We start from the raw sequence: 978,877 nt of genomic DNA on the forward strand, positions 1-978,877 counted from the left end.
AAGCTGAAAATTTTGGTTGAGTTTGTAGTTTCCCAACTCTGCCTTCTCCCTATCTAGCCAATCATCACCACCAGAGATTAAAGGTGAACATCTAAGCACATCTGTCCTATTCTGATTCCCTAGATAACTTGAAGTTGACTTTTGAAAACCACTGGCCTAGCTCATAGTATCTCTTTATGGTTCTATGCTTGCCTTCATTTGAGTCATAAACCCATCCTTGCTATCTTCTGTGCATTTGTTTTCACTTCTGGGCAAATTCCCTCAAGAGCTTTCAGAGTCACCCCGAACAAGGAAATATGGAAATAATACACTGCTTTTCATGCTACTTCCTGCTTAGATCTATTTTACCTCTTTTGGGACCTCACCATGTAGGCTAGTAATTATTTCTTGCCTCCCATTTTCCCCTTTCTTTCTATTCAACTTTGTGGCTTCTGGTATATGAGTGGCTAGTAAACCAAGTTTGATCTTTTTTACTCAAAAAGAACCGTCATTATTCTCAAACATCTTTGTAAATATGAATATTTGAAAAGCCTGCTTTTGAAGATAAGAAGTGCACATCTTTTGAGACATTCAAAAAGCCATATTTTCTGTCTTTGTGCCATTCTTAATTAGAACAGCCCATATGCACTGTTTAATGTGTCCCAGCATTTGGTCCAAGCAGGAACTTTACATGCCAGCCTATGTATATTCATTTGTGCTTGTATGTCCCCTATACACCTGTGGGTATGTGTAGATGTAAAATTTCTCTTAATTCTTATAACAGATAAAATGGTTGTCTGCCTTTTGAAAGTTAGGAAGCACAATTCAGAATGGGTAACTAATTTCCTCAATGTCACATGCCTGATAGGCAGATAACCTGGGGATCAGAGTCATATTAGTTTCAGTGGTTCTCAACCTGGGTTTGCAACCCCTTTAGAGGTTGCATACCAGATATCCTGCCTATCAGACATTTGCATTATAATGAATAACAGTGGCAAAATTACAGTTATGAAGTAGAAGTGAACTAATATTATGGTTGGTGGTCACCACAGTCTGAGGAACTCTATTGAGTCACAGCATTAGGAAGGCTGGGAATCATTTATTCTATAGGTAAGTTTTGCTTTAGTTTGTCTGCCATTGTCTCCTTGCCTACTTTTTTTTATTTTTCCCTCTGATACAATTATTTGGGGCAGACTTGGATGACTGTAGTGAATAAAGATACTGCCTTTCTCTGAGACCCAGCTTGCCCTTTCCCCCACTCCACACTTGCCTGAAACTTTGGCAAATAGAATGAAGCTGAAGTGTGTCAGGGCACTCCTGGGGCTTGTTGCTAAAAAGACCAGCGGCTTCCTCTTTGATGTCAAGGGAGTTCTCAGGCAGTGTAAGAAGTCCAAGTGCCCAGAGGCTGACTTGCTGTGAGCAAGCTCATAGGAAACACATCCAAAGCCTTATGTTGGAAGTGCAAGCTGTTCACTAGGTCTCCTGCTGTTGTAAGTCCTTCATTGTTGAGGTCCACGCTGCTCAAGCCATTGTAGCTCAGGCTCTGGATTCCATACAGATGCTTTCTCTTCACTGCAGTCTGCCCTTATTCTTGACTAGTGCAATGATGCAATAGACTATGGAAATTTCTCTTGACAGGAGAGAGATGAGAGTGCTTTCAACAGCAAATGCCGTATATACTTCCAAGGCCTTCAAAGTGTGAAGGATCAGCTGTGAAGATAATAAAAGGTGGCCACCTTTCTGACGACAGTCTCTTTGAGGACAGGGATGGTGTCTCAATCATTTTCAGATTCTCAGTATTTCTAGCATTAACTGACTAGATCTCAGTTAATTCTACTATGAAATAAAGCTACTATGATGACAAATATACTGATCTTCCAGGTTTTCTATGCTAGAGGATATGGTGCTACTGGATTTCTTATTTCCCTTTCTAGATTTCTGTCTTGCTCTCTTCTAGTCCTTACTTGTCATACCCTGATTCTTCCCCTTTGAAAAGGTCACCCTTATCCTGTGCCATTGTCTGCTAGAACTATGTAACTTGTTTCTAATTGTGTGGGGCCTACAGTTCAGAGACTACCTAATTTTCAGAAAAGACTCTGCATTGACAGTTTTAAACAGTGTTGAAACTGTTAAAGATAATAGAAACCTTTGAAGTTAAATTAAATGCATTTTACATTGAGGGTTGGCCATAAGCTTATGAGAATGTAGAGCAGTTGTTCTAGGCTTAAAAGTATGTTTAGGTTGATAATGATAAGATGCTTTATATTGATTGCCAACTGGAAAGGATCTAGAACTACCTTGGAGGCAAATATTTGGGTATTTCTGCCAGAAAGTCTTTGAATTAGGTAAATTCAAGTTGGTAGACTCACCGTAAATGTAGTAATAAATTTATATGGGCTGGGTCTTGTACTCTTGATTACAATAAGAAAGCTACTTGAACTGGAATACATGAATATTCCTTTCTCTCTCTCTCTCTCTCTCTCTCTCTCTCTCTCTCTCTCTCTCTCTCTCTCTGCACCTCATGAAGCTTATGCATTTTGCCTAGCAGTTTCATGTTTCCTCTGCCATGTCTTAAGCTATTTTGTTGTGGCAATAAGGTACATACCAATGCAATCATTAATCCTCAAAGCAAAATATCTTTCTTCCAGTAGTGAATAGTTTCTACTAATCATATCTGTATCATATGTTTAATATGTGCAAAGGGTTAGATAAGCCAGAAATTGTCTTCATGTTCTCTCCCTATATATGTAAATAGTAAATGAACTATTTAAGCTCATTACTGGATAAATATTACTGAATAAAAATGTCTGCTTTTCATCTCATTCTAAGAAAGAATGTAATAACTGGCATAATGTGATAACACACACACACACACACACACACACACACTTTAACTAGATACAATAGCTATAAACCAAATGAAGAATTTTCAAAGATACATTCTCAAACTCCTGTCTCTGGAATCATTATTACTGGCAACAACAACTGTGCTTAACACTTTACTTCCTCATGAATGTTTCTGGAAAGATATTGATTCATTAGGAGGATGTAATGGCAGTAACTGTGCCATTCTTGTTTGAACAGCAATTTGTATCATATAGTGAGAGATGTAGAGCATTAAAAATAAAGGCATCAGATATGTTGTCTTGGCATTAAAATGGAAATGGTTTCAGGTTATATTGTTCTTTTATGCCTGACAGTGCTGAATAGTTTATATATATTAATAGACACCCAGAATGCTACCCCTCTCTTAAAATATTGTGACTGGAAAAAGTACAAGATGTTAGTGGGGATACAAGCCTAATACATTCTAATTCAATGGCAGAAAATGCCCTTGATGGGTTGACACAGTTAAGAAAATTAATGATTCTATTTCAACACATTTGCGGAATTAAGTCAGAGACTTTAAACGGGGATGTTAGAATGAATGACCATATCATTTGCTATAAAAATACCAGGAAATGAATGCCTGTGTATTGTCTACTGTTTGTTTAATTGGTTAGTTTCTGCCTGTAAAGAGAACACTGGGCTCATCCTAATTGATTAAGTACCCTGTTTCCCCATATCCCTTAATTTCAAATTCAAGGCTTGTACGTAATCCATTTGATGGTTGTATTTGCTTTTTTTTCTGCAATGCAACATTGCTGACTAGGAATCGGTTTACTCTTTCATGTCTGAAAGCTCTGATAAATTGAGGAGCTTAGGCAGACAGCTCTTTTATCCAAGGGCCCTTACTGGGCTGGTGATATTGCTGAAACCTGCCTAGACTCAAAAAAAGACTCAGAGAGAGAGAAGAGTCCTGCAGGGAGGAAAAAACTAGGATTTTTTTTTTTCATCGAGCTCAAGAATACACACACACACACACACACACACACACACACACACACAAGTTGGTGCCAAAATAAGAGAATCAGAGTTAGCTGGCTTTGCTTTGGCTGATGAAAGGATGGTGAATTGAAAAAATGATCAAAAGTGATATTGTGGGCCAAGCAAAAAATATCAGATGAGGTTGTCCTGCGATCTGTCACAGACTCCAGCATTTGTTGAGGTTGTGACTCTACAAACGTTTGCTGAGTGACTATGTAGACACTGTAGCAAGGTGTGCAGCAGATGCACATATACCTGTCCGGTTTTCTCCTGTGCTTGGTGTTCTCTTGGCCTCTGCACTTGCCTTTCTCTTACATATTTACTCTCCCTTCACCTGTATTCACAGAGATAGAATATTATTAGGGACATTATGGGATGGGCAGGCTAAAAAAATGTCTGAGATATAAATTTCTGCCTTCAAGAAGTCTCCATCCAAACAAAGACATGAGCAGAACTTGGGAAGTTCATCTGTACTTTTTGTTTTGTTTTGTTTTAAACGAGATTTTTGAAAGAACTTCAGGAAAGCGATGAGGTGGCAATAGCCTTGTTACATTAATTAATGAGCTGTGATATTTTTATTGTTGTCAAAGGATATCTATTACATCTGATTCATCCTATTTTTAGAGTACCAGATAATTAGAGCGTACTAATTTACAGCTCCAATGGCTGATAAGCCTTCCCTTTCTGAGCAGTGCCTAGTGTGTTCTGTGTCTACTATCATTAGTTACATGTCACACTGTTGACTTTGCCTTTCAAATGTGATATGAATTTGACAAAATATGGTGTGGTCTTTGAGATTAGTCTGTAATGCACTCAATATCCACATCAGTGGAGATATCAGACTTTGTGTAAAGGTTATATGCTAGTTTTCCCGAGGAAAACTAGGAACAAGGCCTGGGATGCTCCTTGTGGTTTCAATGAAAGAATTCCTTGTGGCCATAAAGCAAAGGCAGTTCTAGTTTAGACAATCTTGGCAATGGGTTTGTTTTTATTTTCCTTTCTAGATGTCCTGAGTAATTAATCATCAGAGGATCCAACAGCACCTTTTCTCTGTCCTGTACTAAGATAGATCAATCCATGAGAGAATAAGTTAGTGGCAGATACTTATAGTCAGTAGTCACTTTTGACGATCTTACAGTTACGGACTGTTTCCAATACTGCTGATGTACAGGTATAGTCAGTATAAATGGTCCTTCCACTGATGGCTGGGTACCACATAAATGAATCATTTTTGCTGCATGGATAGTGGATGATTTTGCCAGGTTAGATTCCATTGTGTCTTTTGGTAGCAGCACAGTTGTCATGTGTGGAGTCCGTGGTGATACAGTTAGCACAGTATTAACTGCTGTGGCACTGCAACCCCCATTTCCTGGTTAGAATCTTAATTCCACCAAGGCTTCTCCAGTAGCATCCTGTGGAGACACATTTGCCATCAGTGTCCACCACTCTCTACCCTTGCTGATCGTCTTGCCCTTGTCTTCAGTTGTCTGAGTTCCTCAGGAGCTCCTATTCATTTGAATATCAGTTGCTATAATAGTCTGGAACATGAGAGGAGATCAGAGGTTAAATGGAAATTTTTACATCCTGGTTAGGGATCCTGGATAGGGCTTACTGCGGGAAGCATGTGAGAATGGTATGGGCTTCATCTGGGATGTTCAACGTTGATTTAAAGAGATTTTTGTTGTTTTGTTGTTGCCATTGTTTGAAATCAGAGGATTATTACTTCCTCCACCATATAAAATGCCCTATCACTTCCCAAGCTGCCTTTTCACTTGAAGGTTTTATATGCTATAGGATGGTAACCTGCATCACTGAATGAGTATTGAATGGTCAAAGTAGTCTAATCATTTTGAAATTAACAGAATTTAAATTATAGTGACATTATAACATACTTATTACTACCTTGCTTTTGCTGTATGTACACTGGGTCCTTCTGAAAAATTAAAAATGTTGAGTGCTCAGAAGGTTCACATATTTTGTTAATGTTTGTTTGTAATAAGTTCTCGAAGGTGACATTGAAACTGTATCATTACTTCCCTAGTGCACATGAGCTTATTTTAAAGAAGAATTTTTTTTCCCAATCAAGTTTTATGAATTCAAAAAATGAAGAATGGAACAAATTTGAACACCACTTTTTTTCTTGCAATAGGGAAGTGAAAGCATGATTCATTGGAACCATTGGAGTGAGTTCTATCCAGTGATCTTGTTACTCTATATTTATCCAAAAGAACAATATCCAGCAATCAAAGGGATTTTTATTTCCATGTATGTTGTAGTTCTACTTAATGCATGGAAACAGACAAGTGTCCCAAAGCAGCTGCATGTATGTATGGAGAACATGTAGATACTATCTACATGTATCGATACTATCTACATGTATCATGTATCTACATGATAGTATTACATAGTAGATACTATCCAGCCTTGAGAAAGGCTGTCATTTGTGACAATGTGGATGGATCTGGAGCACTGAATGACATGAGCCAAGCAAAAAACAACTACCACATGATCTCATTTGTATGCAAAATCTAGTAGAAATGTGGAATGGAAAGGTTCTTACTAAAGGCTGGGGCATGGAAGATTTTGCACAAAATGTTGGTTAGCAGGGGGTATCTTGAGGTCTATTGTACCATAAATTGATCACAGTGGGGAAAAAAGTAGTGAATTCTGTTATTCAAAAATTATTGAGAGAAAATTTCAAATGTTTCTTCCTCAGAAATGACAGGTGAATTAATATGTTCACTAGAAGAAGGAATCAATTATATCTCATCATAAATATATGTTAGAGCATCACGTTTTAATTAAATATACATACAATTATTTGCCTTCAAAATAACATTAATTAAAGATTTTAAGAAGAAAAAAAAAAAACACGTATTAGCAGCTATGGTTACCTGCACGGGGCCTGCCTAAGACTGGGTTTCTCCACAGTCAGTCAAGGATGAAAAAAAGGACTCATGGAGACCTACGTCTCTCTACTGATAGGTTCCCCTATAGGGGTAGTCATTGTCTTCAGTGTGTACTGTGGGGCATGAAGTACCCCATATACTCCAGGTTACAGGGGCTGGAAAGTCAGAGTGGTAAATGCAGGGCTGTTTATCTTATGATCTTCCAAAGTTGGGCACTAGCCCCCGATATAGAGGCAGCCATGCCAAAAGGGTACAAAAGAGTCTTGATAACCCCACATATATATTGGTCACCTCCTTTCTTCATGGCCTGAGTATTTGGGGATGGGGTGCAGTCTTTCTATTATCTACCACTTGTATTTTTCTATTTCTCAGTGGAGATCCTACGTGAGTTCATCTCCATGTTTTATGTCCCATTTGTTTGACAGCTTTTTAGGTGCCTGACCTTGTTACACTAGTGAGTCCTTAGGCATGTTTAGCTATTAATTATGTTCTGCTCTGGTTTTGTTTGGATAAGAGAAGCTATAATAGCAGGTATTCTTAAGGACACAGAGTTTCCTATTCATCTGGAGCTGGACCTAGAATGCCTCAAGGAACCTTTGAAACTCTACCCTGATTTTCTCTTTCTTATAATATCCACTAGTAAACCCACTAGGCTCCAGTGGATAAATTCAAACCCATGTTTGCCCAGAAAGCCTCTGTCAAATTCGATGGATCACAGAACAAATTGATAAGAATGTTAGAAAGGCGAGAGCGGGGGGGGGGGGGTGTGTGTGACAGAGGTGGCAGGGGATAAAAAGGAATGAGGGTGATTGTATTATATTATACCCATGCACGAAATCATCAGAGAACAAATTTAATATCAAAAATATGAAATGTGAAGGAGAAGATATTTAGGAAGCATATAATTCATCTCAGTTGCGAGGTATCTTGGTGAGTTTTAAAGACTTTCCTCATGGTTGTTATTAAGCCTAGGTGTATTATATAAACACTAGGTCAAATCTCATTGAAAGTTTTCAATGCATGAGGCAGAGTTGTCCAAGTGACAGGAAAATGTGTCAGCTCACAGTGCCTGCATCCTGATTCTTCCAGTACAGTTTACTTCTTCTACCCGTGTCTACTTATAGTGTGAATTGGAGATGTTCCCAACTCTTTTTTGTATATGCTGAATATCCAGGGATTCAGGTCAGAAGGATACCTGTCAAGTGTTTGGGACAGAAACATCACAGAGATGAAAACTATACTGTTGCTGTTATTTATGAGTAGATTATTAACAAGGATTAAAAGATATTTAATGAATTGGACTCTCAGAGTGCGGAGACCCTGGGGTCCTATTTCGCATCCCTTGTATAGGTGGAGAAACTGTTTTGAGCTCTTTTGTCTTGCTACAGCTGTGCTGCAACAAAGCAATTTTTGTGGAAAAAATGGATTTGAAGCATGGTTTCATTTTGAGTTTTGTAGAACTTGTCAGTCAGGAGAAAAGAATTGCCTCGAAGAAAATGTGTTAGCTTCTCTGTTTACAGACTGTAATCTCAGGGCTGATGTTCTGGGAACAATTGCCAGCATGCCTCTTTACCTTCTGATAGGAGTAAAAACACTCATTCTCAATTTTTGTTTTACTCTTGTGCCTTTAAAACTTGATTAAAAGCCAGCAGGTTGCTGGGGGTTCTAAGTTGAATGTACATTGTTGTTGAGTCTTTTGATAACATTCCCTGTGCTCAATAAAGCGCGTAATCAAGTTTAGCTTGTACTTGCTGTGTCAAAGTTCCAGAGGGCTTACTAATTAAAGGAGAGAGAAAGAAGGGGAAGGTAGGGAGAGAGAGGGAGAGAGAGAGAGAGAGAGAGAGAGAGAGAGAGAGAGAGAGAGAGAGAGAGAGACAGAGACAGAGACAGAGACAGACAGAGACAGACAGAGACAGACAGAGAGAGACAGAGAGAGACAGAGAGAGAAAATAGTAACAGCTGTAATTATAAAATTATTTTTAAGAACTAATATTTTAACCCCTTGTGCTATACTTTGGACCTATGTTTGTCTGAATTCCCAGTCTCAGAGATTATAAGTCAGAGTATTAACCAAGGTTGTGTCTACAGCAATGTTTACATTACCTGGCTTTGGTGAAGGCTCCCTGAGATTGCTTTTTCATGGCAATTTAAAACATGACTACTTTAAGGAAAACTTTCTCCTAATCACAGATATCTTGGTGGGCACATCTCATAGCAAGACTTATACTTTTAACATTTTATTTTTTAAGTTAAAATATTTTTTAATTTAATTAAGTAAAATGTATGTATGGGTGTTGTGCCTGCATCTATTTAAGTATAGCATATATATCCAGTGCCCATGGAGGCCAGAGGAAGACACTGGAGACCCTAAAACTGGAGTTACAAGTGATTTTATGACACCATGTGGATTTTAGTAATCAAACCCAAGTTTTCTAATAACTAGCTAGTGTTCTTAACTGATGATCCATGTCTACAACCCTTTAAAAACAATCTCCTTTTCTTTACTGGAAAAAAGATCTTATATAATAGCAGAATTTTATTGCTGGGAGATTGGAGGTTTTTGGTTTTTAAGCTTAAGTTCAGCATCTGCTCTGAAGGGTTATTCTGTGTAATATAAGTTGTGTATACATCTTAATCCCATATCTTCACTCATCCATGGCCAGTAGCTACTGTCTTCATTGTAATCAGCATTGTCTGCTGAGATTGCCAATGCCCCATGAGGTGGAACATGAGAAGCCAAGAAACAGAGTTCTAGATTGTAAATTTATCTTTATCTTTATTTTATTGTTTGTCCCACTTATTGTATGTGTGTTTCTATGATACAGACAGTCAAATCAGTCAAATTTTGCACAGTTTTTAGAAAGAAAATATTATTCTTGAGTAAAAATTAAGTCTAATAAAGAAGTACAGAAGATGTGTCTAAGGATTTCCACTGAGAGTGGGACAGCTGTGTCTCTCTCCCTTCCCACAAGGATCAAGGAACATCCTGGAGAAAGGGTATAAAGATCCCAAGAGCAGGAGATCAGAGAAGACACAGGCAACATAGTATCTTCTGGTCAAGACCAGATATGGCAGCTGCCGTTGTTGCTTGCACAAGACCTGCACAAGATCAAGTTAACTAATGTTCCAGCATAGAGGTTGTGTGTGTGGAGAGAATGATTGTAAACCCCCATCTCTGGCTGGGGAACTATGGACAGTTGATGACTGTTTAAGGAAGCAGAAACAGTTTTTTTTCCAAGAGTGTTGTCTCGTAAAGGTCTAATATGCTTCAGTGAGTGACAACATCCATGCATATGTATGCAGGATAAAGTGGAGTTAGTAGGTTATAAGAATAAAGGACATAAAGTTTGAGACAGGGTGAACCTGGGAGGCAGCGAAATGTGCGCATTAAAATACATTGTATGCATGCATGAAATTATCAAAGAATCAATACAAATATCACATTAGAATGTTCTTTATTTTATTCCTAGTTAGATGAATATGTCTTTCTTGCCTGCATCAGTTCATGGGTATGATTTTATTAGTTCATCTTTATTGAGTCTTTACAAAGTATTCACCTTAGTCATCAGCAAATCAACTCCTTTTCTACAGTCAAAATGCATATGCAATGTATTTAGTACGTTATCCTGTCAAAATATTGAGTAAAACTGACATAAGCTATGTTTAGAACAAACACAACCAGTGTGAGAGATGCAGAGTTATAGTGAGGTAGTGGGGAGCTCAATGGTAGAGTATTGGCCTAGCATGCCCCAAACTCTGGGTTCAAGGTTCAGTACATAAAGCAAAGCAAAAGCCCCATAGCTTCTGATGGGAGGAGAGTCTCTGGGTCTCTTAGGTGACACTTGTGGACAATAAACACCTGTATCTCTGAGGACCATGTGAGAGCTGCAGCATCTTCATCCTGTACTAATTGAATCAGATTTCCCAGGTGATTGCCGTGCACATGAACATTTGATCAAGCTGAAATCGTGAACAACTTACTAGCTTTGGGAATCCAACAAATTATAGCCACAAGGACACACATTTTTTCCCTCATGGAAATAATTGCTTACATTAAATACACAGGGAACCACTTATGTACTTGCTACCGTTTTCATGTTATGGATTTTTAAATCAGGCAGTCCTGAGGTATAATTTACATTCGTTTGAATTCACTGATTTTTTTTTTTTATGGCTGTAATTCAATGGGTTTTGATGAATGTACAGATTCATCTAACCACAATTTTCACAGCAGGTATACAGAACACTCCCCTTTCCAAGAGGCTTCCCTTCACCTGCTTGCTGTCAATGCCCTTCTAATTGGGTCATTCTCAGAACTTCACCAAATAGGAAGCAGTCAGTACCTAGTTCATGCGTTCACATGTATACATATGTGTGTACATTTCAATTGGAGCCTGCTTTTGATGGTCATTTATGTTGGTATGTAGTGGTCCATAACTCATACTGCTGATCAGTCCACTGAGTAGATATTTTTCTGAACTGTGGTAGAAGGCAGACTTGAGGTCTATATATTTATTATATAAATTATTTATTATTTCCAGGAATCTAGAATCTATTATATAATAAACTATAAGCATGGCTGTAATATTAAAGCAGAGTCTAATAGTGAGCCTTTACCCCACCTTTAAAATCAAGGTAGCATCACTATCCCCAAAATGAAACTGACCAGATCATCTGCTGGCCCTTGATGCTCAGAACAAGCTGAAGGTTCTGTAAAGTTGAAGCGTGGCTCTTTATTCTCATATATACCATGACCTTTGGAGAGGGACCCAGGAGAAAGAGAACATTTTCTTGAAACCCTGTATATTTACTTACAGGGCTTTGATATTATTGCTAGGAAAATAAAACAATTGTTTTCCTTCGTCTTCGAGCCATGCTTAGAGATTCTCGAAGAGCAGGCAGATCACTCAGGCCTGCCACTGTGTGAACTTTGAAGTTATTTATTTTAGAAAGTGACCCTCAAATACCAAGAATTATTTCCTGCTTTTAGCTATGTGTCCTGGCCTTTTAACTCTTTGTAAACCTGTTGACATGCTTCATCCATCTAGAAAAGTTGTGTCTCGCTGTCCTCATGAGTTTTCATTGGAAAGATTGATTTTTTTTCCTCACCTCTGATTTAGCTGAAACTGTTTTTATCATTCATTTTCCCCAACATTTTTCTGAGGTAATTATAACTAGTTTCAGGACAGTAATATCCTACCTAGGAGCTCAGTGTGAATATGAAAGGTGGAAATATTCAATGGAATGTATGAATGATTGACATATTAAATTTCAGGTGTGTCTTTGAATGATTCCTTTCATTTCTCCTGCTGAATCTCATTCCAGGAGATGTAACAATGACATTCAATAACATTCGTTCTTGTCTCCTTTCTCTCTCAGTATGGGTGCTGATGTGTGTGAGAATGGTACATTTGTGTGTATGTGCACATGGAGGTCAGAGATTAAGCTTCAATTAATCCTTCAGTAACTGTACACCTTACTTTCTCCTCTTCCTCCCCTTCTCCTTCTCCTCCTCTTTCTTCTCTTCTCCTCTGCCTTCTTTTCCTCTTCTTTTTGTTTTGTGAAACAGGATTTCTCAATTGGGCATGGATCATTGAGTAGATTAGGCCAGTAAGCCCCAGGGATCTCTCTGCTTCTTCTGCCTCCCCTGTGTTGGAGTTATAACAGAGTTGAACTTAGTTTGGCTTTTTACTTAAATTCTGACCTCAAGTCTTCATGCTTTCATGACAAGCACCTCACCCACTGAGTTATCTTTTCTGTCTCTAGACACAATAACATTCTCAATGAAGTGTGATTTCCATGGAAATCACATTTTTAGTATGTTGTTTCGACTTTCTGGGAGGCTTCTGGAAGAGTCTCGTAAGATTTTCATAACTGCTACATTATATGCTCTTAAAGAATAAAATAAGATCCAAGGAATGTAGCTTTAGAAGGGGAAAGTCAGAAACAACAATTTGATAAATGTTGCAGACAAGGCAGCCAGTTCCTAGAAACTTTGACAAAGAGTAAACCCAGAGCTCAATGGTTATTCAATCTGAAAAATGTAGGCCCAGAGAAACTAAAGGTATACATGTACACACACACATACACACACACACACACACACACACACACACACACAGACACTCACACACACACTCAAACACATACACTCACACATACACACACTCAACACACACTCATAGAGAGAGACAGACAGACACAAACATATGTACTTGCATGCATGCATGAACATTTTATACACACAAACACATGCATTTACAGATAATTTTTCACTTTTGCAAATATATGCTCAAGTACCAGCTGTATGCCAAACCTGGTCCCTGCATTTATTGTTCTAACAACATAGTAAAGGTGACCCTAATAAATTGAGTTGGGATGAGAAGCTTTAGGATTTGATGTTGCCTACAAGATGAAAGCATGTACCAGGAGGAAAGAGTTTTGCGTGGAAGTCAGAGGCCTCACTTAAGTCCTGATGTTTATATTTTCTGAATGCTGCTCCTACCCTACTTACCTTCTAGCAATCTGAGAAAGGTACAGAGTGGTTCAGAGATATTTCACTTATTCTCTGAGGATCTGCAAGCTATTAAAATCATCTTTTTGTATATCTGTGTCTGGCCTTTCCTATCTCAAATTCCATATGAAGATTTGAGAGCCAGGACATTTTATGTAGGTGGGAGGTCCTTACGGTCCGTGACTGAAGACATGGGTTGCCTCCTACCCTAAATAGCTCCTACTCATTTCCCAAATAGCAAAAGAACCTCTTCTGAGCTTCCATAAATTCCATAAGCCTTCATAAAAATTCTTCCTCAAGCTTACTAGGTATATAACCAGAAGTGATAAGAAATCACAATGGGTAACATATGGCGTGCTCACTATATGCTCACAGGGTATACACTGTACTGTATGCTTTACAGGGAATCCCACCACTTACTGCTCTCTCTGATTCCCACCCACATGAAGAGCAAGAGGAGAGATAAGGGAGAGAGGGATGAGAACAAAAATTTAAATGTCACTGTTTGATACAATAAACAGCTTTTGCCCAAAGAAATATGTCGTAAAGAACTTAAAACCTTCTCCAGTGTTCATACTTTTGATCATCTTACTGAATAGAACGCCGTGGGCAAATGGCACTCTGACACTAGGGAAACTTTCAATTTCACTAACTTTTCAACATAGTTGTAGAGGGTCACAGTACTTATGCCTACCTTCTTGTTAGGCAATTCTCTAGGAAAGAGACATGAATGACCTCTAAGAAGTAGGAGAAACAGGGCAGATATTATACAACTTGTCCACATACCAATACATGACATAAAAGAGAATTATAGCCCATAAACACTTGGGGTGAGCTACATATATGTGACACCTCCTTGTTATAAGTAATTTATTAAGGAGTCATGATATTTGAACTCTGACTGCCCCTGTGCTAAAGAATACAGTGGGTAACATTGTGTTGTATAGAGACGATCCACAAAGGAGGAGTCCTATGAGGCCTTTTGGGTAATGCCACCAGAGAGTCAATTGGCTTCAGATTTGGTTGAGAGAGACTTTTAAAGAACATTGATATGAATATATCTTGAATGAATATATAATCGAGAAATGAATGTATCTTGAAGTGAATATTTAGGACACATGGCTTAGCTGAAGTGAAGAGAAATGCCAGCCTAAGCCAGAAGCTAAATGCATTATAGCACAGAGCCTGTGTCCTGAAAGAAGGACACAGGCTCCAGAGATATTGTTGCATAGTAAACCCATGTATCCTGGTTCCCTACCTGGATAAAATTTGAGTCCATGGGTTGCCGTTATTATTTCTGTCTCCTTAAACCCTCACCATGTGCTCTAAATTGAATTACAATTTCTTTCTTTGTGGTGTGTATTGACTTTTAAATGATTCCCTGTAGGGTTTCCTGCAAGATACTCAGCCCAGATGTGAGGCTTCTCAGAGTAAAACAAAGGGTCCAACATGATGAGAAAATGCTATATTATTTCTGTATCTTTAAGTTTAAGTAGAAGATTCTGGGTTATGACCAGTCATGGTCTTTATTTCCTCCAATGATTTTGTTCCTTGGGCTGAGCTGACCCAAGTCAGTTATTCTGGTCTCCTTCAGATGTCCTTAGTCTTCATTCACAGACCAAAAAAAAATTCATATTTTCTTCCAGAAAAATTGTCAATCTTGGCAAAACTATTGCATTTTCCATGGATACCGAGATACAAGCTCCATGGGAGATACGAAAATAAGGGTCAAGAGCTCTGGAAATATATCTTAGGGGAAATATATCTTAGGGAAAACACGCCTACTCTTGAGGAAAGATTCAAATTGATTATGGGGATCATTGCTCATTTGTTTATGTATCAACTTTCTAGTGAGGAAATATATTTAAACATTTCCTATACTCCTGTCATATTATAGAATGAATAGCCCAAATCCTCCTTGTGGAAACAGCATTTCAGCTGGCAAGACAGATTACCAACACATAAGTATATATGTTATACAATACAGAGGAAAAGAAGAAAGAACAAGACACAAGTGGCAGAGCTGTGTGTTAGAAAGTAGACTACTGAAGAATTAATGGACATTCATATATGCTTCTATGGAAGACACTTTTTATAAAAAAAATTATTGTTTATTTTATTTATTTACATTTCAAATGGTATCCCCCTTCCCAGTTTCCTTTCCAAAAATCCCCCATTCAGCCTATCGTCCTAGAATTTCCCTACACTGGAGCATCAAGCCTTCACAGGACCAAGGGCCTCCCCTCCCTTTGATGCCAGAGAAGGCCATCCTCTGCTACATATGCAGCTGGAGCCATGGGTCCCTCCATGTATATTCTTTTGTTGGTGGTTTAGTCCCTGGGAGCATGGGGGTATCTGGTTGGTTAATATTGTTGTTCTTCCTATGGGGTTGCAAACCCCTTCAGCTCCTTCAATCCTTCTCATAACTCCCCCACTGGGATCCCTCTGCACAGTGCGATGGTTTGCTACAAGCATCCACATATTTATCTGTAAGGCTCTAACCAAGCCTCTCAGGAGACAGCTATATCAGGCTCCTGTCAGCAAGCACTTCTTGGCATCAGCAATAGTGTCTGGGTTTGGTGGCTGCATATAGGGTGGATTCCCCAGGTGGGGCAGTCTCTGGATGGCCTTTACTTCAGTCTCTGCTCCACTTGTTGTCCCTGCATTTTCTTTATATAGGAGCAATTCTGGGTTAAGATTTTGAAAAGGGTGAGGGGCCCCATCCCTTAACCAGGGACCATGTCTAACCTCTGGATATGGTCTCTACAGGTTCTTTTTCTCCTTTGTTGGATATTCCAGATAATGTCATCCCCATTGGGTGCTGGGAGCCTCTTTCTTTCTAGCATCTGGGACTTTCCTTTGGCTATCCCCAGTTCCCCATCCCCCATGGCTACACACCTCTAATATCAGAAAGAAGCAACAATTCACTGGAGGAAACATTTTCAGCTATGGCAGAAATGGCTGTCAAAAGGTGGGATGTTTCAAGGGACCATGGATCCTAGGGTACTTAGAACAGAGGAAGTAAGTAGGAAGAAGAGCCATGGGAGGTCACTTCAGAGACAATGTGAGTAAACTGTGTTTGAGAACATTTGCTTTGTTGTGAGCTGAATGCAAAGCCATGGAAGAGTCTCAAGAAGAGGAGTCACATGGTGTTACCAGGGTGATGAGTCATGATATTGAGATCAGGGTGAAGGAATTGAAGATGGATGTGATGAGGATGTTTATTAAATGGTCGGAATAATCCACATAGGCAATGCTGCTGGCTTTGATTGGGAAAGTGAAAATGTGGTTTCTAGAGTTGGGTAATGATGTGAAGTGTGATGTGAAGAATCATCTCTAGATGAATCATCCTAGACAGTTGCTTAATTCCCAGTAAGTGCTTAAAAATACTTCAGTGCTGATGGATGTACCTTAATGTTAGAGAACATCACCAGTATTCATGAGATGCTAGGTAAAGTCCCCGGAAGTGGCAACATTTAAAACAAACACATCCTATAGCATACTATCCGTAACTAGCCTGTTATCCTGGGATGATGTGCTGAAGAATTAGACTCAGGAGAGTCACGAATTCAGGGCCAGCCTGAACTAAACCAGGATTCTGGATGTAGCTACGGAAAAGAGTGATGTCTTATTATGCAGCAGGCCCTGGGTCCAATCCCCAGGCTGAAAATAAGTAAATGAAATGTGACTTAGCCATCAGGCACCGTTTCTACTACCACCACCACCATCTCCTCTTCTTCCTCCTCCTCCTTTTCCTCCTTCTCTTCTTCTTTCTCTTCTTCCTCTTTCTTTCACTCCTTTTTCCTTCCTCTGCTTCCTCAATTTCTTCTTTCTCCTTCTATTATTATTATTATTATCATCATCATCATCATCATCATCATCATTATCATCATCATTTTGGAAGATATTACAATTTACAATGAAGATTTTCTTTTTATTTACAGTAACACTCAGAGTCACTTGCTTACCAGGATTATAGCTAAGTACTTTTTAAATGCATGGTTACTGTAGTCAACAATTCTCAGCCTGAACAGGAGCTGTCATGGTCAAACTCTTTCTCTAGCTAGTCTCTGCACATTGCCTTACTCTTCTTGTTAGATCCAAGAAAGAAACATGAACGTAACTTAACAGTAATTGAAAGCATTGTATGGTATAATAACTATCAGATTTCTAACACAAACCTAGGCCCAAGAAATGAATTCAAGAATAGTTGGATACAATAAGTAGAGCAGGACTCCAGAGGTCAACACCATGGACTTGTGCCCCAGAACTTACTGACTTCTTGGTTACAGTGGACCAGTCACTTAATCTTTTTGAGTCTTGTTTCATGTGTAAACTGTGGGTAATAATAACAGTAAGTTTATGTAACTTGCTTGAATTCATAGACAGTGTAACTGATGCTTTGAAATTAAGCACATGGGATCAGTGTTGATGCTTCACTACCATTTATGTAATGGCAGGGACAGCTTCTTTAGTGAATAAGCCTCTATGCTTTCAGTTCTAGAAAGAATACTAGGGGAAGCCAATAGTATAGGAGGAAGTTGAAAATATCACTGTATTCTAGTGTAAATTGTTCTCTTGGGTATGCTCTCCAAGCACATTTTAATATTTTACTTATTAAGTTCATGTTTGATATAAGTTCAACTATTTCAAGTTGTAGATTTTAGTAATATTTCAGTAATTCTTGTTGACTGAATTGTAAATTAGTCTATTATGTTATTTTCCTAGACTGGCTTTTCATATTTTCTAGTATGTAGAATTATAAAATCCATTCTCTTTTCCTTTCAAATTGCCTTCATTTTATTGTAAGAAAAGTTAAGAAATCTTTATTCCTCACTTGTCTTTCACAACACCTCTCTTAAGGTGTTGTGTTTAGCTTCTGTAAGGCATAGTACATAATCAATTAGACAAATCGGTGGCAACTTACAGATTGGGAAAAAATCTTCACTAACCCCACATCTGATAGAGGGCTAATATACAAAATATATAAAGAACTCAAGAAGGTGACTACACACACACACACACACACACACACACACACACACACACACACACAAAACAATTAAAAAATGGGGTATAGAACTAAACCGAGAATTCCCAACAGAGGAATCTCTAATGGCTGAGAAACACCTAAAGAAATGTTCAAAGTCCTTAGTGATCAGAGAAATGCAATTCAAAATGACCCTGAGATTCCATACTATACCAATCAGAATGGCTAAGATCAAAACTTCGGGTGACTACACATGTTGGCAAGGATGTAGAGAAAGAGGAACACTCCTCCATTGTGGGTAGGATTGCAAACTGGTATAACCACTCTGGAAATCAACCTGGAGGTTCCTCAGAAAATTTGAAATAGATCTCCCTGAAGACCCAGCAATATCACTCTTGGGAATATACCCCAAAGATGTCCCACCTGCCATAGGGACATGTGTTCCACTATGTTTATAGTGCCTTTATTTGTGATAGCCAGAAACTAGAAACAACCCAGACATCCCACAACAGAATAATGGATACAGAAAATGTGGGTCATTTACACAATGGAATACTATTCAGCTATTAAGAATGAGGACATCCTGAGTTTTACAGGCAAATGGATGGAACTAGAAAATATCATCCTGAGTGAGGTAACTCAGACCCAAAAGGATATGAATGGTATGTACTCACTAATAAGTGGATATTAGCAAACAAAAAAGTACAGAATGCCAAAGATACAGTCCACAGAACTCAAAAAAGGTCAACAGGCTGAAGGGCCCAAGTGAGGATGCCTCAGTCCCACTTGGGAGGGAGAAGAAAGCAATCTCAAGTGGGGAGGGATGGAGGGACTTGGGAAGGAAAGTGGACTAGTCAGGGGAAGAGGGGAACCTGATATAGTATTGGGTGAGGGAAAAGGACTGAAGCCTTGAAAGCCAGTAAAAAAAATGAAAACAAGCAAGTAGAAGGTTGGGGGGAACCTCCAGAGTATACCAGAGACCTGGGAGGTGAGAGAATCTCAGGACTCAAACAAAAGGACCTTAGATAAAATGCCTGACAGTAGGAAGATGGAACCTATAGAACCTACCTCCAGTAGAAAGACAGGGCATCAAGTGAGCGAGAGGGGGTTGCCATCCCACAGTCAAAACACTGACCCATAATTGTTCCTGTCTGAAAGAACTGCAGGGATGAAAATGGAAAAGAAGGTCCAGTGACAGACCCAAAGTGGGATCCAGCTCAAGGGGAGGTCCCAAGGCCTGACACTGTTACTGAGGCTATGGAGCGTTCACAAAAAGAGACCTATCATTACTGTCCCCTCAAAAGATGCAACAAACAGCTGAAAGAGTCAGATGCAGATATTTGCACCCAACCAATGGACAAAAGCTTCTGACCTCTGTGGTTGAATTAGAGAAAAGCTAGAAGAAGCCGAGGAGGAGGGTGACCCTGTAGGAGGACCAACAGCCTCAATTAACCTGGATCCCAGGAGATCTTTCAAACAGTGGACCACTAACCAGGCAGCATACACCAGCTGATATGACCCCTCCGACACATATGCAGCAGAGAACTGCCGGGTCTGTGTTCAGTCAGAGAAGATACACCTAACCCTCAAGAGGCTGGAGGCCCCAGGGAGTTTAGAGGTCTGTTTGGGTGAGGGTGGGTGGTAGGAACATCCTTGTGGAGACAGGGGATTCGAGAGGAGATATGAGATGTGGAACAGTCACAGGGTAGATGGGGGCTGGGGAGGATAAATTCTGGCGTGTAAAAAAATAAAGATTAAATAAAAACATATTTAATCGAAACAAGAACAACAAAATAACATGTAGCTCCCAGAGATAGTTGAAGATTAAATGAGTTAATAGTCATTTAAAGTGCTCCAGACAGTGCCTCATACACAATAAGCTTCTGTGTGCTCGTTCATAAAAGTTATCCATTGTGATCACTAGTGGCCATCTCTGTGAATGAATTATTTTTAATGTCGTATTGTCAATCAGTGGTAACTTACCCATTTTTAAATAATCTGCTAGTTTAAACCATAACTCTTGTGAACTGATTCTAGTTATTTGTTTCCTTAAAAGGAATTCCAATCTACTATGGGACAAAATCAAGATTTAAATATTCTGACCATTCTATCTGTTTCATTATTGCTAAATGTCCATTTCTCTTAAATCACACTTCTTTAGATGATGCCTCTATATACCCCCAAATGACTCTTTCCATGATACAGTGTTTTATGGTTGACTTGTGGAGTCTCCTACTGCAATGCTGTCATGTGGAGCTTTTGTGGGTTACCTTTGTTCCCTCTCTGCTGGCTTTACTCATAGGTCATGGCCTCCAATTATTCTTTTAGAATATCACTATCAACACTGAAGAGAGTCCATTCTCACAATTGCTGCCTTCAAAGAGAATTACTCAGGATGGAAATAAATCTGCTCAGCGGGAAATGACTGTGGAGAGAGGAGCAAAACACTTGACTTAGCTGGTGTGGCAGCCAGGCTGGCTGCAGGGGCTGGGGATGGAAAGGGAAGGTCTAGAATCTGGGAGGGAACCACAAAGAAGAATGTACTTACTCCTAGAATAGTCTTACTATACATGAAAGGCCATTCGGGACAATAGGATGTTTCCATTCCCAGTGCTAACTATGACCCTGCTACTCAGAATGGTAACATTTTGCAGAGAAATTGTTTATAATATAGTTGCTTTTCCTATTTTGAAGAAAAGGTTCAGTTTAAAGACTACAGTGGGAATTACAGGTTTCTACAAGTCTCTCTGGAAGGTGACCCTCACAATCCAGAGCTTGCTTTTGATGTATTTGAGTCTTGCTAACTGGCTGCCAAAATTCTTATTCATTCAGAAAACCTTTCTTAGTGATGACTGATACATTAGACTTTGAGTTAGGCAATGGGGAAAGTTGAAAGATGACAAGAAATGCCCTGATAAAGATTTATATATCCTTGTGGACCCATATGGACATACTCTTGTGTTTAGAAGATAAGTTGTTGGCAAGAACAGTATGTTGAGAGACCACAAGGTCCATTTATTCTGCCCTTGTAAGGGAACCATCTAAGGCTTAAGCATAAAAGCCCGTCTTTATGTTGCTGACGCAGTGTGGAAGTGTAGCATGGAGGAGGAATAGCATAGGGAACAAAGATCTAAAGTCTGATGGTGCCTGGAGTGGCCACTGACTATAACAATGAATTTAACCATAGAATCACAAGGCAGAGAGCAACCAGGACGCATTCCCAGATGTATTGTCTTCTTTGCAAATTATCACACATACTCCACAAACTCTTTGACTTATCAGTACCTTTCAAATCCTACCATAACATTAAATTACATTCTTAATGTCAAGAACACAAATTTGAAAAGTCCAATAATGCCGGTGTTGCAATAGAATAGCCAGCAGATGAGAGACTTGGAATAGAAATCTTTCTCAGAATTATGCATGCAAGTTAAAAGATGCTCTGATTTCATAAGGAAGCAATAGTGTAATGTACAGCATGTACATTTCTTTTGCCAACTATTGAGTAGCTTGGCTGTCTTCCTGCTTGCCCCAATTTTTTTTTATTAAGTGCTTCTCCTAGTCCTGTAAAAATGCCAGATGGCTCACTAGTGGAGTTACCTGACATAGCTGTGAAACGCTATTCCTGATCTTTTAGTGGACTGCCATTGGTTGAAAACATGGCTGGCCTGGAAAGCATAAGATTTATAAAGGTTTATATTATAGTTCAAGAATAGGTTGAGATCCATAATTAGTTGTTTAAAATATAATAAATCAGGCTACATGTTCACATTGAACCTGTATGTAGAAAAAAATGGAATGGCATGTCTGGGAAGAGACTGGAGAGATGGCTGAGTTAATAATGCATATTGCTCTTACATAGGATTGAGTTCAGTTGCTAGTAGCTTCCAATCTCCTAGAACCCCAGAACCAGGAGATCTAACACCCTCTTCTATATTTAGTGGGTACCTGAGCTCATATATGCACACCTCTCCATGCACACACCTCACATACATACATGCATAATTACAAAGTGATTAAAAAAAGAAACCTTTAAAAAAAATTGGTATGAAAATCCTTCGGTCCCTTTTATAAAATAAACTTGATTCCGCTGCACAGAAGCCCACCTCTGGGCTGATCTCCAAAAGCTTGCAGCCTTTTCAGAGTCTTGCCAATACCATGGGCAGGAGTACAATGAAACCAGTACCTATGGAAGTTCTTAAGTAAGCTGCAGTGCCCAGAGGTATCTTATGTGGTCCCAGTGTTGCTATACTGATCCTCTTCACAGCCTCTCTTGAGAGCAGTCCAGGCCAGTTCACACCAACACTCCAGCTCTTCTTAGTTAACCAGGATTTTTATTAGCAACTTTGCTTCCCATAGGGATAGTAATGCTAGCACTTATGTCTCCTGTGATTTCTCTTTTAGAAGCCCAGATTGCCGGTGTTCAGCATTGGATAGAAAGGAAAATTGGAGTGGTGTAACAGTAAGGAATTCCTTTAGAGTCATAAAACCCTACTTTTGTTGAGTCTCATGAGCTATGTAACCTCAGACGAGATGAGCCTCTATGTGTTAAAATTTTGTTACCTCTGAAACATAAATAATGTTGCCCGGTGCTCAAGACTCCAGGGAAATTCAAGTGAGATCACATAAATATCTTCCAAATCATGTATAAAGCTCTTCAGAAATTCTCTAGCACATACTAGTTGCTCAACATCCTTTGGTTCACACACAAAAAATTTTAATCCCTTCTAGAGTCTGAGGATGTTCAATTCCCAACACCACACAAAAACAGATGTTGGTGATTCATGTCCGTAGGCTAAATTTTTCAAAACCTGCTTTGATAAGTGTTCTTAAATGCTTTAACCTTCCTTATAGCCCACTGCTCATAAGAGGTAGTGGAAAGGAAAGGTTAATAGGGCAAAGGGGGATGTGGACCTGTTTAGAATAGTTCTTTGGGGGAATTCCAGTCTTCATTGTCAGGATATCAGCAGTTCAGTTCACACAAATCAGTGTGGGAACTGAACCACAGAACAAACTACTGGAACAAACCAGTGGTAGCTTGATCTAGTCACAAACACCATTCAGGAACCAGCAAAGGCTGTTCAATCCAGAAGAAACCACAAGGCTCTGTCAATTGATCGAAGTCTGCAGAAGAGGCCAGAAGCTGCTAGAATATCATGAGAACGTCTTTGGTTTATTTCTCTCTATGAAGTCATTACAAACAATGATCAGTGAAGAAGGTAAACCAATGCCACAGCATCATCAGCAAAGACCAGTGCCAGAAAGGCCCAATGAAGAGCAGCAAAGAGTGGCAAGGCAAACGAATGCTGCAGTGTTGACCACTGTCTGATGATTTACACTTATACCCTATCCAAACATCATGTGTCCTCTCAAGCATCTACTCCAGCAAAACACCATATGCTCTTTTTTTATGCATGGAGAGATATGTAGAGGATAAATTTATGTTACAAATACTTTCCTAGGTCACTGAATGCAGTCAAATGGAAGATGGGGTGGAAGTGATCCACCAATGACTTGTAAAGTCCTGAATATGCTTTGACCATGTACCTGGCAGAGGGCTGGAGAGTGTGGAGTCCTGTATTACTCTGCCAACCAGCCTGGGCACTTGTGTATTGTGGCTACTATGGGGAACGGTACCATCTTCTCATTTGTGTCAATAGCACAAACTGATCTGAGCTGGCATCAGTGTGGGAATAGTTCATTTTTCAAACATACCAGCCAGAACTCCATTGGCACAAAGACTCTGAAGCCACCAAGAAAATAGTGCTGAAGAAACACGGAACTGTTCCTTTGCAAGTGCCGTTCATAATAGGTTCCAGTAAAACACAATATCGAGAGATAAAGAACCCATGGCAGTTAGGTAGCTTCAAGGACCCAAAACTCACTATTTGAAAGACATTAAAAAAGGCTGGGGACAGGCTGCTTACAGTGGAAGCATGCTTAGATATCTAGGAAGTCACTACCAGCAGAAGAGGAATTGTAAATATTAATGAAGTGGATGGGCATATATTTTAAAAGGAGCTTTTTACTCTGAGTATTTTTTGTAGAGGAGAAAGATTGTTAAACTTTAAAGGGATGTACTTTTTTTTCCTACTGTATACGGAGTTTTATAAAGCATTGCTTCCTGCCAGATACTCGGCAATGACTTTCTGTTTCTTTTTAGTAAAGAGGCATTTGACAATCTATAAAGTGGGTCAGACCTAAGGTGGTATGAATTTATAATAACAAAGGTAAGAAAGAAAGAAAGAAAGAAAGAAAGAAAGAAAGAAAGAAAGAAAGAAAGAAAGAAAGAAAAGAAAGAAAAGAAAGGGAAACGGTTGAAGATGAGCTAACACTGCTTTATTTTGTGACACGATAGAATTATGAAGAACAGGAAGCTGTTGAGCTGTGGGTTAGCTGAACTGTGATGTAAGGAATCTCAGTGAATGTGAAGTACGGACCTGGAAATGAGATGCTTAGAGAGACGTTAGTTCATATCTGCCTCCTAATGCCAACTAAAAATAACTAGCATGTGAGTCATTTGAAATCAGTTTATTCAAAAATTCTTGATCATTTGCTTAGCAAATCTTTTATTTATATCCAGGATGTATATTCACAAATAATTCTTGGTTTATGATAGCATTCCAGCCTGTTAACTCCACTGAAAGTTAAAAATAATGTAAGTTGAAGTGGCTTGAACACACCTGAGTGTTACAGCCTAGAGATGCAGCAAGATGCAGTGTTGACACCCCCTGTAATCATGTGACTGGCTGGGAGCCATGCACTGCTGTGAGCAGCACAGAGAGAGAATGCTGCATTCATTGCTAACCGGGTGAAGGGCAGAGTTCACAATCTAGAGTATGATGCAGATTCACTACACTTTCACAACTAATGTCAAGTTCAAAAACCCCAGGTTAAGCCATCCAAATTACAGAACCTCTTTTTATACACATACACATGTACATACATATGCATGTGATTTCTGTATAAAATACGTATGAAGAATTGTATACCTACACACATAAGCACAAATGTATGTATGTATGTATCTTGACCTTTGACCCTTAAATACTTTAGATATTCCATTGTTCAGAAATCAATTTCTAGTATAAATGCAGAAGTTTCTTTATCATCTTTGATTACATATAGTTTCCAAATACATGTGCTAGTACATCAGCTGTTGAATGGCAGGAACCATGTAACAATAAAAGCTGATTGAAATAACTGGCATCACACACTCTCAAGATTTTAGATCAGAAAGAATCGTAGACAGTTAGGTCCAAGTCCTTCCAAATTAAAGTGATATAAACCCGAAACCAGGTTTATTTCATTCTCATTATCTCTACTCCTTTGACATAAATGTATTTCCATATCTGCACACCTCATTAGTAAGTGGTAAGTGGGTTTCAGCTAGGTAGAAATTTAGCTGTTATACAGCAATTGGCACTTAGTTCTAACCTGAGTTTTGTATTATTATATTGTAATACCATTGCTATTATTATTATTATTATTATTATTATTATTATTATTACCACTACTTCCTGGAGTGCCAAGCCCCTTTTGCAAGCTTGAACTAAAAAGCAGAGAAATCTATCTATTAACATGGGTCATAATGGGGGCATATAAATAAACAATTTCTGCTAAGAATGTGGACTTACCTTAAGAAAATAACAGTTGGGAACTGTATTAGGAAGGTGGGTGAGTGGGCAAAGTGCTTGCTATATGAGTGTGAGGAACTGAGTTTGAATCCTTAACTTTATGTTCCCGGTCGCCTTAGTTACTGAAGAACATAATCATATTCTATTCATTTGGATTTTTCTACTTCTCTTTGCCATAAAAGCTCTGTCCATCCCCTGATTCAGGCAGAAATGCTTTTCTTGTTTGTTGCCTTGACAAACATTGCAGAAGGTTAAACCAAGGAACAGCTGTTAGCAGACATCAGTCACAGACAGCCCATCAGTTACTTATATTTTATTCTGCCTGCAGACACCACTGATGCTTTGTACCTCACTTGATTTTAGATGCAATAAGAAACCAGGAGACATGTTTGTTGAATAGCATTGAAATACTATTATCGCTAATTTTTAAATCATCTGCTGATTTTATCTCTGATTTTATCATTGCCCCCAAAAGCCTATCACTTACGTTTCAGCAGGAGTAAGCCTCTTTAAAAGATAAAGAAGCATAGCATTTTGCAGTTAAAATTTTATGACTCAGCAGGAAGAACTAGTACATCAGGAAGGAAGGCAGGAAACACAACCACATCTATAGCTTTAAATGATTTAATCTTCAGTTTTAAATATCATCTCAGAAGATATACTATGACATCATTTTAAATATTCAAAACCTTTCTTATTTTCAGCCAGGATTATTTTTTATACAGTTACAACATGCTAGAAGGCAACAGTTCACAACAGCATAAAATTCCTTGACTGTGTGCAATCCATTCATCAGGGATAAGGGAGATTTCTTGGAATTCAACCTCAGTTTTCATGATCAACATTGTTTTAGCCTTTGTTGCAAAATTTTTCTTTTTATCCTGAAATACATGTATCAAGAGGAAGACATGAGAGTTACAAAATGTGAACTTTCTTCTCTGTGTAATTGTGGAGAACAACCTTTCATGGTGATTGAAATATAGGAAATGGGCATGTTTCAGAAATTGTCAGGGCTTAAATATAAAAATATGTTAAAAGTCACAACAATGAAATAGAAACTTCTTGAAGAAAAAGGGGAAGAGGCAAATGTTACTAACTTTGAGTTGATTGAAGATTTCTTAGTAAGACAAAGAATCAAAGCATAAAAAGAAAAGAAATGCCTTTCTAACACAGTAGCTCAAAACAAAAACAAAAGCAAAAGCAAAAACAAATATAATGATAGAGCATAGGTTGGAAAAGCAAGGCAAATATAAACATTTGTGTTTAAACTACACAGGCATTTATAATTCAATAACAAAGATTTGGACACCTGTCTCACCCCAAAGCATACACAACTGGAAAAAGAATATGTAAAAGGATGTTCATTGGGGGACCAAGATGGAAACGTCTGAGATGCCTCTACACATTCTTCCAAAGTCAAAATAAAAGAACCTCAGAATTCTACACTCCTCAGTCAGCGAGGTCATTAGAAAGTCCATACCCAGAGGGTAGCATGCAAAGTTGCACCAGAGTTTGGAGACACAATGAACTATGAAGAGTTAAACTTAAAATTTCTGCATATGACTTGCCTGTTACTCTCTTAGGTATTTATGATGTGCCTAGTCCCACAGAGACTTGATTTTCCAGGGTGAAGGGGTACCCAGAGGAGGGGCTCCACCCTTTCCGAGGAGAAGGGGAGCAGTGTGGATGAAGGGATTTTTGGAGGAGGTGACTGGGTGTGGTGGGAGTGATTGGAATGGAAAGTAAGTTTTAAAGAAAGAAGAAAGATGAAAATGTATTTTATAGAAAAGAATGATTCATGATTGTCTGCTGCAGTTTTCTTTATAATGCCCAATAACAGGAAACAACAGAAATGACTAGCAACAAATTAGTGAGTAAACTAACTATGATATATCCATCCAATGGGAAATTGCTTAGCAAGAAACTATCCATCAAAAGGAGAACAAGGGTGAAACTTAAGGTGATTATGGAAAACAAACCAAAAAAAAAAAAAAAAAAAAAAGTGAATACTGGCCCTGAGGCTCTAGCTGAGTGTAGTTTGTCTAGCATAGACAAGGCCCTATGTTTGAGCTCTAGCACTTAGTAAACCAGGTGTTGTCATAACTCCTCTAATCATAGCCCTGCAAAGGTGGAAGCCAGAGCACATTCAAGTAGCAAGTTCAAAATTAGCTTAACTTATGTGACTGTGTCTCAAAACCAAAAATGATGACTGCATGTATATAAAATACAAACTATGCTGTAGTAACGTACCATTCATATCAGTGGTTTGCTGGCTTAGACATGGCTGGTTTGAAGAGGACCGGGAAGAGATGAAAGAGAGACACCAAGAATCTAATGGTTATGATGTGCTCATTGTTCTTATTGGACAAAGAGTTTTGGAGATGCAAACAACACAGGAAAAATGATTAGATTGTACTGTGCAATTTATTGTATGAAAATTATAGTGTAATTTTTCAATGTTTATTTTTTATTAATTTAAATTTGTGTGTGTGTGTGTGTGTGTGTGTGTGTGCACGCGCGCGCGCATGCACACCTGAACACATTTACCTGCAGTGTTCAGAAGATGCTGTCAGAACTCCTGTAACTGGAATTACAGGTAGTTGCACGCTGCCAAATGTAGATGCTGCAAAATGAACTTGGAGCTCTTCAAAAAGCAGTCTGAATTCTTAACTGCTAAGCCATCACTCCAGTCACCGTAGCCCAACAACTTTTCAGAACAAACTAAGAACATGGATGATAAACAGGAAGGAGTCTTTTAGATCAAACTCCAGTAGCCTCATGCTCATGAAGTCTCTAACAAATCTGGTGATGCTCTTCAAGGTCTTAGTCTCAGACTAAGAAAATCACAAGTGGTTAAAATTCAGAGAATCACTGATCATTGGAACTGGGTACCCAGTAGCAACTGATATATATCTACAATATACACATTGCATCTGGTCCCCTTGATTCCACTGCAGCTTTCAACTGCATGCCCAAAGTTTCTCTGCAGCTTACATGGCTGAGAGAGCCCTGCATCTCCATCTGTAGTTGGTATGACATCAGTACACAAACATCTGGGCATTGTTCCATTTCAGGAACACTGTCACACATTCTCAAAATAACTAGTAGATATAAAGCACCCTGGGAAGCACCACAGCAATGGGGTGGGGGTGGGGCATGTGTTACGATTATTTATATCTCACCTCCGTGTTCACAGGCCTATGCACCGCTCTTTGTGTGAAAAAGAAGGTATGATTGCCATCTGAAAAGCCATATGCTTCTTTTTAAATTTTTAATTGTTTTTGAAATTAAAATATAATTACTTTATTTCCCCCTTCCTTTCCCCCATCTGACCTTTCTCATGCTCTTCTTGTTACCTCTCAAATCTATGGCCACTTTTTCTTTAATTACTAATTTGTTATTGTTACATGCACACACATATGCATACATATATTAATACAACCTGTTGAGTTCCTTTAGTGTTATGCATATACACACACACATATATATGTGTGTGAGTGTGAGTTATATGTATTTGACATTGGATCAAAGGCTACCTAAACATTGTATCTGATCACCTTCATTCCACTGCAGCATTTAACTTCATTGCCAGAGTTTTTCTGTAGCTAGTTTGGATGAGAGAGCATTTAGCCAAATGCACATCTGCATTTGTAGTTGGTATGATGTCTATCAAATTGTAACCTAATTATCAGCCATGAAATCACACACACATACACACACATATACATATATATGTATATATACACACACATACATATACATATTTGTACATATTATATTTATGTATGACTTTATGGCTGACTACTTGACACTGAATAACCAATTAGGAGCATTCTTATTCCTGAGGAAGGCTAACTTTTCAGCTCTCAACATTTCTTATTTCCCATAACTTTTTGTCTCGGGGTGAGGCCTTCTGTGATTTCTCCTGTCTATTTTAGCATATCTGTTATTGTCCTTGTTCAGGTCTCATTTGGATAGACATATATTGAGGTATTATGGGTGAAGCTTCCCTGTCATTTCTAAATGACACGATCTCATGGAGGGTTTCCTTGTCCTCTGGATCTTCCAATCTTTATACTTCCTCTTCTGTAATGTTCTATGAGCCTTGGGTGTAGGAGTGATATTGTAGATATATATCAGTTGATACTGGGTACCCAGTTCCAATGATCAGTGATTCTCTGAATTTTAACCACTTGTGATTTTCTGTGATGGTATACATCAATCACAGGTAGATGATTTTTGATGAAGAGTGAGACCTACACATATCTGTGGACATAACAGTAAGTATTTAGAATGCTGCTAGAAGTTATGCTGGTTGAGAAGAGTGGTGTGGTGGTAGCTGGCTCTCTTCAGACTCTGCACTCACCTTGGGTAGTTGGTTGCGTTTATACATAGTAGCAGGCATGATTTACCTCCTGTTGAGCAGACCTTAAGTTCATTCAGATAGCTGATTGTTACTTCTAATGTATGAATGCCACTAGTGCACTCTTAGGGATATCTTGTTATCCTGTGGCTGTTGTGGTTCATAGACATCACAGCTGGATAGGACTATTGGTTGGTCCTTTCCCTTGGCAGCTTGCATAACGCCTGGTACTATGCAGGCTAGTCCTCAGGGAGGATGCTTTTAAGTCCTGTGACCAAAATGCATAGAGTCTTTCCTTCAGTCTCTGGAAAGCAACCAAGGGCAACTGCAATAGACTGTTCTGGAAGACTCTTGAACTCCCCCAATCAAGAGCTCAAAAAAGGGTTTATCATGCTTGGCATGAAGCTTTTGTTGCAAATCATGTGGCTCATCTAGGGAGGATCACCAGTAGCCTAAAATCCCTTAAACTCTATATGTATGCATATGCACTTAGATGTATCATATGCGATTTTGGGTAAGTAAAAATATTACTTTTACAATTATTTCAAACATCCTTAGTGTTATTTTCCTCCCAGACTTCTATATGACCCCTTCTCCCTTTCCCAATTATCTCCCTCCCCCAGTCATTTCCATTGCTCCTTTATATAATTTGTATTTTGCTATTCCCTATGGCACTCCTCCCTTCTGACCATGGTACCAGAATACATGCAAATATTCCTGTGGGCATATAATGTTTGTCTATGATGTCCTCTTTTCGCTAAATGCTATTTCATCCTTTGATTAAGCCAAATGACAAATGAGATATTACCAAAATTATTTTAAATCATTGTGAACATAGATATTTTACCTTGACTTGATGACCTTTAGTTACTTAAATGAGGAGCATATTACTTTATAGTAACCATGTGAAAATATCACATAAAGGATATACTAGTTAGAAAGATCAATCCTATGAAGCACAATAGAGTAATAGAAATATATGTAATCATAATTTGGGAACACATCCTTTTTAAAAAATACATGCCTTTAAGAAACTTATGAGTACTGTTGAACTGCTAAGAACCCGCTTAAGCTTTGAATATCTTTTATTTGTAAAATCTCTGCCAAGGTCTTATGAGCCTTAAAATAATAAAGCCTAGACAATTCCAAAGGATTTGTATAAATTCAAATGCTGTTAAGAGGAAGGCTGCAAAATTTATGCTAGGATTAAAACAAACTGCTGTGTGTTTAATGAGAAGTGTTCTTATATCATAGCATTAGCTGTGCCTGATACAGACAGCCTGGGTTGAAGATCATGGTTGATACTGAATACCCATGCACCACGTGCTAATAGAGTTGGCCAAGTTACTGACTGATAGTCTAGATCACTCGAAGATCAGATACAGCAGTAGGCTTTGACTCATAGTTCGAGGTATCAGATCATATCACCCCTTCTTCACACATAAAAGTTGTGAATGATACAGTTTCAGGAAAGAAGAATCCTACTTTCCAAGTTGGCAAAGCCCCTCTCACCTGCATCTCCTCAGCTTCTTACCTTTGCTGCGGGCTTTCAAGTAGAAAGAGCTGAAACCATCATTGAAGACTGTGGTGACCAATGAGAAAACTGAAACATCCCATAATAATCATTATCATAAATAATATGTTATTATAATGATAATACTTGAAGCACCCCCTGTGTTTCTTGTATTCAGAATGGGGAGATAATTGAAGAAGACCACAAACAGACCAACGTATATCTAGCTTACTAAAGTTGGGTGACAAGTCTACTTGGAATAACCCTAATGACCTTAGATCAGTCTACACCCTCTGGAATATCTCAGCCTCTTCGAAGTATGTGGCCACTCAGAGCTGAGGCAGCTGAACAAACTATTATGTCTCCAGAAAGGAAGAAGGGAAGACATGATTGTTAGTTTGACACCCCAGGTGCTATATCTCAGGACTCAGAGCTCCTTAACCCCACACAGGTGTAGTTGATATGTGTCTCTCCAGGAGAGTTAAAATAATCACAAGAATTTATGTAAAACTGTATTTTGTCACATGGGGAAACAGGAAACAAATTCAATATGGAACCTCACTGTAGGGCAGTGGGCTGTGAGAAGCAGCTGGGTGTTTGGTTGAGCATGAGTTTTGAATCCCTGAACCTTTATCGGACGGCAGGAGTTCAGCTCTGCTCCCAGGCCCTGGTTCTTTTCACTTAGCTTCAGTTCTCCAACAACCCCTCCCACAGAGGTTTATGACCATCAGTCACCAGGAACGGTCCCTCAGGCTCTCCCACATGCAGATGAGGTATCTCCAAGCTCTCAGGTCAAGTCAATAGACATTATCTGCTGTCAGACCCTAACCCACCCTAAAACTGTATATAAGGGCTCTATTTAGGGGAAGTAAAGTGCGCTCAAGAATCATCCTGGTGTCTGAGAGTTTTTGTCACAAGAGCTGTAACACTTGGGGAGAGCTCTGCTCTCCCGGAACCTGCCTGGGACACCAAGTTGCCTCCTTGCCAGCTAGCTGGCCCCTTATCGGCCCAGCCTGGGCCTGGACCTGGACCAGCTCAGCGCGGAAAGACAGGTGCAGCACCTGGGAGAGACTGGTCAGCAACAGCTATGTCGGGAGATCATCATGGGACACCCTCCAGAATAAGGGACCAACACCTCACGGTGACTTTTTAAGACAATCAAATTGTTTTAACCTTTCCTACTTTTATCTAGTTTGAATTGGGGTCCCTGTGAAAACTACACATTACTAAACATAAGATTTTAAATATTGACATATTTCACCAGAGAACCAAATCCAGTCAGTACTAGAAAGGGGATAGCCAGGACTGGGCATCACATTTGCACATATTCAAAATGGTATTTGTGACCAGCGATGAGAGATGCCATCGAGTAGTGTTTCCTTATCCAAGCTATTAAAATTAACTAGTTCTTGTGCCAAATCTAATACTTTAATTTCTAATCACCAGTTGTCCTAATATAGGTTACCTTGAAAGCTAAAACACATGGATGAGGCACATGGTTACTTACATAAATAAAACAATAAAAAATACAGCAAATTCTCCAAAGCATACGCCTTAATCTACAACTCATGTCTTCATGACTCCCATTCTCTAAGTGTAGGCTGGATTTACTCTGTGAGCCAGGCAGTGCTGGGTGAGCCCTCTCAACATGGAGCTCATCTCAGTGAAACGTCCTTCACAGTTTTTCCTCCATAGCATTGGGCCCTCTTTGTCTACTCACAAAGTCTGTGGACTGAAACCCTGACTCCCACAGCATCCCCTCAGGTGTAGAGTTCCTTCTGGCAGAACATCATCTTTCAGGCTCTCTATGTCCCTTCCTGTTAGCAGTCTAGTTGGAAGACGGTATTATTAAAGATTTATTTATTTTTGTAATTTATATGTATATGTCTGAGCCTCTGTAAACCACACGTGTTCAGGTGCTTGTGGAAACCAGAGGGTGTTTTGATCTCCTGGAGTAGGAGTAAAAGCAGTTGTGAGCTTTATGACGTGGGTACTAGGAACTGTACTCAGGCCCTGTGGAAACAGAGTAAGTGGTCTTACCTGCTGAATCATCTCTTTAGTCCCTGGGGGAAGAGATTTTTGAAAGTAATGTATGGGGAGTAATATATTGCTTTTTAGCCTTCTGACTATTACATTACATGCATCTTCTTATTTTCAAACAACAATGAAGATATTGAGTAGAAATTTGTATGTATTTTAAAATGTTCTTTGAAACACAACTTTCTGAAGTGAGGTTTTTATTTTCAGGAAGAGATGAATTAGAAATACTAGGCACAAAGACAAAGATTGGCCAGGCTAACTGATACATACTAGTTATCCCAGAAAGTTTGAGGCTAGAGCAATGGATTTGTATGAGTGTGTGTGTGTGTGTGTGTGTGTGTGTTGGGATTGGGGGTGTCTGGGAAGCTCTGGGCCAAGTGTATCGCCAAAATATTTCTGGACTGTCTCAGACCTGCCAGCCGCTCACTAATAATACAGAGACTTGTTTATAAAAGCTTAAGGATACTAGCTAGGCAACTTCCAGCTAGCTCTAACCAGACTAATCCAGTCATGTGGTCTAGTAGTTCTCATTTAGTCCAGGCACCTCCATGTCACAATGGTGAATCCCCTGCATCAGGTTTTTCTCCCAGCGTCCCTCTTCAAACCGAAGTCCCTCCTTCTCTCTCCTTCTCAGCTGTTGGCCATTACATCTTTATTAAAACAATCAGTGAATGCCTTAGGCAGGTGAGGAAGGAACAAACATACAGGACACACCTTCACACAGTGTATCCCAACACCAGCAGGAGTTACAGTGTTGACACATTGTTTCAAAACAAAGGAGTTTGGAGAAGAGAAATTTAAAGTGGCTTGCCTCCTTTTTCTTAGAATTGTATAGTTTGATTTAGCATAAATATTTATGTTTTAATAGTGTCCTTTACAGTAAGACCAAGATTTTATTCTTGTTTGGTTTAACTAAAAGGGCTCAAGTAGAGCATCTTTTAGGACCTCTTCTCTCTCCACATAGTGATTAATTAACAAGCAGAACTGTGGTCACATAGGAGCAAAGAGCTCCAAGTTTGGGTATAGACAGGTCCAATGTCAGCCATGCTGCTGCTGTTTCTATGCATTCCCCCTTCAGCTCTTTTCTTATTTTTGTAATGGCAGTAAGTCTCTAGCCCCCCTCTAGACAATGGTGTGAATTTAATGTGAATATGCCTAGAACATACTTAGTGCACTGCAAAGCCCATGGGGACTATTCATAAATATTAGGGAGACTTTAGTCATTTTTTTGATGCCACTGGTTAAAAGTGTATTTGAAAATAATTCTGTTGAAACTCAGAATTGCTGTTGCAGTCCCTGGTAATCTGACTTAACTATTGAGGGAATATTGTCTCTATCCATGTGGAGATGGCAGGATGAATCGTGACTTTTCCCATTTAGTAAGCTGTTTAAAACAATCACTTTAATATTGCAACACACGTGTCCTTTGGTGTCTGTCACAGAGTCCTGTTCAAGGTTGTCACTCACCAACACCCAGGTCTGCTCCGAACAAAAGCAGACTCATAGTTTTGAGGTATAGCCTTATGGAAAAGGAGATAGCGAATTAAAGACCTTGTTCTCATTTTCTTTGTTATCTCACCTGAGAGTTGAGCAGGTAGTATGACTAGCTGCACTGACCTTGGTGATTTCTTCTGAGCTGAACTCTGGCCTGCAAGCCTTATTTGCATTTGTATTCTCAGCAGCGAGTTCTGGAAATGTTTGTTTTCTGTTGCTGCCTGTAAAACTCCAGGCCAGACATCTCCCCTGTGGATAAGGACATGGATTTGTTAGGATTGTAAGCACCAGACTGATCCTTCTGTTTTCATTTCAAATTTTTACTTGTGTTGGACTCCTGGGTGATCAGAGAATATCCTCCTTAAAGGAAAATCATCACCCAGGCCCTTTCCTACAGATGCATGTTGTGAAATGCAAGAAATGTGGATTCAGAGACTTCTGTCTCTACCTGAGGCTCTGGAGGCTGTCTGATCAAACGTTTTCTTTTGAGAAATGGAAAAAGTGAGACTCAGAGAGGGAGGTGAGATTTTTCTGTGATAAACTATGCATAGCTGGAATAGGAAGACACCAGTGTTGACTTTCACTCTACCTTAGTTTCTGCGTGAAACTGTAATTAATACTGATACAACTTTTGCCTTTGGTTTTCTTTCTTTTTATTAAGAATAGATTTTTTTTTCTCATACAACATATTCTGATTACTGGTTCCCCTCCCCCAACTCCTTCTCACCCACTCAACCCTCACCATTTCTTTCTCTCCTTAGAATACAAACCGGCGTTCACCAAATAATAATAAAATGAAATCAGAGAAAATAAAAACAAACGTACCAGAATGGGAAGAAACAAACAAACAGAAAAAAAAAAAGGTCAAAGAAAAGCACAAGAAACAGATACAGATACCGAGACACACATTTTGCACACACAGAAATCCCCTAAGAACATCATCAGAAACTATAAATGTGTAAGCAAAAGATCTGTAAATTAAAAAAAAATAAATAAAATGCCTAGACAAAGCATTATAAGACAAAATGAAAAAAAAGAAAAAAATACTATTGAGTTTATTTTGTGTTCCCCATGAACTGCTGGGCAAGGGGCCTGGCCTTAAATGTAGTTTGCCTATCTAGTGAGACTTCATTTAAGTGAAGTAAGTTTTCCTTTGTAAGTGATTATCAGTTAGAAATGGCTTTTGGGTTAGGGATGGAGACTTGTGACTACTTCCCTTCTCAGCACTGGGAGTCCATCTGGCTTAGACCTGTAAAGACCCTGTGCATGCAGCCATAATCTCTGTGAGTCTATATGTGTTACAGTCCTCTTATGTCTAGAAGACCTTCTTTCTTGGTGTCTTCCATCTCCACTGGCTCTTACAATTTTTATGGCTCCTCTGAGTTCCCTGCCTCCTGTGAGAAGGATGAAGACATCCCATTGAGGACTAAATGTTCCAAAGTTTCTCATTCTCTGCCCATTGTTTAGTTGTGAAGAATGTATTTGCTCCCGTCTCCTGTCAGAGGAAGCTTCTCCAATGGTGGCTGAGCAGGACACTCATCTATGACTAGCAGAATGTCATTAGTGGTCATTTTATTGTTAAGTTCCTTTACCCAGAACTGTAGTATTTGGTTTCCCCCAGTTCCTTGGCTTATCTAGTCTCATATTCTTGGCCACCTGGGAAGTGTTGCCACAGGTTCCATCTCAAGAAGTGGACTTTAACCCAATCAGAGAGTGGTTGGTTACTCCCATAACTTTTGTGCCACTATTGCACCAGCATATTCTGCAGGAAGATCACCATTGTAGATCAAAGGGTTGTCATTGGGTTGGTGTTTGCCATTCTCCTCTGGTAGTGTTCAGAATACCTTCCAGTATAACAGACACTGGTCAGTATGAGTGAAGAGTCTACATGAAGGTGCCACTCAAATTTCCTGTGTTCATTGACTTATGTAGCTGCTATCTTCCAGAATGGGGACTTACCACTAATCTGTGGAGAATAATCAGTTGCCCTCTCAATAGCTTGAGTTGTTTGGGGGGGGGGGTGGGGTTCCATGGAGCCCCTTTGGCTAACAACTCCATTAGATATAACCCATTCACAGCACTGGAAGTTTCAAAAGAGTCTTAGTCCTACTAAACATACAGTTGCTCAACCATGTTTGTTGCTGCTGTATTCAATAACGATTTTTAAGTTTGAGATGATGAATGGCAAGATGGCTGAACATCTGGGGCCACTTGCTGTAGAAGTTGGATGACTTGATTTTTAAAATTTGTTTCTAGTTGTTTTTTTTTAATTGAAAATACTTTTTCAGACAATAATTCTGATTATGGTTCTCCCTCCTGCAACTCCTCCCTGGTCCTACTCACTTCTCCACACACATCTTTTCCTGCTTTTGCTCATTAGAAAGCAACCAGGCATGTAAAAATTAATATGAAAATAAGTAAAATTTTAAAAATCTGAATACAAAACAAACAAACAATAAACAAAGAGCCAAAGGAAAAAGCACAAGAAACACATATAGTTGGAGAGACACACACAGTGGCAAACACAGAACTCCACAAAAACACAAACTTGAAAACCATAAAAAGACCTGTAAGGTAAGAAAAACTTGTCAAGACAAAGCATTATAGTACAAAACAAAAACCCTCCAAAAGTAACATTGGCTTTGTTCCAGGTTTGTTATCTACTATGGGGCCTGGGGCCTGGTCTGTAGAGTGGTTTGCATACATAGTGAGATTCCAATGAAAAAAAAGAACTATTATATTGTTTGCAAGTACTTATCTACTAGAGATAGGTACTGGATTAGAGATGAGGCCTTAAGTTTACTTCCAATCTCAGCATTGGGATACCATCATGCACAGATTTGTGCAGGCCCTGTACATGTTGCCATAGTCTCTGTGGATGACTTGAATTTGATTCCTGGATCTCACGGTGAAAGGAGAGAATGGGCTCCAAAAAGTTGGGTTTTGACCCATTCACATGTTCTGTGGCATACATGTACCCCCACACAAGTACACGCACATGCTCATGCATGTACACGCATACACACAAATGCACATGCATGCATGCATGTGTACAAGCACATACACAAATGCACATGAACAAGCACATGCAAAAACACAAATGCACACACACACACAAACACATAAGAAAAAAAAGCTAGGTGAAAAGGGTTTACCAGCAAAACCACTTAATTGACAAAAAGGGAAATAAAGGCTCAAGGCATTTCTTCGGTATTTACCTGCTTCATTGATGGCAGACATGGACATTAATTTATATTTCTTGACTTCTACCACAGTGCTCTCTCTACTCCACATTGCAGTCTAAATGTGCCCATAAAGGGAATTCATTCTCAGTGATGGGTTTTAGATGGTGTTGTTGCCCACATTCTTCCTTGTCTATCTGTGATATAAGCTACCATGTGCACTAAACACCTGGCTGCAGCCCAGGTGACATTCAAAGATGATGACTCCTTTGCCAAGGTGATTCATGGTTCTGCCTTGTGAGAAGATGGGGCTTCTGAGACTCCTTCCATTTACTTTCCAGCCACTTGTTAGTCTTTGTATCTGTGGAAGAGTCAACAGTCACCATTCTGCTGATAGATGGTCTGATTAGTCAAGCTGGAGCCCCTGTTCTCCTCAGGAACGATAAATCCCAGCAAGGCCTGCCCTATTCTCTGCTATGATGCCTGGGAGCTTCCCAATTCACCCTTCAGCAGTAAATCTGGCTCATCGTCAAGCTTCCAGCTAGTACTGGAATGGGGTTACAGTATTGCTAAAGGACTTTCCTTATGAAAAGTACCTTATCACTGCTGTGATTTCACTGTGTACAGCTCACTTGAGCTGAGGAAGGATGTTCAGGTGCAAACACTTGAGAGAGCAGTTTTCTTCAAAGTTCTGTGTGTTGCCCTGTCCTTCCTCTGAGCCCGCAGTGTTCTCAGAGTTAGCTTATTAGTTTATGGCATCTGAGTAGGCATAAACGCTAGACGTGGGCTGACTTGAGTTGTAAACTATGATCTGTTGTTAAACTGCAAACAGATTACTTTAACACTTTGTGCACTGTAGCCCTTCATTTGTGAACCTGGGGCAACAGTAGTGCCTAAGCTTAGGGTGACTAAGTGAAGTGATGTGTGTGAAGGGCTGAGTCCCTCGTGTATAACACAGGGACAGTAAAGAGGACATGGACTAACATGATGATGATGAGAGCCTTTGTACATTTTCTGTAACTGTATCTTCTGTAGCTCATATTAAAGTCACAAAAGTGTCTGATGCTTTCTTTCCTCCTTTGATGTCCCTTAGCTTTCCTTTTTTTAAAAATTTTTTAAAATTTATTTTATGTATATGAGGACACTGTCACTGTCTTCAGATACACCAGAAGAGGGCATACAGATCCCACTGTAGATGGTTGTGAGCCACCTTGTGGTTGCTGGGAGTTGAACTCAGGACCTCTGGAAGAACAGTTAGTGCTCTTAACAGCTGAGCCATCATTCCAGCCCATCCTTTAGCTTTCTAAAATATTTCATTAATGGAAGAAAATGTGATTACTCAGTAGATAAGAATTGATGCCAATAGACTCTAAAGATACTTGGTTTATCCCTTAGGTCATCAGAGTCTCTTAGGGCACATGAACTATGTTCAATTTTATTTAATCATCTAGGAGTCAATCCTTACTTGCATTCTAAGTATTGTATTAAGTGGCGAGCTCTCAGGCTAAAAAGGCAAGTTAAAAATCAAGTTCAAGTTCAACATGCTCATGGATGTCCCAACAGTGTAGAGGTCAGGGAGGATGTGGGCTAACAGTATCTTTTGGACATAGCAAACCTCTACAGCCATGAATATCCAGCAGCTATGATCGACCATATAATATTAAGCCAGCCAACAATTATCATGGATGGGGGAAGGGAGTGTGAATTTTTACTTCTGGTTGAGCTAATCCTGAGAGTCTATGGCTTTTAGAGGGGGGAAAGTCAGTTTGCTATAGAGGTATGGTCCCTGGCAGGATGACCATGCTCTTGATATTTCCACACACATGTATATATGGGTAGCACTGACTGGACTTGAAGAGTTATGTATTTATGTAAAAATGAGACATAAAATTGGGAGGAGGATGTGAGTGAAAATAGGAGGAATTGGAAGAGAGAATCTGGGGTGCATATGATTGAAATTTATTATATACATGTCTCAAATAATAAATTAAAAATATTGCTTTCAAATATCTGGAAATATAGCTCATTGGCAGTGTTTGCCTAGTACAAGTAAGGCCCTGGGTTCAACTCCCAGCACCAACCAAGAAACAAAAACATCTGATATGATGTTGTAAGAACCCAGAGAAGAAAGGAGGGGTAGATGGATAGACACACCACTTGTAAAAATTGGTTTTGGGATACAGACTTATATCTGAGAGTAAGCACAGTGAAATATAAAAGTGACCATAGGGTGCAGACAACCTGAAGGGCTTGAAGATACATGGAACACAAAATTCATGTTTATTTACATTGAACTTATTTTGAACGTGTGTTTGTATACTTTATTTGTGTGTTTTTAGTAGGTGTGTGTGCATGCACATGCACACCTAAGCCATCCTCAGAACTGTAATACATTCCCTTTAAGCAAGGTCTTTCATTAGTCATAAACTCACCAGTTAGGCTAGAATGGCTTGCCAGCAGAACCCAGGGGTCCACCTGTCTCCCTATCTCCAGCTCTGTGATAACAAATAATCCACCGTGACTGCCATTTTTATGTGGGATCTGGAAAGCAAACTCAAGTCCTCATATTTACAAGGCAATCACTATTGACTGATCTCTGCAGCCTCATGTTTTGAATTCCTTATGGCCAACAATCATCCATATTAAAGCCCAGCTCTGCTCTTTGACTTCAACAATCACAAGAAAGCTTGAATAGATACTGTTTTTCCTTAGTTCAAATGAGTTGAGATGTCTACCTTACTTTCAAAATTGTAAACATCAAATGATGTTTAGTCTTTCAAAGTCAGTAAAAATTCTGTGGAAATATCTCTGAAAACATCTTCAGAATTCATTGAAACACTTGTTTCAAATATTTCTCCATAAATATTCCAGGATGCAAGGAAGAGAAGGTTCTCCTAGTGTGTCGGCTTCACTGTTGACACTTGGTCCCTAATGCCAAATCACTTCTCTGTCTAAACACTATAAACCAGCAGACAAATTTTGGAAGAAGTATGACTTCTCTGTTTATCATCATTGTTATTAGTTTTGCCTGAATATTTATTACAGTCAGGAGTGCACACCTCTGCCTTATCGTGGATTTCTGGAGGGTGAAATTTCCAGCAGTATTTGCATTTTTATAAATTCCTTTGCCGTATAGTAAAGGCTATTTAGATTACAAGTAACAGGTGTGGATGCTAACCAATTTCATCCAAACAGAAGTCATTTATTTGGAAAATACAGAGGCATTTTTTTTCATAGAATTTAAAAGCAGGAGGTACAAGTAGTTTTCAGAAGTGACTGAAATCTAACTTTCTATTCCAAAAAGTGACTCTCCAGAATGATTTCCCCTAGCCTCAGGGTTGTAACAGAAAGCCCTTTAGAGATTTCAAGAACCTAGATGAAAAAGTCTAACTGGAAGATCTGTCACTGTTCAACCTAGTCCAGGTAGAATGTTAGAAGTCATTCATTTGTTTAAACTTTTCTGCAGAAGTTATGAGAAGGAAGGGTATACACGTGGGTTTGAGTGTGTGTACATTCTTATAAAGGAGGCGATGAAGCGTGCAGATAATCCAGATGTCTTCTATGTTTGTAGATGTATACAGGAGGTAATTTCAAAAGGAAGTTCTTAATGATTGATGGAAATGTTTCAACATTAAAGGGCTAGACAGGCAAGTTTAGGGTGGAGAAAAATTCTTAAAGTCAGTTCTTTGACTTACAGTTGAGACTGCAGCTTCTACAAAGTCTCGGTGAGGGCTGTCTGGTAAGACTCAGGGGGTGCTGAGTTCAACCAGGAGCAGAGGTCTTTGACACCAAGTGTTTGCAACAGAAGTGGCTGCCTAGTGAACTTGTTCAGAACCAGATTGGAAATGCCAGCTGCAGATGTTCCAGAAGTCCCAAGTGAAGCCCTTAGCAGAGAATATTCTGTACCCCTCCTTTCTCTGTCAACTGAAATACCCCCAGAGACATTCCCAACAGGAAAAGTCCTTTTTATTTCACGAAGACAATGCTACACAAAGAAGTTACAGCAGGGTTGCAGCCATGCATGTCACGGCTGACACAAGGGATATAAATGTGGGAGAGGGCAATTCATCCATGGACCGCATTCTGAGAAGCAGCCCGGGGAGTCAAACTCATATCATTCTGGTCACTTTTTTCTCTCTGCCTTGCTCAGTCCTTTTGAGATGCCTCTGCATTTCTGATTAATCTTTTTTTTTTCAAAAGTTCTTCACACTTTGCTGTCTTGAATTCTGTTCCTCAGTCCTTCTTTTGAATAGAAAAACACATTATGAACAAGCCCATGCTTCCAACTTTACTGCCACAGGATTGTGTGTGTTTTCCTCACGTTAGACTCAAACCATCTAATGATTCCTCTCTCCCCTAGTGCAGGCCCTGTTATACCACTCCATAACTTTTTTCTTTACTTGACCATGTGATATAGGCTCCTGGATTAAATCCCTTGTGTTGCTGTTCTTCTTATCTGTGTAATACCAGCTATGTGATTCTGCATAGCTTCTGCTTTACCTAATGTAAACTAATATCAATATCTGGAATTCTTATAAGGAGGCTGTGTGTGAACCCTGCAGAACATTTCTTGGCATACAGGAAGCTCTCAAAAAGGACTTGCTATTGTAGTCATTGCTTGTCTTTGTGAGTGGCAGCATCAGTTACCAGACTTTCAAGCTTCATAGGAATTTCTGACTCTTCTTTCTCCAGCAATTATCCATTGTCACTCCACGGAGGAGGAGGTCGGTGATAACAACAGTGGCACTGATCATTGACTCTTTGCTAAGCTTTAATTCACACTGAACACTTCACACTTACTTGGTTCTCTCCACTTGAATCTCCATTTTCAAGATGAGGAATGTGAAGTTCATCAAGATAAAGTCGCTCTGACACGTGATCAGGAATGGCAGAGCTGCAATTTAAGTTCAGGTTTGCCTGATGCTGAAAGATCAGCATCTGCTATAAGATTCTCTATCCATGATCTGTCTATTTGCCTCTAAAGACTCTGTTTACTCTGTTCGTCTACCCTAGCCTCTAAGTCATTTCCTATGTACACTCTCTGTATGTAGCATGTCCTCTGTAACCCATTCTCTGAACTCCTCGCAAGGTTATTTTTATAAAACAACCAGAAAGCCAGAAACTCACTTTTTTTTGGCCCTTTTTCAAAGACAATAGCTCTTCACAAGCAATATTCCCAAATGATGTTGTTTATTCTTCTCATGTCTACATTACTGATTACATCCATTACTTTGCCAACTATGGAACTTGCTTAAGTTGCTGGTCCTCTCAGACATGATCAAATATCCTTTATACTTCCCAATTTCATGATTTCAGTGACCCTTTTTTTCTCCATTTTCACAGAACTGTATCATTGACACCAATCATTTTAAATTATATATATATATATATATATATATATCACTCTCCTCTGTATTCATCTACCACAGAATGTAAATTATTGAAGGGCAAAGAGAATTTCAGATGTGATCTGGATATTCAGGCTCTGTGGTGATCAGAATGACCTCTCTCCCAAAAGCTCATTGAATCTGAATACTTTCTCCATGGATGGTGCCTGCTATTTATGAAGATTATGGGGATTTTAGGACATGAAACCTTATTAAAGACTATGTCATGGGGGATGGCCTTTGAGATTTATAGCCCTGCCTCATTTCCACTTCACTCTCTGTTTCCTGGTGTGCTAAAGAAGTGACGTCATCCATCTTTCAGCTCTAGCTGCCTGCTGCCAAGCTATCCCCACTATAATCAGCTCTAACCCTCTAGAAGCACAAAGCAGAACAAAGTCTTTCTTCCATACATTGCTTTGGTCATGGCACCTCACCACAGCAACAAAAAGTAACACAGTCAACATATATATTAAATTTGTTCAGATATAAGAAATTAACACACATTCTTATGTGACCTCCTATGGTAGTTTCTAAAAGGAAAACATTTCCTTTCTCACTTATGTTCTTGTAGATTTAGATACTTTGGGTTATATGGATTTCTTGAGGGCTTGCACTCCTGCCCCAAGAGCCAGTGATTCTGTAAAGAAGTTTATAGCTCCATCTGAAAGCTTTGACACTCTCTAGAGAGGTAAAAGTTCTTTTTAAGTTTTTTGCTGCATAGAAGATTCAGGAGGTGGTAATTAAAGTGATTAACAAGAGAATACTGATGTTTAAGTAAGCTGCCTACCAGTTATTCATTAGCGGTCTGTACCTCCTAGATAGCAGGCTCATTAATTTAAACACATTTCATTGTATCTTGGATCTCATTTTCAAAGTCAGAGAGGCTTTCTGAGTGGAGGGAGGTGTAGGACTACTGGGAGAGTGGTCAGGCTCCTGCTCTCTTCTAGATCCTGGAGCCCCAAGTGCACTGCATCCCATTCAGTCTGCTGCATAAAACTGTGCCACGGGCACTCTTCAGGGGCAGTCTGGTGTGAACTGTGTGACCCTGTGCTGTTTCTCAGCCAACTGGACCTCAGCTTTTCTTTTAACAATAAAAGGATTTGGCTAGGCCTGTAAAGAAAGTTCAAAGCAAACTGCTTTTGTCTCTCAGAAACATGAACCAAGAAAGATGGAGGCAAGAGCCAGCGAGGTGACTCAGTAGCCTAAGGAATTTTTCACCACAGTAGAAGGCTGGCAGGACCTATGGTCTTAGTAGAACTACTTCATAATTGATAGCCATAAGCCTTAATCTGTCTCCTATCTCAGCATTAATCAGTTCAGCTGAGTGTTGGAACAGGAGAAGTTGTATGGCTTACAGCGTACAGCAGGATGCCACAGGAAGGTTTCACAACAGGCACGTGTGTCTGCCTGCCATTCAAGAAGGGAATTCCTGAAAATGATTGAATGTCTCGAAAGCATGACAAAAGGATGCTAAATATCCTCTGAAGCAACATACCATAGCCAAGGCTAGAGAAATGGCTCTGTTTAAGAACACTTGCTGCTTTCCCAAAACATATATGGTTTGGTTCCCAATACCTACATGGCAACTAACAACTGTCCATAACTCTAGTTTCAGGGGCATCAGGCACTGTCTTCAGGACTTTGTGGTCATTAGGCATACACACACAATAGGTATAACACACACAGGCAAAAATACTTAACCACGTTAAAATATTAGAAATTTAAAAATATGATCTAGAATTTGACATTTTTGTGTAGATTCTTGTGAATTCTAATTGCTGTCAATGAACTTAATTAAAGATGAGACTCTGTTGGTCAAACAATACACATCTACAGTTTGAACATCACCTATTATAAACCCTCTTTAAAAGGAGCACTAGTGTATTTAGAAAGAAAAATGATGAAATTACAGCCTTCCACATGTTGAACTATATGGTGTTAACATCATATTAAAGCCTAGGTTCACCAAAGCTGGCTGGACAGATGGAAGAAACTGATATTAAGTCCAGAGACTCCATCATAATCACTACACCTGGAAGGCAAGGCAACATATATAATGTATATGCAGACTTCATTGGACAATCACTGCTCAGACAATATGCCCACATGAGTGTTAGTATTGATATTATTATTTATTTTTGACATTAAGATTGATACTTCAGAAGGCCCAGTTCCTTTCCAGTCTGTTGGAAATTTCAAGGTTGTAATAGATAATGTCTGCTTGGATTATTTTCCTTCTAATATATTTCTTAACTGGCTTATAGTAAAGGTTTCTCTTTTATTCTTAAATGTGACGGCTTAGTGGATTGAATGCAGTTCTCTGAGTAACTGGATGGAGAGGCAGTAGCTGAAAGTTCTTTTTAATGGGTTTATTGTTTGAAATTGAAATATTTGAACATGAGACTCCACAGTTACAGATTCATGAAGTAACAATAGTGCAGGCCTGGCAACCATTTTCTGGCCTCTCCCTGTCTTCACTATCCTCCCAGGTTAGTAAATGAAACCTTGCATTTCAAATAAATACATTTGGGCCTAATTTCTGCCTTTTCATGCTGTGAGAGAGCTGTCAATTTTGAAGTGTAATGACTGTATGAATTCTTATAATGGCCCCCAAAATAACTGAGAAACAGATTTGAATGTAATCTAAGTAAGCTCTCTGTGGGGTACAGACGCATTTAGAGTACCCGCTAGGCTTTTATACAACAGAGTGAGCACACATGGCTAAGAAAGTAAGAGTGAAGTGTTATCATAGGGAGGGCTAGGCAAAGTGAAGCCTCTAGGAGACTGGGGGTTGGAAGAGATGGGGAAGGATAGGCAAAGTGGAGCATCTAGGATCCCAGGGTGAGACACTGACATTATTTTAGTCACATTTTTTCCCTGAGAGAACTGATGATCAGCCTCTGTTCCTGGCTTGAACAGCTGAGAGCCTAAATGCTTCTATCTCACAGGTAGATGGACTTGTCTGAGAAGATGACCACATATTGTAAATATTCCCAAGGGAATTTATTTTCTAACATTCTACTACATTTACCCCTGTGAAAGAAAAATTCCCACATATAATATGTACATATATATTAATACTTAGTATTTCTCTCTCTTTCTCTCTCTCATTCTTTGTGTGTGTGTGTGTGTGTGTGTGTGTGTGTGTGTGTAGGGGTGGTGTCTGTTTGGGCAAGAACATGTGACTCTGGTTGCCCATGGAGGCCAGAAAGGACCCCTAGAGCCAGAGTTCCAGGAGGTTGTGAGTCATTCACACTGAGATCATTAAAACAAAAACAAACAAAAACAAAAGCAAGCAAGCAAGCAAACAAACAAACAAAAAAACCCCAGCAAGCCTTGTTAGAGTTGGAACCATCTCTCTAGCCCCAGACTCCTTATGTTTTCACATCCATAGTAGATTCTCAGACTTTTCCACAACTGGGTATCCTCTTGAAGTCAAACCGTTTCTGAAGAAGATGCTGGGATGTATAAAGGATCTCAGTTTTACTTCCATCTCTGTAAACCAGAGAGGAGTATGAACTTCATCTTCTTGGAGAGCTGAACCTTACAACGCAGTCTGTGTTTGAAAGAACAAAGGTTGAGCTATTCCTAGCAGCCTATGCTCTCTTAAATCTCAGAACTGTGCAGAGATGCCTTGAAGATCACTGCAGGGTTTGCCAGGCCAAGATCAGTCCTCTTACTTAGCACATAAGTTGTGTTCAAGAAATGACAGCAACAGTAAGAGTTGAAAGTCGGTGGCTTTGACAATCTCTAAGGATCGTCTCTGGGCTCAGGATTCTGTCAAATATGTAAGATTTTGCTTCATCATAGAAAAGTTAGCAAAACTACATACTGTTATTTAGGTATGGATTGTGGCAAGTATACATAGTAATGTTTGGTGCATTTCCCAGGAAAAGACCAGAGGTGAGTATAAATTTTATGGCAATGATGATCACATCTGTCTGAATCTCACAGAGTTGCTGGCATTGAGTACATAATTCAAGACATATCAGCTCAGTAGATTCTAAACGTGTGAATGAGAAAGCAAATGAACGGATGTGTGAACTTCCCAGTGGTTTTGGTTTGGACTTTGAAATTCAATTTTGAAAACTTTCTCAGTAAAACTTTATACCTTTGCTTCCTTGCTAGTTGGTTACGTCTGAAAAATTAGTTCTAGGGATTGTTCTAGGGATAGTTACTTTGTGCTTAAATTGTCCCCACTGTCCCACTGTCCCAGGTAAGTATGAGAAAACATTAGAACAAGGTAAAGTACAGGTTGTGCAATGCTTTTCTTTAATGGGGAATATGGAAACATCAGAGTATTTTGGGCTGATTTCTTATATAGTACTTAATTTGTTTATTAATTTATATTTTTCATCCAACAGATTTGTTCTCAATACTGTGTCCCATGCTGGGAGACAGGAAGTGCATATTCATTTAGATGAACTCTACATACAGAAAGATAGTTACATCAGTATAGAATGAATAAGTTCTCTGAGGGAAATAGAAGGTACTGAGCCATAGTAGTGGGTTGCTTCTATTTAATGGTTCTAAGGCAGTTAGTTAGTGATGATTAAATAAATCAGGCCTTTCTGATAGGCAGTTTAAAGTTAGTATGGTCTGGTATGATATAAACATCATTATTCTTTACTTGTTGCTAGAGTCCAGTAATGATGATTGTGAAGTTGCTTCAAAGAAAGAGGGATGGCCTGGGTGGTAAGAGAAGGAAGTATTCTTTTTCTTCTTTGGGAAGGTCCATGACTCCTGCATTCCTCTCCCCCTTCAGTGAGTGGTTAGCAGGCTTCTCCAAATAGGGGAGAAAATGGGACACCAGTGTCTGCATTTGTAGCCTCTTGAATGAGATCCAAACCAGGAAGGATGAGAAAGAATAGAAATGGCTACTGAATGGAGAGCTTCCTGGATATGTCTACTTAATCCAGTCAGGATGGTCTGGAAAGGACTTGCTAGAGCTTTACTGAAGGAACATGGGAGAACATTATAGAGCAGCTCACAAGGCCGTAAGGTAGGAAAGCACCACATACTTGAATAACCTAAGAAAAATCTGGGTGACTCTGGGGAGTGGAACATTAAACAGAATTGTAGATTGGCTGCTATGCTGTTGGCATTTTATCACTTTCTGATCATAGCATCAAATTAAAACCTGCTTCTGCAGGTGACTCCAAAACATGCCAGGAAGGCAAAACACACCACAGTGCCACCATGTGAGAAGTTACTTTTGATGAGGTATGAATGATAGAATTCATTAAATTAACGAATTTATCTAACTATGTAGAATCTGTAAATAATCACTGTGCCACAGGTGACTCTATTTTAACTAGTCAGTGTATCTTAGCATTAATCCCAGGGCTTTGAGAATGTTAACTAACATAAAAAAGCATTGTTTCAGAAAGCCTCTATTTTTAGAAATGTTATTAGCAGAAGCCTCGCTCTAACCTTTTCCTTGTTCTCTCTGTGGCATGCACATTAATTAACACTTCCACCCTACAAGAATGTGTTCCTTCCCATGTGCTGGCAGTGGTATTTCAGAAGCTTGCTGTAGATTAGAAACCACCAGACAAATAAATCTGAGTGATTTAAAAAAATGTACTTCACCACATGTGATTTCCTGTCTAGGCATGCCTCCTCAGATCACAATTAGTTAGAACTCATGATATACTCTAAAATGAAAAGCAGTGAAGTGGAAATTTATCTTTGATAAGTGATTTGTCAAGTTTTTAAAATCCTGTTTTTACAAAGTTCATAAGGGATGTAGAAAGAACAATTACCTAATAAATTATAATTAATTTGTAAAGATCCTAGGTTGATTTGAATAAGAATGGCTTCTATAGACTCACATATTTGAATGCCTAGTCACTAGGAAGTGGAACTGTTTGAGAGGATTAGAAGGATTAGGAGGTGTGGCCTTGATGGAGGAAGTATGTCACTGTGAGGTGGAATTTGAGGTTTCAAAAGCCCACAGCATGTTCCTAGTTCCTCTCTCTGCCTACAAATAAGAACGTAGATCGATGTTACTGTTCCAGGTCTTGCCTGCATGCTGCTATGCTCTCCACCATGATGATAGTAGACTAGCCCTTTTCTGAAACTGTATGCAAGCCCCAAAATAAATGCTTTCTCTTATAAGAGTTGCTTTGGTCATGGTGTCACATCACAATAGACATAGACTAACACAGACACTAAAAAGAAAAAAATAGCATAGTTCACCTTCTTACTGTGGTTCTTTATAAAACATAAAGTTAATCTGTTATTATTTTAATTTGACTTTATCTTTCTCCTTAAAAACTAATATCTACAACTATGGAAAGAGGAACTCAGAGAGACCATTCTCCTCAGTGCTGAACTATTACTGATAAGATTCAGTGAAACAGGGTGGGATTTCTGTCATTACTTTCCATTGTCTTCCCAGTGGTGACTACAGCAGGCTCCAGTGGGTAGTCCTAATGTAATGGCTACACAGATAGTCCTAGTTAAACTAAATGAGTTACAGCAAACCCTGTTGGGAGCCGACTTTAGTAGAAAGCGGCTAGATCAACTTTGCAGCCATCTGGAACCATATACCCTGATGAAAGACTTGGTTGTCAAAAGCCTTTAACAGCTGAAGCACACTCTGATAAATATATTGTTTATCCCACATAGCTTGTTTTGCTGTTTAGTGACCTCAGCTGTATGGTGCACGTGGTAAAATGTTTTCACCTGTGTTCTCCTGCTTGTGTATATAAATACCTCAATTCCCTTCAATAGAAGAGAGACTTGAGGGAGACATGAGAAAATAGAAGAGACTGAATCACACCCTGTCTTGTCTCCATTCTTCGAGTCTCTTGCCCCAAGAGCCACACTCTCTCTTGACCAGAGCACTTAGCCCCAAAAGCGTTGAGGCAAAAGTGTTGAGGCAGAGTGTGGGCCTCAACAAAACCCGAGAGTCCTGAATCTTAGAAAGGGACAAGAAAATTGAGAAGGGATTATTGATAGAGGTAGAACAAATATAAGAGATGGTAGGTGGGAGAATGACCAGAATTCACCCTGCACATGTATCCTGCATGTGTACAAAATTGTCAAAAAAAAAGTAACTTAAAAAAATGACCTTCTTTGATAAACATAAATTTCTTTTCCCAAGTATTTACTACACAAAGAAACGAAACGTTCCTGAAGGGATAATCATTAATTTGAGCTACATTTTTCAGTTCACATAGAAATTCTTATAAAATTACATAAGACATAAATGAAAACAGTTTTTTGGTTTTTTTATTTTTTTCAGTTTGGACACTAGTTGACATCTCCTTTTAAAATGCTGGCTTAATAAGAGCACCCTAAAATAGAAGGCTATGTTACCAATTGAATCTCAAATGCCCCACATATGGAACATATGCAGAAGGTTTGGCCTTCAAATGAGGGCAGTGCTATAAAGTGGTGGATGCTTCAGGAGGTGGAGCTTATTTGCAGGAATAGATCATTAGAGAGATGCCCTTCCCCAGAGTCTTGGTCTCTTCCTTTATCTCTCTCCTCCTGGCTGCCATGATGTCAGCAGCTTGTTCTCTTGTGGTGTCCAGTCTTGCTACAGGTCCTAGGCAGTAGAGCCATGACAATGACTGTAGAGTGAGAACCCTCAAACTGTGAGCCAAAATAACCCTTCCCTCCTTCCAGCTGTCTTATCTCAGGTGTTTTCTCAGAGTGGTGGAAAGCTGATGAACACATGCCAAGAACAATAAAGACACAACATTATCATGCTTCCTCTCCTCCTCACACACCATTTTTGTCAAGTTGCCTTTTAATAACTATTAGAGACTATCCTCAAAAGAATTTTACTTCAAAGCATAGAAATAGATTTAATAAAGTATAATTGGCATTTAAAGAAACTGAATATAACAAGTTTAAAATTTTTATATGAGTTTGAAGAATATGTATATTTATATAAATGAGTCATGCAGAGAGACCACACCCAGAGTATTCTCTGTGACTTTCTCATTCCCAAGTATATGATAGTATATGGCCCTCAGATTGTGAGGAAGTCTGGAGATGTGGGTCTTTATGAGGAGAATGACTTTCTTTCCTTTTTTTTTTTTTTATGATTTGACTTATATCTCAAGAAGATCAAGTTTTCAGGAACATGAATGACATGTTCCTACAGCTACTGGTTTTCCCAGAAGGTGCAGGTTTCCTTGGTAACCTTGCTGTGAGTCATTCTCCCTTGGCCCTTGGAACTTTTTGATTGACTAGAGCTCTCCACAACAATGTACTGTAGCCTCCTTTGCAGAATCTTTTATACTTAGTGTCTCAGTACTAGAGAATCAGAAGCAAGAGAACTGTATGGAGTTCAAGGCTAGCATGACTTGCATACTAAACTCAAAGCCAGTAACATGAGACCTTGTCTTTAAGACAAGGTTAAGTGAAGTTTGGTACATTTCCAGTGTTGTATAGTTACTTCCTAAACCTCCATACTTACAAATGTTATACAAAATCCTTTAATTTGTCCATATCTTCCTTTAAAGATATACAATGAAAAAAATTTAAAGGGGATAACTGCTTTCTAAATGTTTATGTAAGTGATGTGGATGTATGGCTATTTCTAAACAACTCATTTTGGTTCTGTCTGCTGCCTTGCTTCATTGTTTTGGGTTCTGTGGTGCCTGCTTGGATGTGGGTTTGGAGCCAGAGTCCAAGGTTAGGTTTGTAGATATAAACCACTCACCTAACTAGGTCATTGCTTTCACATTAAATGTTATAGTCATGATGAACTGAGAAAGAAAGAGAGGGGAGCAGGGATTTAAAAAGTAGATAAAGATATTTCCTAGCTCTGGCCCCACTTTTTGCTGTGTGGCTTTGATAACTATACTTTTGAATAAAAACTATACTAACAAAGACACCAAAAAATATGGCATTATTTGTCTTGTGTACTAACATGAATCCTGTGTTAGTTGAATACCTTTATTTATTTATTTATTTAATATTATTAACATTATTTTATATGGATGAGTATCTTGATCTATGTCTTTCTGTCTGTCTGTAGCTGTACCATGTGCATGCGTGATGCCCATCCTTCCTTTTAATGATCTACTATGCTAAGTTTAGTAGAGTTTTGCAGGCATCCATTCACAAGTTGGGAGGCTTCTTTTTTCTCATTGCTGAACAAACTTGAACATGGCAATTTGTTCCTCTGAGTTCCGGAACCTATTTATTGGTAAACTGACTTGAGCTAGGGACCATGGAGACAGTAGGTATCTTCTTTCTGAAAGGACGTGGATTCTACACTGTGATAGAAGAATTTCTTCAATATTCAGCATTGTGTAGAAGAAGCACACAGGTCATTACTTTTCTACACATGGCAATATACAGGGAGAGAAGTAACACATTCTCACATTTTACATACCTGGAAAGTAGTTATAGTAGAAAGGTGGAGAGAACATGAGAATGATAATGAGAATAGAAATAAAGAAAATGTCATACATTTTATAAACAATGTCATACATTTATATTCTCATTGAGACTCTAATAGGAGACAGACACTCTGGAGAAGAGTTAGGCAGTTTCTCAGTACATCAAACATAGAATAAGCATAAGACCCAGGGATTTCATTATTTGGAGTAAATTCAAACTGGTTGAAAACAGCATCAAACAGAGCATCATACGTGAGTGTTCATAGGACTATGATCCAGTGTTGTTCTGAATCCAAAGCAATCTCAGTATATGCTGACATAAAGATAAAAATCAATGTAGTGTGTCCAGGTGGCGTAATTTATCCAATTAGAAAGAGACATGAAATATTGTAACATTGTATAACATGGATGAATTTTGAAAGCATCATGTTGAATTTTTTTAAACGCAGGTAGAAAGGAAGACATGTATTCATTTTATTTACATGAAATATCCAGAGTAAACAAACTGATTGGGACAGAAAGCAGATGGGTAATAACCAGCATTTAAGGAGAGCAACAGATAAAGCAAGCTGCTAATGTCAGTGAGAGCTTAAAGTTTCCTACCTTTGGAGAAAAGCCTCATATAAAACACCCTGATCATTTTCTACTCCCCCAATTCCTCCCAGACTCTGCCTACATCTCTACTCAACAAACTCTTATGTCCCTCTTTTCTCTTGCTCTTGAAAAACAGACAAAAACAACACAACAAGAAACCAAGTAATTTGGAGATAATAATGATGAGATGGATAGGGAAGGAATTGGAGGGAAGAGAATGGGAGAGTCTATTTGTTCAAAGCACACCACATGTGTATATGAAATTCCTAAACAATAAAAGTAATTTTAAATAACAACAGTCATACAATGCATTGTTGATGAGTATGCTAATTAGCTAATTAAACTGTCTCACTCTTACCCCAAGGGCACACAGAACTTTACCTATCTTTTGATAGAGGTGATAGTTGCACTCTTTGGTGAATAAGCTGAAAACCCCTGAAGTATCTACTTAAAAGTTTTATGTTATATGAATTGTAGATCTGTATATACATCTAAAAAGAATAAAAAAGAAAAAAAGTAACAATTCCTTCTCTGAGATTCTTCCCATAATCTTTGAATGAGGACAGATCCCCTTGGAGAAATAAGTTTTGAAATGAACACATGTCTACCAGAGCTCAGTAATGGATGTGGAACCCAAAGATAGAGTTGTATGAGAACCGGGTCTTAGCACATGAGAGGCTATTGCTTTGGAGTGATCATCTGGGTTGTGAGCTCAGCTGAATAGGTATCAGGAATTGAGTAAATGTGAAGTAGCAGAAGCAAGGACTAATTGGAACTGGGAGGGATCCTAGGGGAAAGATGGGCCCATGTGGCTCTTACCTGTACTGTGGTTTAGGAGTAATCAGCTTGGGAAGTTGGTTCAACATCTAAACATGTGTGAGCTCCCATGATGTTTTCTTTCTGCCTTGTACTTGCTATCCAAGCATACAAAAATGGCAAGCTAAAAAATATCCATAGACATTTGCATACATGTATATAATGTATATTGTTCATGTTCTTTTCTGGTTGTTTCTTGAACCTCCTTCTTACTAAACCTCCTCTCTCTCTCTCTCTCTCTCTCTCTCTCTCTCTCTCTCTCTCTCTCATATAGAGAGAGATCTACATATATGGAGAGAGAAACAAACCTAGACATATCTGAGAAGAAGGAAGACATATTTTAATTGAAAAAAATGCCAGCACATTGAGGGTTGTGCCACACCCAGCCAGGCAGCCCTGAGTTATATAAGAAAGCAGGATGAATAAGCTATGAGGGGCAAGCTAGTAAGCAGCAGTGTCTCTGACCTCTGCATCAGTTCCTGCCTCTAGGTGCTTGACTTGAGGTATTTCCCTGGATGGTGGACTGTAAGCTTTAAGATGGAATAAACCCTTTCCATTGCAAGTTGCTTTTGGAGATGGTGGTAATAGAAACCCTAAGACACCCACCTCCACCAATAACCATTAACTGCCACTCTTCCAGATCTCATGCATGATGCCTCATGCAGCTAATAATGTGGGTACGGTCATCCCAAGAGGCACAGCTGCAGTAATATGGCTAACATGGCACATTATGAACCAGTTGCAAATACTGAAGTGTTCTAGAGAAAACTGGCATTGAAACTTCAGAAAAAGCAAGACCAGACTCCAAGCCACAGTATTTAGCTCATATCTAATACATGGGGTGATATTATTAAGTATTAGCTACTGTTAGCTTTTTGGAGATACCTGTTGAGTAGAACTGTCAATCATAAGTGGCATTAGACAACTAAGCTTGCTTAGAAAGACAATAGAGATCAGCTTAGACCTTAAAGCCTTTCTAGGCTCCAGGCTGCTCACCCACCTCACAGATAGTGACTGATACAATTCCTGTCCTGATATAAAGCTTGCAGCTGACTCCTCACAAACCAATGAGCTAACAGTACCATGTAACTGAGTATTCACTCTGGTTGTTTCTCAAGGTCCTTGTAGCTAAGTATCGGTTGCCTGGAGTGTTCATGAAAATATATGGAGTTGGTCACCTATTAACATCTTATAAATGTTATTTCAGTTTGTAGCAATAACTCTGTGGAATAATTTCTGATCTCCTCCTTCAGATGGAGATGTGAAGGTTCTAAACGTTTGTTTGACAAATAACAATGAGGTCATAGGTTCTTTCCATAGAATCCTGCATGGTGTGCCAGTTGACAGACACTTTACAAATCCTAGGTCCATGTTACTTCTGAGTTCATTTTGTTAAGCAAAAGGGCCCCATGGTGTAACATATTCATTAGGGTGGATGCTTTTTTATTAAGTGACAACTCTCTATCTGCAACTTTAAAAAGCACAGTGTACATGGTACCACAGTGAATGCAGGATAAACATGTGTGAGAGAGGGAAGGATGGACTAATAGCTTCCCTTGTGTGTGTATTGTCTTTATTTCATTTTATTTCTGAATCCATATTTTTCTTATGTAACCCATGCTAGCCTCAAACTAGCAATCTCCTCTGCCTATCCCTGCAAGTGCTGGAAATATAGGAATAAAACCATCACCCCTAATTTTTAAATGTATTATGATCTTACTGATAAAGTACTCATAGCTTCTTGATTTGTAAAGAACACTGGTAGATGATCTTATGGTTTATAGTACAGATCAGCCTAAGGCTGATCATGTGATGATATCAGGCTCGAGGAAGGTCAGTGTTATGGGCAAGTGGGATGTTCTTGCAAGGGATCCCAGGAGGTCCCTTGCTGATCTGATAAAAGAAACAAAGTATATCTTCCTTGTTTTTTAGCTAAAAGGATGTCTAGCTTTGGTCTGTGAATTATCAAGCCCCAGAAATGCTCATAGCTATTTTATTTTAATAACCCTTTTTAAAAAGCTAGCTTGCTTGGTAAACACTAAGTATACAGTGTGCATTTCTAAGGGAATCTGCTTTAATGTTTTGAGATAAGCGAGTTCCCAATGGAATGTACCATAAGCATCACTATCACTTACTCCCATTTTCTCTTTAATTCATTTCTAACTCCATACCTTTTTGCAAAGAGCATGATCTTGGTGTTGAGGGCGACTTTTTATGTAGTGACTGTCAACACAGCTCCAGAATGCCACTTCTCGAATCGCACCATTCAAAAAATATAATTATGAGAACTAAAGTGGAGATCATAAGATATTTAAACTAGGATGAATAAATGATGGATTTTTTTTTTTTTTTTGCAAAGATGACTCTTAGAGCCTGAATAAACATATTGGCTTCTGAAATTCATTGTTCAACACTTGTGCTTTCTCTAGATTGTTAAAGTGGGAAGGAGGCACTGGAATTGGTCCCTCATTTTCCACAGTTAACAATCAATGGAAATGGTAGAACTTTTACCCTCATTTGGTGAATACCTAGGATTCTCAAAAGGTTATAAAAAATGTAAGCAGAACTTTTACAAATTTGAACCATTCTAGGAATCTTTAAAATGAAATCAAGATAAAACTTTGTAGGCTACAGATTATTCCTGAAGAATACTTATTGTTGAGATTAAAGTATGACAAAGAGGAACAAAGGAGAGATGATAGCCTTGTTTTAGCATTTCTTTCTTTCTTTCTTTCTTTCTTTCTTTCTTTCTTTCTTTCTTTCTTTCTTTCTTTCTTTCTGTCTTTTTTCCCTAACTGAAAAATCTTCAGCTGTTCTTGAAAATAGGCAGAGATTATTGTATCACAAACCAATATTTGAAGAATTGTTCTCTAAAAGATGTACATGTGTAGTTGTATTGTAACCAGCCCAGCAGAAATGAATATACTCAGAGGAGACACTTGTGTTTCTCAATAAGACTGTCAGATTATTGGAATGGGCCCACAGAAATGGGGATTTCCCACCAAAATCTCCTGTTGGGAAAAGGAAAGTGTACCAGCAGTGGTACTGGGGAGCTGACTACTGGAAAAGAAATGTCACATACTTCTGAACCTTGTTAGACCACCTTACAAGAAGAAACTGAAGTCTAGGTCAGCTGTGGTCATCTTGATCAGAACAGCGTAGATATGCATCTCTGACTCTCTATTCAAACTTGAATCTTACTTCAATACCCTGAAGAAGGACTGTGGTGAGTGGGGTATGAATCTCTTTGTCTTTCTCCCAAGTGTGGCAACATCAAATAAATAGCCTTTTCTTACTCTTTACTATTAATTTTACTGTTGTTTGGTTGACCTTGGTTTTGAGGGTATTTTCTGTGACTCCAATTTTGGTAAACGTTTTTGATGAGGAAATAACTATACATGGTTGAATTGCAGCCTAATTACCTGTGCATCCTAACATACTTTCTCTATTCTTCCTTTTAAATATTTTGGTCATTACTAATATGTCACTACGACAACCATTCTCAGGTTGGGGTATATGGTTTCATAGTGTAGAGTGCTTACCTAGAATGCATAAACCCCTGAGTTCAATCCTTAGCACTCCAGAATCAGAACACAATTGTTCTACTCTATTGGAAAAGTGTGTTTTGTTTTGTTTTGTTTTAATGAGCTATTAAGAAGAAAATACAAAATAATAAACTCTTCTCTTGTTTAAAATAATACAATTGGAAGGTTCTAGAGACAGATTTAGAAAGAAGCAGTGTAAGAAATTCAGCCATGGTAAATTAGAAGACAGAATTGGGGCATAAAAAAAAAAAAAAAAAACAGTTGTGGCCTATAATCCCAAGAAGATCATTAAATTCTTCTCGCACAGGGACTTATAGCCAAGGTAGTAGCTTGTTGGCTGCACAGCATGCCAATTTTGATAGGAAAAAAGCTACCAAGGACCAAGAGAAATCACAACAGTGGAAAAATTGATTCAAATGAGTCAGTGTAGGAGATCCGAGGTTATACCTTTCCATATGGGATCGTTTTCCCTTCCTGTGAGGGAAAAATGCAAGGAATCAATGGTTAGCAATTTGTCACTTCTTAATAATAGAAGAACATTTCACACATGGGATGATTCCTAGAGTTAGGCAAGTCCGTGGTCGCAGTGGAGGAAACCCCTCAACCCTGTGATTCATTTGCATTCCATGACTTAAACCTAATTGGTAAATTTGTAGAATAAATATTGGGCGTTTGTGGCTCTGGAAGTGGGGCTGTATATTGTGAATGGTGAGATAGCAGGGGGTGGGTCTAGGACCTGTAGTTGTATTCACTGGTTTATTTCCTTCAGCTTCAGAGTGCAGTGGTGCTCATTTCAACCAGGAGCAAGGTGACAGTCAAAAGGATGCCACTGCATTGCACACCATTCCCTGCACAATCATAAACACAATGTGGCCATTTTTTTAAAAAAGAACCAAGGCCCAGATTACTCTATAAAATGTAACATAAATAGACTCTCACTATGTCCAAAGTCTTGAATTTTGGTCATCATCTCCAAATATTCTATATCATAAATGAACTGCAGGTTGTCTCCTATGGCTCCATTATTATATTTTATTTTTCATGTTTATAGATGTGGGAGGGTGGCAGATATAATGTAAATATATTATAAAATTATCAGAGAAAATAAAAAGAGAGATAATTAAAGAAGTGATGAAGGAAGAGAAGGGAGTTCTAAGGTATTCTCCATATTTCCTGTCTAAGTCATTCAGATTTTATCTCTTGTTTTTAATTTCATGATCCTCTGTCTTCAGCTGACCTTTAATTTCTGATTACTGAGTTTGATTTTGTTTGTTCTATAGTGCAGCTGCTTCATACTTAATTTTGTGAGGTATGCCTTTTATAATGTTGTAAAGTCCCCTAGAGCTTTCATTTGAATAATCTATATGATTCTCAAAGGGTCTGAATATAGTCATGGCTCTTATTATCTCACTAAATATAGACTGGGTATCTAAGAAATACTTTTATGAAAGATTTGAGATTTACATTCAAAAAATTGAATGGGATTATCCTCATATCACATATATGATATGGGTTTATCATATGTATACCTTCTCAGGATTTTTTTTAAAAATCAGGAACTGTGTTAATAGTTTCAGGATAACATTAGCAGTTCTTGAGCAGAGATCAATGGAATGACTTTAGTTCCCTCTCTGTAGTTTCAAAAGTGGTCTCTGTGTTTAGTCAGTTCACAATTAGTCATGCATTCCCCTGCAGCATCTTTTCCAGAGTGGCTTGGGAGTACCTGAGTGGCCTCTACATCAGCTCCAGTCACCATGCAGTAGCAACGTGTTCTACTATTGTGTCTCTTGTCCTAGTCTTAAGAGCCTGTTTAGGAATCCACTCATGCTTCACCTCTGCTGATATGCATATGGGAAAGCACTCATTGTTACTGCAGTGTTGACCTCAGATATCTGAGAGCTTCTTGCCCTTGTTGCATCATGGTTGAATCAGCGGTGTTTGAAAAAAAAAAAAAAAAAAAAAAAAAGGATATCCTTTGCACTTCAGTCAGTGTGAGTTTTTGTCATTTGTGTACTATGCATTTTCCCAAGGTCACTTATGACAGTGGCTCTTTCTGCTTTCATGTATAGTCTTCTCTCCAGGGACAGAACAATATAGAGAGTTTGAACTCCATTGTCATTATCCACCCCCTCTCTGGTTTATAGATTGCATGTAAAGCCTTAATCTTTCCACATACCCTTCCTCTCCATATGTTAGATTTAGATGGCTAGTCTAGCTAGTGCCATTATTTAGTTTCAGCTTTGAGTGAACCACTGAATCTCTATTTTCTAGGACTTCTATGTTAATATGCCAATTGAAGGCTCTGAAGAGTAGCATATCAGACAGATGAGAAAGCGCCATATCTGGGTGAAGCCCCAGGCATGTTCAAGACTCTTGTCTCTACTGAGTGAGGGTCAAGAAGGGAGATTCTAGACGCATAAGCAAGGGCCATACACAAGCAGGTACTGCTAGTATGGACTAGTGTTCTACTGCATATGCTTCGCTTAGAGAACCTTTCCTGTACTGGCAGGAGAGATTAAAGAGCAACACGAAAACTGATCTTTCAATTTTTCTTTGAGCAGTTTGTGCTTTCTATCAGGGCATGAAAACCTTGGGTTCTCTCCAGATGGCAGTTGGGACTATCTTCTAGCAGTGCCAGACTGCAGCAGCAGAGCCTGCTCAGTGCACAGTAAGTAATTTTCTTCCAAGTCACATGGTTGTGTGGCAGTATTTTAAGCACAACTTGGAGGCAAGATTGCTGTGTTGAATATGTCTTCTCCTCATTACATTGCCTTCATTTTGTTCACAATCATTTCATTTGGAAGCCACTATGGTGGCCAATTCATCTTAGTCTTGGCTGGCTCTGCCTTCTTCCTCCCTACTTCTTCCCATCTTCTCTGTGCATCTTCTCTTTTTTTCTAAGCAGCATTTTTTTTTTTTTTTGTAGCTCCAGATCCTTTCCCATCAGTCTTATTTCCATTGCTCTTGCTTCATTGATTGTGTTCCCACTATATCCTTCCTATGCTAGTTTCATTTCTCTTGCTCTCTTTTAACTCTTGGCTGTGAGTATTTAGAAAAATGTATTACCAACAGTCTTCCTTATAAGAACCCTTCCATATCTAGAGCTTTAATATGAATCTTGACATTTCCCCCACTGGTCCAGGGTTATACTTTCTACTGCAGTGACATGGGGTGTGCATTTCAGAATTTCTGTATTTTTAACATGATTCCTGACAGCCTTTCCTACTGGATGCTCAACTTCAAGTTATTCAAATCAGAGAAGTTTAAGAAATAAGGCTATATTTTGAGCAGGGGTTAGGATGGTTAGTGGGATGAAATAGTATAGCTAGCCAGAAATTCTTTTGACATCACTGATGGAAGGTATTAGGAGCATTTATCCAGGTAAAGAGACAAATTGCAGATGATCTTGCTTGTCTTAACAGAGATCTTGTGAAAAAGGATTTCCACTAGCTTTCTTTAGATCCCTGGGTAGACTGTGGTAGAAAACACAATAAGACCATGCAGAAAGTCAACATCAGATCAGCCTCAGACAAACATTAAATACAGAATGGACTGTCTGATGTGTAGGCTTTTCCATCAGCAGGTGGTCGACAGATAAAGGGTTCAAGGAGAATAACCAAAGTGGCTCTTCCAGTTCAGGATTCAGGCATTCCAAAGTAGTGCTTCCTTTTCTCCATACCCCTATACCTCCTGTTTTGTTTGTGTGTTTAGTTTGGTTTGTTGTTGTTGTTTTGGTTTTGAACTATTCCAACTGTGAATATTTATGGTTGTATATCTTTCTTGTATACTCTTGTGCTGAGCATATTCAGTTGGAAATTTCTCTATATGTTATCCCCCCCTTATTGTTTATTTTATTTGTACATTCTGATTGTTAATTACTAGCTCCTTGAGCATTAAGGAATTATCATTCTTTTCTTCAAACCATGCCAGGCAAACCTCTTACACATTGTGTTGAATTGCATTTGAAGTCGAATTCATTTTTAAAAATAGACCCAAGATCATAATATTATAGGAGTGCAGTTGATTTTGGCAGGCGTCCCCTGTTTTAAGTACAGGATTTTCGTACAATCTGTGCTCACTATATAAACTTCAGAAGCAGAGATATCAAGACCATGGAAACAGCATCCCTGATGCTAAGCTCGGAGATACAAACCCATCAGTAATCACAAGAGAGGGCTGGGAACCTTTTATTGAGCTTAAAACTAATTAATGCTCATAGCTTGGAAGTTGGCTTTAGAGGAACACTTCCCTAATGAAGAGATTTCAGTCTGGAGATACAAGGTGCTTGCTCTAAATCTCATTGTTAATGAATGGAAGAAACTTAAATTGGATCTTCTCATCCCTGTTGTGGTATTGCACCATGTGCTGCCACTTGAGTTTCTGTGGGATGCTTCCCAGACTCCCCATCAAACACTAAAGTAGTGTATGTCTGTGACAAGTGGAACATAGACTGTTACAACTTAGGTACTTGTTAATGTTTGAGCATTTAGTGTAACTGTAATGCTCTTATCAGAGCCCTGTACTCATTGATCACCTAATTTATTTTCATATCTACTGTGTGCAGTCATTTATGCAGGGGACTGAGAACTTAGTATTTTATTTGAATTTTGTTTTGCATGGTTGAAGATGATCTTGAACTTCTGATCTTCTTACCTCTGCTTCTGGGTAGCTAAGATTGCAGGTGTGCAATAGCACAATGGGTTTATGCAATGTTGGGAATTATGCTGGGACTTTGTGCATGCTAGGCCAATGTTCTACAAGTTAAGCCACATCCCTAGCCTCCTGGATACCATTTTACAAGGTAGTAAGGTGTTCTTCTTTGTCCTTACCTCAGCTAATTATGTATTATAAATTCTGTTTATATAAACATTTACAACAGAGGGAAAAATAGCCCATGCAGTTTCTCCAAAATAATCAATAAAGAAGAATGGATATGTTAACTTAATCATCAATATGTATTCTGTTTTATGCCTTTATATGTAATCAGTATGTTTTTAACTATTTCTAAACTTTCTACTTAAAAAGGGATGGGGATTTGCAGAGGGCAAACTGGGAAGGGGGATACCATTTGAAATGTAAATGAATAAAATGATTAATAAAACAAAATATATATGGAATATATATATATATATATATATATATATATATATATATTCCTAAAATAAATGATCATAGATATACTTTGAAAGATTCTAGTATATGGGTTATGAATTTTGCTGGAAATAGGCATTTTTAGAGACCTTGTGCAAGTTGTTGTGCAAGTTGGTCCATTGAACCGTGGCATGACAGGAATTTCCATACCTATAATGTGATCACCTGGCAAAAAACATTATTAAGAATTCAGTTGGCTTACTAGTTTTCAAACCATGCAAATCTTGGCAATTTAAACTTTTAATTAATTATTTTTATTTTTATGTGCATCTGTGTGTACACACACACCTCAAGACACACATGGAGGTCAGAGGACATCTTATGAGAACTAAGTTCTTTCCTTCTACCATTCTACAAGGTGAATAGAATTCAGTACCTCACACTCCCTTCACCCTTTAAACCTTGAGCTATCTTGCCAGACTCTCTTCATAAATTCTTAATTTGAAGGAATTAACTTCATTTCATAGTATGAAACTTGAACATGCATTATGGTATTTTTATGTTTGCATCATTGAACTTTGCATACAATTAAACACTGTGTCTTTCCAGGAAGATGAGCTACAAAACTGTTAGAACCTTTGCACAGGTGGTCTAACCATTCAGCAGACATAGAAGATACAGTTTCTGCTCTTCAATTGCTGTTAGTGAGATGGGAAAAAAACCACACAGATACACATGAAGTACATGACAGCAATTCAAAGAAAAGTTTCTCTGCCTCTCACTCATTTTCAACACAGTAAGGGACAGCCAAGATTCTCCCAATTACTTCACCTATCTTCGAAAATCTTCACTCCACTGTATAGGGCTGTGCTTTACTCTTCTCACATGTTCTCCAGAAGCATTATGCATCTTCTGGTCATTATATGTTCTCTACTGAGAACCCATGGCACAAAGGGATCTGAGACTATACAGTAATAAAACTAAAGACAGATTAACTATATAAATGTATATTAATTTTTAAAAAAGACAGAATGACCATATAAAGTCTCTGGAACAAGAGAACAGTAAGCACAGGGCATGTAAGAAAAAAATATAACAAGACCAAGGAGATAAAAATCTCCCCCATCACCCACACATACATACACTCATACACACACACACACACACACACACACACACACAAATCAGTGGCTATATAAGACAAAGTGAAATCTACAAAACTATAATAATCTATATTTAATTAAATGTCTGCAGATCATAATGTTTTATCAGTTTACTATCCTACTCTTTATTCTTATAAAAAGGATAAAGTTTGATAATAATATAGATTAGATTTTCTCACTTGTTAACAATCACTTTAAACATGTTGGTTATATAACAAACCAATTATATGTTAAATGAATAACTCATTGCCAAAACAGTTCAATTCCTAAATTGTGTCAAATGTTTCCAAAGTTTAGAGTGTATGTGTGGCACGTCTGCATGTAGGCATAGGGACGATGCCTCTAGATAGAAGTCAATTCTGAATCATTACTTGACAGATTCTCCAACTGAAGCAAGCCGCTACATCTGGCATATGAAAGAGATAGTGGAAAAATAAGAAACTGAGACAGAGACAGACAGAGAAGAAAGATAAAAGGTAGTCAGTTCCTTTCACAGCTCATTGATAGGCATTGTTATATATGTGAGGGAGAAAACTACTCAACAAACAAAACAAATGATCTTCAGTTACAGACATCTTTAAAAATAAAATAAGCCCCATAAGACCATTTTTTCATTGTTCAAATTGAGTTCTTATTAAGTATAAAGCACCATGGCCCATTTGTGAGCAAAGTAAGCACAGTCTTGTTATATCAAAGCATGGTCTTTTTGCTCCTCATGAGCCTTATTGTGGATATTTTTATTTAGAAGGGTTGGAAGAGGATAAAAATTTTTAATGATCACTAACAAAAATTGTTAAGAAGATGGAGAATTTTAATGTAATATAATTTCTATCAAAATGGCTGTGGCCTATTCTGTTTATATTTTCATAGATAAACAAAATACTTCTTTTAAAGCTCCTAAAAATTGAAATTATGTTGAGATAGTAGGTGTTGGGCTTTCACACTAGGCATCCTCACTGCCTGGTCACCTGGTGAGCTGGATTAGAGACTAATCCTTTTGGGGGATGTTCCAATTTGCACTTTACAGTGCTCCTACTTCAGCTGCTTCTTAGACATGTCCATTAAAGTGAGAAGGGAAAGGGATGCTATGTGTGTTCTAGACTCAAGAAAAGGTCAGGTGGAGATGAAGCTGCTAGACTGGTTACCCAAATGGATGGCTTCCTAGCCATTCTCATTGACTTGGCTTCAAAGGACACCACCCCATTCTGTAACAAGAAGTGTAAGTACATTATAAATCTTCAGTTTTGATAAAATAAGGGGAGGCATACGCAACTTTTTTTTTTTTTTTTTTTTTTTTGCATTTAAATTTGGCCTATTGGCTCTAACCTTGTCATCTGGCCTCTGAACATACACTATTTCTTATTTCCAGTTGGTCTTTGGTTTTCTAACTCTGAAAACTTTCATTCTCACTCTATAGAAATAATGTTACCAGTTCCCTACATGTAAATAGTTCAGGGCATGTGAGGGCCTGCCATAGCTGCCTCTGTGTTAAAGTAGGTTGAGAGGAGTATATGCCAACATCAGAATTACAAGGCATGCTGTTGCATGAACAGGATCTGATGTGAACATACCTCATCTATAGTAACTAAGTGACCTAATGCTATCTGGTCTTATCAGACATTATTGTTACTTAATCAAAGATAATGGAACAATTGGGAGAACTGAGGTGTAAAGAATGAGTTTATGAAGGAAAATATAAATAAGCCAGCCAACTGTAAAGTAGACTTCTACATAGGGAACAGAATATTCCCAGAAAGTTTGTCTATAGGAATACAGAGAGGCCAAGAAGGAAGCAACTTGGCAGGAGGCAGCCATCTTGCCTTTACCACACTGTAGGACATATAACCAAGAAATAAAACATGTAAAATCTGACATCCTCCATTTTCAAAGGAGAAAGACTTTAAAACAAAACTTCCAGACCATTCTAACATTATCACAGTAAGAATTTGTAGAAAGCTATTTGGCTTCTATTTTATCTGGAAGAATTCCCTTGAAACAATGAATAACAAGGTTTCATTTACCTTGTCAGGAACAGCATAGGTTGCTGCTATAATTTTTTGCTATATTTCTCTGATTTCTAACTTAGATTTTTTTTATCTGTCATGCCTCAGGAAGTCTACTGGGTAGCCCATATTACATATGGTCCAGTCTTTCTGTTTTACATGCAATTCTCTTTTATATTCCATTTTCCTCAAAAATGGGGGGGGATACATTTGCTCATGAGATTAAAGTTACTGTGAGTGTTTCCATTAAATAAGGGAGAATGGGGATAGAAATTGTGATCTCCTGTACTATATATATATATATATATATATATATATATATATATATATATATATATATTCATCTTTCTTTTGAGCTGTTGGCCAGAAGATTCTAAGAGTCCTGCAAAAATAATATAGGCTATTGTCATTGCCCTTGGAGACTCACTACACAAAAGGTGAATTCCTATAAGAACCAATTGGAAATGACTTGGAAGCTTCTTTACTGAGAACTAGCTTCATAGTTTCAGAAGGAGCCATGAAAGTTCTTGTGGGAGGAAAGCAATCAAAGTCCTACCCTGCTATGATATTAAAGGACTACCACAATGATCAGCATGGCAAGATATCCTGATATATGCAATATCGGAACTTATATCCCAAGGGTAACCAGCAATTACCTAATTGGGCTTAAGATCTGTTCAATAGGAGAGAATTCATGTTTTGTCAGCACTGTAAACTTATCTAACTACCTATGCAGGTGAAGCCAAAGAACCTGTATGAGAACCCACTACTACTACCAGTTACCTAAGCCAATATAATCCCTTACTAAATTCTTAATATTTATTCTTTTTTTGTTGTTGTTGTTGTTTTGAGACAGGGTTTCTCTGTATAGTCCTGGCTGTCCTGGAACTCACTCTGTAGACCAGGCTGGCCTCGAACTCAGAAATCCGCCTGCCTCTGCCTCATATTTATTCTTTATAACTTTAGTTTTTTTAAAACCTTACTTTTAATGATGGTTCTTAAAAAATTTACACTCTCTTGTAGCCCGCTACCCACCAGAGGTAGTAGAAAAGAAAGGAAACAAGGATACAGGGAAGTGGACCTGTTTAGAAAGGTTCTTTGGAGCAACTCCCATCTGTGTTGTGTGGAAATCGGCAGTTCAGTTCATAGGTTGGCAATGGCAGCTCAATCCACTCACAAACACTTCACAGATACACCAGCAGTCCATTTCGGTAGAGTTGAGTTAGCAACAGTGGTGGCATAACCTAGCAAAGACAGCCAGGCCTCAGCCTCTGCTCCAGTCAGCAGGAGGGACCAACAGGAACTCCAGGAGAAGTTCTCAGCTGTGCCTCTCTCACGGAAGTGAAGATTATCGAAGACTTGAGACCCACAAACATTGCACAGCTAGCTGTGCCAGCAAGCCAAGCTCTGTCTCCATCTCTCTGTGGAGTCCTACTTATACTCTCCAAACATTGTGGGTCCTCCATGTGCCTTGTCTCAGCATGGGTCTTGCCTCAGCATGTGCATCCAATCAGACTGATGTTCAGAAGTGGCAAGAAATTGTAGTGCACCACCAGATGTTTTTTGGTGCATTCTTCTCTATGTAGTTCTAACAAATGCAGCTCAACTATACAACGTAATGCTGACCAATGCATACATGTAGGTAGCATCACATGCACTTTCACGTGCTTGCTTTAGCAGAACATCCTCTTTCCTGTGTCTGCTTCAGCAAAACGTTTCTTCACGACTCTGCCTTAGGCTTTCACACCTGTGTTCACTTTAATGAAACATTTCTTCACATGTTTGCCTCAGCAAAACACCATCCAACTGACTTTATAAAGAACCCTCAAGTTTCTACTTTAGTCCTTAAACCCAGAGATATGTTGTGTAGCTTTTACCCCTCATCAAAGCTTCCTCTTTCAGCGGGCAAGGGACATTTGTAGAAACCTCCAACTGGTCAAAAATCAGAAATAAACTGACTTCTGGATGTCTACCTCCACTTAAAACAGGACTCCCATACTTAAGGCTCGGGAAACATCTCAGAATTTTGGGGAAAGGGGTGGAGAGATGGTAAGAGCCAGAAGACCAGGATATATATGCTTGGTTATAGTCTCTTCTTAATAAATAATATATATAATACAAAGGAAGATGGGGAATTGGAAGGAGTTGGGAGGAAGAAATAGGGTAAATATGTTGAGTTAAAAATGAAAACATTCATATTTTAATGGACAAAATGACATGCTATAATTAGAAAATAGTGAGAACTCACACTCCTGGGACATTTACTGTGCCCTACCTGCTTAATCATAGGAAAGTAAATTACAGTTTACTTGGAATTGAGGCAGAATTTAAAGACAGACAGACCATTTTATTAGTATAATTAGTGCCTGCTGAAACCTACTGGATTTCAGTTTATGATCCAATTATGTTTCAGGCTTCTACTAAGTATAACCACAAGTAGCAAACACTTGCCACAAATCCACACATTGTGTCTTCTTTCTTCTTCTCTACATGTCAGTGTGGTGAATAGGTATGTGGCTCTCCTCCTTATCTCTGGTTGTGGGAGCACACATTTTCAGAGGTAACAAAGAGTCAGCCAGGAAATGGTTCCTACAAAAAGGAGCTTCTGGCTCATGGGCACATATTGTTTCCATAGAGAAGTTTCCTAGTCTCTGCTACAAAGTTTATTTTTAGATGACTCTAATAAAATACTAGCCAGTTTGAATTCATTTTCCAGTTTGCAGAAAGCTCTGGATTGACAGGCATGGGGAGATCTAAAAATAGTATGGGACCAAATGGAATAGGAGTTTAGAGCTAGAAATGGATGTGACCATCATCTAGTTGTAGGCGGAGGCTGTTTCTTACAGACACATATGTGCAAGTTCAGAGAGGTCAAGCAGCCCCTCCACAGTCACACCAATAGTATGTGATTGACATAGGACATGGATATCACTTTTTAAAATGTATTAGCTATATTTTTCTAAAAGAAAAAATTATGATTCAATAGGCAGGACTAATGACAGAGAACTCCCATTTTAGAAAAGGACTTAGCTGAAATCTACTTAACTATTCCAGTTGTGTCTTCTACCTACTTCTCCCTCCTTAATTATTATCATTAATTAGTATTTATTGATTCCTCTCTGTTGCATAAACTACTTCCCTGCACAAACTGGTATTGTGATCCCTCTTGGAAATTCCAAACTAGAGGAGACAAAATGAGAAAATGTGGCTATAATTTAAAGTCTTGTTTTCCAGAACTTTGCCAGCAATCCTCTTATCTCCTAAAATAGATCATTCAGCATGGCATCAATTCAGTGCAAGGGACAGACCCTCATACGGGCTAGGTACTGCTTTCCCTCCCACTCTATTTCCCTTTTTAGCATACCTCCCTTCCTTTCATTTTTTTGATTCATTTCTGCCTTTAAAAGATACATTGACTGGCTATTGATTCATTCAGCAAATATTTGTCAAGTGACCATACATTGGAAGGGTTAGGCTGAAAGAGAGACACAGAAAAGGAAGAGTAACATAATCCAAGGATTTCCACCTGGCTTAAGGGAGCAAAGACACATGGTAGTGGTAAAAATGGGGTTTTCAGTCTTCATCCCAGCATGGCAGAGATAGAAACTGATAATTCTGTTGAAACTGGTGACAATTTGGAACCCTGAATGAGGTTATTCTTGGATATAGCCAATGATAGGATGTTCCATCTGCCTCAGACTGACTACTCTCAGAGCTGTCAGGGAGGTGATCCACATTTAGCTCTGGCTCATTAATTGGACCACAATACAATAATCTTTGAGACAGGAGATGCTTAAGTGGCAAACACCAATAACAATAGAAAAAAGAAGATTCGTCTGAAGTTAATTAAGAAGGATCCATGAGACCCTACAGAATGATATACAGAGACTGTATGGAGAATGACTCTCAGTTATCTCATTTGAGTAACTGGGAAAATGATGGTATTATTCACTGAGGTGGTATTATTGCTTGCTCATATTTGGATGCCTAGGACTGAACACAGAACCTTGTGTATTCCAGACTAGCACTTGGTCACTAAGTTACCCCCCAGTCTGAGACTTTGATGTAGCAAATATTTGTAGAAAAGACAAAAATGTGGGAGAGTTTATAAGAATGGGGATGAATTTCATCCTGGTGCTGTCTTTGAGTTCCTATGGTAAAGCTTTAAATGAAGAATTTAGTGTGAGTTTATGACAGAGTTGTCAAGAAGGCACCCCTATGAAGAAATGAGGAAGGAGGGATCCCCACTCTCTCTCTCTCTCTCTCTTACACACACACACACCTGAACTCAAGTTTTAGTAAAGATACTGGACAGTTTCTACATGGGAATCTAGATGTGCCTCAGAATATTTAAAAATTGAAGGAGGAATATATGCTCCTTACATTCTTTGATCACACATACCCTTGGACTTTGCAGTTGTCAGAAGAAGCAGTTTTCAGAAACAGGCTCAGGTATCAGCAATCCATGTTTCAAGCCTGTGAGGGAAAAATTGGATGGTCAAGCTAGCTTCCCAAGTAGGATATTGGTAGTCATCAGAGGACCTGCACTGTGTGGTTAGTGAAGATAGATAGGAAGAATTTTGCATGGAGTCTCGGTAAAGAGGCACAGTTGTTACTCCTTATTGTATAGGAGGTAATTGAAGTAACAGGTACAGTAACAATGAAAAGGGAATCGAGCTTTCAACCTGACAGTGAACAACAGGACTTCATGAGCAAAGTCAAGAAGAGAGGGGCAAAATAAAGAAGGTTCTAAAATGTCAGAAACAAAAAGTATATGGCCATAGAAAGCTAAAAAGGAGAGTGTGTCAAAGACATCTCTTGTTGCAAGAAGCCTCCCCCCCCCCCCCGAGAATGTCTGCTGTATGAGATGCCAATCCTAGGGACAGTACTTGCGTGTTCTGTGGAACTCTGAACGTGTAAGCAACCTAAAACTAGGAAGAAGTTTTCACTTGGGTAGGAAAAAAGTGTTTTTATGAGCTACATAATAACATGAAGTGTGTCAACAGATAGAGTTTGCTTCCAGTTCTCCATAACCCCAGGCAGTTCTGAAAGTTGCCCCTACACATATAAGACCTCTCTCTCTGAAGTCATTAGATGATACCAAAGTGTCAAACTTAAGGAGGTTACCAATAATGCCACTCTTGGTGACTTGTCAGATATTCCATGTCTTGAATCATTTATCTCAAATTATCTAACAAGCTTTAAGGACCTAGCCTATTCCAACAATAGAGACATGCATTCTGGAAAGGATTGTGACATACATTAGAGGTGCAGGGATCAGTTCTTGATATATCACAAACTTTTATAGGAAAATTAATTTCTTTTTGATGCAATTCTTCTTTCTCAAATCAAAGGCAACCTTTCTAAAGTTGTGACTGTAGGAGTTTAGCAGAATGTCAACCTTTATGGCCTTGCAGTTCTTCATGTTAAATGTTTGATGATCACTAGGCCTCGGTGGAGTTCTAACACTCTGGTTATAGGAGGTGAACTCTTTTCTATGATCTGGAAAGGAAGAATGCTGGCATATAGGTGTTGTCTGTTGGGACCATAAGATGAGATCTGGAGAACTTACATGTGCCACAGTTTGACATGTGGGCAATGATCCACATCCTACCTCCTTGTCTGGTCTATAACCTGTCTCTGAAGCAATTATTATTGGTTGAGCAGAATCTTGAATGTATTCAGGATACTCAAGGAATCTGAGGATAAGCTTGTAAGTAGCCCTGATTTCAAAACATTACTTTTGTGTGAAAACTAAAAGTGGCTTACCGAAGGATAGAACACAAAGTTCAAGTAAAAACAAAACTTCAAAGAAATTTTGACTGTACAGGAAAGTATACTTTATGAGGCTTTCTTAATGGTTTCAGAGCTGGCTTTTTGTGTGGATGTTTCCCAGTATTACCACTCAGGTTATATTCCCTGGCTCTAGGGATATTTATTTCCTCCCTCTTCCTAGTACAAACATTTGGTTCACACGGTTAGAAATACATTTAACCAAAATGCAGCAACTCTAACCACCAAATGAAAAAAATATGCTCTAGAGGAAGAGGGTATGTGAGGTTGAGTGTTTTATGGGTAAGACTAATAATTCACCCAGAAGCTCCAACCAAACAATACCGACTGAGAAATGTGGATAGCCGTGTGTCAGTGATCCAATGTGTGATGAGCAAATGTGTATAGTGCAGAATAGATTGATTGCTTGATGTATCTTATTAGCATAGTCAGATGTGAGATGGGGCAGGACACATGTAGAGGATATTGTTATTAGCAGTATATTTCCTTGTAGGGGGAACTATGGAATTTTTCACTACACAAAGGTGAGCAAGCTAGTTCCAATGGTAACATAAATATTATGAACCTTATCTGTATTTTATTTCATTAAATTATATGGTTTGTGTATACGTGTGTTTTTATATGTGTTGGTGATGTACACATAGAAACTATTCCTCCAGCAATATTCACCTTGTATTTTTGAGGCAGAATCTCTTCCTAGAATCTGGAGCCAACTGGTTTGACTGGCCTGGTCGTACAGTGAACATTAGGTATTTGCCTCTCTACTTCTCAGTGCAGAAATTTCACCATGTTTAGCTTGTTTAGCTTTTTTTTTTTTTTTCATGGATTCTGGTCATTGAACCCAGGTCCTCATGCTTGCCTAGCAAGCACATTGCTGACTCAGCTGTCACTCAAACCCCTTTAATTGTATATTTTCTAAGATGCATAACATATGAACAAAACATGTCAAATTACATATATTGGGGTAGATGCTTGTTTGCTTCATTGATAGAGTTATAATGTGAAAGCTTTAGAGAAACAGATTGGGAATTGCTTGTCTGTGCATTGGCAATAACTCAGCACATCCTCATTTTAATCTTTTATCCGGTACTAATGATTTTGATAAAAAATGATCAGACTCCACCACTGAGATGGATTCCTTAGGCCAGCAAATGGAGTAAAGCTGCAAAGCTGCAGTTGTAGAATTATTTATTTCATGTCCTTTATGTAATGGCCTTCTCGTGAATGGACATCGCCTGCACAAAACTCTTGCAAAAACATCACAGGATCGATATGTTAATGTGACAGCAGCTTCAAACTGAGCAATGCCGGAACATTTTCAATTAGAGCTACAGAGAGACGAGGGAAGGAATCAAGGGAATTGGACAAATAGAATTGGCAAGTGCAAGCAATATTTCTTTAACCAAAACCAGTTAGTTCTTTTTGTATTGCCGTTTATCTGAGCATTTTATTCTTTATTCCTCTCTGCTAGGGAATTATTTCCCCGTTTTGAGCAGTAAGCTAACAATTACAAGCTTTCCCTATGACCTTAGATTTTGCAGCGCGATTATATGACATTTGATAATCATGAACGCATTTAGGTTAAAAGGATCCTTCTAGAACCTGCACAGTACGAGCATAGAACTTAAATCTCAAGAGAATGAAGGAGTTTATTTGAAATTTGACATAGTCTCCAGAGCCTCTGAATGGAGTTTTATTTAAAGTTCATCCCACAAGGGATGTATAGTGGGGTGTGAAATGAGCCAGAAGCACAAAAATATTAACCCATCCACACTTCCGCCTGTCCTTCCTTCTCACTTATTGATATTGTGTCACTTTTGATAGAGAAGGAAAGTGTTATAGTTTAAAAGATCTGGAACAACCTTGAATTTTTTTCTGGGCCATATGTAGTCATAAGGAAAGAAATTCTGTGCAAAAGCAGATAAAACTGGAAGGATGCTGATAAAGGAAAGGGGCCTTATGGGAAAGAAAGGGTATAGACTTGATGAAATGAAATCTCATTAAGACACTGTATCAGTCAGTACTGTAAGGAATCTTAGAGGTCATCAGATTACAAAGAGAAAAGATTTATTTTTTTTTTCATTCATAATGTCAGAAGTTTACATTCAGGGTCAGTTAACCCTGTTGCCTTAGTCCTTGGGTGACATAGGGTATTATAGAAAAGACAGATTGGTGGAGTAACAAGCTGCTCCACAGATGGAAGCTAATATGTTTATTAGAGATCCATGACCAATAATTCTCTTCAAGATTATGTCACAATGTCCCAGGACCCAGGATCCACAAAGCTGAGGATCAAACCTTTTACACATAAACAGGGCTCTTAGGGCCACTTAGGATATAAACTGCAGCAATAAAGGAAGAGACATATTATTTATAGCTTATTGCAACTGTTTCTTCTCTTCATATTTACTTTACACCTCAGACACTGGATGTTCTGCCAGGGAGAGGCTAATGGATGATGGGCAGCAAAGGTATGACTTTTGACCTAAAAGATCTTAGTAGTGAGCTGGACAGGTGAAAAAATGTAAAGCCAGCTGCAAGTCACTAAGGGGAAGGAAACAATAGAAAGGACAGTGAGTAGACTGCGGTTAAAGAGATGATTTCTAAGAGTGACATCATTCTCTGTATAGGTTCCGTAACCCAGTTTTGGTTTTGTGGTGCTAGTTCTGAGCTTCTCTTTGAGTAAAAAGTAGGATTGAATTTGGTTCCATTTTAGTTCTTAACTTTCACAATTCTAACAAGTTAAATGTATATGTAGAAATATTGAGGGGTGTATTTTATGAGGGAAAAGAGTGTCTGGAGCAATGTCTCAGTGGCTAAGAACTCATGCTCTTCCAGAGGACCTGAGTCCAGCTCACAGTTTCCATGTCAGGGAGCTTACAACCACATGTTGTAACTCTACCTCAAGTCACCAGCACTAAGGTGCATGAGCCATGTATATTTAAAAAATAAAATAATAGATCTTAAGAAATAAAGGGAGGAAGGAAGGAAGGAAGGAAGGAAGGAAGGAAGGAAGAAAGAAAGAAAGAAAGAAAGAAAGAAAGAAAGAAAGAAAGAAAGAAAGAAAGAAAGAAGGAAAGAATACTTTTAACATCAATATAGGTGAGTCCTTATCAGGGCAAGCTTAATTTGTTGGAGAAGCTTTGTAAAATTCACATTTGTTTCACGAGTCTTCCCCGGATCATTTGATTATTCTCTGTAATGAGAGCTTTGAAGACAGTGCAGCTTACCAATAGATTAGAATTGGTGCTGATTTAATAAACCATAGCCAAGGTTGTGTTAATTCATAATTGAAGCTTTAGAAATCCTTAATAAATAAGGAAGTCATGAAACTATGAATTATCAAACTTAAATTTATGCAATATTCTGAAATTTTCTATTTGCATTGGTGTTTGACTCTTTGCTTAATATATTAGTGATGAGCCTAGTAATCATAAAAAGATGTGCACATTACTGGTATTTCTTGGAAAAATAACAAAAATCCTCTTCTTTGTTTGTTTGTTTGTTTGTTTGTTTTTCAAGACAGGGTTTCTCTGTGTAGCCCTGGCTGTCCTGGAACTCACTCTGCAGACCAGGCTGGCCTTGAACTCAGAAATCTGCCTGCCTCTGCCTCCCAAGTGCTGGGATTAAAGGCGTGCGCCACCACCGCCCAGCAACAAAAATCTTATATGTAGGAGCTGTAGTTGTAGTAGTCAGTAGACTGCTTAGCTAGCAAGCCCAAAGCTCTCGTTTCTATCTCTAGGATTTCAAAAACAGGTATGGTGGTGAATACTTGTAATAATTCTGAAATTAGAAGGTAGAAGCAGGAGGATCCAATATTAAAGTTCAGAGCTAGAAAAATGGTTCAGCTTTAAGAATGCACACTGTTATTGCAGAGAACTTATGTTGAAGTCTGTGCACCCAGACTGGGCTACTCATGATCACCAATGACTCCATTTCCAGGGGATCTGCTGACCTCTTATGGCTTCTGGGGTTACTTACACACACACACACACACACACACACACACACACACACACACAGAGAGGGGGGGGCACTCACACAAGCACAAACTTGTGTGCACATATACACAACACAAACACATATACAAATATGCACCCACACACAAACACACACATAACAAACACATACAAATATGCAAACAAGTAAACACATACAACATAAACATATAAACAAACATTAACACACATACAAATACATGCAATTGAAGATGATTTTGCTGTGAGCCTATCCTTTAGTGGCTGATCCAGAACTTTAAAAAAAAAAAAGAAAAAGAAACTTTCCTGAAAGACATAATATGTACTCACTTGTAAGTGGATATAAGCTGTTAAGTAAAGGATAATCTCACTACAATCCCCCAGAGAGGCTAAGTAACAAGGAAGGCTCAAGCAAAGATACATGGATGACCCAGGGAAGGATATCTGGAGTAAATTCTGCAGATAGATTGGGGGTGGGGCTGGAATGGGAGCAAAAGAGATCAGTTCAGGGAAGGAGAGTTGGCAGAAGAAAGTAAGGAGGGAGAGAACTGGAATTGAGGAGCATCAGCAGGGTGATGTGGAAACCTAGTGCAATGGAAACTCCCTGTATCTTATCATGGTGACCCTAGCAAGCATTCCTAGTAATGAAGGCTATGGAGCCTGTAGTGGCCATCTACTGTAACAAGGTAAAGCAGCTATGGTCATAGTTACTGGTACACCAGCTCAGACACAAACCCTTCTACCCACATCCTGTCCTGCATGTAAGATATTCTGGGGCAAAGGTAGCTCCAAGCTTGTGTGAGTGTCCAACCAATGGCAGGTCTAACATGAAGCTCAAGGCAGAGAAGAAGCCCATGCTTGATCTTGAATGGCCTGGAACCAGAAGCTGGATAGCCCAGAGACCTAGGGAAGAACTACTGCTGCCTGTCAGCTTCTCCCTCTTGGGGTGGCCAGCCCATTGTACACCAGGCTTGGCTGGAGGGAGGGAAACTTAGCCCAAGTGTGTGGATGCAATGAGGGGCCTTGTTCAGTAGTGAGTGCTCAGGCAAAGAATACACACACACACACACACACACACACACACACACACACACACACACACCTGGAACAGCTGTGAAGAACCGGTTCAGTTTATTAGGAAAGGAGAAGAGGGTATATATGCCTTTGAGGTGGCAAGCAGGGTCTCTGGGGCAAGGTGTATGTGTCCATGTACAACTGGACAGGGCAGAGGGGTTGGAAGATACTTGATCTGCATACTCAGAGGCTAAGGGGTGCAAAAGGGGGAAGTCTTATAATGTCAAATGAGAAGGAGTGAAGCCTGATAGCTGTCAGGGTAGTAAATTCTCACTAGAGTTGGTAGTGGGGCAGCTGACTTCCTGGCATCAGGTTGGGAGAGGGGAGCGAGCCAAAGCCTGCCTTCCTCATGTTAGGTGTCCAGGGTTGGAGTTCTTCTCCTCAACACTCCCCTGTTTATCCTGAGCCATTAAGGTTCCACAAGTACCAAACACAGCTGGCAAAAAAAAGTAAATGAGATAATTCCTAATGTTATGCTGCGATACTCAGATCATTACCCAGTCCAATCATTTTCAGAGGCTTCTTTTAGCACCTGATGGAACCAGACGCAGAGAGCCACAACAAAATCTTATGGGAAACCCTGAAGAAGAGGGAGAGGAAGGGTTGTAGGAGCCAGAAGGATTGAAGACATCATAAGAACATGGCCTGCAGAATCAACTAAGCAAGGCTCATCAGGGATCACAGAGACTGAAGCAGGGTCTGCACTAGGTTCTCTGCATTTATGTTATGGCTTATAGTTTTTGTTGGACACCTAACAGTGGGAGTGGGGGGGGGAGAGTTCTCTGACTTTTTGCTTGCCCTTGGGATCTTTTTTCTCCTACTGGGTTGCCTTGTCCAGCATTGATATGATGGTCTGTGCCTAGTCTTATTGCAACTTGTTATGCCATGTTCAGTTGATATTACTGAGAAACAGTGGATCTGGGGAGCAGAAGTGGGCAGCTGGGAGGAATAGAGGGAGGGAGGTTGTAGGTGGAACATATCATATAAGAAACCAATAAATGAAAAGGAAAAAAATTAAATTTTATGTCATTGGTGAAAGAAATCCAAGGGAATCCTCAGCTACATAGTGAAGTTGAGGCTAACAACATCAAAGATGAAAACTCCACTTTCAGATGCCGATGTATATTTTCCAAGGCCTTTACAATTTCTTAACAAATTTTAGTCCATGGCTTTCTATCACTATAACAAATGTTCTATCCTTGCCCTGAGATGGTCATTTCATCCATCTGCAAGAGCAAAGTATCCTATCCAGATGGCTTCTAGCAGAAAGGTGTGCTTTGTGATGATTCTAGAATCTAGAACATGGAAATCGATGTGGTGGCAGGGCTATACTCTTCCTGAAGGCTCCAGGAAGGAAGCCCAGCCTAGCTTGATCTTTCATTCCCTGGATGATGGTAGTTTGTGGTTACAAAGCTCTGATTGTACCTCTTTTCCCTCTCTATCTCTGAAGTTTCATGGCATTTAGTCCATGTGCATCAACCAGCTTCCCTATCCTCATAAGCACACTGGTTATTACAAAAAGGCCACCCTAATGCAGTCTGATGTTTTCTTAAGTGCAGGTAGTCTCTGACATAAGATGACTGAACTTAATCTTTTTTTTTCTTTTAACTTTATAAAGAGCTGTATGCATTCTGGAGATCTGCACTTAGAATTTTAAATTTCAATCTTGTTCCAGGCCAATAATATATAGAGTGATATTTGTCTTGAGAAACTGAGCAGCAGCTTTCAATCAGAAGCAATGTCCCTGTCCCTATGTCATCTCCATCCAACAGCAACTAATTTTAGTTTAAGCTTACATTCTTCTGCCCAGGATACCCTGGGCTGTGTGTATGAAGTATGACTACAATACAAGTAGCAGTTACCACTTTCATACAGTGTTCAGCAAATTACAAGAGATACTCAGTACTTTGTTACGAAAGGAGGCACTTCTTGTTTCTTCCTGATTATGTGATAAGGAAGGCTATGCTATGATATGATATTCAGAAATTATAAGAACTAAATGCATTTAGCAACATTTTGCATATAAGATGAATTCAGCAGGATGTCACTTCAGTGTCTGCTGGGAAGCCTCTATGAGCATATCAGCAAAGGCATTATTTCCTTGAAGTTTGTATTCCGAGCCTCTACTTTGTAGAAGTTCGGGAGGGACTGTCCTTCAACCTCTTTCATCCTCTACAAAAATTCTTTAGGCTGTGTGTGTGTGTGTGTGTGTGTGTGTAATGTGTAACATGCCACAGATTTATGTTGGGCATCTTCTCTTGCTTCTGAGACAAGGTATCTCACAGAACATGGAGCTCACTGATTTGACTAGATTGTCTGGCTAGAAAGCTCCAGTGTTGTCTTCTCTGTGCCTCCCTGTGCTGGGACTATGGTATACATTTGAAATTCTACGTGCACTGGGAATGTAAACATGGATCCTCATGCTTGATAAGAAGCACTCATCATCTTCTATTTCCTTAGCCTTGTGTTTATTTCAGTGTCATAGTCCAGGCACTTTTTCCCACCTGCCGTTATTTTGGTGATGCATGGTTGTTTAGGCATGCATGCAGGAAATTGGTTACAAATGCTCAAGTATACAAGTCAAATGTAGCAAAGATTGTGCTACCACAATACATTAGTAACCGACTAGTAAAGAACTTAAGTTGTTCAGTGTTGAGTCACATGTCTTCTTTAACTGCATTAGTGGGACGAGTTGATGTGTAAAGTCAAAATAAAGGATACATGCACTGTTTTCTAAAATGTAAAAGTATCCCATGGCTCAGTGATTGTTTTACTAACAATTCCATCTAAACAACAAGGTTGGATAGACAGAATATAAGCTATATGGAAATATATTTCTTGTGGAATTATTTTCACTAGCAAAAACTTGAAAGCAAAGGAAAGATTTCCCAGTAGAAAATGCTTAATAAATAGCAGTGTGTACATTTTGTGCCTACTAAAATTTGTGCTTAGGAAAGTTTTAGGATTTGCCCAATATGTTGTGTTGTGCATACCACCATTCTACATTCAAGGTGGGGAGGCAGAGATATAGGGAATTCAAGACCAGGGTGATCTTTACAATGAATTCCAGGCCAGCCTGAGCTATATAGGGAGACATTTGAAAAGTGTCTAAAATAAATGAATAATTATATACACATTTCAAAATTAAAAAAGAAATAATACTAATTCTTTAAACTAGTGGCTTTTGAGAGTTGATAATTTTTCCCATGAGTACACATAAAATGTTTGGAGATATTTTCAAGTGTCACAGAAGAGACAGAGCTGGGCACACTCTGAATGATAGTAGGCATACAATGCCCACTCATCTCTTCCAGTGCACCAATCAGTTCCCTGCAACAAACCATCATTCTGTTTAGAATGCCAATATTGCCATGGCTGGGAACATTCAATTAAAAACAGGCTTTGCTTATATATTTCTGTCCCCTGACTTTGGAATTGAAGCAATAGTATCCACTTCATAGGATCAAGATAGGGCTGGCATTAGTGAATGCAGAATAGTTAATCATCCAGTTAGGGCTAGTTCTCTTCACTCTTATTCACATCATTGTGAAAGGGAAGAAGGAGTCCTGGTATATGATGACTATGCTACCACCAAATTGGCCTCCCCACCACTGGACCAATAAGACTGTGTCTGTAGTAGAACAGTTAAATACTGAAGAATCATACTGCCACAAGAAGGATTAGAATGGATCTTTTTCTCTGGGTCAAGTCTCTATCTGGAGGACTCTGAAGGAAGCAGGAAAGCAGAATCTTACTCTTGACTTGATGCTAGAAGAAAATGGGGACCATTCTTTAAATGAGTGTCTAAATAAAACTTACACTTACTATTGTGAGCATATACCAGGATGAGGATGTAGTTGAGAGTGATAAAGAAGGACTGGCGTGTATTTTGACTGGGAGGGTTGCTAATCTGTGGGCAGCACTGTGACTCTGCTATCATCTGTGCAAACCCAAACCTGTCTACTGATCTTATCTCAAGGTATCAGGGTTTTCTGTTCTTTCCTGCTGTGAGTGTTCAGACTGGTAATTATGTCCCTCAGGAAGCTGACACGCCACCTGTAAGCAATGGGCCCACTTCCAGGTAGCAATGGCTCCTCTTCTTCTTCTTGTGTCAGTATTTTCAATTTTCTCAACACTTGATATTTTATAATTTTCCTACTTTAAACTTTTGTTTCTTTAATAACCATGAAAAATGAATACTAATAAAAATAATGGATGGACTGTGCATATAAAAAGCCTCAGGTCTGTGCCACAGAGAATGAAATCCTGTCTCCATAAAACAGGCATAAGCAGGCAATTGTGAGTAACCTCAACTCTTCTCAAATAATATTTCATGACCTTTATCATTGATGAGCTTAGGGATACATAGTTGGAAGGCAACCTTTTTTTTTTTTTTTTGATGCTATATATTCTAGGTTGCTCTGTATATTAGATATACAAGTTGTAATGAAAGGTCTTTATGGAACTGGCTTTTAATGAATTGCTAATGCAGAAATTGAATTGCTTTTTCAAAGTTAGGCTTGGATGGCATTATATATTAAGCAATTGAATCTTAATATGTGGGCGAATAAAAGTGGTTTCTCTTTATTCTTTTAAAGGAAAGAACAAACACAGTATATGTAAAAGGAAATGTGAATGCCTTTAAAGTTTCACTCAATAACAAGAAAAGAAAAAAAACTTTAAAATTGAATTTTTTCTCTCTTTCAAATTTTGAAGTAACATTAAAGAGGAAATAAATTAAATTAGGCGTATTTTATGCAATGACCAAAAGTAAGCATCTTGAAGGACATTTTTTTTTTTTATATTGTAAATCTTTCTGAGATTGAGTCAGGGGTTCTTTTGAACTGTGAATATATTTTTAATTACATTCTAATCTTTTATTTTTAAGATTAAAAATAATGTTGGCTCATTATAATAATTTTAAATGACACAAAAGCCACAAAGGGAACAGCAAATGATTTTTTTCTATTTTTATTCTGTAAAATAATGACCTCCTAGACTCATTTGTTAGCAGGGTTAGAGCCCCATCCCCAGCTTCAGTTGGCAGGAATACTTTTACTCCTGTCCTTGAAATGCTGGCCTTTTGTTTAGGATGACAAGATGGTTCTGCAAAGCCAGTGCTGTGGTTTCTCTCTCCCTGGCTTGTCTCCAGCCCATCCAAGTGTGAGCACGGGCTCTATTGTTTGGCTAAGATGAGCCCTCCCATGCAACAGTAGCGACTCCATCTTCAAACTCTCAGTAAATACATCCCATGAATTCAGTGATTGTAGAACAAGGATGTTCTTAATTTCCCTTTCTCTATCCACCCCTCCTGAAAGACTCTTGGAAATTAAACCTTACAATTCTGAGTTTCCACTTCCTCATATTACGCCATTTCTTTTTTTTTTCATCCATGTGGCACCTAAATCTGAATCATTTGTGTAATATCTCTCACTGATCTCTTCTGTTCAGGCTTTTTCCATTCCCCCACACACACCCTCCCCTCCCCCTTCCTGCTTCTGCTATCCTTCTAAATGCAGATCTGGGTCTGTCTTCATAAAGCTTTTGAATCCCATGGCCTTAGAGGTGTGGTCCTATTATTCTGCAGAACAAAGTTCCCAGCTCTTCCCTCTTCATTCCAAACTATCCCTACCTGTATAGCCCTCCCAACTGCTTTACATATTCCCCTCAAAATCGCCCATTCAAAACTGTTGTTCATGCTTACTACACCTGATGGCAGGGCCATTCCCACCTCATCTGCCACACTCACTGTGTGCTCATAGTTCCTTGCTTCGCTCATTTTTCAGAATGTTTTATTCTACTTTCTTAGGAAAAAAAATCTTTGTTTGTGAAAGCCCATATTTTTTCCCATAAGTCATGTTTCCAACATCCCGGATGTTGGATGCTTAGCTTTCATTTGTTTTGTTTCTTGATAATTGGCTTTTGCTTATATCGTTTATATACATTTTTACTTTTGGAGTGAGAGTGTGTAATGTTTACATATGTCTTCTCTGTGCGTTTATGACTCTTTTCCAGTATTTCTTATTAGAAAGGGTTTTACGTGTGCATGGGTGCGTGTGTGTGTGTGTGTGTGTGCACGTGTGTGTATATGAATGGAGGTCAGTTTATGTCAAGTAGCTTTTTAGATAACTTTCCACCTTATATATGGACACAGGGCCTCTAACTTGATTTCAGAATTTACCAATTCATTTAGTCTAGCTAACCAGGATTCCCAGTTTCCCACTTCACAGCTCTGGGTGAATAGGCAGGACACTGTGCTCACCAGGAACTGCGGTTTCTCGAATCTAAACTGCTGTCTTTACACTTGCTCACTTTATCCCCTCAGTCATGATTCCACACTTTCTCAGGATAAGAAACTATTCTTTCCCAACATCTCTGCATTGTACATACCATATGGGAAGCCAATAATGATTTACTGCTTTGTGTCACTAGGACGACCATTAAGAACATACAAGAGATGAGAAGGCTCTGATAGGATAGGAACTAAAAATGTCAATAACCAAAGCAGTTTGCCTAATCCATCTAGAACTCTGTGGAAGTGTAGAAGCCAAATGCATTTATTCAACAGCTACTGGACAGCAAGCAGAGGAGGAGCCAATGGAGAGGAAACACACAGTGGGATCCTGGATGCCAGACTTGTGGGTCGTGTAAATGGTCATTAGGGGGCACCTTGCCCTGCGGTATCCTTTGAGTTTCATCCTTGGAGAATGGGGTATGTCTAGATTAAGACCACTTAGCTGCCAAGGATGGGGTCTTATTTTATCTTACTAATTTTTCATAATGAACATACATGTACTTGCGTATTTCTGAAGTCAATATTCAAATATCATTATTTAGGAAACTGAAATAGGTGGTTCTTTTCCATTCATATACTTTTGCAGATGCCAGATTTTCATACTATCTAGTTCTACTGAGAAACATTGAAAACCTCTGGGTTAATGTATTCTTGTTCTCATTAATTGGAATGACTTTAATGTAAAAGTTCACTGAGCAACAATAATGTGAGTCACCATTGTCTCTGGTATTTGTATGTTATATACTAAGCCTCATATAATCTTGTTTTGAAGTTAACAATTGAAAATACTTCATGCACACTTCTCTGTCTCCTTCCCTCACCTTCCGGTCTTCTATGATATTTAGCATAGCTTAACATTTTCATATGTTTATGTATGGATTCTTCCTGGATTGTGTGACTATGTTACTATATTCAGGAATCCCAGGCTACCTGAAACAAATCACAGGAAAGCTAAAATTACTAAACAGCTAAGAAACAAAAAGCAGTTCTTAGTATTATTTTTTTATACAGGAAAAGTACTTGTGTTATTTTCAGCTAATAGACCTTGCTATTCTATGCTTCAACATGTCAAGTTCCATGAGGACACATGAGAAAATAGAAAGAAATAGAAAATATCTAAATGTTTCTTTAAAATCATTTCAGCATCTTAATAGGATATTTATTCCATTTTTATTATAACAGGATAAACACTTGACTGAGTAAATCTCAACCTAAATAGACTCAGTTGTACATACACCAGAAGTATAAGAATCCATTTATAGTTACTGGCTTTGATGTCACTTACTGCTACCAAATCAGGTGTTTCTATTTAGTACAGGGTTGTGTTTAATTTTCATTTGTGTGGGTTCATGCATTTGTGTGTGTGAGAGTGTGTATATGCATACACACATGTGTGAGCATGAGAAAGAGAGAGAAAGGGGGAAAAGGGACAGAGACAGACAGAAAGAGAGAGAAGGGAAGAAAGAGAGAATTGTCTCTTTTCTTTTTCAAATTGTTTGGGAATAAAAGAAATTAAACAGGATGATCCATTTGTGTAGAACATGAAGTTCTAGTCTCCTACTAATAATACATTTTCTTAATTAAGAAGAGCAAGTGTTGGTAGCATTTTGACACTGAATACATTCCAGATTAAATAACCCTGGAAGTGTGTTTTTTATTCTTAGTGTTTATTTTATCATGAGTATCCAGATTCAAGATGAGAAAGCCCGAGTTCAGATGTGCATTCAGATTCCTGCTATCTGTTTTTCCTTAGGTCAATTCCCTTTGTCTTCTTAAGCTAGTTTATCAAAATATTGTAAATTGGTGCATTGTTTTAAAAAGTCAGTGTTGTCATTATTTGACAGATGTATGAATGTGTGTTGTATATTTTAGTCTTCTCCCTCTTGTTACCCTCTCTCATTCCCCTCCCATCTCACTAAACTTCTGCTCTTCTCAAAGGGTCTCCTATCACTTTCTTATACTTTGGGCTTTTGGGAGGAGATATATCTGACTTGGTGATTTTAGTTAGGGTCATTTGTATGAGTATAGGTAAGTGGTTATTTATAAGAACAAAAGCAACTTACTAGTAACTATAATCCTGAAAAAGAATGGCTCACCCTCCTCTAGCCACCATTACCTACCAATAGTTGCTAAGGCAAATGTATGGCTTCATGACCACTCCCGTTATCAATGATGGAGTGGCTATGGACCATGCTGTGACACTTGTGCAGGTCACCACAGGTACGGTGAGCTCAGTAGTATAGTGGGCATAACATGTCCAGAAGATAGCATTATATACCACTCTTCAGAATTGCCCTGGCTTGTATATTCTCCCTATTCCCTCTTCCTGTCGTTCTCCAAATGTTGGGGAGGATAATATAGATGTCCACTTCAATGCTGACCACATGATTCTGTATGGTGGTAAGTTCATGATTGCATTAGATTATTCAGTGTCTTTAGAGGACCTGCTTTTTGGTTTGTACATAGCACCTTCTCATTGTGTCCTCATATGGTGGAAGATACAATGGGAGGAGACTCCCTCTTAATCCTATTATTATAAGGACATCAATCCAATTCATGTAGATTCTGTTCCTATATGACTTTATCACCCACCAAAGGCATTACCACCTCATGCTATCACCTTCAGTGTCAAGATTTAAGCTTATGAATTTGGGGTTGAAACATTCCCAGCATAGAGGAAATAAGTTCCTCTACAGACTAATCCAATAGTTTGGTAAGCCTTCCATGTATTCCTGTAGCACATGTAATTATTTCCTTACTGTAGGTTTACCCCCAAGAGAATAAATAGATTTTCCCAAGTTGGAAAGACTGTGTAGCAAGTCTTACTCTATGGATATTATCTGGATATCTATTAGCAAATAGATATCCAGATAAAAACTCCTCTCAGAAGCTATCCTAGGCAAATTTCACATCAGTAAGAATAATCTTGTTATATATTTGGTTTCCTATAGGCATATATTCTACTCAGGGCAGAGTTTTGTGTGCTACTTTGATTTGTTTTAAGTGAAGTTAAGTTGATGCACTCATTTTCAAAATAACTGATTCTGGTCTCTATAGTTTGGGCGAGGGGATCATCAAAATAGAGCTATCAAATTAATACCAAACATTGTGTGTTTATTGGATCTAAAGCACAGTGGGGCAAAACATTTCACTTACTCTAAATTTTATTTCTACTGCTTAATTTAAATGGCAGAGATATTATTTTATTTATTTAGAGGCAATTAGTCAGGAAATAAAATTAGTTATTCAGATGGATCCACAGGTTTGGCAACTGGTGATTTTATTTGTGAACTCTCACACTGATTTGAACCAAGAGGATCTGGACCTTTCAGGTGAGTATCTAGGCAGTAGGAAGCAGGTATGGATGTTAGTGTCACATTTATCCTGTTGTCTACCTTTATCTCACTACACAGTATCCGGACTTAGAACTACCCTTCAGTTTCTCTCTCCTGCTTCACCTCCATTCTCCTTTGCAAATAAGTAACTTTCACAGGAAGGGAGGGGACACTACTGTAGTGACAGGGTCATGAACAGAAACTCACCTCCACATCAACATATCACCTGGTCTCACTAAACATGGTGCAACTTCTCAGTTACTTTCTCTGTTACTCTACAGCCAAAGATTTCTAATGAAACACATCTGGATTGCTACTGTCCTAACCATGGTAACACTTGACATTTTTCTGCCTCAAATAACTCTGTCTCAGGTGTTTTGATGGCTTTTTGCTGCATTATCCCATATCAAAACAATCCACATCCCACTCTATCTCCATCCTCCTTCAGTTTCCTGCTTTTTACTTACCAGAAACTACTGTATACATTTATTCTTTCTTTGCTCTACCTAACATACAACCTCAGCTATTTGTCAAAAGGGTTTGCTTTTACTGCATTCAGAAAAACAAACAAGTAAACAAGCACAATAGCCTCCTCCCAAAATAAGCTATTTTGAGTAGCTTGCTGTATCTTGCTATGTACTTCAAACTGCCCTTAAAATGGAGATCCTCCTGCCTCAGTTTCCCAAGTCATGAGACAAGAGATCTGTATGTACTATCACATTCTGTGTGCTTTTCCTCCCTGTCCCTTTACTTCTCCACTGGAATTTAACTTCACGCACATGGAACATATTTTAAAGTCATTCCTCCAGCTTCTAATGTGAAATATGGCACTGAAGAGCTGTTGTGTCAGTAGTTACTAGATGCCTGGGTGATCAAATGAGTGAATTCCTGCCCCCTCTCTCTAGTGCATGGTGGTAAATTGCAAGGGTCTGGCTCAATAGACCTTAACTCTTCTTTGAGTGCTTCTTTGCAAGGTCAGTTTAGTGATTCTTAGAAAATTTCTAAGAACTTGTATATAATGGTAGTACATAACCTTGAACATTTTGTGAGGATTAAAATGTCAGGACACCCATGAAGCAGTTTTTATAGTGTCTGTGGTTTACTTAAGCTTTTGTGATTAAGATTATTTCATCAATCATCCTCCTGGTAGGAAGATAATATCAATTAAAGCTCATTGCTTGCAAACCACAGGAATTGGTCCCAGCTGTGTGCAAAGTTCCCAGAACTGAGCAAGAACTAAGAGCTGAGTTCATCACAAATGAAAAAAACTGAATAAAATTGTGATCTAAGCACAAGAAACATTATGAAGCTGTCATTGGGGACTCTTTCTCCTGTGTTCTGCCATTTTATGGACCATATAAAGGCTTCAATTTCCAGGGAGAAGGATTCTGACAGATCAAGCTTCATTAGGAATAGCTGGGCATGTTGATTGACAGTTCCATCAATACAACATCAGAAAGAAATATGTGAGTCTGCATATTTCTCAAATATCAGGCTTATGCTAGATAATGTTGCTGAGTGCAGAACCTTAGTAAGTCCAGGACAACCTTACTACAGAGTGTTGATATCTGTGGTTTTGGAAAACAGTCCAGGATTCCTTTGTCTTTGTGATCTGTAGGAAATGAAAATGGACTGGCTTATTTGATATAGGGCTCACATCCCCAGAGCTGTGTCAGTGAGAAGCCCCTTTAACAATGGTTTTTCTACAACACTGAACTATATAGGACAAGAGTTCTCTAGTTAATACTGAAGCATAATTAGTATCCAGATAGCAGACAAACTGAAGAACTTACTGAAAACTTATAATGTTGTATTTCTAACTTATAGCAACTTTGGAAACAACATGACTGCTTCTTTATATGTTTTCTGTTTTCTGCCATTTGTTTAAATGAGATGGTTTTGACAACTGGATGCTTTATGGTTAGTGGGTATTGATCAGTGTAATGGAAAATGATCAGCAGATTTTCAGTATGTGAGCTCTATTATAATGTTTAGAAAACCCGTGACTCTGATTCAAGGTGACTCAGTCTTTCTTCCACTTTTGGAGCTGTTGTTGACTTGCATCACCCACACTGTTACAACAGGGTGGGTATCTGCTATACAGTCTTCTCATCAACTCAACCCATCTCAGCCTGAGACTGTGGGCTAATGCTTGGTGGAGTTGATTCTAAGAGATTATCCATGAGAAGAATCTGCAGGAGGGAAAACTTTCTGGACCATAGCTATCTTCACCCAGTGTTCACAGAGCAATCACTTGATGTTTAGGGACACGAACAGGCCAAGTAAGAGAGAACAACACATCTGAAAAGACTGGACAAAAGTTAAGAAGTGCTGGAATTATGGATTGAATTCAGGTCTACTACTACTTCCTTGGAAAACAGAAATAGTAGAGGCCAGAACATTCAATTCATTTATCCTAAAGTGGATAAACACCAGATGCCTAATGATCTCTAAAAGCACGAGTGAGTCGAACAAGACAAAAAGCCAAGAAGGATCGACATTTTAGAGATAGATCTATGGAGGAATCCAGAGCTTCCCAGAGGAGCTGTCCAGTTGATGTCCATGCTGGGAGGAGCAGATGGGAGGATGCAATGTGGAGTTCAGCATTGCCTGTGATGAAAAGAATATCAATTTTGCTCTCATGGAGCTTGCAATTTAGTGGGAAAGTAGACTGGGAAAGTAGACATTACATTGAAAGTTTATAAATGCATGTTTTATGATATTATAGTTTGAAACCCACATTGGATTTATTGTTGTTTTTGTTGTTTTTGGTTTTGGACCATATTCCATGGTTTGAAACTTATCATGGAGGTAGATTTCCCAGGCCAGGAATTTCCTAAGCACAGTGAATTCACTGCTTAACAAATAGAAAGAGGCAAGTGAAAATAGAAGTTAATGGGTTTTATGAGTTTCCTGAACCCTATACCTTCTCAGAAGTCAGTTCAGGATTTGAGCACATCTTTGAATCTTTCAGGTCAAGTTCTCTTTGTTCCACAGTGATGAAGATTACATTGAATTGAGTCACACACACACACACACACACACACACACACACACACACACACACACCTGTGCGTATGCTGATACAGTCTTGTTGGCCCCTGCAACATTTTCACAGTGCAAGCTATGATTGCTAATGACATTCTCAGTGTCTGCGATACTTAGATCACTTTATCAATCAAATGTGGCATTTATGCCAGCCTTGCCACCTGTCTCTTTCTATCAGTGTCAGCAAGTGTTTCACTGCAGGCAACAGGTGCCAGCTGTCAGCCTGAAATAAACTGGAGTCTGCCCCAGGATAAGTGTGCTTAGAGAATCACTTCTGATTGGATTTCTCATCTGACAGCCCCTTCTGAATTTGAGACTCAAACCCAAAAGATAAACAAATTATAGATAAGTAAACAAACATGTGGCTGCTTAAGAAGCATCAAGCTGGTTGTTGCTAGAGCTACATTAATCACTCTGGCCTTCTTTTCCATTCACCTGGGTGCCATTTTGGTCTGTTGAAATACAGACGGATTTACAAGACATATGGTTAATTTAGCCACTTATTGATGTTCTGATATCATGGCAGTGGCTTTTCCTATAAGAAATTTTTTTGTCCTGAGAGTTTGAGAAAGGAAAGAATAAGGCAATACAACTGACAGTACCTGGTTCTCAACAACCCATGAACAGAACTGGTTATTTACAAGTTCAGGCACTATAGAATTTAATCTTATTATTATACTTATAAAATAGATATGATTACCTACCTCAAACCTACGTATTCCAGGTGAAGCGTGTCCTGCCTTCCTCTGACTCTGTACTTCAAAGGCAGAGATAAAGGGTCCTGGAGTAAGATGGTTAACTAAATCTACAAAGGTAAGCTTTGTGTTGAATTGGGAGATCATGCCACAGTGAATGATGTGAAGCGAGCCATTGAGGAAGGTCCCAATGTCAAACTTGGGGCTCCACATGCTCTCTCTCTCTCTCTCTCTCTCTCATGCACCCTCACAACAAGGGAACATGAATACACTTGCACTTACCATATATACATAGAAGAATAATTCTGAGATACACACACACACACACACACACACACATATATATGATAAATATATATTCTAAAGAATGAAAACTGGATAAAATTTAGTCAGAAATTGTAGGGGAATTGATTCTTAAACGAAGACCATGCCAACAACTGCTTTTGGTAGTGGCTTTATTTATTTAATTACTTATGTTTTAGAGACATATGGGTGAAACCCCAAATCTATTTAGCATGAGGAACTAGAAAGTAGAATTCAGGTTGACTAGAATGCTGGAAGGTAAAAAGCAAATTTTAGAAAATTTATCATTAGAAAGAGCCCCCAATTTTTTTGATACAAATCCTTACATTTCTGACAGGTCCCTGAAATGCACACATTTGACCACAAAAAGGCGTATAGAGGATTTCGATGGCTGTCCACTGCAACGGGGGTATAATTTAGAGTTCAAAGAAAGGCAATTTAAATGAGTGTTAAAATAAACACAAGCATTTGTTTAGAGGATGTTAACAAAATCCATATATAAATGATCTCTTACAATACACAAGACGCATAAGAATGTTACTCGACACAGAAATATGAATGCAAACACAGAACCAAAGGAAGATACCAAAGATAGTTACTAGAGGTAGCCAGTTGAGAATTAGCAGACAAGGGCTTTAAGGTAGATAAACTCCTGTGCCACATGGCATTTTGATCAATGGTGGCTTACATATACTGGAGTTATTCTATATAACCTGGATAAATCTGTGTACATGGGCCCTAAGATGCTTATACAATGAGGAACTCTCACCTAGGGACTACATTTCACTCTGTCTCATTGTTAAGTAATGATTGCCTGGGTTAGACTTACATTCATGAGTAGATTAAAATGTGAACACAGTGGATAAGCATAGTCCATTTTTTTCCATGCTCACTTTATATTACATCCAGATTGTTCTTAACAATTCACATAACATTTCATATAACAGTGAAATGCAGATGGCAGAAAAGTACCTTGTTTAAATTCTTTACATGGCTACAGTAGACCTGAGAAGAAAGTTCCAGTGATTTTATTTCTTAAGAAGAATTTTCCATAGAAGTTAAGAAGTAAGACTGCAAGTTGCTCAACTTTGGTTTAAGCATTTACTAGCCCTCTGACCTTTGTAGGATAACTCACCTATGCCTCTTTAAATCATTGCTGTGAGAATCATGTGACCAATGCCTGACATGTGGCAAGCACTCTGTAACATTGCTATCACCATTCTTGCAGTCATCATTGTCGTCGTTGTCACTGTCATCATTATTGTCCTACTGCCTATCTTTATGTAGACATCTTCTTTGCTGATATACTTCTATTATTGCATCAACGTGTAAATGGAGACCCCTACAACCCTACCCTAAAAGTCTGTTTTGTCATGCATTTATGCAACAAGAAGTTAAAGTATGTCATAAAGTCACTCTCTGTCAAAGTTCTGAAGCAATGTGGTATTTACTCAAGCGTAAGAGTTTAAGTATTCCTGAATTATATCCAAAGATATGTGTATGGCCAGGATTTCTTCTAACAATGCTTCCAAACAGCCCATTTTACTACTGAGTTTTTTTTTTTTTTTTTTTTGAAAGTGTAACAAAATCTTCTTTATGCTAAAACACTTATCTTAACTTTCTATACAGCCAATCTCACTGTGCCCTGCAGGGGACAGCCTGGTCCATTCTGCTTCATCAGAGACCCGGCAAGCACTTGGATATGTTAGTATTCTCCTTTAGCATACTGTAGCCAATTTCTCTACTGTCCTCAGTGGCTATTTATGGAATATATTGGTAAAGTCATGGCCATTTCATTTGCTCATTAAATATATTGGAAGAGCTTCCATGTATAGTACCAGGATAAAGCTATAAACATTTAACCTTCAGCTTCAGTAAACATATCATCTAGTGCCAGAGACAGATAATATTGCACAATATAGAAGTAATCATGGTAGACTTTTTAATTTTACTAGTTTAGTCTTGACTTTCATTTAGAGTTTCTTCCTCCTCCTTTTCCTCCTCCTCTTCTTCCTCCTCTTCTTCCTCCTCTTCCTCCTCCTCCTCCTACCCCTCCTCCTCTTCTTTCTCATCTAGGACATGAACCATGTGGCATGGGTACAAATCATCCCATATTTGATAACAGTCCAAGTTCATAAACATTTGCCGAAGTTTTTATTATTATTATTATACCTGTAGACTCAATTTTTCCAGCCTGAGTTATAAAAAATTGTATAGCAATAAATTGCAGCTTGTTTTTGGAGAATTAATGTCACTTAGAATACTGCAAATGAGATTTTTCAGAACTAATGAGGTCCCTCTTACTGGTAACATTCAAATAGAATTTAGAAACCTGTTAATGCCACCAAATGGAATAACTGGCATATAGCAGTTACTCAGTAAATATTTGTAGAATGGAGGGAGGGGAGGATAGAGAAAAGGAAACATAGGAGGAGAATGTTATCAATTCACTCAAACTAGTGTACACCTATTCTGTCCCTAGCTCTGTGTTGATGAAACTGAGCCTCTAATATGTATTATTTACACTATAATGAGAAAGACATGCACATAAACATTAAATGACTGTGATTAAATGTACAAAGCATACAGTCCAAAACTCATAGTAATGCTTGGAACTATGACTAGGTTAGTGTCAAACGTGTGTGTGTGCATGATACATTTCCCTGTTCAAGGATACCTATGATATAAGTATGGCTTATAAATTAGACACATTAAGAGGTTAAGTACTGGGCCTGGAGAGATGGTTCAGCTGTATCTCTACTACTCCATGCACAGCTTGTAGGTAGCTTCACTAATGGCAGCCTGCATTTCACTTCTGATATTATTGGGTGCTTATATACCCTTGTGAAGAAAGCTAGTTACTCTTGTAAATTTCAGGAATTTCCTGAGCCTTGTAAGTTATGTTTACTGCCTAGGCCTATGAGCCTTTATCACCACTTCCAGGAAATGCTTAGATTCTTCAACTTAGAGGAAATAACTTCACAGAGGTAGTTGGTGGTGTTTTCAGCAGCAGAAAACAGGTTTATAGAAGACTCTATATTCCTACTTGGGGCATGTCGATTTTCAGATGCATTGAATCAGATAGCATACATTGTGTTAGATGTAATGTATATTTTATTTCATTTAATTTTCATAAATATTTTGCATGTTATAATAGTTTTGTAATCTGACAATAAAGGAAATAGAAATACTTAAAAGAAAAAGAGAGAGAGTGTAAGCTGACATTATACAGTAGAATTCTAGGTCTTTGTTATTCCAAATGTTCATTTCTTACATAGTATTTAAAACTTGAGAATATGAAGACTTTTTGCTAATGGTAGGAAACATTATTTCAAATAGAGTTGTATTGTCCTTGATTCCTTCTTTCTCAATCTTTTTAGAAATGCACGAAGAGACTAACACTTAAAGCTTCATCAGTGTGAGCTTCTTTCCAAAACAGGACAGTCCTGGTTGTTTGGCATTACTGTTTATACAACCAGAGAAAAATCATTTTGTGAATTAATCAGCCAGTAAACAGACTTGTGATAGCAGAGCTCCCAAATGTTTGGCTGATCATACCAATTGGAAGATTTGATGAAAACTGCCCATTATTTGTTCTCTCTCTTGGATGTTACTCTGGTTAACTAAATGTAGCTGTCACCTAGGGTAGTATCATTTCGTGATGATGAGGTTGTGGGGACTCTGAGAATGCAGTATATTTGAAATGCCACACGTCTTTTGAGATGAGGACAGAGATCCTGGCAATAATGGCAGAATTGAAAATAGAAGTCAGGAACATGTCTTGCTAGTTGTGATTCTTCCCATCTGTCAGCAGACTTCTGTAGTAGAGGTGTGGTGCACTAGTCAGTTTTATGTAAACTGGGCACAACCTGAAGTCATCTGGGAAAATGGAACCTCAGATGGGCATGTGAGAAAGTCTGTGGGGCATTTTCTTTCTTTCGTAATTGATACGATTGTGGGAGGTGCTATACCTGAGCAGGTGACCTTCCTATATATAAAAGCAGGTAAAGCAAATTGTGAGAGCAAATCAGTAAATAGCATTCTTCTGTGGCCTCTGTTTTGGTTCCTGTCTTGAGGTTCCTGCTTTGAGTTTCTGCTCTGACTATAACCTGTGAAGTGAAAGGAGCCCTTTCCTCCCCAAGTGGTTTATGGCCAGTGTTTTATCACAGCAGTAGTAATGAAAACCAGTACAGATGGGGGATGGGAATATACAGAAAGTAGATAGTAACAAGTATCTTTAATATGGTCGCTACTATGGTGTTAATGCTTTGGTTGTATTTTCTCACTTAATTATTAAAATAATTCAGCAGTGTCGGCATCATCCCATTTATTAGATAAGGGAAATGACCTTATCTAATGTTTTTATTTCAGTATCTGCATAAATATGTATATTCTATAGAGTGATGATGTATGAAGAATTCTAAGACACTTAAAGTTTGTATTACTTTTCTATAATTGCCTATGAGAATATAAACTTTTTGATTAGATAGAGGGTGACTGGTTGGAGAGATGTCTCAATAGGTAAAAACACTTCCTGAAAAGGCATGGAGACAGGTGTTCAAATCCCCAGAACCCATGTAAAAAGTCAGATATCCCTTCCATCCAGCACTGGGAGGGGAAGGCAGAGAAGATATGGCCATTTCTAGCTACCAGCATAGCCCCAAATTCAGTGAGTGATCCTTTCTCAATAAAATAGAGAGTAATAGAACAGAGTGACTAATAACTTATTACTCTTGTCTCTGTATATTTGTATGGATGTGAACACACACACATAAACACACATACACACACACACACACAGAGAGAGAGAGAGAGAGAGAGAGAGAGAGAGAGAGAGAGAGAGATGCTCAGAAATTAGAATAGTCACACAGCCACACACGCATAGACACACAGATGCACATGCATGCATATACATGTACACATAGTCTCACACACACACACACACACACACACACACAGGAACTGGGATTCAAATTCAAAAAACCTTAACGATTTTTTTTCAAAATTTTATAATTTTAAAATACTCTGATCTTTAGGCCCAAATCAAGTTGATGATAGGTTTCAATTCTCTCTTTGAGAGATTAACAAGGCACATGACATTTTTCAGGTTCAACTCCCTTTCTTCTGTAAAAGAAACATCCAACTATCCACCTTAGAGAAAAAATATCTTGAAGGAGTACTTTAAAAAACATTAAAATTAAGAGAACAGCAAATACACAAAGTTATATCTGGGAAAGAGCTCAGAGAATCAGGAACAATACTGTTATTTGACTCTCCACCCATTTCACTTGGATAAAAACTACCAATTCCTTTTGTCCATGTTTATTCCCACTAATATGGATCCAAGTTCTTATTCAAGAAACTGCTCTGCTTTTTCATTTGCATAATTCTAGCAAAAAAAAAAAATCCAAACCAAAACCCAAACAACATACACAAAAATGAACTCTGATTGATTTCTCTGTATCATGGCCCAGAGAAAGCCAACTGTCTTGGTGCCCTCTCTGCAGAGAGTTGCAAACCTTCCATAAGTCATCTCATTAGCACCCTGTGATAATGGTAAAGGCTGGGATTTCCTGATGATCTTAAATGGGGTTAGAAACCTTAATGTGTGCTGGAGGGAGGAATGGTGTACAGAATTAGAGGACCTTAAAACACCTTAAATGCAAATCTTTACTGTGCTATTTTTTGGTTATCAGTTACCCAGTGGGGTGGCTGACAAAGGCTGTATGGGGTCTTAATCCCATCATTCATATGATGGGCTACCATCTGGCCTCATATAAAAAAGACACAGTCTGTAAGATTTAGCTGAAGAAATTAGTCAATGAATAAATTATTATAACTAACAATTACAATTCAGACCAGAAGTGAAGTGACCACAGGTTTTAAAAGTTTTATCAGCTCAGTGAGAATGTTTAAGAGAATTAGTTTTTAAATAAATTAATTACAGAGTAAATATGCCAAGTAAGTCTCCTTCTCTTTCTCCTTTTTCCCTCCTCCTTCTCCTCCTCCTCTTCTTCTTCCTTCTCCTCCTCCTTCTCCTCCTCCTCCTCTTCCTCCTCCTCCTCCTCTTCCTCCTCCCTCTTCTTCCTCCTCCTCCTCCTCCTCCTCCTCCTCCTCCTCCTCCTCCTCCTCCTCCTCCTCCTCCTCCTCCTCCTCCTCCTCTTCTTCTTCTTCTTCTTCTTCTTCTTCTTCTTCTTCTTCCTCCTTGTCACTTGTTTTATTGGTTTTAGTCATTCTAACAGGTGCAAGATAAAATCACAAAGTAGTTTTGAATTTTTGTCATACAAGTTTTCACTTCCTTGGTTGCAGTAAATCCAAAATATTTTGTATTAATTGTGGTTGTTCTAAAGAGTATTGTTTTTCTAATTTCTCTCTCTACCTTTTACTATTTGTATATAGGAGGGTTACTTATTTCTTTTTTTGAGTTAATCTTGTATCTCACCACTTTCATAAGAGTATTTGTCAGTAATAAGATTTTCCTTGTAGAATTTTAGGGGCATATTTTGATAGTATCATATCATTTGCAAATAGTGATAGTTTGATTTTTTCCTTTCCAATTTATATTCCATCGATTTCCTTCCTTTGTCTTATTGCTGTTGCAAGAATTTAAGTACTATATTGAATAGACATAAAGAGAATTGGCAACCTTGTCTTGTTCCTGGTTTTAGTAGACTAGCTTTGACTTTCTCACCATTTATCTTCCTATTGGCTACAGGCTTGCTGTGAATTGCCTTTTATATGTTTAAGTATATCTCTTGTATCCATGATCTCCTCAAGAGTTTTATCACGAAGGAGTGTTGTATTTTGTCAAAGGCTTTTAAGGAATGAGATGATCATGTAATCTTTTGTTTTGTTCAGTTTATTTATATGGTGGGTTACATTGACTGATTTTCACAGGTTGAACCATTCATGCATCTCTGGGATGAAGCTGACTTGACTATGCAGGATAACCTTTTTGATGTATTTTTAAATTTGGTTTGCAAATATTTTATAAAGTATTTTTGCATCTATGTGTATAAGAGACATTGGTATGTGATTATCTATATTTTTGAATCTTGTGTGACTTGGATTTCAAGTTGATTGTTGCCTCATAAAATGAATCAGACAATGTTTCTTCTATTTCTATTTTGTGAAATAATTTGAGGAGTATTGGCATTAGATCTTTGAAAGTCTGACATAATTCTGTGCTAAAAATATCTGGGCCTAGGCTTTTGTTGTTGTGCTTGTTGGGACATTTTTTAATTGGGTATTTTATTTATTTACATTTCAGATGTCAACCCCTTTCCCCATTTTCCCTCCCTAGAAACCCCTATCCCATCCTCTTCCTCCTTTTTGCTTTTATACCATTTTAATTACATGCAAGTTTTAATGTCTGTTCTAGGTTGAGGAACTAGCAATACAGTAGATGCAAATAGTCAAGGAACAAGCAAGTCAATAAACACAAATGGTCAAAGAACAAGCAAGGCAATAAACAAAGTTTCATGAACACTCCCATGATCACTGTTTCTAAGAGCTTATCAGGATGACTAAAATATCTGAGCCTAATTCCCTGTCTTAACCCAAAGTCATTTTCACGTCTGAAGCCTATTTCCTTCCTCTAGTCTAAGATTTAGATTCCTGCCTGAAATTACTTCTTTGTTCTAGCCAAATGTCAGATTCCTGCCTGAAGCACACTTCCTTGTCCTTGGCCAATGTCATATTTCTGCCAAGCAGTCTATTTGCTTGTCCTTGGCCCATGTCAGATTCTCGCCAAGCAGCCCCAAAAGCTCTCTGCCTCTCCCCCCCTTTTAATTTCATAAATAATATTGAGCCTGTCTTAGGTCATTCTGACAAGAATGCCTTCTTTACCCATCATGGAATATGCATTATCAAAAGCAATGCATTTGTGACTTAGTTTGGTAAGGCTCTGTGTATAATCTTACCTGTCCTCGGCTTGCTAGCCTGTTAATTTAATAACTCTGTCTGAGGGGTTCCTTTTCAGTTTCAAGCTATGAACTTTGGCTGTCAACATGTTCATGTTGTTAAAGACAAGCTTTAACATAATGGGCAGTAGTAAAGTATCCCCAGGACAAAAAGCACTATATATCAAGCTATATATGCCATTCTTGAAGCTTGACTAAAATAGAAATACTGATCTCAGGCCATAGGTAAGTTTATCAGCAGTGTCTGCCACATCAACACTCAGCAGAGTAGCATTCTTTAAATTCATAAGCTCACTATGCAAAGTTAAAACATACAGAGAGGTGTTAGAATTATGCCAAATACACTGCAAGTGTTTTTAAACTTTTTCTAATTATAATGATTACCACTGTAAATTTTAGAACTAACAGGAATCCAATGGTATTTGGCATGACACTCGAGATGACTCCTTACTCTTAAACTCTGGACCCTCTTCTAATAATTTGAATAGGATAAAGAGTATCAATCCATTGTTCCAATTGTCTATCTAAATCCTCTTGTATATTTAACACATTAGTAACATTTTTTGCTAAATGATTGACAAAAGTAGCTGTCTTAACTTCTTGTGTGTCAAAGCAATTATAGAAGCAGTGGTACTAGCAATTAATGTAATTAAAGCTGTTATACCAGCAATAATCAAACCTGCTACCCTCTTGCTTCTGCTTAAAACCTGACTCACTTCTTCCAGTAATTGCAAACTTTTTCAGAATACCAAGGTTCTGTGATACTCACAGCAATAAAATAAATGCTAGTTGATAGACCTCTGTAACAGACATGCCGGGCTTCAACACACTAACACAATAAGAAAGTGTACAATCAATACAACTTACATTAAATACTGTAGAAGGGACAAAAGCAATTTTAACTTGGTAATTAAAAGAGCCTTAACACATGTACTAATACTTGTTTGAAATCCAGATTCTTTATCTTTTGCTAACATAACATCATAGAGAATTGTAGCTAACTTCCAAATATGTCTCTGAAAATGTCTAGATCCAGCTTTCCAAATTAAGACTGTTATTTTCAATATTGCATTGATTTCCAGACCAACCCATAATTGAGTCTGAATAACTGGTCACATTTCTTATTCTTTTCCTCCTCTGCATCCTCTTCCTCATCTTCTATTTCCTTCTCCTCCTTTTCTGCACTATTCCTTATTCTTTAAACTGCCACTGATATATTGCAACAAAGTGGAAATTGCTAAACTACTTTTGCATTTTAAGCTAAATTCATGATACACCCAAGGTCAGTTTAAATAGGTGTTCCCTTTCTCATCTATTCTTGTAACAAATATTTTTGCAAACATTTCAAGATACAGCTTTGTAGATTTTTTCTTTTCTCTTTAAGCTAAATAGCCTGGAGCTATTGAGAAGGGTCAGTGGCTAACAGTATTGTCTTCTTCTGAAGGCCCTGAGTTCATCCCCAGCAGCCACATCGAGATCTGAAACTCAAAATTTCAGGGGTCTGCCATCCTCTTCTATTCTCTGTGAGTATGCATGTATGTGGTACAGTCATACATACAGGCAAAACTCCTATACACATAAGATAAAAATAAAACAAATAAAGCTTAAAACCCACAGCTTTGCATTGATCACCCTTCACCTTCATTATCAGTTTTCAGAAAGACAGCTAGTGTTAATTGGGCACCTTAAATCAGACTTGTTGTTCAATGTGATTAAGTAATTTATTTGTCGGAACAAAATTGTAAGTGGAGCATTGCAATGATGTTTATGACATACCATCTGAGAATAAGTGGTTTGTTCAGTGTCCTGTGCTGCAAATGCGGTAGAAGACTATATGCAGAAATGTTCTATTCAGCGTGTTTCAGAGTTCAGACAATTAATGACATGACCCATGAACAAATACCTTTTTAGCTCTGAATTAATAAAATTAGGTTAAAATGGGAATATTACTTTATGGTATGTGGAAACCTTACAGAATTGCAATCTCAATGTCCAACAGTGCTTCTGAAGCACGGCCATACTCATTTATGTGCATCTGGATTATAGCTGAATCCAAGCGCTGATTCCAAATAAGAATAGTTGAGACAAAAATTATCAGGCTTACAAAAATTAAAATATTTATTATCTGTCCAAGGAGAGAAATATTTGATGAATCCCAGATTCTCTTAACTCATGTTTCTCATTGTGCTCCAGTGTTTGTCTAGCCTGGACTCTTAGCCATAGATCTTCACATTCTTTTATCTTAACATTGAGGAGCCTGGGACAAGCTCAGCAAGTTTCTACTATTGAATGAATGTCTTGTTTCCTAACAATTCCTATGTCTAACAATACTTGAATTTTGAAAGTTTGGCTCTAAGCAACAGGATACCTAACTCATATTGAAAATTTCAAGTTGAAAATCTATTAACTAGGATAAGAAAAACCAGAGGGATTTCTTAAAGCTGAGGACTTGTTTAGGACAAAAGGAGATGATCAGAAACTACCTCTTGCTCTGTCCTTTAACATGTGCCAAGTTCTCCTGACCTATTCCCACTTCCCACAATACCTGCTGGTTCATCTCATTTGGCCTAAAAATTGGAGAAGAGAAACAGTCTGACTCTTCAAAAGAAAGACTGTCCTGCACAATGATTTCAGTGTCTTGGATCATATCGCTCAGGTCCTCAGCCTAATATCATGGTGAAGAGACAGAATTACACCAGTTGGCCCAGACATGAGGCAACCTTAACACCTGCTTGATCTCTGCAGATTTCATAGTACCATAAAGCCATTTAACCCTAAACCCTAATCAAAAGTTTGGTGAATGCTCCTTTAGCTAAACAAGTTGTGGGTAGACAGGTCTCAAAAATTTTCATGCATCTGCATCATGGAAAGAATTTTGAAATCTTGTATATTTGAGGCTTCCGCTAACATAATTTATCTCCTTTTTTCCCTACCTGATGGCTGGATCATGGTAAGCAGTATATATTTGTTCTCAACAACCACAACTACTTGACTTGTTTCAGATTGTCAGAGTCTGTTAAAAGTATTGATTCTTATGCTGGATGCAGGAAACCCTCTCACTTAAAAAAAATTGCTACTTTAAAGAATCCTTATGTGCTTTTAAATACCTATTTTGTTGACCCTTTCACAGGTGTTTGTTAGGATTGCATGGCTGCTTCCTGGGTCCTTTAATGTGCTGTCCATCCTCTCCAAACACAGTTAATCTCTCAAACTCAGCAAGATATAAAGGGCTGACCCAGGGTTGAGGATGGGGAGAGGGTCAGACATAGAGAAGAAATGACACCATCCCTTTTGTACTTCACTCCAAACAAAAGAGGGGGTCTCATATTTTAGAGTGAGAGATTTTAAACAGACCTAAGGGATGTATTACAATTTTACTTACATCTAAGTGGCAATAGTTATGAGCTCTTCATAGCTATTCTTCCTGATATCTCTGTACTGAAAATACCATAGCCAATAGTAGAATAGTATATTTACAATGTGGAGTATCAATGAAAATGAACAATATAGGTAACTAAACTCAATACTATAGATAAAATTCATCACTGGAGTACCGGCTTTAAAAAATTTAGAAGATATGATGTAGTCTATGCTTCCATTAATAACAAGTACCAATCTACCATGAGATTCTCAGCCAAGTCATTGGATGTCCCAAAAGGGAATAAGAGGGTTTTAGGGGTGTTGGCAGGATTTGAGGACTTTTGCGTAACTGCTGACTAAGTACATAGGTTCATGTGAGAACTCCTCAATGTATGCGTTTATGATACATGCCCTTTCTTTTAGATATTTATATTAAAATACAATATTAAAATTAGGTAGAAAAAGATACACGGGGAGTGGCCATGTTCAAATGCTTCAGCACACCCCAACACTTTCCCACATCTCTGGGGTAGGGCAGGGCTCAAAGCTGAATACCAAATTTGGAATGGGGTCTGCCTTGCTCTATTTGTCAGAATCAGCATTTGTAATGGTTTGTGTGTCAATCATCCCCCACAGACTCCTGTGTTGAATACTTGGTCCCTAGTGTACAGTACAATTTGTGGGGTTTATGGAAACTTTGAGTGGTAGGATCTAGCTAGAGGAAGTAGAACAGTGGTGGGTGGGCCTTGATAATTATTACTAGACCCTACTTCCTGTGGCCCCTCCTTGCTGATCTGCCCAGATGTGAACAAACAACCTCATGTTCAGGCTGTCAACTGCCCGTAACAGCATAACTTCCCCACCACGAATGAGCAACTGCACTTTCAAACTACACACTAAAGCAAATTTTTCCATTTGTAAGTTGATTCTAGTTAGGCATCTGCTCATGGCACAGAGAAGAGGAGCTAACCTGCTTGCTGTTGTAGGAGAAAAACCACAGCCTTCACTGAGCTAATCAGCCATGGCTGAAGTATTGGTGGATATCCCTAGTGAGAAGCTCTTGTTTTTGATGATCTCAAATCAGAACAGCTATGGCTCTGAACTGTACCTGAGACCCTTGAGCTCACCACCACTGTCGCCATTTCCGTTCCTCAGGATCTTCCGTGGCACCAAAGGGCTTACGTGGCTTCCTGACGCGAATCATTTCTTTGCTGAATGGTGCAGGATGGATTGACAGATATTCACTTTGTACCTAACTGTCCTCTTTGAGATAGGTGCCTACCACTTTTTGGAGCTTTAGGTTTATAAAATGTGTGATGCACTTTTATGTTCTAGGGTGTACAGCACGCTTAATTGGATAGCAGGGTTTCTAGGATATTCTGCTCATATGGTATGGCGATGATGCCTTCCTTAAGATAACTGTGTTGCTTTCTTGTGAATAGCACTGGAATGTGTTAGTTATACAGTCTCAGAGTAGATGTTTTCTTACTCTTAATTACTGATTTGCATGTGTTTGAATTTCCTCATTAATTCCTCATGTTAATTGGCCTTTGGGTATGGTGTCCCTGCGCCTGTTACTGTACAGGTCAGTTTCTTTCAGCTTTTTATCATTTTCTTGGCCACACTTTATAAATGCCTTCATTTATCAATGTCCATCCTTGTCTGGCCCAGCCAAAGGATCTACTCGCTTTCAGAACTGTCATCAAATGATATTGGATAGGGAGACAGAGAAGGCTATTTGCTTTTTGGTATTTGGTATTTCACTTCTGTTTGCATCGTCGTGCTGTAATGAAATATTAGGTTGCATTTCCACAGGGCTGATAAGCCCCCCTCTCCCCCTATAGATAGCTCTGCCTGTGTGCTTGTGTGTTACAGCTTTTGAAGAACCCAGTCATTACACAGAGCTTTATGTGCTTCCTTTCAAAGCTGGTCATTTGCATTTTTTGCCTTTAAAAAGGCAAATTTGCTTTGAAAAGTGTAATGAAATGTGCCCAAATGAAAAATGGGCCCTGAGGATGGCTGGTGCCAGCATGGGGCTTTAATTAAATGATTAGATGGCAATTTGATATGACCAGCTTTTGAACTGAGTGGTGTTATCATTTTGCTTTGGGAGGGGAACTAGTGACTCGACCTTTACAAATCCTGGAAGATGATATGAACTCTCCTGCCAACCATCACAGAACTATGTGCAGAAAGGCAAAGGCTTTTTTTTCTTATGCCTTCTCTGTTTCTCTCTGGCCCCGGTCTCCCCATTACTGTGGCTCCTCACACTTCTCCCAGAACAAGCCCTGTCTGTTAAAGCCCAGTCCCTTCTGCCTGGAATTCCCATTTCACAGTATGGCTGAGAGTTATTTTTTCCCAAAGCAGAGTTTACCGATTATCAACTTCCCATTATTTAAGCCCTTTGGAATTATCCTGGACTAGGAACGACTTAGTCTCTCTTCTACAAAAATCAGCCTGCCTGTGTCCTACTTTTATAAGTGAAGTTAAATCAGAGAACAGGCAAGCTTGGACATCTGCATACCATCTATGTCTGCTTTACTCCATTATACAAAGTTCAACACTTGAAATAGAAAGATTGCCCAGCAAAGCATTGAGTGTGTTCTATCTGGCCCTTACAGAAAAGGTTTACCCTGGAACAGCACTTCATTACAATCACTTAGGAAAGACTAGCTAGTGACTGCAGACTCCACCAGGCCATAGATCCTGATTTTTGCTCATTACTTACTTGGTAGCACAGGGCTGAGACACAAGAGCTTCTTAGAAAACATCAGCTATACGTTGTAGCCATTAGAATTCAGAAATGTGGCTGAGCAGGAAGCCTGGAAGCTCCTTGTACAAATCAGATACAAAGGGAAAGTTCATTTCTTCCTCAGACCCAGGTAGCCACATCATCTTATATTTTCTGTAACAGAATCATTTTCTTCTTATTAGCTGAATTTCTTATTAGTTTTCCATATGTACATTAACTTCTCGATTGTTCTAAAAGTTTACCCTAAAGATCTTTGCCTGTTATTTTTACCTAGTATCGAGTGGGAATTAAAATGTATTCCAGTAATTGTATTTAAACTTTCCCAGTCACTCTTTCATTCAAAGCCTGGCAATCCTTCTGCCTCAGCTTTCTTAATATATGTATCATAGGTGTGTGTCACCATGCCATGCTCAGCGATTCTTTTTATTATGGCCGTTTTACAGGTCATATATAGAGAGGCAATTAAGCTAATACATAGACTACTTTCTAAACCCTGTCAAACAGAGAACTGTTCAGTTTCTGACTTCTACTTGTTAGTTCTTTTCCATCCTGTGGATTTAAGATCCACTGAGATACTTTCCCATCTGTAAAACAAAGTGTTGCTTTATATGCTTTGAATTTTTTTTTTTTGTTACATCCATGGTCACAGTTTTTGTTTGTTTGTATTGTTTTGTCTCACAAATCTATCTATAGCATCGTGAAACTTGACTCCTGAAGGAAAAGCAGTTTTGCTTCTTAATCCATTAATGCATGTCCAACCGACCTAACTTCAGAAGGATAGCTATCTTACAAAGCTGAGTACATAGATGCACACACAGCCACAAAGAGATACATGGGGAATATGTGGTACCTAAACCAATGAGACAAGAATCAATAAAAATTAAGATAAAACAGTGCTGCGAAGATATAGCAGATATATGCCACAGCAACATGGATTCCCTTGATTTCTTACCTAGGCATAAGATTCAAGCAGTTCTTGGTGCCTTGTGTGTAAAACAAGAATCAGAAATCATTACCATGGGTAAATTGGGCATAGAGTTATTTGTTTATTCCAAAGCCTAAATAACTACGATGTAAGCCTTCCACAACATGGATTTTTGGTCTCTTCTGTTTACAGTGGTGACTTTGCCCTCTGTATGAGGCAGAGCTCACCAGAGGAAGAAAATTACTAGGTTGTCAATATACATGGAAAGATCTCTGTTACAAGGAAATGTTAATAAGGAACAATTACTTGTTATACGCTCATACACTTACAGAAATTTGCAAGACCTGCAGTTTGTGAGCTGGAGATCCATGAGTGCTGATATAGAGGCCCAGGCTAAGGATAATGGACCACAGCCTTAGAGATGCCATGGAATAGATTTCAGGCCGACATTTAGCAAGCTTGAGATACAAGTAGAGCCAGTGTTTCAATCTTAGTGTTGATGCTGGACATGACCCTGTTCCAACTCAAACAGAAGATCCCCCAGAAAGAGGGTCTCCAACTCCAGTGTGTCATCTGTTCATGTCTGCTGTTGATTAGAGGGAAGTCTATCTGCTGTACTGAGCCTACAAGTGGTCATCTCATATGGACACTCCCAGATGAAGACACTCAACATAATGTTTGTTGACCCATTTCCAACCTTTCCCGTTTCAGCTTGACACTTCTATGTCTCTTTCAATTCTACTTAATTTCTCTATATAGAAATTTAAAAGGCTATAATTCTGCAAAGCATAATAAAACTTCCTATATGCAAAAAAACATGCTAATATTATTTTATAGAAAGGGAAATAAAGTGCTTGAGACATAGATTGCTGTCTTCTAACTTAAATACCATGAAGTAAAGTTAACAGTAATTCCAAACTATAATATAAAACCAATACATTATACTCTGGATGACAAGGCAGGAATACAAGGATATAGATACAAACATACTTATAACAAGATGAGGAGTCCATGTTTGTGACAAGTGCAGACTGGCTTAGGTAACTGGTTGCATGGTTATAGCTGATATTTTCAGCTATCACCTTCTACTAACCATTATGGAATTCCTCTACCTTCAGCAAGTAAATCTGCCAGTTCTATGTCTTGCAGAGTGACACAGCCTCCAATTCTGCAGTGTCTGAGCTATTAGTATTCATTCCACAATTAGGCCATTTTAGTTTTGCATTGACTATAATTACAGGGCATAGTAAGAGGTCTCCTGTAGTCTAGGCAGAACTTTCTTGTTTTCTTTGGTTATTGTAATTCATCTTCTATTTTGTATTCTAGACTTGTTATCACAAGTAGCACAGTAACTTCTTGGGTGTCAGGCAGCAACTTTATGTACTAATTAAGTGAGTGCAAGTCTTGCAGTGGAAGAATCCCTCTTGCTCTGCAGAGCATCAATACCAAAGCAAAGGTGGTCAACACTTTGCTAGTTTTGTTGGGTGTTGTTGGAGAGATGGGATTGTTGCAAATAGTGCTTGATGCACAATCATGTGTTTTTGTTTAGATCTTGGCACTGGGCCCTATGCACACAGACATGTAAGCTAGCACACCCATGTAAACATACATGAAAACAAATAGCAAATATTTAAAAATGAAACACATATTTAGTGAATTGTCTGTGACAATTTTGAGTGATGCTTCTTCTCATTTCCACCCTTGATTTTTGAATCTATTATCCTGGCTATGCAAGAAATGGCATTATTTATTGGATGCTCATGCAAACAATCTTCTAGAAAATCTTTCTCTACTCTTTCAAGACACCCCTAGGTAGATAACGGTGTAACTGATTAGTAACATTTGAATAAAATATCCAGGCTCAGGAAGCTAAATATAATGTGTCCTCTCATATATGTAGATCTTAGTGTCTAATTTTTATATATGTGTATTTATGAATAAATGAGTCTATATAGATGGCAAGAAACTCAAAAAGCTATTTCACTTTTACATTAGTTTAGATACTTGTATATAATGAGGAACACAGTAACAGCAGAAATTCTATAAACATAAGCCCATTGTCATATTTCTTCTCCTATGACCTGGATTTCTTGCTTAGAAGCAATGCTGTATAAAGTGTCAAGATAATGAGTAAAGGAGTCTGTTAGTCCTTGGATGGTAGTAGTTTGGGCAAAAGCTTTATTCACAGGGATGATAAATCTCTATTCAGAATATACAGCTATTCTAGAAAGAAAAAAAATGCCCTTTGATGAGGTAAGCAGTCCTTTGTAATCAACCAATTCAAAAGCAGCTGGTCTATCATACTGAGGAATGGTGCCATCTTGGGGCTCAGTGTTGGTACTTGCTCATCAATGATTGGACACACACACAGTGGCCACATTAAGGTCAGCCACAATAAGGGAAGGCTTATGTTGCTCAGTTTTTGCATCATCTCCATTGCTGTAATCACATAAATAGACAAGAGTAGCTGTGGAAAGAGACTGACCAATATGTGGCTACTATGTAGGTCAGCTTCTCTACTTGATTATTATATCCCCTTGTCTGAGGACATGCTTTGGTGAACATTCATAGGAGATGTAAGTATCTTCATTCCTTCTCCATTTTGAGGGAATTCTGTACATACTACTTCTCAAGAACTTTTCGGTATTATTTTATGACCATGTTATTTACAAATTCCTGATTATGAAGTAAAACTATTGACCAAACCGTATGAATTGATTTATGATTGCATGTCTGGCCATTATAAATTAATTCATCCTTTCAAACAAAATAAACCATTATGTGTGTTTTCCAAAATTTTGCTGACTGGGAAGATTTCCATTCACCATTAGCCCCCAATGATGCCACAAAAAAGGGCTGGAATGTGGCAGCTATATTTTGCTAGAATGTGCATATTGTACAAATGTATTTATAAACCAGGCTTAAGTCACCTCTTTCTCTATTAAATGTCTGTGGGAATCTCATCATTTACTCTTCATATTAATCTCTTGTACTTTCAGGGTCTGCTGAAGTCCAAACTCATATACACCACCAAGATGGTTTCAATAAAAAATGGACCCCATATTCCCACAGGGAGTGGCACTGTCACAAGGTGTGGCCTTGTTGGAGAAAATGTGTCATTGAAGGGCATGCTTTGAAGTTTCAAAAGCTCAAGCCATGCTCAGTGACTCACTTTCTCTCTCTTCCTGCTGCCTGCCTATCCAGATGTAGAACTCTCAGCTACCTCTCCAGCATCATGTCTGCCTGCTTGCTACCATTCATCCTGCCATGACAATAATGGACTAAACCTCTGAACTATAAGCCAGCCCCAGTTAACTGTTTCTTTATAAAGAGTTGCCATGGTCATGGCATCTCTTCACTTCGATAGAAACCCTAACCAAGACAACCACTTGCATTAAATAGCAGCATGTGATAACTGTTGTTCCGCATGTCCCATTTAATGTGTTAGAGAGTAGGTAAGAAACACATGATGGCCACTTTAGTGTAGATGATAACTTGATAGGCTACAGTTAAGCATCCAATCTCTACAAAGGTCCCAACTAGCACCTAGTGGTTTTCTCTCAAAACAGGAATCAATATCTTCAAAGGGCTCTTATATCCAATTCTAATGCCTTGCTATGATTCATTGAGAAGACAAGCTAGAAGTTCAAAACAGTGTCTGTTTATTCCACTTATCCTTCAAGTACCATTGGGTCTACTGAAGTACGTGTCTCAAGGAGATGCAAGCTTTGCGCAGCAGCTGAGAACTTTTGTATAACCTTCTCTTATATTACTCAAACTGGAAGCTTTGGGGGGGGTCCTTTGGTAGACAAGTTAGTATAATATGCTCAAATGAGGGGCATATTCCATCCTATGTCAAAGAAGCTCACTAGAAGCATACTGTGCTCTTTTTATTGTAGAAGAGCCAGCTACATTTAATGATTTGTCATGGTAGAAGAAGTATCTTGGCATGTTCACGTTGTTAAACACTTTTTTTTTGTGGGGAGAGGAGTACTGGTATTGAATCCAGGCCTTGAACATAGTAGGTAAGAATTCTATCACTGAGCCTATTACTCATTCGAATTAAATTTTGGCATAGGACTGCTGGGTTAATATGCCCATGAGATGGGAAAGTGAAAATTTCTTATAGTCCTTGCCAGCTGGAAAGAAGCAATCAAACAAATAAACAAACCCATCCTGATTGTCTATCTTGACAGTCATGGCGATGAAGACTTTTGCCAGATAAATAGCTATGTACTAGTTACCAGGGGCTGTATTAATTTGTTCAAGCAATGAAACATATCTACTGTAACAGCTTTACTTGGAATTACCACCCGGTAAACTTATGATGACCTACTGTCATTTTTCAAGACCAACCTGTGTTCTCTACACTTAGCTGCACAAGTAGGTGAGTTGAATGGAAAGTGCCAGAAATTCCCACCACTGAGCAGCTCAAATCCCATTATTGGTACTGACCTTTGTAGTCCCTCCAGAAATGAGGTGCTCTTTTCCTTGTTTTGATTTACCTTTTTTTAGACAGAGCCCACAATCATGGCCAAGATTTGACATTTCTCACCATAACTCTTACTCCACAGGTCAGAGAAAAAATGTGGGGATTCTGTCAGGGTCAGAGTATATCTGTCTGAATTATGCATTTCAGAACTTGGAAACTGCAAACAGTATGAACTTGAAGATCTGCTGTAAGATGACTTCAGTTAGACAGTCGTTTACCACTGTTTCTTTCTATTACAAACCTAACCCCTTCTCTAACTTGTTGGACTATAGGGACTTTTTGAGTTTCCTGAAATTAGTGTTACTTCAGATCCAGCATTCTGTGGATTATGAAAGATCTTTATTTTTCTTCAAACCATGGGTTATAAGCACTTTTTGAGGATGGGACAGTGATTAAGGTTTTTGTTTTTGTCAGTCTGCTTGTGTCTTTCCTCAATGGGACCCATCCTCTGCTTTGCTCAATAGATTCTAGTTCTATATCTGCTCAACACTGTCATTGGAGATCAAAGAATGATGAATCTGGTTTTGTGATTCAAGTAAATCAATTATTCATTTTCTTTAGAACTTTTCTGCTTAAACAGGGCAAATAAGAAGGGACTAGATTTCTGTCTCTCTTCTAGAAACATCATGATAAATTTATCCATGCCACATCAACCACCTTCTCTTTGTTAGTTGTGTGTCATCATTTGGCTCCAGCTCCCCCAAGCATCCAATAACAGGCTTCCATTTAGTGCTCTCAATTTTAGTAGCTATAGTTTCAACTCGTAAGGTTTGGGTTTTAAAGATGAAATATCATGGCACTCTCCTGGGTTGTTCATCTGTCTTCATAGTGTTCACAGTGTTGATGGAAACTGCCTTCAAAATCTTCTGAGTGGGCTAAAGAAGTCTTAAAATACACATTCACTCTGAGATTCCAATTTTCCTGAGCATTTCAATCTTTCCCTAATATTTAGCCAACTAAGATTTGGTTAGTCCGCCTTGCTCATTATTTTAGACTCAGAGTTCAGGGAGCCACAGAAACAAATATGTAGAGCTCTTTCTACTCAGCAAGCTTCAACACTTAAAGAAGGAATCCTGTTACTCATTCAACATCAGTACATTCAGCTTGGTCCACCTAGGTATTCACTGCCACTCTATTCCACATCCTCAGAAGCCCTTTTCACTCCTTTCTCTCAATTATGTTTGTGTCAATTAAATAGCCTAAGTCATCCATTTTGGGTTTACTGTATTTCTTAACAAAAAGCAGTTTGTATATCACATTGGAGGGCTTCTTATAACTTGAATGTAAAAGCAAAGATTAATAGTAGTGTTGATTCCTGAAGAAAATTACTTTGACCTAGGAGAAATTATAATTATTTCCCTAGACAATGTAGGATTTACCTACTCAGATAGGAGTAAAGGATTTGCTTCCACATAGTGTGGTAGGGGATTCTTCAATGGGCAAAGAAAGTGCACTGGAATTTCAGGGGTAAATCCTCTTAGCTTCATGAAGGAATTCACATACCTTACTGTAGAGATAATATCAATTAAAATGCCTATGGCTTAGGCAGGAAACGGTAGGTGGAACATCCAGGAGAAGGAAGAACTCTATGATAGAGCCAGGTGGAGATCCACCCAGGAAGATGTTAGGAGACAGATGCATGGGACCTGATCACAGGTAACCAGCCATGTGACAGAATGTAGGTTAAAATAATTGAGTTATTTTGGTTATGATATAGTTAGAATAGAGCCTAGCTATATGGCCAGGGTATTTGTAAATATATTTTGAGTCTGAGTCTTATTTCAGGGAGCATGGGGCTGGGAGGAAGAACTAAGCTTAACTACTACAAATGGCACACTACATTGGGTGCCAAATGTAATTTAAAAATTATTAATATTTTATATATATTAATTAATGTTGGAAATTAATATAGCAGCAATCATTCCTTAACCAGCTTTCTCCCCCTAAATAACCACACAGAGACCTTTAAATATTTCAAAGCCTTAGGCCTTAGCTGGGCAACTAGCTCATCTAAGTTAACCCAACCACCTAGTCCTATTCAGCACATGGCTACCTTATACTTTTCAGACTAGTGATCACATCTATCTCTTCCCATTTCTCCTGGCAGAAAGGATTTCCTCCTCCTCTATCTCCTCTTGCTCCTCTATCCCCTCCTCCTCTATTTCCTCCTCTTTCTCTTCCTTCTACACCTCTTCATCCTCCTCCTCCTTCCCAGGGTTCCTTTTTCCCTACTAGGAAGTTCTAACTTCCACTTTCTGCCCAGCTAATTTGCCATCATATTTTTTTTTTTTATCAAAGCCAGTCAAAGAATGACTTAGGAATGTGAGGCAGCACAGAGACACAATTTCACACAGCATAATCCAACACCTTACCATCCCAACATAGAGAATCTCCTCCCTAGTTCATGTTCACACTTTTAACAGTTAGACACTCACCAGGCTCAAGTCAGCTGGCTCTGAAAACAGGATGAGTCTGTAACTGACTTTCAACTTTCTCAGCCTTGGAGCTTCCTAAAGTTTTTAGGTCATTCATTTGTCTGAAGATTTGTATCCCTGGGCCTGTCATTTTCTTTGTTTGGAGAGATAAAAAGATCAAACCAGCTACTCTTATTTTATTAATTTGTTTGCAAAAGTGTTTGAAAGTATCACATACAGTCACATAACCTCTTGTTTCTTCCAAGCAGAAGCATGGGATTGTGACACACTGCATATCTCTATCATTAGGTAAAGCTGTCAACTAATAAGAGTGTGAGGGACAGAATTATTAATGTTTTAAAATCTAATTATCTTAGAAAATCACTCTGAATCAGTTACCTTTCTATTGCTGTGATAAAATATTACAACTGGTTCAACTACAGAAGAAAGGGCTTGATTTGAGCACACAGATTAAGGGAAGTAAAGTTGATCATCATCATGGCAGGAAAGCATGGCAGCAAATACTGAGCATAGCAATAGAAACAACTGAGAGCTTTCATCACAATCTACAAGCAGAAAACAGAAAGAATGAATTTGTAATAGTGGGAGTCTCTGAATACTCACAGCCAGCCCCTATTAACAGACTTCCCCCAGCAAAGCCACACCTCCTAATCCTGCCCAACTGGGGTCCAAGAATATTGGCATATATCATCACTCAAACCACCACAAAGTCCTAGAAATACCAAAATTAGTTCATAGAAGTTAGTTAATTACTCCATAAATACTTTTCTCTGTAGCTCTCTACTCACAAGAATCTGTTTTAATAAGGGTTTTCCACAGACACAGAATCAGTAAGTCATACTATAATGGATTTAGTTCATATGACTATGAGGCTATGATGCCCCAAGATCTGCATTCTCTAAGACCTAAGGGAATCAATGTGTAACAGAGTTGTTGATTCTAAAGGCCAAGGTACAAGAATCCCATGATAAAAGTCATTCTGATAGCTGTTAAATATCTGATCCAAGAGCTAGCGTTTTTGCCCAAGTCCAAAGGCCAGAACATATGGATGTCTGAGCCCAGGCAGTCAGAAAGAGTTTCCTCTTACTCAGTCAACATTTTTGCATTTTCTACATTGATTGGATGAGGCCCACTCTTATTAGGGAGAACAATAGCTGATATCCAGTCTACTGGCTCTTATTAACCCCATACAGACGCATCTTCACAGCATCCACTCAAATGTGTGGACGCTGTAGTCCAGTCAATTTGACATAACACTCTGCTTTTGATGAATTAATAAAGAATAGTTTGTTGAATGTGACATTTATAACAATGGTTGGACTAGAATAAGTGGTCAATAAATGCCACAATGATTTTCCCAAAGATGTTCAAGGTACTCTTTAACAGAGTTCCCTTACAGCTAACCATAGTCCCCATATTGGATGTTCAGATGTAGGCATTTGACAAGGGCCTGTCAGTCCTAATAATGACTATGTAACCATGATATGATGTGCTATACTAAAGATAGTTTTGCCTATCTGTTGGACTTGAGAAAAAGAATCTGGCCGGGCAGTGGTGGCGCATGCCTTTAATCCCAGCACTTGGGAGGCAGAGGCAGGCAGATGCCAGCCTGGTCTACAGAGTGAGTTCCAGGACAGCCAAGGGCTACACAGAGAAACCCTGTCTCAAAAAAACAAACAAACAAAAAAACCCAACCCCCCACCAAAAAAAAAAAAGAAAAAGAATCCTTGCACATTATTAGAACTCTCAGATGGAAATGGTTATCATTATTAATTTATAACCAAATGTTTCTGTTGTATGTTAATGGGAGTAGAGTATATGGGTCAGCACAAACATTTGATCATGATGCTGTCTGTTTTAAATTTGCCCTTACACTGACCTACAGGTTCTGTTATAGTCATTAATTAAAACAGCTATAATATTAGAATAGAAACATTAATAAAAGTAAACATAAATCAACTCATTATAAAATAATATTTGTACATATCATAATTTAATAATTTTTTTACTATTATTGTTGTTGTTTGGAGAAGGCAGTGCTCCTGGTGATTGAATGCTGGGACTCATGTTAGGCAAGTGCTCTGCCAACTAATAACTAAGTTACATGTTCAGTCTTAATAGATACCACACACACACACACACACACACACACACATTTTTGAAGTGCTCATAAAGGTCACGAGAGGGCATCAGATCATCTGGAACTGGAGTAACAAATAGTTGTGAACCACCTTATGTGGATGTTGAACAAAGGTCTTTTGTGAGACTATCAAGTGCTTTTACCTGCTGAGCCATCTCTTTATCCCCAATAAGTAATTTCTTTAATAATCTACCTTTTATTTCTACCTGATAAAAATAGCTGGAGTATAATTGTAGGAAATTATGAGATAGTGCTTGCCCCTATATAGAAAAGGTAGCTGTAATGGCAATCATATAATATCTGTCATCTTTAAAAGTATATGGGATTAAATACATATTGTATAAGGTTCAGAGTAAGCACAAATGAAAGACAAAGGGGTAAGCATGGACCCAATGGAATAGTAAAAGGAAGTAGACACGGAAACAATATGTTTCTACTCTAAAAATCTTAGCGTTCTCCATTCGATATCCTGCTGAAATTACCTCCTTGCTAATCCATTCTCTTCTCCCACCTGTCAGGACTCCCAGGTCCTCTGGTTCACTGGAATACACATGCCTAAAGGCTGAAATATTTGTGTTCGTAATTTATCCTCTTCTTACTATTTCTTCTAAAACTATCTAATATTTTCTAGGCTTTCGAGAAGTGATTTTATTGACTTGGCAGCTGACTTGTTTAAAACTAGCTTATTTCTGAAGTTAAGAACATTTGTGACCAAAGAAACACTTAGTTTTAGAATAAAAAAAAAAAAAAACCAGGATTTAATCAACTCTGAGGAGAAGGAATCAAACTGCTAATACATGGAAGCTTCTTTCTGGAGGAAGACAACTGCTGGGTCACAGAACTTACTCAGATACTGCTAAAGGCATGGCCATTGGTTGCCAGCAGCTTAAGAATGCTCTACTAGTTCCCCATGGCAACCAAAAATTTTTGGTGCCTTTAAGCATCAGAAACTTGTTTTTCATGATATTAGAAGGCAGAAGAAAACAGAAAGCAAAAGTAAAGTAAGTAACAGGACCAGGCTCCCTCCTGAGGCTCCTGACAACAGTCTCTGCATGGTTAGTGTAATTTATGGTGCCTCTAGTCATTAGTCTGTGACACCATAGGGCCTTATGTTCTTCTTCTCTGTGTGTTTCTTCTTATAAATATTTGTATTATTGAATTTAGGGACCACTTTATAAATCCAGGATGTCCCCCAATCTTGAGATGCTTCATTTACATTTATCTGTAAATACATTTTATTCAAACAGGGTCAAATGAACAGTAATTGTTATTGGAATTTGCTCTTTTATTGTTGTTGTTGTTTTGAGTTGTAATTTTTCCCACTCAAAAAAATTTGTCTATGTGTGTGCATTCATGTGCAATCTCTATAACATGCAAGTGGAAGTTTGGAGACAGCCTTGAATGTTGGTTCTCACCTTTCACTTTGTTTGAGATAGAATGTCTTTTGGCTCACATCTCCAATAAAACTATTTAACTCTTGAGTTTCTGGAAATCGCTCTTGTCTCTGCCTTTCCCAAATCTCATTAGGGGTAGGAAGAACACTGGGGTCCTAGAAGCCTGCTACCATGTCCGGCATTGTGTGGGTTACGGGATCTAAACTCAGATCCGGATACTTGTTCAAAACATGCTCTACACACTAGGCATTCTCAGCAGCCCTGCTTTCCTTTCCCTTCCGAATCCTTCATCTATTCAGACAGCAGATGAAGCTGCCTTGCTACTAGACTTGCATAGTGTGAACCAAGCAGCCCAGGACATTCTTAGAATATAATGTGAATGGTGTTATGAAGCAATTTTCAGAATGGGTTTCAAAATTTTTTTATATCAGTTTTTTTCACTGCTGCTGAGTGTGCTCCATATGGAACAAGAGTAGCACATACATCTCTCTGTCCATGTAATTGAAATAGCTTCTGTTAAATTAACATTTTATCAAGATAATCAGTGATTTTTCTATTTTGACTGAACTTTCTATTTCTCACTGGTTTCAGATATTATCTAAAACATGATTTGTGAAGCATGTACTGATGGTTTTGCCTCTATCAGATATCAAGCCTGAGGAGAAAGTTTGATTTTGGATGAATAGCATTTTCCCCTTCTTTGATTTACAGATTATTTTTTTTATTGCTTCAATATATGTTGTAGGGTAAAATTACCAGATGTCCACAATGTGAAAAAAAATGGCTTACTTGCTCAGGTACCTTATACTATCTGACATGTGCTAGCGACTTTAGTTAAATATTTTTCTTGATTGATGAATATGCTGTGAACATCTTCACTTTAAGGTACCTAATAAAGGAATGTGTATGTTCACATTCTGTGTTCAGATGCACATGTAGAATTCAGTGCATGTGCATATGGGGAACAGATGACAACTTCTGTGTCATTCCTTAGGCACCATATGCTTGACATAGAAGAATATAGTCAATGTTGACAGGCCCATGAGTTCACAGGATTCTCCTAGCTCCTCTTCCCCAAAGATTGAATCCAAACATGTACCATAAGACCCATTTGTTTTCTTTTGATATTGTTTGTGTTTTTGTTGTTGTTTAACGAGAATGTTGTGGCTTGAGCTCTGGTCCTCAATACTTTTAATGCAAATACTTCCTTAGCTGTGCAATCTCATATCCAGGTCACAAACAACGTATTTTTAATCTAAGTATAGCCTCTGAGGTACATATTCTTTTATACCTTCTTCTCTCTTAACTCGAGGATTCACAGTAGTGCTTAAAAACCAAAACCATTTAGATTTATTTATTCTGTTTTATGTATGAGTGTTTTGTCTGTATGTATGTTTACACACCATGTGTATGCCTGTTGCCTGCACATGACAGAAGACATAGGAGCCTCTGAAACAGAGTTACAGATGGTTCTGAGCCACCAAGCAGTTGCTGGAGCATCTGCTCTTATGGAAACAAAGCAACAGAGTGTTCTTAACCACTGAACCATCTCTTAAGCCCCAGAATTTAATTTTGCTCATTATTTCAATGTTTGGTTTTGTTCTCGAGTTATAAAAAAAAAAAAAAAAGGAAGAAAGATGAGTATGAAGTGAGAACTTAAGAGTTATTTGAATAGTTGTGTTGGATGATGTTTTGTTAAAGTAGACACAGTAGACATGTAAAAAAAAACATTTTCCTGAAGCAACACATGCAGAAGGCTAAGGCAGACTCATGAAGGAATGTTTTGCTACAGCAGACACAGATAAAAGAGTGTTCTGCCAGCATGTAAAAGGGCACGGGGTGAAGGATTCTTCACCAATAACAAACATGTATTGCTCAGCCTTATTCATTGTGAAATAGAGCTCCATTTGTCGGGACTCCTTAGAGAGAAACACACCAGAAAATCTTCTAGTAATATACCGTGGCTTCTTGCTGCTTGCATGGACTCAAGCCAATTGTCAGAAAGAGATCAGCTGAGACAGACACATGTGGTGAGGCATGTTTGCATTCTGATTCTACCATACTGGACTGCTGGTGTATGCATGAGGTATTTGCAAGTGGATGGACCTGCCACTGCTAACCTGTGAACTGAACTGCTTATTTTATGACAATACAGATGCGATTTATTCGAAAGAACCTTTTCTAAACAGGTTGACTTTCCCTGTCTTTTCTTTTTCACTACTTCTGGTGGGAGATAGGCTAGAAAGAAAGTTAAAACATTTAAGAACCCTCATTAAAATTAAACTTAAAAAAAAAATCAAAACCACATGAGTGTGTATTGCTCTGTTCAAGGAAACCCGAGGCCACTAGGTTTCTTAAAATAGCATGACTTGGATATACATCCAGAATCTTAATGATTATCATCTTATTACAGACCCCTGATGAATTACTCAACTTCACTAACTCTCTGAATTCTCACGCATTTGTTTAATAAGGATCTGCTAGATAGCAGGTGCTGCCCAAACAGAAAACAGTGAGAATTAAATGTAGGAGTTTGATGAAATAATATGAGTTTTAGCCTTATACGATGAAGATAGACACACTGTTAATGAAAATGCTGAAGTCTGTCAGATAAGTGCTGTATGGGAAAAATAAAACAAGGAAGTAGGTAGACTTTCTGGGAAGTGGTTCTGTTTTCATTGTCGTGGCCAAGAAGGACTACTGGGAAGTGACATTTCAGTGATTGGAAGAGAGCCTACATGGTCTACGGAAGGAGCCTTTGCAGTTGAACACAGAGAAGGTGGGAGAGCCCTGGAGTGGATCCTGTGGTGTGCTGCTCTGATTCCCTTCTGTACCTGTCAACGGCTCATGGTGTATGCAGCACTGATGGTGCTCCAGTCTGGCCATGTCTCTCAAGAAAAAAGAGCCTCTACCTCCAAAGTCATGGTCTCCTCCCAATGTCATCAAGTGGAGCAAGAGGATAACTACTCCACATGGTGGCAACCACGGGGTTCTGTTGCCTTACAGGTATGCTTAGAAAGGGCCTATGTCTGAAAAGTTTTCCAGGCTTGTATCTAGGTGTCACCCAAACACTTTCTCTTTCTAAACATTCAGAGAGGAAATCTGTTTCTATGTCTATTCCAGATGTCAGAAGCCATCTTCAGTGATTGGTTATACCATTCTTTTATATTCAAAAACAGCCACAGTAAGCCAAGTGTTCGTTTCATGTTCTTTCCCAGTCCTGATTCTTCTGCCTGATTCCATTGGATCCACCCTCGTAATCAGGCTGGGTTCCTTACATTTTAAAGCTAATTGCATAGTATCCTTCATTCCACCCGTAATCTTAGTTCCCCTTTGGGCCATGATAGAGCACATTGACACATTTAGACTGATATACTCCTGGAACAGGGACAAACTGTGTCCCTGTTCACTTATATTAATGTGAATGGCAGAGTAAGTACACTTGCAGTAGGGTAGATAGACATAATACTGGGAAGGTGTCAGAGAGTTCTCTTAGAAATTCATTTTTTTCTCCATATAATGGGAAGTTAGTTCCACAGCCAGGATACACCAAGGGTACAAAAGAGAGAAACTCTTATGAACAGCATGAAGTGAATGGGAGACGAGTCTACCATGACAAATGATGGTGTTAGTAGATTGTATTCTAGAAACTCATCAGTCCTATCTGCATCAGGGTTCTTGCCATGTTTTCAAAGGATGATGTCCAAAGGTATTTAATTCCACAGCACTATCCTACCACAACTTACCTTCCCATGTTTGCTTAACTAGTGATCATTCTTGTTCTGTGCACGTTATGTACATGAAATAACCTTACTACAGGATGGTTTGCTCTTGTCGACTTCATTTGACTGGTAGAGAATTTGAGGCCTAAAGAGGTGAAACACCTAAGATTTTGTCTAACAGTAGGAATACTTGGAGGCAAGGTTCTTTCCATGTGGACTATTTATTCTTTTGATCCACTTGATGACACGAGGTGGAAGGGGAGAGGGCACCATGACTTTAGAGGTGAAAACTCTTTTTCTTGAGAGACATGGACAGATTAGAGCACCATCAGCTGGTCCTTGTCAGAGCTGGGGTATAAATACAGGCTGTCAGTGCTTAGGACTTTGGGTTTCACTACTGCTACAGTTTGCATAATGAATGTCCCTCAAAGCATCATGTAATATAGGCTTCACCTTGGGCCAACACTCCTGGGAAGTGGTGGAGCCATTAGAAACTATCTCTCCTGTGTTTTCTCCAGGTCCTTGGATTTAAGACTTTGGAGGGGATAAATGACCCCCAAGCTACTTCTGCTGGTATTGCTGCTTCTCATCTTTCTTCTCTCCTTACCCTCTTCCTCCTTCTCTTCTACTTCCTCCTCCTCCTCCTCTACTTCCTCCTCCTCCTCCTCCTCCTCCTTTCTCCTCAGTGTGTTCTATGCCCATGACATAAGCTTGATCATGTCTTCATGTGCTCTTGACCATCACTGGACTGAAAAATAAAATATGTCAGTCGTCAAATAAAACCCTTAAAGCTGTGAGTCTGAGAAACCTTTTCCCTTTATCTTAGGATCTTGTTACTCTGATAGAGAGCTAAATGGCATAGCTACCCACCCCCCCATTCCACCATCCAATATTCTTAGTAAACTCACAACCATATTTCATATATCCTGAAGCTCAAGACTACTGCCTTTTACTCAAAGGAATAAAACAGCACACACTGTATCTATGTATATGGGAAATAGATATTATTATAGTAGCAATATAAAAAGTATTTGAAAACATAAAGCTTCAAGTTAGAACACTATGTCCTGGTGTAGCCATTTACTAGAAGTGCTGGGACAATCAGAAGTTAAGCCTCAATTTCTTTGTCTAGGAACTGGGAGTACATGGCAGCTGTGGGAGAACTAAAATAATAGACATGGGAATTTTCTTGCTTTTCACATAGAAGTTACATATTTAGGTGGTGCATGAGATGGCTCAGTTAATAAAGGCCTTTGCTGCCAAGAATGCTAATATGAGTTCTATCCCTGGAATACATGTGGTGAAAGGAAAGAACTGACTCCTGTATGTTGTCCTGTGACTTTCCTAATCAGGCTATGGCACATACAGGCACATATACCTACACACATGCACATACACTCACACACACACACACATACAAACTCATGCACACACACAGACACACACAAATGAATAGATAGATAGATAGATAGATAGATAGATAGATAGATAGATAGATAGTGGATAGATATATGTTTTTCAAAGACCCCGCCCCTTACATTTACTATATACCAGCCTTTCCTTACCAGGATGACTTTTCTTGTAAGTCAAGGTCAGGCATAATTAAATTCATTGTAATCTATGGAAATCTTATGGTAGCACTCAGCTGCAGCAAGGTTATTTGTAGGAACCCAGTCTCATTTCTCAATGTAAGGTGACATAGTTTAGGACACTAATCAGTTTTCTGCAGTCACCTGCAGTCTCTATTTCCTTTCCTCTTTCCCTCCCTCCCTCCCTCCTTTATTTCCATCCTTGATTTGATTTGTATTTATGGGTCAACCCTGAATCAGAGCTCAAACCAGTATTATCTCTTTTATCCCATCTTAGACTCCACCCTCACTGTTTCCTCATGCTACGAGAGACTTCTTATCACATCCCCAACTCCATACAGCTTGAATCAAAAGAGTCTGGGGACTTAATGGTCTGGGTAAAGTTACTTTGTATTACTTTACTCTTGGTCTTTGGGAAGTTTCATTGGATTGTCTTTAAAATAGGTTTGAGTTTCTAGAATTCCATTAAAAAATGAAAACACCTTTTATATATTCAATAAATGTTTTAGGAGACATTTTTTAAAATAATATTTGAAAGTCTTAATGGTAGTCTTATAAATATTTCCAGCATTGTGAATGCTAACTATACACTGTGGAGCAGGCAGCCCAGGGCTCATGCATATTCACTTTTTTACCTCTCAGAGCAACTCCAAGAAAGGTGAGTCTCTTTTCCTACTGGCTTTTTATTTTTTTTCCATTTAAGAAAACTGAATAAAAGCAAAGTAAACTGGTGATGTCTATGTTATCAGCTGGTCAGTTTTAGAGAATTGTCTTCTGAACTTTCTGCCTTGGAAAGTAAGCACTTATTCTCAGCCCAGCACTGAGAGGGGGGGGGAGAGAGAGAGAGAGAGAGAGAGAGAGAGAGAGAGAGAGAGAGAGAGAGAGAGAACAGAGACACAGAGAGAAACAGAGAAACAGAGACAGAGGAAGAGGAAGATTTATTATTTTAGTATGAAACAAACAAAAGCTACTAATTACAGGTTTAAAATCAAGGTTATTGAGGATTAGTGCATTTCCCCTCTCATACTATAGATTCGGGTTTCTCTTCCTGCCTACTCCACATCATTCCTACATGCTTCCATTCCTCCTTTTGTTCTTCAAAACATTCTTCCCTCCCTATCTCAACCTCTCCCTTCTCCCTCCTCCCACCCCACCCCCTCCCCAGGTGTTCATATGTCTCTGTGTACACACACGCATTCATACACACACACACACACACACACACACACACACACACACACACACACACACACATACACCTCTTCCTAAGGTTCCTTCCTTACTCCAAGTAACTGCAGAGGAAACCTAGCCCCTGCACCTGATGGCCTGGTTTGAGAAGGCAATGGCAGGGCCTGGTGCTATACATACTATATCTGTTTAATTCCCTTGCATCCTGGGGATGGGTTAGAAGACATCAGAAGTCCTGTACAGTCGCAGCAGTGCTCCCAGGAAATCTCTGCTTCCTGACTTTTATCTAGCATGAGGCAAGAGAGTTCAGGGTTTTGCCTCCCTCCTGGGGTTCAGAGCTATGATCTACTCTGAGCCAAATCTTTTGACAGAAGTATTCTAAGTCTATGCATGTCCTTTACCTCACCCGAAGCAACATCTTTCAAGATAGTTCAGTTAAAATTCCTACTCAAGTACCACCTCCACCAAAAAAGGTCCTGGTCTAGACAGACTGGTTTCACTTTTATGAAGATGAAAACCTTGTATCTTAAACACAAGTGCATCATGTTGTTCCACAGATTTATGACTTCTGTAAAAGTGGAATGTGGGCATTTGTCTAACATGTCTAAACCTAAGGGAGCCCACATGAGTGATCCTATACAAGGAAGAGCCAGCTTTTTCCTAAGGAAAACCTCTAGGTTCTTTCCACAGGCAAGCAAATCTGAAAAGCACGTAATTCATTAGCAGTATTCTGCATTCATTTCTATGACAAAATCCTGAACATAACAAACTTAAAGGGAGAAAGGTTCACAGTTGCTGAGACTCAGCCTGTGGATGGCTGACCACATTGCTTTTTGGCCAGAGGCAGAGCAGAGCATTGGGATTGGAAGTACATGGTACTCACTTGCTAGCTACTCATATTGTCTGGGAAATAAAGAAAGAGGTTAATGTCTCATATCCTTCAAGGGCATACTCCCAATGACATGACCTCCTTCTGTTAGCTCCTAGCTCAGAAAGTTTATGGATCTCTCTCTAGCATCCTAGGCTGTTGAGACAACTTTCAACTTAAAAACCTCAAGATTTACAAGAAGCTAACCATAGCACATGATGATTCAATAGCCACCCCACAGCTGAATTCTATTTTATTGTGTGATAATCTGAAGTTCTGTGTGTGTGTGTGTGTGTGTATGTGTGTGTAAGACTTAGACAATTCTGTTCACATATATAATACATTCTGTTTTCACTAGTCCCTCTGCTATCTCTTATCCTATCAATGGCTTCTGCTCCGCCCCCCTGCCCCAGAAGAGCCATTCCACTTTCTTGTTTATATGACTTAATTTGGGTTTTATATTATGACTCACTAGGTTTAGCCAGGGTTGTGTGGACAGGGATGTGAAGCTCTATACTAGAGGGCATGTGTCTCATCGGCAACTGCATCACCGAATACAAGCAATTCCTCTTCTCCCAGCCACACCTCAGTGCCTTTCCTTCTCCTCTTTAACAATGTTCCCTGAGCCTTGAGTATGTGCTAACATACTCAAGTATGCTAACATCTTTTATAAGTGGTTTGGAAGAAAGGATAATTATAATTATCAATAATTATGGCTTTTAGAAACACATTTCCATTGTGTTATATCAGTTTCATTGATGGAAACATTTCATATCCTATCAGTGTATTAGGAATATCAGACACCACCTGAATCTTCCTTTAGCTAGCTTTAGACTCCTTCCTTTGGTGTATCTCAATTGTTAAATTTAATATTTTGAGAATATTTGTAGTGCTTAAGGGAAACTGTGAATGCTTTGTTCATAATGTATCATAGTTTTAAATCTTACTATCCTCTGTATTGTATTTTAATATTTGGCCAATTAAATTTCAATTTGTCTTTAGAAATTATCTTCATTAGTTGATGATTATTTACATTTCTTATTTTAATTCAACTTCAGGTATAATTTTCATGTTTTAGATGAGAAAATATTTAGCATCTTTCATTATAGATGGATTATGCATCAGTATGAAATATCCAGTTAACCAATTGTATTGACAGGCAATTTTAACAATGAAGCCAACAAAAAGACATATGGTGTGGCTATTACTAAGGACTACTAAAGACAAAAAAATCAAATAAACCATGCTATAGATTCTTGATATACCACTCCCTAGAAAGGCTCAATCTTCATACAACAGAGGATAAGAATATACAATGTAGGAAAATAAAGCATTTATGAAACAATGTATAAACTTAATCACTTCAGCATCAAATGAACTAAGAACTGTTAGAATTCTATGTTACAAATGAGGGAAGTAATGTTTGGGATGGCTATATGATCTCTGGGTGGTCACACAGCAATGAATGGTAGGGTCAAAATTTGAACCTACTCTCCTCTTATGAATAACTTATCTCCACAATCATTTAATTTCCCACATTATAAATATGTAGTACTGACAGATCCTAAATAAAGAATTCTATCAGGGGTCTGGGAGGTAAAGCGTTTCCTATTGACATGGTTCTGAGCCATTCTCTGTGGTGCTTGAATCTTCATTACCAGCCCAGAGAATCTGTGGGATATGGCATGTAAACAGCCCTGCCTGACCTCCCTGCAGTGCTGCTAACACAGATCACTCCAAAGTCAAAGTTCACAGTGTTCTCAAGAAGACCCTGTGCAGTGGTTTTAATGTGCCACTCTGACTTTCAAGAGCCCCACAACCTTTCACATCATAGAAAGCATTCACAAGTCATCAAGAGAACTGCAGGAAATAGAATTTGAACAGAATGATAGGCTGTGCCTCTGTCAAGTTTGACAAGACTTAAGTTCTGGGACATTCCAGAGAAATGAGGTGGGGGTGGCATGGGTCACCACTCAAGGGCATCTTTCTCCTTGGTGAAGTAGGTACAGAAAATTCTGATATGTGGTGCAAGGAGTTATACAGAGAGCAGAAAACGAAGCTTGTATTTCAGATGAATGTTTCAAGAGACAATCTGATAAAATCCAAGAGTCTTGGATATTAAAATTATGGTATGGGGTTAAAATGGTGCTAGACTATTTAGTTTTTTTTTTTTTTTCTTCAGGTTTAGACATAAGGTTAGAATTTCATTATTCTACATGCAAATGTACAGTTTTCCTCCAATCATTTATTGAAGAGGCCCCTTTTTTCTAGTGTGTATTTCTGGTATCTTTATCAAAAAATCAGAAGGCTATAGTTGAATAGGTTTATATTTGATTCCTCTATTCTAGTCCATGTGCTCCTTTCTGGCAGTGTCTTGTTGATTTTGTAATTATGTCTCTCTGTGCTGTAGCATGCACTCCGGCATGGTGAGAACTCCAGCATCATTCTTTCCTCTCGGGGCTTCCTTGACTAGCTAGAATAATTTGAATTTCCATGAGTTTTATGATTGTTCTAGAATGGCATTGGAATTTTGGTGATGATTGCATTACATCTGAAGATTGCTTTGGGCATGATGGCCTACTTTTTCATAATATTAATTCTTCTGATCCATGAGCATGGAATTGTTTTCTATCTTGTCTGACTTAGTTTTAAAGTTTTTATTGTAGTTGTCTTTGACTTTTTAGGATTTATTTCAAGGTTTCTTTCCTTGAAGCTATTCTGATTAGGATTATTTCTCAGCATATCTGTCATTTGTATGTAGGAAAACTACTGATTTTGGCATGCTAAATTGTTATTCTCCTATTTGAACATGACTGAACAGCAGGTAGAAGAAATTTAAGAGCTTGTGGGTATAGAGGAATTCAGTAACATGTTGTCTTCTGGGTATTTAGTGACCATTGCACTCATAAAATCACAGCAGCTGTGCTAATCTAAACAAAACCTGTAACAAGGTTGGTCAGGTCAACATTCCATCATGAATGGGAAAGGACTATGAAGGCCCCATCCCCAAATGAGAAGCTTTGGCAGCTAAGAATTGTCAGAGGGGCTCTTGATGTCTTGAGTTACTGGTATAGCCACCAAGGTCATCCAATAAGATCAGTAGATCACATCATCATCATCATCATCATCATCATCATCATCATCATCATCATATATGGAAGGTCAAGGGACTTTTGGGGAAGAAAGTGCTGAGTTCATCATGATTAAGAGGCAGATAAGAGAGGATAAGAGGAGTAAGTATGTTCAAAAGAACATATACACGGGCATGAAATTGTCAAAGAATGAATTTAAAGTGTGAATAAAAGGGAAAAATATAGGGAATTATTCTAGACATACCTTGTTAATGTTTGGAATATTTTGTTATTATTGATTATTCTCAGGTCAAGTAAAATGACCCTTCACTGATCACGTAAGATAAAGAGATGGCAGTAAAAATAAACTTGGAAATTGCTTTGCCCATTTAACAGGTACCCATGTCAACAGCCAAGATGACAGAAAATCCATGTCCTTGGGGATTAGCACTGATTACTGGAAATAGTTCAGTTTATGCTGAGCCACATTTCTACGATAAAGCTGGATAATAAAAGTAAGGGAAAGTAGTTGTGCTTTCTTGTGTTCCTCAGAAGACATGTGAAGGAGCACCGCCTTTATATAGATTTTTCAGGGAACAGCAATAGCACAGCTGGAATTAGGGCTACTTTTCAAGGAGGTGCCTGGTTCCCTTGAGCTGGAGTCATAGGAGGTGTGTCACCTGAAGTGGGTGATGTGTATAATGTCTAGTCTTTAAGAACAGCAGGCTCTCTTCAGCTGCTGAGCCATTTCTCCAACCGCAACTTCAATGAAATTTCAAAGCTCCTATAGAGAAAAAAATAAATAAATAAAAGCTTTCCCCAAGTGAAGAAGCAACCCACAGAACAATGGAAGTCTGTCAGCTACAAATCTGGCAGAAGGTCAACATCTGGAATATGCAGAGAACTAAGAAAACTAAATAGCAAGAAAACCAACTTACTTTCTTTCAGTGGATAATTTTTGAAAATTTATAACTGTAATTATATTATCAATTATTGATCATATTCACAAAGCCCCTACCTAGATGAAATGGAGGACTAGAATAAATCAGAAAGCCATTAGATCCCTGTTATATGCATATATATCTGAGTCTTATGTTAAGTTTGGAGGTTCCCTCACTGCTCCATAGTTTGACTGAAACCACTGGTAATGTGTAAGACCTCCTTGAGCAATCTCCAAGTGATGCTCTAGTCATACTCTGTGTTTGCTTATTAATCCTCACAGAAAACTCAGGGGGAGGGGCAGAATTCAGTGTTACTATTATCTGGTCATCGTAAAGACAAAATGCAATCTGGGATATCATGGTTTTCACAGACCTCTTCCACAAATAAATGTGATCCCTTACTCAGAAAAGGCCTGCCCCTTGTCCTTTATCTCATCTTTCCATCGCCGCAATGTATTCAGTTGTCACTTTATTAGAAAACATAAAAGTTCCTCACTTTTGTTGGTCACAAATAATTCATATATTAAATGAAAGTGAAAGCACTTCTCAAATCAGGAAATTAAACAGCATCTGAAGCTAAACCTCCTGAGTCAATATTAGGGTACCATGGCACATGCTCCATCTGGCCCTCATTTCCTTAGAAGCAGTTTGGGACAACGTGGAAGGATGTGAATGCTGCAGTCAGAGGAAGCTGCTGGCTCGTGCTTTGGTTTTCTATGAACACACAAACAAAGTAAGGCTTCCCCTTTAAGGCAGTTTGGCACAAAGGTGGGCAAAGAAGGCAGGATGAAAAAAAATCATTTATGTTGTGCTTAGCACAACATAATTTTATGCTCAGCAGTAAGTATAGAGTTGCTAATGTATTCTATTCTGTCCTAACCATAGTTTACTTTTGCTCTCCTGTACTCTGGGTTGCTAATTTAGTTATATACATTAAAACTTTGTTTAAGGTCCCTTGTAGCATGGCTGAGGAAACTGAGTCCCCAAGCAGGGAACCAAGGATTCTACACAGGTTATGAGTGGCAGACATAAGGCTGAGATCTTAGTGTAAACTCTAGGCAAATTCCCAACATCGTCTTTCTAGGATAAGTGCTTCACAGCTCATGGTCAGATGTTGATATATTTGTCCTTCTCTGCTAGGAAATGGCCATTCAGCCCTGCCTATATTCCTCCCATACTCCAGCTGCTGGATAAGGGAATGCCAGATTTACCAGTTACTCTTGGGCTCCTGGGACCCCAATCATGGGACAATGTAACAGCAAGTTATTTGCCAGACCAAAAGTTTCTGGAATTGTTTGTGAGGGTATATCTTTCAGAGGGTGAAAGGTCTAAAGGTGGTGTTCAGAGACTAGGAAGACTCCGTTACCTACCTTATAATAGTGAGGCAGCTTATTTTGCCCATTTCTGTCTTGGACAAGAGAAAAAGGTGGGGTCATGGTGGTTGTAAACTTCTCCCCACCTTTCAACACACCTGTGCTTTGAACGTGCTTCTGAGTCCTACACTTTGGCCTAAGAAGACATCTGTGATACATCAACCATACATCTCAAAGCTCCCACCATAGATATAGCGATGTGTTACATTGGGTTCAGATTTGGTTTTGTTTGTAATTGTATTGGCCTTTTATGCTCTTTGTAGTTCACACTCTCATCCATTTCTCTGGAAGCTAATGCTGTATATATAGCCACAGTCATTAAAATAGTCAAGTTCTTGCTTGTGCCTTACTTTCATTCTCTTCTCTTGTCTAATTTATTGAAACACACAGAAAATTTGAGGGACCCTTATACATGTTAGCAAGCAGTTCACACTGAACTGTAGCCTCAGCCTATTGCCATGAAGCCTTTACAAATCTACCAAACATCTTACAGCACCATGGACTCACTTTAAAAATGTTCCTCTGTAAATGCCCTAATGTAAAAGAGAAGTTTCTGGAAATGTCTACATACATTTTTCAAATCCAGCAGAACTACTACACTTTGAATGGATACACAACAAGTGGATGTGAAATTACAACTTCACTTCAGTACCCTGAATGCCAACATCTATCCAGTCCCAGAGCTTAATGGGAAACAAGGCTCAGGCTATTTCTATAGGTTAAGGCACTCTGTCTTCCTTCAGCAGTTGTGAGATTGCATAAACACCTGTTTGTATCACTATGTTCTCTGTTATGAGGACTGAATTTTTCATGAACAAGTTGACAAGAGAAATTAGTAAGATCATGTGTAAGATAGTAGTCCATAAATGCTAGACAAAATTCACCTGGTTTTTCTGACAACATTTTGGCTAGATTTCTCCCTAGATGCTTGATTATGTTTTGGGAAACAGAGGTACACTCAACCATAGGGTCACTCAACCAGTGTTTGGATCCCTAGCTCCAGACTCCCATCAGCAATGTGATGTTGGATGTTTGATGACACTAATGATTCTTAAGTCTGACCCTTGTCAAAAATCCACTGAATTTTGTGAGTTCTCGGAGCTAACTGATGTTATTATAAACACTATTGATATCAATATTGATTGCTATTCATGCTGGTTTGCATCATATAAAAGTCACTTTTATTAACATTGCAGAGTTGAAGTTCACAGATCCAATTTTAAATGGTTGTTGCTACTCAACACTGTTTTGTTTGTGGTTTGCATACAAGGGATTGATTTAGATTTAAATATACACATATATGGTGTGGATGGTGTACCTTCTGAGTGCCTTGCACATTGTAGACTATAACAACTGGTTGACAATTTTGTTCTGCCTTTTTTCACAGTCTCTCATTACTGCACCTTCCAAGTTACTAGCCTTGATCTTCCCACTCTCCTAAGCAGTGGAAACCAGGCTGATCTAATACCAGTCTGTGGTGAGTGCTTCTGTCCATTGGAGTCCACTTATCCTGAGTCCCCCAGCTTAGGAAGAGTGGAACTGTCACACTCACAGAGACATTTCCTGTGTTATATGCATGTTGTGAAACTGACTGCCATGAAATTGAATTACAGGTGTCGTATCCTTCCAGCTTTAAATTGCTCCATTATCACATGGGCCTTTCTGTTTGTTTGGAACAAATAACCGTAATTTACTAGGATGCTAAGAGATGAGGGTGTAAGCAGTCAGGGGTTGTTTAGGGTTTCCATAATGATGGGAAATTACTCCTATCCATTTCAAGTGCAGTTTCTCTCCCAAGCCACCACATTTAAATGTGAAGCGAGGAAATGGCTCACTTTTTTAATACTCCTCGCTCAGCACAATGGTCTTTAAAGGCACTCCAGGTTTCTTCAATGTTCTTCTCCACACACCCAATCAGTTTTATTTATTATACTGTGGGATATGCTCCGTAATGATTTCCGAGGCAGTCAGGAGTGACGGGACCATTTGCTTTCACTACCTTGAGCTTTGCAACCCATTTCCTCTTAATTTGGTGGACATGGCGCAGAGCTTCTAGAAGTAGGAGCCTGGAGACACTTAGGGAGCTGCTCCCAGACAACTGTCACCTCGCTCACACTGGAACATTGCTGGCACTTGATCCCTTTGCCTAGGCTTACCCCATGGATGTGCTTTAGCTTTCCATAGAGCACTCTTGTCTGCCTGTCACGAGAAAATGGCTATCAACAGAAAGGCTCCTTTCCTACTACCCTGAGGGCAGTTCACACACTGATAGATTGTTCCCATGTTACAGTGCGGAGGCGAGGGGGCAGTCACTCAGCAGGTTGCAAACTGCTTTCTGCTTCTTCTGAGTCAAGCTAAGGCAGTGAAGGAAATTTACGGGAATTTGTGTTTTCTGTTCTAATTTTAAAAATCAGCTGCTGAGTTGCTAATGTGGCAACTGCCTATCAATCGTAATGGAGACAGTGTTCCTGGAAGAAAGTTGCAATTAGTTGGGGACTGTTAACCCATGGATGCTTTTGGATAACACTCTTGGCATAGTTATGATTTTCACTATGCAAAGCTATTCGAAGATATCCTATATATAGAATCCATATGATTACAGAAAGTAAGGACTGCATGGGGTAGGAAAGGACTGCATGCTATCATGCTGGCTAATTGTTCATAGGAGACTGAAGCAGGAGGAGCCAGCATTCCAGGGCAGCCTTTGCTACAGAGTGAGACCTTGTCTCAGGGAAAATAAAAAAGAAAGCAAAGGAAATTTGACCTCACCTCACTACAGTCCAATTCATTTCCTGTCAATTAGTTGTGGGCACTTGTCTTCTAGTTGTTTTTTGAATGGACAAGAAGACATTAAGGTGGTTCATGGAGCAAAATACAGCTCTCATTTGCAATTGATTTAATGGAAATACTTTCCTTTAGTTGTATGTATGAGCGTATTGTGGTATATGTGTGCTTTGTTAAGCAGAGTATATACATACATGGAGGCCAGAGGTGAGTAGTAAGTTGTTGAGTATACTGATTTATTAGCCTTATTTATTTCAGATTGCATCTCCTAGAGCTAGGTAGACAACCAGCAATCTTGAGTGATCTTCTTGTGTTTAATCCCAACAATGCTAGGATTACTGGCATACACAACCATGCCTGACTTTTACATGGCTACTAGGGCTTCAAAGTCAGTTCCTCATGGTTGTGTAGCAAGTGTTCTTCCCCACTGAGACATCTTCCTGCTCTATTTTGTTTTCTCATAGCTTTCCCCCCAATGTATATGCACATATTATGTTTTTTAAATTTATCTAATGTATGTAGATCTAGACTATTCTTTTTAAGGACTGATAATGCCTCTGTGATATATGATAGGTATACTGTGATTTTCTTCCTATATTGATGAATGTTTAAGTTTTATTTTTAAAATGCACATCTGTAAATTTTCATGTTTACATTTCTTCATTCTGGGTTTCCAGGTCTGTAGGGTACAAATCTAATTTTCATTGTAATGGTACACTATTTGAACCTGTGAAATTTTCATCCTATTGATGAACCAGAGGGGAGCCTACAGTGCTAACTGATACAAATTTGCAAGAGCTTATAAGGTCTGACCTCAAAGTGGTCTGTTGGGCAAAGTATTCCATTAAAATATAATTGTAATGTACAAGTTTCTTCCCACAGGAGCTCCTGCAAAAGTGAGCATTCATATAAGAGAGAGGCTCTTGGGATGGTTGAACAGGTAAAGGCACCTGTTACCAACATGATAAATCTAAGTCCCATCTTCAGAACACATATAATAGAAGGGCAGAATTGGCTCCAACAAGTTTTCCTCTGTCCTTTACATGCACAGACTCATAGCATGTACCCCAACGTTCATCACCCCGCAACACTAAGAAATTAAATATTAAGTTAGACAAAGCTATGCATGGAGGTCCTATCTCAAAAAAAAAAAAAAGTGTGAGGAGAATGTTGGTTTTAAGTGATTTTTACCATATTGGGTGGGGGTCATGCCATATGGGGACAGCAACACAGAGTATCAGGAATAAGACCTGGCCTGGATTGGCTTCTAAGAATTTTAAGTAAATGCAATCATAGCCTGTTGTTTGTGGATGCCATGAGAACAGAGATGAGAATGGAATGATCCAATGGACGGACTGATGGACGGACTGTGCCATGCACAACCACAGTCCCCAGTAGGCCATCTGCATTATACTCTTGAATACCCAATTACTATAAATAAACATCCAATGTCTTTAAGATACTGGCCAGGCCCATGAAATCCTATAATGTCTGACCTTTGAGCCACAAAGAAGAAACCACTTGGGTAGCCTCTAAGATTCTTTGTATATTTTATTTATTTTGATAAGTAAGTTTTTTTTCAAAGAACTCATTTATTCATTGTTACTCATTTGTAATCCTGTTACCAAGCCAGGCTTGACGACAAATGTTTTTAATCCCAGTATTCAGGGGGCAGAACTCTCTTTGAGTTCATGGCCAGCCTCATGGCCATAATGAATTATGGTACAACCGGGAAAAGATGGAAAGACACTGACTTAAAATAGAGAAACAGACATGCCTCCCAGTCTTTGTTAGCCTGATGACGCCTGCCTTCCCAGTCACAATAATCAAACAGCCAAAGAATGACAATTTTTTCTTTCCTTTACAGTGTGTATGTGTGTGTGTGTATGTATATATGTATGTATGTATTTGAAATTAAGATATAATCATGTTTTCCCTTAACCTTATTCCAACCCTTCTTGTATACCACCACTCTTGCTCCCTCTCAAATTCATAGCCTCTATTTCTTTAGTCTATATATCTGTTTTTTAAGATATAAGTACAGTTCTGATCAGTTCTTGTAGTATATCTTATACTTTATAAAAGAGAGTCTTGTGTACCCCATTGTAGCCTCCGATCCACTCCATAGCAGTGAAAGATGACCTTAAACTCCTCATATGTTGCCTCTACCTCCCATATGTTGAGACTGCAGGCCTGGAATTGGAGGCATGTAACAGCATGCCAGGCAAGGAATGAAAATTGTCATGGATACAGGCAAAGTGGGACATATCTGTGGTTTCAGCTAGTGGGGAAGCAGAGGCAGAAGGCTCTGTTGATTCCAGGAGTTTGAGAACAGCTGGAGTAATGGAGAGAGACCTTATGTGAAAAATATAGAAATTCCTAACTTGAAGAAGGTGGACATTAGAGATATTCTAGAAGCACAGAATTGTTCATCCTGCCTGCACATCCCCTATCTGTTTATCCACCCTGTCAGGATGATCATGGTGCTTCCCTTTTTGAAGTTCTGTCTGTCTCATTGGTTTTGCTTGCCCTGTAACCATTGTTGTCTGTGACAACAGCCACAACCATTCTCATTTATCAGCATGTTTATATGCTACACAGTTTACATACATTAGTTTGTTCTTCCGTTAGCTGATAAATATTTATCAAATGTGAATTATGCGCTAAGTACAATTTCAAGTACTGAAATTACAGCAATAAGCACAATGAAGTTTTTCATGAAGAGCCCAGACAAGAAGTTGAAAAATAATTGATACCATATTTTATTCTTGATACAAATGAGAGTGGAGGAAAATTAAGCAGCAAGCGTGTAATGAGCAGCAGTTGCATAGGCTGTCAGGTGGGCCTTCCTGACGACTGTCATTTGCCTGGTGATTGTAAGATTGTAAGAATTAAAATTGTAGGTTTTAATCCATGTCTGTGTGTACCATATGCATACCTGTGCACACACTGCCGTCAGATGGTCATTACTGTCTCTGCTTTACATGTCAGTAACATAGATACTTAGGTTTATTGTGGCATTTTTACAGTAGCAATGAACAGAAAAATCCACAGAATACTGGCCAATCCAAACATGAGTTTGTTAGAAGAATGAACATGAGGAGAGATGAGATCTAACAAAGGTTCCAATTAGACAATTAGACAATTTTCTCAACCTTTTCTTCATGGCTTCATGGAGGCCCTGACAGATCCAGGCAGTGCATGTACATTCCCTTCAGGGGCAAGCTAAAAGTTTTACCTGCTCTTCTGACTCGTGTGTCAGGAAAGAGATACTCAATAGTCTTAGGTATAGACATTAGTGGCTCCTAACTCCTCTTGGAGGAAATGATGTTTAGCTGTTTATAATTCTCAGCAGAAGAAACTATGGGGAGAAGAATGTAGACATTAGTACTGGGTTCATGTTGCTGGGCAGTGAAGCCATAGTGAACATCACATTTCTGACTGATCACAAATCTGTCTGATAGTAGTGCTATACTTACTTTATCTCTCTTTAACCAATTCATTAAAAATTAAGATGTCCTCCATATCTTATATCTTTGACACTTCCAGGATGTGGAGGCCATGAGTAGTGTCTATGGCCACGCTTACTAAAATTCTAGCACAGACTATGCAAGGGAGTCCAGCAAAGTTTAGGTGCTACATAGCTGATATTGGTTACAACGCAGTGCTTTCTGAAGTCTAATTTCCAGCCTCTGGGATTTGGTGCAAATTTTCCTAATCAGTCTGTATCACAAGGCCATGTGATGATTGGTACATGGTTTGTAGAAAATGCAGTGCTCTTGAATACGTCTGTAGGTGCAATTAACATATGAGGAGGTTCTGGGTAAAGTGCTGGAGTCAGCCACTCATCCTTGGTTTATACACTGACATATTGTTTAGAAATCTTCCAAAGTCACAGAAAACATTACACCTTCAGTTCACAATGGCTTCCTCTTTACTGACTCATTCACTTTACACAGCTGTCCTGGAAAGTAGGGCAGAAGTCAGTGTGGCCATTTACCTTATGGACAAGTTTATCTGTAAGTGAAGTGATGCTTAGGAAACTTTAAATGACTTAAAATGTGAAAAGAAGCACCTTTCCCTAACCATAAACTTCTCGGCCTAATTATTTAAACACATACAAACACATATGCAGGCATTGACTTATGCACACATGTCACACACACTTGCACATACACATTATGTGCACACACATGTGAATATGCATATGGAGAGATACACACACACACACACACACACACACACACTAAAATGCACCAATAATGTGATTCATTAACCCCATTGAAAGAGTCAGCTCAAGTTTTCTCTGTAGAAACTGAACCCCCATTGTTCAGATATTTGTATGATTCTTCCTAGCACATGGATGTGTTCACTTGGTCAAGTACAGGCCACAAGTCTTTAAAAGTAAAATAAGGACACAATCAATGCTTTGGAAAATAGCTTCAGCCTATTTCACTTTAAGAATTGTTTTATTTTATTTTGTGTGTGTGTGTGTGTGTGTGTGTGTGTGTGTGTGTGTGTGTACATGAGTACAGATGCCTAAGGAGACAAAGAACATCTTGGATCCAGAATTGTAGGCAGTTGTGAACCACCTGATATGTCTGCTGAGAACTAATTTCAGGTCCTCTGCATGAGTGATATGTGTGTTCTTAACTATTAAGCCATCTGTCCAGCCCCTGGCTTTGTATAATTGAAAGAAGAATAATGCATTTCATTATCAAAGACTGAAGTGATGCAGAAGTGTTTACATGACACAATGACATTTTTTTCTTCAGTCACAATTCCAAAAGATGACCACCATTAGCAGGTTAATTTTTATATTCTCAGGCACTTTTCAATTCTGAATTGTGCAATAATTTTGTGACAATAGCTATAATTGTCATTAGTAATTGATATAATAGTTTTATAATTATCATTGCCTAATATGAAAATGTCCATATATCACATCTACATTGACCCAATTATATAAAAATGTACAAAGACACACACACACACACACACACACACACACAGAGAGAGAGAGAGAGAGAGAGAGAGATTTCTAACCACATAGTATTTATTTGAGAATTAATTAAGACTTCTAGGCAATTTTTTGATAGTGGCCACTTTTTTTCTATCAGATGTTTGATGTGGCAAGCGTTCAGGAACAAGCATACGTGTCTTTAAACAGATGTTCGATATTTCCACAGTAAATACACACTGAAGTTGTGCTGACTAGTCAAAGGTAGGCACATTTACATTTTCATAAACATTACATTTACAGTGTTTGAGCGAGTCTGTGCTGCCCCTGCACGCTCCCTTGCACTCCATGTTAAATGTTTTTAATTCTTGCTAAGCTGAAAGGCAAAACAGCTATACACCATTTTAATTTATTTATCTTGACTGACCAGGGACTGGAATATTCTTCTCACTTAGTAATTGGCTATGACATCTTTGGTCAGTTGTAACATTTAAGTTCTTTTCTGGAAAGCGTGTTTGTTTCAGACCTGGAGAGATGGCTCAGCAGTTAAGAGCACCTGTTAGTATTCCCAAGTATTTGCTTTTGGTACTCAGCATCCACATGGCAGAGGCCAGATGAGGGTGTCAGATCTTTTGGATGTGGAGTTGCAGGGTAGTTGTGAACCACCATGTGGACTGAATCTGTGTGCTCTTTAAGGCTAGCATATATTCTTAACTGAACCATCTCTCCAGCCATGCATTTAAGATCTCTGCCTATTTTTCAGGTCGTTTTTTTGTTTGTTTGTTGTTGTTGTTGTTTTGCATATGATGAAATTTTCCCTATTATAGATAACATCTTTACGTATGTCACAAATGTGGTAAATCATTTGACTCCGACTTTGTCCTTTATCTTAATTGTGCTTGTAAAATATAGATTTTAAAAATTATATAGCAAAATGTGGTAGTCATTTTCCTTTTTAATTTTCGTCATTACTGTACTACATAGTCAACTCCAAAACAGTCTGGCTCTATGATATTTCTGAGCAGAGCCTGGGCAATATGGGAGCTGGTTGAATTTGAATAATTATCATTCTGTGATGATATTTACCTACAGCCATTTGCGGTGTATTCCAAATCAGGATTTAATAACCGGTGGCATGTTTGCACAGAATTTCTCATTTTCTAACCACTTAAAATTAGTTCTCAAAGATGAATGACTCATTTTAATATAGTCCCTTGAGTTTGGCTCGACACTGGGGATGTGTTTCAGGGAGAATCAGTGACTTGGCTCCTACAGCAGAGGTGTGAGCTACTGAGTGAATTTTATATATATTGCCCAAATATTCTCTCTACTGAAAGAATCATTCCAAAGATGATGAGGTATTTTTTCATGAAGGGGTGGGACTAGAAATGATCAGAAGGGTTTGTAAACACAAGGCTTTTTTATTGTCCCTTCAGGGGAGTCAGCAAGTGGGACAGTATGCTTATAAATGAAGCATGCAATATGTCACACATCCAAGTGACCTGTTTGTGTCTTCTCTCACTATGACCAAGGCCTTGAGTTCAGACTCTTCCATTTCATAATGCTATAAGAATGATTACCCTTTCAATCTTCTAGGGTATTTTTTTGTTGTTGTTTTTCTGTTTCTTAACTAGAGTCATGATTCCCACCACCATTCCCTAAGAATCACTTACTTTGCCATTTCTGATAGGCATTACACTGTTGATAAAAACAAACAAACAAACAACAAACAAAATTGAAAGATCTATTACGCCTTCAGTACTCTGTGGCCCTAGGAACTGGCACTACTTGAAAATCATAGCAGAAGAAGGCAAAGGAAGTGAATAAAAAAACTGGTAAAACTGTCATTAATTTGGCATTTTATAAGAAGGTTCTCTCTGGCAGTCAGTTCACGCTGCCTGATAAAGTAGCCCAACTTTTCATTTTTATTTTACTTTTTACATCTCAATCTTTCGTGACTTAAAACTGATGACACCCGAATATTTTTCAAGCAGTTACTACATATTTATGAAGAGCAGTTAATCTGTGGGAAAGGAGAGAGAGGAAGAACATCATAAAATTTTAAAGTTGAATGAATCTCAGGCTCACACAGTGGAAGAAACCAGATCTAGTCAGGTTACATTACTTGCTCAGCATCAAATATTAGTCATTATGGTAAAAAGTAAATACTAAAAAAAAAAAATAATAACACAGCAGGAAGACTTGGGAGCATTCATCTAAGTATGAGGAAGAAAGTAAGTTATGGTTTCTTCACACTGCCCCATGTAGCATCTCCATATCTTCTTATCTTCTTAGACATCTGCTTGAGACCAGAGTGGGAATTTTGAAACTTAATCCATTCTCGCTGAAATCTATTTATTCTGCCCATGATATCTTCTCCACTTGTATTCTCTAGGGCAGGAATCTGCCTCTTCCTCAGGTCCTGTCATTTTTATCTTGGCCTGTTTCCTGGGAAGAAATGACTAGAAAGACAGAAAATGTCTGTGATGAATGGAAAAGTGCCAAGGGAAATCTCAAGAACACAAACACTTTTTAATGCATATTGGAGCAATATGATGTTGCCCTCATCAACAGGAGTGTCAATATCAAGAGCATCATTGCTGCCGAAAATGTTATCACTACTCTCAAGCCAGGACACTTATTGAAAGTATGTTGGAAAAGTGCCAGAATGTAGCATAAGCTCCTGGTTCCTAGTAAGTGGAACTTGCACTAATGCATAGCGTAAGCCCCATCATGAAAAATTACTCTGCTCATAACATCAATATTCCTAGATCTGAGAAACCCTGGATGAACATAGGACATTAGCACATTTAAGAGGGTTTGTGTTTTAAATGCATATCAAATTTTTCAAATGCGTTTAGAATATCCAAATAATTATCTGATATGTTTTTATTAATACATTTATGAAATGGATCCTAACAATAGATTCTCAAATGTTAAAACTTATTCTTCCATCCCTAGGATAAATTCTATTTATTCACAGCATGATACCATTTATATGAAAAATTTAAACATGCAACCTTAAATTGCACATTATTTTGAATACTTAGAAGCATAATGGAAGTATTAAGAATCAAGCTGTAGGAAAGACACATGCACACTAATTTCAGAAGCATGATCATATCTGAGAATGGAAGAGATGATCTCAATGAAGAGGTCTCTTTAGTAGAATCTTACCCCATATTTTTTCATTTAAAAATAATTTAGACTCACTAGTATAAATGTTGGTTTAATGCTGGAGACTACACAGGATTATAGATTATTAGATTATTTACCATAATTTTGGAAAACTGACATGGCTCATATTCAGAAAGAAAAATAGAAAACAGAAATAAAGATGAAATTACACAAAATTATATAAATGGCTGAATATTAAATATAAAATGAAAATTAATTCCCACATTTAAGATTAAAAGTTAAGTATGAATTCCCTCAGACCCTATGATATTGACACCCAGGTACTGGGTTTGAAAATTTTTTCTATTGAATACTACTTTAAAGCATCCCAGTATTTCTGGAAACAGGAAGCAAATTTCTGTTTGGTGCCCAGGAACAGGAAAGGAGGGATACTACAAATGTAGTATCCTGAGTGGATCTGAGGCAACATGATGCAGAAAGGAGGTGTGCTTGCTGTCATCAGAACTTTTCAGGAGAAGAGATTGTTATACCCTTTCTTCTCTAATTTGGGCAGGATAGACCTGTGTTAGCATTGTTGGGGTAGTTAGTGAACCAAACCAGAGAATTACAAAGACCATGGGACCCTTGCAGATTGAGGTCAAAGCAATACAAGCTCATGGAATGTGTGGCTCCTGTCTCAGCATCTAGCAGGAAATCTATTCATCTTCTGAGTAAACACCTAGGCAGGATGGCTTTGGAGTCTTCATGCTATAAACGAAGATACTGAGTCACAGTGGGAAAGCACATGTCTTTGGGACATGTCTGCTTCCTGTCATTTGTTCTCTGACTATTCATGAGCTGATATCCCATTCCCCCTCCCTTACCTCATCTCTCTCCCTCTCTGGCCCTCTCTCTCACCCTAATCCTTGTAAATCCTTGGTCTTCTCATTTTGCCCATTTCTCTTGGAGTCTGAGATGGAGACTGGCACATAGGACTTTGACTTAAGGCTCACTGTTAAAACCAGTGTTTGTGAGATGAACAGGAGAAAAGGTTTGACCTGAATAAAGTGATTTATAGGAGAATTTGTAGAGCATTTTCTTGATTAATGATTAACATAAGAGGCCTCAAATTACTGTGGACAGTGCCATCTCTGGCTGCGTGGTTCTAAGGTGTAGAAGAAAGCAAACTGAGCAAAGCAGGGGGAACAAGAGTATAAACAATGTTTCCCTCATTGTTTTTGCATTGGTTCCTGCCTCCAGTGTCCTACCCTGACTGGAAAATGTAGGGAAAATAAACCCTTTCCTCCCCAGGTTGCTTGCAATAGAAAAAAAAATAGTATAGAATCCAAAAACTTCTTCTGGATTCCATGAGTTCTGCACACACATACATACATTTTTTTTATTCTATTGATTTTATTGTTTTTATTTACAAGTCAAATGTTGTCACCCTTTCCAGTCTCACCTCCACAAAACTCCATCTCATCCTCCCTTCCCTTTGTCTCTAGGTGGGCACTTCTCACCCATCCACCCCTGCCTCACCCCTATAGCATCCCCCTTCTCTGGAGCAACAAGCCTCCATAGGACCTAACACCTTCCCTCCCACTGATGCCAGTTCAGGCAGTCCTTTGCTACATACGCAGTTGGAGCCATGGACTCACCCATGTATACTCTTTGGTTGGTGATTTAGTCCCCAGGAGCTTTGAAGGGTTTGGTTAGTTGATATTGTTGTTCTTCCTATGGGATTTCAGTCCCCCTTCAGCTCCTTCAGTTCTTCCCTAATTATTCTACTGGGGTCTCTCCAGGCTCATACTTTAAAAATAAAATAATTCTTTTGTAAAAGAGGAGAATGTATTCATTTCCATGTATGTTTTATGACTGTAGTTAAATCTGTTGCTTCCAAAACATTATTGTAAATACAAGTCATATCGTGCTTGCTAAAATACAGTTCATAGAGCATCTTCACAAGTTCTGAGGTCTATAGGCTTGAGTCAGACCCCAAGAATCATAATACGTAGTCACTGGAACTGGGAGCAGTATAGAATACAGAGGGACTGGATGTGTGCAAATCCCTGGGTTGCTACAACATTTTTATATCAATGAAAGCACAAGTTATGTTGAAATCTCAGTGACTGTAGTAACTGTGGCAAACTATACCCAATGGGATATCTTTAGACAGGAAAGGCTATACAGTGAGATTATACAGGAAAATGTGTTAACTAATCTGAAGAGCCTGGTGTCTGTGGCTTTTAGCTCATGCCTGACACAGAGTAATGTAGATTTAGTTTCCTGTGTTCAGACGAGTCCCTAGCAGACAAGAGTACCAACACTGGCCTTCTGTGTGCCAGCTCCTTCTTAATTAAACTCTAAAATAAAGGAAACAATTAGTCCTCAATCCTATAAATGTAGGCATTTTATGCTGTTGTTCCAAAATTAATTTTTAGAAACACAACTGTTTCTTTGGGGAGAATGCAGTTAAGTTAAAAAAAAAAAAAAAAAAAAAAAAAAAAAAAGTAAAGAGATGTAAGCAGGGCTACAAAGCCGTCCTTGTATTTACAGTGAAAACATCTCTGCTTAAAAACCTGGTTAGAGTTCTGGCCCCTCTGATGCCCAATTAGATCATAAAGCTGGCCCAGTCTGTATTTCATCAGTGTCTAGCGGTGTCTCCTCTGGGACTTGTGTTTTCGTCGTCATGCAGCGCTTCACAGCTGGACTGAAAATGCTGCCACATTATGTCTGAATGTGACAAACTTGTGCTTTTAAGCCCTCCCAGGAATTTCACTCTGCTGCCTGAGCAGGCTGACACAAGAACAGATGGTCCATGTTGGATCACTGCAACTACCTTGGATATTAAGGAGTAAACTCCTTGGAAGAGCAGCTAGTACATTAGGCTTTGTTGATGAATGTTTGGAAGACTCTGTGACTCTGGACTCCACAGCAGATCTCTAAGCTTCTTCAGGGAACACGATGCTTGGCACACAGCAGTGCTCACTTGGTGCCAAGGGATCTGATGAAATCATTGGAAGCATCCACACGAGTGCTTCCCCAGTTCTTGGCTTGGCAGCCATCCATTTCTCCTGGACACAGGCTATGAAATGGGAATTAGCATGCAAGACTTAGAGTAAGAGTGGCTGGTGAAATTAGTGCTTGGAGAGAGGACAGGAAAAACGTTTTGAACTGAAGAAGTGGTGCAGACTGTGGTGCAGTCCTGCAGGCTAGTAGGTTTGAGTTAATTCCCAGAGCACCAATAAGTTTAACTTTCTCCTAGTATATAGCAGGGGTGAGAGTATAATACTTGGGCTATAGCTAGATAGTTCTATGTTTGAACCACATATTAGAAATTTCAGTATACCCTGCCAACCTATACTCTTTTTATGTGAGGTGAGAGATACTTCTTGCTCTACTTCTTGCTTTTATTAATCATTGGATGTAGCAAGGACTGCATGCCTATGTACCTGTATGCCTACATGAGCATTTCTATAGTAAGGTCAACAGATGTAAACTTTAGTGCTGTGCTCTGGGAGGAGGTATTGGTAGTATCCATGTCCAGATCTGATTGTAGGCAGCTCCCTGGTTCTGGTGCAGATGTCAGTGGGTAATGGAATACTTCTATAATCCTACCATGCTTATGTTGAGATGCTGATCCTTAGGAGGTAGGGGTCTTTTGGATGTCATTAGGTGATGCTGTTGGCACACTTATGAATTAGTTCAGTGTCTTTTAAAGGTTCTAGTTCTCTCTGCTATAGGAAAATATATGAAACTAGCCAACTGCAAGCCAGAGTGCCTTCATTTTGAGGCATTCATGCTCTGTGCTTGGCCATACCCTTTACCTTTTATTTACAAGTCATATGAAATGTTTGGTCGATAGATGAGAACATGTTTCTTGCTAAAAAAATTTTTTAAAGTTTTTTTCCTCCAGAAGATATTGGTCCCATATGCTAGGTGTATTGGGAATAGATGGCTTCTAAGCTGAAAATGAATTGACAGTTGTGTAGGCCCAGGGGTAAAGATGAGACCATATGAGAAACGGGTAATCATCCAAGTCACAAAATTCAGAAGAGCGTGCAAGCAAGCTCCAGTTGTGCCAGCATCTTTTGTCTATTTTCTTAGGATTCTTTGTGCCTCACAGAAGATGGAGAAAGCAAAAGGAGGTGATAGGCCTGATCAAGGAGATGGAGTGAAGGAATCCCTGGTGGCAAACTCTAGACTGGGGAAAGGTCTGGAAAAGAGGACTTGTATAATAGTAACAGGTTTTAAAAAGAACAATGGAAGGACCACGGGACCATAGGAATGGAGCTCAGGAGGGGCTCATTGTCATCTGGGCTTTTGGAACAGACACAGGATTCTGTCTAGATGAATCTGTTGGTGTATCTGAGTTCAGACACCCTTTCTTATGGATATCATTAGAGTGAAAGCTGACTTTTTTTTTTTCAGAATCTATCACATGGCATATCTAAGGAAGAAGGGCACTCAGGGGTTGAACTTATGTTCCTAGGTGTCCGATTTTACCCTGGGAAATTTTCCCATTGACTTACATGGATGGCTTTTGAAATGACTGTTTATTACATGTTTTTCTTAAGGTAAAGAAGAATCTATTGGCGGCCCCCACACCCATGTGTTTACCCTCTGCTCATTCTCTAGTGGCTGGCCCATTACCATCCAACATCCTCTGTGGTCTGCCTCATCTTCTGCCCATGGCTTCTTTTACAAGGATGACAAAATCATCCCAGCCTATTCTTTCCCCAGGCTTTTTTCACACATTGGAAATAATGGCACACTGCATTTGACTCTTTCCTGCCCATCCAGGTCCCTCTCTATCCTTATATCTGCTTTATGAATTCTGTCTTATTTTTACTTTTGAATTTTTTTGTACCTTGTATTTGTGATATATTGTGTAGTCTCTGCCACTATCCACCATTTCTCTCCCACATACATAGATCATATATTCTTTGACACTGTTTTTCATGTCTTATATTTTGTTCCATAAATGACAAGGACAAAGTTTTAGTTGATTTGCAACCTACTTGGTAAGGAGTAAGGTATAAGCCTCTCTAAATCTATACTGGCTAGCTGGAAAGAAGGAAGGAAGAAGTAATTGTGTTTGTTAATGATGGTTGTTAGTTTGAAAGGTTGTTAGTTTGAATCACTAGGAAACGACCCTCCTGGTGACTTGTAAAAGATTGTTTACATTATCTGCTAGGAATACCTGTGGGGCATTCTATTTTTTAAAAAATATATTGAGATTCGTGTTTAGTTGTATTGATATATAAGTATATATGTATGTGTACACATATGTGTGTGTGTGCATATGCATATGTGTGTATGTGTGTGTACATGTGTGTGTGCATAAGCAAGTGTGTGTATATGTGTGTATGTGTGTGTATATGTGTGTGTATGCATATGTGTCTGTGTATATGTATGTTGGGCTGTGCACTTATGTGGGAACCCACAGAGATGAAAGGAGATTATCAGATTCCCTGGATCTGAAGTTATAGGCAGTTGTGAGTCATCCAATCTAGGTACTGGGAACTGAATTCTGATCCTCTATAAGAGCAGCAATTGCTCTTAACCACTGAGCCATCTCTTCAGCACCTATTAGTAGATATCTGTATCAGGTTCATTGAAGTGGCAAGAACTACTCCAAAGGAAGAGAGAAGCACTCCCTTGATTGGAGTCATAGACAGTATAAAAAGGAGAAAACTGGTTGAACAGTGTCATTTGTTGTTTTTCTAAATATGGATGCAGTGTGACTAGCTGCCTCAGGCTCCTGCATCCACCACACCCCCTGGCCACATGGCAGACTATATCCTATAAATATGAGCCAAAATAAATCCTTTGTCTTTAAGTTGCTTTTGTTGGGTATTCGTTAAAGCACCATAGTAGTAGCTAGTAGAGGAGCTAAAGGGTGTGGACCCAAGAGCATCCCTCCTCTTGAGTCATTTTCCTTTTGTTCTTCATTTTCAAAATCCTGACTTTGAGTTCTTTCTATTGTCCTCGTTTGCTTGTTTCTTCTCATGGCACCTTCTTCAAGGTACGTATCACAGTGTGTGATATCTTTGGTGTTGTGTTCTCAATATTTTTTTATATCCCTGCAGTCTCAATATTGTATTTTTATGTCCTGCAGTCTGAAAGCTGAGCTTGCTTAGTTTCTCCAAGTTCCTCATAGGTACAAAGTTCATTCTTCCATTCATATTTGCATGAATGAATGAATGAATGGAATTAAGATAGAACACAAATTCTTTATTGCATTGGTGAGGACATCAAATATTAGAAAGTAGACAGGAGATATGACTAAGTTGGTAAACTGTTTTATCACACACATGTAAAATCTTGAGTTTGGATTTCCAGAACCAACATAAAAGGTGTGTGCAGTAGTTGGTATTTGTAATACCAGTCCCTCTACACCGAAATAGGAAGCATCCATAGACAAGACAGAATAGACATGTTCACAGCCTAAAAAATAATAGGGAGAAACAAATCTGTATAGAAGTTTAGTGAAGCTACGGTTTCTGAAACTCTATGTACATATGTTTGTGAGATTGTTGGCAGGATCTACTGATGTGCCATTCATGGGCACTATATTAAGTTACTTTTCAGTTGCTATGATAATGAAAAGAAAAGCTATTAAACATAACTTAGAGGAGAAAGAGATTTTTGTTTGTTTGATTGATTGTTCAGGTTTATGGCTCTGAAAAGATAAGACTCCATCTTGGTGGAAGGCATGGAAACAAATGTAGAGGTAGAAAGCTTCGTGGATTCAAAGGCAAGAAAAAGGCCAACTAAACAGGAAGTGGCACAAGCTATAAAGAACCAAAGCCTGCTTCTCAGGACATACTTCCTTCCCCAAAGCTACACCTTCTAAACCTCCTCAACTAGTGCTACCAACTGGGGACCAAGTGGGTCATTTTTCCATTTAGACCACCATATGACATAGGGTCAAGATCATTTTTTCCACCAGTTTCTATGTACTAAAATAAAGGTGGTATGAAGCATAACCATGTGTGTGTGCGCGTGCATGCATGCATACGTACATGGTGCGTGCATGTGTGTGAAATTATCTTGCCTTTCCCATTATACTTAAGAAAATCTAAGTATCAGCAAATAACTAAGTTCCCCACTAGTTGTAAGAGTCGGAGCTAGAAACATAGGTCTCTTAGACTCCAAAGCTTGTGCAGAAACAATTTAGCCTCTATTCGGTGCTGTGAACCCCTCTAGTGAGTCTTCTTCTTGGTTTGAATTGAAATATCAGAGAGTGTCCTCAGGAAAAGAAACAGAATGTTCTTGGCTTTTCAAGAAAATGTCCTGGCAAGCATATGAAACCTATGGACTGTTTAAATGTTATATTTGTACTGGGTACTAGTTTTCCAAGTATATATAGAATTAGTGTCTCCTAGAACCGTCTTATTCAGGTTGAAGCAAATTCATATGGAAACCTAAGATTCAGATTGTGTCATCTAGCATGGTTCTTAGCCATTGCGCTGGATCCTTTAATCTGTCCATAGCAGGTAGCTGCTGTTCTGATTGCAAGTGCACCCATGGATAAAAGTTACATGAATTTTATCACTAGCCTGTTCTAGTCCATTACTAGGACTAATTTCTATCCTCAGAAAGACAAACAGTCCCCTTATATGAAGACATCATTGGCTTTATCATAGAAGATATTTGCATTTGGGAAAGTTTCTTCCTTTGACAAGTATATTTATAGTTATCATTTGATCTTTGCAGTTAAGAAGGCCATTATTTCCCCATGTATTTAGCAGATATTTATTGTGCTCTCTATCTGCATTAGTTTATAGTTTCCATGAGCTGAGGTTATAGCTCACTGGATACAGTGCTTACCTAATGTGCATGAAAACCTGGGTTTGATTCCTAGTACCTTATAAAGTGGTCATGGTGCTATAAACCTATAATCCTCAGGAAAGGTTCACTTAGGAGATGAAGGCAGGAGTAGCCAAAGTTCAAAGTCTTCCTCAACTATATAGTCAGTTGGAGGTCATTCTGGGATACTTATGACACTATCTATTGTCTAACACACACACACACACACACACACACACACACACACACACACACACACGCGTACATGCACACAGAGCACACCACACATGAACGCACACATATACCACACACAAAAAAACCCCCAAAATGCCATTTTTCCTTTGTTCATGACTAAGTCTTAAGCATAGAATACCAAATTTAGCCTTTTAAAATGTCTGTGGGTGATTACAGTTCACCTCCATGGAGAGGCAGGCAGACTACTTGGCACTTCATTCTTCAAAATAGATGCAATCCTAATATTGCCTCAAAACATTTTTTAAAAAAAATATTCACTTCGATATTTTTTGCACCATGTTGTTGATTAGGAGATATTGTACAAAAGATCAGTTATATGTGTTTATGCAAATAAATGTAAATATAAATGCTACCCACTTTTATTACTTAAAACAGCAATCTGTGGGTGATCTGGCATTCGAAGGGCTAGCTTCACTCTCAGTTCTCTTACACCATGGATGGGAAGGAAAATGGTTCATGAAACAGCTTGGGCAGGATTGCATGTCCATGACAGTTTGTGTGGTTATTCATCAACAGATAATTTCTCATTTTTTTGGAGCATGATATATGTTTTATTTTCTTTCCAGAAAGTCATTAGAAAAACACAGAGAACCTCATAACAGGACCCCTGCAATGCTCTTCAGCACTGCAGCTTTGCATGCGCCTATGGTTCCATATCTCTGCTTTGCTCTGTCACAAAGCTCTACACTCGCATTTCCTTCTCACTAGTACTATGTCGCTCAGCTGGAATGCCAGCATGCCTTCATCTTCAGTGACAAACCCCTTCACCAGACTCTCTGCTGAAGGCTTGCCTTATGCCGAGTATTTCCTCTCCATTTTAATAGCCACAGCCATCCACTGTATATGTATGTATGTGATTGTTTAATATTTACATCTCCAACTGGGCTGGACACACAGATGCTCTTAGAAAGAGCAGATGCTATTTTGCTCTTTCATGCGAGCTTAGCTCTTGTAAATGGTACGACCGTATGTCTAGCTCAAGTCCATGAGGTGCTTCAATTATTGATATTGGGTGATGAGTTAGAGCAAGCTTCAACAGTGCTGGAACTTGAAAATTCCTGAATGAATAAACAAATCTTGCATAAAATTTCTACCAGTCTAGCAACAGATTATTACATATGTTGTGGTTTACAACAGCATCCGTTTTGAATCTTGAAATTTTTTTATAAGGCCAAGTTGGTATTTTATGCTTAAGACTTAGTCATGAACAAAGGAGAAATGGTATTTTGTTTTGTATGTTTGCATGTGCATGTTCCTGTGTGTGTTGGGTGCATGTGTGTATGTGTGTGTGTGAATGTGTATGTGTGTGTGTGTGAGTGTGTGTTTTAGACAGGGGACAGGGTCTTAGGTATCCCAGAGTGACTTCTAACTGACTATATAGCTGAGGAAGCCTTTGAACTTTGTCTCCTTCTACCTTCACTTCCTGAGTGAATCCAACCTGAGGATTATAGGTTTGTGTCACCACAACTGGGCATCAAACCTAAGTTTTCATGCAGTTGCTTGGGTCACTGACATATACATTTTTTTTACTTGTCCAATCATTAATTCACTCATTCATGTATTTACTTTCATGGAGCTGGGAATCCATCCTAGGGTTACATGTGTGCTTGGCAAGAGATCTATGACTAAACTATAACCCAAGCACTACTGCAGCATGGTAGATTTGGCCAGATCTACTTTTAGCTTCTTGCATTTAAATCCTTAGCTCATGGCTTTGTATTTGTCTTATACAAATGCTTTGTGTTTGTCTTTTGCCTCAGCTTCTTTTTTCATTTTCTGCCTTTCCTGTCCTAGCTTGTATATCCTAAAACTGAGGATGTCACCATAGCATGTTTAAAGGTCCCAAAGTCCTGTCAGTTTGTACATCCTTAGGTTGCTGAAGAAGGGTAAAATGGCCTCTGTGTGGAGCCCCTCTCCCATTTCTGCAGGTGCCATGGAATTTGGTAGATGGGCATATTTGAAAGAGAGCTAATGAAATTGGGGACTGTGTGGCTTCAATCCATTTAAAATAATGGCCCTCTCACTCCATTACTTTGGAGTGGTAGCAGTTTGCATTAGCGTGCCAGTCCCCTGAGGAGCAGGCCTACTGATTGAATGGGGCCCTTAGAATGGACAGAGGAGGGAAATGTGTATCCCAGTGGGTAGCTGCCAGCCTCAATGGATGTCTGCCTAAGATTTCGGGCTGCCTCATGCCTGCCTGTCAGTGGTTGCACTCTGTTGTAGGAATGCCTAATCTAGTGTGTTTGCACAAAGCCACTAGATCTCTCAGACAGAGAATCTTTACTCTGGACTACAAAGTCTCCTGCACTGTCAGACATTTGGTATTCTTTTCATTCTCTTAGTGCAGGGATAGACTGAAGACTAAACATCCAGGCAAATATTTAAGGGGAAAATACAGAGTTGATTTTTTCATCTGTCCTATTGGTTTTGCTAATACCACTTACATACTGTTTTATTAAATCACTCCCTTGTCCACTGCTTTTATCTTACAACCAGGAATGAAAATTAATGATTGTATCTAGGTCAGTTTTCTACCATGTTAATCTATCCTGGACATAGTGTATTTACTTAAAATGTACACTTTTGGGTCAGCATGGTAAATATTTTTGTAGATTCTTGTCTCCAACAGTTTCAGTGGGAGCTATATCAAAAGCATCATATTGTATTTTGTTTGTTAGTTGTTATTGAGTAAACTCTTACTGTGGAGCATCAGCTGGCCTTGAACTCAGCAGCCTCCTGCCTCAAGTTTGTAAGTACAAGTTTTCTAACCTGTTTTTACTGAGACCACACTTCCGTAGCCTTTGTTTTAACAGATCCCATGTGTGAAACTGAGGCTCTTAGGAACCTGGAAAGCAAGGACATGGAACATAAATGTGAGGTGAGGAATGTGCAAGGGTTAAAAAAAAGGATCCCTAAATGCTTGAAATCAACATCATTATTGAGCCCTGCAGGGTTAATAGAAATTGTCAGTGACTGAGAAGAAATGGCTATGCAAAGACAGAAGGGTTGTCAGTTATGAAGAGCATTGGAAGATATGGTCAGAGATGAAGCACCGATCACCAGCACTGAGACAGATGGAGGAATCAGCTTTCTACTACCAAATATCCTACAGTATCTCCATAGAACAGATAAAGCACTCACAGCCTGGATTCATGGAAATGTCTGCATGCCCTTTCCCTTTGAGACATCATTCCTCAGACATCTCCTCAGGGCTTGGACAATAATCATCGCTAACTTCAAAACTGACCTTTAAGAGGGGCATGCTGAGGCTGTGGGTGTAGTTCAGTGGTAGAGTATTTGCCTAGCCAGTTCAAAACCCTGTGTTTGATACTCAGTATCATGCATATCATGCATATGTGTATGCTTACATGGTTACACATACACACACTCACCCCCATACCTACACACACACACACACATACACACACACACACACACACACACACACACACACACACATATATATATATATATATATATATATATATATATATATATATATACACACACACACACATATACATACACACATATACATGTGCAATGCATGCAATGTACTGTTGTACTGTTACATTGAATCCAAGTACTAGACTGGGTATTTGTTACCCTGTAGCAGGCACAGTGGTGTGTCTGTTTTTGTATATGTTTCTGTGCTATGCCAGCTAGTTTTTATGTTAATACATATACGAGTCACCTGGGAAAGAGGACTTCAGTTGAGAAAACGCCCCACCAGAATGGTCTGTAGGCAGGCCTGTGATGCATTTTCTTAATTAGTGGTTGATTTAGGAGAATCTAGCTTACAATGGATGGGGCCACTCTGGAATGGTAGTCCTGGATGTTATGAGGAAACAGGCTGAATGAGCGATGAGAGCAAAGCCAGTAAGTAGTACTCCTTCATGGCTTCTGCATCTGTTCCTGTCTCTAGGGTCCTACCCTGTTGTCAGTTGGTACTTCCTTTGCTGATGGACTGTGATATGAAACTTGAAACCCTTTCCTCCTAGTTGCCTTTGGCCACAGTGTTTTATTACAGCAATAGAAACCTTAAATAAGTCATGTGTACAAATATGAGCTAGATTCCTGAGTAAAAACTGTTGATGATGGAGACTAGAAGCCCGTTTCTTATGGGAGTGTATAAATAACCATGTTAAGGCATGTGGCAATTTATTAAGAACACCATGCAGCTAATCCCTACTTCCTCCCATTGCTTCAGGAGAAAAATCAGCCTGAGTGATACCTGGGACTATTAGATGAGTCCTTGAGAGGACCTGACACAAATAGCTAACCTCAAATCATTTGAACTTTCATTTGTTAATATACTTCCTGACTGTTCCTATCTCAGGTAATGGTATTTAGCAGACCGTTAACCCAGCAGTCAGAACAATTGAGAGTCATTTTGAAGTCTTCAATTTTCTCAACCATCCAAATTCTGTAAGTATTTTCTTTTCATCTTTCTGTCTCCAAACACTTCTAATATCTATCCTCCTCCACTTTTCCTAATCTCACTGTCCTGCTTGGTTCTCATTCTGCCTTGACTGGTTTATAGGAATAACCTCATAATGGCTCTTATTTCAGTTCCTACCAACCACAGTCCATCTCTCATTCCACTGCCAATTAAGTGTGTAAATTAGAGACCTGATTATGTCACTTCCTGGTTTACCATCTTCCAGATACTTCTTTGTATTTGTGGGATAAAGCCCCAAACTCAGTTGATCATGATCGGACCCCTGCTAATGTTTACATTTTATTGTCTTCCCATCCTCACAGTTAGAGATCCTCTGAGCTCCACCTGCTGCCTCTGCCATCTCTCCTGTCAACCTCTGCTCCACTCGCTCTGTTCTTCCTTTTATTTTTAGCAAACAGACACCCACTCATCCTTCCAGATGCTTTTCTCTGGTTCACATCTATCCGCTCCTACCCAATGCTCTGTCCCTTCCTCTTCAACATTCAAGTGTGAATTTAAGTCCTATGCAGGTAATAATACTGGTGACAATGTCTATTAACTGTCTAGGTGCCTGGGTCTGTGGGCACAATAATTGCAGTGATTGTATGGATTCTCATATCTGTTCAACTATTTCATCACATAGATGTAAATCATGAACTCATTACAAGCCCAAGAATCAGGGAGGCAACAATCCCATTAAATTCTATAGCTACCAAAGAGTATAACACAAATTCAAACTGAGATTTATTTTTGACTCAAGACTTGATTTTGGTGAATGGCATTTGGGTAAAAATATTTTCCTATTCTCAATGAATTCTGACTTATTCCTTTCTACTAGCATATAGAACAGGATCTTGTCCATTGACAAAAGTTATTCCATTTTGTATTTATTTTCTCATACAATTAATGTGTAATTATATATAATGTGGTATCATGACTATATGCATACTATGCATTGTAGACTACCCAAATTTATCAAATAGATACATTCATTTTCTCAGTAACTTACATGCTTGAAAAGGAAAATATGTGGAAGGCTATCTTAGTCTGTATTTAAAAAATAAAACAGAAGCAGACAGGTCTCTAATCGTGGATTCTAAGAAGAAATTGAGCATCCTTGGAGTTACTCCAGTTGTGGCGAGACAGCCACTAGGCAAGAATTACCTCTTTCCATCTACAGACAAATTACTGTCCAGAAAAGAACACACTTGCAGAATAGTCGACTGATTATATCTGCCTAGATAGAGTAATCAGCCCTTAATAATTCTGCATCACTAAGGTCTGTCAGATGATTCTGTTCCAGAAGGCTGAAGATTTGATGCTCCAACGGTCAGTAGTATAGGGGCTTTCCAGGTGTTCAGCGGTCTCTATAAATTGGCTAAGTTTTAGAAGCTATGCTTAGTGCTTCCCATAATTTCAGTTAACTCAGTCATTCTGGACTTCTGACGGGGTTGAAGACCGATAGTCTCATAGCCAACCTGGCTATTTACTTTGAGAGAAAAGATCTGAGTGAATGGTTTTCAGCTGACATTCATTCTAAAACCAAGAAAAAAGCCAGGTTCAAAACTAAGTGTTTTAGTTAGGAGAGATAACAGAAGTTCTGGTTAGTCAACAAAATTATGGACTGGGTATTAGGACTATCTTGTACCTCACTGGTACAATTAGGAATAATTATGCTCTAACTGTATTTTGAGAGAAAAGTTTTATTTTAACAGGAAGGGTGATATGTAGGAGGAGCTAAGGGGGAAAGAGTACTGAGAGGAAAAGACGGAGTAAGGAGAGGAGAAGATGCAGGAGAGGAGAAGTTAGGTGATGAGAGAGAGAAAGAGAGAGAAGGGGGGGCATGGAGGCAGGTGTTCACATGTCTCCACCAGTCAAAGATAGTTGATATGTCTAGGTTGGGTATTGGGTTACACTTCTGATTGAGTATTACCAAACTTATAAAGCCTTTGATTGACATTTTAAAAAATTGTATAAAAGCAAAAAGGAAAAGGGGGCATGGGATAGAGGTTTTCTAGGGAGGGGAAATGGGGAAAGGGGATGGCATCTGAAATGTGAATAAAATATAAAATAAAAAAACAGAAAAAAATAAAACAGAAAGAAATCTTGTTACCTGGTACATTAACACTATATTATATAAAATAAGCCACACAAAGACATATTCCATGTGGTCTTATTTTACTTTAACAAATATAAAATCAAGGTTATAGATGTAAAAGAGGACTCCAACCATTATATGCATTTTTACCGTTTGGAAGAGAATTTTCTTGTTCAGGAATGGTGCCAACCATTTATTTTCCCTTCAGTGAGAAAAACAAAGAAAGATGTAAGTTTTCATCCTGATAGCTCCAGCTGACCTCCCTCCACCTGCATCTCCTTCAGCAGTGCTATGAACTGAGTTTCTTGCTGGGGAGACCTGACAAGAGGATCTCTTTCTTGGATCTCAGTTGATAAACTGTGTTAGCAAAGATCAGGAAAGGCTAGAAGCATGTGAGTTATCTAAGAGTACTAGCCTCAGCAAATGTCCTAAGTTTACTTGACTCTGCTTGTTAGTTTTTGTCTACTTGAGACAAACCTATACATTTCTGCTAAAAGAAGCTTTCAACTGAGGAAGTGCCTCTATCAGATGACAGGTATATATGTGGGACATTTTCTTGATTGGATGATGAATGAGTGAAGGTCCAACTGATTGTGGAAAGTGCCAGCCCTGGGAAGTTGGACCTGGGCTATATATGAAAGCAAGCCATTAGACTTGCTTTTGTATGGGCTACATTGAAATATCATATGCAAGTAAGAAGCATTCCTCCATAAACTCTACTTAGTTTCTGCCCAGGCTTCCTTCAATGATGATCAGTAAGTGTAAGCCAAATACACCCTTTCCTACCCAACTTGCTTTTTGTTATGGTGTTCATAACACCACTAGACAGAAAACTAGACCACAAACCAGCATGATTCAGTTGCCATTGTATTTTATGTCCAACTGTTATTATTGTCAGACAGCAACAACTGTTAATCAGTATAATCAGGAATCAAATAAAATCTGAGAAATCAACAAGTTTGGAGGCCTGACTGCTAACCACACAAGTTATTTAAACTCTTTGGGATTCAGTTTTCTCCTTTGCAAAATGTCAACTTTAATAATGAAATCCAGATTAATGAGAGTGTCATAAAAGAGGACAAATCTGCCCTGAACACTGGAAGTGCTCCTGAAATGTACTTGCAGCCATTTTGGATTTTTTCAAGGCATGCCTGTCTCTTTCCACTTGTTAGTGGGAATAGAACATCAAAACGTGGAGGCAGTATATTGTGCTCCTCTTTCAGGCTATTAATAATATCAAAATATCAAATGTGTACACACCAACCATCTGCCAAGAGCTCCCTTCCCTTCCTCCTGTGTGACTTGCAACTTCTATTACATTGATTAATTTATCCTAATTAAAACTAAAACTACAGCCTTGCCAGATTAGAAATAATTCATCTATATTAGTGGTTACTCCTTTAACTCAGGATTGGCAAAGTTTCTCTATAATTAGTAATAAATAGAACATATGTATAGACATTATTTGTTCTGTCAACATAAGGATTGAATTTCACCCCCCAGAATTCATGTACATGAAAGCTGTATATGACCCTGAATGCATGTAATGCCTGTAAAGTAACTTTTATTCTCCTATAGTAATTGTCATCTTTGAGGCTTACTGCCTCAGCCTACTAATCTAGGCTTAATTCTGGAAACTTCCAGCCTCCATTTAATCTCATTTAAGCCTAGAATGTTTTCAGCCACTGAGACATTATCCAGAATAAGCTCACCTTTTCTAACTCTTTCTGAACTAGAAAGAATTGATTAGTTGATTAGTTCAACTCAGCTGTTCTTGCTCAAATTCTCCAAGTTGACTGATTCAGTCTGGCTTCTCTCAGCTTTTCCAGAATTTCCATGGTTGGCATCAAATTAACTCTGGCAATATGTTCCCATCTTCTGGCTCCTTCTTATTCTCTGGCTTTTTCTGTCTTTACCTGTGTCTAGCTTGTTCTCTGTCTGCAACCTCTCTATATAACTTTCCCAATAAAACTGCCCTCTCCTTCTTCCTTTCTTTACATTGTTCTTTCTTAAGTTACATATTTTTTCTTGTCATTTCTTGTGAGAATTGGCCATATCCTATTCTGTCAAATCTTTCTCTGACTCACCACTTTGTCTGCCACTCAATTAGACATCATGTTCAAAGATGGTGCTTACTTCTGCAAACTAACTTTACCTTCATTGCTTGGGATTAAAGATGTGTACTAAGGGCCTGACTATATTCCTACTAGAAGGATTAAGTTTTTGTGCTAAGGCTGAGCTACACCACAACCAGAAACAGGTATTTTCAGTAAATAATACAATTTTTGGGTTCACAATGTGATCACATATTTTGCAACAAGCTCCAGTGCCAGGGAGGCAGGAAAACTGTTTGCAAGGGATCCGTGGCCAGCCTACCCTACCTGACAAGCCTGAGAGCAGTGAGAGACATGTCTCAATAAATGAATAAGAAAGAAGGAAAGAAGGGTGGATAGTGCCACATTGGAGGTAATTTTCTGGTCTCTGCCTTTTGGAACACACACATGCACATAGAATTATAAAAACATTTTAGGCTTAACAGGCTGTATGTTTTCTTTCATTATAGCATCAAAACAACCATAAAAATAAGTATCGCTGAAATTTCAATTTCATGTACTTCAAAAATGAAAACTTGGCACAGTGAAGCTGAGTACTTGAGAGTCCAGGTCAGGAGAGTTGTTTTAGTCTAGGTGTTGAAGGCCATCCTGGGCAACATAGCCAGCCCATGTTTTGCAATAACACAAATGACAAAAGAAAAACAAGAAGAAAACTATCACTTATAATGTATAAAATAAACAATTATTGACCTGTGCCCTCTGAGACGTTTTTTGCCAACCTCTTTCAATGACACTGTGGTCTTTCCCATCATACCCAGTCAAGCGTGTCATTAATCTCAGGACTCCTAGAATCTGACCTCTAATCAAAGACTATGCAGTTGAGTGTTGCCAAGTGGAATTTTAATGTGCAAATTACTAACTCTTATTATGGGGATAATAGCAAAGGATTTGGAGGCAGTGGAATGTATTTTTCATTCTGAAGTAGATAATGAGGTTCTGAATAAATACACATTGGTTATAACCAGAATGTTCTGTGTTTGCATGGAAGTAAGCAAAAGCAACACACCTTCAACAGGTTGTGAGCAAGACTCACATGACCAGTCAACTCTCTTTATTTTATCACCATTAGGCTGTACATATAATATATAACTAAAATGCCCTTTCCATATTTTCAACATGGAGACAGTTATTTGACTGACAGAAATCTGTCGGGAGTGCATATATGCTAAGCCTGTGGCTTGAAAATTAAAAACAAAACAAGAAAAGCAAATGAGGCCATATTTGTTTTCTTCCTTTTGTTTAATTTCTACATTCTTCCAGACTAATTATTCAGGTTCCTCCACCACTTCTGGGCAGCAGCCTTGAAACCTTGAAGCTCATTATGTCAGGTTGAAAATGAGAGACAGTAGCTGTCAGAGGCAGTATTTGATAGCTTTGGGCTGTTTCCACACAGTGAAAAAGGCATACTAAAAGTTGTACAATTGAAAGAATTTGCTGTTTTATTTTCTTTAGGAAGGGTCTCTGAGTAGTTCTGAGACTATGTTATTTTCCCCTAAGCTGTCTTATAATAAAACACACACACACACACACACACACACACACACACACACACACACACACCTGGGTTTTTGTTTGTTTTTGTTTTGCTTGAAGACATAGCAGGGTGTTTAGTGTCAATAACAAATTCTTCTGAAACAAGACAGAAATAGAATTTTCAAAGATGGTGCATTAAAGTATAAAAAATTGTAGAGCTTTTAGACAGGTATGCAGATAACAATCTTTGCTTATTTCTTCATCAGTGGTAGATAAGAGAAGCACATGTGTTACCTCAAGTGCAGTATTTGAGTACATATAGTGATGAAACAGTAGGATTGCCATGAGTCTCTGAGTTACATAGCAAGTTTCAGGTGTTGTTTGAGACTTTTTTTTCCTGGAGAAATGAGAAAATATCAACTAACCACCCCACACAGGACACCAATGAAAGACCAAAGAAATTATTCTACCAAAGTCAATGAGTGATATCAGTGATTTATCTGGGTTACTTTTGCAGACGTTTGAGTGAAGTATTACATACAGAAGTATAGATGACCCAAAGGCAGACACTTCACAAGAAAGTCCATTCTAGCCTGGTTGATGACTAACAAAATTTGTCACCCTAAATATCCCCGTGCGGCTACACAATTTAGAGAATAAGCTTTCCAGAAATCATCACTCCTTGTATGACCTTAGGGTGGAAGGACCTTGTGAATTTGAGAGTTTCACAGGACATTTGATTATTTATACAGAAATTCCTAAATCCAGAAGCCTTGATCTAGGGTGGAAACATTATAATCCTGATCCAAACATGCCTATATAGAAAGACCCTTTCTCCAAATATACAGTATATTAATGAATATATTCATCATCATTTAATGTACTCATCAATTATGGCATATATGGTACTGGTCTTACTTACTTATATCCTAAGATAATAGCTCTCCCAACAGTACCATCTCACAAAGTCCCTCCCTCCATCTCCTCTTCCCTTCTCTGAGAGGATATCCCCACCCTAGCATATCAAGACTCTATAGGATTAGGTGCAGAGAAGATAGCCTTGTTGGGGAACAGATATGACAGTCAGGCTACAGCCTTAAGAAAGAACCCTCACTCCAGTTCTTGGGGGACCCACATAAAGACTGAACTGCAAATCTACTACCTATGTGTCAGGGGGCATTAGTGTAGCCCATGCATGCCCTTTGGTTAATGGATCAGTTTCTGAAAGTTCCTAAGGGTCCAGGTTAATTGACTCTGCTGGTCTTTCTGTAGTGTTTCTATCCTTTTCAGTCATTCCCTCAAATCCTCTTAAGGGTCCTTGACCTCTGACCAATGTTTTGGTGTGGATATTTGTATCTGAAAGAGTTCAATCAGCTTCTTGGTAGAGCCTCTCAGAGCTCGGTAGTGCTTGGCTCCTGTCTGCAAGTATAAGAGAGTATCATTAATAGTCAGGGATTGGTGCTTGCCCATGGGATGAGTCTCAAGTTGGGCTGGTTATTAGTTAGCCTTTCCTTCAGTTTCTGTTCCATCTGTCTCCCTGCATTTCTTTTAGGTAGGACAAATTTTGGGTCAAAAGTTTTGTGGGTGTGTTGGTGCCTTTATCTCTCCACAGGGGTCCTGCCTGAAGAGGAGTTGGCCAGACTGTTAGGTGTCTTGGCTAAGTTCAGACCCATTGACTCCTAGGAGAATCGCTCATCCCATGTCACTGAGACTTCCTAGAGATTTGCTTTATCCCCTACCCCTAGGCAGCTGCAGACTTCCATTCATTGTCCTGGCCCTCTGGTACTCTCTCCTGTCTCTCTTACACCTGGTCCTGCCACCTTATTCCTGTCTTCCTCTCTTCTCCCACCCAGGTACCTTCTTCCCTTTACCTCCTATGAATATTTTGTTCCAGCTTCTAAGTGAGATTCAAGCATCCTCACTTAGTCCTTCCTATTTGTTTAAGTTCTTTGGGTCTCTGGGTGTATAATTGGTATTCTGTACTTCATGGCTAATATCCACTTACCAGTGAGTACATATCATGTATGCCTTTTTGGGTGTGGGCTACCTCACTCAGAATGATATGTTCTAGTTCTATTCATTTGCCTGCAAATTTCATGATATCCTTGTCTTTAATAGCTGAATAGTATTTCATTGTGCAAATGAACCACATTATTCGGTTCTATCTATTCTTCTGTTGAGGAATATCTTGTTTGTTTCACGTTTCTGGAAAACTGTTGATATGAACACAGTAAAGCACATGTCCTTGTGGTATGGTGGAGCATCTTTTGGATATAAGCCTAGGAGTATAGCTGGGTCTTAAGATAGTATTTCTAATTTTCTGAGAAACCACCAGATTGATTTCCAGAGTAGCTATATAAGTTTGCAGTCCCACCAGCAATGGAGGAGTGTTCCCCTTTCTCCAAATCCTTGCTAGCATTTGCTGTCCCTTGAGATTTGGAACTTAGCCATTCTGATGAGCATAAGGTGGAATCTCAGGGTCACTTAGATTTGCATTGCCTGATGACTACGAATGTTGAACATTTCTATAAGTGCTTCTAGGCTATTCAAGATTCCTCTGTTGAGAATTCACTGTTTACCTCTGTATCCCACTTTTTATTGGGTACTTGGTTGGTTAGAGTCTAACTTCTTGAGTTCTTAAATATTGTAAATATTAGCCCTCTGTCAGATGTAGGGTTAATGAAGATCTTTTCTAAATCTGTAAGCAACTGTTTTGTCCTTTGATAGTGTTCTTTGACTTACAGAAACTTTTCACTTTTATCAGGTCCCATTTATCAATTGTTAATCTTAGAAGCTGAGCCATTTGCATTCTGTTCAGCAAATTGTCTTCCATACCAATGTTTTCAAGGCTATTTCCTACTTTCTCTTTTATTAGATTTAGCATATCTGGTTTTGAGGCCCTTGATCTACTTGGACTTGAGTTTTGTTCAAGGTGATGAATATGGATATGTTTATATTCATCTACATGCAGAAATCCATTTAGACCAGCACCATTTGCTGAAGATAGTTTCTGTTTTTCTATTGTATGGTTTTAGATTCTTTGTAAAAAAAAAAAAAATAAAGTATCTATAGTTGTATGGGTTTATTTATGGATCTTTAATTTGATTCCATTGATCAAGCTGTCTGTTTCTGTACTGACATACAATGCAGTTTTTATTACTATTGCTTTGTGGTTCAGCTTGAGGTCAGGGTGGTGATTCCTCTAGAAGTTTATTATTCAAGTTTGTTTTGGCCATCCTATTTTTTTTTTTTTTTTGTTTTCTTGTTTTTTGTTTTTTTCATATGAAGTTGAGAATTGCTCTTTCAAAGTCTGTAACAAATGTGTTGGAATTTTGATGCGAATTGTATTGAATCTGTAGATAGCTTTTGGTAAGATGGCAGTTTTCACTAAGTTAAACCTACCAAGCATGGGTGATCTTTCCATCTTTTGATATCTTCTTCAAATTCTTTTTTCATGGACTTGAAGTTCTTGTTACACAGATATGTCACTTTTTTTTTGTTAGAGTTACACAAATATATTTTATATTATTTGTGATTAATGTGAAGAATGTTTTTCTGTAATTTCTTTTTCATCTTGTTTATCATTTGTATTAAGGAAGGCTCATGATTTCTTTGAGTTAATTTTATATCCAGCCACTTTGTTGAAATGTAGGAGCTGTAGTTCTCTGGTAGAATTTTGGACATCACTTATATATACAATCATATAATCCCCAAATAGTGATACTTTGACTTATTTTTCTCCAATTTGTATCCCCTTTATCTTCTTTTGTTGTCTTATTTCCCTGGCTAGAAATCCAAGCAATATACTGAATAGACAAGGAGAGAGTGGGCAGCCTTCTCTCTGATTTTATTGGATTGCTTCAAGTTTCTCTCCATTTAATTTGATGTTTGCTATTGGCTTGGTATATATTGTTTTTATTAAGTTTAGATATGTGCCTTGAATCCCTGATCTCGCCAAGACTTTTAACATTAAGGGATGTTGTATTTTGTAAAAGGATTTTTCCTGCATGGTTTTGGATTTGGGTTTTGAGAATTACATTGAGTATTTCGGCATAGATATTTGTAAGGGAAATTGGTCTGAAGTTCTCTTTCTTTGCTGAGTCTTTATGTGGTTTAGATATCAGGGTAACTGTGGCCTCATACAATGAAATAGGTTGTTTTCTTTCTGTTTCTCTTTTGTGGGATAGTTTGAGGAGTATTGGTATTAGATCTTCTTTGAATGTCTTGTAGAATTTCGCACTAAAACCATCTGGCTCTGGTATTTTTAGAGGGTGGAGGTTGGAAGGCTTTTAATGACTGTTTCTTTATGAGTAAGAGTTATAGAACAGTTTGAATAGTTTGCCTGATCTTGATTTAAGTTTGGTAAGTGGTATCTGTCTGGAACTTCATCCATTTCATTTAGATTTTCCAGTTTTGTGGAGTACATACAGACTTTTGAAATAATATCTAATTTTTAAAATTTCTTCAGTTTCTTTTGTTAGGTCTCCCTTTTCATTTCTAATTTTGTTATTTGGATATGTTCTCTGTACCTTTTAGTTTGTCTAAGGATCTCTCTGTTTGATTTTATCAAAGAACCAGCTCTTGGTTTCGTTGATTCTTTCTATTCTCTTTATTTCTAATTGATTGATTTCAGTCCTGAGTTTGATGAGTATAAAGTGTCTACATCATCTCCTTTGATAACTTTTGGTTGAAAGATGCCCCCACCCACCAACCCACTCCCACCTCCACTCCCTCAAATTCCCACACACTGGGGCATCCAGCCTTCACTGGACCAATGACCTCTTCTCCCACCTATGCCAAAACCATGCTTCTCTACATATACAGCTGGAGCCATGGGTCCCTCCCTATGTGCTCCCAGGCTTGTGGCTTAGATCCTGAGAGCTCTGATTGGTTGGTATTGTTGCTCTCCCCATGGGGCCACAAACCTCTTCAGCTCCTTCAGTCTTCTCTCTGCCCCCTCCATTGGGAACAGTATGATCAGTTCAATGGTTAGCTGTGAGTATCCACCTCTGTATATGTCAGGCTCTAGCAAAGCCTCTAAAAAGACACTTATATCAGGCTCTTGTCAGCATGCACTTCCTGGTATCTGCATCAGCATCTGCCTTTGGTGACTGCAAATGGGATGGATACTCAGGTGAAACAGTCTCTGGACAGCCCCTTGTTCAGTTTTTGTCCAACATCTTGTCTCCATATTTGCTCCCATAAGTATTTTGTTACTCCTTTTTTTTTAAATTTTTTTCCATTTTTATTGGATATTTTATTTACACTTCAGATGACATCCCCTTTCCCCATTCCCCCCACTCCTTAGAAAACCCCTATCCCATGCCTCCTTTTCCTTTTTGCACTTATACATTTTTTTAAATGTTAATCAAAGGCTTTATAAGTTTGGTAATGCTCAATCAGAGGTGTAACCCACTACCCAACCTAGATATATCAACTCTCTTTGACTGGTGGAGATACATAAACATCTGCCTCCCTGCCCCACCTTTTCTCTCTCATCACCTAGCTTCTCCTCTCCTTCTTCTCCTCCTCTTCTTACTCCTTCTCTTCCTCTCAGTACTCCTCCCACCTTAGCTCCTCCTACATATCACCCTTCCTATTAAAATGAAACTTTTCTCTCAAAATACAACTAGAGCATAATTATGCCAATTTGTACCAGTGAGGTACAAGATAGTCCTAATACCCAGTCCATAATTTTGTTGACTAACCAGAACCTCTGTCATCTATCCTAACTAAAACACTTAGTTCTGAACCTGGCTTTTTCCTTGGCTTTAGGATGAATGTCAGCTGACGATCATCCACTCAAATCTTTTCTCTCAAGGTAAATAGCCAGGATTAGCTATGAGTCTATAAGTTTTCAACCCTGTCAGAAATCCAGAATGACTGAGTTAACTATAATTGTGGGAAGCACAAAGCATAGCTTCTAAACCTTAGCCAATTTATAGAGACCTCTGAACACCTGGACACTCCCTCTACTTCAAAATGTTGGAGCATCTGTTCTCCTGCCTTCTGGCCCAGGATCATCTGACAGACCTTAGTGCTGCAGAATTATTAAGGGCTGATTACTCTGTCTAGGCAGATATAATCAGTCGACTATTCTGCAAGTGTGTCCTTTTCTGGACAGTAATTTGTTTGTAGAAGGAAAGAGGCAATTCTTGTTACTCCTTCTAAGAAGGACCAAAGCACAAACACTTTGGTCTTCCTTCTTCATGAGCTTCATGTGGTCTGTGTGTTGTACCTTGGCTATTTCAAGCTTTTGGGCTAATATCCACTTATCAGTGAGTAAATATCCTGTGTTTTCTTTTGTGATTGAGCCACCTCACTCAGGATGATATTTTCTAGTTCCATCCATTTACCTAAGTATTTCTCGAATTCATTATTTTTAATAGATGAGTAATACTCCATTGTGTAAATGTACCACATTTTTTTTGTATCCATTCCTCTGTTGAAGGACATTTTGGGTTCTTTTCAGCTTCTGGCTATTATAAATAAGGCTGCTATGAACATAGTGGAGTATATGTCCTTGTTATATGTTGGAGCATCTTCTGGGTATATGCCCAAGAGTGGTACAGCTGGGTCCTCAGATAATGCTATGTCCAGTTTTCTGAGGAACTGTCAGACTGATTTCCAGAGTGGTTGCACCATCTTACAATTCCACCAACAATGGAGGAGTGTTCCTCTTTCTCCACATCCTTGCCAGCATCTACTATCACCTTGTCTCCATATTTGCTCCCATGAGTATTTTGTTACTCCTTCTAAGAAGGACCGAAGCATGAACACTGGTCTTTCTTCTTCTTGAGCTTCATGTGGTCTGTCAGTTGTATCTTAGGTATTCTGAGCTTTTGGGCTAATATCCACTTATCAGTGAGTGCATAACATGTGTATTTTATTGTGATTGGGTTACCACACTCAGGATGATATCTTCTAGTTCCATCCATTTGCCTCAGAATTTCATAAATTCATTGCTTTTAATAGCAGAGTAATACTCCATTGTGTAAATGTACCACATTTTTCTGTATCCATTCCTCTGTTGAAGGACATTTGGGTTCTTTTCAGCTTCTAGCTATTATAAATAAGGCTGCTATGAACATAGTGGAGCATGTGTCCTTGTTATATGTTGGAGCATCTTCTGGGTATATGCCCAAGAGTGGTATAGCTGGGTCCTCAGATAATGTTATGTCAAACTTTCTGAGGAACTGCCAGACTGATTTCAAGAGTGGTTGTATCAGCTTGTAACCCCACCAACAATGGAGGAGTGTTCCACATCATTTCTCCACATCCTTTCCAGCATCTGCTATCACCTGAGTTTTCGATCTTAGCCATTTTGACTGGTGTGAGGTGGAATCTCAGGATTGTTTTGATTTGCATTTCCCTAATGACTAAGGATGTTGAACATTTCTTTAGGTGTTTTTCGACCAGTTGAGTTTCCTCAGTTAAGAATTTTTTGTTTAGCTTTGTATCCTATTTTTAATAGGGTTATCTGGTTGCCTGGAGTCTAGTTTCTTGAGTTCTTTGTATATATTGTATATTAATCCTCTATCAGACGTAGGGTTGGTAAAGATCTTTTCCTAATGTGTTGGTTGCCATTTAGTCCTATTGACAGTATCCCTTGCTTACAGAAGCTTTGGAATTTTATGAGGTCCCATTTTTCAATTGTTGATTTTACAACATAAGCCACTGGTGTTCTGTTCAGGAACTTTTCTCCTGTGCCCAAGTACTTGAAGCTCTTCTCCACTATCTTTTCTATTAGTTTCAGTGTGTCTGGTTTTATATGAAGGTCCTTTATTTATTTGGACTTGAGCTTTGTACAAGGAGATAAGAATGGATCGATTTGCGTTCTTCTACATGCTGACCTCCAGTTGAACCAGCACCATTTGTTGAAAAGGCTGTTCTTTTGTTCACGGAACAGTTTTAGCTCCTTTGTCAAAGATCAAGTGACCATAGGTGTTTGAGTTCATTTCTGGCATTTAATTCTATTCTTTTGATCTTCCTGCCTGCCTCTGTACCAATACCATGCAGTTTTTATCACTATTGCTCTGTAGTACAGTTTGAGGTCAGGAATGGTGATTTCCCCCAGAAGTTCTTTTATTATTGAGAATAGTTTTTGCTATCCTGGGATTTTTTTTTTTTTTGTTCAAAATGAATTTGCAAATTGCTCTTTCTATCTCTATGAAGAATTGAGTTGGAAGTTTGATGGAGATTGCATTGAATCTGGAGATTGATTTTGGCAAGATGGCCATTTTTAATGTATTAATCCTGCCAGTCCATGAGCATGGGAGATCTTTCCATCTTCTGAGATCTTCTTTATTCAGAGACTTAAAATTCTTATCATACAGATCTTTCGTTTGCTTAGTTAGATTCACAGCAAAGTATTTTATATTATTTGTGACTATTGTGAAGGGTGTCATTTTCCTAATTTCATTCTCAGTGTGTTTATCCTTTGAGTAGAGAAAGGCTACTGATTTGTTTGAATAAATTTATTTCCAGCCACTTTGCTAAAGTTTTTTTTAGGGTTAGGAGTTCTCTGGTGGAAGTTTTGGGTCACTTAAGTATACTATCATATCATCTGCAAATAGTGATATTTTCACTTCTTTCTTTCCTATTTGTATCCCTTTGACCTCCTTTTGCTGTCTAATTGCTCTGGCTAGAACTTCCAGTACTATACTGAATAGGTAGGAAGAGAGTGATCAGCCTTGTCTGGTACCTGATTTTCTTGGGATTGCTTCAAGTTTCTCTCCATTTAGTTTGATGTTGGTTACTGGTTTGCTGTATATTGCTTTTACTATGTTTAGGTATGGCCCTTGAATTCCCGATCTTTCCAGGACCATGAAGGGATGTTGAATTTTCTCAAATGCTTTCTTAGCATCTAGTGAGGTGATCATGTATTTTTTTCCTTTGAGTTCTTTTATATAGTGGATTACATTGATGGATTTTCATATATTGAACCATCCCTGCATTCCTGGGATAAAGCCTACTTAATCATGATAGATGTTTGTTTTAATGTGTTCTTAGATTCAGTTTGTGAGAATTTTATTTAGTATTGTTGCATTGATATTCATAAGGGAGATTGGTCGGGAGTTCTCTTTCATTGTTGAGTCTTTGTGTGGTTTAGGTATGAGAGTAATTGTGGCTTCATAGAATTAATTGGGTAATGTTTCTTCTGTTTATATTTTGTGGAATAGTTTGAAGTGAATTGGTATTAGGTCTTCCTTGAAGGTCTGATAGAATTCTGCACTAAAACCATCTGGTCCTGGGCTTTTTTGTTTTTGTTGGGGAGACTTTTAATGACTGCTGTTATTTCTTTAGGGACTACTAGACTATTTAGATGGTTTATTTGCTCTTGATTTAACTTTGGTATCTGGTATTTGTGTGGAAAATTGTCCATTTCATCCAGATTTTCCAATTTTGTTGAGTATAGGCTTTTGTAATAGGATCTGATGCTTTATTGAATTTCCTCATTTTCTGTTGTTATGTCTCCCTTTTCAGTTCTGATTTTTTAAATTTGTATACTGTCTCTGTGCCCTCTGGTTAGTTTGGCTAAGGGTTTATCTATCTTGTTGCTTTTCTCAAAGAACCAGCTCCTGGTTTTGTTGATACTTTGTCTAGTTCTTTTTTTTTTCTTTTTTTTTTTTTTTTGTTTCTACTTGGTTGATTTCAGTCTTGAGTTTGATTATTTCTTGCCCTCTACTCCTCTTGGGTGTATTTGCTTCTTTTTGTTTTAGAGCTTTTAGGTGTGTGCTAGTGTATGTTCTCTCCAGTTTCTTTTTGTAGGCACTTAGAGCTGTGAGATTTCCTCTTAGCACTGCTTTCATTGTGTCCCATAAGTTTACATATGACAAGCCTTCATTTTCCTTAAATTCTAAAAAGTCTTTACTTTCTTTCTTTATTTCTTCCTTGACCAAGTTATCACTGAGTAGAGCATAGTTCAGTTTCTACATGTACATGGGCTTTCCATTGATATATATTGATATATATTGATATATATTGATATATATCAAATATATCAAATATATCAAATACATCAAATACATCAAATACATCAAATATATATATATATATATATATATATATATATATATATATATATATATATATATAATTGAAGACAAGCCTTAGTTCGTGGTGATCTGATGCAAGGGATTATTTCAATCTTTTTGTATCTGTTGAGGCCTGTTTTGTGACCAATTATATGGTCTATTTTGGAGACGGTAGCATGAGGTGCTGAGAAAAGGGTTTATTTTTTTTGTTTTAAGCTGAAATGTTCTATAGGTATTTGTTAAATCCATTTGGTTCATAACTTCTGTTACTTTCATTGTGTCTCTGTTTAGTTTCTGTTTCTATGATCTGTTTATTTCTGGGAGTGGGGTCTTGAAGTCCCCCACTATTGTTGTGTGAGGTCAACATTTGCTTTGAGCTTTAATATGATTTCTTTTATGAATATAGGTGCATTTGCATTTGGAGCATAGATATTCAGAATTGAGAGTTTGTCTCAGTAGATTTTTCCTTTGATGGGTATGAAGTGTCCTTCCTTGTCTTTATTGATAACGTTTGGTTGAAAGTCAATTTATTTTGATATTAGAATGGCTACTCCAGCTTGTTTCTTGGGACCATTGCTTGGAAAAATTTTTTCCAGCCTTTTACTCTGAGGTAGTGTCTGTCTTTGTCACTGAAGTGTGTTTCCAGTATGCTGCAAAATACTGGGTCCTGTTTACCTATCCAGTCTGTTAGTATACAACATTTTATCGGGGAATTGACTCCATTGATGTTAAGAGATATTAAAGAAAAGTGATTGTTGCTTTCTGTTATTTTTGTTATTAGAGGTGGAATTATGTTTGTGTAGCTTTCTTCTTTTGAGTTTGTTGGAAGATTACTTTCTTGCTTTTTCTAGTGTATAATTTCCCTCCTTGTGTTGAAGTTTTCTGTGGGGAGCCAACAGAAGGTGGCTAACATCCTTGCAGCCATCTTGAGCCATATACCCTGAAAAGAGACTTGATTACATCTGCCTGTAACAGCTGAGCACACTCTGATAACATGTTGCTTTAGATACCCAGGATTTTCCCTTGGGTGTGTGAGACTTAAAGGTGTGTGACTTAAGGGCCTGACTTAGAGATCAGACTTAGAGACAAGGCCTAAGGGCATGATTAAAGGCGTGACTTAGAGGTGTGGTTTAGAAGTGAGACATATAAAAGGAGAGAGGCAGACAGAAGAGTTCAGTACAACTTGGAACTAGGAATTAGGTTAGAGAGTACAACTTAGAGTACAACTTGGAAAGGGCACTTGGAAGGGAGCTTGGAAAGAAGCTTGGCACTTGGAGGAAGAACTTGGAATTAGACATTAGCCACTTAGCACTTGGAAGAAGAAACTTGGAACTTGGACGCATTAGGGACTAGGAACTAGGGACTAGGAACTCAAGACTTGGGATTTGGACTAGAAAGAGAGACTGAAGAATAAACGGGATTGAATCACACTCTGTCTGGTCTCCATACTTTGAGTTCATCCTCACTCTCTCTCTTGCTGAACCCTGACCCATGGACTGGAGCAGATTGGGGCAGTGCAAGCTCTAACAACTTAGCCACCAAGGCTTTTGGCAGTGCAGGTTCCAACATTGACAGAACAGTCTGAGACACTTGGACCCCCAAACATGGGGCAGCTCCGGCCACAACAGTTTTCTATCTGTTATACTTTTTAGGGCTGGATTTGGGGAAAGATATTGTGTAAACTTGGTTGTGTCATGGAATATCTTGGTTTCTCCATCTATAAGTGATTAAGTTTTTGATAACTTAATCACTTATAAGTGATTAAGTTTTGCAGGGTATAGTGGGCTGGGCTGGCATTTGTGTTCTCTTAGGGTCTGTATGATATCAGTTCAGGATCTTCTGGCTTTTATATTCTCTAGTGAGATGTCTTTTGTAATTCTTATAGGTCCGCCTTTATATGCTACTTGTCCTTTTCCCCTACTGCTTTTAATATTCTTCCTTTGTTTTGTGCACTTGATGTTTTGATTATTATATGGAGGGAAGAATTTCTTTTCTGGTCTAATCTATTTGGAGTTCTGTAGTCTTCTTGCATGTTCATGGGTATCTCTTTCTTTAGGTTAAGGACGTTTTCTTCTATAATTTTGTTGAAGATATTTACTGGCCCTTTAAGTTGGGAATCTTTACTCTGTCTATACCTATTATCCTTAGATTTGGTCATCTTATTGTGTCCTGGACTTCCTGGATGTTTTGGGTTAGGAGCTTTTTTTATTTTGCATTTTCTTTGACATTTGTGTCAATGTTTTCCATGGTATCTTCTGCACATGCAATTCTCTCTTCTATCTTGCATAATCTCTTGGTGATGCTTATGTCTATGACTCCTGATCTCTTTTCTAGGTTTTCTATCTCCAGGGTAGTCTCCCTTTTAGATTTCTTTATTTTTTCTACTTCCGTTTTTAGATCCTGGATGTTTTTGCTTAATTCCTTCACCTGATTGGTTGCGTTTTCTTGCAGTTCTTTAAGGGATTTTTGTGTTTCCTCGCTAAGTACTTCTACCCATTTACCTGTGTTCTCCTATATTTCTTTAAAGGAGTCATTTATGTCCTTCTTAAAGTCCTCTATCATCATCATGTGAAGTGATTATAAATCTGAATCTTGCTTTTCTGGTATGATTGGGTGTCCAGGACTTGCTATGGTGAGAAAACTGGGTTCTGTTGATGCCAGGTAAGCTTGGTTTCTGTTGCTTAAATTCTGTACTTGCCTTTCACCATCTGGTTATTTTTAGTGCTAACTGTACTCACTGTCCATGACTGGAGCCTGTCTCTCCTCTTATCTTGCTTGTGCCAGAACTCTTCAGAGTCTAGCTGTCTCTGTGATCCTGTGTTCCTGAGATCCTGGATAGAAGAGCTCCTGGGACTCAGGCTGCCTCTGGGATCCTGAAATCCTTGATCCTGGGCATGTTAGAGCTACTGGGAGCCCAGCTTCCTCTGGGTGTTGTGGGATTGGATGCAAAGCTATAATCCTGGGCATGTTAGAGCTCCTGGGAGTCCAGCTTCTTCAACAGCTCTGAGTGCAGCGGTTTCTCTAGTATGGGTGGGTCTGGATTTGGTGTCTTCACAGGAGCAGACCAGATAGGAGTCTGCCTCAGCAAAAAGGACCAAGTGAGGGGCAGAAAGGGAGTGGTATTTGGGAAGGTGGGGTTTTGGTGGGTGATGGGTCCTGGGTACCCAAGGCTCCCAGCTGCAGATTTGGGGTATAGGGTTGTGGGGGAGGGTTCTGACCCACTGCTCTGAGTCCAGTGCTTTCTCAAGGATGGGTCAAGATGTGGTGTCTTCATGGGAGCAGACTAGCTAGGAGTCTGCCCCAGCAAAAAGGGTAGTGGTAATTTTTTATACTCTAAATGACCATTATACTAAACCTATCTGATTTCTCTTTTTTTGAGCCATTGAATTTTAAACCAAAGTTTTTCTCAGAGATACCTGGTAGTAATAAATCCCATTCTTTGAACATATTTTCAGTAGTTCTAAGAAGTGCCCACAGATCTGAATTTCTAACAAGATCCCAGATAGATGGTGCTGCTGATGGTTCCAGGCTCACATTTTGATGTCTTTTATGTAAGTGATATTATTGTAGCATCTGTTCAAGGACTTTGAAAATATCAACTACTATCTAGACATACATAGTAATATCTGAGCTATAGCTATGTCATTTTTTGGGTACATATAAACACACATGCACACTAATAAATAGCATATCACTTCAGAGTTTCCCTTGAGAGGTTTTACCTGCTTTGTACAGTGTGTCTGTTACACAGGAATACAGAGCACATTTCTATGATTGTTTTTATTAAATGGCATCAGGACGCACATGATTCTGGGTGTGAATTCAGGCCCACAGAGACCATACTGAATGGTGTTCACAGCCAGCAAACAGCAGGTGCTTGCCAAAGCAAATCACTGTTTCACAGGTGTTACACCAAGTTCATGAAAAAGTAGTAAGAATGATAAAAACCTTTGAAAAAGATTACAAGATATATGGAAGGGGAAAGGAAGCAATGGATACGGAAGACCTTTTCTGAATAAAGATTATTTTTAACAGGTGATGTTTGAAGATAAGGCATCTTTTGAACTCTCTGTTCATTTGTAACTATCATATGCCTTTCTTCAATAATTTTTTTCACATCTAGTTATAGCATGCTGAAAATACCTCAGATAAAATGATAATTATATGCTTCATTGTTAGCATTTGTCTTTATTCTTGCTACATGCATTGAAAGTGTTATCAGCTATGGCAAACAAATAGTTTGATTTTAGGCATTCTCTATGATTATGTTTAAAGAAAAAGCCCAAAAGTGTTTCTTTACTGGCTTTGAGTAGGCAGTGCTAACAACTCAGCTCTGCTCTACTACAAAGGAAGAGAGGTCTTACTGAAGGGCCTGCGTGTGTAGTTCTTTCTTCACTTAGGTGTCCCAGGCTAGAGGACTTGGAACCTCATGCGAACATTGTTAAGGAAAGATTTCTGGTATAGGGAGATGTCTCAGTTGATGAAATGTTTGTTTTGCAGGTACAAGGACCCAGGTTGAATCTCCAGAATCTATTTTAAAATACTGGCAATGATGATTTGCACTGGTAATCCCAGAGCAGGGGAAACAGTGATGTGAGGCTCTCTGGGGCTTATGAACTCCCTAATTTTGAGCTCCAAACTAGTGAGAGACTCTGTCTTAAAGTAGGTACATCACCTTTGTGAGATGAGTCCTCTGGTCTCCAAAGACATAATCTGCATGCACAGACGCACATGTGAATACATGAACATGTATACATATGTGCACATACATTTAACAGAAAGAAAGAAAAGTTTTCCAAGAAGGCAGAAGTTGAACAGATTTTTATGTAAATCAAGCAGAAAATAATGTATAACCAGAGACAAAACATTTGTGTTAGTTATCCATCTGACATGTTTCCTGCAGCTTGTGGAATATTAGCCATTTTTTCAGGTTCTGGGTGAGTAGTGGACATTTTGTTGTCAGACATTTAAAGATCAGAGTTTATTGAGGGAGACAAACAACACACAAAGAATTCCACAAACAATTACTTTGTTCCTATCATGACTGGAGGTGGATGAGAAGAAAGTGTGAAAGTCCCTATGGCAACATGGCACAAGGAAAGAATGACCATGTCTTTGGAATACAAAAAAGGCTCACCTCAAGCCAAGTTTCAAAAAAGGAGGGTAACAATTGGACCATGGAGAAAAGAAGTGTTTTCAGGATACATAATCCTTTGACTTGAATAAACTCAGTGACTCAGGGAAAGTAAAACAGGCACTTATTGCTAGGACATTGTGTGTTATCAGCTAAGACAAATATTTTTGACAAGATTCCTGGTTGTATTAAAATGGTTCCCTCCATCTTCTGGCAGACAATACCAGCTAAGTAAGTGCCATGCCCATGAGCTACAACTGCAACTACTGTCCCTTACATTGAAGGTATCTTTAATATATATATATATATATATATATATATATATATATATTGGAATAAGACAAACATTGTGCCTTATTGTATAGCTTCCATGACACTCTAACTAAAATCTTGGTCACCTGTGTCTTTTATTGCATAAATTCCACAAGTACATTTTTTTTGCAGACATGTAAAATTGTTTCCTCAAAAAGGAGATTGTATTCTAAATTCTCCAGAGGTGGCATTTTTTGATAATGTTCAAGGATAAAAATTCAGCTTTCTTTCCTAATTATTTTTCTGCCTTTCCTCATTTCTCTCTATATATCATTCTACAAATTGGAGTGTCACTTTTCTACCTCCCTTGTGGATGAATCTTCAAAGTTCTTTGAGCTTCTCTTTAAACTAGTATATGCCTTTGAATTTTAATGTTCTCCATCCGCCCACAAAATACATAGTTTTTTTCTGTCTAGTTAGGATATGACTTTCCAATTAAGACCAGAATTTTCTCATCATGAAAAGAAAATGGGATCAGATAGAAATAGATCCTTAAAACTGACATGCCTTCTTTCTTGGTCAAATACACCCAGTCTGGAGAATCCATCTCTCTAGTTTGGTATGAGAGATACAAATAACTGTCGTTATTATATTTGCTGTTGGAGCTCAAGATACATGTTTTGTGCTAGGGTGCCTTGAGTAGTACAGCTTTTGGAACTGTGGTTAATACCCTCTCATGTTAGTAAGGAGAAACTTAGTGAGAATATTGAAAAACAAAGATCACTAATCTCTGAGAATCCTTCCTGTGGATTAATGACAAATAACTTAAATGTCTTTTCATAGCATAAGCACTAATTGGTAAACATGCAATGCCAGATGAAACATATAGAATAAGGATTGCCAACCCCCACCCCCACCCCCAGATCAAATGGATCAGAGCTGATTGTAATTACCATTGCTCACAAGCCAAAACTTTTCATCAGTTACTTACTGGTGCAAAACAAACTTAGTGTAATTAAACACCTGCCAACTGTGCTCTTGGCCTTGAGGATCAAGAAGATCAGACCAGGGTGGATTATCTGTTCTGTACAATGTATGAGGCCTTAGCTGGACAAACTAGAATCTTGGCCATACTCCATGCTTAGGATAGTGATATCTGTACTTACTAATTAAGCCTTCATGCTTTATGCTTCTGGGAATTGTTCTGTGTCTGTGCTAATGCTCTAGGAACTGCATTCCGCAGGGATAGCTAACTCTTAGAGTCTACAAAATCAACATCTATTCATATGAAAAGGAAATAGCACTTCTACTTTACCCATCTCCCTTTTTCAAACTCTTATTTCCGACTACTGACATCTTAACCAAGTCATTCCTGGGCCAGAAACCAAGCACCTAGATATAGCCTCTAAGGCCCAGACAACATTGAGTTATTCAAACTACTCCATTATTTTTTCTTCTGACTCTTGTCCCAGACTGTTGCTTTCCTATGTAAAAGGATTTGTCTCCTAACTCCAGGAATTTCTGTGTACAAGCTGTTTCTCTGGTTTCATGCTGGATCAAAATGAATCCTGATATGTTTTGAATCGATGATGAAAGTGTGTCCCCATTCACACATCTATATGTCAATCCTGCTTATTGATCTAAATATTTTCCTACAGATTCTCTACATGGTTTGTAAGTATGGGAAAATTTTGGCTTCCCCATGGCATAGTGGTTGGTTTCCCCAGAGAAAGCTCCTTTGGAGAACAAGACAGATGTACATAAAATTTTAACAATGTGGTTATGGTATAAAAAAATGTGATATATGTCATACTCTATTGATGGAAACATGCACAAAGGCTCACCCATGTTCAAAAAAAGAAATTATACCATCAGATTGGAAAAGTAACAAAGTCAAGTTGAAGATATAGCATAGGAGGACAGGTATTATAGACATTGGGTTTGGAAAGTGCCATTTATCCTAAGGTATCCACTGAGTGTCTCTCTAGAATTAATAGAAATCATTTCAGGGGAAGGGAAACAGAAAGGACCACCACATCCTGGAATTCAATCAGATCTAATGCTTTTTTGTTGTTATTAAGAATTGAACTCGAGGAGATTTGCTTCTGGTTATGTGACAATGGGAATATATAAATTTCCTCTAGGTGTTTCTCCTTTAGAAACAGATCTTCAGTGTTCTGCCTACTTGGGATCTTCTGAAGATCACACAGGGCTCTCCATGTGAAGAACTTAGCTTGATATCTGTGCAAAGCAGGCTACTCTGTCATACTGTGCAAGTCAGTGTGGCCTCTGTTTTCACTATTTCAAGGACTTGACCTTTGAAAGATGAGTGATTTGACTCTTGCTACTAATTTAAGAGGCAATGCCATAACTTCTAAGGCTGTGCTAACTTAAAGTTATGTAAAAGTTATTCTAAGTTGAAAAGTTCCAATCACAATACTTGTAATTGAGTTCTAGCATTTCTATTATTAATTAAAACTTGCATTATGTATGTGCTAACACTCAAACTCAGTCCTCATGATTGTATGGCAAAGACTTTATTAACATAACCACCTCCTTAGTCACTGAATTTTCTCTACCTGAATTTCTACCCTATCCTACTCCTTAAGTGAACTGTGGATACAGAAACAATTTATGAATAGTTCTATTATTGTTTTAAAATTAAGCTAACTCCAGAATGTCAGTGGTATATTGGTGCATCAGGATTAACAAAGCTTAAGCCACTTGTGGAGCTTGAGATCTCATTAAATCCACCTCAGTTCTAGTTGGGGAGCAAAGGTCTAGATTTAGATGGTATTCTTGTCTTAGTCAGGGTTTCTATTCCTACACAAAACATTATGACTAAGAAGCAAGTTGTGGAGGAAAGGATTTACTCAACTTACACTTCACATTGCTTTTGACCACCAAAGAAAGTCAGGACTGAAACTCAAGCAGGTCGGAAAGCAGGAGTTGATGCAGAGGTCATGGAGGGATGTTACTTACTGACTTGCTTCCCCTGGCTTACTCCTTGCTTTCTTATAGAACGCAAGACTATCAGCCCAGAGATAGTATCACCTACAATGTGCCCTCTCACCCTTGATCACTAACTGAGAAAATGCCTTATAGCTGGATCTCATGGTGGCATTTCCTCAAGGCAGGCTTATTTCTCTGCGATAACTCCTGCTTATGTCAAGTTGACACACAAAACCAGCCAGTACAATTCTCATTGCCACATTCTTAACCTGAAAGAGGGAGTCAACTCTCTGAGCCCCAGAGGCCAGCATTTATCCTCTGTACCACAACTTTTGGCTTCTCAAATCCACATTGGTCCTTGGTTCATTGCAGCACTTGTAGATATACACTTGACCAGAGTTTTACTGGGTCCCCTTTGTCCATCCCTACTAATCAAATGCAAACAGAGGAGAACAACTATTCCCTCTTAAAGAAAACACCTTTAATTATTCCCTCCTATCTTCTGGAGGAAACAAACAGCTCAGGCCTTTTTAGGATGTCTATAATGCTGTATAGCTGATGATTTCTTACTGGGCTTTGTTTCTGTGTGTTTTGTTTCACCAACCAATGATCAAACAGATCCAAAGTAGCTCAGAGCCAGAAATGTTTTCTGTCTCCTGTGTGTGTTTGTGTCCTAGGTTGGTTGGTTTTAAATTTTCTTGGTTTTAGTTTGAAAATCAAATCTCAATTCTAGAAAATTTTAATCCCAATCTGGGGTTTCTATTCTCCTTTTGAATATTTAGTTCCCAGATAAAACACATACACAATTTTTATATTTACAATAAGCCTTAATTAAACAACTCAAGAACTGGGTAGATATCTAGTCTCCATGCTTTTAGAACCTACCTTCCTATGGATGACACTAAGTTGTTGCTTAATATGTTTCATCTGGACTGCTCTTAACTTCAGTTGACCAGCCCTCAGAGCCACATTTTCATGAACTTACCTAACCCATGGCGATTTCTCCTTCATCCTCACTTTCTTCTTCCTCCTGTGCTTTTCCTTTATACTCCTACATTCAGAAACCCTAAACCCCACCTATGTTTCTTCAGCCCAGCTATTGATTGTTGGCATCTTTATTTACCAATTAGAAATAATTTGGAGGCAAGGTCACATAGAGTCACTTGGGTCTATTTGTGGACTCTCTTCCTCTATGGTAACCAGGTCTTGCATGCCCAATATTAGCATTAGAATACAAGCAGCATCAAGCCAACCACTATACTCAGTGGTAAATCTAATACACACATAAACACACACACACACACAAATGTGTGCACATAGGGTTCATCTTATCTGCAGTGTGTATGTAGCCAATAATATATCAAATTTCTTTTTTTAGTTTTTTGACTTTGAAATATATTCATAATGATAATGAGATCTGTTAAGCATAGAGCCAAAGTCTAAGCATAAAATTTATGTGTATTTAATGAACATTTTATACATGTGTCCTGGTGTTAATTTAATACAATATTCCTAATATACATATGTTTTGACTGTGATTTATCACATGAGGTATTTTCTACTCATGACTTCAAAAAGTTTTGTATGTTTTAGTATTTTAGACTTCACATTTTAAGAGTTGTAATGTTTTATGAAAATTAAATTCATTTATTATCTGTGTTGTTGTGCCACGGTGTGCTTGTAGAGGTCAGAGGGCAGCTATTTTGACTTACGTCTCTCCTTCCACCATGCTGGTTTCAGATGTTATTCTCAGGGTTTCATGCTTAGCAAGTGCGCTACCCACTGAGCAATCTTGCCAGCTACTGGAAAGCAGATAAGTGCATCTTGTCAAAGTTACATTAATGTTGTGAGAGGTTGAGTTAAACATTTGTGGAATAGCAAGCAAATTACCTAAATTGTATGTTGATGGAATTATATTTGTAGCTTGCTTCACTTTCTCACTGACTGTGTGAGGGCATTGGGAAAGTGGTCCTACTAAAGATAACAATGATTGATCATTATTTTATACTGACTCCATGTTTGATAAAATGTTAAGCAGACCATGGGCAATGGTTGATTTTTCTAAAGTCACAATATAAACACAACTAATATGCCATGTCACATATAAACATGAAATATACCCAGGGTCCTTTACTCCTTTCAATTATGCTATTGTCAATTTCATGAAAAGTCTAAGAAACAAATGTCAGAATCTTGAGAGTTGTGAAAATTTTGTATCTGTTTCTTAAACTTGGAAGACTTGTGTAAGTCACTATGGTACCTGAAGGTTTCTTTTATAAGGAGTTTTGGGGTCAGAACTTAGAATGCTGACTCTAGAAGTTTGTCTTTCATGGTGTAGCACAGCCTAAAGCACTTCATCAACAATCATGATGAGGGGCAGCATGCAACGGCTTCACAAATCGTGTTCTAAATGAGCCTACGGCTCTTGCATGAGGGCGTATTCTTCTTGTCATTCAGGCAATCATCTGTGTTGTGAAGGAAAACAGAATTTTAATTGAGCTTACCTCCAATCCATATGTACATTGTATTCAAACAAAGTAAGTTATTTGTTTGTATCTCAGAATACAATTTTACGTATTTATATTTATCATTATATATTTTATATATTTAAAATTAGGGATATCAAGAATGAATTGTCAACCCCACATCCTTACATGGGAACTGACCAAATGTAAGAGTTTTTAAAAGCCATCAGCCTAGCTAGGCACAATGGCACTAACCTATAATTATACTACATGGGAGGTTGAATCAGAAGGCTTTCCAAAGCCAACCTGAGCTATGTAGTAAAACCTAACTGCAAAACAAAGAAAGTAAAAACAGAAACCTGTTATATCATTCTTGAATGTTTAAGGTTTTATGAGGCAGAGGGCTTTTTCAGGTCAATCATTCTTCAGCATCTTACCTCAGACGTGAACTTCCTCATTGCTCCTTCACAATGTAGATTATGTAAGACTACAGATATTTAGAAAGTGCTATTGGAAAGACATATGTAAGTATTTGTGTCTGGATAGGACACACTTGCTTATCTATTACAATGACAGGCACTGCCTTGGGCATCGGAGATGTTACAAGTTTTTAATAAATATTAATATCCACATGGCAGAGTAATTCTAAAAAGCAATGAAGACTGCAGTTTCACTCAGAAACTGAGATTTATGAAACAAAAAAATATAGCAGGAGTTAGCCAAACACAGCATTCTCAAGTTGGCCAATCAGCTGTGCGCTCTGCTGTAACACACAAGGCAGTGTTACCTACAGAGTATGTGTCCAAAAGTGATGACAAAATGACCTTTTATTTTTATAAGGGATGACTTAGAATTCCTTGATTTTTAATTCAGATAAGAGCTTATTTAAAGTTTTGCATGGGTGTTTCCTGAGGAAATTGGTGACTAGTGTTAGCTAATATTTCTCTGTTGTTGAGTCTTATTATTAGCTCAAATTGTAATCATAACAGTAGATGAGGTGCCATTATTGATGCCATTGCCATTCCCCGCAGTCTAGTTATGTGGTTATCCAGTAATGACACATCTCCATTTGCATGTGGATCTGTCTGCTGAGTCTCAAATTGCTTAAATAACTTCAGAGTTCCATACAAGAAAATACCTGTACGATATAAACCAGAGAATATGACATACCTTTCTACTTCAGATAGCTCATTAAGCCCTGAAATGGTATAGAATGCTTATTTAACTAACATACTGTTCACACTGATTATGACTATTTGTGAGCCAACAGGATTTCTAGAAGACAAGGCACAGAGAAGAAGGCAATACAATGGGAAAAGTGCTGGAAATTGTTGTTAGTGCACATGGGCTCCTCTTGTTTTAAGACTGTGTCCAACCTGTGATCTTGTCTTATTTACAGCTGCAAGATACTACTTCAAAAAGTACTTATTAGCTCTGCAGAAGGTAGAATAATTTATACACACAAATTCTCACACATATTTCCCCACTCTTTTGATACTTGCATGTTCATGTGTTAAAATTCCAGTCAACATTTCCTGGTTCCAACATCCCCACAACTATCTCCTAGTAATCTGACACTGGGTTGCCCTTTGAGCCAAGGAGTGCACAGAGGTACCACATGACACTAGGCATGAAGCCTGGGGCACGTGTGGGGATCCAGAGCTTGAGCTTAGGTTAGCAAGATATCTTGTGAATACAAACAGACAGAATATTGTAGAAGGGCCCAGGCTTTTGGATATTTTATTCTTATGGATCAGCAGGAAAGGTTGGGGTCAGAAGAAGATGGGGCAGAAGACCTGTTAAGCCTGAAGCATCCCCTTTTCTCTTCTAAAGAAAACTGTCAGCCCAGGGCTATACTTAAAAAAAAAAAAACTCTCAAAAAGATAATTTTCCCAATTAAGCTGAAATAGTTCATGTGAATTGTCAGCTTGATTGGATTAAAGAAGATTTAGGGTGTGAGTGAGGCTCACCAATGGGTTTGTCTATGAAGGCTTTTTGAGAGCGTACTAACTGATATGAAATGATGTTCTGTGTATGGGCATCACCATTCTGAAAGCTAGAGACCTGGATCCAGTAAAAGGAATGAGGGAGAAAACCAACTAAGCATAACTATTAGCTTTCCCTCACTTCGGACTCACTCTGATAAAAGCAAGCAGACTCAAGCTTCTTCCATGGACAAGGTCATGCACCATTCCCACACTCACAGCATCCCCACCATGATGGAACCTTTCCCTTCAAACTCTGAACAAAACAGTCCCTCACATCCTTATGTTGCTTCTCATTATACATTTGATCATAACAACAAGAAAACTAACCAATACAGGAGTCACATAAATTAAAGTGCTACTGGTGATGCCAGCACACAGAGAAAGCCGACAGCATGCCCTCCTTGGTTTCTTACTTGGCCCCACATCCTGACTGTCACTCTCTTTTCTCTCCTTTCTTTCTATGTCTTACTGAAAGGGTTAAAAATTTTTAAACCTTCCACAGATGGGGTCAAGAGTGCAGATCAGCTTGTTCTGTGTTCTGGGTCCTAGGAAACTAGCTATCCACAAGACAAAATAGATTGAATAGGGTTTGAGCTGAGAGTTCAAGTTAGCGTTCTTGTGCACCCTGGATACCAGGAGAGTTTGAGTTGGGAGTTCTCAGTGTGCCCATGCATCCTGGATACCAGGAACAAAATGAACCACAAGACAAATTGAATAGTATTTGATATTTCCCCCTTGTTTCCCTGGGTTGCGGTTCTTACTATAAAAACTCTATCTTTTCCCTAAGTGGGGGTCGTACTTCACTGCTTGCCTCTGCGTAGGACAGGCTGGAAGTGCGACCTCAACGCGTTGATTGAAATATACCTTTTGTTGTTACATCAAGTTCGGTGTCTTTGCAGTTATTGGGGTGGCCGTGAATTCCCAAGAGCAGGGAGGGAGTTCCTCCCTACCTGTCGGGCCTTATATTACTACCTAACCTTTCTCTTTGAAGGCCACATGTATGTTGAAGAGCCCTAGGATTTTGGCTGATTTTCAATGAGGCAAGATTGTCCTAAAACTTGAAATTGAAATCTTCTTGAAAACTTAATAAAATAGATTGCTATCTCTTACATATTTAGCACTTCTTTCCCAAAACATCTAAGATACAGCTGACACTTTGCCTTTATGATGATTGTGAAGTACTTCTGTTGCCTCTGCTTCAGGGACTGTATTTTGAGGCCTACTGGTTGACTCTCAAGAACTGAGTGACTCATGATCCCTGGGTAACCTTTTGGAATGTTGTTTTGAATGGACCCATCATACCTCATCTCCCAGCTATCATTTAGATGGCATGCATTGAAGACTTAAATAGCTGAGGGCTTTGTCCAGCAAATCATAGCATCCCAAAGCTAGACTGGTGTTTCGTGTCATTCCCTCTCATTTTCAGATGTCTGGGCTTTGGGGAAATTTTACATATGGCAGCTAAAAAAGGCTATTATATCTCCTCACATTTTGTATTTAGTTCTAAATCTGATGCTTACACAAATCATTTTTTAAAGTTAAAACATAACCATCAAAACAAAATGCGTTGAGTGGGTGGGAAAGTTTCTGTCACTGTGTTTTAGCTTGAAAATGGAGACTAATTTGTTTCATGTGAAACTGGTTGAATTTCAAAATTGTGTCAGTGACTCATTAGAATTTTATTTGTAGTTTTAAAAAAGTGGTTTATGTTCCAACGATCCATTCAACATGATATCACTTGTTTTGTTCTTATGTTGCAGAGAACAGCTTTGGGACGAACTGGTTTTTCTACTCTATTCTCTCAATTTTGAACTGTTAAATTTTTTCTATTTAAATAATTTTCTTGGTAATTAGCAATCCAATTTCCAAATAATTATCTTCTGGAAGAGATAACTGGGAATATAAATTGCTTGATTTGGGTGTTATTTTTTCCCTTACATAAATATATTGTTTGACCAGTCACTACATTTTAGAGTCAAATATACTGAGACTAGCAATGCATGATCAAGATAGCAAGAGAGACTCAGTTGTTTGAATTAAGGCAATACTTAAATCTAAGAAGACAGGACTCAAAAGAGCCCACAACTTCATGCCTGACCCAGAAACTCCACGAGGGATTAATATCTTGCAGAAGGGCACCCACACAACTTTCTGGGGCCTCCAAACTATGCACATCTGAGGAGCCCAGAGTTACAAAAAAAACAAAACAAAAACAAAAACGCTGGCTTACCACAGGTTGAGACCTATGATCAAAGCAGGTAGATCCTACTCTGGGATCTAAACCTCCTCAGATGATGTAAAATGTGAAATGAAATGAAACAAATGTAGGATAGTTGATGGGTTTCATTTGCTTCCCCTTTCCCCTCCCAAGTCATATAATGAATTTCCAATTTTCATTGGCTGGGAACATGGCTGCATTTGATGACAGGGTCACCACAGCAGTATTAAAGTGAGATGATTAAAGCAAGCACTGATTTGATTAAGCCACTCTGTCTCTGAAAGAAAAAGTGATGAAGACACAGACACCCAGCAGTCAAGAGGCAGATTTTCAGGAGAAACCAACCCTTTGAGCACTTTGCTATTGTCCTTAAGTCCCCTGAATCATGAGATAAACTTTATTTGTTTGAGACACACAGCCTCATGGCATTTTACTGTGAGAACACTAGAAAAATAAATCTCATGATTCTTTTGGAGGTTGGGCTGTGAGGCTAGAATGTCCTCAGGGCTTCTATTTCCCTTGTCCCCTCCCCTTAAAGCTCTGCCTCATCCCTTGTATGCTATGTCTACCTACTTTCTCTCTGCCTGTGATAAGATACCCTGAATTTATCATTTCCTTATGTCTTTCACTGTTCACACTTCTTTGTACTTGATGGACACACACTGTATGCTATTGTGGAATTAATAACTGCAATCTACCTTGTTCTTCAAAACAGCAAGATTCTAAGTCAACAGGTCAGCAATGAGGTCTACTGTTTTTTGGGTTTTTTTTTTTTTTTTGAAACATATTTTCCTTATATATCCAGGGCTGGCCTCAAACTTACATTTCTGCTGCTTTTGACTTCAGGGTGAGATTACAGGTTTGCAATATCATCTGTACCCGGAAGTCTGCATTTTAAAATACCTTCTTTGGCCATTCTGTTAGAGGAGATCAGGGGAAATAAACTTTGATAAGATTAATAGGGGCCAAGGGGATTGTTCACTGGTTAGGTGCTCTGGGTGCTAACCATTGAACTCTAAGGTATGGTTCCCAGAACCTAAATCGGTGCTTGTAACCTTCTATGACTGTAGTTCCAAGGGATCTGATGTCCTCTTCTGGCCCCAATAGCATTGCATATGTATGATGTGATACCAGAAAACCTGTAAGTAAGATACTCATGAAAGAAAATAAGTTCTTAAAATACTAATAAAATACCATATTAAAACATAATAAAATATCCCTTAGAGCAGTGAGCAACAGGATTGTGTATTTTCTACAGATTTCCCAGTAGGATGGAGATCTGTAGGTCTGCATTTGGCAATACTTTATTGGATTCTTATATCTATCACCCTTCTTCATCCTTATTCCACCATAATCCCTTTGAACCCCCCAACATTTTGTAGGAGACAAAGAAGGTTAGAGGGGAAAGAGGGCCTAGATCTCTTAGGCCTACTTTATGCTGATTTGGGAGTTTCAAGTTCCTTGGGGCAAGCCTAACCTTTGTCATCAGTATATTTCCTATTCCTTCTTCTCACTTCTTTGCTCATGACCACTTGGAAAATCGCAGCAAAAGGAACCAGCTGCAGGAGGAGGAGCAGCAGCCTCCTCTGAGCTCAAGAGAAGGACTCTGTAATTTATCCCTTCTCAAAAGTTCCTAGAATTCCAAATGTAAACACTGCAGCTGGGAAAATTCACACCTCTCCTAGTGCATGAGACAAATTATAGTCACCTTCTATGAAGCAGCCTTGTGTCCTACACCTGGAACTAAAACAAAAACACATTCACAAAACTGGGTTTTTAATGAAAAAATTTCTATAGGGGTCAGATACTTTCAAACCTTTCTACTCAGTTTCTATTTTCTGCTTATCTGTGTTTTAAAAACATTCTTATTACACTTTATTATTTGTTTATTTATTTATTTATTTATTTATTTATTTATTTATTTATTTATTGTGTGGATGAGGGGTATGCAGGTCACAGTACAAATTTGGAAACCATAAGGCAACTTATAGGAGTTGATTTCCTTCTCTTGTCATGTCCCAGGGATCAAACTCATGTCTTCAAGCCTAGTAGGAGGTGCCTTTAGCTACTATGTCATCTCACTGGTCTACTTATTGCACTTGAAATTCTATACTCTCTACCATGATTGGAAGTATCTGTCAAAGTGTGTCTACTAAATATTTTATTCATAATGGGAACAGTACTCTCCCTGAAAAATTGCTTTTCTGAATCCCCCACTTTTTTGCCATGCAGGTTTCCTCTACTCAAAATGCCTTTTTACTTAGCCAAATTCTACTTATCTTACCATTCAGCTTGCAAATATTATTTCCCCTATGAAATTTATTTTCATCTATACAGTTTCACTTTTATCCTCTCTCATGGTTCTGTATTATTTTTCTCCACAAAAAGGCCCATTACTTTTTGTTTCTTAGAATGTTGTTTGATTTTTTCTGGAAAATAATCTATTTTTGTAGCTCTAGCTGTCCTTGAACTAGAAATCCTCCTACCTCAGCCTCCTGAGTGTTGGTATTTTAATTGTGTGCCACCAGGGCCAGTAAGTGACATAACATCATTAATTGATCTCTGTCTACCCTAGCATTCTAACAGTCTTATTCAAAATAGTTCCCCATTGTATCTAGAAGTAAGTAGTCTTAGCATGTGATCTAAGTTAGGGTGGTAACTGCTCAGTGAACAAAGGAAGGAATTTATGTTCATGCAACCTAGGAGTCTGAACAAGTCAGTTCAGAGTTCTTCAGATCACTTGGAGAAAGTATAATTCTTTACTTCACCCGTGCTTCTCAACTTTCAACATTATTAATACTAGTTCTCTTGATATTTGTTTTGAAATGACTTTTCTTGGGACTAAGTGAAATGAGATGGGGATGGCAAATGGTTTGAAGAGTAGTCCCTTAGTTCATGAAAATAAAAAATAAATGTTATCTACTCTGGTGGTTGATCCATCTGGGCATATTGACGAGATGTTTGACTTCAGTCAACCCAAATTACAAGCTAGGAGGTTGAGAGGGTTTTGAACTAAAATCCATCCTGATTAATATCTCAATTTTAGTTTGAAATGTAAGGATAATTTGGCAAAATTTCTGTTTGTTCATAGGGAAATTATTTTTAAAATAGTGATCCTTGGAGCCCCCAGAAATTTTCCAATAAAATATTGTTATAAAACAAACTTCCAGAAGACCTTACACAATCCTTCCTTGATCTGTATATTATAGATGTTTTGATGTTCTTTAAATGGAAGGTCACAGCATTAGGAATTCATTAGATACTGGATTAGGAGCAAAAGGTGGACAAATAGATTCTGTTTTAACTTGAAAACAAGTTTCTTTATCTTACAGTTTATGTGACTAGAATCTCTAAAAAAAAAAGTCCATCTATGTTTTTCATGTGTAAATGGATTAAAAGGGGGGAAAATATAAGCAGATCTCTAGAATTAGTGTCTTCAAGGAATAAATACATAAAAATCATCTTAATTATTGTGTGAGCCCTTCAGGGTAATATGCTATTTGATATTCATAGCTAAAAGCAAAGCGTATTAAAAATATACAAACATGTGTACTTCTTAAACATAATATTTGTACTTAGGAATTAACTAGTCCTTAAAATGTGCCCAACATTTGTAATTTATTTTTGTCTATATCAGGACCATTGCTGCTACTACCAACAGCACCACTAATATTATATGTACCCCACTGCTGTGACTTGTTGTACGGGTAGTGTTGACCCCTCTACTTGAGAAAATGTAGTGTTCCTTCAATCTTCCAGAGCTCTTCTCACATACGACCTCAGTGAATACTTGGAACAACCCATGAGCTAAGTCAAGTGATTGTCTCTATCACAGACTAGCAAACGTGCAGGAAGAGGCCGGTGACTTTCTACAGGACTTTTTACAGCCTGTTACAGGAAGCCCACTGTCATGTCAGGGGAGCCTCACTCTAAAGACCATGCAAATTTTCACTATTCTGCCTCTAAAATAAGAAGTAAGCAACAATATTGACACAGAAGATGTGATGATCTTCTTTTGTTCTGTCCTGTTACACTGCCTTCTAAAAGAACTTAAAACTATTCATATATTATGGGAGTGTTCTGTCTGTGAGGTGAATGAGTGTAACTTATAACATATTCATATGCATTCATGGCTCTGGCCAGGTGGAAATAATTTCTATTCTGAGATTGTATCTATCTCTGTGGTTCTGGGAGAACATAAGGTTGAGAGGGTAGATGTGACTCACACCTAAATATAGATGAAAGAATGAAAAGAATTATCAGGCTGAGGAGATAGCTCAGTAGGTTAAGTGCTTGCCTTGCTAGCATGGGGACCTGAGTTTAACCTTTAAACCCAATACAAAAAAACAAGCTGGACATGGTGTCATGCTTTTATAATCCTAGCCCTGTGATGTCGAGGAGGCAGGAAGCCATTTGGAGCTTGCTGGCCACCCAGCCTAGCCAATTTGGTTAGTTCCAGGCCAGTGATAGGTAAATCCTGTCTCAGAAACAAAACCAGGCAGATAGTGATGGGAGTCTTCCTCTTCCCTCTACATGTACATACATGTGCATGTGCACCTGCTCAAACCAATGTGTGCATATCTGCACATGCATGCACATATAAAATTACCTTTCCTGTTTGTTTTGAGGAGGGACTCTTAGCAGCTAGGGGAACTACAGCTTGGATACTTGGTATTTAACCACATGGCAAGCATCAGCCAGCAGAAAAGAATGCCAAGGCTAGAGCAGGCAAGCGAGCCAGTAGGGTCATATGTCTTTTAAAAAATGCTCCAAGATGAATTCGATGAGTGAAGAATTCTCCAGTGAATGGGGAAAATGACTAGGACTAACTTCTCAGGAAGCAACTGACTTGGAAGATACTCGATGCAGCAGAAAAAGATCCTTTCCACTCCACTTGACTGTGTTACTGAGCTCAGCCACTTCCTCTCCATACTGATTCTAATGGGCTTCCGATTGATCCAGCTCCCCAGCCTACATTAGGACAGCCTTGGCCAAGTCTGTCTCACTGTGGGCCTTCTAACAAAATTAAGATCTCAGCGAAGGAAATCAATTGCATGTAGACAAAAATCAGGGAGCTTCAAGACTCCCATTAAGGGGACATCAGTTGTTAAGCTCAGAGGGTGTTTTAAGCATGGATAGACTCTCTAGTTCACTGAGTCTTTCCACTGCACAGTTACATGTGCTTCATTAGATAGTGTAGAGGGACACAAGATGAAACAATCGTTCCTAAAACTCATGGATTTTGTGGCCAGATGGGCAATTATTTTAATTCCTATTTCTCCATTGCTTGGCAAATTGCATAACTGCTATCACAGCGCTCTACTCATGTTCATAACCCAAGTAAGAAGGGTCTGAACTTCAAATGACTGTTGGGAAAAGATCAAGCTAGGGAATGAGGCCTTCCTTAGCACTGTCTGGTAGGGAGTAGATCATCAATATGGGTAGAGGTGGCTGTTAGCCTTACTTGGTGGGATGGTTCTAAGGGCAAAAAGAGCCCTGTTCATCATAAAGAAGACTCACATCTGTCCAATGAGTGACAACATGTCACCTCATTTTCTAAAAACGATCAGTGACAATGTATATATTATGGTATTTTTCTTTCTTGGCATTGGTATTTTTAATTCAGTACCATGGTAAAAAAGAAAAAGAAAAAAAAAGATGTTATATTCTTTCCATTCTTGTCTTCTTTATTAGTGACCAGAGGCTTGCTTTTTCTTTACTTTATTCTTCAAGCAGGGTGCACAATTGCAGCATTTCCTGGAGTACAAATGCCTTGTCTAGTGGATTTAAACCTCTTTTCCTCCCAGGAAATGAAATTTGCCACTCTTCTAAGCTATACCATGTATCTAGTCATTTGCCGTAGCTGAGAGCCAGGGAAATTTGGGTCTGTTCACTTTATACCAGACAGGAGAAATCCTTCTCTCTGGCAGGCACCACGTATGTTATAATATATGAACAGACTCTCGGATGGCTACCCTGCAATTTGTTCTGCATTGCCTAGCTAGGAAGTAGGAGAAGTAAACTGATTAAGCTTTACTCTGAGCTTTAAAATAGAAATCTACTTACTGTCCTGAGGGCTTATGGAGTGTTGCACCAGCTGTAGGCTATAGAGTTGTTAAGTCCAGTTATCAGAAACTCCTGAGTTTGTGGGGAATTTTACTTAATCTCTACAGAGTTTGAGGTTTCATACCTTTTGATTTTTAATCTTTTCCTGGTTGGGATTGAACTTACAGTATCATGCATGCTGGTTACAAGCCCTACCAGTAAACTACACCCCACTCTTGGCTCCCTGTAGTTCACTATCACAAGGCTGACACTTCGCAGGTGCGTTTTGATCCATCAGCATACCTGGATATCATTGAAGTAATGATATGTTGTCAGCCAGTAGCTTCTATTCCAGGAGTCCTTCAAGTAACCCTTGCAAGTCTTGCTTTATTCCCTACAACACTGTAGCCCCTCCAGACCTTGCACTAAAATGTTCATCACAGAAGGCAGGACACCACTTTGGGTATATAGTATCAACTAATTCTGGCAGGTGTTCTTGACTCTTAGGTGATGTCTATGTTGACTGTCTACTCAAATTCATTCTTAAATCTGAGATCAACCTTTTTTAGCAAAGAATGATCTGCCTCTTTTGTAGGAAGGCAGGATAAATTTAATCTTTACACCCTCCTGGCAGATGAGGGAACATATTTTACTCCATCTTTCTAGGGTTTCCAAGAAAAACAAAGTGGCTAAGTTTTCATATTAGTCTACATTTCTTTCCAGATTTTGTCACAGGGCTCTGTTGTTTGTTTGTTTTTCTGTGAAATGTGCTCCATCTCACTCAGCCTCCAGTCTGGCTGAGTAGCAGAATAGAATTGTGAAAATGTTGTTCTTTCTAAAGTGCAGGGAGCTTAGTAAGTATGAGCTAGCCTATAAGCTTTATATGTGAATAATGGGCAGGTAGGCAGGACTGGAGTTAACTTACAAGGTGAGCAGCAAGATTAGCCATCTAGTAAATCCTGAGTTCAAGAGGGGTAGCTCCTGGTTCAGCCAGAATTCCCATGTCAAGAGCATAAGGCAAAGTGATAGAACATGACATAATCATCCTTCTCTGGCATCTTTATGAGCATACAGGTGCATGTTCCACAGAGACATAGAGATACACACATGGACATGCACGCACGCACAAGCACACAAACACACACGAGCATACACAGGCATATACCACACATATATACATATGCACACGTTCATGCGCATATACTATACATACACACAGACACAGGAACACATACATACTCGTTCATGTATGCACACACACAGTGATAAAAAAAATGACCTGAGAACAATAATGGAATAAATTATGTCATTATGGTCCACTGTATTTACACATTTTGGTCCACAGGTTATTTACACATTTTAAGAGAATGCACTTTGGTGTGATATTTTTTTCTGCCCCTTTAATTGAAACCTTAGGCTTTGTGAGGTCATGTATTAACTTTATCTAGGACCAAGAGTGTTTCTCACTCAAGATAATGGATTTCCTCCCAGTAGGACACAAACTAGTATTGTGTGTCTAATATATGTTAATCCCAAATTCTTTTATTTTTTCTAATTTTATGTCAAATATTCGGTCTCTACTGCTCTGTGAGCTAACCTTATTCATTTTATGGTGTGACAAGACTGCTCTGACTACTAAATTATGTGGCTTAAAAAAATGCCAATGTATCTTCTCAACCTAAGTTCCCAATAGTCCTCAACATATTTGATGGTTCTCACTCTTTCTGTAGCAATCTAGTGTCTTAGTTTCTGGTTGTTTCCAGAAATTTCCTAGAATTCCTTGAGGGAAATTAGCAGTTTTATACTCTCTGCTGTCATTTTGTTTTTACTTGTTTCTTTTCCTCCCTCCTTCTCCCCCATGCCCTGCCACGTTTCTCTTTGGTGTTTGGAGATGAGACATGATCAATTAGGTGACTTCAACTTCAAACTCATGATCCTTTTTCCTTGGCATCTTAAATGATAGCATTACAGTCCTGTGCCACCATGCCTGAGTCTTTCCTAAGGACATCATGACAAAGGCCATGTCTCAACCACTGTTTGACTCTCTACTTACCAGTCTTTAAATTTGTAGGTGCTGCTCTGTTTTTTTTTTTTTTTTTTTCTTGGCTTCCTTTGTACTTCTGCCTATTGAGGACACTGGCCAGATGGCTCCTTCACACAAATATGAGTATAGTCCTTGTGTTCCTCTCTTGGGTTTAGTGTGTATTAACAATTGTCTTTGAATCATGCTCCCATGGTTCAGACCACTGAGCTCTTTCTATGGGACACATTGGATATTAACTGCTAATATGATATTCAATACACATCAGGACCCAATAAATATCAGAATAAAGAGGCACACAGTTTATAATTGTCCCAGAAACCACAAGCAATGCACTCGCTTCTGCCTTTTATAGTGACTCTTAAAAACTGCTACCTTTTGCTTGGCAGACTTGGACTGTTGTCCTCAACTGGTTCAGTCTCCCTTAGTTATGGCTCACTCTGACATCACTGAACATCTATATCATATCCTACCTATAGACTGATAGTCTATCTTGCTATTCTACTTTCATTGAAATGACAGCATCTCTAAGTAAGACAGTTTGTTTCTGGAAATAGAAGAATTAGCTTAAACTGAAGTAGTCCAGTTTTCTTTCTAAAATGAATGTTGCCAAATGTTCCTCCTTAATGACCTTGCTTTGCTTAAGTTCAAATATTTTACACTGTGGTCCACTTACAAGCTTGATGAGTCAGTTAATTAGATCCATGTATATTATTATAGACTCTGAGAGATTTAATTAAAATGTGCTAAAGTGTAAAATCACATGTGAGTCATTGTTTCCTTTACTTTTCCAAAGTTTAGATAAAGTGAATGAAAAAGTACATGCCATAGGTTTGGTCTTGGGAAATTCTACACAAAGCTGCAATTGGATTCTCTGTTTATGAAACATTATCATAATCTTCACATTAAGGTTTTACAGGCAGAAGTTCAATGAACTCGTTATTGTGTGGCTTTTGACAAATTAAATACTGACAAAATTATAATTTAGTATGAGAATATAGTCACTAGCTGTTAAGATGTCAAAACATGTTAGGCAGTACTTACATCCTGTTTGTGAGTGTTAAAATTCAATTAATGCATCAATTAACTTCATAAATATATCGTTATTGGGTGCATAATCAAATGTGGGATGGAAATAATATTTCAAGCATTTTAAGTCAGTGAATTGTAGAACATGGTCATTATAGAGCTTTCACAATTGTAACCTGAGAATGTGATAACAGGTTCATTTATTAAATTATCACTATTATCCCATGCTATTTTGACAAGCATTGTGCTAAGTACTCTGTACATATCAGCTCATTGATCTTTGGCACAAATTTAGAATGGAGGTATACTTTTAGTGTCTGTTTTATAGACTAGAAAGTTTGGTCACAGAGAGCAGGCTCAGTGGTTAAGAACACTTGTTACTCTTGCTCAGCAATCAGCCATCTATAACTCCTGCCATCTTCTGTCTTCTGCAGGTATGTATGTGCTGCCCATATACACATATACAAGCAAAACTCTCACACACATAAAATAAATCTTAAAAAGAAAGAATGTTCAAGTTCAATGAAGTTCATGTGCATATCCAAGTAATAAGTGAATTGCTACATCTGATCATAAGCAAAGAAAAAACTTGATTCACCTTTTTCTGATGTCAAAGCTTACGTTCTTCTGGGCTCATCATTACTGTTTTTTCCAGAAAATGTTGTTGCTTATATACACTATTCTGTCTGCTGACATGTCTATAGTTCATACACATAACATCATGAGACTATTTCATGTTTTTTCCAAAGTCATAGTTACACTGAATATGAGTAAAAAGCATTAAAAAAATTCAGATAATTAAAATATTTATCTGTATACACTTTTACCATAGTAACACTTACAAATGTGTAAAGGAGCTGGAGAGATGGCTTTGCGTTAATACACATTGATTTTGCAGAGGTCCTAAGTTGGGTTCTCACTTCCCACATCAGATGACTCCCAACTGCCTGGCACTCTCATTCCATGGAATCCAATGTCGTCTTTTGGCATCCATGAGTAACTTCACCCACATGAACATATCTCAACATAGGCACACACACATACACATGATTAAACCTAAATCCTCAAAAAAATGTAAAGAGATTTCATGAGGAAAGATGCCTTTGGACATCTATTCTAGACCTTGAATTAGATTCTCTACATATTAAATCCCTATTAGGTAGTATTTCTACAACATTGAATGGTATAAACTTTACAATCTCAAAGTTTTAGCTATAATTCTTTAATCCAGATGATTCTGAATACAGTTATTCTTTTTCTAATTTTTGGAAAAGAAATTCAATATACATAATCTATCCGGTCTTGGACAGCAAAGCCACTAAATTACCATGCCAACACAGCATGTGAATCAGGTAAGTCATCAAACCAAAACCTTCTTACAGTATCGGGTAGGCTCAAACTACACCGTGCCACCATGTAAGTTTATGCTGGGTCAGGTTTGCTACCAAGTAAGCTCTTGAAAACTTTTTGTTTCAGAGGTTTCTGTTTCAGTGCTATGGGCTGTGGGTTTGTATTAGTCACTCCCAGAGATCCGGATTCCATGTTTGGATAGTTTAAATGACTTATCCTTGGGTCATATGGCTCATAAATAGTGGAGTGAGAATCTCACCGTTGGTGTTGTTGGATGGAAAGAAAACTCATTTGGTTTCTGTTAGTCTCCATTTGCAAGTATCCTTCAGGATGCAGAAAATGGAATTTGTATTTCTTCCAGTGCCTACTCCCTTGGTCACGGGACAAAATGCAGAGCATTATGCCAGCTCTAGTAGGAGCACGGTGTTAACACCAGAGGGGACCTTGCTTCCCTCCTTCCTGTCCTGCTAGGAACCTACACTTCCGGTGATGTGCCTGGTTGTGCTTTGGTTGACGAGGTTCAAGTCCTCAGGGAGCACAATGGATCATAGGCATCCAAAGATATTAAGTACTAACTTGGCCTCACATCTCTGCCAAGAGCCATTGTCTTTCCTGGTTGAAACTCTCAGCTATTTCAACTGCTCACCTTCCCCACTAGTCTTCCTGAGATGATATCTGAATGCAGACACTGAGGCTTTGGGCCTCTGATGTTGTTTCTGAAACCTCAGGACCTAGCAATCTTATTAAAATGAATAAATAAGTCAGAAGATGTGAATCAGGATTGATAGGATAACATTTTCACAAAGCTCTCAGGTATGATTGCATTTATGTGCTGATCCATCACTCCAGCCCCACATTTGCCACTTTAAAATCTAGTGAGTTATTGGAGGTGGAAATGATGTTGGGTTCTCTATCCTTTCTTCATCGAGAGCAGAATTATTTCCCATGGCTATGGATTATAGTCACCTGCCTGGTTTCAGTGTATGAGTGTGTAAGAAGTGCTGATGTCAATGTTTTCATAAATCTTAGAGTGTTTATTATTTCCTACATTGGAAGTGTAAAGGAGAAAGACGATATCACTGTGCTAAGTTATGCACTTGTTCAATACTTTCACCTACATGCTTCTTTCCACTTTGTATTTGTTCCTATTACAATCCATCCTTAGACTGCCTTAGACAGTCCGTTTTTAGTCAGGTAAGAAAATAGCAAAATAGAAAGATGAAAATAAACGTTCAGCCCCGCAAAAACAATACTTCTTGCATATTTGTCTTGTGTCCTATCCTGGATGCTCATGTATTACTGCAGAGTAGTATTACTGTTGTGTTTTATTTATATTTATACATGTGTGCTGTATGAGTACCAGATAAATATAGTGCCCACAGCAGCCAGTAGAGGGCATCAGATGCTCTGGAACCAGAGTTACGGGTGTTTGTAAGCTACCTGATATGGGTGCTGGGAAACAAAGGAGGTGCTTCTTCAAGAGCACCAAGTGCTCTTCACCAGAGTCGTCTCTCCAGCTCTACACGTGCCTTTTAAAAAGCTGTACTTAAAAATCAGTCATATTTTTCCTACCGTTTTATTCTAATTGATATTTTAGCATGCCTAATTTGAAAGAACTAAAATTGTACAGAGAAATAATTGAGCCATAATCCTGCCATCCATCCAGTGAATTGAAAATGGCATTTCAGTTATTGTTCTAATGGGCCCTTCAGGACAAATGTGTATCTATCTCTTTCTGTAGAGTTATGGTTTATTAAGATGACGTGTGTGTGTGTGTGTGTGTGTGTGTGTGTGTGTGTACGTGTGTATGCACATGCATGTGTGTGAGTATGTGTGCATGTGTCTGTGAGAGAAAAAAAAGACAGAGAGAAGAAAATCAGATACATAACTTAGTTGACATATATTGTGAACATTTTTCATATTGCTCCACACACAATAAAACTTTATGTTACTGGGTTTATAACATTCCTTCTTCCTTACCCTGTGTTCCCATTATCGTATAGCTGAAGATTTTTGGTGTTTTTCAAATGATAAGTTTTGTTTCTTTTGCTTTTCATGTTTGATGAAAATTTAACTCAAAGAATGAAAATATGAGAAAACTCTGAAGTACCTAATGTTATTACTCTTTTCACTTCCATTAGGCACTGCATGCTCATAGCACATAGACAGAAATATGGGCCAAATTAGTACATATTAAATAAACAAATACTTTAAAGTCATATTAAAATTATCTCCAGTTATACACAAAAATTTGAAGACAGCTGGATTATGTAAGAAACTATCTTAAAAAAATTAATCAAATTCCCCATAATTATTGGGAAGCATCTATATTACATTAATTATGTTGTTAATTTTTTATTCATGACTTCCATGTATTTTTGTGATTTACTACATTAGCAACCTTATAATGGCATTTGTTATATTGTTGAAAGCAGAATAATTATGCACAATTCTTGACATTCACAGCAACATTTAGATACATCCTAAATGTGATGGTAGAAAATGTTCCTGTCATTTATAAAGTGGGTGTCCTGAAAGTCTTTCACCATTATAGACACCAACATCCACAGCTAATGTCTGCTGTAAGATTTATCCCATCATCTCATAGTCTGACTTGAATTAGCATTTATGTAATTTTTGTTTAGAGATCCTGGCTGTCCTGGAACTCACTTTGTAGACCAGGATGGACTTGAACTCACAGAGATCCACCTGCTTCTGACCCTTGCGTTCTGGGGATAAAGTCATGTACCACTATTCCTGCCTAAGAAAACCTTTGTAATATACCTTTTCTTTCTGCTTAAGCTGTAGCCTTTAGTTCTTTTATATTTCATTAATTATTTTATGTATTCACTTTATATCCAAGTTGCAGCCCCCCTCTTCTTCCAGTTCCCCCTTTACAAAGCCTTTCCTCATTCCCCCTCCCTTCCTCCTCTGAGAAGGGAGAAGACACTTGGATATTACTCGACCCTGGCATATCAAGTCACTGCAGGACTAGGCACATTGTTTCCCACTGAAGCCATCCAATATGGCCCAGTTATATAAACAGGATCCACAGGCAGGCAACAGATTCTGGGTCATCCTCAACTCCAGTTGTGGGGGCACTGGCATGAAGACCAAGATGCTCATCTTTTACATATATGGAGGGGTCTAGGTCCAGCCCATGCTTGCTCTTTTGTTGGTGGTTCAGTCTCTTGGAGCCCCCATAGATCCAGGTTAATTGATTCTGTTGGTCTTCTTATAGAGTCCCTTTCCCATTTAGGTTCCTCAAGCCTTTCCCTAACTCTTCCACAAGACTTCCTGAGCTCTGTCTATTGTTTGGCTGTTGGTCTCTATGTCTGTATCCATCAGCTGCTGGGTGGAGCTTTCAGAGGACAGTTATGCTAGGCTCCTTTCTGCAATCATAACATAGTATCGTTAACAGTGTCAGGGGGTCATTTTTGCCCATGGAATGGGTTTCAAGTTAGACCAGTCATTGGTTGGCCATACCCTCAGTCTCTGTTCTATATTTGTTTCTGCACATCTTGTAGGCAGGACACATTTTGGGTCAAAGGTTTTGTGGGTGGGTTGGTGTTATTATTCCTCCACTGGGGGGTCCTGCCTGGCTACAGGAGGTGGGCACTAAATGATAGGCTTTTATCTAGAGCACCTGGGATATATGACAAACTTCCTCTCCTGTTATTAACCTCTGACTCCAGCATTACAACACTCTGTTTTCCATCACAGCACCAATGGCAGTCTCTCAGGTAGTAACAAATAAACAAGAGGCTTAAATCAGCAGAGAAGGCTACGTATAGTTTCAAGTCAAGTCCCATTGACTTTTAGCCATGTCATTTTATTTACCTGTAATTCAAAAGCTTCATTGTCTTTCTTTTTTTTTTTTTTTTTTTTTAAATGGGGAAACAATCTGTCAGGCAGGGAAATGCATATTGTCTTCAGAGAGACATTAAATTTATCACTGTAAAGGCAAATTACTACATGTTAAACCATCATCTGTCTCCATATTTCTCATTTGATAACATTTAATAAAAATTGCTGCTGGCTTCTAGTATGATAAACTGATCTTTAAGACAAAACAGTGTCTCTCTAATTAATGCATTTGCTATTCACATTGAACAAGGGGTGGAAACATAACTTGAGACAGTTTTTCCACCTATGTTTTTGAAAAGACTGTTTTCATACAGTATATTCTGATCATGAATTCCCTTTCCCCAATCTCTCCCTGATACTCCCCAGCTTCCTCACCCACCCAACGTCACATCCTTTCTTTTTCTCTTTAGGAAAGGGGCAGATACAGTCCAAAAGAAAAACAAAGAGAAAAACCAACATAAAACAAATAAACCAGCAAACAACAGCAACATAACAATAAAAACACAAAATCAAAAAATATAATATATGAGGAAAATACCAGTAAGACATAAAAAAGAAAAAAAGAAAGAGGAATGCAAGAAAAAAAAGAAGAAAACAAAGAAAAAAGAAGCCTAAATAAAGCAATATGCAACAAAAAGTCAAAAAATTAGATCGTAGGACCTATATTAAGTTTGTGTTTATTTTGTGATTTCAAAAACTATGTTATTAAAAATTACAGTTCAGAACTTTTGAATCTTCACAGGTTATTTTACGAACTGAGACCCAGACCCATAATGGTGATAAAATCCACATATTGATTTGAGCTTTCTGTTCATGTTTCAGTATAAACTTTTGAATTTACCCCTAGGAGTTGAAGAAATCCTTTCCTTTTAAATGAGTTACTTGGAAATTGTGTCACTTGTCTAGCTTTCTTTCACTTAATAGGCCAAATAACATATCTTTGAAAACAGTAGCTTTCTGGTATTTGATTATTGAGTGGTGACCAGCTATTTGGGAGTGGGTGGAATGTCCATCTTCCATTCCATTTGTGTGACTGACTTCTTACACAAAAAGAACTTCCTTCTTTCAGGAAGAATGTAAGTCTGCATTCGTTAGGCAGTTGTGGAATGCAGAGAGAGCTGCTGGGCATGCTGGCACCCTCATACCTGCCACACTGCTGCCTGCTACCCCCACCCTGTGACACATATCTCCTCAACCATCCATAGCGTGTGCTGGCAATAATTCCATCCTTCCTTCTGATCTCTCTCCACTCTATGGGCTCTATTAAATGTGAAATTTGGGTTTTAAAGTCTTGCACGCTGTCCTCAGTTCTTGTCTCACATTTCAAACTTAACACCTTCTCATGCTCTCTGCTGCTGGCAGCTGCAGACCCTTGGACCTTCTTCTATGGACTCCCTGCCTCTCACTTCCAAGATTCTGCTTTCTCTGCCAAGGATTTAAGTGTTTCCATCTCTAGTTGTCCAAATAAGCCATGAAGGTTACTCTGATATGTGTATGTTTTTCTGTATGTTCAAAAATATAAGAGAACACATGTTATACACCACCCTTTTTAATTCTTTCCATTTGTAAGATATCTAAAGGATTGAATATACCTGAGAATATATTCCTCATTTTTACTTTTGTGTATAAATATCTGTATTGAGTAACCACAATTACTCAATACATATTGTAAGGCAAACACAAAACCCATTGTTTCATTCTCTTTAATTAAATATCAAAGTCCAAAGGTGTTCAAGAAAGTTAAGTGGGAGAATACAGTCATTCTGACTGTCTGTTATCATTCTGCTCTGTGTTTTCTACAAGACACTTCTGCCACATTTTATAGATATATCCCACCCTCTGATGGATTGAGCTTGTCCCAGTGGACATTTAGCTGATGATAATTGCTTGTCTTAAGGTATTCTGCAAACAGTATTGTTTATGACTCTTAAATGGACATGCTGGAGGACTTTCCCAAGGTCATCGTCAGCTGGCCACATCCTGGCAATGAGATTTTTGTGCCCTGAGTTACAGTGACTGGGGTGATGGCTTTGTACTACCTTGTCTTACCACAGTCTAACTCTTCAAGAAAGACTGCTTTATGATGACTGTCCCCATCACTCACTTGTATTTATGGGACTTTAGGCTCAAGGCCTGGCAGGTGTTTTATCATTGAACCTCTGGTGCCATTGTATGGAGCACAGCTTCTGGCTCTATTTGCCCAGATAAAGAAGTAAAAGATTAAAGGAATCAAGTAGCTGCAAAGGAAGGATACAATGTTTGAACTCACTTCGATAGGTTGCCGTTAAATTCTCTCCCAACTGCCAATCTCTTCTTTTCCTACCTGCACATAGTTGGCCCGCTGGAAATATTTGCTGAACACTCCTGCTTGGAACAAGACCCAGGGGAAACCTGCAGAGAAAGCAAAGTAAACATTGTGCCTGTAAAGAAAAGTTGTTCTCCTTTTTTTCTTTTTTTCAGCCATCTTTGCAGTTCTGTTGGTGATTTTTCTTGAAGGCATTTGACTTCTGGAGAAAACCACTCGGCAGGAAGGGAGTGTCTATCACTAATTCTCATGCTTCTATAAGTGTCCTGAATAGTGTACAGGCAAGTCTTTTAAAAAGAAATTTTGACTAAATTTGTTTTATAGAAGCAGAGAGTAAGAAGATATGGAGTCTTTTCTTGATTAAAACAAAATATTTTACTAAACAATTTTTAGGTTGGTAAAAGTTTGACATATCTACTGAGCATGAATTCAATGCTTTGTGCTATGGTAACAGCTGGGGAAACTAATAAGCAAGAGTAGACACATGTTAAAAAACCAATGGTTAAATAAACACATCGATGTTCAAGAGGCATCAAAGTGCTTTGCAGATTCTTAGGGAGAGTCTGGCAAAGCTGCCTTGGCCATGTGAGAGATGTAGTCTGGTGTGCAGTGACATAAATCTAGTTAAGACCTGGGTAGTATGTGGTGGCAGAAACAATGGCAGGGAAGGAGGAAACGAGAGTATGCCAAGAATAGTGGTGACCAGGTACAGGTTCTCCTGAGGATGAGATTCTCATTCTTGGAAGCTAGAGGAAGGAAATCTTTAGTAAAGAGAAGAATTTATGCTCAAGGAGAAGCTGCTGATGCACTATGTAGGTAATTACTCTTTAATAAATAGTTTACTGAGATCTAAGTCATGGTCTATACATTTAAGTATACACTTCACTAGCTTGTATTCTATCCAGACGTGTAAAGTCATCATCTCAGTCACTTGCAGAATATTTCCATCATCTACAAAGGAAACCTAGTACCCATATTTTGCCAATCACAATTATCTATATTCATTCCAACCAGGCCTTTTATATTATGAATACTCCTATTTCTATGACGTGTCCATTTGTTTATAAGACATATGTTCATCAAAAATGGAATCAGACAGAATACCACAATTGTCTAATGGCTTTTTTCACTTAGCAAGATGTTGTCCAGGTCTAGAAATGAAATAGTATGCAACAGTACTATATTCTATTTTATTACTAATTCCTAATTTTTATGACTGAAAAATATAGATTTTATTGTATGCTTGTATCTTGTATGCTTGCTGTACAGGATTTTAGCAGCTTCTAAGAGTAACTTGTGGACTTTTAAAAGTCTCAAAATAAGCTCAAATACAAAAGTAGAAACATAAACCTCCAACTACGTTTCTCACTGTTATCCTTTTCACATTCATGTAACATGCGGTAGAATTATTTTAAATGTCCAAATCTGATAGCACATATTCTTATTCTTTAAAACTAATAGCTCAACATTCATTTTAGTGTTTAATATATGGAACATTATCATAGAATGCAAACATAACACATTTTATAATTTAATTATAAAATAAAACAGATTGACAGATATATTATAATTCCCGAATAATGGAAAGAAATGTATTCATAGCACATAGGGAATTTATTTCTGGCTAGTACTTGTACTTATTTCTATTGAAAAGAACTCATAAGACAAACTTATTTTCCACTAAATATTTTTAATTATTTAAAGAATAACATTCAGGAGCTAGAGAGATGACCTCAATCAGTGGTTAATGGCATATACTGCTCTTACAGAAGGCTGAAGTTCAGTTCCCGGCCTCTTTGTCAGACCATTTACTGCTGTCTGTAACTCCAGCTTCTGAAGCATCTAAAGCCATCTTCTGGATTCCATGGGTACATACACTTACATACACATATCCACACTTAAAAACAAATAGACACACATAAAATCAAAAATAAAACACATCTTCAAAAATACTAGTGATATTTAATGAATCTTGCTTTTTCTTTTGTATTGTCTCTTACGTTTTGTCTCCCTTTCTCCCATGGGAGAAGGGAGCAGGGGGATGCCTACAAAAGGAGTAGACTCTGAGAGTATCTGCTTTTCTTTTCTTGGTATATAAACACCTCATTCTGGAACTCTGGAAAATGATCTCTGGCTGCCAGATGACTATGAATTTCACAGACTGAAACTACATAACAATTGTACTTTTCCACCCTAGTTGTCACTTCTTTGTTTCATTGCTAAAGAGCTCAATTTTTTCAAACCTAAGTGTATGTATCTCAGTAGGAAGAAACACAGACAGAATTACAAAGAGCAAGCACAAATAGAATTTGAATTATGACCTGGAGATTCACACCGTCAGTCTTCAGGGAATTGCTTAAGTTCTCTAAACTCCCATTTCTTCACCTCTAAAATAGAAGTGATGACATCCCTGTCTTGAGAGGATTAAACTAGTGGATGTGTGTAAACATTCCATAATATGCTTTGTACCCAGTAGGAACTCAGTAAAGAGAAGTTATTAAAGATAGAGACCTTTGAATACAGATCTTATAAATGGTTATTTAGACACTGTGTGTTTTATCTCCTGAGTTAAAATTAGATCTTCATATAGCTAAGAACTATGCTTAATGTTCTTGTGCCACTACCTAATAATTGCAGCTAGCTAGAATGAGAGTATTAAGAATCAAGGACCTTGTCTGCTTTGTTAAAGACCATGAAGCTAAGATTTACCACATATTTAAGAACATTTTTCCAAATCAATGAGTTGTGTATCTGCTATGTACAAGGCTCTACAGTTAGCACTGTCAGGAGGTGGAAAATAGCATAGCACTACTGAGACTAGCAATATTAATCAACATGGACCATAACATTTTTGGGGAGGTTAGGACATCTTTAATGGTCTAACAATAAGGAATTTTCAGGAGATTTTATTAAACTTGTAACTATAGTCATGATCTCAGCTTCCACTCAATAACCTACCAGCATGGACTATCATGGAGAAAGATGGAGAATGTATATCATAATATATAGTACCCTTAGGATGCCTTTAGAAAGTACCACTGTAGTCATTATTAGAAGAAAATAAATATCTAGTCTTCAGGATTAAGAACATCAGTAGCAGAAGCAGAAAAGGCTGCTTTTTAGATTTCCCATCCAATTTTTTTCTGGAATCTTGATTCTTCTATCATATTGTTTTTTTTAATTATCCCCATTTCCTATAGGTTGGACAGCATTTCCTTGTTAAAGGAATTTCTGTAACTGAGACTTTAAATTCCTGCCACTTAGGTTCCTGTAAGATCTATTTTAGATGGCATAGTGATTCCCAAAGTGTTTCCACGTATTTTCTGTGTGATTTGTAAATTGATATGGAGTCAAGTGAATTCAGGAAAGCCTTCCCAGGGAAAGGCTGTATATGTTTTTTCCCCCTCATCTCCTTACCACATGAAAGGTTTGTTCTTTGCTGATGCAGACTCTTGGCAGCACGAGGGAGACTTCCACCTGGGACTTATGAAGCCTGACTGCTTCCACGGGGTGGCTGTGGAAACACCATGGTACTCAGCTGCTTATTACCCTTCTACAGGAGATGTGAGGTTTGCATGTTTCCACGTGGTCAGCTCTTTGTTTGGAAGGAATATGTTCCATGTCCACTCATAGTACTCCACTGTTGGAGACAGCCATAGGGCCTTGCCTAATCACAAGAATGGAGAAATAGTCTTTATTCCCAGGGAAAGTAGTAAAGCCCAAATCTCAATGAGCAGTGACAACCTCTTCCACTCTGAGGGATTATGTGCTATATCTTTATAATGGCATCACTTTCTGATACCTTAGGTGTCATGACATACTTTGTCTGCAAGAGGGACCATGCTCTTACACATTTACTTTCTCAAAGAACTCTTCCTTCACTGGCCATCTGATATCCCTCCCTCCTGTGGCCAGTTCTACAAGAATGATCATTCTATATTGCTTTCATGACTGTTTCCCTAAACCTCAGTTCTCATATTGTCCCTTGAGGTAGTCAGATTTGGCAAGTCTTTGTTGTAAAAAGTTAAAGTAAATATGCTGTTTACCACTAGAGGCTTCAGACCAATCCCTGTATCTGCAAAGTGCCCATTCCTGAAGACAAAGCCAACAGGTTGTGGCAATAGAGCAGAAGTGACTGCTCAGGGCCATGGAAAGATGCGCAGGCTAGTGGTAGAATGGGCTGTGCTAGACTAACAGCCTTCAAGCCCTTTCTTTTGACTGAAATGTTTATTGAAGGACAGTCAGTAGCTGGTAAGTACAGAGCCCAGGGCTAGGCTCTTAGGAAGTACAGGAAGCTCATCACTGAGCCTGGTAAACAGAAAGAAAGACTTAGTGGTAGATAGATTGACAATATAACCAACAAATATTTGTTGAAGAAGTGCTTTGTGGCCCAAATGTAAAGTATTGAGAAGAAGAAACTGGGTGTGGTGATAATCATTATAGATTTTAGAACGCATTTAGAATGCATATTTTAGAACAAATATGCATTAAGTAGCTGTGGATATGAGAATATGAAAGTGGTCTGAGATATTGCTCTAAGGGAAAAGGAGTGTATGAGACCTTATAGTGAGAAGTCTCATGGATATTTGAGATATAAGTCTACAGAGCGTGAGATGCTGCAGGTTAGCTTCCTCAACAGGGAGCAAAGCCAGACTCTAAACTGATTCATGAACATCTTGGGACTGGAACCCCCTTTGTATTCCACATTGCCCTCAAAACCTTGGGTTGTCTGCCTTTGAGACTTAAATGATGAATTTATGGATGCCTAGGTACTTAGTGCACTTTCAGTTTTATAAATAGTGGTCTCCATTTGTAAGTTAAAGAATTCTCTTGCTTTAAGCTATTTGAGGGGTTTTATCCTTAGTACAACCTATGTGAAATGTATCAGGTTGACTCTCCAACTTCCTGATGGCAGCAAGGGAGAACTATCTCAGAAGAGGCTCATATATGTTGGAGCAAGGCCCACTGGGGAGAACCAGCCCATTCTGATGGTTCAAAATAGGGGATTGCAAACTTTGAGTTGTTTAAAAACCAGATATTTTAGAGACTGTTTAGTATTTGCCACTACTCAGCTCTGCCTCTATAGCCTCAAGCAGCAAAATACAACAAATAAAGTCACTGCTGTGGCTCTGTTTCAATAATTTTATTTACAAAATCAAATACCAGGCAGGGCTCAGCCAATGAGGAGTGTCTAGTTAATCCACAATCCGTAAGTGATTTAGTTTACCTGCTGTGAAGAAGTGAGATTTAATTCTTCATCTTTTCTCAATGGGTGCTATCTCTTTGGATTTTGAGCCATCTCATGAAAAGCAGTACATTTTTAGGAACACCAAAAAAGCCTTTTGGAAATTCTCCCTAAAAATAATCCCTTTTCATCTCAAGTTGATGTTTTAAGCTCTATTTTTGGCACCTCATCTATTTTAGTTGTTTAAATCCAAGTTGGACATTGAACTTCTAGAAACAGAGACTCTTGAAGTTATTTCAGTTTTACAAGCTTGAAACAAATCTCTGTACTGTGCAGCTGGAAAGGTCCCCTGAGGACATGCCCACCTGGGTCAATGAAATGGACTCTAGCCAACAGAAACATCTCCTGTTTTACAACTCTTAAGGGGCATGACACTGATTCTACTTTTCATAGAATATGATATTTGAGCATCAAAACAGTGATAATCATTAGTCCAGTTTCTCTTTCTTTGGTGGAGTTTCTTATTTTAAAATTCTATATAGTCTTTCTATAATCTCACACACAATATGCTGAATATAGGTTTAAATGTGAAAGAAGAATCAGAGAAAGAAAAGATTGAAAAAATAAAAAGATGGGTGAGAATCTTGCTACATCTTGTATTTACCAGAGTAGTCAATATTCAAAATTCAGATAAAGAGAAATATTACATCATTGATTTATATTAAACTATTTATTTAGCAGTGAATAAATATAGCTGACTGTCTTAGTCTATCCCTGCTGCTATGCCAATCTGTTATAGAGTAAGTAGATTTCAAATGTCAGAAATTAATTTCTTAAAGCTTTGGAGGCTGGGAAGTCCAAGGGCAAGGTGCCAGCAATTTGTGTCTCGAGTGGACTTGATCTCTGCTTCCAAGATGGTAGCTTGTACATTGTGTCTTCCATGATAGAAAGCCTAGAGAAAGAGCATGTGCCATGTGAAGCTGCTTGTAGAAGGTGGAGACCTCATGATGCAATCATCTCCCAAATGCCCCACCTGCTGGTACTCACTCAGACCAGGTGTTCAACAACTTACATTTTAAAGAGACTATCTTGTGTATTGTAATTATAAAAGGAAACTATGGCCAATAGGAAAGGGTAGAATAGAAGGCGGTACATCCAGGAGGCAGAAAGGATTCTGGGACAGAGAAGAATACAGGAGATTCATCCAGGTAGATATGACAAATTAGACATATGATGCCCAGACACTGGTAACCAGCCATATGGCAGAATGTAGATCAGAATATATGGGTTATATTAAGTTATGATCTAGTCACAAAAGAGCCTAGCTATATGGCCAAGTTATTTGTAAATCTATTTTGAGTCCGAGTCTTATTACTGGAAGCATGGGGCTGGGAGGAAGAACCAGACCAAACTTCTACATTACATGTTTTGAAGGACATATTTGACAGGTAATTCTGTGAATAGAGTCAATCAATGTATTTTCATTTCAAGGTTGCCAATGAAAGAGTTAAAAATTTTTTAAACCTTCCACAGATGGAGTCAAGAGTGCAGATCAGCTTGTTCTGCGCTCTGGGTCCTAGGAAACTAGCTATCTACAAGACAAAATAATTAAGATAAGAGTTCAGAGCTGGGAGTTCAGGACAGCATGACCAAGTGCTATAGGTACCAGGAAGTAAAACCTGACCATAAGGGTTTGAGCTGAGAGTTCAAATTAGCATGCCTGTGTACCCTGGATACCAGGAGAGCTTGAGTTGTGTACCCCGGATACCAGGAGAGTTTGAGTTGGGAGTTCTCAGTGTGCCCGTACATCCTGGATACCAGGAACTTGGCTGATTACCTATAGGCTCTTAGAGAATAGCCTGTTCCTTGTACCCTGTCACAAACTGAATAATGGGCTGGGACTTTCCACAGGTGCTCTCCAATAGCCCTCCCTTACTCCCCCTGGGTTGTGGTTCCCCCCTGAGTTGTGGTTTTGGGCTTTAAATTCTCTCTGTCTCCAAAGCCCCGGGGTCAGACCCCATTGCCCCTGCGTGGGCTACAGGTCTTGACCTCAGTATACTGATTAAAATATGCCTCTTGCTAATTACATCAAGTTTGGTGTCTTACAGTTAATGGGTGGCCGCTGATTCCCGAGGCTTGGGTGAGGTCCTACATTCATGGGGGCCTTACACCTGTCCCTTTTGGGGTTTCTAGTCTTGGTAGTTATTGCTAGCCATGATAGAAGTATTAAACCAGGGTGGTGTGCACCAGGCCAGAAGTATTTCTTGAACATTGCTCTATTATATTTATTGAAATTGGCTGACTTTCTTGCATCGTATCTTTGTACAGTTAAATAAAATGAATAAAGACTTATTTAGCAGATGGTACATATATTTTAGACTGAATACATCAGAATTAAAACCCAATCCCTATGTAGTGTTGTGTTTGTGATTTGGCCTCTACTAGAACAACTATTTTCTTGAGTAAAATGATAATAAATGTAATCTTTAGCTCAATGTTTGTTATGGTGATTAAATTTGAGAAGTAAATATTTTTCCTTAATGGAAACTGAAAAGTCAGTCCCATGTGGAGAAATCACCCAATAAATATTTGCTATAATAATAATGATAGTAATCAGATTACTACACTTCAAGCTTCTGTATAAAATGAAGGAACTGGCATTAGCCATTAACATGCATATACTATGTTATATTAAATGCAAAACAGGTATGGAGACTTTTTTCTTTGAAAGCAACTTAATATTTCACCTAAATCATGATAAAAAATTAATAATCTCCCTTCACTAGGAAGGGAAAAAATTTGGATACCACCTTAAACCTACTGTTGGTTTTCAAAGAGATATTGTGAATGTTGTTACTCCCAAAAAGTATACACCAGTTGGCACAAACTCATGACTTATATATAGCATTTAATATACTGTGAGTGCATAAAAAGAAAAACATGAGGATGACTGTGGAAAATTATCATGGCATTCTGATTCAGCTTTTAGATACATTTTACCATTTAAAATACCAATTAAGAAGTAGCTATCAAAGTGAATCTTCTTGTCCTTAACATATGCATTGAGTATGGTTATAAGCAGGTTTTGATTTTATATCATGTTGTATATTTAATGTCAATTACGAATGAGACGTGTTCAGTTGAGTGTACAACTGGTCTAATGAACGAATAGCGTAAGTCAAGATGGGGACTAGAGAGCCATCAACTCAAACAAGCACTTACTCTTGTTTTGGAATCTGTGACGAGAGAGATTTGTGGCATTATGCCACTGGTCAGGGATGTATAGTAAATGGACTCAAAAGACAATTCATACACACACATGGGCCCACAGATACACACATACATGACTACACATGGGCCCACAGATACACACATACATAACCGGCTTCTTATCAGCCATCTATCCATTCTTTCTTTCAGGATATGTCTTTTGAGACTGTGCCACATGGCAATTAGGGCTACCACATAACCAAAACCGACCTGCTTTTATCCTTTCTCTTTACCTTAGCCTAAAGCACAGGAAGATGATTTGTGTTTGGACAGCAGAGTCTGTGGTTCTACAGGCACATTTGGCTGCCAACTCAATTATCTTCTTTCAGAAACAGAATTTAGAAGCCAGCCAGGGAGTAATAAACTAACAGGAGAAACAGAGAGGAGATCAAACAGTAATCACTGAATTAACAAGAACAAGCAATGGGTCTTTTCCTAGTCCTGCCCAATATTCACTTTCTGCTTCAGATTTGTTCTCCAGGGCTTTGGCTCTGTAAATACAAATTTTAAAAGAATTATTCATTTTCCATGAATAGTTTTTGCAGAGTGCTTCTTTATTCTATAGTTATACTCTATTTTCTATGTAGCCACATATCCTGCTTATTCACTTAGAAATGCTTCCTTTCTTATGCAGTCCTTTCTAAGCACCCTTGACCACATCAGACTCTATGTGCCTGACCTCTGAATGCCACTCAGCTGAAGTTCCATGATGGAGTACTGACACAATATACTATTTCATGTGCTTAGTCCCATTCATTCTTCCTTAGTTCTTTGTTACTCTACTAATGCAATAATGATACATTCACAGAGTCGTTTTTAGAGCTAGGACCTATGAAAGTATGGGTTGGCTAGGATGTTAATAGAAAATAAAAATCATGACTGACTCGTAATGTGTGTGAGTGTATTGTGTATTTGTGTATCATACTATAACATTTATTTTGTTGTATAACTATTTTTAAAATTTATATTACTTTATATTGTTTAATTTTAATGTATGAGTCTTTTGCCTATGTGTATGTCTGTGCATGCTGTGCATGCCTGGTACCCATGGAGGCAGACTAGGCATGTGAACCCCTAGCACTGGAGTTACTGATGGTTGTGAACCTCCATGTCAGTACTACCAACTGAACCGAAGAGCAGTCAGTGCTTCTAACTGCCAACCCATATCTTCAGTCTAAAGATTTACTTTTAGTTTTAATTGTGTGTGTGTGTGTGTGTGTGTGTGTGTGTGTGTGTGTGTGTGTGTGTGCATGTGGGCATGTGCACACATTTATATGTATGTGCAGTTACCCTCATAGTCCAGAAGAGGGTGTTGGAATTCTCTGGAGCTGTAATCACAGGCACTTATGTCCCACATGACCTAGGTCCCTGAAACTGAACTGGGGTCCTCTGTACAAACAGTAACCAATCTTAACCTTTGAGCCAACTCTCCAGAAAGTTTTAAATTCCATAATATCATTAACAATATTCTCATCAGTAAGTATATTTCCTCACCTTGCCTCAGACCCAGAGGATTAGAGCCAACCAGCCATGGCCAAACCTCTACAGCCCTCAGCCGAGTGTTTCCTCTTTTAAAGTTGCCTTTGGCAGATAGTTTAAAAGTGACTAACACAAGAAAGCCAAAGCCTGGGGAAGTAGGGTAAGCTTGCCCACATTTATAGGTTAAAAACCAAAACTGTTCCCTGCTTATCATCCATTCAGCAGATACAAGAAAGTGCTTCCCATACAGAATTTCAGGTTATTGCTTTGTGTACAAGAAACAAGACCAAACAGAACATACTACAGACATCAGAGCTGACATATGATGGTGTAGGTGGGGTGGTTAACATCTTTCTCTGCCCCCAATATCGATTTTCATGAGACCCTGGTTTCATGTTTCATATCACAGACGCCAATCATATTAAACCACTCAACGATCCTTTCCTCACTTAGTTCCAACCTGGGAAAATTATGTCTTGTTAATCAAAAGGCGCTGGTGCCTTCTGCAGAGATACCCTACAGGGGCATTCCTTATTCACAGTTTAGAGATGCTTAGACATGCCCTGCCAATTTTTACAATCCCTTCCTCCCAGCCCACTCCTCACACTTGAAGAAACACTATTTGTTTTTCACAAAAGGCTCTAGTCATCCTGACAAAAGTGCTTGCTGCTGGTTTTCTATGAGCCGGCCATGGCTGGTAAATGGGAATGGCAGGATTTACAGGTGCTTGAGCAGGAATAAACGGCACATGGAACGCAAGCCCTAGGGATTGGCTCTGGAGCTTTCTTTTCCTTATTCTCATGAATATCCTTCCACTGTGTGTCTGAAAGCCTTTGCACCGTCTGTACAGTTGGTACTTGGCCCACATTTAGGTTGGGAAGGAAAACATGCCAGAAGATAATTTCAAGTTGTAAGCGGTGCTGGGTCATATAGCTGGAAGTCAGGAAAACAGACTCCACAGCCTCATTAATTTAAGGATTTAAGGACATTAAGTCTCCTAAAGCTCAATTTCTTCATCAATGAAAGAGGACTCATCCCACACAGTTTATGTAATTCTTGGTTCTTTGTTGATGGCAGTTATTCCTGCGTGTTTTTTTTTTTCAGTAACCAACTGTCTGTCCCCCACTGTTGGGATGGTAGGTTTATTTCTATGATGTTATATTTGCAGTGCTAAACACGGGGCAAGGCCCATGTATATCAGACTGGTCTTCTACTCTTACTTATGCATTAAATAGAAGTATCTTCTTCCCAGAGTACAAGTGTCAGGCAGGCAGACATAGTGTGTGTCTTGCTCTGTGCACAGTAGTGATGTATGGTAACCACTTGGTTAAGTATTTAATGAAAACATCAATCACCAGGTCAAATAGAAATTAAATTAGGTTACATGTCTAGTCCATAGGATGCCATGTTTTAAATGCTTAGGAAATGTGAGAAAATTTTTGTTATGTCCTTTCTTTGAATGTCTGCTAATCTCCTAGACTTCACTCTCAGGCTTTAAACTATAAGCCTGCCTTTAACCCTTTAATGTATTTCCACTGTAAGTTGTACAGAGTAATTAATGAGACACAATGGGTGTAGTTAGATGGTTAGATGACCATGCTGTCCTGGGGGGACTGGGGATTGAGTCACTTTGAAGAAGTTTATTCTAAATTGTTACTGCAAGTTTTCTTTGGGGGTCCTGACTGTTTGCCTTCCTGCTTTGAAATGCTAATGACATTTTCCCTTTTGTCTCATTCATCCTTTAATTTGGAACTAGAGGTTTGCCAGCCACAGAGCTTTGACTTTAACACTTTTGCTGAGCCAAGTGTGAGAGCCTGACAACTGCAACAGGGCAGCCACTGCACAGCTCTATAGCAACTGAGCAGAATTTCATCTGCCTCTTAGACAGCCAAGAAAACAGGTCCTGGAATGACACATTTCTTGTCTTTCACTGGACGTGGGTTACTATGAAGACAAATAAGCCCATCCTCATTTTTGAGATGCTGTCGTTGCAGGAGCCCAAGGTGGGTCTTGCAACACAGCGTTTAGGTAGGTAAATGTAAAGATGGTGTTTTGAGTGCTGACATCAAGTTTTGGGAAGTGCACAGCTCTTTGAGCCCTAATAAACACTCTAAAAAGAATAAGGAAGGAGCTGGATGGATGGCTCAGCAGTTAATAGCCCTTGCTACTCAGGGAGAGGACACAACTTGAATTTCTAGACCCACACCAAGCAGCTCAGAATTATCTGTAACTCTACATCCAGAAGATATGATGCCCTCTTTTGTCTCTTTTGGACTCCATAGGCACCAAAATCCCAAAATCCACTTGCATGTATGTTCTCTCTCTCTCTCTCTCTCTCTCTCTCTCTCTCTCTCTCTCTCCCTTCCTTTCTCCCTTCCTTTCTCCCTCCTCCCTCCCTCCCTCTCTCACACACTCACTCATAATTTAATTTAAAAATAAATATTTAAGAAGAATAAGGAAGCTACAATTTGAACTTGTGGCTTAATGATTTGTAGTTATTTATTTAGCCTTTTTTTTTTTTTTTTTTTTTTTGAGGTAGGATCTTATAAATGGCCTTTGACTTTGGTTCTTCTTTCTCCACTATCAAGTATGATAGTTACTGTGACATAGGGCATTTGTTTATATCTTTGTGTTTCTGTTTTAGTCCCTGTGTATTTATGATCTTAGAGGTCTGCCCAGTTTTCAGACCCTGATTCTTTAAATTTTTCCAAGGAAACTCACCCAGTCCAGTTTTCATCAAGTGAAAATTTCCTCTACAAATACGCTTACCCTAGATTACAAAGGAAGCTTCCAGATTGTTCTATCTTTATTGATTTCAACCATAGATTAGGTCCTTTGATTGTGGGTAGAATTCAGATTGAGAAAGATAGCTCTGCCTTCCCAGAAACAGATAATTGGGAATGAGTCATTATCTTTTAAAGGAATAAAAACCCAGGTTAGAAAATACAGGTGCAGGTCTCCCCAAGTTCTGGCACATGTGAGTTTTCTGCCACTATAGGTAGAAGAGGCTTTGGAGGAAGAGGTTCCCTGGGCCATTGAATACTCAGAATAATTCAGGTAAATAAAATGTCTTCTAAGAAAAGTAATACTTCCCTTCTCATTATAGACATGGTCATATATAGTGGCTGTGGGTGCAGAGAGAAACAGAAAAATGAAATGAACAGGAAAAATGAAATTTGAGATAAGACAAAGGTTAATGAACATCTCTACCAAAAACTAGAAGGACAGGATGTCTTGGAACTGTCATTACAGAAACTTCTTTGAGTTTAGTGCGTAGGTTATGTTAGCCCTAATAGAATGGAGAGTCAGAGAGAGACTAGGGAAGTAGATATCCCCATGGATATGGGCTATTTCATGTGGTGAAGGAACTGATGTCACACAGTCTGAGAGAAGATGAGCTCAGAAATGGCCGCTACTCAATGTAATCTCGAGAAAGCACCGGGCAAAAAGGAGGCAGACACTCTGCATGGTGCTCACCATTACAGGATGATGTCATGGAGGAAGAAAGCATAAAGAGACTGCTAGAGATGAACCAAGACTAAAGACTAAAGCAACAGGGCAACTAACATGGAGGGCTCTCCTTAACTGGATCCAGGAAGAAATGGAAAATAGATGTTAGTGTTGAGACAAAACAAGCAAACAAAAATGACCAACCAAACAACCAATCAAAAAAAAAAAAAAATCTCTAAACAAAATCTGCAAGTAAGTAATCTTGTACCCATGTCACCTTTTTTGTAACTGTATTTTGTTTACATCGAATGTTGGCATTAGAGTGACATCTCAGAATGAGGTGCATGAGTGATGTAAAACTCATATTGACATTTATATTTTCTCTCTATATATAACATTATCTCAACATTTATAAAAAGTAAGACAAACGATGAGCCACACACCTAAAAGCTGTGTGAGCCGCTCTCTTCACAGCTGGTGTGTACCTGTATCTACAGCCTTCCTTTGTTGCTTATTTTATGAGGCTTGGGGAATTTAGAAACAAAGAACATTTCTGTTGCTCTGAGATCCTGGACGAGGTTCAGGAGATCTTCACAAAATCTGCTCACCATTAAACCCTGGGAGACTACTCCGCTCATTCTCTGTCTAATATGGTTTTCACATATACAGTGGTGCTTATTAGATAAAAAGCCAAACCTTTAGCATGATCTAAAGAACAGCATGGTTCAGCTTCTACCTTTCCTTCCTTTTCCTGCTTCCCTTCCTGTCTGTCTCTTCCCTTCTCTTCCCTTTCTCTCATTTCCCTTCTCTTCCTCCCTGTCTTTCTTCCTTCAGTCTTGCACTTATCCTCTTTGGACTCATTTTCTCATCAGAAGGCTAGAACTCCATCTACACTCACATTTCACATCTTTCTTCAAGTCCCAAATTGCCTTTAGGGTTGGTTTTTTCTCTTCATTAAGAAATTAAACTAGATAGCTCTCTACTGAAACAGCAGTGGGCTTACTCCAGTAAGTCAGTCGAATGTCTTATGCAGTACCCCAATAAATGCAGTTATAATGGACACATAGATTGCCAACTTAAGAGGACATCTTAGATACTCTTTCCTATTTTCAATGTTGATGTCCTACCTCCCATGACCCCCCAGCATCCCAAACCAGAAGCATCTGCAGCCCAGCTACATGAAGGAGGTAGCTGATTGTCTTTTTTTTTGGGGGGGGGACAAGTATTCTTTTTGTGAGATGTTATGAGCACTGGGTTGTTATTCACAAATCCATGGCTACACTCCTCAGGACTAAAGTTCAAGCATGGGGAGACATTTGACCTATCTGTTAAATAAATAAACTGTGGATTGACAGCTGGACCATAGAAACATTTGCCTGAAAACCAATAGGGTAGTTAAGGAGAGATGACCATTGGGAACATCGTTGAACTAGCCTGGGATATTTCATGCATTCACATTTCAGCATTTACATCTTGCAAGACTTCTATTGCTCCTTTCACTAGAGAGAGTGTGGCCTCCTTTGTTTTGGGATCCCCAAAGGGAAAATGATACACCTTGTATCAGGAAATACATTTGCAAAAAAAGGCTTTCTAAAAAAAAAAAGAGAGAGAGAAATCTTCCAAACTGCTCTAAAAGTGAAAGGTCAATGTGTCAGCCCTTCAAATTCTACTAAATGGTTCACTGTGAAGATGAGTGTCAGTGCTTGTCAGGCCTTTTGAGAAAGCAAGGTGTTCCAGAAGGGGTTATATGTGGGAGATAGTGATGCATTGTGGAGCTCCCAGTCAGGGGAATCTGGACAGGGTTGTCATCTCCATCTCACTTCCAAGATCGGCTTATATCTGCCAGTGACAGGAACACACTCTGCGATGGAGCATCAAGCTCATGTGTGCCAGCACTTGCAGTTCCATGTGTAAGCACCCATCACACCATTTCCTAGAGAATGGCTGTACTAAGGTTTCTAGAGCCCTGCTGAGCTGTCTCCAGAGGAGGAGGGTGCAGCTCAAGCGCATTGCTGCGTAACAGCCCCTTCCTTCTGAAGATGTCTGCGTGTTTTCTGCTAATAGTTTTATATTCCCATTCCTCAGAAGCAGCTCCACTCATTGTGTGAACTACAAGCTCCACGAATTCTGGATCTCCCCCAGACTGTACTCTTCCAGCAGAGGAAGAATTCAAACAAAAGTACTGGCTGTGAGCTCACAATGTGGTTGATGACTGGAGCTCTATGTCTTGGGATGGGAGCTCTGTGCCAGGCAGAGACTGCATAGCAAATAGAAATTTATTTGATACTTGTTGAATTAAAATCACTGGCTGTGAAAGCTGCCACCTTTCACATGGCTGAATTTGCCATTGGGTGGAGTTCTGGGTTCTTCTGCCCCTCCCACAAGGCAAGGCAGATGCATGCCTTCATTTCCATTTAGATGACATTTTTTAATCTCTTATAGTGGGGCACCTACTATTAAGTCTTACATCAAATTATTTTAAGGCTTTTAACATCCTCTACTGAATCTAATGCCATGCTGATGGAGCTGGTTCCAGAGATGTGTAAGCCTCTAATTTAAGAATGTACTTGCTGGAGGCCCATTCTGGTTTTTATAGTAGCCTATTAATAGAACAGCATCAGATTTAGAATCTTAATGTAAAGAATGTAAAGCTTTGGGGGCATTTTTTCTTGTTGCCATGACACAAAGACTACAGTGTTCTATGGGTGTCTTTGTGAATTACTGTATTCAAACACTTGTGTTCTGTTCTCCTTCCTAGCATTGCCTCACTGTGAGGGCTTGTGAGATTGTCATCAGATGTGTATAGAGGAAGAGGCTGGTCCATCTGCATACTGTTAGAAATTATATGCCATTTGCCAGAAAGAAGCTAAAGGAGATTGTCCTGCAGAAAGACTTTTATTAGGAGAGATGATTTTATGGCCAAGGGATATGTATGTGTGTGACATAATTGTTCTTGACCTGGGAGAGCCTGAGACAAGACAAAGAAGTGTATCAACTCAGGCAACATGATAGAAGCCTAGGCGGGGAGAGGAGGAGAGAGGAGACAGGAGAAAGGAGAGAGAGAGAGCACGCATCTTTCCTTCAGTTTCCCTAGAGAAAACCCCCTTAGGAGAAATGAATGCCATGGGTAGCATAACCGAAGTCCTGAAGGAACAAACCTTCGAAGCCCCAGAACAAAGACAGTCTTTTACTCCTATAGGCTGTCAAAAGATGGCATTGAGTTCCACACCATGTGACCTCTTACATGGATAGGAGGCAGGTACTATGTGTGGCCTAAGTTCAAAGTTGCTTTTTTTTTCCCTTGGGGTGATTGGAATGGAAGGTAGTCTTGCTTTTCACACCTAGGCATGAGTCAAAGCCACTGCCTGTTTGTCCTTTGTCCTAAGAGGTAGGCTGGGGAAGAGGACTTGATGTGATTTCTCTAAGAATGGGAGGATGGAGGTGGTATCTAAAGAGTGATTGTGAACAAGATATGCTGTGAATCAGTTGAAAAGTCAGCCTTAAAAATATGACTTAGACAAATGGAACCCCCAAAATTCTGGCTTGTTTTATTCTCAGAGTGTCACTGGTAGCCATGAAAGGAACTTTATCTCTATGCAAAGAATCCAGAAGAGATATACAATACATAGTATACAAGACCACTTATTACAGAGTAAGGTGGGGTAACCTTAACTATTATGCATAGATTGTGGACAAAGGGTCATTATGCTATCCTACATTTTTAGGTTGGCTGTATGTTATTTCTTAAAGTTTCTATAACAGGCAGCTTGCTTCGGGTCTTGCTCCTGCCCATGTGATTGACAGACCTATTTGGATTAACTCTGAAGCTAAGCAGGAAAGTATATCTTTGTTCTTTACTAGAAAAGCTCTAACTAGATAGCAATCTTATGATTTGGGGCACAGTTGAGAATGCCATCTGTCTACCAGGTCCAGAAAACTCATTTTTTTTACATGTAATCAGAGTTCTTCCTTTTGAGCCCCTGGTTGTACAAGTTGTTCACCATGAGGAAAATATCAACCCCAATGACCTTCCAGCTTGCTAATATTTGAGTATCTAACAGTAGAAGAGACCAACAATTGGATATCTGTGTTTAACTTAATTTTTAACAGTTAACATACAAAGGAACCAGTTTCATTGTAATGTTCTCAGACATACTTTGAAGTAGTGATGTGAGAGTACTGAAGCTTTACAGTAAGCATAATACATTTTTAAAGATTTATCTATTTATGTATTTGTTTGCCCCAGTGTATACATTTGTACCATGTGTGGTGTATGCAATGCTCCTGGAGACCAGAAGAGGGTGTTGGATCCCTTGGAGCTGGAGTTATAGGCAGTTATGAGTCACTATGTAGGTGAACCTAACTTAGCTCCTCTAGAAGAGCCAGCATTTGTAACTACTTAATTTCAACTTTGCAGCTCTTCAGTATGGTATTTGCATGGGAAGAACTGTTGTGGAGCTTTGCATAGCTGACAAAAAATGAAAAGAAGAGAATCTACTCAGTTGCCCAAGGAGACCCAGTAATAAAGAGCAGAAGCAGGCAGTTGACATAAATGTGTCTGACTCCAGCACATTCCTCACTGTGATGAGTTTTTGCTGCTCAGTAGAGTAGGTCAAAAGTTAAAGTATTCTAAACGTCTTTTGGGAAGAACAGGAGTCAAGACATGAACCTTCCTGCGTTTCTAATTGCATCCTCCGACCATGGCACCAAGCCATCTTGTTGCTAAGATCCATTGCCTTAAGAAAATGGAATTGGATGGCACCTGCCTGCTGCTCAGTGGCACATATCAAAGCCCAACTGTTTCACCTTGGGTTTTTTTTTCTGCCTCTACCAGATGGAAAATTGGGCAATTCCTCAATTAAATGTCACCAACCCTCATGCACCCCTAGCAGCAAATGCCTTATTTCTCAGGAGTTTGGCAAAATTTCACCTCTCTGCTCTCTCATTTTCCCTGGCTCAGCACTGGAAAAGTAGGGGCAGAGATGCAACTCTTAGCCTGGCTGCTTCTTGCTCTTAAGACACTTGCTCAGCAGAAAAAGCAGTTTGGTTGCTTGGAACAGGCCCATTTCTTTTCACCTGGTGCGCAGCTGTGGAATATCCCAATTCTCATTCATAATTTTTACCCAACTGGAGCAGACTAGAAGGAAGAGATTTCTCCTTTGTATTGTAAATTGACTAATCATCCCAGCCCTTTTTAGAGGCAGTTAAAAAATAGCTCAAAACCCCAGGTGTTTTAGAACAGTGTCCTTACAATATTTGGAGACCAAATCGACCTTTTTTTCAATAAATGTTAACATTTCTCTTGCACTTTTGTATTATAGTTAGTCAACAAATATTTACCAGTGTCTACCAAGATCACGAGACTATAGGGGAGACCAAGGATATGCAAAGGAACTTTGTTACATGGGAATTGTCAATGACCAACCAAGATGGAGGGGACTTGGACTTGTTTAAAGAGCTGAGGGTTGAGGCTTACAAGAGTTTAAGAAACACAAGAAATATTGGGTTTCTCAAGGAATAGTTGTTTGTTGTGAAGCCAAATAAAATTTTTGGTGAAATTAATTAATTAATTCATTTAATTAATTTTTGGTGAAATTAGAATTAAACCAAGGTCTTTAAGGAAAAGCAAACTATGATTTATTTTTCCCTACTGAGGTAGCTAATGGGTGCTAGGAAAGGAATCATTTTCCACTGGTTGAGCCACACTCCAGGGAATAATCCTATATTCCTGCAGACAGCTACCATTGTACATTTTGGGTCACAAGACGTATACACTTGACACACAAACACAGACACACATACACATAGGTATATAGGCCTAAATGCACAGACATACAAAAACATGAAAATAGGCGAGCACTTGTTGGGGGCAAGGAGAGAGAGAAAGAGTGGGAATGGAAGGAAGAAAGGAGGAACTGGACAATAAGTATGATCAAAATACATGTATGAAATTGCTAGGGAATAAGTGGAAAACATGCTTTAAAATGGAGACTATTAAGAAAGAATAGAAACTTTTGTGTAGGAATTTCAGGAACAAAAATAACTCAGCGTCACACAGAGGAACACAGCAAGCTTAGCTCAGCAAACCAATTAAGAAGCATTGGTCAAGACTGAAGGTAGGTTAGCAAGCACACTTGACCAAGATGGCTTTCTGCATAGGTGGTGAATGTCTTCTGTTGGTAGGAGCTTGATTTTACAATGTGACATCATTGGCTAATTGGAATATCAGGTCTTTTGGTTAGACCACACTAAATGCCAGGTCCTTGTAGGGCATCTAGAGCAGTCACCAAGCATCATTTAGAAATGTATATCTAGAGGCTATAGAAGTTCTGAAGACTTTGAAACATTCAGGATTATAATTTTATAAGACTTAGTATTCTATAAAAAGTTAAGTGTAACAAAGCTACCAAAATGTTCTATAAAAATACATTCTATATTAATACATTAATATGAACTCCATGTTTGGTTACATTAAACCTTTTTCTCTTTTTAGTTTCCAAACTGTGATATCTATGTTACTACTACACTATTCTATTTTCAAAGACCCTTTCTATCATTTTAAAAACAGATTTATTTTATTTTGAAGTATATATCTGTGTTTGTGTGGGTATGCACACACATATACACATGTATGTGGCAGCCAGAGGAGGACATCAGATCCTCTGGAACTGGAGGTACCATTGTTTATTAACTACCTGATATGGGATCATATAGTATGATATGTATGTATGTTAAAGCTATGTAAAAGGGAATGCTGAACCCTTTCCTTAGAATAGACTCAAATAGACTCAAAATGTTGAAATGGGGTTTATTTTTAACTTTAAAATAGGAACTGTCCAAAGCCCCACTTAGGCATATACTTGTTTTGTAGGTATGGGTCAAAATGAACCTGTCTTAAAACTCTTTTAATAGTCCCCCTGTTGTATACAAGGAAAAATAGTAATTTAAAGCAAGAGTTCTATGAATAAAGTAGTTACAAGAGATATATGAGGAAAACATCTCTCTAATTCTTTGCTTATAGCTGTATAAGCTTGCCAACTTCATCTCTTTTGTTTCTATAGAAAATTCTCTCTCTCTCTCTCTCTCTCTCTCTCTCTCTCTCTCTTTCTCCTCATTCCTCCATTTTCTCTCCCTCCCTTCTCCTTTAATTCCCCCCCCAATATTGATAGTTGAATTTAGTTTCTTAGACTGTGTTAAACAAGTATGCCACCACTGAGCTGGAGCCTCGGCTCTCTCTTTATATTTTTGTGGATAAATTGACTTTATATTTTAAGACAGAATTTTGCAATGTTTCTCAGATATACCCTGAATTTTTAGTCTTCTTGCCTTGTCCTCCCTGGGATTGCAGGTCTGATCCAAAAAATATAATTCCCTTCCTTTTTTCTTTATCTTATTTTTTCAATTGGCAATCAATATGTTCCTATCATTATGACATGTTCTAACCATGTGTTTTAGTGCTCTCTTCTCACTTCACATCCCCTATACACTTGCTCCCATACCCCTGATCCATAGCTTCCACTCCACAGTCTCCTTTCTAATTTCATGTTGAATCTAGTGCTATTTTCCCCGTCAGTCCTCTCTTATCATCTCCCCACTTGCTCTTTTACATTGGTTGTTTTAGGCTTTCCAAGGATGTACATTCATTTACACACATATATGCTTAAAATAAGGAAGCTTCTGATGGACTGTATGAAAATAGAACAATGGCCTGACATTCAATTGTGAATGTGATGTAATTGACATCAGTCCATGTCACTTCTTAAGTGTAAACCACTAAACTAGTGAGTTTCTTCTAAGTGCCATTTGCCATTGGAGAAAAACAGAAATGTATTTATTTTTGTCTCTCCTTGATTATTGGGTTCCTCTTCCAGTTAATGCCATGGGGGAAGGGGGGGTGGAATGAACCAACTTATTATAAGAACCTGCTGGAAATTATGTTGACAGAATCTTCTCGAGGATTGTATGGGGATTGTCACTCTTTTTCAGCAAGTTGCAGTGATATAAATTGTTTATCTCTTGTACTTATACTACCCTTGCATAGCCAAGAAAAGATATTTTAGGAGTTATTTTTCAACAATCTGTTTTACTGGAAACATATTCTTCTAGAGAAAAAAAAAAACTCTAATCTATCTGAAAACTTTGACCTGAGGTAGAACAATGCCTTGTAAACCTAAGAAGTTGGTTGGTATTGATAAGACTTAAATTGGACATGAATCTCTTTCATAGTCAGAGTCATACAGCTTAGTTCAACAGCCAGGGGGTAGTCTGAGAATTTAATTCAGTAGGTAGGTAGTAAAACCAGCCATGAGGAAACTATGCTATCTCATGCTTAGTAGAATAAAAACAGAATAAATGGGTAAAATAACATTGACTTCTGGGAACTTAGTGTGCCCTAAGGCATACAAACTTCACTTGAATTTTATTCTCTCTTAAAGCTGGGGGAGAAATGTCAAAAGCACCTGCTATACCCCTTTTATTTTACAAGGACAACATTATGGCCTAGACTCAAGATTCAAAGTTAGTGAGTATCTCCCTACAGGTTCTCCTTCACCTATGACCGTTGGGCTCCTTTTGAAGGTAGCTTTAACTCCTTTCAGTAAAGTGTCCATCAAATATGACAACTGTTATTCAATGTAAGATACTGTGAAAACAATTTTATAAAGCTGGAGTGGAAATTAGGCCATTACTAAATAAGTTTGGACCAGTCTGTGCAAATGGTACATCCACAAAGCATCATCAAAGCATTTGAAACTGTGATCCATGAAAAATAGCTTGGGTTCCCAGCAATAAGGGAGTGTTTAAATCAGCTCTCCTCTAGCCATCAAAATAAAACTATAGGATATTTAATGATATAGATATAGAAAAATATGTATAGTGTAATATACAAAACTATGTAGTACATTATAATACAATCTCATGAATATATGCATTGCCTATTACTAGATAGAACAGCCACCTTTTTAAACTCTTTCCCAAGATAACTTTCTAAGTGGTTAAAGTACTTGATGCATAGGGATTAATACTAGAGATCTTCAGAAGCCATATAAATGTCAGGTATGTGTTTTAATTCCAGTGCACTGAGGGTGGATATATGGGATCCGTAGAACAAGCTAGCTAGCCAGACCGGTTTATATCGGCCTGCTCTTTGTTCAATAGAGAGACTCTGCCTCAAAAATAAGGTAAAGTGTGATCAGTAAGACTTCTTAGACAGATGTGTAGACTCATGTAAATGAAAATTTTAATCATACACATGCAAGTGTGCTCACTCACATGCAAGTGCAAGAGAGAACTATTATTCTGTGCAAACACCATAATTCAGCAATATTTGTAAATATTAAATAACTGAAAATAACCTAAAAGTCTAAGCCATGGAGCCACTGGAGCTCCCTAGAAATCTGCCAGAAAGGACAAATGAGAAACTGTCTGTTTAATTAAGATGCACATGTTTTGTAGAAGAGAAATGAAAGATGCACATTAGATAAGCAAGCTTGAATAAAATAATACAGAATTTGATTTTTAAAATTAGTTTGAAATTATAATGATTTTATTTATAAATAAAGTTAGAGGTCTGATCCATGGAAATCACTAAAGAACAGAGACCACCACTGAGTCTTAGAAATACTACTAACTTAGGTCTGAAGTGGAAAATCTGGGAACTGGGTGTAGGCTATCATGGAAAGCCAGAAAATAGGGTAGATACCCCTGGCTGCTGAGAATATATCACAAAGAATAAAGAACTAGCTTACTGAGGCTTCTGGTAGACAGTGATGGAAAAAGCCTTAGCATCACTGTAATAGCTACAATATTGCAAAATATTGTAATAATTTTAAATTCTTGTATTTATAAGAACTATAATCAGATAATTTTAAATTCTTGTATTTATAAGAACTATAAGGGGCTCAAGAGATAGCCCAGGGGTTGATAGAACTTCTTGCTCTTCCAGAGGGTGTAAATTTATAACACAGCATTTAAGTAAGGTGACTTATAAATACCTATAACTCCAACTCCAAGAGATAGGACATCCTCTTCTGTGTTCTTTTGGTATCTGAATTTATGTACTATGTACTCATCAAGACACACATATGCACTCACAGAAAAAGAGAATAGCTTGAAAAAAATCAGCGATTACCTAAGGCATGGCTAAGTGATTTTGAAATTTACTAAATAAAAACAAATTTGAAGAGAAAACTAATAAAGAGAAGGATAGCGTCAAACTTCCAGCTTGTCTTCCTAGTAGAGACATAACTCAGAGGAATCGTGCAGATGGTAAGACAAAGGCATGCTTGTTGGAAATATTAAAGCAACCAAAGAGAAAGGTAATGGGACGATCTGCAATGTCAAATGAAATCATCCATCCACAAGGATTCTTCCAGTTGCAAACATCAAACATGTGTTCCTCAGCTCTCGGATGTGCTCCGTCACAGTACAACGCCCCACGACTTCCAACTTACTGCCCTGAAAATTGAAACAGGCTTTTCTCAAACTGCAGCTATATTAAACACAGATGACAGAGGAGCATGAAAAGTAATCCTTTATTAATAATATCCACACTGTGAGATGCTCCCAGAACACACACAACCTAGTTTCATCTAAAAATATTTACGAAAGAAGCTGAGGCAAGAGGCATTTGGAAACTAGTTTCTCAGTGGATATAAGCCAGTCAGCCTTTAATCATAGTTAATAGGCATGGGAATCACCTGGGATCATGTGCAACAGATAGCCTGCTTTGGTTGCTCTTGGGAGAGGGAGAATGAGATTCTACTGTTCTAATCAGCTACCAGGTGGTACTGATTCAGCTATTCATCAACCACACTTTGAGACATTAGGTTTTAAGGCGCTCTCTGACTTAGCACTGCATTGAACTCAGTGATTTAAACTCTTTTCCTGAAATACTTATAAAATGATGGGGATGGAGATGTATATGAAATACAGATACTTTTCGATACCAGTTCTTAACTATTGAGTTTGTAGATGGGACAGTGGTGCTAGATTCTCAATGCTTAGCTCACTCCAATAAAGATAATGGGATTGATATCCACCATTGAAATGAGATGCTATCTGGAATGGCTTCAGATACTCTACAGGAAGGAGAAAACTACACAACTGTGAATGAAAAATGATCGGCCATGAATTAATTGTGCTGAGTGATGGACTCATTAGAGCTTTATACTCTAGGCTGACTAGGACATATTTGAAAATATTTATGAGTAAAGCTGTGTTTAAATTATCAGATTTGCATATAACAAAAGATTAAATGAGTATGCTCTTTGCTTGTTCTATACTCCAAAAACCTAAAATGTTTCAAAATGTAAAACATTTTGAGTGTCCACATTTTATCACAAGTGGAAAAATTCCACCTGATGGCTTAATAGCAAAATGCAGATGCACAAAATTTTTAAATAAGGTCTTCTGATTGACTTCACTTTTGCATACAAACTTTATTTCATGTACAAAATAAGGAAACATATTTGCATAAAATTACCTCAAGGCAGTATATACGTACATACATATATAAATATATATGGTTCTAACTTTAAGATATTACATTATGTATGTATAACTATTTCAAAATTTGAAACAATTTACAAACCAAAACAGTTCAGATAAGAGATAATCAAAGTGTATTACTAAATATAACAGGGATATAAGGCTTTATTGTGGTTCATTTCTATAGTTTTACAAATCTGTCCTGTGTGTGTGTGTGTGTGTGTGTACTTGTTTTTAAATGTAGAGTAACTGGTTGTTCTTTGTTTCTGAATGCAGCTCCATTGACTTAACTGTTCTAGCTGGTAAATGTCAAGGCTTGCAGCAAAACTAAGCACTGGCTAGGAAGACAGTTAAAGTATTTTTTTTCTCATCACCGTGGGTGCAGAAAGGAAGGTGAGTTGATTGAGTGCCTTATTTGAAGAAAGTTTGGATTAAGAGGAAGCACTGCAGTCCTTTCTGAGAACACAACCTCCCAATGAGTAAGGGATTGAGAAGTAGAAGACAAAGGTTGGGGGAATCTGAAATAAGGATTTGAGGCTTCTCTTTTGCAGAAGAACATTAAACACCAACAAATTCCAGCAAGCATTAAGATTGCTTTTTGAAGTAGCATGTGGATTTAACTTTTTCTTTTTTCATAGCATGCATTGGTAGGGGTCCTGGTGACATATACTATGTAAGGACATATACTATGCCATCTTTTATCCACACTTTCTCTGGGGATGACAATGAATTCTTGATTTTTCTGATCTGAGGCCTTGTCCGAATGACTTGCTTTATCTAAACATGAATTTCGGCACTCCTAAATTTCGGCATTCCTGAAACAGCAAAGCATCGAAGCCTTTCCTCAAGCCTAGTAGTGAGGTGCCTGGAAAGCACAATGCTCATGCTTAAGATGATGCTATGTACTCAATAAAGGCACACACCGTTTCTATGTGATTACTGCCAATAGAAAGTAGAATCTCTGTTTGCTGTGTAAACCAATCTACAAACCATTTCCCATTTCACTGATATTTTATCTCCCTATTTCTCTTCCTTTGTCCTCTTTAGTTGTTAACAGCCCTCAGATTTTGATTCTCTAACTCTGCTCCTCAACCCTCTATTTAAATCCTAGAACTGCGCCCAGAAAGTCAATCGATTGTAACTTTAGCTTCTGCCCTAAAGGATGGGAGAATCAAAAACTGAAGTTCCTGCACAATGTTAATAAATTAACTTTTCCTAGAAATCGCTCTTTTAAAGTACATAAACAGAAATGCAAATTTCAGCTCTGCCAGGTAACAACAGAAGCAATGTGCATAACTGCTCATTAAGAAAGAAGAGGAGAAGAGGAGTTGAAGAAATGTCTTTTTAATGGCAAGGGAAAAAAATAAGAAGCATACATATGAAATGTGTAATATGTTATTTAGATCCTTCCAGAGACCATTGGACAGGTGTAGGGACATATGCTGAGGTGGTCTGTCAACGTCTGTTAAAACAGGTATTTAACTAATTGTGACACAGAAACCTGCATGTGGAATGTCTTTGATGATGAAGTTTTAATTAATTTCTAGTCTCATGTCCTGTGGATGAAGAGAGGGCTCAGTGGATAAGAGCAATTGGTACACAAGCATGAGGACATGAGTTTAATTCCCTAGCACCCAAATGAAAAGCTGAGTGTACCTATGTGCGTGCCTGAAACAGCACTGTAAAGGATGTACACATTGAAAGGAAGATGAAAGGAAAACCCGGCTGCCGTACAGAATAGACTACTCCAGACCACGTGGTTCCAAGGGGGGGGGGTAGGTTTATTCAGGGAAAGGGCAAAGGTGGGGAGAGATAGGTGGGAGAGATAAGAGGTTAAAGAGAGCTCGAGTCCGGTGTACTGCCAGTTTTATATGGGCAGTGACGTAGTATCTCCCAGGTAAAGGTGAGGGAGCCAGGTGGATTCTGGGAGCATGGGGCTGTTCCCTCGGCAACGATGTGGGGGTCGCCTAGAAGTGATGTCACTGGGTTCGGAGGCTGATACCAACATACCTCCCTTTTTCTTATCATAAAGAAGAGAAGAAAAGTGGAGGGGAAGTCGATGGTGAAACGGGGAGTTGGGGTGTAGTGTCTCTTAAACTACTTCCTGCTGTGTAGGGGCGTAGTCTATTGTGGGGAGTAGCTGGCTTTCACCATCGGGGTCCACTCGGTAGATACTTGTATCAGGTTCCTCTGTGGACAGCGGCTGGTAATCCTGTAACAGGAACTGATTAATAATTTGGTTAGAAATAATAACACCAGGAGGATGGCAAGAAAGGGTGTTATAAAAGAGAGTATCTTGTTTTTTATATGGGTTTTTTCAAAAAATCTTAGAACTGGAGATCTCACGTTCCTTAAAAACAGCATTCTTCCTGGACAAACTGGCGGAGACCATTTCAGGACATCTGGTCCTCGTCGGTTCTGAAGCAACACAGCTGGAATCTCTCAGGTCTTATGGTGTTGGTGGAAGTGGTTGGTCTGTGACCTAGCATATGTATCTGACAAGACCAATATGGGCAGCCCCCATAATCATCTGGTCAGTTTCTACAATAATCTTTTACCTGGTCAAGGAGAAAACAAGTGTAGAAAGCATGATATTTAAATGAGTAACGGATATAGAGATGATAGCAGCCTGGACTGGTTCTTGGCCCCCGGCTATGGAGCAGTTTCCTGACCCTGTTTGGAAAGAGATGTTTTTTAACTGTGGGGGTCTCTAGACCCTCGAACCTTCAGATGTAAGGCCTGACCTGGATAGAGACAAGCAGCAGGGGAGGATGAGAAACCCAAGTCTAGTCCAGTGAGGTCGAACTCGGCTGCTGGAGTAGAGTCTCATGTTCTGGGATTGAGGGCAAGGTGGGTGATTTCAAAGTCCTCTGGAGTTTAATAGAGCACGGTCCTGTTAGAGTCGACGTGTATGAAGAGTCAGTTTTAGGTGGGGGGATGAAAGGCTTGAGGTGAGACAAGTGGACCCAATGAGGGAGTCCCTCAAGTTTAGCAGCTGTAGGGGTCACAAGAATTACCTTAAAAGGACCATTTGGGACCACAAGAATTACCTTAAAAAGACCATTTGCCATTTGGGAGAGAGGGGTGAGGGCCGGTGATCTGGAGGGGAGAGAAGGACTTGGTCTCCAATGCTGACAGGCGGTGGACAGAGGGCAGTGTGTGGTCGAGGTAGATGGCTGTCAGCAAAGTTCCACAAGAGAGAACAGAGGTGGCAAAGTAATGGGGTGAGTAGATGGTCTGGGAGGGGAGAGCACTTAGGTGAAAGACCAAGAGTTAGGACTGGACGTCCATACATGAGTTCAAAGGGTGAGATGAGGAGAGGCCGCTTGGGGAGAGCTCGTAGCCTGAAAAGGGCCAGAGGTAAAAGTTTTACCCAGTCAAGATGAAGTTCCTGTGACAGCTTAACAAGAGTGGTTTTTAATACTAACACACATGAAGACTGGGGCTTGCTTGCTGGCCACCATACTATCTCCAGGTTTAGGGAGAAAACTTCTATAAAAGAATAATATGAGGGGAGATTGGTGAACTCCTCCTTTGGCTTCCCAATCCATGTGTATATGTGTATGTGCCAGCAGGTGTACATGTGCCTAGACCACAGTTGCACATACATGTACACATGTACTTAGACACAAAAAAAAAAAAAAAAGAAAAGGGAAAAGAAGGTTACCGAAGGGGTTATATGCAGTTATAACAGGCTGGGCCTTCCTCTCTATCATCTGCCTGATCTATTCTTGTGCTATCCCACAGGGAACTAATTTTTTTTTAAAAGGGTGTGTAGTAGTCACTGTTCCATTTCTGTGAAGAGACATCTTGACCAAGGCAATCCGCATAAAAGACACATTTAATTGGGAGCTTGTGTTCAATTTAATTCATTATTGTCAGGTGTGCAGCATGGCTGCAGGCATTTTAAGCATGGTGCTAGAGAAGTCTTAGGGAACTACCTCCGGATCCACAGGCCAAGAGAAAGAAAGAAACACTAGGTGGGCTTTTGAAAACCTCAAATCCTATCCCTGGAGACACACTTCTTCCAACAAGGCCACTTCTCCTAATCCTTCTAATCCTATCAAAGAGTTGCACCCTCCCGTGAATAAGAATTGAAATGTATGAGCCTATGAGGGCCATTTTTATTCAATCCACTACAAGGTAACTAAATGGAATATTTAGAGATCCAGGTTTTCTTGTAAGAAACTCAAGAGGAATTTTGATGGAACTCAGGTGGAATGTTTGCTGTCATTGGTCATTGATGAGCCTACCATGCACATATGCAGACAAAATACCTTACAAAATTACACAGCAAAGCGTCTATTTCATCTGTAACTCTAGTTGAGGCTCTTCACAGCATTCCTTCTCTGAATGACTTTTGTGGTGACATTTTTTTTAGGAGCTCAGTAACACTTGAAGTGTCTAATAAAGATTTATAAAGGACAGAAATTTGTACAAACAAATTTGTTTTGGGAGATAGTGTAATGTTTAGGAACTCTAGCCTAGGAGAAGAAAGTAGGTCCCAAGACAAATGCCTGTGAAGATTATACATGGTCTCCATTGCCTTCCCTTCTCTGCTTTCTGTGTGCCCCATAATGAACACATCCTCTTCTATCTTCTCCCCAAACCATAATGAGTTCAGCCACACTAATAAAGCTACCACGGGCATCATTTAAATAGACTCAGAATAGGATTTGTGTATTCATGTGAAATCTCTATTTTGACTTTAGCTATCAGACTTGAGAAGTTATTAAGTTTCTGCTTGGCAGACTCCTCAGAGCTATCTCAGATATCACCTACTCTATGAGGTCATTTAATTACATTAGATTACAACTTCTCACTTTCTTCTGGTGATTCTGAGTTTGAAGAGAAAGGAGCATGGGGGAAAAAGGTTAACAACAGGTACTCACAATAGAGACAAGTAGGAATTTTTGAGGTGGTACTGTGTAGTATAATGATTACAGATAATATTATAATGTGTTTACCATAAAGCTGAAAGAGAGAGCATTGGGTGTTTTCATAGATATAGTAAATGCTTAGGGAGAAATATTAACTATTTTGACCAAAAGCAACTTACAAAAGAAAGTTTATTTTGGCTTATGCTTCCAGAGGGAGAGTCAGTCTCTAATGGGAAGAAGGCATGGCCAAAGGCAGTTGGAGCAGGGAGGTCACTGATCATATGTCATCCCACAGAAGCAGGAAGAACAAACTGCAAATGGAGTTTATAACTTTATAAACTCTCAAACCCTGCAGCCAGCAACATGCTCCTTCCAGCAACAAACAGTGCCACCAACTGGAGACTAGATGTTGAAATACATACACCTGTGTGGACAGTTTTCACTGAAGATCCATAATGAGTTACCAGACAAAGTCAAGCAATAGAAATGTATGAGAAACAATAATAATAACAAGCAATTACAGCAACAACAATAACAGCAGCAATGTCTCTTTATTATCCTTTCCAAGGCCCGTCTCAAACACTATAGAGTGGATGAGAAGAAGCTTTGGTGGCTGTGATGCTTTGGAGTTTCCTGTTATCCAATGTAGTTCACTTGTCTCTGTGGCATAAGAGGAAAGTGCTCTACCACCGAGCTGTATCTTTACTTCTGCTTTATTGGCTTTCATTAGTAATTTCATTAAAAAATATGAGCTTTCATGATATCACTAAAATAATTTTAAAAGGTTTTATACACCACTATGCACACTACTTCTCCTAAGGATGTTAAAATGAAAAGATCTAGGGTTTTTTTTTTTTTCTTTTTAAATGAGATTTATTTATTTTTATTTTTATGTATATGAGTGGGTTTTTTCTTTTTTAAAGATTTATTTATTTTATATGAGTAACACCGTAGGTGTATTCAGACACACCAGAAGAGGGCATCAGATCCCATTACAGATAGTTGTGAGGCCCCATGTAGTTGCTGTGAATTGAACTCAGGACCTTTGGAAGAGCAGTCAGTGCTCTTAACCACTGAGCCATCTCTCCAGCCCCCTGTAGATGAGTGTTTTGACTGCTTGTATGTATTTGTACCATATATGTGCCCAATGCCTATGAAGGCCAGAAAAGGGCATAAGATCTGGAGCTAGAGTTACAGTTGGGAACCGCTATGTGAGTACTGGAAATCAAGCCTGGCTTGTCTGGAAGAGTTACGTATGCTCATAGCCATGAGCCATCTCTCTAGTTATACATGATGCCATTTTTTAATCACACTTGGCTCTTTCTTCTGTGCCCTCTGGATCTCTGTACTTAAACATTGGCCCTGAAGATTCATCCAAATCTGTATAGGCATACATAGTTCTTCTTTTGTATTAATGATTAGTAAACTATGGTTTGTATGTGATGTCATTTGATTATCCATTTCTCGCTCAAATCAAGAATAAGCTTGTGCAAATTTTTAGTTGGAAATAAAACTACATTCAACATTCCTGTACCTGTTTTTGTGTTAACATTGTTTTTATTTCTCTGGGAAATTTAAGAAGTGCATAAATGGAACAGATAGCAAAAATATAATTGCTGGGTCGTATGACAGTTGACTATTCAGTTTAAAAAAATAAAACAAACTTACAAAACAGGCTTTAGATAGACATTGTCATTTTATGATCATGCTGGCAGCCCCTGGGCATTTCAGTTCTTTGTTATTCTAGCTGGCACTGGATGTCACCACTTTTGTTTTTAACCATCCAGTTGGGTGAGGAGTAGTGTCACATTGTGGTTTTAATTGGCCTTTCCCTAATAGCCAATGGCATCTTATGTGATTATTGGCCATCTCAGTATCCTTTTAGATGAGATGACTGTTCATAGCCCTCATTTGTCTTTGATTGCATGGTCTCATTTTTACTGTTGAGCCAAGTACCTTCTGCATGTGTTCAAGATGCTTATCTTGTTGGATACACTTGAGTTTGCCAATGTTTCATCTCAGTTGATAGCTATTATGTCCTCTTTATGTGAAATTTATGACTTTAAGTGTTTAATTTTGTTGACACACAACTTACCAGTTTTTCATTTTATGACACAGATAATCAGTGCCATGTGCAAGGGTCTTGCCTTAAGCCATTAACACCCCTCCATCCCTCTCCCCCTCTCTCTCTTTCTCTCTCTCTTCCTGTTTTGCTCCATTTCCTTCTCCTTCTCCCTGTCTCCTCTTCCTCTTTCTTCTTTTCTTCCACCTTCTCTTTTTTCTTTTTCTTTATCCCCTTTCTTTCTCTCTCTTCCCCTCTTCCCTTTCTCCCTCTTCTTTATTGTTTTCCCTCTTTCCAATTCTTTGACTCCACCCATCTCTTTTTACCCTTTTCTTCCTCTTTCTCCTCCCTAAAAAGTTTTACAGGTTTCTGTTCTTCCTTTTAATTCATGACCAAGTTTGAGTTGCTGGGCCAGATGAGTAGTTAAGGAGAAGGTTCCTTTTATTTGCCTTATAAATGTCAGCCTCCAGTGTCTTCTGATTGTTCCTTCTTCTTATAGCAGAGAATGTTTCAATTTAGAGGAAACCAATACCCAACAGTTACCTTGTTATAAGGGAGTATGAATATAAAATAATGTTCAGTAAGATCTGGTAAGAGAGGGCTGGTATGATAGCCCAGGAAGTAAAGCTGCCTGCCAATTAGACTGAACCCTAATTTCAATCCCCTGGGCATATAAGGTAGAAGAAGATAAATGATACCACAAATTGTCTTCTAACTTCTACAGAAGCTCTGTCAAATTATGAGAATGGACATATTTTATCTCTAATCCTAGAAGGAAATGTTCATATATCTATACATCATATACACATATGCATATATCTATCAAGTATGATGTTACACACAATATTTTTTTAAGTCAACTTAAGGTGATATCTGAATTCAGTCCTAGAACCTACGTCTCGTGGCTTTCAACTACCTGTAATTCCAGTCCTAGCAAATCTGATACCCTCGTCTGGCCTTCTCAGGCACTGAACTCATGTAATTCTTTAGCCCTACACATGAACACATGCAATAATTTTACAAAATAAATTTTATAAAAAATCAAGGTGATTTCCATCCATTGTTTTGAACTTGCAACAAGAGTTCCTTGTGAATGAATTTTATGATCACATATTTCTACTTTACCTTGTTGATAAAGATTCCATCAATCATTTATTCTTAGTGCTGAGTCTGTTTGTAATATCTGTAATATACTTCACTTGGCTATGCTTTTCACACGTTATTGGAGTTGATTTGCCAAAATTTTTTATGAGAACTTTTGATTCTAAGTTCATGAGAAATAGAGGTTTTCAGTCTTTTTCTTTTGCAGTGTTTCTGTTTTTTTGTTTTCTATATTGGTATTATTGAGCTTATAAGTCTAACTGATAATTATCCTGTCATCTGTTTTGTGGGTGATATTATATAAAATTGATGTTCATTAAATATATGTTAAGGTTTTCCAGTATCTGTGGGTCTATGGATTTCTTTTTACATGTTTTTTTTTTTCCAATGATTTATTTTTATTCATTTTACATCCCAGTGACAGCATCCTCCACCTCCATTCCCAGTCCCACCCTTATAAATCCATCTCCCTATTGCTCCCTCCCTTTCTCCTTATTGAAGGGTGAATTCCCTTTGGGTACCACCCCACCATGGGACACCTAGTCCCAACAGGACTAGGCACATCCTTTCCCACTGAGGCCAATCCATGTAGTCCAGATAGAGGGAAGGGGATCCAAATGGCAGGAAACAGAGACCGAGATTGCCTCTACTACACTTATTTGGGGATCCACAGGAGGACCAAGCTGCACAATTACTACAAATATGTAGGGGGCCTAGGTGCAGTCCCTGCATGCTCCCTGGTTGGTGGTCCAGGCTCTGTGAGCCTTCATGGGCCTAGGTTAGTTGACTCTGTAGCTTTTCTTATGGTGTCTTTTACCTCTCTGGCTTGTTCAATTCTATCCCTCACTCTTTCTCAAGTGCTGGGCTGAGGTGTGGCTGTAGTTCTCAGCATCTGCCTCCATTCACTGCTGAGTGAAGCCTATCAGGAGACAGTTATGCTAGGTTCCTGTCTATTTTTACATTCTTTTAATTGTATATTTTATCTGTTTAGTATTTTAGACCATTCTAATTGTCTGTTTTATTTTGATTAAGCATTGGTAGTTCTTAGTATACTGTAATGAACTACCACAGACTAAGTGATATCAGACAGGACTATCTCACAATTCTGTAGGTTAAAATGTGATGTGTGTCTCCTAAGCTAAGATCAAAGTGTTGGCAAGTCTGCATTCCTTCCTGATATAGAGAGGTATACTGTTTCCTATTATTTTCATTTTCTGGAGAATGTTGGTTTGTTTGATTCATTGACTACCTCATACTGAACTCTCCAGTGCTCCAAAGCCTCCCCATGAGGTTATCTTGCTGTCCTTCATCATTTTCTTTACCTTTTGTCACCGATACAGAGTCCCACTTGTCTTATAAGTTAGCATGATCTTCCAAGACTAGGATGCCAGTATCCCAAGAATTGGCAATATTTTGATGACTATATGTGGTTGAAGGTGGTGTATGTTTTTCAAGGAATTGCTTCATTTTTACTGGATGTCAAATTGATGAGTGTAAAGTTGTTAGTAGGACTGTCTTTTTATTGGCATAGAATATGTAATGATTCCTTATTCATGCCTGATTATGATGCTTTACCTCATCCCTCTTGACAGTTATCAGTTTTACTGATTTGGTTTTGAAGTAATTCTTGGTTTCCTTGATGTTTCTTGAATTCCTTCCAATTTCAATTCTCATTAATTTCTACTTTTTAAATTTTCTCCTCCCTGTTGCTATCAGCTTATTTTGCTAGAAAACCATGCTATTTCCATGTTATTTCCTCACATTTTTTAGTGCTAGCATTCAATTCTGGATATTTCCTAGTATTGCCTTGGCTCCACGCTTACATTCTAATACACTGTGTTCACATTCATTAATCTCAGTGTGCCTTTAAAACTCCCTGTAAAACTTTGACCTGCAGCTTGTTTAAAAGAGCATACTTAATTTTCATGAGTTTATATATTTATCTCTGTTTGAAGTTCCTTTATTGTTAGAGAAAGTATTAAGCACATAATTGATTATTTGAAATTGGTTGAAGATTTTATGACTGTTCACTATGCTACACGATTTGATGAGTGATCCAAAAAAAAAGAAAATGTGTTGTAAAAAGGAAGTGTATTCTGGTATGGGGTGAAATATTCTACATATACTACTCTGTTGGTTGTGGTGATCCCATACTCTATAGTGTTGGTTGATTTCTCCGTAAAGTGAATCTACCCATTATTTAGAAGGATGGGCTGGGTGCTAGACTGTCACCCTTATTTTTCCTTTTGAAAAAATCACTTTTGTTTTATATATTTTGTTTGTATGAATGTAACTGTTTGCCACACACACAGTTGAAGTCATTGTGTCTTTTAGAGAGAGGGGAATTAATATGTCCCTCTTAGCCTCTATTATTGGTAATGTCTCTGTATAATATTAATGTTACCACTCCATTAACATTAACAATTCATTACCATGAATTCACTGCTGGCCCTTCTATGGATTGAATCTAAGGTGATTACTTATAACTGTCATACTGTAACATTGTGTGTGTTTAATCCACTCCACTAAGTCCTGCTTTCAAATTGGTGTATCTAGACCATTCAAAAGGAATATACATATATAACAATCCATTATTATATCTTTATGAAGAAAATAGTTGGAAATTTCATATTGATTTCAAAATTGTACTGAGATAGACAGTGTGGTAGATGCATCAGATAAGATGGATCAATGGCAAAATCTGAATTGGGAAATAAAACTTCATGTTCGTGGTAAATTGATTCTTGCTAAAAGTATTAAAGAAATTCAATGGGGGAAAGCACAGTTTGTGCTGGGGTAAACAGATACTAACATGTAACAGAACTCAAAACAGAGTGTAGGTCTAAGAGTCAGAACTAAAACTACACAACTTTTGAAGAATAACAGACAAAAATAATAAAAAAATAAAAAACAAACAAAAACCCTGTGTGCACATGGAGTAGACAATCATTATTCTCTATTTCACTAAAAACAGGCCAAAGAAGATAGGAAAGCCATTTTGTTATATAAATGACAATTATTAATGAAAGAAAATAAATCAATACAATAGTTAAATATTAGTTCCTTTGAGAAAGAAGTAGTCCATTGGTAGCCTGGTATTGCGAATTTAAAATGATGTAGCTGCTCTGCAAAATATTCTGGCAATTCCATAAATGGTTAAATGTAGACACTCAATCCAGCAGCTGTGTTCCTAGGTAAATATCAGGAAAGAGAGCATCCATCCACTCAATAATGTGCAGCCAATAACCGGTACATCAGCATCTATAGTAATGTTATTTATAGTAACTCAAAGGAAAACCATCTCAAGCATTCTTCACTGATGAATGAGTAAATGAAATGTGGTTTGTCTATGAAATAAAATGCTATTTGTTCAGGAAGAGAAATGAAATAGCAGCATATTCCACAACCTGTGTAACTCTTAGATACCTAAGTCAGTGGTGCAAGTGGCTAGTTGTGTATTCTTTGACTTATAAGGCATGGCTAGAATAGATGTTTAGTCAGATGCAGAGGGTGGGAAGATGGAGACTCATTGATAAATCGTATGCATTTTCTAAACTTCATCAAACTACCCTTAAAAGGGGCAAATTTAGTGGTATAGTAATTATATCTTGAAAGTCTTGGAAAAATCCATATTTTCAAAACTGTAATTAATACTTAAGTCCTTTAATTATGTGTTTCAAATTTGTTTCCTGTATTTCACTCTAGTTCTTTTCGCATATTTCTTTTTGTTCCAGCAGTTGTGATGTATCTTGTTATATATCTTTTGAAGTGATTGTTCTAAGTATCACAATAGTTTAAAAATTAGTCTTACAGTAAGCTACTACAATCAGCGTTTCAGCTCTTCAAATGAAGTTTGGAAACTTCTATTTTAGAGCATTACTTTCCCGTGATAAAGAGCAGTGTCTTGTGTAGCAGATTTTTAGTGTGAGTCTGAGTCATCATGAGTGCTCTGATCTGCAGGATGCCTGTTGTACATTATCCCTTCCTCACTTTTTCTTCATATCTGGTACATACTCTTGCTCATTATTTCTTCTTTGTTGCAGCCTGCTCCGCTCTGCCTGGCTAGAGACAAAAGACTTAACGATGCCTGAATAGTTACTACAACAAAAATGTTGCACCGGTGGTGGCGCATGCCTTTAATCCCAGCACTTAGGAGGCAGAGGCAGGCGGATTTCTGAGTTCGAGGCCAGCCTGGTCTACAGACTGAGTTCCAGGACAGCCAGGACTACACAGAGAAACCCTGTCTCGAAAAACAAAACAAACAAACAAACAAAAAAAATGTTGCGACCTGCTCCGCTCTGCCTGGCTTGGCCTCCCAAGTGCTGGGATTAAAGGCTTGTGCCACCACTGCTAGGCTCAAACTGCAGCTCCAGTCTTCGGGTCTTTGGGTCAGGGCCTAGAGAGAGAGAGAGAGAGTGGGGATAAGGGGAAGAGACACACAGAATGGAGACAAGACAGAGGTTCTGATCAAGTCTCATTTATTGAAGGGAAATCTGGGGTATAAGGCACGTGGATATGACGTAAGCCTTACAGGCATGGATCGCACATGCACCATGCGCCTTGCAGGCATGTATGGCATGGATAGCATGTGGATAGCTGCTTTCTAGCCGATTTCTACTAAAAGTCGGCTCCTAACACTTCTTTAATGATTTTCTTTCCTTGGAAAACTGCCTATGGTCTATCCTTTGAGTTGGAAAGATAGATAGATAGATAGATAGATAGATAGATAGATAGATAGATAATAGATAGATAGATAGATAGATAGATAATAGATAGATAGATAGATAGATAGATAGATATAACAAGAATTAATGGCTGATACATATCTAAGACAGAGTTTAGTGTAGCTTTAGCAGGTCTTGAGTTCACAGAAATCTATCAGCCCCTGCTTTCAAGTGTGGGGATAAATGATAGGCACCACCACCCTGGCCATTATTTTTTTCTTTTACTGCTTGACAATAAGGTGCCAATTTGGGGGGACTTTGTTATTTCAAGTGAAGTCTAATATTTTGATTACAATTTCCTAAAGTGAAATGTTTTATTTCTCTCTGCTTTTAAGATTCTTTTTTTTTACTTTCATTTTTACACATTTAATTATGATGTGTTTTGTTGATGCCCCTGGGTACATACTATTTAGAGTTCACTGATTTTTACAAATGTGTAACTTTGTGTCTTGCACAAAATGCAAGAGTTTTGAGCTAATTATTTTTTTTCAGTTTCTTTTTTTCTTTTAGGAGTCTAATGATAAGTATAGTTGTTTCTGAGTCATTTGTTTACTTTTACAAATGTTTTTGTATATTGTAAACACTAGATAAAGTTTGCTATTTGATCTATCAGTGACATGCATTCTATTCCTTGTCATCTCTGTTCAGCAACTGAGTCCATGGACAAAGCTTTCCTTTTTCTGCTAAAGCTGCATTTCCACTTCTACAATTTCCATTTGATTATGTTTCTGATTGAATAAGCAGTTTATTTTCTTAGTAGTAGTTGGGTAATAAGACATGGCCAAAAGGTTTTCTATCCAGTTTTGGGAGGGATATCTATCCTAGAAATGCCTACACCCCTAGTTTGGGAGTTGTTGAAATATACCAGGTCTGCCTACATGTGTTCTTTATATAGTAGAAGACAAGACTAGGGGTCACTATTCTATTCTTCCTATGCTGGATTCCTATGCTAGCCATCTAGCCTGTGCCTTATCACCTCCCAGAGTTCACCTTTGCTCATCTCCTATACAATTTCTAAGACTAATATTTGTTCTGAACAGAGGCAGAAAACAGATAAGTGGATGGAGGCCATCTTGTTCTGAAAATTGGAAATGTGTACTGTGCCTTTGGAATATTCCCTTGTTTACTTGTCAGATTCCCTGATCTAAATGTATTTCTCCATATCTCACAAGCAAATATTTGTTTACTATTATAACACAATGTTTGACCAAATTACTGTTGACACCTAATATATGCTAGACTCAGAGTAGATTCCCAGTGGAAATGTGAAGGAGAGTTTAAAGGAACATGCATAATGCTGTGTTTTATAAAAATAAAGAGAAAAGGAATATGTTTCGTGGATGTGCGATTAGGTGTGGGAGAAGGGGGTACCTCTGGGAGCCCATGCTGAGGCATCCCTTCCCCCTGAGGAACCAGCCACATGACAGTATAGTAGAATAGAGTTTATTCAGGGCCTGGGGAGAGGAGTTAAGAGGGAGAGAGAGAGAGAGAGAGAGAGAGAGAGAGAGAGAGAGAGAGAGAGAGAAGATGTAGAGGAGTAGAGGCCAGCCATGAACACTTGGAGCAAGGTGGTGGAAGGTAATGGGGAGAGAAGGGGAGAAGGGGGAGGGGTAAATTGACAGAGTGATAGCAAGAAGGCAAGAGAGACAAGAGGCCAAGCAGCTCCTTTTATAGTGAATCAGGCACACCTCACTTTGTGGGGTGGACCCTAGACAAAATGCTAACACATACTGTCAGTATTAAGTTTAAAATCTGACTCTTGAATGTCTGGTAATAGGTAAATGGGAACTTTTTACATTGTGTTTTTATCAGGTGAACCACTATTCTCATGACTTAGGAAGAACACTGTCTTCATTTCTGTGTTACCTAAACCCTATAATTCTTGAAATGAGACTAGTGTTCTTTATCTCAATATCTGGATCCATTGTCTATAAAAAAGATACAAGAGATTAGATCACTTGAACAACAGAATTCCAACTCACACCTCTGAAGCCTAGATAGCTTAAGACCAAAATATTGTTAATGATAGTCTCATGCTAAGGCTTCTTTGCTTGGCTGTGGGAAGCCCCCACCTTGTTGTATAGTCATATGATCTCTTTTCTGAGCAATCTTTTCTGTATGAGAGGAAGAGAAGGCTTCACTGTACTCTGGTTTCACTGTATATGGACAATATTCTAGTCAGGATGGTTCTAACCTTTTAACTTCATCTGTGCCTCTGCCTCCAAAGGCTTCTGCCCAGGTAGACAGTGATTCAAAACATTCATTTTGGACAGCATAGTTCAGTACATTGAAATTTTTCCAAGAGAAATAAACCAATTTCTCCTTATGTTTTCTACGGTCTTCACAACATTTACGCTAGAATTATGAAATTGTTTCATCTCAATTTTTTTTGAGATTATGTGTATGGTTCCTCTGGGACTCTCTAGGAGGTTAAATTTAAAAATTTACATGTTTCAATGTTGTTGGGATCCATCCCATGTGTTTCATGAGTATACTTAGTGAGTTAAAATTTCACTAACTCAGTTACCTGAAGTTGTAACTTGATCATCACTTTCTTAGCCTATAGATGAGAAGCTGGTGAGGAGTATAGAGTTTTAAAAAAACATTTCATAGAAAATAAGTATATAAGGCAAATACCGTGTAGCTACTTAAATGAATATATTTTGTGCTGGACTGGACATAAGAAGCATAAAAGTCACATTTCCCAATAGACTGTTAGAAAATAGCCTCCCGTGTGTGTTTATGTCTAGTATGCATAAAGACTGCTAAGATATCCTCTAATCCTAGTATCCACATCGTGTGTAATATTTTCCCCTTGGCATAGGCTGGTCCTAATTATCAGCACACTTCTAGGATTATGAGACACCACAGTAGTGGTTAAAATACAGGAGATTATAACTTCTGGCCATGCTAACAGACTTCTTCTTGCTGGATGATAAAGTATACTTCCATACACAGAGGCACCTACAGGTTAAGAACACTCAGCACCCTGCTAAGAACTAGATCTTGCTAAATCCACATGAACTTGGAAGTAGATCCTATCCTAATTATTCCCCTTATGTGACCCTCAAGCCTGGTTGAGGGTATCTTGCAAGAGATGCCATAGAAGAGGACCAAGCTAAGCTTTGTCCACATTTCTAACTAACTGGTGTGAAATTAAATGTGAGGTTTATAGTCACTTGTTTTATATTAACTTGATAGTAAATAACAAGACCATGCACCCTCTTATAACTTAGTGCATGCATTTAGCAATAGGTAGATATTTCCCTAAAAGGAATCACTTTGTTTTTCACAAATAATTGACATATACATATATGTGTGTAATAAGATATATGTGTGTTTTGACTTTTGACTTGGGCCTTATTTTATCAGCCCTATAGTGATGTAGAGCATTCTTCAAGCAAGTTGTAAGCATTGGCTTACAACTGCAGAATAATGGTAAACAAATGAGAGGCAAAAATTGAAAGCAACTGTTTTTGCAAAGTTGTTTACAGCAGCCTGCTAAGTAATTGAAGAAGTTAGCATGCTGATCAATTTCCATCCAAAGAAAACATTCAATGTGTCTTAATGTCTTCAGGAAGCCTTTAGCTTCCTGAATAAGAATAAGCTTAGCTGAAAACAGAAAGAACATGAAAACTAATGTGGTTTTTATGCTTTATCAGAGTACTGTCTCCTAGCACTAGCAAACTGTAATCATCAGCAAGGAGATGAAAGATATCATCAGTGTGTAAGCAGGTACCTTTGGAACATTGCATGCATGTGAATATGCATGTTGTATGGCTTGGTTCACCTTCTCAGCCTCTTTCTGTTTTCCTATTGCAGAAGTGGTTTTCTTTAATGATATCTCACATTCAAATTTCTAGTGAAAAAAAAAATCAGGAACCTGTGATTCTTACTTCAATCAAACAAGCTGGTAGAGTGGAGTCACCAGGGCCAGCTTCCCTTTTTTTTTAATGGTAATTATCAGACTTTAAGAAAACTGAAACACAAAAGAGTATTTATTTTTTACTCACAGATCAATGCATGTTAGTAGATAATGTGAGGGCTAGTATGCAATACTTTGATTTTAGAAGCTTCAACCTGTGAGTCAAGACCCCTAAGGGGGTCACTCCACCATTTCTTAGAGGTCATCTAAGACCATTGGAAAATGTAGATATTTACATTACAGTTCATAGCAGTAGCAAAATTGCAGTTATGAAATAACAACAAAAATAATTGTACGGTAGGGGTCACCACGACAAGAGGAACTATATTAAAGGGTCACAACATTATGAAGGTTAAGAACCACTGTTCTAAAGACTGATGGTCTCTCATCCTTGAAATTCTTATGTTGCCTCCTAATGCTGTGGTATGATGGGCTTTATAGGTGAGAGTTGTTTGTTTGCTTTGGCCATGAAGAGTAAAGACACCCAGAGGACATTAATGCTCACCTAAGAAGAGAGAGACTCTGTCTCTCCATCATCAAAGCTGTTCTGTCTCCAAACTAGAAAGAGCCCTTCCTGGAGTCTAGCCATGTCTCTCTGTTTGTGAGCTGCTAGCCATCCTCACTAGAAGAAAATAATTTTCTTGCTAAAGTCAGCTAGTCTATGGCATTCAGTTGCAGCATCATGAAGACCTCAAGCTAGTACGTTAAAAATCTGTTTGCAGAAGAGTGAAGCAGATGACAATTCTGCCTGATGAGCACTCAATGTGACATTTTCCTATGCTTCTGCCATGCATCAACTTCAGCTATCAAGTTTGAGCACACAAGATGAAAGCTCAGCTTTTGATCGGATCACTGGTATTCTAGGAGTCAACTGGAGAAAATGAAAGAAGTCACAAGAGAACGCTGTGTGTGATGGAAGGAAATACTGTACTTTTTAACAAGTAACTTCTAAACTATAGAAGTGTATCTATCTTTGCCTTAACATGAGAAGTACCTTCAGCTCTCCACAGGTACATGTACCTTTTGTGTCTGCTGAGCTCTGGTGCATTCAAGGTGGTGTATTGTGATAGGCTACCATTGAACCATTTCTACAGAGGTACTCTGGCAGTTCAAATTGCTCACCATCAATCATGGGTTCTTCATCACATCAGAGTCTTTACTAGGAAGCATTGATGTTTCTGAATGTAACTCAAACTGTAGAGAAGTCTTCTTGTATTATATATACTTTCTGAAAAGTCAAATAACACAATAGATAAAAAGAGATCTAACGAAAATTCCAGAGGAGTAGAACCATAATATGTGGATGAAGTTTACACACACACACATATATATATATATATTCATTCCCCCCCCCCCAAAGGAGATCTTTCCTCTGTATCTCTTTCTTTGTCCTTCAACCCTTGGGTGAGTTGTCACCTGAGTAAATTGTAGCAAAATGCAATGAGCATCTTCAACCTGCTGAAGTTTGTTTCTTCATTGTACTTTGAGCCTATCACTTGCCAACTGTTCAATGGCCCTAGTCTCTTGTCAGAAAATATTTGTGAAGTAATAATTATTAAAGAATTTTGCTGTCCCTTCATGCTGAATGATATAGTGAAGAATAGGGTCTCCTCTTGAGGTTCTTAGTTATTGTAATAAAATATTTAAGAAATATTTCAAATGGATGCTCAAAAGGACAATTTTATTAGAATTCAGAAAAAAAATACCAAATAAAAACTAGGGCAGACAAGATGTACATCTTAGCAGCTGCCAAGAGAAGAATGGAGAAGAAAAGAAAAAAATAGTTATGCCATTTAAGCTGGCATAGAGGTCAGACATGTGGTGGACCTGCAGCTGCATGGTAGAGAGTCAAGCATTAGAGAGTGAATGAAAACACCCAAAATGTTGGAAACGGACATTAACAAAAGCATGCTTATCCAATGGATAGAAAGAAGAAAAGCAAAATATATATATATGGTGTGCTACTGGGTTAGGGGTGGAGATTCTTGAAAAGACACGTGGGATATATTACTAAAAGTCTATTTGTTCTACCAATCTCTTTAGCATGGCTTAAGGTGAGCCCAACTTCCAGTTCAAATCCTTGTCTAGATGTTTCAACTGGCACAATTACAATGTTAATGCTCCACCTGTGCTGGCTACATTTAAGTCAACTTGACAGAAACTAAAATGGAGAAGAGAAAATGTCTCCATAAAAGTAGGCTGCAGGCAAGCCTATAGGAAATTTTCTTAATTGGTGGTTGATATAGGAGGCTAGTCCATCGTGGGTGGGTCTACCCCTGGGCTGATGGTCCTCAGTTCTATAAGAAAGCAATATGAGCCATCTATGGGGAGCAAACCAGTAAGCCAGTAAGCAATACCCCTCTATGGCCTTTGCGTCAGTTCCTGCCATTTAATAATGCTGAAGTATAGAAAAACATGACATTCTCATTGTACCGTGCCACAGCCAGGCAGCCCAATGTTACTTAAGTGTTAAATATAAGAGGGTCAGAATGTAATATGAACCTAACTTCTTAGCTTCAGCCCCCAGGTCCCAGCTCAACTTTACTACAGTGATTGATACATAAAATGTTCTGAGGGAATCTGAAAAGATAATTTATTACAGTACTAAACTTAGAGCTACTGAAGAAAATCTCCCAAATTATCTTCACATTTGGTAACATTTCTGGGTATCTCCTACAGTGGAATAGTATCTTATTTCCCAGTAGACTTGTAGACATTCAAATTATAATTTAAATTTTAGAAAATGCACAAATCTGCCTTTCATTACATATTAATATGGTCCTAATTGCTCTATAACCATTAGCAATTTAGCTGTATTATTTAAAGTGTGCATGCATAAATACGTGTTTAATATTTTGGCTTTTTCTGTGTATAAAAATAAACCTGTTTGAAATATTAATGCATACAGTGACCCAAGACCTTTGGAAGGCATTCTGCTTTCAGAACATTTTATTGAGTATTAATTAAAGACTCCTTGCTAATTGGCTCTGTGAAGGTTACATGTTATTTTTTGCATTTGGACCAAGTAATGACTAAAATTACATACAATGCAAAAACTTTGTAACCTTTAAAATTACATGAAAATATAGCTAAACTCTCATTTCCATAATAAGTCAGCATAAATCCCACTGAGATGGTTCAGGTACCGAAGAGAATAATTTCGGTAGCATTATCTGACATTTAATTAGTGGTTGAGGATTTTCATAGCACCTTCTTACTCCCATTACTTTTGTTCTTCACAATAAGCCCAAGAGTATAGTCATATGGACATTATAGTCTTTAATATCTGAGCTCATTTGTTCAATAAGAAGTAAGAGATAGCTGACCAGCATTAAATCATTTCAGAGAACACCTTCATGTATTAGCTGAAGTTCCTTTCTGGTATTCTGGGCGTACATATTTGTCATGGGGTATGAGTACATAGATGTACACTGGTGGTTCCGTGCTCATAATAATTTCTGTGGTTTTGGCTGAGGTTATATGTCATGCCACTTTCTAAGTTGGGCTAGGAATAAAACTAATTTGATGTTGGTATTTAAGCAAGATTTTTTTGGAGAATCCTCAGGAAGGACCCATCTTCTGGAAACAGGCCATATTCAAATGGTGTAGTGGAAATGGCTAGTTTTCAATTCCCAGAACATGCACCACCAAATGCAATTGTTTTAAAACCTGTTGTGAGTGAAAGTCTCTGGGAAGAAGCTATACATGCACAGGCTGATTTCCTGAGTAAAAGAAACTTCTATGATGTGAGAGGTTAGAAAGTCAAGCCCAGAGCCAAATTACCTTGGGTCATTTTTAATCCCTGCTATAGCAATCCATTGCCTACCTCTGTATTTGACCTAATATCCAACTGACTAATAAATTAATCCTTTGGAATTTCTGAATGGGCCCTGGGTCACCCCCAGCTCAAAAGCTAAGAATGTCTTAGCAGAGGCCTTGAACAGAGGTCACTGGTTTTTCTTCTTACCTGATTTTATTTATTATACTTTATTATATTGTATTATTTATTTTTTGAGACATGGTCTCATTATGTAGCCTGGTCTTACTATATAGCTTTTCCTAGCTGAAACTTGCTGTATAGACTAAGATTTTCCCCAAACTCACAGAAATATTCTTGCCTCTCCGTCCAACCTTAGTGCTGGGATTAAAGGCACCACACCTAGTCCTGGGGCTGCTTTTCTGTAATTCATATATCTGCTATACTCACCCGGGTGAGTGGGAAGTGTCTTTATTTTTGGCTTTCTTTTTCTTGGTCACTATGAAAACTCCATGAAATGGTTACTTGTTGTGGATAGCCCTGGCCTTGTATTTTGATGCTAATTCCCCTTTCCAGGGAAGACCTGCAGAGGAGGAGCAAGTCAGTACACAGGTGAATTCTAGTGAAACTTCTGCCCACCTTAATTTGTAAAATAAAGGCTGGAGCCAGTGATTGGGCAGTAGAAGGGGAGGTGGAGATATAAAGGTTTGTGGGAAGAGAGAGAAGTTGACAGAGGAGGACAACAGAGAAGGAAGACGATGGAGGAGCCGGAGATGAAAGGACAAGTGTGTGACTTGGAAAACCTGCAAGTTATAAGGGTCTCATAGCTGGGGAATAGAGTAGTGTAGTGTAGTGGTGAATCTGCCCAATCTAGGCGTGCAGCTTACATTCATAATTATTAAGTTGTGTTTTCTTTAACCGGTCATATTTGGGTTGAAGATTTACCGCAGTAGTTACTATGTTGGAACACAGAATGTACATTAAGCTAGATCTATGTTAAGAAGATATGTGGACAATTCAATAGACAAGGAAAGAAGTTGATCCATGTTTTCTTGTGATACAGATAAAAACAAGAAAAGTGAGGCTGTGCACCCTCCCCATGTACATCAGTGAGCCACTTGTTTTTAATTTTTTGGCAGACTTATAGAGCCAATTAGCTTGGTAATATATATTCAACTTTAATGGACAAGTAAATAATTAATGTTATTGCCTTTGTAGATTTAACTTTTGAGATATAAATTAGCATAATTAAAAGAGTAATGTTTCAGTATGCATTCTACCAGCCAAGTTTAAATCAAGCAATTAAACTGTAGGTTTTCTGCACCAAATGAGCTCAACTCACAATGACACAGATGAGAGAGACGTAAATTTGTTTTTGTTTTTGTTTTTTGTCTTCATAGGCTGATTGCAAAAACATGAAGGAAAATGTTTCTGGAGTATGTAGTCAGTAAATTATCCCAAACACCACTTTTATATTTTAAATCAGTTTTCTGATCCTTTAATCTTCAACTTAGGACTTAAATGTGATCTCGTTTGCCTCTCTCCACAGAAATGAACTCTCCTGACAAAAGAGGAGACACTATTAGTAGCTGTATATGTTGATCCAAAACTTTGCAGATTATATACTTACATGTAGAAAGCAGGGTTGTGGTGATTTACAATGAACATTTAGCCCTATTGGGTGACTTGGATTTGCAAGGCCAGTTTTGTAAAGACTGGCATCATTTTGTTAAAGTGTAAATGGAAAGAAGATGCTGAGAGGGGTCTGCTCGGCTGTGCTATTCACTGGGATGTAAAGAGGCATAAAACAAGAGTTCTTCCAAGATAGGAAATGTGTGAACAGGCGTATTTTATCTTTCTTTTGAAATCGGCTCTCCAGGATACTGTCCAACAGATCTTAGACTAGAGTCATCTATTTTGTGAATACATTGTTCCTAGCTGAATGGGCAGAAAATGGGGCAGTCTATGTGGTGATAATTGAACGACAGACATATTTTTAATCTTCAAGCAATACTGATACGTAATTAAACATGCAGTGGCTAATGATCTGTATTTTACTGCTCACAACTCTGAGGCTCACTAATAAAGTAGGATTTTGATGCAGACTAGGATGGATGTGTGTATTATCTGAATCTCTGTGGGAGATGAAAACAACTGCTTTTCTGTCTTGTGCACTGAGCTGGCCATACATTAATCCCCTTTTTAGTGATATTAAGTATATGAAAATGCAAGAGTGACATTTATTTTTAATTTTCTGACTCACTAGTGATTTGGCATTTTAGTATGTCTAATATCTTAAGGGTGTAAGACTTATCTTCTTTACCCTGGAGAGAATTGTTAGCAATTATTAGGAAATGTGTATTCTATTGCTTGCACTTTTTGATGATAGAACATATTTTATCCCTCTGGTGTTAGCTCTCCATTTTAAGGAGTCTTTGTCAACAGGTCAGAATCTAATTAAAAGTTTGTTCAGATGTAATAAACCCTTCTTCTACTTTTCTTTTGGCCCAGTTTTATTTTTCTCCCTTCCAAATCAGCATCCATTAGTTCTGATAGGTATTATCAATATTTAAAAACAAGTGAAAATTTTGATTTTGACTAGCACTCCTAATCTTAAGACACAGGTAGTAGGTGCCTGATTAGCCCATCATTGACGTTGGAATGATTTTAATTATCAGTTGTTTTGTTCAAAACTATGGACTCCTTCCTAGAGGAATATATATAACAATGAGAACATATTTAACATAAATTATAAAGGATGCATTCACTTCCCTAGCAGCTCTCCATGGTTTGGTTTAAAAATAATCTTCTAGGTCTGGAGAGATGGCTCAGCGGTTACGAGCACTGACTGCTCTTCCAGAGGTCCTGAGTTCAATTCCCAACAACCACATGGTGGCTCACAGCCATCTGTAATGGGATCTGATACCCTCTTCTGGTGTGTCTGAAAAATAGCTAAATAAATAAATGAATCTTTAAAAAAAATTAAGAAAAAAATCTTCTATATAATAAGGTTCATCAAGAATGAGCCCTCTTTATGATTCTACTACAGTACAGTCATAACATATAAATACAATCTTATTATTCTATTTTAAATGATGTCATATTAGTAATCCATATTTGGCCCTATTTACTTAAATTTATATCATTTCTACTTTCTTCTTAGTGGATTCAAATGTCATATGTAAATCTGTCTTTCTATGTGCCCTTCAAATCACTGGATATTTCAGGTCGTTTTGTGCCTACTACTTCCATTCTTGCCTCTGGGAATATGTATTTTATGCCACCAAGAATGGTATTTTTCTTTCTCCTAACCATAAATTTCTGAAAAAGCTTGATGTCATAAACAAGTTGAATTTTTAAAAGATATCTGGTATAGATTATGGTCATTAAATAAATATTTGTTTCACATAGTAAAGAAATTTAATAGATATTTAAAAAAAATTCTATGTAGAATAGATATTAATTTGATTTTTTTGCCATTTCTTGAGATAGAACTGTGGCAGGTATTCTACCATGGAGCTACGTCCATGGCCATGACATGTATTTAATTTTATTTGAAACAAGCATATAGGAGATCTTATTTAATCTTATTTTTAGGATGCTCTGAGCACTGATTGTATCTAAGACATTTAAGATCCACATATGAAATTTCTACCAAATCTTATTGCTTTTCCAAAGCAAACATTATTCTTGTTTTATAAACTTTGTGGAGGTAAACATTCAAAAAGATGAATGCAAACTTAATAGGGTTCATCAAGTTTACTATTTAGCTCCTTATTGCATTAAGCCAACACATGGGTCCAGCTAATAAACATCAGTGTGTTCCTTCAGGTTCCTGTTACAACTTGTAATCCATAGAGTCTATAGGGAATGAGATGTCAAAAATGGCACCTTTGTGTTATTTACTCAAAAATAGCAGAAACCAAAGAAGTGTAGACAGAGGAGTAGTGGCAAGATGAAATCTACAAAAGAGAAAATCTATCTCATAGCATTTCCAAACACACACATAGAACTGTGCCCAGTGCTAATATTTCAAGTGACAGCAGTTTAAAGGCCAGCTCACAGAAGTCCCAGAGTTGGACAAATGCTTCATAGTGTTTTGAACCAAGAGCATCGTGGGTTCTTTGATCTCACATTTCTGAACTGTCCTGGAGGAACTTGCCTTCTAGTGAACTAAGACTCCTCATGAATATGTCTTTTTTTCTTTTATGTTACTCCTTGATTTTGCAGCTTTATCCTCTTTCACTAAGCTCAGGGTACACCTCTATTTTGTTGTGTGCAGTGCAAATGAACAGTGGAATGGTGAAATGGGGGAGGAAGCCATTAGATATAATATCTTAGTCTTCTCACTAGTAACATCATTTTAAGATGTTGAAACTCTTTACTGTAGCCTAAAATGTCTCATCCCAATATTTTATTCTGCTTTATTAGAATGTGCCCTCCTCAAATATGCATAACTCAAACTTCCATGCAGGGCTTCTTTAAGTTCTTTGAGCAGGCGGCAGCCCCTGACTTGGATTTCTATATATAATATCTTCTACCTGGAGACATACTGTTCTTTTCACCTTGGAATTTTATTTAGCCAACACTCTATGAACCTTAGTCTCATGGAAGATGCTCCACTCTCATGCCAGATGTTTGTAATCCTTTGATATGTGATTCTACAGGGTTACCCCTGCCCAAAGCATTTGTTATCCATTATGTGAGTTACTACCACATGGTAAGTATTTCAAAGAAAGTCATGTATATTTGTCTAGTCAGAGTTCATGGGCTTCTAAAGCTATCTTGAATTAGGGATCAGAGGTCTTTCTTCACCTAAGGCAAATAATGAGACCTAAAGTCCTTTGGTTTCTGCAGTCATAGAAGACTGATATTTTATTTCAACTCCTGAATTATCAGGAAGTAGGTTTCACTTCTACTATAATGTGATACTGAAGGCATCCCTCCTCAGTCTGACTTCATTTATGACAAGCTGTGTAGCGTAGTGCTATGGTCTGAGTGTGGACTCTGAAATATCCCACATTGCCATGCCTAGAAACACAGTCCTGCTAAGGTGGGCACGTGCTAGAATTTTTCATGTGTGAAAAATATATTATACTTTTGATTATTTGTTGTAGAAACAAACGACTTGAAATTTATTTATATATCTTAGGTTTAATTAGTGTTGCTGACTTCTTCTATTTCCTTTCACCTACCTCTATATGACTTTGGTATATTTCTTCTCCAGAAATTATGGCACCAATCTTTTTCCTTTAACTTATTTGTACTGAATTTTCAAAGAATTCCAAATGAATTTTCCTAAAATGAATATGGTACTTTGCACTCACTTATAATGTCTAGCCCTCCTTCCCCTTACAGTATGCTTCCTGAAATTCTCTCTGCAGGCATTGTGAGACTGTATAGCACTGGATCAGTTATTAACATCAGCAAAATGAATTTCAGAAAGCCAGAACCAATTTTTTTGTTCTCATATTTCCTCTTAGAAATTAGCTTTTTCATGTACATTGGCATTTTTTTTCAAGTAAGTACTCTCTTCCCCCATAGCCAAGATAACTTTTCAAATTAATATAATGATTTGTTCCATTCTAGGGGGTAATTATCTATAATGTTTTATTTTTAGAGTAATATCCAGTAATTTTCAGAAGCTGGAGCTTGTCATAAAATCATTGAAAGATAAGTAATGTTCTTCTGACTACTCTGGGAGACTGGCTCAGTGGATTCCAACTCTACTTAAGAAGGAAATTTAACATCCAGTTTCCAGCTTATATAAGCTACAGGGAGTTGTGAGTGTGGGCAGATAGGGATGATTGAGAAAGAAAATACATTTGAATAAAGAAAAAGTTAGGAAATACTTCTATAAATTGGATATACATATTCCATTTAAGAAGAAAAATGGAAAGTTATAACTCTAGAATATTGCTGGTCAAAGGTGTGCAACCTGTTTTTGGCTGAGAAGAAACAAAAGGGTTGAATCATTCAGAAATCACCCCGTCTTAGCTACTCTTATATTATACTGACAAAGCACCATGACTGAGGCAATTTATAAAAGAAACAGTCTATTGGGGACTTACCATTTCAGAGGATAAGTCCATTACTGTCATGGTGGAGAGCATGGCAACAGGCAGTTGGGCATGGCACCAGAGTGTTAGCTGGGAGCTTATACTCAGATCCACATGGATGAGATAGATGGAGAGAGAACTAAGTAGGAATGGCATGGGCTTCTGAAACCTCAAAGCTTACCACCAATGACACAGCCTTTCCATAAATGCCCTACTTCCTAATCCTCTCTAAACAATTCTACCAATTGGGGACCAGGTATTTAAACACATGAGCCCAATGAGTCATTCCAACTTAAATCACCACACTCCCCAATCTGCTTTTGTACTTCTTATGGGAGGGCATATTCCATTTTTAATTTCTAATGAGCTCTAAATATTAAGTCCATTTAGATCCTGGGAGCTCCCAATGACAAAAATGGGATCCAGTATGGCTAGTATTGACTTAGTATGACTCAAAATGAGACCAGTAGGGTCATCAGAGACCATGTCACAGAGGCTCATCTAAGTCAGGTTAAGAATCTGGCGCATGCCTTTAATCCCAGCACTTAGGAGGCAGAGACAGGTGGATTTCTGGATTTCTGAGTTCGAGGCCAGCCTGGTCTACAGAGTGAGTTCCAGGACAGCCAGGACTACACAGAGAAACCCTGTCTCGAAAAAAACAAAAACAGAAACAAAAACAAAAACAAAAAAAAAGAATCTGGCATTGTATCTAAAGACATGGAGGCTTTCACAGTTTTGGATATTGATGTTTTTATAAGCTTTTCAAAATATGGGGTAGGAGTCATGTTGGGATCACCATTGAGAAGATATGATAATAACTCAGGTCTGTAGAAAACTGCTTTTGATAGCCCAGACTGGGGTTTGGGAAAGAGATACATGGCATTTCTGGGAATCATCTTTCTGTAATTGTCAGTGATTCAGCCATCTAAAAGGACTTCATCAGGCAGCCATATTGCTGATGAATCATGGAAAATGCTTCCCTAACTCTTCTAGGAGATATAATCTCATATAAGTTTTCCTTGTCCCCCAGCTTTTAAAATATGTCTGCCCCATTTTCCCTGAAGTCCTCTGAGCCTTAGGTACAGGAATGAGTTTGTAGATGTATCTATTGGGACCAGGCATACTTACAAACATTTGTTGTCCATGTTTTGACTGTTTGTGATTTACTGTAATATTTTCTTTCTCTTGGAAAGACACGTTTGTTTGTTTGTTTGTTTTTTTATAGGAAATGAGAGCTACATTTACTTGTAGATAAAAGGATAGATGTTTAGAATGTAGTTAGGTGTTACTCTGGTTTTATATATGGATGTTGGTAGTAGGAACTTTAAGATCCATGATCTCACTACCCTGGGTAGTTGGCTAGGCTCCCAGCACCAGGCATGATTTGCCTCCTGTTGAGTGGCCTTAAGTCCAGATACAGAGCTGTTGGCTATCATTAAGATAGAAATCTGCCTAAATAAAACTGGAGAAAGACATTGCCAGTAGGCATAATAACATTGAAGAAGGAATCTCATGGGGCCCCACCTGCAGACAAAGAAGTACAGGTAAGTAATGAATGCTGAGAGTGGAAAAATTGTCTTTTCCAGGGATAAAGTCACTAATATTTATCTAATACCAGTGACGCTAGCTAGACTGGGTTGTATTTATATATTTAGCCTTATATATTTAAAAAAATAACAACTAAAAAAAAGGGGGGAGGCCATAACTTCAAGAAGGACCCTTGCAAGTTCTAAAAGTAGGAAAGAGAAAAATATTAAAGAATAAAAACTTTAAGAAGGACTTCCAAAAGCAACAACCAGTCACCATTATCTCAGTGATGGGCCATGTGTGTGTATGTGTGTGCATGTGTGTTTGGGAAGTGTTAGCTGAGGCTAGTCAGTTAAAGCTGGCTACAGGTGATGGGTTTTGTAAGCTTTCCTATGGAATGTAAGTGAGTTAAGGGATCTTAGCATCTGTTTTCTCTTTTGTAAAACACTTTCTCCTCTTACAAATTTTTCTAGCTTGGAACTTTCAGTAAGTGAGATGTCAAATTAAGATAGACATTTTTGGAATTTTACCAAATGGTTCATGTGAGTTCATGAGCGTCACTTGGTGCCAGATGGCTAAGAACAATTATCAAGCATTTCTTTAGACGCGCATGTTTTTGGGAAACTTTATGGTAAGTGACTAATTTTGCTCCACATTTGCCTGGGAAGAGGAGCGAAGGGGAAATAATAGCCAGCCCATATAATTATGTAATTCACAGGATTCTGAGGATTCTTAATAAATATTAAAGAGGAACTTTGCTGGCATTAAGACTATAAAGCATGAGATTCATCAAAGGCTTCTGGTCAGAAAACCTGCAATAAGATTGAGATGACTCCTCAATCCTCCATGTTGAGGTACAGAAAACTTTGATTATGGTTCTATAGGTAAGTTGAGAATTGGGGATCCAGAGTGTTATGTATGCCACCAGGATTTGGACAAATCTATCTGGAGGGTATTTTAACAACCTTTCTGTAGTTGAGGTACCTGAAACCAGATGAATGGGGTGCTGTCTGTTTTCTCAGCTACTTAAGTTCTATGAGCAAGAGCTTGAATGTTCAAGTGACTCCCAGTCCATCATTGTGTTGCTCGCTGGTGTAATACATTGCTTTCATTCCCCGGCCAGGCTTTATGTGGCTGGTTTTGTATGTCTGTGTTGTTTTATAAACTTTCTGTAATCTACCTCTTGATAGGGCTAAATATGTTTCTAAATCAAATTTAATCTTTTTGGTTTCTAATGTGATTTCAATGAAGGCTTATTTCCAGTGCAATGGTTTTTGCAATTATAGTGGAGGCTCAGCTTATGTGCATCTAATTTATGCAAATTCAACTGTACGTGCATAGCAAATAAAGACAGAACTATTTAAATGGTGCAGAGGATTCTGTCCCCTGTTCCACGCCATGAGCATGTGTCCCAGAGTACAAGAAAAGATTTCATTTTCCTTCACCCTCTTCCCCTCCTTCCCTCTTTTCCTTACATTTTTATAGGGCAAAGACTTTGAGTGTAATTTTATTATTTACAAATACTTACTTTTCACACATCATGGTCCCTAAGCATCAGTCTTTACTCCACTTGTTAAAATAAATAGAATTCTTTGCTATAATATTACAGGTGGGGGGAATGTTTTACTTGGGTTAATATATTCATTTAATGCACATGTAATGATAACAGATTATGTCTAGGCACTATTGTGGATATAGAGAATACAATGGTCATATAAAAAGTCCTATGTTAAATAATTTACAGCATGGAGATTTGTGACATAGGCGATAGCAACTTCAGCATGCTGTGTCCAAAGACATTTCTAGAGTGATATGGTTGTGTGTGGTTGTCCCTTAAGTGATAACTTTTGATGTTAAACCTCATGTATAGCTGTAATTGACCTGGCATATATGAAAATATTTTAAAGAAATACTTGTATCTCTGAATCTAACTATCAAATTACTGAAGCAACAGATTCCTCCAAAATGGAAATTTCCCCCAGATTCTCATACTAAAAGACAGAAGTCCCAGCCAGTGTGGGAGCTTGTCTCCTAGAAAGAGATTTCTCATAGTTCTAACAATATATGATGCCGCCTCATATGCTGAGACCAAAGTTCACTGACTATAAGTATCACACCAGGGTTGCTTAGATGTGCATATCCCCAGCCCTATTTGTAAGTTGTAACCCTTCTTGAGTACTTGAAAGACAGACATGGAGAATAGTAACTGGACATCTTTTCCCTACTACATTTAATCAATCCTTTTTTTTTTTTTTTTTTTTTGGATCCTTTAATTGGCTTGTTAAGGATTGGTAGCCAAACCTGGATTGGGCCACAGGCCGTGACCCTCAAAGTTGATAAAAGTTGATAACATAAACACTTTGAGATGCTAGAAATGCCTGCCAAAAGGAACCATTCTTTTGCCACATGATACAGCACTCCTTGGTGTATCTCTAAGTAAATGGGAAATTTGTGTTCACACACCAACCTACTTGTGCATATTTATAAAAGCAGATCTCATAATTATCTCTCACTTGAGATCAACTGGCATGTACTTCATGAGGCAAATAGATAAATAAGCTGTCATGCATCTATGTGATGGAGCATCATTCAGTGCTAAAAGAAAACGAACTATTGAAATATTTGTGAAGGAAACTTAAATGCATTTTACTAAATCAAAAATGTAAAGCAGGCCACTCTGTAACAGATATATATTATGAAATTACTGAGACATGATGTAACTGTCTTGGCCGAGATGAAGACATTCTAAAGAGACACTTCTGTCTTCCACTTTGGCTATCAACCTATTAAAAAGATGGACACCAAAAATCTAGACTTCCCCAAGGAATCTCATGTTAGTCAGCTTATCAAGAACCGGTGACTAAACTTGACTTGTTGGAGCACAGATAATAAGCCTAATCAAATACCAATAATTTTGTGGAAAAAAAAAAGAAATACAATAGAAACAGTGAATAGTATCTATAGTACAATATAAGGACGGTGAAATGATAAGTAGTTATGGGCGATCTGGAGGAAGGAACAGGTAGATACATGTCCAGGAATTTTTATGCCACATAAGCTATTGGGTATGACACTGTGGTGGTGGATATGTATTACTATATATACTTTAGAGCGCTAGTGTGTAACTATGAGGAACAAAATCTCCTATCAGTTGTGAACTCTAGATGATAATATGGCTTTTAATGATTCATTGACTATAACATAGTTGCCTTTCTGGTTTCTGTACTATTGGTGGCACATGCCATGTTTTCACAAGAGCAAATAAAGCATAGTGGTTTACGAGAACTGTATGTGAAGGTCAATTGCTGTGAACCTAACACTGTGTGTGTATATGCCCATATACAGGTATACCTAACCCTGATTTCCACCATTAGCCATTTGTCTCCCCAGGTGATAACCTACTCCTGCATACTTTCTCATTTAAAAGATAACACAGTCTTAATAGGATCACAGAAACATTTTTATATGCAATGTTGTATGTGGAGCACAGTTGTGGACGATTGCACCTGAGCCTTTGTTATACATCTAACCCCAACCATCCCTGTGACTTTACATAAACCATTTTATTTCTATCTTTGAAATGGCTGATCCTCGTGGCTTTCTTCCATTTTGTTTCTTAAAATATTTTAGCTGAATGATTAAGAATTTTTCCTAGTCATTGAACCATATTAGAATACAATCCCTTCACTGTAATGAATTTCAAGTTATTTTTTTTTTTTTTGTTCCTTGAGTAATAAAAGCGTTTAAAAATGTATAGTCTGTCCACTATCTTGTGGGCTTCCCTATGGGGTACATTTTGAGACTTCCTTATCAAGCTCCCTGTAAATGGTTGTAGAATGATTTCTTATACTTATGACTGGAATGATATATGGGAATTCAGGGTTCCCTCTTGGGGTTCTCAGTCTCATTAATACAATAATTTAAGAATGGATTCAAACAGAAGCTCAAGGGCAATTTTATTATAGTTTAAAAGAAAAATCCCTAGGGTAGGCAGGCTATAAATCTCAGCAACTGCAAGGATGAAGAGGATAGGATAGAAAAGGGGGAAAGTCACTTCAATTTAGACTGCATGAAATGGATATGAGAGCCTGCCAGAATAGTGGCAATATGGTGGGGAAGGCAGATTAGAGAAAGAGTAAGAAGGGAAGCACACAGTGCCAGTGAGACACCAAGTGTTATAGAAAGCATGCTTAGAAAAGAGACAGAAGAAGACAAACAGAAGGTAAAGACTTATGAAGCTTTAAGGCTTTGATCCAGTAAGCTATCTCACAAGGAGTGGGGATGCTGGGAAGGAAAAATATAGTATCTTATTAAAAGACTGATTTCTTCCACCTGTCTTTTTATCAGGAATCACAGGGAGTTTGCCTGGCTAGGGGTGGCCCTTTGGCTAAGGAATTGACCTGGCCCAACTGAAAGTTAGACCTCTATCCAAGCCTAGTATTTTTTCTCTTGAGAATAAAGAGTTTTTCTTAATGGCCCTTTATTGCCACTGTAACAAAAAAAAAGTTTATTTACAGTTTATTTACAATTTGTGGCACTTGGCTTTGTCAGCTTAGGTTGAAGAGAATGTTCAATGGAGCCTGCCAGATGTAGATGAGAACAGTCGTTTCATTTTTAACAGACTGTTTCATACGATATTATTGTCCTCAGATGACCTTTTCTTATTTGTTTAATTTTAAATTTCTGTCCTTATGAATATGCTTGTGCATATGCCTATATGGAGTTGTACATTAGTGAGCACATAAAACTGCATTTATGCCTGTACAATGCATATAGCAACTAGAGGCCAGCATCAGGCATTTTTCTTTCTTGTTTCCTAACCTTAACTTTAGAGACACAGCCTCTCATTGTATTTGGAACACACTGATATTTCTAGGATGCCTGACTAGTAAACTACAGTAATTGCTATATCTTTGTCCCCACACTCTACTCCTGCCAGCATGAGTGTTACAAATTGTGATTTCACATTTTACGTGAATGGAAGTGATTTGAACTCAGGCCCTCATGCTTGTGCGGCAGGCACTGTACTGACTGAAGCATTTTGGCAGCTCACAATGTCATCTATTTATGTGTATATTTTTAAATACCATAAATAGCATAGAAAATTATGAGTTGTATTTGGGGATTTTCATACACTATGCCATGCTATCTTGTTTTGATTCATCCCCCTCCTCTACTACGCCTTCATTCTTCTCCCTTCTTGTTATCTCCTCTATCGTAGCCCACAGTCCTATCTTCTGTTTCCATGTCACATGACTCAGACTTTATTTTTCTCAAAATACTGAGTTTAAAATTAGAGCCCAAACTATGGTACATTCTTGTAATCCTAGCACAAAAGAGACAAAGACAGGTTTGTGCTAAGTTCAAGGGCAGCCAGATACACATAATAGATTCCAGTATACTCAGCTGTAAAGCAGAAGCCTGTTAATTTTTTAAAGGAAAAAGAAAGAAAGGAAAAAAAGGAAAAAAATTATATAAAGGAATAGATTTCTTCTTGCCACCCAGCTTTTGGCAATCCTATGATTCCTTTGCAGTATTTATCTCAACCATTTAAAGACTAAAATATCTCAAATTTTTATAGCCTCTTATGGAAACAACTTTTAAAATAATATTTGCCTATCACCATTGCAAATGTGTTAAGCAGTTATTAGGAGAGGAATACATTGCACATTTTAAAAGATTAAAATCATCTACAGTATTGCAGTCGGAGAAACTCCATTGTTTCTGCAAGCTTCCTACATTCTACAGGTGCTAAATACATGTCTACCTGGCAAATGCTGCTCTCCATAGAGGATGTGCAGTAATAGAATCTTCAATAGGCAGAAACCTGATGCAAAGTATCAGCTATGTATGAGCAGTCTGTGTGCATTCGCTGGCCCTCCAGGGGCCAAATTCCTACTCATGGCATCTCTTCTTCCTTAAGTATTTAATTGTTTACCTTTAATATAGCAATGACATTCTTATCACAACCTATTAATAAGTATCTATTCACTTTTCAAATTATGGACCACTTTTTTCTTATGTGTTGTTTGTACATCAAGATCCAGGTAAGAATTGTTCATTAACATAGGCTCTGGGGGCTTGGTGGGTAAATTATGTTCTGTGCAAGCATGACCATCTGAGCCCAAATCCTTAGAACCCATGTCAAAGACAAACCCAGTAGCACTCTGGACTCCTATGGGCAATAGGAAGATGAAATAGAAGAAATCTGGAAGCTTATAGCTATCCAGTCTGCCACATGCAGCAGAGAAACCAGAGACAGTTGTCTCCAAGGTGAGAATGGCACCAGAGATTATCTTCTGAACTGTCGCATATGTACCTGCATTTAAACACAGGAATGTGTATGCATATAACCTTCTACCCACATATGCACATGCACACACACACACATACACATACTAATTGACAACAAGGTCTAGTAAACCTCTTTTATACCACAGGTTCCTTATCTGTTCATTATAGTCCATATAACATTCCTATAGAAGTGAAGTGAGCTTGTTTGTGCTATAGAGTCTCATGGTCTGATATAACTTATTTCATCTCTGTGGCTTCCTACACAGTATGTTCCTTGTGCGTGGAATTTTCAGAAAATGTGGATTTATAGTTGGCAGCTTGAACTGATTCAGGTTGTTTGTCTTCCTCTAGAGAATGGTATAGAAGCTCGTCTTTGGAAGCCATGAAACCTGTCTTGCCTATTGTGCTGGCCTCATGGAGCTAGGGTCCTGGAAATTTATGGCCACCAAAATCACCTTAAGCCAGTGCCTTTGGGGTTCTTGTAACTTCAAGGGATAAAATTTATGGACAACAGAACATGATTTTTAGAAAAAAGTATTTTATTATAGGGAGTTTACAATAAAGAAAAAGTAGAACCTCTGTAGAGCAGCAGTAGCCCTTGCGAATAGGATACCACTGAGCCCCAGTGCTGGGGAGCTAATGAGACTCTAGTGGATGGAGGAAGGGAGGGAGTAGGAAGTGTTAGTTCTCATTTTCAAGTGCATCTGAATTTCAACATGTCCTCAAAATGGCTTCCTGGAAAGGGGTATTCCTTTAGGAGAAAGAGATATGGGAAAATGAGACCCACCCCCCTTTCTGGCATCTCTAGCCTTTTGACATGGTGGAACCAATGACATTTTTGGTTTGGACAATTTGGGTGTCCCTGGCCTCACACAAGGTCTTTTTCTAATTTTAGTGAAGTAGAAACCAATCAGTTTTCTTTGGGATTTTGTTTCCCTATTCTGCCCAGCCAATTTCTACCTCCTGGTTTCATCATCCGCTTCATCAGAAGCACTCAGTAATTCATCTCTGTTTATTAATGTTAGCACACATTGATAATTATCACTGAGATCTATTTTACTAGTGATTACAAAGTGTTGGACCTCAAATTTTATTTACATGTTTCCTGTGATGAACCTTACTGATTTCATAGCCTATTTTCATTTCTTTTTCTAGAAGCTTCCTGTGCACATGTTCCTGCTTATGTTTCTAGACACTTATGGAGCTTTGCTTTTTCACCTGTAAAAGAGACCTCTGTAATGTTAGGAATATTAACATTTTGCTGTTATCAAATGAAAAGTTTAGGCTTCAAGCAAACCCTGTAAGTAACAGAGGATGGCACATAACAAATCAGGGAGATATGTTTACAACTTTTATCAGCAACTATTTCTGACCTCAGCAGGACAGCATATATCATCACAGGGACTGAAGCATGGTCCTGTACTTAACAGTACCGAGTTCAGATTCCCTCTCCACTCTGCCATACAAATTACTTTACCACTGATCTCTCTGTACTACCCTCCTGTTTAGACAAATTGTATGAGAAAATACAAGCTCAACAGCTTGTAGCTTCTGAGGCTGGTTGGTCACAAGCAACCACAGTGCTTTATATAATGACTTGGGGTTAAACAGAAATTCCACCTTTCTCTTCAGGTTCCATGCTTACTTTACCAGTGGATGTGGCAGTTCATTTCCTGTGGGGCTGCCTTCCTGTTTGCTACTCACTCAGACAGGAAATGGAGTAGCATTGTTCAGACATCAGTCAGTGAAGTTTGTCTGCATCAGTCATTATCTCATGTCTGTGCACAAAGATGAATTGTCATAATGGATGGGAGTGCACGCTTACCTCTATCACTCAAAGAATACATGTTCTCAAGTGCTAAGGTATTTGGTAGTTCAATAACAAACACATACCACACCTACTACAGTGTCCTTTTGGGTTTTGGTTGTGTGTGACTCTGTGTGTGTGTGTGTGTGTGTGTGTGTGTGTGTGTTTGTGTGCTTGTGCATACACACACACACACACACACACACACTCATGCACACAGGCGAACATGCATCTGTCTGTCTGTCTGATTTTGGTATTCGGGATATACCCAGCATCCTGTGTATGTTCAGCTCATAGTTTACCACTGAGCCATTTCCCGGATTCCCTATACTCCACTGTACTGAAATTACTGTGAACGAATTAAGGTTTTATTTACCCATTTAATAGGTAAGAAAATTCAGTCCCAGACATGGCAATAACATATTCATTCATGCCCTCAGAAAGATTCTCTTTAGTTTTAACAAACTTCTGTCTAACTCTTCAGAGTTTGTATATCTGGCTGTACCCCCATGCTCTCTGATGGTAAGATCCTGTTTTTTTCCCTTTGGGTAGAAAATAAACTGGCTTCGTTTTTTAAGAGCTCTGTGAAAATACAGTCAATCCTGACCATCACTGAACAACATTAGTAGCAACCACTTGCACCCTTCATTCCTTGCTGAATTTGCTTTCCCTTTTGTCTCTCATTTGAGAAGGAATCTTACTATGTATTCCACCCTATCCTGTGGCTTGAACCTAAGTCGCTCCTGCCTCAGCCTCCTCTAAAGTGCTGGGACTAGAGGTCTGGGCTAATACATTTGACTCCACTAGTTTTAGAAGTTGATTTCACAAAGAGCCACTTGAGTTGTTTTTCTAGATTTTCTGTGTTGCAGATGAGTCCTGAAAGTAAATAACATGACCAAGGATACAGCCAGAGAATAGACAGGCAGAGCCAAGTGCACCTTTGAATTTTATGCCACTAAGGCAGAACCATAGCCCTATTTGACAACTTCTGAGAATGAGGATCTTCTATGTGTTCTCAGCAGTAACACTGATACTCTGACTTACCTATGTCATTAAGGACAAAAGATCAGAGGCCAATGTTCTTGGAATGACATAATGCTGAGCTATTATTGTTGATGTAAATGACCCTGATTAGGGTCTCTATCGCATTGAATGTATAAAGACATGTGCAAGTCCACTGCTCGACACTTAGTCCCTTATTCATTGTCTTCCTCAGCGTATCATCTGACTGTTTTTCTCTGCCGACAGGGAAGGAGAGGATGACAAAGTCAGCTACCCTCTGGGTTTGAGGCTCAACAGAAACACCAGTGTCTAGTTTTTAGGCTAGGAAGAGTAACATTGCTACCACTACAAATATTGCTGGCATCTCACTCATGTTCTGTTGCCCAGGCAAATGTGGAATATTTTAAGTTTTTGGAGGACTTCATGAGAAAATATTGAAGTCCAACTGTGTTGATACTTTCAGTGATGGTATGACTTATTTCATGAATATTGTGAATAGGATTGTATTTAGGGAGCTCATTCATCCTCTGTTACTTAGAATAAAGATGCTGACTACATCTGTGTCAACAACCAGTTAGAATAAAAGTGACTCGTGTTTCTGGAAAACTGTCATAGTTAGGGTTTTATTGCTGTGAAAAGACACCAGGACCATAGCAACTCTTATAAAGGAAATCATTTATTTGAAGCTGTCTTAGAGTTTCAAAGGTTTAATCTATTATTTTCATGGTGGAAAGCATGGTGACATATAGTCAGACAAGTGCTGGAGAAGGAGCTTACAGTTCTGCATCTTGATACACAAGCAGCAGGGAGAGAAGACTTGAGCTTATGAGACCTCAGAGTACAGCCACTAATTACACACTTTTTCTAACAAAGCCACACCTTCTAATAGTGCCATTCCTTATGGGACACACATTCAAACACAGGATTCTATGGGGGCCATTACTATTCAAATCACCACAATAGTGAGAATAATTTATGTGATAAGGGTGTTGGGTACATGTATCAAAAAGGGTAAGGGGCGCCATGTTTCTGTATATGCTTAATTTTTAGAGCTTATCTTCCAGGCTATTATGATTATTGCCACAAGACTATCAGTTTCTGATACACTTTATAAAAATAGATGTGATAAACATATTTCATTATCAAAAAATACTGTACAGATCAGTGACTACTTATCTAAGATGCCAGGAAATCCCCTTTAGTCTCATTAGAGCACTCAGTAGCTTTACTTCCAGAGACTTTTTAATTTTACCACCCAGTTTAAAAAGCTACTCAGGTAAGAAATAAGGTCTTATTGTATCGGCAAGACATCAGGCACCCTAGATTCGCTCTTGCTTTTAACCTTAAAGTCTATCAGCTATGTCATTTTGCTATGTCCTAGCAGTTCGATACATATCTAACTAGGAGGCAGGGTCTTTCATATGGTACACAGCCCAAACTGAAACTCTATTTGTATAGTCGAGCACTTAGAGTACTAAAGTGTTATACATCTGCTAAGCCCAGAATTGTTTCAGTAATCTCATCTGGTACAAGATATAATCTACCCACAGATGTGATCAGACTACACATAGTGATGTGTTAGAGTTTGCTGTCATTGCTACTTGGGGTGGTACCCATTCTGAGCTACATCCAGAATGCGGGGAAAAAAATATATATATACTCTGTCCTGCCTGGGTGCCTTTTTGCCCATCCATAGGGATCAAGCAGGTCAGTTTTCAGTTGTGTTTCTGAGCACTGCTACTTTTCATTGGACTTGTGACATTTTAGAGTGTCAGACCTAGAGTTAATGAGAAATGAAATGTTGGAAGCACTCTATTGATTCTCCAAGTACTTGGTGAATAATTATTTGGGGTCACTTCTGAATTTGAATCCTGACACTGTCATGGCTAATTTATTTGATTGCAATCAGAACCATTAAAGTTTCCAAACTCAAAGATTTTTCTATGTGGACGGTAGCAATCCTGTCAAACAAATACTGTGAAGCATGGCTAGTAACAAGGTGGGTATGAGAGAGACAGTTTTGTATATGTATAGGATATGCCCGAGGCCACACTTTTGGAAGGTGAGTATTTAGAGCAGCAGTCCCCATTAGCACTGTTTTAAATTTAAAATTGTGAATTAAAATTTGTATTTTACCCTTTACCCTAATTGATTTCCATTCAACACTCTTCATCATTACACATTCTAAGCTCCTAACACCTCTATGACCTGCCTTCCTGACCTTACTTCTCTGGACACCTGATGCTTCATCAAGTGTGTCTGGGTGCATTTGGATCTGTGGCTTGATGCTTCTGTGTAGGTTACCTTCACAGGGGATAATATTTAAGGCAAACCAGCCATTAAAGAGGTGTGGCTCACACTGCTCTCAGAGCAGCCACTAATTGATGCCTCTTGAGGAGTGACATGTCCTCTGGAGCATCCAAGGCTGCCCACCGGGTGAGATGCCACTCTCCTCTATGATTAGGTTTCTGCCCTGGGAAACACTGGCGATTGAGAAGGTTTTTATTTTCCTTGATATTAATAATTTTGTCAATATCCCCAGTATGTGCTTCTCAGTTTGTTTTGCTATGTGACATGATTAACCCCTTTCCATGGATTTCAGAGATGCTAATTTCTGAAACTTAATTGGAGACTTTTTTCTGTACTGTGAAACATCTTGGTAGAGTGATTTTGTGCCTTTTGCTCCATAACAAAAACTCAGAAGTGTGTGTTAGATTAGGTCTGACAAGCAAGCTCATGAGATAAACATGTTTCTAAGGAAATCAATAATTAACCTGGTCTGGTTACATAGGCCCCCAATCCTATAACTTAGCTATTTGGAGACAGAGGCAGGAATAAGTTCAAGAGATTTGTGGACTACAGAATGAATTCAAAACTAACCTGACCAACTTAGAACCTATCTTCAAAGGTTAAGGAGACAGGACATAGAGAGGTGAGGAAGGAAAGAAATGAAGAAGAGGAGTAGAGAAGAAAAAGAAACAAATAAAGACATCCACAAAAGGGAAAAGAAATATAGAATTACATCTTTTCTGGCATGTATTATGTTTGTCAAGATTTGAGATATTTAAGTCAATACATCACTCATTACCATGTAAGACAACTGAGAATCTGTACGGTAGGGGTGAAATTTGTCACACTTTGCACATCTGAACAGAAGTTAGGAAATTACAAAGGCTGAATAATAGTATTAGGAGTAAAGACTTTACAAAGTCACAGTGAGTCCATGGTGGTTCCAGCGGTATTCCCAGCCCTTAATAAAATGCACAGTAAACAGTATGTGCCCAGTGAACGTATGTTGAGTCAATGCACCTGTGACCACATCCTTACCTGATCTTGGATGGATTGCCATTTATTTTCCTTCTGAAGAACCTTAACTATTGATTAGGCCAGCTGTAACTAAGTTTTTTAATGTTATATTTTTTTATGTTGTTTCCATACTAAAATAGACCATCCTAACAGAAGTTGGGAACAAGGTAACAGAGATGCATTTAGACGGACTTGAGACTGGGCTCCACAAAATCAGTCTATTTAACAGTTTCATATGTATCATTATTCTGAAGTACAGCATTGTTTGCCTTCTGAAGTCGTATCCCTTTGCTTTAGAAATGCAGGAATAATTGAAGCTGTGACAAGTTGATTATCAGCTTCCTACGAAAACCATGGCCAAGATCACCCGTAAATTACTGGGTATCAGCAAGAAGAAACAAAATGAACCAGGAAAGTTGACTCCTATTATGTAGTTCCCCCAATATGAAGGCAAGCAGGGTAACATTACACATCTGCTGGTTGTACAGAGAAAGTTGCCCAGAGTCATTGTAAGCCACAAAAACAGTTCCATTGCAAAGAAGATGGAAAATACCCAGAAAAACGGAGGGAAATGAAAATCAAGGCACGTGAGGTCATGAGATCGTATGTAGAGTATATGAGTACAATGGGCAAAAGAAACAAAAGCAGTTAAAGATGTCCATCATCACAATAGAGAATGATATATGTCTGTGACAACCTCTTCTTCATAAACATCTTAAAGGGTACATTTATAGAAAAAAGATCATGTCTGAGAAGAATCTGAATGTCTTGATATTTACAGAAGCTAAAGAATTTCATGGTAACAGATGAAACTATTATACCTATGATCACCCAAAAGTCTGTCAAAGGTGTCTAGCCTTTTGAAACTGGGATATGTTGTAATTTGTCAATGTGTCAGGCTACATTCATATAGCTATTTAAAAAAAAAAAAAAGCATTGTATTCTATTTCTTAGCTGATCATAGACTTCTGAAAACAATGAAATCCTATTAAAGCAGAATGGAAAACACTTTAGTTTGGGGGTTTAAAATGGTTGATGACCTGTAGTTTAACCCAGTGAGAAAAGAGAATCCCAAGGAGAAGGCACCATACCAAACACACAGTGAAAACTACTGAGCAAATGGCTTCAGATCCAAAGTCCTTTGAACTCTGGTCCTTTACTTTCCCATCCCTATGCACATCTCTTCCCTTTCATTCACACAGTTCTGAATGCATTCTTTCTCATTCCCCCTTCCTCAAGAACGTAAGAACTGAGTTTACAGAAAGGGATAAAAATGATAGCACAGGAGAAAAGGCGGAGAATATGAAAAGAACAGAGTGATGTTCTCAGCAGGAGCAGGGGCGTCTAAGGATATGCAACATGTAATCTTTCATTCCTAAGAAGTAGGTACTTAGAATTTTTATTCACATCCTATCTATAGATATGTGTAATAAGTATTTGTGTCACATGCCAGGCCACTTAAAGCCATTTTCTAAGCTTAACACCGAAAGTCATTCACGTTCTCATTGTCATATTATTTTCAGGATTAATGGGGATGAGACACTTTGAGATCCAGTCATGCACAGACACTCTCTGGATGGTCCTAGGAAAAGACTAAATTCATCCACTAAAAGAGGGTGCTCCACTCTTGTGCACTAGCTAGGCCATAGATCACAGGCTAGGATGTCGTATACGTGTTTAAACTGCAAGCAACAGCGATCCTTATACACATAGGACATATGTTTTAGTATAGAAAACCAAGTAGTAAATGAGGAAATGTTTAATATATCTAAAAGACTTCCCAGAGTTTAAACAGAAAGATTAATGAGAGACGTGGTAAGGTTTATGATTTTATGTAGATGTTTATAAGAGTTGCACAGGAAAGGTAAGAGACAAGCAAAGATGCAAATTTTTGAATTTAAAAAGAATGCACCTAGTTAAAAGCAATGCCAGTGTTAAGGTTCAAAAGCATTTAGAGGTATGCTGGGGGATTGCAGGCCAGCATGATGCAATTACGAGGGGCAGAGTAGGCTGACAGGAAAGGGCTAAGTGCTGCCTCATTTCTGATGACTTTGGACCATTTAAGGACTTGAGGAAATGTGAATTTGAACTTGAGAAGCCTATCTAGATCCAGAGACAAATCTTAAATTTGAGAATGTGACAACTCAAGTCAAGGAACTAGAGGTGGCACCCAGTGAAGGAGCATATAGCAAAGACGCTCAGGACTGGGGAAGCAAGGTGTCCTTACGCTAGACACAAGGAAGTTTCAATGATATCCTGGAGGTACCCACGATGGAGTGGCCAGTGGTAACAGGTGGCTTTTCTTAGATGAAAATGAATAGAATGTATAGAGATGGAGTGATATCCCTCTATCCTTTGGTGTCACTTGGTCATAGAGCAGGGATAAGTACACACTCTTTACTAAAAAGCTATTCATTCACTTATCCATACCAACCCCATGTCATCTTAGGAATACAGCTTCTCTCTAATCTTTGCTTTCCCTTTTTAAAAGGTGAGCAAATGAATATTCTTGTGTACTAGAAAAATCTTTTCAAGTGTAATACTATAATTACTTGGTGGTAGCGGTAATGTCCGTGATGACAGTTGGTGCTGGTGCTGCTGCTGCTGCTGTTTGTAGTGGTGCTGATGGGAGGGGTCATGATGGCAAACACAGTTGAGGTGCTTGTGGAGGTGGGAGTGGTTATAGTGATTGTGCTGTTGAGGCGCCTCATGATGTGGTATGTGTATGCATGTTCATGTTTGAGATGATGTTTCAATCACTCAGTGCTGAATTCATCATTGTTGTTTAAGAGACTTAATTCTTTCTAGAGCAAATGGTCTTTGATTTGGTATTACTTTGCTGATCTCAGTTTTGAGTATTCAAACATGGCTCTTGTCATTTTATAGACATAGAAGAACCCTCTGTCCTCGGGAACTTGGAAACAGCTACACTGGATCCTGCGTGGAAGTTACCAGGACTGTTGCTGTGGTGGGGGCCTGAGAATATTATTTCATCCCAATGTTGCTCTGACATTTGTGTCTAAGATTCAAGAAGAGTAAGAATAAAAAGGTATGGATGTGCATTTAATTTTTAAGATAAATATGGTATATTTAAAAGATTTATTTCAATTGATTTATCCCCCACTGCCTTTGCTTTTCTGTGTGTCCTTTTCCCTTTTAATGACTATCTTTATGTAATATGTTGGGATAGACCAGCATACAGTGGTGGAAACTGAATGAGGGATGCATTATTCCAATATGAATCCAATAGGCACAGGGCAATATGACAAAGTAGACAGAGAATTGGGCAGGTGTAAAATAGAAACACATGTGAAATCGTTATGAATGGTCATTGTTTATGCCCTAAAAGACATAAGCAAATATATTATTTTGTATCATAATTAGTGTTATTACTATTTATCTATTACTATTTATTTCCATGTCTATGACAAGATGCTGATGAAGTTTTCTTTCTTAAATTCCTTGGAAAGAGCCAACATATACAGCTTATATGCCTGTACTGGGCAGACTGTAAGTTTGAGTCAACAGACTTCCATAGTATTTAAAATCATAAATACCATGCTTACAGTAATTAAAGAGTAATCAGTGAAGTATGTATGTTCATAGGCTTTTATGCAAGCTTATTTACAATATAATTATTGGATGTATCTCATTGCTTTTCAGTGTGTATATATTACTCTGTATATACAAATCCTTATGTTTATACATATGGAGGGTGTTAACAAAGAATAGAGAAAGAAAGAATGAGTGGAACAATAATTTATAAGTACAGTAAATCAGCTATTGCCTTCCGATATTTGCAAAAAATGTCTGTATATTTCATGACAACCATTTGGGATAGGATTTCTGTTCCAGGAAGCCAGAGAAGAGATAAAGAGAAAGGTTCCTGAGACTGATGGGTTCAGGGGCCAGAATCCATTCAGCCTTATTAAAATTCCAGTATATGTGTTCATTTATATAGAAGAGTGTAGTAGGATCATGAAATGACAGCATGGTTTCTGGTCGAGCATCGGCTGGCTGAGATAGCCAGAGACCCTGCAGGTTAGATATCCAACGGGTTTCCCTGCAAGGGACTGCATGCATTTCCCCACGCTCCCAGATTCCAGGCTCCTGACACTATGCAGAAGACCTCCACAGGTAGAGAGTGTGACTACAGGCCACAGAACCTCAAAATAGATTTCCATATTAATTAGATACGAAAATGCCAGAGGGTGTAACCAATTAAACATTACTTCCCATACCCTGCTCCTTGGACAAGGTATTTAACCTCAGGCCCTTCCTGAAATTACCAGGGTATAACTTTATCCATTTTCTGCCATGACAATAAATATCTTAAGATCATAGCCTATTTCTCTTCTTTGGGACCTCCCATTGGGAACCGTGTAGAGGTTCTACAATTCCAGCCACGGAGGCCACCAACTCAAAGAAGCAAGCCGAGCAAGCCGCAAGCCATGCCAGCCGTGACCCAGCCAAGTGAGTCTGAGTCTCTGTGACCAAGACTCTCATCCCTGAGGAGAGGCAGCCAGAGCTCATCCCTCCCCCTCCCACCTTCAGCTTCGGACTGATCTAGCCCACATGCCTCCACTTTAGTCAGCCTTTCTATGGTCTCCTAGCAGTGCCTGGAAGCCCAAGGGTCTGAGAACCAACGGTTTCTGGCCGCCTTTTGGTCCACGGACCCCCACAACCCAAGAGCTCTGCATGACCCCTGCAGGACCTCAGACTGTGTTCTTCCACCCTGAGTGAAGTCCTGCCGCTTCTCATAGCCAGATGGCCACTCAGTGTGGAATGAACACAGTTGAATTCCTGCACCTCTGCCTCTCTGAGGCACTGGCCCTAGCCCCTCGGGGGCAGACACGGGACCCCCAATTCAACTCAATGGACTCGCGCATGTTACAACCCCACAAAAGAGTGGGGTCACATTTGTCCCTGGGGACAATGGTTTAACAAGTACCCATGGCACATCCAAGAGATACTATAAGGTGTGTCTTTTTGTTGTTGTTGTTTTGTTTTGTTTTGTTCGAGACAGGGTTTCTCTGTGTAGCCCTGGCTGTCCTGGAACTCACTCTGTAGACCAGCCTGGCCTTGAACTCAGAAATCTGCCTCCCAAGTGCTGGGATTAAAGGTATGCACCACCACTGCTGGGCATAAGGTGTCTTAAAAAATTCTATTCTTGGACTCTCTCTCCCTCCCTCCATTCTTCCCTCTCTGTCCCTCTTTCCCTCTTCCTTCCTCCTTTCCTCCCTCTCTATCTCTCTCTCCCTCCCTCCCTCCCTCCCTCCCTCCCTCCCTCCCTCCCTTTTCCTCCCTCTCAGCAGCACTTTCTTATGATATAGAGAGTTTATAGGAGCTAGGAAAATAACTTGGCAAATTATAGAGCTGGGCCGCATCTCCTGGCACCATGCAACTCCTTTAAGTTAGACACTCAGGAGAGATGGAGGTATTGGCCTCGTAAGGATCTAATTAGATATAGCCACAGGGTGCTGTCACCTGTTTCTCTTTGCTGGAGTAAGTGTGGTGCTTACTTTCAGTTTGTGAGTGAATGCTTTCTTGATAGTGAAGCACATATACTTACTATCTGCTATTTCCAAATGCTAGAAAAGACATGTTAGGGCTCTGATAGTCACATGACTCATATACCACTAAAAAACAAAATACCTCTGAGAGATGAAAGACTGCGTGAAGAAATCATGCCTTCTTTCTCAGCAATACCTTCTTTATTTATATATTTATATATATGCATATATATATATTGTTTTCTTTTTTCTTTTATCTATTACTGGGTATCTTTAAAACACTTTAGTACTAAATATTAATTAGGAACTCATTTCTCACTAACACGATTATAAAGGCCAAATTAGTAATTTAATGATCCAAAAGGAGTCATGCATACACACAGTCTTCTGTTTTGAAGTCCTCACATGAGTAGAAGTATGCTATGCAATAGATGTGTGCCTGTGGTTGCAGGTGTCTTTGCTCACTCATGTTGGTCTACCAGAGAGGAAAGCTAAAACATTCATTATTGCTTCTCTAAAAATCCTAGAGAAGTCTATACACGAGGTTGGGATTTTGACTGAGTATTTTGAGTGTTGATCTTTAATTCAGAATGTCTGTGTTCTGTATGCCAGCCACTTAAAAGATAAATTCAGCAAAGTTTTAGAGATCTTGGCTATAAAAATGTTCTCTGTTTAGATAGCAATTGATTGGTAAAGAGAAAATAAACTCTCTTTGTTCACAAGGATGTAAGGGAATTTCTGCTGCATGGTGATGTTTATTGAGGGGATCTATTCAGTTGATCACATACACACACATACATGTATATACACATACACACAAATATATACACACACGTATACAGATACATGTATACACACATCAAGAAACAAATGCATAATATATATATATATATATATATATATATATATATTGATATACATGTATACACATATAAACACACACACACATACACACACACACACACACACAGAGACACATACAGGTGTGTGTGTGTGTACATGCACAAAACCAAAATGTCTTTTCCAGGGTGGTAGAACAAATAGCCTGAGATGGTGTGGGCACCATCCAGCTACCGCAGTGCTCCCTGGATCCCAATGTTTTAGTACAGTGGAAAGGTTCTCAAACATCTCTTCATGTGAAGACAGGCAGTATAAACTAGTGGCTCTAGTAGCAGAATAATACAAGGCAAATCATGTTTTGTGTTTGAGCATTAGAAAGGCCATTTAATTCCCCAGAGTCAGTATTTTCTAAAGTGTGTTCCATAAGCTTGTAGCATTGACGTCATCTCAGCTTGGAACACATACAAATTCTGAGGCCAGTCTGGGCTGTAGATTGACACTCTAACTCACATTCCCCTGCAAAGGAGGGAAAGAGAAACTGCCCTCTGAGATAGGCATTGCCACCCCTGTTTTACATATATACAAAGTGACTCTTACAAAAGTAATGTTCCTGTCTAAAGGAAATGCAGGGATAAAGAGTGGAGCAGAGACTGAAGGTAAGTTCATCCAGAGACTGCCCCACCTAGGGATCCATCCCATCTGCAGACACCAGACCCAGACATTATTGCTGATGCCAAGAAGTGCTTGCTGACAGGAGCCTGGCATAGCTGTCAACTGAGAGGCTCTTGAGTGCCTAACCAATACAGATATGGATGCTTGCAGGCAACCATTGGGCTGAGTCCACCAACCCTGATGGAAAAGTTAAGGGAAAGACTAAAGAAGCTGAAGGGAATTGCAACCCCATAGGAAGAACAACAATATCAATTAACCGAACTCCCAGAGCTCCCAGGGACTAAACCACCAACCAAAGAGTACACATGGAGGGACCCACGGCTCCATCTGGATATGTAGCAGGGCATTGCCTTAGCAGGCATCAATGGGAGGGGAGGCCTTTGGTCCTGTGGAGGCTTGATGCCCCAGCATAGGGGGAAGCTAGGGTGGTGAGTTGGGAGCTAGAGGGTTTGTCGGGGCCACCTTTATAGAGGCAGGGGAGAGGGGATGAGATAGGGGGTTTGTGAAGGGGAAACTGGGAAGGCAGACAACATTTGAAATGTAAGTAAATAAAATAACCAATAAAAAAAAAAGTAATCTTACAAGTCCCAGTGCAAAATGCTTTTTCACACACTGAACTGTAAGATCATTTCATATGACTTCATTCTGGACTATCTGTCTTCATTCCATATTAGATGTGTAGAAGCAGTCCTCTAGAAAAGGCTACCTTAATCTTCAGTTCGGTATAGTGGTCATTAAATAAATGAATCATGTATTCTGATAGTAGCTTGGGGAAAGTAAAACGTTGATGGTAAATATCACTCCTGTCCTTGAGGCTCATTGCTTGAGACAACATGGCTCTCAGGACAATCTTTTTTGATCATGGGCCATTGTACAAGCAGTGTTTCCAGGAACTGTGGAATGAGGACCAGTATATGGAGAGCCTTGGAGTGAGGCTGTTTTGGCTTCATCCCAAGCCACCTATCTTCCTGCATGTAGAGTAAGCAGTGACACACCTTTGGAAAAAAAATACCGTGATTCCTTGATGTGAGTATGGGGCCCCTTTAGATCTCTGTTTGTAGGCATGCTACTCACTCCATTTCAGCTGATTACAAAATATTATTTTCTAAAACTGGTATCAGTTTCATTGTAAGAATTTTGGAAGCTCTGAATGAAGTCGACACTTTTGGCAAAGAAAAGACAAGGGCATTTAATTAATACATAGGAAATGATTTTGAGAAAAAAAAAAAAAACCCTGTCATTAAATGTGAATGTTACGCTTTATCTATCCAGAGGGACCCAAGGGAGCCTGGAACGGTTTGGCATGTTTAACACATACCAGCAAGGTTAATTGTCTCGAGATGTTGAAGTGCTCGGCTCCTTTGTAAGCCTCCACTGTTTGCCTCACTGTCTTAACTATTTTTTCATGTGACTTCGGAATCCTTCATTATTTTAGCTTGGCTTTTCAAAGTTTTGATTCCCAGGGTATAATTTAAAAGCCAGAAAAACTGCAAATGTGTGCAAGCTAACGGAGCACGATATTGACAAATTAATTAGTCTATTCCCAACCTGCTCCCTTGGTACAAAGGCTCTGTGTACCTCCAAGAGTATCAAAGGCAAAATGAAAAGCTGCCTTTGGGGATAGGCTTTATTATTGTTTCTGCCAGTCATCATGCGGAGAAGGGCTATGGCTGACTCAGAAGAAAGACGTGTGTGTGTGTGTGTGTGTGTGTGTGTGTGTGTGTGTGCCTCTGCAGAAGCTCCCTTTTTATGATGGGTCACGTTGGTACAGTCTTATGCTAGTTTGGCGTATGTCTCTGCACTCATTCTTGCACTCATGCACATCACTTGGACAGCTGTCTGTTTCCCTGCCATGTGGAATTGGTGGCTCTTACAAGATCTGTTCCTCACAGCAATGCAGCCAACCTGGGGCTTAACCAAGTTTTGTGGTCACCTTCCACTCATGGTTTCTATAGGTTTTACTGACTCTCTCCTTAACTTCATCATGCATTGAAGTTTTACATTATTAGCTAATAAATACCTTACTGTCAAATATGAGATGATGAACATAAAACAGAAGAACCAGGATGGGTAACCTCAAATGCTGCTTTCTGGAGCCATTTGCCTGCCTCTGTGTCTGGGCCACATGTACCAAACACCTACTAGGAACCAATAGCTGTGCTGAGGTTTATCATATCATATCGTATCATATCATATATCATATTGTATCTATGACATTCATCCTTTCTGTTGGGTTCTGTAGCTTCCTCATCTATAAAATATTTTCTTAAATCAGATAAAACTGAGGATGTCCTGAGGCTTGTCCAACCCAAGGACCGCTCGGTAGATGTAGTTCTAACTGTGGCCTAGCACAATTATAACTTAAAATATTAGATCTCTCTCTCTCTCTCTCTCTCTCTCTCTCTCTCTCTCTCTCTCTCTCTTTCTCTGTGTGTGTGTGTGTGTGTGAACTTTTTGTTAAGTTGATTATGTAGCTTTTGTGTGTATAATTTGTAAATGACACCATGTTGCAATGTCAAACAACTGGACGTGCCTATTACAGTTTCCTTTTATTTCAAGTGAATTGGTACTTAATGATTATATATGAATATGAACATACTCTGAGTACATATAATAACCATATAAGAGTCAATTCAATCATGTCATATGAAATTCCGACTACTTATATATAGATCACATTGATCTTCTAGTGGAGCCAAGTTTGGTTCTCAGAACCTGTATCATGTGGCTCTCAACTACCTGTAACTTCAGTTCCACAGTATCTGGCACCTGTCTTCTGCCACAAGCACACCTGTATTCATGTACACACATGCACACGCGCACACACACACACACACACACACACAACCAAAAGCAAACATAAAAACTTAATGAACTTTAAGTAGACTCTACAATTCTATGGGATTTTAGCACTTATTCTGTACAGAGATACAGAATAATTATAATATTTATAATACAATCATAATGTCTTCTGAATGTCATTTCATTTTTACATCTGTGTAGTCTAGAAGTATCCAAACATCATTTCCATTCCCAACCACACCTCTTACAATGCTATCCTTATTTTACCATTGAGGAAACTGAAGAAAGACAAAGCAGGTGGCTTCCTTTAAACCCTCTTCTACAATAAAATATTCTGTGACATGATTTCTGAATTGGTCCTTTAAGAGGTACCTAGCAGACCAAACTCTATCTCTGGGTGTGTTCAGGAAGCCCCTGAAGGCTGTACAGATCCTGATTTAATATTCTCTAATCCTGTTTCTCAGTGAGAAGGACCGTTTTTGCCTTTGCTTTTTTCTATTTTTTTTTTTCATAATCTAAGCAGCTACCATTTTAGGTGGCATCGTCTCCTTTTGACAGTTACTGGAGGAGAGATTTGTGGTTTTCCCCTTGAGCTTGTGTTTCACTGCCTGTCTGTTTACTCCTGCTGAATTTTACTCAAGGCCTTTGAAACTTAACAAAATGTGTGCTATTGCACATTCAGAATCTTACACAGATTTCGATCTTATTTACAAGTTAAATCTCGCTCTCTCTCCTTGAAACAGCCATTTTAAGTTTCCAGCTGCAATTCTACAAAGAGCTGTTTTGTTTTTAAGGAAATACAGATTGAAAATTTCAACTCAGTAAATGTATATCTTATTAGTGATGTGAATCAACACTTGTTCATTTCTGGGAAGATATAAACAAACATATATTCATTTCAGACATAGAACTGATGACAGACCAAAGTAGTAATATCACCAAAGTTCAACCTGGATAAGCCAGAGATTTTTATGGTTCCTTATAGGAGTATGGGTGAGTAGGTAAGCATAAGAATATTAATGACTCAAAGACAGATTGATCATTGAAAGTTCACCTAGCATGTGTGAGGACTCACTAAACTTGGAGTCTTGAGGATTCCACAAAATTACAGGCAGCTGGCCAGGTTATCTCAGTAAAGCTTACTATTTGTATAACTTCAGAGAAGGGTCTGTGAATCTGCTAAGTCTCTTGGACTTCCTGAGACTTATGAGTTGTTTATTCCCGACTCTTAATGAGGTCCCTTTTAGAACTTCCTGAGCTTTAATGAACCTGTTTTGAAAAGTTCTTGAGTTTTAATGATCTTCCTTCCTGGTTGGAACATTAAAGCTAGTTAAAACTTGGAGGAAATTGCTCCACAATACATGATCTAAGAAAGACTTCAAACCTGACTTACAACTCTTCTGTTGAAGAGGATTCATTATAATTATGCTGATCAGTCAGCTCTTTCTCACAAATGAATACCAGACACCTCCCTGGTGGGCTTGTACCTCTGATCTCCCTATCCACTTGCAGATACTGACTCAAGTATCAGAGTGACCTCTGACCTTTGGTCATCTAGGAAAGGCTTGACCCTCTTGACTTGGATATTTTAAATACCTTTAAATCTGCAATTCTCTAGTCTTTTAAGAAGTCATTCTGTTTCATGTGGGTTTTTAAGGGAAAAGTTTGTGTTCTTATGTCTTATCATGGTAGAAATTTCACTCCTCCATTGATGAGAAGAAAAAGGAAAAGACAGCTAGCCATGGGCAGAAAACCAGTATCAGAGATCCCACCATTTGAATGATATTTTCAGTGGTGCCCCCATTGGCTCATACATTTAAACACTCAGTTCCAAATTGCTGGTGCTGTTTGGAGAGGTGGAGGAAGATGATATAAAGCCTTGTAGGAGGAAGTAAATAATGAGTGCAGGCTTTGAGGGTTTATATTCTTGATCCATTTCTAGTACATCCTTTGCTTGTTTTTTTTTTTTTTTTTTTTTTTTTGCTTTTGTTATTGTTTTGTTTTGCTTTTTGTTTTTTTTCAGTTAGATATAATCTCTCAGCTTCCTGATGAAGCATACTGCTGTCATATCTCCCCTGTCATTAGTCTAAACCAAAATGAACTTTTCCTTCTGTAAATTACTTTTGGTTGTGTTGTTTTATCCCAGAAAAACAAATATAACTAATATAATAATATTCTCTCATAATTCTTGTTGGAACACTTCTCAGTATAGCTGAGTAAAGAATGAGTGTTTTGGACAATAATTATTTTCACAGGACCAAGCAGTCCTCAGTAGAATTTGATCCACTTATTAGAAGATTCAGAGTTTGAAAGAATAACACTTATGATCTGTTCTTTCATTTCAGAAGACAAAGGATGTGTTCCCATCATAGGATACAGCAATGAGGGACCCTCTGGGAAGCAGAAAGAACAGCCTTCACCAGAAACCAAAGTTGCTGGCATGGTGATCTACTCTGTTATAAATTATCTACTGGTGGTGTTTTCTAATTAGTGGGACAAACAGAATAATAATCATAGAGATTATATAATTCATACAAACCCTACATATAAATATTATGTGACCACTACAAAGAGAGATAATCTGGGGGCTGCAGAGATGTTTCAGTGGTTAGGAGCACTCGCTGCTCTTTTAATGGACCTGAGTTTTATTCCCACACCTACATGGCTTGGTGGCTCATAACAATCTGCAACTCCAATGCCAGGGTAATCAGATACCCCCTCTGGTCTCCACAGGCACCAGACATGTAAGTGGTATATAAACATACGTACAAGTAAAACACTGAAGCACATAAAATAAAAAATAATGTTTAAAAATAGTTACCATGATGGATTCAATAGTGTCCATCTTACCACAGACCTTGATGATAATAAAAAAGACAATTTATTCTAAAACATTAAGACACAGCATTATAGGGTAATGTGTTAGAGAATAATAGGATCTATTATTTATGAAATGTTTCTCTAATGGAAGGCTTACAAATTGCATATAAATTTCCTGGGATACAGGAAAAAGGAGAAAATAAAATATTTAGTAAGAATACAAAAGGCAGGTTAGAAGACCCATGCAGTAGAACTTTCCTCTTCCTCCCAGGACCTCTGAGAGTCCTGGGCAGACTGGGACAAGAGGTGGGGTTCTTAAAAAAACCTTAACTTAATATTGAGTCGATACATCCAGAGCTACATCATATAAATTAAGAAGAGATGTGCCTTCTGTACCCTATTTAATTTCAAAACTCCAAGGGAAAGGCATTGAAAGGCTTTCTCAGATGGGGAGAAAATATCTCACATACAAAACAATGATATCAACTCTACATATATTTGACAACTCTGCATTGGAGTTGCAGATTGATATGAGCCGCCAAGCCATGTAGGTGTGGGAATAAAACCCAGGTCCTATAAAAGAGCAGCGAGTGTTCCTAACCACTGAGACATCTCGGCAGCCCCCAGATTATGGTCACATAATATTTATATGTAGAGTATCTTATAACTGGTATAAAATTTTTCATCAGCAACATAACAGGAAGGATAAGAAAGCAAGGTCTCAAAATTTCTGAGGGAAAGCTCGTATTTAAGAAGTTGATTTTATGGGCTAGGGAGATGGCTTGGCAGTTAAGAGCACTGATTGCTCTTCCAGTGGTCCTGAGTTCAATTTCCAGCAACCACATGGTGGCTTAAAACCACCTGTAATGGGATTTCATGCCCTCTGCTGGGTGTCTGAAGACAACTACAGTGTACTCACATACATTAAATAAATAAATAAATAAATAAATAAATAAATAAATAAATATTTTTTAAGAAGTTGATTTTAAGTCATACTCCAAGTAAATACAACACAAAGACATGTTGTTACATCAGGATATTTAGCCTCCCCACAGTTCATTCTGAACATATTTCTGTATATTACAAAGGTAGTTCAGCAAACAACTCTGAAATAAACTGCAAAATCATTCTCCCCATGAAGAACCTTCCTTAAATATTTGAGAAGATGTTTCAGATAATGTTATAGAACTTCTGGCAGGGGTCACAACCAGTGTCCCAAGCCAGGACAAATCACCCATCTTAATAAGTCAATTAAAAGAATCAAATTAAAAGGAGAATTCATTCAATGCAGCCGTGTTAGAAAGACAGACAAAGAGATCTAATAAATGTCTCCATGACCACCCTCTAAGTCTTGCAGTGAGACTGAAGTTTAACTAGGAGGCCAATGATTTACATACAGAAGCAGTCCTAGCCAAGGTGTGGTCCTGTCCACCATAAATCCATCACTGTCTGGACTTCAGTCTCACAGTATAAATGTGGTCTGACAAGTTGCTAACACTGTGAACTCTCTTTCTGGGAAACAAGTTTCTCTTTTAGCTAATGCCCTTTCCTTCATGCAGCAGGAAGTTCCAAGGGGAATTTCTATTTCTTTAGAGTCTGTTGTTTCAATAGTCAGACACAATTGAGAGACACAAGTGCCTCTTTGGGTCACCTTTGTTTCTGCTAGACTAGTCACAACTAAGTGAGAGGTCTGGAAACCATGTGGCTAGAACAAGTTCCCATACTCTAAAAGTCTTATGTTCCAGCAAAAACTGGAAAAGGTCTCTCGGTCTGGGTACTGGGCTAGTATACCTGTGTATCATCTCTAATATATAGACAACTATAAAATATGTCTGAATATTTTAACCCCTAAAACCACAGCAAAATCTGTATAAGAAAATCATGATCCAAATAAAAAGCCAAACAAAATGTACCCTGAGTTTGAGCAAATATATGTCTTATTTGGAAAAATAAATCCATTTGACTCATAATTTTGATATTCTGAGGTTGTGGCAATAATAATAATAATAATTTTCATCCTATTGTATTACCTGGCTCTCTAACAATTTATATCATCATAATAAACTCTCTTTTTTTCCTTTAGAATCAACCTATAAAGCTAACACAAAGAAGTTAACCAAATGTCATAAACCTTGACAGTGAAGACAAGGAAACAGCACATGACTACAGAATGTGGAGAAGGAGAGGAAGGACAAAGGGAGCCTGAGGCTCAGATAACTTTAAGAGAGGGACATGTGATCATTTTTCTATCAGGTTATTGATGTAGAACAGAGAATTCACACACATACACACACATACACATACACACACATACATACACACACACACACACACACACACACACACACCACATATTCTTAAGGTGATACCTGTAATTGCAGAACAAAATAAAGTTTAGAGATGAACCAAATTATGCAGGTAAGCTAAGATCTTCCATATAATTGTCACAGATAATGTATACTGTTTAAAAACATCAACTATGAGATTTCTTCAGCAAACACAGAAGAATTACCATGTTAATCACTAGTGTTAAAGCTACAGAATCAGTTAAATGTGCTTAATGATTGAAGAAGCTCAGGCAGGAAGCTAGACCAATCTGTTTGGAACTTACTATTTCATTTTTGCTAAGTAAATAAATATATTCTCTTCAGGAAAATATGTAAAAGAACTCCACCCTGATTTCTTGCTAAACTCACTGTTGTAATATTACATTGTGAAAGCTTAGTAATCAAATTAATCTTAATAACCAAATAATCAAACTAATCTTAGTAACCAAAAATATCATATAATCAGATGAAAAGTCTATGTTAAAGTGTTGATGCAATTTTTCTCATTGTTTAATGAGAAAAGTAGGAAGGCACATACTCGGATAGAAGAATGTTTAAAGGAACAGACTGTCAACAAAGAATTTTTAGTAAGTTTGAATCACATGCACACACACACACACACACACACACACACACATGCACACACATACACACACCAGTCCTACAGAGTAATAAAACTACAACTTTAGAAATACAGATTCTGCAGTTTCTGCTTTCAGGTTTACAAGTAACTTCTCCAGGTCTGAGCTCTACTGAACTCGTAAATACAGAGTAAAAGACTGACTTTCACACAGTCCAATAATCCCTGCATGAGTTTATTGAGTAATGCCCAGGCTTAATGTAGGAAGGATGGATTTTATTCTCTTGGTTGCTAGTTTGGGACACACTTTACCTCTAAAAGAATTTAAATGTTTCATGAAGATTTTTTGATCCTTGATGCTCTCAACTTCTGTTTTGCTCCCACCTCTGTTTCCATGGCAATCATCAATAACAATAAACACATTACACAAATAGTGTTCCTAATCTCTTTGCTGCTTCTGAGAACAACTAGAAAGCAAGCTGTCTGTACATAAGTCTGCTTCCTACCACTCCCCATGATGTTTATAGAATGAATAGTTTAACTTTCAGATGTTATTGGCTGCCTTTAATGCAGAGACAGAAAATTAGAGATAAGAAGGGGTGAGGAGACACATCGGCAAATGAATAGCTGGAAGGTAAAAATCTGAAATCTCCTACAAAAATTTGTTGATGTGGCAATTTGCAAGTTGTCTGATAAATAGCTAAAAGAAAGCCTTCCGTCTTTGAAAGCAGCTATAGTCAGATGGTAAAGCAAGAGAATTCCTACAGAAAGGACTGCTGGCCGGAATGAATCACTGAAGCTGCTGCCTTAAGTCTTTCACAAGCCTTTTGTCTTAATGCCAAACCTACTTTTGAATAAAATAGAAAGGAAGGTCTCCAGGAGAAAGTTTCTTTCTACTTGTTACAAATGTGTGGCCAGGAAAACAAGGCAATTGTGATTACTTACATTGATCCAAGTCCATGATCCTCTATCTTTGATTTCTGTTACTAGAAAGGCCCTACCTTGCAGAGGCTAGAAAATGCAAACTATGTAGTAGGAACAAAAATACATTTTGGCTTGCCTTGGTTTCAAGACAGATTGGAGGTTCTGTCTGTGCTAATGAGTTTTACAATGTCTGCCCAAGATATATGTGGTGGTAAGCATCTTTAATCCTAGCACCTGGGAGGTGGAAGCCAGTGCTTGAAGCCAGCTTGGACTAGATGGTGAATTCCAGACCAGCCAGGGCTACATAATAGGACCTTGTTTCATCAACAGCAAACAACAAAATGTCTGTCCAATCAAAAGATGTTGAATGTCAACTACCTGGCATCTGTATTTTTTTTAACAATTTATCCTGAATGTGAAAACTACCATCTAATCTAGTCAACACAAAGATCTTTATTCAAAGCTGCTTATAATGTAAGTGAGGAGAGAGTTCATTTATAGTCTTTCATAGTAGACTCAGATAAACAGTCTTGAGTCACTCTGGCCTATCACCAGCACTTGGTAAAACATTCATTCCTTCCATACACAATGTAGTAGAGCCTCATGAATATTCATTTCTTGTTGTTGAATCGACACTGTTTTAAGAAATTGCAGTGTTATCAGGACATAGGATTTCATGGGGGTAAAGCTATGGCTTCTTTGTGGTGACCTTTGAACTGATATTTTGCTTAAGACATAAAGCCCAGGTATTTGAGGGGGAGACTGTGCAATGCCATGAGCTTGCTGCTGTTCTAATGAACTTCTTTTACTTACTTAAAGGTAGGAGATTAATTATTTACTAGTTTTTGTGGCAGGCATGAGTTTAGGGTTGGGTTTTGTGTGTGTGTATGTGTAAAAGACAAACGCACATGCTCAAAAGTCATATTTATAGTCCAATTTTACTTAGCCTAGAGGTTGACAAATATTGTACCTCAAGTGCTCTTACTAAAGTCAGAGAAAAATAATGTCATGGGTGGAAGAACTAGTGTGGCTCACACTCACATTCTTATAAACTAGAAACTCTGCTCTCTTCTTGGCAATATTCAACAAAACTCAAATCCTGTCTACTTATTTCTGTTCTTAGTACATTTTCTTTTGGTCTGTCAAAGAAAATTCTAGACTTGCTTATATCCTTCTTCCTTCAGTCTCTAAGAAAGACCTCCAGTCTTCCATAGTCATTCAGTTTGGGCATTAAGATTCATGAGCAGAAGTGGAGGAGAATGGGAGAACAATCTGCTGTTCATGGCCCGAGAGCAAAGGAAATGCTTCTCTTGACTTTGTTGGTGTAAACTGAATTAATTTATCAATGGAAACTGAATAGGGGAGAAATTGAAAGAGCACTATCCAAAATGGAAGTGAGGTTATTAATTTATATCCTTTATAATGCTGAGTGATTGTGTGAAGAAACAAAACAAAACAGAACAGAACAGAACAAAGGGTGTTTATGTGAAATCACATTTTAACATGTTTCTTTAATTAAACTCTTTTATGATACTGACCTTGTCTTTATCAATGGAAAATGTAGACCAGGAACGAAGGGCTGAAGCTATGAAATTTTCAAGTGTTGTTCACTGAGGACATTGTGGGCTAAAAGGAAAAGAGAAGGAGAAAACACGTGAATTGCCCATGACATATTCTATCTCAGAGCTCACAATCATATACATTGGCCATTTAAATCTGGTAAATAACCACTGACCACATGTGGCTATTGGACACACACTTGTAACATTTGTGACCATCCCAAATTAAGATGAAACATAAGCTTACAGTCTTAAAATTTTAAGAATAGCAAAAGTAACAAAGTATTGCCACTAATTTTGACATATAAATTATTTATATACTATTTCTTATTTTAAATATTCATGTTTTGAGCTAGCGATGATTTGGTATCTTATGTTAACATACTTTGAAAATTTACCCTTTGATTTTATATTTTAATGTGACTTCTAGAATATTAATATGTGATTGCATTACATTACATTTCCATTGGGGTAGAACTCGTTTGGAAAAGAGGTTATAGTTATATGACTTGTTTAAAAGCACATTTGCTCAGTCTGTAGATGTCTTTGGCAAAGTTGGAGAGCCAATGGATCAGCTTCTCCTCTTCTTTTTTTCATTGAAACTACATCACAACATGTCTTCCTACCTTCCTGAATAAACTCCTTAACTTACTGATCTAAACCTTCCTGATGCTGCCAGCCTTTCATACAACTCCTCTTCTGGTGACTTCCAACCTTAAAATCACTGTGTTGCTACTTCATAACTGTGATTTTGCTACTGTTATGGATCATAATGTAAATATCTACATTTTCCAAGTCTTAGGAGACCCCTGTGAATGGGTCGTCCCACCCCCAAAGGGATTGCAACCCTCAAGCTGGGAACTTGCTAAAGGTTAGCAAGTGATCTTGGTGGGTTTTTATTATAGAAATGAGAAGGAAAATGGAACAGTGTCCATTTTCCACAGATATTAAATGTAATTTAGCACAAGCCCATGCCATTTCACTACAACAAGGTTAGTTGTTCAAGGATCTTGTTCAAAATCAGACTAGAGCTTGTTAGCTCTGCTTGGAAAGTCTTTTCCATTCTCTTTATGAAATAGAATGGCTCAAACCCATCACGAAGTCAAATAACAACATATGGACACTGTCGTTGTAAACTGATTAAAATATTAATTTCTAGCAAAAGATAAAATTCTGTTCCTTATTTTGAGTGTGTGTGAGAGTTCTGGTTGTGAATTTTTTTTTTAATGTGGACCTTGGTTTTATATTGCTCTTTTAAAACTGCATTTACATTCTCTTCTGCTATCTCTATGGGGGAAAGTAATTAGAAATCAAGTCTTCAAGAAAATAAGTAAACATTACTTGCATTCTTTAGCAATTGGATCGCTCCTAAAATCCCTCTCTTAAAGGATTGAATGTTTTATTTCCTTATGCTTCCTGTGATTTCTGTATCACGGAGATGGAGGGCAGATTGGTAGGTGACCTTGAACTTGTTTTGTCTTACTTGAAATTTTCATTCAAAATACACCAAAGCATTCATCAAAGTACCTGAGTATTCATTAATGTCTTTTGGTAGCTTTATAGCCATTTATTCAGAAACAGTAGCCATTAGATTTGGGAGACTCCAGGGAAGTGGTCCTCCATACCAGCTGTGCAGAGAAACCAAAAGGGTATTTCTGTATCTGGCTGTCCAGGCCACATTTATGGAATCAGCTATGCAATATGTTCAAAATTATCCAAATAGCAGCTGTCTCCCACCTAAATAACCAAGAACAAAGTATGACAGATGTGTGCACTGCTCTTTTTCATATCTGTGGAGAAACAGTGATTAATCAAGAATGGATTCGTTTCAGTCCAATTATATATACATAATGTATACATTTTAGTCAGATAATGATAACAATATTAATAATCTATCCTTGGCTTTAATTACAGGACAAATGCTGTGCCTACTGTTATGTGTATCTTAAGAACTAAAACAACAAAGACTGTTCAATGTTTTCACATGAAAACCCACAAGGCTGAAATTAAGTACTTTGAGATTTTGTATGCCTGAAGCTGAGTTTACATCTTCATGCCTGATTATCCAACCTTGCTGCCTCCCAACAGTTAACTGATACTATGTTTTCAACAAATCATAAGTTCTTATTAAGATATATCTGGATTTTAGAGATATCATCTAAAATTCTTGTTATGAAATATGCTGCCCCTGTCCTATATTTTCAGAATGTACACTTGACAAAGTATTAGATGGTTCATCTTTATTTCCAGTTTGACTGGATGTAGATTTGAATACTGCTAAATCCTAATTTCAATTTGGCAGTCAGTTTAGTTACAACTAAGCTAGAGTGCATATATTCATTTTTGTTGCTTTTTTGTTTGTTTTTGTTTCTGTTTTTCACCGGGTTCTTTTGTTTTTTGCCATCCTATCTCTCTCTACTATGTAGCCCCAGCTGGATACAAGCACGGACTCCTCACACTTTTAACATTATTAGTAATGGCAATATTGGTGCATGCCACCTTACCTGGAGAGCACAAATATTCTTAGTAGAACTTTTGATTTTCATACTGGGCAGTAGTACTTGGTTCTAATACAGAAAAGATTATGTTCACCTTTAGAGACAAATCCACAAAAGAGAAATCATTACTCATTTTATAGAAGAGGGAATTTTTGCCAAGGAGTGTAAATGCTTGACAAGTTTTACCTAAAGTATGACCAAAGATTTGCTACACATAAGAATATATATGCTTACATGAGCAAATGTTTCAGGATTTCACTGTACAACAAGATGAATGAGATACATCAAAGTTGCTCACCATGCAGGTTTGCCACAAGATGTTTAACCTCAACCACTGATGTCTCTGTTTTCTCTAGAGAAACAACTCGGGTTATCATAGTAATGGCGACTAGGCCAGTGGGTACAATTTATTAATTTACAATTAACTCTTAAGTAGGTGCTAGCGTTAGGCTGCTTTTACATACACACATACATACATACATATACACATGCATGTATACATACATACATACATACATACACAAATAATATATATACCCAAGTATTTTTATATATAAAATAATATATGCAAACCCTATAAAGTACCCTGTTTGCTATTTCTCCAAATAAGAGAAATATGCTTCAGTTATAAAGCTTGCCATAGGAAATGGAGTTGAAAATACTCAGAGGAGTGGTGACTTCTAAGCTGTTCCCACTTTCTTTAGGGCTAGTAAATAGCAGTCCATGTAAACTGACCCCTATACCAGTACCTTATCATTCTCACCCTATGTCATTGTGATGTATTTCCAACTCCTCATGCATTTCACAAAGATTATAATGTAGATTTAAGTCAAGGGAATCACAGACTTTTCTATTTAACACACAGATCTATAAATCAAATCTGTAACATACAAAACAATAATCATTATTCAGTTTGCCTGTCCTCATTGTTGGGGATTTGTTATTCCTGTTGCTTACCTCAACTAAGATAGTCAAATCATTGATAATTCATGCTACAATACAGTGGATTTTGGAAATGGAAATGTTTTTATTAAGAGTCTATTAAAATTAACTATAATTATTCTAGCAGTTAAATTTCTTAATGGCTTTCTTTGGCTGTTTAACTTGTCATATTTGATAAGACATACAGATTAATCCCATTTTTTTAGTATCTGAATTTTGTCATTTGGAAATATTGTGACACTAAAAATTTTCACTTCTTGACTTATAACCAAATTTTGAAATAAGGTGGTATGAAAATGTTATTATCATTTAACTTAATGTTCAGGGCTTAAAATAATGTGAGTCTGCAAAAGAATATTCTTCAAGGAGTGTATGATGTCAAAGTTGATGTTTAACCAATAACCTCTCAAAAATATAGATCTGCTGTTACTGTTTTAGCAGGTCCATTGTTCAGTTGAGTCAGGATTCCCTGAAGGCTACAGATAGGCATATCTTTATACATACTTGGCTTTTTACAGAGTTTATCAGACTGCTCAAGTTTGGCTTATGGCTCTACACACTGGGAAAAAGGACTGTAGGGGTGAGGGCTAGATGTTCAGATACTAAATGTCATTAACTGAGTCATGCTGAGTCCATCACGGCCTTGTTATACAACAGTGCGGTACATTTCTCTCTCTGATTTCTTAAGTTCCTTCTTTCTCTTAACTTCTGTGAATCCATAGTAGTTCTAGATAGCCTTTGGCTTCCCACTTTAAACAAAAACTTCCTTTTTATGGAGTCTAATTGGACAGGGAAAGAGGCTTCACTTGCTTATCTATCCATCTTGCTAGTCAAGAAATTGAAGGCATGGCCATTGTGAGGCTGTGACCATTTAGAAAACTTCTGACTAGTACTGTGTCAGGGCCTGGATGCTGTGTCATAGGATGCAGAGAGTGATGAGCTATAACTACTTATAGTTCTAAAGGAGTGAGGAGGAAGAGCCAGAAGGAAAAGAGGCATGGCTTTACTCCAAGTTCCAGCTTATGTGCCACACTGAGTCAAGCCAACTAGAAATGAAAAATACAGGCAGATGGCCTATTAGGACATCCGAAACCTACAAGGAAGGAGTCAATAGGAGAGCAATGGAAGATACTCATTCCCCTTTACTATTTATGAATTCATTTACCAAATACTTACGGGATCAGAAAGCATTTTGAAACCATCATTCAGCACATTCTGAGAGCCTCACAGATCAGCATGTTGGACAGGACTCCCCAGAGACTAAAGCTCCCACTGCAGATTTCAATCCATCCTGGAACTCACAAAATCCATAGACAGGAGCCACACACTTTTCTACTTTCACTGCTTTTCAATGTAAACTACTTCCCATTGTGCCTCAGAGAAGCAGTGTGCTGTTGTTGAGAAAGAGGGGGGACCTGTAGTTTCTGTTCTATTTTCTGAACTTTCATTCGCTTATGTGACCAGCACCAGGTAGAAGACCTCTCTATTACCATCACAAGAATGGTTGTTACTGTTCAGACAGTTTTCTAGTATTCTGTTTTGTTAAAATTACTTATTTATTGTGCTTTGCACACCACAGATACACACACAGGCCACCACACACATGGGAACACCAGCGAATAACTTGAAGGAGTCATTTTTCTCCTTTTACAATGTGGGTCCCTGGGGATCAAACTCAGACTATTATACTTGGTGGCAAGCATTTTTACCCTCTGATCTATTGCTCTGGAATCCAGTGCCCCTTGTAAGAGCAAACTCAATGATCTAAGAGTCTTTTTAAAATTCCACATGCTATCTGTAGAAACATTTATGGTTGTTACTCATCAGAACAGAAGCACAAGTAAAAGTTATGAATCTGTGGGTGTCAGAGTGTTTTTATAATTTGAATAGCTACTGAAGAGTTGAAATGATTTAAACTTTGAGTAGATGATATTTAATTTTTAATTATCAATTCTTTGAGATTAAACTCAGGCAAATGAAAAAAATGCCTGCAAAATTTCAACTTCTACATACATTATATCTTAATTACCCATAATATCTTTTAATTGCTCATTTTTTAAGAAACTATCATGTCTTTGGCTTCAAAAGAGGTTATCGCGTAGTTTTCTAAACTGTGATTCTAAATTGCTTTGCATGTTTAAATACTATATAGTATATGCCTTGTAGAATTTATTATGTCTACTAGCTACCGATAGAATAAACATAATAGGTAAAATTCAGAAAACACAGAAAGTATATTGTAGAAAGTTTATAATTTCATTGCTCCACAGGACTATGTTTATAAGTATGTTTATATGTTTATAAGTAGAAAACCAAATTTTTTTCACTTGTACAATTAGAATGTGTTGTTGTAATGCTTTCATTTAAACACTGTTATTTTTCCATTATTTCAATGACAGCGTGAGAATACTTTAATTTACTCTAACAAATCTTGTAGTTCTAAATATGTGTAGCTCTTTAGAAAGTGTCTTTGATTGTCAAGAAATATGACAATTTTCCTAAGTATTCATGGAAATTTGAGAGAATAGAAAATTATATTTTTCCCACAGAAATTAGTTCAACAAATCAGTTCAAATACATAATCTCATTGGTGTGAATCACTACCTCAGAGATGTTTAAAACAGGCCAGACATATTTTTAAATCTTTAACTCAGATTTCCACAAGTGCTTCATATTAAAATACAATAATTATACAATAAATAAGATTATCTTAGAGATAAATGCATTGTCAATGGAGCTAATTTTTTAGAAGATTCTAATATGGAACTAAGTGGAAGATAAATCTATTTTTTAACAGGGATATATGGGCACACAGATAGACTCATTCCAGAATCAGTCTTGTATATACTAATTTGAAATTCTTAAATAATTAATTTCTCTGATTTTCCTATTAAAAAGCCTCTATTTCTTATTCTTTACTCCCGCAATACATTTATTACAGTAATAAAGTGAAAATGTCACAGAATCACATTTATATGAAAATATTTTTTTATAACCTCAAAGATGTTTCTTCAACAAGCATCTAAATCAACAACCATAACAAATTAAATCCAATTACTTTTGTGTTCCATTCCTACCAGAGCTTTGCTGTGTACTTTCTTTCACTTTGTTTCCCAAGACAAGAGTCTTTAAGACTTATGGAAGGTATTGCCCATTATTAGTATTGATTCTTAAGCAGCAATCATGCCCTTGGCTCTTGATTAGCATTATACCTGATTTAGTGATTTTTTTTCTTAATCTCTCCTCTGTACATGTCCTGTGTCATATTTGTCATTAGCTTATCATCTGATACCATCTCACCTGTTGATTCCCAATTCTTTCCCTCAACTTCTTCTCTCCTATCCCTGCCATTTCCCTCAGTTCCATCCCTTAGGTTAGAGCCCAAATAACCAAGTAGTAAATATTTTAGGGTTTATAAGTCACAAACTACCACTTTCCCCTTGTATATGAGAGTAACTGTAAACTCTGTATTAAAAATTGGTTGTAGCTGTGTCCCAGTAAAACTTTATTTAGAAAAACCTGAAGCAGATTGGATTACCTATAAGCCCTTTCTCAAGTTCTGACATGATCTGTTTCATTATTATGTATCTTATTTTATTTATGAGTACATCTTTCTATCTAGGTGTCTACATAGAATATTTGAATCTGATGGGACTCAGAGTCACAGTTATGTCTATTTAGTCCTAAAGATCTGTCTGCCTTGTCAGAGTGCAGAAGAAAAAACTTGAAGATGAATGCAAAGTAATCAATATTTACTTTTGTGTCACAGAAGGTTGCTCTCCTGCTAAGTAAGTCCAGTTTGCACTCAACCAAGAATTCATAACATGGACAATGAGAAGACAGGATGAGGGTACTTGAGACCTAAGAAGAGTAGCACCCCCACACCCTAAGGGTATCCTTCCTAAGGCTCCTACCACATGAGCCCTTGTAGGACAAACCATATTTAAACCACCCCAGACCATAACTTTGGATAATAATTGTGTTTCAGTCCTAGCGACAAATAGTTGTCATCCTGTTTGGATGTCTTAGTTTTCCTGACGATGCCATCCAGCCTATTCCTAAATTCACAATGAGATTATGAGGATGTTATTTTCCCTTTTTGTATGAGCTTAATTCCGTTGTCTACTTCACAGTCTAATCCTGATGACTACATTTAGACCAACACAACCACTTAGTGTTCACTTTAGGTCATGCGCTACTACATTTCGTTCTGGAATATATTCGAATGCCAGTTTGCCTCGGCATAGATTCTCTAGCAAACAACATGCTATAAAATATACACACTAACAATGAGTGTCTGGCTGAGGAGGGTTGGAGACATGGAGCTAAGAGAATCAAGCCAAGGAAGGAAGGGAGCAATACAGAGAGGGTATAAGAGCTGACACAGTATCACAGGTGGATGATGACTCCCTCTCTTGGTGAACACCCTACTTGTATGTCTGAACTTTTCAAACAGTTGATGGAGTCCCTATGGAAAGAAAAGTCTTCATTTCATGTATAGAGAACTGGGCCTGGAAGGAAGCTAGACCTAGGTAGCAGAGACCCTTATGGATGGTATAGTAGTGGTGAATGTTATGTGACAAAACTTGTCCTGAGGCGATGCAACACAGTTATCTACTAACCCTAAATAGGGAGCCCATGACAGACCAAAGCCCAACTTGGTGAATGAGTGACTTTTATTGGGGTAACTTACAGAAGTATGGGTGAGGGTTTACTTATAGAAATGGATATGACTCAAAGACAGGTGCATAAGTGATGCACACCCCAGCATGGGTTATAGCACCCAAAGTTGGGAGCCTGAAGCACACTGCAGAGCCTACAGGCAGCTTGGAGAATGTCCCTTTCTGATGATTCAGATGATTCTTCTAAATCTTTTCTTGGTAACTAGGAGAATGTCTGCTTCTTCTAGGAACCTGGCCTGGCTTCAGAGGTTTCTGTTTTGGTGGGTTTTTTTCTTTTCTTTTTCCTTTTTTTCCTTTTAGCTTGACTTATCTGAGACTTTTCTTAGAAACTCAGCTCCACTCAGAGTGCCTCTCAGCAGCTTGGCTTGTTTAATCTTACAGAAGATCCTAGTGAATTTGGTCAGTTTTAGAGACTTCCTGAAGCTATTTTGAGTTGTTTGTATTTCTGCCTACAGATCTTCCCTGCAGGGTGGCATGTTTCAACCTCTGAGGAAAGTGTTACACAGCAACCTGTGTTGGGTTTGTGGGTTATAGTGGTGGCTGCACCTTGCCACTGAGCAAGTGGCTAATGGCCAGTGAGTCGGGTGGAGCTGAGGGCATCTGAGACAAAGCACAAACTATTTCCTATAGACCACAGGGGCTCCAGAATAGTTCAATATTGCACTAATCACCACAATTTGTTAGAACTGACTTCCGTTTTCCTTGGTTTCAGCAGAATACAATCATCTTCTCAAGTCCTACCAGAGTCCTTGAAAGGACAATGGGCATTTCCCACCCCTGTTCCTCCTTCACTTTGTCCTTGAGGATTATCCAAATATTGAGTTTATTCTCTGAATAGATGCTCCCTCCCACCTTAATAGTCAGGATAGCTTTACTATCTCCCCCACTGTTCTGCACCTGTAGGACATGATTTATTCTCGCATCTAAACACTAGCTCAGGGCATATTGAAAACACTCTGCCTCCCTGATTCCACGCAGGCTATCAGCAGCAGTAATTCCCCTCTAAAATCTTTAAAACTGACCAGGTTCTGTGGTCTTGACAAGCAGCAACGCTGAGGGAGACAGGGGCAGCACTTTATCATTACATCAGCATCCAACTGTCTTACCTTTAAATTAAACTCATTTCTTCTCCTGTAGCTCAGAAATCCCCTTTTCTGAGCTTCCCAGGTTAGGGATTTGGATGGGAACACAACCAAGTTTTTCTAAAACCTTCCTGTCTTAAAGTAGTAGTTGGCAGAGACATTTCAAATTAGAAGCCAAATATTTTGTCCTCACCATCCCTGCTCCATTCTCCCCCGCCCCTCTTTTTTCTTCTTTCCTCCTTTCCTCCATCCCTTTCTTACCTCCCTGCTCTCTCATAAGACTGTGGTTGGACATCACTCTAAAAGCTCTCAGAAAATATGAATTTATTCTTGGGTTTTCAATCTACCATGCTATTGTAGAAAGAAATGACACACAGGCAACCCTGGCAGGAAGGACAGCTGATGTAATGACTGATAGACAGCTTCCTTCCTCTCTTTCTTCTTTCCCCTACCTGATCCCCATTTTTCCACCTTGAAGATTCATGCCTTGAATTTTGCCGTCTGATGGATACTGAGTTCTTCCTGCTAGAAGAGGGATCCTGAGGAAGTTGAGGGCAGTAATTGCTAGGGCTTTGCAACAAAAGGGTATCTTGGAGGATCAACGGGCCTAAGGAGTAAGGCAAAGATCATTTCATACAAGATATTTATTGGGGGGAGAGCAAAGGCTGCCTTGAGTAGAGAGAAGAGAGAGACAGAGAGTGAAAACATGAGAGCGGGCTATGATGGCAGGGGAACCTTTTCCAGGGTACACATGTAGCATTTGGCTGCTAGTGGTAAAAGTTGCTGGCATTTAGTAGCTGAAGGTGGTCTAGGAGAGGAGGTTTGACCTGGTTCCTAATAGTAATAGTTAAGATGCACAAACTGACGAATGAAGACCATAAGCAAAAATAGTGTTGAAAAAGCATGTCAGGGCTGTGGCTCTGTAGAATCCCCTATCAAAGGTCTAGTACTTTGGCAATGACCTGACAGAGAGCTAATCTGTTCTCAAGGCACAAGCAGAAACCACTCGTGACTTCTTGTTTGAGACAAGCAGGGTCAGTTTCCACTGGGTTAAGTGTCTTTTCTCCACTTAGCATACAAAACTTGTTTTGTTCGAGGTCCAGTATGTACAAAAAATAAAAAGTTCCTTACTGTCTGGCTCGAGAAATTACTTTTGTCCCCTTTGCTAAAATATACTCCCTCTATATAAGACCATACGATCAGACTTATTTCTGGGATTTCAATCTACCCATGCTCTGGGTAGAAGAAATAATACCCATACTCTGCATTTTTGAACTTTGTGTATCTTTAAAAACAGCAGGCAAGCAGAACAGATAGAGCCTGGTACAAGGGCTGAAGCAGCTGCTTGCAGTCTGTTGCAGCTTGGAATTTAAATACAGTCATGTAGGCACCAGCAAATGTAAATACATGCACTTGGGACTGAGAATGGGAGCCAAGGGTCACTTGGGGACTTGAGGCTTCATTTTTCTTTTGGAATAAATATTGGCATTCATATTGGCAGCACTGAAAATTCTATCAGTCTTTGGATTGGTTACTCAGTCTCTGTTCTGTACATTTTTAATCCAGACTGTGAATACCTGCCCATCCCCCTTTTTTTTCTAGCTACCTTTTCAGCCTTGCTCCTCACACCTACCCTTGTAGCTCCCTTCAGAACCTTGTGTCAGCATCATCATTTTTTTTTAAACTGAGGGACCCTGGCTTTCTCCTCCGTGCTCCTCCTGCCTATGCAGGCAATACTCAAAGAAGGCAGACATGGAAATGCATCACATTTATATTCATTTGGTATTTGGGGCTCGTATAGAATATGAATAGGATTTTTTTCCCCCAAAGTCAATATTGAATTCAAATGTCAGTCATTTGTAGAGGGTACATTTTAACGCATTCCATTTTCTGCTCTTTTCAATGTCAAATCAAATACACTGACTTCTGGGAAAATGTACCATGAATAAGACACTATGCATGCCTTTCCTGGGACACAAAGACAAATAACATGGTTACTGGGTTCGAAACTATTGAAATTGTGTGTGTAGGGATTTATAAGCAAATGAAAAAGATTTTAATGACTGCTGAAGGACTCACCTTACTTAGTTGCCTAATTAGGGAAATTAACTCCCTACTGGTTTCTTTATTTTTTATTTTTTTCGTTTTGGAGTTGTGCTAACTAATGAAATACTTTAACCTCTCCCTCCCTGCTTTCCTTCCCCCATGTCCTTCTTTGGTTCTGTCTCCCTCTCTGTCTCTCTTTCCTCTTTTTTACCCTTTCTCTCTGTCTTCTGTGTGAATATATGTAACATATGTGAACATGTATCAGTAAACATGTAGATGTGTGTATAGAACCTGAAGGACAACCTCAGGTCACACCTCTCAAGAGGGCTCCCCATCTTGTTCTTTTTTTTTTATTTATTTATTTTAAAACTATTGTTTGTGACTATAGGCTTGCCAAGCCATCTCATCACACTACTCTTGTATTTGAGAGGAGTAGAGCTCACCAGGTAGCTAGGCTAGGTCAGTGAGCCCCTAGGGATCTGCTTGTGTCCACCTCCCTGGTGTTGGGATTATAAATGCAAATCACATACCCACCTTTTGGACATGGATCCTGAGAATCAAACTTAGGTCTTCCTGCATGTGTGGCATTCACTTCATAGACTGAGCTTTCTCCCTGATCTGAGTACAATTGCTTCTTAATAAAATACATTTTTGTTTTATAAAAGCCACATATGTATATGTGTATATTGTGTATATGTATACACATATATGAATGCATATGGATATATATTCATGGGCATATATGTATATATGTATATATGTATATATGTATATATGTATATATGTATATATGTATATATGTATATATGTATTATGTATATATGTATATATGTATATATGTATATATGTATATATGTATATATGTATATATGTATATATGTATATATGTATATATGTATATATGTATATATGTATATATATATACATATATATTCGTGAGCATATATGTATATATGTATATATATACATATATATTCATGAGCATATATGTATATATATATACATATATACATATATATTCATTTTCTTTAATTCAAGAAACCTCATCCTGTGCTTAGAGTGGTGACACATACCTATAACCCCAGCACTTGGCAGATGTGACAGAAGCCAGCACACAACACACAGTGTACTCAGTAAGCTGTTGTCTCAAAAAAAAAAAAAGAAAGAAGGAAGGAAAGAAAAAGGAAAAGAAAGAGTGAAAGAGAGAGAGAGAAAGAGAGAGAGAGAGAAGAAAGCATGCTAAAACATCAGAGACGCTATTCTAGGAATAAACATCAGTCTATATTCTCTTATTGCTTTTGGTCACAAGTTTGTCTTGCAAAAATTTAGTGTCAGGTGTTTTCAAAAGAAGAAAAAAATCCTAGTCGTATACAGAGATAGACATTTTCAGAGTTCTTAGGCAATGACAAAAGAGTTGGAAGTATATACATGACAAGACATGGTTTTGGTTCCTCCCTTACTTACCTTCAAGTGAAAGTGGCACCAGCGTTGGCCCTTGGAGGTTTCATAATCTGTTAAAAATCTGGCTTCTCTATTGTTCTCCACCTTCGTTTTTACTGTCTCCTTTTGTAGGATAATTTTGTTGGCCTTATATATTAGTATATGTAGCTGTTTTGTATTAAGATGTCAGTGAAGTACAGTGTTGCCAAGCCTGACAGCTTGTGTTGGATCCCGTGGAAAGAGAGAACCTAGTCCTATGGGTTATCCCCTGACATCCACACATGCACTGTGGTTTGCATGCACATACATCCACTGACACACAAATAAGTAAGTAAATGCAAAGTTTTTAATTGCTATTTATTTCTTTGTAGGTATAACAGAAACTATTTATGGCAGATTTCAGTGTCTACGCATAAGATATATTGGTAAGGCACAGTTAGCCTCCAGACAACTTTGAGCATGGGTCTGTCATTTCAATCTTCCTGAGATGAACAAAAGCTTATAACATGTATGTCTCCAGATTTGTGGAATAAAGCCTGTGTATGGTTTGGGGGAAAAAGTTTTAGACAATGTTGGACTATCTCTGCACTTACATACATTATTCAAGCCCTTTCCACTGAAAAATGAAGTCAGTCTCGCCTGCAAAAGAGCTGTTCTTCAATGCCATTGTGCACTTCTCCCTCACTTATAAATCCACATAGGGAAGACAATTACACCCCAGTGAGCCAGCAGTTTTAAAGCTTTCTCAAGTAGGCTACGCTCTCTGACTCTTCGTTCTGACTTTTCTATTTCACTATTTTTCCACTTTCTGACTTCTTCTCTTTAATGCTGAGGCTTGGCACCTCCTCTGGCTGAGCATCCTCAAGACTCCTCATTCTGGGAGAGAGCAAGATCCTGTTTCCTGGCCTCCTTTCTCCAGGCACCTCTTGGCTTTCTCCTTGAGTTTCTTTTTGGAAGAGTGTTCCATGGCTTCTCTTTGTCAGCTGACAATACCTCTGTGCCCTGCTGGTGCCGTCTCCAGCATTACCCAGCATTCTCTGCCATGCCTTTTAATCTTTTCTTGGAAGTGCTGGTGACTTGCAGTTCTGTATTTACGTGGTTACTTGTTTAGAGATTTTATGCTGCACTGTATAAAAACCTCCATGAAGAGAAGGCTGTGACATTTTAAATTGAATTTTCAAGCTTCAGCTTGAGACCTTTAGATGTGGTATATCCCAGTTCTGTGGCACAGGTGGGTAGATGGTCCAGCTTTCCTTTGCACCCAGGGATGCTATATAGTGCTATGTATATCCAAGAGCATGGATTTGAGACCGTCTAATATTCGTGACTTTGAGTAGGTGGCTTAAGGTGGCTGTGTCTCAAAGACATGTAAAACATACACCATCAGACCATTTTGTGGTAGGAATATGATAATCTGTTTAAAACATGTAATGGAGTACCTAGCACATATATTGGTTAGCAGGTAAATGATAGATAAAATAGTAGCATAACTTTTCATTGACTAACATAGTCTACAGAAACAGAGTATTCAATGTGTAACATATTTCATTTATCTGTGATCAAATTAAACAAGTAAGAATGTTTACTATCCCCTATGTGAATGTTGAATTTAATTTTCTTGGTCTGTGACATCAATCATGACTTTAATATTGAAGAATAAATATATGAACTTGTTTCTGTCCAACACAGCAATTTAAGCTAACTGAAGTAGGGCTGTGTCATCTAAAAGGTTCACAAGATGTGTTTTGTGATTTAAAGTTAAGGAAAGTTAGTTTGTCCTCTGTGTACTATTAGGAAGAAACAATGCTATTTGATTTCACATGCTTCCTCATAATCCTTGAGGAAAACCTCACTCTCCCCATTCAACAGATAAGAAAAGCAGGCTGGGCCTGATTAAGTGAGCTGCCAATTCAGTTAAGCAGAGATTTATTGAGCAGCAGCTCTATGCCAGGTGCTCAGAGAGATAGAGAAAAGTTCAGGCTCTCAAGAAAGCAGGGTCAGCAAGGAAGGCTGCCGTCCTGCAGTCACCCCCACTAAAGTGATCTGGGGTCTTTCCCATCCCATTTGCGAGCCTTGGGGTGAACAGTATGTTTGCTGAAGAAGGGGGATCAGGGCATTGGGCCTTGAAATAAAAATCAAAAAGCCTGACAAGAAACATCTGATCTCCCAGCCTATGAAAGAACCTCAAGAGCATGACAAGATGCCCGAAACCCGAGGCCTCCCCACTTTCTCACTGTCACAGCATTAAAACTAATTGCCCCCAGGATCCCCGATTATCTGTGACCCAGCTGCTGCTGTGAACACTTGACAAATGAACAGGATTCTCTAAAGGGGGTTTGTTTACAGAGAAAGGCACAAGCATCACCAAGTCATGCCTGGCCTACTTACCATACTCCGGTAGCTCCTTATGGCCCCTGCTACTCTCCCGTCCTGGCTAGTGGCTTAGATGTTTGCTTGCGTTTCTTTCTTTGCATAACAGAAATTTCCTAAAAGTTATTTACTTCAGATAAATGGACAGTGTTCATTGTTGGAACTTGTGCGAACCACTTAAAGTCATTATATGATTTGGGTGTGCTGCTTACAAGTTCTCATTCGGGAAAATCACTGAATTCCTATGTTAATTGCATTTTTAGAAGAGAACTTTGGGTGGTAAATGGGATGAGGTAAAGTTTTGGTGTTGGGGCACCCATATTAGCTTTAGTGGTAGCAATGGTTGCTTTTAGTTGTCAACTTGACAAACTATAGACTTACCTGGCAAGGGAGTCTTAATGAGGGATTATCAACATCAAATTGACATGTAGGAATGTCTGTGGAAGATTTTCTTGATTATGTTAATTGAGGTGGAAAGCCACTTTGGGTGGTTCTATTCCCTGGTAAGCGATTTCTAAACAGTTGTAGACAAAGTGAGCTAAACAGAGGCATGCATTCATATACTTTTTTCCTCTGTTTTTTTTTTTTTTTTTTTTTTTTTTTAAAGTTCCTACTTTGACTTCCCTACAATGATGGACTGTAACTTGGACTCATAAGCTAAAATACATGCCTTCTCTCATGTTTTGTATTTTATCACAGCAACAGAAAAGAAGATGAGTATTGTGGCTGCACAGGGAAAAGCCAGTAAATTACTTGTGGTGAAGTCAGATACTCAGCACCCACATAAATTGTAATCCCAGAAGTGGGGTAGGGGTGGGAGGTGGAGGAGGCAGATCCTTACAACTCATAGGATGGCCAGTCTAGCTAAATCAGTGAGTTTCAATCAGTGTTCAAAGACATAAGAGAGAGAGCAATAAAGGAAGACACCTACATTCACCTATTGTTTCTACATACACACATACATATTCACGCATACCTCCATAAACTTACATACACATGAACGTGTGTATGTAACAAATATATACTATAAATAGGCCAGTAAGAAGATGAGGTGGCAGTAGAGTTAGAGGCTTGGTCTAACATTTTTTCTTCTCTATGCTGTCCACTGCAGATTTGAGTTCAAGTAAAATAAAGAGCTGTGGAGAGCTTTGGGTGATAATATGATATGATTTGACTGACTCTAAATATTTCACAAATCTAAATCTGGACCTAAGTACTATTAGTGTGGAATGTGGAGTTTCCTCTCTTGAGTTCTTGGTTTATTTATTTATTTATTTATTTATTTATTTCACTTTATATCCCACTGACTGCCACTTTCCCCATTACTCCTCCCACAATCCTTTTTCTATCCCTCCTCCCCCTCTTCTCTGTAAGGGTAGAGTCTCCCTGGTTATCCCCCTACCCTGACACATCAAGTTTCTGCGGATCTAGGTATATCCTCTCCCACTGAGGTCAGACAAGGTAGTCCAGTTAGAAGAACATATTCTACAGACAGGCAACAGTTTTTTGGACAGCCTCTGCTCCAGCTGTTTGGGATACACATGAAGACTAAGCTACACGCCTGTTACACATGTGTGTAGAAGCCTAGGTCCTACCTGTGTATGCTCTTTGGTTGGTGGTTCAGTCTCTGAGAGCTCCAAGGGTACAGGTTAGTTGATTCTGTTGGTCTTCCTGTGGAGTTCTTATCCCCTTCATGGCCCTGTAATTCTTCCCCCAACTCCTCTCTAAGATTCCCCAAGCTCCATCCATTGTTTGGCTGTGGGTGTCTGCATCCATTGAGTCAGCTGCTGGGTAGAGCCTCTCAGAAAACATCCATGATAGATTCCCATCTGCAAGCATAGCAGAATATCATTAATAGTGTCAGGAATTGGTGCTTGCCCATAAAATGGTTCTCAACTTGAGTCTGCTATTTGTTGGCCATTCCCTTAGTCTGTGATCCATCCCCAACCCTGCATTGCTCTTGGGCATATACCGAAAATATATTCCACCATACCACAAGGACATTGCTCAACCAAGTTCATAGCAGCTTTATTCATAATAGCCAGAAACTGGAAAGAACCCATGTTCCTCAACCCAAGAATGGATAAAGAAAATGTGGTACATCTACATAATGTAATACTATTCAGTTATTAAAATCAAAGCCATCATGAATTTTACAAGCAAGTGGTGTTCTTTGTCTCCTTAATAAAATATTTTTTAAATGGGCAGTAGAAAGCTTGTGCGAGTTATTTTTTCTTTTATTCAACTTGACATAGTTAGAGTTCGTCTAGGAAGAGGGAACCCTAATTGCGGAGTAGTTTCTATCAGATTGTCTTGTAAGCAAGTCTGTGAGGGCATTTTCATGAATAATGATTGATACCAGAGGGTTAGACCAATGTGAACAGTGCCACCTTGAGCAGGTGGTACTGGAATTATACAAGAAAGTAAACTGAGCAAACCATGATACGCACACCAGTAAGCAGCATGCCTGCGTGGTTCTTCATCAGTTCCTGCCTTTCGTTTATTTAGCAGCTTCCCTGAGTGATGGACAATGATCAGTACATTTAAGTCAAATATACCTTTTCTTCCCAAGTTGCTTTTAGTTAGTGTTTTTATCACAGCAGTACAAAACAAACTGTGTCAAAAACCCAAGGAGAGTTTTAATAGTTTGGAAAAAAACTGCCAGAGCAGCAAGCTGTAAGTCTCAGAAATTGCTGAATAGAAGGAGATGGAGAAGGGAAACAGAGGAAGTGATTATTTTTAGCATGTGGGCCTGTAGGTTATGGGGTCCTGCGTCTGCTCCACCATAGGGCTCAGCCACTCAAGGAATCAGAACACAGAAAGTTGACCTCACTTTACCCAACTCTCTCATCAGGTGTATGTTGGGTCTTAGAGCAGCCCTGGGACACAGCCCCTGGGATGGGGAAGCACAGTCTGAGGTGCTGGACAGCTGAAGCTGGTGCGGGGATCCCTGAGCCTGTGACAAGGCTGAGGCTGTCTTGTTCTCAGGCTCTTGGACACCCAGGCACTGGATGCTGCTGAAGAGCTGAGGAGTGGTGGCCCTCTGGCTGGATCTAGCCTGGAGTGGGGGAAGAAGGTGGCCTGCTCTGACTGGTCCTGCTGGGAGTGTCCTTGGTGTTCGCCTGGCTTGGACTTGGCTTGGCCACATTTTGTCAGCCTGATTGAAGTTAGAGTTATCTAGGTAAAGGAACCCCAATTGAGAGAATGCCTCCATCACATTGTCCTATAGAAAAGTCTATAAAACATTGTCTTTATTAATGATTCATTTTAGAGGGCCCAGCTTACTCTGGGCAGTGACATCCCTGGGTGTGTAATCCTGGATGGAAATAAATAAATAAATAAATAAATAAATAAATAAATAAATAAGGCTGAGCAAGCCATGCAGAGAAAGCCAGTGAGTAGCATTCCGTCATCATCTCTGCTTTAGTTCCTGCCTTTAGGTTCCCCAACTTCCCTTACTGATGGCTTATTACTTGGAATTCTAAGACAAAATAAACCATTTTCTCCCCAAATTACTTTTATTCTTGGTGTTTTAAAGTGGCACTAGAATCCTAACACAATTGGTTACCATCTTGAGATAACCTTCTACTTCTTTTTTTTTTCTCTTTTTAAAAATTTATTTATTAGATATTTTATTTACACTTCAGATGCCATCCCCTTTCCCCATTCCCCCCCTTAGAAAACCCGTATCCCATGCTTCCTTTTCCTTTTTGCATTTATACATTTTTTTAAAAAATGTTAATCATAGGTTTTATAAGTTTGGTATTGTTCAATCAGAGGTGTAACCCACGACCCAACCTAGATATAACAACTATCTTTGACTGGTAGAGATGCATGACCATCTGCCTCCCTGTCTCCCCCCTCTTTCTCTCTTTCATCACCTAGCTTCTCCTCTCCTTCTTCTTCTCCTCTTCTTACTCCTTTTCTTCCTCTCAGTACTCCTCCTACCTTAGCTCCTCCTACACATCACCCTTCCTATTAAAATGAAACTTTTCTCACAAAATACAATTAGAGCATAATTATGCCAATTTGTACCAGTGAGGTACAAGATAGTCCTAATACCCAGTCCATCCTTTTGTTGACTAACCAGCACCTCTGTCATCTATCCTAACTAAAACATTTAGTTCTGAACCTGGCTTTAGGATGAATGTCAGCTGACGACCATCCACTCAAATCTTTTCTCTCAAGGTAAATAGCTATAAGTTTTCAACCCCGTCAGAAATCCAGAATGACTGAGTTAACTATAATTGTGGGAAGCACAGCTATACCACTCCTGGGCATATATCCAGAAAATGCCCCAACAAATAACAAAGACATATGCTCCACTATGTTCATAGAAGCCTTATTTATAATAGCCAGAAGCTGCAAAGAACCCAGATGCCCTTCAACAGAGGAATGGATACAAAAAATGTGGTACATTTACACAATGGAATATTACTCAGCTATTAAAAATAATGAATTCGAGAAATTCTTAGGTAAATGGATGGAACTAGAAAATATCATCCTGAGTGAGGTAACCCAATCACAAAAGAACACACATGGTATTTACTCACTGATAAGCAGAGATTAGCCCAAAAGTTTGAAACAACAAAGATTCAACTACCAGACGACATGAAGCTCATGAAGAAGAAAGAACAAGTGAGGATGCCTAGGTCTTTCTTAGAAGGAGTAACTAAATACCCAAGGGAGCAAATATGGAGACAAAGTGTGGGACAGAATCTGAAGGGGGGGTTGTATGGAGACCATTCCACCTGGGTATTCATTCCATGGGCAGTCACCAAAAATAGACGCTGATAGGGATGTCAGGATGGGAAAGCTGACAGCAGCCTGATAAGGCTGTCTCCTTAGAACCTTCTACTTCTTAAGTGGGTGAGTGGTCTGTCTCAGGATCTCTTGGCAGGACTAGTTCTTTGTGTTAATTTAAAGGGGTGTGTGTGTGTGTGTGTGTGTGTGTGTGTGTAGCCTAGATTAGAAAGAGAATTGTGTACTCTTCTAAAGAGGAACTAGGGTTACAAAAACAGTTAGTTAGAAGTACCCATTTTTTTGCCTTTTTAAAACTTGATGTTTTAAGATGTAAAAATGAGCACAATGTTTTGAGGTGCTAGGTGTACCTTGAGAACCAGTGGCATTTTTCTGTTTGTCATTGGCCAGTTGGTTAATGTGACTTTGGCACATTTTGGAATGGATGCAATTTATTGATGCATGCCTATAGGATCCTTTAATAGAAGGTGTCTTTCCTCAAAACGTGTTTGCTTATCTGTGAGTACATTGGTTCCCAATAGTAGGTCTCAGCAATTGCCTGGAGGAAGATGAAGAAAAGAAAGTGAGTGGGTATATAATTAATTAGGGAAATCTCTATCCTTGATCAGAGTAAGAGAAAGCAGGATTTAGGACTTGGGTTATACTAATACTTGAATAGTGTCTTGAGTTAAATTGTAGGACATAGGAAATGTTATTAATAGCCCAACTAGTTGTACAATTTTCAATTTAAATAGTATCCTACATATGCTAATTTCTTAGTCTTGTTAAATGTACTATGGTCACATAAGCTGCTAACATTAAGAAAAGTAAATGACATGTACAAAATACCACACTATGTCATTTTTATCCTAGTGCTTCTTCGGATATGAAATTATTTTAATATAAAATTAAAGTTTAAAATAGTCATAATTGCCAGGCATATTGGTGTGTGCCTTTAATCCCAGCACTAGGAGGCAGATGCAGGCAGATCTCTATGATTGGAGGTCAGCCTGGTCTACATAGTAAGTTCCAGGACAGCCAAAGGTACATAGTAAGACCCTGTCTCAAAAAATAAACACAAAATATAAAAATACAAATTAATTTAAAAACCATAAATTGTATGGAGATCATTTAGGGCTCCCGTGTCCTTGAACCTCTGCTCTGGGAGTAAAATCCAGCATACACAGTTCAGTGATAAAGCATCTTGAGGGAGATGACAACTGCTAGAATTCTTCAAGCCCACATACTCACTCTCAGTAGCCCCGTGAAGCAATTATTAATTCATTTGTACAGGTGAAGAAACTGAGGCTTAGAGCTGGCAAGTCGCTGAACTATTTTACTATTAGCGCCATTACTACTCAGGACTAGTGACATCAGGAATTCAGCCTCTGCTTCTTGGGGCACAGTGTCTTTGCTCAACAGGGAGTTAGTAAGTATGCATTTTAATCATGGCAATGCTATTTTTTAACAGTGATTTCAGCTGATCCGTGGACCTCTCTAGTTCTTCATTTCTTCGTGTATAAAATAAGAACCTAGATCTCATGACCATTAAGCCTTCTTTCAGCCCTGAAATCCTCTATCCTGATGAACTGTGTATAAAGTACCTCTTAATTAAAATATTACCATTACATTTTTCTATAGTAAAATCCTTTTAAGACTTATGAAAAATCACCTTTGATCTATGTGGCTTAGGTGACATTTGAGTTCTCATTTGCATTCACTGCATTCTCTGAATAATTCTGTGAGCCTTGTATTTCTGGTCAAACATTTACTAATCACAGAAAATGTACAGCACTGTAAGGCAAATTTTATTCTAAGATATATATATATATATATATATATATGTATATATATATGAATAATATATAATATATTTATATATTTATATATTATATATTTATAATATACATATATATAAATATATATTATATATTTATAATATACATATATATATAAATGATTTCAGAATTTTAAGAGATATTTTGGTGTATACTTAGTCACTATTTTTGTTATTGCTGTGATAAAGCACCATGATGAAAAGCAATTTGGGGAAGAAAATATTTATTTTACCTTGAAATTTTCAGGTCACAGTTCATCACCTAAAAGCAGTCACTCAAGGCATGAACCAATACAGAGGCCATGAAGCATTGCTTACTAGCTTGCCCTCCATGGCTGGTTCAACCTGTTTACTTATTTATAACACCCAACACCACCAGCCTGGAGGTGGCATAGAACCCACATCAATCATCAATTAAGAAATGCTTCAAAGACTTGCCCATGGGTTAATTTATTGTGGTTATTTTTTCAACCGAGATTCTATATTCCAAACAATGGTAGCCTGTGTCCAGTTGGCATGAAACTACCCAGCAGGATTTCTAAAGTTTCTAAAATATTAGAACAACACACACATGTTGGGATAGTGATAAACTGTTTCAGCAGTATTTAGACTTGAGAGTTTACAAGAACAGAATGTCTTTGACCTCAGCAAATTTTGTATGACACTCCTTTGGTAGGGGCTGCACTGTCCTTACTTGACTGAAAAGTGCAGATCAAATGGAGGTCTAGACCAAGTGTCAGGACCTGGGTTCTGGGGCTGTGACTGAAAACCTTCTGTTGCCCCATTGGGGTTAGAGTTCCAGGCCCACACCCACCCAAGAACCAAAATACCCTTCACAGCCCCACAAGAATCTACACTGGAAAGAAACCCTACAAATGTAATGAATGTGATAAAGCCTTTTAATGACATTTTAATCTCCAGACACATGTGATAATGTTGGTTTTAGGCCCCCACTGATGTGTGGAGGCTGGAAGACAACTCTGTGTGATCTACATTTGGCCATCTTTATATGTTGATCAATGTCAGTTTGCCAACCTTGCACACCAGAGGCGTTTCACACTGAGTCTTTTTATAGATGCTCAAATAAGATTATGTGAAAAAACATTTCACCAGAAAACACTGTCTTATAATGTAAACATATTGACATACAAGGATAGAGGGAAATAGTAAAGTTGGTAATAAATTTTTTCTGCAAAACAAAAAAACAAAACAAAACAAAACAAACAAACAAAAAAACCTTTCTATTCCATGTATTAACATGAACTTTTTATTTACCAGAATTTAAGCAGCTTTTTAACAATCTATTCACATCTTAGGAATCTCTGGCACAGGCAAATCAGTAATAAGAAGCATAATAAGTTAATCATAAACATTCAGATTTCTGAGTTCTGAAAGAAATTTAGCCAATGTGAATTTTTACAATTCTAATATTGCTTGATATTTAAACCATTTTATCATAGAAGATAAAATAAATGGGCAAAACGTGGACATTGCCAGAAAATATGTCTTATGCAGCATGAAATCATTTATAAGATTTTTTTTCCTGAGTCTGTTTGTTAAATCTGGATGGTGTGTGTGGTTCTTCAATGTGTTGCTGCAAGAACATAAAAAAGATATAAAAATTAAAGGTCACCATTAGTCAACAGAAATGAATACAATTAAGAAATATAATTGCTATGTGCCAAATGCTATTATATGCACTAAATAGACAGGGAAATAAACTCAGTATATAAACACTTGTGTTTGATTTAATGCACAAATCAAAATAAATATTTTGTGTGTATGTGTGTGCATGTGTGCTTGTGTGCATGCATTTGAGGAGAGACTGTGTGTGTGTGTGTGTGTGTGTGTGTGTGTGTGTGTGTGTGGTGAGGTGTTGAATTCCTTGGAACTAACGTCATAAACAGTTGTGAGATGCCTGATGTGCATGGTGGGAATCAAACTCAAGTCCTAGGAAAAAGCAGCATAGCAAGTCTGCTTACCCGCTTACCCTGTGAGCTTTCTCTTTAATCATTTAATTCACAGGTTTTAATTGGTGACTTTATTACTTTTATGTCTAAGAATCAGATTTTGAGTCTTCCAAATTCTGTTCTTTTCACTAACTTTGATGGTGAACACCCTTTTTGAAATCCTAAAACTCTTCAAACCATGTTAAATGTCTAAATTTTCTTCCATTGGTAGAGAACAATGAAGCAATAACTTCTTTTATAGTTAACTTGCCCTTTAATCCTTACTCCTTTGATAGCAAATTATAAAAAGCACTCTGCAGGTTTTTTTCAATGATGACCAATCATATGGAAAATTAAGTTCTTTGTATTACACCTGCAATTACTAGTTGCTTGACTTTATAAAGTCAGGAAACTTTGTGGAGCACCAGTTTTCTTATGCATGCTATGAGTCTAATTACTCTGGCTGAATTGACATTAGGGGATTAATAAATTTAGAAATTTATTGTAATGTGTGCAGAACTATATTCTGAGTTATAACTCAATATTTTGATGTTTATTGAGTGTTCATAGGATGCATACCCTATGAGAAATATGAGTTGTGAGTCAGGATAGTAATTATATTCTAATGTCAACTGAGTAATGTAGTTGGTTGAAGAGAGAGGCCTACTTAAATGGGCAGTTTTAGGAAGCCTTCTGAAAAAAATGACCCCAAGATAAAAGTCAAGGGTCTTAGGAAAGGGCCTTTTTAGTATGCAAGATAGTTCTTGGGGCTGCAGCTCTGGAAGGGAGAGGACCGCAGAGCACAACAGAGATCCAGACAAGGCTGGGCATTAGCACCATGAATTTCAGAGGCCCAGATAAGCTTCATGTGTGCAAACAGTTGACTATTCCATACTTCTGAAGAACCTACAATGCTTAGTTGATGATAGTAGTCATGAAAAGAACAATCTCTGGATTTGCTCAGTGGATTTTTTCTATGAAAGCTTTCTCTCACAAAAGTCACAAAGCTAGATTAATTCAATGGATAAAAGACTGTTCAAAAAAATTGACTTTGACCTAGATGTCTGTCTGTTTTTCTGTTTCTCCCTGCCCCCTTTCTCTCTGTTTCTCTGTCTCTCTCTGTCTCTGTCTCTCTGTCCTTCTGTCTCTCTCTCTTACACACACACACACACACACACACACACCAGAATCCCTGTATGTTCTTGACTAGTATGTCTAGATTGTACCCACTCCAGTTATTAATTTCACTATCCTTATATCAACTTTCACCTTCATTTTTCTTCTATAATAGTACCACCCTGCAGAGTTGCCCATTGTAGTCTGGTTTTCACATGTCCACTGAAATGTTTAGTTTCAGAAGCTGAGATGTCTTTCCTTTTCCCTTTGATCCTTTCCTACCAGCTCTTAGCTACTTCAAAAACCTTCTGTGGAATCCAATTTCTAATGAAAGCCAAATGCCTTCATTGAGAATAAAAATACCATTGATTTTTATTACATGTGTTTATTTAGTGAGGGGGAATCACATATGTGAGAGAGAGGGGGGTGGTGGTCAGACAACAACCTGCAGGAGTCAATTCGCTCCTTACAAAGTGTGTATTATGCTGATCGATCTCAAGTCATCAACCTCAGCAATGAATACCTTTACTTGCCAAGTTATCTCATAGGTTTGGCTAACACTTTATTTTCTTATTTATATTCTTTCATGTTCATGGTTGTCATGATAGAGTTACAGACATTTCATGGGAGATTGATGTGTGAGTCTCTAAATTATATACTGTGCTCACCTTACCCTCCCTTATACCTTTAGACATGCTCTTCCTTTCACTAAGCATGTTTTGTGAGTGTCAATGTCCATTCACCAGGAAAAGTTCTGCTTGTGTGTGCTCCTCAACCACCAAGAAACTAAACTTGTAGTAGTTGGAACACCCCAGTTACTGGGTCAGCCAAAGATATAAACTCCTAAAAACCAAGAATGATGTCCTACTTGTCTTTATGACCATGTTCTTATCATGGTATTATCACAAAACAGAATAGCAGAATCTTTTGGAGAAAAGATGAATTTTGGTTCATGGAATTATAAAAAGACCTTTGACTCTGAGAAAGTGAAGTGCCCCTCTCCTCACTGCTCACTATTTTACAACTCATTCTTTTCCTCCTCCTTTTCCTCTTCCTCTCCCTCCTCCTCTCCCTCATCATCATCATCCTATTATTTTCTCTGAAGTGGAAATGGGACTCCCATCTTCTAGTGCTACAGTGACTGACTGCATGAAATATACATAAAACAACAAGCAGTGTCTGATGTAAACATATTGGCCTTAAACTAAATTGGGTGTAACCAGTTATTGATTATGCTAATTATATAATCATGAGGAGGAATAACAAAGAGTTGAGGATATTGTGTGGTGTCTGCATTTGAAACTTTAAATATATATGGGAAATTAAATATATGTATTAAAATGTACATAAGGTTCTACTAATGCTGGATTAACAAATACTTGATGTTTTGAATTTTGATGTTAAGATCTAGGATATTTTTTGAAGGTTCATTATTAAAGGGGTAGCTGTCTGTCAGTCTTTGGTTTTATTGAAAAATGGCAGTACATTTAAAATATGGGGCCTGGGAGGTGAAAGGTGTGTTCTTAGGGGCATGTACTTCAAAGGGCTGTTAAGACTTTATCTCTCTCTCTCTCTCTCTCTCTCTCTCTCTCTCTCTCTCTCTCTCATCTATTTATCTTTCTCATGTAGTAAGTAGCCTTTCTTTACAAGTCTTTTCCATCATGATGTACTTTGTATTTAGGTTATATTAGAGTTACTGTGCTATTATAGGACCAATGTAAAAGCATTAATCCCATATAGATTAAATGCTCCAAAACTCTGTGTCAAAATAAATCTGTCTTCTTTTTGGGTTGATCTCAAGTATTTGTTATAGCAAAAGGAAGTTAAACAACACAATGTGTTATACAAATTCTTAGAATCAACATACTTAAAATGTATTCTCAGAGGTGAGAGAAAGCACAACAGTGATAACATGCTGGGAAAATGTCTGACCTATGTGTTTCAGACTTGCGTTCAACACTGCATGCAGATGGCCTCCTGTGGTATTCAAAATAGCTACAAATTGGAAATTTGCATATTCTTTTTCTTTAACTGAAGACTTTAAAGCTCCAAGAAAAAATTTTCCCAATATGATATGTTAAAGCCAACATTTGTACCCAGAGAGGCTGCCTGCAGATCTCTGGCCTAGCTTGTAATCTTGATGTTCCAATGTCTTCAGGTAAAGGTCCAGGTAGGGAAGGGTGTTGACACAGACCATAGAAAACATAAAATAAAGGAATGACTTCTTAGTGAGTGAGTGGATGTGCATTGACTAATGGGGCAGACAGAGCAGAGAATGATCCTAGAGCATTCTCAGTAGAGATAAATCTGGATGTAGCAAAGCTGTTTCATGAGACAATAAGATAGTCTGATTATCAGACACTGTCACTCATGCCCTTGCCATATCCTTCCTGAATCCCTCAGTACTTTATCCTTTCCGCTTGTTAGTACATGTACATCCTCTATAAGTCAAAAGGGATACCTGTAAGAGTGATGCTGTTCTCAAGGTATAGAAATCTTAAAAGACCACAGCAATCATAGCTTGTAACTGCCTGTTGTATCACTTCACAGTTGAAGTGTTCTCAGTTTTGCTAGTGACCTGGATAGGCTATTCTCCGAGTTGTGTTTGTCTGTAAGAGTTTGATGATAATCTCATGTTTTAGACGTACACCAAGAAATGTGACTCAAAGTATAGGATCTTAGAATTTTCAGAGCAATGTTAGTTTTAGAGGCAGCATGATGTGGTCCTGCAGAGAAAGTGGTAGTTGAAATGGAATGTGAAGGATTCAGTAAGGATGGTTTTGAATGGCCTTGATAGACTCATATGCAAGGGGCAGTGAAGGGCTGTAGAGCTATCAGAGATTTTGTGTTTTGTGATCTGAGGCTCCAGAAGGGTAATCATGTGAGTTAAGTGTATTAGAGCTCCATATCTCTAAGTGGGAGTAAAGAAGGTAAGAAACAATAGGGGATATCACCTCTTAAGTGATGTCTGTTAGGCTAGTCATGGTGGCACACACATAACTCCAGTGCTTGGGATGTAGAAACAGGTGGATCTCTGTGAGTTTGTGGCTAGCTCAATCTACATAGAGAGGTCTAGGGCAGTCAGGACTATATAGTGTGATTCTATCTTAATAACAATAACAACAATAAATTAGAAGGATTGTCCTCTAGACTAAAAGAGATGGGTCCATGGGTAAGAGCACTTGCTGCTTTTGGAGATGACCAAAGTTTGGTTCCCAGCTCTCATGTCAGAAAGCTCACAACCACTTGAACTCCATCTCTAGGTGCTCTGCTGCCCTCTTCAGGACTTCATGAAACCTGCAAGGATATGCACACATACACAGGCACACAAATATTGATATAAATAAAATAATAAACTTTTAAAAGGATGTTGATTATAAGGGTTTGGGGAATACTGATTGAAAAGATAAAACGATGACCTGGTGATAGAAAATAGGAAACATATCAGAGATATCTATGATACAACAAAATGATACAATATTGTAAAGTCAATAAAAAGGAGACTCTTAAGTTTTAAAAATCCCAAGTTTATAGTAATATAGAAACAAATTATTTGGGTAAGTAGGCAAATGAACTCTGAAAATAACCAGACATACTTAAGTTTTATTTGTTCAAACACTAGGTATTAGTCAGTTTGCATATTGTCCCAACATCTATAGTTCCACCTGGATATAAATCTCTGAAGTGGGATAGTGATGTCAATGAGTTATGAATATTAGGGAAATAGAGTAAAACAACCATGTAGCTGAGATGGTGACATTGAGGAAAACATTTATAAATTCATGTGGCCCATTTTAGGATATGTTCCAATTATGAAATCATCTATTGCATCTTCACTGTACCAAATTCTTGCCAACCAGGGGCTTTTGCCATCAGCATAGCTTCATCTGATTTGCACCCAGAGGTAGACTTCACTTGTCCCCCATAAAAGAATAGTGTCCACTAATGTAGTTGCTAACCTAGGAAAATGTAGTTTTTAAAAAGCTCTGGTCAGTGGACATAATATGCTACAAGTTCTGAGCTTTTCATTTATCTTTTGAGAAAATAAATGGAGTGTCAGTAACTACTTGTGCATAACAGAGAAATGGAAACATGATCCCAATAAACTCACTTGGATGTCAACGGCATAGAAAGAAATGCTGCTGTTTAGATTTGTTGTGAAGGTCAATTAATATAATTTGGTTGATACTAATCAATACTGGAGAAAGTTAATGAGATTATATTTTAAAGATAAAAATTACTATGCCTTCAGTTAATTAGAGGAGGAAAGATTTGTGCTCATTCCAAGTGGATAGATTTTTACCCATGTCTGCATTCAGATGGCTTTTTAATCAGTCATTTATCTTATGATTGAAATAAGCAGAAGAACTTATGTGACCCACAGAAAATATATGATACTAGTAACATAGGCTGATAGTGATATCCAGTGAGTTGTAATTGTTATTTTTTGTGTTGTTTCAGTTTAATGTGGTAAGATGCAGATCTCAGGTAAGCTATTCTTGGGGGGGGGGTGTTCAGTTAATAGATTAATTAAATTTATTTACTGAGGAGAGGGGCACAGATGCTGAGGTGTGCTCATGCCACAGCATGCATATGGGGGTCTGAGCACAGCTTGTTAGAATTTGTTCTCTCCTCCCATTCTATGGGTCCTCGGGTTTGAACTGAGATTGTCAGACTCAAGGACAAACAACTTTACCTGATGAGCTATCTCGCCAGCCTACAATACATTTATTTAAAGTGGATCATATAATGGATTTGGCAAGTGTTCACACATGTGGAAACCTCTACTACCACTGCCAAGGCAGATACTTTTTTCATCAATCCTCAGATAATACTTTTATAACTTTTGTGATTTTTCTCCCATTTCCCTTTTTTGACCCCAACCCTAGGAACTCATTCATCTGTCCAGGCCACTTAGGAGTGAGGACCTGGACAGGTAGTCTTTTCAATATTTGGTTTTTGTTCAGTGTGGAACTTGGGGGTAATAGGATGGAGAAAAGGTAACTGCTTATCAGTTGTATGGAAGGATGATATGGCCTTAGTGTGCATTACATACCCCTTTTCTAAATACAAACTCTCAAAAAGGCTACTTCAACCGTGCTTCCTGGCTCATCTCAAGCTTTCCTCTTTGAATGTACTTCCAAGCCAGTGATAGACAGATGTGAATTTTGTCACAGCAAACATCCTTTACAAGTTAAAGAATTATATAAATGCATATATATATATATATATATATATATATATATATATATATATATTTCAAGTTAAGTCTCTTTTTACTTGTTATATATTTTACAAATAGTCTCAATGACTGGATCAATGTAAATTTACATTTAGGTATAATTGACAAATATTACCTTGTTTTTTCTCTTCCACAGTATGATGGGGATGGCTATCATGTGGTGAATACTCACTAGGCACATGCATGCTCAGCAAGTGGTCACTGTTAGTGATGAAGCTGAAGTCAGAGCTCATGATTAGTGGCATTGATTAATGACTGCCAATATACAAAGTGAGTTCTAGAAGTGGTAAAATTTCACAGTAATTCCCATCAAGAACTCAATAATCACTGTTTTCAGAAATGACTATTGTAACCAAGGCCAAAGCTGAGTCTTTGACTAATGAGTGACAACGTTTTAAATTTGAAACAATGAAAAGTATGCAGAGACTATATTGTTCTTTGCTGTTATTATGCTTCCTGGTGATATCTGTTAATGCAGTTTTATTTTTATGTCTATTACTTTGATAAAATACTGTGACCAAGAGCAACCTGTAGATGAAAGAGTTTCTTTGGTTTACAGGTTCTCACTGAGGGAATTTAAGGTAGGAACCCAAGATAGGAACCGAGAGGCAGGAACTTAAGTGCAGGGTGTAGAGGAACACTGCTTCCTAGCATGCTCCCCATGGCTTGCTCAGTTGGCTGTCTTTGTACAATAGTGACACTGCTCACAATGGCATAGATCCTGCTACATCCATCATTCATTAATCAAGACAATGCCTCATAGACTTGCTTACAGGCCATTCTGGTGTCCAAATTTAGATAAGCGTCTTCTATTGCATCACTGTCTTCTGTCAAATGACAAAAACAACAATAACAAAGACCTAACCAGCACAACTGCCTGCATAAACATACATATTATAAATAATTTACATAGTTAACTAACTATTATTTATGAACATATTATATGCATATATTTTATAATTTAAATTTGAATATTTACGCATGGATTCTTGAATAAAATTTATTTCATACCCTCTATGTCATTTTGATTTTGTTTAAAGTTTAACATATGGACATCATACATAATGATTAAAACTAATTACATGTAATATTTTATTTACCATGGCTTCCAAATGCTACTATGGTAAGCTATATGGTTGTTATTCATATAAGTATTCATGAGTTTTTATATTTGGATCACCATACATGTTTGATATATATAACAACGTTCCCATGCATTTTACTGTCCATGCATACTTAAAGGCCTTTTGGGTTGGATAACTTAAAATATCACTTCTAAAGACCTATTTCAGCATTAAAGAATGTACTTCAATAAGGATTTTAATGACTACCTGCCTCCCACTAAAACTGTTATTTATTGTCTTTGTTTTAATAGATGAATTAGGATAAACTAGAAGTTTCCCAACCTTTGGACCTGGAAACTCATTTGGTTAAGTTTGAAAACAGAAAAGTATTTCCTGCTTGAAAGAACTGTAAAGGAAATGGTGCAAGATTTGACTTGGAACCATAATGAAAAGTTTATATTTTCTGTAATTTCTGTAGACATAGAACTTTCAAGGTGACTGCAGCTCTGAGAATATGTTCTAGCTAAAATTTGAATCTAGTTAGTGGATTAAAGCTACAATAAATGAACATAAGATAGCCTAATTGTAGATATCTTCAAAACTCATCAAAAAGCCCACTGAAGTGTTACTTAATGATGATCTATTGAAAGCGTTAAGCATCAGATAGAGAATTAATTAAGAATATCTCAATATTCTGAATTTAAGCTTTGTTCTATTGATCCAAGCCATGCAGCCAAGCAACAAGATGAAACAAAAGCCAGAAGAGCTATAAAGAAATAAGGAAGCTTGTTACTGATATCAGAATTGCATGGACGAAAGATCAGAGTCAAACTCATAAAGTGTTATTAATAGGTGAGTTTTGATAAGGTCAACAAAACCCCATCAATATACATCTCACCTATAGACATTTAGAAAAGGAACTTTAGAAATACTTTATGGGAAGGGTTGAGAGGCCGCTGGTAGACATAGGCGCTTGACAGTAAGCCTGTTGATCTGAGATCGGTCCCTTGCACCCACATGGTAGAAGGGAAGAACCTACTCTCAAAAGTTTGTCTTTGACCTCCAGACACATGCTGTGGCATACATGTACACACACACACACACACACACACACAAACAAACACAGATTACAAAAATAAATATAATAAGCCAATTAAAATATAGTTTATATCAGCATGATAAAACACCACCTTCTTAGGAACATAAACAAATGGATGATTGTAGGGTTAACGACTAGAAAATATAATATTAGTTGAAGGAGAACATAGCGATTAAATTGTATATTATGTACATTGAAAACACAATATGAAAACAATTTTTGAATATGAGCTAGAGACCTGCCAACTAAAACCAAATTCACATATAAGATGTAAAGGGGGCTTTGCTTTTTCTTAACACAGGGTTTCACTGTGTTAAATAAGGGGGTTTATTTTAAAGAGGAATCTCTTTTAAATTAAAGAGAAGACCATTAAAATAGGGAGAGAAGTCCTACTGAAATATGGAGCTCCCTGACCTTAGAAGCTGCCAGCATCCTAAAGTTAGGATTTTCTTTTACAATGAAAAGTAAACTAAGTCATAGAGAACCAAGTTTGGGGGAGGAATCCGATAAAGTGAAGAAGTTGCTGTGCTGAGATCACTGGGAAAAGAATTTTTTCTTTGTAGTCAGCTGATTTTTGGAAGGGGGGTCTTTGGTTTACATTAAATGCTGCCTTCATCTTGGGGGTAAGTCAGAGTTTGCAGGTGTGGTGAAAGAGAAAAGCCTAAGAATGAAGTCCACAGAGAGGGTGCTTGCCCAGTTTGGTTGGCCAGGTTGGTTAGGTTAATTAGGTATCATAATAATAATATTTTTCTAAAGCAAGCATGTCTAAAGGTTAAGAATAGAGAGGATGTTTGTCTGCGTCTCTCCTAGGTAGTTGTCTGAGCATCTATCGTCTCTAATGGGGAAAAGCAGTTCTCCTTATTGCTGTTTCCTCAAATACAAAAGGATGGCAGACACTTCTTTTTGCTGATTCCCATGAATACAGGGCTCACCTTACCACTGGCTCAGTCAGAATGCCAGGAGATACCTTTGTGGAAATTGACACACAGATTTTGACTGTTAGATGGATATTCAGTGACCCAAGACTAGCTAAAAATAATTGTGGTGAACAAACCCAATTCTAGATTACTTACCATAGTAAGGTAAGAGGTTATATTGCTGAGCAACAGCAGTTAAGACTTGGCACTTCAGTAGACACGATCCACACAGAGACCAGGCAGAGGATCCGGAACAGTCAGGTGTGGTCAGCTAGTTTGACTGCAGGGATTGATCATGAATGGAGCTCCTTCTGCAGTCCCTTCTGTTAGGGTTTTGCAATAGGACTTTGTAGTTTCTAATACCCAAGGATAATAGTCCTTGATTCTGAGTTTGGCCTTGTTGCTTGCCTTGTGTAGTGAAATGGTTGGAAATAAAAGGTATGGTGAGGCTTGCAAAGTGCAGAAACTGCTTTTCCCTCAGGGATTGAAACTGAGATCCAATCTTTTTTCCTTCCTTTTGCCTTGCCTTGCCTTGCCTTCTTCCATCACTTTCAGGCCCCTAACACTCTAGTGTGTCTGCAGGATTTTTATTGAGTGCAAAATTTTTATTGATTCTCTTATTTTATCTTGCCCCAGATTCATAAAATTTTCCAAATCTAGAATAGTTTTCTAATTTGGCAGCAAGTGATGAAATTCAAGTTAAAAAAGTGGTGCTTCTGGCTCCTCTGATAACCCCTTTCCCATCTTGACTATGTCTGTATGTACCACAGCCAGCAATACATTCTTTATGCAAGACAGGAACTGCACTACCATCAGCACACAGGTGAAACAGTGACAGCCATCAACCCAGTAGTAATTCAGTTAAGTCAGCCATACCTTTTTAAACATTTTTTTTGTTGCTATAATGTGGTTAGAGTATTTATAATGAATAGTAAGGCATTTTGTCTCCTAGTAGAGTTTGGAATGTCCAAGAACTTAGTGCTATCATGATGGACTGTTTATATGGTCCTAGTTATCCTTACAAGAGAAGAGAAAGTGACCATGTCCAGAAGACAGAGAGGGACTTTTTCTTGTAATAACTCATTCTGAATTCACTAGCCCAGTCTCTCAAAAGCAAAAAACCATTCACTTAAAGAGCTACTAACCCATTTATAAGATCTCCCTAGACGTAACCCAAACATATCTCATTAAGTCAGTTCAAGGACTGCAGGTACCATGGGGGAGCTTTTCCCCCCAACATGATTTCTATAGGCACATAATGAACATATAAGGCACCTAATTCAGAGCATTTCTTAAATACCACAGTGTGGCTTGCCATCATCTAAGGCTAAAATGGTTGCTGAAGAATGTTTGTTTAGAAGAGCCAAACTTAAAGCTGTACACTCACAATTATGTCTCAGATAACAAGTGTTCAATATTCCTATGGCCTTCACACCCCAATCACAGAATGGCTATTCTGTATGCATGCTCTTTTTATCCTTATCTTTATTTTAAATAAGTCTTTGAATTATATTAGTTCAAAAATAATTGAAACAGAAGTGGCTAAGTTCAAAATGTTTCTGCGGTGTTGACGGTCAGAGAATGAAAGGATTTCTTATATTGTACCTCTTGCTTCATTCTTTAATTTTCTAGGTCCTTCTTCAGCCATGTATTTTAATTTTTTAACATCTGCGTGTCAATAATTATTTTTGTCCTTAATAAAAAATGAAGGCCTGTGGCTGTCTGATATGTACAAGTTGACATGGATTTCAAGATAATCTGGCACCTAAATTTCCCCCCAAGGATATCTCCTAGGGAACAGTGTGATTGTGATTATGATTCATTTTTAGCACATCTGTCAAAGGCCTTTCTCTGGCAGGACTTACACAGATGTCACTTCTATTGTGGGTCTTTTAAGAGCCCAGTGGCCTCTTTTAGTTTATAAACCGAAATAATGAAGCCACATCTTCTGTGTGCTTCCTTTACTGTGTTGATAAATGCAGTTTCAGAGTCCATGTGGGCCCGGTATGCTCTTCATCTGATCCAGACATCCGTGGTTGAAAGGAAAAGTTCTAGACCGGTTCTGCATGCTTCTAATCAGTCATCTTCGTGATGACTAGAACTATCTGAGGACAGTGCTGGCAAGAATCCCCATCTCTAATTCTGGGCTAACGCCTCTATTGAATTTACACGTACTTTTTACTCACCTCCTTTGATGAGGAGCTGGTCATCATCACAAGGAACATTTTGACCCAAGCAAAGACATCCTACATCCCAGGAGCTGACTTTGTGAATTCCATGGTGTGAAGTACAATGGAGGGTGGGAGTTCGGGTTGGGAATCCTGTATTCTGTCAACCTTCAACATACCATGGGCTCATACCTCATACCTCAATTCAAGGCTAGCTCTCCCTCACGCCTTTCCAAAATGATTTGGAGAACACGGGCTCATCCTGTTAGCCTAAGGAAGTTATCCCTGGCAGCCCACAATTCTTTCTAGGTTACTACTTCTTTTTGCAGATAGATGATTGTTTTGTTCCTGAATGATCAGGGCACATGATACCCTCTCTGTCCATGTATTTTCGACAAACACAATAATAAAAATTTAACTAAGGACTATGATTGACTCTTTAGAATTCTAGATTTGGACAACATTTGGTTCCACAGCATATAGTAAATATCTCAATGATGCAAGCTAAAGAGGGTGATTTATAGACAAAATACAGATAAAGAAAGCAGAAGGAGAACTGAAAAAAACTAATCTGCCATTTGAAACTTATCTTTCTTATAAAGTAGGGTCAGAGAGAAAAGACAATTGTTAAAGGGAACTGATTTGTTAGCATCAGCAACATTTTTCTCCCCCTTCTCTTCCTCCTCCAAAGTGAACTTAATTATCATGGTCACAGAAACTGGTCTGTTGGAAACCTTTAGCTGTTTTTCTTCCTGCTGCTTGTCAGTTTGGCTAAGTGCTTATCTTCAGTTTGGTAAGTGGAACTCCTGCATGGTTTGGCTTCATACTTAATCTGGTATAGAACTTGTTCCAGTACAGTGGCTTCTTACAGTCTTTATATAAACCTGTGTATAATTTTATATACACTTACGAGGTATTTTCTGGACTTGTGTTGTTCTGCTAGTCCCTAGTTTGAATTACAGGGATGTTCTTCACTATCCCATTTCCAGGCTACCATGAACTTGTGTATGCACTTCCTCCAATCCCCGTTCATGAACCTTCTTCTCTCAATTGGGAGTTGCCATCCCATTTGATGGGGGAAGCGGGGCTAAATTAGATAGCATGATCTTTACTTATCTAAGTTTTTCCAAATCAATATTCTTTGCTTATGAGTAATTTTAGTTTTATCTTAGGAGAATGCTCTGTACTTTAAAAACTCAAAGGCAAAGAATTGATTTCTTTTTTTCTTTTCATAGTATTTTCTTCCTCTCCATAAGCAGTAGGTTTCAAGAGCATAGCTAGTGCTTCATTGAGTGATAATATGTTGGTCCCTTGCTCTGGAGGGTGTCCCACGATGATCTCCCGACACCGCTGTAGCTGACTGGTCTCTCCCAGGTGCTGCACTTGTCTCTCCACACTGAGCCGGTCCAGGCCTGGGCTAGGCGGATAAGGAGCCAGCTAGCGGGCAAGGAGGCAGCTTGGTGTCCCAGGCAGGTTCTGGGAGAGCAGAGCTCTCCCCAAGTGTTACAGCTCTTGTGACAAAAACTCTCGGACACCAGGATGATTCTTGAGAGCGCGCTTTACTTCCCCTAAATAGAGCCCTTATATACAGTTTTGGGTGGGTTAGGGTCTGACAGCAGATAATGTCTATTGGCTTGACCTGAGAGCTTGGAGATACCTCATCTGCATGTGGGAGAGCCTGAGGGACTGTTCCTGGTGACTGATGGTCATAAACCTCTCTGTGGAAGGGGTTGTTGGAGGACTGAAGCTTAGTGAAAAGAACCAGGGCCTGGGAGCAGAGCTGAACTCCTGCCGTCCAATAAAGGTTCGAAACTCATGCTCAACCAAACACCCAGCTGTTTCTCACAGCCCACTGCCCTACAATAATAGTGATAGGCAGAGGCTTATTCACATTTCAAAATATGTAATCATATCCCATTCATTTTTACAACACACCCCCCCCATACACACACACTCCTACCTAAAAGCAGGGCTAAATAAAACTGAAATAAGGAGTCAAAAAGGACCAGGCACTTAGCTGATAAATTAGGGACTTATAAACTGAGGGAGAATGTTGCTTGTGATGATGAACATCATCATACAGGAATTACCTGATAAATTGGGGACAAGAGACAAAATAATGATTCAAAAAGGGTGGTGGGATTTCAAAACAACCTAAATTCATTATATATGTGCACAAAATCCTAAAAAGTAAATAAATTAAAATAAAACTGGTTATTTTTTGGTTTTTTCTAGGTTACTTTGTATGGGCATGGGAGATTAAAGTCAAGGTAACTTTACTATCCTGGAGACTAAAACTAAGTTATTTGTAGAATTGGGCTGTTATACCCCTTCCTTTTTATATAAATTTATATAAATTAGATATTTTCTTTATTTACATTTCAAATGTTATCCCCTTTTCTGGGTTCTCCCCTGGAAGCCCCCTATTCAATTCCCCCTCCCCCTGTTTCTGTGAGGGTGTTCCCCAACTCCCCCACTCCTGTTTTCCCCTCCCTGGCATTCCCCTATTCTAGGGCATCAAGTCTTCACAGGACTAAGGGTCTTTGTTCCCATTGATGCCTGACAAGGCCATCTTCTGCTATATACGCAGCTGGAGCCATGAGTCCCTTTGTCTGAATGAGAATGGCCCCCAAAAGTATTTCAATACTTGGTTCCTAGTTGGCTGAATGGTTGGGATGGATTGTGAGGTAAGGCTCTGTTGGAGAAGAAAGCATGTCACTGCAGCATGCTTTTGAGGTTTGAAACTCCTAGGCAATTTCTAGTGTGTTCTACCTGGCACTTGCTTCAGATGTGAACTCTCAACTGTCCCTGCAGCCACGTATTTGTCTGTCTGTCATGGACTCTAAGCCTTGGGAATCCTAAGCACAATTAAATACTTTGGTCATGGTGTTCTTAACACAGCAATAGGAAAATAACCAAGAGACTAATTTGTCATGACGGCATGTTTATCACAAAGCTTAGCCATTACAATGGAGCAAGGCAGATGCTTCCTCTAAAGGGAACAAAGAAGTAAAACAAAACGGATATTGGAGAAAGCCTTAGATTCACAGTAAAGCAACTTCTCATTTCCTAGAATGGTTGTCATAGCCTGGGTATCCATGGTCTGTGGAATGAGACTATATGGATGTGAGTCTCAACTCTGCCTTACTAGTTATGTGACCTGAGAGGAATTATTTAACCTCTTGGTGGCAGCTTCCTCATCAGTAGATGACAAAAGGACAGCACTGCTCACAGGGTGTTGTGTAAGGACTCTGTGTATCATAACTTTCAAAGTATTTAGAATGGTGAAAGGGGTTAACTGTAGCTATACATTTTTTTTTTTTTAAGAAAAGGAACTTAAGCCACTGAAAGATTGTGAAGGGTCTCAAAATGAGATGAGGAAGGAGCTTGCCATAGATAGCTTAATGAAAAATTCATCTCAGCAGTACTGCTTAATGTAAAGTAATCATCCCCCCAATAGTATGCATGGTAATGACAGAGTACTCCTGAGCAGTGCAGTTCCTAGGCTACCATCTCCTCCAGTGACTGCAATTCAGAAGATACGGCTGTGCTAAGACATCTGTTTTTAACAAGGATGCTTTTAAAGGATGGATTCATGGGAGAAGTGTGATGTGTCTGGAGTGGAGGTTTTAAAGACACTCTCAGATACTTAGGGTCACACTAGTGAAGGATTAGCCCTGGTAGTGCTTCCTAAAATTTAGTACATTAGATGACTCATTGGCTTCCTCTTGTTCCACAAGGCCTTGAGATTCTTATTCATATAGAAGATATTTGATTTAAAAAAAAAAAATAGTATAGAATCTCATGTATTCTATGCTGGCATCATACTTTCTTTGTAGATTAAAAAAAAAAAGATCTTGGATTTTTGATCCTTCAGTGTTCACCTCCTGAGTGAAGAGATTACAGGAACACAACACCTGGGGAAGGAGTTTAATTCAACCCAGAGCTTGTTGTGTGCTAGGGAAATCCTCTGCCAGCTTGGCTACATAGTTAGCCCCAACAGAACTAATTCATTTGACATATTTTCTTGCATATGCTATATGCTAGGCATTACTCATTGTTCTTGCATATTGATATTGACTTTGCCCATGTGGAGCTGACATTCTAACAGGAGGTATGAAACATAAATAAACATAATTAAGCAAATTGTACACTATTAAAATGTGACTTGTACTATGTTAAAGTAAAAGAACAGAATAAAGGTTATACCCAATGTGTGGTGACACTGTGCTCTAAAGGGGAACTTAGGCTAAGTCTAAGAGAATTGGTCTCACCAAGACCACTTACATGCAGCAGCCTATATTACAACAGGATTCTAGACAACCTCCTTCCTCAACACATAAGGAATTTAGGAGTCCTTGGTGGTGTCTGTCACTGGTTCATGTAGGGAGGATGGAATTAATTCTGTCTCCATGTTTGAAACCTGTCTTATAAAACAGTCCAAAACTCTGACCTTTTTGCTATCTTTCATGTAGGTGATAATAGTGTGTATCTGACAGAGATGTAGTTGTTTTACATTTTTGCTGTGTCTCTTTGTTTTGTTTGCTTACTTGTTTTGAGGCAGATAAATGTCTTGTCATTGGCAAGGAAAAAGCAGGATGTGCTATACTAGAAGATTTACATATTGAGATCTAGTCAGTATTTTAATGCACAAATGTCATGGGCTTTAAGAACTTGAGAACCACAGTGACCATCTAACAAAGTAGGCACAAAATCAGAAGTTTGAAATAATTAGTGCAAAGATCACTTAATTAATAAAAGCCACTCTTTACAAGAAAAAAAAAATAAACCAAGAAAGGGTAAAAGCTCTCTATTACTGAAAAATAAGAGAGCACAGCCAAGGGCTTATCCATCAGACATACTTGTGCCAATTAGGTATCTGAAGATAAAGAGATGAAGGGCATGGAAGGAGAAAGATAAATAAGGACAATAAATGAGGTTACCCCAAAGACATGAATCACTGGACTCTCAATGTTTGTTAGATTCTGTTTCACACTGTTGCTAGCAGACAAACAAGATAGTCTCACTGAGTCCATGCTTATTAAAGCTACTTAGAAGAGTGAGTGTTGTGGAAACATTAAGTCTGTGAGTTCCAACAATTCCTTAAACACTTGGTGATTCTGACTGGGAGTATAGGGGTGACAGGCCACGGGGCTTTCACTTTCTCAATGGCTATTCCTTGGCTAACTATTGTTTTGACAAACATAGACCCAGACCTGCAAGTCCAGTTCTAGTTGTCTCCCTTCTGGTCCTTATCAGAATCTTGCCTTTGAACTTCTGATTTCTGTAGAAAGGAAGAGATTTTATAGCATCCTGTGGCTGGCTATTTCACTTCTCCTAGCCAAATGACCCTATGAATCAGGAGCCTGTGGTTCTATCGAGTATATTTGTTCTGTTGATAGTGACAGCCTAGGAATCTGTACTCAGGTCCAGCTGGAAAAAATGCCATGGCAGAAGAAATTATCTAAAAGGGTAATTTGCAAATAGTAAGCCTTCTATAAATATTTGTTAAATAAATCAAGAGTTGATGAAAAACCACACTGGAAAAATAGCTTAAAAACTACTAAAAATGAACCTTATTTTTTAAAATAAAAAATAGGCTACTGGTAACTTAAGTGAAAAATAAAGGGACATTCTTCTAAGTTTTACACTATGAAATTGATTGATATATACTTTGAATAAATAAAAATGTGCTCCAAGTACATAATCTCATTGGTAATGTCTATTATGCATGCAGAATGATTCTAGATGTTTGGCATAACCTTGCATTAGGGAATACAAATGGGAAGAAATACTTCTGTGGAGTCTGTGTTTGAACAGAACAAAAAATTAAAAAAATATATTATCAAGTACAAAGGAGATTATGTGAGAAGGTGATATGTCCTGTGGGAACAACAAGAGAGCAGAATAGAGGTTATGCATCACACTTTCAGGTACCCTGTTCTAAAGGAGGATTTGGATGAACTATACGGACTTTTCCATTCCTGAATGAGTTCAACTCCATGGGGAGGTGTTGCCTTCCATTCCTTTCCTTTGATTCTTAAAATCGGATAGAGTAGTCCCTGGAAAAGTGTTTTTCCCTAAACAACATCACCTTGACTATGTAAAAATTTTTATACTTTTCATGTTAATAACATGGAAAGTGGAAATCACAATAATTGTCTGAATTAGATGGAGCACATCCAATGGTGAATTTTTTTTTTTGTAATTGACAATGTCCTTGGCTTAAAAAATAATAGCAGTGTACTACTTGTTACTTCCTCTAATAACTACAGTTATGTCATAGAGAGAACCCAGGAAAAGAAAGCAAGATATGAAATTGAGGTTACCATTTTGGAGTTCTTAAGTTCTTGAGTAGAGTTTCTAGATTTTCATGAGCTAGAACACTGGTTAGTAAATAACAAAGATTAGTTGAAAGATAAGAAGCTCATTAAAGGCACATGAATTGGCAAAAGTGTCAACCCACTTACTCATTCATAATTACACCTTACAAGGTTACACCTTATCATTCCCAAAACGAATTTGTGTGAGCTATCTTGAGTCTAAACTCCAATGTCGCTACAAAATTAATGGAAAATATGTCTCCCAAGTTATTCTACCTATCTAGGTCTCACCTGTCTTTATTGTGCAGTCATCTCTATCCAAGCCCCATCCTATCACCTATTGAGGGGAATAGAGTGGTTCATGGCCTTTTAGTTCCCATCTTTATTTGGTATACAGCTATAAGATACAAAGCTTAAGAAAGACAAGGAAGCTGTCAGTCAGAATTACAGCTCAGTGTTCTGAGGCCCAGTGGCGACCAGCCAATCACTTTTTGCAGTTGAGCTGCAGGAGAGCCAGGCTGGCCATTAGTAGCCCACAGAGAGGCTTGAAAATGCCTTATTTAGTTTCATCTGCCTCTCCTTTCTAACACTGGACAAAGAGAAAAAGCATTAAGAAGACAGAAGGTTTACTAGTAACAGAGAGCCATCTTGCTGGCCCAGTATTTTACTGTTTATAGTAAATTATTTGAGCATATAATGTGTTCTCTGTAAAAAGATGCAATTTATAGGTGAAATATTGCTCTTTCTCTCGTTGAGAAATTAGCAGCCTTGTCATAAGTTAATTCACACTCTGATGGGAATAACAGTGAAATATATCATATTGTATCATAATACTTGAGGATGCTACAAACAGAAACTACAGATGTAACACAATGAAACCACAAATAATTAGGACTTTGATCAATCTAAGTCCTCACAGTGATTAACATTATAAAAGAGTTTAAACAGGTCAACTGTAGAATGACAAAAACTGACTCACTCGTTAAGTCCCTGGTTCTTTCTTTGCCTCAGATCTTCAGCAAGTAGTTGAACCATTTACTCTGAGTACATAGAAAACCACACAAAGGGAAAATTGCCACTCTCATAAGATTGCTGTGAGGGGAAATTCTCATTAGCATATGTTACATGGAAAGAACAGGTAGCTAGTGCTCAATAGTCGTTTGTGTTATTGATGGTGGAAGAGAAATGAATTCACTTATCAAATGAATAATGTGGGAAGACATCATAGAAATCAAGTATAACAATGCCTATACTTTTTAGATGTTAATGTCCTTTAACAAATGTTTTTCTAGTTTTGATTCCAAATAGTTTTGCCAACTTTTTAAACAGTTAATTAATATTTCATTTTGATCCAGCAACCTTATTTAAACCCCATACTCACCTCTTTCACACAACTATTATTACATTCAAAAAGAGAAAGCTATTCATTAGTCTTATGGTGCGGGTCCATATGTTCCTCATTAATCATTGTTTAGCAAAGGAAACAGAAGTTTGTGTTTTCTTCCTGATGCTATTAGAGGAATTAGTGTAAATGAGAAATTTTATTCTGAAAAGTCCTGCAAATATACCAGAAGCTTTTACAGCTAAATATGAGATGATACTGTTTAGCATGCTAGTAATCTGTTAGCTCTTTTCTGTAATAGGAAAAAAAATTGTCACATTTTTAGAGTTTGAAATGCCAGAAATGCTACAAATATTAAGTCATTTATATATCCTTTCTCTCATCAAGTAGGGATAACCTTATTGAACATGTTAGTATACATGCTAGGGTTTTTTTTTTTTTTGTCTATTCATACATATACATTATTTTATGGATAACTTGTCATTCGACTCAAGAATCATTCATCCTTTCTCGTCATGGAATACTATAGCTGGACCCAGGGAGGCATATCCTCATTTGTAATTGGTTCCTGCCTTTTTCCTTCCCACTAAGGAATAAGACAACTAGAAAATGCTGGGCTGAGAAAAAAGCCTTTGGTCTTTTCTTGCTCTCCTTCATCCTACCTCTGAGCATGGGTTCTACCACCAGGATACCTGCTGCTTTCTCCATTTGTTGGTGTCAGCTTTTGCTATCTTCTCCCATTCACACAGTGAAACCCATGACACCTTCCTCTCCTTCAAGGGTAGATTTCTACTTGACTGGTCCTGTCCTGGCCTTTAAAAGCATTAGCTCTCCACAAGATAGGCCTGGCCTCAGACAGCTAAAACCCCACAATCTGAGGATAATTTTTGAAACTTCTCAGTTCTGATAAGTTCAGTTTTCTCTATCTCTTCTCAGCCCCAGGAACTGTAGCCAACCCACCCTCTACCTTTGTAAGTTCTCATAGTTCCCATTAGCCTCTTCCATTCTATATCTCCTGACCCATTTCTCTACATAACCTCTCTCTTTTAAATAACTTAAGGAATCTGAACTGCCTTGACCACGTATAAAGATTGCTTTTTACTTTTAACATTCTAATGTTACTCTAGATAAAGTCTGAGGCCTGTAGCCGTGTTTTTCCTGATTTTCTATAACCTGTTTATCTGATATACTAACCAATGTGCTTTACAAGTCTTGATTAGTTTATTATAACCTTTGTTCTACTACTGAACTGTTACCACATATGAATATGGTAGTGATGAAGACCCAAATCCTGGGCCACGCCCATTCACATGTGCTCTTTTGAGTTAAGAGCTATTGCTTTCATCAAGAACACTAAAGCTACATGTTGGTTCTGACTTTAAAGCAACATGGACAATATTTTGAATGACAAGTGATTTGTGGCGTTACATCTCTTATCACTTGGGTTTTATCCAGTCATCACTATGTCATAAGGAAAAAACAAAAATAAATGATGTGTACCCTATCTGCTGACTACATTATTAAAGATTCTGTCATAAAGCTGGCATAATTAGGGATGTGATATATTTTTCTGGTTCTGAGGGGATGAAATGTCCCTTAGTACTTTAAACCATGGATGAAATACTTAAATCTTCTATGTACTTAGAATTTATCAAAGGAGATTTTCTCATTTTTTATTAAAATGGCATATGTACTGTGCACTGCTTCCAACTCTTTGTGCTGAAACTAATTATGAACATCTTTATATGCCATTAATCATTCTCTGCAGAAATGTTTTCTAATAGCCATTATTTACTGAAACAATTCAGATTGTCAAGTACTTATGTCTTTAACCATCCAATTTAAAAACAAAGCCTTTTAAATTTGGTAAGTAATTTCTGCATATGTTCTTGGTGATTCCCTTAGGAAATCTTCCCAAAAGCATAGTGGAGGGACACACATCTACAGACTTTAAGAACATTTGTTAATTATTCTGCGTTACTGGGATGCTATTGACACTTCCATTAGTAATAAGAAAGTCTGACCCTTTTCCAAGCTTGAGTGTGGAACAATCAAAGGATATAAAGAAGTTCATAAAACATACAGAACTTCAAATAGTTTTCACCTAACTCAAATGACTTGGCTAATTTTAAAAACTAATCTGTTGAGGGCCTGGAGAACTGACTCTATAATCAAGAACACCAACTACTCTTACAGTGGCCCCAAATTTCCTTCTTAAAACCCGCCTCAGGCAGCTCACAACTACCTGTAATTTCAGCACCAAGGAATTGAATATCCTTTTCTGGTCCTATTTAGAAATGTAACCAACCATGTGCATCCGTGCACACACACACACACATACACACACACTTACTTCAAAATAAAATAAATATTTTAAAAAGTAATCTGCCTAATTAATAGCTGCTGCTTTATATTAAATCACCATTAATTATTTTGAATTAATAATTTTCTGATTTTGCTCCTTCTCTAGCTTTTTATACCCAAAGTTTCCAACATGCATTCATTTTTTACCTCTGAAGTGTATTTATTGTTTCCCTCATTTTTAAGACACAGTTTAAGTGTGGAATAAACAAGAGAAGCATAAAAGATTCTCTTTATCAGTAAAGGACAGGTACATACAGCAGTTAAGTAGTCAGTTTTTTGGACATAGTCAAGTAGAAACTTGACCTTGTGGGGTTTATATAGATGATAGATTGTTTTTGTTTGGTTGGTTAATTGGGTTTGTTGTTGTTGTTCTTTATAGTCACATAGGAAATAAAAGTAATGTTTCTTTTCTTTCATTCATTGAGTAAGTTGACTCTCAGACACCTTAGCACTGTGGTGTATATTAAATCAATTAATTTTCCCAGAAATCCTATGAAATATTTAAGATTATGTCTCCTACAGTGTAGGGTAGGTATAAGACTTGGAGAAGGCAGTGATGTGAACTTCTAGGATTTGAGCTACCCCTGCCTTTAGCCTCCTCATCCTTGTCCCTTATACTGTCAGCTCCCCCCAAAAATTCTCTGGCCAATAGTATGCTCTGTGAAAGGACTAACCATCTCCTAGTGGCTTTTTACTGGAAATTCAATAGAGCAAATAATTCTTGCGAGGATTGTAATAGACAGCACTAGGAAATAGCTGAAAACTTTCTTTTAAGTTCAGTATTACAGAGTCATTGTCTGTGCTTCAAACATAAGTAAGAATTGAGACTCATGGGCTAAGAAAATACCTTAGTGAGAAAATATCTTGGCTCATAAGAGAGAGGACTTAATTTCAACCTCTACAAACCACACACACACAAAAAAAGGCCAGACATGGTGCCACATACTTGTAGTCCCAATGCTGGAGAGGCAGAGATAACATCCTGAGGGCTTGCTGGCCAGCAAGCCTGGTTACTTGATGAGTCACAGACCAATAAGAGACTTTGTCTAAAAAAACAACAACAAAAACCAATAAAACATAAAAAACAGGTGAAAAATGATGGATGGTAGCAGAAGCAAGATGTCTGAGGTAGTTATCTGACCGGTAAGTGTATGTGTGCGCATGTGTGTGCGCATGTGTGTGCGTGTGTGTGCGTGCGTGTGCGTGCGTGTGCGTGCGTGTGTGTCTGTATGTGTGTGCACGCACACGCACGCACACGCACGCACACGCACACAGAGAAGAAGGATTAAGACATAGATAATAGTGGTAATGTGCTCAGAATCAGGACATTGAAAAAATGGTATTTTAATAATTATCTACATGTTATGTAGGAAGAGTGGTGTATATATATAATGACTTCTACCACCTCAACACAACACACACACACACACACACACTCGTCTCATCTCTTTGAAAACAGCGAGTATGTGGGTTTTCTGTGGCTTTTGGCTTTTAAAAGACTTTTCAGTAAATAGTTTTAGGGCACCCTGCCATTTCAGTGGATGAAGAAACCTGAATGAATCTAACTTGTTTTCCATCACATGGTCCACCCACTTTGGAGAAGCTCAAGTTGAAATCTTGACAGTCTTGGCTTTCTTTTCTTGGCTGATAATCAGCCATCTGACAATTTTTCACTCAGGAACAGAAACAATGTCGGCCTCACAGCTTTTGTAAGAAACCAAATAAACGAGGCACTCAAAGCTCCTCGCCTGGTGCCCTGCACTAACTTTATTCCTGGGAACTGGAAAGTATGAGGCAAGTTGTTGCCCTACTCCAACTCCATGGTCAATGACAGGAGGAGAATTATGAGAGTACTTGATGAGAGTACCATCCTTGGCTTTTTACTTTAGACATGTTACGTTACCTTTTAGTGTATTGATGCCTTTTGTTTTAAACAACAACAGTGAACTTGAGCCTTCCAGGTAGCTCACCCTCCAAAATCACCATAAACCTATGAAGGCAGCCACTTCCCTCGATTTTGCTTCAGTATTCCCACCATGGAATGACTCCGTTTCTGAACAGCATTGATTCTCCCCTCCTCCCACTGAAGACTCACACTCAAAGTGTGTTTCAATGGGCTACAGAAATGGCTCAGTGGTTACAACCACACCATAAGTTCTTGCAGAGCTCCTGGGTTTGCTTCTCAGCACCCACATGATAGCTCATAACTGTTTGCAACTCCAGTGTTAGAACCCTTTTCTCATCTCCACAAGCACTGTGTGCAAATGGAGAAGAGACAGAGGTACAGGCTAGACACACATACGCATAAAACAGTCACAAAATCTAAATGTTGTAATTGTATTACAATCTCTCAAAAATAAATAAGTAAAACAAATAAATAAATAAATCTCAAGGTTTCTTTGGTTTCAGATTTGAGCTTTGGGTTAAAGACTAAAATAACTATGGATTTTCTCTTAGCTTTCATGTTTTAGGAATCTATTAATTGCCTTATTAATATGGTATGATGTAAAAGATATCAAAGAAGATGCAAATAAATGAAGACATCTATGTTTATGTACTGAAAATTCTTTTTTAATGGATATTTTATTTGTTTACTTTTCAAATGCTATCCCTTTTCCTGGTTTCCCCTCTGCAACCCCCCATATCCTATCCTCCCTTCAGGTGCTTCAGTGAGGGTGCTCCCACACCCACCCATGAACTTCTACCTTAGTATTCCCCTACACTGGGGCATTGAGCCTTACATGACCAAGAGCCTCCCCTCCCATTAATGCTAGATAAGGCCATCCTCTGCCACATATGCCGCTGGAGCCATGGGTTGCTCCATGTGTACTCATTGGTTGGTGGTTTAGCCCCTGGGAACTCTGGGGGGTGGGGGGTTTGGTTGGTTGATATTGTTTTCTTCCTATGGGATTGCAAACCCCTTCAGCTCCTACACTCATTCCTCTAACACCTCCATTGCAGTCCCCATGCTCAGTCTGGTAGTTGGTTGTAAGCATTTGTATTGGTCAGGCTCTGGCAGAGCCTCTCAGGAGATGCCTCCTGTCAGTAAGTACTTCTTGGCATCAGCAATAGTGTCTGGGTTTGGTAGCTGCATATGGAATGATTCCCCAGAAAGGGCAATCTCTGGATGGCTTTTCTTTCAGTCTCTACTCCACTCTTCGTCCCTGTATTTCCTTTAGACAGGAGCAATTCTGGGTTAAAATTTTGGAGATGGGTGGGTGGCCCCATCCCTCAATTGGGGATCATGCCCAACCTCTGGATATGGTCTTTACAGGTTCTCTTTCCCCTTTGTTGGGTGTTTCAGCTAATGTCATCCCCTTTGGGTCCTGGGAACCTCTTGCTTTCCTAGCTTCTGGGACTTTCTGATGGCTTATGCTCTAAGATCAACAATTGACAAATGGGATCTCATAAAATTTAAAAGTTTCTGTAAGGCAAAGGTCATTGTCAATAGGACAAAATAGCAACCAACAGATTGGGAAAAGGTCTTCTCCAATCCTACATCTGATAGAGGGCTAATATCCAATGTATCCAAAGAAATCAAGAAGTTAGACTCCAGAGAACCAAGTAACCCTATTAAAAAATGAGGTTCAGAATAAACAAAGAATTCTCAACCGAGGAATCTTCAATGGCTGAGAAGCACCCAAAAAAAAGTGTACTGGAAATTCCAAGTGTTAAAACTAATGAAAGGAACAGACTTGATCAATCTCTATCAAAACTTAAATGACATCCATTTTAGAAAAATAGAATATAACCTGAAATTACATGGAATCTAAATGGACCTAAAATAAAAATAACCAAGACAGACTAAAAAAAAGAAAACTAAAATGAGAAGACCCACATTTCCTCATGACAAGATGAACTGTGATGTAGCAGCATTGCAGACATTGTATCCATGTCATAAGGCTGTTGTGAAAAGCAATGTAGCACAATAAAGAGCCTCTAAATAAATCCTTGCAAGTGTGGCCACATGATCTTTTACAAAGGTACTGAGACAATCCAATGAGGAAAAGATGGCTTGTTCTTAGAAACCCTGAATCTGTGCAAGGAAAATAGTGAAGTTGGACTCTTACTGTGTACTACATGGAAAGTGTCTTTCAAAATGTTTGTAAACCTAAATAGAAAATATCAACAATAAAACTTATAACAGATACCATAGCAGAAATGTATCAAGATACTGGATTTATGATAATACACATAATACCAAAAGCAATGATTAAAAAAGTAAAAAATGGATAAATTGAATTTCATACAACTTAAAAGCTTCTATACATCAAAGGAAATAATCATTATAAAAAAAACACAACCAATAAACTTGGAGGAAATACTTGAAAGTTATATATACAATAAAGAACTAGAATCTCAAATGTATAAGGAATGTCAATAAAATTGTCACAGGCAGAAAGTTTAAAAAAAAACTTCTAAAAAAAACCCTTTAAAACTTTTTAAAAACATTTTTTAAAAGTCTTCATTTGATTCTTCTCCAAAGAAGATATACAGATAGACAAAAAACAAAGTGAACTCATGTTCACATCACTAATTATAAGTTTAATCAAAACCACAGAGCCACACAGTCTCATATCCATCACGAGAGGATGGCATGCAATGGGGAAGATACATGGACATTAGAAGCCTAGAGTACTATAGAGGAGGATCCAAAAACAGTGTCGTGTTTCCCTAGGAATCAAACAATTTGGTGACCACATTATCAAAAAAGGTTTTTTCTTTTTGTTTTATGGGTTTTTTGTTTGTTTGATTTTTTTTTTTTTTTTTTTTTTGTATGTGAAAACACCATGACCAAAGCAACTTAGAGACAAAGTGTTTATTTTGTATTTTTGGCTTACTATTCCAGTGAGTTCCTTCTCCACAGTCGTGGGTAAGGCATGGCTCTATGCAGCCAGAGATGGAAGCTGTAAGATCACATCTTAAACACACACAGGAAGCAGACAGAAAAAACTGGAGGTACACCAAGGCCATATAAACTCTTAAAAGCCAGTTTGCAGTACTGCACTTCCTCCAACAAGGCCCCATATCCTAAAAGTTCCATAAGCTCCCAAGCACCCTGCAAACTTGACACTAAGTATTCAAAAATATGGGCCTGTTGTGTAATCCTCCACACCACATGATCCAGAAATATTATTTCTTTGTTTACAGTCAAAAGAATTCATATTGGCATGAAGAACCTGAAGTTCTGGGCCAGTGTCTGTCAGTCAAGGTGCCCTTATTCTCTACAGTCTTCAGAGCTATGGCTAGTGAGTTGTAAAGAAAGTCAAAGATGGACTAAAAATCCTGATTTCACAATAGAAAAAAAAATCACCAGTGAAGGTATTGAATCTCTGCTTAAAAAGCTGACTACATAGATGTGGACAGGATCAAACCAGCCCGAAACCCATTTCCCAATGTAAGAAAGAGGGCCAGGATCCACCTTACTCATAATTTGGAAGCTTCACACATGTATTTCTTCTTTGTAAAAACAAAAAAAAATCGTAATCACTTTTAAAAAAAGAATTCAAGGGAGAAACCTTAAGAAGATACTTGCATAGCCATGTGATCCAACCATTGTTCACAATGGCTGATAGTTTGAAAGTACCTAGATTTTTATTGACAGGTAAATGGGTGAACAATATGTACTTTATAAATATAAAAGAATATTAATAAGCCTTAAAATTTATGCAGTAACTTAAACAAAACTCATGGAAATCATATGACAGAAAACTAGTACTATAAAATGGTACTTTTGAGGTATCAAGTGATTGGAGTCAGAAACAGAAAGTAAAAAGATATTTGCCAAAAGGTAAGAGAGGTGAAGAGAAGTGAAGAATTCATGATTTATTAATATGGAGTTTCCGTTTGGCAAAAGTGGAAGGTCCTGAAAATTTGTAGCACAAAAAATATGGGTATGTGTTATACTGCTTAACAGAATGCTTCAAATGAAAAATTTAAGGTTATATGGTGTCTTTATCATAATAATCTAAATAAAATAATGTGATGTAGTATGGCACATGAGGGTACATTTAACACTAACTGTTGTGAAGATTTTAAAAAGGACATGTTTGATATTTTGAAAAAAACCTAATGGAACAGAAACCATCATCTTCAGGTAAGCTGAGCTACAGTCTCAACAACATATCCTCAAATTTCTCTACGTTGCCACCCCAACAGCAGACAAGGCTCTAATTAACACACAGTGCCAACACACCTCATATTGACCTCAAAGCAAAACCAGAAAAGATTTGGGATGAAAGCCCACAGTTTAACCCAGCAACCACAGAATACAGGTAAGGCTGCCAACATCCCATCCTGTGACTCTGGCCAAGAGTCCAGTCTTGAAGGCTGTACTTTGTTTCCAAAAAGGAAAAGGAGTTATTAAAATCAATTGGACACTTCATGCTACAGGAGGGAAAAGGACAAACACATAATTCCCAAGGTTGTTTTATTTTATTTTATTTTTTTAAATCTACTAAGTGCTCTATCACTTTCAATTTTCTCAGCCTGAGCCAGGGATGTTTGGGAGTTATTATGAGATTTGAAAGAATGCTGAGGTTTTGATCTTGTCAGGTTTGAAAGTGCTTTAGAAAGTGTCCGAGTTGGTGTGTGGGAATCTAGGGCATTGCTCCAGCCTGTGCCTTGCAAGGCAGTTAATGAGGCCACAGGAGAGCAGCCATGTGAGCGTCGCCCAGAGTGGTCCTGACTTTGCAAACAGCTCTGCAGGGCTGCTCAGCTGAAGAAGAATTTCACTTTCTTCTTGTTCCATGATTGCAAATGAGTGTCCAGGCTTGAATTAAGTGTTTCTCACTGCAGGTTTTTTCTAAAACTCTGGTTGCTCCCCAGTTTGAATCTAAGGATCACACAGATGTTTCCTGCTTGGCCTTTGCTACCTAACCGATCTGATTCAGTGTGTGCTCCTGGATGGCTTTCTTTCCTAGCTTGTTATTTTTCTGGAACTTAGTTTTGTGGAAGGAATTTATAGTCCTGACAAGCCTGTATAAAAGAACACAATCCAGGTATTTTATTTACAAGCCATTAGACTATAGTGGGCAGATCAAGAGCTATACTAACTTATTTTCCAACTATAAAATCCGTTGTTTCTTGATGTTTATCCTATCCATGTGGTCCTGGTCCATGGCAGCTTCCTCCACCTATGTCTTCCCTTCTTTCTCTCTCTACCTGCAACAACCTCACTCAAACTTGCAGTCACACCTTTTTTCCCTCGACTGACCAATCACAGACGCTAGCCTTTTATTGACCAGTAAAACTGGGGAGTAGTTCACATACCATCACTTTGTGTATTCTTTGGGGGTACCACATCTTGAGAAACCAGTATTTAGTATTAGACAAACAGCATCAGACCAAACCACTACATAGTTTCACTCTTACTCCTAATCCTTAGGCTTAAAATACTTGCTCTGGTAATAAATAGAAGCCCCAGTAACATTTGGCTCTATGATTCTGTTCTTTGGATGGTATTCAATTAAATGAGTGTGTTAAACCTTACTACAGCCTGCCTGTGGACTAACCAAATGAGGACTAAAATTAACCAATGCGGCCAGCATGACTTCTTTATAGTTCTGAGACTACTTGACCTCCAAAGATCAAAGAAACTCAGGCCACAGAGAAACATTCTAGAAGAGTCCTATAAAGTCTCTTTCAGAGCCGTTCTGTTTAGGAAACAATATAGTCATTAGCCAAAGAAGGTTATAGAAATCAGTCTTGAAGATCCTGTGGCTGTGTGGTAAAGACTCTTACAAGGTCAGGAGTGAGGTTCATGGGCCCATACTCAGTGTGTTCATGACTAGTGAAGGAGAATTCCAGTTCCTTTAAAATTATAATTAAAAAGTGTAGATTTAAAAACCAATTGAATTTAATGTTATTGAATAAAAATAAATATATTTTCTCTTAATTTTTTCTGTGCTCATTTTCTATAAGAGAGTTTCTATTAAAAAACCTCTCATTTATATATTATTCTATTAAAATAGTCTATGCTGTTGACATAGACATAGCAAGCTTTGAGATACACAGGATTCAACAAGTCCATACATCTAAAGGCATTGGTGACAGTACCTCCTTTGATCATGCAGAGTCTGCAATGATATCATGTGTGCAAATCATGAAGAGAAAAGATCTCAATGAATGACTTAGAGAGCTGCTTTTCAAAAGACCAGTAGAAGAAGTTGTTAATTAGAATGGGAACAGATACCAGATGTATCATCTGATAGTGAATTATGTGGGGATTTGAATTGCTTATAGATCTATGATCTCAGAATGATGAAAGATGTGTTGCCAAAAGATATGGGTATTTTGAGACAATAGTATCAAGGTAGATGTTTGTGGTTCTTACCTACGCTATAGCCGTTGTCCATGTATAGTGACATATATATGTTTACTCTGTTAGGCTCTTCTTCCTGTCATGATTTGCAAGTCATGAGTTCATGATGTGGACCAAAACCAAAGTATGAAGACCTAATCAATACCCAGACACTCCCAACATAACTGTTCACTTACTCTCTTAAAATCTTGCCTATTGAGAGTAATGCTATGATCTTTCATTGATTTTCTTTGTGTCTGTTAAAGTAAGAGATAGAATTATGTATTTCAAAGCAATAGAAGTTAATTAACATGGCCAAAGTTTTAAATAAAACAACAGTACTAATAAAGTGAAAGGAAAATGACAAGACACATTGAGTAAACAAAGCTAATGTAGGGAAGAGTTCATATTGAGGGCTCAAAGAAGACAGGATTGAAAATATTGAGCAGATTTAGATTCCTTATTACTTTAATATAACAACTTATCCTGATGATGACTTCATACTTTTTTATCAAAAATTTTTTTCTTGTACAGTTATGTAATATTCCATTTTGTGTATGTACTAATGTGTTCTGCCAGTTTCCCATGGCTAGAAATTTCAGTTTTGAAATTACTTTGATATGATAATTTATTCATTTATGAATATGTGTATATTTTGTTTAATTCATGTATAAATAAACAAACATTTTAGGTAAATATTGGGCTGCTGAGCCATAGGATGTATACATAGGGAGTTTTGTTCACTGCTGCAGCAAAAATTCCTCTCTATAACAACAGAAGCATTAGACATTCCAAGTGACAATGTATGGAGATTGAGCAGCATGGTGTGTGATAAGGCCTGGACTATGGACAGGATGAAAGTTAAGAAATGCAAAACAGGTTATTTAATAAAATACCAAGGTAGGTTTGTGTAATGTTTTAACTGGAAATTTTTGTTCCGTCAAGTACAAGATGTCATGGCACTTAACCAAAATGGCTGTGTACTTTACTCTGACAATAGTAGTTTTGAAGGATTTTTCTTTTTCTATTACTTCTTCTTAGCAGATTAGTATGGGAGACAACATATACACATATTTCCAAATGGAAGAAGTAATTCTTCTTACAGGGACATCCATCACATTTTTCAAAGGTGACTCCCTGGTCTCTTAATAAAACACTAATTTTTTTCTTTACACTTTGTCCTATGCTTTCAGGATCCAATATCAGATGATTGAATGATAAGACTTAAACTGAAATGTTTATGATATCAAAAAGATTTAATCAAATGTACTTTTATAGGTTGAAGCTTGTCAACTATGCTTCATTTGGTAGAAATCTGAAAGCTTGATGTGAACAAGAGAAGTACCTACTTGTAGCTGCTATCTGGAAATTTTGATCCTACTTTTTTGTGGAGAGGCAATCTTCCTCCCCCAAGATAAAAATCAAACAAATAAACAAACAAACAGAACCTAAATGGGAGAGTCTAACTCTTTTCTAGATAGATCCTTGTATATACCCTTAATATCTTCAAGGTGCTTTTGACTCAGTCAAGATAATTATTTCCAAAGTCAACACATTGTAACAGGGCAAACATTCAAAACAATCATATAGCTTTGTGTCCTGGCATTACATTTTATAATCTAAAGTGAGTCAGTTAATATTTTGTGGCTCAGTTTTACCCACTGCTAAAATATAATTTGATCTAGTTAATTGTTTATGCCCTTTATAGTCTAAACATAGATACTTGGCCCTAGTTATACTGTTACTGCTATCTGTATTTGCCTCATCGTGCTTTTAGGTCTGTATTAAAATTAGCTTATGTTTGAGTATTATCTGTGTTAATTTTTTATCTTAATTTCAGTAGCATACGGAATATTAATATATAACACAGACATTTAAAATTTCCAAAACAGAGAAGCTATGATTCACTTACAGTTACAGGTAGAGGCTAGAGTAGGAAACAGCCATTACTGATCCATCTACACTTGTGTTTATCTCTTTGGTAACTGGGTCAACTCAGTAGGCATCTTTTCTCTGAGGAGGACAATGAAAAGGTACTGTGATAGGGGAAAGTGCTTAGTGTATTTTGTCCTTTTATTCATGAAAGCATCACTTGTGTAGCCTTTATATAAAATCATGTTTTACATACAAAAGACAAACCTCAGAACATAGTACTGCACATAAGTACACATTGTAAATTGGGAAAATAAAACAGAAACAAATAAGTAGCGTTACAAACATGAATTCTTAAAAGTACAAATTGACTCTAGGTTAATATTAAACATTGATTGAATGACATCAATCAGTATGCTTTCTGCAGCCCCAAGTCCCATTCTCTTCTCTTCTAGACCTCACCTCTGAAGTGAGCTGTAGAAGCAAAGGCCAACTTTTGGGTTAGATTTACAGACTAGTTTTTCTATACTGAGAAAATATTCAAAGTCCTATGTGCTGGGTTATACCTGAGTCTCAAGCAACATTCGTTTCATCTTATCCTTCTGGAGTATCTGCCAAAGTGCAGTGTTCTGATTGTGGTTCCCTGTAATGAGATGCTCTCAGATTTCAGAACCTTGGACAGCTATAAGGGATTGGTCAAACAAATTGGGACTAATGGGTACTGTTGAAAATGTTACTGAAAAAGCTAGTCAAGGTGTTTCATGCCTTTAATCCCAGCATTTGGAAAGCAGATGCAGATGAATTTTTTAATTCAGTGCTAGCCACATCTTTTTCAAGACATCCAGGCATACACAGAGAAAGCCCATCTTGAAAAACAAAAACAAAAAGAATGAAAGAGGAGAAGGAGGAGGGAAAGAAAGAGGAGGAGGGAAAGAAGGTGGAGGAAGAGGAGAAGGAGGAAAAAGGGAATTTTGGCTGTTGTTTATATACTAAGCAACCATATATGTGTTTTAAAATGTTCAGCAATTTCTATCTGGTATATGATACTCCCTTACTTTTATAATTATTTCTTCATTGAATGTCTTTGTACCTCAATTATTTTGTTGGTACTTTCACTTCTATAAAGACGAGCTACTATCCAAGCACAATCCGAGTTGTTAAATAGTATTAGAAACACTCATCTGCCAGTAGAAAATCCAACTTTAGTGCCTACCTATTTGGAAAGACTTTTTGCAAGAATGTAGGAAATCAGGTGAGCAATTACAATGCTGGGATTGACACAGAAATGAGGAAATAGATTAAGGAAGCTAGGACAATTTTACATAACCCATCTCACTCCTTCTTATTCCCATTCTAAGCCACAGTGTACAGAGACATACCCTCTACATAGGAGTTTTGCACCGGACTCCAGTTCCTGGCCTGTTTCAGTAAAATCCCAAACTAGGTAAAGTATATTAACTCTAGTTGTGAATCTCGCCATGAACCATGCCAAATAATCTCCCCAAATCTCTGGTTGTAGTGACTCACAAAAAATTTTCTCAGACTAAGTCAGTTAGCAAATAGTTGAATAAGATTCTATGTTTCAAGAAACATGAAAACCATTAACACAATAATATCCCCAGAGTTTATCCCCTTAAATGAACATATAGATGAACTATATGACAAATAAAATAATTAGTCTAAGAAAGCTGAATCAACTTTAAGAAAATTTAATGAAGTGATCCAAACTAAAAATGTTATAAAAAATTAAAAATATATTTGAAAAATTGTAAATGACTGGAGCCAAAAAATACAACAAATAAAATGTTTAACATTGCCACAGTTACCGTGTATGGCAGAAATGATCATGGGAAACAAAAAGTGTTTGAGCTTAGACTCAGATTAATTCAAAATAAGTAATCATATAGGAAAAAAAAAAGAAGGGTTAAGTGAAATCTCTGGATGGTATGCACGAAGATCTAAGTTTGGATCCAAGTACCCAGATCAAACCCGAGTGTGGCAGCACTCATAGACAACCTGGCACTGCATGATGAAAGGTCACAGACAGGATCCATAAGCTCTAGGTTCACTGCAAGACTCTGTCTCAAATGTAAGGTGGATAGGGATTAAGAGAGACATATAACATTGGCTTTGGCTTCCATATACACACAGACATGTGCACCAAGTCTTACACATATGTAACATAAACATACAAAGAAGTATGGAGACAGCACAGGGAATGAGTAGGATGGCATCAAACATGGGATGTATGAGTTACAGGAACTCAAGAAGCAGAACAGAATATAAAGGGATAAAAACCGCATTCTGCGAAAGGTGTCAAGAAACAGTCCAAAGACTTGGAAAGACAAGAGTATGTAGGCAGATCACAGGTGATGCAGCACAAACAAGGCAGCACCTGCATGTCTCAAGATCAAACTCTGATAGATGAGATATACTGCTATGTGTGGTGACTTACCCCTGTAACACCAGTATTCCAACTGCATCATGGCAATCATGAGTTCAAGGTTACCTTGGGCTATGCATAGCTTGTTCTGGGAAAGCCTTAGCTACATAGTGTCTCCTGTCTTTTCTATTTTTGCCTCTCTCAACCTCAAATAAAGCATCAGCAACACAGATTTTAAAGTAAAGAAAGAACCTGTCAATCAGTAAACAAAGCCTCTCACATATAGAGGTGTTTCTATGGTGGCAAATACCTGAGCAAAATTGTAGTAAATCAAGATACAAGAAAATAATATATTCAAATTCTTCAAGCCTAAATAAAGGAATGTTCAAATGTAATACATCAATATAAAACTCTCTGTTATAAGTAACCACACATTCAAATTTATAATACTGTACTACTTAATTATCACACTATACCTTTTAACATGAAGGTTAAAAGAAGTTACTGAAAATATATAACCGATTCAATAATTTCATATTTAATACAAAATTATAGAATTCATGAGAGACATTAAATTTATAAAATATTTGCTCAGAAATAGAGTAAAATTGTAGGGTTTGTATATACAGTGAAACAAAAAGAAAACAAAGGAGCACCAAAGTAGATAAAATACAACTTTAGTAAATTAAAAAGTACAAAATAAAAACACACATATTGCATAATGGTGAGGAGATCAGTTAATAATAAAAAACAAAAGAATTGTAGACATGGATCTATTTACCACAAGCACACTTAAAAATGCAGGGTATGTAGCAGATCTGAAGAGGGATGTATAAACAATAGGGTCAGGACCTTTGAAACCTCTTTTCCAGCAAGGATCAGATGATTTAAGAGCAAATCAAAAAGGAAACATTGTCCTTAAGCTATAGGTGATAGAGCATTTCATCAGAACCAACAGAACATAAGTACTTTTCCAGTTCACAGAGAATATCTTCAGAATATGTTCTACACCAATCAACAACATGAATCTAAGAATGTGAGACTTTGGGTCTTGAGATAGAAGCATTCCCAGACTTCTGAGAAACAGCCAAAATGATTTCCAAAGTGGTTGTACAAGTTTGGACTCCCACCAGCAGTGGAGAAGGGTACCCATTGCCATCATGTGCTATCACTTGAGTTTGTGATCTTAGCCATTCTGACTGGTGTTAAGATGGAATCTCACAGTTGTTTTGATTTGCATTTCCCTGAAGACTAGGGACTTTGAACATTTCTTTAAGTGCTTCTTGAGTATTTGAGATTCCTCTGTTGATAATTCTCTGGCTAGCTCTGTGCCCCATTTTTAATTGGGTTATTTGGGTTGTTGTTATTTAACTTTTTGAGTTCTTTATAAACTTTGGATATTAGCCTCTGTCAGATGTAGGGTTGGTGAAGTTTCTTTCCCAATTTGTCAGCTGCCATTTTATGCTATTGGCAGTGTCCTTTACCTTACAGTAGCTTTTCAGTTTCATGAGGTCCCTCAGACAGGAGTCCAGCATGGCTCTCCTCTGGGAGGCTCCACCTAGTAGCTGACTGAGACAGATGCAAACACCCACAACAAAATAGTGGATTTGAGCTTTACGACTCTTATGAAAGAATGAGGGGAAGAATTAAAGGCCTGGAAGGGCATAAGAACTTCACAAGAAGACCAACAGAGTCAACTAACCTGGACCCATAGGACTCTCAGAGGCTGAACCACCAACCAAAGAGTGTAGAATGGCTGGCTCTCCACACATATTTATCAGTTGTACAGCTTGAACTTCATGTGGGTCCTGAACAACTAGAGCAGAGACTATCCCAACAACTGTTGCCTGTCCTTGAAATATGTTCTTCTACCTGGGCTGATTTGTCTGGCCTCAGTGGGAGATGTGCCAAGCCTTCCAGAGACTTGATGTGCCAGGGTGCAGTGATATCCAAAGGGCCCCCACCTGCTCAGAGGGCAAGGGGAGGATGGATGAAGAAAAGGATTGTAGGAGGGGGTGATTGGGAAGGAGGTGGTGAGTAGAATGTAAACTGAATGAGATTTTTTATAAAAAAAAAAAAAAGAAAAAGAAAAATGTAAGACTATTAAAATTATGCATGTATCCTCATAGTTACTATTACTTTAGAAACTGGTAGCAGGTGAATCTTTGGGACAGTCACAAAACATGGAAATTAAAAATAAAATACAACAAAAACTCACCATGATCCTAGCCAATCAGTTACTCCCATGAGAAATTGAATATTGAATACTTTAAAGTATTAGAAAATAAACATGAAAACATGTCAGAAAATATAAGGTCATTATCATAAAAGTTCTTGTCAGTCTGTAAACCCATGTGCTAGATCTCTCTCTCCTCTCTCTCTCTCTCTCTCTCTCTCTCTCTCTCTCTCTCTCTCTCTCTCTCTGCCTTTTCATGTGTGTGGGGGGTGTGGGTGTGTATCTGTGAGTTTCTCTGTCTGGTGCTATGTGCATGTGATGTCTCACAGCACTTGTAGAGATCAGATAATATTCTTAGATATAAGTTTTCACCTCATCTGAGACAGGATCTTTCTGTTACATTAAATTAACTGGTCAGACATGTGTGAGTATCCACATGCTATAGAGGTCAGTTTTGTAGAATTGGTTTCTTTCTACCTTTAAGTGGCTTCTAGCAGTAGAACTCAGGATGTACTGTTACATGAAAAACCTTTCCTTTCTAAGACATACTGCCAGTGAGACAGAATCTCTTGTTTTCTACAATGTACACCAGACTAGATGGCATACAAGTTTCTAGAGATTCTCCAATGTTCTCCTGTGTCTATCATCTCCCACATCACTGTAGGATGGCTGGGATTACAGACCTCCACTAGCCCATCTAGCTAAGTGAGTTGTGGGGATTCATACTCAAGTTCTCACACTTATACAGGTTCTGTGCCCACCAAACAAACTCCTTAACATTCTTTTAAACCTGCCCCCCCACACACACTTTAGGTATTTTGTTATAGAAATAGAAGTCACATTTCTGCATTCTATAAATTAATTACAGATTCCATGTAATTTCTAAAACCAAAGAAATGAGGAAAGATTATAACTTATATAGAATCACAAAAAATACAATGACTAGTCAAGCAAGGATGAGCCAAAAGAAAGAGGCCTTGCATTTTCTGACTTCAAAATAGTATACAAGGCTGGTTAATTGAAGAGAATATGGTTTAGCTCAGAGGTAGACATATAGGCCCAGGCATCAGAATAAATAATCTCAGACATCTTTGCATTCATGGGTGATTTGTAGATGAAGCCTGTTTCTAAAAGTGCAATTACTAACTTTATTCCCAATTCTTCTTCACACTACTACTTATGAGTCTCTAACATCACGCATAGTACCTCAGAAATGAAATATGAACTTGCTTCAGGACATAAGAAAGACATGATTTGATACAATTCTGTGATTTGTGTTCTGGTAGTACAATCATAACTCCACAGACATGTCTTTTAGAGGTAAAGCAATAATATTTTGGGAAATTATACAAAAAAAATTCCTAAATGAATTTGTGTACTTTAAATCCGTAGAAGAAATATGAGTAAATGAGAAAATGTGGGGATGGTAAGAGTAATGTGGACACAGAGATATTGGTTTGGTAGAAAACTGTAGATTGGTGTAACACCAGTGTCTTAAGTGTGACATATTTTTGTAAGTATTTTGATGCCAGCCTCATTTGTCAAATCATGGAATACTTTAAATTTGTTTTTAAACTGTAGTAAAACAAATATGTTTTGAGAGGTTATTTGAAAAGCCAGTATGTCTAAAAATGTAACAGTGCCACACTTTTATAGATGGTCGAGGAAGTAGTGAGTTTTCAATACCACACACACACACACACACACACACACACACACAGAGTCATGTTTCTTGTTTATATTTTTACTTTTTATATTATTTTATGTTCACAAATTGAAGTAAGATAACATTGCAGCCAATTTTTAAATATGCCCTTTGCTTTAATTAAAATTTAATATCTTGATATAAAAATTGCTTCATATTTCTCCTCTGTGATTATGAATAGCAGTACCTGAACTTGAAACTTTTGGGGCTCCACTGTAATTTTTAGCTCATAGTATCTTTAAATAATGCATGAAATAAATAAACTAAAATTAAAGGAGTTACTCTTTTGGCTTATGCATTTCCACACACAGAATAACAATTAGTGTTAAGAGTATATGAGGGAAAGTAAGGTCGACCAGATGGTAAAGGCACTTACTGAATAAGCTTGATGATCCTTGGAGCCACGTGGTCAAAGGGGAGAACAGACTTCTGCACATTGTCATCTAACCTCCACAGCTGTGCTGTGGAGTGCACAAAGCCCCTCTACCTACTAACAAGAGAAAATTAAAATAAAAATTCAAAATAATTTTTAAAAGAATATATGATTGACTGGTGTGGTGTGTCATGCTTTGAATCCCAGAACTTGAGAAGCCAACCTGGTGCACATAATGAATTCCGGACCAATAAGGGCTACATAGTGAGACACTATCTTAAATATATGTATTATTAATATATAAATTCATGTATATATGTTCATATATATGTGGTTATGTGATTGTCTCTGTATGTGTTAGACATTTTAAAATTGACTATTTCTACCTCTACTTTTATTTATCTTCAGCAAAATGACAAAAATATGTCATGATTTGTTTAATGAAAGAAATAATGTTTTAATAGAAGTGTAATCTCTGTAACAATGTCTTTTTTGCTCAAGTGATTATTTGATATTGTTTTTTCATCACCATGAGAGGCATTGAATAAATCATTTCTGAATAAGGAAAATAAATACCTCACATATTCTTTCTACAGGTGTCAAGACAGAAACCTGCCATTGGCTCTCTAGCTACTGACTCTTACATACAACATAATTTTAACAGAACTTAAGTTTATTATATTCATAGTGCAGGGAAGAACATAATCTGCCTCTCAGCTTTTTGTTCACAAGCTTTGCCTGCACATTCCTTTTAAGACATCTTAATGAGGCTGAATTGAATTTGTACAAAAAGAATGTTCAACCTCGTAACTTGAATCTTATTCTTACTCAACTCCCTGCTCATGACGTGCAAATACTCAAAATGATTATAATCCTCAAAGCTTTTTCTCCAAGGACTGATATAAGGATGAGACCCCAATGGTATGCGGGTATCTGTAGTTACATTAATAGTGAGAATATTAGCATGTTTTGCACAGTATTCATAGTTATCCTCCTTTTTCTGATATAGAAGATATTTATTATTAATATCATAAATGCTTTCTTGCCTGCCACCATCCCTCAGATTCTAGAACACTGCGTTATGTAGTGATTCTTTTCCTACACTCACTCACCCACTTTCTGACCTCTCATTACCCTGGTAACAGAAAAGTCTCACCCTCTCAAAACAGGTGAGACATTCACAAGTAAGTAATGTGCTTCAATAGTATTAGTGTTCCTGAGAATTTTCTCATTCTATTTTGTACATTTCTAGTTGACATTTTCAAAGTTATAAGTGAAGAAATGTCAATTCTCACTTTGGACCTCTCTCTCTCTCTCTCTCTCTCTCTCTCTCTCTCTCTCTCTCTCTCTCTCTCTCTCTCTGTGTGTGTGTGTGTGTGTGTGTGTGTGTGTGTGTGTGTGTGTGTATTGAGCCCCCAATGACCCAGGCATGGTAGACAAGTATTGTACCATTGAGATACCTTTCTATACCCACCTTGGGAAAATAGCAGTATTTTTAGTTAAATTTCTTCTTTTTCGAAGTGATATTTATCTACTTAGCTTTTTCCTGTAAGAGCATTTACAATATCAAATTAAGAAAAAGTCGTGAAAAACTAAAATTTTTATTTTTAAATATTGAGTCAAATTTACAAATAGAAAAATAACCATGTTGACCATATATGTGAACATATATGTGTATAAATGTATTTATGCACAAAAGCTACAAAAGCACACAAGTTTACATACACATTTTATGTGTAGACAGATAAAAGTCATACAACTTATGGTAACTTGCAGCATTCTGAATGTTACTTCATGCATAGTTTTTCATTGAGAAAAATATTTTCACTTGCTCCAGGATCAGGAAATCTGTCAAAATAGGGCCTTGTAATTTGAATAGATGTCACTTCATTTGGAAGTGACTTTAACTCTGTAATATGTTGTCAAGGTTATATTAAAAATGAAGCAAGAGCCTTTTATTAGCCTCCTGTAGTAATTTGGTGCAAATGCTGTTTCTTCTCTCTACATTTGGGTTGATTCAATGACAGTTGAGGCCAACCATAAGGTTTGGGGAATGTGGAAATGCTTGAAATCTGTTCCAATTCTGCCTGCCAAACAAACCTTTAGCCCTATATAAGAGACACATTTTTTAGATCAAAATGTGTCAGAGTACAGTTCAGAAAAATTATCATAAAAACTAATTGGCAACAATTCTGCCAGTTTAGAATTGATCCTTGCATTTACATTTCCAAAGGAAGGATTACATTGTTTAAGGTCTTCAGCTAGTTCTGCCCCTTTACAGATTGTGATGAATTCTAAAAGCAGAATATAGAACAAAATAAATATCCACACATAGTCTGGGTGGGTGGCTTGGTAGGTAAAATACTGGACTTGCAAGCAAGAAAAACTAAGTTTGATCCCCAGCACTCATATCAAAAAAAAAAAAAAATGGAGAGATAGAAGCATCTGTATTCTCAGGGTTCGGTAGACATACAGCCTAGGCTACTTGGTGAATTCCAAACTAGTGAGAGGCCCTATCACAATAAAGCGATAATTCAACTAATAAATAGCCACATGTTGCTCATTACTCAAAACCTACTATCATTTTTTGTTAGTGCTTAGGAATTCACACATATTGGGGATGCCAGAGTGTCAAGGGTCCAAGAGTGTTTCTGCTTCTAGTTTTGTTTTGTTTTGTTTTGTTTTGTTTATGGGTGGGAGGAACTGCAAAGCCCTGCTTTTATGAGGATATGTTTCTGGAGTTATATTGCCATTGAAATGTTGTTCTTTAAGTTTAAGGATTACACTAAAACTGACTGGATACCCAATGTTTGTTCCATTTTGAAGTGTGTGTGTGTGTGTGTGTGTGTGTGTGTGTGTTAATCTTTACATGTCCTGATGTTAGAATTTATTTATGTTTTCAACAGAGTCAGTTAAGTAGAATAGCTTTCCCCCTGACTTTATAAATCAAATGCCTCACATATAGGCATGAAATGTATACTGCAAAGACCCAGACAATAAAATTGAATCCTAAAATATAAGTATTTGAAAGTGATGGTGTGAGTCGAGCATTGGGCATGCCGTTGCACTGATATGATGATACAGGAGAAAACTTAAACCCTTAAACTTAAAGGACAAACTTAAAGGACCCTAGAACTTAAAGGACAAAGGTTGATCATGTCCAGTTCAGCTACTGGGATGTTATTTTACAACTGGTAAACACAAACTTTACCAAATCAAAACAAAAAAATGATTGCTCTGTTCTGCAGAAACCAGATATGATATTGATTCTTTACCTACACCATGTAGCTTGAAATTTTCATGCTTTTCTCCCTTCCATATGTATGGATCTGGGCAAGACTGGGTTTCTGTTTTTCAGTTTTCATTTTTGAAATTCAGGTAAAGCTTCAATTATAATGCTTGAAGATGAAGTAATTCACTGAAAATACTACAATGCTGGGCCTATGGTAGATGTGAACAAGAAATTAAGACGTGGGGGTGGTGGAAGTCATGAGAGCAGCTGAAGAATGGGCCAGGACCTGTATTTCAGTTAGCATAATTTATTGAGCTCTGAAGTCACAACAGGCTGCTTTGTGGAAATTCTGAAACTCAAAGTAGACTCCATTCTTTCCTTCACTCTCACAGGTCTGGAGTCTTATCTGTACTTTATATTAACAAATAACTATGAGTTTATTTAATATAAAATTGGAGCCAAACCTACCTCATCGCTTTGTCATGAATATAAGGTAAGATGAATGTATGTAAAGCAGAAGACAGCTGATGCTAAAAGGAGTTTCTGTTCTTTGCACATTCCTACTGAAAGCCCCAAGCTGAATAACTCATATCCCTTGATGAGTTTCTTGTTTCTCTGTGTCATGGCAGAGGGTAAGAGATGAAATAGGTGTCAATACATGATATGGAGGAAATTTTAAAAAGGAGGATTAATGGAAGGAAGGGAGGCTGAACTCATCTGTTCATTGGAAACCTACTCCTGCTAAGCTCAGCCCACTTTTATAAGAACAGTATTAATCCAATCATTACGTCCAACCCTTTAGGACTTTTCACAGGTCTACCTTTCAGTACTGCTGCATCACAATTAAGTTTCTAATGTGAGCGTAAGAAGATGCATCTATCCAAACCTCAGCATCTCCCATGGAACTGTAAGCCATCTCATTCAACCATTCCAGTCTCTAAATACCGTTTCGATTAACTCCATGCAAATGATAAGCGAAATATGATTACTAGTGAAGAAAACCACACATATAGAAGAATATAGAGTAATTGATGAACTATGGTCATGGCACATCCTTTTTTAGATGTGTTTTTAACTGATATCATCAAGGAGATATAATAGAAAACATTCAAATGCAATAAGCAGATTTGATGCTTTGAAGTGAAAGGCTGGAATTCAACACACACACCCAGAAACCCTGGAGCCAGTTGAATACTCTGACGAACTTGAATTTTATCACAAAAAGATTGATGTTGCGTGGGTAGATAGGAGTAGACCATAGAGAGTAGATTCTGTGAGACATTGATCATGCACTATGACGGTTCTTTCTTCAAATGAGAAGATGGGCTGCAAAGTGAACAAAATGGGTTTGTAACTGGAGCTAGAGTGACTGGCAATCCTCTGGTCATCTGGGAGAACAGTAAGTGCTCTTAGACCCTGAGACATCTCTCCAGCCCAATTTGTGAATTTCTTAAGGAAATGGTGTATGTGAAGCCAACTCATGGGAAATAGGTTGGAATTGGCTTAAATCTGTGAAGACAAATGGCCTAATGTTATATTTACAGGAATGGAGAGCATGGAGATAATATGACTAACACCATAATACATTAAAGAACATGGCATGTCATAGTGACATATTGAATGCATAAATGGGATCTACATGGCATGACTGGCTTTGTGGATGAGATGGCAACACAGCATCAGATGTAGATTGTTTTACAATTGCTTTCTGTTCAAGGACAGCCACAAATAACACAGTGTTCAGAATAGGACATGTCTAAATAAATCAAAACATGTGCTAATGCATGTGTCCAGTAAAAATAAAAGTGACTTCCAAATCTAATTATGATTGTATGTTCTTTGATGTCTTACTTTGCAACACATGTCAACCAAGAGAAATTATGGATTTGTGTTAACATAATAACCGCTCTCATATATTGATTACTTGCTATATAAGACACTGTGATACGTATTTTATATTTATTGATTGTTTTTCTATTCCTCATGAATACAGTTTCCACAGATACTCTACAGGTGGAAACATTGATGTTTAGAGAGACAGGAACCCTTGCCTAATTTTTCAGAATCCAGGATTTAATTCTAATCCTTGGCATCAACAGTCCATTCTTAAGCACTTGGCATTCAAGTTCATAATTAACTTCCTGATGGTGACTACATTTAGGGACAGAACATGACTCCTTCATTAGCTTTGAAGTAAAAATGTCATAAGAGATTATCATAAGCAAAAGGGAAGCTCCTTTAGTCCCAGTGAAGGGTACACAAAGCTTGTGATGCTCTGTGCTTTGTAGTTCTTCATCAAGAGCATAACTGCTTTCAACAGAATCAGCACACTCCAAGTTCTCCCCAAATTATATTTATCTCAATTGCCTTAATTTTATGAAATGGTTTTGTATTTGAACCATGTGGTCTTAGTACAGATATATTAACTACAATCAACCAAGGAGAGTCAAGGTCATTATTTCCATAAACACAACCATCAAACCACATGAATGAATATACAGCTCTTCATAGAAATTGAATTTCTCCTTTTTAATCTAATGAGTCATAGTTCAAAATAAGAATAATCATATAATCTCCTTTCATTAAAAGTCCTAAACAAGTAAAAGCCTACATCCTTTTATCATACCCTAGGCATTGTGCTTTTCGGTTAACTCCTCAATGAGGACATGGGTTGAATTAATCTTGTTTTTTGATAAATCCTTGTTGTGTCTGTTGTATAAGATATAGTAGACAAAAATCTTTCCTAGATTTAAGATTCTAAAAAATGGGAGATGTTTTACAAATAGATTTTATAGAAGAGTATCTTTATGTGACTATTTTTTATTTAGTATGGAAATGTGGCTCTGGTTTGTTGGCTTGTTTTTGTTTGTTTTGTTTAGAGACAAGGTCTGTCTTTTAGCCCTGGCTATCCTGGAACTCCCTAAGTAGGTCAGTTCTGTCTGCTTCTCCCTCCAGAGTGCTGGGATTAAAGTAATGCACAACCATGCCTAGCTTTATTATGGCTTTTAAATTAATCTTATTACACCTATTTTATTATCTCTGAAGTAGGAGGAAACATATCTTTGTCATATGTAAAGTAAATTCTGGAGCTCCAGTGAAAGTCTCTTCAAGCAACTAGAAACTAATATGGCAAATGATCCTTAGTTTGATTTTTTTCTTTTTTTCCTTCAGAGTTCAAAGCTAGATATGCTTTAGTATCTAATACAAGACTTGTATCTTGGTTAAAAATATTGCCTAGTAATTAAAAAATCAACCTTTCAAACTATCTTGAATACTAGTTCTTAATAAACATAAAAGTAATTGGTATCCATTGAAGACCTGAATCCACTTAACAAAACAAAACAACAAAAAGACAAACCATTGTACAAATAGCTTGTTTTAAAGGCTAATTATTATTTTTATTGTTATTAGGATTATAGTCATCCTACTGACTATATATTAAGGTATTAAGATATTAAGGATAACACAGTGGCACTCAGGAACTCCATGTGGGAGAACATTTAGACCTAAGAAATGGCATCCTGCCCACTCAGCATCCTTTAGCACTTGCTGCTAGGGACAGATCAGAATAAACCATTTGTTAAAAGGACAAATGCCAAGTTTGTCTACAGTTGCAAAACTGTAATTTGATTTTGTCTCTGTCAATAGTATCTTTAAATTCTCTACTGAATTAAAGGGAGTAAGGATGAATATTTACTGGGGTAGTTATTGGAACTGACAAGTGAAAGTTGTTTCTTTGGACTTTGAAAAAGAAGAGACAAGCACAGATGACATAGAACTTCCACAGAGACTGCCTAAGCTTTTTCTGCAAGATTTCTCAGCTTTGCTGAATAGGAACATTTATTCCTCATGAGGGTTTTCACACATAGATAATTTTTATGTTTATAAAGAAAAAAATAAAAGCTATTTGGTATACAGAAATTTTATACAAAATCATTTTGTATACAAGTATTAAAAAAAAAAAAAAACTATATAGGGCTGGAGAGATGGCTCAGTGCTTAAGAGCACTGACTGCTCTTCCAGAGGTCCTGAGTTCTAATCCCAACAAACACGTGGTGGTGGCTCACAACCATCTGTAATGGGATCTGATGCCCTCTTCTGGTGTGTCTGAGCAATGGTGTACTCATATACATAAAATAAATAAACCTTTAGAAAAAGGCATGGGAAGGAAGCTTTCGCTCTAAAAAAAAAAAAAAAAAAAAAAAAAAAAAAAAAAAAAAAAAACTATATAATCTGTAACATTAGCACACATTTGAGTTTTGCCTTCATGTCAGCCACAGTGTTGAACACACAGTAAACACTGTCTAAAAACTTCATAAACAATGTGTAAGACAAATATTTATCAACAGCTTTTATAACATCCGTATTTTGAAAAATCAAGAAAGATACTAGGATAGCCAGATTTTCTTCAAGATCTGTCTATTGCTGGACATTGAAGATAGACAAAGAAGTAAAAGGAATGGCCTCTGATAAGAGGCATCATTTCAAAATGGAAGGGAGAGAGAATATAGGTAATGGAAGGACACCAAAATTGGCTTTATATTTAGTGTGAATCATCATTATGATCTATAAGGAAAAGAATCTGGCAGATGGATGCAGATGGTTCTAATTAGCAGAGTTGGAGAACCTTACCCATCTCTTTAGAAATGTTCTCGTATAGCCTATAGGCCTCATTCAGAGTGGGCAATAGCAGCCATTGGCATAACTGGACAGAAAGTTACCTCACAAAGGTTTATTGGGCTGTATGATATGTTCATTTGGGGTTATTTGGCCATTTGAACTGGACATTAGAAACTGAAATCCTTGGTTAGGATACCAGAAACATAGATTGCATATGTCAATGTGTGTGCATATGTGCATGTATGTGTGTGTGTCCATATGTTGTGTGTGTGTGTGTGTCCAGTACCCTGGCCAGTTATACTATAGACTCATTTCTCCTCTGTGGACATTTCACTCCTCTGGAATATTCTAGTCAGGAGGGAGTTCACATTGCACTAAAGATGCTACTTTAGTTCTTGCTGTTGCCATTCTTATGTGTTGCACTTCTTTTGGGTCTGCCTTTGATTTCTGTAAGTTGCTATGTCTTGCCTTGACCTGAGTTGATTGAGTAAGACAGCTTGGAGGCTAGTGTTAGGACTGGTCTTCAGAGCCACTTTAATATCTACCAGAGCATTAGATCTGAGGTCTGAAAATAGTCAGTCTCCCAACCTTGACTAATAAAAGTAGATGAAGTAGGTCAAATGATTCTATCAAGGAAAATGAAGACAAAGAACAGAATGAACATTGTATCAATCTCTGTATCTAAAGGAGTTAAGTCTACCTATATAATCCCTTTAGGACACCATAGGTTCCTGTCTGGAACATTGCCCTGAAACTTAGTTACAACTAGCATAAGTATTTGTGCTTTCCATAGAAAGATGTAGAAGTGGCTTATCAGCCAAAAGAACTTACTTCTCTTCAAGAAGACCTAAGTTCCATTCCCAGGACCTCCACATCAGGTACCTCATAACCACTCTTAATTCTAATTCCCTGGGAACCCAATACTGGGACCTTTGCAGGTGCCTGACTGATATGTGCATATAAAAACACTGATATACAAAATAAAAAAGAATATAAATAAACTTTTAAAATATTCCATAGTAATATTAAGTTAAAACTCTCTTAAATAAGGCAACAAACATACCCAGGAAGTGAAATATTTAGCGATCTGCTAAAATATTTGTCCAGGCACTACTCTAATTTCTGTTGTGGTGGTGAAGACAAAAAGAAACCTTACAATTCCAAGGTTACAGTCTACCATATACAGGAACCCAGTGCCTAGATCTTGAGGCAGATGGCCCTACCACAGCCACAGTCAGGAACAGAGGGAGGAGGTATGTTTGGCATGCTTGTTACTCAGCTTGCTTTTTCTATTCCCACACAATCCTGAACCCCATTCCAGATAATTGTGCTCACCACAAAAATTAATTAAAGACCATCTCCCGTTGACATGCCCACAGCCAAACCCAATATTGACAATCCCTTTGAGACTGTCTTCCAAGATGGTTCTAGGTCAAGTTGATGTCAAGTTGGCAGCTGCAACCAGCCACATGGGTACCTCTAAAATCTCCTAAAGCGGGACTATTTTACTCTCAAATATTTTCAAGTATCAGGTAACTGATTAAGTTTTACTCAAAACCCCATCTGTGTACTTAACCATGGTCCTTCATTCTATACTCCAACCAGGGCCAGAGCCACAAACAGGTGAAAGCTCACATTATGCATGCAAGCCCTTCCCATTCTGTGTATTGATCTTCAGTTCACTTCCGTGAGACTCTAAGAGCAGTAAGCTGTACTTCTTAAACTGGGTGTGACTGACATATGAAACATGCCCCATTAGGATTCTGCTTGCTCTAAAAGCTGGACTGATTTGACAGACTGTAAAATCTTTCTGGAACTGGAGTCTCCCCCGGAGTCTATTAGCTTGTATCTTAGCATCTCCTATAATAAATACATCACATTGACTTTAGGCAGTTGTGGGACTCTGTCTCACCCTCATTCACAATTTATTCTAAGTACATTTATTGAGCAATATTGTCTGGAGTTCTTCCTGTACATTCCCATGGTCCCCAAATGTTTTCCTTCCCATTAAAAGGATCATTTATCTCATCAAAAGAGACTAGAGACAAAGACATAGGAATTATTTTTTTTATGCTCATGAAAATATGACTTTTAGCTCCTCTCAGATGAATGGCAGCTGAAGATGAAGAAGTGGCAGGGGATTGGCTAAAAGGAATTTTAAATATATACTTTTCCCTTTTGCAAGGAAAATACATATGTATTCCTGACAACAGGGAACCAGAGAGAGATTGCAAGATTACAATTCATTTTGTCTCCTCTAACAGAGCATGATAAAATTTTGTAGCTAAACAAAAAAAATTCTGCATAGGAAAATAAATGTCAGCTGTATCCATCACCTAAGTAAAAGTACCAAGATATGGTCCAAGCTTTATCCAGAGAAAGGCTGTTATTTGTACAGTGTCTTTACAGTGAGACATAGTAAAATGAAGAAATATATGTTATACTTGAAAGATGTTATAACTTCCAGTAATTAAACATCACAATGGAGATGTTTCAGCAGCAACTTGCCTGCCTGGTGTTTGCTATTTAGATTTTTCACTTACTTTGGCTTTATCTGTTATAATGAAGTTGTGTTCAAGCTAAGGCCAAGAGTATTTAATACTTCTGGAGGGAAACAATGGACAGAGAGGCTATTTAAAGATACTTTGAGGATTCACCCACCTTAGAGTAATTAAAGAGCTTTGACAGCTGAATAATGTTTAAAAGATCTCTAAGGTGGAACAATAATCTTATTATTTATTATATTTGTTTGTATGCCTATGTGTTCATGTGTAACAAGCTGTGTGTATCTGTGTGTCTGTGTGTATGTATGTGCACACATGTGTGGTGATATGCGAGCATGTGTGTGTATGTATTGCCAGAAGACAATCTAAGATACCAACCACTGTTTGTTTTGCATTTGTTTTGATTATTTGTTTTTTCTGAAGTTGTTGTTTTCTGAGACAGACTCTTTTTGCTTTAGAACTCATCCAATAAGCTAGACAATCTATACAGTGATCCCTGGGATCCTCTAATCTCTGCCTTCCAGGCACAGGGATTATTAAATCCTGGGGGTTGAACTCATGTCCTCATGCTTGAAAGGCAAGCAGTTCAGCAACTGAGCTATTTTGCAGGCTCTGAAAGCAATTATTTTGTATTGTCAACTTTCATATATGTGCCTGAAAGGTAGCAAGCATTTGCTTGGAGTTTATCAAACCAGATAGCCCCGTTTCATCAAAATCTAGAAGTAAATGATCAGGTTTTGGAAAACAAATTCATTTTTCTCTTCTGTGTTTTTAACTGTATTAACTGTCTTTCAAGGTTGCTGTAGTGTTTTCTTGATGTTTGTTTATAATCAAGCCTTCTGGAAGATGTGCAGTGGTATTTTGTTTCTGTCTTGGCTTCTAATTCCCTAATGAAATGTAACAGCACCAACTAGTAAGAAACTCAACAATGTGGAGAGCTAAGCAAATGCTCACATTACATAGGTTATCTCCAGGTTCCTCCCCATTCCCCATGTCGTTTGTCTACATTTCAATGGGACTCTCCGGTTTTGTCTTGCTCTGTAAGTGCTGAGATTGGACATGGGGCCTTTCATGTGCTAGGAAAGTGTTGAATCATTGAGATGCATCGCAGCCTAGGTTGTCTATTTCCTTTTCCTCACTTTTAAGATTATAACTTAATTTCTCCCTTCACTTTCCTCCCTCTAAACCCCCAAATATAACCCTCACACTCACCTCAAAAACAGGCCCTTTTTTATTAGTAATTGTTACTGCATGTATACAGGTATACACACATAATGTGTGTGTGTGTGTATTACTTTTAATAATATAATTATATATACCCTGTTGAATCCATATTATGTTATTAGTATGCATACTTTTAGTTCTGATCTATAATAATGAGTTTATAATCTATAATAAAGAAATTCTTGCAAATGCCTTTAATCCCAGCACTTGGGAGGCAGAGGCAGGCAGATTTCTGGGTTCGAGGCCAGCCTGGTCTACAGAGTGAGTTCCAGGAAAGCCAGGACTACACAGAGAAACCCTGTCTTGAAAAACCAAAAAAAAAAAAAAAAAAAAAAAAGAAAGAAAAGAAAAGAAAAAGAAAAAATTCTTTATGTCACACACAATCAAATGTTTTGAAAACCTTTTTCTTTTTTTATCTTTGGCTCATCTTTTCATTCTTAGGACAAAACTTTCATTGTTATACTAAAATGTAAATTCTAGTCCAGAAGGATGCACAGATGGGAGGTGTGAGTGAATCCTTTTCCCCTTCCTCACTGCCTTCTTGGGGATGCCCAGGGAAGCCTAGAACTGTGCAGCAAAGACTGAAGAAGAGTATCGAGTAACATACTCGACAACAATGAAAACGGGCATTTGCCTAACAACATACATATTTCCCAGGAACCTTTAATTAACTTTAATTATCTTACTTACCTTAAGTGATTTCACCTATTCTGGAGTCATCTGAGAGAAAGGCTCCATTGAGGAACTGCTCAAATCCAATTGCCCTGCAGAGACTGGCTTGATTATTAATTGATGGAGGAGGTTCTAGTCTACGGTGGGCAGTGCCGTTTCTTAGATAACTAACTGGTCCTGGGCCAAATGAGAAAGTTAGTTAAGTATGAGTAAGAGAACCATTAAGCAGTGTTTCTCCATGCTTCTGTTTCAAGTTCTAGCTTGAGCTCCTGATGTGGCTTTCCTCAATGATGCACTACAATTTGTAAGCTGAAACAAGTTCATTCTTCCCCTAAGCTGCTTTTGGTCAGAGCATTTTATTTGGTCAGAGGGACAGAAATGGAACTTGGTATATGAAGTAAATAATATCGGCGTGCTTTCCTACCACTTGTCATGACTGGCTTATAGTAGCTATCCAGACACTGTATCCAGGCTCTTGATAGAAAATTTGAACTAACTATGCTTCTTTATTAGGCTTAGGCTTTGACACAGCACTGCAAGCATAATTTCTATAACATGGAGTCATGATATGATACCGTATGGAAGAAACACTGGCAAGAGAAAAACAAACAGGTATTTTTTTTTCATACCAGGCTCACCTATGTCAGATCATGACTGATGTAAGATTGGGGGTGGGGTGGCTTCCCAGCACTTAGAACCACAGAGTTGTAATCTGGTGGATGAGAGACTGTAGCTCTGATGAGAGATTTTATGATGTTCCAGAGAACTGTCTACAATCCAAAATCAGAAAAATGATAATGTATATGCCCCTGACCCTTTCAGGGATGTGGGATTTATATACAAGAGACTATTTTATTGGGCAGGAGACACCATCATCAGAGGCTGTGGCTAAAGGAAGTAATTTGGATAAATAATAAACACCATTATTGCAAGTCAGACATTGAAAAGTGTGCACATGGGCTGTCTGACCTAGCTTTGTAATTCCATTTAGTGTTTGATTTGTTCTGAGGCAGAAAATCGATCACAGTGTAGCATATGACTCCTGGATAATTTCTATTCAAGGAAGGAGGAAGGAAATGAGTATGGAGAGAACATAGTGCTATAGCTTAAAAAAAATGTGTTGTGGTTGGTGCTCTCAGTTGTCTCCTCAGCAAACTACTTGCTATGTGTGCAGAAAGAAAGCAGGACCTGAAAGATAATAGAACTGTACAAGCTTTCCCAAGCCAAGTACAACCCAGCATTTTCTGAGCCTGGTAGAACTCCGGGATTTGACAAAAATAGAGTTTTTCTACTGATTTGAACCAATCAAAAAAGTACTTTTGATTGATTGGTTGTATGGGGTGGGAGCATGAGCCACAGCACACATGTGGAGATCAGAGGACAATGAGTAGCAGGTCATGGGGATGTGACTCAGGTTATCAGCAAGTTAACAGCAAGTACCTTTGTCTTTACCTTCTTATCCATCTTGCCCATCTTACTGGCTCTAATTTCATTTCTTACTAGAGAAAGGGATAGCTTCCCTTTCCTCTCTTCTATAGCTAGTTTCCTATAAAATATTAAATAATCTATCAAACAGAACCGCTGTAATTTTGAAAATCAGTCTCCAGGATTTTCCTCAGAGGTTATAATTGGATATAGTTTTGTTTTGCATGAGCTATTTTCTTTTCCTAAATTTATCAGAAGTCTGAAACTAAGTAATCTCTCTTCACTTTCTTTTGTTATGGAAATTGAGAAGCCCAAGGAGGAATAGAGAGACTTTCATCAAATAAATATATTGTGCCTTATCTTCTCATTCAAGGCTGCTTTCCTTTCTGCATTTTATTTTTATTTTATGTTTATTGGTGTTTTTCCTGAATCTGTTGATGTACCACAATCTTGTCTGGCCCAGAGTGTCAATGGGGGTGAAAAACAAGCATTGGATCTCCTAGAACTGGACTTATGAGCAGTTGTGAGCCACTGTTTGGGTGCTGGGAATCAACCCTGACTCCTCTGGAAGAGTAGCCAGTGCTCTTAAGAGGTGAACTATCCTTCATCCTCCATTATCCAGTGAATTTTGAATGAAATAAATGTAACTAAGTACCTGGAATATATGGAATGAATGGCAGATTCACCTCAAATTTGAAAAAAAAAAGTATATTCATATAAATTATAATATATGCATATATGTTTAAGTGGACATGAGTGTATATGTGATTGTTTGTTGATTCTGTAATAGACATAACTACAATGTTAGAAAAAAGTTATTTAGAAAAAATGATTAAAATCAAGATTGATATTATCTGTAGAATTAGTTCTCCCATTTCCCAGAGAAATAACACATCACTAATTGATTAACAGACACTCCAGGCCAAGGTTGCTTTCTGCACATTGTTCTATACTTGAGAATACAGCAGGATCACAGTGTGTCTCCAATCACAGGCTAGTATAAACCTCGATTAGTGTACAGTATTGTTCCTTCTTGTCTGCAAGCAATAATTTCACCTGTAGTCAGTCTTCAGTTTAAAGCAGTTGGATTTCCATCACTTGAAGGTGAGAGAATCAACTAGTCATTGTTATACATACAACTCAGTTAGAAGTAGATAGGGGATGTGTAGATGTGGATAGTTTAAATAAACCTCTCCAAACCAAAGGAACAAGGTTTCACACAGGAAAATGAACTCTTGAGTAATGGCTCATTGAGACAGATTTAAAAAAAAAAAAAAATTCCGAAACAGTAAAATAAAAATGTGTTGCTTTGCCCATAAAAACAGTACTTGAGTGAAAAAAACTTAGATATATGGGTACAGCTGGCAAGATGGTGGTGTGAGTCAAGCCTCCTGTCACAGAGCCACATGACATGAGTTTGATCTCAGGGACTCACATAGTGGGAGCAGAGAATAGCCGGGGAAATTAAGATCTAGAATGTGTTCCAAGGGCAGAGAAAAACTAACACTTCTTTATTTATAGCTGCACTTTTTTTTTACACCAAAGCCACTGACATATAATCTTTTTAGTAGATAGTGGTAGAGGCCCAATGCGTCTCTGTGGATAAGGTGTTGGTCCCCAAAGTCTCAACAGTCTACTGTTCATAGCTGCCACAGTCTCTAGACAGCTGTCTTTGCCTCTGACTTCCACTCTGGAGTACCTCTGTTGATCTCTTCCCTGAAGAGCTCACCACCAAGAAGAGAGACAACACTTGAATTCATATGCTAGAATTCATGTGCTATTGAGTAATCCAAACTAGTCTAGAAGCTGATTTTTAAAGTACAGTTAATCATAACATATTTAAATATGAATACCCATACTTGGTGGCGGGTGGTTGCATTGCTGCAAAGCAGAACTTTCAATGTGAAATGGGAAAAGCCAGGCTTGCTTAGTGCCTGTGTTGTTCCCCAAACCCACAGTGTGCTATCAGCCCTTGTTTGGCCTTATATCAAACTGGGGTAGCACTATGATTTCCCTTCCCTGTATTCCAATTACAGGCATTAGTGATGGGTAACCTGTTTCAACAGCCTACTTATGCTTGTTGGAAGATGCTTCTTCTACTTTGAAGAATTCTTCAAGCTGAATTCCTTTCTGGGGGATGTAGAAAAAGATTCTGCAGTCTGGTCTCTCCAGAAAACTGACATTTCTATTGTTATGCCAAATGTGCTTTGAAGGCCTAGCATTGTGAGATGTTGGCCTCCTTTGAGAACATAATTTATTCCTGGAATTATTCCACCTTGGGCCCATGCCCAGTGGACATTTTTGATTGGAGAATAAAGCCCCAGACTTGGTAGAGTGGGAACAGTGTTGTACCTGGTGGAAGAGAGCAGAGCTTCCTTTTTTTTTCAAAGAAGCCAAAGAAGCTTCTGTCATTACAGACCTATACTAAACTTTGAATACATAAATGTTAAAATTGATTTTCTATATTAAGAGGAAGAATCTCATTTTCCATGTAGTTAGTATACAAGATGCTTACGAAGTGAAGCCACTGACATTACCCTGTGAATTTTTGCAGCGCAAATTAGAGGTAGAGGCTTTGAATCCTGGCTTCACCCACAAACTATGGAATCTGAAGAAAGTTATTTACTGTCTGGAAGTCAAATTTGTTTCCTGTAAAAGTGGGTGGGGGAGGCTTTCTTTCACCTGTGATCTCCCATGAGATTGTATGAGCTTCATTGGTCTAATAAAGGGTTTGGACCACTAAGCTGTTCAGTAAATTGTCTCCTATTGTAACTTGAGCTCATACATTCAGAATTTTATGCTTTAGAATCTAATGACACCACTTTTCTTTGTAGAAGAGTTCCAGTAGATAACTATAAGGATCAAATCTGTCCAATAGTGACCCATCTAGAAAGGCAGCTGTATTGGGTGCCATCCTTCTGTCACATGTGAAGAGGGACTTTAGGTTGCCAAAGAAGTAATTCATTATAACTATTTTAATATATTATATGAAGCAAACCAAGCTCATCTGTTGTCCACATCCAGCCTATATGACATCAATTTTTAACATGTGCCTATTTTCAAAAAGGAAGGACTTAAAATGATTTATATTGAAATATAGAATACAACAGGAAATAATAGCAGAGGAGGGAACCAAAGAAATAGAGAATCCTTTAGAGCAGTAAATATGTATCTGGTTATATGGGCTTAGGTCTTGGGGATGCTACTGAAATAGAAAGCACTGTTTCTGACCTCACAACAGAATCTGGAGAGATTTGCAGGTATATAATTTCTTATAGATTGAACTATACTAAGGTATAATTAGGTATGAGGTATGTACAGACCATTACCATTCCAGGATAGACTGCTGGCTGTCACCAGAACATGCTATTTATTACACATTTGTCAGAAGGAAAGACTCAAGCTTCAGCGTTACTAACCAAGAACATCCACAAAAATTTGGAGAAGTGATACTTTTAATCTTTTTCATTAAGTTAGCATTAACCTTTGCTTTATGTTTTAGTTGTTTTAAAAATTTTACATTTCTTATAATTATACTTAAGTAGTTCAGAGTACCAGCCAACAACAGATTGACATTTTAAAGGCAAAATAACTAAAAAAAAAACACAAAAAGGAAATAAATGATGATGAAGTATGACTGGTACCTTCTATAACTTGTTGAAAAGTCCCACAGACAAATCTCTTAGAGAAATAGATGGAAATTTTACTATTTAGATAGGCCTATGGTCTTACATTAATTTATAAATGGATAGATTTTTTAAAAAGTTTTTAGAGAAACCACTCCATCTTGAAGTTCATAACAATTGGCCACATGTCTTTAACTGAGGCTCAGGCTAAAATAGCTGGTAGATCCAGAAGATACATGTTAAAGGGAGGACTTGTATGAGTACCCATAAATCCCTGAGGAATTAGAATGTGCAAAGAGTCTGAATTTTGCAGTGTGTGAGAAATGGTCTTTTAGCTGGGCAGCTCCAAGTCACACATAGCTAGCTAACACTGCACTGGAAAGTCAAAGTGAGATCTCTTTTGTTGGTGACAAATTTTGAGTTATTAAATGGGCAGCTGTGAAAATCATTCATCAAGTTTATTTTCAGTGAAGAAGTTGAATTTCAGATTAGATAGAGTTGTTCAGAAAGGTCAGACAGACCATCTTCTTCTCCCATTTCTGTTTTGACACAGAGGACAATTCAGTGTAGACTTCAAGGGATATGTATGCCTAGAAGAGAGGGAGGACATTTCCTACAATGCCTGGTTCCAGCTTGCTCTATCTGACATTTTCTGCTGTAAATACTTCCCTGATAGTCTCTTCCATCCCCTTTGCTTTCATGACCCCCCTTATCCCCTTAGTCTATGTGAGTATTTGACATGCATCAGTTGCTAGATTAAGATCTGAAAACATCATATAATGTTGTTGCTTCAATGGAGAACAAATTAGTAGTTTTCAGGGATCTGAGGTAGTGAAGAGTCTGTGTGAGAAGATATAAAAGAGCAGGAGGAGGGATTTGGACACTGATGGAATCAATCTGTATATTAACTATGGTATAAATACATGGGTATATACATGTGATAATATCGCATACTGCTAAGTACATACAAACATGACTACATGCATATTTGGAGAATCTGAATACTATTGTTCACTAATGTCAATGTTAATCACCTGGCTTATGATGCTATATTGTAGTTTTATGAGATGTGAGGATGTCTCTTTGTCTTCCTTTTCCCACTTCAGAAATGATTGCTTATAAGAAATGCCAGATATTCTATCATTTGCAAACAATTGTGTATGTGTGGTATGTTTGCAAATATATATGTACAATAGTACTCTGTGCACTTTTGTGTATGAGTATAGTGCTGTTTATGTCGTGTATTAAATGTAAACATTTGTTCTCATCTATTTGTCTTAATATTTTCAAACATGGTTCAGGCCATTTGTCTCAAAATGACCTGAGAAGAAAAATTCAGATCTTCAACTTGAATGTACTTAATGTATTCTTGGATACTATTTAATTGGTAATGGCCTCCTCCCCCTAGTCTCTCTCTTCTTCAACTTCTCATGGTATAATTTTGTTACATCCATATAATATCATTTAATGGATCTATTTGTTCCTGTGGTATTTTCCATAGCTGTATCTTCATAGTCAAGGCTTTAGCAATGTCAGGTTCAAGTCTGAGACTTATTCCGAAGATTGTTTACATGCATCTCATTGCTTTATATTAGATGCCATGTAGTGTCTTGTCCCTCATTTGGTTAAATTTAAAAACTGGTTTTTAAGAGCTGAGTAGTATTTCATTGTGTAAATGTACTACATTTTCTGTATCTATTCTTTTGTTGAAGGAAATCTGGGTTGTTTACAGCTTCTGGGTATTATTTTTTTTAAAAAAAAGACTGCTATGAACATAGTGGAGCATGTGTCCTTATTACATGTTGGGGCATCTTTTGGTTATATGCCCAGGAGTGGTATAGCTGGGCCCTCAGGTAGTACTATGTTCAGTTTTCGGAGGAACTGATTTCCAGAGTGTTTGGTTGTACCAGCTTGCAGTCCCACCAGCGATGGAGGAGTGTTCCTCTGTCTCCACATCCTTGCCAGCATCTGCTGAGATCTGCCATTCTGATTGGTGTAAGGTAGAATCTCAGGGTCATTTAAATCTGCATGTTCCTGATGACTAAGGATGTTGAACATTTCTTTAAGTGTTTCTCAGCCCTTTGAGATTCCTCAGTTGAGAATTCTTTGTTTAGCTCTGTACCCCATTTTTTATTATCAAATCATAAATTTTACTTTTCTACACAGGGGCTATAAACACAAAAATGTAGGATGTGGGGAAGGGGATGACACAGGAGCATAGGTGTTCAGGGGAGTACAGATATCTTTCAGAACAGGGTATCAGCTGGGTGAAGGTTCAGGGGACAGGTCACTATGACTCTGCCTATGATTCACTTGTCCTTATCTAAGTTGGTACTATCCACAAAGGGTGCCTATTTACAGGGTCTATGACACTCAAGCTGGTAAATTTCCATAAAAACTGCCTGTTTACAATACCTTATAGCCATGTGTTTCAGTGTTTTTCCACAGAGACACAAGACTTTGCGTTAGCAGGCATGTATAGGTCAGGCTTATTGCTGATTTTAGGCTTATGACTGATTTTAGGCCTTCAGTTTATAATCAGGGCTGCCCCAGACATCTCCTCCCTTCTCCAAGTATAGAAGGGCTGTGGCAATTCTAATCTTGCCAAGGCAGGGATAGAGGCCTGACCTCCAGTAATTAAAGGGGACCTTGTAATGGCTCCAGTCCTCCGGTCATTGTCCAGTGAGGCATGAGGGCCATCCTGATGTCTTTTTCCTGGAGAGGGGATACTTTTGACATCAACCCCTATGCAGTCAGGCTTGTCCCTCAGGGAACCGAGACACATATTTTTAACTTTTATTTATATTCCCTTGCAGTGCTTAGCCTCACAGCCTAAGCAAGAATTCAGATCGCCAGTCAGAGGGGCTTCTGGGTGGCCCCTCTCTGCTTGGTCTAGGGGCGAAAGTCTCCTCTTTTAGGTTGGGTGGGGATGGGATTTGGGAATACCCTGGATAGAGTAACAACCTAATCTTGAGTCTCATGGTCCTCCATAGCTAACTTATGATAATATATCTGAATAGATTTTGCTATCCGTTGATAGCAGATAACAGACAGAATATCTATCAGTTGTTTTACAAAGTTAGTCAGCCTATTTAAGGCCCAGAGACCAAATGAAATAAGCAAAAATAACCCAATTAATGGTCCCAAGATGGAAGGAAGTAGGGTTGACAACCATGAAGAGGTTGAGAACCAATTCTTGTACCAGCTTTCATCTTTTTCTTTCTCTCTCTGTCTTTTCTCAAGACTTTCTCTGACCTATTTCATGTTCTCTTTAACCATCCCTGTTTTGTCTATGTAAAAGCAACATTCTTCTTTAAGGGCTGTACACAGTCAAGAGGTGTACACAGTCTTTTCTATTGTAAAAAAAGTAAATCAAGTCCAATAAAGTCCTTCACAATTTTTGGAGATCACTTCAGACAGTGAAACGAGGGATTTCTTCAGATTAGTGATGTCTATCTCTAGCTGTTTGATGTCCTTATCAAAGGCCCATTGAAGGTCTGAGTAGTATTAAGTCCGGAGGCCAGAATCAGGATTAGAACTCCTAACAGCAGCCATCATGGGTGATTAATTTTTACCTGGAAAGGAAAAAGAAGGGAATTCTCAGGGAAATTTCTCTTTCCTGGATGTCGATTCTTATTCATCTTATTTATAATTGGGCCTGGTTTTGTGGGAGTATCTATTTATTTCATTAATCTTTTTGGCAGCCATTAAGCTGTGCCTTCTGTGGTATCAAACAGGCATATCAATCCTCGGCCCCATATGAGAACTGGGTCCTGGCCATTCCATTTAATCTGTACCCCATTTTTAATAGGATTATTTGGTTCTCTGGAGCCTAATTTCTTGAGTTCTTTGGATATTTTGGATATTAGCCCTATGTTGGACAGAGGGTTGATAAAGATCTTTTACCAGTCTGTGGGTTGATATTTTGTCCTATTGACAGTGTCCTTTGCCTTACAGAAGCTTGTCAATTTTATCAGGTCCCATTTGTCAATTTTTGATCTTAGAGCATGAGCCATTGGTGTTCTGACTTCATGAAATTCACAAGCAAATGGATGGAACTAGAAAAATTCATCCTGAATAAGGTAACCTAGACACAAAAGAAGACACATTGTATGTACTCACTGATAAGTGGATATTAGCCCAAAAGATCAGAACACCCACAACACAACCTATAAACCATATGGAACTTAAAACAAATAAAGACCAAAGTGTGAATGATCCAATCCTACATATAAGGGGGAGATAAGTGGATATTAGCCCAAAAGTTCAGAATACCCACAACACAACCTACAAACCATATGGAACTTTAAAAATTGAAGACCAAAGTGTGGATGCTCCAATCCTACATATAAGGGGGAACAAAATATTGACAGGTAGTAGAGGGAGGGAGGAAGCTGGGAGAGAGGGAAGGGGGATGAAGTGGGGGCAGGATCAGGTATTGAAAGGAACAGTAGAGAAGTACAGAAGGTCAGGAAATTCAATAGAAATATATAGCAGTGGGGGATGGGGAACTGGCATTAGCCACCAGAAAGTCACAGAAGCCAGGGAAGCAAGAAGTTCCCAGGACCCAACATGGATGACTTTAGCCAAAATACTCAACAATGGAGAGAGAGAACCTGTAGAGAGAACCTCAAGTAGATAGGCAGAGCCCCAAGTTGAGGGATAGGGCCACCCATCCATCTCAAAATTGTTAACCCAGAAATCTTCCTGTTCAAAGGAAAGACAGGGACAGAAAAATGGAGCAGAGGCTGAAGGAAAGGCCATCCAGAGATCACATCACCTAGGGATCGATTCCATCTACAGGTGCCAACCCCCCACACTATTGTTGACACCAAGAAGCACTTGTTGACAGGAACCTGGTATGGCTCATCCCTGAGAGGTTCTACCAACACCTGACCAGTACAGATGCAGATACTCACAACCAATCATTGGACTGAGCCTGAAGACACCAGTGGAAGAGCTAGGGGAAGGACTAAAGAAGCTGAAGGGGGTTGCAACCCTATATCAAGAACAATATCAACTAACCAGACCACCCAGAGCTCCCAAGAACTAAATCACCAACCAGAGAGTATACATGGAGGGATCCATGGCTCCAAATACATATGCAGCAGAGGATTGCCTTAGCTGGTATCAATGAGAGGGGAGGCCCTAGGTCCTGTGGAGGCTCAATGCCCTAGAATAGGAGAATGTTTGAACTGTGATGCAGGAGTGGGTGTGTGAGTAGAGGAGCACCCTCATAGAGGGAAAGAACATTTCCTGCCCTTTCAGAGGATTATAGTATGTGCCACTGTCTTAGGGTTTCTATTCCTGCACAAATCTCATGACCAAGAAGCAAGTTGGGCAGGAAAGAGTATTCAGCTTATACTTCCACATTGCTGTTGATCACCAAAGGAAGTCAGGACTGGAACTCAAGCAGGTCAGGAAGCAGGCACTGATACAGAGGCCATGGAGGGATGTTACTTACTGGCTTGCTTCCCTGGGCTTGCTCAGCTTGCTTTCTTACAGAACCCAAGACTACCAGCCCAGGGATGGTACCACCCACAAGGGGCCCTACCCTCTTAATCACTTATGAGAAAATGTTTTACAGCTGAATCTCATGGAGACATTTTCTCAACTGAAGCTCCTTTTTCTGTGATAACTCTAGTTTGTGTCAAGTTGGCACAAAACCAGCCAGTACAGGCACACAATTCTGTGTAACTCAAACTATAGGGGATTTAATGTCCTCTTCTAGCTTCCGTGGGCACCTGCACACAGATATACCAGTATACCCACAGACACATATACATACTTAGTAATAAGAATAAGACCTTTAAAAATAGATTAATTCTTGGATTTTTGTTCTCATCAAGTGTAAAATTCCCCATGTGATTTTCACATCATAGCATTATAACCTACTGATCATCATTACCTAGATTTATTATGTTAACAGGGAATGCTCAATGCTGGTGTTCAAATTTATCACCCCTTAATTATAAGCTGATGTTTTTCTATAAAGAATAACTTTCCCTGAAGAACGATTTGATTACCCTGAGGTGTCATTGATGCAATAGTGCATGGGCTTTCCTTTTATTTATCATTATCAAAAAATTTTAAAGGTGAAACAGTGTCAGGACAGCTGTGGAGATTAATGAAATAGGCTAGGGGGAGGGGCAGTACGGAAAATGCCTCAGGTCCATGCTTGCTGTATTCAAAGACTATCAACCGTTATTGCAATGTGAATAGATATATCCTAATACAAACACCAGTTTAATACAACACAGGTCAGATCAAAACAAACCAAAAGCAAAACAAACAGAGGACAGAGATGTTCTTAGATTCCCGAGAGCACTCATCCCTCTACATCACAACAGCTTCTCCATGCCAATCATTCATCAGAAGTCATTGCCATGGTGTTGCCATGCTCCCCTCACTTTCTGATGATACACGCGTATCTTTTGAAAGACAGAGTTTCTATATCTGTGTTCTAGGTTATAAATATGCAGAGGCTTCATTAATGCAAGGCAAAATGGGTATTGAACAATTAAGCTTGGGAGGAAAATGGAAGTCACACAAACAACCACAGTGATAGGATTCCAATTACAGTGTCATATCTGATGCCATTGAAAGGTGGCTGTCTTTCACAGATACCAAGTTTCTAGGTTTCCTTTTATTTTTTTTTTAATTCTGAACTATGCCTGTATCTCTCACCCACTGTTAAATGTAAGACTACAGTTCCACACATGCTCTTTCCACTAAGTGTAACTTGTCTCATCACCAAAATCATTCTTAAAGCTCCTGTGACCCTAATGCTTTAGCTACTGGCATCTGTTTGCTCTACTCCCATGCAGCACTTTCTGTTTAGCTACAAATGCAGAAGGTCAAAATTTCTCATCCTCCCTGCACTGAGAGTGGCAGGAGACAGATGTGACAGGGAGAGAACTCTTTTTTTTTTTTTAATTTTTTATCATTTGTTTATTTATACTCCAGATTTTATTTTACTCCCTGTCCACCTTCTGACTGTTCCACATCCCATACCTCATCCCCACCCTCTGTTTCCACGAGGATGTCCCTACCCGCTACCCCCTACCCCCCATCCCACCAGACCTCTAAACTCCCTGGGGCCTCCAGTCTCTTGAGGATTAGTTGCATCTTCTCTGACTGAACCCAGACCCAGTAGTCTGCTGCTGTATATGTATTGGGGCCTCATATCAGCTGGTGTATGCTGCCTGGTTGGTGGTCCAGGTTAATTGAGAGTGCTGGTCCTCCTACAGGGTTGCCCTCCTCCTCAGCTTCTTCCAGCTCTCTCTTAATCCAACCACAGTAGTCAGCAGCTTCTTCTGTCCATTGGTTGGGTGTGAATATCTGCACCTGCCTCTTTTAGCTGCTTGTTGGGTCGTTTGGAGTTCAGTCATGATACATCCCTTTTGTGAGCACTCCATAGCCCCAGTAATAATGTCAGTAATAGTGTCATCCCCTTGAGCTGGATCCCACTTTGGGCCTGTTGCTGGACCTTCTTTTCCTCTGGCTTCTCTCTATTTCCATCCCTGCAGTTCTTTCAGACTGGAGCAATTATGAGTCAGAGTTTTGACTGTAGGATGGCAACCCCATCCCTCACTTGATACCCTGTTTTTCTGCTTGAGGTGGGCTCTACAAGTTCCTTCTCCCCACTCTAGGTCATTTCATCAAAGTCTCCCTTCGAGTCCTGGGAGTCTCTCTCCTCTCAGGTCTTTGGTACATTCTGGAGGAAGAGAACTCTTAAAACAGTAAAATTTTATTGAAAAAACATCAAGTTTGTTTTCTGGTAAGAAACAATAGAGTTATAAGTTTTGATTCCCCACCCTCAACACATAGTATTGATGGGTATTGACCATGGGGAATTTGATTATTTAATTGTTTTTTGTTTATTTATTTATACTCCAGATTTTATCCCCCTCCCTGTCACCCTCCAACTGTTCCACATCCTATAATTCCTCCCCATGCCCCTGTCTCCACAAGGATGTCCCCACCACCCACCCACCCCCACCCTACCAGACCTCTAAACTCCCTGGGACCTCCAGTCTCTTGAGGGTTAGGTGATTCTTCTCTGAACCCAGATCTGGCAGTTCTCTACTGTATATGTGTTGGGGGCCCATATCAGCTGATGTATGCTGTCTGGTTGGTGTATCAGTGTCTGACAGATCTCGGGATTTGATTTTTAATGGAGTGCTTTTTCATGTATGCTGAACAGATTGATTTAGGAAGTCCTTTTTCATACCAGTTGGAAGCTACTGTGAAAGCTTTGTCTGTCAAAGAGGTAGTACACTAAAATGGAGAGGAGAGTGTAGAAACTAGGAGCAGGAGATATGATTTTATGACATACTAATATAGTTAACTTAGTTCCAGAAATAATGTCCTCAGGTATCTGGGGAGATGGCTCAGTGTTTAAGAACACATACTACTCTTACAAAACAAGTCCAGGCTTTGGTTTCTGGCACCCATCTTGGGCAGGTGACCATAATACCAGCTCCAAGTGAATCCATAGTTTTAGCCTCTAGACACACCTAGCATCTCTCTCTCTCTCTCTCTCTCTCTCTCTCTCTCTCTCTCTCTCTCTCTTTCTCTCTCTCTCTCTAACACACACACACACACACACAGATAAACACACACACTCCTAAAAATGTCCTCATGTTATGCCTAGCTTAAACTATGAAGTCATGAGAAACCAGAATGCCATTCAGCATATCTGTTCATAAATAGATTTACACATTCTCAGAGCTCTGTCAGGTCAGATTCTGGCAACACTGAGAACAGCTTTGGGTCCACAGACATTGCCGGCTTCCATCCTAATAATGATCACTTTAGGCATGGAACATATAATTAAGCTCCTGGCACAGAGCATCTCAGTAAAGGAAATTGCTAAGTAACCAGTCTGCAACCTACTTAATTAGCATAAACAAAAATGCGCCACGCAGAAGGGTCTTCCTGGGGCACCCGTGGGCCCCTTTTCATTTGCAGCATTTTGTGAGTGATTTTTGTAAAGAGGAAAAGATAAGGAAGATTATTACACTGCTGCCCTGTTAGCTGGACTTAGCCTTGGGGTTGGAAAGAATGAGATATTGGCAGATCACATTAGCCTTTTCATCATAAGAATTCTGAAAGTCATCAATTGTTAAGTAGATTTGATTCAAGATATGAGACCCATTCTGTGGGTCCTTAATTATAAGAAGCCTCTTGTCCACCTCTTAGTGTGATGGCACTTGGGATAAAAAGAGTTGCTGACTAGACTTCATAAGGCAAACTCTTAATTTTATTTATTACCTTAAAGAACATTTTGACAACATTGATGATGCTTAGTTTTCATTTTTGTTAACACCTACTGTGTGTCTGACATAAGTACGTGTAGTAGTTGCTTGTCTTTCATGAAGCTTGTATTCTCAGTGCTAGAAAGACCAGTGGCTGTCAGAAGAATTCTATATCAAGATAACAGTGATAGATGTGTAGAAAAGGGGCTTTAAAATATTAGAGGATTTTAAATGGAGTTGATATATAGTTATTCTATTTTAATGAAATTTCAGGCTGCCCAGTAGAGAAATAACTTCAGGAGAATGAGTGACAGAGGAGGGAAGGATCATCTGGTCACCCGAGCAAGAGATGATAGAAGATATGACCATGTGACTTTAGTGATGTTAGTAAGAAGAGGAATGAGAGAGATGCAGGATGCATGGTAGATAGATGTAACAGAATCAACAACGCAGTGGGAAGGCAGACATCAAAGCAATGACTATGTTTCTAACAGCAGATGGTATGGTCAAACATGGAACTACTGAACACAGTAAAACTTTTAAATTTTTAGCTCTATTAGACAATAATATTTTTATTTTTAGTGTTGTTCCTTCTTCATTATGACAATGTGTATCACTATATGCATGCCTGGTGACCATGGAGGCCAGAAGAGCTATCAGATCCCTTGGGATGGGAGTTACATGCATTTGCCAGCTACCATGTAGGTGCTAGGAATCATACACAAGCCTCCAAGTCTTCTGGAAGTACTCGTAACTGTTGTATATGTATGTGTATGTGTATGATGTATATGTACATGTGTACACACACACATACACACACACACACACACACACACACACACACACACACACACACACACACAGTGTCTACAATAGTCTGTCCTGCAAAAGGCCCAGTGACCCAGGCCTTGCTTCATGGAGAAAACACACATTAAAGCATGGACTCTAATGAAATTACACATACAAACTTATAAATGAGGATTTAGAAGGAACAGAGCTTGGTTTTCTAGAAGGAGAGAGGACATGAGTCTGCTAGAGGAGTTGGAACCAAAAAAAAAGGCTTTTCCAGAAATATAGTTCTAAATGGTAGAGTTAAATAGAAAAAATATCCAGTATATGCTTGTCTTATGGCTGAAAAGGGCAGCGTGTAAGGAGGTTTTCCATACTTTTAAAATTAGTATTCTTTAACATTTGAATTGCATGGTAAAGGCAAAGGGCCCTTGAGACTCTTTTCACCTTCTTTCATCAAAAGAAAGGAAGGGATATAAACCTATTCAGTAGCAACTGTCTACAGAAGAAAAGAATAAAGAAGCGGGACCCAAAACAAGAAAAGCTACAGTCTCGGCTGCCTTAGTTCTTGTTCGCACTGCAGTATGTGAAGCAGGGGGTGCATTTAGGGAAGAAGCAGACTGGACTCCATATGTAGTTAACCTTCAGACACAGTGGAAACATCCACTCATATTCCCTAGTTTCTCTTATACACTGTTCAGGGGAAGGAGCTTCCCCTCTCTTATTCTTTTTATTCTCCTTGATTCCTTGCAAAAACAAATAAGCAGACAAACACCTCAAAAGTAAGTTCAAGTGTGGTCTTGTTTTATTGCTACTACCTCAATATACCTATCTGAAAAAATATATTAAAGAGTCTAGTAGATCTTAATAATAAACTGTAGCAAGTGGAGGGGAAACAAATATCTGTTGGGTGGAAGATAGTGAAAGAATTATTTTCAGACATGAAACTGCCCCCTTTTCTTTCTTCAGTTTGAAGTGCTTTAAGTATAATGTGCAAATGTCAGCAAAAGTGGGATCCTAGTTCAATGAGAATCCAGAGTAAAGTTAGCAGGGCCAGACACCCATTCATTTTTAGAGCAGTCTTGGCTCAATCTTATACCCAATGTTGTTGAAAGAAGTGGCTCACTAATCTAGTTACGAAGCAGGTGTTGTTGAAAGAGATTCTTATTGCACTACACCTGGAAATGTTCTGTGTTCATGAACTCTGGATAAAGTTAGTTTTCCTTCAAAGATCAAGTAAGAGATGGGAATGTGATAGGCAAATATGAAATAAGTGCTTGTTTGATTTTCGATCCAATCGGAAGTTTGTCAATACTGTCTTTTGTCCTTGAAATACAAATTAAAGTTTTAATTATCTATTTATAATTTATTTATTTATTATTATATTTATAATTATTATTATATTTATTAATTATGTATTTATCTAGCTCCCAAAGTATGAGAAGATTACTCTGGCACCCAGTAGAGCAGATCCTGGAATAGACTGGCCATATATGTTGGAAGTTCCATGATAATGAAACAAATGGAAGGGGATAGAACTAGACATGCCTATCCCTTTTAGATTGCTACTGGATTTTATCACCTGCAAAGTTTATACTTAAAATCACAAAAATAAAATTCCCCACAAATTACAGAAAAAAAAAATCATGCTTTCAGAAAGGTATGCCTTTGCATCAGGCTACGTTCTTAGCTATCTTCCACCACATGTAGTTTGTGAGCTGTGGATTGGACACACCTACATGTAAAAAATAGAATAAAAAAGACATTATTTATGTGGTGTATGTGTGTGTGTTGCATGCTTTTGCATGTGTGTGCAGAGGCCAGAGGGCAACTTTGGGTATTATTTCTCAGGTACCATTCACTTTGATTTTTAAAAATAGGGTCTCTGCTGATCTGGAGTTCACAGTTTCAGTTAGGCAGGACCTAGTGAGCCCCAGGATCCTCTTGTCTCTACCTCCTCATTGCTAGAATTAAAAGTACATATCTCTATGCCAGGCTTGTTTACATAGGTTCTAAGACTCCATCTCAAGTATATTTCAACAAGTGAAGAAGCCATTCTCCAAATGACTTTATCTGAATTGGATACTTGGGCATCTCTGGTGTTGTCAATCTGGGCACAGAACAATTCCAGACTTATTAGCTTGCTAACCAAGTGGAATGGAACTGTAGCTCCCTGGATCATTTAAGCATAAACAAAAGACAGGGATTTGCCTGCCTGTCTACCCCCAAAAGTCATAATTTTTCTCTGAGACCTGTTGAATTCTGAATTATTATTGGAACATTGGACTGAAGACTTCAAGATCCTTTCCAGGTTAGAGTATAAAAAATGGATGCTGATGGCACCCAGGGGACTGTGGGTGGAAAGAAGGCTGACTAAGAGGTAAGATGGCTAGCCTGAGCTTCAAGGAGCTCTGACCCTTGTGGTCAGAGTGATAAAGGTGGATATTTGATGGTATGAAGTAGAGTTGGAGTCTGGAAGACAATAGCAGAGTGAGGCCATATGAGCAGAGAGGGGATATTAATAGGGTGGCCCAGGCATAATGAGCAGAGAAAAATCTGCGTGGTCAGCAACAAATCAATCACAGTTTCAATGAGAACAGGTGCAAGTTGGATGTACAAAAGCCATCTTAGATGTGAGCTTCCTGCTCTCTTTCATAAGCTCATGTGTTAAAAAAAAAATAGGTAATGACAAATGCAAAGCTTCAGACCTGACTTCAGATAGCTTTAATTCAAGTCACAGGGTGACTAGTTACCATACTTTAGGAAAGTTGTTTTTTGTTGGGGGGGGGGGGTCCTACTCAGGTACTATGAAGAAAATTTCCTAAAATAATTACTTTATAAAGTTATTATAAAAATAAAACTATATATAGCATATAGTATATATATTATGTATGTATTATATCTATTATATATAATAGATATATATATGTTATATACAATTATTGCAGTGCTTCACACAGGGGAAAAGAATATCATCAAATTTTCTGCCTTTTTTCAAATCTTCTATAGAAGGACAATATTATTCTTTTAACCTAATAATACCCCAAATAAGCAGTTTTGTTTTATGTTATTTTAGTTCTTTGGGACAGGGTCACTACCTTGACTTGGTTTGACCTCTCTATGTACCCAAGGAAGACCTTGAACCTGTAATGGTCCTACTTGTATATTCTGACTGCTAGGATTTTAGGCATGTTCTATCATTCTCAGTTTTGGAGATCTTCTTGATCAAGCCCAGGGTCTGATGCATTCTAGACAATCACTATCAACTCTGCTGTAACCCCAGCCCCAGGATACAGCTTTATGTTTAAGACTGAAATGTGATTAAATAGATCTTAGAAAAGCCAGACTGTATAATTTGTGAGAAAATTTTTCTGACCAAGTGTCCATACAGGCTTTCTAATTACATGCCTGCAGAGTTTATGTACCAAAGAATGGCATGGTATCATTGTCCTTAGGTTTGTTCAGAATTCTACAACTATGAGAAGAATTGAAACATTGATTCATTTTTCTACCTGGCCATCCCTCTTACTGCTGTGGAAACCGCTACACTGTCAATTTTGATTTCCTTCTTTTGGTTGGCATTTACTATGAAGTTAGACCTCATTTATAAAGATGCCCTAGACATTACCTTTCTACCTACGATATTACCTACGATAGCTATTACCTACGATAGCTCTCAAAATCTTCAAGATTGCTTTGTAAAAAAGACTCCTATTCTTTCCATGACATGTGTGGAGAATGTGTGATGCTCTAAAGCATTGCTCAATTAACAAGGCCTGCTTTGAAGAGGTCTGTAGTAAGAATTCTGGTTTCTTTAAAAACACAGTCATACTATAACAATCTGTTTTATTTTAATCCCAGATGTGGGATATGGGGCAGCTTCAGATTGTCCACAACAGCTGACTATGATTTGTCTCATCCTCTAGCAAGGGTATGGTTTTCCCAGAAGCAGGTAGTTTCTGTGAGTGTATGACATTTGGAATTCTGGAGACTTTGAGAGGATATATAAATCCTGGGGCCCCAAGAGAGGGGTTTGGTTTGGGTTGGTTGCTGCTGATTGCTGTTGGATGCTGTAGTCATGCACAAAGAGAAGAGAAGAAATTAGATATCCTGACAGCAAAGTTCAAACTTGTCCCGAGGAACTCCATACCCCTAATCAGCATGAAGTAGTCTAAAGAGAATGTTGCCACCTTTACCAGAATTTGTTTGAGGATTTTTCTTTTCTCTCTGTATCTCCCCTCTATCCTTCTTTCTCCCCTACCTACTGTTAGGGGGTTGAATGGGAGGAAGAAAAGGAATGAAGAAGGGTGAAAGAGAAAGAACTGACAAAGTAGCCAAAGTCTGGCTACAGATGTTACAACTCATTGCTTAAGACTTCAACTAATGTGCTTTTCCAGCAGTAACGTCAGAGGCAGAGGAGCGTGACAGGGACATCTTGGACGAGGGTCAGAAAATCACCACGTTTCCCACTATGAGACCCTAGATCAAGCTCAAGTTACTCCAGTCCATTTAGCTCTGGAAATATAAAGAAGACCAAGATAAAGCAAGAGGACTGGAGGATTGCTTAGCACTTTAGAGTACCCACGGCTCTTTCAATTTACCCTAGCACCTTTATGATTTCAAGCACCTCTATGAGTCAGCAGACAACCACTTGTACAACTCCAGCCCCATGCAATATGACACCCTCTCCAGGCTTCCATGGGCCCCTTCCGTCTCCTGAACATATACATAGATACCGTATATTCATGGAATTGAAAAAAACTTATAAATTATTTTTTAAAATGCATTAAAAAATAAAAAAAGAGGCCTTTGTCTGTTTCAGTCACCAGCTTTCCAGTCATGTAACAAAGGTCCTAACAGTGCAGGCAGGTCCATAGCAAACTTTAGTGTTTGTTTACAGATTATTGACTGTCTGACAGGGAACTGAAGGCTGGGAGTTAGCAATCAGGGAAAGTTAAAACTGTTCTGCTTGAAGTCGATGCCAATTAGAAAATGAATCCAGACAGAAAATAAAGCATATCTGAAATGACTGTATAAGTCAATGGGGAAGTCCGAGTAATAAAGACACAACTAAGTATCGTGCTGGCCTTTTTATGGGCACTTAAGCAAGGGCTGGGAAATGGGCTCTACTCTGCAGAGGCTTGAATGATTTCTTTTACTTGAGTTTATTGAATTGACTGTGATTTTATGCTTTGCCAAATTACTCTTATCTTAGAAAACTTAGGTTAAATGTTATTAAAACATAAACACATTTTCCATTAATAAAATTTTAGTAGAGATTAGAGAAGCAAATCGCTGAAGGATCTCTTCATTAAAAAGAAAAACCAGCTTCCAAACAGCAAAGTAGACTAAGTTGTTTCTTTGTCGGGTTTTTACTTACATAATACAGGTACTGATGTTGCAGATAGAACTTTCAATCTCAGTCTCTCTCTTTCTCTCTCTCTCCCTCTCTCTCTCTCTCTCTCTCTCTCTCTCTCTCTCTCTCTCTGTCTCTCTCTCTCTTTCTCTCTCTCTCTCTCCTACTCTCCCTATCTCTCCTAAAGCAAATTAGGAACTCGCTAGATTTCACGTAACTATTTTTAGAAGGAATGACCTGCTTTCTTACAAGGAAACAAGAGTGACATTCAGATAGACTCTCTGATATTTTATCCTTACCTTTCCATTCCCTCTAATATAATAGTTAATTGATTTACTCTTACAAATCTCCATACACTTTGAAATAGGTTATATGCTTATAAACAAGGACACATGATGGAAAATATATAGATTTAACCAGTGTTTTATATTTTTGCTTGAAATAAGTTTATATTATTTACATTAAATCCACCATGTTTTGGTGATAAACCATTTTAGTCGACCTTGTTGAATCTGGGATGTGGCTCATAGAACAGATCTCCACTTGCCTCATATGTGCAAGGCCCCATGTTCCAGCCCCAGTACTGCAAAAGAAAACAGAATATATCTCACTAACATTAACTGCTCTGTACTGTTCCTCACAACCTGCACCACAGACTTTGCTTAACACGTCCTATGAATAGAATCCTTGTGTAGAAATGTGAACTCAGTCATAAAGCTAGTAACCTCATTTTACCCACAAAGCCCATGCTACAATTTTCTTCCCAACATACTGCATTCATTTAAATATTAATATTGTCCCAGCAGAGTGATATGTAGAATGAACAAATAAGGTAAATTATGACCTAAAGCCATTGTGGGTCTCTTGAGACTTGGTATATTCCTAATTCTCTCTTTCCTTGTTCTTTCTTTCTTTCTTTCTTTCTTTCTCTTAAGGAATATAAAAAGTTTAATTTTCAAGAAGTTCAAAGATTAAATATGTATTGGTAAATGAAAAGACATTTAGAATCTCACATGATTGGTTTTGGGATGCGTGTGTGTAGTGCAATGTTTTCTTTTTAAGAACCCCTAATGGCAGAGGAAGGCAGTGGGGACCCCATGAGGCCACAACTTAGCCAGAAGCAATCTGCCAGCAAGTAAGGCATGTCTTTGAAGTCTGGTGTTTTATCTTAAATATTCATGTGAAGTCTTATTTTAATAAAATTAGTTATTTTAGATTATATAATATTTAGTAGAATTGGCACTCTAGGAAGACATTTTTCTTTTTCTGATAGCTTTGGATGGGCACTAGATAGGGGCTTGATGTTCTAGGATTCTAGAAGCCCCACAAGACGCTAACACAAAATGTGTCTTTATGAAGTATTACTAGTTTAAAAATATTTGTCAAAGTCATGATAGCCACTGTTTTAACTAGTATATTACTGTAATGAATTAACAATTTGAGACATAATTCCTTACCTACATTGGTCAAGGCTCTAAACTTATAAAAAGAAGAAACCAATATAAGTGAGAGTTGTCCACTGTGAATGGGAAGGGCTCCCTTGGTACAATGCACACACAGGTCCTAGTTGGACAAATATCAGAAAGTAGAGTTAGTTAGTCTACATGAAGTATCAACTCTGATTACAGCAAAATGGTCAGGGCCCAGGTGACAAGGGCTGTGTGTCTCTCTGAGATAGACTAGCATCTCTCTCTTTTTGTTTTGTTTTTGCCTTTTTGCTTGTTTGGGTTGGTTTTTTTTTTTTTTTTTTTGATGTGTTTATTTGTTCTTTTGTTTAATGTAGCCACTTTTCTCAAGGTGTTCTCAGGGTGTTTTTTTTTTTTTTTCCTGTGAGAAGACATCATGGTATTATTTATTTTTTATTTATATGAGTACACCAAAGCTTTCTTCAGACGCACACTAGAAGAGGGCATTGGATCTGATTACAGATGGTTGTGAGCCACCATGTGGTTGCTGGGAATTGAACTCAGGACCTCCAGCAGAGCAGTCAGTGCTCTTTTTTTATTGGATATTTTATTTATTTACATTTCAGATGTCATCCCCTTTCCCCATTTCCCCTGCCTAGAACCCCTTATCCCATCCCCTCTCCTCCTTTTTGTGCATTGCTTTTGATAATGCATATTCCATGATGGGTAAGGAAGTCATTCTTGTCAGAATGACCTAAGACAGGCTCAGTCTTGTTAATGAAATTAAAAGGGGGGAGAGGCACACAGACACCCATGCATACATGCTTCAGGCCCATGGCAGGGAAGCACATGCTGTAACAAACCTGTTAAACTCTTGATAGTAGGGAACATCACATGGGAGAGCATAGAGTGCACTGAAGTTGCTCAGCTAAATTTTAAATGGAAAGCAAACAGAAGCAGGAAAAGGTAGAGGGCTCTGGGAGAACATTGAAGATCCAAATTGTAACTGTGTAGAAAAGCTCAATTAAAAGTATCAGGAAGGTGAACAGATGTTCGTGTAAGAAATTGTAAGTCTGTAGATGGGGTTTGGTTGTGTGCCTCAACTAGCATCTTTCGTTTATGAAGGGCTGATTTAACATCATGAAGTTCCTGCAATTGTCGTGTATGCGTGTGTAATATATATATTAAAATAATTGACATACATGGCATTTTACTGGTTTCTTTGATATTTGGCTTCCTAATCACTAACTTCCAAGGATAGATTTGCAGGCTGTTTGCAAATCGGGGCACTTTAACTCTAGCTGGTTATGGCTATATGGCTTCTGATAGAAGCATGACAATAATTAGAAAAATTGAATTCTGGGGCTTCTGGTAACCAATTTAGGTTGCCAGTTGATTATTTGAAGCAGATATATTGACATTAGAAGTAGTTGCCAAATGAAATATTTTCTATATAATTAAAATAGCTTTTCTATTTCTCCTCTGTTATAATTAAGAAAATGAATATGGTTAATTATATTCATGTATGCATGTTCTCAAAGGGAATGCAATGACCTTCTTTTAATATCAGATTTTATCTTTGCTTTACAAATCACCAATTGCAGAAGTGGGATGAAAAAAGAAGCATGTGGATGAGATGCATTTGATCCACTGGATTTATTATTTTACTGTATGATGATTGTGTGTGTGATGACATGATGTATGTAGGTACATGTAGCAGGGCTCAGATGTGGAGGCAGTTCCCACCTTGCACCTTTGCATGTATTTCAAGAGTTGAACTCAGTTCCTCAAGTTTACATCCTCAGGGAGAAAGCATCTTCTCTGGCTGAGCCATCTTACTGGTTCCCTTTGGATTGATTCTTCACAATAGGAAATTGCTGGAAAGCTAAAGGCATCTCCTGGCAATTAACTTTGTTATGAGTTAATGAGTACATGAAAGTAAAATCTTAGGCATCTCTTTGAAAAATTGTAACTATTTTATAGATATGATTATGAAGAAGTAAAGATTTACTATGACTACTTGACCCTAAGTATTTAGTACTTCAAAATTTTGACCTAAGTTTTTTTGTTTAAAAGAAATACTAGAGTCTAAAGTTAAAGTTAACATTTGATTTCTGCAGAATGTTTGGTATCTTGACCTCTGTACAGTTTACACAGGAATCAATTAGCAATGGAGAAAATAGTGTGTAAAAATTAAGAAACTGGACAAGAGAGGGCAAGATGGCTCTCCTGGTAAAGATTCTTACCATCAAGCCTAATTAGCTGAGTTTGATCACCAGAATCTATGTGACAGAAGAAGAGAGTGCACACCTACCCACACTCCCATGACATCTGTGCACACATGCACACACACACGCAACAAATCAATAAATGTAAAAATAAATTTTATAAAAAGTAAAATTTTATACTACTTGGTAGAATATTAATGAAATTAAATTGATTTAAATTATAAATGTATAGTTGAATTTTAAAATCTCTCCTTTTCAGTGTCTTTGCTGACAAAATAAATCAATTGTATGAATCAAGTATGGGAAGGCTGGTGTTTGCTTATAGAGAGGGAAGTCCTTGGAAGCTCTTTCTATAAATACATCATGATCGAAGGGACATGCTGTAGAATATGATTGAGTCTTTCCCACCCATCCCCCCGACCCCACCCTCATTCACTGTCCACAGAGTAAACTGAGCTCTCTGAGTAGAATGGTGGCTGGAACAGGCTTTGCAACAGGTGGGAAAGCTCATGAGCTGGCCAGAACTCATTCTTAGACAAAACTCCAACATTCTGATAAAAGAGATTCACTTCTGGGAACTTTTAACTTCAAGTTCATTGAAAAGAAAGAACACATTACAATGTTTTAGAGATGCCCCCTGCTCCAACTCAGAAGAATCAAAATCCCACTTGTCTCACGATTTTCAATTTAGATAAGTCTTATGGAGGCACACAAATCTGTTTCCTTCCATGTGAAAAAAAACCACAGACATTTACTTCCTAAATCAGGAATGTCTTAGCTTCTCTCAAAGAAATAACCACTTTTGTTTTCCTCCCAAGATTTATGCTCCATATGAGTAGAATACTAACTTTCTGGCTTATTTATTGTATGTCTTCAAGAGCTGGGAGGGCATAAGGATAGTTACCTCTTAGAATTGAAGAAGACAAACTGCAGCCTGTAATCCTGGATTTGGACATACTACTTATATGTTGTTTTAGCTTTGAGCATTAAAAATGCACGCAGGCCGGTTGGTGTGCCATCTCTTGGTGCTCTTGAGCACCAGATGACAATGGCAAATGGTTACAAAAAGATAATATGGCTTGATGAATATTCAGTGTCTTATCTTGGTCTTCTTAGTGTTGCTCCAGCAGAAAGCCTGGGACCTTAAATAGCAGAGAACCATTCCATACAATTCCAGTCCCAGGGGCTGAAAAGTCCAAAGAAGAGTCTGCATTCAACAAAATCCCAGCTGTGTTGTCCCAGACTAGAAGGTAGAAGGGTAGAGGACAAGGAGAGCACAGGAGAGGAGGAGGAGGGGAGAGAGGGAAGGAAAAAAAGGGAGAGGGGAGGAGAGGCGAAGTAGAGTGGAGTGGGGAAAGGACCTTGCTCTTTTTTCTGGTACCCACTGACAACATATAGGAGGCTAACTAACCTGTCTCGTTATAACAATGATAATCTGCATTCAAGGGAAGAGTACCCCGCCCCACTCACATTATACATTCTTGCCTCAGGAGTTAAGCTTCTAACACATAATTTGGGATGGAGGCAGTATAAATTCAAACCATAGCAAAACTAGTTCCACTAAAAGGAAACATTTTTTGCTGAGCCCTGCTTTAGACAACAGAAACGTTATTACAGCACAATTTAGGGATTTTTTTTCCTTGTGTAAATTTCTGTGTGATTAGTTGCGCAGATTGTGAACTATTGGATATAGATGAGGTTGGTGAGGCAGGTAAAGGAGGAGAGTGTGGGATAATTTGCTTTATACTCCCACATCCATTGCATTTCATATTTACAAATCTCAGGTCTCAGACTTTCTTCAGTGTCCTGTTACCCAAAATGAGCTGATTCAAGACAGTTGCTTTCAACTGTCGTCTTTATTTATGATACATCTTTCCTCTTATAGAGAAAAGAACAGAAATGAAGTAGTCTGTACTGAGCTCACTTTTCTCATAAGTCAGTAGCAACCAATACCAGGATTAGACAGCACAAAAATATGGCTCAGAACCTGCTGTCATCTCTCTGCTCTGACTTCTCTGCCTCCAATCAATAGAGTCACCCACCACTGGCTGAACTTTGTAATCAGGGCCCTACTGTAACTCTGTGATGGGATCTTACCATTTGGCCACTTGTACCTGAGCTAAATTTATTTCTCTTCTGACCTTTACATGAGTCTAATCACCTAGAAAAAAAGAGAATTTTTAGCATACCTTCTACCATGGGAGGAGTGGAACCTTTAGATATATTTTTTTTTATGCAGGGCATTTTAAAAACTTGGCTTTTGCAATTTTTAGAAGACAAAAACCTTCTACTACTAGGAAATAAGATGAGTCACTGGAGGGTTATCATAGGATCCCAGTAGTGCGAGAAAATTGGTACAAAACCCTGCTCAGAGAAAAAGGGTGTGGAAAAGAAGAGGGAAAAGACTGTGGGAAGGAGTGACCAGGAACAGGGGTAATGAGCAGGATGTAAAGTGAATAAGTAAAAAAAAAATTAAATTAAAAAAACTTTACAGAAGTCTCTATAGATAAAATTAGTTGACTGAGAGCAGCTGATAACATGACAACAGGGTCATCATGTTCCTGTTGAGGGCCAAGTAAGTTGGGAAACCCAACTGTTAATCTATTATGCTAGACTGGACATAGGGTTTAGAGGGACAGCTGGGGGTCCCTGGCATTATATCACTTTGAAATGGCCTGAGTATGGGCACAGTGGTCAGAGACAGGTGTCCCTTGAGTAGCACAAGCTGTGCAACCCCACTGCCCATGTCACAAGAAGGAGAGAGTGAAACATACACTTTAAAATTTTGAGGTACACCCAAAACTTCAGCTATTAATATCTGTGTGTCATAGTATACAAATCTTTCAATCAAAGGAGTCAAAATCTTTACTAACAACAGACCATTGTTTACTTTGTGATCAGACATTAAGTTATACTATTATACAAGGAGACAATCAAATTCTTCATTCTCTCCTCTTGATGACTGTCAAGCTATAATCCTGTCGATGGTTTGGGAGTTAACAAATGGTCTGTGAACAGCCTGAGCAGTGCAATACTTTATTTCAAGGCATGTTTTAAAATTATCAGGCTTTTCATTGACATTTTTACACTTGGTTGAAAGAGTAGAATGTTATATTGATGGATATGTTTAGGAAAATGCAAATTATCTCTTTGCTCAGACTCCAAATAGACCCAGAGCTTTGTACAGTTCTATTATTTAAAAAAAATCTAATCTTAGTAGGTCAGATACAAACAATAGGTTAAGAAGGTGGTTTGAGTAGTCTTGGGATATCACAGCAGAGTTAAATCTAAAGGAATAATAGGGGTGGAGTAAAATGTGGGGGTGACTTGGAGAAGGAATATTGGTGAGTCAAGGAATGCCCCTTCTTTTAGGCCTATTTCTTCTCTGCTTCTGTTATCACAGCGCCTCAGTTTATAAGAAGCTGCCATCTCAAATATCTACAGTTAGAGTATCTTCTTAACTGAGGAAAAGAGGTTTGGCAAGAGTCACCGGCAAGGATGAGGGGTGGAGCTGGAGGGATGACTCAGTAGTTCAAATCCTGTACTGCTCATAACAGAGGAGTTCAGTTCCCAGAACTTATATTACGAGGCTCACAGGTACCAGTAACTCAACGCCAACAGATCACTTGTTCTGTTCTGGCCTTCAAGGGAACCTTTATTTACACATGCATATAATTCAAAATAAAATAAATCAGAGAGAGAGAGAGACAGACAGAGAGAGAGAGAGAGAGAGAGAGAGAGAGAGAGAGAGAGAGAGAGAATTTGAGCACTATTCAAGTTAAGTTGTTAGCAGAGAAATTTCCACTGTTTTTTGACTTCCCATTTCATTGTAAATTCAGGTATTAAGGACTGATAACTAATTTGAAAATTTACAACTAACTCATACTGAATATATGTTTTAAGTGGCTTTGACTTCTTGTCTGAACTGCTGGCTTCTCCAGTGCAGTCTCTGAGGTTAGAGGATCCTCCTTTTCAAGCACAGAAAGTCCCCAGAGAGGATTCCTTAAAACTATTAGCTAGGAACACACTACCGTTCCAGAATATGCACATATGCACAAAGCACTCCATTAGGTACAGAAGGAAATGTTAGGAATTTTACAATGATTTTTAAATAATTTCAAAATACCTATTTTTAAAGCATATGTTATATTGGTTTATTATATACATACACACACATATATAATTGGTATATAATATGGTATATAATATATATATGTACATTGGTATACATATTATATATAATGCATATTGAGAGAAAACATATATGTTTATATTTATGTATAATTTATAAATAAATATCCATATGATAAATATACATGCTTAAAGACTTTAGAGTAAAACAATTATAAAAAGCAGGGAGATACAAGAAAAATCAAATAAAGTGTGTCTTTCCTTGTATTGAGATTCTGCCTGCATGCCCACCTCTTGCATGTACCAGTGCCTTGAAGAATCTGTATGAACTTTCTTGCTTTCCTAGAGTTAACAAAGACTCAATTGTGCTGTGCTAGCTGCAGCACATAGGAAGTCCTAGGGTGGAAAGGAAGTGAGGCTTGGGAAGAACAAAGGTTCTTCTGAGATAGAATGTTTTGATTTATCTATTAGGACTCAAAAGTATGTTTGTAAGGGTCCTCTCATCCATGTTGGACTGTTCTTTCTATAGTATGCTGCATCGTTACAGGGGTGCCATATTGATCCCATCAGTGCTGAATGAACTCACATCATAAAACTCCTTAGAGGACCTTATATAAAGCCATGTGCCAGGTACCACCATGGCCCAGGCACAGAAAAGCAATCCTTTTATAGATAGTCATTTGGTTCTTAAAATGATTTATCGATGACTCTACAGGCTCCAGGAAGTATCTTACATTTCTCATATAGACAGTCACTTAATTTTGAGCATGATGCTGAGCCAACAAAATGTCCATTCATTAATATGATACCACTGGGCTTCAAAAGGAATAAGTGATTTTCCCTGGTCCTGTAACTCCAGGAAGTGATGATGTCAGTGAGGTTCTGTCAGGGTATCCAACCTGTGATCAAAAAGGCTATATAGCCTTCTATATTCCAGCTACCACAGTGAACTGGGCTCAGAACTCTAGCTATTCAATAACTAGCCTGAAGTCTCTATGTTCGTGTGTAGTTTTGACATCTGCTGGATTTGTTTACTTCTACTCCTTGTCTTTTACTATGACGTCAGCATGAGATAATGGACAGCAGATCGCAGTTACCAAAGAACACTGTTATTTGTTTGGTTTTATGTGCTTAACCAGTTTCTTTTTTCTCCCATCAAGGTAGATAAATCAACATACAAAAAAAGTGATATTTGGTTCTTCAGTATCAACATCTCCCTTTAATTTCTGGTGATAGAGAAATATACCCAGGGCTGTATAAATGTGCTACCACTGAGCTACACACAGAGATGCAGTTTGCTCTCTTCTAGTTTGTTCTTTAGTGTTCAGAGGAAAGGATATTGAAAGCATTTTACCCTCCAGAAATGCTTTTAGCATATGCCCCTATATTTTTTAAATAAATGACCACACTTTAAAAATCATCCTATACAAATGCTTATCTGTGTGCTGTATTTTTTGATGGTGACATGGTATTAATTCATTTGTCATGCAGCTTTTAAAGGTTCCCCTGCTGTTCTAGAAATGAGGTATCTGCCTTCGTGTTATGTGCATTTCTGTAAAGGAAACATTGTGTGAGTACTTCAAATTTTATAGTTATGGGGTTAGGAGATGGCTTCATTGGTAAAGTGATTGCTGTAGAACCATGAGGATCTGAGTTCAACCTCTGAAACCCATGTCTAAAGCTAAGCATTGTAGCATGCACCTGTAACTGTAGTGCTTGGGTGGCAAGGACCAAAGCACCCATGCAGTTCTACATGTTAAGCCCCTGGTCTTAGTAAGAAGATCCATCTCAAAAATCAAAGTACATGGATCCTAAGGAATGACATCTAAGGTTAACCTCTAGATTCTACAAATATGGCACATACATACACATCAAATACACACATACACACACACGTACATATACACACATTGTATGATCAGCATGTATAAATAAAAATATGTACAGTGTCCAGAATATGTAATATTGTCTTATTTCAAAACTTAGATGAGCTAAAACGTATTCACTATTCTTCTAGGGATGAATACTTAGGTTACCTTCAGATTTTTGTTATTAAAATACAAAGGATAGACTATCGTTTTAATGTAACCTTTCTTCTATGGGCAAATATACTGTTGTGAATGAATTTCATATAGATTTAGAATGGGGGTTGGTTATTATTTTTAAGAAACACACAAATAGCTATATTTGTTTGACTTTGAGATGTAAAGTACCCTGCCAGAATGTGACATGTTAAGTCAAAGACTTTATATCCGGAAGGGGGATAGTCTTTGGCTAAATTGATGAAGAGGGAAATGAGTCTCAGGGCTGAGTTGGCCAGGCAAGCTTTACCTGTTCCTCAGCCCCAGGAAAATATCTTCACAGGCAGACTTTCTTACTGCCTAGCACATTTTCCTGTCTCCTCTGTTCTCTCTCCCTGCTGTCACTAACAACAGCTTGGCTGCAATACAAGCAGTGTCACTATTACCCCTTGGCCCTTGTCATATTTTATTCTGGGCCTGAGGTTTTGCAGGTTGTTAGTAGCGATCAGCTATAAAAATAGCCCACTTGTAATACAGAACATAAAAATGCAGGGTGGGTTGTGGGTTCTCAGACAGTCCTGTTAACCTTTGCAGAACTAACTGTAAAGTACTGACTAATTAAGGCAGGATATTACCTGGCCAAGGGAAAGGGGGCCCAAAGAGAGCACTTGAATGACCAGGGATGATGTATCCATTTCACCAATTGAAGGAGTGGGAGAGATACTGGCTAATTTTATGATGAAGCTCTCATCATCCCTTGGCTTTACAAGAAAAGTAGCACTCAACTGTAAATATCAGATGGGGGATTAAAAATGCTTCATCTTTGCTCTGAGTCATTGTGGAATCCAAAGAAAGCTGCAGTGTGTACAAAAACTGCCTTCCCATTCAATTGAATAAATGTCAACTTGAAAAACCAGAAAGAAAAATGCCATTAGGAGATCTTCTAAAATACAAAATCTTCAAATATCTCAGAAAGAATTCCCCGGGAAGTTCAGGAAAGAACTGTCTCGGGAAGAACTGAAATTGTTTGGCACTGCATGTTACTGAGTCCAGGGGTAAAGACTTTAAAGTTCTCACTTGAATTATACACTGTATTTTTTTGTTGTTCAATCAGACACACTTTATGGGTTTATGATGATAAGGGATTTACATTATCTATTAATACAATGTTGTCAAAATACAATCTGGTGCATGAGCAGTTATCAACATTACAAAAGGAAGACTCAGAAACAATGAGGATGCTAATTGTTAGACAAGGTGGGCTGCTCTATCATCAAAATATTAACAAAGAATATGCACATACTAGAGTTGGTACATATCCATCAATGTATCATTTTTTTTTCCTGTTTGGAAAAATGAACGAGTATTTAGATATAGATAGATCAGTAATTGATAGCTAATAGGGAGATAGATAGATAGATAGATAGATAGATAGATACATACATACATACATACATGACAGGTAGATTGATGAATAACATAGATATAAATGCATGTATAACACACATATGTATATATTTAAAAACGTATGTGCATCTATGTGCCTGTGTATGTATGCTTTTCAAAGGTGCTCTTGTATTAGTTAGTTCTCTATTGCTATACTAGAATAGTACCAGAAAGAAATTTTGAGGAGAAAGGGTTTATTTACCTTCGAGTTCCTGAAATGATACATGGTGGGAAAGGTATGGTAGAAGCAGCGTGAAGCTGGGCATTTACATTTCATCTGCACACAGGATTCGCATATCTCTAGGAAGTGGGAGATGACTGTTAAACTGCAACGTCTGCCTTCAATGACCTACTTCTTATTGCAAGACCCTGATGCTAAAAGGTTCAGACCTTCCTGCACAGAACCACTGCTGGGGACCAACTGTTCAAGTACTTGAGCCTGTCATGGGAGACATCTCTCATTCAGACTGCAATAACTCCTTGGTGCACAACTCAGGCTAGACGCATTTTAGTACAGTAGATTGTCACATAGACTGTTGTCTATAATGGGCACTAAGCCTTTGTATTAACAGAAACCCTCAATCTGCCTTTGTAGCAATAATCTCTTAATAGTCACTTTTTCTGTTAAAGAAATAAGTCAGGAAGATATATGTATCATTGAATTGTCATTATTTCCTCTACCTCATACTCACCAGCAATGGTATGCTTTCAAAACAACATGGTCTTATTTCTTCCCATAAGAAAGTAACTTGCAGCCAGGGTTTTCTTTAATACATAGAATTTTTAATAGTGACTAAGTTTCCCCATTCAACTCCACTAACTGGAGTGAAAGTCATTACTAGAGAAGACACATCCAATGAGGTCAGTCTGGAGGCAGTTCCCAAAATTTAGGTAGGGGTGTTAGTCAGAGTGTTGTATACTATTTCAAAATGAGATTTTAGCCAGTTCACTTACACCTATCTTCATAGCCACAGGATTTCACTGAGTTCAGTCAAAAAAAAAAAATCACAATGACCACCCAGGTGATGTCACAAACAGAAATAAGGGGAAAGGAAAACTAACTTCCATGTTAGTAGTTAGAAATATATTACCTTTAAAAATATAAATATTGAGTTTCAGTTCTACCACATTATTTTAGGGATTGAATCACTACAATGATTGTGACAGGCTTTAGGTCCCTGACTTGTGCCCAAAAACATTAAAGTCTTGTGTATTACTTACCTTTTTGTGGCTAGTACAAAATACAAATAAAACTTAACTACTACAGGGAGGGCTCACGGATCTATGTCTACTTGACACCATCCCTCTGAAATTGTAGTGGGGAAGGATGTAATGGCAGGAGGGTGGCGAACATTGCTCACCGCATGGAATCTAGGTAGCACAGAAAAAGTCTTTGATGAGATAGACCCCTTCAAAGACATGCCCACCATTACCTACTTTTTTTCACCCAGGATCCATCCCCTAATAGCTCCTTCAACTATAAATTGGTTTAGAAGCTAACTTACCCCTCAACCCCACTGGTTAATGACTAAGTCTCTACAGACACAGCTCTGTGTGTGGTAAGATGGACTTCACATTGTAACATCTGCTCACTGAATTTGTGATATAGATAACCAAGAAAATGAGTGCAAAACATAGGTCAATTGAATGTAAAGTAGAGAATTTAAGACATTGTGCCAGCAACAGTGGATGAGTATGATATGTGCATATTTGTAAGCCAAGTGTTGGGAGCTGTAATGAGCAAGATTATTAACAAAATGCTATGTATTTACTTTTCAACAAATGGTTATTAATTGTGCTCTCTCTCCTATCACATTCTACATGCAAAGTTGTGATAGCAAACCAAACTGATGACTGTTGTCAATGTAAACCTGAAATTCCTTAAATCTATAGCTAATAGTGTAGAAGAAAATGGGTCCAACAGAAAATGTGTGTGTGTGTGTGTGTGTCTCCAGGTGGAGAAAAATAATTATATACATGGAGCATGGTCATTAAGCTTAATTCTAGAGGTTATGTTGGCCATGAAGTATGTTCATCCAGGAACTGTATTTGCTGATATTATGAAAACGTTTTATGTCCTCATATGTTTTATTCCCTTGTTCAATTATAAACTATCTCAGAATAGGCAGAAAACATGGAAGTAGTCTCTACACTTCTGTATTCACAAAGCTGGAATTTCAGCAAAGTTTTTTTTTCAGTAATTCCAACATAAATCTGTTGGGCTAAGGTTAATTAATATAGTTCATGTCAAGTCTCCAGTATATTTGGGATATAGCACAGTGGGTAAAAGTGATTGCTGCCATTCCTGATACCTGGTACCATAATAGTAAAAGAACAAAAAAATCAACTCTAAAAGATTCATGGTACAGACACACACATACACACAGAGACATATATATATATATACACACACACACACATGTACAAAGGGAGGGGGACACAGACAGGTAGAGTATAAATAAATCAATAAGCCTGATGTAAATGAATCATTATCAAAGAGAATATACTAATTAGCAAATACAGCATCTTGGAACTATTTCTATCATCAAGGTGTGAAGTCAACCTAAAACCCTGTGAACTAGAGACATGGAAAAGGCTGATTCTCCACATGACAAGAACACTCCCCTTTTGCTTGCGCAGCAAAGGCATCTGTTACATTATAATTTGTTCACGCTTATTTTGCTCTCAGAAGCAATACAAAATCAAACTCTCCTGTTTGCATTAGCCCTCCTGAGCTACTTATTGTTATCAGAGAAACAGGTTTACCTTAAGGATCATCTTATTCCACACAACTCAGCCTCTGGGAGGTGGGAGACACTCAGATGCCTTTACCAAGTAAATGAATGAGAAATTGAACCAATGGCTTAGATGCCTAATTTTAGTTGACCTGGTTAAGGAATATTTTGACCCATTAGTAATGTAGGGAAAACTGTAAAACAGCTGGGTGTGTTTAACTGCCTTGTAGCATGAACAAAGCAAGTGACTCAATTAGTTGTGATAGGCTTGAGTGTTATTTGAGACTTAATAGAATAATTACTGGTTTTGGCCAAGGAGTGTTTTATCTTTTACTTTAATTATTAATTATCTGTTTTATAGAAACACTTAAAAATTCTTTTAGTGAGGAAGAGAGCATTTTTTCTTATTTCAGAAATGAAAGGGGGCACAATTATCTGTCCAACTGAAAGATTCAGTTGGATGTTGCCATTTAAAATATGTTTACATTTAATGCAAATATCTGGCAACTGCCTTAAGTAAGGAAATGGATTGTTCCTGGGGAGGTCTGTGTGTGGCGCCATTGGCTGAAGCTCTTAGCTGGGTTCCCTGTGCTGCAGAAACAATTCCAGGTGGTTAAAATTAATGTTGTTGTAATAATGAAAAGGAGCGCCTTCCCTTGTGTGTAATAACAACTCTGCAAGCTGATGGGCCCTAAACCATTCCCCTGAGAATGTCACACATAGCGGGAATGGTTAGCTAATTCGAAGACACATTTTAGAGAGGAGGTTAATACTCATGGCTCTATAGTCTCTTAAGATCAAGGAATTGGTACTGAGCCCAAAGAAAGAACAATATGCCATTTACATTCATAAACTGTATTTAAACAGTAAAAACTTAGTTGGCTTTTTTTTTTGTCTCTTATTCAACATTATGATCAGAAATACACCCTAGACATGTTGTTGTGCTTCTGAGTATCCCTCTCAGTGTTTCCAGACATTTCCATGTCTTGCTGTCCACTCTTCTGGTGTTTGTTCCCAAACATTCCCCAGGAAACTGAAATGGTGCTAAGCATTTCACCACACCACGTCCTGTCATTACAACCACTGCTGACCTCATGGCAGTCTTAACCTGTGTTGTGTATTCATGACCATTGCTAGGTGCACTCTGCAGTAGAAGTAACATCCTCATCTTAGCATAGTTGCATTGTCCACAATAGCCCTCAAATGTAGATATGCATCATGATTGCCTGACCAACCAATTGAAAATAGTTTCTATGTCCTGTCTGTAGTTGTTACTCTGTGGACCTGAAGTCTTGTCTTCACCCAACTAGGCATTGTGGGATGACATTTTGGTTAAGTGCAGATACCTTGTGTATACACAAGGGTGATTCTGTAAAATCGTAATTGAGTTGAAAACTTACCATCACCTAGAGGTGTTGCTTAGTTGTTAAATTTCATTTGGTGATGCTAATATAAACAACCCCAGAGTGCTGCCAGTCATATGAAAGTATAACATGCAATTTTGCACAGCACATATTTGATAAGGGTAATCAGTTATTATGTAAGTGGTTTGTATATTTACTATACTGAACTTTTAAGCCATTACTTAGTCTTTACTCTTCTAAAATGTGTTAAGTGTGAAACAACATTGGGCATGTTCTAGAAAGCACTGGATCACAGAGATGACTGCTTTATATAAAATATTAGCCTGATGATCTAATAGAACCAAGTGTGGGAAAAACAGATGTGACCCTGATCCTGTGTAAGCCTAGGCTGAGGTATGTGTTTGAGCCTTGGGCTTTAACAGAATGAGCAAAGAAATTTAACAAGTTTAAGCTACAATGCCTTAAAATGGAAAAGTCCTGAGAATGAAAGTATGGGACCTGAGGACCATTAATGTTATTTGAAAGAAAAGATTTCAAACACATGATTAGGGAGCCTTTTGATCTCTGAACCAAGACCAATTAAGGATGGCTTCTAGGAAGGGAGATGATAAGAAGGAGAAGATTGGGTATAAAATTGTCCCCCTTGTTTTTCATGTGTTTATGCAATATGTGGTGATCATGCATGAGAAGTTAGAGGGCAGACACACCAATGAAATTAAGAGAAAAGATTCCATGTTTTCTTAGGGTCTGCATTCTATAAGACAAATACATAAAGCTAATTGTGCAAATTTATATAACCTATGGAAGAAAAAAGTGATGACTGTCAGAAGACAGCATAAAATAATCTGTTGTCTTCTTCCACTCTGGTTCTGGAGATCAAACTCAAGTATTCATTCTTGATAGCACCTTTACTTGGTATGCCACCCTGCCAGGCCCCTTTTTTTATTTGTTTATTATTTGATTAACTTGTTTATTCTTTGATTGATTTGTTTATTCTTTGAGTTTCTCACTAGTTCAGAGCAAGTGATAGAAAATCCAGTCCATCTGCTAGCAAGCCCCAGGGAAACCACCTATCTCTTTTCTAGCACTAAGATTACAAGTATATGCTGGTGTGCTCTGCTTTGTTTCTGTATGTATGTACTGTATGACAAAATGTATGCTGGAGAGATACAAGACACATGTCTATTCAAATCAGACTAGATCTCACAATGGACCACATTATGTTTGCTCCCAAATCCAATGTGATGGACCAATGAGTTTTATTGGACTTACTTAGTGTAACTTGTTAGTTACAAGAGCAGAAATGACTCATTTACAGCTGCATCACCAAAGCTTACCCCAGCATTGGTGACAGCTCACAAAAACAGGGAACCTGCAGGACACATCACAGCCTGTAGGAAGCTCAACAGATTGGAAATGACTCCGTTGGTTTAAATCTCTTCCAGGCAGTTCAGCTGGTTTTGGTTCTTCCAGGGGGCTGGAGAGGTCTCAGAGTTTTCTTTTTATCAGTTTGTCTTTTTTGAGAGTCGTTTTTGCAGTTCTTTGCCTATTGCTTATTTGGGAGAGGAGAGGTCTAGTGGATCTGATCAGTTTCAGGGACTTCCTGAAGCAATTTTGTGTTGTTCACTTTTCTGCTTAAAGAGCTTGGTTGTGAGATGGAATATTTCAATATGGAGAGAACTTAAAAAACTGTGTGTGGCAAGTGTTTTAAGAATCATATTAACATTTTTTTCATCACAGAAGTACTGGGCTACTGCTCAGAAGGTACCTTCCTGTAGACAAACAAACAAACAAATAAAACCGTGTCATTCATGCAAGTAATCTTTAAAATCTCACTAAGAAATCATGATTTGCAGGAGGCAAAGTGTTTAGAAATGTAGCTAGAGGCATATTAGTTGCCTTTCTCATTTTCTATCACAAAATACTCAGGAAAGCAATTTATAAAAGGAAAGGTTTATTTTGAGTGATGGTCTAAGGCAGGAGTATCCAGCCTTTTGGGTCTCCGTGCCACAGTGGACAAAGAGTCATCATAGATCACACATAATTAAATATACAAACACCACTGAACACTGAGAAGAAAAAAGTTTGTAATTTTCTTTATATCTACCACCACACATAAGCAAAAGTATACTTAAATAATAATACTAATTTGGGGGTATCTCAATGGAGCATCTTTTGAAATACTTGAGAGATTCTGAGTTTGTGATGATGCAGCTTACTATGAGGATAACACAAGGCAGGGGTTTGAGGTCACTGGTCACATTGTGTCCACAACTGTCAAGCACAGAGGAGGAGGTTGTTGCTACTTAGCTGACTAAACCCCTTTCCCTTTTCACTCAGTCTGAACCCGAAGTCTGTGAGATATTGCTGCCCATACTCAAAGTGAGTATTCTCACCTCAGTTAAACCTCCATACCAATACCTGGCACTGTCTTCTGTTTGATTACAAATTTAGTGAAGTTAATCATGAATGTTAATCATCACAAGGGAGTTGAAAATGAGAGAAACATTAAAGAGATGAAACAAGAAGAAATTATGAGGGTTGAAATCTGTGTGGGAGAAATCAGGTAAAGAAAAGACAAAATGTCAGGAAGGAAATGGTGGAGGTGGTGGGTCTCAGTAGCATAGGTTTGGCTCAGGATTCTGGATCATAACAAGCCAGTAGCTTTAAACCTGTTAGTTTCTTTAAAATATAGCTTTATCACTGAAAAAGGAAAATATTCATGACACATAAGTACCTCTGTGTGTGTATACACATATATATGTGTGTATATTTAATTATATACATGCAAACATATATGGATATGAACAGACATATATGTATACACCTCAATTCATAGTGGGGTTGTATGCTGATAAACTCATCATAATTTTTTAAAAATTTTCTGTCTATGAATGTTTTGCCTGCATACATGTATTTGCACCATATGCATGGTATTCTTGGGCCAAAGGGGGGGGGGGCATCGGATCCTGTGAAACTGGAGTTTTGGAGAGTTGTGAGCTACTGTGTAAGTACTGAGAACTGAAGCGGGTCCTATAAAAAAGTAGCCAGTACTCTTAACCGCCCCCAAGCCTCTTACCCTATGATAAACCTATTATAAATTGAAAAGATAGGTAAACACATTTGAACTGCTGAATATCGCAGCTTAGCCTGGCATAGCTCAAACAAGCACAGAGCACTTTCTTCTGCAAACAATTAAGCAATTCATATACTATAAAGACTGTCTTAGGATCAAGTCACCATATTTCATGTGACATGCTGAATACTGGATGTGGAAAAAAGGTCAAATAGATAGAAAGATATGTAGATAGATATGATAGATATGAAAGATATGATAGATAGAAAGATATGTAGAGCTCTTTGAGTTAACATGATTTGTCTTTTGAATTTTCTACTCTACCCTTGTAAAAAAAGAACTTTTATACACAACAGAGAAAACACAGAGACATACTATAACTGTGTCTTTGTGCTCCTGTAACAGAATACCTAAGCAAAGGTAATTTGTACTTAGCAGAAATGTGTCTGTTTATAGTCCTAGATGGAAAGAACTCAAATATTAGGATGCCCAGTATGCCCAGAGCCATCTTTCTGATTCATCAAGTGATGGAAAGTTAAAAAGAAGGGAAGAAGATTGACTGATGTGGGGCCACATTTAACCCGTACCCATGGACATACCCATGGTCCATAGCTACTTGTGACTGTGGAGATCTCATTTCTCACCACCACTTGAAACATTTCACCTCCAGGTAGTTTTCATTGGTGATTACATTTCAACATGTTTTGGGGAAGACATGAATTTGCCTTAATATCACACACATGCATTTCCTTCACTGATGTTTTAGAGAGAAAACACATGTCAAATGCAAAGCATTGCATCTAGGCCATAGAGAAGGATGATGGTTGACTTTATTTGTACGCCTATACTGAGCTAGAATAAATTCTCAAAGTATTATATGAGAACTGAAAGCATAAAGTGTATACAACAGGAAACTTGGAATGCGGTATTTTACTTTTTTTTCAAGTTGACAAAAATTAGATATATCTGGGAAGAGACTATCTTATTCAGGAATTAGTTACATTAGAATAGACTATAGGTAAATGTGTAGTGTTTTATTGATTAATGATTAAAGAGGGCCCTGACCACTATGGGTGTTGCCACTCCTAGTCAGGTGATCCTGGGCCATGAAAAATAACCAAACTGAATAATCTATACAGAACAATCCAGTGAGCAATGTTCCTTTGCAGCCTTTGCTTCAGTTCTTACCTCTAGGTTCTTGCTTGAGTTTCTTCCCTGACTTCCCTAATGATGGAGGGTGAGCTGGGGGGTGAAATAATTTCCTCCCCAAGTTGCTTTAGTCATGGTCTTTAGCAATAGAGGGCAAACTACAACAGCTTCAGAACACCTGTTTGGTGTAGAGGTATATACAGAAAAGTTACACGAGCTGAAACTAGTTTGAAAATGTTTTCTGCCACCAGATTCCTCAGCACACGCACTTTGTGGCACCATACCATACAGTATCAATAAACTCTGCCTGACACACCTCAGCTCAGATTTAAGAGTTCTGTTTATTATGAGCTTAAGTGTTTTACTGTACATGAAAAGGTGTCTGCTTTATAGAAATTATAGATGTTTTAATTACAGAAAACATTTCTAATATTTTCCTATAATCATTCCTCAGCGTGTAACTGTCAAATTAGTATTTTGGGGTTGGTGCAGATCCATGTCGCATGCAAATTTGCTTTTATCTTTAGTAAGTTTCAAATTCTATGCATAACAGGATTGTTTTGAAACTAATTTGTTTATGATTTGTGATGAGCAAATGTTTGGTTTGTTTACCTATTTTACTTTCTTCTGGATCTGGGATCATGTAAAGATTTCTCATGCCAAAGGGAGCTGTAATTGAAAAAAGTTTAAGAAGCCTTACTACAAAACATTACCCATGAAGAATATTGTGTTAGTGGCAATACTCCTGGTATATACTCAGAGGACTCCACATCTTATCATTGAGATATTTACACATCTATGTATATCGCTGCTCCATTCATGTAACAAGGAAATGAAACCAGCCTATATGTCTGTCAACTGATGGGTGGATAAGTAACACATACACAATGGGGTTTTATGATGTGATTAAAATATGAAATTTGCAAAAAATGGGTGGATTGTAGATATGATAATATTTAGCAAGGTGGCTCAAACTAAAAATGATAAAATTCACATTTTCATTCATGTGGTTCTCAACTTATATGAGTATAAATGTGAGTAAAACCTAAAAAACAAATAAACAAAAACAAAAAAGAAACCAAGAGATGGCACAAATAGGTGATGAGGAAGGATGGGGGTGGGGACAAAGGGATACATGAACGAAGAAGAGAGACTGAAAAGGGATGGAGAAGATGTAAGAGGGCATTAGAGGTAACAGGAGGAGAAGCAAGAAGAGGTGCAAGATTTATTAAAATACATATTGTTGGAAATGTCATTATATTTAATACCTATATTATTATTTAAAGTAAAAATACTTAGAAATATTCTACTCCTAGAAGCTCAGAAAATGGTGTTTCTAAATTAATGGCTCTTTGAGTTCTGGTTGGTTTCATTTAACATAATATTTTCTAGTTTCTATCTTACTCATGAAATGTACATCTAAGTGATGTGTCCATTCACATTGTGTCACTTCTGTCACCATCTTCACTGTCCACCTCTCTTCATCTTGCATATCTTAAAATCTGCATCCATTAAGTAATGGTCCTTCTACTTCCTCTGGTTCTGGCAGCTACCTTTCTAATTTCTGTTTGTATGGTTTGACTTTGTTGTATTGCATAAGAGCGGAGCCGTATGTATTAGTGACTGTTTCATTTCAATTATCCAAATGTCCTACAATTCTCCCATAGTACATACAGCTCATTTCTATACTCTATGGGTCATTTATTGTATTTTCTTTTACCCATGTACCTTATGATAGACACCAGATTGCCTAGACATTTTTGTTATTGTAAATAACACTGTGAAAATTAGCATGCAGTTATCTCATTGAGACTCTCTTTCCACCTATACATTTAACCTCATATCCTGAAAAGGAATTGCTGGATCAAGTCATATTCTTTGTTTTAATTTTAAAGGAACTGCCATGCTCTCTTCCACAGTGCATGCACCATTTTAATATTCCCAGCAACAGAGCTGTAAATACAAATGAGGTATTAACACATCCCCACCAATACTTGTCTTTATAATCACCCTCCTAGGAACTGAGACGACTTCCTGTTGTCATTTTGATTTGAAATTCTCTAATCATTAGTGATGCTTAGCAGCTTTGCAAACATGATCTCTGGCCATTTGTGTAACGTCTTTGGAGGAGTATTTATCTGAGTCTTTGCCCATTTTACAAATCTTAATTAATGTTGTTAAATTTTAGGTGTACTGTATACATTCTGTATTTTCAAGAGTTCTGCAGTCTTGGTTCAGACATTTAAGCCTCTAACTCACTGGGATTAGCTTTCATTATTGTATTCAGTACAAAGAGGTTCATTTCATTCTTTTACATGTGGGTGTCCAGTTTACCAGGACCATGTGTGGAAAGCTGTCTTTTCCATTTGAAGATCATTTGAGTATATGCTAGGAGTTACTTTGGGACTCTACCCTAATCCATTTATATGCATGTTTGTATTCCTGCTAAAGAATGTTTCCATTCTGTTTCCATTTTCATAGTTTGGCTGGGAGTCTTAACATCAGGAGATATGAAGTCTTAATTTCACTATTTGGTATGATGTATTTGTCTCTTCAAGATCCCTTAAGATTCCATAAGAATTATAAGTGACTTTTCCTATTTAATTTAAAATAAGTCTTTGGAACTTTATTAGAGACTGTATTAAATCTTCCATGGGGACCAACCCTCAACAACACGATTTGGGAGTATAAACTATATTCAAGGCATAACTCATGTTATTTAAGTCCCATGTTTCCTTCCCTATGGATAGTTCTGACTCTGGTTGCTATTGACAGTGTGCCTCTTTCTCAACTGTTATAGCTGTCTCTTCCTTCAGCTCAGTCAATTTTTGTTTTTTATAATTTCAATAGCCAGTTCAGATAATAGACTGAACCTCTGAACCTGTAAGCCAGCACCCTGTTGGGGGCTGACTTTTAGCAGAAAGCGGCTATCAGCTTTGCAGCCATCTTGAGCCATATACCCTGACATGAGACTTGGATTACAATAGCCTACAACAGCTGAGCACACTCCAATAATCTTGGTTTAGATACCTTGGGTGTGTGAGATTAATGTGGTATATACATTGCTGATTGTTGTAAATGTTTCCTGTATCAAAACTTTTATTAATTTATAATGTCATTTATCTAATATGTATGTTTTCCATTAAAATCCATTTTCCTGATGTTACTATAACCTTGCTTTCTTTTTGTTTCTGTTTACATGGAACCTTATTTTAAGATTCTTTTAGATGTATTATTTCAGTTTATGTTTAGAAATATTTTATTTGTATGTATGTATATATACCCTATGTGCACTCCTGGTGCACGTTGGGGACAGGATAGGGTATTAGACCCCTTAGAACTGAAGTTAATGATGGATGTAAACCACCATGTGGGTGCTGGAAGTTAAACTTAGAGCATCTCTCCATTCTAGGACCTTATTTTTTTGTTGTTGTTGATTGATTTCTTATTAATTAACTAATTTGTTTGATTCACTTTACCTCCCAATCACAGACCCTTCCTTCCACTTCTCCATGTTCCACTCTCTCATTCCCTTCTCCTATTTACCTTTCTCTTCAGACAAGAGGAGTCCCCCTGACCCCCGCCCCATAGCTCTCCCATACCAAGACATCATGGCATATCAAGTCACATAAGCACTAAGTGAATCTTCTCCCACAAAGGCCAGAGAAGGTTCCCTTCCAGTCCCAGGTCTCTGGCTTGTCCAAGAGATGCCCCTCCAAAGATTCACCTTCTCCCTCCCAGTCCTCCCATATACCCACCTCTGTTCCCTTTCCCATTCAGTACCCTTTCTCCATCCACTTCCAATATCTATTTTATTTCCCCTTCTGAGTGAGATTTAAACATCCTCCCTTTGCCCTTCTTGTTAATCCTTTTTTTTCCTGTGGATTGTAGAATGGCTATCCTGTACATAATGGCTAATATCCACTTATAAGTGAGTACATACCATGTGTGTCTTTATGGCCCTAAGTTATCTCATTCAGGATGATGTTTTCTAGTTCTATCCATTTGCCTGCAAAATTCATGATGTCCTTGTTTTTAATAGCTAAGTACTATTCTGTTGTATAAATGTATTACATTTTCTTTATTCACTCTTCAGCTGAGGGACATCTGGATTGGTTCCAGTTTCTGGCTATTATGAAGAAGGCTGCCATGAACACAGTTGAGCTTGTGTCTTTGTGGTTTGAAGGAGTGTGGAGTGTTCTTTTTTTGCCCAGGAGTGGTATAGCTGGGTCTTGATGTGGAGCTATTCCCAATTTTCTAAGAAAGCATCATATTGATTCCAGAGTAGTTTCACAAGTTTGCACTCCTACCAGCAATGGAGGAGCATGTGCTGTCACTTGAGGGGTTTTTTTTTGTTTTGTTTTTGTTTTTGTTTTTTTTTGTTTGTTTTTTTATCTTAGCCATTCTCATGGATATAAGATACAATCTCAGGGTCTTTTGATTTGCATTTCCTCAATGACTGGGGAGTTGAACATTTCTATAAGTGTTTCTTGGCCATTAGATATTCCTCTGTTGAGAATTCTCTGTTAAGCTCTGTACCTCAGTTTTTAATTGGGTTATTTGATTTGTGGGTATTTTGTTTCTTGAGTTCTTTTATATCTTAGCTATCAGCCATTTGTTGGATGTAGTGTTGATAAAAGATATTTTCTCATTTTGTAGGCTGCCATTTTATTCTATTGATGGTGTCCTTTGCTATATAGAAGTTTTTCAGTTTCATGAGGTTCCATTTATTAATTGTTAATTTTAGAGCCTGGGCTGTTAGTGATCTGTTCAGAAAATTGTCTACTGTACTAATGCATTCAAGAATATTCTTTACTTTTTCTATTAGATTTAGTGTATCCCATTTTATGTTGAGGTCTTTGATCCACTTAAACTTGAGTTTGGTGCAGAGTGATAAATATGGATCTGTTTGCATTCTTCTACATGCAGATATCCAGTTAGACCAGCACCATTTGTTGAGATGCCTTCTTTTTTTTCATTGAATGATTTTGGCTTTGTTTTTCAAAATATCAAGTGTACATAGGTGTGTAGGTTTATTTCTGGTTCTTAAATTTGATTCCGTTGATCAACCTACCTGTTTTTTGGTGGTATTAGCTCTTCTTTGAAAGTCTTGTAAAATTTGGTGGGGGTATTGTTGTAAATTTTTGGGGGTTTTGTTGTTTGTTTTTTTGTTTGTTTGTTGAGAGACTTTTGATGACTACTTCTATTTCCTTAGGGGTTATAGGAGTATTTAAATTGTTTTCCTGATCTTGATTTAACTTTGGTAAGTGGAATCTATCAAGAAAACTATTCATTTCATTAGATTTTCAATTCTGTGGAGTATAGGCTTTTGAAATTGGACCTAATGTTTGTTTTTATTCCCTCAACATCTCTTGCTATGTTCCCCTTTTCATTTCTAATTTTGTTAATTTGGATACTATTTCTCTGTCTTTAAATTATTTTGAGTAAGGGTTTCTCTATCTTGTTGCTTTTCTCAAAGAACCAACACTTGGTTTTACTGATTCTTTGCATTGTTCTCTTTGTTTCTAATTTATTGATTTTGGCCCTGAGTTTGATTATTTCCTGCTGTCTACCCTTCTTGGGTGTATTAACTTCTTTTTGTTCTAGAGCTTTCAGTGTGCTTTTAAATTGCTAGTATGAGATCTCTCCAATTTCTTTATGAAGGCACTTAGTGCTATGACCTTTCCTCTTAGCAGTGCTTTCATTGTGTCCCATAAGTTTGGGCTTGTTGTACCTCCATTTTCATTGTATTCTAGAAAGTCTTTAATTTCTTTAATTCTTCCCTGACCCAGGGACCATTGAGTAGAAAGTTGGTCAGTTCCAATGAGTTTGTAGGCTTTCTGTAGCTTTTGTTGTTGTTGAAGTCCAGCTTTAATCCATAGTGGTCTGATAAAATACAAGGAGTTATTTTAATTTTCTTGAATATGTTGAGGCTTACTTTGAGACCAACTATATGGCCAGTTTTGGCAAAGGTTCTGTAAGGTGCTAAGAAGAAGCTATATTCTTTTGTGTTTGCATGAAATATTCTAAAGATATCTATTAGGTCTGTTTGATTCATAATGTTTGTTAGTTTAATTATTTTTTCTAGTTTCTGTTTCAATGATATGTCCATTGGTAAGGGTGGGGTGTTTAAGTCTCTCACTCCTTATGTGTGGGGTTCAATGTGTGATTTAAGTTTTAGTGATTTCTTTTTTATGAACGTGGGTGCCCCTGCATTGGCAGCATAGATGTTTAGAACTGAGATGTCATCTTGGTGAATTTTTCCTTTGGTGAGTATGAAGTGTCCTTCCCCATTTCTTTTGATTACTTTGGATTGACAGTCTATTTTATTAGGTATTATAATGGCTATGCCAGCTTGTTTCTTGGGTCTTTTTACTTGGAAAACCTTTTTCCAGTCCTTTTCTCTGAAGGAATGTCTATCTTTGCTTCTGAGATGTGTTTTTTATAGGCAGCAGAATGATCGATTCTGGTTTTGGACCTACTTTGATAGCCTATGCCTATTTGTTGGGGAATTCAGTCCATTGTTGCTAAGCGATATTAATGACTAATGATTCTTAATTCCTATTATTTTTATGTTGGGTGGTGGTAGAATGTGGGTGTGGGTGTGTGATTCTCTCTCTCTCTCTCTCTCTCTCTCTCTCTCTCTCTCTCTCTCTCTTTGGTTTTGCTGGTGTAAAATTTTCTATTATTGCTTTTCCTTGTGTGTAGTTACCCTCCTTGCTTTGAATTTTTTTCTAGTATCCTCTGTGGGGCTGGGTTAATGGAAAAATATTGTTCAAATTTGGTTTGGTCATGCAATATCTGTTTCTCCATTTATGGTGATTAAAAAAATTTGCTGGGTATAGTAGTCTGGGCTGACATCTATGATTTCATAAGGTTTGCAAGACATTTGTTTAGGATTTCCTGGCTTTTAGAGTTTCTATTGAGAAGTCAGGTGTAATTATGATGGGCCTGCATTCATATGTTAGTTGACCTTTTCCCATTGTAGCTTTTAATATTCTTTCTTTGTCCTATAGATTTTGTGTTTTGATTATTATGTGGTGGGAGCATTTTCTTTTCTGGCCCAATCTATTTGATCTTCTGTAAGCTTTTTGGATATGTATAGGCATCTCTTTCTTTGGGTTGGGGAAATTGTCTTCTATGATGTTTTGGGGAAATATTTTTCTGGACCTTGGGAGGTTTTTTTTTTTTTTTTTTTTTTTTTTCTGTCTTCTATCCCTATTATTGTTAGTCTTTTATTATTCTTGATCTTTTAATATTGCCCCAGATTTCTTGGATGATTTGTGTCAGGAACTTTTTAGATTTAACATTTTCTGTGACTGATGTATCAATTTCCTCAATTGTATCTCTTACACCTGAGATTCTCCCTTTTATCTCTTGTATTCTGTCAACAATGCTTGCTTCTGTTGTTCCTTGTTCTCTTCCCTAGGTTTTCCATCTCCAGGATCCCCTCACTTTGTGTTTTCTTTTATTGCTTCTATTTCCATTTTCCATTTTCAAGTCTTTAACAGTTTTATTCATATGCTTCACCTGTTTCTGTATTTCTTTAAGGGACTTATTCATTTCATCTTTAAATGCCTTAATCATCTTTATAAAATTAGATTTAAGGTCATTTTCTTGTGCTTTGGCTGTGTTAGGATATCCATGGCTTGCTGTAGTATGATAGGTACTATCATACTAGTTCTTGTTGGTTGTGTTAATACACTACTTGCCTTTAGTTGTGTGGTTTTCTGTGATGTTGGCTGGATATTCTTGATGTTGACAGGACTCCTTGGAGAGACAGGTAGAACTTTGGGCCTGAAAATGGAGTTCAGGGAACAGCACCCTGCTTACTTCTGTTGGCTGTCTCCCAGGTGGAATGAAATGTTTCTGGAATTCCACAAGCCTCCTATGGGAAAGACCCAAAGTTGTGGACCTTCTGATGGAGTTTAGGAGACAGAGAACAGCTTACATCTGCTGGCTGTGTCACAGGTGAACCAGCAAGCAGAGAATGGTCTTAGCATGGGTGTTCCTTGGGCCACCACAGGTCTAATTATTTGTTCCTGGGACTTGTCAGGCCTCTTCAGGAGAGAAGTCAATGGAGCTTGGAAAAGGGACAGTGTGCATCTAGGGCTGTGCTCCAGGTTGAATAAGCAGACAGGAGATAACGGGGGCAGAGTCTAACCTGTATGTTTCAGGGACTTGGCAGGCATCCTTGGGAGAGAAGTCAATTGAGCTTGGGGAGGGGACAGCATTCCCTAGGACCTTATTTTAAATTATTTTAATTTAAGTATGTTGGTGTCTTTCAATCTAGTTATATATAGTGTTATTGGATAATAGTTTCTAAATTTACTTCATCTTTTGATTAGAGAAGTTAAAGTGGTTTTTTAAAATAGTATCTTAAGAAGGATGATTTACTTTAGGTTTTTTCTTTCTGTTTGTTCTCTATATGCTTTGTAACCCCTTTGTCCTTCATTTCTGCATCATGGTGATCCTTTGATTCATTGTATTGAAGTGCTTTGATTCCTCCTTTATTTTCTTTGGTGTTCATGCCTTGCCTGCTTATTTGTGATTATCCTGATTATATTTGTTTTCTCAAGCTAATGGCTTTCAAACTTGAATTTATAGGAGGTCTCTTTCCCAAACACACAGCTCTGATCTTTCTAGAGACCTGTCCATATTTGTACTTGTTGATGTCACAAAATGATGCTTGTACACTCTGTGTCAAAAAAAAAAAAAGCCATGAATTTTTTGCTTTACTGCACTTATTTCCTCAGTTATATTGTAAGCAAATTGTAGAGAAGAAAACAGAAAACTTATGCTTTCCTATGCATCTAGCCTTAGTAGAATTTGACTGTTTCACATACATTCTGTGTTCCTCTTCAGTCTCCTGTCTTTCTTTTTTCTATGAAGGATGATCCATTGACAATGATGCCATCAGTTCAATTTGTCTCGAAATGCTTTAATTTCTCATGTAAAAAAAAAAAATCTACAAAACACAGAACTCTTACTTGGCACTCTTAGAAACTTTTCTTAGCTGAGAATGCTTAGGCTTTTCTTATTTCATCCTTCATACTTCAAAGTAAAACAATGTAAAAACAAACAAACGCACCTTGAAACTTGGGATGCAGTATATAAGCTGCTGCTCTTTGGTATCTAATGTTTTTGCTGAGAAATCTTGTGATTTTACTAATGATTCCTGGATCCCAGGTTGGTGGCAGGTCACCTTTGGGTTACTGCCCTCAGACTCTCAGCTCTTGCCTTATACCACTTTGTCAGAAGTGTGTCTCTATGTGTGTTTGGGGCTTATCTGAGACCATGTTGAGCTTTTAGATGTTTATATTCTAGTTTTTCATAAAACCTGTGTTGGTGTCAGCCACTATTGTTTTCAGGTGACCCCCCTTTCTCTTTCTTTTGGTGCTATCCTTCTGGGGCTCCTGCCGAGAATGTATTGATCTGATTGCTGCTGTTTCCAAGGGTCCCTTAGCCTCTTTTCTCTAGCCTTTTGTTTTTCTTCCCTGACTCTCAAACTTGATACTTTCTATTATTGTGTTTTTCACATGTGCTGGCCCTTTCTTCTGCCTGCTCACATCTGCCACTGAATCCCTCAAGTGAATGTTTCTTTCCAACTCTCATTCCTTTATGGTCCACAGTTATATTTTAGTTTATTTTTAAATCATCTATGTTTAGATGATTCTCTTTTTTTCATACATATTTTGTTTACCTTGTTCGTATCAGTCTTAAATTTTTGACACCTCCATCTTTAATCAGGTCTAATAAATCTATCAACAGGTATTTGTTAGCAATGATTTCTGTTGACTGACTTATTCTTAGGAGTGGGCTAAGGTTTCCTGTTTGGTTGTGTATCTTATGATTATTTTGCTGAAAACTGTATGTTTAAATCACATGTAACTCAAAAACCTTGATTGTTCCTCTTCCTAGAATGTAATTACCCAGAATGTAATTACATTGCCACTATATAGTTGTTGTTTTAGTTTGGTCCTTTGTATTCTAGTGGGATATTTCTGAATTAAAGATTATCCTCAAGTATCTATATAAAGTCTTTTCAGGAATACATAGCTCCAATTGCACATGTATAGCGACTCTCTTTTCCTCCTGCATATACAGTTGATGTTGAATGTTATAGTCTTTAATTTCTGTATATTAAAATAGGCAAAAGGTCCAGAAGAAACACCACTTTCTAAGTCTTTTAAGTGTGGTCTTAGTCAGAGGTGGTGCTTGGAACATTGGAGCACGTGTAGTAACAGCTGCTGTCTCTCTGAGATGAGAAGTAGTCAGAATAGAGGTTCCTTGATGTTTGCAAGTCAGGGTCCCCTTTCACTATCCTTGGTTTCTGCAAACTAATACAAAAAACGCATACATACACAGCTCCCTACCAAGGTACTAGTAGTTTGTGGATGCTTATCCACTATTATGATAAGCTGAAATTGATTGAATTTAACAGTGGTTTATTATCTGGCTCTTTTCTTGGTAGTTACAACTTTTGATAACTGTAAAATATTTACATCAGACAGATTCTGTCAGGAAAACCACTGCTTAGCTGGGAAGAAAGTTCTCTAGTGTTTTACCCTCCATCATCTTTCCAGGTTGCTTTCTGTAGTTACTTATTAACAATTGTGGATGGATGAATAGATTTTGTGAGAGCATATACTGTGCAATCAAGCATTAAAATGGAGGAGTGACAATGTTGCAGCTATCCTGAAAATTCTGTTTCATAGCTAGTGACCCAAACACAACAAATCCACAGGCATTAATTATTTGTAATGCTGTGTGCATTTGGGTTCTTTAATGAATATGTTTTTAATTTTAATGTATATAAGTGTGTGCATGCATATATGTGCACCACGTGCATGTCTGGTTCCTGTGGAGACCTGAAAGGAGCATTCAATCACCTGGAACTTGAATCCCATATGGGAACCAATGCTGGGATCAGAACCCAGGTCCTCTGCAACAGCAACAATTGCTCTAAACTGTAAAGCCACCTCTTCAGCCCTTGGATTAAGGTGCTCTTAGAAACAAACAAGGAGACAAAATTTATGAGTGGCCAGGGAAGAAACTTCCAAGAGAAAAGTCCCATTATTATTTTCAGGTAAGATGAAGCAGAAAGGGGAATTGAAAAACTTCTGTTAGGCGAACAGAATTTGCAAAAGCCCTAAGAAACTTGTGAAATGAATATGGTATATAAACCTGGGGTTGTGTTAAAAGTGAGACTAAGGATGAGATGGTGTCGTAATTACCTGATGCTATACTAGCTATACAGTGGTTTTTGTTCTAGCAAGTATTCTCCTTTCTCTGTACTTCTGACACCTGCTATCTTATCTCTCCCTGCTTGAGACTAGCTTCCCTGTGGTGTTAAAGTCTGGCACTTCATATGAGTTTTCTCAAGGCTAGATCCATAAACATCACTATGAAAGACTTGCTGTCGCTGTATGGCAGTGTGGTTTTTGAGCAGAAGCAGAGGATGGTTTAATCTTGTTTCCTCCCGACTAGGACCTGTATTTTTTCAGTGTTCATTTTTTGTTTATTTGTTTGTTTGGTTTGGGTTTTTTTTTTAATTTATTATGTGAAATAGAAATCCACATTGTTTTTTTCAAAAACAAAAAAAAATTGTTTTTTTCCATGAAATAGAAAAAAACGTGTTGATTATAATCATAAATTATAGTACTTTAGAATAGAGAATTCTAGGGTGACCTGAAGAGATAACCCAGCTAGATATGTTTTTTAGATAAATAGGTAGATAGGTAGGTAGGTAGATAAATAGGTAGGTAGATAGATAGATAGATAGATAGATAGATAGATAGATAGATACATAGATACATAGATACATAGATACATAGATACATAGATAGATACATAGATACATAGATAGATACATAGATAGGTAGCAGATAGGGTATACCTAGATGACAGACAGATGAAAGATAAATGGATGGATAAATGATGGATATTGATAGATAGATAGATGATGGATGTGTAAATATATAATATAGATATAAATTTAAATAAAGAGGTAGTAAGGTATACTAAATATAAAATGGTAGGTGAGATAGAAAAGGAAGTAATACATATAAAGAGATAGATACAAGTTTATAGAAAGAGAGATAGATATAGTTTGACAATATAAACAGTCATGCTAGATAGAGATAGAGAGATGTAGATTAGATAGATAATAAATAGGTAGGTAGACTTTTTAGATAGATAGATAGATAGATAGATAGATAGATAGATAGATAGATAGATGGATGGATAGATAGATAGATAGATAGATAGATAGATGACAGATGAGAGGTAATAGATAAGTAGATAGATGATAGGTAGATAGTAGATGATAGATAGGTAGATGATAGATAGATAGATAGATAGATAGACAGATAGACAGATAGACAGACAGACAGAGAGCTAGCTGCACAGAAGAGAGAAGCTCTGTGCCTGTATTTATGCAGTGTAATATGCTCTACCACCCTACACAGCAGACATCTATTTTGTTCCTATATTTGAGCTGATGGATTTACCCATCAGTCAATGATTTTACTTTCACAAAATGTATAAAAAACACCGTTCTAAACTGGTGACAGCCCTTACCTGTCAGAACTGACTGAACTGTATCTCTTCTTGACTCCGTATTTGGTGACATTGTTGTGATTACTTGAAATTAGCAAGTGATTCACATCAAAGTTGAAGTCGATGACCAATCTTGGCTGTCTACTTAACACAATGAAGAAGAAAGAACTTGAAATGAGGAATTCATTCTATCATATTTACCTGTGGACATGTTGTAGGGAGTGGCCTTTTCTTGATTGTTGACTGATGTAGGAGGGCCCTACTCACTGTGTACCTGGAAGACATAAGAAAGTTAAATGAACCTGAACCTGGGAGCAAGCCTGTAAGCATTCTCCTAACTGGCTTCTGGTTCAAGCTCTTGCCTTGAGTTCCTGCCTTGGCTTTATTCAGTGATGGACTACAACCTGCAAGATAAAATAAGCTCTTTCATCCCCAAGTTGTTCATCCTCGTGGTGTTTATTACAGTAATAGAAAGGTAAAGTGCACCAGGGGTTTTAATTGCTTTATGTCTGTAGAGACAGCTAACTATATTTATTTCTTCTGGATGTAGAAAGGGTTCAAATCCTCACTTCACTTTCAGAGCTGCCCCTGAGTTATGTATTGTTTTCCTAGAACCGCATTCACACTTTTATACAGGTAGGTTGACTGGTTTCATGTTGATTGAGGATCTGGCAAGTTAGACTTCTAACCCCACTTTTTAGACATGGAGGTTAGAAATTGCTTGTTCCCAATACATTTATATGAGAGACGTGTGTTCCTATATACATAGATAGAGTTTGCATTGGTCAGTTATGTGATCTTCAATGAATCAGTTGGCTTACTTGAGTACGAATGTGTTTATTTCAGACACTTGCCGAAAGACTAAGTACCATATGGGGATGTTGAAACTGAACTGAAACATTGCCTGTGAAAATGCAATTTATAGATTATAAAGTGCTATTAAAATTACATCAGGCCATTACTTATATAAAATATTCAATCATGACACCACTCTACTTCAATTTTATAATCATTAATAAGAATGAGAAGCTGTCTCACATAGCAATTAAAGATACCAATTGTGTTATCAGCTAGGACTGAGCTGAATAGGCACCTTGTCTCTTATCCACTATTCCAATATGTGATTTGGGCTATTGGTTTAACCTCTCTATATCTCAGTTTCCTTGTGTATAAACAGAGAAAAGTCCAATGCTTCAAACATAGGGCTTTTGCAAAGATTACATAACACAGAAATAATCCTTAACATGATAGGAGGTAAAGACTTAGCTGGAGAAAGTTAATTGGAATTATGATCACTGTCTTATTCATCATCACCAAGAGAACAACCCCAGTAAGAGTACTGTATAGTTTCATTTTTATTCTCACAGAATCTGCTGGAATATCTAATGATTTTATGCATGTAACTTTTATTGGATTTTCTCCTTTACAATTTTGGATATGTATAAAGTTCATTGTGGTTCCTGTGACCCCCACACCTTCTCTTAATCTCCCTCTCACCCCCATTGCCCACACCCTATGTGTTCCTTTCACACATTTATGGTTTTTTTTTTTTCTCTCTTAAACCTCAGAGTCTAACCAGGATTATCCTTGCTTGTGTTGTTTTGAGCTCTCCATTCGAGCCCAGTGGGTGCCTCAGTGGGTATGCAACTGAAGACAATGAAACCCCCTTTGTCCAGAATTCATCTGTATGTAGAATGTTTTATCAGGGAGGGACAGGAGCATATGATGCCTTCCTGGATCTATGATTGACTGGTGATAGGCCCACTGTGAGGTGACAAAGGCATTGTCTGTGCCATGACCAGGAGAGAGCACTTTCCCAGCTCTTATGTTCTCCCTCCCTTCCTTAATAACACATGAACCTCAGAGGGAGTGCTACAAGTGTCTTGTTTAGGGTAAGCACTGAGCATTCACTGAAAAAAAAAAATACCCTGAGCATCTCTACATTTTTTAACTCAAGCAATTTCATTTGACTACAAAACCTAGGGTGATACCTCTAGGAAAGGTATCATCTTCCATCATGAATTGATTTTGATTTTTATGATATTCCCTCCCCCCCCCACACACACACACTCATCTCCTCTGTACAGAGCATGCTCAATCTATGCACAGTAGCCTACCTTATCTTCTGGGTGGCATGCCTAAAAGTATGAATAATACTGAACTATGTTTAAACTGTGCTCTCTCCTACCTAGGCACACCCATGATAAATTTCAATATACAAATAGGAAAAGCAAGCTGTTTCCAATAACAAAATACAAGGAATAATATAATGTAATAAACCAGAATGTTCTGAAATGTCATCCTACCACTCTGAACCACATGCAATGTATGACATATGAACTGCTTATTTCTCTAATTTTTCATTTTATACTTTTGTGTATAGTTGACCATGAGGAAAGGGAAATTACTAAAAGTAATGCCAAGGTTCTGCTTTACATATAACCTTGAAACTCTTCTCTTTCTTTTCCCCTTTTTTCTCCCTTTGTAATGGAAAGATTGTTGACTAGCCTTATACCCATTACCAAATAATTTTTGATTACTGATTCATGATATTTGAAGTTTCTTATTAAATAAAATGTGAAATGTACTTTGATTTTTTGACATTTCTCTTACACTGTGGAAGAGTCAAGGGTAAGAGGAAAATGTACAATCCTTTCTTTGACGATTCCATACATAGAGTGTGTCTAACTCAGACTCACCTTCTACTTCTTCCCCTTTAAGTCCTTCCATATCTCCCCATGTCTCCATTCAACTTCAGATAATTTTTAAAATTAAACAAGTCAGTCCAAAGCGTGTCCCCTGGGACATGATCTGTGCACCAGGAACCTTTAGAGAAAACTGACTTCTCTCTTCTAGCATTTGTCAGCTATAGCTCTCAGTCCTCATCAAAGAAGCATCTTTGTGCAATGGACAGCCATTAATAGAGATAATCACAACAGATCAAAGTGTAGATATAACTGTGGAATATTCTGCCACAAACAAGACATCTTTATCAAACTCCTACTTCGCAAAGACCAGAGAATGTAGATAATTGTGGCTGGAGAATCACAGGGTTCCTCACGCCAGGCTGTTGGTAGTTGGCTGGGAATGCTCTGGGTTAGTCCTGGCTGCTGTGGCTCCACAGTTCCTCACTGCGTGGGCCCCAAACACGAGAAAGTCCATGGGTTTCCAACACGGGTTTATTGGCATGACAGAAGGTGGATGCATCTGGATGCCACCCCCAGTAAAACCCAGGGCAGTCCTGAGTTAAATAGGGAGGGAAAGAGGGGATAGGGGCTGGGGAAGTATGCTTAATTGACTCTACCCTCTGACCTTCAGGTACCTCATTAGTATGTAAATCTCTCTAGGGCCTGAGGCCTGTTAATCAACCACTCTACCTGTGCCCTATGAAGGTTGTAGGTTGACTGGAGATTAGGCCTCATGTCAATGGCCTGAGGGCCTGACAAGAGAACATTGTAGAAGTAGTGTCAAAAGACTGTGAGAACCAGTGTTTGGGGAGGAATTAGTTGAAATTCTCCGCTGGATATGACAGGACCAATGTATTAATCAACTTGAAGCTCTGGTTACTCATACAAGAAAAAGCCAGCCAGTATTCAAGAATGGAGGGAGAAAGGCTCATGAACCCCCTACTTCCTCACTATAAGAAGATACTGAAAGGTACCCCAATCTGTTAATATTTTTCCCTTGTTTCGCTGTCTGATACCATCTCCAAAAATTGCAAAGGACTTTTGCAAAAGGTTTTCTCTTTTACAATAGAAAAGACTGTATACAGCCCTTAAAGAAGAATGTTGCTTTTACATAGACAAAACAGGGATGATTAAAGAGAGCATGAAAAAGGCCAGAGAAGATCTTGAGAAAAGACAGAGAGAGAAAGAGAAAGATGAGAGCTTGTACAAGAATTTGTCTTCAACCTCTCCATGATTGTTAACCCTACTTCCTTCCATCTTGGGACCATTGATTGGGTTATTTTTGCTTATTTCCTTTGGTCCCTGGGCCTTAAATAGGCTGACTAACTTTGTGAAACAACTGATAGATAATCTGATAGCAAAATCTATTCAGGTGCATTATCATAAGTTAGCTATGGAGGACCACAAGACTCTAGATGAGGTTGTTACTCTATCCAGGGTGTTCCCAAATCCCATCTCCACCCAACCTAAAAGAGGGGACTTCTGCCCCTAGTCCAAGCAGAGAGGGGCCACCCAGAACCCCCTCTGTCTGGCAATCTGAATTCTTGCTTAGGCTGTGAGGCTAAGCACTGCAAGGGAATATAAATAAAAGTTAAAAATATATTTCTGGGTTCCCTGGGGGACAAGCCTGACTGCATAGAGGTTGATGTCAAAAGTATCCCCTCTCCAGGAAAAAGACATCAGGATGGGTATGGCCCTCATGCCTCAGTGAACAACGACAGGAGGGCTGGAGCCATTACAAGGTCCCCTTTAATTACTGGAGGTCAGGCCTCTATCCCTGCCTTGGCAAGATTAGAATTGCCACAGCCCTTCTATACTTGGAGAAGGGAGGAGATGTCAGGGGCAGCCCTGCTTATACACTGAAGGCCTAAAATCAGCCATAAGCCTAAAATCAACAATAAGCCTGACATACATGTCTGCTAACACAAAGACTTGAGTCTCTATGGAAAAACACTGAAACAGATGTCTATAAACTATTGTAAACGGCCAGCTTTTGTGGAAATCTACCAGCCTGAGTAGTCATAGACCTTGTAAATAGGAAGCCTTGGCGGATAGTACCAAATTAGATAAGGACAAGTGAATCATAGGCAGAGTCATAGTGACCTGACCCCTGTACCTTTACCCAGCTGATACCCTGTTCTGAAATATATCTGTACTCCCCCTGAACACCTATGCTCCTGCATCATCCCCTTCCCCACATCCTGCATTTTCAGGTTTATAACCCCTGTGTTAAAAAGTAAAAATTATGATTTGATATAAAAATTAATTAATTAATTTAAAAAAATCTAAAAAAAAATTTTTCATACCATTCCATCCTTTTAACTTTTATTTTTTAGAAATGGTTGGCTTCTGTAGTTTTGGTAAATATTTAACAACAAAAAAGTTATGATCATAAAAAGCTGTTTACTCATTTTACAGCATATTAGTAACATTAGAGAAGATTATATATTTTCATTTTTAGCACCAATGAGTAAAATAAAAGCATAACTTATTAGTTTTTGACTTGCCAAAGTTACTTATCTTCCAAATGAGATAAAACCTACACTGAGGACAATAGTCTGTTGTAGTGGGGTTGGCCTAATGCTGCTTAAATTCTAATGCTAATTTGGGTCCTCAAAGTTGTTTGCTGGAGAACTCTGCACACATATTCTTGGAATCTTCTCCCTACCCCAGTTGGTTCTGATTGGTAAATAAAGATGCTGTCAGCCAATGGCTGGGCAGAGTAAACAGAGGCTAGACTTTAGGATTGCTAGGCTTGGAACCAGAAGGAGGAAGAAGGAGAAAGAGAGAAGCAGCCATGCCAGGAGAGTATGGAGGAGAGGAAAGACACCATGCCTGAGAAGAGTGCAGAACAGAGAGGCGTGGCCACCATGTGAAGGAGCCTTGAGAGCACATCCCACAATGATAGGGCCCAGTTGGGCAGCCCTCTGGGTCCAGAGCAACTAAGATAGAATACAGAAATTAGTAAGTAGTAATGCAGCAGAATTATCAGCAGGAGGCAGTGATGGTTAGGCAGTGGCTCAGCTATTGTGATCCCTAAGGCATATTAAGGGGTGTGTGTGTGTGTGTGTGTGTGTGTGTGTGTGTGTGTGTGTGTATTTCATTCAGAAACACAAACCATGAGAGACAGGGAGCAAAACTGCTGCCAGGATTTATTGTTAATTAAATATTTAATTCAACAATCTGCCATTGTCATTGTTACACTAAGGAAGAACGTACCATCTGGGCATAGTTCACTCATTTGTCAATAGTTCAAGAAGTAATTTAAGGTGCCAGGATAGGTTGGTACCCAGGGGGAATGTCCCTCTTCTCAAAGGAGAAGGGGAGTGGGGTGGGGGAAGAGTTTGTGAGAAGGGGTACTGAGAGGAGAAGGGGAGCCTGTGATCAGAATGTAAAATAAGTAAATTAATTAATGAATGAAAAAAAAGAAAGAATTTATAACGTTGGCACTAGTTATAAATGATCACATAGAGGGAGGTACATGGACCAAAAGCAGGAGTGAAATGTCAGAGAAGTGGACTCTACTGGTAATTTGGACTGGTACCCTAGCCCCTCTGAATTTCAGTTCCTTGCCTCAAATATTTTGATGGCTCCAGAACTGGAAAACTAGTGTCTACAAACAAACCTAGCTTTCCATCTAGTTTTGGTCAAAATTGGGGTCTAAGACTGGAGCTAAACATATGACTCAGTGATTAACAGACCTTGAGTTAGGTTCCTGGTCCCCACCCAGGTTGAGTAGCTCATGACCTCCTGTAATTTCCATTCCTGGGGATTTTAACCTCTCTTCTATCTCTGCGGTTGCCTGCATGTATATGTATCACCCACACATAGGGAGATATACACATAATTTAAAGAATAAAACCATATGAAAGGGTTTGGAGCAAGGAGAAGGAAGACAGAAATGATATAGTTATAATCTCAAAAATCAAAAGAAATGAAATAAAATCTTTAAAAAAAACAATGGCTTTCACACATTTCAATAACTGAAACAAATTGACAGAAAAGTAATATTCTAGAACATGAAATTTATGAAATTCAAATGTAGGCATCTATAGATACAATTCCATCAGAACAGAGCATGGTTGTTAATTTATGTTTTCCTTCCAGCTACTTAGATGCTATAGTAGTTGAATGTGGTGATTATAAGAGAGATCACTCAGCCTGGAAGACTAACATATTCATTATCTGGTTTGTAAAAAAAAAAAAAAAAAAAAAAAAATGTGCCAACCCTTGAGTTGGCCCCATATGAGACTTTGCAAAGCCAGATAATGTAATTGCCATACCCAGCACACTCTGCGCATTGACTAACCATTGGCTGGTGTGGTTAGATATAAATACTATGTTGATAAAGGAAGGCTCCATGTCTCCAATTTTAGTTACAAATTATAAGATCCAGTAAAGCCAAATTTTTTGAAAAATAAAAGTTTGAGTATCTGAGAATAATTGTGGGCTATGAGATTTGCAGTGTTAAATGCTTGAAGAATTCAGGGCTCAAGATGTGTTTTACTTGGGCATGGCTAAAAAGGTGCATTGTGCTTTCTGGTAGTGAGGCTGTGACCTGTTAAGCTGGCTGCTATAGTGTCACTATTGTCCCTCATTCAATATAAACCTCCAGTGTGTATTACCATTATAAACTCCAAATTTACCATTAAAATGCCCCCCTCCCAATGTAACTCATCTTGTCCTCAACACATGCCCTTCCTTTTGGCCTCTGTGAAAATATATATAAAATGGAACCAAGACCATGGCATCCTGATTTTCTCCTACTACACCCTGAGGCATCTTTTCTTTTCTTTTGAAAACCTCCATTCATATTTACTTAAATTGCACCTGCATGGCCATTAAACTAGTGCAGAGGCATTTGAAGTGCCTTGGAGTCATATACAACAGAGCCCTTAAGAACAAAATAGATTGAGTCAACAATATCAAATGAATTAAACTGAAGCAACTGCTTAGTCTGAAGGAAGGACACTGCATTGTTGAGCTTCAAATATTCAATATTCAGGGCATCAAGGCCATATTAATTAATAAGGTGGTTTGAAAGTTCTCTATTTTTTGAGATTTAGTTAACAGATTGGTGAAGATGTTATTAGACTGAAGATAAGGCAAATAAAATAAAACAAAGTAAATGAAAGTGGGAAAGTAAGTTATTTGGATTAAAATTAACTACTCTATAAACATGGTTTTATATTAAACTTTGTAATTCTCCAGAGCTGTCACTATGAACACGGTATGGACACTCTGGTTAAAGTCCAGCTCCCTGTTTTCTTCCTTTGTTATGTAACAATTAATAGCGTATCCACTGTGCCACTTTGACAAAAGACTTGAGATAATTAAGGTGAAATCACCAAAGTTTAGTGTGCTGCTTCTTTTGTCATTTAAACAGTGTCTTGCTACATTGCCTAGTCTTCTAATGAATTCATGGGGTTAAGCGATTGTCTTGCTTTATCGGTTAGCATGCTGCGGCTGCACATATACAGCAATGACCACACTTGGCTTGGCCCATAGTTTTAGAAGTATTAGTACATTATTCATTGCCTGCTCCCTACCCCCCTACTTTGGCTCTATAGTCAGGTAGGACATCATGGTGAGAGTCCTGAGTAAAGGAAGAGGCTGTTTGCCTCAAGGTAGACAGTAAGCAAAAGAGAGACAGAGGCAGACAAAATAAAGAAGCTGGTGTCCCAGAATCCCCTGTCAGATCACCAGTGACCTCTCCTGTGAGGCCACCAGTGACCAAACTTCCTTCCATTAGGTCCTATATTTTACAGATTGAACCACCATTAGATGGCACTATGGGATGGGGCTGAGGACTAACTCATGAGTCTTTGAGTAGCATTTATTCAAACCATCTTGTTTGTCAATCCATTCATCTATTGATAGGAATTAGGTTGTCATACCTGGTCTGTAGTAAATGCTGTTTGGAAGAGCATCAGTGTTGGATCTTGCACCATTCCCTTTGCTCTCTTACATAAGGACTGTCTTTGCTTACATCCCTACCAGCAATGCACATTAGAGTGTCTAATTTAGACACATCTCTGTTCAAGTCCTTCAACCAAATTTATTTTGGATTGTTTGGGGGAAGTTCTTATTAACAGTACAAATGTACAACCATACAAACTCCCTAATATTTTGTATTTTTAGCTCCTTGTTGGAAATAAAGTTCCTAGCCAGGGTGGTTATAAGAAAACAAAAAACAAACAAACAAACAAACAAAAAAAAAAACCCAAAAACAAAAACCAAAAAAGTGTGCAAATCAGAAAAAAAAAGAATTTGTTTCTGTGGATGAAATTGTTGTATAAGTAGAAAATTTCAAAGACACCTTCAAGAAACTGGTACAAAAAATGAACATATTCATTAAAGTTTCAGAATAAAAAATCAACATAGAAAAATCAGTTGCAGTTATATAAACAAGCAATGAGAAGGAAAGAAAAAGAAAACTGCCATCTTTAAAAAGAAGAGAATCCTAGAAATAAATGATTTAAAAGAGAACTACAAGATCTGTGTGTTGAAAACGAAAAGTCATTGATTTCAACAAGGTTAAGATAGCACAAGCATAAAAGAAAGATGCCCTGAGTTCATGGACTAGAAAATTTAATGTTAAAATATCCATATTCTCTAAAGTGCCCATCAAGACTACTATGGCATTCTTCATAAAAATAGTACAGATAAAAGTTGTTTACAATCAGAAAAGACCCCAAATGACTAGTACAGTTCTGTATTCTTCCTCCCCGTCTCTCTGTCTCTCTCTGTCTCTCTGAGTGTGTATTTGTATGTGTGTTCATTCATATGTCCATGTGAAACCAGATATTGACATCAGTTGTCTTTCCTCATATTTTGAGACAATCTCTGATTCAGCCCATATATCTCCAAATAAGGTAGTCTGGCTGGCCAGCAGGCCCAGGGATGCTCCTGTATCTACCTCCAGCACTGGAATTTTAGTAAATTGAAGGTGGGTGCTGTAAATTGAACTCAGGTCCTCATATTTGCAAGCAGGCCCTTAACCCACAGAGTCATATTCCTGGCCCCCATTACACAGTCAAAGAGGAACAGAGCAAGGGTATCAAATGTGCTGGTTTTAAATTATGTTACAAGGTTATTGAAACCAAAACAGGATGGCACTTACATTTAAAACAGATGCATAGATCATGAAACAGAGTAGAGTATCAGAAATTAATATACAAGGAAGACAATCAACTAACAAAAGTGTCATGGCTTCACTATAGGAAAATATTAGCCAGTATAATACAATCGTTGGGAATGTCATCCTCGCCAAAGAGAAATGAGAAAATTTGAAGAGTTCATGGTATAATACCAACACTGGGTAAGGAGACAAGCTTTTAAGAATCTGATTCCTGGACCAGAGAGATGGAAGAGTAGGTAAAATGTTTGCTGAGTGACAGTGGCTAGTGACTAAGATACAGGAAGTGATGCATATCACAGATGAGTGAGTGGTTCTGGCCATCTGGATCCAATTAGCTTTAAGGAAGGACTCTTCAAAGTAGCACTGAGCATCATCTTATGGAAGAAGTAAACTGCATTTTACACTTCTAAATAACAGCTGCAATAACGAATTCAAGCTTATAAATGGAACCTCTAAAATAAATCATATGATTAAATTGTAATAATTAAGCCCTTGGGAAATTAAGAGTAGATGTTAGTTCAGTTTGAATATAGATTCTTGCTACCAACGCATACTTATATTCTAAACATATGTAAATACCAACTAATGAGATAGCTCAAAAATAGACAATTCAACATTCAAATATTTACTGTTTAAGAAGAAATTAAGCTCTCAATATGCATCAACTCCTGCTATAGAGGTAAAACCTATTTTCATTGAGGTTATTTTGTTAAATCTTCTCATAGTGAGGGCTAGCTATCTGCTTTACTAATGATAACTCAGGGTGAGAGTGTCTGATTTACACATATTTTTTATTAAGAAGACAGTGGCCTCCACTTCTGTACACATGCATGGAAATGATACAATTCTGTTCTATTCTGTGGCTGAATAAAGCCCATTTTATATACATGCCACATTTTCCTTGTCTGTTCAGCTGTTGGTGGGTACTTAGGCTGAATCCAGAATGTAGCTATTATGAATCACACTGCAGTATGCATGGACATGCACATAAATATTTTTTTAAAAGATAGCAATTGAGGTTTGTTCAAATTTCAAACCTGAACAAAAAAAAAATCCTGCAGTCTGCCACTTGTGCGATTTATTTATTTATTTTTTTTTTAAGTTTTAGAGTTTCTTTCTTTCTAGATAGACTTGAAATGGTACAGAAGATCTTTATGGCTAGCTGTGTACATTTCAGGGAAGTTGTAGACATCTATGCAACAATTATTTCACCTCAGACTCCTTGTGAGTTATACATTTTCCCAGGTTGGTGTTTATCATGTATCTAGTGACCATGAAATACTCTGAAATACGCAGTGATATTTGGTTTTTTGGGGGGTCTAGGTTACCTCTCTCAGTATAGTATTTTCTTTCAAGTTCTACCCATTTACGTACAAATTTTATGATTTTTCCTTGTAGCTGAGCAGAATTTTGTTGTACGCTTGTACCACAGTTTCATTACCCATTCAGCAGCTGAAGGGCTAGTTGATGTCTGTGTGGATGGGAGAAATCTCACAAGGTCCCACCTGTTGATGAAGAGATGCAGGCAGTAAGCAGAATCAAAGTTCTCTAGGGATGAGCACTGATACTTTATCCAATCTCAGCAACTGGCCTTTAACACAAACACATATGCGCAACACCACATCGACTCACCATGTTGTATTTATATATAAATATATAAATATGTATATAAATATGTATATATGTATGTGTGTCTATAACAATAATTTTAAAAGGGGAGCTCATGAATTTGGAAGATAGAGGAACAAGGGAGAAGTTGGCATGGGAGGGGGGGGGGAAATGATATAGATACAATGCTCATGTATGAAATTCTAAAAAAAAAAAAAACAAAATTTAAAAAATATACAGTGAGTGATGAATTTTGTATCTTTGATATTTTTAGTTTATAATTGCTAGGTTTTTGAGGGAGGTATGTGTGTGTGTGAGTGTGTGTGTGTGTGTGTGTGTGTGTGTACATGTGTAGGGTATGTTTGCCCAGGCATAGGCTGGAGGGGAGGTTACTGTTGGGATGTCTTCCAGGGTCCCTCCTCTATTTTTTGAGATAGTGTCTCTCACTAAACTTTACCAACTCAACATTTCAGCTAGATGCTTGGCCAGTGAGTCCCCGGGATACACCTGTCTCTGCCTCCTTCTTCTATCCCTCTGAGCACTAAGCTTACAGGCATAGACATGATCTGCTTTTAAATGGGTAGTGGGACCTGAACTCAGGTCCTCATGCTTGCATAGCAAACACTTTACTCACTGAGCCACTTCTCAGACCCAGGCATTAGGTTTCTGACACCTTAATCTTAGTTTAATGCGCTTGCTATTTAGAGGGTTTGAAATTCACTTGGAATTCCTGCACTCAACAGTTGGGTTTTGTTCCAAGCAGTACTGATAGTGCAAAAATGGATAAAAGGGCTGTTAAGGATTTTTCAAGCACAGCTCTTTCTCATTTCTGGCTAACATGTAGTCTGGGCCATTTTTATTGATCAATAAATTTTATTTCCAAATAAAAATGTAGTATTTCAAGAGTTTACTTTCGGTAAGCTACAACATTTGGAGAAATTATGGACCAGAAAGAAATTTCAAAGAATTGACCAATGTTTTATAGTAAAGGGGAAAAAATTTCAGGGTAACTGTTCAACTATACCAGCATTTGCTCCATGCTATTAAATTAATTGCCTTTAAAAGGGTGCTTGCAGTGAGTTCCACTCAGCTATTCACTTCTATACCAATGCCTTCTCAAGATATTGACTGATCTTAAGAAGCCTTCCCTGCATAGCAGGTGGAGAACTGAATTTTCGAAACTGTAGGTGACTTCAGCACGTCTTGCCAATAAAGATACTCTCATAATGTGTGTGTCATTAGTTTGTCACTGAGCCATAAGTAGGCCCAAATTCTTACACAAAAATTTCTCTTCGAAATCAACTGATCACTTTGCCTTTGGTTATTGGAAAGCCGCCCAGTCTATTCTGAAGCTCCAGAGGGTGTGCCTCTTCACTGAGTACTGTTTGCAAAATGAACCCTTGCATAAAAGAGGGCATCAAGCAGCTTTCTTAATAACCTGATACTCATTTAGTTAAGCTGAGTTCAATTGTTTTGGCTTGAGCCTGATGAATTCTTTTTCCGTCTTCCGACTAAAAACATTGCTTCATACTATTCCAAGAGGACTTCCCATTGAAAACAAGTTAAAGTACATTGCTATTCACTTAGCACTTTCATAGATGGATTTTGACTGTATTGTTTTTCTGTTGTGGTGTGTTGTGTGTGTGTGTGTGTCTGAGAGAGAGAGAGAGAGAGAGAGAGAGAGAGAGAGAGAGAGAGAGAGAGATATGCATAGACCACAGGAGGATGTTATTCAGTGTTCTTCCCTATCACTCTCCCTTACTCCATTGAAACAGTGTCTTAATTAGTAGCTTGATAGGTCTCAGTGGAACAACCTGAATCTGGCTGCCAGCAAGCCCCAGAGATCTCCCTACCCAACTCCAAGCACTAGGGTAAACAAGCATACTGGGAACCATAACTGACATTTTACATGGGCTGTAGGGATTTGAACTCAGGATCCCATGCTTCCAGAGGAAGAGCACTTACCCACTAATCCATCCCCCTAGACCCTCCCTAGTACTTTAGTGTACCTTCTAGTTTTTTTTTCTCAACCCCTTGATCATTCTACTCAGCCCATGTGGCACAGATGGCCCTTACCCTTCCAGTGTATCGTGTGAGACAAACATGGCCTGTTTGCCAACCCCATCTATGTGGTCAGAGACTTGTTTGGCAGTGATCATGTGGATCAAGGTGGACACCATAGAGTGATTTCTTTTGGAGGAAAGACCTTGGATTTTTCTCAGTGAGACTAAAGCAACTGGGAATGCCTCGCTGACCAGTGTAGAGAACAGAGATGACATTGGAGCCAAGAGAAGGCTAGGGGAAGAGAAGGCAAAGCCTTGATAGCGTCCTCATCACTTTTGTCATGCTTCAGGACTGCATGCAGACTTACAGTTGTTGATTTAGTACATTCCCCCGTTTTTTTTTTTCCTTTTGACTAATTTCAATGAATTCTTTCTGCTGCAATTGAGGGCAACTCAGGAACAGATGAGAAGTTGTCAGAGGAGGATGCTCTGAGGAATGAGTTCTACCATCCTTTGTGAAGGGAACCCTGGAGTATTAAACACTAGCTGCACTCATGTAGTTTGAGCACACTGGGTGCTATACTGAACACATCCACTCGGCATCATCTTACATAATACTCAATATATAAAAATTCAGAAAATAAAACTCTGAGCTTGTTTCCCCAGTGGGTTGCCATGTCTTTAATAACTTAAACATTTGTAAACCACTCAACATTAAGAACTTCTTGCATCTTGCATTCTCCTGGAGGAAGCTGTAGTACACAGCTTCATTAAGCACTGGATGCCACCACCACTAAGACAGACAAAAGCAGTAGAAACCCACAAATAAATATCCAGTTCTTTAGGATTTGTAGCAGCTGTTTCCTCTGAATGGTTTCTCTCTCCGTGTGGGAATTTCACATTGCTGCTGGTCCTTGGGGATGACGCTGTTTCTGAACCTGGGCCTTGCAACTGCAAACAACCATCTCTTTATAGAACTACTGTTCTGAGCTTAGTGCTGAAGTCTAATTCTCTGGCCAGCACTTGGTTCAACCTCACATGACTCACTGTGGATTTGATTCCACTGTTTGCCTTTCCTAAGGGTTAACCTGGAGGAAAGTCTCCAGTGTACTGTTTGGTAATAAATGAAGAGTAGCCGCATGGCTGGCTTATTGTTCCAACTAAACCTTGGGGCAGTTTCCTGTGTTTGAATAGACATCCCCAATTGAGACAGCAGAAAATAAATATCTAGGGACACAATTCAAATAAAAGAAAGGGTCTAGGTTTTACTCCACCAAAACAACAAAGAAACTTAAGTGATTTATGGCACTGTTGTAAATGCATCACTTGGATTACCTCAATAAATCAGTAACTGCTCCTATAAAGTAATCCAATTATTAATTTTAATTCACAATTGACAAAACCAAGGCCCAGAGAGTTTAAACAAGTTGGCTAGAACCTAGAGCTGGAACAGCTAGTTAGAGGAGATCAACAATTATGCTCAGAAGTGATTGAAGGCTGCTCACCTGAAAGCTGGGTGATAGAACCTTCCCAGACAGAATACACTATAGTAGAAAGAGCACACAGCAGGGGCATAGGGTGCCTTCCCCAGCATCAGCTCTGGCAATAACTGTCTTCGCAGCTCCAGATGAATCATCTCATCTCTCCAGGCCTGGGTTTCTCTACTGGACAGTTTCCAAGTTCTCTGCCTCTATAATTATTGCACCATGACCTCAGATGTAGGGGTGTGTCTCACCACATATGCCTGGATACACATACACAGGCTTGCATGCTTGTAGGAATGCCCACCGCACTTCCCAAGGCAAAAACTTAATTGCACTGAGAAGATTCACAATTTGATGTTAAACCCTGAACCCCAATGAGCTCTAGCATTTACAGTAGCCCACTCTAGAATATAGAAATAGTTTTAAAATCCGGCAAGAAAATGGGAAGAAGGAAGCAAACAAACAAAGAGGAAGGAAAGGAAGGAGGAAAGAGAGGGGGAGAAAAAATGTTGACGCATGCGATTTAAATGTTAATGCAAAACAAAACAACAAAACACACAGCAAAGTTTCCTCTTTTACCTGTTTTCTGAAACATTAACCCTCAAGCTTTGCTTTGGTTTATTAGATATAGGTAGCTTAGCTTGTCTTTCATGTGTGTTTTGAGATTTGTCTCCTTTTTTTAATGATAGGAAAGAGAAAATGTCAAAGGTATACCACAAAACCCAGCAGGAGGTACCCAGAACATCTTGAGAGAATGCTACCCAGAAAAAAAAGAAAATTGCAGCTGCACAGATGTAGGATGCATTCTGGTCCCAGGTTCTTTCCTTTTCCTGTCACCTTAACAGAGTTGTCACAACATGTAAAATGGTACAGCCAGTACCATGTTACCTGCACAGCTTTAGAGCAAAAAGTATCAGAAGTGTCTGGGGAAAATAATTGCATTATTTTTAGTTGCTGCAGAGATAGATGCAGCAGGAATCAGGTGGAGAGGACAACTTGGGAGAACGAAACTGGAAATGCTAAAAATACTGCTTCCCCAGCAACTGAAATTTTAAGTAAAACTTAGGAAGGGCCAGAGAAGAAGATGGAGTTAGAATTTATACCTCTTAGCTGCAGTCGGTTTGTTATTAAGATCTGGAAGAGGGAGCACAGGGGGCTTACCCAGGCAGTGGGGGATTCCATGTGGAGCAGGCAAGGTACAGAGAGACAATGTTGAACTAGAAATGGGGGTGGGGGAAGGATGACATGACTACTGCATTTAGTACCCAGAGCAAAGCCTATGTGGAGAATGGCTGGGAAATCCAAGTCTTTCTAGAAGCAGCCTTCTTTCTGTGAGTGCGAGCCCAGCAGACAGACGCCATGAGCGCTGTTGCAAGAAAGCAAGGCTGTGTTTGACACACGTGTTTCCCATTGATATCTGGAGACAGCCCAGTAGCTGGGAGTCAGCTTGACAAAAGCGGATCGAAGTAGAGGCAGAGTAGGGTTTCAAAGCAGGCAGTGAGAGAGCGGGAATGCTGTTCAGGAAATTCTTCAGGCATGGGCAGGGACTTGGCTGCGGTTGTGCGGCTGGAAAATCTGACTGGGGCAGCTCCTGAGCGCAGGCAGGGCCTGCTCACATGGGCGGGCTGAGTGGCCGCCTCCATCAGAGCCTCTCAGCTTTCCCCAGGACCACGGGGGACTCTCATCCGCCACTCTGTGAAACAGACAAGGAGAGGTAGGGGAATGAGCAGCTCTCTCTCGCCTTACCAGCCTAGCCTCCTGAGCCCTGTCTGCTGTTTATTCACAAACATTGAGGGTAGGGGAGTTGGGGGGGGGGGGGGGAGGGATGCCGTGTGTATGTGTGAATTAACACATTTCAGCCCCATCATCTGGGCAGAGGGACTGGGTGCTTCTTGGCTTTGTTTGCCCTCAAAGGGCTCTTAAGATCCGAGTTTCAACAGAGCACAGGCACTTTTGAAAGTTAGCACTGCACAGCTAACAGCACTGGGGAGGGAAAAGTGTATGGATTCCTGTGTTGTCACCCTGTTCCAGCGGTCTGGAAGTTTCCCTTTCTGCTTCACGGGACAACTTGATTGACTGCAAAGATAATCTCCCATGAAGATGTTCCCACTTTTAATGCTTCAAGAATTTTTAAAAGGAGGGTGTTCCAAGCAGGAAACCCTTCTCTGGTTTTGGAGGGAATCAGAGTTTGAAGTTTTTATTTTGGAATACATTTTCTTTTTTTGGTAGGAACAGATGTGGTGTGTGTGTGTGGGGCGGGGGGGTAGGTTCCTGGTGTTTAATATTCAAATGTGGCTTTGACTTTCTTATGTGAGATTTGAATAGCAGTAATATATTTGCGTAGAAATATGCTGGATTGTTGTTCTGCTTTGGTAAGCAATCCCCCTTTTACTTGGTGGAAGAAATAACCTGTAGTTTAATAAACGCTTCTGTATTTTCAAACAGATAATAGAGCGATACCATAAAGCAGTCATTTATTTTTGAAAACTCATTGTTAAGAATAGAGACAAATAGTGTGACTGTTTTATCAACTACTCCATTTTATGCTCACCTAACTAAAAGCAGTGCATTGAAAATATTGACTAAGTTTTAGCAGAGGAGAATCTTACCTTTTCTTCTTCAATTTTAGTTCTTTCTTATTGTATTGTATTATATTGTATTGTAGTATATATAATACCCTTCCGAGGACTACTATATTACTCTTTTCTGTGTATGTATTTAGGAGACAAGCCACACAGTGCCACTGTCTTTAAGAGCTTGGCTCAGCTCAGACAAGTTTGGACTAAAGCTCACCCACCCTATCAGTCAGTCCATGGCAAGTCCAGAGGGGACTTGGGCAAGAGCCTGCCTAGGGAAAACAGAGCAAAGGGTGGAGTCCTTGATTACTGGGTCATTACCATAGAGCCACTAGACCTTATGGGTGCTTCTGTTAGAAAATGGGGTGAGTTTAAGTCAGAGCCCTGAACCTCTCTAACAAGCCATTGTTCATTGTCTGTCCTGAATGGTGAGGGGGATGAATAGAGGGTGGATGTTGGGACGTCTCACTTTCTCCAGTCCTGGACCTAAGAGGAGTAGGCAGAAGTCCATGCTGTTGATAGAATTTTTAGATTAGCAGCTGGTACTTACTTTCCTCATAGTTTTGTTTTTGGAGGATGAAATCGGTGTATGACTGACAGCTGGCTTTCTCAGTCTTGAGCGATGGCTCGCACATGTTTTCCTTACTAACTTCATCTTTGTGTCAGGAGGAGTAGAGTTGGGTAGGGTGGGGCAGGGTGGGGCAGCTTAAAGAATTTGAGGACTCCCTACAGGCAGTTAGAAGTCAAGATGGACCATGGCTCTCTTTTCTGGTGCCTGGGCAGATTAGTAACTAAGCTGAACCACGGCCAAGCACCCATTGCCAGTAACAGAGACGGAGAGTGATCTGGAATGTCATCCCCCTCTAAATTTAGTACGTGTCAAGCTTTCTGCAGAAAGAGGCGTGACATAGCAACTCTGGGTTGCAAGATTGTGCGGAGCAGTGCCCAAACTGGGAAGAAACTCTCTAGTTTCTCTTTTCAAAAGACGGCATCTCAAGTTCTCTTGTGATTTGAAAGGAAGGGTGGGGGAAGAAGAGGGCAGAGAAAAAGAAACCTGGTACTGTGGTGGATCCAGTAAGGACAGAGCTCAGCAAATGAACATGGGCACAGAGAGATCTCTGCCCAGGAAATTAGCACTCTTAAGAGAATCCACCAGACACTGCTTTGCTGGCCTTCACATGAAGGCAACTCACAGCCTCAGTGCACAAGGCTGTTTTACCTTCCTCACAAGGAGAAACATTATGGTCAGTCTGCCCTGCAGTGCCTTCTGGAAGTAATCAGAAAGCACATTTTGTAAGAATAGCATTACCCAGAGGGCTCAGATTTCCGAAGCAGGAGAGAACAGGCTCTTGGGGCCTTATTTTAGACTGTATTCCTTGCAGAGCTATTCCTGCAGGAACACTGAGTGAAGGGACCAGGTGGACATGAGCAAGTCACCACTGGAACAAAGCTATTCCAGGCTCTTCTAAACCTACTTCATTAAACAAAGTTTTGAAAAAGAAGATCATGTTATGTATGCTTTTTTAGAGCAAAACAAATGAATGTTCTTATGGGTTTTTTTTTCTCCAGAGATATAGGACTGATAGAAGATTATGATAGATACAGAGATATAAATGGTAGCTAGAAGAAAGGTGACAGAGACAAAGAAGTGGTGTGGAGAGAAAGGGAATAGAAAATAGATGAGGAGAGAGAGAGAGAGAGAGAGAGAGAGAGAGAGACAGAGACAGAGACAGAGACAGACAGACAGACAGAAGTAATAGGTATATGGATTGGTCCAGAAAGATACATTGATGGGGAAAGGAGATAAGTGATTGATAGACTAAATTCATGATAGATGATAAAATAAATAAAAGATGAATAAATAGACTGGGAAAAAAGAATACATAGGAAGATAACAGACAGACAAGAGGGAGGGCAGAGATGATAGATAAATAGATTGGTAGCTAGATTCTGAGACAGAGATTTGGAGAGAGATGTTAAGTAGATGGCGGAAATGATAGATAATAGATATGTAGAAGGTATAGTTAAGGAGATACATAGTTAGAATTGATAGACAATTTATGGCAGATCCAATGATGGACAGATAGGTGATGGATGACAGACAGACAGCTGATAGATTTATTATACAAATTGTCTAATAACACTATGAAAGCCCAGAACTGCCATGACATTAGTCAAACTGCTGTTGAAGCCTGAGAAAATGGGGTGGTATCACTCAAACGGGGAGTCCATGGGCAAGTATAACTCACAGACTGAGACCTAGAGGTTTGTGAAACAGGAGAGGGAGTTCCAAGGGGAGCTTTCGTAACCTAAGCTTGGGAACCCAAGGGCCCACATCCAGGGAATTATATGTTTGCCAACCGAAGACATTCCAGAGAAATGCTGTTCCTGACAAGTCTGGCTTTATAGAACCTGCAGGCAACTGGAAAGGAATGGCTTTGGAAAACTCTCTTCTGATAGAGCCCGGATGCATTATTTTCTTCTGTATGTTGGGATTTTGCAAGAGATTTCATTGGAAAATGAAGTTTGAGAGCTTTGTCAGTGAAGACCACATTCAGCCATCAGGCCTTCGAACCCTGCTTGTAGTAATCTAAAGGGATTGTTCTCACACATACAGTTGTAGGTCAGACTTATGTACCCAGGGAGCACTGGGGCAGGGAGCACTGCTTCCCCTACTTCCACATAGACTTTATATTCTTTTTTTATTTCTATGTATTGTCCACAAGCCAGGAAAGTAATAACAGAGGATAAAAGGAGTCCTCCAGACTCCGTTAATCAGAAAGGAATAACCTCATTATAGTCTCACCATGATGCCTCAAAGCACATGGGCAGAACTGGGTTCAAAGCTCACTGGTCAGGCACTGGCCCCATGGAGTAATGCTGCAAGGACTGTCTTTGGCTAGTCTTTTACTCTCTGAGACTACACTGGAAGTCATCAGTTGAGGTAAAGGTTTTTTGACTAGTGATATGAAACAGAGTATTGTTAGCACCTGAAACTAGGGAGAGAGGCTGTGACATGGGTCATAGATAGTATTGAGCACAGTTCTTGAAATTAGGAAAAGAAGAAGAACCAAATACATTTGAACTAATAATTTCTTTTGTTAAAAAGACAGAAGCTCTAAGACCAGAGAGAGAATCACTTGCTTAAGAAGCACAGGCAATCTCGCACAGAGGCAGCGCTTCTGGGATCCTGACACCAAGTCTGGGTCATGAGTGTGATTTAAGTGTTCTTGCTCAGTCATGATGCCTAAATACACTTTAGAGGCCAAATTAGACAGCAAAACATTGTATTGGGGACTAAGTAAGAAAAGAAGCCTCAGAATCCACCAATGCCCATAGTTGTCAAAACCCACCAAATCTGAAGTGAAAGCTGGAGAATTCTCAGTTCTAAAGATATCTCACCCTCAGGTTTTGTCTGATCCAAGTCAAGCTACTGGTCAAGAACAGACTTGTGAAATACCATTTTGACTTTTGCCTACTGCAGAAATCCTACTATAATACTGGTAGCAAATGCCAGAAAGGTGTGACACAACATCTTGAGTGGCAGCTTCACTTGTTCTACTGTGAGGCAGTTTGGGGGCTGTTTCTTCTCTCAAGCATACTCAAATCGAGCCCAATACGTATCTCTGCATGATGGAGCCTATTGTCTTCCTCTCCGCCTCTGAAGCCACATATGATGGCAATAGTGGTAATTGACATAGAAGTGGGCTTTGAAAGTAGAATAAACAGTGGTGGTAGAAATCTCTAGAAGGTCTTGGCTCCACTCTTTTCTGGATCTCGGGATTAAAGGGCTTCTCTCTCAAAAGAGAAGGCTTTGAAGGTTCTTTGCAGCTTCTCAAAACCTATAATTTCTGCAATCCCAAGGGGGGTACTCCCCTTTCAAAAATATCTCTTCATCCTCTTTCATGAGTCTGGACATCTTGAAATATTTTATTCATCTCCCCATCCATCTTACCCATGATATTGTCTTTATCCTCCCCTGTAATACACGAATTAACCTCTGTTTGACAAAAGAAAATATATATTTTTTGTGAACTTTAATCCAGTCACCTAAGCAAGAAAGAGAGTGGATGCCAGGGAGAAGGGAGCATAGCAAGTAAATAAGAGAAGATGAAATAACCATGTCATAGTAAAAGAGCATTAAAGCTGAGAATTGGGTTCAGGCTCCATTAGGATCCCAACTCTGTGACCTTAACCAGCTTTCACTATCAGCTCTGGCCCCAAATCCTAGTCTTTAAATGGACTAAGATAATGTCTGCCCTATGTGTTGTGAATACACATAAAGTGAAGCTCTCTGCAGAGTAGACATTCACAGATTGAGGCATATGTGTGGTTAGCATTAACTATTGTGGCATCAGGTAAATTGAGAAGGAACTGAGTAACCAGATCATGATAAAGACAATCAGGCTAAGAGAGAAGGCTGTGCGCTGAGTTGTTCAGCTTCCTTTCTGTGTGCATTTCCTCTGCCTAGCTCTGCAGGTTCTGCTGTCCCTGTTACTTCACCTTTGCTGCCACTTGGAAAGGTGACTGTCTTCATTATTGCTTCAGATTCCTGTTGCCAAATGTGAGCCACCTCCTCGGGAAAAAAAAAAAAAAAAAAAAAAAAAACTTGTAAGGTCTGGCCCCTGACCTGACTCTCAGCTGGGCCTGCAGCACTCACAGAGGACCATGTCACCATGGTTCACTTCATGTATAAATCCTGAGAGATTGGTTTGGTAGCAGCTCTTTGCTGATGGTTGTACTGATGCTGAAGGTGTGTAGGTGGCTGTGGATACAGCTGCTTTATTCTTCTCATTTTAACCACTAAAGCAATGGTGCCCATTAAAGCAAGCACAATTCCCTGATAAAGACAATACCACCAGGGATCAGAGAGAGAAAATCTCTCTGTACAAAACACATTTCCGATTCCTCCGATAGGATCAGACTCACTTGTGAATGCCCTGTCTCCCACAGGATGTGTTTTGAATGCCTGGAGGCCCTGCCACTACTTGCCAAGGTTGAAGTGGTCAGCCACTAATTCTGCTTTCACTGAGCTCCGAGTTAATAAGTAGCAGGGTGTGCTACATTCTTCAAGCACATCCTTAGACGGTGCCCCACTGTAATAACTCTGACTGGGGTTGTGGATTGGGTATGCTATAGTTCGTGAAAGAAGACTGCTGAAAGACAGTTATCTGGGTGCAGAGCTGAGGTGTTCTTCGATTCCAGTGTGGCCATGTGGCTGTCTTCTCCCTTCTCCTTTGCTAAGATCTTCCTGGCTCTTCCCCTTTATTGCTTTATTCAGTGCCACCATTACATTTCTACTGGGTTTTCTCTCCTGTTGAGTACCTGTTTATCACAGTCACAATCTGCTTTGCTCTAGCAGGCAAAGCAAAAGGAAGGGGGTGAGTCTGGACAGTGTAACTTTTGACAGTGCCATGATACACATTGGTTCTGACATGGACTGTATACTTTAGAAAGGACAGTGTCCTCACTATATGAGAACGCTGTCCATGATATACTACATACTGAGGATCCAAATAGAAGACCTCTGACCAACAATCCATGTGCTATCCTATGAATTCATTTTTGCTCACAAAGTGATTTTGCTTTGTTTTGCTTTGTTGAGACTGGATCCTAACTCTGTTCGTAAACCAGGTTTGTCTTAAACTCCTAATGCCTGCATAGGCTCTCAAGTGCTGGGGTCATGGATGTGCATAGCCATGTTCAGATTATGTTTTTCTTCCTTTTTCAATTCATTGCTTAGCTACATCCTAATATAACATATAAAAATCTGAACGTCTAGGTGACCCATTAAACAAAAGATATGCATCTGTGGTCTCTGTGTCCACGGCACCATGGCAGATGGGTTCTGGGCAGCTCTTCTTCCTTCAAGTGGCCCATTCCTCTTTCACCCATTTGTGCTGCCATTGAGCAGGCATTTATATGGCTCGATTCTGTTTGCCTCAGGAGAGTCTCTCAGTAGAACTCTAGAAGACAGTGCGTCAAAGGACTCTTTCTCACTTCTCCTGAAGTAGGATTTATTGGATGGAATCATGAAATTGTGGCATAATTCTCCACAAGAACATCATTGAGATGGGTTGAGTATCTTATTGATGAGAAATGTACAAGCTACTATGGTGGCTAGAAGCAGAAAGCTCACAGTGAGATGTTCCAGCAATCACATGCATATGGAAGGAATCACATGAATCACTGTGTCTAGGGGTAGGGATTGTTTAAGAAAGGGCATGAAGGACTGGAGAGGTGGCTCAGTAGTTAAGATTATATACTTTTTTTGTTTTTTTTGGCAGAGGATCAAACATTGTTTGCCAACCCTCATGTTGAGTGGCTCATAACCACCTGTAAATCCAGCTCCAAATGACCCAGCACCCTCTTCAGGCTTCTGTGTGGTATCTGTACTCACATGTACATAGCCCAACATAGTACATGGAAACGCATATAATTTAAAGAAAATCAATCTTTTAAAATGAAAGGGCATGAGAGGAATTTTGAGAGTGATAAATACATGTCCTGTTTTATTTACAAATAAGCACAGAGGTCTGAAATTCATTGAGTTCTCTAGTTACTATCTGCATATAGTCATTGCGTGCAACTTGTATCTAATAGATATAAATCTATTTGTATATATACTCCTCCAGCTCATAGCCTGGACAAAGAGTGCTTCACAAAAGACATAACATTTTTAAAGCTTTTATTTATTTTATGTGTATATGAATGTCTGTATACCACCTTTAATGCAGATATATACAGAGACCAGAGGAAGATATCACATCCACCAGGACTGGAGTTATCGGTGACTGTGAATTTCCTGGTATGGGATTATGTTGGGAATAGAGCCTGGGCCGTCTGTTAGAGCAGCAAGCAGCAGGTGCTCTTGGCCACTGAGACATTTCTACTGCTCTATCTTATAACTTTATCGTCACGTTTGTACCTATAAAGTTCAAATTTTTGTATAAAATAAAATGATAGAAAATGAGATAAACATCTCCTTTTAGACTACAGATTTCATTTCCAGCATCCAGGATCGCAGGTAATAGTTGAAGATCTATGCCAACCAATTGTCCAGGGAGACTTCACTGAATCAATGGTAATTTTATGGAACCACCAAATCACTATAGAAGGATGCATCCATTTCCTGGAGCTGTTTTTCATGATGCTATAAAAATTTATGGGTTTGAGAGGGTTTGCTTCCCATGAGAAAAATACCTATTCTTAGAGTAACACATACCTTGACTGAATTAGATATGGCACTTAATCAAATATTATTTTTGACAAACTTAATAATATTTATGTTGAAAAATTCTGACAAAAAATGATTTTAAATTAAATTTTTAATTAGCAATCATACTAGTCTATGTGGGTAGTTGCCTACATCTGAGAGCATTTTAACAACAAAATGAGGACAGGTTTTTCAGCCAGGGATTGCTTACAGTTTTAACAAACTGAGTGACTTGGGGAAAATTACTAAATCTCCCAGTTTCTCAGTTGTCTTGCCTATCTAACTCAGATACTAATAATCATATGCTGTAATGGTTAAATCAGTTCAGCAAAAACATTTAAAGCCAGGTGTGGTGATGTGAGACAAGAGGATTGCTGTGAATTTGAATTCAGTCTGGGCTACAGTCAAAGACACCAAGAGATACCAACAGAGCATGGCCCTCTAAGTCAACTAAGCAGGGCTTACAAAAACTGAAATGGCAATCACAAAGCCTGTGTGGGTCTGTGCTAGGTCCTCTGCAAATATGTAATGGTTGTTGGCTTGATGTTTTTCTTTGGGGGGTGGTGGGGAGGCTTGATGTTTTAGGGAAATGTCTGCCAGTGGGAGACAGAGTTATCTCTAACTCTTTTGCCTGTTCTTGGAACCCCATCCTACTGCCTCATGTAACCTTGGTGTGAGGGTTTGTACCTGGTCTTACTGTATGTTGTGCTGTGCTTGGTTGATATCCCCAGAGGCATGCTCTTTTCTGGAGGAGAGGCCAGGGGTTGGGGAAAGGAGAAGAAGGGAGATTTGGAGGAGTAGAGAGAGGGGAAGCTGCAGTTGGATGCATTGTATAAAAGAAAAATAAATAAAAATTCAAAAACTAAAACTAAGTAAATAGTTAAGAAGGAATTATACTATATGAAAGCAATTTATTCATATTTTATATAAAAAAGCTGGAAGTTTTCTCATGGTGCAGTTCTGAAAGTGTGTATGCCATGCTTAAGGACAGGAAAATGAAAAAAGAGTTCATATGGGAAAGACTGAGGCCTGGAATTTCTGGGAAACTTACATTTTCTCTATTTCACAGACTTTTATTACCAAATACTCTGCGACCTTAAGTACCTGGAACTACTGAAACCTACTTTTCTCATCTGTTCGGGAAGGATGGGAACTTTATGTTGTCCACAAACCTTTCAGGCTGTGGATCTCAAGCATCATATATTATGCCACAGCCTTATCCCTGAGCCACAGCAAAGCTGTGGGAGCTTAGCTATGAGTGTCCTCATCTGGCTTTTGTCAGAAGCATCCGTAGGGATTTAGAAAGCACTGGCCCTGTGCAGTGATGGGTGCCTGGTGAACTGAATGGATCCCCAGACAGTAGCCATGATAGATGGACATAGCTTCCTTTGCTTATACAGATGACCGAATTAAGCCTTCAGTCAGGATTTTGACGACTTCTGTTCAAGACTGTCCTTAACACATTCATCTCTGGTCCTCAACTTGTAACATCAAGTACCACATTTAAATGAAGTCTGATGTCTTTATAAAACCAAATCTCCATCAGTTCTTGAGAGTCTTTAAAATCTCTATTCAAATACGGCATTCATGAGGCCACACTGTCCCTTGGTCTTTCCTCCAAGGCTTCATCCCCTATCATAAATAAAATATATTTGTGTTTTTGTGTTGGATATCAGTCTCCTCCATTACTACTTCCTACCTGCCATGAAACTAGGGAGGAGGCCTTTTTGTTTGTTCATTGATATAGTCTAAATGCCCAGAAAAGTGTGACAAGAGGACCTGCAGAAAAACTTGGACTTGGCAGGTGGTGGCAGTGCTTACGAACATGTAAATGCACACCAGACTTCTGTGGTGATTCTGAGTGCCTTGTTTTGTATTAAGAGAAAGTGGGGTCTTTGCTTCACTCTCCTTCTAGTACAAAGAAAAGATAGGCTAAGTCACAAACCTAAATAAATTCTGCATAGGTCTTGAGAATATCCCTGCATCCCTTGGGTTCCTTATTTCTTTGATGACGAAATGGCTTTAAGACTTTTAACCTTCCAGTAATTGTCAGGAATAGACATATTCGTGTGTCTGATATTGATTAGTATCAATGTGCACGTGTGCATCACAGATAACTTTCTGCCTAAAGCAACTTCAGTGGCATCTCACACTTCCGCTCTCTAGGATGGTGAGCATTAATGTTCATAATGATACTGAACCATTTTCTGGTTCATCAAAAGAAAGTATTTTATACTTATATGCAAATTATCTGCTCTTACTACTTAATATTTATATGGTAGAAACTTACCTGTTTGTATGTGTGCACTCAGCTCCTAAATTCCAGAGCTGTTTCCAAGTACTTCTGTGACACCAGAATTTTGGAGTGTATGGTCATCTTAACATTTATGTAACTACTTGCTCTGTCCTCTGTCCCTGTATAAGACATGTATCTCCTGCCCTTGAGCCTCTGATTCCTCACTCTTTTCCAACAAGAAATGGCTTTCTCATTTCCCTTGCTGCTTTACCAGAACCTTTACCTGCTCTTGGACTTCTGAGCTCTCCCTGGCATCAGAGGGGTTTGTTAGCTGTACTCTCTCAATAGTCTCCACATGGAGAGACTGCCCTGTCCCTCCCTTCTATATCTTTACAGATCTAGACCTAGCCATGTCTCCCCAGAAGATATCAGCAGTCACTGGCTTGACTCCAAGCCTCCGTTCTCATTTATGACAGCCACTTGCCTAGAGCCATGAAGTCATCTCATCCTTACATCTTGCTTCTGCTGTGGTGGCTTACAGCTGCAATCAGTACCATAGCTGAGGTCTGACTACAGCTTGTGTCAGCTCTTAGCATACCCTCTTAGCAACATGAATCCATACTGGTTTTCAATTTCTCCCTGGCCTTCAATGATCTAGAAAACACCCTTCACACATGCCAAGCAAACTCCCTCCCCAAGGTCTCCCTCTACACCTGCTGGGTCTCTTTTCTCCACAGGTGTTTTCCCTTATGCATCCTAATGCATATTCACTTGTCCATTTCCTTCTCTAATCTCCCCATTACAGGGAGTGGGCCTTTCCCCTGAGGAGCCCTCCAACACAAGCAGAGCTGCAGACCTCATCCTTCTGCCTCTGCTTCACTTTTTTTCTTCATCATATTGATTGCAAAGGATATGGACATGAAGTTATGTGCTTATTTGCATATTAAACTTTCTGTTGCAGAGATGGAATTCCTGGCCTAAGGTAAAGCAGCAAGGATTTATTTGGTCTAAAGATTTCAGAGGTTTCTGTCATGATGGCAGGAGGGTGAACAAAGGAGAACAGCATGAAAAATGGGAAGTGGGGAGAATGCTGGCTTCCCTGTTTCCAGTGGCTAGGCCCACAATGAGGGTGGGGCTTCATCTCTTATTTCAGAAAATTGCTTCCACAGATACACCCCAGCTGTCTTGTACCCATCTTCTAAGAGTTTTCAATCTGATTAAGTTGATGATCAGTATTAATGATCAGTATATTTCATTTTCTCAGCAAATACTCAAGAAACTTTTCTAAGAAAGTTACAGAGTCAATCTTGTTGCCTAGTGTCTGCATAGTGCATAAACTCTCAAGTACTGGTTTAAGTAAATGCAGGAGGAAGGAAAAAAAACATACAAAATAGCCTCAGTTTTCACATTTAAGGAATATCCATATCTATATCTATATCTATATCTATATCTATATCTATATCTATATCTATATCTATCCCAAATCTGTGGAAGCTAAACTGTATAAACTGTAGGATTCCTGATTTTAAAATCAATCCAAATATTCATTTAAAAAGAAAATGTTGTTCTTAGGCTGTAAACAGTCATTGACTCTCCTGGATGAATTTTGTGAGGGGAAAAAAAAAGTTGATTATTACATCAAATCTCAAAGTGACAAGTTTGTTAAAATTTTCTAAAGTTGTGCCAGCTACTAATAATCCAGGCCTAATGTTAATATGGCTGAATGAAAACAACCCTTCGCAGCAAATAGTTTAAAACCAGAAAGCTCAAAATTATCATGGCTAATAGAAGGCTGTGCATGTGCCAAGATAATCCAAAACGGTTCACATGCCACAATCAGCTCTGAAAACTCTAATGAGCCTGTACAGGAACTTCTGCCTGCTATTTATAAAAACTCATTAAGGGCTGTGCAATTATGTAATTTGGGTTTACTTTTTCATATTACCAGAAATGTTGACATGAGGCCTCACCCAAACATTACATCCCACCTCTCTTGATTTGTATCAAACGCCTTTCCAAGTCAAAGAATACAGGGGCTTGTCATTCTGCAGTTGACCTTAGCTCTGTCAAAGAGGTGCCATCCATGCGCTGGCATCTATCCATTCTCTACAAACTCGATGCTTTCTCTTTTCTGGGCTCACTGAAGTCCTGGACATAAGCATGGTGTTCAGCAACATGAGGATTGCTGTGACCCCTTTGGAAGCTTTCTTCTTTCCTTTCAAGACTGTCATTCTGGGACAAGAGTGAGTTGATTGTCTCTCTTTTCTGTGATGAGGATCCTTCATGCCTTCTTCCTAGCAGCTAAAACTAATTCTAAAGTTTCAACCAATAGAATGTTTTCTGTTGGCTTCTCTCATTGACTTAGAAGGTTGATGAAAGCACAGATGGGACTACTTTCATCCTTGTGAAGACCAATGTATTCCAGAATCAACCTGTAGTAACTGGTACATGGAGTAGTTACAAGTTTGTTCTGCTTTTAGCTTTGGTTTCTCTCTATAGAAAAGACAGGAGTATCCTTGAAGGGAAAGTCTGTGTTTTGCCTCAGTTGTTTTCAATGCATTGTATATAACTAAATGGATAACTATACTCCTTTTATACCTAATATTTTTTACAATCTTTCAAAATGCTATGACTGTAGATGAGTGATAGAGTACTTGCCTCTCTTGCATAATGCCCTAGGTTCAATCTCCAGTATGTCCAAAAAAATGGATTATAGCATATATTATATTTTGAGCATATTCTATCACATATATTTATACCCAGCATTATGGAACAAGATACCATGATGTATAATGGTCAGTTGAGTCAAACACCATCAATGAATGAACTGCCAGCTAATGCCTTCACTGTGAACCATCCCTGATTAGTAGAGCTAACTAAGTGAGGCCCGTCACATTTTACATGACTATAAAAAAAGAAAAAAAAAGAAAGAAAGACAATGACTGGGAACCTTGATTACATCAATATAACTTTAAAATTTATTTTGTATTTTAAAACATCATTTCACAAAGCCTGATAATATTTTTATACTGCAAATTATAAGGTAGACCTTATAAGTATATTATAGCTAACTCTTACACTTAGGATGAAAGAATCTTATTCTTATTAAAATGAACTTTTTTTTTAGAACTGAAACATTAACAGAAGACAGAAACTTGTAGCTTCTGGCGATAACAAACCATCATATGTCAGCCCACCAAGCATACCAGCTGTGTGGTTTTGCCTGTAACATTCTAGTGTTCCTTTATCTAGCAATGAAATGTGAGATGGTCAATAGAGGATTTCCTTGAGGAATTCCTTGATACCAACTGTATTTAGGAAGGAGTATCATCAATTACATTACCAAGTTCCTGTCCTTAATCCCTATGTTTGTAGGGATGCTCAGTCTTATTACAGAAGTACAGACATCACCATGAAGCTCTGCAGCTTCCTTAAGTAAAGGGACAATGGCTATGGTGTCTAAGTGCTAAGGTTGGCCCAGACTCTACTAGTCCTTATATTTTCTTTATCCATCCATTCATTGTTGAGCAATACATAGGCTGATTCCACAGCTTGGCTCTGTGGATAGTGCCATAATAACCATGAATGTGTAGGGATCTCTGCAGTCAAAAGCCAAAGGCTGTGCATGTTTTCATCCCCTGTACTCTGAAGGGTGCTTGTTGGCTTACAGTTAGAGGGTATGCTCTACCAAACATTTCTATGATTTTCATGTCTTCATTTATTATTATTCATTATTAGAGACTAAGAGGGTTTTAAATACCAAGAAGAGGTGGGTGTACATTTGGAAATATGTATAATGTTAAAACATTCTATTAAGCAGCATAAAGAAAACTTTGAACACTAGTGGAAATTAATACTGCCTTATGATTTTTAAAAATATTATACGTACAGTGTGTTCTGGTTATATTCAACCCATATTTCCCTCCTTCCTTCTCCAAGATCCACCATCACACACCACCTCCCAACTTCATCCTTCTCTTCTTAATAACACACCAAGCCCAGCATATGCTGCCCATTTATGTGTATATGTGGGGCTATCCACTGAAGTGTGGTTGAGATAAAAGTTACACCTTTAAGAAAACCAAGTCTTTGAACCAGTCAATGGTAGTGAACATCATTAATCTCAGCACTTTGGAGGCAGCCAGATATCTATGAGTTCAAGAGCAGCCTAGCCTAGTCTACATAGTGAGTTCTAAGACAGCCAAAGCTCTATAGAAAAACCCTGTCTTGAAAAATCAAGAAACAAACAAACAAACAAACAAAAATGTGACTTTCTCTCCTAGTGAAAACTGTTGATAATTCCTTAGCTAGGGATAGGGGCTCATGAGTCCCTCCATTTCCATACTGGAGTGTTGACTGTGCAGGTCCTATAAAGTCTTGTGTAGACAGCTACAACTACTGCAAGAACAATGGTCCTATCATGTCTAGAAGACACTATTTTTTTTTGAAGGAACTTAATTCTTTCCTCCTCTGTGTAAGAAAATGTACAAGGAAGAATATTTAGCTGGATATGTTTTGTTTCCCCAAACTATTCACATCTGTGCAGTTATTGGATGTGTGATTGCTATTGAAGACTGAGAAAAAGTTGTTAGTCACCATCATGCAATAAATATATTTAACCACTATCAAGATGTGGATACTGCTATATACTTTGCAAGTTTATGAGTTGATTTTGATCTCATATGCTGCTGTGGTGTTTCATTGACTTTCAGATAGACCAAAAGTTCTTACTGAACTCTCCAGGGCCCAGCCTCTTGTCTTTAGCCACTCTTTTAACCTTATCTCAAGCCCATTTCTGCTTTAACTGTCTCAAGCCAGACCTGTGGCTGCCTGTACATCAGAGTACTGTCTGTGCCCCCAACCCACACAGCCTAGGATGGTTTTGAGTCCTTCTTGTACATCTTTCTTATTATTCTTTGAGTCCCAGCTCAGACATTGCATATTGATGGAGTTTTTTCATGGCCAGTCATTATAAAATGATTTTCTTAATCCTAAACTGGAGTTAGCAGATGAAGCTGGATTTTATCTTTATAGAAGTACAACATGAATGGATGATATCCAGTACTCATCTCTAAGGGGAAACAGAGCTTTGAATCATAACATGATCTTAGGGGAAAGAAGCAGAGATACAAAAAAATACAGTAATCAGAAACAAAGAGAGCAGACTCTGAAGCCACAGTATCATGAATGCAAAGCAAAACAAGACAAAAAACAGGCATGAATACCAGGCAGGAAGGACAATTGGCAACCCACAAAACTTCAGAAGGTCCAAGAAAAATGAACAATAAGAAAAATTTAATGCAGTTTGAAGATGGATGTTTCTAATAGACCATTTCAGTAGATGCAATTGTCATAGCTAACCAATGATATGAAAAGCCTCTGCATTAATGAGAATAGGAAAACAAATAGAAAACACTAAAGACTATGAAGAACTTATGATTAAATTTTCTGCTGCTCAGACTCTATCTCTTGGTTCTATTAACTCTATTGCTTGTTTCTGTTCTATCTGTTAAATAATAACCCCTAATAATAATAATAACGCAATAACAGTGGCTACAGGGCTAGTTCTTTATTTTTATATAAAAAACTGTATAGGAAGTGATCTAGTGAGTAGTTAGGCCCCAGTAAAGCTGTTATAAAGTTAATTGTTGCTTTAACAGTTAATTAATTTGAGACGGCAGTAAAAATAGCCATATTCCTTAAAAAATAGATTTTAAAACTAAATAAAATTCTGGAAAATGGTGCTGGAAAGGAAAGTTTCATGGAAGGAGTGCCGCAAGTCACACAGTGCTGTGAAAATGGGGACAGGAAAGTGGTGATCCAGAGAGAAACAGTAGGGACAGCACGGGCCTGTGTCAAATTTCTGTGTCCAGCCTTACTTTATGTTTCAGAGCATGCTCCCTGGGGTTCCTATGTCACATTCAGTTTGAGACTTTCTAAAAATATAAATTCATGAGACACCCCGACATGCCTAAATTAGAATATCTTGGTATGAAGCCAAATAATCTGTTTTTAACCTGTCTCCCAGGGGAATTCTCAGGCTTCCTCAAACATAGGAACTTCATCCAGTTGGACCTTTACACTGTGTCTCTCCTGGGCCCAAGGGAACAGCTTTGCATGAGGTGCTGCCCCAGGCCCTCCTATGTGTGGGGTTCCTTAAAGATGGGGCTGTGAAAGGACTTTAGATTTGTGAGTATAGAGGCTTAAATAAACAGGTTAGATAATTTTTTGTTTTTTGAAAACAAAAAATCTTGAAACAAACCTAGGTTCAAAATATTAATATGTATTTAGAATGAGAAAGAAAATTAAATCATTAACTTTTAAAGGATAATATTGTCATAGCTAGAATAATATTAAAATTCAACTGCCTTACATCAATACTTGGGGGGAATCACACTGCTTTCAGTTATCTTTTTATTTGACATCTGTTTACCACTGTAATTTTGTGTACAGACAGTATGAAGATAATTGTCTCCTATGAAATTTTTGACAGAGAATTTAATTATTGATGGTTATCATATATAAACTTATAATTCTACATAAGAATACATCTGTTGTACATAACATATAGACACAAGTATTCTCATAAGTTCTATATTTCGCATCTAAAACAAAAGGTAAGGGGAGTGTAATTATGTGTGGTGAACTGAGTATTTTCCTAAGAATAGAGTATTTCTGTTTTGGCTAGGCGACCATGAAGACTGAACGATAGATTTTTGTTTTTACACATGTGAAAATGTCCTTTTCTTTCTAGTATACCTCTTCTTTACTCTCCATGTATTTATGGTGCTGCTGACTATGGGTCCCATTTACCAACAGTGTGTCCTCTTGGTTCAATTCTGTCATGTTCCCATGTTTAAAGTGAGTGGATGTCATGGGTTGAAAGTAAAGTTCCCAAAACCCATTCCACCAGCAGGAAAGCCATCAATGATATACCTGTATGCCTACTGCAGGCCATGTAAATATATTCCACACCATCCCAGCTGCATGAACTCTTTGGTTCAGTTTCCTCTTAATTGAATCTCCGGGGTACCCGCAAGTTCTCCAAAGTCTCATTGTGAAGGAAAACTAGAGTAGAGACAGACAGTATCTAATAAACTCCACTGAGAGCATCCCTTACATTCAGTTCATAGGAATATTTGACGGTGTTCTCACATTCCTGGGGCCCTCTTCCAGGTTGTTCAAAACAAGCCTGTCCCGGTAAGGACTTGAAACTTCAATTTCTTTCACTGAACAGTAATTATTTTTCTAACAAGGAACTAGAAGACATAATCGAGAACATCTCCCCTATTTGTTTTTTAGCAATTCAACACATGTAGATTGTTAATGAGAGAACATAACATCCTCAGTCCACATGGATCCCCCAACTGGTATGCGGTTATTGATATGAGTTACAGTTCCTTACATTTGCCTGGTAAAATCTTCTACTATAACTATTCCCAGAAATTTCCTCTCTGCCTTCCCTGCTTGTGGTTCATCTTGTAAACTTGGAGAGTGAAGAGTTGGGAACATGGTGGGACTGCTAGGCCCAGTGCTACTGAGAGATAGCCTTTAATCTGTGCAGCAAAGGACCTGAATTCAAACCTTATGATTTGACAGGGCTTTGAAATCTTCACAAGTCAATAATGGTGTTGGACAAAATCACTGTTTCTTGGGACTCCAAGGGTTCTTTGGAGATGTTTCAAGGAACTCTGCTTTCTTGATATTTAACATGATAGTTACAAGATTTTATCTGAAAATAGTTATACTATAAAAAGTCTTAACAAGGAAGCTATGTTTTCAGATGCTTTCCAAAATTTAGAATGCACTAGGCATCTTTTCACAATAATCACCTTGAGCCCCGGGTGGAGATCAGAAATTAATGTCTTTTGGATTTTAGTATTTAGTTGAGGTTGAGTGATGGCATTACAGACCAATAGAATTCAGGCTTGTCTACCTATATGGTAATGGGGGTAGGTAATGCTATTACTAGTAATGCTATTACTGGGTGCAGAATCTGTAATTGTTACTTGATTAAACAGATTGCAGGTGCCTTTTAAAAATGACAGCACTGATTTTGATGTATACTCCTATTACAGAGAGTTGCTCTTCAATGTAACCATTGTATTCTGTCAATTTGTAACTATGTATTTTTAAAAAAAAATCTTGCTATCTCTATCTCTACCCTCTTATATTTATTGAGCATACCTTTCCAACAAATGATCATTTCACACCTAGATGAATAGTGACACTCTTAGTTGTGGTGACTCACAGGGAAGCAGCTGAAGTAAGATGAGTTTCTCTACATTTACCCCAGAGCATCCTACAGATCAGAACAGCAGGATCCATATGCCAAGATTCTTATGTGACTCATCTCCCTGCTGTGCCAGAAGTATTATGATTATATACAGAGGTTAATTTCTATAACTCTCACTCAGATCTTTCAGAAAACTAGCAGCTAGAAATCAAAGGGCCTTACAGATATGACTCCAAGACTGCGGGATCATTGTCTTCTTTCATAAAATGATTGAATAGAAAATAAAGGTCTTGTCTCCTGTAGCCTTCCAGAAGATTTTTTTTTCTCTTTTTGATTGATCTTCATGCATAAAAGGGCCATGTTGTGTCCATATCCTTTACAATACATCTGTAATGTATAAGAGAGTTATTGGGAGCTGTGTGATAAAACTGAGATCATTTCATAGTGCAGAATTAGTCCTTGGCTGATGATTCCCAGTGCAGTGGAAATTAACACACAGTAGAGAAGGGTTTTGTCACTATTCTTGGTGAAGGTTCAGCAGTTAGCCGAAGTTGTGTCCGCAAGACTATTGCTAACTCCATAGGGAGAAGACAAAATTGTTGGATTTGAGACTTTTGTTTTTAACTCTCAAAGTAAATTGCCTGGTTAGTTATTTTTATGCTACCCACATGCAGTGTCAAGGTTAATTTGTTTGCTCAGACTAATACCACCTTGAATACTTTGAATACTTGAATAGGACTTTGGGGGCCCTCTGGATAGCATGTTCAAAACACAGTTGGGAGTCTAAGGGTTCCTTTAGCAAACGGCTTCCAGGGCATGCTTTCCTTCAAAGATGTGCATGAGTGTCTTCACACTCATCAAGAAATAAGGTTGCATCAAATAAAGGGACTGAGGTGAGTGAGCGCCCAGGAGAGCCGATTTTGTCCAGAGGAAACAAAGTTAGAGTTGTCAGAAAGTGGGGATGTACAGCCAGCAGCCAGCCATAGCCCTTCATCAGCTGATCCTCCCTGCTTTTTTCTCCCCTCTTTCAGAGGTTTTAATGTGAGTGGTTCTCTGTACCTGCTTCCTTTCAGATGCCTCAGGAACAGTACTCACACCACAGGAGCACCATGCCCAGCTCTGAGGGGCCACACATTTACAAAGTGGGGATTTACGGCTGGAGGAAAAGATGCCTGTATTTCTTTGTCCTGCTCCTCATGATTTTAATACTGGTGAACTTGGCCATGACCATCTGGATTCTCAAGGTCATGAACTTCACAATTGTAAGTAAAATGGTATAGATGTGTTAGCTCTCAATGGAGGAAAAGGAAGCATGGAGCAAGGCAGCAAAGGAATGTGGGAAACTGCTGTCCTGTGACCTGGCATTTGAGTTCAAGTTGAATAGGAGTACCAGCTTCTGTCTAGTATCAGTTCTTTGGAGGCTGAGAATCCAATTGTAGAGTCTTATCTGTCACTTAAGGTATCTTACAGGCCTCCACTCCATCATCACAATATGTCTGCATCCTATGGTCTTTAACCACCTTGAACAAGTAAATCAGAGAGAAAGAAAGGATAAAATGAAATTTGTTTTCAGGAATTTCAGTAGCATTCATGAATCATTTCACCAGGCAAGAGTTGGAAGGCACAAGCACAGCTGAGCTTCAAGAATCATCTAAGAATGTTGGTAGTCAAATTACACCTGCTTGTAATTTGTCAGTGAACTGCACTCTGGTTCACTAACAATATCCAGTTTGGGGAGAGAAACCTTTTCTGCTATTGCATGGATAAAGTGGAAATGAGAGGAAACCAGCTGTATCCCCTTGCTTTGTTTGTAAGTTTTTCAAGGATGTGCATTTTCACAAATCGCTTGTTTCTGGTGCTCAGGGAGTTATTTAGACCAGTCATTGACTTGTTGGAATTCAAGTGAAGAGGATACTGTTGCAAATATAACATGTGTGTAGTCTGAACTCTTTTTAATTTAGTGATTTGAGTCTGTAGAATCAATATAATTAACTTACTAATGAGGAGGTCACAGATGCTAATCTGTAGCCCAGGGAATACATTTTCTCATTCTGATGTCAAAAGTTAATGGACAGGCAATAAAACAACTCCTTATTGATAAAGAAATAGCATCATAACAAAGTGAACAGTGAAGTTTTCCTGTGAAAATCCCAAATGGGGAAATGAATATTTGGAGTGTTTTGAATCACAAAATGCATTTTTGTTCTTGGCTTGCTCAGGCTGTGTCTGCTGCTTGGTATGTTTTCCTCTGTCTTTCTAACCTGAAAGCAAAGCATCCTGATGCTTTCCGACTGGCGTTATGTATCTCATGTTATATTTACCTCTCCAGAGGATAAGAGCTTGCATGTGTTTTCCAAACAAGCTGAGATTTTTATGTATAATTTCTCTGTGTGCCTTTGTCTGCGTTACTCATGGTGGAGCCCACTGGTACTTGGGTTAAATGGGGTGTCTATAAACCAAGTTAGAGATATGGATTCAGGCTAAAGAATGGGTTATTCTTTAATATCCAGAGTTAAAGTTCAGAAACATACAACTGAAAGTAGCCCTAATGTTTCATAACTCTATCTTGAAAATGTTTCAGTTACTTTATAGAACATGAAATAGCTTTCTGTATTCCAATATCAACTTTGGAACAGAGCATTGGTCAATTTCCACGTGGCTGCTTTGAGTCCCTGATCATCATTCTAGAGTGTTGGTACACATTATGGTGTATTTGTAGATGGCACTCAATACATAAAATTTGAACACAGAAGGTTCATAGAAATATTTCAGTAAAGAAAAGGATACAATCAGATTTTATCTAGTGTTGGCAATTGAGGATGGAACAAAATGGAGGAAGTTTCTAGCAATTTCTGTGGGAGATGCTGTGTTCACCCCATGAGGTTTTAAGTCCAGCTGACTCTGATGTTTATTAATATGACTATTCCATGGTGTTCTTAAATTTAACATTTAAAAATTATATAAATTGAAACAGCTTTTATACTACTATATTAAACATAAGAAAGCAAGCAGTTAGGCACAGCATAGAGAGCAATAACTCAGACATTTAAGGGTAGACTTTACAAAACTTGACTAATGGCTGATATGTCAGGGTTGAGGTAAAACGACAATTTGGAAGAATTTCTGTTTATGGCCAATGGGAGAATGAGAGAGATGGTCAGACTCTGAAAGCATGATTGACTTTGTGACTTCTCCAGTGGATCTTTGCTGAGGACCTGAGCCTCTCCTCTGCTGATGGAGGTGAATGTCTCTATTCCCCTAACTTTTGTGATTTAGAAAAAATCTGTTCTGTTGCCCTGCTCTAAAATGAGAGAAGATTTAGGGACTGAAGTGCAGAGTAAGAGCTCAAATATGAACATATTTGCCTTAAAATGAAAAAAAACCCTTCAATATTAAGCAAATATGACTTGTCAACTTCGCCTGACAAGATTCAAAGAAGTAGATACAAATATATAGAGAACATCAATTACAATAGGCAGATGTAAGCTAGGAGAGCAGTATGACACTAAGGTAATAATCTCTATGAAATCAACTATTTCCTGTAGTTAACTAAATTGAGTGCTAAACTTCAGAGTCCTTAAAGCTTTACCATATCAAGTATTTATTGCAGTGAGAATAGTGCCATTATTAGTCATAATTGGTGCTTTACAGTAGTAGTGCATTTAAGCAAATAGAACTCAAGTATTAGAAAATTGGTCTTGCCCTGCAAGTTAAAAACATATTTTACCCATCAGTCACTGCATAAAACATAGTCTCTTAGAATTATAATTCTATGGCACAAATAATAATTTAGTTACAATGAAGATCTTGGAAAATTGGAACAAGGTGTTAATCAATATTCTACTGGAGAGTATGAGTAGGGAGAGCAAAGAGAATCAATGAGGTGACAGAGCATCATTTTATTCAGGGCTCTTAAACATATTATCAATTGAAAAAAGTGGTTGTTTTATGTGCTTGAATTGTTCAAAAATTGGGGGTTTGAGAAGGCTTACAGTATAATCAACTCCCCAGAATACAACAAACTAAGAGGTTGATGTCATTTTGAGGACCTGGAAATTTAAACAATATTGCACACTATGGATGTTTGCTTTGGTGTCAGAGTTGTGTTTTGTTCCATCCCTAAGGATGCAAAGTCTATGGAAGGGCTGTTGCTATAACAACATGGATTTACAAATGAGCTTTCCTTATTTTGAAGTAAATCTAAAGGTAAATAATTTTGCCTTCCCCTACTTGTGGCAAAATACCACAGTGCCCATGACTGGTTAAAAGAGTCTGGCTACAATTCTCTTGTTTCCTCTGCATTGGAAAGTATATCATTTCCCAATATTAATACTCAGAAATCAGCCTGTCTTCATTGAGCACACTGTGCTGAATAAGAAAGATAACATTTGTAGTGTGTACTTTCTGCTAGGTGCTGTTTATAACACTTGAAATTTTTTGGTAAATTTCCAAAAAAAATTGTATAAATAAAATAGTTTTAGTCCTTTGTAATACAAGAGAGCCCACACTTACTAGAAGCTAAGTAATTCGGTGAAAGAATATAGATAGTGAGTCCAAAAGGGGTGTTTAGCTCAATGTCCATAATCAGATGCTCAATGCTGACAACAGAATGTCCCGAGCGGCTGCACATAATAGTGTGGTTGTTAAGGTCTCAGGCTCTGGAGACTTTCTAATTATAGTTCATGCTTCCACCAATGACCATGTGACCTTTCAGAAATTCCATACCATCTCTGCACTGCCGTATCCCAGAGGTCACAGCAGGACACACCTCACAGAATTGCTGTGACTATTATAGGAGGTGCTGAAGGTTGGGTTTAGGGTATAGCCTAATAGAGACACACTTTATATACATATACAGTTTGATTTCATTATCATGGTCTTTTTCAAGCTCCATTTGTATTGCTACTATTGTCATTGGCAAATAGAACCTAACTTATAACCTATACCTAATCCATGTTAGATTTGTCTTAGTTTTTTTCTACTTGGCACAAATTAGGGTCATGTCAGAAGAAGGAACATCAGTTGAGAAAATGCCTCTATTGAATTGGCCTATAGACAAGCCTGTAGGGTGATTTTCTTGATTAATGACTGATATGGGAAGTCCAGCCCACCATGGATAGTGAGTGGTCCTGGACTGTATAATAAAGGAGAATGAAGGAGCTACTGAGAGAAAACCAGTAAGCAGTATTCCTCTGTGGCCGTTTAATGAGTTCCTGCCATGACTTCTACCACTGATGGACTGTGAAGTGAAAGTATAAGTTAAAATAAAACAAAACAAAGAAATAAAACCACAAACAACAGCACCAAGGCTGCCTTTCCTCAACTGCTTTTGATAATAGCATTTATAACAGCAATAGATAGCATACTAGAATTATCTAGCAGACTATTACAAACTTTAAGAGAGAGTGAGAGGAAATGAATAACTTGGATTGAGATGACACACCAATGATTTGAACACAAAAAAATTGATGGCTGATCTTGGTCTGTTATGGGTTTGAGGTACTAAGGAGCAATGCAGAAAGGCCCAGCCTGAATGTCAGGAATTGATGACTGGTTAGGACTTGATATGACCTTTCTTTTCGGAACTCAGCGTGGAGCTAAGTGGTTTCGCTCCTATCTCTTCCAAGGTACATGTCTGCTTGGACTTTTCAATTCCGTATTTTTTTCTTTGCCTTGGTATGTGAAGTGTCACACTATAGAAGACTCTTGCTTCAGCCAACACATTTATAAGCCAATTCCTAAGGTGATAGCCTTGAAGACCTTCCAAATAGTACAGTATTGATCATCTATTCTACACTGTCACTGAGCATAGTGCTTATTAAGTAGCAGAAGTGAAGAGGTGCAGGAGTCGTTGATAGACAGCATGATCTCTCGACACAGCAAACCTAAAGCTAGATGAAAAAGAGACTGTGGGACTCTCTTGATTGGACATTCTCATTTACAGATGATAGAATCAAGGTGGGTCATGAAGCCTTCTGACCTGACTCCAGCCTTTCTTTGCCCTAGGAACTTCTCTGGCAGAAAGATTATATTCTGTTCACCTTTTAGCATCATCCCAGTGGCTTATATAGAGACAGCTTTCAGGGTGTGTTCAGTAATTACAAATTTCTTTCTTGTTCATGCACAGAAAGAGCACCAAAGCTAAAGACCTGGTCATGTGATATTATTTTAGTATATGACTCCCCTGAGTGGCTCTTCATTGACCATAAATACAGACTGGGGATCGTAGGTTTTGGTGATCATGGAATGCATGAATATTTATTTAATAAAAATATCTATAAAATTTACTTCATACTTTTCTGGTAATATTCATAAAAATACTAAGAGGTGTCCATGTATAATAGACAAAAATGTGGAGTCTTGAAGTCCAGTCACTAGGCCAAGGTCACACAGTCTGGTGAATGATGAAGCTAGGATGGGCTTGCAGAGAGTCTGGCTCAGAGGACAGTCTTAATCAGTACACAATGCTGCCTGTTTTCCAAGGGCTATTTTTCATGAAGACAAATTGAATTTGTTCAGTGTGATGTCTCAAACATGATTTATTTACCCTAAAGTAAGATCAAGATCCACTGAGGGTCGGAGGAAGGCATTCTAATACTTGTAAATTGGACATATTGTAAAACAGGGAGCACTAGGGAGAATGGCCAGTGTCTTCCATAACTCAGGCCAGCGACACCTCATCTGTTTTGGGAAGGCTCACAGAACTGTGACCTAGTCAAACTAACTCAAGCAGAGGGGAATGAGGATACACATCAGCAGGGAAGAGAGGGGGATCTATCTCCTGGGCTTGCAGAATGCCAGTGAGAAGTTGGGCAAGCCTCCTGTCAGCAGGACCTTGGCTTCTTCAGATATGCCCCTTGCTGCTTCCTAAGCTAAATCCAACAGACTTGCCTTGGGGACTAATGAAAGGCATGATTTCCTCTACTTTTCTTATGCTGCTGGTGAGTTCTGTGTCTGCCCACATTTTCTGTACGTTTGTGACTTCAATTTGTATCTACTATGAAATCCTCCTATGAGAAGCTGAGTCTTCACATTTCCCTACCAGTTACTCATATATACATACATACATACATACATACATACATACATAATTGTGTGTGTGTGTGTGTGTCTGTACACTGTTCCAGTAAGCCCTGCATGTCCAAATGAGTTTGACTTGCATGCTCATAGAAACAGTCTCCTGCCTTAGCTGCTGTGACATGGAAAGCCAGTCACCTGCTTGTAGAGACCTGAGCAGCAGGGAATAAACATCTTTGTCCTTATGAATATCATACATGAAAATCTCATCTTCACTGGCTCTTCTATCCATGGATGTGGTGTGTGTGTGCATGAGAGAGAGATGTTGAATTCTTTTTTCTCATCCTTTCTCTGAACTCTTCTCAGCTTGAACCTACACTCCCTCCTTTGTATTTGGCTACACTTGGTATTGGACGGCAGAAGACCTACACCTTACCTGTATTTATTTTCCAGACTGTTAGGAGCTAAGCTCAGAAGGCAGTCACTTGCCCGCCTCATCCTTGACCCATAGCTCTGAGCATGCATGTTGTTTATCACATACAAGACAGTGTATACTTACAGGAAAAAATGAATGGAGCAACACTATGGATAGACAGTCACTTTAAATTGAAATGTATAAAGAGGGCTTAATAGAGCTTTATATGGCTTTTAAAATGAAGTATTGGTCGATTTATTGAGGTAGACAGATCATAAATGAAGTGAGTGCTTGGATTTGATTATGAAGAGGTATTTTTAATGTAGGTACTCCCTCCCCTGTATCAACTACTTGCTACATTTTAATTACACAAGGAAAGCAACAATGGAGGATAAAATATATTTAAAGTGAGAGACCGCATTCTAGTTAATGGACAGATTTGCTAAGCAAATGGGAGAAAGTGGTGTTATGGTATTTTATTTCACTTAACATTGTTCATGTACTGAGTGTGTGAGTAACATCCACCTGAGTGTGTGTTCTAGCATCACTTGGGGAAATAGTAAGTCTTCCCAGGCTGAGGGCATCGTGCAATCATCTCTGGTACCTTCACACTTCGCTCCCTTTTTACTTTTTATTTCAAACATGTTTTCCAAAAAATATTGTCAAAAATCTTAACATGTTAAGCAACATGGAAATTTGAATGCAGAAAAGCAAAACCAAACCCACCCCTCATATTTAATTCCCCATCAGGTATACAGTATGGCTCACTAATGTCACCTTTAATTTGAATGTCATTGAAGAATTTGCAAGAATGTAGGGAGTGCCTACATTAAAAATACCTCTGCGTAGTGGGTTCTGCATCTTCACTGGGAAGCAGGGTGCAGGTGGCTCTGGAGGTATGGGTACCAATGAGCTGGCCTTGAGGGCATGAGAGCAGGAGAGCTCACCCTGGCTCCTGTTAATGGCGGCACTGAGTGGCCTAGCTGGAGCAATGCTAGGGAGGTCACCCAATATTTGTCTACACTGTTTTTTGAGATAGTTTTCTGAACTTATACATTACCAATTTAGCTAGACTAGCTGACCAGTGGTTCCATGGTTCCTCACATCTGTATACACCTCACATGGTAAACCTCCCAGTGCTAAATTACAGGCATGTGCTGCCATGGCTCATTTTTGCACATGAATCTTAGACTTTCAAGTGTTTATGCTTGTACTACAACCATCTCCCCAGTACCCTAACCTGGCCTTACACTTTAATAGTTAGCACATAATTTACTAGTGAAGAATACAACATAATTATAATAACTCCCATAATGACATGTATATTTTTTAATTAATTAATTAATTAATTAATTAAAATCTCCTCCTAGTCCTTCCCCTCTCACCTCCCACCCTACCCCTATTCATTTCTCCTCAGTTTCTCTTCAGAAAAGGAGAGGCCTCCTATGGATATCAACCAGCCTTGGCATATCAAGTTGCATTAAGACTAGGCACATTTCCCATTGAGGCTAAAAGAGGCAGCTCAGTAGGAATAAAGGGTTTCAAAGGCAGGCAACAGAGTCAAAGATAGCCCCTGCCCCTGCTGTTGGGAGTCCACATGAAGACCAAGCTACACAACTGTTACATACATGAGGAGGGACTAGGTCAGTCCCATGCAGGTTCTCTGGTAGTCTCTGTGAGGCTAGTTGATTCTGTAGGCTTTCTTATGGTGTCCTTGACTCCTTTGGTTTCTACAATCCTTCTTCCTCTTCTTCTGTAGGATTCCTCAAGCTCCAACTATTTTCATCAGTTGTTGGGTAAAGTGTCTAGGCTTCTGTCTGCAAGTATAGCAGAATATCATTAACAATGTCAGAGGTGAGCTCCCTCTCATGACATGGGTCTTGAGCTAAATGACATAAATTTTAAAGAATCATGAGAGAAGCCTGAATTAAAGCTAGAAGGCATTTAGACAGCTTCTAGAGTGGAGAATGAAAGGGTTGGGAGCCCTTTTCAATGGAAGCCAAAGTAGAGGTATCAGCAGGATTGTCATCCAGAGATGAATGAGTTAAAAGGGATTGGGAAGTCTCAGAGAGGAAGTCCAAGTGTTGGGAGCTGAAGCAGGGTGGGCAGAGAGCTTGAGGCTAGTCAACAGTGCAAGTCAAACAGAATGCAAATTGCACATGTGAAGTTAAGCTAAGTCTCCAGTTCTAACAACGAACAAATACTCTTCAACTTCATCCCATTTCAGATATTGCTTATGACCTTTAATACTTCCTAGTTTCCATTGATGACAAACTGGAGTTTTGTTGTCCTAGAATTAAGGTCAATAATGTTAGAAAATCCTCCTGGAAACATTCCCTCCCTTCTGTCTCACACACAGAATTTTAAGTTCTTATTGGCTCCATTACTATGAACCCCAAGTCACTCCAAACAGAAGTTTGGGCCCCATCTGGAGAAGCTATCTCTCTAAGAGATGGGAGAAGTTACAGATATCAAGGGAATATTATTATAGATAGCACAAGGACCAAGCTGAGCTTTCTAGACTGGAGTAACACTGTCTGTGCTAAAGAACCCAAATATTTATTTGGTTTTTTTAAAATATTTATTTGTTTATTTATTTAAACTATATGAGGGCTCTAACCAACATGCTAGAATAGGGCATTAGATCCCATTAGAGATGGTTGTGAGTCACCATGTGGTTGCTGGGAACTGAACCCAGGACCTCTGGAAGAGCAGCCAGTGCTCTTCTTAACTGCTGAGCAGTCTCCAGCCCTGAATACAAAAGTTATAACATTAGAAGTTCATTTTCTCAATCATGGCAGATATTCAAAAGTGCATGTAGCTTGTAGGTGCCTTATTGGGAAACATATCACCCCCAGAAAATCCTTCATTTCAGAACTGGTCTATACCACCCTACATCTTAGGTTTGACTGTGTGCTAAGACTAAACATTTTTGCCTTTCTTCTCTGTGTTCTGCATGGTTTCTGGAACTTGGAGCTATGGGGTTTAGTTAGGAAAAGAGAGAAGCCAACACAGTTTAATGGAAAGAGGAGAAGAAAGCTTCTCATAATGTGGTTGTGGGAGGATCAGAAATGGCGATTGGAGCAATAGTATGCCACATCTTTGCCTTCATACATCCTTGGTTTCTTCTCTTCCTTTTAGTATTCCATATTGAGGGGGTCCTGAGACTGTGTTTACTTTTCTTACCCATGATGGTTGGATGGAAGCTATATTGCAAAGGAAGAGTCTGAACTATAGCTAGGATTTGTTCTGCTATTCTGTACAGCCTACAGTTTGAGCCACATAATACCCAAGGTCCTCCAAGATCCCATAGTTTCTATTTTTTAACTATGGTTTCCTCATAGTTCTTGACACAAATAGGAGAGATGCAAGTATTTTTATTCTCTCTCTCTCTCTCTCTCTCTCTCTCTCTCTCTCTCTCTCTCTCTGTGTGTGTGTGTGTGTGTGTGTGTGTATGCATTTAGTTCATGTCTCTGAGAGTCTTTCCTTGCTCCTTCTGTCTGCTTTGGCAAAGATTTAAGATGCTAAATGCCAGGGAGTACAGCTATCTGCCTTTTCATTCTGAATTTCAATTTATTCAGTTATTTAAATAATAGTTGATCTGATGCTCTGTTGCTATAGAGCAAAGTGCCTTAAATTTTTGTGACTCCATACAGCCACAACTTATTTTCTGTTGACCCCACAATATGGGTAGAGCTCACTATTTCCTGGTATCTAGCAGTCAACTTGGAATTTTAGGCTGGAGATTATTCAATCCTGGGGCTAGATTCACCTTGTAGTGCACTTGCTTATGTGTTGAAACTGGGTGTTAGCTGGGACTTCACTGGCCAAAACACCTATGTATGACACATCACTAAGAATCAATTTGCAATTATTCTCAATGTGGTTGCTGAGCTCCACAATAGAATGCTCTTCTTAACATAAAAGGACATATCATCATAATGACCTAGACTCAGAAGACTAGCAGTGTCATTTTTACTTTGCTGAAGGCATAAACTGAGTGCTGTTTCAGTGCATGGACAGAGTACATACTTACCTATTGCAGAACTGCATTCCTAGAAAAATAGATTTGGAATGGGAAGCTGTGATGGCTTAAATTGTGGCTCCCCAAAGTTAAGTTCTGGAGTTATTTCCTAGAACCTGTGACTATTACCTGACTTGACAAAAGATGTTGATTTAACTAAATTAAGAATCTTGAGATGGGGGCTAAGAGATGTATTGATCTATGCGTATTTCAAAAGATGCGAATAGAGTAATGGATCTGGAAAGAGTGGAGGATGACTATAATCAAAACATGTTGTATGAAACTAAAAACTCTCAAAGAAGTAAGTAAAATTGAAGAAGAAGAAGAAGAAGAGGAAGAAGAAGAAGAAGAAGAAGAAGAAGAAGAAGAAGAAGAAGAAGAAGAAGAAGAAGAAGAAGAAGAAGAAGAAGAGGAGGAGGAGGAGGAGGAGGAGGAGGAGGAGGAGGAGGAGGAGGAGGAGGAGGAGGAGGAAGAGGAAGAAGAGGAAGAAGAGGAAGAAGAGGAAGAAGAGGAAGAAGAGGAAGAAGAAGAATTAGTAATAGTACAACAACAACAATAGGCTGAAGGAGAAGCAGAGGAAGAGGAAAAAGAAATTCTCCCCCAGTGTATGATAATCTCCTAGTTAAAAAAGAAATGCTATATATGTAAAACATATAGATATAAAAACACAATCATTTGGGTCCAGTGTTTACCATGTTAAAAAAAACTTGGCAGCATTCATAGTTGATGACCATCTAGAAATAAATGCCTTGTTCACTTGAGCAATTTCAGATATTCTCTGTGATTCTTGGCAAGCAGGGTTCCAGAGAAGAGGGATGATTTGCATCTTGTTCATTCAGTAGTGGAGCGCCTTATGCTTCTGAGTTGTTTTGGTTTTCTTTTGAAAATGAGTTCCCAGTCCCAATTAAATGAATGGCTCCTACTTACAAGCCTCACCTCTTCAAAGCCATCATCAGGATTGTTACAATCTGGTGACAATCTAGTGAATGAACAGCAGCCACTTACTCAACAAATGTTTGCTGAGTCCTTCCTGTGAGCTAATCACTAACAGTGTGAAAGCTTGCCACTCCCTGGAGGGACAGGAGTGGGTTTGCCAACTGCAGTTTTCACTAGGGTAACATTCCATCTGATATGCAAAATAATCACATAATCACACAAACACAGGAGAGCAGCTACGATAAGTGGGTACTGTAGGAATTAATGGGAACGTGATTTGGCATAGTCAAAGAGACTTTCAAGACAGGGCTGTATAGATGCTAAAATTGATCACAGAATGAAAGAATGTAGAGACAAGAGTGTTTGATGACCCTGAGTTCCTGAAGAATCTCAGGATAGGTTCCTCTAAGGCACTGAATGGTGGTGATGGTTGGGGAGCAGGCAGGTAGAAGAGGCCTGTGGTAAGTGACTTTCCCATGTGTTTTATTTGAAAAGACTACCTGAGATTTAAGAAAAATCAAACAAAAGCAAATAAAAGGGCAAAGAGAAAATGGTCAGTAGGCACTGTATTGTGTACTGAACACACAATAGGCTGTGTTCAGTACACAATAGGCTGGATTATCTAATTTCTGTACTAAACCTAGCACATGGATCCTTGAGATAATCTTCCGTTCTACATAAGGAAACCAAGGCTCAGGGGAGGAAGTCCGGTGATTATACGAAAGATATAGAAAGTAACTACAAAACCTCAATCAAGGGAAATGTCTAAAATCCCTGCTACACAGCTTTCCATGATGTCCTGTAACCTGATAGGATACCATTTTCATTCTTCAGGATCCTTAGTCCTCAAGCTTGTAGCATTGTCAAAATGTTCTACAGACAGCAGCAGGACACATGAGAAACGCTAATAGTCTCATAGCATCCCTAAAATAAACTCAATCCTAAACCTTCTTACTGCCCATATATGAGCACGAATGCTTCATATTCCAAGTTAACACTGTGCCTCACTTAACATTTTTTGAGAAAATGCCTTCTCTTTGTGTTTTCTAATGGACTTTATTGATTGCCATCAGTCCTATTGGACAAATTGATTATTGAGCTTAGCAGGGTGAAGAGGTCTTAGACCCAGCAGACTTAATTACTGTGGAAAAAATACTTTCAGTCCAGTCTTCCTAGAGTCTTGGCTCCTTTTCTGCTAGTATCTCACTGTCCTCAGTTACACTGAAGTTGGGTTACCACTGATGCTTGAGAAAGCTGCATGTATATGAACATCAGTCTTAGAAGCAGCATGGATTCCTGGCTTTGAAGAAGATAGAGGTTTACATGGCAACCCTGTGACTGATCCTCTAGGTGCTGGCAGAAAGTAACAATGTTGTGAAAATTGCTTGCTCTTTTATAGGGATGGGACTTGTAATAACAGCACTGCAGGCTTGTGATGAGGACAAGAGATAACCAAAAGGTAACGCAGTGCAGACATCTGATGTTAACTGGTATTGCTGCCAACTTAAATGCTAGGGATTTGCCTTCCAAATAGGTTTAGTTGCTAAAATTCAGGCCAGAGACATAAGTCACTTTTAAAGGAATGACTAATGGAGTCTTAAAAACATATTTAACTCGGAGATTGCCAACAGTCATCTTTACTGCAAGAATTACAGTCAGTCAAGTATTTTATAACTATAGATTATTGCTGATTCAACTTAAAACAGAACTCTGGGAAACAGCAAAGTCCAACTATGCAGTGGATGTAGTGCCCAATAGAGGAGCAAACCACTAAATAAGCTAAGTAATTATTGTCAGTAAGTTGTCCTCTGGAAGAGGCAAGGGGACATGTGGCATGTGAAGTTAGGCTGTGCCTGGCAGGGACACGACAGAATGTGCCTCTCTGGACAGTTAGAGAAACAAGATGAAAAGATCTAGGAGAGAATCCAGGTGCAGAAAAGAGGCTATATAGCTTAGGGAAATCTTGTGGTCCAGGTAAAGAAAAAGAACAGACTAGACAGTCTGTGTAGTAGAGACAGAAGAGTTACTATCCACTGCCCACTAGAGGAACACACACCTAGGCTGAATGCAATGGACTAGCAACACTGAATCCTTGCCTATGGTCACTCACAAGAGGCTGCCTGGTCTTTAATGACTCGTTTCCAGTTTTTCTGTTCTGGTGATTTTGTGGCTCAGGAGTCCTAATCCAGGGCTACCCAGGTGTCTCAGTGGTAAGGAGCCCTAGGTGCAACTCCAGAACATCCAAGTTCTGTTCCCAGCTTCCACTTGGAGCTGTAACTTTCCTCCTGGGGAACCGGACATCTTTCTCTGGCCTCTGTTGGCACCCTCATCACACATAAATAAAAACAGAGAAATACCTTTAAACCATTTCTAATCCTTTGAAAGCTCCAGATCTGTAGCTGCTCTTTTTAAAGTCAGTGTCACTCCCTCCCAGTGAATATTGGGAGCACATACATCCTAGAAATAATGGCACAGGCATGGTGGCTTCTGCCCCTTGGCTAGCCTCTGAGATGGCCTTTTCATAGACTATAGAAAAGGTGAACATGAGAGAACAGTTTAGGAAAACACATTCCATTTACTTGTTTGTGTTTTTTTTTTGTTTTGTTTTGTTTTGTTTTTGTAGTGTTCATGATACCTTTAATGTATGGTGAATGGTCTCCTCTACCCAATCAGGGAATTACAGCCATCTATTAATTGTGCTTTCTGATTATTTGCATTCAATTAATGGGTACTTGTATAAAAATGAAGGACAACATAACCTCAAAACATGACTTTACGTCTTAGATAATTGACTATCATCTTGCCTTTACAGCTTTCCTTAATTGATTATGTCTCCAGATGGTTCCTAAAAATCTATAATTTTTTGCCTCTTTTCTTTTAATGGGTAAGCAGAGTATTCTGGCAAAAGCTTATGTGGTTTAGTTTCCTCAACTAAATTAAAGCTTAATTAGTCAAAAAATCCAGATCTGCAGCACGTCTGTGAAATTTGTACAAGCATAATTAATTTTACTTAATTACACAAGTAGCTTTTCCATGCAAATAGCAACCTTTCTCATTGCTGACCTCTGAATGTCAGAATTCAGGATATCTGTCTACATCTCCACCTTCTGTGTTGACGCTGAATGAAGCTTGCATAATTTAAAATATATGACTTCTCTTTGATTTATAAGTTTTGTCACAGGAGTTAGTGATTTTCTTCTGCAAATTCTGTTTTAGATTCCAAAGACACCATGCATAAAAGGTTTACTAGGAGAGCATGCTTTTGTTTCTATGAAAGCCCAAGGAAATTAGAAATATGATTTGAGTATGTTCTTTTAAGTTCAGCACTTCTCATAAAATCACCTAGACTTTTTTCCCATCCTATTTGAATGACAGTTCAAATTACATTGATCAGCTAAATGTCAAAAAGAATAGCTATTATTTTTAAAACCTCCAGATATTTCTAGGATTCCTGTTACCCAGAAGAAAGATGACTTTACCACAGACAGAGCTAGACTCTTGTGATGTGTTAACCTTTCCCATGCAAAAGACTTTAGAAAACTATTTAATCCACGGGAATTAGTCCTTAAATGCATGCCTTCATGTTTGACTGACAATTAAACTTCCTTGTCATTTCCTGAATAAGTCTTTGCACAAAAATTCAAGCCCTGAGTTTCTCTCTCCTTATCTCGTCTGTGGCCATTTAACTGGGGAGAGGGCATAGACTCAGAGGACATTTCAGAAGAACCAGACACCTCATTCCTAAGACATTCAGAAAAGTCCAACTCTGTCACCACTCTGATTAGATTCACCTGTGGGACAAGTGTCTGAAATAGTAGCAATAGCCAGGAAATGACTATTGGCTTAAGCCTGACTCTCAAGTCTCCTGTCTGAAACCAGCAGGTTGTGCAGGGAAGCATGGGAGACATTCTGAGAGAGAAAAAAAAAAGTGGTGCTGTTGGGACGGCAATTGTACAGCCATCAGATAGAGCCAGTGTACCGAGTTACACTGGGGTTGTGGCGGCAGAAGCCTCGGGAACCTCTTGACTTTTACAATGACTTCTGCCTCAAGACGGTCAATGTCGTACACTGCAAATCTGCCAAGTGCTTTTCCTAGCTTTATTTCTCTAAGGTTCATTAACATCCAGTATTACAGAACCAATTCAAAAGGAACAGATTTTTGGTGCCTATCTTATTATTAGCTTCAGGGCTGCGTTCTTTATAATACATAATGAAATCCATGGGATATTTAGAAAGAATGTGGCGCTTTACAAAATTGGCTTTGGGGGCATTGAGTGGCTTAGAATTGGAAAGAACAGTGCCTGGTGATTACATGAACTGAAAAAGCTTTGGTTCATCTTCAGTTACCCATAAGCCATTGAAAAAGGAGAATGCAGTTTGTACAGGACTTTTCAAAGGAGTCTGTGAAGGCTCAATGCCACTTCAGTCTCGGGCACATATAACATAGGAAGGTCATTTTGACTATGTGTTTAAAGTCATTGTGGAGTTTTTCCTTGCTTCTGAGTATAAGAAATGGGGACTGGCTATTGTTAATGACAGGACAGAGCTTCAAGAATAATGAGAGTCACTCCTCCTATTCCCAAAAGGTTGGTAGAAGCACACAGTGACTTGGTAGCTTTTTTTTTGTTTTGTTTTGTTTTCTAAATGCTATCCATACTATTTTCTCTCCAGAATCACATAGACCTCATCACTGTGAAAGTCAGGACACTTCAGTTATGGTCTGATGTTATAGAAAGCCCAATGTCCTGTGTATTCTTTGTCCTCTCTTAACTCGGTGCTTACTGACAAAATGGACAGAGACAAAGAATCCAGGGAAACCCTGGATAGCTTTTTCTGTAGTATCATACTTCTCTGCAGTAGGCAGTTACATAAAAGGAATTCCTGACCTAAAAATGGCATTCCCTTCAATCTTCCTTAGCCATCTACTAAAGAGTATGAGAACAGAGAACAAGGAATTACTGAGTTGCCCCATATTCAACGACTGGGAATGAACATCAGTCTTTTGTTCATTTGTCTTTAATCTTCAGACTTATGCAACTAGATTGCAGGAAACAGTTAAGGGCAGACAATATGGCTCAGTAGGTAAAAGTGCCTGCCACCAATCCTGATCACCTGAGTTTGATTCTTGAGACCCGTGATGGATAAAAAGAACCAATTTCTGCCTTTGCACACTGTTATGAGTGTGTGTGTGTGCGTGTGTGTGTATGTGTGTGTCTGCGTGTATGCATATGCATGTACAAATGTGTGTGTGTATGTCCTTGTGCACATGTCTGAATATACGTGTGTTTTTACACAGTGTAAAGTACATTGAAAATAGTACTGACTCATCTGATGAGATTAGAAGCATCCTGCTTTAACTGGGAGTTCTACAGGGCATGCTTTGTGTTTTGAGGTCTGTAATGGGCTCTGGTCACAATATTGACTATTGGTAGCTCTTGGAAAAAGAAATATTTTTCCCTTTGTCTTATTTGGGCAGTCTTCTCAATTCTCTTCCCAATTAAGGACTCTCACATATGCACAGGCATGCAAATATTTATTAAAACACATAAATATATCTGTACATATATAGGTACAGTATCCTTATATATGCATATTTATATCTGTGTGTGCATGTGCATACATATAATTATATGTATATGTATGTGTAAACATATTCATACACACAGGAACAAGAGAAGGTAAAAGCTTCAAGGTACCATATAAACTGGAAAAAAATATCTTAGCCAGTGTTCTACTGCTGTGAAGAGACTTCATGACCAAGGCAACTCTTATAAAAGAAAACATTTAATTAGGGTCTTGGTTACAATTCCCAAGAATCCATCCATAATCGTTATGGTAAGAATCCTGGTAGCATGCAGGCAGGCACTGGAGCAGTAGCTGAGTCCTGCATGATGATCCCTTGATCTGTAGGCAGAAAAAGGAAAGCGGGGAGAGAGTTGAGAGGTGAAAGGAGAGAGGTGAGAGGAAAAAGTAGACCTGGTTTTAGCTTTTAAAACCTCAAAGCCAAGCTACAGTGATACACCTCCTTCATCTAGATTATACCTCTCCTTCCCCAAAAGCTCTGCCTACCAAAGAACATGCATTCAAGCACATGTGTCTATGGAGGTCATTTTCATCTAAACCACCAAACACTATGTTTTATGAATGTTATATTTTAGATTATAAAACACAAAAATCATCTTGCCAACCTGAAAGAGATCTTTCATTGAATAAATGCCTGCATCACTGGACCATGTATGTTGCATTCTATCTTGATAGGTCAATTCTTCTTGCTCTTTAATAGAGGACTTAAGGCGTCTGGAAAAAAAAGTAAAATAAGGGCCAAACACAGCATTATGATAACCCAGAAGAAGATAACATCAATGAAAATCATGTATTTTATATCAAAAAAGTTAACAAAGTGGTAGTGTACTAAGGAAAGATACTTATACTTCTACATGTCTGAGGACTATCCAAAAGTCAGGTCCAGCAGATGCAGAAGTTTATCTAGTTAAGGGAGGTCACCAGGAAATATTGGAAGAAAAGAAAAAAATTAGTAACAAGACAAAATTCTGCCTTGGAATCAGCAAGAAATTTAGATGGGGAAAAGAGCAAATCAACTAAGCATGAGAATGAGGGACTATATCAAAATGAGTAAGGAAGAAGAGTGGTAGAAGGAAGAAAACATTGAAAAGACAAAAACAGTTGAAAAGAGAAAAAAACGAGATTACTGAGGAAGAGTGTGTATGAGAATTCTTACCAATTATACAAATTTTCATGGAAAGAATGGAACGATGATCACACAGTATTGTATTTTCTGAGCTATGTATATGAGAAGTTCTCATTGAGAGCCTGAAGACATATAAGTGTCAAGCTCAGATACATCCTAGTGGAGTATTACACTACTGTGTTGTCAGTGCTATCTCCACTGTATGGATGTTTGCATAGATCAACATTCATGTGTGTCATGGTGGATGTTATGTGTGAGAGAGATAGACCATATACATTTCTTTATTTCTTCCTTCCTTTCTTCATTTTATTTTGAGGTTGTTTAAGGTTAGGTCTCTCTCTCTCTCTCTCTCTCTCTCTCTCTCTCTCTCTCTCTCTCTCTCTCTTTTATTCTGCCTAGGTGTTCTCCAGGCTGGTTTATAAGCTTCTGGTGATTCCCCTTGTGTCTACTCCCCATTCTCTTACAGGAGTCCTGGGATTACAGATGCATACTATTACATCCGCATAGATCTCAGAGATAAAGTTAATTTCCTCATGTATGTATGACTTATGCTGTATCAACTGAACCACATCCTCAAACCTCACAAACACCTTTCTTATTTTTTTATAGGATATTTTATTTATTTACATTTCAATGCCATCTCCTTTCCCCATTTCCCCCTCCCTAAAAATCCCCTATCCCCCTCCTCCTTTTTGCTTTTATACCATTTTAATTACAAGCGAGTATTAAAGTCAGTTCTAGTTTGAGGAACTAGCAGTACAATAGATGCAATTCGTCAAGGAACAAGCAAGACAATAAACACAAATAGTCAAAAAAACAAGCAAGGCAGGAAACAAAACTCCTCGAACACTCCCGTGATCATGATTTCTAAAATATTATCAGAATGACCAAAATATCTGAGCCAACTTCCCTGTCCTAGCCCAAAGTCATTTTCATGTCTGAAGCCTAATTCCTTGTTCTAGCCTAAAATTTAGATTCCTGTCTGAAATTACTTCTTTGTTCTAGCCTAATATTTAGATTCCTGCCTGAAATTACTTCTTTGTTCTGAGAAAAGCTTGCAAGTACTGGAAGAAGTGAGTCAGGCTTTAAAAACAAAGACCTTTCAATCCAAAATATTTATGTTGATCCAGTATTTTTCCTTTAGAACAAAGCAGAAAGCAAGAGACTACCTAGAGAGGGTTTTAAAGAAAAATGAAATTCTAAATGTTTTCAACAAGTAGCTTATCTTGCATACAGAAGAAAACTGAAACACTTTCTTATATAGCTTAAGCCTAACATCCCATATCATCCCACTAGTTTGTTCTATCCAACAATGAACTAAATACAAAATGGAGCTGCCAAATAAAAGGCTATTTGATAAAACAAAACAAAACTTAAGAACCAAGTTATACAATGTGGTTTGCCATCTTAAACATTGGAATATTGTTTTAGGTACATAAAATGTCCCATCCCAACAGCATCAAACAAAACGGAATAAATATAGGGTGCAGAGAAGAAGGGTATGGGTGTAGAAATGCGAGTTCACATGTTACCACTTATACAGGATCCACTCAGACATGACAGTTTCTGTCCTTCCTTGGTCAGTTGAAATGTGACTTAAAGCATTAAAAACAAAGCAATATCAAGTAATACATGTTTGGTAGGCTTTGGAGAGAGAGAGGGGGGAGGTATAATTGGCTATCACTTAGCATAATATACCAAGCGGATCCTCAAACAAGTATGAAGGGTATCCGGATTAATTTAGAATGTCCCACTCATGGCGATTGGCTAATTCTATCATGGAAGCAACCATACAGTGTCATGGCACATTTAGGCATGAAGAATAACATTGAGTAGTAGATGTTTGTCAAAGAAGAGCATTTAGATAATGTGAAGAGCTCCCCATGTGGTATAGAGCCCCACATACATAGTTTGTACTGACCTGAAGAACACTGCAGTGAGCCCAGTAATTTGTAGTGGTGTTATAGGATATGTGCACTCAGCATGCACTTTGTGTCAGGAATCATTTTCATCAATTCTGAACTATGTTTGGCCTTCAAAAATGCTACAGAATCTGAAACTTGATTATTTTGAGACAGAGCCTTGCTATGTAGCCCAGGCTGGACTCTAACTCTCAGTACTTCTGCCTACATGCTGTAATTATAGGCATGTGCCACTCTGGATTCTTGTGTTCTAAATAAGAATAGACTCGAGAAGGACTAATATTCTTTTGGGCGCTTATTGACCCTTCCCAGGATTTAGATTTATCTTCACTGTCTATGTTCTGTTCTGTGTGCATTAACACACAATTCAGCCTTCTGCTCTGAAAGTCTCTTTCTCAGTTATAGTCTAACCCAGAAGGCAAAGTAACGTGGTTCTTTGTTGATTGTGATGCATTTGTTATTCTTTCAAAGCCTCTGTTGCTTTGTTTTTTAAGAGGCAGTAATAGTTCATTTGCCTGAAGGCACTAAGGGTAGACCAGATGGTTTATTGAAAATTCTTGTTCTAAGATCATGTGTATGGCTCTATGTATAAATTACAGGATTTAATTTTCGTGGACAACTTAACAGATTATTAATCTTTCAGAGAAATAGTCAGGAGTTAGTGAGTTTTCTCCCACTGCCAGGCTTAGAATTGATTTGTGAAACTTATTGATACTTCATTCAGATTTGTGTTGGCGTTGTATATTTCCACCTGCCACTCATCGGTGCTGAGATAAGTAGAGAGCTTTGAATTGGGATCTGAGACTCCACTGAAAGCATGGCATTTAAAATGGTCTGCAGTTCACTTAGTTGATTTGTAGAATGAAAGGCTTACATTAGAGGTGATAGCAGTTGGCCAAAGTGCTTGGCAGACACGTGCTTTGAGACCTATAAAGTGGTGACAATTTGATGGGACAGGGTTTTTCATTTGAAAGCAGTCATACTTCCTGATCTTACCACAGTCTTCACCTCTCCCCACTGTAGAATCTCAATGGTCCTACTCTGTGTGTCTCATTAATGTTTTCCTTCTCAGCCATTTGGAAGCACATAGATGAGACAATTAAAAGTTGGGGGAATAAATGAAGTTTTAAGCTTTAAAGTTTAGATTCCTAGTATTTGAGTGTTCTCTTTAGTGGTAGAGTAGTTAAATAGCAGGCTCAAAGCCCTGAGTTCTATGCTGAACACACAAAAAAATAAACAATTAAGAATAAAACCAATGCCGGGCAGTGGTGGCACATGCCTTTAATCCCAGCACTTGGGAGGCAGAGGAAGGCGGATTTCTGAGTTCAAGGCTAGCCTGAGTTCCAGGACAGCCAGGGCTACACAGAGAAAATCTGTCTCAAAAAAACAACAACAACAAAAAAGAATAAAACCAATGACCTTTTTGTTCTTCAAACTGTGGATATCAGTATTCAAAAGGTGTGAGTAGTGTGTGTGTGTGTGTGTGTGTGTGTGTGTGTGTACTTATGTGTATCTGTGCCCAGGTTCAGGTGTACATGAGCAAGCATGTGCCTGTAATATGCAATGAAGGCTAAAAACTAGTTGACTAATTGATATGGATTTATGTGGAGACAAAATCAAGCTACACAGGCACACTGGGACATTTCTAAATGGGCTTTGAGATAGAAATAGAAATACTTGTCTCCAGGTACTCTCTCTTCACATTCATTATTTTGGTCTGAACTGAACCAAAATGGTCCTAATGGTCTCAGTCACAAGAGCTAATACAAGTTGTCTAACTTGGTTAAGTTCTTTTCTGCTCTAAATCGTTACTGATTCAGCATTTCACGCCTGTGTCAGGTGTTCTCAGAAGAACCTTCCTTAAAGGTCAGTGCTCAGTATCCAGTATTAAAGTTACAGGACCTGCTCTGTGACCTTGGGAGGATAATTCTTTGTTTGTCGCACAGCTAAAAAGTCTGGGGTCTACACACAGAGACCTCCCTGGTGTGTAATACCAGGAAAACCAGAGCACCAAAAGTGAATACACAGGAGAATGAGGACCATGTAAGTTGCTAATAACAAGGGTGCAGAATTCCCTATATGCCAAAATAATTAACAATTTGATGTATTCTGACTTATAGCATCCTCTTAGGAGACAGGAATCAACCATTATCATCAATATATTGCAGATACGGAACCAGGATTAGAGAAATGAAGCAGTCACCTGTCCAGAGGCATTTTCAGAGCCTGCACAATATTTCATGAAGGGCACATAACCATTCTGTACCACCCTGGTACCCAATGAATGATTTATGCATTTTATTCATTTATGATGATGTTATGATACCTGACAATAAGTTCCCTGTAAATGTTGACATGAGAGCCCCTTTGTTGCCTGCTCAGGTTGCTAGGATAACACATACAAGGCTGAAACACACATTCCACCGGAGAGTAAGGTACATGTGTGAGACTTTTCTTTTTATGATGCTCTTTGAGATTGTCTTGTGACATTCATAGGCATAAGATACAGAGCGATTTTGTGAGCAAACCTAAGTCAAATGAGTCAGTAAGAGGAATATGTGTACTCAGCAAAGCAGTAAGCATTTGAAACTAATTGGCCTCTAATTACTAAGATTCACGGGAGGGTGACAGCCTTATTATTTTTTTCTCTCATTAAAAACTGGCAAGTAGATAATTCTTGTGTTGAAGAAAGGGAAGGAAACAAGCAAAGGCTATTTCTTCCTTATGACACATAGTTACCAGGTTCGGTTTTCATCTTTACCCCACTCCAGTCAAGGAGCATGCTTCTCCCTTATTTAGGAAAGCTGCTGCTGCAAATACATGATGCTCACTTTCTTACATGTATTCTATGCAGGTAGAACTATGTCTGTGTTTACATACCTCAGGACTATTTTGAGCAGGATTAAGAATCCTCTGGAGTTTGTATTAATACCATATTCTGGCTCTGGCTATGCTTCTGAAGATAGTTGGTAACTGATACTTGATTTGAGGAACATTTTCATATGGAAGAAGTATGAGATAAAGGATCTGTAATCAAGGCTACTTTATACTCAGAATAATGGTGTTAGGATTGTTGTAGAAGGTCTACTCATACAATACTTGAAACGACAGAGAAATAAAGTCAACTACAAGCTTAAAGGTCAAGAGGCAAGAGACTGTGAGAGAACCTTTGGTAGGACGGTTATGACAGACTGGCAGGAGAAAGACCCAGGTGGCTGGTGTCCCCAGGCTTTAGTGTCCCCAGGCTTTGCAGTGTTTCCTTTAGTGGAGGTGAGGATGAAGCTTCCCATCAGATCTCTAACCAGGCACACTGGAGCCCACCTTGGCTTTGCTGAATCAGCCAGAATTTATCTTGGACAGTACTGGGGATGCTCAGTTCTTTGTCCTTCCCCTGTCCCTTTGCTATTTTCACCATGACTACAGTAACCCAGACTTTCTTTATCTCATATAATTAATTCACAGGGACTTTTATAAGCTATTCCTTATGTAACTTCTCTTTCTTTTGTCAGATTTATTTTTCATTCTTCTATCAAATATTAAATCCTGACCAGTTTCCCCTCCCTTCCCTCCTCCCAACTTCCTCTCTACCCTAGATTCAACTCCCTCCATCTCACCTCAGAAAAGAGCAGGCCTCTCAGCAATATTATCAACCGTGGCATAACAAGCTACAATAAGACCAGGCACACAGAATCTCATCAAGGTTAGACAAGGCAACCCAGTAGGATGAAAATGTTCCCACAAGTAGAAAAAAGAGTCAGAGACAGACAGCTTCCCACCCCAGCCCCACCTCAGCCCCACCCCAATCCCCACTCCATAGCCCACTGTTAGGATTTCAACAGGACACCAAGCTACTCTGCCATAACAGATATGCAGAGGACCAAGGTCAGACCTCTACAGGCTCACAGGCTCTCTGATCTCTGTGAGTCCTCATGAGTCCCAGTCAGTAAATCCTATGGGCCATGTTCTCCTGGTATGTCTCTTGCCCTTCTGGTTCCTCTGATCCCCCCTCCTCCTCTTCCTCCTCCTATTTCTCCCCCTCTTCCTCTTCCTCCTCCTCCTTCACCTACTCCTCTTCTTTCAACTCCTACTCCTCAGGACTCCCAGAACTCTGCCTAATACTTGGCTGTGGTTCTCTGTATCTGCTTCCATCAGTTGCTGGATGAACTCTCTCTCTCTCTCTCTCTCTCTCTCTCTCTCTCTCTCTCTCTCTCATCTCTTTGATGACAATTTTTCTGGGCTCTGGTCTCAGAAGATTATACAGGCAGGACAAACTCTAGGTTGTGGATTTGTGGCTACATTGGCGTCCCAAATCTCCACTTGAGTCCTTGCCTGATTACAGAAGATGGCTAATTCAGGCTTCTCTATCACTCTTTCAGGTTCAGTGTATCTGGTTTTATGTTGAGTTCTTTGATCCACTTGGACTTGAATTTTGTACAAGGTAATAAACAGATTTATTTGCATTCTTCAATATGCTAACATTCAGTTAGACCAACACAGTTTGTTTAAGATACTTTCCATTTTTTTCAATGTACATTTCTGACGTCATTATCAAAGATCAGGCATCCATAGGTATGTGAATTTGCGTCTGTGTCTTTGATTCAACTCCACTGATCAATGAGTCTGTTTTTATTCTAATACCATGTGATTTTTATTACTATAGATTTATAGTACAGCCTGAGATCAGGGTTGGTGATACCTTTGGAAGTTCTTTGTATAGGATTGTCTTAGCTATCTTGAGGTTTTTGTTTTTCCATATTACTTTGAGTATTATTGTTTCAAGTCTCCTTCAAAACTTGAAGTTTTTATCATACAGGTCACATTTTCACTTGCATGGTTAAAGTTATCCCAAGATATTTTATGCTATTTGTGTCTATTGTGTAGGGTTTTATTTCTCTGATTGCTTCTCAGCACATTCATCATTTGTATATAGGAGGGATACTGATTTTTTTCTTGTGAATCTTGTATCCAGCTGTGGGGCTGTAGCATGCACACAGGTGTGGGTTCTGTTGGGCTGAGTTGTGGGTCCCACATGTCTGCTGCCCCAGGGGGCCAGAGCCATGGCTCAGGGAATAGAAGCACAGGGATTCAATTCGACTGTGCTCACTCCACACAGCACCTGAATGGATGCCAGGATGTGGTAAGCCACGTGACTCTGCTCCAGGAGTGGGGGAGAACATAGTCTGAGACGCCGTGGAGAGCCAGAGCTCTTGGATTGGGAATCCCCAGGCCAAGGTGGCTGGCCAGGAACCAACTGGTCTCAGCCTTGGGTTCTCAGGAGCTGCTGAGAGGCCCCGGAAGGACCGAGATGGGGTGTATGGGCTGGATTGACTGGCCGAAGAAGGGAGGGGGAGAAGATGAGCTCCAGGGACATCCCGCGGGAAATGAGACTTTTGGTCATGGCGACTTGCTTGGCTGGGTCTCGGCTGGCTCAGCTAACTTGCTGGAGTTGGTGGGCTCCATGGCTGGAATGTAGAGGGGTCTTCGGCGGGAGGTTAAATGGTGGCTTAGTAGTTGAAGACCTTCTCCACAGTTCCCCACAGTGAGCCCCAAAGACAAGAGGTAGTCCATGGTTTTAAAACGTTTATTGTCATGGTGGAAAGTGAATGAAGCTGTACCCCATGTTCTCAGGGTGGGCCTGAGGTAAAATACCTTTTGCAGAGAGGAGGGTCTGGGAAGGAATGCTTAATTGGCTATGCCCTCTGGCCTTTAGGTGTCTCGTGAATATGGAGATCTCCTGAGGCTCTGAGGCCTGTAGTCATGTCCTTTACCTGTGCTACATGACTGATGACCACAAACCTCTCTTTGGGAGGAGCTGTAGAGGGCTGTCCTACATTCCTGAAAGGTGTGGATTGATGGAGGTCTTCGGCCTCATGTCAGGAGCCTGGAGTCTGGGAGTATGGTGAAATGCATGTCATCCCTTACAGCGAAACCTGTGAGGTCTCCAATCTACTGGGTCTCTGGCCATCTCTAGCCAGTGCTTGACCAGAAACCATGCTGTCCTTTCATGGTCCTACATCTAGCCACTTTGTTTACTTTGGTTTGAATAGGAATGGTTCCCACAGATCCATGTGTTTAAATACTTGGCCAAAGTGAGTAATGGCACTATTAGGAGATGTGGTCTGTTTGGAGGAAATGTGTCATTGTGGACATAGGTTTTGAGGTTGCCTGTGAGCAACCTATACCCAGTGTGGTGCACAGCCTCCTGCTATCTGCAGATCAAGACAGAACTCTCCGTCCCATTTTCCAGCATCATTTCTGCCTGGATGCTACTATGATTCCCACCATGATGATAATGGACTAAACTTCTAAAACTGTAAGCCAGCCTCAACCTAATGTTTTCCTTTTTAAGAGTTGCCTTGGACATGGTATTTCTTCACAGCAATAAAACCCTAACTAAGACACTGTTGAAGGTCTTTATCAGCTGCAGGATTCTCTTGTAGAATTTTTTTAGTTTGCTTATGTATATAATCATATCATTTGTGAATAGTGATACTTTGAATTCTTCCTTTCTATCCTTTGCCCCCTTTATCTCCATTTTATCTCCATTAGTTTTCTTATGCTTTATCTAGAACTTCAAGTACTCTATTGAATAAGTATGAAGAGAGAGAGAGAGAGAGAGAGAGAGAGAGAGAGAGAGAGAGAGAGGATCCTTGTCTTGTTCCTGATATTAGTGGAATTGCTTTGAGTTTTTCTCCATTTAATTTGACATTGGCTATATAGGCTTGTTGTAAATTACCTTTATTGTGCTTAGGTATGTCCCTTGTATCTCTGATCTCTCTAAGACTTTTTATCATAAAGGGGTGTGCTTTATTAGTTTTTAATGTATTTGGCTTTGCTTTTGTTTTGTGGTGGTCTAAAAACTAATCTCAAATCCAGGGAGGGAGTAAATCTAGATTTTTGATATTGCATGCCATAGGCATGATGCCCACTTGTTTCAGAAAGAAAACAAGTTGGAAACTTTTTATTTTTATCCTAGTCAGCTTATTACATTGATGTAAGTATGGGGAGCAGGCTAGAAGATGGGCTTACATGCGTCACAGTGTGCACATTGCAGGTCAGAAAACAACTTATGGAAATAATTTTCCTTTCCAATCATGTCCAACCTGGGGCTTAAACTTACATCATCAACCTTGGCATGTGCCTTTACCAGCCAGGCCATCTTGACAGACCATGTTTTGTTCATTTTAAATGTGTAATAGACTCTTGTTAAATTAATTCTTAAATGAAGTATTTCCCCCCAAACCCCCAAATATAGGCTACCCTGGAGTAGTCTTAATGCACTACTTAAATGATTAAGTGTAACTCTTACCAAATCAATAGACAAGGAGATACCAACGGGAGAACATTAAAACTGAAATTAGCATTGACTGGGAGAAGATATGTCATGAATACAGAGTGGGGTCCTTCATGCTTTCCCTTCACATCTTCTGTATTGAGGGCATATATTCCTCTGACCTGTGTTTCCATTCAAGCTCCCTTAATGCAGATCATATTTCAGAAAATGTGGAGAAATGTAGTAATTTGCATCTTCTTTTGTACAATACCCAAGAGATGCAGCCATAATTCTTGATCACAGACGATATTTGGTCTTTAATCTCGCAGCTAAGAGTCACTCATAGTTCATCTGGCCACATTAGCACAAGCTTCATTTGTGTTGGTGTTAGCAAGCATGCCTTTTAGACAATTTACAGAAGACTGTAATTTCCTCTAAGAGGCATTTATAAGGGAGGACACTTGCCAATCCAATTACATTTTCAACTTCCCATGTCTTTTTCTGTAACCTCCAATAATTTTGCCAGGCTTAAAAAAAAAAAAAAAAAAAAAAACCACGATCCATGCTATTTTTATATCTTCTCCCAGTCAATGCTAATTTCAGTTTTAATGTTCTCCCTTTGGTATCTCCTTGTCTATTGATTTGGTAAGAGTTACATTTAATCACTTAACAATAAGTAGTGCATTAAGACTGCTCCAGGCTAGCCTATATTTGGGGGGTTGGGGGGGAAACATTCCATTTAAGAATTAATTTGTCAAGAGTCTATTACACATTTTACTCTGGAACTTCACCAGGGTACCTTCCATCTGTGTGGAAGCATTTATTATTTATTATCTAGGAGAAACTCAGCCTAACTTTAGAGACTACCAAAGTGAGTAAAATCTCCTGAAGTTTGCAGAAATCTCCATGACCCTGCCTGTAATCATTACAATGGTTAAGATGTTCAGAATTTTAGCAATGAAAGAAAAAATGGATGGATGTCAATTATCACTAGGATACCTCCACTAAAGCCATTTTAACAGTAAAATGAGTTCCATAAAAGGGGTTGTTGCTAATTCAATCCAAGAGAGCATCATGCTTTGGATGATGTATTTGTTTTTGATATTGTGGGTATTGTATGTACATGTGAGTATATACAGAGACCAGAGGTTGATTTTGCATGACTTACTTGATTTCTCTCCAACATACGTCCTGAGACAAAGGTTCTCATTGAACCTGAAGCACAGCAATTAGCTAGTTTGACTAGTCAGTGAGCCATTGGGACCCATCTATCTACACAGAGCCCTGGGACTACAGGGGTGTGCCACCACCACACTCATCTTTTTATCTGAGTACTGGTTGCACAGCGTGTACTTTGCCCACCGACCTTCTCCACAGCACCTGGATGTATTTTATGTGTGTGTTCCACATCTGCCAGTGGTCAGGGATGGAAACAAAAATCAGACTGTGTCATATGGGGAAAGAAAAAGGAACAAAGTTCCCACACAACATTTTGATCATGAGGGCTGACAAGGAGAGGAAACAAATGAAATAATAGACGCAGAGTGTTGTCGTATCACTAGACATTGGATCTTTACTTGTGATTTAAAAAAAAAAAAGCTGTGGAGAGAGAGGTTAATGACACCAGAAGGTGAGACCCTCTAAGGGAAGAAAGAGCTAACAGTGCACAAGTATATATCAGCATGCCCTCTGCTTTCAAGTTGGCCATTTCACACTCTTGCCTAAAATGGTGTCCTTGCCTAGATACTATTCACTCAAGTTAACTATGGTGCAGGTTCACCCCCACTTGGCTTTGCAACAGCCAAGCTTTGGAACAGCTTTGAAACTTTAGGGAATTCTTGCCTTTCTGCTTCTCTTCTCTCCTCTTTTCTTTTACAAGATTATAATTTAATTATATTACTTCTCTCTTTTCTTTCCTTTGTCAAAAGCCCCTCCACACACTTTTTTCCTGCTCCATCTCATATGTATGGCCTTGTTTTGCACTAATTGCTAGATATCCTTAGACACAACCTGTTCAATCTGTATAACACTACTTATAAATAAATTATCAGATAATCCATTTGGTACTGGGCAATCAATTGGTGTGCTCTTCCCTGGAGAAAGCCACGTCTCCCAGCAGCAGCTTTCCTTGGAGGCCTATAGTGCTCTGTGTAATGTTGAAGCTAGATGGACTTCTCCCCATCCTGTTTTGGCATATCTATTGGTGCCATGCTTCTTTAGCTCATGCCTGGGCAGTCATGTTGGGCATTTTATGGGTGTAGCTACTGATATTACTAGAAAGCACAATCTCACAACAAACACTTCTCCTCCTCAATGGTTTTAGACATGTTCCAAGAGTCAAGGAAGGATTGAATATTTTCACTGAGAATACCCAGTTTTTGATATGTTACCTCATTTGCTTATTCTCACTTTCCTTTCCCAGTTTTTTCTTTCCCCTTTCTCATTTACCTGTCATCTCTCTTTGCCTTGCTGTAGTCCCAACACACCTAGGATTTTTAAGAACTGTCTGTGAATGAACATTTGTGTGGGTTTCATAATGTAACTATTGTGCAATGTCAGTGTGTGCCAGTCAAACAAAAGGCAGGCACAGTGTAACATAACTGTAGTCGCTGTGCTTGAGAGGCAGAGGGCAGTAGATGTAGAGTTTGAGGCCAGCCTGGGCTACTGACAAGTTTCAGGTCAGCTTATCCTACAAAGTAATACCCTGTCTTTATAAAAAAAAAAAAAAAAAAAAAGGCCAAGGTGATCATGTCCACTCCCAACACTTGGTTACAGTCATTCTAACCACAGGCCCAAGAACACTTCTGTATATCAACCATATCAGACTATAGTCCATATTCAAATCTCATTGGTGGCTCTGCAATGCCCTTCACAGTGTGGTTTCTAACAGTGCTTGCCAATGTAGTAGTGATATTATTTGTAGCCCCACATTTGGGTTTCTAACAAATATACTGGGGAACTTCCAGAGAGAAGAAAGGTCACTAATATGCAGTACTAAATTCCCAGTCTTATCTATGTTAAATGAGTCTTAATCTAAAATCTATCTTAAATCTTATCTTAAATCTATCTTAATTTTCCAAAGCCTTCTACATAAAAATTCTTGCTCCAAGAACTGCTGTGGGAAATAAAATTGTTGAGATCAAAGCTGGGAACAGTTTACACTGAACTTACTTGCACTGTTCCACTCGGGGATGTACTGGGCACTAGCTTCTGAAAGACTGAGTACTTGCAGGTTTATACTGTAGATAGACCTCATTATTTGATTAACCTAGAATTTCTATAGTTGAACATGGACTATTATCTAATTTCCAAATTTACCAATGTAGTGAACTTACCTATTTTCACAGTATTTATTTCACTCCTTAGTTTTGTTTTGTTTTGTTTTGTGTTTCTAGATGCTATCTCACATAGCCCAGACTGGCCTTGAATTCACTAAGTATGTAGCCAAGAATGCTTCCCACCCATATCTCCCAAGTACTGGTTTTGTGCTACCAGGCATAGAGTGCATTTTAATTATTTTTTTTTCAATTTTGAACTAATTAGATTTCTTTTGAGGACATTGAAAGTGACTGCCATATCTTATAACAAAATTCTCTCTATGACTATATCATTCTTATTTCTCATGCATAGGCACTTGAGGAAACAATGCCTGAGTCTCCCTAGTAGCACATAGCAGAGTGGAAGGCAATGGATCCAAATAGTATTTACAAAAAAAAAAAAAAAAAAAATGTGTCTCACTCACTTGCGTTTTTTACTGGGGGCATAAAAGTGCTTTGTTGAGGAACCTAACCTTAAGTTAGGTTTGCCTTTTTTCAGGGGTGGAGGCGTTAATGCATTGCTCATCTTGAGTGCTGCTCCCTAGGCATCCAACAAGAAGTGTAACAGAGTAGAAAGTGAGAAACTGGAGGGAAATAGTGTGGGGTTGGCCTACATCATTTAAACAAACATTTCATTGATGAGAACTTGACCATGTCCATATTAGGAATGGAAGAAAGGAAGGAAGGAAAAACTGTTCCTGGCTAGATATTTGCTTCCTGGTAGCCAAGTTCAAACTATGAAAGTCAAACATAAGTCTTTAAAAGCAAGATGTCTTTAGAAATCATTATTCATCCCTTTTTTAAAGTTTGATTTTCTTATTTTATATCAGTCATACTATCTCACTGGGATAATCCCTTCACGCTATTAAATTGGGATGACAGGCATGCATATGCACCCTTTAGAAAGGAAATCACTAATACTGGGTGATGGTGGCACATGCCTTTACTCCCAGCATTCAGGAGGCAGAGGCAGGTGAAATTTTGAGTTTGAGGCCAGCCTGATCTACAGGGTGAGTTCCAGGAGAGCCAAAGACATACAGAGAAACCCTGTCTCAAAAAGCAAACACACAATAAAGGCAAAAACAAAGAGCAGCAGAAACAACAAAAAGAAATGAAGTAACTAAATCCAAGCCTAAAATGTAGAGATAGAGTCACAATTGTACTGTCTTTACTTTCTTATCAAGTATACTTGGGCCCTTGGTATCTAAGAAGTCTGTTTCCAAGGACCTAACCAACATTGAATGGGACATGGTGGACAAAACTATTGAATCTCCACTGAACATGTATAGACTTATATTCCCATCACCATCTTCTAAACATTACAATGTAACAATGGTTTGCATAATGCACATATTACATTAGGTATTAGTTTACAGCTCTTAAGTGTATAGGAAGATGTGTACAGGTTACATGCAAGTGGTACACATTTAATATAAGGGTCTGGAGTATCTGTGGATTGTTTTACTTATAGTAGTCCTAGAAGCAGTTACCACAGCAAACTGTAGGTAACTGTGTTGTCTATATACATATGCAGTATTTTAAAGTCTGATTTTGTGCTTTTAGTAAGATATTGATCTTCTTATATAGTCTTCCAACTTACTCTGGAATTAGCATCAAAAGTGCTAATTCCTGGTGCTGTTAAAATAATTAAATAAAGAACGTGTTTTAAAAAATTATAGCGTTCATTTGTTGACAGACAATGATGAAAGCTATGAGTGATGATTTTATATCCCTGGAATTATGTTGAGTAAATAAGGCTAAGAAACAGATGGGAGTCAAAACCAATTATCATTGAAAATAATTGCAAGACTTAAAAAGATGAGGCTTACCTCTCTAACAGGTTCCCCTAAGACACACATACCGTGAAACCACTAAGGTTGAAAATAAAACATTATAGAGAGAATATCTTTATTTAAAATCCCAGATCTCCATGCTGAAGTATAAATTAGTGCTATGAGAATAATGAACTTAATATGTACTATTTAATTAAACTTTAAGCTCATTAGTTAGTTTAATTAATTCATCTGATGAGCATCTGAACGTTGCCAATGTGGTTCTGAACCTCTTGGAGTATGGTTTTAAATTTGGAGGGAGTAATTTAGTGGTACTCAACATTGGTTGTTTACACTGCAAAATAAATTTGCTTTTTTTAATGCACATCAAGCTCCTATTGCATTAAGAAAATTTATTCTGATTCCTACTGTCTCTACCTTGTAGACTGAACTGAAAGTAGAATTTTTTTTTAGGCTTTATGCAAAATATGTCTGTTTTGGTTAAAAAATTGTAAGTGCCGTAAAAGAAAGCCTTGTTTTTGTTTTGGTCATGTCTGAAATCTGAAAAGCTATTGGTATATGGCAGGTAGAAGACACAGAGTCTGTGAATGGAATCCTTCTCATTAGTAAATAACATCCTGAGGAAAAAAACAACACAGTACATTCATGATCATTAATACATAGTTTTACACACATGCTTACTGCAAGTATTATCCATTCAGTACTCCATCCTTTGTTGTATTTTCAAAGGGAAATAGGTGGCATTCGCTGTATAGTTACAGGTATTTTTCTTTTCTGTCAATTGCATCCTATCCTGTGTATATGTAATGAAGCCTCTCTAAATTAAGGAGGACTCTTTGGTTCTGCAGACTGAATTCTCTGTTTTTTAAATAACCAAATGGCTGGAGATAATAACAAAAATTATCAATTTCTCCCACAGACAAACTTACTTTATGATTTAGCAGTCTCATTTTTAAGTGTATCTTCAAAAGTAGCAAAGGTAAGAACTGAACTGGTCTTTGTGCAACAGTGTTCATTACAGCATGATTCAGAGGAGCCCAGGCCTGCAAGTCTTTTGACAGCTGAAAGAATATATGAAATGGGGTGTCTACAAAAAGGAATACCACTGAGTCCTACTGAAGATAAATTCTAATCCATTCTACAGCATGCATGAACTTGAAGACTTCATGCTAAGTGGAATAAGCCAGGTACAAGAAGTAACTTAGAATTCTATTCACATGGACAGGTGACTTTGCATAATGGCCTGTGACATGCAGGAGTGAGTCATACAGATGCTAGAGCTGTAGAGGGGCTGGCATATCCAAAGACTCCCGATATAGCATGCCATCAGCAGGTTTAAAAGTAAAAGTGAATGACCTTCTGTGTGGCCGAAACAAGGATGATGTAGAGAATGGTGGGGGCAAGATCTGTGTTACCTGAAGCCAAATTATGGAATCACTAACTCAGAACAAGGTCTGGCTTTCATTCTGAATGACGAAGGAAGCCATTTCTTATATAGAATAGCAGTGGTCTGATTTTTAACTGACTCTTTCTGACTATTTTCACAAGAATACAAAGCAAAAGAGCTAGGAACAAACGAAAGTGTTATGATGCTGTTTTAATAATCCAACTTTGGTCCAGGGCCATGGCAAAATAGCAAGGGAGATATGTTTAAAGATATTTGGGGATAATTTTCTGCCAGATAGGCTACGGGTAGTGAGAAAATAAAAGAGTTCCAAAATTGTCTTTGAAACTAGGAACAAGAAAAACCTGACAAATGGTCCATTTAAAACAATTATTTAATTTTAGACAAAGCATGTCTGTTGTTGAACATTTCTACTCTGTGTTTAAATAAAAGAAGTTACAAAGACTGAAGTCACCCAGTGGATCGCCTGTCTAGGATGCATGCTTATGATGCCGGATATCTCCCCAAGCACTGCTGGTTGGGTCTTGGACCCTGCTACCCTTTGATTCTCTGTTCTTTGTGGAAACTTCCATTGTAGGCATCTGTGTTCAGTAATGGTCCTGGAGTCTCTCTTGTTCCTTTGCATTCCCTCTGTTCCCAAGGCAACAGCTGCAGCAACCACGACAAGTGTATTTGAGATTTCAACAAAGCCAAGTCAAAGTTAGTACTGGGACAAACATTGCAGGATCTGAACTTGATAATTATATACTTTATAGTTTGTATTTCTTTTTTATTGTAAAAAATATGTAAGCACAAGCATCCCCTTAAAGCCTGCAGTGTAAGGGCTAGCCCAGCTGGCTTTAGAAAGGGGCACTTTTAGAAGAGGGCACTTTTCAGGCACCCATTTACTCTTTCATCTCTTTCATCTATTCCACGAGACACTTTGTCTTACAGAGCTGTTGGTTTTTATTAGTGATGACACTGGAGTAGCTCATACTTTGAACATAGCTTAAAAATTAAGACTTGTGGGACAATACCATTTCATCAACATTCTAGCCATTATAGTATTAAATAGAAGTCCAAATTCTGAACCTCAGCATCCTCCTCTATGAATTGGAGAAAACAGTACTCTAGTTTCCTAAGATATGTTGTGTGACACAAAGGGGCAGACACAAGTAGATGTGTAATACAGAGCCCAAACTGGCCATAGGCAGGGTGTGTTCCAGCTTTCAATTGTGACAGCACATCTGAAACTGAGTCAAGCCTAGGACTGTGATAACAGAACCTTCTTTTCTATCAGAAGCTGTGACTAGGCAGTGAGCACCGTGTGCCCTGCTGTGTTGCTGGAGTTTGAGAAGTCACGTCAGTAACTTAGGTAACAGGATACATTGAAAATAAATGATAAAATCCTCCAGATAGTCTCTCTCTCTCTGTCACATGACAGCAGCAGAAAATAATTTCAGTGAGAAATCACAGATGTGTGTATCTTAGTGAAACCAAGAATGCGGTATCAAGAAAACCCAGCACAGAAGTAAAAGCAATCAGCTTTGTGGATTGTGCAGAATGTTCTGACAAGTCTGGAAGTGTTTAACTCAAGAAATGAAGGCTATGAACTGAGAAAATCCTTTTACTGCAAAGCAAAGCTGGCTTAAACACTCACTATTTTTTGGTCAACCCTACAGTATATAGAAAAGACAACCTAAGGACAACAGTCTGCTCAAGTATTAGACATGGAGAATAGGCCACCCCTAAGAAGCAAAATCAATATCATTTTCTTCCTTCATTCAGGAAAAACCTCATTCATCTTCAGTTTTCAACTGGAATATAAACATCCACCTGCCCCACTGTGATGGACAGGTTGGGAAATGTTGGGCACAGGTTAGCTATCAATCAAGAGGTATTTTATTATAAATCACCCAGAGACACTCTTGGGTAGAACTCTGATACACAGATACACAGATCACAGATACTCTGATACACAGATATTTGTTGCTAATGATTTTAACGGTCCACTCTGTTACAGGCTACAATTATTTGGGTAATTTAAGTCCTTGTCCTTAAGAAGCACACTTTGAAGCACATACCATAGAATTGGATTATAGCCCTGCAACTATGGGTAGAATATGAAACTCCTCCATGACTTAGTTTTTCTAAGTATACTAGTACATTTCTATTGCTAAAGATTGATAGAAGACCAAACAATGGAGTATGTCTAAATTACTTTAGTATGTATGATGTATTATATTACAATATTATTACAAATATTGTTTTAAATAACTTTCTTAACACCCACAAGTTGCCTAGGTATGTACAGATTTATGCACCTTTTATTCATCCAAAGCCTCTAGAATATTAAATGCCATAAGGAGCTATAGTGAAGACAGTAATCAAACCCAGCTCAACACAGAATGTGTCTCATTCCACAGTCAATGTTCCTGATCCACACACTCAGTGCTCACTGGTCATGATCTAAACGTGTTCTCTCTGCTTCTCAAACATTTCCTTAGTACATTCCCATGCCTTTGTCTGCCTTCAACTTTCTCCTGCCAGAAGGAGACAGCTAAAAGATGACAGTTGGCTTTGCGGGTTCCAAAGGCTTGTTGATGTTTACTCATGTTACTCTACAATAGAAATAAGAATCAGAGGTCTATCAAGTACCATAAAAATGAGCTCCAAGTCTAATGTAGTAAATGGATCTTGGCTCACCTGTATATCAAAGCTAAACTTCACCAAGGGTTTCTACCTCATTTTCCCTCAGGTGCTAATAGGTTGTTACCTACACCTATGAAGTCAGGAAGAAGCTAAAACAGAAAGGTATAAAAATCAGGGACTAGTTAAATTAGTAATAAAATAGGTTGCCATAGAAATTCTTTTCTGCTAAGTCCAATGATGCCTGTGTTCACAATGGGAGTCAATTAATCTATTTTCCAAATCCTGTTGACTAAAATATGCAAGCAAAACATGTGTCTTATCTAACTCAAAGTCACTAAAATTGATGATATATGTATAAGAACTTTATGAACTTCCAACGATTGTGATATTGTTTGAGGAAAATAGTTGTTAGATTTGAATCTGGTTAATAAGAATATCCTGATAACTACAGAAAGAATGTTAATTAGTGTTCTCATTACTGTGAGAAAATGCAAGACAAAATCAACTTAAGAGAGGGCTTATTTTGGTTGCATTTAAAGCCTGTCAGTTCAGCATTGCGTGGCAAGCTTGGCAGCAGGTACATGATGTAGCTAGCTTGCAGATGCAATCAGGAAATAGAGAAAGATGAATGCTGGTGCTTATCTCACTGCCTCATTTATGTTTCTTCAACCTGAGATTCAAGCCTATAGGTCAGTTTAGATTCAGTCTCTCTTCCTCAGTTAAACCTTTCTGAAAATACTCTCAGGGACAAGTCTAGAGGTTTGTCTCCATGGTGATTCACTTCATATTTCAAAATCCCATCCATGGTGAATAGCTACAGTTAATATTTTACTGCATCTTTAACAATAATCAAGTGTTTCCTGGTATATAACTAGTCCAGCAGACACTTTTGTCCCTGTTTCTTACATATCATATGAACAGCCATGAGTGCAGTTTGACTCAAAATATAATTTCATAGTAAAAAAGATGACTTAAAGCCTGAAATATTAATAATGATACTGTCCTGAAACCTGGGATGAGTGATATGTAGAAAAGCCTGTGTTTGCCATTATAGCTCATCAGCATAGGAAGTTGGATGGTTGGAGACATTTCTAGTGGCAAGTCAGGAGTCCTTAATCCACTTCTTTCTGATTTGTTATGGGGCTTAGGAAACTCACTGTTCTGGTAATTCTTTATGATATTAACCTAACAAGAAAATCAGTCCAGAACCAATAATACAAAACACAGATATGCTCAAGATGACCCCAGGCTATTCTTTCTTTCCTTTTTGAAGACAAACATATGATGTCCGCTTATGTCTGAAACAGCTGTGTCTTTGCTCCAATGTTAGAACAGATCATGAGGGATTTTTTTAATGTGTGCTTATTTAAATTAAGGATTAAATATTGTAAATATTAAATGACTTACATTAAAGAATAAAGTTTATGAAATTGTTATTATCAAAGGAATATGGCCAGAAACTCAGTGTGGAAAAGACAAGGGAACTGAGATTGCCTGACTGACAGGTTCTTTATCCCTTGTTTTCCTTTGAGTACATGTAGTTTGTATTGTGTATGTGTACTGATATGCATGCCAGAAAGACAAACAGGAACAAATTCTTTCTGTTCCTGGGATATCCATCCCAGGTATTCTTGTCTTCTGGGTTCTCTGGTCTTTGTGGTTTCCTTTGCTTCCTTAAATCCTATTCTACTAATAGATGGTAAGAAAAATCTCTTCAACCAGTCAGCCTGACTTGACCTCTTCTTATGCTTATGTCTGCTTTTCTTCCTGTATGTGTGTATGTTGCTGTGTATGATTTTCTGTCAAAACCTTCCTTGTGTTGTGCTGTAACTTCTGGATGCTTGCCTCAATCTTACTAGAATAGAAAAGCTTTAAAAAAAACTTCTCTGTTTTCTTGAGCTCTTCTGGTGTCAGAAACAGAGCCGGAGGATAAAGATAAAATCAAAACCACATGTTTAATAACTGCCTAAATAAATAAGAAAAAAAAGTTAAATGCCAAGAAACTGTAGCATCCAAGATCATTTATCTACAGAGATAGATGCTAAGAAACCTCTGATAATAAGCACACTCTTTGAAAAGTTCACAATCTGTCTCAATGTTCAGTTTCTCACTCTTGTATCTTCAATGGTATTAGATGAGACTTGAAATGTGTATTCTAATCAATTCTAAGAATTACACTTTCTAAGATCATTTTTTCTAATATTAGACTATACAGAGAGCTGTGCCATGATTATGCAAAACTTTATTATTTCACACTTTGGTGCTTAGAGGTAGAACCAGGCTCAGGAAGCAAACCTAGAACCAGGCCCAGGAAGCAAACCATGTAAGTTCTGATGGCTAATCTGAGGCAGTAAGCCTAAAGTTGTCATACACTATATTAGGGTCTGGACACAGATCCAGATCTCTGAATAGAACATAGTACCCTTGACACAGCAGGTAGAGAAAGCACACTATAACACTCATTGCACCCAAGTTTCCCCCACCCCACCCCCATGTTTGGATAGGTTGAATTCAGCCATAAAAATAAGAGATCATTCTATAACCAGGGATCCAGACTTATTTGGAAGTGAGGTGAAATGGGAAAAATAACAAAAATAACAACAAAAAATCCAAACAAACAACAAAAAACAAAACACCAAACAAAGAATTGGAAGACATGAATTCTATCTTGTAACCCTACAAACTGTCTCCCCATTCAAACTCCACTTTCTGCCTCTGGGAAACAGAGAAATGGCTATGCTCTGGATTCAGTCTAGAAGTTTCACTGAATAGGAGGCCTTGGTGTGTGTGTGGGGGGGGGGTTTTGCAATGCTTGTTCTGCAAATGACTCAGTGCAGCATCCTCAAATATATGGGGCCTAGCGCCTAGGTAGGATTGAGCATATAGTGAAAGAAAGAGTGAGGGCAAAGCAATATTGAATTACATTAATTGATACTATTTTTTCTGTTGTTTCCTTTTTGCAATACCAAAATTGGATCAAGGTTTGCACGTGTAGTTCAGAAGAGTGCATGGAATGTCAGAGTGAGAGAAATGATTTGACTGGATCTACCTGGGATCCGCTAGGGGTGGTAGGTGTTTACCTAGGCCAACATGAAAGGACTTTGATGGATGGTTTATTGGTTAGGGATTCGTGTAGATGTGGTTTAAACCTTGGGAATGCCTTCCAAAAAGAATGTTTGTTTGTTTTTTTATTTAAAATAGTGGATTCAGATGACCTGTTCTAATTTTTACAAATTAAAGATAGTCCCATTTATTGAGCCCTGGGTGACAAACAGCCTCTGTGCTAAGTGATATTTTCATAAATGATCTCACAGAGCACTCCTCGCTACACATGCAGGTTTTTCTCATTACTCTATCCGTTATTGAAGATGGAAAATGGAGGTGGTAAATATGGAAAGGGTCAGACAGAGTGTGAACTTGAGACCTCTAGTCTGGAGCATCTTCTGTATTAATGATGAGGAATGTCACATGTGTAAGAATGTTGAAAACCCTTCCAGCCCATCACAGTGCTACTAGAGTCACTTGATTATCCTTAGTTTACATATTTACTAATGAATATAACACTCTGAAAAACTTCCTGGCCATCAGGTGGTATGCTCAGTAATTTAGGGGTGAAACTGTGTGGGTTTTACACAAATTGAGTTTTGCAGAAACTGTGTGGTGTTTTTAGAGGACAGGCTCTAGACACACCAATCTAGGGTTACCTTCTGATTTTGAGATTCATGGCCAGTCTGCTAATCTTTCTGAGTTTCTATTTTACCACCTATTAAAGATGATGATTAATATATCTAAGTTGAATACAAATGCTACATAGCTCACAGTAAAATTACAAGACCAGTGGCAGCTTGCATTTGTGCGCTAACATGGTAGGTAGAGAATATCCTAGATTTAAATGCCTGGGGTTTAACAACTTTTTTGTTTGTTTGTTTGTTTGTTTTGTTTTTCGAGACAGGGTTTCTCTGTTAGCCTTGGCTGTCCTGGAATTCACTCTGTAGACCAGGCTGGCCTCGAACTCAGAAATCCACCTGCCTCTGCTTCCCAAGTGCTAGGATTAAAGGTGTGTGCCACCACTTCCCGGCAACAACTTCTTAAAATGCATGAGATCTAAAAAGTGAGATGAGTTATGTGATTTCATTCTTCAACTCTAGAGCAAGGGACACTATGGTCCTTATCCTCAAAATAATATGGCTAGAGGCCTAAATGAAATCGAAGAAGAGGAAGTATCTTATCAACACCCAGCATTATCCCAATGTTGGTATTTTGCTGACAGTGAGCTTCTTTGTGTGATGATGCCTTTACTCTCAGTAGCTTGAGAGTGCTCCACCTGTAGAGTGAAGACAGTGCTCCTCCACTTGTACAGCAATGATACCTAAGTGTTCTTTTCCTTTGACTGGCATTACTTGGGATCCACCAAAGCCATATGAGCTTCATCACAACAGCTTAGAGAGATGAAAGTCCTTCAGAATATCAAGTAAAAGGTGGATCAAAATTTGGTGCATCAATTCATCATGTTTCATTTGATTACTTGTTGAGAAAGTGTTCTTTACGACATTGCCATGCTTGTACAATCAGGACTGAGCCCTGCTGAATGCCTAACGGAATTTGGGACCCTAGAGCACTAAGAGAAACAGTAAGCACCCATTGTTTTATCAAGAAGGCCTCAGGAGAATGAGCCAGCTTCCCGTTCTATCTTGTTTCTGCTCTGTTCTGAGTGGTTTCATAGTGAAGTAGAGAATGAGAAAGTGTGAGTCTGTGTGTTTGGAAGCATGACAGCTCCAAGTGGTAGTGTTTCAAAGGGCATGCTGTGTTTAAGTTTAAGTATAATCTAATCAATGTCTGGTGACTTTTCAAGGTTATGAAAATAGAGACTCTGTCTCCATGTCCCATGATAAACACTGGCTATAGAAGTGACTGTAGTCTCTATAGTACTACATCCTGCCAGATGATTAATGTTCTTTGAGCTTAAATAGTTGGGAGGGGTGGCACCTCAGGGAACACTAAACATATTTTTAATTGCTATATAAATATGTCATTTCCTTGCTAATTCGAGTTATGCATGGGAGGTTATATAATACCAGAGGGCCTCCAGGCATGATGTATTATACCTAGATGCTGAGTAAAAGAGCTAACGGGGCCCAGGTAAAGATAAATATCCTTTGCTAACTCTGTTACAGCAGATGAAGAATTAGATGTGGAGGCATGGCTTTGCTTCATAAAAACAGAATTATTATCTGGCATAGAGTATAGTCTCTAAATAATATTTTGAGATATTTGATCAAAAATGCATTTTCAATAAGAAAACAGTACACCACCCCAAAACACAATGCCATGGATAAAGTGCCCGTGTTCAGGAGAAGGTATGTGTTAAAGAAGAAATGCTTACTGTCTTTGGCATGAATTTACAAGTAGGATGTTGAACAGGAGTCTCACTGCTCACAGTTACACTGTGGTCCAAATATGACCTCATTAGTTTTATAGTCCTGAAAACAAAGTTTTCCCTGAACTTTAGTTTCTTTCTTTGCTTGCCATCCTAACCTGTCATCTTGGGGAAGAAAAAAGACAGAGTAGAAGAATCTCCTGGTATGAATGTAGGCACAGGCATCTTTTCAGGGACTATATTGATGATCTGTCAATCTTCCAGAGCTATGGAAGCTGGGCTTCATGTGTAGAGACTGTGAAGAAGTCATGCTTAAATTCTGGAGTGAGTCCACACTACCAACAGCCTGAAATTCTAAATTATCAGAAAACTATTATGATACAAAGATCATAGTGAGAAATTCAGGACATGAGCATGAGAACCACATTTTTTCATGTAAAAAGCTCCCCAAGGATAGTTTACTTGAACACATTCCTACCATGGACCCTGGTTTTCCTTAACACAATGTCAATCAATGGATTAAATGTGGGAAGCAGATTCATTGACCAGGTGTCAAGAAAATGGTAGCCTTTGGTGAAACCAGTGGTCTAATGTGGACAGTAATCAAATTGTCATCAGATGGGTCCAAACACAGATCACTGTTTTATCTGCAAGGCCCTGAAGGTATCCTTTAATTTAAAGCAGGAAGGAATCAGAAATCAATTGACTGACTGCTATTTCTCCTACAAATTGATTTTGAGTTTTGAACTTGGCAGACCCCACTGTGCCTGAATCCACATCTGGACTATGACAAAATACAGCCAGAAGCTTGGATCAGATCATAGACACACTCTTCAGCTGCTTCACAAAAAGTCTCACTTTATCCTAACAAAAAAAAGTTTAACCTCTAAATTTTCTGCACTCTAGCTTTTAGTAGTAATATTATGTGATTTTAATAACCGATGACTTTTATTTTCAAGATTTTTTTTACCTGAGTGTATATATGGGGAGGGTATGAGGAGGCTTGTTGTGGATGTTCACAGAGGTCAGAAAAGGATGTTGTACCCCTTGGAGCTGGAGTTACAGATACTTGTGAGGCACCCAACATGGATTCTGGGGTCTGAATTCTTCCCCTCTGCTAAAAGAGTATGTGATTTGACCACCAAGTCAGCTCTATGACCTTATTAATCTATATCTCTCAGCATCTGAAAAATATGAGAGTGGCCCAGTTCTATTTTAAGTATTTCAAATGTTTCTACAGATAGAAAAATCTAAAACAGACACTGTTTTGAAATGCAGAATGCTGAGACTGGAAGTTCCAATTGGGAACCCTGAAAGTCAGTGTAACACAGGACATCTAGTATGATCATTGTGCATTCCTGAAAAGTTGGCTTGACTTTGGAATGTGTATGACATAGATAGGAAGGCAAATCCTTATTGTGTTTAAGTGCTTTCAATGTCCCTCCCACCAGCCTCCCAGAAACATACACATAAATAGTCCTATGTCTGAATTCCTGTACTTCTGAAGTTTCCTCACATCCCCAAGCCTCTTCAAAGATGTAATTCTGTTAAGTCTCACACTTATGAGGTTCTTGGTGCCTACCCACTCTGAGAGAAAATAAACACATTGTTCTCTAAGAATTAGCTCCATCTGAAATTGTGCCATGAAGGGCTTGGCCAAAGTGGGCAGCTGGAAGGAATTCAGCTCCCTGTCCCTCTGGGAAGAAGAAGCATTCATAGGTCCTTGAGCTTACATTATTTGTCTTTTTATCCAGAGAGTGGATGCTTATCCTGGAAGACCCCTATAAGATGAAAACTGCTTTGACTGGGACTAACTCCAAGAGGCTACGACTTGGAGGAAGGCTGTGATTTTTAACCTTGTTTTCTTTAGCAACTGTAGTATCTAGTATCACAGAGGGTCTGACACCAGGCTGCTATTCTTGGCTTTCTATTTGACTTGAGCTATTTATCTGTTTCTTCAGTGTCTCAGTTTTCTCATGATATATACTATTTTTGTGATTAAATTAATTTAAAGTGCTCCAAAATATCAAGTATTGTCATTTGTCTCTCCATCCATCTATCTGTCCCTTCATTTATCTGTCAGTGGTATTTATTTGTCAGTGGTATCATAGGTTGAGAATGGACAGAAGAAACAAAAGCATGTGTTCCCTGCTGAAACTTCTTCCTTTAAATAGTAAAACCAAGAAGATAGTGTTTTGTGAAATGTTGCCCCAGTTTTCTCAATAAGTTTTTGTCAGGACCACCTTTTAATTCATTATTAGTATCAGGTGCATCATGCAAACTGTTTGAAAAGGTGCTGGAACTGACCACTATTTATAATTGTGGTTCTTTTAGCACCCCATATATCAAACATAATCTCCAGAATTTCTCAAATGCAACTAGGGTTATGCCATACTGATTAAAGATGTACCCTTCATGGCTTCTGGTTCATACCCCAAGACACTTGCCCTGTGTCTTGCATTACCATTATCATGAAAGCATAAAAGTGATGAGTAGATGAAGGTGCCCCTGCCTTCCTCCAGCCACTTGTTCAGCATTTATTGAGGTCTCAATATCAAAAAATAAGTCTTCAACCTCTGCTTGGAATCTGCTAGGTCAAGCAGGCACAGGACCCATGGACCAACAGAAATTCTGAAGTGAGGAAGTATGGCAGAGGGACTAAGAAGAACTATGACTCAGTAAAGAATAATATAGGCAATACTTTTGCTGAGTAATTAATGCACCCATACCATTCTCATGGCTGTATTCATTCTCTCCGCCTGCATTTGATCAGGCAGTGGAGTCAGATCAAAGTGGGTCATGTTGATGCAAAACCATAGATCTCATCTTCAAGGGAATAAGAGATAGTTTCTTCTAGACCCATTTTTTTGAGTGGTTATAGCCCAGGAACACAGATTTAGGTTACCCCAAATTCCAGGTTCCAATGTAGAAGAGGTTTTATGAAGTTTTTATAGTTTTCCACACTAGAGAAAGACATAATTCAAGGAAAGTTTAAAGGGCATTAGTGGGTCCATCAGAGAGGCAGGTACATTGAGATTGGTAGAGTGGGAGGAGCTATTTTATAGGCCTAGGATGTTATCTGATGACATTCTTAGTTTTTGGATTCATAGAAGATAGGTTTTTGTTTGTTTGGTTTTGGTTTTTTTGTTTTGTTTTGTCTTTTTTTTTTTTTTTTTTTTTTTTTTTTTTTGCAAAGTCAGTGGATTCTACAAAGATTTGTATCCAATGTCACAAGATGCTAGTTCTGATTCAAAAGAGGGCAAGTAATGGCTTTTCACGAGGGCCAGAACTTAGCGAGAGATAATTAGCCTCTAGACCTGCAACAGTCCAACCTCCCATAGTAATAAAACTCTAATTAGCCAATCAGTCTTTGAAAACAGATTCCTTTCAGGAGTTTATATTCACAGTCATAAGAACCAATTGCTACATTTTTATTAGTTCTGCCTCTGACTCAGTTGTCAAACTTGCATTTGCCTTACTATACTTAAATTAGTTTAAAACACTCTTCAAAATTCAAAAGCAATATTTAAATGTCATCACTAAATTATTTATACTTTAAATGATGATGGTATTTGAACATATTTAGTATAATATACTAAAACCAGCTCTTTTTTCAGTAGCAACAAATTGAAATTACTTATCAAAAAATATTTACACCATTGAAATAGGCAAACACTGAAAATCAAGGTTTCTATCCCCTAGGAATCCACTGTCAGATAATTACTGACAAAGCTCTGTCTTACTTTCATGTTTGACCCCTAGAGCATCCATCTGCTCCATGCTAAACTAACGCCTATCAAGATGTTGCAGAATGAACTGACACAATCCAGATATTTCAGATTACTGAACCAGCTTTTCATTTTGCACAATTTTGTATTCCTGGCCTTTCGCTTACCAAATGTCAGGTTTGGCTACTCAAAAGAGACACCTGTGTGATATGGTTCCTGCTCTCATAAATGTCATACTCTGGGCTTGGAAGACAGATGTATATTGAACAGCAATTATTCTGATCCAGTGGTGCTTTGAGAGTACAGTGAAGAAGGCTTGCATTAGACCCACGGGAGGGATTTGTGGAAGAGGGGACACCGGAACTAGGAAACTAGCAGACTATACTGGCCCTTAGCAGGCAGAGGGGTTCCTTGGCAGATTATAGAAAGATAGTTTAGTCAAGCCTAGGTGAAGGATGAAAGCTTTGTAGGGGAGAAACGAGACAGCCGTGAATTAGAAATAAGGACCATATTATGATAAGCAGTTATGGACTGGCAGTGGCATCTTAAGTTATTTCACAAGTTGTTCAGTGATCCCTTGTATGTTTTTGGAGGTATTAACTACCACATATGCAAAAGAAATAATTGAGAAAATTAACACCACCACCCCAAAATTTAAAGATTTAAAGAGAGAATCCACTTAGGAGAACTGTTGGAGAATTGCCATGATCTAGAAGTGAGTTATATAAGAAAATCCAACACAGAAAACCTGGATCATCACCTATATCGTCTATACCTATAGAAAAAATATTTATTACTCCTATGACTACATTGTGATGCTAGTTCCTTAGGTTCCTTGTTTCTCCCTTTCTACAAATAATGTTAAAGTTTGTATTTTACAATGCTGACAGCTGTGTTTAGTGGCCAAGTCAGCTCTGCTTTCTCACCCATTCATAAAGCTGATGGATAAAAATCTTATTAGAGACAGATTAAGCATACAAACATACCTTTTTTAAAAATACCATATTCTTTACTGATATAAGGTACTGTGGAGATGGCTCTGTTGGTAACGTACTTGTCACACAAACATGGCGACTGAGTTTAGAGCCAAAGAACCCATGTAAAAAATCTAAGCATGACTGAGAATATATGTAACCCCACCGGTGACAAGGCAGCAGAGACAGGAGAACACTAGGGTCTCCCTGGCCAGCCAGCCTAGCTAAAACAGTAAACTCTGGGTTCAGTGAGAGATTCTGTCTTGCAAAAATAGAGACCAATTAATAGAAGGCATGCTGCCTTAAACCCCTGTATCCTAATAGGCACTCACCTGGGCATATTTTCCAGCCCATACATGTGCACACACAGACATGAATATAACACAGAGACCCACACACACCAAAAGAAAAATTATCTAGACTAGAACAGACTTTGTACTGATTAATCCTCATGCTTTTGGTTTTGCCTGTATAGTTTTAGATCTCCTGTGCATAATCCACTGAATGACAGCATGTGAGTGACTATTCTAGATACGAGACAGGCAGGTGTGTGTGCTTGTGGTGAAAATAAGTGAGGACCAAGCATGCATATACAGAAAAGGCTATTTATTCTGAGTCTGCCATAGTTACAAAGTGAGCTTTTCAGTCACCTATCACATATGTTTCAGCAGAGACTCAAAGACAGGGAGAGGGAAATGTAATGATGAATGAAGGGAATACCGGAAAGTTTTAGAGTGGCCAGAGCACATTGTATGACTTGTTACAGGCACATATTCGTATTTCTCTGGTTAATCCCAAGTTGGATGCAGAGACCAAGATGTGGAGAAGCTGCTATTAGTTTATAGGGAAATCTCTGGCCATAGAAAACAGGTTATTTCAGTACTGTTATGCTTTTCAGATTGCCACAAGAGACAGCAATCTCGCAAGCCGCAACTCTGCCTTCCTGGGTTGTTTACTAGAAATGAAAGTCAGTTTCTGGATATATTGTTATAACTTATAACAGGCTCATATGAAGCTATTAGTGGGTTTTGTGATGTGTGTGTATGTTTGTGTGTGTGTGTATTTGCACATGTACACATGGCTTTGTGTGAGGACTATGAGATGAGCATGCATACACATGCATGTGTGTGTCTATGTTAGCCAGATATCAACCTCAGCTCCTACTTGGGAGCTACCCACCTTGTTTTTGAAACTTGTATTCACACTAGTAGCTAAAACTCATGGAGACTAGGCTCACTGGACAGTGAATTTCAGGTGTCTGCCTGTCTTGGTCTTCATAGATGACTAGAAAAGGAGTTATGCACTATCATGGTGAGCTCTTCAAAAGTGTGTGATCAGGAGTTGGGTGGGTGGTAAATCAAACACCATTCCTCATGCTTGCCCCCAACAAGGACCTTGCTACTAAGATATATCTACACTGGCCTTTCTCTTCCTCAGCTCCTGTTTTTACACCTGCTCATCCATTGTCCATTTATAAACCCAGATTGTGTGCATGCCCCGTGACTGATGCTAAAAGTCACTTCTCTTCTAAGTGATCCTAGGAGAAAAAAAGTATGGGCAGCTTTGGGGAGAAAGTGAATCATCGGGAGAGCTCAGGTGACCACTGAGCTCTCTGTGAGCAGCAGAGCCAGGCTTCAGATGTGTTTTATGTCCATTTCAAAGCTTGTGTATTTATGGACCATCTTATACAGAGATAAACCTTTCTCCCCAGCAAAAAAAAAAAGTTTAATGTGGTCTCTGACATAGTTTCTAAGTCAGCTTTGCTGATTGTAAACTTGGCCACAGAGCCTTCCTTCTCTACCACAACTCTCCATAGTCAGCTCTCCAGAATGACGGTTACCTGCGTACTCTCAGACAGCTGCAAATGCAATTTTGTGGCATTGCCACGAAACCTTGGGAATGAATATATTTTATTAGGATTTGAACAACTCAGAGTAACAAAGTGACAGTGCCTGGCCATGTGAACCCAAAGCACAAAGCAGGAACTTTTGAAGGCTTATACTTCTAAACTTGGCCCACTGCAGTGATGATCCCTATGGCCTGGAAGGATTTAATTGCATACACAGATAGAAGGAGCCTGAGTGGGTGGAGAGAATACACTATCGTGTCATTCATTCACGTCTGTGATTTCTTTGGCTTTTGCTGAGTGCTGGAAAAATGATTAATTTCTCGGGAAGGAAGCCAAGAAAATCATGAAAACAGCAAAAATATCTCAACTGCAGTTGTACAGCACATAAACTTGTCAGTAGAGTGATGAAAAAACTGTTGGGTTTCCCCTCATTAGCAGTGAAGTGTGTGTGTGTGTGTGTGTGTGTGTGTGTGTGTGTGTACATATACATGGAAGGGGGGTGAATGTTGTTGCAGCCTGGAGAGTAGGGAGAGGGTTTGGGGCTTGGGGAAGATAAGGCATTAGAAAGACTATTTCAAGGTTTCTTTGAGCGTCTCAGTCAAGGGATGCTGAGTTCTTTGCCCACAGTATTGATTGGCTAATATGTATTGACCGTTCCCTGGTGTAGTGCATAGTGGAGTACTTTACAATGTGTGACATACTGGCCTCTGGATAGTACTGTGGAAGCTGTTTCAAGAAACAAGCATGTATTAGAGACTGAGAAAAAAAACCAAAACATAGTGTCCTTTCAATAACATCAGTAGTTTGTACAAATGGACATATGAGGTTGTACAGAACATTCTGCTCAAGGCTACCCAGGCAGTATTGCATTTACTTTTCTTAGCATCCTTAGAAGCAGCAGGAGTGGGGTGAGGCATCTATAATTGCACTATTTAAAATTTGGAGAGATGAAGTATATGTCTTAGTTAGGGTTACTATTGCTATAACAGAGCATCATGACCACAAAGCAAGTTAGAGAGGCAAGGACTTATTTGGCTTACATTTCCACATCATCATCAAAGAAAATCAGTACATGAACTCGAACAGGGCTGCAATCTGGAGGCAGAAGTTCATGAAGAATCCATAGAGTGATGCTGCTTACTGGTTTGTTCACTGTGGCTTACTCAGCCTACTTTCTTATAGAATCCGGAACCACCAGCCAAGGGCTGGTACCACCCACAATAGGTGGTACCTCCCCTATTGTTCACTAATTAAGAAAATGTTCACAACTGGATCTTATAGAGGCATTTTCTCAGTGAAGATTCCCTCCTTTCAGAAAACTCTATCTTGTGTCAAGTTGGTATAAAAGTAACCAGGACAGTGTAACCAGTTATGAAGGAAAGGTTTATTTTGGTTCATGATGTGAGAGTACAGTCCATCAGGGTGAAGAAGGCTTGGCATCTGGGGTTCAAGGCTGCTGTTCAAGGTTCACCCTGTAGCCACAATCGGGAAGCAGGGAGCGGTGCATGCAGGTGATCGGGTTGCTTTTGCCTTTTTACTCAGTCTGGAACCTCAGCCATGGAGCAATACTACCCACATTCATTGCTTGGTTAAGCCTTTTTTAGAAACACTCCTGTAGATAGATATATTCAGGTTGTGTTCCATGGTGATTCCATATCTGATCAAGTTGACAATGAAGGTTAAATATTACATTAAGTAATTTAAGATATCTATAGGAAGAGCTAGGACTTAACCAAAATAAAGGTTCTGACTCCCAAGCCAAAGTGCTAACCATTGTGTTTCACTGCCTCCAGGAAACAGGGCAGAGCCAAGGACTGTGGTTATATCCTAGTGGTAGAGCTATTTATAATACCGAGCTGGGGTAAATACCTGGGTTCATTCCCAAGCACAACTACAAAGAAAGGGGGATGGGGACTGTTCCCATTTCTTAGTGTTCTTGTATAAGGCTTTCAAACTAAATATCCAGAGCCTACGGGGTTTATAAGACAGCTACAGAGGAGGACTGTTTCCACAGCAGCACCAGCCTACACAGGCTGCAATCTGTGTTATAAAATCAGTGTCAGGGAGTTCTATAAGGTCTTTCTCCCTTAGAAAGATGATTCCAATAAAGTGTGAGAAAGGAAGAAGTTTGGAAGAGACATTTCATTGTGTCTAGCTTATTGTTTTCATTGTATTACATAGGCCAACCAATGTTCCCTGTGAAGTGCCAGATTGTAAATATTTTAGTCTTTGAGATCCACATCCAGTCTTACATCGTGTGTCCTTTTACTTTCATAAACACTTACAAGTATAACAATCAATTCTTAGTGTGCAGGCTATGCAAACTGAGTGTGGCTCATGGACTGTAATCTGCCGAACATTGGTATAACAGAAAAACCCAAAGTTCGGAGAGAGAGAATGATTTGTCTAAGGTAACAGAACTTGGGTTTCTCAAAATAGTTTTGTAGATAATGATGACCAAAACTGAGTGGCTACATGCTATGTGTTGCAAGAGTAGATCGTGTGTGCTTTTGTGGGCAAGATACATGTTCACAGGATGAGGGAGCACATGCCTGCCCCCAGAGGTGCCTCCAAGTCTATAGCGAGACAATATTTGGATGCTTAACAAGCTCCCCAACAGTACAGCAGTACCCTCCCCACAGAAGTACATAAGTCATCTCAAGGAAAGTGACATTCTAAATGGTGAGTTCCACATAAGCATGGAAAAGAAGTAATTTTTTTTGACAGCTCCTAACCAAGGGCAGGGGCAAGTTTGACAAATGTCTGGGCAGAAGGATCTGTTATTCTCCATTTCTCGTGCCTTCTGAGAAATGGTTTTGAATCTGTCCTGGGGCTGCTCGAGGTAAGATTTAGTAACACACTGACCTTTTCCATTTGGACCATGGTCCAAACCACTTTAGTCCCTTTGTTAAGTATTCCTAGGGTTTGAGAGCTGATTCTGTTGGCAAGATGACCCCACCCCCTTCAAAGCCCTGCCTGAAGTCCTGTGATTGATGGTTTCTTTTGCTGGGATATGGGTCTGTACATGGACAATTTCTCTAGAAGAGTAGAGAAGACTGCCTTTGGCAAAAAATGCCAAATTGATATAGGCTGGGTAGGTCAACAAAGCCATCTGTTTCTGGAGAGCCTGAGAATACTGTAGCTGCTCAGTCCATCAAGCTGGATACCTCAGAAGTTCCAATCTGATAATGGAGATCCAGAATATTCCTGGAAAGCCTCTCTCTGTTCTCAGTCAACATTAAAACCCAAAGAATCTGGAGTTTTATTGCGGCAGCAGTAGAGATAAACATAACTGTCATCAAAAAGCAACAGCAGGCAAGGACATAGCAATACTTTTTCCTCAGACCTGTTAAATATTTGGGCCCTGCAGGAAGGTCTTTTTCCTGGAGAAGGGTCTTCCCAAACCCCTTAGTTAATCTTGAAAATTCCCTCCTAGACCCACCATGAGATGTGTCTCTCAGTTGATTCCTGAACCAATCAAGATTAACCCCCATTTAGTCCCCTTTCTATTATGCAGGTCTGTTACCTAGAAGGCATGTCTGAAGGAATAGGAAAGATTGTGTTTCTTTTCAGGAGTATGTAATGAGTAGGTTGATATTGGGATAGCCAGTACATTGCAAATCAATATGATTTGAAAGAATTGAGAAATAATGGACTTAGAATTGAGAATATTGGGGTAGCATAAGCATCCACCAAAGAATCTGTTAAATACTACAAAGGTGCTTTTCTCTGGATATCCCCACATGAACTCCCTGATTGTCTGATGGATAGTGACAGAAGTAGTATGCTAGTTTTCATTCAACTCTGAAGCCTGTGACTATTGTTGATGGAGTGAAGGAAGCAACAGAAGTATCTAAAAAATAGATTCCTTTCTTTAGTCACACATGGCAGAGTCAGCTGAGTCTTTCTTCTCTAGGATGTGGTCTTGTAGCAGGCAAAGAGCCCAACACATACTCTGAGACTGCATTTTCAAGATTTTTACACACTAATGGGAAAAGTAACTTGTTCTTATCCATGCAAAAGTAGGGGACATTGTATGTGCTACTTGCCTGTGTGGTCCATCAAATTGTAATACCATAGTTTCCATGCCCACTTTCTTCCCCTAACTGCCTAGATGAAATACTTTCAAGGTAATTCAGAGGTTGTATACTGAGGATAGCAGAATCCTCATTACTCTTAGTCTTAAGTTCTTGGTATATTACCGTACACAGTAGCCATTGGACACTCATAGCTTTTAAATTTCAGCTATTTAAAACCATTACAGCGTCTTAACTTTCACAGCCACATTTCAATCTTTGGGGTGCTTCTCTGGATAGAGAGTACTACATTGGACAACACAGACATGAAATGTCCCCTTTTTGGCCAAAGTCCTTTTAGATAGCTCTGCTCTATCAAATTGGAGATTTTACATAATTAAAATTATGTTACTTTCACAGTTGGTATCCAACTACTTAAACAAAAGTTGAATGAGATTAATGATAAATTTTGCTGATCTCTAAAAATATATATTTGTTGGCTACTATAACACTAATTTTTCTCATTGGCCACTATGACAAACATTCATGAAAAAGAAAACTAAAGGAAAGAAAATTTCTTTGTGGCTCACAATTTGAAAGTAAAGCCACCATGGCAGGGTCAAAAGGCAACTGTTCACATTGCATCAGTAGTCAGGAAGCAGAGAGGGATGAATACTACTATGATAGCCTACGACCCCAGTTCATAGAATGATGCCACTCGTATTTATGGTTCATTTTTCTACTTCAGATAACCCATAGAGAAAAGCCTTCACATACCCAGAAGTTTGTCTTATAGATGGTTCTGTATCCTGGGAAATGAAATTGACATCAATATTAATAACCCCAATGCTTATACATATGTCTCACATTCTTATGGTGCTATTTCAGTAAAGATGATAAGCTGATTTCCTGACTTCAGTAATCTCAGCACAGTAAGACAGGTGGTATTATTTCTCTAGATACAAATCTGGGTTCTTGTCTGAAGGGGCAACAGGATTCTCCTTTATCAGTTCTCCATACCAGCTTGATTCCAATAGCTCAGTCATTGAACCAGTGCCTGACTTGGGAAGATGAGGAGACCCAAGAGAAAGTAGACTTGCAGGGGTGTGTGCTGAACTTGTCTGGTCAGCCTTGCTATGACCTTCCCAGAACCTTTATACACTGTCTTCTTGAAAGTGTGCCTTAGTGGAATCATCTAATGGCTGCTGGAAGGAGACACTTCTGTCCCATTGACCAAGCCACTGAAGACAAGTAACGGATGAGAATAACTTACAAAGCAAACTAATGGCCCAAACAATGTTAAGTTATCCATTGTCTGTCTTAATGTGCCCTGACTTCCTTCTACACTGCATAAACTTCACACATCGTCTTCTCTGCACATTTGTTGTTTATCTATCATCTTCCCTAGACACTATGTTATGGGAAAGAAGAGATTATGTCTGTCAAATGTTACCACCATTATTTCAGGAATATGGTATCTAATATAATGCAATAAATATTAATCCTGTCACTATATGTTGACAGTCATTCAATCAATTTTGTTTTGTTGGTATATATATATATATATATATATATATATATATATATATATATATATATTGAGGTAGTAATTTCTGATATGTAACTCATGGACTGCAATATGTATAGAATTTAATAAATGCTTTATGAACAGAGATATAAGGGCTTAATGTGTCTGTATGAGGGTTGTTTAAATATCCATATTTTGAAGACCTTCTTCTTGGGTCTCTTTGGATCATGAACAATGTAACATAGTTCTCAAACTGTGGTACTTGTCAGACTCATCTTAAGCATTATAAAAATTACATTACAAGCTGAATGAAGCAGTTCATACCTGCAATTCCAACACTCAGGAGGTGTACATGTAAGAATAAGGCTAGCCTGGGCTACATAGTAAGTTCCAGACCAGCATTGTACTATACAGTGAGATCCTGTCTCAACAATAACACCCACTCCTCAGAATTAATGACTGAAGAGGCTTCTTAAAAATTCTCAATTTTAACAAGTTCTCTAATAATTCTGGTGTTACTAGTCTAGCTGCAATCCTTCTTGAGCTACTATAGAGATATGCTTTTGTCACTCAGAGAAAAGAAATATACTTTATATCATTTTCCAAGATGTTCCACTGTAGAAGGCCTTCTTTAGAAGGCCTTCAAGTAGAGTCATCTCAACTTGAAGATACTGACCTACTTTATACTCAAGTGCCAAATGAATTATAAAGTAGTACATCCTCAGTTAAACAAAATTAAACATCTGAAGCTCTGGGAATATAAATAATGTGATAATGTTGACAGAATGTAGACTTAATTTCAAAATAGTAAGGGCAGAATTGGGAGTAAAACAAAAATCAACCACTCCATTTGTCCTAAAGTTGATTTAATATCAACCTATATTGCTTGGGAAAGAAGTGTTTATAGCACACATCAGTGACATTACTTCTACATAAAGCACTTCCCATGTGCTGTATCCACAGCTGGGCCTCTTTAAATACACATTGCTTGGCCCTGCCAGCAGGCTTCATTTTGCCTCTTGGACTTTCCTGTGATTTAAAATGTGTTATTCATAACTCTTAGAACTTCCAAGTATTTGAAAGAACAGATGTGGACCTAAAGGGATAATCAACCCCTGCAAATATTGCATAAGTATGAAAAGCCACATTTGAGTCACTATGTTTATGATGCTGGCATAGTGTGAGTTGCCATATGGTCATCCAGCACCAGATGAGGTCTTCTTACGCTTATGGAAAAACTGATGACTTATCTTAACAGTTATTAATTTCTGAGACACTATAAGTAAGGAATCAAATATATAAGAAATATTTCTTGAGCTCATATGTCTTATGAGCTAATTTGAAACAAGACATACATATGAGGTAATTCAAGTTTCCAATATTATTTGCATAGTAGCTTAAGCAAATAAACCAAAATTCAGAGTCTCAGGACACCTCACAGACCAGCTATGAAGAAATGATATCAGAGAGTATATATTTTTAACAAGTTCCCAGGTTGATGAACATGACCAGGCAAAATTAGAAGTCTGTATGTCTTAGAGCACCATGGACAATTTTAAGTATAAATATTTTTTATATATTATAGAGAGACTCTCTCATCTGTCAGTAAAAAAGCCAATGGCCAGTGAACTGAGGCCGGAAATAGGAAGTAGGACACTGGCAGGAAGAGAGAGGATTCTGGGAAATAGTGTGAGATAAAACAGAGACGCAGGGAGAGACTTGAGGAGATGAACTGGAGAGATGGCCTTAAACTGGCAGGTAGCTAAACTCGAGGAGATGCTGAGAGAAACACAGAGGAGTCGTGAGTGAAGAAGCAAGCTGGGACTAAGGGAGCAGTAACTAACCCGGTAGTAGACAGGATAGTTTAAATGGGTTAAATAAGTTAAGAGATAGTCTGGGAATGAGCCAAAAGCTTATGGCCTAGGCATTTAATAACAATTAATTAGTCTCGGAGTCCTCATTCTGGGAGCAGGGGCTGGGAAAGAAAACAGATATTTAAAGAATTATTATAACAAATGGTATTCCAGGTTTTTAACAGCTTAGAGTTTTTTAATAAGGGTTTTTAAACACTTCAATATCCCTTCTAGCCCACCAACCAAAGGTAGGAGAAAAAGATGGTTAATAGGACAGGGAGGATGTGGACCGGTTTAGAAGTAGATCTTTGGGGTAATTCCAAACATGAGTGAACAGCGGCAGTTCAGTCCATTCAGGCAACCGCAAACACAATCAGTAATGGCAATTCAGTCCAATCAGCAAACACCAAACACACATTGATAGCAATGATTTGATCCAAAAGAAACGTCGAAGCTCTGCCAAGTTGGCACAAGGCCACAAAAGCAGCAAGAAGCAGCTAGAATATCTCAAGAAGGTTTTGTTTTTGTTTTTTTTTTTGTTTTTGTTTTTTTTTTTGGTGCATTTTTCTTGATGAAGTCACAACAATGCAAGAAAGTTGGTCACCGACTGTTGGGTTATACTTATACTCTTTCCAAACATCACACATCCTCTCAAGTATCTGCCTCACCAAAATATCCTCTCATAAGACAGCTTCCAGTAAAACATCACACAACACAACTGAGTCTTCAAAGAAACCAGAAATTTCAACTTCAGTATACTGTTGATGTAAGTGGTTAATCCAGACATGTTATATATTCACTCATTATTCACTGATGGTATGATACCTGTTCTAGTTTTGTTATTAGCTGATAGAATTGGGAACTATATAGGGCCTCTGTAGCTTAGGGCAGCCTTACCCAGTGGTTGGTCAGTCTACCAACACAATCAAAAGACATGAAATGATGTGTCAAAACACAGGACCCCGTGACAAAGAAAGCCAAGCGTACTAAACTCCACAAGATTGGACCCGAGTCAGTTGTGTCCCTTACAGATGTATTGAGAACTTCATATATGTCAGAAACATGCCAGATACTGGAGAGATGACCATTAGCAAATAGTCACCCCTGATCTGCCTTTCATGACTCCGTTTTTAGAAACACTGAGAAAATAATGCATAACATAAAATTTGGTGTTTTCAAGAATGTAACAGTTCAATAGTATTAAGTGCATGCACATCACCACCTTCTGTCTCCATCTAGAAGGCTGTGCCATTTTATGAGCACTCAGTGCTTCTGTCTGCAGTCCCTGGCAACTCTGCTTTTTTTCTGTCTATGTGAGTTTCACTTCCTTGGATACATTCTATATGCAGAGAATTATACTGCATCTCCATCTTGTGTCTGAGTTATTTAAGCTAAATGACATCTTCAGAGAGCACTCTGTTGACATAAAATCCACAGTTCTCATCTTAAAGGGAATAAGAGATAATTTAGTCTGCAGCTATTCTGAGTGAACATGGCCCAGTGTTAATTCCACTGGCAGAGAGTAAGACCACTACCACAATTTTGAGCCAGATTTGAAACAAGCTTTAATTAAATACTGGTCAGGATAATGAGCTCTGGACAGGTCCATTTCTCAGTTCCAGAAAATGGAGATGAGTCACATTTTGCAGAGGCTTAAAAAGGCAAACCCATAAGGCCACCATATTTCCCATCACGTCCAATCAAGGACAAGCATCTATCCTGACATACTTCCTGCCCACGTACCACCCTGCCTATATCCAATCAGAGGCAAGCATACATCCTGACATATTTCATGTTCACATACTTCCCACCAACATGTAACAAAGCATATTTAGTGCAGTTGGGTTGAACAAACTTGTTTTGGGGAAACAAAAACATGTGGCTTCTTATCTCCCATAAACAATAAGCAGTACTTCAGGAAGTATGTGTACTTGGGCAAGAGACTTATAGGTTAGAGGCATTTTTGTTTCAACAATCTCTTTGGCACAGTAATTAAAAGTTAAAACATAACTGGCTGTCATATCAGGAACACAGATTTAGGTTACCCTGACGTCCATGTTCTAATGTGGAAGCACTTTCTCAGAGTGTTTATAGTTTTACAGAACAAAGAAAGACGTAAATTGAGGCAAGTTTAAAATAGATTGGTGGGCACAGTGAACAGGCAGGTACAATGAGACTGGGGGAGCTTTTCTACAGGCCTAAGATGTTATCTAATGGCATTCTTTAGCTCTTAGAACAGTGGAAGCCAGTGTTCTGTTAAGTTAATAGCTTCTAAGAGGTTTGTGTTTATCACGAGGTGTTAGTTCAGATAGAGAGTTTGGAAAGTAATGGCTGTTCCAGAAGGCTGGAACTAGCCCAAGATAAATTAATTAGCATCTGAATCTATAAAACTCCAATCCTTCTACAATACTGACATTCTAGTCAGTCCACCACCAGTCTCTGCAGAGTGTACACAGCTAGACACAGCTTCTTTTCAGGAATTCTCACTCACAACTTTTAACTGGATTGTGGAGATTCAAGTCCTTCTTCCGATGAAAGACCCTATCATATGCACAAATCCCATTTTTCTCACCCATCAGTGCCTGGTGACGTATCAGGTGTTCCAGATATCTGGCTGACTCCCTACTTTCCAGTCTTCTTGGTATAGCTCCTAGAGGTAAAATTGCTGGATCATATGGTAAATCTACAAATAAATGAAGACCCATGTGGTTTTGCCATGGCAACTGTTATTCTACCGCTTTAATTTTGGGAAAGATAGCAAAGATAGATTCCTGTCAGGATTTTATATGTGTTTAGTGTAACTGTTTCAGAAACTTTAAATTTGTCTACCATGTTGCCTAACTATAGCTCCAGACTGCAAACACACACACACACACACACACACACACACACACACACACACACAGAGTCTTCATCCTGTTGCCACCTACAGATAGACGACCAGAGCATCACTGTTCAGAGTCCAGTACCACCATAAGAGACTGCAAACTCCAGGTCAAGATGACGTATAATGGATGCCTCTGAATCACCCTTTGTTGAATTTTCCATAATTCTGTTGCCATAGTCCAAAGAAAAGGCTTGTGCTTTTATAAAACGTGGGCTCTGCAGAGTTTGAGCAAACCCTAAGGCTAAGGCACTGGAGAGTTTTAATCTTAGCTTTACTTCCTATTGTGAACCAGCCTTGGGCAGCTCATTTAACCCTCACATTTCCCCCTACTTTCTGCCTCACAGTGAGATAAGTAATACATAAAGACAAATATGGTCTTTTGTGTGGTAGTCTCTTATTGCAAAGACTTGCACTGCGTTCTTCCTGTGTCTGTGCCAGCATCTAGAACTGCAGCCCCCATTGCAGGAGCATTTTGCTTCTTGGATGCATTCCTCACTGCTTCTTAAGAACTGATCTAGGTCTTGCCATTCACCTGCAGCTTTGATAGTTAAATGTCTGTGTAAGGGTCCATGATTTGCTGAAGAATGATACTGGGCTCAAATAGTATGTAAATGCAAAGAGTGTTTTATTCTGTCAAAGTCTAGCATACTAATGTCTCTCATTACCAGAATAGAGGCACCGAAGTAAGCTTGCAGACCTGATTTAAAGTAGGTGATTTGTTGGGTCCATCTCTATGGACATTCCATTATCGGGCTGTGGGGGCTGGAAACTTGCTGGAAGAGGTCTGGAAACTGCTGCTGACCCATCGTACTTGCCTCAGGGCAGGTGGCAGGGCAGCTTCTGAGGTCCTGGCTTGCTTGGAATTGCCCAGTTTTTTGGAAACAAGAGATTTAGACCTAGTCTCCTGAACTGCCAATTTTGTCCTCGATTGTACAAGTTCAAAACATCTGAGTGACACAGCACAGGTGAAATGTTATAGCAGCCATACGAGACCCTTAAAAGAGAAGTCCAGCTGTGTGTCTGGGTTTTTCTAACCTTCAAGAAGCTAGGCAATAAGTGGGTACTGCTGTGAGCCTGTCTGTCAAGAATAGCCCATTACACCATACTAGGTGGTTGTTGCATGCTCTTAATTCTGAGTCTGCTATCCTTTCACTTCAGATATTGGAGTATTTTCCTTTTATGAAAAAAAAAAGAACAGAAAGTGTTTTTATATGTTTTGTTTGTTTTAGGGTTATTGTGGGGTTTGTTTGCTTTGCTTTGTTGCTTTTAACAAAAACATCCTTAGTTTGGCAGGAAAAACAAAAGCTAATAAATCTGTCAGCTCCCTCCTCTAGCCTATCACCACATAGGGTTTGTTTAGAAGTTCAGTCAGCATGAAAATTGCCGAATCTAGAAATTACAGGTTAAAAATGGGCCCTTTCTCCTTTTTCTGTCTAAAGTTTACCCCATCTGGCAGGGCCTTCCAGAGTCTCATGGTGATTCCTGCCCTTAGAATGTTTGACTTTGAAGGCATCTAGATTACAAATCTTTTTTAAAAAGAAAATTATTCTATTTATTTACATTGTAAATGTTGCCCCATTCCTGCCCCCACTCCCAGAGTTTGTCACCCCATCCCTCTTCTCCTTTGCCTCTGATATGGTGTTCCTCCATTACACAGAGAATTATCCCACATCTCAGTGAGTCACCAGACCCTAGCAACCTAGAAGTCTTCTTTAAGCTTATCTCTGCCTTGCCTTGTCCAGCCCCTGCAGGCCACAGGTGATTCCCCTCACCATTCAGTTTCCCTGTGTTGCACACTGCACACTGTGAGAACATCTATTAAGTTTTGATTCATGGAAGGCCTGTTTTAGAATGAACTTTCCCATTCATGGGGCAGCAGTTGGCATTTAGCCTCTAAGATCCCACCAAGAACCACCTCAGCTTAGCCGTGCCAGCCCTCTCCTGGCAAAAATTCAGTGCCTTAACTGAGCTAGGCACTCTCCAAATTGTCTCACAGAATGTCACTAACAGCCTGATGAGATGGATAATGTCCCTATTTCAAAAACACAGAACTAAGGCTTAACATTACCACCCCAAATTTTTTAGCTATTAGGCTAGCTCATGGCCTGGGGAGGTTTTAACCCAAAGCTGTAATATGGAAGTTGTTCTCTTACCTCTACACTGTCCTGCTTCCTGGGTCCCCCACAGTGTTGTACCCATTGTCTTTAAAGAAGGATTTATTCCTTTTGGTGCCTAGTGGTTCACATCTGTTCCCATCATGTATCTGTGAGCTTCACTGAGGTAGAGACCAACTTCTACTTACCGGGACACGTAACCCCTGTGACTTGTGCGATATTGAACGCATCGGAAGTTAATAAATTAAGACTAAGAAGTGCTTGACACTGATTAAAATTTTAGAGACTACATGCTTGATTCCCAACACCTAGATGGTGTCTAACACCCTTCCGTAACTCCCATTCCAGAGGATCAGTGGTCTGTTCCAGTCTCCAAGGATACTGCAGGCACATGGTGCACACACATACATGCAGGCCAGACAGTCATACACATGAAATAAAAACAAATCCCTAAAAAGAGAGAGAGAGAGAGAGAGAGAGAGAGAGAGAGAGAGAGAGAGAGAGAGAGATGAGAAATGGGAGTTGAAGAAAATGGAGATGTAAGGGAGATGTTTATGTACTCCAGAGTAAATTTTATTCAGTAAGTTCAGGAGTGGCCTCACTGAGAGGCTTGCACTTCAGCTTTGGATTCCATTTAAAGGAAAGGTAAAATGGCAAGGAAAAGAATCCTACAGAGAGAAAGAAATGAGGTAGTCAAGGAAGCATGAATCTCTTAAAAAGGTGTGTGTGTGTGTGTGTGTGTGTGTGTGTGTATACATACCTGCATGTGGCATGTGTGCATGTGTGCATAGTGCTTATGAGCAGGTGCAGGTGCAATTGCCCTTGTGGATATGTGTGAAGACAAGAGGCTGATATATGTTTCTATCAGGTGTTTCTCCATGTTATTTCTTGAGGCAGGGACATGGTCTCTCACTGTACCTAAACGTGTTCATCTCAGCTAGATTGGATGGCCCCAAGTCCTGGGGGGCCCTCCTATTCCTGCAGCCCAGTTCTGAGTTTACAGGTGTATATTACACCTAGCTTTTTATATGGGTACTGGGGATCCGAACCTCGATCCTTACAAATGCACAGAAAGAGCTTTATCCACTGAGCCCCCAAGGACTTATTGAGCACTGATGTTTATCCTGTGTATTTAATACATAACTAAATGGGGTTGGCTTTGTGCCACACTAGAGTGTCTAGAGCAAGGCTTTAAAGACTGTACTTTTGAAGCTCATGTTTACAAATATTCTGCCTTATACTGATCCATAACAGATGCAAAGGAGTACATGACATGTCCTTTGAAGCAGAAGGTGATAGAATGACATTTTAGATTGGGTTTTGAAACATAAATGTCTATCTCTCAAGGATGGTATTGTATTGGAGACCTGTGCCAAGTGACATCTACATGCTCATTCTAGTATTACTGTCAAATATATAATTTGAAATTCCAAAATCACATCACATCCTAGTAAAGTTCAAGATCCACCGTTCTCTTAACTCTTTTCTTTCCACTTCCCTGATTGAGAGTCTCTGTGCATTTTACAAGCATTTTATAGTAAGAACAAAATGATGTTTCCATTCTATATTCTATGGATTAGAACATATAAATCTCACAACCAGAGCAACATAAAGAATCCCACCTCCCTCCTCAGTTTACTGGGCAGTGGTTCACACTGGGCTTAATCTGTTGGTCCTACCTTGTGTTGTACCAGCCTTGTTCCTCTACTTTTCATACCTTTAGTTCTTTGCACATCCCTAAAACATGCTTTAGTTGCTCTCTCCTTTCCTATTTTGGGTTGAGTATATAGAGTGTGTCCCACTGGTGGTGCTAATTTGAGAGGTGATAGAAACTTCAGTATGTGGCTCCCAATAGCAGGAAGTAGATTGGTGGTGGTGGTGGTGGTGGTGGTGGTGGTGGTGGTGGTGGTGGTGTGTGTATGTGTGTGGTGTGCTTCATATATAAGTACTTTCTCTGGCTGCTTCCTGGCTGCCCTAGAGTGAAGTTGGGTTACATTCTTCCCACCACATCCCCCTGTGTCTAGGGAGGAAGTTGAGCCTATCGAAGGAGAACTTAGGGCCAGATTCACTACTGGCAAAGAGTGAATCTAGCTGCTTAGCTCCTGGGATTCTCTAAGTCTGTTTCACATCTACAAAATAGAGATAATGGCTGCTATTTCTGCTGTGTTCAGGCTCCGTGCTTGGAGTTTCTCCTGGAAGGAAGTGAGGCTTAGAGTCTACTGGATGTGGGAAAAGAAATAATAGCATAAAGAAGGAGAGATAAAGAAGAGGATGAGGAAGAGAAAGAAGAGCAAGAGGAGGAAGAGGAGGAAAGGAGGAGGAGGAGGAAGAGGAGGAAGAGGAGGAGAAAGAGGAGGAGGAGGAAGATGAGGAAAAAGAGGAAGAGGAGGAGGAAAGAAGAAGAGGAGGAGGAGGAAGAAGAAGAGGAGGAGGAGAAAGAAGAGGAAGAAAAGGAAGAGAAGGAGGAGGAAGAGGAAAGCACGACGACCACCACCACCACCACCAACAGCAACTTAGGAATAAAGTCAAATCTCCTTTATCCTTTACAAAGAATCAGACTTGCCTTTGACTCTTTGAGTACATTTTTAAGCCACACCTACCCTTTTTACTTTATCTGACTACATGACATAAGCAGCCTTGTGGTCATGGCCTTGATGCTTCACCCATGCCTTAGTCTATGACAACCCCCTTTTCTTCCTCTTTCTAAATCTTTCTTCAGAGGAGCATCAGAGACCTGACTTATAATCTGATAGCCCTTGTTGGCTGATGAAGCCCCTCATTGTTTCTATAGTATTTTATACTGTGGACTCCATTTGTTCTGAATGAACTGTGGGCATATTTCTCATTGTTCTCTACAAATGAGGGCTTTGTCCCAATTTTCATGTAAGACAACACGTTGCTTTTGGATCCCCATGCTTCTGACTTTCATGAAACCTAAGTCATTCCTCACTTTCATTTCTTGATTCCCCAATAGTACCAGGCCTTCCTGAGTCTTCACTGGTGCCCACTAATATCCATTCCCTTTTATTCTTCATTTCCCTGACCTTATATGCATTCAGTGTATTGCATCCCTACTCAGCCCCAGGATAATTTTGAGCTTGGGTCTCCTTATCAGTAATAGGAATAATCATTGACACCACCATCACCACTACCACCACCACCATCATCATCTTCTTCCCCACCACTTACATTCTACATCCAAGAGACATTCAAAATATTAAACAAAATACCATAGATACTCCTATATATTTGTGTACTGAGCAGTTGAAACACATTAGCTATTATCACACCACTAGAACACTCTCATTAGATTACGTTTATTGGCACAACTGGCATTGTTCCACTTTAACCCTATTCTTAAGCTCTTTTCCACCTCTCCCTTTCTCCTCTCCTTATTCCTGTACAATGGTAAGGTAGTCTTACTATTACATGGTTGTGAAGACTTAGAAAGTGTCATCCAGGCATCCTCCCAGGAGTATAGGGTTTCAGATATTTAAACTTTGGTAAGAATTCCCCCCTCAATTAGTTGAATATTTTTAACCAAGCTTTTGAACCTCTGTCTGTGAGGCTCAGTTGCCCTATCTAGAAAATGAAAATAGTTATAGCTAGTATATAGAACAGGTATAAGAATTAAAAATACTAATTCCCAGTATTGCATCTAGTGAAAAATCCTCACTGAGAGAAGAATTGATATCATAGTTTTAACTTGGAGAAGACATTTCTAAAAGCTGTGATTGGCAGCCAAGGACATCCACAATTGAACCTTGGTCTTGTCTAAAAGCTCTCATTACTACCTTTCTTCCTAGAAGTCCCTTTTGTGGGCAAGTGACCTCATGGCAGTGCTCCATCCTCCCCTTTCCTCACCATTTCTTCACCTCTAGTTTTCAGAAAAGTCTGAAAATTTTCTCTCTCCCTTTACCTTCAGTTACCAGGAGTTAAGCAATTTTTATGTTCCCTAAAGAGAAAAACTTTAATAAGGCACCCAGGACACTAGCTAGTAGTTTTAGTTGTGCACCAAGAGTAGACCTTGATAAAATGTTTGTTCCACCTTTGTATTTGATGATTATGTGTTTAAACTGACTTAGGGGCCTGTGCATTTAGATTAGTGATAAAACATTCACTTAGCATGTATAAGGATCTGGGTTCAGTCTCTAAATGCGTGTGCATGTACACATCCTCTCTCTCTCTTTCTCTCTCTCTCTCTCTCTCTCTCTCTCTCTCTCTCTCTCTTGCTCTCTCACTTTCTTGCTCCTTCTCCCCCTCTTTCCCTATCTCCTTCTTTCCCCCTACCTACCTCCCTCTCTCTCTCTCCTTCCCTACCTCTCTCCCTCCCTACTTCTTTCTCTCCTTCTCTTTCTTCCCCCTTCCTTGTCGCAGACAGCTCTGCCCCACACTTGGGGGCCAAAATGTCGGGAACTGCTCTATCAATATTGGAACCCACACTGCCAGAAACCTTGGGGGCTAAATTGTTAGAGTCCATACTACCCCAAGCTGCTCCAGTCCACGGATCGGGGTTCAGCAAGAGAGAGAGAGAGAGAGGATGGACGCGAAGAATGGAGACCAGACAGAGTGTGATTCGATCCCATTTATTCTGCAGTCTCTTCTTCTCTCCAAGTCCCTAGTTCCTAGTACCAAGTCTCAGGTCCCTAGTTCCTAGTACCAAGTCTCAGGTCCTAATCCTAGTTCCTTTATAATAAGTCTCAAGTCCTTCTCCTAGTTCTAGTTGCTAGTCTCTTTCCCAGTTCCAAGTAAGAAATTTTCTTCCAAGTGTTCTTCTGTCTGCCTCTCACCTTTTATATTTCTCACTTGTAAGTCATGCCTTTAAGTCACGCCTTTAAGTCTTGTCCCTAAATCACACCTTTAAGTCACACGTTTAAGTCTCACATACCCAAGGGAAGATCCTGGGTATCTAAAACAAGATGTTATCAGAGTGTGCTCAGCTGTTGTAGGCTGTTGTAAACAAGTCTCTTGTCAGGGTATATGGCTCAAAGTGGCTGCAAGGATGATAGTCGCCTTCTTTTGACTCCCCACACCCCCTCTTTCCTTGCCTCCCTTCATCCCTCTCTTTTTCCTCCCTTAGTCCTTCCTCACAAGCTAAATAAGGAATAGGTAGTTTGAATGGGAATAGGGTAATACCTCTGTTGGCTTCCTGCTACCTGGGTGAGAGCCACCAGCACTGTGGCCTTCAGTATCATTATTTCTGCTCAGAATAATTAGCATGGCCTTTAGCTGACAAAACTTCCAAGTTAGCCTATGCATATAAAAGTACTTGAAAAGTCGCAGTTCTGTGTCTTGTGAATACAAATAACAAACTGAGTCTTTTTCTATCCATGGTGACAAATTGCCAAATAAATACTGATACAAATGGTCAATAAGTGCAAATTATTTTATGCCTCAGGACCAAATTAATTTGAACCCTACGGAATTCTATGAATTGGGTTTTATTTGTTTGCCTTTTAATAATGACCAAAGAGGAATCTGGAGAATCCAAGTGGCTTTGACCCATTATCTCTTGAATGCTGAGTCCCAGTATTCACATATGAGCAGCCCATTAACTCAGTGGTCATACAGAGAAATCATCCCATTATTAATTCTTTAAAGTGGCAAGTATTTATTAATTACCTCTTGTGTGTCAGGTGGTGCCTATCACAATGGGTAGCAGAATGACACAGGAAGGTTTGACTCTTGTCCTTTAGTTAATAATTCAGTGTGTTAAATGCATAAACACATGGATGAGAATCAATGCTACAGTTAGAGTATAGGTAGCAAGGTCTGAGATGTAGATAAAGAATAAGGCAGTCTGTCTGAATCAAAGGTTGAAGGAAGGCTTTTCAGAAAGGAATGGTATTGATGGTAGGAAGTGACCAAGAAGTTCCTTGACACTTTAATGTGGATATTAAATAGAACATGGAGTCTAGAAGAGATTAAGTAGAAGATGATGCTTCAGATGATAAGGTCATCTTACATTCAAATCTAGAAAGTAAATGTTGCATCCTATGGAGAAGGCATAAGATATGTCTCATAGCTGAATCCTCGAACCTCTTACCCAACTGCTCAGTTGCATCAATAGCCTTCACCTCACTCACCACTGAGCCTTCTAAGTATATACAGCAAACTCTGTCTCTCCTAGTCTGAGCAGGCTCCTCATTGGACTGAGACCGGAACAGTGAGAAAAGGAGTCCTTTTTCATAGAAACAAGTGTCTTTGCTAAGTGCTCGGCTGTTAAATTAATGCTGGAGCTTTGGCGATGGAATCCCACAGATCGCTTTCTTCCCAATGGTGCTGCGCACCCCGAAAACCAATTCACTCAAAGTTAGGTTAATGGAAGGTTCCCAAGCTTTCAAAAAGACTGAATTTTGAGCTCTGCAATTCATTTCTTCAAAGTATATGTGGTGTCTTGGGAATCCCTTTCTAAAAGACATCAAGTAATATGTAGTACTTCCTTCCTGTTTCCCATACATCTCTATTAAGCTCTATATTTAATTTCCATTTATTGAAATCTATAAGTTTAACCTGGAAAAAATAATTTGAAATCCCCATTGATTGGATTCAGGTTAACTTACACATTTTCTGTAAAATTCAGTTAAGATGATTCTTTTGATCAGAGTAAGATAGAGGCAGAACTCCCTTGATGTAACATTGACAGTTGCTGAAGGTTATAAGAGAGGCTGGCACATTTCTGTCAAAGGCCAGGCAGTGAGTGTTTGAGGCCTTGCAGGCCATGTGGTCTCATCTCTGCTGGCAGGGCTTGAGAACAGCTACAGACAATAGGTAAGCTGTAAGTCCAACTGCGATGTAAGGATGCTCTGAGGAGAAACTTTCTGGGAAACAGACCACAGGCTGACAGGATGGTATTTTTAGACCCTACTATAAGTGCTGTAAATAAATAAATGGTGTGAAATAATTGCCCACTTAGCGATTAAATATTTTCAAAGGTGTGTGCCAAATTGCTTAATCTCCACGATGCTTGAAGTGGAGTGATGTCAGTAGCATCTGCTATGTCGTAACAAACAATGATTGTGTCATAAGCAGCAAAACCAGGAAAGCCAATCAGATGGACAATCAAATTTTGTACCCATTGTAGTTTAAATAAATAAGTTTTACTTTTATCTGGACTCTTGTCCAGGGCAGTTGCTGGTATTTTATGCCTTGGAAGCAGCACACAACACAGGATCAAACTAAAAAGAAAAAAAAGAGAGAAAAAAAATTAGGAGAAGTCTCAAAAACCCAGGGCTTTCAGATTTTCTACACCACTGAGGAGCAGAGTATTAAATAGCACCAGTTATGGGCAGGTTTTAGTCTCTGAGGTTGTCTAGATAAGCAAATGTCTGTCTTTGGTTATACTATCATTTTCATTCTGGAAGGTGGGTCTTAATGCAGAGCTTCAGGGAATGCAAAATCTTAACCATGATGATGTCTCCACAGCTTTGTGTTTCTGCAGTCACAACTCTCACACAGCATCACCCTTCATCCTAAAACTGTTTTAGGTTTTCCACTAGCACAGGGTGTTCCTCAGCACCACTGAAAGATGAAAGCAGTTTGTCTCAAGCTCCCTGATGCAGGGCTCCTGCTTTTGCCTTGTAAGGAGAGAAAGAACTCCTCGAGTTCCTTCTCTCTGTCACACGATGACACAGGAAAAAGGCAGCTTCATCTGATACTGAACCTTGCCAGGCTTCGACCTTGAGCTTACCAGACAACAAAGAGGGAAAGATGGTGTCTGCTGTTTCAGCCCCACAGAGAGTGTGGCATGACAACAAAGAGGGAAAGATGATGTCTGCTGTTTCAGCCCCACAGAGAGTGTGGCATTCCGTGATGGCAGAGCAAATGATGAAGACAGCAGCCAAGGCATTCACAAATACTTGTGAAAATATCTCCCAAGTCTTAAGCAAAGACTTCTGTGCACACAGAAGAGTGCATACACAAGAGGAAGCAAGAGAGACAGAGAGACAGAGACACAAAGACATGGAAAGACAGACAGACACAGACACAGACACAGACACAGACACAGACACAGACACAGACACAGACACAGACACAGACAGACAGGAGGAACAATACTCTTTGAGACTTAAAAGGGCAAATACATGTAGAGAGAAAAATCAAAAACGAAATAGAGGAGAGGAATTGACCCCCATACCTTGCATAGAAGTAACAAGCTGTCAGCAGGGTGTTAACACCTTTTAATCCCAACACTCAGGGTGCAGAGGCAGGCAGATCTCTGAGTTCCAGGCCAGCAGGCTACAGGGAGAAACTTTGTCACAAAAATAAAAAATAAATAAAATAAAATAAAACAATCAACAAAACAGAAAGTAACAAACTGTCAAAAAATTAAAATATATTAAGAAAACTTCAAGTAAGTCATTTATTTCAGTTTTCCTGTCAGGTATCCCTGTAGTAATTCATCCAGAGCCATTATTATAGTGATTTGCATTTTCAAGTGTTCACAACTCTTTTCTGATCACAATAGAGGTGTGCCCTGGCCTTACTGCTCAGGGTATCACCTGCAGCATTGAAATAATGAAAATAAAGACTGGGTGTTTGGAACAAGAGGAGAAGTAGAGACCCTGAGGATTTTTCTTGGGGAATGAGGTGGAGTTATCCAATGAAAACACTTGACTAGCATCCCCACATTAGGAGTGTGTAAAGTGTCAAGGAAATATCTTCTGACATAGCTTTTCCTTCTGAAGACAGCCTGTAACATTGTCCTCACCTGCCCATTCTTATACTCCCGGCCACTAGAAACTGGTTCTTTTACTTGTAAAGAAAATCCAAGAGCCTGGTATAAAACTGAAACTGCATTGGACTTAGAAATTTTCCAGAATTTTACTAATAATGTAGAAAACAATCAACACCAAAGACACCAAACCTAGGCAAGTAACTTTTTTTAAACTCATTTAAATTATTTAAAAAATGTAAAGGAGACACAAAGCCTTGCCTGGCAAGGCTGCACTGAAACTGATGTAGCCGGAGATTACACACTGTGGCACAACTTTACCTCAAAATTGGGGAAGCAGTTTACAGTAGAGACTCTCAAGATCCTCCTAAGGCTATGAGCATCCATCAGTTGAATCTCCTATGAGATTCCTTCCCAGGACTAGAAAAAGCAGTGCTAGGAAGCAGAGCCCTGGATGGTACAGGCATTTAATGATTCATCCCAGCACAAAAGCACAGAACTTGGATTGTCATGAAACTCTTGCAAAATGGTGATGAATAGATACGTAAATTTAGATATTGAAGCCCTGTATTTCACTCCTAGACCATTCCCCCAAATGGCTAAAATGGGAATATTTGCACATTTAGTGTTGTTTACTAGGGAATTCATCATAACTATATAAAAATAAGTTGAATACGGATTGCTTGAAAATGAGAAAATGACACAATTCTAGCAACCCTGATGAAGCATTAGGGTTCATCTGAATATCTAAATAAATATCTAAACTAAATATCTATATTTGCCTACCTATACATTTCTTTGAAAATACAAAGACTATTTTGGCTAAAATTAGAGGCTTTTTTCTAGTTTGGATAAAGTTGGAAGCAATAGTCATCTGTGTTTAGCTGATACTCAAAATCCAATAAAAGTAGATTTGGGGAAAGAAATATCAGCGGGTGGAAAAAATGTGGGCCCATGTCCTAGAGTGTCCAGGAGAAAGCAGCCTGTTCAGTAAGCAAAAGCTTAGTTTCTTCTGATGTCATTAAAATAAGCTTTCTCTTAGTAGGACCACAGTTTACCCTTCTTCCCTTTTCTCTTCCACCTGGTTGATGAAGTCAACTGTCTCAACTCCAGGCAAGGTTTTGAGCCTTTAGACTTGCCCTCAGCCAGATCCTCATCTGAATCATAAAAGCAGAACCAGGGCACAGGGCACTTTTGGATTAGTGATCCACTCTGAACAGCAATCCTGTCCTGCTGGGTCCTGTCTCAGTACAGTGACATAGAGCTTAGAGCTTCAACATGTGGAAAAGAAGGCACAGTGTATTCATGCTAACTGAGCTAGTCTAGAGCTCAGTCATCCATCCATGAAGTATGCTTTTCACACTCATCCTTTCTCATGGTTAGTTAATAAACAGCTAAGTATTTCTAGCCTTTTCCCTACCAAGAAGCATACACTGGATAAAAAGATTCAGCAGAAAAGTTGGGTAACTTCTATCTACCTTAAGAAGCTCTGAAGACTGTAGGAGACCATCAGCTCAAAGAGATTAGCAATGCAGACCAACTGCCATACACAGCTTCTCAGGTGGAGGACCTAATGCAGGAAACTGGGTGTGTGCTGTAGTGCAAGGAGTCTTTGCTTGTTGCTGACCGTAGATTGGAGATACTAGAATTTTAGACACAGACACCAAAGCCACCCGGACCCAGTACCATTTTGTTTCTTGACTCTCAGATTTGAAGAATGAAATCCTTGCCTTATAGAAGGTGAACTTTAGAAAGAAATATTTTGTTTAAGAGAGGAAGAGAGAAGAACTCCTATACAGCAAGAGCTGTATATTGGAAGTGGGATCACACTGAATGTCACCACACTGGAGTTTCCTGAATGGGAGTACAGTTGGCCAGTCGGGTTCTTTGACTGGTGTCAGGTTCTCAGGTGTGGTTTCAACAAAATGGGAACTTCTCTAGAGAAGAGGTAAGGAATAGTTATACTCCCTTACAGGAACTTTCGCCTCTAACCAGGACAGAACCAAAGACATTTTGGTCGATACTATGGGTAAGGCTACTAATAGGACCCAGGACATTCCCAGCTTTTAGTAAGGGAAATGCTCTTCACCTTAGAGGGTTCTGTGCATTAAAATGCCTAGCCCATTTTTAACTCCTGTTCTTTAAAAAACAAAAATCCTTACAATTTTTCTTTTTTCCTTAAGATTTATTCATTATACACACACACACACACACACACACACAAACACTATAGCTGTCTTCAGACACACCAGAAGAGAGCATTGGATCTCATTACAGATGGTTATGAGCCACCATGTGGTGGCTGAGAATTGAATTTAACCACTGAGCCATCTCTCCAGCACCAGCTAACTCCTATTCTTAACAAAGTGGTGCTGAGAAAGATAAAATGTGTGGGCACAGACTCTTCTAAAAATCACTTCGGTTGGGATTCTACATACGTTTTTCTGTTTCTCCTCTCAATGCTGCATGCACTGGAGTGAATATTTTATGGAAACAATCTCCAATGTCATGAAATAAGTCCTATCAGAAATATTTGTGATTTAAATATCATAAGTTGAGCACATTATGGATTCAATAAATCACATAGGAAGAAAAGACTTAATTTGGTATCTAGATTGGGTATTAGGAAATTCTAGGACCCACAGAGTAGAGGAACCATTAGTATCATTTGCAAAGTGCCACACTGCTGCTGGCAGATATAGCATCTACAGATGTTCCTAGAGTGAATTCAAATCAATGGTATGTCTCTGAGGGGCCCTCCCAAGATGCAAGAGTGCAAGAAAAGACACTTTCAACAGCCTGCTTGATAGATCTCATAGAGCATGCATTTATTTATGCCCTTCCTAGCAGAGATTGGAAAGAGGAAAAGGAAGATTAGACTCTCATACCTTCCCTAGGGGATAAGAAATACAGTCTTCAGAACTATTACATAGAAATAGGGCATATCCCCAAATAGAAAGAAGTTACATGCAGGATATCCCAAAACAGTGGGAAAATGAGTAGCTGCTACACCCTCCACACATTTATTTGTAAGTAAAGCTGTATGTGTCAAGTAGGTTTATTTCAAACATAAGTTCCTTTTTAAAAAAACATTTTCTGAAGTGCTCTGGTCTGTTGCTGATACAGATGACACTGCCTTTTATTCTCCCATTCAGAAGGAAGTTCCATGTTGACTTGTTCTTCTATACAAGTTGTTATTGACTTTAGAAAAATACAGCAACATAGATAATACAGAATAAAGGGCAGCTTTTTTTTAAAGATATAGTTAAGAGTGGCATCTATGTAGTGTTGGATACAATGCTCCAACCACCTACTGCATGCATGCACATTTGATCTTTCATGATCTAGCCACCAAGTTCTGTGAGCATCTGAGTATTTGACACCATAGGCTTTCTTTTCCCACACATGGAACTAAGACAGAAGTTGCAATCTCCACCTGTCCCTTAAAGAACAATAGATACATAAATCTTAACCAGACGAAAGAATGGGACCACCAAGAGAAATATTGCCATCTCAGGTCATGTGTCTTCTGTGGGGATGAAGAACAGACGTTCACAGAGTGTTCAGTTCATGAGGAAACAGGGTTCTTTATCTAGTGGCTGATGTAACACCTTTGTTTAAGAATCAGATTTATAACTTCTGTCAGTTAGTAACATTGTCATTCAGAGTGACCCTAGAGGCTATTCATAAAAAAACAGAAAAACAAGTGACAGTTATCCCTCTGTTACTGGCAACCTGTCAGGAAAAAAATTGATCTTGGCAACTAGTTAGACCTCAAGAAACACGATTCAGGGTGGGATGTAAGAATCGGAGGCGACCTTGTGCAATAGCTGTTTTGTTTTCTAAGTCGTTTACAAATTGTAGAGAGGCTCCCTTAGTCCATGAGATTGATCTTTAACTGAACCATTTAAAAATCCTTTCTGGGGACTGGAGAAAAGACGGAGTGGTTAACACTTTTTGCCCTTGCAGAAGACCTGGATTTGGTTTTTAGGCCTCACAAGGTGGCTTGTGATCATCTCTAACTCTAGTACTAAAGAATCATATATCCTCTTCTTACCTGTGTGGGCATTGCTTGCACATGATGTACAGAATATATATATATATATATATATATATATATATATATATATATAATGTGTATATATATATACACATATTTTATATATATATATATATATATATATTTCATACACATAAAACAAAAATAAATGTATCTTTAAAAAATACCTTTGGGGACTAATATGTAGGCTCATTCTCATGGTTACATGGCCGAAATGGCATTCCATCTTCAAGGGTTATATCGGCTAAGTTGGTACACATCCATACCACTGTACACTACTTCCAAGGAATACACTTGCACTGTAACACAGCAGGATATTGCTTCTTTGTCCTTGGCCAATATAACTCTAGAGCAGAAACTAGTGTAACCTAGCTTTAAGATACTGTTTTGTTTCTACACATGTCCTCCCCTACCAACGACTTAAGAACTGTCTTCCTGCTCTTGTGAATCCTGTTTTAGTTTTCCCATCCATGGTCCATAGTAAGACTGCAGATATACATACTTGTCTCCAATTTTACCATGCTTTTTTTTTTTTCATCTCTTTACAACACTCACATAGATAGAATGTTTATTCTATCTTACTTTGGTCAGTCTAGAGCACTGTCAGAAGCCATTTTTATGGTTTGTGTGCAGCCAAATGTTAAATGAATGTTGTCAACTAGAGTCATCTGAGAATAGACACCTCAACTGAGAAATTTCCTCAAATAGATTGGCCAGTGGGGATACCTGTGAGGGGTTATCTTGATTACTCGTTGATGCTGAAGGACCCAGACACTGTGGGTAGCACCATACTGTGGCATACTTTGACCATAGATATAGATTATATTCAAGATAAATTTAAAATATTGTTGTTATTATTAATAGTCCTGTGCTGTATAAGAAAACTCGCTAAGCATGAGCAGGGAAGAGAGCAAACAAACAGCAGTAGTTCCTCCATGGGTCCTGCCTCCTGACTTCCTGCCCTGGCTTCCCTCAGTGATGGATTGTGACATGGAAGTGAACGTAAAATAAGGTTCTCTTTCTCAAGGTTGCCTTTGGCTATAATGTTTTATCAAGCAACAGAGATGCAAACCAGAATACATGCCTGCTATGTGAACTTGCCCATGGGGGGAAAAAAAAAAGCCCCATGTCACAGACACAATAGAACAGTGTCAAAGGGGAAGCACATTAGAAACATGCAAATGAGGAGAGAGTTTCCAGTTAACTTGGTCTTTGGGGGCTTTTTTGCTAAGTGTATACTATTAGGAACTTAGTGAATGTTGGATGAATTCTCCATAATAGATCAGATAGCTTGTTACTAATTTTGTGTGCATTTCACAAGACTATAAATTTCTTTACCTGATATTTTTATGCAATTTGCACAAAAATTCAATCCAACTGGAGCTACATTCTAATTTTAATTTCTACTCTTCCCCAATACTCTTTACTTCTCAGCACAATGGGGCAACCCTGCTGAGAGTTTTATCATTGATGACCCCTGCCATATTCCTGCCTCAGCTTCATAAAAGGATTCATTGCTGTATCACTGCCATGACAATTAACTTTAAGCTATAGTTACTATCTGTTAGCAGTCAGTAAGTACCCCAGCCATACACAAGAATTACATTGTAACGGTGGTGTTGACAAAACCATTCCAGATGCTATGATTCTGAAATAGCTATCTGTTGATGCTCTGTACTTTAAAGTAGTTATGATTGAGTTGCAGTCAGCAGATATTTCTGGGCTTTAGGACTGAGAGTTAGGGTTTTCACTTCAGCTCAATCGATGTCTGCCAACAAGCACATGTAATGTTTAAGTTTCCAGGTGGCTTTCTTTCAAACCTGTTATTTATTTCTCCTAAATCAAATGCTTACTTCAGCAGAGCCTGGGAGAAAAAAATTATATATATATATATATATATATATATATATATATATATATATATATATATTCATATTCAGCTCCAAATTGTCTCAATGGGATCCTTTACAGGAAACTGTTATGAAAAGGCACACAGAAAGTGTGCGCAAGGGTGTAAAATGGAAGTGGCCTAGTTTCTCTCAAGCCCTTTACACTGTTATGGGGGCAATAACCCAGCCTCGATTGTACAATGTGTTTGGGGATTTTCTACTAAATGAATTTTGCTAAAACACTGTAGCCATTGGGCTGCAGATCGTTGGAGACATCTAAGGGAAATAGCAACTCTTAGACAGCATGGATTTACATCCTGACTCCACATCTATAAGTTCTATCTCTGGGTAGATTTCAGATCTCAGATTGGTGCTGGACTCTTCATCCAACCAGGGCCCTGTAGTCAGTTTTATGAGTCTTCTTTATTAACACCTCCTATTTATTGACCTTCTGGTGCGTACCTGGTACTAATTAAGTTCTTGGAGGTATACAAATGAAACCATCAAAACTCAACCTAAGTCTTTCTTCTTATGTAGTTCATCCTCTGATAAGGAGTAACACTGATGAATGTAATTGTTGTATCTTAGATGCTGAGCCAACCAACTATCCTTTGAGGTGTAAGTGAAAGAATCTAACACTTTGTGTCACCCTTGCATCAAACACTTATTTTTGTTACTTCTGGGTCTCAATTACTTCTCCTATATTCATGCTATTTAAAGATCTTCTTCCTTATCCACTGATGTATCCTGTTATAGAATAGAGTCTTATCTCAAGGCCCATAGAAAATCACAACCAGAAGATTATAGATTAAGAATATGTGACTTTGGGACCATAGATATAGATTATATTTCAGATCAATTAAAAATATTATTGTTATTATTAATACCATCTCTTATATCTCCTCAACTATCCCAGGATTAGCTACATAGATCAGGATTGCCCAAGTGTTCAGGGATCCTCCAGGTCAGCAAGAAGGAAAGACAGAGAGAAGAATGAGTGGCTTAGGATGGTGCAGGCTTTTATTTAGCAGAAAAAGTAGTAGTAATGGCAGATCACCATAAGAATCTGAGCATAACCTGCTTACAAACCTGGGCAATTATGGGGCAGGACTGGAAAAAGAAGCAGGTTACTGAGAGAATCTGAAAAGTTTTCTTTTCTGACCCCCAGTTGATCATTGCTAGGGGTAACTTGTGAATAGTCATTTAAAGTATGTGAAATGGCCAATAAGCATCTTTCTGAGGCTGGCCATTACCAGGGGCCCCTAGAGCATGACAATCAAGAATCAAGAGAAATACATTACTTCCAGGAACCAAATCACCATGGTCACAGGAATTGTCACATTCAGTGAAACTGGGAAGCATTATAAAATGATATGGGGCTGCCTAGTAAAAAGAATTGAAAAACATTGGAAAAAGGTGCTTTCACTGTTGAAGCCTGGAGGATGCCACCCCCAGGAATCTCATAGTTCATATACAAATACATTGATGTCCCCCAAACAAAGAAATCAGAAATTTATTCTCATCTTAAATATTTGAGATAAAAGATATTCATACATACAATAACACACACATACACAACATGTATGCATATGGTCTATTTAAAGGCATATTGGAAGTTGTAATTATATTAACACATTTTCCCATTTTGCTGTATTGTTCTTGACGCTGGGTTCTCCAAAGGATTAGATTACTCCTCTGTTGTTCTGCTGACACCACCATATTCTTCACAAACAGGGAATGACTTCAGCAAGCTTAGGTCTACAGAAGGTTCCCTGCAATGAAGGAATCCAGCCTCACTTGGGATTCTCTATTCTCCCTTCTCAGAGATGTCTCTCAAGTGGAGATGGAACACAAAGAGCACAGCTTGACAGGCAGAGCAGAGGACAGCAATGACAGACAGGTCACATCTCAACAGCTGTAGAATCTGCATTGCAAAGTGGTCCTTAAGCAAAGGAGAGCCCTTAGTAAGTAGTGCTGAGTCTCTTGGTGGGAAGCTCAAGAGGCCCAGTTTCAAAAACCCATAGCTGCTACTTACAAAGACTGGGCAAGTGCCTCCTCCCCTTAGCCTTCTTGTCTGTTGGAAAGATTTCTGATTAAGCTGCGGTTTAAGGATAAGTCCTAACACCCAATCAGCCAATCTTTAACAGGCCCAGCACAAGGGATAACCATGAAATGACAGCGTGTGCCCTCTGGAAATTACAGAGATAAGTGCAGTCTCATATTATGCGCTGTCCCAGAGTCCCCGAGTACTCTGGGAAATGTACACCATATACCCACCAGCTCAAACTGTTTCATCAGCACTTTACTAATGTGGTTTCCGAGGAAGGTCAGGGAGCTAAACTTATCACCCAGTAGCCAGGGTTGATAGTTCATATCTTGATCTTATCACCAAGCCGCTTTTTTCCATTCCAATTGCTTTCTGAGGGCTTAGAACTGCTCACTTCGGGGAAATATTTGCTGTGTACAGGAGGCTAAGTTAAAAAAAGAAATCAAGTTGTGTAAGGTAGAAACAGTATGCTCAAAACAATGTCGCAGTTGACTCCCCCAATGTAAGTGTTAACCTGTCTCCTACTGTCACAGCAGGATGACCTACTAAAAGTTTCCCCCTCCCCTTTACCTTTGTCTTTACTTCCAATTCTCAGGCTTCAGAAGAAAGCTTGCTTTCAGACAAGTGTCTAACAATATAACCCTCTTTGTTTTCTTCACCGGCAGCTTTTATGAGAATTCCATACTTAAAATCAGAAGAACCTGAAAGTAATATAATGCAATCAAATGCTTGATAAGCTTTCCTAAAAAAGCCTAATGTGTTCTCACATCCCTCAGTTTGGTAGCACCAGAATATGTTTCTCAGAGTGCCTTTATCAGAGTCCATGCTGTTGGTATTTGGATGGAGGTTGACTCTGTTGTGGTAAAGATTCTGGACATGGTGAGGAAGTCCGTCAGCATTCTGGCCTGTGCTGAAATGGCAGTACTATACCATCATACAAATCTCTATAACTAGAAATATCTTCAGACACTGCCATGTTCCCAGCATAGCAAAGTACCTGTGTGTCCCAGAACCATACATGTCAACTACAATTCATAGTTCCTTTTGTAGGTTACTGAGAGAATCTGATGATATTTCAGTGAAAGGTGGGGCCAAGAAATCAGCAAATCATGAATTCCAGGGGGTTCTACGGTATTCACACATGAACAAGTGCTTAAACTGGTCATTAAACTCCAAGGGGGAGTTTAGTCTTTGCAAAAGTACACAAGGTGCCATTTCACCAAGAGTCTTTAAATCACCAAATATGAGATATTAAATGGACAGAAGATCTGCTCAAGTCCCTCACATCCCCACACATGGGTGTGAAGGTACCCCCCCCCCATCTTTTCCTGTATTTCCCTTTGGTTGCAGTTCTGGTGGTGGAGTCACACCCTGACATACAGTATGAATGCTAAAGAGAAAGGAGGAAGGCAGGCTCTGAGGAATAGTGCCAGACCCTACTGATGACTTTCCCCAGGTGCCAGCTCTACTCCAGACTCCATTCATGTTCTTGATCTTTGAAGTCTATCACCTGTAATCATGGCAAGTTGTTTGGCTGTTCGGTGGCTGACTTTCATTGCCATGGTAAAGACATGAACAGTGCATACTTCATGGAATCACAGGAGGAATTAAATAATCTGGTACATAACAAGTAGGACACTGCTATATTAGATGGTTAATTGAAATTAGACCATTTGTTACCAGTACATTAGAGTATCAGTGCAGATACTCAGAGAGCTCAGAAAGAGGAGTTAAACATACAATTACATTCATCGCATATTGATGATACAGGAAAGGCTCTGTTCTGTTAGCCCCCTCTTTCTCCTTTTTTCCCTCTGTTTATCTCTCTTTTCCTCCCTCTTTTTGTGGTCTCATGAATTTCAAGATGGTTTCCAAATCTCTCAGTAGCTGAGGATGACCTTGTACTTCTGAATTTTCTACCTCTACCTCCTGAGTAGAGGGTTATAATTTGATGCAATGCTGGTCATTGAATCCAGGACCTTGTACATCCAAATACTCTACTAACTGGGATACAACACCAGCCCCTACTGTCTTATTTTAAGACACTTAAAAAGTGGTTTATTACACTTATTTTGTGGGGAGATCACATGTCATGGTGTGAACGTGAAGGCAGAGGACAGCTTGCAGGAGTTGGTTCTCTCTTTCTACCATGTAGTTCCCAGGGATCAAACTCAGATCTTCAGGTGTGTGCCCTTCCTTGATGAGCCATCTCTTGTCCTGCCTTTAGTCTTAAGAGTAAACTACCTATTTTGCCTTCCTCCATTTTTATCCTCCTTCTCCTGAGTAGAGAAAAAAAATTACATAGAATTATTGAGTACTTTGGTGTGTTATCTTCTGAATTATGTATAGTTTTCATTCTGCCTCCCCTTAGTCTGCAACTCTGGCACTGCACTATATGTCATGTTTTCAAACTCCTCACAGAGCCTGATTCTGTAGGCTCACACATTTAGAATCAATACGCCTTTGTATTCTCTAGTTCTCCATAGCTACATAGAGCCACTAAAAATATTCCCATTCACTGGCCCTTACAATACAAGTATGTGAGAATGCATTTAGACAACCACTGTTCTTACATTGCTCTCAGAAACAAGAAAGCACTCCAAAGCTCTGATCCTGTGGTCTCAAAATTGCTTTTCCTGGTTATTCTGCTCAACAACCATATCAGGATGCCAAGATGCTATATAGCAGCAAGGAGATCTATTTGCTGCATACTTGCCTCTTTACAAGCTAGATACTACACTGGGTATTTTATGTTTCAAAGACCACATTCAGGTTCAGGGTTCAGCCATGTAATAGAGAGCTCCCACGGTATGCAGCAGATAGCCTTTATTTGTGGATATGATGTTTTAATAAAAAAGATACACAGGATATGAAATGGAAGAATTCAGCCTTCTCCCAGGGAAGTCACACAAAGTGCTACATGCCCCAGCTATTAGGAGTGACTGTGCCTATAAAGTGTTGCCTGCTAGGAAGAACCTGCTCTTAGTGTCTCTGGTCATCTGGTCAGGGTATGCCTGAGCCAAACCTGGAGACTCCCACAGGGAACTTAGACAGTCAGCAGTAAAGCCCATTGTTTGTGCAGGCAGTAGAAGAATGACTATGTTCAGCAGTTCTCACAATAGCATCTACTTCCTAAACTCTGAAGTTTCTGAGCTCTACCCAGAAGCTGGCTTGTAAGGAAGGTTCTAGAACAGCAGTCAACAAAGGCCCTCATGCTCAGTGTTTTCTGCACATTGTATTTTAATTTTCTTTTTGGTGTACACAAGAGCAGATAATGACATTCTTGTTCCAAAATGAGAAATGTGAAGCTTTGGGAGGTTAGGTAAGGTGCTCCCAATCTCAGAGCTCAGAAGAAAGAAAGCGCTATGTATTCAGGCTTCCTAGAAGACAGCTTTGTAAAACAGCTTTCATCTTGACATCTCCTCTGCAGTGAATCTCAACTCCAGTTCCTCCCCAGTAATTAGATGTACACTATTTGATAATCTCAACTTTCTTGGCTGAAAATAACTTGACCTGTTATTTTCTAATTTTAGAAGCAGTTTCTGGGAAAAAAAAAACCTTAGGGGACCCAGTTGACATAAAGTATAGCATGTGACTGATTCTGTAGTTGAGAGCAAGGTATGCTTTCCTTAAACAGCTTGGATTATGGGTAGTTTGTACCACAGAGAAAAATGATTACATACATAAAAAATATATACTTACATATATACATATGTACACACACACACACACACATTCATGAAACTTAACTTGACCTGGTGACATAAGCCTGTAATTCCCATCAACTCAGGAGGCTGAAGTATGATAATCGGGAGTTAAATGTCCAAAATGAGATACAAAAGGAGTCCAAGACCAACAAGACCAGCCTAAGTTACTTAGCCAGACTCTGTTACACAGTTTCAAAAGTGTATGGGGGACAGCATGGCTCAATGACAGAGCATTTGTTTAGCATATGCAGGACACTGGGTTAAATCTCTGACACTTTAATATATATATATATATGTGTGTGTGTGTGTGTGTGTGTGTGTGTGTGTGTGTATGTGTATGTGTATGTGTATGTGTATGTGTATATATCAGTCCTTACTCACATTTGCATAGCACTGTTATGGAAACCAAAAGGCAGCCAGTGTAAAAACTCTGACAATGATTGACAGGGGAGCCACTGTCAGTTGCTGTTTCTGTGTGTTTTGGCGCAAAGGTCTTTTATCACTGAAAAATGAAGATTCTGGGAGCTGGTCATTCATGACATAGAACCTCATGAAAGTGCTAACAGTGTAAACTTAAGTTGGTTGTTGGTTTTTCTCTATAGGATTCAGACCTTTCCCATCACATAGGCCCCTCCCACAGATGTAGCCATCACCATGGTTACAAGAAGACTTTAGCTTCATTGACCTTATTATCCCAGAATATGAAAGGACATAGGAGAGAACCTGAGTACAGCCATTCTAATGACTATAACAAAACACCCAAGGCTGTGCATTTATCAAGAATAGGTTTGTTTGACTTAAAGTTGGGGGAGGGCCAGTAGCATCAGCACCAGCTGTGGACTGTAGCAAGGACTCCTTTGGCTGGATTCCCTCTTGCAGGTGCAACCACAATTGCCAGAGTATGAGAACAAGCAAACCTGAGGCAAGATGGAAGTCAAATCAAAGGGAAGTGGTTGTGTTAATTTGAACAAGGCTTGTCCCTTAAAAGTCCCATCCCCTGTCAGCATCACTTCACTGAAGACTAAGGTACCACCACTGAGACCTTAGGGAAAATACTCAACTATATCCAAACCACAGTTTTGAGAATCCCACGATCAAATCTCATTGTCTGTAATTGGCCTAACATGTCTGAGCAGAAAACAGTCCCTGTTTGCAAATCTTCCATGGCTGGACCTGGGCCCGAAGCCACCCTTGCTTCTTGGACTGTTAGCACCTCCTATAATGGCAGAATGGAAGGTATGGTCTCTGAGTGGCTAATACAAGAACACTGCTACTGTGGATGGTCAGAAAGAGCCAATGACATCTGCACACTCTTACATGCATGTGAAATCTGACTAAAGCATCATATCCTACCTGTAAAGAGACAAGCTGAGATGAAATTTTCTGATTATTTCAGAGTTTAGAGTAGAGATGTAGCTCCTCACAAACACACCCTGTGACCCTGGGCAACTGTAAAGAACAGTTTATTAGTGAAGAATTCCTTCCTCTCCACCCCAACTAAAGGCTTTGTTTTTCAGCCCCTGTCATATTGGCCCACTTAGGAAAGGGTAACCATATCAGGTAATTACAAAGATAGCATTTAATTAGTTTAGGTTTCCAATCAAGGTATTTGCTGCAAACCTGGTGGGCCATGCTGATGGACGTTAATGAATGACAGTTTGTGATTAAAACATCTGTCACTGTCAGACGGGTTCGATTTGGGGTGGTGATTGGCCCATCTCTGGGAATGGGATGATGGCCACGGAAAGCCAAATTAGCCAAACTTAATGTTTCCCTAATCATTAGGCGATTGAGCTGACAGTGATTGGTCTCAAACATGCACCAATGAGCAGTAATGAAGATGCTACCAGATCGGTTTGGCATAGGTTTTGCAGGCTAATTAGATAAACAAAAATGTTAATTTAATCAAAGGAACATGGATTCATTAAAGGTGTATCAGAGAGCTGGAGGAGAAAATTGGCTCAGCCACTGAGGAGAGGGAATTATAGCTGCCAAGCAAGTTATCTCGACCTAAGGAAACCAGTCTTCCACTTGCAGGATCTTAGACTGCAGTCTCATTACACTTAAGCATGCCACATGTGCATTTGTCTTCAGATCTGGTTATTGTAAAGGACAGATCATCTATGGAAAAACAGAGAATGAAAGCAAATGCTTATCTTGTTTGATCCTCAGAGGATTAATTAATTATTCTAGGAATATTCTTTGACTAATTCATGGGCTGGTGGAATAGAAACAGTTTTTGGAGAATGTGTAATTCATGACATTCTTTTTTTATTTTAATATATTATTTTAGTTTATATCGATGTGTGTATGAACATTGCAAGTAAGCACAAGCTTCCACAGAAGTCACATGCTCTGGATCCCCTTGGAAACTGAATTACAGGCAGCTGTGAGCCACAAGATGTGGATGTTAGGAACCAAATTCAGTCCTCTGCAAGAGCAGTACATGGCTCTTAACCACTGAGCATCTCTCTGACCCAGGCAAATTCATTGATAAGAAAGAAAAAAGGCATAAAGTGGCTTTCTCAGTTGCTCACGACCACATTACTTGGTGCAATTTGATTTGTGATTAGATACAAATGTCTCCATATAGTGACCTGTTAATTAGTTCTTGTCATAACATTTTGCCCTCTTGTTACCGGGCTGTGGACATCCTAAGACATTTATTACAGAGGCACTTATCTCTAAATCTTATAATCCATCTGTGCTTGTTGTTGTGAAGAAAATGAAAAATCCGCATGGTGGATGAGAAGATTCGTCAAGTGGTTGTTAAGGGATAATCCCTACAAGAGTGTCAGGGGTAGCAGGTGTTTATCAGCTCTTGCCATACAGAAATGACTCAAATTATTTTCTTGTCTACTCTTGACTACCCATTTGCTCGTAGTGTGGGAAATAAGCATTCTTTGTAAGCTCTGTGGCCCATGCCTGGCACAGGTCCCCAGAATCTGTACTTGCTGACCCTCAAGGGTTACTAGTCACTTTTCACATTAACCTGTTTGTCTATTCATTCATGAATTTCACAAATACTTCTGAAGAGAGATTGGAGCAACATCATTGTCTGGCAGGCTTTTGAATCCATCCCTGTCAGCTAGAAAGGGCAAACATTTGTAGATGTCAGTAATTGCTCACTGCTATATTTTGTCCAAAATGTCTCTTTTCTTCATTCTGAGTTGATGAAATTCTGCTCATCTGAGAAAGCTCACTATCCTTCATGCAAGGCCACTTTCCCTGCCCCTAGACAACGCTGGGACAGCATTAGGGTAGTTCTAAGTCTCCATTTAGTATAGCAGCTTGCACTCTGGTTTCAAATACTGAGGTGCAACAGTGGTTCACTTGGGTCTTGAGTACTTAGGAAGCTGAAGCTGGAGGATTGACTATGCCCAGTGTTCTGGGGCTAGCCTGGACAGCATTGTGATGTATTTATCTGGGAAAAAAGAATAAGATAATTTGTTTTATTACCTGTGTTTTCTTCCTAGAAAAATTTCCTGAGTAGTCTAATCACTATGCACATTAAAACCACATGAATCCCTAATCAAAAGTCTGAGTTGCAGTCTGGGCATGGTAGCACACAGCTTTAATCCTAGTACTTGATGGGGGGATGGCGGCAGGTGCACCTTTCTAAGTTCTAGGTCAGCAGGTCTACATAGTGAGTTCAGAGCCAGACTAAGCAGGGAGCCTCTGTCTCCAACAATATCAACACAAATATCTGCTCTGCTTCTTTGAGCCCCATATTTCATCAGAGGGGACATGGGTACAAAGAAATTTCTACATTCATATCATAAGGTTTCAAAACACTAGTGGTTTTTTTTTTTTCAGGTAAGGAAAGGATGGACAGGCTCCTGGTAACTACTCAGTCTTTGCCACATCATGTCAAAATCAGTCATCAAATCATGGAGTAAGGCCATTGCACAGGAATTGAAAGTCCTTGCTTTCCTAGTGTAGGATCCCATTTCTTATCATTGATTCTACAGATGTTGAAAAATAATGACATTTAGGAAGTTTAAAGGGTCTATGAAGATTCTCTCTCCCCTCCCCACCACCCAGTCTACTGATGAATGGAAGGAGACAAGACAGGTCTGTGGATACTGAGAACATTAATGAGCAGGGTCAGACTGAATGCCATCTTACCACCTTTACACCAGGCTCCCTCCACAGTGGTTTTGTTGCTATAGTAACCCTTAAGGGAATGTCTGAACTCTCCAGCTTTTGAGAATATTAATTTACTTATAATTGATGCACATTAGTAACATGTTTCTACAGTACAGTATGATAGTTTAATATTCTATGAATTGACCCATTTGTCTATTCACTCATGAATATAATAGTGTGTGATGATCAATTAAGGGTGATTACTGATTATTTTGTTGTGTAGAAAACCTTCAAACACCTTTTCACTTGTTCTTCATAAAATACATTGAATTATTCTAAATGACTCAACACATATTACATTTTTAATTCAAGTGTAACTATCATCAACTCTTTTCCATGTCTCCCTTTAGAGCAAAGCAATGCAGCCAAATCAAATATTCAATGTTATTATTTGAATGGAAAATGTCTCCCAGAAGCTCACATTTCCAACACTTCATCCCTAGCTGGCAGTGGAATGTTGGGAGGTTCTAGAAACCTCGGGAAGTAGAAACTAGGTTATTAGAGCATGTCTTTTAATAAACTGTCTCATTCCATTCTCATGTGCTGTGTGCTATATGACACAAAGAATCACTGCCAACACAATATCCTGCCAGCACGATATTCCACTAATATCATGCATGGTGGTCATCTTACAATCCACTAAGCCCTCTAAACATGTAAAGAAAGTACAAGCTGAAGTTTTCCTAAGAAGGAACTTTTAAAGACAAAGGGAATTCACCTTTATAATAGTTTTCCTGGAAGAGTAAGTTGAACATACCAGTGTTTCTTCTACTAGCATTAGACTTTGGGAGATGACCCAATAGGCAAAAGTGCCTGTTGTGCAAATGTGAAGACTGGTGTTCAGATCCATGGCATCCATGTAAATGCTGAACTGGCGTCACAGTACACCTGTAACTCTTGAAGGAAAAGTCACATGATCCCCAGGGCAAGTAGGTTAGCTAGATTAGCTGAATTATTGAGCTCTGAGTTCAAATAAGAGAGCCTGCCTCAATATATGACATGGGGAGAGACTGATAAATACATTCCATATAACCTCTGACCTTCACATACATACACACAAAAAAACCCAACATGTATGCACATACGTATACATCACATGTACACAAAAATAAATTTAAAATATTCAAATTCTATGGTTTTATATGTAAGCTATCTCTTATGTAATCAAGAATGCACACAGCATGCTCTGGGGTACAACTTCCTCATTACTTTGGTTGGGTTCTCTCATCTTCCCACAGCATCCCAGAGGAGTGTGTTCATTGAATTTCAAAGGAAATATTCTGGTGGCTTAAATTAAAGGGAAATAAAGACGTTGTACTAACATCTAATTCCTCTAAAGTTTTGACTATAGCAAAGCATTTTTCTTGGTCTTGTATTTTGAGGTACTACTTGGAGCTAGTTGGTTATTTTTAAAGAATGTAAGAATGGCTCAGAGGGCTAAGATGGAAATTAAGGTTCCTATGGACATTTGGCAGATTTGAGAGCACAGAAGAGCAGATCCAGTGTGGTGGTTAAACAGTGTCAGAAATGGTGTCTCTGCACCTAAACTTTACATTGTTTTCAAGAAATCATGGCCTGGAAACAGAGAAAAATGATTGATATTTACCAACCAACCTAGGGAGGGAATCACAATCTGAATGCTAGTTGTTTCAATCTAGGCTACCAACAGAGGTAATGGTTTGGGGAAAATAAAATAAAGCAGAGATAGTTTGCATCATTCTTTTGAAGAAGGAAGAGTTTACACGCATGCGCACACACATATATACACATATACACCTATATGTGAGGAATGAGTTATTTGAGCACTCCAAATCTTCCTCACTGTACATTTTCTACATTTGATGTAGGAACTTTGAGAGCTTAAATTCCCAAGAAGCGACTCAGGAGTGGTCCCTAAGTATACTATCTAGACAATGCATTGGGCAGGATGAATCTGCATTCCTGAACCATCCCTCACTGGCTTGGGAACCCCAGGCATTCCCATGGGTTTGGAATTAGGAGAACATATTTGTTAGGTTTGGAGACAGTAGGAAGTGAAGCATGTTTGGAAAACTATAAAGGCATTAGTGTAAAAGTCAGGCAAACTGTGACTTGGTCTCTCAAAGGAGGCTTGTACAATTAAAATCCCCACTGCCTCTATGGCCATATTCACTATATGTTCCTGCTCTTAGACTTGGCATTTTCTGGCAGCCACTGCAGCTCCAGTACCTACTAGGCTGTGAGGTGGACTCTGGCTCTTTTCCTTGTGTGCTTTTAGGTAGCCAATTTTCAGGTAGGCGGGTGGCCTGTGGGACATTCAATAATGACAGAAGGATACCTTTGACAAGGTTGTTTCCATGCACAGCAGCAAGGAGTGCAGAGCTAAAGGGGACTTTATCTTCCTAATACAAGAAATGAAACGATATTCCAGCTCCCACCTCTCCCAGGAAGTCTTGAGCTGTGCCAGCTCACGCTGTGTCCTTTCTCATTTATAAAATTACTCAGCACATAGAATCAGCAGAGACATTTAGCCATTAGATTTTGTATACTTTCCCTCCACTTCTCTCCTTCCCTTTTCTACTCAACCTAATGGTGGGCCATTTGCTATGTATTTAATTTGTCTTTTGTGGGCTCTCTACCACCTGGTTTAATTATGACTATGATGGCCACATAGGCTAATAAGAATAGTAGCTGTGGTGGTGGCAATAACAACCCTAATGTCAAGTTAGCATGGATTGAATGTGTTTTGGGTGGCAGACACTGCGTAAGCTTTCTCAGAAGGAAGTCTTTTACTCTTTGAATAACGCTAGGGGAATGATTGAACTTTCACCCACTTGAGCAATTGTGGAGATATTAAAGGCAGGAAATTTGAAGGATATGATGCAACTGTGAAAGCACCCAATGAAGTCCACACCTGTCTGAATACACCTGACTTAGAATCTGTGGGCTTGTTTTACTTAGGCTGTGAAATGTAAGGAATGGCATCTGGTCATGACAGAGGGGTCACTCTCTCCTGAGGCTGTGCCAAGCACCTTTGAGTGACAGACCTATTTAACGCAGTAAGAGGCATGCTCTCTCCATCACACTGTAGTGTGGCTCTATTTGAGGAAACTAAGGCTGAAAATGGCTGTCAGTTGCTCACTGTCATGCAGCAAGCAAGCCCAGTTCCTACTGGGGAACCAGTTCTCTGCATTGTTGTCTGGCACCTCTGATGTTTACCTGGATGGTGGACAAATGCCATGTACCTAAAATAGCCTTTGTATGCAAACTTACTCATTCTTTAATAGAACTCAAGGCTTGTTACTTTACTTTTTTCATGTACTTACTAAGATAGTATTTTCTCAGTCTATTTTTTTCAAAACCAAGATTTTTATGAATGACTGTTTTGCCTATATGTATGTTTGTGAACCACACACATCTGTAACAGGAGCAAGTGATCTTACCTACTTCCCAGCCTCCATGACCACAGCGACGATAAAGACAACAATGATGATATTTGCTTGCTAAGATTGTAACTCGTGTGCTCATGTGTGTTTAACAAGCAGGGTAACTGAACACATTCAGCCCTGAGATAGTAGTCCCCCATCTCTTTTTATTATTACCCCATCACCATTAACACCACTATCCTCCTCATCACCCCCATCAGGTTCTGTGTGAGTGGCATTTAATAAAAAATCATTCCTGTCTTAGTTTGTTTCCTTGTTCCTGTAACAAAATACCCTGACTGAAGCAACTTAAAGGGAAAGGGGCTTATTTTATCTCATAGTTCAAGATACAGTCTATCACAGGGAGGTAGTCAAGACAGAAGGAAATGATCACAATGTACCCGCCATCTGGAGCAGGGAACAGTGAATGGTATGTTTGTGCTTAGATCCTTTTCTCCATTTATATAACCCAGGAACCCATCCATGGAATGGTGCCTCCCACGGTATGGCAGTTCTTCCCACTTCAGTTAACATAATCAAGTTAATCCCCCACAAACGTGTCCAGATGCCTCATCTCCAGGTTACTGTAGATTCTGTCAAATTGACAAGCACAAAAATTGCCCTCTCTAAAATGTTACTATCGCAGATATGCCCCACATATGTTTATATGGACTATGCTTCTGTGCTTTATGCACAAATGCAATACAACATTTTAGCCAGACATAAACAGTGTTCAGCACATAGACTGAGAAGGAATCAGTGAGTTTTTACGTGCCCCTATTGTTAAGATACTTTGCCATATACTGCTAAATACAACGAGCTACAGTACTGACAGACATGAGAATGCATCCTGCATGATGAGGTACTCAACTTGGTCCACTTGATGTTTGTATCTTACTTAATGCTTTTGCCTGGTACCATCAAACTTCCCTGGAGGAAGATTAAAATAAGCAAGGTTTGCCATCTGCAGTTTTTGCTCTATCAGTTGAAGCTCAGAACTCATGGGGAAATCCACTCAATAGAATTTCAGTGCCCTTGTTTTTAATTGAGGTTAAATTTTATGTTGTGTATAAAATAAACATTTTAAAGTAAATCATTTGATACTTTTTAGTACGTTCAGGATGTTGTCTAACTGCCATCTCTAATTCCCATGCATTTTTCTCACCTCTAAAGGAAACTTCATGTCCACCAGGCTGACTTTCCCTTCTGCTCCCTTCACCCACTGGCAACTCCCATGTGCACCCAAGTTCTATGAATTTACATATTCCAAATATCTTAGGTAGTTGGAAGTGTGTAGTCTATAGCTTCTTTGTTGAGCCTGACTTCTTTAACTTGTTATAATAATTCAACCACCTAAACCAAATTCTCCCTTATGGCTCATTAGTGTTCCTTCATATGACTGAGCCTGTAGTGTTTCTGTTTGTCAATAATGTGCATTCCAGTTCTCATTTCCAGACTACTATGTACGATACTGATGTGAAAGTTCGTGTGTGAATTTGCATGCAGACAAATATATTCAGTTCCTCTATGTTGAGGGATTGAGTCTTTTTATTTAACTCAGTGAGGACCTGCCAACCTGCTTCCCATTGGGCAGTACTGATTTGCATTCGTTCAGAGTCACAAAAAGGTTCCAGTTGTTTCATACCCTTACTAGCAGCATTATAATTTACTGTCGTTATCATAATCGCCTTTCCTAGCATCTATGAAATGCCACTTTTTAGTTTTGATTTGCATTTCTGTAACGATTAATACTTTTGAGTATCATTTTCTATTTTGGTATATTTGGATAAACGTGTTTTTAAATGCTTTTTAAGTTTCAAGAATTCTTTATCTATTCTGGAGACTAGATCCATATGAGATACATAGATTGCAAATACTTGCCCTCATTCCCTGAGCTGTTTTCCTGTTGCTGTAAACTAGGGCCCTGATATACAGCTCATGGTAGACTCCAACTCATAATCTGCCATCGAGTACTGATAAACATCTGCTACTCTAGCCAGCTTCTTTACAATCCATTGATGATTCCCTTTAATTATTTATTTGTCTTACTTTATGCAAATTTTGACTACATTTGTCAGCGTGCTATGTGTGAGCCCAGTGCCTGGAAGTGGCAGAAGATATTAGAATCCCCAGAATAAGAGTTACAGATGGTTATGAGCCACCGTGTGGGTGCTGGGAACTGAAGTTGTATCTTCTGGGGGAGCAGCAAGTGTTCTTAACCACTGAGCCACGTCTCTAGCCATAGCTGAGGTCCTTTAAGGCATACCTGCTTTTAGTTTGGCTAAAGTAAGATTCATTGAGATTATTCCCTTTAGTTTTATGTTTGTTGTCATATCCATTTTAATGAGCTTCTTAAGTTGTTAACTTTGTAACAGTCTTTAAGATTCAGTGCAGTGGTTGTAGGCCCTGTGATAGATTGGGCCAAGACATATTTAGTTGAGCATGGGCTCGAACAATTCCTTCAAAGCTGACCCATCTGAGCTCCTCACCCTGAGGCTATGGAAAGCATATCCTACCAGGTGTAGCACACTGGTCATGGGTATGGCTTTTAAAGAAAATAGACCTCAGTTTAAATCTACCACCTCCTACAAATGGCAACTTCCTGAAGTGAGTTACTAAAAGTCTCATAATTTCTTTTTCAGTAAAGGCAGTGATTATCTCCCTCATCAGGACATCTCATTAACACATTTATAAAGCACTTGATACATAGTGCAGGCTTGAAAATGTTATCATCATTATTGATGTTACTAATAATCACCTCCTTATTCTTTACTAATCAGTACGTATAGTAAAGAATTAGAAATGTATAATTATCTCCACATTGAGTGGTTCTGCATTATTTAAGTGGTCCTCTTTCAGTGGGACTAATTGAAAGATGATTGCTAGGTCAATCTGTATTTTTATCAATCAAAATTCATCATTAAGATGCAGTTCTGTGTGTCTTCTGGTCACCTGGAGAAGTACAAGGTAATTTTGCTTATAGATGTGTGTAATATCCAGCTAAGGCCATTGCTTTACTTCTGCTCTCTTCAACTTAGCAGAATCATGCTGTCAGACTTGGGGGGTTAACTTCAGGTACTCCCTGAGTGCCACAAGTGGGCTAGTGGTTTCCAGTACCAGGGTTAGACATAGTTGATTTGGATGGAAGGCAATGTTTTACATGTGTGCTCTGTCCTGAGAGAAGTTTCTGGACTGTAAGATCAACTCTTCTTCTACATGGAAAGGTAGCAAGCCCTTGTTAGAGAACAGAAAGCACCTGCAACCCACAACCAATTTGGGCTTCAAATGAGGGTGTTCTTTCTTAAGTAACAATTACAGCCTAACAGGATGTACAGAGATAAAAAAAGTGTAAACTTACCTCATCATGTGGAAGTAGGGTTGTTTTACTGGGTAAGGAAACTGAATGTTGCTTTTCTGTGTTCTCTCAGGTGATGAAATGTATTAAGATCATTATGGTATATGGGTATTTGGATTAACAATTCTCCAAAAGTAGCCCTAACTTGGGAGTCTGTGAGCACTAGCTTTGGAAGGATTCTGTTCATGCTCATTGATGCCCAAGTCCCCCATTCTCCATCCCTGGATCTTTCACATTCCCCCCATCTCTAGGAGTCACTTTTTCAACCATGCAATGAAAAGACCATAGTGAAATAAGTATGCTACTAGCTTTACAATCACTTCACTTTCTGGACGACAAAGTGAGCAAGCCATGCGATACAATTCAAAGAAAGAAGAGTGTGTGTCAGTCTGTGGTGCACTGGCAGTTTTCTGCCTAACTCCCTTCTCTTTCCATTATAATGTGAGCATTTCCCGAGTCAACAAGTCATCCTTATAACTATCATTTATGCTATTGCATGATAATTTCCCTTTTACATGCTTATATATGTAAAAGCTCTTTGTATGCTCTTTAGAAATGCTTTGGTCTTTATTCACTAAGTTACTAAGATATTTTCAGCACTCAACCTTAAATTGAATGTCATGCAAAGTACTGGAGGATAAAGACACAGAGTAAGAGAAAATGTCCCTGTCGGTATTAGTGACCTTTTGCTGCTGTGATAAAATACCATGACCAAAGGCAACTTAAGGAAGAAAGTCTTTATCTGGGATTACAGTTCCAAAAATGTTCATAATAATTGTGCAAGAGGCATGGGAGCAGGTAGACAGAGCAGGAAACTACCTGATCTCATCTGCCTCCGCGTGTAGAAAGCAGACCACTAACAGGAAGTGAGGTAAGGCTAGAAACTCTCAAAACTTATCCTCAGTGATGTACCTCTTCCAGTGAGACTCTGCCTCGTAAAGAATTCATGACCTCCCCCCCCCCCAAATCTCCATGAACCTGGAACCAAGTATTCAAAGACATGAGCCTATGAGGGACATTGTTAACTCAAATCGCCATGCTGTCATTACAGAGCATACATTCTGGTGGAGGAGATAATAAAAAAGAAAAGAAAATGATCTTAAGTTTTATATAGTGGTTTTGAAAAAAATAGCTGTGGTGGACCATCAGAGGAAATGGACCTATCTTAGGAAGGATATAAACTTCTATATGTGTAACTTTTCCCACCTTCTTAGAGATTTCTTTATGATAAAAAAAATGCTAAAACTTACTACCATTATAGATGGTAGTAATAATTTCACAGAACCTTGATAGATTACACAGCTAAATTATTGATGAAATTTGTTTTACCACAATGAATTCACAAATGACTGTGTGTGGTTTTCACCAGTGAATCACTGGATAAAAGACTATGACCAAAGGCAACTTAAGAGGTACAATAGCAGCCTTTGTTGAGTGGTAAGGTTACAAACCAGGGAGGATTCTCTTTTGGTATTCTAGAACTTCCAGGTATGTGGTTAAGTTGTTAGCATGAGAACCCTTCAACTTCTGTATGAAGGAACTTAGTGCCATAAACTCTCCTCTTAGCACCACTTTCATTGTGTGCCATAAGTTTGGGTATGTTCTGCATTCATTTTTCTTGAATTCTAGGAAGCCTTTAATTTCTTTATCTGTACCTTGATTCCATAGCTGTTCAGTAGAGAGTAGTTCTGTTTCCCTGAGTTTGTATGCTTTCTTTTGTTTCTGTTGTTGTTGATATGCAGATTTTGTTGCTGATAGAATACAGGGAGCAGGTTATGTACATTTTCCTATATCTATTGAGACTTGCTTTGTGACAGAGTATGTGCTGAGTTTTTGAGAATATTCCATGAGGTGCTCAGAAGATATATTCTTTTGCTTTTGGGCGAAATATTCTGTAGATATCTGTTAGGTCCATTTGAGTCATCCCATCTCTTAGCTCCATGATTCCTATGTTTATTTTGTCTGGATGTCCTGTCCATTGGTAAGAGGGTGATATGTAAGTCACTCATTATTAATGGGTGAGATCTGAATCTGATGTAAGCTCAGATACAGAGTCCTACGGCCAAACATTAGGCAGAGCTCAAGAGGAACCTTGTATGATCACCATCAAAGAGGTTCCATCCAGTAACTGATGGAAACAGATGCAGAGTCCCACAGCCAAACATTAGGTGGGACTCAGTGAATCCCTCAGAAGAAGGGGAGAAAGGATTGTAGGAGCCAGAAGGTTCAAGAACACCACAAGAAAACCCAGGGAATCAACAAGCCTTGATTCATAGGGGCTCACTCAGATTGAACTGGTAATCAGGTAGCCTACATGGCTCTAACCTCTGAATGCGTTTTAAGGTTGTGTAGCTCAGTGTTTTTGTGAGACTCCCCGTAAAAGGGAGCAGACACTATTTCTGACACTTTTGCCTGTTCTTAGGACCATTTCCTCCTACTGGGTTGCCTCATCCAGTTTTAATGAGGAGAGGTGCCTAGTCTTATTGCAACTTGATATGTTGTGTTTGGTTGATATCCCTGGGAGTCCTGCCCTTTTCTGAAGGGAAACAGGAGGAGGAGTAGATGAGAGAGAAGGAGTTGGGAGAGGGGAACCGGGAGGAGAGGAAGGTGGGGAAACTGTTGTCTTGATGTAATATATAAGAGAATATTTTTTAAAAAGCAGCATCTAAATGTGTCTTGATGCTGAGGGCAGCTTGCAGTCTCAAAGCTGGACTTCCTGAAATGTTTGCTGAAGGCCCTGAGCTGACTGGGTGTACTTAAAAGCTTGCTTGCTTTGGAGAAATGATTTGCTTGAAAAGGTTGACAGTTCAGAACACAGGAGACTCTCTGTGCCTTCCCTATCTCCAACCCCCCCCCCCGCCCCTTCATATTTTTCTTCTACCCAAACAAATGCTTCTATGGTGTAGGAAACAGAAAAGATCCTGTTTGTCTCTTCAGTGATCATAAATAGTTTGTTCCTTCCTTTCCGGAGAGATTGTGGTTAATTTCATTACAGGATATAATGGATGGAGGATATTCAGTAGGAAAATGTATCTATCCAGTGTAATTACATCAACATTTCTAAGCTTTAAAAAGTGTTAGAGAGAGAACTCATTTCGCATCTATAACCAAGAATGCTCCATGTGTTTTTACAAGAGGATAATAAAGACATAAATGGGATAGATGGGAGAAGTAGTTTTACAGATGGCGGTTGCATATTAAAGATTAAATTGCTGTCTATAAATAAAACCACTTTTACAGTAACTAGGTTACTGCTTTATCTTAATTTAGGTGTAATTGAGAGCATTAGCGTTCTTGGTAATAGCCCAATGAATGTTCCAGCAGAATGTAAACAGGGCTCTGTGGAATGCTCACTCATGAATACTTCCTTTGCCACTGAGTGGCCTGAACAGAAAGGTTACCCTGGAAACTGCTGCTTCCAGACCCTATCATTGAAAACTTTGACCAGAAACCTCTAGAGGTAATTGCGTGGCTGTACATATCTTAGTGTCCATTGTGTTGTGTCCATTGTATTTGTCTGTATTATGCCTGATAGGTTTTAATCTCTAACATTGCCCTTTTGGAATCTTCATCAATAGTGTTGACATTGACAAAAAGTCCAGATTTAGAGATCTTGTACTTCCATATTCTTGCCAAATTGAGAACCACAGTCAAAGGTTAAAAACTAAAAGACCCTACTTTTAAAGTGTATTTTTGTCACTTGGGGATGAGAGACAATATAAAATTAAATCTTTCAGATAAAAGAGAAAAGAAAATGAATAACTTCCTGGAGCAGGAGAGATGGCTCCATGGATAAAGAGTTTGCCATGCAAGTGTCAGAACTGGAGTCACAATCCCTGGCATCCAAATCAAAAGCTAGGCAAGAATTGTGGACCTTCTGTAATCCCAGGACTCAGAAAGAGGAGACAAGGGATTCATAGGACAAACAGGGTATCTAGATTGATAAATGTGTAACCTTTAGGTATCGAGAAAGGTCCTACCTCAGCACAGTAGAGAATGATGAAGGCATTACCCAGTGTCAGTTTCTGGGGTAAACACACACACACACACACACACACACACACACACACAGAGAGAGAGAGAGAGAGAGAGAAAGAGAGAGAGAGAGAGAGAGCAAGAGAGAGAGAGCTCTATTCACATATGTGTGCCTCTGTGCAAGGAGACATGCATAAACATATGCATGACACACAGACCTAAATGTTCAATAGATGCATTATATCTTTACATATAAAACATATCATTATTACTGTATTGGTTCTTTACATAAAAACATACCATTATTACTGTATTGGTATTCTCTATCTCACATTGAGAATGAGGGCACATATGGTAATGGCTAATGGTATCTGTAAGGAGCTGGCATGCCTGGCCTAAAAGCCCTCCCTGAACTGCTGGCAGCAGAAATTACTCATGTAATTTCCCTGGGCTCATCTGCAAACTGGCATCATATACTGCCTACAAACTGACTCACTTTGCAGATTGAAGAAAAATGCCTGTGTAAAATTGCATGGAAAACTCATAGCATCATACAAAGACACGCATACTGTTTTTCATTGTAATGTGACCTAGAATATTTTATTCATTCCCTCATCAAGCTTTTAGGGATGTATAGTGTTATTCCGTATAGTGTGCCAGTTTCTAGAAATAGAAAAATCCATAAGCACAGGCTTCAATGTCTAGGAGCTCCTATAAAAATATGATTGTGATAAAAAGCCAAAGTGCTGCTATTCTAGCCTGATATTCTCAGTACCTGTGACACACTTGGCCTGAGAAAAATCCATGTGGAATGGATGACATAGGTCAAAGAAGAAGGTCTTGAGCTCCAGCCCGTAACCCCAGCAGACACAGGTATAGAGTCCTGTCTTCCTTTCACATTGATTTGGTCATAGAAATATATATATATATATATATATATATATATATATATATATATATATACACACACACACATACACACACATACACACACATACACACACTGAAGACACTAAGACACTGGAAAAGTGAAGTATATGGAAATAGGAAAAAAGATAAAATTAAAAAGGTATCATGGACAGAGCCAATTATATAGAAACCTACACTGGGTTAGGAGAAGAGAAACTGGAAATAGGTGTGAACATTATTTTATAACATTTAAGAGTTGTAGTTATTAATTTTATCCTGCATCCACATGTGTCATGGCATGTAGATGGAGATCAAAGGAAAACATGCCATGGTCTATGTATTCCTTCTTCTTTTGAGTGGGTCCCAAGGATCAGACTGAAGACCCTTAGACTGAGTTACAAGTGCCTTTATTCTATAAACCCAGTGCTGTGTGTTCAAAGACAGGGAAATTATTGAAGCTTACTTGTCAATGAGCCTAGCCAATCAGCAGCTTTAGGCTCAATGAGAGATTATCTTAAAAATAAAATGGAGAACAAGTAAAATTTCTTGAAACTACTGTCTAGCCTCCAAACACACATGTTCACATACACCAACACATACACACACTCATGCACATTTACCAACATACAAACATATGTGTATTCACATTCAACTACACATGCACATGTAGCAATACAAACATACACACACACACACACACATACACTCCTGCATCCATGTAGCAACCAACACACATACATTCACCAACACACACATACACATTCACCAACACACAAACATGCACACTTGCACATTCACCAACACACGAATGCACACATGTGCCTATATACCAACACACACACATGCACATGCAAAAATGCACACAGATGTATACATACAACAACACACACACATATATATATATACAAAAAGTCTATGTAAAATTTAAAGAAAAGTGAACAGTGAAATAATGTAAATATATCTTCCTCTGATGCCATGGCATGGCTGTAGTGGGATATTTTTCCCAGAAGTTGGGAGGGGCTAAGGTGAGAGGAGTAAGGAGAGGAAGAGGAGTAGGAAGAGGAGGAGTAAGGAGAGTGACAGGAGAGATGTACGAGACACCATGGATGACCATGCAGGTACCAGGAGCAGTACTGGGTAACAACTTATATCTAGGTTAGTTAACTGGGAAACATCTATAATTATGTGGACATATTGAGCATTACTAAATATATAAAGCCTTTGATTAATATTTAAACATTAGAGTCTTATTTTCTACCAGGCCTGCATGGATGACAGGATGGCCAAGACACAGCCCAGCCTTGTGGAGACAGTGTGGAAGATTGGCAGAGCCATCTCCCACGCTGGCTTCTCATGGGTGGCAGGGCCAGTGTCTCTGGTCACACCTCTGCTGTTTGCTCGTGGCCACCGGCCTAGGCTAGTCGGGAGCATGGCAGCTGATTAAGAAAAGCCAGATTGAATATTGAATACTGCCATTTTAAATATCTCTGGAAACTCATGGCTTTTTTTTGTGTGTGTGATGTTGTTGGTTTTGTTTTTGTTTGTTGTTATAGTTCTCAATTCAATGTAATATTTGGTAAAGAATAAAAATATACTTTTTTTTTTTAAAGTGCCTTTATCCACTAAACCATCTTCCCAACCTTAAACTGTGGCCACTCTTGTGGCTTTAACCCATGTAGAAGGTTGTGCTGCTGTCGGAGGAGAAAGAGAAGTCCAGACATTCAGCCAGCTTGAGAACAGCAAGGAAAACCTTATTCAAGAGCTTCTTTTATTTTCTGGTCTTGTGATGTGTTTTGTGATTTCCCCCAACAGACTTACTTTCCTAATTAAATTTATCCTAGGCAACCATTCAAAAATAGAGCCTATTCTATGAAGGGACAGATGGTGGGGTTCTACCTCCCTTCCCTGGCCAAAAGAGCTTGGTCCAGGCAAAGGCTGGCTGAGTAAGAATAATTGTTGTGCAAATTATCCCTTGGTAAATTTCCTGGAATGGATTGATTTTATGTGGGTGAGATAATGTAGAAACAAATATGAATCCTGGGTTCTTGCACCCGAGCCCAGGTAGAATTGGGGGATTTAATCATTGGAAGTAAACAAGGAGCCCTCCATTCTAAAACCTCCATTTTATAGTTGGGGAAATTGAGGGTATATGTGGTGAGACAGTTTTAAATAGAGCAAGCAAGCCAGCATCCATTCCCACATCTGTCTGAATATAAGCTTATACTTTGTGCAGCCACTCCTCTCTACAGTCTCATACCACGTTCCCAATTCAAGCCACTGTTTCCTTGTTTGGAGACTCCAGTTCCTGAACTCAGCAGTCCCCGAGGCACCTCCATCATGGGATGGTTATCTCCATTCGGGAGTTTGCCCTGGACTGTTACCACAGCGTGTCCCCAATTCCCTTCACAACCCTGTGCTTTGACTCAGCACCTGTTGCATAAAACATTAGCTTCAGTTTGACCACCTGCCTGAGTTTGCACAAGGTAAGATGAGATCACATTAATTAGAGCACTCTACTGAGGATGAATTATATTGATTTCTCAATCAGAGCATGACGGAGGAAAGTGGTTCTTTCGTCTCTTTATTACTGCGGTCCGTGGCGCGACACTGCGCAGCAGCGAGCTCTCCATGGGGCTCTTTTGGCAATTCTCTCCTTCCACAGAGCAAAGCAGCATGAGGGGAAGGATATGCTTGAGATAGCCTCACGTTACCTGGAAATTAATTTTCAGGCCATTTCTGCATAAATGTACTGTCTTGGCAATTGCCAGTTTGAAGGGCAGGCAGCTTTTCAGGGATGTATACACAGGCAGAGAGGCATCACCCATGGGAGCATTTATAGTAGGTATAGCAGTCTGTAGTCCTTACTCCAGGTTTCTTTAAGGATATTATCAAAGCACTCTATTGTGTGCTAGCCCTTCCTGGATCAGCTAGCCTTTGAGACTGAGGTCTTTATCTACAGTCAGATCATTTTATCAAACACACTCCAGTCCACAGCTTGACTTACCCTCAGCGTACAATTAATCTTCCATGGATTGTTTCGATTTTATTCAAAAACCACACATTTTATAAGAGCAGAACTGACTCTGGATTTCTTCCCTTTAGAGTCTATAGTAACTGGCACAGTGCCCCAGAAAGCCCCCTGAGTTGTGATCTGAATGAGCAAGTTAGTAAAAGAGCAAAGTGAGGGAAGGGTAGACATGGAGAGGTGGAGGAAGTAGCCTGGGACTTCATGGGAAGAGTAAGAGAACTGACCTGTCTACTGTTGTGTTGTATCTCCAAAGTCACCCTTAAATAAACCTCCTGACTTAGCTTAGGCATATTTGCCTTGGTGAAGATAGAGAGTTGTGTTTGGATTTTGATAGCCCAAAGCTGTATGTCCCTGATAGCAGGATCATAGTACCTGGAACACCCAGGTCCTCCCAGAGTTCTCTGCACCCTGGCAGCTGGTCAGGGGAGCCCCATTCCCCACTGCCTTTTGACATTGTTCTGTCTTGGTCCCCTTAGAAAGATTTTGAGGGTTTATTTGAATTCCTCACCTTTCCCAGGCATCTTTCCCAAGATTTATCATCCGGCCGGCAACTTTGCAATGTGGTTCCCCTACTGGTCCATTTTTTTTTCCATATCCACACTGTCTGTGCAAAGAGGGGTGCAGAGCTGAGAGATATAGCCATGTAATTAAAACCTGTAGTCCCTCACATGTTCCTGTAGTCCCTCGCATGTTCCTGTGCACTCTGGGTGGAGCATTCAGGAAGCAGGCTCTTAAAGGCCTTCTAAAAAGTTCCTCATAAACTCAGCCTGGATTTTTCTAGAAAATTCAAATAAATCACAAGGAGGATTGCACACAGCAAGCTGAAACTTTGGCTGCCAAACCACTTAAATTCACTGAACCTGCTGGAGCAAAGAACTGAGCTCCAGATGGAGAGACTTAAAGGCAAGCAGTGTTTAGGTGTTTCCCTTTATTACTTGGGGGAGGGAGGAACTGATGAGTACTGATGTTCATTATTTAATCTAATAAATATTGTGTTGAACTTAAATTACTTAACAGCCGGAAACAAAAAGAGGATAGCTAGAAGATAAATCAGCATTAGAAAAACATCACGTTTGCAGGGCACGTGAGCACGTGTGTGTGTGTGTGTGTGTGAGAGAGAGAGAGAGAGAGAGAGAGAGAGAGAGAGAGAGAGAGAGAGAGAGAGAGAGAGAGATTTGGAGGGAAATCCATTCAATGAATATTTAGGTAGACAAAATATAATAAGTGTTGAAACAGCAAACTAGTGTAAATGAGTAAAGCTTAGCACCCCATTTTCCTGAAGTATGCCTTTGTACTCTGTGTCTCCACCGAGGCAGAGGCAGAAATGTGGTCTACTTTCTTCTAATCCTTTTCCTTCTCCTTTTTCCACCTTTTCTCTTCCTCTCCTCCAATCCCTCTCTTCCCTGCCTCCCTCCTTCTCTTCCCTCTCTTGTCCCCCCGCCCCATTCCTTTGTTGTTGCTACACTGTTTCCACACCTTTCCTTCTGTTACAAATTGATGGGCTTGATTAGTGAATCACTTTCATGGCATAGACATGTGGTCTCAGTTCTAAGAGGCATTTGACAAAGTCTTTTATTATATGCTTGTGGACAAGATGGAGAAATATGATCTAGATGGCAGGACAATTAGGTGAGCTCACAGCTGGCTGAACAATTGTGCCCAAAGGGCCTTGATTAATGTACAGATGCCAAATAGCAAGGAGGTCCTGGAGCTGCTTGTAAGAATATATGTGGCAGAAACTATGTTCAGCAGTACCCAGAACATGCCTTGTTAAGGAATTTTTTAGTAAGTGCTCACCTGTCTATTCTAAATCTTGACAGCGGTCTTCAATCAAAGACCATTAGACAATAATAGAGCTGTCTTTATAGGATGGAACCTTAATGGCAGAGATGGCTTGAAATTGTGTGGACACAGGGAAATCTCTCCAGTTCTAACTAGCTACCAGATTTTATCACTTAACATATTACCAAGAAAACTAACCTTCTAGAATATTAGCTGGATCCTGTGTTTACCCTGCCCAGGGAAGAGAAGAACATTAACACACACACACACACACACACACACACCACAAACATACACATGTACACACACATGTACACACATGCATGCACACTGGCTGTTCACACACAGTTTGGTTCAAGGATGCATCTACCAGGGCTTAACAGACTTAAGCAAAGCACTTGGCCTTTACAGAGCTTCCACTGTCTGGCACTCCTAATGACTGTCTACGTCTTCAACAGCCCCAGTGATAGAGATATTAGCATTAGTAGGCATTTTGGGTGAGCAAAATGGGTCAGAAAGAGGCCACTGACTTTGCGGAAAGGTCATGGAGGTAATAGGCTTGGCAACACCTTGAATCTAGAGCCCTTGTTATCTCAACACATAAGCACAGTTCATTCCTTCAACTTTTCATTCAGTTTTACCCCTGGTTGTCTACATGCACTCCCACTGCCAGACCACCACAGTCACCTCAGCTGAGATCTCTGCTGAGTGCATCACTGTTCTCCTTCACAGTGCAAGTTTCATGGTCTCCACTCTTTTTCAGCAGACTCCAGATGTAACCACCCATTAGGCTCTTCTGAAGGCTTATTCTCTCACAGAATGTGCTGTCAGTACAAGGCAAGTTACAGGACACTCCTCTTCTCTCTCTGAGCACATTCTTTGCTTGCAGTTTTGCCCACTTCTCAAGTTGTTCCACCACAATGAACAGTTGGGTTTTTTTTAGGTCATTCTGTTTCTCATACAGGCAGACCACATGATGGGTCTTACATTGTAACTTGGAATCCTAGACCCAGCTATTTACAAAGTAGTTTCATCCCTAGGAGTATTCCACTGAGGGCTAGAAACTATGTTACAGGTGCTGTGAATGTAGGTGGTGATGTTCGCAACAGCTTTCCTCACAGTCTGGGCATAGCATTAACATCCACTAACAAATGAATGAGTTAAGCCAGTCTGCTCAATCAGGGATGATGATGCTCTTCAGGGAGACATTTGCTCACACCTGTGGACCTTTATGTCTGTCACAGTCGGAAGGGGCATGCTGCAGTCTCCCAGTCGTAAGGGACTCAGTTTGTTACCCAATACCCTTTAGTAAACAGGATCAACGTAGAATTATTTGGCAGGAATTGAATAGTGCTAAGGTTGAGACACTCTGAGAGAAATATACCTAAAGACAATCATGTAGTGGAATTATTGGCAATAAACAGGAATAAATTGCTGATATATATAATAGCATGGAAGAGTTTCAAAACTATTGTACTGTATGAAAGAAAATGAGATATTAGAGGTTACATATTGCATGATACCATTTTTACAGTGCCCTGTAGTTCACCTGGAGCCAAAGATGGTAGTGGAGAATAATTGTAAAAGTCAACTGGCTGCAGATAGAAATGTTCTCTACCTTGATGGTGGAGGTGGTTGTCTGAGCAATACAAAGAAGCATGTATTAAAGCTTAGCATAGCAGCATTCTTTAAATTCATAAGCTCACTCTGTGAAGTTAAAACATCCAGAGAGGTGTTAGAATTATGCCAAATATACTGCAAGTGTCTTTAAACTTTTTTTTTATTATAATGTCTACCACTGTAAATTTTAGAACTAACATGAATCCAATGGTATTTGGCATGACACTCAGCTTTTTACTCTTAAACTCTGAACCCCCTTCCAATAATTTGAATAAGATAAAGAGCATCAATCCATTCTTCCAGATACTTATCTAAATCCTCTTGTATACTCAACACATTAGAAACATTTTTTACTAAATGATTAACAAAAGTAGCTGTCTTAACTTCTCATGTCAAAGCAATTGCAGAAGCAGTGGTGCTAGCAATTAATGTAATTAAAGCTGTTATACCAGCAATAATCAAGCCCACTACCCTCTTGCTTCTCCTTAGAGCCTGACTCACTTCTTCCAGTACTTTCAAGTTTTTTTCAGAATACTAAGATTCTGTGATACTCAGGGCAATAAAACAAAAGCTGGTTGATAGACCTCCATAACTGACATGCCAGATTTTAATATACTAACACAATTAGAAAGTGTACAATCAATGCAACCTACATTAAGTACTGTAGAAGAAACAAAGGTAATTTTAACTTGACAATTGAAAGAGCGTTAACATGTGCTAACAACTGTTTGAAATCCAGATCCTGCCCCAACATTATCTCTTGCTAACATAATATCATTAAGAACTGCAGCTAACTTCCAAATATGACTCTGAAAATGCTGAGCATTGATGTAGTAGATACTGCTGTTAAAATTACCTATAGCCTGAGGTCAGTATTTCTATTTTGGTCAAACTTCAAGAATGGCTTATATAGCTTGTTCATGCTAGCCCTTTTTGTTCTGGGAATACTTTTATTCTTGCCCATCATGTTAAGCTTCTCTTTAACAACATCAACATGTTGGCAGCCAAATTACATGGCTTGAACCTCAAAATGGACCGCCAGACAGAGTTATTAAATTAACAGGCTAGGAAGCTGAGAATAGGTAAGATTCTGCACAGGGCCTTACCAACCTTACCAAGGTTGCCTTACCAAGACAGAAGTGCATTGCTTTTGATAATGCAAATTCCATGATAGGTAAGGAAAGCATTCTTGTCAGAATGATCTAAGACAGGCTCAGTCTTGTTTATGAAATAAAAAAAGGGGAGAGGCAAAGAGCTTTTGGGGCTGCTTGGCAAGAATCTGACATGGGCCAAGGACAAGGAAATGGGCTGTTTGGCAGGAATCTGACATTGGACTAGAACAAAGAAGTAATTTCAGGCAGGAATCTAAATCTTAGACTAGAACAAAGAAGTAATTTCAGGCAGGAATCTAAATATTAGGTTAGAACAAAGAAGTAATTTCAGACAGGAATCTAAATTTTAGGCTAGAACAAGGAAGTAGGCTTCAGACATGAAAATAACTTTGGGCTGGGAGAGGGAAGTTGGCTCAGATATTTTGGTCATCCTGATAAGCCCTTAGAAACAGTGATCACAGGAGTGTTCATGGAATTTTGTTTATTGTCTTGCTTGTTCTTTGACTATTTGTGTTTATTGTCTTGCTTGTTCCTTGACTATTTGCATCTATTGTATTGCTAGTTCCTCAAACTAGAACTGACTTTAATACTTGCATGTAATTAAAATGGTATAAAAGCAAAAAGGAGGAGGGGGAATGGGATGGGGGTTCTAGGGAGAAGAAATGGGGAAAGGGGATGACATCTGAAATGTAAATAAATAAAATATCCAATAAAAATAAAAGAAGCATGTATTAGAGATTGAACTTGAAGTTGAGAGGCAATAGATTTATATCTTGTATTAACTTATTATAGATGTTTATTATAGCTATAAGGTATAATATATGGCCTCATATAGCTATTTAGAAGTATTAACTCCCAGTACCAGGACTGTGACCCTTATTTGGCAAAATATCTTTGCAGATATAATAAAGTTAGGTTTGGGGAAGGGGTCATCTGCTGTGAGCAGTATCATCTAAGGGCAGTGCGGTTTGATCACAGAGACACACTGGAAGCCTGCCTTAACACAACTGAGATTGCACCACTGCAGGTCAAAGGGAGAAACAAGAAAAGCTCCCTCTCAGCATGAGATATAGCCCTGCTGTCTATTTAATTTCAGATTTCTGGTCTCCACAACCTTCACAGGATCAACCTCTTTTTTTCTTTTAAGTTGTCCATTTTATAATATGTTATGATGCCCTCAGGAAACCAATACAGATTTTGGTACTAAGTAGTGGAGTGCTATGGTAATGTATATCTGAGAATGGAGATGTGGCTTTGAAACTGGATAACAGAAAGTGCCTACTTTGGCCAAAAAAGCGCTAAATTGTCCTTAAAAGTTTATTCATAAAAATATAAAAGTGTTCTGGCTGGAACTTAGAAATATGGGGGGAAAATTTAAAAATGCCATCAAGAAAGCCACTGCCACTTTAAAATTATACAGAAGTTGTCATGAATATATGTTGCTAGATATAGGCACATTACAAGTGCTTCTGATTAGATCTCAGACAGCGATGAGGACCTGTTCCCTGGTGGCCTATTAACATAGCCTTTGTTGTAAGGGGCAGAGAGCTCAGCTGGATCATATGCTGCTGTTAGGTGGGAAACATAAACTATGAACTTGAATATTTAAAATAAGAAATTTCAAGAACCCTGGTTTGTTTGGTGTGTGTGTGTGTATGTGTGTGTGTGTGTGTGTGTGTGTGTGTGTCTGTGTATTTGTGTCTGTGTGTCTGTGTTTCAACTACTCATAGCAAAACCACAAAAGAAACAAGAAACATATAAATTGAAGAATAACTTGTTCAGACAAAAACAAAATGAAGCAAAATTCTTGGAATGAAAATGAAAAGAGACAAAGTTTCCCTCCTCTAGATTTTGGAGCATTATAGTTCTGTTGAATTTTAGCTCCCACTATTGAGAGACAGCAAATTCCTGTTACCCTGAATTTAGTTCACAAGGACTCTACTGCAGCCCCAATAGGAATCTAATGCATTTGCATATTTCATTCAATAATTTAAATTTTAAATAGAAGCAGGTTTAATAATTACATTTCATTTGTTGGTTTGGATTTAGACACTATTTTTATATTTAATAAAAATATATTAATTGCAAAGTAATGTGGTCTCCTTGACCATGTCTCAATTGTAGGCATCGCCTGAGGAGAGGTTTTCAGATCCTAGGCTTCAGTATTCAATTAGTTGCATTTCACTGGAACACAGAGCAAAGGCATGTCTGTTATGTTAACCTCTTTGCTTTCCCATGTGTGAAAATCTGTGTTCATTATGTTCTATTTAGAAGCCAGATTTCTACCAAATACTGTAGATTTCCACAGAGAGACTTTATTTTTTCCTTAATGATGTGAAGTTCCTCTGAAAATAGCCTTTCTAAAAACCTGCCTTTCTTCTTCAAGTTGGTCACTCTAGCTCTATACTGTTTGATCTCATAAAATAATGTCTGGGCTACATAAAAGGCTGCCTTGACATTTGCTGGTTGAATATGTAGTAGCTGTTCACAGAAATTGAAATGTATTTTACACCTTGGACATAACTAAACCAACCCTATATTTTGATTGAAAATATAAAACAGTAAATAGTTGACATATCCATCCAGACTACATCAAATGACATTCCTCAATTAACACCAGTACTTGACTTTTTAAATAAGGGAAAATTAAGCATTAACTGGTATAATATTATCTTGCAAGTTGGAAGTTAGGTTGAATGGCATGCATTTACTTATGTCTGCTTCCTCTAGCAGGTTAGCTAGGATAAGTATACCCTGCAGGTTTGAATTCAAGTAATAGGAACATGGGCTAAAGGATATTCTCTTGTCTTGGGGGAACCCATTTTTAGAATGCCCCTCCTCCCTGCTAGACTCTTGAATTGTATGACTTTATTGTATATGGCACCATCATAATGAAACCAAAGGCACCACAAATGGATTGATATCATCAATGAAGTCTCTTGTGTGGCTAAGGTCTCTCTCCACCTTACAAACCTGAGCTGAAGGTCAATTATAACGATGATGGAAGGCAGTTAATTTTCTGTTTATAAATACAGGCTAGGAAATGCAGTATTGATTGCTGCAATTCAGGAGGTGGCAACTGCCCTCAGCTGTGGCCATTTTAGGATGATGTCATTTACAAAGCCAGAGAGTGCAATGTTGTCACATACATCAAATGAACAATGAATTATTGGGCCAACTACATTAGATTTGTAAGTCTGAAATATATGAAGTATAGTCCTTGGCCAGAGCATAAAATTTTAGGCATCAAATCAAACTCTAGAAATGTTAAAAAGTTTTACAAATCATTATGCTAATGGTGTGTTGCATTTACAGATGGAGAGTATCCAGTGGGTAGTAGGCAGGCATAAAGGTAGAATTTATGGAAGAGGCAGTATTTGACCAGGACTTTGAAAAATATGAAAGGTAAGAAGCCTAGTCCCCAAGATGCAAGCCAACCCCAGATATGGTGGCCACATTCCCTTACACAGCAAATTTTGATGGTGTGAACTTTATCAGTGGTGCTGAGTGAGAGAGTTAGTGCATGCATGAATGAATGAATGAATGGATGCTGTCCAGGGTTCTATTCCTAAACTAATTCACTTCTTTTCCTGAAATGATAATGCTAATACACAGCTCACATTAGGCTATTACACCCCACGTTTGCAGTGACACACATCATGGTAGCATTGCTAGTCTACTGTGCATGCAGTTCAAAGAATTCATTAGCCAAATGTGTCCCCAAAGCATGAACATGAAGTTAACCAAATCCTGCTTTGCTAAAGGTAGCTGGGCCTTCTTGAAGAAGTTGGAGCGTATATAGCATTCTTTCAGAAAAAAAAAAATGGGCTTCAGAAATAAATAAATAAATAAATAAATAAATAAATAGAATGTGTGTGTCTTTAATATTGATAGACAGACATGCAGACAGATTGAAAAACACAGGACCACATTTTTCTCCAGAAACTTTCAAAGGAGAGCTTTTTCCAGATTGTAGTTTAGGACGTGCAGATTTCTCCTACGTGGCTTTTTCTTCAACACTACGTAACCACTCACCCATCGTCAGGCTTCTCCTTTCCTATGAGATCCTTTCTCTTTGTAATAGAAACTCTAAGATGCCCAGAAAAAAATGCCAGGATACATGGCATATCTTTAGACACACACACACAAATACACATACACACACAAATACACACATATATAGACATACATACACAAACACACAGATACACACAGACATACACATGCACACACACAAATGCACAGCCGCACACATACATAGACACACATACACAAATACACACATATATACATAGACATACAGACACACACAAACAGACATACATATATACACACACTCATATACACGCATTCCTTTTATTGTTGAAGTTTTTATACAGTGTAAATATTTCAAGCATCTGTTCTTTCTCACACAGGTTGCTCAATAAAAGCCAAAATAAACATTCTATTCCCACAGAACTTTCTGGAACTGGATAACATTACAGGGAACTTTGGAAATAAACAAATAAGGAAGGTTTACATTATTATGAAATTAGACTTAAGTCTATAGCAGACATTCATCTAAAACAAAGCAGTTTCAGTTGCATATTAAAGCCAAAATACTGCAAGACCATTTTCTTAACCCACATGTCAGTTCCTTTTACAAAACACTGTTAAGAAGTTCATTTTTCTGTGGGGTTTCACAACCCCACCACGATACTTTCTCTTCCCATGTGCCAATAAAGACAAACACTGAACTGCTGCTAATTTTTACAGCCTCATTTTATAGAATTAGGTCTCAGGTCACCTGGATTCTCATATACCCTCAGGGCATCAAGCCTCTGGAGTTCACTTAGGAGGAAGAAGAGGCATGGGGGAGCAGTATCACACTTCCTCCTTCAACTTTCCTCTCTTAAAAGTCACCAATCACTGGAGGGACCAGATGAGCTTCTCTTTCTTTCCTCCTGGAATAAAATAACCTTGTACTGCATTGCTGTTTTATTCAACAATTAAAAAATACAGTGAACCCTAATCATATTTGGGGACCTTGAGCCTCTCTAAGTTTTTAGTATGCTACAGATATGGACCAAAGGTAGATAGGTGAGTGGGTGAAACATGATGCATGGGGAAAGCTGTTTATGAAAGAGTGCAATTAAAGGCTTCATGGTCAGCCTCAATTGTATGTTTTTCATGAATGGTGAGAGAAGGAGGAATAGACAGAAAGGAAAGAAAGGAAAGACAGAAATGAGGGATCTTTTCTCCCCTTTAACTGTTCTTTTCATTGTTGTGGCCTCCTAGATAAGGAGTCTGCAAACAAATGCAATTAGAAAGAAAAGCCAATTATCATTTGTTGTTTATAAGATCCAGCTCTTAGCTGTAAGAAATATGTGTCTATATGTGTATATATATATGTGTGTGTATATATATATGTTTATGTGTATGTATGTATATGTGTATATATATGTGTATGTGTATATGTATATACTCTTTTGACATCTGATACCACATTTACTAAAGAAACTATTCTATTATTCTACTATTCTATGTTCATGTAACATGCATTTAGATTTAGAACTGAGGGGGAAAACATACATGTGTTTCATAGTGAATTGTCCTTATATTGTTGAAGTATCAAACTGGCTTCAAATGAATCTGAGGAAAGTAGATTAAAATTTTTTGGTTTCCTTACTTCTAAAAATCAGATAAGTAAGCTTTTCAGAATTATAGATGAATGAAGATTAAGTGGACTTTGAGAGGCTAGCGTAGAGCTAATTAAGGAAAGTATTCTCTTATGAATAAAACAGAAGTGTTTAAAATATAGACATTTCTTCACAGTATCATTGCCAAAGGAAAGAAGGCTGTAATATAATTTCATGGGCTATGAGTTTATGCAGAATTGTGAAGAATAGGCAATTATGATTAATGAGAATTATGATTAATTGTATTCTGATTCATTGAGAGTTTGCTATTCTTGAGGAAGTGCACTATAAAATAATCTCCTCTCTGTCCTTGCAAGCTCTTTCCTGAACTTGGAGTGACTGCAATAATACTTTGGAAGAATTAGAACAGTCTTCATAAACACTGGACAAATGTGTATTAACAGTTGTGAAGAGAAAGTGTTGACTGCCTCCCCAAAGAAGTCTTTTTTAGGGGACATCTGGATATTTCTTAACTTATGTCCGAACAGTGAACTTTTAATGGTGCTCTGTGGCAGTCAGGCTTTGGAGCACAGTGTTTTACCAAAACTGTATATTTCTTAGGATAAAGCAACTTTAGAAATAGTAGTGTTGAAAGCCCTCAAGATGACTCAGTGGGTAAAAGCCCTTGGCACTCAAGCCTAATGACATAAGCTCAACCCCCTGAAACCCCTGTAAACAACCAGATGCAGGTGCCACTGTGTGCATTTGTGATCTCACCACTGTCAGGGCAGATGGAAGTAGAAACAGGAGAATGGCCTGGAAGTTTGTTGGCCAAGTAGCCTGAGCTAATTAGCATAGCAGAAGAAACAAGAGAAACCCTGCCTCAAAAATACAGGAGAACCAATTCCTGATAGTTGTTTTATACCTGCCCAAATACACACCCATGTGCACACACATACAAACACACACAAAACCTAAAAATTAGAAATAGTCTAATTTGTATTGAGACTGATGTGTTTACTGATGGACAAACACTGTGATGGGCCAGCAAATGAAAAATGATATATTTGTTCTCCCAGTCCCAGAAGGGTGTGACTCTATGTGACTTTTCAAAATTTTCCTGGTCTTTCTCCAGTTAGGATGGAGGTACTTAAAACTGTCAAGCTGCTAATTTAATTAGCTCTTAGTTAAATTTACCATGTGCCCGACTCTGTGAAGTTTATGCTCTGTCTTATTGGAAACTCAGAAATACTCTATGGAATATCTACTGCTGTTGTGTTCACTTAGAAAAAAAAAGTGACCAAAAGGGCTTGTCCAAATTCCAGGAATGAGGAACTAGATGAAACTATACATGATTCTACATCTCTGTATTCCTAGCACCATTTTGAATATGAAAAAATTTTTAGTAAAATGTATGTAGGTATATGGCAAATATTTTTCTCTTTGTGATCTTAAAGATTCTTGACTCAATCAATAAAATGGTAAGAAAGGATGCTTCATTAACCAGATTTTTTTTTAAATGGGAAAATGGAAAGAATGGTTGATGCTTTTCATGCTATGTTCCACCCCCTCCCCCCCCCCAAAAAAAAACATGGCTTGTACAACACAGTGCAGTTTATGAATGTTCCATGTTATTTTTTTCAAAGAATCAAATGACAAACACTAGTAGACAGTGTGTAACTGAGATATTTCAGCCCCTAAATAATTGAAAAGCTTTTGTATTGCTATTGATTTTGTAAAGTCAAAGCTGTAACAATTCCCTGACTCAAACATTAATTACAGTGGTTTTTCTGTACTTAAAACAAAATGCTACATGGGATAAGGTCATCCTGTGCACATTCTGGGTTTAGTGAGATCTATTTGATCCTCAGTCTCCCATGTCTCAGCCACAACTTGAGATTAAAATGAAAGTTATTAGATGCTCAAGCCTTGGTATTGTGCTGGGTTGTAGTAATGTCTGTGAAAGTTCAGGGTTACGTCTAAAATTCCCTCTGAAATGTTGCCTGCTTACCACTTAGTGCTTGCTGTTTCAGTTGCAACTTGATATAGTATTTCTCAAACCACCTGATCAACTGCCATGCCCTGGAAAAAAGGCATATGTCAAATGGGGAGTTTAGGGTGGAACTGTGGAATTTTGACTCACTAAAAATATTTTGAAACTCAGTGTAATGGAGAAAATCTCTGTGTCCTAGTAAAATTATTTAGTATATTATGCCAAATTCTTGAAAACTAAGTCCACAACTCTACAGCTGTGATGAGATTTCTGGGTTATAACACTGAAATAGACAAGCTTTATTTTAGACATCCATATATTACAAACACACACCACATTGTCTCTCTTTTCAAAATGTTTAGACTCAAAGTGATTAAGCATGAGTAGTCTTGTACCTCCAGGGCCTCTAAGATCATTGCTGCTGTATCCCCACATGACCCTCCCATCTTCAAAGTAACATCCTTTCTCCTAGCTCTCTAACCTATGCTACAAGGTAACTATCTAGTGCTAGAACCTACCCTCAGTTTGCTGCCAATCCTACTGGGCCTATGTTTTTCACAGAAAACATCAGCAAAGTCATGCACAACAGGACTGTGGGAAAGAGATGGTTTCCAGAATCCCTGAGATGATGTCATGAAGATGCTGATGAGTGCCGATGGGCTCAGGACCTGGGGAACTTTCTCTTTCTCTTGTGCATTGTCTGTACATGGTACTGTAGGCTATGTAGGCTTTTATGCTAACGGTTATAAATTTTATTCTTTTTCTTTCAGAAGCTCTTGGTTAGTGTGTGTTTGTAAGAAAAAAGAAAGTAATATACTTATTCTTACCCCTTCGGGACAATATCTTTCAAATCTCTCATTTCTTTGCAGCCTCCTGAGCTTTCTCTGCAGCCAGCAATGTCATATACAAGCTGTAGATAACAGTAGAAGACAGCCTGAATTATTTTTCAATATATTCGGAGCGTGAAAATGCCAAGTCATATTTTTTTTTGTGAACAGATGCAACTAAAAACCCAGTGTTTCTTTAACTGGGGAATTGTAGGGGAGGGCCAGGTAATGGGGGCTGTCATTCCATCTCAAGTCCTGATAAAGATTCCTACAAAGGCTACAGGAATCGAAACTATCCTGGAAAACAAACATATTTTACCATTGTCTATAATTAGTTATTTTAAAAACATGTTGTAAATACTAAGTAATGTTCCTGCTAACATTAGGAACAGGGAAGAGCACATTGGCCCTGGCATCTCAGTGGAAAAGCTTTCCTCGTATTTCTGAGAACTCTCAAGTAAGGTAATCAAGTGTCTCCCAATCACTTCAGGACAGGACAAAGCAGAAGGAATCTATGTATAAATTGTATAGGGGCTTGATTAAGAGTTTCTATCCAGAGTCAGGCAGCACTGGTGTTTTGGGTTTTTATTCTGTGGGCTCTCATGGACACTATCTGGTGCCCACGTGTAGATTCTTTATTGCATCCCACAGGGATGAGTTAAAAACCTGTCTGTATTGATGGACAGATCTGACAACTCTGCTAGTCATAGGTGCTATGCATGTACTTCTGTCCTAATTTGCCTTATATTGCTGTGATAAATAACAAGATAAATAAATTATCTTATCTGCAATATATGGAGAAAAGAGTTTATTTGGCTTATAAATTAGTGTCTATTATCTAGAGAAGCCACTGCAGAAACTTGAAGCAGGAGCTGAAGCAGAGACCACGGAGGAACACTGCTTACTGGCTTGTTCCCCATGGCTTGCTCAACTTCTTTTCTTATACAACCCAGTACCACCTGCCCAGGAATGGCACCTGCCACAGTGGGTTAGAACCTCCCACATAAATCATTAACCAAGAAAATGTCCCAGATACTTGGCTATGGGCTAGTCTGATGGAGGCATTTTTCTCAGTTGAAGGTTCTTCTTCTCAATTGTCTCTAGCGTGTGTAGGGCTGACAAAATACTTGATGCCAGCACAAGTATATTGAAGTCTCATAGAATACATTAATTTAGTTTCTTTAAGAAAAGGATGAAAATTTTTGGTTTACTCTATTGCTTGAAACAAGGTCTCTCTGTAGCCCAGCTTGACCTGGAACTCTCTTATGTAGCCTAATGAAGCTCCAAATTTGAAACAATCCTTCTGTCTCAGTCTCCCAAAAGCTTGGATCAGTGGTGTGAGCCAGCAAACATAATCTCAATTAAGGAGGCATTTTAAAAATCTCTATTTTTATTTTATGTGTAGAGATGTTTTGCCTGCATGTATACTTAGGTATCACATGCATTTTGACTGCTCATGAAAGCCACAGGATGACATCAGAGCTCCTAGAACTAGAGTTGCATATAGTTATGAACCATCATTTGCATGCTGGAAATAGAACCTAGGTCCAATAAAAGAGCAGGCAATGCTCTTGGCCATTGAGCCATCTCTTCAGCTCTAAATCAGCTTTTAAAAATGCCTTAAAATGTATATCTTCATGTTTATGTCAATACATTCATAAAATTTAATTCTATATATTTTTATGTGAAAAAAATCACAAAGACAAAATGCAGAGGACCCACAAAAGTCACAGTGGACCCAGCATTTGTGCAAATCCCTTAGTACAGTGGCTGACACATGGGAAGCATGTTAGAGACTGATATGCATAAAGAGGCAGGTGGCAAATATGTTAGGTTTGGCAGATTAGCTGTTTTCTGTTGCATGTGCTCAGCTCATGTATCATGAAAGCAGTCATAAACAATATATATCAATGGGAAAAATGTATTCCTGTACAACTTTATCTAACCAAAAAGCCAACAGGCTGGATTTATTTCTTATCTGCTAACTCCTAACTTTACACTGGCAGTATTCTTACTATTGGTTATATTGATTTCATTATCTATGGGATATCCCCCCAGGAGAATCCTGTCAAGAGAAAAAGATTGAAATGATATTCTTTGGGATACTCAATCCAGGCGTAGAACATAACACAAGTAAAATCTCAGACTGTTAGAATTCTTTGGCTAGAATAGGCCACCCCATTTTCCCACCACAGTACTAAATAAAGAGAAGAAGCAGAAGGTGATATAATGTTATAGCCACTCCTTCATATTTCCACTGATCATCTTGTATGGCAAAACAGAGCACTGAAGAATGTAGCCAATCTTTACTGAGGGGCAACTGGTATATACACAAACCCATGGACATACAGTGTACATGTTGGTATAGTATACCTGCTGCTGCATGGGAGTGTATCAGTGGCCTTCATCATGTGATTTCTTTGCAGATCAGAAGATTGCATAAGGAGAGAGGCTTTATATTTTGGAAGGAGAGGAAGAGTTTGCCATTCACTCAGCCTCACTTCCAAACAAAAGCGTAACTGTGTGCCAACGGGGAAGTATCTGTAGTGGGGTGCTTTCTGTTCACAGTATCCTGCAACCAGATCTATATTTCTCATCATTCTTGACCTACAAAAAAAGGGCTAATTTTCATGGTAATGGTATCTGTTAGGAATAGGGGAAAAAGAAAGACCACAGGATTTATAAAAGTAAGATTGAGCTCAGATCAGTTCTGTTACTTGCTCACACTGTAATGTTTAGGCAAGTTATCTTAATGTGTTATCAAATGAGGTTCAGAATATCTTTTTAAACACTTACAGAAACTGAGAGGATTACATGTAAGATCATTTTATTAACCACATGAAATAGATGATAAATGATTCCATCTTTATCTCTATAGAAGTGGGATGATTATCTACAGGAAAAACGACACAACAGATGAGACCACCTAAAGATCATACATGCTGAAACCTACAACACTTCAACCTTCTGTCTGTTTGCTTGCTGTGTATATTATATCACACTTTTCTTGCTTACTATATTCTCAATTTTTCTCATCTGATAAATGAACAGAGATAAAATACATATTATAAATAATTAAGAGATATTAAATATGGTCATGGGTAGCAAGTCTGCCATAGTGTCTGACACAAGGCAAAGCCTGCATCAGATTTTGTTTGTCCATCTCTGATTACTGTCATTGCTTAGTTACAGGATAAATATTTTTATTCCCTTGGAGATGTTGTGGGCTTTAAGAATATATGAATCTTGTTTAGAACAGCACCAGACCTGTAGTGTTGCTACCATTCTATTTGTTTGTTTTTAATTAAATTTCTTTCATTTATAGGTTCTTTTTCTAGAGTACATGTCCTAAGTTTTCATCTGCTTCTCTGTGAGATTAATGACCCAAGAAAAGTACAACTTTGAGTCAACGATAAGTATCTCTTAGTGGAGTGGCCTTAAAGATCACGTCATTAGACACACATCTGTATACCCTGAGTGTATTGATCATTATAATGTAAATTCTCCACTAAAATTATTTAACTTGATCATTTAAGTTAGGGACAAATTGTCTGCTAAAACAAGTGTACCTTGAATAGCATATTTTAGCAAGATTTCCAGATACTGGAGCTTCAAAAACTGACTCTGCAGTTAAGAACCTTTGGTGCTCTTGCAGAGGACCTGGGTTTGGCTCCTGACATCCATATGGCAGTTCACAACTGTTTGTGACTCCTGTTGCCAGGAATCAGATGCTCTCTTTGGCCTTCACAGGTACTGGATATCTATGTGGTACACATACATACATAGTGGCAAAACACTTATACATAAAAAAGAAAACCAAATCTTTAGAAAAATATTTAAGATACTAATGAACTAGTTTATATGAAAGGATAAAGTTCATCTGTAAATATGAATTTCATTATTTTGGAGAATCAAGTAAAAACAAGTTGTTTCTTACTTCTGGATAATCATGGTACCATGATAAAAATAGAATAGCTGATATACTAGTGGCATCTTAAGATAGTTTCCCAGTGAGTGGCCTATATGAATTATGACATTCAGTTGTCATTTCAATGCCTTAATAATCATAGGCATCCCTGGTCCTTGATAGACAACAAGTGACAACATTCAGCCGCTTGACGTGCACTGAGCTGCTGACATGCACTGAAGCAATTCCCACAAACCACTGTTGTTAAGGACTACTCACTACTGAGAAGAGTGAGCACACCATTCATTAATTCCAGTACTCTGGAGGTACAAGCAGGCAAATCTCTGTGAGTCTGTAGCCCACCTTATTTACATAACAAGTTCCAGGTGAGCCCAGCCTACATAGTGTGATCCTGCCTGTAAATGCCAAAAATGAAAATTACATGAGGGTCATAGCCATTGGAAACATATTCAGAGAGGTACCTACATGGGTCAAGTCAAGCCCTAGTCTCCAGTGTTCACATCTAGGTTCATGTGGCTTAATAAACTCAGCCAGCATACTAGTCTTAGAGAGAAGGAGATTGCTGGAATTATCAGCTTCTCAAAGAAAGATGTCTATGAATCATACGTAATACTTCCAAGACAAACTTGGTTGCTGTGGGCCTTGGGAAAAATTTTGGCTTACATAGCAGAATAGTCTTTCTGGATGTGAAAAGCTTTCTTTAAATTCAGATTAATTTATTTCTTGAGTACCTCTGAGGAAAGAAAAATGTATATATAAAAATACTTGTATATTCACCATTAGCTTCTCATTTTACTTCTGGGATATTTTGTGAAATGAATATTAAAACAGAAGAATTCTTCTACAGGCTATGTGCCTAGCTGTGAATGCCTGCTACATAATTCATGAAGTTGCTGGTAGTTTGACATTTTTCTCTATTGTTTCTTTTGCTTTGAATTTTCTAAAAAAAAAAAAAAGAGTAGAAGACTTTATTTTTACCAAGTTTTAAATTTGTACTACATAAAAAACATTTTAACATTAACCCAAACAGTACATCTCAGAACTAGTCATAATAAAGATTAATTCAAATTAAATTGTATTCATTCCCTCATAATAATAGATATAACTAGAATCTCTTGGTTACAAACAATAGTTTATGTAAGAAATATTTCAATGGATAATAGATAAATCACCAAACTAAAGGAAAGATTAATGACTAATATCTACAGATATGAGGGCACTGGATCATCTCTGAAAAGCTTATTTACAAATTCTAATACTTTCTGTGTATTGAATCTGAAAGATTCATCTAGTCTAAGTTTCCTAGAAATAGAATGAATTAGACAACAATGAATCAGAAACTTCTTACCCCATTGCTACTGCATGGGTGTCTTTATACTAGATAAATATGATAGGAATTGCATGGAACAAGAAAGATTATATTCCATTCTGAAAAAAAAAGAGACATGGTTAAATGCAAAAGTGTACTATATTCATAGACTTGAAAATTCATTATAGTAAAGATGTCATTTCTTCCCAAAGTGAAAATTCATTATAATAAAGATGCCATTTCTACCTAAAGTGAACTATAACCTTAGTATAACCAATGTCAAGCATGTTTTTAATAACAAACATTTCTTTACCTATGAGTTAAGTAAAAATTCAAAGAACTAAAACTAACCTTCCCCAAACTTTCTTTGTATTAATGTGGGGTGTGGCTGCACTGCCTGGATGGCCCTGTTGGCCAAAGCCATTTTACTGCCCTTCATAACTCCCAAGCAGGGACAGCTGCACCAGCCAACTTTCAAGAAACACCAATCTCTATTAAACTCAGTTATAACCACAAGTCTTTGGTGCTGTTATCATCTAACAGACAAGATGTTGAACTAAGAAACTTGATGAGTGTGACTAGTTCTTGGTAGTTGGCAGCTCTTTATGTGTGATTTTGATGAATAAAATTAAAGCAACATTCCAGAAAGGAACTTCAATAGAAAAAATTTTCCTGGCTTCTTCTCTTTACAAAGGTAGAACCTGAATCCCAGAAAACAACAGAGACTTTCTCAAGGTCCCAGGAGCTTTCTAGAAATGAATGGAACCCAAGACTCAATCCTACTGATCCCTAATCTCATTTTGTTCTTTAATGTCAGTCCTCAAAGTCTTAAGATAGGAATGTCCAGTAGTTCCCAAATAGAATAGAGTGCATCTCCAAGAAGATATCTGGGGATGTTGGAAGATATGTTTTGTTATGCTGGCTTGAGAGATAAATCATGGCTATATCTAGTGAGTAAACAACAGAAATGACATGAAATACTTTCAGTTGTACTGGACTCTGTAACTTTAATTTTTTTCAAACCTTCCTTTTAATGATGGTTCTTAAATGCTTTAACTTCCCTTGTAGCCTACCACCTACCAGATATAGTAGAAAAGAGGAATACAGGGTGGGAGCAGGGTGTGTGTGGAGTGGACCTGCTTGGAAAGGTCCTTTGGAGCAACTGTGTTGTCTGGAAATTGACAGTTCACAGGTAAGCAGGCAGCAGCAGCTCAATCCATTTGCAAATACAAAATGGATACACCAGAAGTTCAGTTTGGTAAAGTCTGGCTAGCAACTGCAGTGGCACAACTGAACAGATAGCCTCGGCCTTAGCTTGAGTCAGCAGAAGGGACCTGGAGGGACACCAGGAGAAGTTCTAGACTGTGCCTCTCTTAGGATAGTGAAGATCAGATGAGAGCCTCACAAGCATTGCCCTGCTAGCTGTACCAGCAAGCCAAGCTCTCTCTTTGTCACTCTGTGGAGTCCTATTTATACCCTTCAAACATCACTTGCCCTCCACTCCATGTGCTTTGCCTCAGCATGGGTCTTGCCTCAGCACATGCATCCAATCAGCCCGAGGGCAAGGAGTCCTAACAAATGCAGCTCAAATATGCAATGTACAGCAGACCAATACATGTATGTTGTTAGCAAGGAATCCTTCATCACGTGTCCTTTCACATGTTTACTTTAGCAGAACATCCTCTCTCCTGCGTCTGCTTCCGTGAAATGAGTGAGTGTGCCTTAGTCTGTCACCTGGGTCCACTTCAGGAAAACATTCTTCACATGTTTGCCCCAGAAAAAAAAAAAAAAAAAAAAAAAACCCACCATGCAACACAACTGACTCTCCAAAGAACCCTTACGTGTCTACTTCAAGACTCCTTCCCCCAATACTGGTAGTTCAAGGTAAAAATAGTCCCTGTGGAATGTAATAATCCACAAATGACTCAGCTTCATGCAAGAAATATGTCTCAAGATCCCCCATCCCACTACTCCAAAGAATGAGCTGTATTTTTTGGTTCTGCTCCCTCCTCCTGCCTCTGAACAGCAGGTCTGGCTGCATTCCTGTCCAGTAGACAGCTTGTGCCACATCCTTAGCACTTCCTGTGGCAGCTTGTCTCATTTCTTTGACAAAGCAGCAGCCAGCAGTAGGACAACAAGCCCTGAGCATGCTCCACTCCAGCCAGGCTGACAACTCTCTTTGGTAAGATGGAAGAGAGCACAGCTGCTTGTAGAAAGAGGCAGCCAGCTGGGTTAGACAGGGAGTATAGATTTCAGTCCAGTCCTGGTCGAAGCAGAAACTAGTCTAGAGATGTGCCCTCTCTAATTTTAAAAAGATGATTGTATAAGGTTGGATTGGGAACCCTATAACTCAGTTTTGTAAAGAAGGATAGATGCTCAATATATGTCCATTTGATCTGCTTTGTTCTGATTTTAAAGGAGGGTTGAATTTGGGCACTGGATCTCAGTGGATTGATACTTCCTATATGATGTTATAGGCTAAATAATAGCCTTAGTTTCTGCGGAGTACATAATAGTGACAATAATTGCGTCAACACTAAAGGGTTCCTATAAAGATTAAATAAGCATAATGAATGAAGAGAAATAATTAAATGTAGTGAGTGGCACTCAATGTGTGCTAAATAAATGACAGCTATTAGACATGATTTCCATGCCCCATTAACCTGGCGACTATGCCAGGCTTTAACAGGTTCTGACTACACAATAAGCATCCCTCTTCATTTTTTTATGTCAACAGATCTCTTTGCCCCAAGCAGAGCAGATAGCCCCTCCTCATGTTAGCCATCCATTATTTTTAATCATTTATGAAATGGTGTTTCTCATATGTTTACAAGTCAGTTCTTCAGCTGAAGTCCTCTGGCTGTTCTGTCTCTTATGGTTATTTCCCCCACTCTCTCATTTGTAGATACTGCTCCTCTGCCATAAAATGCCTTCCGAACACCAAAGCTCATGCTAAGAGTTTTCACAAGGGATTCTCCCAGACCTAGAGAATCCAGTAGACATCTGAAGCTCATTGACAAAAAGATGAAAAAACATTACCTTCCATCTCTGTATTCTTTCCCTGACAGGAATGTGTGTCTGTTAACTAGAAATCTATGTTAACTAGTTCTTTTAGCTTACAACTTTAGCTTCACTGCCTCAAAGGACTTTTATCTGATAGACAGTATATTTCTTACATATTCTTTACGTAAGGAATACATAATGATTACCAATGACTACAACATGAAGAAGAAGGAGAAGGAGAAGGAGAAGGAGAAGGAGAAGGAGAAGGAGAAGGAGAAGGAGAAGGAGAAGGAGAAGGAGAAGGAGAAGGAGAAGGAGAAGGAGAGAAGAAGAAGAAGAAGAAGAAGAAGAAGAAGAAGAAGAAGGACGGAGAAGTAGAAGGAGGAGGAGGAAGAAGAAGAGGAGGAGGGGGAGGAGGAAGAGGAGGAGGAGGAGGAGGAGGAGGAGGAGGGGAGGGGAGGGAAGGGAAGGGAAGGGAAGGGAAGGGAAGGGAAGGAGAAGAAGAAGAAGAAGAAGAAGAAGAGAAGAAGAAGAAGAAGAAGAAGAAGAAGAAGAAGAAGAAGAAGAAGAAGAAGAAGAAGAAGAAGAAGAAGAAGAAGAAGAAAAGGAGGAGGAGGAGGAGGAGGAGGAGGAGGAGGGATGAGTTTCCATTCCCCAGAACTACCAACTGCTGACAGTGCCTTTGTAAAGGATGAGACCTGGATAGCATCTCTATGCCAGAATTTTGGCTGTTGGAGATAACTTGGCATTTTGTGGTGACAATTATCATACCTGTCTTTGAGCAATCTCTGTAGTTACCTCTTAACACAGTACTTATAGCAACTTCTCCTATCATCTAAACACCTGTCAGGCTCCACGGAAATATGGACTTCTTCAGAAGCAATGTCATCAGGAGCTTCATTAGCATCTTCAAAGATCAGAGTGTAGTAAAAGCTAAGGGCTGGGAAGTACTTGCTGAGAGAGATCAAGTGAGGGGAACAAAGAAAGAAGAGACCTTGAAGATGCTGAGGAGAGAGCACATCCCTTTAGAAGGGCTTTGGAACTCACAGATTGCTACTTGCTAGAGAGAAACCAGAACCAATCATCGCTTTTGGTTTTACTTATTCTGGCTTAAGATAGCATTCACTTGTGAGTCCCTCTTCATGATTAATACTGAGCCAGCATTCCAAGACTGGTCCAAGAACTGGATGATGCTCCTCTTTCAACTTCATATTTCTCTCTCTCTCTCTCTCTCTCTCTCTCTCTCTCTCTCTCTCTCTCTCTAATAACCTACTAAGTCCAGTTAATGATGCTCATGTTTGTATGGATATGGGGCCATCCACTGAAGTATGAGAAGCCTACTAATGACTACAACTTGAAGAAGAAAAAAAGGAGGAGGAAGAGGAGGAGGAGGAGGGAGAGGAGGAGGAATGAGTTTCCATTCCCCAGAACTATCAACTGATCAACTGCTGATAGTGCCTTTGTAAAGGATGAGACCTGGATAGCATCTCTGTAGTGTATGCCAGATTTTTGGCTGTTGGAGATAACTTGGCATTTTGTGGTGACAATTATCATACCTGTCTCTGAGCAATCTCTGTAGTTACCTCTTAACCCAGGAAAACGGTGATCTTTTGGTTCATCTTCAAACTTGCTAAAATCCAAAAAGTGAGAATGGAGTTTTTCCCAGGTTGAAACTGGATATGTAGCTGAAACGAGAGCAGAATAAATTTGGTAATGAAGCTTCAGAGAGAAGAGGAAGATGAGATCAAAGATATGGCAATCAGCATGTTTTACCCTCTGTCAGTTTAAAAGACCACATTCTAGTGCCATCATTATTTCTAATATGGCCAATTGTAGAGTGCAGGCGGATGACTGTAAAGAGAGGTGTTTAAAATGATGTTTGAAATCAGAAAATAGCAAAAGCATATCTGAGATAGAGGGGTAAAAATCCTCCCAGGAAATAGGGCACAGCGTAATGCTTCTGCAACTAAATGCTGCGCTCCAGGGAATTGGAATGTAGTGTGTGGCAAATCCTGGTCTTCTTCAGCAGGCTCATTGCAGAGGAAAATTGTTGCCCAAGGGAGAAGTATATTCAGGCTGCTCAGGCATTACAATGTCTCCAGAAATTTTAATCAGGTATCTGATAGGTAAGCTAAATCCTTCTACTTTAAAACCAACTGTCTGGACCTGCTCGTATCACCCATCTAAGACACAGGTTTGTCTCAGAATAGATCCTCACACTGGGATCTCAGCAAGGATTTCTTTTTTGCAAGAAAATACAATTTGTGGGCCCAGAAGGAGCTTTGAAGAGATCACAAAACCCTTGAACTGCATGCGACAGCAATTTTAGACAGAGTGTTAATTCAGTGAATAGGGAGAAAAGGAAAGACAAGAATATCCAGGCAATTGTAACTACTGAATGAATTGAAAAGTGGTTTGAGGGAGAATTTCAAACCCTATTCTTTCTACACTGTTTTGATGTTTAAGAATTTGTTTGGTATTCTCAAACCTAACATAGTTGTTTAGGTGTGTGTGTTTGTCTATAATATGATCCTGGAACCAGAACCCTGAGCACGTGAGACAAAGCAGGTACAATCTGATGGTAAGACTTCTCTTCCCAGAACAATATACACCATGGAAACACTGTGTTTACATCTACTGTTTTCTATTACCCTGGATAAATTTGGGCAGAGCCCATGGTTTTCCTGAGTGTTCTAGAAAAAAATGAGAAGTCACTCAGGAAATTCAAGTCACAAAAACCACATTTTAGTAATTCTAAAGAGTAGAGCAAGGAAGCCAGAGAAGTCTTTCTTGAGTGGGACTCTTGCACTCAAGACTCTAGCTCTTGACACTTTGGGGCTATCTCCCATGAGAGCCAAGAAGTATCTCAGGCTGCCTTGATACAGATATCTGCCTCTTCCTGGCTTGCTGCAGTAAGCACGGCTTAAAAATATCTGTGAAAAAAAAGTAATAAATGAATGTGATGTCAAGGCCGTGGGCACTTCATCTCCATTTTATTCTAATGATCTTCCCTAGAAGTAATGGAGGTAAAATGAGGATCTTCAATTTACCTTTAAATCACTTATTTTCTATGTCATTAGGTACAAAGTGCAGCACTTTTCAGAACTTGTTTTGTAAGATGCTCCCTCGTATTACTGTTGATTAGCAGGCAGTAGAGAACGAAAATAATGTTTCAATCAAATACTGTTGGGATTCCTGGGTAGAGATCTGGTTGGTATATAAGAAAGGATCAAGAGAGGGTGATCCAGCAGGAACCCTTGGGGAGGTGATGGAGATCAGGGGAATATGGCTTGGCTTCGGGTTAAATGCAAAGGCTGCCTGCCATTACCTCTGTGAATTCAAAATGCTGTGTAACCTTTCTGATTCTTACACCCTCTATCAAGTGATAACAATTCCTAGAGTAATGTAAGATCTGTAATTAAAGCACAACATATCAGTTTCTTTTCATTATCTGTCTTTAATTTCTGAGCATTCCCTCAGGAAGTATAAAAGCGTATCATAAAGATTTTTTTTCACTTATATATATATGTTTCTGTTTGTATTTGCACTGAGAGTACAGGTATCTCCAGAGGCCAGAAGAGGGAAATGGAGTTACAGGCAGTTGTGAGCCTTTGGTTATTTTGGTTTTTGTTTTGTTTGTTTCAGCTGGAAATAGAACTCTGGTTCTCTGCAAGAACAATGAATACTCTCAACTTCTAAGCCATTTCTCTAGCCCCTATTCCTGGACATCTGCAGGAGAATGGCATATAGATACCAAAACCCATCAAAGCACAAATGTTTTGCTGCAGTATTTGTACATGGCTTATGTGCATCTCCCTATAGACTTCATGTCATTCCTCTGTGACTTCTAATATCCCATGCAATGCAAGTATCGTGGAGGCAGTTGTGTCTAGAGAATAGTTTTTTGAATGTGAAAATTCAATATAGATGCAGATTGTGACTATCATTACTATATAGTTGGTTGACTCTGTGACTGCAGAATCTACAGGTGAATGGTGTGTGTGTGTGTGTGTTTCATGCATGTACAAAAATTTAAGGATAAAACTTTTATAGGTTTGAGGAGATGATGGCTTAAGTGCTCGGCACACAAGCTTGAAGAAGCATGGTAGCCTGCTCACATAATCCTAGTGTTTCTCCAGTGAGAGGGCAGCAGAGATATAATAGTCCCTGGAAACTCACAGGCTAGCTAACCTGGCTTACATAGTAGCAGATAGAAAAAGAAGAGCCTAGGTCAAATAAGGTTGAAAGTAAGGACCTACACTCAAGGTGTGTGTGGCCTACAAACACACACACACACACACACACACACACACACACACACAGAGAGAGAGAGAGAGAGCTGTTTTAAGATTTTGAGTAGGGTTTTTGTTTTATTTGTTTGTTTTTGCCTACATATACATATGTATATGCACAGTGTATGTATGTCTGATACTTGCCAAGGCCAGAAAGAGAGTGCTAGTTTCCATGGAACTAAAACCAAATCCAGGTCTTCTGCAAGAACAGCAAATACTCATGAATTGAGTCATCTCCCCAGACCTACACAGCTTTAGATTATCTTACTTATCTTGTAAAACAAAACAACAAGAGCAAAGCAGCTATAGATATTCACCATCCAACCATATCCCTAGCAGAGTCTGGAGTCCTCAGGTCTGTTTTTTTGTTGTGTCATATCTTCACCTCTGTGGGCATTTGGAGTCTAAGACCCCTGTCTTAACATGTGAGACATGACGAAGACTCTCATTTTCTTCTAGTCATTTGTGGTATCTGATCTACACTCATACTCAAAGAAAGCTAGAGGTTCTTAAATTGCCCTAGCCCAAAGACATGGAAGTAAAGAAGATCAAGTGGTTCCAAGGGGCTGAGAAATTGCTCACTCAATAAAGCCCTTGCCACAAAGGCCTGAAGACCTAAGTTCTATGTGCAGCACCCATGTAAAAATGTATGGGCATCATGATATGAGGTTGTAATCATTGCAATGAGGAAACAGAAAGAAAAGGACCATAGCACTTGCTAGCCAGTCAATCTAAACAACAGGTGAGTTCCAGGTTCTATAAGAGAGCCTATCTCAAGCAGTAAGATGGGGCAGGGGGCACTTAATGAAGACTTCTAACATTGGCCTTTAGATTTATCTGTTTACATGCACATGTATATCTTTACATGAACCCAATTTTTAAAAAAGGCATCTAGAAGGCAAGGATACAGCCAGAAATCTCATCATTCCACTTCTCTCTTTGTACAGTTGTGTTTTTGATAAAAGGTGGGCAGCAACAAAACGACCACTCACAGGCCAGAAGTGTGTTTCTTGTTTATTCAGTACATACTTTGAAGCATTAACCTGCTTTAACATATAAAATTGCTACAACTTCAAGCCAATATCACTACCCCTAGCTTTTGTCCCAAGGGTGTAGTGACACTGTAGAGTGAAAAATTATAAAGACCATTTTATAATATATATATATATATATATATATATATATATGCTTTTTTTTTTTACCCCTATACCTGAGCAAAAGAATGTAGGTTCCAGAAAGCAGAACTGAATGTAAGATTTCAGGCCTTCACTGCCCTGGGATACATTCCAGGAAGAGTACATTATCCCTGAGTCAGAGGACACTTGCTAGGTTAACATTCCTCAAGCCTCAGGGAAGAAAACCCACCTGTGGGTGGGGAAGGCCCAAAGCAGGAAGACACATTCCTGACCACAAAGAAAGATGCAAGTCATCTGGGTGGTTCCAAGAACTAGCTAACTTTCCACTGTTCTTGGTTACCCCTCCCCCCTTGAGGTCTTCCCAGTGTTCTACAGCCTGCTGATGTTCAAAATTTGTAAAGCAACCAATCATGTGTAACCACAAGAAAATTCCTCCCTTTCCTCACCCTGTTCTATAAAAAGCCCCTCAGCTTGCTGGTCTTTTGTCAAATTCTGTTCCTGCGTGGATGAGCAGTTTGACCGTTGGCTAGCCAACTCTCCCTAATAAACCTCTGCTGAATGCATCCAGGTACAGTGTCTTGCGATTTTTGGGTGGCTGTGATTTCCCGAGACTTGGGTAAGGGTCTCCCGAGTTTGGGGGTCTTCAACACCAGCAGCTGCCTTGCAAGGTGGGTGGAAGAGTTAGTCCCCAGATTTTCCTCCTCTTAGTTCTCCTCTGTCTTATCTGGAAGATTAAAGCAGCAGCAGGATATGTCACTGTCACAAACACTCTTGGCAGTCAGGAAGAAAACGCAACACTGAAGCCTGTTCCTGTGGACTTAGTGGTTGTCTGACAGTCATTACTTTGGGCTTACCCAGCTCAATTCATCTCTGCTTTATTAGTTACTCCTCATATGGCTTATCCCAGGCAAAACACATGACCAAAAAACTTGAGGAAGGAAGAGTTTATTGTGGTTTTGTAGTTTGAGGGAATAGTCTACCATTATAGGGAATTCCAAGGAGCAGGAATTTGAAGCAGCTGGTAATACTGTGTCTGTATTAGAGAGTGATGAATATTGATGCTAATCTGGATTCCTCCCTTTTCTACAAGCCTGGACCTAAGCATGGGGGCATGTGCTTTTAGAACCTGTCAAGTCAACAATATTAATCATCCCTACTCCGCCCCTTCTGAATTTGACACCCAGATGGATCACTTCCAAGCTACAACCTTCCATTTCTTGTATATATAGATTCACAGACATCCCATAATGCAAAGTGCATTTAGTCCAACACCCTAAAACTTCATAGACCCTAACAATCCCAAGACCATTTGAAAGTACAGAGTCTAATCATCAACTGTCACCCAAGGTGATTTCTTAATTGTAAGCTCCTATAAATTTCTATAAACTAATTTCATGCTCCTTACAGACTATGGTACACAGTAAACACTACCATTCCAGAAAGGAAGACTGAGGATATGGACAATGATGAGACCAAGGCAAGACCAAAACCCAACAGGGCAGACAGCACACCTGCTACTCCATGTCAAGCATCCAAGGCTCATAATGGAATCATCCAAGCTCTAATGGCTTTTCAGCCCTGCTACCTGCAGCAAACACAACTCTTCCCTTGATCTGACTGTGCTCTGTGCACACAGCTTCCTAAGCATATATCCTGTGGGTCTGGCACCTCTGTTATCACAGGATCTCTTTTCAAAAATAGTATTAGTGCTTTTTTACCATATGAATGTCATTATTGGGTTTGGGCTGTGGTGTTTATGTTTGTCTCTTTTGTTGTTGTTGTTGTTTGTGATGACGTTTTTTGTAAGAACTCTCCAAAGGCTTCATCTCACAAATTAAGGAACTTGCAGAATTGACCTTCACTGGTCTTTAGGCATGAATACTCTGACTGTGCTGCCTCCAGAGGCCAAACCTACAACACCCTGTGTAAAAGGTCATGGTGCCCTCTGAGAATTCCATCAATGGGGCACACTGTAGTGATAGAAAGAATCTTTGTGGAGCTGAATTCAGCACATCCTCTAGCCCTTCCACTTGACCAGGCTTTTGAACATATCTCTAAATCTCTCTGGCATTGATTTTGCCATCTGAAAAATCCAGTACACAATAATAGGTGGATTGTTCCTCATTAAGGAACAATTGAGATAATGTTCATGAGATCAGTGCATGGGGAATGGCAGCAACAAAACCACATTCTTCTCTCATCTAGAGCATGGGAATTTGAAGCTCCACCATAACACTTTTATTTCTGCACTATAAAGCCTTACTTTAAAAGTAAACTACCCTGGCTTAGTCTCATGAATTAAGATGGAGATTCAAATTCAAAATGCTGAAAGGATAAAGAGGAAATAGGGAAGTGTGGCTAGTGATGAGGGCAACCAGGGTGTGGAGTAACCACAATCTTTTGATCCCCTCCAGGAGTCCTAAGCACATGAAGGGAAGTGACCATAGAGATTCAGTCAGGATGGCGTTATGTGGAGATTTGGGCTTTCTCAATAAATCTTAACTTTTCAAGACAAAGTCACATGAATCTCTTGGGTTTTGGCTGCTTTATTTATTTATTTTTTTATTTAACCCCCTCCACCCACAACCAAAAATAAAATAAAAGTAAGCAAATAAACAAAAAACTAAACTAAACCAACCAACCAATCAAACAAACAAAAAAAAACTCCTTAGCCCAGGTTAGCCCATACACAGGTAAGCTGACATTTGGGTTACTGGTTTGCTTCATCGGCATGAGTCCAGGGTTTTCCTTCTGGTATGTGTTAAAGGAATAAAGTTATCACAATACTCACCTGTGTGGGAATTCAGGCAAGAAGTGGACAAGCTTCTAACACAGGCTGAAGACCTCTTCTTGGAGGCCAGTTATGAAACAGTTGATGAGAGGCATGCCTCATGGAAACATTTTAGACAGATGAGTTCCTCTGAATACAGACCTGGATGACTTTTCCTGTTTCCCTGGGCCTGTGCCAGCCAGAGTATAAGGAGCAGCTGTTTCTTATGCTCTGACCAATCACAGACTTTACCTACCTGGACCACCTTCCAGGGCCAGGGGAGACAGTGTCTCATGACCTGGAAAAGCTCTCTTTCCTCCACTTCCTCACCCAGATACTTCCATCTAAGTGTCGAATGAGACAATGAAATGAACACATGGAGCTGCCTTCTGTGAACTAACAAGATACAAGAGGGATCTGGGCTTAGGTTCTACTGCTAAGGATGCAGGAAGAAGCACAAGGACTAAGCAAGAGGGTGTTGGAACCCAGTGCTGGAGCAGGTAAATAGAGTTATATGAAGCCACCAAGGACTCAAGTGTTGTATTCTCAGGCTAGCTTAAGGAGTGAGCAAGCTCAAAGGATCTTTGTAACTTATTCTCCTGCTAGAACTTTACACAAATTAACATTCTGATCAACAACAAAATCCCAGCCACCTGCCTTGTGTGTTGGGCTGCGGCCATGTGCAGGGATGCTCAGCCAATCAGCCAATCCTCTGGATGCAGTTAGTGATGTCAGCCTTTTCCTACATTATCTCATTGTTTTAAACGTCTAGCATCTGATAATAATTGAATCCATGGACAAAATAATTCTCAAGAATATTTTCTTAAGGGAAGGGCCCAATGTTTCTCTGTAAATACCTTTATAATAAATTCAGGAACTTTAACCAGAGTCTGGTAAATAAGGAATTCTATTTTCTCTTTAGGATGAAGATCCTTTGTGAAGTTAAAGTTCTAGGATTGTGTTGCAAATGAACAGGATGGAAGAGCACCTTCTGATCTTCTTAGTGTGATCTTAAACTCAGGGAAGGAAAAGTAACATTGTAAAGCACTTTACAGGGGCAATCACATTCCTTTATCAAGGTCTTTCCTGTAAATTAGAGAAGTGTCTTTGGGATTAGTAAAAAAATTTAAAGCTTGACAATATTTGAAATATCTCAGACAGGGATTCCTAACTTTGGAAACTTTGCAATATTTTGTCAAATATTTCTGTATTTGTGGGACACTCTTGTTCCTTCTATTATATTGCATTAAAACCCTTGCTTCTGTCCACTGGTTATTTGCCTCTCCCCAAAAGTTAGAACAGCAAATGATTCTAGATGTTGCTTGTGTCCCTTTACTGGGTATGGTTATCCCTACTGAGAACCAAGAGGCTAGACCTGTATAATTGGTGAGTAGAAGAGGTTTTCATGGAGGTACAGGTTCTGGTATCTCCATGAGGTTATGGAAAGAGAGTTGGGTCAAAAAGACATAAAAAGTGGTGTTACTAGGTTATGGGGTACTGGCAGCAAAAATGTGCAGGTGAATAGGACGTGACTTTCTCAGGAAGGAATTGAGTAGGAGTAGCTAATACCAGTGTACATGATTTAAGGGTGGAGCACATTTCCTAAAATAATTTGGTCTGTAGTAAGTATAGCCCAAGTAATGCTTTTCAACGACACAGGCACATGTATATGGCTACTATGAGCAGTTTTTGCTAGAAGTCTTATTCATGCCTATTTCTTCATTTGATATAAAGGAGACTCATTGGTAGGAGCTGTCCCAGCTACATCATAAGTATCCATTTATCCTTTAAAGATAATGTCTTTGTGGGAATGTACAGTTGAATGTAATGGCCACAGAAATTGGAGGCATCAGATCTCCCTGGATCTGGAGTTATGAGGCGTTGTGAGCTGGCCAACATGAGTGCTTAGAAACCAAACTTGGGTCCTCTGGAAGAGCATGAGAAACTTAATAAGCAAGCCATCTCTTCAACCCCACAAATAATCTACTCTCATGGCTAATATCCCACCAGCTTTCATTGGCTTCTGGACAACTCACAACAGTTTGTCTTGTTATTTATTAATGTTAAATTTTTGAAACAAAGTCTCACTATTCATCCAAGGCAGGCTTCAAACTCCTGGCTCATCCTTTTAAGAGCTATGCTTACAGTATACAAGTGTACCTGGGTGTCAGGGATAAATGAGAATGATCACTAAAGGCTCATATATTTTGGATACTTGGTCTCTTGTTACTAGAACTGTTTGGGAAGGATCAGAACAATGACTCTCAACCTTCCTAATGCTGCAACTCTTTAATACACTTCCTCATGTTATAGTCATCCCTACTATAAAATTATTTTTATTGCTGCTTTATAACTATGATTTTGCTACTGTTTTGAATTGTAACGTAAGTATCTGATAGGTAGGATATCTAATATATTACCTCTGAAAGGTTTTGGTCAGCTCCCAAAGGACTCATGACCCTTAGATTGAGAATGAGTGGACAAGAACATAATGTCTTGTTGGAGGAGGTACATGACTGGGAGTGGGCTAAGGTTTCAAAAGCCATCGTCATTCCCAGTTAGCTCTCTCTGCTTTGTGGTTGTATCTTAAGATGTAAGCTCTTAGCTACTCCTCTGGCAGTATGCCTCCATACCTGCTGCCATGCTCCCTACCAGGGTTGTCATGGACTCAAACCCTCTATAATGGTGAGCACCAAATTAAACTCTTTCTTCTCTAAGTTGCCTTGTTCATAGTATTTGATCATAGAACACAAAAGTGCCTAAGACACAGGCTTAACCTTAGCCTTTTGATTATCAAGCATAGTTCAGAGCCTCAGAAAATTCTGGAACAGAATTACTTATCTGCCTTAAACTCTTTAGTCAAAGACCATTTATAAAATATGTTTGGAAAACTTGGTCCAACTTTTTGTGTGTTTCTCACACCATCTTCTCGGCTGCCATGCTTTTTGTTCAATTAGAAATTTTAGGTCCTCACTGGACTCACAGATTCAGCTTAGACCCCAGCTATAGGGACAGTCTTCCAAATGCCTTTTGTAGGGTCTCTGAACTCTAGTCTGCTACCATATCAAGAGTTTTGTTTTGAGTTCCAGATTCATGAAAGAAAATTAGGAATGATTTCTGTGCTTTTACATCTCTATTCTAGACCTTTACTAACTCGTTCATTTCTCATCTACCTATCAAATAAGAAGCCACCACATGTCTACATTCAATGGGATTCTGGGTAAATCCTAGAGAGATATGGCCACCTACACCAACCAGAGCAGATATGATGCCAGAACCTCCTTGGTTCTTTATTTTGACCATCAGTTTCTAAAATTGTTGTGTGGGACGGTAAACCATGCCAGGAAGCTTGGTGGATAGAGCAGGTCTGAGATCCTGGGAAACTTGGTGGGTACACACCTGATATGGTAGACACCTCCTTGTTCCCTGCCAAATTCATGGCCTGGAACGTGTGTCATACTTCCCACATAAGGAAATGTAACCTTGTGGTCATGTAGATCCAGAACAGAGTTTTCCAGGCTAATGAGGTACCTAGAGGTCCTGAGGGTTTAGCCAATGAGCTTCCCTTCCCAGACATTCCACCCTGCAAAAGGTATTTAATCTTGGGTCCACCCTGAAAAGTTGGTACAGTATGCAACCATTTACCACAGTAAACAACCAATAAACAGTTTGGAAGCAAGGACTGTTTCTTTCTTGGAGAACGACCATGGGGAGCATGGAAGGGGCCTTCAACTACTGAGATGCAGCTTAAGCCTCCTGCAGAAAGCCTGTCTGTGCTTTCAGCCACAGCTACAGGCAAGCCAAGTCACTAAACATGATGTACTAAGAACTGCAGCTGGATTTGAGGCTCACCAGAGCTGTGGGTTCAACCTGAGCAAAGCACAGTTTAACTCTTACCCACTTTACTTTTCTGAAGAAACTTCTCTGTGATCCCCACAGTGTGACCCTGGATAACTGCTAGGATTACATCTCCTCCATTGTTTCCTGTTGCACTTAAATTCTTTAAACTTTTGTTAAGGTATAAAGGTATCACTCAATTCATGCCTAATTTGTCTTTAGGAAAGAGGATTAGAGGCAACACTTTGTTTTCATGAAGGAATCTCACTTATCTCTAATGGATCTCATGAATCAAGAGATGTAAGAGTGACAGGAGGGATGGGCCTTTGACTAAATGACATTTGCAGTGCAAGGAACACTTGGGCCAAGCCCTCTGCCATATCTGAGTATCTGTTGGGAAACCCAGTGTTTCCTTCCCACCTACCAGAATCTCTAGACCTTGAACTGTACTTTCTGGTAGGTATAAGACCCTCTGCCTCACTCTAGACTGAGTCATGTCTATTCCCATGAAGTAATGATGTAGGTTTCACTTCCTTTCTGAGCATTTGATTCCCTGTAACAGTATCATTGGCCTTTTACCAGTTTTCACAGTGAACCTCTGGATTTTGTTCCAGCCCAAGAACTCTTTATGCTAACTGGTATAGGATGTTGAGTACTGGTCTGTTGCCCAGTTTCGTGGGTCAGATGGGTGACTTTAGTACCATCTCCTTTCCTGTCACATCTCTTCTGTAATTCTCCATGCTTCAGTTCATCTGTCTATTCAACTGGAATTAGTTGGCTCTGCTTTAACTCAAGCCTGGAAAAAAATCTTATAAAATATGTTCACTATTTCTAAGGAATTCATCCCCATATGGAAACATTTATAAATCTGGGAAAAAAAGCTTCAAAATTCATTGCTACCCAGGGCTCTGATAGAAAATTTAATTAACGATAAAGATAATAGCTATTTTTTAATGTTTCAGTGTATTTTATTGTTTATCTAGTAGTTTTTCAAAGTATATCAATACCTTTACTACATGCTATGAATTGCTCAAGCAGTATTCTGAACAATTTCCTTCTCTATGTGGCATTATATTCTAGCAAGGTTAGCAACCACAAACAAGTGAGAAAAAACTTTACTGAGAGGTCACTGTTGCTGGAGAGATGGAAGAAGAGCTTCTGGTCTCAGAGCAGTCAAGGAAGGGCTTGTACACAGTATTTGAGCTCAGACCTTAATTAACTGAAGGGGTCATCTATGCAGAGAGCAAAGAAGAACATTTGAGGCACAGGAAACACTGGATACAAGGGCCTTAAGGGTGGACTTCTTTGGTTATGCTCCAAGGAACAGCAATATGATGGATATTGCCTTCTAGCCCCCAAAATCAAAAACCTCTTTTTTAAATATATATAACATGAATCGGGCTGTGGTGTTTTAGAAACAACTAGTCTCAGACGTGTGACAATGAGGGAGAATTAAGTCACCCAAGGTTGAGGAAAGAAATTAGTACTAATCACAGTTGACATTCTGTCACACCCCTATTAATTGCTCTCTAGCTCCTGCTGCACACATGTCTACCTGTTGGCACCCTTGTCTTTATGCTTGGATTATCAGAGAGGAGAGTTTCAAGTGTTTGACAGCTTCATTTGTGTGTAAAGTCAATTGTGGGGGCATCCAGTTCCTTTTCTTCTCCATGTAGTAATAGCTTTCTTGAGAGTACTAACTTCTGTAATTACCCTAGTACCTTGGCATGTAACCTGGAGAAGAATATTTCTGTGATCCTACAATAAGGGTCGAATGCTATTATGTTTATTTAAATGGAGGTACCCCTTCTTCACCTGCCAGTCTAAGCAGTAATATCTGGTTTAGGGGACCTCTCACTTCCACATTCGTTCCATCTTCACAACTGAACTCAGAAAAACTATGCACTGAGTTAAGCAGCTGTGAGAGGAAATAACCTGCCATTGGTTAGAGAGACTGGCTCAGCCAGGATGCCTGAGGTTTCAAGAATTGGCAGGTACATTCATTGACACAGAAGAACATGCTTTGACTTCTTCCCAGAGTCTAAAGTTGATATACTTGAAATCAGGTCTTTGTAATAAACAGAGGAACTAACTCAGATGAATCCTACATGTTAAGCATAGACCTATGGGAACTAACTCTATGGTCTTCGGTCTACAATGACCAAATAACTCATAGTCTGTGTCATTAAAGAGCAGGAAAACTTGAGATCATCCTGGTTATAGAAATCTCCTAGAGCTGGATAGATGGTTCACAGGCTAACCAAGAAGAGCTTGGAAGGAAGGGAAGTTCAGTTCCTACCAGCCCTTCTCTAGTGGCTCACTCCAGGGGATCTGGCACCCTCTTCTAACCTGTAAGGACACCTGTACTCATATGCACATATTCACACACACACACACACACACACACCAAATAAATCCTTAAAAAATAGAACCTCTATTTTTTTCAGTGTCATTTTTAAAAGCAGAATGTGCCATGGACCAATCTCTGTATTTTACTTAGGAAAGAAGTTACATGGCTCACCTTGTACTGTGCTAGGGAAAAGTAAATCTATTCAGCCCTAACATCCATCCTTCTAGGCAGCATGTTCCTACTTTAAAAGAAAGGAGACTAAAATTAAAAGTACGAACTGGTTTGCCCAAGGTCACATGAGGAGTAAAGCATCCAGCTGGCATTTGAACATAGGTCCTTTGGATGCTGAAGCTGTCACTGCCTCAACCCACGAGGGATGCCCTTTTAAAAAATGAAGTTCAGAAACAAAGTACTGAGACATCCTGAAGCCGCCCTCTGCGTGCCCGTTAAAATGTGCATGTTTTCAAGCTGTCCATGTGCCCCTTTTGCTCCACACCCTGAAATAGCTTTTGTGTGTGTGTTTCTCTGACGTGCTCTCCTTCTCATACATATGCCAGTCATGGAGACAGATAATTCTTTTTTAGGGCTTGCCCATTACAAGGCATTGTGTGATAAAAAAAAAAAAAAAAAAAAAAAAAAAAAAAAAAAAAAAAAAAAAAAAAAAAAATGCCTTAGGTGATATTTTTTTTTTTTGTAAAGAAAATGATTGGAGAGTTTTCCCAGCACCCTCTGCAAGAATGAATAACAGCCATTTCTGTCACGGGGGCTTCCTTTTACCTGGACTTGTAATGTCCTGGGGTCGTCGTGCTTAAATTAGACTTTAATTCTGAATTATTGTTGCTGGAAAATTTCCCATAGGCCACCTCATATCTCCTGAAAAATAGGATTCCATACAGAATTGAAATGCTAGTGAAGTAAAGGAAGGGTGCCTGCTGTGTCACCACTGGGACTAAGGTGTGGGTATGTGTTTTCAGAGGGAAAGCTGTCTATAGGTGTATAAAGGTGTCACTACAATGAATATACTTGGCACCCCTACAGGCAGAGAAGCAGAGGCTCCCTTCAGAAGAATCTCCTCCAGCTAACTTGATCTCACACATTTTTTTTTTTTTTTTTACAAATGCAGTAGATATATTTTATTCCTTTTCTCCTTTTGAGCATAACTTTAGATCCAGAACAGAATGGAGGGAACAAGCATATATTTTTCTTTTTTTTTATTCTACTCTCATATATTACATCGAGACCACAGGTTCCCCTCCCTTCTCAGCACTCCCAGACATATCAACCAAACATGGCATAACAAGTTACAATTAAACTATGCACAAACCCTTATAGCAGAGCTGGTCATAGTGACTCAGTAGAAGGCAGGGGGTCCCACGTCCACTCTTAGGAGTCCCATAGAAATACAAAGCTACAAAACCATAACATGCATACAGATGACCTAGGCTAAACCCACAGGTTCCCTACAATTCTTCCCCCACTTTCTCCAGTATTCTGTGACCCCCACCTAATAGTTGGCTGGCTTATACATATTTTTAAGCAGAGACCAAGCGAAATTTTGTTCTCGCTTTCTGCATTTTGCCTTCTGCCAAGGTTTAAGCGTGAGGAAGGGAAGGCTGTTTTCTTGCTAGGTTGTCAGACATGCTTGTGATGTTAAGAATGTAGGGAAGGCAAGTCTTGCTGTGTCTGATGCAAATGAAAATGAAAGTAGATCTCATGTGACCCTTTGTAAGTGTGTGGCAATAAAACTAAGGAGAAGAGAGATGGCTGCAGTTGCTGTAAACTCCTACCAAAGTATGTCTAAATTACAATGTGCAATAAGCAGTTGATGTCTTATGTCCTGTGGTAGGCACCTCTCCTGACAAGGTTAAGATCACTCTGACCTTGTTTAGCTCATGTGTGTCTGGCTGTTTTATAATCTGGAAAGTCCAGAAAAGGGCTCAGAACCATGCTGGAGAACTCCTTATAGCTTTTCTCCTCATGAAAAAGGAGGGACTGACAAGGTACAAACGTGATGACTATTGGTCCTACAGAGTCTAAGAAAGCCTATGGCCTCGGCAAGAATGGCATTAGTTATGTAACTTTAAGAGGTGTGGAGTAGGTAGAGGAAGAGATTGCTTAACATGTAGAGATCTTTTCTGAAAGCATTAGCTTAAAGTAATTTGCTTCTCTTTCTAGAAACTACATACAGGGAACAGGCTCTCTAGTGTTTTTGTTAAAATTATACAGAGATTCAGAATAGAGTAGAATAAAACAGAACAGAATCAAACAGACAGTTATCTGTGGTTCCATGAGTAAATGTAATTATTATATTCATTGTAGGGAACTGGCTTATGTGACTATGGGGATGAGAGTCCTCATAGAGACTCTGGCATGAGAGTCCCAGAGTCTGCATCTCAGAGGGGGTGATGATGCAACTCCAGTACAAATCCAAAAGCCTGAAGTTCAAGAGAAGCCCATGTTTCAATCTTAAATGTAAGCTACAGATAAGAACTGTCTTTATGTTCTCTTCAGAATATCCCTGATTGAGTGAGGCCCACCCACACTAGGGAGGACATTTATCATTTATTTGCTCATTCTACCAATTAACATGTTAATCTTGTTAGAGAAAAAAAAAACCCTCAAACATACCCAATATGGTTTTTTAACAAATTTGTGCATTATAATGACAAATAAAAACATACATTTGTGGTTTAAAGAATGATGCTTTCTTATTTGAGATATTTACTTTTATAGAATGGCTAAATCAAGCTAATCAATGCATATATTACTGCACATTCTTTCTGTGGTGAGCACAATTATAATACATTCATATGACAACAATAATATGAGAGAATATACTTTTATTAACTATAATCATGACATCTTTTTTTTAATATCTTACTTCTGTCTAACTTAAAATAGTGCTTGGCTAAAGCGCTGGACACCTAACTTGTATGTTCACTTACTACAATTCTGCCAATACTGTATAAAAAAAAATGATTCTGAATGAGCTGCAGATTTTATTAGCATCCAGCATTGCCTGACTGGCTGTCTTTCTTGCCCAGGGAATTTTTCTCACTCTGGGATCCCCAAATTGCTCAGACCTTTAAGGGTTTCCATTTTTCATTTTAAGGGATAGGTTGTGAGTATGAGAAATATGTGATATAGCAATTAAATGGGATAAAAAGCAAATTAGATCCCATTAATCGGTTCTAGTTCCTTTCTACTTGATAACTTATCTCCTGGCGAAGTCACTAATGGGCTGTCTGCTCCAGGGACAGAGCAGCCTCAATTTTGGTGAATCCTAAGATACCTCCTCTGATCTCCTCTGCTCCAGGGTTGTTGGCTTTGAAATAGGAGTTGGGTTTAAATCCCCTCACTTTCTCCTGGGAGCCATCAAAGACTAACTTTCTGACATACTTCCTAGACTCATCCCTTTCTCTTCTCACCTTCGCTCTCCAACCTCTTGACATTGGCAGCTCCATTAGCGGCCTTCCTTTCTTCCTCTTCTGCAAACGTCTTAGAGCATACTGAATCAAGTGAGTGTGGGAAAAGGTGTGTGCCAGAGTATATACTGCTGAAAGGGATCAGAGAAGAGACTCAGAGGAAGAAAGGAGGGCAGAAAGGCCATAGAGGAGCTGGACGATGAATGATTTAGTACAAGGCTTACCAAGGGCATTCTGCAAGGCTCCAGGTCGGCTGCTAAGCAGATCACATGCAAAGATAGATACACAGTACTCAAGGGAGGAGGTTGTGATCACTATCTTACAGCCCAGTAGAAAGTTCAGGAAAAGACTACACCTCTTAATTGTTGAGATCTGAACTTCAAAATTGATCACTATAATTCTGAAAGCCGTAGTCTGGCCTGTTACTTTTATGAATTTATTTCAAAAAAAAAAAGAAAAAGAAAAGAAAAAAAAAGAAAAAGAAAAAAGAAGCAGAGAGACCATCCCAAAACAGTTCTTTAAGTTAAACAAAGTTGCAGGATGTAATATTATTGGCACTTTTTAGATTTAGCTGCTTTTAGAGTGAAATCTGAGGCTCTGTGTGGTCATGGACATCTCATTAAACTCTAGTTAAATTAAAGTATAAATCTCACCTTTACCATTCTGTGATATCCATTGAGCATCTGGCTATGTAAAACAATACAAGCCCAAACTCCACAGAGGCATGTTGTCTAAGGTGTTGTGGACCTTTCCCTCCTCTGAGTTTATTGCATCTTGTTCTTTACCTTATAATAGAAATCATATGATGGGAGTCATTTCCATACTACCCCTTCTCAATGTCCATCCAGTGATCTCCTTGTCAAGATCTTAGCTGGCTTTCTCTTTTCAATTGGCTTTTTTTAAAAGAATCCTTCTGGACCTCATCTGAATCACACCCACCCCTGTCTACACACATACACAACGTTTACACGTGATCATCCTCTGCTTCATTTCATTTTAATATATCATACATTTAGCTGTTAGCTGCTGGTTACAGAAGGAACAAAGAAGTCATATCATGTATCTGTCCACTGAGCAGACCAGACTGGATTTTGCAAGGGACCACTGAAGCCTTGTGCACCATCCAATTGTCCCACTCTGTCATGAACTCGTGTTAGAGGCACAAGCAGGGAGGCAGCAGCTTTTATCTGCATTGAGCAACTGCTTCTTCTCCTTAGTTTAACACTAAACAAAATCAGGGAGTTTGATAGTTCAGCTGAAAGCTGAGAGTACTTCAAGTAACACCCTTTGGAAGATCAATTTGGACACTAGCACTTGAAGAGGAGACCAAGTTAATTGGTAGCCTGCTCTAGTGTAGGGCCTACACATAGAAGCTTTTCTATTCCTGAATTCCTTCCTGGAAACCTTCCTTGCAAATATAAAGAGGCACCGGGCCCTTTGAAGCTAGAGTTTGATGCCTCATAAAAGACACTGCCATGTACAACTGACAACTTGTCCTGAGGAAAACAGAGAAGACAGGAAAACCAGGTCCCTTGGGGCTTATGCCCTGGGGAAATAATCTATTTTGGAAGGGATTTTCCCAGCATGCATTTTTAGCACCACTCATGCCAGCATCTTCATTGGGCTTTACTGGTAGGAAGCATTCACGGAGCAGCAGGGATTGCCATGGTAAGGATTTAATCTGAACACTTGGCACAGGCCTAATAATATTTCACTTGTTTTCTTTCCTGTGTCTCTTTAAGATAAATGAGTCTGCTCCTTTATCAACAATGGCTCAAGCATCAGAAGCTCCCATTTGTCACTGAGGACAGGGGATGTAGCAACTTGCACTTTATTATCCATCTCTCATTTTCTTCCCTTCATACAATCGATAAATTCTCCACCGATGTCTCTTTAAAGGTTGCTTACAAGTTTCTGCATCAGAACAATGTGCTGCCGTTGTTTTTCATGCCTGCATCCTTTCTGCATCTGCTATACATTTAGAATCATTTAAAGAAGCTTTTTCGTGGACTTCATTTGCAAAGGTCCAAACCTCCAAGTGCTCACTGTAGCCCCCAGACAGCGGGTGCCAGCTCCCAGGAACAGCTATGATTTGTGGTCATTTAGGTAGCAAGCTTATTCTTATACGTCCTTAGAAGCTGACCCCTTTTAAGTGGGAAAGACTTCAATATTAATGCCATACAAGGTCACACTTTTGTTTTGGAAAGATGATTCGAGGTGGCTAGGTCTGTCCAAATTGACACAAGTAGCTAGTCAAGACTTGAAGCCATTTTTCTTTTTTTAAAATTAGATAGTTTTTTTTTTTTTTAATTTAGCTTTCAAATATTATCCTCTTCTCTGGTTTCCACTCTGCAAACCCCCTATCCCGTCCCCGCTTACCCTGCTTCTATAAGGGTGCTCCCCCACCTACCCACCCATTCCTGCCTCAACACCCTGGCATTCCTCTACACTGGGGCATCAAGCCTTCACAGGACCAAGGGCCTCCCCTCCCACTGATGCCAGATAAGGCCATCCTCTGCTACATATATATGCAGCTGGAGCCATGGTACTCTTGTACCTCCATGTGTACGCTTTGGTTGGTGGTTTAGTCCCTAGGAACCCTGGGCGATCTGGTTAGTTGATATTGTTGTTCTTCCTATAGGGTTCAGATTCTTCAGGCCTTCCCCTAATTCTTCCATTGGGGTCCTTGTGCTCAGTCCAATGGCTGGCTGTGAGCATCCATATGTGTATTAGTCAGGATCTGGCAGGGCCTCTCAGGAGACAGCTGTATCAGGCTCCTGTCAGCAAACACTTCTTGGCATCAGCAATAGTATCTGGGTTTGGTGTCTGCATGTGGGATGGATCCCCAGGTGGAAGAGTCTCTGGATGGCCTTTCCTTTAGTCTCTTTTCCACTCTTTGTCCATGTATAGACTAGAAGCCAAAGTTCTGTGTTTTTCTATGTAATTTTATGAGGTCTATATGCCTGTATTACCTCACAAGCATTCTGTTTTAAGTGATCTTATTTTTACTTTTAATTATTTGCGAGTCTGAGTATGAACTTAGGTATTTGAGTGCCCTACCTGTTGAAATCAGAGGTGGGTGTCAGATTTCCTAGAACTAGTCCATTGGGAACTGCCTGGTGTTGGTGTGGAGAGGAACTAAATCTTCTGTAAGAGAGCTACGCATCCGCATCCGTTTATCCCCCACTCACAAACATTCTTGAAGAACAGCCTATTCTGGGCTTTTGGGTTGTCTCTTGTTACCCTGTTGTTATTTTGAGATAGGATCAGGCCAGGCTCTCTGTAAGCACCTAACTCATGGTCCTTCTGAATTTCGTGCTGTGATTACAGGTCAGAGCCAACACTTGTAGCTTTAAAACAAACTTTAATCTGCAGAAGTGTACACAAACTTCATGCTGGCCTGGCTGTTTTCTCAAAGGGGCCAATAAGTAGAACATTGGGCTGAATGTGTGGTATGGGAACACACTGACTTTTAAGCCCCACTTAGGTTCGTTTAGGAGGTGGAATCTGGTTCCTTGTGACTAGCTGAAGACCTCTCTGTTATAATAAATAAAAATGTCCTCCTGAGTATACTCTCTGAGGCAGAGAGTACAAGAGATATTTAGGGAGAAAAACCAAACAACAACAACAACAAAAAAAAAACCAAGTTCAAATACTGACCATGACTGTGACAAGCTGGTAGTCAAAAGAGAAAAAAATAAATTAAAGTATGGCCAGACATGCAGGGTCTCTCAAGCACTTCCTACTAGCTGACTGAGTTGCTCATTATTAACCAATAGAATCATTCATAAGTGGGTGTGGAAATATAAACCAGAGAAGTAGGGAATGGCAGAGTGTTCTAAATGGTAGCTATTCTGTCATCATATATTACTGAGTGACTGTCTTGATGAATTCCCTGGACATGTCACTTGGGTGAGAAATAAATCGTCATTGTTTGAGGCCCCTGAGGTTTTCAATGTCTTTCTCCATAGTTATAACCTGGCTGCTTCTGAATGATACATATGGATTATCTGGCGTAATCCTCAATTTAGGAATAGTATTGACCTTGATTATCTAAGGGCTGCACAGGGCTAAGCTTCAAGTCAATGTTCTAGCTAATGCTGTCTGATTCCAGAGTCTATTTTCATGGACAGTATGCCAAAGCACTTGATGTATGCATGCATGCATGTTTGGCTACAGTTTCTGAGGAAAGCAAGAACAAGCAGTTTCTGAAGGGCTGCGGAGATCAAGAAGCACCTTCTCAAAGAAAGAGACAGAAATATGTGCTTTTGTTGATGCCCTTAAAGACAAGTAGGTCTTGGGCAATTTGTCAAGGAGACTTAGACTCACTTGCCTCATGTGTGCTCTGGTAGGCTACCAACCCCCTTGACTTAGTCACTTCTAGAACAATGTAGAGCAAAGAATGCTTATGAATACATTTCTGCTGGTATATAGAAAGCCTGAGATGCTTCAGATATAGTCACTGTTACTTTAAGCGGTCTTATGAGTAAGCAGTCAAAGTCCTGATCCATTGAGTGATAGAAGCAATTTGACAATAAATAATATTCTCTCTCTTTTCTTTCTCTGTTCCTCTCTCTCTCTCTCTCTCTCTCTCTCTCTCTCTCTCTCTCTCACACACACACACACACACACACACACACACAGAGTTCTAATACCTAAGTCTTATATTAAACAGAACTTAGTAAATGTAGAAAGTAGAAAGCTCATAATCCTCCTGAGTGACCAAAGAAAGAAAATACCCACGAAGTTCTGATGACCCAGCACGTGACTGAAGGAATTCAAAAACTGTGACAGAGACACAGTGTGCTTGTGTCATATTGGCCCCCTCCTTTGCTGCTGTGTCCAGCTCCCAGCACTGCTGACATTCAGGCTCCTACGCCTCAGAAAAGGTCAGGAGCTGCCTGTGAAACCTCCCCCACAGTTTGTCTTGATCCCCAAATGTATCCCATGTGAAAGCTTCATCTTGCCTCTCCTGAGAAATCCTTCCTGAATCTTGGTCTATGGTGGCAACAGAAAGCTGCCAGCTTGGTCCTTTAATAGTGTCACTCAAAGGGTAGGCAATCCCAGGCCTTTGTCACTGGGCCTCTTCTTGAACTTACCACCTCTCCCACCAAGTGTACATCTCTAAACTGATATGCTGAAGTGATTTAGGGGACTCCAAGGCACAGAATGCTGAGCCTGAACCGTCTTCCTTGTGAGCATTGTTTTCAGTCTGTTACTCTTTTGAAAAGGACCTTGTTAAGGTCATATTTCCATACTCTGAGCTGCTTCTACACTGGGTGTACAACTCAGTGATTTTCAGTCATTTTACCATTGTGCAGCTATCTTCACAACCCAATTTAATAGCACCTCAATATAATCCCTCGAACCTCTCTTCAGTCGGTTCCCGTTTCCACACTAAGCCTTAGGCAACCACTAATCTACTCTGGGTCTCTCTAGATTTGCTTCTCAGGACATTACATATAATTGGAATCATGCAGTACGTGGGTTTTTATGTCTGTCTTCTTTAACTTGGCATAACATTTTTGAGACTTATTCATATTTTGGAATCTATCGGTATTTAGCTCCTACTATTGCTAGCTAGCATTCCTTTTCAATGATGAAGAATATTGTCTTTTTTTTTTTTCAGTAATAGCTGATGGACATTTTTGGTGGTTTCCACTTGTTCTGTTCCAAATGGAACTACAGTGAACATTTGTGTGTTATTGTATGGGTGGGGGTTTGAACTATCTTAGCAGACATTTTACACTGTAATTCTTGGGCTATATTGTAACTACATGAAACAACCCATCTTTCTCAAAGTGCCCATAAAACTTTTCTCTCCCTGGTACCACATTAGATACAGTTTATCTCCATATCCTTTCCATCGTGTATGCCACTCACTTTCTGCCTTTTAGCTTTGGAGCTTCTGCAAGGGATGATCCCAGCTGTATCTTTTTATACCAGTTCACCTGGCAGCCAGCATACAGCTGAAGCTTAACAGGGCACTGCTCAATGTGATGTTGAGGAGTGTTGTTTGGGAGATAGAATGAACATCGGGCCCTTAATTTCTTCATTTGTGAAATGAAGTACAAGTGAGAGCAAGGATTAAAAAAAATATAATGTAGGCAGCATACTTTGCGTCGTGCTTGGGGAAAGGGTAGCTTTTTTTTTTTTTTTTTTTTTTGGTCAGCGTTCTGATATGAACATTAGTGAGCACTTCCTAAACAACCTTTTGTCTCGCACATGTCACTCGCTTGTTTTCAAGTTACATATTTGGGGATATGTGAATGATACTCTAGACTCCATTAGAACAAGGAGCGATACACAATGCTTTACCTCGAAGCATTTGAAGTCTAGTGAGGGAGAATATAGATCTACATGGATGACTAAGTGATGAGATAGAGAGCAGTAAACCTAAGAGGAGACAAGAGAGATGACAGAGAGCCCTGAGACAAGAGGCAGGGCACAGGGACTCTGAGATCTGAGAGAGCTGAGCATCTCTGGCTCTGGGACAGCAGCTGTAGAGAAAACATCCTCAGTAAAACCCGAGGACTGGGGAGAGGAGCATGGAGATGGGAAAGTCTTTATTAGCCAAAGGTGAATGTCAGTAAACACTCCAGAAAAGGAAAAGATGGATAGGCAGCGGAGGGGCAGGGATAGACAGGAAGCTTGCGGGTTCAGGCTGGGGATAGAGAAAGGGGATACTGGCCAGGATGTATTGTATGAGAAATGAGTAAAATAAATAAATAAATAAATAAATAAATAAATAAATAAAAAAGGAGTGTTTCATGTACAGTTCAGAAGTTTCATCATTACCCCTTCCAAGCCCTTTTTATTGTTTAAAATCTGAAAAACATAAGAGATGGTTTGTGACACAGATATTAAAAGTGACCATCTGGGAGGAAATACAGACTGGAAAATTCTAACACCCTAACACATGGGCTAAAGTGTCATTATGGAGAAAAGACAGAAAAGTAGCAAAAGGCAGAGGTTGGCAGAACTAGAGTGAAACAGTGTGTTGTGGACATGATAGGATTCTTACACTCCTGAATTCATAGGAGCTGTGATTGCCTGCAAAAGACTTATACAAGGTCAAGCCAAACAACATTCCAGCATGTTTTCGGAGGGGCACAGGAGCATGCAGCCCTTAGCAGAGGAAAAGCTGTTACAGCTGATGGCTGCTAGGCACAGGAGGAAAATTCAGTTTTCCTTAGGGCTGTAATCCTGGTAGGTTGACTAGATTTTACTGATGGCTTAACACCCATGTTCATATGAGCAGCTGGAATTAGACTGAGTTATAAAATAGAGGCAAGAAAGGGAGGGCAGGATGTAGGGGACATGAAATTGGGGAGCAGGGTAAGGGTCCTCTGAGAGGAGTTGGAAGTGGAGAGGGCTTGTAGAATTGTAGTGGAGAGAAAGTGACCGTAATCGAATACTTTTTATACATGTATGAAATTCCCAAAGAATATTCTCATCTCTACATGGTTTGGCTGAAGGATATTTTGGCCTTAAAATGTGTGAAAGTGATAACATTGTTTAGAAATCACCCTTCCTGGGGGGGGGGGGCTCATCTTTTTCTGGACTACTGAGGGCATTGGTTGGAACAGTGAACTTCAGCTCTGTCAGTGATTGATTATGTGATTGATTACAAAGTCAACAGGGGCTAATCTGAGGTGCTCAATAGATTACATAAAACAAACACATTTTCTACCAGTGACATTTTCATCTTAAGATCTGTTTCAATTAAATCTATTGAAAACAGCATTGTTGTTTAAGTTACAAGTGATGTTTATTTAGAGTGAATGAATTCTTTCACTCCAAAACATTTGTTGAACAGGTACTGTTTCCTAGGCTAGATTTTAGGAGCTGGGTGTCTAGCAGTGAAGAAAACACCCCAGAGCCTTGCACCCCATCAAGACTCATTCTCATTCAGTCTTTGAATTGCCTAATATCATTTCCTGCTTGGTTCAAATCTAATTCATGCCCACCATTAAAACTGCTTCAGGAAGAGACTGCCATGTGAGTGCTTACTAAAACAGGACTTGGCATCACTTCAAGACTCAAATGTGCTGACATAATTAAAACCTGACTGATGCTGATACAGCAGGAAGATCACGGGAGCAAAAAGGAAGACTTCCTTAAAACCACATCATGCTACTCTGTAGCTCCCAGCCTTTGAGGTCACCATCCAGGTCCACGTGGGATGTTTCAGATGTTTTACTATCTGGCCAAGCACCAGACAGTGCCCTGTTTTGGTTTCAATTGAGAGAACTAGAGTCACACTCATGTATGTGGTTCCTGATGTTGAGGGTTCTCTGCCAATAGTGAGGACCATTGTAGGTAAAAATGGCTGGGGAATGCAGGGTGGGTTCCTCCAGCTGGAAGTTAGACCCGGCTGCTCTCTAAAAGCCTCTCCACAGTTCCTCACGGTATAGCCCCAACACAGGAGAAAGTCCATGGGTTTCCAAAATGGGGGTTTATTGACATGACAGATGGTGGATGGATCTGGATGCACTCCCCCCCAAAACCCAGGGCAGACCTGAGTTAAATAGGGAGGGGAAGAGGGGGAGAGGCTGGGGAGGAAAGTTTAATTGACTGCACCCTCTGGCCTTCAGGTACCTCATTAGTATATAAATTTCTCTAGGGCCTGGGGCCTGTTTATCACGCCCTCCACCTGTGTCCTACGTGACTGAAGGGTGCAGGTTGAATGGAGATCAGACCTCATGTCAGGAGCCTGGGTTCTGGGGGCGTGGCTGAACCCACAACCCAAGAACCAGGATACCCTTCCACTGCCCGACAGACCATGATTGCTCTGGTGAAACCCACTCTTTGGCTATCCCCCTACATATCTTAAAGAAATAGAAATTTAACATTTGAACGGGAGAAAAAGTCAGGGAGTCTTTTAAAGTATATATCATGTATATTTAGTAGAACCAGGATACCCTTCCACTGCCTGACAGACCATGATTGCTCTGGTGAAACCCACTCTTTGGCTATCCCTCTACATATCTTAAAGAAATAGAAATTTAACATTTGAACGGGAGAAAAAGTCAGGGAGTCTTTTAAAGTATATATCATGTATATTTAGTAGTATGCACCCCTTTTTACATTCTACTAGAAAGAAAGCTAAGCTTCACATCTGACCTGCATCTATTATCTTAGATCTACACTCAACTGTTTATTGTACTGAAAGATGAAACCATTTCAGATGATGCTGATGTCAAGATATTTTGATGGACATTTGACACAGTCTGTGAAGGAGAAACTATCAAAGTGAGCAGACCGTTAGTTTATCAATTTATACCACCAACTTTTTAAAGATTTATTTATTTTATGTGAGAGTAAGCTGTAGCTGTCTTCAGACACACTACAAGAGAGCATCAGATTCTATTACAGATGTTTGTGAGACACTATGTGGTTGCTGGGAATTGAACTCAGGACCTCTGGAAGAATAGTCAGTGCTCTTAAGCACTGAGCCATTTCTCCAGCCCACCACTAAATATTTTTAAAAACACACCAAGAACAGGAAGGAGAATAGAAAGCTAAATCTTATGTACATAAACATACGAGGAACTTCTAAGAGGAAATAGGGAGGTGGCAAGTTTGTGATACATTTGCAGCCAAGATAGGTATAGAGATAAAAACTAAACTACTATTATAAAGGGGTTAGCTGATGGTTAGAATATATTTGTCTTTCTTAGGCTTTACTCATTTCTCCATCTTTGCTCTACTTTGACTTCTTCTTTTTTTCTATTTATTGCAAGTTCTCCCAACTATTGGTGAGACACATTCATATCCTCCAACCTATTGCCTGACAGGGTTTGAATGTGGGGCCATATTGGCAAAGCTATAAGATACTCTGATACTCTTGTATCAGAGGTATGGACCATCTCTTCCCATACATAGTGTGAAGTGTGCTTATAAAAGGGAAAGGAAAGTAACCATTGCCAGGTCTATCATTCAGTTCTATTCCAGCAATACTGACCGCATTGAGACACACATCTGAGGGCTGTGTGTATGACAGAAAGCTGCTGTTGGAGTCTGCGATCTCATATCTTAGTGAAATAGCTGGGGAGAATATATGATGTCCTTGAGCAAGAAGGCTAAGGTTGGTGACTGTGTGAGAGGCCCACCCAGAACTGACAGGAGCTCTTAGGGATTTCAGTTTTCAGATGTTACTAGGAAACAGAGAATAATAAAAAGCAAAGCATTTGCAAAGTTTACAAATCTGTAAAAAAAAAAAAAAAAAAAAAAAAAAAAAAAAAAAAAAAAAAAAAACAGAGAGAAAGAGAGAGAGAGAGAGAGAGAGAACTTTAAAAAATGTCAGGAAAAAAAATGAGAGTCCAGGAGACATGGATGTGGACAATTGTTGTGTGTAGGTGGCACAACAACACACTGCAGAATTCCAGTGACTGAAGTCGCATCATGTGTCCTTCACTATCAGACTATGCTTCAAAGATTTTAAGAGCTGGCAAAATTTCAGTTGTTTGTATTAGTCATAGCGTCCAGTTGGGGTAATTTGGGGTTCTGAAGTTGTTTGGTAGTCACTCTTCTATAAATCACTAACAAAATAACTGGAGGAAAGAGGGAGACAAGGAGGGGGAACAGGAAGAAGGGGGAGGGAGACAAAGGAAGAGACAGACAGAAAATGTGTGTTTCCTGTAGTTCTGTCTGGCCTGGAACTCAGTGTACAGCCAAAGATGATCTTGAAACTCTAATCCTCCTATTTCCACTTCAGTTCAGTCTTCTAAATACCAATAAATAAGGAAAGTTCAAATTCTCTTATATTTCTCTGTAAAGTGTAACTTAAGTAAGTAATGAAGGAGATGAAAGTTTTCTCAACAGAACACCCCAGCTAACAAATTAAGAAGCACTAATGGGAACAGGCTGTTGTCTGTTTTGAACTTCTAGTGAAATTTTGGCTCCTTCTAACCATGATTCGCAATGGTTAATAATATCATAGCAAGCATGCTATGTGCCTCTTTGTGGAAAAATACCCTACATGGCAAACAGAAAGTCTTGCACATTGCAAAGATATCCATACTGTGTTCTCAGAACCTGTGAGATGCTACTACTATTCCTGGCTAAGGGGATTTAAGGTTGCAGATAGAATTGTGTGAGCAGGTGATGGTAGAAGGGAGAGCATCTCTGAATTAGCTGTATTACTTACTTGTCTCGTTGCTGCAACTATAACATCTCACAAAAACAGCTCAAGGGAGAGCTTATTTTGGCTCACAGTTGAAAGGAACAGACCATCCTGACAGGGGAAGTCATGGCAGCAGGTTGAAGCAGTTTGTAACATTGTACCTAGAAAAGAAGCTTGCAACAATGAATACTTGTACTCAACTTGTTTCTTCCATCTGTATATGCAGTTCAGGATATCTGCCTATGGAATAGTGTCACTCACAGTTAAGGTGGATCTTCCCACCTCAATTAACCTAATGTAGATAACCTCCATACAAATATGCCAGGAGGCTACTATAGTGTAGGCAATACCTTAGGAGTGTCCCAAGAGGTTTATCTCCCAGATGATTCTCGATTCTGTTTAATTGACAATATTAACATTAGCCTGATGAAGTCACAAGCCTAATAAAATCACAGAACATTGGTCTATTAGCAGACTAGATAGTGATTATTCAACTAGCCACTACTAACTTTGAGAGTGGAATGAGGTCAAGAGGCCAGGGCTCTGGGAAGCCTGTAGAAGCAAAACAAAGGAAAAGATCCTCATTCAATCTTCTCAAAGGAACCAGCCCATCTAGCACCTGGAATTTAGTCCCATGAATCCTTAAGCAAAATTCCAACATCGAGTGATATTAGATAAAAAATTTATTTTGTTTAATATTAATGAGATTGTGGCTTGTAGTTCATTAAAACAATAGAAAACAAATATCCTATTTTCTACAATATACTCGGGATACAGTCTTTCTAGAAAACTCAGAGACTGGTCAAGTCTTCCAATGTAACTGATAATTTATAGAAAATATGGCAGTCAAAGAAACATATATGAGATGATAAGCACAGGAGAAAGACATTGTATTTTTATCAAAATAAAGTGAAACACACACACAGGGAGTAGATATGAGAATGAATGAATACAAAATCCTATTTGCCTGGGAAAATATAAGTGATTCCTCTCAGAAATACTGCCTGGTGACTATAGGAAACTACTTAGTATTTTGTCTATCAACCAATGAGAGTAGAAAAATGCCATTCAAATAAGCAAATTATTAGGAAAATATATTATCCCTAAGATGTGGATGCTCATACTGGATATTTGATATTAACATATGAATCTTTGTTAGGGTTTGATATTTTGTGTTTGATATTAAGGAATGATTGTCAGGAGGAATTACAATAATATACATGGTATTTGGATTATTTTTGAGCAAGGGGAGGGAAGACTCCAAGTGGGCATGATAGGTAGCAATAACCGCAAATTGATACTTGTTGAAAATGGGTGGTAAGTGTATACATGCTGCCAAAAGATTTCTACCCTTGAATATATTTTAGGATCAACACAGCAAATCCTATTTAAAGTGCTAGTCACTGATTAGACTTCTCAAATGTTTGAGGAGCCAAACAAAGCATTTGCAAACACTCAATTTGACTATAAGCTGTTGGCGTGAAATTTCCACATGGAATTTTGGAAATGGAAGCTTTCATTTCCACTTACAGAATCATCCTTTTTGCCTCTCCTACCTTCTTTGCTCTGTGCAGCCTAGGCATGAGGGCTTCTTTCTCTGTAAGTCAGTGGCTCAGGGGCATTCTTGGAATAGAATTTGCCTGGAATAAGTGAGCAAAAAGAATAATATGCATAATTGTATTGAACAATGCCTCCTGGTATTTTATGTTCGTTTGGATTCCCCTCATCTCACTCCTGCAAATATTTAAAAAAAAAAAAAAAAAAAAAAAAGAATAAGAAGAAGGAAGGAAGGAAAATGCAATAACTGTTTCAATTTTTGACAGCCTGGGGTATTTTGAAATGTTAGCTCATCACATTTTCCCTGTTGTGTTTGTATGTCTATTTCAGGATGGAATGGGCAACTTAAGAATCACAGAAAAGGGTCTGAAGCTAGAAGGAGACTCAGAATTCTTACAACCTCTCTACGCCAAAGAAATCAAGTCCCGACCAGTAAGTTTCTGATGAGAAAACAATCGATGCTCTGAAATCTAAATCTGAGCCAATCTACCTTGCTAGACAACAGATTGGGATGGTGGATGAATTGGTATTTGAACCTGAAGACTTAGATAACACTCATAACTGTGGTGCTATCAACAAGTAAGATGATCTCATCATGTCCCTTTGTGGCTTAGATGTTGGTAGCCACTGTTAAGCAGCTTCCAGATGGTGCTATGAACCAAGAGGCATTAAACACAAGAAAATACTGGTACCAAACCTGTAAAGGGCAGTATCACTACTATTCTTACTTGTCAATCATTCCAAAGTTATTGGTGAAGACAGAACTAATGAATCAGAACTTCGATTTTCATTTACACTTTATATGTTGTGGTCCATGCTGTCTAGAATCAGTTCATTATCAACAACCATGACCTAACATTGTATCTAATGAACAATAGTATGGCTTATTGAGGGACAGGTTGGCCTTCCATGGATAATTGGTGTCTCATTTATTGCTATTTCATTTTATAGAATTATTAGTGAATTAAGACATTGATAAGTAAACTGTCCTTAATCATCATCATCTAAAACATAGAGCAAAGATTTCAACTCTGGAAATCTAATTCTAAAACCTATTTGTTAAGTAGTCTCTTCCTTAAGGTTCACATTATTCTTTCTATAGTAAGTAAGATGCATGTTTCCTACATGATGTGCCTTCATTATTCAGGATTACCAAACTTGATTAGTAAAAATCATGTGTACTATTATTGGTTTGTTATGATTACAGTCTACATGTAAACTGTTCCCCACAGGCTCATGTGTCACTTGGCCACTCTCCAGCTGCCAGTGCTTTCTTGAAAGGTTGTTTAGTAAGTGGAGGTTTACCAGAGGAAGTTTGTCACTGCGGAAGGGCCTCCAGGTTTATTGTCCAGCTCTGTTTCCTGCCACTCAGTGATTCACGATCCTTACACATGTGAGCAAGCAAGCTCACACTTATGCCCACAGCTTCCAGCTTCCATACCTGCTACACACAGTGGTAGACTACACGGTCAAAAGGTGAGCAGAAATAGATGGTCTCCTCCCACCTGTCGTGTCACTTCTTTTAGATATCGGATCACAATGCTGAGGAAGCTGATACACAGCACTTTGTTACATAGGCTTATTTACTTTGTGAAGTAGATATCACGGCTTGGAAATGAGTTCTTAACAAGGCTTATTAAAACCTTCACGTTGCATAGGACTAATCACTGTGCACATGGAAGCCAAGACTGACTAGAAAGTTCCTTAAGCCATCATTTAGATAATATGCACTGACTTACATAATTACTGAAAATCAGCACCTCGGTGTGAGTGCAATGGGGGGTGGGAACTGCATTTGCTGGAGGTATCTTGTGCTAAGTCTCTCTGCTTGCGGAGATGCTCAATCCTTATCACATACAGAATGCAATTCAAAGTCCCCCAGTGAGGCCTGGCATTCTTTTTTTCAACTTGTTTTTAGAAAGTGTGTCTGTGTCTCTCTCTTTCTCTCTCTCTCTCTCTCTCTCTCTCTCTCTCTCTCTCTCTCTCTGTGTGTGTGTGTGTGTGTGTGTGTGTGTGTGTGTGTGTGCCACATACAAAATTACACATGAAAACCTCACCGCTGTAAAAATGTCCACCCCCACACCAGGAGTCTCTTTCTGTCCTGTCTCTTCAAATCCCACTAAAACCATTTTGTCCTCACCTACCTCCAAGCAACCACTGGTATGTTTCCTTTACTGTATCATTACTTTGCATTTTTATGAAGTTCATCGACCTGAAGTTATACATGATGTTCATTAAGAAAAAAAAAAAAAACAAGCATAAAATGCCATTGTCATTTACTGAAGCTTTTTCTCTTAAAACCATCTGTTTATTATCTATCTTAAGAAAGTTTTATCGTTTACATGCAGTTAGGCTCCCTTGGTTTGCTCAAAAAAGATATGGGCAATGTATAGACTTGTACATTTATCTCTTTGAGAACATCAGAAGACAGAAAGGAAAATGGGGAATTGCTTGCTATGAGTGGATTTTGCATCTCTTTGAAATGTCACAAGGAAAACCAAGTCTGTTGACAGAAAGCATTAATCCCAGCACTTGGGAGGCAGAGGCAGGCAGATTTCTGAGTTCAAGGCCAGCCTGGTCTACAGAGTGAGTTCCAGGACAGCCAGAGCTACACAGAGAAACCCTATCTCGAAAAACAAGAAGTGCAGCCCTGAGTGATGCTTCATGTTTTAACTACTCAGCAGTTTTCTGGTCTCTTTGGAGTTATCCCCAGTACCACTGCACCATCCATCACCACTGCTGTGTTCCACAGGCTTCTCTTTCTGCTCTTCCCTACCAGAAGGGACTCACACCCTTGAATGAGATTGAGAGCCTCTCTAAGTTGAGTGGAGTAATGAAGGGATGACTGTCTCCAATTTGGTTTTCTGTTTCACTGATCTGAGGACTGATATAAGTTAAACCATCCACACAACATTCAATACCATATCTGATTCCTTTAGTGCAGGTTGAAGTCCTGGTAAAATCACTACAAATTGATGGATGCTGTGGCAATCACTTAAGATGATAAATTTACAACTGTGAGTGATTATCTGTGAACACCAGTTCCACCAGCCTGAGTTATCAAGACATATCTAGGCTGAGTACTCAAAGCCCCCGAGAGTTGAATTCTATTAGTCACCGCACTGAATGGTTGGACAGTAATGCCTAGAAAATAAGAGCTAGGACTCCCATTGCTACAAGCAGCTCAGACAGACCTAAACTCTGAGACTACAAATCCTCAAGGCCATACTGCTGAGCTGAACTACACTTTTCCCATCTTTCTAGTTGGGTGTGACAAACTGGCTCACATCTGGTGATTTCCCACTAAGGATATTTGGCTGGAATACATGACTGAGCCCTTGAGCTGAGTCAAGGTGCTGGGACAATGAATCCCCCTCAAACAATGATGAATGATTCAACAAAGGGGACTAGTTATATCAAATCTATCCACTAGTGGGGCATTATCCTGTTTAATAAGCTTCTCATGGAGGTAAATACATTTTTGAGGGACTCCTCTTATACCCTGATGGCTGATGGGACCAGCTAACCACTGAGACCTGAATGCCCCCAGACATCACTTCCCCTGCCCACTGTGTTCTCTGGACTGTCAGACTCTACCAGTCAGTGTGGTCCATATCCAGCCATTCCCTTCATTTGTATCATGTGCCCCTTGTGTCCTCTAAGGCCCCTTGCCCCCAGAGCTTGGTTTACAGAACTGCAAATGTATATACCTCATTAATGAGTCAAGTAATTCAAGGTTTTGCTTTGTTTCCCTTTGGGCTTTTTAAAAATAAGTATTTGTGTTCATTACATTTTCTTTATGGTTCACTTCTATTTTTCCTCTCTTATGCCTAAAGTTTTTATAGTCATCTAGTTCTCGGGTCTCCACCTCAGCTTTTACTGATTGCATAACTGACAAGCACAATTATGTATGTTCAAGTCATATAGCTTTAATAATATCCTGACATATATTGTGAAGTGACAACTACAAACAAGATATTACCAGAATCCTTTTCTGTTGGTATGCAGATTTTCAAAGCTGACTTCAAATGGATAACACATACTATTAACTCCAGCTTCCAAATTATGCATGGAACTTATTTATATGATAACCAAAGGTCAGTACCCAATGACTACATCCACACCTGTGATGACTATCCTACTCACAGTCTCTGTGACTGCAGCTTTTGCAGTTTCTGCATTGTACTGAGGGTGTGTGTTTGCCCTCCTGTGCCTCAGCGATTTCACTTCGTTTAGTTTTCTCCATGTTCTTACAACTGGAAGAGATTCGTTTTTAGGCTGAAGTCATATTCTACTGTGTACCCATGCACACATTTTCTTCACCCACTCACCTATTAATGGACGCTTAGACTGACTCCATGTCTTGGCTCTTGGGTAATGTTGGAATAAACTTAGGAGTGCTGACATCTCATTGCCATAAAAACTGTTCCCATTGTCTGTATATCTCAGAGCTGAATCACTGTGTCTTATGAGAGTTATTCATATTTTATGAGGGTATTCATAGGTTCTCATCTCCTAGATACCCACCTACCAGTAGTATGTAAGCATATATGTGTGTGTGTGTGTATATACACACACATATACATATATATGTAATAGATATACACATATACATAAGCAATACTATCCTTGTTTTGCTAATGCAACTCTTAACAGATGTGAGGCCACATCTCATAATTTTCATTTACATTTCACCAATCATTAGTAATATTCCTGAAAATACTTTTAACAGGCCTGTTATTTATTTGCATGTCTCTTTTGAAAAACAATGACTACTACTTAGGTCTCTTGCCTTTTCTTAAATTACTATTCTTGGTATTGAGTCTGATGTGCTCTTTCTGTGTGTTCATATCAGTTTCTTGTTAGATGCTGCATGTCTTACAGATGTTTTCTCTCACTGCCAAGGTTGGCTTCTCACTTTGGTGATTATTTCCTTGGTGTTTGACAAGTAGAACCATTTATGCTAGACAGAATTCTGTTTATTTGTTTATATTTACTTTTTTGCTTTGATTTTGGTTCCTATACTAAAAGAGGAATGAAAGAAAGAAAGAAAGAAAGAAAGAAAGAAAGAAAGAAAGAAAGAAAAGAAAGGAAAGAAAATAAGTAAAAGAAATGAAAAGAGAAAAATCACAGGTAGTATCAGCCCTGCCCTTTTTTCTATTAGTAGCTTTATCAACTTAGGTTTTGTATTTAAGCTTTAATCCATGTTATGGTGATTTTTTAGTATTATTATTAGTGATTTTTTTTTAGTATAAGATAAGATGAAGATTCTATCTCTCCAGGCTGGAGAGGTGGCTCAGTGGTTAAGAGCATTGAAAGCTATTCCAGAGGACCTTAATTCAATTCCCAGCAGCCACATGGTAGCTCACAACCATCTGTAATGTAATATGATACCTTCTTCTGATGTGCCTGAAGACAGCTGCAGTGTACTCATGTTTTAAAAAAAAAAAATCCTTCTCTCTACCTGTGTGCCTCCCTTCTTTCTACTCTGACATGTGAATATATATATATATACATATATATATATATATACACATATATATATTACTCATTACCATTTATTAAAAGGACTGTTCTCTCAATACCATGATTCTTGGTTCTTATAACAGACAGTGGTTGAATGTGTGGGAGTGGGTTTGTTTCTGGGTATTTTATTCTATTAGCTGACCTGGGTGTTTGATTTTATTCTGCAGCTATTCTGCTTAGACTGCTGCATAGTCTTATTTGACATCAGAAACTACGAGGCCTCCATCTTTCTCCTTTTTCATTTTGAGAGTGTCTACATGCTTGGTGGCAGGTAGAAGCATTCTTGAATCTTCTTCAAGAGGCTGAAGCTGTGTTCCCTGTAGCCATTCTTCACCCTGTCTCAAGGGCATACCTCCTTTTTTGCATTTATCCTTCTAACCAACACACAGCCCAAGCTTGAGGTGGGCAGAAAATTTGGATTCTGTTTTGTTTGAGGGGGAAATAGGAACTAACTTGGGGTGACAGACATGAATTCTGATCATTTAGTGATAGTAAGCTATGGAAAAAACCAAATGAAGGCTGCGGTGGTATCTCCTGAATAAGTCAAACAGCTTCAACTCCCAGCTGAACATATTGCACACAGAACAGTATTTTCCATGCCACTTGCATGGAACATGAGCATCTTGCTGTCTTTAATTAAGAAGCTAACTGGACCATGAAATATTGCCCGAGTAAATAAAAATGATTTGTACTAAGTCGGAGTGGGGCATTAGGCATCTTTGCATTTCCTTGCTCACCCATAAATCAGCACAGTGTTACACATTGGAAGGGTCATCTATAAGCCCATCTCTACAGTGAAGCCAGGCACCATTCCCCCATGTATCTGCTTACATGTTGTAATTTATTATGGCCAATACTGCAAACCAGCTGCTGCCGTCCTTTTTTTTTTTTTTTTTTTTTTTTAAACAGACAGCAAATTATGAATAGAGCAACACTTGACACTAGCTGGTTTGTTTTCCTGGGAAACAGATTAAAGTATTCAAAGGCTTTTGGTTGCTGTAGAATTAAAATGGACTGCACAGATTTGTATTCTTCTTTTAACAAGAAAAGTCGTGTGTGCTTTTCTTAAATCAAGTTCTAAGGGCTATGGAAGACTTTGGTCAGATGTCAGTTACACTTACATTAGCCATGATTGCAGCAGAGGAAATGAAGCACCAGCTAAAAGTGTGAAACTGTCTAATTGCATGACTTGAGAGTCATTGCCATTCGGGTTGCCTTCAGTTCTTTCTTAGTCCCCATTCATCATTTTGGTCTCATTGTTTTGAAGACTCCAGATCACCGAAAGGCTTTTTTTTTTTTTTTTTTTCAAGCTAATCTTATAGCATAAACACTTTTTCTTCACTCAGTGTGCACTACTGGCACAAAGGACTAGAGAGATCTCACAAAAATCACACTATAGTAACATACTAGCTGTAGATTATAAAATGGGGCAAGATTGGGAGCAGTAAGAAGTAGAACAGGAAACAGCAATGGGCGGAGCCAATAGAACTGAAGGGGAAAATCAAAGCTTAGAGTGCAGCTGTGAATCATCTGAAGGGAGAGTACATATCCCCCGAGAAACAGAATTCTAGAACATTCTTAACCTGAATAGAAAGAGGAGTTAATGTTGGCAAACTAGTGTTTTGGGAGTTGGACAGTCAGGTTCTCTTGGTAGTGATAGGGAGAGAACACTTGAGCAAGCTTCTTCATGTCACAGTTTTGCTGTGGTTTGTTGAAAGTCATAGACTTCATTAAATACTTTTCTCTTAGAAACTCAAATCCACAGTAATGGGGCCTAGCAGCCTGCTCTACCTTGGTGGCTTTGTTAACAACCATAGGATACTGAGATCCTGTGTTGGTCCTATAATAGCCAGTTAGAAAGCTACTAGATTCATTCCCTCTCCAGGTCTGCTCCAATAGCCTTCATCTAGAGACTTTCCCAAAACATCCCATCCAAAATACAATCCCTGCCAGATGGCTTTCTTTACTTATATCACCCCATACTACATCATATCAATTTATATACTGTAGGTATGAATTGTATAATTACCAATCTACTCACCTATGTAGATTCCTTGTGCTATCAAATTTCCTAAACAGCACAGACTTAGAAGTATAAAGAAAGGGTATATATTTGTTTCAATATTGTAATATCTTACTATACACAGGTATCTTATAATATCATTAGTAAACCTTAAACACACACACACATACACACATACACACACACACACACACACACACACACACACACACACACACACACACACACACACATACAAGAGATCAGACTATAAAGCACCACCTTCCTGGGTTCAGATCTTGGAGCTACCCATTCACTAAGATATTTGAGCTTGAGCAAGTGTCTTGACCCTTTCTGTGATTCACTTTACTCCCCTAGAAAATGGGGACAGTTATACCTCTACATCATATTCCCATTCCAGCTTTGTGAAAGTTATTATATGTAGTTCATAGAACAGTGTCTTGAATACAAGTTGAAATTGACGACTATATGTTACTAGCACTAGAAATCTTATTATTGTGAAGTTCCTAGACTCATGACCTTGTCAGGTTTGGAAGAAGATTTTGTTGGAACAAATAATGTTCACTTAGATCTATACTTGTTAGATAGAAACAGAGACAGATATTTCCTTTGCAGGCTATTTATATGTGAATTAATTATCTTTTTACACGTATGCTAAGTACACATTCATATGGCAGTGAGATGCAGTGTGGGCTAGTGGGAGACTGACAACTCAGTGGACGAAAGAAGTAAAAGTGTTATGATGGTTGTGAAGCCCATCACACATCTGTACACTACGAAGTTACAGATGTTTGATCCATGCCATCTACAGACAAATGTAGGCTCCTAAGCATGGTGACATACTATGGAGTGAGAATTAAACATTAGGCCTTCCACCCCTTCGATACATGGAGCTTCTCATCTCTGTCAATGTGCCGTATCAATGTCACCAGGTCCCATTTGTACTGATACTGTGTGCTGATAGAGTGACTGGTACACACTGATGAAGAACCGCCACCTATGCTGATACAGTATCTACCTGGTGCTGAGACAGTTTCTTGATTACTTCTTAAATAACATTTAAGAGCTTTAAAAAAAGAAGAAGAAGAAGAAGAAGCATGCCAGAATCTACTGTGGTTTGATTGATGTTCTTTAAATGGTAAGAAAAGGCCAGTTCCAGTCCAGGGCATCTCACAGCGAGCAGTGCCTGATGAGCACTTGAGAAGATAACAGAGTTGAGCTAGCTTTAAGGATGACTCATGTTTCACTACATTTCTAAAAGCTTTGTTGTTTTCCACAATTAAATTGTTAGCAAAAAGAAAGTTACTTTGAAATGTTTTTCATAACGTTTCAATCAAAACAGACTCATCTTCCATCAACGCGCTCTGCACCGGGTGCTTCATAATTGCTATTGTGTATTGCACTCTTGGTCTCAATTTAAAAAACCTTGTTCCTTGTCAAAATCACAGATGATTGTTTGGAAGATGTCATTTCAAAGGTGGAAGGGAACATTTCTTTGGCCTATGAAATGATAAGCAAATATGCACTGTTCTGTTGATTTTTGTGATCTTTCGCAGCAGCGAAGTGTAACCTTTTGATGCTGTGCATAGTAAATTATCACCAGAGATGTTTTAAATGGCTATTGCCTAAAAGCATGAGTGTGGGACTCTACCTCTCCACCAGTGATTCTGTTTTTATCAGCAGTTTCTGCCCCTAGGCAAGTACCAACATGGTCTGCCAAGAAAACAAGGTTTTTAAGACTAATAAATATTCTTCAGATGCACCCATTGTATGTTAAAGGGAAAGAAAGAATAGATTATAGCAGCAACCACCAAGATGAAACAGTAAAACAGACAGACTTGCTGTCCTCCCCGCTTGGTACAATAGTGTGACTTTCTCCGGGTACCGATCCACCGCTCCCATTATGCAACATCAGAGTCATGGAAATCAAACTGCTTTCTCTCAGGAGAAAAACACAAGTACAGATGGTAAAGTAATTGAAGTGTTCTACCATCAAGCTGTATAGATTGGTTTTAGCCCTCAGTCGAGGCTCAATTTTGTTGCTCAACATGAGGGGAATATTTATGGCAAGATGAGTTATCCTTAGGTGGCAGCTCATTAAGATATAAGGAATGGAGTCGGGTTCCTTTTGCAATTAGGACCATATAACTATCTGTTGTTTGTCCTTCACTTCAGTTGTTAATAAGACAAGACTCCCTCATTTTGTAGCATTCCTGACATTTTTATTTTTATTTGGGTTTCTACCTGAGCTCTTTGAGATGGATTAGTTGCTACCATGCTTCCCATCACTGCCACAAAGACTTCAGGAGTCACAGTGTTATACATTAGCAAAATGTAGGGTAGGAAAAGATATAACTGATATGAGCCACCACCATTTGATCTTTAGAGGCTTGTAGAAAACGTCCTTTAGGAGATACTTGGACATCCACTGTTGTCATTTGAGACCATTATTTTTTATTGGTTATTTTATTTATTTACATTTCACATGTTATCCCCCTTACTGTTTCTCCTCCACAAAACCCATATCCCATTCCCCTCCACTGCTTTGATAAGGGTGCTCCCCCACCCACCTACCCACTCCTGCCTCACCACCCTAGCATTCCCCTATGCTAGGACATAAAGCCTCCACAGAACCAAGGGCCTCCCCTCCTATTGATGCCAGATAAGACAATCCTCTACTACATAAGCAGCTGGAGCCATGAGTCCCTCCATGTATACACTTTGGTTGGTGGTTTAGTCCCTGGGAACCCTGGGGGTGGGGAAGTCTGGTTAGTTGATATTGTTGTTCTTCCTATGGGGTTGCAAACCCCTTCAGCTCCTTCAGTCCTTCCCCTAACTTCTCCATTGGTGTCCCCATGTCCCATCTGATGGTTGGCTGTAAGCATCCCATCTGTACTGGTCAGGCTCTGGCAAAGCCTCTCAGGGGACAGCCATATACCAGGCTCCTGACAGCAAACACTTCTTGGTATCAGCAATAGTATCTGGATTTGGTGTCTGCACATGGTTTGGGTGCCTAGCTGGGTCAATCTCTTAAGACTTTCCTTAAGACTCTGCTCTAATCTTTGTCCCTGCATTTCTTCAGACAGGAACAATTCTGTGTTAATATTTTTGAGATAGGTAGGTGGCCCCATCCCTCAACCTGGGGCCATGCCTAACCTCTGGATATGGTCTCTACAGGTTCTCTCTCCCCTTTGTTGGGTATTTCAGCTAATGTCATCCTGCAGGTTCCTGGGAGCCTCTTACTTTCCTGGCATCTGGGACTTTCTAGTGGCTACCCCCAGTTCCTCATCCCCCACTGCTACACCTCCATTTAATTTCCTGACCCTATGTACTTCTCCCCCATCTCCTCCTACACCTGATCCCTTTTCCTTCCTCCTCCCTCTCCCTCCCAGGTCCTTCCCTCCTGTGATTATTTTTTTCCCCCTTCTAAGCATCCACATTTTGGTCTTCCTTCTTCTTGAGCTTCATATGGTCTGTAGTAGTACCGTGGTTATTCCGAGCCACTTATCAGTGAGTACATATCATGTGAGTTCTTTTGTGACTGGGTTACCTCACTCAGGATATTTTCTAGTTCCATCCATTTGCCTGCAAATTTCATGAAGTCATCATTTTTAGTAGCTGAGTAGTACTCTATTGTGTAAATGAACCTCATTTTCTGTATCCATTCCTCTGTTGAAGGACATCTGGGTTGTTTCCAGCTTTTGGCTATTCTAAATAAGGCTTCTATGAACATAGTGGAGCATGTGTCCATGTTATATGTTTGAGCATCTTTTGGGTATGTGCCCAGGAGTGGTAAAGCTGGGTCCTCAGGTAATGCTATGTCCAATTTTCTGAGAAACCAACAGACAGATTTCCACAGTGGTTGTACCAGCTTGCAATCTCACCAACAGCAGAGGAGTGTTCCTCTTTCTCTACATCCTTACCAGCACCTGATGTCACCGAGTTTTTGATCTTATCCATTCTGACTGGTGTGAGGTGAAATCTCAGAGTTGTTTGGATTTGCATTTCCCTGATGACTAAGGATGTTGAACATTTCTTTAGGTGCGTCTTAGCCATTTGAGATTCTTCAGTTGAGAATTCTTTGTTTAGCTCTGTACCCCATTTTTAATGGGGCTATTTGGTTCTCTGGAGTCTAACTTCTTTAAAATATTATAAAAGACCATAAAACATCTGGTGTTTTACACCTGTTCTGTCCTTCTCACTACTTGAGAACACACAGTCCTCCCCTGTGAAAGGGGCAGCAGTGAGAGAATGCCTTGGCAGCTGAGAGCAGCCCACACCATATGACTGAACTTCCTGGTACCTTGATATTGGGCTTCTCAGCTTCCAAGATTAGGAGATGATAAATTTCTATGGTTTGTAAGTTATTCTGTAAGAAATTGTTTGCATATTGGTACAAACAGGATTTAGATGAGAATGTACTAAACGAAGTATAATGAAAGAAAAACAGGAATTAGCAGCATATGACAGCACTGAAAGTATAGATAAGACTGGGGAGATGGCTCAATGGGTCAAGCCATTGATGCACGGGAGTGGGACCTGAGTTTGAATTCCAAGAGTCTGTATAAAGCTAGGCACAGTAGCATATACCTGTGAGTACAGCACTCCTGACTACTTAGCAGGCAGAGACATGAGAATCCCCCATAAGTTCATAGACTAACTAGTCTGGTGATTGCAGCAACACAGAGACCCTGTCTCTAGCAAAGTGGAAGATGAGAACAGACAACTATTTCCTGACAAGGAAATTCAGTGTAATATCAGGTTGTTGCATAAAAATGAACTGAAAGTTTAAATGGATGGTCAACAAAAGCACAGTGGTGAATTGGGGGTGGGATCATGCCATCTATTCATGTATAAACACAGAAAAGTCTTTGTCTAGGCACTTAACTACCACTTATGCCACAAGGCTGACTGAGGCCCTGTGAGATTCAATCATATTGATTATAAGGTCAAGCTGTATAGTATGATTTTTTTAAGTGGCCTAGCAAAAGGTCTATCTATTCTTTTTAATTAACCTTTAGGAAAAAAACAATCCACAAAGCATGGTGTTGTTTGGGTTTAGGCATACAGCTTTGCTCAGCAAATTCATGGTCTAAGAGAACCATGAAGGCTCTACTAAGCAAAAAAGAAAAGACCCCCTAGAGAGATCTGGACAATATAGCTATTATGTTCTTAGAATAACTGAAAAATTTCTACCAGAAAATGCTAGAGTTTAATTAATTACTTTGTTTGTTTTTGATATAAGAGTTCATGCAGCCCAGGCAGGCTTCAAATGTCCTACATAATGGAGGATAACTTTCAACATCCAATCCTTCTTCCTCCAATTCCTAAGTGATGGTATGACATGCATGCAGTACCAGACAGGGTTTTATGCCATGCCAGGAAACAATTGAGGGGTATAGTCCACAGTAATTGCTCATGCATGTTTACTGAATTTGAATCCAAGCAATGCGAGCTCAAACCTCCATGCTGAAAAGCCAGTAGACAGGGTAGGTATAAATGTGCCATTTCACTCCTTATGGTAGCTCTGTGAAGAATCTCTAATTTTAGTCAACTCACTAAAGATAAGGAGCAGATACTTAGAAAGAATACACATCTCACATCCTAACCCAACTGGATTCTCTCTCTTAAAAAAAAAAAAAAACAATAAAATGTATTTTTGTTGTTATGTACATGAGTACATGTTGGCATGTTTGGAAGCACACAGCTTGCATGAGGAGGCCAGAAGAGAGCATCAGATCCCCTGGAGCTGAAGTTATAGAAGGCTGTGAGCTGCCATATAGGTGCAGGGAACTGAACTTAGCACCTTTCCAAGAGAATAACTGCTGAGCTATCTTTCCCCCCACTCATACTTCCTACCCCCAAAACAGATCTTGACACTGACCTTAACTGAAATGTTCTACTATCTTGAGCGGTAGACAGTAGATGTAGATTACATTGTACTGCTTGACTTACTTTCTCTGTAATCCAGGAAAACATGCAGGCCTCTTGCTGGTGCCACAAAGATGAGAGAACCTTGTTGCCTTTTTTCTATCATTTACTACTTCTCTGCCCATTCCTTACACTCCCTTTCATGACTTCAATTCCAGTTTTCTCCTCCACCTAAATCACAGCTCTCCTATCAGGAAGCTCTCACTTATGGCCTGTGGGTTTTATATACTGCAGGTTAGCTATGAATTCAGACCAACACAAAATGATTAACATACTTAAAACATTATAAGTTTATTTTCACAATAGTTTTATTACTCAATCACATGGTTCTTCAGCATGTAATTTGTAGATAAGAACAGCATTTTTCAGTGTCAAAAGTTGGACACACCTGATAGATTGTTCTGTCTCCCACTGCAACATGGCATCTTTCTAATTATGCCTTTTATTTAGAATTATATTAGAGTACCTGTTTGAGAATGCTCAGGACTTGTGTCCGAATCAACTCAGTGATACACAGATAAACAAAATCACCATAATTTCTCATTGAAACTAGGTCCTGTGACTATGTTTTAGCTGGAATATCAAACGATTTCCCATCTAAGTACTCCGCTCACTTCTGAGCTTGTCAATGTAAGACACATATAAAATGTTTAAAACTTAACTGAAATTTTAAACCTCCAAAGACCTAGAACTTCTTACTAATTTTTCTCTATTTCAACTCTCAAACCCAGAAAATATCAGGCAGTATCATCTTAGTTTTACCAGTTTCTCAAAATACTAGGGTAGATGCATAGAAGAGGAAATAATTTGATGTTTCCAATGGTTGTCCTAGAGCTTAGTCATCGTTTGGAATACCCTTCCAAAAGATTGCCTTCATTCTGAATTCACTTGCCTTGTAAATTCTTCTCATGAAAATATGGACATCCTGAATATCTTTCCTTGAATTATGTCTTTATTCTTATTTTAAAGACTAAAGCTTATGTGTCTGAGTGTGTGCCTGTGTGAATATGTCCATGTGTGTGCAGGTGCTCATAGAAGCCAGCAGTGGGCATCAACCACTGGAAATAAAGTAACAAATGGTTGTGACCTGTCATTGGTGTTAGGAACTGAACTCAGTACTCTGCTCTTAACCCATAAGTTATCTCTCCAGCCTTATTTCTTTATTCTTATCAACCAGAACAGTCAAATCCCCCAGCATCCCCACATATACAGTAAATATTCACTGGCTTTACTCTTTTTGAATAAAACCCAACATGTTTCAAATATGAAGATGGGTATGCATGCCCGAGACTATGGTGCCATTACATTGCATATGCTCAGTGTCTGATTACTAGTGGCAGATTGGGAAATAACTATTTTTCCCTGAGAATGTATATAAATTGTAACTAAGTGTATGGAGTATATCTGTGTGAGAGCTGTTGTGAAGTTTTGGGTTGGGGATCCAGGTTTTATTTGTTTATCCTGTGGAGATTTACATGTCAAGCTTGCATGGACTTCTCCCAACTGTGAAGTCATCAGATATGCTACAAATACACAGCCAGAATTGCACAGAATTAGGAGTCCTACCTTTTGTAGGTTTCCAGTGTTGGATGTTGTGTTAGTTGCATTTCTTAGTACTGTGACAAATGCCTGACAAAGGTAAATTGCAGAAGGAAGAGTTTCTTTTGCCTCATATTTTGTAGGCAAATATACATTATGGCAGGGGTGACATAACATCAGGAGTACAAGGCAGTTGGTTACATTATATCTATAGTTTTAAAAAGAGAGAAGTAGGTGCTGGTCTTGTGAATTTTCCTCTTCTTTTCTTCAGATCAGAAAAACAGTTCATGGGATGAAACTTCTTATATTCATGGTTGGTTAAAGCTCTTTGGAAGAACTCTAATAGACACATGTAGTGAGATGATTCCACGTTCAGTCAAGGTGGTCACTGAAATTATCCTATTGCTTGTGATAGCGTTGTTCCTCATCCATTGCCTTCCTTCCTTCCATATTGTCAATGTGCTTGTAGTTTTTCCATATTCGGATGTATTGTATTCCTTTCTAGTTTTCAAATTTTGCTGTGTGCTCTCTCCCTTAACTATGATATAAATTCCCTCTCTTTACTCTATAGTCTTCAGCCATGCTAAAAATGACACTTCTATTCCCTTTGTGGAAATGCTCTTGAGATACCTCCTTTTCCTCTGGGAGCACTTGCAACAGGGCATGTGTAAGGGAAGGAAGCACAAAAGCACTGCACATGTGATTCAGGGCCTGTTGGGAATGGATATGAAGTGTGGCTTTGCCTGTTTCTAGCTTTGTAACTTCTGGCGTGTGATTTGACATGGTAACATTTATCATTCAAATCACTGAGTTTTCATGAAACTTGCAATCATTGAATATAGCCATTAACCTATAGTCATAGCTCATGCTTATCTGGCTCTATTGGCCACTCTTATAAGGTAAGGCTTGGCAGTAAAGGAGAACCCCAGAACAGAACTGATACCTGGCCACTTCTGTATTGTGGAATACATGAATCTTCCTTATGTTCATTTCCATTTACGAATTCCAGTTACATTGGTCAGAGGGCTGGTTTTGAATTCTCTCAAGATTCTGCCTTCTGAGCTGAAGCAAAGGCAAAGAGAAATCTTTCTTTTCCAAAGAGAGCCATTTCCCAGAGGTGTCTGTTCAACCCATGTATGCAAATAAAGCCACAATGGTTTCATTGGAAATTATTCAGAATGTGACACGCCAGTGTGAGCCTTAAAGAATGTTACTGGGGCTTGCTAACACTTGGTTCACAGGGTACACCCCCAAGGAAAACAGAAACAAAGCAAAGGTAGGTAGCCCCACTTGGCACAGTTGATTGACTTTAATAGGTCCTGATTATGCTGCTCATATTCCATGAAATTAAAAAGCTTACAAATGTTATGAGCCATTACCCTTCCATTTAAGGGAGCTTATGACATGTTAGCAACATTTAATGAAATTCTTTTCAAAATGCCACAGGCAGCTCCATGAGATTCCATGTTGAAGTGCAACTTGAAGAATTCACACTAGAAAGTCTCTTACCTGCCTACTTTTGTCGTGGCTGAAACCCACTCAAAAGCTCAAGGCAAATTCTCATCCAACAGAGGATGACTGTCAGGTTTCTTATGTTCTTCACTTAACCATAAACTCTTCTTCATTTTCAAAACACACTAGAAAGGATGTCTTGTGAATGTTTGGGCATATACTTATGGTCAGTATACAAAACAGACTACACCCTTATACATTGATAAATTTAAAAAACTTAAATCCGTTCTGTTCAGCTTTGTCCATAGCTGTTGACAACTTAAAATATTCAAGCAAATATCCCAAAACTATTGTCTGTGCTGTCTTAAATGAGCCATGCAACGTAATTTGGGAGATAAGCATTTGTGTAAGAAGACAATTAACACAAAAGTAATGAGATGATTACGTCCTAGATTAGGCAGCACTTATTATTTATACAATAAAAGTTCATAAAAAGAGAAGTTTTATATAATATAGGAAAGATGAGTAGACAGACAAAAGCTATTAAGAGATAATGAATATTCTTTGCTAAGTAGTTTTTCATTTAACTTTTATTAAGGGATATTTAATGACAATATTCATTCCCTGTACCTACATATTAACACTCTAAACATCTCCCTGTCTTATTTCTGACTTCTTCTATACTTTTTGAAATCTTACGGTTACTGAGTTACTGAAATCCTTGTATGTGTTTTCTGTAAGTTTCCTGGTTGTAAGGGAGATCACACTGTTATGCCCAGTGGGTGACTGGAGCTGGTAGAATTCAAACCCAGACCTGAACTAATTTGGAACCTTGTTTTCTGTCTTGGTGTTGATCTGCTTTGAAGAACAACTGACTTCAGGGAAGACCTCAGTATCCTTCTGGATGATGACCCCTTTGCAGGTGGGGTCCTATGGTAGGACTTCCTTTTTCAGTCAGTTGTTCACCACAGCATCTGACACTCAGTAATTTCAAAGAGATACAGAATTAGTCTGTTTTTTAAAAAACTTCAACATATAGCACAATTAAACTGAAATGTTACTTGGGATCTCACTATTTTATCTGAGTAAGAGTGTTGGAGGTAAATTTCTTGGCCTCATTATTGCATCAAAGGTGTGATCATCCTGATGGCACTACAAAGAACTACAAGGGTCAAAAATACAGGCTTTGTTCACAACTTTTATATGTCTTACCTAAGATATTTTCCTGTGTTTCAAACACACTTTGGTGTGCTTTCTGAGACACAGTCTTAACGTGATAGCTCTGAGCCTTGAAGAAAGTCATTGGATTCACAGCAGCAGACTCTGTCTCCATCAGCCTTTGACTTGCCAGTGGCCAGTGGATCTCATGGGAGCCAGTTGGAGGGTGAGATGTTGCCCAGAGATCCTTGTAAGGCTGCCTGCTTTCCTCAGGAAGGAGTCTCTTTGGAGATTCCTGGTGCTAGAATTACAAAGCTGCTCCTACACAAAGCAGCAAAGTAGGCATGCTGTTCTTAGGCAGAGTGATTCCTACACTATTCCACAACAATTCTTCTTATTTCTTCAAGTCCTCTAGGACAGCTCTTTGTCAGAGTCAGCCCACATTTGTCTTGTGAAAATGGATCATACAGAGAAATAGCCCTTTCCTGCCTGTAGACTACTGGCTATCTCTACAACCCATGGATTCTACCCTCAGAACTCAATACTGACCCTCCTAGTATCTTATTGAACTTGTACTTAGTGTTTGTGGACTTAATGAAGTTTCTGTATTAAAAATAAATTAACATGTCTTTATTTCTTCTTTCCATGTATAACCTGGTAGATAACACTTATGGGAAAAACTGTCAGTGGGCATTTTGGGCTGGTGCTATTTTAAATATTAGCACTAAGTTAAATATTGCCATTTTATGGCACTGAACAGGTACTGAACATGATTTTTCAGTTAGTGGAGCAAGCTAAGGAAGAAGGGAATTGGAGGACGTGGGAATGTCCTCTCTCGTACTCTTGGCCCTATTTCATAACTACCCCTTACTCAAATCCTCTCTGTTCTATTTATTCTTTTTGTAGCAATTCCTAATTGAAATTTAATTTGAGTTATATTGAAGATAACAGCTGTTTCAAATATTACACTCAAGAATTGTGTGTCATGTGGGAAATACAAAATTAATTTAAAAAATCAAGACACTATTCAGGGGGCCTTTGGTAGAAACTTCAGGGAGACTCTGAGAAAGTGTCATGTGGTCCTTCTAAATTGAAGCAAAGGGCTACCTACACTGTGGCCATCTCCATCTCCACCTTTAACGTGGAGTATAGAGTCATTACATTTCTTGCTTTCAGGAGTTAAAGTTCCAGAGGATATGGGCCCATTATTGTTGAGAAATGTGGCAGCAAAGAGCAGGCACAGTGGCAGGAGCAGAACACTGAGAACTCACGTCTTCAAAAGCAAGCAGAGAAGTAGAGAAAAGAGATTGAATGCAATGTGGGGCTATATAATCCCAAAGCATATCCTCCTCAGTTTGGTAATTCCTCCAGCAAGGTCACACCACCTAAACCTCCCCAAACAGCATCATCAACTGGGATCCATGTATGCAAGTACATGAGTCTATGGGGGCCATTTCTCATTCAAGTGACCAGAATAGTCTTCTGAAACTAGTAAAAAAGAACACATGTTCCCATGGGCACATCACTATCGTGTCTCCTTCTTCATGTGAATTCTAACTTCAGTATTCTCCAAAAAGTGAATTTTATCTGAAAGAAAACAAAAGAAATCATTATTATAACCAGATGTGCTGGGGGATAATTGATGAACCTGTTCAAGCTATATCTTACTTAGTAAGAAGGTAAGAATATCAGTTCATAGAACATGTGAGCATCGTGGAGAACCCTCAGTCTCTGTGGTCCTCTTTCTCTCTTATGTACACAAACCTCTTTAAAAATATGATACACTCCCAAGTCCATCCTTAGGAAACGAAATAGACAGTGAGTGGTTTCTAATTTGTTCAAAGCATTAGATGGTTCGGACCCTTAACTCTAAACCTCATGACTCTAGAATTCACATCCCCAATCATGGTTTTATTTTGTTAGGTTGTTTTTCAAACTTTCTATGACTAGAAATAAGGTAGAAATGTCACAAAAAAGATACCTGTTGCAGCATTTATCTTAGCTAGGCCCCCCAATAGCAGGCAGGATGTTGTACTAGAATCAAGGATGAATCTATAATCTTTACTGAAATGCTTTTAAGTAAAAGTATGAAATCTTACCTAGGAAACACACCAAATCTTCAATATAGGAAGGGTATAGTGAAAGGCTACATCATAAGAAAAAATGAATCTCACATTTATGGAGACCCAAAGTGTGTGAGGAATAATTTTAACCTTCCATATGTGAATTAGCCTTCTATGTTTTAACAATCCCATAAAATAACATTCTTGATATGGGCATTCTATATGTGAAGAAATGAAGCTTTGGGGAAGTTGAAAAACTCATGACAGATGCTAGAGTTGACAAATATGGAATCAAATTTAAAGAATTAAAACTATAGCATCATCCTCTCTGTCTCTCTCTGTTTCTGTCTCTCTCTTTCCCTGTATGTATATGTGTTTATGTGTGAGTGTGTGTGTGTGTATGTATGTACATGTGTGTGTTAGAAGCAGAAGATTCTAATTTTTAAAGAAATATTTAGGCAAAATATTCCTCAACTTAACATAACTTCTTCCATGCCATTTTGCCAACCACTTCTTCCATTTGTAGTAATGGCTGCTATGCTCTACAAGGCAGTTTAATTTCAGCTGATTGTCTGATTATATTTATATACACTTTGAATCCCGCATATACATGCAGAAATTTATCAAAGGGATTTCTCTGCCTCATATACATCTACCCTGACTTACTGGAATGAGTTTACATGACTACAACAAATTTTCTTGTGGTAGGGGGTGGGAGTGTAGATTAAACTCTTCTTCATATACTATCTAGCAAATATTAGAGATATTAGCTCATGTAATGCTCCTAGGAACTCAGGGAAGCTGATGTTATCATCATTTTTCTATTACAGGTAAAAAGGCAAGGGAAGTGAGCCCCAGAGAGCAGTGAACCTTAGAGAGATGAACTAGCCTGTCTTAAAGCTAATCAGATAACAGCCAGCATTCCTACTTGTGCATTGAGCCTTGACTTTTCCTCTGTGCTGCCTGCCTTTAGCCTTCACCAAGTCCAGAGGTTCTGTTTTGCTTTCTTGTAGCCTGGTGGTTTTTAGCATAACATTGTTCAGAGTATAGCAGTAAATCACAGCCAACCTTGGAGCAAGAACTCAAAAAGAGAAGACCCAGTTCCTCATCCTTTAGTCTTCTGAGAGTAGGCTCTGCATACTAGAGAACCAGTCTGCATGTATGAACTCACATGGACAAAAGCAAATAGCCTGGGTATAGGCAAAGGCCCAAGTGTCAGAGATCTGATGCCAGAGCATTCTAATTCTGAAAAACTTCCTAAGCAAACTCTGCTTTATGAACTATAGGTGTCAGATATCAGTCTGACTGGCTTCACCTTCCCCATGGTTCCTTATCCTTAATACTGTTGACATTTGAGGCCAGAAGATTCCTTATCACAAAAGGCAATCCTGTAAATTATAGGATTATTGGCTTCTACCCAATCTATGCAAGTAAAACCCTGTATGTACCAGTCATTACAGTAAAAACTATTCTTCCAACCAAGTGTTCCCACATACCATCTACCAACACTACTGTAGATGCAAAAAAAGGTGAAAATGATTGTACTTGCTCATCCGCAGATGCTGGCTAAGTGCTGCTCAATCTTCAACCTCATGTGACTCCATGTCCTTCTCCCAATAGTAAAGCAGCAGTCTTGTGTTGTGACACTGGCCTCAGGGTGGGGGTTCATTTGACATAATTCCATTAAGGAGGATGCATGGTCTCTGTTAGACACATTCTAAATCTTGTTGACTCAGAATTTGAGTCTCTTTTCCTTGGGGAACTCGCCGACATCTTGAGCTACAGTGTCCCTCTCTGCAAATCAGAGATATTAAAAACAGCTAACATGGGTTTTGTTACGATAAGAAAGAGAAAGTGGGAGAGTGGGCTAAGGGCCAAATACATAGTAAATGTCTTAACTCTACCTCCAGGGAGTCATAGAGACCTCTGCTGGTTCCACAAACCCAGAGATACAGAAACCCTTCTGGAAGCTTTACTTTTTAGAGAAAAATCCAAGAAGTGGTCAGAAAGGAAGCCATTCTTTTGTGATCCTAAACCTTTCCACAACCTCTGGTAGGTCCCATAGACTCACACCAAAGAGTGGACTAGCTGAGCCTCTCCTGCAGACCTGTGATTAAAGGATTTGAGAGATTAATGGCACCTCTTCAGGAAGTAGCTTTGAGAGCTTTGGTTGGGTAGATTCCAGGGAACAAGGATTTTCTGAATCAAATCCTGTCTCTGAAAGATGTGAGTACATACAGAGAAGACTGGGGGCGGGGCTCATTTTTAGAGTGAACAGCTCAGATAGCAAGTCCTTATGAGACCAACAAGAATGTCGAAGAGGCACAAACTGGGGCTGTTGGGTTTTCGAAGGCTGGTCTTGTAATGCTCTGCTCTTGATGTCCTGTGGGACCTTCAAGCAGGTCACCTGACCCAGTTGAACATTAGATTACTCCTCAATAAGAAGATTATTTTAAAATTGCCAGGTTATGAAATTTGAAAATTGCTAAGACAAAAAATCCTCAGTCTAACTTAGCCAACTTTAAAAATTACTACCAGACTCAAATGCCCAATAGTCATCACACAGTTGACCCCATGTCACCATAGGAAATGTTGGCTGAACTGAAGTGCATTGCTGACTGCTATCATGAGATGATCTAAGAATGTTCACCTGGAGTAGTACCAGGTGATCAAAACTGGTTTTAGCCAGTTATAAAAGCCATCAGAACTCAAGATTTCAAAGACCAGGTACTGGATCAGCACCTCTGGCTTTTCAATGATTTCCATCCAGAGACATTTTATTCCTACCAATCCTAGACTACCTGGATGTGAGTGATAGTTCCTCCAGTCTGTATTTTTCAGTTTGAGCTAGGGAATGATGCAAATGAGTCAAGAATTTTTAAAAAGATCCAGTGTCGAGGGGCAGGATGTAGAGAACCCAGGGAAACATTTTCTTTACTCATACTACAAGTAGACATCTTTTAAGCATTCTTTTGTTAATTTATTCATTTTTATGTGCATATGTGCTTCGTCTGCATGCATGTCTACAAACCATGTGCATGTAATATCCATGGAGTCCAGAAGAGGGTGTCAGGTCCCCTGAAACTAGGATAACAGACAGTAATTGTAAACTACTATGAAGATGCTGGGAATCAGACCCAGGTTCTCTTGAAGAACAGCCAGTACTCTTAACTACTGAGACACCTCTGAAGCCCCAAGAGTTTCTGGATTAAAACTATGTTTTTTGCTAAGAGAAGAACAAGACTCTGAGAAGGATTGTCTGTGCAGGGAAAATCTAGAAAGATATTTGGAGAAAACACAAAGGATGTTTATCGAGAGCAAGAAGCAAGGATAATGGTTTAATCTGCATGAAAAAATTTTCAAGTTTAAGCCCTTCAAGAAGCCTTGCAGGCAACACACTTATTCAGCATCCTGCTGTCCTCAGAACACTGATGTCATCACCAGGTTGCTGGAAGAGAGGACTTATCTGGTCACTGCTTCCATCCTATGCTTTACCATACCCTTTGCTTCTAAATATGAGACAAATGTACCATTGCTGTTTGGACACCCATACATGGACATGAAAAAAAAATATATCTGGATGATTTTACTGTTAGCAATGAAGGCAAAAAGTCACTTTTTAAAAGAAATGGGGGAAAATAGCTGTGTAAGACAAGGATAACAATTTTAGCATAACATAATCATTGGGTTACAGTCAAGACTTAGCAGTAAGTTGGAACTGGAGAGATGGCTCAGTGGTTAAGAGCATTAGACAATCTTCCAGAGAACCTGGGCTCAATTCCCAGCTCCCACATGGTGGCCAGATGGCCAGGTCACAACTGCTGGTTATGCCCATCCCAGGGAACCTGACATCATCTTCCGGCCTCCATGAATATGGCATGCACATGGTATGATGTGAAGAAGGCAGGCAAAATACCCATATACATAAAAAAATTAACTAATAAAGGTATATCAGCTTTTTGCTAAGCAGCCCCAAAGGCTTTCCACCTCTCTCCATTTTTTATTTTGTTAACAAGACTGAGCCTGTCTTAGGTAGTTCTAATAAGAATGCCTTCCTTATCCATCATGGAATATGCATTATCAAAGGCAATGCACTTCTGTCTTAGGTTGGTAAGGCTCTGTGCAGAATCTTACCCGTCCTTGGCTTGCCAGCCTGTTAATTTAATAACTCTTTCTGGGGGTCTATTTTCAGGGTTAAGCCATGTACTTTGGCTGCCAACATGTTGATGTTGAGAGCCTTTGGGGCTGCTTGGCAAGAAGCTGACATGGGCCAAGGACAAGGAAAGGGGCTGCTTGGCAAAAATATGACATTGGCCAAGGACAATGAAGTAGGCTTCAAGCAGGAATCTGACATTAGACTAGAACAAAGAAATAATTTCAGGTAGGAGTCTAGATCATAGGCTACAACAAAGAAGTAATCTCAGTCAGGAATATAAATATTGGGCCAGAACAAAGAAGTAATTTCAGATAGGAATCTAAATTTTAGGTAGAACAAGGAATTAGGCTTCAGACATGAAAATGATTTTGGGCTGGGAGAGGGAAGTTGGCTTAGTTACTTTGGTCATCCTGATAAGCCTTTAGAAACAGTGATCACAGAAGTGTTCACGTAACTGGGTTTAATGCCTTGCTTTTTCTTCGACTATTTGTGTTTATTCTATTGCTTGTTTCTCAACTATTTGCATCTATTGTATTGCTAGATCCTCAACCTAGAACTGACCTTAATACATGCATGTAATCAAAATGGTATAAAAGTGTAAAGGAAGAGGGGTTATAGGATAGGGGGCTCTAGGGAGGGGAAATGGGAAAAGGGGTGACATCTGTATAAATAAATAAATTTTATAAATAAATAAAATGTGCAATAAAAAAGAAATTAGCAAAGACAAAAAATAAAAATAAATAAATAAACAAAAATATAAAGTTAATATATGAATTTTTTTAAAAAAGACAAAGTTGGGTAGGTAGGAACAGGGACAGATTTGAGAATAGTTGGGGAGAAGATGAATAAGTTTAAAATACATTATCAAACAGTGAATCAAGAGATAATGTTATTTATTAGAATATATGTTATTAGAATATTAGAATTCATGTTAGAGATTACTTTTTATTTTTTCTTTTTTTTTTTTCTTTCTTTTTTGGTTTTTCGAGACAGGGTTTCTCTGTGTAGTCATGGCTGTCCTGGAACTCACTCTGTAGACCAGGCTGGCCTCGAACTCAGAAATCTGCCTGCCTCTGCCTCCCAAGTGCTGGGATTAAAGGCGTGCGCCACCACCACCCAGCCTACTTTTTATTTTTATTCTTTCAGTTGGCTTCCATTTTCAACCCCAAAGAAGAGGTAGCTTTCCTTTCTGAGTCTGAAGGCCAGCAAATGTGTATGGGTGTGTGCATATTTCATCATGAAGTGTTTTGAACACTGATATCCCTGCTATGATAGACTCCAGACAGAACATTTTCTTACGATTGCTTTGTTTTATTGAATCTTATGCTCCAAGTCCTATACAAAATAAACATAAAAATCAAAGCAAGTTGACAGGATAAAAATAAACCTGGAATAAATTACTTGTTTTTCTTTGATCGTGAAGATGTGTTAACTATGATTTAGCCAGATAGGATTAATGTTGAGTTAATAAGAATGGGGACAGGGTTTGAAGAGTATCACATACATCTTGGCTTCCTACTTGGAGTCCCATAACCATGTAAGCTACTGAACAAAAATTTAGCATGAGGGGAGTTAGTTGTAGTGAAGAGAACTGACTGTGAAACAGGATTAACAGAAGATCCTTGATGCAACCTCAGCCAAGCACCGAATTAGATTTGGTGTGTAAGAGGAAATACATTGAATTTCAAATATGAAAAAAAAATGCATTTAGGTTTCAGTTCTTTGAATGAAAATTTCTTTCTTTGTAATGAACCTTATTCCTAAGTTATTTCTTTAAAAGTAACTGAGATTGTGTCTTCTCTATAGGACAGGGAGGCTGTAGCCATGAAATCTCAATAATCGGGTTATCTAAACAAAATCTGAGCAAAGGCAGCACCAGCCAAATTAGATGGGGGAAATCTCCCAAGGTCCCACCTGTTGTTGAAGAGCCAGGCCATAATAACTGCTGAGAGAAGGATAATGAGTCTTCCCCATGGATAAGACCTCTATTTGGTTATCCAATTCTAAGTCATTGGCCCCAAAACACATTGTCCCCAAAATATATCTATGTCCAGCGCTAAAGAAACTCAGTGAGTTGAACTTATGTTTTTATATTTATCTATTCATATATCAATAATAGTTAAGGAAAATGAAAGCAATAGACCTAATACATGAAGGTAGAAGGAGGGTTTGAAGGTGAAGGAAAGCAACAGTGGGGGTAGTAACAGCATCAATAATAGGAGACTGATGATTATCAAAGTATATTATGTACATGTCTGCAAAGATCATAATGACATTTGAGTTTGTACAGTTAATAGATGCAAATTCAATGAAAAAAAGTCTTTTTTTTTCACCCTTTCTTTACATTTACTCCTTTTCCCTCGACAGGAACATTTAGACTATCACAATTATCTTCTTCATTTATCCAGACATTTTTTCCAAATCTGCTTTTATACCATTTTAATTACATGCAAGTATTAAGGTCAGTTCTAAGTTGAGGAACAAGCAGTACAATAGATGCAAATAGTCAAGGAACAAGCAAGACAATAAACACAAATAGTCAAAAACAAGCAAGGCAATAAACAAAATCCAGTGATCACTCCCATGATTACTGTTTCTAAGGGCTTATCAGGATGACCAAAATGTCTGAGCCTACTTCTCTGTCCTAGCCCAAAGTCATTTTCATGCCTGAAGTCTACTTCTTTGTTCTAGCCTAAGATTTAGATTCCTGGCTGAAATTACTGCTTTGTTGGTGGTCAAAGTACATGGGTTGAAACTGAAATTGTACTTCCAGACAAAGTTATTAAATTAACAGGCTGACAAGCCAAAGATGGGTAAGATTCTACACAGAGACTTACCAACCTAAGACATAAGTGCATTGCTTTTGATAATGCACATTTCATGACTGGTAAGGGAGGCATTCTTGTCAGAATGACCTAAGACAGACTCAGAAATAAAAAACGGGGGGTGGGGGGAGGGAGATGTGGAGAGATTTTGGAGATGCTTGGCAGACTTTTTTTAAACCATCTTAGTATTTATATTTACAACTCAGCAATCTGTTGTGAAGACTGTTCTGTGCATTCTAGGATGCTTAACAGAACTCCCAGTCTCTGCCCACTTGATTGCTAGTATAGTCCCTGAATTGTAGCAACAAAAATATCCTAGACCCTAGACTTTGCCAGGTATCTGTAGGCAGATAACTCTGGTAAGAACAACAACAAACAATGAAAAATACACTTACACACACACACACACACACACACACACACACACCTCCAAGATGAACCTGGTGGGCATAGGCCTGCAACCTCAGCTATTTAAGGGGTAAGGGCAGGGCAATCTCACATTCAGGGTCTGCATGTGCTATAGAGTTGTAAGGCAACCTGGGTAACTTAGCAAGATCCTGTCTCAAAATATACAATAAAAAGAGCCAGGCTTGTAACTTGGTGCTAGAGTAGTTTCTTAGCATGTGTGAGGTCCTGGTGACAGAAGAGGAGGGAGGAATAAAAACCAAGAATCCAGATATTTTATAAAATAGAAATCACCATGCTGATAACATCAATTGGAATAAGACTTAGTTTTATATCAGATAAAACATTTTGTAAAGTGGGGTTGAGTGTCCCTGACAAATATTCATGAAAAAATGTAATCATATTTGCACAGTATATCCAGAGTTCGGTTGGAGGTACCTTTCATATTCTAAGCCAATGACTCTTCAGATAGATTGTGTTTGGGCAATAAAAATTCTAACTGAATACAAGTTTTTTCAAAACAAAATAAAAGCATCAGAGAGAAGAATTTGCTGAGCAAGCAAAGGGAGAAAATTGTATGAGAGTTTAAGAAAACACAGTCTGGGAGAAAATTGAATGTTGTTCAACTACATTTTGAAACTTTTGTGTTCTGCTCTAAACAGAAGTAGCCAAGCTGAGTGGGTGAATTTGACCAAGGTATTTGTTTTCCTGTGCAGTTTTCTTATCCATCTAATATGAAGCAGTAAGTACTGGAAAGTACCTGGAGGACTTAAAACACAGTCACTGGAGAAGAACTGGTGTGGTGGCATGAATGAAAATGGCTCCCATAGACTCATAGGGAGTGGCACTATTAGGAGACATAGCCTTGTTAGAATAGGTGTGGCTTTATTGGAGGAAGTGTTTCACAGAGGATGAGATTTGAGGTTTTAGAAGCTCAACTAGGCTGAGTGGCTCATTCTTCCTTCCTGCTTCCAGAGGATCCAGATATAGAACTCTTAGCCCCTCTCCAGAAACATGTCCTGCCTGCACTCTGCCATGCTTCCTTCCATGATGAGAACAGACTAAACCTCAGTACAGTAAGCTACCCCTAATTAAATAGTGTCCTTTATAAGAGTTGCCATTCTATATGTCTTTTCACAGCAATGGAAACCTTACTTAAGACAAGTAGGGATTAGACTTTATGCTGAGAGACAAAAAAAGGCTTAGCAAACTGGAGGAAAGGGGGAGCCCCTAGAAAGATACCCCAGCTTCAAGACTTCCTTAAAGATGATGAAAACACTGAACTGTTTCTCTGGGTGAATATCACAGCACTTTGAAATTTGATTCCTCCCTTTTCTGAGTTAAGTCTGGTTATCTATAAAAGATGATCAGTTTAGATAACAAGATATTTAGCTAATTTCTTCCAACCTCTTCGTTCTCTGTGAAAAATTTTAAAATGTAGTCACTAAACTCTAGAAATGACAATGAAAACCAACCCAAATCTAAAAGGCACACCCAATACTTAGGCTCTAGCAGTAGACATGCATTTAAACATGGTTTTATCTTGTTTAATGTGTGATAGGTATCTTCTTTGATTTCAGATCAATACTGGAGAAAATATCTATTTTGCAGGATTTTTTTCTACTAACAATGGGTTGTCAGCCTAGATGTGAATGTTATGAAATTGTATAATCCTGGATTCTATAAACCTGACAATGATCTTATATTTAATAAAGTTGGCTACAAATGTTTATCCATCTCCCCAAACACTCATTTGCCAAAAACCTGCTACACCACAGAGCACAAACTTCCCTTGATGACAGTGCAGAGACTCTAATATGGACTAGAGAGTGGGAACCTTAAAGGGCTTCATATTTACTAGATATGTTCTATTTCGATAAACAGGCAAGGGTTTGTCTCTACCAGGTTGAAACATATGCATTATATAGCACAATCTACTTTGCTTTCTTGTTCTAATAGACATTCTCACTGTGTCCACTATTGATGGTGACGTGACTCTTTTTGGTTCTTATTTCAGATGCTATATGTTTATCGGTAGTATCTCAACTCTTCATTTTCTCTGTCATCTCTAAAAATCACATCATACAATGGAAGTGAAATTCCAGTTCATGTCTGTGTAACCATGGTATCCAAATCTTCTCTACTAAATAATATTGCTTCCACAATGGACTGACAATCTGTGCCATCAGAGTTATTATGTCATTGATGAACAAAAATTGAGCAGAGAATTTTTACCCTCACAAGAATTATTCCTAAAATTATTGAACCCTTACTGTAAGCCAGGCATAAGTCCATTCCATTTTTACCAGGCTCTTGTGTGGTTCTTTGTCCTCTGCTTTCTCCCTCTCAAGGGGTTCAGTTGCCACCATACACTGGATCAAAAGAATGAAGTAAGACTCTGGAATGAGCAGGATCCCAGTCCTTCCAAGAGCAAGTGGGGAGGAGGCTTCCCCACGGATCTTAGTATTATAGCTCTTTTAGGCTAAGATCATCCCAATGATCTTCAATGAGATAGCTCTCTGAGACGACCTTAGCTTGTGCATATGTCTTTATTGAGGTGGGCTTATATGCATATGCTTTATTTGAGGTGAACCAAAGGTTATAGTTTGAGAAAAGGGGGTGAGAATATTAGAGTGAGCAAAGGCAGTTGGCTGAAGGCTTAAGGTACAGAGATGCCCCATTAGCATGGGAAGACATTCAAGACATCTCAGATGCAAGAATATGTGACATTCCACAGGTGTAGGGTCTAGGCTCCTCCAGAGAAGAGGAAGCCCTGTTGATAAAGGGAGTCCACCATTTTGCACCAAACTCCGGGCTTTTCAGTAATGTCAGACTTTGACCTTAGCAGCAGGATTTCCTAACATTCCTGTGAGCTTTCTTCCATTGCTTCACAGACAGGGGAGGCTGAAGTGCAGAAAATGATAGTGAAAGTTGGAACACAATTAGACAAGTAAACCCAAGATCTCACAAAGTCGTTCTGACAAGTCAGAGTCACTGTGTTAACTCCCATAGCCTCAGCATAAGCCTTAAAGTGGCACAGATTCTTTTAAAAATGAAAAATTGCCTTCTAATATTTATGTGAGATTGGTTCTAGGAACTTTTACAGATACCAAAATCTTTGGGGTGTGGAGGAAGCAGGAGTCCAAAATACATAATGGAAATTGATGTTGTATTTGCAAATAATGCGTATATATCTTCCATACTGTTTTTTCTTACTACTTAAGAATTTTATGCATACATATGACTGGTTTTACTCAAACTTACCCCCATTCTCTCTCTCTTCAATTTCTCTCCTCTACCCTCCAAACCTTATGTGATCTTTTAAGCCCACTGAGTCCACTAATGTTGTATATATGTTCATGGATGTACAACCATCTACTGGAGCATGGATAGCCACTTATAGGTATTCCTCAAGAAAACTGACACTCCGCTATTAGCCATTAATTGTGAATACTGCTTCAGTTAGGAGTAGAATTTGCTAATCACCCTACTCCCATCCATGCTGGGATTTTTGGTGGGATTAAGTTTGTGCCAATCTTGTACAGGCAATGGAAGTGCTACTTAATTTTATTCTGGCTAAGAAAATGCCTGTGCTTGTTCAATATATATGTGACTTGTAACCACACATCATAACCATAGTTGACTGAACCCAAGGATATCGACCTTGAGAATGATAGAGGCTGGTGGCATAGAAAGGTTTATTTCTCTTCTGAGCCAATGAGTAAGGCCTCTGGAGGAGGTAAGATTTAATCCCCTGACGGAACAAGGATTTGGTTGTGTAGAAGTTGGGAGATAGACTTTGAGAGATAGGAGATTTGTAACTGTGAGCAGAAAGGGAAATGATTCATGAGGGTCCCTCTTCAGGGTCAACGTCCATGTGATGAACTCTAGGGTGGCTTGCACACCACTGAGCTATTGGTCTCAGTGCTGCTAGTGTGAGACCTGGCAGTGCAGTGGGAGAGCTGACTTTATGCCCATTGATTTACCCTCACATCTCTCCACAGACATATACATCACTGAGTGCTCTGCTCCAAGAATCAGTGAACGAAGGTTTTATGACTCAATTTTATTCCTCAGCTTGTGCAGACAAGTGGCTCCCATTGTGGAGGAGTCATCTGAAATAAAACATCATTATCACCAGACCCTCTTCTTTGAGTTAGGTTCAAATAAGGACCTGTCATGGCAACTTTCCCTCAGTAAACTAAAGAGGCTATCTATTAGCAAACAGTAATTGCTGAAATCAGTACTTACAGCTTTTTATTTTTAGGTTTTGTGGTTATAATATAATTACATCATTTCCCTCTTTCCCCTTTCCAATTCCTTACATGTACCCACACCCTACTTGAATAAAAATATCATCAATAGATAAGCTAACCAACACATGGATTTTTAAAGGAGATATGAAGCGATGTCTGCTGGAAGATGATGCTTGCATGAATGACTACTTTGTTTTTCTGTCATTGTTTTGTGATCTTTGCTTTTGCTTATAGAGTAATTGTGGTGGTTTCAACATGCTTGGCCCATAGGAAGTAGAACTATTAGGAGGTGTGGCCTTGTTGGAATAGGTGTGGCCTTGTTGCAGGAAGTATGGCACTGTGGGAGTGGGTGAGGTTCTATGCTTAAGCTCTGCCCACAGCAGAATAGTCTCTCCTCCTGATTGCCTTTGGATCAAGATGTAGAACTCTCAGCTCCTCCAGCACCATGTCTGCCTGCATGCTGCCATTCTTCCCATCATGATGATAGTAGTCTGAACCTCTGAAACTGTAAGCCAGTCCCAGTGTTCATGTTTACCTTTATATGAGTTGCCTTAGTCATGGTATCTCTCAACACAGCAACGAAACACTAAGACAGGGAGGCATCTTATATAGTATGCATATTTTCTTACCCTCATGTTTTACTCTTCCAGTTTTGGGTATGTTAAGCAGGATCCTGTTACCAAATGTTTTCTCACCTTGTCCCCAACTTACTCCATCTGTTTTTAGACTCACCCCTCTAATAACACAAACATCCCTGAGAGATTTTAAGCTAAATTTTAATCTCCTTGTCTCATCCCTTCTTCTCCTCCAGATCTCTGAGGATATCACCACAGTAGAACAACATCTATTCATGATAAATATTTAATTTCAACCTGTACCATTTGTTATTTCCTTAGAATTTATTCCCATTAAGAATATTATTCATTGTAAAGATGTACTTTCATGTAGTAATTCTGTGTAGTGGATTGATGATATCATAATTCCTAATAATGATTTTATAGAACTCCTAAATTGATAAACATAATCTCAAGTACCCTATAAAATAAAGGCTGCAAATGGAGCTTTATAAAAAAAGAATATTATTCATTTACTTACTTTATATTTGATAATGTAACTCATCTACACAAACATACACACACATGAGCACCCGTGTACATGAATATACAATGTCTGAATCAATACTGTGCTTATGTGTTGCTGGAATGTATGTGGAACACACACTTAGGAAATATAAAAGAATTGTATCTTCAGACTCAAGATCAGTTCATCCTTCCTTTCTTCAGCTTCATTTCAGGGTGCCTGTGTAAATATTGACACAAGGTGATATATATTCTCAGTCTTAGAGAAATACCTGCTTTAGTGTAATGATAGTTACAAACTATACTCTATATTTATATAGAGTATATTTTATATAGAGTATATATTTTATAAATATATAAACTGTATTTACAAATAGAGTTAATGTGTGCTCTGTTCTTCAGGTATCTGATTTCATAGGTTCTGGAGTTAAGAGGTCATGGTGAGCAGTAAGTAACCTTGTATCATTTGAATATGGTTAATAGATTGTGTTCTCTCTATTTGGGTGATTTCTTCGTTGTTCTGGACTTGTGTCCTTGATTTCTCTTTTTGCAAACAGACAGACTTCATTTCATTAAAATGAAGCATGACTCTGAACTTCCCATCTGCAGACTTTCTCTGTTTTCAGTGTTTCCCTAGGAAGTCATCAGTTGGCTGATCATTTCCAGCCCACAACCCATGTAGTTATATCAGCAGCTGAGGAGATACTGGAGACTCCATAGCAACACCATCTGTGCATTCCCAGAATGTTCTTCTCTCAGATAAAGATGGGAAGTATTAGTCATAATTAGGCAAGTTGCGTGCTGGGACCAGTATCCAATTTGACTTCCCAGGTTTTTGTATTGATAAATAACACAGGATCATGTGGGCATTAATGAATTCCAAGGAACTTGAAGAGAATACTGTTGTTCTAGGTTTTAGCTTTTCATACAACAAAGGAATCTACAAACAAATGACCTTGAGTCAAATTCAGCCTGTAACCTATTTATATACATAAAGTTTTATTAGCACATAGTCATAACTATTCATTAATAGATTTTTCACAACTTCCTTTTAAAACATTCAAAATGGATTGTTTCTGATATAGAAATACTTTATAGACTATTCACTGACTCTTTACAGATAAAATTGGCCTACACTTATCCTAGAACTGTTAGAATTTTTGTACTGTCTCTTAATCAGCATAACTTTCAAATGTAGTTCATGTCTACGCTAGGTTTGAAACTGCTAACTTACAATGTAGCACCATCTCCAGACAGTGCTCCATGGTGGAACAGTCTCTTCTATCCTGACCTCCCCTCAGTAAAATGAGCACAGTGCTTCTTATCTGTTCTCCCCAAACCCAATAAACAGATCCTACTGTCTCCGTGTGTGTTCTATGTAAATTAATGACTGAGTACATAAAGCAATAATCTGTGTTTCTGTTATACCTTGTAAGAATATGAAACTATTGTGAGGATAGACTAATTTAGGTAGCTGTCCATTTTGTATTTTAAAAAGTGTACTTTTAAAATTTGTATTTACAAAAAGAAGTGACATTTTTATATTTTAAAAAGTTAGTCTTTGGCAGTTTCAAACATTGCAATCTGACTATCTTCACTTTCTCCCCAACACCGTCCCGATCCATCAATACCTTCCTACCCAACCAACTTTTGTGTCCTTTAAGAAAAAAACAAAACAAACAAACATATACACAAAAAATCAAGTCCAATTTAGCCTGTCCATATACTCTTGTCTGTGTAGCCATCCACTCACCCACTCGAGTCTTGCAATGTCAGAAGTAGAGCAATTGTCTGGGGTATTTTTCAGCTTGTTCCCTTGACAGACAAAGAACTGAACATCCAGGATAGACCACCAAGCCTCAAGAAAATATAAGTAAACACTTCACTCTTTAGGGACTGGAGGGGCCCTAAGGCTGGGAGATCCTACATGGGCACTGGCTTGGGTATGTTATAGAGGCCCTGTGCCCCCATATTTTCCTATTGATCCTTTTTAAACACCAGCCCCCCATGTCTTTCCACCATTTCACCTCTCAATGGTTTTTTGGGGGGTGGGGGGAGGGCTGCCTTCACTTTCTCAGCTGACCTGTATTTCCCTAACTGCTGCCTTCCAAATTGACTCGCAGACCTACCAGAAGTGACACCCCTAAGTAAACTTCGTTCCCATCACCTAGCACCTATCAGTTGCTAGTAACTTTTCAGCTAGGAGTGGGCCTTTATGTCCACTCCCCTTTCTTCATGCTGGAATTTTGTCTGACTTGAGTTTGCAGAGGTCCTGTGCATGTTGTCACAACTGATCTGTTATTTTTTTTTATTTTTCTTAGTTCTCTGTAGTAATTTCGGTGGTGGAAAAATGCACAAGAAAATCTAGAATGATCAGGTGGGGCATTGCATAAGGTTTTAGGAAAGAAACTGGAAAGTATTCTTTGGTTGCTCTTTAGAGGCAGTTTGGATAGTGGTCAGGTTCATAGTTTCTGGACCCCAGTACTCACAACAAAAGCTCATTTTTACAACTACTTATGTGTCTACCCAACCTTCTTACCCTCTCTGTTTCAGCCTCCTCTCCTGTAACATGAAGACAGCAGTGTTACCTTCCTTGTTCATTGCTGGTTAGGACAACATCATGTAATCCATATACTTCTTAAGTAAAATGCAGCTACCATTGCTAGAGACTCATTTCTTTTAAATACCTTTCAACTTGCTATCATGTCTCTGAGTCTTAATAGCTCTAAGCTATGACTTACATGTATGCATGAATATATCCTTTATGCAAAGAACTCTATAACTCTTATTCTGTTTCAGACCTGACTACACTGGTGATTGGTAGGCCCAATGCCCTTGCTTCCTTTGGTGTTTCTTAGTCTAGTAAAGGTGGAGTCTGTGTCTCCCATTTTGGAAAAGATATAACCCAATTTCAAAAGGTTGTTTAAGGATTCCACTCTTTGATTTTTATGAATGAAGAGCACAGCCAACCCATGAAGGGAGGAAGTCATGCTGAGACAAAGAATTTCACATACTTTCCAGGGAATTCAGGGAATTAGGCAGAGAGGTATTCTAATTCCCAAGGTACATGGATCCATGTTACAATCAGGGGTCCCTAGACAGAAGGACGCTCAGACTTTCTAACCTAAGAAATGTTCTAGACTCCTTGGTCTTTAGTTGATAGGTAAGGAGCAGTGCTCTGTAAGTCAAAGGCACATAATGGGTAGATGGATTCCCAAACCATTTGCTATGCAAGAATATACCTCAGGCAGCAAGGCAAATGTGAACTAAATGTCAGATCCACTATCTATAATGTAAATAGTCATACAGAGCACTTGATCTCTGGGATTTCTTGTCTATAAAGTGTGAATTGTGAATGGTCACAGTGTAAGCTTTTTCAGCTGGTTGATCCTGGTTTAATCCTACAATCTGAAGAATAACGGTCCAGATCCAAAAGTGTCCTGGATCTCTCAGACAAGATTCAGAGGATCCAGTGTCCTCTTCTGGCCTCCATGGGTACCTTCACTCACACATGCACACACCTTGTCTTAGTTAGGATTTTATTGCTGGGAAGTGTTGCCATGACCACAGAAACTCTTATAGAGAAAGACATTTAATTGGAGATGGCTTAACGATTTTAAAGATTTTTCTCTGTTATTGTCATGGCAGGAAACATGGTGGCATTCAGGCAAACATGGTAGTGGAAAGGGAGCTGAGAGTTCTACATCTTGATCTGCAGGCCCCAAACAGTGTCCCACATTGGCCATAGCTTGGGCATATAAGAACTCTCACAACCCACCTCAATAGTGACACACTTTCTTCAACAAGGTAACACCTCCTAATAGTACCACTCCCTATTAGCCAACCATTCAAATCTACAAACCATCATACACATTTACACATATACAAACAGAAACACACGAGAGAGAAAAAGAGAGAGAGAGAGAGAGAGAGAGAGAGAGAGAGAGAGAGAGAGAGAGAGAAGGGCTACAGAATTCCCCATCTGACATAGCCCCTGCTCTGTCACCATCTGGTTGCTTCGGCTGTGCCCACACCCAAGGGGTAAGACTATCAAATGAGTCAAGCAATAGCACATTTGTTTCAGGAAATTTAAGATCTCACTTCTTCCACATGAGACCTGAAGTGAGTCATCTAGCCTTTCATCAGTGTGAGTAAATATGCCTACCCCCTCCCTGAGTGGCCTTAAGAACTACTAGGTTCCTATAGTCCTCAGAAGCACTGGCGATTAATCCAGATACTGGACCCCCAAACCTCCATGGAAAGCACATATCTAATATTTAGCCATTAAGGAACTGATGTTGACTGCATTGGGGAATTTACTGTCATAATGACTTAGATCATGGTTTTTCTTTTAAAATTTACTTATTTGTGTGTGTGTGTGTGTGTGTGTGTGTGTGTGTGTGTGTGTCTGCATGCATGTATATATGTATGCATGTATGCATGAATGTATGTATGTATGTATATATGTATGCATGCATGTATGCATGTATGTAGATATGTAAGTATATAAAGATGTGTGTATGTGTGTAAGTACAGGTATGCATGGAGGCCAGAAGAGGACCTTAGATCCTTCAGAGTTTTATCTATAGGTATTTGTGATCCACCTGATATGAGTGTTGGGATCCAAACTTTGAGCCTCATGATTGAGCAGCAAGTGCTCTTAACTGCTGAACCACCTCTCCAGTCCTGAAGAAGGTTTTTAATTCTGAGTTGTGAGGATACTAAGGATTTCTCATTTCCTACAGTATAATGGCACTTCCACTTAATAATAGTTACCTGTTTTAGCAGGTAAAAATTATGGCTCTTTTTAAATCCATCTTTCCAACAAGGAGGAAAAAGACAGTTTCAGAAATCTCTATAAAGAGCCTACAATGGTAGTGGGGATCAAAGGTTAGAAATATAAACATGTGTTACCATGGTGATAGAGTTACAATTCCTTTAGGAGTTTGTTTTATATACTGTTTGTTATTTCTGTCTGTTTTCTTTCATCACCTTTGGGGTTTTTTTTCCCCTCAAATTACAAAATAATTAAAGAATTTGGCAAAGAAAAGCAGCCAGATGTAACAGCTTCCTCTTCCATCCCTCACTAGAAGTAAACATGCTGCAATGTAATTTTTCTTCCTGCCACCAGAATCACACCCTCCCCTGAGTACTCAGCCACAGCATGAAGACACAGCCCCTTGGAAGTGGAAAGCCCTTAGTCTCTCTACAATGTAACTAAATTTAAAGGGTGCTGCATCAGCTGTGGGGAGAGGGGAATCTACAGAGAAGGATCCTCTGCTTCCTGAAAACTATTCCAGGCTACCTCCAGAATTCCTTCAGAAGAAAGGGCATGAGGCTACCACATGGTGCCAGCATCAATGCACTTGTAGGCTTTATTTATATGATGGTAAATAAAAGAAGTTAGGGAAACACACACACATACACACACACACACATGCTAAGGAGATGGCTCAGCTCACCTTGCAAGCCTGAGGACCTGACAATGCTCATGTGAAAGTCAGACACTGTACTGAACTCCTATAACCCCAGCAGTAGAAAAAGGGAAAAACAGGCAAACAGAAGGATCCCTGGAACGTGATGGCCAGCCAGCCTAGCTGAGTCAGGGAATACTAGGTTCAATGAGCTGTCCTGTCTCAATAAATAAAGAGAGTAGTTAAGAATTGACACCTAGCTGGGCAGTGGTGGCGCACGCCTTTAATCCCAGCACTTGGGAGGCAGAGGCAGGCGAATTTCTGAGTTCAAGGCCAGCCTGGTCTACAGAGTGAGTTCCAGGACAGCCAAGGCTATACAGAGAAACCCTGTCTAGAAAAAAACAAAAAACAAAAACTATTTGACACCTAGCATCAACTCCTAGCCTTCACATGTGGGAGCACATGCATGCACCCTGGCACACACAAACACACACACACCTCTACACACATGTGCACATACCCCTATACACACAGGCATACACACCTTTACACACACACCCCTGCATACACACACCGCTACACACATGTGCACATACCCTCACACACACCCCTGCATGCACATGCACATGAAAAAAATTAATAAACTTAGGCTGAGAGTTCATTGACAACCTGTGTACTATGTACAAGACTTGAGTTTGAAGTTTAAAATTCAGATTTGATTGAAATTTATGTTCCATAAATAAGATACTATTTTATCATTGTTGGCACAGAGGGAAATACTTAATTTTCCCACCTCTTAAATTTCAGGAAAATGCAATTAACTCTGGATAATTTTAGTTTAAAAAAAAAAAAAAAAAAACAGATGTAATTCTGAAATGTGGCTTTGAGTACTGTCTTTGAAGGGAAGCAGACCCCTGTTGGGCCTTGGATGAGGTAACTCCATTTAACCTGTGCCCATCAATCACATAGGACACAGGTAGAGGGCGTGATTAACAAGTCTCCACCTCCAGAGATTTAAATATTAATGAGTTATCTAAAGGCCAGGGGCATAGCTAATTAAGTTATTCCCGCCCCTCTTCCCCCTCCCTATAAAAGGCCAGGTGAGCCTGGCTTTTGGGGGAGCGCTCATCATCTACACCCACTTGTCATGCCATGAAGAATAAAAGCTTTTGGAAATTCCACGTGTCGCCTGGGCCTGCCGCCGCCAGATTGCCAGCTTCTGGAACCCCAAACCGCTGCCTGCCCGCCGCGGCGGCTGTGTGAATGTGGGACCCCGCCGCCGGACTCCCTCCCTATGTGAGATTTTTTCCCCCCACAGACCCCTTACCAGTTAGAATCTGTACCTTGCCTGTGGTTCTTTAGATAAAGCTATCTTAGTCTATTTCCATCCTTGATCCTTAGTTTTCACATTCAAAGAACAAGTCTTGAATAATAATGTCTGGTTAAATGGCACAGTGCACATGAAGGTGGTCCCTAGCATACAACATGCACTCCATAATTGCAGTTACTGCATTCTGTATTGGGGGCTGAGGTTCAGTAACAACTGTGTAAATTAGACTTTGCTGCAGGGGGAAAAGAAGAGTAGCACACCATCAAAAACAGTCCTGAGATGAGTTAAAATCAATGTGGAGTGATGGAGAGACATCCTTTTCTTAAAATCCCATCTGCTACAGAACAAAGCATCCTTCTTTAGTAAGATGAAATTCTTGGACCTTGTGCTGCTCCATGGGCCTTTGGAGGTTACCAGCCACTCGTGGCCCTCACTTTTTCCCTCCTAGGAATTTAAAAAAAAAAAAAAAATCCCACTAAATTTTCTCTGGGGACTCTTCCTGCCCTGGCTCTTTTTTTTTCTCCCAGGAAATTCTCTTTGCCTGAATATTTATAGGTACAAGTAAAGAACAATTCTTCATTTGAAGGGAAGCAACCAGCCAGACTGCAGTAAGAGGCAATGCTTAGTGTTGCTGAACTTAGTTTCCTAAGCTGAAGTGCTCTGGGTAGGGTTTATTTGGCCAGTTAGCTTTGAAGAACATGGTTTTGATGAATTGAAGGCATAGGCAGAAAGACTGGGAGTGGAGTGACTAGGGATGTGAGCCCTTGGCAGGATCTCTGGGAGCAGGTAAGGGAGGTTAGAAGGGATCAGAGCCTGAATAAAGACTTAAGGCTCTCTCCTGTTTACTCACTTTCAATGTCTTGGATTGTAATCACAGACTGTTCAGTCAGTTAACTGAGGAGAGCCAGCAGCAAGAAAAATGCAGCTATGATAGATGATTGTTGACACTCAGAAGTAGGCACTGTGTTAAAGAATGTATCCAGATCACAAAGGAGGCAAGATCATTGGCTTATTTTGACACATAATGAACCCAATGCACAGAAAGAACACGGAATTTAGCCAGTCTTTCATGCCATGCCCATAAGTGGAAATGTGAGTGAAACCCTGGTGTCTTGACTCAGCACTGCTGGGAAGATGGAGCATGAGTAAGGATCTGACTTGTGACCACTGTCCCCTTCATGTTTATTCTCTTTCCCTGCAGATGGTATCTGCTGCCTCAAGAGTTTTAGATTAATTCAGAGGGATGTGTCAATCTTTCTCTTCTCTGGAATCATTATCAAAGGCTGGAGACAGTAACACTTATGGCTAGTGGTGGCTGGCTTTTGCCCTCCGTGGGGATCAGGAAACTGGGCATTTGCACTGACTTATTTGAGAAAATACAGAACATGAAATTAAGTCAAAATAATCCTATTATTTTTTTCTAGGGTCACTATGAGTCTTTTAGGTTATATGTTTGTTTGTTTGTTCTTTTGTTTTAAAATGCATTCACATTTAGCCATTGTGACCATCTAGCCATAGAACTCATTTTGTCTTGGAAAACAAATTCTGAACCTAGAGTAACATATCTAAGCTATGACGCTAAGGCTACCTGTGGACATAAACAGCCAAGGACAGATGTAAAAATGGCTCAACACAAAATTACAAGCTTACTTAAAACACTATAAGACATTTAAAAACTCCCTTGCTCAATACTGAAGAGCATGAACTTTGTGACAAGGTCAATGTTGCCCTGTCTATAGGTTGTTGGAACTGGAAGACTTCCTGTTTCTCTTCTCCAGCCCTGTCACCTAGCATCCTTTCTTGTTATGAATTTGGGTGTTCACATCCCACATAAGTGAATCATGCTATACCCTCATTTTGTGCCTGGCTCACTTCACTTAGCACAACAGCCTTCAAGTTCTCCTCTTATGTCAGTGTTAAGCTTTACTTTCACTTGAGGCTGAATGGTCTCATTCTCATCCACTATTCATCTGTTCATGAATTGAGCACATTTTAAAAGTCTTGGAGCACACTGATTGAATTATGTTGAGTTTTTTAAAGTTTTAGCATTTTATAATCAAAAAGAGACACAAAGGTAGAAATGTCTATCACCCATCCCCAAGCCTGTGCAGACCTTTGCTAATAAGACAGTCTTGCAGATTCAAGGACAGACATTTTTATAACTTTTGTTCTATAGAATCACAAGTATCCTCAGTACCTTTTCCTCCCTGGTCATGATGTTTCATTTATCCTAAACCAAGTGCATTATTTTGCTTGCACTAAAGCTTGCTTTGGGGTATGTATTTAAGTCTTGTAAAACAAATAAACAAACAAAAAAAGGAAAAGATTACTTTCTACGGTAATAGATTTGCTCAAATATTAACTTTAGAGAATTGTGACTTGACAGTTCTTCAAAGAATATATAAAACTAATTATGAGTGAAAGTCATTTCTTTTTTAATACTTAAAAAACCTCCACCAGCTTTGAATTATTCTCTTTGAACTTGCATTATAGACCTGTCTGTCATTATAATCTGACATATGGTTTTTGACCAAATTATGTAAATGAAAGCATTGGGAACTTAATCATGTGTTTGTTTGTTTGTTTGTTGTACGAAGACAGGAGGTACTCACTCAATTTTCGCTTTAAAATAAAACTTGCATAAATTTAACTTTTGAACACTAGAATTTATTACTGAGTGAAAGATGACTCCAGTATGCACACATTTTTGAACATTATCCATGTGGCTTCATTTCACTAATTTTTAGATGGTGTGTGTTTGATTGGTTGGTTTTTTTCTTGAGAATATGAATGCACAAGATTGAAAGGGAGAGGACACAGCATGGCTCACATGTCTGGCTGTGAAGGACATTAACCAGTAATGATTCCCCATTCTCAGCCTGAGCTAGAGGTGAGTCTGTGTGGAGATCTGAGATCCCCCAGCCTCATCACTGGGATATCTTCTGTGCTCTGTCACCATATCCTGAGTGATCTGGTCAGCCTGTGAGGTTTGGGTCATGGCTGTATGTCTTTTAAAGCAGTGATTACTTACTATATATCTTCTTTGGTTTTCTTTGATCATTTAAAGGAGAGCTGTATCACTTTGCTTTAAGACCAACTTAACTTTCTGTAGATAAAGGATAGATACAAAAATTAACTACAAATAGAGAAATACACTTGAAGCCAACGCTATTCAATAAAAATTGAAATCTAAGCATTTGCAGCATTTTTAGTGAGCAGCATATAAGCCATCATAGGACCTGTGTCAGGTTGGGTTCTCTAAGGTCCAAATATAAGTGTGTGTGTGTGTGTGTGTGTGTGTGTGTGTGTGTGTGTGTGTGTGTGTGTACACGCGCGCAGATGCATGAAAAGAGACCTATCTGATTGGTTTACCTAGTGTGTTCTTGGTGATTCACCAATAGCTGGCTTCAGGCTATCCAGACTAAGAACCTAATGCCAACTCAATCCATATGACTAGATGCCTCAACTATCTCAATCTGATGCTTAAAGCCTGAAGGGTTCATGGAGAACAGCTGGTCTTTAGTCCATATTTAGAAGAAAAAAGAGCCCAGTTTGCATAACAGTGAACAATGCCAATAGTGATGGTAAAGGCAGCAAGAGGCAGATGCAAGCATGCAAAGCTCTGGTATTAGACTTCCTTCTATCTGGACAGCTACAGGAAGATGCTTCCACCTCTGAGGGAGAATCCTGTCTTCTCAGTAGTAACTTCTGGAAAAAAATACCCTTACAGGCTCTCCCAGAAGCACATCTTTTAGCTTATTCTAAAAACCAATCAAGTTAACAATCAAGAGTAAACATCAAAGGTACCAGATGACATCAATTTCATCAGTGACAGTAAGAGACAGCTAAAGAAGAAATGAACCCTTTATAAGCAACACTATGCTCTGTGACACCTCCTATCTTACCCATCCCTGGTCTAGACTTTGGAAAACAAATGTACTTCATATAAGAAGCAATAATAACTGTGCCTAGCAGAGTACACGCTTAGCCATGTGACTGCCATGACTGCCAGCAATGGGGATGGGTATAGTACCCATGTCCCCACTTACCATGGCCACTGGCTGATAATCATCGATAATGTCTTATAGTATTCAGGAGAATACTGTTCCCTCTAAACACTTTTTATTCATGTGTCTACATGTGTACTTCCCCGTTCATCATTTGAGCAACATATCTGCTTGAAAGGCTTTCTTCTCATTAACCTGACATTTGTCTGTATCTGCAGAGTAGTATCCCAAAATTATTTAGCTCTTTAAAGCTACCCAAAATATCACTCAGAGTAAGTCTGACCTCTCTATTCCATGCCATCTATGGGCTTATAAAGATGACTATCATAGCCAAGCTAGCCTCTGCTTCTCATGTATGATCCTCACATCCTTTCTCAAATGAAATTATTTTTAACAACAGCAACTCTACTCTTTCAGTGTACAATCTGTCTGTGCTGTAAAGGTTTACCAATAAGACAAAATCAACAGACCAAAATAATGAGAAGAAGAGAGAAAGATCATTATACTGACAGACATAATTTTTAAGTATTTGGCTTACATAATTATAAAACTGATGAGTCCAAATATACAAGGTAGTCTCTGGACTGGTGGCCCCAGAAAAGCAAGTCTGCTAAGTTCAAACTCATCAACCTGGTGACTAGAAGTATCAATCTCAACATCAAGTCCAAAGGGCATCTGCTACACAGATCCATCTTACTCCTGGGTAACAATTTGCAATTTCCAGTTTTTTCGAGCAATTCAGTAAGGCTTACCTACAGTAGGAAGGGCCATCTGCACAAAGAGAAAATCTACAGTATAAAATCTGAGTAGTTATGTGATTTTATCAACATGTGGTATGAAGCTTATTAGAACACAGTAAAGGCCCTCTTCAGTATTCCCCTGGGTGCTGCAGAGATGGCTTGCCGGCTCCAGAGGACCCAGTTTCAATTCCCAGCACTTATATCAGGCATCTCACAACCTACTGTAGCTCCAGCTCTGGGAAACCTGATACCATCTGCATTTTCTGATCTTCCCAGGAACCCATGCATGTACGTGCATGTAAGTGCATGCCTGTATACACACAAATACACACACACACACACACACACATATACACCAGCAGTGGTGGGGAGAGAGATAGAGAGAGATCTTTAAGAGAGAAAGTGTTCTGACTTTATAAATCAAGCCACTTAGTGATGATAGTCTGTCAGTGGCCATGGTAGTTGGTGACATGTACACTATAACCATCAGGATCACTAGTAGTCATGGCAGTCACAATGACTAACATGATTAAAAGTGTACTCTCTGCTAGGTACAGTTATTTCTGTCTTTCATGTAAAATGTAATTCTAAAGCCTGAAAGGTAGGTTATATTTTTATATCTTTTATGTGGGTACAAGAAGCTGAGAGATGGAGGACTTAAGCAATGTGTGGAGATTCACATAGAGCAGCCAAGAGGCAGAGTTAGGATTCAGACTCATGTAGTCTGATGGCAGAGTTCGTATTATAACCACAAAAGACCCTAACCTCTAAGAACATTGTAGAATATACAGAATAGCCATAAAGACTGGCAGTGCAGGTCTTGCCTCTGACATATTTGACCACAACAAAGGACCACTTGATACCTGTAGCTGATTGACTGCCATTGAAAGGTCTCTCAGAGTACTTCAAACAGGATAAGGAAATGCTTTGGTTCAGGTTAGTAAAGCCTGCATGGGACAAAGCAGATCGCATAGCAGGCCTCCGAGGGCCAGATCTGCACTCCTCAGGCATGCTGAAAGTGCAAGGTTATCTGATCAGAACCTGCACAGAAGTTATCTGAGTCAGTGCATCACAGACACATGATGCACAAAGACAGGAATGTGTCAGTGAGCCGCAGGTGCCACGGCATTTCACAGCCCATTGAGCTCTGCATGACTAAGGAGGAAACCCCACTGGCTGAATTCTGTTGCCAAGCTCATTGTCATTATAGTAAAATGTCACAAAACCATATTGTGCAGACACCTGGGTCTTACTGTCCTTACTATACTGTTTATTCATCTCTGTCAAGGTGTAAGCTGTGTCTCTAAACCTAAATCTCTGGGTCAGCCCTCAGAATCATGTTGAGTGAGAACCGCCTTCTTTTCAGGACTACAGTGTAAAGTCTCATGGCAGGCCAGGATATATTAACTTTAATAATTTCTTATCTGAAAAACTTTTTTTTTTTGTTCTTGTTATGAGGAAGACAGTATTTCAGTCTTAAATATAGCAGTGAATTGGCAGACTCCCTGCTTTGGGTACCTTTTGCCTTGGTGAGGAAAGACAAATAAATGTTAGATAATCTAGTAGATATATAGTAAAATGTTAAGTCACACTGATTGATAGAAAGAAAAAGCCAGAGTGAGCCAAGCAGAGAAGGAAGTGTCTGCTGTGGTAGTGAAGGGCGCTGAGGAGAACCGGTTACTGAGTCAGGGGACTGGGAGGGCACTTCAACCACAGGGATCAAATGTGCAAATCCTTGGAGATAATTTGAAGAGTGAAGAGCAATGCACAGAGAGAGAGAGCTCCTGGCCAGGAAGTACCAGGGGAGCCAGCCCCAATGGTCCAGACCTGACATCCTGTCACTCAGGAAGATGAGGCAGGAGGATTGAAAGTTGTAGGGTAGTCTGGGTTACTTAGAGAGACCTCCTCTTAGGATAGTAAGGGAGAGAAGGAAGAGGTAGAAAAGGAAGCTGGAAAAGAGGAAGCTAGGATGGAGTGTAAGGGAGAAAGCAGATGGGAAAGAAGGGCAGGAGAGGGAGGCAGGAGAGAGGAGAGGCAGGGAAAGAAAATGGAGGGAGAGAAGAAGAAAAGTGGGGGGTCAAGGATATGATGAAGCAAAGGAGGAAGAAAGGGATAAAGGAAGGAAGGAATGGAGGGAGGAAGGAAGGAATGGAGGGAGAGAGGAGGGAGGGAGGGAAGGAGGGAGGAAGGGAGGGAGGGAAAAATGGAGGGAGGGAGGAATGGAGGGAGGGAAGGAGGAATGGAGCAAGGGAGGAATGGAGGGAGGGAGAGAGGAATGGAGGGAGGGAGAGAGGAATGGAGGGAGGGAGGGAGAAATGGAGGGAGGGAGGGAGGGAGGGAGGAAGGGAGGGAGGGAGGGAGGGAGGAATGGAGGGAGGGAGAGAGGAATAGAGGGAGGGAGAGAGGAATAGAGGGAGGGAGGAATGGAGGGAGGGAGGGAGGAATGGCGGGATGTTATAGAGAATAAAAACTGAGGAGCGCATGGAGGACCTGGGTCATTCATGTCATGTCTTATAAAAATGGAGCATGAGTATAGACTTCAAAAGTTTGGGGAGAGCTCCTCTCCATGGCCGTGACATACTCTATGTTGAATTTGCAACGACTTACCCAACTTTCCTGAGGATAACAGATTTCAAGAGGGCAAGAGAGGAAGCCAGGCAATGAATATAGCAAGAGACAGCTAATTCTGCATCCAGGATGCAATCGCTTTTCATTATCTTTTTAATTTGATTTATGCTTATATGGCACCACAGCCTGAAAGTACATTTGACATAAAGTTCATTCAAAGTTCCTTGCTGAAACAGCCCATTGTTAGTGTTTGCAAATGTTTTAGTGTATTTGGAAACAGTTTCGATCTCCATTTCTGAGGGTTCTGAGTTTCCTGTATTAGTTCTAACCAGCTAAATATTAGTGTTTTCATCTCCCATCTCCAGGCTATTATTTGAGCCAAGAAGTCTATTATTTTCCAACAGAATTGTTTTGTGGAAATCTTACGTAACTGCGGATGAATTTGCCCCATGCTTCCAATAATTGCCATCTATTTAAGTTCCACTGATGGATATATATCCAGTCTTCATTGGCACACCTTCTTTGGTCAGATCCCACTATGCACAGCCTCTGCCAGGCATGCAGCTCCTTTTGTTGCTCTGCTACTGACAGGTGGCTTTTTGCTTTCTAGCCCCTTATTCATTTTATTGATCTCTTACTTTCCTCTCAATTATTAGCCCAGAATATCTTTTTTTTTTGCCATACTTAATTTTTTTATCTTTTCCATATGAGTTTTTGTAGGTGTGGTGTGCATGTAGCCACATGTGTGTTTACATGTGTGTGGGTGTACATGTTTTCATATGTGTATGCATATGTATGTCTTCCTTGATTGCATGTGCAGATGCATGTTTGTTTATTTTTAATGTTTTTGAGTGTTTAATACACGAGGACAATTCATTGCCATGCCCATGGGGCCTACCTCCCATCCTTTAACATTAGTTATCACAGACTGCCCTCACTGTTTCATAGGCATGAGCTGTCCATTCCATATGTATTTTCCTAGTTCCTAGTTCCATCAGCAATCCATAAAAAGTGCATGCTGTTTTCTCCTTTGTACTGAAAGATACAGAAACAGAAGCACAGCCACTCAGTTGCTGCATTTACACAGCCATAATATGGGGCAGGGTACTAATCCCAGCCTATCTGTTTCAAATAAGGATTCTAATCACTGTGTATTGTGCAGAACAGGTCACACCATAACCTTTCTGTTAATTTAATGGAGTGAAGAAAAATTATCAGCCCTCAACATCAATGATTCATATCTTTTATAAAAATACACGTAATGGGCAGGGTGAACATGGTGCCTAATTCCATCTGTGTACTGCTTTATTTAATCCCTTCAACTCTGGAGGGCATCTGTTACTGCATGCTGTGCTGCATGTTACTTGGGGCATGTGTGTGTGTGTGGTGTATGAACTTCCTGTTGTTAACTCTATCTAAAACGTGTTCCCCTCTGAAAGGTTTACATCTCCTCTGAGAAAACTTCTCCTGAGATCCATCTTTTGACTCCTAGACTATTCCACACCATTCTCTAAAAGGTCATGATCCATAGCAACAGGACTTCACTGATGCATGGAGAAAGACATGCAAACAGAGCTGAGGAATATGTGGGGGCAGCCACAAGGTCAGATCTCTGCCCTCAGATCTGGGGGGTTGCTTTCAGGCCACACAAGGCCAAGGACATCATCCAAGGAAAAGCCCAGTTTGTAAATGTGGCTGAAAAACAGAAATATTCTGGCCTTTGACATTTCTGCTCTGAAGAATAGCAGCAGAGCAAATCTTGTCTGTGTTGGTTTCAGGAGTCAGGGAGAAAAAAGAAGTAAACATGCAACCTACAACCTGCCTCTTTGTGTTGGGTTTTAGAATTTTAATATTGAAATTAGTTTGGCTCCATGAAGAAAGGCTGTGGGCTCTTTATATGTTTGTTTCCCTCTCCCTCTCCCTCTCCCTCTCCCTCTCCCTCTCCCTCTCCCTCTCCCTCTCCCTCTCCCTCTCCCTCTCCCTCTCCCTCTCCCTCTCCCTCTCCCTCTCCCTCTCCCTCTCCCTCTCCCTCTCCCTCTCCCTCTCCCTCTCCCTCTCCCTCTCCCTCTCCCTCTCCCTCTCCCTCTCCCTCTCTCTCTCTCTCTCTCTCTCTCTCCCCTTGTTGCCTTTCTCAAAAACCCTGGTCAAGTTTGTCTCACCCTCTCTATATAAAGATTTCTGTGCCAACCTGTTGTGGAATCTACGTTACAGTTCATCAGCATACAGCTCAGAATGTGTGCTCCACAGTGAGGATGCTGGAGAGAGGAGTGCAGTTCTTCTCTTCTTTTCAGTCCTCTCTTTGTGGTTTATCAGCATGGGAACCTTCCCAAGGCTTGCCTGACACCTGGCCTCAGCCTGTACATCAGATGGCAGTGGCATATGACTGGGAGGATGATGCCCTCCAGCAGACATAGCAGAGACCTTATTTTGGGATATATTCTGGCTTAACCTTTTGTGGTTTTGTTGTTTGTTTCTTGTAAGACAGGATCTTGTTACATAGACCAGTCTTGCCTGGAACTAGCTACAAAGCTCAAATTGGGCTTAATTCTGTGATTCTCCTGCTTTGCCCTGTTACATGCTGAAATTAGACACTGCCTTCTTATTATTCCAGTGTGGTAATGTAAGAGATATGTAAGCAATAATTTGTACATATAAAGCTATGAGCAAATAAACACTAGAGATATGGATAATCCGGAGGAGAACAAATTTTGTTGATGAACCCAGTTAAGAGAAAAATACTACCACAGACTGAGGAGGAAGAATGTAGGGGGACTATGTGGAATCTCATGGATTTTCTTGCTTTTAAAACATTTACTTTTTAAAATTTCATCTATAAAAATGGCTACTCACAGCTCTCTGCAGAATGCTGGAAAATATCACAAAGAAGGTTTTAGGCAGTTAGTGAGGGTGTGATTTTATGTTCTGTGAAGATGAAAGTGTTACCTGGGAATGTGGAGACTTGTGCATTAAGCATTGCTAAGCACCACCTTGGCCACTGTCTGATCTCACCAGGGTCCCGATTGTCACACAAGTGTTACTTTGGTCTTTCCCAATGCAGTGCTTAGTTCGAGCTACCTCTTCACTGCTCTGGCACAGTTACTAATGTTACATTGATTGTATTGATGACTGCAGCATGGGACTCCTCTACTACCGAAGTCTAAATCACATGATTCTGTAAGTATCCATGCCCAGCCTCACTTGCACAGAGTAGAGCCCTGGTCATAAGCTCACACTTGTTTTATCTGTTTGACTTTCAGATTTGAATGACGGTAGGGAAATAGAGGAAGTTATTCTTTCCCAAGGAACTTTACTTTATTTTCCCATCTTACTTTCCAAAGAAGAAAATACAGCAACTTTCTATTCTCTTATAGAATTGGCTAGAGTTCAGGGACTTCCACTAAAATATTGATATCGATTTATAATTTTATATCTGCTTCTGATTTAATTATTAGAGATCTGCATATGTAATTTGAGATCAGGCTTCTCTCTCTCTCTCTCTCTCTCTCTCTCTCTCTCTCTCTCTCTCACACACACACACACACACACACACACACATATACACACACACAAAGTTTTTGCCTCCTGAGAAGATCCTTTGAATTGTTCATTGCCTTCAAACTATGAGAAATTTGACTGAGACACCATCTTAGGGTTTTATTACTATTTACAGACACCATGACGATGGCAACTCTTGTAAAGGAAAACACTTAATTGGAGTTAGCTTACAGTTTCAATTTAGTTTATTATCAGCAGGATGGGCAACATGGAGGCATGACACCAGACATGGTGCTAGAGATGAAGCTGAGAGTTCTACAACTTGATCTACAGGCAGCAGAAGGAGACTGGGTGCCACACTAGATATAGCTTGACCCTAGAAGACCTCAAAGCCTGTGCCCACAATGACACTTTCTCCAAGAAGACCACACCTACTTCAACAGGCCACATCTTCTAGATGTGTCACTCCCTTTAGCCAGTATTTAAATACATGAGTCTATGGGGGCCATTCCTACTCAAAACAAACCAGACACTGTCCTCAACTACTGTATTGGAGTATGCTGACAATCCCCTAGATCCCTGTTGAAGGGACCCAGAGAGAGCAGAGAAAAAACATTAAGCTACCTGGGAACAAATGACATGATAACACAAAGTTTTGTGTGAAATACTAAGACTGGAGGCAAAATAGTTATGTTTGTCTATAAAGGAGGTTTTAGCATCCAGCATGATTATACAGTGAGACTTGAAATCTATGGCAAAGGATTCAATGAAATGTCAGTCCATACCAGCCTCCATTGTAGCTCATTTCTAGCATTTCCCAAGCAAGGCTCATATTCATCCTATGTCCTCTTTCCAGATATTCTCTTCTCTTTCTTCTCGCTGAACTGTAGATTAATCAACAGCTACTTTCATTCCAGTTGTCCACAATACAAGAGTTGTTCTTGGATCTTCCCCATGTCCCCTGCCCAAACCAATGTCCATTAATTTTAAAATCATCTTCCTCTAACTCTGCTTCAGGCCAAACTGCCATTATTTCTCACCCAAGGTGCTAAATTGTTTTCATCCTGGTTTTCAATATTAGGTTTACACCCACAAGCTGGTTAGAGTGGTCACATTTGTGACCTTTGAATATTGTGTCTCCTAAAGGTTTAAATATAATGGCTTTGTCCAAGCAAGCCTATAGATCAGTCCTTAGGTCACTTGGGACATGCTCTAAAAGGGGAATTATGAAAACTCAGTCTTTCTTTTCTTGTTTTGAGATACAAATGTTCATTCTCTGTACTAGCTGCTACCAAGTTTGGCCATTACATCAGCAGCCCAAACCAGTGTGGCTGCTATATCACAAACTTGAGCTATCTAGTTGTGAATAGAGCATACCATTCCTCTTCATAGGTAACCATGTGTGAGGTATGATATTGGTAACACAAAACTAACACAATGGTTGCTCAAAAGTGAGTAATCACTTTCCTGCTTCAAACCCTTCAGATATTTCTCATTTTTGGCTAAAAGTTGAAAAACCTTTCAAATGTCCTAGGTAAGAGAAAAGTACTTTAATAGGCTCACAATATTTTTAGACATAACCTCAAATCCAGAGATAAAGGCAAGATATGTTAATGCAAGACTAGTGAGGTAGGCAGTGGAACAAAGTAAGATGTTCTGACACTGGTGTATATTTGGGAATTAATATATGATCAAAGTTGTATGGCATATTACAAGGGAAAATACTGATGACTTGGTGATAGTGTTGAGAGAAATTATTTCCATTTGTGTTCCTACTTAAACTGTATGTGAAAGTGAACTTCAGGGAGAATAAAGACAACATGAATAATAATACTGAATCATTAAGTAAGAAAACATAAAGAGTAGGAAGGGATTTCTTAACTAATTCCCAAGACAAAAGACACCATCCATAAAAGAGCAACAAATGAATTTTCTTACATCAAAATTAAACATTCTTGTTCATCAGTGTCAGTGTGGGCAATGTTAACACATTAACATATCTCCCTCAATCATGATTTTCTATCAAAGTGGCCTTTCTGTTTGTGTCTTAAATATACAAAGCCCCTTTGTCCTTTGGGGTTAATACATGTGCACCAAAAAAATTCCCCTCTGGTTTAGATAATCAGAGCATACTTATCACTTAAATGGACCCCAGAAATTCTTTTTTTCAAAAAGGTCTTTTCTACAAAGAAGTCACATTAACTCTGTTTGCACTTAACATGATCCTGTACATAAGAAATCCTAAAACTTCCACCCCCCCCCCAAAAAAACCCTAAGAACAGGTAAACACCCTTTACCAAAGTAGTAGAATATAAAACCAGCATACAAAATTCAGATTTCTTGTTATATTTCAAAAATGAACAAGCTTTAAAGAGAAACCAAGAAAATAATTCCATTCACAATAGCATTTAAAATTCTTAGGAATAAACCTTGCTGAAACAATGAAAGACCTCTATCAGAAAAGTTATAAAAAAATACAGAAGAAAAAAATTTCAAGACATTAGAAAATGAACTATCCTTTCATATTCATTGATTAGACAGATTACTATAGTGAAGATAGTTGTATTACAAAAAGTGTTCAGCAGATTCAATGCAATCCTCACTAAATATTCTAATGACACTCTTAACAAAAATACAAAAAAAATTCCTAAATTTATAGGTAAATAAAGAAGATTATTTGGAGAGCCAAACAATCTTGCTTTCAACTCATACTACAAAGCCATAGTAACAACAACAACAAAAATAATGTTTCTGGCACAATAAAAAGACTGATAGATTATTGGGGTAAAATAGAAAATGCAGAATTAACTTCACAGAGCTAAATGCTCCAGGTTTTTCAAAAACATCAAAATACACAAAAGAGAAAAAACAATGTCTTCAACAAATGATATCGAGAAAGCAAAGCTGGGTAGCTCTATATAGAAGCATGAAATAAAACCTTTAATTCTCATCTCATACAAAAAGAACTTCAAAATTAATCCAAGGCCTTTATGTAAGAACTGAAACTTTGAAACTTAGAAGAAAATACAGGAAATATACTCCAAAATAAAGGCATAGGAAAAAAGTTTCCATAAAGGACTTCAGAAACTCAAGAAATAATAGCAAGAATCCAAAATATCTATACTGCACAACACAGGAAACACATCAATTGAATAGGAAGCCTACAGATGAAATCTTACTGTCTATACATCTGACAAAAGATTATGAAAAACTGAAGAACTGAAAAAGAAAGCACTTTTACTGATTTGAATAACAATGGCCTTCATAGGCTCACATACTTAAATACTTGGTTCCTAGTTGGTAAAACTTTTTAGGAAGGATTGAGAGGTATGGTCTTCTAGAAGGAGATGTGTCACTGGGAGCCAGCTTTCTGGTTTCAAAAGATGCATAGCATTCCCAAGATGCCTGTCTGCCACCTGGTTATAGATGAAGATGTGAGCACTCAGCAGTTCCTTTGCTCCACTACCATGAACTCTAACACTCTGAGTCTATAAGGCAGGTTAAACACTTTGTTAAAAAGTTGCTTTGGTTGTAGAGTTTTTTTTTTTTTTTACAACAATAGAAAAGCAATTTAAACACCACCAAGATACCAAACAAGGTAGTCAATAAATGCGGTAATAAAATGGATGTACCATTCTCAAAAGATGAAGTACAGATGGCCAAGAAGCATATAAAAGAAAAATATTCAGTATTTTTAACAATCAAAGAAATGCAAGTTAAAACTACATTGATTTATTTTCATCTCATTCATTAAACATATAAACAATGAATACTGACAAAAATATGGGTGAAGGGAAGCTCTTAAATATTAGTAACAGGAAAGTAAATTGGCCTAGGTACTATGAAAATCAGTATGGTGACTAATAACACTTTCCTTGATGACAAAGTGGACGGGAAAGAGAGAGAGGTTCAGGAGAACCTACTAAAAATACTTCATTTAAAGGTCCCATGTACATTGTGTGTAAATCTTAAAAATTAAAAAGAAGTAAAGAAAAGAAATATAGAGGTTCTTGAAAAGAACCTGTGATTACAACGGTGTAACTATACCAGTTTTTGGTCTATAGGTCAAGGATTTATACCACAAAAATGCTCACTTATCCATTCATTGTTACACTGTTCACAGTAGTCAAGATATAGGATCATCCTAGGAAGGTATCCATCAATAGATGAATAGATCAAGAAAATGTGGCATATTATACAATTCTGTCATTAAAAACAATATTTATGTCACTTCCTGGGAAATAGATGCAACTAGAGATCATCATATCATACAAAATAAGTCTAATCCCAAAGAATCTTATTTCCTTTCATTTGTGGGGCCTAAAATTGTTATAGTTATGTAAAGCTGTGTGTGTGTGTGTACATATATGTGCATATAAATGCATACATATGTAATCACAAAGGAGAATAGAAGAGGGACTAGCAATTGGTGGCAAGGGAGATGAAGGAAATGAAAGGGAAGGGTAAGTATAGTTAGAGCATTAGATATACTTGAAATAACATGCACAATGCTTTGTGTGATTATATACAAATAAAAACAATAAAGAAAAAGTCCTCCACCAAAAGCCTGGGTAAAGCTTGGTCTCTACATGAGCCCTCGATGCAATGTCTCCTCTGCATTGTCTATTCATTTCACACACTGCAGTTGGAAATGCATTATTCTTTATGGAGATCTAAGTTTAGAACCTACACCCCATCCCTGTCCCAGTAGACTTGTGAGCTCCTGAGGATCAAAAGCCACCTGCTTAGCATGTGGCACAGCACTCTGAAACTCAAAGATGCTGTGAGGATAATTGTAGAATAGATTGACACAGAGCAGTGGAAAGATGAGTCACTTGACACCACATGCTGCATAGGTGCTTTGTAACCCAGGGAAGGTTTGAGACATTCTTTTATCTTTATCTGATCCAGACTCTGGGGTAAAGATTTGTGCTGTGGCTTCTGATTACCCAGAGGCGAAGCAGCTCAAATATCATTTGTACCCCCATAGTTCCTTGCAGTGAATTAGATGGTGGACAAATATTTGTTGAAAAAAATCTCTATAATGCTTCCATGTCCCCATTGCTCTTGTTCCCATTTTCAAATGATCATGTTAGTCAGTGCTTAATAGCTTGCCATTGCAAAACCCAGTCACTGTCAGACTTCTGTTGATTGCTTCATTTATTGACAATGGTCACTCTCTGTTGACTCTTAATTTGATTTGCACGTTCAGATATTCAACAAATATTTATTGAAAGCCTTATGGACGCCAGGGATTTACTGGGTACCAGAAGAACTGGCTGTCTCCTTGTAACATTGACATGTGACCATGATGCCTGGAAGGAATTCTTGAAACAGAACAGTTCGTCAGCAGCAAGTGATGATAGTAACTAAGATGCACCCAAATTTGGGCACACAGCAGAGGAGCTGAACTAGAAGGCTGTACTGGAATAGCTGGACTGTTTCCCAGATTATTTTGAGCAAATGAGTCACAGGATGACTTCATTATTCGATACTGGAAAGACATTGCAAACAATAGAAATCCATCTAAGCATAGTTATAAAAAAAATTACCCTGCGCAAAATTAAAAGTGATGTTTTTAAATATTTGCTTTTTAAGTGATATCTACATAAAGTATCTAGTGAATAATAATGATGTCACAAACATTTGGTACATATTGAAAAAAAATTACATGTGACCACTTAGAAAAGAGCTAATGACAATCCAGTTTGCAACTGTACTGTTTTCTTTTCTAGAACATAACAAGATTTTGTATTATTTCAGTGTTAATTACAAGACTATACTGTATGATAGCTACCACAAAGGAGCCGGTAGTTCCTGACCTCCTTGATTCCTGTCAGCTGATCAGGGAAGAAAAATCAGATGAGGAACCAACTATAAGAGTCTCAAAAATAATTCTTCTGGTATATCTAATACCATAAAAAAGTCAGATAAAGAGAAACTTTCTAATACAATCAAACGAAGATTGGAATCACTTGTCTCTGGCATAATAGCTTGCTCACCTGCACAGGGGCCGATGCCTCTGCAAGGACTTTCTGAAATCCTGAGCTTAGAACTTTCCAACCTAATATAACAAAAGACCTACTTTCTTTTAGCTTCGTTTGCAGAAAATCCCTGAAGAGTGTTCACTGTTCCTACCTACCCCACATCCAGACTATTTTACTAACATTTGATATCAATAAAACATCTTAACACAATTAACAAACCAGTGCTGATAGGTTGTTTTTAATTAAAACCCCTCCTTTCCTCAGATTAATTCTTGCCCAATGTCCCTCTTCCCTCTTCAGGATCTTATCAAGAACATCCTAATGCACCTGGTTGCCACATTTCCCTAGTCTCTTACTGGCTCTTGACAGTTTCTCAGACATTTTGCTTTGGTGACCTTGAGAATTTGAGAAGTACCAGTCAGAGATTTTATGAAATGGGCTTTAACCGAGACTTGCCTTGTAAGTAGAGGAAGTCATGGATTTGAATAAAAGGACCACTGTTGAGTTTGTGTGCTTTTTTCCTTACAGTATATCCATGACACCTGCTATCAATGTGATTTATTGCCGTGGATGTTCTTGACCTTGGTCACCTGGCTGGACACAGTGTTTATCAGTCTTCTTAGCTCTGAAGAAATCTTTTTACCTCCCTTCTATATTTTTCACATTCAAAAGAAAGCACTATACTCAGTTTGTCTTAAGGAGATGTTTTGTCTATGTAAATTATCTGCAATTTGTCTACACAGGACATTTTACACCTCTTCACAATTTATTTAGCCATTCATTTGTGTATAGTTGTATAGGTGCATGAATATTTATTCTACATTCCGAATTATAATTTAGAATGACCTTATTTTATTTCTTATGTTGTTTAAATTTGGTCAGTTCTTTTCAATGCCCCCATGTCCCTATGACAAGCTCTCATTATGAAGGTGTTTTGGATTTCAATAGTGTTTTAAAGATATCCCTTCAGCTATGAATAGTGCTCCAGGCCCAGCTTGTAGATTTTTGGCTTCTGTGTTAGAATCGGCACTTTCTCTCAGGCAGTGGTTCTCAGCCTGTGGGTCAAGATGCCCTTAAGGAACACATATCAGATATCCCTCATAACAGATATTTACATTACGATTCATAATAGTAACAAAATTAGAATTATGAAGTAGCAATAAAATGATTTTATGGTTGTGGGTCACCACAACATAAGAAACTGTATTAAAGGGTCATGGCATTAGGAAGATGGAGAACCACTGCTCCAAGATGTTCTTCTAAGGTAGCTTTTCTGTTGCCTTCTTTACTGTGACAGAATGGTTTTGTACATATTGTTTTTCACTACATTATGTAACCTTGAACCTCACTTCCTAGATGTAGAAGATAAGACCCCAAAAGAAATGGTTGACCCAAAGCTACTCAGTTATTGAAGAAATGGCGATGTGATTAAAGTCCAAATCTGCCCCACTCCAAAAAGCCAGCATCCTGTGACACCTACTTAGCATTAGATAAAAGCAGTTGTGATTCCTCTTGCCTTTGTGTGAAGAAGAAAAAACAAAAGCCATTCTGGCTCTTCTTGGGAGGACTCTCCCCAGGATGATAGCAGCTGGTTCTTTTCCTCTGAACTTCATGCACGGTTCAGAGACCCCTCCCGAAGTGTGCCAGTTGTTTATTTGCTATCTTGTGTTTTCCCTGTTGTGATTTCCAAAACAGATTGCTAGCTCCTCACTGAGCAAAGAAAATATACCACAGTACAGGATTATCCAGAGAAGAAACACCAGGCTACTACATCCTGTCAAAACAGACTGTGGTGATCTGGGTTTGATTTAGTGCAAATAATAAAATCTGTATGTCTCCTACCATGAGAGCCTAAGTCTCCATTGAATTGATATCACATTGTTATTATAGTTATTTGGCATTCACTAGATCACTTCCTGGGCTGGGAACTGCTCAAAAATAAAGGTTATTCATGTTTCCAACTCTCCAGAGCCTGGTACAGGATCTAACATGAGCCAAGCATCTAATTAATATACAGAGAATATCTAAAGTAAGCGCCTGGTATCTAAACTAGCAACTGCCTGCTGTTTACTTGCACACAATCTGACTGACTTTTCTCCTAAGGTGGGCATGGCACAAGATAATTCTACAAACACAAACCAACAGCTGTGAGAACTCACACTTGCTTTTCTGCAAAAATTCTTAAAGAATAAAGTCATATGGTCATTGAGAAGAAAATAAGCAATAACAGACAAAGAAGAATCAGTAACAACTGAACTATATTAACTAGGTAATGAAAGGTAGCCGAAATGGCAAAGCTTGTAGCCTTTCAATAAGAGCAAAAGAGATATGAGCCAACTCTGGAGCAGAGCCCTGATGAGACTGTATGTGAATTGTTTATAGGTTTAGAATTCAGGGTGTAGAACAGGGTGACTTATGTCCTAGACATACAAATAGATGAAAAGCCAGTGGAGAAACTCATTGTACATGCTGGAGAGGGGCCCAAAAGAAGACTAAATAAAGACAACCGGTTAGACAGTCGTGTGTCCTCAGATCCCACTCTAGGGAACCCAGCAAGACAAGCTCTTCCCCTTCACCTATTAGAAGACAAAACATTGTCTTTGCTTTCTACAAAATCGTTCAAACCAGAGGGTCTCTGGCCTCTGGTATACCCAGCAAAGTTGAAATCAAGAGTGACATAGGGAAATCAGAAGGTTTAATTTAAAGTCAGTCCAGTATAGGACAAATACCCAACCTCCTTTCCCTCTGATATCCACGTCTAGTGCAGGGGATATCCCTTGTGATACTGGGTCTCAGCTGGTTGCCTTTTTTCCATCCAGCTGTGTACTGTGTCAGCAACTGGAACATCTATAGCATCTGATGATCTGTTTACCTGATGTCAGGTAAAATGAGGGCTGCCTATTGAGTCACTCCAGCAAATTAGTTAAGACCTGCCCTCTCACCAAGTCAGATCACCTCTTTGGTCTGTGTGACTCCCTTCCCGGCTCCAGCCAAAGCTTCAATCAAGGCCTTGTCTGTATACCTTCTCATACAACAGGTCTATGCATCCCATTGCTTCCCAAACAGTTCTACCAACTGGAGATTACACATTCAAGCACATGGCCTATGGGGGCCATTCTCATTCTAACTGTCACAAATATGTAGATATATTCCTTGGCTCAGCTGTAAAGAACATATATATCATCATAGTACAAACTAAGAATAGTGCTTTATTCAAAGCTAAGTAGAGCCCACACCACTGAAGAAATTAAGTGAATAACATCTAAAGTTGATAGCCCTGGAGATAGCAGAAAAGGACATGGTGAGCTAGAGGGTGCAAAATCCCTGGGGAAGCCTGCATCTGTATTGAAAGCTTTTGCAGGGATGAAAAGACCTGAATTGCTACTCTTTGCTGTAAGTCTTGCAGATCTGACATTTACCTGCTCTGTTTCAATATAAGAATAAATAATATATTTTTAAACAGATACAATAATTTTAAATGTCAGCAGGATGGAACCATTTGGTGTCGAAATGGCCTCTTGCATTCTGTAGTCACCAGAGGACAGAATGGAGTGAATAATGTTCATGCCAGTGACCCCAAGACATCAAGAAAAGATTAAACTGTATTCTGTGAGTCTGCTTGAGAGAACTCGAGTTGTGGGGAACTCTTCTCCATCAAAGTATCTGTGTGTTACAAATTCCAGCACAAACTATAGTCTTTGGCATCTGTTCCATACCTTGAAGTCCATATCTCACACCCAGAAAGACAGGTTGATTGGCCACAGTCTGACTCCCTGCTCTTGGCTACCAAATGAGTTCTGCAGATTTCTTTATGCCAATCCATCTGAGTCCCCATAGCTTTCCTTGGATTTCTTGTCCTCCTAGGTCACCTTCAGGTCAGCTTGTAACAGTTAGTGAGTGGGACAGTGCAAGGAACAGAAAAGAAGCAGAGAGGGCACACACTGGCTTGACTTGCAACTTCTCACTTGTTCTGATACATCAGAGGTCTTGGGAATGCTTATGGGGCTGACATTTTCCTGGTTCCAGTCAGAAGCAGTCAAAGAACAAAATGAAATTCACGGGGACCCAGTTGCCATGTGAGGCTCTTCCCCTTTTTGTGTCCTCTCATGCCCTTTCCCTGGTAGCCTTTCTATTATAAGTTAAACTGGAAGGTCATAAGAAAAAGCAATGGGCAAGAATGGAGCTCTTTGTTTAAACTCTGATGTAGTGAAGATTTTATTTTCCAAGATGCCAGCATGTTTGAACAATTAATGCTAAAGTGTATAGTATTTTGATAGGTTGATAAAAAGGAACAGGCAAGCAAAATGATTCATACTGTAAAAGTATCTATCACCAAGCCTGACCACTGAGTTTGATTCTTGGAACCCACATGGTGAGAGGAGAGAACTGACTTGTGTAAGTTGTCCGCTAGCCTCCACATATGCACACAAATACACACAAATGCATATATGAATCAATAAATCACGGGGAGCCAGCCCTAGGCATAAAACTATAGGCAACTAAGGAATTCTGAGAGCAGGACAGCAAGTCTCCCACAGGGAGGATCCCTGAAATTCGTTATTTCAATACTAAATGAACAGTCCTAAAATCATATGTATATATGAACGATTGCTACGATGGTGACATTTTCTTGGCATACAGTCATGCCACCTTGTGCATGTCCTATTGAAGATTGACTGTGTACCAAGATAGCACAGCATTTAATGGTTTCAACAGAGATTGTGCATCCCATGAGGATTAAGATCAGGCTCGTCCCAGATGGTGTATGTCTTCCCCTGTTCTGAATTTCATTCTAAAGTGAAAAGATAGCACAGGTAGACAGTAGCCTGGATTATTTGGAAGAAAAGAGCCCTAGAAACTAGAAAAGGACAAATGGACTGGCAGAGATATACCTGGGGATGTGGTCTCTCCTAGGTTCTTTCTGCATGTGAGGTCAGCCTTCCACAGAGGATTCTCCTGACTAGCAGGTATTCATCCTGCTTTTCTGATATTACCTGCATGGTTCCTCTGGAGCAACTGCGTACTAGAAGAGACAGGGCTTAGATGTGATCAGTTGCTCCTGTGCTCCAAGACTAACTCTTATCCACGTGAAGATACAAAAAAAAAAAAAAAAAAAAAAAAAAAAAAAAAGAGCTCAGCTGTCTCTTATTCATTTGTGTGTGTGGAGGGGGGGGGAGTTTTAGAGTTCTGTCTCTTTGGAGGAAATCTATATTGACTGTGTACCCATCACCACACAATTGGACCTCTAAAGCAAAGATGGATCATCCAGGACACGGCTAAAGGCAGGTCAGCCCCTTGGAGATTGGGTATTACAGTTCCTTCATTATAGCAATCTGCCACCTTCATGCTCTTCTTCCATTTTCTTATTACAGGGAAATGCCCTATACTTCAAATCTGCCAGGAACGTGACAGTGAACATTCTCAATGACCAGACAAAAGTGCTGACTCAGCTGGTGACAGGTAAGAGAAGAACAAATAGACAAATGGCTGGTCCACCCACACCCAGACAAAGCAGACTTTACTGTCTTACAAAATATCCCTTGAACCTGAACAAGGTAGTGACGGCCATTTACGGTGTAGAGAAAGAAAATTCAGCTGTACCCTCTGATTCTATTAAAAGATACTGTCCTATCTACTCACATGTTTTACCTACTAAGTGCCATGACACTTGCTTTTGTGGAAAAGTTATTTTTAGTAGATTGTGGCCCCTAAACATGAGCCAACTGCCTCAATCAAGGAAAAACCCTCTTAAATTTTGTTCATTTTGGAGAATTTTATACATGTATACAATGAAGTGTGATCATATATAACCCCTATTTCCTCCCTCCAACTCTCCCTAGCATAGCCTTTCCCAACTTAATGTCCTTTTATCTTACTAACCTATTAATTCCAGTTATTGATGCCCATACATGCACAGGTAAGGGGCTATTCAGTAGGCTATGGAAAACTTACAAGTGGCCCATCCTCAAAAAAAAATTTTTTTCTCTCCCCCAGCAGCTATCCACTGTCTGTAGCTCCTTGGTAAGGAGTGGGTCCTGGAGATTGTCTGCCCCAACTATGCTGAGATTTGGGCTGCTTTGATCTTATATAGTCTTGTGCAAGTAACTACAACTGCTAGGTTGGTGAGAGTGATAGCCTCGTTAGGTCCAGAAGACAGCATTTCACAGCATTACTCCCTCTCTTCCAGCTCTTAGGTTATTGTGATCTCATCTTCTGCAAAGATGCCCGAGCCTTGGTGAAGCAGGAGTTAATAGAGATATCTCATTTAGGACTGAACACCAGACTCTTTCCTTAGCACTATTTTGATGAGTGGTGAATCTCTCCACTACTGGATTCCCATAACAAAAAGAAGGTTCTCAGGCTAAGCCCAAGAGCAGTCTGGGTCTGTGGGCATAAGATAAATATTTAGAAGGCACTATAATCGCATGACTGATCACATGACCCTACATGCTGCAATGCTGACCTACCAAGATGTGCCTATGTATGTAGCAGTAACTCAACAGTTATGAGGTATCTAATTCCTTTCTGATTGGATGAGGCCTGTTTCCCAGGAAGAAATTTAATGCCTGGTACTGTAATCTGAGCCAAAAGCCCAAGACTTTGGAGGTCATAGGCCTTAAGATGGAACTTGCCATTTTTAATTTAGGCAAATGGTCATGCTTTCCCTTTTCAACAGTGGAGGGCCAGCTGTACTCAACAGAAGAAAGCAGAGGATGTTTACAGGGTGTGTGTGTGTGTGTGTGTGTGTGTGTGTGTGTGTGTGTGTGTGTGTGTCTGGTATATTTAAGTAAATGATTGTATATAGATGTCCATATATGTATGTACATGTGCCCATATATGTGTATGAAGGACAGATGTTGACATCAGTTAGCTCTCTCCATCACTCTCCACATTATTTTTTGAACAGCATCACTCACTGAGCCAAAGGATACCTTTTGGTTACATTGGCTGGCCAATTAATAATAAGAAAATTTTGATTATGTCTACCTACCTCTCTACCCCTTTCCCCCATCCTGCTAACACTGTGCTTACAGACACAGCTAGCATGTCCAGCTTTTACATGGGATTTGGGTATCCAAACTTAGGTCCTCAATGCCTGCACAGCAGGAACTTTACTATCTGAGCCATCTCCCCAGCTCCTGTAAAAGAGATTTTTAAGGATAGTCTGCAGCCTCATCCTATTTGCTACACTTGCTGTCTTTGAGCGTAACTCAACTGCGAACTGCAGATGTGTCCACAGGCTGTGCACATGTGATTCTTTTTAGTGCAGAAGATCTGTTCCTAACAGCTGTGGGAAATACCCACTAGGTTCTAAGCTTTGAATTGGAACAGTTTAAACAAGAATTGGTTGTTCTTAAAAATGGCTCCACTAGTAAGCATGGGCCTCATAGACAAGGTCACGTGTTGAGCCATATGATCAAGTAGGTTTACAAGAAGTGATAGACAGAGAGGCGTTATATATACCCCACAGAGGAAGGAGAAATTGTGTGTCTGAGTGGCATTGTTAGAACTCCAGAAGAAGATGCTGTTTGACTTCAGGGCTGAGAGAAAAGCATCCAGATGGATATTTTGAGAGGAGGGCAACCCAAATACCCGACAACATTACTGTTACTAGAATTTCCAGAGCCCTTCTAATAACTGAGTCAGAGGGAAGCAGTTGCCATTGCACACAGAGCCCTGCTCTCCATCCCTGAACAAAGCTTCAGTTGGGTATCAGGAGTGACATAGCCCTGAAGTGGACTGGTATACACAGCTGAGAAGTTCCTGGGTCTGTGGAAATGCTACCCAATAGAGCCTGTGATCCACAAACACACAGTTATAACAAGCCTCTGGACAGTAGGCTTTGTTTATATAACATCTGGCCTCCAATCACCAGTGCTAAATAATTAAATAAACAGCTCCAGTAAGCAGTGATTTAAGCAGCATGTGTGAGAACTGCCTTCAGGAGGGAGATAAATCCAACCTCCAGCTCCCAGATCTCAAGGCTCAAAAAGAACTGATCTAGCCTGTTGATGAGTTGCCATTTGTGGGAGGTTAAGTTTACTTGAAAGACAGTTTTGATAAAGAAGAAAATGACCATTACTCCTCTAAAGAGAACCTTCCTTTCTCTCCTCTCTTTTCTTTCCTTTTCCTTCAAACCTCTCCTCTCCCGCTCCATATCCACCATCCCCTCCTCTTTCTTCCATCCCTCCTCCCTTCTTTACATCCTCCATCTATTCTCTATGTTCTTCTTCCTCCCTATTTCCCTCTCCCTTATTCATCTCTTACCACTCTTTCTCTCCATTACCTTCGTCCTCTCTCTGCCCCCCAACCCCTGGATCCTCTGGTCTCCTACTCTTCCAATTCCCTCTCTCCTCCTCTCTTTCTCTTCTTGCCTTCCAGTAGTCTTTGTCTTTTGATCTTCCATTCCTAAATTAATGCCTCTTTGGAGCTGGAAGACAGCAATCCTGACTCTTAAAATGAGGTGCAAGAAAAACTAATGCTGGGGACAAAAGGTAAAACAGAATGCCTTCTAATTCCTATTACATGGGATGTGCAATTCTACAAAGGAAATATCTCATGTCTCCCAAGCAATGCAATCCCAAGGATACCAAAACTCCTGTTTGCTTTGGAAATATCTCAAAAGTCCACCGGAAAGCTTGATGTTCCAAGTTCAGGTCATCTTTTTGCATGAGGCATTACTTTCAGAGGTAGAACTAAAGTCAGGCCATCGATTCATTTTGACTCACAATGTTGCTGATTGAGTATATTAGGACAATCCATCTTTGGAGCCCTGAAACCTATGAGAAGAACAGCTTTAAGGGGAAAAAGGGTCCTAGTCCCAAAGAAAAATCTTAAATAATAATCACCAGGCCATTTTGTCTTCAGATTCCTGGTGGCCACAATACCTGCAACTTGTGGTCTTGCCTTCTCCTCCCAATTGGGGAGAGGAGACTGAAAAGCCACTTCACACATAGTCTGCCACCCATAAAAAGGTACTAACTGAAGAGGAGCTTCACCTCAGAAGTCATGTTTTTTCAGCCCCACACATCTGTAGATTCACTGAGGGGCTTCCAGGATACACTCCAAGTCCACCAGCATTTCACTCTAGAGTCATCTTTAAAGATTCCAGCCATGCCCTGGGAATTTTGGCATCTCTAGGTAAAACCAACAAAGGACAAAGCTGTCTGCATCAACTAGCCAGTATTCACTATGAGGGCTTTGGCTAAATCTTTGTTTTGCTGTGTTTTATGTTGGCAACTTGTTTTGGCCCTTGAACTCTATTTCATATTTTGTGGTTCTCTGAAAAGGAAGATAACTTAATTGTGTTTTGTATGCTCTGGTTGCTCTGGTCTCTTTCAGTATAACCCCTGATAAGTCTCACATACCCCGATAAGTCTCTGTTCCAGAGTCCAGAGTGAGTACAGACTACATCCAGGAAACCTGAAGCCAAGTCTGATAATCTTGCCAGGTTCATGGATGCAAAGATTAAGCCTTTGTCTCCTGATGTCATACCTCCATGTGACTAGGTCTAGCATGGGCAAACTGCCCTGACCCTATGTCCATCCTGAGATTGTTTATTAATTTATCATTAGCATATTGTCTCTTCATCTCTGGTCCCCTTCCCTCCAAGCAATATCCTTGTGGAATTGATGAGCAATAAAGATTTCACTTAAGGCTGTAATGGCATCAATTAGATAGCTACATCTCAACTCACCTGGGAATACCTACACTAACTCTTTTACACATTGCTGTGCTTCAAGATTTCCTTGAGTTCTTGGTCGCTGACCTCTACATTTCCTCTTCCTCAGACATGGTTTCTCCTTGACATTCTGAGTGTGACGACTCCAGCCCTCTTCTCCTTCTTAAACAGGCAGATATCCTTTGTGATCCAAGTAGCATTGTGAGAGCTGGGTTCCACTTTCAGATTTTCCCCTTGCTCCCACAGTGACCTTAAGGGAGCCCTAGGCTCACAGTGCTTATTCTTCTCCTGTACAAACAGACAAGATCATCTCCAGGGCTCACAGTGCTTCTAGAGTCTGTATGATCTCTGCTGCTGCTTCAGTCTCTGGCTCATTAAAGAACCTTTCCTACACACTTTTTCATGTTAGGTGGGAAAAGGAGGAGGGCTAAATGCTTGTGAGTAAGTAAATGAGCAAACTGTACAAAGATTATTAATAATTAATAATGTTCAATACATTGCGACCATTTCATTAAAAGAATCCAGATGGCAAAGATAAAGGTGACCACACTAAGGGAGAGGGTGGGCTTTCAGCTCTAAGCCCTATACTTGTGACAAAAATTAAAAAAAAAAAAAGTCATCCCAGATACATAAGAAATTGATCTGGTTCTAGTAGCCAAGCCTCTGCTTAAACTTAAATAATTTCCTAAAACATCCCTCGATTGAGTCCTTAAGAGACCATGACGGATAAAGCCATCAAAACACATACATACAGAGAGGGAGAGTATATACATATATCTATGCAAACATTTGTGCATGAATGCATAAGTGCATATGCACACGCACACACACACATCTCTAAACATTTCTAAACATACACAAAAGCACCAGCTTTCACCAGATCACAAGACCCCCTCCAACACATTCCTATCACAGGTGAAATCGCTGTCTTTTGCTTACCCAACACCATTTTTGCCATTTTGCACAGCTCTTTCCCACTTCTAGATATGAGTTTTTATGAGTGCCAATCACAAAATTACTCCCACACCCTGAAAATATTTCATCTAAACCTTGCATACTTAATGCCTACCTCCCCCTCCCCAAATAGCCAGAATTGACCTTAGATTCCACAGCAAGTCCTTACTGCAGGTTTTCATTCCTATGCCAGTTTTTGTCTGTGACATGTTTTCTTGCCCCCTGCAATGGCTAACCCCTCCCCTCTGCAGGTACATTCTTGTTGGTTGTCTCATATCTATTTATTTTAAACAATGCTGTCTTGAACTTTTCCTAAGAGGAATCAAACAAAAAACAACGTTGGAATCTAACTGGATTCCTTGGGAAGATATTGTCAACTTTACCTGAAATTTTTTCTAGACCAAAAGATAGACTCTGTTTGATCAGAGATAGATTCAAATAAGGATCATCTTGCCCCTGGCTACTCGGATGCTTTCATGTAGACAAGCTTTTGGGAGTCACCTGAAACAAAGGTACTGGAGAAGCCCCAGCTCAGATAGTCTCTTGTCAGGACTTCAGATATATTAACCAGTCTTGCTTTCCTGATGTGCATGAAGACAGAACACTCATATGCATAAACTACATGAATAAAAATATTGGATCTGTGTGAGCCTGGCTCCATCAGGATACAGGTGCAATGGGGCCAGAGCACTTACTTATACACTGGTGTAGACAGTGTGTATTCAAGAACATTATTTAATGCCACAGAATAAACTCGGTGTATTTTTATTAAATTAATTCCTATTAGAAAAGACTTAACAACTTGTAGGGGGATTGCTTATCATATATTATAGCCATTTCTCCTTGGAAATTATCTGTCTACTAAGAAGATATATTTGTCTTCATTTCAGCCCTTAGGTTGGGAGTATAAATAGACATATTTCAACTGAACTTACAAGAGCCCTTTATGATATTTACAACTGACCGAAGATGGTTAGTTTCCACAAGGGACAATGATACTCTGAATGCCGACACTTTTGATCAAAAGCCCCCAAATGTTTGACACTAATTTGAGGCTAGCAGAGAGAAATTTCATTCAAGCATTACTCTTTAAGAATAAGGTGACCTCTAAAAACACATTCCAGGACCTTGTGATTAAAAGCAATTGGCAAGATGAGGTAGTCAAGACAGTAATTTCCATGTCCAGCTTCAGACAACCATTCCACTTAACATTAAAATCAGACACAATCCTGTGGAGCACGTATGTCTATGGAAAGCTTTTGTAGTGACATGTGACAAGGCTAATGTATTCCTCCTCTCTTTCCTTCTCTCTTTCTCTTTTAGGTCCGAAGGCTGTGGAAGCATATGGCAAAAGGTTTGAAGTAAAAACTGTTTCGGGAAAATTGCTCTTTTCTGCGGATGACAGTGAAGTGGTCGTGGGAGCTGAGAGATTGAGAGTCTTAGGTGAGGAATTTTTAAACATGCAATTGGCTGGATGGTACCATCTACATTTTCAAGGGAAAATGACATAGTGCCGTCCATTGAATGCTTGTGACCTCCCCCCCCCCCCCAGTGAAAACGTTAAAATTCTAATCCTCTAGTAGGACAGTGCTTGAAGACTTACATCTTTACCAGAATATTTGTCCCTGAGGTTGGTTGGAGTTTGTATCAGTGATGTGAGGTTCCTTATAAGAAAATGAAGAAGGTGGTTATCTGGTAATTTGTGTTCCCTTTGCCCTCTTCCTCTTTCCCCTCTCCCTGCTCTCCTCCCCTCTCTTCTCTTTTCATTTTCTTTATACTCTCTCTTCTCTCCTCCTCTCTTCCTCTTCTTCCCTGTACCTTCACCTTTCTCTCCTAGCTCCCCCTCTACATCTGTGTCCCTCCACCTTTCCCTCCCTCTTCCCCTCCCCTCTACACTTGTTTCCCTCCACCTTTCCCTCCCTCCTCCCCTCCCCTCTTCATTTATGTCCCTTGCTCTTCCTCTTCCCTTACATATAGAACTTCAAGGACAACTTAGTCTGTATCTAGAAGACAGCCCTCTTCAGAAACCAACCACAATGACACTAGATCTTAAATTTTCAGGTTCCAAAACTGTGGGTGGAGGGGGTGAGTGTAATTTTAAGCCATATAATCTCTAGATGCTATAGTAGCTCAGACACAAGCAAATTGTATATCATTGTGTAAGTGAGGCCACTTTCCTAAGTTCTTTTAAAGCAAGGCAGGTTGACCTGCATGGACTCTGATTTCCCAAAGAGCTTTGCTCACACTGTGAAGGGTTTGGGTTTCAACTGTTATCTTTGGGTTTCAATGTGTGCTCATGTAAGGAAGTATTCATGTAGGACATCCTTTTCTCATAAACCAGCGGGTTGCTTGATGCGGGTAAATCCTCAACCTGGTTGCAAATAAAAAACATAATCCAAGAAGGCTTTTTGAAGTTAGGCTTAAAGATCTAACCACATAGTTAACTGAATTGAAAGCTCTGGTTCATAGGTTTGAGAAGTCAATGTTCAATATACTTACAATCCAGGACTGGTAGCTCACATCTTTGATCCTAGGACTCACAAGGCAGGAGGACTGTTGAGGAAGCTATATAGTGAGCTCTAGTCCCCTCTGGGCTGCAGAGTAAGGCTCTGGATCACAGAATGAAATAAAGTCAGGGAAGCAGTGGGGGAGGAAAGACAGAATGAAAGAAAAGAATTTTCTTTTAACTTTTCATAAAGATTTCTTTTTAGTGTGTGTGGGGGCCAGTGTGGGTATGTGTGGGTGTGTGTTTCCTACATGTATATATGTGAACCATGTGTGTGCCTGGTGTCTTTGGAGGTCAGAAGAGGTCCTCTGATCCCCCAGAACTGGAATTGTACATTTTTGTAAGTTGTCATGTGAGTGTTGGGAACTAAACTTAGGCCTTCTGTAAGAGCCGCAATTGCAATTAATGACTGAGACATCTCTCGATTTCTGGTTTTTAAAAGTAAAGCCGAACAAATTTCTGAGATCCTCCTGCTGAATTAATGAACTTGAGCACACAGTGTCTTCCAAGGTTGCCCAGTGAAAGGGACCAGTGTGGTGGTTTGAATCTTACTACCTTTTAATTGATGATCTAGCTTTTAATTGCTGATGTTGCACACTGAGTTGTCTAGTTGGGGGCAGGTTACTGACATCATTGAGCCATTTTCTTTCTCTTCTCAACAAGAATAAGAATACCCACAACCTGAAATTGTAGTGTTAACAAAGACTATATTCCAAGCACTTCTCTCAGTGTCCTCTGCAAAATGGCACTCTGTCAGTGTGGCATGCCCCAGCTACTGTTGGTACAAACTGTTTTTCCTTCTTTTCTCCTTGAGATTCACTGATGCACAGAAGTTCAAACCTTGAGCTCTAAGATTACTCCACTATTATCTGTAACCCTTATTTTTCCTACGCTAGCTAAGGGACCTTAGGAACAAGGTATTTAACCACTCGGTACCTGTTTATTTGTGAAACAGCTATCACTGAAGCACCTTCTTCCCAGCTTGATGGAAAGGTTGAGGTGGAGTCATCTATATAGAGTGGGTAAGTTGGCTAACATGCTAGGTGCTCAGCCAGGACTAGCCAGTCCTGAGTTACTATACTATTACAAGCTCTTTTTATTCTAAATTAGCATTTGTTCTCTGCACTGCTATTCATTTGCCCATTGCATCTTCTTTCAGCTCCATCTCTTAGGTGCTTGTGCCTTTCATTCTGCCCTTAGTAAGACTGTTAAGTGTGCTTGTCTATTTCTCTTCTCTCCTCTCCTCTCTCATATCCCTTCCTCCTTCCCTTCCTCCCTCCTTCCATTTATATATACTCATTTATAAGTTTCTTCCTAAATAACTTTTATATTTCTATCCCTGGCTTTAGCTTTTTTCTTTATGTGGATATGCCACTAGCCTCTCAAGTATAGTAGGTTTTGTATGACTATCATAAGATAAAACACACACACACTACTACTACACTACTACTAATACTCAACCTTAGTCTTTCTCGGCAGTCAGAAGATATAAGTGACCATCCTTAAGGGGACAAGTCATAGTTTAGCCATGTCCTCCAGGTTGGTTTTGAACTCACAATGTAGCCCATGTTGGCCTCCAGCCTGCAGGGATTTTCTTCACTCGCTATAGTGTTAAGTTTAGAGGTGTAAGATACCACACCTTGGGGCTCAACTTGCTGTTGGCTACATTTTTGTGCATGTCAGAAATATGAAAGAATATGGACACATTTGTCCTTGGAGACTTGAGTGATTTTGCAGGGTGATCCAAGGATAACAGTTTACTTGCACCCACCTCACAGCAGTGTTTACTCTGAGCTCCTCTGTTCTTTCAAGTGGGAGTGAGAACACAGAGCACCTGGGTGCTGAGGCCAAAGACCAGTTCAGCTCCCAATCAGGCAGTTGCCTATAAAGTGATCCAGTTGCCTTTTCTTTGGGGGTCTTTCTGTTCACATCTGTAGAATGGGAACCACACACAGAATAGGTTTTCAAGCAGCCCCTTTTCACTGGCTAAAAAGTAAAACAAAGTTCAAAATTACATAGCCCCAATATGTATAATAGCTGAGAGACCAAGATTGCTTTGGAATGTGGGTAAGAGTTGAAAACAGATCAGACACTGGAGTCTTCTCTGAATAGTTTGATTATTTCCACACGTGTGTCCTCTGTGACTGTAAGCTATGTCAAGTTGACACTAAGAAGGTAAGCAACAGGTTTAAGCCAGATCTTAATAACAAATGTAGTCCCAAGTTACATTTGGGTCTTGGGAAGTTTGAATACCTGAGCACATGGAACTTTTTTTTAAAGCCTCCTGGATAGATAATCTTTTTGTAAAAAAATCTGTGAGCTATTGGCTCTGGTCAGCACCACTTAATGCACATTAGTATATACATACTTTGAAATTGCATTGTCCTGCTTTGGCCTCCTAAAGTACAAGGTAGGGTTGTAGTCATGCATGACCACACCTGGTTTCCTCCATCTCTTACCTTGATCTTTCTCTTTGTGAGTAGACAGCATCTTCTCACCCATCTTGCAAGTGACAGAAATGAACTGAGCCGTGTGTGAGGGGAGCATAGTAGGACATAGAGAGCCAGTTTCCCCGCCTGTTGTTTTATCTACAATGTGCACCCCTTTAAACCATAGTCCTTTATTAACTCCTTTCATTATTCCTATTTTTTTAAGGATTTATTTATTTATTATGTATATGAGTACACTGAAACTGTCTTTAGACACACCAGAAGAGTGTATCAGATCCCATTACAGATGGTTGTGAGCCACCATGTGATTGCTGGGAATTGAACTCAGGACCTCTGGAAGAGCAGTCAATGTTCTTAACCACTGAGCCATCTCTCCAGCCCCATTATTCCTATTTTAGGATGAGGAAAACTGAGGATAGAAAAGGTGTAGGAAAACTTGCCAGAGGAAGTTATAGTCAGGGCCATGCTCAACTTCTCAGCCATAGACACCAACCTCAGGGGTCTCTACCACAAGGGAATAGTCAAAGACCTTGTCCCTCACAAATTATGCTTCTATTTATAGAAATGACAGTCACACTACTTGTAGGTTGGAACAGGGTTGGTGGAGGGGGCCACAAACCTTCAGGCTCTGCTCTTATTCAAGGGTGTATTACCAGCTCTGAAACAGTGGACCAGGAGAGGGATTGGAGGTATTTCATGCTATGATAACCTTGTAGCCACGGATTTCACTCTCCCCAGTACTTCATTTGTACTTTTTGATTTATGTCACAATATTAAAACCTGACTTTGCAAAGGAAATAAAATGATTCACAATAATCCCAAATATCCAGACACGTTGGCTTAATCTTATCCTCCAAAGCTTGTAATGTCATCCTCAAACTCACTGTCCCGTACTCGCCTCGCCTAAAATCTGGGACGTGAGATAGTTTCCAGTTGCTTGTTTTTGTCAGTAGAGATATTTCATCTAAAGAACAGTTGATGGGATCTGCCACTCTCCATCTTTAAGAGTATTTTCTTGTTTCTGCAAAAATTAGAAAGGACACATCCAAACGAATCCAACTACTGTTAACAGTGCTGACGCCCGGGAAATGACCACCCCACAAGTTTCACATCAATCTCTTCAGTGAAAGGAACTCAGCCAGCATACTAGAGAAATGAGCTTCCTGTCAGCTGGGACTTTGCCATATGGTGTGGAATGGAATGTTTAGGCAATTTCATTTTCAGCTTAATGAGAAGTCTGTCAGACAGCACAAGCTCTTGAGAGGTTCGGGTCTAGATGGGTCTTCGTGGGAACACTTGCCATAGCTGGGTTGAAATCTTTGCTCATCCTCTTAGGGGGTGAGTGGCCCTGGGCCAGGTGACTTTTCTCACTAACTTTAGTTTCTACCTGTCTCAACCAAAAGATGGAAAGAGCCAGATGTGGTGGTACTTACTCATAATCCCGACTTTCACTTGGGGAAGCTAAAGCAGGATGATTTCAAGTTCAAGGTTAGCCTGGGCTACATTATGTTATGTTAATAGTAAGTTACAGGTTAACCTGGACTACATAATGTGTGTGGCATGAGGGGGCAGAGAAATCGTATGTAGACAAGAGAGAGATAAATATAATAAGAAAATTAAGTAGAAAGCCAATTTTTGCCTTTTTCTCTTTCTTTTCTGTGGTGCCAAGGCTAGACACTGGGGCATCACACACTCTGTGTAAGCACTCTACCACCTGTTTCTGTGCTTATATAGCTATGGATTTCACTGTGGTTATGGCTTCTTCTTCCAAAGTACCATCTTCCTCCTGCCCTATGATCCCTCACTCTCAGCACTGTTGGGAGCACAGAACACATACGGTGTTGAATGTGTAGCATACAAGTAAGCATTGAGCGTATGGGGAGTTATATTTTTAGTGGTGGCTTCTAGTAGCTCACTCAGGCTTCAGGAGACATAGAAAGACCTGAATGTGAATGTACTGTTCTTATGAGTGCATAAAGGAAATTGGCTATGAACTTACAGGAGTATTCATGTGTGAGTAAGCTGGGACTAATAGACTCCATAAACAATGAGGCCAAGCGAGAACATAGCTTCATCATTTGGGAAGTGCTCCACTGCCCATTTTATCTATGTGCAGGGGTTCTAGCTTGCTTTCTGTTGCAGATATAAACCATTCTTACTGAAAGCCACTTGGGGAGGCAAGGATGATTTAGCTTACACTTCCAGATCAGAATCCATCACAGAGGGAAGTCAGGGCAGGAACTGAAGCAGAAATCATAGGATATGATAAGAAAATTAAGTAAAAAGCCAATTTTTGCTTTTATCTCTTTCTTTTTCTGTGGTGCTGAGGCGAGACTCTGGGGCATCACACACGCTCTGTGCAAGCACTCTACCACCCGTTTCTGTGCTTATACAGCTATGGCTTACTCTTTGTTACATTTCGTATATAGTCCATGACTTCCTGTGCCTTACCAGCTCTGTAGTAGTTGGCCAGGAGAGGGATTAGTGGTATTTTATACTATGATAATCCCATGCATTCGGGTCTCCTTAATAGTTTATTCGTACTTTTTTATTCATGTATTAAAATCTGACTCTGCAAAGGAAATAAAATGATTAATAATAATGTCAAAGATCCAGCCACATTGGCTTAATTATCATACAGAGCTTTGTAAGGGTGTCAACTCTTCCCTAGTTGTTTAGCTAAAGAACAAGACATGGTCCAATGTCATAGTTTCCAGTTACTTCAAAGCAGATATGTCCACAGGCCATTCTGATCTAGACAGTTCCTTATTTGAGGTTTCCTTGTACTGGTTGACTCTAGGCTGTGTCAAGTTGACAATAAAAATTAAGAAGCACAAATAAAACAGATCTCAGTAATAAATGTGTTCCCAAGTTGGATTCTAGTCTTGGAGGGTTTGCTTGACTGAATCCCTCCTATGGTAAGGTTCCTCCTGTTACTCATTATGACAGTAGTATGCACAATGTGGTCATTATAGAAGGAACATAAGCTAAGGTTCCTTTGTTAAAGGTGTAAACTGAAGTATCATTCTATACTGTGGCATTAGAAATTCAGGGATGGGGTTCAACAAGTAGTTTTAAGAGGTTCTCCCACAGATGCTAATACATCCTAAAGATTTCAAAACATCAGCCTAAGTTGACTACCTGGAAGTCCCTTCCCCTTGATGATAACTTTCAGATCTGACAATCTTTAACCACTGAGACCCAGCACAGCAACTACATAAATGCAGTTAGTGGATGTGGAAAGCAGGATTGCCTACTCAGTGCAAAGTGCTGGGGTTACCATTACTTACCATGAATAAATGAATTTGGCCCTCACACCCACCTCACAACAAGCATGAATGTTTGTCCTTGCTCTTTACATATAAGCAAATGGAGACCTGGAAATTGGAAAACCTGCCCAAGCTCCCACGGAGAAGAAATGACCAGATGAGGATCTTGTTTACTACCATCTGTGATCTGAATCACAGGAATCTTCAGCCTCTGCAGTATCTCAGCATCACAAAATGGAAAGAAAACGAGTCCATGGCTTCCCAGCATCTCTCTCTATTTCAGCTCTAGGGACACAAAGCTCTTCTAGTCCGTTGGCTCTCCCCCATATTCTGTTCCCCTACTTCCTTGCTGACCTCTTCTTTTACCTGGTAAGCCTATTAGATTCGCAGTAGCCATCTGTGGGCTTCCTGAAATTCAATCCTTGGTCAATCTTTTCACACTTCAGATGTGAAATCCTACACCTATAAAAGTCCAACTCACCACGGCAACATTTGTTCCATTTCACTTGAAATCTAAACTCCTCCATCCTTATCCCCCACCCCCACTCCCCATCCCCTACCACCAGTCACAACCTGATTGGCTTGTGTCTGGAAACCTGCCTAAGGCTGAGAGGGCATGAAGAAAGGATTGAAAAAAGACACGTGTATAGAAAAGCTGGGGTGAGGTGAACTTACACATTCTAATGAAGTGGCACCTACTACTGTAGCAACCAGGAACCTCAGCGTGTTGAGTATGTACAGCGAAGAGGGAGGCGTTGTCTAGCCTTTGTAGGTCTCTTTAAGCAAGAGTCTCAGGCTGTAAAAATGCAGAGGAGGAGACTGCAATTGCAAGTTTGTATACACACTGGCCAACTATAAACATTAGTACTTGGATCAGACAGAAATTTCACCATTCTGAGCCTGACCTGAGGAAGGTCTTGCTAATTCCCCATGGCTCTGAGGTATTGATCTTTGATGTAACTGTGCCCATGTTAACAGTACAGTCACTCAGATGTCATACACCCTTTCCACATCCACTCAAGTTTCCCCTAGCTCCCCACAAACTCTTCAGTCTTCACTGGCCCTGAAGTGTCCTCTCTCTTCCAGTTCCACAGTCCCAGGAGTAGACTGTTTGGGCTCTTGTGGAGATCTCTGTGTCTCCCTGGCTTCACTTCCTGTAAAATCGAGGCTTCCCCTGCTGAACTCCCTTCCTCTCTTGAGGCAACGGCTGTGGTCTTCCTGGTGAGATTTCTAGTCTCCTAGTCTTCAAGGTCATCCTTCATTCAGATGCCAGGCCTGGTCCTCTCCGGAGCACAGGGGCTTTTCCCATCTCTGGGTTTTCTGGAGCACAAAGTTCTTTCTTCATGGCAGGCATAAAAAAAATTTAGGTTTGTGATGAGATATGCATATGCAAGCCAAGGCCAAATATAGTTTATCTTTCACTATAGAATACATTTATTAAACATTGGGCAGGAATGGCCTGTCTAAAGCAGCCAGAAAGTAGACAACATAAAAGCCCAAGACTTAAGTACATCTTCATGGCAACAGCAAGAACAACATGGCTTTAGTTTTAATTAATGAGCAATTTCCTTCAACAATGAATTGTACATTATAGCATTTACAAACAAAGCATAATTATAAAGTGCTATTTTAATTGTCAATTAGGTCTATTTATACTCTAGGTTAGCTTGTTTAAACATGTCCTCTAGATGCCACTTGATGCTAATTATCTGAGTAACAGTATTATCAATTGAAAGAAAACATTTTTAATTAAATCTGAAGCCATTTGAATTAGCATAAAAATTATAGAAATTTAAATATTAAAATTAAATATGGCTTGAAGTTTAACTTGTTTTAGGACTGCTCAAATATTACTCTTACCCATTTACATTTTTCATGAAACTATTAAAACTTTACAACAAGTAATCATGATGAAAGGACTAGTGTGGTATTGGTAGAGTTCATTCACTCAATGAGTGTGTTCTTATCCTGTGTGTGCGTGTGTGTGCATGTGTGTGTATGTGTGTGTGTTATGTAATATCCCCAATTCTCTGCTGCTGGAGTCATGAAGACAAAGACGTGTGTCATTGTCCTTACTCTCTTAGGGAATTTTCAGTCTAATCTAGAAGATGAGACAGAGATGTAGTTATCTAAGAACACAAAAAGGTAGCCAGATGTCTATGGATTGAATAAGATACCAGTGGACTCCAGCTGGGGAATATAGGAGAGATGTTATAAATCTTAAGTTTTTTAATGGAAACATTCAGAGCAGATCGTATGTATACATCACTGGGGAAGGACATAAGGAGAGAGTTTACATGAGTGAATGATATGGCACAAGTTCATCACTCACAACTCTCCTCATTGTCAGTATTAAAAGCCCAATTCAAAGTGAGAGCCTTTTAGACTAGGTGCTAAGGAGACAGCTTTGTGGGAAAGAGCACTTGAGGACCTGAGTTTGGATTCCCAGTACCAATATAAAAGTCTAAGTATGGCTATCCATGCCTTTAACCCTGAAGAGGCGGAGACAGTAGGGATCACTGAGGTTTGCTAGCTACTTAACTGAGAAGCAATGAGCTTCTGGTTCAGTGAGAAATCCTGTCTCAAAGGAATGAAGTAGAGAGCAATCAAAGGGGCCCTTTACCAGCCTCCACACTGTTGTGCACGTACATACACATGCACACACACAGACACAGAGACAGAAAAACAGAGACAGGCAGACAGAGACAGAAAAACAGAGAAACAAACAGACTATAAAAAACTACTCTCTCACCTGATTGAAAAGCCCCAGGGTAGCTGGCTACAGGCTACACTCAGAAGAAGCTCAGAGAAGGAAACTAAAACATAGCATCTCTTTTTCTCCCTCGGACTGTGTGAGGGATCTTTCCAGTCCTATATTCTGCCTTCAGCTCTGATGGAGAGCAGAGAGAGTGAGTGCCTTCCTAACTGAAATCCCAATGAGAATCTGGTGAAGTTCCTACCCATCCCCACAACTGGTCCCTAAGACTAGGGGCATGAGATATGCTAGGAGAAAACAGCACCTCTACAAGCCAGGGTCAGAGTGGCTGCAAGTGACATGGCCAGGATAGTTCTGCAAAGGAAATGGTATCTTGTCATCAGGAGAAGCAATGGGTGCTAGACAACAACAAAAACAAAAACAAAAAACAGCAAACATTTGTTACAATAATTGAGGGTCCAATTAAGGTAAATTGTAATCACTGTGTGTGGACAGAATGTCTCAAATATTCCTTTATCAAAGAAATCTTCTCTGACCCCTTTAAAAAAATACTATAAATGTTTACATTAGCAAGCTACTCCCTGACTTAAAATGATATGTTATTAGAATGAAGTTTAAGTATGGTCTATAGGTGTTTTAGGGCTACAGTGGCAGAATTAATGTTAGCAGAGACCATCCCATGTATAGGACCTCCAATATTTTCTGTCTGGCCATTGAATGAAAAGGTTGCTGTTTCCCTGTCTGTGCCTTTGGGCTGTTTTTATTCCTTTTTCATCCATTTCTACATAGATATTAGATAGATGTAGATAGATGTAGATAGATAGATAGATAGATAGATAGATAGATAGATAGATAGATGATAGATAGAAGATAGATAGATAGATAGAAGATAGATAGATGATAGATAGATAGATAGATAGATAGATAGATAGATAGATAGATAGATGATAGATAGATGATAGATAGATAGATGATAGATAGATAGAAGATAGATAGATGATAGATAGATAGATAGATAGATAGATAGATAGATAGATAGATAGATTGTTTTTCTCCTGTCCCATATCATTAACATCTGAACCTAATGTCAGCTGGATGTTTTGTTAACCAGAGTCTAGAATAGCCCCATGCACCCAGTCAGAATTCCACAATGGTTTCATGAGTAGGTCACAAGATCTTGCATATAAGAATGCCCTACAGTTAATGTGAGATTAACATGAAGAGGAGGGACAGCATGTCCCCAGGTTAAACAACAGTTATTGTAATAACTTCCCTGAGAGTTGGTAAGGGCTAAACTGGAGAGAGAAAAAAAAAAAAAAAGAGAGGACACATGGGGGAAAAAACATCTTGGAACAAAAGGAAGTTATTCAATAAGCAAATGTTCTGGGGGCCAGGAGAGAAGGGAGTTGTAAATGCATCTAGTCCTGTGAGCCCTCTGAGTCATACAGCTTCAGTGCTGTCAACAGGAGTTTAGAGATCAGAGATGGAAAATGGTCCAGCTTCACATATCCCAAGGCTATGTTTAAACTCTACCTTGGAGAAGACCACTGTCCAGAGGGAAAGGCCTTACACAAAGCCAGTGAGAGATGCCCACTGAGCAAAGGGGACAGAGGGAAGTTTACATGGCTTGAACAGATGGACAAGGAGAAGTTGGCCTGGAAGCAGGTTTCTAGCAGTGACACAGAGATGCCCTTCAAATGTAGCCTTCCCAGGCGGTCCCCAGCCTCCTGAACATTTCTCTGAAGGAGCCTGTAAGGCTAGTTTTCTAAGGCCTCTCCTTCTGCATCTTCAAGGGTCTGAGGCCTATACTATGGTTTTGGATTTAGAATATGTAATCTACTCTGCCTTCTTCCATTGCAGTACAGTGGGACTCATAATCTTTAACATACAGTTCCTGCAATACAACCAACCCAATGTCACTGACCACATCACTCAGTGTACACTGCCTCTTCTTTAACAACCCATCTCCCACTGCTCCTCCTTTACCTCCATTTCTTCTCTTCCTAAAGCACTTACATCAGTGAATGATAAGGAAGCCTTAGAACAGTGGTTCCCAACCTTTCTAATGCTGCAGCTGTTTAATACAGATCCCCATATTGACGTGACCTCTACCACGAAATTATTTTTGTTGCTACTTCATCACTGATGTAGTAAGGTAAATATTTTGGGTGATATAGGTTTACCAATGTGGTCATGGCTCACAGGTTGAGAACTGCTACATTAGTAATGAAGCATTTTGCTGCACAATGGACTCTGGTTTCTCACATAAGCTTTAAAGAAGTACGCAATTCAGACATTTCATCCTTGGGACATGAGAGCCTACCAACCAACGAGTAGCATTCAGATAACAAAACAAAGGAGCCTGAAAACTGTCCGGAACCTTCCTCCTACTCCCTGCTATCATTAGCAGAGATGTGCTGCCGGGGAATGAGCTGTTTAAACAGAATTGTTGCTTGTCTGGTGCCTCCGTGCTACCTCATTTCCAAAGTTGGTTTATTATTTACAGGGATACAGGAATAATGTATGGGATCATAAAAACACATTTGCCATAAATAATGCAACAGGAAAGGCAAACATGGAAGAGTTTCAGATGAAGAGCCCCGACCTAATAAACCAGAGATGGTTAATGAGAAAAAAAACTACAATTCGACAATAGAGAAATAATAATGGGGTTTCATTATAAATGCTGCCGGGAGAATAACTCTCCAAAGGAAGTATTTTAAAGAGCTCATCTAGAAGTCTAGGCTATAGCCCTGCTCAGTTCATGCATACAGATGCCCCGGTGTACAGGCCTCCCATGTTGCAGGGTCTTAGCTGTTCCTCCCCCCAACGCTTGAGTTAATTCCAGATGCAAAAAGAAAAGGAGCTTGCTGAGCCCGTCATATTTTTCCCTTTGGCAACAGAGAGATGTGATTTAATAGGAGAGTGATGGATTCATGGTTCCCTGTAAATGTTCCCAGCTGTCCCAGCAGTCTTGTTGCCTTAGCAGACCTTCCCAGAGCTCAGTCATTTTCTCCTCTGTGGAGCCTGGAGGGGGGTGGGGACATTAGTCTGGTTTCTAGTTTGATTAAAGAGTTTGATGAGGTTCACTAGTGGCTGCTTTGAGAACAACCAATCATAGCACTCACTGACGGTGGGGGGTTACTTGGGGCTTGGGTTTGGTTTTTTTTTTGTCTGAATTGTTATTTAGAAGTGACAAGATTTGGATTTTCTATGAAACTACAGTGAGCGTGCTTGCAAGCATCTGTTGGGTGGTTTTGCTGTCTACTGGCCTATGCTCTCTTTTCTTGCCTGTTATGCTTTTAAGAACATTCAAATGAGGAGGGAAACTTCTTCCAGGTTGTTCTTCAGGTCAGAAAGAATCACATGTGGTTCAAGCATCAATCACACTGACCATTGTGTAGCGTGCTCATGTCACCAAAGGTCACCTGTGTAGCATTTGGTTACTCTTCTTTTCCAGCAGAGCCAAACAAAATGTTAGGCTTCTACAGGGACTCTAGGGATTTAATGAGATGACAGTGCAGGTAGAGATCTCAGAGCACAAAGAGGGAAAGAAATTATTTTTCTTTATTGGAAGGTGTGGTGGTTTGAATATGCTTGGCCCATGGGAAGTGACACTATTAGGTGTGGGCTTGTTGGAATAGATGTCACCTTTTGGAGGAAGTGTGTCACTGTGTAGGCTGGCTTTGAGGTCTCCTAGTCCTCAAGCTCTGCCCAATGTGGAAGAGAGCCTCCTCCTAGTTGCCTTTGGATTAAGACATCAAACTCTCAGCAGCTTTTTCAGTACTATGTCTGCCTGCATGCTGCCATGCTTCCTGCCATGATTAGGGATTAAACCTCTGAAACTGAAAGCCAACCCTAATTAAATGTGTCCTTTACAAGAGTGGTCTTGGTCATGGTGTTGTCTCTTCACTGCAGTGGAACTCTGACTAAACCAGAAGTGCTTAAAATTTATTTGCTTATTTGACTGGGAGAAAGAATATGGAAAATATTCTCTTCAGCTCCTTCTGCCTTGCTGTACTCAACCAGCATTACACTTCTGCCTCATCCTCGGTTCTTACCTTTACTCCATCCATACCCCCACTTTCTCTAGGAATAGTGAGGAAGGTGGCAAGGATGGAAATGGTGAGGAGGAGAAAAAATATCCAGACTATCTCAGGGCTGGAAGTCGAGGTAAATCCTTGGATTTTCCCCTTGAGGACACCATATGGGAGGGTAGTATGCTTATATGTGTCCAATAAGTGGGCAACAATTTCTCTAGAATCCATTTATAACCCTAATTGCACAAGCTCAGATAAGATTCTAAGACTCTGAAAGCTTCAGAGTCCCCATTTTTATGGGGGAGATAAGAGCCTTTACATAATGCACATAAAGAACTTAGCACAGTGCAGAGTCCTGTTTATGTCCTAAATATTAATGAGACTTGTTACTGTCCCCTTGGCAAATTGCTATCCCGTTACTACTTAACAGCTGTCACTGTCAGTATTTAGATGTGAAATGTCTGCTACAGAATCATGTGTTTGAACACTGGGTTCCTATCAGCTTGCTTTGTTTTGAGAAGTTATGCAACCATTATGAGGTAGAACCTAAGTAGAACAAAAGTGGGTCACAGAGGTCAGCCCTTCAAGCTGTCTCCTAGCCCTGGTTCCAATTCTTTCTCTGCTCCCTAGTCTCCTTTTCCTGATACATCAGCCATGAGCTGTCCCATGGCCATGTCTTCTTTTCCATGGTAGACTGGATCTCTTCAAAGTGTGAGCCCAAGTTGAGCCTTTTCCCTTTATGTAGCTTTTGTCAGGTATTTGGTCATGGTCTTAAAAGAAGCATAACTAACATGATCACCACACTGAGTTCAGTTGCAGAAAAGAAAAGATGAAAAGTAACGTTTTGCTTTAAATGATATCAAATAGGTAACAGGTGACATAGGTGTGCAAAGCACAGACTCAGCCGAATGGTGATCAGCACTGAAATTTTCTTAGAGCTTAAACAAATGTATAAGATGGAGAGCTACAGACACAGTTCAGTGGTTCGAAGTACACAGCGTTTGCAGAGGACCCAAGTTCAGCTCCGAGCACCCACATCAGGTAACTCACAACTGCCTGCAACTCCAGCTGTAGGGGTTCACTGATATTCATACCCCCTCCCACACACATATACACATAATTTAATATAAAACAAATCTTTAAAAATCTGTATAAGAAGAAACTTGGTTCCTGTCTGTGCAGTATAAATTAAGTGATAAATTCTGGTGTTGGTCAGGAGGCCAACTCTGGAGCACCAATCAGGAGCTTCCTAAAAGAGAACTGACAGAAAGTATAAGGAGTGGGAGCCGGGTTTGTCTGACCAGAAACCACAGAAGGAGCGACAACCCCTGAGCAACAGGATCAGGAGAGACCGAGCATGGTGCTTTTTCTAACAGGAGCAACTGGGATTCTTCTTAGGGGAAGATAATGATCAGTATATAGCAAACAGGAATTGCTAACTTCCCCCAAAGTCCGAGTTAGGGAGATGGCTCAGAGATGTGCTGTGCCTCCTGGGGACATTCCTTCTTGGCTGTGTTCTATGCAGCTGTGACTGGAATGGTAATGAGGAGCCTTGGTGTTGGCTTGATTCCATAAGCCAAAGGAAAAATACTTGCCACTGGGGGCTTTACTGATGATGCAATAACACTTTTAGGGTTTGAGGATCAAGAAGTGAGTGACTAGGAAGCCCCTTGTCATCATTTAATCTGCAGTGCTGGCAGTTCTCTAGTCAAAAGATTCAGCTCTCATTCAGCACATGTTAATTGATGACTTAATTATTGGCCAACTGCTGTGCTGACCAAAGGCACGCCCTGGATCCCTGCCTTTCTGGAAGGCACAGCCAAGCCTGAAGGACAGATATTTCAAAACTTAGATCACAAAAGTAAGTGTGTTATCACAGTGACAACTTACAAGACACCTTGGAAACATAAAAGTAAGAAATTAATTTCTTTCTTCAAATGAAGAAAATCTTCCTAGAGGGATAGGTGTTGTCGATTCTAAAATTGGAGGGATGACATAGAGTCAGTCCAAGGGTTAGACTAGCACAGACCATACAAAATTCTGCTAAATCTAAACCTTTGAGGAAAGGTTTAGAAGTGCCACACAAAGGATAGACACCAAGAAGCAGGGTTCCTGGATGGAAGTCATGAGTCATGATTTGTAATAGTGAACAGGCTAAAGTGCTGGCTCAATAACTTGTGCTATAAAATTTCTCCCAGTGTGTCCCCTCTGCTCTAACAGCAGCTCTGAGTTAAAGCCCAGTCTCACACCCATTATGTATGAGGAAACCAAGAGATCCTCTTAGTCCCAGACGTAAGGTGGCAAGTTAAATCACAAACGTGAGATGAAAATCCAAGTAATCAGATTCTAGCATGTTCATTTCCATAACAATTGTATTGAGCTGTAATTTCATATACCATACAATTTGCCCATTTAAACTGTAGATGTAGAAGTTAGTGTGTTTTGTTTTGTTTTGTTTTGTTTTGTTTTTAGCAAGTAGATTCTTTACTTTTCACTTAGAGGGAGAAATAAAACAGAGTTGGAAATTCCACCCTCACAACAAAGACAAATTAGCAGACTAGAAGAATAACAACTGTATTCCTTACACATTTACATAACATGGAAGCTTTTAGGAATGAATACTGTTGATGGGGAACTATGGAGTTCTGTGCTTGCATTTGTTGGTGAATGGACAGCCATGGAAAAGAAGGACTGGACAAAATAAGGAGGTCCTAGTGAGGCCTAGGGGTGTATGTGCATGTGTATACACATATGTGTACCATGTCAACTTGTTCTTTCTATCTATCTATCTATCTATCTATCTATCTATCTATCTATCTGATTTATTTATTGTTTGTTTGTTTGTTTTACATGAGTGGCAACTCCTCAAGCTGCCATGGCAGAGACTTGACTTCACTGACTGAGCCATCTCTGAAAACCCATGCAAAACCTGCTTGTCCAGATTCTTTTGAGCCTCTGTGTGTCATCATTCTTTTTCTCTGAGTGTAGGATGGGACATGTGACACATGAGAGGACAGAGAGTGACCATTCTCAGTTTTATGATTTCTTTACAGGGAGAAGGCTAAGAAAAGGTCAAAGTGATGTTCCTGCTTCTGCTGACTTTACAAATATCGTAGTGCTGTATTTTGGGGGCCCAGCAACCATGTACACATTTCTATATTATGTATTTTATTCATTTGTTTAATACATGAAGTATATGTATGTATTATGTGCATATACATTATGCATGTTAAATATGCATGTGTATTATAGTTGAACATGTAGGTATGCTTATATATGCATGAGTCTCTTAGAAAACCATAGTATCATAGTGAATGCTTTCATGTGTTAAATTGTTTAAGATAAATCCAAACAATTTTTTAAAAATGGGAGAGCTAGAGAGATGTTTAACTCATTAAAGGCTAGGCTCACAACTAAACCAAAAATCAACAGAAATAAACAAACAAAACACCTCCAAACTGGAAATGGCAGGAACCCATGTGTGTTTTATGGAACACTCTGAGTAAGATCAGCCAGTGATGGGTGGAACAGATGTGCCAATCAAGGAAACAAACTCATTCTTACCATTCCTGCTTGGTGGCTGAATTTTAAAAGAACATTCCTAAAAGAAAGTGATACAGCCTGCTCCCTAGGGCTTTAGAGCCTAGGTTGTCATTTTTACATTTCCAACTAAAGGGAACAGGCTGATCATCTGGGAAATGGCAGGGCAGAAAGACCAGTTTGGAAAGAGCTTGCACATAATCAGTGAGTACTGTGTGCAGAACATTGTTCTTCCCGTTAGATCGCCTGATATCAGCTGACGGGAGGTCAGAGCACATTTAAAACACTTGTATTGTATCCTGAGCTTGTGGAAGAGATTACATTTAACCAAACAAAGGGGAATGCCAATATGAAATCAATATGTAGGGCGCCTATGAGCTATGAAGGAAGGTAATGTGCTTTTCTTCACTGGCTATTAAATGTGTCTCAGCTCCCAGCAAAAATGACTTTCATTCTTGAATTCCTATCTGTCTAGCTGACTGGTTATTGGGGAGTATTCAGACTCTACTGGTTCAGTCATATGTTTCGTAAGGGTGTCCTTGTATGAGAGCCTGAACAAGCTCCTCTGGCCTGAGAGTCACCACCTCCCAGCCAGCTCTTGGTGAGACTCTAAAATTGTATTTCTCCTCATATATTGTGTCCAAATTTTTCTGTTGGGGTAAAGAAAGGAAGTCATGTCTTAGCTTTAAAGGCCAGTTGTTACCTGGCATTGGGAACCCAGGTGGACACAGGAGACCTGAGAGATGGATCAGAGAGACTTGTGTGCAAGCGGCTCTGGAAATTAGAGCCATGGAAATGTCAGGAAGGGCAACTCTGCAAAGTGGAGAATCATGTTTGCTCCTAAAAGACTTCCCTTGGTTCCCAAGTTAGATGAAGGCAGAAGCATCTGATCCCAAGCAAACATGACACCAGGAAACACTGTTTCTCTTGTGAAGGAGCCCCATAATTGACAAGCAGCTTGAGAATATGGTCCTTGACTAGGCCAGTTGGCAGTGGGTTCTCCTCTAAGTGAAAATTTTATTCTGTCACCTGAATCAAGGGCTAGAAAACAATAATGGCACAGGAGTAAGAAATATTTTCATGAATTCTGCAACTTAACTGAGACAGAATCTGTACTTTCTATTGGTGATTTATACTGCACATCATTCATCTCCATTCTAATTAAAGGAGTTTCTTGCATTCCTTTAAAAGTAAATGCAGAAAATGACATAAATCTGAGCCTTTCAAAGTTACATGATCTGCTAAATTTTGCCCATGGATCCCTGTACTCTACTCTCCCTAAGTGAGAATACACCCCAATCCTAATGTAACTGCTCAGGGCTGCCTATATAGGTTATCACTATTATAAGCCAAAAATACCATGAGGATATTACAAGAGCAAAACACAATTCTAAACTTGAACATATGTTAACATTATGTCATGTTTAATGTTATAGACCAGATGGCATCCAATTCTAATGTGAGAAAACTCACTGAAAACAGGGGTCAGGGAAGGTGAAGGGTATTCCAACACCCTGAGACCAAACAATGGTTCTCAACAAAAGTATAAAGAGTAAGCAGCCAACACGTTTGTCCAAAAGAGGTAGACTTGACAGAATCGAGAGGCATACAATTTAGCTTGGAGAGTACCACTAGCAACTAGTAGGTACAGAATAACTCTAACAGCAAAGAATCAACAGATTTCCAAGACTTCCCTGTTGAGTGAGCTATAGAAGGAGCCCTAGGTTAGAGGGAAAATACTCAGACTATTGATGAAGTCCTGCTGTAACTGGAGTTGGGTATCCCTCGCTCTGTACCCTTTACTTCCTCAGAGACTCATATGTCCTCTGAGCACTCTGATTAAAAAGAAGATCCTTGCACTCTTTGCTGTGCCTAGTACCATAGCATACACGCCACATATGAACAATTAAAATCAACCACTAGTAAGTATAAACCTGCTTTCTCTTTTCCCCAGGACTCAGTTTCATACTACTAGCAGAAGGAAGAACTGCAGATGAAAGTTCTTTCCAGTAAAGAGTCAAAAGGACTTAAGAATTGCAGGTTGACTCTCTGCTAATATCTTATACTACTTTTGTCTGTGATACAAGGAAGGTAGAAGCCTGGGCAGGACAGGTCTACTTGTAGTTGATAGAAATGGGAAGATCCACTCCCTTTCAAGACAGCATAAATGATACCTGTTACATTCCATTATCAGTTATGTAATATTATAGTTGCAATACACTTTGAGGCAGATTTGCAGCAATACAATCATCTGCTTAGCACTTAATGTATATTTCCTGTTGAGTTATACATGTAACATTCATTCTATAGCACAAGGCTTATTTCTGCTCTATCTCTCAGACCTTTCCGTGAAAGTGAAAGATGTAGGTACAAACATCTCCTTTTATTGTGGTAAATGGTAAGCTAGGCCTGTCGTTCAAGGACCTTTATAGTGGCAAGAAGTGGAGATCTAGTTTAATGTGGTATGTTTGTCTAGAATGCAGAGGCCCAGAGATCCAACATGATAAAAATAAGGTAAGATGAAATCATAATAAAAATGGTGGAAGCCATGTCATGTTCTATGTAAGAAACAAGCCTAAGCTTCCCATGGTAGCACAGATGCAAGCTCACAGCTTCATCTGTTTAAGATGCTGAGCTGTGCTGAAATTAGTACCATTTCCTCATCTCCCCCTAAGGCTGATTTGGCCCAATCCTCAAATGAGTCCTCAAGTTATGATCAATTGCCCTGTGGGAGAGTGATTTCAGTGGGGTCCCTGGGTCTCTAAAACTCCTTTGCACTGATGGATTAAGGGGACTGTCAACTCCATCTGTTTAGTGAGATTCTCTTTGAGCTGTTCCCATTTATCATGAAAATCATAGAGGGTCTTTTTTGCATTGCCTGAGTAACAGGGTTCAGGAAAAAAAATAAATGAGCCCATACCAATTGATTTGTTTTTATCCAGTGTCCCAAGAATTGGGCCTTAGGATGGAATTTTAGAGAACTTTTCAAAAGGATACATAGAAAATTGAACATAGCTAGGTGGAAGTTTTGATTTTTCACCTTTAATTAATCATGTTTATCTTAGTCTTCTGACTTTTAAGAAACCTGTATATGAAAGCAACACATTTTAAAGATAAAGAGCCCATAAGGGATCCAGGAGAATTCTCTGGGTGGTACCATCTGTCACTAGTAGCTGTATTTTGCTTACAGTTTTCTTCTTGTTTGATAAACCTGAGCCATAGGTTAGGCAGTAAGTGAAGTTGACATTGTATGTGCAGGGTACAAGCACAGGACAAAGAGGAGGGTTCGAGTCTCATATATATATTGAATATGATCAATTATCATAAACTGTATTAATCATTGATGCTTTATGCACTTTAAAAAACACAGAAAATCATCTAAGAGACCTGGGCTCTAATAACCCACTACTCTATGTTGAGGTATATAACTCCTTAGTAAAGTCTACAAACAATACTTGGACTATATGAAAACTATGGATAACCTATCACTTACAAAGATAAATTAACAAAAGTGCAGAATAACTTGGGTCTCTTACCACGATATGGAGTCTGAAGTGCATTAATCTGTTGATAACTTCTTATCGGATATAGGTGCTTTATAATATATAGGGATTCTAATAGTTATTATCAACCAAAACATAGATTGGGATTTGATTTCAAATCAAGAAATTGGAGAGAAATAATTGTAACTGGGCATCCTTGATTGTGAAAAGCTTCATCACAGTGGAGCAAGCACATGGCATCCATGTGATAGGTGTATCTCATCTTTCTTCTCCTACCATTGTGTTCATCAAATCACAAAAGCTGTGAAATCTTAAAACATCTTTAAGTTGTCTACTCAGTGAGAGAGCTGCAGGTAGATATCATCTCTGCCTCAGTGGGGAGGAGGAAGAGTAATGTTCCTCTGAATCACAAGAGAGGTTCAAGTGCATGTCCTAGGAGAGGAGGTTTGCTGTCCTCAGTCAGGTTTTAATATAGAGGACACACCAACTAGAGGGGGAATTCTTAGTTGACAATGTTTCTGAGTCTCTCAGATGTGATGAGAACACCAGTCCTGAATTCCTAGGTAGTCACCATAGAAACAAAGTTAGACATTTCTTGTAAAGACCAGTCCCCAGTATATTCAACCAACACAACTATTTCATCATTATAAGAAAGATAAGTTAAAGTGGTGAAGGTAATGCCAGACAAATCAACAAGCTTGTATATATTGACAATCATTCTTCTTATGTAAATCTTGTGTGTTTCCTATAAGCAAACAGTTCAGTGAAACCCTGAGACCCTCATACGAAATAGTATTTAAACAAATTCTAACTGCCCGATAGCATATTAACATGCACAGACTTGAGCAATAAAAGCCAGAGGAATGTTGACCAAAATTATTTCTATTAAAGAAACTTGGGAATTGTTTCTCTGTCCACTGAGTCAAATAATGAGAAAAACTGAGTCAAAATTGGTATCACAAGGGAGGAAAGGGTTGATGATGCTGTTTGGTGCACAGAAAGGGACAATTAGTTGGAAGGGAGCAGAAGGATACTGACAAGTGAGTTTATACTTTGAAAGAGCATTCTCAGAAGATTGTGGTGACTTCTATGGACAATCATGAAATGAATGTTGTGGTGACTTCTATGGACAATCATGAAATGAATGTTCTCCTGGAAAAAAAAAATATGAGTCACATGAAAACCATCACAGAACTTTTCTCCCGGTAGTATATGTCATAAGATAAAAACAAGCTCATTGGTTGATAGAGGTATGTCATAGTGTCATTGTCATTACTGATTGTTGTTGTTGTTGTTGTTGTTGTTGTTATTGTTCTCATTCTGTCCATTCAAATGCTTGGTAAAGCAGACTATCTCAGAGTTTACAAGGAGTAATGATCCATACCAGAGGTCTCCTTCCAGAAACAGTCAGATATATAGTAAATAGGTTGTTAAGCTTACAGACCAGAGGATCTGGTTCAACTTCTCAGTCCTACTGTTGTGGTAGAACAGTCATGAGCACTATAAATAAATCAAACTAATATAGCTATGTTCTAATGAAACTTACTACAAGAACCTGAAAACAAACATATTTGCTCTGTAGGGTATGATGTGTCAACCCTTAGTCCAGTCTTTGGTTCCATTATGCTTGTGCTATTTGAATATCAATGACTGTGTCATGTGAGATATATGACAACATAGCCTTAGTGAACCCCAAATTTTTAGCAACTTTGATGGTGCCTGGTACACAGCAGGTGATTAATAAGTGTTTGTTCGATAGATGGATACAAGGACACTAACAGCAGCTTATGGTTCTTTATTTCTAGCCAGGGACAGCTAATACAAAAACAACTCTTTGCATCTTTTTTGTGCCACTCTTTTTGACATTGAGCTGTATTGTCTCATTAGTGTTTTACAACAGCCCGCAAACAAGACATTGCCATGTGTTGGAAGTGTCCTGCCTTCTGAATTTGTTTAATCTTAAATGAGTCATTTAAGTGCATCATACCCTGTTCCTTCCTAAGAATATTTATAACACTCAAAAACTAATATGACTGCCCCCACTTCATAATAGAAAGTAATACTCAAAAATGAAATAATTGCTGTTCTAGGCCATCATCCACATGAAAGAAGCACTAGAGACAGGCCAGCGTAGAAAGGTATAATATTAAGAATTCTTTGAAGTTATAGTGGAAACTGTGTGGCCTATAAATGCTATTAATATCTGTCTACACAATATAGCCCCAGGACCCATAGAAACCACTAAATAGATACTGAATGAAAGAGTTGATAAACAAAGTGAGATGCAAATGAGCAAATCAACCAGCCCCACCTGCAGAGGGCAATATGGCTACCAATATTGTGAGTGTTCATTTAATAAGGCCCCAAGAGATTGGAATATACATCTCAATATAAAATAATGAGCACTGCCTGGTCCATTTAGTGATGCTGTGAAAGCCAAGGCACTTTCATAATGGATCCAAATGGCATCTTTCAGGGCCACTTGGTAATCCATCCTTATTTCCTTGTATATACACGGTGCATTCCATTTAAAAGAGACGCTAATGCATTTATGTTAAAGCATATGGATTTACAGCCTGGAATGAAATATATTCATGGGTAGTATACCTTATCCTGTTTAGGGAAAGGAGAGAAATCAACTGCATCAGATTAGTATTGACTAACTGTCACTCCCAGTGGCAGCGAGACACAAGACATGCTTAGCAAAACCCTAAATCGAGCTAAAAACAACACTGCAGATAGAGGTTTTGACACTTGCTTTCTTTTTTTATTTCTGGTTTAAGAGATAATCAGTTCGGCATCTAAAAGCATACTTGTTGGCACTGAATAATTCAGGCGTCACAGATGCTTTTATTTTTTGTTTTATTTTCCCTGGTTTCTCTTTGCACTGTGATATCAGTGCTGTTCATAAGAACAGAGTGGGGGGAAATCTCAGAGGCTCACAAGATGCAAGTCTGCTCCTAGACTGGTGAAGAAAGTGAGCTGCTATCAGCCCTCCCAAGTGTCTTATGCTGGTTTAGGTTGGAAGACCACCTTTGAGCTTGTCCATTTTAATGGTTCCTTATTAGCTGTTGTTGTCCATGATTTCCTGGTTCATATTAAGTAGATAGGCAGGGTGTCATCCTGTAGAATTCAGAGTTACTCTCAATTGAAACTTTGATAGGGATTGTGGATGTGATTTATTTGGCAGAATGCTTACCTAGCATTCACGGAACACTGGGTTTGACTCCGAGCACCACACAAACCAGGCAAGATGGTGTGTGCCTACACTGCTAGCATTCAAGGGGATAAAGGTAGAAGAATCAAAGATTCAGGTCATCCTGGGCTACAGAGAGATTTGGAAATCAGCCTGGGACACATGAGACTGGGAGTCTCAAAAAATAATAAATAAATTAATTAATAACAACAAGGACTGCTAAGATGGCTCAGGAGTTGAGAAGTTAAGAGCACTGACTACTCTTCCAGAGGTCTGGGGTTTGATTATTAGCACCCGCAAGGCAGTTCATAACTGTCTCTAACTCCCAATCTCAGGGGCATCTGACACCCTATTCTGTCTACACCCACTTCTGGCTTTCTCGGGCACTGTATATATGTAGCATACAGACATACATGCAGGCAAAACACATGCACATAAAATAAACAAATTAAAATTAAAAATATATTAAAGTACCTTCTACAAGGTCTAAAGGATCATTCTTCCAGCTTTAGTGGAGTGTCAGGAACAGATAGTCAAATCACGGATTCTTTCACCATAGATGAAAATAAGAAATTCTCCTGGATATCTCTAAATTGGAACTGACAGAGAGCAAAATTAATAGGGTTGGCGGGTGCATGATGGAGACTTGCTAATCTACAGAGCTGAGGTGTCTAGGCAAGGTCAGCTGTGATGCTCTTACCAGCCCCTCCCCCTGCATTGCTTCCTTTCAAGCAGTTGCTTAGCGGACATCATCTCTGAGGGAGACATGGAAACTCCTTTGCCCACAGTACCACACAATCCTTGAGAACTCGTCTGGGTCACATGACCTTGAGCCATTCAGTCTTTCCAGAGACTCAGACATGTAGATTGGCCAGAAGCCCATATTCTTCTGTATTTGGGGGAGAGGAAAGGAAGACCTGCAATTATTAACTTTCATTCTCTTTTTCGAAAACAAATAATTGTTCAAGCACAGATAGAGTGTTGAACAAGCAAGCATTGATCTGTCTTCATGCTTCTTCTCTGACTCCATCCATGTGCACATGTGACATATTAAAGGCTCTGGACTGTCTCTAGACTGTGTCTGGTGCAGAGTATAGAAGATTCTGCATTGATGAATGACACAAAGGAAATTTCATTTCTTTACTGTTCTGTCTTTCTCTACAGCTAGATTCTTTATCTGGTTGATAATGAGGAGGAGCTTGGTGACTGTCTGAGGCAGCAGAAGCAGAGAGGAATGTAAATGCAAGATTGCTACAGTTCCCATGGGTGGGTTTAAAGAAGAAAAATAATATGGAGAATGTCTCACATGTCCCCAAGTTTTTTATCCAGTGAAGAACAACCTAATGGGTGATGGTTTCCCTTCAAAGAGGACAAACTCCATTAAAGCTACTCTAACATAAGTCCCTGCAGCCACTGTCATGTAGATATGGCAGTGGTGTCAAGAAAATCATCATGGACCCAAACAGAGTAGCTTGCTTATAGTCCTGTCACTGCAGAGGGTGAGCTATAAGGGTACCTATTATATTAATTATTTAACAAATAAATTCTGGCACAGATTGTTACCTACCTCAATGTGCTAGGTTCCTGAATGAAAGGCATACACATGGCCTTTATATTTTAATATGCCTTAAGCAGCACAATAGTTGGGCAGCTGCCTAGCCTAAACGCTGCTAGAATTTACCTCCCGCCAATAATTCTGAATTACTACTTACTAATTCTATTTTCCATCTTGGCTGCTCCAGACTCATCTGCGGTGCCCTCTGGGCTGTGCTTTTTTTGGTCCAGAAACCAGCGTGTTTTTTTGTTTCTCTACCCCATCTCAGCCTCTTTCTCCCCTCTATCCACACTCTCCTGAAGCATGGCTGATCTTTCCTCCCTCTCCTCCTGGTCCCAAACTTGGGAAATCCTAAAATCCCACCTCTGTTTGTCCTCCCCAGGTATTGGCTGCTGGCATCTTTATTTACCAATCAAAACCAACTGGAGCAGGTTCCCAGAAGCTGTGTGCAAGACCCTCTTGTGCAAACAGTTTTTTTTTAAAGAACATAATTAGCATTCATAATATAAGCAGCTATAGGTACCTACACAGTTAGTGCCAGTCTGGTTTTCATAGTGAGAAGATACTAAGAACTTGCCTGAGATTTGGGGCCGGGGGTGGGTGGCAATGGAAACATGTTTAAGAGATATCTAAGGATGGGTACCGTTTTGTGGGAAACATCCCAGTCTATTTTAAAAGGCTGTGAAATGATAAGTTGTGAGCATCTTGCTACATGTAGTCAAGCATTATGAGACCTGTAGCAGAAAAGTTCCAAGAGTCCATGTGTTCCCTCCATTCCCCATAGGCCAGGTGACCACTTTCTTCTCTCTGCTTTGTCCTTTCACATTTTCCCACTGAGATGTCACCTCATACAATTTTCCACACAACACCTACCAAAAACATATATGAGGAAGCTGAAAATTTGATCCCTGAACAAGTTTGTCTGGCATCTCATCCCAGCCTTGTCCTGAATAGGAAGGGATGATGTCTGTACAGGCACACAGATGATACTCAGTGAGTGTTGGTCATTGCTGTCTAGTACTATTAACTATGGATAATATCCTTTGTGCCCAGGTTCTGTGGTTAAGATATTTTCTTCTTGGTCAAAGGGGACCAAAGTTGCTGAGGAGGATGTGCACAGACTGAGATTATGACTCTGTGCTGTTCTTTGCCTGGAGACTGATTCTGAGAATCCGAATCATAATTTTCAACACAACTGAAAACATGGTTTTCCTGCTCGAGTCACTAGTGTTCAGACACTAGCTCTCACAATAGCCTCTGGAATCTTCCTGTGCCCTCTCTGGAAGCAGGCACATGATGTCACTCACCTCATAGAGACATGGTGTGAATTAGAGGAATAAATCCATAACATTTTTTTTAAAAATATCTTGCCAGCAAGAAGTGCTCATGAGACATCAGTAACCACTTGACTTTCATTGTCTCCATCTGTCTTAAGCTCTTGCACTGGTCCAGTAGGTTGTCCCATCCCCATCACAACGATATTGTTCCAATAGATCATTGATCCATTATGATTACCTCTGATATCTCCAAGTTCTTGGCCTTTCAGATTATTTAAAAACTGCCTATTCTCCTATTGGCAGTTAAAGGCTGGGGAAGGAAGAGTCTGTTTGGTTTAGGGCTATGGCTTCTGTGGCAGGTTACCTATGTGCCAGTGAATGATCCTACAGCCATGTACCTATAGGCATCCCTAACTAGACTCAGTGGGTTATAAAGAAAACAAAACATAATATATAAATTTTGTAATGGGATTTAGAGAAGGTCTGGAAAGGTGTAAGGTGTAAGGTGTTAAGTAAGGGGAAGATATGATCAAAATACATTGTGTATGTATATGAAATCCTCAAAGAACACATAAATACAATTTAAAATGTATCAACTCTCAACTCTCTTGGAATAGAAAGGAACTAGGGGAGTTTTCTGGAACTGCAGAGTCCTTTTGGCATATACCCAAGCTCCTAGAGGCACATCATAGCTGTCCCCTCTGAGAGGCTACCACCTTCCTAATGATGACATAGAAATTCTAGTCTGAGATCTGTTCAGTTTGTCAGTCTCTTCTCTCTTTGGATTCCTGCCAAGCCCTACCCCTTTCTCTAGGACCAACATATCCCAACAAAGATTAAGCTTTTATAAAGGTGGCAGGAGCTGATGCTTAAAAGCAACATTTTGCTTTTGAGCCAGTAAAACCTTCTATAATGAAACTCACCTCAAGTGCCTTTTGTTAAGTGAGGAAGAGAAAAAAGTCAGATTCCCATATCATTCCATTTTAAAAGTATTCCAGAAAAGGCAAAGCACTAAAAGAACAGTAATTCCTTTAAGTAGCTTCCAGAATGAAAGAAGGAAGAACAAGAAGAAATTGTGGTAAAAATTAAGATCCTGTTATCTTCTTCTATGGCAGTAGATATATAACCCTAGGTATATTCCAGGTATATTGCAGGTATATCCCAGGTCTGCAGAGGTGTACCCTATGGAAACATACTCTCCTTTAAGTAAACCATCATTAGGGACTTGGGGAAGGTGAGATAGCTGCTTGACATGAAGGGGAATAAAAAAATACAAAAATCAACAAAGATAACCCAGTATTTCAAACCTATCTATCATAGAGATGGTCTAAGCTCACCAATCACATTACAGTTGGACTTGACTTGAGTTGTTGACTTGACTACACTGAGTCAGAGGAAGTACAAGGTAGAAGTATGAGGCCAGGGGAAAGCTGTGAGAGGGCTTCTCTCCTGAGAACATATCTCTTCAGTCTAAACCATTACTCTCTGGAGCATAAACTGGGAGATATCAAAGAATGGAACAGCTGGTATTAACTGGCTCATATATCTTCACCAGAAGCTTTTTGTTGTTGTTGCTGTTATTGTTGTTGCTGTTGTTGTTATTTCAACTTGAAGCTTTTCCTGCTTAAGTCAAATTGAATTTCTAGTGCTAAACCTGTTCTTAACTTGTCTGAATGAGTACAGAGTTGTCAGCAGGGCCCTTGAACTGTACGTAAGGCCACATCACACAAGGCAAAATGCAGTTGAGTGCTCATGTAGGGAACAGATGAAGCATCATGAGGGTGCAGAAGGAAGTTAGTGAGAACTTATGAAGAGCTGTGGAAGACTCCTATATTATAATGATACTTGATAGAAAGAAAAACATTTTCTGGCTCAAAACACTGCAAACAAGAGCAAAATAGTGGAAAAACCAAGGGATGGTGTAAACATTAAGAACATTTACTATTGATGCAGAGGACCAATGTCAGACAGTCTGTAAATCCAACTCCAGGAGAATCAGACACCTCTGGTCTCCACAGGCACCTGCACATACATGCTTGTAAACACACACACACACACACACACACACACACACACACACACACACACACACTCACACACACACATTCACACACCCTTCAAAATAAATATTTTTAAAGCCTAATTGGGAAAAAATTTCTCAGAAATCAGTATAAGATTGCTTCTATTCACGTATAAAAATAGAGGAAGAATGATTTGCATCATTAGATCATTTAGCTTATTGTGAAAACACTTTTTAGAGGATATGAAAAGTCCCATTTCCTTCTCTCCCTTGATGATACATGTACTGGCATTGAATTTTAGACAATGACAGGTCATGAAATTCCCTTAATGTGGTTCAAACAAATCAGTCCTAGGGACTAAGCAAGTCCAACAGCAGACAGTTGCTGGTGGCTTTATGGTGACAAGATCAACCACTACGTGTCTGAAGGCCTGCAGGACTAGGAAGATGACCACATTTGCACCATGTAAAGGAATAAGGAACTAGAGTGGAACCAGTCACCTTTGTTGTGTCCCATCTGTGAGCAATAAAACTTCCCCTCTGCCACTCTCTTGAAGAGTGTCCCCAACCTCTCATTAGGCATGAGATGTGTGGTTGATACGGTCTCTCCTAGTTTGAAGAGGGTAGGAAAAGTTGGTTATTTAGCTGGAGGCATTTGTCTCATTAATATTACTGGGATTTTTGTTTGTTTGTTTGAAAGGGAAAGGTTGTTTCAATAATATGCTGGCCATCCTCAGAATAAAGTCAGTGTATAAGATCAAACTCAGTCTCCTATAAGCCACCTGCAAAAAGCCCACCTTAAGACTTCCTTTCCTCCCAAGATTATATCCGGAAGTGAAAGCAGTTAGGTGTTCTCTGTGGTTCTCCAAACGCTTCATCACCTATATTAAGATTTCCATTTGCTATTTTTCACTTTCCAAGTCATCATCTTATCTCCAATAAATGATTTTCTTAACTCCCTTCAATTATATTTTAGGCTGTTGTTTCTCTGTGGTTCTCAATTAATACTTCAATTTCCTTCTCTGTAGGAAGGCATTGCCACCCACCTGCTTGGCTACTTTTTCAGTGGCAAGGAAACCATTAGAAACCAGGTCTGCTTTGTCTCCCCAGGTCTCTCAACCTCCAGTGACTCTCTCAGTGTTGATTGCCCTCACAGTGAGAGACACTTGAGAGTGGAGATTTCCATTGAGCAATCCACCTGCCCTTCAGTCCCAGGTGGAAGGGCAGCTCACAGCAATGCTCTTCTGAATCTGTTGGCATGCTTTCCTTTGTTCTCTCCCTTTCTCCCTACTTCCCCTGGTCCTGGCCACCTGTCCCACGCAGGCCAGGAGGACAGTGCTTATACAAGGTCACATTCATGCAACACACAGCATGCTAACTTGCAGCATGAGTGCCGTTCTCTGCTACAGCAGTCACACAGTCCCATCCTCCTCTCCTTGTTAGACATGCGCTGCTATTCATATGTCCTCTTTCACAGAGGACACCCTCCACTCGATGTTTCACCCATGATCAATACAGCCAATGGACTGAACGGATTTGTGTAGTGTTATTTAGTATAAAAATATAATGTAGGCATAAGAAACTGAAATAAGATTGCTTGTGCTTAGCTGATCTTTCTCTTTCTTTCTTTTCTTTTTTTTTTTTTTTTCCAATTTGGTCATAATGATACAGCAAGCATGAGGCTGAATCTATTGATTTCTCTAGAAGAGTTTGTTTAGTTAAACTATGTATTTCTCCATAACTTTCCTGGATGTTTCTATATGTAAATCTTAAATTGCCTTGAAGTTTCTCGCTCTACACAAATGCTCACAATATGCATTTCAGTGGCATGATGGGTTCAGTGAAACTGCCAGAGCACTTAAAATAGAACTCATTGCATTATTCTCTGCCACTAATATTCAAAGCAGTTAATGAAGCTCTGTTATCTCGCAGGCCTTATCTTCTTTTCTTGTTCTTATTATCTTCTAACCCAATGAATAAAACATATCCATCATCTAGTGAACATTTTGATGTAACAACCAAATATAGCAAAGCATCAATGTGTTGTAATGCACTTTGCTATATGCAATACAATATAGCATACGTACATTTAAATGTGCCTCATATACATATATACATGCATAAATATACATATGCACATATATGAAACACATGTATCCACATAAAATACATGCCCATCTGTACGTGAGGATTTGTTTGCCCTCTGTATTTGTTACTTTTTTTATTGTGGTGACAAAATAACCAACAGAAGTGATATAAGACAGAAAGGTTAACTTTTGGTTACAGTTTGAGAGGACACCATCCATCACAATGGGGAAGGCATGTCGGCAGGAGCAGGCCATGTTGCATCTGCAGTCAGGAAACAGAGGCCTACCCTTTCTCCTGTGCAGCTTGCTTTCTACTGTTTCTCAGCCCAGAACCTCAGCCCACGGAATGGTGCCTTGCACATTTAGCATGGGTCTTCTGATCTCAGTTCACCTGACTGAGACCACCCCTCACAGGCATGGCTAGAGATTTGTTTCCAGGACAACTATGCATTCTATCAGACTGATAATCAATATTAACTGTTTATACACTGTAAGAATCAGGATTTGTCAGTTCATCAACTTGTAGGCCATAGAAGCGGCATTGAACATGAGTGATTTATAGTAATTTCACTGAAAAAAATGAATTATTTTTCTTATACAACTGTATAACTAACCATATAGCTATAATGAGACCCTGAAAAGGTAAAGATCATGCTTTGTCACTTAAAATTGCTTTGGACTATAACATGCACTCAACATGATAGCTATCGATACCTTATAACACTTAACAATAACTATAAATTTTAATAACATTTTACATTTTATTTCTTTACATTTATTTATCCATACATATAAGCACATACATGTCCTAATACATAAGTGTAGGCCAGAGGACAACTTTCAAGAACTGATTTTGTCCTTTCACTACATGGGTACCAGACATCCAACTGAGATCATCAGACTTGGTAGCAGGCTCTTTACCCAAGTGCCAGTACAAATTTTATGACCATTTTCAATTTAATTAACTTGCAGTTCCATAAAAAGAAACATATGACTCAAGTTTCTCTACATATATGGGGGAGGCCTACTGCAAATGTTGGTTGAATGGATTAATTACCTATTCTTTTTAGGTTAGGAGAATGTAACCTAATCCCAGGAAAAGAAAATATTTCCTGTGTAACCTAGAAACTGCTCACAACAATTACAGATGTTTTGGATTAGCAGCTTAGTAAATGCCACCAGGGAAGACATGATGTGAGGAAACTGCCCCCACGTGACTTTTTCCATAAAAACTTGCTATATAGCATCTGCTTATTCCTCATGTCTGCAAAGGCCTTGAGACGAGGTGGCCTCTGTGCTCGCTGTGCACAATCCCAAAAGTTGAGGAAATTCAGCATCCTTTCCAATTCTCAGTTCATTTCACAACTCTGACTAAATATAACCCAGCCTTTCCTTGAGAAAATATAACAGCATGTTGCTCTCAGGAGAAAGCCAAAAGTTCATGCCAATAATTAAACAGAGAAGTTAGGAAGAGGACTGTATTAGCCAAGCTTGCTGTAGAAGTGTGAGGACATGAAATTTCTTGTCCCCAGCACCCACATAAAAAGCTGGGTATGTATGCTGGCACTGGTTTATAATCCCAGTTATTAGGGAGGCAGAAATAGATGGCTCTCCGCAATTTGCTAGCCAGCCCAGCCTGACCAACAAGCCCTAGGTCCCACCAAGAGTCCTGAGAGTCCCGACTACAAAAAACCAAGGTGGGAACCTTGTGAACCACAGAGGTTGATCACTGGCCTCTACCTGGGCAGGCACATGTATGCATTCATACAAATTTGTGCTCTCTCTCTCTCTCTCTCTCTCTCTCTCTCTCTCTCTCTCTCACACACACACACACACACACACAAATTAAATAATAATAAAAAAGAGTTGTTTCTGAGAAATTTCCTGAGATTATTGTCTGACAAGCCATGTCTATATGTACCATGGTTTCTGTGCTGTAGAAGGTACAGTTTATATGAAAAGGTACAGATGGTTACTTCACAGAGCTTTAGATTTTGAAGGTGCCACTTATCTCATTTTATACTTGAGGATATCAGTGCTTTGAGAGGTTGTATGCTGTGCCTTACACCTTACACCACAGAGACAGAAGACTATGTCTCAGGCTGTCCAAGATGCAGGACTCCTACAAAGGAAACTGCTGTAACCCTGAGCTTGGAACTTGAGTGTCCTCTCTAGAGATGCTATGCCTCTGTTACTATGGTAACAGAGTACACTCAAGACATTTTCACACATGTACCCCCAACTTGAGCTAGTAGAGGAAAGAACCACTGAGCTGATCTTTATGGTGAATCAAGATACTTTAGATAGATCCTGTCACATGCTTTATAAGTTCCTGATTGATTGCATGGAATTAAGTTATTGGGCAGAGAACCAGCTAATGGAAACACATCGATGAAATCATTTTTGAGGGACATTAAATGGAACTTAAAATAAAGCTGAAATGGTTTTATGGATTTTTCAGTCAAACTGTTTATGAACATTTATTGCCTGTAAATTATATTGTGTCAAAAGAAAGAATCAGTGGGTATCATTTTAACAGGGGCCTTTTTGAAATAATAGAATAAAAAATAATATATTATTCAAGAATTGGTAGAGGACAACTTGGTAGATTTGTCTCAATGGATAGCTGTCTGTAAAAGAGGGAAATGTAAAAATCAGAAACCTGGTAGAATTTAAAAATAAAAGACCTTTTAACGAACGTTAATATCTCATCTCATTGCAAATGTGAGTAGGTTTAGAGGACAGGACTTGGGGCTGGAGAGATGGATCAGCAATTAAGAGCACTGGCTACTCTTCCAGAGGTCATGAGTTCAATTTCCAGCAAGCACATGGGGATGCAACACCATCTGTAATGGGATCTGATGCCCTCCTCTGGTGTGTTGGAAGACAGCTACAGTGTACTTATATAAATAAAATAATCTTTTTTTTAAAAAAAAGTTTAAATATAAAAGAAGCAGGACTTACTGTGGCTCACAACATCAGAAGGTTCAGTGCATGGTCATTTGGCTCTATGTTTCTTAGAATATGTGAGGGAGAACACCAAAAGATTCAGAGATGGGAGCAGAGAGTGGTACATTGTATGGTAGTCAGGAAGCAGAAGGAAACAGAGACACCAAAACCAGACAGTCAAAATAGAACATACCTTCAAACAGCATGTCTTCACCTCTACTTTCTTCAGCTCAGAGCCCTTCCTAAACCTCGTAAGATCTCCCAAGATACCACCAAGAGCTAAGAATAAGCATTCAACACATAAGAAGCACAGGGAGTGGGATTTGATATTTAAATTATAATATCCTAGCATGAACAAAGCAAGATGATAGGGCCCTAGAGCTAAAAATGAATTGATAGTCACATGTTCATGAAAGTCTCTGCAGGGGCACTCACCGCAGATGTGGTTATAAGACCCATGTAAATTTTAGCTAAGGTATTTAGATAAGTGTTTCCTTGGTATGGGAGGGGATTACAACTCCCAAAAACCTTTGACTTTAAAGAAGTGTTTTTATGTAGCCTTTGCCATATTCCCTTATTACAGTGTTTATTATTTTATAAGCAGAATTAAAATAATATCTTGAATTGTTATTTAGAACACTCATTTTAAATAGTATTGTGTAAGGGATTTTATGACAAGAAGTGAGTCTCCTATAGGAATCACAGCATCAATCAGAAACCAGTCCAGTCTAGCTCAAAGAAGGTGCATCTACTTACACAGACTCTAACACAATTTGAAGAGGTGGAATGGTATCTTCAAAATACATAAAAGCACTTGGTAGTATGTATTGGGTGGCAAATAAATGTTGTAGCCATTTTAGAAATACGTATTAAGTACTTACTGTTTGTCTTTGGTTATGTTGGGCAATGAGTATATGGCAGAGGAAAATATATTCGCCTAGTCAGGGAACAGCAAACATATATTTGGATCAGAGAAAACTATGGCCCTGACCTCTGGTATTCAGAGGAAACTGTCCTTTTGTAAGGGTCCAGGATCTGCCAAAGAATGATACCCAGGACTCTAGTCTGGAAATAGTATGGAAACTCAGAGAGTGTTTTATTCTGCAGAAGTCCAGAATAAAACCATCTTTGTAGGTGGTAAACAAAGATGGAGAGACTCAGGAGTGAGCTCACAGACCCAATTTAAAGCACATTAGGGGAAGTCTGTGAAGGGATAGGTGACCTCTATCTTAATCTTGGCTCTGTCTCTAGGAACATTCCAGAACCGTTTCTGGGCCCCAATGGGATAGAAACTGTAGCTGAGGAAGTCTGCAAACCGCTGCTGACCCATTGTCCTTGACTCAGGCCAGGTGTCAGTGCAGCTACTGAGGCCTGTACTTACCCAGTTCTTGGAAACAGAGATTTAGGCCTAGTTTCCCAAACTACACCTTTGAAACCTGTCATGGAGTCAGCCTAGCCTGTTTCACTTTCCCCACATCAGTATTGTGTAAAGAGTTGAGAGACTTTATTATGGTCACTTATTTCCCCTCCTCAGCTGGCTCAGAGGAATTACAGAACCAAAATCCATGAGCTCCAGATAAGTAGCACTGCTTTAAACTGAGTAAAGCCAAGAGTATGGTTAAAATACAGATGTATTTGATTATCATCCTTTGCTAATGAACGAGACTTGACCAGAGTTTGACTAGGACAAAGAAACTGGTCACATATTTGAAAGTCATTAAGAGGAAATGCCATTTTTCAAATCTGAGTGATTAGTCTGAAGCAATGTACATTCTGATCTACAGTGTATACATATTATGCACAGTCACCATAGGCTTCAGATGTATTATGAAGGTAGGAATGTGTATAACAGTGGGCAAAATACCAAGAGTCATGGTTGGAGTAACAGTTTACACAGTGAAGGCTGTCCGTGGATAGGAACAGTTGCCATATTTATAAGCCAAACAACTAAAGCTGACTTTGAAAAAAGAGGTAATACTGGTTTTTCTTTACTGGTTTTTCTACTCAGAATTCTGAGTAGAGGAAAAGGAGATTCAACTAGAACTTAAATATACCAAAAGTATAAACAAACTCTTCCCTTACTGAGATATAGCACTGTGCCTTTCCATTGTAGTATTAAGGCTAAGAACCACAGGTTTCTGAATTTCAAAAGAAAGTCTCTGGAGATGTAATTTCTCCAGAACTGGAGGTGGTTAGGGATGTGCCCAGATAGCTTGAACAATATATTACCATGTGACTTCTGGGCAGGGGGCAGAGGGGGAAGCTAGTTTAACCCTTGACAGTTTCATAGCTTGCAAGCCTCACTTCTCCAAGGATCTCAGCCATGCTGTAGATGTGTAATGAATACACATTGTGATGTTTCATTTCTTTTTTTGATTTAATTGCATAAAGGAGTTTTATACAGCATTAGAGAGGCATTCATTGGGATTTATCTATAAGGACTTTCCAGAAAGGATTAACTGTGGAATAAAATGTGGGCCACACCATTCTGGGACCTAGGGTCTCAGACTAAATAAAATGGGGGGAAAAAAGGCTACGTCAATGCTGGCATCCCTCTGCCTCTGCCTCTGCCTCTGCCTCTGCCTCTGCCTCTGCCTCTGCCTCTGCCTCTGCCTCTGCCTCTGCCTCTGCCTCTGCCTCTGCCTCTGCCTCCTGCCTCTGCCTCTGCCTCTGCCTCTGCCTCTGCCTCTGCCTCTGCCTCTGCCTCTGCCTCTGCCTCTGCCTCTGCCTCTGCCTCTGCCTCTGCCTCTGCCTCTGCCTCTGCCTCTGCCTCTGCCTCTGCCTCTGCCTCTGCCTCTGCCTCTGCCTCTGCCTCTGCTCTGCCTCTGCCTCTGCCTCTGCCTCTGCCTCTGCCTCTGCCTCTGCCTCTGCCTCTGCCTCTGCCTCTGCCTCTGCCTCTGCCTCTGCCTCTGCCTCTGCCTCTGCCTCTGCCTCTGCCTCTGCCTCTGCCTCTGCCTCTGCCTCTGCCTCTGCCTCTGCCTCTGCCTCTGCCTCTGCCTCTGCCTCTGCCTCTGCCTCTGCCTCTGCCTCTGCCTCTGCCTCTGCCTCTGCCTCTGCCTCTGCCTCTGCCTCTGCCTCTGCCTCCTGAACTTCCCAGGTATAAACAAGTTCCTCCATCAGGCCCTCTCCACTGTGGGGAATGATAACCTCAACCCATGAACCAAACACATCTAGTCTGTGGCCCATGAGCCATAAGTGCTCCCAAATACCTATGAATATGGCCAAACATAAGTCTAGATTATATGATGTCTGAGTGTCAGAATGTTGGGTAGCCCTGTGTGAGCAAAACCTTTGGTTACAGCAAAGAAAAAAATTAATTAATACAATCTTCAAAACCAAATTTACTGCATATTTTAACAAAAGCTGCACGGTCGTCTAAAATCCAATTCATTCTACAATTATACAAAAACATAATGTGGAAATCTCAGGGGCAAAATTAGTAATTTATGCATAACAAAACTTTGAACATTCTTATGTAATTTGCATAACAAGTGGTAGATTTCATTATGTATACATTTCAATGTGTCTGAAATGATATGGAATTTTTTAAAAGTAAAAAGCATGTCAGTGCTGTGGAAATATTCAGAGGGTAAAGTGCTTGTTATACAAGCATGAGGACTTGAATTTGGATCCCCAGTACTTATATAAAAAGCAAATTAGTTGTCATACATCTGTAACTTCAGCATTGGGAAGTAGAGACAGATGGATCCCAAGGGCCTGCTAGCTAGCCAATCTAGCCACAAGAACACACTCCAAGTTTAGTGAGAGCTGAGGAAGACACCCAATGTCAATTCTAGTTCTACATAAGCATGCCTGGGTAAGCACACATGTACACACACAGACAAACACACAAGAGGATCTTCGGGCTGAGAAAGATTTGCAGTGGCCCACACTTGTTTCTACCCATTGATGGTGTCAATTCAATGAGATTGCTGTTGGGAATATGGGCTAGTACATATGATAAAATCTATAGGATCCACTCAAAATGCTAACATAAATTTCTGTTAATCAGCAAGCTATTTCATTAATAGCTAGGTGTAATGTTAGGTCAAAGTATTATTTTCTGACTGTCCTTTCAATGGTTTATTGCTGCTGTCATAAAATTGGATATTTTTGCTATTGCTATATCAGTAAATAAACTATTTTTTCTATACACATCACAATACCAGGATAAATCTAAATTAAGAGTAATAATTACAAATAAAGGAATTCAAGGCAATATAAACATGCAAGGAAGTTCTAGAAAGTTACACATGACATACAACAAATATGAAGCACTTAAATTCTTCAAAGTACAGGATAACCATAGCCCCAGCTATGGTTAATTGATCTAATATCCAGGGCAATTGTTGCTGGTATACTGCAGACTAAATGATTTGAAATCTCTTAGGGATAATAAAAATTAGATAATCACTATAGTTTATGGCTATAAAAGTTCAGCTTATGTTGACAGGTGGTATAGATAAAGACAGGTGGTATAGATAATAGTTCAACCAAGAGCTAAATGTCTTGATTGGGCTGGGGATCAATGCTTATATTGAGTATAGAAATATATACTTCAAGTGATCTCTCATAACATTCCATTTGAATAATGTTTCAGAATTATGAGGCAGAACTTTATTTATAGGGAACTTTAAGCAAACACTACCATCTAACCCCATGTTACAGAATTTGTACTGCATTGCAAGAGGACCTCAGCTGTTGTATTTCAAAACTTCCAGTCAGATGACCATTAACAATTTATAAGGTGGCCAATAATAATTTATAAGACAAGAGTTAAAATTTCCTATTTCAAGTCATGTTTTTAAAGATCTTTTCCTTTTTTGATAAAAAGGCTATCAATTTGAGGGGGTGCCCATGGGCTCATGGAATGAACATGGAAAAAGGAATGTAATTATATTTTAAGTAAAATGTTTGTTTGTTTGTTTAGTAGTTGCACCCCCACCCCAGAAACCTATATGGAAATGTCCTCCTATCTTCAATCTGATGCAAGAGTTGTTCCTGGTTCTTTCAAGGGTTGCTTGCAGGAACTGATTTAACATTCTCCTGTCAGAAGCCCTGTAGCGCTGGGCGGTGGTGGTGCACACGCCTTTAATCCCAGCACTTGGGAGGCAGAGGCAGGCGGATTTCTGAGTTCGAGGCCAGCCTGGTCTACAGGGTGAGTTCCAGGATAGCAAGGCCTACACAGAGAAACCCTGTCTCAAAAAAACAAAAAAAAAAAAAACAAACAAACAAACAAAAAAAGAAGCCCTGTAGCTAGTGGCAAAATGCACATTCTCAGCTCTTATTAGTGTATGGATGATGTCCTGGATGACTCCACAGACAATGTCTGTCTGCTTTTGTCTTTTCTCTGTAGGAGCTGAAGGCACAGTCTTCCCCAAATCTATAGAAACACCTAATGTCAGAGCAGATCCCTTCAAAGAACTAAGGTAAGCTTCTGGCTTTGCTTTGCATAGATCAGCAGCAGTTTCCATTTCTAGTCTGTAGCTAGCCAAGGACTCATTTTGCATAATACAAGTTGCATAGATCAGTAGCTGTTTCCTGTCTGTGGCTGATCAAAAACTTATTTTGAATAATACTGACATTTATTATATGAAATATTTTAACTTGGAAAGATTGGAGAATTACTGAAGACAACGATTTTTTTTTTTAATTAATTCTCTTCTGAGTACGTAAGGAACCAAAGGTCTGAGGTGAGAGGTTTCCAGCTATGTAAAGGCAATTGGTGATTAGATTTCTGGGCTGACAATGTCTACTTATTGCTTTTTTCTGTGTTGCTACAAATCAATACAGTTAGTAAACAAATCACAATTGATGTCTATCAGCTGCCCCAAAAGTATTATGTAACAGAAGTTGGTGTCGAAACCAAATTCAATTTTTCCCCCATAAAAGAGAATGCTACATGTAACATCATAGATGAACTCAAGGGCATTACATTGAGTGAGATAAGCCAGACACGCAAGACAAATGGTACATGACCTTATTCATATGTTAAACCTAAAATAAGTAGATTTTGCAGAGTACAGAGTAGAATAATGGTCATTATAAGCTAGAAGGAGAAGGTACAGCATATCAGAAGAGCTTAGGTAACAGATACCAAACATACACAGTACACTGAAGTTACTTCTGATGTTATACTGTGTAGTCTAGTGCTGTAAATTCACACACAAGCCATTACATGTTTTATAAAGAACCAGAAAAGATGACCTCAAAGATTGCCAACACCAAAAGTTGTCCACTGTTTAAGGAGCCACAAAGGCTAATTGCCCTCATTTAATCAATAGTATGCCTTATGAAATTAGCATTTTGTTCCTCATAAAAACATATAATTAGAATAAAACCATGCCAAAAGGGGATTTCTGTATACATCAATCCACATCAAAGAGCAGGTCCTTGAAGAACATAAAACAATATTTGCTCATAATACTGAGGATAAGCTTTCAGTGTCTACTTCAAACCCAAGAGAGGTCCCAGACATTGCATTAGAATGTGTAGTCTCTAAAATTCCTGAGCAAATGCAGGTGTAATGCCACCACATAAAGAATTCAGGTAAGAACTGTACTTTTGTTGCTTATTCTAAAATTATGGGCAAAGTCCACAAATGCTCAAACTAATGCTTTTTTCATAGGAATTATCCTGATTTCATTCTGTTGTGGTGACTCAAATTACCCCAACCAAAAGCAACTTGGGGTAGAAAGGGTTTGTTTGGCTTACACTTTGATGGTCGTTCATTGAGGAAGTCAGGGCAAGAACTTAAAAAGAAGTCATAGCAGAATCTATGGAAACATGCTTGTTTCTGGCTTGCCCTCTAGCTCAATCACTTATACTTAGATTTAGATAGCTCTTTAAATACAGCCCAGGATTACCAGCCTGGGGAAGGGTGCCACCCACAGTGGGCTGAACCCTCTTACAACAATTAACAATCAAGACAGTCCCTTACAGGCATACCCACAGATCTGGTAATTCCTCAACAGAGGCTTCTCCTCTCAGAGGACTCTAGGCTCTGACAAGTTGAAAATTAAGTCTGACTAGGACAGGCATCATAAAAATGTTCCATATGTTATTCTGACACTGTGCTTTTGCTTGTCCCTTTAGTCCAAATTATGATAGGCTGAGTCCAGTTAAAAGTACAAAATTTCATAATTTAGCCTTTTCTTCTTTTAGAATTCCTTCCTCATTGGCATCTTGTAGCATGACAGCCTTTTGACATTACAATGTGACTTTATCATTTGCAAATTTTACACCGAAGAACAAAGCAGTCCAATTAGTGTGTGCTCTCTCTCTCTCTCTCTCTCTCTCTCTCTCTCTCTCTCTTTCTTTCTTTCTCTCAGCTTTTGTGTGTATGTAGTATGTGATATATAATACAATAAAGACTTATAAAAGTTAAGTAAGTTTGTGGTTTTTTGTTGAGCCCCATTCCTAATTATCTTCAGTTGTGAGCTGAAGGGTAGATATACCTGTTAGACAGATTGAAAAGATGCTCAATTATGGTTCACAGACTAGTTTGAATAAGAATGCTTGGTGCATTTTCCATTTTTTGAATAGCAGCACATTTTACTCTGTGCTTCTAATTGATGCTGACCTTGCCTATGGAGCCAAAGGATAAGGATCTTAAAGCCCATGTCCTCTGGGCTCTGCTACCTTCATGCTGCTGTGTCTTTGTGGGTCAGAAACCCACTAAACTCATTCCATGGTCTAGAACAAAACATGGAGCCCTGGCATCTACAGAAATGCAATTCTCTTTTGGTTCTAGATATCTATTCCTTTCATAAAAGATATCTAGAATGGAAGATAGCTTCTTGTTTTAAAACAGTTTTTAATTTAAACAAGAGTTTATAATATATTTAGATCAACATTCATATCTTCTATTCTCTAGTGTCAACATCCTACCATCTTTTGATATCATATCCTCTATTGAGTTTTGCTTCAGGAGACACAATCATCTGACTGCCTTACAGATCAAGAGTATGTTCTTTAAAACACTTTTATAGACAGGTGTTGGTTGAGATGTAAGTGAATGAACCTTTGAAGCTCTCAGTGCAGTTAAATTGGGATGTTTGGCAAAGGGTTCTTTTAATGTAATATACAGATTTTTTCTCAGCAATAATTATTAATTAGAAACAAATCAAGGCTGCAGACCACAGAAGAATTAAACCTGGACTGTCTTGCAAAATAAACAACTTAAATGTCTACAACCCACTCTCTCCTAGATGATAAACATGGGAAAACTGCCCCTGTCTCAGTATGCTTTCCCACTGCAATGGCTCCCCTGTCCTTGCACTTGACTACTGGAGAGTCCATGTTCTTTGGTTTGTTGGTTTGCTTGCTAACTTATTCATGAGAATCAGAGATGAGACTTCCAGCATCTCTTTCTTAGATGCTTCCAGTAAAGGAGAAATGGCTTCCTCACTGCAGAGTTTTAGATTACTGCTTTGTTCTTGCATGATTATGGTCCCTGCTTTGCAACATTTACTGAAAATGTCTCTATATAATCCTGAGCTGAGCTCAAATTCAAAGCAGAGAAAGCTTCTCACCATACAGATGAGGGTTACACCAACAGTCTAGGTCAATGGTAGGTACATGCATGTTGACTTTACCTTGCGGAGTCATTCTAAAATAATGATACAGTGCTCCAGATGGAAAACATTACTCAAAAATACATTAAGCACTGAACATGTCCCTTGAAATAAGAGCAACTCACCTTGAATAGTAATTGGATTTTAATAAATTCACAACTCAAAATATGAATATGTTCAATGTTCCCTTATTCAGATTCTTCTGATCATAAGCTGTTCATGATCTGATGTGAGAAATGGGCCCCATGGCTTTGCATATGTATTTTCTATAAGAACAGAGGCTGCCTTTGAATGTCCACACTGCTCTGAGGCCTCCTTATAGGATTCAGATCCTTAGAGGATCATGAATAAGAATCAGAAATCAGAGACACCGGGAATGAAAAGTGAAAAGTGGAGACAAAGTTGGATGGACTTTGATAGTTAGAAAACCTTAATTAGCCCCAACATCTAGGAAGGAACCCTAAGAAGCTCTAAGACCCAAGAAACCAAATAACTTACATACATATTATATATATATAAACTTATATACATAATATATATATATATATATATATATATATATATATATATATATATATGTATTCTTTACCTCTTACATCACATATACTTACAGCAAGGAGGGTATTTGATTACCTTTTCCCTAAAGATCAGAGACTACTTACAAAGTATAGTTGCAACTTACTTAGAAGTCTTATACTAAACACTTGGAAGGCAGGCGTGCATAAAATGATCACTAAAACAGTTCCCAGCTAAGGGGGCTGAAACACAAATATAACCCAAAATACAGTGGTACATAATAATTGATGGGATAGAGGAATTTAGCAAACTGGTAGAAACACAGAGAATGGTCATAGCATCTACCTAGTAGCACTAGGTTGTCCATGCTCAATGATATTTTAATTGAGATACATGAAAAAGAGACAGTGACTCAGCTTTAGGGTTGAAAAGGAATGGATATCTCTAGCCACTTAGCTTAAGGAACAAATGACTCAACTTATCTCTGTGGTTCCCTACAACATTCTAGGGCATTTATGAAAATGTGATTTTCCTTTTGCTGGCTATGGTATTTAATAAATTGCGTTGAAGCAATTTCAAATATGGTTGCAAAAGTCATGGAAAACTTTATTAAGTTGTTAAAGATAACACATTCTATAGTTTGGGGGTGAAAAATGCTCTCGAATATGTTGAACAATAACTGATAACTGATATTACTTTGTTTAGTTCTTTTTTCCAAAATATTATCAGAGTTCTGTGATAGAAATTTTGGTAGGAAGAAATCTTATATACATCTATCAATCCCAGCATATCCTGCAATATTCTATAGGTGGCATGTAAGTGTGTGTGTGGGGGGGGGGGGTATGTGTACTTATTTTGTTTATAATGTAAAATAGGAAAGCTAAACTCTTTTGGGAATGTGCAAGATGTAAAATCTGTGTATATCATAGTGAAACACGAATTCAAACAGACATAAGTTGACAAAAATAATTTTTTTTTTTTAGTCTATTCAAAACTAAATTTAGCTTGGCTTCCAGTGCTTTATAAATTTAAGGCACCAAGAAAGTTTGACAGAGCATTGGGGTTCACTTAACTACAGGGCGGGTACTAACCCTTTTCAAAGTCACAATATAAAGATTTCAAAGAATGGCTTTTAAAACTGAAAAGCAGTAAGAGGAGTTTATGATAAGCCTCATGGCCATGGGTGTGCGGTGTATAGAGCAACACCACATAATGTCATTGGTTACAAATCCCTTAAATTTTCCTTCTTAGTATTTTACAAACATTTTCCATAATTTATATCCTCTCTTCCTTTTCCTCCATCCCTGCCCCGCCATTCCACACACTTTGGCTGAGGATTTTTTGTTTTCCATACATAATATTCAGAACTATTCAGTCACAGAATATGATTAAAATGAAAGTTTTAAAAAATATTCAAATAGCCTAACTATGTAAGATGTCTGGAAGGCTCAGAGATCATTACAAAGTATTGGTTGGTTACTTACCAGAGCGTCATACACTAAAGACTCGGACTGCAGAGTCTGAAGGAAATTATCAGTAACGGGATCAACTGGTCAAAACTTTGGGCCTTGTGGTTGTCCTGAAGTTGTTCTTAATTTGGCCCCAAGTCCCATGTGTACAATGAATGCGGACAACACTCTTAAGTTTTTAAGAATTGAAGATGCCTACAACACAGAAAAACTCAGAAAATAAAAGCTCAAAAACTGTTAGCTTTGGAGAGGAAAAAATAGACAGTTCTCTATAATCACTGCTGACATCTTAGGCCAGCATTCACAAACTTTAACATTTTTCTCTACCAATAAAAATTTCTATCAAGTTATAAAGGCCAGTAATTATTTTTCAATTCAGGTGAAACAAGGGATGCAAACAGCTACTATATTTATGGTAACAATGAACATGACAGATAAATGGTTATCCTCACTAGCATTCATTGTTCAAAGACAATCTTCTAGATTGGGCAATGCCATACTGTTAGTTCTCTTTTCCCATTTTGCTGATCTTTCTGAGGACACAGAAACAAATGGAAAGTGGGGCTCCAATAATTAAGGTAGTTCTACCCTTGCCCTTGATCCATTTATCATTCAAAAGTTCCTTTTTCCTTAAAAAAATATAGATAGAATGATAGAAGCCAGATACGATGGCATATGTCTGTTGTTGAAGTGCTTGGGAGGCAGAGGCTAGAAGAGCCCAACAATTTTGAGGCAACCTGATCCATTTAGTGAGTTAGGTTGGCCAGGGCTACATAGGAGATCCTGTCTCCAACATAATATTTTTTAAAAAGCCAAGGGATTTGTTCTTTAAAACAACTACCTTTGTTAAAACAGATATGTACCATATCTGTTTTCGTTCTATGCTGTGATTCTTTGGGAGCCAAGGATGAATATGAGCCAGGCAACATCATAGGAGAAATGAGGCCATAAACTAAGGAAGGTTTTACTTGGACAGAAATCAAGAGCCTGTCTCTTCTAATGTCTGGTCAGTTGTGGGAGAAAGATAACAAATGTCAGAAATGCAAGAATTTAATAAATATCTGAATGGCTGCCCTCAGTGATGGAGAAAGTAGCTAATTAGATAGGTTTTAAGAAAAATCAGCTAGCCGTACAAGTACACAGAGGCAGGAGGATCTCAGTGAGTTCAAGGGCAGTCTGGTCTAATACTGAGTTCTAGGCTAGTTTGGGCTCCATAGAAAAATTCTGTCTTTAAATAAACAAACAAAATAATAATAATAATAATAATAAACAATAAATAAATAAAAGTAAAAAAGAAAAGTTAGCTGCATGTCATTGCACTTTCTGAAACTTTGGGAGGAAGCCACAGTGCAAAGTTCTTCCACAGATTGCCTCCCTGTGTGTCATGGGGCTAGGGAGGAAATTTTATGAATCTCTAGAAAAGGAAGAGACATGTCTTAAGAGGACCCACATAAAACACACCCACATCTACACCCTTGCCCACCCCACACCCTTTCTGTTACTGCATATCAATCCAGAGTCTCATGCACACTAAGTAAGCATTCCACCACTGAGCCACATTCTATCTGAATCCTGTTTCGGAACACAGGTCGTAACTGATGCTGGGGCTGGACAGGCTGCCAGGATGATTCCCTGCAGTGAAGATAATTGGCAAGCTTTCTAATCACTATGACATGTTACCTGTTAGAAATAACTTAAAAGAAATGTTTCTTTTTTTTTTTTTTTTTTCATAGTTTCCATTCCTTGAGGCAGAAAAGGCATGGTAGAGAAAAGCAATTAACATCATGGCAGCCAGAAAAGAGAGGAAGTAAATATAGGAATAGGTTAGGACAATCTGTAGTCCCTAAGGATGTACATCATGGCAACCCACCTCCTCTATCTTGGCCCTCTCCAAATTCAAGAACCTTCCAGCAGTCCATCAACTGGTTTCTAAGTGTTGAATCCATGAGACAAAAGGGGATACTTCATACTTAAATAATAATAATAATATAGGCAGAAGCACCTAATAGGTAGTCTGCCATGGGACTGAAACAGGAGGCATGCCCAACTTTATGGGTTAGCAATATCAATCATACCTGATACTCAGTGAAGCTAAGTAAGCATGGAAATAACCAAATAGAATTCAGTATGAGCTGCTACCCAATCCTGAAGCCCACCAGAACTACATGTCCTGGAAGATGGAATTTGTCTGTGCCATCTTACCAGGAAGTTCCATAAACTTCTTCCCTGCTATAGCATTCCAAAGAGGGAAAGAAAATATAAAAACCTGATTATTTAAGGAAAATCTTTTGTTTTGAGCTCACAGAAAGTTTACCAGAATAAATACCATTTGACTTTCCACCCAACAACTCATAAGGATAAAAGTTTGAGAGAAAAATTAGTCAACAAGAACAATAACGGAATGCCATTTGCTTTTGCCTGCATGCAGTGGTTTGTCAGTTGGTCAGGCTTCCAAGGGGAATGGCTTGCCAATCCCAATGTGTTTTAGCAATGTGTTATTTAGCTAATAACACAATATAATGGCTAGGAGTCTTCCTTTCTGAATCTTGAAAGAAATGTGGAAATAATCAAAGGAAGAAAAACTGTCAGAACCCAACATTATGGCCCTTGTCATAAGCAATATTCATGCCTTTGAAAACCAGAAGTCGGCAAGAGATAAGTCCAAATGCTATTCTTCCCCAAGGTGATTTGGATATTTTTGTCTTTCAATCTAAACAAGATAAGGAGGGAATGCCTTCACAAGCATTTCTCAAGCCTCTCTCAAGTCATTACTAGGCATCCTAGCTAAAGCCATCGATGGCATGGCTGAAAAATACCACTTCTACCTGTTCTTGATAGACCCAGTTCTACCTGAACACAAGAGAGACACTGAAATGACATCATCATTCATGTCCCTGATAAGTGGCTTAAAAATTAAAATTATGTATTTTAGATTAACTTTTAATTTTAGGAGTTAAAGACTTTAAAAACACTCAAAAAAAAAAAAAAAAAAAACCAATCAGAGGAGGGATTAAAATTGCACTTTTATCCTAGTTGTCAAGGCAGGCTTACCATCTTAAAAGTGTTGTTGATAACTTGGTCTTTGACTGCAGGAAAACCATGTGTTCATGAGCTACGGCTGCCTTCTGCCTCCAAAGAAAATACAACAACTTTGTTATTGTTTTTGTCTTGATTAAAATGTCAGCTTCTGTCATTTATTATGTAAAGTATGTAGAATATATCGTCCTGTTGTTCTTGAAAAATACAAAATTGCCTCTGACTCCTGTTTTTCCTCCTCCATAGATCGCCCTGCTGGGTATAGAGACAGAAAATCTTGCTTAATTACAGCCTTCATGATCCTGGCTTGAAGCCAGGCTTGTTTGATTCCAGTTAAGACCTTTTCAAAACAAAGAGTAATGGGAGGTTAGCAGAGCAAGATGACAAGAGATCTTACATGAATTCAGCTGAGAATCAGAAATGAATTAAAGCAAACCAGCTAGTCAATCATTTCTTCTTTCTCATGTGCTCTTCTAAACCCAGGGTTGTCCATGGTTTGTTAGAATACAGTGTCATGTAAGTGAGAGTAAGACAAGAATATCTATGAGATACCTGGATAAGTTAATCTCATTTCCTAACCATGGTCATACACAATGGTGGACCAAACGTCACTCAGTAATCTGCTCTTTGTTTATGGGTCTCACTGATGTGATGATTGAGATTCAAAACAGGAGCCAGAGAGATGGCACTCATATTCAGTGGCTCACAACCTCCTGTAACTCTAACTTCAAGTAAACCAATGCTCTCTTCTGGTCTCTACAGAAGCCCCTACATACATGGTTGGTAGCCCCTACACACATACCTACACAGACACATAGACACACACACACACCTTAAAAGCCTCTCACAACCTTAGCATAACCTATTTGGTTATGTCCCAACTGTCTTCCCCACCTTCTACCATCCTCTTGTTTTTATTTTTCTTGTTGCCCATCTATACTTTCCATCACTTCCCCTGATCTTTTTGCTCCTGCTTTTAAACTATACATTATAAAAATGATTCAAGTTATTTAAGATCTGCAGAGACCCACAGCCAGACATTATGTGGAGCATGAGTCTAAATTGGAGGTCTCCATCAAGTCTCTTCCCATAGAGCTCAGAGAATCTTGTGGAAGAGGAGACAGAAAAGTTTTAAGAGTCACAGGGGATGGGGAATACCAGGAGAACCCAGCCCTCTAAATCAACTAAGCAAGGCACATATGAGCTCACAGAGAATTAAGTAGCAAGCATAGGACCTATCTTGGTCTATACCAGATCCTTGGTGATTTATTACAGCTATTATCTTAGTACTTTTCTGGAGCTCCTGACTATGAGATGGAGTGGGTCTCTGATTTTTTTTGCCTGTTCTTGGGACTCTTTTTCTTTTATTGGTTTGCCATGTTCAACTTTAATGTGAAAGCTTTTGATTGGTCTTATATTTTAATTGGTCATGTTTGGTTGTTATCTCTTACAAGCCTGTTTTTTCTAATAAGAGACAGAAACGGGGTTGATCTGGAAGAGAGGGGAAGCAGGGAAGAACTGGAAGAAGTGGAGGGAAAGGAAACTATAAATCAGGATATATTGTATGAGAAAAGGATCTACTTTCAATTAAAAAATAAATTTAGCTCTTGCTTTCTGATTAGAGATTTATGAAATGCTTGGTGATTCATGCATGACTTCAGTTTAAGAACTAATATACCACGGATCTCTACAGAGGGGATGTAGAAATACTTCAGTGTTTTAAGAATGAGTATTGCTTTTTCAGTCAACTAGAATTTTGTTCCCAGCACCCTAGTCCAATTACTCACAGTATACCATAAACCTCTGCACTTAAGATCTCTTATAAAGCCTTCTGGCCTTCACAGGTTCACACATGTACACACACACACACACACACACACACACACACACACACGATTAAAAGCAAAGTGAATACTTTTTGAAAGAAACTATTTTGACTGTATGAAGAACTAATTGAGTAATGGGCTCTGAGATACAAAGATTCTGGCATTTCTAGATAGGTTGACATCCGTTTTCAAAATCTGTGTATCTTCCTCTTGGGCTGGTCAGTTAACAGTTTAGAATGATGTCTTAATCCATTGCTTGGGACTTCTTTGAAGCTTAGTATGTTTGGAGAGGCCTTGCTCAAGAATATGCAGGTTGACACTTGATGCCTGGGTTTCTGTGTGTCATCTGTCCTGATATGACAAAAGCCAGAGTTGGCCTCAGTCTTCTGCAGTAAGGGCATCTTGGTCACAAGGTAAATACGAAAGAAATAGTCCTTGATGGTGACAGTTCATGTGGCCTGCTCCGTTAGCCACTGATTGCAGCCTCACCAGGTATCCTTTGATCAAAGAGGTACTTGTTCACTGCCACTCCTGGCCCAGCCAAGGTTATGCAGTTTGAATTATCTTGCAGCTTGTTTTCTACTAGACCTACAAACCCTTAGCTTTCAGTTTCCTCACACTTTCTAATGAAGTCATTGTGTGCTGATTTCTACTCAGTTCCAACTTGTGGTTATCACTTTCTTTTCAACTTTGACCACCTTGATCTTGTTCACGGGTTTGGAGCTTCAGAGGGTCCATTTACAGTCACTACATTGTGCTTTTCCAAGGGAGGCGACTATATTCAGCACACCTTTCAGTCAGACATTCTCTGTCTCTAAAGGCTTCTGCCACACTGCCCTTTTCCTGAGTCCTCTAGAAGGATTGAGAGCCTTCACCGCATCACTCTTTTCATTTAAAACCAACTTTCCTACTTTTTTTCTGGGTAACTCTATTCAATTTTCAGCTCTGAGTTTCACCATCTTGCCTAACCTAGTCCCATGATTGCCGTCGCCTTCCAAATGCACACGACACCTAAACTTTCATTTTCCAGTTGGCCAAGATATCTTCTACTATGGCTGTTGGGCCCTAGAGGGTTATGCTCACACAAATCATTACAGATCTACTCTCCTCAAAATCAGGCACTCAGCTAGCCTATGGACCAGAAACTGCCCACTGCATCTTGTTCATGGAGGAATCCTACCAAGGTCTCCCTGGTGTATTCAGTCCTGGCGAAGCATACAGTAACCATACACTTTCTTCCTTCTTTTCATAAGTTGCCTCCAAAAGTTGTTATCCTGTTGCCATTTCTTTTCCAAGCAGACTTAAAATTCCATGTACTTTTCTTGTCTATAGGTTGTATAATTGGCACATCCCAGAGAAAGACATAGTCTACAGCAGCTATTCACTCTCTAAGCCACAGATATTATAATTTATAAAGGAACTCTACCTCCCTTTCTCCATTCGTATTTCTCATTGCTGTTTCCTGTTCACGTAGGAAAATGAGTCTTTAGTTCTTCTGAGACTTTTGTTTTCACAAATATAACCAAACCCACTAATATTTTCTTGTCTGGAATCAGAGCTCAGCTACAGTCGCTCCAGAATAACAAAGCACTGGAGAATTTGGATGCTCTGACAATCCAAACACCATACCCCTAACCTTGAATAGAAAATAGATGCTAATAAATTCAGGGTCTTAAAAAATGTGAATTATAGTCATTTCACACTTGGTGGCAGCTTCATGCTGAAGTAATAGCTGAAAACTTAATTATGATGCTTGTCCCTCCTTTAAGTGCAGATGACATTCCTCAAATAGAGTTTTGCAATGACATCCGAGGAACAGAGTTGAGACACTAATTAGTTATTCCTGATGGAGACTATTGACTGTATACTGATTAAAGCAAAGTGTTGACGCCCTTCCTACCATGATGCATCTGTCTATTAGTTTCTGCTGCTCTCTCTGGTCCTCACGAAAAGCTCTTGGGAAATGATGGAAATGCCCTTCAGCTTTTGCATGCAGATATAGAAGGCAAATGTGCATGATAAGTGAGGTGGAAATAGAGAGCAGAAGGCGCTAGGCTTCTTCTGATTGCTGTGCTCCTGCAAATGGCTCGTTGTTGCTTTGAGAAACATTTGTGAGACACACAGCCCTAATGGACTGGACATTGCTCAATCAGGACACTCAATCAGGACACTTGGGAAGCTATTGTACAATATGCCTCCAAGTTCAGCAGATCATCCACAGGCTAGAAGTCAAGATACAGGGTGAGATACAGAGGATTTGGCCCTCCGTCACATTCTCTACAGCACTAGTCAGGCAGTGACTAAAGAAGGGCAGATCATAGTCCTCTCTGTATAAGATGCGATATTCTCACATCACATTTTATTCATTGTGTTATGACCTAGAGTGCTCAGGAGTGAGGGGGTAGAACTAAGAGACACAGCTCAGTAGAAGAATGTGATCTGTGGATGTCTGAATGAACCCAAGACCCCATGTATGTTAGGCAATAGATGTACCACTCAGTGAAGAACATTTTCTTAGTCCAGCTCAGTGATAATTAAAGGTGTCAGTACGTGGGTCAGATCTTAGCCCTGGTCAAGACTGTTGGACAGTTTCTTCCTTAACAGCCTGTGATTTCGACAGGTTTCGATTTCCTCATTTGTAAATATTGTGGAAAAGGGTTAAGAATGAAAGCATTTATGAGATTTCAATGACACAGTATACGTGTGTGTGTGTGTGTGTGTGTCTGTGTGTGTGTATGTATGTGTGTGTGTGTGCATCTGTGTGCCACATTATCTAGAACATGGAACATAATGAGGATTCATTTCAGAGGCTGCGTTGTTGCAACAACACATCATCATTCATCCTTGAAAAGGCAGGGAATCTGTCCTGGTAATCTGGAAATTTGCCTGCAGTATGCATATGCCTTTGAGATAACAACCAGTCACCAGTTAATAGCCTGTTTCCTACAAGGCAAGGTGATCAGACAACAATCAAACAAATGTGAGTTGAATAATTTGCCAGGTTGGTCCCAAAATCAAAAGTGAACTCTTGCCCTGCCGTGAGTGTCTTAAGGGGAAAGCATTCACTCAATATCCGAAGGCAGGATAAAACCACATCTTTTTCCATGGAGAAGTAATTTAAGGACCACAACCTCTCCACAGACAGAACAAAGTTCTAAGCATTATGATTTTAAATGCAAAGATTCATTTTATAAGCATTCATACTGCAGAGAGCTCTTGAACTGAACATTTTTCTGAATTACATTGCAGGATGGTACAGGCTGGGGAGGTGATAGGATTTTAAAATGAAAGAGAAGGAAGGCATAGTTTCTCGTTCCTGCAATTCCAGTATTAGGCTGAGGCAGTAGTATGGAAAATGCCAGGCCAGCCTTGACTACAGAGTAAGAACCTGTCAAAAAATAGACATATACAAAGACACATGCATATTTGTATTACTACATACATGAAAAATGGAAAAAAATAGTATGTACATGTCAAAAGATATTAAAAGTCTGCCAGTATTAGAGTGACTTAGTGCCATCCTTTCTGACTCCAGCAGCCATTCTCAGAAGGGCATTGAGGCTTGAAATCAACTCCCCAGAGGACCATAAGAGGCAGAACATCCCAGGAACAAGATGCCTTATCAGGGCACATTTTATTTTGTCACCAACTTCTGCCAGCAATCAATAGCCCTTTCCTAGCTATAGTGGGAGATGAAATGAAAACATTAAACTCTAATGAGATTGGAAGGTTTTTTTTTATATTGACTATTGCATAATATCCTAGAGATAGCCCATTCACTTTTGCATATATCCATAAAGTTTGTGCCTCTTCGTTACATTGTGCCTTTATGAGTTATGTTGTTATCTATCCCCTGATGGCCATAATGGTTACCTATCCTTTTATATGACTTAGACAAATTTTTATCTTACAGCTATAGAGGGCTGCAATTAATTGTTCCTTCTTTTTATTTTTTTGAACCAAGGTCTCACTAATTTGCTCAGGAGGGTCCTAAACTCACAAGCCTCCTGCCTCAGCCTCTTGAGTAGCTGGAATTGCAGGCCTATACCACTAGGGTCCAACAAACTTGGTGACAATTTATTGCTAGGCTAGACTCACCTGTAAGATATGATGTTCTCCCCCTGTGGTTTTTGGAGGTAAATTAATTGTTTGGTGGTTACAGATACATAAATACTCTTAGAACCATTTAAATCAAATGAACAGTAATTTTAAGAATGCTAGTGTCACATAAATGCATGCTACCAAAGAAGTCCAAGGAATGGATAGCACACAATCAGAACTGTTACCCCAAAGGCATTTTCCCTGTTTTCTCTTCTGTTAAGTTTCAAACCCAAAACAACTGGCTGAGGATCCATGTGCTCTCTGAGCTGAACTTGACACAAGAGTGAGTAGTTTCAACCTAAACCTGAAGAAAGCAAAATGATGCTATCTCGTTGGTTCTTCAACACTTTCATGTCCTGCCCAACTAGCTTGATGAGCTAAGAGATGCAGACAAGAGAACGAATGAAAAAAAAAAAAAAAAGAAAGAAAAAGGAAAGGACATGACTGTCCCTAGGTATGGTGAAGGAGAAAGTTTATTGTAGAGCATAGCCAGAGTCAAAAACATCTGGAAGAGTGGACTAAGCTGAACCATGTGGGGAGAGAGGAAGGGGAAGAAAAAGAGGAGAGGAAGAGGAAAGAGAACCAAGTGTAGCAGCCAGGAAGCCAAAGGTACCAAAGGGGCAGGTAGCCAAAATATCTGGATTATATAGAGAAGAGCCTCTGGGAGAAGAGTAGCCCAGTACCTGGGCTGGGGAGTTCCAGTAGAGGGCAGGGGTATGCCAGCCATACCCTGTAACTGATAGTGACTGGAAGATGCTGGGAGAAACTAGTGGCCAGGTCTGCTTTGATATGTTAAATAGGCACCTCAGCCATTTGTCTTTTACTTGAAACTTAACTAACAGAAGATCGAACAGGGAGAATACCTCTGGGCTAACACGTCATAAGGGAACCCATCTGAAGAGCTTTGAGATGATTTGCTGCAAGAATCTGTGTTTTCTAGCCTAAGCTAGACTAATCACATTCATGAAACCCAAGTAAATGTATTGTCTCCACTAGAATTTGAATAGCTATCATGTCTCTGACACATGATCTAGGAATACACTGATGAACAAGACAGATACAACCCTTGTTCTTGAGGACTTTCTGCTCTAGCAAGCAAGGCACTGAATACCTGAGCAGAGTGCTGGGCATTTCTAGAGTACATTCTTTGGTCTCATATCACCTAACTCCTGAGCATCTAACCTCAATCAATCCAACATCCTTTGATCTATACCCTAGGAGAGACAGCAATGTCATGACTAGTTTATAGGTAGAGCACTAGATGCTCATAGAGGTCTGGGGCTTGGACAAGGACGTTAAAGGATTCAGAAAGTAAAAGGGTGCTGCAGATGCCAGAGCAGGCAGCAAAATGAAGAGTAAAGAATGGAACCTCTGTTCAGATTGACTTGTGAACCTGGTCCAAAAATTCAAGAGAGCCTGATGCCAGGCTGTTCTTTGCTAGCAGATTTAAGACAGTATAATTTTGGAAGAAGTTTCCAGGCAACAATCATGCCAATTCCAGATGCACATGAAGGCTTAAGGTGTGACTATAAAGATGGGTTGTATATCTCAAAGCCCTAGTGATCTCCGAGCAAAATAATACAGAGGTCAGCAGGCTATAAAGTAAATGTGACATTCCCACTAAGGATGGGTTCTGTTAGCGAGGAGCTAACTGTCCATGGAAGGAAGCGTCTGGGATAGATGTTTTGAATGAGGATTGGCTCTATAGCAAAAGGAGGCTGAGGTCCGCCTCTACAGATAGCAAAATGTTCAGCAGGTCATTAACAATCTCCACTACAGCCTTCTATGTGGGAAACAGGTATTTCTTCATTTGAGGAAATGCCTCTGCCTGTTTAACATTCCTGGGTTCCTGAGTGATCTATGGGCATTAAAAACCTTTGTGCCCCCAAAAGGGAAGGAATCTTTTCTTATTTGCCCAACCTTAACATGTATGCTTTTCTGCTAACTCATTCCTGCTCTCAGCAAGAGGAGAGAAGATATTTCAGTGCCATGGTGATTCTCTTATGCTTCCTATTGCATTTCTGAGGAGATGCTATCTGAGCTTCTCATTAGGAAGCGTCAATTGAAGACAGGAAAAAAAAAAAAAAAAAAGCTCCAACTTCAGCTTTCTGCTCAGAGCCTCGCTGGTCCCCCACTGTCTGTGACAATGGGCACACCAACACCATGAAGAAAGTGAACCAAAACACAGATAAATAGAGCTTCCCCTTTGAGCCTGGTCCTTTTGACTGTGGAAGCTTGATGGAGCTAAGGAAAAAGAGAGGAACAGCAGTCAGTCACCGGGATCTTTGGCAGCATGCAATAGTAATTAATAATAACAATAATAACTGCTATTAGTATTAATTTTATCCCTTGTTTAATATTTGTCTTTTAATGAGTTGTAAATCCTAAGTTCTTAACTCTGAACCGTGATCTCATATTGAAACCATGTAAGGCATTTAAAAATAATCCTAATTCTCGTCTCCTATTTCAGAAGGATGAATTGGCATCTTGAGGGGTTTGCACTAGACATTAGAATTGCTTAAAACATGTCTGGTGTCTCCTTGGTACAGTTATGTTTAGGAATTGAGGCTGGTAAGAAACTGTTTTTCAGAGGCTGTGAAGGGATACTAGCCCAACTCAGATACTAGCAAACACTCAGAGCATGTTGGTCAGTGGGTAGGAGGGGAGTTGGGAAGATGTTTGGATGGATGGGTGGGAGAGTGGGCAGATGAATGACAACAATGGTGATTAGAGCAGGTGTTGGATATAAGTACACACAGAGGTATTATTAGATTACTGTTAACAGTAACCTTATGAGTCTGTACGCTACTTCATAAAAATCATTAGTGGCTTTCAATAAGTGTATGCGGATATGAAAGAGCAAACAGCAAACTGCAGGGTGCTCCATCTTCTCCAAGCATAAATCTCTTTGCTTTCCTTCTGATCTTGGCACAGTTCCCTCTTGACAACTCAGGCAGCCATTACATCAGGGGTAATGGTTCATTCTTATATCTTCAGTGAATCATGTTTGTCTGAAGGAAGCAAAGATAACAAAGAGGAAATTATAGTTTATGCAGAGTGGTATGACTGCTTGCAAACCAAGCAACAAGGGGGATGGTTCCGTGAGCAATTCAGAACTCGCTGTCATCCAGATGCAGGAAGTGATCTGCTGCAGAGGTGGAAGCCCTATTCACACTATTCACATTTTAATTGGGGGTGGGAAAAAGATACTGAAGCACCTTCCACACCAGAGAGGCTCACAATTTCCTCCTTATGATGTTGATTACATCCCTGGATAATTCAGCAGGGTACCAACACCGATGTTGAGCACATCAAATTTTTATTGTTGATTTTATTCAAGTAAGTTCAAGTGAGGCTGTGCATATAACTGGGAGGGGATATTGAAAAGACTAGTGGAGAAAGTAGCGTTGGTATGGGCTTGGTCTAATGCCCTAACACTTCCTTGTCCACGTCACTTGGGTGCCATTTAAAATTATTGTTCCCTCTAGTTATTCTACCCTAAAAGTGATAGATGCAAAATTCACTCAACCAATTGTGGGAAACACGGTTTTTTTTTGAGAACTGCTGTCTGGTTTTGTGATCACTTTCAGCTTTGAATTTTGTTCTAGCACTGTACTTGTCATTTTTGTTTAAATAACAGTAAACACTCCCCCTCTCGGGACATTTCACTTTTGATTGTCAGAAAATTACCTTAATATTGGCTTTTGTAATTGCTTGGGAACTTCATATGTGCATACAATGTGTTTTCATCAAATCCACCCCATTCCCTCTCTTCTCTAGTGGTCTTAGCACTATTTCTTCCCAAATCCATCTGAGAAAACCAAAAAACCAAAACCACCACCACAACAACACCAAATCCACTTAGTGCCATCTGAATTTGCATGGTGTAAATCCATCTACTAGAGCACACTAGGAGCCACATCCCTAAAGAAAAGTGATTCTCTGTCTCCCTTCAGCCATCACCTGCCAATGGCTCCTCAGCTGGGGTAAGGCTGCATGAGCTCCTCCTACACCCACGCTGGGATTTTGGCTTGATCCTGTGCAGGTCTTGTGCTTATAGTCATTGCTGCCGTGAGTTCATGACTGCAGTGTCTCTGCTATGTCTAAAAACAGTCTTCCTGCAGTCATTCTGTACCTTTGGCTCTTACAATCTTTTTGCCCCTTTTTCTATGATCCCTGAGCTTTGGAAGGAAAGGAACATGCTAGAACTGTCCCGCATAGGAATAAAAATGTCAGTCTCTGACCCTTCGAATATTTATCAGTTGTAGACCTCCTAGTAATGTTATCTTCTGCAAAAACAAGCTTCTCTGATGAAGGTTGAGAGATGCACTAATGTCAACGTGTAAAGACGCGTATTCAGGCACAGTTTAATACTAAGCAAAACAATAAGTGATGTTCTCCCCTAGGAACAGTGGCCTTCCCTGCCACATGTTCTTGGCCCAGTTAAAAGTACTAGGTATGAGTTCCATCTTGTAGAGTAGGCCAATCACAGGTAGTCGTTGTTTATCTTATGACATTCATGTTACTACTAAAGCTGTGGGCTTATCTTACAATTCTAGTGATTCATGTAGCTCACCGAGTTCAGAGCTGGGCAAGACTGTTTTTTACATTTCTTTCCTGGTAGCATGTAGCAATAAGAAAGCTGGTCAGTAGGAAGGAAGCTTTCAGGTCAGTAGTAGCTTGATTTCTTCATGTCCTATGATATAAGTATGCAGTGTCTTCAGAAATTGGATATTCTGTCAAGCTCTGGAGGGTAACCAAGAGCATTAGCAATAGTCCTTCATGATGGTTAACATATATATACACATATATGCATACAAAATATGCATATGTATGTAAATTTATGCATATGTATGTAAGTATACATGCATATGCATATTTTGTGCCTCATACCAGAAAAATATAACAAATTCACAAATGTGCAATGTCCATATTTTGAAAGACACTCTACATATACTTCAATTGCCACGTATGCCACCTATGATGAATGCACAAACTTCCTTCACTGAAGGAGTTCCATCCTGCTGCAGTTGTCTATCCAATAGAATATCCTAGAAAGGCCATAGAACTCAGCACATTTCTCCCCAGCAGATTCTAACCAAAAATTTTGATTGTACACTGCACTGAAAAAGTTGGAAGGTTTGAATAAATATGTGGGGAAAGTAAAATAAGCTAGAATTCAATAGTCAATATTTTTAGTCCCAAAAGCCCCAGGTTACATAACTACTACATCATCTCTTCTAGTTTTTCCTTTTTTGTTTCTCTTCTCCACTTTGCCCTTCTGACATTTCTCTCCCACTCTGATTCTTTATCATTATAGTTGTCTTGGTTACTCAGGCTCCTACAGAATCATGCCTTAGGGTCTTACCTTTCCAAGGTGCACATAAAAGTTTCTTCCAGACAAAAGAAAATCCCTTCCCTTCAGAGAAAGTCAGGGACAGCTATTCAGAGTGTTTCTGGAAATTGTCTTTGAATATTTATGTCTTCAATAAGAATTGCTGAGTATGGTAACATACTTGTTTCTCTTTTTTTTCACTTTTTAATTGATATAATAATGCTTATATTTATGAGGTACAGTGTGAAATGTCAATTTACATACACAATTTGTATCATTCTGGTTACATTTACATCTTATTCCCTTGTGAGGGCTTGATAGCACTATGTGAGATACACATAGCAATCACCCATAAAGAAAAAGATTCAAAGGAACCTTGAATATTATCAAGTCTACTCATGTCCAGTGATGAATGAGAAAAGCCAGGTCCAAGATAAATGGAATGACTCATTTCTTAAGACATAGCTAAGCTGGGCAGTAGGCACTAAAAACACAGCCTTCTTTGAACGCCTAGCTGGGGCCTTGCTGGCTTGTATTATCTTTTATCACATTTAATCTGTGCTCTGTATTTGATCATTTACCACTCAAGAGCTGTTACTCTTAGACCAAGGACCTAGGAGCTGGATGGTCTTTCTCTATCACTGATTACCAAGCACTTGTCCTCCAGGAGCTTTGTTTCATATTTGGGAAAATACAGATGCTAATACTGTTAAGTATGAAAGTCCAGATTAAAATGGACTCTTTGAGAATCAGAAGGTTTGTAATTGTGTAAAGTCCTATACAGCATCTACTCAAGGAACACTCATATCCTACATGTGGAGACATATTAGGAATGCAGAAGTCCTCCAGCCATGTGCCACCTCAAGGAACACATCAGCTATTAACTCTGAAAGTCAGTTTGCAATAGGCCTACATCCAAAGGGAAAGCATAATGGGGAAAATGTGCTAGGTTCAAGAGGAAGCAAGCGTCCTCTACAAAGGAGAGGGTCCCAACACTTCAGCAGATCTTGGGGAGACATGAAATATATACCTCATAAGATGGGTCATGAAAGTGTCTCCAGGATATTTGGAGCACAGATAATAAATGATATGGGAGACAAATACAAAGTTGGGATGATAAGGAGATTTGAAAGCCCCAAAAGTTTTGATAACCTGTAGGCAACCAGGTTATGTGTAGGTAACCAGCATATATATTGGTAACCAACATGCATGTAAAACAAAAGCACCTCTACTATGTTTATCACTAAATCAACTTCCAAATGTTTCACTATCATCTGTTCTTGATGTATTTTTTAATTTGAAGCATCTTAATCCTACCTAAACTGTCCTTTAAAACTGGATTTTGTCAAATGCGGCTGCATCAAGAAATGCTACCACCAGTTGAAAATCTACCCACAGTAGGGCTTTCTTTAATAAGAGAGTACCATAGTGAGAACAGTTTACTCTAGCCAAACTTCATGTTACTGGCCAATTGGGTTTAACGAAATCCTGCTTGGAGTATATATGAAGAAGGGATAAAAGGTAAACATGTTTCCTGCCTCACATATTTCTCAAATTCTTGCTTAAAGAGGACACAAACTTGGGAGAGGATGAAATTGGAGGTGGGGATGGGTGTGGGAGGAGGGTATAGTGAAAAGAGTGAGATCAAAAACACATCATTAATTCCCAGAGAATTGATAAAAATCGTTTTTAAAGATTTTGCTTACTAAAAATCAAATATGACGTGTTGCAAACTTACCTGTGGAGCTGCAATGCAATGAATGATGGAAAATATGGAATCCCAGCTCTGTTACATTTTGGGAAGGGTTGTCACAGCTATTCCGACATAAAACATAAAACGCAGAAGTAGCAAATGTGAAGACTTCAAGAAACAAATCTTATATTTGTCTCACTATAAGAAGTGATGTAAAGAGTTCTGTTTACAAACATGGTACATTTTTATTTTTTAGTTGACATGAAATTTGTGCATATTTATTGACTACTGTGTGATGTTTCGGTACATGTACACAATGTACACTGATCAGACCAGGATAACTGACATTTCTATTACCTCAGGCAAAGAGCATGTTTTGTGTATATTGACACCACGCAGACTCTTTTCTGTGCACTCTGGTGAAATACTCGTTTCTCCTATTGTGCTGTAGACATTCCCTCTGTCTATCTGGAAGCCATACTACTGAAGTTTTGCTTCGCTGTTTGCCAGGGATGAGGCTGGGTGGCTCAAGCCAAGTATCTGTTTCTCAAAGGTTTAATGACTTCAGCCTCTGAGAACAGGCTACCCTAGTGTAATAGAGGGCAGGCAATGGATAGGGCCTCCTTGGTTTGCTAGATTTCTGGAGCCGTTGGTAGTTCAGCCATTCAGAAAAAGCTTGTTCAGTGATTATATGTGTTTAGACAGGGATGCTCATCTGTGTCCCTGAGTCTCTATTGGGCAACTTTTTTTTTTGGGGGGGGGCAACTTTTTTTTTTCTCAGGATGTGTTATATGACAGCTGGAGTGCATGGACAGGACCACCTGGCTATTTACAAGGCAATGGGAATCCTCAGTGTTCTGGCTGTTTCTCAAGCATGGTCACACAACTGTTCCCTAAGGATGTCTGTAGGGCACTGCCACTAGAGCTGGACCACTCAGCTTTCTAGGGTATTGGAGAGTGACTACGGCCTCCTGGCAGGTTGGCAAAGCTAGAATTTCAGAGCTGAGAACAACTGCCTGGCTTCTTCACAGAACATTTCTTGGTGTCATGTTGAGGTAGCTCTGTGCACTAAGAAGTTGGGTGGATGTATTCAAAACATCATATAGAACTTTTTCTCTTGGATAATGCAGCAGTGGATGACCCTGTAGTTCCTCACTATGGGCCCTGGGTCTATGACAGTTCCAGGGTTCTCCAGTGGTCAATTGTCTTCGCCATATCCTGACTATCCAGTGAAACATCGGAAGCTGTCTCTAGCAAAATTTTAAAAGGCATCATGTGAAGTACATGCTAAGATGTGTGCAAGTAGTGAGAATAGAATTTTTAGGGGAACAAAAACTTACACTAAAATGTTATTTTCTTTTTAATGATGATTTGATTTATCCCCAATTCTCCCAAATCAAACTATAAATGAAAAATTTTTTGCAGCCTTTGCCAAAAAGGCAGTACCTCCAGGCTATGTGGCAGGTAGTTTTAGAATTTAATACAGTGAGCAAGACTAAGACAACGAATTCAGTCTGTGTAGGGGATGTTCAAGTGCTAGGCAGAAACTAATTGGAAATGTGGGGAAAAAGCAGCAGGTCCTACTGGGAGGTGAGACAGAGGACATCATTTCATCAGCAGGGGCTGAGTTCTCTAAGGCTTTGAAGCATTAGAGGTCAAGGACTGGGGGGGAGTTTAGTTTTATACTGGAGAGTGTTTAATGATGACTTTGGGAGCAGCATCAGCACCAGGAGTCTCTGAAGCATTGACACGGAAAGCACAGGGACACATAGTAGATTAATAGACACTCTGTGGAACTGTTGCCAGTGCCTCCACTCCCAGTGCATCTTTCTCCCACCACACACCACCAAGGGAAGTTTAATTGAGAATCCCCTCCAAAACACAAAGTACACTAAAGCTACTGACATGTTTTAGAGATGGAGGTAACTTGCCGAAGTCTGTGATGGAATGCAGAAGGGAAGGCTTAATTCCCTAAATGTTTCCATAAAGGGAGGGAATCTAGGTATATGGGCAAGTGAATGACAGCCAAGCACAAAGCTTAAAGGAACACATAGAGAGATGCTCAGACCTAACAACAAAATTACATTAAACTATAGAAAACATTTCAGTGTGATACTTTTCACTCTGTAAAGTTTTATTAACTCAATAAGCTACATAAAGTCTTGAGATAGACATGGGTTGTCTCATGACTTTCTTGATCCCCTCCTACAATACTTTGCCAATTTAAAATCCAGAGTGAATGCAAACAACTGTGTTTCAGACTCTATGTCCTCTGATACAGAGACCCCATGTCTCTATTCTAACACATCTGCCTCCATTTTTTTGTGACAAATTTACTTTGAGCGTGTTTTATTTATAGTGGTCTCCTTGATCAGCCCAAAGCATGATGCTGCAGGGTAACTTCACTTTCCATTTAGCCTTGCTGTTTAACCCGGTGCCTGACACATAGTACTTACTTATGGGATAAGAGTAAATAAATCACAGTAAATTAGAGGTAGCTTGTATAGTGAGCATTGAAAAAAGGTAGATTATCTTGAAGACAAGACTGTGTTTTTCTGGATTATAGAAGTTCTTTTAATTTATTATATATACAATATATAACATATTATAAATATATTTACACACAGACACACACATTGTGATTATTAGTAATATTAATTGGAGTTTCTACCCCCACCTTTGCTCATTCTGTTTCCAGATAAAAGGCACAAAATCTTTACATTTATAATAAGCCTTAATAGCATTAGAGCTGGCCATCTATCAACACTCAATGGTCATTTTGTCTACTTCCCTGTCAATAACCGTGAGTTATAATTTGCCATGTACTGCTTGGGCTGCTCTTACTCCAATTGGCCAACCCTCATGCCCATATTTTCATGATTCATCAACCCCATGGAGTCTCCATCTTCTCTTTCTTTCCTTCATGGTCTCTACTTCAGACTCCAAGCCCAGGGACTGAAACCCTGCCTACCTCTCTTCTGCCCAACGATAGGCTTACTCAACCAATACTTTAAATTAATGAATAAGGTTTGCACAACTAAAGCTGGTAAATGTGAATAAATTCTGTATTTACAGAATTTAGCATTGCAATGTATAGCACCAGACCAAGCCCCAACAATTTTTTCTTCTTTATCTAAATAAAAAGTTTCTCTCTAATAAACAATATGTAGTAGAAACAACTATGAAAAAAATATGAAAATTATTAGGTAAAAGTTACATTGAAAAAGTCCAGTCTACTCATATCTGGCAACTCAAAAGAAAGTATTCTCTTATCTATCCTATCCTGCAGAGTTTAGAGTTCTTTATCTAAATCAATTTCTATCCTAACTTGCATTATCAACCTAAAACCATCTTCTTAGACCTAGAACATCTTCAAATATCCTAAACAACTTAAGCTTGTAGTAAGACTATGACAAGCTAGTCTTCAACCCTATCAGAGACCAGAGAAATAATAAATATTACTTGAGTTAGTAGAAAATGCAGACAGGCACTTCCAAGATTATAGAAAAGACAGACAGTTGACTGCCTGGACAGCTACCCAGTATTCTAAAACACCAGAGCATCATCTTCAGCCTTCTGGCCCAGAATTTCTCACAGTCCTTTTGTGAAGCCGGGATTATAAAGGACTCGCTTACTCTATCTTGGCAGGCTTGCCAGTCAATTTTCCTGTGTCTATTTGCCATTTCTGGACAGACACTTGTCTGTAGATGAAGTTAAGGCATTTTCTTTGCCTGGTGTCTAGCCTGCCACAAATAAAGTCATCTCCAAATGGAGGTTCTTCTTCATCATTCATCATCTTCTTCCAAGTTGAATGGGGTACTGTCAGGAGCTGAAATGTCTCAATGTAAAAAAAAAAAAAAAAAAAAAAAGCCTTAAATTAACAAAACAAAAAAACTTTAAATGTCATATTCTGTAAGTCTCTGAGCTTTTTGAAGACCATCCATCTATTCACAGCATATCTTAACAAGTAAACATTGCCTATCCAGTTACCTATTATCTGTACAACCCAGGATGTATATTTCTGTGACAATCCAAACTAGTATCTAACATGACCATCAGTTTTATTGACTGGCTATTAACTTGCATTACTTAATTATACTAAACAGTTTGTAATAGATGCTATTAAACGGGCTGAGACTAAACCTTGTGTTTTTAAATAAATTGCATAGGCATAATCCCCAGACAAGAGTTGATATATATATATATATATATATATATATATATATATATATATAATGTTGTAACAAAATTAATTAATTTAAAATCTTCTATCAATATACAAAAATTTATGCCATTGAAAACCTTAAATTTATATCAACATACAAAAGTCTATACCAATGTAACAAATATATCAATATTTGCATCAATTCTGCATCAAAATATAGAGCTCTCTACCAATGTAAGATTATAGCTATAAAATGTTATTTGGTTTAAGAGTAAATACAAAATCTATCTCTAGCTGTCAAATTTTTTATACTATTTCTACATCTTTTTTTTTTTTTTTTTTTTTATCTTTTAAAGCCCCTTTCTCTTAAGGAAGAAAGAAAAACAAAGGGAAAGAAAGGAAAGAGAAAAGAAAGCCCTGAATCTAAACTCTCTGTTTGGTTTCCTCCCTAAGACCATAATTATTTGTAATCATTCCATAAAATGACAAATAAGCTGAAGGTTTGGCTGGAGACATTCGTATGTCTCAGCCAATTTCAGAGCTGTTCCCAAGTACTGGAACAGCAAATACATCACCTATTTGGTCCTCTTGAGTTCCTCCTGTCTGCAGCCAAGATCTTCAGGGAGTCTCCCTCTATGAAATCTGATCCTTATTATTTTGGAAGAAATCCAAATCCTTTACTTCTTTCCTACTAACACAAACATAGGGCCTCTCTCACAACATAGCATATTCTTTGTCCAACAGTCTGAAGTCATTAAAGGAATAGGCTAATTTAATCCAGCAGCCCATTTCTATCTAGATCTGCTTCATTTTGACTTCTCTCAAAGAGGATGTTCAATACCATCCTAACCATTAAATATATAACCACCTTCATTTTGATGATTTAAGACAATTTAAACAATTTAAAACTATTATTATTATTATTATTATTATTATTATTATTATTATTATTATTGCTTAAGACAGGGTTTCTCTGTGTAGCCAGAGCTGACATGGATTTTCTCTGTGTATTAGGTTGGCCTCAAACTCCCAATGAACCCACCTGAGCTAGCCTTTTTCTCCCAAGTCTTGAGATCAAAAGTATGAATTTATTATAGTATCTACCCTTTTCCTCTTAATTTCAGATCTTTAGTATATTCAGCTTCGTTCAAACTCCCTTCAGTGTATAAGCATATTCCCAAGTAAGGTTGCATCTGAACAACTAGTCTCTTTAAATGTGGGCTCCCAAGAGCTGGTTAAAACTCTAGCTGCATGGCACATCAATGTTGAGGCTTGGTCTGTTGCTATGTATTGTTATGCTTAATTCAGTACCTGAGGGTCTAGGCCTGAGAGTGAAGTCTCACATTTACCAGCTTTTGTTGTGCAAACCTTGTTCCTTGATTTAAAAACTATTGGTTGAATAAAAATGCCTACAGCCTATAGCTGGGCAGAAGAGAAGTAGGTTAGAGAGAGTTTCAGTTCATGGGCTTGGGGACTGAAGCAGAGGCTATGAGGGAAGAAAAAGAAGGGAGAGAGCAGAGAAGACCCAGTTGTCTATAAAAAAAAAAACAAATCACTGTAAATTCATCTCATAGGCCTCTATGTAGTTTGCTGTTTCTAAGTGCCAGTAGTTAGAGACATCTAGCATAAAAAATATAAAAATAATTACTCTGCTGTAAGAAAACACTAGAGAATTTAACATTAATTCAATGCAATAAAATACTCTGACAACAGTGACTTCAGGGAGAAAGGGTTTGTCTGGCCCATAGTCAAATATTTCAGTCCATCATGGCAAGAAAGTCAAGGTCATAGGTGCTTAAAGCAACTATTTACATGGCATCCATGACTAGAAAACAGAAAGCAATTGATACATACTGCCATTCCGTTTCTTTTCTCCACAGCCCTGCATCCCAACCAGGGACAGCTCCATCCACAGCTGGTGGGTCTTTCCATCTCAATTCTCAAGGTCAGACATGCCTAGAAACTCTTTTCCAGTGATTCTGGATTCCTCAAGATGACAGTTAACACTAACCATCAAAGGATTGTTGGGATTTAAAACTGGATAGTTTCATTGTTTTAGTTTTATTTGAAGTTACAGAAATCTCAAAGAGTAGAAATATTTTGGAAGTAACCAAACCTACGTAGAAAGTAAAATGCAATAGATCCATCTCAGAGATAGAACACAGCCACAAGACACGACACGGCATATACAAAGGAGCAGACAAAAAGAGTAAGATACAGAGCTGAGAGAGAAGAAGAATGCTGTTCAGAGGGATAGGTACCATCCAACACTGTGAACAGGATTTCAAAAGCCATTAAACAGACAAGGAGCAGATGCTGAGAGGAAACGCCTGGTGGCATGGAGTCAGCTGCTTCAGGATTCCAAGAAAAAGAATGGCAAGCAACTAACTCAAATGGGCTGCTCAGCCAAGGGTAGCTGCTAGCCAAACAAATTAGACTTCCGCTCAAGCAAAGTCAGTAAAAGGGGAGGTAGGATGTTGTGGAGAAGAAAACAAAGAGGGGAAGTTACCAGCATCATTATTTTGTTCCTGGATACTCTTTACTCCTTTTCTGCAGGGACAAAATGGACACATTGCCTTATTGAAGACTTTAGCACATTCCCAAATATTTGATGTCTCATACAGGCATAGTGGCTGTAAGGATGTAGGAGGGACCATCAGCATCCCTGATGGGTATCTTTCTGCTGTGTTTTATATTACCCAGGAGTTTGGGCATTTCAGTCCCTACAGAGCCTCTGGCTTGCTTTTGTTTGCTGCCTTGGAAGCCTTCCTAGAGTTCCCTTCATGCATGCCTGCCTTGTCAAGAAGTTTATGGTATAGTTGGGGAGGCAACAGGGATAGTGCCATTTACTTTAGTGTCTTGGCAGGAAGCAGCACCCACAGGAGCTTCTTAACGAATGTTTACTGAAGCGAAGTCAAGCTGGGCTGATGTTCTCTGCCACAAGGCTTGATTTACACATTCTTTCTTCTAAACAGGTGAAAAACACTTTAGGAAGAGTTTTTCTTTAGGAATGGTGGGTACTATAAACTTAGCATCACGTGAGACGCCTTACATGCCTTCCCTCTTAGTAACAATTTTGAGATAATCACCATCCTTAAATACAAAAGCAAATACCTGAGTAGGAGGAGGAATCCCTCCACCCAAGGTCATATCGGTAGGAAATGATCACGCCAAGTTAAATTTGTTAGCCTGCTGCTCTGTGCTCTTCTTCACCGCCTCCTCTTCTTGGTGCATCTGGAGAGTTTCAGAACTTTGGTGATCTGGGAAGAGTTGTTCTTTTACCTTTTTGTCCTTTGCCTTCTATACTGATAGAAGCCAAGGTCGTCCATGTAATTAGCACAGCACTGCCCCGCTTGGCAGCCTAGTCATTATGGATCATCTCTCCAATAGGTTCGTATCTTGCACATCATGGCTCCCCAGCTGTCTTCATCCTTGAAGACCATCCCTGCTAAGCACACAGCAGCCATAGTACACAGTATGAAGCCTACTTAGTGCCTGACAGGCTTACACATGTCCAAAGGACAAAGCTGTGGCTGATTATTGAATTTTCTGCAAATCCATCAAGTGATTTAAGCAAGGTATTCCTGAAGAACTTCTCAGAGTCATTGTAGCCACTCTGCCAGAATCTGTGGATAAGCTTCTGCTTTCAGGAGTTCTTAAAGCAAAGCCAGAACTGAATCTCACAGAAATTCTATCTTGAGGATGTCACAGAGCGATTTCTTTACCTTGACCATTTTTTTCTTCCATTGTCTGCTGCTGTCTGGGTCTCAGACCATGCCTGTGATTGATAAGCATGTCTAATTCCCTCTGCAGAGTGGATCCATTTTTCAAAAGATCTCTCATATTCCAAGCAGCTCTTTTCAGAGTGACTGTCTCTCACAGGAGCCTCTCCAGCAATCAGTAGCTCTAGATATGCTCGGCCAGGCAATGGGGCAATCTCCAGAGACCCTGCACACAGAATAATGATGAATGCGTACAATCCTCCAACTGTGACAAAGGTAGAAGATATATGTTCCATAGAGGGTGTGAAAGCTCAGGGCTGAGAACGTAGACAAAGTTCTAGAATAGCAAGTCATTTGATAGAAGCACTTAACATGACTACCTCTTCTTGATGCAACAGCACAAGTTAGCACATGAACAAATTGGGGCTGGACTGTCTCAAAGACTGCAAAGCTCTGAGACCAGGATTCAGACCATCTGAAATCTGCAGAATTCATTGCAAATGCTCACTCACTTGAGCCACATTGTCCCCAGCGGGTGGCACAATTTTGGAAAGACTGTAGAACCCTAAGAAGCCAGAGCCTCACTGGTGGTGGGCGTGGATCACCAGGGTGGGTCTTGAGGTTTTGGAACCCAGCCCCCACTTCCTGTTCATTCTCTGCTGCCTCACAGAGTATTCAGGGTGACCGACCAGCTGCATCTGATTCTTGCCACCAGATGTTCCCTGTCATGATGAACTGCTTTCTAGTCAGGTATTTGGTCACAGCAATGAAACATTTGAATGGGACACCCTTCCTTGTTTCCGTCTTGTCTCTCTGTTATTTCTTTATCCTCTTTAAAAGCCTTGTAGTAAAAGGCACATGAAACAGAACAAAGAGGAAAGGAGAGGCAAGCTATTTATCGGAGGCAGAAAATACAACTTGTGCTGGCATTATGTCACCTAACTGAATAGCTATCTGAAACTCTTTCCACAACTTTGAATGGACCCAAAATGTCACTGTTATCAAAGCTGCACATTGAAGAAGACAGCAGATAATGCACCTGGTAAAATAGTCAGTCTCAGCCTGGAAAATGTATCACACTTTTCATCCCCTGACCCTCCTTTCCTCGGCATCAGCAAGTGTCATAAATCGCTATTTGCTGACAAGCCTTACTGATAGGAACCCACGGCTGCTGGCAGCACAAGAGAATCATGCCGTTCACTTAGTCCCAGGGACTGTCAGCCGTGCTCATCCCCAGCAGATCCCCCATGTTGCTAGCTTGAGGAGAGAGGAAGGGAGATAGCCACGATGCAGTACAGGCTTGATTCCACAGTGTACATATCAGCTGCACCAATGAGGAAAGAGATGCACTGAACCATCCAAGGAAGCATGGTGGAGTTTCTACAAACCCCTGGCAGGGTCCCAACAAACACACTACTGTCTGAGGAAGTAACTGAACACTGTCACACTGGAATGCCTCCATGAAACATCTGCTATTTCAGTACAGTAGCAGATACCTAGAAATACTTGGTTTTAAGTATTTGTTCAGTGAAAGAGAAAGAAAATGGATTTCATTTCACTTTTTTTATCAACTAAGATACTCACAGAAATTGCTCTTGATTATGGACCTTCATAGATGTTAGCCCACTTAATCTGTACAACAGTGACTCTTCCTGCACTCTTGACTTAGGGCTCTTTGGTAAGGAGCCAGAGATACTCTGGTTTAGTAGGCTGTAAGTGAAGTTTTGAGGAAAACACAAGAATCAACAAGAGGTGAGAAAATGAAAGTGAAGGTGGAAAAGAAGCTTTGGGATTCAGGAGACAATAGGTCACAATGTACTCCTGAGGTAAGGTAGGTCTGGTAAGGAATACTGGGTTCCAGTCTCCTTGTTCAGATCATCACTTCTCAGGGGCCAAGATCGTTGTCTCAATTTGGGTTTGAGAGTGCAGACCCAGATCAAAGACTCACTGGGCTGTATTCAGGGAAGACCAAATCTTCAAAGAATATCTATGACAAAGGTGAAATGGATGCTGAGAAGCCGAAATCCATCAGTGTAACTCACATCCTGAAGGCTTGTAGCTAAGATGTTTGCTCGAAAGTGACATATATACTGTTGAAAATAGTTCAAGCTTGGGTCTTTCCAAGTCCCACTTCCACATTGTTCCTGTTATCCTTTTTTCAAAACATAATTTTTATGCTTAAAATGTTTGCCATTTTTATGTAAACACAGTTAAAAGTTACTATTTTAATTACTTTATAAATATTAACTTTATTTAATTCTTGTAGTGCACTCACTAACATAGAAGATATGATCTGTAGACAAAAAAGCAGAGGAGTGGGGACATTAAGTAACCCCCTGTAATCATGGAGCTAGTACAAGGAAGAGCTCAGAATCAAACCTAACTCAGCCTGTTCTCTTAAGGTCTGATTTTATTTAAAAGTAGGATTGAAACAAATGGTGTTACAAAAGCAGCAGGACTCCAAGAATATTAGCCTTACAGCTGAACTTTTTCTAGAACATTTAGGGAAAATAGGTCATTTACTGTGGACAGCAAGCTTACTTATTGGCATTAAAGAGAGAGGTTATTGCTAAATTCTAAAGTTGACCTTGAACTTATATGTTTAACTAGTTCTATTTCAGTCTCTCAACTAGATGGGACTATAAGTATATGTTGCTATATCTGGTTCATTCTAGAATATTACAGAATGTGAAAGTCAGAAGAGGATTCAAAGTGCCATCAACAATAACTAGAACCATGATATTCATCACATACATGTACTGTTGAAGTTTCAAACTAATATAAATTGAGTAAATAATAAATTTGGCTATTCAGACCCAGTTGCCATATTATGTGTCAATGGGTGCTGAGCATTTCTTTTGTGTAGCTTTGATCTCAAATATAGGGATCAGGAAGCCTTTTGTGCAGAGTTAAATGGTAAGAATTAGTAAGAGTTGTAGGCACATTGGGCCACACAGTATGCCCCAATTGTTCCACTCTGCTGTTGTAGCTCAAAGACAGCTGTAGAAAATAACCAAGCAGATGAATGTGTTCATGTAAATTTATTGACTAGTGAATTTCATAATTTTTCATATGTCATAGTCTTATTTCAATTTGACTTTAATCATTTAAAAATTTAAATGTATTCTTAGCTTTGTATTTGTATCTTTTGACAAAAATAGGTATCAGGTTGGCTTTAGCCAAAGGCCCTGGTTTCCCTCAATCCTTGAATTGGACCCTGGGGATCTAAGTGACAAAATTATCATGCATTTGAGAGTCTGTACATGTTAGATTCACCTGACCTAGATGAAAATATAAAATGAATGTACGTTAGCAATGATTTCTCTAGTTTCTATAGTTCAGGTAGATAAAGCAAAATGCAAAAATATACATGAAAACTCCATGGCATGTGGTAGATCAGCAAGCAGGAAACTCATTATATAACAAGGACAAAGAACAGATGAGCTGATAATAAAGGTCTGTGATTGGGTGCTTATGTAACCCATATGATGTCCTAGGTTCAGTTCCTGCACCACAGAAAGAAGTAGAAAACAAAGGGGCTAAGGGGGAAGGAGAGAGGAAGGGAAGAAGGGAAAAAGAAAAGACAAAGCAAAAGAAGGAAAGAGCAAGAGAAAGCAAATAAAAGACAAAGGGAACTATCCTCATTTCTCACAATGTTATTATCTTTTAAAATACAACTGGAATGGCCCATTGAGTTCTGATTACAGCATTCTATGGCTTGTCTAGCTTATAACTCCAAACTCTTCCACATTCCTGCTATATTTCAGTTTCAAACACCTAGGAACTTCATGGTTAGGTTTGGCCACAGCAAAACCCCACTTCTGGTATCATTTGTACCAATTTCCTGTGTTAGTTCCTTTTCTCATTGCTTTGAAAAAAATGCCTCAAAAACAAACAAAAACTTAATGATCAATTTGGCTCACAGCTGGAGGGTACCATTATCATGTCAGGGTACCAAGACTGGGAGGTGACTGCATCAAGCAATCAGGAAGCAGAGGAAGATGAGTGCTGATCCTTAGCTCACATTTTCCTTTTTATTAAATCCATTTTCCTTTTTATTAATCATCTGAGTGTGGTGGTGCACACACACTCAGGGTATATATTTTTCACTTGGGTTTCTCCTCACAGGTTCATCTCATATGTGATTGTAAATGCCATCAGAGGAGAAAAAACAATGATAGAAGAGCAAAGGGAAGGGCATTATGTATTCTTGCTGCTCCAGGGAAGTACAGTGCTTCCTTTACACTGTGAGATCTGACTTCTAAAACTCTTTCATAATCTCCTACAAAAGTTTAGTTTCCAACTTGAAAAATGGAAGGGATACATATATGAGAGAGAAAATAATTTCAACTCGAACTATTTAAGAGACAGCTACACAACATAGAAAATAATCACAGTGTCAGCAACATGAATACATCTGGTCAGGGCAGTACAGCTATAGAGAGGAAATGGCTGACTTCTCACTGCCATGGCCCCTACAAGAGTCATGTTCTTGTTTCCTCTGTAGTAAAGTCAGAAAAGTAGGCTATCAGAATATGCAACCAATGGACTGTAAATGGTTAGCTTAGCATGTGAATTGTGGCTATTTTGTTTCTCTGTGTTAATTGCCTGTCAGTACTTTTTAATAAAAGTTTTCACTTGTGGTTTTGTTTTTTAAATCCCAGTTATACTCTGGGACTGATGCCTCAAGAACAAGCAGTTGATCAATACCTTACCTTAGTTTCTAACATTTCTTGATATCTCCCAACACTGAAGCTGAGGGTCACTTGCTATGTAACATTGTTCAAAGTCATTGTGCATTGACTTCTGATACATTTTACCTTTATATTCCTTCCCTGATAGCTAGAGAGATTTGCAATTGCACGTGGACTTTATGAACTCTGAGGTCTTAAAGGTTCTCTGGTTTCCTAATAAAATATTACATACCAAATGGCTAAGGTTACAGTATGTTGTCTAATTAAAGTCTTCTGACTGTGGGAGCTTGAGATTCTAAACTGCAGGGTTCACCTCTTAACCCAGGTCACTGTAATTTTTAAAGGAAATGCTGACTCTAGATTGGAGAGTAGAGGTGAGCAAGTTGGAGTTTTATGTTCTGTTTAGTTATATCTCCTATTTTTGTTTTAGATTATGATTCAGCCATCCACTGAGGACTCTTTAAATACCTTGGATGTTTACAATCAAATCTGGGCTGCAGCCAACTTGATTATTCTGACTATTTGCTATGTTGTCTTCTATTTTAAAAGTCCTCTATGGTTCTCAAAATTCTCTCCTAAATGCAATTTATTCTTTACTTTGACCTTGATGAGAAAGAAACGCAAAACCTGCCATATCTACCTTGCAAAAAACAATGCAAAGTTTGGTAAATATCAAAAAAGATTTTCACAGTTAATCCCTTTTCCTTAAAACTGTGATATTTTGTTTTCAAAGCTATTTCCTAAGCACAAAAATAAAAACGTGTTTATTTAATTAAAACATCATTCTCTAAGGCCTAAAGACTTCCAGACTGTGTTATTCTCCCTCCCCACTGAGACATAATTGAAGACTGATATGATACATTTTATTAATTAGATCCGTCTGCTTTTCCCACAGAGAAGAAAGGAGTATGTCATGTTCTCTGCCAGCTGATTTAAATAAAAATCCACTTGGATTTGGCCTTTTCATGCTGGTGTGACACCAAAATGAACAAGAAGTGAAATGTGAAATATTTACCTTCATCTCATGTTCTAAGAGGAAACATGAATCACTGCAGCAAATGCATTTGCTTGAAGACCACTAATAAAATACTCCACAGAGTTTGTGTTTTCTCTTCCCAATTGATTGGAAACCAATCAAAACAAATGAAGCCAATGTTTTAGGGTGAAAAAAAAAGCAACAGTGAGGGACTGTGTCCTATTCTTGACTTTGGGAGAAGTCGGAGAGTTGTTAATTTTATATGTTGAGCTACTGTAAGTGAGTATTTGGTCAAATATTACTCAGATATCTCTATGAAAATGATGTTCAAGTGAGACTAATGTTTAATACAGTAGATTTAGCATCATGTAGATTGAGTCAAATATGTTAGGTCTTATCCAATGCAAAGAGGGAATTCTACCAGTGTCTTGCTTTCAGATTTGATTGATAACTTATTCCAGCCTACTGCCCTGTAAAGTTTCAGCTGTAAGTACATGAGTCAGTTTCTCAAAACTTTACTCTGTCTCTATCTTTTTCTGTCTGTGTCTGTATGTGTGTGTCTCTTTGTCTCTCTGTCTCTCTCCCCACCTCTCTCTCTGTGTGTGTGTGTGTGTGTGTGTGTGTATCTGTATCTGTCTCTGTCTCCATCTTACTCTCATAATATGTTTTACCCTTTGACAACTCTGACTCTAGAGTAGAAATTGGAAATATTTTCTTTAAATGGAAAGAAAGCAAGTTTTTTTTTTTTTTTGAGGACCATATGACCTTTGATGAAGCTCTACTTCTCTATGTATAGTGATCCAATGCAGCCATAGACCATTGTTATAACAAATGAATGGCTGTGCGTCAATAAAGCTTTATTCATAAAAGTGAGTAACGTGAGCAATAAATCAGTCTAAGCACAGGTGTTGTCTAACATAACCATTGCAATGGTTACTACTGTCACAAAATATATTGAAGATTTAACACATACAGAAAGCATTTTATGATATAATGTGTATATGTGTTTGAGTATGTATAGACTTACATCTATTTTTGTGTGTGTGTAGGTGAGAGATGGGGGGAAGAGAGAGAGAGAGAGAGAGAGAGAGAGAGAGAGAGAGAGAGAGAATACTCAAACATATACGATATATGGCATGGGTTACATTTTTGTAAACCAAATATATAATTCCAGTACTCATTCTAGTTAGAATGGCAAATTTTTAAGCTTCTCATTGGGGCACCCCTATACTTTATCCTGTGTATGAAGTAGTCAGAAGTCCTTGATGCCTAGACTGATGCCCAGTAAAGTGTCTACTGTCCTATCTCATCCCCAGCAGTCACTAGTCAACTGAGGTATTCCTAGCTATTTTCTACAAGGCTCCCTCATTTCTTAAGGTAACTTGTATCCTCCGTATGCCACTCTTTGTGGCCTTAATGTTTTTACATCACTTGAGAAGGAAGATGAGTCCTTAAAACAATTCTATGGCTTTACTTTCACATTGCCAGATAGCCAGTCTTGCATAGTACCTGACCCATCTAGGCTTTTCCTGACGTTTATTGGATACATTATATCCCATCTTATTCTGTCTTATTTTTACCTGTGGAATATAATCCAGGAACTGTCTGTCACGCTAATCTTCCAAAACAGTCTAGATTTTTTCTGGTTTGTGAGAAACTTTACTCTTCTTTGTCATGTTTTCAGTACTTTCCCTTCTTTTTATTGGATAAGTTTTTCAAACAAACAAACAAAAGGAACAAGAAGCCTATTGTCTGTGATTTGGAAGAGGAAAAGGAGGAATTATTTCTGGAAACATGGTTGGGTTTTGTTGGATCTTTAAGGAAAGAGTGACCAAAAGGTGAGAGGAAATACCAAAGCAGAGCACTGGCAAATGCAGGAAAAATACTGTCCTGGCATACTGAGCCGTGCAGATACTCAGGCTAAAGTAAATCACACAGCCCTTGAGGAGAAAATTGGGGTGGGCTAGAGGGGAGGCATGTGAGGGAGGGATTGGTAGGAAAGAAAGAAAGGAGATTTCAATCTCAATCTGGATGATAAATAAATAAATAAATAAATAAATAAATGAAATTTTGAAAGAAAGAAAGTACAGTTAAGGAAAACAGTTCTTTGCTCATGCACTCACCTCAGGACTCAAATGAACATCATCCAGACCCCCAAAGCCAGGACTTGGTTCTACCTGCAGTACATTCTCCTATCCCAGGACAGTCTACTTTCACAGAAAGTCAAAAAAACCAATCTGTCAATTAAGGTCAAAGAAAAATAAACAATGCAAAGAAGCCCTGTGTTACAAAATAAATCAACAGACAATACAAGTTTAAAGAGAGCAGAGGCACTTTGCATTGGGGTAAGGCTTTTCCAGGTGGTACTTGGTCTCAGTTTCCAGAGTCTTATGTGTCCTGAGTTCAATTTCCAGCCACCACATGGTAGCTCATAACCATCTATAATAGGATTTTATGCCCTCTTCTGTTATGCAGGCATACATGCAAATGCAGCACTCATATGTGTAAATAAATAAATCTTTTTTTTAAGAGGTATTCTGTGCCTCTGTGTCTTTGATGTTGCTATCTGGGCCATGATCATCAGTGCTAGTCCATTTTCTTGAAGTAAGGCAGACATGTTATGCATAGGTACATACCTACTCAATGTGGAGCACCTGGAGCTTTTCTTTCAGAGGCCTGTCATTCACCCTACTCATTACTCATTTTCTACCCATTTTAAGTGATTGGAGGAAGGCGTGTTAAGATGTTCTTCAGAATGAAGTTCTGTGGACTAGCCTAGGTGGGGCCAAGAAAGCAGCATTTCCCCCATCAATATACCATTTGTTCATTGCTCCCCAAATGTCAAAAAAGAGATAGGATTCCTTATTAAGACTTTCTGGTTCCTTGGGTATTAACTGAAGTTAATCAATAGATAATTTCATTGTGGTAATTCTTCCAAAGAATATCAAAACTTACATGGTATTTTACTTTGCTTTTCCTCATCCTTTTCAGCCCAGTGTATCTGCATCCAAAAGTGTACATTAGACTTCTGAGTGACCCCTGTTTAGGGATCTCTCAGAATTATTTCCCTACCATCATCTTCCTTACATACGCAAGGAAAGATTCATATACCAACTTCACTAGAAAGTCATCATGTGTTCTACAAGTGTGGGCCTCTGGCTATCTAATCTCCATACCTGTTAGCCAGAAATTGATATTTATACTTTTTAATATGGGAATATCACTTTACTGTTTGAAAAGTGATTGCTTATTGCCTTAGGAGATAAGAGCTAAAGAACATGTCTTTTTTTTTTAAAAGAAAAATAACAATATTCTAGAGGTGATTATGGTAATAGTTATAATACTGTGTAAATAAAAGTCACTTACTTTAAATAGGTGATTGCAAAGTATTAATTATATCTCAATAACATTTTAAAAGGAATGTTATAAGAAAGCATACAGCTCACTGGGAACCTTAAGTGAGTATTAAAAGAGCAGGTGGAAAGGTCGGGAGATGGGAGAAGCAGACTTTTCAAGCATTGTACTTTGTTTTGCTCTTCACTTACTTCCTCCACAAACCCTCCTCCCCTTTTCCCTTTCTGAACCGTTGTCTAAGTTCATGTGCACTCACAATGGAGCTAGAAAGTCCTGGATTATCTTTTGGGAAATAATATGCTCGTTAGCCTTTTCATTGAAGTTCTCCTCAATCACACAAATATGAATGAAGAGCTCCCCACCCCCGCCACTATGCATTCATATGTTACCTTGATGTTTTCTGTCACATCCTGCTTCACAGTCCATCTTCATTGCATCATCACTGGGGTATGAGCTCAGTATGAACAGAACCATGTTTATCATTCTCAGTTCAGCTCTATGTCATAGGAATATACTGGAATAGATTGCTGGGTAGAGGGGGCATGAGTGTGTAGCTGGATAAATGGATAAATGGATCAATGGATGGATGAGTAAAATGGTAGAAAGAATGATGGGTAGATAGATGATGGATGGATGAATGAATGAATAGATGGATAGATGGATGAATGGATGGCTAGCAGAATACATAGATGACTTAATGAATAGATGGGTGGATGGGTTGATGGATTGATTGATAATTCCCACTAATATGAAGCTCTGAATTGTATGTTCATGAGACAAACACTGACATAATGAGACTAGAGAGATGGCTCAAAGAATTGAAACATTTACCCTGCAAGCAAGAGGAGAAGCAGTTGAGTCCCTACGGCCAACAATCAAGGTAGACCATCTGTAATCCCAGTCCACAGGAGGAAAACAAGAAATCCCCAGAGCAGACAAATGCTAACCTAGTCAAACTCTTGAGCTCCATGTTCACCAAAAGATTTTGTCCCAGTACTTAACGTGGTAAGAAACAGTGAGAATGGCAACCCCTTGTTTTTATAGGCTCACAAACATAGACATACATCCTCATATATCCATACCACCAACACGAACATTCTTAAATACATACACACACACAAATAGGTGCTTTTAAAAAAGGTCTTCCTTCTGGTGTCTAAAGGAGAAGTTATATTCCAGCTAGGTCATTTTCTTTTTGAATCTGTTATTTCAGTGGTGATGGCTTTCCCTGGGCCTACAGGCTCATCCACATTTGCTATTATAATTAACCCAGCTCTCCTGGCCTGCTGTTCTCCCTGCTTGTTTAGAAATTAGAGAACATCTTTTAACTTGGTGGGGATGCTATACTCCAATACATGAACAGGGTCTGCTGTTCAGTGTGGAAACATGGCCACTCTGAAGGGATGTCCCACAAGTTCCAGCCATGAAATTGCTCACTTGGACAGGAACAAATTAATATCACAACCAGCAATTTCTCCCGAGGCCAGGAAAAGAGAACATGTTGGAAAAGTAAGGATTTCTCTGGGTGACTGCATCTTCCCTCTCCATCTGTTTGCTCCCTGATGATTCCCATGATGGTCTAACTCAGTCCTCCAAGCCTAGCTCTAAGTATGTGCCAATCCTTTACAAAAGTGTAAGGGTCAATGGGAAAGCACCTCAGAGGCCACACAGTCCAACCTGCCATTAGTGCAGGAAGGCCCTCCATGTTATTCCGAACAAATGATGTTCATCCCACCCCTTGTGTTTCTCTGTGATCATCACACATTGCTGCAGGAGATGGCTCATTTCCCACAGGGATGATGACACAGGAAACTCACTTCAAAGACCAGAGTCTACCAGCATACAGATCTATGGACTCACAGACCTTGGAGACCTCTCCCTGGGTCTAGACTAGCTGAGTGCCTCTCAGCATGTTATTTCAACTCTTTGCCTCCATTGTATGTCTTTACAAAATGAGAAATAAATGCTATTTTACTCATGACATCAACAGTAGGATATTTAGGGAACAATACTCGGATTAAAGGAAGAAAAAAATACCACCTAAGCGTATTGTCCTGTTGCTTAGCACATAAAAACTACCCAGTAAATAGTAGCAGAAAAATCAAACCAAGAATAGTTCTTTAAAAGGTTCTAGGACTGATATGACATTTGCAAATAAAGGTTACAGAGTAAGTAACAGCTACAGTGATTGTCCAAAGCATGCTGATCTCACTCTACTGAATGTGTACGTGACACCCTTGTGACTGTACCTAGATTGAAATGAAGAATTCTAAACTCACTTGTAGTACTCACAGTTAAGGAGTCACTAAGCAGGAACAGTATTGAATGGGAAACAGCTCAATGGCTATGTGAATATTTGGAGAGGATTTATTTGTCGGAGTCAAGCATAAACTGTTGTTCTATTTCTTTTTTCAAGAGAGAAAATGGTATAGATGAATGTCCCCTTTACTCTTCATGGTCCCTCACTACACTGTGTTGCTGATGCTCCCCCCCACAGCTACAGAGTATCACTAGACAACTCAAAATCAAATAAATCAATTAGTTTTTGGAGGAAAGGCTATTTTCTTTCCTACCTCCAAATGCAGTTTTGTTTGATTCTGCCATTCAAAGATTACAATTTCCTGGTTTGTCAAGGTGGTCATTGGAACACCTGCCCTGTATCTGAAAGCAATTGGTTTGTTCTTTCCATGCATACACACACTACACACTACTCACTACACACACACACACACACACACACACACTTCTAACATTGTTCTGGATGTTTCCAAATTCGTTTTGTTACAAGCATAAGGTGCCTTTTCCAATAAGAAGCCTATGTGTTAGGGTAGCAATTCTTAACCTGTGAATCATGAATCCTTTGAGATTCAAAGGACCCTTTCATCAGGGTCTTCTAAGACCATCAAAAAACACAGACATCTACATTATTATTTATAATAGTAGCAAAATTACAGTTATGAAGTAGCAACAAAAATAATTTTATGGTTGGGGGACACTACAACATAACTACATTAATTATTAATTAACCATTTTAATTATTAACTATATTAAAGGGTCACAGAATTGGGGAGAATGAGAGACACTGGATTAGGGTCTTCATCTCATTTCAGTAGGCTATGAAAGGAAAAGGTTTGAGAATAATTCTGTATGTGACAAATAGGCAACTTTTACTCCCTGGAAGGCAAGTCACCTTCATACCTGTCGCATAACATTTTGGTAACAGAGGTCTTAAATAATATTCTCAAGTACTTCTTGAGTGAGCCAAGAATACTTTGTTATTCCTCTCAAGTGTTATCCATGAACCTTTGATGAGAGCATCACCTATCTCATTTAAAGAATATCTTGGCAAAATATTATGATGATGCCTGTCATCCCAGGCTGAGATAGAAGCAAAGGGTTCAAGGTCAGACTGATTTTAAAGGCACAGCTCCCATATTTGGTCTAAGTGTAAAACTGGTGTGTATCAGACTTGTCAATAATAAGAGGGAAAAACCTTAAAGTTTGCTGGAAAGCCATGAAGGCCAGTATTTTCTAGGCACCAACTTTGTCTGGTTAAATGACTTCAAATCAGAGCAAATGCCCATTCAAGCTGAATGGGCTGTAACCCCACAGTCCCACCTTTGATGCTCTCAGTGTAACTCCTCATCATGGACTCCCAACACGCTGGCTTCTGTATCTTAGTATATAGCCTGCACCGCTGCCTCATACATCATCAGCTTGCCCACCTGTTCCCAGGACACTACAGGCTCCATCTTTGTACCATTAAGTTTATGGTCCATGGTAGCTTGCCAAAAATGACTTTGCTGGGTAGCTGTTAGAAAAATACTATTTTGGTATAAACTAAAATATATTCTTTCATTTAGAATATATACATCAAATTTTTTGCCTATAGAATAGCAAATTGTAAGGAAAATAAATTTCAAGTTTGCCAGCCCAAGGGAACAACTATAAACAAGCATAGAAGTGCAATGTTAGTACATATGTGTCCTCTCTTTGGATATCTCTAAAACTGCTTCTAAAGCTCTTCATGTTTTGATGTCCAACATTGTATAATATTTCTTATACTCTATTGTAAGATTTCATGGCCACTGAACTGAAGGAAAGAAAAAAACTGTCACTCTAAATGCAGATATCTAGACAGTTACATATATTTTAAGTAACTATTGCATTCTTCTTAGAGATAAATTAGAATGGGTGAGGTGTTCCTGCTTACCAGGGCATTTCTACCTGTGTATTTTTTTTTTTTTTTTAATATTATATCTCTAGAGTCTCAACACATCTAAAAGTCTCTTATAAAAATTAAATCATCTTCCTGACATGAGTCCTGGCATTTTGTGGATTATCAATAAATATTCACTCATTTTAAAATATAAAGCAGCTTGGTTTATGGGAAGCACATGTACGCTTTTCTCTGACATTTACAGGAAATGAATAAACTGCTAGCATTTGGGTCACTGTTATTCTTTCTGTGGCTTCCCAGATGACTGTCACTGCCAAGCCTAGGCCTTAGAGGTGAGTGCCAAAGCAGTAGAGAGGCCATTTCATGTGATAGCGAGTACAAGACTGTGTAACTCATGACCATGCCCTGCCTCGTAGGCATTGTTGTGAGCCACAGACAAAAGGGTTGTGAGGTGAGTGTGGTCGCAGCCTCAGAAACTCCAAGTTAGATGAATGAATTGATTAGAACAAATAATTATCCTGGGGCATCTGTTCAGGAAAAGGAGATTGGAGTAGCCAGCACTTTGTTGTCCAGATGAAGGACCAGGGTAGACTCCATGAGGAAGTGACATTTAACTTAGGTAGTAGTTGAGTGGACAGTAGAAGAAGCTGTCTTATGTAGGAATAGATTAAGATGGAGATTAAAGAGAGGCCATGAAGAAGTCTAACGTTTTTGAGTTGTGGAGGATCAACTTAACCCTTGTCTACCACCTGATTAATCTGTCTTTAGATATTCTAATTTTCTCTCACATGTTTTGCCCACACAGTAGACTGTGACCACTGGCATACCAACCTGCCTCTCTGCAGTTCATGATCACTACCCACTAGAGTAGTGGCCCTCAACCTGTGGGTCATGACCTGTTAGGCAACAGCAGTCACCTAAGAGCATCAGAAAACAGAGTCGTTTACGCTATGATTCATAACAGTAGCATAATCAGTTACGTAGCAAGGAAAATAATTGTATGGTTAGGCAGCCCCACAACATGAGGAACTGTATTAAGGGGAGCACAGCCTTAAGAAGGTTGAGGACCACTGCTCCAGAGGCTTCTGAGGAAAACGTACAAACCTCTCAACATGCCTTGAGTCTCTTCCCTGCCATGCTCATCCCAAAAGTTATCTCAGAGCTTCCTCTCTTTCAACAGTTAAATACCCACTTGCTATGCCTCTCTCTTTTTGATGGCTTGATCGCCTATTTATTTAAAAAATAAAAAAATAAAAGAGTAGCTGTGACCAGAGAAGAACTTTCATACATTCAGACATTAGCATCTGCCTTCATGTTTGTTTACCTCCTCCACTTTCTTCCAGTCATTGAAGGAATCTGCCCTTGTTTCTCCTGACACCAGCCCTTCTGCTCAGGCAAGGAAACCCTTGCACACAGCTGTTGAAAGCTATTACTCTGAAAATTGGCTACCACCTACTCATTGTGCCTTCAGATTTTTTCTCCATGAATCACTGATCTAAGTGGCCAAGAATACTCCGATTTCTTATCAAAGAGAATAGAATTTAAGAGCTTCCTTTAACGCCACCTTGTCTCCAACAACCACTGGAACATTTCATTTAAAAAAAAATTGCCTGTAATCTTTATGTCTATGTCTTCCTCCACCCATATACTGATTTACAATTGGGCTTTCTACTATTTAAAAAACATTCAATTAATGAAAAGCACATTTTTCTTTATCATGACTTTTGTCAGAGGTAGATTAAGCTTGAAACATAAAAAATTACACTTCAGTAATCTTCTCTTTCAGAAGTTTTCTTGCGCTCCTATACTTAATCTATATTCTCTCTCTTTAAAGTTGGCAAAAGTATATGATTTGAAAGATGCAAAACCTGGATATACCATAGACATTTATATCAGAGGATTTTGTTGTTTGTATGGTTGGTCATTTCTTGTAAAAATTATTTTATGTGTATACGTGTTTTGTCTGCATCTGTGTAAGTGCACACTTGAGCAGTGTCCACGGAAGAAGCCAGAAGAAAGCATCAGATCTCCTGAAAATGGGGATATTAATGATTGGAAACTGCCCTGTCAATGCTAGAAACCAAACCCAGGTCTTTTGCAAGAGCAGCAAGAATTTTAACTACTGAACGACCTTTCCTGCCCTAGTTGGCCTTTTCTTATCAAATCTCTCATCATTATTAGACATAGTTACACAGATGGTCTTATTTATTATTATTTATCATTTATTTATTCATTGATTTTTTGTTGTGGTCATTGTTTTTGAGATGGAATTTCTAGCTCAGGCTAGCCTCAGTGCAGTGATCCTCCTAGCTCAGCCTTCTACTGTTGGAATTACAGGTGTGTTCTACCATGTCTAAACATTTCTCACTACAAAGAGAGTCAATCAATCAATCCATCTATCAATTATTCAGTTAATCTCTCATTTCATCTCTCTCTACCTCTCCTCTCTCTCCACCTCTCTCTCCCTTTCTCTCCTTTCTCCTCTCTCCATCCTTTACCCCACCGCATTCTTCTATCCATCCTGTTCTGATGTCCTTCCCATATCAGTATCTCTTGTGTACCACACTTCTCTCCTCTAACCATTATCACACCCTTAGACTTAACCCTCCTCTTGTTCCTTGGTGACAGTACCTAGTTTTATATCTTTAAGTACCATTATATCCTGGTGACTCTATCTTGCTTCTCTTTAGCCCAGGACAGCTAATTGGAACTCTACTAGTTAGATAAGTCTAACTAGTTATTTACTTATTTGTATATGAATCACAAATGTTGCCTCTGAACTGGAGTTCTCCATCAACTCTTTCCTGTCTCTATATATGGCACATGTACCCATCCAGTTATTCAAGCAAAAAAGAAAAATGAAAGGTTTTCTCTGAGGCTTTCCATCTGACTCCTCTGAAATCCCCATTCTCTCTAGCTAGTAATGGCAGTATCTACTTACTTCCCATTGTCTGCCCTTCCCCTGCCCTAGCTTACATTATCGTTATAAATGACATGGGCTTCTCTCTGTGTTTCCATAGGTGACTGATTATGTTTTCTGTGTTCCAGTTAAAGTCTTGTTTCATCATAATTAGGGATAGAGGGACCTTGATTGGAAAAAGGGAGGTGGAGTCAAAGACATCCAGGATACACCAAAAGATGTTGTGGACCACAGTGCTTTTAAGACATGATGTCATTATTTTTACTGTGGTACAATAACTCTGAAGACAACCCGAAACACCCATATTTTCTTTAGGAAATACTATTTTTATAATGTGGAAATATAGGTTCTTCTTTAGCACCTACAACTTGAGAACCTGGAGCTGTGCAGTTACCAACACTATCATTTATGTTTCCATTCTTCTCAGATCAGACATTTCCTCAAAAAAATGGAACCCCTAATTATCAAATAGGTTGACTAAAAGCCTGTAGAGTCGGTTCTATAACCTTGGGGTCTGAAAGTATGCCAGGTTTGCTTCTGAGGTTCAAGTCTCAAGAATGTAATGGATTTTGCTCCTTCCATCCTCCTGATTCATGACTGAGGCATGTACAGGACAAGTTCTCCTCAGTCCCCTGAAGTTTCCTGACCCTTCTCTTATGCGGATTCACCTGTATTTGCTGCTACCATCTTCCATTGGTAAGAGAATGTTGACTTAACTGGATTGCTTATTAAAATAGAATCTAAGGACCACCAGATCACTAGAGTTCCCTTCAGACATGCCATTCCAGCTTTCTCCTTTTGTTAAGTTTCTATACCCAAGGATACAATTGTTCTTACACACACACACATACCACATTCATTTCCCAGCTGCCAAGTAACACCTTGTTTCTCAGATCAATATTGTTTTTTTCTCTTTTTTATCATTAAATTCTACTGGGGGGCATCAAGCTAATGGTCCACGAAAAACCATGGTCACTTCTCCATCCCATGTTAATCCAAACACATTCAGGAATAGATGAATTGAAATTCATCCTAATATAACCAAAGCCAAAAGAATCTAACTCCCCTTATAAAACGATTCAAAATAAAAAGCAATATAATTTTTGTTGTTTATTCCCTGGGCAGCTTCAAAGTGAAATGGACTTTATGCAACTTCTCTTTGTGGTGTAGCAGAAATTCTATTTGAGGGGAAATTAAATATCTAAGGATTAATACACTCAGGCTTAAATGTTAAGCTCACCATCACTTCCCACTCCCCGCCCCACATTACTATAGTAACGAGAAAGATGTCATAGAATTCTTGTGTATCTGCATGTTTTCCTAGGAAGACGCAGACTGCCTTTTACTTCAGACTCCCTTTTAAAGCTCTTTTATATAGTTAATAACTGGAAAACATAAAGATACTGTCTCCCAGGAGCACTAGGGGTAGCTAGCAGTGCCCATCGATCCTTATAGTAAAACTGTTTCCGAAACAAAAGACAAGCAAATTACTGCTCATTAAAAACAGATTTGGGGCTAGGAATGTGGCTTCTTGGGAGAGCGCTTTGCCTAAGATACACAAGGCCATGAGTGTGACTCCCTGCAATACATATACACATACACAGTCTTATGTCCCTCCTTTGCACACGTCACAGTATTTGTAGGTATCCATTAGGACACTGCTACACTAGACCATGTGTTTGTGGGACAGACTGATAGCTGTGCTATTGTCTATGGCTCATGCTTTTTTGTGGGATGTGAAATCTTTTGTCTGTGATGCAGGACTCTCATATCTTCATCCCACATCTTTGTAAGCTTAAACGTAAGCTGAGAGCTCAGATCTCCCTGGTTGCTGGCAACTAAGAAAAGCGTACCTTGCAACAATATCAACACGAGAAAAAAAAATAAAACAGCAATTTAAGAATCTATAGCAGGCCACTCTGGAACTGAAAAGATATTCCTTAGTGTTTCCACGTTCTTTCATTTCTGTGGACTCAAGCCATTCACTCAGCTTAGATTTATTTCCCTTTCCTTCCTTTATTATTTCCTGTCATTTCAGAACTGGCAGTTGGAAGGCTTTATGAACGGCACTCTGTGGTCCACGTTGTAGAGACTGATGGAAGCAAAGTATGGCATGTTCAGCCATACTTCGGTGCTGTCCTCAAGTCGTACCTTCTCTAAGCAACATTCGGTCATTCTTTTGCTCACGCATTTATGATGCGTATCATTTGTTCCAGGCACAAAGTTAGCCCTTAAGAATACAGAGAAGAAAATCTCAGTTTAAGAAAGCCCCAGAGAAAAATAAATAAAAAATAATAATAATGAGGTCAAGGTATTATAAATCTATACCAATATAATCTTCTGTCTCACTTAATGCGTCGTGGACAGCAAGGACTCTGTAAACCATGGCTTCATGATGTTTCCTCCATGCAGACTGATATGGTACATGCCAACTTCAAACCTGTTGTCCTTTCTTGATCATTAGCATTGAACACTGAGAAGCATGACTATCTCTACTGTACAGACAAACCCACAATAAGGATGTTGAATCCGAGGTCCAGTACGTTGGACACTGCTGGATTTGTGCAGTTCACTTATCTAATCAGAATTCTCAGCTCAGTCTACCTTCAAGGTCCATTTGAACAGCTATTAACTGATCAATCAATTACAAAATAGAGAACCACCTCTTCACGTTTGCATCACTCTTAATGCTGTTCCAAAGGGCATAGCATCATGGAAATAAGTGAGAGCAGAACGGTATATCTTTCTATAGTCTATATTTTTCATTCACTTAGCATTCAAGGCAGGGGATCTGTAATAAATGTTATCTGAATGGCACTCTTTTTTTTTAATAAGGAATGATCATCACTGAAGACATACACATAAAGTTCCGAAGCATTCATCTCAAAATCATACCTACCTGTTTTTAGAAATGTTACGAACATTTTAGATAAGAAGAAATAACATTCCAGTTCTTTTTAAAAATTATTTTATTTATTTACATTCCACTTGTTGCCCCATCTCAGTCCCCCCTCCCTCAGTTCCTCATCCTATTCCTCCTCTCCCTGGCTTTCAAGAGGGTACTTCCAGTCACCCACCCACCCCACCCAGGCCTCCCCTTCCTTGGGGCCTCAAGTCTCTTCTCTCACTGAGGCCAGACCAAGTAGACTTCTTCTTCATATGTGCCAGGGGCCTCAGACCAACCCATGTATGCTTCTGGTTGGTGGGTCAGTCTCTGGGAACATCCTGGGGTCTGATTCAGTTGAGACTGCTAGTTTTCCTATGGGGTTGCTCTCCCTTTCAGCTTCTTCAATTCTTGGGTCTTTAATTGATCATCTGTGCATCCTAATTTGGCTTATACTGATCAGAAACTAAAATGCCATGACAGACATCCTCATCAGAAAAGCTAATCTAAGTAGGTACTTTCATTCTTACAAATTCAAGTTCTAATTTATAAATTGGGCCATCTACTTATTGTAATAATTTTATAGCTAAGGCTATAAAATTCATTTACAAGAATAGATGTGAGTATTTGACTAGAAAGCTGACTCGGTTATTAAGAGTACATATTTCTCCTGCCACTCATGTTGAGTAGGTCTCAGCCATCTGTAACTCACACTACAGGTGAATCTGATGCCCTCTTCTGGCCCTCTTGTATACTGTATGCAGGCATATGTATATACACATACACAGACATAAACGTAAATGATAACAATGAATAAATCTTTATGAAAATAGTTATTATGATAAATTGTACAGAAGAGACTTAACCTTGACCTGCTCTTGTCAGGAAAAATAATCAGTTGTGGTTGAACATTTAAACTAAAAAGATTACTGAGATGTACTCTGCCTGGTTAAACTTTAGTCACACATGCTACTGCCCAACGAGAACTGTGAGAGCCATTGCTCCCTGTTTTCCCCTTTCCTTCTGCTCTGATACCAGCTGATTCTCTAAAGCCACTGACATTCTCGATTCTTGACATTGTAGCAGCCTACCTTACCTTACTCTGGCTGGTACAAATCAAAAGATTTAAAAGGAAAGTTATACCATCTGAAATATGGTTACATGACAATCTACAACTAGCCTTCTCTGCCCCTCCCACCTGAAGGTCAGAAGTAGATAGACTGCACTAATGAGAAAAGCTTGGCATTGGCACCAAGCTATGAGTGAATAGCTGTCATTGCTTCTGCCTGGGATTCACTTAGCTCTCAAAGATGACTCGCTGTCACTGCTCTCTGATCATAGCTGTGAAACAGTCCCTTATCAACTTTCTTCATAGGGCTCTAATATTTGATGTTGTGCCTTGGCCAGACCTTTAATAGTGATGTGACTTAGATCTTGCCCTTCGCTGCTATTTTGTTTTTATTCAGGGTGAGTTCAAATGTGTATACTAAAATACTTCAATCAACCTGCTGCAATCATATTCAGTTCTGTAAGAAATTCTGAAGTAAAAGTCACTTGAAGGATATATTTAATCCCTTATTTTTTTTTCTCCATTTCTATGAAGGACATGTAGTTTAGTGTGTCATCTATGATCTGGGTACAGAATCTTAAATTATATGCATAGCAATAGCAATATAACTTCTAGCCAATGATGGAATGAAGAGATAAGACTTTTATGTATGTTCCCTAGCCTTTTAGATAACGTGAATTTATTACCAGTTAATTCAAGATAGCATTCCTTTACTCCTCTCTCTGATTATGTGTCTCAGTTATGATGGGAGTAATAGCATGCCAAGGCTGCTGGGTAAAAAACAGCTAAGTCCTTAACCAGGCATGGTGGACCCTGTCTGCAACCCAGTACTTCAGAGGCCAAAGCAGAAGAATTGCTATGAGTTCAATACCAGCCTGAGATATATACTTAATTCAAGGCCAGCCTGGGCAACAGTATAAGTTTTTTGTCTCATGAAACAACAAACAAATGATCATTGAAGAGTCCCTGTTCTTCTCTACCTACACTGTTATCTGCCATGCTAGCTGTGTCTTTTCCTCTTTAGTCCTTTATCCTGGCAAGATACTCCGCATACTTCTATTACCAGCCATGATATGCAAAGTCTCTCCATGCTCTATGCCATATTCCTCTTTCCTTTTGCTTATGTTTGTAGCACGCTCAGAAGCACAATTAACAAGTGACAGCTACCCAGTTTGTTAGATCCCAAAGGATTTTATTTCTTCTTGAGGTTTGTGTGAGTCAACTTCTGACTGCTGTGACAAAATACTGAAGATAATACTAGAAGACAATGGCTATCTTGACTCGGGCTTTTAGTTCATGGTCACGTGGCCCCATCCCTTTAGCTGATGATGAGATAGAGCATCTTGGGTAAGACACCTATTATAAAGCAAAGCTGCTCACCTCATGGTGTTCATGAAGCAGACAGAATAGCTTAGGATCCTCAACATACTGTTCAAGGGAGCACCCCTAATGAGCCCCACCTCCCAAATGCTTCACCACCTCTATCTTCCAATAACATATCTATTTGAAAACAAAAGCTAGAGATCTAAACTATATGAAGATCTTGGCATTTATTTCAGAGAAATAGGTACAGAATTCGTGTTCCCTCTGCTGCCAGATTCCTCCCTCTCACCTGGAAGTACCAAAGACGTGCCCCCTCTTCTGCTCTGAAACACTACTAAGGATTGGAAATAGGTACTAAGGCCCATGTTGTTTCATGAGACAGAATCTAATACTGTTTAAGGCCTGGGCTGGTCTTGAATTCAGTATGTATCGCAGGCTGGTATTGAACTCATGGCAATCCTTCTGCTTCCATCCCTCAAGTACTGGAATCGCAGACAGGGTCCACCATGCTTGGCTAAGAACTTAACTTTTACCCAGCAGCCTTAGCATGTTATTACTCCCAGCAAGAAATTTCTAGTTGACTAAATTCATAGATTAAACTCTCTTCCTCCTATCTCACTCACTCTTTTCTTCCTTCATCTAGAGATCTCCATTTACTCTGGGGATGAGTTACTTTTGACTGTTTGATCATTTAGAACCTATTGTTTATATTTTAAGCCAGTCTTTCTACTTGACTATTTTATTGGCTTCATCTTTCTCCCATTCTTTACTTGAAGCTGTTGGCACAGAATCCAGAATCAGTTTGTTAGCATAATGGGAAGAATGGTTGTAAACTAAGAAGTCATGTATATTCTAGGACACATAATATAAAAATACTATTATTCAGTCCAGATACATGTATAAAAATATTTGTTCACAGATTAACCAAAAATATGAATTGTCTGGGGCTTTGGGTACAACATCAAAAATCAGATGATTTCAGTATAATAATAGTACGAGTAATGATAATAAATATTTGTTTCCATTGGTCTTTCATTAAGACCAATATTATTATTTTATATAATATAATTAATATTAATATAATATATTAATATTGTCTTATTTCATTAAGACAAATATTATTTCTTATCATTTTATTACTTTCTGTAGATTTAGATGATATCTTACTATGTTGTTTGGTTCCCATTTTAATTAAATCTAATGACATTTCTTCCATTCTTGGCTCTCTCCAACCTCTTTCATGTCTCCTGTTTTTATTGTTGTTATTATTTGCTATGACAGAATAGCAGAGCTGAGAAATATAAAGAATGAAAGTTTCTTTTCAATAGTGGACTGACCACCTAATGTGCATGAGACTTATATTCAATTCCCAACATCACACACACAGAGAGAGAGAGAGAGAGAGAGAGAGAGAGAGAGAGAGAGAGAGAGAGAGAGAAAGAGAGAGAGAGAACCTCAGCACATAGCTTAAATATCTGCCTCCTGGTTCTAGATGGTAGGGAATACAGGAATATTCATTATTATGTGAAAGAAGCTATGACTTTCTCCCTCTTCTTTAAGGACACTAATGAAATTATAGTGCCTCTACCCTCATGACCCCAACTAAGCCTAATTATAACCCCAAAGTCCCACCCCCAAATAGCATGAACACAACCCTGAGCATGGAGTTTCTAGAATATGACCTCATGGCAGATGTGCATATTTAAACTATAGTAGATATGCTAAGAATATTATAAATCTGTGCCAACCCACATGCCATGCAACACATTAACAGTATCCACAACTTCAAGGGAAGTTTTTCTGTGGCCTGTCTTCATTGTTGTAATTACTACTTTCAAGAAAAGATGCTAGGATGTACTTAAATTTTTCATACTTCAGTGCCTTTTGAGTTCTACTGCAAGACACACTCCTTTCCCTTTAAATAAGAAAAGCTTTTTGTTAATTCAAGATAACACACCCTTGGCTAACATGAAAAAAAAAAAAACAATCAAAATGAACAGAACCAAGAAACAGGGTACAGAAGAGAGTAACTAACATGTAGGAAAGACATGGAAGTGAATCTATACTCCCCTTCCATAAACTAGGCAAAGAATTTTTTTTTTGGGGGGGGGGCATCATCCCAGCATGAGATATCTTCAGCCAGATGTTGGATATGCCTTCATTTGTTTCAAAATAATAGATTTGTGAAAAAGCAACAGGACAATAGAAAAGATAAGAATTTCGTATTTCTAGGTGCAGTGAATTGTGGGAAGATAAATATGTAGGGGAAACTAAGAAAAAGGAAGGTGAGTTACTTTACTAACCTTGATCATGTATATTAATAATGATGCCATTTGGTTGCTAAGGGTCTCGGTGTCTTTAAAAGGGAGATGGGATACTCTGTGAGGGAAATTTTATAGCTTGCTTTTGTATTTAGAGAAGATGCCAGGCAAGCTCTAAGCTAGAAGGAAATCTGTGAAAGAAGAGGAGAAAGACAGAAGAAAGAAGCTATGTATGAGCTGATGACAGGCTGAGGTGAATGAGATCTGGGGCAAAGAATTTAGAGAGAAAGGAAAATCATCCCAATTATCTCGTACCCATCAGAATGTGTGGGGAACTGTGTTCTCACTTTCTTCCCCTAAGCCACAGCCTCTATAAACAGTGCACTGTGTTCTTTCACACTTGGCGTTTTCCCCTCCTTTAAGCATTAGAAACATAGTCAAGAAAGGAACTTGTGTTTGGAAAGAGCAAGAAGTACTGATGGATGATGGGTGCATGGGCTTGGAGCAGAAAGCAGACACTATTCCCTAGAGTTAGTTCTCACCTCTTCTGGGGAGCTGGGAAGGGGATCTCTGCACTACCTCTCCAATTAACTTCTTCCCAGGGCCCTACCCTGCCCCCGGTTATCTTGGTACAAGAAGCTGCAGAGTGCACCTAAGAAGTGCCAGGCTTGGCAATCTTCTAGCCCTGCTTCAACACTGCAGCTGTTTAAGCAATCTTCAGGGATTTTTTTTTTTCTTCCCTCCTGGGCCCATTTCTTCTCAGTCTTGTCCACCGAAAGTTAGCAGAGGTATTCCATGCCTGAAGAATAGGAGAGACATAAATTTTATGCATTCCTCGTGCCAACAGTCTCACTGACTTTGAGAATAGTGGCAAACAAAAAACACAAGACTAAACAGTTTTTTAAACATATGTATAGAGAAATTGGTGTCAACAGCATCTAATAAGTTCTACTCACAAATAAAAAGTCATGTTAATAAGAATTTTAAAGTATTTGCAATAAATATACATATGTAGATTATATGTATTTATATATTTTTCATTTTAATATTAAGAATGAACAGTAAATGTCTGTATTTGTTAATTATTTGAAAATGTCATATAATGTATTCTATCATATTTTCAGTCTCACTCCTCCCAAATCCATCCCCGCCTCTTTTTTGTTGTTGTTGTTGTTGTTTTTTGTTTTTTGTTTTTTGAGACAGGGTTTCTCTGTGTAGCCTTGGCTGTCCTGGAACTCACTCTGTAGACCAGGCTGGCCTCGAACTCAGAAATCCGCCTGCCTCTGCCTCCCAAGTGCTGGGATTAAAGGCATGTGCCACCACCACCCGGCCATCCCCGCCTCTTTTTAAATATTCAGCATACATGTTTCTGTGTGAGCCAAGGCTTGGTGGAGAATAAATGCTCAATAAATAGTTACCAGCAGTTTACATCAATCAGTTCAGTTCCAATACCCTTGGGAAAAAGCCAAAATACAACAGTTTAAGAAATGTTTTTTAAAAATGAGGCAAAACAGTGTATTCACCAGGTGTGTTGGAAAATTTCCTATATTTTAAATGCAGAGCCATTCTGGTATATGTCATGGCATTGGTCCTTTGAATGGATACATCTATAAGAGCCTGTCTTTGTCAACGCCCTGTGCCTTTTCTATCACCACTGAGACTGTAACCGGAGCTTCCCGCCAAGCTAACACAGCATCTCTCTCGCCTTGTAGAGTAAGCAAGAGTAAGAGGGAAAAAATCAAGTTGCAGTTAAAAAAAAAATTAAACTGCCAGTTCTGACAGCCTTAAGCATCAACATAGAGACTTTGCAGCCCATCCTCTTTTGCCAGAGGGTGACTTTCCAGTGGGACTGGCAGTTGCTCTACTCTGCTTCTTGCTTTGCTTCTTGAAAGATACCTGAAAGCTTTAATCTACTTCAGGCAACTTTTTTTTTATTATATTTTGTATTTTAATGACTTCTTGAAATACCCCAAAGCCAAATAAATGGAAAAGATGATTTTCCCACTGACTTGTGATGACCTGTTGTCCTAAGGAGATTTAATGTGTGTTTCTGGCTAGGTGAGCTCTTAGTACGGTAGTAGCTTGGGACAGTGAAATAGATTTTTTATCAACTCATAGTTAATAAATTCAAGTCTATTTTCTCACATAACATAATGATCCCACTTAGCTAAACTAATCAACTGTTCTGAGAGGTCCAGGTCAACAGTTATAACTAGACAGATTTTGGTTTAAAGGGAGAAGGAAATGTGTATAGGTTTGGTTCTATTGATAAAGTACAGACGAAAAGCAAGTTGTGGAGGAAAGGCTTTATTGCATCTCACAACTCCCAGGTCACATCTTTTGCTTATGGAAGTCTGTTCAGGAGCTCAAAGCAGGAACTGAAGCAGAAACTATGGAGGAATGATGTTTTCTAGCTTGTTCTCTGTGGCTTGCTCAGCTTTCGTGCTTTTACATCCCAGAGCCACCTGCCAGAGGTGGTCCCTTTCACAATGGGCTGGGCCCTTTCCACGTCAACCATTAATTAAGAAAATGGCCCCAAGATTTGTCCACAGATCAATCTGATGGACACAGTTCCTCAAAGGAGGTTCCCACCTTCCAGATGACCCTAGTCTGGGTCAATTTGGCAAAAAAACAACCAGCATAAATACAATAAGTTTGCCTGGTTTGATGTACATACACATGAGCATGCAAGGATAGGTGCATGCCTGCATGTGTGTGTCTGTGTATGTGGGTGTATGTATGTATGTATGTATGTATGTAAAAAAAGTTTTTTTAAATGAACAAATAAAACAGATTGTGGTGGCTGGAAATGTGATAAAATGCTTAAGAGTGTTTGCTGCTCTGAGGGTATTAAACTGTAGTTTAATTCCTGGCACCCATGTCAAGGGTTTTACAATCATATGTAGCTCCAGCTTCAGGGCTATGATTTCCTCTTCTGGATTCCATGAGTACATGACACACATATGCACATAAACACATGTGCACGTGCGCGTGCTCGCACACACACAAACACACACACACACACACACACACACACACTCTCTCTCTCTCTTTTTAAAAATAAAGATCTTTAATAACTAAAAGTCAATTGGGTGTCCTAAATGTGACCAGAGACTTGCACAAACTATACTTCCAAACCTTGCCTATACTTCCCCCTAGGACCAGTGTTTGCTATTCTAGCATATTCAAATAACTCTATAGAGCATAGATATTATAAATGATAACAAGCAATCATTTTACACCAGAGAGACTTTAGTTCAAGGGACTTTCATATTTGTTTTTATCTGTTGCATCAAGGAAATCCTCTTGAACTTTAAGCTTTGCTTTTATTCAAAACAAGTCATTCAGAACCCCAATCTTTGATAAAACAAACAAAAACCAAACAAACAAAAAAACCCATGTGTGTCCTCTCAATAAGTCATATTACTTTTCTTTCCTTTCATGCATTCTTGAGGATAAACATCTGGGTTGCTCTGCTGTTACTTGGAGAAAAGGAGGTGGTATTTCTCATACTTTATTGTTGACAGGCTCAGAAAGGGACTCACTGAGCTGTGAAAGTTGAAATTTGGCAGCCAGCCACTCAGCCTGTAGCAGTGAAGCAGGACAAAAGTGTGTGACATTCTTTCTAATGTGTCTGGCCAGCCGGCGCATGGCCTGCCACTTGTCTTAATCCAAAAAGTAATTAAGAAGTAATAGTGGGAGGGGGCAAAAAAATGAATGAGGAAGATTAAGTTCAACACCATCATTATAATGTGACTGTCACTCGTGTCAATGGAAAGGACACAAGATTATAGCCTTGAGGCCGGTTCAACCCCATCAGCAAAGGGCACTTCAGGTACTAAAGTCAAGCTTCACACCCAATAAGGATCATGTAGGGGGCAAATACAAATATGTACTTGTCACCCTTAGACTTTCAAAATTTCCACATTGTCTCCTTTATGAGTCAGGCTTGGCTTTCTAAGCATGCTGGCTTCGGCCCGTCTTCACCAACTAATCTGTGTTTCTGCTCCTTCCTTAATCTGCTCCTCATTCAACAAACATTGACTTGGATCGACTACAGGATTCCAGGCAAGGTCAAATTCAGGACTGTGGTATCTTGTCAAGTATTTACACTATGAAGTAGCTGTGTGGAGATCTGCATCACAGCAAAACCAATTACTAACCATGCACTCTAAGGGCTGCTAATTGGCCATTGTCTAACTTCCTACAACTGGGAAGCATAGATAAACACTAGCACCCACCTCCTTAGTCTGTCGTGAGAATTAAATGGCATAATCCGCCTATCAGAGCTTCCACACAGTGCCTGGCATAAAGCAGGAAGTTGTCAGAGTAGCAGAAGGGTAACCATCGTGCCAAGGTGTCCTCAGCAAAGACAAGAAAAGAGGGACATGGACCAAAGTCTGTAGGGCCTCCTGCTTCGCCAAAGTGAGCATTTTAAAACTAATGGTTAAACGCATTTACATGACTTTAAGTAGGACTCTGGCATCATCTGCATGTCCTCCACCCCCCACACTGTACACACCCTGTAATCTTTTGTAGAAATGATATTAACTATAAAAGCTTAGACAGCCAGAGTACTGTAATTCTTTTCCATTCTGATGGCTACTAAGGTATACCATAACTTCTACACAGCCACGTGTGGACTCCTGCCAGAGCCTACTCATCTTGTCTGATGATGCTGACAGAAGTGTTACCCAGCCTTGCACCTCAGACATGCTCTCCTACATATTCACATGTATCATTCTATCCAGATCTCACAACTGTATTTCAAGCCCATTGTACCCCCACTTTATGGTATTATCAATGATGCTTCAAGTCTCCTGACTAGGAAGCACTCTGACCTAAATGCAATGCACATCGTCTGGACCCAGGCTCCCTGGCTTCTTACTGTACCCTGAGGAAAGTGTAATATGGTTGTGATAAGATCCTGAATCCAGGACACCTGTCTTAGCGTCTTTCTCATCGCTGTGTCTTCAGTTTCCCTACTTGGAAAAATGGCAATAATACTACCGACTCCATGGAGCGGTTGTGAGCATTGACTGTGGTATTAACACTCGGAAGCCAATGTGTGCTGAATGCAGCAAGCATCCCTTTCATTGCATGTGGCCAGTGTGTTTGCAGAGGTAGCGGATAGAGCTGAAACCCTGTTCCCTATCATTCCTCAGCTCTTTGTTGCCCCTGGGCCAGCACTTTATACATGTCGCAATCCTAACTCCATCTCACTGCCGGGAACTTGCTTCCTTCCTTTAAGTATCTGCTGTCTCTACCCCTAGCAAAAGTGGGACAGGAAGTTCTATGTTCCATATTCAGAAGGCTAAGCCCCAATTCCTCCTAAACTGCTCTGCTCTGAGTGATGCTTTTTAATTAAACCTTTCAAGGTTTAATTAGAACATGACATGATTCATCTTTGTTTCTGAAAATGTATTTGCAGTCTGGCTAATTGTGTAGGGAGATTTAATATGATTTCTCTCCTCAAGTGTGAAATTAATACATTAAATATTTTAAAAAGGAAAACATCTGAAGCCTTTACCTGGGCAGCAGGTGGGAAACAGATAAACAGTTCAAAGGAGATTCATTGAAAGCCATGCTAGGGAAGGCCCAGCCGGTTTGAAATGGCCCACTTTATAAGGGACTCAAATTGCTGTCCCTTCATCAGTGGGCCTCAGGAGGCAGCTTTTGATGTTCCCTCCTGCCTGGGAGATAAAATCCAGCTCTTTATTCTAGTGCTTAACTCTCAGTCTACCCCAGACATACATAACAACACACACCCACACCCACACACCCACACAAACAGAGAGAGAGAGAGAGAGAGAGAGAGAGAGAGAGACTCAACCTTATGTATGCTCTTTCAATCCTTGCCATACACTCACACACCATCCAAAACTGAGGACTTTCCATGCTTCTGTAACCCTGTACTTGTGGTGCCCTGTGTGACGACTTCTGGGAAACTCAACGACACTTGCATTAATGACACCTTTCTTTATTTTCTGTACTGTGGTGAATATTTTGATACAATAGAGGTTGATGGACCTAGGAAGAACCATGCCTTAGTTGAGTGACTCAGCTTTTTCTGTCACCAGGTCATACTACCCCAGAAGAACCACTGAATGACAGAAACATTGATTTGTACCATCATTTCAGTCCATGAACAATTGATCCAAGGCAAGTCAGAGACATCATGGCAGGTGGAAAATGTGCTCACCTCTTAGCATACAGAATAAGCAAGGGTACACAATACACCCTCCAAGAGCACACAGCCTCAAGGGACTTCAGTTAAGCCTCACATCCTATCATCACCACTAGACAGACATGAAGTCTTCAACCCATGTGCCTCTGGGAGATAGTCCATAGCAACCCACTACCCTCTATGAACCTTTCATACCCTATTTAATGCTCTCCTCTAATCTGTCTGACACACCCTGGACTACAGTCCTTACTTCTACACACCCAATGGCCAGGTATTAAACAAGCAGAGTTAGGTCTTGTTCAATAGCCCTCTGAAAGTATTCAGACTAGTCAACTCATTTAGCCTGCCATGCCTTTTTCATCTCCTCCCATGAAAACCACACTGGAAGTTCTTACCTACCTTCTCCTAGTCTCACTGCCTCCTGGCCAGCATCAGTATTTCCTCACATGATCCCTCTGAAAAATCCACCATGCTTTCTGTTTGTAGCATCTGTAAGTATGAGCTGCATCTTTCACAATAATCATTCTGTGCCCATCCTTCCGGTCCTATTAAAATATAATGCCAGAGCCCAATGTCTTTCCAAACTCAACACAGGTTAACTTTCTCTGTGCATCTGTCCCCATTCCTCTCACACAGATAACACTCCAGACATGCATGTCTGTCTTTTTCTCTAGGCTGAGCTTTCCTGAAACCCAGACAACACTGTTGTGAAAGCTCCCCTCATTTCATTTAGTGTAGTGCCCAGCATACATAGGTATACATGAATGTCATGTGCAAGAAATGAGTCACTGAGCTGAAAATAGCACAGCCTTGAGAGCAGGGGACCTTAGGGGCAGCCATGTGTAGCCTGCGTGTACAGTTCCCTAAGTGTCTCAAATGTGAATGGGTGCTGGAGGCTCAGATCAGAGGCTCTGAGGTCTAGTAATGGTTCCCAATCCCAGCTTCACCATGTTCCAACTCTGAGCCTTTAGACAAGATATTTTGCCTGCATGTACTTTGGTTCACTTAACTATGAAATGCAGGTGATAGTGATACCTTTCTAGGTGATAAGATTTAAAGAAGAAACTTACAGAGAGGCAGGTCTGCTCAGGAACCCCTTTCTATGCTTGCAATGCAAGCATCCTACACTTCCTTTGCCCTTCCCCAACCCTTAACTTCAGCCAGGTTCTGCTTCGTTTGGGGAAAGCTCTTTCTGACCCCCATAAGTAGAATACATTCTCCTAAGTAGGATGCCTTTAACCTCATTCACACCTCCTTAGCAACATCTGTCATTGTTTTAATTTTACATTTAAATGTAGCTCTTCCCATATTAGACTGTTAATTGGTGTTCTCTACAAAGCTGTGGATGGGAAAACATGTGAAAACATGCAAACTCATGGGCCACTGGCATTGGTCCCATGATAGTGGTGAACCTGAGAAGTCCCCATTGCCTAGTGACATTCACAGCCACACATGCACACTGGATTGTCTATATGTTGTAGGGGCAGTGGCATAAACTTAATGCACCAACAGCCATGTAAAAAGTCATACACATACAATTATGTACAGTGCATCACACTTGACAATGATAAAAATAACAGCTACTATGTATTTGCTACACTGGTTGTCATTGTTTTAGAATATATTCCTGTTTACTAAAAAGTTGCTATTAGAATCTAGATTTTAGTTTACACATGTGTGCCCATGTATACTTGGGTGTACATATGTATGTGTGTACATATGTATAGCAGATTTTAAGGGAGGAGATGGGGACAAGTGAGGTCAATGGGACATGTGTTGTATGTAAGCAGAGGTTTACTGGTTGGGAGGAGAAAGAATGATAAAAAAGGGGGTAGAGGAATTGGAGGAGGCCATAGTGGATGGGATAAACAAACTATAATAGCATATAGACAGAGATGCCATCTGGGAGTCCACATCACATGCTATCACTTAAAGGAAAGACAAAAATAAAAAATTTAAAATGCTTGCCGTTGTGTGTCATGTTATGCCAGAAGCAGCCTCATGTATCTCATATTGACCATATCTCTTACATACATGCCATATATGCATGCCATATATGCTCCGTGTAACCTATGTGCCATGTTCATATGCAGTGAGGTATGTGGTGAACTGTGCCATTTAGGTCAATGCTATGACTCTCTCATAATCATACTATTAAGCTGCCTAATAACGTATTTCTCAGGATGTATGCTCAACTCATGAAAAGGATACATCCATGCATGCCTGAGCACACATACGCACAGACACACACAAGAGGATTCAGCTTCTCAGGCTTGAGATGCAAAGAAGAGTTATAGTTGCATTCAGAGGCAATCCCCTTCCTCTTCCACGGCCATCCAGTCTGTTGATGACTTTAAAATAAAAGGGTGGAATCCCACCAATATTGTAGAATATCATATGCTTTACTCAAAAGTTGCTTTTGTAAATGCTATTCTTATCTAAGAAATACCTCCATAGAAATATCTAGAATAATATTTGACCCAGATACTAACTTGGCATAAAAATAAGTACCTTGTGGAGCCACGGTGAAGGAAGTGGGTCACTAAAAAGGCCTTAAGGCTTTATAGATGGGCCCCCACTTCCTGTTTAGACTTGCCTTCCTGAGTGCAGATAAAATGAGACAAGCCAACCTTCTGCCACCATGCTTTTCCTGCCTGCTGCCATAATGGACTGTATCCCCCAGAACTGTAAGCCAAAATAAGACTGTTCTCCCTTAAAATAAAAACTCACCAAACTGTCATTTATACAGGGGCAGGATTTGTCTTCCTTTGCTGTTTTATCTTGCACTTTGTATGCTATTAATAGGGTGTTTTTTTTTTTTTTTGAAGGAAACTTAAAATACTGCAGAAGGCAGTGCTTTAATGCATCATTTGTGATTGATAGTATTTTAATTCTATATAATTAAAAGTTAGTAGTATTAAGACACAAAGACTTTAGAAGAGGCTGGGATTTCACGTAGCTGTCAAAGTGGGAGAAAAACATTCCTTAAACCTCCACTAGTCAGAGACATCATGAGGAGGTTTCTGGAAGGTGTGATGAGTGGAGGAAACAGTATCCATGCCTTCTATACAGAGGATAAAGGTAGTCAAGGAAACCTTTTGTGTCCAGCTGTAGGGTTTTGTCTATAGACACCAATGCATGTGATCCATCCCTGCTTGATGGTTTGGAGAAGAGTCATAAGGATCTGCTACTTATCTCTACACTAAATAGTTTTCATTGTTTCCTTTTGCCAGAATCCTAACCTGTGGCATACATTTGCCAACTGGTCCTCGACAGACAACTTAATGCTCTGGACCCCTTCACATCACGTTGTCAAGTGGTGTCCTATCTCAATAGTCCCAAGAGCTCCACCTTCTCAGGAAATAAGAAGGGACAGGACACTGAGAATCACAAAAGGACAAAAATAACATTAGCTGATATTGGCGAGGTATCATTTATATGGAAAATACATGCAATAGATTATATGATGAATGGCAGGTAGTGATAAGTACTAGGATGATGTAAATTCAGGGTGGTGAGCATCAAGATAGGATCCTGGTGTAGGTGGCTGTTAAGGGACACTGTTCAATTAGCCCACATGTGAGCAGGCAAAAACAAGAGAGCAAATAAACTATATTACAAAATCTCAAAACCTGGGTGTGAGTTGGTGTGAAAGCTCTGAGGAAGCAGGCTTGTGGTGATCTTCTGCTTTCTCTGCCTCCTTTTTTCTCTTCTTTCCCTTCTCTGGTCTCTCCTGAGACCCCTCACTCAATCCTCAAGTCCTGACTTTCTCTCCCTATTGCCCAGTCACAGGCTCTAGCAACTTCTTAACCAATTAACAACTTTAAATTGGGGAGCAATCTTTACATAACAAAGGCTGGTGTTCATGGTAATTTCAGATCTTTGGGTACAGAATTAAGCATTTTGAATGCATAGCAACACCAAATCAACCCCCAACAGTAGTAGTAGTAGCAGTAGCAGCAGCAGCAGCAGCAGCAGCAATAGCAATAGAAGAGAGCAAATCAGAGGGTACCTGGAAGTGGACTGCATGTTCCTCCTGGCTTGTGCTCTTGCACCCCAAGAGGAAGGCTTGTTTTCACTTTCTCTCAAGGGTTCTTTTTGTCCATAAGGCTCTGGTGTGATTCCAGGGATCATATCAGTGCATGTGTGTCATCTTTATAAAATTAGTCTTCTATGAAGGGAAAAGTCAGCAAACAGCAGGAAGGACACATTCAAGAATCTTCACAAACTCCAGGGGAGGTGGCAGCATCATGATTTCTACAATGGTAGTTGTAATATCTAAGAAGCATTTGAGCTCTAAAAATATGTTGGCAGGCAGAGACGAGAGTATTTCCTAATGTTGGTGTGTGGGCTGGTGCTATCCGCCAGGACTGTGGTCTCAGCCTCTGGAAACGAAGATGCGACTAACACCAGAGGAAAGCTTTCAGGGGCAGGACAGATGACGGAATTGAGATACAAATATCAAGAATTCCATTAAAATGAATCAACTTGGCTATCTGGGTAGTCAAATTCAGTAATCAGTTAGACATACAAGGTTAAAGTTCGAGGCTTTATGTATGTAGAAATGGTGACCAGCTCACGAAGTTAATCAGTATAATATGGAAAGTATTGATCAAGGTCAGAGAGAAGAGGAAGGACCAGTATATAAACCTTAAAGCCGATGCAGAAAGTCCAGAAGCTAAGCGTCTGAAGTTTCAGACAGGAGGCAGGAGTGAACATTATCAAATAAAAGACTGATAAGACCAATGCTAAAGCATTAGGTTTATTCCCATGGTGGAAACGGAGAGAGAGAAAAAAATCAAATATTTAAAAAACTTTGATAGCAAAGAGAAATTAGCTGGAGCAGAATCCGGGATCAGTGAGTCTGTACACTGAAGAGAATGGTAGAGGAAAAAAATAACGTGGTTGTTATGGAGCAGAGGTCAGAGAAAATCAAGAGCGAAAGGAAAAGGCTTAATGCCCCTGGGTTTGTGAATATGCATCTGGATGTGCTAGGGAAGCAGGGAAGAAGGGCATTAACTAGGACATGCATGAATATTGCTTTCACGTCTAGTTTTTCCCATATTGGCCTCCGAAAGCTAGGAGCTGGAGTCCCCTCTATTTTATGCCCAGAGCATAATCACATTTGACCAGTGATGGAAATTCACAAAGAATTGCATTTTTTTACCCAAAGGACAGTTCACAAAGAGCATAAGGGGAAACCGCCCTCCTTGCCTCCACCTCTGCCTCTTCCTTGCCATTCAGTCTGTGAGACTAGTGAGAGCATGTCTACTTCTACCTATTCTGCCAACACCAAAGCCCGTGGCTCAGCAGTTCTCCTTCTGTGCTGCTCTCCAGCAATATTTTATTAGCTAATATTAACCTAGAAAGGTGAGGAAAAAAAAGAGAAAGAGAAGTTCAAATTCTTTAAAGGAAGGAACAAGACCCAGAAGAGAGTCTGAGCAGCTGCAGCCAGGGTTATTTCTGGCAGATATGGGGAAAAGGAAAGCTATGAATACTCACACATTAATAATCTTTCTCTTGTCACAACTATAATCAGAGTCCCGATGACAATGTTGTCATAAAATCTATACAGCCTTACTCTGCTAGGTTTTAGTCTGAATGCTGGGCTCTAGGCTCAAAACTTTCCATGGTAAATTCTTGCATGGCTGTTCAGAAACTCCTTATTATATTGTGTTGTACTGCCTATTCCCAGGCCCAAAAGGCAACATGCACTTTAGACCAAATATAGGATCTCACAAAAGCAGCCTTAGAGGTCGGAGTATCCAGCACTCTGTCCAGATGTGAGTTTACTCCCATAACTTCCTTAACAACCAGCCATTGAGACACTATAAACAGGCTCAGCTGTCAGCCTCAACATAACCATCTCTTCTACTAGTGGAATGTTTTACATTCTAACAACTGCATCTGAGACTCATCTCTGGGACACCCAGACAACACATTCTGTCACAACCATCATCTTATATCTATCTATTAAATGTATAAGTACCCTCTGAATTACAAAGATGGATATATTCAGAATAAATGCACTTCACATGGTCCTTGCCTGTGAATAAATTAAACATTAAAGAAAGAGGATGGGAATAGAGAGGAGGCTCTCTAAGGATCAAGCACTTGCTGTACTTTAAGAGGACTCAGCTTCTCTTCCCAGTTCCTACATGATAACATAATCATCAACAACTCTGGATTCCAGGGATCCAAACCCTCTTCTGATCCTCTTGGGCACTGGGCACATACATGGTACACACACATACATTCAGGAAAACATTCAACATATCAACATATAAATAAAAATAATTCTTTTTTTTTTAAAGAGAAAGAGAATATACCAATTAGAACTATTGTTCTTAATACGTCTTACATAGAGGTCATGCAAAGTTCTTTTGTTGTCTGTACTATCAAATCTGATGGCCAGGCTGGAGCTGTATGAAATCTCCTGTTGAAGTGATACATCTTCTAGGACTCTGAAGAGTGAAAAAGAAAGAGCCTGGTGATGATGAGTGGCAAGATGAGCTGGAATCTTGATTCTGCCCTTCTCTGTCTGTCATTCATCACATACTTAGTGAAGTTCCCAAATGCATGTGTGAGGAACTGCAGTGTCAATGGATATTATCGTTCATATGTTCATTCAGTACATAGTGTCAGCTCCTTGCCAGCCAGGCAAGAAGAGAGAGGTCCCAGCCCTTCGGGGTCTCTCTCCAGGGCTGAGCAAGATGGCAGTGAGTGTAAGCAGCCTGTGAACAATCACACCAAGTTGGGAGTCTTGTCAAAGCAGGAACTCAACTTTATTGCATCAGCCTCTCACTTATATAAACTTGGGGCATAGGGAGGGGAGTTTTGGTGGGGTAAGATGACGTAGGAGGCAGGGAAGGGTGACAGATGGTATGGGATGACTGACAGGGCCAATGGCAAAGCTTTACATCAGCAATGGCTGGGCAGAGGCAAAGCCAAACAGGTCTTGCTGAGCCACCCCTGTACAGAAATGACTGAGACAGCTCTCAAAACTAGAGCCAGGCTTAGGCTCTCCCACAACACTGCAGAAACTCAAGCCAGGCTCAGGTTTGTCCACAAGGCCCAAACCAAAAACGAGGCCCAACACATAGGGCAACCCTCAAAGTAATATCACTATCTTGTCAATGGAAAATAACTGTGTCAGGGAGGCTCCTTCTGTGCAGTGAAAAAAGTAAATTCATTTAAAAAGACCACAAGTACATATAAAGCTGCAACCGAGCTAATGCTATGCAGAGAAGACTCGGGGTACCAACTGATCATGTGATCTTAGTAATTCAACCTCATCCACATAGCTAGGAAAGCACTGGGTGGTATAGTGATATAGTTGGGCTCCAAGCAATGTGGAGAAGAAAGTTCCTAGCAGTTGAGCCACTGACATGAACACAATCTTTAGTGTGTGGGAGATCTGGCAGGCAGGCTGTGCAGAGGATCAAGGTCAAAGATGAAATAGTAGAAATGCTGAAAATTTGGATAATATAAGATGTTGAGAGCCAGGTTAATAATTTTTACATTTAGTCTATAAAGAGTAAGAATCTAAGGAAGTATTTTAAACTTGGTGTTTGTGTGTATGTGTCCACAATGTGGTCAAATTTTGGTTCAAATAAGCATACTCCTGCTATAACAGAGAGAATGAATTAAAAGGGACCATAATGGAGATCAAATTAGAAAATGAGGGGCCTGGAAAGATTGGTAAGGGTTAAGAATTTATAGTGCAAATATGAGGACTTGAGTTGAAGTCTCTAGACCCCATGTAAACAAAGCCAGGTAAAGTAGTGCATCTCTATAATCCCAGTGTTTCTATGGGGAGACTAGAGGTAGAGACAGGTAATCTGCAGCTCAAGGTCAAATTAGCTTAGTGTACATATGAGGAACTAACAAAGAAACCTGGTCTCAAACAAGGCGAAAGGTGAAGACCAACACCCAAGGTTGTCATCTGACCTCCACACCTCTCCCATTGCATATGTTCACCTATGCACAATAAATGCATGTGTACAAATGCATGCACATATGCACAGACATAGATAAAACAATTATTAGGAAGCCATTAAGAGAGTACTGAGTAGAGGTTTCAGTTAGTGAAATAGGATAATATCAGTTACTGTGGTATTGAGGTGGCACAGATTAGCAAGAGTTTTAGGAGCTACCACAATGGCGATATAGATCTTGGAGGCTACAGAAATCCTAGTGACTATAGGAACCCCTGTGGGTTATCTGACATAGAATACATGCAACTCTGCATGACCAGGCACCAAGCACTGATTTAGGGTTGTATGTGACATTTGTGTAAGATGATTAGTCACTATTATGTTATTTCTGAACAATGCAGTAAGATAGAACTATGTCACAGGAAAATACTATTGCTGCATGTTATTTTGGGTGATATGGTCCCCTAAGGTCATGCTGCTGCTGCTGCTGCTGCTGCTGCTGCTGGTGGTGGTGGTGGTGGTGGTGGTATGTGTACGTGTGTGTACCTAGGGTTATATATTGTACTAAAGTTGCAGAGTGATGGACTTAAGTGGTTGTTTTCTAAGTTCTTTAGGTCTTTCATCAAATTGACAGTTCCCCATTCTGAGCAGCCAGTATTCTACAGATACCAGACAGCATACGTTCTGTGATGAGCTGCAGAGACTTGTGGATCTCCCTTCTTCCATATATTTTAGCTTGAGGGCTGGTGCTCTGCTGAGTTCCTTAGTGCTCATAATAGCATAATCTAACTTCACAAGGATCCATATGCCATAATTCAGTTTTGCCAAGCCACAAGGTTCAGTGCCAGGAATGAATACTACGTGATGACTGAGGCCAGAAATGCCACTATATGTGCTATGAAATGGCTGAATATTGGACCTGTAAATTTTGACTAAGAGCAAACCTGACAATAAGATGAGAGCAAGTGATACATTTGGAATTCTAAAGTATTGTCTAGAATAAGGACTGTAAGAAGTTAAACTGTGTCAGCTGAGGACCTAGCCTGATTAAGAAGCATTGTGCATTAGAGGCGATGTCACAGGGAACTCTTCATCCAAAGAAGGCCCAACTATAGCTTCATCATTCTGGGATTTTGGGATTCATAATTAGATGTCCTTCAAGCTGTTTTTTTATGCTATCTTTAATACTCTAACAATTAGGAATAAAGAAATAGTGTGAGCTAGAACCCAAAGATAGCTGATTCTGATAAACTTATAAATAAGAAAAAGTTACCATCTGTCCCCTTATCTGCAGATTAGAGTTTCTTGTTTCTATTACATTTGAAAAACTGTCTGTCCCAGTCCTAACCAAGGTGGCCAGCTGCAATTAGCAAGTCTTACATCTTCCTCCAGTTGGCCCTTCTCCTAGTATATCAATCCAAAAAGTCATCCCATGGCCCACTGCCTATTCAGCATTCAGCCACAACAAATTGGCAAATGTGTTTACAATACAGAATGATTAATACTCTTCCAGGCTTTGAAAATGAGAAGACAAAAGGCATTTTGCTTCACCATCAACAACTCTTAATTATACTGGTGTTTATTAATCTGTACCTCCCTGTTTTCATTGACTAATTAGTCTCAGACTTTTTCTGTCTTGTTTCCTGTCACTTCCCACCATTGCATGGTACTATTTTCATTTTCAAATCTGAGTCATGGCCTGAGAATTTTACACTTCTCACATGTATTCCTGTCTTAGTCATTGTCTTCATGTACTCTGTCTTGAAGATACCCAACTCTTAAAAATATAGACATACTATCCTATTTATTTCTTCTCAGAGGCCTTATGTGTTACAATAATTGAAAGTTATCTAAGCCTCAGATCATGGTGCTACTGCCTATCAATATGCCCTTCTCCTGTGCAAAGTGCCAATATCCCTTGTGCATCTAATACTATGATAGAGCCCCGTACTTATTCTAACTCCTTGTCCTGTGTCATAAAACTGAAGTAATGACAACATAGTGATTAGAGTCTGGGTACCACCTCCCTTACCATTAGCCCTCTCATGTCTGAACACTTGTCTGCTGCACTCTGCTGTTCTTTTCTCTACCCTGAGGACAGATTATCTTGCTAAAATACAGTCCTGCCAGATCACTTCCTACTTAAAACCCTTCAGAAGAAAGAGCCCACAATGCTCTTGACCTATAAGGTTCTGATGGTTTGTCTCATATCTGCCTACATACTCCATTTCTAATTGCATATATCACAAAAATGCTCATAATTATGTTGCCTGAAAAAGGCTCCTTTCCTTTCTCCCTGAGAAATATGTCTCAGCTCCTACAGTTATGGGATAAAGATCCTTCTGCCTATCTTGATACTCTATCTCCTTCTAAATCTCTTAGAGTACATACTTTCTGCTAGTTTAGACATCAATTTGTGTGTTTCTTTTCACTCAGAGAAGGACTGTAATTTAAAAAATGACTTTAGAGCCAGAGTGCTTGGCTGGGATATAGATCTGTATCTATGTAGCTAGATACAGCTAGATAACATGAGCTAGTTGTTTGATTTCTTCAAGACTCATTCTCCTCTAGTGCAAAATAGGGGTAGCAATATAATTAACTATAGTCTCCATACATAGCCCATCTCAATAAACATAGAATGATACTAAAGCTTCAGGAGTACAGGGATCAGGTAAAGTAGATCGAAGATATATTAAGCTCTACCCTGAATAGAGCATGGGTAGGTTAAGAATTTGTACTTAAGTAGCAGGGTGGGAGACAATGGGTGGAAACATTAAGGAGAAGAGGAGACTGAATCCATCTAACTAGGTTCTTGTCTGAACGAGGGAAATCAGACACCACACTTGAGGGTTGAGGGTGGACCCGGTAAGGTATCAATGGATTGCCACAGGACCTTGGGAAATGTTGAGGAGCCTGAATAAAGTTTCCGGAAGTAAAGATTCTTTGTCAATGAAGTCATAGGAAGTTCAGTATTTGATTGATTCAAGCAACACTAATATGTTAGTATACAGAATAACGTGCACATATAGAACTGAATATTATAACATATTTGTATCTCCGAGGTTTTAGGCATTCTCTTGGGGCCATAGAACATATCTCCTGAGCATAGGGAGCCACAGCCGTGTTGCATAACAATGATCCCTGAACACTGAGCATCAGTTGGCCTTTCAGATGCTCTAAGGGAATCTTTGGCAGTACATGATAGAATCTCTATTACACGGATGAGGCTCAGTATGAGAGAATGACTTACCCAAGGCCACCTGGTTCCTACTTACAGATGGCAGTTATGTCTGGATTTACTGTCTCATTTATCTTAACAACAACAAAGTACTCAGAAGTAAGGGAAATGGCTTCATGAAATCCCCAGAGTTCTCTTCTGAAGCCCATGTCATTCAGAATGGATGAGAATGTGATCTCAATGCCATTGTTCAGAAACTAGGATCCGCACAGTGGGTGGTTGCTATCCTCTCCTCCGATTCTTTAGTCCTGAAACAGCTACCTTCAAGGAATGAGACCACAAGAGGTCTAGCCATATACATAAGATTGGCCCTAGGCGATGCTCTGCTTTCATCAACAGACTTCAGATAAAGCATTTGAAAACAGTGACTGACATTTTCCTGTGATAACTGCTGCTTTCTTAGCCCAACACTTGCAATATGTCTTCTATGACACTCCACATATTCTCCCACTATCACAGGATTCATTCACATCAATAAACATGCTCCCAAATCAGCTGGGTTGCCAAAACATTGCTTTTACAACATATTTGCACCACAACTGATAGAAATTACCTGATGATGAATATGGTCTAACCACAAGAACTTGACTGCAGCAGGCTGAGGATTTATCGATAAGACTGATCTTAATATTCCATCTTTGTTTACATCAGTAATTAATGTAGTTCAGGAGGGAGTCCTTGAAACCTTGTACAAGCAAGATTTATCTCCTCTGGAAAAGATTACAGCCATATGTCACCAGTCAAAAGGTAATTGGTACATTTCATTAGAAAGTAATTGAAAAGAAGATTTATTTTAATGCCCCGTAATAAATAATCTCAATAAGCATTATCGTTAGCACAGATATTTGCACTGTGTAAAGAATTTGCTTTACATAAAAATATAGTATATACTATATATCATTCTTAGATTTTTCTAAGATTTTGCCTATGACTCCAGGTTAAAAAAAAAAAGAGCAAATATTTATATTGCAGGGTATCCTGGAAGAACCAGTAGTTCTTCTGGTGACTCAACACCAACAAAGAGCTTTCTGACTCTATATTATTCAATTGAAAACCCCTAAGTGTATGAGCAAAGGTGTTTGGAACAGTGGATTGAGGCATAAGACTTAGAAGTGATGAGACTGGGCTCTAGGTGCCTCACTGTGGAAGGAGATGTGATGGGTAAGGACATAGCTCTCAAGAAACACTACTAGAGACGATGATGGTACTTTTAGGTGGCACATAAACCACCTAAGTCTTTTATGCTAATCACCTTTACCTCTACTAGTGTTGCATATTTCCATGCTAATCTAGGAAAAACTGTAGTGAACTCCAATGTGAGCTTTCATTTAAATCATCTTATTAAAAAAAAAAAAAGGCCAATAGGCACAAACAATTTTTCTCTATTTCTATTCACAATGTCATAATGTTTGGTATGTTAGCATATCAAAGCAGTAACGTGTAGAGTATTCACAATGCTGTCACGGGTAGAACTGGCTCCCTTACCCACTCCTAAAAGCCTCCCATTTTGTAAACGTAGATCAACTCTTTCTACACTTTGTGACTTTATGAACCTAACCATCCCAAAAAGCCATCCACAGATTTAAAGAGAACAATGCTCTGACAGGGATCTGCTGAACTATCATGACAATGGCATTAAGCCACTTTTGCCATGGGTCCCCAACTATGAGGTCAGACTGAGAGTGTTTCTCTCTACTTTTGCTTGCAATTGTGTCATGACAGAGTAGGGCAAACCTATGTTAATCACAATATAAATTACAAAATAGCAAAAGACTATGAATCTTAGATTTGAATGTATTTCAGAGACAAAGCACTTGCCTAGCACGCACGAAGTCTTGTTTTGAACTCCACAGTAACACACACACACACACACACACACACACACACATACACATTCAACACTATGAGTTCTCATGGCCTGAGTTTTATAGATAGATTACATTTAGGGTCACAGAAGGTTAGAACTTTTTTAAGGTTATGTGTACTAAAAAAAGAAAAAAAATTGGACCACAGGTTCTACTTCTCTTCTCCTGCATTATTGGAGTGTTGTCCTTCTCTAATGAAGGGTATGGGGATCATACTATGAAATAGACATATCCCCTTGGAGACTATTTTGACAAAAAAATCAGAATATTTTAATTCATCAGTTTTCTATTATTGTGACAAAATACCTGGGAAAAACAGCTGTGGGGAAGTGTGGCTTTCTGTATGTGTGCATGTGTGTGAGGCCAGAGGTTGAGACCAGCTCTCTTTTTGGATCACTCTCTACATTATATTATGAGACAGAGTTTGTTCACTGAACCTGGAACCAGTTGGCTAGCTAATGAGCTCCAGGGATGTTCCTCTCTATCCCCTACCCTCACATGAGCCGAGGTTACAGTGCATGCTGTGCCTAGCTTTTATACAGGAGCAAAGGATCCAAATCCAGGTTCTTGTGCTTGTAAAGTAGGCATATTACCCCCCAAATCCATCCTCCCAGCTCTGAAAGTGTTCCCGTGACTTATAGTTTCAGAGCAAGGTCATCAGCCTCATTACTTTGGGAGTGACAATAGGCAGAATACTATGGTAAGATGGTGTAATGGGGCTCTTCACCTGTGATTGCTACAGAGGAGAGGGATGGATGAAAAGAAGGAAGGAAGGAAGGAAGGAAGGAAGGAAGGAAGGAAGGAAGGAAGGAAAGAAGGAAGGAAAGAAGGAAGGAAGGAAGGAAGGAAGGAAGGAAGGAAGGAAAGAAGGAAGGAAAGAAGGAAGGAAAAAAGGAAGGAAGGAAGGAAGGAAGGAAGGAAGGAAGGAAGGAAGGGAGGGAGGAAGGAAGGGAGGAAGGAGGGAAGAATGGATGGGTAGGTAGATGATACATGTGCAAACAAGGGGCTGTAAGTAAGATAATACACCCTTTAAAGGCATGCTACTAGTGACCAGAGCTCTTACGGGCCTACCTTGGAATACTGTGACAATGAAACACCAGCTCTTGATGGACAGGAACATTTCACATGCAAAGCATAAGAGGTAGAAATTAAATAGCTTTTTCTTTAAATAGCTCTTTGATGTGATAGAATACTAAATACATAATGTTTTAAATCAATCATAAAAGGATTCTAGGAAGCACTGGCCTTTCAGTAGGTTTGTGCCCCAGATTTCATCCCAATAAGAATTATTAGCAAGCCTCTGTGAAAGCTGATGGATCCATGAAAAGTATTGAGGAGACAGTAAATCTAGACAGTTCTGATTACATGTCAACCATCTCTATGTGGGGACCAGGTGGCCTTGGGCAAGTCATCCTCTCATACTGAGTCTCATCTATGCAATAGAGATTTTACCATGTGCTGCCAAAGATGCCCTTAGAGCATCTAAAAGCCCAACTGATGCTCAGGGCACAGGGATCATTGTTATTAACCCCTCATAAACCACTCTCTAAACATGCCTCCCGATTCATCCAGCCAACAACAGCTTCAACATTCTTCTCCAGCTGTTAGTGCCCGAGGCACAAGCCTCTCTCCCTATCACTTTCAAACACTGCTGTGGGCTCCTGTGCAACAACCCTAACTATCAAGGATGGAAGCAGAGATATGCAAAATGTTTGAAAGCTGGTTAGTTACTACTCAATTTATTTATTTCATGGCTGGAATAAAAATAGAAGTTTTCAATTAATATCCAACAGAGAACCATTTGCTTTCATTTTAAATGGATCCATTTACATTAAGTAAAATGTCTTTGAACACAAATTAGATACTTCCTAAATTTTACATGGTTATAATTTCTACTCAGTAAGTAGAGCCAGTTTTAGGGCAGTGAAAATGATGAAGGCGTTGTGGTTTGAGTATGGGTTTTGCTTCTGGGTTCTGACTGTGTAATCTTAGTGAGATTTGGGAGGATAGATTTATCTGCAAAATAGTGATAATATTAATAATAGTATAATTAATTACTTTTTTCTAAAAATAGTTTCACTTAGCACAGTGCCTTCAGTATGTAAGATTTTGTAACCTGTAAGTTTTTATTAAAAACCTTTTAGAGAAACTCAAAGTATAGCTATAGGGCTATGACATATTACTAGCTTCAGGGTAGCTTACATATTTTGTGCCCCCCAACAAAAAACCCTAATAGCATGCTAATGAATGGAAATGAGTACTCTCAAAGATGTCTGCTGAGCGTCAGCCTGCATGATGAAGAATGGTCACTGTCACCACTTGACTCAGGGCCAACAGATTTCTTGAGTTACAATCATGACCAGCAGTATATTTGGTTGCTGTCAATATTCCTGTGTGTGTGTATGTGTCTGTGTCTGTGTCTGTGTCTGTGTCTGTGTCTGTGTCTGTGTCTGTGTCTGTGTCTCTTTGTGTGTGTCTGTGTGTGTGTGTCTGTGTGTGTGTATGCATGTGTGTTAAATGTGAAGTAGGTTTAGAGCTGAAAGATATATCTTTTGTTTTATAATTTAACTCTCTCATCATACAGAGACAAGATTTTCCCATGGCCAAGTTAGTTACAAACTTAATAACAAGAGTCTACTCCTAACTTCCAGCCTAGTGTTTCCTTCTGGGACACACCAAACTACGAGGCTGAATTGACTTCCAACCACTTCCAACCTCGAACAAAACTAAAGCTTTCATTTAATTGGAAACTCTAAGTGCCATTTGTGAATTTCTTCATTTTAATTCCTCGTTAGAATAATTGATAGCCTGACCCTCTGTCACACAGAGTCAGGTTAATTGGATGGATCTTTAAATGTTCTGAGAACATCAGGTCTCCTTAGGAAAAGTTTTTTTTTAAAAAAAAAATCAAACAAAACATGAAAATATAGGAATGTATATAATTTCTTTGATATTTAAATAAATTTGTTTCTGATTAGTTTTAGAAAATAAGAGAATGGAGCATATAATGGTTTAGGGACAAAAAGGCACAGGAAGGACTATCAAGAGTTTCCATAGAAACTACAGTTATGATACCTGTGGTTTCATATATAGCCACCTCAACGGCCTTGAGTATCAAGACCAAACAGATGGTCTTCGTATTCCAATATAGTTCAGAACCTGTAAACTACCAAGTAATAGCATTTGTGATCTTTTTTGACCTGACTAAAGCTTTCCCTACACATCCACACTCTCTAATGGTCCTATGAGGAAGATGTCATTATCCCATATTGAATATAAGGTGTGGCTTAGCTTGAGCTCCCCTCAAATGAAACACCTAAAACAACATAATGTTTATGATAAGCCACTTTTAACCCAATGGCCTATGTCCTCTCTCAAGAAAATGGAATGAATGACCAGAAAGTAGCAAAAATTTGCTAATATGATTGAAGAAACAATGACTTTTGAAACATTTAAAAGAGGAAACTCTTGGCTTCCTGGGGGAAAAAAAAGACCATGAAAAATAAGACTCCAGTGATACTTTCTTTAGGTATAAGTTCAATATGGAATATTATTAATGTGACTCCTGGTTCTATTATAACTTAACCTCTAAAATAAGATTAAATTGTTCAGAATTGTATATAAAGAAGGCAAAAAGAAGAAAGAGTAGTTTGGGCCTCTTGGCTTTGCTCAGAATGTAGCAAGACCATTGTGTAGGTAACAGATTCTAACAGGAACACTAAATTAACAAATATTTTTGAGCACTAAGCCTCATGATGAGTGTAAACCTGGTGTAATCTCTGTACCTAAAGACCTTTAGCCTTCAACAGGAGAGAAGTTAACATAAGTAGTAATTAACTAATTGCAAGCTGTGTCCATTGGCCCAAAGGAATGTCACTGATGGATAGGAGTTGTCAATCAGGGAACAGCTCTAAAAGGTGATACTAATGAAAGATTTGAAGAATGAGAAGAAAATAGACATATCAAGACTAGAGATTGTACCCAGCATGTAACTGCTGCAGGGTGACCCAAAAGACTACATGAGTCCACTGACTGTAGAGTCTTTTTCAACCTACATCAGAGTGACTGAAGGAAACTTCAGTACAGCCAGCATTCTTAACTTTTGAAATAGTGGATATTTGCCCATGGAGAATCAGGTTACAGAAGGGTGTGGAAAGCTACTTTTCAACGGTCATGACCAGGGGATATTCACCACACACACACATACATCCAGAAAGTCATTATATTGGCAACACAGAAATATGCTGAAAATCTTCATTTTATCAAGGAAGTCATAGAGGACATATAAATAAGTAGCCTTATAGGAATATAATTGAGCTGAAAATCTCTTGTTGGTTAGTGACATTTTAGCTCTCATACCCCCATCATCATGCATGTGTCTGCTGCAATGTGCCTGTAAATCAATCAACATATGGCCAATCATATAAAGCTATATACAGTTCTTGTACAGTTATGTACAGTACATAATACTTGATAAATGACTGCTTTGTAAATTCGTGTATTTATTATGCTGTATTTTTTAATCATTATCATCAATGTGTACCCCTGTGTACCAAAAAGCTTACTACAAATTAACATGCCATGTTGTTCTGGCCATATCTTCAATCTCACTCTGACTTTGATAAAAGACACAGGTTGTCTGGTTGAGCTATGCCATGTAGAATTGTGTACGTATACACCATGTACACATGGTTGCACAGCAATGGCACTACCTACTGACTTATTCCTCAGAGTGTCTCCATCATTAAGTGCCATGTGACCATACATTAACTTACCTACTTTGGTTGCACCTTAACTTATGTCTCATAGAAGCTGTATAGAATGGTCTTCCCAACAGGGGCATGGTAGAGTTCTACATTAAGTGCCAAGATCTATAGCATACACAGGCAGGCTAACACCTGATTCTTTTCACTATCTATATGCAGTGAAAATTTTAAAACACATACATGCCCTGGCATTCTGATGTATTTGGAAAGGGGTGGAGAACAAGGATGCCACAGTCTAATCTTATTATGTGATTCTGTCCTTGGTGAAATTTCTCAGCTATTTGGAGCGACCAAAGCTGTACCAATTTTACAACATTTCTCACGAATTTGGGCTGAATTCTTTCCCTTTCCATCATAACTTCATCTGATTTTTTTTTCCTTCAAAGTTATAAAACATCGATTCATCCCAGGTATTGATGTTTGCTGGGAGACCCTGGTGCTGCCTCTGCCTCTCTCGACTCCCACTCTTGTTACTTGTTTTTGACGATGTTCTGAAGGTCGCTCCCCAGTATAATGAGAGCTACTGTCTTCCATTCTCGGAAGATGGAAGCAGAATATGATCTAGAAGCTTGTCTCGGTTTGGAAGTGATTAATGTAGATGCTGATGATGAAAGAAATGAAAACGAGAAATCTGGCTAAGTAATCACCATTCCAACAAAAACAATTTTAACAAAAAATGAGCCAGAGACAGCGAGAACAAACTGATAATGCCAACCACCAATAAATTATTCCCGACTTTCAAAAACAGACCTTGCAATAGCACTTCAAGTTTTGTGGGAGTTTTGATTCATGAGACTTCTGAATATAACTGAGATGGAAAGAAGACACACTTCCTGCCCCACCTGTCATGAGTACTTAAAAAGGAGTATGAACAGAGAAGTAAAAGGTTCAGATAAATGCAGAATTGTACCAGGAAATGTTCTGGTAGACAAACTACTCAGAGCTACATAAACATAGATGACATGACTAATTTTCTCTTTGTCATATTCCTTGGGCCAAAGACTGTATGTCTTCTGAGAAGAGCTGTGATATTACCTCAAAGAACAATAAGCCCTCAGCTGTAAATACAAAACATGCATGGATGGTGCGTATTCATACTGACAAGAAGCGATCAACGCCACGAAATCAGCTAGACTACCAGTTCCCAGGATGACTGTTCTTCTCTACTCTCACCACCCAGAGGCAGCTGATATTTCATTGAAACTCACATTTTCAGTAGCTTCTTCTGAGTAAATATCCATGTGATATCATCTCAGCGATGTGGAGATATACCTGCAGTTATGATTGAATATGTCTATGACTCTTTCTCTCTGTCCTTGCATAGCATTCTTTTCCATTCATTTGATATCTCAAAGAAAAAATAAAAACAACATCAGCAGCTCAAACATGTCTAAAAGTAACCTCACAAGTTTACACCCTTAGACTCTACTCACACCTTTTCCCTTTGTCAGTAGCTAAGGCTTCCTAGCTCCTAGGTAGAAAATCTAAAACATTGGAAATCAGCTTTGCTTCAGTCTACCATTAAGTGCATGCCTAAACTTCTGCCATCCATGCAACTCTGTAGTCAGAACAACTGCGTGAGAGAAAGAGGAAAAAAGGAATAGGAGAGAAACCAGCAGCAAGAAATTGGCCTCCGCAGTGAAAGGACATAACAATATATACCAGCCTTCTGTCTGCAGATGGGAAACTATTGTGTCATTGTGGTCTGATCGTGAAGGCTCAAACACTGTGAGTCAGACAACACAGTTCTAGCCAAAGGGCAGACGATTGATTGGCCTCTTAAGTAGGCAGGAAAAGCCTGCTCTGGCTCTTCTTTATTTACTTCTTTTTGGATCTTCTGTTGATTGTATGGAGGCTGTCTGCATCGACAGTCTTCGCTACTTAACCCACATATTCAGAACTTGATCTCATTCAGAAATATATTTGCGGGACTTCGTTGTGTAATGTTTGGCCAAGTAAGTATCTGAGCAACCCATGGTCCAGTCAAGTAGATATGTAAATTTAACAAGAGTAATCACCACAACATCTAGATGGATTTAAGTTGCTCAATGTCATTGTCATTGTCTTTCTCTCTCTCTCTCTCTCTCTCTCTCTATATATATATATATATATATATATATATATATATTTACCAATTCAATTAAATATAATATTTTGGTTGTCTTATCATATTCTTCTAAGATAGTTCCCACTTATCTCCCAACTCCCCAACACTCAGTAATGCAGTATGCAATTTGTGGTTGTTGTTGTTTATTCAGCTTTCACTTCCACATTGTAGTCCATTATTGAATGCAGCCAGGCAGGACAGGAAATTAAACAAAGAAACCCAGAGGCAGGAGCTTACATAGAGACCATGGAAGGGTGCTTCTTACAGGACTGATCAGCCTCTACCAGCCCAGGGATGGCACCACCCACAATATGCTGGTCCCTCTACCATCAATCATTAATTTAAAAAATTCTCTACAAGTTTGCCTACAGCCAGATCTTGTGGAGTCATTTTCTCAACTGAAGTTTCCTCTCTCAGATGACTATTGTTGGTGTCAAGCTGATATAAATCGAGCCAGCACATACCTTATGCCAGCTCAGTATGATCAAATCTTAGTCAATGGATTTTGTTTCCTTCATTTTCTTGTCTCCATTATCCCTAATCCTACTCCCAGCCTCGATTACATTGGTTTTTTTAAATTGTTGTTGTTGTTGCTGTTGCTGTTGCTGTTTACATTCTAACTACAGTTCCCCCTCCCTCCTCTCTTCCCAGTCCTTCCCCCTCCCCCCTCTCTGCCTGCACCCCCATCTACTTCTCTTCAGTTTTTATTCATAAAAGAGCAGGATTCCCATGACTGAACTTCTTTTATCCTACAAAATAATCTTCTCCAAAAAGTCCTTGGACCTCTCGTCCTTTATGAGGTTCTTTCTCATCCTTAGGATGTCAAATGTGAGCCTTCCCATATACCAGCTCTTCCTGCCACCCAACTCATGCACAGTTATGGCCTCATACAATGTCCAGTGTTTCTCTAGCCAAGACTCTAGCAGCAAACACAAGGAACTGCTTACTACAAGCTCATCGTGAACAAGTGAACTCCTTAGCTCAAGAAATAAGTTCACCTTGTAGACAGCTGTAGCCTTAGAGTTCTGCTTTGCACTAGAAATTGAATGAAGGTCTGATGGTCAGGCTGGGGTAAATTACTTGCCTGGTATGTGCATGGTCCTACACTAAATCCTCTGCGCCAGGAAAAAGAAAGAAACAAAAACAAACACCAAATAGTATCTTTTAACCAAATGATAAGCTATTTCCTAATGGACAATAAGAACCAAGCCAACCACTGCCAATCTAGGATACAGGTCACACTTCCATGTCACCTAATAAACATATGTTAACTCAGTCCATTTGCTCTATGCTTGGAAGGAAGAGTGGATTCAAACTAATTTTGATGTTAGCTAGGACTGCCTTTCATCAAAGCAAATCTCATAATGGCTTTTCTCTAGGTGACAAAATATTGCTGCTTTTCTGAGAGAAAATGTCTTCAACTGCAACTATTTGATTCATTTCTGAGACTTTCAGAGTAGAACAAAAGCTGTTCTGCATAGATACTTGTGACTTTGGATTTAAAGGCGTATCTACAAAATTTGGAGCTCTATTTGTAAAATTAGAAACCTACTGCACATAAGGAGATTTAAGATCCTAGAGGGATGGCTCAGCAGCTAAAAGCTTAAAGTGCTCTTTCAGAGGCCCTGAGTCCAACTGCTAGCCCTAAAGTCTGGCACTTCACAATTACTTGTTACTGTGGCCCAAAAGGAATATGATGCATTTGGAACATACACACACATATACACACACACAAACACACACACACACACACAATTTTTAAAATAAAATAAAATATTTTGTTAAGTCTAATGTTTCAGAGTAACTCTTGATTTACAAGCTGAACCTATCTAATTAGGAAATCTCTGTTTAAGTGTGGGACGGAAACTGAAGGAGGGGCCGTCTGGAGACCATTCCACCTGGGTATCCAACCCATGTACAGTCACCAAAGGTAGACACTGATGTGGATGGTAGGAAGTGCATGCTGACAAGAGCCTGATATAGCTGTCTCCTTAGAGGTCTGCCAAAGGCTGACACATTCAGAAACCGTCACTCATAGCTAACCACTGATCTGATCAAGGGTCCTCCAATGGAGAAGCTAGAGAGAAGACTAAAGGAGCAGAAAGGGTTTGTGGCCCCATGAGGAGAGCAGCAATACCAACCAACCAGAGCTCCCCAGGGTCTAAACCACCAGCCTGGGAGCATATAGGGAGGGACCCATGACTCCATCTGTACATGAAGGGGAGGATGGCCTTGTCAGGCATAGGTGGGAGTGGAGATTTTTGGTCCCATAAAGAATGAACACTGAGTGGGTGTGGGGGGGAATTCGAGGGTGGGGAGGTAGGAGTGGGGGGGTAGGTGTGGGCACATTCTCATAGCATGAGGAGGGGGGATGGGATAGGAGGTCCCTGGGTGGTAGGGGGAATGGGGGTAAGGGGATAAAATCTGAAATGTAAATATATCCAATAAAAATAAATTTTTAAACAAAGTAGAGAAGAAAAGGTCTTCCCCCTCCTTTATTCTCCCTAGGCTGGGGGTAGAACTCAGGTCTTTATACACACTAGACAAGTACTAAGATACACTCCTAGCCAAAACCACCTACTTTATAAAGAAATCAAAATTGTTTGGCATAAACTGTAAGCTGAAATAAATGCTTTTTTCTTGCCAGAAAGAAAGAAAGAAAGAAAGAAAGAAAGAAAGAAAGAAAGAAAAGGAAATCTCTGTTTATTCCTATTGTTCTCGCATACTTCTTTCATTTCACAAATTTCTGTTGTGCAGGTTGGAAATACTTCTGTGGAATACCATATTCTCAATACAAATACAGGCATTTACAACAGGGATGCTGTGGTTGACTAGATTATGTTTCTGCCTTTCAAGCTGGAACTGCAGTACCTATAATTCTTTTCTTGAATTAGACTGGCTGATGATGTTAAACAAGCAAGTACCACTTCCCCTGGAAGGTTGGTGCTTAGCATCAGGAACCATTAGAGACCACCTCCTGGCTCACTTTGTTAACCAGAGATTCCATTCCAGACTCCCCTGACTCCCTAGAGAACCCTCCTTCAGCTTCTCTATGTCTTGGGCACTTCTTGGGTGCATGCATAATGAAAGGCACTATTTTTTCTCTGCTGAAGCAGAGGCTTGGGAAGTAAGAGACTTCCAAGTATCACCCCATGCCTTTCCTTTCTCCTTGCTTTGTTGTTCTGCTGATCTCAGGCTCCATCATCTAGTATAGCTTTACATAGACTGTTGAATTGGTTCTATCAACCATGAATAGTCAAATTCCTACAATATACATATGCCTGCTTTCAGAGGCTCTACTTGATCCCTAATCAATGGACTTCTAAGGAGCTTTCTAGCATATGGGTGATTAGACAGCATTTGCAGAAAGTTGCTGTATCTTTAAGTATAAAACAATAATCCCACCTTAAAGACAATGCGATTTCAGCATACGATATCAAATTATCACTTCTTTTAGAAGCTCAGAAACCTGGTACTCAAGCACAACAGCACTGTGGTAGTTTATATAAGCTTAGTTCAAAAACCGAAGAAAAATGGGAACCCAGGGACTCTGAGCAACTGAGGCCAGCTTTACAGCTTTTGCTTTTACATCTTCATTTTCTTGGCCTAATCTGTCATGGGAACAATACACGTCTCAAGCCCATTGAAGGAGTACATCTAAGAAGAGAGAACACCAGTGAAACTTGTAGTGTTTGAACATTAGATAGAGGGTTTCCTAGTTTGCATTCTATGGCAGTGATTAAAAACTGATGACCAGAACTAATACCTCAAAATCCCCAATCCACAGTGGAAAGGTGGAATTGAACTCATCTCCCCCCAGCCCTTGATCCTTTAACCCAAATGACTACAACAGGAGTCACTTGCCTCGAACATCCCCATGACATAGTAACTTTAAATCAGTCCTTGCACTAGTTGTAACCTGAGTTCATAGTCTCTAGACAAGCCTAAAATCTCAAGCAAAAAAAAAAAAAAAAAAAAAAAAAAAAAAAAAAAATTAACTCTCTGTGGCTCAAGCTAAGGGGACCAATTGCCAATTGTGATCATCTACTCTACATGAAATTATCAGAAATGCAGGTCTCAAATAATTTCTTCAGATAAAGACCCAAGAAATATAAACCAGTAGTTAAAGGGGACAAAGATACTCAGAAACAAGGCTCCATGAACAAGAGAGCAAGCATAGAACTTCACTGTCATGAAGACTTCGGATATGGGAGTAAGCAGAGAAAGAAGATAAAACAGGTATTCCTGCCATGCATAAAAGAATGAAACTAAATGACATAAAGTAAAGGAATCTTTAAAGTGGCTAGTAAATTAGAACATGAACTAAACAAAATATCTATAAATAAAAAAAAAAAATAACCCCACATAGCAAAACCCCAGTGGATGTGAAAAGAAATGGATAAAGATAAATCAGTATAAAAATATATTGAAGAATTATTCATAAATCAGAGGCAGAATAATAGACATGCCAGAAAAATGCTGTCTAGTCGAAATGAGAGAAGAAGACAGAATATGATTGGAAATGAAGCAAAAATAATTTACAAACACATACCTGGCAAATGGTGTCCAGTGAGGTTAGACATGAAATTATAAATTTAGAGTTCACAAACATTCAGTTAGAGAAAGTAAAGGTTAATCCATGTATATGAACTAGGGAGATGGCTCAGTCAGTAAAGTGCTTTACCACGCAGGCTTGAGAACTGAAAATCACAAGACAGTAAGTACCATTCATAAAGTGTCGCTCACTATTATTGTATAAGTGCAAGCATACACATGCTGTGGTGCCTATGGGGAAGTTGTAGGAGAATTTTCTTGGACATTGATTCTTTTCTCTTATAATAGGCTCCCAGGAGTTAATTTAAGTCATCAGGGTTGTACAAGTAGCTGGTATCGCAACTAAGGTATCTCAACCAGTCCAGAAGATACCATTATACAGTTACTAAAGGAAACTCAGAATCGCTATTAGTCATACAACTATCTGAAATAGCGAACACCTGAGCTCCCCCCCCCATATACATTTATAATATATAATGTATAATCTCTGTTTCTGTGAGTCACGGTGGACATGCTGCTTAGCCAAAGCCTCTACTTCAGATCTTGTATGAGGCTGCAGTTGAGCTGTTGGCCATGGCTGTCACCTCATCAAATGTTTGACCAGAGAAAAACAGTTCCAAGAACACTATGGTTACAGGGAAGATCCCGTGTTGTGCAGACTATTGGTCTGGAGCAAAGGGAATCCATTGGCTTTAGGAGATCCTTCATAAGAAGCCATCCGTATGACAGATGGTTTGACATGAGGAAGTGGGAATAGAAATGTAAATCCAGTCTTCTTAACATCCTAATTGGATAAGAGAGAGACCGTCACTGTTACCATATCCTATTTGTATAGAGTCCTATACTGAAGGAAAGAAATTACTTAGGGGCATGAGTACCAGGGAGCAAGGATCAGTAGGGACCATCTTTGATGCTATTGTACCAGGCTTATTAAAGACACCTGTTTTAGATCTAGTGACGTATGACTGCTTAGTCAAAGGAAAGTAAAACTTAACCTCAAAAATATTTGCATTAAAATATTCATAGTACTTTCTACAGACTAAAAACAACCAGATGTCTAATAAACATAGATTGGATAGACAAATCATGGTCCATTCAAGTGGTTGATGATGACAGAGCAACAGGAAGAATGAACGACTGATGAGCACAACCACATGGAACAACAGTGAACATCTCAAAAGTCAGAGAAGTCTAAAAATGGTATTGTTTGCTAGACGAGGTTTGAAAACAAGCAAGACTAATGTTCAGTGAGGAAATGAGGGGAGCACTGCCTTCAGAGGGAAGCAGGCAGGGTTGCCAAGATGTATGTATGCTGGTGATGTTTGAGAGGATGGCGATTTCATGAGATTTTAAAATATATTAAGGCACACATTTAAGATCTGTGTATTTTACTCTATGTGGCATTTACTTCAACTGAAAGCAATCGGAGGGCTGAGGAGATGGCTCTGTGGGTAAACTGCTTGTTGAACAAATATGAGCATCTGGGTTTGGTTCTCTACCACCCACAGAAAAAACTGAGCAAGGGGGTGTACACCTTTAATCATGAGGCTGAAAGATGGAGACAGGAAGCCCCCAGGGGCTTGATAGCCTGTCTAGGCAAATACGCAAGCTCAAGGTTCTGCAAGACACCCTGTCTCCATACATATAGTGGAGATTAATAAAGAAAGACACCTGACATCAACCTCTGGCCTCTTCATGAGTACATACTAGTGTGTGCACCCCCATATGCCTACTATACACAGATACAAGCAAAGGCTATATGAAATAAAAAGGAATCCATTACGTAAGGCACACATCTGAAATATAAGACACATATCATGGCTCATACTTGAGAGTATAAGGAAATCTCTACCAGGAAAGTATCAGAACAACTATAGCAATGGGTGCATGAGTTTTTAATGCATGGTGGGGGGGGGAGACAAAAGAAAAATAAAAATACTTATTACATATTGATAAGATGACAAGAAAGGTAAACAACTGAAAGCTGCTAAGTATCTTAGAGCATACTTATTTTTAAAATGAAAGAAATCAGGGCAGTGTGGTGGTACATGCCTTTAACCCCAATACTTGGAAGGTGCTGACAGATGGATCTCTGTGAGTTTGAAACTGACCTGGTCTATATTGTAAGTTCCAGGCCAGCCATAGTTACATAGTGAGACCCTATATCAAAAAACATTACTCAAATAGCACAAACAGGGGTCTAAAAATAATAAACAAACAAACCCAAGCAGAACAACTGGGTAGTTAATAAAACATAAAGAATATGGCACCAACACCTGAAGTACACAGGGTCATGGAAGGTTTATAAAAATTGACATTATCAGACCCAAAGAAGGCAATTTCGACTTTTACAGAATTGATTTCATGCAGAAAACAGCTTCTATTCTAGGATTGTCAGTTCAAAGACAATGTTCAAAAGCTCCGAATCAATGCAAACATATAGTAGGCATATCTAGAAATCCATTCTGGGAGATCTCATATTTTTGGAAAGTAAGAAATGAGAATAGCTTTTGATAAAACTCAGAGGCCCCAGGGGTGATCATACTGCAATTTTTAAAAAGTCACAGATACGTTATAAATATTCCTTGGGAATGTTGTTAACATGCATAATGATGCAAATACTTTAAAAAAGTAAAGATTTAAGAAATGGTACATGTTAGAAGTTAGAACAACCAGTGAGTTATTCTAACTTACTTGAAACAAAAAGGCAGAGTGGAATTCATGGACTGAAAATCAAGATTAATTAGGTAGAACTGATGGGGGAAATTTTTCTCTTTGAAACTTAAAACAACCTCTGGTAGTTTAGTTCAAGGGACAACAAAGCCACAATGCAGAGTCATTAAAAAAAAACAACAGATAAAACTTAAGCCATTATGTGATTTGAAAATATACAAAGGGGGGGGTGCTTATGAAAATCAACCTGAAAAGAATTATAAAACATGTATCATGCTATAATTAGCTTAAAAAGAAATGAAATCACAGAATTACATATACACATACATCATATACATCATATATACATACACATATACACGTACCTGTGGGGGAAATATTAAATTACTGAAATGTATACAAGGAAACATAACTAGACAGACACAACGACAGTGAGTTAGACTCAAATCTCAGCAAAATCCCTGGGTCAGTGAGGCAACCCAGTGGGTAAAGGTACTTGCCACCAGTCCTGACCTCCTGAGGTAGATGGATCAGCATGATGGAGGAATAAAACCAACTCTGACAAGTTGCCTGACTTCCTTAGGTACGTCATGGTACATACACATGAATGCATGCCTGTACACACATGCAATAATAAATAAAATACATGAATGTTTTTAAAGGGTTAATAAAATTACTCCAGGTTTCTTTGTGAAACTTAAAGCCAAGGGTGCATGAAAACACAAGAATTAAGAATTTTTGAAGAAGCTAGGGTGGCAAGATCTGTCTTATCAGGGATAATGAATACTATAGCCCTTAATAACTAGTTATACTAGGCATACTGTTAGTACTTTTCAAGAATAGACAAAATAATGAATAAGACTGGAAATCCTCAAAGGAGAGGAGTAAGGCTATGAAAATGTCGCTGCTTTTAGAGCTTTGGTTGTTTTTTCTCATACAACACTGTTATAATAATCTGCATCAGTCCAGATCCAACCTCAGCCCCTACACAAAACTCAATAATTGGCAAGTTACAGACTTAGTGAAAAAGCAAAGTATATAACTTTTGAAGATGATATAGAAGGTCATGACCACACTGTAGGAACTGCCGCCCCAATAAGTTATAAAAGGCACAAATGTGCTTGTCTACATTAAACCTGGAAATGTACGCAGACATCCATAGACTGGGTGGATAGACAAACTCACAAAGAAAAAGAAAAATAGAGAACTACAATTTTTAACATGTAAATTTTTATAGGTCACACCTAGAAAATTGGGGAAAAAATTAAAATAGGCCAAACATTTCACTGAAGAAAAGTTTCATATGACTTACATATGAAATGGTGCTTCACTCTCTAATTAAGGAAATCAGTTATAAAAGATAATCCTTCTTTTTATACTTCACATTACCAAACATCAGCACCAAAGTAAAGCGATTGGGACACCATTCATTGCTAAAGAGGAAAAGACAAGTTCAGCAGTCACTTCTAGAAAAGCTGCATGGTACATTCTTATATGCTGCAGCTATGCCTTGCTCAGGACAACCAAGTCTATTATGTCTGCAAGAGTGTCCTGCATATGTACACCAGGAGACATACCCAAAGCTGTAAATAGGCAAAAAAAAAAACTATTTATAGAAACAAAAACCTGGAACCAGATGTCTAATGGAGCAATGTAAAAATAAATGATAACATATGGTAACATCAGGGAAACAGAAAGGACTACGATTATATGATAAGATATGTAAATCTCAAGTGTATGGGGGACATACAACATTTACTAAAGAAATATGTAAGTGGGGGTTATTCTTGATAGAAAGTTAAAACATGTAGAAGGAAACAATGTATCAAGGAAGAAAATATGTAGCTGTGAAGAAGAGCAAAAAAACAAGAAACCCAAAAGTCCTAATAGTATTTATTAATAAGAAGGGAAGGAGATAAAATGAATGGAGATGAGCTCTGGGTACCACAAAGGTCAGCATTTCCCTTTTATTCTTAAGGAAGATGGGAAGCTTGAAGGCCCATGCCGTGCCAGTCTCTATGCCCTCTTATATTTTTATAAAGATTTTATATGTTTGTGGGATTTAATGAACCCAGAGACAACTAACCTCTTAATAATCAGAAAAATAAATCAGAAGCCTGAGTAGCAGAGAGAGAGTAGAGAAGCAGCTGCCTCCCTAGACTGTATCTCCATCACCTCCTTCTCATCCAAGCCAACATCACTTCAGGTACCATTATGCTGCAGCCGTCCTTTAACTTAAAGCTCCCCTGTAGGTTACTCTCTGCCTAACTAGTCCTCGTGAGCACCTGGGTGTATGGCCCTACGTTAAGGCAGCATCTGCAGAAGTGGTGGTTCTATGCCAATACTACTCAGTTACTGAGCCCAGGCAGCACCCTGCACTTCCACAAACTCACATTGAAAATTGTTCCTCTTAGGATTTAGTTCTGCTCTTAAACCCCGCTTCTGGCCTTTCTTGCCTTTTCTATGTTTCTTTCCTAGAGGTTCCCCTCCCATCCCCGACCCCCTTTTAACAGTAGCAGCATTCACTTCCAAGGGCCAACAGAGTTCTGAACATTTCTCCACCATTTCATTTTTATGCCACATAAGCAGGTATGTTCTAGTCCTTGGTCTGTGGACAGAAATGGATGAGCATCACTTTAAGGGTGTTACTCCCTCTGTGGTTTGCAGGAGACTTTGTTTTTTCTCAGCACAAAGTCAAAGAAGAGATTAAACTGAAGTATACCCATCCTGAATAACAAAGGCCATTTGGAAAGGCTATGAAGCAGGCAGTAGGGTACCTTCTTGTTTTAACTCCTGAGAGATGGTCACACCCTCCTGGTTGTCCCATCATCTTTTACATTAGAACAGTTTCATCAGCTGCTCCCTTTCTTAGTGTCCTGGTACTTAGTTCCCAGGCTGGAATTGGAGGGCTAGCATTCAGCTTTATGTTTACTTGACTGTCTCAGAGCCTTTCTGCTGACCTGGCGGGCCTTAACTAATAGACAAGAATAAAGTAAATTTTGACGCCTAAGATGACTGCATTACAACTAGTAAGTTCTCCAAGCCCCGCACATATTCTCAGTCAGGTTCCTTTCCACCACACCTCCAACCTTATACAGATTCATTGTGAATGGTAGGTTCAATGTATGAGAATATTCAACATACACGGATTTGGTGTCACTGATGTAAACTACTTAAATGTGAGAAATACTGTATGACACCTGACAGAATATGACATCTGAATCACTCGGCCATGTATGGTGCTGCTTCCCACTCTCATTCATGGGCATGGCCACATCAGTGTGATGTGGGTGAAGTTTCTCTGCTAGCACAAGAGGGAGTGATGTCCATGCAGGGCTACCAAGCTTACACTTTCATCTGACCCATGAGCTTGCCCCAGATTGCTAATCTCTCACTTCAGAGACAGCCAGAGAGCTTGGGACCATTTTCTCATTTTATCTTCTTTGGCTATTCAGTCTGGCTTACTTAGGCAGGTTGTCTGGAGTTTGCTTGCATCTTTGTTTCCATTAATATGAATCCTTTTCTTCCTACATCATGCCTTTGCACTATTTTAACACTGATTCCTGCCTAGTTCACCTGTGACATTATTGTCTTGCACCATTCCCAGGCTAAAGATCTTAGGCTATTCATTTTTCTTCATTTTTTTCCATCTCTGCTTCCTTTCATTTCACAAGTTAACTCAGCTTTTTAACACACTTCTTTTTTGTCAACTAGCTCCTCACTCACCGAGACTACTTACTGTACCTTCTGCAATTGTTTGTCTCAAGTTTCCTTCACTTTACTGGACTTCACAGACAGAGAAAGCTCCTTGGAATATTAAAGCTTTCTTTTTGAAACCTCCCTGGGAAAGAAACGTATGCCTAAGTCAGTCAGACTGTATAGGAGAAAAAGAAAAAAAAAAAAAAGTTAATGGTCCCAAACTATCTGCCTATATCAGAAGTGAGAGATCAGCAGCCTGGGGCAAGCTCATGGGTCAGATGAAAGTCTAAGCTTGGTACTCCTGCATGGACATCACTTCCTCTTGTGCTGATAACAGAACTTCATCCACATTACACTGTTATTATTCGAAAGCCATTAGAAAAGCCTTATGCAAATGAAGTAAGGCATAATAACAGGCAGAAACACACATGACTTGGCAACCTTAATGAAGGTCTTTTGACAAGACTAAGGGTTGGAGGGATTGTTGCCACACACAGGAGAGTGAAACCAGTAAAGAAAGAACAAACTAAATAGGTAGAAAGGATGGCATTTTCTGTGGAAGTATGGTGAGCCTGTTGCTCCTCTTGTAGCTCTGGTAGAAAACCTTCAAGGACAAGGCTGCTTCCCAGAAGCCATTGAGAACAGGGAGGGTGGAGCAGCCCTCCTGGTGCCTGTCTTTATATGATGAGGTTGCTCAGTGGTGCTAACTCACTAGTGAGTGTGCCCTTGTGGCCATTTTTTTTTTTTCCTGAGGCACTAAAGGGGTTGCCCTGCCCATGAATGGAGTAGTGAAATAGAACAGGCAGCCAGCCGTGGGCAAAAAGGATGATGCTGATTTTCAACCCATTCAAGATATAGGAAAGTTGGAAAGTTAAGCGGAGAGATGGAGCTGAAGGAGAAAGGTTCTAAAGTTCTAAAGCCACTGCTGGGTCCCACTCTTTGGCTGAACTGCTTTTTCTGTAAGAGGACCTTCATAAATCTCTATCTGATAACACTGTTCAAATCTATAGTGTTCATGGGGATAACTGAGCTTTTCCTCATTAAAGTGCCTTAGTAAAACAAACAAACATACAAACAAAGAACTTTTAAAGGCATACTATCCCCTGTTTTGCCATTATAATCAGCATAGAGCAAGGCTGAGTTTTCTTATAGTCAGTGAAGTTGACTCACTATTTTTGAATTTTAAAAAATGCATAGAGATATGGAATAAGTACTATAATGCAATCAAGATAGATGTCAGAGTTTGACAACCCAAAACAGCCCCTCCTCATGTCCCAACTAGTTCCCCTCCTAGACCCAGGCAACTCTTGGTCTGTTCTAAATGTACATCACAAGGTTAGGCTCAAGAATTCATTTTTGCTGGTATAATAATAATGCCAACCCAGAACAGTATCATGGTCCCTAATTAAAAAGACTCAAAGTGCTCCAAATTAAAAAAAATTTTATAGTGCTACCAAGATGCCATAAATTGGAGCATTTGGGTTTTTCAGATGAGGAATGCTCCAGTAAGGTCTTCTTAACTCTAGAAATTTCCAAAATCTGAAGCACACATTTGGTTTCCAAGAATTTTAGGTAAGTAATATTCCACTCACGTTCATAATATTTTAGACCAAGTCACATTTCTAATTTATCAGGCTTGACTTGAATTTTATAAATAAACTGAGGCTTTGAGAAAATTTAGAGAGTGAAATAAGAAAGACTTGCCTGTGTTTATAATGTTACGGGTCTGAAATCATTAAGAAATTGACCAGTCAATTAGGAATTTACATAACCAGGAATAAATTTTAATACATAAGAGGTTTTATTAAATACTGGCTAGGACTATGAAAACTGGCCAGGTGCATTCATTCCTAAGACTCATTCATGTTCAGATTGTGGCACCAAATCACATTAGTCAGGGGATTATAAAAACAATTCTCACAAGGCTCTGTACTTCCTGCCCTCGTGCAAGCAGAGGCAAGCACACATCCTGTACAAGTGATGTAACCAAGCTTGTTTACAAAAGTCAAGACATACAGCTTGTTATCTTACATGAACCAACAGCCCCCAGCATTCCAGGAAATTATCTTACCTTGATCAAGTAGGGCTTACAGGTTAGAGGAAGTTTTGTTTTATAGATCTCTTAAGCACAGTGATCTCAAATCAAATCATAATGTTAGCCTGCATAATAAAGGGGATATCTCATGGTTTAATGATAAGACTGTCTGACTCTTAGGTCTATTTTCTTGTTTTAAGTGATATATAATTGTTATTCTTAACTATAAGTGTATATGGTAGCAGGTGGGGAGGTCTATGCACATGTGTGCAGATGATGGAGGATAGCCAAGGGCATCAAAGACCCTGGAGCTGGAGTGCTGAGACCTGGTCCTCAGACCTGCAAAAGCAACAAGCATTCTGAACCACTAAGCCATTTCTCCAACCTCCTATGTCTCTTTTCTTAACTTTGGTCTGATTGTGTGTTTTCAAAAGATCCAGATAGTAGAACACAGATAGTAGGACACATTCTAGAAAGCTGGATGCTAAAATCCTCTTAATTAAAAAAAAAAAAAAAAAAAAAAAAAAACCCACAATAATCACAAAGAAGGAGCGATACAGGGAAGAATTTGTTAATTGTACTAATAAGGAAATAATATCATCAATTCAATATAACACGAGGCCATGATTCTAAAATACCGTCCTTATAACCTTTGTAAAATCTAGAAAAAAAAATAAAGCCTAGAACCCTTGCACTCTGTTACAGACTTGTATGCCTGTAAAGAAAATCTAGAAAAATTCAATGAAGTACTAATTTCTTCACCTAATTTCTTCATAGCTTCTTCAATGCCCTGAGCTTCAGCTTCTTAAAATTCCTAAGCAGGGAATAAGATTTTTTAATCTGTGGCTTGTGTTTCAGGTTGGAGTCCCCAACCCGATCTCTAGTGATGGAAGCCCCTAAAGGAGTAGAAATAAATGCAGAAGCTGGCAATATGGAAGCCACCTGCAGAAGTGAGCTGAGACTGGAGTCCAAGGATGGAGAGGTAAGGAGTAGGAAGGACAGAAATCGGGAGTCCACTTATTCAAAGAACTACCTTCACCCTAGGCTGGTTAGCATTGAAATTAATATCAACACAAGGACCCCATAAGAGAGTTGAACATAATGATTATGAGTTAATCCATAATACATAAATGTTCTGATTAGTTATTTGTGAAGTGCTGGGATAACACTGTGTATGTATCACAAGCACAACATTATGTGACTATGAAAATGAACAGTATTTCCAAATTTTCTCTCTCCCATAGCCTTAAAATTAGATTTAGTTCACCTACATAGTTAAGTTGTATATCACACCCATGTGGCTGAAATGAACTTAATACACATGAAATTATTTTAGGTTGTGTACTTGGGGTCTCTTTAAGAATGGAGTATCAAGTCTAAGAGCTACCCTGAGTCAGAACGAGCCAGAAACTAACAGGTCCAAGTAGATGACCAAAGAGTAATGTGTTCTTGACATTCCTCACCCCAACAGACAAGTCGAGCTAAGTTCTCCTAGAGGCAGGAGTCTGATTTGGCTGCAGATTATGAAGAGACTCTTTTCAAGTGTTCACGGGTTAACTGTTTTATTTAAAGATAAAAATAAAGCGACACCTGACTTTTTAAGAAAAAACACTATTCCACCTTGCCTACCTACTTAGCGGGCATCTGGCTCACCCTGCATCTTGATAGCCACTCAGTGAATATTAAAAAAAAAAAGTTTGGTAGACATTTGCTTTTTCTGTTTTAAAAGAATTTGTCTGATGGAGCCTTCCATTATAACAACTGCCTCTTCAAATAGCCAGGAACTGCCAGCCACACTCATAAAAAACAGAAGCTACCTCATCTAGGCAGCTCACAGACACTCAGACTTGACCTCTGGAAGAAGCAGTTATCATCAAAAACCTAATGACATCTTTCACCACAGCTTATCATACATACATGGCATTTCTGAAAGTGTATTCTGTTGAATATCAGTGCCACCATTAGAAACAAGAAAGCAAGAAGAAGGCTCACTAACTTTTTAAATCATGGATAATGCTATATATTCTGCTGTCTTCTGGAAGCTTCATACTAGGCATGGACATGCAGTGTCCTGAAGTAATGAAAACTAATATTTCATTCGTACATTTACTTGACTTTATGACACTCTTCTTAGTCTACATATCACACTTTGAAAAATGCTGCTATTTAACATTGCTAGAATATAGCCTTGTGTGAGATTAGAGGCTGTCTTATCTCCACTGTCAACATGGCTCAGCACACAGTAGGTACTTACTTATCGAGGCTTAAATTTAATGGAATAGTCAGCTTTCTGAGTGTCATGAACTCAGATAGCAGCCCCCGACTGACTCTTTCTTTCCTATTCACTCTCTCTAGATTAAATTAGATGCTGCGAAAATCAAACTACCTAGACTGCCTCGTGGATCCTACACACCCACAGGAACGAGGCAGAAGGTCTTCGAGGTCTGCGTCTGTGCCAATGGGAGGTTATTCCTGTCCCAGGCAGGAACTGGTTCTACTTGTCAGATAAACACAAGTGTCTGCCTTTGAAAGACTATCCATAGTGGACAACTGTCGGCAGCATAAAGGCCCTTTTTGGCTTGAGACACTGGCTGCCAGCTATTTTTACTAGAACACAGAAAGCCTATCAAAGCCCTTTTGTGTGTGTGTGTGTGTGTGTGTGTGTGTGTGTGTGTGTGTGTGAGTGGGTTGTGTGTGAGTGAATATAAATATATATAAATATATATAAATAAATATATATATATATATCCTCTGTATAAAATGAGGTTTCAGTACAAAAGGAACCATGGGTGACCCTGTGACATCATCCACTGTCATTTTTTTGCCCCCTTCCCATCACTCACATGACAGAATATAAGCACTCATTCAGGCCCAGCATTCCCCAGGCAATTTCAAATCACACAGTGGATTGAACACCCACAAAATATCCATCGATGTGTTCAGGAAATCACCTAGCTTCTCTTGTAGAGTCATGAGAGGCAGTGATGGCGGGAATCTTCAGGTCACTCTCAAGTGCTGATATACTGGTCAAAAAGAAAACGGACCCATCTGTAATCTCAATACCAAGGAAGTTGTGGGAGATAGAGGACAGCCTGGGCTACAAAGCGAGTTTATGTTAAAAACATAGACATTTGGTTTCCCTTTCTTAGCTTCAGCCAATCTGGTTATGTTCTTCTCTTCAAGATAAGGATGAGGTAAAACCATAGAAATTAGAAAAAAAAAAAAAAAAAAAAAAAAAAAAAACCCTCAAAGAGGCCACCCTATCTTTGCAGACCAACATACTAGGAGTTGTGTGACTAAATGAATGGGGGTGGGTGGCACTGAATTCTGAAAGAACTTAAGCCACTCACCTAACTTCTATTATTTAACTTTCTTTAAACTTTTGTATTTGCCCATGGTCAATGAGTAAGAGCTTTGAAATCAGCATAGAAGAGGCGACCAGTTCCTCCTCTCTAAGGTAGAAACCACTCAATGGCAAAGAAGATGAACGAGACATCTCTTTTAAGGGAAAACTATCTCACAAGCTTTCAGGTTCCCCTTCCTGACTTTAGCCAACAGATGGACTCAAAATCATTAAATCAATCAGAATCCCAAAGATGAGCCCCAGATCCCAAGAGAAATAATTTTAAAATGAAAATCTAACTAAGAAAACCATAGGGAAGCTAGCTAATTCTCACAAGTTTCTTGAGATGAGTAAGCCATTTAGAGACAGGTCATTTTTTTCAAGGGCTTGCACAATCTCTCTTGCTTTGCTCTTGTATATTTTGGTCAGTGCTGGGCTATTCATATTCCTGAACTCACTGTTGCATTTTCTCTAGGAGTCACAAACCTAAGACTCTACATGCTGCCAGCGTTCCTAATGGCAAGTTAATATAAACAGGGTCATGTGTCTGCATCAGAATCACTGTGTCCCCTGGGCTCAGCAGCACCCACTCCCCATATATGAAAATAGCTCTCTAATTCCCGCCATCAGCTACCTCTTAGCACCCCACTTTCATTACCATGCCCCAGGGTCACCCTGGCCAGCTCTTGTGCTGGGACAGGGGATTATACCATCTCTGTTCAAAGAGGGGGAAATGTGCCTATGCCTTAAGCCAATGCACTCAGCAAGGAGAAGCACATCCTATTTATCTTGTTACCAGTGGTTTATTTTGGGTGGTTGGAGGGAAATGGTTTAGTCATGATTGGGATCTGAAGAACCCAGAATGGAGGTGTAACTGGCTTAGAACATCCTAGAAGCCAGTAGACAAGCAGCGACCCGACAATTTTTGAATGAAGTTGTATTTGTAGGCCTGAATGGCATTTGTTTTTTGTTTTTGTTTTTGTTTTTGTTCGCCACAAGGTTCTAATTTTTCTGACTTCACAAGATGAATGGTTTGTTACAGGAGACAAAAAGAAGTTTGCTATTTCTGATATGATACACAAGCATCAGTCTGAGGTTTGTACACATGGGATGTACTCCTCAGTTGCTTATTGTCACAAAAAAGGGACTTTCCTATCCTGATTCATGACTTGGACTTCTAGCTTCTAGACCAGGCCTGGCTCCCCTCACCCTCTCTGCATATCTTATGCAGAGGCACTGGGTGGGTCAATCTTAGGGCAAGATCATTAAAATTGCTGCATTTGCAGTATTGAACTCTAAAAGAGGATCCTGTGAGAGGCCTCAGGTTACTGGACACTGGTGTTACTAGTATCTTGTAGGCCCTTTCTGCCAGGATCTACATGTTTCACATACACGGGTATCATTTCAAGTTACAAAAAGCCCTTCTTAGCTATTGGAAATACATACTCCACATAATTCAAATAAACAATAACTCTGAAGTCCCTTGCGTTCATAAAGAAAACAGGGCTGTTTGAGGCAGGTGGAGGGGTGTTTTGTATAAACAGACAAACTGCCTTCACATCTCACACCTATCATCTATAGATAAGAAGAAATAACAAAGTTCCCTGAACCTCTTCTGATTTTATTTACCAATTGTGACATAAATATCATACTCCTGTTGAATTTTATGACAATTAAAAACTGTTGTGGTCACTCATGCAAAATTGAACCCTAGAGCAAGCAAGTAAATCAAGCACGATCTTAATTCACACACAAACATACAATAAAAATAATATAAATTGGGGATATAAATCAAGAATCTCTGGAGGAATACACAATACAAAATTGTGGTTAATTCTGTTTTTCAATTATATTAAAGGACCATAGGCCTTCGGGTAATAAACAGGCTCTCTGGCATGAGTAAGATTATGTATTTCAATTCAGACCAGAAACTGGTAAAATGCATCCTTAGTCAATGAACTTCGTGCACCTGCCCACCCAATACTCTCCAACAAAAACATCTGTCCATAGTCACAAAAGAAACTTTCACCAGAATTCTTGGGGTGGGGTTGGGGAATAATATAAACAGCATTTATATTAGTGTCTGCCAATCCCTATTTTTTAAAAAATGAGTCTTTCTGGTCTTTAAATATAGTATTTTCTAGACAATCACATCTCCGGGTTTATTAAGCAGCTGGTAGAATAACATGATTCAAATGAACTTTCAACTCCTAGAACGTCTGGTATGCTACTGGTAATGCTACTGTTCTTCAGAAACCATTTTACAAATGAAAATATTATCACCAGATATATTTATCACTTACTTCTGTTTGGCATGTCCATTCCATAAGTCATGAGAGTTCCATTGGGAGGGACTACTTCAAGATAGCAGATGTTTTGAAATGCTCCATGGTGACATCTGTCTAGATAGAAACTTGATGTGTGGCTCCATAATGGTTAAGTGACTAAGGGACAGCACCTACAGACTTGTATTTTAGCTTCCTTTGGGTATTCTCTCTCTAGATAAACATTATTGCGCATCTACAAACCATAGACCAAAGATTGCTTGAGGGTTGACACTATTGAAAGGATCAGTAAACTATGAACTGGTGACCAAGCCTGATTCCATGGCCAGCAACATTTACATGTCGCACATGAGCCATGACTCTCTATTCCCTCACAGTTGACTGCATGGCCACCAAGCCATTGTGATTATATAGCCCTTCATAAAATGCATTTGCTGACCCCTGAGCTACAGGTCGTTTATGGAATGTGTTACACATAGTGGGACAGAAAGCAGGTTTCTTCGGAACAGGGGGTAGCCTGTGTTTCCCTTGGGGGGTTGGGAATATGAAACTTGACTAAGTATTTGAAGAAGAAGGTTGTGACTAAGAGAGAAGGCAGATCAGAAAACTTGGGGTAACTGAGGAAATGGAATGAAATGAAGCTTGTGAACAAGCAAGATGTGCTCCCATCGCTGTCACTCTTTCCAGAGGAGCTTTGATAGGTGTTTCTCTGGTGAGCAATATTTGACCAGAAGTGAGCAGAGGAGAGTGATTTTGATTCACAGTCTAATCTTTGAGTCTATCTGCACCCAGGAATACTGCATCCTCCCATGTGCTAGAAAGACTTCCACATCTGGGTCCTCCAGAGAATAGTTTTGACCTCACTTACCTAAACCTCCAGTGTAGCCTGTATTCCTATAGCTCCACATTAGGGGCTATAGAAATATACGCTGAATAACAGGGAAGATGAAAAACAGCAACACCTTTATATATGTAGAAAAAGTAACTGCTGAGATCCTTTTCACAGAGCCATTTCTAGGACTGACCAGATGAATGGCAGTTTACTTTTTCTCTTAGGAATTTGGGTCTTTTCTTTGCTCCTTGGAGTTGAGGGAATACAAGAAAAAAAGAGGGGGTGGGGACATCTTCCATATGCACATACCTCTCTGCTTCTGTGCGGTAAGACAGATTCCTACTGTAGATCTGGCCCTTTTGCTGATAGTGGCTTTGTACTTAGTATGTTAACTCCGAATCATGATAAATGAAGCTGGGAGGATGTGTGTATTTACCTTGGAGAGGCAGGACACATTTCAATGAGAAGATCCACCAGTTTTGGTCCTTAATCTACATTGTGACAGGAAAGCCTTCTACCTTCCATATAAATGCATTGGAAGGATCAGGTTGGCAGAGCAATGAGGGTATCCTGGTTTTATTCATTATAAACAAAAGGTAGCATAACGCTTGGGCCAAAGTGTTGAACTGATCCATGTTCAGCACCTGATCCTTTTTTAAGGATCAATAAATTGAAAAAAAAAATCTTGTTTATGAAAATTGGAAACAAGACCAGATCTCCTTCCTGACACCACACACCTTAGGGAGTCTTAGGTACAAAGACAAGACGATAATCAGCTCCTTGAATGATACATTGACATGGCACACCCGTAGCAGGCGGGTGAGGGGACAGTTCTAATGAAAGAAACAACCTTAGGAAACAGGTCTTTCATCTCAAAGATAAAATGTCTCTCTTGCAGTCTTTCATCATTTTTTCCTTGGAGGAAGGCTTCCCCGGTTCCAACATTATTTTCATTAAAATAGTCTAAACTTACTGCATTGGAATGTCAGATGCATCTCTTCCTCTGTGGTAATCGGAATTTAAAATTATACAGTTGCCTCTGAATTTCTCATTCACAAAGCCAAACCACTGATAAGTGATAAAGCAGCCACCAGCCTGCTGCTCCAGCCAGCACAATGCACCATAGGCATTAGCACTTTCTAAAGCAATGTGATTGTAAGAGTCTTAAAAGCTTTCTTCATAATGGAGTCCTTGAAATTTGTCAAGGCAGGTCTGAATGGCAAAGGGAAAATAATTACTTGTAGGAGGTCCTCTTTCTGAAGAGCACAAGTGTAGAAGAAAATCCCTTGGTGACATCTATGCTCACAAAGGTTATTTGGTGCCTGCCCTCCCCCACCCTCTGTCTTGCTTTTGTGGAAATGGACAGAGTAAGAAATCAGTATCTTGTTTTGAAGAAGACAGAATGTCATGAGCCTTTGATGCAGTAGGAAGGGTTAAGTCACAACACAGGATTAATGATGCCATCAGACCCATCCATAAAGAGTTGAAAGTATATAGCAACAGCAGTACCAACGGCTACTTCTCAAGCCCAGCGACAGGCAGCATCAGGACATGCTTTGAGGTTACAATTGGAATAGACCAAAGGAACAGTTGCTGTAGGCAAGAAGCAGCTTTAAAGTCCCAACCCACCTGTCCTCCTAGGAAGCCAGAGTCCTCAGCCAAAAGCCTCACTCAGCGGAGCCATCCTCAGTGGGAAGTGTGTGGCTTTTGATTCCTCACTAAATATAACAAATTTAAAGCTGCCCTTGCTGAAAAAAACAGGAAAGGAAACATATGTTTAAGATTTAAAAAAAAAATACCAGAGTGTCTTCAAAGCTCATTTTTACTTTTTCGGCGCAGGAAGCAGAAGATAGGTTAGATTTCATAAAGTAAGAGACTCCAAACTAGACAGTTCATTTAGTTGAGTGATAAAACAATGGATTGTCTGAGGACAGGGAAATGACATTGGTCCATGGGGAAGACATCGGTGTTTAGTGTCTCTGTTAACATGACTTGTGAGACTCTAGGATCTTCAGGGCCATGAATTATTTGTTTTCAGAACAGGAGAAAAGCTATAAAATGTCACCACAAAAAGAGTCATGTCTTCAAAACTCATGCATAAAACAAGAGGTTGCCTGGGATCCACAGTCTACTCCAAAATGTGGAAAGAACTAGACTCTACTTTCCAATCATCAGAATTGTGTATAAATAGTCATTGAACTGTGCACTAGGTGCTGTGTTAAATGCTTTATGTGCATCCAATGAGGTCAGTACATTGGAGTTGAGCTCCCTACGAGGTTCTGATTCACACATGTGGAAATACCGGAATTTCAAGAAGCTAAGAAACATACTCTAATTCAACTAGCTATAAAATGACCAAGGCAGACTATGAGCCTCACTCCTAAGAAGGCACCAACACTTCAAGTTAGTTTTCAAGTTTGTGGGCAATGCTTTCCTAGGCTTTAGACTAGACCTTCTTGAACGAATGAGGCTACAGAATTTTTGCATCTCCATTTCCTGTAATTTCTTATCAAGGTTGCATACTATAGTAAAGTGTGGATATGTGGAGTGGAGACACAGAACAACTGAATAACAGAATCTAGAACAACAACAAAAGGGTTTGTTCTGGTTATGAGTCTTCTTAAGTCAGACTCCTGGCCCTTATGATTGGAAAATATATCAGTGTGAACCTCATATGTAAGAGAAAATTTGAATAGTCAGTAATGCATCTGTATGGAGGAACAATACTGTGCTCCATATATATCCTACACTGCCCTCCAAAAAAAAAATTAAATGTCTTATTTTATGTGAGCTTTTTGACCCTATTGGATTCTCCCTTTACTTCTGGTAAAAAATAAAATCATCAAATAAATCAGGGCTCAATCTCTATCACTGAGAAATACCTAAGACTCACTTAATCTTAAGCATTCAATACCACATGGAGCTAAACAAACCAGTCTGATGCTGTAATGGCTTAATCCCCACCCCTTGTCAACTACAACTAAAGGGCCATATCCTTCCCCAGGTGCAGAATTCTTCTTACTAGAACTTTTAGGCTATTACCACCAATTCTCATGAGTTGGAAATGAGGGTCATTCTACACCTTAACCAAGGCACCTTTTTTATGTTGGCATCCTGCCCTCAGCCCTGAAGCTATAAGCATCCCAGCCAGAAAGTAGGAAGTGAATACATCTACAGCTCACTGTAACTGGGTAGCTTTGGAACATTGGCCCTTCTAAACACAGAATTGGAGGCTGGTCCATAGGCGTTAATAGACAAGATCTTGTTTTGAAAACTTAACTCAGCCAAAGTTAACCTTAGAAACGGATTCACTAGAAATGTTAAAGAACCTCTGGTTGGGTTCGTCAGGGATTTCCCTTCCAATGGTGTCAGTTTCCAAATGGCAAACCATGTCTGTGTACCTTTAACGGGTCTCATGTAACCAACCTAACAGAGCCCTGAAGGAGATTGGAAATTATAGCAAAGTAATAGGAACTGATGGCATACTTACAATAGAGCAACACAAAAGCAATTTTCATCCAATATTTCCATGAGGAGTTTGGATAGATTTCTTAACTCTCTTAGTCTGCATTTTGCCCACAAAAATATACCAGATGTGGTCATGCTTTAGATAGGTGGTAGGACACCCCTCATGATGGATGCCCTTTGGAGAAAACACTCTGAAGTTCTTAACAAAAAAGATGAGTCATAAAAGATCAACTGTTTGGTGGTTATTAACTTTGAAAAAGGAACCCCATCTGGATGAATGAAGCAATGGAATTTTTCCTTTGTGTTATTTTTAGGTTTGGTTTGGTTTGGTTTTTTTTTCCCCCCTCTGGGTTTGGGTGTGAGATGAGAAGAGTGTTTTAGTTTTGTTTTAAATAACATCAATCCTTGCACACTCTATGCAAAACTTTTGTAAGCATTGCAATAATGCTATGAATTACAAGGAACTATTTTAACTTTATTACACTTTCTGTATAAAACAAATTTGTATTTAATATTATTTCATCTGCAGTCTTGTAAAATATATTAATAAAAAATAATGATTGGTAAGAAGGAAAGTACCCTTGTCCACTTCTTCAGGGAGCTCCTCTCTTACAGCAAAGAAAAGTCCACATTAATTTCTCTTCCACATCTCTCTGATCAATGGTCTAATATGTTGGCTGAGACATTTTGGCTCTTAGGAAGAGACTCGCATGAACTGCCTCATGGAAAGAGAGGTTAATTTAAGGTAAGCATGGCCTTCAGTGTGAGAGTCACATAATTTGGAAGAGGCCAAGGGAAAATGACTCTCTGAGGCACCCATATGGGCTTTTACAGAAGGAACTCACCACTATGCTCTCCAAGTCCTTGAAGAAGTCAATCTGAATATTTCCTCCCGAGGAGACCCAGTTCAATCAGCATCCCTTGTCAGACTGTGGCTAAGCCACCTTGGAGTCAGGTATTCAATCCTAATCAAGTATGTTTTCATCTTTTTCCAAAGAAAAGTTCAACATACCCCTAAACGGAGCACAGTGAGAGCAAGTAACATGGAAGACAGGCTCCCCTTGACCTCATTGTACTCAGTCCTTCATTTTTAGTATCTTCCGCTTCCATGGTGACAAGTCACTATGCAGACCATTTATTCCATCTGCCTAGAACACTTCCTGTCCTGCACCACCCACCTCAGAATACCACGCCACCTCCCAATCTCATGCGTAATTTCTTTATGATTCTAATCATTAACCCTGAATTCTATCATTACCTCACTTCACCTCACAATAAGACATTGCACGCACGGTGCTCTTACCTATCTGAAACCTTTGAGTCCTTACAGTTTTAAAGTTAAAACATTTGAGCACATCAATCTCCTGATCAATCATCACAATTGTATTATAAGGTAAATAGATAATTTCCTCATCTAGAAAATGTAACATATATTTTATGTGTCTCATGCATGACAAAGTACTACACATTTTCAATGTATTTTCATCAAAGGCTGCTTCTCATTAAATTTACCTGCTGACTCCCAATTCTGTCCCTGCTGAAGGGCCAGAACCATCAAAGCAAAAGGCTATGGTAAAAGTCTCATTCCAAAGCAGGGTGCAATCTATGTCTAAAAATGCAGTTGTTTTAAAGCAATCTACATAAAAAAGATTAAAGTTACCAGTTTAAAGACATGCTGGGGGAAAAAGGTTTAATCTTAGCTTTAAAAGATAAAGAAGCACTCAAGAGGAAGAAATGCAGACAAATACTGATAAATCAAACTACTGGGCTTATTGTTGATGCGAAATGAGAGTGTATGCAGATACAAGATTTAAAGAAAAAAAAAAGGCTGTGTTCCTTTTCTTCGAGGAAGGAAAATTTTCAAAGTAGCAAATAGATATAAATTAGCAACTGCTGGATTTTTTTTTTTTTCTATCATGATCACATCATGTAAGATTCTGTAAGGGTGCATCCTTCTTGATCCTCAGAGCCAAAATAAAGGGGTAGGAGTGAGGACTCTGTGTCCAGAGTAACAAACGCATTCCAAAAGAAACTGTGAGCAACACCCAGGAATTGGCATCTCGAGTTAAGTACAATGACAAGGTAATTTTAGTTTTTGTTTGCCAAGTTTTAATGACTCTCAACAATACTAAACACTTAGCCAGAATTAAGGATCAATTTACTGCCCCTAAAACCCTCATTACTCTTCCATGGGAGGGCAACAAATGAGCTTTTTAGTCTCCTTGGCACAAACAATTAGCCATAATTATAATACTTTTAATATCAAGATAACTCATTATAATTTAAAATATGATAATCTTTCAAATGATGGTCCATTTGAGTAGGAGACAAGCAATTTGAAAGTAACAAAGTTTCAGATAGTAGTCATTAACCAAAGGCACATGTTTTGACTCTAACTAATCAGTTTTACTCACCAGGGAGGCCATGTGAAGAGTTGTATTTTAAAACATGGTATGGAAATAAATCACCAGTAAAATCAGTATTAAAAGAAACTGATATGTTAAAGTAGGCTATATATGTTTTAATGTCATTTGAGAAGAGATCCAGTTTTAGTTTATGCTTCACCCCGTTGATGGTACATGATGAGGCAACTATAATGAACAACAAACTAAAGTATAAAGCCATGAAAAATAGCAAGAAGAAATTAAAAAAAAAAAAACATAATTGTGGGAGGAAACTGTCATCACTATGTTGCAGCTTCTACAAAGTTACAAAAGCATAAATCCCAGACACACATATACATAAACATGTGAATACATGTGTACACACATACCTCTGGCACCATGAGTATACAATATACACATGCCTCTACATGACAGCAAAGAGTAACTTTTCTTTGCCTGTCCATGAGCACATAAAAGAAAGAAAATAAAAACATCAGAATGAAAAAGTTAACCTTTCGACTATAGTCCCTCCAAATAGAAAAAGAAATAGATCATGTATTTTAAGTTAACAAGATCACTAGAATTTAAAGTGAACAGCAAATAAATAAATAAATAAATAAATAAATAATAAAGTGAACAGCATTCTGATAGTGAATCCATAATTTGAGAAAGAACCCAGAATATTTAAGGATTGGTGAATTTACAGGACCACACATTGTTGGATGAGGTGGTGCAGACATTTATAGTACCGGGATCCAGGAGGCATGGGCAGGCAAATCTCTGAATTCCAGGCCAGCCTGTACTATAAGGTGAGGTGCTGTTTCAAAAGTAAAAATTTAAAAACACACTCCAAATTACATATGGTGGAAACTCTTCCAAGATATAAAAGGCTTTTAGGTTTTCAGTGGAGAAATGATAAAAGCATCCACCATAAGATTCTAAATCCATCAACACAGGAACAGAAGTGAACAGCAAGGCAAAGAAAAGTGGTTCTAAATTTTATATCTAAAAAGAAAAGAATCAAAAAGAAAAATCTGAAAGAGACAATACTGCTGGTAAATCTTTAAAGCATAAAAATAAACTTTAAAAACACATACAAAATTAGAATATACGTTATCTCTTTATATGAAAGAATAGAAAACTTCAGTGAGATATTAGGACTTTAAAATTTCAGCAACCCTTAAAAACCAGTGATTGCTTTTCCCACAGCTTAAAGCACTTCTTATGTAGAAAATTCCTCCAAGTCTTGTATGCTCTGCTATATAAATACAACATATGCGAAGTATAATAGACATCCATCCAGACATACAAAAATTTTGGTTTGGAAAATGGAATGTACCTTATGCTAAGAAAAATAAGCAGTTTTCAAAGAGAGAAAAATAAGCAGTTTTCAAAGAGAGAAAAATAAAATGAAAAGGCCAAGCCTGAGCAGTAAAGAGAAAAATTGATAGAGCTTTTTTGTGTTCCCTCAGGTTTATTTATTTATATATTTAACACTGACCAATAGGCAATTTATTCCAAGAAATTATACATACATACACATATATATGTGCATACACACACACACACACACACACACACACACACACACATATGTAGTTTCCAGGCAAAATTAAATAGAAAACAAATAGCAAATATAAACCATAGACAAAACCCTAACAGATTTTTGAAACTACAAAACAGCTGTAGTAATGATAACGTTTTCAAAATGTATGTGATTTTGCGCTCACTGAGGTTGCAGTGAGCAATCATGATAGTGAGATAGCTACAGATAAAAATAAAAAATACTGGGAAAAAGAGTTGGATTTTCAACAAGAACTGAGGTAAAAGGCAAAGCTCATAAGACTGATATTTGAAAAACTGACCAGCAATGTATCAGTTGAAGTGAAAGAGGCTTCTGAGTCACACCTAAGTCATCTCCAGTGGGTGGATACATGAAGACTTAAGAACATTGCTTTATCTGGTGTCTACGTGCTCTTGCCTCTTCTGCTGCATGCACAATGATCTAAAATGCAGGTTAAACACAGTATAGAATATAAGACAAATTAACAGGATAGACTATTAGTTTATCACAGTCTGTGGAAGGATGATATGGGAACTTGCAGAGAAAAACTGAACCACTCAAGTATACCTTTGGTTTGGTTTGGTTTGGTTTGGTTTGGTTTGGTTTGGTTTGGTTTGGTTGTTTGGCTTGGCTTGGCTTGGCTTGGCTTGGCTTGGCTTGGCTTGGCTTGGCTTTGTGTATAGGGGGTATGGGGAAGTTAAACTTTATTTTTTTTTAAGATAGTTGCTCCATGACTCAGACTGACCTCAAACTCACATTTATTCTCCAGCCTCAGTTTCCCAAGTGCTGCAATGAGAAGCATGTGCTACCAGATCCAAACATCACATGTAATTCTCAAGTTGTTTCTGCCCTCAGCTCACTGTCATGTACAAGAGATGTTCTAAATAAAAACAGACAGATGGACAGACAGGCAAGCAGGCAGGCAGGCAGGCAGACAGACAAATAAATGGGCTGGAGAGATGATTCAACAGTTAAAAGAATGTGCTATTTTTGCAGAGAACCTGAGTTTGAGTCCTAGAACCCATGTCAGGTAATAACTACAGCTGGAGAAGATTCAGTGCCTCTGATTTCTGCACTGCACTCACATGTGTGTTCACACACACACACACACTCACATGCACACACACAATTACAAATAAATCTTTTTAAATAATGAAATATGTCAGTAAACAGAATGAATGATTAGATATTTAAGCTTGAATGTACTCATACAGATTAATAATAAAACTTTCAAGATGTTAATTCATAAATTAGCAAAACCAATAATAAGCATATAATTCACATAAGTGAAAATATTCATTTTCCCCCGTCCTAAGACATTAGCAATTGTAATAGAATTAGTGAACATTTTTTTTTTCGAACAAAATAAGAATATGTTGCCACATCAAATATTCAGTTTAAAGTCAGGCATAGTGGTGGAAACCTGTGATCCCAAAATTGGGGAGTTTTAAGCAGGAGGATGAGGAGTTCAAAGCCATTCTACCTATATAGTGAGAAAATTTTCAAAAATGTGGTCAAATATGGTTTCCTTATACCTTGTTGCTGTAATGAGATACCTGACAAATGCATCATAAAGGAAGGGCTGACATTGAACCATAATTCAAAGGTCCTAGAACATCATGGCAAGGGAGGTATGGTGTCAGCAGCTGGTCTCCTGTGTCTATAGTCAGGAAGCAGAGAGTCATGAACGCTAGTGCTCAACTCACCTTTTGGACTGGAAAAAAGTTCAGGATCCTAGCTTATGGAATAGTGTTACTTACAATTAAGGTGGGTCTTCCTACCTCAACTGACTCGGCCTTGATAATCTCTCACTGACTTGTCCAGAGGGGTTAATCTAAATTACTTCTCAAAGGTGTGTGCTTAGGTAATTCTAAATTGTGTCAAATTGACAATCAATATTAAGAAACGCCTTGGTTGGTCATAGTTGTACAGAAAACATGATGTCTTAATCTTTTGTTTTTCTAACTATCAGGTTGGTTAAAAAGCGATGGTTAAGTTAATGATCATGTCAACAAGTGGGGGGGGGGTTGCACTTTCTTATTTAACCCTGAGAAGAACACAGTAAAGTACATATTATTATGAAATTTGAAAGAAACATTTCTCAACACAATTAAGGAATAGATGGAGGGTAACCCAACAGCCGAGCTCTAGACTCACAGATAACTTCTTCCATGATACAAGACTGATTAGTTTTTTTTCTGTCAAGATCCAGACAGATACATGTCTGTGATCTCAGGGCAAGAAGGCACTGGTATGTCCTGTCAGAATGTAACTGTTTGGTATTTCTGAAGAATCATAAAAATATTCATAGCCTCTGGTCCAGTGAACCTATTTTCAAAATGCACCCTGCCATCAATATTTGAATATGAAATAGTGGTTCTCAAAAGCCCAGTGAACAGCAGAACTCAGAGATGAGAAAATTTCACTATGTTACCATATCATTGAAAGAGACATGATGTGGATGGTGGTGTTTCAAGTTCACAGAGTATCACATAAGTTTTCAGGACTTTTATCTCAATATGCAAAACTTAATGGCAAAAGTGTAAAAGTGATATATACACAACACTCAAGATTTCTATAGAAGGGCTGGAGAGCTGGCTCAGCAGTTAAGAGAACTGTCTGCTCTTCCACAAGTCCTGAGTTCAATTCTTAGCAACCACATGGTGGCTCACAACCATTTGTACTGAGAACTGATGCCCCCTTCTTCTGCAGGTGAATATGCAGATAGGGTACTCATATACATAAAATAAATAAATCTTTTAAAAAAGATTTCTATAAAAATTAAAGATAAACAGTAGATTTATCTGAGTGACAATTCTGTGGATTTTTTTATCATTCTTGCATTTATATTTGTGAAATTAAACTTTTTCAAAACAAGAATAGTATCTGCTCTTTCTATAACACAAAATCAATATGTTTTATAGCACAAATAATCTATAAAAAACAAAATTTATAGTCCAAAATGCTTATTTGCATTTGGATAAAAAACATAGTTTAAATTTGTCTTTTACCTTAATAATTGGAATAATAGATATGAAAATCCTGTCACATCCAATCACTGGAAGATGAGTTAAAATAATTTTGTTACCACAGACTATGTCACATGTATAAAATGCATGTAAGAGACTTTAACTTGAAGTTACATTTATTTACTGTAAAGTTAATTAGTTACGTTTTGAGTGTCACTGCTGTAACAAAACATTAGAGTGTTGTTTATAAATAACAGAAATTTATTTCTCACAATTCTGGAGTCTGATATCAGAATGCCAGCATAGTTCTAGTGAGAGCATTCCTCCAGGTTTCAAACTACCAACTACTATATCTTCATAAGAAAATAGGAGATAAGAGATCTCCCTGGGGTTCCTAGGGTTCCTGGAATAAAATAAAAATAAGAATACTCATCTAGTTGATGAGGTCTTGCTTTGGATTTGAACCACCTCCCAGAAGCTCTGCCTTCTAATTCCATTACACAGGGGTTAACAATATCAACATTTGAATTTTGAAGAATACAAGACATCGAGTACACTGTAAGTATCAAAATATATATGTTTAAAGATTATTTAAAATTATTTTAAAGCATTAAAATAATATACACATGACTATTTCTGTTTTCTTTAACACTCTTGAGAATAATCGTTAATTCTGTACAATGACTGAATAAAGATAATTTCTAAGTTGAGCTTTACAGTATTTAATTTCAACTTCAGTTGGTTTATTCAAATCTACCAATGGGCCAACTTTGGAAAGACCTATGAAAGCAGAGAATACTGCAGACTTAAGGTTGCCTCTTCCTCAATCCCGCAGAAGAATGAGGTACATTGAAATTGTTCTAGTTGTTACAGTGGTTGCAAAGGTTTTCCACAGAGCTAATATCCAGAAATAAGTCACACATGGGAGTTCTGTTTGTGCTCAAGGTTAAAGGCACTTGATTTTCTAGCAAGGTCAAAATCAGAGATGGCACACGCCTTCCCCTGTTTTAAAAGAAATAAGGAGAAATCAAAAGTTTTGTTCACATGAAATAGGCATCTGTGCATTCATTGTGACAATAATAATAATAATAATAATAATAATAATAATAATAATATAGTTTAGCCTTGTAGAGCTTCTGATCACAGATTAATCCACTTTTGTTAGAGTTACATATTCCCTACAGCCTCAACATTTCTGGTTGATTGGTTGATTTTGCTAAATTAGATTTTAAATACATATATGTTGCATTTGTACTTGTGTGTTTGGTACACCTGTACATGTATCTGTGTGTTTGTATGTATGCAGTCACATGTGCATATGTGGATATATATGGATGCCAGAGGTGGGCATCAGATATCTTCTTCATTCTCTCCCTACCTTATTTACTGAGGCAGGGTCTGTCACTGGGCCAGAAACCTATGGATTTGAGGATTCTATCTCTGCTTTCTCAGGGGTTTACCCTGTCTCTACCTCCTGAGTGCTGAGATTACTAAGGAGCCACCATATTTGCCCAACTTTTATGTGGGTGTTGGGAATCTGAACACCAGCCCTCATACACACCAAGCTCTTTGTCTACCAAATCACCTCCCCAGCCCTGATTTTATTTTTTCCAACTCTACAGAGTTTCAGACAAGCTTGGCATATCCTGAACCTATTCTTCCATGATGTTCACACATTACAACTTGTTTTCCTCAAATCCATGATTGATGCTGTAATTCATTATTCTTCCTGCAACATCTGACTAAACATTCATCTCCCTCTTTAAAATAAAGAAAGAAAAGAAAAAAGGAAAAGAAACAAAAACAAAAACTATGCAAGACCTGAACGAGGACTATACCAATGGACATGGAACATTGAAAAATGAGTAAAGCTTAACACCTCAACCCTAAACAAAGAACTACAGAAAACTTAAGAATGTTGATAGTAGAGAAATTGTCGTCCCCAGGAAACAGAAGAGGACTCCAGTTAGTTATCAAATTATAAATGGTCAACCCTGAGATATAGATGATAGATAGATAGATAGATAGATAGATAGATAGATAGATAGATAGATAGACAGATAGGTAGATAGAGAGACAGAGATATAGAGATATATGTAACATACATACTGAGCAGATTGCAATAATATATTTAGGAATACTCTCTCTGTGTATTTTATACACACACACACACACATACACACACACACAAACAAAGAAAAAACCCATGAATCTGAGAATGAGCAAGGTGGTTACATATAGGGATTGAAGAAAAGAAAAGAAGGGGTAAAATTATATGATTAAATCATGCTTCTAAAAATATTATAATAAAACCACTAAGCAGAAAAAATAAACATGTTTCTCACACATACCAAAAATAAGTCCTATCTAATAGACAGTCCAACAAGATCATTTTCCAACAAGCAATGATGACACCCTCCCCCAGTTCTATAGACTACAACTACTACAGTGGTCCAACTCTATTGTTTAAAAACTAAATAACTGATAAAGACTAAGCATACCTAATCTAAAAATCTTAACGGCTCTAAAATCTGAGGCCTTTTGACTTCAAATGATACTATAAGTAGAAATCCAATACTATGAATATTTGTTTTGTCAGAGAATTATTAAAATTGTTCTATAAAATTACCTGAATATCAAGTAAATAAGGTTCTCTTTTATTCAAATTCGGAAGCTTTGAGGTCCTAAGATTTGTGAAGAAGATCTATTTAGCCTACATACTATATCATGGCACAACTAGCTCACCTATCTGTAATTGCTCTGTCTCCACTAAAATATGTACTCCCCAGACAAATTATGGCTCTTGGGACAAAGGCTTAGTATAGAGCATAGAAAAGCATCTCTACTTTTAGGAAGGCCTGTGTATGTATTATGCTGGTCTCTGTATTAGTCATGTTTTGTTTTGTTTCTTCCATTACTATAGAAAAATACCTGAATTGGGGTATTTTCGAAAATAATATTATACAACCCAGAATTTGTAGACTAAAAGCCCAAAGTTGGAAGACCTCATATGTTTGGACAGGGAAGGGCACTCAGTTGTACCAACGTTGGAACATTTTGATAGAAAGCATGTGCGTGTTGGAAGTCTCCTCATGAGACAGTAGGAGCCTGTCTTCCTACTTCTGAGAACCCTAATTAGAAGATTGTGTTAATTCTGTCTAGATGGGTTTAGATCAGAGCCCCCAGCAACATAAGTACTTAGTTGGAAATTATCCCTCTCAAAGGTCTTTCTTGACACAGGTGGGAAATTCCATACCATCAATCTTTGCTAGATGCCAGCAGTTATTATAAGCAGTAAATGAAATTACCTGCAGGATGTGTATACAGGTTACATATGAAACCAATGATTTTTTTTTTGTTTTTACATTTGAATTTCATCTCCCAGATATGTCATGAGGTGTGTAAAAATATTCCAAATTGTTTTTTAAATTAACTAATCTAAAATACATGTGGTTCTAAGAATTTTGGAAGAGTACTCCTCAGCCTATACTGACTTAAAACTTTATACTTCAGTGGCTTGGAAAGCACAATGAAAACAGACCCAACCTGCACACCATGGAGAGTACATGGCCCCATAAAGAAGGCTGCCACATTCGACTTAGCCATCTGAGGTCTGAACACCATCACAACCCTGCCTTGGCCTTTTTATTTAGTCCTGCACTAAAAGAATCAAATCTTTAACTTAATTTTTGCCCTTGCACACAAAATGATACTACACTTTTTGAAAGCCCACCACTATTTAAAACTGCCCTCTTGGCACATCTTAGGTCTGAATCCAGTGTGTGCTACTCTTTGTTAGTGCCCTGTGAATCTCCATTTGCTTGCCTTGTTTCTTACAACCCCTTGATTGGATCAGGAAGTCATCACCCTACCCCACCCCCACATGGAATCCATATAACTCAGAAAAGCACAGAGTACCATCCACTAATAATGACTCGGTGAAATGAAGGCGGTCAGAGTCATTTGTTTTCTACTTTTCATTGTGATGATTTCACAGCACCCCAGACAGATCTCTGACATGGATTATAATTTGCATGGCTGATTTCCCTTCTTCTGACAGATTTATCATGATTCTGACTGTTATAAAAATACTTTATTAGACAAACAGAACAGGCCCATTCTCTAATACCTTTGGTAACCATGGGAAGTTCTTTACAACAGCCTTTCTGCAGAACCTCTCTTCTTGCTTTATGACCTCTTATCTTAAGGCACATGTAATAACCATTCCTACTCTTGGCCGTTCATATTTTTCTGTACAATATATATGTTTGAGACACAAGGGAGATGATGATCTTATTTACACATTTTTATTCCTTCTCTAAAACTGAATTTTGATATGCATTCCCCAAAATATTTTCAAATTATGTTATCTAATTTCCCAGTAAATATGTAATCCAAGGAAGGTGTCTATATTGTATTAAGAACATAGAAATTAAGCCAGAGAGAGAGACTCAAAGACAATCTAAGCAGTTATGTATAGAAATACTAGAGACAGATCTGGGCTCTGATTATTGCATCTTCATTGGCTAAGCTCCAGCCATGTAGCAGGGCTTCCAAGGCCTGATGCTTCTTTAAAACCTGGTCACATAGCACACAGGGGAAAAAAATGATAACCTAGTTTCCAGTGTGGTCGCCAATTAGTTGTATGGCTATGTCCAGAACCCTTGGTGCCTTCTCTCTGTACAAGAAATGTGTCAGATTTTTGATCTTCATTGGTTCTCAAGGCTTGGGTTGTTTGTTTTAAGTGTGTGTGTGGGGGAGGTAGGGCCCAAAGAAGCTAGAAGAGGATATCAAATCCCCCAGAGTTATAGGCCACTGTGAGATATGAGTATCAAGATCTGAACTTATGTCCTCTGGAAGAGCAGAGCATGCTCTTTGTATAAACTGGACAACATGACCCCCTCCATGGTATGATTAAGGGAAAGATTTTTTTATTGTAGATATGAGGAAGAAATTAGCTGGAGGCATCTGGAACAGTCTAGAACAGAGATACTATGGGAAAGTGGAATGACGTGGAGGAGGGAGACAGAGAGAGCACATAACTAAAACAGCAGGGTTATAAGAAGAATGAGTAGCTGCAGGGATATAAGACCATGAGCTGTGGAAGTTGATGGTAGGGAAAAAGGTAAGGAGAGGATGCTAGCATGGACTTTGAAGTGTGTAACAGGAACTTACAATGCTGAGGGAGCCTGGAAACCAACATGTGCTTTGGTATGCAATAGGCAACACAGATAGCCATGTGTCCTTTCTGCCTTTTAAAATTATGTAGAAATAGAGTATTTTTTAGACCTAGCATGCTTAACCTCTGGTCTATCTCTCAAACACATTCCAAGGTCCTGCATAGTGTTGTGTGAAATAGTTATCATCAGAGTTACCAATGCTGGCCTCTGCTCTACACATACACACATAGAAGCCAGGTGCAAAGACACTACATACTGCATGGTTACAGTTATATAAAACACTGAAAAGGCAGAATCCTTAGGTTTCAAGATAAGTGGCTACATGGGACTAGTTGTGAGAGTAGGGATCACTACCCACCAGGTAGGGGAAGGGCCAATTTTCAACACTATACTGTACTAATCACTTAATAACTATGTAAATTGACTTAAATTTTTACTGACTTGGATACTTACCATGGTGAATTTTATGGAGCATAAAATTATATATCAATAAAGCTAGAACTAAACAATAAGCAAAGGATTAGAGACAAGGAGGTAGAGGTAAATAAACTGAAACTATACCAGCTATTAAAGCCGGATGGCAAGTATTTGAGTCTACCATTCCTTTTACTTTTGTGTATTTGACATTGTTCATAGTAAAAAGTCAAATAAAAAATAAATGAGCTACTATGCTGAATCATGGTCAGACCAGTCCATTCTCTCATCATCCAGCTATTTAGCCAGGACCTGAGGAAATTATAATAATAATAATAATAATAATAATAATAATAATAATAATAATAATAAAAAACAACTAGGCATGACCTCCAAGGACTGTATAGGCTAGTGGGAAACAGCAATGCAAATATGCAAATAAACAAAAGAGTTTCCCATTAACATGAAAGTACTGCAACAGAATTAAACCTCCCCTAAGGAGGAAACATTTGAGGTCAGATATGATGAGAGGAAGTCAGGCACATGGAGATTTAGAAGAGTGTTCTGGCAGAGCAAAGTTCTTGGAAAATGAGGTTATTCAGTGTGTTACATGGGAAGACTGAACATTCACTCACTCATTTTCCTTTTCTTCTGTGAATGAAACAGGGAACAGAATGACTGACTTTCACCTGCTAGGAGACTGTAGCTGCTAGTCTGTCCTCCATAGAAAAGGGAGAACTTTTGGTTGTGAAAGGCTTAAGACCCCCCAGAATGGGACCCCAAGGGACCCCACTCGAGTCTTAGGGTGGCACGAACCCAAGGACTCACAAGAGACCAGCTTGCTGTAAACACATGAGGTAGTTTAATGATGGACCGCTCCAGGCCGCTCAACACATGTCTCATGCAAGAGACAGAGAAGACGACCCCAAGGCTCCAGGGTTTAAGGTTTTTATAGCCACGGGGTGGGAAAAAGGGGGAAACTTTCACGCAAGTACACACAATTTGTTGTTTTATATTTTTTAACATCAGCAGGCTATGCAGGCTGAGCAGGCCCAAAAGGGGGAAGGGTGGAAGAACACCAGATGGCCCATAACTCATTTGGACATTTATCTGTTCTTTCAAGTATGTCCTTGTATATTTTTTTATCTTTCATGGCCAGCCAGTTCCTTGGATGATTCAACAGGCCTTTGTCTTGTAACTCTATATCCTCTGTAACTAATTAACTGGGCCCCAAACCTGCTGACAGGCATTTTTAACTATTTAGGTTAGGGAAAAGGAATCACAAGGCCCTGTTATTTTTATTAGTTTGGGCCTGTTTCAAATTTTTCTTTCAGTTGCTGAGGAAGTTTCTATAATTGACCATCCATTTCTTGAAAGATGGAAAGGATTCAGGGAGAGCCCAGGAGATCAGGCAGAAGGAACAGGATGGAGACCATTTGAGATGAAACAGGAGACAAAAGTCAGAATTCACTAGTTCTAGAGGTTTTAACACCATACAATTGTCAGAGAGCAAAATACCAAAAGATGCAACACCCCATGAATGTAAAAGGAAGCTAATTGCCACAGACCAGAATTCTCCCCTTTGGGAGAAATCCAGTGAAATATTTCAAAGTTTACTCAAAACAATACAATAAGATTGTCCCTTGAAAACCCTCTAATCTAAACACACATCAAAATTAAATATAAAATGGGTAAAATATAAAAATATATAAAATGGTCTTTAGAATATGATATACTTACTGTGAAGCAGAAACTCATTGAATGGATGGTGAGCAAGGCTAAAGCTTTGGAGCCTCTGAATCCCAAGATCTAATTATGTAGAAGTTGCTGGAGGATAGAGGGTTAGTGTGCTCCATACTGTGAAGACAACAATAGGAGTAAAGGAAGAGGAGCCTGTTCAGCTTGGCTGCTCCTATACACAAGTAGCTGCACGCTCACCCTCCATAAAATAATAAAGATCACCCTAACTGACAGCACCTGGAAGGGGGTGGGGCTGCCCTGATAGCCCTTTGGAAGAGGCTTAGCACAAACGCAAGACCTACTTCTGTTCTTAGGTACTTTTCAGAGATCCTAAAGCAGAATGTGATTTCAAAAGCCATTAAAGTCAAAAACTATCAAAGCAAACATCTTGTATTGGTGGGAAATGGCTAAAACACAAAGAGAGGTAATACTAAGAAATCAACAGTTCTATAACTTAGAAATGCAATTCAGATAAATTAATACTGTAGAAGAATAATCGAAAAGAGTTCAAAATTAATTGTTGCAGGATCATTGTCTTAGTTACCTTTCTGTCTCTGTGACAAAATACCATGACCAATACAACTCATGAAAAGAGCACTTAATTTGGGCCTTGTGGTCTTAGAGACTTAGAGTACATGACCATTATGGTGAGGAGTATGCAGCAGGCAGGAAGGCATGGTGCTGAATCAGAGTAGCTGAAAGAATACTTCTCCATCCACAAGCAGGAGGCAGAAAGAGCTCACCTCAAAGCTCACCGCCAGTGAAACCTCCTTCAACAAGGACACACCTCCTAACCCTTCCTAAACTGTTTCACCAAACAGGAATCAAATACTCAAACATATGAGCTGAGCATATGGAAGCCACTCTCATTCAAACTACTTTAATCATCAAAGGGGGAAAATCAAAGAAAAACACTATTTCAGCTATCCTGGCCTGCTCAAATGGTGAACAAAAGACCTTGGCTAAGGCAAAGTGGAAAGTGAAGACCAGTAACAACAACTAGCCTTTCATCTCCATACATGTGCTATGGCAAAACCCATGCCCACACAGGCATATACACTACACATATCAGACACATACACACATTAAGAAAATATGGAGAACATGTGAAATAAATTTCTTCCTCTCTCCATACACACACACATACTTGTGTATCTTTATTATGTTTTTGTAATATAAAATTCATGTGAAAGTGTCAGGAAAACCATTGGTGACCCCAACTCTAGTTCAATACTTCAAACTGATTAAATACCCCATGCACAAGAATTGGTGAGATTAATACAGTGAAAAGGTCCATATTCCCAAAAGCAACCTATAATTTTGATACAATTCTAATCAATATGCCAACTCAATTCTTTACAAAAATAAAGGAAAAAAATCTTAAAATTTAGAAGCAGGAAATACATCAGATAACTAAAGCAATCCATCAATAAAACCACCACTTGAGGCTTCATAAACCTGATTTCAAGCTATATCATAGAGTCAAAGTAAAGCATCATACTGGTACAAAACAGTCATATAATCAATATAAAACTATAGCCGCTTGATTTTTGACAATGCCAAAAATAGATTGGAGGAAAAGCAGCCTATTCAACATATAGTTGTGAGAAAATGAAATATTTCCAACATAAAAGAAAAAATGAAACATGATATTTACCTCTTACCTTGCATAAAAATCACCTCCAAATGGATCAGACCTTCAATTTTAGACAGAAAACTATGATAAAACTAGAATAAAGCATATAATACATTAAAAATTTAGACACAGCTAAGGACCTTTTTAAATGAGACTCCAGTCACATGAGAAATAGGGCCAACAATCAATAAGTGAAACCTCATGAAATTAAAAAGGGTCATACTTCAAAAGAAATGCTTGAGTCAAGAGACAACCTGCTAAAGGGAGAAAATCTTCAACAATACATCTGACAGAGGATTTCACATGAAGATAGCATTTAAAAAGATAACATAAAGTAAACAATTAAAATAGCCCATGGAACTAAAAGAGATTCTCAAAAGAAAAAACAGATAATATTTTTTTAATGACCAACACCCACAACCCATCAGAAAACTGCAAACAATTTGATAAGCATATTTAAAACAATAATCTAACAAATAGAAAAAATATTTCAACAGAAGTGCCTTCTATGGGTGGATAATACTCCTCCAGGAAGCCATGAGTGATTAACTGAAAATTTTATTATCAGGTGATAGATACCTCACTATGAGTTTTTGGTCTTGGAGGCCTGAAATTTCCCCCAAACAATATAAGCTATTAACATGGTTATTGGCTACCAGAGCTTGTCTATAAGACACTAGTACTAAAGATATCATACACTTTGGTCACAAAACAAATAAAGATGTGAGTGAGCTGGAAACTTCTGGCCTACTAGCTAGCTTTCATAGTGCCAAATGGTAAGCATGCAGGATGCTAGGGTAGAAAAGTTATCAATGATCTTACCCAGTAGGAAATTCTGAATGCTACAATATGGACCTAGCAGGCAGGATGTGCTCTACAGTGCAATAGTGATATAACTGTTGCAGGGGTAATCAATTACTTTCTTATTGTATTTAGGGCCAACTCTGAATGAGGGAACACATTCCTGGTTCTAGAAACCTAATCAAGAGCCTATGGCTTGGGAGGTTAAAGACCCTAGCAGGAAATCTACTACTATTTTTCCACTAAAGAGTTTTCTTGTCAAATTGTCTTTTAATTACTCATAGATAAGTGTTATACACAGCCTTAATCAACAAAGATTCTTATTGCATCTGGTTAATACCGCAACTTATAATTGGCCAAAGTGCTAATTATAACTGATGTTGATGATGGAGTGATCGACCTTCATAGGACAACTATTTTAACCCCATCCCTCCAAGGCTCAGTAAACACTGTGGAAGAACTCACTGCAGCTTTGGTTATCTGTAGAAGATCTGCACAAGCCTGGATCCATCAACATTTCATCATGGACGCATGGATGTGGAAGGCATTATTGGTATCCAGTGGTTGTAGGGGGAGGGAGCACAATGTGTCTTCAGTGGTGTGGCACTGATACGTTATTCAAACTCCACTACAACCTCCTACCTATGCTGTGGCAAACAATTCTATTCAAATTCAGTGGGTCACACAGAAAAGAGATGAAAGTCAGAAGAACTTGCTGAGAAATAAGGTTTCAGGTGGGATGGAAATGGGATGAGAAGGGAGAAGGTGGTAAGAATGACAAAACTCATTATATACAACTATAAAATGGTCAAACAAAAGTTTTGTCTTGAACATTTGTGAATAAACAAAGCAGGCCTAAAATAAAACAGAAATTAAAGATAACTTTGGAAAGATAAACACAGACAACAAAATGAAATCAATGAATCAAAGAAGACTAATCAAGAACTCCACTACAGGGCAACATACAAAAAAAAATCAATTTCTTAAGTATTGAGATGAATGTAAGATTCGTAGTTACTAGTATATGTCTGATTGAACTATCATAAAAATAGAAAAAGAGATACTGGTGACACAATATTCAAATAGACCCACACTGTGCTGATTAGTTTTGTGTCAACTTGACACAAGCCACAGTCATCCGAGAAGAGGAAATCTCATTTGAGAAAATGCCTCCATAAGATCAAACTTCAGGTAAGCCTGTAGAGCATTATCTTACCTAGTGATCAACATGACCATGATCAGGGTCATTGTGCCTGTTGCCATCGATAGGCTGGTATGCCTGGGCTCTAAAAGCAGGCTGAACAAGCCATGAAGAACAATCCAATAAACAGAACTCCTCCTCCATAGCCTCTGCATCAGCTCTCGCCTCCAGATTTCTGCCCGGCATAAATTGCTACATTACCTGCTCTCAGTGATGAACTGTGCTAAGAAACAGTAAGTGAACCAAAATCGCTCCTCCCCAAGATGCTATTGGCCACCGTGTTTTATCATGTCAAAAGTAACCCTAACTAAGACACACACTCAAATGTTCCTAAAGTAAAAGCTTTGATTTAAACATATGTCAGTCAAGATAAATGAAAATTCATTTATTCATATAAAATTTAGAAATAAAATTAAAAAAAAATTATAATCCAAAGAAAACATTAAAGAGTTTGAGCATAATTTGAATGAATAGTTAGCATGAAGACAGGTACACTCGGCAGCTTGTGCCCTTTAAAGTACCAGTGGGAACAAAGAATCATGATTATGAAATTAATTCCTCCTTTAAGTGATCATTAGAGACTAGGCAGGAAAGAGATAACACAGATGCTTCTACATGCAATGCCTGGTAGAATATGGCACTCTCTAGATCCCTGAATAAACTACATTCACTAAATAATAGTGACACCACAAGGAGGAAATAAGCCAAGAAGTTAGAAAAGAAAGGAAAGAAAACATTTGATGAGTAAAATAAAATTTAAGAGTGGATTCATCTGTTTGGAGTTGACAGCAAATATCCCAGCTACAAATGGCTAGAGAAGGTAGATAGATATTCTCCAAACAACATATGTAATTGAAGTAACATCACATGAGGTAATACTCACTACCATCTGTCATCAAGGAAGTGTATACCAGATCTCTAAAGAGGAAAGTCTTTATGTCCTGGATGGTGACTATAATCGAATGACAAAGCCAGGCATGGTAGAACTTGCCTGTAATACCAGCACTGGGGAGACAATATGTTCACTATAACAATCAAATGTACTACTACTAACAATCTTAAATAAAAATTGACTATTACAATTAAAAATTAAAACTGAATTAGATACAGTGGCACATATCTATAATCATGTTCTCAGAAGACAAAAAAAAAAATGCTGAGTTTAAGACCAGTCTGGACTATATAATAAGACCCAATCTCAGAACTAAATATGAATCAAAACTACTACTTAATTTTTTCTAAAATAAAAACATAACTTCTCATAATAGATATATCTTAAATAATAAGGTTAAGAAAATTACAAGGTGAGAGGATAAAAATTTATCCCATGTACAAAGTTTTTAAAATAGAAATAATATCACATTCAAGTAGGACAAAGCCCATCTAAGACAAGAAATACAATTTTCTTAACAATGTATTTCTGTTGATAAATGTGTCAATACAGATAAAAGGAAGTAGTTTATATTTTCCCTAATGATTTATGCTTGCAATCTATAAAGCTGAAGGTAATTGTCAGAACTAAAGAAAAACCAAGCCCTAAGAGGGGAGATGTCAAAACATCTTCAGAAATGGAAATAACTAACAACATTTTTAAAAGTCAGCAAGGACACAGAAATTCGAACATCACCATTAATAAACTTAATGAATTTGACATAAATAAAATATTTTATCCAACGATCACCAAATATACTTTATTTTCTTTTCTCATTTAGATGAAATGTTTAGCAAAGATGACTATTTTGGGGGTTAGAAAGCCAGAGTGAAAAAATAGCTTTTTATATAAACACATTCATAATGACTATAGTGCAAAGATTCTACAAATTGAACAATATATAACTTTTTAATGTAGAAGAAAGTAATATATCAACCAACAGGAAGAGAACTTCTGACTGTATGGTCCCCACTGTTGACAAAGCCTATTCTATCACCATCTGCCTGTCCTGTTGACTTATTTACCCACCTGCCCATTCCATCATCTGGTCCCTGTCCTGCCCTTCAGCTTACCTCACTCCCACAGTTCATCTCTGACCCTTCAGCATAACTATGAGCAGCAGCCAACAGCCAGGACCACTTCTTCAATAAGTTTGGTTTGCTATTGTATCACTACAAATCCTGTTTGCATATACCTCTGCTTCTGTGCTACTCAGAACGTCTGAACTCTCTTGAACACATGGATGAAAATCTGTGTGCTCTTAAGTCCACTTTTTGCTCTTCCAGAAGACCCAGGTTCAATTCCCAGCACCTACAAGGAAGCTGACAACTCTAGTTCTAGGAGGCCCAATGTTCTCTTCTGGATTCCTTGAATACCAAGCACACACATGTTCCACATGGCAAAGTAACCAAACACATCTTTTTAGAAGTGTATAAGGAAAAAAAAAAGGTAACATGAATGCAGGAAGGAAGAATGAGGAGAAATGAATGAAAGGGAGACAGTGTGAGAGGATGAGGGTAAATACAAAACAAAAAAATGGAGCAGGGAATTGAAAACCAATGAGGGGAGTAAGGAAACAGGGTGGAAATTAGATTCTGGGAGGAAAAAAGTAGAGAAGGCAATCACAGGTTAATAGGTGAAGAACAAAGAGAAAGGAAGGAGAGAAACAAATAATATGAGGAAATAGATGGAGGGGAGGGGAGGAAAGGGGAGGGGAGGGGATGGAGATAGGGAGGGGAGGGAATGAACAGTGGAAAGTTGGCTGCAGTCAGTCTTTCAGGCATCTTTGCTGCTTGTGAAGTAAGATCTGCAGCTCATTCCTGGCACTCCAAGTATGCAATGTTTCACTCTGCATCCACTCTTGCAGCCTCATTTCTCACTATTCCAACACAAAGGATCAGCCAGGTCTGCAGGACACACACTCATCTTCTCTCCTTTACATTGTATCCCAATGTTGAATATTTTCTTCTATAATCTTCTCCTCTGGACATGTTAGCCATTTTAGTGCAAAGTCTAAACACATGATCTCTAAGGTGCCTTTTGAAACATTCTAGATAGAATGAATGCCTTCTCTCAAAACTACCTGATAATGTCTATATTATGCCCCATCTCTGCTCTATGTGCTTTCATCACTCAGGATTTTGAGACCAGGAGCTGGACAGTCAGTTTGAGCCTCCTTCTATAGAAGTCCTAAGGGTTTGATCCATATGAGTTACCCAGTACACGTTACATTCACTTGCATTTACATTTAGAGCTGAGAAGACACTGATATAGAATTGAGAGCTCAAAAAGTTATGTCCAAACCTAAGATAAAACTGTTTCAGTTCTTGCTAGTGCAGAAAGATCACAAGCTAGGCAGAATTTTCACATCCTTAAAACTGAAGAACAGCAAAACAGACGTGCTATTAGAATAGAAATGTATTCTCAGTCAGGTCTTTCAATGTGAGGACTTTGATCAGGATTAGGTAAGAATCAATATAGGAGTACTTTAGGATTGGTGGACACAGCACGGTAAGAATTTTGAAGAGATAGCTTCAGCCTTAACATAAAATGTCGTTTACGATTTTCTTTGGAGAGTTGATCAGTCTTGAAATGAAAAGTAATATCATTTGCTTTCTGGCAAGCATTTCCCAGAAGAATAAACTTATAAAGGCAGGAGAAGAGTACTATAACTACCTTAATGGAAACCTGAGGAGTGGATTAGTAGGACTCCTTTCTCAACATTATTAAGAATTATTAAACTATTCTTTCTGGCCACTACCACATCGATCATGAGAGCAACCAAGTCTTGTTGCCAAAACTTTGAAAGGATTCTCTGAAACAGTCTATAAAAATACAAGTATTATTTCATGGAACCAAAATAGTCATATAAATTCCTAGGTTGACAGGTGGATAATCAGCTGACCAGAAATTGGAGGGGATTGAAAATAATGCAATAATATTCTGATTGGCATACAGGGTTAAAGATAATATCTTCAGGCTTCTTGAGAACTTATTGGTGCACAGGTAAGAACATGGTGCCAAATAACCAATAGAACTCTTCCCTGGGCTTTCAAAAATTGATGCTATGAAAAGAAAATCCCTTATCTCTTGGGTTACTATATTAATTTCCTTTAAGCTTGAATGCATGGCAGTGGTGCAGTATCCTTTTCCTTGCTTCATGGGGAATTCAGTCTGAAAAAGAAAACACTTAGAGGAGCCCAAATAGAAAAATACTGTGCCAGAATCAGAGGAGACTCCCAGCTGCTCAACATGTAGAAAATAAAAAACTGCTGGTGCTCAGCTGTAAATGGGACATCGACATCACACTCCTTGCTCCTAAACCTCAAGGATCATCAAGGATGAAGGATCAGAACAATTATAAGAGCCAGAGGCAGTGTAAGGCTACAAGGAAACAGATACAGCACAAAATCTGCACAAAACCCAGCCAGTCAAAATCTCAGTATACAGAGGGAAGCCACTCCAAAAGCCCCACCCATAGCTAAGACACTACTGGTAATTGATGGATTCTTAAGGGAGAGAATCAATTTCTTCAAGGATATGGTCCCTGAAAGGCTAGGCATGGTCCAGTAGATGGTCCTACATCCTCACACAAACTGGCAGGGCTGAGCTGATTCAGTGGGGAAAAGAAAACAAAACAAAAAATGAACTTGGGAGAGAATCGTGGTGGGTGGTATGGGAGTGGGATGAATGGCGGGTTGCCTTAATATTTTAAGTTAATTAACAAATTAATTAATTTACATTTGTCACATGACTATACAATTTTACATAAAGATACATAAAAACATACAAACTATAACAAACTAGTAAGTTTTTTTTATTTTCAAATACATACATTACTTGAATCCTTTTTAAGCCATTGGTTTGGCTATTTGGTTGGTTTAAGGTTTTTTTTGTTTATATACTTAAGCTATTTTTCTTTCCTAGGTGTAAATCAAAATATCCAATTATTAATTTAAAAAATATATTCTCCCTAAAAGAGCCCTATTTGGGCTGGTGAGATAATTCAGCCAGTCAAGTGCTTACTGAGCAAGCACTGAGCTTGATGACTTTGATATTCCAGAACCCACATGTGCCAGGAATCTCAGCTCTGGGGCAGCAAAGACAAGGGTATTCCTGGGGCTTGCTGCCCAAGCAGTCTAGCTGAGTCACTGAGCTCCAAATTCAGTAAGAATCACTGATATAAAACTTAAGGTGGAGAATAATTGAGGAAAACACCGAACACTGACCTCTATCCTCCATACGTATTTCCACATGTACAGAGACACACATGTACACACATGTGTACACACAGATGTACATAATCTGCTTTAAGTATAAATTATAAACTCATAGAAAAACTTATAGATGCAAAACATAACTCCAGGTACTCATGCTTAGATATCTAGGGCTCAGATAAGGGAAGAAGGGAGGACCATTGTCCTACAGATCAAGCTATGTCTAGCCCTGCACACTGTGTGCATTGTATGACTCGGTCAAGTCATTATTAGAAAATTAGACTAGGTTGTTTTTGCTTTTCTGAGCATGTACCAGCAGAAGAGTTCTGCATTTGTGAGGAAGGAAAATAAAGATGAAGACAGGGGGCCTTGCACTGCCTCAGGGGGATTATCAAGCTTGATACAAAATTCTACCATTTGAGATCATACCACTCAGCATGCAATAGGCCTCCATTGTTTCATGCAGAGACTCCCACATTTAAATACCATTTCTTCAAGGCACTTCCTTTACATGTGATTGATAGTGAAAAAAAAAAATGCCTGCCTAGCTGTGTGCAGGGGAAAGGGGAGAGAAACACCATTAAGATATATGCATCTAACTATTTTAATAAAGCTATTCTTTAACACCTCAGGAATTAAAGTCACTGTAACCTTGCTTATTTCATAATTCTGTCCCTTTCCACACCCAAAGAAGGCTGAAAAGAGAAAGCAGACTCTCTCTCTTTTTTTTTCATTACAATGTCCTCTTATAATATATTTTGACCAAGTTTTACCCCTCCTCCAACTCCTCCCAGATTCTATCCACCCAAATTCATGTTTTCACTGGCTGTCTCAAACAAAAACAGAAACAAGACTATCTGTTGTATTTTTCATCCTAAAGTCCATCTGCAAAGTAGGCTGCCTTTCTCCTCTGCCCCAGGACTCCATTTTTCTGCTTGAGGTAGTAAGTTCAGAGAATTTTCAAAGATACAAAATCTACTTGAATATAAATATCACACACATGGAAATTTCTCCTGGCCCACTGCCCCACCCTGCATCAGAAATGCCCTTTGTTGTCTCCTCGTGTGTGTCAGCTGGCTGACATCTCTGGTTGAGGAGTAATCATCCAGGCAGCATCCTTACAATGTAATGACAATCAGTTACCAAAAATGTGCAGGCACTGATAACAGGATTCACAAGAGTCAGAGATGAGAGGAAGAAAATGGGCATTTCAAACAAGTGCACAGAGGCAGCTGCCGACCTTGGCTCGAGATTGCATCCGAAACGATTATTAATTTTCTACTATAAAACAGAGAAGCCAAGTGAAATCCTGATAAAGAGTCATTCAGGACAGGGGGAAAACGCATTTCTGCACCAATGACATTCTTGAAGTTAAATTCAATTCTTCCAGGAACATCTTTTTTCCCCTTTGTTCAGCCAAGAAGAATGAGGTAGCAACTAGGAGGCAAGATTTAACTCCATATGTATACCTTCTTTAAGGTATATATGTCCCTTCTATGGTTTTTAATGGGTTTGGAAAACTAAGCAGGGACTTATAAGGAAAATAAATACCCAGGATTTCAATGAACCTGTAAGAACAGTAAGAATATCCTGGATAGGCATTTTGTCAGAGATACTCTGCACACAAAGTGCAAAAGCAGCCACAGCACTGGTCTTTGTATTCTTACCATAATCCACCTGTTTTCATTTAAAAGTCACCTTATCAAACTAGGTAAGGTCTGTGCCATGCTAATGAACAATCAAAGGTTAGAATAAGTTCATTTGTCCCTGGGCAAGTAATTAATGTAAGAAACGTGAGTGGGGTGGTTTATAAGTAACCCTATATGACTCAAAAACAAGGGGGCACATAACTCATGTGCGTTTTACTTAAAAGTAAAATTTAAAAGATGAACTATAATGGCAGAGGGTCGTATCATATCACATCACATGAACTGAAAAGAGTTCAGCCGTTTAATTTGGAATAAAAGGCTGGGCATGCTTTTGAATGGAAAGAAGGTATCTGAAAGGTCACCACATAGATGAGGAAAGATTCTTCTGTAGTCAATATATTTTATTAAAAACAAACAAGGGCCAGCAAGATGGTTCTACAGAAAAAGGCTCTTATCATCAAGGCTGCTGACCTCAGTTTAATGCTGGCAACCCACACAGTGGAAGAAGAAAACTTTCTCCTAAAAGTTATCCTCTGACCTACACACACACACACATTAAATGAATTAATGGATGGATGAATAGATAGATAGATAGATAGATAGATAGATAGATAGATAGACAGACAGACATAAAAAATTTAAAACCAAACAATAATCTGTAGGGTGTACTTCTCGCTATAATGAAAAAAGACATCCTAGAAATATCCCCACTATTATGAATGCCCATTATAAATGTTCAATTCATAGTGAACTAACTACTAAAAACAGTAAAAGCTAGGTAAAACAAAATTTAAAATATAGTCATTAGATAACAATCAAGGCAGCCAGTGAATAAAGACCTGAAGAAGTGGAAACTTATGCGGAAATTCCCTGTACTTTGCCACATTTTCCTTCCATGGGTCTTTTCTTGTTTTTAGAGAAATATACAGAGACTAAGCAGAGAGCAGCAGAGCAAGAGAGCTGGGCATTTCACAGGGCTGGGAATCAAAATGCATGTGCTCAGATCCAGGGACCAAAGAAGCCAAGATTTAAGGAGATACAATAGTATTTCTGGCCAGCTCCAAAAACATACATATGAGTAGCATTATATAGACTGAGTAAGTTATATTTAGGTAGATATATTTTATTTATATAATAACAAGATATAAAAAAGAGGCCCTGAATTTGAAAGAGAATGTGGAGGAGTATATTCACAATGAGGATTTGGCAGGAGGAAAAGGAAGGGAGAAATTATGTAATTGTATTATAATCTCAAAAAATAATAAAAACAAAGTAAACCATGGAGTGATGGCAAGAATTAAGATGTGAACACTGTTAAAAACTTTTTTTCTTGTATTGAAAATAGTTTTCTTTTCTCTCACATAACACATATCCCAATTATGGTTTTTCTTCCCTCTATTCCTGCCAGTTCCTACCCACCTCCCTTCCCATCAGGATCCATTTTTTTTTTCTGTCTCTTTTTAGAAAACAAAACAAAAAGCTTCTAAGTAATAATAATAAAAGGAGATAGAAGAAAAACTAACACATTGGAATGAGACAAAGCAAACAAACAGAAAGAAAGGAGCCCAAGGAAAAGCACACAGATACTCAAAAAAATATATATAGATACACAGATCCACTTGTTTGTGCACTCAAAAATCTAATAAAAACTTCAAATTGAAAACTATAGTGTGTGTGTACATGTGCATGTGCGTGTGAGTGTGCGTGTGCGTGTGTGTGTGTGTGTGTGTGCGTCCCCCCCCCCACATGCGTTTGCATATGCGCAAACCCACACAATGAACCAGTAGGGTAAAAAGAGAAGGGAAGGGAACTGTATGTTAGAGGTAATATGGAAGGTATCAGAGCAGGAAAATCAGATGTAGGGAGACACAGTGAGAGTGGGCCAGCTGGGAGAGTGAACAAAAATTAGTGGCAGACTGGGTGGGGACATTTCTAGAATGTGAGAGACCTAGGATAGGGAGGCTCCAGGGAATCTATAACACTGACTCTAGCTGAGATTCCTAGCAGTGGTGGATCTGGATCCCGACGTGGCCACCTCCTGTAGCCAGGCAGGACTCCTAGTGGAAGGATAAGAACACCAACCCACCCACAAAAACCTTCCACCCAAAATGTATCCTGCCTGTAAAAAGTTCAGGGATAAAGATGGAGAAGAGACTGTGGAGATGGCCAACCAATGACTGGCCCAACTTGAAACACATTTCATGAGCAAGAACAATCCCTGACACTATTAATGATACTCTGTTTTACTTGTAGACAGGAGCTTAACATAATTATCCTCTGAGAGGTTCTATCCTCCAACTACCAAATGCATAGACCCACAGCTAAATATTATATGAAGCTTGGGAATTCTATTTTTTTTTAATATAAGCACTTAGCACTATGAACTTGCCTCTTAGAACATCCTTCATGTGTTCCATAAATTTGGATATGTTCTATATGCAATTTTATTCAACTCAAAAAATTGTTTTCATTTTTTCTTTATTTCTGTCTTGACCCACTTTTCATTCAGTAATAAGTTGTTCTGTTTCCATGAGTTTAAGAGCTTGTGTTGACAAACACAAAAATGATTTTTTTTCTCTAAGTTTGGAGTGGCAGCACACACCTGTACTCCCAGAACTCAGGGCACAATTCAAGGCTGACGTGTGTTATGCAATTAAACACATTCTTTTCTAGACAGGTCCTGTTTATCAGATAACTTGCCACAAGCAAAGAGACATTAAGGAAATATTAAAGAAGTTCATCAGATAGAAAAATTTCCAAAACAGAAGGAAAATTGTTGTACACACAAACAAAGACCACCAAGAATGGAGGGCAAAGTCAGCAAAAGTGAGCTGTATGCTGTCCCTCTGAGCTCTACTGCCTTTTCTCCTGAGAAGGCCACCAGGTCCCAGGAATATCCAGGCTTACAGGAATTCCCAGGGTAGATCCCACCCCACTTATTCTGTGCCTGCCCAGGTGCATCTGGGACACAACCAGCAGAGGTGAGTTGTGCCCTGTCCTTTAAGCTCCAGTGTGAACGCCATGGCTCTGGCTCCCTTGCAGAGGAGATCTGCAGGACCCCCAAAACATTCAGTTTCACCTGTGGCACAGACAGAAGAGGTGAGCAGTGTGCTGTTCACCAAGCTCCACTGTCAGGCCCAAGGCTCTGCCTGCCTTTTCTAGGAACTCTTTAAGCCTCAGGAATATTCAGTCAACACCAGGGACAACTAGAAAGGCCAGCTGAAGAACACAGCCAACAAGAGTCAGGGACAATATGGCACAGAGCCCAACTATCCTACAACAGAAAGCCCTGCATATTCTAACACGGCCAAAGCACAAGAAGATGACTTAAATCTAATCTTTTAGTGACAATAGAAGCTTTTAAAGAAGAAATGAATAAATCCCTTAAAGAAATAAAGGATAATATAAAGAGGTGAAGGAAATGAACAAAAACTGTTCAAGACCTGAAAATGGATATAGAAGCAACAACAACAAACACAAAATGAGGGAAACCTGGGGGTGGAAAACCTAGAGAAGAGAATAGAAACTACAGATTTAAGTATCACCAACTGATTACAAAGGAAGAAGAGAGAAGCTTAGGCATAGAAGATACCATTGAAGAAAGAGACATCAGTTAAAATAAAAAGTTAAACTAAAAGGTTCCTCAAACAAGAAATTTTGGGCATTGTGAAAAGACCGAGAATAATAAAAGACTAAGAAGAGTAGGAATAGAAGATGGAGAAGACTCCTAGCTCTAAGCCCCAGAAAATATTTTCAGCAAATTCATAGAAGAAAATTTCTCCAACTTAAAGAGATGCCTATAAACATACAAGAAACTGACAGAATACCAAATAAATTAGACCAGAAAAAAGAATCCTCCTGCCACATAATAATCAAAACACTAAATGTATAGAACAACAATATATATATATATATATATATATATATATATATATATATATATTAAAAGCTGCAAGGGGGGAAAGGCCAAGTAACATATAAAGGCCAATCTATTAGAATTATATACAAGTTCTCAACAAAAATCTGTCAGCAGGGCCTGGGCAGATGTCTTGCAAACTCTAAGAAACCACAGGTATAAGCCTAGACTACTATACTCAGCAATTTTTTTCTTTTTTTTTATTAGATATTTTATTTATACTTCAGATGCCATCCCCTTTCCCCATTCCCCACCCCCTTAGAACACCCCTATCCCATGCCCCCTTTTCCTTTTTGCATGTATACATTTTTTTTAAAATAATGTTAATCATAGGCTTTATAAGTTTGGAATTGTTCAATCAGAGGTGTAACCCACTGACCAACCTAGATATAACAACTATCTTTGACTGGTGGAGATACATGAATATCTGCCTCCCTGTCTCCCCCCTATTTCTCTCTTTCATCACCTAGCTTCTCCTCTCCTTCTTCTTCTCCTCTTCGTACTCTTTTTCTTCCTCTCAGTACTCTTACCTTAGCTCCTCCTACACATCACCCTTCCTGTTAAAATGAAACTTTTCTCTCAAAATACAATTAGAACATAATTATGCCAATTTGTACCAGTGAGGTACAAGATAGTCCTAATACCCAGTCCATCCTTTTGTTGACTAACCAGCACCTCTGTCATCTATCCTAACTAAAACATTTAGTTCTGAACCTGGCTTTAGGATGAATGTCCGCTGACGACCATCCACTCAAATCTTTCCTTCTACAGACAAATTACTGTCCAGAAAAGGACACACTTGCAGAATAGTCAACTGATTATATCTGCCTAGACAGAGTAATCAGCCCTTAATAATTCTGCAGCATGAAGGTCTGTCAGATGATTCTGGGCCAGAAGGCAGAAGAACAGATGCTCCAACGCTTTGAAGTAGAGGGAGTGTCCAGGTGTTCAGAAGTCTCTATAAATTGGCTAAGTTTTAGAAGCTATGCTTTGTGCTTCCCACAATTATAGTTAACTCAGTCATTCTGGATTTCTGACGGGGTTGAAAACTTATAGCTATTTACCTTAAGAGAAAAGATTTGAGTGGATGGTCGTCAGCTGACATTCATCCTAAAACTCAGCAAGAATTTTAATCACCATAGATGAATAATACAAGATATTCCACAACAAAACCAAATTAAACAGTATCTATCTACAAATCTAGCCCTACAGAAGATACTAGAAGAAAAACCCCAACCCAAGGAGGCTAATCACACACACCCCAAAAAAGAAAAGAAAAAGCCATGAAATAAATAACCCCACACCAGCAAAACAAAATGAAGAGAAACACACAAATACACACACACAACCATCACCAATAAAATAACAGGGATTAACAGTAATTGGTCATCAATAAATCTCAACATCAATGGAGATCTGTTCTTCAATTAAAAGGCTAGCAGAACAAATCCAAAACCAGGATTCATCATTCTGCTGAATACAAGAAACATACCTCAACAACAAAGATAGACATTACCTCAGACTAAAGAGCTAGAAAAAAAGTTTTTCAAACAAACATACCCAAAAAGCAAGCAAGAGTAGCCATTCAAATATCTAACAAAATATGCCTTAAATCAAATTTAATCAAAAGAGATGGAGGATGATACTTCATACTCATGAATGAAAAATTCCAAGAGAACATCTCAATTGTGAACATATGTGCCCCAAATGCAAGGGCACCCACATTCGTAAAAGAAACATTACTAAAGCTTAAATCACACATTAAACCCAGTGCATAAATAGTGGGAGACTTCAACACCCTACTCACATCAATACACAGATCACTGAGACAGAAACTAAACAGAGAAATAATGAAACTAATAGACATTATGAATCAAATGGTCCTAACAGATATCTACGAAACATTTCACCCAAACACAAAATATACCTTCTTCTGAGGACCTCACAGAACCTTCTCCAAAATTGACCATAAAGTCATTCAGAAAGCAAGCCTCAACAGATACAAGAAAATTGAAATAACCCTTTTATCTTAACAGATCACCATGGATTAAAGCTGGACTTCAACAACACCAGAACAACAAAAAGCCTACAAATGCATAGAAACTGAAAAACTCTCTACTCAATGACCATTGAATCCAGGAAAAAATAAAGAAAGAAAGTAAAGACTTTCTAGAATTCATTGGAAATAAAGACATACCATACCCAAACTTATGGGATACAATAAAAACAGTGCTAAGAGGAAAGTTCATAGCACTTAAGTAACTTCAACAAGAAACTGAAGAGAACTCATACTAGCAATTTAAAAGCACACCTAAAATTTTTAAAACAAAAAGAAGAAAATATACCCAAGAGGAGTAGATGGCAGAAAATAATCAAACTCAGGGGTGAAATTAATAAATTAGAAACAAAGAGAACAATACAAAAGATCAGTGAAACCAAGAGCTGGTTCTTTAAGAAAATCAACAAGATAGACAAACCCTTAACCATTGTACTGAAAGGCAAAGAAACAATAACCAAATTAACAAAATTAGAAATGAAAAAAAAAAAAAGACATAACAACAGACACTGACAAAACCTAAAGAATCATTAGGTTTTACATCTAAAGTCTATACTCCACAAAATTGGAAAATCTAAATGAAATGGAGGATTATTGTGATAGAGTCCACTTATCAAAATTAAAACAAAATCAGGTCAACAATTTAAATAGTCCTATAAACCTAAAAGAAAGAGAAACCCAGAGCCAAATGGTTTTAGCACAGGATGCTTCTAGACTTTCAAAGAAGAGCTGATACAAATACTCTTCAAGCTATTGCACAAAATAGAAAGAGAAGGCATAATTTCCGAGCTCATTCTGTGAGGCCAAGTCACCCTGATACCTTAAAGACTCAACAAAGAAAGAGAATGTAAGATCAAGTTTCTTAAAATCCAAGAACACATCAAGGCCGGGCGGTGGTGGCTCACGCCTTTAATCCCAGCACTTGGGAGGCAGAGGCAGGCGGATTTCTGAGTTCGAGGCCAGCCTGGTCTACAGAGTGAGTTCCAGGACAGCCAGGACTACACAGAGAAACCCTGTCTCAAAACAAAACAAAACAAAACAAAACAAAACAAAACAAAAAACAAAAAAACAAAAGAACAAAAAAAGAACACATCAAAAACATCATACCCCATGATCAACTAGGCTGCATCCCAGGATGCAGGGATGGTTCAACATACAAAAATTCAGCAACATAAGCCACCATACAAAAAAACCCCTAAAATTTAAAAAAAATCACACAATAATCTCATTAGATGATTAAAAAAAACTTTTGACAAAAACATAACACCCCTTCACCATAAAAGTCTTGGAGAGATCAGGGATACAAGGCCCATATCTAAACATCATAAAAGCAATATACCCCAGATTGGTAGTCAGCATCAAATTAAATGGAGAGAAACTTAAAGCAATCCCACTAAAATCAGGGCCAAGGCAAGGCTGTCCACTCCGCATCAATTCAATATAGTACCAACAGGATTCAAATTGGAAAGGAAAAAGTCAAAGTATCTCTATTTGCAGATGATATGATAGTATACATAAGTGACCCCCAAAATTCTACCAAGGAACTCTTATAGCTGATAAATTCCTTCAGCAAAGTGGCAGGACAGGATCTTCCCCAATCCTACATCTGACAGAGGGTTAATATCTAAAATATATAAAGAACTCAAGAAACCAATCAACCCCAAACCAAGTAACCCAATTAAAAAATCGGGTACAGAGTTAAAAGGAGAATTCTGAACAGAGTAATCTCTAATTGCCAAGAAGTACTTAAAGAAATATCCAACATCCTTAGTCAGCAGGGGAATGCGAATCAAAAAGACACTAGGATTCCTTCTTACACCCATCAAAAATTTAAGTGACAGCAGATGCTGGCAAGTATGTGGAGCAAGGAAAACACTCCTCCATTACTGGTGGAAATGCAAACTTGTACAACCACTTTGGAAATTAAGCTGGCAGTTTCTCAGAAAATTGAGAAGTGTTCTACCTCAAGACCCAGTTATACCACTTGTGGGCATATACCCAAAAGATGCTCCACCATACCACAAAGACACTTGCTCACTATGCTCATAGTAGCTTTATTCATAATAGCCAGAAACTGGAAACAACCTAGATGTCATCCTCAACTGAAAAATGGATAAAGAAAATGTGGTACATTGCTGAGGAAACTTCGCCAGGGGTGGGAGGGCACTTTCCACGACAGCAAGTCCCAATAACTTGAGAAAGTCCGGAGGTTCCAGGAGTTTTATTGTTCATGGCATGTGATAGATGGTCTGCACGCCCCAGTTTAACAGGGGAGAGCTGCTGGCTTAAATAGGGGAGGAGAAAGAGGCGGGGCTAGGAAAAGGAATAACTTAATTTAGCTACGCCCCCTGGCCTTTAGGTAACTCATGAATATGAAAATCTCTCAAGGCTGAAGCCTGTAGTCACGCCCTCTCTAGCCAAACGTGACTGTGAGGTACAGATGAAATGGAGATCACACCACATGTCAGGAGTCTGGATTCTGGTAGCAGCGAAATAGATGCCTGTCCCTCATAGGCAATGGACACCTGTTGGGTCTCTGGGCTATTTCCAGACAGCACTTCAACCAAAACCAGCCATCTTATCACAGCTCTACACATTTACACAATGGAATATTATGCTATTAAAAACAAGGATATCATGAAATTTGCAGGCAAATGGATAGAACTAGAAAATACCATCCTGAGTAAGGTAACCCAGATCCAGAAAGAAATACATAGTATGAACTCTTTCATAAGGGGATATTACCCATAAAGTGCAGGTTAACCATAATATAATCCCAGCCCCCCACCCCCAATAAAAACCAGCTAATAACAAAGAGGATCCTAAGAAGAATACTTGAATCTCACTCAAAAGGGAAAATAAAACAGACTTTGTAAGTAGATGGAGAAAGAGAGAACTAGCTTGGAGAGGGGATGAGGAGGGGAATAGGAGTAGATTTCAGATGTAAGGAGAGCAGGAATGGAGGTGAGAAGACCAGGAGAAAGAAGAGAAATCAGAAAGAGTGGATGCATCTCAGGAACAAGCTGAAGGCCTACAACAGGGGAGGCTCCTAGGAGGATAAGGGCCTTAGCCTAACTGAGACTCCTAGCAGCATTGGATATAGAGCCTTAAGTGGCCACCTCCTGTAGCTAGGCAGGACTTCCAGTGGAGGCAGAGGGATAACAAGCCACCCACAAAACCCTTGACCCCAATTTTTTTCTGCCTACAAAATGTTCAGGTATAAAGGTGGAACAGAGACTGAAGAAATAACCAACCAATGATTGGCCCAACTTGAGACCTACTCCATTGGGAGAGAGCCAATCCAAGACACTTTAATAATGTTCTGCTATGATTTCAGACAGGAGTCTGGCACTACTGTCATCTGAGAGACTTCATCCAGTAGCTGATAGAAACAAATACAGAAACCTACAACCAAATATTAGGCAGAGCTCAGGAAGTCTTGTAGAAGAGTTGGGGGTAGGATTGAGGGAATCTGAGGGGTCAAAGACACAAAAAGAAGACCTACAGAACTAAGTTACATGGACCCATGGGGGCTCACAGAGCTGCATGGATTGGATCTAAGCCGCCTAGCCATATGTAGCAAATGTGTAGCTTGGTCTTCATAAGGGGCCCCCAACAATTGAAGTGGGGGCTATCTATGACTTGGACTTTGTTGTTTGCCTTTGGATCCCTTTCCCTTAACTGGGCTGCCTTGTCTGTCCTCGGTGGGAGAAGATGAGCTTAGTCCTGATGAGGGCAGACATGTTGGTATGGGGGGCATAAGATAGGGAGAGTCCCCTTCTCTGAAGAAAAGTGGACAAAATAATGGGAGCAGGGGGGTGGGCGGAAAGGACTGGGAAGAAGGGGGAGGGGCAAGGTGGCTATTATCAGATTGTAAAGTGAATAAATAAATGAATTAATGAAATAAAAGAATGGAGAACATGTACAGAGGTATACATAATTAACAAAACTCCTCTTTTGATAATAATTTACATATATTGAAATAGGATGAACAATAAATAAGTTAAAATATCTTCAAGCATTTATTGATCTTAGAAATGATAAAACTAAAATATAATATAATATGAGATGTAAACTTTCCAGATTTTACATTTGTTTAGTATGTGTTCCAGATATGGGGCATATGCCAAGGCACATAAATAAAGGCACATCGTTGTCCTCTGACAACGATGGGAGTTAGCTCTCATAAGACCTGGGTAGGGGAATTGGTGTGAAAAGCATAGGGTGTTTTGAAGCTCAAGGCAGAGAACTCCTTCTTCTTGTTGTTACTTTCTTTCTGAGTCTATAGGGACATGAAAATTAACTTGGACAAGAGACATTATGTCATTTTTCTGTGTTTTGCTCTAGAGTTCTAGTGGGCCAATCAAAGCTGGCCCTAAAAATATCCAAAAACACAGACAAGGTGCTGGAGAGATGGCTTAGTGGTTCAATGATGCAGAAGACCAGAGTTCAATTTCTAGAACCCATAACAGGTAACTTACAACCATCTATAACTTCAGATTCATTGCCTTCTACTGGCCTTAAAGAATACCTGTACTCACATGTGCAAATATGTGCGCCCAGATACACATAATTTTTTAAATAGGCAGAGTGAACCTACTTAATGCCATAATCCAGATACCACCCAGTTCAATGTCTGAAATATTTATAAAGATGGCTTTCTCTTTCCCTACCTAAAAACAGGAAAGAACTTGGTGACCATTAAAAGATAACATTCATATCTATTTCTTCCCATGCCACTCAAAGTTATGGAACAAACAAATAGAGAAAAGAATATAGAGGTAAAAGAAAATGCTAAGTCGATGACTCTGAACTGGATCAGATATTTTATTTAACAGAGACTTTAAAATATATCAAGAAAATTAGAAGAGCAAAAGAGTTTTTAAAAATGAGAAGCTGGATTTTTTAAAGCCCTCTAAAATTAAGCCAAGTATAAATTCTATATTTCAATTAATAAAATTCATCAACTTAAGCATTTTTTTAAAGACCTAAAGCATTATAGACATAACAGAAAAGATCAGTTATTTCAAGTGAGGCATTCCATTTAAACTGGCTGAAAATCAAAGATAAAGGGAAAAGTCTTAAAAGCAAGTATAAAATAAATTCTCAGGCACTTATCATGGTTAATCTCAGTTTTCAATTTGGTGGGATACAGGTCCCTGGGATTGTACAACATGATGCTAACTCACCGAGATACCCCCCCCCTTGCTTCTGATTTCTCCTTTCAGTGTAGGATGTCAACCCATAGGATGGTGACACCCTGAATCCAGATCCCCACCACCATGTATACCAGGCTTTGTAGCACATATCTGTGATCCCAGCACTGGGAAACAGAACCAAGTGAATCCTTAGGAATCCCTATCCAGCCAGCCTAGCCAAAACAGTGGACTCCAAATTCAATGAGAAACTCTGTCTCAAAAAATAAGGTGGCAAACAAAAGAGGAAGACATCTTGACATCAAATGAGGGTTTCCAACTTCACCTACATAGACAAGCATATCCACGTACACACATGCATACATGCATAATAAACCCCTCCATGCGCACACCCTCCCACACATATACATACACAAGAAAACTGGGAAGTAAGCAGAGCACCAGCACGCATCCCCCTCTCCTTCCTGACTGGGATTGCACTGTAACCAGCTATCTCAAGTTCCTGATGCTGTGGCTACCCCATCATGGTGGGCTGCACCTGAAACTGGGGCTCAAAATAAAACCTTCTCTAAGTGGCTTTGGTCATGAATTTTGACATAAAAACGGGACAAGTACCTAATACAAACAAAGAGGTAGGAAAAATGGATTATATCTGAAAAAAATGTCAAAAACTATGACGCTTCACAGAAAAACAATGGAAGACAAAACAATGGAAGATGAAAAACACTGGCATTGACATCTTTAATGTGCTCAGAGGGAGAACTGAGGAATTTAAAAAAAAAAAAAAATGGAGGGCATATAAAAGTGCATCCAGAAAATCATGTAACAAGGCTCTCAAGCTCCGGGGAGCAGCCCAAGATAGAGGTTCAGATTTGAAAGAGACGTGAAGACTTCTAAGACTTTCTATCTTTGTATGGAAAAAAAAAACTATCCCAAAATGTAATGGTATAGAGATCTGAGTAGGTAGAGGTCAAATAAAACACGTGCTGTATAAGCATGAAGATCTGGGTTCAAGTTCTCTGAGCCCACAGAAAGCCAGGCACAATGGCACATGTTTCTGTAATCCCAGAGTTCTTAGAGTTCTTAGAAAGAGGTGGGAGGTTGAAGCAGGAAAATCCTGGAATTCTGTGAGCCAGCTCGCCTGGTGAGCACTGAAGAACACCAAAAGTCCCTACAAACAAACGAGGTAGGAGGTGAGGATTGACATCTGAGTTTGTCACCTAACAGCCACACATGTACCATCACACATGTGTGCATGCACATGTACACAGAGATTTCTCTTTTTAAGTTTGAGTATTCGAAGTTACAATGGAGGAAATACATTCAGAACCTCATAGTACATGTAAAAATAACAATCATCACATGGGAGAGATCAAAATAGCACCACCCAAATATAGTTCCACTCTCATTCTAAATTGGTTATTCAGAAAAAGTATACACAATGCAGACATAAGAATGGCTGCACAGAGCTGCCCTATTGTAAGAACTTCGCATCTATCTACATCAAAGCATTGAAGGTGGGCATGGGACCTTTCCTTTGATAATGACACACTTCAAAGGAAAATGACTGACGTCTGACTCCTGGCCCAGACAGAAGTCACCACAGGAATACTACCTAGTAGATGTCATCTATATTACAGAACAGCCTTTGCTTGCTGTGCAGAACTTTTTCTTGTAAGTCCTTGACCTCTAACACCCCTCCTCCAAAACAACTAAATTAATATTCTAAGAACAAACTCCATGAAAGTTGCCAACATCTTGCCCCCTTTGAGTTTCATATTCCTGTTAATATTGTGTAATGAAATCTGTGTGGATTTGTGTGTTGTTTTAGGTATTATCTTTTTCCCCAGTGCTGGTAATTGAAGTCAGGGCCAGACAGGCAGTCTACCACTGAGCTACATCCCTAGCCCTTGTTATTTTATTTCATACATTAAAATTATTGAATCTTCAGAGGAATGAGAGTATATTTGAAGGTTCTCTACAGACATCAATAGGACAATGGAGTGGAGAGAGATTAAACAAGATCCTATTTCTGGAAATCTTTTTAGATGTTAATTAAGATGTAAAATACTAATTAAATAAGCTGAATAAAGCGTGGGGAGTTCAAAGAGCAGATGGTAGTCAGTAGATTAGTTTTCAGTGTCTGCTAATTCCCCCGTTTTTTAGTTGTCAATGAAGAGGTCAGTTTAGAGCCTTTGGAAAATTCCACCAAGCCCCCTCCCTTCCCAGAAGGGAGAAGTCCTTAGAGCATGTAGGCACCCCTATCCCCAGAAAGAGAGAGGTTATAGAACATGTAGACACCCCTCCCTTCCAGAAGAGAAAGGCTGAATTACATTCCTCAGGAAAACCATGGGGGTGGGGGTTGGGGGGAGTGTGACCACCTGCATATTAGAAAAGCATTCCTCAGGACAGACCAACTTAAGGACCAATCAATTTAAAAGTAGCACTGTTTTAACAATTACATTGTGCCTAGTGGCTATTGCTCTACTCTACCCCTGAAAACTGTATAAAAACTGAACAAACAGGCTGCCTGAGGTCATTGCCTCTCCTTTTGGATGCAGAGTGACCCCAGCATGCTGGAACAATAAACTCCCCTTGCCTTTGCATCAATCTTCTACTCCACAAGGTTCACTCAGGGGGTCCCTGGTTGCTAAGGCTCTTCAGAGTCTTACATCACAACTAATTTTGGTATATAATTCCTACTGTTGTACTGACAAGCGCCCCTGCTTCTTCTAGACAGTTTTATAAGTTAATATAAGCTAAGCATTCCTAAAACTACCAGTAATAAACTAAATACTGATTCCTCAAAGATGCCCACCTTCTTGACAGAACCCTCCAATATATCAGTTTCTGTGTCTGAAACAATTATGCAAGACTTAACGATCTTAAGGAGGAAAAATCATCATTGATTACCACCCTCATGGTGGGTCAGAATTAGGGTTTCTAGTGCAGTGACGAAACAACAGGAACAAAAGTAACTTGGAAAGGAAAGGACTTGGGGGAGGGGTGGTCCTTACATATCCTGAATCACAGGAGGGAATCCAAGGCAAGAATTCAAACCAGGAAGGAATCTGGAGGCAAGAGCTGATGCTGAGACCATGAAGGGGTGCTATTTACTAGATTACTCATTGTGGCTTGCCCTCCTGCTTTCTCAAAGAACCCAAAACCACCAGCCCAGCAGTGGCTCCACCAACAATAGGATAGGCTTTCAAACACCACTCACTAATTTGTTTGTTTGTTTGTTTGTTTGTTTGTTTGTTTTCAGAGCCTTACAAGCTTGCCTACAATGCAAGCATTCTATCTTATGGAAGCATTTTCTCTTTTGTGGTTCCCTTCTATCAGATTACTTTGTTTATTATGTTAAGCTGGCAGAGCAGTGGGTCAAGTGAGATTTACAGGTCTCCCAGAAGAGGGAGGTGAGAGGGTCAGAGTCAATGAAGAGGAAATACAATGGAAGACAGAGCAGGCAGGGAAGGTGGGAGAAAAGAAAGGAAGAGGAGAAATAACTACAATTTGAAGATGCCATTGCTAGCTTTGAAGGTGGGAGATGAAGCCCCACACTAGAGGATGAAGGCAGCCTTTGGAAGCCAAGAAAAGTAAGGAAAAACATTCTTCCCTGGTGCTCCTTCAGAGGTTTGAGTTCAGCCAACCAAAAAGCACCATGGACAGCTAGGTGCCAGAACAACAAGGTAACAAAACTAGGGGGTATAACCAACAAATTTGTGATCTATCATAAGAGCCATATTGCACTAACGTGCCTACCAAACCTGGGTTTGCCTGCTTCCATGATCCAAGCTTTCATTTGTAAAAGTGGCCACCACTGCAATGATAAAGGCAGTAACACATGACCAGAACCATTAGTTCTGCAAAGTTTTTTGACACTGTCCAATCAATGATGGTACCTAAAACTTAAACAGAAAAGCAACCAAAATAAAGCACCCTTGGATTGGGGTAATACGTAGATATCCTTAGAATATGTGTAGGATGTATGAGGTAAATCCTTAAAATGGAATATGAAAGGATTTGGTTATTGAAACTCAGCAAAATTCTCACTGATGCTCCACCAATAATAACCATAACTCTTAACTAACAAGCAAGACAGTTCCCAGACACCTCTGGGTTGAATGTCATATACATAGCTGCATTTTTTAAAAAAAAAATCTTGAAGCATATTTTCATAACAGCTTAAAGTTCTCTTTGCTGACACTATATCCTAATCATCCCCATATAAACATGATGTTCTTAGTTCTCAAATCTTTCCCCAACCCCTAGATGACCTACCTAAATTTTATAAGCATTGCAGACAACTTGAAGAATGTGGCAATTGGCAAAATTCTCATGTAGTTAGAGATCTCTGAAAATCTCAAGCTCCTCTGATGTCGTGTCTCTTAGCGAGCTCAAGGAAAGCAAATACATAGAAGGCTGGGGCAGGGGGACAAGGAGTTTGAGGCAGTTCTATGCCTCGTCTGAGACATTGCCTCAAGAAAATAAAAAGTAAGTATATATGTACATGTGTACACATCTAGGTGTGACATATGCATGTCTCTATACATTCTATGCAGATTCTATGGATATCTACATATCTATGTATAGGCCTACATGTATATATTGACTACTTTAAAATAATACATATAAATGCTTAAAATTGTAGGAATGCCATTATATGATCAGAGTAGCCAAGAAATGCTACACATATTTGTTCCTTTCCCAAGACCCTTAGCCATTTACCTCAGCAGTCACTATCTTTCTTTCATTCTCTGCCTTAAGACTCTGTGACCAAAGCTTATTATGTACACTGTCCCTGCTCCAGGAGGAATCTTGGTCCCTCTAAGTGAGTTCCCAGTCCTCAGATTCCCATTTCCCATTACTTTGACCCTTGGCACACAGACCCCTTCCCCATCTTTCCATGCTATACTTCATCATTTTATGATCCTCTAACAGAATTTGTCTGACTGCATTGTCTTAATCATTTACTGTCTCCATCCAACATTCAAAAGGCTCCATGAGGAAGGCAGAATCTGTCTGCTTCTTTCCTGTTTCCCAAGCACATATCACAATGCAGACTCCCAACAAACAATCAGAGATTTAATTGGGCACTGAGAGAAGATGGGGACATAGAAGTCAGTGAGGGGACGTTCACTGTGGTAATTTGAATTCGAAATATATACCATAGGTTCAGGCCCTTGAATACTTGGTCACCCGTTGGTGGTGCTGTTTAAGAAGTTTTAGGAGATATAACCTTGGGGCAGAGAGTACTAACTAAAAGTAGATTTGAGAGTTCATGGCCTTGGTCCACTTCCAGTTATCTCTCTCTACTTTGTACTTATGGTTGAGATGTGATCTCTCAGCTTACTGCTCCTGCTACTTCACCCACAACTTACTGTGCCCCATGATGGACTCTCATCCCCTGGAATCATAAACCAAAATAAACTTTCTCTCTCTTCCTTAGGCTTCCTTTGTTCATGCTGCTTTATCACAGCACCAAAAAAAGTCCTGACACAGGATGGCTAAGACATTTAGCCTCATACCCTGAGCTATAACCAGATTCTTGGCCTCTCCAATGTGAGACAGCCATTGTTGGACTACATGGTCCACAATTTGACTGTGGCTTGGGAGGACCCGCTGAGAATTACATCAGTCGACAATGAAAGGCAGGACCTTTGACTGGGAGAACCCTGGCCACATCCAAGAAGATTAGTTCTTATATGGAAATATACTGCACAGTGCCTGGCATAGATTGAGACCTCAGTAACATCTTCATCTCTAGCACCTAACCAATGTTGATGGAGAAGAGAGGATGAGGCTACTCAGCAAACAACAGGTTGGCCTTGTGTTCTCAGAGTTGTATCTTCAGTCACTTAACAGATAGGTACTAGGAACTGTCTGTTATTAAGTCTAGAGTTGGTCACTGGTTTTCTAGACTGGTGGGAGGAGAATATATAGAGAATCAGCCCTGGGGAATTACAACTTCACACCATCAACAAAAGAATACAAACTGTTTAATGAAGCTTACATAAAGCTTAGCAGAAAAGGTAAAAAAAAAAATATAACTTAAAAGTGAATGAAAGTATGTCAAGAAAGTTAGTCAAGAAAAAGAGGGAAAGAGCGGTGTTTGTATGAGTAAAGGTTCAGTGGGAGTGCAAACAACCAATATCCATATATTAATAAGAGAAATGGGGTGAGAGTTCTGAAGACTTCCTTTGAACTTTGAGACTTCCCCAAGATTTTACTGTGATCCTCCAGAAGGATGATATGATAGTATTTCTACTTCTTTTTGTTTTTAACTATTTGAATTTTAAAATTTCTTGATAGGGTTGGGAGTGTAGCCCAATTGGCAAAGTGCTTGTCCCACATGCCTGAATCCTGGGTTTGATTCCACCACTGCATTGTGGTATACACCTGTAATCTCGGCACGGGAAGGAAGTGGTGACGGGATCCAAAGTAAAGAATATTTTTTCTTATATAATAAGGTTAAAGTCAGCCTAACACTCCCTTCAAACAGTTTAAGAAACAATAGATGTACCCAACGCAGAAGTCAGAGGATAAAAATAACAGTTGTAAAAACAAAAGCTATAAATATGATCAGACTAGCATTTTACAAGGCTAATGCTGAGCAGAGATGGTTTGTTTGAACTATGATAGCTGTAATAACAGGATTAGAGAAGATCCCATAATCTCTGCCAAGAACACTTTCATAAGGAACCCTTCCTGTCAAGAAGCTTCAGTGCAACCCACTTAAGTCCTTCTTCCTACAAATTAGATTCCTCTAACCTCCGTGCATCGCCCTTTATAATTAATGTTCTTCTTGCTGAGGATCATAATAAAGTGCTTCCCCTCTTCACTCACTCTACAACTCTTGGGAAATAACAGTACGCAAGAGAACTGGGTATTTTTCGAATGACATGCAACTTAAGGGAGAGTGTATTTTGGCTCACAGTTTGTAGGAACAGCCTATCATGGGGAAGGCAGGATGGCAGAAACAAAAGCCAGCTGGTCACATTTCATCCACAGTCAGGAAGCAGAGATGGATGAGAGGCTGGTACCTAGCTTGCTTTCGATTTTATTCAGAGACCCCAACACATGGGTTGGTGCCACTCACATTTAGGGTAAGTCTTCCAATCTCAGTTAATCTAATCTGGAAACTCCCTCAAAGACATGTACAGAGGATTGTCTTCTACATAATTCTAGACCTTGTCAAGCTGATAATGAAGATTCACCATTGCAACTATTACCCATGAATATTCCCACATAACTGTACTGCCCAACAGCTAAACTTCATGTTTTCACTCACCAACTCTCTATGAAGTAGGGAATTAAGAAAACTGAAGTCAGAAGTCCTTTGCTATCAGATATGTATCCAGAAATAGACAAATGACTGCCCCACCTTTACCTTTCCTTCCTACACATCTAATGGAAGTCTCTAGATGGCTGGCCCTTCACATACCCCCCCCCCCATGGTCTCTGAGCATTTGACAAGGATTAGTTACCTTTATCAGCATATGTTTTTTATTGTGTTTTATTTTAACAAAACCACTATTGGGGAAAAAAAGAGATACCCCAAGCAAGTAGTGATGGACTACAGGGAACAGCATCTCTCTGTGGAATAAAGGAGCACCCTTGCTGTTTACTATGTTAATACAGTGTGCACCTCACCCTTCCATCTCTGTGATTCTGTGGGCACTGAAGTTTGAGACTCTGACCTCCAAACTGAGACATCCTCTCCCATAGAGGAGAAAGAGGAGCCCAAGGCTAGACCCTTATGAACCTAAGCTATGGCCTTTATGAAACTGAAGAAGCCCTAGAAAATAGCAGGACTAAAGAGGCACCTCCTGGGTGGTTGATAATTGTGTTATCTATTACAGGGCACAGAGGACTCTCTAGTGTTACAAAGGATGCAATTTCACAAGTCCTTCCCCATGGTGGAGTGGGCTTTTCAGCTGTTCAGCTTGTCTAAGAGTTGTCCATGCTCCTTTAAATAACCCCAATAAACTCCTTGGTTCACCAAGTAGGACTTGGGTGGAATGATTTTTTTTTTTAGTCTGTCCAGGGTGAGTAGATAAAGTACTTATAAATGTGTGGAGCCTGGGGTGATAGAACTATCCTGGGAGGAATCAGCTCTACCCTCTCTGTGTCTCAGCCACTCCATGCTCACCTTCAAAGAAAACCAACTGGACAGAAAGTCCAAGATCCTGGATGCCAAAAAAAAGTCACAGTGTCTGAAAAGGATAAGACAATCCATTTCAGGTCCTACTAGAGTAAGAAAAGACAATACTGACACCCAGTGGTCCATTGACCAGCTCCCATCAGATCAGTACAATTACTGAAGAATACACAGATGCTTAACCCAGCCTACAGCTCCTTCTTATTGTGAATATTCGGCAAGCAAAAGGTCATTATCAGTCAGTGCTGTATAAAACAAAGCTATATGTGCTGGTGTGCTTTCTCACATTCTGATCAGGTTCTGGTTACACCTTGGTTTGGCTTTGATTCATTCATTACTGCAAGGCTTTTGTATTCAATAAGGTATTTCTTTTGCATCATGGAAACAATTGTGCCCTTGAAAATAAAATGCAAGTGTTATTTCTCAGGAGGTAAAAAAATCCCAGCATTATACACCGTTCTAGCAATTGTTTTCATTTGGTGATTAAGCTTCTAAGCTCTGAAGAACATATGAGGAACAGGAGTGCAGGGACTCTGAACTGGTCAGTGGCTCTCCTGAACACCCAGCAACCCTCTGACATGGAAATAATGAGGCTCCTGACAGAGTGAGGACAGAGGCAGATGTGGCAATAGAAACACGTTTTTGAGAGTGGCTTTTACATCTGGTGAGCTAATAGTAACCACAGACTCAAAACCAGCAAGACCTAAAAGAAAACTTTGGGTGACTATTATTCTGGTCATTGATTTCAGGAAAATAAAGGAGTAAGAAATATATTTTCATAATTGTTCTTTCACATCAAAGATTTTGATTTTGCAGGAAGGGTCTATAACAGCCTGGTCTCCCAATCCTAACAGAAATGACATAATTCATGTAACATTGCAAATCAGCCTTGGAATACTGGTGTTGGGGGAAAATGTGGGAAGACTGGAAGAAGGCTGGAAATCATCTAAGGACCATGCTTTTTTAAATCTTTGTAAGAAAGAAAATAATCAACGCTACTATGGTGTCATAGCCCAAAGGCTCATTAACATTAAGGTAAGAACAGAAAAATAAAAAGTAAAAGGGCCACAGTTAAACAAGGGGAGTACATACAATCACATCTGAAAAGTGGTGGCCAGAAAAAGAGACTTGTTCCAAGTCAATCCTCCAGGGACTCCAAATTGGATGATGAGGAAGATAAGTTCATTCTTTAGGGCAGCACAGTGAATGTTGGTGGTGCTGTCCTTACATACTGGGATCCTAGACAGAAATAAAAAGGAGAAAAGGGCCTGAGTACACCTTCATCTCTGTATGCTTCCTACTTTCTTCTTCCTGCTTCCTGCTTCCTGCTTTCTTCTTCCTGTGTCCTGCTTCCTGGTTTCTACTTCTGCTTCCTGACTGTGGTTGAAACATGACTAGCTGCTTAAAGCTCCTACCTGCATGCCTTCCTATTGTGACTGACTGTACCCCCAAACTGTGAGCCAAAATAAATTCTTCCTCCTTTAAGTTACTTTTATCTGGAATTTTGTCTTGGTAACAAGGAAAATAACAAATATAACAGCTTGGTTTCTCCTCCTCTACGAAATACAGGCTACAAGCAGGAAGCCTTACACTTGGTGCTAGATGAAGAGAAGCCTCAAAGACAAACACAGAGAGCCTTGTGAGGAAATCTTGTGGCTAACCTCTAAGACAGTCCTATGACTGAATTTTACTTCTTTCTCATCAACAAGCATAGTGTCTCATCAGGGCAAGAAAATCAATAGATATCAAATTGATCTAAATGTAAAAGCAAATGAAAAATTCATGATTTTCAAACATGTATACTCTTACTTATATAGACCAATAGTCAGTTCTGGTGACTGAGGCAGATGATTTGATTCATCCCCATGTAGCAGAATCTGTAAAAAATCACATGTATGCATTTGGGTTAGGAATGTGCTTTTGTACTTCTACTTGAATAAAGGTGTGTTCAGAGTTCTTAAAACAAAACAAAACAAAAAACAAAAAAGAGCCTTAGTGAGGCTTTCCCAGACTGCCAGGGGAGGAACTGGGCAAGGAGCAGCACTCATAAACCTGACAACTAAAAAAGGGCTATCCAAGGAAATAATCATGGGAGAGAAACAGAGATATGAATATCTGTTTCATGGAAAACAATACTCCAAGAATTATTCCCAAGTAACTAGTTCAACAAAATTAGTTTGTAGACATGTGACTATTAAATAACAACAACAACAAACAAAGATCAAGCCTCTTAAAATCTAGCCAAAAAAAACAAAGAAATAATAAAAGTATATAATGGTCAATAGAAACAAAATAAAAATAAATAAATGAAATAATGTCTATTTAGAACTAATGAATGATTTAGAAATAATAATGATGATTAAGATAAGACACATTCAAAATGAAATTAAGATATAGAAGATGAATGTAACCACAGTAGTTGTAAAGAGAGCTGTAAAGTAACACAGAAAAGAAATAGATATGAAAGAGTATTTACTGTATTCCCAAAAGAGAAAATCCTTAAAGTGATTGTTATCCTCTTTGGAAAATTTTTATTTTAGTAAGTTAAGTGAATGTCATATGAGTTAAGTGAATATCATGGGCCTCTGAGCATGTTAGAAGTCCTTAAGATTCAAATTCACATCACCACTACTGGTCTAGATGAAGTTTTCCACACCTAGCGAGAGAAGCTACTCTAAAAAGGCAATTTATAGTATGATCCAAGAAAGTAACATTCTACAAAAATACATGGGACAGTAAAAGAACGAGGGGTCTGCATGTAATGAATGTCATTAAAGTACTCTCAGCTTTAGTCAGAGAAGCACCACCCAGCAGTAGGCAAACAAGGCTGCTACATGCTCAGTCCTAAACAGGACATCAGTAGCACATCCTGAGTCCCAGGGAACATTGTAGAAGGAGGGGTGAAAAGATGACTAGATCCAGAGAACAGGGAAGACCATTATAAAATGCTGTCTTCTGAATACAGTGTGACCATGGCAGTCAAGAATACACACAGCTGCCACTACCTACACAGGGATGACTACAGAGAAGAGCAGTGTGAGCAGGAATGAGAGGCAGAAAAAAGCAAGTAATGGGAGCAGGGATGTGCTCACAATACACTGTGTATAAAAGGAAATTGTCAAAAAAATTTAAAATGATAATTTTACTTAGAAGTTTTATGTCATGTGTATTATGAATATTAATTATAAATACTATCAATAAACATAGTTTATTACAAATTATTGTGTCATGTGTGTAGTTTGTTTAAAATGTATATAAATTAGACATTATGAAAAGTGTTTTAAATTAAAATATATATAATTATAAACTATTTAAAAATATAGTTGGCAGAGATTCAGAAATGGAGGTGAGGAGAGAGAGAGGATAAACCCCAAGAGGCTTTTTGTGTTATAAAGTGGGTTCTGTGTGAAGCTGGAGCCTTGGTTGCCTCACGCATGGGTTAGAATCCAAAGAACTGGCAAAAAGAGAATGAACTCACACATAAATGAAGAACTCTACTTAGTAGGAATATTATGAACTGGGTGTGGAAGGATGCATCTGTCATCCTGGCACTGGAGAGGCAGAAGCAGGAGGATATTGGGCTTTATAGAAAAATGCTGCCTCAAAACAAAATGAAACAAAAACAAACAAAAGTTCCTCTCTATATTGGTCCAATGAAGCAAATCTACAGGGGTGGAGAATGTGGCTCAGTGGGTAAAGTGCTTACCATACAAGCATGAGGACCAGAATTGGATCATCGCCATTCTGGGAAACAGCCCAGTGTGGATGTCGGTACCTAGAATCCTAGCATTAGGGCAGGGATGGGGGATGTGTAGACAGGGGGATCCCCAGAGCTTAGCTGAATGGCAAACATATTCAATGACAAGACCATCTCAAAAATAAAATCGAAAAGTGGCCGATGAAGACATCTTAAAGTCACTACTGACTTCCATGTTCCCCAACATGTGTATACACATATGTACATGCACATCCCAGACACACAAACACACATACACACACAAGTTGATAAGTTATTTACTAAAAGTCTGTATATGGAACACAGACCTTTCTTTCTGCTCAATTTCCCAAAAGCCTAAAACTACTCTGGAAAAAAAAATGGTTTTTGTTTTGTTTTGCTTTGCTTTGCTTTGCTTTGCTTTGCTTATTTTTTTTTTTACAACATATTTCCTTTTTTCAATCATCAATGTCAATCCAAAGGGAAATCTTTAAAAGCTCCTTTAGATGAATTATTGATCAGGGGTGACATTACCCTAATTGCGTATTCATATTTCTTCTCAATTACTAGATGATTTTTCTATTTAGTGACTATTCTTATATATAAAACCATTTAAACCTGCACTTATAAAGTACCCACTCTTTGCAAGGCACTCTGATAAGCACTCAGACATTTCTAAATAAATACAGTAAAACACTCTTTGAAAAAAAAAAAAATCATTGTGAGGTGAGAAGCGATGTCCAAGCCATGTTCACAGATACTTTTCTTGCAGGAAAAAAAAAAAGTGGTTCCTGGTTGTTTTCTGCAGCAGTCTAACAGGAAATTGGGACTCCCTCTCTCCCCCTCACTCACCTCTCTCTCTCTCTCTTGCTGTCTACACAATTTTATAGATTCCTGGGCTCCTCTCAGCAGAAGGATGATCGTTTCTGCCAGCTCACAACCGCATTGATATTCATGGAACAAACGTTTTGTAACTGTACAGCAACACCCCACTAATGTAAATTTCATACGTAGCTTCCAAAAGGTTAAACAATGCTGCCCAGCTCTACTGTGCCTGGGAAGCAAATGACAGCATGAGACTCAACCTCGGCTCAGATTATCCTCATTGAGAAAGTTCTCTCACAACAAAATATTATCCTTTGCTTAGGAGAGAGCCTCAGTGTCCTTTAAAGTCAGTTCCCTGGAAATGGGAAACTACACACACACACACAGTCACACACACACAAAATCATACACACACACACTCACACTCAAATTCACACACTCATACACACTCAACAACTCAAATCCATTCGTAAGAAATAGAAGAAAAAATAAAAGTATTTCCAGGTTTGCTTTAGGAATATACATTTCAAACTTCTCCAAGTTCTAGTCCTTATATTAGTTCTCTGGCTCCATCCTCTCTCATCCTCTCTCAGTCAGTAACACTTACTGAGCATCTCCCATGTGATCAGTTCCCCCTAAAGATTGTAGAGTCAAAGCAACGAGAAATTCAGATAACTTATGTGTATACTAAAGGGTTTATGATCTGGGAAAAGAAGACAAGTTTTGATTGTGTTCAACACAGGTAATGTAACAATGAAAAAAGTGGGGGTAAATACACTTTAAATGAGGAGGCCATATAAAGTCTTTATAAAAGTTGAAATTCAAGAGGATGCGTGGCAGCCTCTGAGTAGGAATACACTGTTGTGCTCTAGACTAAAAACCAAGCCAGAGTGAGAAGTAGAGAGTTAAGCTGATAAAAGAGGATGTAAACCCCGAGTCATGGAGGACCTTCTAACCACAGGAACTATTCTGGTTTTATGCTACATAAAATAGGGAAGTTTGCAATGGTTTTATTCAGAAAAGCAAAATTATCCAGTATTGTAGTAATACACATAAAAGAATACAGAGGAAGAAAGTTGGAGAAAGAGAGAGGTCTAGGGCAAGATAGAAAGATATATATAGAAAAAAAAGGGATTCGCTCCCTAACCTGGCAGAGCTGTGGAGTCCCCAATCTAGCAGACAAGGGGAGCAGAAATCTAGTCGTCACCCACCTGCAAGCCCTGGTACTCGATCTGGACAGGGGCTGATTTCAGACTGATGGAGTCCTTCTTATAAATATTTGTTGTTGCTGGTGTTCCTGTTGCTGTGGGGTGTTGTTGTTTTTAAACATGTGGGTGAGTGTCTGCCATCATACCCATGTGGAGGTCAGAGGACAACATCCAGGAATTGATTCTCTCCTTCCACCACATGAGTCGAAGAGATTAAACTCATGACCTCAGTTTTGGCAGCAGTCTTACCATGATACTAAGCCATCTTGTAGGTACCAAAGGGGAGGCTTCTGACTACTAGTCCACACAAAGAAACATACTTACCCTGTATGTGAAGATGGTTGATCTGCTTAGGAAACCCTTAAGACAAGAAAGAAACTTCCAGTGTCTTTTAAAGAGGAATTCTGATAGAGAAAATACTATGGAAATTACTAGAACAGAACCAACCACTGGTAGATTTAGCTATGAGTAAGTAGACAAAGGAAAACTGACTCTGAAGTTTTGGCCATGACTGTCATGATGAGTGGCCCTGTTTTTTGAGTTGGAAATGAATAGCTTTGCGATACCAAAAACAAAAATTGTGTCAATCATGACTGAATGTCTTGTAGACAAACAGAGGCAGTCACGTCAGGGGAAAAGCAGAAAAGAGCAGAGAGCTGTACTGGGCTTGGCCTAATGCTGCTTGCATTGTTAACTTGGGTCCCCCAAATTGCACAAGAATCTGCATGTCTGCATAAAAGACACTGAGGAACCCTGATCCCAGTTGGTTTTGACTGGTAAATAAAGTTGCAGGCACCCAATGGCTAGGCTGAGCAGACAGAGGTGAGACTTTTGGGATTCCCAAGCATGGGACTGAAGAAGAAGGAAAGAAGAAGAGAAGCCACCATGCCAAGAGTAGGTGGAGGAGAGGAGATGCACTGCCTGATAGGGTATGGGTCAAAGAGCTTAACTACCAAGCAGGAGCCAGAGTGGCCCCATGAAGGTTGCCTGACTGGTCTCAGGGCAGCAAAGATGGAATATAGATTTTAGTAAGTAATGACTTGGGAATATCGGAGGGAGGTGGATTAGCCACATGGAGGTTAGGAAGTAGCTCAGCCATTGAGCTGCTTTAGGCATATCAAAATATAAAGGCTATGTGTGTTCCTTTCATTCAGGAACCCAAAACGCTGGTGTGGGAAGTTAGGAACGTGTCACTGTAGCAAGGATCAATTTGAGTAGTTTAAATGGGTATTCCCACAAGAGAATTCTCAACTCTTTCGCAGGCATTAGCATACAGAGGTCATGCAGAAGACAAGCAGCCAGTAGATCCCATGCTGATTCTACCAGTGGCTTCCCTGAACTCATGAAGAGAGACTGGACATGAAGACTATTCATTTCATACCCAGCAGCCTGGAGGGGGAAAGCTGGGCAGTGTTCACTCAACATGTGTTTTATAGCACATTTTCAATCAAGCATTCCCATATCAATCCAGACAGTAGATCATCTACAAATTTAATTAAGTGTATTTGCGCAGAATCTCAATTTGACCATAAAAATTTAGTGCTTGATATAGTTTAAGGTTCAATGGCCTTTCTTTTTAAACGGAGGCAGATGAAACGGCCACGGATTAATTTTTCCGGTCATTCTCAATATATCAGAGTTATAGAGACAACTGAGAAGACTAGAGACTCCATGAAGCAGGATGAATATTAGATAAAATATAAAGCTTAACTGTCTTCTACAAAGCTCCCCTTGAGCAAGGATTTATTGTCTCTAATTAACTAATTATATGCTCATAGTAACATCTAAGTAAATGCCTCCTAGAGCCAAGTATTTCTATTCTCATCTGGCAGCCGCTTGCTTTTGGAAATAGGTAGCCCCAAGATGTGTTTGCTGATAGTTGTGTGGGTGTGATAGGAATGATAGCCTGCAATATGTTTTGCAGACCGATGAACACTTCTAAAGCCCGTGAATTCATTCTTACAGTTAGGGCTTCCAATTTAAGAAGTGTTGAGATGAGCCACACTGGATACGGAAGAAAGCAGCTACCATTGATTTCCTCATCTCTGAGAGTGGTAGAGTATGCCTCATATGGGTACTTCATAGGAAAGTGAATGGACAAATTAAATACAAATAGGGCATGTAAAACCAGTGAGTGTTTCTGTTACCAAGACAAATGAACTCAAGAACATGATGACTAACCATTTATCTGAAATATTTTACCCCATGTTAGTTTAAATTGTCAACTTAATAGGTTCTGAGATCACCTAGGAGAGGTGCTTCCAGGCATAGCTGTGAGGGATTATCTACATTAGGATAGCCCGGCCTATGCCTACAACAAATTACCTTCATCAGGGGAGATAGAAAAACCTACCCTGGGAGCAGGTGGCACCATTGTCTGGGCTTGTGTCCTGGGCTGCATTAAAAGGAGAAAGGGAACTGAGCACCCTGACTGCAGATGTAGTAGGACCCATCTCTTGCCCCTGTGTCTTCCCAACCATGATGGACAGTATTCACAAATCATGAGTCAAAATAAAACCCTGTGTTATTCACACCTGAATTCTATCACAACAGGAAAAGTAACTAATATATCCCATAATAGTGGAATAGCAGAAAGTAAATGTGTCTGGGCTGATAGCAACACAGCATGAAGCCTGTGTTCTTTCACACTGACACAAAACGGTCCATCAATAGGTGCTGTTGGATTCTTTCACATTGCCACATATAACAGTCCATCAGTAGACATTGTATTCTTTCACACTGACACATTAATGGTTCATCAATAAGCATTCTATTTCTCCTACCTCCTTTTTCTCACTAGAGGGGACTAAAGAGTTAGTTCACTTATGCTTATTGTTCTAAACATGAGAAAACCAAGGCCAGTGAAGGTGAAATGATACACTCACAGATTTGCCTAAGTCTTTCCACTTTAATTTCCCCATCTGTCAACCTACGGGGCTTAGAATAAATGAATAATTTTGAGTTACTCGTATAGCAAAGTGTACTTGCATAGATAGGGAGAAACAGAATATGCATCTTCATTTGTTTAGAGGAGGTTGGTTTTTTGGTATAGTATTTTCTATTTCTACATCAGATTAGTGAGAAAGGAAGGTCTCATGCAGCCAAAAACTGCAGAGTATTTTATAGTATTTCTTGGTACCCCAGATAAAGTTTTCTTTATAGCTGAAACATGATGTAAATGTAAATATCACTGGGCAGAGCATGCCTCTAGAAAGCACCAGGTCCTGTCAGCTCTCTTCTGTCATACACCAACCCACTTCACTCAGGCAAATTCTCTCTGGGTGGCTGGTGATCACTCCCATTTGTCATCTTTCAGGTCTTAGAGAATTTTATAATTTACTTGCTTGGGTTCTTATCTCCATAATTAAAATGTCAAATTAGTGGCTGCAAAATGTAACAGCAGGTTAGACGAGACGGTGTATTTCATTTTCTCATAGCATTTCTGAATATGTGCAATCTGTGCACACTGTGATTTTTTGTGGTGTCTGGTAGCAATATTTCCCCTTTCTGTGTCATCATGACCCTGCCAGCAGGCATCCATTAGCTAAGACAGAACTCAGGATTCCTGAAGGGAGATAGGCTACTGGTTCATGCCATCCTGTCTCGCTTAAATTCTAAACACTTAGGGCAGAAACGAAAAAATATTCTTTCCACATATACCACATGGTGCCCAGTCAAATGTAAACTGCATGGCTAACCACATGGTGTTTACTGTAGAAGGTAATATATCAGGCCAAAAAATAAATCTTCACACATTCATATGTCCAAAGTAACATACTATATTGTTTCTGATGTCAATGAAATTAAAACAGAAGTTAACATCAGTAGACATTTTCTTTTCACCTTTTTAAATTGAACATACATTAACATGTGTTAGTAGTTAAGTAGTCTAGCACTGAGATACTGTCCAGGCCAAGGAACATTAGAAAAATACAAAAATATGTGGAGACCACAAAGCACACCTTTGAACAAAGAAACCAGAGATGTTACCTGGTTCAAAACAGAAGAAAGTTTAAAAAAAAATAGTATGTTAATATCTATAATACAAGCATAGAACTAAGAGAAATTCATACTGATACATGCATATATCCAAGAGGAAAAAGGTAAGACGATATCATCAAATAATTTATGATCCTGCTGGCCCACGGCTGCAAGGATGATTTGACATATGACACCAAATCAAGACAATTATTTGAACTTCTAGCCAAAAAAAAGCTAGAATCATCTCAGCATATGCAGAAATAGTATTTGACAGAATTTGACAGTCCTTCATGATGAAGGCTCTGAACAAGTTAGGAATAAAAGGAAGGTACTTCAACATGAAAATAAGGGCTGTGTATAACAAACCCACACCCAACCCCACTAATGAACATGGAAACCCTGAAAGCATCTCTTCTAAGTATAGCACTAGGTTCAAACACTTACCCACTTTAAAATCAATGGAGAGAGGATGCATGGGAAAAATGAATTTTTTTACCATTTTGGCAAAAATTGAAAATTCTTAAATGTATCTCTCTTGCCTATAGCTGTATTATAATTTATAGAAAGAATGAAGCAAAATCTATCAAATATACATGTACAGATTTTGCTGTGTGTCATATTTACCAGAATTGAGAGTAGTTTTCCTTTGGGGAAATGAGATAACTATTTGTTGTTGTTGTTTTGTTTGTTTGTTTGCATGCATGTGTTTGTTTTTCTGATGCCAGAGCTCAAGCAATGGCCCTATATTACTCTGAGTGGTGTTTCCATAAAGTAGTAAGAGCTCCTGCTAGAACTGCGTCACATCAAGGTAATAAAGCATAAAAATCACACATCATCTCAGCGTATGCAGAAATAGTACTTGACAGAATTCAACAGTCCTTCATGATAAAGACTCTGAACAAGTTAAGAATAAAAGGAATGTACTTTATTCCTTAAAAATAAGGGTTGTGCATAACAAACCCATAGTCAACATCATTAATGAATGTGGGAAACCCGAAAGCATCTCTTCTAAGATAAGGAATGAGACAAAGGCATCTCCTCTCCTCTCACTGTTCGTATTCAATGGAACACGAGACGCTTAGCCAGTGCAATTAAACAAGAGAATGAAAGCACATACACACGAATAGGAAACAAGGAGGTCAACCACTTGGAGATGGCACAATTGTATACAGAAAGATCTTACCTCCACTCAACACACAATTTGAACCAATAAATAAATTCTGTGAAGCAGCCAGGCACAAAAATCAAAATACAAAATTCAGTAGCTTTTCTACACATTAGTAACAAGCTTTCTGAGGAAAAAAAAATTTATGAAAGTGGTCCTGGTTCAAAACTACTACAAAAACAATAAAGTACATAATTAAATTTAACCAAGAAATGTAAAGACCACTACAATGAAACTTGTAAGTTGGAAAGTACAGAGGCATCATGAGGGGAAGCAAAACTGAGTGGAGACATTACTGATTATAGTGACTGACTTTGGAATTTAACAAGGAAAGTGAGGTGATTACAGTGGTGAAGTACAAGGGAGGGTAAGATGGAACTACTCCATCTCAACAAATTGCAAATCCTCTTGAACATGAAAGACTGTGGGAAAGGCTGGAGACACAGCTCAGTAGTCGAGAACTTGACTAGTATAGACAGAACTTGGGTTTAATTTCCAGCTATAAAAGAATGAAGGGACAGAAGAAGGGAAGCCAAGGGGTGAGGGAAGGGGGAAGGAATGGAGTTGGGAGAGAAATGGAGAAGGAAGGATATAGGGTGGGGTATGAGGAAGTGATTTGGAGCTGAAGCCTACAGATAGTGATCAAAACTAAGAAGGATATAGCACGTCCCATCGTAAAAGCAGAGGGAGATTGTTAATCACAAGGATGTGAAAAGAAAGAAAGACCACCAACCCAAATCATCATGGCCAAATTATTAAAGTGAGCAATTAATTAAAGCAAGCTTTTTTTATTTGTCTACATGTATAGTCCCACTAAGGCACTGTTCAAAAGCTAAGCATTGGATGTGAGGAAAACAGAGGCAGAGTTACAGGGTCAGAACACAAGCAAAACAAGCTAGTCATAACAACCTCCTGAAATAAAGATGTGCTTGTAAGGTAGTCATAAAGTAGTCATAACAACAGGAGATCACAACAACAGGTGGTCCTAATAACCTTTCTAAACAAAAGCATGGTTGCCAGTTCCTAGAACAAGCAATACAGAAACATTTGTAGTTAAGGTTACAGGTAAGGCACAGCCTAATCTTTGAGAAACAGATATTTAATCATAAACAGGAATGAAAACTACTTTGTTTTTACTATAAGATGGCTTTCAAGCCTAAGATGGAGGCAGGCTGGTTCATCAAAATCTTTGATACCTACAGCCTTGCCTTTGTTAGGTTCACTGGATAAATGTGTACACCTCACTGCTGTCTTTATTAGAACATCCCCACCAGGACTCCTGACACTCCATACACTCCTCTTTCCATATCCTCTTTTTTGTTCCCATCCCTCCCAAACCTCTGATCTAAAATCTAAATCCACTTGAATCCATAGCAAATCTTAGATCACGAGTCTCTTTCATCAAACCCTACTTTTCCTTCCTTGGTCCACACATTAGACAAGGCTCTGTCTTAAGGACACAATCTCCCTCACAAAGGGTGAATTATTTTGCCCAGCACACAAAGGTAAGTTTTTCTTTTTGCTTATGATTATGAGTTTGTTTCCATTTCAGCCTCCGCTTAAAAACAAAAGAACAATTAGCTTTGAGCTTGTGTTACTGGATGATGTGAGGAATACACACACACACACTTCCCACCTCCTCCCCTCCCCCCCTTTCCTGGTCGGTGTCAGCAGATAACCCTTGGGTCACTCCCCAAAGTCATTAGCAATTAGTTTCTGCCTCATTAGCATTTTATTACTATCCCTTCCTTAGCTCCTGAGGGCTTAACACAAATGAATTATCCAAAGCCTGGCTCCTTTTTTGTGTGTCTGAATCTCACCCAATAACCTAACTCAGCGCTATGCACTAAGATGTGACCCTCAGTGCATATGGTGAAACTGAGAAATCCAATGTGATGGCTTTTGGAGAAGGGCATCTTGGGAAGAAAATCAGGCTGAACAAGAGTGGAACCTTTTCCTTGAGATTAGTGCCTCTACAAGACACCATAAGGCCAGCCCTCTCCCACCAAGTGAAGGTAGCAGAACAGTGGCCACACAGAGAGGCAACATTTGCTAGAATCTTGACCTTTTAGTCTCTAAAACAGTGAAAAAGTAAAGTTCTGATATCTAATAGACTGGTTACAATGTAGTATTTTGTTGTAGAAATCTAAAGTGTTGCTCTTAAACCTTGGTCTACCTACTCTTGGCTAGGTAATCACCTCTTTTGGGTAAAAGAAATGACATCCAATGAAGCTTTGTAAGAAATCAGTCCACACTACTGCCTCTGTTCACAGTCACAAGAGAACTTTCTAACGTCCACTTCATGTTTCCTTGGCACAGTACTATGGAGAACTATGTACAGGATCCTAAGTAACTGTATTTTAGCTTATCTTTCATGTCCTCATTTGGAAAGGGAAGGACATCATTTATCAAGCAGCCATAAACTCAAAGGCTGAAGAGACGCCTCAGCAGGTAAGACCACATACTACTAAGTATACATTCTCAGAAGACATGAGTTTGGTTCCCACGACCCGTGAGAGGCAGCTCAGAACTGTCTGTAACTTCAGTGCTAGGCTGCCCTCTTCTGGCCTCCTTAGGCATCTGCAATCTTTATATATACATGCACATATCCACCCACAGATACACATGCTCATACCTAAAGAATAAAATAAATCTTTTTTTAAAAAAGATAACAGGGTTAAAATCATGCCCCACTTTTTGACACTTTAACTGGACATTGTCATCCACAAAGTTCAGGACTGAGAATCACATAACTAACTTCATTGTTGGCTGCATTGGCAGTCAACCAAGACCATAAGGTAGACACGCCTAGCATATTATAAATGATAAAAGCACAAAATTATACCTTACCTTGAAATGTAGAACTGTTACACTGATAAAGCTTTTCTCATCTTATCTATTTGGAGGAGCAGAAGCATGTATTCTCTCAGGTTAACATGATTGCCTCCAATCTCCTGTTCCCTTGCTTAAACCATAGAATTTAAAAAAAAAAAAAAAAAAAAAACTCTCAGGCATTTTGTGCCTGGGAAATGAGGATAACAGTGATATGTGCCTTCCTGGGTCATTTTACAAATTGAAATAAGAGGGAGTGCTGGAGGTGAGCAGATATAGACCACAAGCTGCCTATATTCACCTATTTTTAGGGATAAAAATATGTAGGAACACAACCACAGCGTTTGCTCAGGTTTTGTCTATGGCTTCTTTCCCATTATAATTACAGAACACAGGAGTTACAGCCGAGATCATCCAGCGTGCTAATCCTAAAATACTGACCATCTGGCCCTTCGTTGTGAAAAAAACAAAAAACAAAAAGATACTTTGTGGGCCTCTGACATATACACAGGTCTAAAATAGATCAGAGCAACTTAAATTCTCAATAAACAATGATGGATATTTCTTTTGAAAAAAATCTTGTCTGAGTGGGACAGTGATGATACGTGCCTTTAATTCTAGCACTTAGGAGGCAGAAACAGGTGGATCTCTGTGAGTTCAAGACTATCCTGGTCTACAGAGAGAGTCCCAGGACAGCCAGGACTACGCAGAGAAAATCCTGTGTTAAAAACATACAAAAAAAAAAAAACAAAAACAAAAACAACCCCCCCCCCTTTTTAAAATTTGTGTTTCAATTTGCTGAGAATTATACGAAGAGGCTGGATAAATGGAGGGTAGGTAAAAACAGTCACTTGCACTGTGAAGTTTAGCAGTAAAATTGCAAAGCACACAGCCCTCCACAGAAGCTAACTTCCCCTCTGGGCTATGGTATAATGTGTGCAGTGGGCACAGAATGGGGTTGGATACTTATTAGATTTCCCTGTCTCTACTAATGCTGGTTAATAGACCTCATACCAAGCATGAAATATGTTCCCAAGGCTCAAGCCTATGTAAGATGCCTTAACCCCAAGCAAGGTTTCCAGATCAAAACAGGAAAACAAGTCTAAGAGAGAAACAAGGAAATCCTCACATTATACAACCACTCAAAAGCTAATGGCTGTGGTTTAACAAAATAATAGAGAACAGCCAGAAGACATGGATGCCTTGTAGTTTAGTGGGTGAGAGACATAGAAACAGATTACTGTCATAACTTGAGTTATGATAAACCTTGGGATGAGATAAAAGCATTTCATAAAAATGTGTTCATATACCAGACACTAACACGCTAAAAAAAAAATACAACTTTAATATCCCGCTACGTACCTCAATTCATCTTCCCTCACACACAGAAGCTGGTTCTCCCACAGAATGCATGCCCTCAGTCTGCACATTCACTCGTGACATTTTTCATAACACTCATTTTCCAGCTGACAAAAGTTAGGAAACTGGAAGGTTGTGATAGGATGAGAGACAGTCATTTGGTATGGAAGTTGCCTTCTGGGCTCAGGAGCTAATAGCCCAGGTGTGGACCATAGACCTGACACCAGCTGCAAAGGGCATTAAGCTCATGTGATCTTTCATATCCTGCTTCCACAGAAGTGTTGTGAGGACCTAAGAAAAGGGGTTAAATGTTTAAACTGGTACCCGATACATACATCCTTAGTGTTAGCTAACACATAGGCATCATGAGTGTCATTATACCGTAAAGACTGTACGGTACAGATTTAGAGCCTTGGAAACCTCTTTGTAATTAATGATGAATTAAATTTCACCATGGCTGAAGCACCTAAAAAATCTATACCCATTGTTATTGGATGTGGAGGAAAGTAAAAAGACTTATTTCCACTATGTCTTAACTCTCCAAAGAGGCAGATTTGTAAGACTGTTTAAGTATTTCATCTGTATCTTAAGTTAATAAAATTTATATCCCGCTTATTAAAGCTACTGCCGTGCCCCCCAAAAAATACATTGAGACATTACTTCTCAATAAAATACTGTCCATCTGTAAATAACCACATCAGTAGACTCTAAGTGTTCTCCACATAAACTCTCATAGAACATATGAGAGCTTCATGCTGCTTTACGTTCTTGCACACTAGTTCATGCTGGTCCAATTATGTGGGTTAAGGGTGTGCTCTAGTCTGTCTGGTCAGACATACTACTCTGCCTTGTGGCTTAACGATAGTCCTTTAAGAGTCTCAGGAGGACCTCAAGTGTCCAGCACCTCATCCTCAACACACATTAATTCAGCAAAAGCATCCTAAAAAACTCTCCCTCTGGCTCTGTGAGAACACTGATGGCTCCACCTGCTTTCAGATTTCACCACAGCTGATATCAGGAGGGGCTTGTCTCCCTCGCCTCATGAACTAGATCACCAAGAGAAAGGCCATGCAAAAACCTGGACTCAATCCTTTCCTCCTCTATGAAACTGTGCCTGGGTCCTAACTGCTTTAGCTTCACACTCTGAGTTTCTTTACTATACCCGGAAAGTTAAGTCCCTAAGAAATGTTTCAGTACTTTAAATGATTATTCATTTTAAATAGCAATAAACCTATCATAAAAAAGCAGTAATGATATGAAAAATACTTATTCTCCCTTAAGATAACTGGTAGAAGGATAGCACTGTTTTTCATATTTTTGAAAATCTTGCTAATGTTCTGCTTGATTGAAGGGGGCCAGATTCTGCCACCTGCTTCTGCATTCGGTCTGTTGCTGCCTATTGTCTTAGGCTATGGTATGTGAAGAACAGCAAGCGTCACACACATGCTCTGCTGGAAGCTGGAAGAGAACTATCATCCTGTTTCCTGACAATTATGGAATTGTTCCTTTGACATTACACCTACACTCAAGAAGCTATACCTTCTCTAACCACGATTATAAATGACATAAAACCTTACCTCACATCCATGAATATGGGCTTTATGGGCTCATATTATGGGTTTTATTTATTATAGACATTTATGGGCTATAATGTCTATAATGTAAAAATAAAAGGCTTCTTTTCCCTTTAATTTTATTTTTTGGTATTATTACAAACCAAGTTTATTCCTTCTTTTGATAACTCCCTCGAGTCATGCTGTGAATATGATCATATCCTTAAAACACGTAAACAGATAATTTGAGAGCAATTCAATTTGTATCTCGATGGAATCAATTTAGAGATAATATAGGAATAGTTAATTAACGACACTGTCAGTGTAAAACAAAAACATTCACTAAGAAATGACCAAGAAACAAAGCAGAGATTGGACATGAATGTTTGCTTCTATTTACATATTTTCTTATCAAGGCTTATTAAGACTCTGAGGAGCTAGCATTTTTGAAAGCATCTGAAAACACCATTTCCATGAAGTATTTTAAAAAAGCAGTATAATTTGTATAGATAATACTAGAAAAATACAGATATATATATATATATATATATATATATTAAAGCAGAGATGAATACTCTAATCTGGTAACGAGGAGTTTATTTTTCTACATTGTAAGAGATATTGTTACTATCTTCACAGTAATATTAAGATCTTTCTACCATGTTTGATATTTGTGTTCAGAGTACAAAGCAGGGACAGATAAAACTGCTGATATCTCAGAACATGAAAAGATAGCACTAAATCCCATCAATAGCCACAAAACTTTTCCCCACCATGCACATACAAATGCTTATGTGCATGTAATCTATATTACCTACACACACACACACACACACACCAATACATCTATATATATTTGATACCTATAATTGTTGTTACTGTATTCTATAAAGACACTAAAAGCCCAAATTAGTGGGCAATGATTCTAGAGAATATAGGAGTAGATTCTTAAGAGCCACTAATCACAGGTTTTCACTCATTAATCAACTTTGTTTTTAAGTATGCTACTATTATTTAAAGAAACCCTATGTAACATCATTGATCTGTGGCCAATGCTAACAGTATTCTAACTCATCAGCCTGAAGAAAGCTTTTCTAATACCCGGTTTCTCTGTAGGGCTTGTCATCATTTTCTTGTGTTTGTGAAGATGCGACAGCACTTAAGTATTGCATTTAGAGTCGGTTTCATGCAGTAACATCACTACCCAAATTGCAGAGGTGCAAAATGAGGCACTGAAAAAGCTATTCAGTGAACACTTGTTTATAATCTATGATGTGAAACAAGATGGCAGAATATCTATATTTGATCTCTTCTAATGGCTTCAGTTGTTTGCTGCCCTCTATATGTTCAGGTATATCTATCAAAGTGCAACAAGTTGATTTACAGGCCACACATTATATTTATATGCATATATGTTATGGTGGTTTGAATATGCTTGGCCCATGGAAATTGCACTATTAGGAGGTATGACCTTGTTGGAGTAGGTATGGTCTTGTTGGAGGAAGTGTGTCACTATGGGGGTGGGCTTTGAGAGCTTTCTTCTAGCTGCCTGAGGATACCAGGATTCTCCTGTTTGCCTTTAGAACAAGAGGTAGAACTCTCAGCTCGTTCAGCATCATGCCTGCCTGGATGCTGCCACACTTCCCACCATGATGATAATGGGCTGAATCTCAGAACCTGTAAGCCAATTTCAATGAAATGTTATCTGTAATAAGAGTTGCCTTGGTCATGGTGTCACTTCACAGCAGTGAAAACCCTAACTAAGACACATACACACACACACATACACACACACAAAAAAAAAATTTATAAATTCATGCATATGAATTTATTCATATAGAACAGAAGAAAAGATTTACTTCAAATGATTTTGATGCAGAATAAAATACATTAATTAAATTTTGAAATTTGAGAATGTGTCTTATTCTATAAAGCATTCTGGCTAACAAAATGTCAGTGCTACACAAAACATTCAGTTGGATACCAAATCATTTGAGAGACTGCTGTAGGCAGTTCTGGACAATGTTGTTTTTTCTTTACCTGAAAATGTATCTGATAGTTATTGCTTTTTTTACACTTAGACTTTTTGTAAGGATCATGTTGAAAATAAGGGGAAAAACCCTTTTGGTTTGATAGATTACACGTGTAATCCTACCTCTTCAGCATGTTGACAACAGGGTAGTGAGTTCAAGGCCATCTTAGGCTACAATATGAGTTGAGCCAACATAAGCTACATAGTAAGATACTGTTTCAAAATTTAAAAGGTAATTTTTGTACTTCAAAAAGTAAAACTGTAAAAATGAACAGTATTTGTTGTCTGTTGTCAATGATAAGATTTGGAGAAATTCATTTTTATTAGCACAAGTTTGATAGTCTTTCAAAAATTAGACCTTTTTTAAAAATTAGAACCGCAATATGTCTATAAAAAAAATTTAAAGAAAATTTTATAGTGGAAAAAAATAAACTTAACATTTAAATAACTACTGTCAGAGGAATATTCATGATATAACTTATATTACCCTTCTGTCTAAAATGTAATTTGATAGATGAAAAATAATTATAACCTAGAAGAAGAAGAAGAAGAAGAAGAAGAAGAAGAAGAAGAAGAAGAAGAAGAAGAAGAAGAAGAAGAAGAAGAAGAAGAAGAAGAAGAAGAAAAAGAAGAGGAGGAGGAGGAGGAGGAGGAAGAAAGAATGTTTGAGTAACTAAAATGGATGCAAGTTTGAATTAAGGATGAAAATTAAATAAATATACTTGTCATACTATGTTGGTTTAGTTTCAAGATGGGATCTGCTATATAGACCAGGCTAGACTTGAAATTGCTAACAGTTTCCATGAGTTCTAGGATTGCAGAACTCTGGCCATGCTATAAGGTTACTAAAGGTGATATTTGAATTATGAAGACAGCTGAAAAGAAACTGACATATTTCTTTCTGGAACATACAGGATCCTCTGAATGACCTTGCATAGGAGAACAGCCTTCATGATCTTGAAGGAAATGTGCATTCTCTCTGCCTTGTACAAAATATTTACTAAAGGGAATGGATTATGAAACCTTGCTCTTTTCAGGGATCTAGGAAGAGAGAGAGATCAAATATGCATATATATATATGCACACACACATACACACACACATACACACATGTAAACAATTGTCTGTGGATGGTGCTATCTCATTTTCTTTTTTTTTTTTTTTTTTTGAAAGATTTATTTTATTCATATGAGTACACTGTAGCTAGCTTCAGACACACCAGAAGAGGGCATCAGATCCCATTACAGATGGCTGTGAGCCATCATATGGTTGCTAGGAATTGAACTCAGGACCTAAGGAAAAGCAGTTAGTGCTCTTAACCACTGAGCCATCTCTCCAGCCCCAGTATCTCATTTTCAGCTTTCTTCTGAAGCAGTGAGTTTGACAGTGAAAGCAAGTTGAGCCTGGCAATGTCATTCTACTAGGTTTAGTCATTTTCATCTGAGCATCTTATAATTCCCCACTCTCATTACTGCTAAACAAACATTCTGCAGAAACTCCACTCAATTGTATTTGAGGAGGGGGTAAGAAGGTACTAAGTCCACAGTAGGGCAGAAGAGCAACTGTTCCTCTTCTAAGGCTGAACAGCCCGCCTTCTTCCTAGAGAAAGAAGTGAGAGACAGGGGTATTTCGAAGGCAGCAGAAATGATAGCTGATAGGACGGGTAACGGGCAGAGCACAAAGACTCACTGTAAGTGCAGAAATAAATGTCTTGTCAGATGAATTAACTCAGAGCAATAAAGCAAGAAGAAGATCGTGTCGTATACAAGGCATTAGTTTCCTCTAGGGTCATAAGGCTAAACAATAGTTTGATTTGCATTAATTATGTACTAATGTTTGTGCTTCTCACAGATTATCTCTTGGGATAGAGTTGACTCCGTGGTTAAGATTGCTTGCTGCACTTCCAGGGAGCCCAAGCTTGGTTCTCAGCACCCACAATGGGTGGCTCATCTATAACTACAATCCCAGGGGATCCAACAGCCTCTTCTGGCTTCCAAGTGCATATACATTCATGAGGAATACAACACACACACACACACACACACACACACACGGGGCAGTGGGCTATGAGAGGCAGTGGGGTACCTAGTTGAGCCTGCTTTGAACCCCAGAGACCCTAAAGGGACAACAGGAGTTTGGCGGTGCTCCTGGGCCCGCTGGTTCCTCTCACTTAGCTTCAACCCTCCACAGCCCCTCCCACAGAGAGGTCTATGGCCATCAGTCACATAGGAACAGGCTCTCCCACATGCAGATGAGGTATCTCCAAGCTCTCAGACCAAGCCAATAGGAGTTACCTGCTGCCAGACTCTAACCCACCCCAGAACTGTATATAAGAATCCTATTTGGGAGAAGTAAAGGTGTGCAAGTATCATCTCTTTGCCGGAGAGTTTCTGTCACAAGAGCTATAACACTACCACCTGGGAAGAGATCTGCTTTCCTGAAGCACCTTCAGGACCCTTCCTTCACTTCTTGCTAGCTAGTCAGCTTCTCACTCAACTCAGCGCAGAGCGACAGGTACAACACCTAGGAGTAACTGGTTGGCGACAGCAGAGATATGGGGAGAGGCAGCAGCAGAGGCAGAGGAAGCAATTCCCCCTCCATGCTCGCACTCTATCCCCTTGGCCTGAATCCTAGAACCTGGCCAGCCCAGATCTGGAGATCTTTGTGGAACGCCTTCCAGCACCAGGACCCACACACATTAAAATAAAAACTGTGTTCTCTCAATACCTTAGTTTTGCTCTTTTGCTGCTGATTTTACCAAAGACAAGAATAGTTTAGCCCAAGAGGAAAACATATAGCCTTGTTTGTAATAGTAGTAATAGTATTTTTATTTCTCCAACTTTGAAACTGGGTAACAGCCCTTATCAGCAAATAAAAGCATCCAATAGCAGAGAAACAAAGTGATTGAGAAACCCATAAAAAGGCAAAAGAAAAGAAATCTGGATGAAATTAAAGCAAATGTCTGCTGTATGCCTCCGTTAATCTCTTGGGCAAATATAAAAATCTAGCATATTTACTGGCTGTGCCCTGACTGTATGTCATTATTATTGCACTGTTTCCATAGCCACTGATACCTTCTTAGTTGGGACTGCCCAGTAAAACTTTCAAATGGAACACTTATAAAGATAAAGAGGCCCAACTGCATTCAAATGCTAAGCTTACAAATTGTAAGCTTACTGACTTATGTAGAAATACACCAAATACATAAACAATAGAGTGCTAAAACCCAAACTTGGGCCTTATATAATATTTGTTTAAATGTTGCTCAATAAAGAAAATAGGCATCTCAAATTAACAAAGTGATGTTTCTAGATTGCTCTTTCAGGAGATAAACAACTCGTTTTAAAAAGTACAACTAATGCCTGCCGAGCAAGCACGAGGACACCATTCAGATTTTCAGAACTCAGATAAAGCTTAAGACAGTAGCATTTTTCTGTGATTCCAGAGTATCTAGTCTGAGATGGGAGGCAGAAATGAGAGGACTTCCATAAGGTCAAAGGCTGGCTAGCCTGGCATATAAAAGAAGCAGTCAACAAGAGAAAGCTGTCTCAAATAAGGTAAGAGGTAAGTACCTGTATCTGGGTTTGTCCTTGGTCTGTATACGTGTGCCATGGTATGCATAGTTATGCATGCACAGAGAGACAGAGACAGAGAGACAGAGTTTAGTGCAATTAATGCAACAAGAACAAAAAGTTATTCCTGTATCTCTACATCTAGAAGCAATAATCCCACAGGAGCAGAGAACCACCGTGAAAAGAGAATGAGGTCATGAACTTTAAGCAAATACCATAAAATATTTGGATGAGACAAATAATTTGCACTCATTCGATGCAATTCCTCAAATTACAAATACAGAAACTCGGGGGGGGGGTGGCTACAAGGAGAACATATACAATCGAGACCAATGTTTCTTATATAAGCTCTAATTTTGGAATGGATTATAATAGGAGTTGGTGAAAAATAGTTGTGAAAACTCTGGTAAAGAGACTGATACTCTGTTTATTTACATATGAACAAACTTAATTAGGGATGACCAAAACAATGGCACAAAGATAAGTATTTCTGTCATAGAAAATATCGCAGCTGAAAACTGGGACGGTGAAGAATGTAGACGTCAATAAGATTGTCTAATGGAAAATAGATGGTCAGGGAAAAAAAGTGACCAGCACAAGATGCAGTAGCATAAAACTATATTCTTTCAAAGTATCTACTTCTAATTACTTTCTTGTAAAAATATTTCAGTAAATTTACTTTTTGTGTTGGGGCGGGATGGCACACATGGCACTGTACACACCGGGAAGTGAGAGAAGAGCTTAAGGGCCTCACTTCTTTCCTTCTACAATATGGCTCGTGATGACAGAACTCAGATTATCAGAGTTGGTAACACGTGCCTTTATCTACTGAGCTAACTTTGTTTTTTCCTGATTATTTTCTTTTACCTATCATCCTCTCTAATTCCTCCAATCTGCTGCAAGTGGAGACAGAAAACATTAGTGCTTCTCCTTAATTTTACTGGGAATTCCTCTAATGTTCTCTTTGTAATCTCAGAAGTAGGTGTAGTGTCGAGGAGGGTGTTGCTGTGTGAACCATCAAGGCTCACCTGGCTGGAGCCACTCTTATTTCCAAGAGGTTCCTGAATTCCACTGTCTATTACCCCTTCTTGTGATAGGCCCCACCACAAGCTGCTGCATCATTCCTGGGGGTGGCGGTGGGGCGTCTAGAAATGCTGACAAGGCAGACCTTACATAAAATACCTTAATGAAAGGCATGGATCTCCCATCCCAATTCTTCTGGTTAGAGATGCGTCACAGATTCTTAACACAATGAAGAGGTGAGATGATCATACAAGTCTGGGGAAGGGGTATGCTCACAGAATTGCAGCCTCTATCTGACAGTCTGTGCACTAAATGCTACCAACATATATGTAGGTGAAATGGGCCTTGAGGTGTCTTCAACTTAGGTAGCAACCTGACTGCAGCCATGCCTAAATCTCCTAAGCCACAGGAGTCTGAAATATTCAGTGTTGAAGGCACCACATTTTGAGTAATGTGCTATCCCACAATAAATAAATAAAAGATACAATGAGTATAATTGTGATCCTGTACAAGATCTAAGGAGAAAAAGCACAAGGTATTACTAATATAGTCAGAAATTTTTAAATATGCATTAGATAATGTAAGTATTGATGTGAAATCTCTTAGATGCAAAGTATTATCAGGAACATGTAAGCACATGTGCTGAAAGATTCAAAGTAAGATGAAAGCATTGCTGCAATTCGCTTTCAAGTAGTTCAATAAACAAAAACCAATTTGGCTGGCTACAGATGGTGTGTGTTTTCACAAGGATGCCAAGGGTGTGTATATCCATAAGGCCAGGCAGCTAAACACCAGCAAATTGCAAATGTCTGTGAAAGGTACATGAATGTTTGCTAAATTACTCTATAGAGAGGATGTCATTGTAAATATCATTCTATAGATCCAAATTGCCAGCTACTCTGTAGCTTTTAAACTTTTATACTTTAATTCTTACATTTTAAAATTGACCAAGGCTGGGATCCTTAGCATATAAAGAGATTTTATCTATAATATAATGACTCTATGAAGGTAGGAGAAGGAGTGCATCAAAATCCCGGGTCCCCACCTATTGAGCTGCCCAGCCTTCACAATGGCCACAGAATCTGGGAATAAAGCCCCAATGATAAACAGTGTTAGAAACCCACTACAGGAGATTACTCTCCAGGTCTGACCCCTTCCTGCACATCAGCCATATTATGCATCTTAATCCATTGCATAACTTGATTGTAATGTCATTGGTTTGCCTTTGGATAGATAATTAGCTTCAACTATCTGAAAGTCTACGGCTTCCAAAAAAAAAAAGTTGCCAGACAATTCATGGGATCTTTTGAGTTGAACAGTAAAGTTTCCATTTCTCCAATATATTGGTTATAGCACCTACATAGGAAGGAACTGTGAATCTTGTTAAAATGCAGATTCTGACCCACTAAGGCTAGAATGGGGCTCTAGGGTTTACATTACAATGCCCCCCAGATGATTCTGAGGCTGTTGGTCCTACGACCACACTTCTAATTCCAAGTGCTCTGAACAATTTCCCAGTAGGCTATGATTTTAAATGGAGTTCAAACTGTTAGTCATGAAAGCATTGCTAACTTCCTGTGGCTGTAGTTCTCAGGAAGGGGTGTATGTGTGTGTGTGTGTGTGTGTGTGTGTATGTGTGTGTGTAAGAGAGAGGGGGTGGAGTCACCAGATCAAAGTAGGGAGAACAGTTTTAAAAAGGAGCCAACTAAATGTCCGCTGATAAAATAATGGTCACAGAAGTGGTGATTTATCTATACAAGGCAATGCCACCCACGCTCATTCCTGTGACCCAGCAATCCCATTTCTGCTTGTCTTATTCCACAAGAGAAATAAAACAGGCCCGTGTAAAATCCTTGCAAGCATGTTCATAGCAGCTTTATATATAACTTCCTAAAAGAGACAGGTTGACCATGAACAGGAGAACTTGGTAAACAAAAATTGGAATGCAGCCATATAATGCCACGGTATTTGGTAGTAAGAAGGAAGTACTGGTGTACAACATGGATGGCCCACAAAAACCTTAGCAAAAGACGAATTACCCAAAGGAGTTCATGGTTTGGGGGGGGGGGGCAGTTAGAATTGTCTATTTCTGGATAGAGAATTGAGATGCATAGGTAGACACATATGACAAGTCACCAAATACTACAATTGTCATCTGTGGATTATATTGCTTATCAGATGCACCAACACAAAGGAAATGAGAATGTATCCAAATGCTGACATACACACACACACACACAGAGAGAGAGAGAGAGAGAGAGAGAGAGAGAGAGAGAGAGAGAGAGAGAGAGTGATCATACACACACACACACAGTGATGACACACACAAGGGTGTAGAGAAGCTCACCACCAACACCTGCTGCTTACTTTGAAGGGATCACAGCAATAAGACAGACTGAGAGCTAAGTAGAGCTATGAATAGTGAAACAGGTAATACACACATAGTAAGGCCTTAATGGTAGAATCTATGTAATGGCTACAGTTTCTTTAGCTTTTTTATATGCTTATTTTTTTATATTAAATAGTTGAGTAAAATACACTATCTTTATGTGGAAGATTAAAAAAAAAAAAAAAAAAAAAAAAAAGAGTTACCAGTCTACCTACATATCCATATGTTCAAGAGCAAGAGGGTTCTAGGAAGGCGAACAAGAATTTAAGCTCTGTTACCCCAGGCAAAGTTGTTGGTAGTGGAGACAGGAAAGGTTTCAGTTCATAGCAGTGGGCAGGGGGCGTGGGGAGAAGAGGCAAGTTTAGAAATGGTGACACTGTCAAAAACAAATTGCACAGGCAGAGAAAGTAATGACCCACAACAGCCAGAAGCGAGGCTGGGGTTTACGTAATGATATGTGTGCCGAAATGCAACCCAAGCGTGTATGTCTCTGCCCTTTATAACTCATACAGAAGCACTAGGCACTGCCCTGACCCTGCCCCTCGGTGCAGCCAACTGTATGACATGGAGAAATATACAATTATTTTTTTTTTACATTAAAAGAAGTTCTTGGGTTTGGGAGGTAAGCTAAGCTGGCAGGGCGCTTCGCCTTAGCACGTACTCTGGTCCTCAGCACTAACTACATCAACGAGAATTTGTGGTACATACCTATCATCTCAGCCCAAGGGAGGTGGAGGTAAGAGGATCAGAAATTCAAAGTTATTCTCAGTTATATAGGGATTCCAAGGTCAACTTGAGCTACATGAGATCCTATCTTTAAAAAAAAAAAAAAAAAAAAAAATACAGAGCCGGGCAGTGGTGGCGCACACCTTTAATCCCAGCACTTGGGAGGCAGAGGAAGGCGGATTTCTGAGTTCGAGGCCAGCCTGGTCTACAGAGTGAGTTCCAGGACAACTCCTGCTTCGAAAACCAAAAAAAAAAAAAAAAAAAAAAAAAAAAAAAAAAAAAAAAAAAAAAAAAAAAAAAAAAATTACAATGTTACAGGCTAAGGTAGACTAATGAAAAAAATTTTTAGTTTCTTTCTCATACCTTGTATCTTCTGTAGAGTGGAAATGTACACACTGAAATATGTATGAGAATGATTGAAAATATTGTTTGTAGCACAGACCTGTGTGTTACTTAAGTGTCCAACCCATAGAACTTCTCTGGGATGATTCCCACAAAGATGTAATCATAGACCTACCTATAGTTCTCCACTTCCCCAGACCTCTAGCCATGTCTATCCCACTAGGATAAACAGAGCCAGGATGGTCCAATCAGATTCCTTCTCCCACAGGACCAAAATTTGCTAATGGTATCTATGGGAAATCTACAAGCTTAGGATCTGTGGAGATGTTCACTTCTACCACAGCAATTGAGAAGCAATGTAAAGCTTATCTGTCGGTTGAGACCATGGTAATAATAATGGAGTCAACAGGGCTGGTAATACAGCCTAGTGGCAGGACCAGGACACTCATCTAGCATGTACAAATCTCAGTCTCAGGTGTTCCCAGAATAAGAGTTAATAAAACCCCACAGGGGGGCAGGCATGCAGAGATGTACATGCAGATAAAGTACTCCTATATATTAAATAAATAAATCTTTAAAAAAATAATCCACAGGGATAGCAAAAAGACAGTGATTTCCAGACATACTGTACCCTTCTGGTACCTTCCATATCACACTGATATGTTCCCTAGGTTTCAGAACCTGACATTGGCTACTTTGTCATAGTTACTTTGTAAGTAAATTTTTTTACTTTCTTCAGCAAGCCTGAAGAATTTCTCCAATCTAAAGAAGCACAACTAAGACAATTATCACAGAAGGATGTTGAGAGTACAGTTCCAGTGGTCAGGGGTCATGCCATTTCAGGCTCTGAGATCTTGGAGAACTTCACACTGAGTCAACTCTAGGCTCTCTGCACTGTCAATGTCATTCCTGGGAAGAATGCATGCCCCTTTTCTGTAGTCTCCTTGCTCTAGACCTCTCAGCTGAGGGCCAGAAACAGAAATACTCAATACTGTAGGAAGTACTAAAGTCTGTATTATGTAGTAAGAGAGCTTTTGACTATCATTTACAAGCAAATGTTAACCCCAACCTTTTTCAACCTAGAAATACCCATGACAGCAATACTCTGGCTCATCCAAAGACTATCCCAAAGTATGTCTGGTGAGACACAAATGCTTTATTTCACATTCTTCTACATCATATCAATGGAGACATAACAAATGGCCACGAATTCAAACAGTCAGAAACCTGGAGTCTAGTGATGTGGAAACCCTCATAGCTTGAGAGACGCAGGTTAGCTTCTGAATGCATTCTGAAAGCATCATTTTGAATGTTCACACATAAACACCAAGAGCCAACTTTACCGATTGACATTACAACTCTTGGTGCGGGTCATGGCTTGTGAAGCTTTCTAATTTAGTACTGTGGTGGTCTGAACGAGAAGGGTCCCCACATGTATTTGAATGCCTCATCCCCATTTGGGAAAGATTAGGGGATGTGATCTTGTTGAAGAATTGTCACTGTAGATGGGCTTTGAGTTTTCAAAAGCTCACACCATTTCCAGATAGCTTTCTCTCTGCCTCATGCTTGAGGATCAGGATGTAAGTTCTCAGCTGCTGCTCCAGTTCTGTGCCTGCCTGACTGCCACCATGTTTCCATGAAGAGGATCATAGCTGCTTCTGAAACTGTAAGCCCCCACCTAAATGCTTTCTTCTATAAGTTGCTGTCATAACAGTCTATTAGGACAGCAATAGAAAGGAACTAAGATAGACCCCGACTGAATGATGTTGTCAACAAAACTGTCTCTAAGAAAAGGAAATAATGTCACAAGGAAGTGGAATCAAACCCTAATGACTGCAGGCGGAGCACACCATGAATGACAGCGTTCTGCCCCCAAACTCTGCAACCCTCCACTGATCTTCATAAATCCCTTCAGTGTCTATGTAATTTATTATTAGAAAGCCCCAAGGTAATTTATTATTAGAAAGCACTTAATGGTTATTTGGAAACAAAGCCTCTTTTGTTTTCCCGGTTTTTTTTTCCCCCAACCTTATTTCACCTGACAGGAACAACATTAAATGTGTCACACATGCATACCACTTTCCAATGTGATGCATAATGACCAGGACCTAGCAAAAAAAGAACAACACAGAGTAGGCAACATCAAATAAAAAGCATTAGTGTTGTTTTTAAAAATTCACATTGCAAACTCAGGACTGAGGTGAGCCAGTACATACAACTCTAGATGTATGGACAGATCAATGGGAAAGATCTGTGGGTCCAAGAGTGGCCTGAAAGAGGCACTCATCGCGGTGTGGGGTGAGAGATGACTTTCTTACACATGCACCATCTGAAAGGAGTGGAAGGTTGTATATTGTTCACTATACAATTCAACTGCCCAGACATTGAGTTGTCAATAAAAATGAGTAACTACTTTGATACCAAAATAAACTCTAGGAGATGAAATAATAAAATAAACAAAAATTAAAGTGTAATATATATACATATATATATATTATATATATATTATACATATACATATACATATATATATATATATATATATATATATATATATATATATGCATGCCACACTGTTCTCTCAACTTGGGGTCTTGGACTGAATTAAAAAGAGAAAGCCATCTGGGCAGATATAGTCATTGCTCTCTCTTTCTGACTTTGGATATACAGGAAGACCAGCTACTTCAGATTCCTGTTGCTTTGACTTCTCTGCCATAAGAGACAGTACCTTGAACTGTTAGCTTAAAAATACCTTTCATAGGTGCATGCTTGAGTGTATACATATATGTGTACATGTGTGTGTGCGTAACAAAAACATAAGTGAAATATTTAACCCCCCCCCAAAGAAAACAAAAATAAAAACTTCAAAGAAAAAAAACTGGATGACAACAAGTAAACAAAAACTTCAACACCATAAAACCATAGAAACATACTTGGTAGAAATAGATCAAAATGCAAAAGGTAAGTCCCTGGCTTCATGAAATATTAGGAAAAATAAATTTGGGGAGACAAATTATCTCCCACTCTTCTAAGATGCTTAGAAAGAAAAAAATGCAAATGGCCTTTAAAACCAGCTCAGGCAGACGCGCAGAAGTAAAGAGATGCAGTTTAAATCCATATTAAGAACACTGAAAAGTTTAGAAACAGTGTTGATGAGAGATAGGAAACAGCTTCCCTTATGCAATTATTGATGGAAATATCAGTACAACCTTTTAGAAGGATAATTGGCCGAATCTTTAACAGTTTCAGTGTACACCTCCTTTACAGTTACACTTCAAGCAATCTATCTTCATAGATGTGGTAACATACAGGTGTACAGAGGAAATTTTGAGGCTGTGGGATTATTGACAGTAAAATCTAGCAACTTGGACATAGATATACCAAGGAAGAATGGGGATACATACCAGAACTGTACTGGTGCAGTAGTAAACAGATATTCAACTAAGTTAATTACATAGCCAATTTGAACAGGCTTTTGTGATATACTATCCCATAATAAAAACACTACAGGGGCATTATGGATATTATATGTGCATACTTTCACCCAAAATTATTATTATCAAATAACAACCATGGTAAGTATCTATCATTCCCATTGTGGCTAAAATCCATCTGCTTTATTAGCCTGTGGTTATGTTGCCAATGGGAAGCAAAGTGTGGACCCCATCCCAGATGTGGCAGATAACCCAAGTTCACACCATGAGCTCTGACACTTGATGCCATTAAATGATGTCAAGGTGACAAAGGAGCCACTCAACAAATGGCAGAACATTCCTATTTCCTGTGTTTCAAATAACCAGGTGCAAAAAGAAACGGATCTACAATGAAACAATGGCATTTTACAACAGAAAGCCTCATTAGTCTTTAATTCCTTGAATGGAAAAGGCTGCTGTTGCAAAAAAATATATATATATATATATATACTTAACTGCATTTTCATCCAGAGATAATCCACACAGATGGATCGTGTCAACACTCAGAGCCTTTCTCTTTTGATCCATACAAAATCTACTGCCTGGAATTTTTAGTGTCTGGCTATATGTGAAGTTCACTGCTTTCCTCATAGTCTTGAATTAAATTCTAATGAACTTAAAACTTGAATGAGTCCCCAGCTTGTTTGCAAACACTGTGTGTTAGATAAATATAGATCCAGCTGCAAAGATTCCACTACTTATTGCCAACCACTCAGAAGGAATCAGGATTCCCAAGTGAACACTGGAATCTTCTGCAGAAAGACCTATGAGACCTGCACCCTGCCATTGTGTGAAGCCACTCTATGACAAAGCAAGTAATGAAAACTTCTCATTGTGAGACCTCAGGAATTTAATTTTTTTTTTAAGAAGAAATACCAATAGCTAGGGCAGGCTAGAATGTAAAAGCCATGCCCACACTCCATAAGGTTATCAAGCAGAACCAACTCACCCATATAGAACAAGACGGATCTGTCATAGTCAAATTCGTTATCTCCAGAACCAAAATACAGAATAAAGTCCGTAGAAGCCTGTTTTCCTACAAAGTATGATAAATGGCAGTTCCGTAAAGAGAGAAGTCTTTGATTCTTGCTGTTGAACTTCCCAGAATTTCCTGATATCCATCTTCTAGAAAGTTCTTTCTTTCTGTATATCCTTTAAGTTCTTTGAATTTAATTTCTATTCTTCTAAGCAACAAAATAACTTGTATCTCAAGTGTTTATCTACCTAATGCTCATTACCTACTTTTCAAATAAAACCTGACTTTGTTTAATACAATAGTGATATTAAATATTCAGTTTTTTTATCCTCTTTTGCAATGAAAGATATGACCCAGTCACAGCCAATTGGGAAGCATAAGTCACCAATGGAACCTTCAGAATCACTGTAATGGTAACTAGATAGGCCAGTAAGGTAGCTCAGTGAGTAAGGATGATGCCCCAAGCTTGATGGTCCAATTTGATTCCCAAGATCCACATGATAGAAAAAGACAACTGCCAGATCATCAGAGCACGTATGAGATAGGAGCAGGAGGGTCTGGAGTTCAAAGTCAACCTCAGCTACATAGTAAGTTTCATTCAGGTCATCCTGGGCTACATAAGATGTCTGAAAAATAAAAACAAACATGAGCTAGATAAATAATAGCTTAGTGTTTAAAAGCACTGGCTACTCAGAGGGCCTGAGTTCGATTCCCAGCACTGACATTGGGGCTCACAACCCACTACAATTCTAGTTCCAGGCCATCAAACAGTTCTTCTTTGCCTCCATGGTACTTCATGTACTTCCATATGAAATAATAAATTTTCTTTTTTTGGTGGTGGTGGTGGTGGTGGTGGTGGTGGTGGTGGTGGTGGTGGTGGGGTGTGTGTGTGTGTGTGTGTGTGTGTCTGTGTGTGTTGTTTTGTTTTCAAGACAGGGTTTCTCTGTTTAGCCTTGGCTGTCCTGAAGCTCACTCTGTAGACCAGGCTGGCCTCAAACTCAGAGATCCACCTGCCCCTGCCTCCTGAGTGCTAGGATTAAAGGTGTGTACCGCCACTCCTGACCTAATAAATAAATATTTAAGAAATATAAATAAAAACAAACAGAAAATGCCAACAGCAAAAACAGGGTTGAGAGATGACTCTTAGTAGTTAAAGTTGTGTGTAGGCATGAGAACCTCAGTTCAGATCCCAGGACCCCCTAAAAACTGGGCATAGTAGTGTACACTTCTAACCCCAGCACTGTGTGAGGCAGAGACAGGAGCATCTCTGAGCATCAGTGGCTAGACATTTTAGCCAAAACAGCAAGCTCCAGGTTCAAGGAAAGACCTTGTATCAAAAAAATTAAGATAGTGCCTGATGGACACCTTGTATTGACCTCTATTCCTGCGTGTGCACAGGCACATATGCACATGTGCACCTCCATGAATAGTACATACACACACACACACAAACACACACACACACACACACTTCATCAAGAATGAAGAGGACAGCACTTGCTTCACAATGTGACGTGCAAGCATCTGAAGAACGTGCCACGCTATTTCTTTTGAACTACTATGGAAAGGTGTTTTAGTTTCATTTCTGTTGCTATGATAAGATACCTTGACAAAAAGCAACTTGTGGCTAATTGGAGTTGATTTCAGTATACAATCCCATGTTATGGCCCATCACTGTCAGAAGTTAAGATAGACACCACGAACATGTAGTCACGGCCCATCCAATCAAGAACAGAGAGCAGTGAATGCATACATCCTCAGCTGCTGACTTGCTTGCTTGTGCTCAGCTCAGTTTCTCTACTTTTTAAACAGTTCAGGTTCCCTTGACTAGGGAATGGTGTGGCCTACTCTGAGCTGGATCTTGCCAAATCAAGTACTGTATTAAATAATCGCCACAATATGGCCCCAGGCAAATCCAACATAGACAGTTCTTCACTGAGACTCTCTTCCCAGCTGACACTAGGTTCTGTCAAGTTAACAGTTAAAGTTAGCCATCACACTAGACTACCATTAAGGCTGCAGCCAAGAGTGAGTCCTCAAAACATAATCACAAGGAACCAATTTAGACCCAAACACAGAAACGCTATAAAATGTATGCATAAGCCAGGCATGGCAGCACAGGTCTTTAGCCCTAGCACTCTGGAGGCAGAGACAGGAGAATCTCTTAAGTGTGAGGCCAGCCTAATTTACATAGGGAATTCCTGTGCAGCCAGGACTACATAGAGAGACCTTACATCAAAATACAAAGAAACAAAAAAGTATACATGCACAGTGGCATCCTGGATTGGATTTTGAAAAGGTCCGGTGAAGTAATGGTGAATGTGAATGAAGTCCTCTGCTCAGTTAAGAGTGCTGTATGGAAAAAGAATTTCTTAGCTTTGACAAATGTACTATAGCCACAAATTGCATTTGCATTTGCATTAGCGAAAACTGGGTAAAAGACATGCTGGAACACTCCATACTTCCTTTAGAACTACTTCATAAATCTAAAAGTGTTTCAAAATAAAAACAAGATGAAATGAAGCTGTGCTTTTTTTTTTTTTTTTTTTTTGAGAACATTAGTGATAAGAAGACAAAGTTTATGAAAATGATGCTGATTACACTTGCCTAAGGATCCAGGACAACAAAAGCCAGTGCTGACCTTGACCAGATCCTATGCAGGTGGGTAAACTTTAACAGAAGATACCAACCCAATCACTAACACTGAAAGAGGAACTTTATACCAACATTAAATTCCCTGGCACAGTTAGTAATTATACTGTGGCTGTGTAAGCAACCTGCTCTGCTCAAGCTTAAAAACTACCACTAAAGTGTTCAGATGGGAATACATATATACACACACATGCATGTGTGCATGTGGATCTCTGGGAGTGTAGGGGGGTGACACAGTGATAAGTTCAATAGGGTCAGGTGCAAACACCAGAGGAATCCAGGGAAGAGACACTGCAGAGAAGAGGAGACAATGACTGCCAAAAGGTAGGTCATACTTTACAGACTTGGGGTACAGTCCTTGACTAGTCTGCCCTCACCTCAGAAACTAACCACAGGTTTTGGGCTTCCTCAGCCATTCATGCTTTTAGACAGCTGCCTATAAACTCACAACTTCCCAATGTCACTTCTGGTAACTTCCCAATACAGCTACCAGATTCCCACACCCCCTCTCTCTTCCATTGATAGACAATCCTGGCTGCATCCTTTTAATGTACATATCCATCACATCAGCTCTCTTCCTTTAGAGCACTCTAAGACTAGAAGATTCACTTCATGTCTTCATGGCCAGAAATGGATCATGAAAAGCACTGTTTCTCAAACTTAATTACAGCATAATCACAGTATATAGATCGTCTGAGGGTACATAGATTTCAGAGTATGAGCTAGACAATGATCAAGACAATTATATTAACTCTGATGAGAAGACAACGCTTTAAATGTTATTCTTGGTAAACCTTGTATACCTTTCTCAAATGATCTTTGTATATTCTCTCTCTCTCTATCTCTCTCTCTCTCTCTCTCTCTCTCTCTCTCTCTCTCTCTCTCTCAGAAACTGGAATTAAACACTTTCTAAATACCAGTTGCTATGGATACCACCTGATCATCCCTTTCCATCCATCTTCCAGTCAGCACTCCCATTCTATAGATGATAAGACTAGCCCCAGAGAAACACTACTGTGAAGTCACCTGTTAGATTGTTGTAAAGCAGCCATGGAGACAAGTACTGTATTTTTCTACCATATAGAGATCCTCTCTTCTCGACAGTCACATATGCATATTCTGGTGAGAGAAAATGTAGATAAAGGCCAGGAAACTAAAAAGGGTCCCCATATGGCTGATACAAAAAGAGGAAGGGGTGTGAGGGAAGGGATGGGAAAGCAATGGAGGAAACTGGAAGAGGTTAATGATGGGGATGAAGGGGCATAAGAGGGAAGAAGAGAGAGGGAGATGAGGGGAGAACAGGGGAGATTTAACCAAAATGAAATACATATCAAAACCCCATATGAAAACTTGTTATTTTGCAATCTCATTCTGAATTTAAAATAGGAAGAAGGTGGTAGAGCTGAGACATTCCCTCTCTTCAAATATGTATCCTATTATTCTCCTAGTCCTATGTCTCTGTCCTTTGTTATGTGCCAAGGGAAAAAGCACAATTTGAAACAAAGGTTCATGCATCAAAAAGAGCTGCCAAATATTTCCCCAGATGTCTTCCACTGACACTATAAAAGGCATAGATAAACCACAGAAGGCTCAGGACCAACTTCCAGCCATCAGACAGCGTGTCGGGTGGGGAGGCAGGTTGATTTGTAGAAAAGAACCTGCTAGATCACCTTAATAGAATTCCCCAGGAAACCCAGCAGGTCAGCATCCCCCTCAAAAAAACTGTTCATGCAAATTAACTTTCATCAATACAAGATGTCTTGGCTTCCTTAAAGGATGCTTCAGGAACATCAACAGCCCAAGATGACTTAAGGCTACACACTGACAAGTGGCTAAAACCTTTGAGAAGGAAAAGACTAAGTCAGTCTGACAGAACTCAAAGAGCCCAGTGCTACAGAGCATCTCCCAGCTCTTGGTGGAGCAGGGAGTGATGGATTGGGCCCTCCAAGGCTGTCCATGATTGAAGCCAGAATGTCAATCAGACAGTGAACCATGAATGTGAAGCAAGAAGTTGGATGTTGCTGTCTGCGTGCCAGAGGGCGCCACAGGGTATTGGAATTTTGTAGAGTGAAGAACAAAGAAAGATGCTGAGGAGATGGCAGATAAGATTTTTCAGTGACTCCAAGAACACCCAGGAGAAAATCTGGGCCACTTCACATCATAGCAAGGATGAGTTTGCAGAAAGCTGTTTCCTCACTTTCAGAGGACAAGGACCTCTAGTGACACAAGAATGGCTGGCCACAAAAGTCCCCAGATTTCAAAACTTGGGGTCAGTCCAAGGGGTGAGAAAATATGGCTCAAGAAGACCAGATAAACCTGACACATCTTCTCATAAGTTAAACAACAACAGAGGGGTTAGGTTCTCTGACATGTGAACCCCACACATCCATGGAAGGGGACTGAAGGTTGTGAAAAAGTTGTTGTCAGGGTTCCTGAGAATGACCAGGCAGTTCCCTCGTAAAGCCTTTTACAATTTATTGTAGAAGACAAGCCTGAAAGTCACCAAAATTTAAGGAACCTAGAAATTCCTGAGGAAAACTAGGTCTAATGTTTCTACATTTAGTTCTAGGGGGATGGGGTTCTGTGAAAATACTCTGAAGTATGTGAATATGAATGAGATATCCCCCCACAGAATATTTGATCCCCAATTAATGGGGCTCTTTGGGTAAGCCTTGCTAGAGGAAGTAAATCATGATTCGTGGTCTTCTAGTTTGTGCTCTGTACTTGTGTGGTTTAAGATGTGAGCTCTCAGCTTGCTGCTCCAGCCACCATCCCTGCCTCTTTCTACCATGTTTCCTCACCGTGATTAACTCTTAGTACTCTGGAACCATAAACACCAATAAACTCTTTCATAATTTGCCTTAATCATGGTGTTTTATCATACCAATAGGGAATTTAGAAATATTAAGCAGGGTAAGTTTGGTTTCAGGGAACAAAGATAAATGTCAGGCAGTCCTTCAAGCAAGAAAGATTTGCTGTAAACGGATTCAAGTAACATTTATGGGGGATTTTCACCATGCTAGACCTAAGCAATGATATTGTAAGTATGTTTTCTGGCTTATTTCTGAAAAATGATTGGGACAATGCTATCAAAATTCCTTATGTAAAGGTAAAAAGGATGAAGCACAGAGAAGGCAAATAACCAGCTCAGGGTCACACAGCTGGTCATTGGTAAATGAGACTTAAACACAGCTTTCTGTCACTTTGTTCTATCAGAGTCCTCTTTTTTTAATAATGTTTTAATTTTTCTAAATGTACAGTTGATTGACCCTATTTTTTAAAATAATGTTTTAATTTTCTAAATGTACATTTGATTGAACCTGTTCATGTATCTTCTTTGGCAGCACTGGGGTATCTCCTTCCTTTGTATTCCTGGGCTTTGTGTTTGAAAACCACCTTTTAAGTCCCTTTCTAAGTAGCTCCAGAAGGGTCACCTTAGCCAAGGAACCAGGAATCCTCAGCCTCTCTGAGACCACAACATTTTAGCCAGGAACATCCTTACAGATGCATGTGCATGGCCTTGTCAAGCAAGACTAGGTGGTTGAGTTTTTCCTGAACTTAGCCTTCAGGCCACTTCTTAGAGGCTATTCCCACAGACTTATTTCCTGGGTCTTTATTTCTCTTAACCAATTTTATGTCATCTTTCTTCTTGTTGTTCTGCTAGCATGCCAACCACTGTAGCCTCAGTCAAAGACATCAGACAAAAATGTTGGATCCTCTTAGGTCCCTCTGTGATGATGAGACAGAGTTTATGGCTCCATTGGTAAAGTGTTAGCTATGCAAGCATAAGGACATGAGTGGGTATGCACTTTTAATTCCAGAGTTGAAGAAGTAGGAGCAAGTAGATTCCTGGGGTATGCTAGCCAGCCAGCCAGCCAGCCAGCCTAGCTAAATAGGCCATCCCAGGTCCCAGAGAGAGACCCTGCCTCAAAACCTAAGGTAAACAGCTCCTAGCCTCTCTAGGCATGCACAGACACGTGTGTGTGCACCTGCATACACATTTGCACCCTCACACACATGCATAATAAAGAGACTGCCATTGATTTTTTATTGCACACAGCAGTTTATAGAGTTTATCTAAGGTGTCCAGTCACAGACAGAAACCTTAGGACTGACAGCTGAAAACTTATCCAAATCTCTGACAGCAGTTTCTGAATCTCAAAGACTACATCTGCTGGCCAGTTTACTCTGCCATCTGTTCAAAAATGGAGAGAATATTAAGTATTGACCCCTTACAGTTCAGGCAGGCTTTGTGAGGCTTACAAATCTGATGTCTAAAAATCACCATTTTCCATTACATCAGGAACACCATAGTAACCCTCCTATAGATCTCAGGCATCCAGTAGTTAAGGAAGAAACAAGGGCCAATCAGAGAGCTTCATCCAGACACAGCATTGTGAGGATGGGGGATCAAAGAAAGAAAAAAGTAGGGCTCAGTCAGGCAAGGAGGCTTGTTCACAAAGCAAGGATTTCTGAGCAAAGGATTGCTTACAGAGATGATGGAGACATGCTGAGCAAACACAAGAGATGAACAAGTAGTCTCTTCTATATGAAAGATAGAAACAGTTTGTCTTGTGAAGCAGTATGTTTGGTTTTATGAGACCATGAAAGGCAGCTACGGGTTTTTGTTTTGCTTTGTTTGGTTTTTGTTTTGTTATTGTTGTTGTTGTTGTTGCCGTTGTTGTTGTTGTTGTTATTGTTGTTGTTGTTGCCGTTGTTGTTGTTTTCTGCCTTGCCTGTAAGAAAACTCAGTTACATTTTACTTTTGATTTGAGTCTATCTCCTCAGATTTGATTTGGGGCAAATGACTCCTTCCTTACAATAACACTGAAGCCCACCCAAAGTGAGTTAACTGTGCCCTGCTATGGTGTGGCTTCACATACTTTTCCAGGAATGGACAGAAGTTAACCCCTTAATTATGGTGGGAAGATGAAGGCAGAAAGAGTGCAACCCTGGACAACACATGCTAGGGAAGATGTGACCTTTGTGTACTAAGACATTCTCAGACACAATTCAACTCCAGAAAACTAAGCCTGAGAAGAAGATAAATAGCCTCTTTTTTGTTTCTTTGCATGGAGGTAAGAGTGGATCACCAGGCCCACCACAACTTTATTGTTTATGTATAAATGCTTAAAACTTTATAACTTATAATGTTTATTATAATGTTTATAACAGAGAAAGAATCTGATACCAAATATTTGAATGGTGGGCACAGAGGTCTCTTTTCCTGTACATGTTAAGTCATTCTCTTTGTAAGCCCAGCTTGCAGAGAACTTTTAGATGAAAATGTACAACCCTGGGGAGGAAAAGAACAAAACCAAACCAAACAAACAAACAAAAAGCAGTTCCTCTCAGCAGAACAGTCCTTGTTTTGAATATGAAGCCAGGCCAAATTAAGCTATAGAACAACACCCTTGCTTCCAATCTTGAGTTTGTTCAGTTAACTGATATTCTTGCAGGCCTTTAAGACAGAATGATGATTTAAGCACACGTGATTCCTGTAGTTGTTAAACTAATGAAAAGACAAAGAACAGACAAAAGAATCAATAACCACACATTATGGTAAATGCCCCAGAATCCTAAAAAGGGAGGGGGTATTCATTGCGACACCGTTGAAATGACAGTGCCCAATTTAGACAGGTTCACTACAGATGTCTTTTATAAGAAAGTTGTATTTAGAGTCTGGGCCAGAGCACTGAGCAGATCTTGGGTGGCAGCTCTGCCCCCAACCTCCAAGAACCCAGAGGAAGCAGGGATCCCAGGCACTCGAACTCAGGCAATATCTTAGGTAAGCATACAGCAGGGCCCGCCCTAAACAGGGAGTAACTGAGAACCAAAAGGACCCAGGGAGTCACTCCCAGCCCAGAACACTGGTTCCTTCAGGTCTGGGCCAGAGCACTGAGCAGATCTTGGGTAGCAGCTCTGTCCCCAACCTCCAAGAACCCAGAGGAAGCAGGGATCCCAGGCGCTCTAACTTGGACAGTGTCTTAGAAACTAGTTCTCAGATCTGAGGCCTGGATCAGACCTCTGCCAGGTCTGCTGTTGTGTGGACCCGGGATTCCACCTGAGACATACTGGAAGGTCCACTCAATCCAGAGCCACAGAGGATCACATGAACTCAGAGCTTCAGACAACATATCCTGAGATATTCTAGAGGAGACACTGCACCCAGAACAGCAGACACCTAGCTGGACTACTACCTTGGAGGCACCATATCCTGAGGCATCCTAGAGGTACCACTGTAATCAGTGCAGCTGGAAAAGATCACAGAGACATCTGGACCCCTATGAGATCAGACACAAGCTAGATAACTAGAAAGACAGGCTTCAGTCAGAGACAGCAAGTACAGGCAGCACTAGAATTAACCAGATGGCAAAAGGCAAGAGCAAGAATGTAAGCAACAGAAACCAAAGTTACATGGTAGCATCAGAACCCAGCTCCCCCATCAGAGCAAGCCCTGAACACCCCATCACACCAGAAAAGCAGGAATCAGAATTAAAATCACTTCTCATGATGATGATAGAGGGCTTTAAGAAAGACATAAATAACACTCTCAAAGAACTTAAGGAGAGCACTGGTAGACAGATAGAAACCCTTAAAGAGGAAACACAAAAATCCCTTAAGGAATTGCAAGAAAATGCAACCAAACGGGAAAAGGAATTAAACAGAACCATACAGGATCTAAAAATGGAAGTAGAAACAATAAAGAAATCACAAAGGGACAATACCCTGGAGATATAAAACCTAAAAAAAAGATCAGGAGTTATAGACACAAGTATCACCAACAGAATACAAGAGATAGAAGAGAGAATCTCATGTGCAGAAGATACCATGGAAAACATTGACACAACTGTCAAAGAAAATGCAAAATACAAAAAGCTACTAACCCAAAATATACAAGAAATCCAAGACACAATGAGAAGGCCAAACCTAAGGATAATAGGTATAGATGAGGGGGAAGACTCCCAACTAAAAGGACCAGTAAATATCCTCAATAAAATTATAGAGGAAAACTTCCCTAACCTAAAGAAAGAGATGTCCATAAATATACAAGAAGCTTACAGAACTCCAAATAGTTTAGACCAGAAAAGAAATACTTCCCGCCATATAATAGTCAAAACATCCAATGTACAAAACAAAGAAAAAATACTAAAAGCAGTAAGGGAAAAAGGCAAAGTAACATATAAAGGCAGACCTATAAAAATTACACCAGACTTCTCACCAGAGACCATAAAAGCCAGAAGATCCTGGACTGATATCATACAGATCCTAAGAGAACACAAATGCCAGCCCAGACTACTATACCCAGCAAAACTGTCAATCATTATTGATGGAGAAACCAAAATATTCCATGACAAATCCAAATTTACACAGTATCTCAACACAAATCCAGCACTTCAAAGAATAATTGGTGGAAAACTCCAACACAAGGAGGGAAACTACAACCTAGAAAAAGCAAGAAAGTAATCTTCCAAAAACCCCAAAGAAGATAGTTACACAAACATATCTCCACGGACGTTAGCCCAAAAGCTTGGATTAGTGAAGACTCAACCCACAGACCACATGAAGCTCATGAAGAAGGAAGACCAAGAGGGGATGCCTCAGTTCTACTTAGAATGAGAAACAAAAATGCTCAAGGGAGCAAATAGGGAAACAAAACATGGAACAGAAACTGAAGGAGGGGCCATCAGGAGACCATTCCACCTGGGTATTCACCCCATGTACAGCCACCTAAGCTAAACACTGTTGTGGATGGCTGGAAGTGCATAATGTGAGGAACATGATATAGCTGTCTCCTTAGAGGTCAGCCAAAGACTAACACACTCAGAGGACAATGTTCACAATTAACCACTGATATGATCAGGGGTTTCCCAATGGAGAACTTAGTGAGAGGACTGAAGGAGCAGAAAGGGTTAGTGACCCCAGGTGGAAAGCAACAATACCAAATAACCAGAGCCCCCCAGGATCTAAACCACCAGCCTGGGAACACATAGGGAGGGACCCAAGACTCCAGAGGTATATGTAGGGGAGGATGGCCTTGTCAGACATAGGTGGGAGAGGAGTTTCTTGGTCCCATTTAAAAAAAAAAATGAACACACAGTGGGGGGGGGGATGTGAGGGCGAGGAGGGGATAGTGAGGGGGGGTAGGTGCAGTCACTGCCTCATAGAAGCATGAGGAGGGGGATGGGATAGGAGGTTTCTGGGTGGTGGGAGGAAGTAGGCTAAGGGGATAAAATCTGAAACATAAATACTACAACCAATTTTAACAAGCGGGGAAAAAAAGTCTTCAGAACCAACATCTTAAAAAAAAAAGTCAGCCCCCTGGGGGTGGGAAATTTTTTTTTCTTGATACTAAAACTTGTTCTGAGAATTGTATATTGCAGAATACACAGCCTTGGTGTATCTACTCATCAAGCATACTGAGCAGAGCTGCCCAAACCTCTGATGTCCTGGAATTTCATCTGGATTCAGTGAAGACACAGCATCAGAGGCTTATCAACTTACTCTTCCCCCCACCCCTCTTCTAAAATCTCAACGCCCTTAATCAGCTTGAAGAAGTTAAAGAAGAGTCAGCGCCCCTATTCCCTGAGCTTGGGGACTAATGTGGTTAATAATGGTCTGTCTTTCTAGGGAAAAGTAGTGGTTTTGTTGGAACAGGGGGGATTAGCTAGGACTTATTGCATAGCCATAACCTATTGGTAGAAATCTGTATAATTATTATCAAGATGAAGTTATAATTTCTTAAATGGTACAAAATTTACTTTGATCTCAAATTTAAGGTTTTCATTGGTACGAGCCTCTTATTAATATAAAAATGAGATGAATATTGATAAGCTCATGGGCGTTGTGCCTGTATAACACATTTAGGAATACAAGGCCTAGACCCAGCCCTTCTTTAACCTTTTTAACTGATTTGGGATGGTTAACCTATGAGTTAAGGGACTATAGCAAATTCATAGTTTTGAGTTTATTGTTAGGGTGTTTTCTATATTTTATTTAGAAATAGCTGAGAGGAGTGAACAGACAACATTCCAGGTTACCTTACATGGATAGTTGGTTTTCAAAACATCAGAAGTCCATAGAACTGACGCTACAAATATTTATATATTAATGTTCATATTGATTAGAGACCTGTCTGCTCCTGACAGCTTCCTGTCGTGGATTCTAAGATGAAATTGAGCATCCTTGGAGTTACTCCAGTTGTGTGGTAACAGCCACTAGGCAAGAATTGCCTCTCTCCATCTACAGACAAATTACTGTCCAGAAAAGGACACACATGCAGAATAGTCGACTGATTATATCTGCCTAGACAGAGTAATCAGTCCTTAATCCTGCATCACCAAGGTCTGTCAGATGATTCTGGGACAGAAGGCTGAAGATTTGATGCTCCAACGTTCGATAGTATAGGGTCTTTTCAGGTGTTCAGAGGTCTCTATAAATTGGCTAAGTTTTAGAAGCTATGCTTTGTGCTTCCCACAATTATAGTTAACTCAGTCATTCTGGATTTCTGACGGGGTTGAAAACTTATAGCTATTTATCGTAAGAGAAAAGATTTGAGTGGATGGTCGTCAGCTGACATTCATTCTAAAGCCAGGTCCAGAACTAAATGTTTCAGTTAGGAGAGACGACAGAGGTGCTGGTTAGTCAACAAAAGGATGGACTGGGTATTAGGACTATCTTGTACCTCACTGGTACAAATTGGCATAATTATGCTCTAATTGTATTTTGAGAGAAAAGTTTCATTTTAACAGGAAGGGTGATGTGTAGGAGGAGCTAAGGTAGGAGGAGTACTGAGAGCAAGAAAAGGAGTAAGAAGAGGAGAAGAAGAAGGAGAGGAGAAGCTAGGTGATGAAAGAGAGAAAGAGGGGGGAGACAAGGAGGTAGATATTCATGTATCTCCACCAGTCAAAGATAGTTGTTATATCTAGGTTGGTCAGTGGGTTACACCTCTGATTGAACAATTCCAAACTTATAACGCTTATGATTAACATTATTTAAAAAAAATGTATAAATGCAAAAAGGAAAAGGGGGTATCGGATATGGATTTTCTAAGTGGGGAGGGGGGAAATGGGGAAAGGGGATGGCATCTGAAGTGTAAATAAAATATCTAATAAAAAAATAATGCTTGAAAAAAAAAAAAAGAAAGTTGTATTTAGCTCATAACTGAAGGATCAGGACCAATGGAAAAGGGAACATTCCAGACTGAAGTGCAATGTCCTCAAGCAGGATGGAATTATATAAAACTCAGCTAACATGCATCACTGAGGGGAGAAAGGACTATATTAGTCTAAGAGGTTAACCAGGCCAGACCATCCAGGCCCTTGTACACTAATATGGAGCTGGCATTTTATCTAAAATAGACATGGTATGTGGCAACTGTCTATTGGACAGAGGTGACACATTCTAAAAGAACCTAAAATTGGGGCCACTCTGGCTCTTGTGTACCAAATGGCCCAGAAGTTTGAAAGTGGAAGCAAAGAGATGAATGGGAACAGGAGTCACCAAACCACTGAGTTCGAAGACATCACCTGTTTTCATAGATAGAGTTTTATTGCAATACTGCAAGCTAGCTTGTTTAGATGCTATGGCTGGCCTCACATGATAGCAGTAGATTTCATTTCAGAAGGTTCCCAACTTGTCAGGGGTTCAACTTCCTGATTGGTGGGAAAGGCAAACATAGAGTAGAAACCGTACTTGCAGTTTTGAGTTTTAGTCCTTTTCCTGGCCAGTGACAGGCAGTCTGACTCCCTCTCATGATGCTGAGCAGAGTCACTGCCCCACAGTCAGAAGGGAAAATGACCGTATTATGTAGTACAGAGCTGGTAAGCTGTAAAGTTCAGTGGGTGATGTACATCAATATCATAAATCAGAAATGCATTTATCAACTTACTAAACGTTTTCTGCAACAAACCCTTTATAAGTCAGGGCCGTTTGTGGGTGCCACAAGAAGTTCTCTGGCTTGAAAATTTATAACTATTTATAGATAGAAAATCTATAACTATTTATCTGGTCCTTTAAAAAAAAAAAGTCTGCCAACCCCTGAGTTAAAGTGTTACATTAGCCAAGGTGTTGATGGCTAATTAGTATCTATCTAACTAAAATTATTGAGAGCTTGCTATGTAACTGGGAGAACAAAACACTTACAAAGTTAAATATCATGTAAGAGCAGGTACCATCCTTCATGATGCATAATCCCCTAAGACCCAGTCTCTCACACATCCTTACAAAATTATTCTCCATGTACCTCAAATTTTTCCTCTAATTTTTTACATTTAGTTTGCTCCCATTTAGACTGTTTCCAACACATAAGCATATCACACACACACACACACACACACACACACACACACATATATACATATACATAAATAATATGGGATGGGAAGCATCTCATTTGCTTGGATGATCCTATTTATGAAAATTGACTTCCCATACTATCTACCAACCTCAGAGAAACTATTCAAGCTTGCCCATGATAAAATCTTACTGTAAGAAGAGTACATTAAGAGATGGCATAGGACCTTAAGTAGTAAGATGCTGTGTGTATGTGTTTGTGTGTGTGTATGTGTGTGCTCTCTCTTTTTTTTTTTTTTAGATTTATTTATTTTTTATGTATGTGAGTACACTGTCCTATCACTGTCTTCAGACACACCAGAAGAGGGCATCAGATTTCATTACAGATGGTTGTGAGCCACCATGTGGTTGCTGGGAATTGAACTCAGGACCTTTGGAAGAGCAGTCAGTGCTCTTAGACACTGAGCCATCTCTCCAGCCCCGTGTGTGCTCTCTCTATAGGACAGCACGAGAAGGCTGCCTATCTGCACTGACAACACTCTTGCCAAGTATGCTCATGTAGAGCCTTAAGCAGTTCACTTGCAGCTAAGAAAGAAGCAATGTGGAGAGAAAGAAATCGAGAGCTGAAAGCTGGGAGCCTTGAGAGCATGCACTGAGTCCTGCAACCCATGTGCCTCTTCTGACCTCTGATTAGCTACACCACATCAGTAAACCTTACTGCTTTGGTCATTTGTAAGCAAGGGGTGCCTGAGAAATAGAACAGTCTTCAGCTGAACAACCTTTCTAAAAGCATACTATTCTGTGTTAAAGATGCCACACAGTTAGGAGGTAGAGGCAGGCAGATCTCTGTGAGTTTGAGGCCAGTCTGATCTACATAGTTAGTTCCAAGACAGCTAGTTGTATATAGACAGACCCTGTCTCAAAAACCTTTTGAAAAGTCCCCCCACACACACACCAACAAATAGATGCCATATAAATTTGAATTCAAAAGCATCTCACTGAGAACTATTCTTTTTCAGGTGCTGATAAACTCTGTTTTCTTCTTATTAATCTGCCTGATATCTTAGGGGTTCATTGTGACTATAGACTCATATGATTTATTCTTCAGTCAGGAACTTCCTAATACCTGCACAGAGGGAACTGACTGGCTAGCAGACATCTGAGTCTTGGACCTGTAACTGGCTCTGCTGATGAGAATCCTAAGAAATATCTACCTTCCAGCATTCTACACTTTGGTGTCTATGCTCAGCCACCGACATATCATATGGTTTCCAGTGGCCCTCCATCTTCTTATCTGTGAAGTATAGTATTAGCTTTCCCTACTCTGATCCCTATGCTTAGATCATTGTTCAGTTCTTACACACACACACACACACACACACACACACACACACACACACACACACACACTCACAAGAAAGGAGAAACACAAAGAGAAGGAGAAAAAGAACAACAAGAAAAAAAGAAAAGGAGAAGAGAAAGATGATTATGATGATCATTATTGTTGTTGTTGTTGTTGTGTCTGCTACTCTGGAACTAAGGTATCTGCTTTCACAGAACATTATTTGATTTTATTCTGGGAATGTTAATCCCTCAGGCACAGGCAGAGCAGGAGTCTACTATTTATACTATGTTCTGATTGAGCCCTATGTTTGGGCAGCCTCTGCTGTCCAGTCAGGGACAGCCATAGAGAGTGGGATGTTTGGCCTGGTATCATGACTATATGTTCTTAATGAAGGAACCCAGATGCCTCTTAAAATTAGAAAATGTGAAAAGAACATATCTAAATGTCTCAGAAATCAGAATGCCCCACCAGGCTGTTTGAAAGTGTTATTTACTTCTAACCTATAATGAAAATAAAGGGCATAAGGCAAAGCTTGGTTGCCCAGCAGGCATGAAGTCCTGGGTTCCATCCCCAGCATCATAGAAACTGAGAATCATAGTTCACGACTATAATTTCAATAGGCCAGAAGTGAAAGCAGGGTCAGAAGGTCAAAGTCATTCTTGTCTACATATCACATTTGAAGCCAGGCTAGGCTACCTGAGACCCTGTCTTAATTAAATAATTAAAATTAGTAGAAGACATCCCCTTGCAATAGCTTCTTGTTTCCTCCCCTTTCAGACCATCTCTAGTGAACAGTTTTAGTCATTACTTACAACTACAATACATGCCAAGAACTTCGCAGTTATTGCGCAACTGGGTACCATTAGCCTACTAGATGATTCTTAGGACTTCAATACCCAGTCCATTAACAGCATTGACTGCCCTAAGTGTCTACCATATGATGTATCATGGCTGTCCCAGACATCTCCCATAGTCATCTGAAGAGGTCCAGTACTGACTTGGAACTGAACTTCCTTTAATCACAGCTTCACTGAGTTTTGGACACATAATATGACTTCCCCCAAAGTCACACAGGCAAATCAGGGCTACAGATGGCTCTGAAGCAACACCATCTGGGTGGCAGTACCATTTAGTTCTAGTGACCTTTATACTACCCTTATGCATTTCAATTCTATAATTTAGCAATGTCATAAAACCAAGGCCAAGTTATCAATATGGATACCAACACTTACCAGCCATCTATAATTTAATTACAGATATATTGTTCTTAACTCTACTTAGCACCCCACTTCATATTCATGGGGGTCCTCATTATAAATAACCCATCACACTTGTGGTTATGACCACACAAGGACCAGCCTGACTGGTGGCCTGTACTCTTACTTTTTGCAGAGAGGACTTAGTGGGAATATACCCAGAAGTCTGGAATAAAGTATATGTAGTAGCTCAAGAAACCACTTAGTCCATAAGATCCTGTCATCTATAGCATTTATAGCCTTTGATTGGCCACTGTGTGCTTTCTCACTCATTGCTTCTCTCACAGAATTCTACTACTTAACAGGAGGCGAGTCCATCTGTAGCAATAATAAAATGCTGGGGCAAATTCTGCTCATATCTTTCCTACTGTAGCTCCTGGGATACCAGCCTACTTTTGAGTGCTAGTGGAAAGGATAAAAGAGATGTGGTTAAATTTAAAAAAAAAAAAAAATCACTCCATTCAAGGTTGTGACTGTGTCATACTATCCTGAGACAGCAAAATCACAGGAAGCAGGGACAGAAAATGGCTACAACTCCATCTCATGCTCACACACTCCTGCCTATCAATTTTTTCCAAAGGTGAAAAAGGACAGAGCCTTCAGGACTCTGTGTTCTTGGCCATTTCCAGAGCAATGCAGAAGCCTCTTTTCATGCATCTGCCTCTTCCAAGATACGCATCACACAAGTCAGATGCGTGATCAATGAGCAAGTGATGCTCAGGCTCTCTCAGAGTTCTGGAAGACCAATGGGTCTGGAGCTGAATTTTAATAGCAAGGCCCCTTAACATTCCAAAGGGACATTTTCTGCATAAGGATGAACGGACTGACTCAAATGTTTCATATAATGTGAACAAAAGACAAAGCTAAAGTCCTGAGATGGAACACTCCTTAGCCAAATGTATTTAAAACAATAAACACAACTCCACAGAATTGTGTGCTCACTTATAGCTGACAATCATCAAGAAAAAGGAAAAAACTGTGCACACCCTTAAGAGACTTTGCAGCAGTGGCAGACTGGGTTTCAGTGTTTTAACATTTTTTTCAGCAGTGATACTAAGAACTTGTTAGGAGCCAAATACCATCAATTTTTTTTTTTTTTTGCAATATTCATTTATGGTTTAGGAGTCCAAGGATATATATTTTTAATTTTTTTCATATCATATTACTTCAAACAAAACTAATAGTCTGCCTCACCCCTTCCCCTGGGTCAGTTGTGTGTTTCCTGTTCCATAAGCTCTTTCCTTTGAGAATATTCGAGCACACTGAAGAAACTTCTTTGTATTCTTTAAATGTTGGCATGTAAATACAAAAATGTTCTTTCCCCATCCCTGTATTTCTTTTTTCCTCCTTCTCCTCTCCCTCCTTCTTCCCCTCCTCCTCTCCTTTCTCCTCCTCCTCTCCCATTTCTGCTGGCTTCACGCTTGTGATCCTCTGGCCTGAGCTCTCTGAGTGCTGAGGTTACAGATGTATACTACCACAGACAGTTCCCCTTCCTTCTGCAAAGCTAAGAGCTACATAAAATATACAACTAAATTTATTTTTCAACAACTATTTGTTACGAACAAGAAAATAGCACAATGAAATTTACTGTTAACAAGAAGAGTAAAGATAGCAATCAATCACAAAAGGTTAAGGGGAAAAAAGATCCTAAAAATGAAATTACCTGGTACACCTTAAAGCTAGGCATAACTGTGTTAAACTACTCTGCATATAAATATCAGTTGTTCCAATGAGAAAATGTAAAACACACAGAGAGAAAGGTCTGAGTGTGATTGAACTATAAATCTGATTTTATCCATAGTAGAGTCAGGCAGTGGAGAAATGCATAACCCTTTCCCTATCCTTCCAATCTACTTTCCCTTCTCCCTGCAAAGCATACTAGCAAATAAAACTTTCTGCTGGTGGAAAAGAAAACCAAACTTGGCAGCAAATCAAAGAAGTGCACAGACAAAAATCAATGCAACTCATACTCAACTCAATTACTTCCCCTCTGAGGCTGAACAGCATTCATTGAATATGCTCCTAGTGCAGCGATAGTTTGATGGAACATGCTGTCGTCTGGTTTGAGAAGGATGTGGGGTTGGCTTTTAAACTATTTCGAATTAAGTGTCAAGAGGAGTTGGGCAGATGGTTCAGTGGGTAAAATGCTTGCCTTAGGATCCCAATGGCCTAGTTAGAGATTGCACATAAAGCCAAATAGAGTAGCATTCCTCTCTGTAATCCCAGAATTCATACGGGGCAGTGGGAGATAGAGACAGGAGAACCCTCCAAGGTTGATCTTGGCTAGCACACCCAGCTGTGAATAACAAGAAATTCTGCTTCCTTCCTACAATGTGGACAGTAAGAACCAACACCCAAAGTTGCCCCCATCTATCCCCCCACACACACAGAGAGAGAGAGAAGGAGGAGGAGGAAGAGGAGGAGGAGGAGAAGGAGAAGGAGAGAGAAGGAGAAGGAGAAGGAGAAAGAAGAAGAAGAAGAAGAAGAAGGAGGAGGAGGAGGAGGAGGAGGAGGAGGAGGAGGAGGAGGAGGAGGAGGAGGAGGAGGAGAGAGAGAGAGAGACAATAGACAGATACACATGGAGAGGTTAAACATAAAATGAAGTTGGCAACAGTGGAAGGGCATTGTAGACAATCTGCATTTGAATCCGTATCTTGACAGTTTTGTCAGCATACAAGGCACTCAGAGAAACCATCAGAACTATGCCTGGGCTAGCAATGGTGGGGGTGGGGGTGGTGGAGGGCAATACTCAGAGCCCATATAAACACCAGCTAAGCACCAGTAATGGTGTCCTCCAAAACAGATGAACCACTGGATGTTGGAACAAGTGAGGGCTCTCATTTAGAAACTTCTCTGAAACTACTGATTCCCATTGACACCACAGTGGGAAATGACCTGGGCAGAAAGATCAGTTAAGAGGCCATGCCAAGCATACAGGCAGGTATTTATGAGTGTACAGGTTTAGGTCTGTAAGGTATAACACTTGCTTGAACCCAATAAATTACAAATGCCATCAACATATAAGATGGAAAGTGGCTACTGGACAGTTGCAAATACTCTGAGAATTGTACAAAATTCATCAAATTTCTTCTAAATAAAAAGAAGAGAAAGAAAGAAAGAAAAAAGAAAGAAAGAAAGAAAGAAAGAAAGAAAGAAAGAAAGAAAGAAAGAGAGCACTGTTGAAAATACACTGAATTTACTTATTAAACCAAACAGTTTGCTGTGGTTGTAAAGTATCCCACATGGACATATGTGTTTGAACACTTGGTCCCCAACTGGTGGCACTGCTTAAGGAGACTGTGGAACCTTTAGGGGGTGAAGTTTTACCAGAAGTGAGTCATCCCAGGAAGAGGTATAGCCAGGCCCTGACACAATCTGGTTCTCTTTGCCCTCTCTTCCTCATCGCCCAAGACGTAAGGAGTTCTAGCCACACATCTCAATTGCCATGACTGCCCCCATACACCACGATGGACTTTCTCCAAAATAAATTCTTCCACCCTAGAGTCTTGCTGTTTTCGGGCAATGCAGCATGGAAATAAGAAAAGTATTAGCTAATACATACAATCAAGCAGGAAGGAAGGAAGGGAGGGAGGGAGGGAGGGAGGGAGGGAGGGAGGAAGGAAGGAAGGAAGGAAGGAAGGAAGGAAGGAAGGAAGGAGAGGGGGAGAGAGGGGGAGGGGAGGAAGAGAGAATCGTTCTTCACATCATCCCTAGTCAGTCAGCCATACCTAGAAAAGGCTTTTCCCTTACACTTGGTTCTTCAGCAACAGTGGAGCCTGGCCGGTTGTTAGGGTAGCCTGCCACCCTGTGGTGTCTGACTCTAGGTGCAAGAGTTGTATTCTCCTGAATGCTTCTGCTGAAATGCTGCGGTGAGGCACCTTCCTTCATTTCAGACCTTTGCGCTGTATTCATCCCTCTGGGCCAGTCTCACACTTGACCCCAGATTGTTCATTCCCTTGTCGAGACTACCTCCTGTTTCTCCCTTGCCTTCACCATCTGCTGCTGGAGAGAAATATGTCCCCCTAATAAATATTTCTCAAACCTCAGCAAGAGACTCCACTGGCCATACCTGGTCTACTTCTCTGATACCTCTCATATCTAGTACCAAGGAACCCAGCACTTCCTTCCCTTTTCCCTATTCTTAAAACCTCAGAGTTATAGATACTGAGAAACACGCCCAAATATCTACCATTGATCAATTGAGGACATGCAGATTCTCCACACAGTTGAGCCTCATCTAACACCTGAATCCCCATTCAAGACAAGTCAGATCCACAGATGCTGACAAGGCACAGACCCAACCCATTATTAACTGAAAAACCAGGCACAAGGCAATATGAATCACAGTCCATTACTGGAGCTCAGGAAGGGGTTCTCTATGCTCCCATTGTTTCCAATAGCGCTAGTGGAAAAACACGGATTCTCAAATAACTAAAGGTCAACCTCAGAAAGCAGCTGCCCATCCCGGCGCTGCATGAGGCAAGGAAAAGGAGACTCGTGATAAGATTATTCTAGTCACTTCGTAGCATTTTATATCCTATAGAAATTGATTTAAAAAAAAAAAACTCATTTCTGCTAATGCCTCGTTACCAGGATACCATTTTTCCAATTACTCACAAAGAGCAGAGATTATTAACCCTATGATTCTTATTCCAGCAGGGCTGTTCAAAACTGCAGTGCCTGCCATCCACCAAGGTTAAGTAATGAATTATGAATGGCACATGGATAATGACATTCTCCAAATGAACTTCTCTAGGCTGCAAATCTGGTTTCTTTGGAGACTGTGGGGAGCAGGGGGAGGAAGGCAAAGCATTCAGAATGTGAAGGGCTGATAGACTCAATTTAGATTTTCAAACAATGAGGAAGACCCCAAAGCCTATCTTGGAACTTACCCTAAATCCACTGGCTGGACATTGCTATGCCTCACTGTTGGATACACTTTGGAGTTGAATGCAGTAGGACTCGCCCACATTGGGAGCCGTTGCCAAATAACCTTAACTGGATCTTCTGGACTCAGTACAAAACTCTGACCTGGGCCGTGAACTCTCTGCATAGAAGAAGCCTGGAAGTGGCTTCACCAGCAGCCTTCTCCCTGTAATGAGTTCACAGAATCAGTGCGGGCTTGCCTCTGTTGAGTCTATCAGGTGTAGGTCATTGAGAGGTGGAGGCAGCCTAGGAGTGGCCAAGGAAAGCTAGAAACAGAGCCTATGAGGTGATGGCTGCCCCTCCCCTTTAAACATCATCGAGCCAGGCTAGTGCTGTAGTATCAACTGGGAGCTTGTTAGAGTTACAGGATAGCAGGCTCCACCCCAGATTCAGGACCAGAATCAGTGTTTTAACAAGAGCACTCTAGGGTGGGGGTGCGGGTGGGGGTGGGGGTGGGGGTGGCAATTCACAAGAATCTGCAGTTCGAGAACTTCTAATATCGAGCACTGGTGAGCAGACACATTTGTTGTTCAGGATACAATGAGGGAAGAGTCTCCCTTTTCAGTCTTACCTTACAAAATGTTCAAGAATCATCGTTATCTCAAATGGTGCCATGACACCTATGCTCAGAGAAAACACCACTGCAAAAAGGCAGGACATTCTGGGTTCTCTGTAGGCAGCAGAAGACTGGGCTCCAGACTCAGGCTAAGTTTTCAAACTACTGGCCCCTTTCAGAATATACCTTCCCATACACATGTCATCCAGAGTAGTCATGCCAGTCTTCAATTCTGTCAGTGAGAAGAATGGAATCTTCTGTGATTAAAATACTTAGAGCAGTGGTTCTCAACCTTCCTAATGCTGTGACCCTTTAATACAGTTCTTCATGTTGTAGTGACCCCCCATCATAAAATGATTTCATTCCTACTTCAAAACCATAATTGTGCTAGTGTTATGAATCTGAATATGCATATCTGATATGCAACCCATGTGTAGGTCTCAACCCAGAAGTTGAGAACCTCTGTCCTACAGTCTAGTTTTGCTGAATACAAGATTAAACAAGATTTCTCTTCAGAAGACCTCTTGTGTACCTTGAAGACAGCTGGCTATTTTTCCCTGGATTTTCCTAAACGAATTCACTGAGCAACTCTCAGGAAACAGCTGCCTGGGACATCTGAGCCTTTACCATACTGTCAAGTCCTTCTCAGAAGAAGGATAATAGACTCACAGAGCATCAGAACAAATAACATATCTGCTGTCATCATGTAGAATTAACCATCTTAATTGTCCACAACCCCTGCCATCTGTAAGCCCATCTGATTATTCTCTCTTTTTTTCCTTCTCTAAAAAATTCTGCATATTTATTTGACCCATTAAGAGGCATTAATACATAATGATTCAAAATGTTACATATCTATACTTTTGTCTTATATATGTATTGCCTTTCACCTACTCAGATGGTAACTAAATAGATCATCACCTGCAACAGAGAAAACACAGATTTATAGTTTTAGCATCCATCACACGTTTCCCAAAAGGCAAGCATGTATTACCCCATTAGAAAGCCTCAATCCATTTCAAAGTTCTCCCTCCCAAAACCAACAAGGATGACCCAAAACATACTACTGGTTGTCTTCTTTGACTATCTGCCAAAAAAATTAGAAATTTACTCCAAATTAGATACAAATATTTCCTTTTAAAAACAAAACTATACAAAACAAAGACATACAAACTGGAACAGGACAAAACAAACAGACGGGAAAGCCTCCAAGAAAAGGAACAAAGACCATATATAGAAACTCGTTCACAAACTCAGGAAATCCACAATTTTAATTCTCCTTAAATGTCAAGTACCTTAGCTGGGGAGTGTGACTTGGTGGCAGAATATCTGTCTAGCATGTACCGAAGCCCTATGTTTGAACCCCAGCACCATAAGCAAAATCAAGATCAAGTGTCCCAAATTATACTTAAATAGAAATTACAATATACTGAGAGGTCATCTCTCAGTCAATGTTTAAACACCTCTACCAAGAAAAACTGTTGCTTCCATAGTAATTCATACATGCCACCTGATCCTTAGAAAATTCTCTCAGTTTTAGGATTACAGACCTATGTTCTTTGTTATTAAGCCCCACAGCATCCCCTCTTCTTCTGAAGGGTTTTGTGGTTTTATTCATTCTCCAAGCCCAGTAATACTGTTAAACGTCTCCCCAGTGGGTTTCTTTTTAAAGACTATCATTTGAACTTAAAAATCCACAATTGAAGCAAGAGGAGGGCTCGGTTGTAACTGTTACTGGTTCTCTTCTCAGAAGAGAAGGCACTATGAGGCAAGTTGATTTCTCTCTTTTCTTCCTGTCTGCTGTGACCTACCTCCCAGACCAGGTAGTACAATACTCACCCTCCTGTTCCCCTTGGAATTTTCGCTGCAAAGGCAAGGATGTGACATCATCAGGTTTGATGGGCTTCATTTTTGTCCTAGAGTCTTATCTTTCTGAAAAACTTGGGATGAGAACAGATAGTGACAGAAAAAAACAGAAAGAGAAGAGTGCCTTTGAATCTTAAAAAAGGGGGGAGCAGATGACTCAAGAGTGGAGAGATGTTGAAGCTGATGGAGAAAGAGAGAGACAGCGAGATAGAGAGAGACAGAAACAGAGACAGAGACAGACAGACAGACACAGACTCATCTGCCTTAGGACTCTAGTTACTTGGTAGTCCATCTGGATAACTATTTATGACCCAATCTTTCTACATAAGTACCATATATCTTCACCAAACCCCTCCATAACTGAGACTTGATGGTGACTTCTGTGAAGGACTAATAATGAATATGTTTCCCTGTCGGGGACTGCTCTGCCAAATGCTGGAACCCGCACTGCCCCAAGTGTGAGAACTAAATTGTCCCAGCTTGTACTGCTGCTCCCGTCCGCAGGTCAGGGTTCAGCAAGAGAGAAAGTGAGGATGGACACGAAGAATGGAGACCAGACAGTGTGATTCAGTCCCCTTTATTCTCAAGTCTCTCTTCTCTCTTTCCAAGTTTCTTGTTCCTAGTCCAAGTCCCAAGTCTCGAGTTCCTAGTCCCTAGTTCCTAGTCTCTAGTGCCTCCAAGTTCCAAGTTTTCCCAGCTCCCTCTTCTATCTGCCTCTTGCCTTTTATAAGTCTCACTTCTTAAGTCATGCCTTTAAGTCACACCTTTAAGTCTCATCTCCAAGTCACACCTTTAAGTCACACACACCCAAGGGAAAATCTTGGATATATAAAACAAGATGTTATCAGAATGTGCTCAGCTGTTGTAGGCTGTTGAAAACAAGTTTCTTGTCAGGGTATATGGCTCAAGATGGCTGCAAAGATGATAGCAGCCTTCTGTCTGCTCCCCTCATTTTCCTACTACTTTCTGGCTACTAAAACTTTGAAGTGTCCCCCGCAGAGGGGAAGAAAGCCTCTCAAACTGAACAAAAGTCATCTCCCTCTAGTCCACTGGCTTGTAGGTTTAGAGTCTGATTTAAAGAAAATGAAATAAATACCTTATTATTTTTAATATATATATATATATATATGAAGTATGAACTATGAAGTATTGTGAAAGGTCTCAAAGGTTTCTTTGCATTAGTGAAAGCTATCTAATTGGAGATAATACTTTAATGTCATGTGCTGATGAAAAGATTTTGTGACCAATAAAAAGCAGTGTGACCTGTTATGTCATTTTTTATGTTTATGTCTTACTTTCCTCTCCTGAAGAATAGTGACAATAAGACACAGGCTTCTTAAAACCACTGGTAGAGTTTCACATTGCCATGCAGGTGATTGGATTAAAATTTTTTAAGGCTCTGGGATTTGCAGAGGTTGTTTAGAATATAGGTCAAAGGCTTAGATTCCAGGTAAAAGCATGTATTTTTAAACTCCAGCTTCTTGTGATGCTGAGAAAGCTAGCTATCCCTTACAACACTTCAGTTTCTTCATTCATAAAACAGGGATATTAATAGTAGCTAGTTTGTAGCATTTTGTAAGAATTGAATGATGCAGCTATATAACATCCCCAGCAAAGTACTCAGCACATACTAAATGCTAATTAACTATTATGCGCTACGGAAATTGGGGTGGAAACATTCTGCAGAATTAAACACCTCATAGAAATGTAAGCTATCACAGTTAAGTACGTGGCATTTCAGTTGATTTGAAAGGAAATTTTCCCATTTAAAAAAATAAACATCTGGACCTAAACCATGTATAATTATAACTACCAAAGGAAAAAACCATTTTGATCTGCAGATGGAGACTATTACTTATTTTAACCTAAAAATAGCTCAACACCATGATATAAACTCAGTTTTCATAAATATCCACGGGATGATGAAGTACAGAGAGCTAGAGGCACAGCACTCAAAACTTCATTTATGTAGATGTCTGAATACTTAAAGATCTTTTAAATCAAATCACTTTCTATCTAGGCAGATGATAACAAAGGTCTAATCGATAATTCATCCCGACAAAGAAACTCATTAATCAGCTATGGCTATGACACACATCTTGTCAGGAAGTCTTGTTTTGTGTAAATGAGATAACTTAATTTAGTTCAAAGTGAATAACACAACTCATTATAAGTAATTCAATCCAAGATTAAGCATTATGAACGGCTACATTAAAAAGGTATTCCCTGCCTGGGTACAAATCACTTCTGTCTCACTTGATCCTGAAGGGCAGCCAATCTTATGAGAGTCCCTTTGAAGTTACCAAATCCACTGGTGTCTGGCTAGGAACATTCATGGATTTATATCCAGTTCATAAAGTCCTTTGGTGTGTTATGCATTGTTCCTGGAGATAAACAGAACCAAGCCAAAAAAAAAAAAAAAGAACTTTGGTGAGAATAGGTAGGTTATAGCTAAGTGGCAAAGAACTTTGGTAGCATGTACAAGATTCTCGGTACCTCATAGTTTTGGGTACCATACCCAACTCAAAACAGTTTAAGAGCTTTAGGGAATCAAAAAAATATATACATGTGGATGTCTTCAAGACCTTCAGATAACCTCCCTTTCTCTCCTTACCCATTCTACAGGCTGGTTATTGTCTTTCATGTGATCTAAAGAAGGTTTAAAGTATATGTCAAGAATATATGCATGCATTATATGCAAATACAACACCATTTTCTATAAGGGGCCCAAGTATCCTTGGATTCCGGTGTCCTTGGGGATCCAGAAAGCCTTCCCCACAGATAACGAGGGACAAATGTATCACATTGTGCTCGTTCCGCTTATCTCTACTTAAAAATATTTCCTTAATAAATTTGACAAGCATTAGCATTTGCAAAGCTCCTTAGGAAACATGTATTTTCAAAGGCAATCAGTTCTGCTAATGCCATCTAGGTAGTCCGGGACAACCAATCTATTACTAAAAGAAAACACCAGAATTTTTTTTTTTTGAGGATTTCATACATGAGCAAAATACATTTCAACATATCCACCCTTTCTCCCCTTTTCAGTTCCTCTCATATGGCCCTTAAGTCTCCATCTGAAACTCATGTCCTCTTCTTCTATTACACTTATTATTGTTATTACTATTATTATTATTATTATTATTATTATTATTATTATTATTATTATTATTATTATTACATAACCCACAGTGAGTGTAATTAGTGTTGTCCAAATGCACATGGTTGTCTAGCTGACCACTGGACTTCGGACAACCTACCAGAAGGATCATTCCTGAAGAAACCTGATTCTCCCGCCTTCGGCCACCATCCACTGCTTGTAGCTCCTCACTTAGGGACAGGGCTTTGGAGCATGTTATCCATCCATGCTTGAATGCTGACTGGGTGACTGTGTACAGGTCTTGTACAGGCAACCACAGCTGTTGAGCCTCTGGAGAGTAGCATCCCAGTTGTGTCCAGAAGGCCCTGTTTTGTCATAATCCTCAGGTTCCTCTGGCTCTTATAAGCAAGATATCATTTAACAAATCAAAGGGTTAGTAACATAATAAAAATTACTATGCTCTAAAGGATGAGGGGATATAGGATAGGGAGTTCTAGGGAGGGGAAATGGGGAAAGGGGATGACATCTGTATTGTAAATAAATAAAATATCCAATAAAAAAGAAAGAAAGCAGAAAAATTACTATGCTCAGAACTAAAAAAATGCTAAACAACAAAGTTAAGTCTAGAATTCAAAACACTTATTTTGTAAGCGTTTTCCAATTTGGAAAGAATATTTATGCAATTAAACTAACTCAACTGAATAACTACACAATTGAAATGTCTTATGGAGCTGTGGTTAAGTCTGAGATCATCAGTGAGAGACTTTAGTAAACCACTGTCCAATACAAGCTAAGACAAAATAATAATCTATTTTTAGATTGTATATATTACATAATATAAAATATATTATAATCTATTTAATAAAAACAATAAAAATCTACTAAGATTTTAAGCAAGCATATACTTTGAGCCAGTGGTTTTCCTTATAGGAATTTACCCACACAGTTACATTCCTGTTCCATGTATCTATACGCAGGGCCAGTGAGGTGCATCAGCTGGAAAGCTGCTTGTTTCCAATACCCACAACTTGAGGTCAATCCCTGGGACCCACAAGGCAGAAGGAGAAAACTTATTCCTGTGAGTTGTTCTTTGATCTGCACATGCATGTCATGGCAGGTTGCACCCACAAACTCACCCACATATATACAATAAATAATTTTCTTTGGAAAAGATACTGGGGCCAGCAAGATGTCACAGAAGTTAAAGGCACTTGCTACCAAGCCTGACAAGCTGACTTTGATTTCAAGACCCACATGGTAAAAAGAGAGAATCAACTCTCCATGTGTTGTCTTCTGACATCCATATTTATGCCATGGCATGTATGTACAGCACGTGCATGCACACACACGCCTGCATACACACACACACACACACAAAATATAAAAAATGATACCTGCATAAAAATATTTATTGTGTCATTGTTTATAATAGAAAATATCTTGTCTCAGCCTAACTACCAATAGCTCAATGGTTAAATATATATATATATATATATATATATATATATATATATATATATATATAGAGAGAGAGAGAGAGAGAGAGAGAGAGAGAGAGACATTATTTAATAGTAATAAATGAATGAATGAAATATATTTGTATTATATTTGTATGTGCTAACCTTAAAAGATAAACCTATAAACAGATAGCTATCTCTCTGGCTCTTATTTAGCTCCCTCCTCCCAATAATTGTAGGGATTTACAGGTTGTCCTCTTGTTTGTCCTCTTGAACAATAAAATGCTAATAAAATATTTTTGAGCTTAAAATTAAATAGATGATAGATAGTAGATAGATAGATAGATAGATAGATGATAGATAGCTAGATAGATAGATGATAGATAGATAGATAGATAGATAGATAGATAGATAGATAGATGATAAACCATATGCTTCATATTAGAGAATAAAACAAGATACCCATCAATTTGTATAGTGTAGCCTTTTGTGAATAATAGAAAAATTAGTAAACACAGTTTGCTTGTTTGTAATTAAACTAAACACACATTTCCAAAAAGGCAGAGATAGTTTTCTCTGGGCAAAGAAGGGGGTAAAATATCTAAAATATTTAAGCTCTGTATTTAAATGTTTTATTTGCTTTTAATACTTAAAAAAAAACCCAAAAATTCTGGAAATTAAATCTGATGTTCTTTACTTAACATAAACATCAAGTGATAGGAACTCATTGCAGTTAATACAGAAACACGCAGGCTCTCAATCTCCTAATTTGATTTAGAGAGAAAGTCTCAGTTGAACGTTTTTGTGCTTTTCAGAAGGAAGATACAGGTAGATCTAAGTTTACCTCCATCCTGGGTTTGAAAGTCATTTTATAGGAAAGACAGATTAGATTCATTTCTGTTTATGACTAAACCTGTTTCTCAAAGACTGTGCTATTCCCCCACCACCCCCACACACATACACATCTATAACCTTAAATGCAAATGGTTCTGTACTGCCTGTTCCAGAAAATGGCAACTATACCTGTCTCAAAGGTTATTATGACCATGTCGTTATGACCACCGTATTTTGACTGCCTTGTTATAACTACCCTGTGATAACTACCTTTTAACCACATCTTCATTTTAGCACATTGTTATGACCAACTTGTTTTGCTTTCTGTTCTGCTTCTGTAACCCTGCCTATTTGTCTGCCGAATCCCTGATTTGCAAACCTGCTACTCCTAAACTATAAAAACTGTTACGTTCCCCATGTCCACTGCTGATCTCTTGAACCCTGCCTTTAGGGAGAGACAGTCTATGGACGTGAATTTAAAAGTTTGTTTTAATGAATTTGGCCATGATGATTTGAGTCAGTGGTCTTTCTCCTGGCTATGTGTGTGATGAACAGCTCTCTTGACCCAGATCAGAGGGTCTCACCTGGTCTCACCAGGCTTGACTCCCAGGCTTCTGTTACCTGTTATCTCAGTAGATACACTACTCTTGGAATATTTTCTGAAGAGATATGATACACACATCTCGATTCACCCCAGACATGGAACCAACGAGTGGCCAAAGTAATGATCCTATCAAAGTTCCACTTTGCAAGGGGATGAGATGACTCACATCCAGCCAAAAGCCCATATGAGGCTGACGCTTAAAAGCTGCAAACCCATAGCTCTCTGCAAGACTTGCAGGCATCTCCTCAGGTCTGAGAGTCTCCTTTCAGGAGCTTAGCTGCTCAGTGTTCTTACCATTAGTTGCTTGCTACCTCCATCACCTTAGGGAAGGGCCCTCTCGAATACCTAAGTTTCATCCTTCCAGACATGTGTTTGTTTATTTCCTATGTTTCACAAGACCTCCCTCCCCTACCTGTGGGGATGTTTTAATCCAAAAAGAACTGCTGTACAACACACTAGCCTCACAAAGGCCTGTGTCTCCAAACAGAGATGATGCCGCAAAGACCAGCATCTTGCTACCAAAGTGTTGTGTCTGGTTTCTATACAAAAGTCAACCAACGCTAATTTTTAAGGTTTTTGTTTATTAATTTGTCTTTGGTTTAATTTGGTTTGGTTTGGCTTTAGAGGAGTGGTGGTTGTTTTGAAACAGGGCTTCACTATACATAATCCTTCTTGATCGAAAACTCACTGCTTAGACCAGGCTGGCCTCAAACTCACAGCAACAGCAATCCTCCTTTGCTGTTTTCCTTTCCTCCCTGTGTGGCATGGGCACGCGTGCGTGTGCACAGACACAGACACACACACACACACACACACACACACACACATACCATTCACACTCCTCCAGGTACTGTCAGAACCCTCTTAGTCATATTTATAGCCATATTCCAGAAATATACATCAGAAAAAATGTTTAATCAGCACAAATTCAATATGAAGAAGCGACTGGGTAAGACATTGCTGTTTTAAATTACGGTGGTCATCAGTTGTAAATTTGTAAATGCAGTAGTCTCGTTCTAGGGTAGACAATTTCTCACATTCACTTCAACCAACACCCAACCATATTAAGGCAACACCATGAGCTACAGGGTACATACTACAAACGCCCATTTTAAGAATATAACCTTTGGTTTTCTCATGTTTGAGGAACTATGTAAGCATTACTGTAAGCTAATTTTAGAACATTTTCATTCCTTCCCCACCCCCCCAAAAAAAAGGCCATGGTGACCACTGCCCCTTCCTGCATTCATGTCCAGCATAGCCACTAATATTTATCCTACTGAAGATTTACATATGCAGGTCTTTTGTGTAAATGAAGCCAGGCCGTAGGTAGGCCATGAGTCAGCTAGCTTCTTTAGCAGCCTTCTCATAGACTGAATCAATTACTTCCTATCTTTTTAATACTGATTGGAATTTTCTTGCACAAATCTATTACATACATACACACATACACACGCACACACACTATCAGTTCACAGACTACAGGTTATTTCTACTTGGTGATTATAAAATAATGATACAAGCCTCAATACTGTACAAGTTTTCCACATACACTCATGAGTTGTGTATCATGTTACACTCTCGACAACAGTGTGCGAGGGTTCTGATTCCCCCTCAACCCTTGAAATGCTTGTAATTATATGGTTTTGTTGTTTGTTTATTTGTCTGCTTGTTTGTTTTTAAGATAGAGGTTCTTTATGGAGCTCTACCTGTCCTGGAACTAACTATGTAGACCAGGTTGGTCTCTCCTTCCCCAGTGCTGGATTGAAGACATGCCCCATCATGTACAACTTGTCTGTTTGTCTGAAGTAGAATTTAATTGTTATTTTCATTTGCTTTTTCCTATGCTATTTTCCACAGTTCAGGAGTCCATGGAAACATAAGGTTAAATAATGGCATTATATCTGATTCAACACACAATAAAACCTAAAGGAACCAGACTCTAGACAGAACCCAGAACATTTATCTTATACTCTCCGTCTATCCGTTAGTGGAAATTGAAAACTCCACCATGAACTGAGGTGTAAGATGGGTTTAAAATTGAAATATAGAGCCAGGGAGATGGCTCAGTAGTTGAGAGAACTTATTGCTTTTACAGAGGTTTCAGGTCTGGTCCTCACTGAGAATGATGTAGCTCACGAACATGTATAACTCCAGTTCCAGAGGATCTGATATCCTCTTCTAACCTTTATGGATACTAAGCATGAACAAACACACATACAGGAAAACACTCATACATATAAAATAAAATAAGTAAGTCTAAAATAGTGAATAGAAAATAACTTCTAGAGCCTAAAGAGGTCTGGCAGCTAAAATCACGTGTTGCTGTTACAGAGGGCCTGTAGTCAGTTTCCAGTACCTATTTAATAGCTCAAAATGGCTGTAAATCCAGTTCCATGTGATCCAACACCATCCTCTGATACAAAGGAAAGACATGGTAATGTACACATATTTAGGCAAAAAAAAATTAATAGTAATAAACTAGAATTAACTAGAATCAACAATAATACCAAATTTAATGGTAATTTATTAAAATCTATTAGTGTTGATTAATACTCATTAATAATAACATAAAATTAAAATAAATTTATCTTTGTAAAAGTAACTCATAGCATATGTCTTAGAGATAACGAACTCTCAACAGATTGTTTATACTCTACATGCCTGGTGCTCTGTGACCATTGTTCAGATACAAAATGGCACACTTGACCCTCTTCTGAGATTTTCCTCTATATTGGAAGCCCAGTGGGGTGGCTTAAGAGACATAAAGGAGAGTCAAAATGGGATTGGTTTGGCAGGTTAGAATGCCCTGTGAACAGCTGAAGAAACCTGAGCTGGGAAGAGTTCATGGCAGGTGGCCCCTTCCCAGGTATCTGGCCTCAACATGTCTGCCTGCTTTCCAATAGCAGGCTTAAAAAGGGTAATGGTGGCTGTACCAATAGTTGATGTTGAATTAGAAATTAAGAAACTTCTTTATCTTTGCTTGTTATTTTGTTGTGTTGTGTAAGGATCTCTTGTACCCAGAGCTCACCAAGGTGACTAATCATTGTGGGCAGCAAAGCCTGGGACCTGCCTGTTGCCTCCACCCCTCTGCCCCCAACCCCTGTACCAGCATAAAGATTACATATCAGGATAGGTGACAACTGAAAAAAAAACCATAGCTTAGCTTCTATGTTGTGTTTCCAACACACACATGCGCACACACACACACACACCACTGCCACCACCACCACCAAATCAAATTCCTCTAACACAGAGCACAGCAAGTTTGAAAATGCTTGAACACCATGAAGCACAGAAATAGAAAGTGGAGGGGGTGGGTTCCAGTCTTCCAACATTGTGCTTTGATAAAACAAACAAATCTCTGCCATGCTTCTAATGTTTCACCACAGCTAAAAATTCTTGCTGGAATATTACTAGCCCTGCTAGGTCTAAACTTTCAGCCCCACCCCCAGGCACATCAAATGAGAGGAGACCCCACAGTATCTGTTCCAAGAATACCCTTGCTGAAGACCAGAGATGACAGAAGAGATTTCTGTTCCTGTTTCTTTGTTACCTCCTAAGTGAGCCCTCTGCTCACATTGAAAAACCCAGAGATGCACTTGGACACCTGGATGTAGCCAACTGGACTGAGCAGCTCATTGGCCTCCCCATTCCTCACGTTACTTTCTATCATAAGTGCTTTAAAAATCCCCAGACTAGCAGCTTGATGATACCCTATTTCCTGGGACTGCTCCTGATATACAAGAGCTCTATGAACCTGAACTTGTACATTCCTGCCCTCATCCTTTTAACTTACCTCTTAATATATCCTTTGTGGTCCATGAATTTCATTGTTAGAATCCATGAAATGAGAACTTAAGACCTGGGTCTGGGCAGCTTTGGAGGCCATTGGGTTTCTGGAATTCTTAGCTCCCTGAGAAAAGATCCATTCTCAAGACACCCCCACTGTTTCCATATCACAAGTTTTATGAAAAGATATACACAGAATTTCTGAACTTCTATTTCTTTCTTTTATTGTGCCTTGGGGACATCACAAATGTTTCAACTATTTGCAGTTATAAAGTACAGAATAAAGACTAGATTAATTTTTTTAAAAGGTAAGAAAGGGAGAAAGAAAGAAAGAAAAAAGAAAGAAAGAAAGAAAGAAAGAAAGAAAGAAAGAAAGAAAGGAAGGAAGGAAGAAGGAAAGAAAGGGTCACGTTGACTTCAATCTGCCTAGGAATATGGCCTAGAGCTCTCTTGCTCTTGTCACACCCCAGAGCTGTGCATGGCTTTTTGGCACATAGGAGACAACTGATAGGCCCTTGGTAGATGAGTGCATATAGTCAAGTCAAAGCTATCTACCAGGCCCCTAGTTCCACCCATACTAACAAGCCTGAGTTTTGAGTAGCCATGTATAGGTCCTGGAAGATAAAAGACTCATAAATGAGACCTTATAGTGCCAACCTCTTTTCCAAGGACTGGGTACATTACCCAGTTCCAGACAATGAGACATGAAGGACAACCTTCTACTAGTTTTGGTGAGTTCACTTTTGCATAAGGTCACATCTGGTGTAAATCCCCACTAGCCACCCTCTTCCTAGCCTATGATGCATTGTGTGAATGCCTAGCTAAGCTGTAGTAGCCATTCTGCAACCATGAAGCAGGAGCCAAGAAAGTCATAGAATCATGGCTCAACCCATTGAAGCTAATAAACCAAACCTGGAACAGCCTTATTTTCAAACTTCTAGGTACAAGGAATCAATCCAGTCTTAACTAACTTGCTATGAATTTTATACCTTCTTCCTTGCAGCTGAATATAATCTCATGAAGATAAAGAATATTTTACTCATTGATGAGGGTTTTCCATTATGTTTAAATATAAAGGGGTGGATCTTATACCTATTAGAATATATATACATATATATGCATATATACATATTGTTAGTTTTTAGAAGTCCAACCGCAGTTCAGAACAGACCACTCCAGACCACACGGTTCCAAGGGGGAGGAGGTTTATTCAGGAGATAGGAAAGGTGGGGAGAAGAAGGTAGAAGGATAAGAGAGAAGAGAAGTAGAGGCCGGCCATGACCACGTGGAGAGAGAAGAAGGGGGAAGGGGACAGAGAGGCAAGAGAGTAAGAGAGAGAGGGTAAGAGGGTAAGAGATTAAGAGATTAAGAGAGTGAGGAGGGGGCAAGCAGCCCCTTTTATAGTGGACCAGGCCTACCTGGCAGTTGCCAGGCAACTGTGGGGAGGAGCATACCTGGCTATTGCCAGGTAACCGTGGAGGTGGAGTTTAGACAGAATACTAACATTCCCCCATTTTGGTTTAATTAAAAAGAAAAATTAGAAAGAGGTGACGGTGAAGCAGGAATAGGGTCGTCGGGGTGACGTGTCTCTAGGTGGAACCTAGAAGAAAGGGTATGGGGGATGTTTGTCCGGTCTTAGGAGAGTTGGCTGTTTCCTGTTGTCCAGGATCTATGGAGCCATCTGAGGATAGGTCAGAAGGAACAGGTCCAGTAGAAGCAGCTGTGTGTGTGACAGGAAATGGAGCATTTGGAGGTTGCTTCTCTGGAGCTGTTCTGGATGTGCCTGGATTTGACAAGATGTAGGGAATAAGATTAAGTACATTTGAGGGAAAGAAAATTTTTATAAGAAGTACATTTGAAACCCAGAGGGATCCCACCCTTTGGAATAGGTAGTAAGTGGGAACTTTAGGCTGATGTACTTATCTGGATGGCATCTATTTGGTCCGTGAAAGGTAGATCTGAGTGGCTTTCCTATAGCTTGTAAGTTTACAAAAGAAATAACAGCATGAGCTAATAACATGAGCAATCTTTAAGATGAAACTTTGTTGGATCGTATAGTGGGATGTTTTATTAGAGGTAGGCAAGTTTATAGGAACTCAGATAATATTAGGACAGTAGCATAGCAAGAAGAGGAAATATGAAGCATTTAATTGATGGCAACTGAGTTTAGGTAATGAGGTAACAGATAATATCTGTGAAAGCCTAGCTGTCAATGTAGTCAGAAGTCTGAGAAATAGTAAATAATAATTTACCAGTTATATATTATTTTTAAAAATGACAGAGTCCACTAGCCAACAGTTCCAGTGGTCTCCATAGTCTCTTGGGCAAAGTCAGTTTGGCTTCCAAGCGCAGAAGACACAGGGCTTTTTCTCTGTGGAATGGATATGCATGGCATGAGAAATGACTTACCTTAGTTTAGCCAAGTCATTTGACTCACAGCATCCAGTTTAGTCCACTGTGTTTGTGACTGTATCATAGCATACAAACTAGGCTATATCTTCTAGGTGTCCAAGTCTTCTGAAACCATCTTGGGTCAACTGTTACAGGCTTTGGGAATTCTGTCGGCTACAAACTTAAATATACTATTAGCAGACTTCTGACAAGATTGAGAGCCATAAGGATTAATTGTAACTGAATAGAATTTAATAGCAGTAGTAAAACTCTATTAAGACAGGATAGGAGTAAAAAGTACAAAGAGTCTTAAGTAACTTTGGCAGGTTCTGTAGGTAGAGAAAAGCACATTTTAGTATTAGCAAAGAAACATTTGGCTAGGACCAGAATAAGAAAGTTGGCAACAGTAGAGTAGGATCATACAGCTGGCAGGTAGGGACTGTGGGCCACAGGTGCTGCAAGTCAGCTCCTGAGAGAGAGAACAGTCTGTCCAGGCCCGGCCTGAGGTACTCAGCTTCGAGAAAGAAACTGTCTCAAGAGGAGAGGGAAAGTGTCTCACCCAAGAGTTCTAGAACGAGGGTCAGGGAAGGAAAGGGTTAGCTCTGAGCTCAAAAAATCTTTCTTGGGACCATGAGGATGGTTACTCTGATCAGTGGCAGATGGCTAAAAAAACCTGGGGCGGGGAACAGGCAGAGCACATGGAGGGAGTAGAGCAAAAGTAGATGAATGTTTGGATATAGGGAACCTCTTTCCATTTACCAGACTGCTGTATGTATGTATGAAGACCCTTTAAAATGAGTGGGGCCGGGCGGTGGTGGCACACGCCTTTAATCCCAGCACTTGGGAGGCAGAGACAGGTGGATTTCTGAGTTCGAGGCCAGCCTGGTCTACAGAGTGAGTTCCAGGACAACCAGGGCTATACAGAGAAACCCTGTCTTAAAAAAACCCAAAAAAAAAAAAAAAAAAAAAAAAAAAAAAAAAAAAAAAAAAAAAAAGAGTGGGTCTAGCGCCATTTTAAACCATTATCTAGAGGTACCAAGTCCAGACTTTATTGCAGAGATGTATCAATTTGGAAGGCCTCAAATCAGGCGTTAATTTTAGAGATCTGAGGTTTTTAAGGAGACAACCCAGTGGGGTGTCTGGGGGGTGCGGCCAAAGACAATGTAGCACATTGGGTGAGAGGGAGGGCTTACCGATCTATTGTATCTGAGTCCCAATAGAAAGACAGTAAGAATTCAGGCAACAGCCTAGGTAAGCAGGTTGTCACAAGATTACCTAGGGGCCTGGACGAACTCCTGGAGTTCGCCAAAAGCAGTTTAACCTGGTACCAGGATTTCCGGCAGCTGCAAGAGCTCAAAGCGGGGAGGAAGACTGTAAACTGCTTTGGGGGGGGGGGGGGGAGGTCACCCAGCGGCCAATGTCCTAAGTAGTAGTTCAGCTAGGAGGCCAGTCATAGGGACTAGGACAGACAAATGCCAACACCTCTCAGCCCAGGGAAGGCTGGCCAGGCCTTATCTGGGCATCTAGGGTCTCTCCCGCCAGTTGGAATCTCCTTACCAATCAAATATGCCGGTGTGTGTTTGCAGGCTTATGCAGTCTGGTATCAGGAAAGTGGAACCGGGAGGTCTGTGTGGGCCTGTCTGGCTGCCTAACCCACATGGCAGAGCACCACATGGTGGGCAGCAGGCACAGTTAGTCTGCAGCAGCAGTGGAAATTCACGCAGTCGGTGATGGCAAGTAGCAGGGATGGAGTCTACTTTTCGTAGAGGCAGCGGTGGTAGAGGCAGGCCATGTGGCATCGGTCCCGCCCAGTTACAGCACCCAGCGGCTGCAGCAGACTGCAGCATGGCGATTCCCAAAATTTTCGTATCCAAGTCACGGCACCAATGTTAGTTGTTAGAAGTCCAACCGCAGTTCAGAACAGACCACTCCAGACCACACGGTTCCAAGGGGGAGGAGGTTTATTCAGGAGATAGGACAAAGGTGGGGAGAAGAAGGTGGAAGGATAAGAGAGAAGAGAAGTAGAGGCCGGCCATGACCACGTGGAGAGAGAGGAAGGGGGGGAGGGGACAAAGAGGCAAGAGGGTAAGAGAGAGAGGGTAAGAGGGTAAGAGATTAAGAGATTAAGAGAGTGAGGAGGGGGCAAGCAGCCCCTTTTATAGTGAACCAGGCCTATCTGGCAGTTGCCAGGTAACTGTGGGGAGGAGCATACCTGGCTATTGCCAGGTAACTGTGGAGGTGGAGTTTAGACAGAATACTAACACATATATGTATTAGAGCCTGGCTTTTACTTGTGTGTGTATACATGCGTTCATGAATGTTTGTATGTGAGTGGGCACATGTGTGCATGTATGTGTGAAGGTCAAAGGTTAATGTTGAGTCTCTTTCTCATAATTCTATTTTTGGAACCTAATTCTATTGTAGAATTATATATTATATAATAGAATTAACCATAATTTTATTATAGAAACCTTATTTTTGGAAGCAGGGTCTCTGTCTGAACCCAGAGATTACTGATCCATTTTATCTAGCTCTCAGGTTTGGCCCCAGTATCTTCTCCTTTCTGCCTACAGAGCATTGAGATTATACGCAGCCTTTCTGTGGTTGCTGGGACTCTGAACTCTGCTTCTCATGCTTGTGCAGAAAGTATGTCATGCACAAGGCTATCTCCCAGCCCAGCTTTTACTTATTTTAATGGGAGTCTTTCATAATAAGTGGTCATTATCTCATCTCTCAGATTTTTCTTAGCATTTTATCGATCATTTCTTTGAGTGAAATCATTTGGGAGCACTAAAAACACAAAACCTTGCAACTTCAGGCCAAGTCTTATCCTGATTAATCAACATTACTGTCTGGGGCAATGCTACCTTTGTCAGAACAGTGGTTTGCAAGCACTGGCACTTTCAGAACTCCCGATAGCCAGGGCTCCCCATGTCAATTAAATTTGTACCTCAGAGGAAAAGCCACACAATGGTATTCTTTTAAGTCCCCCAGATAATTGTAGCCAAGTATGAAAATTAATGCCTTCAACCAAAACTCCTAGAATTGATATGCTGTAGATCTTACAAGTGACACTAAAGGTTCTGATACAATCTGGTTAGAGTAAGGCCTATGATTCTGCCTTCCAAGGAGGTGATTTGAGCCCCACATTTTGTTGACAGGAAGGTTCTAGAATTTATATCTGATAGTAGTCTATTCCTACACTGAATCTTGCCCTGACAAGTGGGGATTCAACGAGACCCTAGGAAAGGGGGCAAAAGAATGAAGGGACAAGAGACACAAAGGATGAGAGCAAGTCTGAGGTTCTGATCAAGCTCTACAATTTTAATTGCAGGAGGCAGGTTATAAAGACACAGCAAAATGGGGGATTTAGGCAAGGGTCATTGCTTAGGGCTATCCCACTATTGAATCCTCATTGTCTAAGATCATCCCACTGTCTTATCCAGCTCCCAGGAAATACCAGATGTTCTTTAAGTTCCTGGGACCTGAGACCCACTAACGTCCTTTCTTAACCTAGTACTGACTAGGCTTTCCAGAACAGCAGGTAATTTCCTGAAGTTCTCTTAGAATAGCAGGTAATTTTCTGGGTTTGGCTCCTGGTAGAATCTTAGCAACTACAGAGTCACAGGAAAAAGTGATCACTTCCAGCCTACAAACCCAAATTCCCTCAATCTGATGAATCCCAATCCTTAGCCTGAGGTTCCCTAAATTAAATTAAAATCACAGCCAGTTCCCAAAGTTTCCCCAGAGGGACTTCAATCCCTTGTACCCAGGATTCCCAAATCTGTTCATCTGAAAACATCTCTCAGACCCAGCATGGTCAGTCAGAGCAGTGTAAGGGTGCCTGGCCCAGCTACTACGTTTCCGGTATGGATAATATGTATGGATCCAGAACAGAGCCTTTTTGCTTGCACCAACATTCTGTTCCATGAATAATCGTCTGGGGCTCCCCAAGCTTCTCCAATACAGCACTAGCATTCCTTCTACTTGGGAACAGTTCCCCCTGCTGTCCTCTGATGCTGAGAGCAATGAGAACTCTAGGCAACTTTTTCCCCCTTTTAAATACTGTAGCACGTTTACAAAGCTAAATGAAACTCTATTTACAGATTCTGTCCTGTGGTGGTTTCAAGTGGCTTCCTCCTCCTGCTCTTGTGTCCATCCAGGGAACCCACTTCTCAACTCTCTGTTTTCTTTAGAGAGACAAAGAGTCTCCCCAGCCAGCCATTGCAGAATTCCTGTTAACCTTTCATTAAGCCTGCTGACAGCTGGCTTTGGCTCTTTGTGAGTTACATCCACACATTGCTATTTAAATGTGTCCCACCTGGCTTCATTAAGGCTCCTGCCAGGTTCTCCTCTGCTGCTTTCTCTGCAAATGTAAATTGGGTTCTGAGTCAATAACACGGGAACAAGGAAGACTGAACTGCAAACTGGGTGAGACAGCCAATACATTTAAACTGCCAGGGACCCCAGTAAACTAAAGTCCATTTGGGTCCAATGAAGGTCAAGGCTGGGGAAGCAGTGCATGAAACCATAAACTAAAGTCTTCACTAGGAAGCTCAGGGTAGAGATGAAAGCACTGCATAAGCCCAGCACTTGAGAAATGGAGGCAGGAAACTCAGAGCTCCAAAATCATCTTCCCTACATAACAAGTTCAAAGCCAACATGGAGCACATTAGAACCTGTCTCAAAAAAGCAAAGCAAAACAGAAAGAGTATGGGATCCTTCAGGCTTGGTTTGAGGACTGGCTCTGCTATAGGAGGTTGGCTATGTGACCTTCACTGAGTTCTTTCAAGTCTATGCTTCAGTTTTCTGAGCTCCAAATGAGGAAATGTAAGGGTTTGTGATCCGACGAAGAATGATACCCTGGACTTGTTGGACTCTAAAGATCCAAAACCAGGGGATGCCCTCCCCCAGAGACACTCATGGACAGGATTTGCTGCAATAACATGAGGTTTATTGATGATAAGATGACAACCAGTATACTGGGGTTCTCTTGCATGCAGGCAAGAAAAACCCTGAATAAAAGCTAAGGGCAGCTTATATACTATTTTTATAGAATTTACGAGAGCGTTTATACAATTACTTCTTAAACAATAACCATAAAGGCCAAACTCCAACAGCTGTTCCCAGGCCTGGTTTCTAAGTAACTCAAATTTGCACCTTATCCTTTTACAACAAAGAAGGTCAGCTTAAGTAGCTTCTTTTTACCCAGGTTTACTGTGTTAAGGGCTCATAAACTCCTATCTTGGGTCTTTCTTCCTGGAATGTTTGTTTGAGTCTTTGGAATGTGCTCTTCCCTGGATGTGTCTCAGGGACAACTAATATTTGACTTAATCTTAAGGATCTTTTAATTTAAGTTTAAGCTAAGTCCTGAAATTACATTCTTACAGACTCACATAGTATGTAAACACAGAGTATTTTATTCTGAAGAAATCTGGCTAGATGTTGTGTTTTATAAAAATAAAGAGAGAAGGAATATGTTTGGTGGATGTGTAGTCAGATGTGGGGAAAGGGGGGTGCCTCTAAGAGCCCATGCTAAGAAATCCCTTCCCCCCCGAGGGACATGAAGGTATAGTATAGTATAGAAGAGTTTATTCAGGGCATGAGGAGGGGAGTTGTGAGACAGAGAGAGAGAGAGAGAGAGAGAGAGAGAGAGAGAGAGAGAGAGAGAGAGAGACCAGACATGAGCACATGGAGAGAGAGGAGGGAGGGGAATAGGGAGAGAAGGGGGAGGGGCAAGAGGACAGAGAGAGAGAGCAAACAGGCAAGAGAGAGAGGAGAGGGCAAGCAGCCCCTCTTATAGTGAGTCAAGCATACCTGGCTAATGCCAGATAACTATGGATCAAAGTTTAGACAAAATGCTAACACTGGGGTCTACCATCTACAAAAATGGTATTTAAAAATATTTAAATAATTTAAAGCACATTAGGGGAAGTCCAGGGAGGGGTAGGTGACTTCTATCTTAATCTGTTCTTTCTGTTGTAGAGTGAGAAATTATAAAGACCATTTTGTGAAAAATATGCAGGCTTTTTCTTTGCCTTTAGACCTGAGCAGAAAAAGCACAAGTTCCAGAACGTGGAACTGAAAATAAGATTTCAGGTCTTCACTGCCCCGGGACACAGTCCGGGTGGAGGACATTATCCCTGAATCAGAGGACACTTGTTGGATTACATTCCTCAAGCCTCAGGGAATAGACCCACCTGTGGGTGGGAAAAGCCCAAAAGCAGGAAGACATGTTCCTGACCACTAAAAGGATACCAGGTGGGGCTGTGACTGGAGAAAGTGGGAAATATTTAACCTGAAATAGTTGGTATTGACAGAGTAGGGCACAGTGACATGGTAAAACTACATTTTTGAGAAGAATGAGTATGCAGAGTAATTTTCACGTGGCTCTAAATCATTTAGGGTGGGTTCCTCTGAAATGTTCCACTGTTCTTGGTTCCCCCTCCCTTGAGGTTTTTCCAGTGTTACAGCCTGCTGATGTTCAAAATTTGTAAAACAACCAATCCTTTTCCCACCCCATGCAAAAAAAAAAAAAAAAAAAAAAAAAAAAAAAAAAAAAAAAACTCAGCTTGCTGACCTTTTGACAAAATTCTGTTCCTTCGTGGACAAGCAGTTTGACCTTTGGCTAGCCAACTCTCCCCCAATAAACCTCTGCTGATTGCATCCATATATGGTTTCTTGTGATTTTTGGGTGGTCGTGATTTCCTGAGACTTGAGGAAGGGTCTCCCGAGTTTGGGGGTCTTCACTGTCTCTAAGGACATTCCAGAACCATTGCTAGGGCCTGGGTGGGGCTAGAAATTGTTGCTGGGTAAGTCTGGAAACTGCTTCTGACCAATTTTCCTTGAGTCAGGCCAGTTGGTGGGGCAGCTTCTGAAGCCTGGAGTAGCCCAGACTAGTTCTTGGAAACAGAGATTTAGGCCTAGTCTCCTGAACTGCCAACTTGAAGCCTGACATGGAATCAGCCTATCTCACGAAAACAAGCCTGCCTCCCTAAAGTGCTTCCAGATTCAATGAGTGCTTTGAAATCTTTAGCTGAGTGCCCAGAATGCAGTTTAGACATCTAACAATTGTGTTACCTATTTCATTCCAAGGTTAAGGTTGAAAAACTAGGTTGCTATAAATCTCAGGGTTATATTGTGGACTTTCCCTATATACATCAACTGTGAGAACCACTGCAAATCAGTTTTTCCTTGTGGAAATGGGAAACAACAGGATTCTGATCAGTTGTCTCTTTTAGACTTTAATCTCCTTAATAATCTCTCTCTCTCTCTCTCTCTCTCTCTCTCTCTCTCTCTCTCTCTCCTCTCTCCTCTCTCCTGTGTGTGTGTGTGTGTGTGTGTATGGGTGTCTGTGTGTGGCTTCTATTCTAGCACAAAATAGATTCTAGAAGATTGATTGCACACAGCTACCAGTTCATCCTGACTACACAAAGAATGAAACAAACTAGCCGGGCAGTGGTGTCGCACACCTTTAATCCTAGCACTTGGGAGTCAGAGGCAGGTGGATTTCTGAGTTCGAGGCCAGCCTGGTCTACAGAGTGAGTTCCAGGACAACCAAGGCTATACAGAGAAACCCTGTCTCGAAAAACCCCCCAAAAAAGAGAAACAAACAAACTGTACCAACAGCCACCGCTAATCCAGGCCTTTGTAGGATTTCCAAACTTAAAATTGAAAAATCCCACTGCCCCAGGACACATTCTGGAAGGAGCACATTCCTTAGTCAGAGGACACCTGCCAGATTAACATTCAGAGAAGGAGGGGAGAGGCTGATTAACATTCCTCAGACCACAGGGAAGGGAACCCACCTGCAGGTGGGGAAGGCCCAGAGCACAGAGACACATTCCAGGAGAGGGGCCCAGGATGGGAGGTGTCAGGAAGCTGGGCCCTTAACGTGGTAAACCTGGGCAAATGGAAGACACTGATTGTCATAAAAATAATGTGCGAATCTAAGTCACCTAGAGACCGGACCTGGGAAGGTCAGCCTGTGTGGTTGCCCTCATGAACTCTGTATAAATCCTGCTCCCAGCTTTGGCTCAGGGTTTCTCTTGTCTGCGTACAAGGGAACCCCATTGCACTGGTTATATTATCATTAAACCTCATGTTTTTGCAGTGAATCCCTGTCTGTGTTTCTGCAAGATCGCAACCCCCAGTTCTGGATCTTTGAGTCCAACACCTTCTAGTATACTTAAGCAGCACTGGATATGGATAGATATGTAGCCCAGAGACTTGTCCATACTAGTCACATGCTCAACCACTGAGTTACATCCCCAGCTTGTTTTTAAATTAACTCATCATTTTATAAACCCAGTCTAAAGCTGGCTTCCTTATTTTAACCCACAGCCATGTGTTTGCTCGCATGAGGCATAGTTTGACTAAATGAATTTTTATAGTTTTAATTAGACATATGCACATTCTTTTTTTTTTTTTTTTTTTTTTTTTTTTGCACATTCTTGTTATCTTGAGTTCTTCTACTTATTGCATTAAATGCCTGGCTGCTGAAGTCATCAGTTTGTCATCTACCCCAGGAATTTATGTGAATTTAAGAACTGAAAGTCAGGAGCCAGGAACCTTTGGCTGGTACTGAGGAGAAACATGGAGAAAACAGCAGGGATAAGGGTCCTGGTAGAAAACTACTTCATAAGCCAGGTGGATTATCTGAGAGGGGAATCCCCCTGCCTGCTGATTGAGGGTGCCCCTAACACCTAGGGATGCTCCTAAGTCACCACCACAGTCTGAGAGAGTGAGCCCCCACCTGATGAGAGCTATTACCATGTAAGACCTTTCTAACCCACAGGTCCCCAGGCTTTTCCCTACAGTTTCTGGTTCAGCAGGTATAGAATGAGGGCAAGAATTCACATGTCTAACAAGCTCAGCAGGAGTGGTAGCTGCTTGACTGAAGTACCTAGTTTAAGAACAGCCAGGCTGGCCCAGAGATGGGTACTACACTCACCTTAAAGAATGGGAATCCACCTGTGGTGGAGACAAGCTTTTGTCTTCTCCAGTGACAGTTAATCCTATTGAGTTGGTCAATCACCTGTCTGAGAGACCACCCTTTAGGAAGGCAGGTTTTTCTTGAGCCTCTCTGAAGAGAAATGAAGAAAGTAACCCCTTGTGTGAGCTTTTACTTTTCCTTCCCAGAATTCCCCTGACCTCTGTCACTTATAGAGATGCAACCAGGCAACTCCCTAAGTCTGTTACCTGAATTACACAAAAAGCATAACATTCCCTTTGTGTTTTTCTATCTCTGTCCTGAGCACCATTTTCTACTGCTTTAGGGTTTTTTTGCCCCCCCCCATCTGTCTGTCTTTCTTTTGTTTCTTTTTTCATTAATTTATTTATTCACTTTACATCTCTATTGCAGCCCATCCACCTGTCCTCCTGGTTCTTACACACACACACACACACACACACACAGCCCCTCCTCTTTCCCCTCTCCCCATTTCCTCTGAGAAGGGGGAGGCCCTCCCTGGGTATTAGCCCACCCTGGTACAACAAATCACTGCAGGACTAGGTGCCTTCTCTCCCACTGAGACCAGACAAGGTGGTTCAATTAGGGAACAGGCTTCTCCCTTTTGAAAGCACACATCTCTCCATGTGGCTGTTTGCCCATCAAGTGGCTGGCCTGCATGCTGGCGTGTAACTCAAAGGTCATGTATTTGCTTTGTCTCTTCATCCTCACAATCTTCTTCCTACAGGCAGCCATAGAGATTTATAACTGTCCTGCTTTAGAATTTGAGAGCTCATTTGCTTGATTGTTTGTTTGTTATTTTGTTTGGAGACAAACTCTCACTATGTAGTTCTGGCTGTCCTCAAACTCACTATATAGACCAGACTGGCCTCCAACTCACAGAGATATACCTGCTTTTGCCTGCTTATGTCTAGGATTTAAGATACATGTCACAAGGTCCAGTAAGTTATTATATATATATATCTCCAGTGAAATTGTCTTCATGCTTCCTTTTGAGTCTATTTTTTAAAATTCTTTTATTAAGTAGACTAAGAACTCCAAGACCCCAATTTTCCCAGCAGCATGTGACAACTCTAGGGGGATTGAAATATACAGAAAACTTATGAAAAGTATGGAAAGTTTTTATGACCCCTAGACCTGAGCCAAAAATGTAGGCCAGCCAGTTCACTAGTTCCACAAAGAAAGCAGAACTAAATGTGAGATTTTTAGGTCTTAGAATTCACTGCCCCAGGATGCATTCTGCATTCCGGGAGGGATACATTATTCCTGAATCAGAGGATACTTGCTGGATTAATATTTAGGAGAGGAAGGGCGAGGCTGATTAACATTCCTCAGACCTCAGGGAAGAGAACCCACCTGTGGGTGGGGAAGGCCCAAAGCACAGAGACACATTCCAGAATAGAGAAGGTAGGGAATGGAAAGATATTCTTCCTTGGTTACCCCCTCACACATACCACCCCCCGGTTTGTGTGTGGTTTTTTTTTGTTTTTGTTTTTTTTTTTTTTTTTTTTTTTTCCTTTAAGTACCCTGTACTCCCCTGCCTCAGGGTCAACACTCCTTGGAGTCTCGGCCGCAGCATGCTGATTCTGATCCTGAAATAAACCTCTTGCTCTTGCATCGAGTTTGGTGTCTTGTGAGTTATCAGGTGGCCGTGCTATCCCAAGACTTGAGTGAGGGTCTCCTCTCCACAGGGGTCTTTCAGGATCACCCCCAAAATTCTGGTAACAGCACTGGTTGTATTTCTTTGGGTCCTTAAAAATATTCAGATGTTCAACTCATACTCTGGACTAACCACAAAAGAATCTCTATAGGACTGGAACCCAGAGATTCCTATTTTTAAAACTCCTCACTTGACTGCAGAATTCTCCTAAGGTTGGGGGTTACTAGGGTCAAGACTCCTGGAAGTCATAACTACATCTAAAATGCAATGATGTACATGGAAGTATTTTTCCCACAGGTGGTGGACAACATGCGCAGAGCCAGTTCCACAAGCGCCCCCCACCCTGTCTGTGCCTGCAAAAACCATGAGTAACATCTCTCTCTGTCCACCCTACCCCCTCTTTCTCTCTGATTCTTAGCTATAGTCTAACACCTGCCTGGTACAAAAGGACTAGGTCTCTCTCCCCCACGTGTTCTCCAGCTCAAGGGCAAGATGGCAGCAGCTTCCTAGCCCCCCTCACTCTTCCCATCCCCCCAGCTCCACAGAGGGGGCTCCTTCACAGCTAACAGCTGTCCTTCAAGCCACAGCTCCTGCTATAACCCTCTAAGACTCTTTCCCTTGGTTGAGAGACTCCTTCTCGAGGCTGAGACCGTCCTCTCTCTCTCAAGATCACCAGCTCCAAACTCTAGTCCCTAGTGCCCTGCCAGGTAGTGTCTTCCCCTGATCCCCCTTCATATGCAACTGGCTACAGCTATTTGGCTTAGCCTGCTTGCCTGAAGCAACAGGGCTGGACCCTGCTTGCTACCCAGCCCTGTGTTCCTTAGCCAGCCTATGCTTCCCCTCACCCTCAGTCATTTGCAGATGACTAAAGCTACTTAACTCAGCCAGCTTGCCTGAAGCAGCAGATCTAAAATCCTGTCTGCACCCTTTGCCCCTGTGCCACCTGCCAATTTCTCTCAAAAGCTGCCTGGCTCCAATCCAACTTCCAGGTGTCTTTCCCATAGACACAGACTCTCACTCTTTCTGATTCTTAGCTCTCCTATCAAGCTCCAATGCTTCTTGCCTTAAACTCTTCTTCAAAGTTAGCCCTTTTCTTCTTCTCTACATTTAAGATTTCTAAGAAAAACAAAGGGGGAATACAGAACCTCTCTGCCAGAGCACCCAGGTGCCACATGGCAGAGCAAGGCCCCTCCCCCCACTGCTTCTAAGCCCGCCATTACTGCTCCTTCTCCCCAACAGGAGGACCTGCAACAATAAATGTTCCTGTTTTTCAACCAAAAATTTTAAACATTTCCTTTTCTCCCTAACAGGAATACCTAAAACAACAATGCTTGTGCTTTTCAACCAAAAATTTTGGGTTTTTTTTTTTGGTTTTAATGCTGCCTTTTCTCGCTAACACTCGTGATATATGTCCAACTTTTTTTTCAACCTTTATAATTTCGTCAAGGTTCAAAAGCCATCTAATTTACTTCCACAGGTTAAGTCAACATGCTGATCACCATTTCTTGAGTCTTAATTAACAACTAATTTCTTTTACAGACAAACTGTTGCTGCCAATACCAGATCAATACCAGATACGTAATTAACATTGTTTTTCTCCCTCAGCCATCCAAAAACAGACTCAAAGATACTTTCCAGGACTAAACTTTCCTCAAATACCTTTGCTTTTCTAGGATCTTAATGACAGACCATGATGTGCTTGTTCCCAAACAATTTAATGCTCAATATCCAGCCTTTACAGACATCTCCCTGCCAGAGATGCTGCTTCCCTGCTGTGATTATCCTACAGGTATACCCACAGATCCAACAGAGTCCACACCATCTTCTGAAACCTGCCTGAGATGTCAAGCTGCTTTCTCCCAGCCACCTCATCTGACTGAAGACCCCAGAGCATGCTGAGATCCAGAGACCCACACCAGACTCCAGAGATGCATGCCAAAACCCAGAGACGCTCACTACAGAAGACAGATCCAGACGTTCCAGCTGCAGATGAACTCTTTTGTCAAAATCACATAGCTAAAGTTACATGTTAGTGAGAAAAACATAATGTCTATTTAGATTAATCAGATATTATTACCCTCAAGCTGTACAACCTGTGTTTAATTGATTCAATGATTCTCTGCCTTCCAAACCCTACCCTCAATTCCCATTAGCCTTGGCTTAGTTATGCTACACCCTCTGGCCTACATAGTGTTTTCTTTTGACTACCTCATCCAAAATTTTCACTAAAAGGAGTGAAATTTGGGCCATAAAGAGATGGTTTGGACATAGCCTGGTCGAACGAGCTTTTGAACTCCGGAGACCCCCTGGGACACCCCCCCTCCCCGGTAAAGCGCTGGGTTTGAGGTAGCCAGGGACCCAACAGGACATTGCCTGTCAGGGACGGCAAATATCTCCCCATGCTCCCGGATTCCAGACCACTCCATCCGGTCCACATCTCTCATTAACCTACACCTTGCAGACTACAGATGATGCAGAGTTGCCCCTCCTTTTATGAAAGAAAAGAGAGTGGGATGTCGGGCCTTAGACAAGGTAACTCCATTTAACCTGCACCATCAGTCACGTGACACAGGTAGAGGGCATGATTGACAAGTCTCCACCTCCAGAGATTAAATATTAATGAGTTATCCAAAGGCGGGGGGGGGGGGCATAGCTAATTAAGTTATTCCCGCCCCTTTCCCTGTCCCTATAGAAAGCCAGGCCTCCTGACTTTTTAGGGGGAGCACGCACCATCTACACCCATTCACCACGCCATGAACAATAAAAGCTTTGGAAAACTAGACTCCAGGTGTCGCCTGGGCCTTCCTGCGCCTGCCGCCAGATTCCCAGCCTTTGGAACTTTGAACTGCAGCTGCCTGTCTACAGCAGCTGTGTGAATGTGGGACACTCCGCCCGTGGTGTGGGAAGCCTGCCCGGGACCCCACTGCCAGACCGCTGTGGGACCCTGCCGCCGGCCCTCCTCCCCTGCAAGATTTTTTTTTTCCCACATGACCCAGGAATCTTAAGAGAAATATTGGAGAATGATTGACAATAGTCATTGAGCAAAATTAAATACTGTTTAGAACCTTCTTCCTATCTTCCTTCTTGTCAGACTTAAGTTGGTAACTGCTGGTGGGAGTGGTTTTAGAAGATGGACAGGGAGAGTGAAAGCTAAGATGGGAGGAGGGGTTCCACAGACTCACATGGTACTACAGTCTGGTCAACCTCCACTTTCCAAGTGACAATGCTGACTAAGTTCCAGAACTTGACTTTAGACCTATGCTACACCTTAGCTTCTAAATGGCAGACTTGAGCAGCTTAACCTAGCCTCAGGATGAAAAAAAAGAAAAGAAAAAGAGAAGTAGCCTTTGCTCTGTAGCTAATGGTTCATATCCCACCTGCTCTATACAATTGGATGAACTGAACTGCTCTGTGTCCATGGGAGAGTTGGGAGTGGGTTCTCCCTGTTGAATCGTGTCATGTCAACTAACAGGGTAATAGATCTGTAGGCTATAACATGAGGGCAATTTTGTTTGCCTTTTTGTGTCTGTATGGTTTATTTTATTATGTGTGTATATACATGTATATAATATGGGATGGTACATGCTGTGGCACCTATGTGGACAACTTGCAAGAATAGGACTTCTCCTTCCACTATGGGGGTCCTAGAGATTAAGTCATTAAACTTAGCAGCAAAATCATTTTTCTGGCTGATCCATCTCACAGTCTCTGTTGCCACTTAAAGATACTGTCAAGGGAGTAGAAATGCAAAAGTGAGTTAGCTATAGGATTATAGGCTTATTCCTTTAATGATACTGTTGCCCTGAGCAGGAGGATAGTCTGAGAATATCTTTCAGATCTAGTAGCTTCCCATACTGGTCAGCCAGAGCATCCTTGCTCAGACTATGTTTTCTTACATTCATTTGTTCAACAGCTATTTGCTTTTATTTCTCTCTCAGGGTTCAGCAGGCTAGTAATTATTAAAGTTTTAAAACAAATTTGTTCTTCCTGCACTGCAGAGAAATGAATTACACGTAGAGGAATTTACTTGGATAGCTTCAGTGTTTCATCTGTGCACAATCCTTGTCATTTGCACCCTTGCTCTGATGGGCACCTGACTGCTTCTAAAACCCAAACTCTCTGGCATGAGTTCAGACAGCACTGTGGTGAACTTTAAAGACACTCAAATATGAAGGGAAGTTAATATTATAAAAAAACAAAAACAAAAACAAAAACAAAAAAAACCCCAAAAGGCAACTTAGCTACTACCAAGAAGAAGACAGACTGACTAAAGGAGCTCTACATAACTTGAGTTCAGCTACTGTTAGCATTCTGTCTACGCTCCACTCCACAATTACCTGTCAACAGCCCGGTAGGCCTGGCCCACTATAAAATGGGCTCCTTGGCCCCTCCTCCCTCTCTTTCTCTCTTTCTCTCTCTCTCTCTCTCTCTCTCTCTCTCTCTCTCTCTCTCTCTCTTTTTTTTTTTTTGTTTGTTTTTTTGTTTTTTTTGTTTTTTTGAGACAGGGTTTCTCTGTATAGCCTTGGCTGTCCTGGAACTCACTCGGTAGACCAGGCTGGCCTCGAACTCAGAAATCCGCCTGTCTCTGCCTCCCAAGTGCTGGGATTAAAGGCATGCACCACCACTGCCTGGCTCTTGCTCTCTCTTGATGTCTTGGTCCCTCTGTCCCCTTGCCCCTTTCCCCTTCTCTTTCCTTCCCTTCTCTCTACACATGCTCATGGCCAGCCTCTACTTCTCTACTTTCTTCCTCGTTCTACCTCTCTCTGCCTCTACTACCCTCTTAACTCCCCTCCCCATGCCCTGAATAAACTCTATTCTATACTATACCATCATGTGACTGGTCCCTCAGATGGAGGGGATGCTTCAGCATGAGCCTACTGAGACTTCCCCTTCCCCCATACCTCACCACACACCCACAGAACATATTCTCTTTATCTTTTTATAAACACATCAGCTACCTCCAACAAACCAGATGCTGTCTGAAAAGAGAGATTTTTTTTTTCATTGGCTATTTCTAACTTCCTCTTCTGCTGGGAGATTGAAGAAACTCCCAAGGCTGTGGCAGTGAGTTCACCATCACTGACAATGTTCAAAGACAGTGTGAAAAGTCACCTAGCCCCAAAACTACATAGGTGACTAAAGCGCTAGGCCAGGAAGATGTATCTCTAAAGCACCTTCACGTGGGAAGATAAAGAAGACAGCACCCACAGCATCAGTAAACAGAGTGAGACTTTTAAAGAAAACTATAATGTCCCCAAACTTGTTTTGACAAATCAAGTGCCATCCCCTATGCTTAATCTTAAGTAAAGGTGTCAAGTCAGAGAGTGAAGAGCCCGTCTTCATCTTCTCTCCCATGTGACATGTCATTGAGGACGCTCTTACTATCTTCAGTGTTGTCTGGCCTGTGAAATGAAAAGAAGGCAGATTAACAAATAGAAAAAGCAAGATCACTGGGCCTGCTCAGCAATAGCACCACTAACACAGGCTGAGCACACAAGACTCAGACTTCATCCTGCCCAAACCTCCTATTCTACAGATGGGGAAACTGAGGCTATAAATAGAGCATAGAGGGTTTTGCCAACCTTTTATAATAAAGAGATTACAACTTGCTTTGAAAAGTATGATCTAAATCCATTGATATCCCAAGAGAGCCCCAGCTTTGAACCCAGGAAGTCACTTTGTAGGGCCTCAAATTCCCCACCTAATATTGGGTCATTGTTAATAAATGATGTGGTGTTAGCGCAATTAATTATTGCTGAGACTTTTACCAAGTATTTTTATTTCTTTTCCCTACAAGCTATAAACAGAACAGATATTCAAAATCTAATTCCAGACACTCTTCATAGACCCTTACAAAGTCAAAGCAAGCCATAAAACATGCTGGTCTATGGGGCAAAGGAACCAAATCCCAGGAATAATATTGCCAAATACTTTATTTAACTTCCATATTGCTTTTCTCAGTGACTCCATGCAAACAATGTGCTTTTAAAATGAGCCACTCAGTGCTGAACCAGCTTTAAGCACAGAATGCAGTGGCATTCACCATCTTTTTTTGCATGCTATACTTCCATTAATACTTTCTGCTTTCCTTAGTTCTATTTTGGACACACATGTAGTGTTAGCTGAGACAGAGGTTAATGTGAGTTAAATCTCCACGGCTTTTTCTGCCTCTAATGCCAGGTCTCTCCAACCCAGCGTTTAATCAGAACACAAGCACAAGTCATTAAACCACTGAGTAGTATCTAATCATGTGTAACAGGCTGTATAATCAACATAACAATCGGCCATGCAAGATGAATTACCTCTTGTGTCTCTGCAAACAATTGGCTTCTGTGACTTTCCCTGAAAAGACAAGGCCTTGATGTGAGCAGAGCTGCTCTCTGAACTGCAGCAAGATGCCCACCCCCTTACACATAAAGTAAACTAGCATAGGCAAGGACAGCATCCCCATTTAATATTTGCTGCTTCTGGCCCTCAATCCAAACCATTCATGTCAAAGCTGCTCCTGTGTTATAGGTTATAGTATAAAGCTGTTAAATTTTTAATACATTTTTATTTTAAAATGTTTTTTCATAAAACATATTTTGATAATTTTCTTTCTCTCTCCCAAATTCTACCAGATTTTTCCCACCCTCCTATCCACCCTGCTGTTTTTCTCTTTCTTCCTTCTTCTCCCCATCTCCTTAAAAAGAAAACATAGAAAAAAAAAAACAAAAATGAAAATCAAAACAAACACTAAAAAAAGAAAATGAATAAGCAATAAGACAAAAAATATAAAACTAAACAAAGTTTATGTACACACACACACACACAAAGCAAAACACTTTTGTGTTGGCCAACTATTCTCAGTCATAGGGCCCGCCTTAGAGTGTGGTTGCTATGTCCAGTGACACCCCATTGGAGAAAACAGATTTTCCCCAGCATGTATCAATTGCAATAGCCTCTGGGTTAGGCGTGGGACTTTGTGTCTACTGTTCCTCTTGGTGCTGGCATTTTGTGGAGCTTGAATCTGTCTAGGCCTTGTGCATGAAGTGTGCAGGCTCTGTGCATTTTGTCACAGTCTCTGTGATTTCATAGTGCATTAGGCCCATTGTGTCTTGGGGCCACCTACTACCTCTGGCTCTAATAACCTTTTCTGCCAAATAGATCCCTGAGCCCTGAGGGGAGGGGTTTGATAAAATCCCATTTAAGGATGAGTGCTTCAAAGTCTCTCACTCTCTGAACATTGTGCAAATGAGGGTCTCTTTGTTATTTACCATCTGCTATAAGAAGCTTCTCTGATGCAGGTTGAACAATGCTTGGAGTTACTTAGGAACACAGATTCAAGTTATCTGACTTTGTGTGTATGCATGCATGTCTTTGAATATTCATATTTGTGCTGGCTTTTATGTATATGCAGGTATCTGCACATCTATGTACAAGCACATGTCTGAAGTCAACTTGAGTGTTGTTCCTCAGGCTCTGACTACCTTGTTCTTTGAGAAGGAATCTATTACTGGCCTAACACTTGCCAATGAGTTAGGCTGGCTAGTGGGAAAGCCCTGGAGAATTGTCGCCAGTTCCTGTCTCCCGGACACTGAGATTACACCAAATACCACAAGGCATGGGTTCTGAGACTCAAATTCAGGTCCTCGTGCTTAAGTGACAAGCACTTTACTCATTAACTTACTTCCCCAGCACCTCATTTGGGTTTTAAAGCACTTTTTTTGGTGATATGTACCCAGATTAATCCAAAACAGCAACTCTGACTTCACATAAGTGCTAACAGCAAGCCTCCAGGAAGTTCTAGATAGTGTTTTCAGTACTCTCCAAGGACAGGTTCAATAGAGAATAATCTCATGGCTGATGGCCATAAAGCATCAATTTTCCTGTTTTATAACAGTAGTGGGCACCTGCTGTGTGCCTGTGTTTTATATGAAAACCATAATGCTTATTTTATAGTTTCATTTTGCAGTGGTTATAGTCTTCTGTTTGTGTTTGGAGGTCAGGAAAGTGTAAATCATAGGCCAACTTCAGAATTTTAAAAAAACACACATACACACACACACACACACACAAAACTTTAGATCTTGTTTCCCTAACAAGTGCAGGCATGGACACATGAACAGGCTGTCAAACCATTTCCTGGGATTCTCTCTCTTGAAGGCCGTCTATGGACCCTAAGCAAGCCTGCTTTAAAGGTACATATAGGAGTAAGACTGTTCATGGATTTACTCCTGTGATACTCCTTGAAAATATAAGACAGGGATCCAGGGGTGTTTCTAACTGTAAGAAAGGAGGAACTATAAGAAATGCAGGAGAGATTGCTCAGTAGTTAGAAGCACAGAATGTTCTTCCAATGGACCCAGGTTCAGTTGCTAGCACCCACATAATAGTTCACAACTGTCTGTAACTCTAGTTACAGATCTTATACATTTTTCTGGTTTCCATGGACACCAGGCACACATGTGGTGTGCAGACATATATGCAGGCAAAACACTCACACATAGATAGATAGATAGATAGATAGATAGATAGATAGACAGATAGATGATAGATAGATGATTGATAGATAGATAGATAGATAGATAGATAGATAGATAGATACAGACAGACAGACAGACAGGCAGACAGACAGTAGATTGATGATAGATGATACATAGATAGATAGATGATAGATATGTATATACACACATACATACATAGACAGATAAACAAACAAACAAATAAATAATTTTAAAAAGTGAGTATTCAGGCATGATGACACGTACTTTTAATCCCAGCATTCAGGAGGCAGAGGAAGGTAGGTGGATTTCTGAGTTTGAAACCAGCTTGATCCATAATGTGAGTTCCAGGACAGCCGGGGCTACACAGAGAAACCCTGTCTTGGGGGGCAGGGGGAAGTAGAAGAAGAAAAGAAAAGGGTGGGGGTAATAACAGGCCTTTCTACAAAAGGCAACAACAAAGACAGAACAAATTAGGCACAACTTGTGCATGGCATCTGTGTCCTATCAATGAATGTCCTCTTGGTCTCATTTTCCATCATCAAAGTGTGAGCCTTACCAGGAGGATCATACACAAAGTCATTTGGTGGTAATGAACTTACCTGTCACCCCCACAGCTCATGTGAGAACAGTGAGAGAACTGAGCCTTTGGGAAATAAAAGGAATGAGGGGAAACAGAAATACCCTCCTCCTATGACACTCCTGGAGTTACCTCAGCTATTCAGTCCACCCACAAATGCCCATCCCTGCAGGCCAGTTACATCTGGCCCTGCCCACCTTACCTCTAAGAAGAAACGCCAGAAACAATAACACCATCACCACAAATCCCACACAGCAGGCAATGATCAAGCTGCTGGTCTGTTTGTTGTTGATCTGCTAAGACACAGGCAAGGTGATTGGCCCCTTGCTTCTGAGTACTGTCATCTCCAGAAGGTAACTTGGAACACCTCCCATCCCAAGAACGCCTTGCTATTGCCCACAATGTCATTAAATCTCATGCTATTTTGCCCAGTCTGTCTCCAAGTCAAAACAAGCTCAGAGTTCTAAATCAGGTTTAGTTTTTCCCCTAAAAGCCCAAAGCATTTTGCCTATATTCCTAGATCATCCACATCTTAGATATCAGGTATGTTGGGCTATTACACTCAGAGGTCACGTGACTAAAAACTAACTATGCTGTGAGCTGTGCTTTCCACTGTCAAATCTCTTTCCTGGGCACTGCCCAAAGCCTTGGGCTCTCCCTAGATCTGTTATTTCTTTCCACAGCTGACTTCAGTTTCTATCGTGGTTTATCACACGCAACATGAAAACAGGGATAAGCTCCATCTTGGTCTCCTTGTGATGGTTCATCTAGCCAGCTTCATCACAATGAAGGGTGCCTGGGAGATTGGAGAAGCACATGACAGGGCATGTCCATAAAAACATTTCCAAACAAGATTAACCAAGTAGGGCTAACCTGCCCTGACGGTGGGCTGCACCATCAGCAGAAGGGGGAAACATGAAACAGAAGGGGGAAACTAGCCAAGAACACAGATATTCGCTCTTCTCCGTAGCTCCCTTTCCTTCTCCCGCCTTTTCCCTCTGTTCCCTTGCTGAGATGATATGAGCTGTTCAGCTCCACCAGGTTCCTCCAAAAGGAACCACCTAAAACCCTGAGCAAAATAACTCTTTCAGGCTGCAAGTTCTTTCTTCTTTGCATTCTGTCAGAACAACAACAACAAGCTGTCTTAGTTTCTTCCCTTGTTCCTATAATAAATGTTTTTACAAAAGCAGCTTAAGGGAAGAAGGGTTTATTGTAGCTCACAGTTCAGTGAACTGTCCATCACTACAGGGGAGTCGGGCTGGCAGGAGCTTGAAGCAACTGTTCCCATCGAACCCACACCCAGGAAGCAGAGAGCGAGAGGCACATGCTGCCATTCAGCTCCCTTTCTTCCCCTACACAGCTCAAGACTGCAATAGGAAATGATGCCACAGTGGGTGGGTCTCCCACCTCAGGTGGCGGACTCAAGATCATCCCCAAAATGTATACCCAGAAACTTGCCTCACGGGCGATTCTGGATTCTGTCGAGTCAACAGTCGACATTAAGCATTACAGTTACCAAACACTACCATCGGGCCAGATACAAATGAGACTGGCCAAAGTGTCAGTACCATTCTTCCCACTAATTTTATTTTCATTTGAAAAGATATTATTAGTTTTTATGAAAACATATGCAATTTGTGTGACTATGTAGTGACTTTGGTTCTAAAATTAATACATTTTTTTTTTTTTAATCTCACTGTTAAATTTAAGGAATTTAAAGGGCTATTGACACCACAGTGCTTGGTGTACTGAGCCAGGCTTTTAGGTATCTTATGAGCACATTCCCACTTCCCTCGGGGCAGCCAAACTGTTTCCTTCCTCTCTTTCTGTCTCAATCTCTAGCACACAGAAGCCCAGTATTGGCCAGAAGCAGAAGCAAAAACATGACTGTCTCTGAGGAAAGACTGCTTTCACAGACATCTGTCACGCCTAATGTTTTAACTCAGAGCAACTTTTTTCAGTTTTGCAATAAACATAAATGAAAGGAAACCTCAAAACATAAGCAATGGCAGGAGCAGGTGTTGGCACTGAAGTCACATCGATAACGCTGGGCTTCACGCAAGGGAATCATGAGGATTTTTGTGTGAATCCATAAATATTTTTCTTCTTGCTTTCAAAACATCTGTGCTGTGCATGTCAAAGTAACAATCACTAGTACTTCCGCCAAGAGTACACGTTCTCAAGTCTTTGACCACGTCATAATAGTCACTCTGCATTTTACCATTTAGCAGTGCCCTATTCTCCCGAGCGCATCAGCAAAAACTTCTACTAGGGAATTTTTTAATCTAAAGCCAAAGGCTTCCAGTACGTCTCAGATCTTTTACCTGGTGTGTTCTAGCTGTCTTCGGTGTAGCCTTTGTCACTGATGCTGGGAAGGTAAAGACAGGAAAATGTTAGACTTCCTGTGAGAGAATTAGAAGTACCTCCTGAAACAGGTACTCAAAGCCACCTGCTCAGCCAGATAACATAGTTAACTCTGTAACATCATCTTCCTCTTGGTATAAGTGATTTCTGCGCATTTGCTTTCCCATGGTTTTACTGCTGCTCTCCAGCGTGATCTCGCAGGAACAGAACATCTCCACTTTACACATGGGTGAAAAGTGACCCAGAGACCAAGCATTCAGCTTTGATATCTCTCTGTGTGTGTGTCTCTCTGTGTGTATCTCTCTGTCTCTCTGTCTCTGTCTGTCTGTCTCTCTCTGTTTCTCTTTCTTTGTCTCTATCTCTCTGTCTCCTTTGTTCAAAATTATTACAACTTTTAAAAAAAAGATTTATTTTTATCTTATATGCATGTATGAATGCTTGCATATAAGATGTTCACAATATCTGTATCTGGATCCTACAGAGGCCAGAAGGAAGAGGCAGATACCTTTAATTGGAGTCCCAGGCAGTTTTGAGCTCCCGGGTATGTGTGCTGAGAACTAAACCTGGGTCCTCTGCAAGTGTAGCAAATGGTCTTAACTACTGGGCCATCTCGCCAAACCCTAAAACTTTTTAATAATCACATCTTATTTAGTGTGTGCGCATGGGAGGAAGGAAGGCATGCTTGTGCACATGTGCACATGCGAACCTGCTTGCTTGAGTACCCAGGTGCGCAGGAAGGTCAGAGGACAACATATGGAACTCAGTTCTCTCCTTTCACCATGTTGGTCCTGAGGATCCAGCTCAGGTTGTTCGGGTTGATGGCAAGTGCTTTTACCCACTAAGCCATCTTGACAAATCTGGCTCTGATTTTTCTAGAAGCCCCAGCAATACATTCAAGATTCTTTGTTTTGTTTTTTTGTTTTGTTTTTTTTGTTTGTTTGTTTGTTTTGTTTTTTGAGACAGGGTTTCTCTGTGTAGTCCTGGCTGTCCTGAGACTCACTCTGTAGACCAGGCTGGCCTCGAACTCAGAAATCCGCCTGCCTCTGCCTCCCAAGTGTCAGGATTAAAGGCGTGCACCACCACTGCCCGGTGCATTCAAGATTCTTACCCAGCAAGAAAAACTACCAGTCATCCAGTTAACAAATATTTATTGAGAACTTATTATTAGCCACTCTGCTAGCTATACTTTAGACCTCTAGGAATTTACCATATAAAATATTTTTAAAAATCAGTCTTAAACATTAACATAGCAACATTTCAGTAAATGATGAACTCCATACCCAACAATGGTACCATGAGTCATTATGGTGTCAAAAGATCCTATCATCTAATATGTCTTAGCCTGCAGAATGTCACTGATCACATACCTGATACTGCTATAATAAACCTACTATGCCACCAACTGCATGAGCACACAGCCAAGGCAATTCTCTATTTGATAGCAGATGGTTGTCATGGACTTAGCCACTGCACTATTCCTTTTATTGTTATTTTAGATTATAGGCTTTCTACTTAGAGAAATAAGTTAACTGTTACACAACACACCCTGTTTCTCTAGCAACAGACTCCTCATACATCTTGTGCTCACCATGCCTCTTGATGGCATCATTTTCTCCTTATGGGTTTGATTTGGCATCCTGTTTTCTTTCTCATGGATTACACTATGTATAGTGTATCTGCACACACATACACACACACACACACACACACACGTGTATTATATATGTGTAAATTATATATATGTATATTATATATGTGTAAATATATATAGATATAGATAGTTTCTGTACCAAATAAATTGCCTACATACAAGCAACTGTGAAGATGGAACACTGGGCACAGGAATAGCCAGAGATTAATTAGCTATGGAGGGATTTATATTAGCATGATAAGATTCCACTGGGCTCTCAGGCCCAGGGATTTTATACTGTGCAGAATCCTAACCAGGAGGACAAGGGAACAGGTGTTCATTTACAGGCCATCCCACTAGGCTCCCCCCATGACCTAGATATTGACTCCATCATCACTTGCCACCCTTACCTGCTGCCTGGTGCAGGTGGTATATAAAGGGACTGCCCAGTCTCCATGTCCTCACTCCCCTCTCTTCCCCCAAATAAAACCCCTTTATACCAGGTCTCTTACATGGCATAACTTCTCAGGGGGACACTTCGGCATGGGCCCACCAAGTACCCCTTGCCACATTATATTTCATAACAATAAGGAACTCATCTGATTTGGGGTCTGAAGTCCAGAGCAGTTAGAGAGCAAGGGTAAGACCACAGAAATGTTTGATAGGGGATAGAAACAACAGAATATAGACATTAAATGTGGGCTACAGAGAAATACGATCCTTCTTTATCTCCAAGTTCACACCGAAGACACAAGATTACTACTTAACTATTGACAAAGACAGTGAAGAGGGAAGAACAGAGGTAGGTTCCTGAAGGAGACAGGTTATGAGCCACAGTCAGAGGTACTGTGTTTACTATACCTGTGGGACACACACACACACACACTGTGAACTTGGAGATAAGGAAGGCTCATATTTCCCTGTACCCCCCCCAACACACACACACATACTATGTGTGCCATTAAACAGCTGATCTATTTGAGTCTGAATCAATTTTGTAAGAAGAGTATAACTATAGATACTGTACTCTTTGGGAATTGTCAGTACTCAGCAAGCAGTTCAAGTCTTCAGAATGTATATCCCATGAGAAAGGAGGAAATCCTGAAAAAATACCAGGATTGGGAAGTAGGCTGGGGAGGCAGAAGAGGAAACAAACAAACAACCAAACGAACAAAACAGAGGAGATCATCAGGGAGGCCACAAAGTAAAAGCAGTGCTAGAAGCCAGAGCAGAGAGAAAGCATCCGAGAACACAAGACGTTTCCAACAAGACCCTATAGTAAAAATAGCACAAACAAAACAGAGCTGGTAAGATGATGGGGTGGGTTAAAACGCTTACTCTGTAAGCATGAGAACCTGCATTCAAATCTCCAGGACACTGCTGTAACCCCAGGATTGCAGGAAGGGAGTAGAGACAAGCAGATCTGAGAGCTAGCTGGCCAACTTCTCAGTCTGGCTATACTACCTAGTTTTCTGTAACAACTTGACACAAGCTAGAGTCTTCAGAGAGAAGGGAGCCTCAGTTGAGGAAATGCCTCCATAACATTCAGCTGTAAGGCATTTTCTCAATTAGTGATTGATGGGAGAAAGTCCTAGCCCATGGTGGGTGATGCCATCCCTTGGCTGGTAGTCCTAGGTTCTATGAGAAAGTAGGCTGAGCAAAGCCAGGAGGCACACCTCTCCATGGATTCTGTCTCAGCTCCTGCCTCTAGTTTCTAGTCCTTTGTGCGTTCCTGTCCTAACGTCTTCCAGTGGTGGATTGTGATCTGGAAATGTGAGTCAAATAAATCATAAATCTTTTCTCCCCAACTTTCTTTGTGGTCATGGTGTTTCTTTGTAACAATAAAACCCTGACTAAGATACTGGCAGAACCAGTGGGCTGTCTGTTCAGTAAGGAACCCTGTCTAAAGCCAAAAAGGTGACAGCCACTATCTCACTTTGACCCCCACATGCATAAATGCACAGGTACCTGTACCCATGTATTCACAAGCATGCACTGCACACATACACACACACACACACACACACACAAAAGGACAGAGAAGGGAGACTGAATGTTAAAATATTCACCCTAATAATCACTGGATTCAATCACTTGGATTTTCCTCCCCAGCTTTCTAGCACTTGAGACAGAAGGAGAAGATTATGTAGTATAATTGGTACCAGAAAGCTTATTTGTTCTTTGAAGAAACTGGATTGTTGAATCCCTGGGAGCATAAAAATGCAAAGAGGGAAGCCAGCCCGTTTTCATCCAGTAACACTAAGCTATTGCTGTTTTTTGCTTCCTGTTGTGCTCTTCCAGAGCTGGAAATTGCAGGTAGGAATTCAAAAACTCCTACCTTTGTTCTGCCAAATGCTATTGTACTGTAATCATCCATGATAGATCAGCTTGAAATTGAGGCCATCACACGGAAAGCCAGCCCGGGTCAGTTTGTTATCAGAGCTAATCTGTTTTAAATTGGAATGGTCTAACCTAAGAGACACTTTGCAAACACCAGTGCTGTGGTATGATGGCAAACAGCACCCCCCACCTCTAACACACACACAGAGGACTTACTCCAAAGGTCACAGTGCTGAGCATGAAACAGCAGCAGGGGACAGGCCAGTGGTTTTCTTCCCTGTGAAATATAACCATGCCAGCCATCTAAGATGGGACTAATGTCAGGATCAAAGGAAACTCCATTTCCCCAAATTCCAAAAGGCAGGAGAGAAAATGGCTATCTATGATGCCTATTAATATTCCAAGGCACATGCTGGCCTCCAGGCTCTTTCCATATCACAAGTACCTGTTACACATTTCAAAGTCCATACCAGCATCTAAACCCTTCTCACTTCCTCTCCTATTCACAGGCTTCCTCTACCCCAGCTACTCTCTCTGTCTGCCTCTGTCTCTGTCTCTCTGTGTGTATTTATGTGTGTGTCTGTCTCTTGCTCTCTCTCTCTCTCTCTCTCTCTCTCTCTCTCTCTTCATCTCCTACCTCTCTGCTCCTGCTTCTCATGAACAGACCCAGTCTGCTGGCCATGTTCAGCCTACTTCTTTCTCTCCCTGCTCAGAAAGATTTCAGATTTCACTGACTGTTCTCTCTCTCTCTCATATCTACAATAGAAACTTCCCCTTCAACCATACCATAGAGGAGCCATCTTGTCAGTTTGTACAGCTGGACCCACCAAGACTGCTGCTTTGCATGCAATCTGTTCTCAGACCCTTAGATCCTGACGGCCCTGAGCTCCATGTAGGTACTGCAGAACAAGAGACTCCCAGAACCTGCTAGTAAATTAATTCTGCAAGAGGGAAATAGTAGTAGGTTGAATAGTGCCTCCCCTCATCACCAGGAAAATATTCACTAGAATTTCACAGTATAATTTTCATAAGAAGAGCCTTTCCTAACTATCTCTTACTGTACACACACACACACACACACACACACACACAACCAACTTGCATTATACCAAAGATTAAAATGTAAGATATGAAATAACTAGAAGAAAAAACAGGGGAAATAATTTAGGAGAAAGCTGTTTTGGCCTTCAGTGTGCATATCACAAAAGCCAAACCCCAAACCAACCAAACAAACAAAAAACACAACAACAAAAAGACAAAAAAAAAATCACCAAACTAAAAATCTGTACAATGGCCAGGCAGTGGTGGCGAACACCTTTAATCCCAGCACTTGGGAGGCAGAGGCAGGCAGATTTCTGAGTTCGAGGTCAGCCTGGTCTACAGAGTGAGTTCCAGGACAGCCAGGGCTACACAGAGAAACCCTGTCTCAAAAAAAAAAAAAAAAAAAAAAAAAAAAAAAAAAATTCTGTACAACAAAGAAATAGGAGAAAACTTCATCCCACTATTATATGATTATGGATTGGTATCTAAAATAAAATGAACTCAAATATTTACAAATACAATTTGTACATTGCAAAACTACAGTGACCTGTGTTTGCACTTCTTAAAGGAGGAATTACAGATTTTCATGAATATGGGAAAATGTTCATCACTAATCAAGGAAACACAGATTCAGACCCCAGTGCATTTTTACCTCACTCCAGCTAGAATCAGAGATGGGAGAAAGAACTGTTGAGAACTCAAGGGGAAAGAGCTCTTATATACTGTTGGAAGGGTCTGCAAATCTGCATCCATTATAGAAAATGATATAGATTCCTTAAAGACTAAAAATAGAACTAGCATGTGATCCAAGGATCTGATTGAATATATACCCAAAGAAAACACAATCAGTGTTCAAAGAGTTATCTACATTCCCATAATAGGCAAGAAACAGAGCCAACCAACATGTTCATGAGCAGAAAACTGAAAACGGAGATGGTTTAGTGGTTAAGAGCATTTGCTGCTCTTCCAGAGGTCCCAAGTTTGGTTCCCAGCACCTCAACTGAAAGGTTCACAATTGCCTGTAACTTCAGTCCCAGGAGATAAACACTCTTCTGGATTCTTTAGGAACATATACTTCACACACACACACACACACACACACACACACACACACACACACAGCATGAACTCAGACAAACACAGGGCATACACTCACACAAGTAAACACACATACACACTCATGAATAAAGAGATCTTTAAAAATAAAAAAAATATTTCATGTGTAACATGAGTGAGATGATAAGACATTGTATTAAGCGAAGAAGTACAGACAGACAGACACACACACAAATCAAATATCCTGTATTCTGTTTGTGTGTGGAAGCTAAAAATCTGATTGCATAGAAGAGTATAGCTGTAGCTGCCCAAGACTGGAAAGGTGTTCGACAGGAGAAGAGACAAGGCTAACAGATGGAGTTGGATAAGAGGAATAAATTGGAAAGCTCTTTGCCACCATATCCAGCAACAGAATAACTCAAATAGATAACAATTGGTTGAGCATTTCAAAGTAGGCTCCTCTCTTTGGCTATCAGATTAGTGAAACAGCACATCCCAAGAAATTACACTCCCTACCCCACCCCCAGGAATCTCCCCTCCCCCACCCCCACCCTGAGAAGAAATGCCTGACGCCCTAGCAGTAGCTAGAGGAGGAATTTGTCTTCTGGATTACAAGGTTTTCTGGCTGACTCGGGTGACTTAAATTGAGATAATGATAGGCAAGCAACCACACCTAGACTTAGTTGTGCATACTTCTTGTCTTAAATTAAAACCATCACCTCAGGACCCTGAAGATGGACTTGGGAGAGGAGGAGGCACCCGATCTCGCTGTCCCTCTTCCCAATGTGGCCTCACGTAATCAAGTTCCTTTTTCTGCTTCTTGCTTTTAATTTAGCTCTTGAGATTGGCTTATGAGGAAGGATTGATGAACTGACCCTGACTTGTTGGGACAGAGGTTGTGACCCACAAGTTCAGTAACACTGACTCTGATCTTCTGCTCTCTGGAGTCCACCCGAGTTTTTGTAACTTCCTCTCTGTCGCTTGGCTGGCTTTTCTCCTCTCCCAAATGTTGTTCCCTTAATGTGAGAGAGAAAAAGGGAGTCTTCCTTTTGCCTCTCTTCATCCCTCTCTTCATCCCTCTCTTTATCCAGCTATCATCTTACAACATATGCAGGTGACCCAACAGGAACTTCATTTAGTCCCCACACCTATCATTTGCAATACAATAAAATATTTACAAGTCCTGGTTCAAAGAATCAAAAAGCGCTATGCTTCAAACTCTGGCAAATTTCTTAGCCTTTCCAAACCCATTTCGTCTATGTAATGGACAGAATAACTAGCTCTTCCCTGTGGATCTAGATGATGCCTTAAAATGAAACGATGGATCAAAGTCCTAAACCCAGATCTGGCCTATAATTAGTACTTGATAAGTGTCTTTTATTAGCACCAACTTCCAAAATTACATCTCTGGCATTGAACTACTCCTTAGGATATAATATACAAGAAAGGACTGGAAAGAATATTCCAGCAAGCTCTTGCTCTGCACTTACCCTGTGAGTAATTGTTTTGGTCAGAAAGAGGAGCCAGTGATTAAAGAACACATCCCTGCCCCACAACCAAATCATCCCGGGCACACAGCTGACAATCAGACATCGTCCAGAAGCATTTCAAATTCAAGCTCTACCAAATTGCATTCTTCTCCATGTGGGTTCCTTTACTAGTTAACATTTCCCACTGATCTGGTCTTCTAGGTATGGAGAATTAGTTAGCCTGCAGTCTTGTTTTGACCACCAGACATGCACTGAATTCACACTCCTAAATGACTTTGACACATACCCGCCCCCGGCTACCAACAATGCTACCACCATTCTAACCTAGCTATTCTCTTATTTCAAGTATTGTAGGGGCTGACAGCATAGCCTGCCTGCCTCTAGACTTGCTCCTCTAGACCCTCCACACTTTTTGAGAAAATATTTCCTTCAGGCACAACTGAAAATGTCATTCCCTACTCTGAAAACACAAATTGTTCCGAGTGCTTAGTAAATAAACTAAATAGTTTGGCCTATGATTTAAGCTTACTTAAGAACCTAGCTCTTGAAATGGAATAGCCACCGTGGGTGGATAAGGTTGGGGTGGGGTGGGAGGTGGAGGGCATGGAACTGGACAGAGACAAGGGTGTAGGTGGAAATGGCAACAGGAGGGACAAAGGAAGAGAGGATTGGAAGAAACAACTAGAATGGGGTGGGGCCATCTCTGGGATGAGCTAGAAACTAAGGGCAACGGAAATTTCCAGGAATCTATGGAGGTAACCCTAGCTAAGACTCCTAGCAATGGGGGATATGGAGCCCAAACCAGCCGTCTCCTATAAGCAAGCAAGACTTCCAACTGAGGGATAAAGACACCAACCCAGCCACAAAATCTTTAACCTACAATTTGTTCTGCCTCCAAGATGTGAAGGAGTAAAAATGGAGCAAAAATTTAGAGAGTGGCCAACTAACAACTGGTCCAGATTGAGACCCACACTATGAGAGGAAACATTTCTCCAAACACTCTTACCGTACTTTGCCAATATTTGGCCTCTAGAGCCAAGAAAAGGAATCTAAGAATCATGAGCAAAGAAAAATATCATATTACCAAAATAGCATTTGTTTTTGCCGGCCATACTAGACTCACGTCACAGTTCTGAGCATATACTGCGTTGACTTTACCTGGTGAGAGGCATATGTCGAGATCACACTGTGCCCTGTACTAAATTATTTTATATTGTGTAAAACAGTGTTTGGGGGGCTGTGCCATGCCCTGAGGGACTATACTTTATAAGGAGCATTTGACTAGATCTTCTAAGCTAATTCTGTATCTATTGGTGCATGTAAATAGCAGAAGTTATTCAATGCAACTCATGAGGCCCAGACTGGTAAACAACCAGAGGCTGAAAGTATTGCACTCGAAATCTATCGCAGCAGATTAGCACATATAAGCACAAGGACATGACTAAAATCATATTAGTAAAAAGCAGGCTCGAGAACTTACTTAACACCCCAGACATGGCAAGTGCAACACGCTCACCTGGCACTCATCAAACAGGACATTTACCACTAGAATGGCAATGACAGTCATCTAACTGCCCACTGTATAGGCAACCAACAGGCAAAGAACTCCCAAGTGTCCCAGGGTCTTGATCTCAGCTTGGTCCCTATTGTTGACACAGCTTACTTACATTGCTGTCTGATCTGTCCAATTGTCATTCCTGGTGCTGTCCTATATTTCTATGACCTCCATGATCCTACACCCCCGCTTCTGTAGTCCAACTCAATCCTGTTGCAGGATTTGAACTTGTGCCTCCAGTAAACCTCCAAGGGGGTCATTATCTTTTTGTTTTTTGTTTTGTTTTGTTTTGTTTTGTTTTTTTGTTTTTTTGTTTTTTTGTTTTTTTGTTTTTTTGTTTTTCGAGACAGGGTTTCTCTGTATCTCTGTATAGCCTTAGCTGTCCTGGAACTCACTCTGTACTCCAGGCTGGCCTCGAACTCAGAAATCCGCCTGCCTCTAGGGGGTCATTATCTTGTTTTTATAGAAATGTTCTTTATATTTCTATCAGCCTTTTGCCTCTGTCACCAATAAAGCCTTTTGAATTCTTTGAATGCTGTCCCTGCTTCTGCTGCTGACCACATCATCCCCATGGACCTTTAACCCTTTTGTAGCCATTCTGTAACACTCACATGTACAAATATGTAGATGTGTTTGCTGTGTGACATGTAACGTGTGATCTGAGCATTAATATTAGTACTTAAAATTCAAAATTCAAATAAAAGAACTTGCAACCACCGACCTATGATGAAAATGTCAGGAGCCCTTGGCAAATCCCAGCCAAGAAAACCAATGTATCTTGTGAATCTGTTATTCAGTAAATTCTGACGTTGTGGAAAGACACGGACCATGTACGTCCTGACATAGTGCACTAACAATAGTATAATGATTCATTTAGGGGCTAAGAGAATAATAAACTTCAACATTAGAAATGAATACAAGATCCTGCCCTTAAAGAAGCTGTTAAGAAGGTTCAGAACTAAGTCTTCTAGTTAGGAGAGATGACAGAGGTTCTGTTTAGTCAACAAAATGATGGACTGGGTATTAGGTCTATCTTGCACCTTACTGATACAAGTTGGTATAGTTATGCTCTAACTGTATTTTGAGAGAAAAGTTTGTTTTCTTTTCATTTTAACAGGCAGGGTGATATGTAGGAGAAGCTAAGGTGGGAGGAGTAAGAAGAGGAAGAAGAAGAGGAGTAAGGAGAGGAGGAGCTAGGAGGAGAGAGAGAGAGAGAGAGAGAGAGAGAGAGAGAGAGAGAGAGAAGGAGGGAGGAACATGGAGGCAGATGTTCGCATGTCTCCACCAGTCAAAGGTAGTTGGTATATCTAGGTTGGGTATTGGGTTACACTTCTGATTGTATGAGTATCTTGTTACTGAGCATTACTAAACTTATAAAGCCTTTGATTAATATTTTTTAAAAAGTTACTAATAAAAAAATTTAAAAAATAAACTAAACCTTTCTACAAAAGATTTGATATGTATCCAGTCACAATAAATGAAAAAAAAAATACTGTTATTAAGAAAAAAAAAAAAAAAGAAGCTGTTGAGAGAAAATGGCAGCCAGACCTGGAACAAAATGTCAGTGTCTGGAAAATACTTGCCTTCCAAGGGCAAAAACCTTCTATCCCTAGCACCTATATAAAAGTGCATGTATGGTGGTATGTGCTTACAGTCCCAGGACTGAAAGGCAGAGACAGGAGGATCCTTGGGGCTCATTAAGCAACAGTCTACTCGGTGATCTCTAGGCCAATGAAAGACTCTGTCTCAAAAAGAGGAGGATGGTAGACTTGAAGATGACTCTGAGCTGAGGCTGTCATCTGGCTTTCTCATTCACAGGGATATTCCCCTGACCCTACCCCAAGGAATATACACACATATGCATATTCATGCACACACATACACACATGTATTAAACACACATTAAAAAGGGTTGTTGTTCTTGTTCTTTGTTTTTTTTTTTTTTTTTTTTTTTTTTTTTTTTTAAGACCAGCCCTTTTTGAGGTCAGATTTCCACTATTCTTCAATTATTACTTCTCTATGCTGGTTACAAATCTTACGTTCTTAGATCTACAGTTAAAATAAAGATCTCTGACATGTGGTTGTATGGCCACATTTCTGGCTCTCTGTTTATGTAGCTGTCTGATCTTGGGTACCAGTCTGTTTCACATAGAAAGACAGTGGAAATGAGAATGTACTACCCCATCCATGTAAGGCTTCTGCTGAAGACCAAAAACTTTGAACTTAAACAACAATGGTCTAGAAGATATATGTACACAGAATTGCCTTATAAAATAAATTCTATAAATCTAGAAGTCCTTGAATAGAGAACTGAACTGCTGCTCTTTTTTTTTAAGTCATGACTTGATTTCCACTCCTCAACTGTAAAGTGGAACCTCCACAGACTGAGAAATACAAAAAGAACAAAGCAACCAAGAGGCAACAGGGGACTAAAGATCCCCACCACCACCCAGAACTATGGCAATAATAAAAGCAGTGATTGAAAGGTCTACAAAACTGTCTAGAAAGGAGGCTATGAAAGCTTTCAAAATCTCACTCTCTCTAATGGTAGAGAATTACAACTGTAAGATTTTTTAAAGCTTCTGAAACCTGCCAGAGTTTGTAATTTTTCACTTGTCTGCTGTTACCCTATTGTGATTAGCAGTTTTAAAAATATTATAAAACCATGTTCTATGTTCTTAGCAAGAATGTGGAGTTAGCCAAAAAGCTGGTGTAAATGGCCTCTTATTACCGTTCTCTTCTGACCTAAGAGGGAGGTTATGAGTGAGTGTAGCAGGGATGTAAAGAATTAAAGAAGGAATCCTTCATGATGACTATCATTCGCCAGTCAATAATTTTAGTCTCGGTCTGCATCTCGTGCATTTCCTCTCTCAACAGCCCTGATAGAAGCACCGCTACCATCTACATTTTATATTTTGAAAACACTAATTTAGCAAAGGTCAAGGAAAGTAATTCACTTGAAATTATTAAAAATGAAAAGAAATCATTACAAAATGGTGGTATAACCACATGATAGGCTCCCAAGGAGCTCTTTTCACTCCTGTTGGAGGCTGCGATGGTTTGTGTATGCTCAGCTCAGGAAGCAGCTTTATTAGAGGGTGTGGCCTTGTTGGAACAGGTGTAACCTTGTTGGAGTAGGTGTGTCACTGTGGGTGTGGGTTTTAAGACCCTACTCCTAGGCACCAGGAAGCCAGTATTCTGCTAATAGCCTTCAGATGAAGATGTAGAACTCTCAGCTCCTTTTGTATCATGCCTACCTGGATGCAGCCTTGTTCTCATATTGATGATAATGGACTGAACCTCTGAACCTGTAAGCCAGTCCCAATTAAATGTTATCCTTTATAAGATTTGCCTTGGTCATGGTGTCTGTTCACAGCAGTAAAACCATAACTAAGATAGAGGCTATGCAGGCTTGGAAGAACACTAGGACAAGGGTTTGAGGAACCCATAATCAGGAGGGATAACTGTGTAGAATGTCACACATTTCTGCTGTGAAACACAAAGGATTGGGGTAGGAGAATCCTACAATGTCTGCATCTGAAAAGGAAAGGAAACCTATGTACAACCTTCTTCAGAGTTTTTAATGTCATTTTGGTAGTATTTACAATTGAATTATAATTCCTAACCATTTGGAGCACTGCAAACGTTTTTGAGAGTCTTATGTGGCAGACTCATCTCTTGCAGACAGAAAGCAAATAAAAAAAAGAGGTAAGAGGCTGGCGACTCCCAGAGATCTACTCCTGTGATTTACTTCTTCCAGCTACTTTTTGTCTCCCCAACATTACAGAACCTTCCAAAATAGCACCACTAGGAGCTGGGAGACAGCCTTACTGTTAAGAGTACTTTCTGCTCCCAGAACTCAAGTGGGTTGGCTTACAACTTTTTGTAACTCCAGCTCCTGGGGATCTGATGACTTTTTGTGGCTTCTGTAAGAACCCACATACACGTGGCATGTATTCACACTCATACACACACACATACATACACATACACATACACACACACACAAACACACACAAACACACACACACACACACTAGCTAGCATTACTAGCTGGAGATCCAACTCCCTAACACATGAGCTTTTGGAGATCCCCAAACACCTAATGTTCAAACCATAAAACAAGGACTAATAGCTAAGACCTAGCTATTAGAGGCAGACTTCCTGGACTTGGCACCTGAGAGCTATATGACACAAGGACATTTCAGTAAAACAAGACTCAAAATATCTCAAATGAAGTGGTCCAAAAATTCCTTATTTGATCCAATACCTAATATATACTACATGAACCCCAGTTTCTTCCATAATGACATGCGACACAAAGACAAGCTTTCATTGCAACATGGTCCTCTTTTGTGCTGTAGCCCACAGACAGGGCTCCAGAAGTCTGTCTATTTGGACTTGGCCACAGAGAAATGAAATGACAATTATTAGGGATAGAATAGCAGGGAAAACATCATGATGTCTTGATCTCTTGTAATTCAATATACACTGGTTTAAGATGCAAACAAAATAAATTTTGTGAACTATCTTCTCTCTCTCTCTCTCTCTCTCTCTCTCTCTCTCTCTCTCTTTTGGTTTTTCAAAACAGGGTTTCTCTGTGTAGCCCTGGCTGTCCTGGAACTCACTCTGTAGACCAGGCTGGCCTTGAACTCAGAAATCTGCCTGCCTCTGCCTCCCAAGTGCTGGGATTAAAGGCGTGTGCCACCACTGCCCAGTGATCTTCCCATTCTCTAGCAACTTTCTCCTTCCTTTCTTTCTTACTAGAAAACAGTACCCACCTTTACCCCACCCCATGAACAAAGAACAATGATTCTTAACGGCCAATCTCCCCTAAGTTGTAAACTTCTAATTCTGATTTCTCTCCACCCCTCCATGAGTTGGTGCAAGTCAGAGGTTTTCAACGTCAGACCCACATACCCTCTCTTGATTCATAGTCCTACATTAAGACCCATCATCTCTCCTCCACTCAGTCCTGTCTGTCCCCTCCAATCTTATCTTCTGAGCCTCTGAGAGTGACACCACATTACCTCCCCCACACAGTTAAAAGATAGATGTTTTCTCTAATAAACACAAAGAAAGATGCTCCCACTCTGTTAATCAGAACAAGAGAGGAACAAGATGACATGTTCTTGGGAGACGGAAAGAACGAAGTGAACAAACGGGATCAAGTGCAGGGAGGATATGGAGAAGCGGATAATCTGTGGGCGGAAAAACAAATTGGCTCAGCCTTTCCCAAGGACAATTTGGTTATAGCTATTAAATTTAATAGTGCACATTTTTCAACAGAACATCTCTACTCCATTACCAACTCTCCTAAAGAAATACTTGCATAGCTACTTAAGGAAGTACACGGGCTGAAAGAAGAAGTGCACAGTTATGCTATCTTTAATACGAGAACATTGAGGCAACAGAAATGCAAGTCAATGGGTAATGAAAGCACACACAGCAGTTTAACATGACAAGGCAGATCTCTACACAGAATGAGAAAGGAGGTGGTCTGATGTAAAAATGAAGTGACTAAAACCGAATGCAAAGGCTTCGTGTGGTATCACTGGATAATTTTTATTTTAATAACATACACAAGAAAAAAAAAGGGTAGATGAGAAATAGCAAGGCACTATGGCAGTCCTGGCCTCTGTTTGCAGGTTTCAGGGCAGGAAGGAGCTGAAATGCTGCTATTGGACTTACAGATCACAGAACTGGTGAGGCTCTGTGGAAGAGAAGGCGTCCATGATAGAAACTCATGAGCCAAACGACCAGCAGCATGCTCATGTCAATGGAAAATGCTTATAAGAATCCTCGTTTAAAATGTATCGTGTAGGACTTAGCAATTGCAAGCATGTTCTGGTCTCCCAGAGGACTCAGATTCAGTTGCCAGTACCCTCATTGGTGGCTAACAACTTCCTGTATTTGAAGCTTCAAGGGATCCAATTCCTTCATGAGCACCCACTCACATGTGGCATTCACTCACACATACATACATGTAAACAAATCCTCGTTAAATGCATCGCCTCGGCCAATGGGATGACTCCATGAGCTCACCTACCCAGAACCCAGACAACAGTGGAAGAAGAGAAATGAATCCACAAAGTTGTCCTCTGACCTTCATGTGCATGTCACGGCACAAAGGTCACTATTTACACACGATAATAGCAAATAAATAAAATTGTATATAAATGTATAGAGTATAAGAATGTACAGTTTTTGTCCCAAGTTAGATCTTGTTTACTAGATAGTCACATAACAGGGCTTTATGGAAAACAGAAAGAAGTGATAAAAGCAGTTAAGAGAGCTCAGATAATGGGGTTTGTGTCAGTTACAAACAAGAAGACTGCATTTCTCAATGACCCTAAAGTTTACAACATCAATACTAGAGATGAATTTTATAAGGTTACTTCTAAATGGGGGAAAACACATCAATAAGGCAATATTACAAAATCATCTAGACTGTTCCAATTAGTAATATAGATTGGGTCAGGAAAAGTGGCTGGAACATAGGATAAAATATATAAGAAAAAAGTTTCCCACTCTTATGTCCCCTTCACAAAAGCATTGGCATAAGTTCTGTGAGATTTAAAATAAATAACAGGGTAAAAAAATGAAAGGCGATTTTTTTTTTTTTTAACTATTATCCCTGGCTTTGAGTAAGAATCTGCAGAGGAAAAAGAGAGGCCTCAAGAGAGGGACCTCAGAAAGAAACAGAAATCAGAAGGCAAGGTTGTTTTGCTTTCCTCCCAACGAGCTGGAGGATGTGGGAGACAACCACAGTGGAACCAAAATAGCTGAGTCTAAGACCCACTGACAGACATCGGATTGTTTCCAAGGCCAGAGGCAAACCACTCAAGCAGCAGAGAGTCCTCTCTGACCTCAATGCTGACAAGTCTCAAACTCACTTATTTTCTGTATTGCCAGTTGTGAAGTTGATGGGCGAAGCCATGCCTTGGACCCTTGGAAGACAAGAGAGAACAAAGTCATCCTTAATTCTAGCCAGAAGTGCAGAAATATACCAGAGATGCCACATGCTGCCCCTAAACTCCATGAATTAAAGAGGGTGTTCTCCCTCCTCCCTCTTCCCTCTTCCCTAACCCTCTTACATCAAAGCCATGGGAAGGAACCAATGACATACACTGTCCTGATATCAACATGCACCAGATGGACACCATGGCAAGGACTGGGATCATCTCTGGATCACTTTTATTCAGTGTTTACATCTCCCCAATCCAGGGTGGAAGGAAAGGTGCAGGCAGTAAGTTCTGCATACCTGTGGGCCTGAATAAGGCTATGTCTGTAGATATGGTCATCATGCTTCTTTGAGAGAGCTTGGATGCAGAAAGAGTTTCTGATTCTGAAAAAAAAATATTTTTAAGCTCCTAAAAATTAACAATAGCAGCAGTATCAACAGTGCTGTAGGTGGTGAGAGTCAGGATTATTTTTACCAACATCTTTGTTGTAATTGATACATTTCCAGGTTTTCTCAATAAAGATGACTTTTCGATTAAAAAAACAAACATAGATAAATAGATAGATAGATAGATAGATAGATAGATAGATAGATAGATAGATAGAATGATAGAGATGAGAGATAGATAGATAGATAGATAGATAGATAGATAGATAGATAGATAGATAGAAAGAAAGAAAATTATAGCCAGGTAGTGGTAGTACACTTGGAAGGCAGAGACAGGAATCTCTCTAAGTTTGAGGCCAACCTTATCCACAGAGCAAGTTCCAGGACAGCCAGGGCTACACAAAGAAACTCTATCTCGAAAACAAAAAACAACAAAAGAGTATATTCTTGGTTTAAGATGACTATTTTAAGGCAGGGAAGATGACTCAGGCAATATAAAGCACTTGCCATTCAAGCATGAGGACCAGAGTTTGGATTCCTGGCACCCACGTAAAAAGCTGGTTATGATATTATGTGCCCATTACTCCAGCAGGAGAAGCAGAGACAAGCAGATCCCTGGAGCATGCTTCCTAGGTATTCTAACCCAGCTGGAATGGTGAGCCAGATTCTTTTTTTTTTTTTTTTTTTGGTTTTTCGAGACAGGGTTTCTCTGTATAGCCTTGGCTGTCCTGGAACTCACTCTGTAGACCAGGCTGGCCTCGAACTCAGAAATCTGCCTGCCTCTGCCCCCCAAGTGCTGGGATTAAAGGCGTGCGCCACCACTGCCCGGCTTATTACATCTTGATATATGCATACAATGCATTTTTATTATATTCACCCCATTATCTTGTCTTATCTCTTTCCCAGTCTTGCTGATCCCTTCCTCTTCTCAATCTGTTTGTCTGTGTGTGTGTATGTTGTATACGTGTGTGCACGTGTGTGTGTGTGTATTTCTGTGTCTGTGTAAATATGTATGTGCATGTGTATATGTATGCATGTATGTGCATGTACATGTCTGTGTTTGTGTGAGCATGTGCGTGCGTATATGTGTGTTTATGTCTGTGGATGCATGTGTGCTTGTGTGTGAGTACGTATGCTTGCTCAGGTGTATGTGTGTGTTGTGTCTGTGTGTATATGTCTGTGTCTGTGTGTGTTGTGTATGTGTGTATTTGACTGTGTCTGTGTGTGTCTTGTGTATGTGTTTATGTCTGTGCCTCTGTGTGTTGTATATGTGTATATATGTCTGTGTTTGTGGGTGTGTATGTGTTTGTGTATGTCTGTGTCTGTGTGTTGTGTATGTGTGTATATGTCTGTGTGTGTGTGTTGTGTATGTGTGTATGTCTGTGTCTCTGTGTGTTGTATATATGTGTATATGTCTGTGTTTGTGGGTGTGTATATGTTTATGTATGTCTGTGTCTGTGTGTGTTGTGTATGTTTATATCTGTGTGTGTGTGCATGCGCACACATTCGCATGCACGTGTGTGCTCCACTGAGTCAATTAGAGTTGCTTACAGGATCATATGTGATGGGCTATTTACAGCAACATAGGCAGCTTACCAGTGGCTACACTGCTAAAGAAAGTCTCCTCAGCAACCATGAATTGGAAATCATGAAAAGCCTCCTCTTACAAATTTTAAGGCATCAATTAGCCATCTCACTTCAACAAATCTCAAACACTCAAGAGATTTTGTTCCTGAGAGGATAGGACCAACCCTGACTACAGTTCAACCTAGAATAACCCTCAATACACAGATTCTGCAAGACTCCTCGGAGGTCAAGTGGAGAATCCAAAATGCTGACTTTTCAAAAATATAAAGGGAAAAGAAACACACACACATGAGTGCACGTGCAGGTCACTGGGTTGCCCACTGTAGAAGAAAGAATTCTGTTTCAAGGAAACCACAACATGTCTGACTAGCAGAAGGAGAAGAATGGACAATCCTCACCTGCAGTGATGGTGGACCCTTTTGTGAAGATCTCTGTGGTTGGAAAACTTGTGGTTTCTTGTGAGAAGGAGCCAGATATTGTTGAGGGGTATGTGGTCACTGCTGTACTGAAGGCAGTGGTGGCCAATGTATGGGGTGGTGCTGTAGTTGTGGGAGCAGGTGTAGTCATGACCGTTGTTGGAAGCAGCTCTGGGGTGGTGGTCATGTAAGGGGTGGTGGTTGGCCGGGTGGTTGTTGTTGGTCTTTTGGTTGTTGTGGCTATAACCAACAGAAGATGCATCTTTTACCAAGTAGAGATGAGAGATAGGAAACACCACAAACAAATCTAGGAAACACCACAAACAAATCCAAAATCTTTCCCTTTCCATCCTTTCTGTTGGCCTCTCTTGGTCCATTGATTGGCCTGAATTGTTCACTACACCTGAATTTCTTGCTTTCATTTCTGTCCTTTCTGGTCTATTTGTCATACTCTGGCTGCAGAAATCTTATAAAAATTACAAATCTAATTATGGCCATACCATGCTTAAAATTCAACTGCCATCTTCCTGGTTCATCAGCTAAAACAAACAAACAAAAAACCTAGCTTTGCTCATTGCCCTTTAAGGGACCACCTGCCCTTCTGTCTTCCCAATCCCATTGCTGGGATTGAACCTTCTCCCTTTCCTCAGTTAATCATTCTTCCTGTTTCTTTTCCTGCACCGTGACCTTCCAGCTACAGTGAATTCTGCACCTGCTGGACCCCATCTCCAACTCCTACTGCTGGTCCTCTTCTGTAGGCTAGCCCTTACTTAACTCTCAGATCTCAGCTACAAGAGCTCTCTTCTATGCAGTAACAAGTCACCCCAATACTTGATCATCATGGCATCTATTGTAGTTTTTCTAACTATGCATTTCTTTGTTTGCTTAATGCCTGGTCCTCCCACCAAACTATTAGGGCCACAAGGAAACCCTGTGTTCAAAGAAGAGGAAAGGAAAGTTTATTGAACTTAACCTAGTCCAACTTCTCTTTCCTCTTCTTTGACATCACAAAGTATGCAAATGTGCATGGGGCTCACTAATTAAAAGCAGCTAGTTCCAGCTCTAGAACACATGAGAGCCATCCAGACCGAGCCTTCCAAGGCATCACTATGTCACGCCTAAGACCCAAGAATCTCCCAGGAGATGCTGATGCAGAGGCTAAACCCAACCCCATCTAAGAAGCTCTGGCTGAGACATGTCCCAAAGGTGCCTATTGTTCACATACTTCAGCCATAAGCTCCATGTGTTCTGTTCTACCCATCTCCAATCTTTATGAGTCCCTCACATCCCAATTTTTCCCAAAACACAGGATAGAAATGGAAGAGAGCATGAGAAGTGTCAGAGGTGGTGCCCAATGGCATGCCCTCCTCCCTCTGCCAGGAATCAAAAATTATTTGCTTGTAGGCTAAAATTGATCCATGGACATTACTCAGTTCATACACAGTAATTTTTCTTCTTATTTGGAAATCAATCAATGTGCAAAAATGAAATGAAAAGAAGGAGGGAGGGACAGAGAGAGAGAGAGAGAGAGAGAGAGAGAGAGAGAGAGAGAGAGAGAGAGAAATCAGTATGGTTCACATAAAAATTGAAAGGCCCAAAAACACGGAGCCAAATTTCTGCAAAGTGAGGGAAAGCTCCCAGATAAATAGTACCTTCCATCTTCAGTCTGCCTCTCCCTTTATCAGCTGGAATCCCTCATACATTTCTGTGGTTTTTCCAGCTGTAACTAACATGCGGGTTTCCATAACCACACTACATGGCGTGGCTCATCATTTGAGAGGCGGACTTTCCACCCATTACTCAAGTAAGCACAGTCTCGTCATCAGAACCCAATGAATGAATCTGTTACCACAAACCACAGGACTCTTTCTCAGAGTTGAACCCCATTCTTTCCTCACCTCTCCTCAGTTCCAGACGTACAGTCTTCTTGACGTCATTAAACCAGCCAGGCACCTCTATACGGCAGCAGTACACCCCACTGTCACCTTGATTGGTGTTTTCGATGGTCAAGGACACATCACCAAACTGGATGTTCCCCTTAAGTGTATATTTTCTCGACTTCCTGGAGATGGCTCTTGTTCCGTCTGTATGGAGAAGCTCCGCGTTGCACTTGGACTTGGGACATGTACCTTTGCCCCAGCACATGCTGTTGCGGCTCTGGGACCAGGATGAGTAGTGACAAGGTAAAGTCACCGACTGACCCAAAAACCCTATTACTGTATCCTCTGAGGCAGCTGGTGCTACAGGAGAAAGTGAGAAAGTGGTTACATAGATAAAAGTCTTTCAAATATGCTCCACCATTTGTGTACACAAATGGAGCATCCAGGGAGACGAGGCAGCATCCCAAGTTCCTTTAGCACAAATGCTTGCCTGTGCTGTTGAACTGATAAGTCTCCAGGCTTCTATCCAAAGTTAGTAACAGGTGGTCCCAAACCTCTAAATGCCTCTCCTCAGCAAGATCTTTTTTTTTTGCCAACTTAAAAGGTCTGATGTTGAGTATTATTCAGTAAATCAGCTTCCAAATGAAGAGGACAGACCCTATGATCTAGGTCACATGTTTTACCTAAAGCCACCCAAAACCTGTGCTACACACACACCACCACCACCACCACCACCACCTCCACCCTCCACCACCACCTCCACCACCATCACTACCACCACCACCACCACCACCACCACCACCACCACCACCACCACCATCTCACTAATTTGAATGTCTAGCCCAGACAGAATTCTGAAAGGAAAGACAGCCGCTGTAATAGACTCCATTGCCCTACTCCATATCCAGAAATAGAGGTGGGAATTGCTCGCTCTGGATCATGCGATCGCTTAGGTAACACAACATTAGGAAGAATCTGTGGATATGCACTTCTTGACTAAGTCTTATCAGTGTGTGTGTGTATGTGTGTGAGAGATGTATATATGTTATAGCAATTGTGTGGTGTGAGGACATTTGTGAATTTGCTCGTCCCTTCTACCTCAGGCTTCAGAGCAGTGGCTTTCTACCTGTGGGTTGTGACTCCCAAAAGACAATAAGAAAATAAAAATATTTGCATTATGATTCATAACAGTAGCAAAATTATAGTTATGAAGTAGGAAAGAAATGGTTTTATGGTTGGGGTCACCACAACATAAAGAACTGTATCAAAGGGTCGCAGCATTAGGGGGGCTGAGAACCACTGTCCTAGAGCATCTATCTTTACTCACTGAGCCATCTTGCCAGCCCTAATTTACTCATTTCTTTTCAAAACTTGTTTAATAATTTCACTCACCATATAATATATCTTTGATGAGATCTGACTTCTATCCTTTCTCTTCCAGTCTTTCTCCCATTGCTTCGCAACCTTGGAAACTCATGTGCCCTCTCTTGTTTAAAAATCTATGCCCACCTAGGATTGCCAGTATGTGCATGCATGTAGAACAGTTAGAGAGTCGTCTACGACTGCATGGGCAGGCTCTCAGGGGCCACAGCCCTGAAAGAACTGAGTGTCCCTCCCCTACTAGCCCTCAGTGGAATAGCCACAGGGCGGTGGTGGCGCACGCCTTTAATCCTAGCACTTGGGAGGCAGAGGCAGGCGGATTTCTGAGTTCGAGGCCAGCACTCTGGTCTACAGAGTGAGTTTCAGGACAGCCAGGACTACACAGAGAAACCCTGTCTCGAAAAAAAAAAAAAAATGGAATAGCCAACAGCTTCTTTCCTAGGGGTGGGGCTTCATGACAAATTCAACCATTCATGCTAGGATTTTGTCTGTCTTGCTCGTGTATAAATTTTATGCATGTAGTTACAGCCTCTATCCTACTTACTTACTCTCTTTAAAAGAAGATTTATTTGGGCTGGAGCAATGGCTCAATGGCTAGGAGCACTGACTTCTCCTCCAGAGGTCCTGAGTTCAATTCCTAGTAACCACATGGTGGCTCACAACCATCTGTAATGGGATCTAATGCCCTCTTCTTGAGCTTTGAAAACAGCTACAGTGTATGTATATACATATAATAAATAATTCTTTAGAAGGAAAAGGGAAATTTATTTGCCCAGCAGTGGTGGCACACACTTTTAATCACAGTACTTGGGGGGCAGATACAGGCAGACTCTGTGAGTTTGAGGCAAGCCTGGTCTACAGAGTGAATTCCAGGACAGCCAGGGCTACACAGAGAAACCCTGTCTTGAAAAATCAAATACATAAGTATTTGTTTTTATTTAATATGTATGAGTATTTTGCCTGTTTGCATGAGCACACTACATGTGTGTCTAGTGGTATGGCAGTATCTGGTATGGTACCAGATACTGTGGAACTGGAGTTAAGAGTGGCTTTAAGCTACCATGTAAGTACTGGGAACCAAGCCCAGGGCTTGTGGAAAAGCAGTAAGAGCTCTGAATCACTGAGCCATCTCTGTAGACCCCACTTTTTACTCTTAATGGGCAAATCATTACACACACACACATATATACATATCACATATATACATATGTGTGTGTGTGTGTGTGTGTGTGTGTGTGTGTGTTTATAGGGTACGATATGATGTTCTGAACTATGTATACAGAACCTGGCTGTCAATCTTAGTTTAGCTAGCTTTACTATCTCACTAATGCATTTCATTTTGGTGATGAGATATTAAAAATGATTTAGAAAGTTTGAAATATGCATTGTTATTCTGATACTATCTCTTTTGTAAAGCGAATAAGCAAAAGCATCGCATCTCCTCATGGACTCCAGTGTAGCAGATGCCTAGAAAGCATCTGCTGAAGGAACAGCAAGCTCACGGCACCCGTGCCTCCATGATGGAAGGACAGGATTGGAAATGGGCATAGAGGGCAAAAGGGATTTGAACTTCGTAATGTTTTTTAATCTTTTCACTCAAAAGTTTCAGTATTACTCACCTAATCAAAAATTACTATAAAAAAGGAAGCAAGAAATTTTGTGCTGCAAAAAAAAAAAAAAAAAAATCCCCATTAGGGTGACACCATGAACGTCACTCTACAGGCCAGTGTGTGTTTTGGGGTTCTTGGAGGAAAGCCACATTCTTCATTATCGCAAGGCACAGAGAACAGTATTTGCCACAAAAGGAGTTCCATAGTTCATTTGCCAAGAAACATCTTGAAACTAACTTCATGGGATACCTAAACGCTTCAGAATGAGGAACCAGACACATAAGATACAAAAACAGGAGAAACAGTTCCTTCAGCTACGAAATACCAGGGAGAAAAGAAATCACAGCTACCTGATGAGTTTCTCTTCTGCAGTGACCCAGTGGAAGTGCAACTTCTCTGTCACTGCCTGCCTGTTCCTTCTCCAGTTGGTGACCTTTCAGCCATTCTCCTATCCAAATACCAGTTTTGCTGGAGTGAAGACGTCATGGATCACTTCTTCTGACACATCTACTTTTGATCCTTGGAAACCTGACAGCTATTATCTTCTAAGTTGATCATTTAAGCAAAGATGCATTAAAATTAAATAAATAAGCCAGGCACAGTGGTACACACCAATAATGCCTATACTTAGTAGACAAAGCCAGGAGGCCTGCAAACTTGGGGTAGCCCCTGCTACTGAGGAAAACGCTATGCCAAAGCCAAACAACAGTCAAGTAAGTGGATAAAGAGGTTCACCAGGTGCTAACTCCTTCAAACAAGGTTGGAGAAGCCCATTCAAGCCCTGTCCTGCCACAGATGACCCATGAGGACACAAATTCCAGCCATTGTTTTTTCTGTAGTTTCAGGATGTGACAATAACAACAGCAAAACTGCTTGGATCCGGCATCTGTTATTCCAGCACTCAGAGCAGGAAGGCAGGAGAATATCAAGTTGAAGTCCAATCTGGGTTATGTTGTTAGGCATCATCTCAAATAAATATAAATAAATATTAAGACAGACAGACAGAGCCCAGGTAAATTCCAAAGAGACAATTTGAAAGCAAGAACAGCTGCTTTCATTCCATGGCTCACTTCTGGAATATCTATGTACTCATGGCATCAAGTACTAAGATTTAGGACATGAAGTAGTCCTTGCCCACCTTCCAGGAGGTACAGAAGATCTGTGGATAAAGGCAGTAGAGCCAGCACTTAGTATGGCAACAAGGTCTCTAACACAAGAACCTCAGAGACAAGAAGTCAGGAGAAATCCCTAAAGCAGCCTGCAATCTGGAATAGAAAAAGCTCTAGTTCACTGGAGACCTGGGTTGACCTCTATTTAAGAATGAGTAAAAGAGAGAGAAGCAGAATGGCATATTGACAGTGTCAGCATCTGTATCAATGTTCTGGAGACAAACCTCCCCTTATCTGGGCACATGGCACCCACCTGTACTATTAACCCTCAGGAAGCTGAAGCAGGAGGATTGTTGACTTCCAAGCAGCCTCAGCTACACAGTAAGATCCTGTCTCAAAGAGACAAAAACAAGAGCTGGGCACAGTGAGGCATTCCTTTACTCCCAACACTTGGGAGGCAAAGACAGGTGGATCTTTGTGATTTGGAGGCAAGCCTGGTTTACATAGTGAGCTCCAGAACAGCCAGAGCTTCATAATACAGAAGCCTTGTCTTAGAATCAATAAAACAAAACAAATACAACAACAACAACAAAACAACAGAAGAAAAGGAGAAAAAGAGCTCATTTTGAAGCCCCCTCCATAGCAAAACAAAATTAAAACAGAACAAAACAGAACAAAAAAATAAATAAAATCTCCTGAACACAAAGGGAATAGTAAGAGTCAAAACAAGAGCACTTAGCAGAACAAAACTCCCCTGCCTCTTGCTTTGTACCGCCTGCAGATGAAATTGTTTACACCTGTTCATTTAATACCTTGTTTCTATGTCTTTGCTTAGGTTAGAAATAACAGGTAATTAAACTGTTTATTTCATTCCTAAACACCCAAATCAGTCTCTAGGAAAACCCCTGCATAACAAGAGATCCTATAAAAATGCAAGTTGAGATGGAGGCAGGCTTTAGTGGAACCTCCTTACCCTAAAATCTACCCTCTACAAGGCCCAGGATGGAAGCCTCTAGAACACTTACTCAGATAAAGCCACCAGAGCTCCATCACCAGCCAGAGAAGGAGAAGCCCCTTGGACATTTTGACTGGATCTTTGTGTCTGTCAAGACCCAAGCCTTATATCACAATTCCTGCTGACAGGGTGGGACGCTGGACTTTCACTTCCCTTTCTGCCCTACAATCTTCCCGTTCCTTCATCCTGAATGACCTCCCTCAATTTGGGATGTGTGATCAAATGTGCTGAGCACTTTTCTCATGGTGGCCAGTGCATGTGTGCAGCTGTGTGGAGTGACAGTGTGTGTGCCAATGTGATTCTCTGTTCATTGTCCTGGGTGTGCCTGAGCATCTATCTATCTATACATGAATACACATGAACAGACAGACACTCTGTGTGTAAACTGTGAAGAAGCCAGTGGTCCTTGTAGTGGCCACTGTTCTGGAACTCATTATATAAAGCATGTTGACCTCTACTACCATTCTGAGTACTCACCGTGAAGCTCTCAAACCCTAGCCTTCACACTGGAAAACAAAAAGCAGGGTGCAATCAATCACAAAAGATGTTCTACCTACACCATCAGTTTATAACAACAGGAAAGAAGAGCCCCAGGAGAGGAAGCCCATCATGATGGTTCCAAACCAGGCCTGCCCACAAGCAGACGCCAGCCCATCACTACCCAACAGGGAAAAGCACAAAGGATAAGTTAGAAGCCAAATACCTGAACAGGATCATTGTCTAGTTCTTTGGGAGTGTATGAATATGATAACACGCAGCTCTATACAAATCAGGCAAAGGAGAAACCAGGCCAATCTTCACCAACCAGATCAAAACTAGGCCAAAACACAGTGTAGAATCCTGTAGAACAGGAAAAAAAACTATTAGGTTGAGAGAGGACTCCATGATTAAGAGCATTTGCTGCTTTTGCAGAGGATTCAGGTTCTGTTCTCAGTACCCACATGGCAGCTCATAACAGCCTATAAATCCAACTCTAGAGGACCCAACACTCTCTCTGGCTTCTTTGGGTACCAGGCATGCATGTGGTATATATATATATACAAGCAAACGTTCATGCACATAAAATAAAACTAATAATAATAATGATAATGATCAGAAATTTTCACAACCCTGTTTTTTTACAACACTATTCACAATACTCAAGATGGGTGTAGTGGTCTGAATCAGAATGGCCTCTGTACTTGTGTGTTTGAATGTCTGGTGCTCAGTTGGTGGAGCTGTTAGGGAAGGATTAGGAGGTGTGGCTTTGTTGGAGGAGGTGTGTCACTGGGGGTGGGTTTTGCAGTTTCAAAGACTCTGGCTATTCCCAGTATGTTCTCTCTGCCTCATGCTTGCAGATCAAGAGGTAAGCTCTCAACCACTCCTGATGCGATGCCTTTGCCCCTCCACCACCATAAACTCTAATCCTCTAAAACCATAAGCCCAATTAAACACTTTCTAAGTTGCCCTGACTATGGTGTTTTCTCACAGCAATAGAAAAGTCACGAGAACAAGAGGGAACGAGCCTAGCCAGTCATCAACAGGTAAGTGGACTAAGGAAATGTGACTCAATGCTAGACAAGTAGTCCCAACTGAACACTCAATTGTGAGAAAATTTGGGGGACTTCTGAGGGGTTGGGAGCCTTTTAATTTTCTCCTTGATCTTTGATCTCTGAGGATGTGAGGCTAAAACACACATTTTGTCACTGTACCACCAATAAGCAAAACTTGCCTGGTGGAGAACTGATCAAGCAGAAAGCCAGGTCGATTAAAGCATGGCTGGTCTGAGTCTATGATTTGATTTAGGCTCCATGAGTGCAAGGTAGCCCCACTGCCATTACGTTATACATGGCTATCACTAGACTGTTTTGTATCTTTGCCATAACTGCAAGGCCAAGGTCTTTTGTAAATCTCACAACAACCATGATAGCAGTAGTCATATTAAGCCTAGAGGGAACAGCTGTAGTATAAAGCGCATATTTCCTCTAATACACAGAATCCGTGTGTGTGTGTGTGTGTGTGTGTGTGTGTGTGTGTGTGTGTGTGTGTGTATGAAAGGAAAATGGGAACTATGTGGGAAGAGGAAGAGAAAATGTCTAAAGGAGTCAAGTGAGGGCAACGGGTAAGAAAAAGAAAACTGGGGCTGGAAAGACAGCTTGGTGTTTCAGAGCACTGTCTACTCTCCCAGAGGATCTGGGTTTGATTTCCAGCACCCACATCAGGCAGCTCACAACCATCTGTAACTTCAGTCCCAGGAGATCTGATTCCCCTCTTCTGGCCTCAGTGGGCACTACACACACATGGTGCACAAACACACATGCAAGCAAAATATCTTATACACACAAAATAAATAATGAGTTTAAAAACAAAACTATATAACTATTATGTCACATTTTTTAAAAAGAATAGCAAATGTCTCCTTTCCTCTCATATGTGGAATTTAGATTTAAATATTGATTTTTAGATATATTTTCATATAGAAATATCTATTCTATCTAATACATAAATACATTATCAAATATATATTTCAATACATATGTTGAAATATACAGTTAAATATGTATATCCAGCTTGAAAGAAGGGGGACTATACTGATGACAGAGAGAGGGGAAATACATATATAAAAATGTCATAATGAAACAAACTATTTGGTACGATAACTAAAAAATTCAGAGAGAGAGAGATTTTAATAGCAATTTGGTTTCTGGAACGTCCCATGGATAGGCTTTGAGAAATTTGCACCCTAAAATTTTTTGGCCAGTTTGCATTCAAGTACATTATTATTGACTGTTCATAGCTGTTCTGTGTGCTTCCTGCCCTTAGCACCTTCTTTCTCCATATCTGAACATTGGTCTCTGAAGGATGGGTCCTTCCTTTTTTTCAGTAAACACGGCTCAAGTGAAGTTGATGTTGATTGTGGCCATGGTGATTGTCTCAATGGATAAGTAGCCACAACTGAACACTCAATTGTAAGAAAATCTAGGGGACTTCTGAGGTGTTGGGAGCCTTTTTAATTTCACCTTGATCTTTGATCTCTGAGGATGTGAGCCTAAAACATACATTTTGTCATTGTGCCACCAATAAGCAAAACCTGCCCGGTGAAGAACTGACTAAGCAGAAAGCCAGGTCGATTAAAGCATGGCTGGTCTGAGTCTACAATTTGATTTAGGATCCTGAAATAAGGACTTCAATGAGCCAATAAATTCTCTTTAGAGCTTATGCCGACTTGTGTTAGATTCTCTGCCATTTGGAATTTTTGACCTAGAAACGCCTTTGCATCAGATCCCAGACCTACTGCCTTGTGTATCTGGCCTCATTTGGCCTGCAGTCTCTCTCTCCTCTTGGCACTTCTGTGAAGAATGAAGAAGTCACTCATAAATTTACCTACCATCCTCTCTCCCCTGGTTCTGTGAAGAGAATCAAAGAATGCCCAACCCTTCTGCTGCCCTATATTTGACCAGCCTGACTATAGCCACCCACCCCACTTGACTATCCAAAGTCTTTGTGACTCTTACCACACAGCCCAAGTTACTTATGGCCCATCACACAAATCAGTTGTTAACTAGCTTACTTTTGCATCCCAATCCCTGCCTAAAAGTAAGAGTAGGTACCCTTCTTTGTCTGGTGGGGCTTAAGTCCTCCCCTCTCTCTTCAGACCCTGGTGTTATCTACAACACCAATAACCCCCTTAAGAAAACCCTTAGCTGAAGAATAATCCATCTGTTTCTCTCTTCTCTCCCTCCCTCCCCCCCCCTCTGTGTGTGTGTGTGTGTGTGTGTGTTCTCCTGGGAAACAAATGCAACTAAAGAATTTAATTTAAACATTTATACTAAAGCATAATACATAAGACCTCAGCTTGTAAACCTCCCCCCCAAAGCCATCTGTTCCACCTTCCCTCAGATCTAGCTGCTAGAAATATTGAAAGGGAACATGTATTCATAATACAATGACTGTGTACTCAACACAGTTTTTTGTTTTCTTTACATATAAACTTGTAAAGGATGCAATGTCTCTTGCATTATGTAGACATGGAAAGAGGGATTGAAAGAATGAATGAGCTGGGCAGTGGTGATGCACACCTGTAGTCCCAACACTCGGAGGTAGAGGTGGCTGGTTCTCTGAGTTTGAGGCCAGCCTGGTCTACATAGTGAGTTCCAGGACAGTCAGAGCTACACAGAGAAACCCTGTCTTGAAAAAAGAGAAAGAACACAGGAAGGAAGGAAGATAGGAAGGAAGGAAGGAAGGAAGGAAGGAAGGAAGGAAGGAAGGAAGATAGGAAGGGAGGGAGGGAGGGAGGGAGGGAGGGAGGGAGGGAGGGACAGAGTGAGAGAGAAGAAGAAGAAGAAGAAGAAGAAGAAGAAGAAGAAGAAGAAGAAGAAGAAGAAGAAGAAGAAGAAGAAGAAGAAGAGGAAGGAAAGAAAGAAAGAAAGAAAGAAAGAAAGAAAGAAAGAAAGAAAGAAAGAGAGAGAGAGAGATGAAACGAGTAGATGAATGTATTTATATTCTGAGCCATTAGGTGGAGGATATGACAAAATAGAATAGTCAAGAGTGACTGACTGTCAGGAATTTTTGTAAGGTTTGACCTCACCTCTGAAACTCTTTTCATTTCATCTGGAAGATATGAATGAACAATTTTTTCACTGGAGAACTGATTTGAGACTTGCGTGAAAACTACTAATGAGTAAGTTATGCAGAATCCTAAGGAACTGGGGAATGTTTTGATTTATAACCCAAGGAAACAAAGATGGGTGGCAACTGCGCTGATTCATGTGGCCTTAGACACCAACCTCAGAGAGCAGGAGCCAAGAGCTGAAAAAGAGAAACAGAGCCTGGGTGGGTCCAAGTTCTGCATAGTTCAAAAAGTCAGTGTTGCAGCTATTTTCCTCTCAGAATTGGAGAGTTTCTATTTGAAGGTTTACAGAAAATGCTGAAATTTCAGAAAACAACTCATACACTAGATTGCTTCAAGAAATTGGAAGTAGGAGAGTAGTTTTAAGAATGAAAAGGTCAAGCATTCAGTTTCCATGATGAGACCCTAGTTGGTACATTATACGGAAATACTTCTTCCAGGTTACACCATAGTAAGACAACTCAGATGGAAATAAAATTGTAGGCCGTTGGCAACTACATTTGATTGGATTTTATATAGATTATAAAATATAATATATAGATTAGTGATAGTTAAGTTAATGAGAGGGTGTGTGTGTGTTTTATGAATTTTCCAGTTCTATTTGGGGCATCCCACAAATATTCTATAATGTTTTGGGTTGAATAAAACCATAGCACACAGTAAATGTGTCAGTGTGGAAGTAGCAACTTAAACATAATAAATATAAAAAAAATTATTGAAATGATTATCTGTTTTTATTATATTTTTTTCTAAATAGAATGTGCTCTCCTGAGTGAAGAAACTGTACCAGAGCCACTCTGCACACTCAGCCTTTGACATAGAACTGCAAATCATACTACATAGGAAGGCATACACCCAATAAAAACACACTAATTAAGAAAGTGTGAAGCAATTGGCAATTATTCTAGACTGAGAAATGATGAGGACAGCTTATTTGCTCAAAATCTTGAAGACATCTAAAAATAAGATGTAGGTAGGATATAAAACACTCAAAAATGGTTTTCATTAAAGAAGATTTAGAGAAAGAATTCAGAAATAAAATAGAGAAAAGAACACAAATGCACAAAATGTCAACAGTTTTGTTTTGTTTTTTGTAAGTAGTTGGATTTGAGGGACAGCCTGTGTTTTCACTATGGCAACACTCATTATGTGTTTGATGAATGACTAGCTTTTCTTAGTGTAAGTAAATGTCTGGATTTTTTTTTTTTTTACAAGTGCAGAGTTGAGTTGGTAAGATAACACATGCCATCACAGGTCTCTTAAACATCTTTGCATTTCCCCAATCATTTCAAAGCATACTTGAACTTTAACATTTTGGATGAATGTCATTGCATATGTAAGTGTCTTTGAAAGTTGCATAGTACAGCTTTTCACAATGTGTTTTAAGAGTATGCAATATTTCTGTTTTGTTTTTTGTTTTGTTTTGTTTTGTTTTGTTTTGTTTTTTTTCAACTCATGACCTGGCTGTACTGCCACAGGAATCTTCTTCACTTACGGCTTTGCATTGGTATATACTATACCATGTGAGGAACATTCCTTGAAACACACTCCCACATTATTAATGATGGATCTTTACACCACCTCCAATTCTCTACTAACACAAAAGTTTGGTCAACATAAACTTTTCACTGACATTGAACAACCTCATAGGTGGCCATAAAGCAGCTGGGGAATAGTTTGTTAGAAGTATGTATCCAGAGAGGGGTGATTAAATCATAAGCAACTTACATAATTATTTCAGTAAGTATCCCCAAGTCTCCCCCAAGAAGATTCTGAGCCTTTCATTCCTACCATCTGTGGGTGAGAGTGCTGGGAGTATTACCTTATTGTAACATCTGCCATGAGTATCGATGTGATATGTTTCCTTGATGTTGTCCTCTTTGAATGTCTTTGCTCAGAACTCAATGTATTCATCTTCACACAACTATTCACTACTTGTCTCTCCTTCATTGAATTCCCACACCTTGGCATAATTTTCTATTGGTTATTACTTATTATAATTTATCTTCATTGTCAATGTGACTGGATTTGGAAACACCTAGGAGATACACCTTTGGGTGTGTCCTTCAGAGCATGTTTCAGTGTTCCTAACTGAGGAAGGAAGATCTACTTTGAATTTGAGTGGTACCATCCTACTGCATGGAGTCCAGAACTGCAAAAGGAGAAAGACAGTTGAGTTCCAGAACTACCTTCTCTGTATTTCATAAGCTACGAAGACTTCAACAAGTAGACTTACGCTCTTGACATCAGCTAAGAAAGGATCTTATCAGCTGGGCAGTGGTGGCTCACACCTTTAATCCCAGCACTTGGAAGGCAGAGGCAGGCAGATTTCTGAGTTCGAGGCCAGCCTGGTCGACAGAGTGAGTTCCAGGACAGCCAGGGCTACACAGAGAAACCCTGTCTCGGAAAAAAAAAAAAAAAACAAAAAGAAACAAAAAAAAAAAACAACAAAAACAAAACAAGAAAGAATCTTATCACAATGATATACCTCTAAACCACACTCCCAAATAAACCATTTTTCTCTTGAGTTACTTCTTGTCAGGTATGTAGTCACAGCTGCAAGAAAAGTAACTGATACATGATCTTCCTCCTCCTGTTCTTCCTCACTTGAGAGAGAGAAGATAAATAAATTGCGGATGATTGATAGATGCTCAATGGATAGATGATAGGTGATACATAGATAATATCTTCTCTAGACAGAAAAGTAATTTCTGCACCTTCTTTATTCCTCTCCAAATTTCTTCCATTGAATATCTTATTGAACTAAAATGCTTAATACTATCACATTAAAACCCATGAAGATTTGGGGATGTAATTCAGTAGTGAAACACTGGACAAACAAGTGCAAAGCTCTGGGTTTGACTCCCAATGTGGCATTTTTTTTATAAAGTTCATCAAGGTTTATTTTTTTTTTTTGGAGGGGGGGTTCAAGACAGGGTTTCTCTGAATAGCCTTGGCTGTCCTGGAACTCACTCGGTAGACCAGGCTGGCCTCGAACTCAGAAATCCACCTGCCTCTGCCTCCCAAGTGCTGGGATTAAAGGCATGCACCACCACCTCCCGGCAAGATTTATTCTTATGCCTCTTGGATATATTGTTTAAGAGACTCTCGCTCTAAAATTATTATAATATTGCCTTTCTTCTACAAATACTTTGGCTTTACTTTCAAATTGGTTTTTATTCACTCTCATTTGCTTCTATCTGTGGCATAAGGGCCATATCCAACTTCAGTTTTTTTTTTCCCCCAAAAGCTATTTTTTTTTAGCATGTACTTGATGTAGAGTGTCAGAGATAAATGTAAATATGAGAACTCTTGCTACATTGGATGTTTTGTTCTTCTGCCAATATCACAGCTTTTTACTGTGACTGGGCAAGACAGTGAAAGGTTCCTCAATCTTTTTTTTTTCTTGATGAGGCCTGTTCGGATATAACTTTGAATCTGATCACCTTGATGGGGAATCCCATGGAAAACTACCCAATTCTATTCTAGGAAAGAAACGTCAGGATATGCTAGCTCAGTTATCTTTGCCTTTGTTAAAACTGCCCCCTTCAGTGGAACCCCCTTCAGTTAACTTTTTATCGTAGCTCCTGCTAAAACTGCTTGCTTCAAAATGCCTACTCTGCAAAGTCCCCTCCTGACTCCCTGAAGCTGCCAAGTGAGATATCTGGTTAAGGTCTTTGCCTTTGAGCTACACTCAGGACTCCTGAACACTTGGGCATGGTCCAGCAGCTGGAACAAAGATTGTCAGTTGGCTATATACTGTCTCTGAGTGGTCCTCTCTGGTGAGCTCTGGGAAAGCCAGTTGTGTTTTCACAGAACACAACTACTAGTAATTACTGTGCCTAATTGATCCATACAACAAAGTAATTAGTAATTACTGTGCCTAATCGATCCATACAACAAAGATGACTCTAACTGATAAGCCCCTAGCCAAAGGACAGATACTTCCTGAAATGCTGGAGTATATTGTCTATGGGAGATAACAAGCCACACGTTTCTACTCCCTTAAACAAGTTTGTTTGACCCAAATGAACCAGATGTGTTTGATCTCATGTAGATAGGAGGTACATAGGCAGGAAATACATCAGGATGTATGTTTCCCCAGACTGGACCTGGTGGGAAATACATAACCTCATGGGTTTGCTTTCATACACCTCTAAAAATGTAACTCATCACCATTTTCTGGGAAGCCTGGAACGGACCTACAAGAGTCCATCATTCTGCCCGGTATTTAATTAAAGTTTGCTTCAAATTTGGCTCAAAACTGTGATAGTGGTCTTATTCTCACCTAGTGGAATTAACAATCCCTGTAACATTTTAATGCTTTGTTCCAAACTTATATTTTTAACTTTTAAAAAGATTTATTTCCATTTAATATGTCTAAGTGTTTTTACCTGCATGAAGGTCTGTGTATCATGTGTACAGTGCACTCAGAGTCCAGAAGAGGGCGTTAGATCTTCTTGAAGTAGCGTTACAGACAGTTGTAAGCCATAGTCTGGTTGCTGGGAACCAAAACCAGGTTCTCTGAAAAAGCAACAAGCACTCTTTTTTTTTTTTTTTTTTTAAAAGGTTTATTTATTTATTTATTTATTTATTTATTTATTTATTTAATGTATGTAAGTACACTGTAGCTGTCTTCAGACATACCAGCAGAGGGCATCAGATCCCATTACAGGTGGTTGTGAGCTACAATGTGATTGTTGGAAATTGAACTCAGGACTTCAGTGCTCTTAACCTCTGAGCCATCTCTCTGGCCCAGCAACAAGCACTCTTAACCACCAAGCTATCTCTCTTGCCTTAACACTTCTATTTTAAAACAATTTTGTCTTCTGTAATAAAAAGAAAAATGGGGAAAATGTATTTACAAAGGGAGTAGGATATTTCTTCCTCTAAAACAAAAAAAAAAAAAAGTGAACTAAAAAAGCTTAAAAACAGAAAAATATGTATCAGGTTACATGAGAGACACCAGACAAGCCATCCCCCAAGCTGAGAGATCTTAAACCTCAGAGAGGACACTTCACAGATGGAAATCCCTGTCAGTCATTATAAAATCAGAATGAGCTAGGGAACAACCCTTTTCAAAAACACACAGACTTAGAATTGGGGAACTGAACATTCAAAACAAAAGGAAAATTGAGATTAGAAAGAGATCTAAAGTACATGTTCTCCTCCTGCTTTTGTACGATGGACAGGCTGCACCAACGGATATCTGAGCTTCCTTCGCTTCAAGCCTAAAAATATTCTTCATCAAAATGGAAAACACCAAGATAGAAAAATGTGAAAGCATGGGTTGATGTCCACTCATGGTATTCCTCTCCTATCATTTCCACAGACAAAGAGACACATAGTCCATCCATCCTTTAAGGGAACCCAAAGAGTGTTATGGTTTGGATCCGAGATACTGCTCAAAAAATATAAAATAAAATAAAATTGGTCTGGGTGATCAGCCTATGGCACTGCTGGGAAGTGGTGGAGATTTTAGGAGATGGGCCTCACAGAAGGAAGTTACATAATTGAGGCCATTCTCTTGGATGGAATATTACCTTCTGGTCCCTTCCTGACTCTCTGTTGCTTCCTAGGGATCATTGTGTAAATATCTCTCCTCCACCCTGCACTCCACTCAGTGGTGTTCTGCCTCGACACAGATATCTGCCAAAGAGATAAAGCCAATCAACCACTGACACTGTAGAGTGAAAAATTATAAAGACCATTTTATGAAATATATATAGGCTTTTTCTTTACCCTAAACCTGAGCAAGAGAATACAGGTTCCAGAAGGTGGAACTGAATGTAAGATTTCAGGCCTTCACTGCCCCAGAATACATTCCGGGTGGAGGGCATTATCCCTGAATCAGAGGACACTTGCTGGATTAACATTCCTCAAGCCTCAGGGTAGGGAAGGCCCAAAGCAAAAAGACACATTCCTGACCACAGAGAAAGATGCAAGTCAGCTGGGTGGTTCCAAGAACTAGCTAACTTTCCACTGTTCTTGGTTACCTCCCCCTACCCCTTTGAGGTTTTCCCAGTGTTACAGCCTGCTGATGTTCAAAATTTGTAAAACAACCAATCATGTGTAACCATGCAAAAATGCAACCAATCATGTGTAACCGCATGAAAATTCCTTCCTTTCCCCACCCCATGCTAAAAAAAAAAAAAAAAAAAACTCAGCTTGCTGGCCTTTTGTCAAAATTCTGTTCCTGAGTAGATGAGCAGTTTGACCGTTAGCTAGCCAACTCTCCCCAATAAACCTCTGCTGATTGCATCCGGGTATGGTTTCTTGTGATTTTTGGGTGGCCATGATTTCCCAAGACTTGAGGAAGGGTCTCCCGAGTTTGGGGGTCTTTAACACAAGCTTCGGAAGCCATTTGACAAAATGGGTGTTTCCAGCTCCGTGCTTGTTGCTCTTAGGTCTTTAGTCACAGTGACAGACAGATACATGACTGAATTTTAGGATACTAAACAGACTCTGGTCATCACTCCAAGCTCCAGTCTAATATTGAAGCTCTCTACATCTGGGTCTGTGCATGTTCAGTATTTTCTTGCTTAGAAGGAGAAGAGAAGTGAAACCCCAGGGCCACGTTGCTAAGGGATGTTCATTTCTTCAGACAGTTCACTGCCAAATTGTCATTCACAGTTGTTCCTTTGTAACAAATAGGGTCAGGGTGGGGGGAATTTCCACATTCAAATAAAACACAGTTGAGTTTGAGTTGAAATTCACAACTTTCCAATTGAATATCTTTTGTAATGGACATGTCTTCTTACTTAAATGAATTCCAGTCCCTCATCAACACAGCATGCCCAAACCTCTCAAGAGCCTCTCTAGGGAACGTAATAAACTCTGCTTATGTTTAGGAAGATTGGCAAATCTTAAGATCAAGTGATTTCCTCAAAATGGAAAACAGTATATTAAAATAGCTGGAAATACAAAAAAATTGCATACACACACACACTATACAATTCTGATATCAAGAAGTAGAAAGCAGCCTAAATGCTTGCACATTAATATGAAGAGTCACACAGAGGCTTCAAATAAGGATTCAGCGACCATTGAAAAGGATGCTGTATGTTTGAGATGAAACTCAACCTCAAAGCACTTGGCTAACATGCAAGGGAGCCTGAATTGATCCACAGCAACACACACACACACACACAACTTGCACATCTATTAATATAAAAAGATCTTCATAATCCATTTACGTAAGAAGAACATGTATGCACAGACACAGGCCTAAGTGGGTATTCCATGTAAGGTTGTCCAAATTAGTAGCATGTACTGGCAGCCCCACCAGTAAGAAAGCTGAAGCAGGAAGATCACTTAGCAATGTCGTCGTCTATCCTGGGCAACATAGCAAGACCCTGTCCTTTTTGTTTTGTTTTGTTTTTGTTTTCCAAGATAGGGTTTCTCTCTGTAAGCCTGGCTGTCCTGGAACTCACTCTGTAGACCAGGCTGGCCTCGAACTCAGAAATCCACCTGCCTCTGCCTCCCAAATGCTGGGATTAAAGGAGTGCACCACCGCTGCCCAGCACAAGACCCTGTCTTAAACAACCTTATGCAACAACTCACTTATATTTTTGCATGAAACAAAAGTTTTAAAGGAGAGAAAAATGACAACCCAAAAGGGAAGTGAGCATTGGAGATCTGTGTCCCAGTCTTGGCATGTGCAGAGGTTCTTAGTAGAAAAGTCTGAGTCAATCATCACATTTTCCTTGTGCCCCAGTTTATCCACAAAATAGGAATAGTACCTGAGTCTGGCACAGACTTTTTGACAAAACACCCTCTCACCGTTTAGCCCAGTGCTGAGCAATTGCACTGTTTGGTATTTCCTTGAGAGAAATGAAAGCAGGCCACTCAGGACTTATATCCTTTGATCATAGCAACATTATTATTCTAAACTAGTCTCTAACTGAAAATGACACAAGTATCCATAGGATAATATGTCACTGAGCAATAAAATAAAACAAAATTCTGCTTATATGCCACAGCAATATTCCATATGGGTACACATATGTTAATATGTGCACACACTATATGATTTTAACCCTCAGCACTGTATTAGTTAGGTACAGTGGCACATATCTGTAATCCCAGTGCTCTGGAGGTGGGTGCAAGGGGATCAAAAGTTCAAGGTCGTCGTCAGCTATGTAATAAATATAAGGCCAGTCTGGACTATAGGATATTCCGTGTCAAAAAAAATAACTAAGTGAATATGTAAATAAATGAAATTTAAAATTTAAGGATGCACACACACACAGAGAGACACATACACACTACTCTTCTCTTAATACCGAGATAAAAGAGGATTACCCATGAAAATATGTATTATATTTAACTACAATATTCCATGCCACTGCAAAGCACAGGCTACATCGGAACTCATTTGGAATAATTGTTCCCTGTCCCTTTAACTTCTTTTAGCTATACTAAATATGACATCATCTTCTAGGCTTGAAGAATATACATCTTCTAAAATTACTTTTATACCCTTTTCTGCTAAATATTTGGTTGCAAAATAGAAAGGGGGAAGCAAAATAATTTTTTTACAGTTTTAGCCTCAAGTCCTGGCGACACAGCCATCAAATATTTAGAAATCCCTCAGATTTATCCTTCACAGGATCAAGGACATTTTGGATGAATCCTGGGACTGTGAATGGTGTGCTTGAGATGTGTGGTAGGCAATGGCAGGGCTGCCAGACCCTCCCTCTGATTCAGAAGGTATCTGCACAAAGTGCTACAGTTAGAAGCTCCTGCAGGATGGTGAGAGAAGATTGGAGGGGGAAGTGCTTTAGAAATAAGAAGTGGGAAAGGTGT

At 39.1% G+C, this 978,877-nt stretch overlaps 2 protein-coding genes across 5 annotated transcripts; one reads left to right on the top strand and one right to left on the bottom strand.

Annotated features, from left to right (window-relative positions):
* Window positions 1-268,101: 268,101 nt before the first annotated feature.
* Sgcd (sarcoglycan delta) lies at window positions 268,102-807,297 on the top strand. 2 transcript variants are annotated; one of them, XM_076936992.1, is made up of 8 exons: window positions 268,102-268,251; window positions 446,357-446,545; window positions 598,266-598,367; window positions 659,262-659,349; window positions 665,849-665,968; window positions 704,990-705,062; window positions 797,653-797,776; window positions 799,150-807,297. In XM_076936992.1, the coding sequence occupies exons 2-8, from the start codon at window positions 446,357-446,359 to the stop codon at window positions 799,321-799,323; spliced, it is 870 nt and encodes a 289-aa protein (XP_076793107.1). In that variant the 5' UTR covers window positions 268,102-268,251; the 3' UTR covers window positions 799,324-807,297. The 2 variants fall into 2 exon arrangements, with proteins under 2 accessions (XP_076793107.1, XP_034361563.1); XM_034505672.2 differs by lacking the exon at window positions 268,102-268,251 and adding an exon at window positions 426,459-426,733.
* A 126,488-nt stretch (window positions 807,298-933,785) lies between these two features.
* Window positions 933,786-965,603, bottom strand: LOC117711443 (T-cell immunoglobulin and mucin domain-containing protein 4-like). 3 transcript variants are annotated; one of them, XM_034507089.2, is made up of 9 exons: window positions 965,471-965,603; window positions 960,365-960,706; window positions 958,449-958,706; window positions 956,377-956,460; window positions 956,009-956,062; window positions 939,961-940,004; window positions 937,839-937,929; window positions 934,876-934,915; window positions 933,786-933,975 (listed from the first exon to the last, which is right to left on the bottom strand). In XM_034507089.2, exons 1-9 carry the CDS (start codon window positions 965,526-965,528, stop codon window positions 933,891-933,893), a joined length of 1,056 nt encoding a protein of 351 aa, XP_034362980.1. In that variant the 5' UTR covers window positions 965,529-965,603; the 3' UTR covers window positions 933,786-933,890. The 3 variants fall into 3 exon arrangements, with proteins under 3 accessions (XP_034362980.1, XP_034362981.2, XP_076793108.1); XM_034507090.2 differs by having other exon boundaries at window positions 937,839-937,932; XM_076936993.1 differs by lacking the exon at window positions 958,449-958,706 and having other exon boundaries at window positions 937,839-937,932.
* Window positions 965,604-978,877: the final 13,274 nt, after the last annotated feature.

This window comes from Arvicanthis niloticus, chromosome 6, assembly GCF_011762505.2.
Source record: "Arvicanthis niloticus isolate mArvNil1 chromosome 6, mArvNil1.pat.X, whole genome shotgun sequence".
Taxonomy (NCBI): domain Eukaryota; kingdom Metazoa; phylum Chordata; class Mammalia; order Rodentia; family Muridae; genus Arvicanthis; species Arvicanthis niloticus.

Coding starts and splice junctions, on each gene's coding strand:
- Sgcd (XM_076936992.1), top strand. CDS start 446,357: ATGCCTCAGGAACAGTACTCACACCACAGGAGCACCATGCCCAGCTCT. Junction 705,063..797,652: donor GATCCCTTCAAAGAACTAAG/GTAAGCTTCTGG, acceptor CTTGTGTTTCAG/GTTGGAGTCCCCAACCCGAT. Junction 797,777..799,149: donor TGGAGTCCAAGGATGGAGAG/GTAAGGAGTAGG, acceptor CACTCTCTCTAG/ATTAAATTAGATGCTGCGAA.
- LOC117711443 (XM_034507090.2), bottom strand. CDS start 965,528: ATGTCCAAGGGGCTTCTCCTTCTCTGGCTGGTGATGGAGCTCTGGTGG. Junction 958,707..960,364: donor ACGTCTGGAACTGAGGAGAG/GTGAGGAAAGAA, acceptor TGTTGGTTATAG/CCACAACAACCAAAAGACCA. Junction 956,063..956,376: donor AGCCTTATTCAGGCCCACAG/GTATGCAGAACT, acceptor TTGTCTTCCAAG/GGTCCAAGGCATGGCTTCGC.